At 35.8% G+C, this 964748-nt stretch overlaps 2 protein-coding genes and 3 long non-coding RNA genes across 8 annotated transcripts; 2 read left to right on the forward strand and 3 right to left on the reverse strand.

The window, feature by feature from the left end:
* Positions 1–66445: 66445 nt before the first annotated feature.
* LOC138702782 (E3 ubiquitin-protein ligase MARCHF2-like) lies at positions 66446–94681 on the reverse strand. The gene is made up of 3 exons (XM_069830081.1): positions 94547–94681; positions 71553–71846; positions 66446–66870 (listed from the first exon to the last, which is right to left on the reverse strand). The coding sequence occupies exons 1-3, from the start codon at positions 94679–94681 to the stop codon at positions 66568–66570; spliced, it is 732 nt and encodes a 243-aa protein (XP_069686182.1). The 3' UTR covers positions 66446–66567.
* Positions 94682–413028: 318347 nt separating this feature from the next.
* On the reverse strand, positions 413029–513996 carry LOC138702725 (uncharacterized). The gene is made up of 2 exons (XR_011332879.1): positions 513966–513996; positions 413029–413103 (listed from the first exon to the last, which is right to left on the reverse strand). It is a non-coding gene; the product is annotated as an uncharacterized lncRNA (long non-coding RNA).
* A 2584-nt stretch (positions 513997–516580) lies between these two features.
* Positions 516581–952355, forward strand: LOC138703360 (fibroblast growth factor receptor homolog 1-like). 2 transcript variants are annotated; one of them, XM_069831162.1, is made up of 23 exons: positions 516581–517159; positions 636317–636381; positions 754336–754450; positions 856944–857085; positions 858313–858581; positions 865114–865257; positions 865477–865650; positions 870664–870815; positions 872413–872548; positions 876075–876269; positions 876358–876543; positions 878489–878683; positions 878785–878973; positions 882896–883074; positions 892826–892961; positions 921137–921272; positions 922451–922574; positions 926557–926803; positions 929563–929867; positions 930846–931039; positions 938808–938948; positions 942643–942748; positions 946495–952355. In XM_069831162.1, exons 3-23 carry the CDS (start codon positions 754369–754371, stop codon positions 946585–946587), a joined length of 3525 nt encoding a protein of 1174 aa, XP_069687263.1. In that variant the 5' UTR covers positions 516581–517159; positions 636317–636381; positions 754336–754368; the 3' UTR covers positions 946588–952355. The 2 variants fall into 2 exon arrangements, with proteins under 2 accessions (XP_069687263.1, XP_069687264.1); XM_069831163.1 differs by lacking the exon at positions 882896–883074 and adding an exon at positions 884270–884442.
* LOC138703358 (uncharacterized) lies at positions 849764–853429 on the forward strand. Of its 3 annotated transcripts, XR_011333132.1 has the most exons (7): positions 849764–850129; positions 850967–851157; positions 851353–851411; positions 851562–851631; positions 852352–852413; positions 852516–852642; positions 852984–853429. It is a non-coding gene; the product is annotated as an uncharacterized lncRNA (long non-coding RNA). The 3 variants fall into 3 exon arrangements; XR_011333130.1 differs by having other exon boundaries at positions 852516–853424; XR_011333131.1 differs by lacking the exon at positions 849764–850129 and adding an exon at positions 850183–850294 and having other exon boundaries at positions 852516–853424.
* Positions 854238–855727, reverse strand: LOC138703359 (uncharacterized). The gene is made up of 2 exons (XR_011333133.1): positions 855371–855727; positions 854238–854589 (listed from the first exon to the last, which is right to left on the reverse strand). It is a non-coding gene; the product is annotated as an uncharacterized lncRNA (long non-coding RNA).
* Positions 952356–964748: the final 12393 nt, after the last annotated feature.

Consider the following 964748-nt stretch of genomic DNA (forward strand, 5'->3'; position numbering starts at 1 on the left):
AAAAAATAAATATCCGAAGCTTCGTTCTTTCGCTTGCTCTGTTGAAGCCATGTTCGCTACAACTTACGTTTGAGAAAAATTATTTTCAACAATGAAAATAGTAAAAATCTAATTTAGATTACGACTGATAGACAAACACCTTCGTGATCAACTACGATGTGATAATGTGTCCTATGTTTTCTTGTTCATTTCTTTCTTCGTTACACGTACTAAACATTAGTTTGTAACCTTATACTCCATAAAATTATATTTAAGTGCTTGACGTAAGCTTAAGGAAAATGAAAATCCGTTAATAAGTCAACAGTTGCTTCATTTCCCCTTCGGGTGCCCGCCTCTCTCCATAGGTGCTATGCACGTTGCAGGTTACACAGTGGCTCGGCGCACGATTACATTTTCGCCACGGCTGGTTTAGAGCGTGCCTATCAAAATCATGCTCGCAAGGCGCCAACGAATACGGAGGGGGGTGATAACTAGTCTCCTGACTGCTTCATGTCCCTTGCATTGACTCAACGTAAGATAGGACCGGGCGCTTCAATGTAAACAGAGCTGTTGTAGGGTAAACATTGGTAATTTCGTGGCAGTGGTTATTTCGTGATACTTTATCTTTGCTATTTTGTGAACTAACCAATGGTGTTACGAGATCCAAATTTCCGCCAAGGGATTGCATATGTTGTCCAGATTCCAGAAACATACAGCTAAGCTTTGTGTGACTATTGTAGTTGCTTCAGTGAGCTTTTATGTTTGAAGAGAGCAAGTTTGCGTCGCCTTCTCAGGCATAAAAATTTTGTGGATGTTTGTAATTACATTACAGGCTTATTACTAAAGGTAAACATGTGATATTTGGTACAAAGATTTATTGTATCTTAATGAAATTTTAGGAAGTGTTTTTGGAATTTTAGATACAGCTGTAGTCGCCATATAGGCTTAGCTTTACTGATAGAAATCTTAGCTGTTTGAGGCGAAATTTTGTTGAGCATTACGTGTTACAATTTTTAAAATAGTATAAAATGTATTACAATAGGAATTTTAGAAATCTGAAGACAAGATGTGATAACAAAAAAGAAAACGGAGACGCAGTGGGTTCAGTGTAGCTTCTGTTTGATTTGTTATCATGCTAAGTGTCAATGATAAGTGCTAGATGACTTACTTGCAAGAATTGTGACAGAAGATGGAACATGGCTCCACCATTTTGGACCGGAGACAGAGGCAGACAATGGAGTGGCATCATGCAAATTCACCAAAGAAATAGAAATTCAAAAGTACACCTTCGGCAGGAAACGTTATGGCTACTGTGTTTTTTCGATTCAGGACTCTTGCTTGTGGACATCATGCCACACGGAACCACCATTAATTCTGACGCATATGTGGCAACTCTCAAGTAACTTCAAGCTCGACTGAATCATCTTCGACGACATCGGGAGAAGCAGGATGTTCTGCTATTGCACGACAATATACAGCCATATGTCAGTCACAAGACCACAGACCAGATCAGAAAATTCGGATAGACAACACTAAAACAGCCGCCTTACAGTCCTGAACTGGCACCGTGCGATTACCATCTCTTTGGTAAACTGAAGGATCCCTTCGCGGAACGAGGTTAGAAGATGACTCCCTTGTGCACGCTGCTAAAGAGTGGCTCAGACGTGTTGGTCCAGACTTTTACCGTGCTGGTCTACAGGCCCCCGTTCCTAGGTTACGTAAGGCAGTTGAAAGGGACGGGGATTATGTGGAAAAGTGACATTTTGTTGCTAAAGGATGTATCTACATTCTGTGAAAATAGCAAAGCTGTAGGATAAGAATATAATTTTTAAACAAACGTTATGCGTTACTTTTGGAGTTACCCTAGTAATATAGGCTATAGTAAAGTCCGTAATAAAAGTGTTCACCCTTTCAGAGCAAAGAAGATCCCTTTTCAAATTCAATTTTTACTTTGATTTCATTGTTATTATGTGTTGATATGTATTTCTATGTTTTCTTGCTATGAATATTGGACGGAATTACTATGTTTGAAGTCTTGTAACAATAAATGAGAATTTCATTTGACTTTAATGAATTTTTCCACAATTCTTCTACCTCTCACGAAATTATCAATGCAATATCACGAAATTACCAAGGTTATCACGAAATAACCAACCTTTCAGCTTAGGTTGTAAAAGTGGTTTTTGGCACATATTCAAGAACGTATCCAATCTTTTATGTCTCCAGATTTGTACAGCAAGTTGTCGTCTTTTAGATGAAAAAATCGGAATAAAGATATATTTACAAATTTGCATTTTAAATTAGTTTTCATGAAATTATCACGAAATTACCAATGTTTACCCTACTAGTAACAGTGGCGGCTGATACTGTGCATATATTTTGCACCCTTATTTTGGTATATACTTATTACTGTAATAACTTTATCATCATCCACTTCTTTATCAGTAGACTTATTGGTCCGTAAAATGTATACAGGGTGATTCACGAGGAATTACCGCCACTTACGGAGCTTATTTCTGAAGACATTCTGAGCAAAAACTGCCATGTAAACATGTGTTCTATCCTCAATATTTTTAGAGTTACACTAATTTGAGTTGTTAAAAAATGCATGTTTCTTTTGTTTTAAGAATAAACGATTTTTACAAATAGACAATGAACTGTTCAGAAGTATACTTTCTTTAATTGGATTCCGTAAATTTAAAGATGTATTCTTAATTCCTTAGTTGCTTTGTACAATTTTCATTTCCAATTTTTTACTAAAAATTACATTATTCTTACACGCTTATCACAATAATTGTTACAGATCAGACGACTTTTAGCAACTTGATTCTTTACCGTTCAATTTTGTATCCTAATGTACAGTCTTAATGAAATAATCCGCGATGGGGAACTTTGCAATAGAGAAAACAACCGAAAATACGTACGGAATCATTCAGCCATGCCAAAATCGCTGAAAAGCACAATTATTCATCTCAACAAACATAAAAATATGACTTCAACTTCGACAAATTTTCGACAAATTTAACGGAGAATAGAAGGATTTCGTCAAACTTAACTTTTGAGAACTTTGTGTTTTACTGTTAAAATATTTTATTATATACTAGCCATACCCGTGCGTTTCGCTGCAGTTGTTAGAAATAAATATTGATTTAAATCTAAATACAGTTTTGTAATTACTTAGTGAATAATAGCTTTTTGTATGTTGTAAGTCTTTTGCTTCTTAATCGTTTTGAAAGTTGTACTTAAAACTATGAATTTAACTGTTATTATCATGTAATACTTCCTGGAGTTGTTCAGTCAATTCTACTTTTAAAATTGATACTATATTAGACCTAATAGACAATTGGTAAGGATCTGAAATGAAATATATTTGTAAGAACTGAAGGCTCTTACTCTCAGCTGGAAGAAGATTTCCAATTAAATGATAAGCCTATGCTTGAACTTTAAATGATGGCATAGAATTGACTTTATGTATTTCTTTCGCACTAAACGATGCCACTTGAAATAAGGTGTTGTACTGTGTTATATTATTTAAAAAGTATGTTGATAACGGATGTACTCCGATAAGTAAGTTTTAAATTTGTTGTGGGGGCTCTTGAATCTCAGGAGGAACAACTTTTACAACAGCGCAACATAATCTGCTTGGCTCATTACCCCATTTTTTTGCATTCCGTTTATTGCATAGTTTATTCATTTTATATATTCTAACACAATTCAAATGAGCATCGTGAAAATTTGGATTATAACATAATGGAATATTAAGCTAACGTATTAATACCACAGTCTAGTATATACAGTCACGAAACTAATACGAAGGGAATATGCATTCATAGATAGTTGCTAACCATTAGGATCGCTACTATCGCCTCATCACAGACAATGCGGAATAGTACCGGCACAATCTATTGTTCCTAGTACCCTCACAACTCAAGCTTCGTGACTGTATATACTAGACTGTGCTATTACTGCATACTGAATCAAAACACTCTCGTCGTTCGTTAATTCTCTGAAATGGAAATGAATGTGGTACATAAATATTATTTTAAGAAATACAGGAAACGAATATACAGAATAGCCTATCAAGTTTTCTGTGCATAAGAATCTATTTTAATCTTATCTGTTCTCGATTCACTCAGGAGTTACCGTAATAATATTATAGCATTATATCCATCTAGGGAAACTACACTTTCCAATGGTGAAATAATAACTATAGAAATCGGTTAACACAGAAACATGCCGAAGCCTTGAGGAAGAAAGGTCTCATTGTACACGAAGAAGTCCATGGCATCTCTCAGGAGGGATCCTGTCGGTGAATTGACATGCTTTCCATTCCACCAGGCTCTACATCCGCCTACATTATCGACCCGACAGTCAGGTTTGAGGCACAGGTACAACAGCCCGCTGAAGTCCAAGCAGAAAAATGCAGAATTTATGAGCCCACAGTTCCATTCTAGGTATTTGGAGAAATATCACCTCACCTCCGTTGAAGTTGTTGGGCTAATGGTTGGCGCTAGGGGCACAATACCTCGACTCTTTGTCAGTTTCTGCAAGAAGTTCCAGCTGAACAACGACTTCATTCGTGATGTTTCCCTTACTGCTATCAGAGGATCACTTGCCATTTTAAAATACCACCTGTACTTTGTTTCCTAAAGAGAAAGAACTTTTGTTTGAACGCCTAATCCGTTTGTTTATTATGTTTAGGCCTGTTACATGTACGCTATTATCCTTACTTAATTTCCCTTTCTTGTTCGTTCCCCACATTTCTCTTTTGTGGTCTGTTTTTGTCTTCACTCTTTGTGTTATGCTTTGTCCAATGAGGCAGTCCCGTTATTGGGAATGCTGAAAGAGTGTTTTTCTTCTCTTTGATGGTATTCCCAACACGCATTAATTCATAAAATAGTGTTAAATGAATAGCTTCCATTTTTTGTTCTGCAAGGCCCCTTATAGACAAAGTCATTTGTTTTCATTTCATTATAGCCTAGTAATCTGAGGCGTCTCTGATAAGACGCATTGTCATTTTAAAACTATCTATTTAAATATTAATCCTAGCAAAGTTTTGTCTAGAATAAGACTTATCGGATATCATATAAAAAAACTTTTGTTATGTAATATTTTTTTACAAAAATCAATAATAAGCGAGATAGCCTACTTCGATTTATTTAATTCAGGCTCCCTTATAACCCCCTCTTAAATGAAGTATTTTGAATGCCATATAGACTAAAATCTAAGTTAGAACAAACTTAATTTATATTCCAATTTTCATATAAATCGGTTCAGCTATTATCGCGCGAAAAGGTAACAAACATCCAGACAGACAGACATACAAACAAACATTTAAAAAATGCTATTTTTGGTCTTAGGATGGTTAACATAACACATAACATCGGATTTATAAATTAAAATAAAACGATCTGCCCTTCAATAAGGGTGACCACAAGAATCCAGAAAACAAATACATATATAAAAGTTTACAATATGTTGACACCAATTATTTTTGAAAAAGCGAAAATTTCCAGAAAAATTTTGGTTACATATTTATTATTAGTATAGATTTAAGAACTCAAATCACAAATTATAATAGTAATAAATTTTTACAGTAATTAGAAATGGACGATAAAGTTTTCTCAATGCAATAATGATAATAATAATAATAATAATAATAATAATAATAATAATAATAATAATAATAATAATAATAATAATAATAATAATAAAGTAATAAAATGTCAGTTCTGAATCTAGTTGCAGTGAGTAGCTGTTCATAAGTATACATATTATAAGATTATGCAAGTACAGATGGTTAAAAGAAATAACATCCGCCTTTCATAACAGAAGACCATATACAGGTCCGGAAAACAATTTCAGAAAAATACATATATGGAATAGAGAGAAATAAGAAATATATCAATACGATAGGTTGTAATAATAGTACAATATGCAATTTAGAAAGTTTACTTCATGATCATTAAGACATTTTATTTTTATTTTATTTATGAAACAGTGGCTCAGGAATTTCAAAATCACGCTTTACGTTACTACAGACAATCATGGCATTCATCGCATATATTAAGAAAGAATACCTGTTTGTACTTCCAATAATCGTGTAGATCTATACCCTTGAGGTGTGCATGTCAATATATCTATATCACATCGGTATATCATCTCTATGCTGCTGATTTCGATATATCAGTTAGGGACACATATCGATACATATAAATATAAATAAGATATATTTAGGGCACAATAATACATATTTATGGTTTTATAAAAGACATATGTATTAGAAAATTTAACAAAACACTAATTTTTTAGAGGATGTATCAACTTCATAGTATCAATATTGCTTAATAGATGTCTCTGTAGATGTTTATTCGTATGAATGCATTGGCATGTTCCCACTTCAACTGGAAACGACTCGCAAACAAAAATTCATCTCTTTTATAAAACGCTCTTTCGCTAGGCACCCGAAGTTGCTGTGAGTACAAGACACTTCAGGACTAAATTACCTAGTATGAGGAAACAACTGCCTTCTCTTTTCCTTCATGTCACGGATTTACTCTTCCTCGGAATTACTGACAACGTTTAAATAACGCTATAATTGTGCTGACGACCTATCAGTCTACTGATAATACTAACAGCAGTCAAAGTTAATCATTTTCCTCTTTAGATTATATTATGAGCAGGTAGAACTGCATAGACAAACAAAATGTCAAACCGTATGGTGATATTATACATAGAGTGCATAAGTAGGTATACAATAATACAATATATTTTTATTAAGTACCTACAAATAAGAATTACATACCACTTGCAGTTACAATCAATGTCGGTTCAGTCCAAATTTTTTGCTTCAACATTCACGCACAGTTAGGGCATATTGGAAATGCGTCCTATCTTGGTGGAAGTACTAGTAGTTGTCCTCATTTCCTTATTGTTTTTGTTTTATAATTGTGGGATAACGGTATCCCTCAGCATGTTGAGATACTGTGTTGGTTTACTCTTGTGTCGAAAAAAAAAAGGTCCAAGGACGCCTTTACAGGGAAAGCCTGCTCTCACTGTAACTCCAGGTTGAGTCAATTTTCCTCAATAATTGAGCCGTTCAGAGCAAAAGTGGTGTAAGTCAAAATTGGGTAATGAGGTTTAAAGTAAAAATTCTGTAAAATACAGCGCAAAGTAGCAATTAATATGTCCTCCTTGCTATCCACTGACTACTAATAGTTTAAATAAATTGAATATTAATTGCTACTTTGCGCTGTATTTTACAGAATGTTTACTTTAACCCTCATTACGCATTTTTGACTTACACCACTTCTGCTCTGAACGGCTCAATTGTTAGCTGTGAGTTTTCTGTGGAGTAGAAGACACAGTTGTGCCAAGTAATGTCAGCTGATAGTTTGAAGTTTACTTTGTCGGACCACACAATTCTTCGAATAATACTATTACTTTCTCGTTCTTCATTTAACCATTACCTCGCAGAATTGTAAACATCGAACCTGATCGTCCTTTAATAATCCATGCACTAATCTTGGCTGATACATTTTCAGCTCTAAACGTTTCATCAGATCCAAAGATCTACGTTCAATGCCCAACTCACTTGAGTAGATTGCTCTCCTTTTTTTATTTCTTTGGACTTTGAATAAATGCCTGAGCAACTAGCATTTCATTGTCCGGGGTAGTAACTCTATCGACCACACTTCGGCACGTTGCAGACGGACCCAGTAGTATGAAATATTTCACGTAACCTGTAAATGGTAAGCCTAAATGCTGAAGAGTACCAGATTTCTCATGCCATTTCGTTGGTCGTTGTTTAAATTACCAGCCGTGAAGACACACTAGTGTAATACCAAAGCCTTCTCAGATTTTTTAAAAGAACAATCACATGACATCAATCTACAATCGACATAATTTAAGTGGGGATATACAGGTGTGAGCACTAAAAAATTAGGGAAATTCAATTTTTTTTTTCTCAGCAACTAATGACTCTTTCACCTTGCAATTTGACATGCTCAGTATTCATTGTTTCTGTAATTATAGACTATTTTCAGATTTACTGAAAGTTTCACCATTATGAGTAATTATCATATAAAAAAGTGGCTGTTTTTGTGCACTGATATGCCATTTTTATGATAATGTCCACAAATATTATTATTTCTGAGCCATTGTTTTTTCTACTTATTCCAAAATGTCAAATGAACAATATGAACTACAATCTTTAAACGTCCACAATACAAGATTCTTTTTTTTTTCTTATAAGAAGTTACATTTTTATTGTTTTTAGATAAAAAAACATAAATTTAAAAGTAAACTATAAATGTTACAGCAATAATTGTAGTTCATCTTTTTCACAAGTATGAAAGACAGTTTCATGCAAAACTTTACTGTGGTGTCTTAAAAACTGACCGAGTTATCACAAAAACTGTTTAAAAAAATACAAGTTACGGAAAATGAGCGTTAAATATACCTTACCTATGCTAAATAAGCGCACACTCGCATGTTTGTGGTCATATCTACCAAAATATTGTATATATCGTAAAAATTCCTTCACTCACATAAAGATCAATGTCCAATCTTTAATAATAATTGTTTTATTTTCCCTGGCAGAGTTAAGGCCATCTGGCCTTCTCTTCCACTCAACCAGTATCAAAGCACATACAGATAAATACATACCGGTATACAAGTATTAACTTAAAAAATAATAAATAAATAAAATAAAAAAGAGAGATTGAATACATATGAATATAACCATAAACAGAAAAATACATTCTGGTATACAAGTATTAACTTAAAAGAAAAGAATTAATACATATTAATATAATCACTCAACTAAAGGTATAGTACAATTAGTATTATCAGTATGGGTGACATTGATACAATGACAATTACCTAGATATTAGTATTGATGGAAAAAACAAAGTAATGCTTATATACAAAAATTGAAAAATGTCTCTTTCTGATCCTCAAACCTGTATAACCCTCCTTAATTGCCTGATCGATCCGTTATCGATTGTAATTCTCATTTGTACTTAATAAAACTATATTATATTACTGTATACCTACTTATGCACTACCTTATATTCGTGTATCAATATTACACCCATTTTGAAAATATCCATACATATCCTTAATACTTACATCAGTTTCCATATCAATAAGCACATCTCTAGTATTCCTGGATTACAAATTGACGTCTTCGGAATAAAATACAAGGATCCGTGTTAAAACCAAGACGTAGGCCGGATGTGTAAATTTATCATTTGAGCATGAAGAAAAGTCCCCCTTGTTTGAAATGCATGCAGTACAATCTCGCTCGACTCATTCACTGAGACGTTGATAATAAAACCAGGCTTAGAGTTTTAAGACGTGCATTTATTTAGAATTTAATGTGTAACACATTTTCCACTCATGTTTACGTATAAATCCTGCTCCTGCGTCACATGTTATTTCTAGTATTTCCGTTACTATTAATTCCCATTTCCATCACACTTTTATAACGAATACGCGTCATATATTTCTGTCAAAAACAGCTAGATTATAAAAACGACAAAAAATATGCACCTGTGTTGACGAGATAAAAGTGGCACGCAATAAAGTGTATTAGGTACCTAGAATTGAGACAGAGCTGTCGTTTTGTTAGGAACCATACAAAGTGAGATGTAGGACTACTTTTCACTGTCATTCGTAACAGCTGCATTTGGTAGAGACATTAGAATCGAAGAGTTTCAGCTATATTACCAGCGCGCCACAAATACTAAGTATTTAATCCAATAGGCCTACTGGTGTCACTATTACCTTTATCTACCATTATCGCTACCATCATCATCATCATCATCATCATCATCATCATCATCATCATCATCATCATCATCATCATCATCATCATCGCGACAGTCTCATTACCGCTTTCACAAAAATCAATATTGCAATTGAGGTGGTAGCCGGAAAATGGGCCCTTAGGTCTATAGGCCCTTTTTCGGTCGAATGTTTAATTCGATTCTCCGCTTTAAAATTTACTTGCTTACATAGTTTCGTTTCAGTATCTTGTAAACAGAGGACAGGGTAGCTAATTGAATGAACCCATGCACCCTTGCTTAGTTGTGAAATTCAGCAAACATAAGTGAAGATGATCCTCAAAGTGAGTGTGAGTCCACCCAGGATGTGCACTAAAGTGTAAACTGCACTCTGAAGATGAACTTTGAAATGAGTGTGAATCCATTCTAGATTAATACTAAATAACCTGTATTCTGTACTTATTCTGTACCCAACAGATTTTCTTGATTTTACGTTTTCGGTACAATTTATGACGTAACTATGAGATATACGTACTGTATGTAAGCAATATAATTTTACTATTATGATTATGAACTTGTAAACGTCTGTAATGTGCGTTGTTCAATGCTGATGTTTAATTTCTGCTAAAATATAATCATATTGAAATTATTTTGATAAAATAAACTTGTTCTCTGGAAAAAGAGCGTGTAATAATAATAATAATAATAATAATAATAATAATAATAATAATAATAATAATAATATATACCTATCACCACGGCATTGCGCGTCCTCACGTTGCGGATAGAGGAGACGGCCTCCAGATATGGAGGGTAGCTGCGAATATATTGAATAAGCAGTCGTGGACAGCCGATAAGGGGTGGTCCTCCAGCTTGGGGGTTGGGCGAAGGGCTAACAACCCATCACCGTAAAAAAAAAAACAGCTTGTTACGAATCCCTACAATAATCCTCGGAATAGGACTGATTCTCTGGCACGACCACAGCAAAGGAATAAAGTTTTGAGATTTGGCACTTGGAACGTAACTAGTCTTTATAGAACAGGAGGGGTAACATTAGTAGCAAAAGAACTAGCTAGATATAGAATAGACTTCGTGGGAGTACAAGAGGTTAGTTTACATGGGAATGGCGTATCACAAATATTAGATTACTTGTTGTATTATGGGGAAGGAAACAATAATCACCAATTAGGAACAGGATTCTTTGTTCATAAAAGAATAAAATCAGCAGTAAAAAAGGTCGAGTTTATCAGTGACAGGTTATCATATTTAGTACTTAAGGGTAGATGGTGCGACATCATAGTTATAAATGCTCACGCCCCTACAGAAGAGAAAGACGACCATATAAAGGATAGCTTCTATGAGGAATTGGAACATACTTTTGATCAGTTCTCTAGATATCACATGAAAATTTTATAGGGGGATTTCAACGCTAAAGTAGGACAGGAGGATATTTTTAGACCAACTATTGGAAAAGAGAGCCTACACGCAATTAGTAGTGACATTGGAGTTAGATTAGTCATCTTTGCCACATCGAAAAATCTAATTGTCAAAAGTACTACATTCCCCCATAAGGATATACATAAATATACTTGGACTTCTCCAGATGGATTGACACACAACCAAATAGATCACATCTTGATAGATAAACGGAGACATACTAGTATAGTAGATATTCGAACTTTCAAGGTTGCAGACTGTAATTCTGACCATTATTTGGTGATTGGAGAATTAAGAGAAAGATTATCAGTAGCCAAGCGAGTAGAGCAACAAGTTAATATTACTAAATTCAATATTTTGAAATTAAAGGACGAGGAAGCTAAGCAAAATTATCAGGTCGAAATTTCGAATAGGTTTGCCACTTTAGAAAGTTCCGACGAAGTTGAGAAAGAATTAGATGTTAATAGCGTGTGGGAAAATATCAGAGATAGTATCAAAATTGCAGCTGAGCAGAGCGTAGGTTATTATGAAACTAAGAAAAAGAAACCGTGGTGTGATGAAGATTGTTGCATGGTAGTAGAAAGAAGGAAACGGGCAAAATTGAAATTCTTACAGGATCCAGTTGAGGAGAAGAGAGATAATTATTTCAATGAAAGACGGGAAGGAAGTCATACACTTAGGAATAAAAAGAGAGGTTACTTGAAGGAAAAACTGAATGAGGTAGAAACAAATAGTAAGAATAAAAACATTCGAGATTTATATAAGGGTATAAAGGAATTAAGAACGGATATCAGCCAAGGGTAAACGTGATCAAGGATGAGAATGGTGACTTGCTTGCAGACTCTCCATCAATCCTAAACAGATGGAAAAACTATTTTGCGCAACTACTAAATGTACATAGGCCAAATAGAAATGATCGGGACGAAATTGAAATACAAATTGCTGAGCCATTTATACCCGAACCCACGCTTTCAGAAGTCGAAATTGCGATAGAAAATCTGAAAAGTACAAGTCTCCAGGTATCGATCAAATTCCAGCAGAATTAATACAAGAGGGTGGAAGTACATTATATAGCGAAATTTATAAACTTGTACTTGCTATTTGGGAAAAGGAAATTGTACCAGAATAATGGAAGGAGTCCATAATTGTACCTATTTTTAAAAAGGGGGACAAAACCAACTGTGGTAACTTTCGAGGAATATCACTTTTGTTGACGTCGTACAAAATTTTGTCCAATATTCTTTTGAGAAGATTAACTCCGTACGTAGGTGAAATTATTGGGGAACATCAGTGCGGTTTTCGGCGTAATAGATCGACTATTGATCAGATTTTTTTGTATTCGACAGATAATGGAGAAAAAATGGGAGTGTAAGGGTACAGTACATCAGTTATTCATAGATTTCAAAAAGGCATATGACTCGGTTAAGAGGGAAGTATTATATGATATTCTTATTGAATTTGGTATTCCCAAGAAACTAGTTCCATTAATTAAAATGTGTCTCAGTGAAACATACAGCAGAGTCCGTATAGGTCAGTTTCTATCTGTTGGTTTTCCAATTCACTGCGGGCTAAAGCAGGGAGATGCACTATCACCTTTACTTTTTAATTTCGCTTTAGAATATGCCATTTGGAAAGTTCAGGATAACAGGCAGGGTTTGGAATTGAACAGGTTACATCAGCTTCTTGTCCATGCGGATGACGTGAATATGTTAGGAGAAAATACACAAACGATTAGGGAAAACACGGAAATTTTACTGGAAGCAAGTAAAGCGATCGGTTTGGAAGTAAATCCCGAAAAGACAAAGCATATGATTATGTCTCGTGACCAGAATATTGTACGAAATGGAAATATAAAAATTGGAGATTTATCCTTCGAAGAGGTGGAAAAATTGAAATATCTTGGAGCAACAGTAACAAATATAAATGATACTCGGGAGGAAATTAAACGCAGAATAAATATAGGAAATGCGTGTTATTATTCGGTTGAGAAGCTCTTATCATCTAGTCTGCTGTCCAAAAATCTTGAAGTTAGAATTTATAAAACAGTTATATTACCGGTTCTTCTGTATGGTTTTGAAACTTGGACTCTCACTCTGAGAGAGGAACATAGGTTAAGGGTGTTTGAGAATAAGGTGCTTAGGAAAATATTTGGGGCTAAGCGGGATAAAGTTACAGGAGAATGGAGAAAGTTACACAATACAGAACTGCACGCATTGTATTCTTCACCTGACATAATTAGGAACATTAAATCCAAACGTTTGAGATGGGCAGGGCATGTAGCACGTATGGGCGAATCCAGAAATGCATATAGAGTGTTAGTTGGGAGACCGGAGGGAAAAAGACCTTTAGAGAGGCCGAGACGTAGATGGGAGGATAATATTAAAATGGATTTGAGGGAGGTGGGATATGATGATAGAGACTGGATTAATCTTGCACAGGATAGGGACCGATGGCGGGGTTATGTGAGGGCGGCAATGAACCTTCGGGTTCCTTAAAAGCCATTTGTAAGTAAGTAAGTAAATAATATATACAGAGTGATTCACGAGGATTTACCGTCCCTTACGGAGCTTATTTCCGAGGACATTCTGAACAAAAAAAGTCATATAAACATTTGTCCTAATGTCAATATTTTCAGAGTTACACTAATTTGAAATTGTTTGTAAAATACCATTATTCTTGAGTTTTAAGGGTAAAAGAATATTACAGATAAAGAATGAACTATTCAGAAGTATCATTTCTTCTTCTTCTTCTTCTTCTTCTTCTACATCATGGACTTAGGCCTGTTTCCACATCAAGAGATCGAGTCTCTCCACCTTGTCATCGGGCGCCCAACATTCCTTTTACCTTTAGGTTGGTATAGTAAAATCAGTGGAAGCCTGTAGGGAGGCATTCTTTCTATGTGCTATAGCCAATTAGATCTTAGACTTTGAGTTCTTTCTGTCAGGTTAAAAATATTTCTGTTCTGATCTCTTCGTTACATTTCTTACCTAATAATATACAGCCTGCTACTGAACGTAAGAACTTCATTTCAGCTATCTCTATTCTTCTTTTATTTGATCTGTTAAGTGTCCAATTTTCGCAGGCGTATGTTAGCATTGGTACTGCCATTGTTTTATAAAATTTTAGCTGTGTGGATTTTAGTGTTTTATTTTTCAACGTTCTTCTTATTATTCCGCACACGTTATCATTTCTTTAATTAGCTAATATTCTGAAGCTAAAAATGTGTTGTGAATTCCATAATTGCTTCATACAAATTTTTTTTCGATTTTTAACTACAAAATTACGTTTTCTTACGCATTTATCACAATAATTGTTACAAATCTCGCCACTCTTGTAAATTCTTCAAGACTGTACATTAGGATTCATAAGTAACCTGTAAAGAATCAAGGTTCTTAAAGTCGTACGATTTGTAAAAAATTGTATGATAACTGCGTAAGAATGATGTCATTTTTAGTTAAAAATTAAAAAAACAAAATCTGTAGAGAGCAACTGACAACACATTTTTAGCTTCAGAACACTAGCCAATTAAAGAAATGATACTTCTGAATAGTTCATTCTCTATTTGTAATATTCTTTTACCCTTAAAACTAAAGAAAAAGGTTATTTTACAAACAACTTCAAATTAGTGTAACTCTGAAAACATTGAGATTAGGACAAATGTTTATAAGACTTTTTTTTATACTTAGAATTTTTTTTTCGGAAATAAGCTCTGTAAGTGACGGTAATTCCTCGTGAATCACTCTGTATATAACACTATTAAAGTCGGAATGCATTATTTAACAAGAACTTGTGAACAAATATTATTGTAACGGTATATAAATTGTTATTTTGATAAAAGTGCATTCAAATCGCAATTACATAAAAATAAATCTTTCAATAATTGTTTTCTCGCTTTCCGGCTACCGCCTAAATTACAACCACCACCAACGAAATTACTACTACCACCATCAGCAGGCTTAGGGGTACTTAAGTACTAAATACAGATTGATAGGATATGAAGTTGTGTTGTTACTGGACCATACACAGCGAAGTCGCAAGCTACAAACAACCACCTCTCATTGCACTGTCTGTTGACGTTTGCAGTCAAGCATTGAGCTGTTGTCCTCAAGTGAAGGTTCTTCCGTGTATCTTCTCTAGTGATAGTGGGAAGTTCGAATGTAGGCCTATAAGCAGGCAGAATTACAAATCAAAAATAAAACAATACAGCAATATGTTGAGGAATTGGATCCTAATTATTTCTCTATTAACGGCGATATGATAGAATGCAAACTGTGTAATTTAGAAATAAGAGGGAACAAAAAACTTAATACTGAACAACATTGCGGTGGTAAAAGACATCGTCAATAAATTTAGTTGTTGGGTTCAAACGAAAGGGAGGGAATAAAGCCTTCTACCATATATCCAAGCAACGATCGGATTTTTTTTGCAGACTTATGACACATGATGGTAGTGGTTGATATCCCGTTAGATAAATTACAAAAATCCATGTTTTAAAAGTTTCATGAAAAAATATACAAAAAAGGAGCTTGCTATGTGAAACGACAATATGGAAGGCGTATTTAAAAGATACCCATGAAAAAGTGCAGTACGGTACTTGTTTATGTAAGAGATACATTGTGTTTCACTGTAATAAATATAGGCCTACAAACTTTTACTTACTCACATTGCAAATATAGGTCTATTAATAATAAACCACTGTTGATATTGTACATATTGTAACTATAGTGTCTATTAATAATGCAACACTGTTCATATTGTACATATTGTAAATATTATAATTATGTATTGTCTATATCTATAACTTGAACTGATGGAGGTCCTAAAGAAAATTGGTGTGGATTGGAAAGAGAGGAGGCTCTTCAGTAATCTTTATATGAAACGAGTCAAAGTCAGGACAGGAGAAGAAATGTCAGAAGGAAGTGAAATAGGAAAAGGAGTACGATAAGGATGTTCTTTATCATCTACCCTGTTCAACATCTACTTGGAGGATTTAGTGAAGAACTGTTTTCAAAACATGGGAGGAGTGATAGTAGGAGGAAGAAGAATAAAGTGTATAAGATTTGCCGATGATATGGCGTTGTTAGCAGAAGAGGAAATGATACTAAGGGAATTCCATTCCAAGGGATAAGCTATTGGAGCTAAATGACAGCTGTGAACAGTGTGGAATGAAGATAAATGCCAACAAGATGAAGATCATGATCATAGGAAGAAAAGTAAAGATGGTAAACTTGTGAATTCTAAATGAGGCAGTAGAGCAAATGAACAACTTCAAATATTGGGGTGTACTATAACCAGTAAAATGAGCTGCTGCCAAGAAGTCAAAAGGAGAATAACAATGGCAAAGGAAGCTTTTAATAGAAAAAGGAGCATCTTCTGCGGATCTCGGAAGGAAGAACTAAGGAAATGACTAATTAAGTGCTTTGTGTGGAGTGTAGCATTGTATGGGGCAGAAACATGGACATTACGACGAAGTGAAAAGAAGCGACTAGAAGCATTTGAAATGTGGATATGGAGAAGGATGGAGCGTGTTAAGTGGACAGACAGAATAAGAAACGTAGCTGTGTTGGAAAGAGTGGGTAAAGAATGATGCTGAAACTGACCAAAAAGGGAAAAAGGAATTGGTTGAGAAGAAACTGCGTACTGAAGGATGCACTAGAAGGAATAGTGAACGGGAAAAGAGTTCGGGGCAGAAGATATCAGATGATAGACGACATTAAGATGTTTGGATCGTATGAGGAGACAAAGAGGAAGGCAGAAAATAGAAAAGACTGGAGAATGCTGGGTTTGCAGTGAAAGATGCCTTTGGGCAGAAGACTATGAATGCATGAATGAATGAATATCTATAACTTATATATTGCGTATGTTTCAAATAAGTTCATACCAAATATGTAAAGATGTGGTACCATTTAATATAATCGATAGTAACACTATTTTTCTGTTAACTCGACTGTACACACCATTCACCGTTTGTTTACTTGATTACATGCCTGTCAATCTCTTCTATCCTCCGTGTTTGAATTCTTTGTACTGGCGTAATAGTTTGAATGTAGACGGCTTGATGCTAACTATTTAAGAACTCCTAAGTCTGAATTCATCACGGTCACTAACACTCTCACAAGCAACACAACCATCTCCACCAAAACTATTACCACTACCTTCACCAAAAGCAGCATCAGTGATAACATTATCGCCAGTATCCTTATCATCACAATTATCAGCATCACTAACATCAACCACCACAGCCGTTATCACCACAACCAATATTACCACCGCCGTTATTCCTATTACCGTTACAATCACTACTATCATCACCGATGTGAATACTAACAAAATTGACAATACCCCAACACCATCACTAGGATCAAAGTCATCACTGCTGTAACACCTTATACCAATACCACTGTCACCACTACCATCGTCACTGCTATTGTTGATCTACTACTACTAGTACTACTATTACTATACCTACTATTACAGTAGAACCTTCCTAAAGCGGAACCTGTATAAAGCGGAAACCTGCCTTAAACAATTTTTCTCCGGTTTCCTGAAGTTATGTTTTATGTACAGTCAACAACCCGAAGACTGATTGGAACCTCATACGTGACACTAATAAAGCATCAATTATGAGGCAACTAAGCCAGGAGATAATGCGATAGAGTGGCCAGTTCTTTTTTCCTTCCATCGCATACATCACTGACTTGTAACATACAGTAAAACTCATTTGACAACTTTTTTTTACAATTTAAGTTTTATTTATTTATTTATTTATTTAATACATTACACTTGAGCTACATTAGGCATTGCAGCCCGAAAGAGCAGAAGCTCGTGCTCGGGCGCAATTCAGATGTTATACAAAATATATAAAAAAAAATTAAGAGAGTTTATTGAGCACAATAACATTAATAAATGGTAAAATACATACAGGATGTAATAATAGGGTCTATATAGCCTACAAATAGAAAATACAAAAGTACATGAATATTAGAGTATCAATTTTTAACTCAATTAGCTTAAACAATTAAATAATTAATCTGATTTCTTTCTTAAATCTATGTGTGTTAAGTGTACTTAGCTCAGGGTAAGCTCTAATTAATTCATTATATATTTTGGGTCCAAAATTTATGCTGTGTTTTAATCCAGCAGTTATGTGGCATTTGGGAGTATTTAGAAAGAAACTGTAGTTTTGTCTCGTATGGTATTCATGAGGATCAAATTTAAATTTATTGTGATTTTTATGGAAGTAAATCAGCAATTTTTGTTTATAAATTTTTTCTAGATTTGATACACCAGATTCCTGAAAAATTAATTTTGTTGGGTAATCAAAAGGTTTATATAGACAAATTTTGATAATTCTTTTTTGGAGCAAATTTAAAGGATGGAGAGTCGATTTTGCCATTCCTCCCCAACCTAATGTACCATACTGAATTATTGATTGAAACAGAGCTAAGTACACAGTACGCAGAACATAAACAGGTAAATACGAGCGTAGAATGGAAAATTTGTGGATTTTTTTTACGCAATCTGTTACACAGGAAGGAGATATGCTTGTCCCATTTTAAATGTTGGTCAATAATAATGCCTAAATATTTAACTTGTGAGGATATATTCAAACCATTACATGAGCAAGTAGGTAGGTTACAATCATGTATTGTTATACTTCTATTATTATTTATTTTTAGTTGTTCAAGGCCATGTGATGTTAATGAAAATGGTATTAATTTTGTTTTAGAAACGTTCAAAGAAAGTAAGTGAGCATCCAGCCATTCTTTAATACTGTTAATACCACTGTTAAAATTTTGATAAGTTTCCTTCCAACTCGAACCGCTAAATATAGCCACAGTATCATCAGCATAAGAATAAAGAGTACCAGAATATTTCTCAATGTCGATTTTAAGTAAATCGTTGATATATATTAAAAACAAAACAGGATCTAAAATCGTCCCCTGAGGTACACCTGTATCAATGTTACGTGATTCACTAAGGTGATCATTTATTTTAGTTGCTTGAGTTCTGTTGCTTAAGTAAGATTTAAATAATTTTAAAGCCATTCCATTAATTCCCAATCTATCCATTTTATTCAAAAGTATATTGTGATTAACTGTATCGAAAGCTTTTTGTAAGTCTAGAAAAATTCCTAGACATTTATTTCCTACATCTAATTGTTGAATTATTTTTGAAGTAACTGCCATAATAGCATCATCAGTGCACAAATTTTTTTTCTGAAACCAAATTGATTATCATTTAGTAGTTTATTTTTTTAATAAAAATTGTATTAACCGTGTTTTTATACATTTTTCAAATACTTTAGAGAGACTGGGTAATAGTGAAATGGGTCTGTAATTATTAAGATTATTTTTATCACCAGACTTGTGAATTGGTATCACATGATTGAAGTCTTTTCAACCTGAAGTTATAAGGCATTTTATACAGTTTGAAATGGATACCTGTTTAACATGGAAAAGAAATAATATTACCAGCTCTATTAGAGAAAGGAATTTCCACCAGTGTAATGCAATAAAATTAAAAGAAAATACTGTAGAAATGGCAGATAAGAAATTGTACCACTTAGCTAGAGTTCTGAAGAGGTTGTTTGTTAAGTGTGATGCAATGCGTATTCTGTTATGCTAGTATTATACTGATAACCTTCAGCAGCAGACCTACCCTGCTGCAATTTCAGTCCGTTAATATTGTTGTTGTGCTGTGCTTTGTTAGTGACTATGACAGAGAAGAAGCATAAAACTATTATTCTATGTGAAAAAAATAGGCTCATAGAAATAAGTGATATTCAGAAGCAATATTTTTTTTTAAATTGGAATTTGTATTAACCACAAGTGGTTCACAACTAGTACTGTGTATTTAATCAACAAAAAGTGCAATTGAGGAGAGCATAGTATCCGGAAAAGTTATGAAGCAAAACATATTGAACGACTTTTGAAAAATATAATACTGTACAGCTTTATAACACTCGAGTGTCTATTACTTTTCAATAAATAGCTGTTTTTATATAAAATGTGCTGTTTGTTGTAATTACCTATTTGTTTTTCATTAAATGTTATTAAAATTTAAATATTCAATGTGTGTACTAAAGTAGCAGCAGATATGTATTAAAATATCGTTCAGCCTTACGTAAAACGAAAAGCTCCATTAAAAGGAAATTATTTCTGGTCCAAAACACTGCAGGTTTAAGTAGATTTTACTGTACTACGTGTGCATGTTTATTTCTCCACTCTTAAGTGGCATTATTCTGCATCTGTAGAGTTTCCCTGGTGCATCTCATGATGTGTATACTTAGCTAATAAGCAAACATTCTCATGGGGGCAGATACAAAAGTTAATTTTTTCCTTCCACCATGTTAATAATGTCAAAAGAGATGCTTATACAAATTTTGGCCACTCGACCGCAATTACGAAGCCGCCCAGAAAGTGATTTTCCCTGGGGCCGTTTACAGAAAAAAAGTAAAATTGCATGGAAAGATTTATTGAAACAGATACAGCAATTGTTGCACTACTTGTCAACATATCCCCCACTAGAATTGAGATATTTGTCATACCATGGAATCAATTTTTGTATCCTTGCGTTGTAGAAGTCAGCGGCCTGGGATCGAAACAAGAGTTTGACAGCCGTCTGCACCTCTCTGTCGATCCCATGATATCACAAATGTCTCAGTTCCGGTGGTGAATATGTTGAAAGTACCTCAACAATTTCTGTGTCTGTCCCAATAAATTTTTTACAATGAAATTGTATTTTATTTCTGTTAACGACCCTCGTAATTGCGGTCGCGTGGCCAAAATTTGTATAAGCACTTCTTTTTGGCATTACTAATATGGTGAAAGAAAACATTTTAACTTTTTTATCTGCCCCCATCAGAATGTTTGCTTGTAATATAACACCTGGAGTCAAATCTGAGATAACAATAAGCTAGCACAGAACGAACAAAGACAATTGAATTCAACCACTTCCTGTGAAAGGGAGTGAGGTTTCCTGCTAGGTCTGGCAGTCAGTAGAATCAAAATAGAATTTTCATTAATCTTGTGACTGAAACGAAATTTATTTTAGATTCATTGTAGAAAAGTATTTGCTTCTCATTACTCAGTAACAAATAGAAACAAGATTTGCAGAAACCTTTCCAAGTGCCAAAAGTTTATAGTCGTCCTACAGTCATACCCTATTACAAAATTAAGAGAGATTGGAAATATAAAGCATAAAAACGTACAAGGAGAAGTCAAATGTTTTGACCTGGAATTCCTACACGAAGTAACGCTTCGTGTGGAGCGTTTTTAAATCAAGTTACTAATTTTATGTTTTAAATTAATAAATTAATAATAAGAGGCTGTCAGAGAGATTATTTTGTTAATATCTTACGAGTCTCATGAGGTTCTAGAAAATTTGCCATGCGAATATTAACCCAAAAGTAATTTCAACCTTAGCCGATTCACACATGCGAAAATACATCCAAAGAAATTCATCCATAGGAAGTTTACCCAAGAAATATTGAATCAAGACATTAATTCAGATACTGAAGCGGAGGATCATCGAGTACAGTAATTGTGTCAGATTGTGGAGGATGAAGTAGCTGTTACAGTTATATTTAATTAATTTAGTGTCAGCGGAAACAACTGTATTACATTGTCATGTTGTCCTTAGTCTTTGAATTCGTCGTTATTTAGGCCTATGTTATGTAATCGCAATTTCAGATTTGTGTATTTCCTTTTCTGTGGTTGCATGCCCGAACAAATTTTTAACAGCGCGAGTGATTTTTGCAACCATATACAGTATATATATATATGTATATATATACAAAAAATATATATATGAAGAGTCCACGGAAAGAACGTGTTAAGTTACTTTTCTTAAAGTTTTAGAGGAGCAACAGGGTGTCCCACATCTATGGCTACTATAAGAACTGCAATTCCTTAGTTTCGAAAGCAGAAATAAATGCACTATTGTTGAGTGAGTAGTCTTATAAAGAAAAAAGGCAAGTAAGATACATATAAAAGCAAGAAAAGGGCAAAAAATTACATATTAAAGTAAAAAAGGCGTAAACGGCAAAAAAGGCAAAATCAAACTTAATCAAAATGCTTAATTTCTCATGATTCGTACGCATTTACTAAAAGCCCTTAAATATGAACACTCAAACAAAATGTGCATTTTCCTAAACACCCGATGTCTAATTGTACCAATATTCCCTGTATGAAATGGCCATTTCCCGATCCGTGATGGGAGCCTGTAGCACAACTGCGGTCAATGAAAGTGTCGTTTAGCGATAAGGAAGTAAAACAAACGAGATACTTCTGCAATACTGATGTGTGTTTGCTGTTGAACATGTTTATTTAAATTCACAACCAACACTAGATATCACCTGTCAGCATTGAGTTCAGAATGACAACCAGACACCTGTTGAACCTGGACAAACTTCGCATATAGCCTAAGTTATACAGGGACATCATTTTATTTTTATTAACATTTTTAATATTAACCTGGCTATACGTTTGGATTAACGATTGAGAACCGGAAACACTGTTCGCTACCCCCTCCCACGACTGGAATTCGATGATACTGGCGTAAAATACAAACAAATCACTTTACTAGGTATAGGAGGGAAGAAAAGTAGTTCATCCATTTACGTAAACTAGGAAATATCGCAATTTTGAGTGTGATAATTTTCATTGGGTTTTTGTTTAATCAAAATGCAGTACAGTATTAACAATAAATGTTTTTACTCACGAACTGAGCTATTCATTCCGATGTATTCATTATGCACTGTATATATTACTGTCTACAGCACATTAGCGTACAATATAGAGAATGAAGTTAAACTGAAAAATAATCATAATATGGATATTTAAACACATTTTTGAAAATGGTGGCCGTTCATTTCGATACAGGCTTCAGTTCTAATGTGCATATTATCGCACTATAGACTATTGTATCTAATTTCAATTGCCATTTTCGTCCTTCGTACTAGTAACTCATGTTGAAAAATTTTGTACCTACTCTATAAAAGAGTACCTTACGTACTGTAAATTCAATCTTCACTTCTACCCGATCCGAAAGGATAAAATTACTCAGACATGCTATCTACTGTCCGTTCAAGTGGTTATGTCGCAGGATCGTAGAAAGGTGGGAAATCACGTGACAATTACTTAACGAGGTCCTTTTATTTAAGTTACTTTAAACAGTTGTATAATATTAGGTAGACGTCCAATTCCTAACAGGAATTAATGTTTCCAGAAAAGAGCTAAGACAGCCCAGCCACTAGCCTCTACACGGGGGTGAGCAGAAGCAGGTGGGGGAAATCGGGATGCGACGTAGTCAAACGGACGACAATATCTGTGCGAAAATGTGATTCAGTATTGAAAGCTCTTTCGTCACTGGAAAACGCGAACATATTTCTGGAACGTACTATACTCACTCAGTACTGTTTACTATTTGCGGCCTTGGTTCTGTGTGGAGGACAGTTGGAACTTCATTAGTAGAAGGGGTGGGAGTGAAGTACATTAAAAAACTCAGGTGCAATAAAAATTGAAGTAAAAATAAAATGATGTCCCTGTACATACGACACACAAAAGGCTAAGTACAAGGACCTCCTCGAAAAATAAAGCCAAGTTAAGTAAACATTAAACATTTACAAGCTTTGAGATCCTATTTTCATAAGATAACCGATATAGAAATCCCGTCCCTAACTGACCTCTGCTTCGAACTCGGGTCTACTATGCTAACATCCAAAAACGCCGTCATTTGAATTACATGGGAGGGCTTGTTTTCTTGATTATTTAACATAAGACGCACCTAGAAGGCATAAGCCGCGACGTTAGGAAATGTTAGAAGAATTCCTACACCTGGTCCTCTGCCGGGGCTTCCTGTTGCGCACAAGCTGGGTGCTCCTGGAAATGACATCAAGGTCGTACGTCAACACAGGATGTGACGTCTACATCTCGGTACGTACCCAAATGGACGCACAAACTTAAATACTGGTCGTCCAGGAAATATCGAGAACTGTTAATTACGTAACAAGAAGGAAGTGAACCGGCAAGCGCGTGAGCACAATGGCTGATGAACCTGCGGTGCCTTACGGCAGGTCCAGACTTGGCAGTCCATTTTATTGCTTGGCACGTCAGGTACTATTTCGATTCCCGGTAGACTCTTCGGTTTATATAAGAATAGACAGATTTGTCCTTTAATGTGACTGAATTATATAATCTATGATTTGATGTCTGTTTAGTGAACTTTCCGAAGACAGTCTGGACCCCACAAATGACACCAACAAGGCACCACTCATGAGACAACTAGGACAGGAGATAATGGGGTAGGGTGGCCAGTTCCTTTTCCTCTCCATTCCATACATCTAGACTAGATACATATTACACTAATCAGATTTCAGATATATACAAACAATTGTTCTTCCTCTAAAACACATGACACATATCGTCGTACTGCCTTATAATAGATGTATATATGAGGCGTTCAGAAGTCCACATGATTAACTCCTTTTCCAAAGATTTTGAAATATTCAAGGTTAAAGTTAAACATACACTATTGATTCTGTGATGTAATCGAGAAGAATACTGCAGTCTGTGGGCTTTTTACTGAACTATGGAGCAAATCACATTGGCCACTGAAAATATGGTCAATTTAATACATTGCCAACTTATAAACTCTGAAATAACCAAAAGTGAAGTTAATCATGTTGGCTTCTGAACGCCTCATATCAGCCTGAACCTCAATCAGAGGTAATATATTATGATTTATACTTACAAAATTTGTTGGACCCGTTTCCGAATTCCGGCAGAGAAGTAGAGACTTGCATCTTTCCCATTGTGGCGGAGTTCCTCTCATGTGTTTATCTTGCATAATCAGAAATTATGACTTTAATGTAAATTCGTGCAAAATTAATTACATATTCATACTAAGGTAATTGGGATTTCGAGGTCTCTGAGCGGGTCAAATACCTTGATAGAACTGATATTTAATCCTTGCGGTGAATTTCGGTGAAATCCGGGAGGTCTGGCTAGTCAAATCCACTCTACTCACCTCCACGCTGGGGCCCAGAGATATTTTAAGATGCGAAAGGGAGAGTGGTGTGTGGAAAGCGACGGGAAGCTACCGCATTTATCTTTCCCAAGTAAAACTCCAAAGATAGACATTAAAATATATGGATCGTATGCGGAGACTAAAACGAAGCCAAAAAATAGGAAAGATTGGAGAATTCTGGGTTTGTAATGAAAGACTCTTCTTTGGGCAGAAATCTATAAATGAATGAATGAATGAACAAATGAAGGAACTCAAACCGCATAGTGCAAGTGAAGTCAATTACTTAATTTTTGAATCATAGAAAATATATTTTGTGTGCAATTTAGAAAACAGAAATTCTACTTCGTACTTGCGTGCATATTACATTACTTCATTTAGATATATATTTTTAATTATAAAGATATACTTTTCTTTTTGTCTGATGGTGTGTACTTTTTCGTCATTCACCCATATGAAGCTAGTTGTGTAGACCAATTTACCGACAGAGTCGTTGTCCAAGGTGGGCCACAGGAGCCCCTGTGTTACCTGTACCACAGGCTTGTCCAACCCAAGTTATAAATTAAGGTACACTGGGAATTGAACACAGGCCCACAGGATTATAAGTCTATCGCTTCTAGCCACTACACCACTCTGGCAGCTAGATAACAAATTATGAACGGTAATATCATTTACATTTATGATGGAGGAATTGTTGTGTATAAAACGAAGAATGGGAAAATTTGTGCCGCTTTTAACACTTTTTATATTCTTCATTGTTTGGTACACTCTTTTAACACTTGTATACACTTCATTGTTTGGTACACCTCTTTTAACACATATTTCCTTTCAAAAAACACCAGCCATTATTAAACACTGCACTGCAATAAACTTACCACTATCAATTAACTGTTCAATGAATAGGAGTATATCAGTAACCGAGTATTCAGTCGCTTTTTGAAATAAACTAAGAAAAATGCATATTTATTTCATTTTGAAAGCTTCTGACGACAACGAACAAATTCAAACGGTCTGCCAAAGAAACGTACACCTCATCAAAACCAATACGGTTGAACATAGAAATTTAATACATTGCATTGTTGAACACGTGCGCTACTGCACTGCACTGCTAGTTGAGACACATTTTCAATTTATAATTTTTATATTAATTTTTTCTGTTAATGATTTAATTGGAATATTTGAGAAATAATTTATAGAATTAAATAGCATGAATATAATAGAGAAGAATAGAAATAATATTAATCATCTTAAAGGTATTATTTGTGGAATAGAAAATTATTCGTCCGAATAATTTTATCTTGACAAGATAATGTTATCCAAAGTTTTGTAGAATTTAAAATATATGTTTATACTTAGAATTTAGATGTAGGCCTAAATGTAATGAAAGTGAAATTATTCCAAGAGCCACAATAAATGTCCTAGAGAGCCGCATGCGGCCCGCGGGTCACGTAATGAGAACAGCTGTTCTAGAGTGGTTTTTTGGCTGGATGCGTGGTATTTTCATATCAGTGTCTATGTTGCTGTAGTTGTGATTGGAGTTTGTGATGTGTTCTACGTAGGTAGAATTGTTGTGTGATTTGGTTATGGCTGTGATATGTTTCTTGTAACGTGTTTGGAATGATCTTCCAGTCTGTCCAATGCAGAAGTCGTTGCAATTATTGTATGATAGTTTGTGGTACACCTGTTAATTTGTATTTGTTTGTGTGTCTTGTCTGTGTGTTAAGATGTGTTTGTAGTGTGTTCTGTGTTCTATAGCTTCTTCTTCATCTTTCTTTTCTGGCTCTACAGCCCTCTGTGAGCTTTGGCTTCCATCACAATTTTCCTCCACTCGTCTCTATCTTGTATCTTCCTTTTCCATCCTCTTATACCCATTCTTCTCATATCCATCTCAACGTCGATCTCTTCCTAGGTCTTCCTTTCTTTCTTACTCCTATAATGTGTCCATGAAGCAGGAGTTTTGGCATTCTTCCTTCTTGCATTCTGTCCACATGACCCAGCCATCTTAATCTCACGGATTTGATAATCATGTCTTCCTAAATCTCTCCTTTCAGTATTTTGTCAATTTCCATGTTTGATATAATTCTTCATTCTCCAGCTTCAAATGTTGGTCCATATATGCGTCTGATAATTTTTCATTAAAACATTCTTAATGCATTTTCATCATCTTTTTTCAACACCCATGATTCAGCAGAATATGTCACTACTGGCTTTATTAAAGTATTATATATTTTTAATTTGGTTGTTCTGGTTAGAAGTCTTGATTTTATTACTTTAATGTTTGCAAAATAGGCTTTATTTCATATTAATTTTCTATTGTTTATTTCTTCAGATATTGTTCCTTTGCTATTTACTTGAACTTCCAGATAGGGTGAATGTAGTAACATTTTCAAAATTAAATTTTTCTATTTTAATTCTTATTATTTGTCTAATGTTATCTGTCTGATCCACTTCCATCTTCATATATTTTGTTTTATCTGTGTTCTATATGCAATGTTGTAATTTAGTTTCTTGAAAGATGACGCAATCTTGTATAATATGTTCTTGTTTTCGTTTGTTAGTGTGATGTATTTGTTTTGTTTTTGTGTTTGTATTGCGTTTTGTCTTTCTTATCATGTTGTCTATTATGTTGAGGTTCTATACATTTTCCTGTGCTGTATATTTGATAGTGAGTATTTCTCCCATATACATAGTCTTGTTGGCTCATAGGAATGTTGATAAGTAGGGACCGGATTTTTATGTAATATCAAGGTGTAAAATATGTACATACCGTATTTATGTTAGAAAAATAAGCTGAATATATACCAAAATATGTAAAATCATAAAAATATTTAATATCAATATCTCCCAGGTATAGGATAGGTAAGACTCTCCAGTTGTGATTTCATAGAGCACCCGACTTTTTTAATGCACACTTGACACATTACTATTTTCCCATCTGTAGTGAAAGCTTCGTCCATCGCAATCCATTTTTGTCGTTAGGGTTGAAGATACAGGGGCCATTTTAGTTAGTTGAAAGCAGTAGATAAACTCACACTTTATACTGTAAGTACTAAAACTAGAGAACTGAGTAAAATGAATGACACAACAGTACTGCAAGCACTGTTTCGCTTTACTGGATTAGGAGAAAATAAGAGGAAATGTGGGACACATGCATTTTAGCTGCTCCCTATAAGAAACAAAGTACCTACTAAAACCTCAAACTATAGGCATTTAAAAACTGTTGTTTGAAAAGTGGCATTCCTGTCTCATTCAGAAGGGTAGGGTTATTCCAGCCGAGAACCATACTTTCTAATTGCTCGGTGTAGGTCTACTAAATTTAAAGTAAAGAGGTCAAGCAATAACCTGAAAAGCTATTTGCTTTAATCTTTCAACATCTTTCCAGTTTGTTCCTTTACTCCAGATTCTTTTCAAAAGTCGGCTACTTCATTGCGGCTCATGTCAGATTTGACACGGGTTTTCCCCGGAAGTATTAGGAAGAGGGTGGGTAAGGTTGCAAATTGCATCGGAACGGCTTATTCCCAGGCAGAACAATATTATAGTTCGAGACAAATCATGTCGTCCTCGTCTCACTCCACGGCATGAAGGCAACGCTACTTTCTGAGTGATTTTTATAATACGAGGTAGTTGTATGAGAAAGGTTGCCTTTTGTTCACTCATATTTACAGTGAGCGGTATGGGGTGAGTGCCTCTATTACTTTCCGGAACTACGGACATTATGTTTCGTTCCGAAATATATCCTTTCTTGCGTGGGTAAAAAGGTTCTTTAAATCTGTGTATTTAAAATTGTAAACTTTCCCAGAGAGAAGTAAAAATGAATAAAGCCCCTAAATATGTAGATTTATGTAATACCAAGCCATAATATGTAATGTAGGGTAAAGATGTAAAAATATGTAGTATCAAATTTTAATATATTTATTGTAATTACAATATTCGCAAAGATTTGTTATTTATATACCGTTAGGTGGAAAGGAAAATAATATGTAATTACATAAAAATCCGGTCCCTATTGATAAGCCTGTGTGCTGCGTGTTTGTGTTGTGTGGACTGATTGGAGGTGTTGTGTATGTGTGTTATCGTAGTAGTATGTTTTCTGTTCTATATTACTGCCCATTGGTTATTACCATTTATTTGAAGATTTTATATCTTCAACAATATTTCCTAACTTAATCCTTTTGTCATAGTTAATTCTTTTGTTGATCAAAACTTGGCAATTCTAATAGTTGTCTCGTATCAGGGGACAAAATCCCTACACAAGAACTTTCTTCCGAGAAAGAAAAGAAAATCTCTAAGTTGATAATAACGCGTGCGTATTCTTCAGATATGAGCACATTCAAGCAATACGATGAAAGAGTAACGGAACGGAGAAAAATTCTCTCCGGCGCCGGGATTTGAACCCGGGTTTTCAGCTCTACGTGCTGATGCTTTATCCACTAAGCCACACCGGATACAATCCCAGCGTCGGACAGAATTGTCTCTGATTGAGTTCCAACTCTTGGGTTCCCTCTAGTGGCCGCCCTCTGCACTACGTCATAGATGTCTATGAACATAGGACCGAAGTCCACACATGTGCTGAGGTGCACTCGTTATGAGTGACTAGTTGGCCGAGATCCGACAGAATAAGCGCCGTCTTAAATCACGAAGTGATTTACGCATATCATATATTATTTCAATGTACCGAAGTACATATGATATTTCCATGCAGATATTCTGCGTCATCATACGATGAAAGAGTAATGGAACGGAGAAAAAGTCTCTCCGGCGCCGGGATTTGAACCCGGGTTTTCAGTTCTACGTGCTGATGCTTTATCCACTAAGCCACACTGGATACAACCCCAGCGTCGGACAGAATTGTCTCTTATTCCGTCGGATCCCGGCCAACTAGTCACTCTTAACGAGTGCACCTCAGCACATGTGTGGACTTCGGTCCTATGTTCATAGACATCTATGACGTAGTGCAGAGGGCGGCCACTAGAGGGAACCCAAGAGTTGGAACTCAATCAGAGACAATTCTGTCCGACGCTGGGATTGTATCCGGTGTGGCTTAGTGGATAAAGCATCAGCACGTAGAGCTGAAAACCCGGGTTCAAATCCCGGCGCCGGAGAGAATTTTTCTCCGTTCCATTACTCTTTCATCGTATGATGACGCAGAATATCTGCATGGAAATATCATATGTTCTTCGGTACATTGAAATAATACATTCAAGCAAGATTAATAACATGTCTGTATTTACGAGAATTGGGATTACTGTCGACTGTGTCAAGCCAATCTGAACTAATGATATTAATGAGCTAATCGCATCGTTCCGGTTTGTTAAATAACTCGGAGAGCGTTCCCTTTGGGTTGACTGCTTCGAGAGATATCATTTCAGTAAGTCTGTGACACTTTTCTTGCGGTTGTTAATGCCAAGTAAACAAGATATCTAAGAATAAACCTTTAACAGGGTGAACGACATGGGATCTGAAGTAATCACCAAACAAAATTCCCCATTTCCCTCACTTCAGTAAATACTGATGCTTAACCGTTGCCAAGAGATGGAGACACGGGTAACTTTGTATAAGAGCGTTCAGTTGTGAATGTTTTTTTTATAACCGTCACATTATATGTGTAGCAAATAGAGCCCATTCACTTATTTTTCATATTCCTTCCATTGAATACTTCCTAGTGCCCGATTCATTAAGAGGCTCAAATCTGAAATCTCATTAACAACTTGCTTGACGTACACAACGAATGGACGCATAATAAGGTGTTTCATTCATTTATTTTAGTCCCTTGTGTGTTCTGCTGAGTTACTACCGCTTTACAGTCTCATCTCATAGATTCTATCTCTTCAATTGTATCCAGTAAAATGCGTCTACGGCATGGACCCCTTATAGGCATTCCAATCAGTACTATGTTTCCTTTCTGGTCTTCTGTTTCTTCTATTTCTTCTCATATAATTATAGCATTTTTTGGGAGTTTTTCAAAATTATTAGGCTGAAGTTTTCCATGAAAATAATGTATACTAGTAGGTACTGACCGAGTGAGGTGGCTCAAGAGTAAAATATTGGATTGACACTCGAAAGATCCCGGGTTTAAATTCCGAGTCGACCAATTTGATCATGGATGTAGGAGTTTCTCGATCATAAATAGCTTAGAATCTAGTTATTTGAAATGAAAAATGCCGGATTAGTTGTCGCTTGCACTAGAAATAAAGATGATTTACTGGCTTTCAAGACCTGAATTCATAGTTTTACACGGATTTTTTTTTAGGATATCTGATAACGAATTTGAATGACATCATGTGCGTCAGGAGTCTCACGACAGCTAAACTGTGGCGCGAGGTGACAGACCAATAGTGAGTGATCTCATAGTCAGAGTGCACGGCGACTCACAGCAGAAATTCTCAAGGAAATCGAGATTTTTTGGGAGGGGTACATAACCCTTTCCGATGCCAAGTACAGTTAAGTGAAAATAAAAGAAGTCTGCAATAAACGAGGTTCCATTATTTCCAAGAAAGGCATCTTCTGTGTACTTAATAAGATTGGCAAAGCTCGAATGGAATTAATTTGTATCATCTCGTGGGGTGCGGCGACTTGTGACGGGGGTGGATTTGCTTGCTTTTTCCACTATGGAATTATTCCCACCCGAGCTTTGCCAGTCTTATTAGGTACACAGAAGATGCCTTTCTTGGAAATAACGAAACCAGGTTTTTTGCAGGCTCCTATGATTTTCACGTAACTGTACTTGGCATCGGAAAGGGTTGTTATGTACCCCTCCCAAAAAGACTCGATTTTCTTGGGCATTGCTACTATGGTACACCGTGCACTCTGATTATGAAATCACTCACTACTGGTCTGTCACCTCTTGCCGCAATTCAGCTGTCATGTCGGTGTGATTCCTGACGCACATGACGTCATTCAAATTCGTTATCAGAGATCGGAAACAACCCTCTACACTATGATTATGTCTACACACTACTCAGATATTATGACCAGTTAATAAATAGGAATAAATGAAAAGAGTTTCATGTGCTGTAAGTAGTAGTGGTGGTGCTGGTGGCAGAAGTAGTAGTAGTAGTAGTAGTAGTAGTAGTAGTAGTAGTAGTAGTAGTACTGATGCCCCAAAACATCTGACGACGTAGAAAATATGCGAACCACTACTGTAGATCGACTGACATCTTCTGGCCGACCTTTCACCCAGCCGCTAAATCCCAACTCGTCATTATTAGCTTGTTGAATTTCTCACCGATGTCTCCGGTGTTGTCAACTACTCTCGATTAATGGTCGACATAACATAGTTTTCGCCATCCTTAATGATGATTTCATTAGACGTGGCAACAAAGTAACTGACGCAATCATGTCAATCGTACTCCAGTTCCAAGTAGCATGGCACTCTCATGCTCCAGCTGGTAGGTGATAAGTACTGCACTAGCGCTTGATTTTCTAGGTCAAAGCCACAGAAGTACAGTAATAGTGGTGGTTGTGGTGGTAGTGGTAGGTTGCTACTATTATTAGTGATATTTTTGCTATTACTACTGCTACTACTACTACTACTACTACTACTACTACTACTACTACTACTACGCTACTATTGGTGGTTTTACTATTGATGCTATTTCTGTTGTCACCGCAGCTGTGTAATTAATTATTGGGTTATTTTACGACGCTGTATCAACATCTAGGTTATTTAGCATCTGAATGATATGAAGGTGATAATGTCTGTGAAATGAGTCCGGGGTCCAGCACCGAAAGTTACCCAGCATTTGCTCGTATTGGGTTGAGGGAAAACCCCGGAAAAAACCTCAACCAAGTAACTTGCCCCGACCGGGATTCGAACCTGGGCCACCTGGTTTCGCAGCCAGACGCGCTGACCGTTACTCCACAGGTGTAGACCCAGCAGCTGTGTATAAATTAATAATTTTCTTCATTTTTTGTGGCATACCATTAGTTTCTCAAGTATCATTGGGTCACAGAAATGAATAATAAAATACGAAGTGATAACATGAATGGAATTATAGATATAGTTGGGCAAGATGATGCCAGCGTATACTATTAATAGAGAGGTCGGTGGTCCTTAGAATATGTGTAGGCTTACTGTTCTTTGGCCAATTTTTGGGAAGCTACGTGTGTGAGCAGAAGTTAACTACTTTGAAACAGTTGAGGCCGGCAAAGGTCTACCATTTTTATTTTTATCTTTACTAGATATTTCCTGCAGCCGCAGCCGTTGTGAACACAACAGGCGCAGCTTTGGCATTTCGTTGAAGTTTTGGTCGTGGAGTCGAACCCAATCTCGAAGCTGAACTCTTGTTCTTGTCAGTGTATTACGTTACCGTGGATGGCCTGGTGTCATGCTGGTTCCGTATCATAGAAGTCCCACACTGTTTCCGTCTCGTTAAACGCAAAAGAAATGGAAGTAACATCGTGGAGTATGCAATGACAGTAAATAAAAATCTTTAAAATAATCTTAAATTGTCTAATTAACTTGCACTTTTATTTTTCGCAAACGGGAAATGAAATATTTTTATGAATATTTTATAAACAAAAACATATTTAAATGTGCAGTACTTCTTAATACAGCGCTACCTTTCAAAGCCTTAAGTTAACTCACAATTATTTGCGGCTGGTTTGTTTGAAGTCAGCGCAACTTAATGCGTTATATTCTACTGTTAATAGTACAATCTAGTGACGGTGGAAAATGGAGTAGGATACATACCTCACAAGTTTTCATGTCCCCCGGCGACGTTGAAGGAGTTAGCGTTACAATGAACAACCATGTACATACTTGTAACTAGTTCGAAAAACTGTTCACTTTGAATTGAAAATGCACTGTGATGGTCTGAGTTCGTTTCGTAGGGAAAGACGGAAGAATATACTGTACTTTTGATCACGAACCGGATTGTACACTAACGCACAGGTAAACAAAACTCAACACGCCACCCACTCCATGTGTACTCCGTTGCACTGTAACTTCACTTCATTCTTAAGTTGTCTCGGATCCTCAGCTTGATTATACATATTATGCGTGAGAGCTTCGGTTCGAATCTCTGTAATTATAGTTCTATTATTATGACCTTATTTGTATTAACTTACTGAGTAGGATTTTTACATCATCACTAAACGCATACATTTTCATTGAATTTTACACATTTTAACATTATGTCGACCTAAGAGACTCAGAACTGTAAAAACACGAGAAATGTATTTGAAAATTCAAGTAGAATTTAATTCATAATCATTGCCATCATGATTATCATCAACTGCATTACTGGCCTGTTCCGACTTCAAAAAGTTAGGTTGATTAAAGCTGGTCTCTCCAGCGTTTCATGGGTCTTCACGTCATCACATTTTCCTATTGGTAAATAGTTTTTAAATCAAACGTAGGATGAGATGAGCTTCCCTCATGTAGATATTCGTGTCATTTGGATCTATATTGTTCAGTTCTTTTTTGCAATATTCATAATATTCTGTTATTTGCGAATGTCTTCGTTTCTCCAACATTCAAATGGGGAATAACGAGCGTAAGGTTTTAACAGTTTCATTTTCAATAGCTGTATCTGTTTCTTTTTAGTGCCTAAGATACTGAGACGTACAACAAAACTGGAATTGCCATTACCTTACAGAATTTTAGAACTGTGTGCTTATCAACTTCAAGTATAATGTTATTTTGAAACTTCCAATTGAAGAGTGTGATCCCAAAACGGGTTCAGCCCATTTTTATGAAAGGACTGGGCTAGTTTTTTTTAATCCATCGGTGTACGGACTAAGCTAGTTTTCAAGTGACATGCTCATTAACACAAACATTTTTAGTCTAGGATTGGCTTTGTTTTTTGGAAGAAAACACGCTTAAAATATAATGATAGAGACCTAAAAAATAATATATATAAACCATAAAAGTGATCAAATTGACTGAGCGTGTTTTGAGATCGCATCTTCAATTCATTATATAAATTTAGTTTGTTTTTTACGTCGCTAAAAATCGTACAAGAGGTTATACATCCCAAATAGTAGAACTTGAAAATTTGTATCGAACTCTGGATCTTTGGCTGGGCGCGCGAACGTTCTACCGACTGAGCTACCCAGGAACTGTACCAGACCCCCGGCTCAATTATTCCCCATACCTCAAGTGGGTTGACAGGACAGAGCCCAGCATTGAATGCACGTTTACTGTGTGACTTAAATGTGTGGTTTTCTGTTAACGAACAGTAAACGTGTATTAGGGTAGACCAGGGTAATTGTAAACACTTGTTACTGATTTCAAATATATTTCAACATTACACAACCCTCAGTAACGGTAAGCATGACAAAGAAACATTGTGTTATTTTTAGATCTTTCTTTTCCCTGAAAATGGATTTAAAATAATAATATTGACTTTTCTCATCTTTTAATTGCTAGTTTACATTTACCCCATCTGTTTACCCCTTTGAGAGAGGGGTAATTGTAAACACCAATTTTCGCACGATCCATAAGACACAACATTTTTTGTTCTGTTTCAGAAGGAAGAGTTGTACTCCTTCCAACTCCAATTTTGGTCATTGGTACATTTCGTCCCTTTAACCCAGCGTTGTCAGACAGCCTAAACGGAGCGGAGCGCTCCACTATAACTCGTTGCGTGCTCCGGTGCTTCCACAGACATAAGCAAGTTCAAGCTCCGACTGGACGTCTCTAGCACCACAACCGGTTTCGGAGCTTACAACTCTAACACTACTGCTTTAACCTACGATATATGACGATATAGGAACTCAGTACCTCTCCTGAGCTTCACGATAACTGTAGTTACCATTTGCACATCTGTTACAGCCCTCTCTAAATCCTCCATAGTATAGTTGGGTGGGGGTCTCTTTGATTACTGAAAAGTACGAAATGTAACCATAGTACAATATGTTTACAATTACCCCTAAGCAATTAAAACTATGGGGCAAATGTAAACACGTCATAATTTAATGAACTGAGGTTATGGGATACTATCTCAGAACCATTATAATGAGTGTTAACTACTGTACATTACTCATAAAAACAACATATTCTTAAAAAATAGCACTGTACGTTTACTTACAATGCCAAGAATGAAGGTGAAGCAAAATTCTCTCTCAACTTATTTTGTAGAGACTTACAAAACATTCGTTCACAACTAAGGAGTTACTCCTATTTGGCACCAAACTGCTTTGTACGTTAGCCAGCATGTTAATTTAAATATTCCCCGAATTAAAATTTTTATATTGACAGTTTTGTATTTCTCACAGCATTTGTTTACAATTACCCATGTTTACAATTAACCAGGTCTACCCTATACAAATCTAGCTTTCAGGTAAAGCTGACAGGGAGCTGTAACTGAAAGCCAGATTTGTACAAATAATTTTGTTTCCAATTAAATTCAAAATAGAATGATAGTACAAAATAACAGTTAACAGCAGAAATATTGTGGTAAAATTTAAAATGTCACGAAAGTGATGCATATTTTATCATTCTAAACTTAAGCGTTGTAATTCCTTTATCGTGTTATAAATTATGTTTCCGTTAATAATTTTAAATAATAATCCGCTATTTAAAATATAAACGTGAATGAATTCATTAGATCTTTCTCTCTTATTCTGCTTAAAGCTGGTTCATAATAAACCGGGAACGAGAACTAGAACGGGAAAAGTTGTTAAAGTAAATGTATTTAAATGTGAGCATTCACAGTATTTAATTGTGAATGCTCACATTTAAGTACATTTATTTTAACATTATTTCCGTTTTCGTCCTCGTTGTCGTTTCTGTTCCCGGTTAATTGTGAACCAGCCTTTAGCCTCTCCTTTTATCCGACTTAACACTACTGAGGAAAAGGTAGAAGATTTATTTGATCGTACACTATACATCTTACTAATGCGAGCCCTCCACGTCATGTGATCACCATGACGTTGACAAGTGAGACATTCCAAAACAATGGACGAATACCCAGTTCCGTGGACGGAAAGTAAATTTATTTCATTGTCCATGCCGGGAATCGAACTTAGTTGGCAAGCGCACGCCTATTCACATAATCACAGCTGTGAGCGAATTTATTTGAGATGGACTGAAATAAGAAAAAAATTCATTTTTATAGTTGCTTGAAATCAGATATATAGTCTGGGTCAGGTTACTTCATACCCTAAGGGTGAAACCTAACCATTTTTCCCCCATTACTACACATGCTAGTGGATTGTGGTGATTTTCTAGTTTTGCAGGTTGAATTTTCTTTTGCCAACTTCGTTTCGAATTTCGATACTGACAAATGCTACAAATGGTAGTGATTTTGTAACTAGTATGTTGGCAGCTGAGACAAATATCGATAATATTTGTCGGTACTGGAGTTCCATGAAATTGAAAGTGTACTAGATTTCTGAGCCGATTACTGGAAACTAGTGAAATTTGAACATACTAATAATTAATTAATATCCGTATTAATATTAATACATAATAGTTATTTTATGTGTTGTGGTTATAATTCGAGACTATAGTCAGATAAGTTTTCGGAGTTAGTACTAATAATAATTTCATGTGATCAAACAAAATACATTTTTAGGTTAGGTGTCGTGAGTCAATTGTTTAGTCGAACCAATAATCAAACAGAATACTAGACATGTTGAGCCCTTTCTCGTATAGTTTGCCAACGAAAATATGTTACAAATTATTGAATTATTTAGCATAAACGTCCAACATAAAGTACGGTAAGTAAATAAATCATTTCGTACGAAGGCTCGTGTGATATCTGGTAACAGTTGGCAACACTGACAAGACGGCAATATTTACTGTTTAGGAACTGTTCTTATGTGATCCTCACTATAGAGTAAACTATTTAGAAAACTATCAAACAAATTCAATAGATTTACTGTATAGCACGGGTGTATAATTCAGGAGGACGCAGAGAGTTAGAAACATCTAGAAAGCCACCGGCGTAGCTCAGTCGGCTGAGGCGCTTGTCTGCCGATCCAGAGTTGCGCTCGGGCGTTAGTTCGATTCCCGCTTGAGCTGATTACCTGGTCGGGTTTTTCCGAGGTTTTCTCCAACCGTAAGGCGAATGTCAGGTAATCTATGACGAATCCTCAGCCTCATCTCCTCAAATACCATCTCACTATCACCAATCCCGTCGATGCTAAATAACTTAGTACTTGATACAGCGTCGTTAAATAACCAAATGTAACAAAAAAAATCTCGAAATAAGTGAACTGGGATAGAATATGAAGCCTATACTTTCGCCATTGTTGATGAACTTATAACTGTGATATCGATGATAATGATTGTGATGTTGATTGACTAAAGATTGTGGTATTGAGGTAAAATTATACCGTTGATGAGCTGAAGATTGTGACGTTGACGAGCTAACGATTGTGAAGCTGGTGATTGTGATAATTAATGGCGTTGTAGGGCCTTTGATCCACTACATTTCCTCCACTTTTTTTTGTCCATTGACACATGTGTCCATTTCATGATTCGTCCATTAATTTCTGTCCACTGACCAGTTAGTCCATTTTCTTACTTCGTCCATTATGTTTTCGTCCACTATTTCGTCCACTATGGCCAAAAAAATAATGGCATGAAACATAATTCATTTGGTGAAAAATGTATTTTATTTAAATTTATATGTGTTGTTGAATGTACATACTGTTTGTATTATAAACATGATTAGTCATCATTTTCTTCTTCCTGAAGAACTTCAGCAGGGTTAATTTTTAAACTATATGAAATTGCTCTCTGATATGTTTCCAGCCGGCAATCGTTCTTGTAGTCTTCATACCGTGTAACCATTTCCTTGTTGCGTTCGTGATTATTGACATATGTCTGACTTAATGGTGCATGGACACGCATGTGTCCTCCCAACAATTTAGTAATCACCTGCTCATTTGATTCCTGTTCATCCAGCAAAACTTCCAAAAACTTCCACGTGCTGGGATGATAAACAATCATGAGTTCCTTTTAATTTACTATGCCAATCTTCGACGGCATTGTTAATCCTCTGTTCCTCACTCAAGACTGCTTCGTACATATTCCATAGCCATGTTTCCGGTGTTGTAATTGTAGGAGGGAAACACAAATATGTATTCTAAGATGGACGAAAGGTTATGGACATAAAAGGTGTAGACAAAATGTGTGGATGGACGTAAATTGTATGGACCAATCAGTTGTGGACAAGAGAACGTGGACGAAAGTGAGTGGACGAAAGGTAATGGACGAAACAAATTGTGGATAAATGGTAGTGGACGAAAGGCCAGCAAACCGATTTTGGTGATGATGCTCCGAGCCTAAGCTCCGACGTGGCCTGGAATTACATTTTGACTGATGATTTAATTAATTTTGTCGAAGACTTTCTAAACTATAAGACTAATATCAGGTAATGCCATCACCAATTCAACTGACGCTGGATAACCTCATAGTTGATGCAGCATAGTTATATAACTGAGAAGATATTGATAATATGATGTGTTATTCTAAATATGATGTTTGAGAAGCGATGATGAAATCTGACAGTGTGACAGATAATAATTTCTTATACTGTATCTGCATAGTCTAGTATATACAGTCACGAAGCTCAATATGTAGGAAATATGCATCCATAGATAGTTGCTAACCACTAGGATCGCTACTATCGCCCCATTACAGACAATGCTAAATAGTACCGGCACAGTCTATTGTTCCTAGTACCCTCAACAACTCAAGCTTCGTGACTGTATATACTCGTACTAGATTGTGGTATCTCTTTGAATAAAACAAAGCGGTTCTGTGTGTTTATTTACGAGTACAAACTCATCTCTGAAAAAAAAAATCACGGACAGTAGATACGGACATGTTCCAATACGTTTAGAACGGAAGTTGTACATCTGCAAGTCCAGGTGTCCCGCAGGAAGACGCCAATTTTGAGGGAGACGTCATTGAAGAGAAGCTTGGAATGTCAGTTCACTCTGCTTCAGGGCTACTAGGAGCATCTGCTCGCAACATTAACAAGCAGTTTCAGATTTTATGTGAACGTGATTTACGGTGTACTTAAGCACGATTTAGCATTAATAATTAGCCTTTTGGAAAAACTGTTCTTTGTTACAGATTGAACGAGTTTAAAGAACTGTTTAGTTATTTAATCTCAACGTTCCATTAATTATCAGTGTAATTGGCTATGATGATTAAAGTCCTTATCAATGTAATATAATAATAATAATAATAATAATAATAATAATAATAATTGTTACTACACTGTAACATAATTGAATCGTTTATTGTAAAAACACCAGAAAGGACATTTTTGACAAAATGCGTTTTTTTTTTTTTGTGGATTTTGATTGCCAGCATGAATGCACATCTTTTGATATAAAAAACCTTATATCTAGCATGACTGTAACATATAAAAAATTGGACAAGAAATATCACTTATTGTAAAAATCCCACAACTAACATCAGATATGGAGTTTTTCGAATAAACTAGTCTGCCACACTAGTTGACAGCATCACTGTCGCACCCAACAGCGCCCTATTACGATAATGGCCCGAGAGCAATGTCTGATTACTATACATCCAGACAGTAGAAATAATCAGAACATTGCAAAGTAAACCGTTTAGCCATGAATTTAAATTGAATAATAGTGAAAATCGTTTAAATAAATCTTACACTGTCGCTCGTCACCGACTGAATACAGCAGAGGGGGAGGGAAAGGTAAGGAGTGCACGCATGCTAGAGTAGCCGGACTTTGTCAAATACTTCATAGAAACATAACGATTTCCTCTAGAACGGTGAATGTTAGAGAAAAAATTTATTGAGATTTTTAAAATCTCTCCTCATAATCTATTACCAGGTTCATTTTGGTGCAGAGGTTACCGTCAGTCCTTTTTAGTATGTGATTATTATGTGTGCATGTATGTGCATGAGCGTAGATATGCACCGTACTTTACTTTACTGTACTGTACCGTACCGTACCGTAAATTAATGCATTTTTATCACTAGCTGTTTTGACTTTTCGACTTGATGTTTCGTAGAAACTACACGCTTTCTGGCTGTCTCTTGTTCTGTGGCCCTCACCGTCTACTCCTTTTTATATAAGTCATAAGTACCACTAGAGAGACTCAGAGAGAGAGAGAGAGAGAGAGAGATGAAATGGCGCGATGTATGTCGAAGTTAACAAATTTAGTATCCTAGATTCCATTAAACTTAACCCCATTCATTACATTTCTTTTAACTGGAGTTCCGTTCTATATTTTCGCTCGTTTTATTTTTTAACTTTAAATATGTGTATTTATTTTTTGACGTTATGAAGAATCTCGTGCCAGTTCAAATTAAACGCCATCTGCTGCCAGAAACTGTTCCTAATGAAAGGTTACGGTAATCAGTTGATAAAGGCAGCCACGTCAGCCATTCGTCTCTCGAAGGTGACATAGCCTACTCTATTTTACTTCCAGAAGTATGAAAATAATTCAAACGTTTAAGCAAGTATTTGATATATTCAGACAGCAATCTTGTACATTTTGGCAATGTACACGAAACTCTAATTTATGTATTCACAGTAAGTCAGAGTCTTAACTAGAGTGTCGAATGCAAATAAGACATGTAGTTGACAGATGCAGCGAATGAAGGAAGTGTTTGTTACTGTGGAACAAATGGAATCAGAAGATTGAGAAATATTTTTACTCAAATGTCTTAATAGGCCTACATATTTCAGTCTATACTTATCAATGAGTGAATATTTTATTATTGCACTTTATTATACATATATTACATGTTTTGACAAACATTTTCGCTTATGAAAATCATCATCAGGTCCATGTTAAATCTATTATATTGAACACATTGTTGGTAATATAGTTTAAAATTGTGAATCATTAAAATATTAAAACATAAAACATATTATCTTGTTATATTACGTCATTCCATTGAACAATATTACGATAAAATTACATTAAGTGATAAAAATTATATAACATGTACATTCTATGAATATCAATTTACAACTTAGTTTGGTTAAAAACATGGTATACAGATTTCACATATTTTGTACAGCCAGTGCCATCGTTTCTGGCGAGCGAAATAAGTAATGGAAACGTTGAGAGCGAGTATCTTATCTTTACCTCAAAATGTGGGCGAGAAAGCTGATAACTGTGATTGGCAGATTGTTGATGTCACATCTGTTTAGGAGGTGGTACCACTCTCAGTCGAAGCGGCAACAGATGTCACTGACTGGACGGTGTACTCAAGGACACACCTCAGAAACGCGAAGTGCGAGTGTCTTGCCTTTGACACAGTGGACAGATTGCTGTCGTGACGTGTTGGGTGGTACCGTTCTCAGCTGCACTGGCAACAGGTGCTCACTGACTGGCTTTTTACTCAAGGACACGCGCCAAAAACGCTGGCACTGGCTATACATGTGAACTCATCTTAACATTTATTTCCACGTACGACATAGCTATAGATAATTATGTCTAGCCTAGGCTTCCAGGAAGTTTCGTCCACCGCATATTTGTCCACAGGCATTTCGTCCACTTTTTTCTGTCCACCTTCTTGTCCACCGCCGTTATGTCCATCTATTTTCGTCCTTCTCAAAACGCGTGCACTGTAAATTTCGTCCACAGTAATTTGTTCATTCGTCAATTTTATACCAATACTTCGATCACAATATTCTCCATGGAGACAATATTTGCAATTCATCGTTACTTCACATGGAAATGTAAAGGAAAATTTTCAGAGTTTATATATAACAGCAAAATGTAACAGAAAACTTTCAGAGGTGTAGTCACAATATACTCCTAATTATCATGCAATTGCTACCATAATACATAATGAACACGGGAAAAAAGTTAATTGAATGCGACTACGTTTACCACTTTCATTCTGAAAGCAAGAATGGAAGAAGAGCATATTGGCGGTGAACAACGTGAAATTTGCAACGCACGGTGCACCACTAATTCGGATATTGTAAACCAAATCCAGGTATTTAAAACAGGGACGCATACACATGAGCGAAACAGAGCTGGAGTTGAATAATTTGAAGGAAAAATTGTACCGGGGACGGGTATCGATCCTGGGACCCTTCGTTTAGCGCACGAATGCTCTCCCGACTGAGCTACCCCAGGAACTATACACGACACCGTCACAATTTTTCCTTCATATCCATACAACTCAAATGGGCTGACAAGACACCAGAACCCAACTTTGAGTGCACACAAACTCTGTGTGACTTAAATTGTGGCTTCCTGTTAACGTACCTCCAGTAACGAAATATATTATACAAATCTGGCTTTCATATAGTAGCTCCTTGTAAAGCAGGTTTGAATAATTTCAAGGAAAAATTGTTCCGGGGCCGGGTATCGATCCTGGGACCCTTCGCTCAGCGTACGAATGCTCTCCCGACTGAGCTACCCCGGGAACTATACATGACACTGTCACAATTTTTCCTTCATATCCACACAACTCAAATGGGCTGACAAGACGCCGGAACCCAACTTTGAGTGCACACAAACTCTGTGCGACTTAAATTGTGGCTTCCTGTGAACGTACCTCCAGTAACGAAATATATTATGCAAATCTGGCTTACAGGTAGTAGCTCCCTGTAAAGCAGGTTTGAATAATTTCAAGGAAAAATTGTTCCGGAGCTGGAGTTGTTGCGCAGTCTGTAACAAGTAGGATTAAAATTCGAGCAGAACAACATCCAAATGAGCCTCCTTCAGTCATAATAAGACAAGAACTGTCAGAAATTAACGATGAGGAGGTTCGAATGAACTTACCCAAAAAGAACACGCTCTTACGAGCAGTTAACCGCTCTCAAAATAAGAATCGTCCTCGACTACCAGAATCGTTGGAACATCATAGAACATCATAGAACCGTACATAAATACGTTATCTGGTCAACAGTTCTGCAGTATGACAGTGGAGCAGGCGATCCGAACAGATACATAATATTTTACACACAAGAAAATTTTCGTCGACTGTGTCAAAGTATGGGAATGTATTGTGATGGGACATTTAAGTCTGTTTCTCGCATATTTTATCAGCTGTTAACTATTCATGGCACTTTTCATGACCACGTGTTACCTTTTATCTATGCATTATGTTCAAGAAAGGATCAAGTAACATATGCCTCAATATTCAGATATCTGAAGATACCCACGCAATGTTTGAACACACAATTAAATCCTCCTGGATTTTGAAATACAAGCGATCAATGCTACCAAACAAAACTTCCCTGACAGTTCGGTTAAGGGGTCTCTGTTTCATTTTGGACAGAGTGTTTGGCGACAAGTGGTGAGTCCTGGATTTCGTGAGAATTTCTTAAATGATGAAAATATTATACGAAGAGACATAAAACAATTGCTATTTGTGCCTGTTAATGATGTAATGAAAACGTTCGATAATTTGGCACGTAAATTCACAATGATTTGCAAGACTTTGTTGATTATTTTGAATACTTATAGGGTAAACATTGGTAATTTCGTGATAATTTCATGAAAATTAATTTAAAATGAAAATGTGTAAATATATCTTTATTCCGATTTTTTCATCTAAAAGACGATAACTTGCTGTACAAATCTGGAGACATAAAACACTGGACACGTTCTTGAATAAGTGCCGAAAAACCACTTTTACAACTTAAGCTGAAAGGTTGGTTATTTCATGATAACCTTGGTAATTTCGTGATATTACATTGATAATTTCGTGAGTGATAGAAGATTTGTGGAAAAATTCATTAACGTCAAATGAAATTCTCATTTATTGTTACAAGACTTCAAACATAGTAATTCCGTCTAATATTCATAGCAAGAAAATATAGAAATACATATCAACACATAATAAGAATGAAATCAAAGTAAAAATTGAAATTGAAACGGGATCTTCTTTGCCCTGGAAGGGTGAACACTTTTATTACGGACTTTACTATAGCCTATATTACTAGGGTAACTCCAAAAGTAACGCATAACGTTTGTTTAAAAATTATATTCTTATCCTACAGCTTTGCTATTTTCACAGAATGTAGATACATCCTTTAGCAACAAAATGTCACTTTTCCACATAATCCCCGTCCCTTTCAACTGCCTTACGTAACCTAGGAACGAGGGCCTGTAGACCAGCACGGTAAAAGTCTGGACCAACACGTCTGAGCCACTCTTTAGCAGCGTGCACAAGGGAGTCATCTTCTAACCTCGTTCCGCGAAGGGATCCTTCAGTCTACCAAAGAGATGGTAATCGCACGGTGCCAGTTCAGGACTGTAAGGCGGCTGTTTTAGTGTAGTCTATCCGAATTTTCTGATCTGGTCTGTGGTTGTGACTGACATATGGCTGTGTATTGTCGTGCAATAGCAGAACATCCTGCTTCTCCCGATGTCGTCGAACATGATTCAGTCGAGCTTAAAGTTACTTGAGAGTTGCCACATATGCGTCAGAATTAATGGTGGTTCCGTGTGGCATGATGTCCACAAGCAAGAGTCCTTCTGAATCGAAAAAAAAAAACAGTAGCCATAACGTTTCCTGCCGAAGGTGCACTTTTGAATTTCTATTTCTTTGAATTTTTATGATGCCACTCCATTGTCTGCCTCTGTCTACGGTCCAAAATGGTGGAGCCATGTTTCATCTTCTGTCATAATTCTTGCAAGTAAGTCATCTAGCACTTATCATTGACACTTAGCATGATAACAGATCAAACAGAATCTTTACTGAACCCATTGCGTCCCCTTTTTCTTTTTTGTTATCACATCTTATCTTCAGATTTCTAAAATTCGTATTGTAATACAATTTTTAAAATCGTATAAAATGTAATGCTTAATGCTCAACAAAATTTCGCCTCAAACAGCTAAGATTTCTATCAGTGAAGCTAAGCCTGTATGGTGACTACAGATGTATCTAAAATTCCAAAAATATTTTCTAAAATTTCATTAAAGTATAATAAATCATTGTACCAAATAGCATATGCTTACTTTTAGTAATAAGCCTGTAATGTAATTACAAACATCCACAAAATTTGTACGCCTGAGAAGTCGACGCTAACTTGCTCTCTCCAAACATAAAAGCTCACTGAAGCAGCTGCAATAGTCACACAAAGCGTAGCTGTATGTTTCTGGAAACCGGACAACATATGCAATCCCTTGGCGGAAATTTGAATCTCGTAAGGTCATCGGTTAGTTCACGAAAGAGCAAAGAAAAAGTATCACGAAATAAGCACTGCCACGAAATTACCAATGTTTACCCTATCTGCGATGACGCCCTGCTAGAGGCAGAAGAAGACGTGTGCTACCCAGATTTCCTCCAGATCTATGAATAGGGCCCAACGACCTAACAATTTCGTTGAAAGTTGGAAATCAAAATTTCAAAGAGCGATGGTGACTCACCACGCTAACATTTGGAAATTTTTAGACCATCTTAGAAAGAATGAACTTACTAGTGGTTATCAGAATGTTCGGTATCCTATTAAAAAGAGATACATAAGAGATCAAAGACAAATTGAGGAAATTGTTGCCAGGTATCAAGAATACCGTCAAAATAATGACATAACCACGTACTTCAGAGCCCTCAGCTATAAATTGAAACTTCATTTCGAACCTGGAGAAGATCCTCAGCAAGACGAAAACTGATGTCAAAATTCAATTTCTTTTTCATTTCAATTCCTTACTATTTTCATTTACAAATTGTAAGTTTCTGTTGTTCTTCAGTCCTGAATAAATTTGGAATGACAAAATGTTAATATCTTGAGTTGTAAATGCTACAAAATAAACTACCAGATGAACAAAAGAATAATGTGGACGAAGTAAACTACCGGATGGACAAAAAATAATATGAACGAAATAAACTACCAACCAGATGGACAAAAAAATAATATGGACGAAATAAACTACCAGATGGACAAAAAATAATATGGACGAAAAGTGGAGGACGAAAAAACGAGTGCTAACATCTGGAAATTTTTGGAACATCTTAGAAGGGATGAACACGACAATGAAACTATCATGCTGCAACTTACTGGCGGTCATCAGAATGTTCGGTATCCGATTAACAAGAGATACGTAAGAGATCAAAGACAAATTGAGGAAATTGTTGCCAGGTATCAAGAATACAGTCAAAATAATGACATAACCACTACCTCAGAGCCCTCAGCTATAAATTGAAACTTCTCTTCGAACCTGGAGAAGATCCTCAGCAAGACGAAAACTGATGTCAAAATTCAATTTCTTTTTCATTTCTATTGCTTACTATTTTCATTTACAAATTGTATGTTTCTGTTGTTCTTCAGCCCTGAATAAATTCGGTATGACAAAATGTTAATATGAGCCGTTCAGAGTAGAAGTAGTGTAAGTCAAAATTGGGCGATGAGGTTTAAAGTAAAAATTCTGTAAAACACAGCGCAAAGTAGCAATTAATATGTCCTTCGTGTTATCCACTGACTACTAATATTCTAAATAGATTGAATATTAGTTGCTACTTTGCGCTGTATTTTATAGAATGTTTAGGCCCACTTTAACCCTCATTACCCATTTTTTACTTACACCACTTCTGGTCTCAACGGCTCTTATCTTGAGTTGTAAATGTTACAAAATAAACTTCCAGATGGACAAAAAATAATATGGACGAAATAAACTACCAGATAGACAAAAAATAATATGGACGAAATAAACTATCAGATGGACAAAAAATAATATGGACGAAAAGTGAAGGACGAAAAACGAGTGAACTTACAAAGTGATTGGACGTAAATAGGTTGTGGACCAAAAAACCAATCGGACGAGTTTGAGATGGACGAAATGTCTGGAGATCATGTTTAGCTGTACATTACTGTTATGGATATGTTTCTAATGAGGTGAACCCGGTAGTTGGTAGGGCTTTGCTGTTGTATGGCGGTGTATTTAGATAGTCTGAAAATAATTTAAATAGTTAATAGTGATTTAAATTCTTTTGTATGGACTATTTAGTATTTAAGTTTAAAATTACTTACGAGAACGTCATGACGATGATGATTCTATAGTCGTTGCATGTACAGCAATGGCGTAACTGCAGTGCATGAAGAATGTATTAGCAATTGAAATTACCGCTTACTTTTGAAGAACTCTATATACGAGAAAGTTAACGTTTGCAGTTTAACTTATTGAATTTTTACAAATACTTAGACGGGCTGCAGATCCAGTCCTTAGAAGTAAGACGAGACAATCAAAATCAGTCCCATAACTCAGCGAATGTCGGAGATTATTTTGTTTGTATAGAACCTGTTCTTCATGACTTGAAGTGTGGGTAAACAGTTAAACTTACCTCATGTCAGAGATTTCAGTTTCTTGTAACGTGCATTACGTAACAACTACTGGAAAGTGTACCGACATGGGTAGCCACTTGACGTGGAATGTTTTATGGAAATGATCTGTGTGATCTATCCGAAAATACCGACAAATTTATACGTCAACTCTAATGTGAAATATCCTTCACTTCAGACTTGAAAATAGGGAGAAGGGATAAATTAATTGGACACATCAAGGCAACGGTAGAGAGTGGAAAGGATAAAATTAATATTTTCTACTGTTCGATATTGAACCTTGGCATAAATCCATACTTAAACTTTTTATGGAACTGACACGCTTCTTACACAGACACAGGGTTGGATTTTTGTGACTTGACGTCAGCACGACGCTAGTCCTTTACTAAAATCATTTGACCAAACGATAATAGATAAGGATATATATCATAGCAAAGATTCGATCGCTGAAACGAGTTACGGATGCTTGTCTGAATAGTAGAGACAATTCTTTCTATTTATTTTGTTCCCCTTTTTTTATGAACAATTCATACCGGTATTCTAAAGTATCTTTTCTTCATGAAATAATCTTCCGTCACAAACACCATTATTGCAATAGTCATGGTTAGTTCTATCATCATTTATCACAATACAATGTGAAAAAATGAGCAATATTCTAAAGGAGTATGGACGGCATGAAAATTTCACATACTTACACTAAGACAAAGGTATTGCCAGTGAAAGAGAAACACAAGAGGAGGTTTAAATAATCATAATCAAGATATAGAATAGTGAAAATTTCTATGTATCTTCGGTACAATATAATAATAACAACATATGATCCGTGGCACCACAGCCCTTGAAGGGCCCAGACCGACCAGCCGGCTGCTGGCCTCACGTTCACATGCCGAAGCAGAGGTGGACGATCATCCAACCAGAATGGATGTATCGTGTGGTTAGCACGATGATTCCCAGCCGTTATAGCTGGCTTTCGCAACAGGATTTCGCTACCTATCGTAGCTTCCCAAGTGCATCACGATGGTGGGTGGGCACCGGTCCCGTACTTTCGCCGAAATTTCATGAGAATTTATTCCCCCATGAGGACTCGAACCAGCGCGCATTCCGTAACGCGAGTCTTAGGCAGGATGCCTTAGACCACGACGCCACAGTGCGGGAAAATACAATATAAACCAACTAGGAAATGAATTCATATTATGTTTTATTTAACGACGCTCGCAACTGCCAAGGTTATATCAGCGTCTCCGATGTGCCGGAATTTTGTCCCGCAGGTGTTTTTACGTGCCAGTAAATCTACTGACATGAGCCTGTCGCATTTAAGCACACTTAAATGCCATCGACCTGGCCCGGGATTGAACCCGCAACTTCGGACATAGAAGACCAGTGCTATATCAACTGCGCCAACCAGACCGACTCATAAATAAATTTACACTTGGAATATGTATACAGAGTGTAACTACAATGTATGTCAAAACTTTAGGGGCATATTTATGTCATATAGAGGATGAAGATATGAACATTCGTTCGGAAATGCTTTATATCCTTGTTACAGCCCTTTTTCTACAACTCTGCTTACATTGTATGATGCGGTACATTATGAAATAAAAGTAGCACACCACATGGAAATCTTGTTTGCAGGAAGTGCTCAAAAAGGTTCCTATTGTCAAGGATAAGTGCCTGAACCTGTCGCATTAAATCCCGGATACGTTAATGTATCCTTCGAAAATGTTGTATTGTCTCGTCTTCCAAAATACGGGGTCGAAGACTCTCTTCATCTTGCACCGGAGTTCTATACAAAAGCTCTTTTAAATTTATCTATGACTAAAAATCTAGTAGGTTTAGGTCCGGAGAACGCAGAGGCTAAGGCATTAGTCCATCTCTACCTATCCATCTGTCACGGAATGTTTGGTTTAGAAATCGATGGACATTGACACAGAAATGAGCAGAAGCTCCATCGTGCATGAAGTACGTGTTTCGTCGTATTGCTAACGGCACATGGTGTAACAAAACAAGCAATATGTACTGTAAGAACACTTTGTATCTTTCTCTGTTGAGCCTGGGTGGAAGAACATGAGGTCCCACCAAAACGTCACCAACAATGCCCGACCCCAACATTCACATTTCCATGTGGTATGCTATTTTTTTCATAATGTACCGCATCAGACAATGTAATCAGAATAATTGTAGGAAAATAACTGTAAAAAGGAAATGAAGCGTTTTCAGATCAATGTTCATATAACATTTTTTCTTCCTCAATATGAGAGGAATATGTCCCTAAAATTTTGACATATATTTTAGTTACATCCTGTATATACATATATCTAATGGGTTTTGTAATTAAGTGTATTGTTAATTAGAAAATTAGTCTGAAAGTCTTCATAATTAGACAACGGCGCATCGCCGGCTCACCAACGAATACGCACACGCACTCCCCTGAAGAACAGCATTCCATCTCTTTAAGTTAGTGCAGTAGCGTTGCCACTCACTTGCTAGACTTCCTAATGCTAGGAAATAACGATACGCCTTAATCTTTCATTTAATTTTGAAGTATATCTTTATTACTATTTTAAAAACTGCAAAGGGATAAATCATTTCTTATTAGTTTCTCCAATGATAACAGTAAAACTCAGAATTGTACTGATAGTATCAGGTGGTTATAATTAAACTAACGGTGTTCAGCGTTGTACAGCACGGACTGTAGTGATCGTAGGAGTGTGAAACCTCATAAATATGCTAATTAAGCAATGCGCTTGCGAATTATACCTAAAACTAATTAATTCCAAATCTTGCCACATAGTGAAAATGTGGCGCTGTAAGCAGTGAGAACGTGCAATTGTCTGTAACTCTGATGTCAGTACATATATTCTAAATACTCTTAAAATGACCAAGTTGTTACTTTTTCCTCCTCTCTCTTCTTCTTCTTTTTCTTCTTTTTCTCTTTTCTTTTTTTTTTTTATTATCTTGATATATTTCTTAATCATTTGTGTTTGTATGCCATTTAGTACGACTTGCTAATCAACATTTTATGTCTTGTAACTCACATGTATTCTCCTATTAGTATATTAACTGTATAATATATCTCATGTAAATAAATCGTCGTATTTAGCTCGGGCATTATAGGTTTTATAAATTGTGTGTTTGTGTGTATGTGTGTGTGTGAGTGTGTGTGTGTGTGTGTGTGTGTGTATATATATATTCCCCTTATCTTATGTAACTGATTTTTATTATGTGTAATTTTCTGCTTTATTTTATATATTACATAACCGATCTTGACTATTTGTAATTTTATATTATGTAACTGATCGTGACTATTGTAATTTTCTACTATATTTTATGTAATTTCTAAGGTATTTTCTTTTGTGTTGTTTTGTAATCAAATTTTGTATTTCATGTATATTATTGAAACCTGGTTGAGTGGAAGAGAAGGCCTCATGGCCTTAACTCTGCCAGGCAAAATGAACCTACTACTACTACTACTACTACTACTACTACTACTACTACTACTACTACTACTACTACTACTACTACTACTACTACTACTACTACTACTACTATAATATTCTTCCAGTGACATTTTACTCTGAACAGTGCAGTGAATACACAGAACTGTCACGTATAGGGGTTCGACTCCTCCGCATGTTGTGCAGGAACAACCACTCTTCTTACTTTACTGTTTGGTGTGGTTTCACAAGCTCCTTCAATCTTGGTCCGTTTTTTCTTTGAGGAAATAACACCTCGCGGGCCTGTTAGGTGTACAGTAACATCTGCACGTTATAGGGCCTGCTTATGCTACACGTGATTCCAGCTTTGCAAGAACACGACTTACCACATCATTATTTTCATGCAAGATGGGACAACACCACATGTCGCTCGCCAAGTGAAAGATTTTCTGCGAGAAACTTTCAGTAACGACCGCATCATCTCTAGGCGATTTTCACATGCGTGGCCTTCAAGATCCCCCGACCTATATCCATATGACTTCTGGTTGTGGAGATATTTGAAAAATCGTGTATATCAAGAACTTATCCGATCTCTGTCTGATCTAAAGGCTAGCATGCAACCACATGTCGCTCTGATTTCAGCAGATATGCTGAGAGCAATTGTCGTCCATGCCGTTTTACGGATGCAACATGTTGTTGAGGTGGGAGGTCATGTTGAATAGTGTTTGTAACCATAGTTCCTAATAAACGTGCCAGTACCACCATTATCATGTATTTGATCTTTCCTGCCTTTTTTCTGCGCCCATACCATGTTCTGACTGCTTACAGTGCCATATTTTCACATGGTGGCAAGACTTTGAACTAATTATTTTTTGCATAATTTGCGAGCGCATTTCTTAATTTAGTATATTTACGAGGTTTCACACTCCTACGATCATTACAGTCCGTGCTGTGCCACGCCGAACACCGTCAGTTTAATTATAACCACCTGGGTACTTATGATTACGAAGTAAAACAGTGTTAACATTTAAGGGTAAATTATTTTTTCTGAGAACTGTATGGATTTAGGACTAATATAAGTATGGTATTTGAATTTTTTGTTGTACTTAATCCAAGGAATAAGCCGCTAAAATTTTGACAGTTATATTGCATCCATCCTTTATAATATCACACCTTCATCATACAGTCTTACTGTTTGAGGGATGGGTCGTACTTTCTGGGGTTTAAATTGGTCCTTATCTCCTTTTAATAGCTGAAAATTCCTTCGTCCTGCTGGTTGGTATTCCGGCATAGTTTCACATCTTGCATGCAGAGCAATCTGTCAACAGTTCAGATTGGTAGGCCTACCGATGCAACTGCTTACGTTTGCCCAGAACATCAGAAATCTACAGCGGGTACGGAGATATCCTGATTGATGGTAATTGCTAGGTTCTGACTCCGTCCTGTCATGTTAGCTTCTACTAATGCAATCGCTGTGACGGGATATGGCAGAGCCAAAAGAGGAGGCGCTCCCGGAGTGAAAAATGGGGCCCGCACCTGTCACCAATTGGAGCTGCCTCGTAGATAACAAACAGTCTATGCACTTCGATCGCGATAACCGCTTCTCTGAATGAACCTGACTCCTCTCAATGAACATTGTGGTGGTAAATATATCTCCCTCGCTGGGGTTAATACGGGGGCCAAGTACCTACAAGAATGCCGTCGTTTATCACGTGCCTCGCTCGGCGTCTGCTCCTCGTTAGAATTCCGCCCCATTAACACGATCGGGAATTACAACTTAGAGAAGTTCCTCTCTCAGCCAAGATGAAAATGATCCTCCTCCGTGATTTTCCTCCCACAAATATTACATCGGAGTACTTATTGTGAAGGATAATTAGAGTATGAAAAATTGGTAAGCGGAAATTTCGTCAAAAGCTGTATGTCCAACACGCAGTTGTGACAGAACTCGGGAGGAATTTCGCCCAACGTAAAAATCCGGCGGTTTTTCCGGGTCAGTGACACTTCTTTCAAAACAATATCGTCCAGCAAAATTTTAGTACAATTATATTTTGACCATTAAGGCATTCGTCCACGAGATTTTATTAATTTGAAATTTAATTAAAATGGAATAAAACGACATGGTCGCAGCTGATCATTGTAATTGGTGTTACTGATTTTTTCCTTCTTGCAGTTTTCGCTCAGCCCCTTGCCCAGCATACTTCCCGTTTTACACACCTCTAGTACTTTCGAGTATTTTCACTATTCATGGAATGGAAATAGTACATGTAAATGATTGATTCGTTCGTTCCTTCGTTCCTTCGTTCATTCGTTCATTCATCCATTCATTCATTCATTCATTCATTCATTCATTCATTCATTCATTCATTCATTCAAATGACATGGACATAAGTGATTATAAATTCAATTTATTCCTAGCTTCCCAATATGTGCTAATTACAGGTAACAAAGCAGGACAATACATCAGATTGATTTGTCAGAGACTTCTTGTTGATCACACATCGTATAGTCTTAGAAAAAAGTTTTGACACACAGATACTTTACAAGTCCAGAAAGGAGGCAGTGCGCAAGTTCAGAGGACGAGCGACTTGGTTCACAAGAAAACGACTATGTATGTATTTATTTACAGTGAAAGTGGGCATGCACCCGGTGGCAGTGGTATACATAATATAAACAATACACAATAAAGAAATGATAAGCAATATTTACAATACACAATACAATTATACAATACACAATAGGCCTACAATTTTATACACAATACAATAAGAATACACAATATAATTTAACACAATAATAAAACATAAATAAAATACCTAATTTTACATTACAACCTACATTATTATGTACAGGCCCTACATAAGTTTCAATAGTCTTTCACTTTATTCTCATCTCACTCACTGTAGTGGCACTATGACGCATTTCACTGACACTTTAGCACACATTTCACTGACACTATAGAACACATTTCATTGACGCTATAAATTATCACTGATCGGAACTATTCACTGCACTGCAAAACCATAACTTCACTGACTCACCTCGCTTCACTGATACAACAGTTCAAATAAGTCAAATAATTGCATCCTTATGCATACTTATAAACAGAACTACATTTAAACTAAACATTTCTAGTCTAAGGCCCTCTTACACGCTATTTTTAAATAATTTACAATTCAAACCAAGGAAGTAAACTCGTCAGGCTAGATAAATACATGTCACCTTAAAAAATTAAATGTTGAATGTCACCTTAATTTTAATTTGCTCTTTATACACTTTTTAAGTTATTCTTGAATCTCCTTAAGGAAAAACAGCCCTCAAAGACCGCTGCAGGTAGGTCATTCCAATCATTTATAGTTCTATTTAAAAATGAGAATTTACCCACATCCGTTTTCTGTTTCCTACATTTGATTTTAAAAACATGATCGTTCCTACCATAGTACGTTGGCTTTTCTAATCGAGCCGTTATGTCTACCCATGCTTTCTGACCTAGATGTTATTCTAGTTTTCCTACGTCTGTTTTCCAAAGTTTCCCATTTAAGTTCTTTCATAGTATCGTTCCCATCTTCTCTTTTACCTTTAACAAATTTAAATGCCCTATACTGGATTCTTTCTAAGGAGTTTATCTGATATATTCTATAGGGATCCCAAGATGTAGTTCCGTATTCCATTAACGGTCGCACTAACGTTAGATATGCTATTTCCCTCGATTTGGGGCTAGCCTTTCTCAAGATTCTCATAATAAAGTGAAGTGCCCTCCATGCTTTACCCGTAACATTATCAACATGCTCTCCCCAAGAAAGTTTGGAGTTTAAATACACTCCTAGGTATTTACAACATTGTTCTTGCGGAATTACAACACCACTGAATTCGTAATTAAGACTAGTTTCCTCTCGGGTTTTACGAAAATGTTATAGATTTACTTTTAGAACCATTTACTTTCATCCTATGCATTAACGCCCAGTTATAAATTTTATTCAAGTCTGTTTGAATAGCATCTACATCTGAATTATTTCTAATCTTTCTATAGATAATGCAGTCGTCTGCAAATAGCCTCACATTTGATGCAATATTCTGGCATAGGTCATTTACGTATATTATAAAGAGTAATGGACCCAGAACGCTGCCCTGTGGCACCCCTGAACTTATATTTCCAATTTCCGATATTTCATGACCTACTCTAACTCTCTGGATTCTACCTTTTAAGAATTCTTGGATCCATAGCACCACTCTATTCCTAGCCTACTTAACTTATCTATTAATATGTCATGTGGCACCAAATCAAATGCTTTCGAAAAATCAATCACAACTGCATCGATTCTTCCGCCTCTATCTATCTCTTCAGCTAGATTCTGAACCAGCGACGTAATTTGACTATCACATGAGAAGCCTTCCCTAAAACCATGCTGGCGGTTGTAAAACCAGTCTTTCGCATTTAGAACATGACGAATATAATCCGATATCAAATGCTCCATGACTTTACATACGACAGATGTAAGGCTAATCGGTCTGTAGTTTCCGACATCTAATTTATTTCCACCTTTATGTATGGGTACCACTATAGCTGATTTCCAGTCACATGGAATAGCTGCATTGTTTATGGAAACATGAAATATACGCATTAATTATGGAATTATGGCCTCGGAACCTAATTTAAGAATCTCTGTAGCAATACTATCTGGTCCTCTAGACTTCCGACTTTTTAATTTCGTTAGTCTCTCTCTAATCCCTTTGGAAGTTACTTTGAATGTCGAATTTGGTTCACATTCATGGTCTGTGACACAACCACTTCTATCAGCGGTGATGATGATGATGATGATGATGATTATTATTATTATTATTGAAAACCGAAATGAAATAGGAATTTAATAAGTCGGCCTTTTCTTTGTCATCAGTTATACTTTCTCCGTTTTGATTTCGTAAAAGCACTACTCCTTCATTTTTTCCTTTTCTCCTGCGTACATAATTATAAAACTGTCTCCAATTGTTACTTTCATCTTCTTTTAAAATGGTTTTCAGAAAATTTTCCTGAGCTATCCTTTTTTCACCCTCAAGTTTCTTAATTAATTCGACATATTTTTCCCAATGCTCATGGCTTCGTTTACGTTTACTAAATGCGCGCCTTGTCTTTTTCTTTAAGTAGCGAATATAATTAGTGTAATATTCAGAGTCCGGATTTTTCTTAATTATTTTAGAATGTACACATTTTACTAATGCCTCGAAAATTATGCTCTTAAATTTATGCCATACATTTTCCATATTTCCTTCAGTCCTTAGAAAGTCATCATGCTTTTGTCGTAGAAACGTTTGTAATTCATGGACATCGGTTTTGTTGAAGTTCCAGACAGACACTGAACTTGACCTCGGATTTACTGTGTTTTCCCAGAAGATTTCTAATAAGACGCTATTGTGATCACTTATTTTATGAAGACTTTCAGAGTTGACAAAGAGAGAGATAGGTCTTACTAGGTAAACATCTAAGAGGGCATTGTCACGCGTCGGACCATTTACTACCTGCGTGAAATCTTTACGCCAGATCAATTCATTAACAAGGGTCTGTGCATCTGAATTTGTACCTGAAATCCCGTTCCAGTTAATTTTCGGGAGGTTTAGATCCCCAGCAATTATTACGTTTCGGTCTTCTGATACTGTATTAAGATATTCATTTAGTTTGTGCAAAGTTAAATTGTTTAATTCACTGGGCGGTCTGTAACATGCTATTACATCTAAGGTTTCCCGCCCATTTCTTATCTGAACATTCAATATTTCAACTTCCTCATGTATCCACAGAAGATTGCTACTTATTTCTATCTTAGTACAAGCGAAAACTCCCCCTCCCTTTTCACTTCTATCCTTTCTGAAGACTCTATAATTCGACCTAAAAATTTCCGAGTCATTTATGTCTTCCCTAAGCCATGATTCCGTCCCAATTATTACATCTGGATTATAAACATCGACCAAGTTCCAAAACGGAATAAGTTTATTTCTAATACTTCGGCAATTTACCTGCAGTAGTCTTAATAGGCCTGTCCTTACTTGAACATTCGGAATCCCCGTGGCACCTGGTCGTCACTGCTGATCTCCGCCGCCCGCTGATAGGTCTTCGACCGCACCGCCCGCTGTTAGTCCCTCGACCCCTCCGACCGCTGGTAGACTCTCACCCCCGCCAACCGCTGATGGTCCTTCGGTCCCGCTGCCCGCTGATGGGTCCACGATCCCGCCGCTCCATGTTGTAGTTGAGGTAATAAAATTAGTTATGTTCCGTTGTATATCTGATCATGAACACTGCCTCCGTTCTGGGACGTATAAGGTATCTGTCCGCCAAAACTATTTTCTAAGACTGTACATAAAGGGCTTGGTGCATTCCGAAGCGATGCAGATGATATAGAATGCAGTCATGGCCAGTGAGGAGAGGAAATTCTGCAACAGCTACATCCCTTGGGTAATTTGGGATACGGTCTATGGTTTTACGCCACTCTCTACTTGAGATTCTTGTTGACAGCAATGATAACTTAAGTTGAGAGCTTTGAGTGATGGTTCATGGAACAGTTGCATTTGTTCGGATCACATTTCTGTACATTTGAAAGACAAAACTAAAATTCTTTAAATCATTTATTATCATAATACACTGTTCTCTTAAATTGACTGGGAATATTGAGAATTAAATCAATGACTTTCCCAAAACGCGCTATGAAATGTTTGATAAACAATTTTTAGCTCGAAAAAAAAAAAGAAAAAAAAAACGAGCAAAATTGTATTAAACTTTGTTTGAAATATCTCAAAGATTAACCCCCTGAAATTAGGGACTTTACTTACGTTTTATGTTGTATAGTTATGTGTATAACATAGTAAAACACATGACACAGGTGCAAATTTCCCAGATACCATTACTGTAGAAGTGTTAGGAAGTACTTTAGGAGGAGGCCGGTTAATTGAGAGACAGATTAGCAAGAGTTTAGTGTATTAGCCTACATATGAGTATTCTAAAATTGTATCCGTTTTAAATTTTCGATTGTCTGAAAATGAGTATAAAAGTTTTAATTTCAGCGCTCATTTTTTAATATACGGATTCTGGACGGAAAATTATATATTGTTTTCATTTGTTTAATTTATTATTTGATTTTTTCTCCTCAGAATTGTATATCACTGTACTATGGGGGAACAACTTAGAAAACTCCGTTTGTTTGCGCATGTTTCAATATTAAAGAGTGACATAATATGCTATTCACCTCCTCCTTCCTAATTGTCAGTCAATAATGGGAGAATGAGTTACTTAACGTAGGCTTTCAATGAAGCAGAATATTTTCACATTTTTATACTTAAATAACTTAAAAAGTAATAGTCAGATTCTAATAAGAACGTTAAATGTTATGTTTTATTTAATGACGCTCGCAACTGCAGAGGTTATATCAGCGTCGCCGGATGTGCCGGAATTTTGTCCCGCAGGAGTTCTTTTACATGCCAGTAAATCTACTGACATGAGCCTGTCGCATTTAAGCACACTTAAATGCCATCGACCTGGCCCAGGATCGAACCCGCAACCTTGGGCATAGAAGGCCAGCGCTATACCAACTCGCCAACCAGGTCGACGATTCTAATAAGGAAAAAAGCATATTGAAGAGTATTGTTTGCAGATTTTCAAGATGTTTCAGTCACCACAATATAACAAATGTAAGACTTCTTAATTGAGGTTTGTTTTATACTACTGTAGGCCTAGTGTGGTAAAATCTGTTTTTGAAGTAGAAAATCGATCAGCGATAAACTTTTTGTCTTGAAGAGATAAGTGGGTAGTTGCAGTGTATGAAATCGTCTAAATAGATTCTACTTTGTGTTGAAAAAAATCCATGGTAATAGAATGAGTCAACAAGATATCATCACTTGTTAAGTTTATGTCTGATTGTTCGCTGTCCGTCAAGTAGCGCGTACATAAACATTATTTATCTTCAAAACCCAACCATGCTTTAAAAATAAGCATTTATTGTTTTGATTGGTTGCATTCAGTTAAAGGGACAGACTAAAATGTTTAGTCAGATGTCTCCAGTCGTTTCAATTGGATTTTTGTAACAGAAATTGGGTCCACACTTAACGCAAAGGAACGATTGTGTCGCCTCCTTTTCGCAAGACAAGTGGAAGAAATGTGTTGAGCACGTTAAAAATAACCAAGAACAATATTTTTCTAGTTCTAATGTAATAGACGGTGAAAAATTTAATTAGGAGAATGTTCAGATGACTTGTCAATCAGTAGCTTCAGATTAATGGAGGGAAACTCTGACTCCGCCTCCAGTAACCTCCTACAACGGAGTTTTCTCAGTTGTTAACCTAATAATTATATCAGTATTAATTTTTTATTTTTCTGAGAAGGGGGGCGTAGTTATATATGTTTTATTTTAGCGCCCATTTTTCACAAGTTCAGTTATTTTTTTTTTTCACACAAAAGGAACTTCTTTGCTCAGCTTTAATGTAATGTAGAAAGCTGAAATTTTTGGAGGTTCTTTATTTGGATGTCTTACATCTACTTAAACAATATTTTTAAATTATTAAATTTTAAATGTGTTACAAGGGGTAATGCACTGAAAATCATTTGAATGTAATATATGAATGAAGGATAAATTGTTGAATTTAAATACTATTATAGTCACAATCATGCCACGGTATGAAAGAAAAATTTCACAACCTCGAGAGGGATACGAACCTGCGACTTCCTGTACTCCGGTCAGGCGCTCTACCACTGAGCTATCGAGTTCGTCTCACGCCAAAGGCTCGGAATCTTCCTTTCATACTGGCGACTCTGTTATAGAGTATTGTCCATAGCGTCTGATCTAGTCAGCACTGCTTATGAGTGGGAAGAAACTTTACAAATGTAATCTTCATCTTACGATGTTGGATGACGCATATACGTCCTTTGATGTGACATATTAATGAATTTAAATACATGATGGCATGATTGTGACTATAATAGTATTTAAATTCATTAATATGTCACATCAAAGGGCGTATATGCGTCATCCAACATCGTAAGATGAAGATTACAAGGATAAATTATTGTTTCTCAATAAGGATATAAATTAAAGAAATACCATACTTTCAGCATAAAGCCAACGTAAGTGTGCAAGAATTTAAAAAAAAAAAAAAAAAAAAAAAAAAAAAAAAAACAGTTGTCTAGCTACAGCAACAGTTTTCGAGAAAAAGTTTTTTATATAAGCCATAATTTAACATTGTCAGATAAGCAACTTCGTATCACCTTAAAAATGTCCTATTATTTGGTTTCTAAGGATTTTCATAGATGTGTTGTAAACAAAATAATAGACAGTAATGATCTTCATAGAAACGCTAGTGTAACTAAATTTCAGATGATAACTACCGTAAAAAATATTGTTAAAGAATATTCAAGCAATTTTGTAACATAATCCATAATTCATATTGTATAATTTATTTGATTATCACTAGCACAAGTTTTTATTTCAAAATCAACCTATAACTGATCAGAACAACAAATTGCATAATCATTGCTTAAACATTTTCAAGCACATTTTCTCAAAACTAACTAAAGTGCTCTTTGCAGTGAGGGAAGTGGAAAAAACCAGAAGCGGTATGCTACCCCAAGATTTTCCCCTGGTATACCTCGATTCAAAAAAGGCATACCCTCTCCCTTACAACATACACGTACCTACATAATATACCAATTTCGTAATAAAACATTTCAAGTTGCTTGCGGCTGAGTTACATGTCGGAAAATAACCAAAATCTATTTCACTGCCATTTTTCTGGCTTGAAAAAGCGTTTGACAAAGCGCGCGTAGTAAAACTATTTTCATGTAGGCTGGATTTACGGGGCCTAGTGCCATCATTACTACCACAATCACTTTTCTGACACTGAAATTTTGTCTTTACTCCTCCTATGACAAATGTATCCATTACTGTATTACAAATACCACTACAGTTATACCGTAATAACAAGTACTGTATTTAAACGTCTATGTTAGCCATTACTTAACGATACTGCCTACTGAAGCAGTAAAGCTCAAAATTCAAACATTGCCAATACTCCTTTACGGAAAATCGCTAAACATCTGTGCAAAATTAATTTACTTCCTATAGTGTTAATGATTAAAACTTTATTTCTATCTCTAACGAGTACTTAAACAGAATTGTATTGTTTAAATAACAGATAAGTAACGATATTTGTCACTGACAAATATTTTAAAAGAATAATATCTCATCAGTCACTAAATTGGCAACAATGGCCATCACAAGCTACATACCACAGACTTCTATATTTGAAATGCTACCGTTGTAAGCATTCCAGGGGTTGACTTATCAAATAAACGTGTCCGAACACACGTTGAATACAGTTCCAGAAAGCTGCGGTTTAGATTTATGAAGCAAACAGATGAAGAAATGTATAAACAAATTTATGGATCACATTTTTTCAGTGACTGTATGTCATTTTTCACTAACGGTATGTTTTCTGATCACAGAAACCAGAGGTGGTATTCCATACCGACGTATACCGTCTCACTTCCCCTCACTGGAGTTATGTCCCTTTGCTTCTGACCCACTCAATTGTTTCATTTATACGGCACAAAATATGTGATACGAAGAAACCGACATTGTAAATCTCTCGGCGTTGGAGGGAAGTTTCGAAACACTTCCGGTTCGCGAACCACTAAAAGCCCATCCATGATCTAGGGCAGGCATCGCAAATGTCACAAATTCATGACGCATTATAAATACTACCCACTACACACAAAGTGAAGACGGGATAGGGAGCATCGGTCGCAGTAATCTAGACAGCAGAGGTGGTTTCTGATCGCCACTAACTTTCGCGTTCATAACAAAGAAGTAACAAGAAAAAGAAGGAATGAATACCTTTTATGAAAATATTATTTTCATCTGCATTCTTTTATTTATGATTACCAATATTCCCATTCGTTAAGATCTCAAAATTAGGGGTTGCCTCAAAAGTAGCCACTACATTTGTGCACGAAGACTGGCTTCTGTTAAGCGTGTCCTTTTTGATTTTAATATGTCTAATTTTGAAAAAAAAAAAATTCACAAATATACGTAGAACCGAACATAGCTGCGATTGTGGCTGCAAATGATCTAAGACGTCGGTATTTAGAGGAGTCAATATTTTTAAATACATTTAAACCAACACAATCCTTGTGATTGTTTTCACAAAGTCATTTTGGAGATCAGCAACCTCAAATTGTAAGTCTGGTCGTACCTTCAGAATGGGTTTGTTAAAAGGATTTGCAAATAGAGAGAAATCATTTTTCATTTGTTTAAAATCACAAAACCTTGTATTACTTTCAGAATTTAGATTCTGAAAGTAATGTTTCCAGGATGTCGCAGTACTCATCTATTTTTGAATCAGAAACATTTGGAAGTGACTTCAAACAAGAAAAATGATTAAACTCATTTTCTTTCCCTTGCACTTTCCAAACATTTATCATCATTAAAAAGATTTCACCGCGTCATACATGTCAACTATGTTCTGATCACGTTCTTGAAGTCGGCAGTTGAATTTGTTCAGCTGTTCAGAAATATGTTATGAACGATTCAGATAATACTGGATAACATAATGAGCCACTACTGACAGTACACATAACACTAGAGCAGGCTTGCAGAATTGGGCGCCAATATTAGCGTTACGTCACTCATCGGAATACGTCACTCACCCCTTCCTTCCACCCCTGCGTCATTGATTTGGTAGGGGAGGGGATTTGTATTCAGTGTCTGTGTTATGTGATTGCGTACTGTCCACAGATACGTCATTCAACGCCGGTGGACTGTGGTTGGGGAACCAACGCTTTTCCCTTGCTTTCCACCCCTCTCTCGCCAGTACCGTATCCCTGCACTAGAGGAAGGAGTTCAGCGCAGAGAGGGGTGTTGTCACATGGAACTTACGTCAGAGTTCAGGCACTGTTTCACGAAATAAAATTTTGCGATGCCTGATCTAGGGTCTCGTCTCGCTCTATCTCAGTACTAACCTAACCCTAATTCCAATAAGTGACGAAGTCAGTATTTAAAAAATGGGTAGGCAGAACGTAGTACATTAGTATGTCATTAATGGAAAATATTTTATTCCTAGGAGCACTAAGGGGTTTCAGAAAAGTCGCTAAATTATATTTAAACAATTTAAAATATAAAACTTCAATTAATTTTATCGCTAAAAATTATTGTCAAAAGTAGACTATAGTTATTAGATCTAGCTACGCTAAATTGACAACACTGACTTGAAGCGCGAAAAAGTCTGAATATTCATTGTTGGCCGGTGTGATTGGTCGTGAGACATGCCTCCTAGCGACGGCGAGGGGATGCTAGAAATTCCTTCTGTCATCAAAGAACCTCACGTTATTTTCCTTTCCCTCCAATCCGCCCTATAAAGTCGTTACTGTTGAAAAGACAAGCGAAAATTTTCCTCACCCGTAAATCCTAATAACTTTGTCCGAGCACATCTATCGTTGACATGTGCCACTATCTAGCGGTCGATGAGCGAAGAACCCAGTACAATTGGTTGATTTTGTCAATCACATCAATTACAGATGGTAAGTTTATTGCAAACTATTTATAGTTTTTAATCGTAAGAATTTTTTTGGATAGGTATTTCTTTAATTGTTTCCAAGTAGTTCGCCATTAGTCCAACTCAAAACCTTTTCTACCCCAAGCCATCTCATTGCATTTCATATCGTAACATCCCAACCCAACCAATATGGACCCCAAAATATACAAGTCCAAACTCAGATCAAAATGAATTAATAGCTATGGTATCAGAAGACGAAGCAACCGTACCAGAAGACGAAAAAGGATTTTCTATTTTAAGAGAAAACGTTGAACTAGCGCTTAGGGAAATGAAGAATGGGAAAGCAACAGGAGTTGATGGAATCCCCATTGAGTTAGTGAAATGGTTGGATGAAAACAAGAAGGAACTTTATCATTATGCAACGAAATATATGGAAAAGGCGAATGGCCTGAAGATTTCACGGAACAGTGTTGCTGCCATTACCGAAGAAAAATAATGCCAAGAAGTGTAAGGAGTTCAGGACTATCAACCTGATATCGCACTCGGCAAAGATTCTCCCTGGAATACTGAATCGACATTTATATTCTAAGATGGAAGGACAGTTGAAAGAAGAGCAGTTTGGCTTCGGAAAAGGAAAAGGTACAAGGGATGCAATTGGACTACTACGAACAATCGGCGAAAGATACCTAGAGAAGAATAAAGAAGTGTATATAGTATTTGTGGACTTAGAAAAGGCGTTTGACAGAGTAGATTGGAACAAACGGATGGTCATCCTGAAGAAAATAAGTGTGAATTGGAAAGACAGGAGGTTGTTGAGTAACCTATATATGAAACGACTCAAAGTCAGGATAGGAGAAGAAATGTTAGAAGGAACTGAAATAGGGAGAGAAGTGTAACATAACAAGGATCCTTTTATCATTACCCTGTTCAATATCTATTTGCAGGATTTAGTGAAGAACTATCTTCAGAACATGGGAGAGGTAAAAGTAGAAAGAAGAAGAATAAAGTCCATAAGATTTGCTGATGATATGGTGTTGTTAGCAGAAGAGGAGATGGTCCTAAGCGATATGCTACTGGAGCTAAATGACAGCTGTGAGCAATATGGGATGAAGATAAATGTCAACAAGACGAAGACCATGGTTGTCGCAAGAAAAATAAAGAAAGTAAACTTGCGAATTCTAAATGAAGCAGTAGAGCAAGTGAACTGCTTCAAATACTTCGGGTGTACTACAAGCAGTAACATGAGCAGCAGCCAGGAAGTCAAAAGGAGCATAGCAATGGCAAAGAAAGCTTTTTATAGAAAAGGGAGCATCTTCTGTGGACTTTCTTGAGAAAGAACTAAAGAAGGGATTAGTGAACTGCCTTGTGTGGAGTGTGGCATGGTATGGGGCAGAAACATGGACATTACGACGAAATGAAGCGAAACGAATAGAAGCAGTTGAAATGTGGATATGGAGAAGAATGGAGCTTATGAAGTGGACAGACAGAATAAGAAATGAAGCTGTGTTAGAAAGGGTGGGTGAAGAAAGAATGATGCTGAAACTGATCAGAAAGAGAAAAAGTAATGGTTGGGTCACTGGCTGAGAAGAAACTGCCTGCTGAAGGATGTACTAGTGAACGGAAGAATAGTTCGGAGCAGAAGAAGATATCAGACGATAGACGACATTAAGATATTTGGATCATATGCGGAGACTAAGAGGAAGGCAGGAAGTAAGAAAGATTGGAGAATGCTGGGTTTGCAGTGAAAGACCTGCCCATGGGCAGAACACTTAGACTATGTAGCCTATGTATGTATGTAATTATGGCATTTAGATAAAAGGACTTAACCCTCATTTTTTAAAACTTGGCTTTTTACTGTTAGTATAGTTACAAAATGTGAAGATATGGCTTCTTTGGCAATTATATTTATGGATAACTAATAATTAATGTGTAAAATGTTAATTTTTGTTGTTCCTGAAACATCTACTGCTTTGTATGATTAAGCCCTTTTACCTAAACAATCGATACGTATTTTTTTCATCTATGAATAGATAGATAATTGAATTTTCAGTCTCTATTTAATTTCGAAATAAACTAAAAGAATTAATGTTAGTAAGTTGAGAGACATGTTAGGAAATAGAGTTTTAATATTTGTACGGTGAAACGAAATAAAATGGCGTCGTTGCGAAGCATCAGCCCTAAACACAGGACTCAGTGGAACGGCGCCTGGCGATTGTGCTGTAGGGGTCGACGAGCACCACGATGAAGTTGGTGTGCCACCAGCGCCACAAACTGGAGGAGTGCTGTCTGATCGCGGTAACCACCCAGCCGTAATAAGTCACCAGGCTGAGCGTAGAGGTGACCAGTATGGACAGCATGATCCAGGGCCGATCTGTATCGCTTTTGCCGTTGATCACCACGTTGGTGGACACCAGGATCATGTACAAGGCGAACAACGAGAGCGGGGTCATCAAGCAGAACCACAACAGGTCCAGGATCATCTGCCGCCACAGAAAAAGTAGAAATGTTAACTCAGTTTTGTAGGAATAGACAGGTAATTTTAGTGTCCTATTTTTCTTTGTCCATCTATACTATTTCTTTTCTTTACTTTCTTTCCTAATTTCTCCTCTCATATTTGCTTTCCCTTCATTTCCTTTCCTTATCTATCATTTTCTTTTCTTTCCTTTCTTTTTCTCATGGCACCTCTATTTGTTCTTTCTTTTTTATCTATCCTTTCCGTTTCTTTCCTTCGACCCACTATTTCTATTTACTCTTTCTTCCCTTATCTATCGTTTTTTTATGTTTTCATGACGTCTCCGATTCTATTTTCGCCTACTTTCCTTAACTATCTTTTCCTTTCTTTTTACACCTCTTCTCTCCTATTTGCTTTTCCGTCCTTACTGTCATCTTTAGTTTCCATTTTCCTTTTCATCCTTTACCTCTTCACACCTATTTCTTATTCCATTCCTTCTCCATTTATTCCTTATCTTTCATTTCCTTCCTTTTCCTTGTTTATCATTGCCCTAACTTACTGTCTTACTAATAAACCGTGTATAGTTTTTATACGAGACTTATGCAGAGTTGAGACAGAAAACTTTCCTAATAAACCATGCATAAGCGATGGATGTATAAACAGTCTGTAACTATACGATGGGAATTGCTTTGCAGTAGTTATATACATAAAAACCCTTTGTTTAAGCGCTGTATATAGGGAAGAAATGGCCGCACCTCTAACAGCTGTTCGTATCGACTGTCATTTTATGATGATGGTTGCCTTGTAATCACAGAAGAACAAACCAAAGAGCACAGAATAATTAAAATAATATTGCTGTAGCTTGTACTCTTTGACCAAAATATAATGTGGTAATCGATCAGAGCCAGTTGTACTATCGATACTTAACACGGCACACCAGAGCGATCTACCGGATGCAATAGAGAACCTCAGATATTCTATTACCTTTCGTAATGAAGTAATACTGAAACTATGACGTAGCTGTGTAACAGTTATACCAGCGATGCCCAACCCCTTCTCATAAGAGCTAATGACGTCACAGCGTGGCTTTACCCCACCTCCTTCGTTTGGAGGCATGACCGTGGATGAACCACTTCCCCTACTTTTATTCACTCAGGGGCGGCTGACTGTAATGGCAGGTTCCAAGGCAACCAAATATACCATTTTCCCGAAAGAGTGGGAGGAAGAATATTTTTGTGTTGCAGAGGAAACGACGGTCAAGTGTCTTATTTACAAAACTCATTTATCGTGGGTTTCACGATATAATATTAAACGGCACTTCGAAAAATACCATCATACTGATTATGGCAAACATATTCTATCAGGTAAGCAATCATTAACATCACTTGCTATTAGAGTTTGAATATATTTGCTGAGTTTTAAATTGACTATCTAATTAATAAATTTCACTTGCAGGTGAAGCAAGATTACAGAAACTAAACAATATGAAAGCACCAACTCCTGACGGCTTTAGTACTGGCAATGTTGTTAGAGTTTCTTATAGAATTGCTGAACACATTGCAAAGAATATGAAGTCTTTTAACGAAGGGGAGTTCATAAAAGATTGTTTAATTATAGCAGCCGAAGAAGTTTGTCCTAATTTAATACCCGCTTTTCAGTTACTAAGTCTGTCTCGAAATACCGTGACAAGACGTGTGGAAGAATTGGGATGTGATATAGAGAGACAGTTACAGGACAAAATAAAATCATTAACATGTTTTTCTCTAGCGTTGGATGAAAGCACGGACAGAACTAATGAAGCTCAATTGGCTGTGTTTTTGAGGGGGTTACTAGTGAATTTTGTATTATTGAAGAGCTTCTATACGTAGTTTCTCTTAAAACACACACGTGTGGTGAAGATATTTTCAATGCTGTGCGAGATGTTGGTTGCAGATTAGAACTTCCTTGGGCAAAACTAGTTAGTGTTGCGACCGATGGGGTCCCGTCGATGAAAGGGGATGAAAATGGTTTTATTGGCAGACTAAGGAAGTTTCTAAGGAATATGGATATGCCCTCTGATTTTTTGTCTATACACTGCATAATTCATAGGGAGGCTTTATGTGCAAAATCAGTTGCTTTAAATAATGTTATGTCCGTTGTTGTGAACTGCGTGAATTTTATTAAATCAAGCTCCCTTCGCAATAGACAATTTAAAGAATTGCTAGAAGAGCTAGGATCTCATTATGAAAATGTGCCATATTATTGTCATGTCAGGTGGCTCAGTCGAGGTGCCCTGTTAAGACGTTTCTTCCAGCTACGATGTGAGATAAATAACTTCATGAAAAAACAAGTAAGCATAAAAATGTAAAAATACTCATATTTAGTATGCATTATAACGTACCCCTAAAATATAACTGGTTTGTTATAATGTATAATATTTATTATTTGTAGGGCCATGAAGTTCCAGAACTAACTCAAGAAGAATGGCTGTGTGACCTGGCTTTTTCGACCGATCTATTTCATCACCTTGATATCCTAAATATGAGTTTGCAGGGGAAAGATAAAAACGTAATGAGTTTATCTGACGCAGTGAATACAAAATTAATACTATGGCAAAGTCAACTGGAAACTGGCGACTTATATCATTTTCATTCCTTGGAATCAATTTTTACAATAAATGTCACCCTGTTAGAAAAATATGTAACAATTATAAAGAAACTATATGACACTTTCGAGTCCAAATTTCGAGACTTGAAAACAATAGAGGCGAAAATTAGTCTTTTTAACAACCCGTTCAATTTTGCTTGCAAAGATGCTCCGCATGATCTGCAAATGGAACTAGTTGCTTTGCAGAATTCTATAGCCACGAAATGTTCTCAGAAAGAAGGTTGGGATTTGTTTAAATCTTTACCCAGGGAAACATTTCCCAGATTGCGAATGTTTGCTGCGAATTTAATGACAATCTTTGGTTCTACATATATCTGCGAGCAGATGTTCTTGAGAATGAATCAAATAAAAAGCCAATCTCGTAGTAGAGTAGGGCACGAACATTTGGTCCACCTTTTAAGACTTTGTTGTTCATCCTTTGCGGCAAACATTGACGAACTGGTTGGAAGTAAACAGTGCCAACAAAGCCACTAACAGAAAAGGTGTTCAAGATGCTTATTTGAGTTTCTTTCCATCACAAAATAATTACATTGAAATTAACTGAAGCCGCCACTGTAATAAGAGAAGTTTGTGACGTCATGAGTACATGAATGCGTAGTAGCTTCGTAAAGAGAGGGTAGGGGTTAATCCGCCGACTCCTCTTGCGGTTAAGGTTGGGCATCGCTGAGTTATACTGTTATACACGACGTATGTAGTGATTATTAGTAAGAAATTTACACGCGACTTATAAACGAGCTATTCATTGTATACGTATAAGACAGTTAAACGTCTGTATAGGTTATAGAGTTTTTTTAGTAAGACCGTTAACGTTTTACCTTTGTATAAACTTGTCTGTACTTTACTTACCTTTCATTTCGCCTCCATTCTTCAATTTTCTTACCTTTTATCTCCTATCTTTAATTTTCATTTCCTCCTTTTCTTTTCCCTTTCTGTCTTCCTATCTTTTCTTGTACTTTCTTTTTCTCCTCCTCTCTTAGTTCCGTTTCCTCTCCTCTCCTCTCCTCTCCTCTCCTCTCCTCTCCTCTCCTCTCCTCTCCTCTCCTCTCCTCTCCTCTCCTCTCCTCTCCTCTCCCTTATTATTCATGCTCTTATATTCCTTACTTTCCTCACCTCCCCTCTATTTAATTAATTTTCTTACTTTATTTTTTTGTTCCCTTTCCTTCCCTTTCCTACAATTTCCTTCTCTTCTTTCCCTATTTTGTAATTTCCTTTCCTCACCTCACGTCTCTCCTACTTGCTTTTCCTCTCTTTGCTTTTGTTTCTTTTCTGTTACTTATTTCTTTTCCTCACTTTTGCTCTGTTTCATGTGCTTTAAATTTCTTCCTCAGTACTATCCTTCTCTTTTTCTATCTTTTCTTACCTCACATCACCATCTTCTACTTGTTTCAAATTTACTTATTTCTCCTTTCCTCTACTTTCATTCCTTTCATTTCCTCTTCATTCTTTAATTTTCGTGTCCATATATCTACTTTTTCCTCTTCTTCTCCTCTTTTTAAATTTATTTTCATTTTCTAATTTTTACTTCAGTTTCTTTTCTTTCCTTTATGTTTTAATTTCATACTTTTTTCTATCGTTCTCCTACTGCTTCCGGCCGTTTTCCTCTCCTTTGCATTATTTTTCTTTCTGGTTTGTTACCCTTCTTCATTTCTCTGCTATTTTGTTTCATTTAATTTCCCTTTGTTTCGTTCCACTTGCTCTTAATTTATATTCTGTTACTTCCCTTTTATTTCTTTTTTAATCTCTTTGATTTTTCTTCACTTTCTTAATTGCTCTTTACTTCTTTTCCCTTGCCTTTGCTGTTTTCTGCTTCCCTTTATCTTCTTTTGCTTCCTATTTACTTTCTTTTCTTCGCTTCCCCTTTCTTATCTTCAATTCTTCCCTATTTCTTTCTCACTCCCTACTTTCGTCCTTTCTTCCCTCCCTCCCTCCCTCCCTCCCTCCCTCCCTCCCTTTTCCTTTCCTTTACATAGTTTTACCTTCTTTTGTTAACTTTCTTTCCTGCCGCCAGTCAGGTCTTAAAATTTTTCGCTTTACTTATCCATTTTGTCTGTAGCGCGGATTTACCTGCGTGGCGTCAGTATCTGTGGAGAGCCACGTGAAGAAGGAGTTGAGTAGGCTGTGACGCGGAATGCGCCGCACGGTGAACGTGAAGCCGCAGAGCTCGCACGTGTCCGTGCCCGACTCGGTGAGCCAGCGCTCCAGACACTCGATGTGCACCATCTCGACGGAGCCGCGGCAGTCGCATGGGGCCAGCAGCGGCCCCACACTGGGTACGGTCCACGCTCCGCTAAGACAGATGCGGCAGATCCCCGCCGACGCTTTCAGGTCGCAGGTGTCCTGGACGTTGCAAGGCTTCTCCTGCGCACGTGTTAAGAAATAGTGGACGTGACTCACGGTGTTTACTTCAATTCATGTTCAATAATTATATTCTACAATGTAAGTACCTTGCTAAAGACCCGAAACATGGTACCTGGTATTTGGGAAAAGGAAATTGTACCAGAATAATGGAAGGAGTCCATAATTGTACCTATTTTTAAGAAGGGGGACAAGACTAACTGTGGTAACTTTCGAGGAATATCATTTTTGTTGACGTCGTACAAAATTTTGTCCAATATTCTTTTGTGAAGATTAACTCCATATGTAGATCAAATTATTGGAGATAATCAGTGCGGTTTTAGGCGGAATAGATCGACTATTGATCAGATTTTTTGTATTCGACATATATTGGAGAAAAAATAGGAGTATAAGGGTACAGTACATCAGTTATTCATAGCTTTCAAAAAGGCATATGACTCGGTTAAGAGAAAAGTTTTTGTGATATTCTTAATCAATTTGGTATTTCTAACAAACTAGTTCGATTAATCAAAATGTGTCCCAGTGAAACGTACAGCAGAGTCCATATAGGCCAGAGTCTATCTGATGCTTTTCCAGTTCACTGCGGGCTGAAGCAAGGAGATGCAATATCACCTTTACTTTTTAACTTCGCTCTAGAATATGTCATTAGGAAAGTTCAGGATTACAGACGGGGTTTGGTATTGAACGGGTTACATCAGCTTCATGTCTAAGCAGATGACGTGAATATGTTAGGAGAAAATCCACAAATTATTAGGGAAAACACGGAAATTTTACTTGAAGCAAGTGAAGCGATAGGTTTGGAAGTAAATCCCGGAAAAACAAATTATATGATTATGTCTCGTGACCAGAATATTGTACGAAATGGAAATATAAAAATTGGAGATTTATCTTTAGAAGAGGTGGAAAAATTCAAATAACTTGGAGCAACAGTAACAAATATAAATGACACTCGGGAGGAAATTAAACGCAGAATAAATATGGGAAATGCGTGTTATTATTCGGTTGAGAAGTTTTTGTCATTTAGTCTGCTGTCAAAAAGTCAGAAAGTTAGAATTTATAAAACAGTTATATTACCGGTTGTTCTGTATGGTTGTGAAACTTGGATTCTCACTTTGAGAGAGCAGCATAGGTTAAGGGTGTTTGAGAATAAGGTTCTTAGGAAAATATTTGGGGCTAAGAGGGATGAAGTTACAGGAGAATGGAGAAAGTTAAACAATGCAGAACTGCACGCATTGTATTCTTCACCTGACAATTGGGAACATTAAATCTAGACGATTGAGATGGGCAGGGCATGTGGCACGTATGGGCGAATCCAGAAATGCATATAGAGTGTTAGTTGGAAGGCCGGAGGGAAATAGACCTTTGGGGAGGCCGAGACGTAGATGGAAGGATAATTTTAAAATAGATTTGAGCGAGGTGGGATATGATGTTAGGGAATGGATTAATCTTGCATAGAATAGGGACCGATGGCGGGCTTATTGAGGCGGCAATGAACTTCTGGGTTCCTTAAAAGTCATTTGTAATTAAGTAAGAGACCCGAAACGTTTGTCTATAGAACTGCGATTCACATAAAGTTTGTCTTGAAATGTTGTATGCACATATCTTCACCAATGTAAAACAGATTCTAACTCCTCGCAACAGGTTTGGACTCTTCCAGTGACCTTGGTTGATTTTTGTTCCGCTACACTGCATCTCTGTAGTATTGGCTGGAATGTGTAGGGATTGACAGTGTATACAATCGAAGAGCGCGTGTTCCTCGTTCGTAAATGCTGGCAGACGAGTTCATTTATAGCATGTCAAAGGGTATTTCAGATTAAATTTGGTGTGAGACGTGTAGTGTACCTTCAAAGTGTTGTATCCAGAAATTGGTAAGAAAATTCGAGACAACGGGAAGCCTTGTCACACAGCATTCCAGAGGCTGGAAACTAACTAAAAAGGCAATACAGAGATATTGCGGAAGGCTGGGAACCCAGGGAAGAAGACCCCCACCCCCCTGTAAGCGGACGAAGACATGCGTCTTGACCTCAATGTGTCTATGGAGTGAGATGAAAATGAATGATATAAAATCTACTTTTTCTACACGGGAGAGGAAGGGAAATGGACCGTGGCAATGAAAATTCCAAACCGGAATTTGCCTAAGTAACTGTGGAAAACCACGGAAAAACTAGTCAGATTTGTCGTGCTGGAAATTTAACAATGCACCTCTCGACTGCGAGTCGCATGCGGAACGAATAAGCCACTTCGCTCGATCAGTGTTCTGATAAGTCCAACCACTACTCCGATCTTAGTCTCTGACTCGCAGAGCGTGGCTTCTAAATGCAAACGGAACAAATGAACAACTTGAATGAATGTATGAATATTTGTGTGGGCATTTGTAATATATAATATATAATAAATAATTTTGTGTGAATTATACCTAGAAATCACTATATCTCAATCCATATATAATAGTTCAGTTGCTCTGTGTGCATTTGTTTCGGCTAGCCAGACTTCATGGACCAAGTCTTTCGTGATTATGACAATTATGACGAAATCTGTAACTAGTTCTAAAACGTCGCAAATCTCAACATGTGGTTAGAAACCCGAAATATTTTTTAACAAAATCACTTCGAAAATCTGAAAAATCTCTTACATAGAGAGTAATTTGGTTTCCCCTGAAATTTACTTTGAGTAATAGCTCATATATTACCTTACCACTTAATAACAATTTAAATTGAAATTTATATAAGAATTTCTCATGTTTTGTAGCAGTGTTCTTGTACCAAGTTGATCATGATAAGAAAATCTCACCTCTGGCGAATTAAGTTGGTCAATAATTATCATAAAATTAAGAAAGAATACAAGGTGTCCCATTTATCTTGTGCACCTATTATAACTTTTTTGTTTGGATAGGTGTTGGAGTTTTTATTTTTGAGAGTTATGTTAGAACGAGAGGCTAATATGAGTGTAGAGATTTGGTGCATATAACTACATTATGGTACAAGATACACGTGACGTCATCAATTTTTCAAATAGCACTACGTACTTTAATCATGTTACATTGATTATACACATTAAGAGGAGTTCAAAAATGTATCACAATGTCACTTTCCCAATCAATAACAACAACAAAATGCAAAAATGAATGACATGAGAATGTGCCGTTTGTTGCGGTGCCCATTCATCTTGTGCATTAACTTACACAAACCGAAAGACGATTGACGTCCGTACACGTCGTGTGTTGTGTGTTTGCTGTCTTAACATGTAAACAAATCACAACTGTCGACGCCACAATTCACGTACAGTGGCCTGCACGTTCACCGGATCTGTCGCCCCTCGACTTTTTCCTGTGGGGAACTGTAAAGGACAGTGTGTACCAGAACATTCTGACAACACCAGACGACATGCAGCAACGCAATCGACAGGCTTGTGTGTATATTCAGCCAGCAACGTGCAGGGCAGTCATACGATTTTTCGGGGAACGCTTCGAATGTGCAATAATGTGAATGGTTATCATTTGGAACATCTTCTGCGACTCTCAAAGCATAACATATGACATTGGAAGAACGTTTTTGTTTCGTTTTGTTGTTGTTATTGATTAGGAAGGTGACATTGTGATACATTTTTTAATTCATCTTAATGTGCGTAACATGATTAAAGTATGTAGTGCTATTTCAAAAATTGATATCGTCTCGTGTATCTTGTACTATAATGTAGTTACATGCACCAAATCTTCATACTCATGTTAGCCCCTCGTTCTAACATAACGCTCAGAAACAAAAATTCCAATATCTATCCAAACAAAAAAAGTTATAATATGTGCACAAGATAAATGGGACACTCTGTATATCACCAATCATCATAACTATAAAGGACAGTCAGTCATCATCGTTGTGGATAAGGATTGGTTCTTTGTTCAGTATCGGGAAGTTTTCGAAACAAAATTTGTAGGTAGAAAGTTTATCTGATATTGCAGTTATTAAGATGAAAAAAAAATGAATTTGAACTATTGATAGTATCACTTCTTAAAGATCTATGTGTTTGAATATTCAGACTTCGAATCCAATGATGAGCATGATAATTTTTATGCGATAGAGGTTGATACGTATAAATTTACCACCAAAATATCACAACTACAAACTCAGATCCCAACGTTCTTGTTCCTGCAGGAAACGTAATGACAAAGCGCTGATTTATAGAAAGGCAGCTCTTGCAATAATAATTATTCCGTCACTCACTCACAGAAATGCGTAAAAATGTCTTCAAGTCTTATTCCTAACGAGTAATGTTAAGATTTACACATCCCGTACGTGAACATGCGAGGAAACACGGTTCTGTCTCGAGTCGGAAACAAGAAAGCCTTCCACACTCAAGTTACTGCAATTTGATGCTCACACATCCGGAGTTGCAGATCCATTACGAGCCTCGTACATCGAGCTATGTTGTCGTCTTATTTATAAGATAATTGGTAGTATTTTTGACTACAGATTTAGTGGATCCAAAGTTTCTTCCTGACAGGAAAGTGGACAAACATTTATTTTCTACAGAGTGTTCGGTTAATAGTTTAATTTGTTACTCAGCGACGTGCTATCAATTAATTCGTTATCCAGCTTGATGAAATTGACAATAATGAAATGATCGTTACTCACCTTTAACCTACACTGAACGAATCTCAACACTGCACTGCTACGAACGAAACATTCGTCTGCAAGCGTAGTCATCGAGAAACAACTGTTACAGTGCTGCCAGTATTCACCAAACATATTTCTTTTCATATTGTCTATTAACATATCTCAGGAGTTTGATATCAAAGCTGGACAACTCCACTTTTACTTTTTTTACAGGAGAGGCGGAAAACTAGATCCTTGGAAACCAATATCACCGTTACACGTACATTTTTTTTTAACATTCTCATGGGTCATAGAGATATTTGTGCAGTCTCAAAATGTGATTAGAATTAATATTCAGATCAAAATTTAATTTTAAAAAGTGGAGTTGTCCATCTTTGAAACTAAGTCATGGAGTTGTCTGTTTTTTAAACCAAATGAAGTCATATTTAAAGTGAAGTTTCTGTTTTTGAAACAAAACTCGGTTTCAAAGCAAAATTACGTAAAACAATACTTATTAATCCACAAACCTATTTTATAAACAATCAGCCATGTTGGATTCGCGATGCGTGATGGAAAAGATGATACGAATGTGGGCTTCTCATTGGTTACTGAAGGAATTGTCCTAATTTGAAACCAAGCCACAATGGAGTTGTCTACATTTTGATTCTAAAGCGCATAATTAAGTGCTATTTTCGCTCTGTTCTGTTCGTTTTTGAACCTAAACAGTTCCAGGATCTCATTCAGTACATAAAATTCTATGAGAAACAATCAATATCTCGAAATCGAAAAAAATTGAGTTTTCTAACTTTGATACTATGCTCTCATCTGACCCTTCAATTCATAGATGGCGACACCATAAAACTTAATGTGGATAAAGACAAGTAGTTTCCCTTGATCAAAAATAATTGGAGTAACAATTATTATTTGGGTATTCTCAATGACGTGAACATGCTAGCCGAAAACTAAGTAACAGGAAGCCGAGATCTTTGACAAAGTTGGGGTGGATTAGATGACGGGATACCAAAATGACAAGACGTCGAGGACTATGACTGGATTTGAGGGGTTGAGAGAAGTGGATAATAATGTGATGGGACGTCGAGGACTGTGACAAGGTTGGAGTGAGTTAGAAGAGGGGAAAGCGAAGACACAGGACATCGAGGACTATGACAGGGTTTGAGGGATTGAGAGAAGGGGATAGGAAAGTGACAGAACGTCGAGAACTGTGACAAGGTTGGAGTGGGATAGAAGAGGGGATAGCGAAGTGGCAGGTGGTCGAGGTCTATGATAAGGTTAGAGTGGGTTAAATGAGAGGATAGCATTTCTCTTCAAATATGCTACCACTTTTCAAACGTTGGCAACATTAGGCCTATTTCTATGGCTTCTGGTAGAGATCGCTCTAATATATGTCTCTCCCAGTCAATCACAACGATTGAAATGGGGTCCACACCTGTAGAGTAACGGCTAGCACGTCTGGCCGCGAAACCAGGTGGCCCGGGTTCGATTCCCGGTCGGGGCAAGTTACCTGGTTGAGGTTTTTTCCGGGGTTTTCCCTCAGCCCAATATGAGCAAATGCTGGGTAACTTTCGGTGCTGGACCCCGGACTCATTTCACCGGCATTATCACCTTCATCTCATTCAGACGCTAAATAATCTAAGCTGTTGATAAAGCGTCGTAAAATAACCTAGTAAAAGATATTGAAATGGGCACTCTACTTCATTTCTAATGTTATTCTTCTATAAAAGAAACTGTGGCAATTAGGGAAGGTTAGGTGGGCCATACACATTTCTACAGAAAGAATCTCTCTCCCGACAATTTAAGTCACCTAGTACATGCATTCTGTATTCGGAAATCCGCTACCATTTTTCCGGTGAAGGTAATCGAATTGCAGCCTACTGTAAAATGGCATTTGGTGAGATGTGTTTGAGGATTTACCATACGATTACCTAATATTTGTCTTACAATTGTAATCTCTGAAAAAAAAAAAAAACAATGCGTGATTTGAACATCTATTCAAGCGCAACCTCATTACTCAATCTTCGCTGTATAGCAAGTGAAGGTCCTAAGAACAGAAGGGCCTATTGAAACGCTAAAGGATATTATAGCAATTAATTTTAGTAGATCTTTAGGAATCAATATTACAAGATGATTCGTAATGGAGAAATCGCTCTCAGTATCTCGTCAGTTAAAGGGAGCACATTGTGGGAAAATGATGAAAAGTTCGTAATGTATGTTACTTGTCTATTGCTGCGTATAGGATACACTGCGTAACAATTTTTAACTTTTTTTTTGCGCTGGGCTAAATAATTTGAACCTCATGAATATGAGTATGATATTAAAAAACAGTTGTTGGTTACTGTTTTTGAGAAATTTTCGAATTTATATCTATTCAAAATACTGCTGTATATAATGACAATAAGGTTAAATACTCAATGTTCAGAAGATTACAGCTTTCTTTTTCTGCATTTTTATACTGGACATCAGGTATATCACAAACTAAAGTCTGACAATAGTCTGCTAGCATATTGGTACTCCACTGTCCTTGGTATCTTTTTTCCAAAGTTGAAATTTCTTGATGAAAGTGCTCACCATGCTCATCACTGAAATCGCCACAATTCTTGGGGAAAAAGTCAAGATGGGAGTGAAAGAAGTGAATTTTCAGGGTTATGTTACAACCCATAGTTTCATACGCCAACAGTAACTTTGAACTAATTCTTCTTAGTTCTCACTTCTACGGTTACCCAGAAAATTTAATATACCCTGTAACCTACTTGAATGCAATCCACGTGGCTCTCTCTTTTCCTTCCAACATGTCCTTCATTATTTCTCTAATTTGTGGTCCATTGAAAACTCTTTTATTTTTGGGTCACTAATAGCAGAAAATTTTTCTTGCATATGTTTAAATGCTTCAGTTTCGTTATTTATCCCGTTAACAGAATTCTTCATTAATCCTAACTTAATGTGTTAAGGGGATACTATTACTTTAATTTGAGGTACAAGGAGTTGATATATATTATTTTTCTTCCCCGGCTCTAGTGATTGTCGAGTAGGTCATACTTTTATTTTATAGGTAATACTTATCTCGAGCGTCTGTCCCATTCGCACAGAAAGCAGCAAAATTATGTGCAGCCTAATTGCATTCCAAGAAGCAATGCTACAACATTCAAATCCGCACACATAAACCATTTGTACCTTGAATATTACCATTAAAGTACACTTTAAAGAAATACACGTCTTACACAGAATACTAACACCACGGAAAGCTTGTGATAAACTAGAGCGATTTCATACGGCGAACCTGTTTCTCCCCCTCCAAATGGAACCGAAAAGGGCAATAAAACAATTTCTGCTTCTAGATGTGATTTTGGCAGGGTCGTGTATTGCACAATATACACTACAGTAATTCATTAAAGCTCACAGTGAAAGAAATACACATCTCAAGTAAAATCAGGTAAACTCAAGCGAATTCATATCGCGAACCTTTTCACCCCCTCCAAATAGATTCGTAAAAGAGCAATACAATAATTTCCGTTTCTACAAATACTTCTAACATGGTGGCCTACTCATGCTAACATTGTTTTCACATAATGGGTCGTCAAATTTGTAAAACAAAGTAGTTACACATGAAATACGGTGATTTTTTAAATAAAATTCATAGAAAATGAATTATATTGTGCATTCGAAAGCCCGAACTGATGGAAGATATTACTTGCTATTTTTTAATTCAGGAGATCGAAATTAGTAAGAATTTGTTAGTTTTATGTTTGGCGCAAAATGACTGTTGATCATTGACACTTTTCCATGTAGTCTCTCATGACGCTGAGTTGACTGCGGATTCTACCCAAGGAGGAAATGCATATTGCAATATTTTCCTGCACTGCACCCCATTACTATGTTAATGTTTTCTATTCAATATTATTTTATTATTTATTTATTATTTTGCTAATAATTATTACATAGCATATAATATATACAGAAAAAAAAACTTTAGCTCGTCCCTGAAAGAGGAGAACTCGTGCTCAGGGGCGGATTCCTGAATTGAAATTAATAAGTATGCAATACAATTTGTCTTATGTCTACTATGCAGTTATATTATATAAATTTAAATTTACAATTTTTAAATTTTTATAAAATCCATACATAACTTTTTAAATTAGGCAAGATTAGGATATTTAAATATAAATTTGTTATATATTCTTGGTCCTAAATTAGGCTACTAATAGGATTAAATACTGTAACAGTGTGCATTCACAATTGTAAATGCTTGAATACCTCTCAGTTAGTAGCATTTTATCTGTTTGCAAGTGTTCGTTGCGTACGTATTTTGTTGTTACATTCTAGTGAAACACATACCGTTTCCTTCTGGTGTGTCGGTTCCTACAACGTAGTGAGCGAGCCCTACTGTTTTATGTGACTTATAAATACCCACTTCTAACATAATGGAAGCGATTTCAAAAAAATGTAAGAGGACTCCGTTTAAAAATATTTAATGTGATTCTTAATCCCCAACTTAAAACAAACTTGCAGAAGTAGGGCAAACTCGGCTAATTTCTTGATTTTTTTAAAATTTATCACGAATTCATACTAGGGACCTATTTAATTTTGATGGCATATTATAAGTGGCAGGAGATGTATTATAACTAAGGGGCGAAGAAAAATATTGATATCAGGATAGTAAATAATTCCTATATACATTGTTTACAAAATGCGTCGCATTGCCGGGTGTCTCTACTGTCTGAAGAAGCAGAGAGTGAACATCCGACTCTCCTCAATAGTAGACCTGCTTAAGTGACGTGAGGTTGTATCAGAATGCCGAAACAAAAATCCAACAACGAACAGATAATAGGAGGAATGAATTCAGAACACGGGGAAATTGTGTTTGACTTACTTGATAATGATTTTTTTTGTAAATTTAATATTCGTTCTGAGTTAACTAATTTGAAACATAAGTAATCCTGTAAGTGTAAATTCTATATTCATACGGAGCGGACTGTACAAGCAGCCGCTACAGTAACTAGTCGTGTGTGCACACAAGCCCAGATCATATATGTAACAGATAACTCATCGCTATGTTAAAATCGGCAGCACTTTGAAGAGAACAACCGCCAGGATCACCACCCGTCAGCCGTAAACGAACACGAGATGGCAGTACAGTCGCTAATGCAATTCAAATGGGAATTATGACGTGATTCCGTATGTAACAACTAGATGGCAGCGTAGTAAACCTGACAAAAGTTAACCTCAAAGCCTATAAGGCCGACATATCTGGGTATATATTATGATCTAGGACATAAGCATTTTGTAAACACAGAGCTCTACGTACAATGCAGCGTAACCTATAACAAATACTTTTTTCACTCTAATTATAACATAGGTTTTGTTCACTGCGCTCTTGCAGTGAAGTTAGCGCATTTTTTGGAAATACTAGAAGAGTTTTGGGATCTATAGCTTTGGATTTGTTAAAAAAAAAGTTTTTTTGGTCTATTTGTTTTAAATTATAAGTACTGACATTGTATACTTCTTGGTGATAAATATTAACTTTTCAATGCACTGATTATTAACACAGCCTTATCTTGGGAGGTTATTTTCTTGGCGTTCTTCTCGTTTCACGAGGCCATTTTTTTTTCTCTTTACATTTTGTCTATGGTAGAGGCGGGCAAATTGTAAGGAACAATTGATGCAACCTGCATGACAACAAAATGACTAGGTGGGAAGAACAAGAAATACATTACTAATAACTACGGTAGGTTCGGCGATCACAGAGTTTGTTTTGTGTTGCAACACAAATTTTGCCCGACTGTGATCTATGGTAGGCTATAACAACATTCTCTCGTGGAAGGAATGTCAAATGCATGAAACGTAAAATATTTGTGTGTGTTTTCATGGCATCTCTGATATATTGTGCACATCTTGCATGTTGTGGATAAGCAGGTAATCGCAGGGTCAAATGAGAAAAGAAATACAATATAAGGGATACGAAAAAAGCAAATTGATTGTGTCTAAAAAAAAAGAAAAATGTCCGCAGAGAAACCTCATCTTTTTCTTCACAAGTAGGACGAGGACCAGGAGTGACATTTCCAGTCTCTCAAGTAAGTTAAAAGAGTTAGAAACGAAACAGCATCATCTTCAGGAGCCGAACAAAAAATAACTGTGCTTAAAGAGAAGTCGAATGACAAGCCTAATGATTTTTGTGCGGATCTTGGTCAGGAAATTTCGAGGACGAAAACTATGGTGAAAGATGGATTCAGTGTGCCACTTGTGATCAACGGTTCCATGGTACATATCATTACCTTTCAAAATAGGCCTTTAGAAATAATTTTAGTTTGGGTTGTAGGTAGATACGAATCAGACTGAGGAATTTAAAATTTCACTAAATACGCCTGAAAAAAAAAAAAAAAATATATATATATATATATAATTTAAGGACTATTATGAAAATATCTTTGTACAAATACGAAATTATACCATCCCTTCTAGAGTGCTATTTTTTGTTTATTCTATTGTTTCTTTGTAATTATTGTATAAATTTATGTCAGGTAAAAATGCTGACATGTAACTTACTGAAACCTAATAAGGTGCGTACATTAAAAAGACTATTTTTTTTTTTAATTTTAACCTTATTTTTGCACTAAAATGTTAGTATCACGAAATTAGCCGAGTCTGCCCTACAATGTGTCATATTTCATGTTTGAGTAAAGTTAAGAATGAGACAATGGCATGGCAACGAAAAAGGAAAAATGAGAGGAGAAATAGCTAAAAGGTGCGCGATTACGCATACTTGTAGGGGAATTTTGGGCTGACAGAAGATGTCTATGTGAGTCCCAAACTTGCTGGTCACTTGTTTCATCTGATTTTCATCGTTCCGTTTGAAGGAAGATAAATTTTGAAGGAAAAAGGCCGAAAATAGACGTAGATTAATAGCTACCATATGCGAGAGAGAGAGAAATGTCATAAGCACCCCTGCACAGCAGTAGGTCAGAGACGCCGAATATGTTAAAAGCCTGGGCAGCGAATAGAGTAAGTAGGTCGTCGCTATCCTCGCTAGACAAGAGATCCGTGCCCTTATGCTGTAAGTTCACCCTAAAGTGCCCAAGGTAACACACGAAAATCAAAGCTCCGATTTTTTAATTCGTAAAAAAGTCGAAATTTATGTGAGAGAGTGTGTAGACCCGTGGCCATTTCGTTTAAGCCTCATCCTGATATTTGTCTTAGAACCTTAGGAATGCCACAGGCAGGATGACTTGTCTTAATTTAGGAGACTCGCCAATTGGCTATGAGGTTATTGTAATAAAATGTGGATTGATTGACTCTGAGTACATATTTTATAGAAGGGGTGAAAGGAATGTGAGTTCGCGAAGACAAAAGCTTGCGGTCGGGTTATTTAATGTATCTATTCACAATGAATTTATAAGCATTCATAATAGACCTAACGCTAAACGCTAACGCGAGAGTTTGCAAACTGCAAGCTTTCACGTTTGTATTGACGCGATTCGAGAAGAAAAACACTAGGCCTATTGCACTGCAGAGGAACAAGATGAAAAATTGATCATTTTGTTTCAAAGTCATCGTTGTCGTTATGATTAAAAGCACAAATAAAATAAAGATAATTTGTTAAAAAAAACAAAATGACTTATTAAATGAAATCTGACGATAGATTTTAATTACCTTATAATATTATTAATACAGTACCTTTCCACGTTATCAGAAATGTAAACTTTATAGATTATATTATATATTATTTGTATAAGATAAGAGTAGTTTATTTTCTTTCATGTGTTGAATAAATTAATATTTATAGCATCAAATGTAAAGGTCCATTCACAATGAAAATTAAACATAACCGTAACATAAACACAGAAGTTTGCGGCCAGGTTATCAAATGGGATCATTCACAATGATTCACATAAACATTGACATAAACATTATCGTAAGACGTTAACATGAAAGTTTGCAAACTCCAAACTTTCACGCTTATGTTTACGTGATTTGCAAACAGTACACAATCGTGGAGTGCTGAAGTATACGACAGAATATGAGAAAATGGCGTCGTTGTTATGTTTCCATGGTTACCAAGTATCTTCGCGGTTATGTTTATGTTCCCATCGTGAATGCTCTTGATTTTACCGTAACGTTTACATTTTTAAGTTAACGCCTACGTTATGTTTAATTTTCATTGTGAATGAGCCTTAATACACCTTACGTCCTGGTTGGGACAAGTTACCTGATTGAGTTTTTTTCGAGGCTTTCTCTCAATCTATTGAAGCGTTAGACCTCGGATTCATCTTGCCAACATAATTACACTTCCCCTCTTTCATCATCATTATCATCATCATCATCATCATCGTATTATATTATATTGTATTTATTTACATTCCATGGTATTCATACATTGCTTGCTAGAATATGGAACGTGTCAAAAAAATCTTAATAGTACTACAAAGTCTTAATTATAGTCACAGTCTAGTTAAAATATATACAGAAGAGTTTTACAATATACTAGTACAACACAAGAGAATCTGTAGCGCCTGCATACCATTCCATCGTGGGAAGCACAATGGGCCCATCCTAGTGGCCTGCGTGAAAGAACACTCTTATAGTACGTCCGCTCAAATGAGAGCCACTTGGAATGTGCGATTGGACATACTTACCGCAGGAAGCAAGCAGGCACGCGACTCGGAACAGGTTCCATGTAAACAACGCTGCGTTGTCATCTCTCTCTTCTGAAGACTGAAGTGAATCTTCGTATGCGTTTTGTAAACACAGAACTAAAACACGAACACCTCCTATTCAGAGTCCGATGAATCACTATTTAAATTAATTACACAAGACTCCAAGCTAGCTTCTAAGGAGCGATAATCACTTCCTTTTGTCTTTACATGTTCGATATACTTCACCCAATGCTTTTTATTATTAATGTCATCCATCCATTACTATTAAATCACGTACTTATTGAACAGATTTGTTTCCCAATGCATTTTCTGACCGGAAATTCTTTTCAGTTCCGACCAAACGAATTCTATGGCATTGAGACAACAATGGTAGGGGAGCAGTCGTAGAACAACATGGCCGTATTTTGATGATAGTTCGTCAATTATATATATATTTTTTCCATGATGGCTACGTTTTATCTCTTGTAGCAAATGCAACTTTGTTGTTGGGACTGGCGTGGGCAAAGGGATGTTATTTTCATGTATAAATGTTTTAATGACATCTATTGTTGATCTAGTGGTAGGTACAGGATTCACAATACGGGAATGGTATGGGGCATTATCCATAATGATGACAGACGGTTCTTCCAGTCGTTTTAGCAAACATTCCTCAAACCATTCTTCAAAGATTTTAGAATTCATAGTCCCATGATAATCAGCCGGAGCATCACACATACTTTGGTGGGTAACGAATAATGCTCCTGGAATGAAACCATTTCTTCCCCCCGCATGTAAAATTACCATTCGTTGTCCTTTACCCGAAGAAAAATTGTCATCACAGTAACTTGACCCATCTGACCAACGATACTTTACTCCGTCATATCATACCATGTTTCGTCTAAGTATACTTCTTCATAACCCAGTTGTCGATAATATTCTATATTCCGTAAATACGAGGAACGCCACATCCGTATTCGTAATGATTCCATTGCTGCTGGTTGAGATCCATGGATTTTATATTTAAACCCCATTGAATGTAAGAGTTCCATTAAAGTAGTTTTTGGTATGGGAACTCATACTGGGTGCCTTGTGTTTTACTACGCATTGCATTGAGAAGTTTATTTAACGTTGAAGCCATTTTATTTTGATAAAACTCATACACAGTTCGTCGTAGTAAGTTCATTACGAAACCATCGATTTTACGAAATTTTTCTTTCAGATTTCGATCGGTGTTTTCTTTTGTTGATTTACCTTTTCCGGAGATAATTCTCTTTATTGTAGCGCGAGACACTCCTGTAGCAGCACTGGTATTTTTCAGTGGTGTCCTGCACTTACCCGCACCGTCTTTGAAATACGTATAAATATTAATAATAATTAACACAGTTTGTTCTTGTATAATCTTACCACGTCCTAATGGCGATTGTGTGGGTTTGCGTCTACGACTATTGTTATCTGTTTCCCAAGGACGCCACATTATAAATACAATCACAATATATGGAACACAAAAGCCACAATGTACACTTACGCTCTTCAGCCTTGTTCTGAGGTAACTGTATTACACTTGCGGACTCGTCTGAAACAGAATACAATATGAACTTGTTCTCGGAGCACTGACTTAGATCTGTCAACAGCGCTGGCGTACCAGCAAGCAGCCGCGTGCTTCAAGACTGAAACACCTGACGCTTCCCGCTCAAGGTAGGTGCAAGTGGCTCTCATTTGAGCGGGACGTACTATAGTCCGTGCCCTCCAGAAGAGGGACTAATAAATAGTACCTCTCACACAAGCTAATACAGTATCGATAAATATTCATGCAGCGTTGTTGAATGTCATCAATTCATCATCTCCGTATCCTTTCTAAATTTCGGGTTTGCTCTGATGTAGAGTCGGCTGCGGGCTGCCACCAAAATTGAACCCCGTGAATTTGTGGTCATTCGTTGCTGGTGGTAGTGCTATGGAGCGTGAGCTCTTCACTGGGCTCGTGGTAGCTTATCGGAGCGGAGATGACGTGCCGCGGTGAAGCCTACGCGGAAAGGTAAAGGTCTCATGTAGGGAGTTCAGAGGTGGCACGCAGGAGGATCTGTAGCGCGGGGGGCTTACGGCATGCACACCATTCCATCCTGGGTAGTACAATGGGCCCACACGAGTGGCCTGCGTGCAAGGACAGTCCTAGTCCGTGCCCTCCCATGAAAGGGACTAATAAATAGTACATCTCACACAAGCTAATACAGTTTGTAAGAATAAATTATACTGTTACATCGTCATTCATCGTCGAAACATCCATTTTATTTTCCACACTCATCAATTAGTGTTTTGTTTTGACAGTTTTCTGTTGACATTACGAATGGTAAGGCGAATCTTATGTTCGTATCATATGTCCACGCGTTAACCTTTCCATTGTGAATGGACTGTCTTCGTAAAAAATTGGCTTTTGAGTATAACGTACATTTCCGTTTGCGATGAATCCAGTAGCATGCTGTATCTGAATCGCATATCCATATCTGGATTTCTTAATATAGCATCAAAATGGGGAACTGTAACGCGCAGTCTCCTTCAATTGTAATATCATATTGCTAGCGTTACATAAACAAGCGCTTGGTAATTTATCAGAAGGGAAAACCAGAACACCGGAAGGAATAAATCTGTCTTATATTAGAAAGGGATGCTAGGTGACGCCTGGAATAAATGCACATGGCAGAGCATTGTGCCATGCGAGAGCACCTCAATAACACTGATGCTGTGTACAACTATAGGGTAGAGAAGTTGTTTACTTCGATTTTTCCTATGATTATTCCAGAAGTTATAAGAATTAACAGCGCTGTTGTCCTTATTACTAACATCATCACCTACGTTCGGACATTGGTTCGAACTCCACTTGGGATGATTATCTAGGTCATTTTAGCCGAGATTTGTCCAACTTTAAGGTTGATATGATTCATCTTGCTAAATGTCATCTACCAGCATCATAATTACGCTATTTAACCATGTAGTTTGCACGGTTTTGTTAAATATTCAATAATAAAGTCACCACTATCACCACCATATCACTATTATCATAATTATCACTATCACCACCACCATATTATAAATAATACACGGTATTACTTTCACCACCATAATTGTTACCATTCATCATTACAAAATTCGAGAAACATAAACTTAAATCACAAGATCACCACATAAGAAATAATCAGTTCCAGCAGAAAATTAACTCCCTTTTATGGATATTGAGTGAGGCCTATTATCTTGTGTTTGTTCTATGTTATGTTACTGTTGTTATCTCAGACATTAATTTCAGATTTCGATCATAGGCATCATTCATAGCATGGGGCGCGTAAGAAAAACTCATACAACAGCTGCAAGGGTGATTCCTGTTTAGATGTGAGGAAATAAAACGGGCATATTCTACAAACCCTAACGAGAAAGAGAAATGGGATACCCAAGGTAACATAGGGAAATGAACTTTCAAAGTCTCCGTGAGGAGAACGAACCTTACTATTATGAATGATCTTTTATAATTGTAATAGGCCTACTATGATATTCATGATCATGATGATTATGATTGACTACCACTACCACTACCACCACAATTACAACTACCATCACCATTACTACTACCACCAACACCACCACTTCCACTGCCACTACCACTATAAAATGTCCGAAAAGTTCCACACTATAGGACTAATCACAGTAGACATTCTACATGTCCTCCATCAAGCTCCACACACGTCCGGAGGTGCAACCGGCAAACGCATGGTGTTTAAAACAGAAGTCACAAAGCTAGGTGATATGGCCCGGCACTCCTGGCACTCAAACCTCGATCCTTTGGCTCACTTGTTCCATGTCTCGAGTCTCAAAGGCGTACGTCAATGACTTAACATATCCCAAAGAAAGCAAAGTGCAGAGGATTTAAGTCTGGCGAGCGTGGAGCCCATTCGACGGTACCTCTGCGACCAATCCAGCGGGGAAAGTCACCGTTCAATCAATCCCGCATTTCTATAGTATTATGTGGTGGGGCGCTGTATTGCATGGACCACGAAGCCCAGTCGTCAAGGGCGTTCAATTACGACATTAGCCAATTCCCAATATACGCAAATATGACTCACCAGTAGAAAAAGTATGGGTTTATGATAGGGTACTTCACATTTCACACCAGAACTAAGACTTCGTGCGTGACTGTGTGTGTGCGTGTGTGTGTAACCTGACGGAGCACATACAAAATACACATCGTACTATGATTTTATGATATGCTATGTTGCGGGGTTTTTCAGAAATTCTATACTACTACTACTACTACTACTACTACTACTACTACTACTTCTACTAACTACTAATACTAACTACTACTGCTACTCCCACTGACGCTACTGCTACTACTACTGCTACTGACGCTACTACTACTACTACTACTACTACTACTACTACTCTACTGACGCTACTACTACTATTACTGCTACTGCTACTGACGCTACTACTACTACTGCTACTGACGCTGCTACTACTACTGCTGATGCTACTGCTACTGACGCTACTACTCCTACTGCTACTGACGCTACTACTGTTGTTACTACTACTACTACTGACACTACTGCTTCTACTGCTAGTTCTACTACTACTATACTACTGCTACTACTACTACTGCTGCTACTACTACTGCTACTGCTATTACTACTACTACTACTACTACTACTACTACTACTGCTACTACTGCTGCTACAATAAAATCTGAAAAAGTGGAAGTCACCAGGTATCAATGAAATTCCAGCAAATTCAATACAAGACAATGGAAACGAATTATTGGTTGATATTATAGTGAAATTCATGAGCTTGTACAGTTGTCAAAAAAAAAAAAAGTTGCCGCACTCGTGAACAGCGAATATTTTCAAAGTCCACTTCGGGTCGCGGCGATGTTACACGATGCATGTGCTTGTACAACCAGTTCCGGAACTATGAAAGTGTTCCATATCTGCGCCTCGTAGACCAGCGGTAGAGTACTTCTTTAATGATTCGAAGGTGGTGGGTTCGGGCCTTCTTCAAGTTTTCATTTTATTTTTAATCGTTCTTTAGCGATGTAAATGATATTCAAATTATCATTTATATCCAGTTAACGTTCTTTATGGATATCACGTTATTTATATTTTGTTATTGTTCTTTAGAGATATGAATAAAATTCAAGTCATCATTTGTATTCTGTTATCGTTTTATAACGATATGAATAATAATAATTATTATTGTATCTCCAATGGGGGTTAGCCCTATTTTACATATGTACGTTAGGGCTATAGTTTTATACACAAAAAAAGATAAACATAAAAAGAAATGGAAAAGAAAATTAAATTAGCTTACGCGATGTAAACAAAACATAAACAATACGTAAATTAGGCATTGCGATTGCAAAACAAATATCAGTTATCAATTTGAAACATACAAAAACATTAACAACACACATAGTAACACTTCTATAACACAAATATGCAGCTTTTCGTACCATACATCATAGTCACACAGACACAATCAAACAACATCAAGCATCCCATAGCTGACTCACATACATAACAAATCAAACATCCGTTGCAACACGTACACTTCAACATAGTAAACACACTTTTAAAAGTTACAAATTTGGCTTCAAGAAGAATAAATAGGACATTGTTACTAATTACTATTCTTCTACAATTTCTTAAATACATCTGTAATAAAGCTGTGAAATTCCGATATCAATAACATTCACGTTTTTTATATTGTTATCGTGTTTTAGCGATATAAATAATATTCAAGTTATAATTTATATTCTGTTTTCCTTCATTAGTATTATAAAATAATATTCAAATTATTTATGTTGTTATTGTTCTTTCGCAATATAAATAATCTGTATTTTATGTAAGTAATTATTATAACACAACCATCTTTCTTTGTAAAATAGGTTATTTTATTTAGATAATTAAATACGTATTATATAATATCTTATATTAATTAAACAAACCGATATTTATCATTTATATTCTGTTATCGTTCTTTAGTGATACTGTATAAATAATATTCAAGTTATTTATATTGTAATCGTTCTTTAGCGATATAAATAACATAAATTTAATATTAGGTTTGGGAAAATCCAGTCGCATAATACTGGTATTAGTTTTCCTTTTTGCATTATTACATTATACTATCTTGAACCACAATAAAATGAAAAGGAGTAACGAGGAATTGAACCTGAGACGTTGACATCTAAATTCCGACGTTCGTCCGCTGAGCTACGAGGCAAAAGTGTGGAAACATTTTCGGAAAAATTGGCCCAATCACACTCTAAGATTTTCTGATGATTCGTAGAAGCTAGTCCAGGATGCGGGGGGCAAAGGCTAATTGAGATTTCCCGGTCTCTGATCGGGTCAAACATCCTGATAGAATTAATATTTAATCCTTGCCGTGACTTTCGGTGAAGTCCAGAGGGCCCAATTAGTCAAATCCACTCTCCTCATCTCCACGCTTGGGCCCGCTGGAATTTAATAAGATGCGAAAGAGATAGTGGTGTGCAGAAAGCAACGGGATGTTACCGCATTTAGGCCTATCCTTCCCAAGAAAAACTGCAAACATGAACAAAGGAAGCTTTTAATAGAAGAAGAAGAATCTTCTGCGGACCTCTGGAAAAAGAACTAAGGAAGAGAATAGTGAAGTGCTTTATGTGGAGTGTGGCATTGTATGGGGAAGGAACATGGACATTACGACGAAATGAAGAGAAACGAATTGAAGCATTTGAAATGTGGATGTGGAGAAGAACGGTGCGTGTGAAGTGGACAGACAGAATAAGAAATAAAATTGTGTTTGAAAAAGTGAGTGAAGAAAGAATGATGCTGAAACTGATTAGAAAGAGAAAAAGGAATTGGTTGAGTCTCTGGTTTAAAAGAATAATGGACGTCATTAGGATATGTGGATCATATGCGGAGACTAAGAGGAAGGCAGAAAATAGGAAAGATTGGAGATTGCTGGGTTTGCAGTGAAAGAACTGCCCATGGACAGAACACTTATGTATGTATGTATGTATGTATGTATGTATGTATGTATGTATGTATGTATGTTCAGAATGCCTGGAATATCGTGTCTAAGAACAGTCGCTATTTGCAAAGACTAGTCAATTCCATGCCCACTCGACTGCAAGATGATCGAGATAAGAGGAAGATAGACTAAATATTGAATTGTGGATTTTTGTTTTGTTTTTTGAACGCTTAATTGTTTGAGTGTTTTAAGGCCGACGCCAGTAAATTTGTTTTGTTTATGCCACGAAAGATATTTTTATTGAGAATAAAATCTTCTTTCTTTCCATTTGCAGCCACAATATCATAATGATAAAGTCATGGCATAATATATTAATGAACCTGATGTTAATTACTAAAATAATCGTAAAAGAGAAAGGAGCCATTATGTATAGTTTGTCACTCTCAAAAACAGAACAAAAAAGAACATAAAAAGCACGAGGTTGTAGTCGAACGCAGGACCTCATAAGAGGCCTGAACGCTACCATTATGGTATCGAATAACACACAGAATACTTCAATTATAACTGTAGATATCAGGCAACGTGGTCCAACAACATGTAACATCGCCTGTCTCCGAATTGTAGCGAAGATGCCCGAAGGGAACTTTGCTTCAGGAGAGCGGCCACTTTTTCTTTTGACAGCTGTACTTGCTATTTGAGAAAAGAAAATTGTACAGAATAATGGAAGGAGTCCACAATATTGTGCCCGTCTTTAATAAAGAAGAAAGACTAACTTTACTGTAGTAACTTTCGAGGAATATCAATTTTATTGACGTAGTACAAAATTATGTTCAATATATTTTGAGAAGATTAACTCCATATGTAGATGAAATTATTGGAGATCATCAGTATGGCTTTAGGCGTAATAGATCGACTATTGATCAGATTTTTTGTATTCGACAGATATTAGAGGAAAATGGGAGTAGAAGGGTACAGTATATCAGTTATCCATAGATTTCAAAAAAAGCATATGACTCGGTTAAGAGAAAAGTTTTATATAATATTCCTCCTATTGAATTGGTATTCCTAAGAAACAAATTCGATTAATTTAAATGTACCTCAGTAAAACGTTCAGCACAGTCCGTATAGGCCAGTTTCTATCTGATGCTTTTCCAATCCACTGCGGGCTAAAGCAAGGAGATACACATTCACCTTTACTTTTTAACTTCGCTCTAGAATATGTCATTAGGAAAGTTCAGGATAACAGACAGCTTGGAATTGAACTGGTTACATCAGCTTCTTGTCTATGCTGTTGACGTGAATATGTTACGAGAAAATCCACAGACAATTAGAGAAAACACGGAAATTTTACTTGAAACAAGTAATGAGTAAGGTTTGGAAATAAACCCCTTAAAAACAGAGTACGGCATATGATTATGTCTTGTGACCAGAACATAGTACGAAATGGAAATAATTGGAAATTTATCTTTTGAAAAAGTGAAACAATTCAAATATCTTTGAGCAACAGAAACAAATATAAATTACACTCGAGAGAAAATTAAACGCAGAATAAATATGGGAAATGTCTGTTATTACTCGGTTCAGAAGCTTTTATCATCCAGTTTGCATTAAAAAGAACTGATAGTTATAATTTATAAAACAGTTATATTACTAGTTGTTCTGTATTATTGTGGAACTTGGACTCTTACTTTGGGAGAGGAACAGACGTCAAGGCTATTCGAGAATAAATTGCTTAGGAAAATATTTGGTGCTGAGAGGGATGATGTTACAGGAGAATGGAGAAAATTACACAACGCAGAACTGCACTCATATTAATCATCTAACGTAATTAGGAACATTACGTTCCGACGTTTGAGATGGATAGTGCATGTAGCACGTATGGGTGAATCCAGAAATGCATATAGAGTATTAGTTGAAAGATCTGAGGGAAAAAGATTTTAAGGAGGCCAAGACGTGAGAGGATAATATTGAAATGGATTTGAGGGAGATAGGATACGATGGTAGAGACTAGATTAATGTTGCTCAGGATAGGGACCAATGGTGGGCTTATGTGAGGACGGCAGTGAACCTCCGGATTCTCTAAAAGCCATTTGTAACTACTACTACTACTACTACTACTACTACTACTACTACCACCACCACCACCACTACCACTACTACCACCACCATTGTTATAGTGACGATAGCTAAATTGTTTATTTTCTGTTTCTACTGTTCTTAAAAATTTCAAAATGTTCTTTAATTTTTTAATTTTCAAATAATTTTATATTTGAAGAAAGTAGTAATGGTCAATTTAACAAGGACTTGTTGAGTATTTTTCCACTGCTGAATAAATTCACAGGTCACAAAATTGCGAGCTTTGGATCTATCTTCGTCTTCAGATGAAGACGAAGATGTGTAAAGCAAGGAATATCCCAATTCTTAGGACGAGGTCTAGCGTCCCTTGCAATTTCTGTAATTAATAAAAGGGACTCCATACCTTGGTAGGAGGCGGGGCCTTAATGATGGTCTCAGTGGCCGAATCGATGCACACCGCTTCTTTCTTGATGTCCTGGTCGTCGTGGGGTGACACCACCGGGACGAGGTCATCTTGCCGCAGATGTTGGCGCGACATTCCGGGACATGAAGATGCGCGTTGCCCCGCGACCACGACAAAAGCCACGCACCCATTATAACGTTGTGTTCATTGTTTGCTCTAAACAAATACTTCCTCGCTTTGCTTCCATGCCTGATTGTGAGCCATTTGGTTGTACTTAGTAGCTAAGAAGCAGTGATCTCAGGGCCTGATTTAGGCAGGAGCCTATGATGCCTCTGCTCAGCGCCTCATGATTCTGGGAGCCTCAAAATCCAGGAACAAATTTTTTTAAATGAATTATGCAAAATGAAATGGACAACAACTCTGCTAACTGAAAATCAGAATTGAGAAAATAAGTAACTACGTAATGAATTAGTCCACCGTTGTGGCTGAGGGGTTAGCGAGTCTAACTCCGAACCCAGCGGGTCCGGGTTCGATTCCCGGTTGGGACGAGTTGCCTGGGTGAGGTTTTTTCGGGGTTTTTCCCTCACTTCTATTGATGAATATCAGGTAACTTTATCAGGCGATTTGAACTCCCCACTTATCTTCGCCACTTCCTTTCCTCTCCTATCATCCTTTCATTCATCATCCCGTTACTTCTTGGTTTTCAGATCGCTCTACAGGCAGCCCTCCGAAGCTGCTGGCTCTCTCGACCGGCCTCCGTGGATTGTATTCAAGTGATGATGGATAGCTTCCGCAACGGACCTTCTCGGGGGAGGACTTCCGCCTCGGACCGTTAAGGGAGCCTTGGGGGGGGGGGGGTTGCCGAAGCAGGAGTGGTATATGGACTCTGTTGGCTGTAGGGACCGGTTATTAAGGGGGTCAAGTGGTTAGGTCGGTGCACGTAGAGAATCGGTAGTCACAAAACTCATCCCATACAATAGAACTCGGGTCGTAGTGCGTGGGTTGTTCCCTCCCTCCATCCTAACAAGAAAAAAAACTACGCAATGTATTATTATGTTAGAAAACACATAAAAAGATCCTTTAATGTTTTAAGTTTAGAGTTGTAAGTTGATTGCAGAGTTAAATATATATTAGGAATTTGGTTTAACACTCAATGCAACGAGAACTGACAATGTTGTTGACTTTAGCTGCTGAATTCATTATTAATTATTTAAATAGGCCTACTGTTACAATTTAAATAAACTGTACATAGTAGCCAACTTTTACAAGTATTCCTAGTGCTTGTGTTCCTTTCCAGGTTATCTAATTTCTGTTCGTATAAGACCATTATCAGTTTTTAGTGGCAGTGTTAAAGTGTTTTTGTAGGAATGACCATAATTAAAAATCGAGTTCCCAAGTAAATTTGAGTTAGGAGCTAATAAAGAAACGGAAAGCTATTGAAATTCAACAACAGAAAAAACAACGCTGATCGTTTAACAAGTATGTTCGTTCATATGTTACTAGCAGTAATTCTTTTACGCACAGAGACCTCCAGTTTCAAAAAGTTTAGAATGTTTTAACACGGACTAATGAAGATTTTGGCATACAGAGACAACAATTCGCCACAACTACTAAATTATGGAGAGCCAAGGGTTTTTTTTTTTTGTATAAGCCTAAGTCATAATTTAGGAAAAATGAACAATACTTTCAAACACCTGAATTACTGCTCTAGAGGAAACAAGCTATAGTACCAGTACTACAACCAATGCTATCAGTTCTGACCCTATTTTGTGGCCATACATAATCACTGACAACTTGTGGGACCATTTTATTTTTAATCCTTCTTCTCAAAATAGAGAATTAATAAAAACTCTCTGTGAAATAAATACCTGGCGGAAGGAGATAGGTGACAGAATTTAAATGAAATAAGATAGGCGTATTTATTATTATATGAAAAAATAGTGACCTCATGAAGAAAATTAAGCTCCGGGTTTCTGAAATTGTAAATCAGGTCCTGAGTGCTTTTAGTGCTCTTGAGAAGCACTTTTCAATCACTTTCTTTACTTGGAAAAGGACACTGAAATAAATTATAAGTAATAATTTTCAGCCTATACTTCTTGGATGAGAAATGTTTACCAAATACGGCGCTCAATTTTCATATCTTATTTTGACTGAAGGTCCAGTTAGGTCGCGTTAGATTAGGTCATGGTGGCTACGGGCGGTTTAGGACGACCCTTTGCACGTGGGCCATACTGAGGCCTATTGTGCTTCCCGAATTGTATGGGATGATGAGGGTGTACCAGTCCACTGGCCGCATGTGACCTCTCATCCGTTCACCCAATGGGAGCTCCTACCCTCCCCCGCTCCGAGTTCACACCGTCTAGGTGACCAAGCAGCACAGGATCCATTCCAACGGCCCTTCTAAGATGTCCAAGCGCCCTTGGAAGTGCTCTTAAGGAATGAATCCTGGCAGAGATATTGCGGAAGGCTGGGAACTCAGGAACGGTTGTAGAGAGGACGCCCCCTCCCGTAAGCGGATGAAGACATGCGTCCTTACCTGAATATGGCTATTGAATGAGATGAGAAAGATGAATGATATGTTACGAAAATCTAAATTCTTTGTCTACACGGGAGTGGAAGGGAAAATGGACCCTGGCAATGAAAATTTCTACTCGGCATTTGCCTAAGTAACTGTGGAAAACCATGGAAAAACCACAGTCAGGTTGGTCAGTCTGGGAATCGAGGAGGTCCAGTGTCTTCCCACAATCACGTTATGGGAATTTCACTTTACTTTCTTCTTAATATTTAGGCAAGGAATACAGAATAGGCTATCAGCTTACAATGAACACTGACAGTACATAAAAGAAGCGCCGATAAATGAAGTAGAAAACTGAATAGCGTTTGAATGGATGATTGGATGGCTGGTTGGCTTGATAGATGAGGTAGAATGGATGTTCGGTTGTGCATGTAGGCAAATAGGAAAGTAGGTGGCTAGGTAGGCTATGTAGATTTCGTTGGCGATTACGGAGCGCGAGGCATTGAGGGGATCAACATCGGTCAATTAGTACAATAATGTAGACCTGGTTGAGTGGAAGAGAAGGCCTCAAGGGATTAACTCTCTCAGCTAAAATAAAATAAACATAATAATAATAATATCATTATTACCTACTATCCATTCAACAGTCCAAGTACTCCTTCAATCATTCATCAACTTATAGCCTGCTGTAACGTTTCTCAAGTCGGAGCCATGACAGCTGTTCGAAGTATGGTGAAATATTAATTCTGTTACATTATTCAAAGTATGAGTATGAAGTAAGATATGTGTGAAGATCAGAGAAGGAATTGCGGACCTGAAAGTCGAAACAGGCCAAAGGTCGTATCTTTTCCAGAAAAGAAGAATGAAAGGCTGTCTTAATTCGCATTTAATTTCGAAATCGCTGTATTCAATTCACTTAATATCTGTAGAATTACAAAACATTTTAAAACGCAAAAACACCTTTACAATTAAGGTTTACATGAAAATGATAATAATTTCTCGCACAAGAGAAATAAGTTAACATCGCGATATTTGTGTTCAATTGTTTGCCTTATTTTCTATGGCACCGTTTATTTGAAACGAAGATCTCTCATGTGAGATGCTACTTTTCATTGCAAATTTATTTCTCATAATGAGTTTATTCTGCAGAAGCAAAATGATCTTACTTAGTGTATTATGAATGATTCGGAGAATTTTTTATCGTTCTGTGAACATTTAGAACTCTAAATTGTTCATAATATGGATTTTGAAATTAGGCTTCATTACAGAATCTACTATAAAACCCTCAGAGAGAGGTTCTGTTGCAAATAGTAAACGTTCTGGCAGATCAAAAATATAAGAGAACGACGTAATTGTGACGATAGTATTGCCAAAAAGTTAATAAAATTGGCAGAAATTTCGAATTTTAAAACATGAACGAGAATTTCATTATAAATCGTAATGTTCCTGCAATCTCTTATCCTCGACTATCAGATAGGGGGAACAGGGGCAAAGTGAAAAGCAGGACTGACATACGTCATCCCACGTAGATATTATACGAGGAGTTTAGAGAACCTTCCATTTGTGTAGGTGTGTCGTTAGTAAGTGATGTTCGAATTGTGTCAGAGGAAGAATTTTTTCTGCATTCCTAATGTAAGTTTTTAGCTGTTTTATTTTCATATTAATAAAGTCCTAGTGATTCATATCTTGTGTTTGCTTGTATGTTATATGTGTTATTTCAACTTACGTTTTTTTATTAGGCCTAGGTTATTTTACATCCATTCATTTCAACATCTCAGGTTATTTAGCGTCTGAATGAGATGAAGATAATAATGCCGATGAAATGAGTTCGTGGTCCAGCACCGATAGTTACCCAGCATTTGCTCATATTGGGTTGAAGGAAAACCCCGGATAAAACCTCAACCAGGTAACTTCCCCCGATCTGGATTCGAACCCGGGCCACCTGGTTTCGCTGCCAGACGAGCTAACCGTTACTCCACTTGTGTGGACTTCGTATTTTACTACGCTATGAATGTTAAAACCATGTTTCGTATTAAATCAAGATGGCGAAATAATCTTTCATTTCTTAATGGTGACCGTGGGGCAATATGGAACGGGCAACGTAAAACAAAAGGGCAAAATTAAATGGAAATGAAATGACGATTCATACAGTAAACAATTAATTTTAGACATTCTCATACGAAATAACCGAGTGGATTCATGTCGTGTGACCTCGGAGGACATGGAAGAGGGCTTCTTCTTCCAATCCAGCGACCTGGAAATGTAGTATCCAAATGTTCCGGTACTGAGCCATCGTACTTTTCCATTTTTTTTAATGGTTTTAAAAGCGTCTTTTGTCGATTTATAGCATGTCATGTCATGTCATGTGACAAAGTGAATACGATAAGACAATGCCATCTTGTGGTCCATAGATAAACGAAAAACATGCGAAATGATTCTTCCTCACATGCTTAAGCCCATATGTCCGTAAGCTGGCTTCGCAGACCACAAGTTCCGTATCTCAAAATTTCAGTAGAGTACCCTCAATGCCTTTCTTAATTTTCCACTCTTTTACTAAAACACCAATATATATATATATATATATATATATATATATATATATATATATATATGAAAAGCTTTTTTTCAAAACTGAACATGTCCAAAAATTACGAAATTGTGTTTTAAATCGATTATAGTAGAGCTATCTGACATTTAACTAGATGTAAATTTATTTTTCAAAGAAAGTGAATATATCCCATTGAAACAGCATTGTGAATATTGATTTTTGCATCAAAGCTGAACATATCCATCCAATTCATTTCTTCCAGACATTTTTTCTCGAAACTGAACATCTCCAATAATTAATATATTGTTTAATAGACTTTTTAAAAGCAAAATAGCACATGTCCAACTTAGTTGTAACAGGTGTTTAAATTTCACGCTATTTTCAACTGTTGTCAATGAACGATCAAGGTCATTTTGGAGCATTTGAATTTTCCAACAATGGGCTACAAAAATGTAATTATTTCAGCAGTCTGCGGCATCGCGTTTCGGCGAATGCCAGTCAGCTTGTCCTACATTATGAAGTATTGCTGTTAATAAAACTATTATAATGGATGTTTCTGTTTGAGAAACGAGCAGTGGATCAAGAAAGAAGGGAAGATCAAAATCTTTGGCAACACAGAAGAGAAAAATGAGAAGTACGGAAATCCTAATTCTCAACTAATTCAATTAAAACAGAAACCGAGACCATGCTCGCACAATAGTAAGGCTTTCAGATGCAACGTATTAACACTAAGTGACCTGATGAAGAACAGGAATAAGTTGTACTCAGCTCAGGGGAAAACACACCAAGACGCAGCTCTTCTGCATTTTATACCAGCATGTGACACACAGAGAGAGCAACCAAGGAAAGAAACAAAACGAAAAACTATGTTAAATATTTTTTTACGTTCGACTGCACATGGAATGGTTGGTACTTGTAAGAACTTATTTTCGCTAATATGTTTTCGCGGGATATCAGCCGAGTTAAGATTTTGGAATGCTCCAAGCTTTCGACTGCTATCTCTGCAGCCATCTTCAGGGAAGTGATGTCCGAACGAAAAATCGAAGGAGAATTGGGAGGAAAATTTAAAAGGTACGCAAAACGCGTCCTTGCAAGGGGTTGGGGGCTGTACAAAACTAAATATGTGAGCTCCAAGCCTGTTGGCCACTAGTCTCACTCCGGGTTACGCTGCTCCCCTGAAGGAGCTCTAGAAAATTTTGAAGGGTACCACATACGCGAGGGGGGCTGAGATTGATCAGTTGATCACTGAACGGGGCGAGGTGGAGTTGGCTGGTGTTTGCCGTTAGGATGGCAAGACGCCGTCATCTGTTGTTCGATGACAAAGGAGCGCCGTGAAATCTAAGCTGCAATTTGAGAGGTCCCTGTCCTTTCAATTTGCGACTTATTGAGTGACCTCGTATGTTTAATAGACTATTAATATTATCTGAACTAGGGCATACATAATTTATAATAAAGGTGGAGTATATATGGGGAAGGGCATATAGGTCCGTGGCCCATTTCTTATAGGGCTCATCCCGACATTTGTCTTACGCCTGAGGAAAACCACGGAATACCTTAGGCAGGATGAGTTGTCTCATATAAGAGACTAGCCAATTTGGCTATTATGTAGGAGGTCATGAGCCTTGTTGATTTGTCTCAATTTCGAGACCAGCCATTTGGCTATATGATGGCTCAATTGCGAAGAGGGGGGAGAGATGTAATTGTTAATTAGGGAGATTCATGGGGATATGAGTGCAGGTCCGTGGCCCATTTCTTTTAGGGCTCATCCCGACATTTGCCTTAGCGCCTTAGGAAAACCACGGAAAAACCTTAGGCAGGATGAGTTGTCTCAATATCAGAGACTAGCCAGTTGGCTCTTAGGTTGAATGACTCTATGAATCGATGGATATATACTAGCCAATTGGCTTTATTAGATTTCCATCGATCAACAATGTAGATATGTTATGGAGGGATTTTGTTTAGCCCAGTTAAGACAAGGTCATTTTACAGCGGTTGCACTATCCAAGGAGTCTCATGGAGTTGAGTCGTGGCTACCAAAACCTGGGAGTAACGCCAGCCTCCCTGTCCTCCTGTCTCAATAGTATAGCTAATGGACCTGTCTGGTGTCTACGCCGTAACCTAGGATCATACTGGCCGAGGCCAGATATGAGCGGGTTGGGGTTAGCACGAGCTTCCGCATACAGGTTCCTAGCCAGTCGAGCAATGAACTCGTCTATGGTTGGCAAATCTAGTTCATCATGGAACTTTCTTCTCGAGGCGACTCGGGGGAGATGGGTAATGAGTCGAATCACCTGGTTTTGGACAACTTGGAGTTTACGGAGATGGGACACTGCCGCACACCCCCATGCGGGTGCGGCATAGGTAATGACAGAGCGAATGAGGGCCTTATACATGGTAAGTCCTACCCTCAGGTTGTCAGGAGTTAAGGCCGCCAGAATGGGATAGTGTCTATCAGCCCGTTGGCCTTACGAAGAAGGGATTGTATGTGATCTCGGAAGGTGAGATGAGAGTCCATAATGATCCCTAAATATTTAATTTGGTTCATCCACGGCATTTCTCGTCCGAAAAGTGTGGGTGGTGGTGGTATGTCCTCGAGCCTCGCTCTTAGTGAAAAGAGTATGGCCTGTCATTTCTCTACATTGACCTTGATTCTCCAGTCGTGGAACCACGGCTGGAGGTGATCTAAGATCGACTGTAATCTACGGGACGCTAATCTATAGGTTTTGCCCATCGCCAAGAGGGCAGTGTCGTCTGCATAGATATACAGATGACTACTTCTGCCGTGGATATAGCGAAACGGGAGGTCATTAATGAATATATTGAAAAGTATGGGCCCGATAATGGAACCCTGTGGGACTCCTGCGTGAATTTCACGGGGGGTGGAGAAACTAGTGCCTACACGTGTTTTGAATGTACGGCCTCGGAGGTAGTTAGAAATGAGGCGTATCATTCCATCTGGGACTCCCATGCCCAGTAACTTAACGAGGAGTCCCTCATGCCAAACCTTGTCGAATGCTCGCTCGATGTCCAGGTAAGCTGCAGCTACTACACGCTTCGTGCTCATAGCCCAGGTAATGTCCTCCGTCATGCGGAGTGCCTGGAGTGTAGTGGAACGACCAGGGTGAAAACCGAATTGCTCGTTCCTGATTTGGGGCAATACTACTTCAGTGAGGCGTCTATGTATGACCCGCTCCGCCAGTTTGCTGAGACAACTGAGGAGACTAATAGGCCTATAGTTGCTTGGATTAGTCTTATCCTTTCCGGGCTTTGGAAAGAGAACTACGTGAGCTTCTTTCCAGGGAATGGGATAGTGACCGGAAGCCAAGATGTTATTAATTATCTCTGCTATGCGCTTCATAGCTGACCTTGGGAGATGCTTCAATATAATTCCTTGGATACCGTCGGCTCCTGCGGCCTTATGAGGGCCGAGGCGACGAATGAAATGGGCGACCTCGTGGGTGTTCGTAGGTCGTATCCCATTTTCCGGCTCTCTGCTAAGGAGGTCTCGAACCGATTCCTCAGCAGCTCTGATATGGGGCAAGTTTAAATTTTGTTCCACGGGTTGAAAAGTGGTCTCTAGAACGTCTGCCAGTGCGGTAGCCTTCTCCTCAGGAGTAAAGGCCGTGACATCTGGACCGACTACTAATGGGTGAATAGATTGAGACGGATTGGACAGAGCTCGAGATACACGCCAGACATCTGACATGTTTCTGCTGTCCATCGTCTCAACCTTGGATTTCCAAGCATCCACGACCGTCTCGTGGACCGCCTCACTGATCCGCCTGCGCAAGCGGTTCATTTCTATTCTATGTTGATCTAACCTAGTACGCTTCCACAATGTTCTTGCTCTATTGCGGGCGATCTTTAGGTCTCTAATATAGGCTGGGAGCTGCATCCGTCCCGGTTGTGAAGACCGTTTCGGTGTTGCAGCAACCATTGCCTTCTTTATGCACTCCGTCAGGTCGCTAACTGACCTATCTATCCCTGCCGGAGTGACTTCAGGGGGGAGTGGTGGAAGCGTAGCGGCTACCTGGTCTTGAAAGAACACCCAGTCTGCCGCCTTGTAGTTGAATTTCTCAGTGGTTGGGGAGAGTTCGACTGGGTGCATGATCTCCATTATCACCGGTAGGTGGTCGGACGGAAGATCATCCAGGGTTGTTAGTCTCGCTCTACTTGTGAGACCTTTCACCAGAGCGATGTCTAATATGTCAGGCAGTTGATTTGCAGCATCCGGTACGTGTGTGGGTTCCCTAGGGGCCATCACGACGTATCCGTTTCCTGTATAATTAAGAAAAAGCCTATCGCCCTGCCGATTGGGGCGTTGACAGTTCCAGCTAGCGTGCTTCGCATTGAGGTCGCCGGCGACTACGAATCTATCGGATAGACTTGTCACTATATCTAAATCGCGTTCATCTAGTATGCCCGGAGGACTGTAGGCAGCCATAAGCAGAAAGGGGAGTCTGCCTATGTAGGCTCTAATAGCCACTGCCTCTAATGCCGCTAGCTGGGGAAGGAGATACTCACAGTGCGCGATCGTAGAACGAACGAACACCGCTACACCTCCGCCTCTTCTACCCGCTCTATCTTGTCTATAGACTTTAAACCTCGCGCATCTTAAATTTACTTGGGGTGTCAGGAACGTTTCTGTTATAAATGCTACGTCTATATTATTAGCGTCTAGGAAAGCCCTGAACTCATGTCTATCATGTCTAAGGCCCCTGGCGTTCCATATACACATCCTAGCAACTCCGTCACTTCGTCTGGCCATTGAGAGAAACGAGGGAGGTTAGGAGCTTAAATATCTCCGGGAGGGCAGACATAGGATTCTCCATAAGGAGAACTATCACTCTGGTTAATCCTTCTAGGATTGGGGCGAGCGGGAGGTTAGGGTTTGCTAATTGCAACGCCTCGGCAAAGTGCTGAACTTGGTCCAAGGTAGCGCCTTGACCGGTGGGGCCTTTCGAGGTGCTTGCAATAGCTTCCTGCTGGGCCGGTGGGACAGGGGCGGAGATGGACTCTACCGTGGTAGCCTTGGTGGCTTTTCTGCTGCCCCTGTTGCGCTTAGGGCGCTGAGAAAGGGGTCCTACATTATTGGCAGCAGTTTGGGGGGCTGTCGCTGCCACGGTGGACCACAGAGGCGCGGCAACGGGCACTTCCAAAAGCGAAGGGATGGTCGGCTGCTGCTGCTGCTGCGTTTGCTGCTGCTGTTGGCGGACCGGCCCGAGTTCCGTGCGTCGCTCCGCACGGGGCCCCTGCACAGGGGCGCGAGCCTGTGGCTGCGGCTGCTGTTCTCGGAACAGCTGCTGCTGCCTCGCAGCTCGCTCCACACGCTGCTGCCGGAGCCACTCGTATTGGAGCGTCCGCTGTTCCTCGAGCTCTGCCCTCCTCCGTCGGGCAGCCCTGCTCGTTCCTTCCGTGGCATCTCTAACCTGTAGTGCCACGGGACACCCTCCATAATTGGCGGTGTGAGCGCCAGTACAGAGTGCGCATGTAGCGGGGACATCGTGCGGCTTGCGACAATCTTTAGTCTTATAGGGGCGTGCACAAGCTCGACACATAGGCTGCGCTTTGCAGCTAGCCTGCGTGTGGTAGTACCACTGGCAGTTGCTGCACTGAGGCGGGCGCTTGCTGGGGACGTAGTCCTCAACTGTTACCCTCATCAGGCAGCACTGACGCAAGGCTCTCATTCTATCCCGGGTTTCGGGGGAATTCTCCACATCGACAATGACCATTGGGAGTTTGGCCTTTGTCCTTGATGAGTGCATCCTCGTCACTCGCCGGACGAGTATGCTTTGGAATTCCAGGTCGCCCTGGATGTCCTCCTCATCTGTGTGAATATCTATTCCTCTTAGAACGAATCGCAGAGGCTTGTCGTTCTTGGGGCGCAGCAAGTTGTACGCTACTCCCCGTTCGGTCAGGAACCTGCAAAGATTTGCGTAGTCCCTTTCGCAAACAGTTTTCACGGCCGTCCCGCCGCGCGCCCTGTACGAGCATAAGCCCAACGGTTCGTATTCGGCCTTGAACTCTAAGTTCAGTCGGCCCAGCGAGCCAGTGAAGGCTGGCGTAATAATAACGGGTGGGATATCACCACGTCGCCTAGTGAGGGCAGTCTCAACATCATCTTCCTCGTCCTCACTCTCCGACACGTGAGTACGAGCTGGGGAAGGAGGGCGGGGAACTGCCTCATCTACCTCAGGGGCAGCAGCCGTCTCCTGTGGGGCCTCAGGTTCGGCGGGGGGTGCTGCCTCCTCGGTCACGACTTGAAGAGTCGCCGCCTCCAATTGCTCCAAGGTAGAGAGAGCCGATCTCTCTTCCTTGGTGAGCTCACTAGCGGAAGGAATGCCGCACTGCTCAGTCTTAGCTGAGCCCTTCTTCTTCTTCTTTTTGGCCTTAATGACCTGAAGTGCGCCGGACCCAGATGGAATCGGCGGCACTTCATCAGCCAAGACCGTAACACCACGGCTATTCAGTCCGCTAGGACCGGGCAAGTCAATACGTGTCACCTCAGTGACCTTGGGAGCTATCTTGGGAGGGGTGGGCTTTCTCGGGAGTCCTGAAGGGACTGGGATGGTGGTAGGGGGACGAAGCTCAAGGATCTCCGCAACGGGGACCGGGACAGGCGGCGTCCTTACAGGACCAGCCGATCTCAGGTTCCGACGCCTGGGCGGAGGAGTAATCTGCGCGGGACGCGACACGCGCAAGTAGGAGGTGGTGGGCCCTGTCTGGCTAGTGCAAACTAGCAACCGCTGTACGCCACCTGCAGTAGGATGGCTCGTGGCCTTGTTGCTCTTAACTGGAGCCATTCGAATTACAGATTCGATCCTGTCAGGGGGGGGAGACCTAAGCGGCACTCTGTCCGCAGTGCAAGAACCTGCTAGGCCCCTTTCCCACTAAGGGTGGAAGCCCAGCAGTTACGCCCGACCGGTCGCCGAAGCCTAGCCCGGTTAGCCGATCGCAACAAGCGTTGCGGAGCCCGCCGGTTTGGTTCGCTAAATTCGTTGGCCCTGATAAGGGCCGGACGAAAATTTGCGTAGCCCTCAGAAGGGCCGGGCAAGAGTAGAAGAGTGGAGGGCGGAAAGCAAATTAGCCCGAAGGCCCTGCCTTTGGGCAGTCACTCCGGCACGAAGGCACAGAGTCTCTCCCTAGCAGGAAGCCTGCCTAGGGGCCGAGGACGGCTAGGGGTCTCCTCGAGAGAGGACCCAATCCCCGACCGGGATCCGCCTGGCCTAGGGAAGTTAGTGCGCACAGCCCTCCGTAGGCTGCGCGGCTTTCTTCGCGCTGAGCGCCGGTGCGGCAATGGAACCAATAGGCTGCTCTTTAAGAAGTGCCGATTACGTAGGTGTCCGCCGCCTGGCCGACAGAAGTACGATGCTCGGCGCCTCGAGCCTCCCTGGCCGAGAGCTGCTTGGCTGCTGCGCTCGCTTGCTGCTGTAGAACTGAGGAATCTGGTTGGTTGTCCGCTGTAGCTGCTTTCGCCGGTGCGCCAATCAGAAGTTCTCAGGACACGTCTTGCTCCTTTCACGTCCAAGAAAGAAGTCCCCTGATGTCCGAACTCGAAAAAATCGAAAATCGAAAAATCGAAGGAGAATTGGGAGGAAAATTTAAATGGTACGCAAAACGCGTCCTTGCAAGGGGTTGGGGGCTGTACAAAACTAAATATGTGAGCTCCAAGCCTGTTGGCCACTAGTCTCACTCCGGGTTACGCTGCTCCCCTGAAGGAGCTCTAGAAAATTTTGAAGGGGAAGCCGAAATTGGACGTAACCTCTTAGGTACCACATACGCGAGGGGGGCTGAGATTGATCAATTGATCACTGAACGGGGCGAGGTGGAGTTGGCTGGTGTTTGCCGTTAGGATGGCAAGACGCCGTCATCTGTTGTTCGATGACAAAGGAGGTGAAGGCCGTCGGAAGAAGCGCCGTGAAATCTAAGCTGCAATTTGAGAGGTCCCTGTCCTTTCAATTTGCGACTTATTGAGTGACCTCGTATGTTTAATAGACTATTAATATTATCCGAACTAGGGCATACATTATTTATAATAAAGGTGGAGTATATATGGGGAAGGGCATATAGGTCCGTGGCCCATTTCTTATAGGGCTCATCCCGACATTTGTCTTACGCCTGAGGAAAACCACGGAATACCTTGGGCAGGATGAGTTGTCTCATATAAGAGACTAGCCAATTTGGCTATTATGTAGGAGGTCATGAGCCTTGTTGATTTGTCTCAATTTCGAGACCAGCCATTTGGCTATATGATGGCTCAATTGCGAAGAGGGGGGAGAGATGTAATTGTTAATTAGGGAGATTCATGGGGATATGAGTGCAGGTCCGTGGCCCATTTCTTTTAGGGCTCATCCCGACATTTGTCTTAGCGCCTTAGGAAAACCACGGAAAAACCTTAGGCAGGATGAGTTGTCTCAATATCAGAGACTAGCCAGTTGGCTCTTAGGTTGAATGACTCTATGAATCGATGGATATATACTAGCCAATTGGCTTTATTAGATTTCCATCGATCAACAATGTGGATATGTTATGGAGGGATTTTGTTTAGCCCAGTTAAGACAAGGTCATTTTACAGCGGTTGCACTATCCAAGGAGTCTCATGGAGTTGAGTCGTGGCTACCAAAACCTGGGAGTAACGCCAGCCTCCCTGTCCTCCTGTCTCAATAGTATAGCTAATGGACCTGTCTGGTGTATGCCGTAACCTAGGATCATAGTATACATAGGGCAGACTGGCCGCACAATAGAAGACAGAATCAAAGAACATAAGAGGAGCCTGAGGCTGTATTACCCGGAAAAATCTGCAGTGGCGCAACACAGCATAGAAAAGGAGCATAAAATACTGTTTGACCACACCAAGGTCATTAACAAATCAAGCCACTACTGGGATCGTACAATCAAGGAGGCCATAGAGATCAAGCTGGAGAAAAACAACTTTAACAGAGACAGTGGACTCCAGCTCAGTCAGGTATGGACACCGGCCTTAGACCAACTCAGGCCCTCTTACAATCAAGGTCATGAAGATTACGGACCGAGGACGGCAACCGATTCCAACCGGCGGAACAGGGCTCGCCGCCCGCCAAACTTCACGCAGTAATCCCGGGAGGGGCGGAGCTTACGAGCGATGACAAATCCCGGCCCCGGATTGGCCGATCCGCCAACCAATCCCGTTTCACCTGAGACAGCCACATCTATATAACCTTTCGACTTTCTGTTCGGACATCACTTCCCTGAAGATGGCTGCAGAGATAGCAGTCGAAAGCTTGGAGCATTCCAAAATCTTAACTCGGCTGATATCCCGCGAAAACATATTAGCGAACCATCGCCGAGAAAGCCTCAAATCATACAGAACTTATTTTGTTCATGAATAAGAATATCGAAGACAAGACTCTTGCGTGTAGAAAAAGTAGTGAATAGTGGAGAAATTCCCAAGAAGAAAAGAGGAAGTGACAAAATGTCCATGGCTTACATACCTAAATAGCCTGGTAACTTCTCTTTGCGCGGAGGAGAGGATTACTGCAGCCTGAGACTTATTGTGCTTAGTACTCATATTATTGTGACCGAACGGCCGCGCTCTTGTACATGAACAGCACACTACACTGTGAACTTGTATAGATGATGATGATGATGATGATGATGATGATGATGATGATGATATGTGAATTAATGATGGCGAAATGAGTTTAAGGTCCAACGCCGAAAATTACCCAGCAATTCTGCTTCAATCGGTTAAGGGAAAATCCCAATCCGGTAATTTGTCCCAACCAGGATTTGAACCAGGGCCCGCTCGTTTCATAGCTAAACGTGCTGACCATTACTCCACAGCGGTGGACCAACTGAACTCTTACTTAATTTTGTAAAAGAATGTCAATATAATGTGTTCAATGTGTAATATCATTCATTAACACGAATTAGGCCTACTATTAATAATTAATAATAATGTGATGAAGAAGAGTGATTTGAGAGTGTCTTATGGATGACTGTGGCTTACATATCTAAAAGAATACCCTGGTAACTGAAGTCTTATTTAATTTTATAAAATAATGTCAATATAAAGTGTTCATTGTGTAAAATCATTAATTAATTCGAATTACTATTAATAATTAATAATAATTACATTACGTTTAAATTTTATTCTTAGCAAAACTAAACATATCCATACTTTTATAGCAAAGCTGAACATGTCCAAATGTTTTCTTGCAATTACGGGAGTACCGTTGATCTCAGTCCTCTCAAATTCATATAACATATCATGCTCTCTATATACTTTTATTTTGTAAAAATAAAAATCAAAATATTTCTTTGTTTCGGAAGATATACGTTTTTGGCTTCTCCTGAAAAATTTAGTTAAGTGGACATGTTCAGTTTTGAACTTGTAGTTTAAATTAGTTCTTTTTGTTGTTATTGTGTTGTGCTTTTGTGTTATGTTTTATCTTTCGTTACATATTTGCATTTTTATTATTTGAATTTCAATAAATCTGATTTAAAATATAAATACTAAGGCATTCGAAAAGTAATGGCAACATAAATATGTTGCCAAATTCTTGAAAGACGGCGGACTCCATTTGCAGCAGGATTTCTGGATATCTCTCTTATTGATTAATCTAAAGCTCTTCGGATGTCAACTTTTGACTGAAAGAGAATGCCTCTCCTCCACCCAACTTGCAATACTTCAACATGGTAATACTTCTTTCCCACAGGCTTCTTGTAATGCCCTAAAGCAGTGAGTTGCATGTTTTTCTCTTGAGACTTGGATTTTTAAGAAGCAAGTTTTTTCGTACCTTTAGGGCTGTATTGTTTACTACAAATCAGAAACCGCCACTATATTATAAAATATGGCTAGTTTGAGACTTTCAATATTGCAAATTTATGAAACAATCACTGCTCTGTTACGTAGTACAAGATTTCAATGGTCACAGCCAAGAGTACTGATTTATAGCATTCTTGTCATTATTTATCGAATGTCCTAGTATAAATCTAAACAATTTGAGTTAGTAAGATACGAATAATGTTATTGTGGTATCAAGATATCCAAGTTGAATTCGATAAGAAATGCTTTTACATAAATAAATAAAAACCTGTTCAGTTGTGAATGATTTGGTACAGTATTTTAAGTTTTATGTGAATCTGTCTTATGAATAATTCCATACACATTTACTGCCTTAGACTTACAACATCTTGAGTTAGGAAGATGGGAATTGTGGCGTCGAGGTATCGGAATATTCCTTGGCATCACTATTAAGTATCGATAATTTTTTTTATTCAAACGTTAATAAAAAATAAACAGCGAAGTAATATTGCAACTAAATCTATCTTTATGCTCTACCATGCCGAAATGTAGTAAATTATATACCTGGTAGCAGCCCTTTAATGAACCTCATTAAAGTACACCTATTCATTAAAGTTCAGGTTTTCCACCAATCAGAAAGCACCATTGTAGCAATATGAAAGTGCAAGTATCGATTATTCTCGGATATGCAATCGAAAGACAATTAGCGAAACGTCACGGAGGTTGGAAATCCAATACTGTCGTAGAAGGTTATGTTCTGTTACTATAATAATTACCGTTAATTGTAAATAATATTCAAATAAATTCAATTTGTCATCTCGTTTTTCAATGTCTAAATCAATTTCCAGGTTATATCAAGATTAATATTCATTTTATTCTCTAGATTATATCAAGGTCCATGCCATTTGTTCCTCAGAAAAAATCAATACTTTCGCGTCTGCGCACATCTCACAATTTACGAGATATTGCACAAGGTCACTTCCGCTCCCCAGTCAGATAAGAATAATATGAATACTTTTGAATAATTTCAAGTTAGAAATATGGTCGAGCATAAAAAGTCGTATGAAACTTGCCTATAATGGTAATTAAGACGCTCGTATGAAAATTATTAAACTCGCGTCTTAATTACTACCATTATAGGCTCGTTGCATAATGTACTATTTTCTTAACGTAATCTGTTTTTAAAAACTCTAAACAAATTACGCTTAATTAAAACAGAACACACTGTATTTTCATTTTGTTGGAGTGTAGACCGATAAGCAGAGTACAAATAGGTGTAGATTAAATGGGACCGTCAAATGCTTAGCCTACATGAGTAGTACCGAGAGGATCAATAATATAATGAAAGCCAAATATGATACTCTACACAAAAAAACTCGATTCATTAATGAGATGCCAACAATAATACACCTGTAACACAAGACAATAGAATAGTCAACTTAACAAACCTTCAACTGACTAATCAAGAAACCGATATCCTTAAAAACGGATATAAACACAATTTTCCCCCAAGTTGTATATACAACGTAATAGACACGCTCGCAATAGAAACCCAACATATAATTTCACATGGTGACCATGAAAATAAAGAATTCTTACAATACAGCTCTGCGAAAATAATTGAAAATTACATTGCCGATCCCAATACCAAAAAAAGATTACAAATCAGCTAAAACATGTCATAACAAATTAAGGGAACGCACAGGTGAAATTACTAAATCTTACAATTTTCATTTTTTTTCTCAAATACCAAGGACACTAGAATAAAATTATGTGACACATTTCCTTATTAAGATGAAATAAATGGCAGGAATTTTTTTCAACGTGATTTTCTTTAATTTTCGACTGTGGAACCATTTATATATTAATTTAATTAATTGATATATAAATGGTTCCACATGTCGAAAATTAAAGAAAATCACGTTGAAAAAAATTCCTGTCCTTTATTGCATCTTAATAAGGAAACGTGTCACACAATTTTATTCTGGTGCCCTTGGTCTTTGAGAAAAAAAATGAAAACTGTAAGATTTAGTAATTTCACCTGTGCATTCCCTTAAAGAACCTAAAACAAAAATTAGATGATAATAATATTACGCATATCAAAGCTGATAAAAACGATGCAGTTGTTCTTATGTACAAAACAGACTATATAGGCATGACTAACACGTTCCTTAATAACAATCAGATAGTTGAATTGAAAGCTGATTCTACTGATACATATCAAAAACAAATAAAATCAGCTATCAAAAACTCCCCACACAAATGTTACAAAAAATCCAAGAGCCCCCACATTGAAAACTCTTCCAAAAACATACAAAACCGAATTATCTATGAGGCCCATAGTCAATTGCAGACATGCTCCTAAATACAAACTCATTAAATATTTATACAATTTTCTAAATAGAACTATTATCCACGATAATGAATATACAATCAACAACACAAAACAATTAATAAATAAGTTATTAAAATTAAAACCACCAAAAAAACTAAATTATTATCACTAGACATAACAAATCTGTACACAAACATCCCAATAAAGGAAACTTTAGATATAATATCTTCAAAATTGAACGAACTTCAACTCAATAGTAATCTAATACAACAAGTCGTTGAAAAAATTAGTAGATAAGCATTTGACGGTCCCATTTAATCTATACCTATTAGAACACACTGTGCCTGAAAAAGACATACATGTATCCCACGCAGTAAGCAAAGGATTCGAATGTGTTTTATGTTTTCTCCGGTCGTTGTACTCTGTAGATGAGGAGGAAGTTTGATAGATGAATGCAATATATGTAATGTTGAATACTTTCCTAAAATGGAAAGTATGCTACGTCTACAGAATATTTAACCCCATCGAGACCTGCAATACTATTAGCAGCAACACAAACTCTTCTTCCCCGTAAAACTGGTTCTAAAAGCGTGCCGTGAGAGCGCTTTCACGAGTGTGTTACATGGTACTAGTATTTTGCATTACGATGTTGCTTACGTAAAAGCAAACTTTTTATTTTTGTTATAATTCAAGTTTCTGTTTTGTACCTATAAAAGTGTTATGCTGGGTTGCAAGAAAACATACCTATAAATAATGTATTTCTCCATTAGTGGACCTTTAAAGTTAGTGAATTGTCGGGTTGCAGAAGAGGAATTTAACGGGCCACTAGTTATTGATCGTTAATCAAGCATTTTTGGATTTCACGTGACTCCGATTCTTGCTGAAGCCTGTCTTTCTCGTTAGCTACGAGATTTCACGTGGCCTACGAGAAAGACAGGCTACGGCGCGACGTCATATTCTTAGTCATAACATGGCCAATATTGAACAAGTTTATTTGTAAATGCACGTTTAACAAGGGTTTAATATAGAAATTTCTATATTTTTTAGAACTTTGAATATGTGAATGATCCTTACATTACTTCCACTAGGGACCTTATTGAGGAGAGTAAATCATGTTTAAAGAGCCTTAAATTAACTCCTGCTAGTTCTTTTTTAAATAATCGTGAAAATTTTGTTGACTCTCGAAAAGTTAGAGACGCTTTAAGAGAAAAAGAATTTTAAAATTGGTGTACATTGCAACAAAAGGGTAAAGGAGTGATTCTTAACAAAGAGTTACCCCCAGCAAACAGCTGGATAAGAAATCACAAAGGTCTAACCCTCTCGGAATGGATAGACGCCCTAAAAATTGTAGGCTATGTCGCTCCGGTCCGAGCTGTACCGGGTAGAAGTCGGGATGGTACCCGCTGTTGGCGCTGTCTCAGCGAGATTGAAACTCTTCCCCATATCCTTTGGCTTCTGCCCCTATAGTGAGGCCCTTCGCAACATCCGTCACCATGCTGTCCGTTCTATGCTGGTCGAGGCATTGAAGGAGGTAGGGTTTAGAGTCCATCAAGAGGTGCAGGGACTAGCCACACAAGGAAGTGTTCGGCGAATTGATATCATTGCCATTAAAAACAACTCTGCATACATTCTCAATCCCCACCATCAGATTTGAGACATATGCAGAAGAAAGAAACGGATCTATGAACCAACAATCCCATTCTATAAAGATAATTATAGCCTGTCCCACATTGATGTAATAGGTCTGATGGTGGGAGCACGAGGTGTATCATACTCTCTTTCTTTGCTAATAAATGTAAAAACCTGGGACGAACAAACAGCATTGTGAAGGAAATAGCCATTAGTGCCCTCAAAGGATCGATTCAGATATTGAGAAATCATTTGTTTGGGAGTGACAATGGAAATTTCAAGTTATCTTAACGGATGGCTGTTGATTGGTTTAGATATCAATGCCAATAAATACGTACTATTATTTTTCTCGCGGTATATGGCATTCAAATCATTCTAACCTCTCTGATGATATTTTTCCCCCCTTTCTTAACTGTAAATGAGCACAAACGCTACTCAGGTGTAAATTTTTCTGACTTTTTCGTATATTCCATTCCCTAACCGTTTCAAATGTATATAATTTTACCATTTAGGTGTGTTTCCAAATTATATGTAATACGCTTTGTCAAATCTGGCAATCTTTTCATAAGGGAAGCTAAATTTATATTATATTATATTATATTATATTATATTATATTATATTATATTATATTGGGCGACTTTCAAGAGGGCCATGACTAGACCATGGTAACCACTCCAATTCGTGCCGAAGCATGTCTGTCTCGTTAGCCACGGGGATTTCACAAGTGACGCAATAGTACGTGAATGAATAAAAAGTGAATATTGGCTGCTTCACTGATGTGAGAAATTACTTTTATTGTTGTCAAAATTTGCAATAAATTTAGACTAATACTGACCAGAAAGAGATCAGGAACAAAAGTTTCAGTGATAAAGATAAATATGCCTAGTTATTATTAGAAACTAGCCGTACCCGTGAGCTCCGCTGCACCTGTTAGAAATAAATATAAAGTAATTACATAACTAAAATAGGACGTTTGATCCAGGGAACATTCGTGTTTGATAGAAGGATAAATCGTTTAATATGTTACTTAATTTAAATTGTATTTAAATAATTAAAATGCGGTCATTTTGGTCCAGAGAGCAATCATTTGGTGCAATGACAATTCCTTTAACATGTTTCACAATTGAAGGGCTCGGTGCAATAAGGTGTTAACCCACAGGTAGTTACTTCTGAGATATGAGAATTTTAAAGTTTAGAAAAAGGCATAATTCCAAATATTGAAATTTAAATGCTGAAACTGCTTTCAATGTGAAGCTGTGACTCTTAAGTTACATTTATGTAATTTTGAAACATTTTACCGAATTTGGAAGACCTCTATTACAGGCATATTTGATAACCGGGGATGTCTATGTTGGTTAGCACCTTATTGCACCAGATGGTTGGACACTGCTTTAAGAGGGATTACGAATGAATTACAAACATAAATTTATTCTGAATACTTATATAATTATAATGAATATCTGAATTTGTCCTCTACACTTGGACATTCTAATTTAACGTTGTATTATACTGTGTTTACAACAAGATTTGCTTATAATAATAATAATAATAATAATAATAATAATAATAATAATAATAATAATAATAATAATACCCTAGTAATAATAATCCGAGGCACGACAGTCCATGAAGGACCATGATCGTCCAGCCGGCTGCTGACCTCACGTCCACATGCCGAAGTAGACCAGAATGCAGGTATCGTGTCGTTAGAACGGTGATCCTTCCAGCCGTTGTAGCGGATTTCGTAATCAGATTTCGCTACCTATCGCAGCTCCCCTTGTGCATCACGATGCTGGGTGGGCACCGGTCCCATACACTGGCCAAAATTTAAGTGACATTACAGCAATTCAATTTTACCATGCACTATATATAATCAAGTATACCCACATTTTCAGGTTAATGTTCTTCACCTGCAGTACCGTGAGTAACGAGATTCCTGTAGAAAGCATAATGTACTAGTGGGATCTATTCCAGAAGTAACATTACATCTGCAAATTTTCGACTCTCTATAGGAAGTTGTGCTGAATATTTAGGTTGTAAATCACAAATTGAAATTGTTGAACTATGAAGACCCCATTTCTTGAGAGTGTACTGAATGTAATGACCGGGCTGACCAGGCAATGGGACCATCCATTTCAATCCATTCTACCTCGAAAATGGTGATCTAACCATTGCCGTACTGGAAGTCTGAAATGTGGTAGAGTACCGTATAGTTGATATCATAGTTGCCTGACCAGCCCAGTCCCCAGACTTAACACCATTGAACTTCTTTCTCTGGGGCTGCAAGAAGGAGAAAGTGTACCAAACGGAGATAGCAAGTAGGGAAGAGCTCGTTGCAAAGATTAACACGGCTGCAATGGAGATACACCAGTACGGATTGGAGCAGCGAGAGGTCAGACGGCGTGCTGAAGTGTGTATTCGTGCGAAAGGGGGACATTTTGAGCATCTGCTCTAGACTACGGACAATTAGCCTACATTCTCTCAAGCAGACAGGTCCATTAGGTGTGGAATCAAACGGGAATAGATACGGTACGTGATATTCGTGTAACTCGGAAACGGGGATGAATATTGAAAAAGTGTATTAGGATTTTTTGTTGCAAATAAGATTCTGAATCACCTCCTTAAGGCTTAACTTGACCTTTTGATACATTCTGTATATGACCAATCTTTTGTAGTATAAACGGTGGAACAATATCTCCGAGAATACAACTCTACTGTATGCGACCGAAATCACGATCGCTCTAGTTTGAATAACTTCTTTTTTGAATAGTGAAGTATATTGTTGTCCTTTATTTTTCCTTCTCTTGTGTTTAAAACGTTCCCAGTCTTGATGGTGACGCTTTCTTTTCCTGTTTGGAGGGAATTTGATGTGACTGATCTCAGGTTCCCTTAATATGTTTAATTCACACTGAAACAGTGGAGTAAAATATATATATATATTGGCACGACCACAGCAAAGGAATGTCTCGTGACCAGAATATTGTACGAAATGGAAATATAAAAATTGGAGATTTATCCTTCGAAGAGGTGGAAAAATTCAAATATCTTGTAGCAACAGTAACAAATATAAATGACACTCGGGAGGAAATTAAACGCAGAATAAATATGGGAAATGCATGTTATTATTCGGTTGAGAACCTCTTATCATCCAGTCTGCTGTCGAAAAATCTGAAAGTTAGAATTTATAAAACAGTTATATTACCGGTTCTTCTGTATGGTTGTGAAACTTGGACTCTCACTCTGAGAGAGGAACATAGGTTCAGGGTGTTTGAGAATAAGGTGCTAAGGAAAATATTTGGGGCTAAGCGGGCTGAAGTTACAGGAGAATGGAGAAAGTTACACAACACAGAACTGCACGCATTGTATTCTTCACCTGACATAATTAGGAACAATAAATCCAGACGTTTGAGATGGGCAGGGCATGTAGCACGTATGGGCGAATCCAGAAATGCATATAGAGTGTTAGTTGGGAGACCGGAGGGAAAAAGACCTTTAGGGAGGCCGAGACGTAGATGGGAGGATAATATTAAAATGGATTTGAGGGAGGTGGGGTATGATGATAGAGACTGGATTAATCTTGCACAGGATAGGGACCGCTGGCGGGCTTATGTGAGGGCGGCAATGAACCTTCGGGTTCCTTAAAAGCCATTTGTAAGTAAGTATATATATATATATATGTATTCATTCCTATATGTAAATTTTATAACGTTTAACATTGATGCAAGAAGGTGGCATCCCTCAATACTATTTTAATAATGAAAAATTAAATTAATCCTTACCTCTTCCGATGTGCCTTCATTTCCAGTCAGATATAATATAATCTGGGTAGTCGATGCTATCAGTTTAGTTACTCACGTCATCGTTTCAATTAACTTATTTTTTTTAGAATCTGTTCATTTGGCTACTTTCTCCTTCCAACTTGGTATAGGTTGGTGCCTTATTGCTCAAAACAAATGACTCTTAACATTGATTAGAAAAAGGATATGCATTTACTGCTGCGAAATTTATGCTCATACCAGAGCCAACTTTTGACAAAAAGTGCACAGTATTATTCCATGTATGTTTGTGCATAAATCTCAATTTTCACAAAAGTGAGGGTTAGCACCTTATTGCACCGAGCCCTTCAATTGTTATTACATGCAACCATAGTTTAATGAAGATTGACATATCATTTAGTTTTAATGTGTATACTTTATATTACTTGCTATATGTTTCAGAAGTTACTGTAATAACATTGTAGAATTTTTCATGAAAATCAATAATAAGCGAGATATTTCGATTTATTTAATTAAGCCCGCCTTACAACCCTCCTTTTAGGTAAAGTATTTTGAATTCCATATAGACTAAAATCTAAGCTACAACGAACTTAATTTATATTCCAATTTTCATATAAATTGGTTCAGCCATTATCGCGTGAAACGGTAACAAACATCCAGACAGACAGACATAAAAACAAAAATGTTAAAAAAGCGATTTTCGGTTTCAGGAAAATCGAAAATTACCAGAAAAATTTTGGCTACAGATTTATTATTAATATAGATAGCGCATGAGTGCATTAATTTTATAGAAAATAAAAAGACAGACTCAGAGCATATAACCTCGTCGTCAGACGATGAACTAGAGTCTGTAATAAAGAAATAAACAAACAATAACTTCGCTATTCGAAGAATTAATGAATAAATAAATAAATAAATAAATAATCAAATTACCGCATATCGATGGCTAAGAAGAGATATCTCGTATCTACAAAAATTGGTAATTTAATATACATTATTATTATTATTGTTATTATTATTATTTTTATTATTATTATTACTATTATTATTTAGATTAACTACATTATTATTATGTTCACAAAATTGGACAATGTACTAATATTTTGTTCTCGAATAGAAGATCTTGCGGTATCCAGCAAAACAGAAACTTATGTATACGAGTAAGTTTGTCTATTTTGAGAAACTAATTTTTAAAACCTTTTTTTTTTACCTGTAAATGTACAGAAACGAGGTATCACTTTTTAGCCATCGATATGTAATATTTTTTTAATATCATGTATATAGGCCTATATACAAAATATCGCATGCCTGAATCTCACACAGGTAACATTATGAGAATCAAAATATATAAACTGCTCGCCGGTACACAAAATGTAGAACGTAAGATGGCTATCTAACGGAGGAATAAATATTATTATAGAAGGGAAATCAGATGTCTAAAAAGTTAGTGAATCCATTAACGGACCAATAACACTAAAGATTTTTCTTGCAACGCGGCTCTCGAACTTATTGGCCCGTTAACAGGTAACGAAGGAATAAATGCGTTCTTGTAACCCACCATTAGTGTATTATACGAATTAAAAACCAAACTGAGTAATGTGTTATTATGTAACAGATATTTCATGTTTGCTTTCGTAAAATTTAGTGAATGATTGCAAGAGTTCGAAGAAATTAATTTCTGCGCCAAAGCCGGATCACGGAAGTTCTACCATATGTCTGTCTAGCATCAAAACTAAGATTGCCTGCGTAAGGAAGGAAAGGAAGAAAAAGAGAGAAACGAATAATAATGAGGTGGGAAAAGACGGGAAAGAATGACAAAGGATCGAAAACATAAGGAAAAAGGATAATAAAAGAAAGAAAATTAAGTAGTTGAAGAAAGTAAGGAAATACTCACGTAAAAAGCAAGAAAGAGCAAGAAAAACAAAAAAAAGAGGGAGATAAAGAGGAAAAGAAGAGAAGAGCAGAAGAAGTAATGATATAGGGAGGAAATATGGATGGAGGGGAAATAAAACGAAAGAAGGCGAGAGAAGCGAAAAATAAAATAATAGAAGACGAGAAAGAAAGGAAAAGAGAACAAAAGGAAGATTGGTTTAGAAATGAAAAAACGAGAAAATTTATAAAATAACATAAAGAGAAGAGAGGGAAGGAAAAGTACAGAAAGGAGCTATGGAGAAAGAAGAATAAGTGGACTGGAGAAGAAGAATGGAGTAAAAAAGAGGGAAAAAGACGAGCAAAAAGGGTCGAAGTAATAAAGTAGCTTAAGGAACAAAGCAGAAAGAGTAATAAAATGTAAAAATCAGAAGTGAAAAAGGAATGTACCGGTAAGCCGTTAGAAGGAAGATAAAGAAGAATGAAGAGGACGAAAAGAGAAAAAGTGGAAAGAAGAAATTATTTAGGAAGAGATGAAGAATGTGGGAAAGAAGAGATGGAATGAAGAAAGTAATTAAATCAAAAATGAGATATGAAAAGGAAGAAGTAGAAAGAGAAAATAAAATTAAGCGTAGGTGAAGGAAGAGTAAAATAAAAGAACGAATTGAAGGTTGAAAGAAACATTTTCTTAGAAATCATCTTCATTGAAAAGCGCTGAAGGTCATTGAACAAACAAGTCTAGTAGTCTGTCCAAACAAATCTCATTTTAAACCGAAGAGAACAAACTATTTAAATAACCAGAATTGCATTATAATAAGCTCTCTTCGTTTTTTTTAATGTCTCTATTGACTCTGTGCAAAAATAGTGGAAGTATGTCAAGGCTGTTCTGTATAGAATTTGTTTGCGAACTTACAGCACTGTCTTCCTTCTTTTCGGCCTAATATTATTATTACAGCTACTAACGTCGCTAGCTGCCTTGGTAACTCAGTTGCCTTATGATGACCATGAACCGAGTTATATTTGTGGTGGTTAAGGCCAAGGTAGGTCCTATTTTTCCCTCCTGCCTCCCAACTAACACTCTATATGCATTTATGGATTCGCCCATACGTGCTACATGCCCTGCCCCTCTCAAATGTCCGGATTTTTAGAATACCATTACAAATATAAACCTATAGAGACACAAAATGTTGAAAGATTTAGAAAATTCTGGAGAGAAAAAAAAAACAAACAAACAAATCTTTGTAAAACCTGAACAAGCGAAGGGGCCTAAACCGTACAGTTTATGATTATGTTTACCTGATTTACGTTTTACAGTTTGGTAAAACCCTCTGAAAAACGCAACCAAAGAAGAGCCCAAGCGGAATTCGAAAAGAGACCCTAGTGCAGCATGAACATTTGCTTGAATCATGCACAATTACATCACTGGAACTCAAAGGGTTATTTTTTCAGACGCGCATTCCTAGTAGAACACATTACTTATGCTCGTCGAATCCTGGAGATATTAGTATGCGGCGTGGAGCGATGTCTTTGTGTGGACGCCGTGACCTGGGAGACAATGGAGGGCTCATTCAGAGCCAAGAACTGAGGTTACGGCCAGGCGAAAACAAACCCACAGACACCCTTTGTGCCGTTGATACACGGTGAACCCAATTTTAATATTCAGGAGTCACGGCGGCTCCAGCAATCGGCTATTCTTTTAGGCGATTTATTTAAAGAAGAAAAGTGAATCACTCCGAACTCTGTTGTGCAGTGTCTGCGCTTGGGTTGATGACAGGTGATTATTTTGACATTCTCTGCTTGTTTTCATCATTATTTGTCATGTTTATGCGTTAAGTAAATAGATTTATAAGTCTAAGAAGAGCGTGAGACAAGAATCACCCTGCTGTGTGGTCCAGTAGCTAGATTTACCTGGCTGTTTCTCGCTGTCAGAACTTCAATTCTAGGTGGATTCTAAAAAGATTTGGTACGCAAATTATCTATGAGGCAGGATTTTTTTAATATTTCGATATCGTCTACTATTATTATCCTACATGACTTCATTATAGCCGTATCGTCAGACATTTTGTGAATTGGCTATAGAGGATGGAAGTGAAATAGCCTTGTAGATTTCTGGGCGAATAGCTCATGTTGTATATAACAAAAAAGCTATATCACATTGACGGAAAGTTATTATTTTTTTCAGATTTTTTTTTTCACAAATGTTTAACAACCTCTTATTCGGTAACTATTTGCCAGTAGGATCGTGATTTTTGTCCATATCGATAGGAAAACTAATAAAGAATAATTTATACCTCTGGCGTATTTCAATATTGTGGACGGTTTTCGTGTAAATTTAATTTTAAAAATCTCTAATTTCAAGCCACTGCAAGATGCGAGTTGGTTGCAACACAGCGCCAGAGAACAGCTCATCTAGCGAGACACACGGAGTCCGTTGATATCTTAGATCTGCATCACGAGAATGCGTGTGTTAGCGGCGATGTTGCCGGACTGCTGAAACTTCGAACTTAATTTTCTAATTAACTGTACATTTAATCACAAAAATAATATAGGTTTTCTATCCATTTAAGAGAACCCTATTGCCCCTTTCCATCTCCAAAGTTATTTCACTTCCATCCTATATACTCAAAGGAATGGTATATTGATAACAGCAATTCCAAAAAATAAATTCCGTTTGCGACACTCTTGGAGAACCAAGGTCTACCAGCAAACATCTTTTCCCTCAGGTCTTTCAACTAACATTCCATTTGCAGTTCTAGATTAGCCCATACATACTACATGTGCTGCCCATCTCAAAAGTCTGGATTTAATGTTCCTAATTATGTCAGGTGAAGAATACAATGCGTGCAGTTCTGCGTTGTGTAACTTTCTTCATCCTCCTGTATCTTCAACCCTCTTAGCCCCAAATATTTTCTTAAGCACCTTATTCTCAAATAGCCTACCCTTAATTTCTGTCCCTCTCTCAAAGTTAGAGTACAAGTGTCACAACCATATAGAACGACTGGTACTATAGCTGTTTCATAAATTATAACTTTCAGATTTTTTGAGAGCAGACTGGATAACAAAGATTTCTCAACCCAAGCATTTCCCATATTTATTCTGCTTTAATTTCCTCCCGAATGTCACTTATATTTGTTACTATTGCTCCAAGATATTTGAATTTTTCCACCTCTTCAAAAGGATAAATTTCTTGTGCCTCGTAGCGCCTATGGCGATATCTCATATATATGACCTCAAGCAGCATCTATTTCTACTGAATGGGTTCCATGGAACTTGCGCCACAACGTAGAGACAAGACTTTGATTAACATGAAGAATATTGGCAATGTCCATTTGTTTCATGCTTTGTTGCATCAAAGTAATGATTTTGATTCGATCTGTCGTTTAAAGAGAACGCAGAGGTATTTCACTACACAATGCATAAAAGAAGCACATTGGTGGTTCTAAGATTATGACCTGAATACAAACAACGAGAGGTAAATCAACACAGATTTTTCTTTCTCTTTCACCCGAACCTCAGATTCCGGTGCGATTGACTTCTCCGTTACTTTCTAAGCCTTTCTTCGTCGAGGACTGCTTAATTGAATATTTATGTTCAGTTTACGAGCGTTTCCATGAAATGTAGCCCCTTATGCTAGTGTTACTCGTTGACTCCAGTAAATTAGGTATAACTCTAAAATTTTATTGTAACCTTAACCACTTCCCTTCTTCTAGAAGAAACATAAATATTCACATTATAGTGTCCTCACAGGAACTATACGTGTATAAATACTCATAATGCTCGCCTCTTCGTAATGTTGAACTTCTTAACAAGACAGACTAGTTTGGAATTCTGTATTGGGGAGGGGGCTGAGTATTGGTATAACTTATGTTCAGTTCGGAATCTTAAGTTCTCAGTGATTAGAATTTTATTTTCCAATTTTACTTCACGGTCGTTTAGTGTTATTTCCTATAGCCTAAGAAGTATGAATAAAATTAGCCGGATTACAGCGATTATGCCCTACTTCAACTACGTACCAACCAGGAAAACAAGTGACATGTACCAGATTGTCAACCTTTTATGTTTTCTAACCACAGAGTCAAGTGACTTGTGACAATGGAGAAGTATCAACTTACCAGATTATGTTTCCGAAACAGAGAGATAAAGGGCTTGTTACAAGGGATAAGTGATGAACAAATTAAGAGTGAAAGTTACTTATATTAAGAGTGAAAGTTATTTATATAACTAGTGTTTTGTCTTGTCGATGCAATTTACTTTTCACATTTGGTTATAACTTTTAGATTATTAGACACGAATGTTCAAACTAAAGGTACGGTCACACGTCGCTACTTCTGCAGCGCTGCAGTACAAAAAACTGCGCAACTCTCGTACTGCGACGTGTGAACAACGGTGCAACCCGAAAAGTAGCGGCTGCCGAACCTGCTGCCCGCTACTTTTCCATGCTGCGCGCAACTTAAAAGTAGCGACGTGTGAACAGGGTTCTCAGGGTTACAGCCGCAGCATTTTTGATATCGGTTTTGTTGAAACTTTTGCTGCGGTTGCAACCAGTGTTACCACCCAAATGTGCCAATGATACTTTTATTGTTTGGATATATTTTAATGTTAAATGTGATGAAAATAAATTATTTGTAACAGTTATTAAATACACAACACAGTCTGAGCATAATTGCTGACGATATAATTCATTTTTTAAATTTTCCGTAGCGTGGTTCCAAACAGGAGGGTTGCCAACATTGATTACGTGAATATACTGTTGGTTATCATTTAAGTATATAGGCGTTTTTAAAAGCTTTATAGTAAAAATAATGTCAATTTCTGAATACTAGATACGACAGAAAAGCAAATAATAGATAAGGAAGCTTTCGCATGAGTTTCTTAATAATGAGAACATAACCACAAAATGTATATTGAGAAGTCAACATGGAGATGTGAACCTGCAGCATGACTGCGACTGCAAATGTAGCGCCTTGCGTGTGAACAGACTCGCAACCTCCAGTTGCAACATTTGCAGCACTCGGGTTACGCAGCACGAAAAGTAGCTTGCAGCGCGCTACTTTTGGCTTACGTGTAAACACGACACGCAACTTTTGCAGCTGCAGTATAAAAGTAACGCTGCAAAAGTAACGACGTGTGACCGTACCTTTAGCCTGACTATAAGCCTATAGTTCTAGAGCGGTGAAAAAAAATGGTAGCCAAGGAATGTGGTCAAGTAATTCAGAAGAGGAAATGGTATTACGAAACTCCAAAAGGAAAATAATATAATTTACACAAAAAAGAGTTGTTTATTCTGGTATGAAAAATACATATGGGTTTAATGAGAGATTCGGGTAACTCAACAAGAATGGAACTGGAGGGTAAATTTAGACGAAACCTGGTCGAATTAGTACTTCGTCAACCAACTGTGTCATTTTCTTCCATTTTTTAAATTCTTTTATATTTTGTTATTTTTGGTGCAATAATCCTCTTTCCTTTTCTAATTTTATGAAGCAATGCTATATTCTGATCTGCAACCTGACTTGCCAACTTCTCTGTAATTTGACAGTCACGCTTGTCGAAAAAAATCAAGAAACAAACTTTATAGACAAGTCACTTGTGCCTGATTTCCTTGTCAGTTTTCCACTAATAAAATTAGTCCTTTTAAGAAATAGGTCCTAGACGTAACTGATTCAGCCAAGGATACTGAAGGCAGTACTGTTTGAGAAAGTGTTTTTCTTAAATAGCTGAGAGAATATGTTCACAATCTAATATGTAGGGGCTACAATCAATAAATCCTAAAAGTTTATAATTTATTTAATTAAATATCGCAAGTCCCAATCGCGACATCTCCTTGTGAGACAAATAAATCGACAACAATTTTGGTTTTTGAAACGTGAGTTTTCCAAACAGAGACAAAAAGGCTCTTTTAAATCCACGAAGTTCAGCGCCTGTAATGCTTTACACTATTAGCTGCTTTGCATACAATTAAATAAAAAATTATGATAATTTACCCAGAATAAATTAAGAATATGATGTTGCTGGAAGTAAAGAATTGAAGACCCCCCCCCACCGGAATATGGATACAACCAACAAAACTGTAATTCATGTTTCAGGTGAAAGGAAATTGATTTCAGTGGCATATTTCACAACCATTTGACTAAACAAGGAAAGGTGTTGGTACAGTAACTGAATGTAATAGTTTATTGTTACAAATAAATGCTTTAAAATGACTTTTTCCACATAAATCACATAGCCTATTACAAGAATTTGATTTTACATCCTTTTTTTTCTGGGCACGTCTTCAATTGTTATTTTCGAATGAATGTAACATATCGATTGTGTTTAAGTAAAATAGCTTAACTCTCATTCTTTTAAATGTGACTTTTTTTGTTGTAGTTAGTGTAATTAATTAAAATTTAATATCAAAATATGAAGATATGGTTTTGACAATTATTATGATTACATTTATTCATATTAGGTAACTAATAGTAATAATAATAATAATAATAATAATAATAATAATAATAATAATAACAGTGTCTTAAAATTTAATTTTTGTTGCTCCTGAAAATCTTTCTTTTGTGGGATAAGCCCTTTTACCTAAATACTATCGATATATTAATAATGCATGATACAAGATTTCCAATTGAAGTTTCTTTGTTATAAAATGGACGGGAGGAGAAATAGCGAAAGACTGGAGCGGAGAATGGTTTGTAGAACTTATATTTTGAATGTAGAGTAAAATCAGAAAGTCCTTGTCTGTATGTTGACGTGCATCCATTTTGAACATGTCATAGCAGATGTGTGACAAAGGTTGATACTTTACGTTCCAGCTTGTTTAGTGATCCAGAACTTCAGTATGAGACCATCATTGTCGCGGCACAAAATGATGCGGCTCCATGTCCTGTGTGGAATTTTCCGCAGCAAAGGTGGTGAGATTTCCTTTTGGGGAATAATTAAGCAGCAAGTCTCGAAACATCGATACCAGACAATTGAAGATGGAGGCATTCAGGGAAATCACACCACCTTTGCTGCAGAAAATTTCACCAGGACATGATGCCGCAACGTTTTGTGCCACGACAATGATGGTCCCATACTGATGTTCTGGATCACTAAACAAGCTGGGACGTAAATTATCAGTCAATGTCACACATCTACTATGACACTATGACATGTTCAAAATGGATGCACATCAGCATACAAATAAGGGGGGGGGATGACAAGACTTTCGGACCTTACTATATATTTATTTGATATTGGGTCCACCGAAACAGCCTACATGAGAGGACAGTTTCCAGCCCGTGGCTTCTCCTCAAGGATAGATAGACAAGGAACAAACAACAACTCCCATAGACGAAGATAAATTTCTTCTATTGCCCGCACCCGAAAAACGAACCAAGGACTGCTTGGTAGGGAAGAGAACACGCTAGCCACATGGCCATAATTTCTGCAATTAATGTACAGAAAATAATTGTGTTAATGTAAGTTAATGACGATGATGGAAGATCAAGATGAGATGGGAATAGTAGAATTGTTTTTTCCCCCAACATTTGTGTCGTTAGGAAGTTGTTGAAAAGTGCACAGTGTAATAAATTCACGTAACACGAGAATTTGTAGAAATATTTGTAAAGCTGAATGTTGCAGATATCAGCCTATATTGTGCAGCACATAAAGTCAGAAATAGAGCACCACATCCAGGGCGCTAAAAGGAGTGAATGGCCTGCGTCGCACTCTGATCCATTTATCCTTGGGTAAACAGACTTCAATACTTGTTTCATGGGACGGGGCCCCAATCCATTTTGAAATTCGTGGTGAATATTGAGATTGCATGTTTTAGACTGGGAATAAAGTTCAAGAAAATATTGCTTCCTTGAAGGAAGAACAATTAAAAATGATATATATGGTGTATCAAAACAAATGTAAACAATGATTAAAGTATTACACGTCCAGACGTTCAACCGTATCGGCGAAATACTGAATTAAATATCTTGCGTCACTACTGATAATAACAGGCACATGTAACATCAGACCTGTTGTGTACGCTTACTCCCCATACCCATAGATTTCGTCTTCTTACGTGAATTCTAAATTATAATATTGTAATATGTTGTCTAGAAGTGCAATATTTTTTATTTCATATTAGTCTCATTTCTCAATATAATGAAATGAAATGAAATGAAAAATGAAAACACTACTTTGTGATCTTACAAAATGCCCGACAAACAGAACATTATAGTACACAACATTAAACACGAAAGTTAGGCGATCACCTCTGTCTCGGAAATTATCGAGCATTATGTATGAAAAATGGTAGCCTGTAATTTGACCGCGAACTGTTGACAAGAAACTTACAGCAGCGACTTGCTTCCAATACGACTCGTCTCTTGCCCGTATAGTATTTTGCCCAGCATCGTCAAATAACTCATTCAATGAGTATGAGTAGAGGTTGTTTATTGACGAAATTCAATGTGAGTAGAAATAGTATACGAATTTTGCCTAGAGCCGTATATTACGAACTGAATTATTTTACTTGCTGTAAATGTATGTACAACATCGACCTACCAACTTTGCTTTCTGGGGGAGGAAGCCATGCTAATGATTTTAGCGTCCTTTAAAATCGTGATCCTAGGCAGGATTCATACCTGCAATCCTCGGATCAAGCTGAACTAGGAAATCGAATGAGAATGAAAAGAAGTGAAGTGACTTGGAGAGTCTATAGAAAATGAAGAGTAGAGAAGAAAGAGAGAAAAACAGATAGGGAAAGAAACGGGAAGAAGAATAAGAAAAAATTAACGGCGCATAGCTTTACTACGCTGCGTATCTTTGTTTAGGACTAAATGTGGGTGGTACGAGAAACAAAACAAGAAGAATGCAAGCAGGACAAGGGGAGAACGAGAGGTATAAGGAGAAAAAAGAGAGTACAAGGATAGCAAGGGAAGTACAGGGATAACAAGGGGAGTACACGGAGATAAAGGGGAGAACTCGGAGAATAAAAGAAATACAAGGAGAACAAAACGAAGGCAAGGAGAGAAGAAAATTACAAGAAGAGAAAGGAGAATACAAAGAGAGAAGAAAGTGGAGTACAAGGTCAGAAGAAATACGAGAGGAGAAAGGTGATACATGGAGAAAAGAAAGGGGAGCACAAGGAGAGAATAAAGGGGAGTACAAGAGAGAGAATAAAGGGGGTTACAAGGAGAGAAGAAATGGGAGTACAAGGAGAGAAGGAAGGGGAATACAAGAGAAAGAATAAAGAGGAGTACAAGGAGAGAAGAAAGGGAAGTATAAGGACAAAAGAAAGGGGAGTACGAGGAGAGAGGCAAAGGGAGTACAAGGAGAGAATAAAGGCGAGTACAAGGGGAGAAGAAATGGGAGTACAAGGAGAGAAGGGGAATACAAGAGAAAGAATAAAGGGGAGTACAAGGAGAGAAGAAAGGGAAGTACAAGGAGAGGAGAAAGGGGAGTATAAGGAGAAAAGGAAGGGGAGTACAAGGAGAGAGGGAAAGGGAGTACAAGGAGAGAATAAAGGGGAGTACAAGGGAGAGAATAAAGGGGAGTACAAGGGGAGAAAAAATGGGAGTACAAGGAGAGAAGGAAGGGGAATACAAGGAGAGGAAAAAGGGGAATACAAGGAGAGGAGAAAGGGGAGTACAAGGAGAGAAGAAAAGGGAATACGAAGAGAAAGGAAAGGGGAGCACAAGAAGAGAAGAAAGGGGAGTAGAAGGAGAGAAGAAAGGGGAGTACAAGGAGAGAAGGAAGGGGAGTACAAGGAGAGAAGAGAGGGGAATACAAGAGAAAGAATAAAGGGGAGTACAAGGAGAGAAGAAAGGGAAGTACAAGGAGAGGAGAAAGGGGCATATAAGGAGAAAAGAAAGGGGAGTACAAGGGAGAGAATAAAGGGGAGTACAAGTAGAGAAGGAAGGGGAATACAAGGAGAGGAGTAAGGGTAGTATAAGGAGAGAAGAAAAGGAAATACGAAGAGAAAGGAAAGGGGAGCACAAGAAGAGAAGAAAGGGGAGTACAAGGAGAGAAGAAAGGGGAGTGCAAGGAGAGAAGAAAAGGGAGCACAAGGAGAGAAGGAAGGGGAGTACAAGGGAGAGAATAAAGGGAAGTGCAAGGAGAGAATAAAGGGGAGTACAAGGAGAGAAGAAAGGGGAGTACAAGGAGAGAATGAAGGGGCGTATAAGGAGAAAAGAAAGGGGAGTACAAGGGAGAGAATAAAGGGGAGTACAAGGAAGAGAATAAAGGGGAGTACAAGGAGAGAAGAAAGGGGACTACAAGGAGAGAATGAAGGGGAATATAAGGAGAGGAAAAAGGGGAGTACAAGGAGAAGGAGAAAGGGGACTACAAGGAGAGGAGAAAGGGGAGTACAGGGAGAGGAGAAAGGGGAGTACAGGGAGAGAAGAAAAGGGAGTACAAGGAGAAAAGAAAGGGGAGAAGAAGGGAGAGGAGAAAGGGGAGTACAAGGGAGGGAATAAAGGGGAGTACAAGGAGAGAAGGAAGGGGAATACAAGGAGAGGGAAAAGGGGAGTACAAGGAGAGAAGAAATAGGAGTACAAGTAGAAAAGGAAGGGGAATACAAAGAGAAGAGAAAGGGGAGTACAGCGACAGAAGAAAAGGGAGTAAAAGGACAGAAGAAAAGGGAGTACAAGGAGAGAAGAAAAGGGAGTACAAGGAGAGAGGGAAAGGGAGTACAAGGAGAGAATAAAGGGGAGTACAAGGGAGAGAATAAAGGGGAGTACAAGGGGAGAAGAAATGGGAGTACAAGGAGAGAAGGAAGGGGAATACAAGGAGAGGAAAAAGGGGAATACAAGGAGAGGAGAAAGGGGAGTGCAAGGAGAGAAGAAAAGGGAATACGAAGAGAAAGGAAAGGGGAGCACAAGAAGAGAAGAAAGGGGAGTAGAAGGAGAGAAGAAAGGGGAGTACAAGGAGAGAAGAAAGGGAAGTACAAGGAGAGGAGAAAGGGACGTATAAGGAGAAAAGAAAGGGGAGTACAAGGAGAGAGGGAAAGGGAGTATAAGGAGAAAAGAAAAGGGAGTACAAGGGAGAGAATAAAGGGAGTACAAGGGGTGAAGGAAGGGGAGTATTAGGAGGGAAGGAAGGGGAATACAAGGAAAGGAGAAAAGGGAGTATAAGGAGAAAAGAAAGGGGAGTACAAGTAGTGAAGTAAGGAGAGTACAAGGAGATAAGAAAAGCGAGTAGATGGAGAGAAAAAAGGGGAGTACAAGGAGAAAAAGGGGAGCACAAGGGAGAGAATAAAGAGGAGTACAAGGAGAGAAGAAAGGGGAGTACAATTAGAGAAGGAAGGGGAATGCAAGGAGAGGAGAAAGGGGAATACAAGTAGAGGAGAAAGGGAAATACAAGGAGAGAAGAAAAGGGAGTACGAGGAGGAAAGAAAGGGGAGAACAAGAAGAGAAGGAAGGGGATACAAGGGAGAGAATAAAGGGGAGTACAAGGAGAAAAGGAAGGGGAGTACAAGGAGTAATAAAGGAGAGTACTTAGGGGAAAGGAAGGGGAATACAAGGAGAGGAGAAGGGGAGTATAAGGAGAAAAGAAAGGGAGTACAAGGAGAGAAGAAAGGGGAGTACAAGGAGAGAAGTAAGGAGAGTACAAGGAGATAAGGAAAGCGAGTAGATGGAGAGAATAAAGGGGAGTACAAGGAGAGAAGTAAGGGGAATTCAAAGAGAGAAGAAAGGGATGTACAAGGAGAACGGGGGGTGGAAATGGACGGAGTTGCTTTTTTATGTGACTGTTCTATTTTAACATTACGTAGGCCTACATTTTAATGCTTTAATGATGGTTTATACCTCCTCTCAGCTATTGAGGAGAACGACGTAGTTGTACTTACTTCAAAAGAGCAGGAGAGAAGGACGAGTAAAATGATGATTAGGTTTTGTTTCTTGTTAAGTACCGTATTCAGTGAATGTGTTGAAAACTTTTAATGCGATTCAAAACTAAGACGAAAAGATCTCAGCCACACAGTGAGTTTCTGCAATATGCTGGGTGAACACAAATAAGATGGGGGCATGTTGTGGAGCTTCTGTCCGATGTTCGGCTGTGCGACAAGTCTTGGAAAGCAAGATGTGCAGTTATTTCAGTGTGTCCACAATTATCCCGTGAAACATATTCCTGCTATTTATATATCATCATCAATATTAGGATGCCAACAGGCCACACCTGGTCCAGCACAGATGCACGATACACTGGCAACTTTTCAGCAAAAAGAACGAAACAAGGCAGGACTCGCTGCGTTCAGGATTTAGACCCTACCCACTCCAATGCACGGCCATGGAGTCCGCAAACACAAAGTGCCGATTCATTCGCTTCATGTTGCACATGAAAATTGTGTAATGTGTTAGGAAACTAGATGCAGACAGCAGGAATGTCTTTCGTGAGATCAATAAAAGTTTGCACGAGACTGAAATTGATCCAGAAGGACGGAACTGAAATGGAGGAGTCATTGATTCTTTTAAAATGACATCGAAGCTATTGGTAATCAGATCACATTTTTATCTGTTTTTAGTTCTTTAAATGTAAAGATGAGATAGAAATCCGTAGGCTACGTAAAGTTCCATTCACACAATCGTTATTTTATCTGGGACACTGTACTCATTTACCTAAAAATCATAGCTGCTCTCTGTGTTGTATTTGCTAATATTTTATATATGTATTTGTGAACCTGTTTGATATTGATACCCCTCCTATTTTCAGATTATTTTAGTGCGACCCCCCCAGATCTAAGGCGTAAAGTAGAATGTAGAACATAGTAATATGAAATTTGGTACCGAATAAAAAAAACAATTATTTTGTGCAAAATAATCTTATGTTCAGTTTTTAATAATAATAATAATAATAATAATAATAATAATAATAATAATAATAATAATAATAATAATAATACGCCATATTATTATTATTATTATTATTATTATTATTATTATTATTATTATTATTATTATTATTATTATTATTTCATAGTGCTCTGTCCAAGAGGTCTTTCATTGCAAATCTAGCATTCTTCAATCTTTCCTGTTTTCCGCCTTCATCTTAATGTCCGCATGTGATCTATGTACAGTTTCCCTGGAAAAGGATGAGACGATTGAATATTCCTAAGTCTCAGATGTAAGACACTGCGCATGATCGGAGACCAGAGCACCGATACACAAGATAACGAATATTGAGTTACTTAAATTCAGGCTATTTGGTTTGTTACTAGCATCGTTCCGAAATTCACTTCAAAAACTGCAAAAAATATGATAATATTACGTAAATAAAAGATAAATATATACATAAATCGTGTAGTTAAATCGACAATGGACCTTCATGACTAGATCGACACTCCAAACAGAAAGAAAAGCTTTCATGTCGTTTCCATAGCTCAGACAGTAAGACTTCTGCGTGTTGTGTAGAAGAGTGCGAGTTCGATTCTTAGTCTACACAACGATTTTTTTTTGTCTAAATAACGTTGAAATAGCTAAGTCACGTTGAAATATAGTTTTACAAAGTCCTGAGATTAAGTGTTAATAATCGCAAACAATACAAAATTACAAGTTATAATATTATAAACGTTAATCTAATGAATGCATTTATACACACACATATATACAATGTAAATGCATATATATTAAAAACTAACAATTAAAATGAAATTAAAAAAATATATAATAATAGACAAACTTTTACAAAGGTTTAGAGTCCTTAGGCTATGTCATTTGTTGAGTAATTATTACAATAATTTATTAATAGCTTTCCCATATGTGTAAGAAATGCACTCGCAAAAAACAATTTTTGTTAAAAGTATGGCTTTGGAATATTTCATTCTCACCCCTGCAGTTAATTTTAACTATTTTATCTACGTGTTTGCATTCAATTTTATTCATGTTATGATTGAATGTATAAGCACTGTTGCAGTTATTGACTAATTACATATATTAATAATAATTATTAAATACATCTGTTAAGTAACCAATTGCAGTATCTTTTGCAAAATCTTGAATGTTTAAGTTGTCAATAATATTTCTGTACTATATACTATAATACGTTAAAAGAATTTGCAATAGATTTGAGAGCCTCTACTTTATAATCATTGGTTTTAATGAAAAAATATTTTCTTTCTTAGGATATCTACAAGTTTAAATTTAATAATATTACGAATAGGTTTAATTGCATTATCTGAATTTTGTACTTTTCTACTCAAATATATTCTATTTCCCTCTTTCATAATTTTTTATAAATTACACTGTACTTCTTGCAGTATTTAAGAACATGAAGATCATTACATTGCAACTCATTACATATAGATTCTTCTTTTTAATACATGAGATTTTGAAGTCCCTGCGTTATCTACATGTTTTAACTTTTGAATTTTTTCACAACATTGAGTGGAGAACATCCACTGAAGTGATTATGAAATTAAGTGAAAAATTCAATATATTTACTCTTAATATCAGTAGTACCAGTATCATATATGTTTTTCCAAGATTCATTTTGTAGACATAAATGTAAATAATCACTAGATACAGCAATTACGATCCTTTCTTAGTTTTTAAATTAATATTTTGAAATTGTTCAGTGACATTGGAAACACAAAGGATTTGTTTATCATGGTCAGACAAGCCATTGATTATAGGTTCTGTCGAATAGGAATTCAGTCTAATTCTGTGTACAAAACGTTTATCAATGGCTGTGTTACTTCAGCTTGTATGCTATGGGAAAATGACCCTACGAATAAGGTTTCCAGTTTCAAGGAGTGAATTTAATTTACTTTTACGGAAAAGTTCCGAGAGATAATCTATGTTTATGTCACTACAGATCACAAATTCCATATGAGATTTCTAAAGTCTTTTCTTTACAAATTCAATGTTGGCTATAAATATTAATAAATAATCTAAGAAATATGAATGATTGTAGTTATAAGTCTGATTTACATTATAAAAAGCAAGAAGTTACATTCCTCGGCAAGATTCGAACTTTCGATGTTTGGTTTTGTCGTCCAACGCACAACCACGGACCTATTCAATGCTCATGTTAATAACATACAATTTAGCTGTAGCAATGTGGTGTCATAACTTGGGGTTTGTTTATTTAATGTAATTAGATTTAATTTGATTAGTTTCGCAACAATTGGACTTCCTGTTATATCCTGTTATTTAGATATTCAATTTAGGGTTGATTTATTAACTCTTACTATGCAAGATGCCTCTTATTTCAATAATTCTATATCACTTTAAATAGTCATTGTCTACACTAAAGTATTATCGTCATCCCTCATTTCTCACCGTAATGGCGAACCGACGTGACATGAGACAGCGAGTTATAGCTCTAGTTGAGGCTGGATATGGGGCTAGATCTGCTGGCCGTTTGGTCGGTGTTCCTGGAAGTACAGCCGCGAGATGGGTTCGTCGTTACCAAAATTTTGGGGAGGTCGAAAATCGCCCTATTCCTGGGCGTCCGCGGATTTCTTCATTGGAAGAGGATGCTCTTTTATTCGAGACAGTTCGACAGGACCCCTTTCTGACTGCTAACGAAATAAGAGCAGCATCTAACTTTCCCGGCTCTTCACGGACTGTGATCAGCAGGTTGAGGAACCGCGGTATTAGGAGCCGGAGGGCTGCGCAAATGCAAATATTGGGGGAAGCACAAGCTGCCGACCGTCTTGCCTTCGCTACCAATCGAGTGGATTTCGATTGGAGAAATGTAATTTTCTCCGACGAAACAACCATCTCGAGTGATTACGAAGGTCCTGTCCGTGTCTATCGTGAGGATGGTCTCCGACATGATCAGCGCTATGTGCACCGACGTGAAAGATCGGGGCGCTTTAGCATATCGTGTTGGGGGTGGATGTCTTACGATGGACCTGGCGTTATAGAACGCATCGATGGCCGGTTTAATGCGGAAACTTACGAGCACATTCTGGAAAATATATTCCTTCCCTCCGCCCGAGAACGTTTTCCCGAAGGAACATTGCTGTTTCAGCAGGATAACCATCCCGTGCACTATGCTGCAAGCATTCAAAGATGGTTTCAAAGGAGACCCGAGATCGAAATCATTAATTGGCCTCCGAAGTCACCTGATTTGAATGTCATCGAAAATTTATGGGCGGAATTGAAAAAGAGAAGGATAGCCACCTATGCCAACCGACGCCCTCGAAATCGAGACGAATTGTGAGATCAAGTTGTTGACACCTGGGAAGATCTCGCCGGGGATCAGAACTTATTCCACAATCTTGTGACATCCATGCCGGATCGACTTAGATCTGTAATAGAAGCTGATGGCATGTGGACAATATTTTAAGTTAACAGGTCTCTTTTTGTTTCTTATGATTTTTGTTTGAGGAAGAATACTTTTAACTTCCAAGTAAGATTTATTTTTTTTGACGAGGTTCAACCCACTTGTAAGACCCAGAAATTGGGCATAAATTGTTCCATATTTTTCGACAAATTAGACAGTCGAGGAACTCTGAACAAATTAATTACACCTCAATAAAAAAAGTTTTACCTGGGATCGAACACGAGACGTTTCGGTTATACAATGGAACCGGCACGCTACTATATGAGCTACCGAGACAAGACAGTGATATCAGCAGTCCAGAATGTAGATCCCTTAGCAGGCATTTTCCATTCGGTACAGTGAAGCAATGATATTTTGGGACTCGAGCTATGTTGTGAAATCCTGGCCTTAAATGGCAGTCTTCTTCGTGATCCTTATTCTGGTCCTTGTCCTTGTTGTGGTCCTTGTAACAATTCTTGTACTATCTGTCATGTTATGTATCCCTACGTCGATATCGAGTGAACCGCGCTGTAGAACTTTAACTTCCGACGACCAAGAATCGTCTCATTCTTTTTCAGGGTAACTGTACCTTAATGTTGTCTATCATCTGATATCTTCTTCTGGCCCGAACTTTTCTTCCGCTCATCATTCATTTTAATGCATCCTTCAGTAGCTTTTTCCTTCTTAGTCATTGACCCACCCAGTTTCTTTTACTCTTCAGTTTCAGCATTATTCTTTCTTCACCCACTCTTTCTAACAGAACTTAATTTCTTATTCTGTCTGTCCATTTCACACGCTCTATTCTTCTTCATATTCACATTTCTGCCTCTGATTGAAGTTCTGGCTGATATGTACAGTAGTGGCAAAAGAACCGGACCGACCCTTGTAGCTGATTTCAGAGCCTTGTTCACTCCAGAGCACGATAGACTGGTAACTAAGACTTTCGTAGTTCAAACCCTACCTGGGAAGGAAACTTTTTTTGTTCCTTATTCAAATTTATTCCCAATACTTTTCAATAGCTGGTAAAATTCATGTTTGGGCATAATAATAAGTTAAGTAGTAAAATATCCCTGCAATCGAAAAGTATTGGAAATAAATTTGAATAAGAAACAAAAACAAGTTTCCTTCCCAGGCAGGATTCGAACCACGAAAGTCTTAGTTACTAGTCTATCGTGCTCTGGAGTGAACAAGGCTCTGAAATCAGCTACAAGGGTCGGTCCGGTTTTTTTCCCCCACTGTTGTAAATCTATAATCAGGCAGTACGTCTCACTTGACGATATGTGTCAGAGGAAGAACATTGTTTGTATGCATTTGAAGTCTGAGTAGTGTAATATGTAGCTAATTGGCGATGTATGCAATGGAGGGGGAAAGGAACTGGCCATCTTCCCCATTATCTTCTGGCCTAGTTGCCTTATAAATGGTGCCTTGTTGGTATCACTTGTGAGGTTCAAACCTATCTTCGGACAGTTGACTAAATAACAACAATCCACATTTCAAGTACTTCTGGCCGTTTCTCTTCACTTCGTCATAATGTCCATATTTCTACCCCATACAATGCCATTCTTCACACAAAGCACTTCACTAGTCTCTTAGTTCTTTTTACAGAGGTCCGCAGAAGATGCTACTTTTTCTATCAAACATTTTTTATTATGTGATTATTATTATTATTATCATTATTATTATCATCATTATTATTATTATTATTATCATTATTATTACTTTGTTCGCGGCCTTCCATTAACTGCTCTACTGATTCACAGAGGGCCGAGTCTTCTCGATTGAGAATCATTGTTTTGCATTATGGCCTTACCCACAATAGTTCAATGAAACACAAATGTATTTTATCATATACTGTTTTTTAATTAAATCTATTAATTTTATAATATTTTCTTTAGGTAACTCGATTTTACAAAAACAAATCACAGGCTGAAAGGACGTCGAGGTGAGAACATTAGTATACAGCTGACTTTTCATTCAGTGTAGTTCACTTTAGTTCGTGACAATCCAAAGCACATTGAAGTAGGAAATCTTCTAAGAGAAACCTGCTTCCAAGCGTACTGCACCCATTAATAACAGAAGAAATGCTCGAGATAGCCGAAGTATTCGGAAATATAACGTTGCTTAATGGGGAGTGTTCGGTCAGAGAGCTATTATTGTTGCTCATAACACCATATTAATGAAAATTGACTTAGTTTATACATAATTATACATAATAATTATTCCATGTGCGTTGGATGACACGTTGAAGATCCCTGTACCGTGATACTCATAGCGAAATATTCAGTAACATCAAAATGTAAATACAAAAACAGAAGTAAATAATGAATACTCTTCAGGGGTTAATTCACTGATAAAGACGTGAAGACTAGTTTACAATGTTTAGTTAATTATTGAAGGATTCAGAGCCATAGTGGGCCAAGCGCCAATTATTAAAAACGGAGAAGCAAAGGTTAAAGTTAAGTGAATACCGTAGTTTAATGAAGATTGACATATCATTTAGTTTTAATGTGTATATTACTTGCTATATGTTTCCGTTGAATTATGATAATAACTACATTTTAACCCTTGTTTTCTACGGTTTTAGTAAATGGCGTTTGGCCCACTATGGTTCTGAATCCTTCAATTGTGGTCTAATTTCGTTAAAACTACTATATTTATTTTGACTATTTTTTAATTTGAAAAGCTATTGTTTTAGTGTTAAGAGTCTGATAGGATGTATTCTTGTCACCAAAATTGGAGAACAGGCTCTAAATTTTTTACATATTTATTCCTTCTTCCTTAATGATTCAATTTCTCCTTATATGCACCAACACCAAATTCTAAAATTACGATGAGAAAATTTCTTTTTGTAAGTTGAAGGTGAATAAAATGAAGACAATTAATTGCTTGTAGTCAAAGACAAAAATTATGAGAACAGAAAAGAGACTCACCATGACAGAAAATGTAGTTATACAATAGACCGACGAATACACTTACATGGCACAAATTGTCTCGTTAACAAGGAATTGTGACATCGAGATGAAAAGAAGAATAATTGAAAGAAAGTTCTGGAACCTAGAGGATAAATATAAATGGTTCGGTTTCAAACTAAAATCCCAAGTAATAAAAGAACACCTCGGGCCAGTATTACTGTATGGATGTCAGAACAGCAAGGCAGACAAAATCCACACAAACATTCCAGAGAAAAATACCGAAAAAATCTTGATCATCAGGTTATGAGTTAGAATGAAGAATGAGGAAATCAGAAGAAAAAACGGGCATGAATGCTATAGCGGCACGAACAAGTCAACTGAAGTGGAAATGTATTGCAAAAATAAACCAAGAACGCAATACTTAACAATATGTCCCTAATAGAAACAACAACCAAATTTCTTGTCTTACAGATCGATATGTTAAATTGAAAAAAAAAAAGAAAAAAAAAAAAAAAAAAAGAAAATCATATTAAAGAAATTATTCCCAAACTCAATTCAGTATGTTTTGCTATTAGATCTGTGCAAGAGGTAGTAAATATCAATATCTTTAAAACAATATACTTTGCATACTTCCACTCGGTAATGAGTTTTGGAATAATATTCTGGGGAAATTCTACAGCTAATAACAATATATTTCCACTACAAAAAAGGGTAATTAGAATAATAGTAGGTGCCAAATCTAGAAAATCGTGTAGGACCATTTTCAAAAAACTACAAATAATGCCCATGGCTTGTCAGTATATTTTTTCATTAATTCTTCGTATGTAACCGTGAAAAGTTTGTAACTAATTCAACAGTTCATAGCATAGGCCTAAATTCTCGTCAAAAAATAACTTTCATACTTCATCGGCAAGTCTATCGTGTTATCAAAAAAGAGTGCGCTATATGGTAGTAAACATTTTAATAGCCTCTCTATGGATATAAAAAAAATATAATTCAAAACATAAGATTATTATGGTCAAATCAAAGAAGTACCTAATTTCTCACGCCTTACAAGTTTGTTACGGCAATGTTAAATTTTGGCCTATAACCCAGAAAAAAAACACGGTATACATATATACATCCTAGAAAATTCCACCCTCTTGGATGCGCCACTGATGTCACCAAGCTAAGTTAAAGTCTGTTTAATTTCTAAACATGGCTCATGATTAAGTTATTTCTTTATTGTTTTTATATATAGGTTTGTTACGGCAATGTCGTATATTCTGTAGGTGAATTTATGACATTTAACAACGCTGCATGAATATTTCTGTATTGTCTTCTATTAAGTATCGATACTAACTCTTTGTGTTGTACTAATATATTGTAAAACTCTTTTGTATATATTTCAACTAGACTGTGACTATAATTAAGACTTTATAGTACTATTAAGATTTGTTTGACTTGTTCCATATTTTAGTTGTGATGCGATGTACGAATACTATGGGATGTAAATAAATAAATACAATACAATACAACGACGGATATTTTCATCAACAATGTGGGACAACCGAGTGGGAAAGAGCGTTCGCATCGAGATTGTCAGAAGACTTTGTGAACGTAGTGGGAAAAGGTTGACAACAGTTGCCAGAGGCAACGTATGGCGGAAACACATGGGAATGAACTAATCATACACCGAATACAGCACTACAAAAGAGAAAAAACTGCGTTAAGCGAGAAATGTTATAGTGAACAGTGTATAGGTAATTATATGTATAAGTAATTATATCGTAATTGGTAATATTAATATGTAATCAGTAAATTCATAGCCAATGTTAATAGGGTGAAGCACTAGACACTTATTTCATGTTGTTTTACCATGCAACTGAGCCACCCTACACCAATAGAGCTCTACTAGCTATCTCTTATATACCTGTCATAACTTCTGATGTGCTTATTTCATATTAATGTACAGTGACATTCATATTAAAAAATAATAATTTACCAAACTTGAAGAAATAACTATAATAGCAATTAAGATGGGTGGTGGTGAATATTAAGATAAAACTCTTGATAAATATACAATAGTGGTAAATAATACATTCGAAACTAGCTATAAAATAAGGTCTTACAATACTGAAAGAACTTGCCTGGAGTTATCAACACAAACAAGTTTTAGCAAAGAATGAATTGAAACCATATTGGGACAGAACAGTCTTGACAGAAGTAGGAATGTCCACATCAGAGCAGACACATTGGTATTGGATATAATGAAATGGGAAACATATGTACGTAATTGACTGGTTGGTGACTAACTCTGTTAACTTAGAAGAAAATGTCCTACTTCGGAAACATTGAGGTCGTACGCGTACGAACATGCACTACAGTCATAATTCTCCACCAAAGAAAGGTGTTGACACAACATCTGACGGCTATAGCATGAAGTTACGAGATGATTTCTAGCATCTGTTCCATAACCAGAGACTTTTTGAACTTAAAGTGGTAGTTAGTATAGAGTGTTTGCCAGAAAATAGGTTTCCCTAGTGTACCGGTACATTCTGTCTGCCTTTATTGTTATAAATCGAATGCGACTGCCGAAGAAATAGTGTGTACACTTCTCATGGATCGAACGTGGGGTGGTTTTGTGTTTAGTATGTATAGATAACAGAGGATGAAGAGACGTGAAGATTAGAGCATTAATATACAGCTGACTTCCATTTGAGTGCAGTTCAGTTTAGCCTAGTACTCGGCAATGCAGAACACATTAGAACCGCGAATCTTCAATTAAGATACGTGTATTGCCAAGATACAATTTTCTATATTTATATATTTCTACAGAAATGACCTGGCATTCAATAACCACCTAATTCAACAATCCAGATTTTAATGAAAAAAGTGAGAGAAACTGCCTCATTTCTAAATAAAATTTTAGGGTGCAAAAAATCGCGTCCTAACTGGAAAAATTCGACATAAACTTTATACTAGAACAGGTCTTTATGACATCGCTTAGAATATTAGCTCAAGATACCAGCTTGGAAAACAACGGAACTGTTAAAACTTAAAGCCTTATAATGCAACAGTAGTTCATAAATTGAATGAAGCGTAGTCTACCATGTGCCTAGAGTTCAATTCTGTCGTTAAAGACAAAATCCAGCATGTATTTCAAAACACGTCAAATGTGCATTAAAGAGGATGGTCGACAGTTCCAGCACTTAATGTAAGTTAATTGGTTTCACTACCTTAGGTACATCTGTAATGAAATCTATAAGTATCGAGATTTCATTGCCGAAAGCTGACTTACTGAATAATCGTTAAATGAGCTACTACTTGCCCATATCACTTTTCTAACTACGTCATACTAAACAAAACCTGTTTCCAGGTGTACAATAGCTATTTCATGTATAATATATTTAGAGACATTCATTCATTCATAGTTTTCTACCCAAAGGCAGGTCTTTCACTGTAAACATAGTATTCTCCAATCTTTCCTATTTTCTGCATCCCTCTTTGTCTCCGCATGTGATCCATAATGTCGTCTATCATCTGATATCTTCTTCTGCTCCGAACTCTTCTCCCATTCACTATTCCTTCCATTGCATCCTTCAGTGGGCAGTTTCTTCTCAGCCAGTGACCTAACTAATTCTTTTTCCTCTTCATTATCAGTTTCAGGATCATTCTTTCTCCACCCAGTTTTTCCAACACAGCTTCGTTTCCTATTCTGGCTGTCCATTTCACACGCTCCATCCACATTTCAAACGCTTCTATTCTCTTCTCTCCACTTTATCGTAATGTTGAATGTTTCTTCTCCATAAAATGTCATACACCATACAAAGCACTTCACTAGTTTCTTCCTTAGTTCTCTTTTGAGAGGTCCATTGAAGATGTTCCTTTATAATTAAAAGGTTTCTTTGCCATTGACAAGTTGCTTATTAAAATAGTTTAAACAATGCATGATCAGCGCGAGCAATTCTACCCTTCAAATGCTTGAAAGATATTTTTTTTATTTGGTTATTTAAAGACGCTGTATCAACTACGAGGTTATTTAGCTTCGATGGAATTGGTGATAGCGAGATGATATTTGGTGAGATGAGGCCGAGGATTCGCCATAGATTACCTGACATTTGCCCTTACGGTTGGGTAAAATCTCGGAAAAAGCCCAAGCGGGAATCGAACCCGCACCCAAGCGCAACTCCGGATCAGTAAGCACTTTAACCGATCGAGCTACGCCAGTGGCTTTGAAAAATCTTCTACGTCATTGTTGCGCCTCGTTTAGAGGTTAGAAATGCCCGCGCTGAACATGGCTGGTTTAAACTAAAGAAGTGTATAAAGAAAAATCTATGTATGATTTGAGGCTTTCTCGGCGTTGGTTCGCTAATATGTTTTCGCGGGATATCAGCCGAGTTAAGATTTTGGAATGCTCCAAGCTTTCGACTGCTATCTCTGCAGCCATCTTCAGGGAAGTGATGTCCGAACAGAAAGTCGAAAGGTTATATAGATGTTAGGCTGTCTCAGGTGAAACGGGATTGGTTGGCGGATCGGCCAATCCGGGGCCGGGAATTGTCATCCCTCGTAAGCTCCGCCCCTCCCGGGATTCCTGCGTGAAGTTTGGCGGGCGGCGAGCCCTATTCCGCCGGTTGGAATCAGTTGCCGTCCTCGGTCCGTGATCTTCATGACCTTGATTGTAAGAGGGCCTAAGTTGGTCTAAGGCCGGTGTCCATGCCTGAGTGAGCTGGAGTCCACTGTCTCTCTTAAAGTTGTTTTTCTCCAGCTTGATCTCTATGGCCTCCTTGATTGTACGATCCCAGTAGTGGCTTGATTTGTTAATGACCTTGGTGTGGTCAAACAGTATTTTATGCTCCTTTTCTATGCTGTGTTGCGCCACTGCAGATTTTTCCGGGTAATACAGCCTCAGGCTCCTCTTATGTTCTTTGATTCTGTCTTCTATTGTGCGGCCAGTCTGCCCTATGTATACTATGATCCTAGGTTACGGCATAGACACCAGACAGGTCCATTAGCTATACTATTGAGACAGGAGGACAGGGAGGCTGGCGTTACTCCCAGGTTTTGGTAGCCACGACTCAACTCCATGAGACTCCTTGGATAGTGCAACCGCTGTAAAATGACCTTGTCTTAACTGGGCTAAACAAAATCCCTCCATAACATATCCACATTGTTGATCGATGGAAATCTAATAAAGCCAATTGGCTAGTATATATCCATCGATTCATAGAGTCATTCAACCTAAGAGCCAACTGGCTAGTCTCTGAAATTGAGACAACTCATCCTGCCTAAGGTTTTTCCGTGGTTTTCCTAAGGCGCTAAGACAAATGTCGGGATGAGCCCTAAAAGAAATGGGCCACGGACCTGCACTCATATCCCCATGAATCTCCCTAATTAACAATTACATCTCTCCCCCCTCTTCGCAATTGAGCCATCATATAGCCAAATGGCTGGTCTCGAAATTGAGACAAATCAACAAGGCTCATGACCTCCTACATAATAGCCAAATTGGCTAGTCTCTTATATGAGACAACTCATCCTGCCTAAGGTATTCCGTGGTTTTCCTCAGGCGTAAGACAAATGTCGGGATGAGCCCTATAAGAAATGGGCCACGGACCTATATGCCCTTCCCCATATATACTCCACCTTTATTATAAATTATGTATGCCCTAGTTCAGATAATATTAATAGTCTATTAAACATACGAGGTCACTCAATAAGTCGCAAATTGAAAGGACAGGGACCTCTCAAATTGCAGCTTAGATTTCACGGCGCTTCTTCCGACGGCCTTCACCTGCTTTGTCATCGAACAACAGATGACGGCGTCTTGCCATCCTAACGGCAAACACCAGCCAACTCCACCTCGCCCCGTTCAGTGATCAATTGATCAATCTCAGCCCCCCTCGCGTATGTGGTACCTAAGAGGTTACGTCCAATTTCGGCTTCCCCTTCAAAATTTTCTAGAGCTCCTTCAGGGGAGCAGCGTAACCCGGAGTGTGACTAGTGGCCAACAGGCTTGGAGCTCACATATTTAGTTTTGTACAGCCCCCAACCCCTTGCAAGGACGCGTTTTGCGTACCTTTTAAATTTTCCTCCCAATTCTCCTTCGATTTTTCGATTTTCGCCGTCGAGATCACTTTTAACCTTCGTCGTTCGGACATCACTTCCCTGAAGATGGCTGCAGAGATAGCAGTCGAAAGCTTGGAGCATTCCAAAATCTTAACTCGGCTGATATCCCGCGAAAACATATTAGGGAAGAAAAATCTAGTTAAGACAAATGAATGCACGAAAGAGATAATTCATTCATTCATACATTGTTTTCTGCCTTTCTCTTCGACTGCGCATATGATCCATATGAAAGAGTGAATAATAATAATATTTTAGTTCAAACCTATTTCTCATTATACGGAGTATAAAAGAAAATATTGTGCTGCTGCAACATAATTATAAGATTTTGTCTGAAATACGAGTTTTCAACATTCTGGTATCGAGAAATTTGTTATCGCCATGCATTTTGTCTGCCGGTATAGCGCCTTGTACTGCGATTCCTTCCAATCTTCTGAAAGTATTTTATGCATATCTAAAAATCAATTTAACAAGCATTAATACACATGTAGCAGCATGCATAACCGATCAATAAGACGGTTAAAACAATGCCATGCCTGTACTACTTTTAAAAATGACTCTTGTTGGTTAAGGAAGAAACACAAATTAAATAAATTGCGTCAAGAACTCTTTTATTGATAACTATATAAAATAAAATTAAGAATTACATGTAAATATAGTTTAGTTTAGCTTATTTCATTTAAAAAGCCATTAAATTATACAAAACTACAATAAGCTTAGTCAAAGTTACAACTATTTACATACAAATCAATTGATCATTGGGCACTCGGGCTTACACCAGAGATCACTTAACCTCCTGTCGAATGCTCTATTTCTGAATTATATCACCGCGTGCTTTTAATGTTACGAAGTTTCACTGCTACCATGAGGGATAATAAGACAGTGGAAGAGTCGGGGCAATTGTCTCTATACAAGCACGTAAAGTATGATTATTTAGTCCTGACAGTCGTCAGCAATGTGCGCCTGGGTCAGGTGAGTCCATTAAGTTACGCCAAGGAGTGTTCAGGTTAGTCTTTCCCCAGCAGTCAGAGCGGTATAGCGTTGTGTTTCCAGTATAGTTAAGCTGTACTGCATTCCTTTACCAACCGCTCACCCTTATCTCTACTCCGGAATTCTCCCCATTACTCCTATTACTTCCTCTCGTTCGCGTCGCTGTCAGGACTAAATAATCGGTCTGTACGAACATATGTCAAGAATGATTTTATTTAATCCGAGGGTTTCTACACTCGACCTACGGCCCACAAAATAAAACGTCATTCGTAACACTTGCATCGTAAATAACTATTTTGGTGCACGGCAAATATTTTCATTTCCGCAAGTATTGTTCAAGAAAGAATTATGAACAGAAATACAGTTTAAGTTTGAAACGTATAATGCGAAATTGAGCTATCTTTATGGAACGAATCCTCTGTTAGCCATATCAACACTATCACATAATACCGTTATAAAGGAAGAAACAACAAAAATAAGGTTTAGAATTTCGAATGTGTAATTTGTCTATTGTAAAAGCCGAAATGCGTTGTTACATCAAAACCAAATGCCTCGATCAACAAAACTATTGCTGGAAAGTTTCTGAAAACGAAACATATTCCCGTCTAAAGGATAAATATAAGGAGAATCGAAACACGGAAGCATAATAATAAACAAGTAAAGTACGGATGTGGGCGATAAGATTTAGCTTCTCTTTAAGGCTACAACATCAATCAAGGTTTGAGTTGCTTTATTCTCCACGCCCGGGGCCCTGCCTTTCTATGCGTAACGTCACAGCTCATCTCTGTACGTATTGTCCCAGATTCAGCAAGTCATCACACATGTCCATAACTACTAACCTACTCATAGCTTTAAAGCTTGATTCAGATTGACAGTTGCATGTTGAGGAACTGTGGGGTTGCTGCAATGGGTAGTAGAGGATATTACATGGGACGTATTGATGTCTGAATGTTAAAGAAATTGATGTTAATACGTTTATAAACAAGAAATACTGTTGTATCCATTGATCAAACAGCAATGTCAATTGCATAATTTCGATATGATCAAAATACACGAATCTTTTGGACGTAGAGTATGTCTTTCTCCGTGCCGAGTGAAACAAAAGTTTGTAGAATTTCAAATGCTTACTGTAACAACATTATGAGCCACATTCGAATACTAATGTTGTTAGTAGGAACCGTACTTTGTCCCATGAGGCTACAAGATTAAGTACTACAGCAATTCCCCACAACTATGGCCCACGATACAACCATTCAAATTTTCCACTCTATAACGTAATAACACAGTCTAGTATATATAGTCACGAAGCTCAATACATAGGGAATATGCATCCATAGATAGTTGCTAACCGCTAGGATCGCTACTATCACCTCATCATAGACAATGCGAAATAGTACCGGCACAGTCTATTGTTCCTAGTACTCTCATCAACTCAAGTTTCGTGATTGTATATACTAGACTTAGGTAATAACTTGTTATCCACATTTTTGCTGTACTGAAGTTTGAAGTCAAGTCACTGCATCTATCTGCGAACGGTTTGCGATTCTTCTAAAACTTTCTTTGAATGGTTATATGTGGACCATATAGTGTTCCAGGACAATAGTTGTGAAAATTACGGTATGGAGTTTTTTTTTTTTTTTTACTGTGGCGGACGACGCACGTGTGTCTAGCAAGCTAAGCAGACTACTTCAGACTGCTCACGCGACTCATTTTTGTAAAATTACACAGAACAAAACATGGACCACTTTAACAATTACACTAATATTTACAATTTTATTATTTACACTATGTAAAACTGATAGGGATCCTAAGGAAAATTGGTATGGACTGGGAAGAGAGAAGTCTGTTCAGTAACCTTTATATGAAACAAGAGTCAACGTCAGGATAGGAGAAAAAGTGTCAGAGGAAGCGAAATAGGAACAATAATACCACAGTCTAGTATATACAGTCACGAAGCTTAATACGTAGTAAATATGCATCCATAGATAGTTGCTAACCACTAGAATCACTACTATCGCCTCATCACAGACAATGCGAAATAGTACCTGCACAGTCTATTGTTCCTAGTACTCTCAAAACTCAAGCTTCGTTACTATATATACAAGACTGTGGTAGTACGCCAAGGAGCACTTTATCACATACCCGTTCAACATCTACTTGGAGGATTTAGTAAAGAACTGTTATCAAAACATGGGAAGAGTGATAGTAGAAAGAAGAATAAAGTGCATAAGATTTGCTGGTGATATGGCATTCTTAGCAAAGGAGGAGATGATACTAAGAGATATGCTACTGGAGCTAAATGACAACTGTGATTAGTATGAGATGAAGATAAATGCAAATAAGACGAAGACTATGGTCATAGGAAGAAAAATAAAGAAGGTATGCGGATTCTAAATGAGACAGTAGAGCAAGTGGAGAGCTTCAGATACTTGGGATGTATTATAAGCAGTAACATGCGCTGCTGCCAGGAAGTCAGGAAGCTTTTAATAGAAAAAGGAACATCTTCTTTGGATCTCTGGAAAAAGAACTAAGGAACAGACTAGTGAAGTGCTTCGCGTGGAGTGCAGCATTGTATGGGAGCAGAAACATTGACATTACGACGAAGTGAAGAGAAACGAATAGAAGCATTTGAAATGCGGGCATGCAGAAGTATGAAGCGTGTGAAATGGACAGACAGAACAAAAACTAAGCTGTGTTGGAAAGAAAGAGTGAAAAAAGAATAATGCTGAAACTGATCAAGAACAGAAAAAGGAATTGGATAGGTCATTGGCTGAGAAGAAACTGTCTACTGAAGGATGCACTGGAAGTAATGGTGAACGGGAGAAGAGTTGGGACAGAAGAAAATGTAAAATAATAGTATTAAGGTACTGCATAAGGATCGTATGCGGAGACTAAGAGGAAGGCAGAAAATAGGAAAGATTGGAAAATGCTGGGTTTTGCAATGAAAGAACTGCTCTTAGGCAGAACACTGTGAATGAAATGAATAAATACACTACGCACACTATAACGCGTTATTTTAATATTTACATTACCATAAAGAATGTAAGCCTATATTGATCAAATATTATTTACACTACTATGTACAGTCTTAGAAAAAAGTTTTGTCGCACACATATTTTATAAGTCCCAGAAAGGAGGCAGTGCGCATGAACAGAGCACGAGCGGCCTGGTTCACAAGAGAACGACTAGTTGAGGTAATAAAGTTAGTTTCGTTTCGTTGTATGTCTGATCATGCGTACTGCCTCCTTTCTGGGACTTGTAAAGTATGATGTGCGACAGAACTTTTTTCTAAGACTGTACAATGTTGTGTATTGTAATTAAAGGTATTTTATTTTATAATACTTATTTTGTAGTTAGTGTGTAATAGCGTAAATAATGTTTTATCAATGCAAGCCTACATTCTTTATGATAGTGTAAATTGTATTAATAGCCTATTCTAGTGTACATAATGTAAAAGAGCCTGTCAGATATTGAATATTTTTAAATCTGATTATCAGGAAGATTGCTTTACGTCTATGGAATATGATCTTCCTTCAAGTAGGCTATCTATAAGTTTGGTAGAATATGATTTTTATGCTTAATATATCAGTTGTCCATTATGTTTATCATTCCCTTTATTCAAATTGTCTTATTTAACACTAAATTGTAATTGTTTAACTCTTAGAAAAAACATGTAATTAAACACATCTACATTTTGCACTTACTATTATTATTATTATTATTATTATTATTATTATTATTATTATTTTATAATAACTTTATTAAAACAATAAAAATGGAAGCAATGAAAATTACAATAACATTCATTCATTCATTCATTCAAGGCCACCGGCGTGGCTCTGTCGGTTAAGGTGCTTGCCTGCCTGTCTGAAGTTGCGCTCGGGCGCGGGTTGATCTCCGCTTGGGCTGATTACCTGGTTAGGTTTTTTCCGAGGTTTTCCCCAACCGTAAGGTGAATGCCAGGAAATCTATGGCGAATCCTCGGCCTCATCTCGCCAAATACTATCTCGCTATTACCAATCCCATCGACGCTAAATAACCTAGTAGTTAATACAGCGTCTTTAAATAACCAACTTCATTCATTCATTCATCCACAGTGTTCTACCCAAGAGCAGGTCTTTCACTGAAAACTCAGCATTCTTCAGTCTTTCCTTTTTTTCTGCCTTCCTCTTAGTCTACGCATGTGATCCATACTAGCTACAATATTAATAATAAACAGTTGTTGTAACAAATACATAATAAATTTCAGTCTACTGAATTTTTGTCAGTTGTGAGAATTTAAAATTACATACATTCTTGAGTTTCTTTCATTTTTTTTAATTTATATTCAAATGGAGATAATTTCTTGCAGTGAATTGAACTCTGAAAAGGTCCCAAAAATGCTTTCTGCGTTTCCACGTTAAATGGCTATTTCCATTCGTTGTCGTAGATAATTATTGGTGCAGCGAGGGTCTTTTGCCCCTCTACACCATGAGCCTATCGTTTTTTATTATATCATTATTCCATTGTTTTCTGTATTGATCTTATTGATATTTGCCATGTATTTTTGTAGTGGTTTAGTGGAAGAGAAGGCCTTATAGCCATAACTCTGTCAATAAAAATAATTCAATTAAATAAATGAAGAAATTATTTAAATTGTAGGAAAGATGATTAATCTTTATTAGTAGTAGAATGCATTTTCAATAGTCTTTAAGGTATATTTTTGAGTCATGAATAAAACGTCAACTGGAGTACATACACGATGCAAGTGTTCCCCGATGGTATCTGTGACACGCGCCAAACATGAAGTCATGTCAGTACGGGGTAGAAGTGAACTAATCTTACAGACTGGAAGGAACGATATTTGCAAGCTGTCAGGGGCTTGAAATTAATGCTTTTAAAATTAAATTTACACTAAAACCGTCCACGCTATTGAAATACGTCAGAGGGATAAATATTATTCATTAGATTTTGTATCGATTTAGATAAAAGTTGAATCGGGCATTTTAATACCACATGACTCCGCATTTTTATGAATATGAGTTACGGGTACTATAACAATCTTGAGGGGTAGACACATCATTTGCAGTGAAAAGAACGTGAGTCCAACCACTACTAAGCAGTTTTTTTCTAATCTTAAAATATTGAATTCCTTTCAAAACCACATCAGTCCCGGACTTCTGTGGTTTTAACTCTGAACGGTTGTTAGGTTTTTAGCTACACTAACTGCTAGAAAGAGGTTCAATAAAATAGTTCATTACTTATGGTAAGTATATGAGGACACTCATATCTTTCCTGAGATAGGGCTTTCAGTGTACCTAAACGACTGATTCGACACACTGACAGGATGTACGAACCTTCTGAGTATACGGAACTAGTAGTAAAATTAAGTAAACGCAATAAATTCACAGTGACAGAAGTAATACATGATGATATAATAGATTTCAAGCACAGGTGACCTCAATACTTCAAGAAAAACACATTGTCCATTGCTTCTTAGGGTAAAGGCATACATAAAGATTAGAACGTTTCGTTTGGTGTTACAAACTATAGGATGTTGTAGCAACATCAACCTATATTAATGTAGTAGAGACGCATTTATTTGAGCCGTTCAGAGCAAAAGTGGTGCAAGTTAAAATTGGGTAATGAGGTTTAAAGTAAAAATTCTGTAAAATACAGCGCAAAGTAGCAATTAATATGTCCTTCTTGCTATCCACTGACTACTAATCATCATTATCATCATTGGGCCTCCCTTAGTAATTGTCGCCATCCGTCTCTATCTTGTGTAGCAGCCTTCCAATTCTTGCATCCCAACTTTCTGGCATGTCATGTTTACTCTTCGTCCTTATTCGTGAGCCATGTTCGTTTGCCATTTTCCGTTGTCGTAAGATCCGCCCGGCTTCTTTCACTTTGGGTTTCATGACGGTGAGATTTTTACTGGGTGGGGTTGTCGACCCCACGCCAAACCCCCAACCTGGAGGGCCGGTTCAGTGTATTTATATCCCCCACTGACAGGGTGGCCCAGTTATACCCCCAGGCACCGGGTGTTCATACGAACCATATGAAACTCATGGTGGGACTATTCTTGTCCGGTCACCACACGGACACTGACTACTAATAGTTTAAATAAATTGAATATTAATTGCTACTTTGCGCTGTATTTTACAGAATGTTTACTTTAACTCTCATTACCCAATCTTGACTTACAACACTTCTGCTCTGAACGGCTCATTTAGTCTTTGTAAAGATAATCAAGATACCACCACTGCCTGCAGAAGAAGGATACATTTCACTGGTATCCATTCATGAAATAAAGATACAGAATATGGGGAAGATATTTCAGTAGGGTAAAGTTGCCTAATTCCGTGATACTCCTAATTCAGTGATGTTTTTTTCACTGAATATCACGGGGTTAAGTATCTTGCTAGGAAGTTCACCGATGCATCGCGATGTCTCAAAAGTGGCGAAAGAAGCAATCTTTCGAGAAAGATGTCTGTCGCCATGGTCGAAGGCCAAAGCTTTGACTGACATTCAATTTTTAAAAAGTATCACGGGATTGGGTATCACGGAAATAGGCAACTTTACCTTATATCCCACACGAACATGTTGATTTTTATAACAGCATATTGTTATGGCGGACTCACTCAAGTCTTGAAGACAGAGACAGATGATTAAGTAAAAGAACAATCTGAAAAAGAAGATGTAAATAACATTGTATGTTTTGTATGGATTTCTTCTTGTCTTTGTAGAGGAAAATATGAAATTTATGTTATTTACTTATTGTTAACTAAGGATATGTATACATTCATATTAACCATGTGACGCATTGGTTTGTATACTGTGAAATAACTGTTTAAGTCGGCTATGATATTTAGAATTTTATTTTGTGAATGATATGAACACTTTTGAATCTGAAATATTAATAACAATATAAATTGATTTAAAAATGTATACAAATGTATTTTATACGATTGCATAACATTGTATTAGGATTCTACAGTTTTTTTAGATACTTGTTAAAACAACATGAATCAAAGAAACTAATTTTTTTATGATATGAAATGAGATAATTATATTACTATGCTTTGCAATAAAACAAACTACTTTATGGACCTCCTATAAAAATTTCACAGAGCTAACTTAAAATTCATTAACTGTAGACAGTTTTTTCTATTTTTCTCAAAACTTGCTTTCAGTGACTCATGTGTTATTACAAATGACGACTCAATTACGATCATACGCGCAATAGTTACCAAATAAGAGGGTGTTAAACATTTGGGAAAAAAAATTTCTGAGAAAACTATAGGCTTTCCACCAATATGGTATTACTTTTTTTTTCGTTACATACAACATGAGCTATTCACTCTGAAAATCTGCAGGGTTATTTCACTTCCACCCTCTAGCTGTAGTGCATGAACAACTGACCTTATCTCCTAACGCAATGGGCCAGAATACGGTCCCCAGTTATTAGTAAGGCTATGGACTAATGTAACTTGTGTGACAACGTCCAATGACGCTATGTCCCACATCGCTAGGGCACCGAATTTGCGTATAAAATTAACCCTGTGGCGCGAACTCTCTCAGTAACATCTTGGCATCGACAGAAGCTACAAACTTAAGTGACTACTCGTTTGATTTATAATCGCGAGTTCTGCAATATTAAAGTGATAATAGGCATGCATGATACACTTTCGGTGAACCTTGGTGAAAAATGTTTCGTGAGTTGGGACTAATTTCCAAATGTCGCTTCATATGAAGAGAGAATATATTGCATGCCCTTCATTAACTATTCATTTTCTTATCATAGACCCACATTCTCCATTTGTAAACAGAAACTAAAATTAAAACATTCAAACCAACAATGTTTTAGTTTCTTTCCCGAAACTGGGTAATGTATTCTACGTGCCGGTGTAACCCTGATACAGCGCAGAATTTTTTAGCCTCTCTCTTAATATTTTTGTTAAACAAAATTGAAAAGAGAGAATCAATAACTTGTCTAACTTTCATTTTTAATTGCATTTCCGTCTATGACATATTCGCAATATTTTCAGTTGTATAGTCGTTTCCATGCTTTTTGTTGAAGTAATTCAACCCAAGTCGAAGGATTTGTGTTCTCTAAGTGTGAAAACCTTAACATATATTTCTTATGAAGAGAAATACAGTTTGGAGGTTGGTGTCGTCGTAGATTTTCGACCTCAGACAAAATTTGCAGGCTATTTTACTTACTTCAAAAGAAAATTCTGATTCGTATGATTGACCTACGAAAGTGTATGTGCCTTGTTCCATATCAGGTTAGTTCACTGCAGTAGTCCCCATGACGTATGTCTGTTTCTTTACTTGACTTGCTCATTTGTCCATTCATTGTTAATATGGACATTTTTCAGTTTACTTTTCCCAGTCCTCTGTTATATTGTGTTGTTTATATATTTAAGTTGAAACGTTTATGTTTTAGTGTCAAATTAATACAATGTTACAAAATTGTCAACATCTTCACACTATACTGAAGTCACATGCTTAGGAACGGTTGAGGATCCTGCAGGGATATGGTGTTTCCTAAAGGGATTGACTTGGTACTAGTCGACACGAAGAAAATCGTGCGGCTTGGGGGCGCTCGTGTCGTCTTTATACAGTCTCCTGCAGAAATTTAGTGTATATTACGCACCATGTAGGCTTAGAAATGGAACATACAAGTGTATTGTAAAAATGGCTAAAAAGCTGTACACAGTTAGTGTTTAAATAACTTATTATTATTGGTATCATCGTCATTATTATTATTATTATTATTATTATTATTATTATTATTATTATTATTATTATTATTATTATTATTATTATTAATTGCGATTATTAGAACTTGTTCGAACTTTAAAACATACTCATATAATACTTCAACTTAACTTGATAAGCACATTAACTTACGAAATATTATTGCTCCTAGTACTCAATTCCTTCCATAAAATATACTGTGGACCTGTCGACGGTGTCAAAAGCTACACCGCTCTCAGCAAGCCACTGTTGCATGTCACTTTTTATGGGTTACGCGATGGAGATCTGTTGTGTTCTTTATTGTCATAAAGTAGGGAGCGGATTCATATGCACTAAAAAAAAAGACAAAATATGCATCCACATATTCAATTAAGAACCATGATATATGCACTATAATAACAAAATATACTCTCTTAATTGAAAAAAAATAGCAGTTTACTATTATTGATGGTTTTTCTGTTATACATAAGAATATTGAGACAATCCGCACCTGTGGAGTAACGGTTAGCGCGTCTGGCCACGAAACCAGGTGGCCCAGGTTCGATTCCCAGTCGGGGCAAGTTACCTGGTTGAGGTTTTTTTCGGGGGTTTCCCTCAAACCAATACGAGCAAATGCTGGGTAACTTTCGGTGCTGGATCCCGGACTCATTTCACCGGCATTATCACCTTCATCTCATTCAGATGCTAAATAACCTAAGATGTTGATAAAGCGTAGTAAAATAACCTACTAAAATATTGAGAAACCATAAGTTGCTAAAGTTGCCTATCCTTCAACCCACTGCTTAAGCAGTACAATATTTAGCACATTTTTCGATAGGCGTCGTTGATAAAAAGTTCAAAATTAATAATTTTCTTGCAGTTAAGCTGTTCTAAAATACAATGCACTCTACACACTGTCGAAGTTTCTAAGACCTGTCACTATAATAAAATGAAATATTCTGATAAGCCACGTTGGCAAGTTAAAAACAGAAAATTACATTATCGGGCCTATATTATTGTTGACAGGTGGCGAAATTGGAGTTTAGCGAATGAAAAGAAGCCTATGAATACTTTCTGTAACTTCTGCTCCAATCATATTACAGCGTCCTAGTGATAAAATCGTATGCACTTGCGGAGTAGACAACAATGTGGCTTCTTGTTTTGAATATCTGTTCTTTTATTCACAACTTTCTTGCATCATAATATTCCAATATGCCGAGTCAGCAATGCACTTAATTGAGTGCTTCGCTGATTGTCAAGAATTTGTTAAAAATGATTCTCCGACAACAGTGAAGTGTCTGCATGTTGTCAGATTGCAATAAATGGAACGTAACTCCTGTAATGTGTTTCAATGTCTGAGTTTCTTCTGTATTCCATTTTTCGATTTTCCGTATTCTTAATCTTGGTTTAAACACCAAATTTTCTAAAATAATGACAAAATATGCTTTTATATGCTGAAATATGCATTAACTTATTAAATATGCATATATCTATACTAATAATAATCTGTAGCCGAAATTTTTCTGGTAATTTTCGATTTTCCAAAAATAATTGTTCCTAACATATATAACTATGCTCAATTGAATCGTGTTAAAATACATAAAATATATATGCAATAAATGCAATGCAAAAAAATTGGGTAATGAGCCAAGCAGATTATGTTGCGCTGTTGTAAAAGCTGTTCCTCCTGAGATTCAAGAGCTCCCACAACAAATTAAAAACTTTCTAATTCGAGTACATCCGTTATCAACACACTTTTTACATAATATAATATATAATATAATGTAATATAATATAATATAATATAATATAATATAATATAATATAAACATAATAATAAATCTGTAGCCAAACTTTTTCTGTTAATTTTCGCTTTTCAAAAATAATTGGTAATAACAATTAAGAAACATGTTAAACGAATTATCATTGCACCAAATGAGTGGTCTCTGGATCAAAATGATCGCATTTTAATATTTTAAATACAATTTAAATTAAGTAACATATTAAACGATTTATCCTTCTATCAAACACGAATGTTCCCTGGATCAAATGTCCTATATTAATTATGTAATTACTTTATATTTATTTCTAACGGGTGCAGCGGAGCGCACGGGTACGGCTAGTATTGACTATAAAATCTTGACCTTTGATTACAAATATCTTGAAATGCATTTATACAGAGAGAGGCAGCGAAAAGTTACCGCACTATGCAGGGGACGTCGGGGAACAGATTGCCCGCAATCCATTGCTCGACTCTCCGGTAAGCTGTAGCAGCGCGGACGGGCGTTCAGTTTCATTACTGTAGGCCTAAAGTTCCGTGGGGATGGAATGCGTTGACAGCGGGAAGTATACGAAAGTGTTTAGTTGACGAGTGGAGTCACAAATAACACAAATAATGCTCAATAACAAGTATAGTAATGCAACACTATGAGTAACATGAGCTCAACAAACACGTGAGTCACCGGCATAGCTCGGTTGGTTAAGGCGTTGCCTGCCGATTCGGAGTTGCGCTCGGGCGTGGGTTGGATTCCCGCTTGGGCTGATTACCTGGTTGGGTTTTTCCTAAGTTTTCCCCAACCGTAAGGCAAATGTCAGGTAATCTATGGCGAATCCTCGGCCTCATCTCGCCAAATATCATATCACTATCACCAATTCCATCGACGCTAAGTAACCTAGTAGTTGATACAGCGCCATTAAAAACCAAGTAAAAAATATAATAAAAAAACAAATACGTCCCCTGCATAGTGCGGTAACTTTTCGCTGCCTCTCTCTGTATAATGGTAGCATATGATTTGCAACTAAGGAATAAAACATGCAAATATACTAAAATCCGCCCCCTAGTTACAAGGGGCATTATCCGTAACTAGAATGCCACACTCTAGAAATCTTGGGATTAACTGCGTGATCAACCATTTTACATAATTTTCATTATAGTCGTACATTTGTTATATGTTAATCACCACAATTTTTATTTGCCTTAGTACATAAAAATGTCCCCGAAATAAACCTTTATTTAATCACCATCTGCATGTACGACAGTCATTCATTGTCATTCGTATACACATTAGACACCTTCACATCTTGTCAACATTTGTGGAAAGTATAAGGCGTATGAAACTACGATTCGTCGATATAAACTACACGATTCTGTTCACTACTATCATTCTTTCTTATGAAACGAAGGTATACAGCACGTTTACCTGCCATATCTGTACGTACCATTAGCAAGTGTCGTTTATTTTTACATTTTTTGAATGTCATTTCTATAGCTTTAAGAGCTCTTCTCAGTGTTTTCCCACTACCTTTGAACCCTGTCTCGTTCTGACAATATTTATATATCTTTCGTAAAGTTGGTACTTCTTTACGATCGCAATAATATTTCTGAATCTGGCGTCTAATAAAGCATTTATTTATACCATCTACGTCAATTTTATTTGCAGGATCTGATCGTCATTTCTTCAGAGTTCTAATATTAGACGCCTGTTTTTCAACCAGCTTACCTTCTTTCCATATATTAGAATCAGTGGCTTTATTTATACCCAGCAATGCACCTGCATGTTTCGTTGCATTGGATATACCACGTAGGTTTGATTATACCAGCTTCTTTCTCTGAGTCACATAATATAATAGCAAATACTCTATAACAATAATACTGGAAAGCTTGCCGGTTTAGCATTGCAAGCGGCGGCGAAAAGTGACTGTGCTGCTATCTAGCGGCTTGGATTGTTTATACACTCCTTGCGGCGTGCTAGGTTACGTGAGGAAAAACGGAGAGGTGTGCATTTGATGTCAATAAAAAAATGCAAATCAATAATTTTATTTAGAGTCACAAGGTTCACAACATTTTAAATTATTAAGAAATTACAAAGTTATTGGAATAGAAATGAAATGAAACAATTCTCGTATTTTGAAATGTAATTATGATTTAGTTGTGCATTGACTTTAGAAACTTTCAAACATCGCGTATTTCGTTCCTTGGCTAATGGTTATCCATTTTATTTTTTATGTAACAATTTATTACCACATTGAAATATTTGCCAGTGAAGATACTGGCACAGTCGCTGCTTTAGGGATGAAGCCCGTATCTTGTATTTTATCTTTTACATCGAACAGATGTGATTTTAAAATCTCAGCAGACCTGTATCTTTTGATAGAAAATAACTTATAGTTTGTTTAAAAAATTTGCACATTCCTCGAATGAGGAAATCATTGCTTGGTTTGCAAATGGCACTTCTGAAATTTTTACGTCAGTTGAAGTTTGTTGATTAGGCCTGTCTATACATAATTCAACGAATCCTCAAAGAGTCTGTTTTAGTATTATAAGTTATATTTTCCTTCAAAGATATTTTATCTTCAACAATAATAGTTACAACCTTTTCATTCAATGGTACAATATCGGATTTTATTTTTAATAATTAATTGTAGAATGGTGCGATTTATATCGAGCCTATACCAAATTCATGAAGTCAGTTTTTTAGAGATCTAACTGTTGGTAAACATAATTTTCTTCTTAGAAATCTTGCGTCAAAACTTTTATCATAACTGGAATATCGTTTCCCCATTTCCTTCTTTTTAAGCACACTTGTGACTAATGAATTCATCATCTTGAACAATTTTAATTAAATCGGCATTTGGACTTACTGTGTTTAGAGCTGTCATTTCCGCTTGAGCCAGTTTTTATCTTTTAGGATTTCTTGAATCGTAAAAAAAATGATCTTAATTTAGTGAAATATTAATAATGCCTTTAAAATATAAGACTAGGCAAATTATTTGTCCAAATAACTATCTGAATCACTTATTATGAAAAAAAACATGAATCCACTTTCTTCACAAAATCAATTCACATTTTTATGTTACGCATCCCAAGACACACTATTTGGATAAAAAAAAAGTGAAGACTTTCAATTTTTATACGGATAAACTAGGCTATAAAGAAATTGTGTTTTATATGAACAATGTAAAGTAGATTTATGCAATTTAGTAGCTGTTTCAGTTAATACAGAGAATATGTCATTGCTAATGCACTATCTAATTACACGATGGAGGAGTATGGCCTGTCGTTTCTAATATCAGAAAATCCGCAGCTTCCTCGATTCAAGATCTAATATGTTTATTTGGAACCTTCGCGATTCTTTCATTGTGCTTTGATTTTGACTCATATTTTCGGAAACTTAGTGAATGAATAACTATTATCTTCAGTCTGTTATTAAAAACAGAGTAGCTTATTAAAAATTAACAGTTCTACGACTGATTTGAAACTTCGGTATACTTTTGCAATTTATTACGCTCTATTTTTACTTACCCCTAATGTTTCGAATTATGGTTATTGAAGGCCGATAATCAAAAGTGATCTGAATCTATTTTGTGATTTTTGTACATATTTATATTCTATCCCTCTAATTTTAAACATTTCGGTTGACAGCGTTTTTAGTTAGTGCTCGCATTTTGTTATGATACTGTTTGTGTTTTGTTTTTTAAAGAAGTTTAGATAAGGACGCAAACAGCGATAGTAGCTGACGCGCCCTATTAAACCTCATTAATTAACGTCTGTCTGCATTCAATTACCTATATGAGCATGGCACACCTAAAAGACAAAAGCAAATAACTGTAGTACCGGTAGTAGAAGCAGTATTAATATAATAATAATAATAATAATAATAATAATAATAATAATAATAATCGTCATCATAATCATCATCTTGTAGCAGAAAAGTAATATTCTACTGGTGTTTACATGACTACTCCCAATCTCTATCTTTTGGAAATCTGAAGAAAGTTCTAGCATATTTTGCTAGGCATAATTTTTACAAAACATAGAACAAACATTTCCACATTTAACTGACATTGTGTAGGCTACAACTATAATGAGAATAATCCTTACGACATCATGTGTTTGTTGAAGAACAAAGCTCGAATCACAGTTCAACGCGCTATTCGTCACGTCATCTTCGCTGCCTACAATCCCTGCCGCTAGAAAGCACTGGCGAGCCATTCTCAACTTTTTCCGTGAACGTTCCGGTAGGTATTATCATTGTAGAGTATTTGGTAATAGCTATATAACAGATTTGTCTAGCTTTACTATGCATTACATTTCCTGAATTCGACATAGGCCACTCAACTGCTCGAGTATTAATTGGAACTGAGGATATTGATTTTGTGGAAGACGCACAAATTATAGTTTCGGAGTTCGCCAATACGTTTTTCCACTGTGTAGACTAGTGCTCCCTTGCATGAATTATATTTTTTATTTATTTTGTCATAGACCCATACTAATCAACAGACAAATTCAGATGAAACGCTGTAATTCTATTGTAAATAACTGTACAGATGGAATATTATAATCAATAATGAAATAAAGGAAAATCATTAATAATACGACACATAAATTAATTTTATTAAATTTATTTCGCTTTAAATCACATTCACAATTGTTATAAAATAATTGCTTAAAAATTGTATTATCTCAAAACACCCAACGGAGAATATAAACGTTATATTTAGTTACAGGGTTCTTATGTATGCTCTGTTACCTTTCTGACAAATATACATTTTATGGGAGTCGTTCATCTGGGCCAAAAGTATGTGGATGTAATTCAGTTGAGGATGGAACCCATACATTCTGTCGTTGAGTCTAAGCCCTTTGCGACTTCAGAGGAGAAGACAGTCGCCACAGTAATACTCATAATAACAATAAACAGGAACTTTAACCTAAATTATTACTACAACAGTCAATGAGAATCTTTTAAAATAACACTTTTTCACTAACTGTCGAGAAAATAATTCCACCTATTCTTTGAAGCGTTAACGAGGATGAACCCTCCTTGTACACTTGTACTTAAGTCTTGCATATGGCGACGTGCATCAATCTCGATTAAAAACGCAATAACCATAGCTTACGAAACGGTTACTGTTTAACCGTGGTTAAAATGTAATTTCTGTGCACCAATCATAAACACAGGTTACTTAAACGTGATTATCTGACATCTCATTTAACCATGGTGAAGTCAAATACCTTACTATAATAATACCGGACAGCTAGCAGTTCTGCGCACGAACGACGCTGGTGCTGCTATCTAGGCGGCCTGTGTGGCGATACTCGCGAAACAAGCTGTAATCAACTGCAATGTATATTGTTGCTGGTCTAGTTAATACTTACTTACTTATTGGCTTTTAAGGAACCCGAAGGTTCGTTGCCGCCCTCACATAAGCCCGCCACTGATCCCTATCCTGAGCAAGATTAATCCAGTCTCTACCATCATATCCCACTCCCTCAAATCCATTTTAATATTATCTTCCCATCTACGTCTCGGCCTCCCCAAAGGTCTTTTTCCCGCCGGCCTCCCAACTGACACTCTATATGCATTTCTGGATTCGCCCATACATGCTACATGCCCTGCCCATCTCAAGCGTATGGATTTAATGTTCCTAATTATGTCAGGTGAAGAAAACAATGCGTGCAGCTCTGCGTTGTGTAACTTTCTCCATTCTCCTGTAACTTCATCCCTCTTAGCCCCAAATATTTTCCCAAGAACCTTATTCTCAAACACCCTTAATCTCTGTTCCTCTCTGAAAGTGAGAGTCCAAGCTTCACAACCATATAGAACCGGTAATATAACTGTTTTATAAATTCTAACTTTCAGATTTTTTGACAGCAGACTAGATGACAAAAGCTTCTCAACCAAATAATAACAGGCATTTCCCATATTTATTCTGCGTTTAATTTCCTCCTGAGTGTCATTTATATTTGTTACTGTTGCTCCAAGATATTTGAATTTTTCCACCTCTTCGAAGGATAAATCTCCAATTTCTATATTTCCATTTCGCAGGTCTAGTTAATAGTTTTATTAATTAGTGCTGTGTTAAAATAACAGGTTGTATATGTGCTGTTTATAATTGCTACAATTACAGCATTACAAACTGCTCCAAATAGTACTTTCGATTTCCGAGAGTTCATAAAACTTGAGTCAACAAAATTCTTTATTAGACCTAATGCCTTTGTCTCTCTATTGATAGAACAATAAAAATTAGCTTTTTTTTAATTTATGCCTTATAATTGAATAGAAGTTAAAATATATTGGAAATTTTAAGGTTTTAGCAAATTAAGTTTTATTGCTATCCACATGTCTTTACTAATTATTACAAGCATCAGATTACTATCATTTTTATCTTTGCAGTTGTCAGCAATGGGTATATAAAGCGTTATTGTAAATTCATTCTTAATGTCAGAATTAATTTTGTCTCACTAAAGCAAAGAAAAAATACGCAACAATTAGCCTAATTACAGAAAATAATACGAAGCATGCAATATTTCTCATAATATGCAGGTTTGATATAATACAATGTTACATTAAATACGGTACCATTCAACATTTCTTAAGTTACCTCACGTTTTAAACAATAGTCCGATTTCGCTATGTTAATATTTGTATTTATGGACGTAATTCCACGCCGCTCCGCTAGATGTCAAGTCCGCGATATTTCGCACTCACGTCAATGATGCTAGTATACAGCTGTCCTGTAATATTATAATAAGGTATTTGGTGGTCTTTAATGGTACATTGTTTCTCAAAATGAATAAAGGAAAGCATCTATACCTCTGTAAAGATGATAGTCAACGTCTAAAAACGACTGCGCTTACTCCTTTCTATATCGAAGCGAACGTATCCAATATTTTCGCGTTGCATTTGTTTGCCTTTGCAGTCTGTTATATTTGCGGGATTGTTTTCAGTGCTGTGGGGTTGAAATCTTACAAAATTGAAAATAAAATGCGAAAATGATTATATCCCATTGTAGAACCGACCTTTTGATAGTCTTAATTCCTATAGATTTGAATATATTATATAAAAAGTGATTAAATATGCATAATGGAAAAGGATGAAGATTAGTAGGAATGTGTGTACAATCAAGGGCCCCAATTACACCAGGAAAGATCCATCCATAACCTTTCTTCGTTCAGCCTTCGATGTAGGAAAAGAGATACTCGAGTGTTCCCTCTTAAAATGCTGAAAATATCAGTTGCGTAGAATCATAATGCAAGCAGCGATTTACAGAAGAAATAGGCGTAGGACTGTTTCTGAGTTATTCCAAGTGATGCATTTGTTGTAGCAGAAATGACAAGGTAGATTTTGATATTGCGATGCACCAAAGTACATATGATATTTCATGCATCACTTGGAATAACTCAGAAACAGTCCTACGCCTATTATTTCTGTAAATGATCATGATGATGCAAGTGAGCTGGTGCACCATCTTGCTGAGATATTAATTCGTCTTCCTCTTCCTGCATCATTTTCTTGAATGACATTCTTCAACAATAGACAGCGCATTAACATAGTAGCCGTAACCTTAATAAACTAGGAAACATTAATACTCTACTGCGTTCATACAGCTTACGTATTTCCGAAAGAAGCCATATTAAAATCGGAGGAATCATTTTGGCACATCTCTTGGGTACTGAACTCTCCTATGGACTTACTAGTTCAATAACTGTAAACCCACCTGAACGAGAGATTTGGTAATAATAATAATAATAATAATAATAATGTTTTATTTTCGCTGGCAGAGTTAAGGCCATAAGGCCTTCTCTTCCACTCAAGCAGCCTTAATCAATACAATACATAAATTTAAATTACAAATATTTTCACTACACTTAAAAGGTTCTCCAGCAATAATCTTCACTACACATTTATTTAAATTTAGATAAATCTATAAGGTAAAGTAGTAACTTAATTTATGAGCTAATTTAATTCAATGAATTATAATTAATTTAATATTTGAGATAGCTAGTAAAATGATGAAAATTAATTTAATATAAGCTTACTAGGACTATGTTACAGGGAGAATATATATATTTCTATTTCTATAATGAGAATATTAATGTAATTGCCATTAGAGGTTTTGTAAATCTATTTAGAGACCTGGTTCGAACAGTTCACAAGTAGTTCACCACCTTTGTTGTTCCTTCCTTACCATTACCAAGACCAAAGACATTCAGAAACGATACTTTTACTTTTTTCTTCTTATTATAATCTTGGTCTAAATTTTTTGGTTGGATCCATTTTTTTACTTGTTGATTATTTAATGAGTTTTATCCTTGCTTATACTACGTACAAGTAATTGGCTTTCTTTCAGAGTATCTACTATTTTCATTTTTTTTCTTGTTACTCTGATTATTTGGAATGACATGGAATTTCGGGAGGGAGGACACTACGACCCAGCACTGCGACCTTTCAGTATATATTGCGCTAACCCTCAAGAGTAGATAGATATTGTCATCAACATTTATAATATATTAGTTATGGTGTACCACAACTTATGTATACGGGTTTCACCATAACTTTCTATTACATTTACTTGTAATTATTATGAAATCTCGACAGCCTATTAAACTAATACCTCTTCTACTATCCTTATTAACTTAACTCCACACAGTCAACTTCTCCTTATTGATCTTAAACATTCACCATCTATTCGTTCATCATTTACGTTCCTTCAAGCATTCTAATCTTGTTAACATAAATTTATACATATTTCCGTCTTTCTACATCGCATCTAGCTTCTTCTACTCTATAGAATATTATTCTGTTAATCTTTATTACATTATCAAAATATCGTTCTAAATTTTAACTGACTAATCTTATTAAAATCCCTATACTAACATTCCTATTTAAAACACTTAACACTTTCACACGGTTTTACTCATTTAACCTGATCACATCATTATTATAATCTTGTAAAAAAAACGCTAACCTTCAAGCTAGCACCATTCCCAAACCCACACCGGCTGTATACGCTAAGGTTCGCTGTGTACCCATGTTTCTAGCAGGTAATCCCACTTGTCCATAGACCAGTCAGCCGGCAATCGGGGAATGCTATGGCATGATGATGGAATGAAGAAATATTGACGGAATAATGCAGACGTCTAATATTGGGGAAATGAGAGAACTCAGAGAAAAACTCTAACTACGGGCCCAACTCTGGTGACTGACTATCTACAATAATACATGGCTTGATATCTTAGTTGGGGCGGACCAAAGTTATTTGTTATTGTGAGGTAACTTTTTATTATGCATACTATTTACCCTCGGAGCATAAGATGAAACGGAAAATATCCAAGTAGTGTTCGGAGTTCCGGAGGTATCACAGAAATGGCTCTGGCATTCAGCGCATTTTCTTTTACTTTTTTATGAAGTGAAATGGCCTAGTTGTTACTAAGACAAAGTTATCTTAGAAATCTGTACATAATAGACGTCAGTGTTCTTATGCACAAAGTTTACCCAAGTTTCAAACGGCGAAGACTAGGCATGTGTTATAATGTGTTTATTAGTAAACCAGAAGTTCTAAAAATTGCTTACTGTTTAGTGACGTGTCGATGATTTCACCCTCGAAGTGCAACGGCCTCCACTTCGCTGTTGATTTGGACGTGAGAGGCTTTGAAAATAAAGATATGCTTCATCGTCTATGGCTCTGGATGGAACGAGAGTTATGCGTCTTTTAACGGAAACGAGCGCGTCGCGTTTACGAGCTTTGTCTTATTTTAAGGTTTTTCTTGCATTCTTAAGTATTTCTTATGTATTATAATCCGTGGCGCCACAACCCTTGAAGGGCTCAGACCGACCAGCCGGCTGCTGGCCTCACGTTCACATGCCGGAGCAGAGGTGGACGATCATCCAAGCAGAATCGAGGTATCGTGTGTTTAGCACGATGATCCCCTCAGCGTTTATAGCTGGTTTTCGAAACCGGATTTCGCTACCTATCGTAGCTCACCAAGTGCATCACGATACTGGGTGGGCATCAGTCCCATACACTGTCCAAATTTAATGAGAAAATTTATTTCCCCATGAGGACATTTCTTATGTGTTAGCCGAGAAATATTGTTTACCCTCTTATTTTTTAAATATAAACGAAGTATTTTACTGTAACGTTTCGAAAAATCGATATCGAAACATTACATTTACGAGCTTTGTCTTATTTTAAGTTTTTTTCTTGTATTCTTGAGTATTTCTTATGTATTAGCCGAGGAAATTATTTACTCTCTTATTTTTTAAATATAGATGGAGTATTTTACTGTAAAGTTTCGAAAATTTGATATCGAAACATGAAAAAAATACATATTTTATTCATTTCTGAAACTTTCTGTTTTGTTATACTTTTCTTTTCAACAAAATAATTCACATGAAGGAGACTAATTATATCATAATTTCTACTTCAATTAGAAAATGAGATTATTAGGCCAATTAGAAATTACTATGCAAAATTCACACTAATCGACTTATTCAGAATCTACTCGAATTTATATTAGCCACCGGCGTTGCTCAGACGGTAGCGCATTTGCTTATGTTACTCTCAGGCGTGGCTTCTATTACCGCTTGGGCTGATCACCTGATTGAGTTTTTCCTATGTTTTCCCAACTGTAAGGCAAATGTCAGATAATTCATGGCGAGTTCTAGGCCTCATCTCGCTATCACCAAGTTCATCGACGTTAAATAGGCTAGCAGTTCATACAGCAACTTAAATTCCCAGGAAGAGAAGAGTTTATTCTTGATTTCTTTATTTATATGCCCAGAATATTGACATATTTGGATATTATTTTTCCTAATGAACCACCTATACGAACTAAAAATATTAAGTCATTAAATATAGTCTTATGTTACTATATAGGCTAGGCTATAGCTGCATGTTTTGATATGTATTATAATGACATATTTTCAATTTGGTAATGTCTATAAGACATATGTATGGTGGAAGTGAAATGGCCTTGCAGATTTCCAGAGTGAATAGCTCTTGTTATATGTAACAAAAAACTATAATATCATATTGGTGGAAAGTTCACAGTTTTTTCAGAAAAAAAGTATTTTCTCGTATGTTCAACAATCTCTTATTGGGTGACTATTGCGAGTAGGATCATGATTTTTGTCCACACAGATAGGAGATCTAGTAAAGAATAATTTGTCCCTTTGGCGTATTTCAAGAGCGTAAACGGTTTTCGTGTAAATTTAATTTTAAAAACCTCTCAATTCAAGCCATTTCACGAAGCGAGCGATGGCAACGTCTTCACAGAATGCACCTTTACGTACGGAGACTCGCCGAATGCGTTGACCTCTTACATCCGTATCACGAGTAGAGTGTATTAGCGACGATGTTGCCGGACTGCTCAAACTTCAAGCTTAATTTTCTAATTAACCGTGCATTTATCATAAAACGTAATGTAGGTTTTCTATTCATTTACGTGTACCTTATCGTTCCTTTCAAGCTGCAAGGTTATTTCACTTCCACCCTGTATAGTAATACCAGGTGATCCATTTGGAAGACATAAATAAAAACACTGTAACATGAGAATTGTTAATATTCATTTTTCATCAATCTGTAAATATATTCCACATTAGACTTCAACGTGCACATCATTATGTACATTACACAATTCACATCTTAAGACTAATTCATTCTGTGTATGGTCTTCTCTCAGGTTAATTTTCTCAAATGCTGAGAGAATTTTTTGCTTTGAAATCATCAATATCTCTGGATTGCTTTGCATAGACATTTTTCTTTACAAAATCTAAAACAAATAAAATATGTGGTGTCAGGTCTGGAGAATTTGGAGACCTCGTAAGATTCTCACCACAACTGTACCACGTTCATAAAATCACGAACTTCTTCTCTTCACTGAGGTGGAGCGCCATCTTGCTGGAACACCTTATCCATGTGGTTTTCATATCGCGTAATTTCTAATCACGTTTCTTGCTGTAGGGGTAGAGTTTTAGATTTTTAAAAAATTGGTTATTTTACGACGGTTCAGCAACAGCTATGGTTATCTAGTGTCTGAATGAAGTAAAAGTGATAATGTCGGCGAAATGAGTCCAGGGTCCAGCGCAGAAAGTTACCCAGCATTTACTATTAACCCATTAATGCCCGTAATTCCCTGTGTGAGGTTCTAGCTTGATATTTCTAGTATGTGATTCTGGAAGAACCCTAAGCACTATAATTTTTATTTCATTCATGTACCGTCAAACAAAACTTTCATTCTAGTGTGGCAATTTTATTGCCACTGGGCACTTGCGTGTCTGATATATTGTTGTTGTGAAATAAATGCATCTTACTTCAATAAAACCTTTCGTTTCATTTATCACTTACAAATTTACAAATACCACATAACTTTGGACTATTACTTTACATTCTGTCCATAATTATTATGTCAAATTTATGGGAAAAGTTGATTCTATTCAACACCAAATAGTCCTCATGCATCATGAAATTTTTGAGACACGAATCAGGATGAATTGGCAACAACTTATCTTCAGCTTGTTTGACTTTAATAACAACTCCAGAAGGAATTTCGGTTTCAACAGATCCCGACATCATTTCTAATATACCAACTGAATATTGTTTTTTTTAAATTCAGAGACTGGTAACTTAACAACAAAGAAATAATAGCATCATGCATGGCCTTCAACAAATTTTTATTCTACGTATTCTTTTTTTTCTAGTATATACAGTCCCTAGATATCAAAACAAAGTACGCTAAACAAGACATAAACACACAGAGCGAATTTTTAATTTAAAACTCTTATCAGAAAGTTTTAATTTATTCAATTACGGACTAATGCACCACAAAATAATGTACTTGTTCTTTGGCGAAATGTCATGTTCAAACCTCGGGCCACTTGCACTCTCGGGCCAGAGGCCGTCGGCAGCAACCCCGAAGCCCTCGCTAGAAACATCTTCATTTCGTCCTTGATACATAAATGATTATTCTATCACTTCTGATATAATTATTTTATAGGATTACAACGCGTTTATAATACCAGCATATGTTTCATTTGCAACGTCCGCAAATACAACCACATTGCACTTTCTCTTGAAACGCTCCAATGGATAAGATTACAGGACCGAAGATAAATCCATTCACAAATTGTTCTATATCGCATCATCAACACTGGTCCGTCTAACTATATCTCAGTGCGTTTTAATTTCTAGTCCTCATATCACAGCCTGGGTACTGAGTACTCGTTCTAAAAATGACTCTTTATTCGCACAAAACAGCTCTCTATTCTTCCTCTTTCACAGCATCAGCAATTTGTTCCTGGAACTCCCTACCTAACTCCCACAGGAACTGTCGAACGATAATGAAATTTAAAAGTAAATAATTATCAAACACATGACAAGTAGTAAGCCACATAATTTCTAGCTTCAGACATAATTTTCCGGTACCTTATTTTATCTTATTACGATTATTTTACGTATTTTAATCATTGCAATTATAAATCTTGATTTTAATTATTCATAATTTGTTAGTACATATTTCAATCACTACTTATTATAGGATGTTTATTTTCTTTCTTTCTCCTACAGGTATATGTTCAGTTCGGTCTTGTGTGTGTATATACCATATTCGACAATAGTAAATAAAATTACTTTTGATTGAGGTTCTGCCTGATATGTACAACTATTATCAGGCAGTACATCTCACTTGATTTGCGTCAGAAGAAAAACAGTTGTTTGCATACATCTGAAGTCTGATTAGTGTAATATGTAACTAGTCGGCGATGTATGCAATGGAGAGGGAAAGAAACTGGCCACCCTACCCCATTATCTCCTGGCTTAGTTGCCTCATGTGGTGCCTTGTTGGTATCACTTGTGAGGTTCAAACCTGTCTTGATTAAACAACAAGAAGTAAACAAAAGATGTGAAACAAATAAATTAAATGTACGGAGTAGACCTATAGAGTAAAGTTGCCCAGTTCCGTGATACCTCTAATCCCGTGATAAAATTTCAATTGACTGCCATGGAGCTGTAGTCTCTGACTTTTAAGTTTTTGAAATATCTAAAAGATGCAAGGAGATGTCTTCTTTTCAATTCTACTGACTACCCGTCTTTTGAATAGAAGCAGTCGACTGCAGAAGCTTTTGTTCAGTGGAAGGTAGTTGATCAATAAGTTTTCCTTTCTCTTGTGACCGCTCCTGAAGAAACATTTTATATTTGAGGTAAGAATTAATATTCCTATCATTATAAAAATGATATATTACTGTAGATTATAATCAGCTGAATCAATGTGTATGATTATTTATACATTATGAGACAATAACAATGCTACAGGATACAGGAACTTTCCCATTCTCAGATTTATTTACAAATTTCTCCTTCCTGGCTTACTCGACCAGTGATGCCGACGATAAATTGTGAAAATTGTCCATGAAAGAAAATAGTTCGTGAAACTAATAATAGAAATAAGTTATAGAAAACATCAATTATACTTATCATAAAATAATAGGGCATACATTTAACTTAATTACTGCTGTTGTTAGGCATATAAATAATGAGAAATAATTGTGTTACAATTCAATTTATTCAAATTTAATTTTGTATTGAATTTAACTTTGAGTTTATTTTATTTATAATATATTAATATCTAATATGTATTCCTGCAATTATACAAGTTTTTTCTATGATATTTGTCACTTAGGCCCTTTTTTTGTATGTTGTAATTTCTTGCTTAATCCATATTAAAACGATATACCATGCGTTTAAAGTGTTTTTCCAAATACACGTTTGTTTTCTGAGCAGTTAATGAGGATTATATTAGTATCACGGAATTAGAATATCACTCACGAAATTAGGAAATCACTATCAAGGAATTTGGATCCTGTCACGGATTTAGGAGCCACTGTATATCAATGAAGAATCATATATTATAATATCAAACTTGTGAAACTGTTGACACTGAATGTTGTAAAAACTGTAGCTAAAGGTCCAAATAACGTCTTTTAGATGTTATTTGAAAATTTTTAGTACAAGTTTGGCATAAATATAGACTTTATTAAATATGTCACGGAATTAGGCAACCTTACCCTACACAATTTGAATAGCCTACTCTTTTAAATTTAAGTATCATAATATAGTGATATCATTTGAGATTTCTAAGGGTAATGGGGAGTTGAGGGAGTGAAACCTAAATTAATGCAATTAATACTGGCTTTAAACTTCCCCCTCAATATCTGAATTGACATATTTTTTATTAAATTAAATTGAATTGAATTAGTTATTCAGACTGAAACGTTTTGCAATGAAAGCCCTGTTTGATGACGACAATGCAGATCAACCGAACTAACGTCCTCTTGGTGACAAGCCGTCATTTAACTGAGCTATCATTGGTATAATTTATATTAAGAGTCGTGTGGTTGTGAAGACTGCCAACCTTTGCACATGGAAATAGCTTCTGATGCAGCATCGATATGACATCTGGCCTGAGGAGTGATTGCTGCTCCTTTCAAAAATAGCAGGTCCAATGACACGGGTGCACCTGAGAGTCAGAATTAGAATGTGGCGAAGAAATCAAGAAAAATATGACAAATCTTGGTGTAATGAGGCCGGAAGCAATGTTGTGCGTCGCGTGGCAGCGTCGAGCTGTCTGCCAGAGCGCAGCACGTGTATAAATACACCGACACGTGCCCTCGGACTCTTCCAGTGTTGTCACATAGGACTGCCAAATGTTTTGACAGCGTATGAATAAATGGCCCTCTATTTTAGTATAAAAGTTTTTTTTCAATGTTTAGGGAAAATAGAAAGAGAAGGAGAAAGAATTAGTTAGTGAGCCACGTGTAATATGGTAGGCGTGGTCATTTATAGCATTTTTCTTAGAAATCATTTAATTCTTGGCACACAGCTAAGCAACTATAGCTTATACTTTCAATATCGAAGTCTTGGGTTCAAATTTCGTCAAGACGAAATTAAATTTGTGGGAAACAAAGACTGTATTGGAAACAGGTTAGGCGATTTACGTCATTTTTCCATACCATAATTTCACAATTTTTTCCTCAGTCATCGTCATGATTTTTTTAATTGGTTATTTTACGACGCTTTAGCAGTTGGTATATTTAGCTAGCTCTAAATGAGATAAAGGTGATAATACCAGCGAAATGAGTCCAGGATCCAGTGCCGAAAGTTACCCAGTATTTGTCTTGAAGGGTTGAGGGTATCCCCCGGAAAAAAACCCAACCAGGTAACTTGTCTCAACTAGGATTTGAACCCGGGCCTACTCGTTTCACGGTCAGACATGCTAATAGTAATCCATAGCGGTGGACATCGAAGATGTTACAAGAACTCAAATTTATTAGGTTTTGAGAATATAATAAATCATTAATTAATCCATTATTACTGATTCTACAGGGTTGTTTCCGATTCTTGATAACGAATTTGAATGACGTCATGTGCGTCAGGAATCACACCGATAGCTGAATTGCGGCGAGAGGTGACAGACCAGTAGTGAGTGATTTCATAATCAGAGTGCACGGTGTATCACAGTAGCAATGCCCAAGAAAATCGAGCCTTTTTGGGAGAGGTACATAACAACCTTTTCCGATGCAAAGTACAGTTACGTGAAAATCATAGGAGCCTGCAAAAAACATAGTTTCGTTATTTCCAACAAAGGCATCTTATGTGTACCTAGTAAAACTGGCAAAGCTCTGATGGGATTAATTCCAGAGTGGAAAAAGCAAGCAAATTCACCCCCGTCACAAGTCGCCGCACCCCACGAGATGATACAAATTAATTCCATTCGAGCTTTACCAATCTTATTAAGTAGACCTACACAGAAGAAGCCTTTCTTGGAAATAGCGAAACCTCGTTTATTGCAGGCTTCTTTTATTTTCACTTAACTGTACTTGGCATCGGAAAGGGTTGTTATGTACCCCTCCCAAAAAGGCTCGATTTTCTTGGGAATTTCTACTGAGTCGCCTTGCCCTCTGACTATGAGATCGTTCACTACAGATCTGTCACCTCGCGCCACAGTTCAGCTGTCGTGTGACTCCTGACGCACATGACGTCATTCAAATTCGTTATCAGAGATCGGAAACAATCTTGTCTAATTAGTTATTAGTTTAACACAGTATTTTTATTCTATTGTTCCTAAACAAATATTACTTTCATGTTAAAACAGACTAACTCCAATTTTAGTTTTGCAGTAAGATGAAAATACGAAAATCATAAGCAGAATTGTGTGGTAAATATTGTAGCATATGATGTGTCTGAATGGATTCTATTTTCCTGATAGAGTTCAGTTATTAACGAAATTATAGTCTCTAAGTTTTCTGTTTTCTGCTTTTGGAAACTACCTCGTTCTGCAAATATCCCTACTCACAGAATTAAATTTTTCTTTTTACTTGTATCGTGAAAAACTAACTATTCATTGACCATTATTCAAAATTCGTACAAGAGTTAAATCATTCAATGTGGAAACGAATAACAAGATGAACTTCAATTTTCTGTGTTACACAGGAAAGATGCTTTTACAATCCCATTGTAATGGCCTACATTTGACTTCTGTTATAAATTGTGAGGTTTAAGTAGATACAGCACATGCAATTAATTAATTTTTCACAAAATTTCATAAAATAAATATATGTTTATCCTAATAATTATAATATATATATATATATATATTTTTTTTTAAGTTTTAAGGAAAATTTGAACTTAAAGGAAACATGCATGTAAAAAATCAGACCTTGTTTCGGTGATTCACTCAGGCGTAAAAGTATGTTTACGAGAAGGGATACTAATCCTTGAACAAAAAACGTTCTTCATTAGGCCTATTCTTGGTTGCAAGGTGTAGCCTTGAGAGATTTAGGAACTTTGAAAATCTCCAACTAAAAGTAGAAATAATTCTGCATGCGACAATTTTATATTTTCAAAATATAGAAATCTGAAAATATACTTCCCGTCTCATTTCAGTTATCTTTACTTTATGCAACAAACGAGATTTAAGGAAATGAAATTGTTAGAACCTTTTTCGCGAAGCCGATATTCTTTGTCATTTTATCTCAAATGAACACTCGTTAATGTTGACCGCTGTGGTATAAATAGTTTCCATGCTTGGGATTGGATCCTAGGTTCGTGGGTTAAAATGCGGTCTATGGCGATGGATTTTTAAGTACGGTAGATCGTAGATAGATCGATAGATATTTGCTGACGACTTAAAATATATCTCTCTGCACTACACCGGCACTAAATTACGCAATAAATGAAGTTAACAATTGAGGAGTCCACTGCAAGAATGATGGATGTCACTTTTTCGTCGAAAATGAACCAAGACTGTCAATGCATAGCTTAAGACATACAGAATGTACATAGAGAGTTATATGGCATTAACACTGATAATCATTGTCCAGTAATGATCGGAAAATCACAGTTAAGCTTTGAGCGCTAAGCATTTCAAACTTTCAATCGCTTCTCCTGCAAAATGTATTCCAAATGGCATCCATCATTCTTGCAGTGGACTCTTCAATTACATAAAATCCATTATTTTATGGGCGAAAAAATTTGGACTAAAATTGAACTCGGATAAATCACAGGCAATTATAATGGGACATCAACGATTATAAAGTAAATTACACACAGGTGACTTACCTCCTGTTAAAATGAATGAAACTATTATCCCTTACAGTGATACAGTAAAAAATCTAGGAATTTATATGGACAAAAACTTAAGTTGGGATACTCAAATCACACACACATGTAAAGTAATCTTTATGAAAATTCACACACTAAAAAGAATCCGACATTTCCTTCCGTTGCACAGTGTGCAATTTTCTCAGTCTAGGTGGACAAAAATCAAATTTCGACTTGTTTAGTCAGGCATAGGTTCATATGAATTCATGTTCTTTAACATTTGAAGAATGTTGTGAGTAATAGCGTTTACTGTTTTATCAGCGTCAAGCTGTATTTAGAAGGGCATGCACAATGAGTTCTTCCTAACACTTCTCGCTCCGGTTCAGTCGTAGACAGAGAGGCTTACTATATGCGTGAAAAAGAGCCAATTGTTAGTGATTTATTATATTGTAAGACATGGAATCTGTTCAGATAGGTACGTTCTTACTAACGGAATTTCAATAACAAGTTTTTAAAGACTTTTTCTTCTTACAGTACGGTTTAAATATCACAATTGAAAAAAAAAAACAGTTTTTAAAGTTCTCCAAATATAACGTGAATTTTAGTATAGCCGGTCACGTCCGGTTACAACAATTCTTTTACTATTTAATAGAGCATCATTTAGAGTGTTGAATCCATGTTTAAAAGTTTGCGCGTTCTTGCGCATTTATCAGTAATTAATTTTTTTCAGTGGAGGAGCATACGGTATCTCTTCCAAGTTTGGTTTAACAGCAGAAAGAATCATAGAATAAGGAAGTTTTTAATCACTGTGTGTGTTTTAGGCCTTCAAATTATTCATATGACATCGAATATCAGGTTAAGAATACATTGGAACATTGTTGTCTAACCTTAACAAACGCACAGTGAATCAGAACGGAAATCACTAGATGGACAAAATTAATAACTTCTCTGTATTTTAACGGATTGTTAAGAAACTTTGTACATAACTTACAGGTGACACATATGTTTTGTGTACAAACTGTGATTACGTTTGCACTATAAAAAACCACCCCTTTATAGCGGGTGCATTTAGACAGAATTAATAACTTCTCTCCTATATAACAGATTTTTATGAAACATTGTGCGGTAGTTACAGTTAGCATATATTTTCGTGCAGAAACTATGTTTACAGTTCCGTAAGATGAACTACCCCTTTGTAGGAATGCATTAAAACAAAATTAGTAACTTATTTCCTATTTAACAGATTTTTATTAAACTTCATACAGGTGGAATATATTTTTTTGTGTGCAAAGTCTGATTGAGGAACTGCCCCTTTATAGTGATGCATTTAGACAAAATAAATGACTTCTGTTCTATATAATATATTTTTATGAAACCTTCTACAACAATTAGGACTACACATGTAATCAGAATTAGTACACAAAAAATATATGCTACCTGTAACTCCTGTACAAAGTTTCATAAAAATCCGTTATGTAGGAGAGTAGTTAATTTTGTGTCAATGCACCCCCTGTAAAGAGGTACTTACTCTTATGGAACCGTAAATATAATTTGTACACAAAAAATATATCTTTTACTTGTAACTTCCGTACAACGTTTCATAAAAATCTGTTAGATAGGAGAGAAGTTATCACTTTTGTCTAAAACCACCCCCTATAAAGGGGTAGTTCCTCTTACACAAACATAGTCAGAGTTTGTACATAAAAAATAATATATGCTACCTATAAGGTCCGTACAAAGTTTCATAACAATCCGTTAGAATGCAGAGAAGTTATTAATTTTATCACCTAGTTTTGTATTATTGCACACTGTGCATTGGTTCTCAAGAAGAATTTAGTACAGTCGCTCTTATGCCTCATTTTGATTACTGAGACACTCTCTACACTGACTACAGACAGACAGACAGACAGACAGACTACAGTGTGTTCATAATGCATGTATTCGATTTATTTGCAACGTCCGTAGATCTGATCGTATCACACCTTCACTAAATATGCTGTCCTGGGTCCGTCGCACTCTCTCACTTCACTCTTCAATATTCTTCAGAACTCTAACCGTAGCTACTTTAGTTTCTCGTTTTCAACATTTGTCCTCATATCACGAAATACATACTCGCTCACAACACCATATCACACTCACCATTCCTAAACACAGATCTCCTTCTACTCTTCATCTTTCACCGTCTCTGCAGCTGATCTCTGGAACTCTCTACCACAAGGAGTCGGAGACTGTCGGACATTATCTAATTTCAAAAATAAGCTAAATTCCTTTCAATTATAAGCTTTTTATTTGCGATAGTTTTGTAAATATATATATATATTTCTTTTCCTTCCTCCCCCCCTTTATTTTGTTCTCTTGATCACGAGTTGAATTTATTATCATACCCTTTTTATTGCGGGTTTTATTTAATTTTCGTATTTTTTTATTATTTTATTACATTCCGTTTGTTGTATTCTTCCATACGTTTTCCCTATTAACTACGGTATTGTATTTGTTCTGAGTTGCTTTTATTATATTCCGATTTTAGATCTATATTTTACTTTTATTCCTATTATGGTATTACTTTAATATTGTTTAGTGTCAATTTTGTTGTGCTATTAATTTTTTGTAATATGTTAGTATTCTGTTCTTTAACTTTTTGTTAAATTTTTGTATACTTTGTGACCAGGTAGAATGTAAAAGAAGGCCCTATGGCCTTAACTTTGCCAGTATAAATAAATTAATAATAATAATAATAATAATAATAATAATAATAATAATAATAATAGTAATTATTATTATTATTATTATTTATTGCTAAAACAAAGATACGTATAAAAATCGCTCTAGCATCCCCCAGAAGAGTACATACTCGTGCTCAGAGGGCATTCCGCAAAATTTTAAGACAATTCATTAAATAACAAAATAGTGTAATAGTGATGTGCGGGATGTAATTCTATTACGTCACCATTTCGTGGTGTTTTGCAACCGTTGCATTAAGTTTTTAATAATAGTTATTTCACTGTTATGAAGGCACATAGCCTAGAGGGGAATTGTTGTTGCCGGTAAAACTGATCATAATGAGATGGTACTCGTATTTGGCGAGATGAGTGCGACGATTCTTTATGGGATTATCTGACATTCACCTCACAGTTTGAGAAAATTTCGGAATAAATCCGAGCTGGTAGTCAGCCCAAGCGGGATTCGAACCCACACCCAAGCTCAGCCTCAGACCTCCACACCGATGTCCTTACAAAAAGTTGCAAGGCCTATTTCATGTGCATCATTTTGGGGTCGTTTGATTCACAGATATCGAATACAAAATAAAAAAAAATCCGTCCAAAATTTTAGAGAAGACACAGGCAGACTTTATGCCGAAATTCACTCTTGCTACCAAAGATGTTGAAAACGTGTATTTTCTAAAAAATCTTGTTACATATATCGTAAATTGAGAAAGGAAAGTAAAATCGAAGTCAAATACTTTTTACACCAGCCTCTGATATAACTTCACAAATACGTAATTATCTTTCAAAGATGCCCTTCTTTCCTGTTTCCTTTGTTTTGATTTGGTCTGCGCCTCTTTGGTGAAATTACGCCAATAAATGAGGCAATAAACTTCTCTAGTTATAGCATATTTATTTTCCCAAGAAGCAGCATTAAACTTAACGATTTCATTATGTGTCAATTTTTTGGAAATAACAGAACTCACTAACATGTAAGCAACTAACTTTTAGTAGCACACTAGCTTCAATAGTATATTTTTACAAATTTTAAGCACATTTTACTTGTTGGAGTCAACGCCCGTTCATGTTTCACCTACTAGTTTCCTGAAGAATGTAACAAGATTCAGTGAGATACCAATACAAAATTTAACAAACTTTTGGCAGAGGAGAAACACATGCGAAACTGTGTACACAGTAGAGATGAATAAAACTAACTGCCGCTCTCGCTCGTTGTGTTCGTTGCACTTGTCTTTCGAGTCTCGTCTCGTAACTCTTGTGCGTTTCGAGTGTCGCTCATCATTCTCGAAATAGCATTTGGTCGACGTGGAAAGATTTTGTAACTTGGAATAATATACATAAGTGAAATAAATAACATTAGAGATGTTTAATTGATACAAAAAAACAAAAGAAAACAATATCACAATTAACATAACTATCTACTACCAGATATTACCTATGGTTATATAAATGAAATAAAAAATAATCTAAACTAAATTTGAATTTCTAAGAAACATAAAACATAGCATTAGGGGGAGCAGGTACTGCCTATCTCGACAATGTTAAAATCACAGAGTTCAGGTACGCGTAGCTCTGAAACCATTGAACATAGAGATTTGAAATTTTTGCATGTTATATTTATAACCTTTATCTATGTATTAGAATAATTTCATTAAGTACATTTAATTCCTATAATTGAAAAAAATGTTTTATTGTGACCTTTTTTTTATTTTAATCACATGTTATTTTTTTGAGACCGCAATTTTAAAGATAAAATAATACATTTTATTTTAAAAAATAGAGGACTTTGAGATTGATAAGTGTTGTAAAAATTGTTTTTCTATCTCAAGTAGTTTCTGAGCTATGCCTACCTGAATTCTGTGATTTTAACATTGTCGAGATAGGCAGTACCTGCTCCCCTTAAATAAAACGTTTTGACTTACTTCAAATTGTATATTTGATCTTAAACGAAAAAGAATTTCCTAACCTTTTAATAAGGGCCTAGTAATTAAATAAAGATTGGGGAACGGATTACTACACTGAAAGGTAGAGATGATGTTTCAAATTATATAAACTTGATTGTTTATACATATATAACAGTTGCCAAAACAGATAAAAGTTGTCTGGTATAAACAACTGTGACGATTCAAGGTTGCTTGATGTTTTGATCACTCCCGAAGTCCCGATGTCTTGGAATGTTTGCTTGCAAGCAGTCAATGACAGGCAATACTGTCGTGCGGGTTTTCGACTTTGCGGGCGCTGTTAATCTTGCATTCTCGCTCGTTGTTCATCTCTAGTACACAGCTACAAGAAACAGTTTACCTTCATCATATGACTCGTGAAACAGCTGTGATTGCCTGAGTGACTGTTGTATCTGTTGAAAAAGAACTGGTATGCTTTTGTTACTTTCCTGTAAAATCAGGTTATTCATATTTATTATAATTTATACCTTTCAGTTTTAGTTTGGAGCAGTTGTGACCAGGACAGTTGCCCTTACGAAGCATTGTGTGCGCTCACGTGCAATCATGAGCAAAAGTACAAGCACTGGGTCGATCTATCTCGCGTAGTGCAGCGAAGAATGCTCTTGGCGCAAAAAGCGCCAATTAATTATCTTCTTCACCTGTATCCTAAGCGCCAATTGATTATCTTCTTCACCTGTATCCTAAATAATCCATCTGGCTGTGCATATGTCTTCGGTAGAGCTAGGAAGTTGGTACCGAAACTGTTAATGTGAGCTTGGACTATATCTCTACCGAATGAAGAGCATGATTGCAGCTCTCAATGTCAGTAAACCGAAACGACAAACGTGTACAGCCAGGTGATAACTAAACTTGTGCTCCAATCGTCCACGGCCTTAGAACAAGAAAATAAACGAATAATATAAAACATAATAATTTGTAATTATGAACTTCGTAACTCCCAGTCTAAAATATTAATTTATCTATACATATTAAAATAATACATAAGGTATACAATTATGACTCTAGCCTAATTATAACGAATAACAATGAACATTTTCATTTTGTCAAAAGAAATATTCCTTTTACGTTCAGAAAAAGAAAACAATATTTGTACTCTGAAAATATTCGTTCTACGTCACAAGACCTTACTGGAACAAATCTGAAATATGATACAGTATTTCTTATTATCATTAAGTGAACAACAACTTTGTGAATCTAATAGTGTATTTCGTATGTGGTACATAATACGAGTGTTAAACTTATAATTGTTTTCAAGAAAATGTTTCATTTCTCTCGTAATGATAGCTAGGAAATTCGTGTCGTAATTCTGATGTTGAATGAACTTGGACTGTAACGCAACCGAATGCATAGCAGCACGAGACGTCAACAGACCAGCACCACAAGTATTGACGACTGATAAATAAACTTGTCTTTCAACCAACATTAACGAAAAATAATCTGGGAAAAAATAAACATGTTACACGCTCCTGTTTACATAATTATTTAATAACAGATAAGTTTACATTTTTGGAATCATGCATAATATAAAAATTACGTAAATAATAGAATAACAGAATAGCTCACTTTATTCAAAACCTAAACTATTAATAGAAATTAACAATATTCATCAAACTATTCGATGACAGTGCACAGCTCCACAGAATGATACTATACGTTGTTTATGTGAACTGCTTATCATCTCTAGCGAGAGGGAGCAGGGGAGGCGCGGGTGACATCTATGTGTAGGCCTACTCCTCTCTGTACTCAACTGAAATCTACTGTTTTGGTACGAACTTCCTGCCTATGGTCTTCGGCATATAGCCTAGGGCCTAGGACTACACAACGCAGTGAGATGGAATTTGTATGTTATGGTTTATATACTTCGACACTATAGGCCTATATTCTAAGTTGCCTGTATGCGCAGCTGCACATTATGTAAAACTATGTAAAGTGAATTTTTATGGTGCAGGTAGAATTTTATTTTAAAACATTGCTGAAAGAATTTTAAAGAACTGGTAAGTTCCCAGGTAGAGTAGAATTAATTTTCTTAGAGGTACACGTAGATATAAAAAATAGCACGAACTCTAGAAAAGAGTTAACGTGATTAACAACTTGCTCAGGAAGTCTCTTGGTCACCGAAAAATAGTTGGTTTTTATTTTGTAGAATATAAGTGGTCTGCAGCATTTAAATCTACTTCGTATGTCCATTCGTAGTTCAATCGACTGACTGACGACATCACACTAAAGTAGAGTTCGTATCAATTAGGAAGACATCCCGAGGGAGGGATGACTTCTTCTCCTCAAGAAGGATTTGCAGCACGTAAGTGTACCTCAAATGACACTCGATCACAAGAGTCTGAGTAACTTCTAGTCATCAGGCAAATTGCCCTACCGTTCTTTATGATTTTACGATGAAGACTAGATTTATTATCTTTCATACTTTCATAAAAGGTTAAGATAAAGGAATATAACGTGAACCGAAATCTGTAGCCTACAAGTATCGCTAATAGTCAACTGATAACTAGGGCTAAGAACTGTATGCTGTTACATTGCGCTTCATGCGCCTGACTTTAGGTACCGGTACGTAATTGCGTTGGGGTGGGGGATTTCAATGTGTTTCGTTCAGCAATGAACTTCAGTTGATCGGTTACATTACGACCGAATATTGCTATTCGTAACAGGCAACATTCAACGTTCTGTAAAGAAGAATAATAGCAAGATGCCGAGGACGAAATTTGTGACTTAATTTCAAATGAGGAAATTTGTAATAATGATACAGATTTTGAGATAAATAATGCTTGTGTAAAATATTTCCAATATTCCCCCATTGTTTCTGCAGAAGTGGAACGAAGTTTCTCTAGATGTAAGGCTGTGGTTTCTAGCAACAGGCAATCATTCTCCTTTGAAAATTTGAAAATGTCGTTTGTTATTCACTGCAGCAATATATTAAATTAAAAAATTATGTAAAACAAGAACGTAATACACTATCATATGAACATAGTGAAATAATAGAGCTGATAACTTGTCAATGTCATATTAGGTGTATTTTTTACAGACATAAAATAGCATGTAGTCAATGATATTGTGACGAACCGAATGGTTTGAACAATAAATAGGAAAAAATGTAGCAAACAAAATGAAAAAAATATTGGATAACGTCGTTGTTCCTGCAGTAACTCCTATGTGCAATATATAAAATTTTTCAATAGGAAGAAAAAAAAAACACATTTATTCATTCTATTGCAGTGGTACATAGGAGATTGTGAATTCTTACATTTTCGAACGAAAGAAATACAATTACATATAGGAAATTTTATTTGCTGTATCATTATTTAAGTTATTTAATAGAGCAAAAATCTGAAAATCGATGTCACATAGGAGTTATTGCAGGAACAACGACGATAAACATTATGGATACTTAGCGCTATGTAAAATTTGTGACAATTTCAGATGAGGAAATTTATAATAATGATACAAATTTTGATATAGATGATGCTTGTAGGGCTATAAAATATTTCAAATATGTCCTCATTGTTTCTGCAAATGTGAACGAAGTTTTTCTAGATCTAAGGCTGTGTTTTTTAGCTACAGACAATCATTCTCCTTCGAAAATTTGAAAATGTGGTTTGTTATTCACTGCAACAATATGCGAAATGAAAAATTATGTAAAACGAAAACGTAATACGTCATCATATTAACATAGTGAAATAAAAAGGCTGATATTTGTCAATGTTATATTAGGTGTATTTTCTACCGACAGAGAATAAAATGTCTTTAAAACAGTGCAATTTTTTAACAAAGAAAATGATGTCTTTAAATTTTTCTTTAGCAGATAATTGTGTTTCGAAGTCAAAGGAGTGGCTTTTAACCACCCAAATGCTGAGGACTAACTTACAGTGATGATAAGCATGAGTTCAAACGAACGAAAGACACTGTGTTAACTCACCCCGCCCCTGAGACGTACTCAGAGTCAGAGGCGCACAAAGCGCACTGGTAGTATAACAGCATATATTTCTCAGGCCTAGTACACTGGTGTGTACTTCTGGATAGGGTTGCGATAATAGTAGGGACTCAATGAAAATACGCATGCGCGGCCAGACGTCTTTCCGTCTAGCTACATGTCTGAGGTAGAGACTGTCCTAGTACATGTGCTTCCTCTGCATTTGTCATTTCACTATTTTCCAATTATCGCCATGAAGGTTTTAATCTCAATCCTGTCGCTGTTGAAATCAGGACACTGTTAATAAGTATCATACGTATTTTCCTAACTTGACTACGGGACCATGCAGGCACGAAATGGAACGAAAGAGCAGATCAACTGGCTAAAATTGCTTCGACATCAAGTGTGGAATACGCTCACAGTAGCTACCCCTACTTCCAAGCGAAAAAGGCACTTAATGTGCGCCTGGCATTATTATTATTATTATTATTATTATTATTATTATTATTATTATTATTATTATTATTATTCCATTATGTGACTGTCTCTTAAAGGTCTTCGTAGTTGAGAAATTACGTAAGATAAACACTGGTAGTTATGTCGTATAGTTAAGCCGTATTACAGTAACGAAAATTTATTTCTATGAAGTTGCGTACAATCACATAAAATTCGTTGTGCTTTCAAGTTGGTAATTTTTTTTTTTTTATTTTATTGGGTTATTTTACGATGCTGTATCAAATCTAGGTTATTTAGCGTCTGAATGAAATGAAGGTGATAATGCCGGTGAAATGAGTCCGGGGTCCAACACCGAAAGTTACCCAGCATTTGCTCGTATTGGGTTGAGGGAAAACCCCGGAAAAAACCTCAACCAGGTAACTTGCCCCGACCGGGATTCGAACCCGGGCCACCTGATTTCGCAGCCAGACGCGCTAACCGTTACTCCAGAGGTGTGGACTCAAGCTGGTAAATAAAGACTTGCTAATGTCATAGAAACAGTTTCAGACCTCATTAACACCACGTGAACTTTATTACTACTGTGTCAATAATGCGAATGGTTATGAAGTATGCAAAAATTGTGTAATAATGGGACTGAAAATCTGCTCTAATACTGCTCTTATCCAACCTTACTTCACTAAGGACAGGTATCCATTCTTGCTGTTTTCGGATTCTCAATGGTTCTTAATAAGAAAAGACTTCTCTATCAGATCGCAGAAGCTGCTAGTCCAACTCCCAATAGTTTACAAGAATCTGTTTGTACAAGGTCGGAAATCAGTGTCATCCTTGGGGCACTAAGGGCGAATGTGGACTTTCAACTTCAGAATTTGCAATAATGTCATTTTCATGGACAACCGCCTTTATGGATCACAGCTTTCTTCATGTTCATAAGGCAACAGTCCACAATTAATTTCATTTCGTTTTTTTTTGCCTTTCCTGAAAATCTCATAATTGTGACAATAAAGTACGTTATTATACTTCAACTTCTTGGATTGTAAGTTGGGTCTCCAATGTAGAAAGTCATCTAGCTTTCGACTAAAACGTGTGCATCATATACTTAGCAGCACTTGTTTTCTAATTCAAATATAAATTTTCTAGAATGGTATTGTAGTCCTAGAGTCATATTTTACGTTCCTTTTTTTAAGGAATACTTTTATTCACCTTGAAAATATACAAAAAGAGAAAGGCAATTATGCATAACATAAAGTAGCACTGGATGAAGAGACAAGAATGTGTCCTTAAAATACGAAACGATAGGAATATTTAAGTGCGTCGTGTGAAAATGGCAAGTAGTGAAGGCGCAACATAAATAAAGATCTGTTTGATCGTGAGAAAGGAATTGCAAGCAGGCGTCACTGTGAGAGCGATGCGCATGCCTGGCTTTGATCGATAAGATCTTCATTAGCACTCGCTCCAGTGGATGCTGCCATCAGCGATACAGCGTTGATCATAATCATAGACGACCAGGTTACCTGAAGCGAGGAAGAACAGACCATGACCAACACAATTCTAATCTGCACTCAGTATTGTTATCCTACTTTTATATTTTTGCTATGCGAGAATAAAGAGAAAGTTTTCTGACGCTGCAAAAATCGATCTAACAAGCAAACATTCTCATGGGGCAGACAAAAATGTTAACTTTTTTCCCTCCAACATGTTAATGATGTCAAAATAAGTGCTTATACAAATTTTGGCCACTCAACCGCAATTACGTGGGTCGCTCAGAAAGTAAGTTTCTCTGTGACGTTTACAGAAAGAAAACACAATTTCATGGAAAGATTTATTGGAACAGATATAGCGATTGTTGAACTATTTTTCAACAAATTCCCCGCCGGAACTGAGACATGTGTCATTCCGTGGGATCAACAGAGAGGTGCAGATGGCTATCACACATTAGTTTCGATCCCAGACGGCAGACCTCTACGACACAGGGAAACAAAAGTTGATCCCACCGTATGACAATGCCTCAATTCCGGTGAAGAATATGTTAAACAATAACTCAACAATTGCTGTATCTGTCCCAATAAATCTTTCCATGAAATTGTGTTTTCTTTCTGTAAACGACCCCAGGCAAACTTACTTTCTGAACGGCCCTCATAATTGCAATTGAGTGGTCAAAATTTGTATAAGCACTTGTTTTGATATTATTAACATGGTTGAAAAAAAAAATCTGCCCTCATGAGAATGTTTGCTTGTAAATAAACTTATTTGGTTGTCTCAAAATGTCGGTTTTATAAGTTAGGTGTTTTGTAAGATTTTAATAATTTTCTTTAGTTAGGCAATGCAATTTACAAGATGCTACGGTTATTACTAGGTATTGTGAGCATGTGACAGTCATTAATTGTTAATACAAAGAATATAAAATGGAGATGAAAAATCTGAGATTACAGTCCTTCTAAAGTACTGGAAACAAGATTATAAGGCTGACTCCGCGGCTCAAAGAACATGTGAAGTTGAGAGTGAAGGTATCGTTAGTCAGCGCGTTGCACAACGATGGTTCCAGCGTTTCAATAATGGAGAAGGAAACATGAAAGATTTGAAAGATCTAAGGTATTGAATATTGAGAACACATGCAGAGTTTTCCAAGAAAACCCAGAAAAACGTACTCGTAGGATGTCAGAAGAACTTGGTTCTTCAAAAAAATATAATACATCGCCACATCAAGACGCATAGAAAATCATACAGAAGTTGTGGATGTGTATCTCATGAATTGATACCTGAATAGGCTCAACGCAAAATGAATATCTGTCGTCAGCTTGTCGCTAATCCCATGGATGATAGATTTGTCAAGAGAAGTGTCATATGTGATGAAAAATCAGTATATTGCCGCAACTCTAACACCTCAAAACAGTGGTTCGATAGCTTATCATAGTTGTGGCTAAACAAAATCAGTTCGGCACCAAAGTAATGTTATGTGTCTGGTGAAATTTTGAAGGTGTTATTTACTGGGAGTTTGTTCCAAACAGGCATGCAGTCGATGCTGATCTTTATTCTCAACAGCTAGAACAAGTTCATGAAAGTTTGAGGGAGAGGTACCCGAAATTAGTTAATCGAAATGAAATTCTATTGCAACAAGACAATGGAGACCTCATACCGCTCGAACAACTAGGCTATTAAAAACATCAGGAATTGGGAGGAATCGAGCTGCAACCATACTCGGCATATAGCCCTGATCTTGGACCTTCAGATTATCATTTTTTTCGATCCATGGTACACTTTCTGTTGGACGAGATTTTCAAAACTTGAACGTCTTTGAAATGGGTATGACCGAATTCTTCGCATCAAAAACCAGAAACTGATATCTTCGCGGGATAACAAATCTCGCTGAAAAGTTAGTTCAAAACCATAGAATCGAATAAGCTTTATTTTGAAGATTAGATTAATTTATTGCCCAACTAAAATTTTGCTTCAAATCCGACAATACTTATGAGACAGTATCTGTAATAAAGTGTCCAGTGATTTTAATAAGGAAATAGCTCAAACAGGTTCGTGAGCAGAGTTTTTAAAATATTAGAGAATTTTGAAGATGTAAAATAGTGTTTTCATGAAGTAATTTATTCTAACAATCCCTCTTCTCACTTGACAGGCAAACTATTATTCGTTACCAAGTAGGGTTTTTTCATACAAATGTTTTTCCCACTGCAGAAAAAATAATATTCCCTTACATTTTAATGCCAGTCTATGTAGATGTATTGTATTCATTTACATTCCATGGTATTCGTATAGCAAGAATATGGAACATATAAAAAAAAACTTAATAGTACTATAAAGTCTTAATTATAGTCACAGTCCAGCTGAAATATACAGAGTGTGTCAAAAGGTCAGGTCAATCCTTAAGGAGGTGATTCAGGACTTTATTTGCAACAAAAAGTCCTAATACACTTTTTCAATATTCATCCCCGTTTCCGAATTACACGAATACCAATGTATCGTATCTATCCCCATTTGATTCCACAACTAATGGACCTGTCTGTTTGAGAGAAGTTAAGACTAATTGTTATTTGTCTAGAGCAGAAGCTCAAAATGTCCCCCTTTCGCACGAACACACGCTTCAGCACGCCGTCTGACTTCTCGCTGCTCATTATCCAATCCGTGCTGGTGTATCTCCATTAAAGCCGTGTTAATCTTTGCAACGAGCTCTTCCCTGCTTGCTATCTCCGTTTAGTACGCTTCCTCCTTCATGCAGCCCCAGAGAAAGAAGTCCAATAGTGTTAGATCTGGGAACCGGGCTGGCCAGGCAATGGGACCACCCCTTCCAATCCATCTACCTCGAAATTGGTGATCTAACCATTGGCGTACTGGAAGTCTGAAATGTGCTGGAGCAACGTCTAGTTGATACCATAGTTTCCTAGCCAGCCCGGTCCCAGTCCTAACACCATTGGACTTCTTTCTCTGGAGCTGCATGAAGGAGAAAGTGTGCCAAACGGAGATAGCAAGCAGGGAAGAGCTTGTTGCAAAGATTAACACGGTTGCAATAGAGATACATCAGCACGGATTGGATAATGTGCAGCGAGAGGTCAAACGACGTGCTGAAGCGTGTGTTCGTGCAAGAGAGGGACATTTTGAATATCTGCTCTAGACACTGACAATTACCCTACCTTCTCTCAAGCAGACAGGTCGATTAGGTGTGGAATCAAATGAGGATAGATACGGTACGTGATATTCGCGTAACTCGGAAACGGGGATGAATATTGAAAAACTGTATTAGGATTTTTTGTTGCAAATAAGGTCCTGAATCACATCCTTAGGGCTTGACCTGACGTTTTGATACACTCTGTATATAGAAGAGTTTTACAGTATAGTCTACTAGTAAGCTTACAACACATGGGGTTTAGTATCAATACTTAATTCAAGACAAATATTCATGAAGCGTTGTTGAGTGTCATACATTCACCTACAGAATAGAAGCGTGAGAAATCAGGCACGTCTTTAATTTGGCCCTAAATAATCTTATGGTTTGAGTTTAACTTTTTATATCCATAGAGAGGCTATTAAAAATTGTTACTGATATATATAACACACTTCTTTTTGATAGCACGATAGATTTGCCCGGAGTATTAAAGTCATTTTTCTGACGAGTATTTATGCTATGAACTGTTGAATTAGTTACATAGTTTTCACGATTACATACGAGGAAGTTTATTAATGTAAAAATATACTAATAAGCTATGGACATTATTCATAGTTTTTTAACGATCCTAATCGTACACGATTTCCTAGATTTGGTACCTACTGTTATTCTAATTAATATTCTTTTAGTAGAAATATAGCCTACTGTTACTATCTGTGGAATTTCCCCAGAATATTATTCCAAAACTCATTACGAGTGGAAGTATGCAAAGTGCATACTGCATATTGTTCTTAAGGTACTGATATTTACTGTCTCTTGCATATATTAATAGCAAAACATTCTGAGTTTAGTTATTTTATTCTTCCAAAGATATCGGACGAGAGTTCATCATCATTTGTTGCTAGAAAGTCACTGATGGTGAGAAATAAATCGAATTCGCGATTGATAACTCAGCAAAACCATGAGTTTGAATTCTTCATCGTTATTTCAGTCTTATCTTAAACAGTTAAAACAGTTGAAGCTGGACCCTGGAAATTATAATTTAAAAAAAAGTAAAAACAGGAAAAGGTACCGTACGCAAGATTTGCAAGCCAAGAGAAGTCCCTCAGGCGAACTCTTCCTGTTATAATTCGAGTTTCAAAAGTCTGAGACAAAGAAAGACATATTCCAGCAAGCTGGTAAGAATCGGAGAACGTGATAAAGTTAAGCTTAGTTAAAATTCAGTTCGAAAACACAGCTTGGTTTCGAGGACCCCTTTTAAATTACTCGCAGATCCCAAAGGTCCGCAGGCCACAGGTTGGAACCGCGAAATTCAGGTAGTAGTATTAATAACAATAATAATAATAATAATAATAATAATAATAATAATAATAATAATAATAATATTTTTATTTTTTGACTGTGAAGACTGGTGTAAGAACTAACTTATACGCACAATATTGCAGATATATTAATAATTTTGGTAGGATGTGTTTTAGAGTAGCGGTTCCCAAAGTGTTCTCCGTGGACCCCTTGGACCCCTGAGGATCCGCCAACACTCATCAGGGTATCCGCGGTTGGTAATATATATTTTGAAATAAATAACATACAAAACTACCGTTTTTCTCGACGCGATTGTACAGTAGTGTACGCGACTGTACTTGTGAAAGTATATCGGCAAGGGTAGATGATCAGATCTCATCCTTACGTGAGCTGACCTTCGAGCAGTTGTAAAAACACGGCTTTCTTTTTTCAGTTAGAGTAGTCAATACTATTCAAAATTTTTGTCTGTTTGGCGAGGGTGGCGAGTTCTTAGGTCTTATCTGCTTGGTGTGTGTGAATGTTTATAATTTTTCTCTCGAGGGCTACAGTGTAAGAACAAGTTTTTAATGTGCTCGGAGACTTAATGTCTTAATTGTAGAACAAATTTGATTGACAATGTTATTTAGGCAGTAATAAATTTTAACACATATTTTGAAAAAAAGAAACGAATTTAGATTTTCGTCCATTGCTGTACTTGCGTTCTACTTCTGCTATATTTATTGTGAAGTCAGTTTTTATTCACTCAGTACGTGCAGACTTAAGTGAGGTATTCGTGTTAGACTGTGTGTTATAACCACGTGTATTTGATTCCGAACATAATATTAATTTAATATTACGAATAATTTTAATTTCCATGTTATACAGTGACGTCTCAATGGAATGGTGGCTAATAAGAGACAATAGGTATGGCAGTTCTACAAATTCAGAAATCAGTCGATCACCTTGTCGTGTATCACACACCCCAGTACTGCTATAATAATAATTAAAAACGGGTGAATCAACCAAAAAACCAAAATATGATTAATTTAATTTGATTTATTGGTTAATTAATGGTGGTGCAGATGGGTGTGAGGATGGATTAATAGATGGATACATATTTAGATACCGGTAGTTGAATTGATTAATTTGTTTGATTTATTGATGGGTGTACAGGTTGGTGTGTGAATGTATTAATAGATGCGTGGAGTTTTAAATACCATACCGGTAATTGAATTGATTAGTTTGATTTGATTTATTGATTAATTTATAGGAGTATAGGCAGGATTGATAAACCGGTGGATGAGTGGATCTATAAATGGCTTGTATTAAAATCAATGATAGTAAAATAGATAACCCAAAATCAATTGCAAATCATTTTAACGACTTCTATATAAATATTATTCAGAACTTAAACATTCAAGATTGTGCAGAAGATGCTGCACTTGGTTACCTAACTGATGCATGTAACACTGAGTTTTTAGGTCTCAAATTTATTCCCACTACAGCAGCAGAAATCATGAATGTGATAAAACAACTAAAAACAAAATATTCCTCTGGATATGATGAAATTCCAAGTAAAGTTCTGAGAGCTTGTTCTGAAATAATATCCCCTCCGTTAAGCTATCTATGCAATTTGTCAATGCAATGTGGTATTTTTCCAGAAAGACTGAAATATTCAATAGTAAAACCAATATACAAAAAGGGAGATAAATGTACCATGCTAATTATAGACCCATATCATTATTAACAACATTCTCAAAAGTGTTTGAGAAAGTTATGTATAATAGATTATATCATTACCTGGAGTCCAACATGATATTACTTTTAGAACAGTTTGGATTTAGAAAACAAAAATCGACAGAGAATGCTGCTTTTAGTTTGGTGGATGAAATACTAAATTCATTAAATTCGAAACTACATGTAGGTGGGATTTTTTGTGACTTGGCTAAAGCATTTGATTGTGTAGACCATAGTATATTATAAAAAAAATTGAAGTTTTATGGTATTAAAGATGAGACGTTGGGTTGGTTTACATCGTACTTATCAAATAGAAAACAAAAAGTAGAAATAAATGTACCAAATAGTCATAAAAGTTACTTATTCAGAATTTAGAAATATTAAACATGGTGTTCCGCAGGGGTCAATTTTAGGTCCATTGGTGTTTCTAGTTTATATTAATGATTTAGCCTTGACCATAAACAATTTATCTCATGTAATTTTATTTGCAGATGATACAAGTGTAATTATTTCAAGCAAACAATACGATCATTTTATAAACACTTCTAATACAGTGCTGAATCTAATGAATGAATGGTTCCATGCAAATAAACTAGCACTTAATGTTGATAAAACCAGTGCAGTCAAATTTAATACACACATTAGTGCTCAGGCTTCCTACAGTATTCGATTAAATGGAACTCATCTCAAAGAATCTATAAGCACAACGTTTATTGGTTTAGAATTGGATAATCACTTGAACTGGAAAACGCATATAGAGTGTATTACTCGTAAATTGAGCTCTGCCTGTTATGCATTAAGATCCTTATCGACTATTGGTGATATAAACTTACTTAAAATATCATACTTTGCATATTTTCACTCTGTAATGAAATATGGATCAATATTCTGGGGTAACTCGTCTGAAGCTAAACACGTTTTTATTTTACAAAAGAAAGCTATAAGAATAATGGCCGGTGTGCATAAAAGGACATCATGTAAAAATATTTTCCGAAACTTAGAAATCTTGACCTTACCTTGTGAATACATTCTTTCCCTAATGATTCTATATATTAAGAACCAAGATAAATTCAGTACTAATCAAGACATTCATCATTTTAATACAAGACATAAATCAGATCTTCATCTACCCTCTGTTAGTCTAAGCTGTTTTAAAAAAGGAGTTCGCTATTCTTGTATAACAGTCTTCAATGCACTGCCTAAGTAGCTTAAAGATTTGAAGAACCACGAGAAAAGGTTCAGAAAAGAATTAACCAAATTTCTACATACTCATACCTTCTACACAACTGATGAACTGTTTATGCTTGTGAATTGAATTATTCTACTTAAATGACATGTACAATTTTATATAGCTCAAATAAAATATGTTTTTATATTCACTTAATCTGTTTACTATGCATTGTATATTTTTGTTTAGCATAACTGATGAATTGTATGAGCTGTAAATTGAATAGTATACTGTATAGGTCAACTGATGAATTGTTTAAGCTTATAAATTGAATTTAATCTACTTCACATGAATTGTACAATTTTGTATAGCTTAACGAAAATAAGTTTGTAAATTGAACTAATTTGATTGTATATGTTTGTATAGTTTGGCTGATGAATTGTATATGCTTTTAAAATTGATTACTTTGTGTTTGTAATTTGAAGTAGTTTGCATGATATGTATTATCAATTTCTGTATATCACAACTGGTTGAATTGTTTATGCCTTAAATTTGATTAACTTACTTGTTTTGTATTATACATATAGCTCAACTGATGAATGATCGTTTGTATTTGTAAATTTAATAATCTGATTGGCTATGTATGGTATACTTTTAGTAGAGCCATCGATGTAGCTCAGTCAGCATACTCGCTGGGCTGCTGATCCGGAGCTGCGTTCGGGCTTGGGTTGGATCTCCCTTTGGTCTTTGGTTTCTTCCGAGGTTTTCCACAGCCGTAGTACCGAAGCCGAATGGTCTATGGCGAGTCTATGGCATCAACCCCTTTGATTTGATTCCGAGGTTTCCCCAACCAAAAGGCAAATGCCGGGTAATATTTTGGAGAATCCTCGGACCTCACCTCATCTCACTATATCTCGCCAAAGTATTGTAAAACATTGCACAAAATTGTAAAAATTGTAGAAAATTACTAAATTGTAAAACTATAAAAAATTGTAAAAATTGTAATTGTAATATTGTAAAATTTTGACTTGTTCCACATCTTAAAGCTTCATTGCTCATGTAAGATCTAGGGAATAAAATAAATGAATGAATGAATTAATTAATTAATTAATTAATGCATGAATTAATTTAATTTCATTCATTGATCGGTTGCTTAAGTCATGCATTTATAGATTTATTGATGGGTTGGACAGATCTAGAGACGAATAGATTAACGGATGGAAAGATAGATATATACAGGGTGATTCAAGAGGATTTACCGCCACTTACGGAGTTTACTTCTGAAGACATTTTGAGCAAAAAAGTCATATAAATGTCCCATTCTCAATATTTACAGAGTTACACTAATTTAAAGTTGCTTGTAAAATACCTTCTTTCTTTGGTTTTAAGGTGAAAGAATATTACAAATAGAGAATGAACCATTCAGAAGTATCATTTCTGTAATTAGCTTGTATTCTGAAGGTAAAAATGTGCTGTGAACTCTATAGTTACTTCGTACAACTGACTTTTTCAATTTTTAATTAGAAAATTATATTATTTTTACGCACTTATCATAACAATTATTACAAATCACACCACTTTCACCGACTCGATTCTATGCAGTTCAATTTTGCATCCTAATGTACAGTCAAGAATGTCGCCGTCCGCTTCGATACACTTGTCCGCACGCTTGTGAACGGCACTCGTCGCTCTACGTAACTGCATACTGGCTATTCCATATGAAATCGATCAGTAAAAATCCTCGCATTTTTTTAAATACTCTAATTTTTCCCTATTTATACAATGTGCTGAGGAGAGTGCTTTTTCAAAAATATACTATCGAAAGTCAAACGGTTTTCGTACTATTGAGCGATAAATTTAGCGTATTTTAGAAAAACAAACCTCTTTCAGCGCTCAGAACTCTGGAACCATTTACTGCAGAACATTGAACGAGAGCTCATTTTGAAGCTGACATTTGGTAGGTTATGTTAAGAAGTAATCCTTATTTTTATTGTATACAGAGAGACAGATAATCTGATTTTACTTACTTTCAGGGTTTTTGCCAATTTGTAAAAATGTAAAAAATATTAAGAAAAAACCTTGCATTATTAAGAGGGATTCGGCATTGTTTACTTAGTGGGTCGGCAATAAGTTTCGAGGGTATTAAATAAATTATTTTCACACGCCTAGACTTGAACGGCGCAGTACCGCACGCACTGGCCGAGAACTGAAGATAAGAGAGCGTTGGGCGTCATTTTACTCCTGTGTTTATGAAAACTTGTGATAAAGCTAGCCCAGCTATGCGCTACTAGACGAAATATCATGTGTTTGTCTCCTGGCCTTGCTTATCTCGGCTAGCTCCCGCCTCACAGTCAGCTGGTTACTTCACGCTCATACTATTTATTTTCTTTATTTGATATTTTCAATACTTTCTTATCAACGGTGCACCAGTAAAAAATATGTGTTTATTTGCACTTTCAATGCGGAATCTAACCATAAATGATATTTTAAAAATATTTTTTCGTGGCCAAAGGCGTCTTAATGAAGAAAGATCTAAATTTCTCCAATTTCCATAAAAAGTAAGAAAATCTTTATATATCAATATAAACTTTAATTTCGCAGCATCAAAATAAACCATGATTTTGATCATTGGGTGAAAGGGTTTCGGAGCCACAACAGTTTAAAGTTGCTAATTTTATGAAAATACGATAAATTTAAATATTTTTAATTTAAACACTATGAAGTTCTGATGCCTCAAACTTTACACAAAGCATTGTATCACAGTTGTCAACGGACAGAAAAAGTGTCATTGTATTTAAAAATTGCAAGGTTAATTTTCTCTATAGTTCGGTCGATTTGAGATGGAATAGCCCATACGGTTATCTTTGATTTCCGTAGCGGCATGCATGATGCGCGCAAGTATCTCCTCACGTGTTTGTGACTTCGTTTGGTAGACAAGATCCTTTATCCATCCTATGCATACGCTCACCGACGTCTCCTGGATACTAAAGAAACATGATTTTCTGTTCACATCAATGAGGTTAATATGGAAAGTAATGGTGCAGACGGATAATAAAAGTAGAGATTTAATTTAATTTTTTTTTCGCCAAAAAAAGAGAATGAAATGTATTTGGGCATTGAAATAGTTAATTACATTTTCAACACACAACTTTGATTAAAAGTATAACAAATAAACTACATAAATTAGTAATTAAAAAAACTATAGATGAAAGAATCTCCAGTATACACCGAATTAGCGGAATTCTGACCTTCCATATCTTTTATCAGAACATTATCAAAATTATATTTTCTTCAATTTGACTTAGTTGCGAAACGATAATAATTAAGTAGCTCGTTCTCAAGTAAAGATGATCACAGTTACAGCATCTCTGGAAAAAAGGTTCCAACATCATCCGTAGGAGATACCCAACCAGCGCATGAGCATAAGATAATCCATGGTTCGTACAGGAATTGGTACATGAACCGTTTGTTGGAACGAACCTCACAACATTCGCAACCAAAGCAACAATCTGACTCATTGAGCACGAACCCCGTCAGTGAAACAGCTGCTGACACAACATTGTCACGTGTTCGTGCTGGCTGCTCGCTGGCCAAGGTGACGCGTTGTTCACAGCAATCCGATCCAATAACGAAACGTAACTCTGTAAATATTGAGAATAGGACATTTGTTTATAAGACATTTTTTGCTCAAAATGTCTTCAGAAATAAGCTCCGTAAGTGGCGGTAAATCTTCGCTAATCACCTTGTGTATAGATTAGAGCTGTGCGTTTTCCTTTCAAGCCTGCCTGCCCCTTGTCATTCAGAATACGTCTGACATTCCACTCTTGACCAAGTAGACAACAGGCCGAGAGCAAGCTTGCCTGGCAGTACCCGCTCCTTCTCATACCAAGCATAGTATGACCCAAGCGAGCCCAGTGGGTTGTTACGAAGCCTGTGTGTAGTTTAACTGTACGCTATGGATTCTCAACAAGTGCAAGACAAGTTAAGGTGCGGAGAGGAGACTATGTTTTGGTTAATAGAAATAGGACTGGATCTGAAGCCTGGAAAAAATTATCTTGTGTAAATGAAAAAGAAACACTGAAACCAGAGGGTGCTGCGAAATGCAATATGTATGGAAAGGTTTCAAAAGTGAAAACAGGTACCTCAGGTATATTGTGTCATATATTATGTAAAGTAGAAAGAAATGTTCAAGAAAGCTAAAATATTTTGAAAACTGATAAAGAGTTTTTAGTGGAAAGGTGTGTGGAAATGTGCGCGAAAGACTTGATACCATTTTCTACTGTGGAAGGGGAAAGGATTCATAAAGTTAGGACAGAACCTATTGGATATATTTTTTCTCCTTAAAAACAGCAGGCATTTCAAAAATTGAAGTTTTACGACAAATAAACTTGGAAGTTAACAATAAAATAAAAAGTTAATAGTTATCAATGATAACTTATCATAGACACAACTTTTATATTTATTGAATCCAGTACTGACTGTGAAAGCTAACTACACGTAAAACAAAACAGAAGGCACGATAAGAGCCTGCCATCCTAGGAGCAAGATCACGTGGAACCCGACACACAACACAACACAACACATAAACTTGCTTCTACTGTTGGGTTAAATACGCTCCTGCCTGTTCACCAGTCCAAGCAGGTCAGGGAGGCTGAACGTTGCTGTATACTCAACTCTAATATAGATACATACATGGATATGGATAAATGAATGGATTGATGCATGGATGTATAGATGGATGGATGGAATAACTTATGGATATGTGAAAACGTGGGTAGATGGATACAGAAGTAGATTGATGGATGAATTGACGACTGGGTTAACCGGTGGTTAGAAGGGTGGAGAAATGAATAAAAGTGGCGCATGAACGGATGTATAAGTGGAAGTACGGACGTACAGTATACTAGAGAGAGAGAGAGAGGTAGATAGAGACTGACAAAGAAACAGAATAACTGACTGCAAAACAGACAGGAGAATGGGCACTGGATAGTGAGTCGTTGAATGTCTAGATGGGTGCAAGGGCAGACGAATGATAGATCAGGAGAGAGAAAGAAAGAAATTGATGGTGATGACTGAAGACTGCGCACGAGTTTTTGCCACAACAGAACGCACTGTCTTCTTTCAAAATATGATATTGTGTTTTCCCTTCCTCGAGTAGGGCATACGTCTGCCAGATGATGAAATGAAGTTGGTTTTAGATTTACAGCTTGTAATTAGGTAAGATGTGTGTTGATTTCCCGCGCGTCCGTGACATGCCGGAGCGATGTAACACTTCCTTCGTCCCTCGAGGCGACATCGGTGAAGTATTGCGTTGCCAGAGTTTATTGTGAGATGTCACCAGAACACTGCGCAAGCTTCCTGCCCGGCCAGCGGAAGGTGTATCACTGGTTCCGCAAACTGTCAGTAAAATCACAGACAAAACTGAGAATCGATGTGACTACACGTCATATTTCTAGGAATTGAGACATGTAGATTCTCTCAGTGAAGTATATAGATAGAACTACACAGGAATCAAAATTAAAGCAATAAACACAAAAATATTATACTCTCTCTTCTGTGAATCAGAACTATATGCCACATGTTGAGGTTGTGTGTAAAACATTAAATGTAATCGTATGTCAGATTCCCGAATATTCTTTTTCTTCTTCTTCTCTTCTTCTTCTTCTTCTTCTTGTGCCACTACTTCATCCATATTTGTTTCTTGTCAGTTTCAAATATTTTCATACGTCCCTATTTTTGTCTCTAATAGAATACTGCTTTTGTTATACCGTGAAATGCTGTTAATTCGGGATTCGCGATAATTCGGGAGATTTTTATTTTATTTTTATACAACATATTTCGAGATTAACATTTCACACATTGATAGGGTGGGTTGGGGTAATTTTGGGTATAAAAGAGAGCTTCTTTAAAGTTTATGGTCACATACCCTGTTACCATGATAAAATTTTCTAGCCATTTCTTATATGTTAGCACTGCTACCTTCTACAATGATTCTATTGCATTTTCAAGTATGTTAACCTCTTCTCATCACAATAATAACTAGGACTGGGAAGTCGATAACCTAAAAATCACAGAAAAATTACCTATAAAATGGCTTTAAATTTCTGAAAATTTACACGAAAATAAAAAAAAATGACAAAGATTTTAATAATAATAATAATAATAATAATAATAATAATAATAATAATAATAATAATAATTCCTTTTTACTTCAACTAACGTCATGGGCGCATACTTGAAACGATCAAGGTCCCCTGGTGAAAAATCTTCATCAAAAGCAATGAAGTAAAAATTTCAATTTGCAGAACTTTCTCGACTTTACACATTGACTGATACCCAATGTTGTTCTCCAATACCTTTTTCATTTTCTAACTTCTTACCCAATTTTTCCTACATGTTTTTTGCAAATTGTTAACTCGCAGTAGTTCACACATTCTATGAAGAGCAAGAGCCATGCATGTTATGTGAACCATTTTTGTGTAATATGATTTAATTTCGTGACCGCTTTCACCATATATCTGGCTGCATCTGCACTTTCTTTAATTTCACACAACTTATAAAATAGTATAGCCTACTTCCATCTGTAGAAAATACATTGTCACCAAACTCTGTCACTAAATGTAGCAAAAAGTTTTGTCTATTTTATTTCACTTTCGGCATTTGTACGTCTACACTTCTGAGGTACAATAAAATGCTGACTGCGGACACTGCGGCTGCAGTATTTATTGTTGCGTTGAATGGGGGGAAGCTCTTAACACACGTGATCAGGAGTCAAGGCTGATACAATCATAAAGAAAATTCCTGCATGAAGCAATAAAATTGCGTAAGTAATCTGCAGTAGGTTCCCGAATATGGACTACGACCACGACGTGAAAAAAGTCCGTTAAAATCAGAAAAGGGCAACAAATGCAACAAAAATACAGTATTATAGTTCCTTAAAAATGACCAATATACAATGAAAGGTCGAAAAATGCAAAATAAAATTAGGCTATATTGGTTCGTGTTGAAGTGAAACGAGTTTAGGATATATTGTCTGTGATGTCTCAGAAAAAAGATATTTCATCAACTTCCGAGCCCTAATAATAACTCTAAATTTAACTATACTCAATTTACCCATTGGATGGTAATTTGGGTATAATGTATATTATTTAAGTAAAACATGCTTTAAAGTATTTATAAAATCGAATTATCCCAACCATAGTTTAGTGTATATATCCTAGAACAGAATGTAGGATTAGGTAGGCATTTAAATATTTTAATTAGACCTAACAAGATAAAAATAATTCAGCTTATGCTAAAGTTCTTGATAAGGCTCATTTTGTAAATTTAAAATATCTCTCATTAAAATCAGGGACAGAAAACACTTCGGATATTTATTTGTCTTTCATCAATCCATAATTTGTGTACGTGACATGATCTGCAACGAAAAGTAGGTTAGTAAGCAATTAACCTAGAATTATAACCAATTACCACAACTTTGTAAATTGTACTTTACTAACAAACTTTTAATGATATTGCTACATTTATTAAAAACATGTTCTAAATATGTGTAATGTACACATACATGAATTTAGTTACTGTATCGCAGCTGGTTTCCTAACAATATTCTTTGTGATGTATAATTTCATAGACTGGTAAATAAAAAACAGGTTTTTTTTTTTCCAGGCAGTATCAGTGTAACCAACAGAAATTTTTAACACTCTATGATAGGCATTTATGAAATGCACAATACTATATAAATTGGCGTGTGTTTGAAGATTAGGTAAAGTTTTATTCAATGAATTGTAACTTATAGTCAAATTATACCAAGTGTGTAAATTATAATTTATTATTCATTCGTTTATAGTCTTGTCCTAGGGTAGATCTTTCACTGCAAACCCAGCTTTCTCCAATCTTTCCTATTTTATGCCTTCCTCTTAGCCTCCGCATATGATCCATTTATCTTAATGGCGTCTATTGTTTGATAATCTTCTTCTGCCATTTAATCTTCTTCCGTTCACCATTCCTTCCAGTGCATCCTTCAATAGATAGTTTCTTCTCAGCCAGTGACCCAGCCAATTCCTTTTTCTCTTCCTGAACAGTTTCAGCATTATTCTTTTTTCACTCACTCTTTCCAACACAGCTACATTTCTTATTTTATCTGTCCATTTAACACGCTCCATTCTTCTCTATACCCTCATTTAAAATGCTTCCAGTCGCTTCTCTTCACTTCCATCTTTAATGCCACACTCCACACAAAGCACTTCACTAGTCTCTTCCTTAGTTATTTTTCCAGAGTCCGCAGAAGATGCTTCTTTTTCTATTAAAAGCTTCCTTTGCTATTGCTATCTCCTTTTGACTTTCTGGCAGCAACTCATGTTACTGTTAATAAAAACAATAAAATGAAAGATCTCAGTTCAACAAGAAAGTTAAACTATATGTAGGGTATATTTAAGAGTAAATTTTCCGAGTTATTATTAATTAAAATTTAATATATGTAGTAAGAATGTATAGACTATAGACTATATATTTCAGGTTTAGGCTTGCTAAGTTTCCATTAAGTTAAATAAGTGTAGGCCTACATGAATTGTAGCCTATAAGTAGTGTTTAGACTAGACTTAGGTGCAAGTTTATTAAATTCATATTAATTATTCTACAATTTCATGTAATTCAATATATATATATATATATATATATATATATATATATATATATATATATATATATATACTTGCAATGGTTACCATCACAAAACAAAACATATTTATTTGTATTACCCTAGGTAGAGCAATAGGTCATTAAGGACCACTTCAAATTAATAATAATAATAATAATAATAATAATAATAATAATAATAATTGTTGTTGTTATTGTTATTGTTATTATTATTATTATTATTATTATTATTATTATTATTATTATTATTATTATTATTATTATTATTTGCTCATCTTAATACACAGTAGTTTCATTTTCTTCTCCACCTCCGGGTTTAGGCAGTTTTATCTATACAGTTCTCAAAATAGTTTTAAAAATTACATTAATTTTTTACGTGGACGTATACTATATCTCGTCTTCCTTTCGGGCGACAATTTAGTATTATCACAGTCTAGTATATACAGTCACGAAGTTTGAGTTTTGAGGGTACTAGGAACAATAGACTGTGCTGGTACTATTTCTCATTGTCTGTAATGAGGCGATATTAGGGATCCTAGTGGTTAGCGACTATCTGTGGATGCATATTTACTACGTATTGAGCTTCGTGACTATATACTAGACTGTTGTATTATGTTTCGGAGTTTTAAATGGTTAATTTTTTTCTAGATGTCTACTTCAGTTGTCTTGATATTCAACGACTTTGTTCTTCATTATGCTGTAGATGGAGTTCTCTGATGTCATTATTCACCTCTCAGTATTCTTTATCTGATCTCTTATGGACAATTATTTACTTTCCTTAAAAATCTCATCTAAGCTGTTGGTATTTTGTTCTCTTTCCTTTTGGTAACCATGCAGGAATTTCTTCCATGTAGTTGAACAGATATAGCCATTGTTTTGTAAAAATTTAGTTCAATTCATTTACGAATCTTTTTTCCCCAATGTCCTATTATTGACCCGCAAATGGCTTGGAACTGTGGGTTTTGTGTTCCATAGCTTTAGTATGGTTATTGCATCAATTGTTAAAATGCTGAAAAGATTATTCAAATATTTGAATCTCTTACTTTTGTAACAGACTTTAAATATTCATCAGAACAGTCGCGAACGTTGTTGGAATGCCTGAGCTCCTCCATTTGTTGTAACTGATTCAATAAAAATGTTATGTAACTTTATTAAAAGTCCGCGACTCTTAATTTTATGAAAGGAACTGATTAAACCATTAACAATCATTGCTGAATATTCTGGACTTGACCTTTTTTTTTTGTACCGAATTGATTACAAATATTATGATACGCTATAGAAACATTGAGTCTTACAGACGCGACTGGTAGGCCTAACAATATTGCCTCGACTTTGCTCATCTACCTGTTTTATAGCCACAACAGCATCGCGGTTTGTATACACGATCGTGAATAATGGGGTATTAGGGTGCAGTTGAGCAGCCTTGTCGCGAACAGAAATAGCAGAAGGCCAGAGCAACTGCGCACATTACCAGAGTCGGCAAGTTGTCTGCAGCGTCGATAAGTACGGAAGATACTTACCAGATCCCCTTTCCCCATTGCTACCAGAAATACTCTTTCAGATTAAGTTCTTTTTTTTTTTCCTAGTAAATTGTGTTAATATATTTTTGCCTTCCTAGGGAATACATTTTTTCCACTTCCACTGCTGTAAGTATGCTGCTATTAGCTTGGTTTTAGGGAAGTAATTGGATTTATCCGCATTGATTTAATAATGGATAGGTACTTATTCATATCACCATGGTACTTATCCATCGTCATATCACCATGGTAATGGCTTTCATTACCGCACTGAGTGCGATATGTAAATGATCACCGCGCTGAGTGTGATATGTAGAGCTCGGAAGTTGATGAAATATCATCTTTTTTTCTGAGACATCACAGACAATGCAGGATGCAATATAAGTTCGTTTCACTTCAACACGAACCAATATAGCCTAGTTTTATTTTGCATTTTTCTGCATCTTTTATTGTACTCGTACATTGGTCATTTTTAAGGAAATATAATACTTTTTGTTGCATTTTTTGCCATTTTCTGCTTTCAACGGAATTTTTTTACGTTGTGGTCGTAGTCCATATTCGGGAACCTATTGCAGATTACTTACGCAATTCGATTGCGTCATGCAGGAATTTTCCTTATGGTTGCATCAGCCTTGACTCTTGGTCACGTGTGTTAAGTGCTTCCCTCCCATTCAACGCAACAGAACAAATATTGCCGCCGCAGTGCCCGCAGTCAGCATTTTATTGTACCTCAGAATTGAAGATGTACAAATGCGTGAAAGTGAAGTAAAATAGACAAAGTGTTTTGCTATATTTAGTGACAGAGTTTGGTGGCAATGTATTTTCTACAGATGGAAGTAGGCTATATACTATTTTATAAGTTGTGTGAAATTGAAGAAAGTGCAGATGCAGCCAGATATATGGTTAAAGTGAGCATGAAATTAAATCATTTTACACAAAAATGGTTCACATAATATGCATGGCTCTTGCTCTTCATAGAGGTATGAACTACTGCGAGTTAACAATTTGCAAAAAAGTGTAGGGAAAATTGGACAAGAAGTTAGACAGAAAATGAAAAAGGTATTGGGTATTGGAGAACATTGGGTACCAGTGAATGTGTAAAATCGAGAAAGTTCTGCAAAGTGGACATTTTGACTTCAATATTTTTGATGAAGATTTTTTCCCTAGGGGACCTTGATCGTTTCAAGTATACTACGTCCATGACGTCAGTTGAAGTAAAAAGGAGTTATTGTTATTATTATTATTATTATTATTATTATTATTATTATTATTAATATTATTAAAATCTTTGTTATTTTTTAATTTTCGTGTCATATTTTCAGAAATTTAAAGTCATTTTATAGGTCTTTTTTTGTGATTTTTACGCGAGCCCTAGTGATATGTAGGCCTAAGTGATTACGGCACTCAATGCGGTAATGCATTAATATACTTAGGCCTACATGTCATGCTTAACGTTCAAAACTACTCCTGAAAAAAATGTATTGATTATTATTACATACATTATAACAAATTACTGAATTTTTATTCCACATAACAATTCTGAATTTTCCGACCAACAATATTCAAAGCAATTTTCTTTTTGTTTCCTGCAGATACTTTATACAACCATTAAAACATTCACTTAAAGAAACAGAAGAATATTACATTATTTTTTGTATACATTTATAACATATTCCGTACAATTAAACAATTGAATACCAGATGATATTACTCACTCTCTTAACTTCGCACCATTTCACATAGCGCTCACATGCCATTTTATACTTTACCCTCGATTTGCTAGGCAAAAGCAATGCAACAACTGTCGAAGTTGCTACTTCATTATCTGAAGGGATACTTTCTTCAGAATCACTCATTATTCAGAACGAATTAGCCGATTTTTCTTGATTCCAAATAATATCTACCATTCTATTGTTATCGTAAACAAATTAATATCTTTCCTTTAGTTCTTTTGTTTCTAGACCAATTTTATTATGATCAATGAAATAATGTCAATTAGAGTTTGGTTTACATTGAATCACAGAATATCACAATGATTATTGAATGATGATGCTGTTTTTTTATAAATCAACGATCGTATCATGATAAGGTAACTATCCGTTATTAAATAACCACGAAAAAATATTGTATGCAACTAGTGAGATGAGCATGATTACCGCTCTCATATAATTTCAGAACTCGGCTTACGCCTCGTTCTTACAAAACACATTCGTGCGGTAATGATGCTCATATCCCACTAGTTGCATAAATAACTATTACCGTGATAGTGTTGTGCTATTGAGTACGGGACGTAAATCACCTTGCTTCTCTGGGGAAGTAAGTGAAAATATGTTTCATTCAACAGTAATATAGCAACATATAATAGAATATTCAAAACTCGACGATCTTCCTAACAGATCTGATATTAAATTATGTAAAATGAAGAAATATATTTTATTACGTAAATGCGGGAAAAAAAAAAAAAAACATTATATGCAATTCGTGGATTAAGTAGAATTTGCTAGTATCGGACTACTTATAAAGCAAACATTCTGATGAGGATAGATAAAAAAGTTATTTTTTTTCTTTCACCATGTTAATAATGTCAAAAGGAGTACTTATACAAATTTTGGCCACTCGACCGCAATAACGAGAGCTGTACAAAATAAGTTCGCCAGGGGCCGTTAACAGAAAGAAAACACCATTTCTTTGGAAACATTTATTGGAACAGACATAGCAATTGTTGAGCTATTTTTAAACATATTCCCCACCGGAATTGAGACAGTTGTCATATCATGGGATCGACAGAGAGGTGCAGATGGCTGTCTAACGCTGGTTGCGATCCCAGGCGGCTGACTTCTACGACACAAGGATACAAAAATTGATTCCATGGTGTGTTTACAAATAGCGCAACAATTTCTGTATCTGTTTCAATAAATCTTTCTATGCAGTTTGCTTTCTTTCTGTAAACGGCCCCAAGGAAAATCATTTTCTGGATGGACTCGTAATTATTGCAGTCGAGTGGTCAAAATTTGTATAAGTAGGCCTACTTGTTTTGACTTTATTAACATGGTGGAAGAAAAAAATTTAACATCTTTATCTGCCCTCATCAGACTTGTTAGTTGTAGCCTTCGCTATCCTTCGGACACAAACTCGTTCTCGACTGGTAAAATCTACTTACCTTCTTAACCTTCTTAGTGCTGACTCTCTTTGCGTAGTATTATGTAAAAAATTCCAAGTAAATTCACACAATTGAACCGCTTCACTGAACCTTCCTCTATGCTCTTAGTACAACTCAACAGTGGTCTTTTGCCGCCTGGAGAATAACAGCAAAATGGAAACTATACTACGATTAGATCGTGACCGACACTTCTAGCAAAATTATAAAATCACGATTCACTCAAAGGGTTAATATAAATAACTATTAATACCTTCCGAGTAACTTACAATTTCGTGAAAGATTTGAAAGCTGGTAGTGAATTAATATTAACAGATGAATTCTTTATTGTTTGGTACACATTTTTAATACTTCTTGATAAACAATAAGTTCTTTACTGTATTAATATTATAAAAATACCTGGCTGACTAGTTTCGAGATGGTGTCTCTCATTGTCCGAAGCCTAGCCTAGTCTAGCCTGGGTTTCGGACAATGAGGGATACCATCTCGAAACTAGTCAGCCAGGTATTTTTTTTAATATTAACACAGTAAATAAGTTATTGTTTATCAGTCAGTAACGGATGAAATCCTATATACTTTATCTATAAGTTATAAATTCGTTTTTTTGTCTTTATAGCCCTTTTAGTTAGTGTTAGTTGGGAGGCCGGAGGGAATAAAGACCTTTGGGGAGGGTAATATTAAAATAGATTTGAGGGAGGTGGGATATGATAATAGAGATAGGATTAATCTTTCACAGGATAGGGATCTATGGCGGGTTTATGTGAGGGCGGCATTGAACCTCCGGGTTCTTTAAAAGCCATTTGTAAATAAGTAAGTATGTAAGCCCTTTTAGTTACTTCAACCTGCCTTATTATTGCTAACCTTTAATTCCTATCTACATAATATTTCCATTTTCCACCTTCAGACTCCAGAGATTTGCTGTCGTCCCCACAGTTTGTCTACCATCTTCGCTTCTACTAGTGTAGGATTAATAATGCGCTTTGGTGAATGGTTTTCCGGAGTGTCGCTCGGGCGTGGGTTCGATTCCTACTTGCGCTGACTAACTGGTTGGGTTTTTCCGAGGTTTTCTTCAGTGTACGTACAGTGTGTAAAATTCTCCATAAGCTTCTTTCAGAAGAGCCAAGCGACATCACGTGCCTACGCACTGAACGGTTGAAACTTCTTTGGAAAACTCCTCCTACTTTGGCAACTCTTTTCTTCAATGTAGAACATTTTAAATCTAAGTTTCCATGCACAAGTGGAAGGCACCGGATCATTATATGGAATATTAAAATGACTCCGAAATTCACACATGCATGGACAAGTACTTGTCCTCCCCAATCAAAAACTGAAATGACGCCCCTGCCAGAAGTACGCGGACATCATTAGCAGAAGAGCAAGAGAACCATCTTTTCACTCCGGAGAGTTATGTTCAAATATCATAGATTGCAAGTGGGCTTCGTTGTGGACAACTAATTTTGGAATGTTTTGTCGCAACACTTGTTCAGTCAGTATTGCAGCTCTATTGCTGACTGGATCCCATGACCGTCACCTCTCTGTAACGTCATTGCTGCACCTCGACCACGGTCGGCATGAAGGCAGTTACATGAGAAAGTAAAAATAAAGCACGCGCTTAGAAACTTACATAACCGCCTCATGAAATGAAATGTGAGTTGACATTGTTTATTATTGCAACGCTTCAAAGGAATTACCTTCACCTTCCATGCAGATTGCATTACGTCTCCATTATAATTCAAGCCAGGATATAACTGTCATGCGCTACCGAGTGTTAATGAATAACCGCTTCATTGGAACAATAATAGCTGTTGACAAATAGTTCGCAGATGTGCCTCAAATAATACACTTCGTGGAAAGATTTTCTGCCAACATAACGGAGACACTGCTCTGAGAAGTCGTTATACATAATGTGACTTGTGAGGTTCTAATTAGCAGGGCTCGGATTTCTATGACGTCATATTTTTTATCCTGGTCTTTTTCACAAACTTAAGTTAAGGGAAGTTGCTCCTTATCGCATGCAAAATAATGCTAAAAATAGCCTATTTTCGAGTAATAAATGTAAAACTATTTATTAGAGCTCTTTCGTTTTTAATGGTGTATATATACACATTAAGCTTTAAAATATAAAAAGAAATAATAATAATAATAATAATAATAATAATAATAATAATAATAATAATAATAATATTTATTCTGGCGAAGTTAGGGTCATCAGGACTTTTCTTCCACTTAGCCAGAAACAAAAGAAGCTGATACAATTTGCAATAATATAAGTTAATGATTATATTTAAAGAACACTAAAAAATTGATATAGTCATACAAGCATAAGTTGATGCAAACGTACTAAATAATAATTACAAAATACTGTAATATAAGCTTAGAAGTTACACTCAATGAATATGCAAGTGGCAAGGGGACCAATAATACAAATTACAAAACTTACAAATTCAAACGTAAATTATAACTATACAAACTGAAGAAAATTACATACAAGGCTTTCATTTCAAAACTTCCCAGTATAAATCAATTAAGCCTGGTTTCAGACTTCCCCCATGTCAGTATCTAAATTGACGTGTTTTTTTGTTTAAATTGAATTCAATTTAAATAATTAGTCATTTAGGCTGGGAAGTTTTCAAATGAAAGCCCTCTATATACATATACACACAAAGGAGAATTAAGCATGAATGAGGAAGAAAGAAAACATTTTCAGAAAAATGAGTAAAATAGGTACTAACAATTTGAAGGTTTGCAATGAAGATTTATAATTTCAATAATAAAAAAAGGAACGGGAAAATTAAATCTGAAGCAAGGAGTTATGTGGCTTAGTATTGGTCACGTGTTTGAATAATTACTTTTAAATTGCAATATCATTTGACAGTTTCTGAGGGAGCTGGGTAGGGAGTTCCAGAAACGAATTGCTGATGCTGTGGAAGAGGAAGAATAGTGAGCTGCTTTATGGGAAGGCATAAATAAGAAAGAGTCATTTTTAGAACGAATACCCAGGCTGTGATATGAGGACAAGAAATTAAAACGTACTAATGTGGTCGTATTTGTGGATGTTGCAAATGAAACGTATGCAGGCATTATGAACGCGCTGCAATCTTTGGGCTAAGTTAGAATTTAAATCTGTTAGTAGAATGTTGCTATAGTGAAAATGTGACAACACCAATGTTTGTATGAGAATTCTTTCTAATTGAAAGGGTAGAAAATTTTTCAGGCGATTTAATGAATGTAGAAAGGAGAAGACGGTCGTGTGTGTGTGTGTGTGTGTGTGTGTGTGCGTGCGTGCGTGCGTGCGTGCGTGCGTGCGTGTGTCACTTGAACATTCCACTTGAGGCTCTCATCCATATACACACCTAGATAAGAATGTTTACTCTAGAGTAAATCTTTCAGCTTAAAATAATTTTTGAATTTAAACATAACTTGTTTTATAAATTTACTACATATCTGTGATTAGGTACACTCTATTCACTTATTATAACACACACTGAATTAAAATTGTAGTCATTTGCTGCAAATAGATACTAAAACACACTCTACCATAATTATTATAATATTATGGGCATAGGGCTTATACTAATCTTCACTGTCAAAAATATTTTTTTGAAATGAAATGAAATGAAAGAGCTCTAACAAATAGTATTATGTTTATAACAACTTGAAGTTAGGCAATTTTACCATTATTTTACATGCGGTGGGGAGCAAATTCCCTTAAATTAAACTAATTTCTGTCTTTTATAAACACTATGACACGGTTGATTTTATTTGGACATATAAATTTATATTTTACCAAACTTTAGCATTAAGTTATATTTGACCAATACCGATAGTTATAACAATATAATACCGGTAGTTACAACAGTTCTTCAAATATTAGTCACATATTTTGTTTCAATAATAGCAAGAGATTTTGTTTGCGTTTGGTTATCTATTTTGGATTTCCTTTCCTAAGAAATATGCTGTGGTTCAATAAAGTTTGATGATAACTGCATTCGCCAACAGTAAGTTGTCAAAACACAAAGGACAAAAGAACGTTAGGGACATGGTTAGATTTTTGCTGATCGGTCTTACCTTCACCCTCTCATTCTTCCCAAACGTGTGATACTTAAGTTCCAAACCTGTTGTTGCCTGGAAGTACTTCATAAACAGTCAGTAAAGCTGTTAACACAGCTGTAAAAGAATTGTCACGCAGAGCACAGACGTTCTGCAGTTTTATCATCCCTCTCCCCCCCCCCCCCCCGCCTCGTCTATTTTTATAAGCTGAGCAGTCCGCTGTGACCAGCACAAGAAGTTAATATTCACAAAATTAATTTTATAGAATGGTGAATACAAAAGTTTTCTAAGTAATTTAAATGAGGCAGTGAAACAAATGGACAGTTTCAATACTTCAGATGTACTGTAAGTGGTAACATGAGCTGCTGCCAGAAAGTCAAAAGGAGGATAGCAATGGCAAAGGAAGCTTTTAATAGAAAAAGGAGCATCTTCTGCAGATCTCTCAAAAAAATAATTAATGAAGAGAATAGGGAAGTGGTTTCAGTGGAGTGTGACATTGTATAGGACAGAAAATAAGCATTAGGATGAAGCGAAGAGAAAGACTAAAGGATTTGAAATGTGGGTATGGGGAAAAATGGAGCGTGCGAAATGGACAGACAATTATAAATGAAGCAAAAGCAGCACATAACGTTGACATTTTGTGATAACGTCATACTCAGTATGTTGTTATGTTTTATTTAACGACGCTCGCAATACTCATTATGTATACTGTAGTGTATAATATAACAGAAATGTGTGGATCCAACACAGTTTTTGCCTTCTTCAAGAATGGCAGCTTCCGGCCACACTTCACGATGCGAAGTTAGAGGTGGAGGTACTGTCTGCGCGCCAGCTCTTAAACTGTGGCAGGAATGCAGCGTGGAAGCGATAAGCGGGTGATGACGTAAGACTGTACTATACTAGACTAAATATATATAACGCGGCAGGAATGCGGCGCGGTGTGAAACCGATAAGCGAGAGAGTTATGTTTGTACTACGGAGGGAACATTCATGCACATTCCTTAGCTGGCCTGGCTGAGTCATATGCTCCCTTTCCCCACTTCCTCATACCTCACGGTTTAAGAGCTGGCGCGCACACAGTAGGTTGAAACCTTAGATATATTTGCAGTTGAAAATATATTTAAAATACTATCATACTTTTTCTTCGACTCCCCCCCCCCCTCTTTTTTCACCTCTTTTGATGAGCAATTGACTTAAAATATTGTGGTGAAGGATGGGTGGAGCGGAGAAAAATTCTCTCCGGCACCGGGTCTCGAACCCGGCTTTTCAGCTCTACGTGGTGACGCTTTATCCGCTAAGCTACACCGGATTCCAGTTCCGATGCCGGATTGAATCCTCTCAGTTTAAGTTCCACCTCTTAGTTCCTCTTTAGTGGCCAACCCTCATGCACTGTGTCACAGATGTGTGACAGTGGCACAATGTCCAACACACTATGTGCAGAGGTGCACTCATTACGAGTGACTAAGTGGCCGGGATTATCATATGATAATTCAGAATTCCTGCACTGAAATATCATATTCGCTAAATCACAATAATATCGAAATATTCTTATTTTGTGAGTCATTTCTTTTTTGTGGCGCGTGATTTTTTCGATGTTTCCAACTGTCATAGATGCAGGAATGTTGTTTGCATTTGTGCAATATAATCATTGCGTTTATAAAGCGGTAATTATGCTGACATATTTTATTTCAGGTACGCCACTAGACGTCCTTCTTTGATCAATGAAAAATCTGATAAATTTGTAGTAGCGGCAGAAGTAGCAGTGTCACAGTTAGTAGCAGTAGTAATTCGTAACCAATTGCATTCTTCCGTTTCCTGAGGATCATTCATCCCTGGGTTGATGATTGCATAATACTTGTTTGCTTTACGAAAACAAGACTTAATATAATACGCCGTACTTGGAATTGCAAAAGCAACACAATGCAGTGCCAGGAACGAACTGAAGTCGTTAAGTCCAAATTGCTCACGTGCTTTGAAAATGTGCTTGATATGGAGTAATTAAATTTCTATATGGAACTCGCGTTCGTTTTACGTACCAACACGTTCACACAAGCGCACTTCCATCAGTAATGACATGCCATTTACGTGGATGATTCTCGAACTACTAGGATTAAACGCCCTTGGATTGTTAAGGCAAGTAAATCAATGTTATTAACTGCTCTGCGGTGGTTTAGCGATAATGCGTCAAGATTATGCAACATTTTCAAACACGACTACAAAGAAACTCGAACCGGTTGCCACCGTAATAGGTCACCTTCACCTCTTTTACTACTGTCTTAATCTCCTACTCATCGTCTTCATCTTCATCTCTTTCTTTTTTCTCTTTCCTTACATTTCATCCTCTTTTCGTTTCTCATATTCATCCTCAGCTTCGTTCACCGCCCATTCTGCTTTCCGCCGTTGGTTTTTCTTTTTCTTTGATTTCTTTCTCTTTTTTTCTCATTCTCTTCTTACTCTTTTTCTTTCCGTTTTTACGTCTCCATTTTCACTAAATTTTTGTCCCTCTTCCTATCCTTTGTTTTTTCCTTTAACGCCACCTCATCTTTGTTATACTTGTTATTTCTTCGTCTTTCTCTTCTTACTCTAGACATTTTATTCTTCTTCCTTATATTATCATTTTCATGTTTTCCTATTGTTTCTCTTCTTTCTCTGTCTCCTTCCTCCAAATATTTTTCTTCACCTTCCCCTTTCCCTTCCTCAATTTTTATTCCAAGTTTCTATCTCTTCATCCTGTTCTTTCCCTTCTTCCCATCCTTTCCATTTCTCTTCTCTCTTAATCATCAAGTTTCACATTTTCCCCCACCTTCCCTTCTCCTTCTCTTCATTCTTTTTTTCCCCTTTTTTCTCATGATCCTATTCATTTCCTAGCCCTCTTCTCCCTCTCCTTGCCCTATATTCTTTGTTCTTTTTTCCTACTCTTTCTCTTCATCCTCTTAACCTTCTTCTTTCTCGTCTTCCTCCCTTCTCCTTTCCACTTCCTCCTATTCTTTCTTTTGTTCATATTCTTTCTCCCCTTCTCTTTCTCCTTCTCTTCTTTATCTTCCTTCCCGTTCACCTTCTCTCCTGTCTCCGCCTATTCTTTCTCTAGTTTCTCTTGTTACTCTTACTTTTTCCCCTCTTCTTTCACTTCATTTTATTTTTTCCCTTCTTTTTTCTCTTTTTTCTCCTTCTTCTCTTTTTTCTCTTCCTTCTCCTCTCTTCCTCTTCAGTATCACCTTTTTCATTCTCCACTTCTTTATCTTTCTCGTCATCAATTTTCTTATTTTTTCTCTTATCTCCTAAAGTTCTTTTTCTCTTCTACATTTTTCTTTTCTTTATCTTCTCTGCCTTACTCTTCTCTCTTTCTTTTATCTATTTTATTACCATTATAGATCCTCATTTTCTGTTTCTCATATCTCCATCTTTCTTTCTCTTATATCTCCTCACATGTCATCATTTATTTCCATTCCTTTGTAATATATCTCCTCCTTTTCTTTTCTCTCCTTTTCTTCTTTCTGTTATATCACCTCCTTTTCCTTCATTTGTCTTCTTAATTTCCTTCTCTTATATCACCTCAATTTCCTTCATTTGTCTTCTTCATTTCTTTCTCTTATATCGCCTTCTTTTCCTTCATTTGTCTTCTTCATTTCTTTCTCTTATATCACCTCTTTTTCCTTCATTTGTCTTCTTCATTTCTTTCTCTTATATCACCTCCTTTTCCTTCATTTGTCTTCTCCATTTCTTTCTCTTATATCACCTCCTTTTCCTTCATTTGTCTTCTTCATTTCTTTCTCTTATATCACCTCCTTTTCCTTCATTTGTCTTCTTCATTTCTTTCTCTTATATAACCCCCTTCTCCTTCATTTGTCTTCTCCATCTCTTTCTCTTATGTCACCTTCTTTTCCTTCATTTCTCTTCTCCATTTCTTTCTCTTATATCACTCCCTTCTTCATTTGTCTTCTCCATTTCTTTATCTTATACTGTATCACCTCCTCTTCCTTCATTTGTCTTCTTCATTTCTTTCTCTTATATCGCCTCCTTTTCCTTCATTTATCTTCTCCATTTCTCTCTTATACCTCCTCCTTTTCTTTCTGTTATGTGTTCTCTTTTCCCTCCTCTTATACCACCTATTTTTGTTTATCTTATATCTCCTCATTTTCTTTCATTTATCTCCATTTCTTTATCGTATATCTCCTCCTTTTCTGTCTCTTAAATATCCACCATTTCTATCTCTTATATCTCCTCTTTTCTTTCACTTATCTCCTACATTTCTTTCTTTTAAATCTCCTTTTCTTTCTCTTATATCTCCTCCTTTTCTTTCACTTATCTGCTCCCTTTCTTTGTAATTTATCCTTTCATTCTCTTTCTCTTATATCTCCTCATTTTCTTTCTCTTATATCATCTCCTTTTCTTTTCCTTATATCTCCTTTTTTCTCTTATATCGCCTCCTTTTGTTCCACTCATCTCCTCCTTTTCCTTCACTTATCTCCTGCATTTCTTCCTCATATATCTCCTTAATTTCTTTCCCTTCTTTCTTTCCTTTTCTTTCTCTTCTTTATTCTATTTCCTCAGTTTTCGTCTCTTGATTCTCTTCTTTTCTCTCCATCCTCTCTTTCTGCTCCTCTCTTTTCCTTTCCCTTCTCTTCGTTGTCTTCTTTCTCCTATTACTCTTCAATTACTTTTTCCCCTTTTTTCTTCATCCGCTTTTTTTCTAACCTCTTTTTCTTTTACTGTCGTTTCGCAATGGTCTGTTATAGCCGCGACGCTGTTGTTTCCGGCATGACTTCTCCTCTTTGTTTACGTCTTCAGCTGGCCGCGTTTTGCTTGCCGCCCAGCAGGACTGTATATTAATAGCTGTTTACTAAATGTGGCAACAATGGAAGTACATAACGTTATCAGCGACCAATGACAAGACGCGTACGTTTAAATGTATCCGAGCTGCAACGTGATTGGCTGCCGGAAAACACAGCGACGTGATTACAGTACCATGTTAACCGTTGGATCCGAGGCTTCAAGGTAGAAACCAGGCGGAGGGCAGTGAATTTAAAAAAGCGATAGAATTCTTGATATTGCTCCTTCCGGAAGCAATATAGAGCTATGTGATCTCGTAACGTAGAGTCATAGACTATACACTTCACGACAGAGAACTTTAGGCAATATTATAATATTTGGGCTCTTTCAGACCTATATTATACGTATTTCAACGCCGAATAATCTTTGCAGTTTCTTACTCGTACTCTTTATTCTCTTTTTCCTTTTCCTCTGTTGTACTTTCTTGCTCTTTCTCCGCTTTCGTCTCATATTTCTTTTTCCAATTTCTTATTTTCTGTTGTTCCTCTTCCTTCGGTGCTCCGCCTTGTTCACTTTCATTGTGGCTGAAAACGAGAGAAATGTGCGTCGCTGCGCTGTGGAGGACAGAAATAATTGTACATGTTAATGAAATACTCAACTGAATTTGAGCCACTTTGATTACGGGAAACTTCGCGGCAAACTTCACAGATCTTATAGCTTAACTCAAGGTTTTTCAACCTTTTCCAATATGTGGCAATCAAAGTTGTAATTTAAAATCCCGCGGCACACACAAATAATTTAAACCAGTGGTTCCTAACTAGGGTGGATTTTTGTTTTCATAAAAACAAGTAAAATACAATTTTTTTTTAAGATTAGTCCATAATGGCACTTGTGGGGGAATAGATCGCATTTGGGGTTTTCCTTAGGGTTCTCCCGTTTCCCCAAATTAGGCATCTACATTATTCCGTCAACATTTTTCCATCCGTCATCATACCATAGCATTAACCGAACGCCTGGCTGGCGACGCGTGGAGGGGGCTGCCATAGGGACGAGTGGGGTTGCCTGCTAGGAACCTCGATGTACAGTGAACACCTTAGTGTGGTCAGGCGGTGTGAGTTCGGGAATGTGCTTATCTTGAGGGTCAGCGCCATAGATCTAATAAGATCGCAGTAATGGGTCATAGTGCCCCCTCCCTAAATTCATATGCAATTCCATAAGGATGGTACGATATTCTAACTTTACTGATGTGGCAACCCTGGCTGCGCGTCAGTCATTCTCTTCTCTGCCGCTCGCACACCTACACCGTGTTTACTGAATGTTGACTTGTGCCGCTTTCGACGAAAGTTGAGTCTTGGAACTCACTTTATTTTACTACTCACCATATTTATTTTTCGAATTCTACAACGACAGTCTTTGCTATTTCCATTTTCTCGCCAAACACCAGCAGATCATAATAGACGGCCTGCTAACGGTTGAAAATGACTACTAACTGATCTCATACACTGCGACCCTAGAAACATAATTTCGGTTTAATATATGTTTCATTTAATAATAATAATAATAATAATAATAATAATAATAATAAAATAATAATAGTAATAATGATGATGATAATAATAATAATAATAATAATAATAATAATACGTTATTTCTAGAACAAAGATACATATTGCCTTTTTATACAGGGACATTATTTCATTTTTACTTTAATTTTTATTGCACCTGGGTTTTTGAATGTACTTCACTCCCACTCCTTCTAGTAGCAAACTTCCACACACAACCAAAGCCGCAAAGTCGTCTTATGGTCATAGTAAACAGTACAGAATGAGTGAGTATAATATGCTCCAGAAATATGATCGCATTTTTCAGTGAAGAAAGAGTATTCATTCACTATTTAATCATATTTTCGTACAGGTACTGTGCGTCCTTTTGGTTACGTCGCATCCCGATATCCTCCACCCGTTTCTGCTAGCTCCTCTGTAAAGGCTAGTGTCTGGGCTGTCTCAGCTCTTTTCTGAAAACATTTTCTGTTAGGAATTGGACTTCTACTTAATATTATACAACTATTTAGAATAATTTAAATAAAAGGGCCTAGTTAAGTAAATGTCACGTGATTTCCCCCTTTCTAAGACCCACCTACATAACCACATGGACGGACAGTAGATAGCATATCTGAGTAAATTTATCTATGCGGATCGGGCAGAAGTGAAGATTGAATTGACAGTAAGTAGGCCTAAAATACTCTGTTATAGAGTAGGTACAGAATCATTTTAACAGGCGCAAGATTATGGCACCCTCATGTCTCCTGATTTGAGTGCTTTGCATTAGGCCTATTTCTTTGGGGTAACTGTTAAAACAGTTGTGTTTACTAAACAACCTACAACAATAGAAGAATTAAATAATTACATTCAAGAAACCATACATTCACTTTCAGAAGATATGCTTGAAAACGTTTTTGATAATATGCACAAAAGAACTGAAGCCTGTATCGAAAAGAATGACCACCATTTTCAATAATTTGTTTTAACATCCATATTTTGATTATTTTTAAAATTTAAATGCACTGTAAATATTGTATGTTAATATGCTGTAGACAGTATAGTATGCAATGCATAATAAATATACGTCCGATTTTATATTTCAGTTAGTGAGTAAAAACACTTAGGGCCTACTTTTAACCCTCAACTGGTATCTGTGGATCAATACAGACCCATATGGATAGATAAGTTAACGTACATTTAAAAAGCAATACCAGTTGAGGGTTGACACTGTACTGTATTTTGATTAAATAAAAACCCGACGAAAATGGTCAAACTCAAAATGGTAACATTTTCTAGTTTACGTAAATGCATGCACTACTTTTCTTCTCTCCTATAACCTACCTAGTAAAGTTATTTGTATTGTATTTTACACTAGTGTCGTCAAACTTCGGTCGTGGAAGGGGGTAGTAAACAGAGTTTCCGATTCTCAATCGTTAATCAAAGGTATAGTCAGGTTAATATTGGAAATGTTAGTAAAAACAAAATGATGTCCCTGTATAAAAACGCTCTAGCATCCGCAGAAAGAATACGTTACGTACTCGTGCTCAGGAGGCATTCCACATAATGTTAAGACTTTTATTAAATAAGAGTTAAAAAAAACCGAGAAGAAAAACACAGATATCACAATAAATTGAACTTTAAATTTTCTCTCTAAACAGAAATTTTTAATAGATTTTTTTAAAATAAGGAGCATTAGCAAATTGTATGTTTGGGAATTTAGCTATTAGGCCTACTTTTTTTATAAAGCCTTGGACCGAAGTTTCTACTGTGATTATACGCTACAGTTGTGGTACATTTAGGTTCTGTCAAGCATATGTTGTCTGATCTTTTGGTTTTATATTTATGTGAATACAAATTAAATATATTTCGGTTTTAATGTACGAAATTCAATAATATATTATTATAAATGTTATGGCAGTCAAATACTTTAAATTCTGAATACAGCAGTTCTGAAGAATAATAATCAAGGGGTTTATTAAGACATTTTTATTATTCTTTTCTGTAGCAGAATTATTGGTATGAGGGAGGTACTATAAGCACTACCCCATCCTATGAAGCCATATTGTAATATAGCTCATACCAATGCGAGGTAAATCAGTCGTAAAGTATGGATAGTCAAGTAATTTCGTAGGATGGTAAAATATTGAATAATTTTTCTTAATCTATTGCACAAATAAAAAAGATGTTTATCCCAACATAAATGTTGGTCGATTATTATTCCGAGATACTTAACTTGAGATACATTTAGAATAGGGCAGTTACAACTATTAGAAGAACAATTTGGATGTATGAATTTTTAAATATAAGAGCGAATCAGGAGATTTCATATCAACAGATGTTAACGAAAATGGTACAACCGTAGTTTTAGAATGATTTAAGACAAGTGGGTTTAGTATTTAGTATATAAATTTATGTATTCCTATGACGTGACTGAATTTTCTGACGTCATCTTGTCCACCGCAACTATCATTCTAGTCTAAGTCAGAAATCAGACCTGAGTCTACGGAATCATCATGTTTGATTTTCATAATTACATAATCGACACATTTAAAACTGTCAGTGTGTGTTCCTTGAATCGCAGCTCATGCGTCTTAAATAAAATCTCGCGTTATTGGCTGCCACTGCAACAGCCAATAAGCAAGGAATCGTTAAATAAAAAGATGAGATGGTGCGAAGCTCATTTAAAGGTGAAGTTCGTGCCAAAATCTGAAGACCGTGAAGCGTTCAAGTTCAGAAATAAATCCCCAATGTGTATATACAAGAGCTTTCGATAAACATCTCCAAAAGCGAAACAAATATGGCCATGACGCAAAAGAGCGCTCGCTACCTGTCTGCTCGGATATAAGCGCTACGATATCGGCAGATCCAAGGATGACCTGACAGCAATTAACAACTCCTCTTGACACTTAACTGGATAATTAAATGCTGTAATGGGCAAAGTATTACTGCCACTTTATCGCAGGTTGATGCGAAGTAAGTGTCTTGTGCGACGCGTGTAATGTCTGGCTCCGGCCTTCACTCTGAAACAAAATAAATTATAAAACTTCATTAATTGAAAAGCTTACATGGGCTCTTTCACTAGAACTGCTCTCAGAGTTTCTGGATGCGTTTTATTTCCTTGGATACGTTTTAATCTTGAAAGTAACTTGAATTTTTTTAGATATTCCCTGGGAAACAACAATTTTATAAATGCTCTATCCACTTGTGGAACACATAGGATGAAGGTTGGTGATATTATTATATGAGTAATCGAGTAATATTGTGATAGTTTTTTTTTTTTGAGAATTTTTCACAATTTTACATTTTTTTTTTTTAAATTATGAAACTTCATTAATTGAAAACCTTACATGGTCCTTTTCACTAGAACTGCTCTCAGAGTTTCTGGATGCGTTTTATTTTCCTGGATACGTTTCAATCTTGAAAGTAACTTGAATGTTTTAGATACTCCCTGGAAAGCAACGATATTCTAAATGCTCTATCCACTTGTGGAACACATAGGGTAAAGGTTGGTAATATTGTGATACGAGTAACATTGTGGTAGTTCTTTTTGAGAATTTATTACAAATTTACTGAACGAGAGAAGGACCGGTTTTGTGCAGCAAATTTTCCAGAACATTCCCTTAATGCGTTGACGCAAAAACCGATCTTCCTCCCGCTCAATAAATTAAAAGAACTATCACAATATTACTCATATCAATATTACCAACTTTACCCTACTGTGTATCATTTATCGTCAGCTTCAGGAAGGTTCTAGAGCAGGCTGTTTTCAAGCTTTAAACCTCTTTAGTCGTAACTCCTGTATCGTAGTTGGAAAAATATTATATATAGTTTATGTTTCAGTCCTATAACTTACCTTTTTATTTCGATTACATTAACACGTAACACATTTTACATGTATTAAATCACTTCGATATCTGTATTAATGTATTCGCCTAGTTTGGTATCTTCGGATACATCATGGCAATATATAGGGTGTTTCAAAAATACGGGGCATAATTTCAGGTATGTATTTCCCACATGTAGACAATCAAAATAGTTCATTACAACATGTGTCCGGAAATGCTTTATTTCCGAGTTATGGCCTTCACAACATTGAAATTCACCGGAACGTTTTTCTTTCCGCAGGTCGTTGCCGTCAAAGGAGACATTAAGAGGGCACTCTGACAGTTCATTCCGAGGCGAAGGTTACATTGAGTGTTGTGTAGGCGTTAGACTGTGCGACATGTATTCAAATCAAGAGCTGGCAGAGATACACTTCATGTACGGTAAGGCGGACGGCAATGCTGCGCTGGCTCGTCGTTTGTACCAGGAGAGGTACCCACAGCGACAATATCCAGATCGGAAGACATTTGTACGTCTCCATTACCGTCTGTGCGAGTATGGAAAATTTAACTCTCCTGGTTTGGGAAGGGGACGACCAAGATGTACAACTCCAGAAGTACAGGAGGAGATTCTGGAGGCTGTGAACATGACTCCTTCTATCAGCACACGAAGAGTAGCGTTGCAAGTCAATGTTCCTCATACGACTGTCTGGAGACTGTATCAATTGTATCCTTATCATTTGCAACGTGTACAGGCCCTGTCACCAGCAGATTACTCTGCACGAATTAGGTTCTGTCAGTGGTTCTTGCAGCAGTGTGGTGTAAATCCGAACTTTCCTGCCTTAGTATTATTTACAGATGAAGCACAGTTCACACGAGATGGCATAACAAATTTCCACAATCATCATGTATGGGCGTATGAAAACCCACGTGCAACTGTTCCATCTCATCACCAGGTGCGGTTCCCCCTCAACATGTGGGCCGGTATCATTGGTGATCGATTAGTTGGACCCCATGTACTTGTAAACAGACTTACGGGGCAGGCGTACACAAACTTCCTGGAAAACACCATACCTCATGTTTTAGAAGACACTCCACTGATCAATCGTCAACACATTCACTTCTTGCATGATGGCGCTTCAGTCGTACGGCTCGCCGGTACTTGGATCGAAGGTTTCCTGATCGATGGATAGGTAGAGGTGGCCCAATTGCTTGGCCTCCACGCTCATCTGATCTGAACCCTCTCGATTTCTACTTGTGGGGCCATTTAAAATCATTGGTTTATTCGTCTCCGGTGCCTGATTTGGAATCCCTTCGGAATCGAATTGTGGCATGTTCTGAGGACATACGCAATGCTCCTGGAGTTTGGGATCGTGTTCGCAGGTCAATGAGACATCGATGTGAGGTCTGTATTCAAGCAGGAGATGGACATTTTGAACGTTTTCTCTAATGACAACGACCTGCGAAAAGAAAAACGTTCCGGTGAATTTCAATGTTGTGAAGGCCATAACTCGGAAATGAAGCATTTCCGGACACATGTTGTAATGAACTATTTTGATTGTCTACATGTGGGAAATACATACCTGAAATTATGCCCCGTATTTTTGAAACACCCTGTATATTTCATCATAATAATCTAAAGTTTAGCTATAGTATAATAAATTATGTTCGTGTATCTATGTTGTCTTATTGTTGACAAATATAATTGTTATTATAATTACTACTATTATTATTACTATTATTATTATTATTATTATTATTATTATTATTATTATTATTATTATTAAATGCATATAGAGTGTTAGTTGGTAGGCCGGAGGGAAAAACACCTTTGCGGAGGCCGAGACGTAGATGGGAAGGTAATATTAAAATGGATTTGAGAAAAGTACGGTATGATTATAGAGACTGAATTAATCTTGCTCAGGATAGGGACCAATGGCGGGCTTATGTGAGGGCGGCAATGAACCTCCGGGTTCCTTAAAAGCCAGTAAGTAAGTATTATTATTGTTATTATTATTAAGTAAGTAATATTATTATTATTGTTATTATTATTATTATTATTATTATTATTATTATTATTATTATTAATATTGTATCTCCAAGGGAGGAGCTCTATTTTACAAATGTATGCTAGGACTATAGTTTTACACAAAAGGGATACATTGACCGTAACCATAAAGACAAATGGAAAAGAAAAATAAAGTAGCCTACACAATGTAAATAAAACAAGCAATCCGTAATTTAGACATTGCGATAGCAAAGCAAACACTAGGCATCATGACAAGTATATATTTGTAAAATGTCTGCATGTGCATTCAACTATTAGATCAAAATGTACCTGATTAGTCCCTCACCTAATTTCAGAATTGTTTGCTTAAGGATTCACCTGAAGATGACTTTCTGTATAAGTCGAAAATATTTGTGACTTTTAAATTATAATATGATGTAACAGAATTATTTTCTGACTTCACATATTGATAAGTGTTTTGACTGAAAATATAAATTATTATTGAATGATACTTCATAACACTTTTCTGAAACAATATGACCTTTAAATTTAAAAACTAGGTATCAATTTGAGATATACAGAAAATCAGTTACAACACGCATAAATAACACGTTTTAAAAGCCGTCCTCTATAACACAAATATTCGGTTTTCCGTACCATACATCATACATTAATATACAATAGTCACAGAACTCAATCAAACCATAATTAAGACATTGTGATAACATCAAGGATCCCATAACTACGACTTACATACTTAACAAATCAATCATCCGCTACAACACATACCGGTATACCTCAACATAATAATCACACTTCTAAAAGTTACAAAGTTGTCTCCCAGAAGAATAAATAGGACACTGTTACTTACATTGAAGAATGTTATTTTCTACAAGATCTTAAACACGTCAGTGATAAATTTGTGATACTCCTTTAAGCAACATTGCTTCATAAAAACTTTTGTTATGGGTGGTGTGAAAGTTATATCGTACATGCTAAGATGGATTTCTAGCCGGTGTCTCTTGCGTTCCTGTAGCGGGCACTCATATAATAGGTGGCCGAATGTTTGTGTGGGATGTTCACAGGGACATGAAAAGCCGTTTGGACTGTCAGTTTTGAAACGTTCAAAATATGAATTAAATATTCCGTGTCCAGTCAGAAATTGTGTTTAGTCTATCCTTAACTGTAGGAAAGCATAGTAATTTTGTGGTTTGGCCATTTGTACTATTTAACCACATCGAATTCCAGTCATTTAACATGTCAACCTTCATTTCAATTTTAACATACGAGAGGAGGTGTTTAGTGTAGCCTATGCGTACTCTGTTTCCGAATTCGCAGCCATCTTGGCTAGATGATCTACTCTTTCATTTCCTGCGTTCACTACATGTTTCGATTGGAATATACAGTATAGGCCTAAATATAGTCATTTCAAATACATTGAAATACATTAAGTGTATTAATAAATAAATTAGTGATATTCTTATTTACAAAAATGATTGCATGAGTTTCATTCATGTGCTATTTTGATGTTATATGTAATAATTCAATATCAATTTATACTTAAAGATAAAATATAATCAATATAGCTTACATTCCATTTCACTAATAAACGTTAAAAATACAGAACATATAACCAAGAGGATCATTAAATGAATTACTTTAAGTCCTTCACATCCTAACTTGATATAGAAGACGTTCAACAACAACGTGTAAAACATAATTGAATCGGTTTTTTTTTAGAAACCCCTTAAGTCAAATTTTAGCAAAATTGAGTTTATTGCTAATTCCTGTCTATAGGGATATGTATGTATGTATGTATGTATGTATGTATGTATGTATGTATGTATGTATGTATGTATGTATGTATATATATATATTATATAAATATAATATATACACCATTTTCTAGAAAAAATATCATAAGTGTCAAACGGTATTTCTGTTCTGACATGTGTGCTTGAAAATTAAGTTTTGTAGAGAAGGCCCGTAAGTCAGAGACAAGGCTGACAGAATGAACAAAACTATAGCCTAAGCTGGTGTGTTTGGTAATAATATAATTATTAAGGTCCCTGAGGGTAGTAATACCCACCTAACGGATCGTTTATTATGTGGTTTAGAAATACAGTGATAAGGTAATGTCTAAAGATTTTTTTTTATATAACAAAATACAAAAAGAACAGACTAATATATCTAAATGTTTCCCTGTTATTCCAAATTTAGCAAATATTTTCAACTGGGCCTTATTTCCGGAGTAGTCTGTTAATATGGCTTATGCCGTAGGGTAATAGAGCCCAAAGAGAATATGTATTGTTTTAATTCCAATACAGGCGTGTCAGAGTCATAGGATTTCCTCAAAATACCCTGTCAACTTTTACATGTATTATCTGCTTTCGAGGAAAAGGGTAGACTGAAGTAGAAAAAAAGACATTACGTAATGGATCGTATTATTCGATGTGGAATTGTACAAAATGTATCCTCTCGACAAACTTTACGGGACCTACGTGCTTTTATATATTAAAGCACTGCACCAGAAATGTCAGTTCTTCGTGTATATCTTTCTCATTATGAACAATTATTGCCATAGTAAATTCATACATCAAACGACGAGTAAGAAACTAATAAGGATGTAAATGTGAACCATACGAAAGCTTCACTCAATCCGAACCTGATAAATGGAGTTGGAGTAACGTATTCTGTGACGTCACACCAGTGTCACTTTAAGTGAATTAATTTTCTTTCCATTTTATTTCCATTTCAGTAATCGAATACATTTCTGATATTTTCAGTAGGCCTATATACAGTGCGGAAGGTCCGGGGTCGATCCCGGGTGTTGACGGGATTTTCTCGTTACCAAACTTCCAGAACGGCCCCGAGGTTCACTCAGCCTCCTATAAAATTGAGTACCGGATCTTTCCCGAGAGTAAAGGGTGGCCAGAGCATGGTGTCTACCACACCACCTTATTCTAGTGCCGAGGGCAAGAAAGCATGGGGCTCTACCTCCATGCCCCCAAGTGCCTTCATGGGATGTAAATGGGATACATTTACCTTTCATATACAGTGCGTACATTTTAACTTTCCTCACTAGCGGAAGTACAGTGGAAGCGGCAGTGCGCAAGGTATCTGCAATATGCGGCTTACTAACCGCTCGGCTATGAGCAGAGACCTGCAGAACGGCCCAGCCCATGGACTGCTTTGGCACTGCATCGCATTGGGCTCCACAGTGCCACACGGAACTATCCTGTGACGTCATGGGTTTTGTATCACGGCATCGAGCCCAAGTTTCCGCTTACAAATTGAGTTTGCGCGGGCTTGTGCTTGTGTGTGCTGTTCAATCAACGATCAGCTACTGTTTCAAACGTTTTCGTTTTTTATTTCTGTTTTTCAAGATGAGTCCAAATTATGGTACATCGTAAAGAAATTACAGTCTCTCTGCGGCTACTATCACACTATTAAAGTTCTTTGACAAAGAATATGATAAAATATTTTAACAAAGATCTTTGATAAAAGATAGGATTTGTTGTATATTACACTACATAAAATCTTTTATAAAAGATTTTATCAAACATAACCTAAAATTAGGAACAAAAGCTCTCCTAACAATTGATCCACAACAGTGAACACGTGTTCCGAGAATTTGTTGATACTAATATTTACGCATTAAGTTTATGATTTGTTTATACTAATATTTACGCGTTAAGTTTATGATTTGTTTATACTAATATTTACGCGTTAAGTTTATGATTTGTGTATACTAATATTTACGCGTTAAGTTTATAACACCATGAATGAAGGACAGTATTATGCTTGTTTAGCTACAATTAGTTCAATTATTACAATATGCATATTACTGAAAAAGAAACGCCTGTGGGTTAAACCATGGATTGCTAGACGTGATAAGAGAGGTATACATCAGAACTTATTGAAAGAGCTACAATGCGAGGACTTGAAAAGTTATACAAATTATTATAAAATGTTAATATATAATATTAATATTATATTATAAAATTATTTATTTACAACTTTTCATTTCCTCCATACTCTGATATCAGAATTCTTGCGGTAGCAACAGTCCAGTTATATTTGCGTTCCGCCATATTTGTTTCAAGGTATAGAAATCTTTTATCAAAGATAACAACCTGCACTAACATTTTGTAAAAGATCTTTTATCAAAGAAACTTTTATAAAAGAAAACCCATCACACTGTCATATGTTTTATAAAAGATTTTTAAAATAATTTTGAAAACCTTCATCACAGACACCTGCTGTGAAAACATATATTTTAAAATACAGTCTCTCTAGAGAAGAAGTAGTAAAGGTGAAAATTAATTTAGGATATTCCCTGTTGTTATTATTATTATTATAAATTATTGTTAGTATTAATTATTAATTAATAAGTTTATTATTGTCATTATTGAGTGTAATTAGTTACCACTGCCACCGGGTATATACCCATTGCAGTGTGAATAAATACATACATACATACAAAATCGCTGCTAGAGAGTTTAAAACAACAGAGTCGGATGGAAATTAAAAAAGAAGGCTACTATAGGGACAATTTTTTAAATCTGTGTTCGACAGCAGTGGAAAATAACTTAGTTTTGTAATGTGTCCGGTATGCTGATAACTGTATGCTCATGCCACACGCCAAGCGAAAGCAGAAGCAATGCGCGCAAGCAGGAAAGCGGTAGAATGCAATCAACTGGTGCAGTCCTGAGCAGTACGGCGGGTTACGGTGAGCTTGGAAGCCCAGTACGTTGGGCTAGGAAGCGGCCGCGTCAAGCAGTGCTGGTCTTGGGTGCCTGGGTGGGCTGGACTGTTGATGCATTAGGAGTAGCAGTGCTGAGTTGTGGGCCAGTCTGCAGGACTCTGGCTATGAGTTTACAACACGTGTGATGATCCGTTCAAAGGGCAGATTTTTTGCAGTTTGAAATTGTGAAAGTGTTAAAAAAATGCTCACTTTTTCAAACACTATGTCAGAATTGTTCCCCATTGTTGCAAGGAAGGCGTTGTAGCTGTTACACACATTTTGATTCGCACGTCGTTCGCAACTCTGCTTCCGAAATGTTGATATTTCTTGTTTTTATTAATGTTGCTGCATTATGTGCTGATGTATGTCTGAACCCCACTTGTTGTGCTAAGTTCGTGATTGATTTTCGCTGCAATTGTTCTAAGCGATCACTGATATCATCAAAGTTTCCCTCTTTTGAAACATGACGCCTTCGTCCTCTATCTTGTCAAATACTGAACTCATACTTTCGAATTTATCCACTATTTTATGAAGTGCTTCCAGATGGATGAATCTCAGGGAAACGTTCTTGAAGTTCTCCACGACACTAAGCATGTATTATTAGTTTTTTTTAATTGACGGTAATGGTAATCGTTTTCTCTATATTAAATATCTGAACAGTGACTCAAGCAACAGACATAAACAGAGAAATTAAACTCAACACTGTACACAATAACAGAATTACTGAAACATGACGCCTTCGTCCTCTTTCTTGTCCAATATTGAACCCATAGTTTTGAATTTATTCACTATTTATTAAGTCCTTCCAGGTAGATGCACCCCAGGGAAACGTTCTTGAAGTTTTATACGACACTGAAGCAGTAATTAGGAGAGGGAGAGACCGATTTAATAGCAAAGTGATATCTCCATATTTTTGTTACATGTATTCGCGGGGATGTTCTAGCGACTTGGTTAGAATTAGTTTCTCACGCAGGTGTTTCGTCTTACTTGTCAGCATCGGACAGATTTACGGCCACCTTGTGCGGGGTTTTGTATATAGAGACTCATTAAAGCGTAAAATCCGAGAGTTGGACTGGACCCGTGGGAAAGCAAATGCAAAGCTCGGGGTTTTCCAAAAGAACGGGGATTCTCGAAAAATCTACTAACTAATTTGATGTTGTGGGAAGTCCAAAGTCTAAACTTAGAGATGACGTATTTCGCGACCAATGAGAAGAGATCTCGGTTCAGCTTATGAGGTCACTTTGGACCAATAGAGAATAGGTTTTAGGTCGGTTAAGTGACGTAGTTGTTAGCCAATAGGATAGTTAGTTTTAGCGTAGGATAGGTTTTTATAAATAAGGATGACGGGGCGCGGAGAGCATATCCCTTTTTCGTGTCGACGGCCCCACACACTGAGCTTTTTGGTGTCGGCGGCCCAACTTAATAGTCTTTCTTCCGGCGAAGACTCGATAGATAGAACTTTTTCATCGACGAGACTACTCGTCAACGTTTAGGAGCTTCGATCGTAGTGTATTGAACAAAGGATTGAAGTTATAGTATTGAATAGAGCATATTCAGCGCTGCCATAGAGTCGATACAGAAGTGCGACCAACTATTGAATTACAAGTTCAGCCGGAAATACATACTCAAGGGTTTACCAAGTGAATACGACAATAAACTTATAGTTTTGGAATCAACACTGCCTTTAATATAAGTAGCCGGCTTGGTATTATTCCCGACATCATCCTACACCACAACTGTACCTCGGCTACCCTGAGTGGATCTCACGCTACACCGAGCGTCGAAATAGGGTGGGCTGGCGCCCACTACTTAAAACAATAATAAATTTGCCTACCCTATTCGCGCTTCTCGAAGTACGAGTGCTGACGGCCGCGGACCTGCCGGCTGATACGAGTGAGGGACATCAGCCGTACATCACCTTCGATTGAGGACCACAACCGAGACGCATCCACCCACAAATGGTTTCCAACGTGGGGCCTCAATTACGGCTCATCCACCCTCAAATGGCGCCCAGCGTGGGGCCTCAATAACGACATCCACCCTCAACACTGAGCAAATATTATTAGTTTCTTTTTTTAATTCAAGGTAAAAAGAAAACCCTTTGCTCTCTATTAAACTTTATTCTGCTCTGAAACTCAACTTAATACTGCACACAATAACAGACAACCGTCTTATTACTGACTATGCGTCTCCTTGAAATGGCAGCGCATGCAGCTACTTACTGCCGACTCTGGTCCAGTACGTGATCGAGGAAAGATTAAGTGCATGCATTTATTATAATACTGCATCACTTTTTCACTAAAGGAATTCACCTCAGTCGTGGAAATTATTAATTCACGCATGCTCACCGCTCAACATATTGGTTTATGTACGACTGAAATCCTTTTTCTAAGCGAACTAACTTTCTCACATTAAAGTTGAAAAATCTCGAACTCGCATCATCTCATAACCATTAAAAGTTTTGTAAATATCGTTCACGCATTTATTTTCCTCTACTTTCATGAGAAACACATACCTATTAAGAAAGTGGCACACAGATTACGAATTTAGATCAGTGGCAGCGGAAGTGTGGGTGCTCTCTCCACAAATAGCTGCTGTAATTGATGAAAATTGCTCAATAATTCTAATTTTGCCAAGGATAGATATAAAAAATTATGCCTACTGCGTCACTACAAAATATGTACATTATATGTCTATTTTTAACATTTTTTATTTAGAATGTGCAGAATTATTGAAGATGAAATCTTGAGAATTAGGCGTGTATGAGAACTTTAGTTTTTTACAATCTGAAAATATCTGCTAAAATCATATATTCATTTCGGTATTGATGTAAAAATTGTGAAGAAACACTTGAATACGCGCGCACCCGAATTTAAAGAAAAACACGTCAGTTCTGATATTGAAACCAGCGTTAATTCTATTCAGTTTCACCCCTTCACACACCTTCGAAATTTAAAATGACATCCCTATATTATGATATATAAATTTGAAAGTTTGTCCAATTGTTTATACATTGCATTCATTTGTTCTAACATTTTTTGTTTGTTTCTGACAACCTGAATTGTCGTCATTGTTGATTAGAGCTGAAGCAGGGCCGTAACCAGCAATGGGGGTAGCTCTGATCTTCCTAGGGGTTGTAACAATTAGATCTTTAGCTGAATTTTATTTTTTGGACATTGAACACAATCCAATAAACACCAGGTATAAAATTACTAATTTAATATTTATCTACTAATCATCATCAAAACAACAATAATGAAATATCTAACACTAAATATTTTAAAGGTTACTTGAAAGGATTGGAGTGAAACTTTATGAACCTAAAATAACTGTAGTTTTCTTTTCGTCTCACTGTACTTACAGTACGATTTTTTAGTTACAGTAATCAACGATCATCCAGTACGGTGTGGTGTTTTGCGTTTTGTTACACATATACGAGGTTAAGAACTATTTTAGGGGTTGCTTGCAACATAGTAGGGGTTGCTCGGCATCCCCTGGAACACCCTGGTTACGGTCTCAGCTGAAGAGAATAAAACTACAAAGACTATTATTGACTATAGGTTATTTCATATAGTAACACAAACTAATATTAAGTAATATCATGGTTATGTATAAATAAACACATTCTTTAAAATTTTGAAACAGGATAGACATAGAATGTAGAAAATGAGGACGGATAGGAAAAGGTATGGTTTGGTGTGAAAAAGGAGGGAGAAGTGTGGAAGAAGAGGAGAAGAATGTAAAAGGAGGAGAATAACAGAATGTACCCTTATACTCCCATTTTTTTTCCATTATCTGCCGAATACAAAAAATCTGATCAATAGTCTATCTATTACGCCGAAAACCGCACTGATGATCCCCAATAACTTCATCTACGTACGGAGTTAATCTCCTCAAAAGAATATTGGACAAAATTTGTACGACGTCAACAAAAGTGATATTCCTCGAAAGTTACCACAGTTGGTTTTGTCCCCCTTTTTAAAAATAGGTACAATTATGGACTCCTTCCATTGTTCTGGTACAATTTCCTTTTCCCAAATAGCAAGTACAAGTTTATAAATTTCGCTATATAATGCACTTCCACCCTCTTGTATTAATTCTGCTGGAATTTGATCGATACCTGGAGACTTGTACTTTTTCAGATTTTCTATCGCAATTTCGACTTCTGAAAGCGTGGGTTCGGGTATAAATGGCTCAGCAGTTCGTATTTCAATATCGTCCCGATCATTTCTATTTGGCCTATGTACATTTAGTAGTTGCGCAAAATAGTTTTTCCATCTGTTTAGGATTGATGGAGAGTCTGCAAGCAAGTGACCATTCTCATCCTTGATCACGTTTACCCTTGGCTGATATCCGTTCTTAAATTCCTTTATACCCTTATATAAATCTCGAATGTTTTTATTCTTACTATTTGTTTCTACCTCATTCAGTTTTTCCTTCAAGTAACCTTTCTTTTTATTCCTAAGTGTACGACTTGCTTCCCGTCTTTCATTGAAATAATTATCTCTCTTCTCCTCAACTGGATCCTGTAAGAATTTCAATTTTGCCTGTTTCCTTCTTTCTACTACCATGCAACAATCTTCATCAAACCACGGTTTCTTTTTCTTAGTTTCATAATAACCTATGCTCTGCTCAGCTGCAATTTTGATACTATCTCTGACTTTTTCATGTTCTCTCTCTTTTATTTTATTGCTGAAACTCATGTTTACAGTATCATGCTCTTTCAACTACATTCCTTAATAAATAATATATATTTTTTTATTTTGTGTTAGAAGAAAATACTGGTATTTGACCGTTTTTAAATGAATTTAATTTTTATCAGACAATCTATCAAAGTTAGAGAAGTGATCTTGTATAATATTGTAGATATGACATGCATAAATACACACAAAAAATTTCATCACAGAATGTTGGATAGTTTTTGAGTTATATGGAAACGCTTCATCACTGCACAATGAACTGAATTAAAAAAAATAATGTACATAATTTTTTTAATCATAAAAATATTTTCTTTATATAACAGAAGGAAAGTGTTTTACACATACTAATATTCATTATTGTACAAGGCACAGTAATGGAGGATAAAAATGTTGAATATTTCAACAATTTTACCCCTTAAAACAACTACAGGGAAACCTCTGTATTTGAACACCTCTGTATGTTAGGCACCTCATTATATTGGACATATTTTCTTGGAACCGGACAAATTTCTATGCTTTAACAAGTCCAATATATCCTCTATGTTAGACACTCCTCTACCCTGGAAGCTGTATGGGCTACCTCTTACAGTTCTATCTTGGACGATTCTCTTGTTCTATTGTGTATTTCTGCTACCTGTTTAGAGTTGAGTTTCATTGAACTCATGTGTTTTAAGGTGCGTACACACTTAGCGAACGAACAACGAACGAATGATGAAGCAAAACTTCGTTGTTTGTTCGCTGTTTGAAGCGACGTACAAATCAACAGCAAATTGTCAGAAAACTTCACATTCGCTGATTGTCCTCTATAAAGGCAGACGAAAATATAATTATAGCAAGTGCAGGCCTGTTTCATAAACACAGTAATAATATTAAGTAATAGTTTTACAGTCATGAAAACAATTTTATTAACCGACTAAATTCTGTTTCATAAACGTTTTGCACGTGTCATAAAATACGTACAGTAACCAGATGATTTGAGGTTAAGGCTGACAAACATAACCAAGTTGGTCTGCACTCTAGAGCTATTTATATTATTCTCTTTGTTAACAGTTGTTGAATGAAATAAGTTTTGAAGTAGCCTACTATCTTTAATAACAACAACAGAGTAAGTCGTAATATGTGTGAAGGTTTGGGAGACAATTTATTTCAGATAAGATTGTAAATCACTGCAACTCGAAGTTATTGTTTCTGTTATTTGAGCCAGTTGATTTACGAGTAAAAAAACAATATGATAAATCTAAAATATTGTGAACAGATTTTATCATTCCTAATTGTTCACGTCTCTGCTGTTGTAACGTTTGCAATTACAAAATCAGTGACAGAAGCGTGTATGTGCGCGCGAGTGTATAAAACTTGCACCTCGTTATCTAAAGAAGTACCATATGAAAATGTTAAGCAGTGAAAACTTTTGATGACAATATTGTACCAGCCTTAAGGACAGTGTTAACGACAGGGTTAGTGGACCCTGCAAAGCGTCTTATGTAAGATATTTTCAAGTTCCGTTATAATTCGGAATACTGCGCAAGTACTTATATAAAAAGGCTTAAAAATTATTGGTGCAAGCGTAAATAAATACACATAAAAATTACTCTTTTACCAAAAATAAATAAGTAATGCAATAACGGCATAAGTACTTACGCGGTGAAGTCGTTCCTAGAAAATATCGTGTTTGAGTTTGAAGGTGTGGATGTTGTAGAAGATTAATGTTATGTCGAAATTAATAAAAATACTGAAATTGTCTTAATGGGTTTTTATTGCTGATTATGTTGTAAGTAGTATGTTCAAGAAGTTACCTGACTATACAAAATGCAAATATGTTCTAATTAGAGATTATGATGTGGAATTGTAGATACGGTACCTATAAATCTCGTAAGTTAATTTTAGTTTATGCCCTCTATAGGGATGGTTTAAAGTAGTCTTGGCTCACCAAGATCTTCACAATGTTAATTAGTGAAGAGTATATAGATTCAGGTTGTCACAAGTATACATTGAAAAAACATTTCAATAGGTACAGAAAATATTAATATTACTGTATTTTGTGATGTAAATGTCCCATAAGCATATATTTCTGAACAATTATAATTTAAAAAATGACGAAAAAGGAGGGAAAAACGTTAAGTTCAATCATTCAAATAAGATAAAATAATGTAACATATACAGTATTTACTTTCTAACACTTCTATACTGTAATTGAATTTAATTTAGGTTTCACCCTTTCCAATTGTTCCTCTTTTACAATTACATAAGATAGTTTTCATTTTCAGCCTGGTCCATCTACATTGGCGCCTATGACAGTTTGTAAGTATTTGTAAGTATGGAGAGGGACTTCGTTAGTCATTCATTTTGTCTCTGATGCTTTTTAAAATGGGGAAAAGACGTGAAAATAACTTGAAGAAACAGAGTTTTTTGCGAAAAGTTCTCGAATTGAAAGGTCAACTATTTCATTATATTCGTAACTTTCTTGCATATGGTTGTAGGATATTCGTTGTCTAAAATTTCTTGGACGTCGGACAAACTATTTGAGTCAGAATTATCCATTTCAAATGTTTTCACGGTTTTATCTTCAAAATCTAACCCTGCATTGGCATTTACTGTTTACAAATTATTAAACTATTACTTAAAATACAGTCATGGAACTAACGTTAATATTATTAATAAATTTAATTATCTTTGCTGGTTTATGAAACACTTTAGTAATATTGTTATTTATTTTAGTAATAATATGAGCGTTTACAGTAATAAATAATATTAACTATTACTTTTATGAAACAGAACAGTAATAATATTACAGTACTTAATGTTATTACCTTTTCAGTAATGGTATTAAATTATTACTTTTATGAAATAGGCCCCAGGGGAAAGTTTCAGTATACGGATACCTCACTGACAATAATTATCTTAAAATACTAAAAAAGAGAGATTTGTCTGTGTTTGTCGTATGCGCATCATGCTTACGAAAAGACACTTTTCAGTGCCAATAATTTATTTTGTGTGCACAAGGTTGGAACTTTGTTTTTTTTGGGCGTGAATTTGTCCAAAAGGAACGACATATGTTTATACGCGAATCAAGTTGACTCGTACATTTCATCACTTCCCATTCCAGATCTTTTTGTGGACTTCTGTCTTTCCCTCCGGAATGATGTCAGTGGGGATTCAATTTTCAGTTTTCTTTTTGACTTCTGCTCCCTACAATAAACAAAATCATGTATCCACTGAAAATAAATAAACAAAAATAATTTTCAAATTTTGCACGTGTTTGACTCGCCTATCTTGCAGCTGAACATCTTTCCAATAGGTTCCCAAACATCATGTTTTCTTACTTTATTGTGGTAAGTAGGATACTTGGGATTCCATGAAGTTTCCTGCTCCCTATATGCATTAATAAGATTTATAACAGCGTCTTTCGTCCATTCCACTTTCGACATCCTGTTAGTGAAATTGAACTAAGCGCTGCGTTCTGCTACGAACTACAAGCTAGTGGCAAATCCCGTCCACAACGAATACCAACTTCCTTTGATGTACCGACAAGCGACGGATCACTTCCGAAGGCAAACCAAACGATCGGTTTGCCTTTGCTGCGACGTACACACGTACCGATTGCAATCAACGAATGCAATCGTTTGTTGTTCGTTCGTTGTTCGTTCGCTAAGTGTGTACGCACCTTTACAAGGACAATTACCAAAGTGGAATGAGAGGGGTGTACAGTACAGCAACAGTGAACCTCTTTTCTACTTTCCTGGAATTACTCACTTTGTCCATTTTGTAATTGTACTGTGACTAAATTTGAGCATGGAGTAAAGGGGGATTATTTTTCATAACAGGAAACTTTATGATGGGAAATTATTTCGATAGGCCTGCAGTGTAGAAATCAATCTCTGTTGAGGTTTTTACCTGTAAGAGTCATTTTATGCAGTTTATGTAGTGTCTCAATATGAGTAAGCGTAAGTTGGTGGAATTAACCATTGAAAGGAAGAAAGAAATTATTGATCGTTTGCGTTATGATGTTAGTTGTATGAAAATTGCAGATGATTTTGGAATTTATAAATCAACAGTTTCAAGCATTAGCAACAATAGGACCTCAGTATTAAATGCATGGAAACAAAATTGCAGTGGGGAAAGATAAAAAAAAGAGTTCACAAAAATTTTAATGACGAACTAAATGACAAGGTGTTTGTATACTGTAGTTTCTTAACATTATGTACAGTAATTCTACTTCCTTTTACCTTGAACACTCCGTTAGATTGGACAATTTTTTATTGAGCCATACATGTCCAGATTAGAAAGGTTTCACTGTATTTTGACAAGTGATAAACTGATAAAGAATACAGAGACAAGTCATAAATTTAGTAAATTTTAAATTCAAAGACAAGTCATAAATTTAGCATATTTTTAATTCAGAGACAAGTCATAAATTTAGTAAATTATCTTTCTTTAAATTTTTTGACAAGCTTGTTAAGTGACTGTCAATTGTTCAAACGTTTTATACGATAGCAGATCACAATATAGTATTGCGGTATAAAGTGAGATAAGAAAAGCAGATTATTTTTGGTGAATTTTCTCTAAAAGTAGAAAAATAAAAAACTAACAGCTGATAAAGCATTAATTCGACCAGTATCTAGATTAAATTCACCTCCAATAGAGTTCAGTGCAGTTCCATTTGTATTGAAATTAAGCCGAATCTCTAACTAAATTCGTGTGTATTTTCCTTATTCGGATATACAATTCATTCTCTATTTTCTTTTCCTTTTAGGGGTTTTCATTACAATTTTTCCTCCTGAATGACTTTACCATATTTCTTGGCTACTATTTTTCCTTGTGTAAAAAGTGTAAACTTACAAAATGACTACATGCCCTAAACTTGTCAAAATAACCGAAAAGTTACAATCAAGTGTGAGAAGTAAATTTCTTCAGAGAAATGGAACAGTGGCCAGACTAGTAAAATTCTTCGATTCTGCTGCACATCACACACGGGAGGAAAAAGCCTCAAAGTTGTAGTACACCATTCTATGTGTGATCACTGCGAATGCTATAAATCTACCCACCCTGGTTACAAATGTCTTCGTTTCTTACATACCCGACCAACAATTTTCTCATACATTTTCACAAAAAATCACAACGTAACCCAGTGGTACCACTATTAGGCCTATTTTGCACTACGCAGGAAAACACACATTTTTTTCTGTCCGGGGTAAATCTATTTGTGTACCTATCTACCAAAAAGCGTATATACGCAAGGCATATCAAAAGCCTGAGCAAACCAAATATAATCTCTCACTGATCCTCGACCTTACAATAGATAATATCATCATAGGCTGAGTTAAAATTGTAAACTGTTAGTGTAACATTCTTTCGAATGATGAAGAAATGGCTATAAAGAAAAACTTAAAAAGAAATTCTGTATGGCTTTGCAATTTCGAAATTAAACTAATAAATAGTTTTTCTCCTCTCTTTCTCTAGGGGTAGGGAAAGTAAGTCGGTAAACAGAAAGACAGAAATAGGATTAATTGCTGGACGAATAGCTAGCAAAAGGAAATTTATATATTCCATCTCTATGATAAAATTAATACCGTCTGTAACTGAAGGCCCTATACAAAGCCTAGGATTAATAGAGAGAACTGAGTAGGCTGTATTTTTTAGACAGTGCAACAGAACAAACTTCGCAGGTAAAACATTTACAACGAAGTTGGTGTTCACCATTTCTAGCAACTCTTGTACAAAGCCAAAATCAGTAACTGAGACAAAAACCAATAATAGCCATCCCGTGACCTCAGATGGTAACAGGATGGAACATTTCCTATGTACAACTCGGAAAAGGAGTGTCTTCGAATATAGGCTACTATTCACACTCCCGTTACTTAAGCCTAGGAGTTTGTAAAGAGTATTCAATTACACACTGTATAATGCAGGGATAAATATTAAGTACTTTAATATAATTGATGTTCTGCAAATATTGATACACTGTCAAATAGATATGAGATGTAGAACATCTAAAAAATATTGGATAAAAGTATACACACACGCACGCTCGCACACATACACAGGGTGGAAGTGAAATAATCCTGAAGATTGAAAGGAATGATAGGGTACACTTAAATGAATAGAAAACCTACATTACATTTTGTGATTAAATGCACGGTTAATTAGAAAATTGATTTAGAAGTTTGAGCAGTCTGGCAACATCGCCGCTAACACATTGCTCTTTCTTTTTTTTCTTTACTTGGTTATTTAACGACGCTGTATCAACTACGAGGTTATTTAGCGTCGATGGACTTGATGATAGCGAGATATTTGGCGAGATGAGGCCGAGGATTCGCCATAGATTTCCTGACATTTGTCTTACGGTTGTGGAAAACCTCGGAAAAAACCCAACCAGGTAATCAGCCCAAGCGGGAATCGAACTCGCGCCCGAGCGCAACTCCGGATCGGCAGACAAGCGCCTTAACCTACCGAGCTACGCCTGTGGTATTTGCTCTTTCTTCTCGTAGGTCTAATACAATTGTAAGAAGTCAACGAACTCAGGTCTGTCTACCTTATAGAACTATCTCCTATCTCTATTTCTGGATACAATGTGGCAAGCTGATCGCATCGGTGAGTGGCTTCAAATTAGAGGTTTTTAAATTACCGTACATTTACACGAAAACCATCCACGCTGTTGAAGTACGCCAGAAGGGTAAATGATCCATTATTAATTTTTCTATCGATATGGACAAAAATCACGATCCTACTCGCAATAGTTACCTAATAAGAGGGTGTTAACATTTGGGAAAAACATCTTTTCTGAGAAAACTATGGACTTTCCACCAGTATGGTAATACACTTTTTTTGTTACATACAACATGAGCTATTCGCTCTGAAAATCTGCAGGTTTATTTCACTTTCACTCTGTATAGGCCCATGTGTACATATCGAGGACATCATACCACAAGGACGTATCAACAAATGCAGCGTTATTGAGATATTTTAATGGAACCTATTTATGTTTGAAAACAAAAGTTTGATAATTACAATAAATATAAGGAAGAGTCAAAGAAAGTACCTTGTTATGTAGACAGGGATAGGAAAATTTAGTCCATGTTTAAATAGGCCTAGCTCTAGTATAAAATTGCAGATTTGTTGATACGCCCTTCTGGCATGATACCTTCGATAACTATAATCATGTAGTCAAGAAGTGAAAGACATATTACTAAAAAAAAAAAAAAAAACGAAAAAAATCGCAAATGAGGAATCTCTCTTTAAGAACTTTTCCTCTGGAACTAACATTTAATTGTAAAGACTTTTTCCAGTTCATCTTAAAATATGAGTTTCGGAAACTTGTTCTCACAGGATATGTTTGTTCACTTTGCTTATATCCGACCATTGTAACGAAGTGTTAATTTTAAATTAACTACAATGACGTTTGCAGCGGAACTTCATACGCGCTAATAAAGTTGCTACAGAATTTTATTGAGGATATATCACACCTATAGGTACTTCCTTTTGGAAACGTCCTTAGAATTAATATGTCAAAACACAACGCTATTCTCTTTATCATTTCTCATTAATGTTTATGACAAATTCTTCCTCTCTCATTTCTTATTTCTCAAATTCTTATACAATCCTGGGATACTTAGCATGAATGAACGTTTTGACACTTTTGGCTATTTTTTTTAAATACATTTGTCATTAAGCAAAGCCTTTTTGGTGACGCGGCACTTTACAATTAGTATACAGTGCAGTCTCTCCGTTTTACAACGACTGTCGTAAAAGTCAGTAGGTCATTCATTGTTTTAATTTATTATTACCAGGCCTGGCGGTTTCGGTGCTGTGGACGTAAGGTTAATAGTCCATTTACTATAGCATACTAGATGTTGGTCGCATGGAATAAGGAGACGGTCATTAAAACAAAGACGTCTATGCACCGATGGACTATCGGCTATATGCACGAACATTTCTAGGAGGCTACATATCTACTACTTACGCAGACTACAAGTTGTTCCTAAAATAGGTAGTCAAGTAGCGTATTCCGAATCTCACTGGACCGGTGAACAACAATGACGTCACGCTGCAGCGAAATAGGAACAAAACTGCTGGAAGGTTCGATGGCTATCATGGCGGCTGTACAAGTTGTCTGTGCTACGCTAGTAAGATCTTGCGAAATTTCCGTACTGTCATCTCGTTCAAAGAAAAGAGACCATAAACAATTTGTTTCTTGAACCAGTAGTAGTAACTGGTCCATTGACATGTTCGCTCATAAGCCATATTGTTTTTACGTTGTGCTCATTACAAACAATACAGCAGAACACACCGCCATGACACAACAGTGCACGATGTCATTCGTCTGCTAATTCCTCCCCTATACAAGAACCAATCAGAGTTACTGATGGCGGCTGATGGAGCCTGCCACCACCTCTGCAAGCTGATTGAACCAGTGCGACATCGATGGAGCAGCAGTGACGTCATCGTTGAAATTCGTAACACCGTGATGCCATCAGATTGCTCAGCGCTGAGATTCGGAATACACTCAAGGCTGTTACACATCCCTGTAAGGATACATAGCTTTAAATAACATTAAATCTCTACATGTTTTACTTAGGCTACATATCTACATATTTAGAAAACAACTTAGGAATAATTTAAATAAACTATGTGTATAACTTATCTAGTTGACTTTCCGAAAAGCGGATGTACACACATTTTCGAAATCGATTACGAATGGAATTCGATGTTTTTCCCTATCCCTATATTCTTTAATTAATTGTACCATGAAAAGACCGGTATTTGTGTACTTATAGAATTTCAAACGTTGAACACTTGAAAATGCCTTACAATAGAATTTTTTTCCTCTCGATTTTCTTGAATTGTACACAAGTAGTAGTGGAGTACTCTTCTTCTGGGTTTGAACGGGCGAGAACTTCGCGCCTTGGCAGTCTCCCCATGTCGGCGGGGACATCCTCTCCTCGACCCTCCCACGCTGCGTCACACCTGTCGCCAAGTTTAGCCCGTTCCACTCGGATTCATTGAGAAGGCTTCCGATTGAGAAACTCCTGCCAGATGCTTCTAATATACGATCCCCCCAGGACGAGGGACCCTTGGCGGCACCCTCGCAACACAAATCCCCCGCCCCCTTATCGTGAGATTACAGATTCATTTTTTCTTTTCTCTTTTTGTTACCTCACAGCCCTACAGTACCTTAACTAATATATTCCCCACAAAAAAAAAAGGCAGAGGCTAAAATGTCTGGCTACCTAAATAGAATTACCTACGTGGAACAACATATTTATTCTTCATTTTTTACTTAATTTCCTACTTTTAGAGGATTTAGTTCGCCATTTTATCCGGAAACACTGCAACTACTGATTAGTTCCAGCCGCCTTCATACCTCTTACTGTTTCCTGCTTCTTCCTTCAGTAGATTCTGGTCTCACGTGCCATTTCTTGATCGGATATCTAGTCTACAGTTCAACCGCGAACTAGGGAACATGCAGAAGCGAGAAATACAATAATTCATCAGTAATTTTTTCTAGAGAATTTTCAATCGCCCTTCAAGTGGGCAAGGATGTGGAGAATCATTTTAATTTTTCTTATAATCGTATGTAGTTATTTAAGGCATTCGATTGCGAACAGATGGATATATATATATATATTATTTATTCATTTATTTATTTATTTATTCATCCATTCATTCATTCATTTAATCTGACAGGATTAAGGCCATAAGGCCTTCTCTTCCATCCTACCAGATAGCACATATAAATACAAAAAAGAAATACAGACGATGATGAAAATAATACAAATTAAATTAAAGCCCTATAAAAGGTCAGCAGAACACTATAGAGCTCTCATCGAGCTAATACAAGAAAAAGAGAAAGAAATACAGAGATAGCAATGATGATAGTGATGCTGATAATAATAATAATAATAATAATAATAATAATAATAATAATAGTATTAATAATAATTAATAAAAATACATTATATACATATAGGATGATTCATGAAGTTTTACCATCACTAATGGAGCATTTTTCTGAAGTGGTTTGGAACATATTTTTCCTAATAGGGGGTTTTTCCTATCTCACATAATTCAGGAATAATAATTGATTTTATAAACGTGTTCATGTGAATAGAGCTCTCAAATGTCAGCGCATGTGCTTACTTTGAGATACATCGAGAGTCATTTGTTACATGTTCAGTTGATGGTCATAGATTATGGAGTTAAGAGCTTGTTAGTTGTCTCAAGATGCCGTATAAATTTGCAACTGAGGAATATGCAGATACTGATTTATTTATGATGTATGTGTGTGAGGGAAATACAACAACTGCTGCGGCCCAATATCACCGCCGTTATCCTAATCGTAGAATTCTCAATCCTAAGACTAATAGTTGAACATTTAACACACTAAAGTAAACTGGCTCACTCCCCAGTATTCGTATCCAGTAAGAAAGATGTCAACAACATAATGTAGTAACGAATTCAGGGCTGTTCCCCTAGGTGAAATATCTTCCACTTCCGTCCCTGGCTACGACATTGCAATCTACTCGCATCGTTCAGTGGCTTAAAATTAGTGGTTTTTAAATTAAATTTACACGAAAACCGTCCAAGATATTGAAATACACCACAGGGATAAATATAACTTTTATTAGATTTTATATCGATATGGACAAAAATCACGATCTTACTCTCAATAGTTACCGAATGAGAAGGTGTTAAACTTTTGGGGGTGAGGGGAGGCATTTTTCTTCTGAGAAAACTATGAATTTTTCACCAACATGGTACTACACTATTTTTTTACATGCAACATTACTATTCACTCTGAAAACCTGCAGGGTTATTTCACTTTCACTCTGTATTTTAGTAACTTCCCAAAGATTTCATACGAGTACATTTCTACCCTCATCCACTTAGCCATTGGCGTTTTCCAAACCCTTCTTTCGTTTTATATTAATATCGATGTCACATTTTTGAAATGCCTACCCTATTTATCACTCTAAGATGTTTTTTTTTACATTATTAAACTACTAATATAACCTTTCATCATACTGAATTATTCCGGCATTATTTCTTCAGAAAACAGCACCTCACAAATTATAACACTTTATTGTCTTATTTACACTGCACCAGCACGACAATACATCAATTCCGTCTTTATAAACACAGTTTTCTAATATATTAATCCTTCTTCCCCATCAGTGTTTAATATGTTTCCATTTGTAGACGTTATCACCACTTCGTCTCTTTCATATCTCCTTAAGGGGACTGAGTAATGATTAGGGGTCAAAAATCCGATTTTTTAATTTTGTGTTTAAAAAAGTACAAAACTTGCTTTTTAAAGCAGTATACGCCTATAATATATTGTGGAGGGTATCTCTGCACAAACTCTCACGGACTGGTTCCCCATGTGAGTAAACAACTTACTCCTATGTAAGTAGGAGGCCCTTGCCCTGAAGGGATATTATGGGCTTATTATTATTATTATTATTATTATTATTATTACGAGTATTATTATTATTATTATTATTATTATACATAAGCACTTTAAATGGCCTCTTTAAATTTGGCGGCGTATGTAATTCATACATCCTGTTTTTTTTTTAATATAATTTTCCTAAGTTGAATTTTTTTCAAGGTTAATTGCATTTTTCTCTGAAACTATTGAATCTATTCACTTGACATTTTTACAGTGTTTTCTGTAGTCTGTGTTCCACAAAGTAGACCTACGGGTTTGTGAATATCACACATATAACATGAGGAAAAAATATATATTCATTAAAAATGGCAAAAATTGTTCATCAAAGTGTAATATTTTTTTATGTTTCACAAAGGGTGAAATATTTAATTAAATTATGCTTTAAAATTTACAATATACTGTACATTACTTGATAACTTAAAAATATATGAGTTATATGAGTGAAGATTGTGACAAGTAATGTGCATCTGAAATTTGTGGTACATCTAGCAAAGTGGTACAACATGTTATCTGTTATGGTCTTATTTTGCACTTGGATAAGAAACTAATTAGTTGTATTTTATATCGCTGAATTCAGAAGGAATTATTATACACCCATGGAAACTTGTATTCCACTCTGGGCAATAAAAGCCTAGAAATATTGAACTAAACGTTTGTACTGAAATTCTTTAATCGGACAGGCATCACTACTCACTCCCATTAAGTCTTGTTTGCTACTGCGAGCATACGCTGCCTCCTTGTCTGAGCGCTTGTGTACTTCATTTGCTCTGTTATCTCCTCTTAATACATCCCTATTATTCTCAAATGCACTTTTTAGTTTATCCATCTCATCCTTCCACATCTCTGCAACCATACTTAAGCTGAACATTTCCTTCTCTGCTATACAGGACATAGGGTAATGGAATTAGGGTATACAGGGTGATTCACGACGTTCTCTCCCGTTTTATGGAGGCGATTCCTGAGGTTATTTGAAACAAAAAATGATAAATTAATGGCATCACATTCATATTACGCGTCATAGTGAATGGAGCGCTAGGCATGTTTGTTGCCATAATTTAGATTACTGCATTTGGGGGTGAAGGAAAAATATCGTGTATCAGGTTAAGGTACAAACTCGCGAAAAGTTGCTTCAACGCATTCTGAATGTCGCGGCGACGTTAAGGAAAAAACGTATGAGGCTGCGAAATGCTACACGTTTGGTTCACACACGTGCGGACCGTTGCCTTGAGATTCAGGGAGGCATTTTCGAAAATGATTTAAATTCACTCTAAATTAAAGAAACTGATACTTAAACAATCAATTGTTTGTGTTTTAATTATTTTTGGCGTTTTTTTAGTGAAATCCTGAAATAAAAGTTTTTTTCTGCCGTTTTCGAATTACCGTAGCTCCGTAGTTATGAATGTGACACCATTAATTTATTTATATTTTTGGTTTCAAATAACCTCAGGAATCATCTCCATAAATAGGGGCAGAACTTCTTGAATCACCTTGTACAAAATACAGTATTGATAACAATTAATCCTCAATAATAATAATAATAATAATAATAATAATAATAATAATACACGAAGTATATGGTTATGTCTCGTGAGCAGAACATAGTACGAAATGGAAATTTATCTTTCAAAAAGGTTGAAAAATTCATAAATCTTGGAGCAAGAACAGTGACAGTAACAGAAAAAATTAAACGCAGAACAAAAATAGGAATTATTTGGTTGAGAAGCTTTTGTCTTTCAATCTGCTTTAAAAATAACTGAAACCTAGAATTTATAAAATAGTTATATTACCGGTTGTTCTGTATAGTTGTCAAACTTTGAGAGAGGAACAAAGGTTAAGGATGTTCGAGAATAAGGTGCTCAGGAAAATATTTGGGGTAAGCAGGGTGAAATTACAGGAGAATGGAGAAAGTTACACAACGCAGAACTGCACGCATTGTATTCCTCACCTGACATAATTTAGGCCTACTTACTTACTTACTTACTTACAAATGGCTTTTAAGAAACCTAGAGGTTCATTGCCGCCCTCACATAAGCCCGCCATCGGTCCCTATCCTGTGCAAGATTAATCTAGTCTCTATCATCATATCCCACCTCCCTCAAATCCATTTTAATATTATCCTCCCATTTACGTCTCGGCCTCACCAAAGGTCTTTTTCCTTCCGGCATCCCAACTAGTACTCTATATGCATTTCTAGATTTGCTCATACGTGCTACATGCCCTGCCCATCTCAAACGTCTGGATTTAATGTTCCTAATTATTTCAGGTGAAGAATACAATGCGTGCAGTTCTGCATTGTGTAACTTTCTCAATTCTCTTGTAACTTTATCCCTCTTAGCCCCAAATATTTTCCTAAGAACCTTATTCTCAAACACCCTTAATTCACCTGACATAATTAGGAACATTAAATCCAGACGTTTGAAATGGGCAGGACATGCAGCACGTTTGGGTGAATCCAGAAATACATATAGTGTTAGTTGGAAGACCTGAGGGAAAAAGGCCTTTGGTGAGGCTGAGATGTAGATGGAAGGATAATATTAAAATGTATTTCAGAGAGGTTGGATATGATGCTAAGAACTAAATTAATCTTGCTCAGAATAGGGACCAATGGTGGGCTTACGCAAGGGCGGCAGTGAACCTCCGGGTTCTCTAAAAGCATTTGTAAGTAATAATGTATTACAATAGAATATACTATTAAGAGGACAAGTAAATTACTGTTTTTGAGCCACAGACAACTGTTGATAATATTTAATTGGTGTACTGCATATTAAGCATAATATGAGAATACGCGTAAATATTGTTAGATAGGGGAGAGTCGGGTAGTATCGGACATCGGGTAATATCGGACAGTGAGTTTCTTTCATCTACCACACGATGATAGTACCTGATTGACATGGTTACGTTTCTGTGATGTCGCATAGAGAAACGTAACCATGTCATTCAGGTACTACCATATGGTGGTAGATGAAAAAAACGCACTGTCCGATACTAGCCGATGTCCGATACTACCCGACTCTCCCCTATCCATTTATTTGTGAGTAATGTCAATCTTGTATTAGCCTAAAAATCTACATTTATACATACGGAGTGGATGGTAACCTCTGCACCAAAATGAAACTGGTAATAGATAATGAGGAGAGATTTGAAAAATCTAAATAAGTTTTTTTTTCTGTAGCATTCACCGTTTTAGAGGAAATCGTTATGTTTCTATGCAGTATTGGCAACATCATGCTACTGCAATAACTCTAAGCAATCGCGACTGTACAGTTACCTTCCCCTCCACTTCTGATGTACTTAATCAGTTAGTGGTATACGACGTGCGCTGCTTTGCAAGATTTCTTTCAAAATTTTTCGTTATTATACAGTTTAAATTTATGGCTAAACGGTTTAATTTGAAAAAAAAAATCAAGATATTAACCATTCAGATTATTTTTACCTATTTGCTTTTATAGCAATCAGCCATTTCTCTCGGGCCATTACCGCAGTAGAGAGCTACAAACATTGAGCAAAGACTATTGTTTTTCCTCCTTAAAAGTGCTTCGTCGAAGGGAAAATGTAATAAAATGTTATTATATTTAACATGACATAGAACCATCTCTTAAATTTTCATTTACCATTCATCCTGTGTACTTATTGTGCGCATATTTATTTCGCGTCCATGTGAAAGCACAACGAATAATTTATTATTTTAAAATATACTTCAACTCCTGTTCCTCCCAAACTACGTTATGTGTATGTACAGAGTGTTTCAGAAATACTTTGACAAACCTTGGGGGTATGTTCCTCACAACAAAGAAGTTCATACAGGGATATCACTTTATTTTTACTAACATTTTTAACATTAACCTGGCTATACTCGGAAACACTGTTCCATTACATGAGTTTGGAGTTGCTAGCGCAATATGTAAAGAAATCATTTTACTAGCTATAGGAGGAGAGAAAAGTAGTGTATCCATTTATGTTAGAGGGAAATATAGTATTACGATTTTCAGTTTGGTCATTACTTTACAGTATTTTATCAAAGAACAGTAGAAGAGTAACAATTTTTTTTTCACAAACTCAAGTCTTCAGGCGTTTATATACATTATGTAATGTCTACTTTATTCAGTATTATTACTAACCTAATTTATTCCTGAGAATTTTGTGAGCACTTCCGTAAGAAACCCCAATTTCTACAGCTATTTCTTGACCGACTTATTACGAACTCACTGCATCCTTTCTCTAGCATATTCTACAGCATCTTCTGTCACCTTTATTGGGCATCTTACACTTTTCTTCCTTTCTGTACACTCTCTTGCTCTAAATTTATCTACCAGATTAATGACATTTTTACGAAAATATTCCGTAATGATATAATCAGGAAATTGTGGAAAAAAAAAAAAAAACAAGAAAAACTGTTGTTCACATTCGATTACATTGTAATTCCAGTTTCCATCATCGTCCTTCATACCTACAAATAGTAAAACAAAACTCTTGTTTAAATAATGTTGTTAAGTACCCTACCATATTATAGGGTACCGTACTTTCGGTAACTCTAATCTTCACTTGTGCTAAGTCCACACAGATAAATTCAGTTATGCTACACACCATACCTGTGTGAAAATAAACTTCAATAATATAAGCTCTTTCTTCTATAGAAAACGCAACATATTTCTGAAACACACTGTACTTTGTACTGTTTACTTCACTGCTAGCAACAGCGACCATAAGTTTGTGTGACTGACGTTAGCAAGGACATTAGTGAAAGGGGTGGGAGTCAAGTACATTCAGAAACGCAGGTACAATAAAAATTGAAGTAAAAATAAAATGATCTCCCTGTATAAACATATTTCCTAAAATCCTTAGTTTTTTATTTATTAATGAAAGAACATAATGAAACATCTGTGAGATATTGTCAGCTTGGTAGCAAGTGTTGCAACTTTAACCAATTCAGAAACTCATAACAATGAAAGTTTACTTTCAACGCGTTTCGAGGTACAATCCAACAACTCAACTTAAGTTTGTAACCGATTCATTTTCTTAGATAATAGAATGATGTTATCGATACAAGTAGATACAGTGTGAGAGTATTTGAAAGAATGCGATAGTCCATGATCCGACGAGTGCTTGTGTGTGTGAAAGCAAGAGGAGAGAACATTTTGAACATTTGTTATGAGTTTCTGAATTGATTAAAGTTGCAACACTTGCTACCAAGCTCACAATATCTAACGTGTTTCATTATGTTCTTTCATTAATAAGTAAAAAACTAAAGATTTTCGGACATTGTCTATATGAACTTTTTTCTTGTTTTGTTGTGAGGAATATGTCCCGAATGTTTGTCAAAGTATTTGTTAAACATCCTGTATATGCGGATTCCAGTTGTGTATAGAAATAGACTCTTTGAGTTTATCGGATATGACGTAAGTATTACCATGGCAACCGAAGTCTAATTTCCGTTCCACAAAATCCTTTTATTTTTCTATTAGTGTAGATCAAATATAACGGTTACACGTCAAAATTAACAAAGTGACTATAATTCTACCATGGCATGTATTCATTTATATGTATTTTGTTATGCTTTCGCTAAAAGAATTTGTGTGTGTTTTGGTTTCAATTTATTCAGGAATATATATATATATATATATATATATATATATCGGTAACTTACTTATTTTGTACATTTAAATTATAAATTTTACTAGCTTCATTTTATTAATACTCTTGAGACTATATTAAATATCTCGAAACAGTTTTTAGTACAGTTCTGTTATTCTTCGTAAATATATATGAAGTTCAGTAAAATTATGTAAGTTACTTCCTTAGATAGGATTATAAAATAGAAAAAGCTTTAGAACACTGAAAGTTCTCAAGTTGATGGCAGAAAAAGTTTCGGTCTTCTGGTTTCTTAGTTAACGTAACTATTTTGTTTTAGATTTCAGTAGTAGCTCAAAGAATAAGTATGAAACTGCAAACACAGAGATTCTAAGTTCGAGACCACTTCTGTCTATCATTTCTCACTTCATTCTAGGTTTAGAGTTAGGGCTTTACCTTACTTAAGGACATGTATATTGTCATTTTTTAAGTTTTAGAGCTAGAGATTTATTCCTTCTTTACTTAAGGCAGTGATTTATTGTAAGCGATTCTATCTCCACATTATTTTTACCCTATGTTTATATTCAAAGCTACCTCATGGAATAGGCAGTGATACGCGGGATTATCTCAAGGGGGTACGCATTCCACCGATTACGTATATAAAAATACTGACATATTTATTTTATTATACTTGTTAATAATTATTGCATTATATTATAGTTTCCTTTGCAATATCAACTCTTGTTTTTCCTTGCTTGAATACAATTTTATGTAAATCATTACTAATATTATTGCATCAGTAACTACTGTATAATAATAATAATAATAATAATAATAATAATAATAATAATAATAATAATAATAATAATAATAGTAATTGTAATAATAATACTAATAATAATAATTTTATTTTTAGTACAACAGCAGTCATAGTCTTTTGCTAATTCTTATATAATTGCAATGCAATGTCGGGGCTGCAAATATATTTCGGAGGTACGCTGGGAAGAAAGATTGAATAACACTGGAGTAGAGCATGACATTGGAAACTTCAACTATTCAACAGTCAAGATTTTCTTCTGTTCACAGAATTATCTGTGCTATTACAGAACGAATACATTCCTGTTGGCTTTATCACAAAACTGAAATGTATAATCCACCATCTTTATGTGGTAGTAATTACCGGTAATCAGTAAAAGTTCAGAGATTTTTGATAACCGAATAATTCGGAGATGCAATCAAACTGGATCAAGGAAAAAATAATATCTTTCTTCCTCTATTAGAAAAAATAAGCAAACCAATATATGATTATCACTTCTTCCCTTAATATTAATCAATAGAAATATCTAGTACTATTCCTTTAGTTGTGTGATTATATTCATATGTATAAATTCTTTTCTTTTTAAGTTAATACTTGTAGGCCTATACCAGAATGTATTTTCCTGTTTGTGGTTATATTTATATGTATTCAGTCTCTCTTTTTTATTTCATTTATTTCTTTCTTCTTCTTCTTCTTCTTCTTCTTCTTATTATTATTATTATTATTATTATTATTATTATTATTATTATTATTAATACTTGTATATCGGTATGTATTTTTCTGTATGTGCTTTGACCCTGGTTGAGCGGAAGAGAAAGCCAGATGACCTTAACTCTGCCAGAGAAAATAAAACTATTATTATTATTATTAATATTATTGTTATTATTATTATTATTATTATTATTATTATTATTATTATTATTATTATTATCATTATTGCTATTACTATTACTATTATTATCTATACAACAGAAGTTTCAATAAAATATTTTATTACAAAATCTTCAGCATCATTAAAAGTATGCGAAGCGACATCAGACAAGGATGAGAAATGAACATTATGGGATAGAGGTGAGATCATGATAATAATGACGACGGTGATACGATAGAATCGCTTTAAACTCTGCTTAACCGCTGTTAATAGATTGAATCCTATTATGACTCGGATGAGACATTGACCCTCACATTCGACTAAGTAACAAAGGTTAGTCGGGCCTCATAAATATGCACCGAATTGGTCATAGCTGTCATAAGCTGTCAATTAAGACGCCTAACTCCTGGTTGCCTGCCAGTACAACTACAGACTTGGACTGCTTGCATCGTGCATAATGACACCAGACAGAAAATCTCCTATTGGAGGTGATGAGCCTCTGTGCGATGTCTGGCATATCAACAGCCTTCACATCCGGTTCCGCCGCTGTGATTGTCCCTCTGGTGTAAAACACCATCGACTCCGTAGCTACTTCATCCACAATGCTCACTGAACTTCATACAGTATATGCAAATAAGATGGGATTTTATTCGTTGCCTGAACTTCCAGAATAACCTCAGAGTTTCACTCAGTTTCCTGTCACATTTAATAGGGTGGTGGAAGAGTCGAATATAATCTTCCGAAAGGCCTGGGTATGGTACACAAAACATACGGAAAGTATTACAAAGAAACCGCACCATAGCCGGCGCAGCGGTAGAGACGAGAATACAAAAATTAATATATCAATAAGCAAACAACGATACAACAACAATGTTGAGTAAATAAATTACATTTAATTTCTTTGACGATATAAAATTTGCGGCATGTAATAAAGAATAAACAAGTATCATCTTACTTAAAATCGACAATTTTATTACTTTAATTTTAATTTAATTTTATTAATTTCTTACAATAATGGGAAACGTTCGCGTCACACCTTTCACCTTGTGGACGCACACTGCCTTGTTGTACTAAAATAAAAAAGAATAGGAATTGTCAAAATCTAAAACGATTAGTATTCTCTCTCTTTATTTTTGTCGTTACAGTGAGCACAAACAAATCTTAATAAAACAATTATAAACACTGTATATTCCTCTTCTAATGACAACACAGTTGTAATTCAATATTGTTTACGTCTGAATTTAAGATATAACCATGCAATTGTCAAAATAAGGAAACACTCTTAGACGTAATATTGTAATTAAATAAATTTTACATTAACTTTCCTGATATATCATAAAACTCAGACGTGTTTTGTTTCAGTTACACCTTACATTCCTCTAACTAATACATCTTGGATGCCATTCAAACAACTTCTTTCCGTGATGGTATGGAGAGGCATGAGTCTGCACTTTGACTTCCGCGTTAGTTACGTCACACCTTGCCCACATTCTTTGGGGAAGTTGAGTTCACATTAGACATGAATATAAGTGCTCTTAAGGCGAAGCTTTTCTCTCACTCTGAATCAAAATCATGAAAACACCCATCGAAATGGGCGCTTTGTTATTTCAGAGTTCGATAGTCAGTATAGGTATTTACATATACACCGTGTCCCGCTTAGAGGGATCGACGAGAAATAAGTGATAATTTTAAGTGTAAATAATGGTTTATTAAAATTACTTTTTACATAATTTGATGTAAAAACTCTCAGAGTTTCGAAGAAAACTGAATGTAACTCGAAGTGTGCGCCTTGAGTTGCCCCTCCAGACATCTAATCGACGGTATTCAACCTCCCGCCAATTGTTCTGCGGCATTTGTGGAGTCACTAGCGCAGCTCCATTTGTGATCCGTTGTATCAATTCCTCCAAAAGTGTTAGCTATGCCTTTTTGGTACACAACATCCTTCACAAAGCCTCAGAAAAAAAAGTCCTTAGGAGTCAGATCGGGTGACCTGATTGGCCAGGCAATTGGTCCTCGTCTTCCGATCCACCATCCATGTACGACGAACACGGCATTGTACTCGCGTAACAGATTTTTCTTCTGTTACCCATAGCACACACTTAACTTTCTGTTGTGGTGTCCACATGTTGACCATAACATGTTTTCCTACAAAATGTCGCCAGGCTTGTTTTAGCAACAAACAAACGAAAGTTACGCATGCAGATGTTTTCAGAGTTTGTTTCGTAAACTTGGACAGTTTCTCTATCTTGTCAGATGTAAATCTCAACGATATCTCTCTCTGGTTTTATGTGGTGAACATTTATTTCTCGATTTCTCTAAGCGGGACACGGCATATAGCCTATATATATATATATATATATATATATATATATGGTGTTTCAAAAATACGGGACATAATTTCAGGTATGTATTTCCCACATGTAGACAATCAAAATAGTTCATTACAACATGTGTCCGGAAATGCTTCATTTCCGAGTTATGGCCTTCACAACATTGAAATTCACCGGAACGTTTTTCTTTCTGCAGGTCGTTGTCATTACAGAAGATGTTCAAAATGTCCATCTCCTGCTTGAATACAGACCTCACATCGATGTCTCATTGACCTGCGAACACGATCCCAAACTACACGAGTATTGCGTATGTCCTCAGAACATGCCACAATTCGATTCCGAAGGGATTCCAAATCAGGCACCGGAGACGAATAAACCAATGATTTTAAATGGCCTCACAAGTAGAAATCGAGAGGGTTCAGATCAGGTGAGCGTGGAGGCCAAGCAATTGGGTGGCCATCTATCCATCGATCAGGAAACATTCGATCCAAGTACCGGCGAGCCGTACGACTGAAGTGTGCAGGAGCGCCATCATGCAAGAAATGAATGATCAGTGGAGTTTCTTCTAAAACATGAGGTATGGTGTTTTCCAGGAAGTTTGTGTACGCTGCCCCGTAAGTCTGTTTACAAGTACATGGGGTCCATCTAATCGATCACCAATGATACCGGCCCACATGCTGAGGGAGAACCGCACCTGGTGATGAGATGGAACAGTTGCACGTGGGTTTTCATACGCCCATACATGATGATTGTGGAAATTTGTTATGCCATCTCGTGTGAACTGTGCTTCATCTGTAAATAATACTAAGGCAGGAAAGTTCGGATTTACACCACACTGCTGCAAGAACCACTGACAGAACCTAACTCGTGCAGGGTAATCTGCTGGTGACAGGGCCTGTACACGTTGCAAATGATAAGGATACAATTGATACAGTCTCCTGACAGACGTATGAGGACATTGACTTGCAACGCTACCCTTCGTGTGCTGATAGAAGGAGTCATGTTCACAGCCTCCAGAATCTCCTCCTGTACTTCTGAAGTTGTAGATCTTGGTCGTCCCCTTCTCAAACCAGGAGAGTTAAATTTTCCATACTCGCATAGACGGTAATGGAGACGTACAAATGTCTTCCAATCTGGACATTGTCGCTGTGGGTACCTCTCCTGGTACAAACGACGAGCCAGCGCAGCATTGCCGTCCGCCTTACCGTACATGAAGTGTATCTCTGCCAGCTCTTGATTTGAATACATGTCGCACAGTCTAACGCCTACACAACACTGAATGTAACCTTCGCCTCGGAATGAACTGTCAGAGTGCCCTCTTAATGTCTCCTTTGACGGCAACGACCTGCGGAAAGAAAAACGTTCCGGTGAATTTCAATGTTGTGAAGGCCATAACTCGGAAATAAAGCATTTCCGGACACATGTTGTAATGAACTATTTTGATTGTCTACATGTGGGAAAAACATACCTGAAATTATACCCCGTATTTTTTAAACACCCTGTATACTAGCTGAAAGCACCCGGCGTTGCACGGGTTTTCCTTTCTACTTCTGTTTTTAATTAAACTGCTTGTTACATTTTCAGAAATCTCGGAAACCTAACTATAGACAACCAAAACGAATTGTCTTTGCTAAGCTAAGATTAATCTTTACTTAATGTCACTTACATGAATTGATGAACTCCTTAGCGAAATGCCTGCCAGCGTTAACCCAATTTAAAACAGTTGTAAATCAGGCACCGAAAAGATAACATGTCATCATGTGCCTGACGTTCAAGGTTTTTCTCTTATTTATATATTTATTTGTTTTTATTTATTTATTCTGGGTAGTTAAGGCCAATAGGCCATCTCTTCAACACCGCCAGAAATACAAACAAAATAATAGAAAAATCAAACTATGAACAAAGTAGAACCCAACGAAAATATGATTCCTTTTCCTCTTTCTGATCAGTTTCAGCAACGAATCAATATGTACATATATAATTTAATTTGTATTGGAAGATTTTTTACCCCTTGACCACTGTACACCCACTTATATCATACCAAGAGGACTTATAATATAACAGAGGGATTCAGTCCTATCCTTTCCCTTGTTAACCGCTGCACTACGAGCGCTACCATCGTTTCTTACTAACATTGCATCACTGAATTCAAACTCTAGGAAATGGAAAATGACCATGCGTGCTTTTGGTTTAAGTTGTCAGTCCTGAATAAGGAAGGCGAAGGAATACAAAAGGGGGAAGAGGGAAGACATTTTGAATTTGTTTGGTGTGTTGTGCAGTTACACAAAATGCCATCACATGTTAAATGCGAATATTTCGAGTGCAAGAATCGGAAGAACAGCCACCCGAAGAGATTGCCAATGTTTCCTCAAAATACGGGAGATAGTGAAAGGTGAGTTTTCATTTACAATGTATTAATACAGGGACATCATTTTATTTTTACTTCAATTTTTATTGTACCTGAGTTTTTGAATGTACTTCACTCCCACCCCTTCTACTAAGGAAGTTCCAACTCCACACAGAACCAAGACCGCAGATAGTAAGCAGTACTGAGTTACTGAGTATAGTACGTTCCAGAAATATGTTCGCGTTTTCCAGTGACGAAAGAGCTTTCAATATTGAATCATATTTTCGCACAGGTACTGTCCGTTTGCCTACGTCGCATCCCGATTTCCCCCAACTGCTTCTGCTCGCCCCTCTGTAATAGTTGGACTGTCTTAGCTCTTTTCTGAAAACATTAATTTCTCTTAGGAATTGGAAGTTTACGTAATATTATACAGCTGTTTAATTTAACTTAAATAAAAGGGCCTCGTTAAGTAATTAACTGTCACGTGATTTCCTCCCTTTCTACAATCCTGCGGCATAACCACTTGGACGGACAGTAGATAGCATGTCTGAGTAATTTTATATTTTCGGGTCGGGCAGAAGTGAAGATTGAATTTACAGTACGTAGAGTAGGTACAGAATTATTTCAACATGAGTTACTAGTACGAAGGACGAAACTGGCAATTGGAATTAGATGCAATAGTCTATAGTGCGATAATATGCACAAAAGAACTGAAGTCTGTATCGAAATGAACGGCCACTATTTTCAAAATTGTGTTTAAATATTCATATTATGATTATTTTTCAATTTAACTTCTTTCTCTATATTGTACGCTAATGTGCTGTAGACAGTATACACTGCATAATGAATACGTTCGCATGGAGAACTCACTTCGTGAGTAAAAACACTTATTCTTAATACAGTATTGTACTTTGATTAAAGAAAAACCTAATGAAAATTATCAAACTCAAAATCGCGATATTTCCTAGTTTACGTAAATGGATGAACTACTTTTCTTCCTTCCTATACCTAGTAGAGTGATTTGTGTTTTACGCCAGTATCATCGAACTCCAGTCTTGGAGGGGGGAGCAAGCGGTGTTTCCGGTTCTCTAAAGGTATAAACAGGTTAATATTAAAAATGTTAGTAAAAATAAAATGATGTTCCTGTATTATCATTTAAACTAACTTGATGTATTGTAGATTTTTCTAGCCACGTGCATCATGATGCATGAATTGCCGGAGACTAATTTTTAAGTTATATATATGCTTACACTCCCCACTTTATTATTTAAATGTATTGTATATATTTAATTTATGTAATATGTATTCGTCTAAATTAACAGTACCCGATACCACGTGGGAGGTATTTTTCAATAGAAGGATCTATCGTAGTTAATCTTTTTACTGAAACTTCGGTACTTTGCCGAACATGACACTGAAGATTGATTTACCTGGTTTGCTACAATTTTAGAGGTTATTTACTGAAGTAATTTTTTTTCTGTCGTGTATGGTGCGACAAAGTACCAAATGATACATCACACACGCCATGATCGCATTTCGTATCACTTTATAAAATCACTCAGATAAGGTAGAAAATCAAAGAGAACAGATGCAGTAAGCCACGGTAGTACACCGTTTTACTACAAATTTTCGGCATATGAAAAGGCTAACAATATTAATTTTTTATTAGGCCTACATTTAAATTTGGTTGATTCACATCGTATTTTTACAAATGAATAGCTAAGCGGGAAAACGTTGCAAACATTATTTCTGTTTCTCTAAATCATAATTTGGAGCTTGCAAGTTTTTCCGCTTTGCTATTAAAATATTATCTAAATTATGAGTGTTTTTCTCCAAAAATGCGTTACAAATGGAGTAATAGTTATTATTTTACCTTTAAGGTCAATAGAGCAGTTTCTTTTCATTTTCTAGCTTATCTGAGTGATTTTGCAAAGTACCACGAAATGGTGTCCCTGTGCTCATCATTTATATCGATATTTTATTCTCTTTTTGATTTCAGATGCAAGGCATGGCTAGAAGTAATTGGCAAAGAAGACCTAATGATGAATGTGCCCAAGAAATTGCACAACAACTTTCGGGTGTGTGCGGACCATTTTGAAGATAAGTACTTCACAAGTACTTTCCACACACATCTGAATAGAGAAGTCATACCTTGCAAAGTTCAGACTATCTCCATCGGTCAAAGTAACTTATTTAATCGTATACTTTTTAGGTATCATCGGCTTACTTCTAAAACCAAGTCCAAATTTTACAGAATGTTGAAATCTGTGTATAACTATTTTTAAAATGCGTCTGCTCATAACACCTCGTTAGTATGAAAATTCTTCTACAGTTTTTATGTAACAAATGCATAACAATTCTTAGCAGGGATATAAAAATAATAACTTCTTTTGTTCTTTTGTGCAATTTCCTGAAATGCAGTTACAAGATTTCTAAAGTTACCCAATGATATACAATTTCAATGCTTCAGAACTATACTCATAAATTCTGTCATAATTGGAGATTCTATAATTGTTTTTTATAGGGAAAGATAAGTAGTCCCGTATTGGGCTTAGTAGACCCCATAACTGCAACCTCTATTCGTGGTGTTATAGGCCTGCTTACTCTTACTGTTAGTTTATAATTATATATTTTCTGTTGTTTTGTTTTATACAGATTATGCAGGGCCAAGTCACATGGAGTGGGAAGAGGCTGATCAACCCACTTGAAGAGCTGCGGAGACCACGGGGAGATTGATAGTAACACCGAAGAGGAGAAAGATTCGCAGTCTTCGAGTACAATTGGATCGTCTGAGAGGAAGAGTTCTCAAGACTACGCAGAAAGAACCGAAGATACACATTGCCCTTGCATGTATAAAGAGTAAGGTTCCTGGGCCATTATATGAACTGGTAAGAAATTGCATCTCTCCAGATACACGGTGTGTACAGAGAAATCGGTGGTCACCGGAAATGAAAACAAAGGCTCTTAACATTTATTTACAGAGCCTAAGTTCCTATAGGATGATTAGGAAGTTATTAAATTTCCCTTCAAAGCCTACATTGCTTAGAGTATTGCAAAAGTATATCACTGATGTAGGTTTTAGTGAAAAACTATTTGACACACTAAGGAATGCCTGTAGTAAGATGACTGAGACTGACAAACTGTGTTGCCTTATGTGGGATGAAATGTCTTTAAAAGCAAACTTGTGCTACAGTAGCAATGAAGACATCGTAGATGGCTACGAGAGGTATTCTAGTAATTATTCATCAGATAAAATTGCCAACCAAGGCCTTGTGTTTATGGTTAGAGGTATTTTGCAGTAATTACCCAAACAAGTTCCTGGCTCTTTCTTAGCACATTCAAGCACCCCTGGCAATACATTAGTTGAACTCATTGGCAAAGCAATAGAGAAGCTGAGTAGCATTGGTTTAAAAGTAGTAGCTACTGTTTGTAATCAGGGCTCTAACAATCAAAAAGCGTATCATTCATTGGGAGTTACTACAGTAAATGACAAAAAAATTGTGGCATTTTTTTACATTCCACACTTTACACTCCACACTTGATTAAAAGTACACGAAACATGTTCAAAAAGTATTCTGCAAATTTATTTAAATGTGTTGAAGATATGACACATAAGTTTGATAATAACTTTGGAAATATGATTTTCAAGCCTGATGTAGTACAGAGATTTACTAGCCTCATTCAGGATGAAATTTGTTTTGATTTTCTTGCACATACATGTAATTCTGATTGTAAAAGATATTTGGTTTCATTGTTCACACGAGTGCTGATTCATGCAAGATTATGGAGAATGAATGAAGAACTGTCAAGTGATGACAACAAAAAGGAAGAAAAGAAAATGAAAAAAGTTCTGCATCAATAAACTGGAGTCTTATATAATATAATTTCATATTATATTTATGCTATTTTATGTTAGCAGTTTAATGGTGCAGATGGTTTTTGTTTTATTATTTTTTTACATCAGAAGACAGATCTTTATTCAGTTTTCTGAGTCTTGCATTGATTTAACATTATAGTGAGAAAAAAATAATTTTTGCAGTCATAGTTACAGTATGAAAGAAAAAAAAATTAACACTATTATGAATCAAGCTCATTAAATTGCTTTATTACATCATTCTGTGACAGCAGATTTTCTAAGCCATTACGAAACATCTTGGTCATCAATGTTACACATTCTAATAAATATGTCGATGGCAACTGAGGATCTTCGGTTACTTTTTCATATTCCTTGAACATACATGTTATGCCCTCTTGTATTTTTCATTGTCTGCAAGAGCTCCACGATAATTAACACACTGTTTAGCATCACATGCCTTCTTAGCAATATAACCAGCAATATATTATAATGCATTTGCATTCACGAGCTCATTATCATCATCAAAGAAATTAAAAGTTTCCCTCACCAGCTATTAACCTCTTTCACGATTTCATTTATTACTAGAACATAACATCATTTTGAGCAGCAATGCCCGATTACTTTACTGAATATCATTGCAAGAAGAGTTATCTGGCTTGTTCTACCATCATTATTTCTAATTATGCGAAAGTAAATCTCTAAGTAATCTTGATTAATATTCCAAATTAAGAGCAAATGCATATCAGTGCACATTTTAATGACTTCCTACAGTAATTTTGCTCCATTTAAGTCATAAATCCAACAAGATGTGGATGACACATGCCTAGTTTGTCACTGTTTATAAATTTGACAGTACCAAAAATTCAGCATTTCATTCCAGATGAATACATGCATAGACTTTTCTTCCACAGCTACACATACTGTTTTCCTATTCTCAGAAGCTGTACTTCCATTCAGTGAATCAAATGTCTTGTCCATGTTTCCTATAAATTCTGCTCTATGTGTTGCATCTCCTGCATGTACTGCCAGTTTTGGCAAGCAAGAAATGTCTACAGCTACTGAATGGCTTAAGTCCATGCTGTGGTCCTTACTGTCATCAGTTTCAATACACTTGCATACACATGTTTATCATTAATTCTTGTTAACTGAAACTGGTTATCTTTATCAAATTTGTATACTATAGACCTATATGTTTCCATTTTGCTATTTTAGGCTTAAAATATTACGTTTTACTTTTTCGACATATTTCGTGTACATTTTAAGAGATGGTTTGTGTAAAGGAAATCCACAATTATCTGACCATTTGCTGAATAAAATGGTTGAGCTGACTTTACCCCAAGCAAGATGTAAGCTTTTTCATTATTAAGCCTATGCTCATATACAGTTGCTATTATGTGATATTGATTGTGGCCAAGGTTGTGTATGTCAAACACAGGAGCCATCTTCTCGACACATTAAACAAAATCTTTGAAAGATATTTTATATCCTAGTTAACATTTCATATAATTTAAACACAAAGACGGTTACACTAGCGGGTAGAATATTTCAAAGGTAAATGACAAATCATACCATAAAGGAAGTAAATTCAGTTGTGGATGCTAGATATAGGTTGGGATGAATCTTTAATCAGTGCAGCTTATTAAAAGTGTTCAATAACATATAAAATTTAGTGTTAACTAATACTGAGTTTTTTCAATAAACCCATCAACTCTCTTGCTCTCCAATGTTCCCATACACAGTCTCGAATTTAATGTAGAAAATCACGAAAAAAACTGGCATAATGCTATTAAGTGTTAATCTTAAAAAAAATGTATGTGCCTTCAATGTTATCACAAGCCTTAACACATTGTAACTGCTTATTTGAAACATCAATATTTATTTGTACAAGACAATAAGAGTACAGCATTGCAGACTCCTATTTCTACTGAGGATGATTTGAAATTATTTTCTTCATAACACAATAATAAATCTAGACATTTAAGAAAATGAAATAAACTGACATTAATTTTTTTTACATGAAGTAATCTCTGATTTCCAGCAGACTTAAGTATACATATGATTTTTTGTACATTTTCCTGTGATAATTATATTATATTAATTATATTGTACTAATAGTGAACTTAGGATCATGAAATCTTTTCTGTATTGCAATAAAACAGTGGAAGTTAATTGTAACAAAATATCTTGTATGTTTATGAAAAAAAAAATTGTTACCTAAATAAATTTTAATGCATTCTAACCACAACAGATTTGGTTGGTCATGACTAATTCATTTCATATTTCACAGCCCTTTTCCTACCTTCACTTCCTGGCATATCACGTTCTGAAAATGCCGATGTTGGTTGAAGATCTTTATTCCAACAAAAAAATAATAATTTTAGTAGGCATGGTTGCATTTCAAACATTGATATAAATAGTAATATAACGGAGAGAACTTGTAAATAACTCACGTCGAGGTGCAGAGAATTTTTAATAGTTATCGGCGGAAGTCTTGAAATTGTAAATAATAATATAATACTACTACAGAGGGGAGGTGAAGAGAAGTCTTTTGAAATTCCCGCAATTTTTTTGCTTGTTTGTGGCGCTGCTCTGGTAGTTGAGAGAAGCTTCTTGACAGATTCACGGCCGACTTGATGTGCTCGCTTCGCTTCTCCTTTACCGGCCTTGACAATTCATTTTGATTCCTGTGTTAAAGCTGTATTCGAGAAAATATGAAATTCCCACCAGATGGCACTGACTCCCAAGGTTCACTGAGGAATGTGTGTATGGTTTCTTGTACGATTATAATTAGTAATATTGCGCTTCTTTCTACTGGTATGTGAGTTTATTGTGATATGATTCAAAATGACGTATTGTTGTGTACTATTGTGTCCTTCGAATAGAAAAAAAAGAGTGAAGGAGCAATATCATTCCACGAATTTCCGAGTGACAGGGAAAGATGATTATATTTCGTGACCATAATATTGTACGAAATGGAAATATAAAAATTGGAGTTGTATACTTCGAAGAGGTGGAAAAATTAAAATATTTTATTTTACTTTAGTAGGTTATTTTACGACGCTTTATCAACATCTTAGGCTATTTAGCGTCTGAATGAGATGAAGGTGATAATGCCGGTGAAATGAATCCGGGGTCCAACATCGAAAGTTACCCAGCGTTTGCTCATATTGGGTTGAGGGAAAACCCCGGAAAAAACCTCAACCAGGTAACTTGCCCCGACCAGGAATCGAACCCGGGCCACCTGGTTTCGCGGATAGACGCGCTAACCGTTACTCCACATGTGTGGACAAAAATTGAAATATCTTGGAGCAACCGTGACAAATATAAATGACATTCGGGAGAAAATTAAACGCAGAATAAATATGGAAATGCCTCTTATTATTCGGTTGAGAAGCTTTACTCATCTTGTCTCCTGTCAAAAAATCGGAAAGTTTGAATTTAGAAAAACAGTTATATTACCGGTTGTTCTGTATGGTTGTGAAACTTGGACTCTCATTTTGAGAGAGGAACAGACATTACGGGTGTTTCAGAATAAGGTTCTTAGAAAAATATTTGGGCTAAGAGCGATGGAATTAGAGGAAAATGGAGGAAGTTACATAACGCAGAACTGCACTCTTTGTATTCTTCACCGGACATAACTAGGAACATTAAATCCAGACGTTTGAGGTGGACAGGGCATGTAGTATGTATGGGCTAATTCAGATATGCATATAGAGTGTTAGTTGGGAGGCCGGAGGGAAAAAGACCTTTGGGGAGGCCGAGACGTAGATGGGAGGATAATATTAAAATGGATTTGAGGGCGGTGGGATATGATGATAGGGACTGGATTAATCTTGCACAGTATAGGGACCAATGGCGGGCTTATGTAAGGGCGGCAATGAACCTCCGTGTTCCTTAAAAGCCATAAGTAAGTAAGGGTAAGATGCGAAAATGGCTTAAAGTGATTTCACGCCGAGACTTTGTTCCTAAAGCAACTCCCCATCTTCAGTCGTTTGTAGTTTACATTTCAGGGAAGAAGATTATTCTAATAATGGGAAATTTAGACTATTAAAACCAAATGCTGTGCCAACAATATTCCCTCATTATCCTAGGTATAAGTGACAGATATCAGAAGACCATGACGAACAGTTACTAAAACTGATCTCCCTCCACCCAAGAAACGCAAATCTTTTAGTAATATTGGTTCTTAATCTGATGTTACAAGAGAAGCAGGATGAAATAACGAAAACAACCGAAAAACTTCAACTCAGTGATCCGTTACATAAAGAACAAGAAAATGTATGGAAAGATGCCGATGAAGGCAGTATTCATGCAAAATTGATTCTAGATCAGCTGCTTAATCATCGAAAGAGAATACCAAACAAGAATATATTAGAAAATGTGTGTTCAGAAATTGAGCCGTTACAGTGTAGATGCCCTCTCTTGCAATGCCAATTTGTGATGAAGACGGCCAAAACGGACTTGATAATATCATTACTGTGAAATTTGTTAGGCCGCTTCTAGATAACATTGCAGCAGCTTTAACTGAAAAGCTTGTTCCTTCGAAGAATGCGGCTTATAATCCACTGAGTCGCAAAATCTTGAAACTATGATTCTTGAATCTGCAATATCAAGTGGAATTTATCAGTGCAGTGAGTGAAATTATAAAACTCAGTACAAGTTATTGTAAATAATTACCCAAATGATTACTTTGAAACATCGCAGTTTAGCCTAGGGGTGCTACTCAGCGAATGAACTACAAATTACGCCTCTGTCTTAATGTTACTTAAACTGAGCAGGTTACTGTGTGGTACCTTCCCTGCTTTTAAACTCACGCTTTTACCATAATTAACAGAACTAGACATAATAATACTTATTATTTTCTTATTTATTATTTATAAGTGTTATTATTACTCTTTAATCATTTATTTTAATTCATATTGAGTATTTCTTCTGTGGACACCAGAGCTTGGCAGACAGCGCCTCGTGGTGGAATTGAGAAATTATCCAATTTCAAGAAAATATTACTATTGTCAAGGCCGTATACAAAAAAAGCGAAGGGAACATCAAGTCGGCCGTGACAGATTACACTTAATCCGGCTTTTGAAACCCTCTCATATATATAGGCCTCTTGTATCGTACCCAGTTTTTTTAATATGACTTGGAAAACTATATCTCACAAATTCGGAACATATTATATTCATTCTTATTTTATACACAGAATACAGATACAATATAAACTTGCAATAAGTAATTTTTTTGACATGAACACTAATATTCTGAGAGACGTATAGGCTTAATGGTATTTTAGAAATTAAGAGATTATTTCCACAACGCATAACATACTACATTTGCAACGTGATTATAAAGATAGAATTTCGCAGCAACATATTTTCGGACGTGTACAACAATATTTTGAGAGACGTATATTTTAGAATTAATACAATGCTATTTTCAGTCAGCTTACGTACATTCACGTACTACATTAGCAACATGACAGAAGTATCACTGAATTGCTTTTTGATATGTGTAAAATCTTTCCCCCCCCCCCCACTCCTTTGTATAAAATATAGTCGAGGATGTGAAAAACACGCAGTTTTTAAGTCAATGTCTGCAACTTTGAGGTACTGTCCTTGAGCTTCATTTTACTATGGTCATTACAAATGCTAGTCGCACTGAAATTGCACTTGCATTAAATAGAATGGGTATCACAGCAATACGTGAGATAAAAACATCTTCTCCTTTCGTTTTCCCAGTTAATATTGCGACTTCTATTACGTTTCGCATGAGTTCTTCACACCAATTCATGTTGGTGCATAATTTTGGTGGGTTAATATTTCGTAATAGTACTTCTGGTAAGTTAAATTAAATTAACTATTAAGTATATTAAATATTAAGTAAATTATGTGGTAGCAATCCTTGTAGTTTGAAAGAATTCTAGAATTCAGTTGATAAAAAACAGCCTGCTCACTATCTACAACTGCATCGAGAAATTCATAATACGGTCCCGGACTGCGTAAAGATATTTATTGTACGAATTATCTAGTTTTAGCCTTCATGATGTGTACTAACAATGTTATAATTTCCATGGCCTCGTGAAAGTCGAAGTTGAATACAAATGACAATAATAAAAAACAATTGACTATAGAAGACAGCATTTTAATATTACACATGAATGTTTGATCGTATTTATTTCTATTCTTTAATCAATTTAACGTCCATTTGTACAATTTTAATATAGCCTATGTTTTTCTCCTAGTTATGAAGGTTAAATCTGCAAACTTTGGCACATATCGGTCAAAGCGTGTAGATTTGTATAGAGAAAATACATACCCACATTCACTTTTATATATAAAGATTTCAGTATAATTATTGTATGGTAACTTTGTTTGAGACAGCATAAATAAAATACGGATATATTATTTTTGTAATGAAACTCCCTTTATGGCGGGTTAAAATAAAATAACGTATCTAAAATAATGTAAATAAATTATCAAAATAATAAAAAAAAGAGGACTTAAGCTCAGGTTCGAACTTGGGTTCCCATAATCAATGTCATTCATCTTACCACAACGCTACAGAGAGTTACTTGTTTAAGTGCTTGAATTTAAGTATTATGAATGTTTCACATTTGCTGTCTATTATGTTTGATTTTGAATTTATAAAAACTAAACAAATATGTGTTTTATGTCATTTTGTATTTTTGCCCATGACACATTCAATCAAGAAATTTTCCCTCATTTTTGTAATATTAATTTAATGTTATTTTATTTCATATTTCAATAGCAATATGGCCGCTTTTACAACGGAAGAAGACATGATTGGATGACGTCAATAAAAGACAGTTGACTGTAGAATAGGAGGCCATTTTAATATCATACAATATGCCTAATCTCTTTCTAATTTTTATTGTTTTCAATAATTTAACGTCCATCTGTCCAATTTTAATGTAGCCTATGTACTTCTCCGGGTTATGAAGGTTAAATGTGCAAACTTTGGCAAATATCGGTGAAAGCGTGTAAATTTGTATTGAGTACATACATACATACATACATACATACATACATACATACATACATACATACATACATACATAGGCCTACATACATACATACATACATACATACATACATACATACATACATACATACATACATACATACATACATTCATACATAGCCACATTGACTTTTATATATAAGATATATATAAACTTTTGTAAACCAATAGATACAAGTTACGAGATGTGCTCGTATTATGCTAATCTTTCTACTTAAATTCCTTACCAGTCACCGAAAACACCTTAATCGTCTTCGAAAATGACATTTCTGAAGTCTGTTTTATTTCAAATTTGCCTACTTTCAGTCTTCCCATCTTAGTTTTGATCAGTTGTAGTGTTAATGAACATTAGGTTTGCAATAGCAAATTTTGTATGTTAGCTGATTCCAACCCATACCTTTAATGTATTCTTTTCAATTTAGTCACCAGGACTGATTGTGTAAGTGTATATGTCTAAATCTGGACTGAACGCTGGTTTCATGAAAGCTGCGCTTAACCGACCGAACTACCATTAGGTCCGTTTCATTTTATATCACTTTAGTGTAACAATATGCCCTCTGAAGTAAATATTCTTAACAATCGATTTCAAAACCTGGAAACTTTCGTTATTCCTTCAGTATTCCAAATATTATTTCATTTTACAAAATACATTTCTTTTTTAAATGACAATCATAGCTTTGTATAGGGAATCGTGTTTACTTTCATAATTTAGTTTTAGACGCTCTCCAGTTATTTCATTTGTTTGTTTATTTATTTTGAGTTCCTTCAATCTTCATTAATTCTATTTTATTTATAATTTAATTCTTCATACTTTCATTCACCTCCCCTACCCAAATCCCATCCTCATCTGCTTGTGGTATAATCATTGCTGCAACTATCGAGGCTTTGGAGACCGAGTCACACTGATATAGGCCTAATTTGTTCTAGATACAGAAAATGTTAACTAAAGGATAGATGAAGCTCTTAGCCGCGATAAAGGCAGTTTATCTATGTCCTAGGTTCTAGAAGATGAGAGCACTGAAATTAAATCTCCTAGTCCTTTAGGTTGGGCGTTGGGTGTTGCTACGTCGGGTCAGCTTTTCGACCAAAAAAGATATGAAATGCTTAAAAGTATAATAGGATCAGGCCGGATGGATTAAAAGAATAATTTTACTGGGCTCTGGAAAATGTTTTAAAATTTGTAAAATCGAAAATATATACAGGATGTTAAAAAGTATCCAATATTTTAGGAGGTGATAGTATACATTAAAACAAGAAAATAGTGTCTAATAAACATGGATCCTACAACACATACTTTCTGAGATCTGAACATTTGTTCGTAGGAGGTGCTCAGTCTGACGTCCATTCATGGCAATGCATTCCTCTGCCCTTTGGCGTAAGGAATCACGCACTATTTGAAATTGACCTGGTTCCTTGATGTGTCCCCATAACTAAAAGTCTAGGGGATTTAGGTTTGGGGAACGAGCAGGCCAAGGTGTGAGGCTTCTCCGATCATTGCAGTGGTCCGGAAATGTCAACGTTAGGTGTTCACGCACATTGCGGAGAAAATGTGCTGGTGCGCCATCGTGCATTAACCACATCTGTAGTCCTGCTGACATGGCACCATTCTCCAGTAAGGCAGGCAATACGTAAATAAGAAAGTCCTGAAAGTCTCTGTGGTAACACTATGGCAACACTATGGCCCTATTAACCTATCACCAAGAACGCCTGCCCATATATTGTTTGAGAATTGGTGTTGATGCCTTGTTTCTTCAAATGCATGAGAATTTTCATCGGCCCACACATGCTGGTTAAGAAAATCACAACACCATCTCTGCTGAACCCTACTCATATCCGCAACCAGACTTTTATTTTCAGCATTCCTTGCGACGTATAATTATTCCATGCCAGGTGATCAACTACGGTATGATTATCTGGTAGCCTGCTGTACTGTAGGGCAGAGAAATGCATTGCCATGAATGGACGTCACATTGGGCACCTGCTATGAACAAATGTTCAGATCTCGGAAAGTATGTGTTGTAGGACCCATGTTTATTAGGTACTATTTTCTTATTTTGATGCATATTATCACCTCCTAAAATATTGGATACTTTTTAACAACCTGTATATATAGACAATAAGCATTGGATCCGCTCTCGGCCCATCTGTCCGCAGCAAGTCAAGTGTTAGAATTTTGCATGATAAGCAGTGCTCTTTAGGCGGCGATATCCTGAGTGTGCGTATTAATTAAGTTAATATGACTGAATTTAAGTATTCTATTCCACAAAGAATGTTTACGTATCATTCATATGTGCTTGCGGAATCGGTACGGCCTGCAAGGAGATTATTTAAAGAAAGATTCCCGTGAGTTACATTTCCAGGTCGAAATACGATTCATAGGTTGGTAAATAAATTTCGTGAGACAGGAAGTGTTCAGGTTAAGAAGCCTAGAAAGCAACGTAGTGCCTTCGTAGAACATTTGATATTCTCTGGAAAATTTCCAAAATATCACTTACGCCCGTTTTGTATTATTTCTTCAGAAATGTTATGTTTAATTTAATCCACAGTGTGTAGAATTTTGTATTATTCATTTTTCATTCTTCGTTTATTAATATCATTCAAGTTCCAGCAGAAATTTAAACCGAAGGCAACAAAATCTTACAGAAAAGAAAGTCACCGAGAATAATATGAAGAGTTCGCGGGAAAAACGATGAATGTCACAGTTTTCTTAAGGTTGATGTCATTATATAATTCAATGGATCACTGCGAAATTTAATGTTGTTCTTATAAAAATGGTAAAAAGGAGAATTATCACCACGAATACAGTAATCATTTCCTTTATTTTCTACAGAAACAGCACTACGTTTTGCAGTTATAGACTCAATTAGATCATTATCTAATCCTTAACAGAAATGTGACCTTCATCGTTTTTCCCGCGAACTCTTCATATGTGTAAAAATTATTTGAAAACAATACGACACTACATACACGTATAGACGAAAAAAATTATCGTATTTGTTCCTCAGTCACGTGAGACAATCATTGCAGGTGTTGCCAAACGTGATGTCATTTGGATCCACAATGCACTTCAACGGCTGGACAGCCGTCGCATAGAACGTGTTCATTAAAAAAGGTCGGTTGTATATGTGACTCTTCTTATGGGTACAATATTTGTCTGGAGAAGAACAGGAAGGCCTTCTCTCCAAACATCTCGTAATTTTTATTGGGTAATTTTCGGTACACTGACATGGGTAAAAGTACACTGACTGACGTAAAATTATTAGGAATTATTATTGACTACAAACTGATTTGGGGACCACATATTGATATGACTTGTTGTTGGTTAGCTAGAGTAATACATTTTTTAAGATAACTAAAACCATTAGTACCTAAACATGAACTTAAAAAGTCTTATTTTAATTTATGGTATTACAATTTGAAATTTGTCTTGAACAAAAGTGAATTGCGATTTAGGATAGTCCAGGCACGAGTTCGATATTTGAGACAGAAATTTGTTCTGTGGCGAGAACCGCGGCTTCTTTCTTGCTCTGTTTAAACCTTTTAACTTTTCGACGGTGGTGATTTTGGAATTGTTCGATTCCTTCCCACCTATTCTTGTCATCTGTTGAAATTTTCTACAGTTTAAATGTTAGTCAAATTCATAACAATTTTTTCATGAATTACATTACAAAACCACTTAAAGAATTGGAAAATAAAAAGTAAATAAATGACATACTCAAAAATAATGACAGTAAATAAATGTCAGAAAAATTATGTAGAGTATATTAAAAATGAAGAAAAGATGACGCCATGCATCAATAGAAACTAACACTCCGTCAAGGAAACGAGATGTAGGCAAACTCGAGAAAAGATAGAAGGCAAATGTCAAATGTTTGAATGCCAGGCGACGAAGAGAGGAAAATAATAATAGATCTTCAGAGGAAGAACTGAAAAGAAGAAAGAACTATCCACAGAACAACGAAACGCTTACAAGAGGAACTGTAGCTGAAGCTCAGAAAATAATTTTATTTGCTTTCTGCGCAAGAAAGATGAGGTTAACGTTGCCTCTCTGTAGTGTGAACGCATCTTACACGCTCTTCCTACCTTGAACCGTAGATTGTGGGAGCCAAGATGACGAAGCCATATTGTCTATATAAACCCACGCTGACTATCGAGTTTTCCTTTTTCACTGCGGAGTGGTACTTGTCTTCAATTGAAGACGTTAATTGTGACAGTAGCTCGTAAATGTACTACCCCGCTGTACCTTACGTAACATGATCGATAAGCAATGAGCACGAATGACATTTAAATGCATTTTTCTTCACATCCAATCGACCAAACGTAGGGCACTCCTTTACATTTGGCTTTCTAATGCAAATTACAAGGAAATGCCGAGAATTCATTGCACACATTACGTCACGTACGGCGCTATAGGCAAAGAAAATAGTCACTTTAAAGGACCTTGTTATGGTCAGTGAAGTATAGCATTACGTAATGTGACGCATCAGCAAGTTATCCCGCTGTCTTTGTCAACATTTTCCTTTAGACTTAATACAATAGTCAAACAGATTTCTTTTTATGTTTGCCGCTAAGCTATAAATCAGACATTTAAAGATACGTAGTATGGAAGCGTTAGTCGCGTGGAAGCATTGCAAAGTCTTATCCGGGTCCTAAACACACAACCCAAATCTGCAGATATTGCCAGCTGAGTTGTAGCATATTAATATGGTACAAGCCCAGCCGTAGCTAAGTTGCATCACTAATGCGATTCTGTACGGCTTTGAATCGACATTGAGGGTGCCACAGTGGGCCAGAATGCAATCTGGGTGGAAAAAATTATATTTTACAAACTCACTACACTGTAAACACTAACCAGATGTCTGCACTTCATAAATCCGCAATGTAGAAAGGGATTGGGAAAGATTAAGGGATTAGGTATAGCTCATAGCAGTAAATTTTTTGGAAATATTCAACATTTTTTTCTCCATTACTGTATCTTGTACAATAATGGAAATTAGTATACGTAAAACACTGTCCTTCTGCTATATGAAAAAAATATTTTTACGATTTAAAACAAATTATTATTATTATTTTTTTTTTTTTCAAAATTCATAATGGTGGTAGTTCACTTTGCAGTGCTGAAGCGTTTTCCTCATAAACTTGTTAAATTTTTATTGTCCTCTCTCTTTTATTTTATTGCTGAAACTCGTGTTTACAATATGCTTTTTCAACTGCATCACTTAATAAATAATATATATATTTTTATTTTGTGTCAGAAAAAATACTGATATATGACATTTTTTAAAGAATATATTTTTTATCATACAATCTTTCAAAGGTAGAGAAGAGATCTTGCGTCTTATTATAGATATGACGTGCATAAATACACACAAAAATTTCGTTACAGAAAGTTGGATAGCTTGTGAGTTATGAGGGGAAAAGCTTCATCACTGCACAGTGAAATGAATTTAAAAAAATGTAAACAATTTTTTTTAAATCGTAAAAATATTTCTTTTCATATAGCAGAATGACAATGTTTTACACATACTAATTTTCATTATTGTACAAGATACAGTAATGGACGAAAAAATGTTGAATATTTCCAAAATTGTATTGCTGAAAGCCGTACATAACCCTTTAATAACAGTAAATACATATCGGAAGTTGATGATTGATAAACTCCCGGGCGTTCCGCACTCAGATGTGAGTTGGAACGGTGCAGGGGAAGATCGTTCTACGTTGTGCGTAAGCAAAATATTTAAAACATTCCAAGTGGAAAGTCTCCCCAAATGTATGTACTTTTGTTTTATCATCATCATCATAATCATCACCATCATCATCATAATCATCACCATCATCATCATAATCATCATCATCATCATCATCATCATCATCTCTTCATGGATTAGGAGATTTCTCCTATTCCTGCCTCATGTCTCTCTCCATCTCTTCATCGGTTTTCCAACGTCTCTTCTCCCATGTGATTGATAATCATATGCGATTTTAGGATAACGAATGATTTCTCCATCTATCTCTATATTGTTTTATTTTATCAGTTATTCGACAAATGCCTATTTCGTATTTCTATCGATTATTGTACATCCTTTGATAGCTCTTAGGTATCTCATTTCTGCCGCATTTATCTTATCCCATTCTTTTGGTTTATACTTACTTACAAATGGCTTTTAAGGAACCCGCAGATTCATTGCCGCCCTCACATAAGCCTGCCATCGGTCCCTAACCTGTGCGAGATTAATCCAGTCTTTATCGTCATATCCCACCTCCTTCAAATCTAGTTTAATATTATCCTCCCATCTACATCTCGTTCTCCCCAAAGATCCTTTTCCCTCCAGTCTCCAACTAACACTCTATATGCATTTCTGGATTCGCCCATACGTGCTACATGCCCTGCTCATCTCAAACGTCTGGATTTAATGTTCCTAATTACGTCAGGTGAAGAATACAAAGCGTGCAGTTCTGCGTTGTGTAACTTTCTCCATTCTCTTGTAACTTCATCCCTCTTAGCCCCAAATATTTTCCTAAGAACCTTATTCTCAAACACCCTTAATCTCTGTTCCTCTCTCAAACTAAGAGTCAAATTTCACAACCATACAGAACAAACGGTAATATAATTGTTTTATAATTTCTAACTTTCAGATTTTTTGACAGCAGACTAGATGACAAAGCTTCTCAACCGAATAATAACAAACATTCCCATATTTATTCTGCATTTAATTTCCTCCCGAGTGTCATTTATATTTGATTGTTTTGGTTTATATGAAGATTAATTAATTTATTCAATGTTAATATTGTAATAATAATGTTCAAAATTAGGCTACTGAATTGAAAATTTAATTTTCGATCATGAAGTTCATTTTCATAGTGAGATTTAAGCAAATTGGCACTTACTCGTACGGAATTTTTGTGACCAAAATATGTAAAAATATTCGGGCTTTAAATCCTATATTACAGTTTAACTGCAAACACGCACTTTAAAAAAAAATATCTTAGGTAACGGCCAGCTAAAGTGGCCTTTTGTGACTCGCCAAGAGTTATTTGAATTAATGCTTCAGAAGAAAAACTCTTCAGAATCATTATATGAGTATATTTTTTTTATTATATTATAAACAGAAGAGTGTTCATAGATCGTTTTAAGGGAATTAAGAAATCTGTTTGTTTTTAATGAATGATTTTAAGAATGGTGGAAGTTGTGCTTAAAAAGACAGGTTTCTGGTGAAATATTCGGAATGGTCGAAGATTGAAGTGAAGTTTCTTCAATAGTAATCTAGTGGTGTAACTTTACGAGATCCATTGCCATTAGTTTCGGGTGTTGGGCGGCCCAAAAAATCCTTTTATTAGGCCGGACTCAAATCAAAACAAATTATTGATCCCTTGATTAAAAAAGAATTCTCTGAAAAAAAAATAACTTGACATTTCTAACGTTTTATAACTATATACAAATTCCATCACCAGGGCAGATAGGTAAGACCAGAGGGCTGAGTCGTCCGGATTAGCCTGACGTAACGAGCTTAAAAGACTAGGTGAACCCTTAGTCTTACCTCTCTGCCCTGATGATGAAACCTGTATATAGTTCTGAAACGTAGGAAATACCAATTTCCAGGACACGGTGGAATACCAAAAAACATAGGCTAATTCCGATCACAGCAACCGTGAAAGCCTAAAAACTCATATAGAAAAGAAAGAGTTAAAAAAGGGGTAGAAGACTTTGAGAAAAAAGAAGTTACAGACTATCGCTATAGAGGGGGAGGTATGAAAATAGGATAAAGAAGAAGGTGCGGGAGACAAAAGTAGAAAGGAATGAATGTATAGGTGATAGAATTATACTTGAAATGTAGTGTACGTTTCTGAAGGTTTTATTTAACACAATGCAACATAAGTCGTAGAGGTCTACACCTTTTCTAGTTGTATTTCAGAAGATATCAAATGTATTTCAGATTAGTCAATTTAATTTCAGAAATTATCAATTGTATTTCAGATTTGTCAATTTAATTTCAGATAGTATCAATTGTATTTCAGATTTGTCAATTGTATTTCAGATGATATCAAATGTATTTCAGATGATATCAAATGTATTTCAGATTTGTCAATTGTATTTCAGATGATATCAAATGTATTTCAGATTTGTCAATTGTATTTCAGATGATATCAAATGTATTTCAGATGATATCAAATGTATTTCAGATTTGTCAATTGTATTTCAGATGATATCAAATGTATTTCAGATTTGTCAATTGTATTTCAGATGGTATGGAATGTATTTCAGAAAATAGGCAATGCATTTAAGATTACATAGTCAGTTTTATTTAACAAAATAACAAATGTAGGCCTATTTGAGATTTTAACATATATTTTAAAAAAATGGAAAATGGGTTTAAAAAATCCTCAACTTTTTTGCATTTTGGCGTCTGACAAACAAATTCTCCATAGCTAAAGCTGCAGCTTGATGAATTGTACTGTGTTGTACTGCACGAGCACAATCACCACCAACAATATTGTGTGTGTTGATTCATCAATTTTACTCTCTACAGTAGGTAAATTAGCCTACAACACCAGGACCTATGACGTCAGGAATTCCAAGATGGGTTTTTATGTACGTCTTCACTTTACATCAAATGATCTCGATTGAATTTAACATTAGAGAATAAGGTGCCAACCGTAACTTCTGAAATACAAATGACAGTTTCTGAAATTAAATTGACAAGTCTGAAATAAAATTGATATTTTCTGAAATACAGTTGATACTATCTGAAATTGAATTGACTAATCTGAAATGCAGATGACAAATCTGAAATACAATTTATATTTTCTGAAATACAACTGGAAAAGGTGTACAATAAACAAGATAGACGACATTGTAAATAAAAACAAAAGAATAAGTAAAGAGATTGAATATTAAAGAGTAGCCAGTTCATATCAGTAGGAAAGGAGATGGAGGAAAAGAGGTAGTAGAGAAGGAGATAAACAGAAATATATACAACAAATGGAGTTAGGGAAGAAAGTGGTAGAGGAGGAGGTAAATTGAGAGACAGGAGGAAAGGTAGAAGACATGGCAGAGAGAAAGGAGCAAGCGGAGGAGGAAAATAAGTTATCTTTTTCTTCTGTTCAAGGATTAGGATTCTTAAACTGTTCCGGTACCCATTTCTTAATCGGTCTACCCAAATCTCTTCTTCCCTTCGGAGCATATCTATGGTTAGTCCGGTAGTATGTTTTCTGACAAACTTTCTAAATATTCGCACCATCTTCTGATATTTGACAATATTTTACCTAATAGTAGTTATTCTCTCACTTCCACATTTCACTTTTTATCTAATAAGGTACATCCTGCTGCTGCAGTACCGGTACTACTTGAAAACCGAATTCTTGTTTTATAAAAAAAAACAGATTAGTAAATTACGTAGATAAAAATGAATTACTGTCTAAATATCAGTATGGCTTCAGAAATAAGTTATCTACGAATGACGCAATTATCGAAGTCGCTGGTAGAATAATGCAGAAGTTGCATAACGGTTATAAATGTTTAGGAATTTTCTTAGATTTAAAGAAAGCTTTTGACATTTATAAATATGCCAATGCAGGTTAAATTTTGTTCAAATAATGGCTTGATGCTAATTCGATGCCTCTAAATATAGCTATAACTACTTTAGTGCCATTTTCCTTAACAGCGTCTGGATTGAACAAATTGAAATCACTTTCCCATTTAAAATTAACAATCCACAACTCAATTTGTAGACACCCTACAACCTGTAAATGCTCTTGCCTGAAAGAGTCTGTAGATCTGAAATACCTGGGAATTATTGTTGACCGGCACTTTAAATGGGATAGACATGCAGTATCACCTTTTTACGTAACAGAATCCGCAAACAAAATTACAAATTTGTAAATCTCCGCCATTACTTGCCTACTTATGTCTTACGTTTGGTTTATTTGGCTATAATTGAATCTGTTATCCAATGTGGTATAAATGAATGGGGAGGCATTACAAAAACTGCATTTCTTCCTCTAATTGTGTTGTAAAAACGAATAATCAAAATTTGTTTGAAAAGGCGACTGGATTATCCAACAAACGTGATCTGTTTCGAAATTAATGTTTTTAGAATTGACCAAATATTTTATAGAGAGAATAACATCGAAATGATAGCCGTCCAAATCTTGGATTTAAAATATCGGCATCCTAATCAATTCAAATGAACAAAAAAGAAAATGTAAATTAATGTTAAAAACATACATAATGAAATTTAAAAAAGAATATTCTGCGACAAGATTTGGTAGCTATCAAAACGATAAAAATTTATTGAAAATAAATAATATACATTGAATATTATAAAGATGAATAGAGATGGCGATTGATAATGTTCAATGAAGATTTTAAAATGGTTGATGCAATTCTCTGAAGAGTCTTATCAGGAACCTTTAATTTTCTGAGGATCTCCAATGTAAATTTGAGAATTATTCCTCGGACCCTTAAATTGACAAAACTTCATTTCTCACACCAGTTTATTAAACACCGTGTCGGATTGTAAAGAAAACAACTGTCGCAATGTCCATATTTTATATGTTGTACAATATTATTATTATTATTATTATTATTATTATTATTATTATTATTATATATTTTTTTTATTACTCTTCAATGCAGTGGCACTTGACTAGAGTCATTGGCCGTACAATGGCGATAGAAACTAAAATGAAAGAAAACGAAATAAAGTGAACAATGTGCAAGTGAGACTATGAAGGAGAGGATGTCAGCACTGCTGCATTCTTTCTCTAGCCTCCCAGTACCTATCCACAAAGCTGACAGATGAAAGTGCTGGACAAGTCTTAATGGTGTCGTAACATCCACAGAGCATGCAGTGGGGGCTGGATAGTACACCCAGGCGGTGGAGGTGATTAGCCAGACAGTCACGACCTACTGCAGTGCGGAACTTCGCAACAGCTTCTCTTCTGGACCATTCGGGGAGAGTGGAGTTTAGTGCGTCCTTCCAGTGTTTATCTTTAATTTGTTCCTCCAAACTCTTATGGAAACATTGTCTCACTCGACTTCTTATATTTGTAGATGCTCTATTGAATGGCAGCATGTTAGAATATGAAAGGGGGATAGTTGTTCCTTTCTTTGCCAGAAAGTCTGCTGCTTCATTCCCGGCAATACCGCGGTGAGAAGGTATCCATTGCAGATGTACAATTTTATTTAGTTTCTTGATATCTTCTCTGCATTGTTGAATGTCATCATTAGCTGGTTGTAATAAGTAGTTTCCAATTGCAGATATCGCTGCTTTTGAGACACTGAGGAGGACAATGTTTGGAAATGGGAACAGTTGTTTCACACCAGTACATATGGCTCTTACTTCTCCATCAAAAGGTGTAGTTGTACAATATTATAGTATTGTATAATTTTGGTTATTTAATTTTTCTACCATTTTTTTTATTGTTCTATTAAAATTATAGCATATATTAACCTGTTATATCCTATAGAATACTTTGTGAATTTAAGAGTTAATGAAATTTTATCATAAAAATCGAATTTAATTTGTATCTTAACCACATAATCATAATACAAGACGAAATGAAATCCTTATTTTAGTTGAACCTAAATGCTTCACATCTACAGCTTTACTACACAGTACAATTTATTGTCCAAGTCTATAGATAAATCGATAATAAAATTTCATCCAGCATTGGCTACTTTAAGCATTGAAATTTTCAAATCCAGAATTAAAACTCATATGACAGACTTCTCTAGTTGATATGTATAATGTATTGTTAAGCAAGTTTACTTCTTTCCTAAGTACATTATTTCTCTCTATCCTATCTTTGTTGCTATATCAACATGATTTGCTACTAATTACACTAATAATAATAATAATAATAATAATAATAATAATAATAATAATAATAATAATAATAATAATCCATCACCAATCTCAACATCATCTCTTTTTTTGACTCTGAAATTGTGGTTTAGATTATCTCAGTTATTATTATGTGTTATTATTATTATTATTATTATTATTATTATTATTATTATCACCATCATCATCATATTTATGTAGCCTACGTCTTAAGTAGCTTATTCTTGTGTTTAAATGTTAGTGTACAAAGTATGTATAGGATTTGTGATTTATATGTATTTCTGTCTATCTACTCTTCTCAAGAAAGTGATGCTAGTATAAGAATTTTAAATTTTATTTCAGAAAAGCAGAGGCTTTTATTTTTGTGAATTATGTATTATCGGTATAATACTCTGGTATGAGAATCTTAAATTTTTATTCAGAAAAAAAAAAACAGATGTTTGTGAATCATTTTATGTAATTTTCAATTCTTTTTATCAAAACACAACTGTCCCCGAACACGAGCTTTGCTCTTTCGGGGTACTTTCATGTAGCGTTTTTATGTATGATATGCTATTAAACAAATAAATATTTTTCCATTCTTATTCCGGATTCACTTCCGTACATAAGAACTGACACTTTGTGACATTGAGAAATATGTACAGTATTATGAAGTGGGTCTCTATGTGTCTTATTTTTTAATTTCTGTGAATATTTCCGCTTGTACTTCCAAACTTTAACTCTTCATCCACATCGATATCTTTTTCATACGAGACATTACACCCTAATTAGTTAAATTATTTATCTTGTTAGATTATTCTGTGTTATATAACTATCTTTGTTCTTACTTGGAGTTTGCCCTTAATTGCCACGGTCTTTGTTTTATCTATCGATATTCTAAAATTGTAGCCATTTGTTATGTTGTATAGGTAAAAGACTGGAATTCTCCTTATTCAATAATTATATTTGATTGAATCAGTCAATTTGACAATTTGACTATGATGAAGTAGGATTCTTCCTTCTCCTCATCCTCCTCCTCCTCCTCAGCCTCCCTTTTATTCATTGCCTCCTATCCTAACGACGATGGTTTAATAAATTATGTAAAAGAAGCTTTGCTTAAGAATACTTAAACAATGGAAAAACTCCAAACTAAAGGTCTCGTAAACAACAGTCTCTTAGTTCCTTGTAAAACTGATTATGTTTTTGAACCATTGCATATATGAAGTAAATGATGGATTTATTGAGAAATTCCTATCTTTTCTAGTTTTAAACGAACGCGAAATACGAGTTTTTTTTTCCTCAGTCGAACCAACTTTAATAAACTATTGATTAAGCAATCGGCGTATGCAATATCAATTAGTTTACAAGGTTTCCTCAAGGCCAGACTTTCCAAAAGAAATGAGACAATGGAGTCTCATCTCATGCGATGTTGTAAGATCCGTTGAGCTCATACCAGACATGTACAGCTTCCCTTATTGAGAGCAAAGAACATAAGACCAATTTTGACACTATCGGCTATGTAATCCAGCGGAAACTGTACACTGAAGAGAGAAAATAGAGATGTAATATTTATGATTTCGTAAACGTACATCGAATAGTTATGATATAAAAGTCATAACTAAAAGAATTATCGTTTCTTGTCCCTGTGCATCTGAAATACGAATGTGAAAGATAGTGCACATATTTCGTACACAGTGTAATTTAATGTGCGAAACTTTAAGCGTTGAATGGAGACCTATGAACAAGTAAAAACGTTTACATAAACATATGGTTCATTGCAGTTATGTTTCGAGTTACAGTTACATTTGTGTTTCAGGTATCTCACACTTATTTGCACAGGTAGGCTATAATAAATGTTTCTAATCATCTCATCAATAACTTTCTTCATCTCTTACTGCTTGAGACATAAAGTATCTGTTGTATCAGTTGACATTCCGTATAACACACTTAAGGGAAGACTGCACTGAAAATCATGAACATTTTTCCAAATTTTTTTTAGCTATTTCACTTATTCAGAATTTATATTTTCATACCCCAAATGGATTCAGCTCAATTCTGATTACAAATACTCGTATGTTTACACTTTTTAAATTAAGGCTGGAAGGGGGCGTGGAATTTAAAGAGCTGTCAAAATTGTTTTTCATCGAAGAATTCTTTTTTAAAATTTCTGATTACAAATCTAGTAACTTTTTGTTGGCTCCCTGAAGTTACTAGATGAATGTCGCGGAGGAGAATATTAATTTTCATAAATATTCATTTTATTTTCAAATCTATTTTTCTGTGTTCATTTTTGTTGATTCAACACCAATTTTTTATGCCAAATATTAATCAATCTGGATGAAATTTTTACTGCAAGTATTTATGAGGTAGCTGCATGTTTCCATGCATTTATTTTGTGAGAAATGCTGCTAGTTTATTTTATTAATATTTTTCTTCTTACAAAATAAATGCATAGAAACATGCAGCTACCTCATAAATACTTGCAGTAAAAATTTCATCCAGATTGATTAATATTTGGCATAAGAAAGTTGGTGTCGAATCAACAAAACTGAACACAGAAAAATAGATTCGAAAATAAAATGAATATTTATGTAAATTAATATTCTCCACCGCTACATTCATCTAGTAACTTCAGGGAGCCAATAAAAAGTTACTAGATTTGTAATCAGAAATTTTAAAGAAGAATTCTTCGATGAAAAACAATTTTGACAGCTCTTTAAATTCCACGCCCCCTTCCAGCCTTAATTTAAAAAGTGTAAACATACGAGTATTTGTAATCAGAATTGAGCTGAATCCATTTGGGGTATGAAAATATAAATTCTGAATAAGTGAAATAGCTAAAAAAATTTGGAAAAATGTTCATGATTTTCAGTGGAGTCTTCCCTTAAGAAGTAGTTCAGATTGTAAACAGGTATTGTTGGATTTCTCCATTATTCTTCTACATGAATTTGGTATCTGTGCTGCAAATATATTTGCCGCATGTACTACTTGGCACCAAGTCCATAGTATACTATATACAGAGTGTAAGGGGTATAAGTGCCATTATTTTAACTAATGATTGTTCATATCATAAGGAAGAAAAAATGTCCTCACAATTTTTTTCTAGTTGCAATATTTAACTAATTATTGATGTTTACAATATTAGGCGTTTGGCAACGTTGCTGAATGAGGAGGAGGGAGTTTACAAGTACACAGTACAGCTCAAGCGGATAGACATACTGGTACAAAACAGATGCTCTGTTCTAATGCAGGGGTGGACCGCTGTTTATATAAAACGAACAAAAAATACAAACTTTCAGTCTCCTTAATATAACTTTATGGTAAACTTCCATTTTATTTAACAATATTGGCAATATTGGTACATTTTTATTATACACCTAAAAATAAACAATAGGCCTAATGGTCACTGCACAAAATCAAACGAAGTTTTTTTTTAAATGCAATATTTTAATCTCTCCCTCTTTCATAAAGCAGTACAATTTTTAAAGAAATTTCTGTTTGTGTGATTTTCGAAACGAGGTAAGAGACTCTTAGTCTCTAATAATCGTGGAGAAACCGCTATAAAAATTCGCCAATTAGTTAGCCTTAATTGCGGAAAACATTGACGGTACATCTTCTTGCTTCACTTGAATTATGACGACTTTCTCCATAAATTAATTACATATTACACTCCTGAACTGTGAATGACATTGTAAATTGTTTATCGAATGCCTGGTACCGAACTCTTATCCGCTCGGCAGTACACCTATGGACAGAGAACTTGAACTCAGCTGACATGTACTTACTATACGTCTGTGCTCAGTACTGCCTGCTCAACATGTTGCCACGTCTCTCCCGCCAGAATATTAACAAATTTAAGCATGCAATTTTATTTAATTTCACGAAACCGTAATAGAACACACAAATATGTATTTAAACTAATATTAACTCTTTGCTAGATATACCTACTGATTAAATTGTTATCGTAATTTTACTAACAATATAAGCAGTATAACGCGAATAAAATAAGAGGAGAAATATATTCGTTTTTTCTGGGAAAACTATCAAGTTTTGACCCTATGTTGTATGAACATTTTTTGATCCTGTAGAACGTCCGCGACGACTGTGAAAAGGACAGCACTTACCTCTTACATGCTGTATATATATATATATATATATATATATATATATACACACACACACACACACACACACACACACACACACACACACACACACACACACACACGAATCACTCACTTGAAATTTTGGCCGAGCTAAGCTACTCTCTACACAAGGATAACATCTTGTCCCAAGGCCAGGAACTCGTCCGTAGAGGCTAGTGAGGCATGCTCGTGGGTTTGAACGGGGTGGGCCCAGGTAAAATAAATTGTGACAGGGCATGCCTGGATATTCCACACTTGATTTCACAGGTAGGCTATAATAAATGTTTCTAATTGTTTCATCAAAAACTATCTTAATTTCTTAGTGTTTTGGCATAAAGTATTTGTTGTATCTGCTGACATCCATGTATAACACCCTTAAGAAATACTTAACGTTGCAAACAGGTCTTTATGAACTTTAAATGTCCCTGAAATTAAAATTGTAGTAGATTTAGATCAGGCGAGTGACTGTGCTAGAGCATAGTGGCAGAGAAGTGGGCAAACTCTCCTTATTTCGCGAAGATTTATGTTAGCAACTAGTGAAATTGTGCAGTGGAGATAATCAATATTGCCAATAAAGCGAATTTGTGACCATTTCTTTTAACATTTCTAGAGTTGAAGTAAGGATTTAACGACTTTTTCAGCACCCTCCAGTGACAAAAATGAAAACTTCCTCTAATAAATCTAGCGGATTTTAAACTCTGTTTGGCTACTCTCCGTACACTTCAGTTTGCAACACTGGTAATAACCGGTATCGCACAACTAGCAGCTATGAAAAATTCCTTCACGCATGTGACCAGAAATGAAATAATATAGAATTGAGAACCCATCCCTCGATATTGTCCACTGTAACTATCATTTCATTAGCAAGCCCGAGTTTGAGGAGTAATGATTTAAAAAAAAAATCCATGGGTCTCTATGAATTCATATTATAGAATATAATGGCTTAGTAAGGCCAACATGTATTGTAAAAAGAGCGGAGTTAACTTTCAGCCCACTTCTTTCTTTAATTTATTAACCTATCATTAGAAAAGGTTCGTTCGTTCGTTCGTTTGTTCGTTCGTTCGTACGCTCTCTCGCTCATGCACAGCTTCTTGCAAAATCAGCATTCTCTAATATTCCCTATTTCCTGTCTTCCTCTTCCAATTAGTCTCCACATACGATCCACATCTCAACGTTGTCTATCATATGTTACGATCTTCTATCCCGAACTTTTTCCCGTTCACTATTCCTTCCAGTACATTCTTCAATAGGTAGTTTCTTCTTAGCTAGTGACCCATCCAATATCTTTTTCTTCTTCCTGATCAGTTTCAGGACAGGATTTCTTATTCTCTCTGTCCATTTCACACGCTCCATTATTCTCCATATCCACAATTAAAAAATGATTCCAGTCGATTCTCTTCACTTTTTCGCAAAGTCCAAGTTAGAAATATATTCATTCATCGTTTTCCGCAAAAGGGAAGATCTTTCACTGCAAACCCAGCATTCTCCAATCTTCCCTCTTTTCCTCCTTCCTCTTAGTCTCTGCATACGATCCATATATCTTAATTTTGTCTATCATCTGGTATCTTGATATGCCACGAACTTTTCTACCGTTCATTCCTTCCCGTGCATCCTTCATTAAGCAGTTTCTATTGAGGTAAACAATGCTACATATTTATAATGTAGGATAATCAAAAAGCCAAATCTTCACCTACGATAAATAAGAACATCACATTGATTTCGAACAAATATTCACTTCACGGGAGGAATCCGAATTTATAATCGTGGCTTCCACGCATCGTTAAAGCTACGTACTTCTCTATCAGCTCGTAAACTCAATCTTAATATAAAACACTTTTTTACTTTCTAATTACCATGCAATCTTCAAATCGAAAATTCCGGTTGTAGAATGTTACAAGAAACTGCAAGAAGACAACTTCCTATATAATAATAATAATAATAATAATAATAATAATAATAATAATAATAATAATAATAATAATAATAATAATAATAATAATCCGAGGCACGACAGTCCATGAAGGATCATGACGGACTAGTCGGCTGTTGCCCTCACGTCCATATGCTGAAGCAGAGATGGACAATCATTCAATTAGAATGGAGGTATCGTGTGGTAAACACGATGATCACCCAGTCGTTATAGCTGGCTTTCGTAACCGAATTTCGCTACCTATCGTAGCTCCCCAAGTGCATCACGATGCTGGGTACATACCGGTCCCATACACTGCCTTAGACCACGACGCAACGGCGCGGGACCTTCCTGTAATATAGAGAAAATAATCCATTCCTTGATTTTAAAGATTACAATCAATGTTTATATTCGCTACTTAACTTCACCTAGCTTATAGGCAACTTCTCTGACCGGAGTGTAATGCGGTAACATTGGGCTCAATGTGTGATGTAGAAAGTGTAAACAAAATAATTGTATGTTGGTACATAGATTTCTATAGATAGACTTAAACGTTTCCAGCTTTCCTCTCATAAAGTAGTTGTTTCTTCTGCTCTATCCGAGAAGGTGGCGTTCAAAAAGCAGTATGTTCTTGTCAACAGATTTTAAAGAGAGAAAAACTGATAAAGCGTATAAGTTACATATACAACAGTTTGTAACCTGTTTTACGTATATTTATAGGTACTGTTTGCCATTATAGCCTGGACATGTTGCATTTTGAATGAATGTGTTGGTCATGGTACAATAAAACTGAAAAACTACAATAAGAAATATAAGTAATCTTGAACACAACAGTACAAAACACGGAAAATACTTTTTCAGGATGAATTTCTAATGTATTAGGGTTCTAATATAGTAGGCTAGTAGAAACTAACTAATTGATACATATTATGGACCTCACTAATGTGGGACAAAATCCATGGAAACGTCTTTTGCAAAAGTACTTATTTTTCAACATAATAGAAGGAAATGAAAATAAGGGCACTGAAAAATAAAGATGAGACTAATATTTATATGGTAACAGTAACAGAAACACACTCTGAAATAGCCGTAACATTACTGTTTGACTCCATCTTTACCGCACAGCATGATGGGAAGCTCTGTTGTGATTACTATTGGTTTTTGCGGACATGTGACTATGTGAATAAACACAGCTATGAAACATGTTACGTTTTGAATGAACACACGTTTTTCTTTCGCTATTTACTGTGGAACATGGATGTCCGAACGCCTATAGAATCAGAAGATATTGCACGTCAAGCATGCTCTGCTAAGGTCAATAACTTTCCATATAAAATAGGAAAAAGACCTTAAAGAATATGCGCTGCGGATGGCTTACGCCAGGGGTTACCTCGTACGAGTTACAATATATTGGACGTCTGTGCTGTGGAATATGTTACATTTGGAACGGATGTAATGTCAGGAATACGCAGAATTAAATTAAATATCCGCGCCATCTGTTATCTCCGTTTTGAAATTTTATGGACATGTTGATTTTTGTACGCCAACTCCTCATCTGTATCCTCTCAACTTTCTTTTTTATTTCTCTCTTCTCTCTTTACTATCGTCTCCTCTCTATTCATTTTTATTTTAATAATATCCTCTACCTTTCATTTCTTCTTTAACTTTCTATTCTCTTTCATCTCTAATTTTTTATATCTTCTTTCCTTTCTTATTTGACTTTCATTTCTAGTCTCTTTCTCATCTCCTTCGCTTTCTATCCTCTTTTCTTTCTTCTTTCGCTTCCATGGTCTTTCCTTTCTTTCTTGATATCTGTCTCAGAACAGCATTTCTTTCATTTTTATCCTCTTTTCTTTCTTTTCTCTTTACCTTCTGTCCTCGTGCTTTTCCTTTTTCATTTCTATATTCTTTCCTTTTCCGACTTTTTTCCTATATTCATTTCTCTTCCTATTCCATTTTCTTTATTCCTTCATTTTCTCTTCTTTGATTTTTCATTCCTTTTTTCCTTCACTTTTTCCTTTCTTTCTTTTTAATTTCTTTTTCCTCCCTTTTTGCACTTTTCTTTACTTTTTCATTCCTTTAATTTTTTTATTTCGTCTTTAATTTCATTTCCTACTTTTTATTTGTTTGAAGTTAGATTTGACACTTCCTTAATACTCACTATAGGTCCTATTGTTATTGTTTGTTCTGTTCTAAAGTTACGATCACACTAAATTAAGTGGAGTTATCAAGACCTAGCTCACTAATGTTGAAACAGCTATATTAATGATCCGTTATCTCAGAACATACTAGGTATAGAAGTGTGATGTTTGTACTTGATGTTTATGCATTTCTTCTGAGTGCACTGATTCGTCGTGATGGTAAAATATCTAACAATAAAAAAAGATAATTTTTTTTATATACCTCTAAAATTTAAAAATGAAATCAAACATTTTATTTAAAAAACTATTAAAACAAACTCAATCAAAGGAATTTCACATCATCACAGTGTTATCTGAAATGTATGGTAAAAATTTCATGCAGATAGACCTAGTAGTTTCTCAGAAAACGGATCATTTATGTTGAATTTAGTTTTAAGTAAATCACGTTTAAAGTAAAAATTTCCATAAAAATTCACCTATTACAGAAAAAATGTTTTAAAATCTTCCTGGTTGTTAGTCCTTATCTTCTTCTCCATCCTACTCACCTAATGCTGCCTTCCTTCTCTTAGATCTTGTCACTTTAATTATATATGTTAGTGCAATCTCTGCCTTCCATATTCGTAAAGTGTCCAACTTCGTCATGTTTTACAAGATACTATATCCTATTGTACTACCTGTATCCTTAAAATACCTGTATTCTTGCATTAAATTTCAGTACAGTATCTAGTACACCAAATTCCAACGTTGACATACCAACAAGTACATTTTTTGAGACTCGGTACCAAACAACGTTATTGGACGATTCATTGGTATTCTAGAGTACTTCCTCTCAAACATTTTGTTAGTAAATCAAAATGCACAAGATCTTCAAACACAGGCTTTATGAAGCATTCATTTTAATATAAAACAAGCCAAACCACAGTCTTCTAAGAAAATTAGTTACTGAGGTATAATTTTGTTTTTAGTTTTTTTTTAACTACGCTTGCAACTACCGAGGTTATATCAGCGTCGCTGGTTTGCCGAAATTTTGTTCCGCAAGAGTTCTTTACATGCCGGTAAATCTACTGACATAAGCCTGTCGTATTTAAGCACTAAATGTGCCATTGACCTGGACCAGGATCGAACCCGCAACCTCGAGCACAGAAGGCCAGCGCTATACCAACTGCGCTACCCAGGTCGGCTCCTGTGGTATTTTTTTTTTTTTTGTGAAAAGTGGTAATTTTTTTCTCTAAAACATAAATATGTATACTAGTATTTTAAATATATATTTAAAATAGTAAATATTAGAATATTTTAATAAACCAAACACCAAATTAAGTAGAATAAAGCACACTTTCAAAAAGTGTAAAGAATTAAAAGTGACAATTACTTCTTATTTTTGATGACTCCACTTAACTATAAATTTAAATGTTCGGAGATAGCTCACTTAATGACTAGGTTTAGCTCCCTAAAGAAGTAGAAGACTCTGTGAAATATTTTGCGTACAAGTTCATTATGGAGCAACTCTTCGAAAACTATTTCCCCTCTGTTCTCATGGATCATATCAAATAATTGTCTCTATAGTCTGGCTATTTATACAGGTAAGGGACTTTAAAAAAGAATTATCATTAATTTATTTTATATCAGGCCAAAACGTATGCATAATTTCCGTAAATGATAGCTGAAGTCTCCTCACTGATCAGAACTGAGATTCGAAACCCGGTTAATCCTTTGACGTACTCTATTGTCAAAGCAGTTATGACGCAAGTCATTTCCAAGCACTCCTGCTTCCCTTGCTATTAGCATTCAATCACTGCTTCAATACCTATAGATAATTCCCTCGTCTATGAAAGGTATTTCAAAAGGAACGTTAAATAAAGGATTACAATTAACCATTTATCTTAAACCTGTCAAAACTATGGTGCACTGGACGCAGAATATTTTACTATCTGTATCTGAACATATGGCTGTGTTAGAGGTTGTCCCCTCCTTATTGATCATGGATGGGTGGTGGTCTGTCCTTTCTTTGCTTTCTGATGAAGTTGTCTACTATCGCCCGTTAAAGACGAGATTTGTGACTCGTTGCCTGTCGAGATGTGCATGAGACGAGAATGCAAAGCGCCTGGTTTCCGGCGATTGTGTCGGAAGTGCGTGTGTGACAACGTTTTCCAGACAAGCGAGTCAAAATAATATATTCCTTGTGGCGTGCTAGAAATACTCGTTTAAAAGACGATGAGTGATAGATGTTTCCATTAATGATTTACTTTTGCTTTTCATATATTCTAATCATAATATTGCTTACAGATATCAATCCGGAATGATGCGTAATAAAAATCATACCTATACGAGTATACGAGTGTGAATATCCATGTTCTGTCTCGATGAAATCTGATGATGTTCTTAAATTTTCTAGCTTCTCTCCCACATTCAATAATTCACCGAATTCTTTGAGATGTCGATAAGCTACGAATGAGGAAAATATTATTTCAAGTAGCACATTTTTAATGTTTATCGCTTTTAATTGGTCACGAATTTCAGTCTGTACTTCCTGTTGGAGCTGGTTAAACCCAATGAAGTTTTGTGGATACATTTTGAAAGGTTGCAAGCAAAACAGTCCGTTTCCAGAAACATAATTTACAAAGAAGCACAAAAATGCAGATCTGACTCTTTTAATTTCCCTTCTTTACAAATTTATTGTACTAGTGTGAGATATTCGATTTAATTTTTAATATAGTAACCATTAGCAAAACATAAATAACCTATATACAAAACTAACCATATACACAGCTGTTGAAACAGTCTTTTTTTTTTTGTCATATTTAACGGTGGACATTCGACAGAAAAAGAGTGAAGATTCTAAAAATTGTTTCCCATAAAACCAAAAATTTTAAAATGAACTTAGCTTCTGTAATTAAAACAGTTACATTACCGGTTGTTTTCTAAGATTGTGAAACTTGGACTCTCACTTTAATAGAGGAACAGAGGTTAAGTGTGTTCAAGAATAAGGTGCTTAGGAAAATATTTGGGGCTAGGAGAGATGAAGTTACAGGAGAATGGAGAAAGTTACACGATGCAGAATTGCATGCATTTTATTCTTCACCTAAGATAATTACGAACACTAAATCCAGACGTTTGAGATGTGCAGGGCATGTAGCATGTATGGGTTAATCCAGAAACGCATATAGTTTGTTAGTTGAAGACCTGAGGAAAAAAGAGCTTTAGGAAGGCCGAGATATAGATGGGAGGATAATATCAAAATGGATATGAGGGAAGTGGGATATGATGGTAGGCATTGCATTAATCTTGCTCAGAATAGGAACCGGTGGAGGGCTTATGTGAGGGCGGTAATGAACATCCGTGTTCTCTAAAAGCCATTTGTAAGGAAGTAATTTCCATCTTTACTGTCGTGTAGAGTTTACTTCCGGGAAGTTCCTGTTACCACATTAGCTGCTCACGAAAATGATATGCTTTGGAAATGAACTTTCCATTTGTGTTACTTTAAAATTCGTTTAACTTAGTGAACATTCGTAAGAATACCTTCCGAATTTCCTTTGGAAAGTTATCTTAAAAATTCCGTCAAAGATTTTGCGAGATTTACAGTAGGCCTATATTAGAGTCAGAATGTCGAGTATGTTATTTTACGACTCTTTATCAACATCTTAGTTTATTAAGCGTCTGAATGAGATGGTGATAATGCCGGTGAAATGAGTCCGGGGTCAAGCACCGAAAGTTGCCCGGCATTTGCTCATATTGGGTTGAGGGAAAACCCCGGAAAAGACCTCAACCAGGTAACTTGCCCCTACCGGGAATCGAACCCGGGCCACCTGGTTTCGCGGACAGACGCGCTAACCGCTACTCCACAGGTGTGAATTAGAGTCAGAATCAAAAGCTAATTATAGTATAGGCATCGAAGGCAGTTCATTCTGAGTTACTCCCTTACTGTTGTATGTTGTAGAAGCAAATTTTGTAATAAGCTAATGTCAACATCTTTTCAGCGGATCTGCGAATATGTTTGTAAGAAATTGTTTGTGAAAAATTTTGTTCTTTTTGTTCACGAAATCTCGTTCGTGGGCAAATTTCGCATTCGTCTGGAAGTGTCTTTATGAAGGAAGAAACATAAAATGGAAAAAATGTACTGAAACACCACTAAAACAATGGGGAAATTAAATGTAGGACTCTATGAAATAACAGAAAAAAGGTCTTGACGTATTGTGCAAAGTAGACTAAATAAGAACAATTGAGAGTGGAAGGAGCGTAAACCTTAAAAACAAGAAAAAGGTACAGATGGAGAAGGAACAATGAGAGGAGATCGTGGTGGTGATGATAATGAGGATCATGAAGATATATTTATGATAGTGACCATTTACTTGCCTACATTAGAAAATTTATTAAAAAAATAAAAGATAAAGATACAGATAACGAGAACCGAAGAAGTATTATAACTTCAGCGTGTGATATAAATAACAATAAGTTAACAAACTTTCCGTCCGTTTTGCTCTGTAGAAGAGGAAACAAAATATTCATTTGTAGTGCCTATCTGAGTTGCTGTAGTCATTTTAAAGAAAATATTTCCCTTATCTTCTCCGAGAATCGAACACAAACTTAATATCCTCCTTCCGACTGACCTACCTTGACTTCAGACTGTCACAAGTATATATTATTTGCTAGCTCTCTCTCTCTCTCTCTCTCTCTTTTCAGTTTAAAAGATAATTAAATATTGAGTTTATTCTATGTATTGGGGGATGTTGGTAATGTCATGACAAAGTGAGCCTGACATAAACATTTTCAAACATCCTATATTACATCGAATTTTGAAAATTATGCAAGAGAAAATACTAACGTTCTCTGTGAAAAAACAAATGTGGATATAAGTTTACCATTTATCTAGAAATTACGGTTCAAAGAAAATAGTGGAAATTTGTAAGTTAATACTACTGTATAAAGCTCCCCATTCCATTTGTTTGCCATTTTATTGCCCTGAATGAAAGACGATGGTCCACTGTTGCAGCAGCAATAATATTTTGTCCCGAAAAGTGCACATATTTTTAAAAAATTAGTGCATAATATAGTGCTTATTTAATTGTCCCGCCTGTAACAAAATAACTTTAAAAAGTTCGTTTCTATAAAAAACAAAGTTAGATGAGAAAATTGAAGTCTTGTATAGGCCTAAGTAAACTTGTCCTCCTTAACAATATGAATCCAGTGTTTCACATTGGTACACAAAGAAGTTTTTGGGATTTATCGTAATTATTGTGTGTCCCATTCGTGACAGATTTTATGGAAACATCTCTCTACACACAAGGGTGAAGTGACATCAGCTGAAAGAATGCAGAATTAGCTTAAAGAAGATAAAAGGAAGTATGAAAATCATAAATAAAGGGAAAGAGAGAAAGTCAAAAGACTGCAGGAAAATATAAGAAGAAGACTAAGAGAATCGAGCAGTGCATTAAAAGGAAACAGATGTAGGCCAAAAGGAGCTGAAAAGAAAAGAAAATGCCAGCAAAAGATGAAGGATAATATTGAAAACAAACACAAGTTCCGTTGTAGTTTCAAATTAGGACCATATAGGACTCCCCAGGAACTTGTAAAGTAGAGTTAAAACAGTTATTTCTCACATTCTGAGGAAAAATTTTGCTGTTATGAAGAAGCTTATGTTGGAATGTATACCTAATACTGCCAATAGAGAGGGACAAGAAAGTATATTCGCTCATTACATGAAGATATAGTTACTAAAGTTCAGGAGATTTATGCTCAAGATCATATCAATCGGAAGTTCCTGGTGAGCATCCTAAAATTGGCAAGAGGATAGCTTACTAGCCTACAGAATCGTCACATGATTGTTGCTGTCAAAGAAACGTACAATGTGTTGAAATCAGAACACCCATCAGCCAAAATAAATTTATCAAAATTCTTATGTCAAGTGAAACGTCATATACTGTGTAAGTTTCACATAAATTTTAGCTCCTTTGTAGTTGCCATCAACATCCGCCAAAGTAATATAGATGAGGATGATGATGTGAAAATAATGAGCAGGCGAACTGTTTGTCAATTAAGGGAAGTTTTCAGTAATGATGAATCTAATATGTCATATGTAGATATGAACAAATTGTGTGTGTCCTTTCTCAACCAGTAATTAAATAGCTATGTAAGAAATAGCATTTTCTATTATTTCCGTGAACCTCTGGACCTATATGAGAGAGGATAAATTGAAAAATTTATACCTTGTCTCATGTGTGACATTTGAATATTCTACTCGTCACAACAATTGGACGGAGTTACGCAATAATAGACCAAGCGCCAAAAACCTCTTTCGAGATATTGGCCATTCAAATAAATCTATTTTTTATAAAACATTTTATTCAAGAAGTATTATAACATTCATATTATTACAAAAAAGAATAGCACAAGTAATACTAAAAAAGGCTAGCCGATTTTTAATAAGAGACCATCAGTTGAATTAATATTTCAAAGCAAAATAAATAAATGAATTTTATGCAATATACGAATTTTTCTTTATAAATAGCAGCAAAATTCAGATATCGCATTCTTCATTTTTTCCGAGTTAAATTACCCTCCTATCAACAGATTTGTGCAAATATCTCTTTTTTTTTTCGGTTGGTCTATTATTGCGAAACTCCGTCCAATAAATCATTTATATTTTGCATGTAAATATAATTATTATTTTATGTAGAGCATGGTAAATTACAACTCCTTGTTTATCAGTCTGAAAGTGCTCTAAATTTGTTTTACCAAGCACTTCAACGAACTTTAATAAAACTTCATACAGTGTCCATTTTTGATCCGACCTGTTATAATATTTCAAAACTGAATAGTATTTAAAATTAAGGAAAATATTTCTTCAAAATTCACAAATGATGGGAGACTTTAATGTCAAGAAAAGACGGACATCTGTCGTCTCCATAGTTTTAATCTAGAGGCAATTTTTTTATTTCACAGTGTTCTTTGTAATATTTAACAGAATTTATTTTATAAATGTAGTGTTAGAGTTTGCATATGGTTTCACTATAACTGGAAAGAGCATGAAAAATTGTATAAAAATCCACAGCTATCTAAATTTCGATTGAGGTCAGATATCCGTCTTTGATATTGAGCTACTCATACCATATAGGCTAGTGATTTTTCATTTTTATTCTTATTGAATTAAATAATTCTTATACGAACAGAAAAAATGCAATGTAAATATCCCACCCGTGACAATGGAATGGTCCACATGTTAAAAGTAGTGTTGGCTGGCAATAAGATAATGAGTTCATGTTGGAGAATAAGTGAAACAATAAAATTGGAAAGTAAATTAGGAATATACCTGGGAAACCTACTCCAACCTTTTTTGACGACCAGAAATTCCATTTATGCTGAGGAGATTTGAACATAAGTCTCCAGAATGGAAAGGTGATACTCTAGCAGTTCGACTAAATAATTTGGTTCTTATTTTCCAGAATTCGGACTCTTGATCCCCTCCCTCTTCCTTGAAAATGAGCTCTCATGTTTAGAGCTGCCGGGACAGAAATCGAAAGGAAAAGAAACTGAGCATCCAGAGATAAAGCAGGCGGTCTAGCTTTACGGCAAACACACTGTACCCCATAAAAGAAGGGATCAGTCCCTCGTGTACATTCTCTATTAAGGAAACTGCTAGAAACGACTCTACCTGAGTTCTCTCGAGGAATGGGAAGGTCACACGTCTGAGCAAATGTTTAACATATTACGTCCATGAATGCTAAGCAAGTGTGAATAGAGAGTATTTAACTGAAGTCTAAGGTCTACTTAAATTTTATTTATTTCAAAGGATAAGTACTAGACATGAACAAAACTAACTGCCGCTCTCGCTCGCTGTGTTCGTTGCATTTGTCTTTCGAGTCTCGTCTCGTCATTCTCGTGCGCTTCGAGACTCGCTCGTCCTTATCGAAATAGCATTTGGTCAGCGTGGGAAGATTTAGTAACTTTGAATAGCATACACCATTGAAATAAATAACATTACGAATGTTTAAATTAGACAAAATGACAAAACAGAACAGTATCTTAGTTATCAAAATGTTCTGGTTCTATTATATCATATTACCTATGGTTATATAAATAGAAAAAAAAAACAATTCTCAAATAAGTTTGCATTTCCAAGAAACATAAAAGATAATTTTAATATCTTTTTACTTGGGATTATACAGTTGATCTCAAACATATGAAAAGAAAATTCCTAGCCTTTTAATAAGGGCCTAGTAATTAAATGAAGACTGGGGAACGGATTATTATACACTGAAAGGTAGAGATGTTTCAAATAGGCTACTTTAATGTTTATACATATTATATAACAGTTGCCAAAGTAGATAAAAGTTCAGTCAGGTATAAACAACTGTGGTGATTCAAGGCTGTTTTGGACTTCGGGAGTGATCAATCTCGACGTCTCGAAATACTCACAAGCAGTCTTTACGTCAACGACGCGACGTATACAATATTGTCGTGCGATTTTCGGGTTTGCGGGCGCTGTTATCTCGATTTCTCGATCGTTGTTCATCTCTAATAAGTACGCAATACGATAAGACGGAAATCTATGCTACGTCAGCAGCTACATTATGCTTAGAGATAAAAAAGAAGTGCAAATTTTAACTTCAATTATGCATTCTGGTGCGAGATCTTTGAGATAACGCACAGTGCGAAAAATTCAGAAACACCCAACTAATTGGAACATCGTCAGGGAAGACAAGCGAGAAACATTACTGTTTGATCTGTTACAAAGATTGACGTAAAATTGTACCCTGCTGATGACTAGTGCAAGATAAAAAAGCAAACAAGAGAATCTAGACTCTCAAGTTACCTTTGAATAATATTATGTAATGTTTTTGTACATGTTTATTTTGAATTGTATTAAATATTACATTATATTCGTGCACGTACTCGGCAAGCTTGCTTAACATCTCTAGATGATGTCACTACGGATTATGTAACATTCTTCTTATATAGTGAAGCTTTACTTCTTCATTATAGTCAAGCTTTATTAACAAATTGTACCAAAATTGTTAAATCATAAACTCTACCTGAATACACATTTGAAAATATCATGTTTACTTAAACATTTCGCAATTGGATTACTGCAAATTATCGGTGAAAGATACCTAGAGAAGAGTAAAGAAGACTAAGTAGTATTTGTGGACCTGGAAAAGGCTTTTGACAGAATGAATTGGAATAAACTTACTGAGATTCTCAAGAAAATATGTGTGGATTGGAAAGAAAGAAGGATATTCTGTAACCTTTATATGAAACGAGTCAAAGTCAGGATAGGAGAAGAAATATCAAAGCGAGGTCGAATAGGGAGAGGAGTACGACAAGGGTGACCTTCATCAACTTCCCTGTTCAACACCTTTTTTTTTAATTTTTTATTGGGTTATTTTACGATGCTGTATCAACATCTAGGTTATTTAGCGTCTGAATGAAATGAAGGTGATAATGCCGGTGAAATGAGTCCGGAGTCCAGCACCTAAAGTTACCCAGCATTTGCTTGTATTGGGTTGAGGGAAAACCCCGGAAAAAACCTCAACCAGGTAACTTGCCCCGACCGGGATTCGAACCCGGGCCACCTGGTTTCGCGGCCAGACGCGCTGACCGTTAGTACACAGGTATGGACTGTTCAACATCTACTTGGAGGATTTAATGAAGAACTGTTTTCAGAACATGGCAGAAATAATAGTAGGAGGAAGAATAATAAAGCGCATAAGACTTGTTGATAATATGGCATTGTTAGCAGAAGAGGAAATGATTCTAAGGGAGTCCACTTCTGTGGAGTAATGGTTAGCCGGTCTAGCCGCGAAATCAGGTGGCCCGGGTTCGATTCCCGGTCGGGACAAGTTATCTGGTTTAGGTTTTTTCCGGGGTTTTCCCTGAACCCAATATTACAAATGTTGGCTAACTTTAGGTGCTGGATTCATTTCACCGGCATTATCACCTTCATCTCATTCAGACGCTAAATAACCTAAGATGTTGATGAAGCGTCGTGAAATAACCTACTAAAATAAAAAATACTAAGGAATATGATACTGAAGCTAAATGACAGCTGTGAGCAGTATGAGATGAAAGATGAATGTAAACAAGACGAACGTAGTGGTTATTGGAAGAAAACTGAAGAAGGTAAACTTTTGAATTCAAAATTTGGCATTGGAACAGAAGGACAGCTTCCAATATTTGGGGTGTACTAAAAATAGTAACATGAGCTGCTGCCAGGAAGTCGAAAAGAGAATAACAATGGAAAAGGAAGAGTTTAATAGAAAAGGAAGCATCTTCTGCGGACGTATTGAAAAAGAACAAAGGAAGGGACTTGTGAAGTACTTTCTGTGGAATGTGTTATTGTATGGGCGTAGAAACATGGACATGACGACGAACTGAAGAGAAATGACTAGTAAGCTTAACATTTGAAATGTGAATATGGAGAAGAATGGAGCTTGTGGAATGAACAGACAGAAAAAGTAATGAAGCTGTACTAGAAAGAGTGAGTAAAGAGAGAATAATGCTAAAACGGATCTGAAGAAAGAAAGAAATTGGCTGGGTTACTGGCTAAGAAGAAACTATCTACTGAAGGATGCACTGGAAGAAATGGTGAACTAAGAAAAGTTCGGGGCAGAAGAAGATAGACGACATTAAGATACATGAGTCATACGCGGAGACTAAAAGAAAGGGGCAAAATAAGAAAGATGAAGAATGCTGGGTTTGCAGTGAGGCATGTCTTTGGGTAGAACACTATGAATGAATGAACTCACTCGTATTGTGTACAGATTCGACTCTTGTAATTTGGGCGAGGCAAGCGATTGAACATGGAAAGTGAGCGAAAATTGTTACAAGTTTTCAATAATTACGTGACGATGTATATCTCTAAAGTATTCAATATTGAATAAAATAAATTAGTTTGGTAGAAAGTTCTTTATTTACTTCTTAATTTAGATACAGGTTTGTGTTTATCTTTTACAAGTAGTACTGAGTTATGGCATTTAAAGACGTTATGCACCAATGTGACTTAGGCCTACATAAATTCTGTGTTTAGTGCAGATTCGTAGATAAATGTAATTCAACGTTAAAACTCGCACCATAGGCATATGAATATGAATAAATGCATCGTATACGTATTAAAATCTTTCAACTTGCTGACTGTGTACTTATGTATATAAAAATGTCACTCGAATCGGATTATTGCGGTAAAATGTATGCGAAAAAATCAATCATTAAAACTTCGTATTTCTTTCAACATATTTTTATTAGATTAAATTTTTATAATATTTTCAGTTTACTTTAAACCACACACAATAGGTTTATGAGAACTAGAGTTGAGAATCATTTACTTACTTACAAATGAATTTTAGAGAACCAGGAGGTTTATTGCAGATTAGTCCAATCCCTACCGTCATATTCCACCTCCCTCAAATACATTTCAATATTATCCTCACATCTACGTCTCGGCCTCCCCAAAGATCTTTTTCTTTTAGATCACCCAACTAACCCTCTATATGCATGCCCTGCTCATCTCAAACGTCTTGGACTTAATGTTCCTAATTACGTCAGGTGAAGAATAAAATGCGTGGAGTCCTGCATGGGTGTAACTTTCTCCATTCTCCCGTAACTTGATCCCTCTTAGTCCCAAATATTTTCCGAAAAACCTTATTCTCGAATACCCTTAACCTCTGTTTCTCTTTAAAATGAGAGTTCAAGTTTCACAACCATACAGAACAACCGGTGAGAGTCCAAGTTCCACAACCATACAGAAAAACCGGTAATAAATTCTAACTTTCAGTTTTTTTTAAGCAGACTACATAACAACAGCTTCTCAACCGAGTGATAGCAGACATTTCCCATATTTATTCTGCGTTTAATTTCCTCTCGAATGGCATTTATTGTTACTGTTTCTCCAAGATATTGAAATTTTCCATCTCTTCAAAGGATAAATTTCCAATTTTTATATTTCCATTCGTATTACTTTCTGGTCACGAGACATAATCATGTACTTTGTCTTCTCGGGATTTACTTTCAAACCTATCTCTTTATTTTCTTCAAGTAAAATTTCCGTGTTTTCGCTAATAGTTTGTGGGTTTTCTCCATATTCACGTCATCTGCATAGACAAGCACCTAATGTAGCCCATTCAATTCCAAATCCTCTCTGTTATCCTGAACTTTCCTAAAGGCATATTCTAGAGCAAAGTTCAAAAATAGAGGTGATAGTACAGGGACATCATTTATTTTTACTAACATTTCTAATATTAACCTGGCTATACCCATGGATTAACCGTTGATAATCGAAAACATCGTTTTCTACCCCCTTCCACGACTGGAGTTCGATGATGATAGTGGCGTAAAGTACAAACAAATCATTTTACTAGATATAGGAGGAAGAAAAGTAGTTCATCATTTACGTAAAGTAGGAAATATCGCGATTTTGAGTTTGATAATTTTCATTAGGTTTTTGCTTAACCAAAGTACAGTACTGTATTAACAATAAGTGTTTTTATTCACGAACTGAGCTATCCTTTCTGACGTATTCATTATGCAGTGTACATTATACTATCTGCAGCACATTAGCGTACAGTACAATAAAGAGAATGAAGTTAAATTGAAAAATAATCATAATATGGATATTTAAACACAATTTTGAAAATAATGGCCGTTCATTTCGACAGAAGCATATTTGCAGATTATCGCACTATAGACTATTGTACCTAATTCCAATTACCACTTTCGTCCTTCGTACCAGTAACTCATGTTGAAATAATTCTGTACCTACTCTATAAAAGAGTACCTTACGTACTGTAAATTCAATCTTCACTTCTGCCCGATCCGAAACGATAAAATTACTGACATGCTATCTACTGTCCGTCCAAGTGGTTTTGTCACAGGGTCGTAGAAAGGGGAGAAATCACGTGACAGTTAATTACTTAACGAGGCCCTTTTATGTAAGTTATTTTAAACAGTTTTATAATAATTCTAATTCCTAACAGAAATTAATGTTTCAGAAAGAGCTAAGACTGCCCACCCACTAGACTTTACAGAGGGGCGAGCAGAAGCGGGTGGGGGAAACCGGGGTGCAACGTAGGCAAATGGACGACAGTACCTGTGCGAAAATATGATTCAGTATTGAAAGCTCTTTCGTCACTGAGAGACGGGAACATATTTCTCGAAAGTACTATACTCACTAACTCAGTACTATTTACTGACTTTGACTGCATACGCGGTCTTGGTTCTGTGTTGAGGACGGGTAAGGTTTACTAGTAGAAGGGGTGGGAGGGAAGTACATTAAAAAACGCAGGTACAATAAAAATTGAAGTAAAAAAAATTATGTCCCTCTACATCTCCTTGCTTTAGCCCACAGTGAATTGAAAAAGCATCAGACAGAAACTGGTCTATCTGCACTCTGCTGTACGTTTCATTGAGACACATTTTAATTAATCGAACTAGTTTCTTTGGAATATCAAATGCAATAAGAATATTATATACAACTTCTCTATTAACCGAGTAATATGCCTTTATGAAATCTATGAATAACTGATGTAATGTACCCTTATACTGCCAATTTTTCCTCCAATAACATCTGTCGAATACAAAAACTCTGATCAGTAGTCGATCTACTGTATTACGCCTAAAACCACACTGAGAATCATATCCACTAAAATCCTAAGATATATTTTATAATCAAATATGCACTTAAAAATTTCCAAATATGCACTTATAAGGCCTAGACTATGCAGTAAAGCTGAAGATCCGGCATACCATAGTATAGTATCAAACGAAAAGTAAAATACTAATCATATAATGGGAAATATTCAAATTATTAAACATAAAGAAATACACAGTGACTTTAAGTTCTTAGTTATTACCTTATTACCTATTGCTAATTTAATTAAAACCAATTTGTAATGGTAATAATAATTTAATTTTCCATTACACAGGTACAGTGTGTAGACATTAAAATATCTGAGTAACATAATTATTAATAGGAGTCTTACATTAACAATTTAATGTAGACAATTATTTTTTATTTTTTTCATGAATGTATGAAAGTTTGTGAAACAAATAATTATCTTTTCGAGGTTTTCAGAAACAAACTTTTTTCTCATGCCCGTAAAATAAACTTGTGCATAGAAAACGTTATTTCTACTTCACAAGAAATGAGAGGACAAAACTTATAACCTGATAACACGACAGGAGTAACGTCCACATCACTATCGGATCCTCAAAGCACTTTGCTGATTTTTCTCACCTTCTTCAGACCACCATTCTTTACTTTAACTGATAATGTGTTTTCTTGGAAAAGTTATTTTAGAATTCCTTGATTTGAATTACGGAGTACATACAAATTAATGTTGAGTGAAAAACACTATTTTTTAATTGCACAAGGCAAAATGACAGACCAACTCGTTAATACAACATAACGTCCTCAATACAATAAACATCAGGACAAACACACCAATTTCAGTCGCTTTCTGTCAAATAGGCCTATCTCGGACACTGAAGTTTATCAAAAAATGAACACCATGAAGTCGTAAGTACCAACTAACTAAATAAAATGAAAATTATTGTTTTTCGTTCGATTTTAGTAGGTAATACGTATTCTCGAAGTAAAGTCAAAGAGTTCTGAACAATTGTTTTCAAGAAAATTCGCCCTCATTTGAAATACATAATTACCACATGTTTTACCGAAGTCCAGAAAACTAAAAAACAGTTTTCGCGACAAAAAAATAATAAAAATATGAGTAAAATATGCGCTTAATATCGAAATATACACAAATATTCAAAATATGCACATATATTCACGAAAAAATGCGTCAATCATCTTAATTAGACATGAAACATGTAATTACTAAACTTCATTAAGATATGAGCTCCAATACAAATATGCATTATTATATTTCTCTTTCATCACTAAAGTAGGATGCATATTCTTGTTATTCTAGCGCATCTAATCACTTTTGGAACACAGTATCGATAATAGTACCTCGAATCGTTGTAGGCTATATACTGTTTTGTCAGGCTTAAAACATTGTCGCAATTATTCAAAATTGTCTTTTCATTGTACTGAATTTGCAAACCAGTCTTTTTTTTTTTTCTTTGGTTTTGAATTAGTTATAGCCTAATTATAAACAATAGGCCTAGTTTTAAAATGATTATTACAGCTCTAACTTCTGTAACGTTGTTTCTTTTAACTAATTTGTTAATGTCTCCATAATCTTCAGAATTGCAGATAGGCCTACCGCTTGTGCTGGAGACCAAACTCCGTCTTATGGTAGATGAATGCGCTGTCCTCAACGCCTATCTTCCGGAGCGGATTCCGTTATCTTTTTTCATATCTTAAAGAAGTACCCCATGATCGTCGCAGAAAATGTTTTCACATTAATAAGCCATAGTGATTTTAGTGTCGATACAATTTTTTTGAAAACAAATAAATTTTAACAGCAGATACATAAACATAATATTATTGTGTAGCCTATACTATGTAATATCAGTCACGTGCATATATGTTTCTTTAAACAATTCGCCTGGAGAAGTTACTGTCTCTGATCAGACAAATAATGCTTAATTCTTATGAAATTTATTTCGCAGGGAAAAAGGTGAAAGGAAACATGATATAATAATAAGAGCATTACCATGGTGTGAAGTTGAGTATGATTCTGCAAACCTAGTTATAGACATACATGGGTCCGAATTGTAACGGTATCTACAAAAAAAAAAAAAACAATTCTAAATTAATAATTTTGCTTGTGATTCATGATATCAGTTGTGTATGCTGCTCGGTCGAACACAAAGGTCGAACTTCTGTGGAAAATAATGTAGTGCGGTGAAGGCGGTGTTGTAATGAGAGCGATAAATTCTCTTACAGACAGAGTTCAAAGATGCCTCGACAAACTTGTTGGTCATTTCGAACCTCAAATGTGACAAATCAGAATGTGTATTCCTCAAAACAAAATTGCAAAGTCAGTCATAAGTAACAAAATTATTAATTTAGCCCATTTATGCCCATAACTTTTTTGTTGAATATTTTCATAATTTTACTAATTATAGTTTATATTATATATCCAAGGAGTAACCTTCTATCAATGAATTTTTTTGTGTCCTTTGTTACTGTGTACAGGCCTGTTGCGGAAACGCAACACTAAGCACATACGATATCAATATCGCTTTAAATTACAGCAGGTCACAGAACGTATTGAAATGACATAAAATGTAACATGTATGACTTAAATCTATAATTTTATAAATTGAACTTCACAAATAATTTTCAATCAAGATTATTTTAAGATTTAACTCTAACATAATATTCAAATTCAGTAAAAGATGTACAAACAGTGCCAAAAGTGAGACTACACTCTAGTACAAAAATCATGAAAATATTTTTTTTGGATGCAGTCACTCTTTTATAACAGTTCATTTTACATTAAAAGCAAGAAAGCATTTTTCATGGCGGACAACTTCACATTTTGCGCAATTCTTCATTGTCGCAGATTTGCACATAGCGCACCTTGTCCTCCTATTCTGTGATGAAATGTAGTGACTCACATTGTCGAATCGAGAGCCCAAGGAAACACTGCTGGCCATAGGTGTTACAGGACCAGTGTTACTTCTTGGTTGACCGAATCTTCCAGTATTGCAATAGATACATTCCTTCTGAATTCCAAAGGGTCTAGTGTATCAGAGCCAGTGGCACTAGTGGATCTTCTGTGAAGGTGCCGAGCATTCTGCAGTGGTACATTCAGAATTCAGATGAAAGTAGGCCACCACCATTTCTTTGAATGAACGCTGGTTTTATAGCTGGATATGTTTTGATCCATTATATCCGTGCCACCCATATTTGTAAGTTTTTACCTAAAAGGTTTATGAAATCTGCACTGCCTTGTTTTGAGAAGTTGAAGAGCGAGATGCATTTGCAAATGGTTCTATGCCTTCACAATTAGACACCAAGATAACATTGTCATGCCATCAACAAATTACGAAGGGCGTACTCAAATCTGTACATACATCATATGAGTCTGTGTATATTTTCTTCATGTCAGTGACATGACTAAGCATGACTAGTCAATTCCATTTCTCCTTGTGGTACCTATTAGTCCCATTCCCATTTCTGTAAATGCGTTCACTGTCTTCAAAGATGTAAAATAATTGTCTGCAAGAATGTGATGAAGAAGTATGTTCTTGTCATTGTCTTTAGACAGGGTGTTCACAAACTGCAGTAATACTCCACCTCAAGGCCATACTCTGCTTTGTAAATTAGTCTGTTGACTTTTAGCATCCTGGTAAATGTCAAAATCAACGAAATAACCAAGTTTGAAATTTATACACCAGACTTTATAGCCAAATCATATTGGTTTTCCCCTAATGTACTGCTTTAGCCTATGTCGTCCAAAATAAGGAATTATCTCCTCATCGCGAACATCTTTTTCTCATCACTTGATAATTCCACATTACATTCTGTGTCTCAGTAGTCATTACAGCTTGATCTGAATGCACCTTGCAAGCTGTTGGAAGTTGACTGGTATCAGAAATTCTCAAAACTTCATGTTGAGACTGAAACACTAATTCTCCATCAGCACAAAGTTGATGTGAATTCAACTTGCTGAATGTTCCTCCTATATCTTCATCCACACTATCTTCATCTGTATCATTATGGGCGTCCGGAGTCCACACCTGTGGAGTAACAGTAAGCGCATCTGGCTGCGAATCCAAGTGGACCGGGTTCGATTTCCGGTCGGGGCAAGTTACCTGGTTGAGGTTTTTCGGAGTTTTCCCTCAACCCAATATGAGCAAATGCTGGATAACTTTCGGTGTTAGACTCCGGACTCATTTCATAGGCAATATCACCTTCATCTCATTCAGACGCTAAATAACCTAAGATGTTGATAAAGCGTCGTAAAATAACCCACTAAAACAAAAAAAAAATGGACGTCCGGAGGACCTATACACACATCAATACTTTCTGTAGTACCTGAAGGCAGTCTACGATTTGCTTCGTATTCAATCTTCAAGATACCATAGAAATGATATTGCATGTGCTTAGTGTTGCGATAACGCAACATTACATAAGTCTGCGATAATTTGCAAAGACAACTATTTTAGTACGTTGTAAGCAAATATTTACATATATATGATATAAAGTAAAAAAAAATTAATACATTTATGCCTACAACATAAATATGTTACTCGTAGAATCTACTATTTAAATCCTATAATTTGGTATCGATTTAATTAAATTAACGAATTTTCTATTAGCAAATTCACATTGCTAGTGATTGACGTGTCTTTTGTTACACAACCATTCGCATCCACGTCGTCCGTCCGTATTTCAAGTCAGCATATGATTCAGCAAAAGGGCCAAGGTTCGAACCCGTCAGAGAAAAAGGGGTACATTGTGACCAAAAGTTTTAGAGGAGATTTTCTCAGAGTACCGACATCATTTCGACATAGCTTCTTATAACCGTCCCTGAATAGTCTCTGTAGTCAAAAACTGTCGTTAAACAAAGGTTAACAATTCCTCAGTGCGTGTGGATGACTTTTCCGCCCACATCTGCCTGTTGACCGCGCAGTGCTAATGAATACATGGAGTGATTCCCATACTACAGTCGCACGAGCTTCAGTGGTCGGACAAGGATGAGCGAGAGGAAATGACGCATTACGAGTAGTGTCACGTGACGCTGGATGTGCTGTTGCCTGGACCATAGGCGTGACCAGGCTCCGTAATAATAGTGTGTGCACGTGACATGAGTGCCAGAATATCACGCAGTTGGCAACCCTGCTCATACACCCTCTCAACAAGAGTTCATGGTAATGTATGGGTGATAACTGATAAGAGATAACAAACTATCCCGCTACTGTCTGCCTTAGTTATTTTTATTCTTATTATTCATCATTATCATCATCGTTCCCAACATTAACATAGAACAGTCACTGGGTATAACCTCTGTTATCTTAAACTTCAGGTCGCTCTTTATGTTTTCCTTATTTTTAGTAGTCTAGATTATTTAGCGACACTGTATCAGCTTCTAGGTTATTTAGCGTCGATGAAAACGGTGACAGCGAGATGATATTTAGCGAGATGAGGCCGTAAATTCGCTCATTTCCTTACATTCGACTTACATTTCGGGAAAACCTCGGAAAAAACTAAATCAAGTAATCAGTCCAAACTGAAATCGAACCCAAGCCCGAGTGCAACTCTAGATGAGCAGGAAAACGCGTATAACGCCTAAGCTACGCCGATGGCTTGTCTTCATTAAATTCATAATTTCTACACCATCTTTGACAGTTTTTACCACTAACACTATTACTTCCACTACTACAGTTATTGCTATTCCTATTCCGACTTCTCACTACTACTAATGCTGCTACAACTGCTGCTGATACTACAACTGCTGCTGCTGCTGTTGCTACTCCTACCAGCAATGCAACTGCTGCCACTGCTGCTGTTACTTTTATTTACTGCTACTTCTACTACTGCTAATACAACTATTAATTCTGTTACTATACTACTGTACAGTTGCTTCTATAATATTGCTCATGCTGCAGCTTCTACTTTTACTATTACTCATTCTATTACCAATGCTACTCCTTCAAATACTACACTACTGTTGTTACTAATACTGATATTGTATTCATACGGCTGCTACTACTTCACTGTTGTTATTTGTACTACTATTGTATTGTTGCTGATACTTGTACTATTACTTCACTACTGCTCTTGTATTGTACTACTAATTCACTGCTGCAGTTGCCATTTGCACTGATGTTCTATTGTCACTGATACTTGTACTATTACTTCACTGCTGCTGCTATTTAAGGGGTTAGGTACAGCTTACAGCAGTACAATTTTGGAAATATTCAACATTTTTTCCTCCATTACTGTATCTTGTACAATAATGAAAATTAGTATGTGTAAAACACTGTCCTTCTGCTATGCGAAAAAAATATTTTTACAATTAAAAACAAATATATTTACATTTTTTTTTTTTCAAAACTCGGTTTGCTCTGCAGTGATGAAGATTTTCCCATATAACTCAAGAAATATTTAACATTTTATGATGAAATATTTTGTGTGTATTTATGCATGTCATATCTACAATATAATGCAAGTTCACTTCTCTGCCTGTGATAGCTTGTCTGATAAAAAATAAATTCATTTAAAAATGGTCAAATGTCAGTATTTTCTTCTAACACAAAATAAAAAATATATTATTTATTAAGGAATGTAGTTGAAAGAGCATGATATTGTAAATATGAGTTTCAGCAATAAAATAAAGGAAAGAGAACATGAAAAATTAACAAGTTTATGAGTTATGAGGGAAAAGCTTCATCAGTGCGGAGTAAACTGCCACCATTTTGAATTTTGAAAATATATATATATATATATATATATATATATAACTAATTTTTTTAAATCGTAAAAATATTTTTTTTTCATATAGCAGATATACACAACACAGAACTGCACGCATTGTATTCTTCACCTGACATAATTAGGAACATAAATCCAAACGTTTGAGATGGGCAGGGCATGTAGCACGTATGGGCGAATCCAGAAATGCATATAGAGTGTTAGTTGGGAGGCCAGAGGGAAAAAGACCTTTGGGGAGGCCGAGACGTAGATGGGAAGATAATACTGTATTAAAATGGATTTGAGGGAGGTGGGATATGATTATAGAGACTGGATTAATCTTGCTCAGGATAGAGAACAATGGCGGGCTTATGTGAGGGCGGCAATGAACCTCCGGGTTCCTTAAAAGCCAGTAAGTATAACAGTAGAACAGTGTTTTACACATACCAATTTTCAGTACTGTACAAGATACAGTAATGCAGGAAAAAATGTTAAATATTTCCAAAAATTTTACTGCTGTAAGCTGTACCTAACCCCTTAAATTACAGCTGCATTGCTGCAGGCACTTGTAGCACTACCTAACTACTACTGTACTGCTATTTATGCTTCTATTTTATTGATGCTACTACTTCACTGCTGCTGGCATTTGTACTACTGTTACATAGTTGCTGATATTTCTACTACTTTATTACTAATTATCACTACGGGTTCTGTCACTACTGCTGCCATTATAATTACTGTTTCTTTCTCTGTTACTATTTCTACTCATTCTATTAATACTTTTACCACTACCACTATTTTACTACTAATACCAATAGTGTGTCCACCATTGTGAAGTAACAGTTAGCGCATCTGACCGTGGAACGAGAGGGTCCGGATTCAAATCCTGGTTGGAACAAGTTACCTGGTTGGCTTTTTCCAGAGTTTTCCCTCAACCAATTGCAGCAGAATTGCTGGGTAACTTTCAACGTTGGATCTCGGATTCATTTCGCCATCATTAAGACATATCATAATCATCTATACCATTGCCCGGTTTAAGTTCACGGTGTGGGGTGCTGTAGCCTACTTGCACAAGAGGGTTGCGTTCGGCTATCCAGTCATTCGTAGAATAGGAGTGGTGAGCACAATAAGCCTTGCTGTATTGCAAGCCTTCGGAGTCTCCCCTACGTACAAGAGAAAAAATATCAATAATGTACTAATGCGTCTGTTGTTACTTGTAGCAATATGCGATTAGTGCTACTACTTCAACCATTAATGTTACTACAATCACTATTACTGCTACTTATTAAATTTAATGCTATCATTACTGCTACCTCTATAACTTAGTGCTACTGCTACGCATACTCTTATGAATTATAATATTACTACTACTACTACTACTACTACTACTACTACTACTACTACTACTACTACTACTACTACTACTACTGCTGCTGCTATTCCTGCTATAGTAATATTGATATTGCTACTTGTACTGCGGTTGTTACTATTTATGCTGTTACTACTACTATTTTATTACTACTTTGACGGCTGGGGACTTAAAAATTAGGGTCAAATATGGGAGTTACCATGAAATACGAGAGAATTGGCAAACCCTATTCATAAGGATTGGCTGAACTTATTCAAATGGTTCCGTGTAGTTTTTATAGCATTTTTAGATGATGATGATGATGATGATGATGATGATGATGATGATGATGATGATGATGAAGTTATAGTGTCCAGAATCCAGAATTGCAATGGAAATATGAATATTGGTGTAGTTTGTAGAACTTTTCAAGTTTTGTGAACAACACAGTAAGTAACTCTGAGACTTGAGTGTTAGATTTGTTTTGTGCTCTGAAATTATTCTAAACTCTTCAAAATATACTGCTAAAAAATTAACGAAACAAGATTTGAAATTAATTTTTTATTGAATAATGAAAACGTATAATATTGTCCTTAGTACAACATGAACTTCAGACACTTTATTTTATAACAAATTATACTTTTCATGGCCATTTACAACCAAGTTGTGGTCAACAATGGTCATCTTACTCGATATTGCACAAAACAAAGTGGAAAAATATGTTCCCTTATTCTAACAATCATGAGTCCTCATGATCTCTACATGGATTTAGTACCTCATATGGCCTCCATGAGCATGAATTACTGCTTGGCATCTACGAGACATGCTTCTCACAAGCCGCCGAATGTTGACTTGGGATATATTCATCCACTCTTCATTAAGTATCATTGCAAGCTCTTCGAGGTTCTGTGGACTTCGATGACGTCTACGGATGCATCTTTCAAGCATATCCCATACATGTCCAATAGGATTTAAATTTGACCAATCCATTACAGGAATTTCATGCTCGTTCAAATAGTTTGTTGAGTCGGCGCAACTTGGGCTCTCGAGTTGTCATCAACACAAATCCAGCATCCATGTTGTCGGATTGTTTACTCAACATAACCAATTGCATTTAGCCGGCCAGGAATGACGATTAGGGCAGTTTTCGTTTCCAAGCTGATGTCGGCCCAGACCATTGTTGAGCTCCCACCAAACCTGTCAATGTCAAGAATGTTAGGTTCATCGAGACGCTCTTCACGACGTCTTCAGATACATAATCGTCCATCATATGAAGTCAGGGAGAACTTTGATTCGTCTGTGTACAGTACTTGCCTCCAATGTCGAAGTTGTCAATTTGCATGTTCCAGAGCGTATCTTAACCTTGCTCGCTTATGATGAACCTCCAAACGAAGGGCACGTAGAGGTCTTCGAGCTTTCAAATTAACTTCCCACAATCCTATTCCTGACCGTGTGGTCACTTACTGTTATTCCATGTACTAACTTGAGGTCGTTTTGCAGGTCACGAGTAGTGGATGTACGCCGACGCAGAGAAGAAAGAACTAAAAATCTGTCTTGATTTCCAGTTGTCTTTCGTTTATGTCCTTGCCCACATCTCCTTTCGTACTGTACCGACTTTCTGTAACGTTTGACAGCTCAATACAGAACTGACACAAAGTAATGAAGGTCATTGGCAATCTGACGATAAGTTCATCCCTGCTGAATGAAGGTGACAGCTCGTGCTACTTCTGCTTATCTGATATCAACCATTTTGTAGTTCCTTCAGCGAATAGGGATTAGAAAGAATGGACAAGGAGCGAATTTTCCTGTGTTTTGTTTCTCTGTGCGCCGGCGTTTAGTTCCACTTTCAAGCGCTAGAGGTTAGTGTAATCGAGCATACGCTAAGATAATAATTGAGTATAGAGTTGAGACACTGGATCCGAACATCGCCTACCTTATTGCATAATCCAGTAACGCTTTGCTTCAAATAAATTCAAGTTAACAGCTTTTCCTTATTTCTCAGTGCCGAACTAGTTGTAATAATAATTTTTTTATATTTCAGATATAATAAATTATATTATAAAATAATATAATACATTATAAAATTAAGTACCAAATTCGTTTAATATTTATATATAGTATAATATAGGTATATAGTTTTACTTCTCATAAGAGTTTTGTTTTTCCATTTTCAGTGCTATCAAATCAATACATATTTTAATTGTTGTTAGGGTCAACGTCTCAACTCTCATTATAATGGAACTTGGAGCCTAGATATTACAGTTAATGACGGATTTATTATTTTATGGATCCAATTTATTTTATTTGAGTACATAATGTACGTAATGTATTAATTAATTATATGTATTATATTTCCGCTGTGTCGACTGCTAGCTGGTGTGATGTCAGCGCCAACTCTAGGGAGAAAGCAGAATCTTACGCTCTAGTTGGTTGAAGGTCATTGAAATCAGTCCGGCTACATCAAAGGTACCGACGCGAAGTGTCCATACTTAATTACCTATACGCTGGTTCCTTTTCAATAGCGTCTTAATTAGACCACAGCAATGACCATAGCCTCCGATATGTTCTAAAACGGCCATAGTCAAACGGAGAAGATCAAGCTAAATCATATTGGTTTTCATCATGGATGGATTACTATCCTGTTTCCTTGGACCGCGATGAAGATGAAAACAAAATGTCGTGTTTCCTGAATAGAAAAGATGTCAATGCAAATGGTGATATCATTACAGCACAGCTATTGCCTTATACCAATAATTTACAGCAGATAAAAAACTTGTTTCTCTAATTTTTTTGAGCAGTATATAATGCTTGTAGTTTAAAAGGACATCAGAACCCAGCAGAATAATTATGTTGTTCATATAAACTTATATTTGGTACGTTTTGCATCAGAACTTATATGTGACTTATTTGATTCATCACCACCTTCTAGATTATTTAATGATTAGTATAAATGGCCAAAGCCACCTAGATTATTCATTGATGACTATAGACTTCAAGAGAGTTTAGTTACAGTAAGTAGGGGTTATATGATTAGGGCTGCTGTAGGAGCAGTCACCGTAAATAATGGAGTTAGAGATGTCACCATCACTATTAAAGTGGTACGTGACAGAGAAGAAGTTACTCCTCCCACAGCAGAGTCGCTGCTACATTTCATGTAACTGAGAAATATTTAGACTTGGATATAAAGTTATAGCTTATTTTCCTATCCATTGCGTCATTGGTTAGGGGGTTCGAATCCGACCGACGGCGACAGAGATGGATTTTAAAGGGCGATAAAGTCATGAACATGACTCAGCATTTGGCAAGGTATTCTTTCTGAAGCCATTCCAACATGAGATTTCCATTTTTTGTTCCTATAAAAATCAGTATTTTACTTCTTGTCTAATCTAGTGTAACTTGCAGTTATTCTTAATAACTTCATTACATTGGCAGTGATTCGATGTTCATCACGTTACGTAGGTTGAATGTTGAGGAATAACCATTCTTAATACTTGTTACAAAATATACTCAAAATTTCTAAACATAAAACTTCAAGCTCGGTCAGAAAGGTTCGTGACGGAAACACAAAATGGGTTCCAGAAAGGCCGCTCATGCACAGACCCAACATTTTGCCTCAAATAATTAATAGAAAAGAAAAGAGAATTTAATTGAAACACTTATTTGTTATTCATTGATTATGGAAAAGCTTTTGATTGCAAAAAAGAGAGCAGTTATTTTGAATAACATAATAAGAGACATCCCACATCACCTAATCAAAGCAGTAATAGACATCTACAACAGGAATAAAGTAATTATAAAATACAACTATAAATTTCAAAACCAGCTGAGATTAATAGAGAAGTGCACCAAGGATGTTACTTTACACCAATGTCCCTTAACATGGACGAAATAATAACAACACGACACAATGAAGAAACAGGCGATAAACCTCAATGCTTCATTATTCGCAGGTGACCAGGTAATAATGTCTGACTCAGAAGATAATTTGCAGGAAGCTGTATTTGGATTAAACAAAATAATAACAGAATACGGATTAACAATCTCAGTCAAGAAGACAAAATCAATGCCGTTCATATATTAAGAATAAAATAGTTAATAATAATAAGATAATAGAACAAGTGAATACTTTAAATTATTTGGGAAATTTGGTTTCATATGAAGAAGAAAAGGATATCAGCTATAAATTGAATAATTATTTGGAAATAACAGGAATTGTAAACAATATATTAAATCCACAGAAAACCTTAAAGAAAACCAGATTAAAATTGTACAACACGCTAGCTCTCCCCACCTTCTTGTACGATAGTGAAAATTGGACCATCAGAGCAGCAGATGCATCATGAATAAGAGCACCAGATGTGAAATACATGCGAAAAACAGCAGGTCACACTTAGATCGACTAATAAACTAATGCAGAGATTACAGAAGAATTAAAAATAGTTTCAATATTAGAAACAAATTGAAAATTATAAAACAAAGTGGTTTCAACAAGTACATAGAATGGCAAGAAACAGACTACCCATAATTATGAAGAACTACGTACCAAGAGGAAGGAGAAATCAAAGAAGACTTAGGAAAAGACTTTTGGACAGGGAGATCGGATCAGATTAACAAATGGGCTAATTCAATGACAGCTAGATGATGATGATCATGATGATAATGATGATGATGATGATGATGATGATGATGATGATGATGATGATGAATGTTCACTACCGTACATGAGAATTGTTCTTGTCAATGTTTTGTAGGCTTCAAGGTAGGCCTAGTATGTTATTCTAGAAGCGAAGGTTTGAATAGCATCAATTTTATAATTAAAAAGTCCACACCTGTGGAATAACGATTAGCGCGTCTGACCGCGAAACCAGGTGCCCAGGTTCGAATCCCGAACAGAGCAAGTTACCTGGTTGAGGTTTTTTCCGGGGTTTTCCCTCAACCCAATATGAGCAAATGCTGGGTAACTATCGGTGCTGGACCCCGGACTCATTTCACCGGAATTATCACCATTTCATTCAGAAGCTAATAACCTGAGATGTTGATACAGCGACGTAAAGTAACATGATTAAAAATAATAATTAGAATGATTAAATTCTGCTGTTATATCAACATTCAATTCATAGCTCAAATGATAGCTAGATATTTTAAACATGAAACTTGTTCCAGAGGCTGACCGAGAGAGGTGGCTCATGGGTTCCGCATGGGACTCGCATTCGGAAGGTCCGCTGTTCAAATCCCCGGACCGACTAAACTGACTGTGTTTTTTCCGTTGTTTTCGATAGTTACTTTGGCAAATGCTGGGTTGGAATTTTCATTGCCACAGTCCATTTCCCTTCCTCTTCCATGTAGAAAAATAATTTGGATTTCATGTCATATCACTCATCTTCTTCATCTCATTACGTAGTCATATTTAGGTCATGACACACGTCTTCATCCGTTTGCGGAGGAATGTCCTTTCCGAAACCGTCTCTGGGTTCCAGGCCTTCCGCAATATCTCTGCCAGGATTTATTCCTTAAGAGCACTTCCAAGAGCGCTTCGACACCTTGGAAAGGTAGTTGGAATGGATCCCGTGCTTACCTTGGCGGTATGAACTTAGGGTGGGGTGTAGAGGGTCCATTGGGTGAGCGGATGAGGGATCTCATGCGGCCGGTGGGCTGGTAAACTTAATTTTCATTTATCCCATAATTCGGGGTCCACAATAGGCTACAGTCTGGCCGCGTGCTGAAGGGTCTTCCCTAACCCGCCCCTAGCCACCGTTCCCTAATCCTAATGGTTTATTGTATAGGCCTATGCATATTTTACTACGAGGGTGATTTCTTCCTATGAAACATTACTTCAGTCTTATCAACAGAAATTTTTATCCCATATTCGTCGGAAATAAGTTCCAATTGAGAGACCGAACGTTAAAGTCAGTCTTCAGAATCTGTCGATAATACATCATCTGCAAACATAAGCAGCCTATATCTGTCTTTTTTCTGTTGTTACTCAAGTTTTCATCTCTTGTTGATACTCATCTTTTTATTATTATTATTATTATTATTATTATTATCATTATTATTATTATTATTATTATCATCATCATTATTATTGGATATTAATTAAGAATTAGCCACGAAATCCCGTGAAGGGAAAGGACCTCCTGACTATGCGGGTTGGCTTGTCAAACAGTTCCCTGTTAGCCACTCCGGGAATGACGGACACTTTTGTGATTTAATATTGTGTTTAAGATGTTGTGTGGGTTAACATTGAAGGCCATTAATAATTAAAATTACAATAGCTTATTTAAAAGGAAACATCACAAATTTAAAAATACAAATTAGAAGACAAGATCATTCACCCCCACATTAAAGAACTCGTTAACAGCATAAAAAGGTTATCAGTTAACCACTTTAAGGGAACTTTTTTAAAATGGGGAAAAGTATCACATTTGGTATTAACGAGTAAGACGTTACAAAACTGGATTCCATAGTTTTCCAACTTTTCAGTGCTTTGGAAGTGCGACACATGACCTAGTGTCATAATCATGAATGTTTGATCTACTACAATATTTATCCACATTTTCTCTTTAATTAAAATCAGGTTAGTAAAGATATAAATTTCAGGAAAAGTTAGTATTTTATAACTAATACATAAGCTTTTACAATGTTCAAAATGAGATTTTCCTGCCATGATACGTAAAGCTTTTTCTGCAATATAAAAATCCTGCTGGCACTAAACGAATGGCCCCAGATGGTAGGTTACACCATACAATAAATCGTGTCTATCCGCGAAACCAGGTGGCCCGGGTTCGATTCCCGGTCGGGGCAAGTTACCTGGTTGAGGTTTTTTCCGGGGTTTTCCCTCAACCCAATATGAGCAAATGCTGGGTAACTTTCGGTGTTGGACCTTGGACTCACTTCACCGGCATTATCACCTTCATCTCATTCAGACGCTAAATAGCCTAAGATGTTGATAAAGCGTCGTAAAATAACCTACTAAAGTAAAAAGTACAATAAATCACAATGAAAAAGACCAAATTATACATTCATAATAACTTGTTGACTTACAAGTCTCTGAGAACGTACAAAACTCGAGACAACTTATTACAGGCGAAAAATACATGTTAATTCCAGAGTACTTTTTGATCTAAATTTAACCCAGGCAGTTTCACAGATGAGAAAATATTTTGAACTGCTCTAAGACTACAAACATCATTTCTTGAGTTTTATTCTTATTTAAAATAAATGCATTATTGGCAAACTAATATTCAGTTGCTGCCATAACATCTTTACAATGTGCATTTAACATCTCAAGATCTTGATCTACATTTATAAAATACGTATCATCTGCATACAAAACTGTAAAAGTAGATGGTACATTATAAACAATATAATTTATCATAATAATAAATAAAAAGAGCCCGAGGATTGAACCTTGTGGCACCCGTAATTTACTTTTAAAAGACAACTTACCATTTATACAAGTACATTGTTTCTGTCAGTTAAATATGAATTAAATATATTCAAAGTAACTTCACGAATGCCATGATATTTTAATTTAGTTAATAACAGATAACGTGAAATGCAGTCAAAGGCTTTATTCAAATCTAACATTGTGAGAGATGCAAATGATTTATTTTCAAAGTCCGAAATAATATTGCTAACTACAGTCTCCATAACAGTGACTGTAGACCTACCTTTTCGGAAACCAAACTGTTTAGAAGAAAAAAACTTTGTGTTTCTAAACATTTATCCAATTGATCTTTCATAATAGATTCGAGAATGTTAGAAGACACTGGTATCAAAGAAATAGGTCTATAGTTCTCTACACTGCAATTTTTCTCTTCTTGTGCACAGGAATAACTTTAGGTTACTTTTAAAATATCTGGATAAATCCCACTTTCAAAGCACTTATTAATTAATCGAGAAACTGGAACTGGAATTTCATAAAGAATCTTCTTTAAAATATAATTCGACATACCATACAAATCACAAGACTTAAATGCCTTGAGACTTTTTACTGTCTTAATAACATCAGAAAAGTAAACATGGGACCAATTAAAATTAGCCTCTACGTCAGAACTATGATTAAGCAGTTCTTTTCTGTAAGAACTGATTTATACACGCTTCAACATAATATGTCATAATATCTCGTAAGTCGGATCTTTTGGTACCGTACATTAAGTAGACATTAAGGAACGTCAAACTACTGGTGGGATTCTGTTTCTATTGTCGTGTGTTATATGGCTTGTGTTCATGTACAACTGATTTAGATTTTGGTTAAATGTTTATGATATTCATGATTAAGGCGGTGATGAACCATAGTACGTAAATTTCCAATCCGGTATTTGCCCTTGTGACTGAGGAAAACCGTGAAAAACTTCAGGCAGATTGGCCTGCTATGGAGTTTGAACCCGCTACCTCCCTAATGGGGGTCATAAACGTTATCGTTTGACCCATTTCCCTAGGTTACAGCAGTTTTAATTAATGAGTTCTTATTGAAATGTTATTCATAAACTGATTGTTCTCGAAGTGTTCCGTTAATACAGAGCAGTTTGCAGTCAAATGTTTTGTATCTTTTTTAAAAGGTTCACTCTACGACTATTTATAACCCATTCTTTTTACATCTGATAACATAACAACAGAATTTAACATAAAAATTTAATGAAATGAAAAGATAGAAACCCTAAACATTAAGAGCCAGCAGGTCTACACTATATGTATGAATTTTTCCGGGTCTTTTAGAAAGAGTAAAAATACAATTGTGGGTTTCGTCCTTTGTTGTTGCTGCAGTTTACAGCTGGACAATAAGATTCTTTCGAAACCCTCGTTCTTGTAATTCTTTCGCTTCTATATCATCACCATAACATAATTATAAACAGCTGGCTTTCCCACTAGTATTAGTTATCTGCCGCTTGGATCGCTAGCTGTATGCACGCACATGTCCCGTCTGGCAGGAATATTATGGCCAAGTTTCCATAGTGTATTAATACCTATACTGTGGTATGAGTTTCGGCTTCATATAGTTAGAAACTAGCACAGTGTGTCGCTTACAATACTCGCGCCCCTTGGTGCATTATCTGGGACCTAGTTTCAGGAACCAATATCGCCGCCACTTTCACCCTTTGTTCGAAGTATTTCCTTTCAGGCATCTTATTACCATTCTCTCATGTTTCGTAAGATAGAAAATAGACGCTGGAACCTGGGCTGAGTGCTGAATGGAAGCCTTTCTTAAGCACCCTTCCCATACGTCGAATACTTTTAACATTGAGAAGTGGGTAGTTTAACCCTTCAATACATAGGGTGATGCTTTCTATTATATCGTAAATATAAAGAAAAGTGACTGAATTGCGATGTGTGTATTGCAATGGAGTCTTTGGTGGGCGTATTGGCAATGAATGCTTTCTGATTGAAGGTCACATCAATTCACTTTGTGTTCTTTGATCTCTTTTTCTTGTTCCCCATGCCTGTAGGTGTCCCTTTCATCATGTTCTGACAGAATGATGAAAGACTGTCAGTAGAATAGAGCTGTAATATAGGACTATGAGGGGGCAATGGAGAACGACGGGAGTCCATATTTCAAGCTCGAAGTGGTCTGAACTGATTTTCCTTCCAGCGATTCGTTTTCATTATTTCTACGCCTTCAAGTTAAAATAAAACCATGCATTCACATAAATCTGATTCGATTATTTCATCTACTCAGACGAATACATAAACGAGATTTATCAGGAACGTCAAACGCTGCACAAAGAAAGAGATTATTTAATGAAGTAAGATATCTACAATAAGACAAGATCGAGGAATTTGAAGTACGGAGACAACATAGTACAAACCGAATGGGTAGGGAAAGAATACAATTAAAATGAAGTGGCCATCTTGCTATCATCAGTACGATATGTGTTTGTTTATTTTATTTTTGAATGTTACTAAATTTGATTTTGTGAAACTAAGGAGCTACACACAATAGGTAACTCAATGTATTTCTAACTGTATTTTCGTACCTAATGCTTATGACCTAAAGTATTCCAATAGTGTAATATTTAACAGCCTAGTTCTTTTTTTGATGACGATTTCGTGATCAGTCCCCAGTAAGGATAGTCAGGAATTTTATTCAATTATCTAAATTGCTATGACTCATTAGTCATTACATGATGAGAAAATTTCCGAATCACCAAGACAGTTTTTATAAGAATATTCTAGTACAGCCCTGGACATAAGAGGGGGAGTGAAAGGAACGGAGCAACTCCCGCCCATGTCCTTTTCGCTTACATCGCTTTATAAACAAACGCACAGCAATTTTCTGTGCATCAGTGATGGATTTTAGGCGACCAGAGAGAGCCGAAACTTTGTAAAAGCTATGATGCTCGCCTGGTACAATCCGTCATTGGACCTGCTTATCTGCTCGTGCCTCACCAGATCATTACTGTCTCAGTCGGGGAAGGTGGAGTGGGAGTTAAGGGGTTGTCTGCAGTGACTCAATTGAGGTATTAGCTCTCAGGTCTATTATAGCATAACAAACTCATAGAAGTCCGTATAAATCTGTCCGTAAGCTTAATTAATGTGTCAATTGCTCAATATAAAATATCATGTAGCCTATTCCATAATCCAACATCAGTGGTTAAACGTATCTTCAGCTTTAGTTAAACCGCTTCAAAGACTGATAAGGAAGGCTCACTAAGTGATAATGGATTTTCACAATGATTTTTTTCTCCATACATTCCATTTGAAATAAGAAACCTCCCTATAAATTTCTATATCCGGAGAAAGCCTAGTTTTCGAGGTATGATTTTTTTTCAAATTCTTCAATCCAAGGCTATAGCAGCTAATGTAAACAGTGCTATGTGCTGGACATATCAGACAATAAATCTCATCTAGCTGCATACCATATTGTCAAAATTTCATTAAATAATATAAGCTATGAAAATGACATAACAGATACATAATATTCATTAAACTGACTATAGAATAGTCTATGAAGGAATGAATCGTACCATGTAAGCATACCTGAAATTATTCACTGTACTGATCATAGAAGTGAAAATCGTTGTAAAATGCTCAAAACACAGTGGAACTTTGTACCATGCACTTTTAAGAAAAATAAATTTCTTACAGTCTGCTTTAGAGGAATTATGTACATCAACGTGAAAGCAGAATTCTATAGGAGTGACGAATTTATCAGGTTTGTTGTCAAGGTACCCGGCTGTATGCCAGCCATATTTAACATATAAGTATTTACGTAGGCTTATATATCTAGGAGATGAAAGCTGATTATGCGTTAAGGACTGCAATTTTATCACCTTATCTCTCTGATGCAATATAATATTCGTGTCAAGTAACAAAACACTATCAGGGAACTTACGAATTCAATCTTTCCAAGGCCTAAAGCCATAAACGTCAAGAGGCTGAACAATCGTAGTTGTGTGCTTTGGAATTGTTAACACTTCCACCGTTTTACCTTGTGGAATTATTCTTTCTATAGCCTCTCTATATCGGTAACAGGTTCACGAGTATACCAAAAGAATGCTATGATCACTGACAAATGGAAAGTGTAGGCCTACTTCTTGAAACAGGTTGAAGAAGTGAGTTTTCATAAGCTTTCATGTTGAGGGCAAGGCATAAGCATTTGGGGCCTTAAACATTTTCTCCTTCACGATGGAAATGGAGATATGAGATTTATATGAGTGTCAAGCGATTATTTTTAAAAATCATATCTCGAAGGCTAGGCCTTCTCCGAATGTAGAAATTTTAGGAACAGTTCTTATTCCAAATGGAACATATGAGGGAAAAATCGTTGTGTAAATCCATTATCGCTTGGTGAGCTTTCCTTGTGAGAACAAGTGTAGATATTGATATATGTTGCGACTCCTTAATTATATGGACGACTTTGCTCGGCTACCGCTTAAAATAACACAAAATAATCACACGAAAAAGGATCAGTGAACACAACTAGCCTCTATCACAGGGAAAAAGAATTTTCTCCTCTTCCAAAAACCTAATGAGGGCCGTTGAACTTTTAACTGAATATGTTAGCTTTCGAGTCCCTGTATTACTGATTATCATAATTTATTCGATTATTATTATTGTTATTATTATTATTATTATTATTATTATTATTATTATTATTATTATTATTATTATATTTTAGTGAAGAACTGTTTTAAGAATATGGGAGGAGTGATAGTAGGAGGAAGAAGAATAAAGTGCATAAGATTTGCTGATGTCATGACGTTTTAGCAGAAGAAGAGATGATACTAAGGAAAATGCTACTGGAGCTAAATGACAGCTGTGAGCAGTATGGGATGAAGATAAATGCAAACAAGACGAAGACCATGGTCATAGGAAGAAAATTCAAAGAAGGCAAACTTATGAATTCGAAATAAGGCAGTAGAGCAAGTGGACAGCTTCAAATACTTGGGGTGTACTATTAGCAGTAACATGAGCTGCTACCAGTAAGTCAAAAGAAGGATAGCAATGGCAAGGAAGCTTTTAATAGAAAAAGGAGCATCTTCTGCGGACTTCTGGAAAAAGAACTAAGGAAGAAACCAGTGAAGTAGCTCGTGTGGAGTGTAGTACTGTATGGGGTAGAAACATGGACATTACGACGAAGTGAAGAGAAGCGACTAGAAGCATTTGAAATGTGGACATGGAGAAGAATGGAACGTCTGAAATGGACAGACAGAATAAGAAATGAAGCTGTGTTGAAAAGAGTGGGTGAAGAAAGAATGATGCTGAAACTACTCAGGAAGAGGAAAAGGAATTGGTTAGGCCACTGCTGAGAAAAAAACTGCCTACTTAATGATGCACTGGAATGAATGGTGAACGGTAGAAGAGTTCGGGGCAGAAGAAGATATCAGATGATAGAATGTTTTAAGATATGTGGGTCATATGCGGAGACTAAGAGAAAGGCAGAAAATAGGAAAGATTGAAGAATGCAATGAAGGTCCTGCTTTTGGGCAGAACGCTATGAATGAATGAATTCTTATATTTATATGTGTGAGAGGAAGAACAATTGTTTGTATGCATCTGCAGTCTGATTAGTGTAATATGTAGGTAGTCGGCGATGTATGCAATGGAGGGGAGGAAAGGAACTGGCCACCCTAACCCATTATCTCCTAGACTAGCTTCCTCATAAATGGTGTCTTTTTGGTATCACTTGTGAGTTTCAGATCTGTCTTCGTGCAGTTGGCTAAACAGTTCATATATTTTTATTTATTTATTTATTTACTGACTTACTTATTTGTTTGTTAATTTATTTATTTATTTAGTTGTTTATTTATTTCTTTACATCCTTGTTCATTTACTTATTTAGTTAGTCACTTATTCATTCATTAATTAATTAGTGTAATTCATTCATTCATTCATTCATTATTTTCTATTCGGGTTTAACTATATACTTTATTCAGTTACAAAACGATGGCGGTGCTATGATACCGAAGAAATGGTGAAATAACAATGTGGCACTGAGGAAACCGAAACACTCAGAAAAAAATTACCCCTCATTCTACAGTATTTGTTAACAATAAAATTCTCAGTCTGTTCAAAAAGTCAAGTCAAACCATGGTCTCTCTATTGAGGAACCGTCAGCTAAGTGGTCGAATTACGTGTGATAATAATAATAGTAATAATAATAATAATAATAATAATAATAGTAATAATAATAATAATAATAAGCCTAAAATTACGTTTCGAGATATCGTTACTATTGCTGTATTTTTTCTCGATTTCGATACAGAATGTCAAATCAACTTAACAGCCATTCCAGTTGTCATGGATGTTACATTTTTACTGTTTTCAAACTCTATATATTGAAAATGAAATTACTTTTGTCAACTTTTATTACTGGAATCAATTTAGAAGATCAGTATCATTTTACAGAAAAAAAGTTGTTAAATAAAATTTATTATTATTGCGGAAAATAAAGAAAAAGTTCCGTCACGGATGTTACAAGATTTGTGAACTCCACAACTTATTAACAAAAAGTATACAACTCAGGTCCCTGCTTCAAGCAAAAAGATCCATTCTCATAGCGTCCATGTGAAAGCGATGCAAATCTCATGGCATCCTATTAGCTCACAAAAACATAATCGGTAAATATGTTATAGCTGTTAGCTCCATGTCACGGTGTTACACACATTTTGTTACGGATGTTACAGATGAATTAATGTCCTTCATTTTTCCAATTTTAAAACAACTGTGATATTTTAAGTCCAAATATTCACTTGAACTCTAAGATTAATCGTTATTAAACCACACTACTGAAAATAAGTGGCAGAAATAATATAGTACAGAGTAAAACGTTCCTTGATCCTGGAGCTCTGGAATTAATAGTGCACACGCTCAAAATATTTCTTCAACAATAGCTCCTTTGAAAACAAATATTAACATCTGATCTCTCTATCAGGAAGTGCTGCAAACTTTAGGGAAACAAAGCAGTTCCTATAACCAGGCAAGACCACTTAGATTCAATGTCCATACTTGTAAAATATTTTCCTTTTGAAAATAAAACATTATAATATTTAAATTTAGAGCCTTATATGTGTCTTACACTAATAATAAACAAAATATTTCTGAAAAACACTTTTTCATTGTAACTCCCAGTTTACCCGGAATGGCTGTTAAGTATTTTGATACTGCTTCAATCTACTGGCCTACAAGAAGCAACGTCTTAACATGTGTGCAAAATTACACAAATTTAAACAAAATAAAATTATGGAAATAATAATAAAGATCAACCTCAGCTTCCTAAGCACTTTCATAATAATCAAGTTAATTATCAGAAGTGTGCCCTCATCTGTAGATTGTCAACAATTCTTGTAGGGCCTATTTGTAGTGCTGAGAACAGCAACTTCGTGATTGTTTAAGTTTGGATGCAGACATGTTGGGTTACATCAATATTAATATATCAGAGGAATGAGACTATGCAATATTAAACATGAAACCTGAAACATGTGCTTGTCCCTAATAAGAGTATGCTCATTGGACATGAGCATTGTTAATCAGAAAATAAAGTGCATTTACAGTCTTCATTGGTTTAAAAATAAAATAGAAAGAAGATCGATAATGACAATAACAACAGGAATTGAAATAGCAGGCAAAACCAACTTCCTGTGCAGGACAAATAAAAGTGTCATTTTGTTTTGGACAAAAGCATCGGCTCTCTTAAGTTAGCAGAATAGTGAATGGTTACTCCCCGTTTACAATACATGAACAGTTCTTCAACATTGCGGTATGTATTGTGTAAAGTTAAAAGAGCAGCATTTCTTGCATTGGTCAACCGCAAAAGCAAAACACTAATTTCGTTTAACAATGATCAAGGGACATCCAAAAGGAACCTAGAATATATTATGTAAGCCTTAGCTACTACATGAAGCAACTATTTATATTTTTTCAGTCTAAGTCTAAATCATAGTTCAACAAATAGTTTCTTACGAAAAAAAAAACTAAAGAATTTTAAAGAAATTTGCATATTAAAATATATTAATGATTCATTATGATATACTACATGTATTCTTGTTGAACAAACAGCACTGTGAAGGCAGATGGCATCATGGTAATCGTGAATCTATGAATTCAGCTTGGCTTGGCTCTTGCGAGATCATTCAAATTTTATTGTGAAATTAAATTAGATTTTTCGAATTCTTGAAACTAAGAATAAGAGTCAGGAATAAGAGAAGTTTCAGTCACAGGAGAAGATTTTGACATTTTCCTATCTGGGGTTTATTTTTCAGGTGTCTAAGGAATAGGAAGAGAGTTACTATACTAAACAGGCTTTATGGCCGAGGGGCATATCTGGATAGAGTATGGCACTTTTTTAGAACGAACAGAGAACAGTGTAAATAAAAATAATGGTTCAAAGCATAGGCATAGTCATTCTTTTGGCTCCATACAATCTATCCAGAACGCATAGGTGCCCATATTTTGATCTGGTCACCCGCTTCACATAACATTTACAATTCGAATTCCTTCTTAATCAAAATGGAAACATTTGTTTTTTGAGACGTAGTATTTTATCTTATATTATTGCGTTATTTTACGACGCTGCATCAACATCTAGGTTATTTAGCGTCTGAATGAAATGAAGGTGATAATTCTGGTGAAAAGAGTCCGGGGTCCAGCACCGAAAGTTACCCTTGAGACGTAGTAGTAAATTCAACACGCACATAACAAAATGTAATCTCAAAATTTAAACACAGACGCGACATTTCGGAATGCGAATTGTCGCTAAATTGTGTAACGTCATGAATCCTAACTCTTTTACGTAATGTTAAATGTTAAATGCATCATTTCACTGTCCATATGCATAACTGTTAAAGTAGGGCTTATAACTTGTAGGAAAATCTGTAAAGTAAATGTGCTTTTTGGTAGTTTTAGCAGTGAAATGAGATTGGACGTCTTCAGAACTACGATACTTACAGATTCCGTTCTTTAGTTAGCAATGCTCGAGAATGAAAGGGTTACCTACTGTTGGATTGGTTTCGTGTTTTTTTCCCCAACGTGTAACGTCTTATTACAGAAAAAAAATAATTTTTGGAACAGAAATTCGACTTAAGTTGCCATGTAGATGATTATACCATATCCAGTAAACTTAACAATGAGAACAGTTCATCTCTATACACAATGGATGTCCGCATCTATATATCCGTACATAACCTATTTCGAAGAATTTATTTTTATCCTTTGGGAACTGTTATACTTTGTAAAATGCTGCCACATATTTAAAAATAATGTTACGCATTTGTATTTCAACATGGACGCGAAACAGACGTGTGCTCAAGTTATGCGTAACTATAGAAATTGGCATTACTCACATACAGACAGATAAATAGCAATAACAACTTTTACAGGATATTTTCATGTACTTGTGTATAATGTACCAGCTATCTGTTAATTGTCTGTAAGTCAAAAAAATAGTTTTTTTTTTTACTTGTTCTCATAATAGTACAGCCCGTGCAATGGATCGATGGAGTACGTAATAACGTCATAGCCAACCACACAGGGAGGTAAAGAGCATGGGACCTTGCGTGACAGTTTACATCTTCCGAATGTCCATTGCGCTGACTTTACATTCGGATATTATTATTATTATTATTATTATTATTATTATTATTATTATTATTGACACTGTATCACTAAAAATTATGGGAGACATTAGTTGATTTGAAAATTGACACAAGAATTATTAATACAATAAAAAAATTATATAAGAATGCTTTATCTAAAGTGAAAATAGGAAAATCTAGGTCAGAAGAAATTACCCAAAAGCATCTCAGTTTGTACAGATAGTTAACAGAGAAAAAAGTAAGAAAGGATACAACAAATGGAATGTAATAAAATAAAAAAATACGAAATTTAAATAGAATCAGCGATAAAAAGGGTACGATAATAAATTCATCTCGTGATCAAGAGAACAAAAAAGACTTTAAGGGGTGCTATTCATAGATATTATTATTATTATTATTATTATTATTATTATTATTATTATTATTATTATTATTATTATTATTATTATTATTGGAGAGAATTGACTTATTCGTTCACTACATTCATTAGGCACCACACTTAAATCTTACAGCAAATTGTTATCCTGATACCATTACCTTAATTACTGTAGGTAATCATAGGGATTTGGAAATGCCCCGCCATCACTTTTTATGGGAGTGTGGGAGGATAAAAAATATCTAAGAACTTAGACTGGATCGAACAAATTTTGATGCACTTTCTTTATGGCATAATATAAATTTAATTTTAATCCTAATTTTATTCATTTTCCGAATACTGATAATTTTTTTTTGTCTTGGATGATAAAAAAATCCCTCCCAAAACAACAATGACTTACGCGCATGTAACAACATTCCACTGTCCTTAAGAAGAGTGATGACGCGAAGCTTACCCTTAAGAACTTAACTGATCTACGACATTGGTTTTACATGCAGGGTGGTATAGCGCTGCTCTTACCTGCATAATCTACCCGAGATAAAGGAACTGGCTGTTTGTATACTGCATAATGGAGACCCTTTTGAGATACGAACAATGTAAACACGTGGACCTCTTAGACCGCCTCCTCTTCCGGCACAACACGTGCCCGTCTTCCGTTGACTCAGGTCAGTGACTGAAACTTGAGAGTCTTGTGATGGGTCCCAGTAATTACCAGACAGTTTCTTCATGTTTATACACTGCCAGTAAATAACGGCAGATAACTATTTTAACTACATATTAAGCTACGACGTTATATATGGAACTACGGTAGTGACAGAAAAGAATTAATACAACAATTTTCATTATTTTCTGTCACTATATCATCATCATCATCATCATCATCATCATAATCATCAACAAAAACAACAATAACAACAACCTGTTCCGTTTTTAGTCCTAGTGAGGGTTTTGAATCATCACTAAACATTAACAAATAGTGAAATTCTTGATCACGTGTTCATCACGGTGCAAAACCACAGCTTAAGACAGCACAAGAAAAAGGTTAGATGCAAACTTCTAATGAAGGATCAATTTCTACTTCACTGCCGAGAATCGAATTCCGTTCGTTTCGATTTGAAGAGTTCGCGGGAAAAACGATGAATATCACAGTTTTCTTAAGGTTGGTGTCATTATCTAATTCAATGGATCACAGCAAAATTTAACGTTGTTCTTATGAAAAATGGTAAAAAGGAGAATTATCACCACGAATACAGTAATCCTTTCCTTTATTTTCTATAGAAACAACACTGCATATTGCAGTTATAGACTCAGTTAGATCATTATCTAATCCTTAACAGAAATGTGACATTCATCGTTTTTCCCGCGAACTCTTCATTTGGTAAACGCTACCCCGCTATCATTCTAACAACATCGAAGAGCCGTGAAAAAAAAATATCAATATGCCTATTAAAATGTACAATCTAAAAACCGAAACAATATGTTGCAAATAAATAATTCTGCCTATTCTTTCTTACGTGCAAAAAGTACACCCATGAAGAAGAGACTATGGTATTCGCTCGAATATTCCAGAAATGTCTTTGATAGTTCGTGAAACCTCAGCAAAGCCAGCGATAGGATTTTCTTCACACTCCACTAGCTCGAGGTAAACCAATTCTCTCATTTATCCCCTAAGAAAGAAATCCGGCGATGGCAAGACTGGAGAACTTGAAAGTCAGGAAGCTGCTTCTTTTCTTTCGATTCATCTCCAACCAAACATTACTCTCAGATATTGTCGTACGTCATCACCGATGTTTGTAGAATCTCCTTCATGTTGGAACCAGATAACTTTTAAAAATTTGCAGTGGTATTTCTTTAGCAATTCTGGTACTACCACTGCAAGGAAAATCTAATAATTGTGCATGTCTTTCCCCCATATAATGCTACACTCTATACAAAGCACTTCACTAGTCTCTTCCTTAGTTTTTTTTCCAGAGGTCCGCAGAAGATTCTTCTTTTTCTCTTAAAAGTTTCCTTTGTCATTGTCATTCTCCTTTTGATTTCCTGGCAGCAGTTCATGTTACTGCTTATAGTATATGAAGCTGTCCACTTGTTCTACTGCATCATTTAGAATTCGCAAGTTTGCCTTCTTTATTTTTCTTCCTATGACCAACGTCTTCGTCTTATTTGCATTTATCTTCATCCCATACTGCTCACAGCTGTTATTTAGCTCCAGTAGCATATCCCTTAGTATCATTTCCTCTTCTGCTAACAACGTCATATCATCAGCAAATCTTATACACTTTATTCTTCTTCCTCCTACTATTTCTCCTCACTTGTTCTGAAAATAGTTCTTCACTAAATTCTCCAAGTAGTTGTTGAACAGGTTTGGTGATAAAGGACATCCTTGTCGTACTCCTTTCCGTATTTCACTTCCTTCTGACATTTCTTCTCCTATCGTTTCATTTAAAGCAGAAAATCCTTAATGTGATGCATGGGCTTGATGAAGTAATTACCAGTTTTCCTATGTGTGGTTTAATATCACTTAACAGGGGTCTCAAATATACACGTTGAGTTATCTGGAGTCTAATTTCCTGCTTCGAAAGAAGTTCCATAACCACACTAAACCTACTTTCCACCAAATATACAACATGGAGCTTCTTAACCACTCTCCACAATGAAGGGTAGCGAGCAGAGATCTCTTTCTGTAGCCAGAAGTTCTTAAATTTTGGTTTCAGTTCAAAATCATGATGTAGTTCAAATAGTTCTTCCTCCATGGCTCCCACTATATCACTATCTGAAAATATACTTCTAGCCTACTCTGGAACTTCCAACGAGCTAGGCACCGGGAGCGAATCCAAAATCTAAACGGAGACGCTTAATATTCATCCGTTACGGCATCAACACTGCACGGTATTTGGCGGGGAAGAAAGGGATAGAAGAGAAGTCATATGGCTCCCCGTGAGAGAGTAGAATTTGCTCTTGGTGCCCAGCCCTGCACTAACATTTACATCTTAAGTTTCACTTCCGCCGCTGGTAGAGACTATACACTGATTTTTCTTCTTCTAATCCTGACTTCCCGATTCAGATTCTCTGTTCCGAATTCACTCGTCCATCCATCTTTTGAATGGCTTTCCTTGAACTCTTCTGCCTCCTCTTGGTTTTTATGTCATTGTAGCTCAGTCGGTTAAGACGCTTGACTGCCGATCCAGACTTGCGCTCCGGCGCGAGTCCGATTCTCGCTTGGGCTGATTACTGGTTGGATTTTTTCCGAGGTTTCCCTCAATCGTAAGGCAAATGTCAGGTAATTTATGGCGAATCCTCGGCTTCATCTCGCCAAATACCATCTCGCTATCACCAATCCCATCGACGCTAAATAACCGAGTAATTGATACAGCGTCGTTAAATAACCGATTAATAATAATAATAATATTAATAATAATAATATAATAATGTATTGTTGTTTTTTAAAATCGTTAATTTTTAGCCCTATCTATACGTGATTTCTAGTTTTGTCTCCAATCATCAATTAATAAAACTATATTTTTAACTTTTAATTTTGATCTGATATCTTCATTTCTTTGATACCCTTATGTTCTTAATCCCAATGACGGTCGCAAAAATTTCATTTCTATTGCCTGTAGTCTCGACTTTTCTGTTTGTTTTACGTCCATGTTTCGCTTCCGAATTTTAAAATTTATTTTTCTGTTTTATTATGTGGTTTAAATTGGGTCTCACTTAACAATTTTTTCTTAAAATTTCTTATTATTGCACCATTAACAAAATTATATTTATATATTTTCTGTTTTATGCCATTAATATTTAAATTTCAAATAGTCTAAGGCTTTCGAAATAGATGAATGATGAAACTTGTTCAATTACAGCATTATCTGCCACAATTTTTTTACTTGGTTATCTAACGACGCTGTATCAACTTCTAGGTTATTTAGTGTCGGATTGGTGATAGCGAGATGGTATTTGGCGAGGTGTGGCCGATGATTCGCCATAGATTACCTGATATTCATCTTACGGATGGAGAAAACCTCTGAAAAAACCCAACTAGGTAATCAGTCCAAGCGGGGAAGGAACCCGCGCCCGAGCACAGCTCTGGATCGGCAGGCAAGCGCCTTAGCCGACTGAGCTACTCCGGTGGTTGTCACTATTTTAACTCGATGGATATATTTTCCCTGAAATCCTGGTGACTTGGTTTCAGATATATTTGTTTTAAGTTCATAATCGTCTGCGATTTCATTAAAATTTTTTGTTCTTTCTTTTCGTTCATTCATAGCTTCTTGCACAAGGGCAGATCTTCAACGGCTAACTTAGCATTCTCCAATTTTTTCTATTTTCCGCCTTTCTCTCTAATTTTCCGCATACGATCCTCCGAAATCTTTTACCGTGGAAAGACTCATCATGGCATGTTTGCTGTTTTGCTTGGGAAAAATAAAATAAATGTCATAGCTTCAAGTTGCTTTCCGTACACCACACTCTCTTTCGCATCTTAATAGATCCCAGGAAGCCCCAAAGTGTAGATGAAGAGAGTGGATTTGACTGATCAGTCCCTCCGGACTTCACGGAAATTCACCACAAGGATTAAATATAGTTCTATCAGAGTTTTTGATTCGATCGGAGACAGGAAAATCCCAATTACCCTTTGCCCCTCAATTTTTTGTTGAACTTTGTAAATTATCAAATTGGTCGTCTCCATACAATAGAGTAAAATTTCAATGCAATAAAACCTAATTCAAATGTCTCCAGTAATACTGAAGACAAAACGGGATAATATGAAACTATTTGCAAGAAAATGTCATGCAACAAGCAAAATGGATAAACTTCATTAATTTTTCTCTATTCCAATGCCTTCAAATGTAATATTAGACCTACATGATAATTGTGTTACTCATATTACTTACTTGCCATATTTTAAGCAATCGAAGATTGATTAAACATTTCTTCACTATAATTTAAATATATGATGAAATGCTTAACTATCAGTTAGAAATTCTACATCCCCTTCTGTGCTATTCGAAATATACAGTGCTTATGTCTTACTTAGCCTAAACCGCATTTGCAAATCTTTTTCGTCCATTGTATTAAAATAATCTTCTCTGTCGGAAATTATCCTCAACCGTCTTGGTAAGAAATCATCATTTTCAAATGTCCATCTTCGTTCTGTCCATGATGAAAATTATTGTCGTTAATGCAGGATTAATTATTTAAATGACCAAATATTGACAAATTAACTTAAATGCAGATTAATGGGAGCTTAAAGCCCAATTTCTGTTGGTGAAGTGCGTTGTACCTTTAAGTGTCAATTAATAAGACTCTAAGTAACAATTAAAGTTAAATAAGTTCGGTGAAATCGGCCCTAACTAGTAGCTAGTCCTTTACGAACAATAATGGCGATAAGTGGCAGTATTGCCAGACACCTTTTTTGTAGTTATAGCTTGTAATATAGAATTTCTCGATTTTATTTTTATTTTTGTATTTTAGTAATTTGATAAGTGGTATTCTTTGTAGCATCAGTATCCGATAGAGGTATATTGTATCTAATTTTCTAATATTTCCTATAATTATTGTCTATTTATGTTATCATATGCTTTATCATTGTCTACAAATAGTAAATTTAATTGTAAATTATTGTAACTGTTGTAGTTGTTACATTGATTTTGTGAAAATAACTTGCAGTGCACTACAATTTTTTTCATCGACGTTTGTGTTATTGTACAAACAAATATACGACAGTGAGACAGAAGGAGTCTCGAAGACGCGTAACAACCGTTATAAAGGTAACCGTGACAGGAAGACGCAGGAACCCACACACATTGATGGCAGCCTTATAAGACCATTTCAATTCTGCAAACAACTGCGTAGGCAATAAAGACAGGAAGCCTAGTGAACGACAACGCACCCCATCCCATGCTACCCTCAATGCATGAGAATCACCCACGTAGCAGCCATTCATTAGTTCCTGTCCTGTAGAAGCTGCAAGAGAAGATGGATAAGACACACGCCTCTTGATCTGTGCTGCGAAATGCACAAAAAAGTAATTCCATTATGTCTTGGGAAGCAGAAATATTATTATAAACCAGCAGTAAGAAGAATTTTCAGGTAGACCTATAAGTTCATAGGTTGGCTTCACTTCTTCGAGAAATTGAGATAAATACACCGTGTTCCGCTTAGAGAGATCGAGAAATAAATGTTCACCATTTAAAATTAGATAAAGACATTGCTGTGATTTACATCTGAGAAAATGCAGAAACTGTCCAAATTTATGCAACAATGGTTTAAAAACAGCTACACGTTCATGCAAATGCGCACCAATGTTTAAGGCGGAAACAAGCCTGACGCCATTCAATAGACGAGTAGAGCATTTCGTCACTGGACCATTCTTCTTCATCGAGGCGACAGTCGCAGGGAATGTGTATCTGGACATGTTGCAGAACTTTGTTGTTGACCAACTCCCCTCCAGGATCTGTTTTTCAGCAATATGGGGCTCCACCCATTGCTATGAAGCAATGCATGACTTCTTGGATGCAAACTTACCCGATAGGTTGATCGGAAAATAAGTTCCCTTGCCTGGTTAAGTGGCTATTTAGGTCACCCGACCTGACCCGCCTTTGACTTTTTCTGGAGCTTTGTGAGGGGTGTTGTAAACCAACGTGATAGATGTGACTCTTTGGAAGAACTGAGGCAATGCAATTACAAATGCAGCTGCGCTAGTCACTCCACAAATGTTACAGAACACTTGACAGGAGATTGAGTACCGTTTAGATGTCTGCAGGGTAACTCTAGTCGCATACATTGAGTTGCATTGACCATTCTTCGAAACTCGGAGAGTTTTTACATCAAGTCATGTAAAAAGTTATGTTACAAAACCATTATTTACACTTGAAATTATCACATATTTCTCGATCCCTCAAAGCGGGACATGGTATAGAGGTAACATTTATTAAAGGCGATAGTAACAATGAAGAAGATGACGATGAACTTGATGTTGACGATGGTGATGTTGACGAAGATTATAAGTGATGAAAATGGTGATGATAAATAAGATAATGACAACTGTGGTGATGATGATGATTATTATTATTATTATTATTATTATTATTATTATTGTTGTTAGGATAATGAAGTTCATGACAATTACGGCCAACTGCTGTGGAGAAACAGCATGCTTGACCGTGAAACGAGCGGGCCCGGGTTCAAATCCTGGTTGGGACAAGTTACTTGGTTGAGGTTTTTCGGGGGGTTTTCCCCTCAACTTATTAAGAGCAAATGCTGGGTAACTTTCGACGCTGGATCCTGGACCCATTTCGCTGGCATTATCATCTGCATCTCACTCAGACGCTAGATAACCATAGCAGTTGATAAAGTGTAGTAAAATAACCCAATTTAAAAAATGACTATTACGACGTAACAATAACAATGATAATAACTAGGTATCTTATTCTGGCCCAGAGCGAACGGAGATGAGGTTAGTTATTCATAGACTGTATTGACGTGACTCATATTTGGCGTGTGGCACAGCTACTATCATGGAACACTTGCATCTTGTTTGTGTTGCAGTTGACGTTCTATTCATGATTCAAAACTAGACCTCATAGACTGTTTACAATGCATTATAGTGATAAAGACTGATGCTACGATGATCTTTCCTACAATTTAAACTATATGTTCATTTCTTTAATTCATTTATTTTTACTGGTAATGTTAAGACCATAAGCCCTTGTCTTCTACTCAACCAGTATAAAAATACATAGCAAATATAAATGAACTTGGACTCTCACTTTGAGAGAGGAACAGAAGTTATGGGTGTTCAACCATAAGGTGCTTAGGAAAATATTTGCGGCTATGAGGGATGAAGTTACAGAAAAATGGAGAAAGTTACACAACGTAGAACTGCACGAATTGTATTCTTCACATGACATAATTAGGAATATTAAATCAAGACGTTTGAAATGGATAGGGCATGTAGCACGTATGGACGAATCCAGAAATGCATATAGAGTGTTAGTTGGGAGACCGGAAGGAAAAAGACCTTAGGGGAGATCAAAACGTAGATGGGAGGATAATATAAAATTGATTTGAAGGAGGTGGAATATGATGGCAGGGAATGGATTAATCTTGCTCAGGATAGGGACCAATGACGGGCTTATGTGAGGGCGGCAATGAACCTCCGAGTTCTCTGAAAACTATTTGAAGAGTCCACTGCAAGAATGATGGATGTCACTTTCTTGTCAAAAATGAACCAAGACTGTCAATGCATAGCTTAAGATATATAGAATATACATAGAGAGTTATATGGCATTAACACTGATAGTCATTGTCCAGTAATGATCGGAAAATCACAGTTAAGCTTTGAGCGATAAACATTTCAAACTTTCAATTGCGTCTCCTGCAAAATGTATTCCAAATGATATCCATCATTCTTGCAGTGGACTCTTCATTTGTAAGTAAGCAAGCAAATATAAATAACAGTAATACAGAAACCAATTGAATTGAATAATAATAATAATAATAATAATAATAATAATAATAATAATAATAATAATAATAATACAGTATTAATAAAAGTAACAGCAAAATGTAAAGAGTTGAACAGTTACAATTCAGTGCTAAATAGTACAATTCGTATCAAAGCAATGATATTTCATAATGGACAATTGAAGCGCGCTGCCGAACATCGGGACGAGCGCCACTGAGCAAATTGTGCAGGAGAGGCAATTTTAAAACACTACAGCTCATGCTACACCCACTGCACAAAAGCAAATGCGCTTCCCAAGTATTTTTGATGAAATAGACCATTAGTCGCGATAGAAGAGGCTTCAATCTCGATCTTTCAATGAAAATTCCAGCTCTGCTCAAGTTGGTGCTTTTTCCGTTGTTCGGCCGCACGCTGCAGTCGATATATTAAAAGTATGTCATATTCTGGAAAAGTAATATTTGAATGAAGATCATATTCTCGAGATGAAAAGCAGTCTTTTTGACAATCCGTTTTTGAAAGTAATCAATGTCTAAAGCCCCTTTATACACTCTTTACAAAATAAGTAGGCTACATTATTATGAAATAAAATACCTTGCATTACAATACACAACGCTGTACAGAATAGTGTAAAGAATGTCTACTCAATGTAGGCCTGCATTTTTATCATAGTGTAAATAGTAAAAATAGCGTATTCTAGCACCTATACATAGTGTGAATAATGTAAATTATAAATATTAGTGTCATTGTTGAAGTGCTCTATGTTCAGTTCTGCCGAAGTTGACCAAACAGGAGTCGCGTGAGCAAACAGAAGTACTTCGCTTGCTAGATGCGCACACTCATCCGCTACAATAAAACTTCAGTAATAGGCCTACTTAAACGTATAAGGTGCTATGCATAGACATTTCATTAGCCCGCGCTACGAGCGTGCTAAACTAGCCCCGGCTAGCGAGTGATTACTTGTACAGGATTCATATCACATCATATCGCTAACACTGGTTTATGAATACGAAAAACGTTAGTTCTCTGATCATCCACCGGAAGCCAGCGCTAAGAATGTCTATGAATATGGCCCATAGTCTCTCGGGACGAAGTACAGTCCGTAATGAAAACTATAATGAACACGATAACGATGAAGAAGAAAATAACAGTGATGATAATGATAACAATGAAGTTCGTAACAATGAAGTTGAAGTTAATGATATGAGGAAGTTAAGGCGATGATGAAGATTATGAAAAATGTGTGACCTTAGTCCTGATATCAAAATGTAATCTCTTTTTCAGTAATTTATTACTCGATCGTCTGCAAATGATTTTTGTTCAACATGTTAGGTTAATTAATCAACAAGCAAGGCAGGAGTGGCGCACAATGGCGTCTTTCCTTTGTTGATCTATTCCTCATTCGCAGAACCGTATCTGATTAGAAGGGTATTCATCCTCCGTTTCTCGGAGCGGAGAAATATTGCGAGGATGCTATAGTGATGTGAATCCAAAGTTCTCACAACATTCCTTCACTCGTTTCACGATCAAGAGTAAAACACGGCCTTGAATGTGTAGCTCTTGGATTCTACGAAGCTGTTCCGGGTTGCGACCACCCCTCGAGATCTGATTGATAGAGTGCATGAGAAACCATGTTGCTAGAGGCACAGATGGCGTCTGCATGGATAGTTTTGAACTTGTGTTTGCATTGTATTGTCTTAAGCAATGATCTTGTGGTATGCTGTTCAAATGGCCATGGAGTCCCGCCACTTCTGAATTCTAGAATTGTTAAGATTGTGAGGAGGAAGGAATTTTAACACTATTATTTATCAGTGACTTAACTAAAAATAATCATGCAGTCGTCAGCCTTTGACGAGAATTGGGAATAAATATGATGACTAGGGCTCGGGAGTTGTTGAAATATATATTTTTTTTTTCTGAGACAGCACAGACAATGCAGGTTATAGTATAAACTCGTTTCACTTCAACACGGACCAATATAGCCTACTTTCAATTTTTTTTTTAATTTTTCGGCCTTTTATTATTTATTTGTCATTTTTTTTAGGAAATATTCTACTTTTTATTGTATTTTTGCCCTCTTCTGCTTTTTTTTTATGGTGTAGTCATACTGTATATTCGACAACCTACTACAGTCTGCTTACATATTGAAATCCGTCATGCAGGAGATTTCCTTATGGTTGCATTTGCCTTGACACCTGATCACGTGTGTTACGTGCTTCCCCTCGTTCATCGCAACAACAAATCCTGCAGCCGTAGTGCCCGCAGTCAGCATATTGAATCTAACAAGCTAAGATGTAAAAATGTCGACGATCCTTCAAACCTGAGACACTACTACAATTCTGAATAAGAGGTACACTTGGGAATTTCAGTTCCTCCTAATATTTAAATGTGGATTGGCGTGATTTGGGAGAAATTCAATATTATTATTATTATTATTATTATTATTATTATTATTATTATTATTATTATTATTATTATTATAATTAGTTGTTTTGTCAACTGGCCGAAGAGAGGTCTGAACCACACAAGTGATACCAACATTACACAACTTACAAGGCAACTAGGTAAGGAGATAATTGGGTAGGGTGGTCAGTTCCTTTCCCCCTCCATTGCATACATCGCCGATTAGCTACATATTTCACTAATCAGACTTCAGATGCATACAAACAAATGTTCTTCCTCTGACATATATCGTCAAGTGAGATGTACTGCCTGATAATAGATGTAAGCTACGTATCAGCCAGAACCTCAATTACTGGTATTATTATTATTATTATTATTATTATTATTATTATTATTATTATTATTATTATTAAAATCTTTGTAATTTTCTTAAATTTTAATGTCATAGTTCATAAATTTAAGATCTTTTACAGGTAGGTCATTTTTCTGTGATTTTTAGGCCATTAACTTCAGAGCGCTAATGATGACCAATTTTCAATTATTTCTACTTTCGTTGTGTTTCTGGTATAAAAATTGCTATCGTAAGAACACGATTAACATCTTTAATAACTGTAATCGATCATCCTTGGCGCGATAGCCCATGAAGGGCCAAGGTCGACCAGTCTACTGCCGGCCTCAAGCCCATATGCCACACCAAGGTGAACGATCATCCAATCAGTACGGAAGTAACGTGTGGTTAGCACGATGATCCCCGAGTCATTGTAACTGGTTTTCGAAATTGGTTTCTGTACCTATCGTAGATTTCCAAATTCATCACGATACTGGGTGGGCATCGTTTCCGTACACTGGCCGAAATTTCATGAGAAAATTCCTCCTCAGAGAACTCGAATCAACTTTCACCCCATAACGCGAGTTGAGGCATACTATCATCACAACGCTACGACGCCGAACCATCTTTAATAACATTACTGTTTAGAATTGCAATAATTGGCTGTGACAGCCGAATTTTTCTCCTATATTGCTGAAACGTACCTTTTCCAGTTTAGTTAAAACTCCAACTTTATCTGCCAGAATTTTTGCAGAATATTTCCGAGAAATATCTTCGTTCACTTTTTAGAAAACACGTTAATTAATTGACCGAGGCAGCAGATTATAACCGAAGTTTTCTTAAGATATACCCAGCCCCTTTGGCGCAAAATCATAGTTTGATTGAAAGAGTTACGTTTTCAGATACAGTACTCTCAAAATCTGCTTCACTATTCTGGCGAAAAACCGACAACTTACTGAAACAGCTGTATTTTCCAGTGCATGTCTCTGAAAATCTGCTCGGTTCCTTTAGTGAAAACTCGTCAGTAGACTAAATTATCCATTTTCGATCACATTAATCTCAAAATCTGCTCGATCTCTTTGGCAAGAACCGTCAGGTGACTGAAATAGACGCTTCTTCGATGACAATTCTCTCAAAATCTGCTCTTTTCTTGAGGTAAATTCATCCATGTGACTTACGTAACTGGTTGAGAAAGGCGGTTTTTTATTCTCTCAAAATTTGCTCGGTTTCATTAGTGAAAATTCGTCAGTTGACTAAAATATCTGATTTCTCGATCACATTTTTCTCAAAATCTGCTCGTTCTCTTTGACAAGAACAGTCTGCTGACTGAAATAGGCCCTTCTTTGACGACAATTCTCTCAAAATCTGTTGTTTTCTTGTGGTAAAAGCATTTATGTGACTGGTTCTGAAAGTCGCTTTTTCTACCTCGACCCTCTCAAAATCTGTAAAGTCATTTGGTGATAAGCCACCATTGAGAGAAACAGCTACATTTTTATCCATCAATCTCTAAAGATCTACCCGTAATTGAAATCAGTTTTATTTCGGTTGGAAACAAATCAGTCGACTGGTTGAAATAAGACTGGATCTTACTAGAGGAAATGCTTTTCGCGTGCCTACAATTCTTTGACTCGCTTGTGAGATGTATGCAAACTGTACATTTGAGACACACCTTACTATCTCTGTCATTCAATCTGCTTGTCCTTTATGACTTGGCAATGTCTGCAGGAGAGCTTTGTTGTAGAAAGTATGAGGATAGCATCTAGTCAGATTGGAATATTATTTATAGCGATTCTCTAACACAAGCCGAAACACAGAGTAGTCGGCCTTCGACACAGACTCTAATTTGATATTTCCCGAATGAAAGATAAATTCGTTTGCGTGGCGCTCCACAGAGAGTGTCTCCAATTGATGTGCTTTGAAGTGCAGTGACGCGAGAGATTCTCCGCCAATGAACGTCCCAAAATGTTACCGAATCCCTCAGAGTCCCATCAGCTGCAATAAGAAGTGTCGAGATAAGGAACACTCAAGTGGCTGAATCAGTACAACTCCCAACGTCCCCGAGGTCTGGTCTTCGTATTCACGAGGAGACGGCGTCCGCCAGGGCACGCGAAAAGTGAGGCGCCATTCCAATCAATCACATACAGATAACTTCGAGGCCAGTCTGTGTTGTGTTCAAAATCTACTCAGGTTGTCGATGTATGTAAAGTTTATCGCGTTTGAGAATATTACAAATGTATGCACCACAACATGCAGACGTCCATCGCTGTGGAGTAACGGGTCTGACCGTGAAACGAGCGGGAAAGGTTCAAATCCTGGTTGGAACAAGTTATCTGACTCAGGATTCTTCAGGGGTTTAGCCTGGACACATAAAGCTTACTGCAGTAAAATTTTGGAAATATTCAACATTTTTTCCTCCATTACTGTATCTTGTACAATAATTAAAATTAGTATGTGTAGAACACTGTCCTTCTGCTATATGAAAAAATATTTTTTCGATTTAAAAAATTATTTACATTTTTTTTAATTCAGTTCACTCTGCAGTGATGAAGCTTTTCCCACATAACTCAAAACTATCCAACATTCTGGATGAAATTTTTGTGTGTGTATTTATGCATGTCATGTCTACAATATGATGCAAGATCACTCCTCTACCTTTGATAGATTGTCTGATAAAAAATAAATTCATTATAAAAATGGTCAAATATCAGTATTTTCTTCTAACACAAAATAAAAAAATTTTATTCATTAAGGAATGTAGTTGAAAGAGCATGATATTGTATACATGAGTTTCAGAAATAAAATAAAGAGAGAGAACATGAAAAAGTTAACAAGTTTATGAGTTATGAGGGAAACGCTTCATCACTGCACAGTGAACTACCACCGTTATGAATTTTGAAAAAAAAATATATATATTTTTTTAACTCGTAAAAATATTTTTTTTTTCTTATAGCTGAAGGACAGTGTTTTACACGTACCAATTTTCATTATTGTACAAGATACAGTAATGGAGGGGAAAAAAAGTTGAATATTTCCAAAAATTTTACTGCTGTAAGCTGTACCTAACCCCTTATATTAAAGCCGGAAAGAATAATGAAATCCAATTCTTATTTCTGACTATGATGATAATGACGGTAATTATTGTTGTTGTTATTATTATTATTATTATCATTATTATTATTATTATTATTATTATTATTACTACTACTACTATTAGCCTATACTTATTTACAAATGGCTTTTAAGGAACCCGAAGGTTCATTGCCGCCCTCACATAAGCCCGCCATCGGTTCCTATCCTGTGCAAGATTAATCCAGTCTCTATCATCATACACCACCTCCCTCAAATCCATTTTAATATTATCCTCCCATCTACGTCTCGGCCTCCCTAAAGGTCTTTTTCCCTCCGGTCTCCCAACTAACACTCTATATGCATTTCTGGATTTGCCCATACGTGCTACATGCCCTGCCCATCTCAAACGTCTGGATTTTAAGTTCCTAATTATGTTAGGTGAAAAATACAATGCGTGCAGTTCTGTGTTGTGTAACTTTCTCCATTCTCCTGTAGCTTCATCCCGCTTAGCCCCAAATATTTTCCTAAGCACCTTATTCTCAAACACCCTTAACCTATGTTCCTCTCTCAGAGTGAGAGTCCAAGTTTCACAACCATACAGAAGAACAGGTAATATAACTGTTTTATAAATTCTAACTTTCAGATTTTTGGACAGCAGACTGGATGATAAGAGCTTCTCAACCGAATAATAACATGCATTTCCCATATTTATTCTGCGTTTAATTTCCTCCCGAGTGTCATTTATATTTGTTACTGTTGCTCCAAGGTATTTGAATTTTTCCACCTCTTCGAAGGATAAATCTCCAATTTTTATATTTCCATTTCGTACAATATTCTGGTCACGAGACATAATCATATACTTCGTCTTTTCGGGATTTACTTCCAAACCGATCGCTTTACTTGCTTCAAGTAAAATTTCCGTGTTTTCCCTAATCGTTTGTGGATTTTCTCTTAACATATTCACGTCATCTGCATAGACAAGAAGCTGATGTAACCCATTCAATTCGAAACCCTGCCTGTTATCCTGAACTTTCCTAATGGCATATTCTAGAGCGAAGATAAAAAGTAAAGGTGATAGTGCATCTCCCTGCTTTAGCCCGCAGTGAATTGGAAAAGCATCAGATAGAAACTGACCTATACGGACTCTGCTGTATGTTTCACTGAGACACATTTTTAATTAATCGAACTAGTTTCTTGAGAATACCAAATTCAATAAGAATATCATATAATACTTCCCTCTTAACCGAGTCATATGCCTTTTTGAAATCTATGAATAACTGATGTATTGTACCCTTATACTCCCATTTTTTCTCCATTATCTGTCGAATACAAAAAATCTGATCAATTGTCGATCTATTACGCCGAAAACCGCAACTGATGATCCCCAATAATTTCATCTACGTACGGAGTTAATCTTCTGAAAAGAATATTGGACAAAATTTTGTACGACGTTAAAAAAAGTGATATTCCTCGAAAGTTACCACAGTTGGTTTTGTCCCCCTTTTTAAAAATAGGTACAATTATGGACTCCTTCCATTGTTCTGGTACAATTTCCTTCTCCCAAATAGCAACTACAAGTTTATAAATTTCGCTATATAATGCACTTCCACACTCTTGTATTAATTCTGCTGGAATTTGATCGACACCTGGAGACTTGTACTTTTTCAGATTTTCTATCGCAATTTCGATTTCTGAAAGCGTGGGTTCGGGTATAAATGGCTCAGCAGTTTGTATTTCACTTTCGTCCCGATCATTTCTATTTGGCCTATGTACATTTAGTAGTTGCGCAAAATAGTTTTTCCATCTGTTTAGGATTGATGGAGAGTCTGCAAGCAAGTCACCATTCTCATCCTTGATCACGTTTACCCTTGGCTGATATCCGTTCTTAAATTCCTTTATACCCTTATATAAATCTCGAATGTTTTTATTCTTACTATTTGTTTCTACCTCATTCAGTTTTTCCTTCAAGTAACCTCTCTTTTTATTCCTAAGTGTACGACTTGCTTCCCGTCTTTCATTGAAATAATTATCTCTCTTCTCCTCAACTGGATCCTGTAAGAATTTCAATTTTTCCTGTTTCCTTCTTTCTACTACCATGCAACAATCTTCATCAAACCACGGTTTCTTTTTCTTAGTTTCATAATAACCTATGCTCTGCTCAGCTGCAATTTTGATACTATCTCTGATATTTTCCCACATGCTATTAACATCTAATTCTTTCTCAACTTCGTCGGCACTTTCTAAAGTGGCAAACCTATTCGAAATTTCGACCTGATAATTTTGCTTGGCTTCCTCGTCCTTTAATTTCAAAATATTGAATTTAGTAATATTAACTTGTTGCTCTACTCGCTTGGCTACTGATAATCTTTCTCTTAATTCTCCAATCACCAAATAATGGTCAGAATTACAGTCTGCACCCCTGAAAGTTCGAATATCTACTATACTAGTATGTCGCCGTTTATCTATCAAGATGTGATCTATTTGGTTGTGTGTCAATCCATCTGGAGAAGTCCAAGTATATTTATGTATATCCTTATGGGGGAATGTTGTGCTTTTGACAATTAAATTTTTCGATGTGGCAAAGTTGACTAATCTAACTCCATTGTCACTACTAATTGCGTGTAGGCTCTCTTTTCCAATAGTTGATCTAAAAATATCCTCCCGTCCTACTTTAGCGTTGAAATCCCCCAATAAAATTTTCATGTGATATCTAGGGAACTGATCAAAAGTATGTTCCAATTCCTCATAGAAGCTATCCTTTATATGGTCGTCTTTCTCTTCTGTAGGGGCGTGAGCATTTATAACTATGATGTCGCACCATCTACCCTTAAGTACTAAATATGATAACCTGTCACTGATAAATTCGACCTTTTTTACTGCTGATTTTATTCTTTTATGAACAAAGAATCCTGTTCCTAATTGGTGATTATTGTTTCCTTCCCCATAATACAACAAGTAATCTCCTATTTGTGATATGCCATTCCCATCTAACCTAACCTCTTGTACTCCCAAGAAGTCTATTCTATATCTAGCTAGTTCTTTTGCTACTAATGTTACCCCTCCTGTTCTATAAAGACTAGTTACGTTGCAAGTGCCAAATCTCAAAACCTTATTCCTTTGCTGTGGTCGTGCCAGAGAATCAGTCCTATTCCGAGGCTTATTGTAGGGATTCGTAACAAGCTGTTTTTTACGGTGATGGGTTGTTAGCCCTTCGCCCAACCCCCAAGCTGGAGGACCACCCCTTATCGGCTGTCCACGACTGCTTATTCAATATATTCGCAGCTACCCTCCATATCTGGAGGCCATTATTATTATTATTATTATTATTATTGTTATTATTATTATTGTTATTATTATTATTATTATTATTATTATTATTATTATTATTATTATTATTATTATTGCTGCTCCCATATATAAGAACAATGGATAACTTATTATTCTCGTCCGTTAGATAAACATCAATTATTTGCATATTTTAATACAAAATTTAAAATAAGTAATACTGATGAGGTTTCATTCGAGATTCCTTCCTGTATTCTCGTTTCGCTGTTACCAAGAAAGGTGCCGCATCTCTTTTTGGGGTTACGTGACATTAATCTAAAAGTAGGCATCAGGAACAGATGACATTTACATTCAAGGATGGACATTGAGAGAGGACATTGTTTCCGAATGAAGGGTGTGCTTCAGAAGAAATCAAATTCAATGTACACAAAACTTCCACGTTTGTTATGAGAGGGGAACAGGTAATCTTTTTATGTTTCTGTTTTCTTTTCATAGTTTCTAGCAGGAGGGGCTTGAGGATAGCGATGAACGCCATTTTTTCCCTTCTCTTATTTTCTTATTTTATTCTTTCGTTTCCCCCATTCTCTCTTTGTTTTCTTCATTTTGGCATCTTATTTTCCTCTCTTCCTTCTTTGACTTCCTTTTATACTTTATTTCTGCTCTTATTCTTTGTTTTCTTTCCTCTCATTTCGTTTTCTTCTTCTTCTTCTTCTTCTTCTTCAATACTTTCACTTTCTTCTTGTATTCTTTAGTTTTCTCTTCCTTATTCCTTCTTTCTTTCTTTCTTTCTTTTTTTCTTTCTTTCTTTCTTTCTTTTTTTCTTTCTTTCTTTCTTTCACTTTCATCTGCTTTTCTTCCTGTTCCTATTCTCTCCCATTCTTTCGTTTTATTCTTTTCTGTTCTCTGTCTTCCTTTCTTTTTTTCCTGTTTTCATTAATTTTCATTTTTTTTTTTGCTTCTGATTATTAGTTTCTTTCATTAATTCTGATCTTCCTTCCATCATGTTCTCTCTTTATTTTTACCTATTTCTGCCTTCTCTTTACGTTTTACTCTTTGTTCTTTAATTTTTCTTTCTTCATTCTATTTTCTTTTCTCTTTTCGTTTGTTTTTATTATCTCATTGTTTTCGCCTGTCTTTATTCATTTCTTTATTTTTCTTTCCTTCACCCATGTATTCTTTCTCTCAGTCTTTTATACTTTCTTAGTTCCTTCAATCTGTTTTATTTTTTCGATATACTTGTTTCTCATTCTTTTTCACTTGCCTCCACATGTACAACTATCAAATTTTATGCAATAGTTTTATACACTGCTACTACTACTACTACTACTACTACTACTACTACTACTACTACTACTACTACTACTGCTGCTGCTGCTGCTGCTGCTGCTGCTGCTGCTGCTACTGCTACAACCACCACCACTACCACTGCCACTAACACTACTTTACAAACTGTTTCATAATTTTTATGAGGTAAGTTGAACATGGAAGAAATAGCTGGACAGATATAATCAAAAACAATAAGAGCTATGGACAAGGAACAGCTCCATATAAAATTGACAATTACAACGTGGAATGTCAAGAGAATAAATCAATTGAATCCTCCAATGTCAAAATAATGCATTTTTCACTTTTCTCCTCGTTTTAAAATGTTATATAAATTCGGAAACATTAGGAATGTTTAACAGTTATGGTAGTCAAAAAATGTGTTTAATAGACCCCTAATATTATAACCAAATAATACTTTGTTTTACCAAATAAACTCAAAATGGCAATGTTTTTTCTCTCTCCTAAAAAGTTGTATTTTTTTACTTAGTTCCTTTTAACATTGGAGGACTCAATTCTTTTAAACATTTGGGATGTGAAGTAGTCACTTTTCGAATACTGATTTAAAAAATAATATACAAAAATATAACTCTAATAAGAGCTATATGCGGTAAAAGGACACTTGTGCAAAAATAAGACAGAAAATCTACTGTTAAGACTACATTATAGTATCAAAACCAGCTTTGTTATAAGGAAGCGAGACGTGGATATTGAGAGAAAACGGTAAAAGACGAATAGAAGTAGAATCAATGAGATTTCTGAGACATTTAATGGGAGTAAGCTTTAGAGATGAAATTAGAAGTGTGAACATTATGAAAGAACTGAACTAACAGGAAGTCTGGTTGAAGATATAAAAAACTTATCAGAAGAAATGAATAGAACATCATCTGAGAATGTCCCTAGAGCATTTACAATTGCAGATATTTAATTAGGCCTATATTCCATTTGATATAATATACGAATTGGGAAGACCGAGAAGCGATGAATCTAGAAGTTTTCGTAAAAATTTTACTTTGACTTCGGAACAGGATTTGAACCCAATCCTTGATTCGACACGAAAAGAAGAAGTAATAGTTGATGATGACGATGACGACGACGATGATGATGATAATGATGATGATGATGATGATGATGATGAATACTATTAATTTAGCAGCGCTAGTGTAACCCATGCGTTTGTGGGTCCGTGCTCGGCCGATTAGTCGAGATGAGAAAGGCTAATGTATACGGATTAATTTTAAATTGTAAGTCCTGTATTGCTACCAAATGTTTGCGTATAATTTAATGTAAGGTGACCAGATTTTAAGATCACAAACTCTAGACACCTTACAAAGTGTGATAGTAAATTAATTGTGACCTTTTTTATTTAAATTTACGTGAGAACTATAAATAAATACCCAATAAAAACAATCGTGACAAAAACAACATATTACAATACAGGGATAAAATAACATAAAAACACAAAAATGACATATTGTTGTTGTTTAGTCAACTGTCCGAAGACAGGTTTGAATCTCACAAGTGATACCAACAAGGCACCACTTATGAGGCAACTAGGCCAGGAGATAATGGGGTAGGGTGGCCAGTTCTTTTCCCCCTCCATTGCATATATCGCCGACAAGCTACATATTATATTAGTCAGACTTCAGATGCATACAAACAATAAATTGTTCTCCCTCTGATACATATCGTCAAGTGAGACATACTGCCTGATAATAGATGTACACATCAGCCAGAACCTCAATCAAAGGATAAAGACATATTATAGGCTTACATATTAAAATCGACTGCATGTGTTAAATAGATTGTTTCAGAAGGGAGTCAGTTGATCTGGTGTCCTTGAGATTTTCATTATAAATTTCGTCTGGTCTAGTTGCTTTCTTGTCTTTCGCCTTGAGGATAGCTACTCTTACTTCCGCTATGCTTATATCAGCTCTTCGTCGTATGACCCTGGCTTTTTGATTTGGCATGCGTTGGCTAGGTTAGCTCTATTGAAAACAGAGAAGTGTTTTTCCCAAGATTCCATTGGGATCTCCGTGGCAGTGCAGATTAACTTTCTTCCGAGGGCAAAAAAGGGCTCTGTTAGTGCCTCTTGAGCTTGGGCTTTTCTTTGTTCTTGTATGAAATTATTTTTCTTTATCTTTAGCTGTTTTTATATGGTTTCCTTTTCCCTGCATAGAAATTTACATTTTCCTCAGAGATGTGTGTCTATGCTGTATGCAAGAGTTTGATGGCGTCTCTTTTCTGTTTGAAGTACTCAGCATCAAACCAAGGTTTGGCTGTCCTTTGCCTTTAGGTGATGAGTGATAATTGTATATAGTTGTCTATTATTTTCAAAGCGGTATCTAGTTGGCTATTTTTAAGAGGGGCTTAAGCATCGTTAATTGCTTGTTTTCTGGTTTCCAATTGTGTCCCTTCCAGTTTTCTTGAGACTTTAGGGAACTTTACTGCTCTTTAGTTAGCTTCTCCCTTATTAGAGTAATAATTGTTGATTATACTATTTTATTTTCTTAGAACGGCGATTGATGAGGAAAAGAGTACTTCTTGTAGACCTGCAAGTCGTATGAAAATGTAATCTTGTAGCGTCAGGTTTCTATACCATATGGAATGAGAACATTAGTCGTTTAGCCAATCACATGGTTCATAACATCTCTCCCAGTCCAGTCTCTGCACGTTGGAATATTGGCACTGCCAGCCCATATCATTGAGTTAAATATGAGTGGTAGTCAATTTTGAATCGAATGAGATATAATTAGACAGCAGAAAAAAGGTGAAATAAAAGTCATGTTTACGGTTTATAAGTACTGTACGCATAGACTATGGCATGAGGTGTACACGCTTCCAAGTAGGTAGCTACAACACGGTACCGTCCGCAGAGAGCACCACGCGAACACCGAAAACAACTGCCACTCTACGTTCTCAGTCAGTCCTCGTCCGTACGTGAACAGAGAATATTGAGATACGTAAACATAGGCCTATTCTTCATTTGTGTTCGGTGAAGTGATCATAATGCCGAAGACAGATGTTAAAAACATAGGGTGTATTCTTTAATACAAGAATATGGTGTCCACATTTTTAGTAGTGATACTGGTGAAACAATTAAATGTGAGTTATGTATGTATGCATTAAAAAAGATAATAAAACAATCGATAGAACATCAATCTAACACACAGAAACACATGTAAAATGTTGCTCTATGTTAGAAGAAAATAAGGGTTCATGTTCAAATTCCGTCTCAAATATGAAATATGACTTTTTCCAGGATTTGTTCGAATGATGATAAGTTGCAATATCCCATTAAAAACGTTGGACAATCCTCACTTTAAAGGGTTTATAGAAAAGTACAGAGAATATCAGGCACCTTCTGAATCATCGATTCGAAAACAGTTCTTACCTGCTCCCGCCTCTAGTATGCCTACTGTGCTAAAATAAACAAAACCCTCTGACGAGACAAACTACTCGCGTTGTAGTTACCTTCACATCCGAATGACTTTTTTTCCGCTGTCTAGATATAATAGTAACACCAGCAATGACAATTATATTGACAACTTTAGAGTTCATGTCTCTTAAAAATATTACTATAAATGTAGAAAAATCTAAATCGGGACAAATCACAACATCTAGGCAAAATTCGGGGAAAATTGACATCCTGAAATTTCTTCAGAAAAATTCGGGACATGAGATCTAAACTATCCCGGAAAAATCGGGACGGATAGTTACCTTATTTAATAGTAACAGCGGTAGTAATTTAACAAAATACACACTGATTAACTCTCAAAATATCACGTTACCGTATGCACAGAAACACCCTAAAATGGACCGCCTTCCAGCGTGACGGGTGAGAGTGAGTTGGTTGAAAATCCTTACAAGAGGAAGGAACAGACTGAAGGGCCCAATCCTTGAATCAGATGACTACGGAGTCCTTGTGGCTACAAGATCCCATTTAATTAAAAGCAGCGGTATAGGTTACAAGATTTATAAACTCTGAGCCGTGATTACTCTCCGACACGAGGCAACTCGTTACTAGCACAGAAACGCGTCTTACAACCGTTGTTCATTACGAGCGCAGGTTATCCTTGAAGAAGCGTGCGACTTGGGTGGCATGCTGTCCGGCAGCGCAGCGCCATGAATCAGGAGCGAGAGCCGGCCGTCCCTATCACCGCATCGTCGCCGAGCCGAGCCGCGCGGTAGCGGGACCCACGGCCAGCCGGGTGCGCATATCGAGTAACAGGCTTTCGTGATGGCATAATTAGCAGTCTACCTGGATTCTGATTTGCTCTGTAGATACGCTCACGCTTGTATCAAGGTCAAACTTCGGCGGTACAGAATAGCAACCACACGCCCACGTGGCAAACTAGTCGCAGGTAACTTCGATGTATTTCTTTTTAATTATTCAATCATAATGACTTTTCATGACATGAGTATGCAAACTTGTTGTTTTGTTACCATATTACAAACAATTAAGATAAGCGCCCACTAACCGGAACAGATTCATTCAGGACGTTCGAATTTTTATTCTTTCCACTTTTTAAAATAAATTGTTCATGGCCTCTGTCCGCATGACAGGATTCCGTTCAGAATTCTTGCCAGAGAAACCTAGACGGATTTCCTTACTAGTGATGGGGGATGGTCGATAGTAATATGGATAGTTATGATTTGAACTATCGAAACTATCGATAGTCAATATATTTCCAATACTATCGATAATTCTGGGGTCTATCTATAGTATCGAGTTCACACCTGCGGAGTAACGGTTAGCGCTTCTGTCCACGAAACCAGGTGGCCCGGGTTCGAATCCCGGTCGGGGCAAGTTTCCTGGTTGGTTGAGATTTATTCCCAGTGTTTTCCCACAACCGATTATGAGCAAACGCTGAGTAACTATCGGTGCTGGACCCCGGACTCATTTGACCGGCATTATCATCTTCACTTCATTCAGACGCTAAATAACTTGAGATGCTGATACAGCGTCGTAAAATAACCACTAAAAATAGTATCGAAAAATGGGAAGATCATTCATAATATTATAAGAGTTTCAAACTGAAGCTGGGAAACACGATTCTTTTTCACCGATTCAATTAGATATTACGAATCGTTTGTGACGATTCATTCACGGTTTGTTAAGAACTCATCCCAGTCTATGATTCCAAGTATTAATTTTGAATCGTAAACGCGCGACTCACACGATTCTTCACTTTGCAATCGCGGGTAGAATAAAAGCGTTCTACATACTGTATCTCGCATAGATACCAAAGTAGACCCGAAAAGGATACAGTCCCTTTATAATGACAGTTGCGACATTGGATTGTCTCTTTTTGATTGGCTGGAACCAGTTTTCATGACCTCCATTAATCTACAAAATTATGGAAGATAGTTATCCTCAATTATATGTTATAAACTCAACCTTACAATCAAGTACAATTTTTACATCAAATCCCTATTTAACAACTACGCAAATTTCAGGCACGCGCTCATTATTTTTCGTATTCTCCTAAAAGCGGCTACACACGACCCAATCTGCAGGATCCGATTTGCAGGGACCCTGCCGATCGGGTGGTGTGTAGACTTACTGGGACAACAAACCTCGTGTCGGGTGGTTGGTTCGGGCAGCCACCCAATCTGCCGACTCCCCCACTCCAACACCCTGCATGGGTCGTGTGTAGCACGATCGGGCTGATTTCTTGTCAGTTGCAGCTTGCAGAAGTGGCGTTTATGAAGAACTGAGAGCAGTGACAGTGAGCGTGACGTGAAGTGACGGAAAAGGAGAAAGAAGTCTGGAGGGATATTTTTTAACTCTATAAAGATATGCCTTGTTTATGGGACATTTCAAACGCAAATTATCCGAACAGAGATATGCGTAGTCAGGCTTCAGAAATTCTTCTCGAAAAATACAAATTATGTAGTGCACAGCATGCCAACACAATAGAATCAACGTTATCAATATGCACACCTATGCTTTGTCGAAAATATGAGAAGAGTTTAAATGTTTTCTTATTTTTAAGAGGTTAGGTACAGCTTACAGCACTAAAATTTTGGAAATATTAAACATTTTTTTCCTCCATTACTGTATCTTGTACAATAATGAAAATTAATATGTATAAAACACTATCCTTCTGCTTACTTACTTACTGGCTTTTAAGGAAACTGGAGGTTCATTGCCGCCCTCAATTAAGCCCCCCCCCCCCATTGGTCCCTATCCTGAGCAAGATAAATCGTCTCTATCATCAAATTCCACCTCCCTCAAATCCATTTTAATATTATCTTCCCATCTACGTCTCGGCCTCCCTAAAGGCCATTTTCTCTCCTGCCTCCCAACTAATACTCTTTATGCATTTCTGGATTCGCCCAAACGTGCTACATGCTCTGCCCATCTCAAACGTCTGGATTTTATGTTCCTAATTATGTCAGGTGAAGAATATAATGCATGCAGTTGTGTAACTTTCTCCATTCTCCTGTAACTTCATCCCTCTTAGCCCCAAATATTTCCTAAACACTTTATTCTCAAACATCCTTAACCTATGTTCCTCTCTCAAAGTAAGAGTCCACGTTTCACAACCATAAAGAACAACTGGTAATATAACTGTTTTATACATTCTAACTTTCAGATTTTTGACAGCAGACTGGATGATAAAAGCTTCTCATCCGAATAATAACAGGCATTTTCCATATTTATTCTGTGTTTAATTTCCTCCCGAGTATCATTTATATTTGTTACTTTTGCTCCCAGGTATTTGAATTTTTCCACCTCTTCAAAAGATAAATTTCCAATTTTTATATTTCCATTTCGTACAATATTCTCGTCACGGGACATAATCATATACTTTGTCTTTTCGGGATTTACTTCCAAACCTATCCCCTTACTTGCTTCAAGTAAAATTTCCGTGTTTTCCCTAATTGTTTGTGGATTTTCTCCTAACAAAATTCACGTCATCCGCATAGACAACTGTCCTTCTGCTAGGGTTATATGAAAAAAAAAAATTTACGGTTAAAAAAATTATTACTTTTTTTTTTTTTTCAAAATTCAGTTCACTGTGCAGTGATAATGCGTTTCCCATATAACTAAAAAAACTATCGAACATTCTGTGATGAAATTTTTGCTGTGTATTTATGCATGTAATATCTACAATATGATGCAAGATCACTTCTCTACCTTTGATAGATTGTCTGATAAAAAATAAATTCATTTTAAAAAGTGGTCAAACATCAGTATTTTCTATTACACAAAATAAAAAAAAATATTGTTTATTAAGGACTGTAGTTCAAAGAGCATGATATTGTGAACATGAGTTTCAGCAATAAATAAATAAGAGAGAACATGAAAAGTTAACAAGTTTTTAAGTTATGAGGGAAACGCTTCATCACTGCACAGTGAACTGTTAACATTTTGAATCTTGAAAAAGAAAATATATATATATATATATATATATATATATGCCTAAATATTTTTTAATCCGAAAATTTTTTTTCATATAGTACCTGTTTATCGCTCTGTAACAACAGACTCAATGCAATTCCAATTCTTTGAAACTTGCAAAGTGAACGAGCCATGATATATCTTTTCACAACGGAGCGGATCAGCCTACTGTAGGTTGGGTCGTGTGGAGAGCAGAACCAATTCGTCCGACCCAACCGCCCTGCAAATCGGACCCTGCAGATTGGGTCGTGTGTAGCCGCTTTAAGCAAATACAGTGTTTTGTTTCCACTAATCCGTTCCTTTTATCATATACCATTCATCCACAACTAAGTAATTTGATCAGAAAGTGTCTGTCTTCAGTTCCTCCGGAAAGATTGATATTCAAAACTGAAAAGTTAATGAATGAAAGACGAAAAAGTCCTCATCCGAAGAAAGTGGTAATGCTTATTTTAATGAGGAACTTAGACTATCCTTGGAGCAATGGTCACACGTTTTAAAAAAATGCATTATAAAGATGGCTTATGTTGGGACTTTAAGGACAGATCATAATAATGTGTGTTATTAGTATCTAATTCAGATTCAATTCAGTATATAGTATTAAATTAATAGTTAGTTTATAACGAATTAACAAAAAAAAGTTTGTAATGCAATGACTATCGATAATTGGAACAACAGTCTATAGTACTATCGATACTATCGCAAGTGACTATCGCCCATCTCTATTCTGTACGGGCCAGATGAAGTTAAAGAAAGTCATGACAATAATCACTAATTGTATCACTAAAACCTCTCTTTTCTTCGATGTCGCGTAGCTCATAAGTAATCACTAATCACATTAATACAAACAGTTGAATATCGAACGTGATCAAACCAAATCAATATATTGATAAATTTATATAAGTAGGCTAGACGTATTGTAAGTTTAAAGTGTTTGAAGTATTTTTAAATATGTGTATATTTTTTATTTATTTACTTACTTATGTACTTATTTATTTATTTGTCTATTTGTCTATTTATCTATTTGAAGGGTGAGAATAATATAGCCCTAAGCCACACAGACAAAATTTTATAGGAGAGCGTGTTAAAGGCTTAGAGTTCTAACTATTAGGTGTGGTATCATAATTTCTTCGGCTAATACTTACGTCATTTGATAAGTAACTTACATAACTTAGTATTTTAATAGTATCGTCTTCAGATCTAAGAAATGAACTCGCACAAAATATCATTTTTTTAAGTGTGGCTTTAGACTATAACATTCTCATCCCTTCATTTATTTATTTATTTATTTATTTATTTATTTATTTATTTATTTATTTATTTATTTATTTATTTGCTTATTTATTTACTTATGTATGTATGTATGTATTAACACTACAATTGGGTATACACCCGGTGGTAGTGATATATAATATGCAATAATTACAATTACATGAAATAAAATAAAATAAACGTAAATCTTTAAATAGTAGATGCAATAAACCTAGGACTATAAATAAAAACTATTGTATAATAATGCCTACGATAAGCAAAAGTAAATCTAACTTATAAGTACTTCTATTTCACCCAACTATTACCAATTTAAGTAATTACATATCACCTTAATTAATTACATACGAACTTAATTACATATCACCTTAATTAATTACATATCACCTTAATTTATTTACATGTCAACTAAATTACGTATCATCTGAATTAATTACATATTTACTCTTTTATTTACTTATTTATTTATTTACTTATTATTTATTTATTTATTTATTATTTATTTATTTATTTATTTATGGTATCTAGTAATCTGTTTATTTATACGAGGGTCACTTCGAAAGCAATGCACAACATTTATTTAATAATTACATTTTTATCCTACAGCTTTGCTATTTCCACAAATTGTAGATATATCCTTTAGAAACAAAACGTCACTTTTCCACATAATTCCGCCCTTTTCAATTGCCTTACGCCCCATGGAACGAGGGCATGTATATCAGCACGGTAAAAGTTTGGACGAACACGTCTGAGCCACTCTTTAGCAGCGTGCAAGAGGGAGTCGTCATCTTCAAACCTCGTTCCGAGAAGGGATTCTCTCAGTTTACTGAAGAGATGGTAATCGCATGGTGTCAGATCAGGACTGTAAGATGAATGTGTCAGTGTTGTCCATCCACGTTTTCTGATCTGGTCTGTGGTCTTGTGACTGACATGTGGCCGTGCGTTGTCGTGCAATAGCAGGATATCCTACTTCTCCCGATATGGTCGAATACAACTCAATCGAGCTTGAAATTTCTTGAGAGTTGCCACATACGCGTCAGAATTAATGGTGATGCCACTCCATTGTCTGCCTCTTTGTCTCCGGTCCAAAATGGTGGAGCCATGTTTTATCTCCTGTCACAATTCTTACAAGAAAGTCATCTCCACCATTCTCATACTAGTCCAAAAGTTCGCTGCACCTTGTTTATCGTTTTTTTTTTTTTTTGTGGGCTTCTGTCAACATCCTCGGAACCCACCTGACACAAACCTTTCTTAACCTCAATTGTTTCAATAATCTGCACACACTTGCTTCTCCTATTCCAACTTGGAGTGACAATAATTCTTTCACTGTTACGCGTTTGTCAGCCACAAACATGTTGAACGCGTTACACATTGTCAGGACTTCGTGCAGTGCAGAGTCTGCCGCTACGAGGAGTAGGGGCCTATCCCAAATATTGCGTGCCCTCTTTCATCAGATAATCTGCTTGCCCACCGACTAACCATACGCAATCGACAGCTGCATCTCGAAACGCCTTTTTCAAAGTCTTATGAATGTTTTCCACTGTCTCGTTCTCACAGCACAGGAACTCGATAACAGCACGTTGCTTCTGACGAATGTCAAGTACAGCAGCCAACTTCAAGAAGTGCTATCATGACGCCACTCATGGGAACGACTTAAAATAAATTTGAATATGAACGGGAAGGATTTAGCTATGACCTACATAAATTGCAAAGGTGTAGAATAAAAAATAAATTTAAAAAAGAAAATAGTGTGCATTACTTTTGGAGTGACTCTCGTATTTTAACTGATTTATAAAATGTGAATTTTATATATTGCAAAAATGTAAACAAAAAAAGCCTGATTCATTTAATTGTTTGTAATAATATGGTAATGAAACGATAAGTTTTCATGCTTGCACACGATAAGTTATTTTGATTTAATAATAATTAAAAAAAAAACTACTATATTAAAGTTACATTTGTATTTCACTTATCTGAATCAGTGTTCAATATGAAGTCTGTGGCGCCGAGCATGAAACCCATAAAGCCGACAACACATTCTGAGCAGGTCAAGGATTTAATGCATGGAGATCTGCTGTCTTAAATGTGCCTACAGTATACTTCCATCTCTATATCTCTATTAACTTCGTAGACAATAGACTACAGGATTTGAGGGGTGATGTATGAAATATTTAACATCACATTAATAATATATATTTTTTTAAGGATTATTCGTTTCATGTACGTGCCACAGAATTGTAAGAACTAGACGCAGTTTTCGTACAACTCTAGCCCCAGTTCTGTAACCGTAGAAGAAATGCAGATCATATGAAGCTACTGTAAACTCTTATGGTCAGTTACTTAATTGACACGTCTCTCTAGATTTTTATAAATTCAGTCGAAGCGAACCGAACGAGTTGGCTCATGCGTATCGCATGGCACTCGCATTCGGGACGTCCGTGGTTCGATTTCTGGACCGACCAACCTGATTGTGGTTTCTCCATGGTTTTCCACAGTTACTTAGGCAAATGCCGGGTTTGAATTTTCATTGCCACGGTCCATTTTCCCTTCTTCTACCGTATAGAAAAAAAAATTAGATTTTCATATCATATCATTCATCTTTCTCATCTCATTCAGTAGCCATATTCAGGTAAGGACGCATGTCTTCATCCGCTTACGGGAGGGGGCGTCCTCTCTACAACCGTTCCTGAGTTCCCAGCCTTCCGCAATATCTCTGCCAGGATTCATTCCTTAAGAGCACTTCCAAGGGCGCTTCGACACCTTAGAAGGACCGTTGGAATGGATCCTGTCACCTTAGCGGTGTGAACTTAGAGGGGTGGGGGTGAGCGGATGAGGAGTCGCATGCGGCCGGTGGGCTGATACACACTCATCCTCATTCATCCCATACACTTCGGGGTGCACAATAGGCCTCAGTATAGCCGACGTGCCAAAGAGGTCGTCCTAACCCGCCCGTAGCCATCATGACCTAACATAACCTAACCTAAGCTCAGTCGAAGCGAAATGCATAGATTCTCTATTTCGTGCAAAATACGTTGTTTAGTACGTTGAAAATATGTAGAGTAATATTACAGTCTAGTATATACAGTCACGAAGCTTGAGTTGATGAGGGTACTAGAAACAATAGACTGTGCCGGTACTATTTCACATTGTATGTGATGAGGCGATAGTAGCGATCCTAGTGGTTAGCAATTATCTATGGATGCATATTCCCTACGAATTGAGCTTCGTGACTGTATTACTAGACTGTGGTAATATTCAAAACTCCGGTGGTCTAGTGACTAAAGCGCTGGACTTATAGTCCTGCGGACCCGTGTTCGATCCCCAGCGTACCCCTGATTTATAACTTGTGTTGGGTAAGCCCGTGGTCCAGGTAATACAGAGGTTTTCTCCGGGAGCTCCGGTTCCCCTGCGGCATCTCAACAAATCTTCATTACCATCTTCTCATCTTATCGCGGGTGTAGCATAAATCAACCTCCTATGGCGCACCCTGGGCAACGATTCTGTCAGTAAATTGATGTACAGAACTGGCTTCATAAGGATGAATGAGGAAAAGTACCTACCCGCTTTAGCAAAAAAAGTAATAAATAAATAAAATACTGTACAATAAAAATTTATCATGCACCAGAAGAAGATAAGTATATATTTTTGTATACGCCTAGCGATGCCCACTGAGGACGAGAATTTGTTTGTCAGTTTGAACTTCGATCCAAAAATTTAGAAGTCCACGAGGAAGTTTATTGTATTGCTGATGGTGGGAGCAATCGTACGATATATATCATAGCTATAAGTAGAAATAAACAAACATCCGAAATAATTGATCCTACTATCAGATTTGAAAATTCAGCCACTCAACCATCTTAAGTGAACAAAGAGAAAAAAAATCTACGAGTCCACCATTCTGTTCTTATCAGTCAAGTACAACATTGAAACAATTACATTTACCGATCTCTTCTTTGGAGCGAGAGGCACCATTCCGAAAACCTCTGTAAAGTGGAGGGGAAAAATACAAGCTGAAGAGAAATCTTCAAGATGCCATCGTCACTACCATAATACAATTTTCTGTAGCGATATTTCACCATCATCTTTATGGAGTACACTCAGTTTAAATTGCACTAGGTCTCTTTTTGTTACGGCTTAATTTCTTTTGTTTCAAACCTGTTCATATAATTTTTCATTTTAAATTCTATTGTGAGCTGTTCTGTGTTGCAAGGCTAAACAACATTGTCGGGTCAGACTAATAAATAAATAAATTGTCATGTTTCAATCTCTAATAATACTGGTGCCCAAATATTCCGACGATATGAAGAAAAAAACTCGATAAAAAGAGTTGACGCGAGGTTCTCAATTTCAAGAAATGACAGTACGCGTGCTCGGGTTAACTAGGCTAGTGACTTATTTATATAGTCTCCGTTGATATCAGAAATAATTAAACTGTATAGTATACTGGCTACATCGTATCACCTGATATGTGATCGGCAAATGAGGAGGAAATAATGTATTTATTCGCCCTTATTATGTTGGTAGGTCCATATAATTTACGTTTATGTTATCCTAGCATTAAAAACGTTTGTTATGATGTTATAAATCATGCACAATTGGCCTAATTCTGGCACTGGTGCCAGAAAAGTTTATCTAGCAACTAGCATTCCATGATGTCATCACCGCCTTCGCAACACAATTTTATACAACGTACCTGTAAGGAAAAACTTCAAACCAACAACAAAATAACATCGTCTTAGAAATGGTTACTTAGCAACCATGCATTATACAGGGCGATTCACGATGATTTACCGTCCTTTACGGAGCTTATTTCCGAAAACATTCTGAGAAAAAAAAGTCATATAAACATAGGTCCTATTCTCAATATTGACAGAGTTACGTTTCGTTATTGCAACGCATTGCTGTGAACGCGTAATCTTGGTCAGCGTGCAGTCAGCAGGCAGCGCGAGCGCTACGGAAATCAAAGATGCAATTACATAGAGCGACGAGTGCCGTTCACAAGCGTGCGGCCAAGTGTAGCCTACTCAAGCAGACAGCGACATTTTTTAAAATGTATTGTAAACTCTCCAAGACTGTAAATTAGGATGCAAAATTGAACTCCAAATAATTAAGTCGGTGGAAGTAGTGCGATTTGTAATAATTGTTGTGATAAGTGCGTAAGAATAATGTAATTTCCTAGTTAAAAATAGAAAAAAGAAGTCTGTACGAAGCAACTAAGGAGTTCACAGCACATTTTTAGCTTCAGAAAACTTGCCAATTAAAGAAATGATACTTCATTCCCTATTTGTATTGTTCTTTTGCCTTCAAAGTAAAAAAAAAATAACTTTAAATTAGTGTAACTCTGAAAATGTTGAGAATAGGAAGCATATTCATATGACATTTTTTGCTTAAAAGTCTTCAGAAATGTGCTCTGCAAAGGAAGGCAAATCCTCCTGAATCACCCTGTATTACGTCATATCCAGTACTCCTGTCTCCACTACGTCAAAAAATTACATTTTGTAAATTTATTATAGTTTTTTTCGTATTTTAATGCTAGAACAGCATAAAACGTTGTATGTAACACATGTTTAATTTTCATTATAAACACTCGTGATAAATACCAAGATTATACACTAGTTACATAATTACTATTACAGTATTATGCTATAATTTTACAGAGAACCCTACCCTACCTGAGATAGGTAGGCTATGTCAGGTAATATTTATATGACATTGATTAATTGAATCTTATATTGAAAGTATTTTTATGTAAGTACAATATGATATAATTTAGCTACATTGAATGGATGAATGAGGTGAAATCAAATGAGAGGGGAAAAAATATTCTTATGTTTAAATTAAGAAATTAGTAATATTTTACAAATCTATAAATTCAGTCAATCTGTACAATATTTTAGAATTTATATATATGAATTATATTTATATAATTAATTGTCATATTTGTGATTCTAAAGAACACAGCAGGTTGTGTAATAAATTTATATTGTCCTATAATACACTGTATTTATGTAAGCTACATAGTGACTTATTGTACATAGGCCTATAGTTTAGGATAAAAATATGATATACCGTGACTTCTATTAGAAAGAAAAGTTCCAAAATCGATTTCTAGACTCAAAATCCACAACTTCTTTTATCATCTTCTTTCCTATCTTCGAATACTTTCTCTGTGTGCCATATAACGTAGGTTTTATCTAGTAATCTTCATCTAATTAATGTGTCCAATATAATTCGGTTACTACAAAGTAATTATTTTCTAGTCATCAATTTCGGGAAACTTTGTTCATAATATTATCCGTTCTTCTGACACTCTCCATTGATCCAAAGAGAACAATTTATTGGACTTATTTTCACCTTAAATTACTGATGGCAGTGCTGCTGCTGTTAATGACAAAAACAACAATTTTATGCTGAATGTGTTGGTTTAAACAAATAATTTATTTTAATTGTTGAAACAGGTTCCATTATAATGTCGTCCATATTGAAACAATTCATTAAGTAATGAAAATAAAAATTACTTCTATTCCTTATACAGTAATAGCCACGTCCTATACCACACACAACGCGGCACACCGACGAATTCCATGAAGGGAGGAGCCCACTAGAGAGGTTTATTGTTCCTTCGTACGACTATTTGTCTTATTTTCTTTGTTACTTAGATGAAAGAATAAATCTACTGAATTAATTTATTTTAAAGTATACTATCCTCAAGTGTCTAAACCAATTTTTAAGGAAGAAGAAAGCAGGTAAAATCAGGGTTTATGCTGCTATGTGCAAGGTTTATGTACAGCCTTGGACACAAAAATGGCCGACCTTCTGTAGCGTGAATTTGTCTAAGATGGTATGTACATTGTACATAGACTATGAGAAAATATTTAATTACCTTGGTAGCTCAGTTAGCAGAGCACTGGCTTACGACGATTGCGGACCCAGTTTCGAATCCCGGTGATGGCGGAGTCGTATTTATAATGAATAAAGTGAAAGTCCATCAGGGTTTTTCTCTAAGTTTCATAATTTCCCTCCATCTCTTCACAGTCACTCTCATTTCAGTATATATTAATTATTACTATATCATCTTTTGAATAGTATTAACCCAAAACGGTGCGGCCTGATGTAGTATTGTGACTGGCTCACTAATGGCACCAATCTTAGGGTCAGTGGTATGATTTTGGGGGATGTAAAGGTACTGTACTGGGACTCCATCAGAACCTTAAAATGTACAGGCTCAATCAACAGATGTCACCACAGATGTCTACAACATTGTGACTGTTTTTACTTCTACTTTCTTCTTGCAAACGAGCTATTTTGGAAAAGTATACGAACATCACCAGCAAAGTCCAGATGCTAAATTGTTGCATCACTCCCCATTCCATTGCGGTTTTGTTGGAAAAGCAATAGACGTTCATGCTCTCATAACATCCGCCTCGAATCAATCTCGGTACCCTTTATAAGAGGACTTCAGTTAAAGAAAATTCGGCTGATCGTGAATAGCTTTCGTACATAAAATCTGTCGTTACGTGAAGAATTACAGTAATTTTTTTTATAGTGATTCATATTTCTGACATATTTTGCTCTTTTTAAAGATCTGTCTATTCTTTCTTTCAGGCAGTTTCAATCTTACACGTTGGATCGGGACCACCGTGAAATGTTAACTGAAAAATTAATCAATCATGACAGACGAAACTTCTCCGACTGCATTGGCATGCGTGGTGCCAGATCTCCAGCTGAGCAAGTATGTTCCAATCGGCTACTTGAAAACACCGATGAACTTCCCGGCTATGTAGCGTCGTTGGAATTGGTGTAATATTTTTTATTATTATTTATTGAGTATGCCCCAACTAGTAAAAGTCATATTTAGCGGCTATACAAGAACAGGTATATATGTTGTACAATATAATGTAACAAATCATTAAACTACAGTCCGTGAAAAACATAAAATATGACAAGAATTAAGGAAATAAAATAAATAAAAACAGTAAGGTAACATTAAAGTTTTAGGTAGAAAGAATAAAAACTTTGAAACCATGAAATAAATAAATCAACCGAGAATTAAAATAAATAATCTCCAAAAAAAAGTGTTTAGACATTTCATAAAACACCGCGAATTTGATAAAAAAAATTGTATTCCAAAGGAAGATGATTAAAAGTTGTTATTAAATAATGTTTAATCCCTTTCGTACCAAAAATTACTGAGCCATGTTTAGAAAAAAAATAAGAAATAATTACGTAGGCCTATATCTTTATTAAACTGAAATGGCTATAATATTGCTATGTATTAAATTGTTAGTAACTTTATGCATGAAAATGTTATAATTTTATAATTAATTCAGCTAGTAGAACGAAAGAAAATTGAGCAACACGAGTCCATGGAATCGTCATTGGATTACATGAAATCCAGAAAAAAACCGAACTAGGTATTCATCCTAAGAGGAATTCTAATCCGCGTACAGCCTTGGAGTACGAGCCTCGCTCGCTAACACCAAGAATACGCCAGTGACCATGAAACTATTATGAGTAGATGAGTTATCGAAAAGAATGAAAAAATACTGCATATGGCACAATCTAACTGCATTGATAGTGTTATGCTGATCAAAACTGATAAATGATAATTTTTTTCAAAGTTCAATTGTTTTATTCCAACATGGTGGAAAGTTGAAGAGGAAAATATACTAGTAATTAACGCTTACATCAAGCACATACTAAGACCAATATGGAACGTCACTTATTATAATAATTGAAGGGTTCAGAACCATAGTGGGCCAAGCGCCATTTACTAAAACCGTAGAAAACAAGGCTTAAAATGAAGTTATCTGTAGTAATGTCACGAGCGGTCTGAGATTTGCCGATAAATCCACGAGCTAAGCGAGTGGATTTATCTGGGGAATCTCAGACCTCGAGTGGCATTTATTAGGACTATTTCGTGAATAAAATAAAAATGTAAATAATATATCCCTAAAATTCGATCACAAAATGTTAATTGTTTATTAACGACATTGTGAAGTTGAAATACTCGTAGATGAATATCGATTACTGCAATAAAGAAATTCGATGTTATTATTCAGTAATGCCTATTGCGAAAAGCGAAATACAGGTTTAACAATGTTAATTACATGTACTGCACTTTTCTCTTATTATTATAACATAAATACATTTTCATTATCTGCTGAAATCATAATTTAATTTAACAGTAACAGTGGGGACAGCTATATACCAAGGCTTATGTATTCACAGCGAGACATGTTGCTACACAGTGAAGCCATCTCTATATACTCGTAGATAGGCCTAATTAAAACACGAATTTTATTACGCCATACGGAAGGCAGTTTCATGGAAAGACCTTATTATTACTATGCAAGGTCATCGGGTTTGATATGGGATGATGTTACATAAATTTGAACATCTGACTTTCTATTATTGTTTCATTTCATTCACAAAATACAAATTTTATAGGCTACTTATAGGTTATGTTACCTGTGGGAGCAGGACCAATGTCAGCTGTGTCTTATTTCGACCGATACAATCAGTGCTACACGAAAGCATTTTTTATAGCTCGACAAACACATTCTCGCTGTAGTGTGTAACGGAACTAAAGCTGCATCTACACAGTTCAATATTCCAATCGCGTATGCGTGCAATCTGGGAAGAATATTGAAAGAATCAAGTTTAAAAGGTACGTTCAATTAAGATGCATGAAGATTTTGTGTCTACATGATGTGCCGGTTTGAACGTCGTCTTCACTGCGCAAACATATTAATTAATATTAAATATCAATCTTGCATTCATTGCTTTAAAGTTGAAAGAAAAGTTTAACCGTGTAGTTGCATCTTAATGTATTCATGATCATCAATTTACGGGGAAACAGTTGGCGACAACGACTAAAGAAAAGAACGACCATGCGATAAATTGATAGCGATAAATCTAGCTGCAAAAATTATCGCAAAGTCTGACTGTGATTGGTTGGAATTCAAAATTTCATTACACTTTATTGGTCGAAAATGGAATGACGTCATATAAACGAAATAGTTACCATAATTCAATGGAAACATATGGCAAGTGATATAAAGTATACATATTCAAATTAAATGATATGTCAATCTTCATTCAATTATGATATTCACCTAACTTTAACCCTTGCTTTCTCCGTTTTTAATAAATGGCGCTTGGCCCACTATGACTGTGAACCCTTCAATTATACTAATAATTACTATTAAAGTGATTTCGCAATGAAATTTATAATCTTAAAATAAAAATAAATAATGCGTAGTTAAAAAGTGTCATATATAAAATAATTTTCAAAATAAAAACATAATTTACGAATTTCACAATATAGTATTACATTAATCTCAAATGTTCACTTGTTTTATTGTAAGGAGTCCAAGGCGTTTATTTTCTCAAATATTTATCAATGAATTTTATATTCCAAATTGCTTAGGCATGTATCTATATCTATAATTTCTGCTTTCACAGAAAAATAATGGAATGTATTCATGTGGTAAGATTAATTTATCGCGTGGGAATTATCTCGCCGATTTTCACTCGTGGTGATCATTTTCTGTGATAATTTAATTTCGCTTTAAACTCGTGTTTTCCGCCAAGACAAGAAACTTTCGTTAAGCTCAACGAAATTATTAGAAAACTATCAATACTTGTGCTATTATAGTCGATAATCTGCCTCTGTACTTTGTATTTTTATTTTCGAAGTGCAACTTATCCAGCATAATACTATCTTTAAAAATCACATCTTTCTCTCAAGTGATTTATTGTGTTAGAAACCTTATAATTTCTAAAGTTTCCTAACCTCTCCAATTTTCAGTTCTTCAGATACTGTTTTCATTCTTAAGATTAATATTACAGGAAATCCAGCCTAAACGAATTGAATTGGTCCAGAAATGTCTCACCAAATAGATGACAGCTTACAACATTTCTCAATCATTCTGTCTTCTCTGATGAAGCACCATTCTGTATTTCTGGAACTGTTAAACAAAACTGCAGAATTTGGGAAAGTGAAAACCCACACTTGGTTACTGAATATGAGAGCAAAGTTACATTCGCACGGAGGGGTATATACCCTGGAAATATCTCTTGCACCTATCTCTGACTACATATGCCTAGCACAAATATCCAGGCAGATGTTCACATTCGGGGCACAAACCACAGGACAAACACTGATACTATGGCTGATACACTGGTTTTTACGTGTTAGAAAAACAAGTGTACAGAAATTAATAAAAAAATGGCGTAGATGGTGAATGCGCAACTTAAAAAATAATGTAAATGAAGGGCTTATAACTCTGTTACAAATCATTTAACACTTCAGGGTAATCTTGGATTCAAATATGTCTGCAGCAGAATTTGGAACATTGTTTAATATGACAGCATGATATATCCTTAAAGCCGGAAACACATTATTGCCACGGCATGTGTTCTCCTGTGAGATCATATTGGAAGGCACGTGCTGTGTCGCTTTGTGTGCACATTATCGCCACGCCATGTCACTTCATACTAACTTACAATCTGTTCAGTCGCTATTTTATTCAGTAGCCTTCTGTAGCAGAGATGGAAGGTGAATGGGTTAGTAGTTCCAGTAGTTCTTCAGAGTTTGAAGAAGACATCGAAAATGCTCTGGTTGATGCAGATTATAAATTTATTACAATTGATGTAGGCTCTTACGGCAGAAACAGTGATGGGTGTGTTTTTGCTAATTCACGCTTTGGGAAAAAAAACTGGAATCTAATACTTTAAATGTGCCACAAAATGCTCCATTAGTTGAAAATGGGGAGCCATAACCACACATAATTGTTGGGGATGAAGCATTTCCACTAAAAAAAATATCTTCTGCGTCCATATGGCAGGCACCATTTAGATGGAGACGAAACAAAAAAGATTTTCAACTATAGACTTTCCCGAGCGAGAAATGTGGTCGATAATGCATTCGGAATTTTGACTGCTCGTTGGAGAATTTTTCGAAGATATATGGAGGTACAACCGAACATGGTCGATAGAATTGTACTTGCGTCATGCTGCCTGCATAATATGCTATGTAAAGACAATATGTTTGAGCCATATGTGCAAGCACTTTCACTACCAACCTGTGCCCTAAGAAATCTAGACCACTTGAGAAGAAACAGTACACGCGAGTCTTTTCAAGTGCGAGAAAACTTCAAGGAATATTTTAATTCTCTAGGCTCAGTGCCTTGGCAATTAAATGTTGTTCGTCGAGGTAGATCGCAAAATTAAGATTAAAGGCCTCCCCAAACAGACGCGATACGGAATGCGTTACGATTTCGCGATAACGCAATATCGCACTATCGCGAAGAGGTGCCCAAACTGGCACGTCCGCGATATTCTAACGTCCCCAATCATATTATCGTAATGGGTGACCACATATGCGGATTTTAGTTTTCCAGCCACAGCGCAAAGACCAGTTACCTTCAGCAGGTTTATATCACTTGTGCTCACAGATTGCGATTTCGGATTACTTGGAATTTTTTATTGAATTCGTAAAGGAAAATCCGTGGCATGGAAAAGGAGAAGAAATGGAAGGGGATAGCTACAAAGTTAGATGTAAACAATAAGTGCAATTATTTATTTATAATTTGATGTCATACTGGCTTGTAGACTTACGGTGGGTTTAAGCTAGAAAATAAATAACTGTCGCAAAAATGCACAAATGAAAAAAAATATATATTTGTGCAAATTGCAAAATGCTTGTACAATATTATCAATAATTGTGCAGAAATATAAAATTAATAAAGTATGTGGAAACAAAAAGTTATGTAATTTGTTTGTTGGAGTTTTATTACTTTCAATATCTTACCACACTCTAGATATACTTATGTAAGTAAATCATTAGAGGTAGGTATGTTTAGAATATATTACTGCTGAATTTACTTCACATTAAAATTCGTTATTTTATGGGTACTCTAAACATTGAAATTCTTTACTAGTAGGCTCTTCAAGGTTAGCAGAGTGCTAACTCTTTTTACTGAAAGGCGGTTTCTAATTCCAGTTTTTACAAGATTCCTGCAACTAAATGCTCGCTCACAATTTACAGTATGCGATGGAATTATATAAATCAATTAGAAGGAACTGTTCACTTAACTTACATGAATTGCACCAAGTCTTTGAAATAAATTTCTGAACATCTATTGCTCAATACTTTTTTTTAACATGCCCATTCTATGATGCCATTAGCATTTCATTTAAATTCAAATTATTTCATACACATCTCTGATTTCATTTTCTCTATTACCATCTTCGTTTCTGAACTCCAATGTGGTTGTCGCATTTTTACACATTTACATTCAAAGTTTGTTATATTTTTTAGAAGTGGAGTAGCAAAATGCGACTGTGGCTTAAAACCTGGATTTACGTCTACAGCAGTTTCATTTTTAAGTCGTTCGACTGAAGTAGGCTGCAAATTTTTCAGCTAAAAGCACAATGGAATGTTTCTTCAAATATGTGAAGTAAGATGACCCAGCGCTGTCAGGACACTTGATGGTGACGTGTTTCCCATCTATGGCGTCAACACGGTTTGGAAAACCCGATTTTTTCTTCAAATCGTTGAGCTCAACTTTCCCATAGTCGTCGTGAAGGCTCTGGCATGAATTCAAATCTCATGTTTTCTCAAATAGCTGCACAAACTTCCATCACAGTTGCACTAATGGTTGAAAACCAACCCTAAAACTATGGTCTGTTGGTGTACAAACTATCTCCAGTCGCTAAAAATCTGAAAGAAGAAGAAAAACATATTAACACTGTGATAGGACAAAATCAAACATAAATAATTGGTAGGCCTACCTTTTTCACTTTCAGCCGATGCTGTGAAAAATAGATGGAAAAACATGAGAGATTGTTATTTTTGTTATTTAGAGCAAAACATCGCTGACAATGAAGATCAAGGTGAAACACAATATGATTTTCTTCAAAAAAGTTTTTTGCTGATTTAAAATTGGGGGAACTTATATTTTTCATGTTTATATTACCGGCATCTCAAGTTTTTGATTCATTATTTTTTGTTTAAAATGTAGGCCTAAGCATTTAAACTATTCACACTCCACAAATTTATTTTTCATAGTTTCAGATGTAATTAAATTTCATTTTGTGTTTAATTCTTGTAAATTCAGGAAGTATACTTCATATGTTATTCTTTTTATAGAAATTCAGTATTAAATTTGAATATTTTTATGACTGGTAACTGATTTGGGTCGTTAAGCTAAATTAAATATATTTCTTACATACATTACTGTGTTTCGCTTATCTTATTGCGATTGCAAGTCATTTTTCGGGTGGGTTTGAGCTACGCCAATTAATATGCTTCTTCGTTATGTCTTCCGTTACTTTACCCAGAATCTCGTCAAAACATTGAGCTGTCATCCTGAAATATATATAAAAATGTTTTTCATCTCTAATTAGTTGTTGAACTAAGGTATAAAATTCATCTTTTTCTTCCCTTGTGGCATTTAACTCTTGAATCCACAACCTCTTCCAACAAAAAGAGCAAATTAAAAAAAAATAAAGTTTATAATCGGGTAGGCGTACTTGTTATTTATTTCACGTTCTTGGCAAAGAAAAGCTAAATCATCACTTTATACCTTTTTATATTGTTTATCTTAACCATACATGACTACCATGGACTTACCTGCGCCTGCTTTGCCTGCGACGATTCTCATCCAAGGAAGAGAAGTTCCTCTTCCTTTGAAGATGAATCCATAAATGACACACTTCAACCCAGCATCGAAATAAACGCGTGGCGTTCTCGCGATCTACATCTCCGGGAGAATAGAACGCAAAATCATCGCGTTCTACTTGCTGCGATAATAACGCATATTAATGTCTACAGTACAGCTGTTGTAGTCACAGTACAGCTGTTGTAGTCATTGTTAATATGCACTTTTATGTGTATGGTCGCATCTACACTGATGTACCTCCTAAAATAATAATAATAATAATAATAATAATAATAATAATAATAATAATAATAATAATAATAATAGTAATAATAATAATAATAATAATAATTTATTTTATTTATTTATTTATTTATTATTAATATTTGTGTGCTGAACAACAGCCAGAGGCCAATTATAGTTCAGCACAATACACAAACAGAAAGATACAAAGGAACAAAAACAAATAAATAATATCTATAATAAACAAAAACATACATAAATAAAATTGATAACAAGAACAGTAAATACTAATAATCAAAATGAAACAATACCTTAAAAGGATCTAAATTGTGCCCATGCAAATTGGCATATTTTATGCATCTACAGACTGGAGAATGTGATTTTGAATTTCTGTTATAAAAATTTTTTTGAACTCTTAAACCTTTTGTAGGAATACGAAGGCCTATGTTGTTTATGATAGACTCACAATCAATATCACCCTTGATAACTTTGCAAAGAAATTGATAATCAAGGTTTTGACGTCTAGAATAAAGGCTACAACAGTTAAAATATTTACAGGTAATCTCATAGTTAAAGTCAGAGGAATTGGGTATAAATCGAAAAGCACATAAGGAAATAAATTTTCTTTGAATATTTTCCAATTTAACCGAATCAGTTGAAGTAATGGAATTCCAGGCTACAGATGCATATTCAAATTTAGATCGAACCAAAGTAAAGTAAGAATAATAATAATAATAATAATAATAATAATAATAATAATAATAATAATAATAAATAGTAGTAATAATGAGGTTAAGTTGAATCGATGATTTACTTATGGGCTATTCCATATGAAATCGATTAGTAAAAAACCTCGCATTTTTATACTCATTGTATCACTGTTCTCTACGTACAAAAAAGTTTCATTGTATTTACAAATTTTAAGATCAATTTTCTCTATATTTCGGTCGATTTGAGATGGAATAGCTCTTGGAAATAAGTTAACATACAGTACTCACCGCTTATATTCATCTCTCTTCCTATTTCCTCCCAAGCTTCTTTTCTCATGTTTAAGTCTCTGTAATTGGATGACTTAATATTATACATAAATGCATATTTCCTTACTTTTTCAATGATACATTCCTCCATAATGAACCTGCACGTGCTCTCCACCGCCCAACAATGTCCGGTGTGACAGAAAATCTAAATGTGATGGCACGAGTGCTACACAGGAGAGGACGTGGTGTCCGTGGTGTGGGAACAGTGTGATTCTAAGCAACGTGAATAAATGGAGAAAACGAATACCACATATTGAATGCAGAACGTGACAGCACAGGAAATCACATTTCGTGCCGTGCCGTGGCAATAATGTGTTTCTACCTTAAGGAAGCACAACAATTAAAAATCATATTCTGTATCACGAGAACTACTCTTTGAATGTTTAACATTGTTGAATTCCCTCAAAAACTTTGACTTCAAATTTCTGGTTATATTTTCCATCTCATTTTTATTGCCGTTGAATAATGACCCCATTTCTATAAAACTACCGCGTTTCAGTTGTCGGTTACAAGCAGGATCCCAGAAACGTCTCCTACTGCTTCCGCAGACAAAGAAGCAACTTGTGATAGCCGTTTGGTCTGATTGGTTGGTTTCTTCCGAGGTTTTTCCCCAGTCGTGAGGCGGATGCAGGGTGATCTATGGCGAGTCCTTGGCCTCACCTCACTTCATCCTCGTTTGGTCTGATTACCTGGTTGGGTTTTTCCGAGATTCTTCCTAACCATAAGGCAAATGTCAGGTAATCTGTAGCGAATCCTTAGCCCTCATCTCACTACATCTCGCCACAAAATTGTAATGTGAAATTTTGACTTGTTCTCTATCTTAAAGCTTCAATGCTAATGTAACATCTATGGAGTGCAATAAATGAAATGAAAAAAATAAAAATATCTCCTCGGTTCCCTCAGCCCAGTGGTTGCCAAATACTGCAGAGAGAGAAAGAGTAGTTCCTCAAGTAATGCAGTGAATAACAGTGCAGACAGTGACCAGAATCACAGCTAACTGAGCCTTGTCATTTATATCTGTACATTCGTCCAGCTATGCTATGCTATCAACTGAGAAATTTTTATTTCTATTCCATTTTCATTTAATTAATTGTAAATATTACCTATCTTTTCTTCACAGTGTTGAGAGACAAATTAATTTACTGAAATTATCAACTTGCTCTGGAGACATTATTTCAGTGACACCATTCAAACAAGACTTAACAAAATGACCATGGTTTAATAGATCTTGCAAGGTACATAGGAGCTGATACTTTTTATGTTTTGTTTATTAATGAGTATTCAACTTAGAGGTAATGGCGTGATAATCTTTATTACAAGAAGAATAATAACGTCGTGCATTTTTCTCACATAATCCATTTAACATTACAACAAATTATGCATCTCACATTTTCTCCATCGGCACGAAAGAAAAATTATTCCTTCTTTGCTCCTTGAAATTTACGTTTTTGCGAATTTGTTTTCTGTTTTGAAAAAAACATTTCGTGAGACAGTATCCTGCACACAGGAATACAAGTATACGTCCGCTGCTTATATCTGTCTACTAACTTCTAACGAAGTGAAGGGGGTTACAAGAGGGTGGGGTATAATGCCATCAGGCTAGAGTACAGGCAGGGGCATGTATCGCGACAAAGCTTTTGGCGATCACTGCCTCAGTCAACAGCAACCGTATACGTCATTCGCCCTTCTAGCGCTACGCAAGAAGTAAACATGACGTTGCCACATAGTTATATTTCCCAACTATACTTCCGCAGTTATCTGCCAGCCCGTCCACCGCCCGCCATTTACCTGCCATCGGGATAAGACTGTTAGTTGCAACGTCGCGCTCTCGTCCTGTACCTTTCACGTGCTTTACTAGAAACGTCATACGTGTAGTGAAGAAAATCATTCTTTTTCACTAGTAGTAATAATATATGCGTCGAATTAAATTATGTATGCATTTTATTCAGTATTATTTCTTCAGCTGAATGAAGTGACTACCGTTCGTGGTTTCCGTCTGTGTAAATATGATAAAGGGTTGAACATTTCCGCAGTCACGTGCCCGAAATGTTTATATTAATTGATGTACATAAACAAATACTTCAATGTTAATTGTTCTGTATATAGCTATGTTTAGCTAACTCTGATTGAGATTCTGGCTGATATGTACAGTACAAGAGGCAATCAATAAGTCTCCGAACTGTCCTGAATGTAGGCAATACACAGGACATAGAAAACAGAAAAGTTATCTAGAACCAGGAACACGCCTGGTATCTATACTAAATGCATCGCTTGAAAGCAGAAAACAAGACCAGCTAAGGCGTAATTGGAGAGATTTCAGAAAAAAATTGTAATACTGTAGGTCCTTGACATGTTTGCACAAAATCATGTGTGGGAGCTCTGTTCTTAAAGACAATCTGACGCTGTTTGATAGACTGACTCAACAGGTACGGCCTATGGAAGGAATGATCTTCAGTGACACACGCATGTATGTTTAAAGGTTCAATACATACAAGTGCAGTTCGGAAATGTATTGATTGCACCTGGTACATTTCTTATCAGACAGTACATCTCACTTGACGATAGGTATCAGAGGAAGAACAATTGTTTGTATACATTTGAAGTCTGATTAGTGTAATATGTACCTAGTCAACGATGTATGCACTGAAGGGGGAAAGGAACTAGTCACCCTACCCCATTATCTCCTTGCCTAGTTGCCTCATGAGTGGTGCCTTGTTGGTGTCACTTGTGAAGTTCAGACTTGTCTTCGGACAGTTGACTAAATAACAACAACATGTTAAGCGTGGTAGTACTATATCTTACAGTGGTCATTAATTCCGTCCGTGTCCACGATAAAAATGGAGCGTCCCGGTTAGTTAAATCGTCCGTTTCGAGTCCTGGTTAAAACTGTGGGTGGATACGACTGGAAAGTAATGTTAAATCTAGGAGCTACTCTGCCGCGACGGACAAATTGATAAGGTTCTCCCTCCTCTGTTTAAGACAGGCATCCCTTCTCAGGTCTAAATACATTTTCGTGACCTATGTTTCTATCTATCTTCAATCTGTGAAACAAATAACATGCTCTTTGTGGGTTTTTAAATCTCCATCCAACCCCCAAAGTTGAGAGCAATCTACTGTCGGCTGTCCTCGATATTTGGAGTACCCTCTATACCTGACGGTCGCCTCCACGGCCGCGGAATCCTGCCATGAACGAGGGCCTAGCCCAAATGTCCGTCCGTTCTCGAGATAAGTGCGACGAATAAATCACGCGCAGCAGCGCTGCAAGGTGGTAGCCATTGTAACCGGAGCCCATATCTGATTCCATGTACAGGACGGGATACAAGTACGTAAACTATTCTCTGCGCTTCGAAGCAACATCAATTACCCGCGTTTAGAGGTTGCAGGTGTAGTCTAAGTCTATTCTTGGCGTGTTAGCTCGGTCTCCTGGCCGGAAGTCGAATCCAAAACCTCAGAGTGCTACAACTAGGTTACAGATGACGTCGCTCCAAATTCACTTTAATCATCATCATCATCATCATCATCATCATCGTCAAGTTTTCTTCCTTTCTTCTATCTTGTTCTTAACTTCGTCCGTCCCTAATTCTGTTCCTTCTTGTTTTCATTTCTATTTTCGTTTCCATTTCTCCCCTAATCTGACATTCTTTTTCATTTTTCTCTTCCTCTTCTTTCTTTTCTCACTACAATCCAATAGGCCTATAGATATGAGATGGAACAGATTAGTTATGTAACTATGAGAAACACAATGGACTGTTTCCATATTAGACTGGGACATTTTTTCGCCGTGAATGGTTCTCATTTTGAGCATCTGTGTTAAAGTTTGGTAGAAGTAATAGAAGAGCCCAGATTTTTAAGGGTATAAGGGGTATAAGTCTGTCCTTTTCACAGTCGTTGGGGACGGTCTACAGGATCAAAAATGTCCATACATCATAGGGTCAAAACTCGATAGTTTTCCCAGAAAAAAAATATGTAAGTTTGCGTTATTGGCCTACTGCTTATATCGTTACTAAAATTACGAAAACAATTACATCAGTAGATACGTCTGGCAAACAGTTAATATTAGTTTAAATAAATGTCTGTGTGTTCTATTACGTTTTCGAGAAATTAAATAAAAAATGCATGCTTAAATTTGTTAATATTCTGGCGTGAGAGACGTGCCAACGTTCAGCAGGCAATACTCTGCACAGACGTAAGTACGAGTCCCTGTCCATAGTCCTACTGCCAAGCGGATGGCAGTCAGTACAGGGTATTCGATAAACAACTTACAATGTCATTTACAGTTTAGGAATATCATATGTTATTAATTTATGGAGAAAGTCGTCGTAATTCACGTGAGGCATGAAAGATGTACCGTCAACGTTTTCTTCAAAGAAGGTTACCTAATCGGCGAACTTTTGTAACAGTTTCTCAACGATTATTAGAAACTAGAAGTCTCTTGCCCGGTTTCGAAAATCACACAACCAGAAATTTGTTTAAAAATATACTGCTTTACGGAAGCGGGAGAGATTAAAATGTTGAATTAGAAAAAAAGTTCGTGTGATTTTGTGCACTAAACCATTATTGTTAATTTTCTAGACGTACAATTAAAACTGAAGCAATATTGTTACATAAAATGTAAATTTACCATAATGTTCTATAATAAGATTGAAAGTTTGTATTTGTTGCTCGTTTTATGTAAACAACAGTATTGTCATGGTCCACTCCTGCATTAGAAGAAAGCATCTATTTTGTACTAGTATGTCTGTACCCGTTTGAGCTGTACTGTGTACTTCTAAACTCTCTCCTCCCCGCTTGAGCTGTACTGTGTATTTCTAAACCCCTCCTTGAGCTGTACTGTATATTTCTAAGCCCCCTCCTCACCATCCAGCAACGTTGCAAAACGTCTAAAATGGTAAATATTTTAATAATTAGTTAAATATTGGAATTAGAAATAAATTGTAAGGATATTTTTTCTTCCTTATGACATGAATAACCATCAGTTAAAATAATGGCGCTTATACCACTTGCACCCTGTATATACCAAAAGTTAATAATGACACTGAGTGTAGTTGAATGGATGTAATATCAATTAGAGAGTTTTTAAACTCCGAAATGCAACAATAGAGAACTCAATAACGACGACCAGACTATGCATATTGTAAACCGCGTGCTGATTTGTAAGTGGCAGTTAGGATGATTATAGATCCTTAACGCTATCAAGGAAATACTGAATGACAGGAATGACATCTGAAAGGAATTGGAACATGGCTTGTATGTTTATAAACTATACCAAGTAAGAATATTAACTTTTAGTAAATGTAAATCCGGGCTCATAGTGTTTCGTTTACTTTTATGATTTTACATTTGTCTCTAATTTGAAGTGCACGAAACAAGTTTAATAAACAGTTAAAAGACATCAAACGGATTAATGGACAAAATTTCTACACGTCCTTACATAAAATTTAATGTAGATTTAGAATATGTACATTTTAATACAGGGTGTTAAAAAAGTATCCAATATTTTAGGAGGTGATAGTATGCATCAAAACAAAAAAATAGTATAATAAACATGGGTCCTACAACATATACTTTCTGAGATCTGAACGTGGTTCATACATGATGGCACACCAGCACATTTTTTCCGCAATGAGTGTGAACACCTGACGCTGACATTTCAGGACCGCTGGATTGATTGGGGAGGCCCCACACCTTGGCCTGCTCGTTCCTCAAATCTAAATCCCCTAGAATTTTGGTTATCAAGAACAACCAGGTCAATTCCAAAGAGTGCGTGATTCTTTGCTCCGAAGGGCAGAGGAATGTATTGCCATGAATGGACGTCACATTGAGCACCTCCTATGAACAAGTGTTCAGATCTCAGGAAGTATGTGTTGTAGGACCCATGTTTATTAGACTTTTTTTCTTGTTTTGATGCATATTAGCATCTCCTAAAATATTGGATATTTTTTAAACAGCCTGTATAGAGTGTCATTTAAAAAAGTTTGCTGTCACACTCTGTATGCCTGAATAACTTTTTTCGAATACAGATATCACATTTCATGGTTGATTTTAATGAAATCTTTTTTTTTTTTTTTTTTTTTTTTTTTTTTTTGTGAAATTAAAATTTAAGTAGTTGTTAGCAGTATTCCATACTTGTTGTTCACTCTGTATATTATTATTATTATTATTATTATTATTATTATTATTATTATTATTATTGTTTTCCTCTCATTCAATTTCTGTCTCTTTCTCTGTTTCGTTTTGGCTTAGAATACGTCTTTCCCGCACAGATTATAGGCACTCGGAATCTGTGGTGAAAAAGAATGTGGCAGAATTTCAAAGTGTTACTGTAACTAGGCTATGAGTCACAGTCGAATGCTAATGTTATTAGCAGTTTGGCTATGAACCAATGTAACTTGTGTGACCACGCCTAATGGCGCCACCTCCTCTCGCTACGGACATGAAAGCGCCGAATTTGCGTATAATATATAATATTAGCTGTGCAGCTAGGCCTCTCTCAATGATACCTCGGCATCGCGCATCGAGAGCAGCTACAGATATGTACCAGTACTCGTTTGATTTGTATTGACTAAGGTTCGGAGAAAGTAGCTGTATCAGGATAGGCATCCTTGGTCCTAGCGTTTTGTTTACAAACATTAACAAATTGTCGCGTGTCCCCCACCGACAGTTATGACGACGTATATTCAGTTCCTATCGGCTGTGCTGTCCATTCATTGATGTTTTAAACTAGGGGATGGGGAGCGCTCTTCCCAGCAGATAGAGTTTTAGCTAAATGAGGGGGGTAATGTTTACTTATTCTGAAGCAAGACAAGGCCCTATCCTTTACAGCTATACTGCCTATTCTAATAGGCCTACAGCTACTTTATCCGAAGCTTAATAATGACTATTTATACATCATTAAACTGATTATGGAGACGTACGATACGCTTTGAACCACAGTGAAACATTTCGTCGTTGTTCCTGCAATAACTCCTATGTAACATATTTATCGATTTTCATATTTTTGCTCTATAACTTAAATAATTATAATCTTTGTTTCGAAAATGTAAGAATTCAGTCTCCTATGTACGTCTGCCATAGGATGAATAAATGTGTTTTTTCTTCCTCCTGAAAGAATTTATATTTTGCACATAGGAGTTATTGCAGGAACAACGATGATTTGTTGTAAGCTGGAACTAGTTTCGGAATATCGCTCATATGAAGAGAAAATATATAGTCTGCTCTTCATGAATTGCTTTTATTATCATGGACCTATACTCTATTCAAAAGCGAAAAAAAAAATATTGAAATCAACACAACTGTAGTTTATTTTCAAAAATTGGATGTCGTTTTCTACGTGACTGTGTAGACTTAATACAGCGCAGAATTTTTTAAATTTCCAAATGCTTTGATGCGTTGTTAATAATAATAATAATAATAATAATAATAATAATAATAATAATAATAATAATAATAATAATAATAATAATAATAAATAATGTTACCATGCTCAGTATAATCGTCGTTATCATTATCATCATAATCATTATTATCGTCATCAGTGGGCAGATGTTAATGAATAGTTATTATTTTTCTTTTAACTTTAAGAAGATATTCTTTAATACAGCTAATTAATTTTTGTGCTAAAAGAAAGCACACTATATAGGCCTAATTTTATGTTATATTTTTTACATTTTATTCAATAGGCAATTTTTTCATTTTTTATATTATTAAATATCATTTTTTTTCAATTCCTAATAGGTATTATAGATTTTAAAAAATATGTTTTGTTTTCCAGGAGTCTTACAAAAAATAAAGTTGCTGCTAGTCTACTGCTTAGCCCTGCTGGTCGGTCTTGGCCTTTCACGGGCTATAGCGCCATGGATTTACTTACTTTACTTTATATGCATTTATCCTATAGGCCTATAGGCCTACGAGTAGTTTACACTCAGAAGAAAAAAAATATTATTGAAATCATCAACGAAGTTATATTTTTACTCTTACTTACTTACTTACTTACTTACTTACTTACTTACTTACTTACAAAAGGCTTTTAAGGAATCCGGAGGTTCATTGCCGCCCTCATATAAGCCCGCCATTGGTCCCTGAGCAACATTAATCCAGTCTCTACCATCATATCCCACCTCCCTCAAATCCATTTAATATTATCCTCCCATCTACGTCTTGGCTTCCCTAAAGGTCTTTTCCCCTCTTTCAAATAAGACTCTAGGCCCTATATGCATTCCTAGATTCACCCACATGTGCTACATATTCTGCCCATTTCAAACGTCTGTATTTAATGTTCCTAATTATGTTAGGTGTCCCGCGCCGTGGCGTCGTGGTTTAAGGCATCCTGCCTAGGACTCGCGTTATGGAATGCGCGCTGGTTCGAGTCCTCATGGGAGAAAAATTTTCTCATGAAATTTCGGCCAGTGTATGGGACCGATGCCTACCCAGCATCGTGATGCACTTGGGGAGATACGGTATGTAGCAAAAATCTGGTTTCGCAAACCAGCTATAACGGCTGGGGAGACCATCGTGCTAACCACACGATACCTCCATTCCGTTTGGACAATCGTTCACCTATGTTTCGGCATGTGGATGTGAGACCAACAGCCGGCTAGTCGGTCTTGGCCCTTCATGGGCTGTAGCGCCACGGATTTACTTTTTTAATTTTGTTAGGTGAAGAATAAAATACATTCAGTTCTGCAATGTGTAACTTTCTCCAGTCTCATGTAACTTCATCCCTCTTAGCCCCAAATATTTTCCTAAGCACCTTATTCTCAAACACCCTTAACCAATGTTCCTCTCTCAAAGTGAGAGTCCAAGTTTCACAACCACACAGAACCGGTAATATAACTGTTTTATAAATTGTAACTTTCAGCTTTGTTATATTTTTACTCAATGCAAATAATGACACTCTACAGCTTAAGATCATTCTAAAGCAGGATTTATTTTACATATCTTTAATATAGATGCATACTGGTATATGACGTCACATCCTAAAAGAAGAAATAAAAATTGTTATACAAGTTTTGTTGTTTTCGTTGCTGCGGATAAATGTTAGTATTGTTTTAGTTTAAAAGACATACCAATCGTGGTAGTCTATAAATTTGTATTACGTATTAATTTTTTATATGAGAAAAACAGAGCAATGTTGATTTCTTTAAAAATGTATTATTGTGCTTTCATGTTTATTATCTGTCCATATGCAACCCCCTACCTTACATTTATTAACTTTTAAGTTTTTTAACTTCTAGGGCATTTCATTGGTAATTTTTCAGTTGTTTTTAGATCATCAACATCTGCTCCATAATCAGCATCAATTCTTCCCTGATGGAGTCGGTAAATTGTTTCGACATGTTTGACCTTTTATTTCACGATGCGGATGAAACATCTGAAAGCTGTATTGCGTTCTATAAAATTGCTTGTTTTCTTCTTTGTAGCCAAAAAACTTTGACTCCGCTCATTCGTTTTTCTGCGATGTAACTCGATGAAGTGTTCACAGATTTAGAGCACCTTGTGCTCTGTGTTTTCATTATCCTTCAGGCAATCTCCTCACACACTCTCTTATATTACATAAACAGAACGAATAAGTTTGGCAGAATGTAGCGTACACAAATCAGTATCAGAGCTTTGTTACAGATCCAGGAAAAAATAAATCTATGCCATAAAATAGTGAGTTATGGTTGATTATTATGTACGTTAGCACGGCGATTAGCTAATCGTTTTCCAAGAAGAAACTGCCATTAAATTTGTTCTTACGTAAACTTTATACAGTTCTTTCACAGAGTTGATTTAACCTACTTCATAAGCTGTGACGATAATGTTCACTCCAACCATTTCTTCTTAATGCAGTTGTGCAAGTTGAGACGTTGAAGCTACCCTGCATCGCCTCTGGCCTTGCAGATTGTAGATTCGATTCCTCACATTGCCGAGAGCTCAAACTTCTCTCGCAATTTAAAACAGTTTATTGCACACCCCAACTTTCTGTGAAACGTTATTGATTTTTAACTATCTTAGTGACTCTTTCAACCACAGAAGTAATTTTGAATATACTGAAATTGTAATATATGAAAATTCTCATAACATGCTAACATTTAATTGTAACTAACCTATAATACATTTTCTTACTACCATAACAAAAGTATAGTTCTTTAAATAGTTTTGCGTAGACTATGAAAATAGGCGTTTTCTTTCTTTTTTTCAATAACTCTGTACTAGCATCTCTTTACAAGAGAACCGTCCCAGGTAGTGGTGCTTGAATTTAATGAAAATGTATATTTAAGCTAATTTTCGTTCGTTAAGAAACGCGGTGACAGCCATTTAATTTAATTTATTTAAATTTAAATATACAGAATAAAGAATATATAATTACAAACAAACAAGAGAAATAGAAATAAAATAATACAAACAATATAAAAAATAGATACAGTAGTATTAACAAAATTTGAGACCGAATGAGCAGCGCTCGTGTTCGGTCGCAGTTCAGATATAATATTAATAGGCCTATAAGATAATATAAAATAAAATAAAATAGGAAATAGAATTAAAATTACATTTACAGAAATATTATTATATAATACAATATTAATATAAGAGAAATATAGGAAATAAAAAAATAATAAAAATAAATAAGTACAATAAAATAGGAACTAAAATTTAATTTACAGCGGCAATGGAATCTATACTAATAATAAATCTGTAGCCGAAATTTTTCTGGTAATTTTCGATTTTCCAAAAATAATTGGTCCTAACATATATAATTAACCACCCTGAAACCGAAAATCGATTTTTTGACATTTTTGTTTGTATGTCTGTCTGTCTGTCTGTCTGTCTGTCTGTATGTTTGTTACCTTTTCACGCGATAATGGCTGAACGGATTTCGATGAAAATTGGAATATAAATTAAGTTCGTTGTAACACAGATTTTAGGCTATATGAAATTCAAAATACATTATTTAAAAGGGAGGTTATAAGGGGACCTGAATTAAATAAATCGAAGTATCTCGCTTATTATTGATTTTTATGAAAAAGTTATATAACAAACATTTTTTTTAAATCATTTCCGATAAGTTTTATTCTTTGATAAATTTTGATAGGACTGATATTTAATGAGATAAATGAGTTTTAAAATTAAAATAACTGTCATCTAAGGCCGTGTAATGAAATAAACAAATTACTTCGTCTATAAGGGGCCTTGGTCAACAACAATCGAAAGCTATGAATCATAGCCTACAGAAAATGTTTCTGTGTTTGTATGAAGCAATATCGGAAGCTAAATTAACCGATTTGTATAATTAATTATTATTTCACCATTGGAAAGTGTAGTTTCTCTGTATGGACATAATGCTGTAATGTTATTACAGTAACTTCTGAGTGAATTGAGGACAGGTAAGATTAAAATAGCTTCTTATGCACAGAAAACTTGATAGCCTATTCTGTGTATTCGTTTCCTGTATTTCTTAAAATAATGTTTATCTCAGAGAATTAACGAACAACGAGAGTGTATTGATTTAGTATGCAGTAATAATATGTTAGCTTAGCATTTCATTATTTTATAATCCAAATTTTAACTATGCTCAATTGAATCGAGTTGAAATACATAAAATACATATGCATTAAATGCAATGCAAAAAATTGGGGTAATGAGCCAAGCAGATTATGTTGCCCTGTTGTAAAATAAAATTTGTTCCTCCTGAGATTCAAGAGCCCTCATAACAAATTGAAAACTTACTTATCGGGGTACATCCGTTATCAACACACTTTTTATATAATATAATATAGTATAATATAATATAATATAATATAATATAATATAATATAATATAATATAATATAATATAATATAATATAATATAACATAATATAATATAATATAATATAATATAATATAATATAATATAAGTTATTTAAGTTATTTGAAGGGTTCAGAACCATAGTGGGCCAAGCGCCATTTACTGAATACGTAGAAAACAAGAGTTAAAATTAAGTTATTACCATAATTCAATGGAAACATATAACAAGTAAAATAAAGTATACACATTAAATGTAAATGATGTCAATGTTCATTGAACTATGGATGCATGTAATAAAAATTAAGAAACATGTTAAAGGAATTGTCATTGCACCAAATGAGTGCTCTCTGGACCAAAATGATTCCATTTTAATTATTTAAATATAATTTAAATTAAGTAACATATTAAACGATTTATCCTTCTATCAAACATGAATATTCCCTGGATCAAATGTCCTATTTTAATTATGTAATTACTTTATATTTATTTCTAACGGGTGCAGCGGAGCGCACGGGTACGGCTAGTTATATAATATAATATTAACACTAGAGAAGAATAATATTGCACGTGAAAAGTAGGACTATATATTTCAAAATTATAGAATACAAATATAATATAGGTTGATTAATTCATACACATAGACTATAAATTTATTTAATCAAATTGAAGACATTAACACGTTTCTAATTTTCTTGTTATATGTTAGTGGGTTACATGTTAGAGGTTCTGGGTGTAATTTGGTTAAAGCATTGTACAACCGAGGGCCAAAATTAATGCTATGCTTTAGACCAGCAGATGTGAGACATTTAGGTTCTACTAATGTTGAATTAATATTTCGTCTTGTGTCATAATTATGTGTCTGTAATACAAACTTATTACGATTTTTATGATAAAATTTTAACAGCGTATACTTAAAAATTTGTTCAATATTAAATACATTAAATTCACAATAAATTGATTTAGTTGGATAATCGAAACGTTTCTTCAAACAAATTTTAATTATTCGTTTTTGTAGTAAATTTAACGGACTAAGATTAATTTTTGTACTTGCACCCAAAACAATTATACCATATTGAATGATAGACTGAATAATGGTCAAATAAACATTTCGTAGAACTCTAATAGGTAAGTAGCATCGAAGATTAATGAATTTATAAATTGTTTTACGAAGCCTCTTACAAAGATAAGTAATGTGATGAGGCCATTTGTTTCGCTTTTTCCTCGTTTACGAAATATAGGCCTATTGACTTGAAAATAGTTGTTACACCTACTTACGCACTCGGATCCACATAATACCGCGACACAGTATCACAGCTCTCGCATTATTGCTCTAGTCAATTTTTTCTCTTAAATCACATTAATGCAATAGTATTGCAATCCATGGCATCTGTCACTCATTCATACACCGTCCAAATCCATAGATATACAGCTGAAAGTCTAGGAACACGACTGTACGTATGTTTTCAATAACAGAGAGGAGAATTTGGACCTAAAGTAAAACAAAGTGTAAACAAAAGAAGTCATTTAATGTCGTGGTCGATGCAAGTAGTTCCGGTAAACTGACAAAATATCACGTGAGAAGAAGATTAAGAGATGTAATTCTCCCGGTGTTAAGAGAGACAAACTACTAGGCCTACTCCTGGATTCCTGGAGTGGTCAGATATATGACACTATATTTACTTATGAAGAAGTAAAAATAATTTACATGATAAGATAATTAAAACCAAAAATTATGTGTAGTAATGTCACGAGAGGTCTCAGACCTCGAGTGGCATTTATTAGGACTATTTCGTGAATAAAATAAAAATATAAATAATATATCCTTAAAATTCGACCACAAAATGTTAATAATTGTTTATTAACGAATACTTAACCTATTCAGACATTGTGAAGTTGAAATACTCGTAGATGAATATCAATTAGGACCTACTGCAATAAAGAAATTCGATGTTATTATTCAGTAATGTCAATTGCGAAATACAGGTTTAACAATGTTAATTACATGTACTGCACTTTTATTATTATAACATAAATACATTTTCATTATCTGCTGAAATCATAATTTAATTTAACAGTAACAGTGGGGACAGCTATATACCAAGGCTTATGTATTCACAGCGAGACATGTTGCTACACAGTGAAGCCATCTCTATATAGATAGACCTAAGTAAAACACAAATTTTATTACGCCATACGGAAGGCAGTTTGATGAAAAGACCTTATTATTACCCTACTATGCAAGGTCATTCGATTTGATATGGGATGATGTTACATAAATTTGAACATCTGACTTTATATCAATTGTTTCATTTCATTCACAAAATACAAATGTTATATGCTACTTATAGGTTATGTTACCTGTGGGAGCAGAACCAATGTCAGCTGTGTCTTATTTCAACCGTTACAATCAGTGCTTTACGAAAGCATTTTTTATAGCTCAACAAACGCATTCTCGCTGTAGTGTGTAACGGAACTAAAGCTGCATTTACACAGTTCAATATTCCAATCGCGTATGCGTGCAATCTGGGAAGAATATTGAAAGAATTAAGTTTAAAAGGTACGTTCAATTAAGGTGCATGAAGATTTTGTGTGTATATGGTGCGCCGTTTTGAACGTTGTCTTCATTGCGTAAATATATTAATTAATATTAAATATAAATCTTGCATTCATTGCTTTAAAGTTGAAAGAAAAGTTTAACCGTGTAGTTGCATCTTAATGTATTCATGATCATCAATTTACGGGGAAACAGTTGGCGACAACGACTAAAGAAAAGAACGACCTTGCGATAAATTGATAGCGATAAATCTAGCTGCAAAAATTATCGCGAAGTCTGATTGTGATTGGTTTGAATTCAAAATTTCATTACACTTCATTGGTCGAAAATGGAATGACGTCACATAAAAGAAATAGTCACTCCAAAAACTACAAGATTTGTGAAACCCTTAAATTTCAATATTTTCAGGCAATATTAAATTGTAATTCGAGGACTAGAAGATTATTTCAGACATAAAATTATATGTGAAAACAATCCAGACATACTGCACTGTGATCCTTCAGCCTTAGTTATTAGGTGATAGACGACATTAAGAGATATGGATCGCATGCGAAGACTAAAATGAAGGCAAAAAATAGGAAAGATTGGAGAACACTTGGTTTACAGTGAAAGACCTGCCCTTGGGCAGAAATCTATGAATGAATGAATGAATTTATTTATTTATTTATTTATTTATTTATTTATTTATTTATTTATTTATTTATTTATTTATTTATTTATTTATTTGTTTGTTTGTTTGTGTGTTTGTTTGTTTCTTTGTTTATTTATTTATCACTCATACTCAAATTCAGTATTATACGCGAGAAAAGAACACTGAAAAATGACTTCGGTAACGATTTTTGAAAAGCAAGAACGGAAGTAAGAGAAGATAGAGCGAAGACGGCGCCTGCTCAGGTAGGAATCCTGTGGCATTTCATATAGGAAATGTTATATTTTTATGTGTTTTTGGGCGGGTACTGATAATTGGTTTCCTTTGTCCACCATTAATGGAGAGACAGCGAGTGGGTGGCGGACCGCGGCCTCGTGTTTTAAGCGCACGGCGCGGCGTCAGGGCAGTACAGCTCGCGTGGACTCGTTTGGCAGAGGGCGGAGCGAAGACAACATTTATAAGTACCATTACTGTTGTAACTAACAAGGACACCCATAAACATTATCTGAACGTAAACATCGAATCCAAGTGTGTATGAAGGTTCTAATACCACACCTATGCAACATGCATTAAAACCATTTCATCCTTATTGACTTATTCAATTAATTTATGACACTTGGCAGTTGTAGATCACATAAAGTGGGGCGAGCCAAAGTTGAACTCATATGGTTACTGACAAACGGAAATTTTAACGTTGAACTAGTCTATGTATTAGTATGGGAGTACCTTGGGAATTAACTGTCACATAAAAATGTAACTTCCTCTGATCGCCTTGTCTTCCTTGTAGCCTACTCCTCTTAATCCTTCTTGTATTTTCTTTCATTTCCTTCTATTCCCCTTATTCTTAAATTCCCCTTGTCCTCCTTGTATTTCATTTGCCTTCTTGTATTCCACTTGTTCTTGCATTTCACTTGGTCTTCTTTTATTCCCCTTCTACGCATTGTATTCCCCTTGTTCCTAAATTCCCTTTGTCCTCCTTGTATTCCCCTTGTATTCCTTGTATTCCACTTGGCTTCTTTGTATTTCTCTTGGCTTCCTTGTATTTCCCTTGGCCGCCTTGTATTCCTCTTATCGTATTTCATTTGACTTCTTTGTATTCCCCTTGTCCCCCTTATATTCCAATTGGCCTCCTTACATTCCCCTTGCCCTCCTTACATTCCCTTTTTCCTCATTGTATTCCCCTTGTATTCCTTGTATTCCACTTGGCTTCTTTGTATTTCTCTTGGCCTCCTTGTGTTCCTCTTATCCTCGTATTTCATTTGGTTTCTTTGTATTCCCCTTGTCCTCCTTATATTCCAATTGGCCTCCTTGTATTCCCCTTGCCCTCCTTGTATCCCTTTTTCCTCATTGTATTCCCCTTGTTCTTAAATTCCGTTTGTTCTTCTTATATTCCCCTTGGCCTCCTTGTATTCCTCTTGGTCTCCTTGTATTCTCCTTATTTTCCTTGTCTTCCCCTTATCCGCCTTATATTCCCTTTTTTTCTCCTAGCATTCCCCTTGTCCTAGTAATTCAATCTCTTCTCCTTACATTTCCTTTGTTCCGCTTATATTCATCTTCTCTTTGTATTCCTCATGTTCTTCTTTTGTTAATCTTATCTTCCCTTATTCTTCTTACCATCCCCTTACTCTTCTTATCATCCCCTTCGTCTCCTTATCTTTTCCTTGTTCTCTTTATTTCCTCTTGTTCTCCTTATGTTCCCCTTGTTATCCTTATCTTTGCCTTGTTCTCCTTGTATTCTTCCATTCTCCTTGTACTTAAATTCTTTTCCTTATATTCTCCTTGTTTTCTTTGTCTTGCCCTCGTTCTCATTGTCTCCTCGTAATTTTCTTTCCATCCCCTTATTTTAATTGTATTTGCATTGTTTTCATTGTCTTCCTTTGTGTCCTCATTTTCTCCTCCTTATTCTTATTATCTTCCCCTTGTTCTCCTTGTCTTTCATTTTTCTCCTTGTCTTCCCCTCGTTCTTCTTGTCTTCCCCTTGTTCTCCTTGTTTTTCACTTGTTCTCCATATTTTCCCCTTTTTCTCCTTGACTTCCCCTTGTTCTCCTTGTCTTTCACTTGTTCTCTTTGTCTTCCAGTTGTACTCTTGTCTGCCTCTTGCATTCCTTGAATTCTTCTTATTCTTTCTCTATATCCCTTGTTCTTTTTCCGCGCTCTGTTCGTCAACCCTTCTACATAAAGGTAAACAACATTGTAAAACTATGCACCTGTCTATAGGTGATGGCACCCACAAGTAGTTCTAAGTAGATACATACAGTCTACTAAAGTTTTGCACCTGTCAGTTTTTTACTATTCAGTGTTTCTTATGTTACCATTAGTATTATTTTAATGATCACACACAAGTTCCGCAACAGATAGGCTACTTTGGACAACACCTAACATTAGACTATAATGAGAGCCAACTTCCCTTGATCTTTATTAACAGCTGCAGTTATGTGCATCATAAATTTCTTTACTTGAAGGCAACAATAAATTCGAACGAGCATTAACCTATTGTTTTTCTGAGAATTAATTTTCCTGGAATAACAGATATTGAGTGTTTCTATGGTCTAGTCAGAAGCTCATTTCTCTTCGAGAAAAATAAATGTAACATTTGAGATTTTTGCGAGTTCATTACTGGGATGTATATATATATATATTCCCCACCGTACCACAGACGTAAAAGCATCCAAGGTTTTGGAGCTACATTACATATCAGCTCCATCTTCAGGGAAGGTGGGGAAGGAGGAAACCTATCTGTAGGATCCATTCCTAAGAGCTATTGTCGAGGACTGGAGACTGCAGATCCAATTTTGATGATGCAGCCGATATGAAGTTCGGAAACTTTGGAAGTTTTCACATCTATGACTCAATGCAAATGCCCGAGAACTTTGCACAAGATTTCAGATATGTTAGTCTGAGTCTAAAGAAGACTTTGAATGGAAGATTGCTTGTAAAGTTAATGTATACTCGTATTTTACCGCTTGCGTCTGGAAATAACTGTGCCGGGTCATTGACGACTGACTTTACTGGCCCACTGAAGATTGACTGTACCAGTTTACTAAAGACTGTACCTACGACCGATCGCGAGTCATGGCAGTAAGCGCGATCGGTCGCTGCTCATTGTGCGCAGCACACTGGCTGCCGCATGTACTGACTCCACAGAAAGGAAAATACCCAGCCGATCAACCGGTCGTTTGAAGCGTATCTTGGGTTGAAAACTGTCTGCGATTGATGTGTTTACAGTATATGAGGTGTGATTGGAAAGTTTTAAGACAGGGCTTGTAATTTCAAAATTGTAGTACTTATAGGCTATTGTGATGGATCTCCTTCAAAGTAATCCCTTTCTGACTGAACACACCGACTCCAATGGTGATTCCACTTTTGGAAGGATTCCTGGAAATTTTCTTTCTTGAGTGTGTTAAACACCTTCTTCAATTTCCCCTGGATGTGTTTAATTGAGTCAAATCGGTTCCCTTTCAGCGAAAATTTCAATTTAGAAAACAGGTAGAAGTCGGCAGAGACTATATCAGTGGAATAGAGGAGTTGTGGAAGCACAAGAATTTGGAATTTGGTCAAAAATTTCCTGATTCAGAACGTACAATGAGTCGGTGCTTTGTCGTGGTGGAGGATCTAATTCTTGTCTCGCCAGAGTACAGGCCTTTTCTTCCGCACGCTTTCGCGAAAACACTCAAAGCAGTGGCGGTTCCTCGGGGGAGGGAAGGGAGGAACGTCCTCCTCACATTTATCTTCTTTTGAAAGTAAATACCAAATAAAATATGTGCCTTGAAATTCAAGAAAGATTATATAATTTTTAAGTTCACAGCTATAAGAAAACCTCGGTTGATCGAATTTTAAACGATGCGCGCTCATGTCCTGCTAGAAAACTGTGAGAAAGATGCGAGATTGTTTGTGTGGAGGAAAGTCAATCCATTCCTCCTTTACTGCAGTTAGCACACATAGACAACATCGCACTAGCGGCCAGAGAAAGAAGCAGAGTTTTAAAGCGAGTAAATGAACGGAGAGGGAGGAGATCCTCCTCTGAATCAGCGTATGGGCGGGAAATAGAAACCGACTGGTCGTGCAGCAAGCTCGCTACCGCTGCCATCTAACGATGTTGCATTCAACCAGATTATAACACATCTAGTAGGAGGCACAATAAAAACAGTTTTAACGCAACGCTATGAAAGACACCATATAAACTTTCTTTTTTAAACTATAAATCAAAAATATTATTCATTGCATTTTATATAAGCTACTATTCATGGTTTGAAACTTTCAAGGATATTTAAAAGTTAAAGTCGGGTTTATATAAAACAATGAGGAAGTAGTTCTACGTTAGTATCGCAGATCTTTTTGGCCCCTGAAATTCACTTCCATTCACTGTGTACTAGACAGGGCAACAGCCAAGTAGTCAGTTTTGTACAAATATATTTGAAATTGAAAGCAGTACTCCAAACTACATTATTTTTATCATAAAAATTAATTGACCACCGGTAACTTTGAACAATAATGGTAGTATGACTTTACAAGAATTGATATTCTTCAAAAGCATGTGCTACTGAACTTTTAAAATGTACATGTGGCAACATAGACCACGTGGGTGGGTGCAGTGTTCTCGCTTTCGTCAGATTATTTCCCATTCCCATTTCCGCGGTTCCGATTACGTATTAGTAGCTATAGTCTCCTCCAAGACGTGTGATGCTGTAGTGTGCTCGAAAAATGCTGCGAGGTGAATTTCCTTGTAATTGTTAATTTGTGCAATTATTCAACAACGAATGGAAGTGAAAACATGATATATTTTGGAAAATTTAGGAAACTCAGTTTACAAGAACAGATTATTGCTATACAGAAGGGAAGACTAACCCCAACATTACCTGGTCTTACATGTATGCAAGTTGGCTAATTTGTAGCATGTTTCATTCAAGAAGGTATCATTTCGTCCTGTTACCTTCTTTCCTCCTCTTAAGAAATACGCAGGAGCCGCCACTGACTCAGAGACACTTTTATAGTATCTCTGGTTGAGGGTCTGATCCCTAGGGGCATAATTGTGATGCACGTTATCGTAGAATCGAAAAACCAGCAACATTGTCTTCACATTCGACCGACTTTGTCGCGCTTTTTTCGGTCGCGGCAAACCTGGACTCTTCGACTGAGATGACTGTGCTTTTTTTTTTCTGGGTCACACTCATAAACTCGCGATTCGTCCCCTGTAATTACCCATTTTAACAAATCTGGATAATTTTCGGCCCTATTAATCAGTTCTTGGGACACTTGAAGTTGGTGTTGTTGCTGCTCTTTGACAATTACAGAATGAATTTTGAGGACATTCGAGGCATGTTCAAATCTTCAGTTAAAATTTACTGAACCGCATAGAAACTTAAATTCAGTTCATCGGCCATTTCCCTAATTGTAAGTAGACGGTCAGAGCACACTAAATCGCGATCTTTCGTAATACTTTCGTTGGTTTTTAAAGTGGAAACTCCGCCGGACCGGGGGTCATATTCGACTGATTCTCGGCCATCTTTGAATCTGTTGAACCAGATAAAAACATTTGACCGAATCAGACATTTATTCCCGAAAGCTGCTTTTAAAAGTTCATAAGTCTCCGAAGCTGATTTCCCGACTTTAAAACAAAATTTGACACAAACTCGATGTTCCGTTTTTTCATCCATATGATAAATCGATAATTCCGCCTAGAACCGAAAACACGTCTTCACTCACCGGCTGCCACTCTCTACTGAACAAGTGAACAAAGATATCGCGCTATCGCGGTGATCTTTCCAGGCCATTTCAAGGACAAAACAAGCTTTCTCTTTCACACCATCGAGTAAACTACCCTCCTCCTATTGAGCAGTAGCGGCTCCCGTCTTAAAACTTTTCAGTCACACCTCGTACGCAATGGACAACAAACTATGTTGTCTATAAGAATATAAGTATGAGTATATACAGCACTAAAAAAAAAAATTGTTAGTTTTAATTCTCTAGTTGAACGGAAAGTTAAAATATTTTGTAAAGTGAACGATTCGGTTTCTTTTTATGAATTACTGTGACTGAGATAGATTATGTACTTATGCTTTTGAAGAAATCTGGGACGCTTTTACTTTACTCCTTTGTAACAGTGAGTGAAATGCGATACGCAAACGAAACTTGTGCTCTTATGGAAAAATTAGGAATGATGATTAGGCCGATTTACACGATATGAAGACCTCTTTATAACAATATACTCAATATTCAATTTTTTTGGATTGGGTTATTTGTGCATTGAACGTCTCACATTCACTAAGCTACATTAAACATTTTCATTACTGATATGAATTTGCGTTTGAGATGGACAGGGTATGTAGCACGTATGGGCGAACCCAGAAATGCATATAGAGTGTTAGTTGGGTGACCGAAGGGAAAAAGATCTTTGGGGAGGCCGAGACGTAGATGGGAGGATAATATTGAAATGGATTTTAGGGAGGTGGGATATAATTGTAGAGACTGGATTAATGATTTGAGACGGCGCTAATTCCATAGGATCCCGGCCACTTAGTCACTCGTAATGAGTGCACCTCTGGATATTAATGTGTTGGACACTGTCACACATCTGTGACGCAGTGCATGAGGGTTGGCCACTAGAGGGAACCTAAGAGGTGGAACTTAAACTGAGAGGGTTCAATCCAGCAATCAATGGGAAACTGGTGTGGCTTAGTGGATAGACCGTCAGCACGTAGAGCTGAAAACCCGGGTTCAAATTCCGGTGCCGGAGAGAATTTTTCTCCGTTCCACCCATCCTTCATTATATGATGGCGCAGAATGTCTGCATGGAAATATCATATGTACTTCGGTAAATCATAATAATATGGATCAATCTTGCTCAGAATAGGGATCGATAGCGGACTTATGTGAGGGCGGCAATGAACCTCCGGGCTCCTTAAAAGCCATAAGTAATTGACAAGATAGGTGATGAATAACATTATTGATAATATAAAGCATTATTTCATTCAACGAATTGTGATATTTAAAGATTATGTTTCTTTATTTAAATGTCCAAATACTTCCTATCTGAAATAAAAACAAAATGGTGGCCTTCTTAGGTAGGTTGTTTTGAGTATCAGGCATTACTGTACCAGTGATTAATTGTAGTGCAACAACTTTAAGTGCACGTGACCGAACGAGTAAAAGTTCAAACGATAGGTTATAAATATTCGACTCTATGCACTCGAGTGAATCATTACCCGGTTGCCTTCTTCTAACCGAAGACTGATTGGTGAGCTTCAGTCTGTTGTTTTCATGAATATGCAGAGGTCTACTATATACACAGTGAGAACTAACTTTATGACTCACTAAGAGCTGACTGTACCGAATTGCTTCATCGACTCATGGAGCACAGAATAGACTGACTACTATTATTGCTGCTACCAATAATATTATTTATTATTGAAAATTGTCTTTATTTAAGGGATGCCAGAACTGACAATGTGTACATAATATTCATGAACACACACACACACACACACACACACACACACACACACACACATATATATATATATATATATATATATGTGTAATTGGAAAAATAAAAGAGGAAAGGAAAAAAAATCTTTGTTGTAAAATATGATAAACAAGTACAATTAAGTTAAAATACAGAAAATGAGGAAAATGCAAATGTAAATAAATTTCAAACGTTGTTACTATGCCGGTGATTTCGTAAGATCCGAATGGATCGCTTTGAGCAACCAATGGTTATTTTCCTCATAGCGATAATATACTGGGGCCTAATTTTTTGAATGTGTAGGCAAAGAAGGAGATTATAGTTCCCCTTGCTTCCATTATCAGATCGACAACCTCGATTTCTGAAAAGTGGTATTTTTCTTTATAATATGGGATTTTTCTCCGATTAAGATTCTGGCTGATATGTACAGTAAATCTATTATCAGGCAGTGCATCTCACTTGACGATATCTGTCAGAGGAAGAACAATTATTTTTGTACACTTTCTTTACTAACTAGTGTTTCTAGAGTTCTATAAAAATGCATTGAAAGTACGTTTTAATTAGCTTGTTAGAAAAACATAATAGCCTACGATATATTGCACATAAATCAATTTGGATTTCGAAATAATCTTAGTATTGATGATGTTATCTTTAATGTAACCCAAAAATATTTTCACTAATTTGAACTGTAAAAATATTTGTTTAGCTATTTTTATTGACGTTAGAAAACCCTTTGATACTGTGAATCACCTTATAGGCCTGTTAATCTAAACATTAAATGTGATAGGAATTAATGCAATTATTTTGAAATTGTTTTCTTTTTACTTTAAGTAACAGAACACATGTAACCAAAATTGATAAAGACTCAGTAGCATTCGAAATATTAATATTGGTGTCCCACAGGGGACTGTCCTTGGTCCTATTTTGTTTTAATACATATTAATGATTTACTGACAATTAATTTAGAAAAATTCTATGATGAGATATTTTCGTATGCGGACGACACTGTTATTATTTTTGCAGGTAAATCTTGGGATGATACCTACCTTAATGCAAATAATGGCATCACTTTGATTAAAAATTGGTTTGATTCCAACCTACTTGTCTTAAATCGTACTAAAACTACGGTTGTACCACTTTCGTTAACATATATTGGTATGAAATCTCCTGATTCGCTCTTGTATTTAAAAATTCATACATCCAATTATTATTCTAATAATTGTAACTGTCCTATTCTAAATAATCTCCTTAAGTTAAATATCTGGGAATAATACGCCTAATAGCCCAGCACTTATATTGGGATAAACATGTTCTTTTTCTTTGCACTAGATTAAAAAAGTTATTCACCATTTTGTTATCCTAGGAAATTAATTGACTACCCATGCTTTACGAATCATTTACCTCGCACTAGACAAACTATATAACAGTATGGTATTATAGGATCGGGTTGTGCTTTTAGTACCTCCCTCATGCCAATAACACTACTAGAGTAAAGAATAACAAAAATATGTCTTAATAAGTCTCTTGATAATTCCTCAAAATCGTTTCATTCTGAATTTAAAGTATTTAATATCCATTAAATCTATAACAATATCTTATTGAATTTCATACATAAAAACCGTAATATATTTAATTTGGATTCACATAAATATAAAACTAAGAGATCAGACAACATATGCTTGATAGAACCTAAACCTACCACAATTGTAGCATATAATCACAATAGCAACTTCGGTCCAACGCTAACAAGATAACAGCTAAATTACCAAACATTAAATTAGTTGAAGGTTCTCATTTAAAAAAATAGATTAAAATTATTGTTTAGGGATGCAATATAAAGTTTCAATTATTGTAATATCTGTGTTTTTCTTTGTCCCTTTTTACTTTTTATTTATTTTAATTAATTAAATAAATACCTACTTGTTTCAAAATTTTGTGGAATGTCTCCTGACCACGAGTATGTACTGTACTCTTTCTGAGAGTGCTAGAATAATTTTACATAAAAAGAAAACAATATGTATCTTTATTCTAACAAAAATATTATTATTATTATTATTATTATTATTATTATTATTATTATTATTATTATTATTATTATTAGTATTTGAAGTGTCTGATTAATGTATGTTACTAGTCAGCGATGTATGCAGGCATCTAATTCGATTATAATATGAACTGGAATACACAAATCAGATGTAGGTCTATCTAGAATAGTTTTCTCTATCATGCATTCTTTGAAACGTCTGAAAAATTTTCTTCCTACTAAACTCAAAGGAATTCTAATACAGACCCTTCTGATGCCTCATTTTGACTACTGCGATGTTTTATATAGCGGTCTAAGTGCTGAACTCTCTAAAAAACTTCAATATCCGCCGACATGATCATATATCGGAATATTTTCTACGACTCTCCTGGCTCCGCTAAAAAGATGGACGTTTAATACATTCTCTTTGTCTGCTATATCGAATTATACATGATTCCACACCCAACTACCTTGCCTCTCGGTTTACTATCCTAGCTTCACATCATAATCGTAATACACGTTCACAGCACAATCTGTTGCTATCAATACCACGTCATCAGACATCTCTGTACTCAAGTTCTTTCTCATTAGCCATGGCCCGCTCCTGGAATTCGCTGCTGTTGGAAATCAGGGGTAGTCTTAATCCTCAGTCGTTTAAAATTAGATTGTTTAGAAACATTTTAAATGCACAGAATTAGTTTTTCTAGATGCAATTTTTATTTATTATTATTACCATTATTATTATTATTATTATTATTATTATTATTATTATTATTATTATTATTATTATTATTTTAGACAGTCATTACTTTGTTTTTTTCATCAATACTAATATCTAGGTAGCTGTCATTGTCTCAATGTAACCCATGCTGTTTATACTAATTGTCCTATTCCTTTAGTTGTGTGATTATGTTCATTATGTATTAATTCTTTTCTTTTAAGTTAATACTTGTATGCCAGAATGTATTTTCCTGTTTGTGATTTATATTCATATGTATTCAATCTCTCTTTTTAATTTAATTTAATTTATTATTATTATTATTGTTATTATTATTATTATTATTATTATTATTATTATTATTATTATTATTATTATTATTTTAAGTTAATACTTGTATACCGGTATGTATTTTTCTGTATGTACTTTGATCCTGGTTGAGTGAAAGCGAAGGCCAGATGGCGTTAACTCTGTCAGGGAAAATAAAACTATTATTATTATTATTGTTATTATTATTATTATTATTATTATTATTATTATTATTATTATTATTATTTTAAGTTAATACTTGTAAACCGGTATGTATTTTTCAGTATGTACTTTGATCCTGGTTGAGTGAAAGCGAAGGCCAGATGGCGTTAACTCTGCCAAGGAAAATAAAACTATTATTATTATTATTATTATTATTATTATTATTATTATTTTAAGTTAATACTTGTAAACCGGTATGTATTTTTCTGTATGTACTTTGATCCTGGTTGAGTGAAAGCGAAGGCCAGATGGCGTTAACTCTGCCAGGAAAAATAAAACTATTATTATTGTTATTATTATTATTATTATTATTATTATTATTATTATTATTATTATTATTATTTTAAGTTAATACTTGTAAACCGGTATGTATTTTTCTGTATGTACTTTGATCCTGGTTGAGTGAAAGCGAAGGCCAGATGGCGTTAACTCTGCCAGGGAAAATAAAACTATTATTATTATTATTATTATTATTATTATTATTATTATTATTATTATTATTATGCATTGGAGGGGGAATGGAACTGGCTATCCTACCACATTATCTTCTGGCTTTGTTGCTTCATGAGTGATGCCTCATTGGCGTTACTTGTGAGGTTCCAACCTATCTTCGGAAAGTTGACTGAACAACAACTATATGGAATTGTCGGTTCGTATAAGTTTATTTTTTCAGGATCCACCTCAGCCGATTGTTCGGCATGCATATCGAATCTGATAGTACCACTACTACTACTACTGCTGCTGCTGCTGCTGCTGCTGCTGCTGTGTTTGTTCATGGATCGGTCTTTTTTTATAAATAATGAAAAGTTTAATTAAATGACGAAGATGTTGGAGGATGCAGACTCATTTATAAGAAAAAAAACATAAATATTCCCTTCCATGACTTCCGTAATGTCTTTGACACCCACTTGGCATTATGGTAAAATAAATAATTTGATTATTCTTCAGACGATATAGAACTATAGAGCCCGGTTCTGTCCATCATCTTTAATTATTAAAGTGGCTCTACCACTTCGTTCCCCATACACTTCTAATAATCAATTAAAAGTACATTGAAAGAGGTTCAGTACTCGACTATGAAGTGTTTACAATGTTTGTTCAACCCTGCCTTCATATGACGGATTCTTTTTGTTACGTAATGTTGAAATCTCTCAGAGGAATGTTAACACAGCCGATATCTACATAACAATGGCTACAGTCACGGAACGTGTTGACTCCAGGAAACAGAAGTGAAAAATTGAAGCTGTCATGAGAGGAGTTACACACTCATCCGTACAAATGAAACTGTTTGCGCTGCACTTCTCGCTGGACAAGCGGCATGACTGCTTCTTGTCGCCGGCAGCGCCACAGTGTCTTCCACGGTACATCCATTAAATAATTGTAACCAGAAACACGCAGCCTGCATGACCTTCCAAACATATCCCATTACGACTCTGTGTAAAACGTTACTAATATGAGCAACAGAAGAGAGAGATTGACTGAAGGGATAGATTACTGCTGACACTCAGCCAGACATTGCTTTGGTCTTCTGAAAATTCCATCATTAAACTTTTTTATCTATGATATCTTCATCATCGTTGTCATCATCTAGGGTTTGCAGACGTACGGTATTGCCTGGAATAATAGATACGTAATTTTTTCGGGATGTTCTGCTTACTATGCAAAACTTCAATCGCACGCAAAATTTTCGATTTTGAAGATGAAGCGACTTAGAACATAGGTGAGTTAAGTCGCATGTTTTTTTTATGTAAGGTACAGCAGTTGATATAGGCCTACATAATTTGCACGATCACTTTCGAAGTTAATAAACATTTAATTGGAAGAATATACGTATCTACATATTAACGTATGTACCGGGTCATCATTTTATTTTTACTAACATTTCCAATATTAACCTGACTATATCTTTGGACTAAGAGGTGGAAAAATTCAAACATATTGGAGCAACAGTAACAAATATAAATGACACTTGGGAGGAAATTAAACGCAGAATAAATATGGAAAATACCTGTTATTATTCGGTTGAGAACCTTTTGTCATCTAGTCTGCTGTCATTGTTCTGTATGGTTGTGAAACTTGGACTCTCACTTTGATAGAGGAACAGAGATTAAGGGTTTTTGAGAATAAGGTTCTTAGGAAAATATTTGGGCTAAGAGGGATGAAGTTACAGGAGAATGGAGAAAGTTACACAACACAGAACTGCGCGCATTGTATTCTTCACCTGACATAATTAGGAAGATTAAATCCAGACGTTTGAGATGGGCAGGGCATGTAGCACGTATGGGCGAATCCAGAAATGCATATAGAGTGTTAGTTGGGAGACCGGAGGGAAAGAGACCTTTGGGGAGTCCGAGACGTAGATGGGAGGATAATATTAAAATGGATTTGAGGGAGGTGGGATATGATGGTAGGGACTGGTTTAATCTTGCTCAGGTTAGAGACCGATGGCGGGCTTATGTGAGGGCGGCAATGAACCTCCGGGTTTCTTAAAAGCCAATTGTAAGTAAGTAAGTTTACTTTCGGATTAACGGTTGAGAACCGGAAACACTGTGTTTTACCTCCTTCCATGACTAGAGTTTGATGGTACTAGTATAAAATACAAACAAATCACTTTACTAGGTATAGGGGTGAAAAAAAGTAGTGCATCCATTTACGTAAACTGGGAACTGTTACGATTTTGAGTGTGACAATTTTCGTTAGGATTTTATTTAATCAAAATATAGTACAATATTAACAATAAGTGTTTTTACTCACTAACTGAACTATTCAGGTGGACGTATTCGTTATGCAATATATAGTACACTGTCTACAGCACATTAGCGTACAATATCGAGAGTGCATTTCAATTGAAAAATAATCAAAATCTGAATATTTAAACAAATTGTTGAACATGATGGCACAGGCTTCTGTTCTTTTGTGTACATATTATCGAAAACGTTTTTAAGCATATCTTCTGAAATTGAATGTGTTGTTTCTTGAATGTAATTCTTTAATTCTTCTATTGCTGTAGGATATTCAACAAACAATTGTTTTACAGTAACCGCAAAAGAAATAATGTAAAGCACTCAAATTACACTACATGGGGGGGGGGCATTATCCTGTGCCTCTTGAAATAATTCTGTACCTACTCTATAACAGAGCACCTTACTTACGTGCTGTAAATTCAATCTTCACTTTTGCCCGATTCGCACAGATAAATTTACTCAGACTGCTATCTACTGTCCATCCAAGTAGTTATTTCGTAGAGACGTAGAAAGGGGGGGAATTCACGTGACAGTTACTTAATGAGACCCTTTTATTTAAATTATTTTAAACATATAATATCACGCAGACGTCCAATTCCTAACAGCAAATGTTTTTAGAAACGAGCTAAGACAGCTCAGCTACGGACACACAGTACCTGTGCGAAAATGTGATTCAATAATGAATGCTCTTTCTTCACTGGAAAATGCGACTATATTTCTAGAACGTACTATACTCACTCACTCATATTGCATATTGTGACCATAAGGCGACTTTGACTGCATATGCGGTCTTGGTTCTGTATTGAGGACGGGTAAGGTTTACTAGTAGAAGTGGTGGGAGGGAAGTACATTAAAAATCAGGTACACTAAAAATGGAAGTAAAAATAAAATGATGTCCCTGTATAAAAATGTTTAAATTAGTAGTTTAACTTTGATGGTGGCAACATTTTGTCCTTTAGGAATTGAATATTCCTCGAAGAACAATCCCAGTTTCAAAATATTTTAAGATTAGCTAAGTCACATTGTATTGTTGACCACTTTACTATAGACCACTGGTGACCGATTGGTGTTCTTTGTGCAAGAGCACTCTTCGCTCCAAACCAGCAGTACGCAAGGGCAGATCGTCCCATTCAAACACTTAACGTCAGCAACCCTTTGATACTCAAGCTTACACCACTCACCGCGTGTTATTCTCCGTGCGTTTATTACTCGCCACGCTAAAAGTATATCAGTAAAACTATATTACATGCATATTCATAGTCCTTTTCCCGCGTATTGCTACGAGAGAGACGAAACTTGAGCTGCGTGTTCAAAAATGTTTTGTATACAGAGATAACACTCGGAGTTTCTATTTTTTTATCGCCCACATAATAATTATCGCTTCAATCATTGGATTCCTGCAATGCCGCAATTATGTATCTAGAGATCACTTTAGTTTCTGGTTTATTTGTCGATAAGGAAATTGCCAGTATATTCCTATTTATGCATGTAGGCCTACAAATAATGTAAAGGCCTACATGCGACTGGGTAATGTACGCATACCAATATTTAATGTGCACATGCATGTATGCAATGTGATATGCAAGAGTACAGTACGATTATTTAGTCCTGACAATCGCCAGCGATCTGCGGCTTAGTCAGGAGAGTCGATTAAGTTACGCCAAGGGATGTTCAGGTTAGACTGTTGTCTGCAGTATGAGCGATCGGATGTCACGCATGCGGTATAGCGTTGTGTTTCCAATACAGTTAAGCTGTACTGCATTCCTTCACCGATCGCTCCCCTTATCTCTACTCCATAGCTCTCCCCACTCCTCCTATTACTTCCCCTCTTTCGCGTCGCTGAGCTGTCAGGACTAAATAATCGGTCTGTAGACGCTTTGAGATGGGAAACTATAGGCCGCTAACGGCAATTAATTACGGCTGTAGGAGCCTGGTTGTTTCGTGAAGTTTAAATCCACTGCCACTGATCTGCATCGTACACTCTTAGACAAAAAAATGACCGGGCTCCAGATTCTATGTCCGAATCGGAAGACTTCGGGTGCATTCGTCAGAGCATGATACACACGCGGACGAATTTCTTCTGTCGTAAATGTTTCCAACACTCCTCTGCCACCACTGTATCATGATTATATAACATGCTTTTTAAAGCGCCACCATCTCTCTCGCATAGCGTAGTCTGTAGCATTGTGGTCTTGTATTCGAAAGGTTTCGAGTTCGAATTTCAGACTATGCTTTGCTTTTTCATTCTCATTTTTTTACTTCTTATATGCTGATAATAGCCAGTATTGTGAAATATTTAACAGACAGTTAATGTTTACAAAGGGCAAGTTAGATACATAATAGCAATTCTTCCCCTTGTATCTTGTATTTAAAGAGACTAAACGAAATCTTCTCGGATAGAAATAAACAAAAATAAATCTTAAGTAAAAGAAATCCTTCTCGGATAGGAATAAACAAACATAATCCTTTTCTTTGTATTAAACAAAATAAAGAAATAGATCTCGGAGATCAATAAACAAGAAGAGCTTGCCTACACGTATCTGGCCTATGTCTTCTGTCAGCCATGTTATCCCTGATAATGACAAGAGAGAATGGTTGTTTCACGTTTAATATGCGCAGTTACATGTGCACAGAACTATGTTTTCAGAAGTTCCAGATGTCTCTGATTAAATTACACATCAATATAGAAATAAACATCTGACGTCCTTACGGGGTACACGACCTTGAACCGCCTACACAAGAAGCAAGGCTGTTGCCACGGAGCTATTACAAAGCAGATATGTAACGGCACTATTTACGAGTGTAACCAATATCTGGAACGCATTGGTTTTTTTAACATTATTCATCTCGTTTTTGCAATACTATTAACATTATGATGATGATGATGATGATTATTATTATTATTATTGTGTTTGTATTATTATTATTATTATTATTGTGTTTGTATTATTATTATTATTATTATTATTATTATTATTCTGGTTGTTACATTATTATTAGACTATTATTGTTATTATTATTATTATTATTATTATTATTATTACAGCTACTACTACTGATAGAAATTATAGTAACTGATCAATACTCCTTATGGAGAGGGAGAAGATCCAAGAAGTGAGCATCTATTTGAATTGAAGGGTAATTAGGAAGAAGTCACCGATATTACTGAATGTTTTTGTTTAATTTTTCAACTAATCCAAACTCCTGTGCACGTTAATAAATGTATCATTTGTTTCTAGCTAGAGAAAAAATAAAACGAAACAAATATATATACTTATACGAAGGCGGATACGAACCCGGGTTTTCTGCGTGTGAAGTCAGAGTTTTACCACGGAGCTCTGACACATACACCGTTCAAACCGTTGTTTGCCGATATAAGAGTATGTTCTTGGATCTCGCTGGTTTCGTCCTTACTACTCTGATTTTAGTCTTGTGTATCAGGCGCACAGCCGAACGGAACTTAGACAAATTTACGCTTCAAGAGTCCGGTCATTTTTTTTTTTTTTGTCTAAGAGTGTACAAGAGGCCACAATTTGTACTCCAGACTTGTTTGTACACAGTATGACCAGGCTCAGTATCAGAACTGATAGCTACCAGGAATGAGGCGTTTCATGTGCAATGAATTGGCAGACATGCAGAAGAGCGTGACAGGAGATCGGTACGAACTCCGACCAACGAATTTTCCATCAATTTGAAAAAGAGTCGTCAACAGATAAACGATCAGTTGCTCGTTAAGTTGAATCACCCATCGAATAATGTGGAGTCATTTTACACGAGGAAAAATGACATCCATTCTGTTTACACCAAACGCTCTCTCTGTGTTCAGATGCTGCTCTTGCGTCTTTCTGGAATATATGTGTTACCGAAGCTGCTGCAAGATGTTCCATTGCAAGTTCCGAGGAGCATGAGGTTCTAATACAATGGTGCTCCTGTTCACCATGATGTCCATGTACATCTCAATACACACTTTGGTGGCCTATGAATTGACAGAGGACACGTTTATTGGCCCCCACGACCGCCAGACTTCACCCCTGTGGACTTTTCTCTCTGGGGATATATAAAGGACCTGGTCTAATTCGGCCCTATCGAGTCGGGAGAGTAATACACTGCCCGCAAAACAGCAGCTTCACAAGTAATTCTAGAAGCACTAGAAATCTTCGAGTGAACCCTCCAGTCCCTAATCCGAAGATGTACGCTGTGTGTAAATTAAAGGTAGAAAGTTCGTACCAAAACGTAGATTTCAGGTTGTGTGTAGCCACGCATATAGGTCATCTCGACTCTATTGCACTAGTTGCCTGCTATGTATAATATACTCTGTTCACATATACAACTCACGGTATATCCGCAGCTGTGAATGGATGACTTTCGTGACCACATTACAGTAATATGTACAATAGAGAAGCAGTTTCATTATGTGCTAAAGTTTGCAGCGGAATTGTGCAGAATTTAAATCTTCCAATCACACGAAGTTGAATGTAAAATTTAAAGATTTATTGGTAACTAGCCGTACCCGTGCGCTCCGCTGCACCCGTTAGAAATAAATATAAAGTAATTACATAATTAAAATAGGACATCTGATCCAGGGAACATTCGTGTTTAATAGAAGGATAAATCGTTTAATGTGTTACTTAATTTAAATTGCATCCAAATAATTAAAATGCGATCATTTTGGTCCAGAGACACTCATTTGGTGCAATGACAATTCCTGTAACATGTTTCTTAATTTTTATTACATGCAACCATAGTTTAATGAACATTGACATCATTTAGATTTAATGTATATATTTTATTTTACTTGTTATAGGTTTCCATTGAATTATGGTAATAACTTAATTTTAACTCTTGTATTCTACGTATTCAGTAAATGGCGCTTGGCCCACTATGGTTCTGAACCCTTCAAATAACTTAAATTATATTATATTATATTATATTATATTATATTATATTATATTATATTATATTATATTATATTATATTATATCAGAAGTTAATGTAATAACATTATAGCATTATATCCATCTAGAGAAACTACACTTTCCAATGGTAAAATAATAATTAATTATACAAATCGGTTAATTTAGCTTCCGATATTACTTCATACACACACAGAAACATTCTCTGTAGGCTATCTTTCATAGCTTTCGATTGTTGCTGTCCAAGGCCCCTTATAGACGAAGTCATTTGTTTTTTAATTCATTACACGGCCTTAGATGACAGTTATTTTAATTTTAAAACTCATTTATCTCATTAAATATCGGTCCTATCAAAATTTTTCAAGGAATAAGACTTACCGAAAATTATTTTTAAAGAAACTTTTTTTATGTAACATTTTTCACAAAAATCAATAATAAGTGAGATATTTCGATTTATTTAATTCAGGCCCCCTTATAACCCCCCTTTTAAATAATATATTTTCAATGCCATATAGCCTAAAATCTAAGTTACAACGAACTTAATTTATATCTCAATTTTCATCGAAATCCGTTCAGCCATTATCGCGTGAAAAGGTAACAAACATACAGACAGACAGACATACAAACAAAAATTTCAAAATAGCGATTTTCGGTTTCAGGGTGGTTAATTATATATGTTAGGACCAATTATTTTTGGAAAATCGAAAATTACCAGAAAAATTTCGGCTACAGATTTATTATTAGTATAGATCATACAAGCCTATCAGCAAATGGAGATACGTATTACGTGGAAATTATGTAATGTGTAAGTTATACATAATGTAAATAATGAATATTACTTCAGAGACACTGTACTCCGAAATATTTATATGGAATACTTTTCTCTGCATGAGGATATAATAATCAATAGAAACATTCTACTTCAAAATGTGACTCAAAATAGACATATTTCTTGCTTCCACGACCTTATGTATGATGTTGGTATGTTTCAATATCCCTTCGAACAATTGTCTGTAGCAGTCCAGAAATATATAGGCCTAAATGACTGACATCGCGAGATGTGCAAGAATAATTATTGTTAAAATTTATATACCAATCCGCAGAAGTTCCAATAGCCATTAAAGCAAAAAATTAAAAGTGTTCTTAAAATGAATTATGGGTTTAGAGCCATATACGAAATGCTCCATTGTATTCACAAAGCTCTTGTTCACTTAGTGATACAATAAGGAATATTGTATTATTCAGATTTGCTTCAATTACATCTTGTGACGTAGAACGACCATTTTCAGGGTACAAATACTATTTTTCTGAACATAGAAAAGTATATTTTTGATAAACTGAAAATGTAAATTATTATTAATTGTAAGAAGGCTAGAAACATATTAACACGTGTTTTGTTTTTCTTATATGTATGGGTAAATTATTTTATATTGAAAATCACGACGAATGTAATTGCCAATTAATATTTTTTTACACAATGTTCATTGCTCATTTTATTTCTGATTCTAAGGCCATGGATCATTGGCACAAAGATAAGTTTGGTTACCACCCGACTGTACATGTTTATTTTGCTGGTCTGTTGACGTTGAGAGCTGCGTCACTACAGTTCATTCGGTAGATACACAGTCCAAGATCACACAACGTAACAATTTTGGTACGAACTTCTTATTACTCGACAGAGGCGAGTGGAATCGCGGGCGTAATGTGAACTATCGCAATGCGGTATTATAAACGCACGAGCAGTAGCGCCATGGCTCCGGACTGCAGGACTCCACTGGCCTTGGTGGAGTAATACCTCTAGTGTAAATGCACAGAGTCGCATATTTTGAGCACTTACAGTAAAATGTAAGTTAATACGGTTTATTGCATTAAGTTACAATAGTGAGTTTGTTTCATTTTCAGTTGTTTAGTCAACTGTCCGAAGACAGGTCTGAACCCCAAAAGTGACATCAACAAGGCACCGCTTATGAGGCATTTAGGCCAAGAAATAATGGGGTAGGGTGACCAATTCCTCCTCCTCCATTGGATATATCGCTGACTAGTTACATATTACACTAATCAAACTTCAGATGTATACAAACAATAATTGTTCTTCCTCTGACCATATCGTCAAGTGAGATGTACTACCTGATAATAGATGTAGGCCTATATACTGTATCAGCCAGAACTTCACTCAGAGGAGTCACTTTCAGTGCGGCATCTAAACCTACTAGAACAGTAATTACCAGGGAACGGATTTATATGGACTAAAAATATATGAAATATGTAAATATATATGTAGTTATTTTTACCAAAATATGGAATTAAATATGGATTTTTACCAAAATATGGAATTAAATATGGACTTAAAATTATAAAAAAATGACTATGTACGTTAAATATTGGTACATTTTAATCAAACTAAACAAAAAATATAATGGACGTACCTTATCTTCCAATGTAGTTTCAACAAAACACAATTTTTATTGTCTGTTACCATAACAATAGGTTACAAACATTTCTTTCAAGTGCTGAAAAGTGAATCTTCTTCTATTGTCTCTGAGGATAGATTTATACTGACTAAAAGAGCGTTCGACGTCACAAGAAGTAACTGGTACATAATTCAATTTCACAATGTCTGCTGGGGATAAGTCCAAGTTAATCTTCACTGTTGATTCACCACTCATCACAGCAACAACCTTTTGTAGTTCTTCATATCCAGGGTTTTTTGAAAGTACAGTGTCCACCTTAGCTCTTACTGCATCTGCAACTTTACCTCTACCACGATTCAGTTGTTCCACAGTACTATTTATAATTTCAAAACTTTCAGATAGTGAAAGGTGCCTATTTTGGAGACTTTTGAGCGTTTTTATGATGCATGAAAATGTATGCTGAATGTGAGCTAAGTCATTCTTCACACTTATGTCACAGGTAACTGTTTTCGCAGTATCAATTGAGACTGCATCTTCAGAGTCCAATGCAAGGAGAACATTGTTAATAGAGTCTATATGTTCGGCATAATATTCAACTGCTTCTAGCCATGTACCCCATCTAGTTAAAATTGGCTTTGGTGGCAATGGAATTTCAGGGTACATTTCTTTCAACACGTTAACTCTACTGGGAGCTTTGAGAAATACTTTTTTCACTGATGAAATCAACAAATCTACTTTAGGGAAATTGTCTCTGACCACTTCTGCCACACGATGAAATGCATGCGCCACACAAGTAAAATGAGTCAATTTAGGATATACAACAGATAATGCTTGTCCAGCTTTGACCATATAAGGGGCAGCATCGCTAATAAAGAATAACACATTATCGTACATAATACCCTTTGGCCACAGGATACCCATAGCTTCGTTGAACAGTTTAACTATAGTTTTGTTATTGCACTTTTCTAGAACATCACAATGTAAAAGAATTCGTTCAGAATATTGTTCACTTAACAAACCGATAACTACATTACCAACAAGTCTACCTTCTTTGTCGGGAGTCTCATCAATGGAAACCCAAATTGAACTATCTTTAATTTCATCTCTTATCTTCTGTATTGTCTCATCGTAGATGGATGGAGCATACGTCTTCCTAAGTGTTGACTCATCCGGGATTGTATGTTGAGTATATTTTTCAAGGAATTCCCTGAAGACCTTATTCTTTAGTTTGTAGAGAGGAATATCAGCAGAGATGAGAGAACGGCACAGGTCGATGTTAAACTCAGATCTTACATTCGATGTTGTTGGTTGTGTTAAAAACAATTGTCTCTGCTTGGAATTTAGTTGTTTATTGGCCTGATGTTTACTAGTTGTAATGTGTTGTTGCACCAGGAACTTTTGTGTAGATGATACTGCACACTGACACAAATTACAAAATAATATTTTATTGTCAGTTGATAAACCATCTTCTTTAAATTCTGAAATGTAACTTGTTAGTTTTGATTTTAAATTGACTGAATGACGTACTTTTGGCATATTTACCGTCTTTATAGTATGATTTACAAAACTGAACCTATGTGTACTCTGACTGGCATTTAACTGTTGAGCTGCACAACTGAAGTCTGTTAAAAATTTTAAATTAAATTAATACAGTTTTGTAACTTACTTTCCCATTGTTGATAGGACTGCTAATTTTCAAATAACTCTGATGTTAAAGGGATTACTGAACATGTGTTTAAATCTCTATTGTTGAAATGTATTTTTAAAAGTTAATGGAATTTTGTTTTGTTTTATTGTTAAACCTAATATAATATGGACTGTTTTATATGAAATATGGAAAATATATGGAAATTAACGAAAATATGTACTAAACTCTAAAATATGGAAAAATATGGAAAATAAAAGTAGGATTTTTCAACCCTACACATTGTGAAACATAAAGATAATGCAAAATATAAATTATATTAGCTTTATAAGTAAATATGTATTTACATATAAATCCTTTCCCTGGTAATTACCCATTTCCGGACTACGGTTTCCTATCACAAGCGGTTTGTTTAGATGTACGGTACTTTTGCACATCATAGAGTTTCGCACCAATTTTTCTGCACCTTATGTGTAATATAATCGTGTCAATATGTAATTTAAGCATGTCAATGTGCAATGTAAGCATGCCATTATGTAATGTACGCATGCTAGTATGTAGTGTACACACGCATGTAGCCTGTGTACAGCTCATGCATTTTGTGAAGACACTCGCGATGTGCAGTACGGGAACAACGTTTCTGTTGGGGGGATAGGAGTAGAAGGGAAGGTCGGGCGTGTGTCTACCGAGTTCAAGGCAAAGGCTAAACGATTCCCCTATAATTCCTAAGTAGACTCATCCGATCTCGTGCGCAGCGGGGGAGTGTCTTGACAAAATGCATGAGCTGTATTATAAGCTCGCTTTGATGTGAGTAAGGTAGGTACTGGACCCCTACGGTGGTTGAGTGGTCAGACCTCCGACCTGTCACGCAGGTTCGAGTCCCGGTCAGGTCTGGAATTTTTCATTGAAAAATCCATAGTGACACTTGTAGTGGACAAAATCGCAATTGGTGTTTTTCTCGGGGTTCTCCCGTTTCCCCACATTATGCATCTACACCATTCCGTCAACATTTCTCTATTTCATCAACATTCCATAGCATGTCCCGATGTCCATAGCACGGAGGTGCCTGGCCTAGTTTCCTTTCGAAACCTGGGTTCGCAGCGAACCTTAGTGTAGTCAGCCGGTGTGGGTTTGGGAATGCGCCTAGCTTGAAGGTTAGCGCAATACATCGTAGCAGGTCGCAGTGCTGGGCCAAAGTGCCCCCCTTCCGTGAATTCCATTCCATTCCAAGGTAGGTATAATATACTCACGTGTATATAATCGATGAATGGATGCGTGCGTGTGTGCGTATATGTAAAAGTAACGTGTAAAGGCGTTTACATATTTTCTCATAATGGAGTTAATAGATCAGTGTTTTGTAAGTAGTTCATAATTCATCCGTCAAAAAGAGAACTTAGCCATAATCGTTTTATGATTCAATTGAGAATGTTGAAAAATAAACTTACAAAGATTGAGCACACTAAAATATAAACTTTTACAGTGCCATGTGACTAAGACAGTAGTCTGCAGATCCCACGTTACTGCCGCGAGATCATTGCCTTTTGTTCTATCAGACACGGACCAGACAGTTGCAATTGGAGCTGTGTTTTGTTCCTAAAATAAGAGTTTATGTTGCGTTTGACTCCAGCTTCCAGCTGCGGTACTCATGCCAACACTCAACTGAACATAGTCCACAAAGAACCGACGCTTTATGTTCTACGTAAAGTGCTTTCAGTCCATAAACCAGCAAGGAATGTATTTCCCTTCTGATACAGAGTCTCGTAGTTTTCCGCAGAGTTCTTATGCAACTAGGAATGACACTATCTTAGAGAATTAAACTAATCTAGGCATGAAATGGTATGAACATTGAAGCAACTCTATGATTCGTAATACTATTATATATTATAAGCACTGAATATAGCGTAAATTTAGTAATGGTAGTGATGGTAGTGGTAGCAATGGTAGTAATGTAGTAATATAGCAATAGTGTAGTAGTTGTAGTAATTGTTGTAGGTATAGCGATTGTTGTAATTGTAGTCGCTGCATTTGTAGTAGTTGCTGAATTGTAGTAGTAGTTGTAGTAGCACATTAGTAGTAGTAGTTGTAGTAGCACAGTAGTAGTAGTAGTAGTAGCATTAGTCATAGTCGTAGCTGTTGTCGTAGTTGTAATAGTTGTCTTAGTTGTAATAGTTGTCTTAGTTGTAATAGTTGTTGTAGTGGTAGTTGTAGTTGTGATATTGGTACTGGTAGCGGTTGTTGTGGTTATTGTTGTAGCAGATATTTTAGTAGCGAGTGTTGTAGTAGTGATTGTTGTAATAGTGGTTATTGTTGTTGTGGTTATTGTAGTTGCGATTGTTGTAGTAATGGTTGTTGTAATAGTGATTATTGTTGTAGTGATTGTTGTTGTAGTGGTTATTGTAGTAGCGATTGTTGTAGTAGTGGTTGCTGTTGTAATAGTAGTTATTGTTGTAGAGGTTATTATAATAGCGATTGTTGTTGTAGTGGTTATTTTTGTAGCGGTTATTGTAGTAGCGATTGTTGTAGTGGTTATTGTTGTAGCGGTTATTGTAGTAGCTATTGTTGTAGTAGTGGTTGTAGTTGTTATTTTTGTAGCGGTTATTGTAGCGATTGTTGTAGTAGTGGTTGCTGTTGTAATAGTGGTTATTGTTATAGTGGTTGTTGTTGTAGTGGTTATTGTAGTAGCTATTGTTGTAGTAGTGGTTGTAGTTGTTATTGTTGTAGCGGTTATTGTAGTAGCGATTGTTGTAGTAGTGGTTGCTGTTGTAATAGTGGTTATTGTTATAGTGGTTTTTGTAGTAGTGGTTGTTGTTGTAGTGGTTATTGTTGTAGCGATTGTTGTAGTAGTGGTTGCTGTTGTAATAGTGGTTGCTGTTGTAATAGTGGTTATTGTCATAGTGGTTGTTGTTGTAGCGATTATTGTAGTAGCGATTGTTGTAGTAATGGTTGTTGTTGTGATAGTGGTTATTGTTGTAGCGGTTATTGTAGTAGAGATTGTTGTAGTAGTGGTTATTGTTATAGTGGTTTTTGTAGTAGTGGTTGTTGTAATAGTAGTTACAGTATATTCAGCTACGAAATTCAACATGGGTGAGAAATGGTCGATTAATTTTTTTCTGCAGCTGTCTGTTACAGGAAAGGTTTTTACGTGCTGTGAATTAGTGTCCTGCAACATTCGAACATGAGAGATACAACCACTTCACAAATTTCGTATTATTTCACATGAAAAATTAATTGCAAGGCCTGTGCTAAAATCCTTAAGATGTTAAAACATGAAAAGTTGGTAGCGGAGGACATCCTTCTGCAAAACAGACATTGGTGAATATCTGCCTTCACTATACTCGACAAACTTGAGTCGAACATAGCGCCTGTAATGCACGACACTACAGTGAATATACGACAAAATGTCCATTGCTTTACTTTCCCCCCAGAGAAAGCCATGCTTAGGATCTCATCGCCCTTTAAAATCCACCACCCTCAGTCGGGTTGTAACCAGCGAACTTCGTCTGCCAACACAGTAACCACAGAAGAAAATAGAAAATAAAATCTTAAAGCATGTAAGGCCTATGTGGCACTGAATCAACAGTTATTAAAAATAAAACTAATATAAGAAACTCGGATGAAGAATTAGTGAAACGAAAAAAATGGGTGAATGAAAGAGGACGAAATAGGAGTAGAAACAATTAAAAGATATGCGATCGCGTGAGGGAAATTTAGGCTGTGAGAAAGTATTGCTCGACCAAGGTCAGTGGAGTCTGCAGCCCAAAGCTGTGGCGCTACTGCTCCTGCGTTCGTAATACCGCATCGCGATAGTTCACATTACGCCCGCAGCTCCACTCGCCTTCGTCGAGTAATACCAAAGAGTTTGTAATACTTACTAGAGACACATACCTGTGAGTGGCAGGCAAGAAAAATGTCACAAATTGAATCGGCTAGCATCCGCCATTAAAGGGAGTGTTTGCGGCGTGAAATTCGAAAACAGTACCACAATACATTGATGTAGCCTGGTGATAGACACTGTTTTAAACGTCTTTCACAAAGGATGAGTCATGATGAAATAAACATGAATGGCAGAGAAGCGCTATATTTATTAAAGTATTATAATGATTCATCTTTGGCGATATTCTAAAAAATAAATTAAATCACCCATATAAGCTCGGGATAAATATATAAAATATTGAATTATGGCAATGTCAGCATTAATTTTCAGTATTACTAGTATTGTTTTAAGGACATAATAATGGATATTTACTGTAATATTTAAAATGATCTACAATTCAGTCCTTTCATGCAGAGGAAGAGGAAGGTATATGGTGCTTAGAAGATATTTAGTGGTGAAATATGAGATCATAAAAATTCCGGGAAACTAATTTAAAATATAATGAGAATACATTTTATCATAAAACAATATATTCATTGTGTAGTTGATAACCACCAAGTTAGAGGTCAGTACAGACTTTTTAATACAATTAGTAGCGGTAATAGTAGGCCTAGTAGTAATAGTAATAATAGATCTAGTAGTAGTGGTAATAATAGGCCTAGTAGTAGTGGTAATAGGCCTTGTAGTAATGGTAATAGGGGCCTAGTTTTGGTAGTATTAGTAGGCCTAGTAGTAGTGGTAATAGTAGGCCTAGTTTTTGTAGTAATAGTAGGCCTAGTAGTAGTGGTAATAGTAGGCGTAGCAGTAGTGGTAATAGTAGCCGTAGCAGTAGTGCTAATAGTAGGCCTAGTTTTGGTGGTAATAGTACGCCTAGTTTCGGTGGTATTAGTAGGCCTAGTAGTAGTGAGACCTAGTTAGTAGTAGTGGTAATAGTAGGCCTAGTAGTAGTGGTCATAGTAGACCTAGTAGTAGTGGTAATAATAGACCTAGCTGGGCCATCAGCTATATTTTCACTAATTTCTTTGCATTTAATACAACCAAAAACTAGAAGTACATACTGTTCAAAACGGAAATTACATGATTCATTTATTGTGAAACAAAACAGTTTTAGACAGATATAGTCTGACGATTTTCTTATGCACTCTGCTATTATAATTCACTGTAATGTGATGGCACCTAACCCTTACATACAGTACATTGTTGAAATCAACCTTATATACCTGATTAATATGTTTCTGGAAAAACTTTATCCAAGAAATATTCCGACATTCTGTAAACACAAGCAAAGGAGGAACTGCATTTGGAACATTCTTCCAAATATTAAGATATGCATGCTTTCCTGGGCAACCTACAATTTGTAGCTATCTTCGAACAATTATTTGCGGCGCAGTATTTCACCATTTTCTTATTATTTCCCTTCAAGTGTACTTATATTTATTCATACTCCACAATAAGCATGAACTGCTCGCACTCCCGGCGAAGCATAACTCCCTTTAATGGCGGTCGAACAGCGGTTCAATTTTTTACGCGAAACTAGCGCCGTTGGTGTCTCTAGTTATATATTACAAACTCTTTGAGTAATACCTATGTGGGCTACAAACCGATTGTCACTCAGACCTGCCAACCTATGAGAGAGAAAATGCAGATGATGGTAATTTAGTAGGCAATACCCTTTTTAAATAATAATAATAATAATAATAATAATAATAATAATAATAATAATAATAATAATAATAATAATAATAGTAATAACAATAACAATACCATTGGGCTGCAAACCTTACATCAAACAGGTAAGTTGTGCGACTGCCTAAAAAATCAGAAGAGTTTTGTGTCAATGCCGGAGAGCTGATTGCAGGTGACTCAAGCATTATGCATGAAAGTTGGTAGGTCTGTAATTTAACCACAAACTGGCGACAACAAATCTACAGCAGCGACTTGCTTCCGATACGTGAAAATTACAAATTCGTGCAATATGACTAGAAACTGAGCAGATTCGGTTCGAATTCAAAAAGAAAAAGGGACCGGATATTTTACTTTTTTGTTATTTTTCCCTTGTGTCGCCGTCATTGCAGGTGGTATGATCAAGGAGTGCTGGTTCGAAATTCAGACAAAGTGAAGATATAACGGTCCTACGGTTACAACTCATCAGTGGGGATATGATTGTAATGTTTATTATTATTATTATTATTATTATTATTATTATTATTATTATTATTATTATTATTATTATCATCATCATCATCATCACCGTGTCCTTGTAAATCTAGTATAAATGACTTCAGAACTCTACCAAAGACAACTTAGCCTATCACAATGGGCTAATATACACGTAATATTATTGGGTTATTTTACGACGGTGTATAAACATCTGAATGAAATGAATGTGATAGACCTAGTACCGGTGATGCGAGTCCGGGGTTCAGCACCGAAAGTTACCCAGCATTTGCTCGTACTGGGTTGAGGGAAAACCCCTGAAAAAACCTCAATCAGGTTAACTTGACCCGACCGGGATTCGAACCCGGGCCACCTGGTTTCGCGGCCAAACGCGCTAATTGTTACTCCACAGAGATGTGGACAATATTCATGTATGAGGTAAGGTTCAAAACCAACACAGTGAGTTCTCTGGGTGCCAAAACAGTGCCTTAACCATTCCATCACCACAGATTTCTTTCTTTCAGTACATTAGTAGTGCCGCAAAAAAAAAAAAAAAAAAAAAAAAAAAAAAAAAAAAAAAAAAAAAAAAAAAAAAAAAAAAAAAAAAAAAAAAAAACTGGGACTAATTCTGCTGTTTCCGATGTCCATTATTAAGCTTACTAAGGCGGTGGAGAACGGCTCGCCCCTTGTAACTGAACACTCTTGTGATTTGCGGATGCTTACAGCAGTTAAAATGAGTTCTTCGAATCATGCGTTGTAAGTGGAAACACTTTGTTACAATTATTTCTCTCTTTGTCTAGACATTGACTTTCTCACTTGAGGAGGCCATGACAGTAAGGTATTCATCACTTGTGACTGATTTCTTAATGTTCTGCTTTTTTTCACGTACTGGGAATATTTATTCGTTTCTTGATTTGATTATTTATTTACCTACTTACTTTAAGATTTAATTACATAAGTGACAATATTACAAGAACTTCGAGCACTGCCGCTGTCGTACTGTGCTAAAGACAAGTGACAAAAAAACTGTGTACAATATACTCACTCTGTAAACAATGTGTTAAATCTATTATTATATTTATTTAAGATTTAATTACTTAAGTGACAATATTACAAGAACTTTGAGCAATAAAGAAAGGACTAAGACGGTTTTTAAATTTTACAAGGTTGTTTGGTGCCAACCTGTGATACATAGAAGTGGAAGATGACGTGTTATGAAAGAAAAGGATAAAGCAAGATTACAGATATCTGAAATAGCATAAATGCTGCTTATGTTGCTAATATCTTTTCTTTAGGAGGGCTGGATCCGGGATGAATCCATACACTTAGGCACGCTTTAGCCCTATATGTGCAGTAATTGTGCAAGTCCGATAGGTAGCCTGGGTGGCATTCGTGAATCCGATGATGGCAGATGTGCCATCCTGCCTCGGCTCTTGATAGAGCTGGGTTCCATCCGTTCACGAGTAGGACCTTTCTATACAGAGTGGAAGTGAAATAATGTTAATGTTATGTTTTATTTAACGACGCTCGCAACTGCAGAGGTTATATCAGCGTCGCCGGATGTGCCGGAATTTTGTCCCGCAGGAGTTCTTCTACATGCCAGTAAATCTACTGACATGAGCCTGTCGCATTTAAGCACACTTAAATGCCATCGACCTGGTCCGGGATCGAACCAGCACCCTTGGGCATAGGAGGCCAGCGCTATACCAACTTGCCAACCACGTCGACGGAAGTGAAATAGCCTTGCAGATTTTCAGAGCGAATAGCTCATGTTATATGTAACAAAAAACTGTAAAATCATATTGGTGGAAAGTTAATAGTTTTTTCATAAAAAAATGTTTTCTGTCAAATGTTTAAACAACCTGTTATTCGATAACTATTGAAAGTAGAATCGTGATTTTTGTCCATGTCGATAGAAAACTAATAAATAATATGTATCTCTCTGGCGTATTTCAATATTGTGGACGGTTTTCGTGTAAATTTAATTTTAAAAACCTCTAAATTGAAGCTACTGCACGCTGCGAGTTGGTTGCAACACAGCGCCAGAAAACAGCTCATCTAACGAGAGACACAGAGTTACCGAGTTCGTTGACCTCTTACATCTGTATCACGAGAAGTGAGTGTTCGCGGCGGTGTTATCTGACTGCTGAAACTTCAAACTTAATTTTCTAATTAACAATGCATTTAATCACAAAACTTTTCTATTCATTTTAGTGTACCCTATCGTCCCTTTCAATCTGCAGGGTTATTTCACTTCCATCCTGTACTAGCATCGCAAATCAGAATTATTCCAAAGAATTCAACCCAGCCTATTTTTACTATTGCAGGATGATATATGAAATGAGGAGAAGTTGCAGAGTGTTGGTGAATGATAGAGGGAAACGAGAGGAACCCGAAAAAACCTTCTGCAACTCCTTCTTTCTCTACGAAGAATGGAAGACCAGCGTACTAGTACTTGAGGTACAGACGCTGGTTGTTGATGATGTCTTTCTCAGTTACTTTATGTCTTTCACATTTCCTTATTTATTGACATCATTGTTTTTATTTGGTTATTTTACAACGCTTTATCAACTGCTATGGTTATTTGGCGTCTGAGATGAAGGTGATAATGCTAGCGAGATGAGACTAGGGCAGCGGTGACCAAAACTGGAACGGCTGTGATTACATGCGAGAGAGAGCCTAAGAAGCAAAGAGACGGGAGAGAGATACTTGACATGAAAATTACAACCAGTGGTGGTTCGTGCACATGCTGGACCGATCATTCCGTAGCTAATTCTCTATCAACAGTATATCTGTAGGTAGAATAAGCTTTGGTAGAATGTATTTTTTATAATCATGCAGTATATTCACTAATCGCAAAACCTTTATTGCAAAGAAGCAATGATGTATTAATAATTTAATAAGGAAAGAAACAGAACTCATTTGTAAGATCAGTTAAAAATACACAAAACTATTTTTGAAACAGATAAATATATGAACTTAGTGCTTGAAACAAAACCTTTTCCTTCAATTATTTTCTCTACATCTCGCTCAAAAGGAAACAAAATTGTTAGACACGGCAATTCTCAACTGCGCTGTAAGGTTTTCGTCCGCAAAGCGAGCGCTGTTTTGTGTTAGATATGTGTAACATATGAAAACTGTTGTTCGCATAAGTAAGACAAAATAATCTAAATGTTTTAGACAAAGGATAACGAAGTTTAATAAGCATACACATTAGAATTAGAATTAGAATTAGACCACTAACATCCCGGTGCAGGCAAGGGCCTCCTGTAGGCCTACAGGGTAGCTTACAGTTAAAGGTACCTTGGGTCACCCATCCGTGACACTTTTTCATACACGTACAAAAGAATAAAATTATAATAACATTTGGTTATCAACAATAATAAAAATAATTATATACTTACTTATTACTTACTGGCTTTTAAGGAACCCGGAGGTTCATTGCCACCCTCACATAAGCCCGCCATTGGTCCCTATCCTGAGCAAGATTAATCCAGTCTCTACCATCATATCCCACCTCCCTCAAAACCATTTTAATATTATTCTCCCATCTACGTCTCTGCCTCCCCAAATGTCTTTTCCCCTCTGGCCTCCCAACTAACACTCTATATGCATTTATGAATTCGCCCATACGTGCTACATGCCCTGCCCATCTCAAACGACTGGATTTAATGTTCCTAATTATGTCAGGTGAAGGATGCAATGCGTTAAGCTCTGCATTGTGTAACTTTCTCCATTCTCCTGTAACTTCATCCCTCTTAGCCCCAAATATTTTCCTAAGAACCTTATTCTCAAAAACCCTCAATCTCTGTTCCTCTCTCAGAGTGAGAGTCCAAGTTTTACAGCCATACAGAACAACCGGTAATATAACTGTTTTATAAATTCTAACTTTCAGATTTTTTGACAGCAGACTAGATGACGAAAGCTTCTCAACCGAATAATAACAGGCATTCCCCATATTTATTCCGCGTTTAATTTCCTCCCGAGTGTCATTTATATTTGTTACTGTTGCTCCAAGATATTTGAATTTTTCCACCTCTTCGAAGGATAAATCTCCAACTTTTATAGTTCCATTTCGTACAATATTCTGATCTCGCGACATGATCATATACTTAGTCTTTTCGGGATTTACTTCCAACCCTATCTCTTTACTTGCTTCAAGTAGAATTTCCGCGTTTTCCCTTATCGTTTGTGGATTTTCTCCTAACATATTCACGTCATCCGCATAGACAAGAAGCTGATGCATCCCGTTCAAGTAAAGGTGATAGTGTATCTCCCTGCTTTAGCCCGCAGTGAATTGGAAAAGCATCAGATAGAAACTGGCCTATACGGACTCTGCTGTAAGTTTCACTAAGACACATTTTAATTAACCGAACTAGTTTCTTGGGAATACCAAATGCAATAAGAATATTATATAAAACTTCTCTGTGAACCGAGTCATACGCCTTTTTGAAGTCTATGAATAACTGATGTACTGTACCCTTATACTCCCATTTTTTTCTCCAATATCTGTCGAATACAAAAAATCTGATCAATAGTCGATCTATTACGCCTGAAACCACACTGATGATCCCCAATAACTTCATCTACATATGGAGCCAATCTTCTCAAAAGGATATTCGACAAAATGTTGTACGACGTCAACAAAAGTGATATTCCTCGAAAGTTACTACAGTTAGTCTTGTCCCCCCTTCTTAAAAATAGGTACGATTATGGACTCCTTCCATTGTTCTGGTACAATTTCCTTTTCCCAAATTGCAAGTACAAGTGTATAAATTTCGCTAGATAATACGCTTCCACCCTCTTGTATTAATTCTTCTGGAATTTGATCAATACCTGGAGACTTGTACTTTTTCAGATTTTCTATCGCAATCTTTCACTGAAATAATTATCTCTATTCTCCTCAATTGGATCCTGTAAGAATTTCAATTTTTCCTGTTTCCTTCTATATACTGCAATGGAACAATCTTCATCAAACAATGGTTTCTTTTTCTTAGTTTCATGATAACCTATGCTCTGCTCAGCTGCAACTTTGATATTATCTCGGATATTGTCCCATACGCTATTAACATCTAACTAGTCGACCTGGTTGGCGAGTTGGTATAGCGCTGGTCTTCTATGCCCAAGGTTGCGGGTTCGATCCCGGGCCAGGTCGATGGCATATAAGTGTGCTTAAATGCGACAGGCTCATGTCAGTAGATTTACTGGCATGCAAAAGAACTCCTGCGGGACAAAATTCCGGCACATCCGGCGACGCTGATATAACCTCTGCAGTTGCGAGCGTCGTTAAATAAAAAACATAACATAACATAACATCTAACTCTTTCTCAGCTTCGTCGGAAGTTGCTAAAGCAGCAAACCTATTTGAAATTTCAACCTGATAACGTTGCTTAGTTTCCTCGTCCTTTAATTTCAGAATATTGAATCTACTAATATTAGCTTGTTGCTCTACTCGCTTGGCTACCGATAGTCTTTCTCTTAATTCTCCAATTACCAAATAATGGTCGGAATTACAGTCTGCCCCCCTGAAAGTTCGAATGTCTACTATACTAGTATGTCTTCGTTTATCTATCAAGATGTGATCTGTTTGGTTGTGTGTCATTCCGTCTGGAGAAGTCCAAGTATATTTATGTATATCCTTATGGGGGAATGTTGTACTCTTGACAATTAAATTTTTTGATGTGGCTAAGCTGAATAACCCAACTCCAATGTCATTACTACTTACGTGTAGGCTTTCTTTTCCAATTGTTGGTTTAAAAATATCCTCCTGTCCTACTTTAGCGTTGAAATCCCCCAATAAAACTTTCATGTGATATCTAGGTAACTGATCAAAAGTGTGTTCCAATTCCTCATAGAAGCTATCCTTTATATGGTCGTCTTTCTCTTCTGTAGGGGCGTGAGCATTTATAACTACGATATCGCACCATCTACCCTTAAGTGCTAAATACGATAACCTGTCACTGATAAATTCGACCTTTTTTACAGCTGATTTTATTCTTTTATGTACAAAGAATCCCGTTCCTAATTGGTGATTAATGTTTCCTTTCCCATAATACAAGTAATCGCCTATTTGTGATATGCCATTCCCATCTAATCTAACCTCTTGTACTCCCACGAAGTCTATTCTATATCTAGCTAGATCTTTAGCTACTAATGTTACCCCTCCTGTTCTATAAAGATAGTTACGTTCCATGTACCAAATCTTATAACCTTATCCCTTTGCTGTGGTCTTGCCGGAGAATCAGTCCCATTCCGAGGCTTACTGTTAGGTTTTGTAACAAGCTGTTTTTTACGGTGATGGGTTGTTAGCCCTTCGCCCAACCCCCAAGCTGGAGGACCACACATTATCGGCTGTCCACGATTGCTTATTCAATATATTCGCAGCTACCCTCCATATCTGGAGGGCGACTCCTCTATCCGCAACCTGGGGACGCGCCATGCCGTGGAAAAATAAAAATAATTATATAAGTAATAATAATAATAATAATAATAATAATAATAATAGTAATAGTAATAATAATAATAATAATGATAGTCATAGTAATAGTAATAATATCTGTTAAGTTTGTCTATTCACTTTGACATTTCTTGTAATGCCTTTTGGTGTTGCTTCAAAATATTCCTAATTGAACCTCTGAACAAAGCAGAACAAAAAAATCCTCTTCCGATTTGTTACGAAACCTTGCCTTCCTGCTTTCAGAGGCAGAGGGTTTGTAGAGCGACACTGCTTGCCTTCAGTTCTTGAAGGGGACAGCCAGCAATGTAGAGAAAACTCCCTTTACCCATTTGAATATCTGTGATTAAACAATGTCATCACGATACCCGTTTTGGTCATCGCTGGTCTAGGGTCCAAAGTTACCCAGAGTTTTTTCCCATTAGGGTTGAGGAAAAACTCCGAAAAAAACTCAACCTGATAACTTGTCCCAATCAGAATTTGAACCCGAGCCCGATAGTTTCACAGTCAGACATGTTCACCGTTACTCCACAGCGGTGGACGTCATTATCATCACCATACAACCACCACCACAGCAACTGGACAAAGGAAGTATCCACGATTACTTGATCCTAGCCACCGACGTAGCTCAGTCGACTATGGCGCTTGTCTGCCGATCCGGGCTTGGGTTCGATTCCCACTTGGTGTGATTATCTATTTGTGTCTTTTTCGAGATTTTTCCTGACCGTAAGGCAATTATCAGGTCATTTATGACGAATCCTCGGCCTCATCACGCCAAATGCCATCTCTCTATCCCAAATTACATCGACGCTAAATAACCGAGTAGTTGATACAGCGTCGTTAAATAACCGACTAAAAATATACTTAATCCTACACCATAAAACTCGCCTGTTCTTTCCATCTTCATTCGAATATCCCCAACGGCTAATCGTTCGCTAGATTCATAACGAATAGCAGTTTTGGGTAGTCCATTATCGTTCATTCTGACGATATATTGAAGCTATTATCTGTGTATTTCGAACTGTCGGATCAAGGTCATGTACAAGCGTACAAACCACGCATGGGTCACAGAACTAAAATCTGGGAACTGAAGCACTGGAAATCCTGGCTGTCCCCCATCTGACTTTAGTTGAGGAGAATGTCCAGGACTGGGGGAAGGCACACGTGGCAAATGCAGTCCATTGCTTGACCTTGAGCCGCCACTTTGAATTTCACAGATAATAGTTGTACTGGAATTTCTGTATATATTCAATTATCTGTTCAACTTTTATTTATCTCATACATCAGTGTTTGATCTCAACATGTTACTAATAAAAGTTGTTTAGAAAAAGTGTTCATTGAATTTTTTTCCTTTGTTGGTAATTAAAACGTAATAGGTCTACTATTGATAAGATATTTTGTATTCGACAGGTATTGGAGAAAAAAATGGGAGTATAAGGGTACAGAATATCAGTTATTTATAGATTTCAAAAAGGCATATGACTTGGATAAGAGAAAAGTTTTATATAATACTCTTATTGAATTTAGGAGAAGAAACTAGTTCGATTAATTAAAATGTGCCTCAGTGAAACTTACAGCAGAGTCCGTATAGGCCAGTTTCTATCTGATGCTGCGAACTAAAGCAAGGGGATACACTATCACCTTTACCTTTTAACTTCACTCTGAAATATTCAAGTAAAGCGATAGGTTTTGAAGTAAATCCCGAAAAGACAAAGTATACGAATATGTCTCATGACTAGAATATTGTACGAAATGGAAATATAAAAATTGAAGATTTATTTTTCGAAAACTTGAAAAAATTCAAATCTCTTGGAGCACGTAACAAATGTAGTCTAAATGACAGTCGGGAGGAAATTAAACGCAGAATAAATATGGGAAATGCGTGTTATTATTCGGTTGAGAAGATTTTGTCATCTAGTCTGCTGTCAAAAAATCTGAAAGTTAGAGTTTATAAAACAGTTATATTATCAGTTGTTCTGAATGGTTGTGAAAATTGGACTCTCACTTTGAGAGAGGAACAGAGATTAAGGGTGTTTGAGAATAAGGTCCTTGGGAAAATATCTGGGCTATGAGGGATGAAGTTACAGGAGAATGGAGAAAGTTACACAACACAGAACTGCACGCATTGTATTCTTCACCTGACATAATTAGGAACATTAAATCCAGACTTTTGAGATAGGCAGAACATGTATGGGCGAATCCAGAAATGCATATAGAGTGTCAGTTGGGAGACACGAGGGAAAAAGATCTTTGGGGAGGCCGAGATGTAGATGGGAGGATAATATTAAAATGGATTTGAGGGAAATGGGATATGATGATAGAGAGTGGTTTAATCTTGCTCAGGATAGGGACCGATGGAAGGCTTATGTGAGGGCGGGAATGAACCCTGCTGGTTCCTTAAAAGTCATTTGTAAGTAAGTTGGTTATTGAAAATGAAATCGCAGCTTTACGAAAGCCGACAGTTCTTCGCAAAATTGTCAGTTGTAACTCGCAGCCTTGACGCTACATTTTGTGTATATTTTATATCCTTCGTTTATAAGTACTGTACTTCATCGATAAACGATCATAAATAAGCGATACGAACGTGATCGGCCACAAAACTCGAGCGTTTCCTCAAGAAAAGACGCCACGGGAGGGGCGGCCGGCCCGCAGGTGACTGGCATGTCCGCTCCAAATAAACAGAACGTGCGACTGATCCTCGGTCTGGGCTCTCGCGTGAGTTTTCCGCTTTGATTTAGTGACACCCATCATACCAGTAACTAAATATCCACAACGCCGTTCCCATTTCGTAGCTGTGCACGCTCCAAATTCGAAGTGGTCTGCTTTAACTTTAGAGAGCGATTATTGCCACCGAGTCTTATAGCATAATATAACACTATAAAACATACACTGCACGAAAAATTCTAGGAAAGCTATGCCTTGGTGGACGATTTAAAATGCAATTAATAATGCTTTCTAAAAGGGCTATTCGGATTTCAAACTCAGAGGGTCGATTTCTAAATATGAAATAAATCGTAATAGCTGAAGCTGAAGTGTGCGTATTAATAGAACTAACTATTTCTAAGTATATTTTACTGTTTGTTTAATTATTTCATACAAGAGAAATGACTGTACGACTCCAAAAACAAATCGTAGCAGAAAAATTATCCTATACAGAATTAGTTAAGCTGCAGAATCTATTAAAATGGTTCTTTCTGTAAAAGATACCTCAGTTGAAAACTTCAAGTTAAAATGATTGTCAGAGAAATGAAATTCTACCTACTAAAGTCTGTTATTATTGCAGTCGAAATACAGTATATTTAAGAAAAAATGTTTCAACTTCATTTTCATATCTTCTGTATAATTATTATTAATATTATTATTATCATTATTATTAGTAGTAGTAGTAGTAGTAGTAGTAGTAGTAGTAATAAGTAGTAATAACAGTAGTAGTAGTATCAGCAGTAGTAACGGTAGTGTTGAATATCTGCACAATCTTTCTCTATGCACTATCCTTAATTCATGTAGCTACTCTTACTATTATTATTATTACTATTATTATTATTATTATTATTATTATTATTATTATTATTATTATTATTATTGTTGTTGTTGTTGTTGTTCTTGTTGTTACTTCCTTGGAAAATTTGGGCCCAGGGTCTCTTTTATTCTTAGCCATGTATACAGTAATTATTTTAACCCAATATTAGACATTTATGAATGTTTCCAAGATATTTCGTTCAATTTTTATCATCCATCTCAAATCTCGTCCAATGTACAGTTACCCTGAAAAAGAATGAGACGATTCTTGGTCGTCGGAAGTTAAAGTTCTACAGCGCGGTTCACTCGATATCGACGTAACGATACATAACATGACAAATAGTACAAGAATTGTTACAAGGACCACAACAAGGACAAGGACCAGAATAAGGATCACGAAGAAGACTGCCATTTAAGGCCAGGATTTCACAACATAGCTCGAGTCACAAAATATCATTGCTTCACTGTACCGAATGGCAAATGCCTGCTAAGGGATCTACATTCTGGACTGGTACTGTCACTGTCTTGTCTCGTTACCTCATGTAGTAGCGTGTCGGTTCCACTGTATAACCGAAGCGTCTCGTGTTCGATCCCGGGTAAAACTTTTTTTTATTGAGGTGTAATTAATTTGTTCAGAGTTCCTCGACTGTCTAATTTGTCGAAAAATATGGAATAATTTATGCCCAATTTTTGGGTCTTACAAGTGGGCTGAACCTCGTCAAAAAAAATAAATCTTACTTGGTAGTTAAAAGTATTCTTCCTTAAACAAAAATCATAAGAAACAAAAAGAGACCTGTTAACTTAAAATCTTGTCCACATGCTATCAGCTTCTATTACAGCCCTAAGTCGATCCGGCATGGATGTCACGAGATTGTGGAATAAGTTCTGATCCCCGGCGAGATCTTCCCAGGTGTCAACAACTTGATCCCACAATTCGTCTCGATTTCGAGGCCGTCGGTGGGCATAGGTGGCTATCCTTCTCTTTTGCAATTCCGCCCATAAATTTTCGATGACATTCAAACCAGGTGACTTCGGAGGCCAATTAATGATTTCGATCTCGGGTCTCCTTTGAAACCATCTTTGAATGCTTGCAGCATAGTGCACGGGATGGTTATCCTGCTGGAACAGCAATGTTCCTTCGGGAAAACGTTCTCGGGCGGAGGGAAGGAATATATTTTCCAGAATGTGCTCGTAAGTTCCCCCATTAAACCGGCCATTGATGCGTTCTATAACGCCAGGTCCATCGTAAGACATCCACCCCCAACACGATATGCTAAAGCGCCCCGATCTTTCACGTCGGTGCACATAGCGCTGGTCATGTCGGAGACCATCCTCAAGATAGACACGGACAGGACCTTCGTAATCACTCGAGATGGTTGTTTCGTCGGAGAAAATTACATTTCTCCAATCGAAATCCAGTCAATTGGTAGCGAAGGCAAGATGGTCGACAACTTGTGCTTCCCCCAATATTTCCATTAGCGCAGCCCTCAGGCTCCTAATACCGCGGTTCCCCAACCTGCTGATCACAGTCTGTGAAGAGCCGGGAAAGTTAGATGCTGCTCTTATTCGTTAGCAGTCAGAAAGGGGTCCTGTCGAACTGTCTCGAATGAGAGAGCATCCTCTTCCAATGAAGAAATCCGCGAACGCCCAGGAATAGGGCGATTTTCGACCTCCCCTAAATTTTGGTCACGATGAACCCACCTCGCGGCTGTACTTCCAGGAACACCTACCAAACGGCCAGCAGATCTAGCACCATATCCAGCCTCAACTCGCTGTCTCATGTCACGTCGGTTCGCCATTACGATGAGAAATGAGGGATGGCGATAATACTTTAGTGTAGACAATGACTATTTAACGTGATATAGAATTATTGAAATAACAGGCATCTTGCATAGTAAGAGTTAATAAATCAACCCTAAATTAAATATCTAAATAACAGGATATAACAGGAAGTCCAATTGTTGCGAAACTAATCAAATTAAATCTAATTACATTAGGTAAACAAACCCCAAGTTATGACACCACATTGCTACAGCTAAATTGTAGGTTATTAACATAAGCATTGAATAGGTCCGTGGTTGTGCGTTGGACGACAAAACCATCATCGAAAGTTCGAATCTTGCGGAGGAATGTAACTTCTTGCTTTTTATAATGTAAATCAGACTTATAACTACAATCATTCATATTTCTTAGATTATCTATTAATATTTATAGCCAACATTGAATTTGTAAAGAAAAGAATTTAGAAATCTCATATGGAATTTGTGATCTTTAGTGACATAAACATAGATTATCTCTCGGAACTTTTCCGTAAAAGTAAATTAAATTCACTCCTTGAAACTGGAAACCTTAGTCGCAGAGTCATTATCCCACAGCATACAAGCTAAAGTAGTACAGCCATTGATAAATGTTTTGTACACAGAATTAGACTGAATTCCTATTCGACAGAACCTATAATCAATGGTTTGTCTGAACATAATAAACAAATCCTAAGTGTTTCCAATGTTACTGAACAATTTCAAAATATTCATTTAAAAACTAAGAAAGGATCGTAAATGCTGTATCTAGTGATTATTCACATTTATGTCTACAAAATGAATCTTGGAAAAACATATATGATACTGGTAGTACTGATATTAAGAGTAAATGTATTGAATTTTTCACTTAATTTCATAATCACTTCAGTGGATGTTCTCCATTCTATGTTGTGGTTCTCCACTCTATGTTGTGAAAAAATTCAAAAGTAAAAACATGTAGATAACGCAGGGACTTAAAAATCTCATGTATTAAAAAGAAGAATCTATATGTAATGTGTTGCAATGTAATGATCCTCATGTTCTTAAATAGTACAAGAAGTGCAGTGTAATTTATAAAAAATTATGAAACAGGGAAATAGAATATATTTGAATAAAAAAGTACAAAATTCAGATAATACAATTAAACCTATTCGGAATATTATTAATTTTAAACTTGTAGATATCCTATGAAATAAAATATTTTTTCATTAAAACCAATGATTATAAAATAGAGGACCCCAAATCTATTGCACATTCTTTTAACGTATTATAGTATATAGTACAGAAATATTATTGACAACTTAAACATTCAAGATTTTGCAAAAGATACTGCAATAGGTTACTTAACAGATGCATTTAATAATTAGTATTAATATATGTAATTAGTCAATAACTGCAACAGTGCTTTTTCATTCAATCATAACAAGAATAAAATTGAATGCACATTAAATTAAACACTATTGCAAACACGTAGATAAAATAGTTAAAATTAACTGAAGGGGTGAGAATGAAATAATCCAAAGCCATACTTTTAACAAAAATTGTTTTGTGCGAGTGCATTTCTTACACATATGGGAAAGCTATTAATAAAATATTGTAATAATTACTCAACAAATGACTTAGCCTAAGGACTCTAAACCTTTGTAAAAGTTTGTCTATTATTACATATATTTTTTAATTTCATTTCAATTGTTAATTTTTAATATATAAGCATTTACATTGTATATGTGTGTATAAATGCATTCATTAGATTAACGTTTATAATATTATAACTTGTAATTTTGTATTGTTTGCGATCATTAACACTTAATCTCAGGACTTTGTAAATCTCTATTTCAACGTTACTTAGCTATTTCAACGTTATTTAGACAAAAAAAATTCTTTGTGTAGACTAAGAATCATCTCGCACTCTTCTACACAACATGCAGAAGTCTTACCGTCTGAGCTATTGAAACGACATAAAAGCGTTCCTTTCTGTGCGGAGTGTCGATCTAGTCATGAAGGTCCATTGTCGATTTAACTACACGATTTATGTATATATTTATCTTTTATTTACGTAATATTATCATATTTTTTGCAGTTTTTGAAGTGAATTTCGGAACGATGCTAGTAACAAACCAAATAGCCTGAATTTAAGTAACTCAATATTCGTTATCTTGTGTATCGGTGCTCTGGTCTCCGATCATGCGCAGTGTCTTACATCTGAGACTTAGGAATATTCAATCGTCTCATCCTTTTCCAGGGAATCTGTACGTATCAATTTTGTCCATAACTTGTCTCGTCCAGAAGGATATTTGTCCAATCCTATTTGTCTCCTATACTTTTGTCTTATCCAATAGTCAACCAACACAACAAAGATCCGATTTTCAGTCTTGTATTGGGGATACTGTTGTACTAAGGAGAAAATGCGCTCTTGGTTACGTAGGTACTGGCTGTTCAATGGAACTCTATTGTTCCTTTGACCTCCGAGAAGGCGTGTGTTCGTTCTGCCTCTGCTCCTCCTTCAGGGAGTCAGTGAACCGCCAAGGCGATGGATGATGATTCAATAACAATAATTTTGAAGATGAAGCATTGATTTCCCACTGTCACTCATTATAATTTCTGCCATATTCAGAACTGAAAATATTAATGAATAGAAGTTACTGAAAATTTTAAGCTATTGTGGAAACAGAAATTTTAAGTTACTGTGGAAACTCAATGACATAGAGCTACTGTAGGTGTCTCAGCATACCTCCGGTAGTCTCATATCGTTTGAAAGTAAACACAGTGAAAAAAGTCATTGAGGAAGACTAAGTTGATTCAGTAGTTTCTTCATTTTATGTAATTTAATATGGTGATGTACAAACATATACAAATTAGATTCAGATTGGTCGAAATTTTACATTGCACTAATTTAGTTTGGATGAAATTTCATATTGAATTAATGAGAATTGGACGAAATGTCCTAGACGAGTTTTCCATGGAAAAAATAAAAGACTGGACCAAAAATCTTCGACGAACTGCCCTCAAATCTCACGAGTTATTGGATTCCCTGGTAGTGTCGCCAGCGTGGAGCACGGCCACAGCTTAAAACAACTATTGCATTGAATCTAGTCAAGAGATGTACTGTACATCCAGTGCCAAAAAGACGGAAACATATCTACTTGCCTGCCGAGAATCTCATCCTGATCCTTTAAATTTTCAGCTAGAAATATCACCACTTGAGACAAAGCGATATTATTTTTATAAACTATTGTTATCATCGGTTTTCTTTATTATTATTATTATTATTATTATTATTATTATTATTATTATTATTAATACTACTACTACTACTTACTTGCTTACTTACTCACTTACAAATGGCTTTTAAAGAACCTGCAGGTTCATTTCCGCCCCCACATAAACCCGCCATCGATCCCTATTCTGTGCAAGATTAATCCACTCTCTATCATCATATACCTCCTCCCTCAAATCCATTTAATATTATCCTCCCATTTACGACTCGGTCTCCCCAAAGATCGTTTTCCCTCCGGCCTTCCAACTAACACTCTATATGCATTTCTGGATTCGCCCATACGTACTACATGCCCTGCCCATCTCAAACGTCTGGATTTAATGTTCCTAATTATGTCAGGTGAAGAATACAATGCGTGCAGTTCTGTGTTGTGTAACTTTCTCCATTCTCCTGTAACTTCATTCCTCTTAGCCCCAAATATTTTCCTAGGAACCTTATTCTCAAACACCATTAATCTCTGTTCCTCTCTCAAAGTGACAGTCCAAGTTTCACAACCATACAGAACAACCGGTAATATAACTGTTTTATAAATTCTAACTTTCAGAATTTTTGACAAGAAACTAGATGATAAAAGCTTCCCAACCGAATAATAACAGGTATTTCCCATATTTATTCTGCGTTTAATTTCCTCCCAAGCGTCATTCATATTTGTTACTGTTGCTTAAAGATATTTGAATTTTTCCACCTCTTCGAAGGATAAATCTCCAATTTTTATATTTTCATTTCGTACAATATTCTAATCACGAGACATAATTATATACTACCTTGTTTTTTCGGGGTGCACTTCCAAACCTATCACTTCACTTGCTTCAAGTAAAATTTCCGTGTTTTCCCTAATCGTTCTTAGATTTTCTGCTAACATAATTACTATTACTACTACTACTACTACTACTACCACTACTACTACTAGTTGTAGTAATATCAGCAGTAGCAGTAGCAGTACTACCCAGTTGAATATTTGCACGATCCTTCTCTATGAACTACCTATAATATTGTTGTATTCATATCAGAAAAAGCCTCCATTGAATTCGTTCTTCACAATATGCGCAACAAAATGTCTAACGTGTGTTCTTGCAAGTTTCGTTATGTAGAAATTAAATTTAAACAATTGGACCTTGTCAAAATTCTGAGTATATCGCGGCATACGAGGTACACAAAAGTTGCTGCTGCATGCACTGAAATATAAGCCGGCGAAACCGGAAGAACCGTAGGCCATTCAATATTTTCTTCGAAGAGTGTTCATAAAATATTAGGAAACATCCTGGCACCAAAGTGCGTGTGCAATCATACGGAATTTGTTCTCATGGCCAGGTGGCGTCTTAGCCAAGTACAGTATTAAACATCGTGGTCCCCTTTTCATCTGTAGGTTGTCCCAGTCTGTGAAGTCTGTTGTAAACGAATCATTTGTGGGCTTAACCTGAAGTCACCCATACTATTTTAATGCGCTACTATTGCAATTTTGTGCCATCAACTTACCGTTTCTGTAGCTTGAAATGTATCTCAAATAAATCGTAAGAAATTATTTTGTCCAAAAAAATTTTCGATTCCAATCATAACTCTGTAGCTAACATTCATTTTTCTGACAGTCACATTACCTGAAGAAGTTCCAAATTGAGGTGTCTTTTACAAACCCAGCCATAGTCAAAAAGTTTTTTTTAATAGTGGCTGTAGTTTTATGGTTCTACCAAAATAATTATAATACTTAAAACTTTAATTTGAATCAAGTTTAATTTAACAATATTCAGGGATAACTCCGAAAGAATATATTCCTCAACTATTATGCCTGAACTTTATCATGTAATATATGCCAGTGTAGGGATTCGGTGTCCACTCAGAATCATGATGAATTTGAGAGCTACAGTGAGTACCGAAATTCAAATTCGTATGCCAGCTACAACGGCTGAGAGGAAAATAATATAGAATGTTTTATTTTCACTGGCAGAGTTAAGGCCATAAGGCCTTCTCTTCCACTCAACCAGCCTTAATCAATACAATACATATTTAAATTACGAATATTTACACTACACTTAAAAGATTCTCCAGCAATATTCTTCTGTTAACTTGTAACGACTAGTACCTGTTTATTTAAATTTAGATAAAACTATAAGATAAAGTAATAACTTAATTTATGAGCTAATTTAATTCAATCAATAATTATAATTAAGTTGAGATAGCTAGTAAAATGATGAGAATTAATTTAATATAAGTTTACTAGAACTATGTTATAGGAAGAAAAATATAAATCTAAAATATTTTTATATAATAAGAATATTAATGTAATGAAACTTTCCCGTTAGAGGTTTTGTATTCTATTTAGAGAAATTAATGTTAATAATAACAATGGACAGATGTTAGTTTCATTATAAGTAACAAATATTAATCAGTAATCAGAGTGTTATCGTAGACCACACGTTACTATGTACCGGTTTAATAATTATAACGATTATAATCGTTCCCGAGGACGAAAGCGCAGTAGAGCGACATCTCAAAATGGGTAAGGAATCAAGATTGAACATTATAACAGTCTTTAGAAAGCCATGCTTGCGCGGGCTGCGTTGTCGTAAGTATGGCTCTGCCTGGTGTGTGGATAAGCTTCAGGGCTTCTACCGCGTTGTCTTGGTGTTGGTGGCTGACGTTTCGACCGCTGTATTGTGGTCATCTTCAGAGCAGTTGTTGGATAAGGAAATAGTCTGCGAGCTGGTATATATATAGTAGTCTCGATGGGGGAGTACTTGAGGTGATAGGTCGTAGGTTCTCCTTCTGGCACCTGAGGAAGGAGAACCTACGACTTATCACCGAAAGTACTCCCCCATCGAGACTACTACAACATATATATATATATATATATATATATATATATATATATATATATATATATATATATACGATCTCGCAGACTATTTCCTTATCCAACAACTGCTCTGAAGATGACCACAACACAGCGGTCGAAACGTCAGCCACCAACACCAAGACAACGCGGTGGAAGGCCTGGAGCTTATTCACACACCATGTACACCAGCCGCGGAAGCCTACGCGAATGGCTCTGCCTGCCTGCCGCTCAGGACCTGTTGGCAACGAGACATTAAGGAAATAATCATATTTTATTTATCTATATACAGGGAGGAATAATATATATATATATATATATATATATATATATATATATATATATTGCTTATTGCTTGGATAGAGTACAACAAAAAATTATAATTCTCAGAAAAAAGAATTACAGTAAACACAGTAAAGAAGTTACATAGTTAATCAGTAAAAAAAATAAATAAATTACCCTAAAATGTTAACATTGTTTTACTCGATATGTACTGTCTGTATGATTATGATTTTTACTTTTATCATTATTCTTGTCATGTCATAAGAAATGATTTATCCCTTTGCAGTTTTTTTTTTTAAATCTTGCAAATTAAATATCGTGCTATCAAAAAGGAGTGCGTTATATGACAGTAAAAATTTTGAATAGTCTCCCTACGGATATTAAAAAAAATCAAACTCAAAACATAAGATTATTTAGGACCAAATTAAAGAAGTATCTATTTTTTTCGCACCTTCTATTCTTTAAGTGAATTTATGACATTCAAAAACACTGCATGAATATTTGTCTTGTATTATGGTGTTAGGTACAGCTTACAGCAGTAAAATTTTGGAAATATTCAACATTTTTTCCTCCATTACTGTATCTTGCATAATAATGAAAATTGGTATGTGTAAAACACTGTCCTTCTGCTATAATGAAAACATATTTTTACGATTTAAAAAAATTATTTGCTTTTTTATTTCAAAATTCAGTTCACTGTGCAGTGATGAAGCGTTTCCCACATAACTCACAAACTATCCAACATTCTATGATGAAATTTTTTGTGTATATTTACGCATGCCATATCTACAATATGATTCAAGATTACTTCTCTACCTTTGATAGATTGCCTGATAAAAAATAAAATCTTTAAAAAATGGTCAAATACCAGTATTTCCTTCTAATATAAAATAAAAAAATATATATATATTATTTATTAAGGAATGTAGTTGAAAGAGCATGATATTCTAAACATGAGTTTCAGCAATAAAATAAAAGAGAGGGAACATAAATAGTTAACAAGTTCATCACTGTACAGTAAACTGGCATCATTTTGAATTTTGAATTTTGAAAAAAGCAATATATATATATATATATATATATATATAGTTTTCGTAATCGCAAAAAATATTTTTATATAGCAGAAGGACATTGTTTTATACATACCAATTTTCATTAATATACAAGATACAATAATGGAGGAAAAAAATGTTGATTATTTCCGAAATTTTACTACTTACCTAGCCCCTTAAATATTGATACTAAACCTTTGTGTTGTACTAGTAGACTATATTATAAAACTCTTCTGCATATATTTCGACTAGACTGTGACTATAATTAAGACTTTATAGTACTATTAAGATTTTTTATATGTTCCATATTCTAGCTGTGAAGCGATGTACGAATACCATGAAATGTAAATAAACAATACAATACAACGCGTATCGATATTTCCAGACATTAGGAAGTTTCGCAACCCTGCTGCAGTGACAAAAGGACGGAATGCTGCCAGATCTAAGTGAAGGTATGGTCACACGTCGCTACTTTTGCGCAACTCCCGTACTGCGACGTGTGAACAACAGTGCAACCCGAAAAGTATCGGCTGCCGAACCTGCTGTCCGCTACTTTTTCATGCTTTGCACAGATTATAAGTAGGTTTTGTTGAAACTTTTGCTGCGGTTGCGACCAGTGTTGCTACCCAAATGTGTCAATGATACTTTTATTGTTTGTATATATTTTAATGTTAGATGTGATGAAAATAAATTATTTGTAGCAGTTACTAAATGTACAACAGAGTCTGAGTATATTTGTTGACGATATATATATATTTTTTTCAGTAACGTAGTTTCAAACAGGAGGGTTGCCAACATTGATTACGTGAATATGCTGTTGGTTATCATTTAAGTATATAGGCGTTTTTAATAGCTTTATAGTAAAAGTAATGCCAATTTCTGAATATTAGTTAGGACAGAAAAGCAAATAATAGATAAGTAAGTTGTCGCATAGTTTCATAATAATACGCACATAATCACAAAATGTATATTAAGAAGTCAACATGGGGCTGGAAACCTGCAGCAAGACTGCGGCTGCAAAAGTAGCGCCTTGTGTGTGAACAGACTCGCAACCTCCAGTTGCAACTTTTGCAGCTGCAAAAAAAAGTTGCGCAGCAAAAGTAGCGATGTGTGACCGTACCTTTAGTGTGTATATTCGTAAATGAGCTGGCATTGAGCTGTTGCCAAGCGACGCAAACTTTCAGCCTAATTTTCTAAGTAACCACGCACTTAATCACAAAACGCATAATAGTTTCTTTTATTAAATTTAGTGTATTACATTGTTTTCTTCAATCTTTACAGTTATAGGCCTATCACTTTCATCCTATATACTTTTACTGAATATATTTAGTTACGAAATAGAACAACTTAATCACAGAAATAGCAATTTCGATAATCAAATGGAAAAAAAAAAACAGTTTTAGCAAATCAAGCTATTAGGAGATTGATAGGTCACAACTTTGCTGCTTATCCGCATCATATTTCCATCTTTATTGTGTTGTTTGTGTGAATAAATTGACAGTGGAAGATTGTGACCTCATCCAATTGTGTAACGCTGTTAAGAATCTTGTGCATAAGACAAAGGTGAACTTTGTAGAGAATTATGATGCTGAATTCCTTTAATCCATGTGTCAGTAGTAAATAGATTAAGGAAATACGTGAATAAATAAATTTATCTTTCCTTTATCAGGATTCCTTCATCATTATTTTATTTTCACCTTGATAGTCAATAATTCCTGAATAGCCTGCGTAGCCGACATGCAGTAAGCTCGTATTATCCGATATTCTGCGTAGTCTTCCTTTGTTTGCAGCGTACCTAGCAAAATTGCTGAGCTTAGGTACGAGATCAGCGTTTTCCGTTTCAAATACATGACCTCTGATTACTTGGGTAGGACTGTAATTGTTTCCCAGAAGAAACTAGTATTTGAGTTCGGCGAATTTCAAGAGTCTCGTATTATGTTTCTGAACTGACACACCGCGTGCCGACCTGAGCGTAGGTTTCACTCGTCAGAATCAGCTTTCGAATGCATGCAAGTGGTGACGATGTTCGACGCAGCTTCCATGAGACCCCTCTTTTCCCTTTCCAGAATTCCACTCCGCTCAGGCGTGGGTTCGAATCCCACTTGGACTGATTACCTGCTTCGGTTTTTTCTGGGGTTTCTCTCAAATATAAGGCGAATAGGCCATCAGGTATTTCATGATGAATCCTCGGATTCAACTCGCCAAATACCAGGTCGCTATCTCTAATTCCATCGACGGTAGATAACGTAGTAGTTGATACAGAGTAATTAAATAATCAACTAATAATAAAACTATCATCCCCTATACCTAGGCTAGTCGCATTGTGTGCGTTTGTAATTAAAACATTTCAGCGCTGTATCAAGGATATACCGGCTCGTAGAATACGTCACCAGCTTCGGGAATGAAACTAAAACAGTGTTGGGTGTGAATGTTCTATTTTTGTTTCGGTTTACAAATAGAGAGTATGGGTCTATGAGAAGAGACGTAATTAACGAAGGGCGTATTGCATGTCGAATATTTTCTCTCCACATGAAGCAGTATGTCGAAACTAGTCCCAGTTCACAACGAATTTTTCACTGTGGTTCATTCAAAGTATATCATACTTGTCTGCTGTCCGTTCGAGTGGTTATGTCGCATCCCAGTTTCCCCCACCGGTTTCTGTTGGCCCTCTGAAAAGAGTATTGGCTGGGCTGTTTGGCTCTTTCCTGAAAATATTTGCTATACGGAATTGGAAGTATAGCCTACATAATATCATACAACTGTTCAAAATAATGGGGCATTCGAAACGTAATGACAGCATAGAGCGTATTCCGAATCTCACCGGTGAGCAATCCGATGGCATCACGGTGTTCCGAATTCCACCGATGACGTCATTGATGCTCCACCGGTGTCGCACTGGTGCCATCAGCTTGCAGAGGTGGTGGCAGTCTCCATCAGCCGCCATCAGTGAATCTGATTGGTTCTTGTATAGGGCGGGAATTAGCAGACGAATGACATCGTGCACTGCTCTGTCATGACGGTGTGTTCTGCTGTATTGTTTGTAATGTGTACAACTTAAAAACAATTTGTTAATGGTTTATGAGCGAACATGTCAACGGACCAGTTATTACTACCGGTTCAAGAAATAAGTTGTTTATGATCTCTTTTCTTTGAACGAGATGGCAGTACGGAAATTTCGCAAAATTTTGCTAACGTAGCACAGATAACAACTTACACAGTCGCCATAACAGCCAACGATCCTTCCAGCAGTTTTGTTTCTATTCCGCTGCAGCGTGACGTCATTGTTGTCCACCGGTCCGGTGAGATTCGGAATACGCTGATAGTTACTATTTCACCTAAATTCATTTATGTTACTATTGACATTAGCCATGAATTTTAGATGTTAAAAGTTAAGAATGATACTGAGTGTAAATGAATAGATGTGGTGCCCGTAAGGAAGGTTTTAAGCCTAGTTCACAAGAGTCCGATTTGTAGGCCTAATAATAGACAACAGAGTCACAAGGACTGGGCAATGGATCTTGTGAACCGTGCGCTAATTTGTAAGAGGTGGTTAAGAGGATTAAAGACCTTTAACGGTACCAAAAGGAAAATACTGGGTGGCAAGAATGACGTGTCAAAGAAGTGGGGACATGGCTTCTATTTTATAAACTATATCGAGGAACAATATTAACTTTTAGCACCTAATATTCCCCGGGCTAATGTAATGATTACATAGTCTACTTCAAATATAGTGTTTTGCCATGTCAACAATACAATACGTTGCCAAATTCTTGGAAGACGGCGGACTCCATCTGCAGCAGCATTTCTGGATAACTCTCTCATTGATCAATCTAAAGCTCTTCGGATGTCAACTCTTGATTGAAAGTGAATGCCTCGCTTTCACCCAACTTCCAGTAGTTCAGTATGGTAGGACTTCTCTCCCACAGGCTTATTGTAATGCGCTAAGCCTAAACTACTGTGTTACATTTTTTTCTTGCAACTTGAATATTTATGAAGCACTTTTGTTCGTACCTTTAGGGCTGTAATGTTGACATCACAATCAGCACTATATTTACAAAATATGGCTATTTCGAGACTTCCAATATTGGAAATTGATGAAACAATCGCTGCTCTATTACGTAGTACAAGATTTCAAAAGGTCACCGCTAGGAGCACTGATTTACAGCTCTGTTATCATTATTATCGAATTCTCTATCTCTAGTAATTTAAATGAAAGGGCCTTGTTAAGTAACTGTCACGTCATTTCCATCGTTTCGACGAGCCTGTGACATAACCACTTGAACGGACAATATTATCACGTTAATATTGCGGAACTCGCGATTACAATTCAAATGAATAGTAGCACAGGTCTGTAGCTACTCTCGATGCTGAGATATTACTAGAGAAACGTCGCAGCACGACTAACTTTATAAGCAAATTCGGCGTCCTCATGCCCGTAGCGAGGGAAGGTGGCATCATTGGACGTGTTCACACAAGTTACATTGGTTTATGGCCTAATTATTATTGATAACATTAGCATTTAGTGTTTTTGCAGTAAGCATTAAATTCAAAGTCCACCATTTTTGTTTTCACACGGATCCCGGAACGGGTGTCCATATTCGGCGCGGGGAAAGTGTATTCTACGTCAAAAATCAGTGAGGCGGTCATGACGTATAAGGGTGGATGGTAACCTCTGCATCAAAATGAAACTGGTAATAGATCATGAGGAGAGATTTAAAAAATCTAAATATGTTCTTTCTCTAACATTCACCCCGTTTTAGAGGAAATCATTACTCTCCTATGAAGCATTTGGCAACATCATGACTGTTGCAATAACTCTAAGCAAGCACGACCTGCACTTCTTACCTTCCCCTCCTTTTTTTGCTGTACTCAGTCGGTAACATGCGACGTGCGCCCGGGTTCGATTCCCGGTCAGATCTGGGATTCTTTCATTGAAAATATCCATAATGACACTTGTGGCGGACAAGGTCGCAGTTGGGGATTTTCCCGTTTTTCCCCAAATTAGGCATTTACATCATTTCGTCACCATTTCTCCATTTCGTTATCATTCCGTAGCATTCCCCGAACGCCGGCTGGCGACGCATGGAGGGTGCTGGCCTAGGGACGAGTGGGGTTGCCTGCTCGAACCTGGGTACACGTAGAACCTTAGTGTGGTCAGCCGGTGTGAGTTTGGGAGTGCGTCACCAGAGAGTCAGCGCAATAGATCTTAACACGTCGCAGTGCTGGGCCATAGTGCCCCACTCCGTTAAACTCAGTTCAATCCAAGGGCTCGGGAGATCCCGGATTCAAACCCCGTGGTCAACCAATATGACTGGGGTTCCCCTCAGTCACAAAGGCAAATGCTGGATTAAAAATTTACATATCTTCATTCATCGCCGCCTCAATCACCAATATCATAAACGTTAATCAAAATTTGTAATCAATTACATGAACACAAGCCATTTAGGACACACAATAGAAACAGGAACTCAACAGAAGTAACAACAGCATACTGGTATTTTCACAGACCCTAAACACGCAATATATGATGTTAAAGCGTGTATTTAAATAAACTTAACAAAGAAAAATACAAAGTCGCCTATTTTCATTTACGAAACTGCCAACTCTGTAGGTATAGAAATATCACTTCTAACCTTGCGATAAATTCTCCTAGAAATAGGTATCGCAATTTTATGGATATGCTATAAAATTCACAGGTAAATATAATCATAATAATTATAATAATAATAATAATAATAATAATAATAATAATAATAATAATAATAATATAGAAGATATAACTTGAACACATAACTACTATTATTAATAGGAATTCAGAATTATTCCAACAAATACGGGTTCCGAGAGATTTTGTAAGTGCGTATCTCGGTACGCTTGCTAAGAAGTCTGATCAAGATGCCGCGCAACATCACGAGCACGTTGCGGCGGGCTGGACTGGTGCCGCGCCTCTCTTTCCTATTCGTGACCTTATCGAATAGAACACTTAAACCTTGTTCACACAGAAGGAATGCACTTTGTGATACCGCCATTTTCAGTGCGTTATACAAATATCCTTCAAGTAAAAAAAAAGAATCGTATTGATTTTGTTGGAGAAATGTGTTGCAACAGGACACAAGGTTTCAAATTTTAATACTGTAGCTATATTCTTGCGACTTTTTTTACGTAAAACTATGTCTTTCTCCTCATTAGGTGCGGGGAGATAATATTTGAGAATTGATTATCACATAAAAATTGCAAAGTCCGTCTTCTCACTCTCCTTGTCGTTCCCTTCTTCTCTTTGTCTGTCCCTCGCTCTTCTTGTCGTCTCCTCGTTCTCATTGTCATTTTCTTGTTCTCTTTGTCGTTCACTTGGTATCCTAGTCGTCCTCTTGTTCTCCTTGTCTTCCCTCGTTCTCTTCGTCTTCTCCTCGTTCTCTCTGTCTTCCCCTTGTTCTCCTTATCTTCCCCACGATCTCCTTGTCTTTCCCTCGTTTTCCTTGTCTTCACCTCGTTCTCCTTGTCTTCCCCTTGTTCTTTTTTCTTCTCCTTGTTCTCCTTGTCTTTCCTTTGTTCTCCTTGTATTTCCCTTCTTCTTGTCTTTCTCTTTTCTTCTTGTCTTCCCATTTTATTCTTCTTGTCTTCTTTTTCTTCTTGTCTCCTTGTTCTTCTTCTTGTCTTCCCTTCTTCTTCTTCTTCTTCTGCTTCTTCTTATCTTCCTCTTGCTGTCCTCTTTTTCTTTCCCTTGTCCTCCATGTCTTCCCCTTGTCCCCTTGTTTTTTTCCTTGCTGTATCAACCGCTGTGTTATTTAGCGTCGATTGAATCGGTGCGAGTGAGATGATGTTTAGTGAGATGAGGCCGAGGATTCGCTATAGGTAACTTGACATTCGCTTTACGGTTGGGTAAAAACCTCGAAAAAAATCCAACCAGGCAATCAACTCAAGCGGGAATCAAATCCACCCTCTTGCGCGGTCCGAAACAGAAGGCAAGCGTATAAGCCAACTGTTGTACATCGATGGCTCTTCCCCATGTTATCTTTGCCTTCCCCTTGTTGTCCTTGTCTTGCCCTTGTTCTCTTTGTTTTTCTCATATTATCCCTATATGCTCTTTATCTTCTCCCTGACCCCTTGTGATTTCTTTTTTCTCCTTGTATACGTTTTTTCTCATAGTATTTATTTTATGTGATAGCAACTATATAAATATATGCAGCAAAGTAAAGTTATTATTTATTCATTTAAACTATAGAGTCAAATCATGGATGATGATCAAATGGAACTGTGATAATATTATATCGTAGTATTGGTGAAATGTCAAGTTTTTTGTACTTAATTTTTGGTTTGTAATGTTTGACATTCGACAGATATAATCAGACTTTCTCCTTAAAGATTATCTTATGTGATTATTATTATTATTATTATTATTATTATTATTATTATTATTATTATTATTATTATTATTATCATTATTATTGGCCACCGGTGTAGCTCAGTCGGCTAAGGCTCTTGCCTGCTGATCCAGAGTTGCGCTTGGGCGCGGGTTCGATTCCCGCTTGGGCTGATTACCTGGTTGAGTTTTTCTGAGGTTTTCACCAACCGTAAGCCAAAAGTCAGGTAATCTATGGCGAGTCCTCGGCCTCATCTCACCAAATACCATCTCGCTATCACCAATTTCATCGACGCTAAATAACCTCGTAGTTGATACAGCGTCGTTAAATAATCAAGTAAAAAATTATTATTATTATTATTATTATTATTATTATTATTATTATTAGGTCTATTATTATCGTCCACCGTTGAGTCTATGTGAATAGCTCTTCTTAATCAAGCGGTCCGACGTTCGATTCTCGCCTTGTACAATGGAAGAAATTTATCTTTCGTCCACAGGACTGAGTGTTTGTCCATTGTCTTGTGATTGTCCTGTGATGTCTCAGCGCTGGTCCTGCTTCATATCGATCCCATGTCCAGGGAGGTCTGATTTTGTGAGATTTTAATGAATGATCAAGCGAATCATCCTCCGGTCCACAGTGGTGTGTAAGAAGATTGAAAGGGAGGTAAGATATAGTAAGAAAGAAAATTATTATTACTTTTACTATTGTTGGTACTTATCATAACTTCACGTATGTCAGTACATCAATGTGAAGTTCAACGAACTGCTTCACCTCGACAGCTTGTTGACTATAGGCCATAAGTTGCTTTGATCAAGAATTTTTGGACGATGGTTCATGCATTAAACAGTACCGTCTCCTGCATTAATGCATGTATGTTGTCACTGATGTACAGACATCAAAAGTCACCTTGAAAATCCGTGGAATTGCATTTGTTATCGATATTACTACTGCCAATGTTTGCACGTCAGTTACCTTCCCTATCAGTAGGCGTAATTATAAAAATTCTGTTTCTATAAGTCAGTGGATGTTTCGTACATGCGTACTGTCGGTGAAGTTACTAAATATTGAATTCTTACAAATGTGGGACATATATTCTTATTTTTGTTATTGTTTTTATTTTGCAAAATATACAGAGTCCTGTTCTGGTGCATATTACAATAGCATGGAGGTGGCATTAAACATATTAGTTACAATACAAAATCTATACTTCTTAACCAGAAATGAATGAATAATCTTCTTGTTATTTAACTGCTGTGCAGTATTACTGATTAGCAGGGCTGAAGGTTTCGGAACTCTAACAAAAAAACAAGTTATGTGCACATATTGTAGGGTTGAGACTACTGGACTATGTCATGCAGTCCCTGTTTACATTCAGCATAAGACAACCACCGATTTCAGTGATCTTAAGGAGGCGGTGTTATATGAAGGTACCGGGAGTTCAGTTGTTCAGTGCACTCATTGCAAGTGACTAAGTGGCCGGGATCCGACGGAATGAGCGCCGTCTTAAATCACTAAGGGCCGTATTCATAAACGAGACTTTGAACGAAAAATTTCCAAAGTCGACTTTCGTAGTAAAGTTTAACTTTGTTGAAAGTCCTATTCATAGACATTACTTCTGAGACTTTGATTTCGGTAAGTCGAGATTTGATGATCTTGTACTAATGTTGGCAATCACAAGCATGGCCTTCTAAACGAATTAAATTAATAGATAGTTGAAATAGAGTAGGCATTGCCACAATCAAAGCCATCTTTTGAGACACAAATTAATTAAACAACTGAACATCGGTACATGTTAAGCGATTGTTAGCCATTCTTACAGCTTTACATAAGAATAATAATCGTGGGCTTAGTGTGAAACTAACGTAAGTACAAAAATTGATATTTTTAGATCTTTACCCCAATCGATAATAATTCGTTCTTCTATTTGGTCATAAAAGATCGTAACTCAGTTCCGAACAGTCTTGTACTCTTATATAATGCAATAAAATTCGTAACTACAAAACATGATGGTATAGTTCCTGAAATAGGCCTGTTAAGAATTTTGTTGTGAATAAAACATCGACTGTAACTATGTTAAGTTCACATTAAGCCCTCGAATTATTTCATTATAAAACAATTTTATTCTGAAGATACGGAAGATAAGATGCCATTAATGACAGACTATGAAAGAGACATTATCCTGCTGACAGTTGGCAGAGTTATTCCCTGCATGTCTGCAGAAACTACTTGAAAATTAATTGAAATAAATATGCAGAAAACATTATTATGACGACTGCAGGATTAAAAATTAACTGCATATCCAACTGTATCAACCAGTGGTCATCAACTCGATGCCCTGTGACGTCATCTCAGGCAGTTCTGAAGCCCGCTGCGCTCGTGTTTCACTGCCGCGGGCACAGCGGAGGCTTGCGATGGTGGCTGCTTTTTCGTGATAATAAATGTTTGTCATAGTGATCAAATTAAATTTAAAGTAATGTAAATGCCTAATACTGGTATTTACATGTATGAAAGCAATTGGTTGATAAGTTAGGGATGAAATAAAAGCCGAATAAAACTAAATACTATACTACATTTTAAATTTCTGCTTTTTCTTTTCATTTTGTTAATGCATGACCATTAGTAAAAATATTTCCTGATCTTCTGTAATGCTAATTTTACGAGATTTTTTAGCCTCTTTATTGCGTACTGATTTCTCAATATTATGCGCTATGACTTGGGTAGTGCATGAACTGAGAAAATTTTGTAGATTGTAGTCAGATGAATTAGCTAGTTCTGTGGTGGGATTTACTTATTTTCATTAAAGAAAACAATGTTCGTATATGTATGTGGATCCGAACATGCACAGTCTGTCGGAAGCTGCTGATGAAGCCTGAGAAATCTGACTAATGGAAAATGTGAATAAAAATCACACAGACTTTTTCCTGCTTTTATACAGTACGTATGTCACCTCCAGTTCATTATCACACTATCAGTCTGTCATTTCTAGCTGAAACTAAGCAGGAGCACAATCTACATCACAGTAGATGGGTCTATGATAGAGATAGGGAAAAATAACATAACCTGACAGTACTTTCGGAACAGTTCCAAGAAAATAACAGTTCCTAAAAAAGAACTAGGCCTATAGGTCGTAACCCTCTGTTCCAAAATAACAGTAGAAGTTTCTCACAGAATCTTTCTCATAGGAACTGGAGTACTATGTAACGTACCGTCCAACTATCTTGTCTGAACACTCCAGATACTCTCTCAGAGACCATAACAGTTCCAGCCTAAATGTTCTCCTTGGGTGTACAGTAGTTCTTTCAGAATTGAGTATGTTGGAAGGAGAGCTAAATTTTTTATTATAATGAATTTGCAGGGCGCGTTTCAATATTAACTAATCAATTTCATTGGCGAATCAGCTTCAGTTACATTGTTTGCTATTAATATAGCAATAAGAATGGAAAGAAAATCAAATTGTAAAATTGTGCCTATTATTATTATTATTATTATTATTATTATTATTATTATTATTATTATTATTATTACTACTACTATTTCAAAGTCACTGTTTTACTATATAAAATTAAAAAATTACACAAATTTATATATCGCACTGTATTGTGTTATAAAATTTGTATATTGTAACATATCTGCCTTCTGAAGGATACACCGGAAGGAATGGTGAACGGGAGAAGAGTTTGGGGCAGGAGAAGATATCAGATGATAGACAACATTAAGATATTATATGGATCATAAGCGAAGACTAAGAGGAAGATAGAAAATAGAAAGACTGGAGAACGCTGGATTTGCAGTGAAATACCTGCCCTTGGGCAGAACACTATGAATGCATGACTATGGTAACAGCACTGCAAATGTAGCCCAACTAATCTCAATGTTTATTACAAATAAATTAAGAAGCTTCAAAAGAGACTAATATCACGTAGTAGTAATATCCCTTATTTAATAGGAGGAATGATCAAATTATTGCGATGTTTTATGGTTTGTATAAATTACTGTTACACCTGACTGTAACAGCTGTCGTGGTTCGAATTGCATTATGGTCTAAGATTTTTGAAAACGGAACTAGTTCCGAAACAATATAAAATTGTGGTAATTATTACGTTACGTCAGACGCTTGCTGTTATTTCTGAACTGTTCTTTGAAAATAGTACTTTCTTGGAAATGAAACTCTTGGAAAAGTTCCAGAAAAAGAACGATTTTTCCCAACGCTAGGCTATGAAAATCTTGAAATCTGACATCATACGTTCAACTCTTGAAACTGTGAATGAAATTCCTGACGACTGTTGAGACATAGCCTACTAGGCTACTTCTATTCAACATTGCAGCTAGCTGCTGTCAAGAGCCGCTACTGAACGGGAGATAGGGTTGTATAATGCCGAGCACGAGGTAATGCACGCTTTCCCCGCACGGAAGCAGTGCTGAGCGCCCGAGCCCGTTTTCAGTCGAGTTGACGATCACTGGTCTAAACTATCCTCTATAGAATTAAATAGTCAAATTAATATTAAGCCATTAATTACCTGTAGCGTAAATTGCGATGAAATAAAAAATTGAATTATTGGTGGAATAGATAATCATCTTTGATTATTATTCATCAATGAATGTTGAAACATGACGAGGATATCTAATACGGTCTCTTTATCAATTAATATGTACCTTTATTTGAATTTATTATCTATAATTATCTAATAATATGCTAAGGAACATGCGCAGCTTTAATAATCTCCTGGATGTCCTCAATATTCTCGGAAAATTCAACAATTTCCCAAATATCAGCCATTTTCCTTATGTCCACGAACGAAAGTCAAAGTCAAAATCTAGATTTTCGGCGACTTCGAAGTAAAGTCATGATTGAAGTTTACTTTCGCCAAAGTGTCGACTGTGAATAGGAAAATGGCGACTTTGTACTTTCCAAAGTCAACTTTGGTCCAAAGTCTCGTCTATGAATACGACCCTGAGTGATTACATATGTATATCTGCGATGTACCGAAATACATAACGCAGAATTCCTGCACGAAAATATATGTTCTTCGTTACATCGTAATAATATTTACTTAATATTTATTCTCTGAAGCGTGTTGTTTCCACTGCATGCACTGAACAAATGTATAAAACAGTTATATTATCGGTTGTTCTGTATGGTTGTGAAACTTAGGGAGAGGAACAGAGGTTAAGGGTGTTCGAGAATAAGATGTTTAGGAAAATACTTGGGGCTAAGGGAGGAAGTTACAGAAGAATAGAGGAAGTTTCACAACGCAGAACTGCATGCATTGTATTCTTCACCTGACTTAATAATTAGGAATATTAAATCCAGACGTTTGAGATGGGCAGGGCAAGTAGCACGTATGGGCGTGACCAGAAATGTTATGAAGTGTTAGTTGGGAGGTCGAAGGGAAAAAGGCCTTTGTGGAGGCCGAGGCATAGATGAGAGGATAATATAAAAATGGATTTGAGGGAGGTGGAATATGATGGTAGAGACTGGATTAATCTTACTCAGGATAGGAACCGATGGCGGGCTTATGTGAGGGCGGCAATGAATCTCCGGGTTCTCTAAAAGTCATTTATAAGTTAACACAGTGAAGTTGTTATTTATTAATTTAAATAACTTAACATTTAATCATTGATTATACTGTATATAAGTGTATATAAGAATGAAATTATTATTATTATTATTATTATTATTATTATTATTATTATTATTAGCCTATTATTATTATTATTATTATTATTATTATTATTATTATTATTATTATTATTATTACTGTAATATTCGTATACTTTTTTCTATGCATTTCAAGGAAGCAATTACTGTAGGTAAGATCTAAGTTATTTATTTTCTTTGGATGGGTTACTTCGGCAGCGAAAACTGAAGTCTGAAAATTTCATGAGTTTTAGCTCGCTTCTAGGCATTCCAGTAACCGTTCCTTCATCTTGCATAGCTTTGTTATTAGTACGGAGCTGTTGGGTTCGCCGCTCCGCCTCGGTTCGTTCCGTAGCTCTTTTATTTCACTTGGCAGCGAACACGTGCGCATCAGTAAACTGGGACGTCCTTGGTTGGACATCTGGTTGGACAGTCACTGGCTGCGAACCAAGGTTTAGTTAAAACATTTCGCATCATTACGTGGAGAGCGTCTCAAGCGTCTCCATGTCTTCCGCCCCCCACACGTAAGTACACACATCCCTATTTGAAAGCAAGAAGTGAGAGTTCTCTTGTGGAACTTAAACCTGTGAGGCGAGTTGAGCGAAGCATCTGTAATGCGATTCATCCGTATATTTGCAGGGCGTGCTGCAAAATTGTGGGTAAATGGGATGGGGAGAGCAGAGGATCAGAAGATTAGCAGAATTACACTAAGTTAGGACATACATTGAGGCAAGATGCTTAAAGCATAGTAGAGAAGACTTTAGATTGGAATCCTGAAAGTACAAGGGGTAGAGGACGTCCCAGAAATACATGTTGAAACACAGTGAGGCAAGAAGGAGGAGTCCACCGCTGTGGAGTAACGGTAAGCATGCCTGACTAAGAAACGAGCGGGCCCGGGTTCAAATTCTGGTTCGGACAATTATCTGGTTGAGGTTTTTCCGGGATTTTCCCTCAATCCATTAACCCTTTGCAGCACAGTAGTTGTTTAGAAGAACCACAATTTTCTTTCTCTACAATAATTATAGCACAGATATTCCACAATGGAACCACCTCTTGAGGATACATAGAGGTGCCATCTGTGTTTTGAAATTGTGTGAAAAATTAAAATAAAAAAAAATGATCGAAGATTTGTTATGATCTATGATACGAAAAACATAAAAATTTACATTTGTGCTACAAAAGTTAAGAGCAAATGCTGAGTAACTTTCGGCACTGGACTGTGGACTCATTTCGCCGGCATTATCAATTTCATCTCACTCAGTCGATACATAACCATAGCAGTTGATAAAGCGTCGTAAAATAAAAAATTAAGAAAGCAGAGGTCAAGAAATGGCGATCAACACAGTCCGATAGCATGTATTAATCAAGGTCCTGTACTTTTAGAAGGGATAAAAAGACAATGATGATTATGATACTGGATCATCATCTCTTCTTCTTCTTCATTTCTTTTACTATTACCGGTACCACTTGTCCTAATGCTATTTCCATTTCGTCTACTTTTATAACTATTACTTCCACTGGAACTTCTAACTTCTACTTCTGTTTCTAGCTTTACAGGTATTGCTATTCCTAACCGTGCTGGTACTACTACTTCTACCCAAGGTCCGTGCACGGTCGGTCGCTGTCGCTCTCGAGCGATAGCGACAGACCGTCCACGGACCTTGACTTCTACCATACTATCCCTGCTACCCCTGTCACTGCTGATGTTAATCCTGTTACTACTGTTACTGTCGTATCCACTGTTACTGATACTTCACAGTTTTTGCTACTCTACTTCCGTCACTACTATTACTACTTCCACTGTTACTAATATTACTACTTCCACTGCTACTAATATCGTTACTCCTGCTTTCACTGCTATTGTTACCTCTGCTTCCACTGTTATTGCCATTTCTGCTTCCACTTCTGTTACTACTTCTGTTTCCACCGCTATTGCTACTTCTGTGTCCACTACTATTAGTAATTCTGTTTCCACAGCCATTTTCTACTTCTGTTTCCACTGTTATTGCTCTTCTGTTTTCACTGCTATTGCTATTTCCGCTTTAACTACTATTGCTACTTCTATTTCCACTGCTATCGCTACTTCTGTTTCCACTGCTATTGCTACTTTCGCTTCCGCTACTATTGCTACTTCTGCTCCCACTACAATTGCTTCTTTTAATTCCACTGCTATTGCTACTTCCGCTTCACTGCTATTGCTACTTCTGTTTTCACTGCCATTACTACTTACGTTTCCACTGCTATTGCTACTTTTGTTTTGTGGAAAATACATTGTTATTATTACTGTTATTAGTATTATTGTTGCTATTTTTGTTATTATTACTAGTATTACTACTGCTGCTACTACTACTACTACTACTACTACTACTACTACTACTACTACTACTACTACCACCAACTATAGGAGTGACTGTTATTGATAGCTTATTTCACTTCATTCATAAGGCATACTTAAATCTTACAACAAATTTTATTCTAATTGTATTATCCTAATTCTTATATAGGCCTAGGCTAGACGTTACACGCAAACATAAGGATTTCCTCAAAGTCTGCCACTTTCTAAAATGTTTACAATTTGGTTAAATTAATATTTAGAATATTCTGGATTAAAAACAGAGTAAAGGTAAGTAATTTGTTCACCTATTGCATGCATAACGTACGCGGTATAGTATTTGTCCAATATCAAGTGGGTCCACAATTAGTTTTACATGTATTTTATATCCTGGCTTCAGGCCCCAACATTCTAACCCATAAAGCACTGTTGGACCTACACAAAAATCTAGTAAAATTTAATTACAATGCCCCTATGTCTACAAAATACTGCATCCCGCTGTTCGATATTTGGTTTCTGTATCCGTCGGAGAGAAATCTTTAACACTAGATGAAACAGGCGAAGCATTGTATCAGCAAAAGTCATCCTTGTCGCCAGAGATCCCGTTAATTTCCTGTCTTTACGACATTTGGTGAGCGGACCCATGAGAACTGACTTTGACGTCTGCGAACCCATCTTCTGTTTGCAGTGCCGTCGGGCTCTGTTGAGCGTGCGCAGACATCGAGTGCCAATAGCACGAGTCTCAAAGGAGTCGATGAAAGAGTTGTTTGCTCAAAGGGGGCAGTAATATAAAACAAATCATTCCCAGCGCTGCCTTTACGGCCTGCAGCTACGTCACTGACCACAGTACTTCTCTTTACACCTACCTCTCGAGTGGCGTGGGTGTCGTATATAACAAGGAGTGCGGTTCTGGTCTTACAAAGAGTTCTTCATCGACTTTGATGTATGTATCATGGCGGCGAACTTCCCTTGATTTCGAAGCCATAATCTGACCCCTTGACGCAGAAACTATAGGCTCAGCAGCAGCTTTCTTTTAGTTGGTTTTTCTGAATGTCTCTTTGAACATTTGTAGTATGCAAAGCAAGGCGTGTATAAGGTAGATACATTTCTCCTACCATTTTGCTACTGCCACTGCTTTGTTAAAGCAGTACAATAAAATTACTGTTCACTACTGTGGAGTAACGGTTAGTATGCCTGATCGTGAAACGAGCAGGTCCGGGTTCAAATTCCGGTTGGGACAAGTTACCTGGTTGAGTTTTTTTTCAGGAGTTTTCTGTCAACTCCTTAAAAGAAAATGCTGGGTAAAATTCAGTCCTTGACACTGGGCTCATTTCGCTGGTATTATCAACTTCACTTTACTCAGACTTTGGATAACCATCGCAGTTGATAAGACGTCGTAACATAAACCAATTAAGAAATAATTACTTCTTCTATTTTTGAGTCTCCAATACCTAGTCTCCACAGGCTAAACCTACTCTCACTTCTCTTGTATTTAATCTGATGTACTCTTCCTGTTTCCAGAAAGTTTTCATTTCTCTATAATACTTTAATGACTTAATCAATACAAATTCATTATACTACTAAAAACCTCCTGTCTTGAGATTTCGTACTTGACAATTACTTAACGGGGCCCTATTCTTTAAATACTTTAAACGGTTATATAATATTAGGCCTACGTAGGCTATAGACCTATGTCCAATTCCGTAAAGCAAATATTTTCAGAAAAGAGCCAAACAGCCCAGTCACTAGACTTTACAGAGGGCCCAGCAGAAATCGGTGGGGGAAACCGGGATACAACATAACCACTCACATGGATAGTATATTTCGTTGAGTTGTACATCGAGCAGACGTTTGAGATGGGTAGGGCATGTAGCACATATGGGCGAATCCAGAAATGCATATAGAGTGTTAGTTGGGAGACCAGAGGGAAAGAGACCTTTGGGGAGGCCGAGACGTAGGTGGGAGGATAATATTAAAATGGATTTGAGGGAGGTAGGATGTGATGGTAGAGACTGGATTAATCTTGCACAGAATAGGGACCGATGGCGGCTTATGTGAGGGCGGCAATGAACCTCCGGGTTCCTTAAAAGCATTTTGTAAGTACATCGAGCATACGAACTCAACAGACAGCCCGATGGTCATTAAACAGGTAATCGAACCACTCTGTGGTTATGATGTGCGCGAGATAATCAATCAGTCAGTTTTATTGTCTGAAACTACAGATTTCTGAAGTTGTAGATAAAGTCAAAATATACATAAATAATGATAAACACATTAAAATACAATGCTAAGTGTTGAAATAACAAACTCACTAATATTATAAAATGGAATGTCAATAAACCGATTATCTCTTTAAGCTAGCGCAATGGGCGTCACTCGGCAATCTATTAAACATATCGTCGACTTAGAGTGTAAACCTGCTAACTAACAAAAAGGTAATTTTACAGGAGAAACAAAAAACTGATTAAAAACTTTAGTACCAAATCCAAAGCACAGGTGGTACATATTTTGATTCTGTTCATTAATAGATAAAAAATAAATGCTGCAATATAATGTATTTTTAATTTATATTCATTTTTGTAATTTAGCAGGTTTTTTTCAGATAGGAATTTTTTAACTATGGAGTTAGCAGATTTTTTCAAGAAAATTAAGCAAATTAATGAAAACTGTTTTTTTTATTTACTACTGTATTTCTATTATTTCAAACGAAATAATCAGCCGTGAAAATAAATAATTTACATACATCTAACTTATCTTTGACATTCTTCGAGTCTTTCTTTAAAAAAATCTTCTATTCCAGACAAACTTAACAAAATTGAAAGGAAAATACAACGGTAAATAAACATTCTCTTTTATTGTTATGAAACACTTTTTCTTAAAAATTAACTGAAAATTTTCTTCTTTCCTATTCTAATTCTCAAAATATTCACATTGAAAAATATTAATTACATAAAAGTAAGAAAGTCAAACTAAAAAACATTTTCTACTGAATAATGAGTAAGTTATCTAATTTGTTAACTCTAAATTCTTTCCATTCTCCATTTAGTTCAATCATGAGGTAATTGGTCATAATACTGGCGGTAATCTTGTGGTGAAGTCCCGCGCCGTGGCGTAGTGGTCTAAGGCATCCTGCCTAGGACTTGCGTTAGGGAATGCGCGCTGGTTCGAATCCTCATGGGGAAAGAAATTTTCTCATGAAATTTCGGCCAGCGTCTGGGATAGGTGCCCACCCAGTATCGTGATGCACTTGGGGAGCTACGATAGGTACCGAAATACGGTTGCGAAAGCCAGCTATAATGGCTGTGGGGATCATCGTGCTAACCATTCGGTACCTCCATTCTGTTTCGATAATCGTCCACCTCTGCTCCGGCATGTGAGCATGAGGCCAGCAGCCGGGTGGTTGGTCTAGGCCCTTCACGGGCTGTAGCGCCATGGATTATCATCATTCACAGAACAGGAGTGGTTAAGCACAATAAGCTTCAGGCTGCAGTGTAAGCCTTCGAGTTTCTCCTTCGTAAAATAGAAGATAATAATAATAACAATAATAATAATAATAATAATAATAATAATAATAATAATATTCGTACGGCTTTTTCCTGAAGAAAAATTATGTTGTCTATATAGAAGCCATTGTCCCAAATATACCCATAGTTATACTATAAGGCAAGATATTATGAAAACATAATATGATTGAATGAGGTACTCTCTTGATATACTGATACTCATCGAAACATTTAGGTATCTTTCTCGAAAGGTTCTATCATTAGCAAAAAATTAACGAGTGTTAGTATCTGTTTCACTGACAGTTTAGCGCTTAAAAAATGTTCTTCGAGACCGAAATAGAGAAGAAGCCTTGTTTGTCGTGGCGCCTCTGTCACCGGAACCAGCCGAGTGTGATATTCAGGGCGAAACGAGAAAATGCGGAAGTTGCCAGAACTTTTACCTGAGCTGGTGTAGAAATCTATACATACCAACTCGTGTTAATTTCACCATTGCTTTGCAGTGCTATATTATTTTTGGGATTAGTATCACTGACATCACATTTAGCAGACGAAATGCTATCTCGACATAGTAATGACTAGAGCCCAGTGTTTGGTCACTGATGCAGTGGAAACATGTTAGTTGTGTACGGGATATAGCACAAAAGCAAGCTACAGGGTTAGCACATTCGGATTCTTATTAATATAGTGTAGTATGACACTAGATGCGTTCTCAGTGCTTTTTTTATGCTAGCCGATTCTTGGACAAGTATTCAAAGATCTATTCACAACTATTGAACTTCTCGAATCGTCAAAGAAAACACTACCGCCAATTTACACTCTTCCACTAAATTAGTGCGACACTTTCAGCAAAAATAAATGAAGAGCAAGCAGTCCGCTACTGAAAACGTTAAAACCAAATTGTTCAGTGTTCTAAAGAAAAATCCCAGATAATCTGTAACTTATGGCATAACAATATTTTGGTAGCTACGACAGACAAAAGAGTTGTGATAATGTACATATCTATCATATTAACAGTTTTTAATCTTTCACCAATTACTTCTTGTGAGGTTGAAAGAATTTTCCTCCCCTCCGGATATAAACATTGTCCAATAGAGAAAAGAGGGAATTTTTCATTCGAAAAACTAAAAATGTATACGTAGTAATTCATAATAATGCCTCTCAACTGACAGTTTTAACTTCATTGTAAAAAGCTTCGAGAACGGTGTTTTATTTTCTTCAAAAAATGTACAGTCAGTTATTACTACGCATCCCATGTTACATAATCCCTGAGCGCTGATGACACCTATTAGCGTACAAAAACATTTGTTCTATATCCGCAGCACAGTTATAGCTTATTGGAATTCCGATAAGGAGAATAAGACTATGCTCTATGGATGTAGTGACAAGTTTTTATTTATGACTATAAGCTCGTTGCCGAAAGTGTTGTGTACTGCATACATTTCTTACAACGTTATTGAACTTTAAGCAATGTAAAATAGAAATATAGACAGATTACCCAATTTGATTATTGTGTGAATTAGCAGTTAAATGCCATTTTTACATTCTGGACAATTATATACAGTGTGTCCCTTAGAACCACTACCATAAAGAAACCTGAATATCTCCTAAACTAATAGTGACAGAATAACCGGATTTAGATTTTATGTTAGAAAAACTCACCAAGTTTCAATCGATCTTCACATGTGCGCCTCTGGTGGCCCGAACAATATCTAGACGGTATTATATCTCTCTCCATGTGTTCCGCAGCATTACAATTATCATTTCGCTGCAGCTTTTGCACAAGTTGTATTTTGTATGCTCTAAGTCGCAATCTTTTATGAACAATGTTGTGAACAGTCGACTTCGGAATACCCAGCTCTGAACTGGCCCGTCGAATTGATTTCCTTGGGCTACCCAGAAATGCTTGCCTAAGCTGCGGACACTTCTTTTTTTGCCGCTTCCCTTCTTCCTTAACACAGAGCCTGTTTCCAACAGCTGATTATACCATTTCACAATGGTATGACGCTCTATAGCATTTGCATCATATTCCTGCCTAAATCGTCTTTGCACGGCAATTGGGAACTTCAATTCGGCTAACAAATAACATTTCATTTTCTGCTGTACCGTGCAATTATTTGCTTCTTATTCAAGATCGATTGAATAATCAATACTTTTTAATGCAACACAAATGTTATATTTAACTACTATCCTATTTCCCATTTTAACTTTGTGTTGTCATACCCCGCGCATGCGCACTACAGTCATAATTTTCGTTGTTACCAAACTTGGAGAGTTTCTACATAAGACAAGATGAGAAACATATTTCTAAATTCACTGAGTGACGAGATATTTATATCTCTTTGTGGTAGTAATTCTACAGGACACAGTGTATGTGTGTGTGTATGTATGTATGTATGTATGTATGTATGTATGTATGTATGTATGTATGTATGTATGTATGTATGTATGTATGTATGTATGTATGTGTGTATGTATGTATGTATGTATGTACACATACATATATTCATTCATAGTTTTCTACCCAAGGATAGGTCTTTCACTGCAAACCCAGGAATCTCACATCTTTCCTACTTTCTGCCTTTCTCTTAGTCTCCACAGCTGATCCATGTATTTTAAAGTTGTCTATCATCTGATATCTTCTTCTGCGTAGAACTTTTCTTTCGTTCACCATTACTTCCAGTGAATCCTTCGGTAGGCAGTTTCTTCTTGGTCAGTGACTCAGTCATTTCCTTTTTCTCTTCCTGATCAGTTTCATCATTATTCTTACTTCGCCATACATACTACCACAGAGATTAACTGGGGATCGTTATCAGGACTTTCTTGTTAACGTATTAAAACAAATTTCAAAGAGTGCGTGGTTCCTTACCCCGAAGGGTAGAGGAATGCATTGCCATGAATGGACGTCACATTGAGCACCTCCTATGAAGAAGTATTCAGATCTCAGAAAGTATGTGTTGTAGGACCTATGTTTATTATACATTATTTTCTTGTTTTGATGCATACTAGCACCTCCTGAAATATTGGATACTTTTCTTAACAGCCTGTATAATACAGAAGAGGCACGACGCACTATCAATGACACCGCCTGTCAGTATATTATAGTCACTACTAACTTGTATGAAATGTGGCCAGTCATTGAGTTTTAGTCATTTCGTAAGGTTTGAACTTCTGAACGCACAAGATGCGTTTTTTTGTACGAATATTCTTTCTAAATAGGAGCTACAATTTCTCAGAACTCAACTTGTTGACGTTATGAATTATTTTCCTTATTTTCAGTAATTGCTGATTGTGTATTCATGTATGTTGTGTTCTTTATTGGAACATAATTCACAGCAATTTATTGTAGACTACATCCATTTGCTGCGTGTTTATGGTCAGACGAATACACAGATTGCTTCTTCGAAAGGACTCTAACTAAACACGACGGCAGATATTGAAATATTACACGTGTTGATCATACCGCTGTCCCTCACAGACAAATCACTAGCTTCATAGCTAATGGGCTCTGAGCTATACAAATCCCTCATACCTTCAAGTGACACGCAGAGGAACGCCCTCCTGCTGTGTTGGGGTCTTCATTACACGCTCTGCATTACTGGGCTCAAAGGGTACCCGAACACGAGTCTTTATTACGAGAAGGACTCTCAGAATTTTAAATCTCCTTTATATTAAAAACGGTTAGAAACATAAAAATTGTTAACTTATCCTAGCATATTATTTTTAAATAACTTTAGACAAGAGATAAACCATATAGAATGACAAAATTTATATGTCACGTGTATTGTGTATACGCATAATATACATTTGTAAATTTCCTTTGACAGTTTCTCTGTACGTAAAGCGGTTTTCGGTAAGCTCATTGTACATTTGATATACAGAGTGTCCCAAATTTATTTATACACATTTTGAAACACTATTTCTCAGCAACGAGATGAGACAGAAACACGATATTTGCGGTTTTATTTTCCTTAAGCCTCCTTCCGCCACAGTATACTCCCAACAACGACGTACAACAGAGCGATATACCAAGTGGATTGTTGCTAATGGAATATAATTACAGGCATGTTCAATCTGAACTCTCAATTCCTCCAGTGTTTGTGGTTTTATGGCGTACACCGTGTCCTTTAGAGCTCTCCATAGGTGGAAGTCGATCGGAGATCGAAGCGGGAACTCCGCAGGACTTCCTCTTCGTCCCATCCATCTCTGATTGAGTGTACGTTCGAGAAAATTCCTCACATTGACATGAAAGTGAGCTGGAGTCCCGTCTTGTTGAAAGCAAAACCCATTTTCATTCTCAAAGAGGTCATTAAGACGTGGAATCGTGGTTTACAACATTTGCAGGTATTTATCACGCGTGACAGTCTCTTCGAAGAAGTACGGCCCAATTATTCCTCTGGAAGACAGACCACACCATTCTGTTACTCCTGGAAGATTGACGGCCTTTTCTTGAAAGATGTGTGAGTTTTCGTTAGCCCAGTACACACAATTGTGCCATTAAGTTTAAATGTGGCTTCATCTGACCAAACAATTAAGTCTTGAAAATCTTCCCTTTGGATTTGCTGATACCAGTCTCATGAGAATATTGCTTCATTGACTTCTTTGGGGGTTGTGCAAACGCCTGCATGACTACATCAACACTCTCGTCATCGGTGGAACTCCTTTTTCTTCCGCACCACTCTTTAACACATCTTGCACTGTTCCGTCGACTTCAAACTTGTCTTGTATTCTTGTGATATTTAACCTTGTTGGTGGTTGTGTTTCAAATTCAACCCTCCGACGTCGTTGAACTTCAAAAACATTCTCCACGTTCCAATAACTTTTCAGTATCCATCATCGAACGATAATTTCACCGCCATGTTTGTTTATAAACAGATGAACATGTTTCCATGCTTTCTGCTGCCTTCTGAATCATTAAAAGTAAAAATCGTATTTCTATCTCATTTCTTTGCTATGAAATAGTATGTCAAAGAGTGTATACATCAATTTGAGACACTCAGTAAGTAAAAAAATCGTAGGTTTTCTTCATTAATTTTTCACTTAACTTCATAGTTCTAACTGAAATTCTGTTCCCACATAATCATCGCTGTTTGGGTTTTTATATTTGTTCGGTATTTTCACATTGCTATTGGTTATTCCTTTGTTTTGATACTTCTTTTTTCGTTTCTTCTTTCATTTCTGGCCTTCTGTAATGTTTATTTTATTCTTTCAGAAATTTCGATTAAAATTCAACATTTTATTAATACATTGTATTCACTTTTTCTAACGTTATTTGTTACTTTAGTATATATCCATCATCGTAAATTATCTTTCTTTTTGTCTCTGATTCCTTCCTCTTTCTCTTTCTTATTTCGCTTTTATTTCTTCCGTTTGTTTAACTCCTTTCTCTTTTCACTTTTCCTTTTTTATTACTCTTATTTTTACAATTATTTCCTTTTTCTTTATTTATTTATTTCCTTCTTTTCCCTCCCTTTCCCTTTATTTCTTTCGTTCTTAATTTCTTTCTTTCATTATTTCTTTCTTTTTTTACCTTCATTTTACCTGACCTATTATCCTCTCATTAATTTTCCTTTGTTCTTCCTTTCTCTCTTTGTTTCATCGCTTCTTTCTTCCTGTCTATCATTCTTTCCTCCTTTTTCAGTTCCTATTCCTCCCTTCCTGCTCCTTTATTCCATCCATCTTTTTCCTTTCATTTTTTTCTTTAATTTTTCCTTTCCTTCTTCTCTTCCTCGTTATTTACCTTCTTTATTTTCATTTGTTTTTTTAATTCTTTCTTCCCATTATGTCTTTCTCTTTCTCCAATCCTTTCTTCCTTTTTCCGTCCTTCTCTTCTTCATTACTTTCGTTTTTCCCTTCTTACTTTCTTTCGTTTTTTACTTCTTCCTTGTCTTTATACCTTCATTTTTCTCTTCTTCATTCCCTCTTCTTTAGTTTATTTCGTTTTTCCTTCTCTTTATTTCTTCCGTTTACTTCCTTTTTCCTTTATTTTTCCTTTGTTATATTTTTTCTAGCCTTTTTCATTTCCATTATTACTTCATTTTCCTTAATTGTTCCTTTTCTTCGTTCGTTTTCGATTTCTTTCGCCTTCTTTACTTTCATCATTCTTTATTCCTTTCCGTCTTCGTCGCCTTCTTTCACTCTTTCTTTATTTCTCTTGTCCTTTACCTTTCTTTTAAGTCTTTTTTTCATTTATTTCTTTCTTCCTTTCGTTGCTCTTCCTTTTATTTTCTTCTTTCTTTTTCGTGTCTTTGTTCCCTCATTTCTTTATTTCTTTCCCTCCTTTATTTCTTCCTTCCTTCTTCCTCCCCTTTCTATCTTTTCTCTTTCCTTCTTTTCGTTCCTCCTTTACTTCCTCCTTCGTTTCATTTCTTGTAGAGTTCTTTCGTCTTTCATTTGTTTCTTCACTTATTTACTTCTTTCCTTCTTTCGTTCTTCCTCTCTCTCTTTCTTCTTCATTTCTTCCTTTTTTCCCCTTATTTTTTCCTGTCTTTTTCCTTTCTATCGTTTTTAATTTCTGTATTCCCTAATTTACTTCTTTCTTCCCTCTGTTTCTTTCTTCCTTTCTGCTCATTTCCTTACTTTCTTCTATTTTATCCTTGTTTCTTTATTTCGTCCTTACTTTTATTTTATTTTTCTCTTCTTTCGTTTGCATTTCTTTCTTTCTTGATTTACTTTCTTCCTTCTTTTGTTATTCCTCTTTATTTCTTCTTTTATCTTTCCTTTCTCCTTTCTTTCGTTTTTCGTTCCTCTATTTCCTTATTTACTTCTTCCTTTCCTGGCGTTCGTTCTTCGTCTCCAGTTTTAGTTCTTCCCTCATATTCCTTTGTTTTTATTTATTTATTTTTTCATTTATTTCGTACTGCATTTCTTTTTACCATATTTATATTTTCGTTTCTTCTTCCCTCCCTTTTGCTGTATTTTTCTCTCTTTTTTGCCCTTCTTTCGCTTCATTTTTCTTTATTTCTTATTTTATATTTTTTCTTTTCTCCCTTTCTTTCGTTGTTTACTTCTTTATTCCCTTAGTTTTATTTTTTCCTTTCTTATTTTCAGCTTTATTTTTGCCGTTGTTCTTTCTGTATTCTCTATTCCCTTTTTCTTTCTTTATTTCTTTCTTTCAACCTTTCTTTCTTCCTTTCTTTCTTTCTTCCTTTTTTCCTTTCTTTCTTCCTTTCTTTCTCCCTGTCTTCCTTCCCTTCTTTCTTCCTTCCTTTCTTCATTTCTTTCTTTCTTTCTTTCTTCCTTTCACTTTTTCATTTGTTTTCTTTTCGTTTTTAAGTTTTTCCTTCCATTGTTTCTCTTCCCCTTCCCTTCTCTGTTTTTCTTTCACTGACTGAATTGAATTGAATTGAATTGAATTGAATTGAATTTAACGGAGGGGGGCACCATGGCCCAGCACTGCGACCAATTAAAGTTTATTGCGCTAACCCTCTGGTGACTCATTCACAAACCCACACCGGCTGACCACACTAAGGTTCTCTGTGTGCCTAAATTTAGAGCAGGCAACCCCACTCGTCCCTAGGCCAGCACCTCCATGCGTCACCAGCCGGCGTTTGAGGAATGCTATGGTATGATGACGAAATGGAGAAATGGTGACGGAATGATGTAAATGTCTAATTTGGGGAAAAACGGGAGAACCCCGGGAAAAACCCAAACTGCGGCCTTGTTTCTCTCACTGATAAATTTACGTGTTAGGCTCATGTTATCACTCGAAATGTTAGTTTCAAAATAACCTCAGTTTCGAAACTACAAGTATTTGTTCGCTTATTTCCCTTCAAATACGATACGGAGGTAGGCTTTGTGAATTCAGGAAGGGAGGCGAAATATGTTTTCTGTGTTCAGATGCATGTTACAAAACATACGGAAACTTATCTTGCAAAGTTTTGGTGCCTTGTATGAATATATTTAAGACATACTGGCAAATAAACTGCATAGTGACGTCACGTGTTTACTTCTGATGTAAAATGTGTTACAAAAAAACATAATCTATATCATAAACTAGGGATGTAAATCAGTAGACGAGATAGTTCTTTGGTGTTTTGACACTATGTACATAAACTTCGGTCTCTTGTAGTCATTCACAGTTTACGTTTGGTCTGAGCACCTCAAGGCAATACAGCACGGTCAAGTTTATCAATATGTAAGAGACATAACCGATAAATAACTTGAACGATGTGTTTAAAATAGAATAGAAATTCCGCCAAACGCCATTTTACATACACTGAGCCAACGCAAATTATAATTCTTATAAACCCCTCGGGGTAAGATGGGTTTTTCAGCGTAGTCTGTTAGCTAGACAACTCTCTGCTCTCTGGGAGCATGTCTCCAAGAATGAAGACAAGAGAGAGTGTTACTATGATGATACGAATCTCGAAAACATTTACGCTATCCTGTATCAGTGCTTTAGCTTATAGCACATACACTTTCCATCGGTGATATACAGAAGACTTCAGTTTGTGTTCTTTAAACTTCCGGAAATCACCTTCTTCATTCAAGTATTAGACTCACAGTCTGTTGCGATTGCTTTTATATTTGCTTTAACCAGCTCTTTCTCAACTCTCTAACAATTTTCCCTCCTACTTCTTGGTATTACGATTTCTTTCATAAATCATCTTTGATTTATACAGGATATTTTAAAAGAGGATTAAATATTTTGAGAAGTCTTAATATTCATGAAAACAAGGCAAAGTCTGACAAACATGGGTCCTAAAATTAATATTTTCCGAAATATGATGTGACGCTCAATGGAATTTCTATTGAAAAATAATATTCTTTATTCTGAGAGTGGTAGTATTAATTAAAACAAGAAAAGAGTCTAACAAACATTGGTCCTAAAATGAAATTTTGTACAAAACAAGAGTTTTGAAATTGGTAATTGGTATTGTAAGCACAACATATGTTCTAGTGAGAGCTCATTGCTTTTTTTTATTCATGTCTTCCCCAACTTGTGGGGTTGCCATATGACAAAAAATAATGGAAATGTGATTAAAATACACCACGGTCAATTTTATCAATATGTAAGAGACATAACCGATAAATAACTTGAACGATGTGTTTAAAATAGAATACAAATTCTGCCAATCGCCATTTTACGTACACTAAGCCCACGCAAATTATAACTTAATTCTTATAAGCCCCTTGAGATAAGATGGGAATAAAGCATGATAAGAAATCAGGAATTTTATAATAGTCTATAGTGATCATTATAAAAAATGTAACTGGTAAAAAGGTAAAGAAAGTGGTACTAGAAAGGCAGCTCAAGACGTGGAATAAAGATGATGTTGTAGGATGTAAATTGATGCCTTGAATGACTCAATAGCTAGGCTACTTCTTCATTGATGGTAGTTGGTATTTCAAAGCATTTGCAGAAAGAAAGGAGACGAGTGGTGATGATTTCTCTCGAACCAATAAACAGACCAAGAAGTTCCATATCGCTAAGATGGTAGACATTTCTATAGTACGGAATGGTCGGCTCATAGATGAATTTTTTTCAGCATACACCTCATCAGTTTGGCTTCTATGATATTTGGATTTCCTATACCTATAGCCTTTGGTATTACCAGGTTTAAAGGCGATAATGTCGATTCGACGTACTCTGCTATTTTCAGCTAATCCGTGGACTTCTTCAATAGTGTATCCACTACTCTGTAGCGCTTTAGCAAGTTTTGATCAGATGGTGTAGTGTCTGTGATTGCAAAGAGCGTCACCAGAAGGTCAGGATCCCAAGACAAGTGCAAGTGTTTCAATCTCGCTATGGCATCGCCTGAAGCGGTTACTGTCTTGGGATCTGCCTGGTATGGCGCGTACTGGGGTCACATTAGCTGTCATCTTGATAGCATCACTCCACTCAAACGTTGAGAGGCCTTTGTGATGCCTAATCCAGCTATTGGCTGGAGTGTAATCTTCATTTAAACAGACCCCTTTGCCTTTCTGTGATAGCAATCAGCATTAATTGTGTTCTTCTTGGAGTAAGATTTTCCGTATTTTCCATGGATCAATTTTTTACCATTTATTCATCATATCAATAGTGATGTTCAAGTGGGCAAGTGGCAACTGGGCTGCAGTATCTTATCGGAAATGACGTAAACAAAAGAGTTTAGAAGTTGTGATTTCCTAAGACGCAGGGAACAATGTTGTGTTATATCAATTTAAGATCTTACAGTAAATGTTGTAGTAACACCGTATGCAACTTAAAAAATGAAGACACTAAAGTGTATCGGAATAACCCGCACATGTTGGAAGAAATGAAATACAGTATAAGAAAGGAAATGCAGCAATTTCAGAAGAATAACTAATGCGTGTTAATGAACATTTTCTTAAAAGTTGTGAGAGATATGTGGCGGCATAAGGACGTCATTTGCAAAATTCTGTGACAAAGGTAGGTGTTTACTATAATTGTAATTTTCAAGAGCAATTTATGTCCTACCTATGATTGGAGTTCCAGCTGATGTGTAGGCCTATATATATTATCAGGCAGTACATCTCATTTGACGATATGTGTCAGAGGAAGAACAATTGTTTGCATGCATCTGAAGTCCTACGTTTGGTTACTTTGAATACAAGTTAAGTGTACATCGATCATATTAGCTTCACTTCGAACGGAGAGCAAGGTGCGAGTCAACAGTTCACGCTGCAGTCTTCTTGCAACCTCCAGTACTGTTTATTCGTGTACGTATGTACCTGTTTGTGTAAGTCGGTGGACAACAGAAATAGTACTCATACAAAAACTCACGAGCCAACTCCTTTATTTTCAGGAGTCACCACATTTTGTCCACACATGCAATGAGAAAATCATTCGAACTAAGAAAAAGATACATTTACTGAAATATATTGAACAATATTAAATGTCTATGAAATGTAAACATACGCTTTCAGAACGCTTTGAAGTTATGTAGCCCAATATCTTGAAGTGCGTAACAAATGTAACGTTATAAATTGAGGGGCTGGGTGCAAGAAGGGCATTTTAGAGGATGTGCCCTTTTTGAGTAAAACGCTTTATTGTGTTCTCTGATCTGTTATGCATATGATCACCAAGTTGTAGTTCAATACTGTGATCACAGAGGTCAGGGGTACCCAAAATATAAAGACGTGCATAGGTAACATTATTACGGTTCGAATTTTCAACATCAATTTTCTCAAAACTTGCATTTAGAGAAGTGCCTTTCTTGCACCCAACCCCTCAATTTAAGAAACACATTCGAGTTTCTTCCTACAACCGCTTTTGGTAAATGTATCCATTGATGAATGTATCAGTTCTACTTATATAAAAGAAATTGAAGTATACAAAAATTTCAAATTCAATAAACAATTCAGGCGCCACATAAAATTTTTTAGTCGCTATGGCTACCTGGTGCACCGAATTTGTCCACCCAGATTTTTACAATAAGTAAAACGCATCTAGATAGCTAGTTTAGATCTAATTAAAGGTTGAAATTAACAAATGAAAAATTATAAAAAGTCATCACAAACTTGAAAGAAAACAAATTATGAGTGCGTGCTTTATGAATCGTTACGCATTACAGTCAATGACTGTAAACATTTTAAGTATTTCAAATGAAAAATTAGTCCTCCTTTCTTCTTTCCTAATGACGTGCTCGCAACCAAATTCTTCTATTGGAGCATTTATTTCCAACCGCCTAGCTTTGTTTTGTTTTCGTATGTTCATTAAACAACAGACTTGAACTAAGTAGCGTTGGATGCCGCCGAGTTATACTCCATACATACACATCTACAGTAGCACTGTAAAGTATTTTGTAGGACGCATATATGTCACAATTACACAAAGATAAGTATCGAATAGAAAAAATACCAGTGCCTAATTGAAAAGTACATATGTCTAATTCATTTAGGTAGTACGGAAATATATTTAGTTTAAACAGAGTTATCTTGCGTAAAAGAAATAATTGAAAATTCTTCTGGATCAGAAATAATTAGTAAGTCCAAGTAATAATAATAAAACAAAAATATTGTAGATTCTGAGAAAAAAAAATAAGTATTTCGTTGTATACCCCCGAGCTTTGATCACAGTAGCACATCTGTTTGGCATTGAATCCACAAGATTTTGCAGTCGCTCGTGTGGAAGTTGTGACCATTCTTTCAATAAGGCAGCAAAGAACTTATCCTTATTTGAGTAACTTCTACGACGAACACTTCGATCCAATTCATCCTAGAGATGTTTAATGGAATTAAGATCCGGACTCTGGCTTCACAATCCAAAAGTTTGATCTTTTATATGCAAAGGATTTTTTTTAAATGGCAGGAAGTGTGTTTTGGATCATTGTTCTGCTGGAAAATGCAATTACGTGGCATATTCTTCCTCCCATGTGGAACCATATTATTTTCTAAAATGTCGCTTTACATGAAACGATCTATATTGCCTTCTATTTGGAGTAGAGGACCAACTTCACTTCTAGAAAAACATCCTCACACCATAATACTATCACCACCGTGCTTAATGGTCGGTACCTGGTATTTTTTCTTGTCTCTTTGGTCTTTTGGTCGACGTACATACTGCACACCATCAGAAGAAAATAAATTAAATTTACTTTCATCACTCCATAACATCTTATACAGTCTGTAGTGTTCCATGTTTGATACAGTTTTGCAAACTCTAACCTGGCCTTCCTAATTGGGGGGGGGGGGTTATGAGTGGTTTTCGTGATGGTCGTCTACCATTTAAATCACCAGCTACTAGGCGATATTTCATAGTAGAGACATGTAGGTTCAGTCCATGGTGCCACTCTAGATCATCCCTAATTTGTCAAGCCGATTTTCGTGGATCAGCAACCGACTGCTTGCAAGTAATTCTGTCCTAGCTCACTGTTGTTTTTCGAGGACCACCAGACCTTGGCTTATTGTCTACTGACCCTTCTTGTTTTTACTTATATCAGTATTCTTGTTTTTTCCGACTCCACACATTTATGAGTTGTTGTGATATACCAAAATCTTTAGCAACGCTTGACTGCGATTTTCCCTTCTTCAAAGCGTTTAAACAGCTTGTCTCACATCCACAGAATATTCCTTTTGTTTTGGCATGCTTGCAATGGTCTGTTCAAATTAACAAGCACAGTTTAAATACCTAGACACCATTATTTAATGTATACCATGCTACCAAATCAAACCACAAAATACTTATGAGCTAATGGAATATACATTTATATTGTATGACTTGAAGATTTTCCGGCGTTTGATGTAGAATAACTCTTCTCGGGTTCTCAGCCAGGTGAGTTGGAAATTTGCTTCCAAGCTTTCGACGGCTAGCTCTGCCCTCTTCTTCATACCTTGAAGAAGATGGAAGAGCTAGCCGTCGAAAGCTTGGAAGCAAATCTCCAACTCACCTGGCTGAGAGCCCGAGAAGAGTTATTCTACATTTATATTGTTATTCTACGAACTTGCCTGTTTCCTAGATACGTAACCACAGCAACGTGACGCTACTCATAGAATGACACAGCTGTGTGCTTTGCGGTGTTGGAATTGCATGCAAACAGTACTGGCAACATAAAACCTTAACTACAAAATACTTTTGAGCGCTACTGTACACTGTTGCTGGTTGCTTGGAGGCTTTAAGTAACCAATTCTAGTACTATGTTACTAGTCAGCGATGTATGTAATGGAGAGGAAAGGAACTAGTCACCCTACCCTATTAACTCCTGGCTTAATTGTATCATGACATGAGTGATGCCGTAATGGTGAGCTTGGCTTAAGGGGCTGTGAACATCCGAATCTGCCGGCAAAGAGCGTGCTTCCAGCCGCCACGCTCGGCCGCATACTCACGGATGAACATCTATTTGACGGTTCTATATTAGTTATGGCCAGGTTTCAGTTAAACGGCTTAATAATGCCAAAAAAGTAATATCTTTTGTCCAATGGTACTTTTTGTTTTTCACTCATATTATGCCAGTAAATTGTGTAGATATGTAAACAGACTAATTTACCGACAGAGTCGTTATTCAGAATACGCCATAGAAGACTGATCTACGCTACAGCTGCGTTGAGATGAGATGATGATTGAGATTTATTGGCATTCCACAGGGGAACCGGAGCTCCCGAGAAAACTCTTGTGTTACCTGGATCATGGGCTTGCCCAACACAACTCATAAATCAGGGATATACCGAGGATCGAACTCGGATCCACAGGATTATTAGCCCAGCGATGTAGTCACTGGACAACCGTAGCGGCTACCGAAAATTAATACATCTAATTCCATTTATATAACTCCTATAAGATTAAGTACATTTATGAATTAATTTTTCGCAAATTCTCGTGAAACTGATGTTCGTAAAATGTAGTGTTGCACTATTTTCGTGCCATTTACTATTAAATAGCGTAAATAGCAGGAAAATCTCTCTTACTGTATCACTTGCTTCTAAAATAACAAGATGTAGGCTACTATGAAAGTAGACCATTATTATTGAGCGTCCATAGTTACAGAATACTACAGGGTTGTTTTCGATCTCTGATAACGAATTTGAATGGCGTCATGTGCGTCATGAGTCACATGACAGCTGAACTATGGCGCGAGTAGTGAGTGATATAGTCAGAGTGCACGGCGACTTACAGCAGAAATTCCCAAGAAAATCGAGCCTTTTTGGAAGGGGTACATTACGACCCTTTCCGATGCCAAGTACAGTTAAGTGAAAATAAAAGAAGCCCGTAATAAACGAGGTTTCGTTATTTCCAAGAAACGCATCTTTTGTGTACTTAATAAGATTGGTAAAGCTCGAATGGAATTAATTTGTATCTTCTCGTGGGGTGCGGCGACTTGTGACGGGGGCTGGATTTGCTTGCTTTTTCCACTCTGAAATTAATCCCATCTCAGCTTTGCCAGTCTTCTTAGGTACACACAAGATGCCTTTCTTGGAAATAACGAAACCACGTTTCTTGCAAGCTCCTATTATTCTCACGTAACTGTACTTGACATCGGAAAGAGTTGTTACGTACCCCTCTCAAAAAGGCTCGATTTTCTTGGGCATTGCTACTGTGATACACCGTGCACTCTGATTATGAAATCACTCACTACTGGTCTGTCACCTCGCGCTATAGTTCAGCTGTCGGTGTGATTCCTGACGCACATGACGTCATTCAAATTCGTTATCACAGATCGGAAACAACCCTGTATATTACACCTGAGATATATTAGATCTACGATTTAGAGCACAGGCTAAGTAAGCTAATACAGAGTGTTTCAGAATTCAACCGAAGAATTTTTTTTTTAATTGCGGTTCATTAAACGACGCTCGCAACTGCCGAGGTTATATTATCGTCGCCGGTGTGCCGGAATTTTGTCCCGCAGGAGTTTTTTACATGCCAATAAATCTACTGACATGAGCCTGTCGCATTTAAACACACTCAAATGGCATTGAACCCGCATCCTCGAGCACAGAAGGTCAACGCTAAACCGACTGCGCTACTGAGGCCGAAGAAATTTATCTGATTGCAGAGGGGTTAGATACAAGAAATTTTCTGGGTAGCGTAGTCAGTTGTTGGAATGGAATCCAATTTACGGGAGGGGGCACTATGGCCCAGTACTGCGACCTGTTACGCTCTATTGCGCTAACTCTCAAGCTAGGCGCAACTCCAAATCCACACCGGTTGACTACACTAAGGCTCGCTGCGTACCCAGGTTTCGAGCAGCCCAGCCCCTTCCTTGAGTCTCCAGTCGTCGATCGGAGAATACCATGAAATGATGACGAAGTGGAAGAATGGTGACAGAATGATGTAGATGCCTAAGATGGGGAAAACGGGAGAAAAACCCCAACTGCGACTTTGTCCGCCAAAAGTGCCACTATGGATTTTTCAATGAAAAAATCCCAGACTTGACCAGGACTCGAAGCCGGGCCGCCTGCGTCACAGGCCGGAGGTCTGACCACTCAGCCACCGCTGTTCCACGAGTGTTAGGAAGGTGACACATACTTTCTCATTATATTTTACTTCTTTCATAACAATTCAGTTCCTTTTTAAGCTGTATTCCGAAGGGCTCTTCTATAGTTCATTGATTTCTCATTCAAATGACTCTTACTTACTTACTTACTCACTTACTTACTTACTTACTTACTTACAGCTTCATTGCCGCCTTCGCATAAGCCCGCCATCGGTCCATTGGTTCATTGCCACCCTCACATAAGCCCGCCATCGGTCCCTATCCTGAACAAGATTAATCCATCTCTACCATCATATCCAACCTCCCTCAAATCCATTTTAATATTATCGTCCCATCTACGTCTCGGCCTCCCTAAAGGTATTTTTCCTTCCGGCCATCCAACTAACTCTCTACAGTATATGCATTTCTGGATTCGCTCATACGTTCTACATGCCCTGCCCATGTCAAACGTCTGGATTTGATCTTAAAATTATATCAGGTGAAGAATACAATGCGTTCACCACTGCGTTGTGTAACTTTCTCCATTCTCCTGTAACTTCATCCCTCTTAGCCCCCAAAATTTTTCTCGAACGACATTAACCTCTGTTCCTCTCTCAAAGAGAGAGTCCAAGTTTCACAACCATACAAAACCACTGGTAATATAACTGTTTTATAAATTCTACCTTTAAAAGCTGGATGACAAAAGCTCTCAACCGAATAATAGCAGGCATTTCCCATATTTATTCTGCTTTCAATTTCCTCCCGAGTGGCATTAATATTTGTTACTATTGTTCCAAGATATTTGAATTTTTTCACCTCTTCAATTCAGAAGACACACCTGAGTGAAATAATTTAATATACGAGCAAAAGGAGATGAATATTCGTTTTCTGTATCACACATAAAACGCAATCTCAATAATTAAAAAATATGACGTTTTACTTCACGTATAAGTTTTAATTAAGGTTTAAGTAAATATGTATTAAAATTGTTGTACAGGATGGAAGGTGTTCCATGACAGCAACTTCACAGAGTAAATCTTTAAGACTAAAGGAACAGACTTTTTCTTTTTCATTTTGCGTTAATTATTTCTATTTAGAGGATATCCCCAGACTGTACACTTTTTTCTTTTTTGACTCTGTTCTCTGCTCAGTGATACTTATTGTTCAGACAGAAGAAATAGTGTAGTTCAGGGTGACAGTGAGCTAATTTACTTGGATCGACAGCTCTGATGAGAACTCCAAAATCGAAACATTCAAATGCATTTCTCTGCCTAATTTTTTTCCACAAATATAATGCTACAGAAATGTTCAAGAATCTTTCATGATATAAATACCGTAAATTAATATTATTGTGATGTACCAAAGTACGTATGATATTTCTGTGCAGGAATTCTGAATTACCACATGATGAATGATGGGTCCAGCGGAAAAAATTCTCTCCGGCACCGGGACTCGGAACCCGGGTTTTCAGTTCTCCGCTCCACCCATCCTTCATCATGTGGTAATGCAGAATTCCTGCACGGAAATATCATATGTACTTCGGTATATCACAATAATATGATATGCGTAAGTAATCACTTAGTGATTTAAGACGGCGCTCATTCCGTCGGATCCCTGCCACTTCGTCACTCGTAACGAGTGCACCTCTGCACATAGTGTGTTGGACATTGTGCCACTGTTACACATCTGTGACACAGTGCATGAGAGTTGGCTACTAAAGGGAAACTAAGAGGTGGAACTTAAACTGAGAGGATTCAATCCGGAATTGGAACAGGAATCCGGTGTGGCTTAGTGGATAAAGCGTCAGCACGTAGAGCTGAAAATCCAGGTTCGAGTCCTGGTGCCGAAAAGAATTTTTCTCCGGTCCGCCCATCCTTCATCATACCGTAAATTAAGTTCAGCATGGAAGACCTAAGTCCAATAACTCTACACTTATTGCGGCCTAAGACGTCTAAGGCTAACGGAATATTGTGGAAAACATTTCTGATCTCATATGTCCAAGAGAGGGTTAAGCTAGACCTAAGGTTCAATGATACTATTGTGCCTACTCCATCATCGAGTTCAACAGTAAAACCTGCTTCTATTCCTCCGCATGAATTTTTCCAGAAGTTTCCAGATCCTTCGAAATGATACCAGGAAATAAATATTCTTTTATTCGAGCATCAATTTCACAGAGATTGCAAAGACATCTATACATAAAAAGGAATGTAGGAGAGGAAGTGGCGGGTAATTTTGTCTGGAACTGGGAAGCCTTTTATTCTACAACAGGATTATTTTGCGTTCTTAATTGTGCGGCATGAGATACTTCAAAAATTAATTAGTATATTATCACACATAAAAATGAATTTTTCAGGGCCAGGTTTGAATTCACGACCGACTGATCCATAGACAGGCATTCTAACCAATAGATCACCATAACGAGAATTTAATACAGCTGTAGGATCTTGGTTTTCTTTTTTGAATTCTTGGCGTGAGCTTGTGGAAATGTCCGTATTTATTGGTCAGGGGTCCGGATGTCTCTCGCTGAGCGTTTCGCCATTTGTGTGGGTCTATCACAGCAGGAATAAGGCGAAATGGTCCACGCATGATTACAAATATGTCAGAAACTTGCTGAGAATAACAATGTTGCAGCACACGCTATGAACCAGCTTACGCTATTGCGTCATACTTCCTACGAAGGAAACAGGATTAGCTTTCAATATTCTCGTAGCAAGTTAAAGTGATCATGAAACGAATTCGTTGACAATATTATTAGAGCATTGTTATGAACCATACCATATTATATTCTCCTCAGGGTCTCATGAGCTAGAATAATCTGCTACAAATCCTGTGTATTCAGATTTGATTCCCGACAGGACAGTTAGGATTTAGCTATCCTCCATCTATCTATTATCTACGGAATGATGTGCATGCCCTGAGGTCCCTCGCGCTACAGATTCCCCTGCCGATTGCCTTCGATTTCCTCTACTGTCTGCAGAATCCCTTTCACCTTTCCGCGAAAACATCACGCGGTCCCTCAACCCCAGGTTCCACGAGATACCATGAGCCTCATGATAAATTTCACTACCACCAACAACTAATGACCACATACCAGTACGATTCTACATCGAAGCTGGAGAGAAATATGGCAAAGAAACTGAGATTATAAAAGAGGAGAAGTGTAATTATGATGGCGAAATGAATCCGAAGTCCAATACAAGAAGTTACCCAGCAATTCTACTTCAGATGGTTGAGGAAAAACCTCAGAAAAACATCAACGAGGGAACTTGTCCCAGCCAGAATTGAACCCGGACCCGCTTGTTTCAAGGTCAGACATGTTAACCGTTACTCCACAGCGGTGGACAGCTCTTTTCAATAGAGGTTTCATTTATTTTCTTTCTTCTTGTGCTTTGAATGTATTTTTTAAAGTAACAATATGTCGCCATGTTGTTCAAATGATCGGGAAGTCTATACTCCTTTTAATACGAGTTAGTTTATGGAAGGCGAGACTTTTTAGCCGTCCAGAATAACACCGGCCGTTCGCGCTTAAGCAACGTTACTGTTTTCGCTGTAAGAAAATCCTAATGTAAACACAAACATGTTGCTGTCATACCCGTGATTGGCTGCCAGCCGAAATACTCACACGACGCAGGAAAGTATAGTTCCGTATTTGGAAACTATAATCTTGTGTTATTTGAAAAGAAAAAAATTAATTCTAGTTGTTAAATACAATGAAACATAACTTCACTTATATGTAAAACGCTATGTAAAAGAAAAGCTACTTTTATATTTTGTTATTTACTATGAACGCGGATGAATACCAAGAGTAATACCGAGGTAGTCTGCTCTTGTAACAAGCTGGCGTCACTTGAGCTCGTAGTTGTTCACATAAGCACATGGCACTGTAGTATGGCTTCTGCATTCTGGAAGGAATAACTCCTTTGTCCGGCAGCGATTGACCTTACACGTAAGTTTAAACTAATTTAATTACAGTAATTATAAAGTAAAAGTTTCCTAAGCAAAGTAATACATAGTAGTGAGGTTAGGTCTACTTGACGAATAACAGGAAATGTTTAACATGAAACAGAATGTACAACAATGGGCGGGAGAATCTATGGCGCCAAGCTGCGGCCAATGAAACCTCACTTCAGTCACGTGCTATTGTTTACATTAGGATTTTTCTTACAGCGAAAAGATTATAGTTGTATTGGTAAGACTCAGTCGCTCTTAGTGGTGGCAATTTAAAGTATTACATACGCCCAGTCAAAATACCGTAAGCGCGAAGATGATGACAGGTATGAACTAAGTTGCGTGAAAAGCAGTCTAGTGTTAGGGATTAATGTTGACAAATAATCGGAGCTAGTGTACTCAGGAGTGACAAACTGAAGGAGAGGGGGGAGAAGAAGAAGGTAGAAGGAGAAAAGATGAGGAGAAAGCATGAGGATGAATATGAATAATAAATAGAGAAGATAAAAATATAGGGAATAAAGACAAGTGTCATCCGTGAATTAAAAAGAGGAAAACTATAGCCTATATAAAAATAACAGACACTTCAAGATGGCCGTAACAATAACAATAATAATAATAATAATAATAATAATAATAATAATAATAATAATAATAATAATATTAATAATAATAATAATAATAATAATAATAACACTAGTCTACAAATTTTAACTTTGAAAATTGTGCCGAAATGAAACATTGTTACTATCCACATATTTGCCATGCTGAATCCAAAAATGGAACCCATTTTTCAGCAGCACCCTCAGATTTTCAGTTATTACCCTTATTACACTTCTGAAAAGTTCGATACTAACTAAGCAGTTCCACATTTTTAATATCTAATGCAGAATGCACAAACATAGTCTTCCACTATTATAGTGGTGTTAGCACTAAAAATAAAGTATCCTTCATGTTATAATGATGTAAATGGCTATTTACATTTATGTAGTGGAAGGCAGGCATCGCTTTAAAACAATTTTTTGTGTATGTTGTAGTATTCTCTCTTCGTATGAACCAGCAGTAATCACTCATCATAGATTGATCCCATCTCCCTTTATAATGCTGTTCCATCTGTAAAATGTCTTGATGAAAGCGTTCCCTTTGTTTGTCACGCACTGCACCCAAGTTTTTAGAAAAGAAATCTAAATGAGAATGTAGGAAGTGAATTTGACAGACATCCTGTATCCAAAATTCTTATAATTTTGAAAAAGATTATGAACTAGTTCGTCATGATTTTCTTCCTTCCTGTTGCCGAGGGACCCATTCACAACACTTTTAAATGAGTCCCATGCTGCACTTTCGTTTGGAGTTAATTTTTTTCTAAAAAAATTGGTCACCCATCACTTTTTTAATCTGAAGTCCAATGAATATTCATTCTTTTCATTTTGTATCATTCAAATTAGGGAATATTCTTCTTAGATATTTCAGACCTTCGCCTGTTGTGTCCATACCTTTCATAAAGTTCTTCATGAGCCCTAATTTAATGTGTAAAGGATGGAGATATATTTTTTGTGGGTCCACTAAAGGTTTAAATTTTACATTATGTTTTCCAAGAGTGAAATCTTCTCTTCTTGGCCATTCCTTGACTGTATAGTGATGTTGAGTATCTCGGCTGTCTCAAAGGTACAGGAAAAAGGATATTTAGTGAATCCACTCTGCATTCCATGTAGAAGACTTTAAGATCCCGCAAATATGCCAACAATGGTTTTCATATTTTAATGGCTTCAAGAATACGACACATGTTTTTGTACTGTATGTTTCTTTCATTGCTGCGCTGTATGCTACAGATATGGAGGGAAGTTTATTGCAATTGTGTAACAAAATGGCTTTCAGACTAATTTTAGAAGCATCTATAAATAAGCGCCGCGATTCAGCATTATGTGTAATACCTAGTTTTAATCAGTCCATTTACATCGCTGCATGCACAAACTCCAGAACCTGTAACTATGAAAAATGGTAGATCCTTATTTATCTTTCTAAATACTGAAACATTAGCATATTTATCCAGCACCTTCCATTCCTGAAGACGAGATCCCAGAAGCTCAGTCAGCTGTTTAGTTAAGTACAAATCACGTACACCAATCATTGAGTTCTACCTATGTTATTAAATATGGCTTTTCTTCTCTCTCTTCATCTGGGATGTAGACGTCATCCCTTGGTGTAGAGGGCTGCACATCATCAGATGACGTTATGTCAGATTCCGATTCTTCTTGGTATGTAGAAGGTGGAATGGGAACAGGTAAATTTTCTCCGTGAGGTATTGGTCTTATAGCTGACGGGAGATTAGGATACTGAATGAGTCTCTTATTTTTTTTAAGAAAATCCAGTAACATTGAGTAAGCAGAAATAACAATCATCTTAGTGGTTTTTTTGCTCACACCATACCAGAAAGTTTTTAAAACTACGCCTTTGCTTCTTCATTTCATTTCACACAGAACAGCTCACACTACTAACAAAACCTCTACACTCGAACTAAACAAAGTGCAGACTGTCTCTGTTTTCATTACCAGCTACCCTATAAGTATATCTTATCTTTCAAGTATCAACAAACCATGATTCAGATGTGTCAAGTGAAGAGGGACTTGGCATAATGGATAGAAACCAAAGAAGCGCTGCTACATATATACTAGGTATTGAAAAATGTGTATAAATTCTATATTTACAACATTAAATTATTGAAATTTATTTCATGTGTACCTTGTTAAATGGGAATACGTATGCATATATCAAAATTAAACGTAGGCACCTGTGGCTTCCACCAATTTCCTCAAGCGGCCGGTAATGGAATCCACAGTCTTCTGGAGGAAGTTGCGTGGGGCATTGGTGATAATGCCCCGAATCCGTGATTCCAATTCTTTATCGTCTCTGGACGGATTGCGGCATTCCTTCCTTTCTCCATATGGCACCATCTCGAACGAAAACAACGGAAATCCACACTTCATAGCGAGCAGCAATCTGCGCACTCTCGCGAACACATAGGTGATCGACCATCTTTGCTATTGTTGCGCGAACTGCCCCTCACGGCCATCATCTATACTACGGACGAACAAAAGTTCAAATTCTATTTAATGATTTATATATACACACAATTTTCATTATGGTTCCATCGATATTAAAAATTCTACAGCCAATTAATAATACCTAGTTACATCCCGCCCGCACTGTATTTATGGCTATTCATAAAATATAACATTGTTGCAGTGCTCAGAAACCTGACGTGATGGGCAAAATCTGATTACATATTCGTAATCAGCGCATCAGACTTGGTAATAATCAGCATTCTGTTTGTCGGCACAAAAAATGTTGTAGACTAGTGTAATAATGATTTATTCTAGCTGGCAGAGTTAAGGCCGCAAGGCCTTCTCTTCCACTCAACCAGCAAAAAGTATACATACATATGTATCAACTTACAAAGAATTCAACAATTTGATTTAGATAAGAGCTACATGTATACAAGAATTATTTACGAATTAAACATACATGTGTATCAACTTACAAAGAATTCAACAATTTGATTTAGATAAGAGCTACATGTATACAAGAGTTATTTACGAATTAAACATACATGTGTATCAACTTACAAAGAATTCAACAATTTGATTTAGATAAGAGCTACATGTATACTAGAATTATTTACGGATTAAACATACATGTGTATCAACTTACAAAGAATTCAACAATTTGATTTAGATAAGAGCTACATGTATACAAGAGTTATTTACGAAATAAACAACAAAATACTATGAACTATTAATTAAACAATGAAATACAAACTATGTAGCAGAATTAAGCTAAAATACATAGAATGTTAATATATTTCAAATAATGTTCGATAATAAAAAGAGATAACAATGACAGGGAGTAAAGAATAGCAGAATAAAAACAAAACAGAAAACCCTAAGAACACTAAGAAGAAAAGGACTATACTGTATTCAGCCTTCTCGAAAATAAGATCCAGTTCTTTAGCACATTTTCATCTTTAAATTTGGGAGGGTCTTATATTCGCATCGGATCTTAAAATCGGGTATATAGAAACATGAAAATGCAATTAAAGGACTTAGATTGTAACTAAGTAAAGATTATTGTATTGTACTAACATTGACTAAATCTAAAGATATTTAGATGTTTAAACTTGCATAACTACTCGTAGATGTGTAACACACAAGGCAATTGAAAGCACTATGCCACTTAAGCACAAGACTACCGTAGTTATACTGATTTTATGAACTGTAATATTGAAAGGCATGATGAGGTAGAAAGGATAAACGGAACGGCCAACTTCAACACTCGCGCGACCTCATTGTTTTCGCTAAAAGTTACTGAAATAGGGTGAAATCTGTCTTTGGGCAGAACGTAACGGTATTCCATGTACTGTTTTCTATTGACTTAGGTGGTTATTGTGTTCTATTGACAACAATTTTCTGAAAAACTTAAGGTTTCCGTCTCACTTAGAATACAGCCTAGAATTTTATTACCGGTATTTTCTTATGGGTCTAATATTCGCATACAGAATATTTTTATAAAACAATACTTACAAATGGCTTTTAAGGAACCCGGAGGTTCATTGCCGCCTTCACATAAGCCCGCCATCGGTCCCTATCCTGAGCAAGATTAATCGAGTCCCTACAATCTTTTCCCACCTCCCTCAAATCCATTTTAATATTATCCTCTCATTTACGTCTCGGCCCCCCCAAAGACCTTTTTCCCTCAGATCTCACAACTAACACTCTATACCCATTTCTGTACTCATTCATACGTGCTACATGCCCTGCTCATATCACACGTTTGGATTTAATGTGCCTAATCATGTCAGGTAAAGAATACAATGCATGCAGTTTTGCGTTGTGAAACTTTCTCCATTCTACTGTAACTTCATCCCTCTTAGCCCCAAATATTTTCCTAAGCACCTAATTCTCAAACAATCTTAACTTCAGTTCCTCTCTCAAAGTGCGAGTCCAAGTTTCACAACCATACAGAAGAACCGGTAATATAACTGTTTTACAAATTCTAACTTTCAACTTTTTTGAGAGCAGACTGGATGAGAAAAGCTTCTCAACCGAATAATAGCAGGCATTTCCCATATTTATTCTGTGTTTAATTTCCTTCCGAGTGTTATTTATATTTGTTACTGTTGCTCCAAGATATTTGAATTTTTACACATATTCAAGCGATACATTTCCAATTTTTATGCAGTAATACTAAAAAAAAACATTAGGAGGGTCTTATAATCGATGGAGTCTTATTTTCGAGTAAATACGGTAATATAAAAACCGAGCAAAAGGAGTACTAAAAGAATAATGTGGTAGAATAGAGAAAATAATATAAAAACCATGAAATAGGTAGGGCAAAGCGGAAAGAGTGGTGGTGGTGGTGGTGGTGGTGGTGGCGGTGGCGGTGGCGGTGGTGGTGGTGGATAATATAAACCCGTGCAATATGGAGGGTAAGGAGAAAGAGTAGTAGCATAGACTCAAATCTTTGCAAAAGAAGAAGAAAAAGGAGAAGAGGAATAAGAAAAACAATCGTGAACTTTGTAATAAAGTGAATTTACGAAAGATGTTCGAGAATAAGAAGAAGAAATCTAAATTTTAACATACCTAGCGTACAAAGAAACGAGAAACGGAAAAAGAATCTCGAGAACTACTAATGTATAAAAATGTTAAAAGTATCCAGAAATGTATCGGCCTCAGAAACCAATGCAGGCACCTAGCACTGGGAGGAAAGCATTGGCCTCCTTAAGATAGCTTAATATAGACTACATATTTACGCTGGAATGGTCTTGCTTCAGCGTAAACCGTATGTCCTGTATCTGGGTTAGCCGTAGGAAGCAGCTAGACTCCAAGGCTTCCAGAAAGAGGAAGAGGTGCGTGAATGTCCGCGTGTTATACAACATGTGTGGGGGGAAAGTGATATGCATGCCAGAAAATTCCTGTAAACTAATGGCAGACAACTGGAATCCAATATAAAAATATCTTGAAGTTTCCATAGGCCTACAGGACGTATCAAGCGATGATTATCACCCTAAGTAATATCAAGTGCTGTTTTAAAGTGGAAAAAGAACATAAAATGAAGAATAGCAGGAGAATTTATAGACATGGATAAATACGTTGCTTCCTCCCAGACCCAGTTTTACTCTTCCAAGAAGACGCTCATCGTGAATTGAAATATGGGAGTTGTTATTGAAGAATAAACAAGTTTTGTCAAACATACTTGTAGAGTGTCGCAGAGGACAACAATTCTGGCATATTAGAAAGTGTTACTATTGTTAGATTTGATAGCTCTAGCGTCGGATTTTTTCGTACTCTCCGGACAAGAAAGATTGTACTTTAATAAAAATGCTATAGCAATATATTTTAATGTATTTTGTTGTATGAAGTGAATTGGTATATCTGAAAGTTATAGTAACAAAAGGAGTACAAACAATTCTTCAGCCACGTTTCAAATGATGTAAGCAGACAGCGAATCTTCGGTACCTACACAGTGAAAAAATATAACGTCCCTTGGCGTACGGAGGGAGCGTAGCATTGAGTTCTATGACTTCCCTGTAACTGAGGTACATAGTATAGGGACCGAGAATTCGCTGTCTGGATGTAAGTGTCTGTGAAACCAAAAGATTAATTAACTTTTCTATTGTTCGCTGGTTATACTGAACAATTGTTTTCTTGTTTATAGTCAACTGTCCGAAGACAAGTTTGAACCTCGTAAATGACACTAAGAAGGCTTCATTCATAAAGCAACTAAGCCAGGAGATAATGGGGTAGGTTGGTTAATTCCTTTGCTCCTTCGTTGCATACATAGCTGATAAATAACAAATTACACTTATCATCAGAGACCGAAACTTTGACAGAATGCCTTTTTAAATGTGTTAAATCTATCTTAATTTTGAAAGTAAATCTGTACGAATTATACCTCTTGTGATTGAAACGTCACAGTTTTATGTTGCCATTTTCTGCCTTTCTTAATATAAATGCCTAATTTACAAAATAATGCTTTTTTTGCCTTTATTTGATTATGTATCTATTATTTTTTATGAAAAATTGCCTACAGGCATACTTTAATTTATTTCTATAACCGCTATAGTGACTTCACCGAATGTATATTATTGTCTTTCAGTCAGTTCATATTCTCTTTGCAACAATGAGTGCTACCATGCAAAAATGTATAATAGTAAGCGTTTTAATTATCGCTTGTGTTTGTTTGACAAGGCAACAATGAGAGCGAGTCGCGTTATTTTTCTTTCAGTTTTCATTGCGGCGTTGTTGTAGCATGACCCCATAGAACTTAAAAAGCATTTGGTTGTCGTGTGCAACGAATAAGGCATTGCAATACAGAGGCCCTTTAAAAACATTTTCATTTTTGTGTCAAGTACAACACTAGCATTTTGTTTAAAACTTTAAAGTTCTTTAAAATATGACGATCGAGTTATTGAATAGTGTAATCTAGTAAATAAATGGATCTAGTGCAAGTTTTTATAATTGCCTTTTATTGCGTATTTTAGCTATTTATAATGCCTTTTTCCTGCCTATTTTAGCTATTTATGATGTATTTTTGCCTGCCTATTTTAATGATTCATAATGCCTAAACTTCCGGTCTCTTTTATCATATTTCAGATGTAAACAAACAATTCTTCTTCCTCTGACACACATTAAGTGAGATGTAGCCTGGTAATAGATGTACATATTAGCCAGAATCTCAATCAGAGGTTAGTGAACAATTGTGGCAGTTTATTTCGGCCCAGCAGCATAATATCGTATTATATGCTGTGACAGTGCTATAGATTCCTCCTGCATGTTGTTGCATATAACTAGGTCTACGTCTTTCTTCTAAGTATGGAGGATAACATGGTAATTAGCTATCATAGGGCTTGGAATTTTATGCCCTAAAAACTACTAAATATGCATGCAAATACGCCCTTAATAAGTAAAAAAATATGCCATCTTGCTTACTTACTTACTTACTTACTTACTCACTCACTTACTTACGGCTTTCAAGGAACCCGGAGGTTCATTGCCGCCCTCATATAATCCCGTCATCGATCCCTATCCCGAGCAATATTAATCCAGTTTCTACAATCATATCCCACCTCCTTCAAATCCATTAGTAAAAAAATATGCTAATAATAATATAAATGAAGAGAAATTACGTTTGCTGTAGCAGTATGAATGCTAATGAGTATGGACATACATTATTTTTAGAGACTGAGGTAGAGGTGGTTCCATTGTCTAAAATCAGCGAAGTTCACGATCTACAAATGGCTAAGGTTTTCAATTGAGAAACTACGTCTGTTGTCTCTGAAGATGTTTTGTATCGTGAAAACTTCTTTCCACGTCACTCGAGGTTGTTAGGGCGTATATTATGTTAATTGCTTCGCAGACAGACATAAATATTTTGGTGCAGTGGAGGATTTTCTTTCGAGTTGACCTATGTCTCGAATATTGCATAACTGTTGGTATTCAGTATTTTTTAATGTTGATAGTCCGTTTCTCCTTTAGCTTTTGCCCTACACTGCCAGAAAAATAACTAGGATTAGGTTTCGTTTCTTAAAAGGCGGCCAGTGACACATGTAAGGGAGTGCCAACAGTGACGTGATTGCTTTTGGTAAACTGAAAAAATGAGCAGATTAAAATGTAAGATTCCCTTTCAATTCATTATTTGCCAATATAATATTCTGAGCTATCTCAATAGACGCAGCATTACTAGAGTCCTAAGAGTTGACCACATCTTTAACTTCTTGTAAAGTCCCAGAAACAAAATTTGGGCCACCTGAATTTTCCAAGTCCAAGTTACAACATACTGCGCATGCTCAGTGCCTACTGATTCTACTGAGCATATGCAGTACCTATGTTATAAATGGAACTTGGAAAATTCAGGTGGCCCATATTTTATTTCTGGTCTGTACATGCTGAGCTTTATACAAGACTGCATTGGGTTAGCATTTATGCAGGTGCAAATGGAATATTAGGAGATTTTGATCTAAATCAGTGATCATCAACTTACGTATGAGAGGGAGAGGGCAGTGCTCGACCGATTCGTGCTTAGTGTAGCGGACAGAGGACCGGTGTGTGACGTTGCGGTGTAGTGAACAGAGGCGGTTCTGGCTATCCATTCAAACAAGAGGCGTGAGGCACAGAAAACACTTCAAATCGTAGGCCACACTGAAGAACTATAACTTACAGATACATTATACAACTCACAGTAACGAATATGGCAGATACGAAGGTGAAGTGCGTGCAGCATTAATTCAACACTTGAAGGAAAATGAGCTAGAAGTTGTTTAAGATAACAAAGTTAGTGAATCGGCTGTGCGACTTATTTAAAAAATTTCACTTTTAATAGTAAGACATTTGAGACCTTTCCAAGATTGAGAATTTTTCAAAGAATGTTTAATCGCAACCGCTGATGAACCTTTCTCACAAGTGTTGGAGTTTGAATATATCAGCTTGACTTCTTCCACCGTGATGCGCGTCCTATCCGAGGACGTTCAGGTGCAACTAGTAATTATTTGTCAGTCTATCATTTGTTATTCTTTTGCAGTAGATGACAATATTGATGTTAGTGATACTCCCCAACTGGTGATTTTTGTAAGAGGCGTTATTGAAAACCTTAAGATTAAGGAAGATCTTTAGATATTGTTCTCATAAACGGTACTACTATTGGTTTCGATATTTTCATGTAGAGATTGTAGAAATTATTTTGGACTTCCTTGAATAAACATATCCTTGGCAACCTTCCTTGGTTGGAAGTAAAACGGGTGTAATATGGATTCTAAGGGACGAAGTGAAAAGCGTTAATGTATCCCATGAAGTCATTCCTATTCACTGCATTATACACTAACAGAATTCATGTGCGAAACAAATTAAAAGTAGTACGTGTTATGGAAGTAGTTGCAAACACTAGCGCAATTAGATCGAAAGGTCTCACTCATCATCAATTTAAAGTCTTTCTTGACAAATGCAATAGTGAATATGGCGATATCATATTATAGTGCAGTGCAGTGGCCAATTATTGGGTAGGTTCTTCGAACTGGGGGAGGGAATGTCGTTCACGGAGGAAAAAAGAGAAGCCTGTATCATAAATGAAAAATGAAAAAATGGATTTGTGAATTTGCCTTCATAATGGAATTATCTGAATGCTTTAAATTGTTTTCTTCAAGATAAGAACAAGATTATTACGCTGTTACATGACAGAGTGAAGGTGTTCAATATGAAACTACCTCTAATTATGAAACGTTAACCTAACAACAATAACACAGCACAGTTTTCAAAATTAAAAACGACGTAGGCCTACTAGTCTCTTAAGGCTTTGGATTTCGAAGAATATGTTCACATATTACCGTGTGCGTTCTGCGCCAGGAACGTGATTCGAGATTTAAAGACTAGGAACAATTTTAATTTGATTTTCGATTATTACCTGCAATTGGAACTTATTGATTTACTTTTCGATAGTGAATTGAAGGACAAATATCAAAACGAGAGTAGTTTATCTAACTTTTATATGGACTTTTCATGTATTAGATTTTTCCTATTGCACTGACATGCATGTTCAGATCCACATATCTGTGCGAGCAGTTCTTTTCTATGATGAAGATAAACAAGCCATGCCATGGAAGCCAATGTATCGGATCACAACTTAAAATGTGCTCTCAAATTATGTACTACACAAACAATAGTTTCAAACATTGAGAAATTGCTGAGGGAAGAAAAATAAACAAATCCCGAAAAATCAGCGATAATGTGATGAGTGAATTGGAGTTAATTTCTACATTATTATTCCTAGGCTTTTAATGTGTTTTGTTCAATATTATCCATAACAGAATCAGTTTATACTTTTACATTAATTGTCATGCATTGCTCGAAATAATTAGCGTATCATATTTCTGAAAATATTTATTAATAATTTCTTAATTTGGTCCATACCTGTGGAGTAACGGTCACCGCGTCTGGCCGCGAAAACAGGTGGCCCGGGTTCGAATCCCGGTCGGGGCAAGTTACCTGGTTGAGGTTTTTTCCGGGGTTTTCCCTCAACCCAATACGACCAAATGCTGGGTAACTTTCGGTGCTGGACCCCGGGTTCGTTTCACCGGCATTACCACCTTCATTTCACTCAGACGCTAAATAACCTGAGATGTTGATACAGCGTCGTAAAATAACCCAATAAAAAAATTCTTAATTTGTTGCAAATAATACAATGTTTTTCAAATTATTTAAAATAGTTTATTTAGTCATTTCTATTTATCCCGTTTCTTTCTGCATCAGAAAGCAATAAAAACATAATGCAGTAAATTCATATTGTGGCCCCGTCGCTGAACGTCTTACCTGCCTTGTTACGACTTTTCCTTGCCTAGAGGGCGGCTGGGCAAGGCTTGATGACGACACAGTGCTCTGAGTTGGGGTCCACTGATCTAAATAGTAGAACTCTTTCATGGGCATTTAACAAAACATTTCTTTATTGAAGCATGCACGTCACCAATCTAACACGTGATGTTTGAATGTTCGTAGTTCATCAGGTGATTAACATATTCTGTTTCCCATGCAGCTAATGTGCTATTGATCTAAATAACTGAATTCTTCCATAGGCATTTAACAAACATTTTATTTATGAAAGCTTGCAAGTCAGAGACCTACCACGTGATGATTGAATGTTCGTAGTTCATCACGTGATTCACACATTCTGTTTCCAATGCAGCTCCCTGCTTTCTGCGTTCATGAAGGAAAAAATCCTTGTAAACCTTAAAAATATGCCCTATACGTCTTAATATATTGAAAATATTAAGATTTATATAAATGGAGAAGATATATACTTATAGGCAACATAAAACCATACTACTAAACTAAAAAATTGATAAATAGTATAAGTTAGATAATGTATTAGCGTACAGTTATACCACAGTTTAGTACATACAGTCACGAAGCTTGAGTTGTGAGGGTGCTAGGAACAATAGACTGTGCCGGTAGGCCTACTATTTCGCATTGTCTGTAATGAGGCGATATTAGCGATCCTACTGGTTAGCAACTATCTATGGATGAATATTTACTACGCATTGAGCGTCGTGACTGTATATACTAGATTGTGGTTATGCCCTTCAGGAAAAAGTATGCAACTGCATGAACTTTCGGGTCCTAACCGTCACGTAAAAATGCAGCCTCCTCTCGTAGCTACTGCTCGCAAGGGAGAAAGCAAGGGAAACATAAGGGAACAAAATTGCATTATTCTTCTTGTGTTTCCCTTATTTTCCTCATCTTCCCCTTGTTTTCCGTGTCGTTTCTTTACATTCCCCAAACCGAGCGAGTTGTCTCATGCGTATCACATGGGAGATCTGTGGTTCGATTCCCGGACCGACCAACCTCGCTGTAGTTTCTCCGTGGTTTTCCACAGTTACATAGGCAAATGCCGGGTTGGAATTTTCATTGCCAGGGTCCATTTTCCTTCCCCTCCCGTGTAGAAAAAGAATTCATATTTCAGATTTATCTCATTCCATAGACATATTCAGATCAAGACGCATGTCCTCATCCTCTTATGGGAGGGGGCGTCCTTTCTACAACCGTTTCTGAGTTCCTAACCTTCCGCAATATCTCTACCAGGATTTATTCCTTAAGAGCATTTACAAGGGCGCTCCGACACCTTGGAAGGACCGTTGGAATATATTCCTGTGCTGCTTGATCACTTTGGCGGTATGAACTTAGGGCGGAGGAGGATAGGAGGCCCCCCATTGGGTGATCGAGTGAGGGGTCACATGCGACCGGTGGGCTGGCACACTCCCATCCTCATTCATCCCATAAACTTCGAGGTGTACAATACACCTCAGTATGGACGACGTGCAAATGGTAGTCCTAACTCGCTCAGAGCCACCGTGACCTAACCTAACCTAACCTACATTCCCCATATTCTCATTATCTTCTCCTTATTATCTTTGTTTTTCCTTTGTTCTACTTGTCTTCTTCCTGTTCTCTTTGTCTTCCCCTTGTTCTTCTTGTCTTACTCTGTCGCTCAATAAATTATTAGATACACAACCTCGTTTCAGTTCTCGGACCATCCACACATACTGTAGTTCTATGTAAAGATATGCAGAACAGTAAAGCTACAGTATGCACCTGTCAATTTTTTCATGGTAACGTTATTTACTTTTCTTCAGTACTACATCTACGGAAACACCATTAACTTTGATAAGAAGGTGACATGAGAGGCTGCAGGATGTAACAAATTAAATGAGATTAACTATTCATCAAACTTTTTCCTCATTGTCGCGTTGTGTAAAATTTCATTGGTTTGAGAATTTTAGTGAAACTGATAGAAATAAGCTAAGGTAATAAATAAAGCGAGATGTACTATTCATAAGTTTCTGATTAGATTTTTTTTATAATTCTATAAAATAATAGTGAAATATGTAAGAAAGTTACAACTCTTTAAATCCTTCGAAGAATGTGTATAAAATTACTTTAGATAAGTTAGTTTCATGAAACATCGTTTGTGCGAGTAACGTATTCTCGTATCTTAAAACCCTAAGACTCCACCATCGCATGTGACAAAGCAATGAAATTACAAAAATAACCCGTCAGGGGGAAAAAGTCATAATAAAATGTGGGCAACGCTGTGAATGGAGCGAGCGACAGAATAGAAATAGATTGCTGCAAGAATTATTGTCAGGTGTGGGCAATGCGCCATGCGACACGGATCTGCGCCGCCTGAGCCCCATCCCCAACTCAGAGCTCAGCGCTGTCACGGTCTTCCTGACCGAACCCCCGCATCCAGCTGCGAGCTCTCTGCCACTGTCCAATTGGCCTTCTAGTTCGTTCCAAAACGCTCCACCGGATATATAAAAAAATTCTTGATCCACGTTATAGATAGGCTAACTTGTACTGAAATTAAAGCCAAATTTCGCACAACACAAATATACTTTCCTTGCAATATTCGGACTGATAAAAATGTAGAAAGGCTGAGATTTTTCTTTGTCATAAATTTTAATTTTTTTTAAGTAAGTACAGGGTGATCCATTTGAGTATGGATAAAATAAAAACACAGTAAAACATTTACTACTGAACTTTATTTGTTGAAACTTTGTGCATACAACACTGAAAGATGGGAGATTCCTCAGAGCTCAACATGACCCCCATTGCGCACCCTGCACAACTCATAACGGTGATGCAATTCAGCTCATGTCCGTTGTGACATAAGAAGGGTGATTTGTTAAAAAGCTTGAGTAATTTCTCAGATCATCAATGTTCCTGGGTTTCTGCGAATAGACAATGTCTTTAACAAATCCCACACGGAGAAGTCAGGAAGGGCTAGATCTGGGGAGTTATGGGGCCAAGCCAAGAGATAGGTGCTTCTCGTATTGGGTTTCGCCTGCAATCTCCTGCAGGTTTTTTTGTTTGTTTTTTTTTTAACACAGAAACTGTTTCTACAAATTTTCGATGTACCACATTATGGAATCGTATTTAGGTATATTACGCACACCATACTCACGTCGAAATTCCCTTTGATCTCTTTTAACACACTCAAATTTAGCATACCAAAGAAAACATTGTGCCCGCTGTTTATATGTAGTAGCCATTTTAATCATTTATGATTTTCATTTGTCCTTTCAGATTATGCCTTGTTGATTGTCATATATGGAAACTCAGCAAGAAATTTTTTCTACTATCATACTAGATTTATAATAATAAATTAATATTATTCATACCCAAACGGATGAGACTGTACTATATCTATCAATTATGCCATAGTGACTAGTTGCGGAAATGGGACCTAAAGTCGGATTTTTCCTTCTTTTTTTGTGTGTGGTTTCAAAAAGAGGATGAAATACTGAACATTAAAAAAAAATTCATGGTTCTAGGTGCTATTGTTTTTAATATAATATACTTATTGAATATTGATATCACATTATGTACTTTTCGAGAAAAATGCAAATCAGAGTTTTCATTTGTTTTCCTAGCAACTATAAAAAAGATTTATGTATTTAAGAAGCACTGTGTAAAACTATGTCCTAGTTTAGTATGTAGAAAAGCCTACAGGTACAGTTTTTACAACGCAAATTCGTTGTTTTGCTCTCCTGTAAAATTTCCTTTCAGACTTTAGGTCCCTTTTCTGTTTTAAATTTTGTTATAAATTTACGTATTTTCAGTGTTATTATTGTTGTTAACATCCATTTTTAATTACTGTGTCACCTGACATGATATTTTGAATTTCTGATGTTCTAGATGCTGTATTCTGGCCCAAGACGTACAGAGATAAGGTTAGTTGTTCATAGACTATATTCACGTGACGTCATGTTCGTCGCGTGCCACAGGCACTATCAGGGAACACTTTCATCTTGTTTATGCTTCAGTTGACGTTCTATTCATGATTCAAAACTAGACCACGCAGACTATTCACACTGCATTCTAGTGATAAAGGCTGATACTGCGATGACCCTTCCTACAATTTAAATTATTTATTCATTCATTTATTTAATTGATTTATTTTTACTGGCAGAGTTAAGACCATAAGGCCTTCTCTCCCACCCAACCAGTATAAAAATGCATAGCAAATATAAATAACAGCAATACGGAAAATAATGGAATAATAATAATAATAATAATAATAATAATAATAATAATAATAATAATAATAATAATAATAATAATAATAATAGCAATTACAATAGGAAGAGCAAAATGTAGATATGTTTAATTACATGTAATTCTAAGAGCTAAATAATTATAATTTAGTGTTAAATAAGATAATTTGGATCAAAGGAATGATTAACATAATGAAGGAAAATTGATACATTAAAAATAAAGTCATATTCTACAAAAGTAATATTTGAATAAAAACCTTATTCTAGAGATGGAAAGCAGTCTTTTTGACAATCGGCCTTTGAAAATTGTCAGCCCCTTTACACTATTTACACTAGAATACGCCTTTTTTACTTTTTACACTGTCATAAAAAACAGGCTTACATTGATCAAACATACGAGGAAAAGTAAAAAAATAACCTCAATAATTGTTTTATTAACTGAATATGTACAATAAGACTACAAACACTTCATCACTTTTCAACATAGTATAACAGGAACACTTACATTGAACGTAGTGGGGACTATGTTGAAAAGTGATTAAATGTTTGTAGTCTTTTCGTATATATTAAGTTAATGAAACAATGATTAAGGTTACTTTTTGACTCTCTCTCGTATTTACACTATTATACACCATTTACAAAATAAGTAGTCTATAATATTATTAAATGAAATATCTTGCATTACAATACACAGCATTGTACATAATAATGTCAATAATGTTTAATCAATGTAGGCCTGCATTTTTAATGATAATGTACATAGTAAAAATAGTGTATTCTAGTATACATAGTGTAAATAATTTAAATTGTACTTCGCTTGCTTGATGAACGAGCGGCGCCCACTTACAAACTCCAGTAATGCTTAATCTTGTAGCCTCATATAGTTGAAACATGAAAGTCAAAATATATTTTACATATTCCAATATTAACTCATTTGCAATTGTGAATATTAACATTTCAATCCTTTCAAAAACTTATATTATTTACTTATAAGCGCATTTTCACTTTGATAAAATATATTTATAGGCCTATATATATTTTTATTTATTTTAAAAAGTGCAATTTAAATAGTCAAAACTCTGTAGATAGGAGAAAAATAAACATTGGTTTTTATTTCTTGGATGAAAAATATATTGCGAAACAAAAAAAGAGAATTTAGATGTATTTTACGTATTGTGAGAATAATCTCAAAATGTGATTTTAAAAAATATTTAGAGTGTTATTAAATCCACGTGACAGTAACTTATATTTTGTACGTGAATTGTATTCACATTGTTCAGTGCCTGTAGAAATAAGCAGATATGAATAAATGAAACCGACAGGGGAGACGAATCAGAGCTCTCCGTTGCAAGTGAAGCTAGTAGGCCTATGAACCTTATACACGAAACTTGTACTCAAAGTAACCAAACGCAGAACTCTACTTAAGTATTACCGCCACTACTAAAATTACTAATATTATTACCATATCAGTACTTCTCCAAATATTTGTGCTACTACTGCTACTACCACCGTAACTACCACATATACTCTGTTTTATTTCTTCATATTTGCTTAATAATTTAGAACGTTCTAATTTCAATTTGTATTAAACACTTCAAAAGAATTTCCATGGTGTTATGAATAATGTAGAATAAGACCATTGTTTGAAACAATTCAGAGCAAGCATAAGAATAAAGACAAGTTCAATCCTGCAAAAGGGGAGTAAATCATCGATTCCAACAATTAAATTTCTAATTTATACACAACGTAATTATTCTTGTTTAAGGAGTTAGGTACAGCTTACAGCAGTAAAATTTTTTAAATATTCAACATTTTTTCCTCCATTGCTGTATCCTGTACAATAATGAAAATTGATATCTGTAAAACACTGTCCTTCTGCTATATGAAAAAAATAGATATATTTTTACGATTTAAATAATAATTATTATCTTTTCTTTTTTTTCAAAATTCATAGTGATGGTAGTTCACTGTGCAGTGATGAAGCGTTTCCCTCATAACTCATAAACTTGTTAACTTTTTATGTTCTCTCTCTTTTATTTTATTGCTGCAACTCATGTTTACAATTACATTCCTTAATAAATAATTTTTTTTTTTAATTTTGTGTCAGAAGAAAATACTGATATTTGACCATTTTTTAAATGAATTTATTTTTTATCAGACAATCTATCAAAGGTCGAGAAGTGATCTTGCATCATATTGTAGATATTATGACATCCATAAATACATACAAAAAATTTCATCACAGAATGTTGGATAGTTTTTTAGTTATGTGGGAGAAGCTTCTTCACTGCACAGTGAACTGCCACCATTTTGAATTTTGAAAAAAAAAATATATTTTTTTTAAATCGTAAAATTATTTTTTACATATACCAGAAGGACAATGTTTTACATATACTAATTTTCATTATTGTACAAGATACAGTAATAGAGGAAACAAATGTTAAATATTTCCAAAATTTTACTGCTGTAAGCTGTACCTAACCCCTTAATAAAATCACTGTATCAATTAGTATGGTCTAGAGGAAAATCTTTAATTTGGGACTCCACTTGCGTTGACACTCTAGCTCCATCTCACTTACCGAATATCTCCAGACGCACAGCATCTGCTGCTGAATTAGCCGCGAAGAAGAAAGTCAATAAATATGCTCATTTTTTAGACAATTATATCTATGTCCCATTTGCTGTGGAGACCTTCGGCTAAAGTTTTGGTATCTCAAATCGGCCAAATTTTTATCTCCATTACTGATGATCGCCGTTGCACTACTTATTTGCGTCAACGCTTAAGTATTGCTATTCAACGCGGAAATGCAATGAGCCTTTTCAGGATTTCTGTCGTCAGCTATGGAGCAAGATCAGCCATGGACAAGCGAATGTATAGGCTATGCCCTCACAAAACAAATTATATCCTTCTCATCAATTCCTGTATTTAAACACTAATACCAGTGGTAGACTACAGTCTCTACTCGAGATTATCGACCTAATCGCGATTGCGGTTGTTATGTGTACACATCCGTAAACTCTTTCTTCTATGGCAGTGTTTCTCAAACTGTTTCCTCCACGAAACCCCTTTTAATCTAAAGTGCAACTGCGGAATCCTTATAATATTTTATACGTATTTAATATAATTAACAGACAAGTGAAAGTTAGTATCTCAATAATTCTGTTCAGTGGGACGAATGCATTTGCTTTTTAAGCTGGTTTTATGGCAGAAAGTTGTAGTCTCATTTCTACTGTACTTCAGCATTTTATTTTTTCGGTATTTTATTTTAGTGAACACATACGCAGAGAATCCAGTGAAGAAAGTGATAAGTATTATTTTCCGTTTTAGATGTTCATTAAACATATTATTATTACGCATATTCTTGGAATATTGTTATTACGCATATTCAGTAATAATATTATATTATTATTATTATTATTATTATTATTATTATTATTATTATTATTATTATTATTTCGGAAATCGCCATCAGAGATAATAGCGTTAGGGGTAACCACGATTAGAGTATTATAAACAGTAAAGATCCCTGCAGTGGCATAGGATAATGTTTTCAGCACATGTAATATGCTACCGTGCCGCACGCTTAACTGCCGTGACGATCCGAGCAGACCTAAGAGGCGTGGTTATAAGCACTAGGGAGCTCTCGGCTCAGGACGTGAGACACGGGTAGTAATTCTATTTCCTCTTCTGCTTTCAAATTAAAAGCCAAGAATTTGAAGAATGTGATATTTTTTTCCGCTGATGGTGATACCAATAAACACTTCTTTAGTGCGTTTTAAGGAATTTTAAATTCTTTTGAGGCTCTGTAAGTTGTTCAACCTTTCTGCAGCACTTTCCCTACAGCGGAAAGCATGTCATTTTCTTCTTTTTTTTTTGCCCCTGGAATGTTGGCAACCTGCATAACACGTAAAAGTAATATATAATATCGACTAGAGAAAAACCATATCCAAATAGTTCATTCAGATCACTATATATGACAGAATTTATCAAGAAACGTCATTCAAATTCCGCTCTTATTTTACAAGGTCAGCAAAATTACTAAGAAAACAACTTCCGAACCTAAGCTCATAAGAGACAATAGAAGTAAATTTGTGTTACAAAATATAATGTAGATCGATTCTCTTATCTATTTCCTGTAGAGATATATTATGAAAGTAATATGAAAGGAACAATTTACAGTATATGCAATAATGCTCACCTTCTTTACAACTGTGTAGCAAAACACGAAAAACAGCCAATTTCCGATGTTTCACTGTATTGCCGACAGAGGTGTCGACCAATATCTTTGATTTTTTTTCTATAACACTGCAGAGACATGTCCTCTGTCACCAGTCTCTCAAAACTTACGTCCACGGTATCATAAAGCCGCAGTAAAATCATATATGCACTACTGTGAAATTACCTGTACTACGGAAATAGCTGAGTTTCTCCTGTCATAAATAGTATAAGATCTAGCACCGACCGTTGAGGAACTCCAGACTTCGTGATGCGTCATTCAGAAGAGAAATCACCAACTAATGTACAATGCTGGTTTTCGCGAAAGTAGGATTGAAACTAAACGACAGCATTATCTGATAAATTTAAGTTTTTCAATTTACACAAAAGGAGGTCAATATCAATAGTATCAAAGGTATTGCTGAAGTCAAGTAAAGTCAATAAAGTCCATGGCTTCACGTATATCCTCATTGACTCTTAGTAACGCAATTGTGGTGCTGTGGCCAGTCCTAAATCCTGATTGGTAATCATCGAGTAAGTCGTTATGGTACAAGTATGTTGTCAGTCGCTTGTGTACAATACGTTCCAGTACTTTTGATAATGCCGTTAGGATGCTAATAGGTCTATAGTCGTCCGGAGAAGTTGAGTTTTATTTTTGGGGAGAGGACGGATAAGGGCTTTTTTTTTTTCAGAGGCTTGGAAAATTATCAGTAATAATTGAAGCGTTAAATATGTGTGTCAGTGTAAGTAGTATCTACATTTTGAGACAATTTCTCTTTTTTTCATTCTGAACCATTAAGTCCTTACTTTAAGGTTCACGCACTCTTAACAGCACGGGAAAACTGTCTTTTACTTTCATGGCCACAGTCTAAAGACTCGGGGCTTTAAAGGTATTTGTGTAGGCCATATCAACAAATAAGTTATCGATGGACCTAGTGAGAAAAGGCCAAGCATTCACCATGTGACTACTTGAGATTCGCCTTACAGTTGAGGAAAACCGCGGAAAAAACCCCTAGGGGGAATTGACCCACGCACGAGCGAAGCTTTCGGACAACACGCGTACAGCCTGAGCTTATATCTGGCGCTTGTGCGCTACTCCATCTCAAGGGTTACATGACCCAAGATCTCTTGTTTGTGCTAGCCAGGTTTAATATTATAACGTTAAAACGGAGCTGGGTCATTCTTTAAGAACGACGTCTCAGGTAGGTTTCTTTTTCATCCATATCGAATGGTTGCATACCAATTCTGCTCACCCTGAAAGCTGATTCCGCCATCAGCTACATCAAGTGTTCCTCTTCAGTCTGCTGTTCACGTCATATCTTTCTTAGTAATAGGCTTCCATCTCAATCTCTTGATCTGTCGACATCTATCAGGGACGGGCTTCAGTGCCTCCGATCTCCGAGTCCCGTAGAACTGCCAACAGTGCTACCTACCACTCTATGGACATATATCACGAGAGTACGCGTAACATTGCTGGGGGGACTAGCCGGCAGCAAATAACGCACAAAGAAAGATGACGTATTTTCTGACACCACATGATAACGAGAAAGAGGGTTGTGGAGATTGTTGGTACAGTCAAGGAAAGCTGGAAGAACACCGAGAAAATCCATATAATCTTCTTTCGTCCATAACCAGCATCATGTTTACTGAAGTCGGGGATTGAACCCGGACTCTCTTCCTTAAGACCCACTCTCTGCCTGTGAGTCACCATGGCGGCTTAGGCACGCATAACCGAACCAATAGAGTAGGCAACTCATCAGCAGACTGCTGCGCGGGGTACCGAAACATTAAGTTCTGAACGCATTGACCACTGTGTTGTGGAGAATGGGGGAGTGAGAGTGCAGTTAGGCCTACTCTTTGCCTCAACATTAAACATTCAGTCACAGAAGGACACAAAATAAATGTTCACGTTTACAAATATAATATATACAGTGCATTTCTAGTATAATAAAATAATTGTCTAACATTACATGTTTTAATTTGCATTATACTGTACACGTTTTAACAATATAAATCAATCATTTGTGTATGAGCAGAAAAGAAAAAAATATACAGTACTTATATAAAATACATTGCTTCACAATTTAATGCACAGAATTACAAGGTACATTCGCAACTTATCAAAAGAAAACTTTTTTCAAGAAGCGCTTTGAAATATTGTTGAAAGAGATGTTGGCAACTACCAACATTATACACAAATCTCGAAGAAATTCTTTTTTCATGTTTTATGTTTGATTTTAATGTTGAAGACCAGTTTTGACTGTAGGCCTATAATTAAATATTTCCCGTCTACCTTCTACTATTACATTGCTTTTGAAAGAATAGTTCTGTCTATCCTTATACTTTTTTAACAATTTGCAAAATTCAGTGTTTTTTACCTTTAATGACAAAATATTCCTTTCCGAACTTCTCTATAAATTCGTTCTGAAAGGAACGCTTGTTCTTAATTTTCGACATGTTCCTCAGTAGTGTGAATTATGAAACAGCGAAATTAACACTAACACAAATATGCATGTATAAATAATAAAATAAATAAATGAAAAGAAATAAAATATACTTGTTTACTCATAAGATCTCAAGTAGGCTACGTGTGGTGATTGCAAGGACTCACGCCAAGCAGAATTAAAAAGGCGGTAATGTAATTTCTTACGAAACCAACTGTACTCTCACAGTGCCATCCTACCCCATGGGTGAAGACGTCATGCATACTCCGTGCGTTCATAACTTCAGTCTCACGAATCGGTGACCCTAGGCCGCAGTCTCCTTATCAGGTATTGACTGATATGATCTGATGACTGAACCTATAAACATTTCCAAAACGTCTGAAATATTACGTCTCTATTTCAATTGAAAATTCTCAAAATCTTATTCAATTGTACACCATTCTTGCGTACTACATATTTCACTCGAACTTGCCGAGATTTCAACCCGAGTCTTTAACGTAAAAGCCGGCGCTCTAGCCGTCCCAAACTGAGCATCCTACAAAACCACTTACAAAAATACATTTCCGGAAGGAGTTATTTTCAGTAGTCAAAGTTAAATTCCGTTGCGGAAGAATATCTTATGACAAATCATTACTCAATGTTAAGTTCAACTGTGCTAGAGTCGCCCCATCAAAGCCGTTGGTACGGCTGTCACGTTACACTAGAGACTGAGATGGTAAGGATTTAAAAATACGTCGTTTAGAATGACATCTAATGGCACAACCTTTCTACTGGCTGACAGTGATAGCTGCATCCTGTACAAGAGTTTCTGGATGATACAACTCTTGAGAGACGCCAGCACTCTGAAAGGACTTGGAACAGCACATTACAGGCCATCTCAATCATTTGGCTCTTCGGCAGGTGGATCAGGCAACACAGCAGGTGTGCCTTGGCGCTAAACGAACCCGTGCTGGGCAGTTCACTTTTAATGAATTAAAATTGTTCTATCCTTCATTGTAATGATTATATTCAGTGCGATTATTTATCATTATCATGAAATGCTTGAGCACCATCAGTACTACTGCAATTCAACAAGATAGAATATAGTCATAGTCTATATTCTAGCTCGCTGCTGCAAACTACTGCCACAAACATCTTCTTCACTGCTGCCACTACCAACATCATCGCTACCACCAACACCACTACTACCCTAGATCATATATGTAACAGATAGGTCATCGCTATGTTAAAATCGTTTGCACTTTGAAGAGAACAACCGCCAGGATCGCCACCCCTCCGCCGTAAACGAACACGAGTTGGCAGTACAGTCCCTAATGCAATTCAAATGGGAATTATGACGTGACTCCTTATGTAACAACTAGATGGCAGCGTAGTAAACCTGACAAAAGTTGTTAACGTCAAAGCCTATAAGGCCGACCTATCTGGGGTATATATGATCTAGTACTACCACGGCACCACCTGTGAAGTAACGGTTAATGCGTCTGACCGCGAAACCAGGTGGCCCGGGTTCGATCCCGGTCGGGGCAAGTTACCTGGTCGAGTATTCTTCCGGGGTTTTCCCTCAACCCAATATGAGCAAATGCTGGGTAACTTTCGGTGCTGAACCCCGGACTCATTTCACCGGCATTATCACCTTCATTTCATTCAGACGCTAAATAACCTGAGATGTTGATACAGCGTGTAAAATAACCCAATTAAAAAAACATTATTACTGCTTTCACAGGACCATTGGTACTACATCACTACTACTATCACCAATGCTACCGCCAATAGGCTTACTATTGCTGCTATTGCTATCATGGCCACCATTACAACTAATGTTACCACCACCAGCATTAGTATTACCATCACTACTAGGCCTACTATTATTACACCCACCACTACTGCTACTACTACCACTATTACTACCACAACCGCTACTACTACTACTACTACTACTACTATTACTATTACTACTACTACTACTACTACTACTACTATTACTATTACTACTACTACTACTATTACAACTACCATTATTATTATCATCATCACTGGTACTACTACTGCTACTACTACATACATATTACCACAACAACTACTATTACTGTATTACTGCCACCACACAATTACTATTATTTGTACTAGCACCACAATTGTACTACTTCCACCAACAAAACTACATCTACTACTACTACTACTACTACTACTACTACTACTACTACTACTACTACTACTACTACTACTACTACTACTACTACTACATTGCATGGATAGTTCATAAACTAGGCTTAGAGAAGGATTAGATTCATCCTAAATGCTTCAATGGGCTTACCTCTTCAGCATCGGATAGGCCTTTCCAAGACTAGGAACACACGAACATTGAACATTACCGTGTACAAGGAAGAAGATTTGACGTCAGTGTTCTCGGACACAATCTTAAAATCTGAAATTTTGTACATAAGACTTCCAAAAAATGTGTATATATACTGCTCCGTCGATATAGGAGAAAGTCAATGTTAATCTACTTAGATATAACACGCGGAGCAAGTCGCGTGCAATCGGCAAGCGGTAGAGCATATTATGCAATGCCCTAATGCAAAAAATGTAGACATGAGCAGGACCCACTGAAACTTACGTTTATTGTTGTTTATGATTACGAAGGTGTATTAATCACTCATTCTGTTTTCATAATTGGAATGCTCGTTGATGCTGCATATTATAGTCACTTTGTGGAACATCATATACGACTAGCAATATGACAGAAGCGCCGAACTCTCTTGAATACCCATCCCATTATCCTTCGCAATGGCGCTCATTGTCACGTGGCTGCTCAAGTGATTAATTTACCATCATGTGAAATTGGATAATTCTGGAGCATCCTCCGTATTCTCTGGTCATCAGTCCCTGCGCCTACGACGAAAGAACCACTGACAGGGGTAAGCTTTAGAAATAGACAGGTTTATTATAACAGCTGTAGAGCAGTCAATTAGAAGCTTAGAGGAAAATGACGCTTTGGATGGTATTCGTCACCTTTCATAGGTATGACGGGGGGTACGTGATACTGGAGCAGATTACGTCTTTCAAGATCTATAAGTATGCTAATCGTTCTTAATTGTTCTTAATTATTAAAGTGTTGTCACTAATTTTCGAATGACCCATGTATTTAATTAATTAATTAATTAATTAATTAAGTATTCAATAACATTTACGTAAAAATTATAAGTGGTTAATAGGAGAAGTAAAAGCGAAATACAAGAAACAAACCGCACGTGATAGGTAAATGGATAAGTACATAATTATAAGGACGAAGATAAATACTTTACCTTGCAAAGAAAAATAACTTAAAAGAAAATAAATAAGGTTAGCAAAAAACGAAAACTGTGAACGAATACAGAATTGTGTCCGGTCTCTGATAACGAATTTGAATGACGTCATGTGCGTCAGGAATCACACCGACAGCTGAATTGTGGCGAGAGGTGACAGACAAGTAGTGAGTGATTTCATAATCAGAGTGCATGGTGTATCACAATAGCAACGCCCAAGAAAATCGAGCCTTTTTGGGAGGGGTACATAACAACCTTTTCCGATGCCAAGTACAGTTACGTGAAAATCATAGGAGCCTGCAAAAAACGTGGTTTCGCTATTTCCAAGAAAGGCATCTTGTGTGTACCTAATAAGACTGGCAAAGCTCGGATGGGATTAATTCCAGAGTGGAAAAAGGCCTAGGGCGGCTCGTGACGTAAAAGGTATGTGAAGCAGTGTTAGTCGACATTTAATTTTATAACAAAAATCATGTATAAGTTTATGCATATTAAATACCGGTATATTTAAAATACGTGACAATGATAATGATGATGACGATAATAATAATAATAATAATAATAATAATAATAATGATAAAATCATAAATTAACTGTAATAAATAATCATGCCAATTGTTTGAAGACAAGTTGAATCCTTTTGTTCATGGCAGCGAATTTATCAGTAACATCGTTGTGGAAAGGCTGATTTTTTTCATAATTTTGTGCACAATTTGCTTCTGCATTGAAATATTTGCGATTGACGAGCGTCTTTGTTGTGACATGCAGCTACGCAAATAGTTTTAATGTGATTCATGTAAGAAAAACTTCTTTCCGCGGACAAATTTGTTAATATACAGCTCAAATCCCTAAAGCACACTGTTTTTAGGAACAAATATTACTCGTAATTATTTAAATAGTTCTAATATAATTAATGTAATAAGAACAGTAGAGAAAATAATTACAATGCACACAACGCGATCTTTATGCACACTCGCTCACGAAACCGCGGAAAAATTTAAGTTTGTATAGGCTACAGCAGTACCTATACTGTTTTCGCTGTAAGAAAAATCCTAATGTACACATAAGCACGTTGCTGTCATACCCGTGATTGGCTCCCAGCCAAAACACTCACATGACGCAGGAAAATATAGTTCGTATTTGGAAACCATAATCTTGTATTATTTGAAAATAAAAAAATTGAAGTCTAGTTGTTAAATACGATGAAACATATAACTTCATTCATATGTAAAACACTATGTAAAAGAAAAGCTACTTTTATATTTTGTTATGTACTATGAACGCGGTTGAATACCAACAGTAATACCGAGGTAGTCTGTTCTTGTAACAAGCTGGCGGCACTTGAGCTCGTATAGCTTTTGCATCCTCAGTGTGTATGTTTGTTAAACATAGGAGTGGAAACCCTCTCAAAAGCGAAGAAAAACAAATAGTCTTAAATGTATATAATAAGTTAAGTGAGTTTTAATTACAGAAATTATAAATTAAATGTTTCCTAAGCAAACCAATGCATACTAGTGAGGTTGGGCCTACTTGACGAGTAGCGGGAAATGTTTAACATGAAACAGAATGTACAACAGTAGGTGGGAACACGTACTGAGAATCTATGGCGCCAAACAGCGGCCAATGAAGCCTCACTTCAGTCACGTGCTATTGTTTATATTAGGATTTTTCTTACAGCGAAAAGATTATACAACCGTGATGGGAATTTATATTCTCACCACGCCTACAACGCTAATACCATAGCAATTTTTTTCAATTCCTCTTACATTATATTTCCACTTTTCTCAAGACTCATGCTTGCTTCTTTAGCAAAACGGTTAAAAAAATTACAAATATATTCATTTAGTATAACTTTTCTATGGGCGAAATTAATTTTACGCTTTTAAATTTCTGTAATTTTCATTGTTACAGTTGGTTACCTGATTAGTCTCTTTGTCTTGTGACTCCTAACGCACATGATATCATTCAAGACGGGAGACCTTGGGACTATCTCTCACAAATCTCGGCCTGTCAGTTAACCCCTCTTCAAATCCTGTCTAACTTTGTCACAACCTCGGCATACCGTTAAGAAGAGTGTTACCTTTACTTTTGTAGGTTATTGAAGTGATATCATGGCATTTCTCGTGTGCTGTGGTGTAGTGACATTCAGTACTATTCTATTATAGAAGATTTTCAAGTTTTCGAATAGACACATTCTATGAGATTATAGTCTACCACTTTTAATCAAGAGTTACTGCAAAATTTTGGGCCTGAAAATTCACGAAAAGAAGCCTGAAGTTTTTAATTTAAAAAATGGGCAACGCTCGAAGGAAGAACTGAAAATGGTTCGTGAATAAGATTCCGATTGATTACGTTATCAGATTCACTTATTTAAGAGTTAGTAATGTACAATAGGGAAAATTTGTCTTTGCAAAATGAAATAGCATGTAATAAAGTAAGAAATGCATTACAATCAGTAGATAATAAATGCTTAAATAAAAGCTGAATATCGGGGTGAAGAATTTCTCAATATCGATAATGCACTAATCGATTAAAGAATCCTGTATAGTGTGGAGATCTGGGTAGTATGTTGTTTAGCAGAATCATCGACAAATTGAGAAATAGAATTTGCAAAAAAAATTGTTTGGGTATACCGGAGAATGTTTCAGACCTAGCAGTTATTCTAGAATTGGTGATCAATATTAGTTTGTAAATTAATTTAGAGAGAAAATCAACTATTTATGTAATATTAAGTTGAAAGATGACTCATCGATTGTTAAAAAAAATTGTATTTCGTGTATGAAAACTGAAAGTAGAATTGGTTGAAAGAGCTAGAATTGTAAATAAACAGATTATGTCTTTCATTGACTATGGAAAGAACTAGGGACATTAACAACTAGTACCATCGAAAAAGATAAAAAAAGGGGTAAACGAAATAGGATTTATTTCGAAAGATGAAGGATCTAGGATCACTAAATTTTATAGGTCAAAACGGTTTGGGAGCAGAAAGAGTATATTAGGATAAATTAAAGAGAGAGGGAACGGGAATGGCATGGTGGAGATTAGGTATTCGGAGGCCCAAGAGTTAAGGCTGGTTCACAATAAACCGGGAACAAAAACGACAACGAGAACGGAAATATTGTTAAAATAAATGCATTTAAATGTGAGTATTCACAATTAACTATTGTGAATGCTCACATTTAAATACATTCATTTTAGCATTATTTCCGTTCTCGTTTTTGTTGTCGTTTCCGTTTCCGGTTTATTGTTAACCAGCCTTAAGAGAGGGAACGTAGAGGAAAGTACATTTAAATGTTCCTTATATGGACAGGCTAAAGACACAATCCCTATAGCTCTAAATTGTTCGCAACTAATAATTGAACGGTTCAGAGCCATAGTGGGCCAAGCGTCATTTATTAAAAACGGAGAAAGTAAGGTGAATACCATAGTTTAATGAAGATTGACATATCAGTTAGATTTACTGTGCATACTTTATATTACTTGCTATGTGTTTCCATTAAATTATGGTAATAGCTTCATTTTAACCCTTGTTTTCTACGTTTTTAATATATAGCGCTTGGCCCACTATGGTTCAGAACCCTTCAATTTGAGACAATTTTGGATAGATAGGGAATTTTTAACATCAATGCTAAAGTAGCATATAACAAAATGAACGGTCCCCTAAATGCTAGCAATCAAAATAAATTGGAAAAATTTCTCTTTAGATGAAAATCAGCTTGGAAGAGAGGATGTAAACTTTGTAAGTGGGTGGGTGGGTGGGTGGGTGGGTGGGTGGATGGATGGATGGATGGATGGACGGATGGATGGATGGATGGATGGATGGACGGATGGACGGATGGACGGATGGATGGATGGATGGATGGATGGATGGATGGATGGATGGATGGATGGATGGGCAGGCAGACAGACTTCCCAATAAAATAACCTAGTATATTTGACGACAAATGAAAGAGCTACATATTCCCCTTTGGCGATGAACCCACTGCTACTTAAAACCATGCTGTAGGCTATCACCCTTATTGCTGTACCTATGGGACACACTTTTCAGCGCAAACCGATTTTACACCTACAAACCTTGTTGATTTCTCCGTATCCATTAGAACACTTCATTACACAAGCAGTAAGACGCGACGACGCGACGGTTGGATGCGGCTTTATTGTGAACAGATCCACTTACTTTCCAGGAAAGCTAAAGCGCGCATTACCAACTGCAGCACGCTCTCAACAAACGATCTAGCCGAGTGTCACTGTCGGCACCTCATTACTAGGCCTATATACGCGCTTTGTCTTTCATGACATCTACGATGCGAAATGCCACGACACTGAAACTAAATTTAACGACTCGCGCTTATCACGTATTACATCAATGCACGTGTGACCCAAGTATAACACTGTTAACTCAGCTACGTTACTTTCCACTATTTTTATCACTGAAGCCCGGATTTCTAAGCAAAATTCATATTCTTTTCCATGCTTTTAAAGGTCAGCAGAAAGGTTATACTTCGTAAGACACACCTGGATAAGCAGTTTTAATTATGTTTGTTAGTGCTTAGAAATGCTTATTTCGCATGAAAACGTTTTTGCTTACTTATTTTAGAATTTTTAATTAAAAGAGCATATTTTACCCAAAACTGTAATTTTAAAAGTACATATTTCACTCATTTATCACTGGTTCCCTGTTTTTTATTGGATAATAAAAAATTAACTTCAGTCGAATGCGTAAAAGAACAATGCTAGGGTATGACCCAGGATGTTGTGAAATAATACTGCGTAGTTCTAATTAGGAAAGAACATTGGGATTTCCCGCCAGCTTCTGCAACTAGGCAGATCAATTGGTTATCGCACTTATTGCGTTATCGGAATAATGTCATGTGCATAGCTGATGAATCCCCGAGTTCCAAGCTGCAGCGTGCAAGTTGTGCAACACGCGTTGGTTCAATAATGTGTGTGTGATTGCTCGCTGTTGTAGTTAAGGAATGTCACCCACAAAATCCTCTCGATCAGCATCCTTACGCAAATGAGTAAATGAGTTTGGAAGTAATATTTTCAGTAAGGACGGCAGTGTCTTATTTTGTTTGGTGTGTGAAAAGAATGTTTCTGCGAAGAAAAGATATGGCATTATGCAGCATATTAATACAAGGCATAAGGAGAGGTTTAAGAATAAATTTAAGTTAAACCAGCAACTGATTAAAAGCAATGTGGGTGAACAATCGAGTTCTAGTGATACATGTTTCAAAGACTTGTGTTTAGGATTAGCAGATTCCGACATTCCATTGTGGAAATTGAACAATGTGCAGCTTCGGGTATCTTTAGAAAAAGACACAAACAAGAGGGTGCCGGACGAATCTACATTGCGCAAAAACTATATGCCACAGTGTTTTCAAGAACTAATTTTTAATATTCGGGATAAACTGAAGCACAAAAGCATATGGTTTTCTATTGATGAAACCACAGATGCATCAGGACAGTGCGTATGTAGTGCTGTAGTTGGTGCTATGAAAGCAGGCAGCAGATCATTTCTTCTTAATATACAAATACTTGACCGAGTAAATCATTCCAATGTTGCAAAATTTGTCAACGACTCGTTACTTTTCTTGTGGCCAGAAGGGGTTCGGTTTCCATGTATTCGAGTTTGCTTATTTTGGTGCTTATTTTCGCCATTTTTCGTGCTTATTTGCTTGCTTATTTTACTGTTTGATTGTGCTTAGAAACCCGGGCTTTATTTATCACCTTCATAAAAATGAAACATTGCTGTCTCGTTGATTTTCCGATGATCTCTGTACTCGAAGCAGAGGACTTGACCAAGAAAATTAGTATTTTTTTCTGAAGTCTTCTTATTGAGGAAAGAGTTTATGATAGGAATATGAGCGAGATATGGCGTAAATCTTTAAGACATTAAACGAAAAATGAGAGAAGAGGAAATTGATGGAGTAACAATTGAACGGTACATGATCACGCGTCCTTGCGAGAAAATTTGTACTGGGGGGAAGAATTTATATGAGCTCCAATTCTGTTGGCCAATTGACTAACTCACTGATTTTCACCGTTCCTTTGGAAGGAATGTAACCCATAAAGCTGAAAATGGACGTAAAGTAATGAATGAAAAATGTAAAGGAAATTCGTTACGAAAGACATGCGTATTAGATCACGCAGTTAACATCTACGATGGAGAGAAGAAATGCTGGGTTCAGCGAATGCGTTACCTACAGTTCCGAAGATTGTGAAGACATTAACAAACTACAGAGTCTTCGGTTCGGATTTGGGTCGATAAAATGCATGTTGCGTGGCATAACGAAATAATTTAACACACGCACCCTGAAATAACATTTAAAAGAACCAACACTAAAAGAAACGACACGTCTTGATCTTTAAAAGACATATCACACTGCACGACGCGCGACGTCTTCATCTTTAAATCCTATCATTCTGCACACTGCATGTACGAGCATTACGTGGTTTTCAGGTAGCATGGATTCAGCAGACTGCGATTAGGCTCGGACCCGAGACGACCGCTCTGTAGTCAAAGAAAAAAGAATAGACGCGCTTCAAGCTAGGATCGAACTACACATTTTAGTAAAACGTCACATCGACGAGTTGAATGTTGTCGATATTTCTTACAATTTTTACGATTGTCATGAATCCTCCTCTGCTTCCTTCTTCCTTTTTCGATAGTTTCCTTGCTTTTGTGTGGCAGTTTCGGCATCATGAAACTGTAAGATAAAATTTTGAAAATCAGTTTTTTATATCTTAACAAATTTTATTTTTGCAAGTTTTGTTGTTGTTCTTAGTGTTATCTATATGTTAGGTTGGTGCATAATTCCGTAGCGAGTTTTCATAAGTTTATTAAACACATCAGATACACATAAGGGAGAAGTTAATCAACAATATATTCTCTTTCACTATTTACAACAGTCTGCCAACGCTGAGTAGTTATTCGATTCCACGCCTGTAGAAATCGCGTGGTTTTGAAGTTGAAGAAGTCGTCAAGCCATGTTCGGAGCGCATTTTTATCTGGAAAGGAAGTTCCTTGAAGGTTGTTCGAAAGAGAGCGGAAAAGGTGAAAATCTGAGGGCGCAAGATCAGGCGAATAAGATGGGTGCAGAATGACTTCCTAACACAATTCCTGGATAGTGTTTTGTGTCAGGTTAGCAGAGTGCTGACGGGCGTTATTGTGGGGTAGCATCACGTCACGCAATCTTGTTGGTCGTTTTTCTTGGATTGCGTGTGCAAGATGTCTCAGTTGGTGGCAATGGTCACAGTTCATCACATTTGCCAGTTCTCGGGTACACTTACGTGGATCATTGTGAATTAATGTGTTTAAACGGTCTTCATCAAAATCCGAAGGTCTTCCTGAACGTGCAGTGTCACTAATGTCAAAGCGACTCTCCTTAAAATGAGAAAACCATTTCATTTTCTTGCCTTGCTCTCTCCGATAGCATTGTCCCCATACACGGGGCAAATGTTTCTGGCCGCCTCCGCTGCTTTTGCTCCTCTATTGAACTCAAAAAGAAGAATATGTCGAAAATATTTCACTTCCTCCACTTGATACTCCATTTTCTAGCGTCCATGGCTCCACTCACTGTCTGCAAAAATTAAAACTTCAGTATGTAATCTCAAGCACAACAATTCAAAATCTGTGCTTCAGTGGCTGACCATGATAAAATCTTTGAAAAGTATTGGAGTGCAAGAGGTCAAATGACTTTATTGTCAAACGCCTGGCATTAGAAAACAACAACAATTTAATTTCAAATAAAAAAGGCAATCAATAAATAAACCCATAGCAACCGGAGTACCAACACGCGAAACAAAAACGCTACGAACTTATGCACCAACTCAATAGTATCTGTCAGCACATCTTCAGAGGTTCAAGATATAGGGGAAGGTTGCCTATATTGGACCATTTTTTTGTTTTTTAATCCAATGTCTTTAATAATGATTAAATTAAACCAAAATATGTTTTAGTACATTCTACATTCTATGTACTTTCATCCTATAATGTTATATTTTAAATTACACAATTCCTAAAAAATAAAAAAAGATAAAACCAAAGTCATGGAAATTATCCAAATTGGGAAACCGGTTGCCTAATTTGGACTCATAGTGTCCCAATTTGGACCTCGTAAAAATACATTAATAATAGTAAACAAATAAGTAGAAGAAGGGTATTTATTATAAATATCTTTAATTCACCAACTTTTACATTAAAATATAGGCTATCAGATATTAACATTTGGTGAAAGAAGTTACACAATTCTCTGAACTTTGATGAACAATTAAAGAAAAACAATATAAATTAATTACAGAAACACTATTGCATTCAAGCTAATTGTTACAATCAGAATATTTCTCTTTGCACTGAATTAGTTTTATATTAGTTGCTTGTCTCGGTTACTTAGCCTATTTCAGAATTACAGGAAAACTCACAGAAAAATTAAAAAAAATGCAAAAATATTACAAAAACTGGAAAGTTTCCTACTTGGCTACGAAACTCCTGTGAATAAAAAAACGTAGATATAAAAAAATAAAAAGCTGACATGATTTCCTCTTGCGTTTGAAAGTTACCAGTGGCAGTATAAAGAACCTCACCGCATTGACAACACAGACTACTGTGATGTTTACACCTCTTTCACCACTTAGATGGCTCCGACTTGGTGCTTCTCTTTCTCAGCTATAACTTTCTGTTGCCTCTTTTGCACCGTTGTAAATACAGATCCGTCAACCTTTAACATAGTATTTGCTGTGATACCATTCTCATCGACAGTTTTTTCCAGGAGGTCGGAAAACTGGTTAACACTGTCCCTAATGAATCCCTTAGCTCGGGCCATTGATGTTCCTTCTGGGTGACGGAGAGAAAATTTTGAGTTTCGCTTCATAAAAGCACAGAACTACTTCTTTCCTGCCATTTTTTTCTCCTTATTAAAGGTGTAGGGAGCAACATATTTTTCTGCGACATAAAAGCAAGCTTATGCACATCTTTGATTATCAACCCATAAAACCTTTCTTCAAACAAGAGAATGTGGTCGGCAATAATTTTTTCCATATCTCAATTGAAGATTGCTTAGCTTCCGAAGGACTTCATTGGAAAGTAATTTTACAATGAGCATGCATCTTTGCTGTAGCCTATAGCACTCCATACACGCGACACACTCGTTGAGTACACAGTCACCATTCCTTTATGCTGCTACCGCCATCTTCAAAGTATCATTTCATTTCGTGTAGGTTCCCCTTTTTGACATCTTGGAAACATAAAGACACAGAATCCCTCAATACATTACTTTTTCTTAACGTTGACCATAATATAATGCTTTATATTCATGTAAAAAAAATACTAACAGTTTCCTAAATTGGACCAGTCCAATCCAGGCAACTCGCAGAGGTCCAACCTAGGCAACTTGCTCACATATGCAGACAGATGACACTAAACAAACACGTGAAATTAAAAAATAGTTTTGAAACACGCAAATAGTAGCTAATGAAAAATACTTGGAATGTATAGTATAGAAATTGTTATTAATTACACCCACTATATACAGAAGCTTAAGATCCGTAGCGTAAAAATTGTAAGAGAAAACACCAAAACACATTAACGGCAATCCTATTCGCTAAGATGGCTGCAGCTCACTGAACTTCTTAGGCAGCGTTAGCAAGCAGTGGTGCCAACTGAAATGTTTGAAATACTTCTATATATGGAAATACAACTGCGGTCCAATTTAGGCAACGGTCCAATTTCGGCAACTCTCCCCTATTAAAATGTTGTATAGGCCTGTGTTTTAAATGATGAGTGTGTGAAAATCATAGGTGCTTTTGACGTGGCCGCTATTTTGGTAGTTTTGAAGATTTTTCGACGATTCTCCTTTTTTTTAGCGTGATTCCTTACCATTGAAATGATGTATCATTCATTGCTCTAGTCAAAGTAGGTGCAGAGAAGCTTTGACTGCAGAGCACTGTGAAGAAACGCAGTTAACAAGAAATTCCAACACCGGTGGCCTCCTATGTGCATGGAAATGTAAGAGGTTTTACGACATCCTCATCTACCTCCTTCGTCTGTTTGCGGTAGTTTTCTTGATTTGTGCGGCAGTTAGCCTCGGCATCGTGGAGCTGTAAGATAAAATTTAATGAAATATGTTTGAAATTAGGTCTTTTATTTCTTGTTAAATTTAATTTTTGCAACTACACTTACTAATATTATTGTAATATCATCATTATCATCGTCAGTATTGCTACAAATATTAGAATTACTGCTACCAACACAGTACCGCAACTATTACCACTACCATTGATAGTACAATGATACAGGATAAGATATAGAGTCATAGATGAATATGGACATTGTAATAGAAACAAATTATATAATCGTCCTTTTTTAAATGTACTTACATTCCTGTCCTTCAGTACTCTATCAAAAGATCTTTATAATGATAAAATATGAACATGTTACTGGGGTTATATTATATAGCATCCAGTCCCCCAGCTTCAAGCTATCTCACTCTCTGTGGACCGCATATTATTATTTTATCATTAGATACAGGCCTATTAGTTTAGTTATAATTTAGACCTAATTTCGTGTAAAATATTATGTGACGTCTTTTATGTTAAAATATGTTATTTTATAAGAAGATGGTTTGATGCCTACACCACTTTAACTCAAGAATAAGTGGAAAATTTTCGTACTCCATATCTCTGAAAGTCTTCGATTTATTTAAAAAGAAATGTGCATTACATTTTGAGACTACATCATGTTTACCTGTAGAAGACACTTTTATTTCATTAAGAACGATTTCTTTTGTATTAAATTTGTAAATCGAAACGTTTATTAGATCATATGCACGTTACAATATTTCTGCAAACTAGATTTATTTATGGTGTAGAAGTTCGTTTCGCATAAGACGTTGTAATTTGAGTAATCAAAAGTATTCCATAAAATATTTTCCAGTATTTTGACTTCCTGTTCACAAATTTTATTCGAATAATATTTTAACCACTAATCCTCTCCAAATTAATAATAAAATTTAAAAATTGTATTGGATTTATGGTTTTGGTTTAAAGAAATTTCAACACTTTTTAATCTGTAATTTATTCACTCTCAATTTTATTTTGTTTGTATTGGATTCCCCTCCTGAGCACGAGTCTTACTCATTCAGGAGTGGGATAGTTCATATTATATTATATTAACTTGTATCCATGTGTAATTTACTAACATTAAATAAATAAATAAATAATTAAACTATTACTCAGTTGTGTCCAATAATATCAAAGCCAACTTAAAGTAATACAGTAATATAGAAATAGTATTGATGTATATGTGTAGTATTCAGATTTAATTAAGTGAAATACTGTTATTTGAATTTCCACGTAAGAAGAAATAGAACAATAGTAGGCATACTCATATTTATAAAATGGAATTTAATTTATGATTTCAAACTGTATCTGTTCGAAGTACTCTTATCCACAAGCCAACTCAAATTTACATAATAGAAGCCTTGTTATTATTATTAGGCTATTATTATTATTATTATTATTATTATTATTATTATTATTATTATTATTGCTGTTGTTGTAAGCAATAACTAATAAATCTTAACGAAAATTAAATAAATGCCCCTATTGCTGACAACGAGAGAATATAGCGAGAAGCTGCATTAAGTCAATAGCAGTTTACGTATGAAGTGAGCTGTCATGGAACGGGTGTCATCAGCTGCCGCTGATTCTTTGTGGCCGATTAATACAGCCCAATTAACTAAAAATTCTGAAACAAAGTTGAAAAAAGAATAGCAGAAAATATTAATTTTAAAAACGATGAAGTCACTCCTCTGGAAAGCATAGGTAGGGCCTTGATGAAAGCCGGCACCATTATGACACAAGTCAATGTTTAGGAAACGAGCGAAGCAGCTTCTCTAATATTGACGAGTGTAATAGCTGTTTAACATTATAAATGTGTTTCATACGTTATTTTTTATACGACAGTATTATAAAACAAAAAGAAATAACATCATATTTGTATTGATGGGTAGTTTGATATAGTCTATGAAGAAAAATGTTGCTATAATGACAATTATGTGTTAAATTATTATTATTATTATTATTATTATTATTATTATTATTATTATTATTATTATTATTATTATTATCATCATCAAAAACATTAGTCATGGCACAAAGAATGCCGTTGTAATATAAGTCATGACGTTTTAGTTGGCATGGTAGCTAATATTTTACGGCACTGGAACAATAATGTGGCGTGAACGATTTTCACTAACGATGATAACTGTTTATAATGCTGGTGTACAAAAAAAAATACTTTTAAGTGCAAACCGACTTTACATTTCACTTGTTAATTTCTCCGTATCCATAGTAACCATCTTGTTACACATGCTGTAGGCGTACGATGTTTCGAATACAGCGTTCTTGTGAACAGATCTACTTACTTTCCAGGAAAACTAAAGTGCGCATTCAAGAAGCGGTCTAGCGTGTCGGTGACGGCCGCCGTTACGACACACTTAGTCTTTCATGACCACTACGATGCGAATTACCACGTGTAATTTCTCATGGAACTAAAAGTAAAGTTAAACGACACGCGCTTAACACGCCTTTATCGCGCGTTACACTTTATCAGCGCACGTGTGACTCTAGAACAGCGTTTTGAACCTTGTTGAACATGTGGCACTCTAAAGGTGTAATTTAAAATCCCCCGACACACTCACAATGTATAAGCCAGTAGTTCCCTAACAGGAAGGAATTTTGAGGTTCTTAGGAGGGAATGAGGACTATAAAATATAAATCAATTAGTGGAAGTATAGGCCTAGCTATTAGAGATGAATAAAACTAACTGCCGTTGTCACTCGCTGTGTTCGTTGCATGTGTCTTTCGAGTTTCGCTCATCACTCTCGAAATAGCATTTGGTCAGCGTGGAAAGATTTCATAACTTTAAATAACATACATCATTGAAATAAATAACATTAGGCTATAAATGTTTAATTGAGACAAAAAGACAAAACAGAACAGTATCTTAGTTACCAAAATGTTCTGGTTCTATTATATGATATTACCTATGGTTATATAAATAGAAAAAAAAAACAATTCTCAAATAAATTCACATTTCTGAGAAACATAAAACATAACGTTAACATATTTTTACTTGAGATTGCACACTTGATCTCAAACATATGAAAGGAAAATTCCTAGCCTTTTAATAAGGGCCTAGTAATTAAATAAAGACTGGGGAACGGATTATTATACATTGAAAGGTAGAGATGATGTTTCAGTTAGGCTACTTGATTGTTTATACATACAGTAGGCCTATATGACAGTTGCCAAAGTAGATAAAAGTTCAGTTAGTTATAAACAACTGTGGCGTTTCAAGGCTGCCTGACGTCTGGAACTTTGGGAGTGATCAATCTCGACGTCTCGAAACACTCACAAGCAGTCTTTACGTCAACGACGGACGCGACGTAGGCCTATACAACATTGTCGTGCGGATTCTCGGGTTTGCCGGCGCTGTTAATCTTGCTTTCTCGATCGTTGTTCATCTCTACAAGCTATGCATCAACATATAAAATAAATATTTTTCAATTGCATATGCAATATTTTTAACCAACATAGGGGGGAGTGACAGTGTGATGAATGGTGAAAGGGCGCATGAGGAAAAAAAAGTTTGAGGAGTATCGAAACAAAACACACATTTTTCACAAATAGAAGGGTAACACACTTTTTCGTATTTTTATTTGAAGTTCATGATAGAGATGTAATATTTAATGTCCTACTTTGTTCTTTAGGAAATATGGCAAATGCATTATTATTATTATTATTATTATTATTATTATTATTATTATTATTATTATTATTATTATTATTATTATTATCGTTTTGATAGCTACCACATCTTGTCGCAGAATATTATTTTTTTTAATTTCAGTATGTATTTTTTAACATTAATTTACATTTTCTTTTTTGTTCATTTGAATTGATTACGATGCCGATAGTTTAAATCCAAGATTTGGACGGCTATTATTTCGATATATTAAGCTATTATTATTATTATTATTATTATTATTATTATATCTTTTTTCCTTCTCCAACCATAAAGACAAGTGAAATAAAATTTTTCTTAAGGTTGGTACGATATTCTAACTTTACTTAGGCCTATCTGCAACACCGGCTGTGCGTCAATCATTCTCTTCGCCCTACACTGTGTTTACTGAATGTTGACTTGTGGACTCACGTTTTTTTACTAATCTTATAACTTCTAATTTTTCAAATTTTTCTACGGCAACCTTTACTATTTCAATTTCCTCCCAGCACACCAACGGATCATTTGCTGCTCATCGGTTGTAAATGACTGCTATAGTCTAACATTGTTAACTACGTTACTTTCAACTATTATTTTAACCATCTTCACAATAAGAGAACGCTGCTGTCTTGTTGGTTTTGTGATATCTGTACGCGCAGCAGAGAACTTCAAGAAAATGGCGAGCAATTTTTATTCTGAAATCTTCTGATTCAGAAAGAGGTTTTTAAATGTCTTAGAATTTAAAAAACATTTCTTCTGATAATAGATTCGCAGTAAATTAGAATAGCTTCATCAGATTTGTTTGCTTTCAGTTGATTAGACCTATTTTATTTGATTGAGCAGTAAGACCTCCTTTAAACTACGTCTATGGTTCAACACTGGCGCTTTGGTCTTCCATCCAGACGACCCGGTTCGATCCCCGGGCAGATCGTGGTGAAATTTATTATGGACAAAGGAGACATTACAGAGGGTTTTTTCTCAGGATTTATTTATTTATTTATTTGGTTATTTAATAACGCTGTATAACCACGAGATTATTTAGCGTCGATGAAATTGGTGAAAGTAAGATCATATTTGACGAGATGCGGCCAAAGATTCGCCATTGATTACCTGACATTTGCCTTATGATTGGGGAAAACCTCGGAAAACCCATCCAGGGAATCGAACCCGTGCCCAAGCGCAACTGCGGATCGACGGGCAAGCGCCTTTCTCGGGATACTCCCGTTTCCTTTTACCATTCCACCACCACTCCACTTTTTCCTCAATGCATCATCTGTAATAGTAAAAATAGGCTAAAATAAAGTCTTAGAGATAGTACGGGTTTTCGATGCTCTTATAGGAAGGGTTTGGAGCTTCGGACCCTGGGCCTTACCAGGATACTCGTGTGCTAATGGGATATAGTTCTATCAGGGGCTGAGTAGGCTGGCCCACCTGTAAGCGTCGGATTCACAATGGTGATACAAGAAGAGCTTGAGACTCCAAGCCCTTGGAACTTATCAGACAGTCGTATGCGGATGGGACCTGGCTCTTTCAGAGGCTGAGGTAGGATGACCCACCTGTCAGCATCGATTCACGAATCCCACCTATGCTAAAGCATATCTAATTGTAAGAACCCGTCCCGAGTTCAGCCCTCGAAAAATCAAGCCAAGCAAGCCAAGACCTTTAAATAGTGTCAAAATTTTGAAATGTGTTGTGAGTTTCCTTCTTTTTGATTGAAATTCTGACTTGTGTTGAATATTTTCTTCCATACACTCATAGACTTTGTATCACCAGTCTTTAATTCTCAACCGGTGTCATAGAGTAGGTTTATGCGTGAGTTCATCCACTTCTTAATCCCACGATTGCACATACGTTTGAGCTCCCGCGTCCTACATTTAATTCAGTGTCTGACAATGTAGAGTACTGTACTCTATGAAACTTCAGTATCGGTACTTCATGTGATATATTTTCGCGATTATAAAGGACGAAAGTTTGCTGAAGAAGAATATAAACTTATGATCGAAACTATGATATTGTTCACGAAAGAATTTTAAGTGGAATCTTTAGAGATTTTTTGCCCATAATTTTCCATGTATATAGGCTATTTTGTCGTCACCAGTAACTGAATATTTATGAAACAATAGGCTACCTAACTTATATCTTTAATATCTCGTCAGAGATTATGGCATCATCATCAGAATGCAGGGAAGCCATGATGTTCAGTTTTGTAGCTAGCTTTATTTATAGTCATGAAGGGAAATACTGAAGACTATCAAGCAAGAAATTGTTACAAAAGGAAGTTCATTTTCAGTATGTGATAATGACAGAATTAAAGCTTAAGAGGTGAAACAGAGTGGCTTTACTGAGTGGTGAAGATAATGATGATGATGATGATGATCACGATGATAATAATAATAGATTCCCGTTTTTTCAGACTCGTCACTATTCGTGTGTTTTTCTTTTTTAAAATTCGCTCTTATTCGCGAGTTTTTTCTTCATTTTTCCAGACTCGAGTCTATTTGTGCGTTTCTTTATTTTTATCACATCCCGAGGGCTTAGTGTGAAACTAACGTAACTACAAAAATTTAAGTTTTTAGATTCTTACACAAATCGATAACAAATTCGTCCTTCAATTGGTTACAAAAAATCGTAACTCACTTCCGATCAGTCTTGTAGGCTATATAATAGACTACAATTCGTAACTACAAAATAGGCTATGATGGTATAGGCCCTACATAGTTCATGGAAATTTGTTGTGAATAAAGAACTGAATTCAGTTATGTTAATTTCATATTAAGCCCTCGACTCGCGTTTTTTTTTTCAGACCTGTGTTTAGATTTGCGTTTTTTTTTTCTTTTTTTCTGACTGGCGTTTAGCCTATTAATGTATTTTCTCTCTTTTTCCAGAGTCGCGTTTATTCCTGCGTTTTCTTCCCACACTCACGTTTATCGTGCACTTTTTTCTTCTTTTTTTCCAGACTCGCATTTATTCCTGAATTATTTTCAGACTCGCGTTTATTCGTTCGTTTTATTCAGACTCGAGTTTATTCATGCGTTTTCTTTTCAGACTTGCGTTCATCCATCCACTTCTCTTTATCTATGCCAGACTCGCGTTTATTTGTGCGCTTTTTTCAGATTCGCATTTATTAGTGCGATTTTCTTTTTTTTTCTAGGCTCCGTTTATTCGTGCGGTTTTTTTTTTTTTACAAAATTGCGTTTTTCGTGCAATTTTCTTTTTTTTAAGGCTTGTGTTTATTCGTACGGTTTTCATTTTTTTCAGAATTCCATTTATTCTTGTGGTTTTCGGTTTTTTCAGGCTTGCGTTTATTCGTGCAGTTTTCCTTTTTTCATCAGGTCACATTAATTCGCGCGGTTTCCTTTTCTTTTTCCAGACTCGCGTTTATTCGTGCGGTTTTCTTTTTTTTCAGAGTCGCGTTTATTCGTGCGTTTTTTTTCAGACTTGCGTTTACTCGTGTGCGTTTTCTTTTTTCGAGACTCGTGTTTGTTCGTGCGTTTTTTCTTTTTTTTTTTAAGACTCGTGTTTGCTCGTACGGTTTTCACTTTCTCAGAGTCCCATTTATTCTTGCGGTTTTCGGTTTTTTCAGACTTGCGTTTATTCGTGCAGTTTTCTTTTTTTTTTCAGACTCATGTTTATTCGTGCTGTTTTCTTTTTTTTTTTCAGACGCGTGATTGTGCAATTTTTTTTTTCAGAGTCGCGTTTATTTGTACGTTTTTTTTCAGACTTGCGTTTATTCGTGCGGTTTTCTTTTTTTTCAGACTCGTGATTGGTTGTGCAGTTTTCTTTTTTTTTTTTCAGACTCGCGTTTATTCGTGCGTTTTTTTTTCTTTTCTTTTAGGCTCAGGTTTATTCGTGCGTTTCTTAAGTCTCATTTTTTTCGTGCGTAGGCTATTTATTTTCTCAGACCCGTGTTTATTCGTGCATTTTTTTTATAATTAATTTTTTCCGTGCGTATTTATTTGTTTCAGACCCTCATTTATTAGTGGGTCTACGTTTTGTTTAGACTCGCATTCATTGATGGGTATTTTTGTAGCTTACCGTTGATTCATGCATTTGTATTATTCTCTTACGGGTTTAACTTATCCGTGTAGGTTCAAGCTTAGTCTATTTATTTATTTAATTATTTATTTATTTATTTACTTATTTATTTATTCTTTCATTCGTCTATTTATTTATTTATTTACTCATTCATTTATTGGCATAATGAAGTGTTGCCTGTATTCATTTCACGACAGATTCTTATTATGATTTACTTGCGATTTAAGTTAATCACCATTTTCATTGTTATTGATAACTAAAAAAAAAAAAAAAAAAAAAAAAAATGGCACTCGAAATCTGCAGCTGTGGAAAATTTTAATTTGTCTCTTTTGAAAGTAATTTTCTTTATGACAGCTCTATAAAAGATTTTACGTCTCTTGTATGAGTCATGACTGAAAAACGGGGGAAAATTGTTCGAACAATAAAACAGAATTTAGAAGTGACTGACAAATTCGGAAAGGAAGGACGAGATATTAAGCGGACGGTAGATTATGGATTATGGATGAATTTATAACTAACTTAGATTGGATTATCTGCTGTGTTTTTCGTCTTCCCGGGATAACTGCGAATTTTCAGTATGTTCACAGAGAAGATGACGTAATAATTACGAGTCCAAAAGTTGCGTACTTCCTCATGCAGCAGTGATGATAAAATAATAATGACAGTAATAGAGAATTTAATTCACAGGGTAGGCTACAGTGGCGTACGCAGGATTTTGTCAAGTGAGGTTATTATTAAAATTGTTTACAATTTACAATACCAGTATTTTAAATTTTATTCTACAATTTGGATTCCTCGTTAGAGGTCTTTCCTTCTCCACTCTGCCCTAGAGTAGTGATCGACAGATTTTTGTCATCACACTTCTCTAGCTGAAGAGGCGAATTGAAGCCGAAACAGAGAAAAACGCAAAACAACAATTAGAGTTTACACTCTTAAAATCACAAGTTTGTGTTTTCACGAGTCTTTTCCAAAGGTTTGATCCTTTGACCGCTTTTGGTATTATCCTTTTGCAGTTTTTGGATCTTCCAAAGGTTTTGACTGGTGACAACACAAAATGGGACGATATTCTTTACCCCAGTTTCCGAATCACCGGTTTCGAACTATTCGGTTCTCATCAGCACGACTAAGACAGAACAGAGTGGAGAAAGAAAAAGACCTCTAATGAGGGATCCAAACTGTAGAATTTGATACACCTCCACAAATGCTATTGCTTTGTCTTTTGACTTATGTCTTTAAATTTTATGTACCGGTATTATTATTATTATTATTATTATTATTATTATTATTAGACTATTATTATTATTATTATTATTATTATTATTATTATTATTATTATTATTATTATTATTATTATCTTACGTCCCGCTCCGTGGCGTCGTGGTCTAAGGCATCCTGCCTAAGACTCGCGTTACGGAATGCGCGCTGGTTCGAGTCCCCATGGGGAAGAAATTGTCTCATGAAATTTCGGCCAGTGTATGCCCCCACCCAGCATCGTGATGCACTTGGGGAGCTACGATAGGTAGTGAAATCCGGTTACGAAAGCCAGATACAACGCCTGGGGGGAACATCGTGCTAACCACACGATACCTCCATTCTGGTTGGATGATTATCCACCTCTGCTTCGGCATATGGACGTGAGGCCAGCAGCCCGCTGGTCAATCTGGGCCCTTCATGGGCTGTAGAGCCAAGGATTATTATTATTATTATTATTATTATTATTATTATTATCTTAGGGTAGGCCTATATTCTTTAATATTAGATATATTCATGAATTGGCCTATCCTTATAAAACCTTTGAAACGTAATATTTTCACAGACATCCGATTTTTAACACATTTTAGCTTCTGTTTAATTTTGTATAATAAAAAATGTTTGTGTCATTATTACACTTACACAATTATCATTTAAATTATATTTAGTCAACAGTTATTTGTGTTTGATAGATAATACACTTTACTTTACATAACAGAAAAATATATGGATACAATCGAATATATTGAAATGAATGTAATTATTAAACACAATAATGGAACTTGAACTCGGCCAAGGATAAAGAATAAAACTGGCATGATGAATCCTATTGGAGGGGTAGGAGGACTATGCCTTATGTCGCTGTAGATTTTGTTACTCTGATAGTGAAAAATTAGAGAAGGGAAAACGATTATGGATAAAAAAAACTCAAATCTAAACATGCCATTTTTCAAGTTCAAGGGAAGGTTCTACTTCTAACCCTATAACATCCCCCCTTGCGTACGCCCCTGACAGGGTACGATTTGTAAGTGGAACGAGTGTACCCCGAAAAGGCCTTCTCCAAACCGTCTTCAAATTTCCATATGGGTTTTTCACGACTTGAACTCTGCTTTCCAAAATGGAAAATTTGATTTCTGTTACTTAAGTCTTTTACTAATGCAACTGTGAAAATGGATTTGCTGTTAATTCTGTAAAGCGCATAAATAAAATGGCCGGTCTCCTTTATAACAACGGATTCCGTCCAGCAGGTTCACTAACTCCGTAGGAGTGTTTAGTTCATCGCAGATCTCTAATAAACCACATAGCTTCCTGACAGATAATAAATCAAAACTCGAAGCACTTATTTTTCCTTTTTTTAGCTCGCTGTCACTACATCGAACCAGTTAGTAGTGTCTCCAGTGTACATCCCTCCCCTTCCCCTGATCTCGTCCCCACGCCGTCGCCAGGTGTGAAGGTAAGTAGGGAGTTAGCGAATTGCATTCATTTAGAATCACATGTAATTGTTTTCGCACCCAATCTCGTACACGCCCATCACAACGGTAGCCAACCAATAGCATCTTGGAGCGGTAGGTAGTTATCGCAACTGCCACCAGAGGGTTCCTAACACTTCTGTTGCGGTAACTCGGAATGATGTCACAGTCGGTTCGCAGCCGAGCGGAGGTTTGGTTGGTGAGATATTTCAACTCGCAGTGTTTTTGAATGAAGCAGTGAAATCCACTGAAAAAAACAGTTTCATATTTCGAACTAATAAACCTACTTTAATTTTAAGTCTATTGGATTTTATATGTTTAAATCAACGTAGCAAGAAATTTAGACTATCATATTTTGACATTTGCGTCGATGTTTCTGAAATATCGTCTGCTTTTTCAGGACGTCAAAATCATGTGTACTGGTTTTAATGGGCGTGTGTGTGCTTGTGAAGTTATTTAGTGGAAGGATAATACATTATCTGAAGTCCTGACTGTGGAAAGATATTTTAATTGAAACTGTAGCTCTTCTCCGACAGTTTAAAACTCTGTGTTGTGTGTACGTGGTGTGATAAACTGTGTGTTTACTCGATCGAACATTGACTGTTCTGGGACTCCAAATAAAAAAAACAGTGTTTGATTTATATGAGACATTTTAAACAGTCAAGTGGCTGGCTGCTAAATAAGTATAGTGACTCAAAAAGACTCGCGTGTTCCTAGAAGAGTTTTGCTTGGTAAGTACTTGTCAAGTAAGCGACCATGCTCTATATTTAAACACCCATCTCTGCGCTCCCAAGTAAGGAAGAGCGTAAAAACGGAGGGAGTCAATTCGTGAGTTGGAGAATATTGGCGCCTTCCGTTTACAGAAACTTTTTAGATTATTTATTTTGGTTTTGGCTCAAACCACGAGAATAAATTCTTGTTATAATGTGAAATTCTACGAGGTTTCTGTAAGCCATAACCGTAAGCGAGATATCAGCTGTTATCTAAATGAGATTGTGATTTCTTGTTAAACGGTTTGGCATTCGATCCCCAACTTATACTATAGCTAATGGAGTGAGGGAGGTTTTCTATCACTAATTTTATTTCTCCATGACCGTTATATTTAGTCTACCACTATAAGGATTGACTTATTTGTATGAGAACAGAGTTCGAACCTATTCTCTTGTTCAAATGTAAGATTACCCAAAGTTCTTTAAATCAAAACAATCGAAGTCCGATGCGTTGAAAAACACATTATCTTACGTGATATTCCAGAAAGTTTCTTAAATAGCCATAAATAGAAAGTTGTCAGGTGCGTCCCAAGGAATATTATGGATTCTCGTAAATCTTGCCAACATTCGATCCCAGGCTGATGTTACAGGCTATAATACAAGTCTAGTTGAGGGCCTTGCTCAGGGGGGTTTTGTGAACCTTGTTTATTGTGAACCTTCAGTTGTTTATTAGTTAGAATAGCTATACTGTCGATATTATAGCCAATCTATATCACACAGATATATTTAACTATTTCACTTTCTAGCTCACGACTTCTTCCCAAATGTGGGGCTAAACACCCAAACTCACCCCTTATGCTCGGTCGTGTCTAGTTGGTGATGGAAAATTGTTTTAATGTAGACTTTCTCAGAATAATTTTATTTTCCCCAACTCGTTATTTAATCAATGTTACATACTGCAATGTAAGACATCATCCTTTCTGTGAGAATTGGAATTCGAATTTCGAAAACTGCTATTTCTCTTTTCCTGCGACTTCTTAGCTGCAGCCCAATTAAAATATGGTGTTTCGCGGTAGTAAATAATCTGTGTTATGCGATGAACGAAGACGGATGTCAGATTGGTTTCCTATTAAGTAATTTTGTTTCACCCGCCATAATTATAATTTGGTTTTCCTTGAATCGTCATTTAACCGTTGTCAAATATTGTATTTAAAACAGTATTGTTTCTATGAGAACTGGGATTCTACCCTCGAAAATAGTTATTTCTATTACCATAATGAGAAATGCCGCAGAATTTCAAGCCAAAACCGTCTGAGGTACCACATTTGCAGCCCAATTCAGATCATGGTATTTCGCTGTAGTAAATAAACTGTGTTATGCGATGAACGAAGATGGATGTCAGAGTGGTTTCTTCTAAGTAATTATTTTGTTTCGACCATCTATTGAGATAATATTAGTCTACAGTATATTAAGTAGTCTACGTCTATGTTGGCCTCGCAAAACCTTGTTTCGATGAAAAATATAATTCAAACAGCAATTACGCTAGTTAAAAATGTGATATTCCAGAAATTTAGCAATACTTCATCTGAAACTTCAATCAGATGATGTTTCTCACTACTGATGGACAGTGCTTATGATTTGAGGTACAGGTATTTTCTCTATCGCCTATCACTGTTTTAATGGATTCTTAATAATAATAATAATAATAATAATAATAATAATAATAATAATAATAATATAGTTTCATTTAATTTCATACTTAATCCAAAAACTCACTCGAGACTAAACGTGTTATTAGTTAGTGATGTTTCAACTTCGAAAACAATGCACAGGTCCCTTAAGCCAAAAGCATGAAATAGACTAAGTATCATTCGCAATTTAAAGTTTTCTCTCAGTAATTCTTCGGTCTGGCCACCGGCGTAGCTAAGTCCGCTCGCCTGCCTATCCGAAGTTACTCTCGGGCGCAGGTTCGATTCCCTCTTGTGTTGATTACCTGCATGGGTTTTTCCTATGTTTTACCCAACCGTAAGGCGAATGTCAGGTAATATATGGCGAATCCTCGGTCTCATCTCGCTTTCATTAATACCTTCGACACTAAATAACCTAGTAAGCCTAGTTGATACAGTGTCGTTAGATAACAAGCTAAAAATTCTTCAGTTTACCCTACAACTATCAATTCGTTCTCGGCGGTGGTCTAATGACTACCATGCTAGCTGTTGAAATCGAGATTCCTGGCTTCATACTGGAGAAGGGCGATGCATTTTAGAGGACGATAAAATTCTTAGCATAGTGTCGTCTGTGAGGGATGTAAAACTGTGTGCCCTGTATCGTAAATTTCAGGTTCGTAAAGAATTCTATAGCTGATGGAGATCTACAGGCAAAATTTGTCGGTAGTTTCTTGCCGATGCTCAATTTGGATGCAGAATAACGGTCTGTAGTTGAAAACAACTATCATTAAAGTAATGTTGTGAACTTACAACTTTAAATGTCCAGTTTGCTGAAACTGTACGAAGACTCCTCCAAATGGTAGAACTGTAGCCTACTGTCTCACTTTTTACATGTAACACAATTTATTATGTTTCAGAATTCATTTCCACAATTCTTATTCAAATAACTTGAGGTTATTTAATATTAAATTGTATTATGATTACTATGTCAGAGTTTATTCAGTGTTGATAGAATGGTATAAGTTGTCGAGTAAAAAATAATTTGTAGTAAGTCGACCGTAGTCTATTTCAAATTATATTCTCGGTATTTGCAAACGTGGACTGAGTAAACAGACGAAAAACTCGTTGATGTAGTGACCTCGAGGATCATTGCGCGCGAACTTTCCAGAAGTACGAAAACAACACGCAACACCACGACCAGTTAATTTACTTGTCAACACGATAGGCCTACTATAGAACTGTGTATTTTTATTTCGTATGTATTTTTTTCTAAACTTACAATAGCTATGTATAGTCTTACGATGGATTAAAAAAAAAAAAAAAAACTAAACAAATTAAGGATAGATAACGATCAAAATTATCAGTCCCAATTTAATCATTTCCATCTCTCTTTCTATCTCTCAACATCTCTTTTTCTCCTTTGCAATCCTTAGGTTACTCTTGTTTGGAAAGTCTCTTTGGGTTTATTCTCTATAAGTAGGCCTATATCGTGTTAACTTATTCTTCTATTTGCACAAGAATGAAAATATGTGCAATTTTCTTAGGTATCTTAACCTGTTGTTCGTACAATAGGTAGCGAAATCCGATTGCGAATGCCAGCTATAACGGCTGAGGGAATCATCGTGCTAACCACACGATACCTCCATTCTGGTTGGATGATCGTCCACCTGTGCTTCGGTATGTGGACGTGAGACCAGCAGCCGGCTGGTCGGTCTAGGCCCTTCACGGGCTGTAGCGCCATGGATTATTATTATTATTATTATTATTATTATTATTATTATTATTATTATTATTATTATTATTTACCTGTTGTTCGAGTTTTTATTTCATAGATAGAAGAAATCTTATTTTAGAGGCCTTGATTAAAGGGTTCAGAGCCATAGTGAGCCAGGCGCCATTTATTAAAAACGGAGAAAGCAAGGGTTAAGGTTAAGTGAATGCCATAGTTTAATGAAGATTGACATCATTTAGTTTTAATGTGTTTACTTTATATTACTTGCTATATGTTTCTATTGAATTATGGTAATAACTTTATTTTAACTCTTGTTTTCTATGGTTTTAGTAAATGGCACTTGGCCCACTATGGTTCTGAACCCTTCAATTAAAGAGTGTGATCCCAAAACTCGCTCAGTTCGTAGACAGGTGGATAAAAACACTAGCCCAGTTCTCTCATAAAAATGAACTTAACGCACTCTTCAAGTTTACTTTTATTTTTAGTAGGGCCTATTCGTAATATTATTCTTAACCATAAAACACTTCGCAGAATTTCAGTGCATAGGGCCTAACTTCACTTCATTTTTCAAATCTATCATTATTCCTAATATTTTTTAGTTGTAGTTGATTATTTAACTACGCTGTATCAGCTACTCGGTTATTTAGCGTCGATGGAATTGGTAATAGCGACATGGTATTTGGAGAGATGATGTAGAGAATTCGCAATAGATTACCTTAGATTACCTAATATTCGCCTTACGCTTTGGGAAAACGTCGGAAAAAACCAACAAGATAATCAGCCCGAGCCGAACTGTTAGAGTTTAACTCCAAATCAGTAGACAAACGCGCCAGCCAACTGAACTACGTCGGTGGTTACACATTCTTTGATATTTAGTTTATTTTATTGTTAATATCGTAATCGTATATTTGTCTCTTAATTCATATTGTCAAATTCAGAAGGCTTTCCAAGTTATCATGCAGTTTTGAAAATTAAATTGCAAGGAATACTTCATAGATAGGAGGTGGGAGTATCCCTAGAAAATATTTAGCAATTGTCTGTGTGTTCCTTTCAAATTCTACTTAGACTGACAGGAATTTAAACCCGAGTCTTTGGCGTAGAAATTTGATATACTGGCTGCTGTTCTAACGATGTGCCACTCTTATTTCCAGACACTTTCTAATCTTCTTTTCATTTCTTAAATTACTGGCTGTAGTATTTTATTATCAATACATACTTATACTAAGAATACTGTTATAATTCGTTAGTAATCTGCTAAATGTAATTCTCCTGAAGATAATAATCCTGATAATCAAAACATTTCAGTGACTGAAACTTTAATAACCCGTACCATTTTCACTTCTGTGAGAATTTTAAACCAAAGCGGGACTCTCACAAATAGCCGAACTTGCTCTTCGAGTGGTCAACATGAAGCAAGAAAGAGACACTCACTCCCTCAGCTAGAGAGGGAAATTTCAATTGCTCTGTTGATAATCGAATCCGGACCCTCTGAACTTGTAACCATCGCTAGAGACATAATTTCCGAACATAAATAAATGCAGGATACGTAGCCACGACATTAAAACTCAGATCTGCTCTCATACTTGCTTATAGTCATCTCGCTTTGTATACTGTGATGAATGACTAGGTGGATAAAAAGTGTCATTAGTCAAGTGTAATTTACGTAACATTGGTGGAAGTACAGTGACAACCAAAAGCTTAAAACTATCCATTTATTCTCTTATCGATGGCTAACAAGTGATACCTCGTATCTGCAAAAATTATAATTTAGTTTAACTATGTTATTATTATTATTATTATTATTATTATTGTTATTATTATTATTATTATTATTATTATTATTATTATTATTATTATTTATATCAACTATATTATTATGTTCACAAAATTTTTATCTTGGAGTGGAAGATACTGCAAATCAAAAGCATAGAGTGTCTGTTTTCACAAAAATTAATTTTTAAAACAGTTTTTTTATTTACCTGCAAAATCACAGGTATCACTTCTTAGCCATCTACATAAAGTGAGTGTAGAAAGTACTGAAACACCTAACGCAAGTTACAAACATTGTGTATTAATTACGCATGCACGTAATATTTAGTGAAAACGTGAAACGGGTATAATCTATAACTCTTCATTTGACTGAATCTGAAATAGAAACGAGAGAATCTTTAAAGAAATTTTGTTTTAGAATAGAAGAATCCGAAACGGCAGAAATACAAAAAAAAAAAGTATTGATACAGTACTACGTTTTAGTCAGTAGCAAGTGTACGTGCAGTCGAGTGATAATGGTTTTAATTATATTATTGATAGTAATGATTATGATCACGATGATCATGACATTGATATCGATGGATTTCATATCATTCATGGTACGGATGGTAATACGGCATTGCTAATGTTTAGGACCTATTTTTGATTGAATAAAATGTTGATTTCACTGTTAAATCTGCCACTATTTTGGCGAGTATTACGTAAAATAAGTTTTCAATGAAATGTATTGCTCATTCATTAATTCATAGTTTTCTGCCAAGAGCAGGTCTTCCATTGCAAACCCAGCATTCTTCAATCTTTTCTCTTTGTCTTCGTTATTATCCATATATCTTAATGTCGTCTGTCATCTGATAAGTTATCTTCTTCTGCCTCGAATTTTTCTCTCGTTCACCATTCCTTTCAGTGCATCCTTCAATAGGCAGTTTCTTCTCAGCCAGTGACCCAACCAATTCCTCTCTCTCTTCTTGATCAGAACTGTATTATGTTATGTTTAATATAAAACTTTTCGTTACTTTTTATCATATATCAACATCAACAAAATAGGCTAAGAACTTCGAATGGTTTCTATATTGTTTGCAGGAACGACAGTCAATGATTTATTCGCGTACGCAGGAAAGCCTCTCTCGCTGCCCACATTAGACGTAAAGAACCGCACTCACTGCTTGCAAACAATTCACACCAAATTCGCTGCGGTGCTCTATTAGCCCCTCCCCCCACACATAAACCTTTTCGCATAAAATTGCTGTGGCCTCCGGTACATAACTTAATGCAGCAAAGATTTAAAAATCGACTGCAGAAATCGACATTCTTTTCGATAGCTGTAGAGATAACTGTAGAAAATGTACACAATATCCATAGAGAAAATTATTGACATTACGAAGCGATTGACAAATTAACTGAAACAACAGTCACAAACATGGGTTTTAAGAAAATTGAATAAAATTTTGGTGTACACTCGTATTTTGTAGTTTTTGTAATAGGCTATAGGCCCTAGGAGGTATATTTCGTGGTTATTGGCATGTTTCGCGCAATGATCAAATTTTGTGTTATTTGATGAGTTAGTTTTGCTTAAATATGGTATTTTAGGTATACAGAGTGTTAAAAAAAGTATCCAATATTTTAGGAGGTGATAGTATGTATCAAAACAAGAAAAAATGTTTAATAAATATGTGCCCTACAACACATAGCCTACTTTCTGACATCTGAACACTTGTTCATAGGAAGTACTCAATGTGACGTCCATTTATGGCAATGCATTTCTCTGCCCTACAATACGGAAGACTACCAGATAATCATACCGTAGTTGACACCCTGGCATGGAATACTGATACGTCGCAAGGAATACTGAAAACAAAAGTTTGGTTGCGGATATGAGCGGGGTTCAGCAGAGATGGTGGTGTGAATTTTTGTAATCAGCATGTGTAGGCTGATCAAAATACCCATGCAGTTGAAGAAACAAGGCATCAGCACCGAGTCTCAATCAACATATGGGCAGGCATTCTTGGCGATAGATTAAGGGCCATACGTGCTACCACAGAGATTAACTGGGGCTCGTTATCAGGACTTCCTTATTAACGTATTGCCTACCTTGCTGGAGTATGTGCCATGTCAGCAAAGACTGCAGATGTGGTTCATGTATGATGGCACTCCAGCACATTTTTTCCGCAGTGAGCATGAACAACTGACGCAGACATTTCAGGACCGCTGGATTGATTGGGGAGGCCCCACAGCTTGGCCTGCTCGTTCCCCAAACCTAAATCCTTACACTTTTGGTTATCAAGAACAACCAGGTCAATTTCAAAGAGTGCGTGATTCCTTAAGCCGAAGGGGAGAGGAATGTATTGCCATGAATGGACGTCACATTGAGCACCTCCTATGAACAAGTGTTCAGATCTCAGAAAGTATGTGTTGTAGGACCCATGTTTATTAGACATTATTTTCTTGTTTTGATGTATACTAACACCTCCTAAGATATTGGATACTTTTTTAACACCCTGTATAGAAAGGTAAATCTAGAAAGTAATTAATTGTAGATAATTTCGTGCGTATCGCTATTGCCAGAAAATACGCTCCATAATTATGTTAATTATTACTTGTTAATGGTTAATATGCTGCTTATGATAGTGAGGGTATTCATGTTATCGATTATATTGATAGTGGAGAAGCTATTGTTCATATTGAATATGATGTTGCTAATGATGATGTCATTGGTGCAATTGAAGCTACTGATGCAGTTCATCATGTTGATTCTGAGGTTGTTTGATGATGATGATGATGATGATGATGATGATGGCGACTTTGATGATTTATGTTACAGCAAAAATTATTTTGATATTTATGTAAGCATTGGCGATGTCTGTAAACAACGACGTGAATATCTACACGGCAAAAGAGGCGTAGTTCGTTGCGAAAGGTTCGAAAGAAAATCTTTCAAGAATTGAACCGGTACCATTATGGCGTAGTGCATAACCACATTTGTTACCCTTCGTATGGAGACTGGGTGGCCCCAGATGTGACGTGGTGCGATGAAGATCCCGGCTCGCAGACGCTCGCTTGCCAGCACAAAGCCCTCCTCAGTCTGCGACGTCTGCGGGTTCAATTTCATAGCTGTTACACAGTTCCGCGCGCTCTCCGTAGGATTCATCTTGATATACTTGTAATTCACGCTCTTGCCGTCTTGCGATGCTTCCCAACTGCAGAGGTTCTGTGGCGTTGCAGAGTGTATCCGAGCTTAATTAATTCTCTATGAAGGGTTATTTAAGACCAATACTTGATATTAATAAACCTTAACTCAGGAGTGGCATCATCGCTATCACCGCCGCCTTCACCACCACCACTACCACCACCATCTTCGTCATTGACTTTCTCCTTAATCTTGTTATTTTCCTCTCCTTAATTATCTTCATCTTCATTATCATCCCTATAATCTTCACAAACATCTCAGTCATTATAATCGCCATCCATATCATAATCATCGTCATCATCAACATCTCTTAATAATTATTACCAATCTTTCCTATTTTCTGCCTTCCTCTTAGTTTCCGCACATGATTCATATATCTTCTGATGTCTTCTTCTGCTTCGAACTCTTCCAACCAATATCTTTTTCTCTTCCTGATCAATTTCAGCATCATTCTTTCTTTACCCACTCTTTCCAACACAGCTTCATTTCTTAATCTCTCTGTCCATTTCACACGCTCCATCATTCTTCCTATCCACATTTCAAATACTTCTAGTCGCTTCTCTTCACTTCGTCGTAATGTCGATGTTTCTGCTCCATACAATGCCACACTCCACACAAAGCACATTACTAATATCTTCCTTAGTTTTTTTTCCAGTTTATTCGCAGAAGATAGGCCTACTCTTTTTTCTATTAAAAGCTTCCTTTGTCATTGCTATCCTTCTTTTGACTTCTGGCAGCAGCTCATGTTACTGCTTATAGTACACCGTAAGTATTTGAAGCTGTCCACTTGCTCTACTGCTTCATTTAATGTTCGCACGTTTACTTCCTTTATTTTTCTTCCGACAAGCATGGTCTTCGTCTTGTTTGCATTTATCTTATGCACTTTATTCTTCTTCTTCCTACTGTCACCCCTTCCATGTTCTGAAAACCGTTCTTCACTAAACCCTTCAAGTAGATGTTGAACACGATAGGTAGTAAAAGACATCCTTGTCATATTCTTCTCCCTATTTCACTTCCTCCAGACATTTCTTCTCCTAGTCTGACTTTTTTCTTTGGGGATATGTCAAAGATGCAGTTTGTGTCACTTTTACCTCAAGACCTTGAAGAAGTAAGAATCATGTACGATTGCATTCATAAACAGAGATGTGTTGGAGAGAGTTTGGTATTAATTTTATGTATGACGTGTAAGAAGGGGTGATCACATTGTTTATAATGTGTCAATAAAAACAATTGAGAGCTTCTTAAATAAATTATAATATGTACCTAGTTATTAATTATATGCTTAATACTTAATAATAATCACATGAAAGTGTTAACCATACATTGTATAGATCTATGTATTTTGATTTTAGAGGGATTCGTAATGATTGCAATTTGTTGAAGAGTACAAATCAGATATTGGTATTATTATTGTATTTTCAGAACTTTATATTTCTAACTTCTGGAATCGCTGTCTCCTGGGTTATTGGAATTGATATTTCATACTATCTCGTGTGAGACATTAACTCTGTAATTAGTATCCCTTACTGACTGTCACGTGTGGGACAAGTTTGGGTACGCCCGTCCAATTAGACATCGGCTACTGGATATCAAGGCAGCTCACGTGTGTCTGAGCACTTGCCTAAGCCTTGCCGACGTCCCTCATCATCAGATCGATCAATAATAAAAAGTGACCGCTGCTTTCTCGCCCGAAAAATCAGTCTACTAATAAGTGAAAGGATATCCACACGTGTATCTCAGAATGGAATGAGCTACCAAAAAGAGAGAGAGAGAGAAAATGAAAGAGAGAAAATTTCTTGTCCATATCACGACTTGTTTCTGATTTGGTCCGATTTAGATCTGATTTATACATGTGTAATTACTTGACGGACGGATTTATGATAATTGCCATTGCTAGAAGAAGGCTTCCATGTGTGTTGAGAGTAACTATAGCCTTTGGTTCAAGGGCATAGGAGTCAGATTCGTATTGGATATAAACAAGGCATTTAATTAAAAATCGGTCAGTTTCTTTTTGGACGTTACAATTTGTTGGAAAGCAGACTGCTCTTAAACGTTTTCCGACGACACAACATTTCCTTGTGTCGCTTCTCAGTGTTGATAAAATGAATGGAGCCGAATTTAAAGTGACACAAACGAGGCGACGTCTGTTCGCGAGCAAGTTTGTTAAGTATTTCTACTCCAGTGTGTCCCAACGTTTTTGGCACTGTGGACACTGTGTAGATTTAACTAATTCTGAAGACTTCGCTACTAGTTTGTCTCATTTTTCGACACGAATAATTTTTAGTTTATTTTTTCAGCCTGTGTTTTGTAGATCCTATTATGGTTATGGCTGTTGCTGTTATGGCCATTCTCATTATAATTATACTCATCCTGTATCTCACGAATTTATTTACGCGGAAATTAGAAGTAGAAAGGTCTTACATACTCCTGGCTATTTGATATGTTGAACACAGCACGAACATTTCTACAGGTTTCCAGTGTAACTGATTTTTGTGTTTTGGGGATCATTTCATTGCAGTCAAAACTTGATTTTCCGACGTATTATATTAAATTAATTCGTGTTCTTAAGAACGTAGCCATTATGACTGTAAGGATGATTTTTATATCTGCAGTGCTTGGGAAAAGTGGCATAAATCAGTTTCCACAAACATTTTTATTAATTTATTGACAACTTACGGAACATCTGCTCGCTTGGGGAAAGAGACATAAGTATTTCTCCCATTACAATAATTCACATACAACAAAATCAAATCGACATAAACTAGTGTGAACAGTTTTTTTCTTCTCTTGTAAAATTAACATTTTTTATTAGTGCCACTTTTCCCGAGCACTACAGATATACATTATACAAGTGGAAATACGAGTATAAAAGAACGAGTTTCACAGAATCTTAGGGCCATATTCATAGACATTCTTAGCCCGGGTTTCCGGTGGATTGTCAGCGAACTAACGATTTTCGTATTCATAAATCAGTGTTAGCGATATGATATGATATGATATGAATCCTGTACAAGTAATCAGTCGATAGCCGGGGCTAGTTTAGCACGCTCGTAGCGCAGGCTAGCGAAATGTCTATGAATAGCATCCTTAGACATTGTGGAGAGGCAAAAATGGAAACAGAAAAGATTTATTCATAAACCTATCGCCTAAAATGTCATTTTTCCGAGTGAAAGCAATAGACCTACTTCCCAGTGTACCATTGATCAAAATAGCAAATTTTGTACATTAGGAAAAGCCTAATTTTCTTAATGCTGCAAATTGGAACCATTATTTCTTATAATTTACAATTATCCGCATTTGTCATGCGACTAGCGCCACCAGCGGCTAACCAATAATTCAGGTGTGCCAGCAACGCGCCATATTTTCACGTCAGATATTTTGGTAATATATCGAACTACATATTTTCAAAAACGTAAATTACATAACAACCATAATATTCGTACATACATATAGATGAGGAGGCGAGACCTGTGAGCTATGCGAGAAGGGAAAGAATGAGCTATCAGAAAGAGAGTTTCTTTCAGGATGGTTAATATTAGCCTATATTACGAATCTACAGACATGGAAGTTCATCTCAGACTAAAACTTATCTTCCCCTCAGTACCGATTAGTGATATAGCCACGACACGTGATAAAGTAACAGGACAGGTCTTTCCTCCTCTACTGTACATGCATACGTACATACATACATACATACATACACACATACATAGGCCTACATACATAAGTGGGTACATGTATAAATTTTATTTATACTTAAATGTACAAATATGCATCATTCCTTCTTCTGTACAGTTTTCGCATTTCTTTCAGTATATGTTCACAACCAGCTGGTTAGATATAGAAGTGTATTAGGCCTATATGTCTATAATTTGTCCTTATTTTTATTTTATAATAATTGAAAACGTATCTTTCCAAAGTGGCTGAGTACCAATTTTTCGAATTTCATTTTATTCAGTCTAAGGGAGGCACATCCATATGAGCATATCATACTATATGCCGTAGTTGAACTGTAAGTGGCTCATTTGTGCGCGAAAGATTGTGTTGGAGGTAGGTCTCGCAAGCAGGGAATACCGACGGAAGGAATGCGAATGAAACAATGTGGTAAGGAAGAGCGGGCGACAGGAAAGGTCACGAGATAGCTTGAATGATATTCAGGAGTACAGTCGTAAGAGAAATGACATCGATAGAATCAAGTCTTGCGTTGTGATAGTTGCATTACGACTTTAGTTTGTTCCATTGCATGTGAATACGTGTCTTGTATCGCATGGTATTATTATTTACGCGTTTAATTAGCTTCGAATTTTTCTCTTACTACTTTCTTTATTTCCACAGCGATGTCCTTATTTTTTAATCTTTTTGGAAGAGACAGTACTTCCATCGGCACGCACCACTCGCCCCCTCGGCGTGCCCACATACACACGTCAAAACAGACAGCAACGCCACCATTGATTTTCGGTAATCGTTCCTTGCGCGAGCTATACCTCAACATGTATTTGGTAGTGTGTTTTTAATAAATATCTCATAAGGTTGTTTTTGGGGCTTAGTCCCTTTGAAAAGATAATTTTCAATATTAATATTAGTCCTATTGATTTTTAACTTGAGTAAATTTCGCACTTAATTTTGTGGCATAGTGTTAGTACATCTGGTTACATATTCACGTGGTTAGGGTTCAACTCTTTAAAAAGGAGTGGAATTCTTTCTCCTTACCGTGTTTTCCACGGTATACTGGCCACTTGGTCGGACGAATGAGAACCCAATAGACTAGAGGATCGAATCGTTTATACAAATGATGATGATGATGATGATGATGATGATGATGATGATGATGATGGATCGAATCGTTCATACAAATGGCGATGTTTATGATGATAGTTGTGACGATTATGATGAAGAAGCCTGTGACTTGATATTCTCGAAGTTCCAAATCACTTCATAGGCTTCGCCTCGTTCCATTGCAACCCAAACACCTCAAGTGCCAGGTGTGTTGCCTATACCTGCGATTCTCATGTTTGTACAGGTAGCACTTCAGCAGGTGTGTGAAGCAAATTAGTGAATGCTTCTTGACTTTACCTACAAGAATGGAAGTGCATTCTTTGAAATACACTTCTTTATTGTTCTTATTCTTCTTGCAATATTAGGCGTACTATTTCTACTACTAATTCCATAGCTACTAGTATTTACGCTGCTGCTTTTACTATTTCCGCTAATATTACTGCTACGACTATTTGCATTTCTACTTGAACATTTCTCAAAGTCTTGAACTAAAACAATACAAGACAATAGCAATGGGCGGACAGACAGGAGTATTAAGAAAGACGGTGATTCCCACCCTGTGTTAAATATATATCGGAACACCATTAGTTGGTCTATGATAAGCAATAACTAAATTTAAATCTTATTTATATTTTGAACGCTTACATTATTATCATTTCCTAACTTTAGCAGAATATATAAAAGTGGAAATATTTTCTCAGTTGTAGTATAGAAGTAAACATTAATAGTGAAATAAAACGAATAATCTAATTGCCATTATAGAATTGGATATTTTATTTTGAGTTCAATACGTGCACATGAAAAACATAAAGTGCACTATGAGTAGGATTTAAGGATATAAACAAAATAACAAGATCATAATGCTATCTTCTCCGTATTAAAACACTTATAATACAAGTTATTATGATAGGAATTCAACTGAATTTGTAATATGTATGGCATATAAAAATACGTCAATAAGACGAACGTATTTAGACATTTATGAATTACAATAAAAAGAAATCATCAAAACATACAAAGAAAAACAAAATAAATACGAGTATAAAGCTATGACAGTTTCTTAAAAAAAAAAAAAAACTTTAAAATTGGTGTTTATGTAAACATTGCAACGTGTACATTTCCGGATAGGAAAAAAATAATTTGATGTATATTATACACAAATAACTAAAAAGATTTAATAAACAAATAAAATAACGGAATATATTACGTTAGCAGTACGTTTAAGGAAGTATTGAAGGTCGTGTTGCCAATGGTATAATACAGATTATGGTGGTAATATAGGACGAGAAAATAATGAAAATCACTCGAGAAAATAGGTAAAAAATCAAGCGAAGCTTACATAATATATGCAGGAAATTGAAATCAAACATGAAAAGCATCTTGTAATCCATTGTAGTTGTAATCCCCTGGTAGAGAGGAAGAGGAGGCCTGATGGCCTTATCTCTACCAGGTTAAATAAATAAATAAATAAATAAATAAATAAAAGACGTTAATGGTAATAACATAGTAATAAAATAATTGAATATCGATTACTCGACAGGCAGTTCAAATCAGACGACTCTAAATTTTTAACTACTTAATTTTTTTAGTTTAAAAAAAGATATTCCAAAATAATAAGCACGTCAACGTGAATATTGTTAATCTTCGAGGGACGTGAACTGAAATTTACTTTAAAATATTTGCTCATTGTTACGCTGAAACATAATGAAGTCATCGCCGTTCCTGCAGAGGTGGGAAGAACCTTAAAAACTCGATAATGAGAAACAAACCTACATAATAAATTATTTTCGAGAATTTTCAGTTTCAGATATTGAATTCCTATTTACTTATATATTTGTGTAAATTAAGATTTTGTATTTCTTGTTTCATTACTAATTACATTGAATAATAATAATAATAATAATAATAATAATAATAATAATAATAATATAGTCAATTTCTGGTAACTTAATTTCTAATACCTAAGTTATCGACCATTAAACAGTCTCAGAAACTTAACCGCGGTGGTGGTTGTGGTAGTTTTAAGTACCGGTATTCTGAAAAATCGTGTATATATTCGTACACCAATGACAGCATATTCAGAAGTCGTGTTTTGAAAAATGCAGGATATAGACAGAAAATTGTTCAGCAGTATAGCATCTCAGTCATAGCAAACATAGCACGTATAATTTACTCAACATATACTTGGTTTATTAAAATGCATGAATTCAGAAAACTTGAAAATACATAAAGAACCAATGAACTAATAAACCGAAACAATTTGAAATAATAAACTCATTCTGTATATGAAAACGTATAATTTCCGTCTTCTTTCAAATTCAACTGTTATCTTGTCGGAGTACGTAAATATTATTAAATGTTGTGACTTTGAGGGAATTCAGTTGAACAGCCCTGACTCCTCTCGTTCTGAGAAGCAAGATTTGTGGGGTGCAGTATAAGAGGCTGGGAACTTGGATGATTCTGTTTCTAGGAAGAAAGGTTTGAGAAACTGCTGCCTGCTGTTTTATCGCCAGACCTGCTCCTGCGTCTGGTTTTTTACGCGTGTCTTACAGAGTGCTTCTGAAATCCAGCACTTTGGGTTAGCTCAACCGCTGACGTTCCGAATGTCGCAAATCGTCACGATGTTTCAGATTCGCAGAGATTTCCAAGGCTGTACAACTAGCTCACTAATGTATTTTCCCCCATGACGATTCATCAGAAATTCTTAAATGATAATATCAGACGGATCATCCTGACTCAGTCTTTATAGTTCAATCTCTTATTGCTGGATGTGACATTGCGGTTATCGAATTTGTAAATTAGCGGGATGTTCAAAGAGACTATGTATGAAAACACGGTGAAGGTGCTGCTGCACTTAAATCGTTAAAATCATCAGAACCACTCCAAAATAACTTCCATCTTCATCACGGCCACAGCCTAGTTCCGATGGTAGTGAGTTGAACTCTGATCTGAGTATGCTCACGGGCGATGGTTCGAATCCTTCTTTGACTAATTATGTAATCGATTTTTTCCGAGATTCTTTCCAAATTAAGGTCAGAGCAGGCTTTATGGCGCATCTTCGGACTTATTTCGGCAAATTCTATCCCACTATCACGAATTCCATTGACGCTAGATAATCTCGAAGTTGATACAGAGTCGTTAAAGTCGATTAAAAATCTCCAACACCATTACCGACATTATCAGGAAAACAATTATGACCACAACTATTACTACCAACACTAACATCACCATCACTACAACAACATTAATATCACCACCACCATTAGTCGTAACACCACTACCATCATCAATACCACTACAATATCATTACCATCATCACCATTACAATATTATTACATTTACCACCACCACCATCACCACCACCACTGCAACACCATTATCATCATCACCATCACTACAACACCATTACCATCACCACTACAACACCATTATCATCATCACCACCAACACCACCACTACAACACCATTACCATCACCACTATTATAGTGTCGTCATCAAAACATTAGCAACATTGTTATCATCGTCATCAGCAAATACAGTACTTTAGACATTATGCCAATTACTACCGACAGAATCCCATCATCACTACCGCCTCCACCTCCATCTTCAGCACTGTCACCACTAATAGTGTTTCTAAATGAATCTGAAAATTTATTTTACGCTATAAATTTCCTGAGATAGAGTAAACGCATTTTCTTCCAGGACAGAAGCGATAAGCGTCGAGTACCGACCAGTTACAATGAAGATTTTTATGCAAATACAGTAATAGTAAGATAGTTTTATCTAAACAATCGGCGAACTGACATCATATTCATGTTGAAAGAATGTCCGGCGTGAGACATAAGGAATTCGACATTTGTTGTTTGTATCTTCATAAAGCGCCACATCCGTTTGTAATGACGTAGTGCCACTATTAATGAAAAAATAACTCTTTCAGGATAACATCCTGTATCGAAATAATCTTTACTCTTGTATATTTCTACACTACTCCTTTTACTGTATAAATCTGTGATAATCGTATAAGCGAGGAATAAAATGCTTATATTTACTACATCTCTAATTCTGATAGCTAGTGACTTCTTATCAAATAAAACCAAAGTTGAATCCAAGGTGATCGTAAAATTGAATTGACTATGTGGGTATAAAGGTACCTTTAGGACGAGACTTTGCTCAAAGAGGCTTTTTATGCACTCTCTGGCTGTACTGTCGGGCTAAGCCGCCCCCAACATTCGCCACACTACGCATTCTTCTCTATCCTTCAAATTCATATACCATACCTATCTCTGGTGATGATCTTCCGTACCTTATAAATCTATATGAGAAGTCATATCCATATTAGGTAAGCAATAATCTGGGAGTGGCAAGACTTTATTGCCTCTTATCTATGAGAAGTCTGGAATCCACTACTATTGCCATCTATCAAACTTTGAACAAATCGCGAGGAACATCGATTGCGGTGGACGGTCCATTCGACGTCGCGCAAACACAGATGCCCCTTTTTTTTTAGATGTGAATGATAATTGAAAGGGAAATTTGTGAAGAGTGTTGATAGAATGACGAGAAAATGGGAAAACGTCGAGAAAAACCCTCAGAACTTTGCCTTTGTCCACTATAAATACAATTCCACCACCACTGAGATTTGAACTCTGTTCTTCGGTCGTCGTAATTCAGCGCTCTGTCAACTGAGATACGAAGGCAAAAAAAAAAATGTTGCGTGATGTAAAGGTGTCAATAATAGGCTCTGGATAAAATATCAAATCCAAGTTGATGGAAATATTTAAATAATACCCCAAAATATTCTCTTGCTGAAAATAATAGAAAAAAAGATCAGAAAAATTCGAGCAATATATTATTCGATTACTTACTTACTTACTGGCTTTTAAGGAACCCGGAGGTTCATTGCCGCCCTCACATAAGCCCGCCATTGGTCCCTATCCTGAGCAAGATTAATCCAGTCTCTATCATCATATCCCACCTCCCTCAAATCCATTTTAATATTATCTTCCCACCTACGTCTCGGCCACCCCAAAAGTCTTTTTCCCTCCGGCCTCCCAACTAACACTCTATATGCATGTCTGGATTCGTCCATACATGCTACATGTCCTGCCCATCTCAAACGTCTGGATTTTATGTTCCTAATTATGTCAGGTGAAGAATACAATGCGTGCAGCTCTGCGTTGTGTAACTTTCTTCATTCTCCTGTAACTTCATCCCTCTTAGCCCCAAATATTTTCCTAAGCACCTTATTCTCAAACACCCTTAATCTCTGTTCCTCTCTCAAAGTGAGAGTCCAAGTTTCACAACTGTTTTATAAATTCTAACTTTCAGATGTTTCGACAGCAGACTGGATGATAAAAGTTTCTCAACCGAATAATAACACGCATTTCCCATATTTATTCTGCGTTTAATTTCCTCCCGAGTGCCATTTATATTTGTTACTGTTGCTCCAAGATATTTGAATTTTTCCACCTCTTCGAAAGATAAATCTCCAATTTTTATAGTTCCATTTCGTACAATATTCTGGTCACGAGACATAATCATATACTTAGTCTTTTCGGGATTTACTTCCAACCCTATCGCTTTACTTGCTTCAACTAGAATTTCCGCGTTTTCCCTAATCTTTTGTGGATTTTCCCCTAGGATATTCACGTCATCCGCATAGACAAGAAGCTGATGTAACCCATTCAACTCTAAACCCTGTCTATTTTCCTGAACTTTCCTAATGGCATATTCTAGAGCGAAGTTAAAAAGTAAAGGTTCGATTATTATTCGATATTATTCGATTAGAGTGAATAATTACCTAAATACTAAAAGAATGTTTTTCCCTCCAAAAAAAAAAAAATCGGAGACGAAAGGATAAGAGGTCACAGAATTTGTTGAAAGTCGTAATAAACTGCAGAGTGCAAATCGCGAAGAAGAAAACGAGAAAAGAGAACTTGGAGGAAGAGGAAGAGAAAGTGAATAAGAATAGTTAGCAAAATATGAGGGTTTTATTAATAGTTCATGAATAAGATTTATTTTGGACGTATATAGTCTACTTTTATTTTACTATTTTGTACAATTTTTTAAGTATATCCACATTGAGAGAAGTCAAGTGGTTTCATAATAAATAACCCTCTAGTATCGCTAGTTTTGTAAATTAAACTTCACTGGCTTGTCAGTAGATGGATCTGTGGATATACTTTCAAAAACGCGCAAAAATTCAAAATTGACATCCGAGCGAGTTACAAGGTTTTGGAATAAGGTAACGATATATGAAAACTAACATTAAAAAATGAAACAAATATAGCAGTAATGAATAAAAAGTAATGCAATTTGAAAACTATCTTCCAGATTTAAATTCTAAAAGTGAGATAAGAGAGAAAGTAACAGTAGTAGATGAGAAAAATAAGGAAGGGGGAAAAGAGAAAAGTAGTAGGAAAAAGTAAGAAAATTAAGGAGGATGAAAATGGAAAAAATTATGTAGTAGAAGAGTGAAATGATGTAGTTCCAAGATGATATGTAAATTTTTCGCCAAAATGGTATTTTGCGATATGTTGTGCATCCTGATGGTTTCTTTATTGTGGCGAAAGTTGACATGCATATTCCTATTATTTTTTTCTCTAACCCGTAGTTATGAAACATGCTACGATGATTTTATATGGCCGTTCAAACTTTAAATTCTCGCTCCTGAAAAAACGGCGAAAATGGCGTCACATTTTGCCTTGGAATTTAGGATGGGAGAAAGTGGAGAAAGATAGAGAGGATATCTACATATTAAATGCATAACACATAATTAATATTGACAAGTGCATCACGAAGTATTATAAGATACGTAAAGCACAAATCATAAGAAGTTCTCTGTCTTGTAACATGATAACGAACTGGACGATACAGCATTCAGCAGTCTGGCCAGTAACTGCTCACCATTGACTAGTTAGAAACCCCGATATTGGATAAATTGGTTCGAGGCCATATAGATCAGGCACAGAACAAGGTGGTGGTAAAAATAAACTACTCGCTCGACATTTGTTTCCCTCCGCCATTATAATGCACAAAGAAACAGACGATGTTCAATCGAATGCTGGCGCCATCACAAATGTAGCGGAACTCAAGTTGTCCTGTACTATGCTTAGATCTTCAGATGTTTGATACTTTTAGGTTTACAAATAAACGCAGATAAGTTACCAGGGTGACTGATGAACTTCCCACGTGACGTAAATGACCTGGACGTGAGTCGAAAGAGAATGAAGACAATGCGACAGACTAGTACTGTAGCAAGGAGAGCTCTGAATTGAACATATGAAGGTTCAGAACCATAGTGGGCCAAGCGCCATTTGCTAAAACCGTAGAAAACAAGGGTTAAAATGAAGTTATTACCATAATTTAATGGAAACATATGTCACACATTCAAACTAAATGATATTTCAATCTTCATTAAACTATGGTATTCACTTAACTTTAATTCTTACTTTCTCCGTTTTTAATAAATGGCGCTTGGCCCACTATGGCTCTGAACCCTTCATATGTAATATTATAACCAGCTTTCCTTCCATGCATTGAACAAGAGAAGACATGTAATTAAGAGTTATAAGCTAAATTTTATTCACCTGTAGTTCAGAAAGCTGACAGCTTTTACCAAATGGATAGGGTTAGTGCAACAGATTCTGTAAGAATTGTGGTGGAAAATGATACTGTTACGAAGTAGAGTTTACCCAAAAGCCTAGAGCATTGAAATTCACGTTGAAATCTAGATGTTAAATCATGGAGAGTTCATGGCAAACTTAATTAGTAACTTCGAAATTAAACAAGTGAAGGTACTCAATAGAAATTATACAGACAAATCCTCCTTATTTACTTACAAATTATTTTATCACATTTCAAAAGTTGGTACACTGACATTCAAAGGTTCCGACATCCAATTTTCTGATCGTGTAAGCGAACTTTCTAGCCACGGGAAAAGTCAGAACCAAAGATATAACAAATTGACAAACTTTGAAATAGTTCCGCTTCTTCTCAATAGATGATCCTACTTTTGGAACGGGCAAAAAAGTATTTTGGAGAATGTTGATGTAGATTAAGTATAAATTATTCTCATAATTGGCAATATCAGCAGCGGTTTCTTCTAAATCTAATGTTTTTTTTTTTCGATATCATTAGATGGGGATGAAATTTTGAATTTTATAATGCGGGTATATTTATTTACTATTGGCGACACTGACTGTTACCTTCGCCATCTACGAGTATTCATAGAAGTAATAACTAAAGAAGCGACACTTACATGAGCAGGTTATCAAACACTATCGATTAGCAGGGTCAGGTATCTTTGAACGTTGGTGTAAAATTCTGGCCAATCATTCTCAGCAGATTTTAGGTGTGTCCCTTTCTATCAGTTGTTCAATGACTAGCCCCACAATGGCTATCATGCCAATAACTTAATCATTATTATTAGCAAAAAAAATGTGACATAATTAATTAAAACAAAAAATAAGGTTAATATTGAATTTTTAACATTTCATACTGCAACATTTTAGAATTGGCCTACAACACTGTAGATTAATACAGAAATTAGTAAATAATATTTAAGCCTACATCTACACCATGCTTATATTTATTGTGTATTTCACGTTGTCCGTTATAAAAATCGGTGGAATATTACTTCTATCTATTGTGGAAGAGTACATACCTGCATCTGTTCGTCTTGTAAAACGCTACAAAATTTCTACCCCCTCGGATCATTCTCACATGGCTCCTTTACATTCTTTTCGAACTTCAAAATATCTATTCAAATCTCACTCCATGATTTTCAGTTTGTCAACTGTTCCTGCATGGATAATTCCGTAATAAGCATAGTTCGCTCACCAACTTTAACAATACATACGAGCCAGTTCATTCTGAGCATATTTAGGAGTGTCGTTTTCTACCGATTGTTCAATACGTCCATGTTAATATTCATTTATTAAAAATAATGAATTTCGACGTAATATGAAATAAAATATGGTACGTTACAAGAATTGAAATGTTTTACGAATTCGTTTTGAAATTCCTTCTCAACTCATCCGTAAAACCTCAATTTCAATCCTTGTAACGTAAATTATAACTATTTACATCCCATTGATTGCGTGACTATATCTTCACTTTTATTATTACTGTACGTAGTTATGTTATATTGTTTAGTCAACTGTCCGAAGACAAGTCTGAACCTCACAAGTGATACCAAGAAGGCACTACTTATGAAGCAACTAGGCCAGGAGATAATGGGGTAGGGTGGCCAGTTCCTTTCCCCCTCCATTGTATAAGCTATATCGCCGACTAGCTACATATCACACTAGTCAGACTTCATATGCATACAAACAATTGTTCTTTCTCTGACATATATCGTCAAGTGAGATGTACTGCCTGGTAACAGATGTACATATCAGCCAGAGTTTCATTTAGAAGGATATTTTATATTATACACGTAATTTCAATGAGAGGGTTGAGGATTAAATCATACAAATATAATGACCTGTTTTAGATTATTCATTATTTTTGTAATTGTACAGATTATTAAATATATTGGTGAATGAACCATGGTTAATTTATACTTAAGTTATTGAGTAACGTAAGCCTTCTCCACCCGTATGAGATGGACCCGTCCTGTGTTTTCGTTATTTTTTTTTCTGACTATAACTTCTCGTATTTTATGGACTCGTCCTGTACCTTTGTTTGTTTAATACAGTACATCACTGCCTCTTGTTACATAGTCCGACAGCAATATTACTGAGATATGCTGTTAATTTATCACTGCATAACTGCTTTCTGCTGTAGAATTTTTTTTTTTTTCAATACGATATGTTTTCCCCTTGAACCTCCAATAGAGGATAGGTATTATAATCAGGCTTATAGGCCTATAAGCCTATAACTTATAATCAGAGAACTAAATCATGAAATGGAAAGTCTTCAGTATTTTCAGTTATCCTTACGATGATGATACTGATGATGTTACTCGTAAATATTATTGTATACTTATTTTTTGCAAGTAAGATGAATGCAGTTGGTAGGTGCGATATGTTGGAATGTTCTCGTTTCATCTCACTGAAGTAATATTCAGATCATGAACAAAGGAAATGGAATTGCATGTCACGATATATTTAATAATTCTCAAATTCGACATAACTGGAGAAAGATTCCAGAGTTTCGAAAACCGCGAAGAGCGGGCCAGATTCCTGACGCAATTTATTTTTAGGACGGTTCTCTTCAGTTTTAATGCCGTCTTGAGGGCAGTACAGCTGCTACATTGGTTCTGCAATATATTAGAAAGTGTTTCGTGAACCACCGCACTCGTCCGCGCACGCGCCTTGTGGTTCGCATCAATCACGGTCCTTGCGTGCATGCGTGCAGACACATGTGGGCCGCATTTGTAGCGAATTCTTCGGCTTTATCTTCCACGATCGTTGCGTTAGCATTTCTACGCACAACATTCGAGTGTAATTCTGCTTGGTAGCAAAGAGGATAAAGACGTGTTTGTTAGTACAGCGAAATACTGCAATTAACATTATTTCCCGAAAGACAGGTCAATTCTATACACTCTACTTCAAATTATACACTTGAACCAGTAGCTTTCGATTGCGGTTTATCCTACGACCAAGGCGTTCAGCACTGCCGTGAAGACATGTTCTTTGCCGGTTTGACATCCTGTGTTGTGTTACCATATATAGAGATTCGTCGTTGCGTTGACCCTACGTCACGGGAGTTCTACAGTGTGTCTTCTGTCAGGTCAAAAATTCCCAAGAAATCGGACAAGAGTGTAACCCTAGCATTGGCATAAAAATATTTCGATGTATCTATGCAACTAAAAGTCAGAATTAGATTGACTATTTTCTTGAGTTTGGTGGCAGGATTTCAAGGTTCCGAATAATTACAGGTTCAAATACCAACGATTGTAATAAATGTTGCTGCTGAGTGGCGAGCCATATGCAGCGGGGTTCTCTCTGAGAAAATAGTTCTTACTTGAGGAGTAGGTGTAACTGCTTATAATAGTTATTTACGATACAAGTATCGTAACGTTTCATATTACAATACGAGTGTGAGAACAGTCCAGTATTATAATATGAAGTTACAATAAGTATGTCGTATGTACAATGTTTTATCTACTTTGATAAAAAAAAATATTTTTTAAATAAAAGTAATTGTGTTGTGATTTTTTTGTGTTAGTTTATTAGTTTTGAACATGATAGGTTTTTGTTTATAACAGAAGAACAGCAATACTAGAAGAAATAAACAGACATTGTTAAATGAGTTCAAACCAGGATTCAGATATTGTAAATGCTGCAAATTCTGCAATTGAATGTTTAATGCCATCGAAACCCCGCGTGAGATATGGAATATAAAAAATTGAAGATTGGTGTTTCAAACGAAAAGGTGAAGGCTACCAAACTAAGAAATCTAGTATCATTTCAAAAGAGGACATTCACAGATTGCTACTGGAAGCAGATGACAAACGTTATTTGATGATCATTACTTAACTAGTTGCGTAATAGAAGTATCATTATCTAACTACTTGCGTAATGAATGTTTTTTTTTTTACATTTTATTAGTGATGTAAATTACACATTACATAATCAAAGCGAATAAAATATTTATAATCGCATTATTTAACGATGCCATATCAATAACGAGATTACAGCATGTACCGTCGATGTAAATACTGATAGCGAGTTAGTATTTGACGATAAGAATACAAACATTAGCCATAGGATTGCCTGACATTCGCCTTATATTTGAACAAATGAGTTAATAAGAAAAATAAAAAAGACATAAATTGAATTTTAAAAGATTTGATCTATTGTAGTGATTTTTTTACCGCAGACATGGATATACAGGGACCTCATTTTATTTTTACTAACATTTTTTATATTAACCTGGCTATACTTTTGGATTAAGAATTGGGAACCGGAAATACCGTTTTCTACCCCCTTCCACGACTGGAGTTTGATGATACTGGCGTAAAATACAAACAAATCACTTTACTAGGTATAGGAGGGAGAAAAAGTAGTTAATCCATTTACGTAAACTAGGAAATATCGCTATTTTGAGTTTGATAATTTTCATTAGGTTTATGTTTAATCAAAATACAGTACGGTATTAACAGTAAGTGTGTTTACTCACGAACTGAGTTATACATGCGAACGCATTCATTATGCAGTGTATATTATACTGTCTACACCACATTAGCGCACAATATAGAGAATGAAGTTAAATAATCATAATACGGATATTTAAATACATTTTTGAAAATGGTGGCCGTTCATTTCGATACAGGCTTCAGTTCTTTTGTGCATATTATCGCACTATAGACTATTGCATCTAATTCCAATTACCAGTTTCGTCCTTCGTACTAGTAACTCATGTTGAAATAATTCTGTACCTACTGTATAAAAGAATACCTTACGTACTGTAAATTCAGTCTTCACTTCTGCCCGACCCGCACAGATAAAATTACTCAGACATGCTCTACTGCACGTCCAAGTGGTTATGTCGCAGGATCGTAGAAAGAAGGGAAATCACGTGGCAGTTAATTACTTAACGAGGCCCATTTATTTAAGTTATTTTGAACAGTTGTATAATATTATGTAGACGTCCAATTCCTAACAGAAATGAATGTTTTCAGAAAAGAGCTAAGACAGCCCAAGCCCACAGTGGCAAGAGCAGAAGTAGGTGGGGGAAATCGGAATGCGACATAGGCAAACGGACGACAGTATCTGTGCGAAAATATGATTCAATATTGAAAGCTCTTTCGTCACTGGAAAACGCGAACATATTTCTGGAACGTACTATATTCACTAACTCAGTACTGCTTACTATATGCAGCCTTGTTCTGTGTGGAGGAGAGTTGGAACTTCATTAGTAGAAGGGGTGGGAGTGAAGTAAATTCAAAAACTCGGGTACAATAAAAATTGAAGTAAAAATAAAATGATGTCCCTGTACTACACAAAAATAGAAGAAACAAAATGTAAGCTACAGAAATGAATTTCTCTATAAAATCCTTCTTCCTCGTAATCTGTCCAGATTTTGTTCACTCTTAAAATAGCATTTCGTCTCTGTACACATTTTTGTTGCGTACTATCTGCGTTTCTGCGAACGCTTATCTAAGCTCTATAATTTCCATTTTAAAAAGAGTTAAATTCTCGGAGCAGGGTATTAAATTCTTCCCTAGTGTGCTGTCATTAGTCTAAGATGCATTCTTGTCAGTGCTGCAGATGGATCCGTGATCCTCGTGTCCATGCAGTGATAATAATTCTCAGAAGATCCCTCGCAGTTTCTTTACAACTTCCGCTGCGTTGCATGTGGTGGCAGTGACAATAATTGTTCGCTATTTCAAGAGACACAGGAAATCGCGCTTTCACCTTCTCACCATACAAATAGTACACACTTCACTGTCTTTTAATTGGACATACATGCATACATACGTATACATACATAGGCCTAGCCCTACATACATCATACATACATACATACCATACATACATACATAACAAACATACATACATACATACATACATACATACATACATACATACATACATACATACATACATACATACATACATAGACTAGAGTATCGATTATCCGAAACAATTGGGGACGGGGGGTGTTCGGATAACGATCATTTACGAAAACAAATTGTACCGGTGTCATAGGAGCAGTATGAAACAAAGAAACACAAAACTGTACATGTATATTTTGTATCACACGTCATACAAATAAAAGAGAGAACTGACTAGCCTAGTCTGACAAGTTCATAATGGCCACTAAAGTAGGAAATACAGTTTAGGAAAAGAAGTCCAATTTTTTTTTTTTTTTTTTTTTTTTTTTTTTGCAGCCAAATCTCGCAAAGAGCACTAAAGGAACTTCTACATGGCGAGCGCGCAAATTTGAATTTGGCGACTGGAACGCTTTCGGTTAACCGATGTTTCGGTTGATCGGTATTCGGATAATCGATGCTCTACTGTACATACATACATACATACAATACAATACATCACATCCTATATGATACTTCTTTAAGCTACAATACCATATGGACACAATATTGCTTCGGTTACACAAGGTGTAATGAATATATTTCCGAACTGCACTTGTATTTATTGTCTGTTACACATACATGCGCGTGTCACTGAATATCATTGCTTGCATGCCTGTTGAGTCAGTCTTTCAAACAGCGTTAGATTGTCTTTACGAACTGAGCTTCTACACGTAATTTTGTGCAAACATGTCAGGAGCCATTGTGGTTTTTCCTGGAATCTCTCCATGTACGACTTAAGGCTAGTCTTCTCCTCTGCCTTTCAAGTGATGCATTTAGTATAGATTCCAGGTGTTTCCCTAACTCTAGGTAACTTCTCAGTTTCCTATGTCTTGTGCGTTGCCTACATTCAAGGCATACCGGCAACTTATTGATTGCCCCTTATATGTGTCAGTTTCAGTGTACTGACAGAAGTAGAAGAGGAATTCGGTTATACATTTTAGCATAAATAAAATATCAATGTATAATTCTTGGTCTTTTGGAAAAATATTGTTTACAAACACCAATTTCAGAGACAAACATAGTAGCTCCTAGAAGAAACTACAGTAGAATTACCCAAATCCTAACTCTGGTACTTTCATTGGGGAGGAAAGGGAAAATTGAGGAAAATTTTGTCAAACTGGTCTGATTTCGATCGCTGTGTAAAAAGTTTAAGGGAAGCGTTGAAGAAATTCACGTAAATTTAAACTTTCTGTGAAAAAAAATATTTACGAGCCTGAAGAAACAAGAAATAACTAGTCATAACTCTGGTTAATATTCGTAAGTACTAAGGGCATATTAAATTATGGCATATGACTCGTGACTTGATGTTGAAGTGAGGCATGGGTTCGAATCCCGTTTGGGCCAGTTGAGTTTTCTTTTCGAGGTTTTCTCAATTCTAAGGCGAATGTCACGTAAATCCATGGCGAATCCTCGGTCCCAACTCTCCAAATACATTTTCCCTAACACCAATCCCACAGACGATAGGTAACTTCTCAGTTGGTACAGCGTCGTTACATAACCGACTAAAAAAAGTGGTTGCAATGGCATATTTATAAACTGTACAGTAAATTAAAGAAAACAGACGGTGGACCTCGTACATACAAGGAATGCCTAGAGAGACAAAGAGGGACTTTGAAGGAAGCACGGCAATATAAAATGGTATTCAGACATCATAAAGAATTATCGCAGAGGATACGGGTACCGGAACAGACCAAAGACTAGATCCTATCGTCAAGAAGAAAAAAATTTATGCACTGAAATTCATTCGTCGCCGTAATTTCTCGATTGCCCCAGTCTTCCACCGGAACGTGGTCTGTAAATGTTTGGCATGGTGCCCAATCACCTGTTGGAGTTTTACCTGAATTTTAATTCCACTCACGCTGAATGAACAACGGAATTACCATAACCTGTATTTTGTAAGTTATTTATATTTTCACGCCAATTATCAATAAATCTTATCCAAATTCCACAAATATTACATAATGAGAGGCACCACATGTGACACGATAAATATTTAAATACATAAAATACAGCATTAAAACGTTTGTGGATCAGTGATACTTTCTTCAGGTCCATACTTTTGTATTTATAAAATCTAGTGCAGAATTTATTGAATTAGGAAGAAAAAGTTGGGATGTTTCCAACAGAGATCCTACTAGGCTATATGTCACAGAAATATACGTACGCATGCGTACCATAGAAAATATAAGAAATAAAGATAAAATTAATTTTTATAACTTTTCGACAATAATAATTTATTACAGAATTATATGGCACAATTTTTTAAATATTTTTCAGGATATATCGCAGATTGTATTTAGGCTAATTATGCACTGTGCACACTCCATGCACTTTCAGTAAAATCAACGACATGTATGTGACATCAAAATTGATGTAAGCCTATTTCTTCATTTTTCATAGATAATTCACAGTTAGGCTAATTTTGGGGCGATGGATATGTAGAGCTACACTATTTTGCCGATTTGTATTACGTACATTATTTATATTATTATTTATGCTGTATTTTCCTAATTCGATCATCAGAGACCGCTGTGGGCTTAGAGACATCTAGTCGAGACCTCTCTGCTTGAAGCACAGAATCTGTGATAACACTTGCTGCCTGTATTTTGGATCGAGCCGTTCCTACAGCGACACGATTCGCAGGACGGCTGAAGAGGAGCAGGGCAGTTTCGCCGAAGATCTTAAAATCCTGAGCCGAGTAAATGGTGGGAAGAGCTTGTCCCTATCCTCGCTAGACAAGAGATCCGAGCTCTTGCACCAGCCGCATGACGATCGAGTAAGCTCACCCGAAAGTGAGTCGTGTCTAATGAGGAAAAAATGCAATTTTATATGCTTCATATGGTAACAAAATCACATTTTTACTTCCCAAACGAAGGAAGATAAATGTATTTATTTATTTATTTATTTATTTATTTATTTATTTATTTATTTATTTATTTATTTATTTGTTTATTTATTTATTTACTTATTTATTTGTTTTGTTTTGTTTTATTTCTTTATTTATTAGCACTGCAATTTTTTATTTAAAAATGGCGAATACTTTTTTCTTTTTTTATTTTATCTTTTTAGCAAATAAACTGATAGAAAACAGTATTCAGTAATTAAGACAATTTCCATGCATACTTTTTTCCCCCGTATGTTTTATAACCATGTAAATAAATTTTAATCATATAAATAAAACTGACTTGCACTATTGAAAGTAATTCATTCTATAAAACAAAACAGTACATATCCATTCATACAGTAACAAGAAATCGTTCACTCCGGGAGGAACCATCCATTATTTTCCTATTTTGAAAGTTTCTGTACTATAAAATTATAACTAATCTGACAGAGATAATTCCCAAACAAAAGGTCCTGTTTTCGATAGAGAGTTCTGTTCCTTCTAGCATGATTAATATTGGCTACATAATTTGTTTTAAAGGTATTCTCTTGGTTCTGAACAAGAAAGGTTACTGTATAACCTATCAACTATAGTGCAGCATTTTGTCTTTGCTGTGGCTTGAGATTGAAGACTGGTAATTGAAATGTTGTAGGATGAAGAGTGTCCTTGCCAAAAATTATTATTGTCCTTCACATACTTTCCAAATTGTTCTCTTATGGAAAGAATCCTTGTACAAGTATTAAAACGATGATGCAAGGAGTCTATTTGTTGACAATATTGACACATATTATTGTCTGTTCTGACAATTGGGTATACTCCCGATGGCAGTGATATATAATTGCAGCAATATAATTCCAATAATTACAACAATAAATTAACATAGATAAAATAAACGTAAAATTAATTCTAACTATAAATAAAGACTATGCTATAAATAACGCCTACTATAAAGCATACCTAAGCAAAAGTAAACCTAACTTACAAGTAAGCGATGCAACCTTTGGTATAAAAAAGAGAGAAAGAAAATAGTAGTAGATTGAATAATTTCAAGGAAAAATTTTTTCCTGAGTCTGATATCGAACCCGGGACCCTTCGCTTAGCGCACGATTGCTCTTCCGACTGAGCTACCCCAGTAACTATGCACGACACCGTCACAATTCTTCCTTTATATCCACACAACTCAAATGGGCTGACAAGACGCCAGAACCCAACTTTGAGTGCACACAAATTCTGTGTGACTTAAATTGTGGCTTCCTGTTAACGTACCTCCAGTAATGAATATATTACGCAAATCTGGCTTTCAGGTAGTAGCTCCCTGTAAAGCAGGTTTGAATAATTTCAAGGAAAAATTGTTACGGGGCCGGGTATCGAAGGGTCCCGGGATGGATACCCGGCCCCGGAACAATTTGTCCTCGAAATAATTCAAACCTGCTTCACAGGGAGCTACTACCTGAAAATCAGATTTGCATAATAGTAGTAGATTCTTTGTAAGAGGTGTAGATTTGACTTCTTTCATTGCTGGCATTAAATAAAAAATTCAAGACAGTTTCAAATTGGCTCTAATTTAATATTCAGTTGAACAATAAATAAGGTAGAACGGTATTCTACTCCGTCTAACTAACCAACGAATGAGAGGATAGTAGGGGATTATATAGACAAAATAACGAAGATCAGATAGGGATTCAAGATAAATATCTGAATAAAAGGAACATAAACGGAAATTTAAATAGAATCGATATGTGAAGTAGAAAAGGTATGAACGACAATATAGGCCTAGTCTTATTAATGGCGCGACAGAAGAAGTCGCAGTGATTGGACAGGCGGGGAGGTCGAGGTTTACACTATTCTCAATACTGAAAACATCGCTTCACACAAAAAGCATGTGGATCCAACCTTTGCTGTGCATGACGAGATGTAGCACTAGTGCGCATGCCCAGTTTTCCATCCGTAAATTTAAAACTAACTTAGTGTGAAAATAGTTTTGTCGCACATGGGGCCTTAGTGACTATAGACTAGGTGTATACCTATCTGTAGACAGATTTTATTCTGTGACAATTTCTTACGTGTTGTGTCCTGGTATAAAATGACAGGAAGGAAGCTTTAGTAAGTCTCTTCAGCTTCCTTTAGGGGTTCTCACTTTCTACCACAAAGTACGTAACGATTAAGTCTCAGCTTTAATGCTGTTCGTAAACCATGGTCCTAGTTTCGAATGCTACGTAGGGCAGGGGTCGACAAACTTTTTTCCAATGGGTCAAAGGGTAACTATATTAGTCTCTGCGGGCTAAGAGGCAAACTCGAAAGTAATAGTCGGTGTACAGCTGGAGAGGTAAGATCTGACGTATGACGTCAGGACAGGCAATTTTTAATTGTACTGGTTTTTCTTCTTCTAGCCGTTCTTGCACATGTGCAACAGTTCTAATTTCTCCAACTGCTCTGAAATAACCACAAAAGAAATTTTCACAGATTTATTACACAGCAAAGTGCGAATGCGAAGACATAGGTCTTTCTTGCAATTCAACTCGACAGTCGGACGGTATAGCGCGTATTTTGAAAATTTAAAAACAATATTAACATATATAAATCATATGAGGAGACAAAGAGGAAGGCAGAAAAATAGGAAAATGCCGGGTTTGCAGTGAAAGACTTGCCCTTGGGCAGAATACTGAATGAATGAATAAAAATATCAAATTCATTCTTAGATCGCGGGCCATTCAAAACGCGGGCCGTAGTTTGCCAACCCCTACTGTATATCATAGATGGCTATTTCTACAATGTTTAAATGATGTCTTAGGTTGTGTTTTGACGTGTTACTGAGTGACATCACATTATAGTAGTCCTGCCTTCCTGTCTCTGTCTCGATGTCTGGTTGTCTGTCTGTCTCTGTCTTTCTCTCTGTCTTTGTGAACTGTTTCTTCTGTCTTTGCTTCTCTCTGCTTGCTATGTCTGTCTCTGCCTGCCGCCTGACTATCTATATCTAGGTAGGTGTTTGTCTAATCTGTCTTTTTCATCTAATCCATCGTACGCATGTAATATAATTTATTCTATCACTCTGGCCGTCCGTTTTTCAGTCAGTCCATCTACTATTTTTTCTGACTGAGATGTACAGGACGAGCACAAGTGATTTAAGCGATTTCATTGTCATGTATTATAAAAAGTATGAAGCCTACAGTATTGAAACATATACCAATGAAAAGAGACATTCTCAAAGTTTCGTTTAAAGTTTCGCGGAAGTATCTCAGTACACTATGTGACCGCTAGGCGGCTAGGTATGAGAAGTGGCGGTGACACTATTACTGGCCTAGCTTATCTGGACATGCTGTCGCAGTGTTCTCAGTTACTTGAAGATAAACCAGGTTTTATTTCTACAAGACGGGGCTCCACACATTTCCATCTTCAAGTGCGCCATTATCTTAAACAGCAACTCCCTCAACGTTAGGTTGGACGGGCCTCTAACAACGATCGGTCTCTTATTCGCTGGCCTCACCGGTCGCCTGATCTGACCCCATGTGATTTTTTTCTATGGAAGTTTGTCAAGGATCAAGTTTATGTACCATCCTTGCCAGTTGTATATTACAGTCGCACCGGATAGACGTGGTTAGAGTGAAGTGTTATGGGTCAGCACACAACTTCACACAAAACATTATATCGACTATAGCGAACTTCTGCGTCTGTTCAAAAAGGGATTAGAACCCAAGACTGTAATCGTTGCGTACTGCAAGAACTGCGTCTGAACTGTTACGAATATCACGACCAGCTGGACGGCACCTCTCTCAGTGCAGGGACAAGGGAAGTAATGATACAAAAACATAAGGGTTTGTTCTTGAATATTTGAAGGTACATGATTTATATAATAGCAAATCGGTTCCAAGAAATTCGAAATTATTACAATTTACAACAAGACAGCTATATCTGATACACGAAATGGAAGTGTTTTATGATAAATTCCTTGGAATCGATCAGAGAATTTATCCAACTCGTGCATAGATGTTTAATTCACAAATAAAATGGCGGTTAAACAGATTGGCGATATGTCGGGGGGTCAAGTGAGCGAGTTGTTGGTAATGATTGCCTCTAATAAATAGGAAGGTCGTGGGAAGTGAAATCGTTAACATACATCGCATTACAGCTGCGCGCAATTTATTGTTCTCATTCCGGACTCGTAATTATGTAATAATAAATACAGGCTAGTACAGTACAGCCTCTGATGGATGCAGCCGTGTTTAAGAAACGTGTAAATTACATAGGTATTCGAAATAAAACCAGGCCCATATAATTGATTGCCTTTTGTGAGGGTAAGTTATTATCTTTTGACGTCTATAGAGAAAAACATAAAAACAATTGTTCTCAGTAAGTGTCTGCCGTAGTGTACGCAGCGTATAAGGAGCAGCTGTGGTGCTGCATAGAACTCACGGTCAGTGGTTCAAATCCATTTGGGGTATATTTGTCTGTCCATTATCAGTGTTTTGTATTTTCTTAAGTAGAGACTCAGAATCGTCGTGTCTGCTACCCGTACGATCTATTTGTCTAGGTTGATTGATTAATTTCATAAGGGCTGGATCCGGAATGAATCCTTGCCCTTAGGCCGTTAAGACCTATTGTACGTCCTATATGCGATGATTGTTTTTAGTCCGACGAATGGCCCGGGTGGAATTGGTTAATCCGACGCTGACAGGCGGGCCATTCTTCCTAGGACCTGCACTTAAGGTCCCATCGGCTACTGACGAGTCCGAATCCAGAGCCTCAAGCCTAGATCAGCATAAAAAACCGTACTTCCCCAAGACATCACCCCAGCCTATTTTTACTATTGCAGATAATAAACAAAATGAGGGAGAAGAGGAAAGTGTTGACGGAATGAAACAGGAGTACCCCGAGAAAAATCGTCTGCAACGTCTGTTTTGTACACCAAAAATTCCACCCAGACCTGATCAGTAATCGAACACGGCCCGCCTAGATTGAAGGCCATAGCGCTATCACTTTAGCAACTGATGCAGCTTTGTGTAAAATTAAGTCAACTTCAGATATGAGCGCAGCTACAGTCCATGAGGATTTACTTGTCTAGTCCCTTTTAGAAAGAGAGAGAATGCTCACCATCTCTCTCTACCCTCATTTATGATGGTCGACACTCCTTCAAACGACCACGAGTTACCAGTGGCGGCATTCTCTTCCTCTTCAAATTCTGACTCCACTCCGCCAGAAAGTTCGTCCATGTCCGTGTCGTCCAAATTGATTACGAACGAATAATAAATTTCCATCTACAAGTCCATCCTTCGCCCAATAAAATTTGTCAACCTTTTCTACGTGTTTACAGGTCTTCCTCTAAGTTTCTTCCGTCACTTTTGCAAGTGCGCTCATTTTTAACCTGTTACACACGTTTTTTAAGAATCCTATTCGGGGGTTTCTTTCCTGGAGATCGCAGCACGCTTCCAATTCCGCTTCCGCTTTCTTTTGTTTTTTTTTTTTGTTTTTGTTTTTGTTTTTGTTTTTTTTTTTTTTTTCTATTTTAATCCTGTTAACACCACGAGATGATATATCTGTCGCTGCAGCAGTTCTTTCGATAAAACTCGGCACAGATATTGTATGTTTTCCGCATTTCAGTGCCTCATATTCTCCAGTAAAGAATTTATATGCCTTAATAACCATGTTCATACCGTCCGACTTCAAGGCTTCCCCGCGTTTTCCCATATTGCCTACCATTATTATTAAATACAAGAGCACAGCACTCATTACAATATTTAAGGTAACAGTGAAACCATGCATCTCCGAAAACATTTTAATTTGTGAATTATATTATATTAAATTGGTACAACAAGATACAAACTCGTCCACACCTGTGGAGTAACGGTCAGCGCGTCTGGCCGCGAAATCAGGCGACCGGGTTCGAATCCCGGTCGGGGAAAGTTACCTGGTTGAGGTTTTTTCCGAGGTTTTCCCTCAACCCAAAACGAGGAAATGCTGGGTAACTTTCGGTGGTGGACCCCGGACTCATTTCACCGGTATTATCACCTTCATTTCATTCATACGCTAAATAACCTGAGCTGTTGATACAGCGTCGTAAAATAACCCAATAAAAAAAAGACATAAACTCACTTCACTATTCACAAAATACTACTAACTAATGAACTCAAACAATCCCGAGACGCCACTGAGAGATCCACTAATTGGGTTTGCAAAAGTGTGAAGGGAGAAGGGAGGAGAAAGGGAATTCCAAGAATTGTACAAAAGGAAACCTCTTGCCCGTCACATCTGGTGGCAATCGGTAGACAAGGACCTCAGACAAGGACAGTAGAAATCACACCAACTTAATCCTCATGCACTGTATGTCCATTTCGGGTTTATACAGTATAACCGAGTAAGCATGGATGATAGCATGCTATTCTGCTTAGTATTTGATAGTTCGGCCTTTGATTTGCGGACGAATTTCCTCATATCTAAGCCGTTATTCTCAATTATTCACAGTCTACACCTCTCGAATCTTTCTCCCGATATTAGAATCAGTCACATGGTATCGACTTTCAAAATTGAAATGCGCGATTACCTAATTCAACAGCCATAGTGAATTACATTCGCTCTTAAATATAACACTCTTAAGAAATGTTTAATAATCAGAGGTTTCTTTTTTCAGACCAGTTTACTGAATTGATGTAATTATTTTTACATTCCTACTGAATGCAACTTAACTGGTAACTTTGATATTATTCACAAGGAATCCATTATTATTATCATTATCATTACTACTACTACTACTACTACTACTACTACTACTACTACTACTACTACTACTACTACTACTACTACTACTACTACTGGAAGTCATGTAGCTTTCTTGTTCCTGCGGTGGATGAGTGGCCTAGAACTTGCCTAGATCTTTGGCCTGTTACGCAAGCTCTGAGATTTTTCATTGACATTTCATAGTAAAACTTATGGCAGTTGAAGTTATCTTTGTGTTCTACCACTTCCCCACGTTAGGCATAAACATCTTTCCCTCCACCCTCCATTCCATTACGACTCCTTAACATTCTCTGAACGCCGGCTAGGTAACAGACTAAAAAAATACAACAAGAGAGTCGCACTGATAATGAACAAACATCTATGCCCTGAGACGGATACCTTCACCTGACGTTAATCCTAGAACACTATCCATGAGTAAAATTTACTCACTCCGCACGATTTCACTTCTTTACTCAGAGCCCCGATTGCTTTGAGTATCCATTGTAATATTCTTCTTTCTGAATTTCATGTTCAAATTTACAGAGATAATGTACTTCAATGAATACTGCACAAATTGATGTTTGAATCTTAATTCACACAATATATCATGCTCAAATTTCTTATCCACATAAAAGAAACATGAAGGTAATCATAAAGTACTCTCTTAAGATCTTAGTGGTGATTGAAAAATATATGAGTAAATTTTACTCATGGTTAGTACGCACGGGTGTAGAATATCGTTAGTATTCTAGGGCTAATTGTGCTGGTTTTAGCCAGTACATACATCATGATAGTATTTTAATATAATAAAATTATTATAATTCAATTTTTATATTTTTCCCTTTTAATGAATTTGCATTTCATAAGAAGTGCCTGTACCAACTACATCCTCCATCTCTGATATCAATCTTCAGATAGTTTGATTCCGAATAATTCCGCCTACAGCTGACCTTCCCAGAAAAATTGTGATCGCCGCAGTCTTGTTAAGCGCTCATAACACCTACAGGCCTCGTAAATCTCTTTTATTAATACCTTTCATGTGCATGAATGCACTAATAGATTATTTCGGTTTGTTTTTCTCATTAGTTGTTATGACGCTCAGTAAAATTATCTTCCCTCCTAAAATATATGTTTTCTATGGTCTTCACTCTTGCTTCAAAAGTAATTAATTTTTGTCGTGTTTAGGCGCTAATCCCCGTCGGTTCACTGTTCCCACTTCACTTCTTGTTTTCAACATGTACGGGTTACCACAAGATAGGCATTCATTGTTTGCAGCAGCATCTCTTTTTTCCTATTATCTGCAACAACTTCAAGTCTTACGTATCGGTACTATAAAATAACATAACTTACTATTAAACGTCGGCTCTATAAAACGACAGTAAAATACAGGGTGTTTGAGAAATACTTTGACAAGCCTTGGGGCATGTTCCTCACAACAAAACAAGAAAAAAAGTTCATATAAACATATGTCCGAAAGTCCTTAGTCTTTTAGTTGTTAATGAAAGAACATAATGAAACATGTGTTAGATATTGTCAGCTTGGTAGCAAATGTTGAAACTTTAATCAATTCAGAAACTCATAACAATGAAAGTTTACGTTCAACGCGTTTTGAGGTACAATCCAAAAACTTAACTTAAGTTTGAAACCGATAATAATTAATTTTGTTACATAATCGAATGATGTTATCGATACAAGTCTGCTGATGCATCCATTGTATTCTAGATGGCTATATGTTGCCAAGGAATCTTGTTTACTACAGTCATTTGTCATTTGAACATTTGTTATGAGTTTCTGAATTGATTAAAGTTGTCCACACCTGTGGAGCAACGGTCAGCGCGTCTGGCCACGAAACCAGGTGGCCCGGGTTCGAATCCCGGTCGGGACAAGTTACTTGGTTGAGGTTTTTTCCGGGGGTTTCCCTCAACCCAATACGAGCAAATACTGGGTAACTTTCGGTGCTGGACCCCGGACTCATTTCACCGACATTATCACCTTCATTTCATTCAGACGCTAAATAACCTAGATGTTGATACAGCGTCGTAAAATAACTCAATTAAATAAAATTGATTAAAGTTGCAACACTTACTACCAACCTGACATATCTAACAGATGTTTCATTATGTTCTTTCATTAATAACTAAAAAAATAAGGATTTTCGGACATATGTTTATATGAACTTTTTTTCTTGTTTTGGTGTAAGGAACATGCTCCCAAGATTTGTCAAAATGTATGTATAATCTGAACATTTCCGCGGAAAATAATTCTGGCCGTCATTGGTAAAAACCAAATAAAATCCAAATAAATAATAAAATAAAATCCAAATAAAATAATTATGAAGTCGGTTATAATGATAATGACCTGATACAAAAGATACATACATTTCAACAACTCTGTGACATTATAAAATACATCGAAAAATAAAACGAAGATAGATACTGTGATAATATTTTATAAAGCTATGGCACTACCTGATCTCACATACAGAGCAGAAAACTGGGCAATGAATCTCGATCTGACAAGAGAATAATCGACGTTGCTGGATGTTCCTCGAAGATCACATACGAAGTGATACAATTAGAAGTCAGCTCAGTACGCCTATATTCAACTTAAATAACACAGTCTTACATACTTACTTATGACTTTTAAGGAACCCGGAAGTTCATTGCAGCCCTCACATAAGCCCACCATCGGTCCCTAGGCCTATACTGTGCAAGATTAATTCAGTCCCTATCATTATATCTCACCTCCCTCAAATCTATTTTAATATTAGACTCCCATTTACATCTCGGCCTCCCCAAAAATCTTTTTCACTCCGGCCTCCCAACTGACACTCTATATGCATTTCTGGATTCGCCCATACATGCTATATGCCCTGCCCATCTCAAACGTCTGGATTTAATGTTCGTAATTCTGTCAGGTAAAAAATACAGTGCGTTGTGTAACTTTCTCCATTCTCCTGTAACTTCATCCCTTTTAGCTCCAAATATTTTCTAAGAACCTTATTCTCAAATACCCTTAATCTCTGTTCATCTCTCAAAGTGAGAGTCCAAGTTTTACAATTAGGCCTATACAGAACAACCGATAATATAACTGTTTTATAAATTCTAACTTTAATATTTTTTGACAGCAGACTAAATGGCAAAAGCTTCTAAATCGAATAATAAGAGGCATTTCCCATATTTATCCTGCGTTTAATTTCCTCCCGAGTGTCATTTATATTTGTTACTGTTGCTCCAAGATATTTGAATTTTTCCAACTCTTCGAAGGATAAATCTACAATTTTTATATTTCCATTTCGTAGAATATTCTGGTCACAAGACATAATCATATACTTCGCCTTTTCGGGATTTACTTCTAAACCTATAGCTTTACTTGTTTCAAGTAAAATTTCTGTGTTTTCTCTAATCGTTTGTGGATTTTTTCTTAACATATTCACGTCATCCGCCTAGACAAGAAGCTGACGTAACCCGTTCAATTCCAAACCCTCATTGTTATCCTGAACTTTCTTAATTGATTATTATTACTATTATTACTATTATTATTATTATTATTATTATTATTATTATTATTATTATTATTATTATTATTATTATTATTAAACGCCTTTCTCATTAACTGCAAATAATAGTTTCATTATGCAGTAAAATACATCGTTTGAAGTACTGTAAGTAAATAAAGATGTGGTTTATTTATTTATATTTTTTATTATTTATCCAAGTTGAAACTATTGGACACTGCTTTAAAAATCTTCAATTTCAGTTTTCTTTATCGATTTTGCTGCCCGGTCATTAATCACTTGACTACAAGTACATGTCACTGAAATCTGTCATCATTAACATCTACCATTTTAGGAAACAATAGCAACACGACCAAAAAATACACCTTTTCACCTTATATCTTATGATCCAAATTGAAACTTGTCAGTTGGAATGACTGATTTCTTATTTTCTGCGTTGTTGTACGGTACTGCGAATAGCAGCTGGATCAGCGGCTTCATTTCAAAAGAAATGGAAAGAAACTGGAGACTAGTGCGTGTCACTTCAAACATATATTATCAATTAATTAAGAGTTCTTAATCAAAATTAAAAGTCAAGGGCCACTGAAGATTCCACTGGAATATGCACAACCTATAGGCCCATATCTATCTCAATCGGTTCGAAATGCACTGTATAATACAGGGCTGTGCACCAACAGCGGATTCTACTCTCACTGGGAGCCATACGACTTCTCTTCAACCCCTTTCTTCCCATCCGAATATCGTCACTTTTACGTATGTTCCTAATTGGTTAAGCTACATAATATGTTCGGCATAAATCTGGGCTCTCCTTGACGGAAAAACACAGGCTTCAGTTCCTTTTGTCGGCTGTTACTCCAAGACAAATGCAAGACGGGGGGCCGCATGCGTCCCTCTCAGTGGAAACCCCTGCTCTGGTGTGGATAAGCAGGGATGAGTTACTACCACCGCCTGTTGGATACATTGTAACAATCGGTTTGCAGAAGCAACAAACAAGACGAGCTCCAGCAGGCACTGACAAGGTCCACCTGGCGACACTAGAGCTTGTGTAACTCACAGAGGATCATTCACTTCGCTCAGGACAACTGCCAGCGATGACATCCGCCTCCTTATCCACGGAAACCAGACCTCCGTATCTACCCCAGTGTCGTTATTAATATTCCATGACGTTCACTACTCTTGAATACTCTGGTTATAATTTTATATGTGGAATGATTTGCTGGGTTTAAAGATGAGCATGAGGTAGAACTTCGATGACATTGGTCGGAACGAAGTTAAGTCTTCATATATCGAGGGAATCTTCCAAAATCATAAGGTCAAAACTCACCCCCTTGAATTATCGTACACGAGGAAGTACTGTAAAAGAAATATTGAATACAAGAATAGTTGTCAATACGAACTAGAAGGAACAAAAACACCTCCCATATATTTTACAAAGCTGCCTTTTAATAATCCTTCTGTCTAGCTGTTGAAAAATATATAATTATTGATACAGACTATCAGCATCCATACGTGTAGATCGAATGTAAATATTCTTTCTCAGACCTATATAATAGTCTACTAGATTTCTAGTGGCAAATAGGATAGGAAATTCCTCACTAGATTTTTAACGACAACACAGCACGTAGGCTAGTTCATAGTACACATTGATCTAGTTCAACTGTAATTTACATTAATAATTTCGAGGGAAAAATTGTTCCGGAGCCGGGTATCGAACCCGGGACCTTTGGTTTAACGTACCAAAGGTCCCGGGTTCGATACCCGGCTCCGGAACAATTTTTTCCTCGAAATTATTCAAATCAACTTTACAGGGAGTTATACCTGAAAATCTTGATTTGCGTAATTTACATGTTGTATGAACTTATCACCGATTACAAAGAAGATAATACTTGTATACAGAACACTAGAATATGTAAATACATTTGAAGGATTCACAGTCATAGTGGGCCAAGTGCCATTTATTAAAAATTGAGAAAGCAAGGGTTAAAGTTAAGTGAATACCATAGTTTAATGAAGATTGACATATCATTTAGTTTTAATGTGTATACTTTATATTACTTGCTATATTTTTCCATTGAATTATGGTAATAACTTCATTTTAACTCTTGTTTTCTACGGTTTTAGTAAATGGCGCTTGGCCCACTATGGTTCTGAATCCTTCATTTAATTTCTAGATTGCAAAAGTCTTCTAGGAGAGAAAAATATAGACTACAAAAATAAATTTAGTAATTCTAATAGAACTTTAAAAAGTCTCCTGAAAAATAAAAACGAGCAAAGAGAGAATGATAAAATTTGATAAAACAGTGGCTATTCCTGGAGATTTATATTTCTATGGTAGCGAAACTTGGATAATGTAAAATAGTAATAATGTAGACTACGGGAGGCAGAAATAAAATTTTTGTAGTGGTGGTTTACATAATAATTATTTATAATTTATAGGTAGTTGCATTAACTTACATTTATAAATTCAACGTTAAAAAAAGACCTTCAAGTCATGGAACGTAGGTTTAACCCAGACAGTATGAAGCAGGTAGTGAAATATGAGGAAGTGGATTCCTTATTCTAATGAAATTACGAATAATAATGCTAATAATTTTGTTTTCCATTACACCTGAAACAACTCCGTATCTTTCTCACCTTTTCGTGTTTTTCACTGTTGGATCCGTTCAGCTTCTTTTGTATCCATTGGACTTTTCTTTTTAGCCCAAAGCGCCTCCAAAATGATCATTCCATCGTTTATATGAACGTCCCAACATATCTACGTCCTTTTGGTTTGTAAAGGAATATTTTCTTTGGTAGTCTATCGTTTTCCGTAAGTTGTACGTATTACATTTATCTTTGTCTACATCTTCTATCCTTGCAACTATATTGTTAGCTTATAAATGTTATCCTAACGATTCGTTTAACAGTGACACAACATTCGTTTCCATTCAGTCCAGCGAGGTGTGGTAATTGCTCTGCCATCCAGCTGACGATCACAATTCCCACTTTTTTTTTCTCGTGTGCGCTCATCTACTATAGCTTTTTACAGACGGAACAATTAAGTTTTGTATTGTGAATGATGGTGACAATCGGCATGCAACCAAGTAACAGTTTATCGTATAGTTTTGTTTTATTCGTAATTTCATTGGAATAAGGAATCCACTTCCTCATATTTCACTACATTCTTCATACTGTCTGGGTTAAACCTATGTTCCATGACTTGAAGGTCATTTTTTAACTTTGAATTTATACCTTAGGATACCTTAGGCCACGGCGCGAGACTTCATCGTCAGACATGCTGTTACTCCATAGCGGTAGCCCTGAAGAGTTTACCCTGATTCTTTGCTCTTTTCCTTGCGCTAAGTGACGTTAAAACTGAGCCAGGGCGAGAGAACTCAGAACCAAACTATAAGTGACGCCGAAAAAAAATTTGAGGATATAATAAATTCGACATTAGATAAATTTGTTTTTATTCTCAGCTTATGTTCGTCAGCCAGTCAGGTTTTTAACTTCAAAATACAAAGAAGGCTCGTGATGGAGTTGGCAGCATCCTATTTCAGAGTCCTGTGCCCTCGTCACTTAACAGTTCATAGCGACTGTCTGCGCACTAAAATACTTGGCTTACAATAAACAACCGGAAAAAGAGAACTCGAAGAATACAGATAAGCAGCCCGAAACAAGAATTGGAAGGAAACAAACTTCTATAAAAAGAAACGCAGCTAATCATCGTAGAGTTGGTCCAATGAGGAAAGTTTTAAGTGGGTGCATGGTCTAGATGGGTGGCCAGCCATGTTTTACAAGGTGTTAATGAAGTAATCGGGCTCTTATTTTATTTAGACTAACGTTTCCATCGTTAACGAGTCCGCTATAATGAGTTGAACAAGCAACTGCTACATGGACAGATTTACATGGGCGTAATTATTATTCTTTATTTAAATTGGATAGAACCGTTCTGCAGGAAGTTTGAATATGTTGTCAAGGTAATTTTTATGGTTATATTGGTACAAGATTTAAATACAACCGAATGCAGATAAGATCATAGGGAATAAACAAGATAAATTATACGTGTTCAAGTAACAATTTAGGTATGTGCTTGCCTTAGTGGTGTTTTAGTCTGTTATACAGTTCATCGTTACTTCAGGAGATCATTTTCAAAACGTCTCTTGTCCATCTGATAAAGAAAATGAACTTCCTGTATCCATGCATTCTTCAAATATAATTCTACATACAATTGTCATGATTTGGCTTCAAAACGCCATCTAAACTACTAAACTCTTGCGCTAAAAGTGACTATTGCAATCAAACTGACTCTTGTCCACAGAAAAATTCCGACAGAATATTAGTTCCAGCTGTGGAATCAAAGATTCTCATGCTCCCATTTGATTCTAAATGCATCCAACCTCTTTGGATTTATAATGTCTCTTACTTACCTGGTAAGAACACCACTGCCTGTAAATGAAGACAACATCAAAACTACATAAATAATACAATATATATATTTCATCAAGTGTCATTTAGATTAACAAATAATTCTTCCAATTTAATAGGCCATTTAATAAGTACGTCAACATCAAACTTTATAATACTAACATATGAGAGCTAACACATACTTAACTACAAAACAATACCATAACACATACAACAACAAATACAATATACAACAGAGTCTATATGATATGAAACAAGCCGTATCATGTATATGACTTGTAAACGAGTCTTCATGTACCATAGCGGCAAGAAACCAGGACCGACCCTTGTATCTGATTTCAGAGGCATGTTCACTCCAGAGCACGATAGACTGGTAACTAAGACTTTCGTGGTTCGAATCCTGTCTGGGAAGGAAACATTTTTTTTGTTCCTTATTCAAATTTATTCCCAATACTTTTCGATTGCAGTGATATTTTACTACTTAATTAACTTATTATTCCCAGAACATGAATTTTACCAGCAATCGAAAAGTATTGGGAATACATTTTTGAATATGGAACAAAAAAAGGTTTCCTTCCCAGGCAGGATTCGAACCACGAAAGTCTTAGTTACCAGTATATCGTGCTCTGGAGTGAACAAGGCTCTGAAATCAGCTGCAAGGGTCGGTCCTGTTTTTTTTGCCACTATTGTACATTAACATAGCATATTTGCATTTTAATCTCAAAAATATCTCACAAGATTGCAAATAAGTAGGTGAAGGCTTGTAATATATATTTTAAATAAGCTTATTTGTACTTTTATATTTTAACTTTATTGACATTGATATTTGATTGTTACGCAAGAATTAAAATGAGGTTAACATATTGAAAATGTAAGATAATAAATGTATCTGATGATGTCGCGATGAGAGCGACGAAAACATTTATACAAATAATTAATTATATAATATAAAGAAATTATACCTTGTATATGGCATGTTAAGTCACAGACTGAAAAATAATAAAACTACTTAATTGAGTTACATAGAGAAGTTACATGCGGTAAGTAAAGCGTCTCTAAAATATTGAACCAAAAGACTTCAGATATCAGGAACGAGACAATTTTTATTAGGCTATTACCGGCACAGTTTCAATTTTGAGGTTATTAGCGTCGATGTAATTGGAATCTTATTGGCAGCAGAGAAATGTCCAAACCCTGGACGGTATTCTAACAAGTGACCGTGACTTTCACTTAGCGTTAAAACTGCACTTTACCGGTCACGTGGTATACCAGCAAGAAGTACCCATACGTTAAAATCGAATCGTTTAACTTTATGAATGAAACACTTAAGACCTACACTACTACCTAACCATTATAGAAGATTTAAATTCATGCGAGAAATTTATTTAGGAAACGTACTCTAAGCCAGCGTCCTACAGCTAACAACGCATTTTTTGTTAGATTAATAATCTGTTAAAAATCTATTGTACATGCCGTGTAACGCATATTTTTATAGTTGGCCATAAACAAGTGAGTCTGACACTTCCAATATATAAAATTCTCAGGCCTAAATTAACGGTTTTCTCACCGGTTTCAATTAAATATGGTTGAATGTGAGGATGTGATTGTAGTCATCATTCCAACACGTGCGGTTCGGTAGTAGGTTTAATTTAATTAACTATAACTTTGTCGTAAAATGCAGGTGGTGAGCCTTTTACGAGCACCATGCGGTGACAATAGTCACGGCTTGAGCCGCTTCTACTGTAACGTCTATAGGGTACAATCCTCATCATACTAAAAGGCGCTTGGGGCACAGGATAAAAAAAAGGAGAAACACACGAAATGTGTGATTGCCACAGACAACAGAGAGAGAAAATATCTATACTCCAAAGTTCCAGCACTGGTAACGTTGGATAAGAGTAGTCTACTGTATCGTTTCCGTTTAAAACTAGCGACAAACAAAGCAAGCATCGTCCCTGATTGCTTTATTTCTTGTCCCTACTCTCCTCTCGTACCTTTCTTCTGCCCGTCTCTACTCTCCTCTTGGCCTTTTTCCTCCTCGTCTTTACTCTTCTCTAGTCCCTTTTCTCTGCTCGTCCTTACTCTCCTCTTGACACCTTTTTCTGCTTGTCTCTAATCTTTCGTCCCTTGGATGTGCTCGCCTCTACTCTCTTCTCGGACGTACTCTCCTCTTAAGTCCTACTCTCTTCTCATCCCTACTCTCCTCTCCTCTTTTTTCTGCTCGTCCCTACTCTCCTCTCGTCTCCTTTCTCTGCTCATCCCTACTCTCCTCGCGTCCCTTTTTCTGTTCATCTCTACTCTCCTCTCGTCCCTTTTCTCGGTTCGTTCCTAATCTCCCCTGATCTCTTTTCTCTGCTCCTGCCACTTCTCTTTCGTCCCTACGCTCTCTTCTAGCCCATACTCACCTCTTGTCCTTTTTCTGCTCGTCCTTACTCTCCTCTCGTCCCTACTCTCCTCCCGTCCATACTCTTCTCTTTCTCCTACTCTCTTCTCGTTTCTATTTTCTGTTCGTATATCTACTCTGTTCTTGTTGTATTCTTCTTGTCTTTACTCTCCTCACGTCCCTTTTCTCCTCTCATTCCTCTTCTTTTATGTTTTTCTTCTGCTCTTTTCTCCTTAATCCTTCCGTCTCTATCCTTTAATCTCCTTTTCATTCCCGGCTTTCTATGAAGAATCTGATTCCTGCTATAGGCTATTCACTTTTGATGGTGACATTTAATAATCTATAGTGATATACAGGATTTAGAGAGCGCAAAATAATATTAATCACAATTCAGAATACAATCACAATTACACCTGCGATGCACATAACAAGAAAACCAGAAAGTGACTAATGCTAATTGGCTCGAACAACATCACGTGATCATATGAACAGAAGCGTTATAAAATTGGTCGACTTCCAAGATGACGGACAAAATAATGCCTCTGCAAAGATCAACAGGATAATTTAAGTCAGTTTTAATCTTTGCTTGCGTATGACATTGTTATGAACATCATCATCTTCAGCATCACGAATTAGTCTAACGAGTGTGTTACGTGTCCAACAAATTTTTATCCGTCCTCATCTTTCATGGTTGACTTAACTTTCTTTTCTAACTTAGGCCTCTTATTTGTTCTGATCTCTTCTTTATACGTCTCAACGAGTTTCTTCTATATTGCATAATAGTTTATATTCTGTACTTCAGGTCTGATCTAATCCATTTCACACTACGAGTATGTCAAGGCTAAAATTTTATAAACCTCTTAGGAACCCCATCTATAGTATTAGTCTTCTTTATATTGATTTAATTCCAAAGTCTCTGTTTAGTATACACAGACAGGTAATCGCCTTGGTAAGTCAGTTGGAAGAGCACTCGCTTACGGCAACCGCGCACCCAACTACAATATAATTCTTGGCAATGACGAAGATGCATTTGTCGTGAACAAAACCGAAGTAGTGAGGGTTTTTGTCGAGGTTCTCCCGTTTTCCTCTTCATTCCACCAATACACTCCACAATTTCATTTCAATATCTACGTCTCGAAAAATAGGGCACCACTTGTGTTTCCGTGACGCCGAATCCGTTATAGTGGATGTTCTTCTTGCTTTGTCGAAAGATGCAGTGTGATGAATTCTAGACAAGTCAAACTCATATATCTGCATAAGAGGCACCGGAAACCCTTTCTCTCCAGGTTTTTTCTTTCCCGATGGGGACGTAATGACTATATGTGATCTGTCAAATACTGCAGATCACCAGCAGAGGCATGGTATACGGATTTGATGGCTGGAGAGGAATGCGCTTTGCGGTGTATGATGGATACGACTTAGTCGGGAAGCACAATCAGTACTCAACTCATTCCATCATGGGTGCACAAAAAGCGTATTTGCTTAGAAGTGCTTAAAAATAAAATTATGGAAACACGTATGCATGCAGACGACCAAGTTATTGTTGTCAAATATTAAGATGAACTAGAAACCGCAGCATATCGGCTACATACAATTTCTACGAAATACTCATTAAACATATCAACTTCTAAAATATAGGCAAAGATCTTCGAATGGTTAATATTGAAATTGATAGCAAAATCATTGAACAGGTGATCAGCTTCTTTTGTTTAGGGAATAAAATTTTGGAAAACAGCAGAGATACAGAAATGAGGCTGCAAAAATGCAATAAATCTAATGGAATGATAAAAGAGGAACTTTGGTCAACAATGACAACTGAGGTAAAATTAAGTTTACACAATTTAATTTCAAAGGCCACCCCTAACATTGGATGCGAAATATGGATTTTATACAGCAACAACAATAAAAAGACAACAGAAACTCTTAGAAGCGGCACAATTGAGTTTCACCTCCCTAGAATTCACTCGATCAGATAGAAAAAATATATGAGAATGTTTGCTTAATCAAATGTGCGAAGACAGGTCTGAACTTCACAAGTGTTACCAACAAGGTACCAATTATGAGGCAACTAAACCAGTAGATAATGGGATAGGGTGGTAAGTTCCTTTCCCCTCCATTGCATACATCGCTGAATAGCTACATATTACACTAATCAGACTTCAGATGTATATAAACACCTGTTCTTCATCTTACACATATCGGCAAGCGAGATGTACCGCCTGATCGTAGGTGACGTTCAAAGACACCTGATATTATTAATCGATAGTGATAGATAATTTGTTTGTGTAAGTATGGCTTCGTTAGTAATTATTTCTATGACTAGATGGCGAAGATAATAGTCAGTGTTGCCAATCGTACATAAATATACACGCATTATAGAATTCAATATTCCATCCCCCTCTGCTGATTGTAAAACTGGGTTTAGCTGCAAATCGTTGACATTGTTAATTGAAGGGTTCAGAACCATAGTGGCCCAAACGTCATTTACTAAAACCGTTGAAAACAAGGGTTAAAATGAAGTTATTACCATAATTCAATGGAAACATATAGCAAGTAATATAAAGTATACTCGTTAAAACTAAATGATATGGTAATATGGTAATGGATATGAAATCACTTAACTTTAACCCTTGCTTTCTCCGTTTTTAATACATGGCGTTTGTCCAACTATGACTCTGAATCCTTCATTTATGAGAATAATATGTACTTAATCTACATCATCATTTTCCCCGACAGTTTTTTTAATAACCACAATAATGGTGTCATCTATTGAGAAGTAGCGGAACTATTTCAAAGTTTGTCAATTTGTTACATCTTTAGCAAGATCCTCTCGATCTTTAGTTCAGATTTATCCCGTAGTGAGAAAGTTCGCTTACACGATCATAAAGTCGTAGGTCAGATATCTTTGAACGTCAATGTACGTACATTTCAGCCAGAACCTCAATCAGAAGTAGATATGAGAATATTGGACATTTTTAAAACCAAAACCATCGTTGAGGAAATAAAAGAATAGTACTAACAATAATGGCTACGACATATCGAGAGGATGAATAACAACAGACTTCTAAAACTTGCATTATCGTAACTTGCTAAAGGAAAACGGGACTTGGGACACCCGAAGTCAACATGGATAGATCGGACACTTTCATTGCCGAGTTTCTCATAAAGGCAGTAAGGCTTCTAAACCTAATGTGTTCAAGAAGAAGAAGAAGGAGAAGTGCTTCAAAATGCTCTATGTCCCGCCCGATAAGCATATCTATCTCTACCTCTACACAAATAGGTGAAGGAATTGTTAATTTGTTTACACTGGCTTTCAGACTGAACAGAATAGGCGACAGTCTACCCTGTTGATGGTACCTGAATTAGTTTCGAAATATAATATGATTTCATAGTAGATAATTTATCATTGTTTTATCATTTGCGCTGTTTTTAGCGACGGTGAGATGGCATTTGGCATTACGGCTCCGAAGGTTAACACAAGATTGTTTGTGATTACAGTTGGAGAAAATATTGGAAAAAGCCAAAACAGACAATAAGTCGAAATGGGATTACTGTACAGTCTCGCTCTTTAGCCCCTAGATTACATGGTGATCTAAAACATTTGGGTATACTGTCTGAACAGAAAGTTTAAAACTGAACATTTTTCTTCTAATCAAAGACCTTTGTAGTTATAACAGAAACTACCATTCTTTGCATAGACTCAGCCGTATCTCAGTCATGTGACTGCTTCTCAAAAAAGCGAAAACGGTTCGAATCCTGTTAGATACTGTAAGATTCGTAATGATAAAGCCTTCTGTAAAATTGGATTTCTCCAGTAATTCGCTTTTCCTATGCTATTCTCGTTCTACAATGACTGCTTCATAACCATATCATAAAATAATCGCCTCTAAACAGCATATGTAGTAGAAATAATACTTTAACTAACTATTACCGTTCCCTGGATACAGGCCAGCATTATACTGTAGTTAGCACTGTTTGTTGTGAGTATGCAGAACCATGTTGACATCCAATAACTACCCTGTCCTTCTTAGACCCACACTCAAGCTGCATCACGCAATTGTGCTCATCACACTCCACGATGACCATCAGGCTAATCGACTGTACAGTCCAATCCAGGATGTTGTAGCTCAATTTTCAATCTCTATTATTAAGGTTCTTCCCCCTCGCATTATTTATATAGTATGTTCCAGAAATACATTCAAGCTCCAGTTCTGTAATGCAGGCAAACAGACACAGTTGCTGTTAATATCAGTTCACTAACAATTGTGTTACTGTGGTTTCTTTCATCTCCACGGATCTAAGTAAAAATCATTCAGAGAAATTTGTTTTAATAGGAATTTCCTCTTCCGCGAGACAAAGTTTTAAATGCAATTTTGCTCGAATTTCTACCTGTCCCTTTTATCTATTTCACCTGTTTTCTTTTCTGTATGTACAGTATTTCTTGTTTCTGGTCTCCTTCTTTGTTCGTATGTTTGTACATTTGTCAATCTGTAGATCTGACTATATTTTTTTTTGTTCGGTTCTTCGTCTCTTCATATCCCTTCCTGTATATGTCTGTCTTTCTCTCTATACATACATACATACATACATACATACATACATACATACATACATACATACATACATACATACATACATACATACATACATACATACATACATACATACAAAGTTATATCCCTTACATGACATGAAGATGTTTGCGGGACATGAAGGTAGAATCCCATGCTTTCATAACCTCGGCAGTACAACGTGGTATGGTCGGCACCACGCACGCTCCGATCACTTTTTACTCCCCAGAAATACCCAATTTGATAGGAACCTAGGGGACGTTCTGGAAATTTTGGCAATGAGAAAAATTCCGACATCATCCGGGATTGCACACTGGATCTTCTAGTCTGCGGCCTGTTGCTCCACCAACAGAGCTGTTCGGTCGCCATACGTTATACTTTGAAAATTGCGCTTAAAGAACATACTGTACATAAATATGAAGTCTGTTATGTTAATTATTTTCTTTATGCACTCTAACGTCAGCAATGTGTAGTTAAGAAAACTCTGTGACTTGTTAAAGTATGACAATTTACGTTGTCAACAACATACCGATTATCTTTTCTCTTCAATACTGTTAAATTAAATATTAACTGCGAAATTATTTCTCAAAAAATGCATACTTACGTGTTCCAGACAGACATGTGTTAATGTTCTGTATGACAACAATTTCTAAATTTCCTTCCAACGATGTCCAATTATATCACAACTGCAAATAATTCTTAACGTGTTAGTTTACGTGCCCCAGTTAAAAGGATGAATTATGATATTTTCTACGCCGAAATTTCTAAATCTTTTTCCTCGGTGCTCAGACATAGCAGAACTGCAACTTATACCTGTTGTAAAAAATAATTATCCCTTTGCAGAGGGTATTTAAAATTTACGTAGAGTAAAGGTTTGTAATATTGTGATACGAGTAATATTGTGATAATTCTTTTTGAGAATTTATTGCAATTTTACTGAGCGAGAGGAAGATCGATTTTTTGCGTCAACGCATTAAGGGAATGTTCGTGGACAAGTTGCTGCACAAAACCGGTCCTTCTCTCGCTCAGTAAAATTGTAATAAATTCTCAAAAAGAACTATCACAATATTACCAACGTTTACGCTATATCTTATTTCTTAAGTTACGAATGCCTCATATATTGCTAATTGTGTGATAATATTGTATTTGTCTATGTGCAGTACATGTTTATTTGCATTAACTTTTTATTGGGTACATGCAGTTAATTATTTCTTTGATATAAGATATAATATAATTATTATTATATTTGTTTTTATCAATTATAGGATTTTATTCACAGAGTCAATTACAGATTTTGTAGATGCTAATGTTACACTGTCGATATGTAGAACTTTGTTTAACAGTTTTAGGCGTCAATTAGTGCAGATATTTGAATAATAATAATAATAATAATAATAATAATAATAATAATAATAATAATAAGAAGAAGAAGAAGAAGAAGAAGAAGAAGGTTGGTGAATAATAAATATACGGTCTAAGTTCAAGATAGAAACATAGAAAGGAATGTCATTAACACTAGTTAAAATGTGTAATATCTTCACTATAAAGTACGGATCTCGGTTTGATAATTAGCGTCATCTCTTCCGATCATCAGGAATGGAACCGAAGACTTTTGTCCGACCTTCATGAATCAAGATTCAAACCTGACACTTTTGAAATCTTGGTCCTTACGACCGAGATCAAAACATCGACATGTACACCATCTTCTTTTGTATTTCTTTTAGTGTATATGAAATTCTAGAGAGGGCTATGAATTTTCTGAGCCATTAAGGATAAATTTCGAGACCTCCTTCCAAGGGACTGAGACTTCCATTCATACTAATTTCATTTCTTACAGACGTTAGAGAAGCCAACGCAATTTATATACCCGATGTAACAAACTGACCCACAATATTGTGAGACTCTGTGCTTATCATTAGAAATATGCGTCTAAGAGTTTACATTTTCCTTTGTATACAAGCTACATAAACACTTCAAATATGGACTCACTGCCCTGGAAGCGCGTAAATATATATTTTTAGATGAGCTCTATTTGAGCTTGAGGAACGCCTGTGGATCTCGAGACTTTCAACCCCGAGTGGGAGTATAACCCCTACGACCTCTTGCTTCCCTTACAATGTGCAGACAAGTAACACTCATGAATATCAAGACAAATGGAAGATCGGGGCGAGGCGACACCTGGGTCCGGCCGGGCACAATGCTGCCAACTCTGCTGCCAGCACAGGGAGAAGTCGCATCTCATCCAATTAGCTGCTCGGGCGAAGGAAGAAGACGATTATAGTGAGGAGCTGGACACTGATTTCAGGGACTTGATCTGCATGCAGGATACACATCGTACAGCCCTGCCCATAAACTGTGACGCCTTATTTTGCTGACAATAGTACAACTTTTACTTACTGTGACATCTTAATTCTTAGGTTTCCAGAATGATTCCAACAGAACATGGTGGCCGCAGAATAACGTGGCAACTTTGTGTTTAGGAAAATAGAAATTCGATTTCCATTGTGTAATAGTCTGCAGTAATCTTTTTATGGTTTTCCTTAGTTATTTTAGGCCATGATAGGGGCTCTAAAATTACTTTTTTTTTCCTAATAACTAATTAATATAATATTGTCGTTGTCCACCTCGGCTTCGAAAAATTTATGCAGTCGTTAAGTAAACAGACAAATAGATTTATTTTTGGGTTTTTTACTTTATGCGTACGTTTACAATTTGATTAGATAATTACGACGGTTTGGACAGACTATAGGGCTAGGCCAAACCGTACCTTACCTTTTATTAATTGACGATCTTTGAGACATGTAGTGGAGAAAGCGAACAGCAATGGAATACGTTTCCTGTGGATATTTTGAACACCCCTACCAACCTTTAACACACACAATGTAAATACTTATCGTACACATATATGCATACATACATACATATACACACATACATACATACATACACACACATACATACATACATACATACATACATACATACATACATACATACATACATACATACATACATACATACATACATACATACATACATACATACATACATACATTCGTTCGTGAATAGTAAAAGAACACTAGACGGGAGCGAAAGAAAATCTGTATAATATATTATGTTTATTCTCAGAGAATGTATAAGAAAGGACAGAATTACATAGGAGTATGTAGGTTAGGTTAGGTAACGGTGACTAGGGACAGGTTAGGAACGACCGTTTGCACGTCGGCCATATGAGGCCTATTGCGCACCCCGAATTTATAGGATGAATGAGTATGAGGTGTACCACCACACCGGCCGCATGTGATCCCTCACCCGCTAACCTAATGGGGACCCCCTACCCCCCCTCTTAAGTTCATACCGCCAAGGTGACCAAGCAGCACAGGATCCATTCCAACGGCCCTTCCAAGGTGTCGAAGCGCCCTTGGAAGTGCTCTTAAGGAATGAATCCTGGCAGAGATATTGCGGAAGGCTGGGAACCCAGGAATGGTTGCGGAGAGGACGCCCCATCCCGTAAGCGGACGAAGACATGCGCCTTGACCTGAATATGTTTATGGTATGAGATGAAGAAAATGAATGATATGAAATCTGAGTTCTTTTTCAACACGGGAAGGGAAGAGAAATGGACCGTGGCAATGAAAATTCCAATCTGGCATTTGCCTAAGTAACTGTGAAACACTACGAATAAACAACAGTCATGTTGATCGGTCCGGGAATCGAACCACGGACATCCCGAATGCGATAGGAGTGTGTAAAAATATGAAAAGACTTTAAAATATATTCCATGAAGTTCAAAATACACCAATCAAACTGAATAAAATATTCAAATTAGATAAACTAAAAAAGTAGTTACTCAAAAAATTTTCTAGGCTATAATCCAAGGACGAAAAATAGCTTATCTGTAGACTAATGCTGAAGTAGGAATAGATTTTCTACAAGTAATTCATTAAACTTTGTTGTTGTTGTTGTTGTTGTTGTTGTTGTTGTTGTTGTTGTTGTTGTTGTTGTTGTTGAGGATAATGTTGACCGTGATTATGGCTATTCTTTATATTACAATCTTCACGTTACAACAAAAAATTATTCTATTCCGTATTTTGACTTAAACTAGATAGATGCAAAGATTACGCGGGATTAACTTGACGTTGGGACTCCATCTAAGATAACACAGGACAATGGACGGACATCCATGCTGTAGGCAGAATTCGAACTGATGATGGTCGTGGCTTACAATAGAAGGATCATCTAAACTGCACGTCCAACTTGCTGTGCACACTGCGACCATCATTAATTTATTGTTTCCACTTCATTTCATGGATTAAATGGATTTAAGATTGTTTTCTACTGTCAAACCGGTAAGAGAATGGATATTGACACTGAGATCTTGTGATAAAATAATAAATTGTATTTCGAATGATAAAGGAATCGGAATATCCCAGTTCTTGTACTGAAAATGACAATACAGATGGGATGACATTAATCGCGAGGGAATATTTGTAACAGTTTAAAACGAGCAACACTTTAGACTTGTATTATTACTTTCCATTTAGCATTCAGCATATTTTCATTTCATTTATGTTATGTTGTATTTAATTTTTATAGCTCTTAAACTGCTGTACGACAATGAACGAGAACAGGATAAGGCTGCTGCTGATCCTGTTGCTGCTGCGTATTTGGAAGCTGAAATAGTTCCACGCCTCTATATTTACACACATAGACTGGAACCATTAGTTCAGAGAAAACAGCAAGATACGCCTAGCCGAGGCAATAAATGATCTACTTCTGCAATGCGTAGCGTCTCATTTTTTTTGTCTATTCTTCGAATTCTAGCTATTCTTTGTTCGGACTGGAAATTCCAACATTTTAACATAAAGCACTTGGAGTTATATGAAAACAGTGTTCATTACTTCTAATTTCCCCTCAGACATGAATCTCAATTGTCTCAATTGAATTTTCGACCACGTGCCGATTCTACGTTTTGAAAGTCCTATTTTATGTTCATCTAATCTTAGGTTAAAAATGAAACGACATCCTTGACATACTGATGAAAGAGAATATCTAAACTAGATCTGAGATTCGTTGTTTCAAATTCAACCGAGGATGAAGATTTTAAAATTATATAAAATCAATTGTTTGGATTCCTTCATAAAGATAGTAAAACCGGGAGTGCTATCTCGTAGATTTGCGACATTTAACCCACGTCCCTGAATGCGGATGCTCTAGAAACTATATTTCTTTTCATGCAACTTCGTTCCTGGAGGGCGTCAGAAACAACACAAGCCATTCATGGTTAAGTAACGTTGCCTAGTTGTATTGATTACACTCAGTCGCTGTTAGTGATGCTAATTTTAAAATTACATGCGTCCAGACAAAAGCCACGAAGAAGATGAGAGATATGAACTAAGTAGCTTGAAAAGCATTATAGGTATGTAGGCCTACTGTTACTGGCAGCCATTTCTCGCGTAAATTACAATGGCATCTTCTTGAATTCTGACGGAGAAAAGAGTCTTTCTGATGAGGATGTGGTTAAACAATTTTATTTTTTTGTTCGTTTATATATATTTAGTATAGTTTTCACTCGGTAGCTTAGCAGATGATTTCTCTCTAAAGAAATTGGAAGTTCGACTACTACGAGATCATGACGTGAGTTTTGTGGAACACGAAATCTTTTGAAGTACATTTTCCGCAAGAATTTCGAGCTCTCCTGCTGTTTCCTTTCCGCCACTACTCCTCTGTCTTATTATTTCTCATTCTCTCTGAATCAGCTCTATAATTAGAAATAGACATTTAGTCCTAATAAAAGAATTTCTATCTTCGTTATCATCATCATCATCACCACCACCACCACCACCACCATCACCACCACCACCACCACCACCATAGTCTCATCACCATTAGTTAATATACAGTAAGCAAAGCTTTGCTATATTGTCACACAAATCATTTTACACTAAATTTTAAAACATTAATACAATAGATCAGGGAGACAGAACTGGCGAGAGAGGGGTGGAAAGCATGGGGAAAGCGTTGGTTCCCCGTCCACAGTCCACCGGCGTTGAATGACGTATCTGTGGCCCGTACGCAATCACATAAGGAAGACAATGAATACAAGTACCCTCCCCTACCAAGTCAATGAAGAGGGGGTGGAAGGAAGGGGTGAGTGACGTATTTTGATGTGTGACGTACCGCCACAATTGTCGCCCAGTTCTGCAAGCATGCAATATACACAAATATATATATATATATATATATATATATATATATATATATATATACAACCGCAAGTGCTATTCCGCAAATTACTGAGGTCTCCTTGGATGTATCATAAGACTGCACCAGCCTACAACGGTGCCTTGTGGTAATATCTATACAAGATATTTTACTAATAACTATTTCTTTTATTATTGCAAGTTGACCGTTTCTGTTCCGGCAAGTAACCCGCATTCGAACATGATAGGAATATTGTCAAAAAAACACACAATACTATTTTTAATTTAGTTGTTATAACAGTATCAAAATAAATATAAAATTTTGACATATACGTGCATTAAATAAATAAGTACGAGTATCATCAATATCTTGACTAGTCTCACTTCCAATATGTTTCGAAAATTAGAACCAAATAGCTGAGCAAATACCTGGCACATTAGTTTCTGTAAAGGTCGAAAATGGGTGGGAATAATAGAAATGTCAACAACATGGCGGGAAATTCTCACGACAGAAGAGATGGTGAGAGTATTTACTATAGAAATTCCATAATTGCCTTTTAACTTTACAGCCAACCTCAATGCTTCTTATAACGTGACATGCATTATGTAAGACTTTTCTAGTTTAATGGTATTGATATAGCAGTTATAATGACGTTTACTCACCAGAACAAACATACAGATTCATAGTTCCGTAACTTTCTCCACTCCATGTCAATTCACACCTCGTTCCACAAATATTTCTGAAACAGCCGAATTTTCAAGTATTGTCCAACTCTGCTTTCCCTCAGCGCGAGAAACAAAATGTTACCGTACATCAAAAAGTTAGGCCTACAGATACAATCACTTATTCATATGCTATAAAATAATACGAGAAATATTAACCCAGTATTTCAAATTACCGCACGACCTAGCGGGTAGTACTTCGATCTTCGACACTGGAGACCTGCTTTCACATTATAAAGAGTCCAAGTTGACGAAGGCGGTATTAGAACAGGTTTTATCAGAGAATTACTGCTTTCTTGCCATTATTTCGTCAGTTAATCATCGACAGCTTAGAATTTTTAGAAAATGTAATGATGATGACGAGAATATTTTTATTATTGTTAAAATAATGAGAATGTATAGAAGACAAATGATGGATATATTATTATTATTATTGTTATTATTATTATTATTATTATTATTATTATTATTATTATTATTATTGTGTTGGTGTTGTTGTTGTAAATAAGGTCATGAGAGGGGTACCAATGGGAATGTGAAAGAGTGAAGATGAATTTGAGGAGAAAGAAGATGATATAAGTAATTGAGAATAGGGGAATGATGATGATGATGATGATGATTATGATGATGAAAGCGGAAGACTGTAATAATATGGTGGAGGTGGTGGTATTGTTGTTAATAGTGGATTTAGTAATAGTAGTGATAGTTGTGGTGATGGGCTGGCGATTGTGGAAGCGATGGCGGTAGTGACAGTGATGATGATGGTAATGGTAGTGTAATGGTTTTGATAATGATGATAATGACAACATTGGTGGTGATGTGGTGATGATGGTGATAGTTTTTTATTATGATGTTTTGGTGACTAGTGGTGATGATGGTTTAGTAGTGGTGATGGTGATGGTTTTCAGTTATGGTAATGGTACTGGTTTTGGTGGTGATGTGATGGTGATGGTTTTGGTGGTGGCGATGGTGATGTTTCGGTGGTGACAATGGTGATGTTTATGTTGGAGATAGTGGTTTTGGTATGGTGATGGTGATGATTTTGGTAATGTCGATGGTTTGATGGTTTTGGTAGTGTTGATGGTTTGATGGTGGTGATGGTTTTGGTATGGTGATGGTTTGGCGGCGGTGCTTGTGATGGTTTGATGGTGGTGAAGTTTTTGGTATGGTGATAGTTTGGTGACGGTACTGGTGATGGTTTTGGTATGGTGATGGTACTGGTGATGGTTTGATAGTGGTGATGGTGTTGATCTGGTGATGGTTTCATGGTGGTGATGGTACTGGTGTGATGATGGTTTGATGGTGGTGATGATTTCGGTGTGATGTTGATGGTTTGATGGTGGTGATGCTTTTGATATGCTGATGGTTTGGTGGTGGTACTAGTGATGATTTTGTGATGGTGATGGTTTCGATGTGATGTTGATGGTTTGAGGTGGTGATGGTTTTAATGTGGTGATGGTTTGGTGGTGGTACTGGCGATGGTTTGATGGTGGCAATGATTTCGATGTGATATTAATGGTTTGATGATGGTGATGGTTTGGCGGTGGTGGTACTGGTGATGATTTGATGCTGGTGAGATTTTGATATGGTAATGGTTTGGTGGTGATACTGGTGATGGTTTGGTGGTGGTACTCATGGTTTGATGATGGTGGTGGTTCTGATTATTTAATGGTGGTGATGGTGTCGGTGTGATGATTTGGTGGTGGTGATCGTTTTGGTGTAATATTGATGGTTTGATGGTGTAAGGTTTTCGATATCTGATGGTTTGGTGGTGGTGGTATGGTGATGGTTTGATGGTGGTGATGGTTTCGGTGTGATGGTGGTTTGGTGGTGGTAATTGTTTTGGTGTGATGATGATTTAGTGGTTGTGTCGGTAATGGTTTTTGTGGTTGTAATGGTAACGGTAATGGTTTTCGTAATGATGGTAATAGCAATGGTGACTATGATGGTGATTTTTGTCGGTGATCGTGATAGTTTGATGATAAGGGATGGTTTCGGTGATGGTAGTGAGAGTAATGGTTTTGATGATGATGGAAGTGTTGGTAATGACAGTATTGGTGATGAAGGTTTTGGGTATTGTGGTGTTAGTAATAATGGTTTTGGTGATAATAGTGGTGTGAGAGTTGTGGTGGTGGTGGTGGTGGTGATGATGATAACGGAAATTGTTTGATGATGATGATGATGATGATGATGATGATGATGATGATGATGATGATGATGATGATGATGATGAAACTGGAATAAGACATTAAGAAACAGAATACAATATACTCGTAACTCTTTAATTTATAATTTTGTTTTCATTTTTAATGTTGGAGAAGATTTGTTACGAAAATGATGTTAAATGGTGATTGAAATTATAAGAGAATTGTTATAGGGAAACTGTCTTTGAGGAGCATGGTAATAATCAGCAACGATGGTCACGGTTATGATGACAGTGTCAAGGCCAAGATATGTTGCTGACTTTTTCGTGATGTTTTCATGGACAAATCCGCAAGTCTTATTTTTACGTTTCGTTATCTGCTGTGACTAAACTGAGCTGTCAGAGCAATGCGGCGCCCAGATGAAACATCCTAGTACGCTCCGTGGACCGTCACGTCAGTTCGTGTTACAGTTGCAGGCTAGGCGATGAGTCCGACAGACCCTCGCTGGATGTGCCAAGCAAATATCTTCTACGCTCGTCAGGATTTACGTTTAAAAATACAAGACCATAACCATAATGTCTTATACGAAGTGTTTGGCCAGGATTAGATGTGGAATCTCCAGACACCGAGACAGGGGGAGTCCATACCTGTTTTGTGGGCAGGGTGCTATTTTTAAAACACCAGCACAGCGCACCCGATCCCATGTTTCAGTGCCCACTCGGCAGATGAAGCTGTTCCTTCTAGTTCGCAGAATAAAACGGTTCAGTTGTAGGTGGCTTATGGCTCTCATAGAATTATTCATACTTCATCCTAACGATAGTACAGTATGAGTTATTTGTTATTGTGTACTGAAAATCACACATTAATCGGCAGGCTCTGGACTAGGTAATAATTTAAAACGATAGTCATTATAGTCTCAGTCATCATCGTTATTGTCGTCATCACCATCATCATTCTGTCTGCTTCAAAGATTGGGTGGTTTGACTAGCTCCATCACGGCGTTAGAATTTCAACAAACATTAGTTTGGAACCTTTTCGCCATGTAGTAAAATTTTACTAAAGACGTTCCTGAGACTTTATTTCTTTTAAATAACGCAAAATATTTATTTATTCAAAACGGCTCCAACCATTCTGTTACAATTTACATAAGGTGAAGTGATAAATTAAATTATATGCCCGATCGAAAACATTTTCAGGCTAACAATTCAGTATAAAATGTGTGTTTATTAAGTATGGAATATTACTCATAACGTCTTAAATTTTAATTTTACAACAAAAAAAGCTTTAAACAAAACCTACTGGAGATAAACCATTCAATATGATACCAGTATTCGAAAACAGTTATTCAGGCAAACAGGGTGTAACAATAAACCTTTTATTTAAATGACACCCTATTTTAAATTTACTTATTCCAAATCTCCATTACTTAAATTTTACGTATTAATGCGTAGAAATTTTATTAATTCACCCGTTTCGAATATTTTAGCTATTTCTTAAACTTCTGTTGAAATTGCACGATTGGAGAAAAGTCCACGAATTGTTTTGTTATAGTAGTGAATAAATATTTTTTTCGAACCTAGAAACCTAAGATAGATACTGGTGTAGACACAAAAATTTATCACTTTCGCCAAGTATTAGAAGAATACGTTTGAAATTAGAGCTTTTATTGGCGTTTGATATTTTCCAAATATCTTTATGCAACAATTTTAAGAATTAAAATGTTTCTAGAAATAACTTCGTAAAGTTGATATAACTTCAACCATAAAGTAAATAGAACAGAGATAAATGGACTATTTTTCTGCGTTTTATTTACAACATATCTGTGTATACAGTGTAAATTCTTTTCTAGCCACAAATAACGTAAGAGGCAAGGAAGAGCGCTATGTTAACGGATTGGAGTGCTACTTTTCTACAAGAATTAGACTACATGTTTCTCACAGCCAGTTGTGAAGACTGCATTTTATTGAAGTGGGAATGTCCGTGTACAGTTTCTTTTGAACGGTTTGCTTTCATAGTGCTGTTAGTTGATTGATAAGTAATAATTAGAATCGAATTACAATATAATAGGCCTACTTTTTCACATTTCTATAAATTTTAGATATCATCTTCATAAACAATAATGTAAATTGAAAGCAATCACACTATGCGAAGAGCTGCATCATGAAAACTTATGAAAAAATAATGAACTTACTTGCGTTACTTAAATCCGTAGCCTTCAAATAAATTCATAACTGAAGTCAATGACGTACTGCTTTCAAGGATTATAAAAATGTCTCTTGTGTTTAATTCGGTATATGTTGTAGGCCATCGGTGTCCAAACGCTATAGAACCAGGAGGTACTGCATGTCAAGCATGCTCTGCTAAGGACAATAACTTGCCATATAAAATAGGAAAAACGACCTTAAAGAATATGCGCGGCGGGTTGCTTACGCCAGGGGTTACCTCGTACGAGTTACAATTGGATGTCTATGTAGTAGAGGTTTAGAGGTGCTAATCTGGCGGGACATGAAGCATCTCTAAATAATTCAGCCCAAATAGACTTTCTATACACCCGTGATGAAATTAGCTGCGTGTATTGGCCGGCTAAGCAGGCACCATCATTCGCTACATCACTCATTCTACCCAAGTTCGTATACCATATCTCTGGTTATCTGCCGTACCCCATAGATCTGTATGAGTTGTCATCTCGTCGGGCTAGCAAGAATTTGGGGGAATCTCGTACCACAGTGAGTCAGCGAGAGCGTAAACGTGCTCACAGCCCGTATGAGCTGATCAGAGTACGTAAGGCACGCAGATACAAGTCACTGATGAACACAGGGGTTGTACATTACACATTGACGAAGAAGTCGTTCAGTAAGTTTCATGCTGACTAGACTGTTGACTTCTTATGTAGCCTAAGTGAAAGATGAGCTGATACTGTTTGTTGGTTTGTGGAAATTATTTAGTTATAAAGACAAGCAGTGTCGAATGCCTGAAATTATTAGTTCATCTACAGAATGATATAATATTCAAATTAATTTGTTTTTATTGACATTAAATAGTAGTATATGTATGTGAAGAAGTCTTGTAGAGCTTCTTCCTCAAAGCATTGTATTTATGTTTATGGAATAAAGTACAAACAAAAGTGTGTGCTGCTAATGGCGTAGACTCGTTACATGTCAGTTACGAGTTGTGTCTATAAATTGTCCAGATTTTCGTACATAAATTCTCAGTTTGACGATGTTTCTTACCATTACGATATCCTTTGGTTAAGCCAAGAAAAAGTTTTGTCCAGGTATTTTGAATTGCGTGAATATTTATCAGAATTCATAATAGCAAAATGGAGACAGTCCAGAACTAGTTGACTCTGCATGGATCGAGGAACTTAACTCCCTCAAGGATATATTCGAGCATCTAAACGTTTTGAATTGGAGATCGCAAGGAAATAATTATTTAATTTGTGTCGACAGATATTATTAAAAGCTTTCAGATGAAGATTTCATTGTGAATGTCACAGATCTCACAGCAACATTTTTATAATTCCAACGCCTTCAGTCATTGAACTCCTGTTCAACAATGTAAAATACTGCATTTTTTTTAATCTCTGGGAAGAGTTCTGGCCCAAGTTGGATTTGTTTTGTGATCCTTACTCATCAAACCCAGGAAATATATCAACACATTTACAATTGAATACCTGAATTGACAAACATCCCAAGTCCAAAATTCGACTTCTTACTCAACAAGTTGTGTTTTACATAGGCTATCATTCCGTAAAAAAGAATATCCTAAGTCCGACTCTAAGCCTGTGTTTTTGCATCATACAAATATTTATTTCAATACTCATAATGCAAGCCTATATAGTTTCTTTGTGGTCCTGAAAAATTTACTTCAATGAACTTGGAATTTTAGCCAATTCAGGTCTTCCATTAGAAATTATTTTGCTGCAGGAAACAACATTTCACCGGACATAAGAAGGCTGGGATCGGCAAAAATAAAAAAAGCTCTTCTGAATTAAGCGAGAAGTCAGGAATTTAAATTTGTTTCTAGAAGTGTGATGATCCTCATAAGTAGTACATGATTATGTAACAGTTAATAACAATAATTAGGCTATATATAGGCCTCATTATGTAAAACTACTAAAGTTAAAGATAAGTTATGTTTATTATTTGTTATAGCCTACTATTTTATAATTAATTACATTTATTAGAGAGGTACAATTCTGCAAAACATGCTTTTCTTTCTTGTTTTCTGGTATAAGCGTAACACATTATCTATTACTGAAGAGCAGTTTAATTCATCTTGCAGTGGTAGGCCAATAGAGTTCATTTTACTCACACCTTCTTTTTCACCGCTACTGCCTGCAGAATAGATTCATTGGAACGCTTGGTAGCACGTAGAGTCTTTCACGTGCTCTGACCTTACCACTTACACAGATCTGTATGTCTTCTAGTATCTGCCCCTACCGCAATCTAAATATCTTTCGATAAATCACGAGCGACACTCACTATGGGGATGATTGACTGGGGTTCACGCAGACACAAGTGGTGCTCTATTTATCGAGACGAATATGACAATGAAATGAAATTATGAAAAGTTGGTAGAATGACTGGGATAAAAAAAAAAGGTGATTACAAAGAAAAATTCTTATGACCTTCGCGTTGTCTACCATAAATATAGGCTAACTCAACATATCCTAGATCTAAACTCTGATCCACAATTATCGTAAATCAGCTCTTTGCCAAGCGAGCTGCCAAGACATGTGCAGTATGTGTTGTAAATTATTATAGTGTAAGGAAATTAACTGCAAACCATCTCAATCTGTTTTTAGCTGGTCAGATGGCGTATCCTACAGTGTGAGCCAGAAATATCGGGCATTTCCTCATTAGACAGTGGTAATGTGGAAATGAAGAACTCTTGATGCAATGGCAAGAAATACGAGAAATCACAGGGGACAGGTCTTTGTCAGTCACAAACGTTCTAAACTTATGTTTGAATTAAATACGAAAGCATGACCGGCTAGTAGAGCGTTCTTGTTGCATGTAAGCTAAGTGTTGCGTACTTTCAAAGCTGGTCTCGAAACCTCAACAAAGACTTCACTATGAGAGCTTAGCTGCTTCACTCATTGCCTTTCAACGGAAGTGCTAGGTATTTACGACTGTAGTGATGATGCTGGTACGGGGCTCGCTCGTGCAATCTAACATAATCCTTTTAATTAAAACTAAAGTTTGAACATTGGTCTGTGGAATCTTTGGAAGAGTGCTTCTGACTGTAACGAGCGACTTCCCTCTCGTAGACCATCGCAACAACTGCATGGTATAGCGATGACTTGGAAGATATTAATCCACTCAAATACTGTAACTTACTGAGCGTGTATATGACTAAGTTTGTTAGTAGGTCTATGTGAGTAACGTAGATAAGAATAAGCAAGAATACATGCGAGTGTGGAAGTTTTTTTACGTGGTTATTTAACGACGCTTTATCAACTACGAGGTTATTTAGCGTAGATAGAATTGGTGATATCGAGATATTTGGTAAGATAAGGCCGAGGATTCGCCATAGATTACCTGACATTTGCTTTACGAATAGGAAAAACTTCCTAATAAAACCCAACCAGGTAATCAGCAAGTGTCTTAGCCGACTGAGCTACGCCAGTGAGCTGGCTGAGTGTGGGAGTCTCAGGGTATGAGTGATAGTATAATATATGTCAGTGAGTGAGTAAGTGAATGAGTGAAAGGCTAGTGAATGTTTGGACTGGAGTGTGTGTAGGCAGAAATTCCCAATTTTGCTACTTATGTAGATCTACACCTAGATTAACATAGTAGGCCTAATGTTAGTTTTCTTCGAACCATGAAACTTTTAATAGATATGTGTATGTATTTATTCACATTGCAAATGGATATATACCCGGTGGCAGTAGTAACTAATTACACACAATAGTGGCAATTAATAACGTAATTAATAAAAATGCAATTAATAGTCTAACAATTAAGTGACAATACTACTACAACTACTACTACTACTACTACTACTACTACTACTACTAATAATAATAATAATAATAATAATAATAATAATAATAGGGAGCATCCTAAATTAAATGAAGCACAATCACTTAAAATAACATTTAAAGTAAATCTAATTTGTATCTTAACCCAAAGTTCGAACTGAAACCCACGAGTAATATGTATGGAGAAACATGAATTTAACATTTATTTAAATAATTAGCAGAATCTGTTTGAATTTATAACTTTTATTGGCGTTTTCTTGATTCCAATCTTGCGTGTAAGGTAAGTGGTGATATATCTCTGGTGTGCGCCAATGGGAATGAGAGTTAAGTGAATATTTGAGTAGAATGGAAGAGAATGTGCGTCTACAAATTAGGATGTGACAGTATCTCTATGTAAGTGAATTGGGAGAATTCAAGTCTTTCTAGAGTCAACGAGAGTAGGTGAGTATATGAGCATGTAACAAACGAATGTGTGAGATTTGTTGAGTGGGTGAGTGAGAGAGTACTCATAGGTGAGTGTGAGTGTAAGTGTATGATTCGTGAGGGGAGCTGAAGAATGTGTAAGGATGGGTAAAGTAATAGTGTTGGTAGTAGCAGCAGCAACATATTTAAGTACAAAGATTATTTAGCGTCGAAATGGCCCAAGAAATTCGCCTGGATCATTCTACTAGTTTTATATAACGTAAATCTACAAGACGGGACCCACAACTGGTTTATTTTATTTTACGACGCTTTATCATTTGCGATGGTTGTCTAGCGTCTGAGTGAATGAAAGTGATAATGCCAGCGAAATGGGTTCAGGGTCCAGCGCCGAAAGTTACCCAGCATTTGTTCTTAATGAGTTGAAGGAAAATCTCTAGAAAAAAAAAACCTCAACCAGGTAATTTGTCCCAACCAGGATTTTAACCCGGGCCCTCTTGTTTCACGGTCAGACATGCTGTTAGTCTGCAGAGAAGGACGGGACTCTCTGCTTTAATTCCCTCGCGAAGGAAACCATGCCAAGAATTTTCTGATTTTTTAAAATCCATCTTCTCCGGCCAGGTTTGCACACGCGAATCTCTGATCAAACGGTTGACATGGTAACCACTGGATCACAGAGGACGACACGAACAAGTTAAGTCGGTAACTGAGTCAAAATTTGTGAACACGTATATGAATTCGTAGAGTGACGTGTGCGTGTGTGAAGGGACTGGAAATGTGAGCATGTGTGTAAATGAGTGAGAGTAGATGAGTGTTCGAGCAAAGAGAAAGATGTAAAAGCTACCGGTGTAGCGCAGGCGGTAACGCGTTTGTCTACTGATCCGGAGGTGCGTTTGGTATGTTCGATACCCACTTGGGCCGATTACCTGATTGGGTTTTATCCGAGGTTTCCCCAGCTGTAAGACTAATGTCGGGTTATTACATGGCGAATTCTCGGCCTCGTCTTGCCACTCGCTGTCACTTTCCTCGTCTCACTATCACTAATTCCATCGTTAAATATCCGACCAAAAAAAAAAAAGGAGACTGAGTATCAGCGTGAACATGACCAAATGAATGGGACTATGAGTATGGGTATATACATAGGCCTATACAGGGTGTTAAAAAGAGTATCCAATATTTTAAGAGGTGTTAGTATGCATCAAAACTAGAAAATAATGTGTAATAAATATGGGTCCTACAACACACACTTTCTGAGATCTGAACACCTGTTCATAGGAGGTACTCAATGTGACGTCCATTCATGGCAATGCATTCCTTTGCCATTCAGCGTAAGGAATCACGCACTCTCTGAAAATGACCTGGTTGTTCTTGATAACCAAAAGTCTAGGGGATTTAGGTTTGGGGAACGAACAGATCAAGGTGTTGGGCCTCCCCGATCAATCCAGCGGTCCTGAAATGTCCGCGTCAGGTATTCACGCTCATTGCGGAAAAAATGTGCTGGAGTGCCATCATGCATGAACCACATCTGCAGTCTTTGCTGACATTGCACATACTCCAGCGAGGTAGGCAATACGTTAATAAGAAATTCCTGATAACGAGCCCCAGTTAATCTCTGTGGTAGCACGTATGACCCTTAATCTATCGCCAAGAATGCCTGCCCATACGTTGATTGAGAATCGGTGCTGATGCTTTATTTCTTCAACTGCATGGAGATTTTCATCAGTCCACACATGCTGATTACGAAAATTCACACCACCATCCCTCCTGAACCCCGACTCATATCGGCAACGAAACTTCTGTTTTCAGTATTCCTTATGACGTATCAACTACGGTATGATTATGTGGTAGTCTGCTATATTGTAGGGCAGAAAACTGCACTGCCATAAATGGACGTCACATTGAGCACCTCCTATGAACAAGTGTTCAGTTCTCAGAAAGTATGTGTTGTAGGACCCAAGTTTATTAGACATTTTTTCTTGTTTTGATGCATACTATCACCTCCTAAAATACTGGACTTTTTTTTAACACTCTGTAAGTGCGTAGAGGAGAAGTTTGAGCCTGAACGTATGGTAGATTTAACAAATGAATGAAAACAAATTTATGAGTGTGTGAATTAAGTGGAAGAATGTGAGCATATGTCTGATTTTGAGAGGAACTAGACAGATGTGTGTGATTGTGTGAATGAAGAAATAGGTGAGTGAGTGAGTGAGTGAGTGAGTGAGTGAGTGAGTGAGTGAGTGAGTGAGTGAGTGAGTGAGTGAGTGAGTGGGTGGGTGGGTGGGTGGGTGGGTGAGTGAGTGAGTGAGCGCCATTGTGAGTGTGTCGGGTGTAAGTGGATGTACACAATTGACTCTGTACTAGTGTTATTTTTATTCCCCCATTTAGGCTCTGCTTCTCCGGATGATCCTGTATCTGAACTCATTGTTATTTTCTCGACTAACACTGCAATACTAAACTAATTCTCATTTCAGTTTGGTTGATAGGCCTTCCCTTCTACTCACATTCTCAACCATCAGTGAAGGGGAAGATGCTACTACCGATCTTACTAACGTTCGACTAATTGATTTTCAACATAGTGAAAAATTATATTATTGAAAGCGTTTATATTTCATTTTATTGCTGTTTATATCAATTGGCACATTAAAAAGCTACTGAGAGCAGAAAATAAATGTTTTCTCCACCGCAAGTTTCTACTCTACAACACACACAATGGGACAATGTGCACTGTATCGCTCTATAATACAAACTAACATTCCTTACTATTATTAGTTGAAAATATTGTAAAAACGACACTAAAATATACTCAACCATGTAATTGTCAAACATCTGTGTCACTGTATTTTACATTCACTTATGTACTTTACTTAATATTTTATTTTCTTGTGTGTACAACTTGGGGGGGGGGGAGGGTGCAGGTATAACAGGTAACAGCTACCGCTCTGTTACTGACGAACTATGAGCAAGTAGAAGGGAAAAGAAATGCTTTCGCATCCTCTCAGCTTGTATGAAATGTTTAGATGAATATCGACTCACCTCCTTCAATATGGAATCTGTACCAAAGACAACACAGGATGTCATATCTATGCCTTAGATGGGATTGTCCACATCTGTGGAGTAACGGTCAGCGCGTCTGGTCGCGAAACCAGGTGGCCCGGGTTCGAACCCCGGTTGGGGCAAGTTACCTGGTTGAGGTTTTTTCCGGGGGTTTTCCCTCAATCCAATACGAGCAAATGCTGGGTAACTTTCGGTGCTGGACCCCGGACTCATTTCACCGGCATTATCATTTGCATTTCATTCAGACGCTAAATAACCTAGATGTTGATACAGCGTCGTAAAATAACCCAATAAAAATAAAAATAGACGGGATTCATGTTCAGGACCGTGGCGTCCATGAAGTTTAAATTTGAATCCCGACCGTTAACTTTACTAAAGGTCTTTTTCTCTTATAGAAAGACGGATTAATTTAAATTTGTAGATTTTATTACGAATGTAATCCTTCTTAACGTCTAGATGTAATCTCTATATAAACATTTAGAAAGACATTTACTTTCATGGCAGTCTTCCTCTTTTGTTTACAGTGTTTTGTTGTCATATTAAAATTCAGAGTCCTGCGTTGGGTGGCAGTATATTTTCGACCTCCTGAGCATTAGGGTAGTTAAATATGAACATGATATCCTAGTGAGCATCGTGAAAGCGGCCGGTTGGCTCACATCTTAATACAGTGGTCTTCCACGTTTAATAAGCTTCCTTCGCTTCCTGTATACGTATGTAAAAGATGCTAAAACAGTAACATTAGAATGAATAAATTTACATCTTTATGACTTAAGAAATTGTATTTATATTTTTATATAAGAAGCACTTTTAGTTCAAACTACATAAAGAAATCTTTTGTTATATAAATAACTTCTTTTTGTACAAGGATTTTACAACCAACAGACCACACAGGTTGTACACTGCACCAGAGTGTATCCACGGGATTATCAACAAAGCTTTGTGAACAGCTGGAACAATTCTTTTAAAGAAACAGAACTTTCATTGCCACTTCCGAAAGTGTGGGTCGTTGAATCGATTTCAGAGTAACATCAACTAAATCCGAAATATCGTCTGGAACCAAAAATATTATACTTTTACATTTATCACTAAAGTTGTTAATAAACTACTGTAACGTTGATAGTAGAAACATTTCTCACGATCACCCACGCCAAGCTGTTTACTTCTGTCAAAGAAATTCTTTAGATGTAGGCCTACATTATATTCAGTTAATTCAAAATTCCTTATAGTAGTGTTGAACGGTTGATTCTGTTCAAGTGGTGGTGGTGGTGGTGCTTTCACAATACTGTATTTTAAAATAATGTTTGGATCAGTGAAGATGATATCTCAACATAATCTAAACGTAGAAATGTTTTTCCTGCCAGTTTCTTGTTATTAAGGAATCTATCTAAGCATACCCGAGCCGTGGCGTCGTGGTCTAAGGCATCCTGCCTAGGACTCGCGTTACGGAATGCGCGCTGGTTCGATTCCTCATGGGGGAAGAGATTTTCTCATGAAATTTCGGTCAGTGTATGGGACCGGTGCCCACCCAGCATCGTGATGCACTTGGGGAGCTACGATAGGTAGCGAAAATACGGTTTCGCAAACCAGCTATAACGGCTGGGGGGATCATCGTGCTAACCACACGATACCTCCATTCTGGTTGGATGTTCGTTCACCTCTGCTTCGGCATGTGGCCGTGAGGTCAGCAGCCGGCTGGTCGGTCTTGGTCCTTCATGGACTGTAGCGCCACGGATTTACTTTTTATCTAAGCATAGTAATTATGTTATACCTAGTATAATCCTGCGTTTGATTACTTTGAATACGAGTTAGATGTACATCGATCATAGTAGCTTCACTTGGTACGGAGAGCAAGTTGCTTGTCAACAGTTCACGCTGCAGTTCAGCAGTCTTTCCACATGTACCAGTAATTTGTGTTTACATTTGTTTATTCATGTATCTGTTTGTGTGAGTCGGTGAACAACAGGAATAGTACTCGTGTGCAAAATACCACTTGGATTTAATAACAACGATAACGAAGTAAATATTTAAAGGCAGCTTATATGCAGTAAAAGATCATTTTACTAGGGATAGAAAAAAAACTATTAAAATTTCAGAAGCCAGGCCATTTATTTTTAGGAGCCACCAAATTTTGCCCACACATGCAATAAGAAAACCAGTCGACCGAGATCGAACCCGCAACCTCGAGCACAAAAGGCCAGCGCTACACCGACTACGATACCATATGTTGACATACATATATTAAGGTAACTGCCATTATACAAGGAGCGCACTTAATTGATTGACTTGGTGGCCGAGATTCCACAGTAATATGCACTGTTGGACGAATAACCATTGTTACCATAACAGATATATTCTGTAGGACCAAAAAAAATAATCTTTACCTAGATTCTTCGCGCAACAGTACATATTACTTTGGAATCCCGGCCACCAAGTCACTCAATTAAGTGCTCTCCTTGTATAATGGCAGTTGAGTTATATGTCAAAATAGGCCTATAGGCCTATGTCGAACTTGGAGTCAAGCCACAAATGGAAGAACACTAGAGGAGAGGGATTCGATCCGGTGCTGTGGATTGAACCTCTGCGTAGTTCAGTGGTTAGAGCGCTTGGTACGTATAATCAAGGACTCGGCTTCGATCTTCGGCGCCGGAGCGAATTTTTCTCCTCTGATCAAACTTCTCTTGATTGATAAATTGTGAAACATAGAAATATAAAATTGAATTAAAATTTGTATGGTTATAGCCAAGTTATTCTTATTTTTATTTCTAGTGCGACAGAGGGAGAAATCAAACCTAGAACTTTTTTTTGCACATATGCAAACGAAGCTAAGATTGTGTTATTTTTAGTTCAATCAGATACTAAAGCTGAATCAGCTGATGACAACAGGAGCAGACTACTAAACACAAAAGCTGATTGTTCCGGTTTCTAGTCGTGTGATTCATAAACTCCTACGTTGCGGATCAATTCTGCCTGGATGTTCCCCACTACATTGTATGTTAGTAAACGTTTTCGTGGAAGAGTTGTATCATGTGTGCCATATTAGAGAGTATTTTGATGAGTTTTTCGACTTAGCATCTTCAAACAAATTTTCATTTTCGTAGCTACGTTCCCAACTACCTGCTTAAGCATTACATTACCTATTTTGTACCTACCTTCCAGTCTTCTACTTGGTTTAACAACGCTTTCAAATACAGAGGTTATTCAACGTAGGCGAGAAATGACCTAAAGATTTTTTCTGAAGACTTCTAGCAGAACAAGGTTCCCTGTCCGCCGTAAATCTATGATATGGAACCGACTGACTATACTGGAGATATCTCCATTTAAAATCTATCATCCGTGCCTATGATTGAAACAAAAGCTAAGAACATAACCTGACTCCTCTAATTCTAAAAAACCACTGATAGAAATATCTCGTAGCATTTTTGTTAAAATTTGTATGTCTGTAGTTTGAAGAATCCCAACTTTCAAAAGCACTTCCGTTAATACTGATAAATGAAGGGTTCAGAGCCATAGTGGGCCAAACGCCATTTATCAAAAACAGAGAAAGCAAGGGTTAAAGTTAAGTGAATATTGATGTATCATATAGTTTTAATGTGTATCCTTTATATTACTTGTTATATGTTTTCATTGAATTATGGTAACAACTTCATTTTAACCCTTGTTTTCTACAGTTTTAGTAAATGGCGCTTGGCCCACTGTGGTTCTGAACCCTTCAAAAACCAGACGTTTCTAAGAGATCCACGGTGGTAAAAGATTAACGGCAGCGAAAATTTCCTTGGAGTACTTGGTTACTCTTGTAAACCTCATTTCAATATTGGCTCTATTATCGTCGTGTTACTATAATTGAAAATGGGCGCAAAATAAGTCATGCTTATGGATGGAAAGATGAGGTTTTAGCCTGAGCCTCTGAGCTGAACTTCCTTGTCTATAGATTAGTGTAATATTTACCATCTTGATTCTTCAAACAAACCCTCTTTCTGATTGCTCATCATCTTCCCTTGCACATCTCACCACCTAATTTGTACCATTACTAGTGACGTATGCTGAAGCCACCTTTCGCCGTTTTCAATAAATATTTTTAAATTATATGAAGAAACAAGCTACCATTGGCATTGCGAGTGTGTGACAATGAATAAGAAATCTTGTTTGACTGTTTCTATCGACAGTAACCAATATTTACAACAACAAATCTTTTACATTTCTGTTGACAAGTTGTTTTAAATTGACCGATGATTTTCAAAGAAATTATGAAATTACCGCTCTAAACACAATAACTATATTTATGTAGGGATGGCGTGTGTTCATTCACTCTGCAAAGACGGATAATGGGTTTTGTAACTTTCGAGGAGTCTAAATTGACTTTAAAATGCATAGTAAAAACAGCAGTGGCGAAGCTCTTAAGAGACTTTTGAGGCTTAACCTATCCAAAAAAATTTAGTTATTTTTCCTAGTAACAATAGACCTATAAGTTTATAATAATGATATATCATAACACTTCGTTGCACTCCGATCCTTCCATATATTAAGTTTACTGCTGGCAGTCATTCCAGTATGAAGAGAGCAGTGCGAGCAACGAGGCTTAAGGGAAAAAGCCTCTGAAGACATAGCTACGACCTTGACTCCCAAGCATGAAAGGGGACCGTACAGGACGGGGCTAGCCTTCCTTCACAGTATTAGCCTACGTCGCGCTATAGACTATTGGTGTCCTTTGAAAGCGCTGCGTTGTTGAGTTTAGATTAATGAAAAGTGCGTGTGTGTGCGCGCGTGTGCGTGTGTGTGTTTTTGTGTGTGTGTTTTTTGTGTGTGTGTTTTTGTGTGTGTTTTTTTTTACATATTAATTTTGTGTAAAACGGTTCATACCGAGAGAATATTGAGATCGTTATTTCTAGAATTAAAAGAGAACCCGTTTTCAAGTTGGACGTATGAAACAAAATGTGCTTACAAAGATAGGAGATCGACACCACATTTACAAATCAAAACAGTGGGTGGAGGAAGACAAAATAGAAATTTTCAGTTTTCATGGTATAAGAAATATCCTTAGCTAACAGGATGCTCTGAAACAAATATGTTATATTGTATTACCTGTATTTTGTTTGGGGGTCAAAATGAGTGGTCATCTTCTTGTGTGGTCTGTGTGACAAGCAATTTTGATAGAAGACCCGATAAACATCTGCTCTACAAATAGATAAAAGGTAAGCAGATTTTTTCAGCCTACCTAGTATTTACACCTTAGCTTCGCCAATGTTAAATACTAATTATTATTCCCTTTTAAATATGCTGCATGTAAGTTACAGACAAATTTGCCAAGTGATGTTAACAAAACTTGCATCTCCATCATATATTCCTAGCTACGCCACTGACCTTATCACCAATTTCATAGCCAGTCTCTCTTTGCTAGGCTGACAACTCAGGCAGATAAAATAATGGTGTTATGTAGCAAGTGATACAAAATAGAACAATATGTTACGTTTCTCGAAGGATTAATAAACTGTGAATAATGCAGTATAGATAGAGACGTGGGAGAACTGCTGTTTAGGTACCTGATGTTTGTGTTGCTGCCAGACGCAAGCAGCTGATAACGAGAGCACAACAGCAATTGTTTTGTCCAGGATCTAATTGTTCTCGCCTGCGTGTTGCTCTCATTCACACGCGCACGCCACACGGTGAGTCATCGCTGGAAAATGCACTCACGCTTCCTTCTTGATGCCCGCAGGAATCTGCAAGATACACTGAGGCTGCATTTTTTTTTGCAAGAGCCCTCTGTAATTCACACAAGGAAATGTTTCAGTATCAACCACTACACTACACTTGGTTTCCTATGCGAAGTGCGAACGGAGACTTTGGCCTATTGTATGTCAAGGTTACATTTTATCAACAGTAATCTCACTAGAGGTTTTGATTTATCTAGAGAAAATCAAAACTCGAGTAGGATTTAATTGACTATTACACGATTAGAAGAAAGTATATAAAGATTAGAAGTAACGAAGTACTACAATACAATAAAATATTAACTGACTTACGAAAATACAACTGTCTTCAAATGTATTATTGTACCATCTCAACATTACGCTAGATGGCAGTAGTGTGTTATGATTAGCTGTTTCCTTGTTATCAGTTGTGCCAACTATGGAATCTTCATTGAACTCTGTGGACGGTTAATAGTCAAGAAGGCTTTGTTGATTCAGTTTCATTTTTATTAAAACGTTTGCATTCCACTTCAATCATCCGGATCCCAGTAATCAACGTCACTTAACACATGATTTTCAATAAATCTTAGTATTAAACAATCTCTAATACGTGACTATCCATAATATCATATAGCAGAAGCTATAACAAACATAATACAAACGAGTGTTAGAAACGTTTTAATTAGGGATGATGAAATAAACAAGAAACGTTTTAATTAACGATGATGAAATAAAAAATAAACCTAAATAATTTTAAAAGAAACAATTATTGAAAGTACAATTTTCAAATTTGAATGTTTTAGTGATTGGTGGTTCAGTTGATATTATATTGGACGTGTGCGTAAAAGAAGTGAACTCGTTGATGTACATGGTGTATCCCTCAACTTATTCAGGATTTCCGAATGGTGCCCTTCATTACGTGTAAGTAGGATTTCAGGGAAGATGCACAGCTATGACCAGTCATCTTTATTAATTCTTGTTCTTGAATGCCAATGCGAGTCATATTTGAAAGTGCTGTGCATCGACTGGAGTGGTTTGTAATTTTCTGTTTTTTGACGTCCAGACCAGTGCAGTTTGAAATGTTGGCAAACAAAGAAACAAATGCTAGGGCAGTGATAAAAATAAACAAATGCTAGGGACGCGATAAAATTGTGCGATAAGCAGCCATGATTGGTTGAAAGACGTACCGTTTTATTGGTCAAAAGTAGTGTGACGTAGTAAAAAGTGTAATAGTCAGGGTATTAAAAGTACATAGTGAAAACTGTTAAGGGAAACAAGGGAATTTTACTTGAAGCAAATAGAGATATAGGGTTTGAAATCAATCCTGAAAAGACACAGTATATGATTATGTCTCGTGACCAGAATATTGTAAGAAATGGAAATATAAAAATAGAAAATTTATCGTTTAAAGAGGTGGAAAAATTAAAATATCTCGGAGCAACAGTAACAAATATAAATGACACTCGGGAGGAAATTAGGCCTAACTGCAGAATAAATATGGGAAATGCCATACAGAACAACCGGTAATATAATTACAGTATTTTATATATTCTAGCTTAGCTCTATTTTCCTCCCGAAGGAAGCTGTGCTAAGCATTTTATGTCCCTCATACCCTACAGTTGGGTGTGAGACTGCTAGACCGGATCCAATAGCTTAACCACTAGACCACCGAGGACAACGTTTTTATACAGAGAAGCCATAATAAAGTTGAAGCAAACATTTTGATGTAGGGAAGTCATAATGATTGAAGACTACTATTTACCGAAGAACAACTTGGTGCTTCTAATTTGATTTATTATTGGTCGTCTTTAATATTGTTTCGTGTTGCTTTGTTTTTGTTTTGATTTTAATGATATTGGTCAAACTGACGGTCATCAATTTTATTACAAACATTGCAACAACGGACCAAGTTTTGCCAAAGTTTTCCAAGTAATAGTTATTATTGTGAATCAAAATTCAAGCTTATAAAATTTTGGAACTCAGTTTCTCCTCAGTCATTACTGAAAATATGCCTAGTTTATTCATAACCGGGAGCGGAGCTGTCCAGGCGATAGTGACTCGTTTTTCGTTTAGAAATTCTTTATAATAGGCCTACAATTACAAAACAGAAAAAAGAAAAACACAAAGAAAAACGAAAAATAAAAACATCAAGCTACCTCCACTTTAGGTAGTTGTAGTCGCAAGGAACTCCCTCTGATCATGGTTCCCTGTATTAAATTAGTTGTCTTGACGTTCCATTCAGCCTCTAGGATTTTGTACAAGCAATTAATTTATATTATCGCCGCGGCTTCATGCTTAACATGCCGGCATCTTACAATAACGTGCGATGTGCTTTTAAAATATAATTTTGCCGACCGATTGTTGCTCTGTAGGTTTCACTCTGTGCGTCACGTTGTCACGTCTACTTCCTCAATAAGAATAAGCACTAGTTTGTTATATTGTTAAATGGCTATTATTATTATTATTATTATTATTATTATTATTATTATTATTGTTGTTGTTGTTGTTGTTGTTGTTGTTGATGTTGTTGTTGTTTCATATACGAGTACGTTGACGTTCTTAACTCTTAATAATAACTCTTTAATAATAATTTTTAATCACATACCTTAATATTCGTCCTCAGCACAAGACATTGTAACCTCGGTTTTAGTCCACGTGGATTAGACAAGTAGGTGTCATTTAATAATGGAAGCAGCTTATTGGTTGCAACATTGAAATTGAGACTAGTGATTGGAGCGGCGACACAAGAAATAGAAAACAATAATACAAGTAAATTTCAAAGACCTGCCTAATGTTAAGCATGAGATCGCGGCGATAATACTTTATATACATCATAGTTTCATTACATTTTATACTTACAACATCGGTAGAGCAAGTAGTACTCCAGCTGTGGGAATAGGTTAATCCTCTTTAAAACATTGTAATCAACCCTCCAGAATGCCGCACAAATTTGACCATCGTTAATGAGTCTCAGCCAGCTTATGTCTGTTGTAGCGGTGGTTTAAAAATGCACGAATAAAAAGCAAGCAGTGCCACTGCAGAGCCGTCCTGGTTTTTGCGACTTGTCTGGAAGTCGTAAAGCCCTCCGGTTGTGACCGCGCTTCCGCTGCTTGTCGCATCCGTCCGTCATCCCTCTTGTCGATCTGTCAAGGAGTCGCAGCAGCCCTCCTCACGTCACGGGGGCTCCATTTCATCAAGGGTGCTTGTCTGTCACCGATCGCGATGCGAAGCGCGCGCCACCTGGATGCGACGTGCTGCAGCAAGGCACAGGGCAGTTTCAGAAGGAGACCATACTTCGGAGTTTATCTAATTACTTAAAATGTTTCTAAATTGCAGTTATAAATTACTATGGGTGCTATTCATAGACATTTCGCTAGCCCGCGCTACGAACGTGCTAAACTAGCCTTGGTTATCGACTGATTACTTGTACAGGATTCATATCATATCGCTAACACTGGTTTATGAATACGAAAAACGTTAGTTCGTTGATCATTCACCGGAAGCCCGCGCTAAGAATGTCTTTGAATACGGCCCTGTATGTCTAAATAATTTTAACTGCGGTTTAGATATTTTGAGGCATCAAGACCGCAAGAGTTCACTTCTTTCGACAACTTTCGGGCGGGGTCAGATCTTTGGAAATCCTGTGTGCGTGACCGTTGCTCGTATATCTAAATGCACCACTGGTGTTAAAGTTGTCGTTTGTTTTTCCTTTTAGAGTTTTCGCTACTACTGGAACCGAAGAGTTGTTTGTAGTGTTCGATTAGTGTTATGGTCCTTAATGAGGTTAAAGTTATTTAACGAACTCGGTCGTTTATTATTAAAATTAGACCCCCGAGAGCAACGGGCAATTAGCTACCGACTTAAACATGTTTTTGTTGTTGTTGAACATAAATAAATAAATGTTCATGTCCGATCACAAAACTGAATTTTCGAAGCGTTTGTTTACATGTAATATTTTGTCTTCGATATATCTATCCAGCTGTTTCCAATTATAACATCCTTGTTCTCCAGTCTAGCGTTCTTAGACTGTTCTCTTCATAAACTTCAACGCCGTTTCTCTTTTGTTCCAGTTCTTCACCTCTCAGTATGTGCGCTCTTAGAGTATGTTGATTACAACACATAAATCTGGGGGGTCACCTGACCTTCCACCCGTTAATGATGAAGATAAACATAGCGGAATGCCACTGTAAATTCTGTTCCAATGTAACGATGCAGGGGTGTCCAAATATCCAATGATACAAAGTATATTTTTTGTACATCGTGATTAAAAAATAATTAGCTGATTTCAACATGTTATAAAATCTTCACCATTGAAGAAATAGAAGTTCTATTTGTAGATTTTTGTTCAGCGACAATGACTGTTTAAAGATTACATCACGTCACTTTTCCAATAAGACGGCTGCCACTATCGTTGAAAATGAATTTTGCGTGCTTGAATTAACATTTCACATAAATGGAAAGGTAAATACACAGAACTTTCGAATATGGGTGCCTGAAAATCTTAGAGCTACAGTTGAGTATGTGCGGGGTTCCCCAAAGGTTAATGGGTTTTGTGCTATGTCTTGCAAACAGATGTATGGCCCCTTCTTTTCCAAGAGGAACCTGTTGCAGGAGCTTCTAATCTCGATGTGGTCATTACTTGATTGAAACCTCAACTGCATGAAGGCAGTGAAAACTTCGTTTTGCAAAAGAGCGGGGCACCAACTCATTGATACTGGAGAGTTAGAGCTCAATGCGAAATAACTCTTCTACAGATATTTTATATTATGTCTCTACATCTGTGAAAGTCATAATTTGAGGTGAGGGAGAAGTGAGTTAGCAAAAGGTTATGCTGATCTGTGACAAAACCTATGTCTAAACTCTCTCTTTACATTCAACCAAGACATAACCAGAGCATTGGAATAAAGGCAGTCATATATTTTTTTTGTTTCGCTTTTTAGTACTTTGATGCCCACAATCATTATGAGTCACTTGAAATTCAACTGTCACTCACCGGCAGAGATCAATTGCAACATCAGTGCAATGCTGGATTAGTCGTGAAACAGTTGAAAACAAACCACTCACACTTTAGAATAACTCTTCTCGGGTTCTCAGCCAGGTGAGTTGGAGATTAGCTTCCAAGCTTTCGACGGCTAGCTCTGCCATCTTCTTCAGCTCATCCCTGAAGAAGATGGCAGTGCTAGCCGTCGAAAGCTTGGAAGCTAATCTCCAACTCACCTGGCTGGGAACCCGAGAAGAGTTATTCTATATCAAACGCCGGGAAAGCCTCAAGTCATACATCACTCACACTTTGGCCACCAAGAAGCCCCGACATAACATCCTGTGGATTTGATTTTCTATGGGGGTGTGTGAAAGAACGGCTTTACATTGCTCCTTTTCCTACTAATCTAGATGGCAAGAAACATCACATCAGAACAGCTGTTTAAAGTTTTGATGAAGATATATTACTACGTGTTTGGCAAGAACTCGACGACCGCCTTGATATAGACTAATATGCTGTGTGTCGAAGGAGTACATGTCGAACATCAGTAAGCTGTTGAAAGAAGCTTCAAAAATGTATTTACAAAACCATGTAGAGTGATTTTCGATATTTTAAATAAGTTCTGGTCCTGTAATTTGGTAAAATTGTCTGTTTCTTATATAATCATCCTTTATATTGAGACTTATGTTAATAGTATTATGAAATAAATAATTTTCTACAATTAGGTACTATCTTTAAGTCTACATAGAAATAACAAGATCCGGTAACTAGTAATTTTTTCGAGCGCAAAAGCTATTCAGTGAAGAAGAAGAAAAGAAAGCATGGTGACAATGGATCCGTGGTGGAATGAATATGTCAGCAGTAACGTACTTCTCGTAAATTCTTAGTACAGACGCTTTGTCCACCACAAACTTCACAGGATTTCTCCGGAGTGAAGCCCCGGTTCTTCTTTAAATACCTCAATCTAAGTGGCTGTCCACAAAAAATTTGTGAACAACAAAGCCTGAATCCCGATATGAGTAAGATCGGTAATTACATATGCCTACGAGATAAGAGAAGATACAAGCAAACTAACAGTAGTAGAAATGAGAAATTTAAGTGGAATATCTGGAAAATCATTAAGACACAAAATAAGATTGATATGAGAGAGAAACTTACAAGATAGAAGTCATAGGATAGCTGAAACAGAGCACGGATGTGGTTTGTACTTGTCAAAAGGATGAATAGCAGAGGAATTTTAAAGATAGCTATGGGAGAAAAAGCAGAAGGATTAAGTCTCTGCAAGCGATAGAGAAAAGGATGGGTACCAACACCCTGAGTTGAGAAATACAGTTCATAGATTACGTCAAGTGAAGAGCAAAAAAAAGGAGGAGAAGAAGAAGAAGAAGAAGAAGAAAAAGAACCGAAGAAAGATCGGAAAATGAAGAGTCGCAGAAATCAATGTATGAGTCCACTGTGGTGGATTAACGGTTAGCATGTCTGACCATAAAACGAGGGGGTCCGGGTTCAAACCCTGGTTGGAGCAAGTTATCCGGTTGATGTTTTTCCGGAGTTTTCCCTCAACCCATCAAGAGCAAATGCTGGATAACTTTCGGCCCTAAACTCTGGCTTCGTTTCGCTAGCATTATCACCTTCATCTCATTCAGACACTAGATAACCATCGCAGTTGGTAAAGCGTCCTAAATTAACCAATTAAAAATTATAGGCTTTTGATTGTATATTCTCTTTTCGTTATATTATTATTATTATTATTATTATTATTATTATTATTATTATTATTATTATTATTTGCTGTCGTTGACTTACTTTGTTCACTTTCTTACTCTGTATTTCTTTAGTTTTTCTGTCATATCGTTATTTTTCACCGCATGAAAATCCATTTGTAGTTAATAAATTTATTCACCAATGACAGAATTCTTTTACTTGCCATAAATCTACGACACCCTCACAGCTTCCACAGGAAGTTATGCTAAGTATGTTATTGTCCTTCAAAATCCATCTCCTTCGGACTGGATTTGAACTCGAAAATCTCAGATCCAACGGCCAGCACAGCATGGACGATTGATTTGTATAGGTCGCGCCAGGGATTTTGGCAGATGGATTTTCTTAATGTGAACTGGAGAGCGAGTTCCTCACCGCTGCAAGATCGGCTGTTATCTCTGTTGCAGTGGAATGGGTAGGACATAAGAGTAAACATGCACGCCCGAGTATTTGTGCACTCTGGACAGTCACCTCCAAAAACTAAACAAATATTACAGTAGTCTATATGTGTCTTTGGTATTCCCAAGAAACTTGTTCGATTAATTAAAATGTGTCTCAATGAAACTTACAGCAGAGTCCGTATAGGCCAGTTTCTAACTGATGCTTTTCCAATTCACTGCGGGCTAAAACAAGGAGAGGCACTATCACCTTTACTTTTCAACTTCGCTCTAGAATATGCCATTAGGAAAGTTCAGGATGACAGAGAGGGTTGGAATTGAACGGATTACATCAGCTTTTTGTCTATGCGGATGACGTGGATATGTTAGGAAAAACTCCACAAACGATTAGGGAAAACACGGAAATTTTACTTGAAGCAAATAAAGCGATAGGTTTGATAGTAAATCCCGAAAAGACAAAGTATATGATTATGTCTCGTGACCAGAATATTGTACGAAATGGAAATATAATCTGTTATATATATGGAAATATATACGTATATGGAAATATGTTAATCCTTAGTAAATAGATAAGGCTGAGTTTTACGAAATACGGACATTAAGGGATGGAAAATGGGAGGCAGTAATGATCAAAATAATTATACCGATTTATTTTTTTTAACCAGCAGACGTGCAGCCTTTAAATTTAAAACAAAGATTCACTCATAAAATTGGGTTAGACTATTCATATCATCTCTCAGAATTGTTTCTAAAATGTATAAGGAAAATAAAAAAATTCAATTTCATGTAGGCTACTCCCTTGAAATAACTTGTTCCCCCCCCCCCCCCCCGAGCAGACAGGAGAGAGAAAGGAGTCAACGATTTTAAAAATTCACTAAACTATATTTAACTAGAGACGTAAAATTTAAAATGAAGATTACTCTCTACAATATTGGTTAAACATTCTTAAATTTTTTAAATACCATATCCTAAGGTACTGATGAAAAGGCAGAAGGGAGTGAGAAATCTCATGTCATCCGATCTCGATGAAAGTCTATATCTGGGGATCTTTGCGATCACAGAATACGAATAAGGTATTATTTAGTCCGACTTTGTCCCCAAAGTGGTGGAGTGGGACAAAAATGGGTGAAAAAATAAATTAGATATCTTAGGGGTTTTGGAGACGAAAATTACGAATAATACAATTTGTGCGAATTCAATATGGCAGTTTCAGTACTATGAATTATATTTTAAAAAATTAAACAGCGGATATCGCACAGGTAACACATGTAGTGTATTTAAGGGGGTATGTAACACCTTTTGATAGTAGGCCTATACATTTAGTAAAATCCAAAGTGTAATTTCTACATATTCTGAATGAATGTTGTGTTGGAATTTAGTATAGTCATCAGCCAATACCACCTTTTGATAGTAGGCCTATACATTTAGTAAAATCCAAAGTGTAATTTCTACATATTCTGAATGAATATTGTGCTGGAATTTAATATAGTCATCAGCCAATACCACCTTTTGATAGTAGGCCTATACATTTAGTAAAATCCAAAGTGTAATTTCTACATATTCTGAATGAATATTGTGCTGGAATTTAATATAGTCATCAGCCAATACCTCTAGATTAATAAACAATAAAATACAGTATTTATTGTGAATGGTAATTATATTTTTCAATTGGTGGAATTTGTGCAGGGAAAATTGGTTTCTCCGATATTTTATACGATTTCGAATATTTTAAAATGCTTTCTTCTCTGTTCTCTTCACAATGTGCGTGTGAAGAAATTATTGCCCTTGTAATATCCATTACAATCCTATTTATCATACTCTTATATAAATCTAACTTCCGCAACATGCAATTTTACCCAATTAACCAAATTATATTTTGATTATTAAGAAGAATCGTAATTTTATTAACTTGAATTGTCGCACCACCAATAGACGATCACTAGATTATTACTGGACAAATCTTGTATATTGATCTGGTAAGGGTAGGATTATATGCGCAATGCAATGCTTTTTCCTTTTAATTAAGAATTAATTTAATTTAGAAAATGTAGGAGACGTATTGTAAAATCATTGCGAACGGAAATAATTTACATTTATTAAAGGTATTCTTTGAGTAGGACTGTACCGTGGTGTGTTTCATAATAAGGATAATTGATATGAGCTGCTGTTATGAAAACATGAACGACTCAGAATGTTATCGCATCTCATTCTCGCAGCTTACACAAACAATATTGGCTCGCCTACTGGAAATGTCATCGAGGTCATCTGCCAAAATCGGTGCCTCCGACTATATCCGTTTCTTCCTTTGACTCATGTTTACCGCATCAGGGAGAGTGGCAACATCTTGAGTGCGGGACCTCTGCACGTGTCTGTCTTGCTCTTGTTGATATTAATAACTAAACATGGATGTTTGTTATAATAAAGGTAGATTTGTTGATTATATACTAGAGTTCTTTATTCCTGGCACAGAGAATAGCCACCCAACCATCGACAACTACGAGACTGCAGATGTCTTTACAGTCAAGTCACAAGTGGTGGCTATAAGCTACTGAGTTTAAGGGACTTGCCATTATTAATGATCTTCTTCTGTTTTTCATCCAAGAATTAAGCTTAAAGCCTGTTCGACTGCACATTGACTCCCTTTAGCATTTCCTCGGTCCTCTCAGGTATCTTGTTCCCTTTGGCCTATAGTTGAGCATTTCCAACTGCTGGCTCTGTGACGTCACACGCCTTTGCTCTCGAGCTCCTTGAGAGAGGAAGCATATGTAAAAAGGAACTGTAGGGGGAGTGACAGTGGAAGGAATGGAGAGACAACATTACCCTCCCTCACGTGATCTTCCAGCTCTGCTACGAGAGAGAAAACGTGCTCTGACGTCAAAGGTTGGCCATTTTGAAATGACTCTTCTATAGGGATACGGCTGAATCTAGTCTACCTAAATTATTAATCAATTGTTCTCTATAATAGTGAATCTTTTCTTCTAAAGGAAATACGTTTAATTCATTCCTTATATCTTCATTTTCTATTCAGTCTAATTTAGCGCAACCTTTCCGATTTTAGGAGTTTCATTTCAGTAACTTACCATTTTTATCACTACTTGTCATGGTCCAGGTCTCTGATCTATGTAGACCTAATAGAACTGGTATTGCTGTGACTGTGGTCCTGTAAAACTTTTTCTTATCTAACGCCGCGGATTTTGGCGATGATGAAGAATCATATTCTGAGGTTGGGGCACTCATTGAGTTGGATTCTGTTAGTCCCCTGTGATAAGATGACGACATATGAGTACAGAAGTAGGCAGGATGGATGAACATGAAGGCGATAATGACGGCGAAATAAACCCTGGGTCCGGCGCCGAAAGTTACCCAGCATAATGGGTTGAGGGAAACTCCGCAATAAAACCTGTCAGGCAATTTGTCCCAACCAGGATTCGATCCCAGTTCCGATAGTTTCACAGTCAGACACGCTGATCACTACTCCAAAGCTGTGTATACTATATACAATTTTATTAGCGTTTCCTTCCTTGTTTTGCCTTTTAATGTTATATATTTTATTGTGTCACATATTTCTTTCAACATTATTGGTCTTAGTAATAAACCTGTATAATTTTTATACGAGACTTGTGCAGAATTGGGACAGAAAACGTTACTAATAAACCATGCATAAGTGATGGGTGTATAAACAGCGTGTAACTATACATGGGAATTGCTTAGCAGTAGTTATACACACGCAACCTCCTGTTTAAGTGTTGTATATAAAGAAAAATATGACCGCTTTTTAACAGCTGTTCGTATCGATTGTTATTTTATGATTATGGTTGCTTTGTAACCACAGAAGAACAAAACAAAGAGCACAAAATAATTATAACAATTGTATTATCGATACTTAGCGCGGCACACTAGCGCACACTATCGAATTTTATAGAGAATCTCGGTTATTCTGTTACCTTTAATAATAAAATAATGACGAAACTATGACGTAACTGTGTAACAGTTGTATTGTTATAAACGTACAGGATGTATGTAGTTCGATTATTACTCACGAATTTACTTATATGAGTATTTACACAACGAATAGCTCGTTTATAAGACAGTTAAACGTCTGGATAAGAGTTTTTATTAGTAAAACCGTAGAAGTTTATTTCTACTTTCACTTATAATAATTATATTATATATACTTTATAGGTGACCTCACACCTCAAATATTTAAAAATTATGACCTGTTCTATAGGAATATTATTTAAAATTATTTTTGTTTTAATAATAATTTCCAAATTCCAATGGAAACTAATGGCTTTATTTTTTGTGTTTATTTTTTTCTGTAAATCAGCAATAAAAACAGTTTTTATCGTTAGTGAAAATCGCGCATAATATCCTACATTATTGTACCAGAACCATAAAATATTACATGCCAACTAAAACGTCATGACTTCTATTATGACAGCATAACTTGTACTATAAAGTTAACATTATGAAACAATTTGTCATGCTATATTTAATACATCATTGTTGTCGTAGCAACCTCTTTCTTCATAGGCCATGATATCAAACTACACATCCTTACAAATTTGATGTTATTTCTTTATTAATTGTTTTCTAATGCTGTCGTTCCCTAAAAATTGACTCGTGCCATAAAGTATAGCATTATAAACTTGTTTCATAATCTACTATTCTGACTTATCTTTTGTATTTCATACATTTGATTGATTTCTGTAGTTAATTTTCATTTATATTTGTTATAACTTGGTCACTCGTAAATAATATGGTCTTAATAATAAAATTAACATCGATCTCAATGTTTCTAATGGAACTATTATTCCATTTCTGAGAAAACTTGGTGAAATGCCGTAGCCTTGTCTCACTCCTTAATTTGTCGGTATTTTACTTATATTATCTTCCATATCCAGTTTTAATGTTGAGTGTTGTATTTCTATATATTCTTTTCGGTATAATATGTATTATATGTTCAGTGTGACCTCTTCTGTACATGATTTTTCCACAGCGTCTTCTTACTACCCAATCAAAAGCCTTTCCGTAGTCAATAAAAGCCAAGAGAGTTTATAAATTATATTCTCTTCGTTTCTCTGTTATATGTTTTATTTTAAAAGTAGCATTACTGGAAGAACACCCAACTCTGAAGTCATTTGAAGGATTCAGAGCCATAGTGGGCTAAGCGCCATTTACTAAAAAACGGAGAAAGCAAGGGTTAAAGTTGAGTAAATACCGTAGTTTAATGGAGATTGACATATCATTTAATTTTAATGTGTATACTTTATATTATATTTCTTTTCTTATTTTATTTGCGTTATACTGCTTATGTCGTCAGTAAAATTATGCAAACAATTACATCAGTAGGTATATCTAGCAAAAGTTAATATTAGTTTTTTAAATAAATATTTGTGTGTTCTATTACGGTTTCGTGAAATTAAATAAAAATGCATGCTTAAATTTGTTAATATATATTCTGGCGTGAGAGACGTGGCAACGTGTTCAGCAGGCAGTACTCTGCACAGACGTAAGTACAAGTCAGCTGAGTTCAAGCTCCCTGTCCATAGCTCTACTGTCGAGCGGATGACAGTTTAGTACAGGGTATTCAATAAAAAAGTTACAATGTCATTTACAGTTTAGATTATCACATGTTATTAATTTATGGAGAAAGTCGTCGTAATTCAACTGAGACAAGAAGGATGTACCGTCAACGCTTTCCTTAAAGAAGGTTATCTAATCGGTGAACTTTTGTAGCAGTTTCTCAACGATTTTTAGAAACTAGGAGTCTCTTACCCCGTTTCGAAAATCACACAACCATACATTTATTTAAAAGTTATACTGCTTTACGGAAGCGGGAGAAATTAAAATTTTGCATTAGACAAAAGTTCGTGTGATTTTGTACAGAAAACCATTATTGTTTATTTTTTAGACATACAATAAAAAATGAAGCAATATTGTTACATAAAATGTAAAATTACCATAATGTTCTGTTAATGAGATTGAAAGTTTGTATTTGCTGCTCATTGTATGTAAACAACAGTATTATCATGGTCCGCTCCTGCATTAGAACAGAGCATCTGTATCGGTATGTCTGTACCCGCTTGAGCCGTACTGTGTACTTATAAACCCACTCCTCCCTATCCAGCAACGTTGCAAAACGTCTAACACTGTAAACTTTAGTAATTAGTTAAATATTGTAATTAGAAAAAATTGTAAGGACATTTTTTCATCCTTATGACATGAATAATTATCAGTTAAAATAATGGCACCTATACCCCTTACACCCTGTATATTTAGCCTACACAGGTCAAGCATCCATTCACAAACCGGGATTAGAACTTACAGAGTGGTTTTCAAGTATCAGTAAAGCTATGCATGTTAGCTGTTGCGTACACCGTGGCCGACACTTAAAGGTCTGAAATCCTTATTCCAAGAGAAGGAAGTTCTCTACAAAGATGGACACTCCGGTCGACAAGCCGAATACAAGTTTCACGCATTGCTGCTAGAGAGATAAAGGAAGAGCATAAAGCAGGGGGACACGTAATACATTGACATTTATGTGGTGTTATATTACACTCCTCGGATTAGGGTGAGCCTGTCCGACCGCAGAGAAGCCGACAGTCAGTCTGGCGAGTACGATCCGACTCGACTCGACTCGACTCCTCCACCCCTGGCCCGCTATCGGCTCATTTCTAAAAGCACTTAGCATAATCGAACACAAATTACACGCTTCAATTGACGTCAAAGCATTCGATTAATGTCGTGCTTCTTATCTCCCAGAGACTTAAATAAATGAAGAAAGGAAGATTTCCAATATTCCCGCCAACACAAATATTTGAGAGTCATTAGAAACTCTTCGACAAATAATGGAACCTCCCAGACGGAGGATAAATTATTCTGTGGCTTCTTTACGTTTCAATGAAACTAATATTCTTTTCAACAACCAGTTTTAGAATTATGTGCTTTTAAAACAGTTATGTGTATTATTTTTCAAGAAATGAGATATTTAAGAGAGAGAACAGCCATTAAACAAAATATTGTAATAGGTTTAGTCAAACATAAAACTAAAAACTTCATAATTATTTTAAAATATAAGATCTAATTTACGAGCCATTTCAAACGCATTAATAGATATTATAAAACGCTTTGGTCACAAGCCAGTTTTTCAATACTCTCTTAAATGTATTAATACCACAGGATGCTGCACTCGGGCCAAGTAAATTAAATACTGTAGCTTAATTCGAACAACCCTATAACAATTTTGAACTTTTGCTAATCTAGTGTATCCAAAGTCAATATAATTTCTTTTTCTAGTGTTATATTTATGTACATTACTTCTCAAATTGAATGTATTGTAATTCTCTCTAACAAACAAAATTGTAAAAAATGTAAAGACAAGGTACAGTCATTATTTTTAACTCTTGAAAATACCTCCTACAGGGGTCTGTTTGCTTAATCCCAGTTATACAACTTACAGCCTCTTTCTGCCATAAGAAAACCTGTTTTGCCCCAGATGAATTGCCCCATAGGAGAATCCCATTTATGTTAACTGTGAATGATAAAACGCAAAATATACATGTAATACTAAATTGGTTTGTGTACATAATTTCAGTTTTCTAATCAGATACAACATTCTTAATAATTTAATAATCACCTTATTAGTATAAATGTCACAATTCAGTTTACTATCTAAATATATACCTAATAATTTTACACTTTTAACATTAATATTACATAGACTAAATATTATTTCTCCTGTCTTATTTTCATTTCTAGTTAATCTATTAGAATCAAACCAACTTGCACATTTACTTGTTACTTCTTCATTAAATTTTTCAAGAGTATTTACTTGTAGTTAAAAAAGTAGTATCATCAGCATAGAAAACACTCTTATCCAGCATGTAATTTGGAAGATCATTTATATAAACAATGAAAAAGAATGGGCCAAGTATTGATCCTTGAGGAACACCAGTAGATACATTAAGCAAGTTAGAAATTTGATTGTGAGTGAGAGAGCGCTATAAATTTAAAAATATCGTTCGGCTCTCAGGGAATGCACAGTATTAGATCTAAACCCCGTTTAGAAATTTGTACACTGTCAGTACTGTAAAAACAAGTGCAGACTGTAAGGTGCAAAAAATTGTTTCAAATTAGAATAATGGATTATATTTCGTTCTTTCAGTACTTAAATGACTTTCCACTTATCGTTAACGAACACAAGTCAAATGCGTCACATCTTACACTACAACAGAGGCACAGTGGTACTTTTAAGTCGCAATTTAAGTGCATCTTTCTTCTATGAGCAGGGAGTGGTATCGTCGCTATTAAGAGCGTTGCGCTGTAAGCCGAAAAGTCGCCGTCAGTTTATAAAACTTCTATAGGTTATCCTTTCGTGTTTTATCTTCAAGTTTAGTAATATATGTGCCACACATATTTTGGAATCTGGAGATTTTCTGTTTCAAATTGTAGTTGAAATTGTAATTTATACTTGCGGCCTAAATAGTAAAAATAATTATTGTGCTCTTATCTTGTTATTTAAAACTATCTTCCCTCTTTTTGGCTGTATTCGACAAAAATCTATTAATTTTGTTTGCTCTATAGATGGTTTTTAAATTACAGCCGTCAACCACTTTGTCAAGATTAAATAACCCTTTTTGTAGCATATCCTCCGATCTTAAAAATAGGATCTGATCATCTACTTATAATAATACTGACGGCTTAAGGTTGTTTAATTTTAGGCCAATATCAGTATTTGCTCTTCAGCTTCTTATTATATCGTCTTAAGTACATACTGAATAATATTAGGGATACTGAGGAACCTTGTAGAACTCATTGAGACTAACTAAAGTGGCAAACAAAAACCAGATTAGAAGATCCCAGTTTGAAATCCGAGTGGAGGCAGTATTCGTCTTTCTGTAACTTGTAGCGGTTCCGAAATTAATTCAAGATTATGGCCATTATGTAGAGGAATATTTAATATTTTGACTTCTTAGGCCGTTCAGAGACGATAAAGTAGTGATATCCCACCAATTGAGCAATAGTTAAAAGAATTTGATAGGAGGAAGAAAATTACTGGCGAAAACATATTCCACAGCACTTTTTTATATGTATGTATGTATGTATGTATTAACACTACAATTGATTATACACCCGGTGGCAGTGATATATAATATACAATAATAATATTACAATAAATATTAATACAATTTACAGTAATTACAGCAATAAAAATAAAATAAACGTAAGTTTAATTCTAACTATAATTAAATACATGCAATAAACCTAGGACTATAAATGAATCGCACTTTTTAGAAAGGAACTAAGTCAAAATTTGCCATTTTTGTTTTTATTAGCCAAATAATTACTACTTCCAAGACATACTGATTGGCGAAGAAATGAACTTAGTCAGACCTTTCCATGTGTCTCTAAGATCACCGTGATGTTTAAACTGCGGTAAAGAAAAGAACTAAGTCAGGAAGTTAGTGCGTTTCTTCACCGTTTGGACATCGAAAACATGACAACATATCATTAAATGATAACAGAGTTACAAATTTTGTAACTCTGTTATTGTACCGGTACAATGATTTTTGGTATATTGTTAAACTTGCTTAAGAAACATTTGTTTATACAGACAACAATGTATGTTTGTATAGATAATAATAAAGTAATATGTTGTTTACATAATCATTATTATTTTATTCTTAAAGTACTTTCATAACAGAGAAAGTTGTGTGCGTCAATATATGACCAGTAATTTCATTAAGATGACCCCTAACATACAAAGACATGATGAACGTTGTCAGCATAATATTATAAACCTGCCCCTCTCCCAATTACCAGTTCAAAGAAGTCTTCTATATGAGGCAATTATAGGTTGATATATTTTGCATTCATGATCTTAAATCCAACCAATGTGTGCTGTACGTGTATTACAAAGGACAGGTTCGAAAGGGAGCCAGTGATGTTTGTTCGTTTTTTTAATATTATTTTGACGAAAACATACACATGTTCTCAGATAGCTGCTTAGGCCAAAACAAAAATCATACAATAGTTAGGTTTTGTCTTGGTCTGGCAGCTTCTCGAAGATTCAAAACTATAAAACATTATTTTCCTGAGCGAGGCCACTCCTTTCTCCCTTGTGATAGGGATTTTGGGGTTTTCAGAAAAGCAATAACAGGGGCCGATAGGGTGTATACAATAAAAGAATATATAGAAATAACCGTACAAAATGGACTCTGAAAAACTCGTGAGAGAAAGGTTCATTTCACACCCTCTGTATGAAAGGATAGCTCAGACAGTCCTGGCGTTGTAGAAGCTCGCCCATACATCAAGAGTTATGTAAGCAATAGGTTTCTCCTTGGGAAGGGAAATTTACGAGTGTGACACTGGAACTAACAAAGGCATATCCAGAAGGAAAAGTTCCCATCAATCCCCAAAAGATAGAAAACCTTAATAAACTAATGAAGTACGTCAGTGATGAAAATCCTGAAGCAATATTTTTATATTCTCCTACACAGGTCCTGGCGCACCATGAAAGAGACCCACTAGTCATTTCACGTGTTAATTTTTTATGAAACATATCCATTTTGAACTCATTTTTTGATTCATAATATTATTTTAAAATTTCTAACATGTCAATTTAATCAAAATACATGTAGATCTGCGTTGAATAAATGTTAACTTAGTATATTTATTTTGTTCTTTCAAAAACAATTTCCAGTGAAGGAAGGAACTAAGTCTCAAATTTAGAAATTTATGTATGTCATTGTAGCAGAAAATTTTCTTCAAAAGTCTGTTATCATTAAATTCAATCCCACGTTATCTTTATATAATGTAAGTCTTAAATGTTTTATTCTGCAATATGTATATGAAAAAATGTTTTTATGCTCTCCTGAAAAGTAGCAAATTTTGACTTAGTTCCTTTCTAAAAAGTGCGATTCAAATAAAAACTTTGCTATAATAACACCTACAATAAGCAAAAGTAAACCTAACTTATAAATACAGTTCTGTTAAACCTATTACAATCTTACACATCACCTTAATTAATTACATATCAACTTAATTACATATTATATTAATTAATTACGTATCAACTTAATTAATTATATGACAACTTAGATAATTACACTGCACCTACAATTACATTTCCAGTCTAATCTTCTCAACCTTTCCATAAATGTATTGATTTTGAGAGGACCACCCTGAAAGATTGCCGCAGGTTAGGCTACAAAACTTTTCAGTGAGAAACTGACTGACTGACTGACTGACTGACTGACTGACTGACTGACTGACTGACTGACTGACTGACTGACTGACTGACTGACTGACTGACTGACTGACTGACTGACTGACTGACTGACCGACCGACCGACCGACTGACTGACCCTACTGACTGACTGACCAGACTGACTGACTGATTCGACTCACTGACTGATTCGATTCACTGACTGACCCGACTGACCCTACTGACTGACTGACTGACTGACTGACTGACTGATTTGACTCACTGGCTGACTGACTGACTGACTGACTGACTGATTTGACTCACTGGCTAACTGACTGATTCAATTCACTGACTGACTGACTGACTGACAGCTAGCTACGGTTGGGCTTATGAACATTTAAAATTTGATTATGCAGACTAAGAAAATTCAGCCTCGAAGATCCATTCGCTGTTCTGTCGAATACAAAGTCAACACGCTGACTGGGAGCAAACTTCTTTTTCTGTATCAATGTTTACTAAGCAGTAGAAATATATTATTGTTTCTGTGGTTGAATTGCTGAATGGTCAAGTTCTAGATAGAGATTTGGGTCTCTTAATATATACACAACTTTAAGTTTCTGTGAACGGAAACAAATTGTAGCACCAGACAAATGTCGTGCCTTGTGTCGCATTAATTCAAGACGAATGTATAAATTATTCAAAACCGCGCTCTGTATCCCTTATCAAGGGTGTTGTCGACCTGAGCTTGGAATGTAAAGGCCCGTTTACACTTACTGCGAAAGGTCAGGCTTTAGACTCATCAGGTACGAGAGCATTCAGTTTAATATTGACACGAAGTTCCCAATAGGCCTGACAAAGCTTCGAGAATTTAAGCCAAAGAGTGGAAGAAAGTGCATAAGAAGGTGGAGAAATGGCGAAGAAAGAGAAATAAGACAAAGATGAGAAGAAAAGGGGAAAGGAAAAAATAAAGAGAAGGAAGAGAGGAAATGTGAAGGAAGGAAAAATGGAAAAGGAAGAGAATGAAGCAGCTGAAGCATAAAAGAGATTGAAGAGAAGAAAGTAAGAGAGAGGGAGAGAGTAAATAAGAGAAAAATAAAAAAGACAGAAAGAAGGGTGGAGAAATTGAGAAAAGGAGGAAGTTAAGAAAGGGAAGAAATAAATAAAATGAAATGGAGAAAAGAGAAAGATGGGGAGAAAGGCTAAGGCAGGGAAGAGTGGAGAAAGAAGGGGAGAGAGGAAGAGGAGAGATGAAGAGAGGAGAAAAGAAAATTGAATAAAGGAGAAGGAAGAAAAGAGGCGGAAAGAATAGATAAAGCAAATTATAAAGAAAAGGAAAGAACGAGTATATAAAGGGAACGGAAGAAAAGTAACGGAAGACGAGAAGGTTAGGATAAGGGGGATTTTAAAAGAGAACGTCAATGAGGAATAAGGGTATAAAGAGAGAAGGGGAAATGGAATAAAACTAAAAGAGGAAGTAGGAGGAGAGAAGTAATGAAATTAAGACTTCGTGAGTTTGAAAAATATATTTGCCAAAGATCGAAAGATCTGTAATATTAAATTGAAATATTACAAATAGTTAATACAAATATGAATATAAGGAAAGCGAATTACGCAATAGCCAACGATCACTAATATTAGTGGAACCTTACCGTTCATGCATAGTGTGTGCCTACTTCTTTCTTTTCGCTCCTTCTGATTGGACATTGATCGCGAGGCTCTCAAGGACAAATTGTCATTTGATAAAGCGTAGTACGAGTAGAATACTGAATCACTATAGTTAATTGAGGCTTTCCCTGGAATATCAACGTCGTTTTTCCGTTTCTAGCATATATTTAATCCTTAATAACACTTCTCCCTCCTGACAAAATTATTTCCCTCCTACAAACACAGCGTCCTATACAAGATTTAAAATATATGATGCTCTGTATCTCAAATTCAAGATTTTACAGTTATCAGAGAACGCCTCAATTTCTATCTCTCAACTGACAATATTTAATAGATTAATGGGTGCTACTTTGCCGTCTTTGGATTTTGTAAATCCATTTTTCTACTCTCCAATCTCCAAATAATTTTTTACACTCCTGTCAGCTTCCTTTATTCGTACATATACTTTCTTGCGCTGTAGAATTATTATTGTTTTTTTTTTTTTTGCTAATTCTTCTTCAGGAATTCTTTGTATTTTACCATACCTACTAGAAAAGAGAAGAAAATCCTCTGATTTGAAACAGATATTGCAACTAATTCCTGAATGAAGAAGGGAAAGAGAAATAATTTCTGATCCAACAATTGTCCCTATTATTATATGCTCCACTTTACTGTAAAGCGAATATCAGGAAATGCCATTACGAATCACCCGATTGACCTCGGCATATACCATTTCGCTGTCATCGATTTCATCGACGCTAGGTAACCGCTCTTGAAATAACTGATTTAAAAAATGCGTGCTACAAATCTTAACCGTAACTAATTATGTAAATGCAAACATTTAGTAACAAGGAGAGTATTTGAAATATGTGGCAACGAATATAGCTTTGCTGTAGTGTAAATCAGTCTTTGAAGTCCATTCACCGATATGACATTAGAAGGAAAAATAGGAAGGGGAAGTCGGCAACAAGATTTATATATACATTATTCATTGGCGCCATTCGGAAAGCCAATACGACAGTTGGTACCTGATTCACAAGTTGGTTTTAGTTTCTGTGACATGTGCAACGGCTCTTGCTAATCAGTAAAATTCGTTCTGGCTCCTGTTTATACCTACTACCATTTATCATCGATGTCTCTTAAGGTATTGTGATTTCAACACAGGATCTGTACATGGACTTACGCAGTAGTATTGTTTCCCATTAATAAATCAATGCCAGACAGATTGGCCCACACCATCATAATTAATTTCAGGATGGGAAATACTAATGTATCAAATGACTTGTTGGAAACTCGGCAGGAGGGAAGATATAACATTTAATATGGCTGTAGTATCACCTATGACTTCTCATTCAGTCTTCATAGGGGGTCATTTTTACATAAGGAATGTGCCAAATCAATCCCACACAACCGTGTATAACCGCATAAATTTCTGGTAATTCTGAACACGTGTGAAACCGCTTTGTATATCTGGCAATTTTAAACACTTCTAAGAGTAAAATGGAGACTCCTCACTTTTGAATCATAAAATTATTAGAAGTATTACTATTTTATTTAAGGGAGCTTATGCAGCAAGAATTGTGAAAAAATTTGAAATTTGTTTTATTGTCCCAATCGATAGAATATATTTTTCTGTATATACTTCCAAATTTTCAGATATATGTTGACATGGAGGGTGAAACATATGCAGCAGGTGCTTTTTAGTGCGGGATGTAAGTACAAGCATGTCCCAACTTTAGACTGATAATTAAATTTTTCAATACAAAAAACCTGATATCTTAAGAACCATTTGTCTGATTTTATTCAAATTTGGTAGACATGTCCTTTGTAATAGCTAATCTCTAGAGGTTGGACAATAATGGTTAAATTTGAATGAAAAATGAGCAACTTTCTATTAAAATTACATTGAAAAAGCAACATTTTAATGCAAATTTAAAAATCTACAAATTTGGTACGAAGTCGGTTGTGATATTCGTTGAGGACCAATCTTTAGATTATGTCTCAGATTTAAGGGAAGAAATAGTAAATGGGTATTATTTTTTCAGTTTAGGTTAAATCATGTTTTTTGCAAGACAATTCTTTCCTCTAGAAAAATTTAAACTTTCAAATATATTCATGGTTACTAGATGTATTATATATCAAATTGAAGCTAAAATCGTGTAGAATAAGTGTGCAAAATTTTCGAAAAAAAAATGCATGTAGTGGTAGTAAAGTTATTTAATATTTTGTAAAAAGTGCAACCGCTACAGTATGTATTGTATGTATTCAAACTGCAAATGGGTATATACCCGGCGCAGTGATAAAGTGGCAGCTCTGCAGTGCTCTCTGCCCAACTGGTCATCCTACAGCGACAACAGCAAGCCACCGGACCCCCCATCACAATGACACCTACACCGCTTGAAAGTTCATTTCTAAATTCAATTAAGAGTAATAAAATACATAACATCCATGTTTTAATCAACTAATTGTTATAATTTAAACAAATAGAGGCATAAAATCATTCTCAGTTTACTAAATAAGCACACCTCTCCCATCGTATTTCAAATAAAAATTAATATGGCTCCCGATGTTACTGCCCCTCCCCCTTAATATCATATTCGATCATCTAGTAGTCACAGCTCTAACCACATGCCCAAAATCATTGATCAACCATATCAAGGTAGCTGGAAAAATGTATTATCCGCGAAAATCTATAAATCAATGTTTTAATGAGAAGATAAAGCAGTAGCGACTCCTGAGTATTTCTTAAGAGGAGGAAAAAAGATAACAGGACGAAATGACATCTTCTTGAATGAAACATGCTACAAATTAGCCAACATGCATACATATAAGACCAGGTAGTGTTGGGGTTGGCCTTCCATTCTGTATAGCAATAATCTGTTCTTGTAAATTGAGTTTCCTAAATTGTCCAAAATATATAATGTTTTCACTTCCATTTATTGTTGAATAATTGCACAAATTAACAATTACAAGGAAATTCACCTGGCAGCATTTTTCGAGCACACTACAGCATCACACGTGTTGGAAAATACTATAGCTACTAACACGTAATCGAAACCGCGGAAATTGGAATCGGAAATAATCTGAGGAAAGCGAGAACACTGCACCCACCCACGTGGTCTGTGTTGCCAAATGTACATTTTACAAGTTCAGTATCACATGCTTTTGAAGAATATCAGTTCTTGTAAAGTCATACTACCATTATTGTTCAAAGTTGTCGGTGGCCAATTTTTTATGTTAAAAATAATGTAGTTTGGAGTATCTACTTTCAATTTCAAATATATTTGTACAAAACTGACAACTTGGCTATTGCCCTGTCTAGTACACAATGAATGGGAGTGAATTTCAGGGGCCAAAAAGATCTGCGATACTAACGTAGAACTACTTCCTCTTTGTTTTATATAAACCTGACTTTAACTTTCAAATATCCTTGAAAGTTTCAAACCATGAATAGCAGCCTATATAAGGTGCAATGAATAATATTTTTTATTAATAGTTAAAAAAAAGAAAGTTTATATGGTGTCTTTCATAGCGTTGCGTTAAAACTGTTTTTATTGTGCCTCCTCCTAGATGTGTTATAGTCTGGTTGAATGCAAGATCGTTAGATGGCAGCGATAGCGAGCCCAGTGGGTTTCTATTTCCCGCCCATGCACTGATTCAGAGGAGGATCTCCTTCTTTTTCGTTCATTTACTCGCTTTAAAACTGTGTTTCTTTCTCTGGCCGCTAGTGCGCTGTTGTCTATGTGTGCTAACTGCAGTAAAGGAGGAATGGATTGACTTTCCTCCACACAAACAATCTCGCATCTTTCTCACAGTTTTCTAGCAGCACATGAGCGCGCATCGTTTAAAACTCGATCAACCGAGGTTTTCTTATAGCTGTGAAGTTATAAATTATCGAATCTTCCTTGAATTTCAAGGCACATATTTTATTTGGTATTTACTTTCAAAAGAATAAAAATGTGAGGAGGACGTTTCTCCCTTCCCTCCCCCGAGGAACCGCCACTGAAATAAAGTACAGCCCTTTCGAATAAATATGAACATGAAGCAGCGTAAAATCAACCAATAAAAAAGTATTACATTTTGTAGTTGTGGTTTTTCATTCTGAATTATTCAAATTTAATTTAGACTCGCTGAAATTTGAAGTGGTGTCTTCGGCATGGAGAGCCAACTTATAGCTATTAAACTAGCGATTAACTCCGAAAAGATTTGTAGTTATACTCATAGATTCACTACACTGACGCCATTATGAAAGAAGATAATACAAAATAACCAATCTGATTCTCACTCAGAAAATAAGCTGCATCAGCGGTGAGTAGGCCTACGCCGACATGGTAAACAATCGGCCACTGTGCGGTGAGGCCGACATCCTACCCTGACCACGAGCCCTGTAATTGAATTACTGGGTCGACAGTCGGACGATGCTCACGCTCGGAGCTTCAATTCCCAGTACGCGGAATTCTGTCCTCATCCTATCTCTTTCCCCCTTCCCCTCCGTCGCTCTCTATTTTCTCGCATCTCCATCTAAGATTATTTACATTACCACATGTGGCTGACGCATTTCTCGTTCTGGACCATTTAGCTGGAATTGACGTGGAATTCATCATCTAAACCAAGAAGAGAGCCAGTCATCCTTGTCTGCAGTTCTCCGTCGCACGCTGCAGCGCGATCAGGTGCTGTGAAACAAGTGACTAAAGCGGCAAACAAAGAAATGTGCCATTGTTTACTGTTCTGTGTCCCCGTTAAAATTGAGTCAGTTGACGATTGCTCGTCAAAGTGTATCCTAGTTCAATGCCAGACAGATTGTATGAGATTTGTGGTGACAAAGCGACTGTGGAACAGGTTTTCCCTATACTATATCGTTGAATCATCATATTCGTGTAGTTATTAGTCTACAATAAATAATATGTCATTATGATTTGCCAGTATACAAAATGTCCCAAAATTAGGTCCTTGACAAATCATAATGAAATACCGAACTATGTCGTGTGAATCCTGGATCAAAATAGAGATGAAAATATTAGTGCGAAGAATTTTTAATTAATGTGAAAACTAGGGTTACTAGATGTCCCGATATGGCGGGACATTTCCGATTTTCAGGAAACTTCCCCGTGTCCCGCTCATACCCATCGCGGAACGCAGAATGTCCCGCTTTTTAAGATATTACTAGGGGTGTAGTCGTGTCAGGGTGCGCCGGGGCACCGCCCCGGTAGTTCTTCCTGCAACCTTGTAGCGCCCTGCTTTTTTATTTGAGCCGTTCAGAGCAAAAGTGGTGTAAGTCAAAATTGCGTAATGAGGTTTAAAGTAAAAATTCTGTAAAATACCGCGCAAAGTGGCAATTAATATGGCCTTATTGCTTTTCACTGACTACCAATAGTTTAAATAAATTGAATATTAATTGCTACTTTGCGCTGTATTTTACAGAAAGTTTACTTTAAGCCTCATTACCCATTTTGACTTATACCACTTCTGCTCTGAACGGCTCATTTTTACTTTTTAAAAGAATAATCTTACTTGCGTCTTACTCAACTTTGTAAGATAACCTGCTGTAAGCATGGATTAGCAAATCTCATGTATCATGTACCTATATAGTAGCAGTGACATTACTAATAAATAATAATAATAATAATAATAATAATAATAATAATTATTATTATTATTATTATTATTATTATTATTACTTTTACTGTTGTAGTTATTATTATACTACCTATGTATAATAGCACACCCTATTATTCTGACTTTTACCTACGTCTAGTTGCTGGTTGAGTGGCAGAGAAGGCCTTACGGCCTTAAGTCTGCCAGGTAAAGTAGGCTTAATAATAATAATAATAATAGGCCTAATTATTATTATTATTATTATTATTATTATTATTATTATTATTATTATGGCAACCCGTACTGTCCCCAAGACTTCACTTCAGTCTATTTTTAAGATTGCAGATGATAGATGAAGTGAGGGAGATATAGAGAGGAGATACGAGTAAAAGGAAAAAACGGAAGTACCCCAAAAAACCTTATGCAACGTCTGCTTTGACCACCATAAATTCCATCACGACTTAGCCGGGGATCGAACCCGGACCGCCTGGATGGCACTTGAGTGGCTTTCCATAGTGTCACTGTGCCTACTATTTCTTCCTCACGTCTTTGCCTCCGCGATGTCTGTACAGCGGACGTAAACACAACACTAGCGCTTCTGACATCAGACATATTATATTCAAATAATGAGCGACTTAAACATCGCGTTTTGTTGTGTTACGTCATGTCGTGATTACATTACGTTACTTTATAGCAGTAGTCTGCAATTCAGCTCCCCACGTGTCCGTGAGTCTGCCGCCAGCGCATGTATACATTGTGCGGGCAGGCTGTATTCAAAATATTTTGTGAGGTAATACGCGAATAAGCTGTAGCACAGCCAAGACTATAGTTTATAGAAGTTTATGTGTGCGTGCGTGTAGAGAATTAGGCTGGTGTGTCCGATGGGTGAACGACATTCTGTATTTTATAACTAACGTAAGACTGGTCTCAAGAATGTTTATTCGTGTAGTGCGGGTTGTCTGTATACATCAACTAGAGTTATCAATAATAAAATTGAAATACTCCCATAAATACTGTATGTATAGTTTCCTGAACCTCTGTAGATACCCCACAAACAATTACTTTCTTCCCTTAAATTAGGCTATACGCTTGAACGGAGAAAGCCAAAACCAAGACAGCATATTTTTTCCTTAGTATTTCATCGTCGGCACTTTGAAAATGCACGAGTAATATATACGTTGTGTTTAATGTTTTGTTGCGGCATGTTTTGTTTAATTATATTAAGACATTTTAATTAGTTACTTAACGACGTTGTATCAACTGTGAGGTATGTTGTTAGCCTACGTTATTATTTTTTATTACTCGGTAGAGACGTCAATCAGATCGATGGAGCTCGCTAACGCTTACTACGTTACATTGACACTTCTCCATTAAATTTTTATGCTTGTAGTTTTTTATACAGTGCCAGATGTACAACATGTCCAGAAATTAATACACTAGCGTTATCGTGCAGTCGTACATCCTGGCACAAAGTAGGGTATGTACAGTCTTAGAAAAAAGTTTTGTCGCACAGATATTTTATAAGTCCCAGAAAAGAGGTATATAGTGCGCATGATCAGAGGACGAGCGACCTGGTTCACAAGAGAACGACTAGTTGAGGTAATAAAATTAATTTTGTTTAGTTGTAATCTGATCATGCGCACTGCCTCCTTTCTGGGACTTATAAAGTATCTGTGCTACAAAACTTGTTCTAAGACTGTACAGTACAAACTTCACATTTAACCAGGAACTATAGTACATCGTAGCCGTTGTGTACACTAGAGCAGCGTTTTTCAACCGATACCAGACCGAGAAATGAATTTATCGATTCACAGAAAATTCACCGATTCAATTTATCTCAGTATTCATTGCGTTTATGTCAGTTTTCAAGAAAGCGAAAAATAAAATAAAGTACAAGTCTAACCTCCAGACTCAAAACAAGTCACTAAATCATTTCCGGATACTGTGAATGAAGAATAAGACAAAATACAGGAACCGAATGGACTTCGTGCCGCATTACGTCTAGCAGTATCAACGTTGGGACCACGAATCGGAAAGATTTGGGAAAATAAATAACAGCAAATGTCTCATTGAGTACATATCAATGACTTCGACACCGCTACGCACAAAACGCGAGAGAAAAAAAATAAAGTATTTAATTTAAAACAACATAAAAATTGTAACACACTACTCCAAAGACACGGTGTGATGCCTGCCAAAGCAGGAAATGTACTCTACCCGCCCCCAGTTGCATTCGTCTCTTTGTACCTGGCCGATGATTTTTTCATACATTATCACACGAAATCAACACGGTACAGCGGTATCACCATTAAGTTGTACAACTTGAGAAAGCACTCAATTTTTTAGGTCCAGAGGAAATCTGCATATATGCAAGGCATACTAAAAGGCTAAACAAACCAAACCTAACCCGTCACTGATCCTCGACCTTACGAAAACTCGCCTATTCATTTTTCCATATTTATTTATTTATTTATTCATTTATTCGTTCATTTTGTGTTCTGCCCAAAGGGCAGGTCTTTCACTGCAAACTCAGCTGTCTTCAATCTTTCCTATTTTCTGTCTTTCTCTTTGTTTCCTCATATGATCCATATATCTTAAAGTATGTATGAATGTATGTATGTATGTATGTATGTATGTATGTATGTATGTATGTATGTATGTATGTAAGTATGTATGTATGCATGCATGTATATATACAGAGTGATTCACGAGGATTTACCGTCCTTTACGGAGGTTATTTCCGAAGACATTCTGAGCAAAAAATGTCCATAAACATGGGTCCTATTCTCAATATTTACAGAGTTACGTTTCGTTATTGGAACGCATTGCTGTGAACGCGTGATCTTGGTCAGCGTGCAGTCAGCAGCCAGCGCGAGCGCTACGGAAATCAAAGATAGCCGTATGCAGTTACGTAGCGCGACGAGTGCCGTTCACAAGCGTGCAGCCAAGTGTACTGAAGCGGACGGCGACATTTTTTAAATATGTTGTAAGCTCTCCAAGACTGTAAATTAGGGTGTAAAATTGAACTACAAATAATTAAGTCGGTGGAAGTGATGTGCTTTGTAATAATTGTTGTGATAAGTGCGTAAGAATAATGTAATTTTCTAGTTAAAGATAGGAAAAAGATGTCTGTACGAAGCACTAAGGAGTTCACAGCACATTTTTAGCTTCATAATACTTGCCAATTAAAGGAATGATACTTCTGAATGGTTCATTCTCTATTTGTATTATTCTTTTACCTTCAAACTAAAGAAAAAACGTATTTTACAAACAACTTTAAATTAGTGTAACTCTGAAAATATTGAGAATAGGAACTATGTTTATATGACATTTTTTGCTCAAAAGTCTTCAGAAATAAGCTCCGTAAAGGACAGCAAATCCTCGTGAATCACCCTGTATATTTATTTATAAAATTATTTCATCCTTAAATTAAAATTCATTGTAAAATAATGCAACACAAATCAGAAGTCAGTTCTTCCGTGTGCGGTGTGCAGCGAGATCGAAGGTAATAATGGAATTAAAAATAAACACTAAAAAGCAATTTGATGATAAATTGTTTCCTAAGTTTTACCATTCCGCGATTTATCGAAAGGTTGAAAAATGCTGCATTACCGGATACATAAATCATTAAAATCTGCAATCGAGAACTGGACCGTTCGATCAATTCTGTTACAACTCCTCACGAACTAACATTAGATGCACTGCTCAAATGTTATGTCTCGGTGATCATGCGGTTAGCACGGGGCAAATTCGACAATACAAGATAAAAACAGAAGACTTTACACATCCAGCCCACATGGAAAGAATATAAATTTCACTTCCGTATCGGATTTCGAATCGTGGTCCGCTGAAATCTCAGCTAGAACACAGTCGAGGACCGTAATATAAATGATTTGATCAATATTTTAGAAATACTTACAAATTAGACACTGCAATCCACTCAGCACAGCAGCTACAAGAGAGTTGCGTAATCGAAGTGTATTCTAAAATCCACTTTGATTCCTCAGAGAAACTTTATAAGTTACAAAAAATAAAACAAGAGAAAATGAAAGTGGAATTCCAAGAATCGTATACAAAGTAACGTTTGAGTCTTGAATAATGCACTTGTACACAGCTGACGTCTCAGCTGGACGCGAATGAAGAATTGACAATACTTTTCAATTACAACAAACCCGTGCGAATCCAGAGCGCGGAGCTAGAGATGCCTGCATCCCAGCTTAACCTAAGACAAGGCCCCCTGTTGTTCCAGCTGACGTCAGATCCGCCCGCCCGGCATAGGGTTGCTTCTATATTAGTCTTCTGGAATTATCACACAGCTCGGACAGGCAGACCGACCGGCCTAAGAAAAAAAAAAAGAGTTCCAACTCCTGCACACAATGCAATCGAGATGTATAAACCGGGCCACAAGTGCAGTCAAGAAGTGATCAAATAGGCTTAGTTATTAACACATTGATGCTGTGCAGTTCTAGTGTGTAAATGCTACACTGCACTTCTGTAAAATTGCATTTCCTGATCGGAACTTTAACAGGGCTAATCATTACTGTACAAAAGAAACATTGAAGTATTTAAGAATGTTGGTACATCCTGAAGCTCATGTGTCCTGTAGTGATACTATTACAGCTATCAATAATTAGAGATGGTAGATTTTAGCAACTTAAAAAATTAGCACTTTTGAAATCAGATGTAGCATTTTTTTAGCATTTTAATGTTGGAATTTACAATTTATGGCGTTTCTGAATGAATTATATTTTATAAAAAAAAATATGGCGGTAGAAATTCAGTGTTACCAATGTGTTAAAAGGTGCATTTTCTAGATTTTCCAGTTAAAATTCTTGAAAACAGTAAACACAGAAAGAAATATAAAGTTACAGTGAAATTGTGAACATTAAGAAACACAGAGAATTTCTGTTTTGAATAGTGTATGTCTAATTACCGGCAAAAAACAATAGATAGCAGCAGAAGCGAAAAAAATAACTTAATGTGAATTTCGTTCGTTCCAGTTTGGCAGTTTTTTTGTTATTTTTGTATTATTGCGTAGTAGCAAATGTTCGTAATCATCTTAACAAACGGCTGGCAGGAAGGTGGATTGAACGCGCTGGAGACCAAGATAATGTCTTTTGCAAGTGGCCACCGAGGTCCCCCGACTTCAATGTCTGTAACTTTTTCTTGTGGGTTTACATAAAAGATATCATTTACGTACTTCCATCGTGTCATATTCTCCAAGAACTGCGACATCATATTTGCTGTTCCACTGAATCCATTCCAGTAGATATTTGGGAGCGCGTGTGACGTGGTTGGGAATACAGCCCTGATGTCTGCTGTGTCACACGCGAGGTGCATATTGAGTGTTTGTAAGGTATGCACTACAAAATTTTTCAGTTTCTGCTAGTGGTATCACCATTTTCATGTACATATGACTACCGACAGAGATGATATACCCGTTTATAATCACGGAGGCTTTCTGTGGACACTCTATAATATAGAGTCTATATAACACGTACTGTTGTCACTAAAGCGAAAAAGTGCACTGAAGCCGTTGGTGGTATTTTTTAAATATTATTTTGAACTGTTGAAATGTACAGAGTAAGCACAAAATCTCGTTACCTGATATAAATACCTCAAATATACATAGTTATACACTACTTATGTAATTCTGGTCATAATGCAGATATACAACCACTTTACAGTAACTATGTGTTCTAATTGTCCAATAGGTCAGTTTGTCCCAAATCATTCGCCTCAGCATTGCTGGTGTAATCTGTTGGAAAGCGCGGCGCACGGCGTCCTTCGATTCATCAATGGCATCCTACCGTTCCTGTGCAACAGTGCTCTTGATGAAACCCCACAGCGCATTGTCACAGTTTGTGAAGTCAGGGCTGCGAGGTGACCAGTCGGGAGAAACTGGTAAGGTGGATGACCCACTTCCAATCCAGCGTTGTGCAAACCCCTCATTGTGATACGAACGGAAATGGCATAATGGACCTCACAACCTGTGACAATGCGCTCTGAGGTTTCATAAAGAGCATTGTTGCACAGGAACAGTACGACACCATTAATGAATTGAAGGACACCGTGCGACGCTCTTTCCAACAGATTACACCAGCAATCCTGAGGCGAATGTCACATCGAACTTGGCGACACATTATTTTGTCTGAGGAGATTGGTGGGAAACATACTGACCCTTTGGACAATTAGAACACAGTTACTGTAAAGTGGATGTATGTCTGCATTATAACTTTTTAAGTACATAAATAGTGTGTATATTTGAGGTATTTATAGGGGGTAACGGAATTTTGTGCCCAACCTGTAGATTGATACATACAAATAAGTAGAATAATAAATTTAATCGTTAAGTAATTTGCCTTTCCTTCTTGCCACTTGAATACTGTGGTGCTGTATCTCCAAACCCATTAAAAATTGGACACATATTTATACGATTTTTTTACCCAGACTAGTCCATATTTACACCCACTCGCTGAAATATTTACTATTCCTTCTTAATCACATTGTGTAGGTATGTGTGTATTGATTTTATGTTCGTGTACATTTTCATGTTCAACTTCCTTAATTTGAATAAATTTATTCCTTATTAGTAGAGCCCAGATGTTTAGGCATTTATAACAGTTAAAATAGGCAGACAAAAAAAAAGAGGCAATAAGACAAAAAAAAAGAAGGCACAATAAATTTTGTAAAAGGTATTATAAATTTTTAAAAGGCATAATATATATTTTAGCGATAAATTTAAATTATACGAACATAACTCACATTTTTATTTCGTATTTGACACATGTTGACTTATAAAATACTTCTTTTTCGTGATTAACTGTCTTTTCATAAACCTTACATAACAAAACTGTTCCTTCGGTTGAAAACACATGGCCACCGAATTCACTAACGTAAGCATGAAGTTTACTTTTCAATGGTTCACTGAATTTAAGCACTGATCTTTATACCTTCTGTTACTCGACAATAACTGACTGTTCCTCTTTTCACTCAAATTTTTCTCCTACAACAAACACGTGTAGCATAAAATTGTAACAGAAAAATTTGAAAATACGAAAGCAATCAATTGAAAAGGCTACGTAACAACTTCTATGAAAACGGGTTTAATATTTGAAGTTGGTATCGTGAAGACATGACACTACATTTGTAATTGTGGATTGTCGATCATTATTCATATTACACCAATAGTATTAAAGCACGATTATTAGCACATTAAGCACCGAAATAAATTACTTTTATTTACTATTGTTAGTAAAGTGAGTCATTGTTTCATATATATATATATATATATATATATATATATATATATATTTAAATTTCATACACATTACATTACAATTAATTAGAAAATTAAAATAAACAAGAAATATGAAGAAAAATATACGAAATATACAGACACACAAAAACTCATCCAAATGAAATAACACACAACTCAATTTCAGAACACACACACTCTATGATTCCACATTACACTACACAAACACACCCCCAAAGGAAACAAAACAAAAGGCGCCAAGACCAGAAACAACCAGTTCTGAGGATGACAATTAGCAGGCCTAAACATGTTAAGAAGGCAATACAAAATTTAACACGTGAAAGACACATAATACGTTTTCCGAAGAAATATTGCTTTAAAATAACAAAAAAGCATTTATTATTGCATTAGTAAGAAACACCTTAAAAAAGCAAAATAGGCAAAATAAAAATTGGCCTTTTCACTTTGATTTACCCCAAATCTTATTTATATCTATCAAAATAATGATTTACTTCCACCCAGTAAAAAAGGCATTTTGCCAAACATCTGGGCTCCACTTATTAGTATACAAATTCGTACAAGTTGACTGTCACTGGGTTGTTCAGTGTTTCTTGATAAATGTTTCCGTTATTTGCATTTCAGTGTGGATAGTGCAAGGAATTTACTTATTTCGAAACTCGAGATGCCTTCCTATTTGATGTGAACAACACCCAAACTGGCTTTCAACTATTAATCTGTCTTATTATACGTACATTGACCTCAATGTCTAGTTCCCACACAACTGTTCCTCTGCTCAAAAGATAAATATTTTGTAGAGATCTTCCTTATGGTTCTAAGCAAACTTCTCATTGGCCCTTCTATAGTTAATAATTACAGCGCGTGTTTCCTCATGTAGACGAATCTGCTGGGCAGCCTGAGTTGATGCCATCTGGTATGCAAAGATATGAATGACGAGAAAATTACTCTGCTAGTAATCATCCACATCTAATATTTTATCACTGCGGATAATGAATTTCTCCATACTAATATGCCTGGCTCATTTTATAAATGAAAGAAAGTTTTCTAATATTAACAGCCTAGATTCCCAGAGAGGTCGTTGTCCTTAATATCTGGAATCACTGGAAAACAAACAAGCAACAAACAAATATTTTTGAATACCAAATATAATTTAGATTAGTAGCGCTACGCAGTAGTAAGTCCGTGGGCTCAAGCAAGGAGATGCACTATCACCTTTACTTTTTAACTTTGCTCTAGAATATGCCATTAGGGAAGTTCAGGATAATAGATGGGGTTTGGAATTGAACGGGTTACATTAGCTTCTTGTCTATGCGGATGACTTGAATATGTTAGGAGAATATTCACAAACGATTAGGGAAAACACGGGAATTTTACTTGAAGCAAGTAAAGCGATGGGTTTGGAAGTAAATCCCGAAAAGACAAAGTATATGACTATGTCTCGTGACCAGAATATTGTACGAAATGGAAACATAAAAATTGGAGATTTATCCTTCGAAGAGGTTGAAAAATTCAAATATCTTGGAGCAACAGTAACAAATATAAATTATACTCGGGAGGAAATTAAACGCAGAATAAATATGGAAATGCGTGTTATTATTCGGTTGAGAAGCTTTTGTCAACTAGTCTGCTGTCAAAAAATCTGAAAGTTAGAATTTATAAAACAGTCATATTACCGGTTGTTTTGTAGCCTATGGTTGTGAAACTTGGACTCTCACTTTGAGAGATGAACAGAGATTCAGGGTGATTGAGAATAAGGTTCTTAGGAAAATATTTGGAGCTAAGAGGGATGAAGTTACAGGAGAATGGAGGAAGTTACACAACGCAGAACTGCACGCATTGTTTTCTTTACTTGGCATAATTAGGAACATTAAATCCAGACGTTTCAGATGGGCGGGGCATGTAGCACGTATGGGCGAATCCAGAAATGCATATAGAGTGTTAGTTGGGGGACCGGAGGGGAAAAAGACCTTTGGGGAGGCCGAAACGTAGATGGGAGGATAATATTAAAATGGATTTGAGGGATGTAGGCTATGATGATTGAGACTGGATTAATCTTGCACAGGATAAGGACGAGGGCGGGAATGAACCTGTGGGTTCCTTAAAGGCCATTTGTAAGTAAGTAAGCAGTAGTAAGTTTAACGAGGCTTTCAGCAACAGACATTATTCAGTGTTAAAGCCCAACGTGGGCAAAAAATGACCAATGAATTTTGTCTGTAGCCCTCTATCAGCGACAGAGATCTTTCACGTGTCATAAATCTACGACACGAACCTCCCAGCTTTAATTTATTCCTAGATGAAATAAAAATAATCATGCTAAAGATTTTATCGCCCTTCAAAATCCATCACTCGGGGCCGGGTTTCAACCCTCGAAGCTCTGATCTAACAGCAAGCATGGAATGGCACGATCACAAAGAATGACGAAATTTAGTTGAAACTGATAATTTGTTAACACCGTGAACCTTCCTCTGGTAAAGGAAGTTCTCTCTTAATTAGTGAGCTTAGCGGAAGAGAGCGTAATGAATTGGAAACGGGAGACAAAGATGTCTCTTCCTTACCGGAAATCGAACCCGGAAACGCTACTGCTTGTGTCACAGAGGAGGATACAAAAACGCATTATGGTATAGCCAGGGACGTTCCATAATAATGCTTGCCTTAACTTGGCTTTTCGAAGGCTGGACGCGGAACGGATCCGTGCACTTAGGCAAGCTGTGGTCCACTATGCGCCCTATCAGTTTATATGCGGTGATCGTCCAAGTCCGCCAGATGGTCCGGGTAGTATTCGTGAATTCGACGCTGACAGGTCGAATAGTTTAGTGATTAGTCTAAATCGCTGCACACAGACAAACTAGTGCTAAAATTATTATATTTCATGTAGGTCTACATTATTCCCTGACAAATTGATTAGTTGGTATTGAACAGAAACAAAACCCGGTCACTATTTTAGTAGACTCGTAGAAACTTTTTAATTGGTTATTTTACGTCGCTTTATCAACTGCTAAGGTTATCTAGCGTCTGAGTGAGATGAAATTGGTAATGCCAGCGAAATGAGCCCAGAGTCTAGCGCCGAAAGTTACCCGCATGTGTGTCCAGACCCTCTCATTTCACGGTCAGGCATGCTAACCGCTACTTCACAGCGGTGGACCTCGAAGGTATTTAATATGAACAAAATCCGTCCAATATTTTTTGTACCTAGAAATCGCTGTACAAAGATAGACAAGTACTAAAATTATTATATTTAATATACTTGCATCATTCCCTGATAAACTAATTTGCTGGTACTGAATAAAAACAAAACTCGTCCAGTAGTTTAATAGAAATCGGTGATCCGTTTGGGCATGGATAAAATAAAAACACCGTAAAACATTTACTACTGAACTTTATTTGTTGAAACTTTGTACATACAACACTGAAAGATGGGAGATTCCTCAAAGCTCAACATGACCCCCATTGCGCACCCTGCACAACTCATAACGGTGATGCAATTCAGCCCATGTCCGTTGTAACATAAGAGGAGTGATTTGTTGAAAAGCTTGAATAATTCTTACTCTCAGATCATCAATTTTCCTGGGTTTCTGTAAATAGACAATGTCTTTAACAAAACCCCACACGAAGAAGTCAGGAGGGATTAGATCTGGGGAGTTTGGGGACCAAATGGGTTTCTACAAATGTTCGATACCAGAATATTATGAAATCGTATTTAGGTACATTATGCACACCATAATCACGTCGAAATTCCCTTTGAACTCTTTTAACATCCTTAAATTTAGCACACCAAAGAACACATTGTGCCCGCTGTTGATTTGTAGTAGCCATTTTAATCATCTTTTCAGATTATGCACTATTGATTGTCATATATGGAAACTCCCATCTTTTAATCATATAACCAGCAAGAAATTTTTCCTACTATCATAATAGCTTTATAATAATAAATTAATATTATCCATACCCAAATGGAGCAGACTGTAAAATTGTTATGCCTCAGCTCCTGATAGAGACAGGTTCCATTTGCAGACGAGAAGCCTGAACAACCAAGGGGTCCGGAGCCACAAGTCTCTTCCCGAATCAGCATCGTCAAACCGATGCTGAAAGGTGACCCATCCTGCCTCTATCCCCAATAGAGCTAGGTTCCATCCCCATACGATTAGCGTGATAAGTCCCAAGCCCTTTTCGTATCTGTTTCGGAAACCTGTACTATCCTCAAGACTTCACCTGAACTATTTTTATTATTACAGATACATGAAACAAGTTGGAGGTGCAGAGTGGTGGTGGAATGTTAGAGGGAAAGAGGAGTATCCCGAGAAAAATCTAGAGCAACAGTTTCTGCACATAATTATATGTACAGTATATGAAAACGTGGAGAAATACCATGGTTAAAGAACCGCATTAAAAATACTGTAATGCGCAACCGTTTTATAGCTAATCCTTGTGTGGGCAGTTCCAAACTGTGATAGAGTGATGTCAAGTTATCTTGTTTTGAAAATACCAACGACTTGGGATTTAGTTTAAAAATGTTAGGAACGTAGCAGAGACCCCATTCCTAGAGGTCAGAGCAGCGAATCTCACCAAAATACTTCGATAAAAAACTAAAATGACGATTAAAATTCCTAACAAAATAATATAAACATTAAGAAGGAGGATATCTCTTGTTTAATATGGTATTTATATATCCTGACCTGCAGTGTGACTGAATTCCTCTGTGCTGGAGTGAACAACATATTTTTAGCTTACGTTCCTTGAAATTAAGGTCGTGCAGCCTGTCTACATTAACATGTACTTTATGTTCTGCTGAGAGCTTGGTTTATCAATGCATTTTAATCGAGGCTGTAGCTTGGACTTCTGATTTAAACGGACAGTAGCTGAATTCTCGGAATTTCAAAATCATCGTTAAACAAATGGGTACTCCGATTGCGAGCTTCAAATTTATGCTGGTTTGGTATTTGATTTAGAACATTAAATTACTAATCTAAAAGAAGACTTCTATAACAAATTTATTTCTTAAATTAAATTCATAATTTCAATAGTCCTCTGCAACAAATTTATGCTTAAAATTAAATTAGTAAATCTAAAATTTACTTTTACAATATATTTATGTCTAAAATTAAATTAATACTTTGAAAATATACTTCTGAAACAAATTTGTTTCTAAAATAAAATTAATAATTTCAGTATATTTTGTAATTACCGTCAAATGAGAAAACTTGGAACATTATCATAGGGCATTTTCGTTTTGTCACAGTAACACCAAACTGTAATAGAACCAATGTGCTACACAATAAAGTAACAAGTGAAGATTATGTTGCCACTGTGACAAAACGAAAACATCCTATGATAATATTCCAAGTTAAAACACTGTTCCAAGTTTGCCCATTTGATGGTAAATGAATAATTCGAAAATACACATTTTTAACAAATGTGTAGTTATAAATCAATATTTGCATATATTTTCTTCGGTTTAGACAATTTTGAACATATGAATTTTTCATAAATTGTATAATTTCTCCATTGGTGACACAGTTAAAATATAATTTTAAGATGATGAAATAAACAACAAAAATGTAATATTCAAGCAATTAGCATTAATAAAGAAACATTCAAAATCCAATTACATAAAGCAGTAACTAAGTACGCCAGCTTAACATTTAACTTCAATTTGCAACTGGCTGCACACTGGACGGTCTGGGTGTTGACGAGGTTTTTTTCGTTGCCAAAACTTCCAGAATGACCCCGAGGTTTATTCAGTCTCATAACAAATTGAGTGTCGTGTTTTCCCCAGGAGTATAAGGGGTGGGAGCGTGGTACCGACCACTCCACCTCATTCTAGTGTAGAGATCAAGAAAGCGTGAGCTCCGATGTCCCTCAAGGCATTTAGTATGTGGGATACTTTTACCTTTTCCTTACTCAGCCATCGTTGTACCTCAAGTGGTAGCGAGCTAAGCACAGGATGCGAGACTACTCTTTGGCATGGATTTCAGCCACTCCTGGGGCTTCATTAATGAAAGTGCTACTTTTAGCAGTTACATAAAAATTAGCAGTCAACAGTGTGAAAATTTCTGTTTCACAAACAAAACTCTACACTCCTAAATTTCCTAAACTACTTTTAGCAATTACCAGTGTGGTTTTATTCAAAGAGTACGGTATCGGTATGTGACATAGATACAAAATATTCTGTCTGTTGTATTTCATGGTTCCTCTATGCACTGAATCTATTATTACAATAAAGTAACTCAGTTGCGTTGTTATCTTGCAATATGTCGGAATCACCAAAGAGAGAACATACAGTCCTGAAAAAATAAATCTTCTTACAGGAAGTTTTTTAAGAATAAAGAATTAATGACAGTCCATCAAATTCATTAAACTTACTGTGAACTTCATCTGCATCTTCTGACCATCGTACAAGTTCCTTAAAGAGCACATCATCTATATTATTCACCACACTTTTAATTATTCTACGCAAGTTTCTTTTGAAACCTCATGTACGAGTATATAAGCATTGCTGTGATATTGTGCTCCGGTTCTATTCAATTTATTGCTGTTTTGGCGTTAGAGTCCTACTCCTTCGAGTATTACGCTCTGAAAACAGTTCTTTTCAGTCAATCAATACTGTTTGAATTTATTAGAGGTTAGACAGAACCTTTTATTATATTCATACGCCTGTTCCTTGAAACCATAATCTATTCTAAATCTGAAAATTCTTGGACGTCTTATAATAATATTTTCTTCATCACTAGATGAGGAATGCATTTATACAAAATTATTTTTAAAAGTGTGCTGTAATTTATTACTCTTAAATACATTCTCCTCACTTTTTATCAGACTCCATTAACTGATAAAATAGTTGAACTGATTAAAAATACTCAACAGGTTAGTCAATCCTTTACAACAATAATAGAATAATTGTCTAAAAGCCCTCCGAAAGGTAGCCTACTAGTCCTTCCAGATGTGTTCTTCGAGGTGTTTTTATTGTTTAATTTACTTAAGACATAGTGACAAATGCATCATCCATACAAAAACTCTTCAGTTGTTACAAGGTATGAGTTACTTGAATATTTTATTATGCGTTTTCTGTGTAAGAAATGTTAACAAATATGTATTTAGTGTGTACATGTTTCGGGAAGAAGCAATATCTGCAACATGCACCAACTCTCAAATTTCGTCTAGAATCTCAAAGACTTCCTTCGGTAATAGAAATCAGAGAATAGTTTTGTTTATATTAAATTTAAAGTAAACGAACTGTATACGTGCAAAAAACATAAATATTAGATTCAAAAGTTTACATAATTTTTGTTGGGACCGTACCGCACCCTACACACGTGTGCTCCACGTGCGGTGGAAGTTCTTCCTCTGCTCTGTTAATTAATCTCAACCGCTCTCAGATCCGGCTGGTCTCCAGTCCGTGTTCTCATCAATGGGAGAACTCATGAACGTAATTCGACTTTTAAGAACCATAAAGCAATATCCTACAATTCCAGACACATGAGCTTTTCAGGCCGGTGACGCTGGTGCTTATCAGTTCTTAAAATATGTGCATTGTTATGTAATACTTTTAGTTTCAGTGGAACAAGACCGTCGATAATTCTGACGATAATGAAGGCGGGATTTTTTGTTCTTGCCTTAACTTAAAGAACGGTTTCGGGGTTCACTCCGTCTTCTGAAAGATTGAACACTGTCTTTCCCTGGGGGGAAAGCTATTGAAGCATTGTAATACTCTATTCCTGATCATCTCTGGGAGATGTAAAAAAATAAACAACACTGAAGTGATGTAGGACCTTTGCATTGCGAATTTGTAGTTTTATATTGTAGTAATACTGGAGGACTACCTCCATTACCCGTATTCTTCATAATTTATGCAGACCAAATTGTTAAAGGATAGAAGTTGCCGAAACTCCCAGTCATAAAAATAAAAACACCATACTAAGTACAATAATATTTGAGCCGTTCAGAGCAGAAGTGGTGTAAGTCAAAAATGGGTAACGAGGTTTAGAGTAAACATTCTGTAAAATACAGCGCAAAGTAAAAATTAATATTAAATTTATTTAAACTATTAGTAGTCAGCGGATAGCACGAAGGACTTATTAACTGCTACTTTGCGCTGTATTTTACAGAATTTTTACTTTAAACCTCATTGAATCACATATTCATTATATGAGGTCTCGCCTACCTCACTGAATATTAGGCTACACGACTACTATGAAGTAGCCAATGTGTATTATCACCATTTAATTCGAGAAAAATTCGTTCCGGCACCGTGGATCGTGTTCCGGCATAGCTCAGTTGGAAAGTGCACTCAGCACGTAGAGCTGAGAGGCCCCGGGTTCGATTCCCGGTGCCGGAACGAATTTTTCTCGAATTAAATGGTGATAATTAAACCTCATTACCCAATTTTGACTTACACCACTTTTGTTCTGAACGGCTCATTTGTAGGCTATCAGATTATGATATATTAGTTGTGGCTTTTAAGGAACTCGAAGGTTCATTGCCGCCCTCACATAAGCCCGCCATCGGTCCCTATCCTGAGGAAAATTAATCCAGTCTCTACGGATCCAAAGCGGAGCACAGAGTAAAGTAACTTCCAACCAGACTTTTTTAGTCTTATTCAATGATAATTTATTTCTTGTTCGACATTTTCTCCGACGCGCGATATATTCAAATAGGCAGTGCTACTCTGCATGCCACCAGCGAAGTCATGACGTTGGCCAGCCTTGCGCATTCAGTTGCCAATCTTGGGCTACTTGAAAACTATGGGATGAATTTATAAACAAGGAAATAAGTTCTGGCAGAGTGTATACACAAGGTAGATGCGACAGCAGCGCTGTGTTTGGAACCGTACCAATGTTATCGACCCACTTTCTATTCATTCATTGCGCCAGTGACTTGCAGCGACGCAGTCCAATTTCTTCTCTTCATAGTCTCATCTCCACCCACATTTATTTACAAGTACGACTTCTTATGTTTATAGAACTCTAGGTACAAGGAAATGTGTATAACAAGATAATAAATACCCGTATAATTGGAATAGCCGACGGAGAACCAGTGGTGTCTTTAAATAAGTACTGAAAACACGAGGTACTGTAGATGATTTCCAGTGCGGTACAGTATTTCAACTTATGATAACAGTGCCTCGCCTGAGAGTCCAATTGATTTTATAAGAAGTTATGATGGAATTTTGCTAGCATTGATCCTACAGAATGTTACAAAAGTCTCTTTACTAAGTTGAAAATGTAAATCTTTTATTTTTATGAATTATTTAATAACGCTGTATCAATGGCGCGGTTGTGAAATTTCGGTGACATTGGTGATAAGTTGATAACGAAATGCTTTTTAAGTAGATGAATCTGACATTTGTCTGATTTTAGGAAAAAAAAAGTGATCAATTTTTCATATAATCCCTTGTAATTGCTTGAAACTATCATGTCCTCGGTAGAATGTCATCGTAAAATTTTAAGCTTTCAAGGAACATTCGTTCCTAATGATTGTGAATATGATTGAGAGTGAAATAAATATAATGCAATTAATGACTATTTAATTTTTCCTATTATTGAATTTCTTCCTCACTTTCTTGTCAGCTCCAATCTTGCAAAACGACTATCATTATGACTCTTACATTTGCAGGCATGTTGTTGTCGCTCTTTTTAAAGGTTATTTCAGTTAATTCATAAGAAATAGACCTAGGCCTATATTAAAACAATTATTGTTTTGTTTGCTCCCATACTTCCCTCCTAAATGACTCGTCCATCTGTTTAAAGCTAGTGTGACTTAACTAGTTGCAAAATTTCTCGTTGCCGTTGTTAAGCAAGTGACGTCAAATATTGAAACTTCCGTAACGTTTCCTCCATTTGACCCTTCAGCATTAACGTTTCAGTGTAAAACAAAAAATCTCAGCAAGATAATAAATCCAAGCACAGTAGGAACTAGAGATTATCTACTTTGGCAACTGTTATATATGTATAAACAATCAAGTAGCCTATTTGAAACATCTCTACCTTTCAGTGTATAATGATCCGTTTCCCAATATTTATTTAATTACTAGGCCCTTATTAAAAGGCTAGGAATTTTCTTTTCATATGTTTAAGATCAAGTGTGCAATCTCAAGTAAAAAGATATTAATGTTATGTTTTATGTTTCTTAGAAATGCAAATTTATTTGAGAATTGTTTTTTTTTTCTATTTATATAACCATAGGTAATATCTTATACATAACAGAACCAGAACATTTTGATAACTAATATACTGTTCTATTTTGTCTTTTTGCCTCATTTAAACATTTATAATGTTATTTATTTCAATGTCATTCAAAGCAGCCACCGGCGGTTAAGGCGCTTACCTGCCGGTCTGAAGTTGCGTTCGGGCGCGGGTTTGATTCCCGCTTGGATTGATTACCTGGTTGGGTTTTTTCTGAATGTGAATGCAAGGTAATCTATGGCGAATCCTCGGCCTCATCTCGCCAAATATCATCTCGCTATCACCAATCTAATCGACGCTAAATAACCTAGTAGTTGATATAGCGTCGTTAAATAACCAACTAAAATTAAAAAAAAAATCATTCAACATTCAAAGTTACAAAATATTTCCACGCCGACTAAATGCTACGTATTTCGAGAATGATGAGAGAGACTCGAAGCGCACGAGAATGACGAAACGAGACTCGTAAGACAAATGCAACGAATACAGCGAGCGAGAGCGCAGTTAGTTTTGTTTATCTCTAGTATGAACCTGCTCCTAAGGAAAACTGGGGAATGTATGTGTTTTATATTGATCTTTGATACTTAATATAATAAAGGAGAATTTAAATGTAATGACTGTATGAAAATGAACTAAATTCCATTACATTCCTTTCTTGATATGATAAGCAAAAATTATGTTATGGTTTGTCTCCTGTTTAATTATTCAATTTCACTGTAGGTTATTAATTAGTATCTGCATAGGTAAATGTTTAATATGTTCGTACCTCTTTTCAGATTCACCACAAAGTTGGCCAACAGATCTCAGTGGAAGGAATTTGTTGTCTGGATAATACGACCCGGTAAGTAAAGTAACAAATTTTAAATGGATAAAATGAGTATTATATTTATAATTTTTCTCTATAATACCATTTGCATTGGAACTGGCACCTACCGAGCGGTACTGCAACCCAAGTAGAATTTTCTTTCGCCTGTTTATGAAATGAGTTGCTGCTAATTGTGTTGCTCTTCTAAGTTGTCTAACCATCTGCCTCACCACGCATTTCTCTCCAGCTAACAAGTCTGATGTGGTCTGCTATATTTTATTAATCCATCTGAGTCGTCATAACCCCGTTAAGAGGAATCTAGAACTCACCACTACCAGGGACCAACGTTTGTTTCTTTCTTTCGCATATTTCCAGGCGAATAAAAACCCCTTTCCGGATTGCAATCAATGTCTTTTTCTAACATTTTCAGTGTAGTAAATAGTTCTTGTCAGGAACCAACATCTCTCTCTCTCTCTCTCTCTCTCTCTCTCTCTCTGCCTTTCGAATAATTATTTTCAAAGTAACATAAACCTACGCCCTTTTTTAATATTTCCAGTCTAATAAAAAGCCCTTGTCAAGGACCAATGTCTTCCTCTTCTTTCCGAGTATTTTAACATAACAGAAACCTCTCCCCACCATTCAATCTCTGTCCTCTTTTCGGATGTTTTCACTTAATCATAACTTCTATCTTGCGCACTTTTTTCTAACCTTATCGAGGTGACGACGGACAAGTTTAAAGGACTCCCCTCAGTTGGAAGCAACACGACGCCAGGACTCCACCTGAGGCATCACACATCATATAAATAACGCACACACATTTCAATCCACAATCTGTAGTTCGAGCGTTCTCTCAAGAACGCTCGTCTGTGCCGAGGCAGGCTCAGTAATTCCATTAAATAAAAACATACGATCTGATGGGAATCATTCCCTCTCGTGCTGTATTTTTTTTTTCGCCCAACATTTGCTCTTCCTTTTTCTTCCAATTTCTTTCTGGTGTGTTTATTAACGTCATTATATTTTGAGCTCTAACTGTATATTAAGTCATCAGATAAGGAAAGAGGTCTTCAATCTTTCCTCATATCTACTGCGTTCTCTGTTTTCCACTCATTTTTTCTATTCGTCCTTCTGTCGTTATTTCTCATTCATTCAATCCTTTCTCTTCCTTATTTTCCGTTTCATCATTTTCCTTCACCTTTTCATCCATCCTCAACATCCAATCACCTTTCTTCCTTCTCCTTAGCTTTTATAATTTTTCTTCCTTTCTTCTTTCCTTCCCTTCTTTATCTTTAAACATTTTTCCTTTTTCTTTTCTCTTAATCTTCTTTCTCCCTTTCCTGATATTGCTTTTCATTTTCTGTATCTATCTCCTCTCTGTTTTTTCTCCGTCATTCAATCTCCTTTCATTCTTTTTGTCTTCCTTACTCTTTCGTATTCTTCTCTTTATTCTCTCCTCCTCTGTCAATCCCCTTCCTTCATTTTCTGTGTTTCCCACTCCTTCGCATCCCTATCTTTATTATTTCCTCGTGTCTTAATCTCCTTCTTCCTTTTGTCTTCCATTCTTCTCTATAACTCTCTTTTTATTTTTTCTTCGTTTCTCAATCTTACTCATTCGTATCCCTCTTTATTCTTTTCTTGTCTCTCAATTTCCATTCTTCCTTTTGTCTTCCATTCTTCCCCATATCCCTCTCTATATTCTTTCCTTGTCTCTCAATCTCCTTTCTTCCTTTTGTCTTCCCTACTCCTCCGTATCCCACTCTATATTCTCTCCTTGTCTCTCAATCTCCTTTCTTCTTTTTCTCTTCCCTACTCCTCCGTATCCCTCTCTTTATTCTTTCCTCGTCTCTCAATCTCCATTCTTTCTTTTGTCTTCCAGTCTTCTCCATATCCCTCTCTATATTCTCTCCTTGTCTCTCAATCTCCATTCTTCCTATTGTCTTCACTACTCCGTATCCCTCTCTTTATTCTTTTCTCGTTTCTCAATCTCCTTTCTTCCTTTTGTCTTTCATTCTTCTCTATATCCCCCTCTATATTCCCTCATTGTCTCTCAATCTCCTTTCTTCCTTTTGTCTTTCATTCTCCTCTATATCCCTCTCTATATTATCTCATTGTCTCTCAACCTCCTTTCTTCCTTTTGTCTTCCATTCTTCTTTATAACCATCTTTTCATTTTTTCCTCGTTTCTCAATCTTACTCATCCGTATCCCTCTTTATTCTTTTCTTGTCTCTCAATTTCCATTCTTCCTTTTGTCTTCCATTCTTCTCCATATCCCTCTCTATATTCTTTCCTTGTCTCTCATTTACCTTTCTTCCTTTTGTCTTCCCTACTCCTCCGTATCCCTCTCTTTATTCTTTTCTCGTCTCTCAATCTCTTTCTTCCTTTTGTCTTCCATTCTTCTCCGTATCCCTCTCTATATTCTCTCCTTGTCTCTAAATTTCCATTCTTCCTGTTGTCTTCACTACTCCTCCATATCCCTCTCTATATTCTTTCCTCGTCTCTCAATCTCCATTCCTCCTTTTGTCTTTCATTTTTCTCCATGTCCCTCTTTATATCCTCTCCTTGTCTCTTAATCTCCTTTCTTCCTTTTGCCTTCCCTACTTCTCCATATCCCTCCCTTTATTCTTTCCTTGTCTCTCAATCTCCATTCTTCCTTTTGTCTTCCATTCTTCCTTTTGTCTTCCATTCTTCTCCATATCCCTCTCTATATTCTCTCCTTGTCTCTCAATCTCCTTTCTTCCTTTTGTCTTTCATACTCCTCCGTATCACTCTCTTTATTTTCCTCCTCTCTCAATCTTCATTCTTCCTTTTGTCTTTAATTCTTCTCCATATCCCTCTATATTATCTCCTTGTCTCTCAATCTCCTTTCTTCTTTTTGCCTTCCCTACTCCTCCGTATCCCTCTCTTTATTCTTTCCTCGTCTCTCAATCTCCATTCTTCCTTTTGTCTTCCATTCTTCTCCATATCCCTCTCTATATTTTTTCTCATCTCTCAATCTCCTTTCTCCCTATTGTCTTCCCTACTCCTCCGTATCTCTCTCTTTATTCTTTTCTCCTCTCCCAATCTTCTTTCTTCCTTTTTTTGTTTTCCTTTCTACTCTGTATCCCTCTCTTTACTTTTTCCATGTCTCTCAATCAGCGTTATTTCTTACTCGTTTGTTTTCCCTTGTCCTCCATATCCCTCTCATTATTCTTTCCTCGTTTCCCAATTTCCTTCTTTATTTTTGTTTTCCTTTCTCCTCTGTAACCTTAGTACATCTCTTCTACACTCCATTTAATGTTCTTACTACTTCTTTTCGCTCTTTGTCTTTCGCATTTCTCCTATTTATATTTTTCTCGTGTCTGATTCCTCTTTCTTCCTCTTCCTTTATTTTTCTCCTCTTCTATTTATTTCTTACCCTTCATCTTTTTCTCTTCATGTTTTTCTCAATTCTCTATCCTGTGTCACTTGATTTCTTATTTATTTCGTCATCTTCTCTTCATCCATATATCCTCACTCATTCTCCTCCTATTTGTTCCTCTATTTCATATTCTTTTTCTGTTCCTCCATCTCTTTTTATTCTTTCCTCATTTACTTTTCCATCTCCTATTCTATTTATGTTCCTGTCTATATGTACATAATACTTTCTCCTGTTCTTTCTTTCCAGTTTCCTTTCTTCATGCTTTCCTTTGTATTTAATTTTTCTCATTGTCTGTCTTTTATTTTCATGTTTCTTCTTCTGCTCTACTACTTCTCATATTTTCGTTGATCTTCGTTTCTTCTTTCTACTTGCCTTCCTTCTCCTACTCCTTTCCCAATATTTTACCCCCTTGTCGTCCTTTACCCTGTCCTTTTTTAATTACTTCATTACATTTAACCCCATTATATTTCGAACCAAGATGTGAAGTATGGTCGCACATGATTTCCGAGTACATGTGTCCTATATCAACACGCGGCCAGGTTTGGTGGAATCCAGCTGGGAATTTACTTAGCGGAAATTAGTCTCAAGTTGTGTAATCACATTTCAGTGACACTTTTTGTTGCGAGTGACTCAATGCTCAGCTGTGCGGAGTAGATTCCTGTGTGAAGGTATCGCAGCATCTTTTGACCTTTTCCTCTGTCGCGAAGAATAATGTCCATGTACACTACAGTTAGTCTACTCATCTCCATAACCCTAGTCTTCAGAAACGCCAAACCGTTCTTAAACACCATCCTGTTGAGTAATGGAACAGGTTGGCGATACTGGTTATTATTGAATCTAAATGTATTGAAATTACAAATTACATATTTAAAAATATATATAGTTTACTCCCAAAAGAACAAATGTTCTTACTTGGAGCAATTCTGATTACACAATGTAATACCAGACGTTAAGTGATACAATTAAAATGTTAAGTAGAAATTGAAAAAATACCACTAGTTGAAAGAAAAGAAAAAATATCTATACAAAAATATTAAATAATGGATAGTTTCAATTTAACGAAATACTGAAAGATAACTTAATTCTGAATTTATTTTAATAAACTGATTGTATAATTTTGTCCATAATATGAAAAATGAATTGCCAAGATTATGTATTGTATGTGTTTTGGTTCAAGTAAAAGAAGTAATATATTTCGCGTAATATTATGAAATGTTTCTATGTCGTCTTCATACTTACAACGATTTTTACTTTAAAAAATTCAGCAGAATTAAATTCTAAGTTTGTTCAATATTATGAACACAAAATTTTCTAAGAAAATAAAATGTTTTGGGTAGTAATATAATCAACAGGTTTTGACAAACAAATTTTAATCACTCTTTTTTAAGCAAAGAAGGTATCTTCGTATCGTCGTTAATTTTATGAAACCTCTTAAGTGACTTTACAGAAAATAACTTTTCAGGAGGAAGAAAAAATTATTTAAAAATCAATAGGCTAGCCTGATCCTGGATGATGTAATTTAAGTTCATCATATTCATCAACGTCCACAGCGCGTCTGGCCGCGAAATTAGGTGGCCGGGTTTTTCCTCAACCCAATATGAGCAAATGCTGGGTAACTTTCAGTGCTGGATCCCGCCGGACTCATTTCACCGGCATTATCACCTTCATCTTATTCAGACGCTAAATAACCTAAGATGTTGATAAAGCGTCGTAAAATAACCTACTAAATAAAAATAAAATTATTCATCAACTTTTTATATCGAATTGCTTCATAGTCTTAAGTAGGCACATTGATTTTTAATTAATTATTTCTTTCTCCTGTAAAATTATTTTCTGTAAAGTGACATAGGAGGTTACATAAAATCAACGACGATATTTAAGTAGCTACATATTTCAAATGATTGATTTATTTAACACACTCTCTCTCTCTCTCTCTCTCTCCCTCTGTCCCTGCATCTCTATCTCTCTCTCTCTCTCTCTCTCTCTCTCTCTCTCTCTCTCTGTGGTGTTCCTGTTGATTTCTTTTTCTGTCTCTTTTCCTCAGCGTCCACATCTCAGAGGTATTGTTAGCATTCGGGCTGCCATTGCTTTATAGAATTTCAATTGAGTTTTTTCCCTTGTCTTATTTTTTTTACATATCTTATAGTTCCGCATCCCAATTGACTTTTCTGCACTTTCGTTCACCTATTAAAATTTTAGAAAGGTTATTTTTCAGTCTAAATAAATTTTTAAAGTATAATAATAATAATAATAATAATAATAATAATAATAATAATAATAATAATAATAATGTCTTAGGAAAATTACTGATATTTTAACATAAAACCTGGGGAAAAAGTACACGTAAATTTATATCAAGATGCACATTTTGTTACACATAATTGAAACAGCAATCATTGCTACTGTATGAAGAGTCTTACTCATAGAAATTAACAAAAGTTTTTCCTTCCTGCTTTCTCCGTTTTTCTCCTTATGTACATTACATTAATTATATGCATTTAGTTGCGTTTGTGTAGGTTCATAAAAACACTTATATTTGTCTGCGCTTACAAAACGACAAAAATAAATTACAACAAATTGCTTGTCAGCGCATGATAAACATTATGGCAAACAAACCAACTGTAAAGTGTTTCCTTAATATGAGACTCCCAAAATATTTCAACAAGGAAATGACGCCATGTCCCAAGAATGCTCCGATCCATTCTAGCGCCTTTTCTGCCTTTGTCTGGAGTGTGTTTTACATTCAATTGCTACATGAAAGACCACAGAGTATTCTGCTTTTCAACAGCTGAACGGATATATGTGGCATGCCTGCAGAATGTTGCTTAACTTAAAAGTGGCGATGTATTTGCTTCTCTTATTGTACAGTGTGATCCAAAAGTCCCTCCGCAGCTCCATTAGTTACAGTAATCGTGTGGACAGCTGGTACGTAATCTTGTAGAAAGTTGACACTTCCCCATTCATTCCGGTTTGACAACCTCACATCCCCAGTCAATCATATGCTTAGCGGCCAGTGCTGCCATTTGAATTCTCTGCATCGTGGCTACAGAAGCACTGCGGAGAAACTTCTCGCTCGCACTGTATATTCATTCATAGTTTTCTACCCAACGGCAGATCTTCCACTGCAATCTCAGCATTCTCCAATCATTCCCACTTTCCGCTCTCCCGGTAGTCTCCGCATTCGATCCATATACTATCTTAACGTCGTCTATCATCTGATATCTTCTTCTGCCCCGAACGTTTCCTCTGTTCATCTTCCAGTGTATCCTTCAGTAGACAGTTTCTTCTTAGCCAGTGACCCAATCAGTATCTTTCCCTCTTCCTGATCAGTTTGAGCATTATTATTTCTAGCACAGTTTCATTTCATGCTCTCATAATGTTCATTTTTCTGCCCCATACAGTGCCACACTTCACACAAAACATTCACTAGCCTCTTCCTTAGTTATTTTTCCATATATCCGGAATAGATTCTCCTCTTTCTATTAAAAGCTTCATTCTCCATTGCTATCCTCCTTTTGACTCCCTGGCAACAGCTCGTGTTACTACTTGCAGTACACCCCAAATATTTGAAGCTGTCCACTTGTTCTAATGCCTCATTTCGAATTCGCACGTTTACCTTCCTTATATTTCTTCCGACAACATGATCTTCGTCTTGTTTGTATATATCTTCATCCCATACTGCTCACAGCTGTCATTTAGCTACAGTAGTATACCCTTTAGTTAGTATCATCTCCTATTCTGCTAATAACGCCATATCATCAGCAAATTTTACGCTCTTTATTCTTCTGCCTCCAGAATGAATGAATGGATTAATTAATTGGAGAAATAGGAAGGGAAGCATTTAAAAGGTACGCGAAAATGCGCTCTTGTAAGGGAATTTGAGGCCGAGAAAAACTGAATATGTGAGCTCCAAGCCTGTTGGCCACTTGTCTCACTCTGAGGTTCGCCGTCCCACCGAAAGAACTTGAGAAAATTTTGAAGGCGAAAGCCGAAAATGGACGTAACCTAACAGCTATTACACAAGTGATTTTTTTCTTCCTATTATCACCCCTCCCACGTTCTGAAAACAGTTAGAAACGTTACAATAATGATAATAGCAATAGTGGTGATTAAGCGAGATTCGAATACATGACCGTGACATACACGCAGTGCCTCGGCTGCATTTCAATTATTGCTTCCAGAATAGACGGTCGTCGTCGTCATCGTCGTCATCGTCATCATCATCATCATCATCATCATCATCATCATCATCATCATCATCATCATCATCATTAGGGCTAGGATTTTGATGACCTATAAATCATGAAAAAATGTTCAAAAACAATGCATTTATGAACTAAAAATCTTTCAAAAATGCCCTTAAAATGCCCTAAAAATTCATACATAATTCAAGTTTATTTAATTTTACATAATTTTTATAAATAGTACACTTTAATTACTTATTTTACCTGATGTAGTTCCATGCAGTCCACCACAAGGCCACTCTGATCCCGAACTAGCAGGTATAGAAGAGTCTATATTGAAGGGGTGGTTGGACTGATCCATTACGTGGGATGTACTACATTAAAATGACAATATTTGTTTAGAAAAACGATTAAAATAATATACAAAATAACGGGTATTAATTGAAAAAATATGGAGAGAAAATATCAAAGGAAATAAATAATATTTTACATTAATAATGGGTATTTCTGGCCAAAATTAAATGAAAATACCCCAAAAATGACCGAATAAAACAGAAAATGCTCTTATGAGTTGCAAGAGGTAAAAAATGTAAAAAAATGCCCTAACAAATATGTTTTAAAACACTCATTTTATCACATAACATATAAATACTAAAGAACAATGTTTCTGGCTTACTAGAAAAAAGATGCAATTTCATCAAAATCCTAAATCATCATCCATCATCATCATCATCATATACCTTGATAGTTAAAATTATTGTTTAACTCATCTTCTTCTTCTTGTCCTCCCAATATTTCTCTTTTCAACATGTCTGTAGTTAATTACCAGTTTTTTGGAATTCGGTCTTAATTCTTTCAACGTGTTTTTTATTTCATTTTTTCCACTGTTTTAAAACAAATCAAGTCCAAATGGAATTCCGACAAGAACTGTAGTGAGGAAGGTTGTGTGTTAAAATACACACGTTGCCCCGTCTATATCTTTGACAGTTTACTCTTCATTTAACTTCGATAACCGAGTAATACATTTCTCCTTTTTCCAAATTAAGCAAGTCATCCCTGACACAGGACATAACTTACCATCACCCCACAGTTTTATCTAATTAGCTGTCCGAGTCGTGGTTGATTCGACTCACTCAGCAGTGTCTCACCACGCCCAGCAACTATGTGAGCCACCCAGCCTCCCATTCGCTGAGGGCCACTTCACTGGTGTGGACTCATGCTGATCACTTACTTCACTTCGTACAGAGAGACACGGAATAAATATTACTTTATTTTCATTTACCTCCCATACGCCTAGGAAGGGTGTGGTGCGCAGTCACCGTTGAGAGCTCCAGTTTAGCCTCATGTAATGTCTACATCGTACGGAATCCCAAGGGTATCCAGGATCTTAAAAATAGAAACTTCTCTGTACTAGCTCTACTTGCCGTTATAAGCTACGTCACCTTCCACCCGTAAAATGAGGAATATTTTGAAATTTAGTCTACAGCAGTGGTTCTCAAAGTGGGGTCCGCGGATCCCCAGGGTCCCCGAAACTCAAAAACATTACGTATTCCAAACGATTACTTACGCGTAATAAATCAATGTATCTCAATAATAATAATAATAATAATAATAATAATAATAATAATAATAATAATGGCTTTATTTAATCTGGCAGAGTTAAGGCCAGAGAGCCTTCTAAAACTTAACCAGGAGTAAAACTGCGATACAAAGAACATTAGGCTACAAATATACCAAATATATTACAAAAAATTGTAAACAAAAAGTCAATGGAAATGAGACATACAACATATAGAAAATAGAAAAAAGCATTAAAATGTGAACGGTAACTCAAAATGAGTGAGATTTATACGCATTGAGCTTAATCACACTTGATAATCTTGATTCTCTGAAATTGTTAATATTGTAATAAAATTATGAGTAAGGAATTCCATATTACATATTGTTAAGGCGATGCGCTACTGAAAATAGTCTAATTTTGACAAATTCCATCATTTTTTTTTATTTTCGCGCTAAAAATGTAGGACTACGATTTTATGAAAATTTTATCTTAAAGTCTTAATTATAAGTATAGTTTCATATAATTGGTAGAAGTTGTGTTAATGGACGAGTTATGTGTAACCTTAACTTTAAATTTAATTACTTCAAAAAAAGATATTTTCTACGTTTTCAACTCCAAGTATTAATTTTATTTCTCAGTGGTTAAAGCTAGAGTGATGAAACTTGGCATACTTATTCATTAATATCTTTATTGTGAAATGAAGCATTTGATTGGCTGTATTCGTCATAGTTCCATTGCTAGAGAATTATACGTAAAGCAGTATTATTTTTGTATTAATGTTTGAACATTGAAGAAATTATATTTTCTTTACAAATGAACAAATTAGAGTAGGACATTTCTAATGTTACATTGCACAATATGCAGTGTTACCTTCAAGAAAAAATTACATTTTAATAATTTTTAAATAGAATTTTCACTAAGAAAATAAAAAAATAAAAAAAATCAATTTAATTTTTTTAATGTTTATAAGAAAAGATTGAAATTTACAATGTGATATTACATTGCTGATATACATATTGAGTATAAATTTCAACTCTCTAGCTCAAAAATTGTGGATTTAGAAATTTCAGTTGCACATCGCCTTTATTTTAATGATGTGAAAACAAATTTAAGAAATATGCAATTACAGCATATTCCCATTTTTAATCAACAATACCGCTACTAAAATGCTCACCTTTAATTCAAATATGCAACTCACTTTTAATTCCATTCTCTTAAAAATAACCTGCCGGATTTTGGCTTAACATTGTAATATAATCTATACAAAATTGTTCTGCATATAACCTTTTGTACACGCCATTTGATTAAATTTGTAATTTTATGTAAGGTAAAATTACCTAATTCCGTGATACTCTTAATTCCGTGATACGTTTTTTTCACTGAATATCATGGGGTTGAGTATCTTGCTATGAAGTTCACCGATGTCTCAAAAACAGGCGAAAGATGCAATCTTTCGAGAAAGATCTTTGGCACTATGGTCGAACCACAAAGCTTTGACTGACTTCAATTTTAAAAAAGTATCACGGGATTAGGGGTATCACGGAAATAGGCAACTTTACCTTAGATATAATATTCTTCTTTATCTTTAGACTTAATGCGTGTAAATTGTTTGCATTATTCAGCACAATAAGTGTGCCAACTCAAGAGGGATTTATTCATGTTATTTGGCAAAATAAGTAGCCTAAATATAATTTTACAGTGGTCAATATGTTATATTAATCTTCATACAGATTACATTCATTCACTTTGTGCTTCACCCTGATTATATGATGCACCAAAAGCAACTGCAAATATAAAGTTCATAAAGTGAACTAAAAAATGGGTCATAATCAAGAGAATGACATGATCATTCAGACACTCATATCCCATTTCTGCAACCTGCTTGGCAATATGTACAGTAGTGGCAAAAAGTATTGGAAATAAATTTGAATAAGGAACAAAAAAAAGTTTCCTTCCCAGGCAGGATTCGAACCACGAAAGTTTTAGTTACCAATCTATCGTGATCTGGAATGAACAAGGCTCTGAAATCAGCTACAAGGGTTGGTCCGGTTTTTTTTTTTTTTTTTTTTTTTTTTGCCACTACTGTAGACTTATAAATCCGTAATATTGCTAAATCCCGCTCTAAAACTATCGCATGACAAGTGTCTCCTCCTGTCTCTCCAATATCCTAGGAATCTTGCACACGGCTGGTTTGCTTGCTCGCGGGCGCACTTACTGCTTCATAAGAGCACCTGGGTTGGTCACCACTGACTTGGTAGTTGATACAGCGTCGTTAAATAGCCGAAAAATGAATATCTTTCTTCCTTCTTTATGACGTTTGGCAACCGAATGATTTAAGTCGTTAACGTGATGCAATGCTATAACATGTACTGAAAAATAAATGGAGATTCAGCTTTACTGCTGGACTGTTCTAATAGTAATGAAATGAACATCTTCACTGAAGGCTTTTCATTCATTTTTCATACGAACATTTAAATGGCTTCCGGCTTGCTGTGCTGTACTCGCACTGCCGACCGTTCTTTAGCGGCAGCTATAAAGACAAATATCTGCTTTAAAAGACGAACGTTAAAAATACTACATATAAACAAATGACTCCAAGGTCGACGTCACAGCTACAATATGAGGAACTGAAATGTACGAGTAAAGAAGAGATGTTTACGTCATACTGCGTCAGAAAGCAAGTCGACATGTCAAATTTAACAACTTCATTTTTATTTCTAAAACTACGAATTCATAAAGCCAATTCTCTAAATAAAAAGTGGAGTATTCGACATGATGCCTGTAAGAATGATCCTATCAGATACCAATGTACAGCAGGAAAATAGTTAGTGACACAAAGGTGACGCATACTTTCTCGTTCGTTTTAGACGCATCGCAGCAATTCCATTATATCACCACATAGAGAATAATATTATGTTTTACTTCATTTTCGTGAACTGTTATTCAGAAGAGACATACAGTGTACTAAGTACCCAAACGAAAAGATGAAAATTATCTGGATTTCACAAAAATGTATTTGAAAAATACCTCCCCCCCCCCTTAAAAAAAAGGAAATAATTTGAAGTCATTTATGAATTACAAAGTTTAAAGTGGGTGTAATTTTGTACAAATTCACGTGAAATTGATATTTACCTATTCCAAAATTCAGTAAATCGATTTTATTTATACATTGCATAATGCAATAGATATACAGTATTAATTCATTTATAGTGTTCTGCCCAAGGGCAGGTCTTTCACCAGTCTTTCCTATTTTCTGCCTTATATACAGTATGTATAACTAATTTCTCACAAATATACATAACAAGCTAGGACATATAGGTGTACTTACTTACAAATGGTGTTTAGAGAACCCGGATGTTCTTTGCCGCCCTCGCATAAGCCCGCCACCTGTCCCTATCCTCAGCAACGTTAATCCAGTCCATATCATCATATCCCACCTCCCTCAAATCCATTTAATATTATTCTGCCATCTACGTCTCGGCCTCCTCAAAGGTCTTTTTACCTCCGGCCTCCCAACTAACACTCTATATGCCTATCTGGATTCGCCCATGTACATGCCCTGCCCACCTCAAACGTCTGGATTTAATGTTCCTAATTATGTTAGGTGAAGAATACAATGTGTATAGTTCTGCGTTGTGTAACTTTCTCCATTCTCCTGTAACTTCATCCCTCTTAGCCCCAAATATATTCCTAAGCGCCTTATTCTCAAACACCCTTAATCTCTGTTCCTCTTTCAAAGTGGGAGTCCAAGTTTCACAACCATACAGAACAACAAATGTTATTTCTTTATTAATTCTGTGTTGTTTGGGTAAAGAGAGATAAGTCATAAAAATGAGTTTGGAGATAAATGAAAATTAAACTTTCGACCCTTGTTGCTAAAAACAAGAATTCCATGCAAATGCATGTTTTTATAGGAACATAGGACATAGCTGAAACTTAGTTCTTATCCATTTCATTAGTTTCCGGTTCCAAATATGTGTACTTTTTCCGTGCATATTTGCATGTTTTGACCTTTTTGGAGATAAAAACATGCTTAATGCATATTTAAGCAATTTTAGCTTAATCATGCATATAATATACATTATATTCAGTTTAAATGCATGTTTTAATGGTTTTGAATAGACACCTCAGTTTCTCGATTTTTATGACCTTAATTTTACCTTCAGGAATCAGGATTGAAAAAGGAAAAGAAAAGAAAAACTAAGTAACAGAAAAGGTTCATTCAAGTTTGCACCCGTAACTTCTTGCGATGTAAAGGGGTCAATCTCTGTCTACAAAAACTTATTGACTGACAAGCCCAGGAACCTCACAGAAACCAATTTAGAAATGCTGTTAGTTATTAGCCTAATTGTGCAAAAAAAAGTGAAGCGAAATGAAGTTAAATAAGAAATTTGGAAGAAAAAATGTATGTTTTAATGTATTTTTCGCTTGATCCTGCGTGTTTCTTATTTTGATAGTGCATGATTGCATGCATTTTTGGGATTTTATAGTACATGAAATTCTCGTCCCTACTTATTGCAAATAATTTTCAACACAAATAAGACAGATCAACTGCTAATATTCTTTTGATTTTGTACACTCACTTGTACACTTTATCTTCTGTGTTCATCTGGAGAACAAAATTCCATCTGCACAAATAAATGACATCCCCCTTTACCCGAACACTATAGAATTGTTTTATAATAGTTTTTTACATATTTTAATGCTAAAATTGTCATAATTACCAAGATTATACACTAGTTACAAAAATTATTATTATACGATTAAGAATACTGAATATGCTGTTCTGAAATGAATTGTATTGGTTGAAACAAGCGAATCACTTTATAAGCAACTAGAAAAGCACTGAAGAGGAATGTCCTGAGCTAGCACCAACAGATAGCGCACGTATACTTTGAGGGATGCGCTTTGCGTGTGCATTTGTTTTTCGGTATATAAACATTGAGGATATACGTAGTGTTTTAGTATATTAAATGCTCTTAAAAACAACTAAAAATGCCAAATTTTTGTTATATTCCTATATGTACAAACCAGGGAAAGCTTTTTGTCTTCAATCAGGTCCCGAAATATTCTGAATATATGCTTTAAACCTTAAAAATATAAGTAATTAAATTGCGCCTCGAAAGTGCTAGCTATTAAATAAAAGTAACTACTTCAAGTAAGGAATTGTTGACTACAGTTTCATTTTGGAAGAGGAAAAAGAAAAATTAATAAAGACATATGCAACCTCGACAGCAAGCTATGTTAGCTTAGATTATATTATGCAGTAGTTGTAGGAGTCTCCGAATTTTACGCCTGCAGTAAACTCTCGATAAACTGGGATGTTTATTATCCAGGACGATCCGTAGTGAAATCCATTTCGTGAATTGTGTTTTTAATGTACTGTACCCTGATTATTAAAACCATGTTTTAACTTCAAATTTTCAAAATCATCCTACATAGTATTCAAAACTGCATGTCCTTAACCTACAAAACGCACGACTAATCGTGATACTACTGCGATCATATTCTATCCTATTCAAAATTGCATTTGATCTTTCTGCAACTACAGAAAAAAATACAAGGAATTCAATCTCGATAGTCCCTTCCCTATAAAAAAAAAAACACATTGGTGGCTGCATATCCTGTTTTTATCGTATGGTTCGTAAATACTAATGATTAAAGATGATATTCACCTTCGACATATTTCCTATTTTTTTATTCGTGCACCTCGTTCTCAAAGTTCTCGTTTAGGTTCATGAACATTCAAATTACTCGTATCTACAGTATATTCTGCATACTGCAGATTTCCCCACCCATCTCTTAAGGGAAATTGCTCAATATTATACAGGTTTACGTTATTATTTATTGTAAATTAAATTAAATTAAATTATGGGGTAAGAAAATACTGAATTATATTGAATTATACTAGGTTATACAAAATAATTGTAAATATAATTTTGACACGCACAGAAAAACAACAAGCGGGGAAACGTAATCAACTGTAGCATATGACATAACATAGCCCTACAACATGTTGCGCCGCATGGAACGCTCAGCGGTAAAACTTCGCATAAGATATCCCTATTGAAGTCGTCGCATTGCCATTCTTCCTCGTAGCGGAAACCGTAGTGTGAAATGTGCTGAAACTTCGACGTGACTGGCCGCAGCGTTGTCATGTGGACGAGCGGTGACAACTGGTGCAGATTAACCGAAACCTGCATGCGGTTTTATACCATTTGTTCATTCTGCTAAATCCCCAAGGATTCTCGGAGCCGAGGATGACATTGGACAGCTGCCTATCCCGGCCGGATGTTTTCGGTGCCATGTCCCGCACATCGGCGTGGAACATCCAATATCCTTGGAGAGTTCCTTGTAAAACTAATTAGGGGTTCTCGCCTCTAACATGCACAAAAAATTGTGTTCTCATAGATATATTAAAAGAAAAAGTTTAAATAGATTCTGGTACTGGTTTCTGTCACTCAAAATTCTTACGTGACACTTTAGTGTGAACGTCATTTCTATATTCAGTTCGTTCATTTTATGACTTTAGTTCAGGATTTAACAGCTAGCAGCTGTGTGTTATGAAATACGTATTTTAATTTTGATATTATATCCTACTGAGTCCTGAGACTTTTTAATTTCATTTTTAAAGTTCAATATAATTCTACACTTAAAAAAAAAAGTCACTGAAATGAGGAAAAATGCTGAAAAAATTGTGCAAGTTAGTTATGGCAAATATATTGTACTATACTTCGGGTCTCTGCACCGTACATCTTATATCATATTTGTTTTTCCCTTAAAATATAACGTTTACTGTGTACTTATACTTCCAAAGCATGTCCTATGGTGCCTTGGCGTTGAGTCTCTGATCGCCATTTTCATCTACAAACAGTTGGAACACGCATTGCAATAATTGAATCGATCTTCGTTTGCTTCCTGTAAGTCCCAAGAGATGTCAGGAGCTTGACAAGCACAGAAAAGAAGTGATCGATAACGATTGCACCTATTGGCAAATTTGAAACTAAATGCATGTATGAAGTATAGTATACCATACTCCAGGACCCAAGAGGTTAATGAGTCTTGTCATGCAGAAGATTATTTCTAAGAAAAAAATACGAAAAAAAAAATACGGAAAAATAAATACGAAATGTTGATCTATTATTTATTATATACTAAAGAAATTGACAGCAGCAACAAAAATTAGATATCATTAACACTACGTTTATCTGATGCCATTAGAAGAACTTTGAGAGAACGATAGAAAGAAAATTAAGCTCGAGTGACGGGCTACCAGTATGTACTGCATTATAGATTTACATCGTAATTCATAACTAATGTCCCATTCCTCAGGTTCCATTTTCAACTGTCCCAGAGTTTTCTAAATTTTTACTTCCGAGAATCTTATTCCTGTGACTATCAAATGATAAACAAGAAACAGCCGATCCCTTGTTAGTTCTGTTTATGACCTCGAAGTGAGGCTTTGCGGGGAGAGAGGGCGAACTGAACATAGGATTAATGTTTTTATTTATTAATTTTAGTGAATTATGAGCCATGGAAAACAATAATGTGAGACAATCTTTTTCAATTCACAATTTTTTCCTTTGAATAATTAGGGTAGAAGGAAACCGAGCAAACATTTTGAGCGAAGTGGCTGCGAGCAAGAAAGGCGAAATCAACAGTTCTGCTCCCCGTTTGAGACAGCGTCTTCATTGAAAAATTTTGCACAAAACATCTTATCGTCTCGTTCGCCTCCCACAGGATTTGGTCATGTACTTTACTGCCCTTCAGAAACAATTTAGAATACCAAAGATCACTTAATGGGAGCGAAATTTAAACATTGAATAACCTTCCAACTCACACAAGATTGCAAATAAGGATTCTATAGGAACAAAGAATATAATTTGGAAGTAAAAACACCGGTTAAACTTCAAAAAGGTAAGGCCACAACCCTGAATTTTTTTTTTCTTCCAAAGGAAAATCTGCAAAAAAAAAAAAAACATCCAATCGCCTTGACTCATGCAAAACTATAGGACACACGTGAATTATTGACAGATGTTCCTTTAACATGGAGAAGTTTTTTTTTTTTTTCGATATCATGGACGGAACACAGGAACAAGAACAAGAGGATGACAACAATAACGACGACAACACTGATTATGAATAAGTAATATAATTTTATTTATTTTTTTTTTTTTGCGGCACAAAAAGATTTAGTTGGGGATAAAGTGTGTTGTGATTCCATAATTTGTTCATTATAGACATTGAGTCCTTGAAAATATTAAGCAATGTGGAATACACGAAGTAGAATATGATTCAGTTGTATTTTTTTAAATAAATAATATTCTATCTGGAACAGTACAGATACGGAATTAAAATTTTGGGCGAGTCTTGGTGGGAGTCCACCTGTATGTAGGCAATAATTTCGTAGGACTGTCCACAAATAGCATATATACAGGGGCTCTTGTTTACTGCACATGCGCAGTGTGTTGTAAGCGAAACTTATACAATAAGGGCGATTCAAATATTATTTCCTTTATCTGTACATAATCTGTGTAAGCGCTTTTTGTTGAGTTCGCCGAATGAAATAATTTCAAATGTATTTTCCTCAAAACGTGTATTTGTTGAGTTCGCTCGTTGTATTCGCAACGCCTCGTATGTGCACACTAGAGATGAACAAAACTAACTGCCGCTCTCGCTTGCTGTGTTCGTTGCATTTGTCTTTCGAGTCTCGTCTCCTCTCGTCTCATCATTCTCGTGCGCTTCGAGTCTCGCTCATCATTCTCGAACTAGCATTTGGTCGGCGTGGAAAGATTTCGTAACTTTGAATACCGTAACATACATTATTGAAATAAATAACATTATAAATGTTTAAATGAGACAAAGAGACAAAACAGAGCAGTATCTTAGTTATCAAAATGTTCTGGTTCTATTCTATGATATTACCTATGGTTATATAAATAAATAAAAAAAATTATCAAATGAATTTGCATTTCTAAGAAACATAAAACACAACGTTAATATTTTTTTACTTGAGATTGCACACTTGATCTCAAACATATGAAAGGAAAATTCCTAGCCTTTTAATAAGGGCCTAGTAATTAAATGAAGACTGGAGAACGGATTATTTACACTGAAAGGTAGAGGTGATGTTTCAATTAGCCTACTTGATTGTTTATACATTTATAACAGTTACCAAAGTAGATAAAAGTTCAGTCAGGTATAAACAACCGTGGCGATTCAAGGCTGCTTGACGCGTTCGGGACTTCGGGAATGATCAACTCTCGACGTTCGTGGTTATCCAGTCTGCTCTCAAAAAAATTGGAAGTTGAAATTTATAAAACAGTTATATTATCGTTGTTCTGTATGGTTGTGAAACTTGGACTTTCACTTTGAGAGAGGGACAGATGTTAAGGATGTTCGAGAATAAGGTGCTTAGAAAAAAATATTTAGAACCAAGAGGAATGAAGTTACAGGAGAATGGAGAAAGTCACACAACACAGAACTATACACATTGTATTCTTCACCTGACTTAATTAAAAACATTAAATCCAGATGTTTGAGGAGGGCAGGGCATGTAGGACGTAAGGGCGAATCCAGAAATGCACATAGAGTGTTTGTTAGAAGGCCTGAGAGGAAAAAAGGCCTTTGGAGAGGCCGAGACGTAGATGGAGGATAATACTAAAATGGATTTGAGGGAGGTGGGATATGATGGTGGGGACTGGATTAATATTGCTCAGGATAGGGACCAATGTCGGACTTATGTGAGGGTGGCAATGAACTTCCGGTTCTTTAAAGGCCATTTGTAAGTATGTAAGAATAGTAGAAATTATTAATAACATAGTCAAGATCACATATGCTCGAATAATAATTTATAACACTTTGGCTCTTCGAATATTAGGATACTGCAGCAAAATCAGGGCACAAAACGCAAGGATAAAACAAAAATTGAAATATTTGAAATGAAATTTATGAGGAAAGATGCACAATATATTTGGCGACATTAAAAGAGAAATGTTTAAATTCTAAATGGATTAAAAGTCATCCAAGTTTTATATAAAATTTAGGAAAACAAAAATAATTCGTTTACACACGCCACGATGTCTCCCGACAATAATGAAATATTATCAAACTAGCGTTCTGGAGGAATAATGCTACAAGAAAGGCGTCTAGCACAGCTATTAGGCAATTGAGACTTAAACTAATCAACCAATGGTCTAAAAACATATATAACAATGATGATGATGATATTGATATCTTCCACTAATACAGAATTTTCTTTATACGGAATCTTCCTTTCGCTAATAAGTATTGAATTAAAAGAAAAAAACATAAGGTGATATGAAAATCTTCCTTGTTAAAATATCCAGTAATTTTCTTGTTTTAAAATAGTACCTGCGCTCGGTTTTCAATATTCCCTTTCATCCACTTCCACCTCACAAATTTTATTCTTCATGGTTGTTGCTTGGAAGTAATTATTGGAATACAAGCGAAGCGCCAGATCATTGACTCATAGACTTGAAAGACACAGCAGTGCATAGCAAGTCCAGTCGTGGGAGGATTTGTTGACAGGAATTCGGTAGCGTGCAGAAATACTTCTGACAATGAACAGAGAAGCCCTTTCCTCTTTCAGTTCCCAGCAGACCGCTCCAGTTTACATGCCAGGCGAGTGACTGGCAGGTTGGCAGCAGCGAGCAGTTCCTGCTCAGTGGCATCCGAGTTCCAGAGCCCTGTGACAGCCAAGGCTTGGATGTCTGACCCTCAAAAGGAGTCCATAAAACTAGGGAAAAAGTAGGACTATCTTCGTGATCTGGTACGGGTCAGTGAAGTTTAATTGTTTACCTAACGTGGGCTTTATGCTACAAGAAAACACAAATAGATCTATCTATCTGTCTGTCTATCTATCTATCTATCTATCTATCTATCTATCTATCTATCTATCTATCTATCTATCTATCTATCTATCTATCTATCTATCTATCTATCTATCTATCTATCTATCTATCTATCTATCTATCTAGTCTGATATGTCTTTTATCTGATATAATCTAATCGAATTTAATCTACTCCATGTAACGTAAATATTTATGAAATCTTTCTTCCGATGTACCTATATTATCTATCTCTTCACCTGTATGTAAAGTTAGTGTTGTAATGTTAGATGCCGAATATATTGAAAAGTGCAATGTACGTATAATAATAATAATAATAATAATAATAATAATAATAATAATAATAATAATAATAATTTCTTCACCTGACAATTAGGAACATTAAATCCAGACGCTTGAGATGGGCAGGGCATGTACAGTAGTACGTATGGGCGAATTCAGAAATGCATATAGAGTGTTAGTTGGGAGGCCGGAGGGAAAAAGACCTTTGGTGAGGCCGAGACGTGGATGGGAAGATAATATTAAAATGGATTTGAGAGAGGTGGGATTTGATGGTAGAGACTGGATTAATCTTGCTGAGGATCGGGACCAATGGCGGGCTTATGTGAGGGCGGAAATGAACCTCTGGGTTCCTTAAAAGCCGTAAGTAAGTAATAATAATAATAATAATAATAATAATAATAATAATAATAATAATGGAAACGAGATGCACTATCACCTTTACTTTTTAACTTTACTCTAGAACAGTGGTCGTCAGCACCCGCTGAAATAGGTAACGGTTAAGCAGTGCATCGAAATATGTTCCCTCGTGCAGAAGGGAGATGTAGAAATCATACCCGATCTGCAGCCACGGATGCACGATGGGCAATGTTTTATCCGCGGGTAAGAGACGCTAGCCCGTGGGTGCACTGTGCTGATGACCACTGCTCTACAATATACCATTAGGAAAGTTCAGGATAACAGATGGGGGCTTGGAATAGAACGGGTTACATCAGTTGCTTGTCTATGCGGATGACGTGAATATGTTAGGAGAAATTCCACAAACTATTAAGGAAAACATGGGAATTTTACTTGAAGTAAAGAGGCTTTGGAAGTAAATCCTGAAAAGACAAAGTATATGATTATGTGTTGTGACCAGAATATTATATGAAATGAAAATATAAAAATTGGAAATTTATCCTTTGAAGAGGTGCAAAAATTCAAATACCTTGGAGCAACAGTAACAAATATAAATGACACTCGGGAGGAAATTAAACGCAGAATAAATATGAGTAATGCCGTTATTGTTCGGTTGAGAAGCTCTTGTCATCCAGTCTGTTCTCAAAAAAAGTTGAATGTTAGAATTTATAAAACAGATTACATCACCGGTTCTTCTATATACATGTGAAATTTGGACTCTCACTTTGAGAGAGGAACAGAGATTAAGGGTGTTTGAAAATAAGGTTCTTAGAAAAATATTTGGGGCTAAGAGGATGAAGTTACAGGAAAATGGAGAAAGTTACACAACGCAGAACTGCACGCATTGCATTCTTCACCTGACATAATTAGTAATATCAAATCCAGACGTTTGATATGGACATGGCATGTAGCACGTATGGGCGAATAAGTAAGTAAGTAACTAATAGAAACCTTGTGACTAATGAAATGAATAAAATACAACAATACAACTGCCCGTTCGTTACTTCGTTCCAATTTCCTCATTTCATTTCCGTCACATTTCAAATCATAGACAGTTACGTACAATCATTTAAGAAATTCGTATTCCGTAGACTACTCTTGTTTCTTTAGCACATTCGCATTAACCTGCCATGCAGCTGAAGTGATCAGCAGTGTTAAGTTAGAACTCCGACGCTTACCAAGCTGTAGAATTGTGTTATTTTCCCTTTAGAGACCATTATATAATGGCAACGACTTCTCGGCGAAAGTCGTGTTTCCCTCTGCGTGTGTAGTTCTCGGGGTAGTGGCCCTTCCCTGTCGTAAAACCTTCTTCCAGTCTAAAACGGCGCCATAAAGTGAGGCTTGGACCAGGGTCAGATCACGCGTCTATTCTCCTCTACTGCAAGAAGCGAAGGGGAGGCAGAGTGAACTTGTGGAAGCGAGTGAGGACCAAAAACGGAAAGGTGCACGGCTCAGGAAAAGCTTCCTGTGTCCATACATGCGTACATAGCAAAGCCATTATCTTCGTCTTTTAATTATACAGTCCGATGACCTTTTCCGCCATCCTGTAAGGATTGCAAAGCAACACTACTCACACACAATATTTTGCAGGAATCCTTGGTTATAAGTCTTTATACAGAGTGATTCATGAGGATTTACCATCACTAGATCTTGATCTTAATGATTTTGACTTATACCTGGTAAGGTTTATCTTGTCTCAGTAGCAGTAAAACCAAGTCCCTTCAAATGAGGGTGGAGATTATAGGAAGTTGTAAATTTTCAGGATTCCTTTCAAAACCTTGTTATTGTACAGGCTGTTGGAACTCAATTTCTTGAAAGACAAGCTCAGTGACGGAACTACACAGTATGAAGAGAGATATTTTGTTATTTTATTTTGCGCTACAGAATTTATCAACTAGTCCCTTCCGCCACTGGATGGATGGACGGTACCGTTCCACTCCCCCATCGCCATAACAACATAGACGAAGTAAGACATATCTCCTTTCTCTCTCTTTTCATAGTGAGACAAGATGTATCACACAGTATTACAATCTTTGGAAATAACATAGCAAAATATAAATTTTTCGTGCGCCCACTTCTTTTCTTTGCTAATATTTTAATCTTCTTCTTACGATATATTGGACTACTTATTTACTTGCAATTGACTTTTAAGGGACCCGGAGGTTCATTACCGCCCGCACATAAGCCCGTCATCGGTCCTTATCCTTAGAAAGATTAATCCAGTTTCTATCATCAAATTCCGCCTCCCTCAAATCCATTTTAATATTATCCTCCCATATATGTCTCGGCTCCCCAAAGATCTTTTTCCCTCCAGTCTCTCAACTAACACTCTATACACATTTGTGGATTCACCTATACGTGCTACATGCCCTGCCCATCTCAAGTGTCTGGATTTAATATTCCTAATTATTTTAGATGAAGAATACAATACGTGCAGTTCTACGTTGTGTAACTTTCTCCATCCTCCTGAACTTCATCGCTCAATATATTGGATACTACATATTTATTACATAATATATAGTATGTATATACATTTAATTTCTTTATTTGTTCAATCATGCTGGCAATTTATTTAATTTTCCCTTCTTGTAGACCATGTAATTGAACTAATGGCTTATACTTGTGCTTTTGAATCTGACAATCTAACTATATTCTTGAATATTCGATACAAATAAGTTTCTAAGGGCTGAGTGAACGGCCTTAACTTCGCCATTTTAGTTTATTTTAGGCTATATTTCGCAAATTTCCGTAGAAAGGGACAAATGTAAATTGCACCAGCTGCAGCACTTTCGTCATGATTGAAAAGAGAGCCATCAGTGTAAGTATGAATCTAGTTATTTTACAGGGAACCTTCTATTGAGAGTTGCTTTAGTTCTTCAGAATTTATATCGTTTTTGTTAAAAGTTACTTCTAAATCCAGGAAACCAGGAATCGAAATGCTATTGAATGGATTGTAAGGATCGAACACATTTTATTTCTCGTTAGGTTTATCTGAATTTTGTTTTAGTTTTATGACTAGAGACAAGAATTTCGTGCACTATAAAATCCCAAAATATGCATGCATGCGCTATCAAACTATGAAACATGAACGATCAAGCAAAAATACATTAAAATATGGACTTTTATTTTTGTTCCAAATGTCTTACTTCAGTTCAGTTCACTTCACTTCACTTTTTTTTTTGCACAGTTAACAAGTAACAACAATTCTAAATTGGTTTCTGTGAAGTTCCTGCGCTTATCAATCAGTATGTTTCTGTAGGCAGAGAATGACATTTCTACATCGCAAGAAGTTATGGGTGCAAACTTGAATGAACCTTTTTCTGTTGTTTAGTTTTTCTTTTCCTTCTTCAGTCCTGATTCCTGAAGCTAAACATAAAAATCGAGAAACTAAGGTGTCCACTCAAAACCATTAAATCATGCATTTAAACTGAATATAGGCCTAATGTATATTATGTGCATGAATAAACTAAAAATGTTATTGACTAAGACCACACCGCATATGAGCCTGGCTCTTACGGTAGTGGCTAGAAACATTTTTGTTTTATAATTTTAAATTGTACTCACTAGCTAGGTAGTTAAATAGGTAAAAAATAAAAAAAATTGCTTAAATATGCATTATGCATGTTTTTATCCCCAAAGAGTCCAAAACATGCAAATATGCACGGAAAAAGTACACATATTTGGAACCGGAAAGTAATGAAATGGATAAGTACTAAATTTGAGGTATGTCCTATGCTCCTATAAAAACATGCATTTGCATGGAATTCTAGTCTCTATTTATGATTATTTGAAATAATTGAAGATCTTTCTCCCAAAACGTGTTATGTCCCTTTTCAGTAATTTCACACGAAGAACAAAAAACTGTGAATGCTGTTTCGATTTATGTTGGATGTTTCCTCATGGTTTTACATTATTGTACACAAATATATGTTTTCAAAATAGGTAAAATAATAAATCTTCAGTTTAAACCTACGTTTTAAATAGGAGCATTTCTAAATAAATTAATTAATACAAATTCTGTGTGATGCCAGGAATAGTACAAAACATGTTTGTGTTTGTAAATTTATACCTTAATTTATACAAAATTCTCATCATACACCTCGACATACATGAAACAAGTTGCTACCTACTGCCCTAGGGTCAAGGCGAATCTGACAATAACAGGGCGAAACTTCTAGCACTACGCGGAACCATGTAAACATGATACCGCAGTCTAGTATATACAGTCACGAAGCTTGAGTTTATGAGGGTACTAGGAACAATAGACTGTGCAGGTACTATTTAGCATTGTTTGTAATTAGGCAATAGTAGAGATCCTGGTGGTTAGCAACTATCTATGGATGCATGTTTACTACGTATTGAGCTTCGTGACTGTATATACAGGGACATCATTTTATTTTTACTTCAATTTTTATTGTACCTGCGCTTCTAAATGTACTTGACTCCCACCCCTTTCACAATGTCCTTGCTAACGTCAGTCACACAAACTTACGGCCGCTGTTGCTAGCAGGGAAATAAACAGTACAGAGTACAGTGTGTTTCAGAAATATGTTGCATTTTCTATAGAAGAAAAAGCTTATATTATTGAAGTTTATTTTCACACAAGTATGGTGTGTAGCATAACTGAATTTATCTATGTGGACTGAGCACAAGTGAAGATTAGAGCTACCGAAAGTACGGTACCCTATAATATGGTACGGTACTTAACAGCATTATTTAAACAAGAGTTTTGTTTTACTGTTTGTAGGTATGAAGGACGATGATGGAAACTGGAATTACAATATAACCGAATGTGAACAACAGTTTTCCTTTTTTTTTTTCACAATTTTCTGGTTATATCATTACGGAATATTTTCGTAGAAATGTCATTAATCTGGTAGATAAATTTAGAGCAACAGAGTGTACAGAAAGGAAGAAAAGTGTAAGATGGCCAACAAAGGTGACAGAAATGCTGTAGAAGATGCTAGAGAAAGTATGCAGCGAGGTCCTAATAAGTCGGTCAAGAAGTTAGCTGTAGAAATTGGGGTTTCTGACGAAAGTGCTCACAAAATTCTCAGGAATAAATTAGGTTAGTAATATGCTGAATAAAGTAGACATTACATAATGTATATAACCGCCTGAAGACTTGAGTTTGTGAAAAAAAAAAATTGTTACTATTCTACTGTATTTTGATAAAATACTGTAAAGTAATGACCAAACTGAAAATCGTAATACTATATTTCCCTGTAACATAAATGGATACACTACTTTTCTCTCCTCCTATAGCTAGTAAAATGAATTGTTTACATATTGCACTAGCAACTCCAAACTCCTGTAATGGAAGAGGGGTAACAGTGTTTCCGAGTATAGCCAGGTTAATGTTAAAAATGTTAGTAAAAAAAGTGATGTCCATGTACTAGACTGTGATGATATTTTGACTCACCACGTACTAGTTTGCTCTATCCTGCATATATCTTCTGGCCGATAATCCGAATCGCCAGCATCTTTTTCAGTTATAACTATGGCTCGGAAGTTGATTAAATATCATCTTACTTCTGAAACATCATAGACAATGCAGGATCCAATACAAACTTGTTGCATTTCTGCCCTTTTCTGCTTATGAACGAACATTTTTTACGGTGTAACACAAAGACTTAAGTGTTTCGGTGGAATTCGAGTTATGGACTTAACTTGTTTTGCATGAAATCGTCATATTTCTGCCTCGATATTTACTTGATGGGACTGAGTTTCTCGCGGCAGTTCTCTGACGATTGCAAATAATACTAGGAATACAGTCATTTTTATAGACTTAACTCGTTTTGGGAGAAAGTTCAATTTATTTCGGGTTTTAGGGTATGTATATGAAAGGTTCAGAACCATTGTGAGCCAAGCACCATTTACTAAAACCGTATAAAATAAGGGTTGAAATGAAGTTATTACCATAGTTTAATGGAAACATATAGTAAGTAAAATAAAGTATACACATTAAAACTAAATGATACGTCAATCTTCATTAAACTATAGTATTCACTTAACTTTAACCCTTGCTTTCTCCGTTTTTAATAAATGGCGCTTGGCCCAGTATGGCTCTGAACCCTTCATATAGGCTACTCATATTTGATCCATTTATTAGAATTGAGTAGTCTTATTAATTTTTCATTGGTTTGAAGAGCCTTTGTTTCAAGATCTAACACAATAATTGAATAATTTTATTAGACCAAATTATTAGTTTATTGTAGAAGATAATTTGCATGTCTGCTATTGATGTGGGCTTCTTTGCATCATCATTGTAATAAATGAATGGCAATTTTATTTTATTTTAAATATTTGTAACAAGCAGGTTCCACTCTTCTCCGATTCATCTATAAACGGCCTTTTCACCTTGTAGTGTTTAGTAGCTGAGCAACAACCCATTTGAGGCATTTTCTGCTTACAATAAAATTAGTTCGAGAAATTTACGAAATCTGTTCATATTGGTGTCGAGGCTTTTTTGGAAATTTGACCTCTGTTCGAGGTATTACATATTGTAATATTGGAATACTTCTAACAAAATTATATATAACTAACATAGTTACGGAGATGAGTGCTTTCCTGGAAGTATGACAGCGTTGTAATAAGCACTCACCTTATAATTTAAGCGTTAAGAGCAAATTTTTTTTCGGGTTTCGTTCTAAATTCACGAACTGTGACGGACATCTAGGTCCACTCCTTGAATACCTGGGGAGAAATTTGTGCCGTTTAACATTCGCGCCACGCACATAATTATATAGCCGCAGCTTTGGACAGAGAGGATAGCTTTCATAATCGCTTGGAAGGGCGTAGTTAAATAGGTGATTTAAACGGAGTTGGTCGCCTCTTTTTGTTTGTTTACTGAAGCTGTGTTACGTAATAAATTGCAAGGACTTGACCCTATTCACACGTTAAAAGCAGTAAGGCACACCTCGCTTTCACGACCTTCAGTGTAGGTGTTAATTTCCTTACATACGCAATAAGGAAAATTGTTGCAGGGTAAATAAGGAAGAGGAAATGTAAAGCAAAATAAATATTGTGCACATTTCACTCATGACATTCAGGCGTTTCAGTTTAGTGATCATTCTTCATTTAACAGATACTATTTTTAATGGTAGATGCTAATGTATTTGCCAACTCTCTGAAAAACTTCAGACTATATAGGGGCGTACGCAAGGGGGGATACCGGGTTTGAACCTTCCCTTGAAGTTTAAAAAAAATACATACCTATATTTCAATATTTGAGTGTTACCATGGATTTTCCTGTTACGTAAAATAAATCATAATTAAGCTATCATTAAAGGTAGGAATTTATATCGCAACATGAGGATATTAGGTTAGTTGTGCTTAGACGTGAAGCGTGAAGTGTGGCCAGGTTACAACTGAAATGTGTTTTGTATCGCAGCAAGTGAATGGGGATATGTTTCTCGTGCGTAGGGTTCAGCGTTGTGCTCCGGTAAATAGTTTGTTTACATTGCACTGTGATTCGTTGATTGGTTAACCACATAAAGCTACAACCTCATCTGCTTATACCACGGCAGAGTTCCCTAACTGGTACCCATGCACCTGCATTGCTAACTACGCTCATTCTCTCTTTCAACAACGAACAATCTATGCATACCTAACCTTATAGTCTCTGTGGGTAAGTTCCTATCTTTAGTTATAGTATACAAATAACTGTTGACAAATATATATATATATATATATATATATATATATATATATATATATATAATTGTGTAAGTTTAATAATGAAACAAGCATTTTTTATTATGCAAAATTAAACTGAAGTTAAAATTTGTTAAAAATTTGATGGATGTGAAAAAATTACGTTTCAAAGATTTTATAAGGATATTCATGAATCTATTCTATTGGAACATTATATAATAATTAATAATAATAATAATAGTAATAAATATGCCTTAACATATAATAATAATAATAATAATAATAATAATAATAATAATAATAGTACACAAAATTTAAAATACCGATATTATAAATTGTAAACAATTTTAATAATGATTCCCCCCCTCTTAACAAAATTCTGCGTACGTCACTGAGGCTATATATTTAATAATAAAATTACTTCTCATTAAAAAAAAAAAAAGAAAAGCTCTGCTTTGCATTTCCTGGTCCCGAACTTATCAGATTTTTAACGATATAATTAATGTTAAGATAATTGTGTTACACCATAAAAAATTAGAAAAATAATTACATCTTAATCACTATAATCATGATTATCATCATAATCGTCCGAACACGTATTGGATTAAATGTTTCTCTTACGTTCTCGGTTCAGTCCATCTTTTCCCGGCGAGTAAAAGATGTTATTTAACGAGGTACATATTTCAGAATTGTTACAGATGCGTCCGCTCTCCACGCTTTGAACATTCGATTGTTTACAAATTGTAAAACTGGTTCTATTTGTAGTTCTTAAAGTAGTTCTACATTCTGCTTAAGATCCCATTTCGTTACTCCTGGAGTACACCTGATGAATTTTATTTCTTCAGTAGTTATTCGTTATAACGGGTTTGCAGAACTGGGCACCAAGTGTGGCATTACTTCACTCATCGGAATACATCACTCACCCCTTCCTACCACCGCCGCGTCATTGACTTGGTAGGGGAGGGGATTTGTATTCAGTGTCTGTCTTATGTGATTGCGTACGGGCCACAGATACGTCATTCAACGCCGGTGGACTGTGGACGGTGATGCTTTCCACATCTCTCTCGCCAGTTCTATATCCCTGCGTAAGAAGTTTGATGTTCTAATTGTCCATCCCTCACATCCGTAAGACAGAACTGGTAAGGCAAATGTGTTATAATTTTGATCACTTGAGCTTTTTGAACTAACGACGATTTCATGTCTAAATTTAAGCGCTTAAAGTTTTTATGAACTTCATAATTTCATTGGGAATGTCAAAATCATTGGTAAGGTAGTTAAAGTTTCTCATTCTTTAAATAATTTCTGTGCCCGATATATAAAATTTAACAAGTCAAGAGAATACAGAAACCAAGACGTTCTGAAGAGAGCGATGAAGTTTACATAATGTTAAAAGAAAAGGATGACAATGATTATGTTGATCATAGTGATTTTGGAGGTTATTACGGGCTTTCCTAACTTCCTCTATCTCTAAAAGAATTCATATTGAATTAACGATCTCTTTCTGAATTATACAGGCTTCTTAAATAATTTCATTGCAGTAATTTTTTCCTCATATTGTGTTTTTCTCAGTAGAATAATAAATAGTCCACACAATAAATAAATAGTGAAGTAACATGTTACATTTGGTTTTGCAAGCAGTAGTTTGCCGTACTCTTTATTACTTCTGAAGTGCTAAGTAGGTATTATGTCACATCAGCTTCTTTCCGTGTTATTTGATGATTTGCAAAAAAATATGTTAGTGTGCCTATTTTCTGAGCATTCTGTTTCATGGACATGTGCTGTTAAAACTAATCTCATTCATGGTTTAGCTTTACGCATACGTCCGTTCTGTCTTTACAGTACAGTCTTAGTAAAACGTTTTGTAGCAGAGATACTTTACAAGTCCCAGAAAGGAGGCAGTGCGCGTGATCAAACATACAACGAAACAAAACTAATTTATTTTATTACCTCTCTTGTGAATCAGGTCGCTCGTTCTCTGATCATGCGCACTGCCACCTTTCTGGGACTTAATAAGTATCTCTGTGACAAATTTTTTTCTAACACTGTACGTCTCTCCCAATCTCTTTCCTTATTATAATAGTGTCCCATTTTTGAAAGTTTTGTATCACTTATTAACGTTGTATGTTGAAACCAGTTGTTACGATATTCTTCAGTTTTATTTATTATTCCTTCCATATTTAATTATTAACTACAGATGTATTTCTCATTTGATCTTGTTTGGTGCATATTGTTGTTGTTGTTTTTTTTGTTTGTTTCTTTCTTTCTCTCTTTCTTTCTTTCTTTCTTTCTTTCTGTTTTCAGAAATCTCATTTCTGAGCTTTTTATTTTAACCGGGATTTTTTTGTTAAAATGAAATTATTGCCATAATTCAATGGAAACATATAGCAAGTAATATAAAGTATACGCATTCATTAAACTGTGGCATTCACTTAATGTTAAACCTTACTTTCTCAGTTTTTAATAAATAGCACTTGGCCCACTGTGGCTCTGAACCCTTCAATTTGCAATGTCATACAGCATTGAAGACATAACCACTGTTTTGTAGAATTTACTCTTGCTTCTTGTATGGTTTTATTTTTTAGAATATTTTGTGTATGATACCGCAAACCATTTCAAAATGTGTTAACTCTTTTATATCTTTATCCTTTATGTCATTAATTTTTTTCCAAGTTAGTTAAAGGATGTAACTTTTTCTAAAATAATTTATTATGTTTTCAATAATGATTTAGGATCGAACAAATATTTTACAGTAAAAAGTTATCTTTCGGTATTTTAAAATCATACTTTTTACATATTTGGTTTATCTGATGCAGAAAGTGTTGTAAATATTCTGTTTCTTGAATTATTACTGCATTGTCTGCATGTAATAATTTAGTCTAATTTCCTACATGTTAAAATTATATTTCCAATTTTGGACGTTATCAAGATGTATTATAAAGAACACCCTTGTCTAACAGCCCTATTTATTGAAATGTTTTCAGTTTTTGTTTCTCCTGTATAACTTATATTCTGAATCGGGAGTCTTCATATAATAGGCTACAGTATATGCTAATTATTAATTTATGGATGTAGTCCATAACATATTATCAAAAGCCTTCCTAGTGTCGATAAAAGCAATATGTGTTCATAATAATTGTATTATAATATTGTAATCTTGTAGTTCATGAAATTAAATAGGCTACTTAAAACCTTTAGGCCTATGCGAGTAAAATCCATTCGCGGCCTGCGCTGTGGTGTCGTGGTCTAAAACATCCTGTCTAAAACTCGCTTTACAGAATGCGCGCTGGTTCGAGTCCTCCTGGGGGATGAAATTTTCTCATAAAATGTCAACCAGCATATGGGACCTGTGTCCACCCAGCATCGTGATGCACTTGGGGAGCTATGTAACGAAATCCGGTTATGAAAGCCAGCTATAACGGCTGGGGGGAACATCGTGCTAACCACACGATACCTCATTCTGGTTGGATGATCGTCCATCTCTACTTAGATATGTGGGCGTGAGACAGTAGCCGGCTGGTAGCTATTATTATTATTATTATTATTATTATTATTATTATTATTCTTAAAATCCATTAACGAATAAGAGAAGACAGAAAACCAAGAGTTTCCTGTTTTCATCATTTGGACTATTTAAGTTTTCAATATCGCATTGCGAATGGGTTAGTCCTGGAAACGAAATTCCATACTCATTTAAGAAGTGCCTGAGCTTGAATTCTGACATATTACACACTACTAGCCCAGATCACATATAGATTGCTCATTCCTATGTTAAAATCGATTGCACTTTGAAGAGAACAACCGCCAGGATCGCTACCCGTCCACCGTAAACGAACACGAGATGGCAGTACAGTCGCTAATGTAATTCAAATGGGAGTTATGACGTGACTCCTTATGTAACAACTAGATGGCAACATAGTAAACCTGAAATTGTTACCGTCAAAGCCTATAACGCAGAGCAATCTGGGATCTAGGCTACTAGCTAATTCTTTTAATTCGGATAGAAGCTAAACATTTAACTAAATGTCTTTGCTTCGTAATGTCATAATTTGTACGGAGGAAATGCTGATTCTGTATACGAAACTTCGACTTCAAGTCAAGCCTTCAGTTTCACGTAGGCCTAAATTTTCTCTTTAAATGTAAGTTAAGCTCAAAATCTTCAAAGCAATGAGGATGGAACGAACGAACGAACGAACGAAAGTCCAATTTCTAAATGATAACGTTAATACTGATGGTGAAGATGATTATGATAACAATAAATGCACAAACAGAGTTGCAGACAAAGGGACGGAGTGGCTGTAATAAACCATTAGAAGGCAGCCTACTTACATAGCTTCTCTGAAGCTCGTATTCTCTCATTGGCCACGTGTCTAAAAACTGCCGAGAGACTGATGAAAAAGAAATTTATATTACATTATATTTAATATTTGTGACAGACTAAGATAAACGGCGCCCAAGGCAAGTACCCAGTTCGGGCTGGTCGCTTTGGAGGTGGTTGTTGATACATGAAGTAAACTACAACACACGTGTCTATCACACATTAATAGAACCCAGCATCACGATGTCCAGACCTTAAGCCTGTAAACAAACAGCCAGAAACACGAAGACATTTTGTCTACTGCTGCCAGACTAACGTGGTGTATGTTTCTCACTTCATCCATATTCTCCTCAAATAACGTATCATCATAAGTATTATAATTCCCGCTGTTATTTTGTACGAAATGGCTATGGCGCGTAGCTTTAAAGTCGCCATGGTTGTAGCACAGTCTACTATATACAGTCACGAAGCTCAATACTTAGTAAATATGCATCCATAGATAGTTTCTAACCACTAGGATCGCTAATATCGCCTCATTACAGACAATGCGAAATAATACCGGCACAGTCTATTGTTCCTAGCACCCTCACAACCCAAGCTTCGTGACTGTATATACTAGACTGTGGTTGTAAGTTCGAATCTCATCAACGTCCTGGGTGTTAGGCGGTTGTTACTACGATATCCTGCATTTCTGAGATGGGGCCGTATCTGTGGCTCAACGCTAGCGCGCTGGTCTTCCATCCAGAGGACCGTGTTCGATCCCCAGTCAGGTCGTGATGGAATTTGTGGTAGACAAAGCAAAGTTGGAGAGGGGTTTTCTCGGGGTACTTCCGTTTCCCTCTTTCATTCCACCAATACTCTTACACCTTATCCTCATTTCACCTTTACCTATCATCTGCAATATTAAAAATAGATCGGGCTGAAGTCGTGGGTATATTACAGGTTTCTGACGCTGGTATAGGAAGGGCTTGGAGCTCCGGGCCTCAGGGGATTATCAGGTTACTCGTCGGTTGCAGTTGTTGACAATAATCATGGAACGTTACACCATTCCACAACGCGTAGAAATCATTAAAATGTATTATTAAAAAAAAGTAATCCGTTACCAAGCATTTCGTGCATTACGTGAAATGTACAGTGTGTGTAAGAACCGGGCTATGATAAAGGATTATGTTTGACCTCAATTGGAAGGTATGGATCTCAGAAATGTCTCGTTTCAGCAAGATGGCGCCATGTGTCATACTGCTCACGAAACAGACGACCTTTTGAGGAAGAAGTTCAGAAACTTCATTATTTCGCGGGGTGGTTAGGTTAACTGGCCCCCGAGATCATGTGATTTAACGCCGCTGGATTACTTCTTATGGAGTTATGTTAAATATTGTGTTTATGCTAACAAGCCAGAAACGGTTAATGATTTAAGGAACAATATCACGTGCGTTATTCGTGAAATTGAGCCTGGTTTATGGTTGTCTGTTATTGAAAATTGGAAGTCCCGTAAACGCAACACATTTAAACGTCCATTTAACTGACGTTCTCTTCCAAACGTAATGGTATTAAGTGTGCTTCAAAGTAATATTAATTAAATAAATAAACTTCTTTCGTTTATACAATTTATTTCATTTTAAAAGTGTGACACTTATTACAATTATAATGTTTTATTTAGTGCTCTGTTCAAATGCAGTGAAGTGACGATAATTATGGACAAAACGAAGCATTTGAGAAAAAAAAAATAGCAGGAAAAAGAAGCCTATTCTCTAAACGTTTTTCAACGAGAATTTCATATTATGATATTCTGGGTATCGAACTTCCATTCTATTAACGAAGCTAGAGTGATTATAGAAGAGTATGACTGCAATTAGTTGAAAAATTCAACCACTTATTTAGATCGACAAATAGCTCTATTAAATTTTATTGAAACGTAAAATTTGCGAAAATAAATAAATATTTAAGTATGACGTTGACACAGACTTATTAATTTTTATGCTTACCCTCTTCACACTTCTTGTGATTAAAGGACAATGTCCTATTCATGGTAAATGATATATTTCCTCATTGAGCATTCTTTTGAGTGCAAAGACCGCACTAAATAAACGGTGTAAGTCGGGGATATATTATGAATAAATGAGACATTCATCAAGTGCGAGCAGATGGCGATGTCTCGCTCCTTACAGCTGTCGCATGCCACTGACCTAATGGGAAATCTGCTGCTAATTGTGATTAATTGCTCTCCCTTGCCATTTCCTGCTTTGTCCATATCGATTTGACTCGACAGCCAGGACTCTTTGAGACAATACTCCTTTTGTATTCGCAAGAAACTGACTTTTGCTTCAGATTCAAGCGTTCATGTTTTCTTGATCTCCACGCAATCAGATAACACTAATGCATCTGGGAATTTGGGATTATCTCCTTCTCTGCAGGAACAATCTAATATTTCACGACCATAAAATATGCTGATAAGCTAACGTCATCGTTACCCTCCTCCTTTTCTTTTTTCTTTCCTCTCGTCTTCTTTTTCTAGTTCATTTGAGGACCGTTTTTGCAAAACTTGCTAATTGCAAAATTTGCAAAATTGAGATTTTGATGCATTCGTTAACATAAGTCAGGCCTCTACATGATGTTCAAGGCGTCTTAGTAAAATTGGGTTATTTCTCTTCATTGTACATAGCCTAGTGTATCAAAGTGTGATCGTCTTTTCAAAACTTGCTTTCTGCTATAGGTGAGAGTTACAGCAAAACTTGCTTACTATAGTGTTTTGTCTCTCCTGTAAAATTTACTTTTTTCAGTTAGCAAGTTTTGCAAAAACGGCCCTCATTTTATCCTTTTTCTGATATTTTTCTTATTCATCTTTTCATTTTTATTTTTTTATCATCTCCCTCTTCTTCTATACCTGTTTCTTCATCCTTTTCTTGCACATACTCCTCTCACTCTACTTCTTTCAGCTCTTTGCTTTCATCTTTCTTACTTTCATTCAGCAGTCGGAGAAAATCTGATCAATAATCTATTTTGGCGTGAAACATCTTATTTTCAATATACAAACTGGGAAAATGTGTAACCCTTTTGTGTAATATGACGTTCTTACAATTGATTATAGGTGCAGAACCATCGTTTTCGTTATTGCATGAGCCGAAAGATGGAGTTTCTAAGTCAAATGTACTCAAAAGGAAATTATGACGTCATATTCTGAAACGATAATAGCTGTGAAAGTGGAAGTTAGATGAGTCCACTTACATAAGTGAGGTTGAGTACTGAAAATTAAAAATGGAAAAAATTCAGTAGATCTATACAGGGTGTCCCATTTATCTTGTGCACCTATTATAACTTCTTTGTTTGGATAGGTATTGGAATTGTTGTTTCTGAGCGTTATGTTAGAACGAGGGTCTAACATGAGTGTGGAGATTTGGTGCATGTAACTACATTATGGTACAAGATACTCGTGACATCATCAATTTTTCAAATAGCACTACATACTTTAATCACGTTACATTGATTACACATATTAAGGCGAGTTCAAAAATGTATCACAATGTCACCTTCCTAATCAATAACAACAACAGAACAAAACAAAAACGTATATCCAATGTGATAATGTTATGCTTTGAGAGTCACAGAATATATTCCAAATGGTGACCATTCACATTAATGCACATTCGAAGGCGTTCCCCGAAAGACTGTATGACTGCCCGGCATGTTGCTGACTGAATGGACACACAAGCCTGTCGAATGCGTTGCTGCATGTCGTCTGGTGTTGTCATAATGTTCTGGTACACACTGTCCTTTACAGTTCCTCACAGGAAGAAGTCGTGGATTGTGGCGTCGACAGTTGTTGTGGTTTGTTAACATGTTAGACAGCAAGCACACAACACACGACGTGTACGGACGTCGGTCGTCTTTCGTTTTGTGTAAGTTAATGCACAAGATGAATGGGGCACCACAACAAACGACATATTCTGATGGCATTTATTTTGCATTTTGTTGATATTGATTGGGAAGGCGACATTGTGATACATTTTTGAACACGTCTTAATGTGTGGAATCAATGTAACATGATTAAAGTATGTAGTGCTATTTGAAAAATTGATGACGTCACGTGTATCTTGTACCATAATGTAGTTACATGCACCAAATCTCTACACTCATGTTAGTCCCTCGTTCTAACATAACTCTCAAAAACAAAAATTCCAATACCTATTCAAACAAAAAAGATATAATAGGTGCACAAGATAAATGGGACACTCTGTATATCTAAAGTATATATGAAAATTCAAATGTATAACTTTTACAAGAGTCAGTATTGTTTTGTCGTGGAAGCGAAAAAGTCACAAGCAGGGTATAGGCCTATGGTGCTTATGCAAGCTAAAAATTCAGGATAATAAGGAAAATAAAAAATCGGCACCTAGGATACATCATCCAGTTTCGGGAATGAAACTAAAGTTGTGTTGGTTTCATTTATTTTTCAGGTTGCAAGCTAGGAGTATGGGTATATGATAGGACAAGTAATTAGTAGAGGGTATACAGTATATTTTCTCTTCACATGAAGCTACAGTACATTCCGAAATTAGTTTCAGCTCACAAAATATTTGTCAATATGCTTCACTTGAAGTACTCTATATCGTACGTATCTATTAACGCTTATATTTCAGAAATCGCGATTACAGGTATTTGAAATTCTGCCATTTTTGTTTCACCACTTTTCCGGAACGTGTGCGCATACTGAGGAAATACGTCAAAATGATAAACTAATAAAACCAAAACGTGCCAAAAGGAGAGAAAAATTATGTAAGAGGTTGTGTAGATCGCGTAAAAAGAACGACAAACTATTTATTTTAGTACTGTAAACAATAAAGCATCTACATCAGCTGTAAATGTGCCAACTATGAATGTGATCAATGTTAAAGAAAGACAGTGTTATAAAAATATATTTTGATTATTTTAATAAATATGTTTAACAATAATTTCTACTGCATTTGTAATATGTGTGATAGGCTGTGTTACGAGCAAGATCTGAAACCTGTGAACATAATACGTACTTGCCAAGAAAACAGACGTTTCACGCAAGCCAAGGGATTTGATAAACTTCGATTTGAATCACAACTTGCACAGAACTTCCCTAGAATCGAACCTTTCCCCTTGGGTAAAAGAACTGAGCTAGTACTGGGTCTGGACATGAGTATTGTATTATTATTATTATTATTATTATTACTATTATTTATTTATTTATTTAAACTTCACCACCAACAGAAGCAATAATAAATTTATATTTATTCTGGTGATGTTAAGGCCATCAGGCCTCTTCCACGCCACCAGAAATATGTATAGGCCCACATACTGAGGGAAAAAAAAAAACAAATTAATAACGTTCATTCAAAGAAATCAAAGAAACACAACACAAAAAAGATAATGCAAAAACATTTAAAAATTTTAATTTGTATACCATTACACAAAGCTTAAGTTTTATACTCGTATTAATATCATTAATGTAAATAACTAAACGAAAAAGGGCAATTAATATTGTAAACAAGAAATACAGTAATAAATGATTAGACAAAGGCTATAATAGATACATCTAGCAACTTATTAATAATAAATTTCGTGAGACAAAAAGTGCGTTTCTAACTTAATTTTCAATTTCGATAGCGTCCGGGAATCCTTGATATCACTGGGTAGAGAATGCCAAAGACGAGGTAATGATACTGTATAGGAGGATGAATATAATGATGTTCTGTGATGGGGGATAGAAAGAAATGCTTGATTCCGATTCTGTACTGTTGTGAGAAACTGAAAACGTGCCGCTAGGCCTATACAGAAATAATAGAATGTCCTTCACCATATTGTTAATTGTCTATCACAAATTCAACTTGCATCTTCAGGATCTGAACCTGAATATTCTCGTAAGAAAACTGGACGCCAATAAGCCATTAACTCGTAATGGAATCTCTGGATCTCTTATTAACGAGTTAAAATTTTTGCACAAGTTATTTCTCCTAACCTTTGACCTACTCCGTACCACGAATGTCATACGCATAGCACTACTCCGTTGGATTTATCACCCATATTAAAACGTCAGCGGTCATGATTGTGAAATTTATTTGCAGACATTAAAGTCGTTCTAATCATGACATCATTAAATCTACATTCGTGAATAATCCCAGAGTCCGAACCACGCCTGATTGTATAGTTACTGCTCTAAATCATGTGGCTTAGTTCTTGGACAACAGAAATTTCATTTATAATATTGTGTGTGACTATGATCAAGAGCACATTACGCAACATTAAAACGCTATGAAAATAAATTTAATATAGTAAGCCTTCCAATTGGAGGCCAATTCAGAATAGAATTTCTACGAAAATTGGATAACATTTAATCAAAACACAGCACAAAACTTCGTACTAAATCAGTCGTTGAATAATTTTATCTTCTACTAATGAGGATATTGCAATTGTAAAGTCCTAAAAATTTGTTATACATTGTGTAGTTTTCAAATGTCCTCACGTTTATGTTTAATTCCGGACAGTATATATAATATTTGATTTAAACATAAAACACATCAATTTAGATAGTGAGGGTGAAGTTTAAAACCAGTGTTAATAATTGCTTTTTAGATTTCACCCCCTCACTTCCCACACTTCTTAGATATTTCAAATGGCAGACCTATATTATGATTACTTAAATATGAAGGAGTAGGCCTATTTACTTGTTTGTACATCTCATTCATTTTATGCTCACATCTTTTGTTTCTATCATCACTTGGCAACCTCCAACACACTCCATTATTTCTATTTAATTTTCAGTTTTGCTTTGACATTGGACAGTTGAATAAATAGAAATAGCAATATTTAAGGGATATTCCCATATGTTTATATAGCTTTTATACAGGATGTTAAAAAGTATCCAATATTTTAGGAGGTGATAGTATGAACCAAAACAAGAAAAAATTTCTAATAAACATGGGTCCTACAACACATACCTTCTGAGATCTGAACACTTGTTCATAGGATCTGCTCAATGTGGCATCCATTTATGGCAATGCAATCTCAGAAAGTATGTGTTGTAGGACCCATGTTTATTACGCATTATTTTCTTGTTTTGATGCATACTAGCACCTCCTAAAATATTGGATACTTTTTTTAACACCCTGCATTTATCCCCTTAATATCAAACAAGAAAAATGTCTACATAACAGAAGCTTCAATGAAGTATATCATTGTAGGATACAAGCCTTAACAACACCAACTCTACTGTTCTTGATTATTGGAAAATCAATAATTGAAATAATTTTCAACAATTCTTTAACGTCTATTATTGGTCCGGAGTTGCCTTGGGCTCGGGTTCGATTCCCGCTTGGGCAGATTACCTGGTTGGGTTTTTTCCGTGGTTTTCCCCAACCGTAAGGCGAATGTCAGGTAATCTACAGTACAGTACAGTAGTTGATACTGCGTTGTTAAATGACCTACTAAAAACAACATCTATTATTAAAAGGTGGTACAGTTTGTTTCTAGTATACCAGTTAAAATTGTTTGTGGCTCAAAAACAGTACTTAACTTGTTCTCTTAATTGTGTAACTTGTATATGTTTTTAACGCATTATTATTATTATTATTATTATTATTATTATTATCATTATTATTATTATTATTATTATTATTATTACTGGAAGACTAACTGTTATTCATAGCTTATTTCAGTCCGTTCATTAGGCCACTAAAAACTGCCAAGAAATTTTATATATTTATCTTAATTACATTGCCAAAATTTTTGTATAGATGTTACACGCAATCATAGGGTTTTCCTCTAATCCAGCGTTTCTCAAACTTTTTTGAAATGGGGACCACTTTTTTAAGTCAGAACAGTTCCGCGGACCACCTTACTCTTATTCCCTTCGATAGCAAATTTATCATTTTTGTATCATATTTTAATACCAGTATACTTATGTTTTATAATAGAATTAATTAATTATAATACTTTTGTAATTATATTTTTGTAGCCAATCACAAGTAACTTACAGGCCTAACAAATTATATGCATTGTTGATTCATCGCTTGCCTGATAGCAGTTAGATGTTTGAAATCCTTCTTATGTGATACTAGCTAGTAATTGTCCATGTCTCTGTTAAATAGTGCCCATTATAAATAATGAAAAACTGGCTTCGATCCGGATCTTTGAAAAGAAAGGAACATGATGATACGCTTCACTTAGGCAGTGCCAATAGTTCAGAAGCTGTGTGTGAAGAAATATATTAATTATAGTGCCATTAAAGAAATAGCTAGTCCTAGTTGTAGCTATTCAAAGAAAAAATACTTTCGTAAATATGACAAGAGTTATGTGGAACTTGGATTTACTTGGTGTAGCAATGAGCGTGAACCAAAACCTCGGTGCGTTGTTTGCTACGAAGTGCTTTCAAACGAGTGTATGAAACCCGCGAACTTGAAACTGCACTTAGAGACGGAACACGCAAGTGTAAAAAGTAAACCTGTCGGATATTAAAATAGGTGGAGTCTAAAATTTCTTATATCGTCATCTGGAAAAACAAATAAAAAAATTAATACAGAAACATGCCCGAATTTCAACAAGTAAAGATGTAATTTGGCAAGTTCTATTATTATTGGTGTACGACGTACAGTATGTGCCCATTTCAATGTGCAGACTGGGTGTCGGCAAAACTACAGTATTAAGAAAGCCATCAATACATGAAAAGGTTCGGTACTTTGGTCCTCTGTTATGAATTCGGGTGGTCCCTGATCGGGTTACAGGCTAGACGCCAGATATGCATGGAAAAGATGGTTAGAAACACCACGTTCATACTGCTTTAAATCCCTTTTTGTTGTTGAGAGTAGAGTGGGAAGTGGGTAGACGGGTAGAGTAAGAAATTTCGTAAAATATTAGTAGGCCTACTGGGACAAAAAGTGAAAAGCGATTGCCATGTGTCATTTTCAAACTCTGAGATTTTCAGCTACAGTGTGATACGCAATTCGTTTTAATCTTATTTTTTCTTCTGTTTTTTTTCGAAGGACCACAAGAGCAGAACTCGAGGACCACAGGTGGTCCGCGGACCATAGTTTGAGAAACGCTGCTCTAATCCATCCTGTCACTTTTTTTTTAATCTTGTTTTAAACTCGTCACGATTGATTTACACGTATAACTACATCCAGGGATATTTCCATTCAATTATGTTCATAATTCCATAAAGTTTCTTGATCTTACGAACTTTTGAGCCTAATCCCAAAATTGATACTCTAAAACGTTAAGCTCATCTTTGAAGGCAGGCGGGAGGAAAAGATATTAAATGAAGTTACGGGCGGTTATAAATCCAGTCAATATAATGATGAGAAAATTATTAATTTCCAAATGTGCGTCATATAAATTTAATGAACAATAACCATAAAGTCATGGTGTTCAGTATTTCGTGCGTTGTAAACCTCCTGGGCCGGAGATTCGCAACAAATTCAACAGAAAGGAGGTATGTAAAGATCTACGTGGGTTGCTGGTATTATGAATCCTTCTTCGGTTTTAAGGAGTGGGTGGTCTGAAGACGACCTTTGTTCTGCGTTTTTAAATCATCCAACTATTCCCGTAATAATTAAAGTCCCATAAAAGTCTTGCGTCAGTTAATAAACTGTGAAGAAGGATACGTGCTACTCCTTCCGACAAGCCGAAATAAATCATCACAATTGACTTCAGATAGGGCTTACTCCTAACACACTAGATGGAAGGTATACATGCAGGCCTATAATATAGGTAAAATATGCGAAGAAGATGGGGCTATAATTAATAAAAATAAGAATATTTTTTCTATTAGTGTGGATTGAATATAAACGTTACACATCAAAATCATTTTCTGTTTAATCAAAAAGACGATTTCTATTAAATCTTTCGAAATAATTACACCAGTCATGTTACAAGTACAAGCCATTCTTGAAATTTGTTAAACGAATAAAAAGTGATAGAGGACTGATCTCAATAACTCTTTTCTTTAAAAGAAATATTTGAATAATTAAGACGGAACACTCAAATGCAGTGTCATCCAACAGAACCAGTTCTTACATTCATGAAAGTCATCATTAACATCCAAATCATCGAAAAGAATATGACCGACCTTCTTAAAGAGATGATGTTGAAATAAATGTGAAGGATACTTCAGATATGTAGCAGATGTGTGCATAATCCCCATTTGCTTGCTCAGTTTTATTTAGGCCTACAGTAATTTTATTTTTTTACAAATAGATTGAAAGCCGTATTTTAATATCAGAGGTACTGTATATTGGTTAAAAGAATTTTGCTGACGATGAGCTTATTTTAGATGTAGATTACTACAGTCAGCAATTTTTAATCGTAATAACGCAAATAAAAATGTATAATGCGAAAGTGTGTCTGGCTAAAATAAGAAAGGTTTTGAAGTAATTACAGTGATAAAGTTACTGAGGATCGAAATTTTCTCGGTCTTTCATTATGTTTTTCCTGTGTTGTCTACTCACCACATGACGAGGGGGCCATTGTGAATATGTAATGTTGATTAATAATTCGTACCGGAGTGAGCAAGGGATGACCCAAAGGATCTAGCTCTGGATGGTTTATTATTATTATTATTATTATTATTATTATTATTATTATTATTATTATTATTATTATTATTATTATTGCTCAGATTTCTATGACATACCATATTTTTATCCTGGTCTCATTTTAGAAATCTAAGTTAATTTAAACACATTTCTAGCTTTTCTGAACATGATGACACGGTTTTTATTGGTCATAATATAGGTCTGAATTCATATTTAAGCATATTTTTGATCATATTAAAAGTAATCATTTTAACAGTTCTCAAAGTATTATTCACATTTTTGTGTCAGTAATGAGAGATTTTGTTTCCGTTTGGTTATTTATTTGGATTTTCTTTTCTTAGAAATATTTTGTGGTTAAATAAAGTTTGAAGGTAACTGATTTTGCCAGCAGTAAGTTGTCAACTCATACAGGATAAAAAAATGTTAGAAATAAGGCCAGATTTTTGCTGGTCGGTTAAGCCTTCACCCCCTTCCACCCCCTTCATCTTTTCCAAACAAGTAACGCTTGAGAGGTTCCAACGCCGCTGTTGCCACGTAGTAATTCTTCATAAACAGTCAGTGACTCTGATAAAATAACTGTGAAAGAATGTCACGTAAAGGCTAACCGTTGGATTTTTTACCCTTTTTTACGCTGTTTATTTTTCTATGGCCAATGCAAGAAGTTAATATTCAAGAAACCATTTTGTTGGATGGTGAATAAAAAGTTTTCTAATTAATTTTTGGAAAATATTTAATTTTTGTGTCATATTTTGGTATTTTAGGGCATATTTCCAGAGTTTTTAGGTCATAGAAATAAGAACACTAATTATTATTATTATTATTATTATTATTATTATTATTATTATTATTATTATTATTATTATTATTACATATTTCGCTGACTTAAATAAGCCCTATAATTTTAAATGCAAGACTTTGAACTGCATTATAGTCTATTTGGAACACGCTGAGAGCAAGCATCAGTAACACTCATGCCCACGTGCATCAACGTCGGTTAGTGTAATCACCGGTTAAAATTGTCACCTAACCCCTGGTTAAGCATTTTTACAGTGGATCGATCTCGGTTACGACTTAAATAGGAGGTTAACCACAGTAATCTCTAACCGGCCATATTAGAGCGGTTAAAGGAGATAACCAGTGATTAGTAGAGCAAGTAAAGCAAAATGGCGGCCAGAGCCACAGATGTTTATTTCGAAGACGATTATTATTGTACAGTACTTGAATTACTTGGATAGAGCATAAGCGTGAAGTTTCTTTAGTGGAAAGGGAGAATTCTTACGAGGAATTGGGTGACAGAAAATTTCAGGAGGGATTTCGTTTATCAAAATCTACAAATGGATCAACACAAAAAGTCATATTTCTCCTATGGATCGGCTGCTTATATTACGATTCTATGTAACTTATTTTCTGTACTAAAAGGGGGAATATTCGAATATCTCTTTCTCTATGTCACTGGCTGAACAAAGAGAGGTTATGGATGGATCTTAGGATAATTAACAGTTCTCTCGTGTAAATGGGGTCCTGGATCGTATATACATTCCTACTAATCTTCTGCATCCTTTTCCTTTATAGATATTCCATCTTTTTATATACAATATATTTAAATCTAGTAATTAAGTCTATCGATACTTCAACCTCACATTGGGATATAATCATTTTTTGCATTCAATTTTCTATTTTGTACGATTTTAACCTAACAGCACTGAAAAGCAAAGAAATGTAACTCACAAATATAACAGCACCCAAAGGCAAATAAATGCAAAGCGAAAATGTAGGACACGTTCATTTCGATGTAGAACGGAGTGAGCGCAATCGTTTTTAGACGTTGACTATTATCTTTGCAGCGGTATGGATGCTTTCTTTTAGTCATTTTGTAGAAACAGTGTACCATCATAGACTTTACTCTGGTTAAATGAGGTGTCAGCTAGCCATGTTTAAGTAATCGGTGATTATGAATGGTGCACAGAAATTACATTTTAACCACTGTTACTGTTTAACCGTCGTTTAGTAATCTATGATTACTGCGTTTTTAACCGATGTTGATACACTTCGCCATCAGCTCGTCATTTGACTCTGATAGGCTGAGCAAATGGAAGCATGCTGCATATAGGATACTTGGTCTTCAGCTTGTTCGACTCTGATAGCCTGAAACCGTGTGGTTTAAATGTTTCCATTTGCAGCAGCCTATCAGAATCGAAAGGCGAGTTGAAGGTCGAGTGAATGTTGTTGATGGTTGCTCTCAGCGTGTTCGAAATAGGCTGTAGTATTGTGAAAAATCTTCAAAATTGAAATGTATAAATAGTCTTTTAACGCAAGCCGCATTCTATAACATTGTTATACTGTTTACTACGGACTAAAATGTTTGTATATGCTTCATAACTTGAATTCCTCAGCGCATGATGATAATGCTGGTGATTTAGTTTGGTTATTAGCTGAATTTTAGCCTCAAGATATCCCCAAACTAGTGTATCTTGACATCTATGTGCTCTCGTGATAATTAGAGGTTAATAGCGAATGATAGAAACGTAAGCACAGGCCATAACACCGACCTCGATGTTGATCTCTCTTTAGACTTTAGAGATCCTTGTAATTGATATGTGGACGAAACATGAGGTGCTTTAGATTACAGAGGGGTCTTGTTTACCCTCCGAGTCGTAAAAATACGAGTTGTGGGGTCTGCTGCGCACGTGAGGGTAAAATCTAGGGAGAAGAGAGAAGGAGAGAGAAAAAACAGCGTAACCAGAGAGTGGCTTTATAGATGCAGAAAGGGTTGAGTGAGGGGAACAGTGTTTTCAAACTGTCACTGTTTTGAAATAAAAGAAGACTGTTCTTTTCCTCTGCAGCGTACTATAGTTGTTTATGTTGATACAGAAATAAAATGGGAACAAAACGCTGTTATTTCAATACTTCAAGATGGATATATTATTCAATATTTGATATAGGAGGTCGTAGAATATTAGAGACATCAATTCGTTTGAAATCTTGGTGTGCCCTTTCTTAATTTTAAATATTTCTATTATATGAACCTAAGGAGATCGTATTGCAATGAGTGTGCTGGAGGATTCTCACCAAGAGATGCATAGGTTCCATCCCGGTCAGATTCCATGAGATTTGTGATTGTATTTTTTTATATATCAACTGGTTATGGACTGCAAAGTTCCGAGTTCAATCCTAGGTGGTGGCGGGATTTTTCTCTTTGCCAAAACTTTCAGAACGGCATTCCGTCAGATGTCCATGTCATGGTATTCTCCGATGGCCAGCTAGCTACGCGAGACATTTGTCTTCTCGAAACCAGGATACTCAGCGAACCTTTGCTCGATCAGTTTGTACTCGGTTGGGTACTTTGACTAGGATAGTTGGTTAGTGGATCTTTCGGCCTGTTGGTGGTTGGTCGTTCGGTTGATTTGGCTTGGTTAGTTGAGTAAATTTATTTAGCTTCAATGGTCGGTTGGTTTTTTCATCGTTATCGGCCAGAAACGATTTGATTCTCCTAGTCTGGCAATGTTAAACTAATTCGTATTTGACGTGGAGACAATAATAAGGCGAAATTAGTTTTACCCAATTGTAGAATGATAGACGAAGATGTCAAGTAGCAGAGATTAATTTTGACGTGGCTGAAAAATGGTCGGTAAATGTTGTCTAAAGCTAACAGCTTTATTTTACTTTTATATATTTATAATGAAGACTCTCCGGCTGTATTGTGCATTTACAGTCTGTGTCACCATTTTTAGCGTGTGAAATAAGTAATGGTAACCTTAAATGCGAATGTTTTACATTTTCCGCAGTCAGTCTGACAACTGTGTTTGGGAAATAGTCTGAAGTGACGTGTATAGGAAGTGGTATCATTCTCAGCTGCACTAGCGACATGCTCACAAACTGGGCACTATGGGCTATATCTAGGACACGCCAAAAACGCTGGTGCCAGCTGTAATATAGAAACGGGATTTGATGATTTAGATAGGCCTAAATTATCTAAACAATATATGTCGACTGATAAATTGAGATTTTTGTTTACTGAAACCGTCTGTAAAATGCGTCATGTACAGGACTGACAAATGTAGCAGATTCCCACAATTAATTAGAACATACGTGTGTTTAATGGAAACATAATTTACTAAACTATATATTAATTCGTATAAAAATCTATTAAACAAGCGTTCAATTGATAAATGTACAAGTAAAGATGACCGATAAATCACAGTATGGCATTTTGTCACAGCTACGAGACTGTCATTTAGATATCTGTGACTGAAGATGCGAAATGTATGTTACAGAATATCACTATCTATTGCTGCTGTACATTATATGAAAGCTTATTGAATATTCAATTCTGGTTGACTAACTGATATTTCTATGAGCTGTGATCACTTAACTCTTACGACTAAAAAGTAATCACATAGGGCCATATTCATAGACATTCTTAGCGCGGGCTTCCGGTGGATGATCAGCGAACTAACGTTTTTTGTATTCATAAACCAGTGTTAGCGATATGATATGAATCCTGTACAAGTAATCAGTCGTTAGCCGAGGCTAGTTTAGCACGCTCGTAGCGCGGGCTAGCGAAATGTCTATGCATAGCATCCTTTATCTCAATTTCTCCATAACCAACTTCATATCAAAATTATTATCTGATTCATTACCTACAATATAACCTCGTGGTACAAGGACGTATCTTTTGGCACCCTATAATCTATTTGTAAGTATTTATTTATTATTAGTGGTACGTATACGCTACTTATTTGTTGAATTTTCCGATATAAACCACCGATCTGATGAATATTATTTGTGAATGTTGTAAATAAAATTGTTCAATATCCACCATAGAGATTAGAGAAATCTTATTCACATTTCACTGTTCTTGGATATTTCACGTTTTGTACTTCATGGAATTAGGCCTCAGACATGTTTCCACGTCAATCTTTCCACCTTCTTAATGAATGGCCAACATTTCTTTTTCATTTTGACTGATAGTGTATTCTTTCTGATAGTATTATTTCATTTAACATTCTTTGTAGATGTGTCTGCATCAGTTCTCTCTTGATTTTTTTTTCTGTAAGATTAAATATATTCAAATCTTTTCGTTGTACTTCGTGTTCAACTTCCGCTATTGAACGTAGAAACTTCATCTCAGCAGTTTCAAATTCTCTTCTTTCTGATCTATTCATTGTTCAGTTTTCACTTCCACATGCCAACATAGGTACTGCCATTGTTTTGTAAAATTTTAGCTCTGTGCTATTTTAAAATTTTTCTCTTTATTGTTCCACACATTCTATAAAATCAATTAATTTTCCTATTTATATAATCTTTTTTGACAGTAAGATATATTAAGTTCATGGTAGTTAAAATTGTTCACTTGTTCTACCTGATCATTATTTCATTATTTTATATCTCATGTGGTTTTCCCCCGTAAAAGACATTACTTTCGTTTTTTTGCATTGATATAAGTTATTCATACTATATTTATTTACGTTTTCATTTAATTCAGCCGTGGCGAAAATGTGACTCGCGAACACATTGTGGATCGCAATGATAGCTGTGTATTTCTCTTGCTTCCTACCTCCCCCTCTCACTCACTGGAGTCAAACTCCATTCCATTTGTATTTGTCTCTGACCTGCGAGTAGCGTATCGTCGCAATGACTCTCTCGAAACCATGTAGGCTATCTCTACAAAAACGAAAGTTTCATGTAGGATGGGAGGACGCATTTTTTTGCTGACAATATGATGAGAATATTAAATGTATGATTTGTTCACAAGTATTACGAGGAAAACTGTTGTATAACATAAAACGGCATTATACTGCATCCCACTCATGAAACATTAAAAGGTTAAGTGTCATTATTATTATTATTATTATTATTATTATTATTATTATTATCACAGATTTACAATGTGATGTTACAATGAAAGCTAGATGTAAGGACTTGACAAATGTTGAACTTTTCAAATCTTTGCCAAAAAAATAAATATCCGAAGTTTCGTTCTTTCGCTTGCTCTGTTGAAGCCATGTTCGCTACAACTTACGTTTGTGAAAAATTATTTTCAATAATGAAAACAGTAAAAACCAAATTTAAATCACGAATGACAGACAAATACCTTCGTGATCAACTACGACTGGCAGTGAGTGACATAATTCCTGATTTTGAAACTCTGTCGTAGAGACATTCTGAAGACAGTTAATTTTAGGTTGTGATAATGTGTCCTGTTTTTTCTTATTCAGTTCTTTCTTCGTTACACGTACTAAACATTAGTTTGTAACCTTATGTACATTAAGTGCTTGATGTAAGGAAAATGAAAATCCGTTAATAAGGCAGACAGTTGCTTCACTTCCCCTTCGGGTGTCCGCCTCCCTCCATAGGTGCTGTGCACGTTGCAGGTTACGCAGTGGCTCGGCGCACGATCACATTTTCGCCACTGCTGATTTAATTTATGTGCAGCTATTTGTCATTCATATTTCATAGGCCTATGTTTATCGGTGTGACAAAATCAATCCATAAAAGTCACAGATATTTGTCACTCACACTTGAATATCGTTTAATTTCATCTTTATATACCAGTGTTACCTTACCATACGCTATCTGCACAAAGAAAAGGATAGGTCTTCATCCCTTACTCCTCCATCCTATGCCGCAATCCATAATAGACTATCAACAAGCAGTAGCTCTCTAGTCTGGAAATGGCGTTCATATAGTGAGTTCAGAATACCTTTCTTTCTGAAGGAAGGGACGTTAAATCTTTCATCCACGGACTGTTCTGAATCCGCGAACATGGGGTCTATCGGCATGAGGAAGACTTTGCCCTGTCAGTTATGCAGCGACAGCATCTTCTATCGAATGCAAGCTGTGGCAATGGCCCGCGTCGACGTAGGCGCCGGCTGGTCCAGGCTCTCTCGTGCTACCTGCGATGTTTGAACAGCGCTGGGTAAGTGGGTACTGCACCACTGTCGAGAGCAGCGGCGGGGTGGGTGGTAATGTAAACTGTTTGAAGCACACGTGTTGTGGAGGGCACACGTGACGCAGCCCGCCATGTTTACTTGATGGACGTGGGGTGTTATTAAAATTCATTAATAAAAATAAACCCGAGGTTCTGTTGCTTCGTTAGGTCCCTAATCGAATCTTTCTGGCCTGCCAGGGACCGCCTCTCCCTGTACCTTCTGCTCTCCAGAGGTTGAGAAAGTGAAGCACATCAACAAATTCGTTTTGTTTTGGTGAAAACCTTATCTACTACTGTGTAGATTTTTTAACATAATGCTGGTTGATTTTCAAAATACTGGTAGCGTCTTCTACAGGGTGATTCAAGAGGTCATTCTCAAACTGAAAGTGTTCGCAGAGGGCTAGGAATAGGGGCTACGCAAAGGGGGGATTACGGGGTTTGAGCCTCCTTAAACAAAAAAAAATAGTATACTTCAATATATTTCATTGTTTCCAACTTGTTTTTCTGTTATGTAAAGTGTCTTACCTATTCCCATGCCAATAACACTGCTATAGAAAAGAATAATAAAAATGTCTTAATAAGCATCTTGATTATCTCTCCGACTGTTGTATTCTGAATTTAAAGTATTTAATATCCATCAAATTTATAACAATGTCTTACTGAATTTCGTACATAAAAACCGTAATATAGCCTATTTAATTTGCATCCACATAAATATAAAACTAAAAGCTCAGACAACATATGCTTGAGAGAACATAGGTCCAAGGCTCTATAACAAGATAACAGCTAAATTACCAAATATTCAATTTGATAATTATTTTAAAAAAAGTATTATTATTGTTTAGGGAGGCAATATAAGCTTCAATTATTGTAATATATGTGTGAGGTTAAGGGTGTTTGAAAATAAGGTTTTAGGAAAATATTTGGGACTAACAGGGATGAAATTATAGGAGAATGGAGAAAATTACACAACGCAGAATTGCACGCATTGTATTCTTCACTTCACATAATTAGGAACATTAAATCCAGACGTTTGAGATAAGCAGAGCATGTAGCACGTATGGGCGAATCCAGAAATGCATATAGAGTGTTAGTTGGGAGGCCGGAGGGAAAAAGACCTTTGGGGAGGCCGAGACGTAGATGGAAGGATAATATTAAAATTGATTTGAGGGAGGTGGGATAAGATGGTAGAGACTGGATTAATCTAGGGACCAGTGATGGGCTTATGTAAGGGCGGCTATGAACCTCCGGGTTCCTTAAAAGCAAGTAAGTAAGTAATCGATCTTCAACTTTAAGCTCGTTTAGAATGTCTTCTGCATTGTGTCTTTTACTAATACTGCATATTGCCGCACCCACATTCTCATTTTCTTCCTTTTCAAAGCCTTGTAACAAGCAATAGAGGCAATTACAAAAGTCAAATCATTATCTGAGTCCATTGTCCAAGGTTTTAAAATAAGAGACTATCTATAATACATTAAAATGTCATGTTTATGGTGGACTACGCAAAGAAAGTCAAGTTTAACATGTTTAACAGTGTGGACAAAGTGTTAATGAAATTAGCATTAACATGTTCAATGAACATATTGCTATGTTAACGGTAAACAATTTAACATTTAACATTTTGTTGTTAAATGTTTAATAGTGGAGACGAGCCTTTACAATTCCATCACGACCAGGCCAGGATTTCAACCCGGCCATTTTGGATGGCCTGCGCGCTAGAGCTTCTTATATTTTGCAAATAGATTTGTATGTTAAATTAAAAATTTTTATTGTGTTTTATTTAACGACGTTCGCGAGGTTAGGCTATATCAGTGTCGCCTGTGTGCCGGAATTTTGTCCTGCAGGAATTCTTTTACATGCCAATAAATCCATTGATATGCGCCTGTCGCATTTAAACACATTTAAATACTATCGACCGGGGCCGGGATCGAAACCGCATCCTCGAGCACAGAAGGACAGCACTCTACCGACTGTGCCACCAGGCCTACGATTGTATGCTATGTGGTACACAATTAGAATATTTGAGCGAGTTCAGAAGGGAACCTTCCACAACTTTTAAGTCAAAATCCTGGTAAAATTTTGCACAGGGTTGAATATTGTTAAGGAAAAGTCGCCTACAAAAGCGTAGCTTCCAATACAAACTATAACACAAAAAGTAAATTTAAAAATAGCGTTAAAGCTGTATTCCAGTATAGTATTTTAATCTTTTCCTTTGTAGTACCACCATGTGAATCATTTTTCAAGAGGCGTTTCGACCTGACGACGTTGACTTTGGAAGGTTCCCTGTCAGAATTGGAGTTACAGGCTGCAATCAGACTCGCTGCGATATTCCTCGTAAGGTTCTCAGTCATCGTAGCCATCTAATATTTTTATTTGAACATGCTACAAGGAGGTGTGTCACCACCCACTATTGGATGTCTTAGAACGCAGATACTGGTAGCCTACCCCCGCACTCCAGCAAGAATGATGACACTCTCGCAGAGCCTTTCTCCTGGCCAGCGTTTAGTATTTATCACTACTCAGGAAACCGTGTATAATATGTAGGCGTTATAATTACCAAATACTGGGGATCGGTGGTCTTTACCAAAATTGTACTCAGACAGAACACATCAGGTTGTCTCCTACTCCTCACTCTTCTCTCACTAGCCGAAATAATAATGCTAAATAATACTCTCTCACCTGAGAAAGGAAATCTTACGGTGAACACATAATACAGGTTTTCTCCAAATGGATGACACTGTGAATCAAGAGTCTTCGAAAAGGATGTCAAGTTAAAATGATATATGAATACTAGGGCCAAGGTTGATGCATAAATAAAATCTTAAATGTGCATAATAAGACAAGACATACACAAAAACATGCAGAATCAAATTTTTTGTTGGGTTTACTATCTTTCTAAAAAAAAAAAAAAAAAAAAAAAAAAAAAAAAAAAAAAAAAAAAAACACTTCATTTCTTTGTTTACCTTATTTTTCAAGCATATCTCTTATAATTTGTTTCTACAAGGATATTTTTTAATGTTGAAAATAGTCGTTCAACATTACATGAGGTTACTGGACAAAATTATAGTGTACAATTGTGTTTCTAAAATCCGTGTTTCAGCAAGCCACACTTTATTGATTCAGTGCTGTAACCAGTGATTCTTGATAGCACCATGTCTAGTTTTATCTTGAGAGCATCACCAGTGGGCCCTTGAGCGTGGGAAATGTGTTCCGCCAAGGATTCTACTACTTTTAATAATGCTGTAGGAGCATCACGAATGAACGCACAGAAAATAACAACAAAATCACGTACTTGACACCAACTCTGAGAATACGTCAAACAGAGGAAAGGTGGATAGGGGCTGTTGGATTCAAGTAGGTAGGGATATTTGGGGGGGGGGGGGTGCTTCTTCTTGTGCAGTAGTTCAGTGGCACAAAAGCTTGGAGTGGTTGTTTTGGTTTTCCCACACCTACCCTTCATATACAAGGAATTTCCAGCCATAGAGTATAAACAACTGAAAATAGTTTGTGCTCACAACCAAATAATCCAGAATGCTATTTTTTTTTACAAAAAATGATAATTTGGAAGTTTATGCAACAAAATTGTGAAAATATGCTACAATATATGCACGATAGTCTATTATATGCAGGAACGCCTGATATATAAAAAATATGCACATTTAGCTTTCCATATTCGTCATCACAGACGTTAAAAATATGTATAAAATGTTATTGCATGGCTTTCAACTGATTAGCAAAAATATGCATTGGGGCATACGAATCCTGGCCCTAATAATTACATATGGTATTATTTGTCTCGTTCACTTCAGTTGCTCTGGATAATTATATCTTTCTCTTTCATATGAAACGTTCGGAGTTACATAATCATCTCTGAAACCTTAACAAGCTTCAGAAATTTACTCACTATCACTTTTCTTGTACTCTCTGCCAGAAATCCGTGACATCAAACAGTTGATGACTCCTAAAGCTAATATTACACGACGTACGGTATCATGTTGTATCTCGCGAAACCTATTGAGTAAAGGTTGGTAATATTGTGATGCTGAGTATATTGTGATAGGTTTTTTTTTTTTTTGAGTATATATTACAATTTTACTGAGCGAGAGAAGGACCAGTTTGGTGAATAAACTTGTCCACGGACATTCCCTTAGTACGTTGACACAAAAAACCGATCTTCTTCTCGCTCAGTAAAATTGTAATAAATTCTCAAAAAAAAAAAAAAGACTATCACAATATTACTCGTATCACAATATTACCAACATTTACCTTATTTGTCTTTTCATCAGAAATCGTCCTTGTGCATGTTGTTTTTTTTTAAAGTGGAACCTATTTACGCAGGTTACGTGTCGAACCGTATGAAACAAAATTCTGTGACGGACGTTTTCAGAAGTCTTTGCGTGTTCTTATTACGGGATTGTGTACTTTGCTATGTTATCACGTAAATAAAGATGTTAATGTTTGTGGTTTTCCATCAATTTACACAAAGTTATATATCAATTAGTGGGCATGAGGCTGCTGCCGGTCAGTGCGTCTTCTCTGTAGTGCTGGGACATTATATACATTTTCTTATAGTCGATTGAGATTTAATAAATTATTGATCTGCCCATAGTGTTATGCAAAGTACGACGGATGTGGTCTGTAGTAATAAAGGATACATTTTTTGTATCTTACGTCCTTGTTCTTTATAGGATATATTTGTGTACAATATTGTACCAGAACAATGCAAGGAGTTCATAATTGTACCTATTTTTAAAAGGGGGGCAAGACTAACTGTAGTAATTTTCGAGGAATATCACTTGTTGACGTCGTACAAAATTCTGTCCAATATTCTTTTGAGAAGATTAACTCCGTACATATATGAAATTATTGGGGATCATCAGTGCGGTTTTAGGAGTAATAGATCGACTATTGATCAGATTTTTTGTATTCGACATATATTGGAGAAATAAATGGGAGTATAAGGGTACAGTACATGATAGATTTCAAAAAGGCATGTAACTCGGTTAAGAGAGAAGTTTTATATAATATTCTTATTGAATTTGGTATTCCAAAGAAACTAGTTCGATTAATTAAAATGTGTCTCAGTCAAACTCACAGCAGAGTCCGTATAGTCCAGTTTCTATTTGATGCTTTTCCAATTCACTGCCGGCTAAAGCAAGGAGATGCACTATCACAATTACTTTTTAACTTTGCTCTATAATATGTCATTAGGAAAGTTCAGGATAACAGACAGGGTTTGGAATTGAACGAGTTACATCAGCTTCTTGTCTATGCGGATGACGTGAATATGTTAGGAGAAAATCCACAAATGATTAGGGAAAACACGGGAATTTTACTTGAAGCAAGTAAAGCGATAGGTTTGGAAGTAAATTCCGAAAAGACAAAGTATATGATTATGTCTCGTGACCAGAATATTGTACGAAATGGAAACATAAAAATTGGATATTATCCTTCGAAAAGGTGGAAAAATTCAAATATCTTGAAGCAACAGTAACAGAACATAAATGACACTCGGGAGGAAATTAAACGCAGAATAAATATGGGGAATGCCTGTTATTATTCGGTTGAGAAGCTTTTGTCATCTAGTCTGCTGTCAAAAAATCTGAAAGTTAGAATTTATATATTACCAGTTATTCTGTATGGTTGTGAAACTAGGACTCTCACTTTGAGAGAGGAACAGAGGTTAAGGGTGTTTGAGAATAAGGTTCTTAGGAAAATGTTTGGGGTTAAGAGGGTTGAAGTTACAGGAGAAAGTTACACGACACAGAACTGCACGGATTGTATTCTTCACCTGACATAATTAGGAACATTAAATGCAGAGTTTGAGATGAGCAGAGCATGTAGCACGTATGGGCGAATCCAGAAATGTGTAGAGAGTGTTAGTTGGGAGGCCGGAGGAAAAAAAATACCTTCGGGGAGGCCGAGACGTAGATGGGATGATAATATTAATATTGAGGGAGGTGGGATATGATGATAGAGAGTGGATTAATCTTGTACAGGATAGGGACCGATGGCGGGCTTATGTGAGGACGGCAATGATCCTGCGGGTTTCTTAAAAGCCATTTGTAAGTAAGTAACTAATCATATAGTGTTATGCAAAGTACGACGAATGCGGTCTGTAGTAATAGAGAATACATTTTTGTACCTTACGTCACTTGTTCTTTATAGCATATATTTGTGTACAAATTTCAAAGAGTGTTTCGACTCCATAGTGTTTAAGGTTCCATTTCAGGAAACAAATTAAACATAGTTATCTAAATTATGTTCGTTTCTGATCATGCTATTTTATTCTTGACTTTAACGACGTCCGGTCGTCTCCCACGGAAGAAAATAGTTTTTCCGTTCTGGAAAAAAAGTTTTGTCTGAGTACTTTGATTTCCACTTTAGACCTCGTTCTTATTTAATAATTTCTCCATTACAACCTTTAACCAACTTCCTTTCTATAATGTAGATTCTGCTTTTCTTCAGCATTTGATAATATTCCGTTAAATAAATTCTTAAAAGTATAGACAGAACCAAACAAAACAAACGTCTGCCGAGCTTCTGTATATTTGTCATCAATAAAGGCAGATTTAAGGGTGGAGAATCACAAATGTTTTTAAAGCAAACATGGCGCCGTTTGTCAAGAGAACAATGCTGGGAGGGGAATGTTTATTCAGTAAACATGGCCTTGCTTGGGACTCGACACTGTGTAACTGGGTACATTTCGAGCAGAACGAAATACGTCACTGACTTTATCTCATTATCATACAGCTTCCAATAATTCTTCTATGCTAATATACATTCATACTTGCACAAATGTTTCGTTAAGTCACGCTTTAGTAATACATCACTGTAGGACATTTATTTCAATGTCGGAGGAGCAATTTGGTTTCTGGGAGGGAAAAGTACGAGAGATGAAATTAGAATGTCACGAACAATCTACAAAAGATACCTAGAGAAAAAATGAACTGTATGTAGTATCTGTCGACCTAGAAAAGACTTTTGACAGAGTGGGTTAGAATAAATTCATGGAGATTATGAAGAAAATTGGTGTGAAGTCGGGGAAGATCTAAAAAAAAAAAACAACCAGGCAATCAGCCCAAGCGAAACTCCGGATCGGCAGGCAAACGCGCTACTGTCTGAGCTACGCCGGTGGTTGTCGTTCAGGTAAGTCCTTACTCTTGTGAGGAGTATGAACCATTGTTGGACATTAAGAAGAGGCGGAACTGCCTGTACATATGGTCAGCATGTGACAATACAGTTCAGGCTGTAGCCTATAGAGTTAGAAATATCCATAGTTCATAGAACACACATTTAGTTCTAGTAGGAAAGAGAGTTGACTCCACTTCTCTGCTAGGAATCGAATTAGTTCCTTTAGTTAAATAGCTAGGAACTTTATCACCAAAGACAATGGTGGAAGATTAGTGAACATAAAAATAAAAATGCTCTTAGAGAATGAATTCGATCATATGTTCAGAATTTTGTGGTAAATGTAATGGCGTGATTAAATTCATTACGGGTTAACAATAGACTCTGAGATAATAACAGTGAGAATTGAATTATTTGACAAGAGTTAGAAGTTTATGATTTCAATGAAAAAGCAGTAAATTATAGTACAAAAAAGTAGGAACATGAACGAAGCATGAAATTAGTAAGGTTGTCGGCAAAAAAGTACACTTAATTACCATGCTCAGGATAAGAGAGAGAAGAAATAGGACGCCCTACGATGAAATGGGCGGGCCAATGACGGGGTCGGAATAGGTCAATAGTCCTTGTCCCGGAGAAGGAAGAAGAGGCAAAAACACGACACGCAGAAAGATATGGCTCTCGCCACCTACGTCAAAACATTAGAATTCATGGGCTTGGGACTGCTCATCATCTTTAGACATAAACTGCAAGAGAGGGTCTTCAAATATGGAAGTAAGCTTAACTTCCTTGTCTTTTGTATTACTTGTTAGTAGCATAATAATAGTAATAATGTTGATGTTGATATAATAATAATAATAATAATAATAATAATAATAATAATAATAATCCTAAGTTTCTTGAGTTGGCCTATAATAGTACTCCCCACAGTGGGACAACCAGAATATTTTCTTCCCACCCTTATCGTATGCCGCCTTGGTAACTCAGTTGTCAGAGGCCTGGCTTACGAGCCAATTGTACTGCCCGGCTAAGCTTTATTTTATTTATTTTTTATTTTATTAGGTTATTTTACGACGCTTTATCAACATCTTTGGTTATTTAGCGTCTGAATGAGATGAAGGTGATAATGCCGGTGAAATGAGTCCGGGGTCCAGCACCGAAAGTTACCCAGCATTTGCTCATATTGGGTTGAGGGAAAACCCCGGAAAAAACCTCAACCAGGTGACTTGCCCCGACCTGGAACCGAACCCGGCTAAGCTGACCTAACCATCCGCCACACCACACAGCGAATAAATCCATACATCACACCTCTGATGATAGTCTACCGTGTCTTATAGATCTATTTTGAGTTGTCATGTCCTCATCAAGAGGAGGGAAGAACAGGGACATATTTCTTTAAATGCGTCAAGTGTAATCGAAGTAGTATCAAAACTAGCAGTTTTCTGCCTAAGAAAATAAATCTGGATACAATTACCTACAAAATTAACATTTGATGACAGTGGGTAGTATGCAGATGCCTCTTTGTAAATCTATGAGTCTTCTAGAATTCAATACTGCTGCCATCTACTAATCTTTGGACGAACTACGAGAAAATCCACCATGCCGGACGATCGGTCTGGCGTCGTACAAACACAAGAGTTTTCGAAGTGAAGATGATAATAAAATATGAACTGTGGAGAGTTCTGGTAGAATGACGAAGGAAAAACGGAAGAATATCGAGAAAAACCTGCGAACACTGGCTTTGTCTATCACAAATGCAACTCCTCCTTAGCCGGAATTTCAAGTCAGGTTCGCGGTCATTGTAAATGAACGCTGCCAACTGATTTATCAAGACAGCTTATGGTTGAGGAACAACGAACCAGAATCAGATGAATTTCTAATCGAGGCTAATTTCTCTTAAGTCACAATGGAGGGTAATGATGACGACGACGATGGTATGATGTTTATGATGATAATAATAATAACATTAATGACCTGTTCCGAATTTTTAGTTCAACGACCTAGTTTTTAGTAATGCACGTAAAATAAATTAATGCTAGAAATCGGTAATTTGAAATGTGGATATGGAGAAGAACGGAGCGTATGAAGTGGACAGACAGAAAAAGAAATGAAGTTGTGTTGGAAAGAGTGGGTGAAGAAAGAATGATGCTGAAACTGATAAGAGAAAAAGGAATTGGTTGGGTCATTGACTGAAATGAAACTACCTACTGAAGGATGCATTGAAAGGAATGGTGAACGGGAGAAGAGTTCGGGGCAGAAGAAGATATCAGATGATACGCGACATTAAGATATGTGGATCATATTTGAAGACTAAGAGGAAGACAGAAAATAGAAAAGATTGGAGAATGCTGGATTTGCAGTGAAAGACCTACCCATGGGCAGAACACTTATGTATGTATGTATGTATGTATGTATGTATGTATGTATGTATGTATGTATGTTTTTGGTGGTGTTAGCATGGTTTAAAGCTACTCATAAAGGCAGCATATGAATATAGAATATGAGAAACATTTATTGATTCTGTGAGAGAATACAAAAAATATTTTTCTGTATTAGAATAGTGTTTCTGCAATAAAACTAATTTTCATATTGTGAAATGTAAAAATATACACATATTTTGGCTCAAATTTGCATAGTGATGGTATAGAATCAACTATGGAAGAAATATAATCAGAATGTTGAATTTAGTATTTTGAAAAAGAAACATCCTTCATCAAAGAAACTATATGATGCACATATAAGCACTCAACATGCAAAGAGGAAACTAGCAACTGATATGGATTTTTGGGGAAGGTCGACCATAAAATCGTTGTAACAGTTATTATGAATATGAAGAAAGTAAAGGAGAGAGAAAGCGAATGTTGCACAACACTTAATAGCATGCCAAATCAGATAATTTAGAAGAAAAAATAGTTCGCCAATGGACGTGGAAAAAGGAAGAAAGTGAAAACCACAGGGTCAGTGAATGAATGAATGAAGTAATGAATGGATGAAGGAATGAATGAATGAATGAATGAATGAATGAATGAATGAATGAAGTTAAACAAAGTAGTCTATGTATTACAGTGGTTTGAAAACAGAAGTGTTGTTCATATGGAATAATAATAATAATAATAATAATAATAATAATAATAATAATAATAATAATAATAATAATCTTTTTATTTTGAATTGGGAGTCTTGTTTTCGGTGAATCTTTTTTCATGTACGCTTGAGCTCCGCTGTGTTATGTTATAATTCAGAGAAGGAAGTTACACTGAGCAGCTGGGATGCTCTGCATTGAGCTATCAAACGAGAAACACACCAGCTATTTTTAATAGGCGTACATATGCATATGAATACGTGGAGAAGTGGCTAGATGGTCTGCTGTTGCTTTAATAAATGGCTACTTAAGAGACCACACAAAGTTGCTGGTAACTTTTGAACAACTAATGAGGGAAATGTAATCAAGCCTTAATTAATTTTATGCGAAACTGAGATGAGAATAAGAGAATGTTAGCATGAACAGAATCGGGTTTCAAAACAAACTACAGTAGAATGTCAACAGCGGATTGTAATATAAGAGTGTGGTATAGTCGACCAAGGCAAAAGAAGACATTAAGTACAGTAAAATAGTGGAAAGAAAGATTGTGAAAGCAATGAAGGAAAGTTATAATTTAAACGTCGGATTTTTAGGTTGCTAAAATGTAATTTTAGGCTGCTAAAATGTAATTTTAGGCTTTAAACTTTAGGAAATAGCCTCTAGAAATCGAAAAATGGCTTTAACATGAAACCATTTTTAATGAAGTTACGAATTTATTGAAATATTGGATATAAAATTGTGAAACGTATTTAAGTGCTTATAATATTATTAAGCTAACTAAAAATAGTTAACTAAATTTGTTACATTATTAAATTAATTAAATAATAACAAAACACTACTAGTGCCACCACCACCAGCATCATCTTGGGAGGCCTTCCTTCAATGTATCAACGCTTGTAACATCTTTTTAAAATCTTGTAATATTTATGCACTGCTCACTAGAAATCCTGGAAATGAAAGTACACTGTGCTTGAAGTCTCTTCAGATACAAGAAACATTCAAAATTAGTAATCCTCGCAGTAATCTGTATGATTCCTGATTCACAGTCATCTGTTAAAGAAATGTTGCAACCGTATTAAATTATTCGAGGTTGCAAAATGTACCTACCTGCTGTGATATTGTTTCATAATCACAGTATAGACTGGCAGTATAGACTGAAGTAGCAACATCACATAGTACATTAGTACCGGTATATTAAAATAAGTTATTCAGTTTATGTAATGAATTTTGACGTAAAACAATGTCTTTCACCTCACTAGGTACGAGGAGTAACTTGAGAATTGACTGTCACATAAAAATGCAAACCGTCTAATATGTCGTCTTCTTGTTCTCCTTGTGTATCCCTTCTTTTTATTTTCCGCTTGTTTTCCTTGTAGTCTTCTTGTTTTCCGAGTATTCCCCTTATTCTTCTTGTTTCCTCATCTTCTCTTGTCTCTCTTTTCTTCCCGTAGTTTTTCTATTCCACTTGTCTTTATTCTCTATTTTTTTCTCTTTGCCTTCTCCTTGTTCTCTTTGTGTTCTCCTTGTTCTATTTGTGTTCTCCTTGTTCTCTTTGCCTTCTCCTTATTCTCTTTGTGTTCTCCTTTTCTCTTTGCCTTCTCCTTGTTCTCTTTGCCTTCTCCTTGTTCTCTTTGCCTTCTCCTTGTTCTCTTTGCCTTCTCCTTGTTCTCTTTACCTTCTCCTTATTCTCTTTGTTCTCTTTGCCTTCTCCTTGTTCTCTTTGCCTTCTCCTTGTTCTCTTTGCCTTCTTCTTGTTCTCTTTGCCTTCTTCTTGTTCTCTTTGCCTTATCCTTGTTGTCTTTGTGTTCTCCTTGTTCTCTTTGTGTTCTTCTTGTTCTCTTTGCCCTCTCTTTGTTCTCTTTGTGTTCTCCTTGTTCTCTTTGCCTTCTCCTTTTTCTCTTTGTGTTCTCGTTGTTCTATTTGTGTTCTCCTTGTTCTCTTTGCCTTCTCCTTATTCTCTTTGTGTTCTCCTTATTCTCTTCGTGACCTCCTTGTTCTCTTCGTGTTCTTCTTGTTCTCTTTGTGTTCTTCTTGTTCTCTTTGTGTTCTTCTTGTTCTCTTTGCCTTCTCCTTGTTCTCTTTGTGTTCTCCTTGTTCTCTTTGCCTTCTCCTTGTTCTCTTTGTGTTCTCCTTGTTCCCTTTGCCTACTCCTTATTCTCTTCGTGACCTCCTTGTTCTCTTTGTGTTCTCCTTGTTCTCTTTGCCTTCTCCTTGTTCTCTTTGTGTTCTCCTTGTTCTCTTTTCCTACTCCTTATTCTCTTCGTGACCTCCTTGTTCTCTTCGTGTTCTTCTTGTTCTCTTTGTGTTCTTCTTGTTCTCTTTGTGTTCTTCTTGTTCTCTTTGTCTTCTCCTTATTCTCTTCATGTCCTCCTTGTTCTCTTTGTGTTCTCCTTGTTCTCTTTGTGTCCTCCTTGTTCTCTTTGTCTTCTCCTTATTCTCTTCATGTCCTCCTTGTTCTCTTTGTATTCTCCTTGTTCTCTTTCTGTTCTCCTTGTTCTCTTTGTGTTCTTCTTGTTCTCTTTGCCTTCTCCTTGTTCTCTTTGCCTTCTCCTTGTTCTCTTTGCCTTCTCCTTGTTCTCTTTGTGTTCTCCTTGTTCTCTTTGCCTTCTCCTTGTTCTCTTTGTGTTCTCCTTGTTCTCTTTGCCTACTCCTTATTCTCTTCGTGACCTCCTTGTTCTCTTTGTGTTCTCCTTGTTCTCTTTGCCTTCTCTTTGTTCTCTTTGTGTTCTCCTTATTCTCTTTTCCTACTCCTTATTCTCTTCGTGACCTCCTTATTCTCTTCGTGTTCTTCTTGTTCTCTTTGTGTTCTTCTTGTTCTCTTTGTGTTCTTCTTGTTCTCTTTGTGTTCTTCTTGTTCTCTTTGTCTTCTCCTTATTCTCTTCATGTCCTCCTTGTTCTCTTTGTGTTCTCCTTGTTCTCTTTGTGTCCTCCTTGTTCTCCTTGTCTTCTCCTTATTCTCTTCATGTCCTCCTTGTTCTCTTTGTATTCTCCTTGTTCTCTTTCTGTTCTCCTTGTTCTCTTTGTGTTCTCCTTTTCTCTTTGCCTTCTCCTTGTTCTCTTTGCCTTTTCCTTGTTCTCTTTACCTTCTCCTTATTCTCTTTGTTCTCTTTGCCTTCTCCTTGTTCTCTTTGCCTTCTCCTTGTTCTCTTTGCCTTCTCCTTGTTCTCTTTGCCTTTTTCTTGTTCTCTTTGCCTTATCCTTGTTCTCTTTGCCTTCTCCTTGTTCCCTTTGCCTTCTCCTTGTTCTCTTTGCCTTTTCTTTGTTTTCATGCAATCCTCTTTTTTCACGTATTTCCCTTATCCTACTTATCTTCCACTCATTTTCTTATCATCTCATCTTCTTGTTTTCCACGTGTTTCCATTGTTCTCCTTTTCTTTCCATTCTCCTTGTCTTCTTGTTTCCTATGTATTCCCCTTGTTCACCTTGTCGTTCCATCGATCTTCTTGTATTCCACTTCACGTTTTCTCCTTTTTCTTCTCATCTTCTCTCTTTGTTTTCCTTGTCTTCCTGTTATCCTCGTTTACTCTTGGTATTTCTTCCCCTTGTTCTCCTTGTCTTGCTTCGTACTGCTTTCATCCCCTTATTCTCCTTATATTCCCATTGTTCTTGTTCTACTTATTATCCTTATATTCCCTTTTCGTATTCTCCTTCTCATTTCTCACACCACTCACAGGTAGTTCTACGTAAAGATATGCATAGTAAAACTAGGCACCTATTGATCTTTTTGTTAGTATGTCTATTACAATCGCAATAAAATAACTTTATGAGCATTGCTATAATTTAAATTAGTTTCTTAACGACGGTATATCAATCGCGAGGTTATTTAGAGTCAGTGAACTTTGTCATAGCGAGATTGTGTTTGATGAAAGCAGGGATTATTTTCCTTACAGCCGAAGAAAACTTCTGAAAACTCACAACCAAATAATGAGCTCAAGCGTGAATTGAACCCATGCTTGTGTGAAGCATCGTATTAACTAGTCCAACTCGCTATCTTCTGAGCTATGCCGACGACTATTGCTTCAATTGAGTCTATCGAACATGTCTATATTCGAAGTATGTGATTTTCCATACTTTTAGTATGTTACAGCATACAAGTTGCAAATATGTCACTACAATTTGACAATTGTGTAGGCCCTACATAAAACCATGTGTTCAGTCGCATTTTCAGTTTGTTGCGATTGCATTTTGTCCGTCGGCATAGAAGAGACGTTCAAAAAGCACTTTCGCAGATTTCATGCAAAGCTATCACCGACACAGCAAGTATTGCGTTATGCACTCAAAAGTGATGAAATATCCTCTGATAACTATTGCTTCTTCTGCAATATGAGCAAAATAATTCATTTTATACTTCTCTAGTGCATCGTAAATTTTATTTTTCATATATCCTCATAAGCAGAACTCCAACGTTGTCAGATCTGGTGACCTCGGAGGCCAGGATAAAGGTCAAACTTGACGGCATGTAACTTTGTAAAGAAGTAACTTCCGACGTATGGTAATGTAACAAAACTTGTTTGCTGTAATTTCAGCTATTATCCAGAGAAAGTTTATCCAGAGAGATATAGTTTTTACGTTTTGTATAGAAAACTAAATTATGACCTTCTTCCACGAGTTAAATTATTGCTTGCCCCGGTATCCATCTCTGTGTTGGTTCTCCAATGCCTCTTTTCTGTGGCAGCCGCTCAGCTGGCTTTCTAACTATCCACTCCATTTGCATCTGTATGACTTTAATTTTGATCCTATTTTAAACATATACCGTAATATACAAATCTGTTTTTAATACCTTCATTTTTTAAATTATCTTATTTTGTGCATTTTCTGGTTACCCTAAGAAATTGTATCATGGTTCTTTGTATTTTTTATTTTAACCCCTTAACTGCATAGGACAGTTTTGCACACACTGGTTCAATATTCAAAGAACTTAAGTAGTTATCTCTATCTCAAATGATGTCACATATGATCAAATTCAGTTATTGACAGTGTGCCATATCTGTCCCAGTATGCAGTTTGAAATATTATATGCTTATATTATAAGTTATATAAATATAAAACCGGTCGGTGCCATATCTGTCCCAGTATGCGAAAAGTGGTTAAATCTTTTTCTTTTTAGTTAGTGCTGCCCGTACCCCTGTCTGTGTAACAAAGTAAAGACGGCTGTGACTTTATGAAATGTGAGGCGGCATATATTTTGGGTTGCTTTTTACGTTCCTTTTAATGGGTCCACATATATAGTTAAATTATTTATATAATCTACATATATTGTATATATTTCCGGCTTTACAATGCATACGCATTTTTCCTGAACCCATGATTTAAAACACTCAGGATTTTTGTTCCCCCCCCCCTTTTCATTCTTCCTCGTCTACCCATAAATTTTAATCAATATTCCATTATCCCATTGTTGTGTCTTTACCATGGTGTCCATTCTGCGTAGTATTCTTTTTGGTGTACTCTCATCTATCATCTTTTAGTGCGCCTGTACCGTTCAAATTATTTTTTATGAAATCTAAAAAGCGTCCATTTTTCTCTAATAGTTTCGCTTGTAATTTTATTTTCCCTAGATATCCTTGCAGAACAGAACGTCTCCAGAAGTTTATTTCTCCTGTAATTTATATTGCCTTTAATTAAGAGTACAAAGTCCATACTTCGGAGGCGTAAGTCATATTACTTCTAACTGTGGTCTTAAAAATGTCGTTTTTTTTGTAACATGATTATCCCATGAAACTCCATTTAGAGTAGACACAGTCAATTTCCCAGAATTATCTTCCTGCACTATGTGTTATATCCACTCCAAGATATTTATTTAATATTTGGTACCTTAGTTTTATTGTAAATGTCTATTTTACTCCTAAATTATATTTATCCTTAAAAGTTTTAGTTACATTAGAAAATATTTTCATTCCATACTTTTTGCAAGCTTTATCTAAGTAACTAATCGTTTTGTAATATGGCTAATTGTTTTGTAATATGACTTATCATAAGCGTATGAAAATGAGTTTATAATTCTATGTTTATTCAGTACTCCTGAGTCAATGTTTAATTTTCATTATCGTAGAATTTCGTCCATGTACGTATTAAATAATACGGGCGAAATACAGGATCATTTCGGACACCCTTACTTCTTTCAATTCCACGAGTTATTATACCATTAATACCATTAACATTAAATACAAGATGGGTCAAAAGTCGCTTTCCCCAATATTTGTTTTTAGGTTTCATAATCGTAAACATGTGTAGATGTCATAACTTGAATAAACGAGTAACTGGTGTAATAAGTGGTATGTTGACAACCATGTTCGTGCGTCAACTGTTTTTCCGATGTCATGTCTTCAAAACAGCCCTCGTTTTGCCGAAATGCAGTTAATATGGCAAAAGAATGGAGCACCACCTCATTTTGGTGTATGAGTGAGAGACTTTTTGAATCAGCAATTCCATGATTACATTGGCCGTCGTGGCACAACAAAATGGCCAACCAGATCATGCGAACTGACGCCATGTGATTTTTCGCTGAAAAATAATATTTTTGCTCAGTCACCGCAGGATCTGCATTAGTTGCGACAGATAATCGAACAGTCATTCGTAAAAATCGATTAAAATAGTGAGTAATGTTCTGTCATCTGTAAATCAGTGTCTAAACGTTGTGAATTGTGTATCGAGAAACAGAGCCTCCATTTTAAACAAAATCTGTAAAGGAATGTGTAATCAAATGTAAATTGAATGTAACTAAATGTAAGGAAGCGTTTTGGGAAAGCGACTTTTGACCCAGCTTGTACTGTTTTTGATCCTACACAGAGTGAGTATCTTCTTTCGTCTTTATTCCCCACAATTTATTTTTATTGATGTTATCAAAAACCTTTTCAAGATCTTTGTAAACTAAATAGGCCTAAAGATATTGTCTTTGCCTTTCGATGAATGGTTCTATTGTAAAAACTGCATCCATACATACATGACTGTCCTAGTCTAAGTCCCATTTGTTTTTGTTTGTATTGAGGAATACTATGAAGTTTAAGATTTTTTTTAATATTTTCATATTCACATAAAAAGATAATCACTTCTCTATAATTACTTTGATATTATGAATAAGTGAAAAGTATATTTAGATAAGAATAGTAAAACAAACTCAAATATAGCAAATAATGATTAAAGTATGTAACGGCGTAGTGAAACAATATGTATAAAAATATAAGACAGAGTTGCATGAACAAACTATAGCGACAGAACTATAGTACACCAATGTGTAGAAAACTGAAGCAAAATAAGGACCTGGAACAAAATATACTAAACCCAACGAATGGAAAAGATCGCCGCTGAGGAGTAACGGTTAGCATGTCTGATCGTGAAACGAATGGCCTGGGTTCAAATCCTGGTTGAGACAAGTTATCTGGTTGAGGTTTTTTTTCCGAAGTTTTCCCTTCACCCATTAAAAGCCAGTGCCGGATAACTTTCGGCTTTGGATCCTGGACTCATTTCGCAGGCATTATCACTTTCATCTCTTTCAGACGCTAAATAATCGTAGCAGTTGATAAAGCGTCGTAAAATAACCAAATCAAAAAAATGAAAAATACATCTACAGGAAGTAGGCTACACAATAAATAGAACATATAATTCTGAATAAAATAATATCATGGAATCTGTATCAAAGAAGAACAAACAAAAACAAATGATGAAACTTCATTAAATAACTCACATTTCATTTCCTACGCACCTCATTCGACATTCTAACTAAAGAGTCGTCGTGTTGATAAATTGACAGTATGAAAATGCATGAATTGCCTCTAGCGAACACGAACATTAATATTTATATATTTTATAGTTCCCCTCCACATGCATACCACTTCTCCGACATCACTGTATTGCGGTAGGTATACAAAGCAGGCATTATGGGAGAGTATTGTTTCAAAACAGTCAGGTATAAACATATTAAATGCAAATTTTGACATTCGGATCTATTTAAAAATGTTTTCGTTTGTTGAATGCTGTAAGAAGTGAGACAATTTCGACTACACTCAAAATGTTTTTAGGACTTCCATTCTCGTTTCTTACACATAATCGAAACGAATCTGCATTTCAATTTGAAGTTTATTATTATTATCATTATTATTATTATTATTATTATTATTATTATTATTACTATTACTACTAGCACTAGTACTATTATTACTACTACTACACTACTATTACTACTATTACTATTGCTAATATTACACATTATTTTTTTATTATTAGGCTACCATCATAGTCGTCTCGAACATTTGTAATAATTCCTGAAAGGGTCTTGTCATATTTCAGTGAGCTTAGAGTTTCGTGAAAAAAGGATAGGAGTTCGATCTGTCTGCGGAAGATTTCGATATTCTATACCATAAAATGATTGATAAATTCTGTCCAGAATATTTCTGTTTTCCCTATCATTTCTTTCCCTGCCATTATTTCACTACTATTGAATAACCTCTACTGATAAAATAAGTTAAAAATAATCATCAACTATGTAATAGTGCAAATCATGCAAATCAAGATTTTCAGGTATAACTCCCTGTAAAGTTGATTTGAATAATTTCGAGGGAAAAATTGTTCCGGAGCCGGGTATCGAACCCGGGACCTTTGGTTTAACGTACCAAGCTCTACCACTGAGCTACTCGGGAATATGTAATAGTGCATATAATATTCTTCTGGCATAACAAAGGACGTTTCAAATAAAATGTCAAACTCGTTATAGCACAGGAGTGACGTAATGAATGCTTTGTGTTGAAGTACAGGCATAAATAAGTTTCTTGTAATTATGAACTAAACCTTTATGGGCAGCAACATTTGGATCACTGGTCTGCAAGGTTCCCAAGACTTCGACACACCCTAATTTGTCAGACATATGACGGTACTCCAAACAATTTCGCCTCACGAAAAGGGCGTACGGACAAATAAGGCTCATATACAAGTCTCTGCCCTGTAGGAATGCGGCACGTGCGAGACTTCACGCAGCAATAAAACACACTCCTTCGCAAGGGCATTTTGTCTTACACTAGAGGTATGCTAGTTCTTTCTGTCGTTGAACTTATAATATTACTCTAAATACGGTTTATGAATTATCTGTTATATTTATTTTTACTTTTACTTATTAAGTTTTGTTATTATTATTATTATTATTATTATTATTATTACTATTATTATTATTGTATTTCTACTTACGTACATACATCGGTGGCGTAACTTTTTATAGCTTGGCCCCCCCAGCAAAAATGATAATCTGAGCCCCTTTCCTTACTGCTATTTTTTTCATGTTTTCATTTTATTTGTTATACCTAATTTGAATAAAACAATTTAGCATAGCAAAATACTCATTTTTTTTAACAAAATTAAGTGAACAGAACTGAAAAAAATTTAAGTGATATAACTACTATTTTACTAAGGCTATAATTACAAAACAGTACTTAAGGTAAATAATTTAATGTGAAGCTTAGTTCAACAAACATATTTCCCTTCTGGCCTTTTGAGAAGCAAATGACGCAATCAAATATGTAGATCAAGTCTTTGGGCTTTTTCACATTCAATACTCAATACACTCTTCCTTGAGTGTACTAGAACACTGGGTTTCGTTCCACCACAGGTAGTTTGTGTTTGACTGCGTTGGTCGAAATACTGAGATTTTAATCAATTTCGAAACGGATTTTTCATGTTCGCTTTTCATTTGCATTTTTCTGCACCACTTAAATGTTCATAATTACTTTTAAAAGGCTTCATTGTCACAAAACACGAAAAAAATGGTGAATTAAATCCAGTAACAAGCAGATGTGTTGCTATACAAAACGTCTGGCAACCTGATAACATGAAAATACACCACGAGAAACAATGTCGCCATCCATAAAAATCACTCTGTCACATTTTCAACGTTGGCGTCACTGCAGTATGATTGTGGGCGAGTCTACTGAATCAATCGACGGGGGTGTATGATGCGAAGTACCGCCAGTTGGAACATCGTATGCGCATCCTCAGGTCCAGTGATGGCGGTCATTACCACATATTTCCATATGCCAGAGAGTAAAAAGTGTGGCTATGCGTTATGGGAAATACATAATGTGGGCCTTGAACTGTAATTCGAACTCATTTCCAAATATGCGTCAGTAACCACTGAACGTTTTCGCCCTCCCCCCCCCCCGCAACGCGGGGTCTGCGGGGGTGTAAGTTACGTCACTGACATACATGCTCGTATAAGTAGACAATACCTGTAGGTCTATACTTTCATACAATCACGCACATATAGCCCGTACGAGCATTAATATTGCTACAATAAAAATACTAACAGGTGTAGGCCTGAAAACAAGTTTCGCTTAGTGCGGCGTCATTCGAAAAGTGATGCGGACAAGTAACAGTCCGCTTAGCGGCAATTCAGTGTTTCAGCTTCAACTAAAAAAAAAAAATCTTGTGATTTATACATTGCATTACAGATTTAATTTATTGGCTTGCCTTATGATAAGTGTTGGAGCTGTCGACTGCTGGAAATACTTATAGCACGACACCTTTTGTGCGATTTCTTAGTAAATTCTTATCATAAATGAATGTTCGCTATTCTAATGTGTGCTGCAATGCCACGAAATAAGCTGAACTGCACTGAACGGAAGTCAGCTGTATACTAATTCTCTAACCTTGATCTTCCTTCAGTCTGTATTATCTGCTCGACGAAAAACTTACCCTCACTCGACCCATGGGAAACGTATAAACTATTTCCTCGGTTGTCGCGTTCGAGTTATAACAGAAAAAGGCAGACGGCAGCAAAACTTTTCTCCTGGTAAATTCCCTGTATAGACTTTTAGACCAGTAAAAGCGACCTTTTATTTGGATTAAGGAGGTTGGCGTAATGCTTCTGATGCTGGAGATAAAATCCCACAGTAGACAAAGTCAAGTTTGCATATATAGTTTTCTTGTTACTTGACGCCATATACATTTTTTTCAAAGCCACATCTAATAGCATATGAACCTATCCTTAATATGCGATTTGGGTAATAAACTCGCATTAATGAAGAGACACGAAGTTTAAACCGCTCCAGATTTATGTGGAACGAAATGATGAACACAGACTCCGATATAAGCGATTGCACCACGCCCGAAGCGTACTGCCTACATTTAGGCGTAGTCGCAATTTTCCGTCGCTTATTTATGTCCCAAAGGGGCAAATGCAATAAATTTACTAGTCAAACAATCGCGCGGGCAGCGCAAGCATACAAAAGAATAGAAGTTATATTGTGTATCGAATTGCATGTTATATAGCCTAACTCCTACAAAGGCTTCACACATATATTAATCCAACTGAAATTATTTTTGTTATTATTTATTTATACATCTATTTATTTCAAAAGAACACACGGTAGCAAAGTGGTTAAGGCGCAATAATGAAAATTCGGGAAGTCGTCGGTTCGGTTTCCATTGGTGTCATGGATTATTCCCATTAAACTAATTCTTCCGGGTGCATTAAGGCAGTGGTTTCGACTTAACCACTAACAGAAATGATTACTAAGGAATTTTTCTTGGAGGTAAATGCGAAAAACACGTAGAACTCTTATCCTTACTAACGTCAAGTGTCTACAAAGGTGACAGCTTTAACCTTCAACTACGAAGGTACTTCAAAAAGTAAAGTAACAAGAGCTCTAATGGACAAACTTTATTTTACAGGCAGATGTGCTGATACACTGTAGTTGGGTACTGATACGCATTACTTTTCAACATAGCCACCATACTTGTCCAAACACTTGTTCCAACGGTAGACCAAGGCATCGATGCCGACATAGAAGAAATCTGCATCAAGTCCCTAAAGCCACGTCATGACGGCTTGAACAGCCTTATCTATCGGTGTTGAATCGCTTACATCCCATGTGCTTCTTCAACGGTTCGAAGAGATGTAAATCACTCTGTTCCAGGTTGGAGCTGTAGGGAACATGGTTCAGTACATCCCACCGAAAGCATCGTTTCGCACCGTACATCTTAACAACACCTCTGGTGGTGAGGTGCCCGTCAGACGCAAAAACCGGATCACACTTCCACGCTTGATCACATTTCCGCGCGTGCAGTCATCTTACAACTCATATTGCGAGAGTGCGACGCAATGTATGCTCCATCTAATGGCTATCTATCTATCTGTCTGTCTATCTATCTATCTATCTATCTATCTATCTATCTATCTATCTATCTATCTATCTATCTATCTATCTATCTATCTATCTATCTATCTATCTATCTATCTATCTATCTATCTATCTATCTATCTATCTATCTATCTATCTATCTATCTATCTGTCTATCTGTCTATCTGTCTATCTGTCTATCTGTCTATCTGTCTATCTATCTATCTATCTATCTATCTATCTATCTATCTATCTATCTATCTATCTATCTATCTATCTAATTTATTTATTTATTTATTTATTTATTTATTTCAAATCTCAAATATGACACGATTGGTTTCTGCAAATCGGAAGACTGCGCCTCATTTGTGTAACTTTGAGTAGAAATAAGAAGTAGAACGTTGTATTCGTAACAATGAAGAATAGAGAGAGGCTTGATTACATAGGGCCAGTGGCGGCTCGTGAACTTGTGGATTGGGAGAGCTGCAGTAGATTTCGGTACATACAAATTTCACTTCTTGATACCATTACTAATAAGTATAGGACAAAAATAAATGCATTACATATCGAAAAACCAAAACTTCCTGACTTAGTTGGGAGATGTCTGTGGGACCATTTGCTAGTCCCTAAGAAAAACTAATACCATCGATTTCAGTCTGAATTTCAGATCGGCAGACACTCAACTTACAATCTACCAGTTCATTCTGAATTGTCTTAGAATAACCTTAAACAGTGGCATGTTCCAAATAATTTTTGAGAAGCTCGTTTAGATTACTCACGAATTGTAGCAACCCACGAAACACATCAGGGTTCTTCGAATCGTTTTTTTCATCATTTCCCCTAAGGGGAAGTTCATATTGGCCACAAAATTTGATACAATCATTTTTTTTTAAATAATTTCACGATTTTTTATCACTTCTTGATTATGTTTGAGAATGTTTGTTCTGTTCGTTTCATTTAATTGCACAGCAGTATGAGTTGCGTAACATAGCCAATGAAACAACATTTTTCAGGTGAGACTGCGAAGATTCGTGCATTTTGCTTTTTAGGGGCAAATGTCCTAAATCTGTCACACGACTCCTAGTCCATGCAGTATCACCACCGAAGAGGAGGCAAGGAAAACAAAATACAGAATTTTTTTTTTTCACATCCACGTAACCACAAATGCTTAGCGTAAATTTCATTGTTATACTTCCTTACATATATGCACTATTTCGGCTGGATGAAGCTTAAGTAAGATTTAAGTCGGGTAACGGACGACCCTTTAATTTCACTTCATTACATCAATATTCTCCGCAAGGGAAAAATAAAATTAATATTCTGTAATTCACACACACTCATGCTTGCACATTTGCACTGGTTAAGTTACGGTATTAAGACGTCACACCAAAGTAACACTCAGATATACTGATGGTCAACAATTTTCTAAAACTGGAAAAGCAGTCTCTTTCGTATTTTACGTGCTATATCAAAAGGATTCTACTCGTGCAATCATTTTGAGTTAAGGCAAATATTAGCTTCTGCTGGAGGCTGGATATATACATAATAATAAGGCAAAAGAGAATATTAATTTCGTTATATTAACTCGATAAGATTCTACAACAATAAGTATGTGAAAAGAAAATAAAAATTTTGTCACTAAGTTTCAAGGGAACAGAGAATCCATTTGACGCAGCATTACAATAGCGGTGTGGGAGGAGAGGAAAGATCCCTTGTTGCCTGGCTCTGCAACCACTGCAGCGAAATATGGGTTTTAAACAGCGGCAGTTTCCCTCTGCCTCACCTCCCTTCACCTCTCTACCCACTGACCAAGCAAGAGACACTCTCTATGAGCTGACCACCCTGCAGATCCCAGGACGACTTTGAATGCAGTGTCAATTCCAATACAGTCGACGCGCAAAAAGATTATGCATAAGATATAGTACATATTCCCGGTCAGATGAAATATAAAGCAATTTACCAATAAAAGCTGTAACAATTCTTCTAAAAATTAAAATAAATATTATTTTTATTTTCCTGTCAAAGCAGGAAGTGCTGCAGCTCCGCAGCTCTTATGGACGAGCCGCCCCTGCATAAGTTCTATGGAAGCCCATGTACTGTCGTTCCCAAAGAACAAGTAGTTTAATACAAATGGTTTAACCTGCAAGAAACAACTTAAACTAAAATACAATATTTCCTAGGAATCCTAGGTACAATAAATAATAAAATAAGCAGGTACAATATAATGCAAAAGCAATAGGAATTGAAAGAAAATGAATGAAACAAATCTACACTGGGCATAGTGTACAGTGCAACGTTCTTTCTATAATTACAAAAACCAAGACAGTGAAGAAGACGTACACAAAATGAATATTCAAATTCGAATGATGAAAAATAAATTGCCTAACAGAGGAAGATCATTACGTAAGATAACCAGTTTAGAATCTACAATTAAAATATCGAATAAGATCAAACCAAGAAGTTCTAGTGACAAAGTCTAAGGGAGCGAGAGATGTCGACCGGTCGGGCTCCAAAAGAAGATAGCGACTCAGCTGGCTTTGAGCCGGCTAATACGAGGGCTATTCATAAAGTAACTTCCGTTTTCATAAAGAGCACGCAGTAATCGGCATAGCGACGCCGTCTTTGCAGTGAATGTTGCGTGATTTATACTTTGAGCAGTTGTACAGAGGATCGTGTGGCTATTACTCGTAATGCAATGCGTTTTCAAAGTGTGTGCTCTAATTGAGAATCCCGCCAGCTATGAGATACGCTCGGTGATACGATTTCTAGTGGTCAAAACTGTAAAGCGACTGAAATCCATCATGTTGCGCTGTGGAGTGTCTTGTTTTTGCGCGACAACGCTCGCCCGCATAATACGCAGCAAAATTTCAACTTGAAAGTGTTTGATCATCCTCCATACAGTTCTGATTTTCCGCCTAGTGATTACTTTATTTCCATGAATATGAAGAAGTGACTTGCATCGCAGCGCTTTGATGGTGACGAGTCCCAGTAGCGTCGTAGGTGGCGTCAGTTAAAGGCGGAAGACTTTTATGACTACGCTATTCAAAATCTTGTTAAAAGCTATAGGCCTAAGTGCCTGAATGTAGCCGGAAACTATGAGAAAAAAATCAAAGTTTTTAGTTTAAAACTGTTGTAAACAAATCCTATAACCACATTGCTATTTTTGTTACAGTGAAACTGAAATTCTTTTATGAATAGACCTAGCCGTCGTAGAAGTGATGCATGATTTTTGGACGCAAAAGAGTGCGAATACTGAGATTGGCCGGATGTATGCGGTGGTAGGAACCAAAAATGGTAGTGACATTTTTATTTCGATCGATAGAATCAGTTAATTTCGTAACACACGACGCACACCAGAAACAAAATAATGGAGTGTAGTCGATACGGTACTATGCTGGCTTTGGTGGAGGTTCGGCGTCTTACACAACCCACATCATGGGAGTTCGAGCGTATGATCGTTCAGTATGACGTCGGAAGAGCCCAGAAATGGGCTTGATGTAAATTCTAAGAAAAGTATGGAAACCCACAATGCTTACAGATATTAGAAATAGAAGTATGCATATTGCATCCATACTAAATGAACTGTAAAAATGAAGCGCAATTTACATGATTGAATCATCGTGGACAATATGGCGGTTATCTCTCAAAGATGTTCTCAAACAATACATAATTGGCCAATAATTATGCGTTGAAGCAGGGTTCTCTCGTTCTGACGAACAGAACTTTGCCAGTCCCCTCGTGCTCCACCCAGTTCCTCTCTTGATACACGACAGCTTGTTTTGTTTTCTTAGAATTATGCTTTTGTACTCTTCAGTTTATCACACATTTTAATGTCGGTGTGCACAAGAAGATAGGAAATCGTTATTTTTTAGCTTGACACTCCTTTTCAGCTATAAAGTATTTTAAGAGATGAGCAGATGATAATGCAGCAGTAACGGCGATATTGCAGAGGAAAGCGATCTTCACGGAGGAAACCTGCCAGCCGTTTGCTTTGTCAATTTGTTACAAATTTCATAAGACCTTCAGAGAATTAAACTTCGATCCGTTTGGTCAGAACACGTCCATTGAAACCTAATATTATGTATTATGTAGGGCTGTGGCCTAAGTGTAATTCATTAAGAAGTGAATGAATTATTGAACTTGTAAGAGGACCGTTTTTGCAAAACTTGCTAACTGAAAAAAAAAAACTAAATTTTACAGGAGGGACAAAACACTATACTCGTAGTAAGCGAGTTTTGCTGTAACTCTCTCTTAGCAGATAGCAAGTTTTGAAGAAACGATCACACTTTGACACACTACAATGAAGAGAAATACTCCAATTTTACTATGACGCTTTGAACATCATGTAGAGGCCTGCCTTATGTTAACGAATCCAACAAAATCTCAATTTTGCAAATTTTGCAGTTAGCAAGTTTTGCAAAAATGATTCTTAAAATTGTAGATAAATTATTATCATATAAATGAAATGCTGTACGGGTGAAGAATTAAAGAAACGATTAGGTAAATGAATAAGTAATTGAAGTAATGGGGGAATGTTTTGTGTGTTACGAAATATATGGACGAATGATTACGAATGGACGAATAAGGTAATGAATTAATGAGTGAGGCATGACTAGGTAAAGTAAATGAATGTAGAACAGAGGAAGGAACAAATAATTAATACATAATTAATTGTATACAGATTAAAACTCGTGGATGAGTGAATGGATGATGAATGAGTGGGTGAATAGTGAATGAATTATGAGTGAATGAATAATTTATGGATGGGTGGTGAATGGACGGATAAATGAATTAATGATGAATGGACGAATAAATAGAAAATGGTAAATGGACGAACGAGTGAATGACAAATGGGCGAATGAGCGGATGAATGACGAATGGATGAATGAGCGGATGAATGATTAATGGGCGAATGAGTAAACGAATTATGAATGGACGAATGAGCGGGTAATTGATGAATGGACGAATGAGTATACGAATTATGAATGGACGAATGAGCGAATGAATGACGAATGGGCGAATGAGCGGATGAATGACGAATGGGCGAATGAGCGGATAAATGATTAATGGGCGAATGAGTAAACGAATTATGAATGGACGAATGAGCGGGTAATTGATGAATGGACGAATGAGTGTACGAATTATGAATGGACGAATGAGCGGATGAATGATGTATGGACGAATGAGGGGATGAATGGTGAATGGGTGAGTGAGTAAATGAATTATGAATGTATGAATGAGCGGATGAATGATGAATGTGTGAATAAGTGGTGAATGAGCGAATGAATGATGAATGGACGAATGAACGTACGAATTATTAATGGGCGAATGAGCGGGCGGATTATTAATGAATGAATGAGCAGACGAATTTATGACTGTAGGTACGAGTGAGAGGATGAATGGTGGATAGACGAATTAGGAGATGAAAGGACGAATGAGCGGATGAATTGTGAATGGACGAATGAGCAGATGAGTAACGAACCGACGAATGAGTGTATTAATGATTAATAATTGGTGAATGGATGGACGAATTAATGGAAGAATGATTAGTGGGTGAATGGATGGATAATTCATTAATGGATGAATGGGGATGAATAAGTGTAATAATTATAAGTGGATGAATAAGTGATGGAGTTATTAGTGGATTAATGATTAATTTGATGGACAAATGAGTGGATGACTGTATGGATGAATATATTAGTTACAGTAATTTATTGTGTAAGTAGGCTACATACTCTAGTTGCCTTAACTATAAAAAGCAAACCTATCCTTTACAGGTTCAGAAAGGTCACTTAAGGTGGTGTCGGAATATTAAAGCTCCCAACACTGTAGACTCAGTAGATCATAACATATTATTATTGCAAAATAATGTACTTTGCAGATTGAATAGGGAGATTTAACAATGATAATAACTCGTTAATTTGAATTTTATTAATTGCATATTGGTAAGACTAACATAATTTTATGTTAGTCAGTTTTGAATACATTAAATTTCTCTTCATTAAAACGACAGAGATTAATTATTTAATGACTGTAAAAGTTGTACACAATACCTTATATTACTCGATCTCCCTACTGTTTGCTAACGAAATACTGCGTTCTTACGTTCATCTTTTCACGGTTACAAAAATGAGACGCAGCCCTCCGGTCCCGGTACGCGTTCCACCCTTCCCTATGTAGGAGCGTCTTCATTGGAAATTTGACTGAATGTATTCCCAGGGCGTAATTCAGTTTATTCCTTCTAGTCCGCCACTGTTGACAATCATAATATAATCACAGAAGCTGCTATCAAATCAGATGATCACTATTACGAAAGTGTGTCAGTACCTTATTCAGAACCACTTACTTCGTCCTCGCCCATTTCCTCCCATTGATTCGCCATAGTAAGGCCACCGATCAAGCACGAGAGGAATTCATTGCCATTCAAACGTCTTCATTAAATCACGGAGGGGAATAGTTTTGTTTAACAACATGTAAATTCAAAGCGCTGCGGACCTTCTTGTCGCGAGGAACAAAGCAGACACGCAGGGCGTGCTGAGAGACGACGCGCCCCGCGCCCCGCGCCCCGCGCCCACACGTCATAAATACGCAGAGACGCTTCCAGAGTGAAGCTGAAGCATTGGCAGGTGTAGCAGCAAGCGCGAGCTATATATTACACACGTGGATGATGAAACCATTACTTCCCCTTCACTTGGATTAGACACTTCTATTCGCATCTCAGGCTAGGATCCTGATTGTTTACTTGGTTATTTAACGACGCTGTATCAATTCCTATGTAATTTAGCGTCGCGTCGATGTAATTGGTGATAGCGAGATGGTATTTTGCAAGATGAGATCAAGGATTCGCCTTACATTATCTGCATTTCGCTTTACGGTTGGGGAAAACCTTGGAAAAACTATTATCACCGACTTCAAGGCTCGGGTCTACTGACCCCTTCTGCTCCCTGTTGAAATATGTAGCAGACTGTCTCGCCAACGTGGTCTTGGTCTTCCTACATATCTTTGACTCGAAGGTCTATAATTCATTATTTGAGGCACTCAGAAGCAAAGTGATACAAGTGACATTAAGTAAGTTTTGAGACAAATTACTTTGAAGTTAAAAAGAAAATTAAAAAATCTTTTACAGGACAGTTGTATATGTTGGTACCTACATTTTTTAACTTGTAAATAGAAATTATCTATTCTAAAACAGTTTAGGTAAAATTGGGTCCTAAAGTCACTTGTATTATTTTGCGACGAAAATATTTTTGTGGAGAAGTAGGCCCTAATATAAGTGCACGATTTTCAGTATTTGTATATTATTCAAAACAAGAACAAGAACATTGCTTACAACATTGAAACATTCCTGTCTTAACAGCATTTGAGCTTTCTTGTTATATTATGACACAAAATGTGTCTATATAACCGAAAGAAGTGGGTTAAGAATATTTTTAATTTTCAATGAAATCCAGCCTTAGTCGCTGTCCATTACGTCACTAGCCTCACCGGAATAAGTCAGATCTCTCTCTGCTGCAACATCTGTGTTTCTGGCATGAAGTGCATCTATAGTCCTGCTACCGCGAGTATTCCTTGAACTTCCCCTTCCACGTCCAAATCCTGCAGTCCTTATTATAGGTGTATGGGTAGGATGAAGACATACTAATTTTCATCATTATTGTACAAGATACAGTAATGGAGGAAAAAATGTTGAATATTTCCAAACTGTTACTGCTGTAAGCTGTACCTAACCCCTTAAGGAAATGTGTTCCATGGGTAATTGTTATACGTTCTCTAATGTTCTCCTAGAACAAAGCGAGTGTGTTTAGATCATGTGACCGGTGGGGACGTGTCCTGTATGGCGTATGAAACATTTCACGTGAACTATCTGAACGGTGTTTCAAACTTTGTACGTCCAAGTCCATTGAACGTAAATAATATTCAACAGTAAAGCATATTTCATCTGCTGTGAGACCCGTAATTGCAGCACTAAGCCAAACACTGAATTTACTGTGTCTAAATATTGTGGCAAATTAATAAATACTTGGTGGCTAGGCAAACACAGTAGCCGAGGGATTATTTCAGTACTGCTTGTTTTGGCACATAGGTAATGTCTTCAAGGTAATGAGGATGGGACTTTACTCTATCAGAGGCTGAGGCAGGATGGGTTCACGAATGCCCTCGAGGTCACTGCCGGATAATCATTGCATAACCTCTGCACCAAAATGAAACTGGTAATAGATGATGAGGAGGGATTTAAAAAATCTAAATAAGTTTTTTCTCTAACATTCACTATTTTAGATGAAATCGTTATGTTTCTATGAAGCATTTGGCAATATCACGGCTAGTGCAATAACTCTACCAAGCGCAACCTCCATTCCTTACCTCCACCTCCCCCTCTGCTTTATTCAGTCGGTGACGCGCGGCAGTGTGCTGCGTTGTAAGACTTATTTTAACTATTTTTGGCAATTATTCAATTTAAATTCATGGCTAAACGGTTTGACAAGCAAAAAAAGAATTCAAGACAATAACTATTTTGATTATTGTTACCTATCTGCTTGTATAGCAATCAACCATTTTTTTCGGGCCATTACTGTAACAGAGCGCCGTAAACATTGGGCAAAAACTATTTTTTTCCTGCTTAACAGTGCTTCATCGAAGGAAAAGTACAATAAAAGTTTTGTTACACTTAACATGTAGAATCTTAAATTTTGGTGCATCGGTCCCCTTCCACTTTGTATAGGGCGCACAATGGGCCAAAACATATCGAAGTGTAAGGACCGTCCATGATCTGGCTCTCCAAAAGCCATGGCAAACAAAATGAGGATTATGCACCGATACTAAATATTTAGTGTACTGAACTCAGAGTTCTGTGGTAAGCCAACGCTAAAGACAACAAAGGCGAAATACAACAGGAAACCTGCCCAGTCCCTATGAGAGAGATAATTTTCAACTTTATTGCCGGAATAGAATCCGGGTCAACTGGATATGAAGTCACGGAGAAAATCGTAACTTCAATTATATGAATAGAAAGTCTTGACTCATATTTGTCAACCGAAGTTCAGATTGTACAAGAAGAAATATGGACATGTTTTTTAAGATTTCGTTAAAACGGTGAGTAATGAAGAAAGTAACAGGAAGAGGAGGACAAGAAATATTTTTTCCCCTCTCGATTTGTAACGTCTCCAGAAATGGTCAAGTACACCTTCTAACCTCTATACGCTTGACGCTGTGAAGAACTCCATTTCTGGACTGAGGAACGCTTGCAAAGGCGGACTTCATTATTAAATTTACAGCTGTGAGACAGCAGAGAGGGATAGGCTATGTACCTATGCATTAGTAGGAAGTGATACTGACGTAATCCACGCTGTGGAGTAGCGGTTAATATGCCTGAGCGTGAAACGAGCGGACCAGGGTTCAAATTCTGGTTGGGACCATTTACCTGATTGAAGTTTTTGCGGGATTTTCCTTTAACCCATTAAGTGCAAATGTTGGGTAATTTTCGACGCTGGACCCTGGACTCGTTTCGCTGGCATTATCACATTCACCTCATTCAGACGTTAGATAACAATAGTAGTTGATAAACCGTCGTAAAATAACCAATTTAAAATATATATTGTCGGTAAAATTAAAGGCGAGTCAAAACTAAGCAATTTCTAACCTTAATCCAAAATAAATTAAAAAAATCCTAATGATCGCATAAGACCGAGCCGTGGCTAAAAAAATTATAGACAGAAAGAAATATCAGTATAAGGGAAAGTTTTCTAAGAGTTATATGGTCTCCCTAATGTCACCTTTTCACCTTAAATCCTTTATTGTCTATCATCATCTTATCAGCTCTGAAAAATCACTATAATTTCCAAAGAATACTAAATTAGTATTAACAGAAGTGTTTGATGTTCAGTTTCCTCTTCCAGACGAGATATGTTCAGAATCTTGTGTTTCATGATAAAGATGATAGTGGTCTCTGTCACCAATTTGTTTCGTTTCTCATTTGATAATAATTTAAATCTATCTGACTGCCTGCCTGTCCATAACTAAGCTACCTTATCTTGTCTGTCTGTCTGTCTATCTATTTCTCTGTCTTCTGTCTGCCTATCTATCTATCTATCTATCTATCTATCTATCTATCTATCTATCTATCTATCTATCTATCTATCTAGCTGTCTGTCTGTCTGTCTGTCTGTCTGTCTGTCTGTCTGTCTGTCTGTCCGTCCGTCCGTCCGTCCATCCATCCCTTTGTCTGTTTAGATTAAATCTGTTCTATCAAAATCTACCTAGCTTTATGTTTTATCTGTGTTTTATGTACATATGTATTTAGTTTTGTATATCTATAATCTTGTTGTATATTGTTTTGGATTTTGTTCCAATGATAAATTTATATTTGATATTACACTGAGCATCATTTTAATCGGATTCCAATTACGTAGGCTTCGACACAAAGTTTGCCAGCCACTTACGAGATCCAGAACATTATGTAGCTACATCAATAAGAGTTGAATATCCACGCGGAAATCTAATTGACAACTTTGACATGCAACTTTGGAGTTATGCATTAAGCATCTCCAAGTTTCATCTTCGTGATAATTATTTATCATTATATGTTGCCTCCTTTTAACCGTGACAACGCTTTTCAGCTCTTTTAAGCATTCAGATTATTGTATTGTGTTTCTGTTTTGTGAAGAATTTTAGATAAGGACGCAAATCGCCATAGTAGCTGACGCGCCCTTTTTAAACCCAACTAACTAATTTATCATTATGTTGTCCTTAATTGATTTCGCTAACGAACGGCCAGTTAAGTTTTCCAGCAGTGATTTCCGAACAATCCCTGAGGAAACACTCGAGCAGACTGCTGTCTTTCCTCACCCCCGCTGCCCTACAGAGCTGTGTATGGCATGGCATGTGATCTGCCCTTTCTCTCAACAAATGAGAAAACAGGAGGAAGCTAGCTCGCCCACATGTTTCTGTCAGTATCTCTGAATAAACAGTTTGAAGAACGTTAGTATTTGCGCTTTTGGGTTAAGGTCGCTCTGTTCTACAACTTTAGGCGGGAAAACCTAGTATTCTAACTGCGACTGCTGTATTCTTCTTTATACAGAGCGTTAATTTCAAAACTTCCCAGTCTAATTAAATATATAATTAAAATCAATTTAATTAAACAAAAAACACGTCAATTTAGATATTGAGGGGGAAGTTTAAAACCAGTGTTCTTATTGTTGATTAGAACTGAAGAGAATAAAGTTACAAAGACTTAGTGAGCATTTAATGTAATAGCTGTTTTTCTGTATTAAATTATTTTAAAATGGTGTACAACCTTCAAGAGAGAACAGAAATCATCCTTATTGATTAAATGGAGAAAATTACACAAAATAAACTGTATCTTCATCTTTCAATCAACTGACAATAACAACAATGCAGGTTGCCAGGCGACGATAGAAAACAAAAGCTGCGAAAACAAATTAATGAGATGTATAAACAATTGCATCTATTTCAAATTTAAGAATCACAAGATAGGGGTGCCATTTGAGACTTCAAAGTGGGTGTGGCTGGGATGAGGGGGTGAAAACTAATATACAATTAAGACGGGTTTGAAACTTCTCCCTCAGTACCTAAATTGACGTGTTTTTGTTCAATTAAATTGAATTTAAATTATGTAGTTATTTAGACTGGGAAGTTTTGAAGTGAACGCTCTGTATATAGAATAACATGTCCATACTGTATGGGTGTTTGTACACAATTACAGAACATTTCATGCCGCATTCGATGGATGGATGGATGGACAACAGCATAAATAAATACATTTATGGGTAGGATAATATAAATATGGAAAATGCCTATTATTATTCGGTTGAGAAGCTTTTATCATCCAGTCTGCTATCCAAAAATCTGAAAGTTAGAATTTATAAAACAGTTATAGGCTATTACCGGTTATTCTTTATGGTTGTGGAACTTGGACTCTCACTTTAAGTGAGGAACATAGGTTAAGGGTGTTTGAGAATAAGGTGCTTAGGAAAATATTTGGGGCTAAGAGGGATGAAGTTACAGGAGAATGGAGAAAGTTACAAAACACAGAACTGCACGCATTGTATTCTTCACCTAACATAATTAGGAACATTAAATCCAGACGTTTGAGATGGCAGGGCATGTAGCACGTATGGGTGAATCCAGAAATGCATATAGAGTGTTAGTTGGGAGGTCGGAGGGAAAAAGACCTTTGGGGAGGCCGAGACGTAGATGGGAAGATAATATGAAAATGGATTTGAGGGAGGTTGGATATGATGATAGAGACTGGATATAAATCTTGTTCAGGATAAGGACTAATGACGGGCTTATGTGAGGGTGGCAATGAACCTTCGGGTTCCTTAAAAGCCAGTAAGAGAAGTAAATGGGTAGAATAATACGCGAGATGATCGGTTGATGGATTCATTAATACTTATTTATTTCCAATCGTTTTACTGAATTGTATAGTCCACATTTCATCTTCAAAAGTAACGGGAAAGCAGCGAATCACTAAGAAAGTACAATAATGAAGCAAGACAGCTTATTCAGCCGCGGTTCCATGCTGCCCTTAGTCATCATATTCGAAAAACGCCATATCTCCTGCGTTTGGATTTCGGTCATTCGATTTTGTGATTTTGTGTCCCTGTAGCGCCATTTTTGAGAATGACAATAATGACAATTTGAATGCTAACTCAGGATGTGCGTCAAGAGGCGAAGGAATTTCCTGAGAAGAAGAAACAGCGGTCCACGTAAAGACCATCTGTTCCATCTCGGCTTCGACCTTGTCGAAGCTTTCAGTTGGTCAATGGTTTTCAAACAGAGATCCGGAACAGAATGTGCGAGAATTGTAATGAATAAAGCTGTTGTGGAACAGACTTCCTCAAATTACTTTGGTTTCTCACGTCAATCCTTAATTTATAATTGTTCCATTACACACACACACACACACATCTAATCGCCTCCGAATAACTAACTATAGGACCTGTGTTCGATTTCCTACAAGGAAGGGCAGATTATCTCTCACAGGAATTTGCTCTTTTTTTATTCTTGTTCTGTATCGACGTTAGTTTTGATCTTGGCCCATGCTGATTACTGACCAGGAGTCCTACGCTGGCTCAAAATTTTCATGAACACGAAACTGACTAATGGCCTCCATTCTTAAAATGTATTATGATGATGATGAAAATTATTATAACTAGAAATATGTTGGATTAATTTGGGTGTACAGTAAAAATTGGCTCGATGTATTTCCTTCACATCAGAAGGATGAAATTAACTAAAGAATCCTGAAATCTTCATCAGTTTCAGGAGCTTACTAGTAATTGCTTCTAGCAATATTCTCTACCGCTGATTTGATATAAATTTTTCTCTTATGAATCACATTTGTAGCATACCAGTATATGTCAGACCCGGGGGCGTATTTTGCGGACTACCGGGGCTACCCGCGGTAGCCCAAGGAAATTACAAAAGAAAAAGTTTATAATATAACATAATGTAATAATTTTGTATTATTAGTTTTACCATAGTAATTAAAATTAAAGTAATTGTTAGATTTATATGCGCTCTCTGCTCTCGAAAAGAAACAAGTTGTCAAGGCGGCATCGCTGGAGAAACCGCTTGCTACGTGAGGTAGCCTGTGACCGTTTCGCTCACGCTGTCCTTCGCACAACTGCCCGTCCCCCCCCCCCGCTCCCTACTGTTTCCATCGTGCACTGTAGGCGGGCGAGTTGCCGCTCTCGTGATCGGTTTCTTCGCAGGCGCGAAGCAGCAATACGCTAGCAATTGAATGTGATTGTGTTCTTGCAGTGCATTATTTTAAATCTGTGATTTGTTCGAGTGTCTAAGAGTTATATTAATTGTGAATTATTAAGTTTTTAATTTCCCAATTAAGTGATATTGTGAAAAATATGGCAGAACAAGTTTCTGGAGAGGTTTGTGTTGAAAATGACTGTGTAATAGAAGGTTTATTAAAACTGCCTTTTAACCGTCGTACATAACAACGAGAAAGTTGAAACTGTGAAAATGGAAAGACCAACTCCTGAGTTAAATTTGTCCATGGACGTAAAAGAAAAACAGCGAGAGTACACACGCCATTTCACTTCAACATCATATGGTAAGTGGAATTGGTTGTGTGGTACTTCTAAACTGTCTAAACTATTTTGCTGGCCATGTTTGTTATTTAGCCGCGAAATTAATGTATGGTCAAAAGAGGGGTTTTCTAATATGAACTCCCTTCGAACGGCAGTCCTGAATACGACAAATCAAAAGCTCATATTTGTAGTAGCATGAACTTTGCAAACTTTGGGAAGACAAGAATTGATTTACAGCTAGATAAGCGAAAAGCTCTACACATCAACCAACACAATGCTCTTGTGAAAAAAAATCGGGAGATTTTACTGCATCTTATTAACGCAGTCTGGTTTCTAGGAAAACAAGAATTGGCTTTTCGGGATCATAACGAGAGTGTGGAATCAGACAATATAGGAAATTATATTGAATATTTAAGTTCCTTAAGTGAATTTGACCATTTACTGGCCAATCATCTTGAGAGTTCAACAGTATTTCGTGGTACTTCTCTCGCAATTCAGAATGACTTTATATTTGCTATAAGTGGGGTTATGATAAAGAACATTAAACCTTTTGTGGCCATTGTTGTTGATGAAACAAGTGACTGCTCTAATCGGAGTCAATTGTCCACTGTTTTAAGATACGTCGACAGTACTGCCAATGTTCAAGAACGGTTTATAGGATTCACAAATGTCAGTTCGGGCAAAACTGCTGCTGCTTTGTTTCAGCATGTGGAAGGTGTTACAGCAGAATACAATGTCGGCAATAAGTTAATTGCACAGACATACGATGGTGCTTCAGTTATGGCGGGAAATATTAATGGCTTAAAAACAAAAGTTCAAGAAAAGTATCCTCAAGCACTATTTGTCCATTGTTACAGCCATGTTCTCAATTTAGTTTTGCAACAAACTACTTCATCCATTCCAGAATGCCGCAATTTTTTCAAAACACTGTCGGGTTTAGCTGCATTTTTCTCATCATCTCCTAAAAGATCAGAAAACTCAAGGAATTTATGAACAAGAAACTCCCAAAAGTAGCACCAACTAGATGGAATTTTACATCTCGGCTTGTAAATACAGTAAAGGAATACAGAGAAAAACGGACTGCTTTCTTTAAAAATATCATTTGTAATGACTCTGAAGAAAACTGGGATGATGCTGTAAATGTGCAGGCTCAAGGATATTTGAATTTTTTCACACAGTTTCAGAATATATTTCTTCTTGAAGTCTATGCTAGAGTGTTCGCACATACAGATGTGCTCTACAATATTCTTCAGACAAAAAGTCTAGACATAGCATACTGCTTGCAAGAGGCATCAAAGTTAAAAAATACTATATCCGAGTTCAGACGTAGTGGGTTTCCGTCCATATGGAGTAATATGGAAAATGAAAATTCTTCAGCCAATACAATGGAACCACCATTAAAGCGAAGAAAAGGAGATGATGAATTGAAATACAGGCAGCTGTACTACAGCATACTAGATCGTATGCACATGGAAATTACTGACAGATTTTCTGATTATGGAAAGCTTCAGTTCACATATCTTCTAGATTCTCAAAAATTTTCTGCTTATAGAGAAAACTTCCCGAATGAGGCACTAAACAAATTATTTGAGTCCTATAACAGTCACTTTGATCAAGTAGGCCTACGTTTGAAAAATGAATTAAGTGTAATATATTCAGCAGAAGTCTGATTTTTCGAACAAACCTATCCATGAAATATTATCTGCCATATATGTAAACCAGCTGAACCAAGTTATTCCTGAAGTCCTTAAATTGGCAACATTAATTGTGACAATACCAGCTACGTCAGCATCGGTAGAAAGAACATTTTCTGCGTTGAAGAGAATAAAATCCTACTGTAGATCAACTCATACACAAGAACGTTTATCCGGCTTGGCACTAATATCCATTGAAAAGTCATTTCTACAGAAACTTTGCAAGTGGCCCAACTGTAATTTCAAGGACGAAGTCATCAACGTATTTTCGTCCCAATCAAGACGTCTGGAATTCACATAAATATGTAAGGAATTTTATTATAGGGATTTTAAAATATATTTTGTGTAATAATAGGGTCAGTGGTAGCCCAAACCCTTTAACCAGTATACGCCACTGGTCAGACCCTCACCTCTTCTATCCACAAGTCAATGCTTGGAGTTTCCATTATGAATTTCCGTATTGTGAATAGGTTTTCTAAGGTCCATTTATTTAAATTGTTACTGTGAGATCACGTAATGAAATGAAGGTTTAGTTAATCAGAAATTATATTTTTGGCTGCAATAAACACTAATCCAAAATCATTTTAGCTTCGTGTAACTGGCGATTTTTTTCTAATTTCAAGCTAGTTGAACTGACAAGCAAACATTCTGATGGGGGCAGATAAAGTTTTTTTTTTCTTTCATCATATTAATAATGTCGAAAGAAGTGCTTATATAAATATTTCCCACTCGACCTCTATAACGAGAGCCAGGGACCTTAAACAGAAAGAAAACACAGTTTCGTTGGAAAAAAATATTGGAACAGACACAGCAATTGTTGAGCTATTTTTCAACATATTTCCTACCGGAATTGAGACATTTGTCATATCATAGGATCGACAGAGACGGCTGTCAAACGCTGGTTTCGATCTCAGGCAGCTGACTTCTACGACACAAGGATACAAATATTGATCCCATGGCCTGACAAACGTCTCATTTCCAGTGGGGGATATGTTGAAAAATAGCGCAACAATTGCTGTATCTGTTTCAATAAATCTTTCCATGCAATTGAGGTTTTTCTCTGCAAACGGCCCAGGGAAAATCACTTCTTGGACGACCTCGTAATTGCGGTCGAGTGGCCAAAATTTATAGGCCTATAAACACTTCTTTTGACATTATTAACTTGGTGGAAGGAAAAAAGTTAACTTTTTTATCTGCCCCCATCAGAATGTTTGCTTGTAAGTTTAGGAGAATTTAAGTGATTTTTTTTTATCAAAACCAAAGTAGAATAAATACTGTTTCTGGAAGTAAAATGGTGAGTGAAGTTTACATGAATTATCATGATCCTCATGGCATGTATTAATCCTTACTTGCGTGTTACCGCCTCAAGCCACCGTTTCTTACATTCTCCTAACGATCACTTTCCATTGGGCTGATAATTCAAAATTTGACGCTGAATTGGTGAGGTGTCCATCCGTAGCACGTGGTTTTTCCTTCGTTTCTGTAATATTTGTGATTCAAAAGGAGTGAAATTTGTATCTTAATTAGTACTTTAATATTTCAGTATTTAGTATTTTAGGTAGTTATAAACTCTCAATTGTAATGAGGCCTACTTATTTTATCATATATTGTTTGTAATCTATACTATTTCCTTCTTATTACTTAAATTTATTTTTTTGTTTTTACTTCTTTCTGTCTACTTGTCATGCAATATTGAACCTACGAATACGAATGTTACTCATACGGGGAGAGATAAATTCTTTTAACTTAATTTTATGTTTAATATTTAATATGATCAGCATTGTTTAATGTATTTAATGGTTTTTGTATCATATTATTTTGTTTTAATATAATTTCAATATTGTTTTTAAAATACTGCGTAAATAAAATGAAATAAATCTGCAATATCGAATTGTAAGTGAAAAAATTCCATATTAATACTGAATCTTAATTATGCGCATAATGCTAAAATGCATTATTTTACATATATGTTCGTAGTAGATTGTTATTTTCAGTCTTCACATGTTTGTGTTTTCATAACACAATTTCAGTCTTTTCCAGTATCTTAGAATTACTTTTTTGGAATTATATTCTGTAGTAATTTCTTTCCAAACCTCATCCTTTTGTTTTGTGGTAAATGAATTAGTTTTTTTTATTCTCTATAACTAATTCATTATTGACAAAATTTCAATCAACATATCTGTAGTGATCGGGAAAAGTGGCACAAGTCAAAAATGTTAATTTTACAGAAGAAGGAAAAAAAAAACTGTCTTCACACTGATTTATGTCTATTTGATTTTCTTCTGTATGAATTATTGTAATGGGAGAAATACTTATGTCTCTTTTCCCAAGCGAGCAGATGTTCCGTAAGTTGTCAATAAATTAATAAAAAATGTTTGTGGAAACTGACTTATGCCACTTTTCCCAAGCACTGCAGATATCTCTCTTCAGTTTTAAAATCTGCAGCACGCATTCTCTTCTTGCACAATATATTGCAAACCAGCTGGCTATAAACACGATTATCCCTCATATTTCGCGCTGTATTTCTGTGATATTACATCAGCGCTAAACCAAGTTCACTTTGGCTATCTATAGTCAATTTTATACAACTCAGTTAATTTCCTGATCTTTCATCAAAACTGAACTCCAGTGAACGATGTTTATGCAACCGGACTTAAAGACACAATCTTGTGCAATTTTTTACAATTCTCAGTGAACATTAAAACACATTTAAATAAATAACTACCTTATTTAACGTAACGTGAAATATTTATATAAATTTTTACTTATCTCTTCCTTATTTATTTAGTTTGAAAATATTTTTCACTACCGCTTTGTAATTTCAGAAACATTTCACGCAAAGAACTAGACATACAATATGAACTATCAAATTAAGACATCCATGTCAACCCCAGATCTGTGCGTTCGTTTGAACTAGCTCTCTGTACTGAAGCTAATAGATAACAACAAAAAAACTTTGTCGCAGTCGGAGATTTACAACCGAGTCTGAAGTTGGTTTCTACAGCAGTCCCTTACAACAATGAAGGCAAGAACACATTTTCTTGTTTACGACTGGAGTCCCTGCTTTGATTTTTGTCCTTCTGGGAAACATCAATCCATCATCGACATTCCCTCTGGTCAGAGGGAGGACCTTGAAAGACGGAGGTCTCCTTGAGTTTCAAGTGACAGAAGTAGAGGACATAGAAATGTGGAAAGTATTTCCGACTCCTCTGAAATATGTCAGGAAGCTAACTAGTTCCATAAATGAACGCAATAGTTTATGCAGCATTGGTAGTATCAGGTTTGCGTATATTAGTGAAATTGGAATAGAAACGTGTCTGTACAAACAAGATTTTAAGACATTCTGAAGTCAAACGCTTAGACAATTACAGTGGAATAGGGTAATCGGAGAAGAATTAGACAAATGTTCAATGAAACAGAAAGTGAAAGCAGAAGTTCGATTATTTGACCCAAGGATCCCAGTTTGTGATGTTGGCCGTTCGAGTGCCCGCAGATGAAGTAGGCCAGGGGTCGTAAGCGCAGAGCACCCTGGGGCTAGCGTCTCTTACCCGCAGAGAACACACTGCACCATGGTGCACTCGTAGCTGCTAGCGGGTATGCTCTCTACCTCTTCCTGCTGCACGACGGGGCACACAGGACGGCACCGCTTACCCTTTGCACATTTCAGCGAGTCCTGACGATCACTGAAGTAGGCCCTACAATCTGTATGTGACGTTTAAAGAAGGAATCTAACCTAGGCACATTTACTGTAGAGGTGCCAGGTATCCTTTATTGTACGGGATATCCCATATTTGAAAAACTTACCCCGTATGAAATCCAAATCACGTATATAGGGACATTATGTAGTAGATGTATTACTTTTTTTCTTTTCTTTATTTATTTTTCCCCTTACTGTTTGTACGGGTATCGTGTTGTAGAATACTAGAATTATAATAAGAAACAGTCACTTTTTACTAACATCAATATGTTTAGAAACGTGACAAGGAAACAAATAATTCAATTAAAAGTATAAGTAATTTTATTCCATTGCAATAGCTATGGATGGTTATTGGTAGAGTAATATTATTGTTGGATTATGTATAGTATGTGTGAAAACATGAATAATGTTTCAAACCAAAACGAATATTTCTCGCCCGCATAAAACAAAGATCGTGTTGCATTTAAAAATATGGAACATTATTTACTAGTGTGTATAAATACAACCTTTGCTATTATCTACTCCCAATCTGTATCATTAATTTTTTACTTGCTTATTTAACAATGCTGCATCAACTACTAGTTTGTTTAGCGTTGATGGGATTGGTAATAGCAAGATGGTATTTGGCGAGATGAGATCGAGGATCCGCCATAGATTACCTGACATTCGCCTTACGATTGGGAAAAACCTCGGAAAAACCAACCAGGTAATCAGCCCAAGCGGGAATCGAACCCACGTCCGAGCCCAACTCCGGATCGGCAGGCAAGCACCTTAGCCAACTGAGCTATTCTGTGGCTGTATCATTAATCTCCTTTCTAAATTTTATTAACCCTATAATGGTTAGTAGACGTAATATCCAGATTCAGAGTTAAAATTTTACTCAACATTTTCGTTTAAATGGTATCATACAGACTAACTCTGCCAGCTAAAATAAATCATCATCATCATTATTATTATTATTATTATTATTATTATTATTATTATTATTATTATTATTATTATTATTATTATTATTATTATAAAGAAGAGCATAAGCTCGTATGCGGGTACAGTCAAGTAGAGCAAATGTTAGGCTTTATTATTAGCCTACATACGTTTTACACAGACATAAATAATAATTAGACACTAACAATAATAACAATCTTAGAATAATAGTGACGAAAAATAAAACCAATACAATTAGTAATACAAATTAAATAATAATAATAACTATTGAAATACCATAGAGAGAGAGCGAGAGAGAGAGAGTTAACACAATTTATATAAGCATATTGTAATCAGAAAAAAATCCGAAAGTCCACGAAGAAGTTCATTGTGTTGCAGACGACAGCAACAGCCGTATTGATATTGTATTCTATATTAACAAAGGGGTGGGGGGAATGAAGCTGAAAATATACATCCGACCTTCCTCTTCGAATCTTCTAACACCCAAACCAGAGGCATTAATGGTGTAAGACTAATTTACATTTTTCTTATAAGCCTTTTCTGTTTTTCTGTGCTATGAAATGGCGCTCACAGATTTCTCTCTCGTAGAAGTTCCTCATACTTTACTCAACTTAAATATTGTAACTGTCCCTTACTTGCATTCCTAGGTAGATAATAAAAAGTTATTTCTCCATCTACGCATATAAGCTAGGCATATTAAAACCTGATTTTCAAAAATTTTAATAATAATAATAATAATAATAATAATAATAATAATAATAATAATAATAATGTATAGTGGAATACATATTGGTGTTAAACGATAAATGAATACGAGTTAGTCCACACCTGTGAAATAACGGTTAGCGTGTCTGGCCGCGAAACCAGGTGGCCCGGGTTCGATTCCCGGTCGGGACAAGTTACCTGCTTGAGGTTTTTTCCAGGATTTCCCCTCAACTCAATATGAGCAAATGCTGGTTAACTTTCGGTGCTGGACCCCGGACTCATTTCACCGGCATTATCATCTTCACCTCATTCAGACGCTAAATAACTTAAGATGTTGATAAAGCGTAGTAAAATAACTTACTAAAAACACGATTTACATAATAAAGTCATAAACAGAAATTTGAATAAAGAATACACCAAAATGAACACAGCGGTATATAAGCATTAAATTAGAAGCAAATACTATTTACATAATAACATTAAGTATACACAATAAAAATAAGAAAAAAATATATAAAAATAAACACAGTGAAATACTTTGCATTGAATATTTGCAACGCATTAGGTCTGGCAACTCATTATAAGAAATTCTTCTAATTTATATTTAAAAGAAATCAAAGTTCGGCAGGTTTCATTAAAATGTTTTCCCCATTCCCGCCCTTTGTTTGTTAACTACTTTGTCCATCGCATACGGTTCAAAATCTGCTCTGGGCTGGCCGTTAGGAAGCAGTACATTGTTTTCAGTGCAAACTTTCAAATTTCAAATGGCAGAATAGAACTGTTCTGAAAAGGACACGTGTGGGTGTGTCCACACGCCCGTTGACCTAAGCACTGGACGCACTATGGGGGGTAAATGAGGGTTCACGCCAGCAGGCTCGTAGCAGATGACACGAACCAGAAAACCACGCTCGTAGCACATGAGAAATGAGCGTACATATGTACAAGCATTCCTAATTTAAGCACCATGTCTGAAGCAAGACACTTCACAATAACAGAGGAAGGATGCGAATTGCTCCTTGTTAGCATATTTATTAAGTAAGTAGTATAAGATGATTTCTATTAATTCGATTTCATTTACTGATCATCCTGAAACTGAAATGGAAAATGTTTTCCTATAGTTTTCCAGAAAAAAATTTTTGATTAATCAAATTGTTCATTTCTTCGCTATAGCACAGTCCAATATATAAAGTCACGAAGCTTGAGTTGTTGAGGGTACTAGGAACAATTGAGTGTACAGGTACTAATTCGCATTGTCTGTGATGAGGCGATAGTAGCGATCCTAGTGGTTAGCAACTATCTATGGATGCATATTCCCTACATATTGACCTTTGTGACTATATATTAGACCGTGGCTATAACCTCAAGCACTGCACATGTATCGCTCACATATTATTCTCATTAGACGCCAGCTTATCAAGCGAAAGTCGTATTACGTCTATCCTTTGTTGGCTGTGTCGAAACTGATTCTAAAACAAGCTCTGTTGTTATGCTTGTTTTGGTATTACTGATTAAGAAACAAACGTTGACAAATTTAGAGCAACTTATTGAGAACTGTACTGATTTAATCCCACTTGCCACAACACTGTTTGCTCTACATGGGGCTGATGTAGCCTGTACCTAATATTTTTAAATAATCAGTTATTATTGGCTGGGTAAAACATTAATATGGTGTGTAGGGGAAAATGCTGCTTAGTGAAATAGTGGTCGAAAGTAAATTTCGAGTTAGTGAAAGAAGTGAACAGAAAGGGTAATCTCTCCTTCTCCTTGCGGTTTTTATAGTATCTTTAATGCATTTCCGCTCCTTATCTCCATCTCTGCCGATCATTCCAGCTTCGTCTTCTAATCCTCTATCTTCCATTATTTCCTGTAATTCACAGAGCCAACTCCGTCCAGGTCTTCCTCGGCATCTGCGTTCTTCTGACATCCATCTTAACATTTTATTAGGAAGTCTTTCCTTAGGTATCTTTCTGTCTTGGCCGTACCACTTAAGTCTTTTGTCTTCAGTGACGTCAATTATGGTTTCCTGAGTCATCTGAGTCACATCTCTTATGATGTGGTTCGGGATCCTTTCAAGTCGCGATGTACGAGCTGGAAGTCTTAAGAAATAGAAAGGATGATAGTATGTAAAAAATATAAAGGAGTCGTTTAAAAATGTATGAAGTATGAAAAAAAAAAGGAGTAATTTGCATGTGATAGGGTCATTGTGTAATAAAGGAGTAGAGAGGGTATAGGTAAATGAACTGAGAAGAGTGAAATGATGGAAAGAGTGCCTCTCGTTCACCTCCCGCGGTCAATTTTTACTCCCGTTTCCCTCCGAAACAATAATTGTAAATATACCGATTCCCTACTCACCAAATAGGAGCTGCTACATTTAAATACTTCGATTCCCTCCCATAAAAGTCTTTCTTTCCAATAGTTGTTTTACATAAAGTACAGGCAGATACCAAAATAAAAATAAATTCTACCGTTATCAACCAACCCCAAGTACGGAGACTTTCAAACAAAATATCAGCCATTTAATTAATAAAATTGAAGAATTAGATAACGGAAAGATCAATACTTCACAGTACTACAATGTCATGTGTTACAAGGCCCTTCCTAATGTTTTCATGTAGAAGAAACAAAAAAACGGTTTTACAGGGTTGTTTCCGATCTCTGATAACGAATTTGAATGACGTCATGTGCGTCAGGAATCACACCGACAGCTGAATTGCAGCGAGAGGTGATATACCAGTAGTGAGTGATTTCATAATCAGAGTGTACGGTGTATCACAGTAGCAATGCCCAAGAAAATAGAGCCTTTTTGGGAGGGGTACATAACAACTCTTTCCGATGCCAAGTACAGTTATGTGAAAATCATAGGAACCTGCAAAAAAACTGGTTTCATTATTTCCAAGAAAGGCTACCTAATAAGACTGGCAAAGCTCGGATGGCATTCATTCCAGAGTGGAAAAAGCAAGCAAATTAACTCCCCGTCACAAGTCGCCGCACCACACGAGATGATACAAATTAATTCCATTCGAGCTGTACCAATCTCATTAAGTACACAGAAGATTCCTTTCTTGGAAATAACGAAACCTCGTTTATTAGAGGCTTCTTTTATTTTCACTTATCTGTACTTGGCATCGGAAAGGTTTGTTATGTATCCCTCCCAAAAAGGTTCGATTTTCTTGGGAATTTCTGCTGTGAGTCGCAGTGCACTCTGACTATGAGATCACTCACTACTGGTCTGTCACCTCGCGCCACAGTTCAGCTGTCGTGTGTCTCCTGAAGCACATGATGTCATTCAAATTCGTTATTAGAAATCGGAAACAACCCTGTAATAACTTTTATACAAAGTTAAAAGATTTTAATTAATCGACATGACTGGCAGGGAAAAGATAACCCTAGTCTACAAATACATAATTTTTAAACACACCAAGTGTATTTGCTATGATATGATTTGGTTATTTAGTTTATACCCTTGACAGTCCGAAGTCTATGTAAAGTGTGACGGCAAATTATGTGCCTGGTTAAAGAATGTAGGCCTGTGTTAGTGAGGGAATCAGATTACACTAAATATGAATAACGAAAAATGTAGAGGGTAAAGGGCTGTGCCCTCTCTGGGGAGGGAATCAGAATATGATTTTTTTAAAGGGAATTGGCGTTACTCTGATGATGATGATGATGATGATGATGGTGATGATGATGATGATGATGATGATGATGATGATGATGATGATGATAAGAATTATAGAAATTTAGGGGGGAGGGGGAAGCATTGTAAGAGATAGTAGTAACAGAAGGGCTGTTTGGATAAGATAGTAGGATAGTTTTAAAATTATATAGTGATAATAAACTGAAAAACAGAAATGTGAAAGTCCATCATGACAGATATATAAGTTGTTTGCCGATAAAATATCATATCGTATATCATATCAATATGATATATGTTTCGTGATCCCCCGACTTCATTATATCTGTGGATTCCCCACTGTATTTTTTACATCACTTTCACAGTCAGTCAGTCACCCATATCAAAGCACGTGCGAAGTTCTATGTTCTATTTAATGTGATCTATGATATTCTGAGGAAATTGTTTAATGTGGTTGATTTCCAGATAAAATTTATTTCAAAATCCTAATCCGTTTGGAATCATGTGGTCGTATAATACGAAATATAGACTATATATAATTTTGTATATGGTAGGTAGTTGAGCATAAATAAGTTCATTTATCTCATCTCTCCAAGAAATTGTAAATGCAAATTTTGGCTTGTTCCACATCTTAAAACTTCAGTGCTAATGTAAGATCTACGAAATACAAAAAAAATGAAACAAAAGAGATAAGAAATGTGTGATTATTGTAAAACTTTGAAAAAAAAAAACTTAAAAATTGTCTAATAAAGCGGAAGTTTTTCAGGGATAGTTATAGCCTACAGAATTTAGCAAAATCAATATCTAAAAAACTGATTAATAGAGAAAACATTTTCAGGGAAATTTGTAATCATATCAGTACAATTCTAACACTCAGCAAAATGAAGAAACTAAAAGATTAGGTTAGTAAGTGGAGAATTTTCAGAAAAATTTATAAATTTATCGGTACAATCATATAACTTAGCAAAATCAATAAGATAAAAAATTCTTAATAAGGGGAAAATGTTCAATAAAATGTATAATTATATCGGTATAATTATAAAACGTAGCAAAATCAAAAAGCTAAAAAAAATGCTTAATAAGGGGAAAATGTCCAGAAACATTTATAATTACATCAGTGCAATTATAAAACTTAGCAAAATGAGTAACCCTGAAAGTTGCTTAAGGAAAACATTAGGAACGTTCCGTCACTAATTAGTACCTTCTTGTCACTTGTTACAGCATTTTGAATAATCCAGTAACAGGAAACCCAAAAGCATTTTATTGTTGTACAGATGTTTTGGTTACTCCGTTCCTTGATCAATTGTGCCGATACGCATAATCAGTACTGAGTGTTATTTTTAATTACGGTTTCATATTATAAATTAAGATTATATATATTTTAAACTATGAATCATAAAATTACATAATTATTGTAAATTTATAGAAGATACAATTGCAAAATAATTTGTTCATCAAATTTTGGAGGTATGAATGTGCATCTGGTTAGACATATTTTTATGATTGTGGAGTTCAATTATATTTCCACTTTTAATTTATCATCATCATCATCATTATCATTATTATTAGCTACTCTGTAGTAAAGTCAAACTAATGTTTCCCACCGCATCAAAGCTCTTCACACCGCTGTGTGCCATATGTGTCTACCCTAGCGTAGCAACCCTCCATCCATTCCGTATCACGGAGTGCGATCTAATAGATCCTGGGATACCCACACGCACGCATATAAAATATATCACTGCTAGCAGAAACAGGAAACCTATTGACTCATTCACAACTGATGGCTGTTCAACCCCTGTTAGGTCTCTAGAAATTTTTGATCGACGAGGCAAATCTGAGGTGAAATCTTTCCAGTGCCAAGCCTATTGCATCATTTTTTTCATTAACTTCATGTTATTGTAACAATATTGAATATTATCTGCAATTCGAAATCGTCTCAAAATACTTCTTCTTTATTCTTCCTTTCTCAATTCCTTCTTTTCCTCTTTTTTCTTCTTTATATTCTTCAGTTTCTTCATTCTACTCAGTTCATGATTTTCCTCCCCTTGTCACTCATTCTTCCTCTTGCCCTTCTTTCTTTCTCTTCTTGTACTTCCTCCTCATCATTTTTCTCTTCTTTCTCTTGCCTATCTTCTTTATTCTCATCTCATTTCTTCTATCTTCACCTCATTTGCTTTCTCTTCATATTCTTCGTATCTTCTATCTTTTCTTCATTTTCTTCCTCTTCCTGCCACTTTTCTGAACTGATTTCTCCAGCTCTTGTCCTTTTTCACATTTTCTTCTCCTAACTCTTATTTTTCATTTTCCTTTTATTCCTTCTCAATCTCATTCTTTCCTTCTTCCACTTTTTTCCTTCCTGTTTCCCTCCACTTCTTCCTGCTCTTCTTTCTCCTCTTGTCCTATTTTACTCTCTTCTTGTTCCTTTTCCTCTCTTTTTCTTTTTCTACTCTTTTATTCCTCTGTCTTCTAGTCTTCGAAACACTTCTCTTTCTATTGCTACTCTTCTTGCTCCTTTTTATTTGTTCCTTCTCTGTTATTGCCCTTTCTTTCTTTTGTTTAGGTATTATCACAGTCTAGTATACAGATACAGTCACGAAGCTTTCGTTGTGAGGGTGCTAGGAACAATAAACTGTGCCGGTACTATTTTGCATTGTCTGTAATGAAGCGATCGTAGCGATCGTAGCGGTTAGCAACTATCTATGGATGCATATTTACTACGTATTGAGCTTCGTCACTGTATATACTAGACTGTGTTATTATCTAGTTCAATCATCTTGTCAAATCCATCCCTTTATTAAATGAGCTGGTGCCAGGAAATCTAAAGGAGGATAGCAATGGCAAAGGAAGGTTCTAATAGAAACAGAAGCATCTTCTGCGGACCTCTGGAAAAAAAACTAAGGAAGAGACTAGTGAAGTTTGTGTTGAGTATGACATTGTATGGGGCAGAAACATGGACATTAATTAGGTTATTTTATACATTATTATTAATTGTAATTATTGTGTAAAATTGTATTGTGTATTGTACTTTTAATGTGTATTGTTTATATTGTGTATACAACTGCCATCAGGTGCTTGCCCACTTGCAGTGTAAATAAATACATACATTATTACGACAAAATGAAGAGAAACAATTAGAAGCATTTTAAATGTGGATATTGGGAAAAATGGAGCGTGTGAAATGGACAGACAGAATAAGAACTGAAGCTGTGTTGGAAAGAGTGATTGAAGAAAGAATGATGCTGAAATTGATAAGGAAGAGAAAGAGGAATTGGCTGGGTCACTGGTTGAGAATAAACTGCCTATTAAGGATGTATTGCAAGGAATGGTGAACGGGAGAAGAGTTCGGGACAGAAGAAGATATCGGATAATAGACAACATTAAGATCATATGCGGAGACAAAGAAGAAGGCAGAAAATAGTAAAGATTGGAGAATGCTGAGTTTGCAGTGAAAGAACTGCCATTTGACAGAATACTATATATGTATAGGCCTATTCATATTGGTTTATGTATCATCTTTTATATACTCTTTATTTTAAAGAAAAATGTTACTTTTTTCATATTTTGTGTGATCTCTCTAGTATAATATTTTATTACTTTTATATATAATTCATTTCTGTAGCTTTAATTCCACTCTGTTCTCTCTTAACATTGACTCAAGAGTGACACTGCACTGGTGTGTGACCACCGACTACCTGGTTTGGTAAATATATTTTTTTGTTTCTTTTGTGGCTGTGTTTATCAACTCTATCGGGACAGAACTAGCATATGAGATTTAATATTCTTACCATAATTATCATAACCAACAGCATCATGTCTATTGTTTATGTCCAAAAAGTATAGTACCAGGAGAAAAAATTACCCAAGTCCTGATAGGAATCCTCCTGTATGTAGGCAACAAGTTTCGCACGACTATCCACAATTAGCATATAAAGGATGAATCATAAGTAATGTTATTAATTGCAAGGGTTATTCTTTGAGATACTTCAAAGAAAAAAGTTTAATACAATTTTGCTCATTTTTGCTTCCTTTTCTAGATAAAATTGTTTTATATTAAACATTCTATAGCGTGTTTTGGGACAGCCATTGATGTAATTCCCAATATGCTCAGTCAATTTAAGAGAGCAGTGTATCATTATAATAAATGATTGAAAGAGTTTTAGTTTTGTCCTTTAAATCTGGAGAAATTTGATCCTTACAAATATAACATTGTAAAATTCCTTTGCAGATCTAAAAGTTATATTTGTTCAGTTGAAATTTTTGCACATTTGAAGAGTAAAATTAAAATTATTTCAATAATTATTATCATAATACATCGCTCTTTTAGATTGACTGAGCATATTAGTAACTAAATCAATGACTTCCCGAAACACGCTATGAAATGTTGCTTACAAAACAGTTTTTATCTCGAAAAGGAAGCAGAAATGAGAAAAATTGTATTAAACCTTTTCGTTTGAAATATCTAAAAAAAATAGCCCCCTTAAATTAATGACATCACTTATGGTTCACTCTGTATATGGGTGCTCTTGTAAGATAAACACTTTAAAATGTTTCCTTTATACGAATACATAGGCCTATAGTTCGATATTAATAACAGAGAATGTACTGAAGGTAACAAAACCATCACAACTTCCGATTTCATCTTCAGTAAGTGCAAGAAAGACATATTATTGACTGTGGGTGTATTATGTCTTCTAAGTAATATTCCATTGACACTTTTTATGAATGATTGTCACGTCAGTCTTGCATACGTATGTACACTTCGCAAATGGTAAGATAAATAACACATAAAGAAATGGCAACACCATGAGAGTAAGATCACTGCCTTCCCCTCAGTGTCAACCAAACACTGATGATGTTATGATAAAGATAGTGTCTATTGTAAGCTACATCCTGTATAATGTATTTAGAGAACAAAACTTGATTATGATGATTAAATAGAAATAATAATTTTATTTAAAACGACGTAAATAAAAATATTTGTATTTTTCCATTCTTTTCTACTACATGAGAAGTAGCAAACCCAAATGGAGTATAAAGATCAGAATACATTCCTTGTACGGAAATAAGAAATTGATATAGCAGGACTGGGCTGTACCGTCTGGCCAGCCTATTAGTTTATCATTAATTCCAGATTTCAATAACGTCGTTCGCCCTCATTGTAAGCTGGAGGAGTGGTCCACCAGCTGAGGAGGCTGCTGTACCGTTTAATAGCCCACTTCCAAGAAGACGAACCCACTAACGATGTCGGCGTTCAAATGCTTTCATCAGAAGAGACTCCATAAAGCTCCGGCTGACCTTACTTTATTTGGTATCCGAAAATTACAAATTCTGATTACCTGTGACAGGACTTTTCTTATTATAAGAAATAATGGCTTCCTAAACCGCCCAAACTCACTGGAGAAGCCTCCGAAATACGAAGTTAATGAGAGGAATGGTTCAGAAGTGTAAAGTGCTATATGTAGGTGCCTCAGAGCGCATTAAAATGGACCAATTTAGTTTTTCTTATTGCGTGGCTTCTTTGAGTTTAAGCTTTTACAACACGTGGTCTTAAACTCCTTCAAATTATAATGAGAACATTAGGAACAAAGAGATGGAAGGAGAGAGAGTGGGAGAAAAGGAAAGAAAATGGAAGAAACATACATTTAAAATAGAAGAAATAAGAAAAGAAAAGGGAAGAAGCGAGTGAGAAAGATAGACAAGGAGAAAGAAATAGGAAAGAAAAAAAGGGAACTGGCAGTGACAAAGGAACGAAAATAACCAAAGGAAAAGTTAAGAGAAGAAACGGAAGGGTTGAAAAGAGAAAATGAAACAATTATGGAAAAGAGACCCATAAGGAGCGAAAATATAATTTTTGAGAATAAATAAGGATGAAATAAACAGGGACATCATTTTATTTTTGCTAACATTTCTAATATTAACCTGGCTATACCTTTAGATTAACGGTTGAGGACCGGAACGTCGTTTGCTACTCCCTTTCACGACTGGAGTTCGATGCTACTGGTGTAAAATACAAACAAATCACTTTACCAGCTATAGGAAGGAAGAAAAGTAGTTCATCCAGTTACGTAAACTAGGAAATCGCGATTTTGAGTTTGATAATTTCCATTAGGTTTGGTTTGTTTTATTAACAATAAGTGTTTTTACTCACGAACTGAGCTACTCATTCGGACGTATTCATTATGCAGTGTATATTATACTGTCTACAGCACAGCGTACAATAAAGAGAATGAAGTTAAATTGAAAAATAACCATAATATGGATATTTAAACACATTTTTAAAAATGGTGACCGTTCATTTCAATACAGACTTCAGCTCTTTTGTATATATTATCGCACTATAGACTATTGTACCTAATTCCAATTACCAGTTTTGTCCTTTGTACTAGTAACTCATGTTGAAATAATTTTGCACCTACTCTATAAAAGAGTACTTACCTTACGTACTGTAAATTCAATCTTCACTTCTGCCCGATCCGAAAGGATAAAATTACTCAGACATGCTATCTACTGTCTGTCCAAGTGGTTTTGTCGCAAGGTAGTAGAAAGGTGGGGGGGGGGAATCATGTGACAGTTAATTACCTAACGAGACCCTTTTATTTAAGTTATTTTAAACAGTTGTATAATATTATGTACACGTCCAATTGCTAAAAGAAATTAATGTTTCAGAAAAGAGCTTATACAGCCCAGCCACTAGCCTTTACAGAGGGACGAGTAGAAACGGGTCACTTTCGTCACTGGAAAACATATTTCTGGAACGTAGCCTACTATACTCACTAACTCAGTACAGTTTACTATGACCGTAAGACGACTTTGACTTCATACGCGGCCTTGGTTCTGTGTGAAGGACGGTTGGAAGTTTACTAGTAGAGGGAGTAGGAGTGAAGTACATTCAAAAACTCAGGTAGAATAACAATTGAAGTAAAAATAAAATTATGTCCCTTACATAGGAAAGATGAAATAGGCTAATAAGTGAAAAGATTCAAATTGAAGGCAGAAGTAAACAGAGAGGAAATTACAACTAGGAAAAAAAGTGTTATATTAAGTAAATTCAGGCTGGAACAGTAATAAGGACATTAAGGCTTATTATAACGATAACAAGGAAAACATTATTTAAATTTTATGAACTATGAGATTTCCGATCTTGAGTTATGGTAGCGAAACTTAGATAGTAACTGAAAAGTGAAGAAATCCCTATGATCGCTCTACTTGTAACATCTATACAGGAATTAGGGTAATGAAATTACGGTAAGTATGATCGCCGAATTATGAGGATCCAAGTGCGCGCAAGAAGCGGTATAAGTAGCAATGATTTTCAAGTCAATATATTTCGTGAACGAGGAAAAATCGAAACGAAAGACTATCACTACGTTTCTTAAGGAACAAACATTAGCTTAAAAAATATGCATTTTCATTAAATTCAAGCACCATGACAGACAGTTCCCTCCTCAGTGAACTGCTATACAGTACTTCACGGACAGATGGCCGTCCTGTCGCAGAAGGTGAGGAGATGACATGCGAAATTGTGTTACAAAAGGTTGTAGAATTGAAAAGGAAACAGTCCGTGACTCTCGTGATGGGTACCATTCCTGCATTCGTCTGGAGAGACTTGAGAAGCCACGAAAAACCCAAGTAAAGATAGCCGGCCGGGATCGAACGGGAGAAGAGTTCGGGGCAGAAGAAGATATCAGATGATAGACGACATTAAGATATGAATCATATGCGGAGACAAAGAGAAATCAGAAAATAGGAAAGACCGGAGAATGCTGGGTTTGGAGTGAAAGACCTGCCCTTGGACAGAACACTATGAGTGAATGAAACAAAATAAATTTTAGATTAGGTCTCATGAACCTCCCGAATACAATGGGGCAGTGTTAACCACTACACCCCGTGCGTAGTAAAATTAGGTTAGGTTTAATACTGTGCTCTTCGTTGTATTATGGTATTTTAGGGAAGTGCAGTATATATTTTTATAACTTTAGATTTCTATCTACGCTTACAAATGAAGAAAAGCGATGGTCTAACAAATAATAAAGAATTCATAACAGCTAGTGTTCTAATGAAGGAGAACAAATTGAGGAAAAGGTGATTATTGAGAAACAGAAGTAGTAAATAGAGAGTAATGGGAAGGAGAAAGTGTAAGGAGGGGACGAACACTGAAGTCGTCGCCAGAGTTGATCTGTCAAAGCAAACGCTTCAGGTGTTGGCTGGGCGATGCGGGTTCGAAGACTTCACGACTGGTCTTCGAGACTCGATCCGCGGACGATACTGAGCCGTTCACCTTGACCGCGATCCTGCCTGACCTACCCCATGCAGTTCTATGATGTAACAGCTGCGCCATTAATGCTGCAACTCCTTCGGGACGCGAAGAGCGTGCTAGTCAACTCTTTTGTTACTACGTTGCATCACAGCGAACGCGTGGATACGTGCCAGAAGGTCACTGGTTCGAATCTCGTCATTCACGCATAAGGCAGTAGCCCTATCAACTTAAGGATTTTCACTTAAGCGAGCAGTATTCGATTCCCGACAAATTCTCTGAGACTTGTGCTACAGGATGGTCAAAACTTATATGACAATTTTGCTAACGGCTGGCGTACTAACGCAAGAAATGTACAACTGCACACTACTATTATGTGTCTTGGTTCTCGATTGGTTTTAACTTAACTTATCTATACACGTTCTATTCATCCCTTCAGATTCGAATTTTAACTTCTTTTTTTTTTATTTCATATTAAGAAACCTAAAACACATTAATTATAGGCCTGTTCAGTAGAATATATCGTTCAGTATTACGAATACTCCTATAAGTATAAAATTACTGACAAACACAAATAACTATCAAAATGTATAACGTTTACTAGCAAGTAGAATTGATTATATCCACTGCTGACGTCCACATTTCACCGAAACGAATGCCAGAATCGTGTCTTGGTTGTAACTGTCTGCCTTTACGAGAGCGCCAGCCTATAGGAACTACATGCGTAGCGGTAGGGAGGAGCTTTGCCATCACTATAGTCCGGATCGTCTTACTTTATACCCCAAGGGTGAAACCTAACCATTTTTCCCCTATTACTACATACAATATACTAGTGGGTTATAGTGATTTTCTAGTTATCAGGTTGAATTTTCTTTTGCCAACTTTTTTTCGAATATAGGTACTGACAAATACAACTGGCGTTACTTTCGAACTATTAGGCCTATGTTGACAGCATCAATATGTCTTTGAAGAAGCTACTAACGTTCATGAGATTTAAGTTACTAGCGATTGTTATTTTAAATTTGAATATAATTAATAATATTAATGCCAGCCTATAGGAACTACAAGCGTAGCGGTAGGGCGGAGCTTTGCCATCACTGTATTCAACAATAATTTATTTCAACCTCAATGTAATGTTATTTTCCTGCACCTGAATAAAATTGAATTTAACTATTAGCTCACAATATCATAATCAAACAGACTTGCTTTCAAACACAAAATCGCTGCTTTATAGACATACCAGAGCGATCCAATCGAGTTACAAGAAACAAGGAGACTATGGAGCAGTCTTACTAACGATTAAAAAGAGAATAAAAATTTTAACGGATAAACAGGAGATAAAAGCCTTCCAACTGCTCATGTTATCTGATTGCTCATGTTTACCTGAGTTCCCCTATGCCTATCAGACAATAAGATAATTAAGTCACTTTATGGGTTAGAAGAATTCTGAAGTCAATCTCGCGTGGAGATCGGATTACTCACTTTCTTATAGGCCTAATTTCAAGAAAGGCGTCAAGGTCCACGCAGTCTCCTGTAGGCCTACAATTGAGTATCGACCGTGTCTTTCCAAGGAAACAGAAGGCGATCGGAATTGGCGTGGACCATCTCCCCTCTTCTACTGTAGTTCTGATACGAATAAAGCATGGAAACTTCACTTGTACTATGATGGTGCGTACAGGGTCCTTTCCTTCGGAAAGCAATATAAAAACTAAAAATAACTCATTTCCATTAATAGTGATAAACTAATTATACGAAATTTTGTTACTATATATATTTTCTATTGCACAGAACTTGAGAATATTAATGAAAAGATTCCCACCGAAGATGCCCGTACTTCACTGCTTTGAGTTTGCCTCTGACAATCTGACATAGTGTATTCTTGTCAGAACCTTGCCCTGCCTTCGCTGTGTATTCCAGCGTGATGCCATCATCTTGACTGATGCGGGGAAAGGTCCAAATGGGACGACATACTTCGGAATTGTTATAGAAGGTTGGGCACGAGGTTGAGATTTGGAGATGACGTGTTGGCCCCAACCTCTGGATGTCAAGCCATTAGTTAGGTATATTTATGGGAGAGGAATGTCTTCTTCGGTTGCGGTTAGGATTACGAGAACAAGTGTTTTTTATCAAGTTGTGTGAATTCCTCATTTTCAGAACCGTAGGCGTCTGACAAGCTGCCGATAGTGGAGAAGATAGGATTTCATCTAGTTCCGTCTAGTTTTTTGCAGTCAAGTGAGAAAGTATATGAGATTTCTGAGTCAAATATCAGAGGTTGGCTTCAAGTTTTACGTGATTAGTACACTAAGAGATGAGTAACTCTTGTCTTACAGGATGGTTGAGTGTTCCAAAGGCCGACAGGAAGTATTTGTCACGAAGTAGTCTGCAGTACACACACTTCGGAAATTCGAACTTTATGGCGTTTCTGCCAACTGTGACGAAATGAACATATAACAAGATTCTCTTAACTATTGTATTAATTTTTATTTGTGAGTTGAGGAAACAGTAGATGAAGACGCAGATTTAACACCTTCAAAGAAAGCAGCAATCGAGAAAAATGCCTATGGCTATGTTTAAAACTTCAATGCATGTGCCATATACAGGATGGAAGTGAAATAACATTGCAGATTGAAGTACAAGTATATGAATAGAAAACTTATATTACGTTTTGTGATTAAATGCACGGTTAATTAGAAAATTAAGTATGACGTTTCAGCATTCCGGCAACATCGTCGCTAAAAAACACTATTTGTATACAGATGTAAGAGGTCAACAAACTCGGTGAGTCCTCGTACATAAGCTGCCGAGCTGCCAAGACGTTGCCACTTCGTGCAAATGCTTGAATTTAGAAGTTTTTTTTAAAATTAAATTTACACGAAAACCGTACGTGCTATTGAAATACACTCGAGGGATAAATTGAAGACGTAACTACAATAAGGGCCCATACTTCAAAATGCTGTTCTGAGATATATAGAGTTGAAATTTTTTAAGCAGTGCACTAAATGCACTAACAAATGAATATGAAAATGCTGGATAAGAAGTATTGTGTTTTTTACATAATATAACAGAAATGCTAAAAGCATTTTAATCCAATGTCATATATTTAAAGAATAATGTAGAAAAATAATCATGTTATGGGCCCCTTTTCTGGAGAACGTACTTTCAATTCAAAAATAAATATAAGCTGCGTGTAGTCTTCGTAAAAATGTATTATTTATACTTTTATGAGAGCAGCTGGCTACGGACTGGAAGGTCCGGGGTTCGATCCCAGGTGGTAACAGGATTTTTTCTCGTTGCCAAACTTTCAGAACGGCCCCGAGGTTCACTCAGCCTCCTATAAAATTGAGTCTTTCCCGGGGGTAAAAGGCGGTCAGAGCGTGGTGCCGACCACACCACCTCATTCTAGGGCCGAGGTCATGGAAAGCATGGAGCTCTACCTCCATGCCCCCCAAGTGCCTTCATGGCATGTTACGGGGATACCTTTACCTTTTTCATAAGATACAGCAGTATTATTAATAATATTCATTAACATTCATAACATAGCAAATAACGAACATTTCGAAAAGTTAGAAATGTTTTCGATACAAAATAATGAATCATGAATATTTAGACATTATGACATTTTTTTCCACACAAAATAACAAATCACGAACATTTTGAAAAGTTGAAAATGTTTTTGAAACAAAATAAGGAATAGAAATTTATCGAACAAAGTAACACATCATGAACATGTTGAGTTATAAAAAATATTTTTCAAACGAGATAGGACATTATTCTTGTTCATTCCACATCCATATTTTCCACACGATTTTCCTCCTCATCTCTGTCATCTCTTTCACTCTCCTCTTCATCTTCCACAGTCTCGGAAGATTGGAAAAGAGACTCATAAAATGAGCGGCTTTCTACTTTTACATATGGAAATAAGTCTCTGACATCCTTAACTTTACTTTTCTTCAGTGGAACTCGAGACGCTGATTGAAGATCCAGTCTTGGAGGGAGTTTTTCATGTATGAACATGTTCTCTAGATAAAGGACCAATAACATAGGCTATATTAAAATAAACAGGTTTACTAGCATTATTGTTTAAAATTTCTCAATGAAACTTTGTCGGTATAGGCCCTAACAAAGAAACTATGGAGAATCGATTTATGCACTCTCCGGAAAAAGGGCCTATGAGGCTATGGGCCCTTATTGCAGCTATTTCCTGAATTATTCTTTATTAGTTTTCCTATCGATATGGACAAAAATCACGATCCTACTCGCAATAGTTCCCGAATAAAAGATTGTTAAACATTAGGGGGGGGGGGGAACAAATAAACAAACATATTTTTTTTTTGTGAAAAAAAAAAACTATGAACTTTCCACCAATATATTATAATTTTTTTGTTACATACAACATGAGCTCTGGAAATCTGCAAGGCTATTTCACTTCCACTCTGTATAGTAAGACAAAAAAAATATTCTCGTTACACACTATGGGGTGCATAGAAGTAGAGCTGCATACTTTCATGACCTCGGCACTAAAATGAAGTGGTGTGTTCGACGCCATGTTCGCCTTTTACTTCGCTAAAGACCCGGTACCCAGTTCGACAGAAATGGATCCCAGGGCTGTTCTGAAAGTTTTAGCAGCGAGAAAAATCCCGCCACCACTCGAATGTGTGTTTTAGTCGGTTATTTAACGACGTTGTATCAACTACTAAGTTATTTAGAATCGATAGAATTGGTGATAGCGAATTAGTATTTGATGAGATGGGCCGAGGATTCTTAATGGAATTGCTCGATAGCTGGGGAACACTCCGGAAAAAACCCAACCAGATAATCAGTTCAAGCGGGACTCAAACCCTCCTCCGAGTAGGCCTATAGCTTCGGATCAGCAGGCAAACCCATTAACGCCTGAGCTGCATCGGTGGTCAACCGAATGTGCGTGCAATGGGCATTTAATAAAGAGTTAATGTTAGTGTTTTTATACCTTCATATTTTTGTTACTGAAAGGTGTATGGTTAGCGCAACGTTTCTTAATGATTATGAATGAAAGGGAAATAATTGATCCTTCTCCTCTTGTTCCTGCAACTCCTCCTACTCAGATTCTAGCGTTGAGAACTGCAATCTTCTTATTGGAATCTTGATTTCTGTTATATTTTGAGGATCACATTACTATTCAGCCCAGGGTACACTACAGTATATTAACGTGTAAAGCACTCCCCATATATTCAATTTCGTTTTCTGTTTTATTTGACAACAGCCTCTCTACTATCTCCAACATAATATATTATTTATTAAAATATATTATATTTGCAGCGTCCATAGCGACTTCTTCTATAGTGAGGGTCACGTAATAGTAGTTCCAAAAAAAAAAAAAACTAATTTGGCCGTCTCTTCAGTGTTGCCAACAAATACCAGTTATCACCAAAGAGGATTAAGCCACAATGCTGTGTGCTGAAATAATAATAATAATAACAATAATATGTTATTAACAATAACAATATCTTGTTTATTTACTTACTTACATATCTCATCTTTATGTTGGGAGGTGTTTTCTAAATGGTTCAATGATTTGTGAAAGAGTAGGCCTATGTATATTTTCCTCCTGGACTTCCCGCACATTATGGTGGTAGTTAGTAGATTAGTATGATATAATATTAAAATGTATTTTGTCTCACAATATGAAATTCATTGCTTTGACTAAATAGTTTACGATTCACGAGACCTAACCTAAAAATGTATTTTGTTTGATCACGTGAAATAATTAGTACGAATTCCAAAACAAAATGTGACTTTGAAACGTATTTCCCTACTTAAAATACATACTCCTAAGTCGCTACTATGCAATTTCCTCTCTTGGACATTTTAATAAAAATCTGTCCATCAGCCACATGCATGTTTCATATCAAGTAGGTCTATAAGTTATATCTTATTTAATTACACTTATCTGAATTTAGTGTTGAATTGAAATCTCAACGCAACACAACGGAATTATGTATTGATATTAATGTTAATACCGGTATTACTAATTAATTATTTCGAACGACTGTTCATAGAATATTTTTTTATTCCTCTATATGATAGGTAATGCCCCTAAAGGTTTGACATACATTTTAGTTACATCCTGTATTCTCTTATCACTATGCACCAACTACACTCATTACTCGGGTCACTAAATCTTACTGAACTGGCTCTGTAGGTCACTGCACTTCACCTACAAAATACTGCATACACACATGCACTATAAATCATTGCACTTACACTACTACGCACTGTGAACTACTATAACCCACTCTCTTTCACTATAAATGTAACCCATTACTCGGACATTACTGATTACAACCTACTGAACTGGCTCTGTAGCTCACTGTACTTTCACTATAACACACACACACACACATACATACACTCACTCACACACTATAACCCACTGCATTTGTACTATTTCACTTGCGCACTCACTATACTAACTCACTTTCACTATAAATCTAACAAATTGAAAGCATATTTACCACGGTCTACTGGTGAAGTCCTTAAGACTATTTTTAAAAACATTCGTGGTTCTGCAGAGGCATGCTACCTTAGTCAAGATATTCTAGTTTTAGGCGTTATTTGAAAACTCGCTTGCGCCCTCTTCCGTCTGCTACTGTGCTAAAGAACACTGCATTGCCCATCCCATGAGTCATGACGTGGACGTGAGCGCCGGACTGTCAACAGAGCTGCTGGTGTTCTTGCAGATGGCTTTTCTCAGAGTTTTCTGGGTATACTTATCGGCATTGTGTATTTCCTGAGGCCAAGATGACATGCGTGTGCTGGCTTGTGTGTGTTTTTGCCAAAATAGAATTTTTACAACCATAAAGTAAATTTGGTATAATCATCAGTTTACAGGATTTCATAATTGTTTCGGTGTTTTACAAATATGCATCAATCAATTTATTTTAATGTAGCAACTATTTTTATCGTGTCTTAAAGTACATTTAAATTCATTACTCCAATTTCCTTCCATAATCATCTTAGACCTAATCTACTCACCTTGTTCTTTAAATCTTCTAGCCAATTGGATTTCAGATTCGTGTCCCGAAAAAACTGCAAACACTTCTAGCTCCGGGTTAAATGCCCGGCTTCGGAACAATTTTTCCCTTGAAATTATTCAAGTGAGCTTTACCTGAAAGCCAGATTTGTATAAGTGTTAGTTCTGTCACTTTATATTGAAATAATAACAGTGAAGATGATGATGGTGGTGGTGGTAATAATATAGGCCAAATAATTAAGTAATTAAAAATCCGTGCATTTTGTTAAGCTTCAATACTGTGAAATGCGTCGTGGCTCTCGGCAAATGGCTTTCTCACTTTGGCTCTCCTCTAATTTCTAGTGAGTAGCCTACCACTGATACAAAGTAAATAAGGATACACGTACTTAAAATAATTAATTTGTAATGGCATGTTCCACCCTGCTGGAAAGAATTTGGTATGCTCATAATTAGTAGTGCCTACTCGTTGCATAGGCTGCTATGGAATAAATTATAATTAACTACTGGACGAATTCAATGCAACTGATGACACAGCACATCGCTGACTAGTAATTTGGTAACCACGGATTGTTACGAGCTGTAAGCTAAAAGGAGAATTAGAATTTAATTTACGTGAATAAAGAAAGAACGCCTCTGAGCTTCCTATACTCGATATGTTGTAAAGTTGAGAGTCGTGATCAGATCTGAATAATTCATTTAAATCGTCGGCTATTTTCAAAAGAAACTCTAACGCATCAGTCATGTGGATAGTGGTTTTAGTTTTTGGAGTCTTCACCATAGGCGAGGACCGCCAAGAGCGATCGGTAATAAGGCGGCAAACTAAACAGAATTTCCCTTCAGCTCGTATAGTAGCGTGGATTTATTTCTGAATGGAAGCGCGTTAATGCTTCACCTTTGTCCGACCGACTTAAACAGACATAACTTATTCCGTTCCTGAGAAACACAAGAGCATTCCAGTAGGAAAAGTATCTTGTTGCGTTGATTAAATTATGAGCCTGCATCCAGCCACGACCACAGAATCGAGAGCGCGGCGATTTTGTTTATGGGAAGAAGGTAGAATCTTTATAGTTCACGTGTCAAACCCTAAGTCTCGCGCTCGGCTTTTAACAGAATAGTGTTTTCTGTTCGGGAAATAAAACTCAATTTGTTATGTGCGTGTGGACGTTTGAAGGAAGTGAGAGTCACAGATTAACACTTGGCAGAGACGAATGTTTAACGCATATACTTTTCACGTCGGAGATCGGGCTTCAAAATCTCTGTGATTCCAAGATGACACTTACTTACAAATGGCTTTTAAGGAACCCGCAAGTTCATTGCCGCCCTCATATAAGCCCGCCATCAGTCCCTATCCTGAGCAAGATTAATCCAGTCTCTATCATCATAACCCACCTCCCTCAAATCCATTTTAATATTATCCTCCCATCTACGTCTCCGCCTCCCCAAAGGTCTTTTTCCCTCCGGTCTCCCAACTAACACTCTATATGCATTTCTGGTTTCGCTCATATATGCTACATGCCCTACCCATCTCAAACGTCTGGATTTAATCTTCCTAATTACGTCAGGTGAAGAATACAATGCGTGCAGTTCTGTGTTGTGTAACTTTCCTCATTCTCCTGTAACTTCATCCCTCTTAGCCCCACATATTTTCCTAAGAACCTTATTCTCAAACACACTGAATCTCTGTTCCTCTCTCAAAGTGAGAGTCCAATTTTCACAATCACATAGGACAACAGGTGATATAACTGTTTTATAAATTCTAACTTTCAGATTTTTTGACAGTATACTAGGTGACAAAAGCTTCTCAACCGAATAATAACAGGCATTTCCCATAATTATTCTGCGTTTAATTTCCTCCCGAATGTCATTTATATTTGTTACTGTTGCTCCAAGATATTTGAATTTTTCCACACTTCGAAGGATAAATCTCCAATTTTTATATTTACATTTCGTACAATATTCTCGTCACGAGACATAATTATATACTTTGTCTTTTTGGGATTTACTTCCAAATCTATCGCTTTACTTGCTTCAAGTAAAATTTCCGTGTTTTCCCTAATCGTTTGTGGATTTTTTGCCTAACATATTCACGTCAACCGCATAGACAAGGAACTGATGTAACCCATTCAATTCCAAAGCCTCTCTGTTATCCTGAACTTTTCTAACGGCATATTCTAGAGCAAAGTTAAAAAGTAAAAGTGATATTGCATCTCCTTGCTTTAGCCCACAATGAATTGAAAAAGTATCAGGTAGCCTATACGGACTCTGCTGTAAGTTTCACTGAGACACATTTTAATTAACGAACTAGTTTCTTGGGAATACCAAATTCAATAAGAATACTGTATGAAACTTCTCTCTTAACCGAGTCATATGCCTTTTTGAAATCTATGAATAAGTGATGTACTGTACTCTTATACTCCCATTTTTTCCAATATCTGTCGAATACAAAAAATCTGACCAATATTATTCGATAAATTACGCCTAAAACCGCACTGATGACCCCCAATAATTTCATCTACGTACGGATTTAATCCAAGATGGATACAATATCTCTCAATATTTTCAAATATGTTTGATCCGAGCGAGAACACTTTGATTGTCCTACGTTTCCTCGATCCCTCCAGTCAGGTCTGTTATAATATTTTGGAATAATTCATGAAGTAATGAGCATTCTCTGTTCTAACATTCATTGTAAACATTATATCATATGTGTCGACTTAAATACGTGTTTAAGTGAAATATTATGATAATAGAATACATTTTAAAATAATAGGCCTACACAACACAAGCATTGTTATAATAATTATTCTTTTTATTTTTTTTTGTTTCAATAGCTCTACGTTCATATGGTGCATATGTAGATGATTTCTCCCCGTCTCTCCATCTTTCCTCTACTTTTTTCTATTATTTTTATTTACCTTTCTTTCGTGTCTTCTTTATTTTCAATCTTATTTATTTCAATTCTTTCCTTGCTGTTTTCTTCTTTCTTCTTATCTTCCTTCCCTCTTTTTCTTCCTTCTGAGTGCTTTACTTTCTTAAATTCCCAAAATCTTACTCTTTTTAACTTCTCTGTATTGGATTTTATTTTAAACTTCTCTACAGTTTTCTCTATTTCTTAACTTCCCTATACCTTACTTATTTCTTAATTTGCCTATATCTTACTTATTTCCTTGTCTATATCTTACTCAATTTCTTTACTTTTCTATATCTTATTTTCTTTGGTATTTTTTCTATATTTTAATCCATTTCATACTCATCTACATCCTTCTCTATTTCTTGACTTCTCTATATCTTGTTTTATTTCCTAATTTCTCTGCACCATTTTCTATTTCTTTAACTTGTCTATTTCTGGAGTTCTCTATATCTTGTTTTATTTCTTAACTTGTCTATATCTTACCCTATTTCTTCATTTCTCTGTATTTTGTTTTATTTCCTAATTTCTCTGCATTATTTTCTAGTTCTTAACTTGTCTATATCTTATCCTATTTCTTGATTTCTCTATATCTTGTTTTATTTCTTAACTTGTCTATATCATACCCTATTTCTTGACTTCTTTATATCTTGTTTTATTTCCTAATTTCTCTGCATAATTTTCTATTTCTTAACTTGTCTATATCTTACCCTATTTCTTGAGTTCTTTATATCTTGTTTTATTTCTTAACTTGTCTTTATCTTACCCTATTTCTTGACTCCTCTATATCTTGTTTTATTTCCTAATTTCTCTGCATCATTTTCTATTTCTTAACTTGTCTATATCTTACCCTATTTCTTGAGTTCTCTATATCTTGTTTTATTTCTGAACTTGTCTATATCTTACTCTGTTACTTAACTTCTCCATATCTTATTCTTTTCCTAGTTTCTCTATGTCTTATTCTATTTCTTAACTTGTCTATGTCTTACTCTATTTCTTGAGTTCTCTATATCTTGTTCTAGTTCTTAACTTGTCTATATCTTACCCTATTTCTTGAGTTCTCTATGTCTTGTTTTATTTCTTAACTTGTCTATATCTTATTCTGTTACTGAACTTCTCCTTATCCTATTCTTTTTCCTAGTTTCTCTGTGTCTTATTCTATTTCTTAACTTGTCTATGTCTTACTCTATTTCGTCGTAGCTTATCTATATCTTACTCTGTTACTTATTGTTTGTCTTACTCTATTCTTTAACTTCACTATATCTTACTTTATTCTTAGCTTCTATTCATCTTACTCTATTTCTTAACTGCTTTATATCTTACTGTATTTCTTTAGTTCTCTTTATTTTACTTTATCTCTTATACTTTCTATATCTTACTCTGAATCTTAAAATCTTCATATGATCTATTTCCTGACTTCTCTCTATCTTACTATATTTCCTAACTTCTCTATAGTCCTGTCTTAACTTCTATTCATTTTACCCTTTTAAACTTCTCTATTACTCTATTTCTTAACTTATATTCATCTTCCTATATTTTTTTAACTTGTATTCGTCTTACTTTTTATCTTACTCTCTTTCTAAACTTCTATCCATCTTACTCAATTTCCTAATTTCTCTACCTCTCATTCTACTTCTTTACTCCTTTATATCCTATTCCGTTTCATAACTTCTTTATATCCTATTCTATTTTTTACCTTCTCTATATCCTATTCTATATCTTAAAATCTTTGTATCAAACTTATTCCATAACTTCTATCTTACTGTATTTCTTAGCTTCTCTATATTCTAATATATTTCTTTACTTCTTTATATCCTATTCCATTTCATAACTTCTTTATATCCTATTCTATTTCTTACCTTCTCTATATCCTATTCTGTATCTTAAAATCTTTGTAGGTATCAAACTTATTCCATAACTTCTATCTTACTGTATTTCTTAGGTTCTATATATTCTAATATATTTCTTAATTCCTTTATATCTTGTCCTTGTTTACCTGTATCTTAACTCAAAAATATCTTACTCTGTTTCTTAACTTCTCCATCTTTTTCTTGTTGTCTACCCTACTTTTTCCCTTCTTTCTTTCTTCCTTTCTTTCTTTCTTCCTTTCTTTCTTCCTTTCTTTTTTCTTTCTTTCTTTCTCATTTGCTTTTATATATCCCTTTACTTATCTCACAATTTTGTAGCTTTCCTAAATATATCATTCTTATTCATTTTTCACTCTTTGTTTTCTCTTTCTTCATTCTCTTTTTTCTGTTTCTTTATACACCATACTATCACTACAAATTGAGACCCTCAGTTTCACAATAAATATTTTCTATCCTGACACAGAAAGTTTAACCCACCTTTGGAGAATGCTGGGTTTGCAGTGAAAGACCTACCCTTGGACAGAATACTTATGTATATATATATATATATATATATATATATATATATATATGCATGTAAGTATGTATGTATGTATGTCCCGGTTGTCATGTCAAGAGCTGTGTCTGTACCGGATATCGTGTCTTCCATAAAGCTCGTCCGTAGAACTGCTCTCCCAACGGAACTGTCACGCTCTCTTTGCTCGCTGTGTCTAGGGTTGCTGGCTGTTACAACTATTGCTGTTATTATTGCAGACTGATCCACCCGATGCATTGTGCCCTGTGAACATGACACGACGGCTGTTACTGTTGCTGGCACTGGTGGCCGTGGTGAACATCAGATCGGCCCGAAGTAAAGACATTGTTTTGGGTAAGTCGCTTTACATATTCCTGTTTCCTGTAAGATTTATTGCAAGCTAAAAACTCTATGGAATTATTAGAAATGAAAAGACTGAAGAACGGACGATTCAAGAACAAACTTAAATTATAGCATGTTAATGTAACAGTGCGTACAATGCAGAATGACGCTAAATAAAGGGAATATTTTAAGACTTCAGTGGATTCAAATTTTGTTGCACGAATATGGTTAGAATCAGAAAATATGAAATATGAAAGGAGATACAAATACTCGCCTTATAAAAACAATACTTAGTATGGCAGTCAAGGAAATATAATGGATAATGAAATAACAATGGTACATGTTTTCTCATCGAAACCAAACAACAAATGTTGTCCACATCAAAGTCGAAAAGCTGGATTTTTAAATGAAAATTCTATTTCCCTAACTCCTGAAGTGGTGATAACAGTGATAACTTATTAATTACTTTTTGAAGTATGTAGCAAACTTCAAATGTAATAATATTCCATATAGGTTATATCTTACTAAAACTAAGCCGTAAAAAAAAAAAAAAAAAAAACATTTCTTGGCAGACTAATAGGCCTAACGTAATAATTCAATTTAGGTTATGTCTGGCCTTGAAAGTCCCAATATTGTCTTAAAAACTTTCTGTAAAATCACTTGGGGGCCCTTTTAGGCTCTTGGCGAGATTTATCCTTATTTTATTTCTTCCAATTTAACAATTTAAGAAAGGAACTCCACGACAATCCAAGACGACGCATTCGTATTAGACAAACATTTTGCGCTCTAGATGGGATTCAGATCTATGACCTTGTCCTCCACTCAACGTTAAAATCGAACTCTTTATAACGTCGGTTTACAAGCAAAACACATTAAGTCAAAAATATTACTTCTAGGGAAAAATGTGTAGTTATATAATGCACATAATGTATGTTATGAACTTATAATTGGAAAATTAAATACACATAAAGAGAAACAACTTATTAAATGTACTATTTTGAGGATTCAGTTTTCTCAAAAACTTTCAAAGCGCCTTTCTCTCAGAGGTAATATTTTTGACTTAATGTGTTTTGCTTGTAAGCCGGCGATTTATTGTATATCCGTCTTCCTCTTCTACTCTACACAGGGTGTTTCAAAAATACGGGGCATAATTTCAGGTATGTATTTCCCACATGTAGACAATCAAAATAGTTTATTACAACATGTGTCCGAAAATGCTTTATTTCCGAGTTATGGCCTTCACAACATTGAAATTCACCAAAACGTTTTTCTTTCCGCAGGTCGTTGCCGTCAAAGGAGACATTAAGAGGGCACTCTGACAGTTCATTCCGAGGCGAAGATTACATTCAGTGTTGTGTAGGCGTTAGACTGTGCGACATGTAGGCTATTCAAATCGAGCTGGCAGAGATACACTTCATGTACGGTAAGGCGGACGGCAATGCTGCGCTGGCTCGTCGTTTGTACCAGGAGAGGTACCCACAGCGACAATGTCCAGATCGGAAGACATTTGTACGTCTCCATTACCGTCTGTGCGAGTATGGAAAATTTAACTCTCCTGGTTTGGGAAGGGGATGACCAAGATCTACAACTCCAGAAGTACAGGAGGAGATTCTGGAGGCTGTGAACATGACTCCTTCTGTCAGCACATGAAGGGTAGCGTTGCAAGTCAATGTTCCTCATACGACTGTCTGGAGACTGTTGAAAGAGTGTCAATTGTATCCTTATTATTTTCAACGTGTACAGGTCCTGTCACCAGCAGATTACCCTGCACGAGTTAGGTTCTGTCAGTGGTTCTTGCAGCAGTGTGGTGTAAATCCGAACTTTCCTGCCTTAGTATTATTTACAGATGAAGCACAGTTCACACGAGATGGCATAACAAATTTCTACAATCAGCATGTATGGGCGTATGAAAACCCACGTGCAACTGTTCCATCTCATCGCCAGGTGCGGTTCTCCCTCAATATGTGGGCCGGTATCATTGGTGATCGATTAGTTGGACCCCATGTACTTGTAAACAGACTTACGGGGCAGGCGTACACAAACTTCCTGGAAAACACCATACCTCATGTTTTAGAAGACACTCCACTGATCAATCGTCAACACATTCACTTCTTGCATGATGGCGCTCCTGCACACTTCAGTCGTACGGCTCGCCGGTACTTGAATCGAAGGTTCCTGATCGATGGATAGGTAGAGGTGGCCCAATTGCTTGGCCTCCACGCTCACCTGATCTGAACCCTCTCGATTTCTACTTGTGGGGCCATTTAAAATCATTGGCTTATTCGTCTCCGGTGCCTGATTTGGAATCCCTTCGGAATCGAATTGTGTCATGTTCTGAGTACACACGCAATATTCCTGGAGTTTGGGATCGTGTTTGCAGGTCAATGAGACATCGATGTGAGGTCTGTATTCAAGCAGGAGGTGGACATTTTGAACATCTTCTGTAATGACAACGACCTGCGGAAAGAAAAACGTTCCGGTGAATTTCAATGTTGTGAAGGCCATAACTCGGAAATGAAGCATTTCCGGACACAAGTTGTAATGAACTATTTTGATTGTCTACATGTGGGAAATACATACCTGAAATTATGCCCCGTATTTTTTAAACACCCCCTGTATAGATATTTCTACTGACCAGTAAGCGTGGTCAGTCAATAATACGTCAAAGCAGTCAACTCGGTCGTGGTATTAGTACAGGGAAAAAACGTGCCAAAGCGGATCGCCGGCCGCCATTAATTATTCGTACTAAAAGCGACTTTGACCAAATTTTATGCTTTTTCTAGTGACTACTTTTTAATATTGTAATTTTATTTAACTTTGCAACGGTATTATAATTATTTACAAAACATTTCGGTGTTAAATTTAATTATTTTCACTCACTTTAAATAAATAATTACAGTTGACATATTTTCAAAGAATTTAGTTCTTTTCTTTACCTTAACCCAAATGATAGTAGTGAATTAATTCTACACTTCGACATTCAGTGTGTTGTTATGATTGTAATTTACATGGGAATAGCTAAGTAATATTAATTTTCATCGGCTGGAAGCGATGCCACTTTGGAAGTTACATCCTAAGGAGCGCGATCATCTTACAGTGTCCCTGTTATTATGGAAGACTCGATAACGTCTTGAGCGTTAGTCCCCTAGAGCTAGTAGCAACAACTTGCATTCAACATCACTCTACTTCACTGTTAGTGAAATGGTAGCGTACGAGTAATTGGGATGCTAAGAAGATCCAATTAATTAAACGTGTCATCCTTGAATGATAATGAACATTAAAACATCTAATTAAAACATGTCGTCTTTGAATGATAATGCACATAAAAACACCCATATCTCATTCAAGTCTGTGTTAGGTTTGTCCGTGGCGCGACAATCCATGAAGAACCAAGGTCGACTAGCTCACTCTTGACCTCACGTCCACATACCTCAGCAGAAGTGAACGATCATCCAATCAGAACGCGAGTAACGTGCGGTCAGCTTTAGATTATTACGCTACGGCTCGGAACCGTACATGTAATAATAGTAGGCCAATAATAATAATAATAATAATAATAATAATAATAATAATAATAATAATAATAATAATAATACACTTCTCCGCCGATTTAGTAGAATGCGTTTGAGTCTAAAGAAAGCAGCAAAACAGTAGGTCTACAACGTGGTCTATTGTTCCGACGAGAATCCAAGCCTCCGCATACCGGTAAAGCATCATGTCACAAACACGTTCACGTCTGAAAAGTAAATATTATTCAACGCCTTGAAAATGGCGCAAATGTTAAGGATATTGCTGGAGAGTTTAAGGTAATATTTATTTATTCATGTATTAATTTATTTATTTATTTATTTTATAGATAGATATATTCTAGCAAATAAAATTAATTTGTACTAACGTTGTACCAGATTCATTTTTTAAATGAATTAACAACTCTTAAATATCCATTCCCGTATGATCGATTTTTTACTGTCCATAATATTCCTTGACTTTTATGCTCAACCGAAACATGATGCTTGCCGACTGCAGGGGGACTTGCTCTGCGTCTTATATCTAACGTAGGTAAACATTGGCTTTCTCCTATATCGGCGGATCAGTGTAATAATAATAATAATAATAATTTAGTCGCCACGGTGGTCTAGTGACTAGAGAGCTGGACTTATAATCCTGTGAACCCGGGTTCGTTCCCCGATGTACCCCCGATTTATAACTTCTGTTGGGCAAGCCAGGTAACACAGAGGGTTTTTCCCCTGTGACATTCCATCGTTATCTCATCTCATCGCGTGTGCAGCGTAGACCAGCAACCTATGGCGCACCCTGGGCAAGGACTCTGTCGGTAAATTGGTCTACACAACTGTTTTCATATGGGTGAATGAGAACACTCAAGTACTCGCCGTTACAAAAATATTAAATAATAATAGTAATAATAACAATTATTATTACATAACAATAATCATTTTACTACTGCTACTGGTCCTGGTGCTGGTTATGATCAGTCTTGTAGCCACTGGCATAGCTCAGTCGGCAGAGGTGCGTGCTTGCTCACGGCGAATTTTCGGCCTCATCTCGCTGTCAAATTCTATCTCGCTATCACCAATTCCAGCGACGCTAAAATAATCTAGTACTTAGATGCAGGTCGGTAAATAAACAACTAAACAAATTATTGATCATAAATTCACAGTTGATCAGATCATGAGCGTACGTACAGTATTAATGGGAAGCAAAGCAGAATTTATTAGTGGCCTGCGAGAACGTGTAAGATACGAGTAAAATGCATAATTTATTTGCGTTATATCAGCTTCACATTTTAAGCTGTTAGTGCACGAGCTGCCTGCACTCCGCGAAACACGCGAAGTACCAGACAGACACTGCAATGCACGTAACAAGTTGCGCCTAATAGAATAATTTGTGAGCGCTACAATGAAAACCAGCTGCCCGCTGCTTGCCTGCCTACTCCTCGGTCAAGCCAGTCTCCCAGACTCCCACAAGAACTGGTACAGTCATCGTGCAGCAAAAATGGAGCTACGAGTATAGTGCTTCAATCAAGAATCACTACAAGTTACTTCTTTTTTTTTTTTTTTTTTTTTTTTACACTTTATCAACTGCTATGGTTTTCTAATGTCTGAATAATATGAAGGTGATAATACCAGCGAAATGAGTTTAGGATCGAGCGTCGAAAGTTATCCAGCATTTTTGTTCTTAATGGATTGAGGGAAAACCCCGGAAAGACCTCAATATTTTGAAAATATAATTTCAATTAATGCTCCTCCATAAATGTTGTAACTAAAACCTTGTGCATCCCTCGTGTTCATCGTACTGCTCGTCCTTCCTCCACACGTTAGCTGCACTTTGTTTACGTTTTCACTATGCCTAAACGAGACGCTCTACTATACAGTGTATTACAAAATCAGACGAGCAACTTTGCTGTGCATTCTCTTCCGGAAAGAAAATGAAAGTGTTGGTCTCACTAATTTCGGGATATCAAGGTACTGAAAGTCAGCCGATTTAAAAGTGTAGGGTCATCTTGGAGAGTGCGACATAAGGTTTGCAGAAGTCGCAATTTTTCACTGATTACGAAATATTACTGACAGACAGACAGACTTGTAGGTTACGTTACTTTAAAAATAAGACACTGAGGATGTCGAGAAAAGAGCATTTGCCTAAAGATTCATTTCTTCCAAAGTATACGGTTTCTTTTGCTTGCAATGCACTGGCATGAAATATTCTACACTAGCAGATACTATTGTATCAGTGCCGACCGCTCATATAGAATGAAGACAATACTTTTAGCTGGATAATTTTGACCTAGTTTCTTCAACAACAACAAAAAAAATTCTGAAAGTATGTTAGTTGAATTTTGTGACATTTCATACGAGGCGTTGCTGGTGTAGACAACTTTCAGCAGGACGCCAAAATGTGCATGACGAGGAGCGCAGTGGGAGGCCAACCATCATCACAGACGACCTTGTGGAGCAACGCACCATCTGCTTGCTCATGACGTTATACCCATAGATCTGGCACAGCTGACGTTAAATTTCAATCAGCGCTATGCCCTGTGCATTCAAAAACTTTATCACTGATCGGACTTCATACGCGGCGGGAGCTGGAATAGGAGCGTCCACCTTCAACCAATGCAACGAAGCTACTGAGAGCACTCGGGAAGTTCCGCTAGCGCATGCGCCCTGCCAGGATATTACTCTATCACGTATACGCAGCCGCTTCGCGCAACATATGGTTTGCTAGCTGTGGGACGAGTGGGAAAGTTACTTTATGGACGCGCCTCGTATATTACTCATACTAGATATCTCTATCGTCTCTGTTACATAATCCGGATAATTCCCTCTTACGGCTTAGTATCAAGTTTGTTTTAGATGAGATAGTGGTCTGCCTCTCCCAGAATCTTATTCTTATTATTTGAATTGGTTATTTAACGACGCTGTATCAACTAATAGGTTATTTAGCGTCGATGGGATTGATGATAGCGAGATGATATTTGGCGAGATGATGTCAAGGATTCGCCATAGATTACCTAACATTTGCTTTATGGTTCGGAAAAATCTCGCAAGACCCTAACCAAGTAATCAGCCTAAGTGGAAATCGAATCCACGCCCGAGCGCAACTCCGAATCAGCAGGCAAGCGACTCAGCCGACTGAGCTACGCCGGTGGCTAGTGTCTTATTCTAAGGGATCAGGATTTTAGATGGAGGTTATCCGCCACTTCAATCATTTGTTTTCGCTGTACAGAAGTAATTTGACGACACTTCCTTTTTATAAAAGATACCGGTAGTGAAGATGCAGAAATGTGGTTCCCAAAAGCAATTACACAACACAAAATTTTAGACAAGCAACCACATTGAGATTAAAAACAGACAAAAATATTGACAGCAATAGAAAAACATAAATAAACCAAGTATTGGAGTACCAAAAATAGCCAAAGATTACAGTCCAAAACACAAATTGACTTGGACGCCTCAACTGATATTTTAATTATGAAGTTAATTTGGTATCGTAACAGGTCAATTGTGACCAAATAATGATAGGAGGTGGTATTAACGGAAACCAATTTAGTTAGGTTAATATAGGAGTGTAATTACAGTATCATTCTATATTTTGTTATGAATTCAGTTTTTTTTTTTGTTTCATATAATACTTTTATTCAGTGTAATGAAGGCATACTTTAAATTCAATTCTATTCTACTGTAACTGAAGTCTTACTTACTTATAAATGGCTTTTTACAGAACCCGGAGGTTCATTGCTCGACATTGGTCCCTATTCTGAACAAGATTAATCCAGTCTCTACCATCATATCCCAAATCCCTCAAATCCATTTTAATATTATCGTCCCATATCCCATATATGTCTCTGCCTCCCCAAAGGACTTTTTCCCTCGGGTCTTCCAACTAACACTCTATATGCATTTCTGTATTCACCCATTCGTGCTACATGCCCTGCCCATCTCAAACGTCTGGATTTAATGTTCCTAATTATATTAGGTAAAGAATACAATACGTGCAGTTCTGTGTTGTGCAACTTTCTCCATTCTCCTGTAATTTCATTCCCCAAATATTTTCCTAAGCACCTTATTCTCCAACATCCTTAACCTCTGTTCCTCTCTCAAAGTGAGAGTCCAAGTTTCACAACCGTACTGAAAAACCGGTAATATGACTGTTTTATAAATTGTAACTTCCAGGTTTTGTAAAGTAGACTAGATGATAAAAGCTTCTCAACCGAATAATAACAGACATTTCCCATATTTATTCTGCATTTAATTTCCTCCAGAGTGTCATTTATATTTGTTACTGTTGCTCCAAGATATTTGAAAATTTTCACTTCTTTAGAGATATGTAACTCAAGTCTTAGTGTCTTTATCTTCAAATACATCGAATGCAGATTCGATTTCGGGTAATGAATTGGAAACTTATTTCCTTTTCTGTTGATATAATTATATATATATATATATATATATATATATATATATATATATATATATATATATTTTAGTTTTGTTCCGCTTATTTGTTTACACCCTGTGTAGTGAGTTTTATTCTTAGTTTATGTTTATCTCATCCAGTGTCAATGTGAATGTCCTTTTTTTTTTTTTTGTGTATTCTGCGATATCTTAAGCGGAACTTTGTACCGTGCTGACACTATTACCATAGAATACCGCTGCTTGTCAGAATCTAATGTTGATTCATAATAATTCTCAAAGAGCGAAGATTGAACGAGCCAAAGAAATCAATCCTGAAAAATAGATGATGATGATGATGATGATGATGATGATATTTAGAAATTACATTTAATGCAACGTGTGTATTCTTAGAAGTCTGGGATGAATGCATTTACACTGGCAGTAAAGATTTATACTCTTTAACAGGTGCTTTAATTTTATATTAATTTTTTGTGGGTCCGATGCACCGCGTACACATTATTCAGGTAGTCCCGACCACCACGTTGCCACGCTAATTGAATAACAGAGCCGCTGTACCAGCTACCTGTCGGACATCCGCCCCATGTTAGGCACTAACATCAAATTACTGATCTTAATAACAGCATGCTTCGGGTGAGGTATGTAAACGCGTCCAGATTCCTTGGCAGCCAGACACGAATTGCTGGAATTTTCTCTTAAGAAAGGAACTCGTCTTTGCTGCATCTTTGCGGAGTATTCTATGAGAAAATTAAACAATTTTGTTTGCATTTATTAATGCTATTTTTGACATGTAGTACTCGACCTCCATTAATCGAAAAAATGAAAGAATTTTGTGGAACGGAAATTAAACTTAAATTGTTATGAAAATGCTTACGTCATATCTGACACAATGTCATTGTCAACGATCCTTTCCTACACATAAGGGAAGTCCGCATAAATACAAGGTGATTAGAAAAGGATGGTGTAAAACTAAACCTTATTTATTCATCACTCAACAAACTTAACACAACTGTATTAACATGAAAAGACCCATTAACTTTCAAGTTTTACCTATACACTACAAAAGCCCAATTTGAACCCCGTTGGTGACAAGACAGATGTCGAGACTGTACTCCAGTTCTGTCCAGACTCATGCCGGCATGTCCTCGGATATTGACTGTACTGCTTTGTGATGAGTCGTCTTAGGTAGTTAAGGTTCTGTGACATGGGGGTAACAGACACGAAATCTTTGGCAGACCCCCACAGAAAGAAATCGCTGGTTAAGTCTGGCGATCGCGAAGGTCAGAGTGACATTGGTGAGTCATGCATCCTGCATGGCCGATCCAACGTTCTGGGAGGATATTATTACGCTTCCATAAGATACGCCATACCGTGGATTGTGGCACCTGTAGTTCCCTACTTGCCAGCCTTGTTGACTTGCTAGGATTACGTTCGTACAAGGCTCGTACCCTGTTTACTGTACCTTCCGGACCGGACATTTCCTAGAACATAAACAGCCACTAGTTTCGAATTACCTCACCTAGCGCGCATTGGAGTTTCAATGTGGTACTTTCTAACCAAATTAAATCCTAAAGTTTCATTGTACTGTCACAACAGCCCCCAGTCCGTGTGAATTCCATGACTTAAAACTCCTCTTGTTTGCTTCGATGTCGCTATCTTTTGTAGTACTACACAATGTCTCTGGTGGTGATGACATGAGCTAGCAAATAAACACATAATAATTGAGACCTACCGCTTTCACTGTTTTCAATAAATGATCTTTCACCATTGTTGTCACTCTTGCACCATCCTTTTTGAATCACGGTGTATATAACCTACTTGGAAGTGTTTATAATAATCCATGGAGGGGAGGTTGCATTATACTTTAATATTATTTATGCAACAAGTGGATAATCTTGATGATTATGGCATGAGTGAATGTTTGTCGCGAGTGCGACAATTTTCACAAGTGTCATAATAAGATTATTCATGAGTTGGATAAAACACTTTATGGCATCTTAGCATTATAAATTGTAGGAAAGAAATTCAATTCGAGATCCATAGCTGACAAATTGTCTTCATATGTTCGTATCGATTAGTTGCGCCTGACATTGACATTGAGTAAAGAAGAATGGATGACCTTGCAGGTTATGTTACAAACGTTGCTTTATTTTGTTAATGTAGCTTCTCTGAACCACAGAACTGTTTTATGTGATATTACAAAAGCGATATAAAATTATTAAAGATTGTAAATAAATTATACGTTACCTTCTGTCCTACATTTAATTTCTTGTTACGTCGCGCGTAGAAGAAATAACCAAGATAGCAAGAGTTCAAGTCATTGATTTTATCGGCACGCGTGCTATAATAAGTCAATTATGCACGATTTTCGATTTAGTAACAACTTGTTTATAATGCTAGGATGGCATAAAAGTCAGTTGTGCTTTGATATGGACGAGAAATAGACGCATGCACAATACATGTGTAACTATACGTTTTCTTTACATTATCTTTGATACTAGGCCTATATCCTCTTTATCTCGAGTACTGTACATATCTATTTCTTGTCCAATATCATCTTCTTCAACTCTTCACGGATCAGACGAATAACCTGTTCCGAATTCACAGCAAATCTTCCTATTTTTTTTTCTTTGGGATTTTACATGTCAGCATCTATGATGATGTGCCAGATTAGGCAGTCTTGTTTTTTTTTTTCTTCCAAATCTGTCGACATCTTCTTTACAGTTAGTGCGGTCCTGATTAACTTTATTACTTATTAAATGCATTTCTAAATTATTTATAACGACATCATTTTTTTATATTATCTAATTTTGTACATTATTTGGTTCTTCGCATTCTGCATTTTGTATTCTATTTTACTTTTGTTACTGAGTACTTACGTTTCACTAACATACAAAAGTAAAGATAAAGCCATTGTTCCACAAAATTATTGTATTCTTGTTTCTTTTCTTGTTTTCGTTTCAGAGTTATATGACTAGTACTGCATATCATCTGGAATTTCAACAATTTTGTGTGAAGATCTTTTTTTCTGTTTCATATACTGCAGTTAATTCACAGTCTAGATAATTAGCTTTCAAATTTTGTCTGAAGGTCCAATTTTTCGTTTTTAATTCTATCAGGTCGAACACATTATACTAGCATTTCCTATGGTAGTGTTTCTACTGCTGTTATTCTTCTTAGCTCCTTTAAGTCTGGGTTGGCTGTCCTGGTTTGGCATGCATTAAGTACTGAGGAGATGGCATTTTTCTTGTAAATGTTTATTATTAACTGAAGACTTCCCTCGAATACGGGTGTAACCAACAAATTTATGATACACGTTTCAGGAGAAAAGAAAATAATTTCAGGGGCACATTTCGTTAGGTCAATACTTACTAGCAGAACCATTTGATTAATCAAGGATAAAAGTTTATTCAGCTAGTGGATGCGTTCATTTATGAATAAATTAATGCTTCAAATTACTTTTTCCACCGAAGTCACATATTTAATTAATTTGATGTTACACCCTTTCTCGAGGGTTTTTGAGGTTTTTGAGGTTTCAATTGTATTTACACTACCGGTCAAAAGTTTTTGATCAGCTATGAAAACAACTATATACTTTATTTCAATGTACAAACACATCGGAAAAACGAAATAGACCAACAAAATAAATATTTGCTCTCTCTAGCATTATGATATGATAGAATATTCAAAACGAAATCCCTGTTTTAACCACAAATCCATAGTTGTGACAGGTGATCGAAAACTTTTGATCGGTAGTGTATGTACTTAATTTACTTTCTTGTATTTTGATACAACTTTTTCATTCAACACGACATTAAATTGATATTATTTATATTGTACATGTACTTATATATTTGAATTTAATAAATCCAAGCATGATTAATCTATTCCTCTGGTTTATATGTGTTTTTGTTATATACACATCGCCACTGAATTACTTGTAATTCTGAAAATCATCATGTTCAAAGCCCTGAACAATCGATTTTCGCGATTCAAACAAGGGATTCAGTTGTATTTGTCACTAGTTTTATTAATGCAAACAGTAACAGTATGTGTTATGTAATAAAAGGGTTTTATCTTGAGAAGATGTCAGTTGATTTATGGGCGAGAGCCAGACCTCTACACTGCAGAGTAATTGTTAACCAGCCTACTTTCGTGCTGTAATTTTTGCTCCTCCACTCGTTTTGGCATAATCCGACCACCTCTTCGTCCCAGATAATCGGAACTCTACTGTTTGTGCATATCTCATGTCGTTAAACATAATTACTACAGTTTTAATTGGGTAATAAAACGTCCTTCACTAAGCAAGCTTCTGTCCAACTCGGTTGAAAGCCCTCCGTTCAGAATTCTTCCGCTGTGACCTCCAGATGAGGGACGCCACTTGAAGAACCGTGCGGACAGGAGAATGGGGAGGCCCAGGGATCTCCTTTCAGACTCGAACACGTCCCCCCAAGCGACCCACACTCTCTCACCCTCCAGCACCTGCAACCCTTGGCTTGGGCTGGGAAAAGAACATCAAATTGAGGGGTTGTTTTTTCTTCTTTCTACCCAAGAAATCCTCTTCCTTGCTTCTGTATAGAAACTCAGAAGATAGTCAAGTTCTTTATTTGTATCCCACCTCTTCTTCCTCGACGCCATGTTGTTTTTCTGGTGTTTTGAACCTTTTGTTGATGTTCATTGAACTTTTATTCCTTAAAAAAGCAGAAGAGTGTTAGGTTCAAATTCTAAGAAAATTGGCCTTCTTTCATTGAAGACCATTGATGCGTCACTGTCACGTCAAAAGATTAAGTAAGAAATGTTCTTCTTTATTAAATTAATACCTATAATATTGCCATCAAAGTTGGAGGTGTCGTATAAAGTAACTGCAGAATACATTGTGGCAGTATCAAGTTAAACTAACATGGTGGCAATAAGAGATCGAAAATATTAATAAGAAAAATATTATTCAACAGATCAATACATTTAAATATCTAGGATGTAACGCTAAATAAATTACTATATACATAAAATAAAGAAAACTAAGAAATAATCCAATAAATGGTGTTATAAGATTGTAAGACAGTATTTACAAAATGAAACTGAAGAAGAAACTGGTTAAAAATGTATTATTATGAGTATTATTATTATTATTATCATTATTATCATTATTATTATTATTATTATTATTATTATTATTATTATTATTATTATTATTATTATTATTATTATTATTATTATTATTATTATTATTATGCTTTCACTCAGTTTTATTAGTCACTGTTCTACATATTTTGCTTGATATAGATGTAACAAATAACAACTGAAATTTAAGCCCTTTTTCATCAATATCGGTAAAAAAAAATCGACAACACATCATTTTGACGACCCTTTTCAAAGTTACACATTTTTCGCAGAAGCAAAGGTTATGATTTGAAAATGTTCTGCTCGATCAGTCGTACTAAGGATCGTTTGCATATCAAACACATTAATTAATGGAAATAAGCTCTTGATTTTTTATAGGAATGCAACTGGGAAAATGTACTCAATAGAAAATATCGTTAAAGAAAACATAAAGGAAAAGACTTATAGTTCCAAGTCCAATGAAAAGGTACTGGTAAATTTAATTTGAGAGTAGGCCAGATATCGTAATTAGAAATAAAGTGATTCGTGCATAATCAGGTATAACGAATTAATACCAAAGAAGAATATGTTCTGCAAATCTGGCTTTCAGGTAGTAGCTCCCTGTGAAGCAGGTTTGAATAATTTCAAAGTAAAAATTGTTCCGAGGCCGGGTATCGATCCCGAGACTCTTCCCTTAGCGCACGAATGCTCTACCGACTAAGATACCCAGGAACTATACACAACACCGTCACGATACCGTCACGGCCCCGGAATAGTTTTTCCCTTGAAATTATTCAAACCTGCTTCACAGAGAGCTACTACCTGAAAGCCAGATTTGCATAATACATTCGTTACTGTAGGTAAGTTAACAGAAAGCCACAATTTAAGTCACACAGAATTTGAATGCACTCAAAGTTGGGTTCTGGAGTCTTGTCAGACCATTTGAGTTGTGTGGATATAAAGGAAAAATTGTGACGGTGTCTTGTATAGTCCTGAGTAGATCAATCGGTAGACCTTTCTTGCTCTAAGCGACGGGTCCCGGGATCGATAACCTGCCCCGGAACAATTTTTCCCTTGAAATTATTCAAAAATATGTTCATTGAATCTGCTTTAAATCTTAAACAGTCAGTAGTAATCGTTATGAATTAATAAATTGCATTTACCTAGGTATATACAGAGAAAAGATAATATGTTTTGTTTTTAATTTATTCCAGAATTCTTAACACGGCTTGTTTTGACTGACAATAACCAATTGCGATAAAGTCTTGTCACTGTCCATCAAATAATATTCACTATTACTTTGTAATGGTGAGTATTCATATAATATATTTTATACGTACAGCAGGTGTAACATGCCAACATCAAAATTATCTGTCATTTTACTAAAAAATATTTACGAAAATTGTGTAAGATTATAAAAATACTTGTTGCTTGTGAGCAGTATATACAAGGTGACCAAATAAATACAGTTACTTAATTTTAAGTAACCTTTCTGACGAACATCAGAGATTATAAACACTGATGACGTGGAAGTTAGTTACTCCCTCCGTTCCAAAATATGGTATAGTAACAAACAAAACAAGTGTGATTACTGCGCATGCGCACACGAAATGTTTCGCGGTGTGGTATTCTGTTCAATAGTGAAGGGACTATCAGACAGTGCAGTTGTGAATGTTTCTAGTCCTCTGCAGTGTATGAAACCATAATATTTAAATAGTTCATTATGAACAGAAATCAAATGGTCACATGCTGTGGTGTTTCTATAGTAGAAAATATAACACTAACGCAGTCAATGTGGAATAGAACATCTAAGGCACACCAGTCCTATAAAAACAGATCGCAATTTATTGTAGTTTTTGTGTTAATTTGTTTCTCTCAAAACAATGTTTGTTTTTTCTTTTATTAATTTGACATCACACAGAATGAAATGTAGACCTACTTTTTAATTGGCTTTTCTTATGTTAATTTATGAAACAAATAAGTATCCAGAAGAGGTATTTAATTTACATTATATTACTGAGAATTTTAACAAATGTATACCATATTTTGGAACGGAATAAATTACATCTTTCTATAACATATTTTGGAACAGAGGGAGTATATTAAGTATACAGAGAAATTTATTACAGTTGTATGAACACTTTTTAATAATTGTTAAAATTAATATAATCAGTTAAAAACCAGACATGTTTCGGAGGTATGCTCCTCCATCTTCAGTGGCAATACCACGACGCTGGATCTGATGTTCGACCGCGTGTCTCCTTTAAGCTACATACCTCCGAAACATGTCTGGTTTTTAACTGATTATATTAATTTTAACAATTATTAAAAAGTGTTCATACAACTGTAATAAATTTCTCTGTATACTTAATATCTCATTTATGAACACTGTTGATTTTGACCTTACTTGTGTAAATTCAAAGAGGGAGTATAATTTAGTCTTAATCATGGTTAGTGAAATCGGTCGTATATCTGTTTTAAGATAATTCTTTCGATATGTGCTTATTGATAGTTCCCTTATCAGTAAATAAATCATTAAGTATAAGTAATTTGGTCAAATAAACGAAGAGCGAAGTAATTTGTAACTAATTTTAAGCCTTTTTCTAACTTCGTAGTCACTTTAGATGCGATAAGATGGATATGGCGATATTGGAGCAATTTTGGGATGAGAATGACAGGGGAAACAGGAGTAATCTGCTTCTCTGTAGCAGCTCTGTCCCTCTTAAAATCTCACAACTCCCAGCCGAAATCTAATCTCTGTCCTCGTGTGCGAGAAGTCATTGACTGAGTTGTGTATATGGAACGAAATGTTTGCAACATCCCAGAATTCATTCCAGTGCGTTTTATGAGAGTTCGTTAAAGAGCGGCAGATGTAATGAAGTATACATAATGTCTGCTTCTGGACACAATGAACATGACAGCCTGAAATCTCATGTAATTTAATTACTCATCATTTCCTCTGTACTTGTCAATAAAGCTCATTTCTTTTCTCATAGACAGCAAAATTTTAATCACTGGTCTTTAAAATAGCCATGCAAAAATAATTATCAGAATTCCAGCTCCTGGAGTGTTAAAAATGTCGACAGTGATATAAAATTCTTCATCGATAAAGTTCAGGCAATTTCGGAACTGCAGTTCATACCTGCGATTTAGTCTTCTATCCCCTTCTCAGCACTCGTAGCTGCGCTGTTTCCACCTCCAAACTTCCAAAAAGGACTCAGTCCACTCAATTTTCTGTTTCACAATTGAGTTTCGCACGAAATTTAAATTAAGAAAGCTTTTAAGTGGTTTTCTTTTTCTCAAAATTTTCTGGAGGGCTGCCACTCTGCCCTTATCAACGGGCCGCCACTGCCATAGAACACAAAAAGTTTACTATGTGTGTGGCTGTATATAAATTCTCGTTCAGTCAACATTCTCCGAAACGCCTTCTATAACACGCATACAATTGAACAAACGCTATAAAAAAGAAGGATTAAAACAGTACATGAAGTAGTGGCTGACATAAAATACACAAATAATTATCTTCTGCACGAACAGTTATTACTAGTTGGCATAGTGTCACCCCTATTGTTGAGAACTCGATGTCACAAGACTGATAAAATACTGTAACCTACGTGTTATCGTTGTACTTCAAAAGATGATTTTTGATGGTCACATTCACTGTAATACTCTTCCTTCATTGTTTCCCCTCCAATTTTCTTTTCATTTCTTCTTCTAGTCTCTCTAGTTATTTTCCCTGCCCTTTTCTCCACACCTTCTCGTCTCCTTCATTCGAGAGAATATTGAGCACCAATAGGCCTACTATATCCTTTCGCCATGCTAACCACATGGCCAGGGAGATCACTCTTAGTGACCCCATTTATCTGCTGTAGGATAAAGATGCCTAATTCCGTGATGCTCCTAATTCCGTGATGCTCCTAATCCCGTGATACTTCTTTTAAATTGAATGTCTGTCAAAATTTTGCCGTTCGATCATAGCGCTTCTTTCACCTATTTTTGACATATCGGTGAACGTCCTAGCAAGATACCCAATCCCGTAACATTCAGAGAAAAATATGTATCACGGAATTAGAGGTATCATGGAATTAGGAACTTTACCCTATATTGCATAATCTCCTGCCGCTCTTACTAAAAGTGGAGGTAAACAAAAGTAACAGGTACGAGACAAAAAGCTATAAGTAGTGATCTCTCTGATCATGGGAGTAACAAATTTTCCTTCCCTTATTTCAATGGTTTCTTTCTTCGTTTATTTATTTCTTTCTTAATTAACTTTTTTTCTTTTCATGTCCTTTCAATTCTTCTACATATCGATGGCTGGGAACCAGACTGTTTTAAATCCAAATTTTTATAAGAAAGAAATCTCTGTGTCATTGTGTTCCATGTCCTTGTCAGCATGTATGACTCGAACAGAATTGTAATATCCTTCTTCATAAAGTTGCTATGAAGCTATTCCAAATTGTTTTATGAAGCTTTGAATGTCAGGAGCTTAAACTAGCTCTCCTGAAAAAAAAAAAAAAAAAAGTAATAAAATGGACTTGGAACAGTCTGGTTCTGAGCCATCGAATGTCTTTATTTATCTATTTTAAATTTTCTTCTTACCATTATAACCTCATCTATATCTGTCTTTTTGTCCTCTCTACCTTTATTGCTTCATTCCATTTTCTTTGTTTCTAATTATTATTATTATTATTATTATTATTATTATTATTTTGCCGGCGTTTTCCACATTACAGTCGTACTCACCAGGTACAGCTTTGCCGAGTGCGCTACTCCATCGACAGGTGGCAGGCCTATCGCGGGGAGATAGTAAGATGATAAGTAAGAAATTATGAAATTGGGGTGGGGCTTGCGAAACCACGAAAAACCCAAGAAAGGATAGTCGGGCCCAGGGATCGGATCCAGACCTTCCGAATGAAAAGTGGGAATGATAACCATTACACTGCCGTGCTCATTTAATAATAATAATAATAATAATAATAATAATAATAATAATAATAATAATGGGCCTAATAATATGTGGCGCAACAGTTATATTACTGATTGTTCTGTATGGAAGTGAAACTTGGACTCTCACTTTGAGAGAGGAACAGAGATTAAGTGTGTTTGAGAATAAGGTTCTTAGGAAAATATTTGGGGCTAAGAGGGATGAAGTTATAGAAGAATGGAGAAAGTTATACAACGCAGAACTGCACGCATTGTATTCTTCACCTGACATAATTAGGAACAGTAAATCCAGACGTTTGAGATGGGCAGGGCATGTAGCACGTATGGGCGAATCCAGAAATGCACATAGAGTGTTAGTTGGGGTGGTGTAGCGTGTTGTCAGTGCAATGATCCCCCCTACCCATTATAGCAGGCTTGCGATACCGAATTTTGCCTTAATGACGCCTTAAACTACGCAGGTACGGCGTGAGACTGTTTTTAGTCTCTCTCTCTCTCTCTCTTTCCCTCTTTCCCCTGTTCCTTTAGCTATTCTCTCTACTATTTTTTACTTCTTTTTGTTCCTTTATTCAAGCCTTCCATTTTTGCCTTCAGTATTTATTTTCGTTCCTAATAGAGTTGTCTTTTCTCTAAACTTGTTTTCTTTTTCTTTTTTTTCATTATTTATTCTTATCATGCATTTCCTTTTATTTCCATTTTCTTTCATTCCTTCCTCCCATGTTTCTTCTGTCTATAATTTTTTTCATTCTTTTTTAATAATTATTAATAATTATTTATTTATTTATTTATACTGGCAGAGTTAAGGCCAAAGGACCTTCTCTACCAGGTGACTCTATGTACCTCTAACTTATTACTTTCCTATCGTACTCTATCCCTTTCTTTCATCTTTATTTTTATATTTATTTATTTCATTTCCTCTTTCTCTCGCTATTTGTTTTAATTTTTCCTATTATTATTCGTCCTTTCTCCCTTAATATTTTCTTCTTCCTTTCTTCGTTGTCTTCATTTTGGTTTCTTATCTTGTTTTATATTCCATATTTCTTCTTCCTTGTATTCAGAATAAATTGTATCAGATCATCCGAACACAAAATGGGCACAAATTTGAAGAAGATAGATATTAGCTGACCAAAAATTCCATATGAAAAAGTCTAAGCATTTATGCTTTGAATCAATTTTAACTGCCAAGTAGGAACACGTCAGAAACAGCTTTATCATAGAAAATTGATATATTCCTGTATCAAGATACAGAACATTAAGCAAACCACTGTTGAGAATAATTTAGTCATTGTGTAATACTGACATTTATGTTTCTTACAGTTTAAAACTTTTCCACATTCATGTGTGTTTTGTAACACAAGAGTAAATTAAAGTTGTTTACTCTGAATGGCCGGTTCGTTATCCCTGATATATGTTGTGGAATGGTCATCGACTTCTACTTTGTCGTAATTAGAAATTCCATTCCACTTGAACGATAAGTACTTTCATCAGACAGTTTTCTCAATGGGCACTCTCATTTGAATGTCGATCTCATCTGAATGCATAAAGTATTAGATACTTTAGTCAGTAAATTCCTGTGTATGTGTTACAGGAAAACAAGTAGGCCTACGTCACATGTTTAACCGTTTTGTTTTTCTAGTGTGGTTTATATGATGTCCGTATGCGTGCGGTTGTGAAGCCCTCCCTAACATATATCTGTGTAGAACAATTTTAATAAAACTTCGTTATACTTAATGACATCACGATGTCATAAATCCTGTTTTCTAAATATAAAAATCGGGCTGAGAATAAGTGATCATAATTGGTCGGAAGCCTTAACTTTCGTAACAAGAACAATTTCCAGATTCCACGAACCAAAATTTGTGAAAGTTGGTACAATCGCCATTCCGTATCAGAACAATATACACGGAAATATCATTCTTTCACTGACGTTGTCTAGGAATTGATTGATTGATCGACTGACTGACTGATTTATTTATTTATTTATTTATTTATTTATTTATTTATTTATTTATTTATTTATTTATTTATTTATTTATTTATTTATTTATTTATTTATTTATTTATTTATTTATTTATTTCACGAGGGCTGGATCCGAGATAGATTTTTACACTTTAGCCGTTTAGGTCTATTGTGTGTCCTATATCCGATGATTGTCCAATTCCGACGGGTGGCCCAGGTGGCATTATTCAATCTGACGCTGACAGGTGAGCCACCATTTCTGGACTATTTAGGTAAGGTCTCATCATCTACTGACGAGCCTGAATCCAGAGTCTGGACCCCCAAGCCCTTAGAACCTACATCAGCATCACCCCAGTCTAGTCTTACTATTACAGGTGATAGATGAAATTAGGAGAAAGTGGAGAGTGTTGGTGGAATGAAAGAGGGAAATGAGATACCCCTAAAAGAACTCTCTGCTTCGACTGTTTTTCCACCACAAATTCCACCCGGACCTGACCGAGGATCGAACCCAGGCCGCTGAGATGGAAGGGTTGGCTAGGGATAAGAGTTTGAATCTCGCTTGGGGATATTACCTGTGAAGAGTTTTTCCGAGGTTTTCGAAAATTGTATCATCGACGCTTAATAATCGCATAATTAATGCAGTGTCGTTACATAAAATTGTTAAAAATTTACCGTGAATTGTCAGAAGAACATTAAAGGAGCTTTATTGCGAAGACTGAGGCTACTAACATTATTAATACAATGTAGCTATAGTTAAAATCAGGCTGCGGCTCAGGGTTCCGAAACGCATTAAGTTACGAACGCACTGATCACTGCGAGGGGAATGGGAGACTGAGAGTGCAGTTACTTCTTGCCTCAACATGTAACCTAAACATTCAGTCACAGTAGGACACAAAATAAATATTCACGTTTACAAATATAATATATACATGCATTTCTAGTACAAAAAATAATTGTCTAACATTAAATGTTTCAAATTACATTATACTGTACAAGTTTTAACGATATAAAATAATCATTTGTGTGTGAACAGAAAAGAAAAAAATATACAGTATTTACATGAAATACATTTCTTCACAATTCAATGCACCGAATTACAAGGTACATTTGCAACGTATCAAAAGAAAGCTTTTTCAAAAAACGCTTTGAAATATTGTTGAAAGGGATGTTGGCATGTATCAACATTATACACAAATTTCGATTAAATTCTTTTTCAAGTTTTATGTGTGACATTGATGTTGAAGGCCAGTTTTGACTGTATAATTAAATATTTTGCATGTACCTTACATTCGCCTTAAGGTGAGGAAAACCTCGGAAAAAACCCAACCAGATAATCAGCCCAAGCGAGAATCGAACCCACGCCCGAGCGTAACTCCGGATCGGCAAGCAAGTGCCTTACCCGACTGAGCTACGCCGGTAGCTATGTAATAATTACTGTGTAACTCCTACCGGGTCTAGGTACATTTGGAGTCCAGACATGAATGTAATGCAATACAGTTCAAATAATAAATTATCAGGCTGATAGGCTTGCGAACTCATACTCTAGTTAGTATATGAGAGCGTGCACATTAAGCTAATAATATGCAGTGTATGCGGAACTGAATAGCGGACGTATCCTCAAATCATGAAGCGGTTCACCGCTGTGGAGTAACGGTTAGCATGTCTGGCCGTGAAACGAACGGGCCCGGGTTCAAATCCTGGTCGAGACAAATTACCTGGTTGAGGTTTTTCCGGAGTTTTTCCTTAACCCATTGAGAGAAAATGCTGCGTAACTTTCGGCGCTGGACCCTGGACTCATTTCGCTGGCATTATCACCTTCTTGAGCAGCACGGTATAACGTGTGCATAATGCGTGCGTCCGTTACATTTGCAATATTCGTAAGTATGATCATGTTTCCCCGTCTTTCCAAAATCTGTCTTGGCTAAGGCTAAGTGACCGACGAGCCCTGCATTCTCTTAGGGCCGAATTCATAGTCAACACTTATCGTAAGGAAACACTTAAGCAGTTGCTTATAATAATTTTCAATTCATAAATCCCACTGGAGTGAACACTTATTCAAATAAGGTAGCTTGTCAGCTTACTCAAGTGTTTTCTCATATGCATTGTAATCAGCTGATTCGGTATACAATAGATTATGATTATGATTTAATTTAATTTATTGAGTTCTGTAATTAAAATGAAAATGAGTTTCGGCAAGCAAAAGATATATCAGAGATATGGAAAACCCTTTAGAGATGTATAATGATCAACAATTTAAGAGGAGATAACGTTTCGACAAGAACACTGTTGTGAATATTCTGGTGTCTCTCATTGAAATTCACAATACAACCATGAGGCTTACCGATTTCGCCACTGCTGAAGGTACTGGTTGCTTTGAGATTTTATGATACAGCATTTCAGGTAGATTTAAGCGGCATTTTTTTTTTTTTTCGAAAAGTATTCACGTCCCAAGAAAATGTTATTTGCATTTTCGTTTGTATTCTATCCAAGGAATAAGCTGTTAAAATTTGCGTAATTATATCATTTCCACTTTGTTTAGCATAAAAATAACTGAAAAATAAATGGAAATGATTTACTTACAGGAATATTTCCAGAGTTTGCATTAAACTCAACTGCGATTTTGTTTCATGTCAATTTCTTTTTTTGGAGAGAACAATTATCAATTTGTTTTACTTTCGACGATATCTCCATATTTCATAACTAGTTATCTTAGCTCACTTCTTTCTTTTCTGTAAAATGCTTTCTGGACATCTTGTATAATTTTTAGCTCTATAATATTTAGGCCTACTTCTGTATTTGTGTATGGCAATAATGCCGATTTAACAATTTGAAGGCGCTGGAAAACAATTGAATGTAGGAAAGCACTCACGTCTAGCCATGTTGCCATATTTCTTTCGATGTCAAGGGAATGCTCAAGGCATATGAATGAGTAGCGTCTCTGCAATACGATCTGAAATAAGTGCTAAGGAAATGCTTATTACTTAAGTGTTTCCTCATTTTATAAGTGACGACTATGAATTCGACCCTTAATCTCTTATTTCAAATTCTGCGCACCGCTACCCCAATCTATTTGGCTTCTCGCTTTCAAAATTTATCCGCATATCATCAGCTAAGTACCAGGTCTCATCATAACAATTTACTCATACCCTACCACAAGACATCTTTATATTCTTCATCCTATACAGTTTCAGTTGCTAGAAATTGGAACTCGCTTCCGAGTGATGTAAGAGGTTGTTGGACAATAACTTCATTTAGGTCAAAATTGCATAAATTCCTACTTAACAGATTAATTACTGATTAATATTTGTTACTTATAATGAAACTAACATCTGTCCATTCTTATTATTATCATTAATTTCTCTAAATAGAATACAAAACCTCTAATGGAAAAATTTTATTACATTAATATTCTTATTATATAAATATATTTCAGATTTATATTTTTTCTCTCTATAACATAGTTCTAGTAAACTTATATTAAATTAATTCTCATCATTTTACTAGCTATCTCAACTTAATTATAAATGATTGAATTAAATTAGCTCATAAATTAAGTTATTACTTTATCTTATAGGTTTATCTAAATTTAAATAAACATGTACTAGTCGTTAAAACTTAACTGAAGAATATTGCTCGAGAATCTTTTAAGTGTAGTCTAAATATTCCTAATTTAAATATATATTGTATTGATTAAGGCTGGTTGAGTGGAAGAGAAGGTCTTATGGTCTTAACTCTACCAGCGAAAATAAAACGTTCTATTCTATTCTATTCTATTCTTCTCATTCAGATTCTATTCTATTCTATTCTATTCTAATCTATTCTTCTCATTCAGATGCTAGCTAACCATAGAAGTTGAAAAGTGTCGTAAAATAACCAATTAAAAAACATGAAGCGGCTTTTAGGAAAAGAGGACGAGGATGAAGTATATAAGTAGGCCTATAACCTTACGACAGAATACAGTTTACTTGAGTTGGGGTTAATTTCAAAGTCATTCAGCAAATAATGTGTTTTAAAGTTAAAGAACAGCCACAACGACAGAACTGTTTGTTATCATTATTTCGATGGTCTAATCGGAAGTACATCATCACGAGGATGCTGTCGGACAGGCAGACATGACCACTCTGTTGAGGCAGGTCGAGAGCTGTCCTAGATGCAGCAGCAAGGCCGACTGTAATACATCTCAAGGCCAGCGGCAGCAAGCTGCATTCCGGTTGTTGTGCTTTTTGTTTGCCTCTCTACCTCCGCGTATTCTTATAACCGGCTTCACTACGATGATAGTAAAAACATGAAAGTGATGACGTTCTTCCTGTTCCTGGTACAGACTAATCCAAAACATCGAAGAAGAAAACTCTTCATTACTGTAAACTCACCTACTGCGTGCGATACACCTATTGCGTATTGCAGGTGGTGATCTATAATAGAAACACTCAGTTACGTCATCTGGTCAGCTGAGTTGGTGTGTGCTGACTGTAACTGAAAAACGTCTTTTATAAAACAAAATATAGGCCTATCATTGTAGCTGAAGCCCATAATTAAGCCGAATGTGCATATGTTGTAGGCAGAGTTGGGAAGTTACGGGTAAAAAATTAATTTCTACACGACGTTACAAAATAAGCGTAAAATTCATAATGTAATTTGTCATAAATGTAAAAAAAAAGTAATGAATTCAAAACTTGCTGTAATACATTAAATAAACGAAGTGTTAAATTGTTACTCGAGTTACCAGGCTACCAGCGTGCATTACTTGCGGTACTAATTTATTAGAACTCTTTTTATATTAAGTCTTCATTTCCTCTTTCCTTTGAAAAGATACTCCGAAACTACACAGCTACTGGCCGCGCCGATACAGATTCCAATGTTACGGCATTCATTGTGTGCATTTTGTCATTGTCATTGCGTTTCCCACTGTTACCACAGGCATCTGTTGTCTTGATATTTTTGTGTCAAATTCAATTGTGGTAATAAATAGTATCTTTGTGTTTAATCCAAACTTCGTTCAAATTCCTTTATCCCCTGATCGAAGAATTCGTGTCCTGTTCTCAGACGCCAATATTAAAAGAGAAAACACAAAATGCTGTTCTTTTGATAACTCTCTGCGGACGCTATCCCAGAGGCGACACATTCTTTGACTTTTACTACACACTTCTAGATTGTTCATGATTATATTGCGATCTGATAATCTAGTCTTATAATTAATTCATGTACTTTACATTTCATCATTCAAATTATTTTCATTTCTGGGATTTCTACTCAATATGAATAGTCCATTGCCAATAATTTATTATTCCGCGCAGAAAATTATGTAAAACTAGTTTTTATACGCGAAGTAAATTACTGATATTGGCATGTATGGCACTGTGCATTAAAAAAATTGTTCTGTGGATAAAAAACGCTTCTGCTACTTCACTACTAGTACTGAGAATTCTTTACTTACCAGCGATGCTACTTACTGTACAAAAGCGAATCACGGAGCTGCTGAACTAATGTTTTCACCGACCACTTCAAAACTCTTGAGTGATTTATTTATTTTATTTTATTGGGTTATTTTACGACGCTGTATCAACATCCAGGTTATTTAGCGTCTGAATGAAATGAAGGTGATAATGCCGGTGAAATGAATCCGGGGTCCAGCACCGAAAGTTACCCAGCATTTGCTCGTATTGGGTTGAGGGAAAACCCCGGAAAAAACCTCAACCAGGTAACTTGCCCCGACCGGGATTCGAACCCGGACCACCTGGTTTCGCGGCCAGGCGCGCTGACCGTTACTCCACAGGTGTGGACTCTTGAGTGATGTTCCATAAAAATCATACCAACTTTACTGTACATGTACCCATAAAAGGGTTTTTTTCACCCCTTACTTGCCCGATTTGTAGAGAAGAACCAGAAAATAAAAATAAGCCCATAATTCCATTCAAAATATCAGAGCAGTCTCCCTTCCTATTGGGGCCAACGGAATGTCGTCCATGAAGCACTCTGAAAGGCCCCCTCCTCTAATGAGATTTGGAAAAAAAAAACAGTATTTAGTTTTATTGGTCCATTTAAGAGAAACTAATGTGTAGGCCTAACACTTCATGTGGATCACTTTGCACATAATTAATTTGTAACTGATTAAATAATTTTAGTCTTTAAATCAACGATGGACTAATGCGATATTACTGTTTTAAGTACCAACAAACTTTGGTGCAGTTATAGTAGCTACTTTACAGCGTCGACTTTTCATGCTGGTAACCCGAATTCGAATTCTGGTGGGTCCACGTGGAATCGATGGTGTGGACAAAGACGGTGTTAGATGGTAGGTTTTCGCAGAATACTTCCGTTTCCTTACCTTCATTCCACCATTGCTCCATTAATCATTATACTGGTGCTCTGTGTCCTAAGGGTAACGTTCTGCGGCAAAGAGTCTACAAGTGCGGTGTGTTCCTCCTAAGGGGGGTCACTGGAATAAATTATGCAAAAGTAAAATTGGAAGAATTGGTTTCTAAGAATTTTGTGTACAGTAGTGGCAAAAAAACCGGACCGACCCTTGTAGCTGATTTCAGAGCCTTGTTCACTCCAGAACACGATAGACTGTAACTAAGACTTTCGTGGTTCGAATCCTGTCTGGGAAGGAAACTTTTTTTTTTGTTCCTTATTCAAATTTATTCCCAATACTTTTCGATTGCTGGTAAAATTCATGTTCTGGGAATAATAAGTTAATTAAGCAGTAAAATATCGCTGCAATCGAAAAGTATTGAGAACAAATTTGAATAAGGACCAAAAATAAGTTTCCTTCCCAGGCAGGATTCGAACCACGAAAATCTTAGTTACTAGTCTATTGTGCTCTGGAGTGAACAAGGCTCTGGAATCAGCTACAAGGGTCGGTCCGTTTTTTTTTTTTTTTTTTGCCACTACTGTACGCGCACTTTTATGGTCGTTTATGTTGTTGATTGTTCATATATACTTCCTTATTAGACATACATTAATACTTATTTTCATATAATACTAAATAATTTTTTATGCGTATTAAATGAGGTTAAAATTTTCAGACTGCGGTGTACAACAGTAAATCATGCAATCACCCTAACTGTAACGTAGTTCAGAGCTTCAGATATCTTGCGCCTACTCTAGTAATATTTCGTTTGAATTCAAAGTCATCTTTGTCTGCCACGAGTAAAAAATATTATCTTCAGAAATGGAATTCAGATTGCTGGTGTGAGAAAACAACTAATGTGAATTCGCGAGTGCATAAAATAATTTTATATTACAATAGAAGTAAATTGCTTCATGAATATTCCTAATGTTTTTATAACGCATAATAGCTGCTACATACTTGATACAGGATTCAAGTCTCGATACTAATGAAGCATCCCCTTTTGCTTGTATTACAGTGCCCTCATCTCTTCAGTTGTATTCTTTTGTGTGAGTTCGTTGAAGTCTTCCCTAGCATTAACACTCAGCGCTTTCTCTGTTAATAGATTTATATCTTATATTCTTTATTATCCCATTTGCTACACACTGAATCAGTACACATCACATAAGCACCGCAGCAACTATTCTATGAGCATTACAATAAAAGCAAGACCCTGGCGTCTGCGGTGGTCTAGTAGTTTTCAGAATCTCAGTTTCTTCCTTATTTCGCGAGTGTAAGCCCTCACGAGTGCTTTGAGATTTTAAGGGACGATAAAAATCACAGTTTCCTTAGGTGAAAAAGTAAAGTCAGAGTTTCCGTGTCGAAAGTTTACAATACAAGTAATAAATATCCCTCATTCAGAGGCAAAATTTGCCAGCAAGCTGTATTTCGTCTCGCCAAGTTTCTTAGTGAATAGATGTTTCTGTCTCTATGAGCCGTTGACATCTCGATCCTCGTGCATAAGATTCTGCAGGACAATGTTTCATGAGAGTGCGTAAAATAATTTAAACCGGGAAATCCATGTAGTAAGATCTATGACGTGTAAAATAAATGTCTCTAATTAAGAGAACTCATAAATTTCCCTAATTGTGGACAGATACCTTCGTGAGCTAACATTCCGATGGAAAAATTTAGGTGTCTCATGAGCAGGCGCTGGATTCATATGCACTAAAAAATATAAACAAAAAAATATGCATGCACCTATGCACTTAAAAACCAGGATATATGCACTAAAAATAACAAAATATGCACCGCTTAAAAAACTTAGTTTTATTATTACCGGTATTCATTTCTAATATTGTACATACCTTGTGAAAAACGATAATTGCTTAAATAAAATAAGGTAAAATAAATAAAAATAATAAATATCGCAGAAGCATAGCCTATTTATACAGAATAAAAGATTGTAAATAAATAGGTATCGTATGCTATGTTCCTTAACAGAGACGACAAAAATCCCGGAATTAGATTAATTTTCGATTAGTAATATTTTCGTATATGAGAATGTGGAGAAAAAGAAGTTTAGGTCAAGTGCATCTCTTCTTTCGACAAAGTTTTACAATAGGCCTGTCTTTCAAATCGGTATAATTTGAATTGTCAGTTTTCTTTTTTTTAATGTATGCGTTGTCTTCCAAAACTCCACCCATATGGAGTGACCTAGAAATCTTGGTTAATGAACTTCAGTCCAATATTCATGTAGATAATTTGCATGAAGATAGCCTATTTGCTTTCTTAAAATTTCACTGGTTACTCTCAATGAAGACATGTATAAAAAATCTTTAAAACTTCATTATACGAGGGTCATTTCATAAACAATGCGTAGGTTGGTAGAACTGTGAAGTGGATGACGCAACACCAATGAAAATACGTCAATTGCAGTTGAAGGATTGAGGAAGAAGCACGTGTGTTCGTTTCGTCCATAGCATACTGCCCGTGTCTCACGTCCTGAACCGAGAGCTCCCTAGTGCTTATAACCACGCCTCTTAGGTCTGCTCGGACCGTCACGGCAGCTGCAGCGTGCGGCACGGCAGCATATTACATGTGCTGAAAACATTATCCTATGCCAATGCAGGGTGTTTTTACTCTTTATAATACTGGATACTCTAATCGTGGTTACCACTATCGCTATTATGTCTGATGGCGATTTCCGAAAATGTATGTACACACTAGGCCACTCTTCGTTCAGTCCGGACAACTGCTGAATTACCATAGAGCAGTATTTCTCAAAGTATGTTCCGGGGTTCCGTGATCCCTATATGATTTTAAATTATATTCCATACGTGTTTTTACTTGGTTATTTAACAACATTGTATCACTACTACGTTATTTTGCATCGATGGGGTTGATGATAGCGAAATGGTATTTGGCGAGATGAGGTCAGGGATTCGCCAAACATTACATGACATTCGCCTTACGGATGGGGAAAACCTCGGGAAGAAATCCAACTAGGTATTCAGCCTAGCGGGAATCGAATCCCTGCCCAAGCGCAACTCTGGATCGATAGGCAAGCGCCTTAGCCAACTGAGCTGCTCCGGTGGCTTTATTTATTTTATTTTATTGGGTTATTTTACGACGCTGTATCAACATCTAGGTTATTTAGCGTCTGAATGATATGAAGGTGATAATGCCGGTGAAATGAGTCCGGGGTCCAGCACCGAAAGTTACCCAGCATTTGCTCGTATTGGGTTGAGGGAAAACCCCGGAAAAAACCCCAACCAGGTAACTTGCCCCAACCGGGATTCGAACCCGGGCCACCTGGTTTCGCAGCCAGACGTGCTGACCGTTACTCCACAGGTGTGGACTCCGGTGGCTATTTTATACTTACCGTTAGTGGTAAAAATATATAAATATTACGAAAATATGAATCCATATCATGAAACCACTGATAATGATAATGATAATAATAATAATAATAATAATAATAATAATAATAATAATAATAATAATATTCCAATAATATGCCTAATGACAATATGTTTGATGAACATCTAAAACGGAAAATACCCATAATACTTATCACTTTCATCACTGGATTCTCTGCGTATGTGTTCACTAAAACCAATAGGGCTTAGATCTAAGCCCTCTTGACTAAAACAAAATACCGAAAAGACAAAATGCAGAAGTACAGTAGAAATGAGACTACAACTTTCCGCCATAAAGCCAGATTGCAGGCTTAAAAAGCAAATACATTCGTCCCACTGAACAATTATTGAGATACTAGCTTTCACTTGTCTGTTAACTATTAAATACTATTAAAATATTACAAGGATTTCGCAGTTACACTTTAGATTAAAAAGGGGTTTCGCTGTGGAAAAAGTTTGAGAAACACTGCCATAGAGGAAAAAGTTTACGGATGTGTACACGTGATAACCGTAATCGCGATTAGGTCGATAATCTCAAGTAGAGACTGTAGTCTACCACTGGTATTAGTGTTTAGTTACAGGAATTGATGAGAAGGACATAATTTGTTTTGTGAGGGGACAGCCTATACATTCGCTTGTCCATGGCTGATCTTGCTCCATAGCTGACGAAAGCAATCCTGAGAAGGCCGATGTGTTGAACGTAGGGTAGTAGGCACATGCGGTACCCAGGACCGCCCACTTTCCCCCTCTGCGTCTCGCCCCGCAAAGAAACAGTTCAGGAAGTGAGGCACGGGCAGTACTCTGTGTTTAGGTAACGACAGATAGAAATGGAGACTACATGTTTCTCGGTACTGTGACGATTGAAGATCAAAGATAGAATCTTTATGAGGCAAAACCTTACAGAAATCCATAGCGGAGCTTACAGTGGACCGTAGTGCAGTTTTTCGTTGGGCTACTCGTTTTCGGGTCAGCTTAAACGATGATGCAAGACCAGCAAGGCCGAAAACATCAACACATGAACAAAGTGTGAAACTTGCGGCAGATGCTCTTGAAAAAAGATCGTCGAGCGACGTGTGAGAAACTTTCAGAAGCTACGGGAATTTCACCAAATTCAGTATTCCGTATTTTGACAAAGAATTTGAAAAAGAGAAATATTTCTGCGCAATGGATCCCTCGCTGGTTGACTGCTGAACAGAAGCAGAAACGCCTGGACAATGCAAACACGGTCCACTGTAAGTTCACCATAAACTCCACTCAAAGCACTGTGGAACTGTCGATATCTGTGAGGAGATTTTGCCGCGTAAAGGTTCGATCTTTGATCCTCAATCGTCACAGTACCCAAGACACGTGTAGGGTCCATTTCTAGATCTCGTTATCTAAACTCAGAGTATGCTATGGACAAAACGAACACACGTGCTTCTTCCTCAATCCTTCAACTACAACTGACATAATTTTCGTTGGTGTTGCGTCATCCACTTCACAGTTCTACCAACCTGTGCATTATTTATGTAATGACTCTCGTATAATGAACTTTTTAAACTAGTTTCTTTTGTTTTATCATTGCCTGTTTTAAATGTTTAGGCCTAATATGAAAGAGGTTTTAGTTTTAGTCCACAGACACCATGAAAATAGTAGGCCTAAGTTATAAACAGGCTTAAGATCCGAGACACTTTAGCAACCAATGTACGCACAACATGACTATAGAGTTCCTTGAACATAGTAGACAGACATACTGTGAATGTAAACAACGACGTCAATGTGCTGCGTTATATTCTGCTGTTAATAGTACAACTAGTGACGGTGGGAAATGAAGTGGGATGCATACCTCACAAGTTTTCATGTCCCTCGGCGACGTTGAAGGCGTTAGCGTTACAATGAACAACCATGTACAGCTGTCAAAAAAAAAGTGGCCGCACTCGTGAACAGCGAATATTTTCAAAGTCCACTTCGGGTCGCGGCGATGTTACACGATGCATGTGCTTGTACAAGCAGTTCCGGAACTATGAAAGTGTTCCATATCTGCGCCTCGTAGACCAGCGGTAGAGTGCTTGTTTAATTATTCAAAGGTTGTGGGTCGGGCCTTCTTCAAGTTTTCATTTTATTTTTTAATCGTTCTTTAGCGATGTAAATGCTATTCAAATTATCATTTATATTCATTTATCGTTCTTGATGGATATCACGTTATTTATATTTTGTTATCGTTCTTTAGAGATATGAATAAAATTCAAGTCATCATTTGTATTCTGTTATCGTTTTATAACGATATGAATAATAATAATAATTATTATTGTATCTCCAATTGGGGTTAGCCCATTTTACATATGTATGTTAGGGCTATAGTTTCATACACAAAAAGATAAGCATAAAGAGAAATGGAAAAGAAAATTAAATTACTGTAGCTTACGCGATGTAAACAAAACATAAACAATCCGTAAATTAGGCATTGCGATTGCAAAACAAATATCAGGTATCAATTTGAAACATACAAAAACATTAACAACACACATACGTAACACTTCTCTAACACAAATATGCAGCTTTCCGTACCATACATCATAAATTAATACACAATAGTCACACAAACACAATCAAACTATAATTACGACATTGCGACGACATCAAGCATCCCATAACTGACTCACATACATAACAAATCAAGCATCCGTTACAACACATACACTTCAACATAGTAACCACACTTTTAAAAGTTACAAATTTGGCTCCAAGAAGAATAAATAGGATACTGTTACTAATTACTATTCTTGTACAATTTCTTAAATACATCTGTAATAAATCTGTGAAATTCCGATATGAATAATATTCACTTTTTTATATTGTTATCGTTCTTTAGCGATATAAACAATATTCAAGTTAATCTTGCAGTGTAGGCTTTCACGGCCGGAGTCTATAGATGTAGATTCATTTTCCGGGCTGAGAGGCCGTGGTCTATTAGTTGGTTTTATACCACGGCCTCTCAGCCCGGAAAATGAATCTACATCAATATTCAAGTTATCATTTATATTCTGTTTTCCTTCATTAGCATTATAAAATAATATTCAAGTTATCTTTCTTTGTAAAATAGGTTATTTTATTTAGATAATTAAATACGTATTATATAATATCTTATACTAATTAAACAAACCGATATTTATCATTTATATTCTGTTATCGTTCTTTAGTGATACTGTGTAAATAATATTCAAGTTATTTATATTGTAATCGTTCTTTAGCGATATAAATAACATAAATTTAATATTAGGTTTGGAAAAATCGAGTTGCATAATACTGCTATTAGTTTTTCTTTTTGTATTATTACATTATACTATCTTGAACCACAATAAAATGAAAAGGAGTAACGAGGAATTGAACCTAAGACGTTGACATCTAAATTTCGACGTTCGTCCGCTGAGCTACGAGGGTAAAAGTGTGGAAACATTTTCGGAAAAATTGGCCCAATCACACTCTAAGATTTTCTGATGATCCGTAGAAGCTAGTCCAGGATGCGGGGGGGGGCAAAGGCTAACTGAGATTTCCCGGTCTCGGATCGGGTCAAACATCCTGATAGAATTAATATTTAACCCTTGCCGTGACATTCGGTGAAGTCCGGAGGGCCCAATTAGTCAAATCCACTCTCCTCATCTCCACGCTTGGGCCCCCTAGAATTTAATGAGATCCGAAAGAGATAGTGGTGTGCGGAAAGCAACGGAATGTTACCGCATTTAGGCCTATCCTTCCCAAGAAAAACTGCAAACATGAACAAAGGAAGCTTTAAATAGAAGAAGAAGCATCTTCTGCTGACCTCTGGAAAAAGAACTAAGGAAGAGACTAGTGAAGTGCTTTGTGTGGAGTGTGGCATTGTATGGGGAAGGAACATGGGCATTACGACGAAATGAAGAGAAACGAATTGAAGCATTTGAAATGTTGATGTGGAGAAGAACGGTGCGTGTGAAATGGACAGACAGAATAAGAAATAAAATTGTGTTTGAAAAAGTGAGTGAAGAAAGAATGATGCTGAAACTGATTAGAAAGAGAAAAAGGAATTGGTTGGGTCTCTGGTTGAAAGGAATAATAGACGACATTAGGATGTGTATCATATGCGGAGACTAAGAGGAAGGCAGAAAATAGGAAAGATTGGAGATTGCTGGGTTTGCAATGATAGACCTGTCCATGGACAGAACACTTATGTATGTATGTTCAGAATGCCTGGAATATCGTGTCTAGGAACAGTCGCTATTTGCAAAGACTAGTTGATTCCATGCCCACTCGACTGCAAGATGATCGAGATAAGAGGAAGATAGACTAAATATTGAATTGTGGCTTTTTGTTTTGTTTTTTGAACGCTTAATTGTTTGAATGTTTTCAAGGCCGACGCCAGTAAATTTGTTTTGTTTATGCCACGAAAGATATTTCTATTGAGAATAAAATCTTTTTTCTTTCCATTTGCAGCCACAATATCATAATGATAAAGTCCTGGCATAATATATTAATGAACCTGATGTTAATTACTAAAATAATCGTAAAAGAGAAAGGAGCCATTATGTATAGTTTGTCTCTCTCAAAAACAGAACAAAAAAGAACATAAAAAGCACGAGGTTGTAGTCGAACGCAGGACCTCATGAATAAGAGGCCTGAACGCTACCATTACGCTATCGAATAACACACAAAATACTTCAATTACAACTGTAGATATCAGGCAACGTGGTCCAACAACCTGTAACATCGCCTGTCTCCGAATTGTAGCGAAGATACCCGAAGGGAACTTTGTTTCAGGAGAGCGGCCACTTTTTCTTTTGACAGCTGTACATACTTGCAACTAGTTCGAAAAAACTGTTCACTATGAATTGAAAATGCACTGTGATGGCCTGAGTTCGTTTCGTAGGGAGAGACGGAAGAGTACTGTACCTCTGATCACGAACCGGATTATACACCAGCGCACAGCTAAACAAAACTCAAAGCGCCACCTCACTCCATGCGTACTCCGTTGCACTGTAACTTCACTTCATTCTTAAGTTGTCTCGGATCCTAAGCCAGTTGAAGACAGAAATCCAGGTTGAAGACAGAAATCCAGGTGAAGCTAAATTTCAACTTGTGACTGAACTCTATTACTAGCTATGTTGAGTAGACCAGATCTGACAAAGGGAGTCAAATTTCAAGATAAATACAAATTTAAACATTTAACTGCGATGTCTGCCATTAATAATACCAGTGTTGTCTGAAAGTTTTCAAAACAAAATGTTGATGTTTATGTCTGTCAGTACATTAAGCCTAATTTCAATGGGTTTTGGTCTTTATAGTACCTATCTTGTCCTACTTTTCAGTGGGAATTTTGGCATTTTATAGTACCTATCTTGTACTACTTTTCAATGCGGATTTTGGAATTTTATAGTACCTACCTTGTACGACTTTTCAATCGATTTTGGCCTTTATAGTACGTACTTCGTAACGCATTCAATGGGAGTTATGGCCTTTATATACCTTGTACGACTTTTCATTGCCTTTATAGAACCAACCCTGTATGACATTTCAATGGGGTTTTGGTCTTTATAGTGCCTATATTGTACGAATTTGCAATTGATATTTTGACCTTTACGGTACCTACTCATGTATGGCTTTACAATTGGGATTTTGATCGTTGTAATACTTATCCTGTACGACTTTGCAATGAGGGTTTTCACATTATTTGTAGTACCCGTATACGGCTTTTGAGTGATGGATTTAGCCTCTATAAATCTACTCGTGTACTACTTTTCAGGGGAGTTGGAACCTTTGTAATATCTACCCTGTACGATTTTTCAGTGAGGGTTTTGATCTGATGATGTTCCAAGGGTTTACTACAGGAAGTGAAATTGCATTCTAGCAGTTGCTTGAGGTTTGTAGACAACAAAGTAGCTATTGGGAGCAGTTTTTCCAAATACGTCATTACACCTTCTTTCCAGCTCTAAAGTCCTTGGGACATTTGTAACTACTCCAACTAGTATGGTACCCGTCTTAACCTGCTGTTCACTGAAAGACGAATGCAGATGCGATCTTTGAAAAGTTGTGGGTTTTCTTACACTTCACTAGCAATAAAAAAAGTCCAAGCTACACTTCTTCTGAATAAGAAAACGTCTTTATGCATGGAGTGGGATGAAGAATGTATTTATACTCGTAATAAGTGCATTACAGTGAGTCATTACATCTTCAAACCAGAGCAGGAAATCGTATAATTTCGCCAGCTTGACCACTTAATTCAAGTAGATATGCACGCAGCTGTCGCCTGTGTAAGTGAATCAAATAGAGAGAGAGAAGGTGGGCGTTCAAGTGCGTTGGGCTGATGTTGAGTACTACGCACGCACATACCCACTTCTATCACGCGACTGATGCAAGAAGGCGCGTCATCGTCATCATTAATTAATATTTACATCTTCATTCTCATCATTAACATTATCATAATTGTCGCGTATTGTTAAAATCACATTTATCTTTATAATACCAACATCAACAGCCTCAGCCACATAAACATATCCATTAGCCTATTATTGTCATGAATGTAGTAATAGGGTACATAATAATAAGTAGAGATGGTAGATTTTTGCAATCACGGTAAATGCGAAATATGCCCACATGCTGTCAAAATAAGTAATTTTATGTTTAAAAGCATGTTAAGAATATGGTGTAGTTTTTTAATCCGCGAATGTGATTGGGTAACGAGATGAGTCGGGATAAAATCGCAGTATAACTTTTGGCATGTTTCTCAATGTTCACAACTTCACTTTAATTTTTACGTTCCTTTACTTGTTATTATTATTATTATTATTATTATTATTATTATTATTATTATTATTATTATTATTATTATTATTATAGGATTCACCATAGATTACATGACATTTGCATTACGATTAGGAAAAATCTCGGAAAAACAATCAGGTAATCAGCCTAAGCGGGAATCGAACCCACGCCCAAGCGCATCTTCAAATCGGCAGACAAGCGCCTTAAGGGAGTGAGCTACGCTGGTAGCATTTCAGGTTTTTAATTCAAGACCAAACACATTGCAAAAGGACAAAAAGAATCCGTTTTGGAAAGAGTCTAAATATCAGTTTCCCTGTCGGAAATTAGCCTGAAGAAACGAACAAAATATTTGAATGTAAACTGTAAAATAAGTACAGTAGTGGCAAAAAAAAACCGGACCGACCCTTGTAGCTGATTTCAGAGCCTTGTTCACTCCAAAGCACGATAGACTGGTAACTAAGACTTTCGTGGTTCGAATCCCGCCTGAAAAGGAAACTTCTTTTTTGTTCCTTATTCAAATTTATTCCCAATACTTTTCGATTGCTGGTAAAATTCATGTTCTGGGAATAATAAGTTAATTAAGTAGTAAAATATCGCTGCAATCGAAAAGTATTGGGAATAAATTTGAATAAGGAACAAAAAAAAAAAAAAAGTTTCCTGCCCAGGCAGGATTCGAACCACGAAAGTCGTAGTTGCCAGTCTATCGTGCTCTGGAGTGAACAAGGCTCTGAAATCAGCTACAAGGGTCGGTCCAGTTTTTTTCTTTTGTCACTGCTGTACAAAAGAACACAATCTCTTTAAATAGAATAACAATTCCGTGCACAACAAGGGTGGAGGTAGGATGTAAATCCTGTAATCAAAGAGAAGTTACAAAGAAATGAAAGATAAAACAGCAGCAACGAAATGTTAACAAATGATAAATGTAAGTAATAATGTTCAATCATTTAATTAAAATTAAGATTAATGAAGACAAAAAAAGAACAATGTCAATAATCACAAACGAGAGAACGATAACGCCTCCCCAATTTTCAAATCTTGTTCGCTATGCCGAAAGACATATCAATAATTATAAATTTATTTTACGACGCTGAATGAGATGAAGATGATAATGCCAGCGAAATGGGTCCAGGGTTCAGCGCCGAAATTTACCTGGCATACATATAAATTGTTGCATAACAAAAGTTGTCAGCAGCATGCTGTTCACGGGCTCGAATGATATCATTTTGCGTAACCAAATGTTGTCGACAGCGCGATGCTCGGCTGTCGTGACGCCACTTCCGACCGGCACATACCGACGCTCCCATTCAGCGGCTGCGCTGTGCGTTGCGCGCCAGGATTAGACGCCCCCAATTGTGGTGAAGCTACAGTAATAGTAGATGCGCGGCTCCAAATTGAATAGATTTCATTTCATTACTACCCGCTGGATTGTGGCATATCCAAGCACGTTCCAGTAGTAGATATAAACGAAACGAGTCCCCCACGGAGGTGAATTGAAGTATACAGTTCGGTTCGGAGTTTTCAATCCCTGACTCAATAGTGTAGTCATTAGCAGCACGAGTTCAGACAATGAGCCATGTTGCTATTGAGTAATGACTAGAGATCATATTCTGTGCCAGGACATAAGGAGATTAGTTGGACGGAGTTTCGCAATAATAGACCAACCGACAATTTTAAAAAATCTGAGATATTTGCACAAATCTGTTGATGGCAGGCTAATTTAACTCTGAAAAAATCAAGAATGCGATAGTGTTTTTTGCTGCTATTTATAACCAAAATTTCGTTTATTTCATAAAATGCATTTATATATTTATTTTGTTTTGAAATATTAATTCAATTGGTGGTCTCTTATTAAAAATTGGTTAGACTTTTTTGGTATTATTTATGTTATTTCTTGTAATAGTATGAATATTATAATATTTCTTGAATAAAATGTTATATAAAAAAAGCAGATTTATTTCAATGGCCAATATCTCGAAACAGATTTCTAGCACTTGGTCTATTAATATGTAACTCTGTCCAGGTGTTCGTAAACTATATTGTCGTGACATCGTGTTGTCGCGTGGGACAGGTACCACAGTGTAGTATACACAATCACGAAAATTGAGTTGTTGAGGGTACTAGGAACAATAGACTGTGCCGGTACTATTTCGCATTGTCTGCAATGAGGCGATAGTAGCGATCCTAGTGGTTAGCAACTATCTATGGATGCATATTCCTTACGTATTGACCTTCGTGACTGTATATACTAGACTGTGTACGTACTATAAGGGAACATGTTTGTTCTGCGATGACGTTCTTTTATTAATTCAAAACTTCAACTTAGAGAATGTTGAAAATGAATTCTAGTAATAAAGATTTATACTCTGATTACGTTTCCTACAATTTATATTATTTATTTATTTTTATATTTATTTATTTATTTGTTTATTTATTTATTTATTTATTTATTTACTTATTTATTTATTTTTACAGGTACTGGCAGAGTTAAGGCCATAAGGCTTTCTCTTCGACTCAACCAGTATAAAATTATCCAAATCAAATATAAATAACATCAATAGAGAAAACAATATAATAATAATAATAATAATAATAATAATAATAATAATAATAATAAGAGCAAAATGTAAATGTGTTTAGTTACATGTAATTCTAAACAGTTAAACAAATACAATTTAGGAAAAGTGATACAATAAAAATGAATTTAATATTCTCCAAAAGTAATAAGTGAAGAAAAATCATACTTCGGAGACGATATACTGTCATAAAGGATGAAAGCTTACATGATCAAATATCATTTACACTATTTACATAATAATTAAACTATTTACTTCTTACTTACAAATGGCTTTTAAGGAACCCGAAGATTCATTGTCGCCCTCACATAAGCCCCACATCGGTTCCTATTCTGTGCAAGATTAATCCAGTTTCTATCATCATACCCCACCTCCCTCAAATACATTTTAATATTATCCTCCCATCTACGTCTCGGCATCCCCAAAGGTTTTTTTCCCTCCGGTTTCCCAACTAACACTCTATATGCATTTCTGGCTTCGCCCATACGTGCTACATGCCCTGCCCATTTCAAAACGTTTGGATTTAATGTTTCTAATTATGTCAGGTGAAGAATACAATGCGTGCAGTTCTGTGTTGTGTAACTTTCTCCATTCTCCTGTATCTTCATCCCCCTTAGCCCCAGATATTTTCCTGAGAACCTTATTCTCAAACACCCTTAATCTCTGTTCCTCTCTCAAAGTGAGAGTCCAAGTTTCACAACCATACAGAATAACTGGTAATATAACTGTTTTATAAATTCTAACTTTCAGATTTGTTGACAGCAGACTAGATGACAAAAGCCTCTCAACCGAATAATAACAGGCATTTCCCATATTTATTCTGCGTAATAATTAGTTAATTTACTATTATTTTGCGAATTATATTCATTGATGGCTATAGGCTAATTTATTTTATTGGACTGTAATTCAAGAGACTTCTTTCTTTCGTTCGTTCTTTCTTTCTTTTCTTCTTTCTTTCTATGTTTTCTTTATTTTTTCTTTCTTCTTTCGTTCTTACTCTGCTTCACTTCCTCTCTTATCCAACTTTACACACCACCGTGAGCAGGGAAGAGAGATTCATTTGAACGTATGCTATGCATCTCACAAATGCGGACTTCCCCTGATCATGGGACTGAGATGACGCAGGGTCACTTCTGTGACATCATAGGACAATCACAAGACAACGGACAAACATCCAGTTCCATGGATGGAAGATAATTCTTCTGTTACCCACGCTGAGAATCGAACTTCGGACCGCCATCCACATGACCACAATGGCAAGCAATTCAAGAGATGTAATATATAAATGAAATCATTCGTTTCCTAGATTACACGTAAAGTACTTTACTTATAATCCCAAAGAAAAGGCAATTGATTTCATTTACAAATTATACAGTCAGTTTTTCGTAAACTTAATTAACATAAAATAGCTAGCTAAATATTCGAATAATTTCTAATAATATTTTATACTCAAGAAAATGGGCTTTCAAATGTTACACAGATTTTAAAATGTGTTAACGATTTATAAAGTGGTTCTAAGAATATTCCTTTCTTCTGAGCTTCAACAGTGACATCAGTCAAATTTAGTCTTCGTTTACATGGAAATTCATTCATTTCATGGCAAAAGAGCTTTGTAACTAGTAGTCCAATATCCTCAGTAAAAAGTGGTTTCAATTACTTTGCAAGGATCTGGCCGGAGAGAGTAAAAACTAAAATTCCAACGATAAGTAAACATAGTTCATTTGTAATACTTTCTCATAGGGTTATATTTTCTTTACTATGAAACATCGTTTTATTTGTCAGTTTATCACGTGATCAAGAGATCACAAACAATATCGTTGATTGTGATTTGAACTGAATCACCTTTGTGTTTGTTCTATTTCAAACAAAGACAAATTATTTTTTTCTAAAAACCATTACATTTTATGAGCATCATTCTGACAATGAGATAAATTAACTTGCAGATACTGAACATAAGGAAAACTCAACAAATAGTTTAGGAAAGAAATCATTGTACATAGACTGGCATACAGACGTCATTAAAATAGTTTCTCTTTCCAATTCGTATAAAAAAGTAAAATTCTCAGTTCATGACACTATTTAAAAAAAATGAATACCAAATGGCAAACAAATTTTGGCCGAATCCATAGATTCGAAGGGTTGCATTACAACACAACAAAACTCGATCATCGCAACATTTAATCTACGTACTTTCTTACGTTCCCTGAATGTTAAGGGCCATTGTGTTGTGGTTACAGAAGAAACAGAATTCGTCAGTAGGCTGTGCTCAATGAAAAAGACGAGACAATAAATTGTATACACTGCCATCTAACAGTCTAAACAACAGACTGAAAATCAGGCTTCGGTGTCTCAACCAGTATCCACACTAAAGAGAAGACAAAAGCAATGTGAAAACAAAGCGTTGGATGTGTAGGAGTTCACATGGCAACTGTTTTCTTGTTCTCTGTAACTAAAGAGACTGTTAAAAAACAAGGAATAGTAGATGATTGGGCGATATCGGAGCAATGACGGAATGAAGAGAAGATTGAAAACTATAACCCACACCGCGTCATTCACAAATAGGACGATCTATCGGAGATCGTAGCTCAACAACCATTTTGAAAATCTAACCGACTTTCCATTTGAACGAAAATAAATTATATTATGAATACAGAGCGGAAGAATATGAAATTTCATATTTTACACAATTAATCGCAGAGTATAGTATTGGGAACCGTAATTTTTATGTTTCGTAATGAGTAGAATCGAAATGGGAGGATTTTATTTTTAATATTTCATAATATTTCGTTAAAATGTTAATATTATGAACAAATCTTCATATCTGTTCATATTTCCGAATAACAACCTTCTTTTGATGTATTTCCGATCTACTGCAGAGTTTTGGAGACGAGCTTCGATTTTCTTAATGGATCAGTAACATGCTTCATACTCAATGTCATACCATGTTCAAATTATCCAATCACAAGAAACCTATTATACAGTAATACCAGAGCCAGTGTCCAGTATAGGCTAACCGTGACCGAATTCGGCTAAACGTAATTTAATTACTTTAGTCACATAGCGTGTAGCAGAATGGTCGTATCCGAATTGAGATTTGATCAAGAGAACATCTGTAAATACTTGCTTTTGTGTGTAAAAACTTTCTTGTATCTAATTTATTTTCTCACACTCTAATACCTGTAAGATGTCTTCAATAAAATTACGAAAACATATGGAACATTTAGGTTATTTTTTTAATAGAGGTATCTATATAGCCCTACGCACAGTGGTCAATATCGCGATATTAGGAGGACAAAAGTCGAAATTTCGAGTTTCTCTGATGATGTTCTGTTGTATGGGAATGCGATAACAAAGAACCAAAGCTTTCTAAACTGAGTATAGTTTATGGCTTCGATGTTTGTATTAAACTTGAGAGAGTGTCAAAGTTATGGGTTCTTGCGTGTCCTTCAGTCGTGCGTTATCTGCAGTGTGGAACGATCGCATTTCTTGTGTGGTTCTGTGTTACTGGTGAAGTGTTTCGTTAAATCTGTTGTGCAGGAATTGAGAAGAATGTTGAAGGTATGTTTTACATTTTAATCCAAGTCTATAACATTAATAGTTTGGTTGTACATGCTTAACACTTATGCGCGTAAAATATTATAATTTTAAATATATTTCGCAACTTGCTCTTGGAATATAAAAATTGGTGAACGCTGGGTCACGATAAAATCTTAGTAATCAATTTCCTTAGACCTTAATCTCTAAGCCTGCATATATTTTATTTGCCGAGGTTTGCCCGTTTTTTCAAAATATCTACTTTCTTACAGATTGTGCGACTGCAGTTACGCGCCGCGATCTATTCACTTTTCTCTAAAGCAAAAACTGTGTAATGAAAGCAAGGTCATCACAAGTGTTACAACAATTACTTTCATATGCATTGTCAAAATTGAAATCTGAAGGCTGTGATGAAAACCTTAAGTCAGAACTTTTTGAAAAAATTAGAATTTTTACGTGTAACCTGTTACGAAGGTGGAGGTCGTGTAATAGGCCAATGTCGCGATTTTTAGAGAAATATTCAGAATGGCTTGATGTAGAATTGTCAGTTCCAATACCTACTGAGGAATCTTGCCAAGGAGAAGCCTCGGGTGCAGTTAGAGGGCGCCCAAGGAAACTGTTTTCTTCGAGTAGTGTAAAAACAAAGAAAAGAAAAGTGGAAAATCTTTCAAAATCTTGTTCGTCACAAGAACTTGCCCTGGCAACACAGATGTCTCTTACGTATGAAGGTAAAAGAAATGTGGCAACAATTATTCAAGAATCTGTGTCGAAAAGTCCGAGATCAGTCCGGAAAATAAAAAAAATTTGCGAACAGCTAGCCACTGAGCCTAATTGTAATACATATACAACAGAGGAGGCACTAGCTTTACTTGTTGATTTAAAATTAACAAAACATAAATATGTAGCATTACAAAAAGAAGCGAAAGAAAGAAGCGCAAACATCTACCCGCCATATTACAGACTGCTAAATGAAAAATCAGTCAGGAAGCGCTAATAATTACAGATTCACTGGCAGAAGTAAAATTACAATGTTTACTTGACCACACTGTTGAGCGTTTATCTATTGTTCAAAACGAAGTTCTTGAACATTCCTTTCAAAACGAAGAAAACAGAATTCACAAAATTCAAATGACTTACAAATGGGGGTGTGACGGGAGCTCAGGCCATTCCATTTACAAACAAAATATTTCGGGGTATGAAGGGGCTACAGATTCTGAAATACTTTTGTCTTCAATAGTGCCTTTACAACTCCTGGGCGAAGATAAAGAGTCTAGGCGAAAAACCGTCCTCTGGCAAAATCCAAGAACATCATCAACAAGATATTGCAGACCCATCCGATTTCAGTTCACAAAAGAGACGCCACAAAAAACGAGAGAAAAATCGCACATATTGAAGAACAGATACAGAGTTAGTATCAACCAGAATTATAATGGGAAACAGAGAATTTTTTGTGGAACATAATTTAATTAAAACTATGGTCGACGGCAAAATATGCAATGCTCTCATGGATAATCCTTCAGCCCAAGTGTGTTACATATGTGGTGCTAAGCCGAAAGACATGAATGATTTGAAAAAATACAGTCATTACCTATAAATAAATGTGCATTTGAATTTGGACTTTCGACACTGCATGCAAGAATTAGATTTTTTGAGTGTTTGCTTCATATTGGGTACAGAATAGAAATAAAGAAGTGGCAGGTACGCGGGGATCAAAGGAAGAAAGTAGCTTATGAGGAAAGGGAAGAAGAAATTATTAACAAATTTAGTACTGAAAAGGGTCTTTTAGTTGATGTTGTGAAACCAGGTAGTGGTACCACGAACGATGGCAACACTTCTCGCAGATTTTTCGAGAATTCAAAGAAATCGTCAGAAATAACTTGCGTTGATGAAGCTCTTATCCATCGTTTCTCCGTAATTTTGGACGTTATGTCAAGTGGATATAGCCTGAACATTGGTGCATTCAAAAAGTATGCCTTAGACACTGCTGATCTCTATGTGAAATTGTATGGATGGTCCTACATGCCTGCCACTGTCCATAAAATACTTACACATGGTGCAGATGTTATGAACAACAGGATATTGCCTGTTGGACAGTTATCAGACGATGCCCAAGAAGCCAGGCATAAAGAGTATAGATTTTTCCGAGAACACAACACTCGAAAAACCTCAAGAATAAATTGTAACAAGGACCTTTCGCACATGCTTCTAATTTCTTCTGATCCGCTTATTTCAAGCAAAAGGAAATTACCAAGAAAGAAAAGAATTTCCCTTGGCAGTGAAGTGTTAGGTTTGTTGGAAACACCGAGACTGGACAGCATTGCCCATGGTTCAACGGATGGCAGTTCAGAAGAGGATAGTGATTAAGGCCGTCTGTTCCTGTGATTGATGGGAAAGAATACCGTCTTCATTTTACAATAATATCAGGTAAGTTAATTTATATAATATTTGTAGAAGTTAACAATGTTTATAAATTAGATGTATCTAAATATCTTGTAAAGTAGGGCATGTTCGTAAAAACTATAAATAATAATAATAATAATAATAATAATAATAATAATAATAATAATAATACATATTATATTTTCATTATCATTATCAATATGTAGTTGATATTTAGTTAAGTTAACTTCTAGTATCGCATGTATTTTGATAGTATTATTATTATTATTATTATTATTATTATTATTATTATTATTATTATTATCATTATTAAATTTCAAATCTTATCTTAAGAGTGTCAATTACTAACAGAAAAGTAAAAAAAACCGATGCTATTGCCAGTAGAGAACAAAAAATAATTTTGTCCTCCTAAAATCGAGAAATTGACCACTGTGCTACGGACCGATTTCCGAATGCACTTCTGTTGACTCAATATTTACAATGTTTTGCAATAAGTGTCGCTACATGCAGATAGTGAGGTAGATATGTGTGGAAGGAGCCAGCTTTTAAAATAGGGGAAAGGCTTATGTTTCATTGTTATTTGCTTTATGACATCTGATTTTGAGTGTAGCTTAATTTTAGTGTTTGCAGCTGAATTTCCGAGTGTTTGTAACAGACTCGCTCATTTTGAGATTGGAAACGATAACAAACTTCAATTTCGCATAGTGTTTCCTGAATTAGGATTATAGTTTTTTTCAAGAAAATTTCGTAATTTTTCATTAATTGAAGGTATGTATTTCAAATTTCGCCTATTTGTTCTTCATATTTTTACGCTCTTTAATTATGAATAATCATTCGAATACAAAGTGTGGCCATGTATTACTTGGAATGTTTAAATACTTATGATATATTATCATTTTAGCAGAAGTTATTACTGAAGATATAAATTTCTATAATAATAATATTATTATTATTATTATTATTATTATTATTATTATTATTATTTATAAATGACATAAGTAAAAGAATAAGTTCTAGCTTTCTTTTATTTGCGGATGATCTCAAAATCTTTCTCAAAATTAGTAGTTTGGCTGATTGTCAAATTCTTCAAAAGGATATCAATTCAATTGCACTTTGGACAGTTGAAAACGGAATGAAAATTAATCAATCCAAAACTTTTGCTATTTCTTTCACACGTAAAACAACCTCCCAAAAATTTAATTATACTCTTAATAACGTCATAATTACTAGGAAAGATACTATTAGAGATCTTGGTGTCTTACTTGATTCTAAATTATATTTCCATGATCACGTGCAATATATTTATACCCATTCATTAAGAATGCTTGGTGTAATTAGATCCATAACGTATTCTTTTTCTACTCCTATGTGTTTATTAATTTTATACTATAATTACATTGGTCAGATCCAAGCTTGAATATGCATCTGTAGTATGGAACTCTATTACTTCCACTGACTCGGCTAAGCTTGAGAATATTCAAAGAAAATTTATTTCCCTGTGTTCTTATAGATATTTACCTAATTCTGATAATTATAAATATGAGATTAACTGCAAATATTTTAATTGATGTAGTTTATTTGCCAGACGTCAAGATCTTGATTACTTATTTTTTTGTAAAGTTCTTAAGGGTGATATTGATTGTGAATCTTTCCTAAGCAATATCAGTCTTCGTATTCCTGCTAAGGGTTTAAGATATCATAAAATGTTTTACAATAGAAATTCTAAATCTCTCTCTCCGGTCTGCAGATGTATAAAATATGCTAATTTGCATGGATCAAACTTGGATCCATTTAATGTGTAGTATATACTTTGAAGTTTTATATCAGTTTTCATTTATATCTTTTGTTTAAATATGTATTTTAATATTATTCTCGCTAACTTTTATACCATTTTGTTATTTATTAATTTACTTGATTCCATCCTTTCATTTTCAAATACAATTACTTTTAATCTCATTATGCTGTGTAGTTTAGTCATCCATTTTATCCCGTCCATTCATTGTCATTATTGTCGTTGTATTATAATCTTGTATATCTTTGTAATACTATTTTATATGATTCCAGTCTTCATTTATGATTCCATTATTTCATTTGTAATTATCATTTTAATTAATTGCCATTAATTTAATTATTTCTTTGTACTTTTATTGTAAATTATTGCTAATGTTTTTGTTATATTGTTTGTGCTGAACTGTAATTGGCCTCTGGCTGTTGTACAGCACATTAAATATAAGTAAATAAATAAATTATTATTATTATTCACCTGACATAATTAGGAACATCAAATGCAGACATTTTTGATGAACAGGACATGTAGCACGTATGGGCGAATCTAGAAATGCATATAAAGTGTTAGTTAGGAGGCCGGAGAAAAAAGACCTTTGGGGAGGCCGATACGTAGATGGGAGGATAATATTAAAATGGATTTAAAGGAGGTGGGATATGATTGTAGAGACTGGATTAATCTTGCCCAGAATAGGGACCGATAGCGGGCTTATGTGAGGGCGGCAATGAACCTCCGGGTTCCTTAAAAGCCATAAGTACTACTACTACTGCTACTGCTGCTACTGCTACTGCTGCTGCTGCTGCATCCAGCATCACCTTATTTTTATTTAAGTAAATACTGTATCAGTAGTAATCATCATTATCACAAATAACAGAGATTACTGAAGATTGTTCTACCCGTTCCAGCGGAATCATAAAATGGATCCATTTTCTGCAGGTCGTCCAAAGTCTCACTTTCCTTCGATTTGTTTGTGATAGCTTTCCTCGGCAATCTTTCTTTATCCGCATCAGATGTTTTTCAGCTGCGTTTGTGATCAAATATTAGCGCGCTAGTCTTCCATACAGGCGGCCCCCTTTCGATTCCCGCCCAAGTCGCAATAGAATTTGTGATGGACAAAGCAGATATTGCAGTGAGAAGAGCTGGGGGTTTCCCATGCTGATATAAGAGGGCTTGAGTCTCAGCCCTATGGCTTTGGGGCTTATCAGTTTAACAGTATTCCTGGATAAAGAATCCCTTTGTAACTTCAGAAAAGCCTCCTAACCTGACGACACAACAATATGAAAATCTTATTGATATCAAAACATCGACAGAGTTTTGGTGCAGTGTTAGGAAATAGTGGTACACTAGATTATCTGCAAAGGCTGTTTTGTTTCTTCTTTCATTTGTTAGAGCACCTACGTGTGTGAAGAGAGAGAAAGTACAGCCGTCAGCTACATGCTGAGCCCGAGATGAGACTTCAACTATTGCCAATCCAGCCAAATACAAGGTGTTTCAAAAGTAATGGTAAAAAATGTAGAGATGAGAAGTAAAAACGAAGAGAAGCAAAAAAGTTCCAATAAACATGGATCTGAAAATTAACCGGTTACGAGATAATGCCATTTTGTGCAGGTTAGGGCCCGCTAAACAGTAAGTATTAAGTACAACAAAGCAGTGACAATTTTATTTACTTTATCACTCACGAGACAGTATAATTCATAATTTTGGCTTCAACATCACAAAAAAAAACTTTTTTGTTTCAACAAACTGTGAAGTTTGTGGATAAACAAGGTAGTACAGTACAGTACAGTATGGACATGTTAACTGAAGAATTTTACAGTAGATGTTTAAAATGCTGACCATGCACTGGAATGCATCTGTCTAGTCTTCTCTGCAAAGACCCAAGAATGCACTCGAGCAATTCTGGATCACTGTTCATTTGTTGGAAGCCATCTACAATCCGATGCTGTAATTCTTCAGTGTGATGTGTGTTGTGTAAACTAGGCTTTTTGCATAACCCCATACACAAAAATAGAAAGGATTTAAATCTTGCGATCTATGTACAGTTCCTCCTCTACTTATCCACCGTTCACCATATCGTCTGTTTAGATCAGCGGTGACCAAAACTCGAGCTGCAGTGATTACATGCGACAGACAGCCTATGAAGTAAGGAGACGGAGTAAAGGTACTTGGCATGAAAACTACAACCAGTGGTGGTTCCTGTACTAACATCTTGATCAATCCCGCGGATAAAAATCTCAAGCTTTGCTGTTTCAGTAATGTCACTGCTGTCATCAAGAGCCAGTGAATAATATACGATTTTTCTTGCATCTTTTTTTAACCTTCCTCTTGAATATAATCAGGAATTTTCTAAATTCATCTCTCGATACTTGGTCGAGAAATTCGTAGTTTTTCAAAATTAAAAACTTCTTATGAACAAGTTAGTTAAGCTATTTTAATCATTACTCTTTTGAGAAATTCTGTTCTATTAAAAGGCTTTGGAGCACGAGATATTTCAAACCCCACTTCCTTACATTTATTTATATCATCTTTCTCTTCCTGGCTATGATTTAAGACATGTCAGTTCCTGGCGTTTAACAGTTCGTTGGTACATAATATTGAATCAGTTTTTATACAGTATTATTATTAAATGAATAGCTAATAAATAGTTACCTCTCTAAGGATTAAGGAGATTAAAATTAAGATAAAACCTAATGATTTTATTCTTCGAGGGAGAAGATATAAAAATATCAATATTCATGCACGTACAGAAGAATTATAGAAACACATACTTAGTGGTCAGTAATAATAATAATAATAATAATAATAATAATAATAATACATTATTCAGCGTGGCAATTAATATTTCTATATACTCTTAATTGAACCGTTGAGCACAGTAAACATATTACAAAAAAGTTCTCCTTCTCATTCTTTACAAAACCACCTCTTACTGCTTGTAGAGACAGAGTTTGTAGAGCGACATGATATCGCCACTGCTTGCCTTCAGTACGTAAATGAAACACACAGCAATGTACAGGAAACTCTTCGTATCCTTTTGAATGTCTGTGATTACACGATGTAATCACGACAGCCGCTTTGGTCACATTTATAAAGAAATGGGATGGGGAGAGTGCGGCATACGTACTGTATATACGAAGCATGAATGTTTCCGCTTTACCATATCCAGGCGCTCGGTTCACTGGCGGCTCTAAACAGCAAAATAATGGCATTATCTCGTAAACGGTTAACTTGCGGAAACATGTTTACTGGAACTTTTTTGCTTCTCTTCGTTTTTACTTCTCATCCCTAAATTTTTACCACCATTTTTTAAAAACTCTGTATAATTCAAATAAGAGGTAGGAAACAGTAGACTACCACTAATCATCGTATTAAAAGAAAAATATTGAAATTTATGATGAGAAAGAAAAACATGTTTTTCGAGTAAATTTGTTCACGTCACAAATAAATATTTTAATATAATGTATTAGTATTATTTTTATTATCATTATTATTCTAAATGTCACTGTTTTTGGCCAACGTGTTGGTTTTGTTAATGGTACTCTTCCATAACAATTCATAGTAAGTAGCCTAATCGTTTGAAGGAAGAGTATGACTAGACTCCATGAGCACTAGCTACTGTCAGTGACAAGAGCTCCGTAGCTGAAAAAAATTTGAAAACCCCTGATTTACAAGAATTTATTATTTTTAAAGTTAGTTGCTGCTTTAATTAGTTATTATTTCCATCCCATCATTAAAATTTGGCTGATGAAACTAATGGGCATTTTAACTACAGTATTGATAAAATACGTTCTCTGATAAATAAATAATCAATACGGCATGACAATTTCAACAATCAAGTTAAAACTAAATGTTGGCGTTCCAAGGACTAAAACCAATAAGAGCTAAGATCGTAATAGGTTGGAAAATCTTTGAACGGATAAATGAGTTCAGTTATTTTATTTTGGCTACAGAAATCATGTGCCTAATGTTCAAACAAAAATAGATTCTGGCTTTTTTTTAATACAATACAACGAACATTAAAACATAAATTGAGCCACCGGCGTAGCTCAGTCGGCTAACAAGTGAACATTCTGATGGGGAAAGATAAAAAAGTTAATTTTTTTTCTTCCACCATGTTAATAATGTCAAAAGAAGTGCTTATACAAACTTTGGCCACTCCACCGCAATTACGAGTCCGTCCAGAAAGTGATTTTCCCTGGGGCCATTTACAGAAAAGAAACACAATTGCATGGAACGATTTATTGAAACGGATACAGCAATTGTTGTGCTATTTGTCAACATATCCTCCACAGGAATTGAGACATTTGTCATACGATGGGATCAGTTTTTGTTTTCTTGTGTCGTAGAAGTAACGGGATCGCAACCAGCGTTTGACAGCTGTCTGCTCTTCTCTGTCGTTCCCATGATATGACAAATATCTCAATTTCGGTGGGGAATATGTTGAAAAATAGCTCAACAATTACTGTGTCTGGTCCAATAAATGTTTCCAATTAAATTGTGTTTTCTTTCTGTTAACGGCCCCTGGCGAACTTATTTTTTACAGCCCTCGTAATTGCGGATAAGTGGCCAAAATTTGTATAAGCACTTCTTTTGGCATTATTAACATGGTGAAAGAAAAAAAACTTTTTTATCTGCCCCCATCAGAATGTTTGCTTGTAAGGCGCTTGCCTGCCGTTTCGGAATTGCGCTCGGACGTGGGTTCGATTCCCGCTTGGGCTGGTTATCTGGTTGGGTTTTTTCCAAGGTTTTCCCCAACCGCAAGGCGAATGTCAGGTAATACATGGGGAATCCTCAGCCTCATCTCGGCAAATACCATCTCGCTATCACCAATTCCGTCGACGCTAAAATATCTAGTAGTTGTTACAGCGTCGTTAAATAACCAACTAAAAAAATAAATTGCAAAATAAAATTGTACGAAATCATCGCATTATCATTACTATTAGAGTATATATGGATACGAAATATGGACATTAATGACAGATCAGTTAAGGCTGATTGAATTCAGAAATGAGATTTGGAATAGAATACACATCAATAGGCCTATATGGATCATGAAAGAAGTATTCACATCAGATAGGAGTTGAATATAGAATCAATTGCAACTATAATAATTGAAGTGCAATATAGAATAAAGTGGAGAAATCTTTCCCAGCGTATACCAGAATAACTAAGGCTGTCTTTCAGTACAGTCCTACAGGAAAAGAAATTTTGGGAAACTCTTGAGAAGATGACGTAAACAATTTTGAGACTGAGTACGCCGAAAATTTAATCCTTGATATCAATGATGATGAAGATTATTTGCGTAATTGTAGGTAAATTCCCTTATTCTTTCCTAACTTCTTAGCGTTCTTTCTTCATAAGAAAATGTTGGCTTTTATAATTTACTCATAGAGCTAAAAATAAAAGCGCTGCGAATGTATTTTTAGAAATCTAAAAAATTGAATAACGCGAATTACGTCAAGTGATAGCTCCAGCAAGAAGTTCGAATATGTACTACATCATCTATTTTCTCATGTTTTGACCACACCACTGTAAGATGGAGACAAGCTGGCTGCCTGTTGCCAAGTAACGCAGGGCATTCACTTTATAGACTTTAAATATAGCAACGTCGGGCGCATGGTAATTAGTTTTGAGTAAACATCAGTGGCGGATTGGTTACTTCTATTCAGGAACAACTGTCTTTTGTTTTGCCAGCATTACCAACTTTCTTGTAATGTTATTTAAGACTAATTTCATAAAATAGCGAAGATTTGGCATGAAATATAGCAAAATTAAACATTTGGCTATTACAAAATTAATTATATGAAGAACTCTTACAACAAGATCAAAGTAGAATAAAGACACTTCATTATTTATTTATATTATTGAATCTTCGAACACGAGTGTTGCTCATACGGGGGTGAGTTTATTTAAGATACGATTTGACACTTATAAATTTTTTTATTTTTATTTTAGTAGGTTATTTTACGACGCTTTATCAAGAGCTTAGGTTATTTAGCGTCTGAATGAGATGAAGGTGATAATGCCGGTGAAATGAATCCGGGGTCCAGCACCGAAAGTTACCCAGCAATTTGCTCATATTGGGTTGAGGGAAAACCCCGGAAAAAACCTCAACCAGGTAACTTGCCCCGACCGGGAATCGAACCCGGGCCACCTGGTTTCGCGGCCAGACGCGCTAACCGTTACTCCATAGGTGTGATCACTTAAGTATCATTCTTAAAGTTTAACTTTTATATATATTTTTAATTTTACCACAAATAATATTCATAAAAACTAAACTAGTGAAATAAACCAGCCGACAGGTGACCTCACGTTTACATGCTTCAACAGAAGTGAACGATCATCCTACCAGAACGAAGATACCGTGTGGTCAGAACACTGATCCCCCCCAGCCGTTTTAGCTGCTTTCCGTAACCGGATTTCGCCCACTTATCGTAGCTTCCCACATTCACCACAATGTTCGGCCTGGTTGTCGCAGTTGGTATAGCGCTGGCCTTCTACGCCCGAGGTTGCGGGTTCGATCCCGGGCCAGGTCGATGGCTCGCATTTAAGTACGCTCATGCCAGTAGATTTACTGGCATGTTAAAGAACTCCTGCCGGACAAAATTCGGGCACACCGGCGACGCTGATATAACCTCGGCAGTTGCGAGCGTCGTTAAATAAAACATAACATCATTTTTCATCATAACGCTTGGTAGGCACCGGTCCCATACACTGGCCGAATCAGCTTGAATTCCATAACGTGAATCCTAGGCATGATGCCTTAGACTACAACGCTATGGTTCAGAACCTTTTCCTATTACAAAACAATTTCCATGATAAAGAGTATGTATGCATTGTAATTTATGAAATATATTACTAGCCCGTGTAAAGGGGGTTAAGTATGAATTAACTAAAGCGGGATAAGTAAAGATTTGAACCCTCCACGATTACTTCTGTCTTCTGTTAAAGGGGTTAAAAATCATTCTTCCATCCATGATGCAGTTACTGTGCTCCGTATTTTGTGACAAAGAGGTTTTGTTCAGTACCAAAGAAGAGAAGTTTACATACCTTACAAATTTGACTTTAACCCCTTTAACACGAGGAACCTCGTATTGCCCAATGATTTTAAAATTTGTAGCCGGTTACGAAGCTCATACATAGCTCCGAAACGTTGAACATATTGATAAAACCAAAAAAATATCGCTCTACTTTGGACTTCGTGACATCACGTATCATAAAAAAAATGGGATTTATTACACGATTAGTGGGATTCAAACGGAAGAATAAAATTGAAAACAAAGTAATTCAAACAAATTACAAGATAACATAGGCCTATTGTTGGAGATTGAGAACTTTTATATAACCTGTGCGTGCGTGCGTGCGTGCGTGTTTGCGTGTGTGTGTGTGTGTGTGTGCGCGCGCGCGCTGGAAGGTACAAAATTACCATGATAGTATGCTGTAGAGCAGCCATTTTCAACCAGTGTGCCGCAAAAAAATCCACTGGTATGCTGTGAGAAAATGAAGATAGTAAAGTTTGTAGCAAAAATTGGAAAAGTAAAAGTGAAAAGACTAGTAAAAAAGTGTGTCGACAAGAGTTAATTAACATTCCCCGAACGCTGCACAAGTCGACATTCAGTAAACACATTGTATCCTTACAGTCTCAAAATCCTTCCTCTCGTTGGGAACCACTGGTTTAGATTATATGAGTGTTTTTAAATTACACTTTTGTGTGCCACATGTTGAAAAAGTTGAAAACCGCTGATCTAGAGTGTTCCGTTGGCAATTGGCCCCGACTTTCGGTTACTCATTTTTCGCCGGGAACTGACCGCTCCCTTGTACGGGTAGCAAATGATTCATGTTCAAGGTCATTAACAGAAAAAGTTGTTAACTATCAAAGAGGAGATTGAGATTGTTAGACCGGGATTAAACTTTGAACTCAAAGGTGGCAGTTCGTGGTGTAATAATTTATAGATGGCTGCAATTAACATATCTAGAAACTTTACATTCTTAAAACGACGTCTAAATCATGCAATGTAGTATTTAAGTAACAGAAAGTGACTAAGTATGGAAAGGTTCTTTTCACTGAAAGCATTGCTAATACCGATAGTTTTTATATTCTGCTCTATGTTTACAGTTGGAGTGGGTCGTTCTAAAGTTTTGATTTCTAAACTCTCTTCCAATGAATGCAAGCTGAAGGGTTTCAATTGTAAACTGGATATGAACTTCATGTTAAAAATTCATTAGTTGAGTCACTGTCCTGTTTAAATACACAATACTAACAGCAACACCACAAACCACTTGCCATAGCTGCAAAGTTTTCAAACCGGTTGCCACCAGAGTTTTCAGTATGGAGTGTAATGGCTCCAGCTGTGAAAAAATAGGCCAGATTCGCGCGCACGAGAAACTACTGAGAAATCCAATCGTCTGTCCAGTGACAGCACATCTTGCTGGACAGAACGCAAAAGAAGTTGTTTTGCAGCTTATTACAGAAGCTTCAAAAGAATCGTTGCTGAGAAAGAAATGATATTGGGAGAAATGACAATTTAATCTCGATTCAGTTAAAACAATATAATAAAGGTGGTGGTAAGCCTTGCGCAACCAGATCAGAGGCTGCCACTAATGATGATGAGGATGACTTCATGTTTCTTTCCTTGAAGCATTCTTCATCTCTCTTGTATTATTGACCAAAAATTTCATAAAAGCAAAGTAATTGATTTCGTGTTTTTAATTGTGATAGGTACATTTTTTATTGAGTTAGCTATTGTCTAGTTGTTTAATAAATGATAGAGGACCACACTGAAGCAAGCTCTCGCCTAATTTGGGCGTGGCGCACAACAATTTGCATCATATTATGAAAGATGATTGTGCAAGCCTTTGTCTTGGCTCGCTCGGCGTATGAAGTCAAGAGCTTTCATTGTGCAGTTACTCTTCACAAAACGCGCACTATTTGTGTCCACTTGAGACTCCTATATAAAACAATGGGCGTGCTTCCATAACGCGTCAGGTGTAGTCGTAGCCAATCTTCAGCTTCTTTATTTTGTATGAAGCACGTCCACCGACAGATGTCCTCGAGTAGCAACTGACTAACCAACTAATTGGCACTGGCAATTTCTATTCTTAGTTAAGAAATCTTCTCTTTTATGGAACCTGAAGTCCTCGCTGTCGTTTAAAGGGGCAGTGTTTCTGTTTATAAATCCAACGAACTATATTTTGTAGTTCGATTCCCGACAGAAAAGTAAAATACGTACCTCCTACCAATTTAGACTGCGTGTCTTCCATTACTTCGTGTTTTTCGCTTTCTGTCTAAGGATCAGTGATGTTTTGCCATGCTATCCACGTGATGAGGGAGTTTTTCACTTCTGAAAGTCTAATAACAGTTAAAAGTATGAACGAACACATTTGGTGGTAAAATACTTTACTTTCTTTTACAAAAAATAATTTTACAACAGTAATAATGGGGAATGTAAAAGTCATTCATTCTCAGTACCGGCAGTTCTGTCCATAAGATTCTGAATTTTACTAGCGTCTAAAAATTGTTTATTTACATTATTATTACTAGAGATTGTAGATTTTCGCAATCACGATAAATGTGCCCAAATTAAGTCAAAATAAGTACTGTAATTTTATCTTTAAAAGCATGTTAAGTATTATTGTAGTTTTTTTTATCAGCGATAAAATGCGAAATTGAATATAAAATGCGAAATGTATACACGTATCTGCGAAATAAAAGTGAAATGATATTTTATTAGACATTTTTCTATTTTTTAATTATAATATATCTAGAGGCCCAACCACATGCAGGTGGCTAAGTATCAAAACCTGCCAAGTCACTGAAGGCAAATTTTTAAGTACCAAGCAAAAACCTTTAGGGACGAATCGGTGACAATTAAATAATAAGTTATTTCTTCATTGCTACATACGAGTAGTTAGGTCCTAATTATTGTACATTTAGTGTCCCTTCATATTTAAAATCTATTTCGTAGTTTATATATCTTTTTACTTGTTTTTAATTTTGACTTGGCCGATTTTGTTGCAACAGTATATAATTTTATTGCTTTCTTTATTTATAAATTTTCTGAAAAAGATTAGATCAGCCACCGGCATAGTTCAGTCGGCAGAGGCGCACGCCTATTGAGCCGGAGTTGCTCTCGGGCGTGGATTCGATTCCCACTTGTGCTAATTACCTCTTCGGGTTTTTTCCCCGAGGTTTTCCTCAACAGTAGGGCGAATGTCTGGTAATCTACGGCAAATCCTCGGACTCATCTCGCCATCACCAATTCCATGGACAAGATAAGACAAGTGTTCAATTTCCCTAAAAAAAACTCAAAATTAATAATAGCTTCTGCGGAAAACCACTAGAGAAAGCAGGTAAGATGAGTGTCCCCTAAGGCAGCATTAGTCGGCTACATTTGGTACTGCAATGAAAGATCCTTCGTACATAATAAATCTCGTCCCCAGATAATGAATGCAAAACTCCGGAAGTTGTGTTATCGACAATGCAAAACTTCAGAATTTTTGTTGCCAACATAGCAATCATGAAATATAAGGATTTCAAGAATAGGCAGATATCGTCATCGTTCTGGCAGAAATCACCAAGTCCAAAATTGGTGTTTTGAGTTACAGCGATTTTAAAGTTTAATCAAATTTTAAGAATCTGTTTTGCCATAATTTAACCTTTTTCTTTTCTTTTGATTACATCTCCTAGTTAATTTTATCGGCATAAATGTGCAGTTGTTTCCATGTAGATACGCATTATTTCTTAAAATATCCAAAATAATGGACTTCGTCAATTTTGGACTTAGTGACTTCTGCCTGAACGACTATGATATGTTGTCTACTGATCTGATAACAATGTTGCACAATCCAGCAGTATAGGATTCAAAACAAAGGCATCGCAGTAGGATGACGCTAAAGTCGCTCCTTGACTTGGCCGTTTTTTAATTCACTGGTTGAGTGACTTGGCCCGTTTTGTTGCACGGCCCTATATTCAGTGATCTGTAATACGATGACGCGGCTGATGTTGTAGCAAATTCTTGTTTCACCAGATGGAGATACAATACTACTTTCAGTTTACAGTTAAAACTATTTTCTTAAATTTTGTGACTTGGCCGGTTTTGGTACTGGACGCCTCATATGTATATATTTAAAATAGTTTGTAGTTTGATCACTGCCCCATGTTAGGTTTTACAGTATGAATAGCATAGGAATATGACCTACCTGATATCCTCTTTGTTGTTATCTGTAACGTTATTTCAAATTTTGAACTAATCTTTCTGATGCTAAAATAATGGCTGCCTATTCGATCTCCTTAGGTCCAATGTTCACTGAAACAAGTTGTATGTAGTAGGGGATGATTGTGATTGAGTAACAAGATGGGTAGGGATAAAATCACACCATGTATATGTTCCTTTACTTAGTTGATATTTTCAAGAATTTTAACTGGAAAATCTAGAAAATGTACCTATTAATACACTGATGGCATTGAATTTCTACTACCAGACTTTCTATAGAAAAATGTTCCATCCAAAAACGCTACAAAATGCTAAATTCTAACAATAAAACTGCTATCTGATTTCTAAAGTGCTAATTTTTTATTGCTAAAATCTACTATCTCTATTTATTTTCTGCCTACATACCTATCTACCTATTTTGTCCGTCCGTCTGTCCGTCTGTCTGTTTGTCTGTTAGTCTGTTTTTCGATGGATTTTATATCCTTCAGCCAGATTTTACTATAAATCAATATTTGAGTTTTTTCGATCTCAGGCTAAGTGGACAAACTGTGGGACTCCAGTGATAAGGGATCATCATGGCGTCGGGCCACAACACAATACGTTGTATACAAATTCAGGTCAAGCGTACATGCCCATGTTGAATGACAAAGGAAAGTTGTGCTATTATATTGCATAAACAGTTCTTCTACTATACGATTTCTTAAGACAGTTTTATTGGTTACACGAGCCGAATGGTACTTGGTGCTCTGTATACCGCCGATTATTTTATGCATGTTGCAAATGGTTAAGGTATGTGTAAATTCTTCGTTTGAGATATAGGCCCAGTTTGGAACTGCTGACGTACTTCAAAAGCCAAACAAGGCCAACCGAGAATCTTTCAAAGACTAGATCGGGCTTCGATCCTGGTCGGACAAAGAGAAAGAGGGTGTGGAGTAAATTTTCTGTCAAGCCATTCTCATTTTACCATTGCCCTATTACTTTCGCAACATCACCATCGTCTCATTCCTGATTGCCCTCTGTTGATAGGAAGTATCGTGAAATAAAGAAATGCAAGTGCCGTTGATTTTATCCTTTTTTAAATTAGGGACTATATTATATTATATTACATTACACTGTGTACGTTCTTATATTATATATTATGTTATATTATATTTACTTAAAATGACTTTTAGAGAACCGGGATGTATATTGCCGCCCTAACATAAGCCCGTCATCGGTCGCTATCCTGAGGAAGATTAATCCATTCCCTACCATAATATCCCAACTCCCTCAAATTCATTTTATTATTATCCTCTATCTACGTCTCGGCTTCCCCAAAGGTCTTTTTCCCTCAGGTCACCCAACTATACTCTATATGCATGCCCAGCCCATTTCAAACGTCTCGATTTAATGTTCCTAATTATGTCAGGTGAAGAATACAATGCGTGCAGTTCTGCTTTGTGTAACTTTCTCCATTCTCCTGTAACTTCATCCCTCTTAGTCCCAAATATTTTCCGAAACACCTTATTCTCGAATACTCTTAACCTCTGTTCCTCTTTCAAAGTGAGAGTCCAAGTTTCACAACCATACAGAACAACCGGTAATATAACTGTTTTATAAATTCTAACTTTCAGTAAAGCTTCTCAACTGAATAATAGTAGACATTTCCCATATTTATTCTGCGTTCAATTTCCTCTCAAGTGTCATTTATATTTGTTACTCTTTCTCCAAGATATTTGAGTTTTTCCACCTCTTCAAAGGATAAATTTCCAATTTGTATATTTTTATTTCGTACTATGTTCTGGTCACGAGACATAATCATATATTTGGTCTTTTCGGGATTTACTTCGAAACCTATCTCATTACTTGCTTCAAGTAAAATTCCCGTGTTTTTCCTATTAGTTTGAGGATTTTCTCCTATCACATTCACGTCATACATATAAGCAAGCAGCTGATGTAACCCGTTCAATTCCAAACCCTCTCTGTTTTTCTGGATTTTCCTAATGGCATATTCTAGAGCAAAAGTTAAAAAGTAAAGGTGATCTCCTTGCTTTAGCCCGCAGTGAACTGGAAAAGCATCAGACAGACACTGGCTTATACGGACTCTGCTACATCTTTCACTGAGACACAATTTAATTAATCGAACTAGTTTCTTGGGAATATCAAATTCAATAAGAATATTATGTGAAACTTTTCTCTTTCCCGAGTCATAGCCTATGCCTTTTTTAAATCTATGAATAACTGATGCACTGTGCACTTACACTCCAGTTTTTTCTCCAATATTTGTCGAATACAAAAAATCTTATCAATAGTCGATTTATAACATTATGTCTAAAACCATATTGATGAGCCCCAGTAATTTCATCTATATATTGAGTTAGTCTTCTCAAAAGAATATGGGACACAATTTTGTACGACGTCCATAAAAGTGATATTCCTGGAAAATTAATTACGTATATAATATAATATAATATAATATAATATAATATAATATAATATAATATAATATAATATAATACGTTATGTTATGTTATGTTATGTTATGTTATGTTATGTTATGTTATGTTATGTTATGTTATGTTATGTTATGTTAATTATGTTATATTATATTATATTATATTATATTATATTATATTATATTATATTATATTATATTATATTATATTATAGCCACGCATGTGGTAGGCTGTAGGAAATCGTTGATTTAATGATCCTCTAACTGAAGAATGGAAAGCATCGATCGTCACTCCAAAGCTAGAAGGCAGCTTGACAGAATCATTTCTCACTCCTCTCCTCTCCTCCTTCCTGTCGATACCGCTTCACACACAATGGACATTCCTATCATCCTATCCTTCGTGAACGGATCATAAATTTCAAGTCATTGTCAGTTTTCTACCTCAGTGTTGATTACAAGCTGCGGAATGACACAATCAAATATTTCAACACGCCAAGAAGAAACCGACACCCAACAGCTCCGACCTTAAGAACAAAGAAAATGTTCAGCTGAACGCACTAGCTGACTACGATTTCAGAAATTATTACACTTTCGGTTTTTTGCTAACGACAGAGAGCGGCAAGTCGAAACATTCCAAAACCTTAGGACAAAAGCGCTTCTTAAGAAATTTCACAGCACACAATGAAGTACAATATATACGGTCATTGGATTACTGTGTTATGTGCACAAAGACGCGCTAATTCTTTACTTTCTGCTGTCTCTCATCATGCTTCGTTGAGCCTATAACATCAACCATTCTGACTGTAAAAAACGACTCCACACAGCCACGTTGTACAGAACGTCCAAAATGTAAACCAATTTCTGAGACAGGTTTAGTATTCACACAAGGTGAAGATATTCAGTGAATTGTTCTTAAACGGGCCGCTCATTTCCACAATGGTTAATTATTTAAAGAACGATAGTACTTTTAATTGTAGCAGACTGAATTTGTTATGAACGAAATTAACTCTAAATTAATGTAAGAAATTACATAATTATGATTTATTCGTAGTACTTTATTTCTTAAAAAAAAAAACTCTTTTAAACCAGAAGGTTTAAAGTTGGGAATTTTTTTGGGCTTTTCCTGTTGCTCAGGACTCTCTGCAAGTGGAAAGTTTTTCTGTCTCGCCATAATATGCAAATAGCTTTAGAAATTGATTAATTACATACAAATTTAATTTCCAATCTGTTTGTTGCACTAAAATCAATATAATGCAAACATATTGTTATAAACATTTAATTAATGTTTTCGTCTTTATGGCATTATTAGGCCTAGATTAACATATAAAAATAAAATGCAATATCTAGCCTATTACATAATAATGAAATTGTATAATATGTTACATACTCGTACATATGTGACATATAACAACATAAGATATTGTCAAGTTAGTTAATAGAAATTAAAATTGAATTGTAGCCTAAAATCATGAGTTTCATTCATGTTATTTAAGTGAACATATAAGATATAAAAAGCAATAGCTGTTATATAATGATGAAATTGTAAATAGGCTATGTTACATATAAGGTGATTATATGGTACAAAATATGTTATTGTAAAGTTAATTCATTAAAATTAAAAATTAAAGTATGAAATGTAATATAAAATTATGACATTCATTCACGTTACTTAAGTTCACTACATTGCACATTTTAATTTTTAATTTTAATTAACTTGACAATATTATATGTCGTCTATTATGGCAGACGGATGTACTAATATTAATAATAATAATCGTGTAAGTTATGTCATATATTATACAATTTCATCATTATGTAATAGATATTGCATTTTATATTTTACAAGTAAATCTGATGATGCCGTAAAAGGCGAAAACGTTGATTAAATATTTATAACAATATGTTTACATTACATTGATTTTAGTGCAACAAACGGATTGGAAATTAAATTTATATGTGATTAATCTACGGAAGTTATTGAAATATCAAATATGAATTCTAAAATTGAGATTCACTTCTGTCCATTTTTTTTCGAATCTTTCCAAGAAGTATTGTGCCAATGTTGAGAAATATTTTTATATTTGCTTTCTTATTTTTCATTGCTCAACTGTTTATTTGTTAAAACTGATCAATCAGTATCAGCTATTTTAAACTACTGTATTAATTGCGTATGAAAAGTAAGGCTTTTCTGAAAATTGTAAAATAGAATCACTTTATCGCACACTTCATCGTCTGCGCAATATATTATATTACATTATATTTTATACTTCCACGGTGGTTCACTGGTTAGATGGCTGGATTTATAATCCTGTGGACCTGAGTTCAATTCCCAGCGTACCCCGAGCAAACCCGTATTCCACATAACATAGGGCTTTTCTCAGGGAGCTCCGGATCTCCTGTGACATCCCATCATCTCATCTCATCTCATCTCATCTCATCTCATCTCATCTCATCTCATCGCCGGAGTAGCGTAAACCAGCCTCCTCTTGTGCATTCTGGACAACAATTGTTGTAATTTGGTCCACACAACTGGCTTCATATGGGTGAATGCCGAGCAGTCAAGTATCCGCCATTAGTAAAAAAACATATTATAGGCCCTTTCTAAAATTGAAAGATAATGATCGTTTATAATGAGAATCGAATTATATTACTTGTTAATCTACCAATAGCATTATGAAAGTAAATTCTTCAAGAGAAGTTTTTTTTTTTTTTTTTTTTTTACCTCTTGACTAAAATGCTTATGAAAAGTAGGTATTTTCAGAATAAGTTGCCTTGAAATAATGTTACTTTCTATTATATTATTATATTATATTATATTATATTATATTATATTATATTATATTATATTATATATATTATATATATTATATTATATTATATTATATTATATTATATTATATTATATTATATTATATTATATTATATTATATTATATTATATTATATTATATTATTACATCATTTATCACCATAGAAACACAATGATATTGCCCTACTACCATATTAATGTTAAAAATGTATCCATGACCTACTGAAACCTACTAGAGATTCTGTTCTCTTTGGATATCCTCAGATATGTTTTCAGTGTGAGAGTAGAATAAAATATCTTCTAGAAAATGTGTATTTTTGTTATGGTAGTAAATAAAATTATATATACAACTTGTGTCGAATTATTTGCATCGTGTACTGTTCGTGCTTAGAATCATTCTACTCGTACTTGTGCAAAAAGCTTCACTTTACATACAAGTTACATAAATTATTTTTCAATAAGAAAGGGAGCCCGTTGTAGTATTAAATTTTCTTATAGCATAATAAAGAGTTCATAAAGTTGCGAAAATTATATAGCTCTCGTTTAGTTTCTTCTTCTTCACTTGCTCACTTACTGATTTAAGACATATTCTTAATTACCTACGTTGTTCTTTTCAAAATAATTCAGTAGGCTACCTGTAATTCTATGTATGCTAATACATCCAAATTTCTCAATTTCATTAATTATTCTTAATTTTCAATAGTCGATTTTTCACTTCGTAAAATTATTATAATGGCGGAATAGAAACATAACTTTACTTTGAGAGTTTCCTTTACTGTATTTTAACTTTGCATTTTCCACTATACAAACTCAAAATGAAAAGTGACAATGATGGAAAATCTTCAAAGTTTGTGAAACTGATACAACAGTTCAGTCCTGGAGAATAGCTCTTTATAAAACTGAATCCAGGAGAATAACAGTGCAGGAGAATAGCATTTGGTAACAGATTCAACCAGCCCTATCCTTGAGATAGGTTATGAAAGAGATCCAACAGTGCAGTCCTGAAGAATAGCTCTTTATAAAACCGAATCCAACAATCCAGTGCAAGAGAATAGCATTTGGTAACGGTTTCAACCAACCCGTCCTGGAGAATGGCTGTTTATGAAAGAGATCCAACAGTGCAGTCCTGAAGAATAGCTCTTTATAAAACGAATCCAAGAGTCCAGTGCAGGAGAATAGCATTTGGTAACGGTTTCAACCAGCCCGTCCTGGAAAGTAGCTGTTTATAAAAGAGATCCAATAATGCAGTCCTGAAGAATAGTTCTTTATAAAACGAATCCAAGAGTCCAGTGCAGGAGAATAGCATTTGGTAACGGTAACAGTGCAGTCCTGTAGAATAGTTCTTTATAAAACCGAATCCAACAGTCCAGTGCAAGAGAATAGCATTTGGTAACGGTTTCAACCAGCCTGTCCTGGGGAGCAGCTGTTTATGAAAGAGATCCAACAGTGCAGTCCTGAAGAATAGCTCTTTATAAAACTGAATCCAAGAGTCCAGTACAGGAGAATAGCATTTAGTAACGGTTTCTACCAGCCTGTCCTAGAGAATAGCTGTTTATGAAAGAGATCCGACAGTGCAGGCCTTTGAATAGTTCTTTATAAAACCGAATCCAACAATCCAGTGCAAGAGAATAGCATTTGGTAACGGTTTTAAAGAGCTCGTCCTGGAGAATAGCTGTTTATGAAAGAGATCCAACAGTGTAGTCCTGAAGAATAGCTCTTAGTGAAGAATAAAATGAGTCTAGTCCAGAAAAATAGTTTTTGATAGCGGATCCAGTCTGTCCAGTCCAAGACAATGACTCTTGATAGTGGACTTGTCCTTCCTGATGATGTCGCCAATACATAGAGCGTACCCCCGAAACGTGGGAAATTAAAAAAAAAAATCTCGCATCACATCGAACATCATAAACTTTTCTTCAATCATAGTCTGCCTAATGATCATTACGTTGAGATATGAATATCTAAAAAGTATTCAAGATACAATGGTGTTCTCTACTTGTTTATGTTTTGATATCTTCGTTATTCGGTTTCTTGAGCGTCTGCAACATATATGTAAAATGAGAAAGTTCTGGGAAAATTTTATGTAATATTCCCAAAATAACAATTTTCGCTGGTGACTTCCTCTGCCACTGGCCTTACCAAAATAACTTCCCGTACAGTCGACACTTGTGTGTCATCTTGTCAGCTTCTCGCGTGCTGTAACGGATTTTGGTTGCAAACGTCGACATAAAGCATCACTCACACAACCCACATCTGCTCCAGACAGCCGGAGTGAAACGGGGGCAGGAATTTACCTTCGTTCCACTAGTAAATTCACACTGTTAGTGTTACCAGTCACAGCTGCAATGTTTGTAATCTAACAGTAACATAAAAATATCCAAAGTCGAATGATTCAAGTTTAGAGAAGAAATCGAAATGTTGAAACGTAGTAGAAAAGATTGCAAACTGAAAAAGAATTCACGAATATAAAACTAATTAGTATTGAAAAATTGCGAATCTTCGGCCTCATTTCGCTATCACCAATTTCACTGACGCTAAATCACCCAGTAGTTAATACAGCTTCGTTAAATAACAGGTAAAAAAAAAGACATTTTCTTCCTAAAAATTGTTATGACCTTTGATGAGTCAATAACTATTCGGGTACCGAGGTGAAATAGCTTTAATTTGTGATTCAGATACTATTCTTCAAAAGTCTACTACTTTTACTACATAAAATATCTTCATCATTCCAGCTATGTTAGGTTGGGTTGGGTTGGGTTGGGTTGGGTTGGGTTGGGTTGGGTTGGGTTGGGTTGGGTTGGGTTGGGTTGGGTTGGGTTGGGTTAGTTTATGATAGATTAAATTAGATTATTGAGGGAGGATCACTTTCACTCAACACTCCGACCATTGGTGATCTGTTGCATATCTCCTCCTTTTTGAGGGAATGTTAAAGATTAAACCTTACCCTCGAAGTAAAAAGACCAAAAATTTAAGAGCATTGCTACTCCGTATACATATTTGTATACAATAATACTATTAAAAATGAACTCTAGGAAGCATTAAGGGATTAGGTACAGCTTACAGCAGTAAAATTTTGAAATTATTCAACATTTTTTTCCTCCATTACTGTATCTTGTACAATAAAGAAAATTAGTATGTGTAAAACACTGTCCTTCTGCTATATGAAAAAAATATATATATTTTTACGATTAAAAGGAAATATATTTACATTTTTTTCTTTTCAAAATTCAGTTCACTGTGCAGTGAAGAAGCGTTTCCCACATAACTCAAAAACTATCCAACATTCTCTAATGAAATTTTTTGTGTGTATTCATGAATGTCATATCTACAATATGACGCAAGATCACTTCTCTACCTTTGCTAGATTGTCTGATAAAAAATAAATTCATTTAAAAAATGGTAAATATCAGTATTTTCTTCTAACACAAAATAAAAAAAAAAATTTATTAAGAAATGTAATTGAAAGAGCATGATATTTTAAACATGAGTTTCAGCAATAAAATAAAAGAGAGAGAACATGAAAAAGTTAACAAGTTTATGAGTTATGAGGGAAATGCTTCGTCACTGCACAGTAAACTGCCACCATTTTGAATTTTGAAAAAATATATATTTTTTTTATCGTAAAAATATTGTTTTCATATAGCGGAAGAACAGTGCTTTGCACATACCAATTTTCATTATTGCACAAGATACAGTAATGAATGAAATAAAATGTTGACTATTTCCAAAAATTTTACTGTTGTGAGCTGTACCTAAGCCGTTAAATTGAAGCAGTCGGTCTATGTAGAATGATATAAACATGGCCAGCTTCAATGTAACATTTGTGATTTAAATGGGTTAATTAATTACTAATTAACTGTGTTATATCAACTGCAAAATTTTATAGAGTCGGTGAGATTGGCTATAGGGAGATGATATTTGGCAAAATGAGTCCGAGTACTTGTCCTAAGATTAGAGATTGTCTGACATTTGCTTTATATTTGGAGAAAATCTCAGAAACACACAATGAGATAATCAGCCAAGCGGTATTCGAACACGCGCCCGAGCACAGCCTGGAATCACGAGTCTGACTACCTACTGTCTAAGCTACGCCAGTGACTTCAACACTGTTGAACATGAGAAAACCAGATCAAAATATTTGTTACAGTGTGTTAACATGGACCGTTTAAGTGGGCACTTATTCGAGAAAAATGCTCGTTATCATTTCTATAACACACTACGCGCATCTTGCTACAACTCACAATATATCATTGCTCCTTAACAGCAATGGGCCGATGCAACCCGCAACATAACATAAAGGTTAGAAATAAAATATAGATGTTGCACTATGTAACGGCAGCTCTCCTGTGTTCTTGTTGCTGTGAGGTGTTGATTGCTTCTCAGAATCGGTTGAGATAAAAGATCAGGAGGTCTGAGCATTGCATATAACCATGTGGCGAAAAAAAATTACTTTCACCTATCTTATCACCCCACAATACTGAGAAAGAATATTTATCTTGTGTGTACAATAAATATGATTTTATTACACTCTGTTTGTACCAGGCTGTCTTTGCTTACATTTACGCTTAATGTATCATTCAATCCAACTCTTACTCCCAAACAACGGACTGCCACCACATGGTGATAGATTTGTAACTCTAAATAATGCAGCTTGCATAATGAACTTCAAGTTATTTCATACAATCATAACCTACAAACATCCAAACTAATACAATCTCATAACCACCCGCTCACTTAAACGTTCAACGTAGTTATAGAGATTCTACGAATTCCTTGTCAACTTATTTCACTTCTCTTCGATATGTTTCTTTTTCACATAACCTTTCCAATATTCGTTACACACGATAGCTGCAGAAAGAACAATAACTTTTTACCAACAGAAGCCTAACTGTGGCTGTTTTCTTATGGCGCACTGAACTTCGAAGCAACATGTTATTTCGGAAGAGCTGTACATACTTGAATTCCGTAACGTTGTATACACATCTCAAGGTAGCTTACATCTTGAGCGCTGGGTGACGTCAGAATTAAAGTAAGAACGGACGTTCGTATACTGCAAAGTACAAACATTGATCAACGATCACATACTTCATCTAATACAACTGTTGTGTTGTAGCTAGATTGTAGATATAAATGTAACCCATGCGCAGCAGGTACCACTAACTTCCAATCTAATGGTCGCTGTCGCTCAAGATACACCGCGAGTAGTATATGTACAGACATCCGACCGTCTAATTCCGCTAAAAGAAGTCATAACAGAGAAAATTAACACTCTAACCTGGTAAATTTAATAATGTATGGGACGTTACAATGCAGTAGTTCTAAAGCAATCAGCTTGGCCTGTGAATAATGCATGGTGTTAATAAAAGTCAGAACGTGGCTAACACATCTTCATCAGCAAAGTTTATAGCAACGAACCTAGCAATTTATTGATCGACTTAAGTGATATCACGTGAACACTTTTCAGTGTGACTGTCACAAAAACACCTGAGCACGTTGGATTCCTGAGTCGTCAGAAAGTTCGGCGAGTTCTATGAATGGACCCTCGAGCTTGGCTGCGTTCCCGTCATTCAAACTTGCACCATTGAGAGTCTCCTGAAATATGTGGGGCATAAATAACGTAGACTACACAGATCATAAGTTAATAATTGTGGGGTGTACTTGACGCTAGTGCTGTGTTTCTTCATGTTCATAATGGATATAAGGTATAATATGTATTTACCTGATATGATTTCAAAATGTAAAATTTGCAAGATAGATATAAATGAATGTATAACAATGAATGAAAGAATAATAGACGTATGTATAAATGTGTACATGAATGAATTTATTTATTCATTAATGAATAAATGAAAACTTGTCTGTCTGAATTGGACAATCATCCCTTACCTCAATAGGACGCACGATGGACCAAAGCAAGACTAAGGTCAAACATCCGTCTCGGGATCGACCATCGAAAAGCCAACCCAATAATAATTTTGATATAAAATTATAAAAATTATTGTCTTGAATTGGCTTTTCGAAAGTCGAACCCGAGACGGATGTTTGAACTTAATCTTGCTTTGGTCCATCGTAAGTCCTACTGAGGTAAGGGATGATTGTCCAAGTCCGACAGATAATTTTTATTTATTGTCTTGGGTTGGGCTTTTCGAAGGTCGAACCCGGGACGAATGTTTGAACTTAGTCTTGCCTTGGTCTATCGTGCGTCCTATTGAGGCACGTGATGATTGTCTAAGTCCGCCAGATGGCTTGGGTGACTTTCGTGAATTCGACGCTGACAGATGGATCATTCTACCTCAGCCCAGACTTTAAAAGCCTCAGCGTCCGGAGTCCCAAGCTCTTCCTTTATCAGCATCGGAAACCAGTACTACCCGCAGGACTTCACCCCAATCTACAGGGTTGTTTCCGATCTCTGATAACGAATTTGAATGACGTCATGTGCGTCAGGAATCACACCGACAGCTGAATTGTGGAGAGAGGTGACAGATCAGTAGTAGTGATTTCATAATCAGAGTGCACGGTGTATCACAGCAGCAATCCCCAAGAAAATCGAGCCTTTTTGGGAGGAGTACATACCAACCCTTTCCGATGCCAAGTACAGTTACGTGAAAATCATAGGAGCCTGCAAAAACGTGGTTTCGTTATTTCCAAGAAAGGCATCTTGTGTGTATCTAATAAGACTGGCAAAGCTCGGATGGGATTAATTCGAGAATGGAAAAAGCAAGCAAATCCACCCTCCGTCACAAGTCGCCGCACCCCACGAGATGATACAAATTAATTCCATTCGAGCTTTACCAATACTACTACTGTATTAATGTGAGTTAAGATAAAAAAATGACTAGAGTATTAATGCGAAAGCTGTGATACTGTGTCACGGAGCTATGAGGATCCGAGTGCGCGCAAAAAGCGTATAAGTAGCAACGATTTTCAAGTCAATATATTTAGTAACCGAAGAAAAACAGAAACGAATGACTATCACCCGAAAATTAGCTTAGATATACATTTTCATTATTATGCCTATTACATTCCCTTTTCATCAATGAAAGTTAGGTATCATTCAGAAAGTTACCTAGGCCTATATTGGAAGATATCGCAAGAAAAATGTTTTTTTTTTCTTTCCACTTCGGATCTCAGGTCAGTTGTCTATTCCAATCTACTAGATCCGTTTTTCATGGACACGCTGTATGGGTATATAAACAATATCCCAACAAGGACACCGGACTTAATAATGTGAATGAGCCACCGGTGTAGCTCAGGCGGTAGAGCGTTTCCCTATTGATCCAGAGTTAAACTCGGACGTGGGTTCGATTCCCGCTTGAGATGATTACCTGGTTGGGTTTTTTACAAGTTTTTTCCCCAACCGTATGGCGAATGTCAAATTATCTATGGCGAATTTCCGGTCTCATTTCACTAAATATCTCGCTATCATAATTTCCATTGATGCTAAATAACCAGACAAAAAATAATGTGAATCAATGCAACAAAACAGATAACAGTGACGCCAACCCAACAAGACAATGGCGGAATGTCCGAACAATATTTTCTTATTATTGGGTTGATGGCACTGCTCTCTTTTCTGTAATTTTCTTTTTTTCATTTATTCACATGATTAACTCCGGTGTTATTGTTGGGACAACCTACATATTTTCCACTTTCAGATTTACATACAATTATTTCGGATATTGGTTACTTAAGCATTCGTTCTCCTAAATAAAATCCTAAAAAATAACAATAAACTAGAACGTACAATTACAGAAACAATGTAGACTACTATAAAAAATTCTTCTTCATATTCTCAACCTGGCCTTGAAGGAATAGGGTATCTCTTATTTCGCATTCACAGTAGATCTTTACATCTGCCCAACTCTTTTTTGGCCGTCCTACCTGTCTTGTTATGCTGAACTATATCAGTATTCTACTTCTGGTACTTCTAGTAATTTTTCGTTCTGCATTTTGTTTATATTTTTCGTATTTTATCATTAATATTATTAATAGAATATATCTGTAGATCTGTTTTTACAAAATATATGCAGTGCATGAGAATATCAAAATCTATTATAGACTAGCCGTACCCGTGCGCTCCGCTGCACCCGTTAGAAATAAATATAAAGTAATTACATAATTAAAATAGGACATTTGATCCAGGGAACATTCGCGTTTGATAGAAGGATAAATCGTTTAATATGTTACTTAATTTAAATTGCATACAAATAATTAAAATGCGATCATTTTGGTCCAGAGACACTCATTTGGTGCAATGACAATTCCTTTAACGTGTTTCTTAATTTTTATTACATGCAATCATAGTTTAATGAAGATTGACATCATTTAGATTTAGTGTGTATATTTTATTTTACTTGTTATAGGTTTCCATTGAATTATGGTAATAACTTAATTTTAACCCTTGTTTTCTACGTTAAGTATTCAGTAAATGGCGCTTGGCCCACTATGGTTCTGAACCCTTCAAATAACTTATATTATATAATATTACATATTATATAATATAATATAATATTATATTATATTATATTATATTATATTATATTATATTATATTATATTATATTATATTATATTATATTATAATGTTATGTTTTATTTAACGACGCTCGCAACTGCAGAGGTTATATCAGCGTCGCCGGATGTGCCGGAATTTTGTCCCACAGGAGTTCTTTTACATGCCAGTAAATCTACTGACATGAGCCTGTCGCATTTAAGCACACTTAAATGCCCTCGACCTGGCCCGGGATCGAACCCGCAACCTTGGGCATAGAAGGCAGCGCTATACCAACTCGCCAACCAGGTCGACTAATATATTATATTATATTATATTATAAGTTATTATATCAGAAGTTACTGTAATAACATTATAGCATTGTGTCCATCTAGAGAAACTACACTTTCCAATGGTGAAATAATATTTAATTATACAAATCGGTTAATTTAGCTTCCGATATTACTTCATACAAACACAGAAACATTCTCTGTAGGCTATCTTTCATAGATTTCGATTGTTGCTGTCCAAGGCCCTTTATAGACGAAGTCATTTGTTTTTTAATTCATTATACGGCCTTAGATGGCAGTTATTTTAATTTTAAAACTCATTTATCTCATTAAATATCAGTCCTATCAAAATTTTTCAAGGAATAAACCCTATCGCAAATTATTTTTAAAGAAACTTTTGTTATGTAATATTTTTCACAAAAATCAATAATAAGCGAGATATTTCGATTTATTTAATTCAGGCCTTCTTATAACCCCCCTTTTAAATAATGTATTTTGAATGCCATATAGCCTAAAATCTAAGTTACAACGAACTTAATTTATATTCCAATTTTCATCGAAATCCGTTCAGCCATTATCGCGTGAAAAGGTAACAAACATACAGACAGACAGACAGACATACAAACAAACAAAAATTTCAAAAAAGTGATTTTCGGTTTCAGGGTGGTTAATTATATATGTTAGGACCAATTATTTTTGGAAAATCGAAAATTACCAGAAAAATTTCGGCTACAGATTTATTATTAGTATAGATCACAGTTTTATTGACACTCTAGTATTCTAGAAATGTAAAATTATGTAAGACCTATAATCATCATCTCCCAAATCAAGGATTAGATCTTTAAGACCTGTTCCGAGGCTAAAATTATTGGTACAGGACTTTTAACTTCTTCCGGGTCATCTGACATCTCTATTCCAGACGGCTTGTAGAGCTATGCTTGCCGAGGATATCTTGAAGAAATTCTTAATGCGTAATGATCTCTCCATTGTGTCTGATATCTTTGAATGTCATCAACTATATTCTCTTCTCCCAATTGATCTCGTGTACCAACGTTTTTCAGTCTCTCTCCTCATCATACCAAGCAAGGGTCGTAAAAACCTCATCTGTACCACAGTCTAATATATATAGTCACGAAGCTCAATACGTAGTAAATATGCATCCATAGATAGTTGCTAACCACTTTTATTTATTTATTTATTTATTTATTTATTTATTTATTTATTTATTTATTTATTTATTTATTTATTTATTTATTTATTTATTTATTTATTTATTTATGCGAATGACAGGTACATAGATAACTTATATTTTACCTATACACAACCTCAAAATTAAAACAATTAACTTAATACAACTTAAAATTAAATCTAATGAAGGAACTAAACAAAATCCTTAAAGAACTAAAAACTAAGAACTAAACAGAGGCATGAGGCTTCTCGCTTCCCAGTATCTGACACATTGTCAGTGATTTTAGAGCTGGGCAACGTTGGAGATGATCCCTATTCATCGCTTCTTGAAGGTCACAAAGGGTACAGGTTGGATGTTCATAAATACCGAAACGGTGGAGATGCTGCGCCAAGCAGTCATGACCAGTTGCAAGGCGGAAATGCGCGACTGCCATTGCTAACCACTAGGATCGCTAATATCGCCTCATTACAGACAATGCGAAATAGTACCGGCACAGTCTATTGTTCCTAGCACCTCACAACTCAAGCTTCGTGACTGTAAATATTAGACTGTGTCTGTACTATAATCGTGATTTATCGTAAGTTTTGAGCACCTATGTTTCTCTGGAATATTTTAGTGCTGGTTCTGATACTATATTATTGTAAACGTATACTTACATTGTTTTATTCCTTTTCTTATACTTTTACAGAAATGTCGTATGATATAGCCATAAATTTATAGAATTTATTTTACTATATACTCTTCGTTGTCTGCATTAGCATTGTTAGCTAAACTTTTGGACTCTAAATATTTTAATAAAAAGGTCTGTTCAGTTATTTCTCCATCTATAGATATTTTTATTCCTATGTTTTTCTTCCTTCTCGTTGCCATTTCTTTTGTTTTCTTTAAATAGAACCTATTAAAAATAAAATCAATTCTTACTCTCATTTTTTAATTCATTTCCCCTTTCTTCCTTCTCTACCTCCCTTCCCTTTTTTTGTCCCTACCTAAAAAGCAGTTCTCAGAACGATGTATCTTAAGAAAGATAACAGGATAATTGTTATACTTTCACATTAAATAAAGATAAGCACAAATAAAAAGCTATGTCTACCTCATAATATAGATATCGAAGTAATTATTATTTCTTAAGCAAAGAGAAACGTTTACTTCTTCTAAACACACGTTTAAAAGCTTTTTTCACATGCCAGCATTGCAGGCTACGCTTTCCGTACAGCTCGACGTGAGATGGGCGGCACAGTGGTTGCACATGTGCACGGCACGTGTGAGGGGTCAGGAGGCAGCCGCGCTCCTCCGAATTCCGCAGCTTGTGCGAGGGTGGGACTGCAAGGGAACGAGCACTCCTATCAAACGGTCTGCGATTTAGAAAGCTATGAATGGATTTCTGGCCTTCATTTTTCCTCTAAAATACAAGGGAAAAATACTCTTTTACATGCTGGTGACCCAAGTCGTAATGCAAATAATAAAAAGAATGTAAAAATCAATGTGAGGTTTGTACAAAATATATGAAGAATGTAGCGTGAAACACAGCCACTGAAAAATAAACATTAACGGCTATCCATGACAAAGAAAGTATAAGACCCAAAATATAATAATAATAATAATAATAATAATAATAATAATAATAATAATAATAATAATAATAATGTAAAACAATTCTAAAAAACGAGTAAAATTAAATTATGTTTTTTTAACGACGCTCGCAACTGCCGAGGTTACATCAGCGTCGCCGATGTGCCGCAATTTTGTTCCGCAGGATTTACTTGCCAGTAAATTTACTGACATGAGCCTGTCGCATTTAAGCATAGGCCTACCTAAATTCCATCGATCTGGGCCGGGATCGAACCTGCAACCTCAGACACAGAAGGCCAGCACTGTACCGACTGCACCACTCAGACCGACTATAACAAGTAAAAATATCAAGTTGTTAATGAATTAACTTTCTTATGTAGGAGATTGATATAAAAAGGAAATAGAGAGATTCAAGCACATAAACTGTGCATCATCAAAACACTTCTCTGTAATGGAGTGCGGAAAGAAACAATAAATTTCCATGTTTAATCAGATTTAAGATTTACCAGTAACAATCTGAATATAAGGCTACTGTACTGTCATTTGAAAATAGCCCATTCAGATACATCAAAGTGATTTACAAGCAAATCCATATCATTCCGAAAAAGTCAACACCTTTAATTGCCTTGGGATGATGAAATTGACAACAGACTCCAATTTGCAAACAGAGCTTATTATTCTTTACTGAACATACTGAAGAGCAAGATAGTTCGAAGCAAATCCAAATTACACGTCATATACAATAGTATTAGGCCTATCCTTTCTATCCTTACCTATGCATCTGAGACTTGGAATTCAACAAAAGTATAAAATTTAAATTGAACATATTTGAAAGAAAGATATTGAGGAAAAATACTTGGACCACATCAAGATAAGAAAAAGCAAGACAATTTAAATGGCTAGATCATGCGATGAGAGCTTCATCAGTAAAGTTACTGAAGAAAAACAGCAGGGAAGAAGACCACTGAGAAGACCGTACACGAGACAGAGTAATTATACAGTGTAGGAAAAAATTGCGAACAGTAGGCACAATTGATTGAAAAATAGTTTATTGCGATACAAGCGTGGTAAGTGCATTATAACAGAATGTATGGAGGCTATATTTTCAATGATTACAGAGCTAAAACAGCCAACGCCGTAACTAACTTCCTTACAACGTATCAATGTGAGTAGGTTACTACATGCATCCAACGTACAGTTTCCCTGGAAAAGGATGAGACGATTGAATATTCCTAAGTCTCAGATGTAAGACACTGCGCATGATCGGAGACCAGAGCACCGATACACAAGATAACGAATATTGAGTTACTTAAATTCAGGCTATTTGGTTTGTTACTAGCATCGTTCCGAAATTCACTTCAAAAACTGCAAAAGTATGATAATATTACGTAAATAAAAGATAAATATATACATAAATCGTGTAATTAAATCGACAATGGACCTTCATGACTAGATCGACACTCCGCACAGAAAGGAACGCTTTCATGTCGTTTCAATAGCTCAGACGGTAAGACTTCTGCGTGTTGTGTAGAAGAGTGCGAGTTCGATTCTTAGTCTACACAACGATTTTTTTTGTCTAAATAACGTTGAAATAGCTAAGTAACGTTGAAATAGAGATTTACAAAGTCCTGAGATTAAGTGTTAATGATCGCAAACAATACAAAATTACAAGTTATAATATTATAAACGTTAATCTAATGAATGCATTTATACACACATATACAATGTAAATGCATATATATTAAAAACTAACAATTAAAATGAAATTAAAAAATATATGTAATAATAGACAAACTTTTACAAAGGTTTAGAGAACTTAGGCTAAGTCATTTGTTGAGTAATTATTACAATATTTTATTAATAGCTTTCCCATATGTGTAAGAAATGCACTCGCACAAAACAATTTTTGTTAAAAGTATGACTTTGGATTATTTCAGTCTCACCCCTTCAGTTAATTTTAACTATTTTATCTACGTGTTTGCAATAGTGTTTAATTTAATGTGCATTCAATTTTATTCATGTTATGATTGAATGAAAAAGCGCTGTTGCAGTTATTGACTAATTACATATATTAATACTAATTATTAAATGCATCTGTTAAGTAACCAATTGCAGTATCTTTTGCAAAATCTTGAATGTTTAAGTTGTCAATAATATTTCTATACCATATACTATAATACGTTAAAAGAATTTGCAATAGATTTGGGATCCTCTATTTTATAATCATTTATTTATTTATTTATTTATTTATTTATTTATTTATTTATTTATTTATTTATTTATTTATTTATTTATTTATTTATTTATTTATTCTGGTGTAGTTAAGGCCATCAGGCCTTCTCTTCCACAACACCAGGAATACAAATACAATAACAGAAATAAAAAGGAAAAAAAAACACTATAAACGAAGTAAAGTCACACAAAAATATACACAGGTTGCAGTCACACAAACTTTAAATGAGTGATTAAGTATAATTAATTGTATCCTAATTAACTAACATAAACAAGAAACTTGCGATTTTAATCTGGAGTAAAAAAAACACAAATCAACACTTCTAGCAATATCTAAAAAGCATTAAACAAGACAAAATTTTCCAATTTAATTTTGAATTGTGATAAAGTCCGGCAGTCCCTGACATCATTAGGTAGCGAATTCCAGAGATGAGGTATTTCTACAGTGGTTTTAATGAAAAAAATATTTTCTTTCTTAGGATATATACAAGTTTAAATTTAATAATATTCCGAATAGGTTTAATTGTTTTATCTGAATTTTGTACTTTTCTATTCAAATATATTCTATTTCCCTCTTTCATAATTTTTTATAAATTACACTGTACTTCTTGCAGTATTTAAGAACATGAGGATTATTACATTGCAACACATTACATGTAGATTCTTCTTTTTAATACATGAGATTTTGAAGTCCCTGCGTTATCTACATGTTTTTACTTTTGAATTTTTTCACAACATTGAGTGGAGAACATCCACTGAAGTGATTATGAAATTAAGTGAAAAATTCAATACATTTACTCTTAATATCAGTAGTACCAGTATCATATATGTTTTTCCAAGATTCATTTTGTAGATATAAATGTGAGTAATCACTAGATACAGCATTTACGATCCTTTCTTAGTTTTTAAATGAATATTTTGAAATTGTTCAGTAACATTGGAAACACTTAGGCCCAATTGTATAAAACTCCCTGACTAAAGATCAACTTTGATCGAAGATCGAAAAGTAAACCGAGTTCAGACACTTCTTCTATTGTATAAAACTTTTCTGCGATCAAATTACCTTGGTTCAAATGCAATCTAAGTTCACATGAAAAGGATTTGGCAACATCGCATAAACAGGTGAAATACGTGATGCGCGGACCATGTTATACAGGTTTGTTCAGTGTTGCCAATCTAGCAATTTTAACTCTTTTTTCAACAACAATTTCTTTTAACTTTTATATTGCTTAAATAGGGATTTAGTGACCTTTTTAGCACCCCATAGTGACACAATTTAATCTTTCTTTGTTGATAATGAGAAATCTAGCGACTTTACAACTACTTTTTCGCGACTTTCCGTATTACACTCTGTTGGAGACACTGTTTTTTTTTTTTTTTTTGCAATGTAAATAATGGCGGACAATAAGCAGAAGGTTGACTGTTCTCCAAGTTTTATCATGTTATGGTGTTTGATACTGCTAAACATAATAAAGCTTTATAAAACGACAATTGTCGTTTAGTAATACAGTTAATTAATTGAACATTTATGAATGTACCTATCATATCCATTAATAATTAATGGTTCTTATAAACATAATATAATTATAGGTTATGTTATTTGATACTGCTGAACACGATAGAGCCTTATAAAATATAAGAATGTTTGTGTATTAAGGCAAGAAATTTAAAGAAATACATATGTACCTAACATATCTATTAATATTAAAATAATGGATATTTTATTTGCACAATCTGTCACTCCTATATTTCAAACAGAAAAGAAATAACTGAACTTGGATCATCTAACTTAATCGGAGAAATTTCTTCAGTCAAAGTTGACTTTAGTTTGAGACAAATTAATCTCAGATTAGACTTTATACAACACAAAATTCCAAGTTCAGCTGAAACAAGGATCAATTTAACTTCTGATCTAAGATTAAATGGTTTATACAATCGGGCCTTAGGATTTGTTTATTATGTTCAGACAAACCATTGATTATAGGTTCTGTCGAATAGGAATTCAGTCTAATTCTGTGTACAAAACATTTATCAATGGCTGTGCTACTTCAGTTTGTATGCTGTGGGAAAATGACTCTACGACTAAGGTTTCCAGTTTCAAGGAGTGAATTTAATTTACTTTTACAGAAAAGTTCCGAGAGATAATCTATGTTTATGTCACTACAGATCACAAATTCCATATGAGATTTCTAAAGTCTTTTCTTCACAAATCCAATGTTGGCTATAAATATTAATAAATAATCTAAGAAATATGAATGATTGTAGTTAGAAGTCTGATTTACATTATAAAAAGCAAGAAGTTACATTCCTCCGCAAGATTCGAACTTTCGGTGATGGTTTTGTCGTCCAACGCACAACCACGGACCTATTCAATGCTTATGTTAATAACCTACAATTTAGCTGTAGCAATGAGGTGTCATAACTTGGGGTTTGTTTACTTAATGTAATTAGATTTAATTTGATTATTTTCGCAACAATTGGACTTCCTATTATTTAGTTATTTAATTTAGGGTTGATTTATTAACTCTTACTATGCAAGATGCCTGTTATTTCAATAATTCTATATCACGTTAAATAGTCATTGTCTACACTGAAGTATTATCGTCATCCCTCATTTCTCATCGTAATGGCTAACCGACGTGACATGAGACAGCGAGTTATAGCTCTAGTTGAGGCTGGCCGTTTGGTCGGTGTTCCTGGAAGTACAGCCGCTAGGTGGGTTCATCGTGACCAAAATTTAGGGGAGGTCGAAAATCGCCCTATTCCTGGGCGTCCCCGGATTTCTTCATTGGAAGAGGATGCTCTCTTATTCGAGACAGTTCGACAGGACCCCTTTCTGACTGCTAACGAAATAAGAGCAGCATCTAACTTTCCCGGCTCTTCACAGACTGTGATCAGCAGGTTGAGGAACCGCGGTGTTAGGAGCCGGAGGGCTGCGCAAATGGAAATATTGGGGGAAGCACAAGCTGTCGACCATCTTGCCTTCGCTACCAATCGAGTGGATTTCGATTGGAGAAATGTAATTTTCTCCGACGAAACAACCATCTCGAGTGATTACGAAGGTCCTGTCCGTGTCTATCGTGAGGATGGTCTCCGACATGACCAGCGCTATGTGCACCGACGTGAAAGATCGGGGCGCTTTAGCATATCGTGTTAGGGGTGGATGTCTTACGATGGACCTGGCGTTATAGAACGCATCGGTGGCCGGTTTAATGCGGGAACTTATGAGCACATTCTGGAAAATATATTCCTTCCTTCCACCCGAGAACGTTTTCCCGAAGGAACATTGCTGTTCCAGCAGGATAACCATCCCGTGCACTATGCTGCAAGCATTCAAAGATGGTTTCAAAGGAGACCCGAGATCGAAATCATTAATTGGCCTCCGAAGTCACCTGATTTGAATGTCATCGAAAATTTATGGGCGGAATTGCAAAAGAGAAGGATAGCCACCTATGCCCACCGACGGCCTCGAAATCGAGACGAATTATGGGATCAAGTTGTTGACACCTGGGAAGATCTCGCCGGGGATCAGAACTTATTCCACAATCTCGTGACATCCATGCCGGATCGACTTAGAGCTGTAATAGAAGCTGATGGCATGTGGAAAAGATTTTAAGTTAACAGGTCTCTATTTGTTTCTTATGATTTTTGTTTGAGGAAGAATACTTTTAACTTCCAAGTAAGATTTATTTTTTTTTTTACGAGGTTCAGCCCACTTGTAAGACCCAGAAATTGGGCATATATTATTTCATATTTTTCGACAAATTAGACAGTCGAGGAACTCTGAACAAATTAATTACACTTCAATAAAAAAAAAAAGTTTTACCCGGGATCGAACACGAGACGTTTCGGTTATATAGTGGAACCGACACGCTACTATATGAGCTAACGAGACAAGACAGTGACGGCAGCAGTCCAGAATGTAGATCCCTTAGGCATTTGCCATTCGGTACAGTGAAGCAATGATATTTTGTGACTCGAGCTATGTTGTGAAATCCTGGCCTTAAATGGCAGTCTTCTTCGTGATCCTTATTCTGGTCCTTGTCCTTGTTGTGGTCCTTGTAACAATTCTTGTACTATTTGTCATGTTATGTATCGTTACGTCGATATCGAGTGAACCGCGCTGTAGAACTTTAACTTCCGACGACCAAGAATCGTCTCATTCTTTTTCAGAGTAACTGTACATATATATATATATATATATATATATATATATATATATATATATATATATTATACACGAAAGTTCCCTCATTAACTTAATAAAACATCACATGTAAATTTGGAATGAAATTCATACTTTTTAAATCCCCTCTTTTTCAGATCAATACGAGATCAGGGTAAATAATTCCTTTTCTTCTTCAAGAAAAGAATCATCGAAATATAACCTGTAAGGCCCGATTGTATAAACCATTTAATCTTAGATCAGAGGTTAAATTGATCCTTGTTTCAGCTGAACTTGGAATTTTGTGTTGTATAAAGTCTAATCTGAGATTAATTTGTTTCAAACTAAAGTCAACTTTGACTGAAGACATTTCTCCGATTAAGTTAGATGATCCAAGTTCAGTTCTTTCTTTTCTCTTTGAAATATACGAGTGACAGATTGTGCAAATAAAATATCCATTATTATTAATATTAATAGATATGTTAGGTACATTTATATATATATATTTCTTTCAATTTCTTGCCATAATACACAAACATTCTTATCTATACTAATAATAAATCTGTAGCCGAAATTTTTCTGATAATTTTCGATTTTCCAAAAATAATTGGTCCTAACATATATAATTAACCACCTTGAAACCGAAAATCGCTTTTTTGAAATTTTTGTTTGTATGTCTGTCTGTCTGTCTGTCTGTCTGTATGTTTGTTACATTTCCACGCGATAATGGCTGAACCGATTTCGATGAAAATTGGAATATAAATTAAGTTCGTTGTAACTTAGATTATAGGCTATATGGCATTCAAAATACGTTATTTAAAAGGGGGGTTATAAGGGGGCCTGAATTAAATAAATCGAAATATCTCGCTTATTATTGATTTTTGTGAAATATGTTACATAACAAACGTTTCTTTAAAAATGATTTCTGATAAGTTTTATTCTCTGAAAAATTTTGATAGGACTGATATTTAATGAGATAAATGAGTTTTAAAATTAAAATAACTGCCATCTAAGGAGGTGTATTGAAATAAAAAACAAATGACTTCGTCTATAAGGGGCCTTGGACACAACAATCGAAAGCTATGAAAGATAGCCTACAGACAATGTTTCTATGTTCGTATGAAGTAATATCGGAAGCTAAATTAACCGATTTGTATAATTAATTATTATTTCATCATTGGAAAGTGTAGTTTCTCTGGATGGACATAATGCTATAATGTTATTACACTAACTTGTGAGTGAATTGAGGACAGGTAAGATTAAAATAGCTTCTTATGCACAGAAAACTTGATAAGTTAATCTGTATATTCATTTCCTGTATTTCTTATAATAATGTTTATGAACATATTCATTTTTATCTCAGAGAATTAACGAACAACGAGAGTGTATTGATTTAGTATGCAGTAATAGTACGTTAGCTTAGCAATCCATTATTTTATAATTCAGATTTTAACTATGCTCAATTGAATCGTGTTAAAATACATAAAATACATATGCAATAAATGCAATGCAAAAAAATTGGGTAATGAGCCAAGCAGATTATGTTGCGCTGTTGTAAAAGTTGTTCCTCCTGAGATTCAAGAGCTCCCACAACAAATTAAAAACTTTCTAATTCGAGTACATCCGTTATCAACACACTTTTTCATAATATAATATAATATAAACGTAATAATAATAAATCTGTAGCCAAAATTTTTCTGTTAATTTTCGCTTTTCCAAAAATAATTGGCAATAACAATTAAGAAACGTGTTAAAGGAATTGTCATTGCACCAAATGAGTGGTCTCTGGATCAAAATGATCGCATTTTAACATTCTAAATACAATTTAAATTAAGTAACATATTAAACGATTTATCCTTCTATCAAACACGATTGTTTCCTGGATCAAATGTCCTATTTTAATTATGTAACTACTATATATTTATTTCTAACGGGTGCAGCGGAGCGCGCGGGTACAGCTAGTATTTTATAAGGTTCTATCGTGTTCAGCAGTATCAAATAACATACGTTAACCTATAATTATATTATGTTTATAACAACCATTAATTATTAATGGATAAGATACGTACATTCATAAATGTTCAATTAACTGTATTACTAAACGAAAATGCCACGAAAATTGTCGTTTTATAAAGCTTTATTATGTTTAGCAGTATGAAACACCATAACATGATAACAACTTGGAGAACAGTCAACCTTCTTCTTATTGTCCGCCATTATTTACATTGCACAAAAAAACAGTGTCTCCAACAGAGTGTAATACGGAAAGTCGCCAAAAAGTAGTTGTAAAGTCGCTAGATTTCTCATTATCAACAAAGAAAGATTAAATTTTGTCACTATGGGGTGCTAAAAAGGTCACTAAATCCCTATTTAAGCAATATAAAAGTTAAAAGAAATTGTTGTTGAAAAAGAGTTAAAGTCGCTAGATTGGTTACACTGAACAAACCTGTATAACATGGTCCGCGCATCACGTATTTCACCTGTTTATGCGATGTTGCCAAATCCTTTTCACGTGAACTTAGATTGCATTTGAACCAAGGTAATTTGATCGCAGAAAAGTTTTATACAATAGAAGAAGTGTCTGAACTCGGTTCACTTTTCGATCTTCGATCAAAGTTGATCTTTAGCCAGGGAGTTTTATACAATTGGGCCAAGTTTGTTAACAATTCACATTAATATTATACCTTTGAACATTAAATTAAACAATTATACTTTATTATTTTTAAATCACATCCTATTTAAACGTATATTTTACAGCTTAGAGAGTAACTTGGCAAATACGTATCTGCAATCAAATATGAAACAACTACACATATAGTCCGGGTCAGTTTACTTAATACCGTAAGGGTGAAACCTAACCATTTTACCCCCATTACTACATAAGCTAGTGTATTATGGTGATTCCGAGTTTGCAGGTTGAATTTTCTTTTGCCAACTTCGTTCGAATTTCGGTACTGAGAAATACTACAACTGGTAGTGATTTTATAACTGTTATGTTGGCAGCAGTGACACAAGTTATTGGTAGTTTAAATTCTGAAAATTCAGATTGTTCTAGATTTCTGAGCCCATTACTGGAAACTAGTGAAATTTGAGCATACTAATAACACTAGCCTGCGAATTTCAACTTTGTGTTTGTTGCCTAAACCAAGTAATGTGATTTTATATAATGTCGATGTGCTGAATCCGAATTTTCAATCCGTTTGCTTCTATCACGTCAGGTTTGTTTGCAAAATCACTTTAAATGTATTTTATAAATACGTGAATTTCATCACAAACTTTTTCATTTCACTTTTTTATTTCAAATTCAAAAACAATATTTAAAAGACACAACTTGCTGAAATTATGTGTATGGTTGTTCATACATGTCACTAGAGTGTTTTTGCTTTGTTTTGTCTTGTTTACTTCACTATTGGATGTATAAATTAGCACAATGCATCACACAAAAATTACACCACTTGCTTCTTAGTTGAGAAAGTCCTCCTGTTCCTCTTTCTTATATGTTTCTCTTCAGGTATTTCACGCTTTAACATCGAACAATAATCACCAAGTATACTGATGCTCCCGCGTCCCTGGTACCTTCTTTCGAACTCCTGCATATTCTTGTGAAATCGTTCATCTTACTCTTAGCTGAAAAATCCTAGATTTTCGGCGAAATAATCTAGCTGAGAAAACAGACAATTTTGATACTCAAATTACAACCAAATTCCTTGTATGCTTCAAGCATGTTAGCCACTATGTTTCGGTAATTGGGTTCCTTGTTGCCAAGAAATTTTAAAACAACTTCACAAAACAACGTCCATGCTGATTTTTCCTTTTCTTCCATGCTGTTTTTAAATGCTGCACCAGACATGTTTTCTTATGTCAGGACCATTAAATATATATCTTCTTTCAGTTTGCTTCACATAGTAGTGGAAATTTCTCACATATATACTTAAAACAGCCTCCTTCCTTATTTAAAGCTTTCACAAGCTGTTTCATTAAGCCAAGCTTGATGTGGAGAGATGGCAGCACAACTTTAGAAGAACTCACAAGGCTTTGGCGCACAACATTCTTACAACCGACTTCCAAATTTTGTCGAGGTGGCCAGTCTTTCATAGTCCAGTGATCAACTCGTGCCCTGCTATCCCACAGGCAAAGAATGCATGGAAATTTGGTAAAACCAGATTGTTGACCCAGCAAGATAGTAAGAACTTTGAAATCACCACAAACTTGCCATTTGTGTTCCTATAGTCAAGTCGCAATAACAGCAGTTGCAAATTTGTGTATGATTTTTTGAGGATCACTGAATAGGCAACGGGCACTGAAGCAAAAATGTTTCCTTTATGAAGGGGGAAATCCTTTAAACTTCGCTTGGAAGCATCAATAAACAGTCTCCTTTCACTTAGGTCATAGTTTGGAAGTCCAAGTTTTAGCATAAATTCTTTCACATTACTGCAATATACAAGATTATCATCTTCGGAGAAAAAGTATTTAAAACCTATTTCACGTTGTCAGTACCAATAGAATGATGTTTGTTTAAGATTTTCTGGTCGTACAGGGATTGGTACATTAGGCACAGGTAAAATGGCTGACCGAACAACTGAATACACGATTTGATTTTTATATTTAGAATCGTACTCCTTCACATCACATAAACAGAAGTAGCAGTCATTACTATGGTTCGACTGCTCTCTCCAAACCATAGATACTCCAAAAGATAGCAACGGTCTTCTCCAATTGATCAAATGACGAAGTTCTTCAGTGCATACTCTACATACTTTGTGTGGTGCCCAAGCTTTACTTTGGTCTCCAAGTTTGATTTCAAAATAGGCATGGTATGACTTTATCCACAAAATCTGTAATATTTCACCTCTGCTTAGGCAATGTGTATATCCTACATAAGTTATACAACAAAAGTGATCTGGATTATTTAGACATCCTCGGTGCAACATGGTAAATACTTTCTTACTGAACTAAAAAATTTAAACATTCTACTCCACAATAAAGCTTCAAACTGATTTCGTTTCGTTTCCAGATGAACCAGAGACTAATGAAATGTGAGAGAAACTAGACGAGTTCAGTTCAGTCTCTCACCAAGGAGTGGCTGACATTTATATCTTTCACAAATAAAAGTAATGACAAACCTGCACGTAGGAGTGGATCAGGACAGCACGTTTGCACATCTCCTTTTTATGTTAGGTTAGGTTCTTTTCAAACTGAAATGACGAGTAAGCGTACAGTTAAAATTACTCTAACCTAACCTAACCTTTTTATGTTAAGTTAAGTTAGGATATGTTAGGTTAGGTTAGGTTAGGTTAGGTTAGGTTAGGTTAGGTTAGGTTAGGTTAGAGTAATTTTAACTGTACGTTTCACTCATCATTTCAGTTTGAAAAGAACCTAGCCTAACATAAAAAGGAGATGTGGAAACGTGCTGTCCTGATCCACTCTTGTTATTTCGCCCTAACGTCCTTATGTGCTTGCACTCCCTATCTGCTAAGAAACATCCAATGTCCTTGGTTTTCAATATAAACACCTTAAAAATATGTTGAATACACTTAGTTTTCATATCCTAACATACTAAACCTACATATGTTAAAGTATTATAGTTTAAATAATTACGCTATAAATTGTCGTAATATATTATAAGAAAATGAAAATAACAAAAAAATGGTACGTGATAGGAACTTTTTTTGGCTTTGAATTTGATTTCAGCATGCTACAAATACCCTAAAAACATTAAAACTTTGGAGACAGGAATTTCATCGCAGACTAGTGTAATTAATTGAAATCAGTATTAATATTAATACATAACAGTTATTGTATGTGTTGCTTTGTGTTGTGGTTTCAATTTCAAGACTAGAGTCAGGTAGGCTAAGTGTAAATAAATATAACATATTTCGTGTGAAACATGATCTTGAGTAATCGATAGAAATACTATTTCACATTTTAATGAATTTCTTATGTGTTTAGACTTTTATTACAATCATGGAGTAAATATTCTAAAGCATACATTTCAAAGTGGCATTCGTTTTCGGAATTCATACTAATCATTTTACGTAATCAAACAAAATACATTTTTAGGTTAGGTCTCTTGAATTGTAAACTGTTTAATCAAAGCAATGAATTTTATGTTGTCAGATAATATACATTTTAATATTAGATCATACACTAATCTACTAACTACTAACATAATGTGCGAGAGGTCCAGAAGAAAAACTCTTTCGCAAATTATTGAATATTTTAGAAAACACCTCCCCATCATAAAGATGAGATGTGGTAAATAAGCAAGACATTATTATTATTATTATTATTATTATTATTATTATTATTATTATTATTATTATTATTATTATTATTATTATTATTATAGTACATGACACTGTGTGATTTTATCCTCTTTTGGTGATATCTAGTATTAGTTGGCAACACTGAAGAGACGACCAAATTAGTCTTTTAGGAATTACTATTACGTGATTATCAACAGTAATCTCACTAGACGTTTCGATTTATCTAGAGAAAATCAAAACTCGAGTGGGATTTAATTGACTATTACACCATTAGAAGAAAGTATATAAAGATTAGAAGTAACAAAGTACTCCAATACAATAAAATATTAATTGACTTACGAAAATATTAGTCTTCAAATGTATTATTGTACCATCTCAACATTACAAATATTACGCTAGATGCATGCTAGATGGCAGTAGTGAGCAATGCCTTCTCGTCGAGAAGTTCTCGATCTATTATACATGATGGCAATCAGCGTATTCCGAATCTCACGGGTCCGGTGGCATCAATGACGTCACGTTGCAGCGAAATAAGGAACAAAACTGCTGGAAAGATCGAAGGCTGTCATGGCGACTGTGCAAGTTGTTGTCTGTGCTACGCTAGCAAAATTATGCGAAATTTTCATACTTCCATCTCGTTCAAAGAAAAGATAGCATAAACAATTTATTTCTTGAACCGGTAGTAATAACGGGTCCGTTGACATGTTCGCTCATAAGCCATTAACATATTGTTTTTACGTTGTGCTCATTACAAGCTATACAGCAGAACTAAAGCAGAACACACCGCCATGACACAACAGTGCACGATGTTATTCGTCTCCTAATTCCCGCCCTATACAAGAACCAATCAGATTCACTGATGGCGGCTGATGGAGACTGCCACCACCTCTGCAAGTTGATGGCACCGGTGCGACACCGGTGGAGCATCAATGACGTCATCGGTGGAATTCGGAACACCGTGATGCCATCGGATTGCTCACCGGTGAGATTCGGAATACGCTCAATGTTACTAGTCAAGAAGGTTTTGTTGATTCAGTTTCATTTTTATTAAAATGCAACATTCCACTTCAATTATCCGAATCCCAGTAATCAACGTCACTTGACAGATGATTTTCAATAAATCTTAATATTAAACAATCTCTGATACGTGAATATCCATAATATCATATAGCAGAAGCTATAACATAACCTAACTAATATACACAAGTGTTAGAAAAGTTTTAATTAACGACGATGACATAAAAAATAAACATGAATAATTTTAAAAGGAATAATTATTGAATGTACAATTTTCAAATTTAAATGTGGTTGGTGGTTCAATTGATGTTATATTGGACGTGTGCGTAATAGAAGTGGAACTCGTTGATTTAGGCCTACATGGTGTATTCAACTTATTCAGAATTTCCGAATGAATAATTTTAAAAGGAATAATTATTGAATGTACAATTTTCAAATTTGAATATGGTTGGTGGTTGAATTGATGTTATATTGGACGTGTGCGTAATAGAAGTGGAACTCGTTGATTTAGTAATTTCATTATGTATAAAGTTTCCGATAAGCAAGTTATAATCTTAAGTATTGAATAAATTAAACAGTCTGTGCTTATCTAGTATTACATTTATAGCATTAATGTTTTCAGTACGTGTGTACCATTTTCAAATGCGAATACCTGTTACATTTAAATAGGTCTGCTTGGCTGTGGAATTGGAACATTCATGAACATCATTGATGCTGTTAATAAACTACATAAAACACAACTTGAGGATGAAATAGATAAAAATATATATGTTAACAATAGTTCACGTGATCACTTCGATGACATGTTGTTAGAGTAGTCTTCTCTTAATGTGGATCATCGTGCTTAAATATTATAAAATATCCAAGAAAATGGTAAATGTTAAAATTAACTTGCACTGATAATCACTATAAAACAGTGTAGTCTTGTTGAGTTGTTTTGATGTTCATTTATGTTCATATATGCTATATGTTACACTATTTCCCATTAGATACGTCGTACGTAATGTAGGTTTTGTATTACCTGGTTGTAGCTTGGTGGAAGAGTTGTTAAACAAGTACAGAATTCTTATTGACCTCGTGCGGTTTTCAGTCTAGCCATTGTGCACTGTGAACATTAAATTTGATATTGTAATTTACGTTTAATAAATGCTAATGTTGAAATGCTAAGATAGAGCTGGTAACTTACGTGCATGGTCTGGGTATGATGTTTGTTTCCCGATGGCTTGGTTATGACTGAGAATCGCTCAAGGTGTACATTAGCTCTCAACCTGATGTGTGTCCGGCGGAACCGGAAGTGACAAGGGGTTGGGGGACCTGCCGTCGGAAGTGGAGGTGGTATGGTTTGATTGTTCGATATTAATTTGAATAGATTAAATAACGGGTTATTAGGATTGATTATTTGTTCATTTAATAATTTGTTTCCTTGATTAAAACTTTTTGCAATGTGGTACTGTTCTATTATATGTATTGCGGGGCTATTGGTGGCTTTTATAATTTTTAGTGAATCTTTTATATTGTGTAACTCATGACCTTCCTCAATAAGATGATAAGCAAATTTTGATTTATTCCTGTTATATTTGAAGTCTGTGGCATGTTCCTTGTATCTTATTTTGAAATTGCGGCGAGTTTGACCAATGTATATTTTAGGACAGTTATTGCATTGTAGTTGATATATACCACTGTTTAAATATGGTTCGTTATTGTTTGGTTTGTTGGGGATTATATTGTGTAATTTATTATTAGTTTTAAAGGCAATGTTGATGTTTTGTTTTTTGAAAAAGTTATTATTTAATGCACAAAACTGAATACATTAACAAAACTAACAGCTTTTTCAACAATAATCAAATAACAGAACTTAAAATAGATCCAACTGAAACATATCATAAACAAATTAAAATAGCTATCAAGAATGCACCCGATGTAATACCAAAAAATAATAGTCATACATTCCTACAGAAAAACCCCAAAGCGCCCACATTGAAAACATTACCCAAAACACATAAAGCCGAATTATGCATGAGACCTATAGTTAATTGCAGAAAAGCACCCAACCACAAACTAAATAAATTTCTATATAATTATTTAAAAACAACCATCATTCAAGAAAACCAATATACCACTAAAAACTATAGATTCCACTACATCCTAGTAGGAGCTTTAATCAGTAATTAGAGAAGGCAATAAGGAAGAGAGAGAAGACGTATGACCGAATTTTATGTAACAGACTCCATGGTAGACGAAGGATGAACATATACAAGTCAAGAACTGCGATATCTGACGGCAAGAATATCAGTTTACAGCTTTCATAATAAATTAACAAGATATATAAAACGTTTACCATTCATCCGGCAGTGGGAAATGCTTATATCCTCTTCGCGGAGCCACTGCGTGTTGTAACATACAAGAATGAAATCTCGTCCACACCACAGCAAATACAAAAATGCTTTAAGTAATTGAAGCACTGAGATAAAAACGGTACTAGTCATGCAGAGGTCATTTTGAGAAAGACACAGAAACTTCACAATCAATAATTTACCGGACTACCCTGGATGTAGGCAACACACAGGACAAAGGAAACGGAGAAATTATCTAGAACCAGAGAAATGCCTGGAATCCATACTAAATGCATCACTTGAAAGACAGAGAAGAAAACTAGCCATAAGGCGTATATGGAGTGATTCCAGGAAAAATCGCAATAAGTCTTTGACATGTTTGCACAGAACCACGTGTAAAAGCTGAGTTCTTAAAGACAATCTGACACTGTTTCATAGGCTGACTCAACAGGCATGGAAGCAATGATCTTCACTGGCAAACGCATGTATTTTTAAAAGTACAATAGATACAAATGCAGTGCGGAAATAGGCTATATTGATTGCACCTTGTACTTGTTTCAACCCCTTGTGTTGGGTTTTGTTACCTTGCACTTTGCCACATCTACTTGTCACATAGAGAGTTAATTTCGTTTAGAAAACGGAATATATAGAAAAATAGGTGTGGAAACTGCTGACATGTTCCCTTTTTGATCTAAAGAAACAGAATTTCATATAAAAGTAAATAAATTTAAAATGATAATCATTTTATTGGTATTTTATTAATTACTACTATTACATAAACGTTAAGGCACAAAATTGTATTTATAAATAAGTTGACACCTCAGTAACACACTATTGGAGTGGGTAATCTTCGCAGCCCCACTACGCACTCTCAGATCAGAATTTTGAAATGCTGGGAATTTTTTGTTTAACACTGAATCTCGAAGCGAGTGAAACACTTTGTTAGAAAAAGGGGAATAGTTATTTTACAAGTGCCATTTTTCAACTTAACGCTAGGATTTTACTACGTTACGCAAGGATCAACTTCCATTTTTATATTAAACGATGAAGGGTCGCTCATACAGTAGGCCTATGGGGGCACTCTTAACTCGGATCAGCGTCTCAATTAATAAATCAATGCATATAATGAACGAAGTTTCATTCATTCATTAATACATATAGCCATTTGTTAATTAATTATTTCATGCTTACATTCATTTATTTGTTCATGAATTCATGTTTGCATGCATAAATTTATTAATTCCTTCATTAATACATCTTTTCATTTATTAAATTGTCTATGGCTCAAGCGCTAGTGCTTTGGTCTTCCATCCTGGCGGCCGGGATTCGATAGGCCCTGCACAGCTAGGTCATGTTGGAATTTGTGGTGGGCAAAGTAGCTATTAAAGAGGGGTTCTCCTCAGCATTTCCCATTTCCCTCTATTGTTCCGCCAACACTCTTCACATTCCCTTCATTTTAGCTATCATATACAGGGTTGTTTCCTATCTCTGAAAACGAATTTGAATGACATCATGTGCGTCAGGAGTCACACGACAGCTGAACTATAGGGCGAGGTGACAGACTAGTAGTGAGTGATCTCATAGAGTGCACGGCGACTCACAGCAGAAATTCCAAAGAATCCATGACATCTTTCACTCATTCGTACACCGTTCAAATTCACAGGTATGCAGCTGGAAGTCTAGGAACACAACTGTACATACTATGCCTTCAAGAATCGAAAGGAGAATGTGGACCTAAAGTAAAACAATTTGTAGATAAAAATAAGGCATTTAATGTGTTCGATGCAAGTAGTTCCGGTAAACCGACAAAAAAAAATCATGTGAGAAGACGGTGTGATTGTTAAAACTTGAGAACACAGAACAAGAATTAAATTCAAGAACTTAAAAACTTACTTTCTTATTTACTTTAATAATACGGCGTTATCTCACTTGGTTTTTCTTGTCTTTCTTTCTCTTAAACCATAAAAACTGATGATATGGTCATCATCATCATCATCATCATTATTATCATCATCATCATCCTCATTTTAATACCCTATACTTTAGAAGGAATGTCAATACAAAACTATAGAATAAATGTAGTTCAACCTACAATTACTTGATTAAAAATAAGTTACATATTTTCCGTTCTGTTAAGCATCAAACTGAAGTAAGCAGTATCGTTTCGTAATTTTTTTCTGTAACAGGAAGCAATAGTTACGAGATTACACTGTCGTGTGTAGGTTGTGAATATGATGGTACTTGCTGAATGTAACATATTATGAATCTTGAAATATTACAGACTAAAAAGTGGGCGGATGAGACGTCTTAATAAGTTGCCTGCTGTATTCCAAGTAGATAAGATCTTAAACAGAGCAGTCGTCAATATCGTCTTGTACATATGTATAAACTAAACACGCACGGTTCTCAAACTCTTGTCTTGTCAGCTTCGATGATAACGCGACTCCCGCTTTTAGCTGCATTTCTTAAAACATTTTTTTTTTTATTTTAATAAATAATATTAAGTCCTCACACTACACAGGGAGTATACAAATTGGTGTAAAATATTTTAGGGACGTATTTCTAACAACAGAACATTAGAAAACTTTCATATAAACATGATCCTAAAATGTTTAGTTTCAGAGTTACTATACTTTATTGCTAACAGACAAGCTTGTAGTACAATACTACTAAGCAACCTATTACAAAAAAGCTCAAAGTGGCCTCCAGTATCGATGCATCCCCTGAGCCTGCTTTCCGAATTGGTGTAGTCTACTTTGTTAAAAACACTTGGAGTGTCTCGTATTTCTTCAAATTCATTTTTTTCTCTCATTTTCACTTTTTTAACAAGACAAGAACAATTTATTTATTTACATTAAAAAGATACGATAAAAAACTATTATATACATACAACAGAAATACAAATTAAGGAATTTACCCCCATTATGAGCAAACGCTCGTTGTCGGAAGTAAACGGACCTTTAGATAAGCAAAATGAAGAAGACAAAATAAACAAATTAATATAAAAGAAATAAAAAACAAGAGCCTATATGTTAAAGAACAATAACAATATTTACATGTATAATAATATAAGACTAATATTTACCAATTACTTATCTACCTCTATGTTAAGTTCCTTAATAATTTCTTTAATTTTCATTAAAATTTAATCATACTTATGTTAGCTAAAACAGGGTACTGAGAAATAAATTTGTTGTAACGTTTAAGCCATAGTTGAAGCCATGTTTCATACCAGCAGCCGTTGAACTTTTGTCATCTAGTCTGCTGTAAAAAAATCTGAAAGTTAGAATTTATAAAACAGTTGTATTACCGGTTGTTCTGTATGGTTGTGAAACTTGGACTCTCACTTTGAGAGAGGAACAGAGATTAAGGGTGTTTGAGAATAAGGTTCTTAGGAAAATATTTGGGGCGAAGAGGGATGAAGTTACAGGAGAATGGAGAAAGTTACACAAGACAGAACTGCACGCTTTGTATTATTCACCTGGCATAATTAGGAACATTAAATTCAGGCGTTTGAGATGGGCAGGGCATGTCGCACGTATGGGCGAGTCCAGAAATGCTTATAGAGTGTTAGTTGGGAAGCCGGAGGGAAAAAGACCTTTGGGGATGCCGAGACATAGAAGGGGGGATAATATTAAAATGGATTTGAGGGAGGTGGGATATGATGATAGAGACTGGATAACTTTTGGATTATGTAAAACAAGTAAAATACAATATTTTTTAAGGTTGGTCCATAGTAGCACTTGTGGAGGAAAATATCGCATTTGGGGTTTTATTCAGGGTTCTCCAAATTAGGTAGCCTATATACATTATTCCGTGAGCATTTCTCCATTCCGTCATACCATAGCATTCCTCGAACGCCGGCTGGCGACGCGTGGAGGAGGCTGGCCTAGGGACGAGTGGGGTTGCCTGCTAGGAACCTGGATATGCAGTGAACCTTAGTGTGATCAGGCGGTGTGAGTTCGGGAATGTGCTTATCTTGAGTGTCAATGCCATAGATCTAATTGGGTCGCAGTGCCCCCTCCCTTAAATTCAAATGCAATTCAATAAGGATGGTACGATAATCTAACTTGACTGATGTGACAACCCTGGCTGCGCGTCATTCTCTTCTCTGCCGCTTGCACAGACTGGATCGCATCATTTCAAGAACATAGGCTCAGGTTTCCCATTAAGTAAAACTGATTCTTAACCACTCTTACATTTTTTAATGTCTCAATTAAGCCTAATATGTAACAATGTACAATGTTTCAGCAAGGCTCTAAAACTTAATTTTATTTTATATTCTTTAAATAATAATAATTATTATTAATGAAGTACTGTGTTTACTGAATGTTTGCTTGTGCTGCTTTAGAAAAAAGTTAAGTCTTGTGGACTCGCTTTCTTTACTACTCTTATACATTTTATTTTTCGAATTCTGCAACGGCAATCTTTACTATTTTCATTTTCTCGCGGCACCCCAGGAGATTATAATAATATACAGCACACTGATTGAAAATGGCTGGTATAATAGTTCGTACATAGACATGATCACAGAGGTCATTCTTGTATTTCAATTTCTTACATAATTTCATAAGGGCCTGTACTACGATCGCCTGTTAAAGCTCCAGATTCGTATACTCCAGTTTAGCAATCTGGAAGTTAAATATTTTGTTTTGTACTACCAGCGGATTTTAACTGCAGGATTCTTATCCGGAAGATATAGTAACATTTTTATTACGTTGGCAATGAAGTTACTGAAAATGTAGTGAAATTTATTGCGTTGGTATACCTTTCCCCGCGTATTTCATGTTTATGTTCCGTGTTTATATGGTACTATTTATTTTGAGGTTTTATTGTAAGCATTATTGTTATTATTTATTATAATACTGAAGCTCCAGCCAAAAAATAACAGAGTGAAGAACAGAAAATTACATATACTGTATGAAGAAACTTTACATGGAAGCAAAAGGTAAGCTTTTAAAGGTTATGTTTCTTTTCGAATAGTAATAATTCCTACCATATGATAGTATTTTGGTTTTAAGTAATAGGCCTAAACAGGACGGGTGCGGGTTCCAGCAAAAATGCGTTTTTCTCCATAATCATTGTTTTATTCACGTGTAACTGCACAAGAAGTGTAGGTGGCAATTATTTTTGTATTGTAATTAATATTAAGTGTGCTTTCAGTTTATTGTATAGCCTACATTATTAGTGAATAGGGCCTATTTCGGTAATTTTTTAGAAATAGTGTACTTCACGGCTGCAAATCATGGGTCGAAGGCACAATAACTCGTTTAAAAAAAGAAAAGTTCACTGATACTGATAATAATGAATGATGTCTTTGGCCTGGGATTTCTAACCAACATTAGTACAGCAAGGTACATTGTTCCTAGCAAATTATCAATATTTCAGTATGTTAGGCCTACGTATTTTACTGTTAATATAAGTGGGCGGATATTTTGTATTAGGCCCATAATACCATTCGATCACAGATAGGGCCTAACGTTATTTTTTTAAAAGAACAGCATGAGGTGGAGAGACGTTTCCACTAAAATGCAATAGGCCTATCTGTTTGTAATGCACATTCAACACCTCGTAAAATAACACAGAAACAGCAGATATTAAGTTTTTTTTCCAAAGTTTCTATGTACAGTATAGTCATATGTTTGATATTGTACTGACAATCATCCATTAAAAGCTTTTGCTTATTTAGGTATAGAAACTTAGATAAGGGAAAAAGAGAAATACAGTATATTTCCTAATGTTGTAGATTGCATATGGAATTAACCTAGTTTTACTTCCTTTTTAGTATTGTAGAATGAAGCATTGGAAGAATATAGTAACATCAGCACAAATACAAGGACCTGAAAACAGCTGAGAAGCAAATTTGAATTCTTGGAAAAGAACACAAATAAAATTGCTGCTGCAGAGAAACAGTGCAGGCTACAAACAATTGGAGCCCCTCCAACTGAAGCAAAACCAAATCCAAACTTATCCAAGGTAAGTGATTTAATTCTCCTATCAATTGAGTGATTTTGATTCATATTCAATGCATAAGTTCATTTATATGTTAAGTTATACAATTATTAAATAATAAGCAGAGGAAATTGTATAACACAAGTTTGAATTCTTTTTATTTATTTATTTATTTATTCATCATTCACTCATTTATTTATTTACTTACTTTTGTTACAGCCGAAGTAGTAACTAAACCAAGTTCCACTGATACCAGTGCAGCTAATAACACGAATGAGGTTAGTGTGTAAGGAATTAAGAGTCAGAAGAAGGAGATGATGAGCTTTAGAGATAAAAAAAAAAAATATTAGATTCTTGAAAATTGTTATACAAATTTAATTTAATGTCGGTATTACATTATAATACTATTATTTCTTTTTTATTTACAGTACCATTCAGGTTCACAGTGCAATTCTTTAGTTTTTGAAGTGAAACTGGACATCCCAACAATATCTCCAGGTAATTTGATTTATACTACAAAACGTTCTTTCACATTCTACGTATGATGCTTACTTTTCCAATCTGAAATAGCTGTAACATGTAAACACATTTTCAGCCAACATGTTGAAAATAAAACTAACACACATACTATATGAAATCTGTAGCAAGCAGTAGATAAATTAGATGCAAAAAAAAAAAAAATGTTAAAATATAAATTGTACATAATGATGAAATGGTCACAAGAAATGGATGTCATAAAAAGTAAACATCATTGTATTATAATATTATGTGAGATTTGAGTGGGAATTTGAAATTTATAAATGTAGGCCTAAAAATAGAAAATACACTGAACTGAAGAATTTATTTTGAGATTTCTCTGCAATGGGTTTGTAATCAGATTAGGCCACATTATGTTAAGTTGTATTTCAATTTTACTGTAAGGAAACTTGTGAATGATTTCTTGTGTACAGAAAAACTGAAAAATATCTTTTCATAAGATAAAACAGAAACTGACTACACTCTATTTACAATAGAACTATTTGCTTGGTTTTTTCTCTCTCTTTTTTATTGCAGCTTTACTTTCTTATTGTTAAAAATGAGTTTGGATTAATAGCACGTTAGAAAATACAATACTGTTACAGCTGCTGACTTTGAAGTGTCCACACATTTATGATAAAACATCATCTTTCTCCAGAATTAAATATCTTAAGAATTAATTCCACTCTTAAAATATTACAGAGTCAGCTGGTGCAGCAGATGAAGGTCTTCCACTGTACGGGTGTCTACACAGTGTAATGAAAGTAATTTTTAAGTGAAATGACTGGTTTATTCAGTGTAAGTAGTATAGGCTAAACCCAGAAAGGTCTGAATATAAGCATATATCCCTCTCTTAAATATTTCAGCTGATAATGGGATAATAGCTGATCGAGTTACACCCCAAGGATGCTTAAAAAAAAAATAAATAAAGAAAAAGCAAGCCTCTGAGGAATGCATTAGCCACATTGAAAAATCTTTCTCCATCTGTGAACTGTAAGTCTAATGTTGACTTAATTATACTTGAGATGTTAGAAATGCATGAACTTCAATACTATTACAGTGATTTCTTAAAAAAATACATTAGTTGAAAGTTGGATGCTAACATTATAACAAAGAATGATTTGAAATAAAAGTAAGTCATGTCCTTATGTTTGGAAAGAGATGGGGTTTGGAATATCAAAAGTAACATTTGGAGTTTTTACATTACTTTTTCCTCCTCTTTAATGGGTGGTCCATCTACAAGGATATCTTCAATTAGTGGCAGAAAGTAAATGCTACAATAATCACCCATTCTTTATGTTTTAACAAAAAATATGTTTAATTTTGTTGACCAGATTTGTTTGACCTGGATGACTGGGAGATTACTTCTTCTCATCCTTCTAATGGAGTGATAATCTCTTGCAGCTGTTCTTGATTCCCTATGGTCTCTGCTTTATCTGCTAGTCTTCAGGATTAGGTTCGAGTCAGGTGATAATTATAAGCTAATCTAAGGTTTCTGGTTGGGTTCGGGTCTGGTTCAGATCAGGCCGAGATGGGCCGGGCCTAAGAATTATGGCCCATGCAGATCTCTAACAAATGGGGCTTATAGCTGAAGTTGGCTCTGCCACAGTTTTCCAAGTTTTGTGTATTTGCATATGTATTTTAATTACAGTTACTATGTATTCTTATGTATTAGCCTGCATATTATTAATTTGCAAATATGACATGTACCATAGCATATATAATGAGACAGTGGATGTAATAAATGATTATGCTTATTGTGTCTCCTGAAAAATGTCGTGTTTTGTTTACACAAAATAAATAAATAAATTTTAAATTTAATTGCAGCTATAGTCCATCTCTCTTGTTTTAATTACATATTCACAGAGTACCTGAATACAATTGAAGCGTCAGCTGGAACAATGTTGTAAGTTACAAAATTTTCATTCGGTGTGCTTCCGTGTAATATTGTTGTATGTCATGTTACCTTGCTATACTCCTTGGCTTGCAACTGTCCACTCAAAAGTTTGCTACCCTCATAAGAACAAAGTTGTACGCATACACATTTTTGCAGCTCCTGTAAATTTGACCAAATGTAACTTATAACGTTGTTCCAGCCGACGGTTCAATTAATGTGCCTCTTGAAAAATGTTGTTTTACCATATTTTGCTTATGTAAAATAAATTTGAATTGCAGATACAGTGCATTAGCCTGTTAAGAGATCACTGTGAGGGATCCCAGCAATAAAATATATTTAAAAAGTAACGATATGAATATGTTTGCATACATGAATCACTAGGCCTAGCGTGAATGAAACAGCTCCCTTGCAAAACATAAATGCCAATTCCAAAACTTTCAGGAAATGAAGAAAAACTGTCACGTCTAAAATTCAATAAACTGTTACAATTTGTTAAATAATAATATATAGCAAGCATATCTTAAGTCTGATTAGTGAAATATGTTAGGCCTACTCCTACTGGCGAGCGATATATGCAAGGAAGGAGAAGGGAACTTGCCAACCTACCACATTATATTCTGACAGTTGTCTCATGAGTGATGCCTTATTGATATTCCAATCTATCTTCGGAGAGTTGACTAAACAACTAGCAGACAGTTCTAGGAAAACTTTAATCAAGACCTATAATATGTACATAAAACCTGTATTAAAATACTATTCAGAAGTATTCGTAACAGCATCAAAAAGAGAGACAGAATCCTTCGGAAGAAAAAAACAAGCCTTGCACTTAATTACTGGAGCAAATAAAACTACTCCCAATGAAGCATTAAAAGTCATCACTTCAATTAAACCAAGCAGCAAGTGCAGCACTAGCTCGATTGACAACAGTTCCAGCTGTAACTTCGTGGACCCCACAAAAATCTCCTACTGTTGTCAATGTTCTCCCAGTGGCATAGAATCTCAATACCAGTAGTAATTGAGCCATTGGAGATAAGGCATTATTTCTGGAAAAATGAACAAACAATTAGATTTGGTTACACCTTTACCGGTAAATCTTTACAATAGCGTTACCAAAGGAAGGCAAGGACTCCCTACAGGATAGCCTGGAAGAGAGAGGTTTGGATGTAGTTTTGACTTTTTTTTTTTTTTTTTTTTTTTTTAGACAATTGTAAATATATGCAAATCATACTAACCTAACCTGTCACTAACTCGATCTTACGAAAACTTGTCTTTTCCCTTTAATTAGTAAGGAAACACAGTAATGAAATGAATGTGCTGCCCTTCCCTGCCGCCTACCCCTTCTATCTCGACAGAGCGATCCTGCCTACCCATACCTCTCCACCGGACTCCACTTTCACAGCAACTTTCCACCTTTATTTGGGAAATTGGTGTCGGCACTCAATTTTTCTTTCGTTTACAGTACATATGACATGACTAGAAGCCATATATGTGAATACATTTGTATCTTAAAGTGGTAACGCAATTGTGAAGAAATGATAGTTTACCATATAAAGGATTTTGATATATTATATACGGTTATTATTATTTTTTATATAAAAGTATTTTGAAACTTATTGTAGGTTGCCCTATATTATTATATCAATCACCTTAATACCTTGTAAGGACAACAGAACACCTGCATGAAGCAACATTCTAACCTCACTTCTACTGTACGCCTATTACAGGTTACTGTACTTCAAAATAATTATTATAGTGCTATTATATACAAAATATTAATGTAATACCTAAAGAAATAGTGTAGCTTATTATTAACTGTGTACTTACGATCTGTGTCTTGTTTCAGTTGATAATTGATTTCATGTAGTAGGTTTCATTATTCGAAACTGTCTAAAAAAATTCTCGTCATCCCACTCTTCAAAATTATTTGGACGCAGCCTAATTCGTTTTGCTGTTCTGATATAACGAAGCATCTGCTCCAGAACTTATCATCAGAATCAGTATCAAAATTAAATTGATCCTTCAAATCACCAGCTGTACGACGTGCAGCCATCTTGATTTCAACACCGAGTTCCAACCTCCGGATAACGCCTATCTGCCACTCTACCTTCCGGATTGCTAATCTGGAAGTTTAGCCTCCAGATTGCACATAACCAAAAGTCGTAGTACGCAATTTCAACCCAACTTCCGGATAAATATGCCATCTGCCGGATAAGTTTAAACTAGAACTTTATCCGAGAGTCGTAGTACAGGCCCTAAGTATTATTATTATTATTATTATTATTATTATTATTATTATTAACTTATTATTATTATCTGGTCATACATAATAATAATTAATAATCCAGACAACAATGCAAGAGATTTTGACTGTTTTGTACGCTTATCTTCCAGATGTATTCTCGATTTCCACATTAGGACAGTTTCCTTGATTTTCATTTGCTACAGAAGTCTATGGTTCTCAAATTAATTCCATAGTAGAATCAGTAGAATGTTAAGTGAATGACAGTCTGATATCAGGATTTGTTTCCGAGATTGTTAGGTTTCTGCAATTTCGTTCGTTAGCAGTCTATCATGAAAGCTAAAGTCAGGACACACTTCTTCCACTAATGAAAATTTCGTTATCAAATGATTGTTAATAATCATATATTAATTCCATTAAAAAAAACCATCATAGTACTTTCAAATTATGACTTACAAGATCCATATTGTGATAAGAAGCATACAATTCCCTTGGAACTTTTCTGCCATGCCAACATGGTCCGGAGAAAAAAAACAATACTGAGCATTTCATTCATTATGACTTCTGTACTCTTCATTCTGTTAAGCATAACATCTTAATCTTTCAAAATGAGACTTGCAAGCCTACCACTCCGATTCGAATTTGTTTGAATGCATTTATTGAAATGATCCTGTAATCCCCATATTTATTTTGAAATATTGACATACCGGTAACGCAATTTTTTGGGTTATTTTTTACGAGTCATTATATAGGAGTGTTACCAATATTCTGTTTATATTTGTAAAGTAAACGGTAATAATAGTTTGCAGTGGCCTGCAACTAGATAGATAAATAAAATTTCGTTATAAAATTAAGGAAAAGAACAAGATTTCCTTATTGCAAAATAAAAATGGTATATCGTAAAATTTCTGAATCGCAATCTTATATCATCAGCAGCTGGGCACGGCTTATTCGATGGTTAAGATACAGGTTGTGAAACACTCTAGGATGTGGATGTTTTCCCGTTCCCTGTGTGATGCTAATTACAGCACTACCGTCACTATCAAGATAATAGAATGCCTCATTGTAATACAGCAGCGGCTCAAATCATTGTCGTTAATCGACAATATTATCTTGACAGTGTTGTATTTTAAATTACGTACCGTTTTGTTGTTACAGATGGCAGTGCAGATTCGACAGAAAAAGTAGTCGTGGGCGAGAAATTACGAATACGCTGCAATTCCGTAACAGATATTACTTGGCACAAAGATGGAAAAGTATTACAACCTAGACTTCCATTACTCAAGATTACCAGACAAGCGTAAGTATTTTCATGTTTCATAATTTACTACAAAGTTAACAAAACTTATCTATACAGAAATAAAATATTGTGTCGGCCTGGGTGACGCAGTTGGTAGTGCTGGCCTTCTATGTCCGAAGTTGCGGGTTCGATCCCGACCCAGGTCGATGGCATTTAAGTGGTAGTTGCGAGCGTCGTTAAATAAAATATAATTTAATTAATTAATAAAGTATTGTTATAACAGCTGACGCGTCCGTAAAGACAGGTGCTATTATAGGCAAGTCCACGAAAACACTGCGTGCGGACTACGGAGTGAATAAAAATATGTGCGGTTGTATTTTTCTTACATTGTTGCGTTCGTCGACTGAAACAATTCCACATTGCGATATAGCGGGGTTTTGTTCACTCTGTTTATCTTATTAATCGTAACTCATTGTAATACTCAAAATGTCATAGACTGGAACGTTCTCAGATCCATTTAATCATATTAAATGAGTGTTAAGTTGTTATAAATTTTGCCTTTATTGTCCTTTTAAAATATCGGCACAAAAATGATAATAAAAGTAAATTTGTTGAATTGTGCTCAAGAGAAGCCCCATTAGTATTCAGAATGTCTTGGAAGTTTTTATGGACCGAATTTCATTCCTTTCGCTCTCCCTACCTTCAGTGTTCAGCGAAATATTGATTTTGTTGTTGAAGTTTGAAATTAATTTTCTGTTATGTTACTAGTAAATTTATTTTAGACGACGAAACATTGTGGTACAATAATCTACGATCATTTTCCATTTTTTCTATATCCTAGTGTAGAATATTGGATTCATATTATTTTCTTCTTGCATTACAACGATTTATCCCCTGCAGTACAGGTATTTTAAAACTTATTTTGGTTACTAATACATCCATCCATTAATATTCAGCATTCCCATATTAAAAAACAGATGCCTTTTTTAACGGCAGGGTTATACCTAATGTATGTATGTATGTATGTATGTATGTATGTATGTATGTATGTATGTATTTATGTATGTATGTATGTAAGTGTGTGTATGTATGTATGTATGTAAGTGTGTGTATGTGTGTGTGTATGTATGTATGTATGTATGTATGTATGTAATGTAAAGTATGAGATTTACATCTGAAATTAGTGTCTTTCCCGTTACTGTTCGCATGCTTTTGTAGCCTTGTGATTCGAACCACTTATAATAAATTAAAAACAAGTGTGTATATGATTGTTATGATTGCTTACAGATTAAAATTCAGAAATATACAACAGACTGATGCAGGCAAATACAGCTGTCTTATTAAGATGGAGGATGGTACTGAACAGAAACGGAATGTTACATTAATGATATATGATATGGCGGACGCAAACCCTCGCGCAGATTTTCTCCAAGATGTAGCGGCGGCACATGTTCCTGCAGTAGTTGAGCGACGTGAGTCGCCTGTCCATGAAGATAACTTCAACTATGAGCTCGATCCTGGGAGAATAACGAATGATGCAAGTGAAATGCCTAAAGGTAGGAAGTTGTGTTGGGGTTCTGTAGTATGTCATAACTGGTTAATTTTATAGTCTTAAGACCTCATGTTCCTGTTGATTGTCATAGTGGAGTATAAGAATATATATATATATATATATATATATATATATACCTACTGTATATCGTGGTTGGAAAGTTGGCACTGTCCCAGATTTAAGTCAGAGTAGTCTTGAATAGATCAGCTTCATAAAAGCAAATGAAAGCTTTAAATATATCCAGATACTCAATAAATGTGGAACATGTGTACCTAATTTATATCACGAAAGTAAAAATGAAACTGTGATTTTCACTCCTTTTGATAAACTTCTTAAAAATTGAGTTCTGTATCTCTTTTTAAAAAATTATTCTTCGTTTCCTCCTCGTGTTCTGCAATTATTATTATTATTATTATTATTATTATTATTATTATTATTATTATTATTATTATTATTATTATTATTATTTCTACAGGGTTTTTTTATCCTCATAGTATTCTATAAGCTCTTATTCGAGTTTTTCGGCCTCACGTTAAAAATGTTCCTTCAAACAGAAAGGGCAAAGGCTGCGATAATAACAATAATGATAATAATAATAATAATAATAATAATAATAATAATAATAATAATAATGTTCATTATTGTTAAGATAAACTGTCAGGAATCAGGAAAAAATTACAAATAAACTTTTATTATAAAAATGAACTGACTGAAATAAAAAAAAATAATAGAATGATAATATATAATATTTTAGACGAAAATGTTAGGAATGTATTATCTGGAGACTTATCTATGAAACAAGAAAAAATTATTATCCTACCAAAAATAAATATAAAGAGTATAAAACTCCGAAGATATACCAAATGCATTCATTATTATAATTCAGGATTTAGTAAGCATTGATACATTTCTCTGAGAAACTTAGAAATAACTTCTGCTCAACATTTCATCCACAAGGAATATATTTATACAAGTTAAGACAGTTGAGCTCTCTGTATACTGGATAGCACTTGCCTATGCACCGAAAAGTGGGAGCCGATATTTTCCTATGCCGTATACATTTTTTGTTCTACATCACAGGCGCAACTATTCGATTTATCTTCAGTTGTATATGGAGTTGACTTAAGACATATCTCACGAAGATGTTGCTCATTTAATAATTAAAGCGCGATGAATACCTACATATTTTAAACAGAGAGAAATTCAGGAATTCGTTTAAGAAGCTAGAGACTGTATCAGTTGTCAATAGTTATTTTATCGCGAATACTTTTTGTGTACAATACCCTAAACTGGGTAATACCGAACATAAAATTTGATTTTCTGAGCATAAATAACTTGAATTGTTATCTAAGCGTCTGTAAAAATTAATTAATTATATTGATGTTGTTTTGTCATAGATAGAGACCCCAAAATGTTGGGTAGCTGCCTTTTTTTCTAAAGGGTAACCATTAAAAGGTTCAACCTACTGATTAATCAATAAAAAGACAATTTAATGTCTCAATTAAAGATTTTTTTCTTTCTCTGAATATAATTTTTATACTTTATATATACTATGTGCATTTTTGGATTATTACATTGTCAGTTTCATTACGTTGAAGATAAAACTCTCATTCATACACACAAGGAGTAATACCGAACAGCCTTTGAGGGGGTAACACCGAACAAATATTCGTGCTTTTAAGGGGCAATACCGAACAAACCTCTTGTGAAATGAAAAACTGAAATCTTCAGTTCATTAGTAAAAGGAAAGTTGTATTTTCATTTTTTTACATAGTGGTAGTAAGAAACAGGCTACACACATACAGTGCATATACATATATACACATTTACATACAAAATATATGCACACAATTAATATCATACCAAATGATGAAAACTAAATATATACAACGTTAAGAAGTAAACAAAATCACAAACGAGACTTCATTTTTTTTTTTACAAATGATAATTAAAAAAGGCTACACACATACAGTGCATTACACATTTACATACAAAATATATGCACACGCTTAATATCATACCAAATGAATGAAAACTAAATATATACAATCTGGAAGTAAACAAAATCAAAATGAGACTTTGTTTTTATATACTGGTAATAAAAAATAGGCTACATATACAGTGATACACTCCACTCATATATACACATTTACATACAAAATATACAGGGTGATTCACGAGGAAAGGTAAAACATTTAGTATACGAATCTTAGGCCATTTTGAGTGAAAAAGTTCATATGAACATAGGTCCATTTTCGAACGATGGCGGAGCTAGATGCATTTTTTTGGTAAAACGTCGCTCCCCAATGTGAATCAGACGTTACCATATGCTGCTGACGTGAGATGTGAGAAAAGGTCATGGATCGCAATGAATGATGTAACATTGGAATCTGCATTGTGAGCGATGTCGATAAATTCATTCACCTCACAAACCGGGTGATGGGGCATTACAAATGTCCAATCGCCTGCCCTTATCTGTTGTAATGACACAGATCCCGCTCATAACACAAATACACTATCGCTTATCAGTTCACAGCAGTACAGTAGTTATACAGGTACAGTTATTGGAAGTGTTAAGTTGTGTTTTTCAAGATGCCTTATAAATTTTCGACTCCAGAATACACTGATATTGTGTATGTTTATGGTTTGTGCGATGGAAGTTCCTTGTGTGCTGTCGCTGAATATGAATGAGCTTTCCAAACAGAAGAGTACCATATCGAAGAGTATTTACTGTCTATGGGGTTAGATGAAAGACTTGGTATACCAAAGGAAGGTAAAAACGAGAGAGGCGCTAATCGACTGTATTTTGGATGCTGCACGTCTCATAAAGAACAGTCACGTTCAACTCTCCCGAGTGATGAGCGCTATTCACGCCCGAGGGCAACAGTGTATTGAAGCAGAAGGAGGTACCTTTGAAAATGTGCGAAAACATCGACCCCGACATCTAGAATATTAGGTATGTATGCATACATGAATATAAACTTTAAATTTGACCGTTATCTGTCTCTAAATGCGAGTTAGTACAATGGAATCCCAGAAGTTTTTGTGAAATCAAAGAGCCATATCTCCGTAACCATTCGAAAACGGACTTATATTCATATGAACTTTTTGACTCAGAATGACTTCAGAATTCACATCCCAAATTTTTTACCTTTCTTTGTGAATCACCCTGTATACACATATTTAATATACCAAAAAATGCATACTAAATATACAATGTTAATAAATAAACAAAATCACAAGCTATACTTTCATAAAAAAAAACAATTTTACAGGAAAAAGATCAACTGAAAGAAGCAGAGTCGTCACATTTTTTAGAGTCAACCTATGATGTCCTCCACTCGAACTCTCTCTCCTGATAGAATATTAATCTTCTTCTTCTCTTGCGGCTTGGGGCGTTTGTCTCTTGTTGGAACTTGTTTAAATGGTTCTGGACAAAATATTCAGTTCAACTCTTCCCTGGTTCTTCTTGCGAACTCGAGCTGGTAGCTGTTGGTAACTTATTTAGAACCTGATGTCGGTCTAAAGGGACCAGCCATATGCTCTGAATCTTGAGAGAATGTTCTTCACAGCATTGTCACTAATATTGGTTAGTGCCATTTTGATGAGGCTTCAGTAATGTTCCTCTGTGCTTATTTTCCTTGCTGAGAGAACTTCACACCATTCTCTCTTCATGGGCTGGAAGAATGACACATCAAGTGGTTGGAGGAGATGTGTGGAGTTGGGAGGCAGTAGAACAAACCTAATGTTATTTTCTCTGCATAAACGAATGACGTTTCCTGACATGTGACTGCACAAGTTGTCTCACTGCAGAACTTTAGGGCCATCCGGTCTTCTTAGATAGAGAAAGTATACTGATATAAACCAGCTTTCGAAGGTCTTCATGTCGAACCATCCTGACTTTGTGTTGTATGCAGTCCCTGATGGTCCATTTTCAACCCACGTAGGGTAAAGATTTGAATAATTGATTAAATGGCGATCTTACTCGTGTTAATTATGCAAGCCGCACATGCGAAAGATTCAACATGGATGTAAAGATTTGCTTTGTAAAGCACATAGGGTGGCAGCATCTTCTGATCTCCTGTCACTGCCATCATGACACTGGTGCTTGTCTTCGTGGTACCCAATATTCTTTCTGGATGTTTACATCCTCTTCTTACAATTACAGTTTCGTTACCAGGGTCGTCTGTAAAGTTGGTTTCATCGTAATTCACAATATTTTGAGGTGGAACCTCCTTAACAGACATTTCCAGATTGTCAAAATATTGATTGACTACAGTGTCATTGATTGCTGACCTAACTCTCTTAATGTTTTCTGACATTCTGACACTGACTTCTAGATGTCTTTTCAGTAGAGATTTGGCGTAGTTGGTTCCTGGCATGTTGTTGACAAATCTCTTTTCTTGCCTTCTCTGTCTATCCAGAAACCCCTTTACCACTAACCTTACATCGTAATGTTGCAATGAAAACAAGTCCTTCTATTAGTTGTTTCTCTTCACAGTCACTAAGCACAGTCAGTCTTCCAAGTTTCTCACTTTTCCATGTTTTGTTTACTATTTCATGCAGCGTAGATTTTGACACATTGTATTTTGTAAGCTTGAGCGTAGGTTAATTTCAAGGTTCTCATCTCTACTGCTGCTTTTTCCATAGCTTCCCTATCATAGCTTCGTCTACTTTCGGGCTCAGTTTTCTTTTTGTAGGTCCTCAGCATTGTTCGGTATTACCCGCTGAAAGTAAATTTAAATCAATAACATTAAAATAAATAATAGAATATTAATTAAATAAAGAAAAACAATCATTCAGCATTATTATTGATCTATACAAAAAGTACATAATAAATATCTTACCTCTTACTTAATTGATTTTGCTTCTAAAAAGTTTGTTTCTCTGTTGAAATATATTCAGAATCCACAAGCTTTTTTTCTGATCTTTATGATAGAAGAAACTTAACCAGCTGTATAGCAGTAAACAAATGATACACAGACCTCTTGCAAGCAGTGCACAATACTGACTGACTGATGTTACGAACAGGTAAACAACAGTGCTGCTTTCTCAACGTTTCCTCTGTTTGGTATTATTCTCCATTCGGTATTACCCCTGTTTACGGTATATTTACAATGATTCCGGCCCACTGCACGTTTAAATGTATCTGTTGGTCGTGAAAACCTTAGAGTAAAAAATACCACTTATTTTCATGTTCAAAGCATTAAGTAAACATGTTGTAATGTGCTGTGCTCTAATTGCTCAAAAGTGGATGATAAGATAACCTTCTTTGTTGATAGATCTTGAGGGTGCCCTACCTACAGAATGTAAATAAGCCCACAACGAGTTAAAAGTATAGAAATGTCTGTTTTTATATCCTTGATATTATGAGAAGATAAAAGATCAGCATTGTGATTGCATTCATTCATATAGTGTTCTGCCCAAGGGCACGTCTTTCACTCCAAACTCAGCTTATCTTCAATTTTTCCTATTTTCTATCTTCCTCTTTGTCTCCTCATATGATCCATATAATGTTATCTACCATCTGATATCTTCTTCTGTCCCCAACTCTTCTCCCGTTCAAAATTCCTTCCAGTGCATCCTTCAGTAGGAAGTTTCTTCTCAACCAGTTTCAGCATCATTCTTTTTTCACCATTCTTTCCAACACAGCTTCATTTCTTATTCTGTCTGTCCACTTCACATGTTCCATTCTTTTCCATATCCACATTTCTAATACTTCTACATTGTGATTTGATGGAAGTAAAAAATTGAAATAATTTATAATGTAAGAAACCTCTTTTTAAGTCCAGCAAATTCTACAGCCTTTCAAATTCTATTACGACCCATTTTTTCTATTTTGTTTCCTGCACACAACAAAATCCAGAGCAATTCTTGTCTGAGTTTATGATCTGTGAGTTCCTGCCTTATCTGTCATCTCGTGATCGCTGTAGACTTTGGCCTGCAAAAACGTGTACAGTCTCATAGGTCTGCTAGCAGTATTTGATAGCAAAGCAAGGGAGCATGGTGGGATGAGAAACAACCTATTGGTAATAATATTTTACCTGGGTTGGGATCCTATCATATATCGTAAATGTATGACATGAAACATCTAGATTTACTTCTCTTCCTAAAGGAAGCCCTATTACAAACTGCCCTTCAAAAATCCATCACTCATATCCCAGCTTGAATCAACGAATTTTGAATTCCGTGGCAAGCATAATAGCCATTAGATCATCGAGAAAGAGGATGATGATTAAATAAAACACAGGAGAAGTAAATAAAAATGTATTTTTATCTCTATTGTTATTGTTCAAGGATAAACAACAACAAATAAATAAAAATGTTACTGCAAATATGACGCATTACTTCACCTATCTTTTTTATTTGTTTCAACTTAAACAAAAGTTTAGGTACACCAGCAAAAATTGAATCTGTTTTTACATCACTAAATAAATAAAGGAATAATATAATTCAGTCACATTATAAGTACTGGTAAAAGGTAAGTAAATTGATTCATTTGTGTACTAACAACAAACTTTCTTTTAATATTTCAGCCGCACATGATAAGAGACAGAGCCAAAATAACCAGGCAGTAAAGGACCACACTGAGCCAACTTCTCAAAGGAAACAAAATGAGTCCAGTCGTGTAATAAAGAAATCAGTAGGTAGTCAACTCTATCTCAACTGTCCGACAGAAGGTGAGAATATAATGGAATATAATTATAGCAGCACCACAGACAACATAATCCTCTGTTAGCTTGAAAGATAATTTTGAAAACTGAATAGCATGTTGTTCATAAAGAAACGAACTAACAAAAGATCTTTGAATGAAATTCTTAATTATGTAAGATATTTTTATCTAAAATAAAATAAGTGTGTTAAAAATAATATATTTTACACTTTGCTTCTGTTCTCAGATACTCTAGAATCCAACACAACTTGGTCAAAGGATGGAGAGACCCTTGAGCACCTTTACAACCACAGATCACTTCAAGTGGAAGGCACAGATGTACAAGACTCTGGGAATTACACTTGTATTGTCTGCATCGTAAATGGTTGCAATAGTTTCTCTTTTGAAGTGGATATAATTGGTATGTTTACTTACTTACTTACTTACTTACTTACTTACTTACTTACTCACTCACTCACTCACTCACTCACTCACTCACTCACTCACTGACTTATAGCTTTTAAGGAACTGAGGTTCATTGCCACCCTCATATAAGCCCACCATCAGTCCCTATCCTGAGCAAGATTAATCCAGTCTCTACCATCATATCCTCCCTCCCTCAAATCCATTTTAATATCATCCTCCCGTCTACGTCTCGGCCTCCCCAAAGGTCTATTTTCCTCCGGCCTCCCAACTAATACACTATATGCATTTCTGGCCTATATGTCCATACGTGCTATATGCCCTGCCCATCTCAATCTTCTGGATTTAAAGTTTCTAATAATGTCAGATGAGGAATACAATGCCTGCAGTTTTGCATTGTATAACTTTCTCCATTCTCCTGTAACTTCATCCCTCTTAGCCTCAAATATTTTCCTAAGCACCTTGTTCTTAAACACCCTTAACCTCTATTCCCCTCTCAAAGTGAGAGTCCAAGTTTCACAACCATACAGAACAACCAGTAATATAACTGTTTTATAAATTTTAACTTTCACCTTTTTTTTGAGAGCAAATTGAATGACAAAAGCTTCTCAACCGAATAATAACACGCATTTCCCATATTTATTCTGAGTTTTTTCCTCCCTAGTTCCATTTATATTTGTTACTGTTGCTCCAAGATATTTGAATTTTTCCACCTCTTCAAAGGATAAATTTCCAATTTTTATATGTACTTCCATTTCGTACAATATTCTGGTCACGAGACATAATCATATACTTTGTATTTTCGGGATTTATTTCCAAACCTATCTCTTTACTTGTTTAAGTAAAATTCCCATGTTTTCCCTAATAGTTTGTGGATTTTCTCCTAACATATTCACGTCATCTGCATAGACAAGCAGCTGATGGTAACCTATTCAATTCCAAACTCTGTCTCATATCCTGGACTTTCCTAATGGCACATTCTAGAGCGAAGTTAAAAAGTAAAGGTGATAGTGCATCTCCTTGCTTTAGCCCACAGTGAACTGGAAAAGCATTTGACAGAAACTGACCTATACAAACTCTGGTATACGTTTCACTGCAACACATTTTAATTAATCGAAATAGTTTCTTGGGAATACCAAATTCAATAAGAATATTATATAAAACTTCTCTCTTAACCGAGTCATATGCCTTTTTGAAATCTATGAATAACTAATGTACTGTACCCTTATATACTCCCATTTTTTCTCCAAGATCTGTCGAATACAAAAAATCTCATCAATATTCAGTCTATTACGCCTAAAACCGCACTGATTGTTCCCAATAATTTCATCTACATACGGAGTTAATCTTCTCAAAAGAATGTTGGACAAAATTTTGTACGACATCAACAAAAGTGATATTCCTCGAAAGTTACTACAGTTAGTCTTGTCCCCCTTCTTAAAAATAGCTACAATTATGGACTCCTTCCTTTGTTCTGGTACAATTTCCTTTTCGCAAATAGCAAGTATAAGCTTATAAATTTCACTTGATAATGCGCTTCCACCCTCTTGTATTAATTCTGCTGGAATTTGATCGATACCTGGAGACTTGTACTTTCTCAGCTTTCCTATTGCAATTTCGATTTCAGAAAGTGTGGGTTCAGGTATAAATGACTTAGCAGTTTGTATTTGAATTTTGTCCAGATCATTTCTATTTGGCCTATGTACAGCTGTCAAAAGAAAAAGTGGCCGCTCTCCTGGAACAAAGTTCCCTTCGGGTATCTTCGCTATAATTCGGAGACAGGCGATGTTACATGTTGTTGGATCACGTTGCCTGATATCTACAGTTATAATTGAAGTATTCTCTCTGTGATTCGATAGCGTAATGGTAGCGTTCAGGCCTCTTATTCATGAGGTCCTGCGTTCGACTACAACCTCGTGCTTTTTATGTTCTTTTTTGTTCTGTTTTTGAGAGAGACAAACTATACATAATGGCTCCTTTCTCTTTTACGATTATTTTAGTAAATAACATCAGGTTAATATATTAATATATTATGCCATGACTTTATCATTATGATATTGCGGCTGCAAATGGAAAGAAAAAAGATTTTATTCTCAATAAAAATATCTTTCGTGGCTTAAACAAAACAAATTTACTGGCGTCGGCCTTAAAACATTCAAACAATTAAGCGTTCAAAAAACAAAACAAAAACCCACAATTCAATATTTAGTCTATCTTCCTCTTATCTCGATCATCTTGCAGTCGAGTGGGCATGGAATCAACTAGTCTTTGCAAATAGCGACTGTTCTTAGACACGATATTCCAGGCATTCTGAACATACCCACATACATAAGTGTTCTGTCCATGGGCAGGTCTTTCATTGCAAACCCAGCAATCTCCAATCTTTCCTATTTTCTGCCTTCCTCTTAGTCTCCGCATATGAGCCACATATCCTAATGTCGTCTATTATTCTTTTCAACCAGAGACCCAACAAATTCCTTTTTCTCTTTCTAATCAGTTTCAGCATCATTCTTTCTTCACTCACTTTTTCAAACACAATTTTATTTCTTATTCTGTCTGTCCACTTCACACGCACCGTTCTTCACCACAGCCACATTTCAAATGCTTCAATTCGTTTCTCTTCATTTCGTCGTAATGCCCATGTTCCTTCCCCATACAATGCCACACTCCACACAAAGCACTTCACTAGTCTCTTCCTTAGTTCTTTTTCCAGAGATCCGCAGAAGATCCTTCTTCTTCTATTAAAAGCTTTTCTTGGGAAGGATAGGCCTAAATGTGGTAACATCCCGTTGCTTTCCGCACACCACTATCTCTTTCGCATCTTATTAAATTCCAGGGGACCCAAGCATGGAGATGAGGAGAGTGGATTTGACTAATTGGGCCCTCCGGACTTCACCGAAAGTCACGGCAAGGGTTAAATATTAATTCTATCAGGATGTTTGACCCGATCAGAGACCGGGAAATCTCAATTAGCCTTTGCCCCCCGCATCCTGGACTAGCTTCTACGAATCATCAGAAAATCTTAGAGTGTGATTGGGCCAATTTTTCCGAAAATGTTTCCACACTTTTGCCCTCGTAGCTCAGCGGACGAACATCGAAATTTAGATGTCAACGTCTCAGGTTCAATTCCTCGTTACTCCTTTTCATTTTATTGTGGTTCAAGATAGTATAATGTAACAATACAAGAAGAAAAACTAATACCAGTATTATGCAACTGGATTTTTCCAAACCTAATATTAAATTTATGTTATTTATATCGCTAAAGAACGATTGCAATATAAATAACTTGAATATTATTTATACAGTATCACTAAAGAACGATAACAGAATATAAATGATAAATATCGGTTTGTTTAATTAATATAAGATATTATATAATACTTATTTAATTATCTAAATAAAATAACCTCTTTTACAAAGAAAGATGGTTATTTGTGTTATAATTATTACTTACATCAAATACAGATTATTTATATTGCGAAAGAACAATAACAATATAAATAACTTGAATATTATTTTATAATGCTAATGAAGGAAAACAGAATATAAATGATAACTTGAATATTATCTATATCGCTAAAGAACGATAACAATATAAAAAACGTGAATATTATTCATATCGGAATTTTACAGATTTATTACAGATATATTTAAGAAATTGTAGAAGAATAGTAATTAGTAACAGTGTCCTATTTATTCTTCTTGGAGCCAAATTTGTAACTTTTAAAAGTGTGGTTATTATGTTGAAGTGTATGTGTTGTAATGGATGCTTGATTTGTTATGTATGTGAGTCAGTTATGTGATGCTTGATGTCGTCGCAATGTCGTAATTATAGTTTGATTGTGTTTGTATGACTATTGTGTATTAATTTATGATGTATGGTACGGAAGGCTGCGTATTTGTGTTATAGAAGTGTTACGTATGTGTGTTGTTAATGTTTTTGTATGTTTCAAATTGATACCTGATATTTATTTTGCAATCGCAATGCCTAATTTACGGTTTGTTTATGTTTTGTTTACATCGCGTAAGCTAATTTAATTTTCTTTTCTATTTCTCTTTATGCTTATCTTTTTTGTGTATGAAACTATAGCCCTAACATACATATGTAAAATAGGGCTAACCACCATTGGAGATACAATAATAATAAGTGTTATTCATATCGTTATAAAACGATAACAAAATACAAATGATGACTTGAATTTTATTCATATCTCTAAAGAACGATAACAAAATATAAATAACGTGATATCCATAAAGAACTATAACTGAATATAAATGATAATTTGAATAGCATTTACATCGCTAAAGAACGATTAAAAAATAAAATGAAAACTTGAAGAAGGCCCGAACCCACAACCTTTGAATCATTAAACAAGCACTCTACCGCTGGCCTACGAGGCGCAGACATGGAACACTTTCATAGTTCGGGAACTGCTTGTACAAGCACATGCATCATGTAACATCGCCGCGACCCGAAGTGGACTTTGAAAATATTCGCTGTTCACGAGTGCAGCCACTTTTTTTTTTTGACAGCTGTACATAAACTAAAAATGGAAAAATAGATTACATGAACCTTGCAAATGTAGAATTTTTCTTTTTTTTAGACATACATGTTTGCAGTCCTTTTTTTCTGACAGAATGTGCTGGAACAGCTTTTATCTTAAATTTTCTTTGTACTCCGCCAGGCTTGAAAGTCTTGAAGTTTGATGAAAAAGAAGATAAAACGACAAAATTCCCCTGCACTGGATAATAATCATCTCCCTATTTGCTTTATATTCTATAGAGTTCCACAGTCTTTTTCTTCAGAAGAAAAGCAATACATGTTCGTATAATATTTACCACCTTTCATGGAAAGGAAAGGACAGAAGCTGTTTTCATACCAGTACAATAAATATTACGTTAATAACGTAGGATATTTCAAATAACAGTTTCACATTATTGTACTTGCTTATATCAAGAACAGTTACGAATATAAAACTGAGTGCTTCTATATGACTCCATTACTTTTCAGATCATCGTCAACGCAAACCAATTCTCATAGAAGTTCCACAAAACTCAACAGTATTGGTTGGACACAATGAGACATTTCGATGTGAAGTTCTATCAGAGCATCCTCAAATTAAATGGTTTCAGGGTCACTACAATTCTCATTTAAATGAAAAGGTAGGAAAGCTATCTTACTACATGCAATTTCCTGTACAGTAACCTCGAATTTGTTTGCATTTCTGTGGTACAAAAATATGACTGAATTGTAAATCAGGTCAAATTACAGATAGTTTGCCAGAGTTTATAGCCTAATTATATGATCTGAAACTTGAACATGTATTTCCAGTGAGAGAGTTGACAATGTTTTATTCATTGTGACACTGAGACACTTGCATGAGTCTGTGTGCGTGTGTATATAGATATATGATATTTTAACAGTGTATGACCAAGCTTGTTTTCCATATTATCACAGAGAATAATAATGCATGTATAAATTAACTAATCTGAGATTCTTATCTTTTGTTTCTTGTCATCTTAAGCTTCAGAGGACATAATTTTCAATAATGTAAGTTCTACAAATTATTAAATATTGATAGCATTTCGAATTTGTTTCATTACAAGTATAATAGCATACCGTAATTAAATTTTTATGTTCAAAATAGCCCCATGTGTTCAATTTATACTTCTTGCATACACACCATAAAAGAAAAAAGCTATAGGACTTTGAATTTTATACTTCATACTTTCAACAAGTAGAGGATGTGATGAGTGTTTAACATCATGTTCTGAAAATTCATGTACTGGTACATAAGATATTCGTTTCATAAGACTGAAAGAATCCTAAAGCCATTCAGAAATAATGGTGTAGATAAAAATATGTTTTCTTTTGTCCAAAATCGAAACCACTATTTTACCATTGTACTTGGACAGGTCATCTATAATCCAACTCATTCCTATAATCAGACAATAAATAGGTTGGTGTTGGGATATTCATCATGAATATATTTGTCTGCATAACAATAGGCCTATTCTTAAAACACTAAATGTTGTCATCGTTAATAAAGGAATTACAAGATACTTAACTGGCATTTGTAAGTCAAAATAATATTATTTTCTTTAAAAAATCTGTAATATTAATCAACAGAAAAAAAACTTCTTTTATTTCAAATTATATGACTGAATTTCACGTTTTTAAAGCAGCCAAATGTAAATAAAATGCTGCATACTAGTGTATAATACCAAATGAAATGTTTTCAGCGTTAGCACATAGTTTCATATTATGTTGCTAGTTAACCCATCAGTTGTAACTTCTTTTTTGATTTGCTAATCTTATTTTGAAAGTGTGTCATTTTTTCCTGAATAAAAAACAAATACCATAAACAAATAAAAAAACAATTTGTAAAATGAAGACAAAATAATAATGTTATGTTATAATCTTAATCTTCCATGTTTCGATTAATTTATCTCCTGTTGTGTTTAGAAGCCGTTCCACTATAGTTGAAGCATGGCCCTGTCATCTCGTGCAGGTTACATGGGTGGCAGCACATGGAAATCTTACAGAGTAGATGCATTTTCGTTCACAGCGCATCCAAGGTCATGCTTCAACCACTGTGGAACGGCTTCTAACACGTCTTAAATTTAATTTAGTGTATACAAATTAAATTTACGAAAAGAAATCAGCCATAGGAATTACAGATAATAAATTATATACCGATATGAGCTGATTTCAACATCTGTAGTGTTTTTGTTCCTAATAAGTGTTTTTAATTTACAGTCCAGAATTTCAACTGTGACTCCAGAGATTTTGACCTTCGTTAATGTATCACGCGATGTTGAGGGTTGGTACACCTGCGTTGCTTCAAACAGTTTTGGAGTGTCTTACGCCAGCAGTTATCTTCATGTCATTGACAGTAAGTCATCATAATTTTAAAACATGAAGCAAAAGTAATATGTAATTAGTATTCGATTATGTACCATATGATACTACAAATACTGAGTTTTTGTGTGTGGACATGCAGTTATGTTTGCACAATCTTAGACAGCAGCTTTTGAGATTTTCCGGAAGAAACTCAAAAACAATTACGCAGTTATAGATGGATACTGAACCTGTTTTTAGACAATTGCATTCAACTGGCTGAGATTCCAATCTATAATGGAAAGACTCATTGAGATACATAACTAACTTAGGGCAAATCGTAAAACAGCGAACGCTAAGCTCCACCCACGACCCCTTTCCACTTTTCCCTACAAGCTCACCACACACTCAAGCGGGAAAGAGTGGAAATAGAGGTTTAGGGTGGGGGTGACATCTAGTGGAGGAAAGTGGAACAAAAAGAGTGAATGCGGCATCTACGAAGCAAAAGAGGAACTTCGTCCTCTCTCTCTCTCTCCAGACTCTTCTTCTCTCTTCCTTGATGTCTCCCTCTTTTTTTTTTTTCTTATGATTTTGCAGAGGGTAGGATTCGATCTGTGAATGTTCCTAAGGATTCCTAACGAAACGCATGCACGCTTTTGGTCACGCTTTAGACCTCTCGGCTACCAAAGGGAGTTGGTGGTAGAAGGGAAAATGAATCTATTTATGTTCGGGACAATGACCAAATAGTGTGGGTAGAAAGTGGCGGGCTTGTGAATTTAGCTTGGTAGGGCTTGACTGCGGGGGTGGCATAAGTGTTAACGCGCACTAGTAGAGCTTCATTGTGTCCATGTCCAGCTACGAGTACAGACGGAACGACGTGTTGTGATGAGCTGTCACGTGGCGGGTCCTGATTACAGCAAATGAGGCTCTGGTGACTATTGTGTTACATCGAGGACAGTGCAAAGTTAGGAGGTGAGTGTTGTTTTATTCAAAGTATGTGTTAGTTCGAGGAAAAAACTTATATATGAGACATAAATATGAAATACGTGCGAGGCAGTAGGCAGTGATCCACCAGTGTTGTTTTATTCAAAGTATGTGTTAGTTCGAGATCCAAACGTTGTCTAATGCACATCAAGGATATCCCACATCAATTTCGTTGTATTGTGTTGTAAAATATGAAATACGTGTGAGGCGGTAGGCAGTGATCCACTGAAGCGGGACAGGTAGTAGAGAGAGAGAGAGAGAGAGAGAGAGCAGGCGAGTGAGGTGCCGAGTGGCAAGGGTGGGGATAACTTCCCCTACTGGCATTCGCTGTTTCACGATTTATCCCTAACTTACTGATGGAATATTGAAACTATACCTACTCTTTTTTCGCACAGTGTAGATCAGTTTTGGATTAAAAGAATGCACGAATACCCCGAGCTTGCAAAAGAAGCTTTTATAGCATTCGAAAACTCATATTTATTCAAAATAAGTTTCTGTCTATGATTACCATCAAACAGAAGCGAAACTCTCCTTGAAAATGAAAATTATATCAGCATGTGTACCAAATTTAGAGTTCATATTTGAGAAGCTACTTTCTCAAAAAGCAGGCACATTTATGCATTAATTATTTTGTTTTTACTTTATATGAAACATTTTGTTGTAATATTTATGTTCAGCATTCTTTATGTTTATGTTTTCAAATGTATGTTAATAAGGTTTTCTTGTTTGTTTTATTTTGTAAATATCTCGCGACCTCTCTCCCTCAGCTCTTTACACGACCCCCAGGGGGTCGCGATTTACATACACTTGGTATAGATAATAACTTACTTACTTACTCTCGGCTCCACAAGTAAAGAACCCTGGCCTCACACCACTTCTGCACAGATGACAGTGATTGACAGGCCAGTTAGGGGAAGCTGTTGCCACGTTTGCTCTTGGCTGGACTCTTTAAATGTATTTATACTCGATCATGCCGAAATGTAGTAATTATACACCTGGTAGCAGTCCTTTAATGCATGTCATTAAAGTACACCTACTCATTAAAGTACAGGTGTTTTCAGCCAATGACAACTCAGCTTACAGGTGTTCAGCCAATGACAAGTCAGCATTGTACCGTTATAAAACCGCAAGTATCGATTATTCTCGGATATGCAATCGAAAGAGAATTAGCGAAAATTTACGGAGGCTGGAAATCCAATACTGTCGCAGAAGGTTATGTTCTGTTACTATAATAATTAGCGTTAATTGTAAATAATATTAAAATAAATTCAATTTATCATCTCGTTTTTCAATGTCGAATTCAATAATCAAGGTTATACCAAGTTTAACGGGATTACATCAAGGTCAATGACATTATTGTTCCTCGGAAAAAAATCAATATTTTCGCATCTGTGCACATCTCACAATTCACGACCTAGAACAAGGTCACTTCCGATCTTGTCAGATACAAATAAAATATATACATCTGAATAATTTCAAGTTAGAAATATGGTCGAGCATAAAAAGTCGTATGAAACTCGCCTATAATGGTAATTAAGAAGCTCGTATGAAAATTATGAAACTCGCTTGCGCTCGTTTCATAAACATCCATACTCGCTTCTTAATTACTATCATTTAGGCTCGTTGCATAATGTACTATTTCTTTTGCAACTGGTTGGATTCTTTCAAAAATGAAAAATTCACAACACAGCATTCTCGGCGGTCTCCTGGCAGTATCTTTGTCCACAGTTTCACTAATTGGGGGAGCATGTCAGTCAGATTTATGGCTTCCTGAACCCAACCCTGCAACGAAGGTTCTTTACTTGTGAAACCAAGAGTACTTACTTACTGGCTTTTAAGGAACCCAGAGGTTCATTGCCGCCCTCACATAAGCCCGCCATTGGTCCCTATCCTGAGCAAAATTAATCCATTCTCTATCATCATATCCCACCTTCTTAAATCCATTTTAATATTATCTTCCCATCTACGTCTCGGCCTCCCTAAAGGTCTTTTTCCCTCCGGCCTACCAACTAACACACTATATGCATTTCTGGATTCGCCCATACGTGCTACATGCCCTGCCCATCTCAAACGTCTGGATTTAATGTTCCTAATTATGTCAGGTGAAGAATACAATGCGTGCAGTTCTGTGTTGTGTAACTTTCTCCATTCTCCTGTAACTTCATCCCTCTTAGCCCCAAATATTTTCCTAAGCACCTTATTCTCAAACACCCTTAACCTATGTTCCTCTCTCAAAGTGAGAGTCCAATTTTCACAACCAGAACAACTGGTAATATAACTGTTTTATAAATTCTAACTTTCAGATTTTTCGACAGCAGACTGGATGATAAAAGTTTCTCAACCGAATAATAACAGGCATTTCCCATATTTATTCTGTGTTTAATTTCCTCCCGAGTATCATTTATATTTGTTACTGTTGCTCCCAGATATTTGAACTTCCCCACCTCTTCAAAAGATAAATCTCCAATATAGATAATAACTAAATCCTAAAATTAGGATGACTTAATGTTATATGTTTATTCATTTGTTCACTATGTTTTTACTGTGTTAATTTGTTATTTGTCTGATAAATATTATAATAATTTATATTTCTTAAGTTCCAGGAAATCTCATTCCACTGTCCCAAGTAATCGACCAAGAAGATTTTGATACTAGTGATGTATCAAAAGGAAAAGCAGAATACAATAAAACATTGCCTGACCATGTACCAGTTTTTACTAGTCCACGACTCTTATCAAAAAATGTTGCAAAACCAATTGGAAGTTCCTTGCGTCTTAATTGCCCTGCTGAAGGTGAGCAGTTTATTTCATTATCATACTGAAGGAACATTTTATGTATTTCAGATAGTGATTAGGTACTTACTAATGGTAATGTTCACAGGTAACCCAGAGCCCACTATCACTTGGACCAAGAATGGAAAAGTTCCTGTTCGTCAAGGAGGCATATTTCATTATGGACAATGGTCTCTTACATTGGAAGATGTAGACGTTCATGACTCTGGAAATTACACGTGCATTGTCTGCAATATGCATGGCTGCATCAATTTCACTTCCAGTGTGATGATTGGTATGCATTCACATGTATCAAATTTAATTTCACTTAAGATTCTGAATTTTCTTCGAGATTTTTATGGTAAAGCCAGTGGCGGCTCGTGAACTTGTGGATTGGGGGAGCTGCAGTAGATTTTGGTACATACAAATTTCACTTCTTGACATCATTACTAATAAGTATAGGACAAAAATAAATGCACTAATGAGAAAAACCAAAACTTCCTGACTTAGTTCATTTGCCATAATCGCTAAAAAAACTAATACCATCGATTTCAGTCTGAATTTCAGATCGGCAGACACTCAACATGCAATCTAGCAGTTCATTCTGAATTGTTTTAGAATTACCTTTAAACAGTAGCACGTTCCAAATGATTTTTGAGAGGCTCGTTTGGATTACTCACGAACTGTAGCAACCCACGAAATACACCAGGGTTCTTTGAATCGTTTTTTCATCATGTCCCCTATGGGGAAGTTAATATTGGCCACAAAATGTGATACAATTAATTTATTTTTAAAATAATTTCACGATTTTTTCTCACTTCTTGATTATGTTTGAGAAAGTTTGTTCTGTTCGCTTCACTTAATTGCGCAATTTTTCAGGTGAGACTGCAAAGATTCATACTTTTTAATTTTTAGGGGTAAATGTCCTAAATCTGTCACACCACTCCTAGTCCATGCAGCATCACCACCGAAGAGGAGGCAAGGAAAACAAAATACAGAATTTTTTTTTTTCACATCCACGTAACCACAAATGCTTACCGTAAATTTCATTGTTATACTTCCTTACATAATATATGCACTATTTCGGCTGGATGAAGCTTGAGTAAGATTTAAGTCAGGTAACGGACGACCCTTTAATTTCACTTCATTACATCAATCTCCTCCACAAGGGAAAGTTGAGAAAAATAAAATAAATATTCTGTAATTTACACACACTCATGCTTGCACATTTGCACTGGTTAAGTTACGGTACTAAGACGTCACACCAAAGCAACAGTCAGATATACTGATAGTCAACAATTTTCTAAAATTGGAAAAGAAGTCTCTTTCGTATTCTACATGCTATATCAAGAGGATTCTACTCGTGCAATCATTTTGAGTTAAGGCAAATATTAGGTTCTGCTGGAGGCTGGATATACGTAATAATAAAGCAAAAGAGAATATTAATTTCGTTATATTAACTCTATAAGATTCTACAACAGTAAGTATGTGAAGAGAAAATAAAAATTTTGTCATTAAGTTTCAAAGGAATAGAGAATCCATTTGACGCAGCATTACAATAGTGGTATGGGAGTGGAGGAAAAAATCTTCCCTTTGGCCTGGCTCTGCAAGCCACTGCAGCGAAATACGGGTTTTAAACAGCGGCAGTTTCCCTCTGCAGTCTGTGATAAAATATAAGGTGATGATGATGACGAGAACAACAATCACGACCATGACGATGATTCAAATTGATAATATAATTTTTTATTGACTTCCCATGTCTTTATTTCTTAGTCCCTGTCTTTCATAACAGCCAGTATAGATCTTCTGCCTGCAGTCTTTTATTTTTTCCTGTCTTCGTTAAAATTTTGTATAGGACGCAGATACTGCTGTCCTTTCATAATACTTAAATTTGATGTCCTTTCGTACATATTTTAAGCATTATCTTGTACCACGAAATATTCAAATTCCGCTTTTATTATATACATCAATTCACTCTTGCATAAAAGGAAACAAGTTATGATCTTGAATAAATGACTTGTTCAATCGATTTATCATTTCACACCGTAATAGATATTTATCTGAAAATAAAGCTTATCAATTTTGTTAAAATGATTGATTCCAGACAAATTCTGTAAAGACAGTTGCACTTAAAGGGTTTGTGTTCATATGTTGATATCCTGTTTCGTATAACCTGTACAGCTGTGATTTGAAGCTGTTACATGTTTATAATAATTGTTTTAATAATTTGTATTTTTAAGTTTCAGCAAGCCTTACGCCTATGTCCCAAGTAATTGACCATGAGGATTCTCATGACAGTGATACAAACCGAGTAGCAGGGGAATACAATGACACAGCACCTCAGAAAGCACCAAACTTTACAAAACCAGGAAACATGTATAGAGTGGTTGCAAAACCAGCTGGAAATATGCTGCGACTTAAGTGTCCAGCTGAAGGTGAGTGGTTTGTCTCATCTCTAGTGTAGAATCATTCAATGTAATCGAAATATTTTGTACGGTATCATACTATTTAACTTAATTAATGTTGATATTCATAGGTAATCCAGAACCTAATATCACTTGGACGAAGGATGGGGAAGTTCCTGTCCGTCATTTGGGCACAGTTCGTTATGGTCGTTGGTCACTTACACTTGAAGATTTGGTTGTGCGTGATTCTGGAAACTACACTTGTATAGTCTGCAATATACACGGCTGCATTAACTACACTTCTAAAGTGGATATTATTGGTAAGTGTAGCATCGTGCTAATTGCCAGTTTGAGATTTAAATTTAGAATACATATGGAGTGAGGTGAATCCATATTATTAGGTACAGTTTGTGTGGAATAACATGATGCTACAAAATTATACAAACAGTCAGTGTCATTGGTGGGAGCAAATATTTATCTTCCTTAAGCTAGAGTTTAGGACAGATGTAGGAATCTAAGACTCAGTCTGTGTGAAATGGAAATATGGCGAAAAATATCAATGAAAAAGTACGTAGCATTTTACAATATAGTAATTGGCTACATTGTAACCTAAAATTGTAATTAGATTTTCTAATATGGTTAAAATTCACAAAATCGGACAAAATGAGATACGTTTCACATGTATCTATTTAGTTTATTTTTTTCTGTACATTATTGTTAATGTCTAGATTAATGTTACATAACTGGCTATTTAAAAGATTATTTTATTTTATTCTACAATTTATATAATAATGTCCCATTGTGGGATCCTGGGAAACGAGAATGTGGATGCTTTAGCAAAGAAGGGCAGCACTGCTACTTACAGACCTGTTACTAAATCTACGTATTACTCTGTAAAAAGATTTATTAAATCTACATACTTAGACTTCAACAAACAAAATTTGATAACACAATCCCATGGGAAGAAATGGAACTCTCTGCATCAAAATCCACAGTTAATTCCCGATTTACCACGCAAATCGTCTGTAGCTGCATTTAGATTGGCAACAGGCCATGATTGTTTGGCCAAACACCTGCATAGAATTGGAATATATCAGTCCCCTAAACTGTCCATTGTGCAACTCACACCAAGAAATGGATTCGGAACACCTCAAAATCTGTGCTTCAGTGGCTGGTCATGATAATATCTTTGAAAAATATTGGCGTGCAAGAGGTCAAATGACTTTATTGTCAAACGCCTGGCATTAGAAAACAACAACATATAATAATGTCCACAAAAATGTCAGTTCTGTAACTGTGACATCACAGAAGTGACAAAAATCAATTTTCAATTTCCTATCCCTTAATTCTCATACTGATTACTGAGTTCAAGATTATGTTGAATATGCACACTCTCATATCTTACTGTTAACATACATCAGACATTTTACATATTTTACAGAATTTAACTATGTATTTCAGAACTGGCTGGTAATAAAGATACTCACTGGAAAACAGTTACATATATGTTTCTTTCTCTAATATAAAAATTAGCATCTATTTTTTTAGAATTAGCATATACCGTACTTTTTTTTCCAAAGGAAACTTTGTACATTCTACCTTTCATTTCTCAAAAGATAACATTGTGAACAGTTCAGCATTTCCTTTTTTCAAATTACAGCATCTGTCTGAAACAGCATCATACTCTGATAAAACACGTTCACTGTCAACATAGCTTGGTGTCCACAATACTTGTAAACATACAAAAAATTGTCTTAGCACGTGAAGCATAGAGTCCATGAATGGAATATTGCTGGGCTCCTTCATGAGAAGTTACAGTTGTTGGTCCATTTTACGAAGGAGCACGTGTCTCATAAATTCAACCAACTCTGTCAAAAAAACTAGAATAACTATTAACTCTGCTGCGATCACAAAAGTAAATGGCTGAGTAAACCAACACGACACATTTTAGCTGAGACTATATCGACTATAGAATTTGATAATCGATATTACGATATGTATATCAATCATCTGCCCTTCATTATCGATATATGAAATTTATCGAACGAGCAGATGATAATTGATAAAGACATGTTTTGAGTACTGTATTTAAAAAGTACCTTTAATTTGGTTTAATTACAATTGTCCAAATAATAATTAAATTACAACATGAGGGTTATCATTGTTTCAGTAGGTAAAATTCTATAATTTCCAGTCAGTTGCACAATAAATTTCAAGGACACATTTTAGTTAATTTCGTGATTTCTAGCCATATACGAACATCAAAGAATAAGTACCAGTAATGAATTCTACCTAATTTCTGTGCAGAAATACAAGTGTTGAAGAGGAAATACATTTGTTTTTTAACATTGCTGGATTCTTTATTTTTCTGGTTCCTACAGTTCATCCACTGTTACGGATTTCTGTGCCACATTATTCTGTACAGACATACACATGGTGTTCCGATATTTTTGGTTAAATGGTGTAAGCTATCTGCTCGTAGAATAACATTTTTGTAAATAATTTTATACATGTCTTGAGTGGTTGGCAATTCTTTAGCTCCTATAAATAACTATATGAATCTTTTCAGACTCTCGTTTTCTTTGATTTTCATTACTCTTAACAGAATTATTCACAAAGGAAATAAAGACAATACTGAAAAAATAGTTAAAGGATTGATATTGAAAATATCAGGTAATGCATTAAAAGCAATATTAATTAAACCTGGTGCAATAGCCAGTGTGTGAAACCCAATATGAGCAAATGCTGGGTAACTTTTGGTGTTGGACCTGGACTCATTTCACCGGCATTATCACCTTCATCTCATTCAGACACTAAATAACCTAAGATGTTGATAAAGTACCTACTAAAATAAAAATAAATAAATAAATAAAAAATAGCCAATGTGTATTGCGTCACTGTTTCTTTTTCTCTCGAGCAACAAGACTCTGTGGTCACTCTGGCCAATCCAACCCTCCTTTCAGACCTTCTCGAAACGCAGGCCAAGCATCATGTCATTCCTAACAAATGCATCGGCCTGCTGGTTTTTTACACCCCTGGTTATTTATCACAAATAATACAGTCTTGCTACTTCCGCAAATTTAACTTTCTGATTAAGAAGTTTATTCACGAATGTACATCACTACATAATGAAAAAAGAATTTTACTCACGAATAGGCCTATACAAAATCATTGCATAATAAAAAACTGGCTGTCTTCAATGGTCTAGTAACTGTCATACTTATCACTGCATCCGAGGCTGATAGACTGAAGTTATCCTCCCCTTGAAATAAATCATTAATTCAAACCTGTAAATCACAAGCTCTTCTAAACCTCTGAATTGTTGCACTGATTCCTGTAAGTTTTATGTATGTGTGATTGTATGCACATTTCTGTGTATGGCATCATTTTATTCTTTAAGGAGTTATCAAAGTTTTGTTTCGGATAATTAATTTAAAATAATCCTATACATTGTCAGTGGAATAACCAATATAGGTGCTTTCCATCTCAAAGATACAAGTTAAAATTCCGCTGATATCAGATAGCTTAGAATTTACCTCTTGATAAATATTTCTCTCCTCCCGTTTTTTTTACTCCTCCATTTCACCTGTCATAGGATTCTAGTTTGAAATACAAGCAATTAAGACAATAATTAATGAAAATATCAGTAATCTGTACCAATACTTGAGTCATCAAGTAAACATTTTGCCAAAAACTTTATAAATGATTTTTTTTTAAATTATTTTATGCATGAAAGCATTTCCACTGTCATTCGTTTTTGTCTAGAGACTTGTTTTTTTTTTCTCTCTTTTTTAACGAAATTTAGTCTACATACCAAACTTGTTTAAGTTAAAAATCTGGTAGATATTTTGCAGATTAATAGATTTATTTCTAAGCATATTCAAATAAGTTCTTGTTTATCATTATTGTAATATGTCAATACAAAATTTATAGTTTTCATTATGAGTTTATTTTCCTTATTTATTCACATATTACTTCGTTTCCTGCATTCTGTGTACATATTCACTTTATATTGTATTAGAATTAATGTTGTAGATTCTTTATCCATTTCGTAAATTAATACATATCTCCTGTCCAGTACTAAGTATCTGTCTAACATTCTCACTGACATGTAGTAATTTTAATCTGATGTTTGTCAAGCTTCTTTATAGACTATGTAATATAATAATATTTTTACAATTACCAGCTCCTTTATTGCAAACTTGGGATATTTTCAAACATATGTGTATTAATTTCTACCAGAACGATTCCCTCACAAGCCATATGTGAAAGAAGATTACCCACGCAATGTAACAGCTCTAGTGAATTCTACAGTGAGGTTTGAGTGTCCTACGTACTCTGATCTTGAGCCTCATATACAATGGATAAAAATGTATCAAGAAGAATTAGAATCTCTGGCGGAGAATAACACTGTAATCAAGGTGAGAATATGATTTGTTACAGGAGCAGAAGGAGCTGATGAAGAAAGTGCATTTTCTCGTGTGCTTTTGATTTTATGGGCAAGCATCAGGATGTAAATTGGAGTCGATGTTTTTAATACAAATTTCCAAAATAAATGTTATATTAGATAATCAATTTATTGGCTTCTGAATTAGGTAGTTGAAACATACTGCTTTGTAGTCCAAGAAACATACTGCTTTGTAGTCCAAGAATTCCTTCCATAGAGAAAAAAAGTAATGATGCAGGTGTCATAATTTCCTGTTTATGCTAGGAAATGTTCTTTTTACTTAGAATTTATATCTCGACTGCACAGCATTGGTTATGCTGAGAAGCAATGCAGCACTCGCTGATAAATTTCTGATTAGTTTTCCAGACACAAAGAATCGTACCATAACTTGCTTTATCTTTGGTACATAAAAAGAGTTATAAAATTTATTCTATAAATAGATATCAAAAGATTTAAATCGGGAGGTTAGGGCAACTACAATCTTCGAATACTTTTCCAATCACATTCATTGAAAAATTTGAAGTGTGCACTATGGTGTTGTTTTACGAAAAAAATAGTCTTTAAGTTTTTTTCTTTTCGTAAGTCATTGAAGAGTACAGTCAACATCCAATATTTTTTTTAGAATTCATCATCTCCTCGTGAAGCACTGGCTTGATTATTTTATGCACACTGATCACACATCGAACTCTCATTATAACATTATGTAAGGGAACCACTAGTTCTTAAATTTTGGATCTACTTGGCATTTTGAATGCAGAATATTTTCTATGAAATATTTTTTGGCAACTTCTTTATGTTGCACATTAAACAGAAATAATTTGTTCCATAGTATAGGTCTACATATTTATTTGGCTTACCACTAACAGTAACTGAAAGAGGCTGTTCGCTTCCTGGTAGCACCCAGATCCAGATTTTCCTGACGTCCTTCCAGAAGGACGGAACATCTGGGTTAAATACAGGATGGCAATGGCTACTATAAACTTTAGATTCTATGTTTCACCCATTTTCAAATAAGAAGTAGGCTACATTTTGTAGAAGCAGTATGACATGTACTATTGCAAACAACATCTTTTGCAATCTACCTAATGCTTGCCCAAGACTTCCTCCAGCAAGACGGCAACAGTCAGTCGCGAAATGTTTATTCCCATGACTGTGCATTGTTTTTCTAGAGCGTCTCCATCACAGACCGATCTTAACGGAGGCCCCCAAAAACTCTACTGTGGTGGTGGGTCATAATGAGTCATTTCGATGTCAAGTTCTATCTGATCTTCATCCACATGTTGAGTGGTTTCGGGGGTACTACACCTCCCTTAACGAAACAGAAACTAGTAACGTGGTGAAGGTATATAAGCTTCCCTTTTATATGGGTGCTGCATGTTGCATGTGTCTATTGGCTGTTCTTGAATTGTGTATTACATAACATGTAACTGTTTCAATTCCTTGCATGTGGTACTGTAATTTTCCAACTAGTAGTACCAGTATCTATGTAATGCATTTAAGGTTTGCTGAAATATTAATTCGAGATTGGGAGCTGAATGTGAAAATATAGTTTTCTTGATGCATTCCACCATATCTTTGCAGTTACTTACTATTAATATTACGAAGCTGTTATTTCATTGTAATGTCTGTGTAATACAGTTTTTATTTAATATTAAGAAATTACATAAAGATATTTCAGTTGTTTTAGTTCTATAATTATTTATTTTCATAGCAAACACAAAACAATATATTTTTAAAATACAAATAATATAGGTACGTATTTTAACATGTTTCTGTCAATATATATTTAACATTATTAAAATAATACAAATGTTATAAAACTTTAAAACTTCAAAGTGTTAACATACTTTAAAAAAATATATGTACCGGTACCTTAAATATTCTGGGTGTGGCAATTTTAAAATTGTTAAAGCATAACAACTTCGAAATGGCCGCTCAGCATATTAAATTTGAGGCATCAGTTCATCACTCTCTTTTTTTAACTATTTAATGAACACTTTGAAGTTTTAAAGGTTTATCATATTTTACTGGTATGGTATATTAACGTTTTATAAAGTGAAATGCAATCAAATAATCTTAAAAAATGTTCTTTGGCATTGTGTGTCTATCACTTTATAAATTAATATACTGATCCTTTATTAATCTTTACTGTGGATCCAACAACACATCCAATTTACCTGGGTTTGTTTTCCAGCATGGAAGAGTAACTTTATCTTTCTCCATTCTCTTGTGTTTGTATTGTGTTGCCCTATAAGGTGTGACCTTGTGCTCAGCTTACCATACTGCCAGGGAATTTGCAATGTAGATTCAAAATTCAAATGAGAATTAGAATAGATCAAATGGTCCAGTCTTTGAATATAATAATAATTATTATTACTGTACATAAGGTATTTGCAGATTAGTTTAGTACCAGTACCTTTTTTCTCTTTGTACCGGTACCTTTTGATAATTATGTACATTTTCAGGAGAATAATTGTTTGTTGCATCATCACTTCAATGAGTAGAAATATCTTTTGTCGTAGTTCAGTCCAAGAATTTAATAAATTTTGTAATCTGCTTACTTATTTTTATAACCTAACATAAATTAATCTATGTGTGTCATGAAAATAAAGACTATACCTATTTGCAAACCTAAAAAAACCTCATACAAATAAAAGAAATAATGAAACATCTTAGACTCTAGATTCAAGTCTCAATCATTAATATGTTCAAATTTAGTATTATGGATTTAATTGTTGATTTCAAAATTTCTTCAGTGCCACATTCTATTTTAAAGTAGGTTATTCTCTGATCATTGGCCTCACCATAATTTTTTTATCTTGGGCTGTTACATGGCAAGTATACTCTGAAGTGATAGTGTTGTTGTGAAATCGGTATTGGTTCAGAAATTGGAACACATTGTCATTATGGAGCTGGTATCATAAAGAAATATAATATCTTATTTACTACTATATTCTACCAAAATATAAATAACTTTATACTTCTATATCTAATTTAAAAATAACTTCAGAATTGGTATCATTATTTGTTCTTTAAACTGTTTTCTGTAACTTACACACTACCTTCTTTCCAAACTTCTTTTTGACTAGTACTTCGATACTCTTCAGACAAATCCATATTGTACAAATTAATCTTTGTAGATAATAATAAGACTTGTGACTGTGAATATAGAGGTCTAGATGCATAGTATGTTTGGCTAATAGTATTATTCTCACTTCTAATGTTAATAATTGTTCGCATGTTCTATGACAATGCATGCATCAAATTGTGAGAAAAGCATTTTGCATAAAAACTGGATTATTTATGAATGTGCACTGACGTACTGTTACTTAATTTATTTATATAGGTACTATACACTCTCATTCTACTTTTAAGCCCAACTTATGTAGACAGAACTATTTTATCTCTAGATTTCTTATTATTGATCTGGAATTAATTAATTATGGTATATTTTTAAAGATCGTAAAGTCCACTGGGAGGTCTACCAAAAAATAAAATAGTGTTTCTTATTTTGCTGTCATTTTTACTCTCAAGGAAACTTAATGGGAAATGATATGGAAATGTATTCAATAAAATGTAGGTAGTAACAGATCTTTATTTCAGAGTTCCAGTATTTGATTGATATATTATTTATTTGCTTAATCTAAACGTACTGTTCTGTAATTTCGTTACATCTGTGGAAAAAATAATGAGGATATTATTGAAATACGGTACTATAAATTTATTCTATTTGTATATCCTATATTTTGTTACATTAAAGTTGTAACTTTTATTTTAAGTGACACGGTAGTTTGAAATTTATTTGAACCATATTCAGTCAGCTTTAAGATATTAATTTGTTGGTTAATGTAGAGATTTCTATACAAGCATGATTCTTATTTGAGGGAACTAATATACTGTATTTCTGTAAAGATTTATTTCTATTGAAGCTAAACTTTCTTATTCTAAATGCTTTTAAATTTTGCATGCACAATATAATGTTACTATTATTCTCTCAGTATTTTTATTCATTGCTTGTCGACGTTTCCGTTAAGCTCGAAGTAATTATGGCTTGCTCTAAGAAAAATGTTTGTAATGCATTTTGACCAGTTTAAACTGTGATGAAGTCTGAGTACCATCAATGTTGAGACAGAACTATATATGCATCTTGCTGGTTAGCTTGCTGTAAGAAAATTGTTTATTATTATTAGACATACCGGTAACTAAATAAGCATTCTGTTGGCTAGTTTGTTGTAATTGTAAAAATAAATATGTAATGTGGTAATGTGCACAGTACGATTATTTAGTCCTGACAGTCTCCGACAATGTGCGCCTAGGTCAGGAGAGTCCATTAAGTTATGCCAAGGGATGTTTGGGTTAGTCAGTCGCTTGCATTCAGAGCGATCAGATGTCATGTGTGCTGTAGATCCGTGTATTTCCAGTAGAGTTAAGCTGTACTGCATTTCTTTACTGACCGCTCATTCTTATCTCTACTCTGGAGCACTCTCCACTACTCCTATTATTTCCTCTCTTTCACGTCACCGAGCTGTCAGGACTAAATAATCGGTCTGTACATATATTATCAACAAAGCTTGTCCTGCACTAATTTTTTTAAAATAAAGTTTATGCATCTTGATTACCGGTACACACTTTTATCACTTTAAAGTTTGTTATAGAAACAACTTTCCTGTGTTAATGTGAAACTAAGTTGATAATTTACCTTTCTTGACTAGTTTCGGCTCGATTTGTAGTCATCTTCAGATACTAGTGAGGTCCTCCTTGTTTCCAAAAACAAGAAAGGACCTCACTGGCATCTGAAGATGGCCACAAATCAAGCCGAAACTAGTCAAGAAAGGTAAATTATCAACTTAGTTTCACATTAACACAGGAAAGTTGTTTCTGTAACAAATCTTAAGTAGTAAAATTTGGTTAGTCCCTAAGTAATGTAAGTTATTATAACATAAAATCATACTTAAGGCTAAGTAAAAAATTTCTTAAATGTAATTTTTATACCTCTATATTTTTTTTTATACTTATACATACATGCACAAAATTCTTGTTATAAATTGTAGTATTACTTACACCTTCAGCGAACATTCTTCGGATTACAATAATTACTATGTAAATCTACTGTATAGTGCTTGTTAAAATGAATAACTTACGTAGGTAACTTAGAAGTTGTCTAATATATTATAATAAATTCCAACTGTTTAGTTTTAAAGCAACTTCCATTTCTGCTTTTAACAAAGTCTTCAAATACAAACATATGAAAGAATACAGTCTCTAACAACAATATCATTGTGCATTCTATTACATATCAAGCCGAGACTTGAAGGATTCCAGCAGAGGTCTGGAACCATTGCTGTCGAATAAATTTAAAAAATATCACACATTTTAATTTACTGTTATACTAAATTAAGGTATTTGAACTGCTGGTAATGCTAAGGAATATTGCAGATCATAGACAATGATAAATAAATAAAATTGTTAGTTTGTTCATTTTTGTTGAAAATCCATTGTCAGGAATTATATGGGCTGTCTATGTTGTCAGCTGTCAGAAGTGTTACTTAAAATATTTGTATAGATGAATTAATTCATTAAAAAGAGACGAATTGATTGTTGCATGAAAACTAACACTTCACGCGTAAATCATAATGGTTGAAAACTACCGGTACTTTTAGATAAAACAAAAAACTAAGCTATGATCAGAATCAACTATGCTCATGGAATTAAATAAATGCCATTGCTCTCCCTTCCAATGACAAAATATATTTCTATTTTATGTAAAATTTCATATATAATCCCTTACCTCTTTTTATGTATGTTCTTAACACACTTTCTTTACACTTCATTGTTTTTTTCTATCGAATGTTACAATATTGTTCGATTTCCTTCCTTCCTCTTCAGTACTTAACATAAAGGTTTTTCTTTCTATTTAGTACCTTGCCTCCTACAGTTTTATCTGAGAAGTTAATTTATTCTAATGAAATCTTTTCGACTGTTAGTCATTTGTAATATAGCATTTATTTCTATATTATTTTATTCTGATTCACTTCATTTTGAATGACTGTATTTTGTCTTTTTGGAAGATTAGTACTGGTAATAATGAATTTTGAGTTGGATTAGAATTTACAAATTGTCTTTTTGAACATGTGATTCATTTTTACGAATTAGTGCCAGGTATTTCAGTCAATCTCTCTACGGACTTCATGTTGTTGATACATTTTTGTGATGATTTTTAAATTATTTTTGTAATGTTATTTCTTGACAATCATATTTATTTGTAAGAAATAGAAATAAAATAGAATGAAAAGTAAGTTCGATTATTCTTGGCACTTCAGTTCGAATGGGCTCATTGTCCTTACTTCTTCAAAGACTAGAATAGTTCTGAAACCTGAATCAGTTTCATGAACTGAAGGTCCCTTGTGATATTCTCTATTCCAGGTTTATGATATCAAACAATTTACAGACATCTTCTGAGTTCAGTGAATTATCCAGTACTGATTTTAGAAAAATTATTCTGGATGGACTTGCTCAAATTTGTAATGGTCTTTCACTTTCAACTGCTCGCTCTATAACAAACAGAATATGAATATAATCTTAAAATTATCAGTTTTCATTTTCTTGTAACCATTTTAAGAAAATATTTACTTTTACTAACAGAAGAAATGTACCGTATTTCAGATATATGTGCGGCCCACCAGCTATCTGCTGAAACACCCACTAGGGACATATCCACTTCAGTTAATCCACCACAATCCTCAATTCGGTCCTTTTCAGAACTACTTAATATTGTCTTCATTGAATCTATAAAACACACTCTTACTATGTCTTAGAGTCACATAGATATTCAAGAACAAGTGTACCTTACCTCTGCTCACTTCCTCATCATGTACACCAGACATACATACAAAATACCGGTACTACAAACTTCCTTTCATAAGGATTAATTACTTTCCATTGCCACGCTTTCGGATGTGGTTAAATTGATTAATCTGATGTCACTTTGTAAAGAATGCTTTGTTTTGACGTAAATACGTCTTTGTTTGAGATACCAGGTACAGTTGTTCAGAGAATCCAACATTTTTAGCGTAAAACAACGTTCAAGAAGTCTCTGCTAGATGCTGCACATATCAAAACTTACATGTGCTGCCATCTTGCAAGTGAATAAGAGACGAGAGTTATCTAACAAGCAACTTGCATTATATGTTAACCATTTACATTAATCATATTAAATTAAATACAGTAAAAATATAAACAAAAACTGTATCCCTAATGATAAAAATAAGAATTAAGACATAAAACAATGAATGGGGAAAATGGGAGGGGAAACATTTAAAAGATACGCGAAAACGCGTCTTTGCAAGGGAGTCTGGGACTCAGAAGAACTGAATATGTGAGCTCCAGGCCTGTTGGGCATTTGTCTCACTCTGATTTCCGCCATTCCAGTGAAGGTAATTTAGTGAATTTTGAAGGGGAAAAGACACAAATAGACGTAACCTAATAGTTACCACATAAGGGAGGGGAGAGGAACATGACAGAACAGCTCAGGACAGGAATACTGGCTGTTGTTTGGTCAACTGTCCGAAGACAAGTCTGAACTTCACAAGTGGTACCAACAAGACATCACTTATGAGGCAACTAAGCCAGGAGATAATGGGGTAGAGTGGCTAGTTTCTTTCCCCAATATGTTAAAAGCTTGTACATAGAGAGGGAGTGCAGCAGTCCTTGCAAGAGGAAAGTTCTGATCTCTTTCACTGTGCGAGCAACAGTTGAGAAAACTCGACCCAAACACAGAAAGCAATATGCAAAAACCAAGGCTCTTAATTTGAAAGCTTTAATTTGGAAAAATGCCGAAACGTTTATGGGAAGGAGGGATGTAGATCCGTGATCCATTCCTCTAAGGTCTCATCCTGACAGTTGGGTCATTCCATGCAAAAAAAAGTATGTTTTTGAACCATGATGTCTCAAAAGTTAAAAATATTGTAGTAGGTTATTTTGTATGTTCTAAATATGAATTTTAAGCAGTACTATATTTATATCTTTCATAGTTTGGCAGGAATCAGAATTTAAAATATTGGTTTAACAAAGAACACAGTTTCATTCATTGAAGTTTTCTTACTATGTAAAGGAAGATGGAAAAGTGATTTCAATGCAGTTCGAAAAAGGAGAGCCTTGTTTACAAATGCCCTTAAAATGAAAAAATATATATAATTTTTTAAATAGTTACCCACCGTAAAATAATTTAAAAAATATAGAACATAAAATGCAATTCATTTTTACAGACGAAAAAACATGTGTTTAATTCCTTAGGGTATATTGATTCCACTGTGAAAATTTCAGAATGTTGACTTAAACATCATGTCAGTTTTTAATAAAAATAACTCATCGGAACAAAGGAGCTCAGCAGGCAGGCTCTCCTGTCATACAGAATGTTGCGAGAACACGGTCAGGGAGGCGGACATTTGAGATTACTCATCGTTATGAAGTCTCATGAATGCTGCAACCGCCACACATTGCAAGCGATTTTTAACCATCGGAACAAAAATTAATAATTTTATTAATTTAATTATTCACATGTTTTTTGAGATAAAGTCATAAAACTTGGGAGATGGATTAGGAATAAGATTTTCTTTAATACAAATGAAATTCGCATGAACTATTTCTTTTTTTCAGTGAGGTGTTTTTATGAGCATGTCTTAATATTATTCGGATTAGTCTTTAAGGTATTAAAATATGGTTATTCAAGTTTACAATGGCGTCTGTTTAGTTTCGATAACACTTCATATAGGGTGTCTAGAATATTTTAAATGATGGATAACATGTAACTGCCACCCATTTTTCAGTCATCCGTATGACTAAAATATTAATGATATGGCGGTCATAGTTGGCAGTTTAATTTATTTCATAACATTATTATATTAAAAGCCCAAAAAAATTCATGACATCGCTGGCATATTCTTAAAATTTTGTATGAAATGACCCAGTTATCTTAGGAAATTCATGGAAAACCACAGTTAAAGTGAGTCTATTGAAATATGGCCTGGTCGTCTCTGAGAACATTTTTTGGAAAGGGTGGGTGTTATTGTTATTGTAATAGCTCAAGTTGAATTTTACCAAGAGACAGGATGTTGGAGTGTTTCTGGCTAAGATGTGCTGGGGTTGAATCCTGATTCTGAACCTCTATCAGACAGTAAGTGCTTGTCACTACACAAGTCGATCTCAATGCTTATTCCAGGTCATCAGAAACTGAGTTCTCTCTGTCAGCTCAAATAGGATAAGGGAAGGAATGATGCCAGGAATGGGGGGGGGGGAGGTGGCTCAGAGTTAAGATGAGCTGGAGATGGCACCTGATTAAGAGCCTCAAACAAGCAATGAGTGCTAGTTGCTTCTCAGATAATTCCCGATACTTAAAAGAAACAAAACAATAAAACAAGGGTGGTATTCTCACAATCATCGGGAATTCTGTGAATCAACTGTCACTTTTTGGTTTGTCTTACTAAATATTAATACTAGTTTTATATATCTTGGTACCTAATATGAATTGTGTACGAGTAGGCCTAGTATTCTTTGATTGTTTCTTAAATATTTCAACTTGGTAGACATTTCTACCATTAATTTCATCAGAGACACATGATTTCAAAGTCATATTATAATATTTCTGAGTGTAAATTTATAATAGTTACAATTAACTAATGAATATAAAGCATTAATATATTTTTAATTCTTTAAAATTTGATCTACAGTCAAGCATTCCAACTGAGAAACCAGAAGTACTTGTGCTTAGTAACGTATCATATGAAGATGAAGGATGGTATACGTGCATTGCTGGGAATAGCCTTGGAGTCACTTATGCCAGCGCATATCTACATGTTGTTGACAGTAAGCTACAAATTTAACTATAAGTATATATTAATTTAATTAAACTACATTAGTGAATGGTTTACTTTCAGAAAATTTGTTCTAACTATTGAAAAATTGCATGCCTATATAAAATTATTCTGTACAACGTAATGGTTATTCTTAAAGTGTCCAACTTTACAATATGATTGAAAACTTTGTGATTAATGACGAAGAAATGTAGTACTGTACAGTGGCGTTTCGTGCCTAAAATGACAAAGGGTTCACTACTTTTATGATATTACATAGTTTTCCAACAATTTGAATAATATCTCATTTCTGAAAATTTAAAAAATACTACAGTTCTTTAAAGTAGATAATTGCCTTAAAATGAGCCTGATGATGATGATGATGATGATGATGATGATGATGATGATGATGATGATGATGATGATGATGATGATGAATTATCTTTGAAAGAACATAGTGATTTTTTTCTTACGTTATCATTCTGTCTTTCAATACTCTGCCTGAAAGCTGAGCTAAGTTGTTGCCTACTTTCTGTTCTTCCAAGGACTAATAAAACTAGGCAAAAATTCTTATGAGCAATAGATTTCTCATGCTTCTTAATTTTCAGTGTCAAATGGCTTAAATCTGACACACCAGTGTATGTCCAGCTCGTATCTTTACCCTTAGAAAATAGCAGGCACAAGAAACAAAATAATTTATTTGTAGATTCACAACTGCAAATCCAGCTGTTTCTTTCATATTTTTTTTACATTGAAAGCCCTGCAAAATGTCTTCTCTCGACTTGTTTGTGCTTGCTTTAAATCGAGTTGAGGTGACAGCCTTCCAAACTTCTTTATTTTACACTTATCTTCCAAGATTAAAAACTGAAAATTTTGTTTGTAAAAGATATTGAACACTATTCATTTTGTTTGGAAACGAACACTGGTCACACTCACAGATGAAGGTAGTAACACTATAATTCCAAGAAAGACTAAATGGACATTTAAAGGATTGTAAGAAACCATTAATAAATACAACAATCAATAACACACATGTTGGCAACAGGCCATGATTGTTTGGCCAAACACCTGCATAGAATTGGAATATATCAGTCCCCTAACTGCCTATTGTGCAACTCAAACCAAGAAATGAATTCGGAACACCTCAAAATCTGTGCTTCAGTGGCTGGCCATGATAATATCTTTGAAAAATATTGGAGTGCAAGAGATCAAATGACTTTATTGTCAAATGCCTGGCATTAGAAAACAACAACAACATAACACACATGTACACGTGCTAAAAGCATAATCTCAGCTACAGATTGGAGCTAACTTCCGGTTTCTGTCACGAAGTCTTTTGCATGTCGGCTGTCTCATGAACACATGACTATAGCTGCGCTGGTCCAAATACCAGCGCAACCACACGTTTATGCCATGCAGCATTTCCCCTTGCCTCTCGCCCAGCACTCAAGTCCAGAAGCTGACTTGGCAGAGGAGAAATTGAACCTCGGAAGCACTCATAAGCATGTATTCTTATGTGTGTGTGATCTCTGCAGTTCATAGGTTTTCATATGACAAAAATACATCAGAGCCGCAAGTAAACTTATTAAAGATGAGCAAAAAACAAAGAATGATAGTGTAAATTATAAATGAATTAATTTAAGCGATTAAATTGTTTTTCCTGAGGGTTCTCTGAACCATTGAATGCATAGGACGCACCGCCACTGGTACTGTAGCATCATTGTACAGTATATAGGAAAATGGCATAAAAACTCTTGAATTCTTTGCATAGCCCAAAAATTTAATATACCAGCAGTTAATTACTGATAAAGACAGTCATGTTACTCAGTGTATCTATCATCTGAAATTATATATTTCCTTTCATATTTGAAATTACACCATTTTCGAAAGGTTCTGAGCTCTGTCCATCCTCACAAAAACTGATATCGAGTAGCCTACCAGCTATTTTCAGAGAGGTAAAATCGCCATAACTTTCAAAACAGCTCTCAGCCTCATATACAGTAGAATTCAATATCAGGTACAGTATGATGCTAACCTCATCATCTCCTAGTGTGGTGGTCCAGTTCTGTCTCTTTGCATTCTGTATATCTTAAGGGCATCCACACGGACTTTCATAGAGCTAATGATCTGAAGGTGAGCAAGCTACAAAAAATCTTACACACGTCACCAGTAACACACACCTGCCTGTATAACAAGCCACCAAGATCATAATTTCATTACATTGACAATATGTATAGAAATTGAATGTGGTCTACAAAAGGTGTGTTTATTTTCTGGAATTTCTTGAATTGAATGTTGTTTACTGTACCTACATTAAATTTTGATAGAATCATCAAAAGTGGGACATTTTACTTGTAATTTTTTTATTATGTTTATCAGGCCATTACATTTTATGAAATTAAGCGAGTGTGGACTGAGATTGAAGATTAAAGAGTGTTTTTGTTAAAATGTATTAAATTAAATATTTAATGGATTGTTAAGACTTGAATGGTAACAAATTAAAATATTGCCTACGATAATATACTTTTTCTTCCTAAGCTACAATAGATAATACTAATATGCTACATGTCCACATCCACATAAAACTATTGCTTAAAATTGGCCTGAGACATATTAAAGAATTTTATAAATAATAATAACCGTAATGTGTGCAATATTAACAGGAATTTACTTTCTTCTTAATGCATTCTTTTGTCTTCACAAGAACATATAATTACTACAGGTTATACAATGTGACATAAGATGACTGACATACTTTCTTTTTCTATTACAATAATGAGAATAATGTTAAGATTAAACATTTTCTGTAACTGAATCTTTCATTATTGTCGATTAGCATTTGTCATTAGAAATGTTAGAAGTACAGGTAGGTAATGAAAACTATTTTTAGGCATTGAAGATATTGCTTATTATAGCAAAATTAACTTTTCTTTTGACTTCTGACAGTTCACTAGCCACTGAACTTACAGATTGTTGTCATGGTAATCAAGGTTAACCTTGGAAGTAGCCAATCACCATTTAACACTCCCTGCTTTCTTCGTCCAAGCTTGCAGACAATACTGCCACATTATCGAACATATAGCTGATTTACTGACCAACCAGTTCCTAGTAATAGCAGAAATTGGTAACATTGCCAGACAGCAGACCAATAAGTCATGCAGCTAGCAAGCTATCAGAAGTCGAAAGAAACGTTAATTCTATTATAGTATTCTAGTTATATTTCTTGCAATGCTTTCTGAAATTTATTCACACTGAACAAACCTTCTTATGCTTCGTGACAAAACATAAGTGGCATTCTCTCCTGGAAGTAAGGTTATAAATATTCACCCATGCATTAATTTTGTTTTTCCACTGTGGTCAACATCCCCTGCTTATAGCTCTAATCCAATGTATGTCAAAGTAATCGTTAGTGAAATCATCGATGAAGGTAGAACAGGGTGGTATGAGGGAGGGTCATCATGTTCTGTCACTGACTATATAAATATAAATTTTTATTGGTAATACAGGTTCATCTCCACGATATTTTTTAATTTAATAATAAGCTTAATTCACGCTGTATGTTTACTGGATCTTTTATTAATTTTTCTTAAAAACTCGAGTGAGTTTAAGTTTCAATTGTTTAAACGAGTTGCATGGCTTACAATTATTGACTAAGCTTTATGCTGTAAGGATATAACTCTGTGATTTAAACACGTTTGCAGATTTTTCAGTCAAAGTCAGAATGTGTCAGACAGTGCATATTCTGTAAAATATGTATAATACTGTATGGTATTTTTCATTATTACACCATGATTCAAAGAACGTCTTAAGAAAATTGTATTTATTATAGATTCAGTTACTTCTCATATTTTTCAAAATAAAAATAATAAACTTGTACGGAAGTGTTGTCCTCGGTACTTCAGTGGTTATCATATTTGCAATTGATCTAATGTTCGTCAGATTTTTTACCAGAACAAATCCTGAATACATCAGGACTGTCGCTGGGCAGTAACCTGAACACACGTTTCAGCATCACATTGTTGACAAGTAACTCCATCTGTTAGCACAACCATAAAGCATCTAATAGATGCTATAGAGTGACCAACAACGAAAAAAGAAAAAAATCCTGTATTGACTATAGCAGCCACTGCCTGCTGGATCACATTCTTTGGCTGCTTACACTGCCTGCCCAATCAAAGGTTATGCGCGAGTAGCAGCTAGGTGGCAGATAATGACTTTGCATATACTGGTAATGTTAATAGCAGTGGGCACTGTCTCCCACCTAGCGACAAAATAACTCTGATTGAGCAGGCAGTTTACACAGCTATAGGATGTGATCCAGCAGGCAGTGATAGCAGCCATAGCAACGCAGATGATGTGACTAATGTATTGTCCTGGTGAATGTAAACTCCCTTAGTCAGCTTTCCATGCCACTTTCTTTTGATATTAACTTTGCATAATAAGTTCCTATGGTTGTAGCTCCATTTAGTAAATAATCGATCATAACCACTTCTTTAGCATCCCAAAAATCTGAGGCCGTAACTTTGCCAACAGATGGTTGTGTTTTGAATTTTCGAGGCGGTGAAGAACCTTTATACTTCCACTCCATACTTCGCAGTTTGGTCTCTGAGTCATAGTAATGATTCAAATGTCATCCATGGTTACAAACCTGTCAAAGAAATTCTATTTGTTTCCAGTGCACATTATTAGCAGAAATAACTTCTCTTAATTCGAGCTTGCCTTTAAGCAAAAGTTAACATTCCACAATACCCATCTTGCTGTAAACTTCTTTCAATGCTAATTTTTTAGTCAAAATATTGTGTACTGTAAAAAAAAAAAAGATGTCATTTCTTCTACAATTTATCTGATACACACTCACCAGCCTTGCATCAAGAAGTCACGGATTTTATCAGCAATTTCTTGCGTGGTTAGTCACTGGTGTGCCAGCAGTTTATTGGTCTTTACATGGTTCTCTACCAAACCTAAACTCAAGGTACTACCATTCGATTGTATCATGAGATACTGCACATTAACCCAAAGTCTCGCATAAATCACGATGAATTTCAGTGGGACTTGTAACCTTTTTCTGAAGGAATTTTATCACATATTTACTCATGTTTGACACTATTGCAATTTAACGGCTATTGTGACGTGCCAGGAATAAATTTTTGGTGTTCATGTTCACATATAGAAGTCGTATGCATGTTTAGTCAACATTTCGAAGACTGGTTGGAACCTTATAAGTGATAAATGACACCAATAAGGCAGCGTTCATGAGGTGATAATTGGGTATGTTGGCCAGTTCCTTTCCTCCTCCATAGCATACATCGCAGGCTAGTAACATATTTGACTAATCAGACTTAAGATGTATACAACAATTGTTCTTCTTCTGATATATATATATATATATATATATATATAAATATGGTCAAGTGTGATGTACTGTCTGATAATAGATGTAACAGTCATAACCTCAATCAGAGATAATAGGGGTAGTAAACTTAGGAAATAAACAATAGCATCTGCTTGATACTGTGTCAGAGGTGCAGCAAATTGATCAACCCAATATTTCTTAGCTTCATTGACATCCTTCCAAAAATTCATAAGTTTATAGCAAGTGCAAGAATTCTATCACTAAAAGGAAGACTCTTAGGCAATATTTATAAGCAGTTTCTTGCCACATTCAAATTTAATCCTACTAGTTATAATTTTCGCTTGTCATCTTCTTATCAGGGATTATGAATTCTGCCTTTGGGGCAGAAATCTTGGCACTGCTGATTGGTAGAGTTCAGTGAGATCTCAATTGACTATCTCTGAAAGCTATTGATGACCAACCAATGGAGCAAACACAGAAAAATTCCTCTTTTTCTTTCCTTTCCTGGCATTATGTTGTGACAGAAAGTACGTTTGTGCATCAGGTACTTACACCACATACCCAGAAGAACAAGAACTGGATATTGTGAGAACTTCTGAGAGCTTCTTCATGTGAAAACTTGTCATGCTTTACTCCATGCATAATGTAATTTGTTATTGTAAGTATAAGTATTTATCGAAACAGTAACAAAGCTACAGGTTTAATCAATATATTATGTTAATGGATGAACACATGAAAGAAACGAGACAAATTTATCATAACTTAAATAACTGTGTATCTAGACAGAATTATTGACATTATCTGAATCAAGCAAGTGGACATATATATGTATATTTAAAATTTTAAAAGAAAATTAGTGAACTTTGTATGAAGATAATCTTTGTTCTTTACCCAAGATGGAAATCTTTTAATATAATGGTATATTTTTAAAAATAGAATGTTTCATACCATCCAATAACTTGAAAAACAAAGTCATTACATAACAGAATTCAAACCATTGATCAGCATGCTGTTTTCTTTTCAGTACGTACTTTATTTTCTAAAGTTTTTAACCAGTTCTGTATCTAAATGTGAAATTTTAACTTCATTGAAGTGAGGTCATTCTGTGGACTATATTTTTTATTTTGATATTTTTAGAATGAGCCATTTTCAACGGTCATGTAGTTATTACTCTTGTTATTAGATCTGCTGGGGTTTATGGTTTCAAACTCAGTTGAGTGTGATAGATTTAAAGAACAGTAAAAATCATTAGAATAGCTTCCTTCAAAAGGCAAGTGAAATGGGGGATCCTTGTCGTAGATTATAGCATGCAAAACAACCCTACCTCTGAAAAAGAGACTTCCAGGCAAAAATTACTAGCCGTCAGCATGTATCAAAATTTAACTCTGCTTGTCATCATCTTCACCTGTCATCCTATCATCGGAGTAATTTTCTATGATATTCGTAATCAAAATACCATTGTTAACACTGATATCCAACTGTTTTTCTCAACAATTTTTAAGATAGGTATACATTAAATTAAGTAATATAAAAAGAGTAACTTGAATTCTTGTTTTAAATTGAATAATCTGCTTCTATACAGGATGATGCTGTGTATTGAGAAGATTTTAGATGTGTTACAGTATTATTTTGAAAGACTTTTCCTTTTAACATATTTTCACTAAGATCACGGTATTGTAATCTCTACTTACAATACATTTATCAGGTAAAAATTAGAAACATGCTATTGACTGCTTTGTTGAAATTTTTTTACCATAATGCAAAGATTAAATAAGGATAGCCATTATTAAGTATGTCACACATGTTCCTTTAACTTCATCAGAATTGATTAATGTCTTCAATTCTGATAGAACACTCAGTTTACAAGAAGTAATCCTAATTAATTTAGTAGCAACCAAATTGCCATCCGTTCTCTTTCAGCTGACGCTCTATGCGGTGCGATGAACATAGATGAAGTATGGTCTGTGCCTGAGCCCCCCGTGCCAGTGTCAGTCCGTCCCACCACCACTTCATGTCCATTATTCTCCTGGAGGACCATGGTCGCCATCACCTCCCTTTGTCTTCTTGCCGCAATCCTCGGGCGAAAGTTTCCCTGCAAATGGCCATGCTGCCCCCATGGGTGAGCGTTTCTAATTTAAAAGAAATGAGGGCATGCCCAAGCCATCCAAAGTTTGGCTTTTCATTTTTTGCTGTAGCAGAAGAAAAGAAGTGTGGAATGTAATTTTTGGACTGTAGAATGGGCATATTTTACCCTCAGTTTTGGAATTGAGAAAGAAAAAAGAAATTTATTAGCTGAAATTAACACAGCAAACTTTCAGGCGTTGAAAATTTCAGTGACTGTTTGTATATAAATATACCGTAGTGAGAGTGCTTCTAATCGAATGTTGCTTTTATACTTGACAGGCCTTCACAACAAATTAACGAGTTTTTGCCGCTTTATGTAGTTAGAAGGAGAACGGATTTCCTAATTAGCACCTTTGTCCTCCAGGTTTAACCTTTCCCTCTTCTAAGTGTGTGATATATTTTTGGATGGTGACTAAAAATATGATTTCACTGTTTGAGCAAAAATGCTTTTATTTTTTGCTGATAAAATATATTTTTAAACTATTAGTGTTATAGTGAGCAATGCTGCTTGGTTTTGAGCAAGATAGTTAATGATGTTGATATAATTTTCTTTCAGGAGTAATACATCTTACATATTTTATACACAGCAGACTGTATTGTTCGAAGAAATTAATTATGTTCATCACGATATAATTTTATTATTACATTACTGAAGTTAAAATTTTTAAGTTCACGTATTATACTAGCGTTTCTTTACATAGGCCTATTATTTGATTTTGAACAAAGTTTACCATTACCCTCTTTTCACTGTTGGCCATTTAGTCCAAGTTCATATATATGAAACACAGAATTTTATATAATCTGTTTACAATCCACCACCACAGTTCGGTAGTTAAAGTGCTGGATTTATGGACCCGGGTTCGATCCCCAGTGTACCCAGCCATAGTGCAGGTAATATAGAGATTTTATCTGGGAGCTCCAGTTTTCCTCTGGCATCGCAACAAATCTCCATCATCATTGGCACACCTTGGGCAATGTCTCTTTCGGTAAATTCTGTAGTGCTCTGGAAAAGTGACACAAGTCAGTTTCCACAAACCTTTTTTGATAATTTATTGACAACTTACGGAACAACTGTTCACTTGGAAAAAAATACATAGGTATTCCTCCCATTACAATAATTCATACAGAAAAAAATCAAATCGACATAAACCAGTGTAAGTTGTCAATAAATTATAAAAAAAGTTTGTGAAAACTGACTTTTGTCACTTTTCCCAAGCACTGCAGAATTGATCTACACAACTGGCTTCATAAGGGTGAATGACGAACAGTCAAGTAAACATCATTAGGAAAAAAAACCGTTTACATTTTAATTTTAACACACAAACTGCTTTTAACGTAGGTACAATTTGTGTTTATTATTATCATCATCATCATCATCATTATTATTATTATTATTATTATTATTATTATTATTATTATTATTATTATTATTATTATTATTATTATTATGTATGGTACAAATAATCATAAGTCTACCCGAGACAATATCCAACATAAATACACTTATAGTAGAAAAGAACCAGCATAGTTCAGTTGCCTAGGGGTTCGATCCCCTCTTGGGCTGATTACCTATTGGGGTTTTTCCGAGGTTTTCCCCCACCATAAGGTGAATGTCAGGTAATCTATAGCGAATCCTCAGCCTCATCTCGCCACCAAATATCATCTTGCTATCACTAATTACATTGACGCTAAATAACCCAGTAATTGATACAGCATCATTATGTAAAAAAAAAAAGAAAGAAAAGCACATAGGCCCAGCGTTGCCAGCATTTAAACACAAAATTAATTATCGAATTGTAGTCTAAAAATTATCGCAAACATACAATATTAATAGTAATGTCATACTATCAAACTTTACACAACACTAAACAAACTTTCAGTCATTTCTCGCACAGAAGAAGTACCTATGGCAGCTGCGAAATTTTGATTAACTGATTAGCAAACTATGATGCAAGCTTACTACTGACTAGGGAAGAATCTGGGTTCTCCCCTGAGAATCTTGACAGAAAACAGGACAGATATAAAAGGTTTATCCAGAGAGTACCAAACGAACAGAATATATTGAAATGTGTTGCATTAATATGATAATTTCTTCTTGTGCAAAGCAAAATGGAATGAATTCTGAGGAATGATACGATTAACGAAAATTATCAAATTATCCTATCAATATTATCCAGTGGCGTAGCATGGCTTCCGAAACAGAAGACGCAATCGAGATTAATTTAGTAATAATAATTATTCTGAAAATTCATTAAGTCCACCGTTGTCGAGTAATGGTTAGTACGCCTAACCGTAAAATGAGTAGGTCCAGGTTAAAATCTTGGTTGGGACAAGTTACCTGGTTGAGGTTTTTTCCAGGGTATTACCTCAACCCATTAAGAGCAAATGCTGGGTAATATTCGGCACTGGGCCCCGGACTTATTTTGCCAGTATTATCACCTTCATATCATTCAGATGCTAGATAACCTCAGCAGTTGATAAAACGTCGTAAAATAACACAATAAAATATTCATTACAAATTAAGGCTATAATTTTATGTCTATAATTATTAAGAATCATAGATATTTGTATAAGTAAAAGTAATATTCTGTTAACAGTCTTACCTTATCGCTTATAATGCATTTTATTATTTTTAAATGGTTTGTTTAAAAGTTAGATACCAATACTTTTATTTTCAATTAGTATGTAATAAAAACCCTATACATTACAGTATCCATCGAAATGTATAATTGAAAATCCTTACAATTTAAAAGTTACAAATATAATTCCTTACTAGGTTACCGGTACCTAAATATAATATAATACCAATTGTAATATTTTCATTATTTTTTATAATACACATTCTTAATATTTCAATATATAACTTATTAACATTTTAATTAAATTTAGGAATATACAGTAATTTTAGTTTTCTGTATTAACGTGGAACATTTAAGTGGACATCTATTTGGGAAAAATGTTCGTTACCATTTCTGTAATACTCCACATATCTCTTGCTACTTAGTGGGAGTGCATCTATGCAAGCTGCAACATTTCGTCGTCTCTTAGTGGCAGTGGGCCTATGCAACCCGCAACATATCATCGAATCCCCTGCCTCTCTTTTTAATCCAAATATTGTTATTCTCCTCCAAAATATTTAAAATGCGTAAAATCAAATTTAAATAATTAAATTTAGATTAGCTTCCTATATTTTAATTCTAATATTATTGTCCCCTTCTAAAGTACCTACCTATAATGAAATCAAATTTGCATAATTATATGCTATTTAGATACATAAGTTTAGTTTTCATTATCTTAATTCTAACTTTGCTGTCCATTTCTGATGTGCCTATAAGAGCAAATATATAAAACATAAAATTTATGCGACTAAATGTGATTTTTTTTAGAGTTTAAATATCCCAGGTCTACTAATAAAAAAAGTAAAATCGTTTAAATAACTTTGGCACTGTGGAAGTGAACAGATGGCCGGACAGAATCACGAAAACCACTTATTCATAGGTATTAAACCTACTAATATTGTAATAATTCTATTATTATTATTATTATTATTATCATCATCATCATCATCATCATCATCATCATCATCATCATCATCATCATCATCATCATCATCATCATCATCATCACCATTTACTAGTAATGTTATATTTTATAGTTGTAATATTAACATACTATATGTGACAATAACATCACAGTGACTTCAGTTTTGAAATGCTACCCAGTATCGCGCTGCGAACAATAGCACATGCTGTTGTCAGTACAGCAAAGAAAGGCCAAATACAACCTAGAAGCAAATTGCTTCTTACATACCCTTAGAAAGAGAAAGCATTATGCTTCTGAATCTCTCTAGGTTTGTTCCAGCAAGCAATTCAGAATGCGTTTGGAACTAATACCAAACTTTCCTTTGACGTATGCGCCAGTTGTGTACAGTGTCAGAACTAGTTTGGGATTTTATATTGTTGGAACGTTTCTTGAACTATTCTTTCACAGCCTTCAGAGTTTCTTCTCATATTAAAATTATATTCATCTTCCGAACTTAATTCGTCATAAAGGATATCATTATCATCTTCCAAATCGCTCATGATCGACTATTTTTTTATTTTAACCTGCCTAGTTTCGAAGAATTTTAACCATAACTTACTTAATTACTTTCTTATGGCTTTTAAGGAATCCGGAGGTTCATTGTGTCCTCACATAAGCTTGCCATCGGCCCCTATCCTGAGCAAGATTAATCCAGTCTCTACCATCATATCCCATCACCCTCAAATCCATTTTAATATTATCCTTCTATCTATGTCTCGGCCTCCCCAAAGGTCTTATTCCCTCCGGCCTCCCAACTAACACTCTATATGCATTTCTGGATTCGCCCAAATGTAGTACATGCCCTGCTCATCTCAAACGTCTGGATTTAATGTACCTAATTATGTCACTGAAGAATAAAATGCGTGCAGTTCTGTGTTGTGTAACTTTCTCCATTCTCTTGTAACATCATCCCTCTTCATCATCATCATTGGCATTACGGCCCTTATAGTTTAGCCTTAGCCTCCCTCAGAACATCCGACCAATCACTCCTGTCTAATGCTCGTGTTCTCCATCTTCTAATTCCAACTTTTGTTAGGTCAGCCTGAACGTCATCCAGCCATCTCAATTTAGGTCGTCCGACTTTCCTTCTTCCTACCGGTAATGCATCTAGTAGAGCTTTGGGTGTGCGATTGTTCTCCATCCTGGCTACGTGTCCCAGCCACTCTAACCTTCTGAGTTTTATGTCAACGACAATGTTGTTATCTTTATATAATTCATATAACTCAGCATTTGTTTTAATTCGCCAAAACCCTTGCTCATAAGTAGGCCCAAAGATTTTCCGTAATACTTTCCGTTCCCAGGCATTTAAGATCTTAATTGCCCTTTCAGATAGAGTCCAGGTTTCACTTCCATATACTACTATTGGTTTAATAATAGTTTTATATATTCTTATTTTAGCTTTTCTTGAGATACACCTAGACTTCACAGTTTTATTCAATGCCCAAAGACCTCGATTCCCAGCTGCAATCTTCTCTTTTATATCAGCCATAACATCATTATTGTCTTTCACCATGGAACCCAGATACTTAAAACAGGAAACTCTATCAAAATCAGTATCATTTAAATTAATCTTATTAGAATTGTCATTATTCATATTATACATGTATTTAGTTTTATCATTGTTAATTTCCAGACCGGCTTTGATTGCTTCAGCTTCTATTTGTTTGAGTATTTCATCCATTGTACTTACATTGCGTGATAAGATAACAATATCGTCTGCATATGCCATATATTGTGCCGTTCTATTGATGATTGTACCTCCTGGGTTTATGGTTATCTTTTGAACAATTCTATGCAATCCAACATTAAAGAACATAGTTGATAAGGCATCACCTTGCCTAATGCCATTAAAAGTTATAAAGCTTTCTGAATTTTAACTTTATTTTGAGTTTGTGTTAAAGTTATTTTAGTTAAATTGATCAGTTTACTGGGAACTCCAATTTCGCCTAAAGTTTCTAGAATATAATCTCTGCTAATGCAGTCAAAAGCTTTTTTAAAATCAATATATAATTGGTACAAAGGTAAATTAAATTCACAAAACTTCTCTAAAATTAGGCGTAAAGAAAATATTTGATCTGTTGTTGATCGACCCTTACGGAAACCGCACTGGTATTCTCCAAGAGCTGCTTCTATGTATGGTTCTAAATACTTAGCTAAGATATTAGTGAAAATTTTATATATAGTATTTAGCAGTGATATGCCTCTATAATTCTTACACTCCAGTTTATTGCCCGTTTTATGTATAGGGCATATGACAGCTACACTCCAATCACTAGGCATTTGTTCCTGATTCCATATATCCACAATCAGATTATGAATACATTTCCACAACTCCTTTCCACCCTTTTTGATTAACTCTGCATTAATCGAATCTTCTCCTGGTGCTCTATTGTTTTTCATTTTCCTTATTGCATCATATACCATAGTATTCGTTGGTACTGGCATGTAAGGGTCAGGTCCAAAATAGGATACGTTTACATTTATATCTTCTTGTCCTCCAGAACTCAAGAGATCATTGAAATATTCAGTCCATACTTTTAGTACCTGTAGTTCTCCAGTAATTAGGTTTCCATCTTTGTTTTTACATATCATCGTTCTTGGTTGGAAGCCCTTCTTCTGCCTTCTGACACTTTCAAAAAACTTTCTGCTTTCATTTTTTCCAAATTTTTCATCTAAGTCGTACAATAAATTTTCTTCAAACATTTTCTTTTTCATTTTACAAATATTTTTAGCATTTCTCCTTCCTTCTTTGTATTTATCTGTTGCTGCTCTAGTTTTCTTTTGTAGCATAACCAGTCTGAGTTCATTTCTCTTATCTATCATTTCTTTGCATTCTTGATCAAACCAAGTGTTCCTATTTTTATTCTGCGTGGTCTGAATGATCTCTGAGGCAGATGAATGTATATTTTGTTTAATGAAGGACCATTTCTGTTCAATATTCATCTCCTGTATGTTCTGTTTATGAATATTATCTGTTATAGTTCTTCTATACTCATCTGCTATTGTACTGTCCTCAAATTTATTAATATTAAATTTTATGCACCTGTTATTTACAAAAGTTGCTAAACTTGATAATCTAGGTCTATATTTAACTCTGACTAGAAAGTGATCTGAATCGCAGTCCGCTCCCCTTAGAGATCGAACATCTAAGATGTCTGAGGCATGCCTTGCACTTACCATGACGTGATCAATTTGATTAATTGTAAAGCCATCAGGTGATATCCATGTTTGTAGGTGTATATTTTTGTGGGGGAACCGTGTGCTGGAGATAACCAGATCTTTAGCAACCGCAAAATCACATAGTCTTTCCCCATTATCATTAGGTATATCATGTAGTGTATACCTACCAACATTAGATACCACACTTGTTTTACCAATTTTGGCGTTCATGTCTCCTAATATAATTATAATATCATGCTTAGGTATTTGTTGGTGTACTCTATCCAAACGTTCATAAAAGGCATCCTTAACAATTTCATCTTTTTTCTTCTGTGGGGGCACGCACTGATAAGATGGTGGTATTAAAAAATCTTCCTTTGATCCGTATACTACATATATGTTCATTAATGGGTTGAAAATCAATTATATTACTTTTAACTTTCTTGTGGACCAGGAAACACGTTCCAAAATTATTTCGGCCATCACTACCACTATGGCATACCAAATAATTACCGGACATGAACATTTCCGTCCCTCGCCATCTTATTTCCTGCACTGCCGCAATCATTATATTATATTTGTCAAGTTCCTGTATCAAATCTCTCAGGGCTCCAGGTCTAAATAAATTTCTTACGTTCCATGTAGCCAAATACATATCCTTATTCCGTTTGCCTAGTCGTCTCCGATGATCAGTCCGGCTTGCTTCTTTGGGTTTCTCAACGTTAAAATTTTTCCGGGATTGGGTTGTCAACCCAAAGCCCAACCCCCAACCTGGAGGGCCAGGGAACCTTCTGTTAGGGTTACCATTCCTTAGCCGAAAAAATCCCGTTTAGGCACCGGATATTCGCCTTGAGTCTTCCTAAAGAAGACCTACTGGTTTTCTTTTAGTGATGGCCATTCCCGAGATTTAAAAATTCACCTATTCGGCTTCAGTGAATTCTTCAGGACTACTACCAGCTGTTTCTCACCGGTTTCTCATGTATTGTTGTTAAACATGCCGGGGTTATTTATCGACTAGCCAGGTCTAGATCCGCCATGTTCTGTATAAGCATGGCCACCTCTTGCAGGATGTGGTTCTTCACCATGCATGGACGGTCTTGGCTATAGCGTCCTCGGCAAAAGATCTTGCATATGCCTCAGCTTAGCCCTGGGTAGACGAGGACCAGTGCTGAGTCAACCCCATGCAAAGGTACTACCTCTGTCATTCCCTTGACCCCATCATCCCTCTTAGCTCCAAATATTTTCTTAAACACCTTATTCTCAAATATCCTTTAACCTCTGTTCCTCTCAAACAAGTGAGAGTCCAAGTTTCACAATCATACAGAACTACCAGTAATATAATATTGTTTTATAAATTCTAACTTTCAGGTTTTTTGAGAGCAGGATAATAAAAGCTTCTCAACCGAATAATAAGACGCATTTTACATATTTATTCTGCGTTTAATTTCCTTCCGAGTGTCATTTATATTTATTACTGTTGCTCCAAGATATTTGAATTTTTCCACCTTTTCAAAGGATGAATTTTCAATTTTATATTTCCATTTCGTACAATATTCCGGACACGAGACATAATCATATGCTTTGTCTTTTCAGGATTCACTTCCAGACCTATCTCTTTACTTGTTTCAAGTAAAATTCCCGTGCTTTCTCTAATAGTTCATGGATTTTCTCCTCAGATTAAACTATCTGTGCATGCGTCAACAGTTCAGAATTCCCAGTTCTGCTCTTAATCGAGAACTAATTTCACTCTTTCCAAACGAGTTCTAAAGCACGTTGGAACAGGGAACTGGGAGTTCAGTATCGGTTCGGAATCAGTTCTAGTCCTGTTGGAACACATATTGAGCTACTGCGCATGGGCAGGCAGTTCAGAATCGATTCTGAACAGTGCTAGAAGCATAACTTTTTTTTTTCTCTTTGTATGGAGGAAGGACCTAAAGGTTTACACTGCACCCTGAGGCTTGTTGTGCTTACCATTCCTATTCTTGTGAATGATTGAATAGCCAAACAGCTGCGCTCTTGTACAAGTACAGCACGCTGCACAGTGAACTTAACCTGAGCTAATGTATGGATGATGATGATGATGATATGTAGAGCCCGGAATGTTAGGTGCTAAAAGTTAATATTGTTCTTTCCTATAGTTTACAAATAGAAGCCATGCCCCTACTTCTTTGAAATGTCATTCTTGTCATTGAGTATTTTTCTTTTGGTACCGTTAAAGGTCTTTAATCCTCTTAACCACTACTTACAAATTAGCGCACTTCACAAGATCCATTACCCAGTCCTTGTGACTCTGTTGTCTATTATTACATATCGGACTCTTGTGTGAACTAGGCTTAAAACTCTCCTCACAGGCACCATATCTATTCATCTACATTCAGTATCATTCTTAACATTTAGCACCTAAAATTCCGAGCTCTAATGATATGTCAATTAATGATGGCGAAATGAGTCCGAGGTCCAAAGCCTAACATTACTTAGCAATTCTGATTCAATTGGTTGAGAGAAAACCCCGGAAAAACCCAACCAGGTAATTTGTTCCAATCAGGATTTGAACCCGGACCTGCTCGTTTCATATTCAGACGTGCTGATCATTACTCCACAGCAGTGAACAACCATAGAGTTAGTATATACTTACTATATGACTGGAACAAACCTTTTGTCTCCCTTTTTCCCAGCAACCCATTGTGACTAGTAGGTATATTTTGGAAGCAAGCAATCTCACATCAGATTCATACCGAGTCAAAACATTGTATAAACACGAAATAACAAAATATAAAGAAGAAACGAATAATAATTATCTTATCTGTATTAAAAAAAAACTAACTTTCCTCTAGAAATAAAATGGGAAGCAATGCTTCCACCACATCCATGAACGCTACATCCCTAGTATTATCGTATATGGCATTAAGGATTAAAATAATCTCATAACGCGATAATTTATCGCATGGCTTGAAACACTGCATAGACCTATCATCAGATTTGCAAGTTTCGTATTAAGTTATGGCATCGTGACGTACTAGTGGTTCTTATTCAGTGTTGCCAAGTCAGCAGTTTTCCCACTAGATCTGATGTATTTCCGTGATATTTTAACAGGTACTATAAAATTGATCAAATTCGTATAGCTGATACAGACATTCAGAGGTTTCTGAATCCTCAAAGTGTTAAAATAATCTCATTTTACATTGATAGTAAATCAACATAGCGATTTCTGCACTGTTATGTAGTGGGTAAGGTGACTGGCCTGAAGACTTTACGAAGATAGTGTTGCTTCCAATACCAAAGAAAAATAATGCCTATTCAGCCAGCCTAACTTAGTGAAACCAAAACTATGCAACAGAATTCACATGAAAACAGCTATAGGTTAACAACTGGCAAAACTTTGCTATGGGAGGTTACTAAACCTTACCGCTGCACTGGAGGCGGAGTCAGAGTTTCCCTTCATTAATCTGAACCATTGTCGCTACTGATTGATAAGTCATCTGATGCATCACTGCCATCAGTTAAACATTCTCCTAACGAATTATTCTGTCAGTTTCACTGTCTATTACATTACCACTGGAAAAATATTGTTCGTTATTTTTAATGTGATCAACACATTTCTTCCACTTGTCTTTTCCATATTCTGTGGAAAGGCGATGACACAATTATTCCTTTACGTTAAGTGGGGACCCAATTTCTGTTACAAAAATCCAATTGAAAAGACTGGAAACAACTGACTAAACATTTTAGTCTGTTCCTTTAAGTAAATGAAACCAATCAAAAGAATAAATGCTTATTTTTAAAGTGTGGTTGGGTTTTGAAGATAAATAATGTTTGTATGCGCTACTTGGCAGATCACAAGCAATCAGACATAAACTTAACAAGTGATGATATCTTGTTGACTCATTCTATTAGCACGGTTTTTTTCAACATTAAGTAGAATCTATTTAGACGATTTCATACACTGCAACTACCCACTTATCTCTTCAAGAAAAAAAGGTTATCGCTGATCAAGTTTTCTAGTTCAAAAACATATTTTCCCACACTACAGTAGTATAAAACAAACCTCAATTAAGAAGTCTTGCATTTGTTATATTGCAGTGACCCAAACATCTTAAAAATCTGCAAACAATATTCTTCAACATGCATTTTTCCTTATTAGACTCTGACTACTACTTTTTGAATTATTATCAAGTACATAAAATGCAAAAATACTCTGCTTCATTGAAAGTCTACATAAGTAACGCCATCTTCCGTTCTTGGCTGACAATTAGGAAGGCGGAGGTGAATATACAAGGTGATCCGTTTGGGTATGGATAAAAGAAAAACACCATAAAACATTTACTACTGAATTTTATTTGTTGAAACTTTGTGCATACAACACTGAAAGATGGGAGATTCCTCAGAGCTCAACATGACCCACATGGCGCACTCTGGACAACTCATAACGGTGATACAATTCAGTCCATGTAACATAAGAGGGGTGATTTGTTGAAAAGTTTGAGTAATTTTTACTCTCAGATCATTAGTGCTCCTGGGTTTCTGTGAATAGATAATGTCATTAACAAAACCCTACATGAAGAAACCAGGAGGGGTTAGATCTGGGGAGTTTAAGGACCAAGCCAAGAGATAGCTGCTTCTCGTACTGGGTTTCGTCTGCGACCTCCTGCATGTTTTTTTTTAACACAGAACCTGTTTCTACAAATGTTCGATATCACAACATTATGGAATCGTATTTAGGTACATTACACACACCATACTCACGTCGAAATTCCCTTTGACCTCTTTTAACACTCTCAAATTTAGCATACCAAAGAATACATTGTGCCTGCTGTTGATTTGTAATAGCCATTTTAATCATCTACGATTTTCATTTGTCCTTTCAGATTATGCATTGTTGATTGTCATGTATGGAAAATCCCATCTTTTAATCATGATATAACCAGCAAAAAATTGTTCCTACTCCCATAATAACTTTGAAATAATAAATTAATATTACCCACACCCAAATGGATCAGACTGTAGTATTTACATTGTATGCAAATCTGGCTTTCAGGTAGAAGCTCCCTGTGAAGCAGGCTTAAATAATTTCAAGGGAAAAATTGTCCTGAGACCCTTCGCTTAGTGCACGAATGCTCTCCCGACTGAGCTACCCCAGGAACTATACACGACACCATCACAATTCTTCTCTTTATATCCACACAACTCAAATGGACTGACCAAGACGTCAGAAACCCAACTTTGAGTGCACACAATTCTGTGTGACTTAAATAGTGGCTTTCTGTTAACGTACCCACAGTAACGAATATATTATGCAAATCTGGCTTTCAGATTATTGTGTCACTCTCTAAGATTGACGCATGCACAGACGAACGGAGTTTACTAAGTTCTCCTATACCTCACGCCAGGAACACCATGAAGATATGGGGAAAAAGGGGAAAAATGAGTTATAAATACCAAATTTCTTGAAAGTGTTCTGCAGAAGATTGGAAATACTGATGAGTATACCATTTACCTTGTGCACCTATTATAACTTTTTTGTTTGGATAGGTATTGGAATTTTTATTTTCGAGCATTACGTTAGAATGAGGGATTAACATGAGTGTGGAGATTTAGTGCATGTAACTACATTATGGTACAAGATACACGTGACATCATCAATTTTTTAAATAGCACTACATACTTTAATCATGTTACATTGATTACACATATTAAGACGAGTTCAAAAATGTATCACAATGTCACCTTCCTAATCAATAACAACAACAAAACGAAACAAAAACGTACTCCAATGTGATAATATTATGCTTTGAGAGTCACAGAAGATGTTCCAAATGGTGACGTTTCACATTAATGCACATTCGAAGGCATTCCCCGAAAGACCGTATGACTGCCCAGCATGTTGCTGGTTGAATGAACACATAAGCCTGTAGAATGCGTTGCTGCATGTCGTCTGGTGTTGTCAGAATGTTCTCATACACACTGTCCTTTCAGGGGCGTATTTTGCGGGCTACCGGCGGTAGCCCAAGGAAATTACAAAAGAAAAAGTTTATAATATAACATAATGTAATAATTTTGTATTATTAGTTTTACCATAGTAATTAAAATTAAAGTAATTGTTAGATATATTTTGTGTAATAATAGGGTCAGCGGTAGCCCAAACCCTTTAACTAGTATACGCCCCTGTGCCCTTTACAGTTCCTCACAGGAAGAAGTCGAGTGGCGACAGGTCCGGAGAACATGCAGGTCACTGTACGTAGATTGTGGCGTCGACAGTTGTAGTTTTTTTTACATGTTCGACAGAAAACACACAACATACGACGTGTACGGACGTCAGTCGTCTTTCGTTTTGTGTAGGTTAATGTACAAGATGAATGGGGCACCACAACAAAAGACACATTCTGATGACATTCATTTTGCATTTTGTTGTTGTTATTGATTAGGAAGGTGACATTGTGATACATTTTTGAACTCTTCTTAATGTGTATAATCAATGTAACACGACTAAAATATGTAGTGCTATTTGAAAAATTGATGACGTCACGTGTATCTTGTACCATAATGTAGTTACATACACTAAATCTCTACACTCATGTTAGCTCCTCGTTCTAACATAACTCTCAAAAACAAAAATTCCAATACCTATCAAAACAAAAAAGATAATAGGTGCACAAGATAAATGGGACACTCTGTATGCCTACGTTCTACTTCCGGCCTGTATGAATCCTTGTGTTCCACATTAGCAGCTATAGCACAATAGAAGAGAAGGATATGGGTGACATATCACTAAAATTTATATACGCTTTTGCTATTGTTAACCTTACCCGTTTCTTTAGATACACTTTTTTTACTTGTAAATTAAATTTAGCGGCTTTTTAGCGACATTTGACATCTTATTTGGCGACTTTGAGGTGACGATGTTGGCAACACTGTCTCACTGTCACTGGGAAGTGGGAAAAGAAAAAGAACTCAAGAAGTGCCGAAACATGGCGATAGCATGGACAGGAGATAAGAATGCGTTTTGTGTCCTGGAATTTGCCAAAACTGAGTCAGTTGTGACAGTACGACGAAGGTTTCGGACTAAATACCACATAGACCCACCTGCTGGCCAAACGATACGTGATTGGTATAAGAAATTCCTGCAGAGAGGCTGCCTGTGTGCAGCAAAACCAACAGGTCGACCCCCGCCATCGGCTGAGACACTAGAGCGCGTACGAGAAGTAATTTTTAAAAGTCCTCAGAAATCGATAAATCACGCAAGCCGGGAACTTCAAATGCCTCCGTCAAGTGTCTGGCGCATTGTACGCAAGAATCTTCACGTGAAACCGTGTCAGGTACCTGTAAGGTAGGACGCAAAATTTTGAGATATCCTGCATCTGTTGATACTGTATGTTCGGGTACAATGTACAATATGACTAGAGTCGGAAGTGTGTTGTATGGATTGCATGCGAAAGATGGGTCAAACCCGTTGCTTACGGGATTACACAAGCTGGCGCATAGCACGATCGAGAGTAGGTCTCTGTGAGTCATGACAATTTCTGCCGCTAGGTTCGCCTCTCTGCCCTATGAAATGATGAATGGTACCATTACAAAGCATTGTGCATCGTGAAAATAGTTCGATTAATTGTGCATTACTGATTGAGTACGAATATTATAAATATGCCAAGCATATTACAGTGTTATTTGAAGTTTGTTCTTCTAATTAATACCATAAAGTAATGAAATAATATAGCCTAGGCCTATATGTGATTTTATACTACCGGTATTGATGTTGATCGTGGTAAATTAATCCAATTTCACAGTGTTGTCTTTTGTATTGTGGTTCATAACAATTATAACAGTATGTGCGTGGAAATGTTTTTAAAATAATAAATTCCAGCTCATGATTTTAAGTGGTCGTTTCAATGGGAGGTTATATTGGAAAGATGATCACAAATGGATAATTTACTGCAAGATACAAGAACTGAATATAAGTGAGTGTTCCGTTGAAAGTGAAAGTGAAAATTTCGTTTTACAAGAGCTAAGTAGGCGTACACGCACTAAAATACTACAGCGTTTACTATTACTATGCTCAATAGATTAATCAGTAGGCCTATAGAAATGTTTTCACCACTGCAAGAAAAAATCGCGCAATAATTATACTTCTCAGTTATTGTGACATCCGTATTTTTTTTAAAAAGAGAGGGAAAAGTTAGGCCTTCTTGCAAATGCGTAATTATGAATTCAAGGAAATTAAAGATAATGCAGTACCTTAATTAGTTGCAATATCTTATTTAATAACAATATTAATAATATTAGGTGAAAAGGGTAGGCTATAGTGCGTATATGTAAGATGTCAAGTTAATTTATTTCCGGAAATGTTTGGTGTATGAACTGAAGTACAGAGCAGACAGTCCCTCAGTTTATATGTAATATGTTTTAATATCAAGAATGACAGCCTTTTATTGTAATATAATTGAGGAGTAGAAGTTTGCAAATTACGTCTATTGTCCATAAAATATTGTACGAAGCATTTAATAAGCAATGGTGAGTCCTTTAAATGTCCCAAATGTCAATGTCTTTTAAGTGTTCTGCTATGAATATATAGGGCAGAACAGCGCTCCGAGCGGCGGAATTGGCATTACGAGGGAACCACTTCAGACTCGTTTTTCAAGCTCTATGCGCCAGCTTGTATAATCTCGTAAGCAACGGTCAAACCACTCACATTTATTTTGAGACCATTCATATTTGGCCCATTGCATACTGCCTCCAAGAATTTTGACGTGGGGGTGGGAGGCGAAATGTAATTTTTTATTTTATTTTAATGTTTTGTGTAATTAAGTTTAGAAAAATACCGTTAACCATATAAACGCACGCGCACGCTCACATTATTTCTCCTTTTATCCTTTGTATTCTTTTCAATTACAAGCCAAATACGCTTCTAATAGTGTTGTCTATTTGTTTTATTCGTAGAATTATTCACCGTCATGAGTTACTTCTTGATGTTAAACTAAACTTTGAAAACGTTAGCTGATTTTTTTAAAATAATTAATAAGTCAAAATCACTTGCAATCATGCATTATTTTCCAATATTAACTTCACATATTAAATATATTAGTTAAGTACAAAAACAACTGTAGCCGATCTAAAGGTAGGAACCCTGAAATAAAGTTTCGTGGTCCAGCAGGTTGAGGTTTTTTCGGAATGCTAATCTTCTGAAATAGAAATAATTCAAGAGGAGTAGGGTAGAAATGACCCAACCTTGACGGAAGAAGAAGAAGAAGCCTACAGAGCTGTTAAAGCGAAGCTGCACGGAAAAAGTGCGGGCGTCTGGCGGTCTACTGGTAGCGCGGTGACGGACGAGTTCGCATCCGTGTCTCCGGTACTTGTGCATACGAAGCAGTCTGTCGTGTACGCATTGTCCGTTGCACCGCTTACATTATCTACGCAATGGTTTGTTAGTCTCAGTTGGAGAATATCGTTCGCGCCATTTACACGTGTACATGTATTGAGGTGTAGTGCCAAACAACAAATATTCATTACGTGAGCGTGTGTTTATGTACAATGCGTATATAAGAAGCAAAAAATGTTGTGCGAAGACACGACGCAAATTTAGAACAAAGTTTCCAAACAGACCAGTGCCTACTGTAAATACACTTGGAAACCTCGCTATGCGATTCAAAGAAACAGGCTCAGTACAAAATCGAAAACCAAACGCAAAACGTTCTGTTCTTACAGAGGATAAGTTAGATGAAATTGGTGAAAGGTTAGAACATACCCCGCAGAAATCCCTAAAACGTTTAGCACAGGAAACTGGAGTATCTTTGTCCTCTGCCAGAAATGCAACAAAATTATTTGAAGCCATACAGAATTCCACGAGTGCACACGTTGCCGGAGACAGACTCTGAGAGGCGAGTACGATTTTGTAACTGGATATTAGAGAAAGTTAATTTAGAGGAAATTGATCCGAATTTGATTTTTTTTCTGTCGAGGCGTGGTTTTCTTTGCATGGACATGTGTGCTCACAAAAATAGAGCTATTAGGCCTATAGCGCAGAAAAACCCGATGTAGTGCTTGAAACACTTTTGCATGGTGAGAACATTGGGATATGGTGTGCACTGAATGGACATCGAATTATTGGGCCTATTTTTTATGCTGATACAATAAATTGTGAGTGGTATATCCATTTAATTTTAGAGCCCTTCTTCAATGAGCTGATGTATGCTGAAGTAGGCCTAGAAGTAGTAGCAGCAATAGCATAAAAATACATTTATCCGTAACTGGTATCTAAACTGATCTTTCTTAGCAATCTAAATTTTATTGTTGCTAATGTGTGATTGTCATGGAGAGAGTGATTTAAAAAATTTTAATTCACTGCTGTGAATAAAGCCAATGGCTGCTTTCAGCCGGGACAGCACTAATTCAACTATTCATTTTTGCTGAGTTACAGCAGGTGTGAGTTCCTGAACGACCATTTCAAAATGTCCGCCGTGTTTACAAAGAGACACGCTGCTATTATTCCGTCTACTCCGGAATATAATATGATACCATTGGTTGTTGCCTACCCCGTCCACTTTCGCTGGCTAGCAGCAGGCTTGCAGCAAAAAAAAATTTTGCTACGAAAAATGGCGCCTGCTATTTCAGCGCTGTCGGCCAGCAAGGCGTTCAATGCTGTCGCTATTTCAGCACTACCTCAGCACTGTCGTGGCTGAATGCAGCCATTGGCTTTATTCACAGCAGTGAAATAAATTTTTTTAAATCACTCTCTCCATGACAACCACACATTAGTAACAATAAAATTCATACATTTATTTATAACTTCTTCACAAACAACATAGAGAAAAGGCGTACAATTTAAAATCAAATTTTTAGACAGTCGTTTCATAATGACGAATTTTCGATTCTCATTTTAGTATCGAAAAGTCATTGATTTCTGCATCCATAAATTAGCGTGCTTAAAAGAAAATTTCGTACCTAAAAGTGCTTTTAAGCATGTTAATTAGAAGTACTGAAAACATGAATTCCAACTAATTTATTATAAATATTAAATTAAAAAATGATTGCTTATTTAACGATGCTCGCGACTGCAGAGGTTAAATCAGCGTCGTCTTTGTGCCGGAATTTTGTCTTGCAGGAGTTCTTTTACATGTCAGTAAATCTACGGACATGAGCCTGTCACATTCAATCAAACCTAAATGCCGTTGACTTGGACCAGGATCGAACCCTCAACCTCAAGCATAGAAGTCCAGCGCTATACCGATTACACTACCGAGGCCGATTATTATTATTATTATTATTATTATTATTATTATTATTATTATTATTATTATTATTCACAACAAAATTATTTAGGCTAAATTGGAAATTACAGCATTTGGAGAATACACACATTATTCATTTCTGAATCACTAATTTTCCTAATTATATTTAACCTATCACTTTCATTGTAATAATTATATATTCCAAAATTACATGACAAGCAGAACTCCACTTAATTATACTCACACATAAAAATCTAATTTACACTCTTAGGCCTAAAATATAAATTACTATTTAAGTTAACTCATATTTTGAATCAATATTTTAATAATTTGAGTCAAATGTTTTATGTGCACAAATAAGTGGAGCAGAGTACTATCATAGATGTTTTCTAGTTTCTTTCAAAAATATAAAAATGAAACTACCAGAACTGTCTGGCAGCATACGGAAGCCGAGCTAGTCATTTGGTGGGGATAAGACAGGCAAGTAAGAGGTGAAGATGGAGGGGCATTCTAGGTCGGCCTTCTGTATGCCGCCAGACAGTAATTATTATAATAAAACCAATACTCCTGAAGTATATTGATACCTACCTATTTAAGTAAGAATTACTGGTGCATACAAATTAATGTAATTTATCTATTTCTAGAATATAAAGATAATAAATAGGCTGTATTTTATGAAAGAAAGATATATTTTCATAAATAAACACAAAAATAAAATAAATTTGTAAGCAGTTATCCACTGTAAATTAACATTTCAGGAATGATTCATAAAAATGAAAAAAAAAAAAAAAAAAAAAAAATTGTATATCTAGTATTATTAGCATTTGGATGGAAACAGAAATTCTTCTTTTTAAACAGATTATTTTCAGAATGTTACATGGTATTCATTCTTTGTTTATTATTTCCTTTCCGAATTATGTATGCATTCTATACCAATTTTAAAGTCCATTAATTTGTATGCACCAGTAATTCTTACTTAAATAGGTATGCATTCTATACCAATTTTAAAGTCCAGTATGAGGTAAGTTGTCAGTGAAGTTCACCCTGAATGTTATCTGTATAATCAGTTGAATCTTAAATTCTGTCAGTTGTCTTATGTTACTTTACAAAATGCATGTTTATGTAGGCTGATCAGTTCAAATTTTTATTCAGCCTGTTTTAATTTAGATTAGGTACATTATTTAAAACTGAAGAATTGAGGTTTTAAATTTAGATAAAACAACAACAAAAATTCTATGAATATAAAATTACACAAATTTGCCTACAAAAACAAGAGTAACCACTTCACAAAACTTATTTCTCTTGTTATTATAGACCTATGTGTAATCACTACTGATGTACCATATGCATTATTGGTAAAACTGTAGCTCATCATGACGACCTCCTTTTGCTGTTTTATGGTTTTTCAGAAACGAAAGTTATTGAAAAATGGCGGAAAACACAGTTTAAACTTCTAAAACCTCATGAAATATTACAAATTCGAAATTTAAAAAAATTGCTAAAAATGGATAATTTCTAAGAATAAAAATTAAAAATACCTAACTTACTTTCCACAAACGTAGCACAATTATATCACAGTCTAGTATATACAGTCACGAAGCTTGTGTTCTGAGGGTGCTAGGAACAATAGACTGTGCCAGTACTATTTTGCATTGTCTATAATGAGGCGATAGTAGCGATCTTAGTGGTTAGCAACTATCTGTGAATGCATATTTACTACCGGTACGTATTGAGCTTCGTGACTGTATATACTAGACTGTGATTATACTCATATCTGTGTACACATTTACCAAAAAGCATACTCTATCCAAAGCATACTAAAAGCCTGCAGAAACCAAACCTAACCTGTCACTGATCCTCGACCTTACAAAAATTCGTTTTCTAACTATATTTACCTGTCTACCAAAAAAGTACGTACTTGGCATACCTGAACAAACCAATCTAATCTGTCGCTGATCTTTACCTTACGAAAACTCGCTTATTCCATAGCTCCACAATTTACACACACATATTTATTGGACAATATGCAGTGTCTTAAGAGAAAAATCATAGTTCTTCAGTATTCAGCAATGGCTCCTTTGAAAATCCCAAAACCGTCCACTTTTTATTAAGTACATATTGTCGCTGCACCTCCAAAATCCGTTGTATTTTTAAAAAGATTTTGCAGAAGAAAGAAAAACGCATTGTCACTTTTAATTCCCTTGATTTTCAAAACTACTTTCGGTACAATTTCAATTGTTACAAGAAAAATGATAAAATTGCACCGAAAGTAGCTTCGAAAATCTAGGGAATTAAAAATGGCAATGTTTTTTTCTTTCTCCTGCAAAATCATTTTAAAAGCACATAACAGATTTTGAAGACACAGCAACGATATTTACAAAGCTGATGTTAAAATGTCCAATTTGCAATTGGACATTGAAAAATGAATTAAGAAGCAGAACCATCCAATGACAACTGTAACACAAACTGTGGAAGGTATATACCTCATACCTTCCATGTTTCTACCACAAAACATACAATAAACATAAAAGCAAACTTTTTATTGCTTGACCCCCTTTCCTTAGCAATAAATAAAAGCTCTAAAACCAACATTAACTTCGAAAATGTGATTTTTTTTTTTTTTTATATTTTATCAGTATTGTCATGACAGGTAACATAATTACCGCATTATTCTGATATATATTACTGGATAAGTATTTTCAAATGTAATAGACCTGAAACTAAGGAAGAAGCTTTACTTATTTACTGCAGGTCTAGAAGACGAGCCCCTCCAGATGACGAAGCTCCAGCCGACGGTGGTGAATATTGTGGCAGTGACCCTGTGCACGCTCTTCCTGGTGGGAGTAGTGATAATGGTTACGATATTTCACAGACTGAAGCTCAAGAGGTACAGGAAGATAATCTGTATTATTTATCTTTTAACACTTTCAACCAAGAGCTATTATGTGCCAAAAGATTTTAATGAGTTCGTAAAGGTGTTGACAACTTTGTTAGATTTGAAATTGTAAATGTAAAGATTAAAAATTTATCCTATAAACTGATGCATAGGTCCCATTTTCAAATTGTGACAAAGAAAAGTTGCTTCAGATTTTGATGAGGCTGCAAGGAATGTATAAATAATATGTAGCAAGTATGAAGCATCTTACACATGATTCCATGTGTCAGAGCATGTTAATCATGCATGCATGAGATAATCATAAATCCAGTCAGTATACCCTTCTATAAATCCAGTCAGTATACCCTTCTAGAATTACTTACTTACTTATGGCTTTTAAGGAACCCGAAGGTTCATTGCCACCCTCGCATTGCCACCCTCATCGGTCCCTATCTTGTGCAAGATTAATTCAGTCTCTACAATCATATTCCACCTCCCTCACATCCATTTTAACATTAACCTCACATCTATGTCTTGGCCTCCCCAAGGGTCTTTTTCCCTCCAGTCTCCCAACTAACACTGTATGAATTTCTGGATTTGCCCATATGTGCTGCATACCTTACTCATCTCAAACGTCTGGATTTAATATTCCTAATAATGTCAGGTGAAGAATACAATGCGACAAGTTCTGCATTGTGTAACTTTCTCCATTCTCTTGTAACTTCATCTCTCTTAGCCCCAAATAATGACCTAAGCATCTTATTATCAAACACCCTTAACCTCTATTTCTCTCTCAAAGTGAGAGTCCAAGTTTCACAACCATAGAGAATAACCGGTAATGTAACTGTTTTATAAATTCTAGCTTTCAGCTTTTTTGAGGGCAGACTGGATGACAAAAGCTTCTCAACCGAATAGTAACTGGCATTTTCTCAGTCACATTTGTGAATAAAATTTTTGTAAACAGTAATAAAGACGGGAAAATTATGCGATTTTTTTTTTACTCAAATTTCAGTTTCTAAATTGACAGGGTAGGAAAATTATGCGAGCAAATACGATATTAATATCTTAAGCTAGATGTCACACTTTTGTGATCTTTGCTGGTTGTAAAGTGTTAAAAGAGTTATGAATATCAAATAGCAATTTTATAATTTTATGACTTCCTATTTCTTAATGCTTTTCCTTAATTGAAGAGAGAAGATGAAGAAGCTCCTTGCCATCGAGACAGCACGAGCAGCAGTGGTCACCCAGTGGACCAAGAAAGTGATTGTAGAGAAACAGAACCTCGCAAATGCTCAGAACACTCAGGAGCCTCTCGTAAGTATGAAACAAAAAATAAAAGTTTACTCGTTTTTAGTAAGAATGCACATTTTTATAATTAATATGGAAAACACCATAATATGAACTACATTGTGGTAAATCATAAGAGAGAGCTACGAAACCATCTGTATAAATCTATCAAGCTTCATGAAACAACTAGATGCAATAATTCATAATCGCCTTTTACTCCAATAGTTATCTGAAAGTGACATTAAGGGAAGTTGGTCGTTAACATGCTCAAAACTTACATTTTTTTTATTTCCTTATAACTTACTTACAAATGGCTTGTAAGGAACCTGGAGGTTCATTGCCACCCTCACATAAAGCCGCTATTGGTCCCCATCTTGAGCAAGCTTAATTCACTCCCTACCATCATATCCCTCCTCCCTCTGTCAAATCTATTTTAATATTATTCTCCCATCTACACCTTGGCTTCCCCAAAGATCTTTTCCCCTCAGGTATTCCAACTAACACTCTATATGCATTTCTAGATTCATCCATACGTGCTACATGCCCTGCTCATCTCAAACGTCTGGATTTAATGTGCCTCATTATGTTAGGTGAAGAATATAATGCTTGCAGGTCTGCATTGTGTAGCTTTCTCCATTCTCCTGTAACGTCTTCCCTCTTAGCTCCAAATACTTTCCTAAACACCTTATTCACAAACACTCTTAACCTCTATTCCTCACTCAAAGTGAGAGTCCAAGTTTCACAACCATACAGAACAACCAGTAATATAACTGTTTTATACATTCTAACTTTCAGATATTTTGAGAACAGACTAGATGATAAAAGTTTCTCAACCGAATAATAACAGGGATTTCCCATATTTATTCTGCATTTAATTTCCTCTCGAGTGTCATTTATATTTGTTAGTGTTGCTTCAAGGTACTTGAATTTTTCCACATTTTCATGTAATAAATTTCCAGTGTTTATATTTCCATTTCGTACTATGTTCTGGTCACGAGACATAATCATATACTTTGCCTTTTCGGGATTCACTTCCAAACCTATCTCTTTCCTTGCTTCAACTAAAATAGTTTGTGGATTTTCTCTTAACGCATTCATGCCATCTGCATAAATAAGCAGCTTATGTAATCCTTTCAATTCCAAACATTCCCTGTTTTCCTGGACTTTCCTAATTGCATATTCTAGAGCAAAGTTAAAAAATAAAGGTGATAATGCATCTCCTTGCTTTAGCCCACAGTGAATTGGAAAAGCATCAGATAGAAACTGGCCTATACAAACTCTGCTGTAAGTTTCACTGAGACTCATTTTAATTAATCGAACTAGTTTCTTGGGAGTACGAAATTCAATAAGAGTATTATATAAAACTTTTCTCTTAACCAAGTCGTATGTTTTTTTTTTTTTAATCTATGAACAACTGCCCTTATACTGCCATTTTTTCTCCAGAATCTGTCGAATACAAAAAATCTGATCATATTCGATCTGTTACACCTAAAACCACATTGATGATCCTCAATAATTTCATCATATTCGATCTGTTACACCTAAAACCACATTGATGATCCTCAATAATTTCATCTACATAATATGGAGTTAATCTTCTCAAAAGAATATTGGATATTTTGTATGACGTCAATAAAAATGATATTCCTCGAAAGTTACTACAGTTAGTCTTGTCCCCCTTTTCGAAGATAGGTACAATTATGGATTCCTTCAATTGTTCTGGTACACTTTCCTTTTCCCAAATAGCAAGTACAAGCTTATAAATTTCACTAGATAATGCACTTCCACCCTCTTGTATTAATTATGCTGCAATTTGATCAATACCTGGAGACTTGTACTTTTTCAGCTTTTCTATCACAATTTCGACTTCAGAAATTGTGAGTTCAGGTATAAATAGCTGAGTAGTTTATATTTGAATATTGTCCCTATCATTTTTATTTGGCCTATGCACATTTAGTAGTTGCCCAAAATAGTTTTTCCATCTCTTCAGGATGGAATGAGAGTCTGCAAGCCAAGTCACCATTCTCATCATTGATCACGTTTAACCTTGCCTGATAGCCTTTCTTAAGTTCCTTTATGCATTAATATTAGACAGCTTTTTTAAAAATATAATTTAAATATATATTCCGAGAATATTTGTGTTCAGTAAGTTTCCTTATCCTAATCATGGCACTATAATGACCAATTATAGTACACCTTTAACTTTAAGTTATTAGTACCTACACTCTGTAGAAAAACTATTTGAGCTAGACTTACGAAATTTCCAGGCTATCTTACCATATTATAATAATGCTTCCCTATTAAATTTTTTGAAGTATATTAAAATTATTGTGGCCTGCATTTCATTACATGAGAGAAAGATTAATTTTCAAATTATTAAAAAAATAAAATATGCCCAAAGACCATAATATTTCAAGGAATCCTGTTCTTTCTGCCAAGAGTGCCTTCTGCTACTTCCATGTTTATATAATTAAAAGTTATTTGAAATCTGAAATATAGAAAAAGAGAAAATTGTAGCTACCAATGCATGTGCATGTACTATAATTAATTAAAACTTCATTCATTCATAATTTTCTGCATAAGGGTAGGTCTTTCACTGCAAGTTCAGCATTCTCCAATTCAGTGAAAGATCTGCCCATGGTTGGAAACTATGAATTAATTAATTAAATTTTTAAGAGTAAGTTGTATTACATTGTGAAATTATTGTATTTATATTTCGATATAGATCAACTGAAAATTTGGTTTTCGTGTTATATTCGAGGTTGTACTAGATTGGTGTCAATATGGTATGCATAACCCATTAATAAGTTTAATATGTTAACCAATGTTTTTATTATAGATTATCATCATATTGTCATTGCCACAGCCACCAGTACCTCGTTGTTATTATTGTTCTATTGCATTGTACAAATCTTGCTATATATAGAGTGAAAGTGAAATAGCCTTGCAAATTTGCAGAGCAAATAGCTCATGTTGTATGTAACAAAAAACTATATCATATTGGTGGAAAGTTCATATTTTTTTTTTCATAAAAAATGTTTTTTCTCAAATGTTTAACAATCTCTTATTCGGTAACTATTGTGAGGAGGTTCGTGATTTTTGTCCATATTGATAGGAAATCTAATAAAGAATAATTTATCTCTCTGGCATATTTCAATAGTGTGCACGGTTTTCGTGTAAATTTAATTTTAAAAACCTCAAAATTCAAGCCATTGCACGATGTAAGTGGCAACATCTTGACAGAGAGCAGCTCATCTAGCGAAACACAGAGTTCGTTGACCTCTTACATCTGTATCACGAGTAGAGTGTGTTAGCGGTGATGTTGCCAGACTGCTGAAACTTCAAACTTAATTTTCTAATTAACCGTGCATTTAATCACAAAATGTAATATGTTGTTGTTGTTATCTAATGCTGGGCTTTGGCAACGAAGCCATTAGCGTTCTTGCTCTCCAATATTTTTCTGTGGTGGATCCATCAGGTAGAACTTCACAGGTTATGAGATGATCTTCAGTTAATTAGCATAAGTGTAACCGTTTTTTAAGTGGGCACCAATTTTTTGTTTGTAATGGTGGTTACATCACCCACTCACGTAAACCCCCAGTATGACTGGAGGGCCGCACCTGTCGTTGGTTAATGGGTCCATCAGACCTGGCCAGGAGGAGTTTTAGAGTCCACCGACCTTTCTCACAAGCACCACTTGTGGAACATTTCTACGCCGTGGCAGGCCAGCATAAGAGATGAAATAGCATTTCCTCTATTTCTGATGTTGTGGTTATACCGCCAATACTCGGTCCCCAGAGCCTCATCTGTAAAAGCAGGTTGAGGTTGGGTTTTGGATAGGAGAGGTTATGGAATGCACTTCACTGTCCCTTGCAACCTACAAAATGTAATATAGGTTTTCTATTCGTTCATTCAATCTGCAAGGTTATTTCACTTTCACCCTGTATAGACACACACATATGAATCCTTTAAGAACTATATTATTAATAAGAATCATTTTATCTTTCAGCTGATGCCAATAGTGAAAATTGAAAAACAAAAGTCACACAGCCAAATTGGAAGTACGTCTTCAGGTTCGGACCTCATGATCTCGGAGTATGAGCTGCCTCTTGACACTGAATGGGAAATTAGACGAGATATGCTTACATTGGGCAAGTCTCTAGGCGAGGGAGCATTTGGGAAGGTGGTAAAAGCAGAGGGACAAAACATTGTTAAGCAAGGAGTCAATACCACTGTTGCAGTTAAAATGCTTAAAGGTATGTAACTGAATAAAAGCAAAGAATAATAACTGTTTGAAGAGTCTAGGCCAGTGGTTGTCAGCACTCACTGAAATGGGTAACAGGTAAGCAAGTGGATTATAATATGCCCCGTCATGCAGCAGGAAGAGGGAGAGAGCATATCCTCCAGCAGCCATGGATGCACTATGGTGCAGTCTCTTATCTGCTGTAAGAGACGCTAGCCCAAGGGTGCACTGTGCTGATGACCACTGGTCTAGGCTATTGGAAAACACATTTTTTCCAGCTAGAATTTCGATAATTTTCTATAAAAAGATAACAACAAATATGGAAGGCAAGAATTCCGCTAATTCAATGTCATGTACTGGGGGACTCTCATCTAAAAGTAGTTTTTTTTTTAATTATTTATTTATATACTTTATTTATTATATTTTTAATGAAAGTTGCATTTTGAAAATGTAATTAACCATTTCAATACCCAAATAACTTTCATTCTCTTTCTTTTTTGGTGAAAATTTAAATTAAATCTCTAGTTTTATTATTCGTCTGCACTGTTACTTTTTATCTTAACCACAGTGATGTGAACAGTCGATTATGTCCTTCAGTATCTAGGAGATGTTGGTGAACTTATGAGCATGTCAGAGGCACGTACTCATCAGTACATGTCTCAATCCGCCAACTATTTCTGGACTCATGTCAAAAGTTTGTTGGAACATCCAACTGAAGTACATGTTTCTGGTTCAGAACTGGTTTGGAGTGTGTTGAAACATCTTTTCTGTACCAGTACTGCACATGTTCACAATAGTTATGGATGGTTGTTGGAACGAACTTATTATATTTACATTATTTCACTTCCTAAGCATCTTCAGATTTCATAACCCCAAATGTTGATAAGGTGTCCATGTTTGTTTAGTGAACAAGTCATCAATCAAGCAAGCATTTTCGTTTACTAGTTACTACGGACTTGATTGCTATGCACTATGTAACTTTGGATCATGGCTTCTGACGTCACATGTGGTTTTCTAGAGACCTATCTAGTTCATTTCGGCTGAAAATGTAGCTTTGAAACACGGCCTAAAATGTGAAAAATCCATATTGTTGCCCTGGTTGTAGAGAATACAAACTGGGCTCTGAAATATGCAGTGCAGATGTTTGGTCAAACAGTTGTGACCTGTAGTTTGATGGAATCTTGTAACTGCCACCCTTCTGGGTCAACTGGCACAAACTTTATTTCATCCTCCTAGTGGCTTTCTTTTATTTTATTCTCGAGAATCTGGAAATCTGCCTCTTACGTTTTCGTGTATGATTATTGCTGCTCAGGTATATGACACTTCACTGGGATATGGTGGAATCCAGTGCCTTTTTTTTTTTTTTTTTTTTTTTTTTTTTTTTTTTTTTTTTGCAAGATTGTTAACGATGTCATTACCAGCAGTGTCATAATGGGACAGAATTTATTGTAGAAATACTTGGTTGCGTTGTAGCAGGTTGCTTGAGAATTACATAGCATCACGATGTTTGAAAATGCTAAGGACTGGTATAATTGCTGTAAAGTAGTTTGAATGGCTCCTACTTCTCCGTCAGAAGTGGCATGATTTCTGTGTAGAGTTAAATATCTTGAGAACAGTCTGCAATGTATACCTGCTCCAGTACATCCATTCTTTTCTGTCCGAGATCCACCTGTATATACATGTAACCAGTTCTGTTCTTAATAATGCGAAAAAATGGTTACCTAATGCAGTGGCCCATAAAATGTCTTGAGAAATACCTCTTTTGTTGTGATTTTCAATTAGATCAAGAATTATCATCATCGTTGTTGTTGTCATCATTAGAATTATGTAATGTTATCATCATCTACTATAACATTATTTGAAATATGTCTACATTCTATGTATATTAGTTTAATTCTGTTACACAGTTTGTATTTCATTATTTAATTAATAGTTCATAGTATTTTACTGTTTAATTCATAAGTAACTCTTGTATACACGTAACTTTCATCGAAATCAAATTGTTGTTGTTGTTTGTTGTTTTCTAATGCCAGGCGTTTGACAATAAAGTCATTTGACCTCTTGCACTCCAATATTTTTCAAAGATATTATCATGACTAGCCACTGAAGCACAGATTTTGAGGTAAATCAAATTGTACATATGTATATTTTTTGCTGGTTGAGTGGAAGAGAAGCCCTTACAGCCTTAACTCTGCAAGCTAAAATAAATTATTATTATTATTATTATTATTATTATTATTATTATTATTATTATTATTATTATTATTATTATTATTATTGGCAGCTGGATAGCTCAGTTGATAGAGCAGCTGGCTACAGACTGGAAGGTCCGGGGTTCGATCCCAAGTGGTGGCAGGATTTTTCTTGTTGCCAAACTTTCAGAATGGCCCCGAGGTTCACTCAGCCTCCTATAAAATTGAGTACCGGGTCTTCCTGGGGGTTAAAGGCGGTCAGAGCGTGGTGCTGACCACACCACCTCATTCTAGTGCCGAGGTCATGGAAAGCATGGGGCTCTACTACCTCCATCCCCCTCAAGTGCCTTCATGGCATGTGACGGGGATACCTTTACCTTTACCTTTATTATTATTATTATTATTATTATTATTATTATTATTATTATTATTATTATTATTATTATTATATTACCTACCATGATTATCATTATCATTATTATAATTAATTATTTTATCATCAATATCATTATTATTATTATTATTATTATTATTATTATTATTATTATTATTATTGTTGTTGTTGTTGTTGTTGTTGCAGAGGGTCACACAGATGCAGAGATGATGGACTTGGTATCAGAGATGGAGATGATGAAAATGATAGGCAAACACATCAACATTATCAATCTTTTGGGATGCTGTACTCAGGACGGACCATTATATGTAGTGGTTGAATATGCTCCACATGGCAATTTGCGGGACTTTCTGCGTCAGCATCGTCCTTCATCTGGTTATGAACCTGCCATTGGTTCAGATCTTAAGGAGAAGAAGACACTAACACAGAAAGATCTCGTTTCATTTGCATACCAAGTAGCTCGAGGAATGGAATACTTAGCCTCTAGGAGAGTAAGTTTCATTGATTTCTACCTGTAGTTCAGTCAGTTATGTGCATTATTTTATGGGCTACTATATCATGCCTCAATTTTATTTGATGTTCGGGCTACAGTTGATGACAAAGGCTGCATTCAGCCAGGACAGTGCTGAAATAGCAACTGCACTGAATGTCTTGCTGACCGACAGCGCTGAAATAGCTGCCACCATTTTTTGTAGCAAACAACCAATGGTGTCTTATATTCTGGAGTAGATGGAACAATGGTATGTTTCTTTGTAAATACACTGGACATTTTGGAATCTAATCGTTCAGCCACTCACAACTGCTGTAACTCAGCAAAAATGAATAACTGAAATAGTGCTGTCCCAGCTGAACACAGCCATTGTCTAACATTTTTAGCATAACACGAAGTTCAAGAAGTCTTCATCACATACTGTTCAAGTCAAAGCATATGTGTGATGTCATCTGTCAAGCAATGGGCAAAACCATTTATCCCTAATGATAAAAAAATAATAATAATAAATGCAAAGCAATAAAACCACAATAAATACAAAGCAATAAAACAACAAAGATTTAATTCACTCAAGCATCAATTTTTAGGGATACTCCTCAGTATAGAAACATTGCTTTAAATAAATTGAGCAGCCATTCAGTGTGGCAACATTCAGTTAAAAATAATCATTAGTTTTCTTCTTCTTTTTCTGCAGCTATTATTTCTCTTTGTGTTTTGTTGTTCTTTCCAAATTTCATTATTAGTTCCCCAGCATACTCTGATGAGACCATCAGACATTAACTTCTGGTATATTTTTTTAACATTCGATGAAATTGTGTCTAAACCTCGGCCTATAAAATTCTTTGATCAGATAATATGTTTTCTTTGCTATGCATGGATTCTGCAGTTAAATTTACTGTTCTAAAGTTACTGAATTCTGATTAAAAAATTAAACGACTGTTAATATTATTTAATTATTAAATATTATTATTCTCCACAGTGCATACATCGTGACCTGGCTGCCCGTAATGTTCTGGTTAGTGATGATTATGTCTTGAAGATAGCCGATTTTGGACTTGCAAGGGACATCCACTGTCATGATTACTATCGGAAAACTACTGATGGCAGATTACCTGTGAAATGGATGGCCCCAGAGGCCCTTTTCCATCGTGTCTACACAACACAATCTGATGTGTAAGTGGATTTATATGGGAAATATATGAAGAGTCCACTGAAAGAATGATGGATGTCACTTTCTTGTCGAAAATGAACCAAGACTGTCAATGCATAGCTTAAGACATATAGAATGTGCATAGAGAGTTATATGGCATTAACACTGACAGTCATTGTCCAGTAACGATCGGAAAATCACAGTTAAGCTTTGAGCACTAAGCATTTCAAACTTTCAATTGCTTCTCCTGCAAAATGTATTCCAAATGACATCCATCATTCTTGCAGTGGATGCTTCATATATATATATATATATATATATATATATATATATATATATATATATATTTATACCCGAACCCACGATTTCAGAAGTCGAAATTGCGATAGAAAATCTGAAAAAGTACAAGTCTCCAGGTATCGATCAAATTCCAGCAGAATTAATACAAGAGGGTGGAAGTGCATTATATAGCGAAATTTATAAACTTGTACTTGCTATTTGGGAAAAGGAAATTGTACCAGAACAATGGAAGGAGTCCATAATTGTACCTATTTTTAAAAAGGGGGACAAAACGAACTGTGGTAACTTTCGAGGAATATCACTTTTGTTGACGTCGTACAAAATTTTGTCCAATATTCTTTTGAGGAGATTAACTCCGTACGTAGATGAAATTATTGGGGATCATCAGTGCGGTTTTCGGCGTAATAGATCTACTATTGATCAGATTTTTTGTATTCGGCAGATAATGGAGAAAAAATGGGAGTATAAGGGTACAGTACATCAGTTATTCATAGATTTCAAAAAGGCATATGACTCGGTTAAGAGGGAAGTATTATATGATATTCTTATTGAATTTGGTATTCCCAAGAAACTAGTTCGATTAATTAAAATGTGTCTCAGTGAAACATACAGCAGAGTCCGTATAGGTCAGTTTCTATCTGATCCTTTTCCAATTCACTGCGGGCTAAAGCAGGGAGATGCACTATCACCTTTACTTTTTAACTTCGCTTTAGAATATGCCATTAGGAAAGTTCAGGATAACAGGCAGGGTTTGGAATTGAACGGGCTACATCAGCTTCTTGTCTATGCAGATGACGTGAATATGTTAGGAGAAAATACACAAACGGTTAGGGAAAACACGGAAATTTTACTTGAAGCAAGTAAAGCGATCGGTTTGGAAGTAAATCCCGAAAAGACAAAGTATATGATTATGTCTCGTGACGGGAATATTGTACGAAATGGAAATATAAATATTGGAGATTTATCCTTCGAAGAGGTGGAAAAATTCAAATATCTTGGAGCAACAGTAACAAATGTAAATGACACTCGGGAGGAAATTAAACGCAGAATAAATATGGGAAATGCCTGTTATTATTCGGTTGAGAAGCTCTTATCATCCAGTCTGCTGTCCAAAAATCTGAAAGTTAGAATTTATAAAACAGTTATATTACCGGTTGTTCTATATGGCTGTGAAACTTGGACTCTCACTCTGAGAGAGGAACATAGGTTAAGGGTGTTTGAGAATAAGGTGCTTAGGAAAATATTTGGGGCTAAGCGGGATGAAGTTACAGGAGAATGGAGAAAGTTACACAACACAGAACTGCACGCATTGTATTCTTCACCTGACATAATTAGGAACTTGAAATCCAGACGTTTGAGATGGGCAGGGCATGTAGCACGTATGGGCGAATCCAGAAATGCATATAGAGTGTTAGTTGGGAGACCGGAGGGAAAAAGACCTTTAGGGAGGCCGAGACGTAGATGGGAGGATAATATTAAAATGGATTTGAGGGAGGTGGGGTATGATGATAGAGACTGGATTAATCTTGCACAGGATAGGGACCGCTGGAGGGCTTATGTGAGGGCGGCAATGAACCTTCGGGTTCCTTAAAAGCCATTTGTAAGTAAGTAAGTAAGTATATATATATTACTGAGTAACTTAGTTACATCTTAGAACATGAATTAAATTAAATATATTACTTACTTACTGGCTTTTAAGGAACCCGGAGGTTCATTGCCGCCCTGACATAAGCCCGCCATTGGTCCCTATCCTGACCAAGATTAATCCAGTCTCTATCATCATATCCCACCTCCCTCAAATCCATTTTAATATTATCTTCCCATCTACGTCTCGGCATCTCCAAAGGTCTTTTTCCCTCTGGCCTCCCAACTAACACTCTATATGCATTTCTGGATTCACCCATACGTGCTACATGCCCTGCCCATCTCAAACATCTGGATTTAATGTTCCTAATTATGTCAGGTGAAGAATACAATGCGTGCAGTTCTGTGTTGTGTAACTTCCTCCATTCTCCTGTAACTTCATCCCTCTTAGCCCCAAATATTTTCCTAAGCACCTTATTCTCAAACACCCTTAACCTATGTTCCTTTCTCAAAGTGAGAGTCCAAGTTTCACAACCATAAAGGACAATCGGTAATATAACTGTTTTATAAATTCTAACTTTCAGATTTTTTGACAGCAGACTGGATGATGAAAGCTTCTCAACCGAATAATAATAGGCATTTCCCATATTTATTCTGTGTTTAATTTCCTCCCGAGTATCATTTATATTTTTTACTGTTGCTCCCAGGTATTTGAATTTTTCCATCTCTTCAAAAGATAAATTTCCAATTTTTATATTTACATTTCGTACAATATTCTCATCACGAGACATAATCATATACTTTGTCTTTTCGGGATTTACTTCCAAACCTATCTCTTTACTTGCTTCAAGTAAAATTCCCGTGTTTTCCGTAATCGTTTGTGGATTTTCTCCTAATAAGTCACATCATCTGCATAGACAATAGTGATGCGTCATTCGCGAACGAACTGACTCTTTTGAACAACTCTCTCCTTCGAGCTAGTAACGAGCTAGCTCGCTCGTTGAGAGCTGGTTGTTCACGAGGCACTTCCAGCTCCTTCAGCTCGCAACTCTCAACCAGCTCGTCTCACGACTCCCGCTCTTGAATAACCAATGGCATTCAATGCATGATCACGTGACATCTGCAGTTACTTTGAGAAAGACAGAGAAGGTGAGACCGCACCATACGCCAGTAGCGGACGGATGTGGAACTAATATTACGCGGCTTTCTATCAGCTGATGTGGTGTAGAAAAATATACGTATAACATTGTATAACGTTTATGTTGCAGGCTTTGTTTTTTCATCCGTTTTGTTTAACATAATACGATTGTCCCTGTTATCCTTCTGATTCCTAATGTCATAGATTACACTATTATTCAGTTTCGATATGTTACGCAACCAGCTCTTTGAACAATGTCGTTCATGAGCTATCTAGCCTCTCGTGAATGAACGAGCTGGGTGCGGCACCCAGCTCGCGAACAAAAGAGCTGGCAACCAGCTCGTGAACGAACTGACTCTTTTGAACGACTCTCTTGGGAGCGCAAGGCAACGAGCTAGCTCGTGCCTAAGAGCCAGTTGGACCCATCACTAATAGACAAGAAGTTGATGTAACCCATTCAATTCCAAACCCTCTCTGTTATCCTGGACTTTCCTAATGGAAATTAAATATATTAGCATCTTAAATTTATGTTAACCTGTGAAGTACCATAATATCTTCGATTTCTTCCCCATTTATTCTGTACAGAGTAGAAGATGTTCAATGACAACCCTTTTAAGGGGTTAGGTACAGTTTACAGCAGTAAAATTTTGGAAATATTCAACATTTTTTCCTTCATTACTGTATCTTGTACAGTAACGAAAATTAGTATGTATAAAACACTGCCCTTTAGATTTAAAAAAAATTATTTACATTTTTTTTTCTTCAAAATTCAGTTCACTGTGCAGTGATGAAGTGTTTCCCACATAACTCAAAAAACTATCCAACATTCTGTGATGAAATTTTTTGTGCATATTTATGTATGTTATATCTACAATATTATGCACAATCACTTCTCTACCTTTGATAGATTTCTGATAAAAAATAAATGAATTTAAAAAAAATGGTCAAATATCAGTATTTTCTTCTAACACAAAATAAAAAATATATTATTTATTAAGGAATGTAGTTAAAAGAGCATGATATTGTAAACATGAGTTTCACAATAAAATAAAAGAGAGAGAACATTAAAAAGTTAACAAGTTTATGAGTTATGAGGGAAATGCTTCATGACTGCATAGTCATTCTGACTGCAATCATTTTGAATTCTGAAAAAAATATATAAATATTTTTTTATATCGTAAAAATATTTATTTTTCATATAGCAGAAGGACAGTGTTTTACATATACTAATTTTCATTATTGTACAAGATACAGTAATGGAGGAAAAAAATGTTGAATATTTCCAGAAATTTTACTGCTGTAAGCTGTACCTAACCCCTCAAGAAACATAGTATGTATGGAAAAGTCCTCTGCCATTTTGTTCCTTTGCACTTAGATTTCCCAGAAAGAATTATTTCACATAATCATTTTTTACCCATTATCTGTAAAACACATTTAGAAATGGATTCGTAACACCTCAAAATCTGTGCTTCAATGGCTGACCATGATAATATCTTTGAAAAATATTGGAGTGCAAGAGGTCAAATGACTTTATTGTCAAACGCCTGGCATTAGAAAACAACAATAACACATTTAGAAATACACATATTATAAATGTCTTTGCATTACAGTTCTCAATTTCAACAAATAATTTTGCATTATGTTCCTGTCATGTTTACGGTTTAAGTTTAAAAGTATTTTAATACTTTAATCATTAATAAATCGCTTTAAGTAATGAACGTTTGGCAGTACTGTTGCCTAAATGTAGATCCATGCTTCACCCTAATGTCTAAGTACTGCAGGGACCAGAGCATAGAGCGTTTTGCAGAGCAGAACTTGCAGCAGGCAGTGTTTGTTTACATCTTTTTCCCTTAATGTTACAGAGAAGGGATGTTTTCATGTGTTGGTAAGTGCTACTGAATTTACTACGATGTTGCAATTCTAAAAACCAAGTCGATTTCCCGTGAAAAATAAAAAGAAATAATGCAGAATGGTAAAGGAAAATTCTGTTCCTTTTTTCTTAAAGATTTACTCTATGACATGACTGTTACTGAACACCTTCCACTCTGTATAATCAGTATATTATATTTCATGGTGACCATATTACTTCGTATTAGTGCATCATCCTATTTGATTAAATAAATTTGTATGTTTTTTAGCATAATGTAATTTGCACATGCTTCATGATTGTAACTACTAGTTGCCTTAATGCAACTGTGTAAATTTCATGGAAACACGTGGTTATATATGAAAACCGTTAAATTTGCATTACATTTCGTTCAATCAGTTACGTATTTTATACATTTTACGCCAAAAAGAGTCTGTTTAAATATATGAGATATGTTTCAGCAGAAAAAAAGTATTGTAAAAGATTGTATAAGCTGTAAAATTTTTAGATCGTAGGATTTTATACATTACCATTCATGGCTGTCCTTGTGTAAAAATAAGATTACTTAGAAGAAAATTGCTAGTCTCTCTACAAATCAAAATCGCCACTTCATGCAACTTTTGCCTTTGAGCACACCTACTATTCGAGTAATGGAATCAAAACAACTCCAATAGATTCTATGAGATTCCTCACTAATATTAACAGCATCAAAATGACGATAGAAGAAAAAGCACTGATTCAGTATGAAAAACTTATCAGATTACCAGGAAACAATTGGCATTCATACAGTCCTCTCTGTAGATTGAAAACTCAAAAAAGTTTCATATCCATTGTTCAAGAATTAAAACAGAAAATCAATATCCCGAATTTAAAAGAAAACTTACAAATTAAGCCAAACCCTTTAACTCTATTAAATATGTGTGTGTGTGTCTAATGCTCTGGATTTAACAATGAAGTCATCATTCTTTTTGCTTCCCAATATTTTGATGGAAGGTCCACAAATGTCCTAAGAGTTTCACAATTAGCCAGGTGCTCCATCTCCATGTCCTCTTCTCTGGTGCACAGTAAGCATTTAGGTGAATTCAGTACTCCAATACGATGGAGGTGTTTACTGAGGCAATCATGACCAGTAATCAATCTAAACATGGCCATGGCAGATTTTCGAGGTAGATCAGGAATTAGTTTTGGATCTTTGAATGATTATTTCCATTTTGAATTTTGATGTTTTGCCTGTTCGCTGTAACTTATTCTTTTAATGACTCGCTTTATTGATTCATATGGGAACTTGAAATTTGTTTTTAAGTTGATATAAGTTCCTTTCTTTGCTAACATATCTGCTTTCTCGTTACCGTTCAGTCCGCAGTGGGCCGGGATCCATTGGAAGACCACTTTTTTATTTAGCATTTGAATTTGTTTTACCATGCAATGAATTTCTTTTACTTTTTCCATTTTAGGGGATGTAGTTGAGCTGATGGACTATTAAATATGGAATATAATCTAAATTTAACAGAAGAAATGCTGAAATCAGAAGTAAACACTGAAATATTGAAACAATTGTCTTTAGAGACAATTAATATTAGGTACCCTCCACAAAACTGGCTTCATTTATACACCGACGGATCCTTGATCTCCAGAGAACAAGGTGCCGGTGCAGGTGTTACATGCTGTCTCTTCTCACTTTATAGTTCTCTTGGATATGGAACAACAAGTTTTGATGGTGAAATCATTGCAATAAGTGAATGTCTCAGGAATCTTCTATGTCACATCAATAAATTTAGGAATGCAGTTATATTGTCAGACTCCAAAGCAGCTATTCTATCGATAGTCTCTAAACACACACCTTCATCTCAAACAGCAGAAATAACTAAAATGCTCTCTCAATTAATATCACTCAATAAAAGAATTGTATTCCAATGGATACCATCCCATTGTGGAATCCTGGGAAACGAGAATGCGGATGCTTTAGCAAAGAAGGGCAGCACTGCTACTTACAGACCTGTTACTAAATCTACGTATTACTCTGTGAAAAGATTTATTAAATCTACATACTTAGACTTCAACAAACAAAATTTGATAACTCAATCCCAAGGGGAAAAATGGAACACACTGCATCAAAATCCACAGTTAATTCCCGATTTACCACGAAAATCGTCTGTAGCTGCATTTAGATTGGCAACAGGCCATGATTGTTTGGCCAAACACCTGCATAGAATTGGAATATATCAGTCCCCTAACTGTCCATTGTGCAACTCAAACCAAGAAATGGATTCGGAACATCTCAAAATCTGTGCTTCAGTGGCTGGTCATGATAATATCTTTGAAAAATATTGGAGTGCAAGAGGTCAAATGACTTTATTGTCAAACGCCTGGCATTAGAAAACAACAACACTATTCGAGTACGGTAAGAATTTTAAAACTTTACCTGTACATGCTTCAGAAATAAATTAACTTTTAAAAGCTGAATATGGAAAAATTTGTGAAGTAATTAGAAGCAGAGGCTGGTTTTAGTCACATGAAGGATTGACAGATTACATTCTCACAATATTATCGTTGCTTTAACAAAATATTAACAAAGCTATGTAAATATGTACAGATATGGAATTAAAATTTGGAGCGAGTCTTGATGGGGGCCCACCTGTATGTATGCAATAATTTTGCTCGACTGTCCACAAGTAGCATATATACAGGGGCTCTTGTTTACTGTACATGCGCAGTGTGTTGGAAGCGAAACTTATTGTAAGGAAGCTCCAAATTTTATTTCTGTATCTGTACATTTTATCGCTTAATTTAAATTGCTGAAATAATAGTATAAATAAATAATTAACATTATTAACAGCAGTATTCAGTAAAGGTAACGTTCTAAGTACATGTATAAATCACTGAAATGGACATTGTTTTGTAGGTGGTCATACGGTATTCTCCTGTGGGAGATCATGACACTGGGTGGCACTCCATACCCTTCAGTGCCAAGTGTTGAGAAATTATTCCAGCTACTTCGCAGTGGACACAGAATGGAGAAACCGCCTTGTTGTTCACTTGAAATGTAAGTTTTAATATTCATAGAAATATGACCAAATGTGCACAATATAATTTCATCATTTCCTTCCACAAGTTATAACTGCCTAGTAGAAGTCTTCAGAACATGTATAATGTTCTTATATATTACAGTAAACTAATTTCGAGCAGAATTAATTTATAACATATATAAAAGAAGATCTTATTGTATAAGGTAAGCCAATAAATTACATCTGTAATATAATGTGTAAGTCGCGAAATTTTATTGTCAGAAGTTGATGCACTGAATCTCTGACAAGCGGGCTGTTATTTGCGCATGCCACTTTCTGAACATTGTCATACTAACCGAAACCTGTTTCCAGGTGTACGCCAGTTAATTGCTGGAAATGTTCACTGCCTGTATTTAGCCATAGTTAGACATCATATTAAAAAAAGTTCGAAAAGCGTGGTTGCTTATAAGAGGGAAGAATTATTTTCAAATTCGTCTATGTTCTCTTCTATGCACTCAGTATAATCCTCACCATTTTCTTGTTTATTCTTCTTCTTAAACTCACTGAGTCAATTTTCACATAAGAATCGTACATAAATAATTGTTATTCTGAAGCATGCAGTATTCTCGTAATGAACACACTTAACAACTAATTGTCAACAATTGACCAACTTGTTTTTCACACCAAAAGTGACACAAAACATTGATTATCTCAACTTGAAACACAGGTGAATTTTTACACCGATTTTTCTTAAAAACGCGATTCACATGTCACAAGTCAGCTTTACAGGAAGCTATACCTGAAAAGCCAGATTTGTACTATTCAGATGTATTTTAATACCGAAAGACATGCTGCATGTTTTCTGGATGAGAAGAGAATGTTCCCACTGCTGTACAGCCTACTTGCAGCTGTTGGATATCGTAAAAATGGCACTGTAGGTTCCATAGCTAGATTGCAGCCAGTCTGTTGCATCACAGACAATTTGCAGAATGTTAGCAAGTTGTTAATTGAAATCTACGATATATGAAATTGTCTGTAACAGAATCAAAGTGATAAAATTAAGGGGTTCAAAAATTCATAGAGAATGCCTTACCTCTTGCTTCTTTTAAAGCAGTGAAACTTCTCAATAGCGGACACCACCTGGCATAGGTGCTGACTTTGGGGGGTCAAGGCACTTTCTGCCCCCTCAATGTATAAAGCCAAGGGCGTCATTCACCCCCCCCCCCCCCAAAAATGAATAGAGAGGCCTCAATCCTCCAAATAGTTCAAATAGAGATTCCTCATGTTAAAAAGAAATAATTAATTTGTTTGGAAGATGAACTAAGGCATAAGTAAAAAATGGCTATTTCAAATCCATAAAGAGGATTATCTGTCCCAATGACCATGCTAGTGACGCAATTCTCAATGCCCTCTTCCTTTCTTTCCTCTTGCATTTGAGATCAGTGAATCCCACATGATGCAGCAGTGACCCCACTTCTTTGTCTATGATTCACATCTTTTTAGTTCAGTTCAAATCTACCAACTCATCAGAAGTAATTGCTAAATTACTATAATTTGGTTTAAGAGACCATTACTTGCTTTAATGGTCATAAGCTTATATGTATTACAAAGCGGAAATGATACGGAATTAGCAGGTCAATATCAACAGTATATTCGATTGTATTTTTGCCTAATTAACAAATCATTATTAATGTTCAACATTTTTTCATAAACAATTTAAGTTGTTACAAAATTTAAAAGTAACAGTTATCAACATTCAGTTTCAGTGATTGTTTTTTGTGATGGTCATCATCGCAAGTGTATGATCAGTGATTGCAATGTACTATTGATAATGGATAAATTCTTAATAAAGAAAACTGTCCAAAATAAAACTGCAATGAACAGGAACAGAGGGTTGTAGCAGTGGCAGTGAAACTAAATAGCTCATGCTCATCACTGCTGCAAGTATCAACGAAGAGTGAACAAACTCAATGAAAGGGAAAAAGGTAGTGCATTGGACCGTAGTTTTCAACGCAGTTTCCATGGGTATTATATGAAAAATCAGACGATGTTATTTTCTGTAAAATATGTAAGGACATTTTTGAGAAAAAGAAAAATTGAAGTTTTCTAGGATTTTTGTGCAGAACCCTGTCCCCTCAGTGTTTCAAAGAACTTGGCAGCTATGCCTCCCAGAAATTAAAGAATGCCCAATATTGAGATGGGTCTGCTGTTGGGAAAATAACAAAATAAAACTACCATATTTTGACACATTGTTATTTCGAATTTATTTTTTCTTCTTCCCCTCCCCCTCCCCTTGTAAGGAGGAGAGACCCAAAGGCTTACACTGCAGCCTGAGGTTCATTGTGCTTATCATTCCTATTCTTGTGAATGATTGGATAGCCGAACAGCCGTGCTCTTGTACAAGTACAGCACACTGCATCATGAACTTAACCCGGGCTATTGTATGGATGATGATGATATGTGAATTATTGACGGCGAAATGAGTCCGAGGTCCAATGCCTAAAGTTACCCAGCAATTCTACTTCAATTGATTGAGGGAAAACCCCAACCAGGATTTGAACCCGAGTGCGCTCATTTCATAGCCAGACGTGCTGACCATTACTCCAAGTAATTATGATAACTTTGACTACAGAATTTTTATATAATACCTAGTACTTACATTAAAAGGTATTGAATGCTGTATATTATTTACATTATGAAAAAAATCCCAACTGAATAATTTGACAAAACATTTAATATCAGTCCTACATTTCAAATTTTCAAAACTCTGGAATTTTTGTCTACTTCCTTGTCAATTTCTGAATTATATTTTCTAGATACATTTCTACACTAGAAGTGAGTTTAAGTACTTGGACATCACCTTTCTTTATAAATTTTTTTTTTTTTTCACGTTCTTAACGTGTTTTGCTGCAGCCCCAATTGTAAGAGAATGTAAAAGCATTGTTGGGAGAAACTCTGCAACAAGAGACTTGTTCTGTCACCAGAGTAGGAGAAGTATGTGATAAGAAGTTATGAATCACACGAGAGACATATTGTTGTAAGGCCTAACTTGTACTTACAAGTAGTGCTACCAGATGACTGGTGATGTTTTTAGAGAATCTCGTATATGATATTTAGAAATATTCTAATAAAAATTATGCTTATATAGCTGTTAATAAAGGATATCTACTATTGAGGAGGTATTTTGTCATAAATGTATATGTAATTCTTCAGGAGAATTTCAAAATGTCCATTATTAAGATGTGTCCATTACGAGAAATTTCACTGTACTACATACCTAATATTGGAAAGGATACTGGTATAATAGTGTTATATATTCGCTACATGTGATCTTTATTCTGTGTCTTAGAATCCACAGGCCTACTATATTAGGTTTGACTAATTATTTTATTTTAATTCATTAATGTCACATCAACGGACGTATATATGTCACCCAAACATCGTAAGATGAAGATTACATTTGTAAAGTTTCTTTCCAGCCATAAGCAGTGCTGACTAAGATCAGACGCTATGGACAGTACTCTATAACAGAGTCGCCAGTATGAAAGGATAATTCCGAGCCTTTGGCGTGAGACGAACTCGATAGCTCAGTGGTAGAGCGCCTGACCGGAGACCAGGAAGTCGCAGGTTCGATTCCCGCTCGAGGTTGTGAAATTTTTCTTTCATACCATGGCATGATTGTGACTATAATAGTATTTAATTCATTTATTTTGATATTTATGAATACTCTAGATACATGTTGATGCGTGACTGCTGGAGTTACCAACCAAATGAAAGGCCCATGTTTGGAGAATTGGTTGAAGACTTGGACCGTATTCTTACCATTACGGCCAATGAGGTAAGAAAAACATAGTTTTTAGTTGAGATAAATTTGCATTGCTTCTGAACTCGATGTTTTCATAATATGGTATCTGTTTTTGAAATACTGTGAATGGAAAAAATGGCCTTATCATAGGCAGTGAAAGTGTACAGAAGTTCCATATTGAAATCCACCATTGAGCACTTAGAATTTAACAAAAAAATGTTGAGCTTGTGAACCAAAAATAACGAATGATCTTCGAAAAATTTAAGTGAAAAGATATTCTAACTTATAATTTTAGTAATATCAGCTTGCTTCCTGTTCCTCCAGCATACAGATAATCTCTGTATACACATGTATGAAAGAATGTTGTGAAATGAACATAAAATGCACACAAACACATGTAGGTATAATTATGTGTCTTCTCCACCTTTCTTCATGGTTTGCTATTCAAAGCCATAAAAAATGACTGTATTTCTATAATATCAGTGTTCATGACTTCTGAACATCACCACCACCATCACTGCCATTGTCGTTATCACATTAGAAATTAGAAGCTTACTAGTATAAAGTAGAATCCCTCTTAACCAGCACCAAAGGGACCAGGCTAGTTCTGGATACGAAATTTTTCTGGATAATTGAATAAATACCGGTATATAAAAAAAAAAAAAAAAAAAAAAAGTTCGTATTTCCTGGTGCCAAATGTTGAAACTGCAGCCGTATGAAGCTTATTTCTCTATCACTTGCTCATAACTGAATAAACATAAAAACTGTGTGGATTTTCCTTATTAAAACACATCATACAACACAAATAATACACTAATTCTAGGTTTGAATATTCACTGAAAATGAAAGTTCATGCGAACTTCCTAATATGGCAACCAACACTGACAGCCTGAACGTAACTAACTAAACATAAACATTGTGTGGATTTTGTTTATTAAAACACATTACACAACACAGATAATACACTAATTTTAGGTTAGAATATTCACTGAAAATGAAGGTTCGTGCGATCTTCCTAATGTGGTAACATTGATGGCCTGAACATACATTGTAACTAAATAAACATAAAAACTGTGTGAATTTTCTTTATTAAAACACATCACACAACACAAATGATACACACATTTTAGGTCCGAATATTCACTGAAAATGAAAGTTTGTGCGAACTCCCTAATGTGGCAAAACTGACGGCCCACACTGTGACAATCTGGCAGATTTAAACTTTTTTTTTTTGCCCAGCCAAAAGTGCTGTTGTTTTGGTATTGTCGGTTATTTGGGTGCCGGTTACGAGGGATTTTACTGTATCTTGATTTAGCCTATTAGATTATATTTAACTCCATCTTCTCTATTGTTAGATCTACCTTCTTTTAGATTATTGATATTTACAAACATATTGTGAAATGACTATTTCAATTCCAAATCTTTGTGTATGATCACATCTTTTTTGCCATTTGTTTCTAATGTATATACAGTATCATAATTCAATTTAGGAAATACAGGATTGACCACTAGATACAGGTGGATTTTAGTAGGTTGTGGAACAAAACAACTGAATATCATATTAACGAATTCATTGTCTGTATTATGTAATTTGATGAACTATGGCATACTCGTATTTTTCTGTAATTCAAACATTTTCTGTGGAGACATTTTGTAAACCTTGGAGCATTGTGCAGACACAAAGAAATTTCATAACTGAATTTCGAATTCATTTGTTTATTTTGTTTGTGAACATAACTGGCAAAACCTAATTACAGTATTCATGACTTACAACTTACATAATAAATTCCAAGACATAGAAGTATACTCAAACGGAATTTATTTTAAAATGAGTTAGCAATTTTCGTGTTCATGGCAGTGTTAAATGTTCCTTTCGAATGCCCAAGAATACTGAACAAGTGTGAACTGCCATGTCAAGAAGTCCAACCCGCTCAGCAGTAAGACAGTCTTTAACACTGAAAATTCCGAGAATGACTCTTAGACGAACTGTGCAGATGGTGGGATAAATAATCCCCTCTTTTAACAAGATGGTGCAAAGGCACATACCACAAGAGAAAGTTTGACTACACTCAGAACCATGTTTCCTGGTCGACTGATTTGAAGATTTTGGAATAATAAGATCTCTGGATCTGAGTGTATAAGACTATTTAAAGTCCAAAGTCTTCCAGAATCGTCCACGTACTACAGAAGAACTTAAGAAAGCATGCGAGAACAAGTAAGAAACAATGATTGTGTGTGAGATATCACAGAGTGTAATGCATAATTTACGTGGAAGGTTACAAAGTGTTTAAACTGTAGTGGGAGACATTTAATCCAAATTATTTTCAAAAAGTGACTGTTTGAAATCCACTCAATCCAGTGGCCAACCCTATGTATTTGCATTTCCTGGCTAATGTTTTCATTTCCTTGTGCATTTCTTCACCATTCTTAGGTATTTTATTTTCTAGCTTGTATTTTTTTATTACATAGTCTTTATTGTTCATGCAATGTTGAGTGAGTAAATATATAGTGTTGAGGAGTTTCCATGAGTTGTCTTTTAGAATCATCAAGATACTTTGTGAATGATTCTGAGAGATAGTCAGTGATAAGTGTTCTTTCCAATAAGATTGCTTTCATCAGTGATAATAACCAATGACGATTCTTCCTTCTGATGGCCCTTCTCCTCCTTGGTACTATATATTTATTCAGCCAACATTGTATTTGACGTCCAGTTCTGGGGAATAGTTCCAACCAATAAGATCCTTTTTCCTTGCCTTGCCTGGTGACGGTGCCGGTACATATTATCAGCTTACTGGAAAAAGTTGGTAACTACATAGGAAAGCAGTGGGACTTGCTAACTTTTTCCTGTAAGCCCACGTTATGCAATATAAGAAAACTCAGCATATCAACAAACATCCACAAAATCCTTCCGCTTCCCAACTAATGATTGTTGGTTCTATAGTCATGTCAGAAAATGAGGCATGCATTGACATTTGTGGAGCAATGACAGATGACATAACATAACAGACAATATTGTTTTAAGCTAACAACCTAACATATAGCACGAATGCACACAGGATTTTTACAAGAATATTCTTACATTATGAAGCATCCATGTCAGGTAATAGACTGTTTTTAAAGGGTTTCAATTTATTGCCATTATAGCTTGCACAGCACAACAGCAAACAATAACAGAAACTGATTGATCGACAACCATTTCCATCTCTGTTTGGGCTAGGGTTTTGATGGCAACTGGTGATGCACCATTACACAACCTCCTTGTTATATTATCATGCCAGCTATCAATCCTCTCTACAAATCACATTCTTTTGTGACAGCTTTAATTAATTTTCCAATTGCTTTACTTATCATATTTCCATCTCGTGTTGACAAAAAATTGCAGCTTTTTCATTAATACTTCGAAAATATATAACAGCCATGTTTCTAGACAGGGAACTAATTAATGTCGCGTTCTAGGTGCCATAAAGAGTTTCTTTGTCTTGCAGGCAATAGGAAGGGCTTCAGACACGTGCATTTGTTTAAATGCGGTGTCTTCTTGTATGGGATGAAGATTAGCTGCAAAATGTTGGATGCTTCTGTTTTATGACAACAGTGCAAAACCAAAAAATTCTGCAGTAGTCTTTTAATTTAGTACAGGCTAGGAAAATGCATAACAATCCTGAATTCATGAGATCATTTATTATTAAAAATATAATGATTTATAGTTTGCTGCTCAGAAATTATTTTTGACACTGCCATATAAATTGTATTACTATATATAATTTATGTTTCCTTTACAGGAGTATTTAGACTTGGGTCTACCCCAGCTGGATACACCTCCTTCCAGTCAAGAGTCTAGTGAAGATGATGAGGCATTTCCGTACCTCTTGTAGCAGAATAAACAGTGATTGTTAATCATCATATGACTCTTTCACGAGAAAATAATGATGATTCTATGTCATCGAGAGACATATAACAAGAATATGCTGTGGTGATCCTAAAAAAATAGTTAGTGACATTTCCATCCAACTTACGACTCTCGAAGAAAGAAAGTATGGTAAGAGTATCATCATCAGTCTTCTTCATTGTTGTTCCTCTTACCATGTTATTACCTCCATGCATTTGGGGCAGTAGTGTACTGTAGTTAGTCTGATGCTGCAGTAACCCTGCTTTATACTGCAGTTCAGCTCCGGGATTTGTAAATGCGTGTGTTTGAATATGCGTGTATGTGAAACCATTCTGTATGATGAACTGTAAAATGATAATTGAAGTGATCTTATTTTGTACGCTCTCTATGAGTAACTTATTATCTGCATTTTAACTGTAAAGAAGAGAGAAAGTGATGTATTTGCAGTGTCTGTGTAGAGGACCTCTGAAGACAGATCATTCTCACTGTGGCTGAAGAAAGTCTTTTGACTCCCATGTAACTAGTCATAATTTGATAATGTACAAGACACTTCTGTAGTCCTCTAGAAAGAGGATCAGTGTTTTTGTAGTGATGATAGTGCACAGTGAATAGCAGTTTCTGAGTTAATATGCTGGACCACTTGAAATGTGAAAGGAAAAGTGACAGGGAAGAGCAGGGATGTTAATACAGAAGCAGTGTGTCGAAAATATTTATGCTTATATTTTTTTAATGAGTACAAAAAATGTTGTAAGTTAATTTTACTTGACTTATATATTTATGTCTTGAGTCTCATATGAGGTTTGTGAAGTTGTGTTACACATCTTCGTTTTTTTATCTATATGAAAACTAACTATTATAAGATGTAATAATGTCTTATTTTAATTTTTGAAAGTACTGTGTGAAATAATGATTCGAGAACAAGAATTTGTCATTTCTCCAACACACAGTTGTACATTGAAGTGAAAATTGGACACGAGGATCTCTCAAAAAGTTAATCCATCATAAATAACTAATAGTTGTCTTTATTCCAATGCCAGTTAGAATTTTTATCTTTCAGATTACACAAATACTTCATAGATTATGACTCTAAAAATGACCCAGATGTAAAAACAGTGGAACTTTAGTAAAACGAAAAGCAAAATTATTTTTAAAAATATATAAATTTATTGGATTTAGATGTATTGTGTAGAACTGAAGTTGGGACCACGAATGCTAAACATCATAGGTATAAAAAAAATTATATTTGATATTGAACGAAATAATGAAGTTCCATTGTATTCAGGAATGCATATTTTTATGGCAAACTAGTTTTAAAATGAGCGTCATATAAAATGGTTTACATCAGTTTAGACTGAAGACTTCTTTAATACGCGATAATTATCATGAAACAAACTCTAAGAAGCATACCTTTCTGTCCGGCTTACAAATTTAGCATAATTCATTGGTAATATCTTGCATCCCAAACACCACATTATGCGGTCCTCTACTTGTTCCTCTGTTAGGAGCATGTCTTTTAGAATTAAAATAATGGAGTGCTGCTTAGTGTTGTACACTTGGGCTATTCTTGGTAGGCATATCCCAGTTATGGAAGTGGACACGGATTTTAAATTAGTGACTGAGTTCTACCAAGGATGTTAGCTCTTTGCCCAGGGATTTGAGCAAAGTTCTCAATGATGCACCTGGCAGAGAATATTCAGTATGGCAATTAAGCAAAGACCACAACAACAAAAGTAGCAGTCTCTTTATTGGAGTTAAGTATGACAATAGACTGAGATGGCAGCTTCATCACCCTTCTTGTTCTACTGTACTTGGGAGACAGTTTACATACTCAAAATTTCCAGAACGGTAGCCACACTCATATTATTGATGGTGATAATAACAGTAAATCAATTGACAAAAGTTAACCCTTAAGTAGGCGCGACAGAAGTGTTACAACAATGCTCCAATTGTAAATAGTGACAGTGACTAAACTGACCATACTTGAGCAACAAATAATAACAGTGGATGTTAAGTAGTGACTGTACGCACAGAAAAATCAAGAATATGGTCTGAAAAGAAAGATAAAAAGTAAATTATGATAAGGAGTGAATAGACATTCGAATACCTATTACCTGTGAACCAATACTGAAATATTACCATTACTGTGCATTAATTATAACTAGGGACAAGTAGGTATTTATGGAGATTAATTTTATCATTTGTGTGTTTTAATATTGGTGACGGTGGAGACTGTTGGAGATTGATTTGTACTCTGGCAGAGATTAATGGAAATTTTGTAAAATACAATTATTTTGGAATTGGAGTATTAACTCAGTATGAATATTACTTTCCAAATAATTGACAATAAAGGTTCGTTGGATTCTGGTGAAGGTGCGGTTTGGGCAGTAGACAATATTTGTTGGATTGAGACTGTATTTCACACATTCATTAAAAACAAAAAAAACTTGCAGTCCTCAAACTAACACTTTCAAATTATTAGTGAAATGTTGAATTCTCCGTCTTTTGAGTTCGCCAATGTAATTAGAACACCTGGAATACCATGTAATGTAACCTACTTGGATATATAACAAATTCAAGTGAAAGAAAAAAAATCAGAAAAAAACTCAGAATATGAAATTCGCTATAAAACGACGCAATAGTAATAATTCGCGAATGTGTTCACTTTTTGCTATTAGAAATCTATTTCGCGATTTGTCGCAATTATTTTATCTGCATATTATTAATCAGAATCACTCAGTTCATAAAGATTAGTAAAAATTTATTGTATGTTTATTATGTCGTGATTTTCGCGATCTCCATAAGTACCTGATTATAACATTCTGATAGGTATTAAAGTATTTCATATAGTTGTATAGATAAAAAATGAGCGCTATTTTAATTGTTCACTAAAAAAAAAAGCACATAAGAACCCATTATGTTTGGGGTGTCAGCAACACCCCGCATGACTCCTAATGTTACAATGTTAGGCACAACTGCTTAAGGGTTAATTTTATAGCCACCATGAATTTTTAAGTATGGGAAAGATGCACACTATAGGAGGGGGAGGTCAGTAGCTTACCACTTCTATAGAAACGCACTTTCGTCTTTTTTTTATTCCACTGGCCTGCCTGTCGCAAAGGAGTGTCCTGCTGAATTTAGAAGAGGGTGGAAAGGAGAAACCAGTGACTTGGTAACACAACACATCACATAAACATGTTCTTTGCATTTTCTTCTGTATTAATCAATAACGGAATTTAAATTATATAGATACAATTCGTTTTGGATATCTTGGCTGTGATTATGAATTTTCTGTGCAATGGCAAGGCTCTTAATTTGCCATTATTCACTCCAACTTTATAAGTGAGGCTTACGGATGTCACTAATGCCAGGAAGTGCAGACCACTTAATTTGCCAGAGACTTATCCAGAGTGCACTACAGACAGAGGGTCTACATTACATTCGTTATGGATGATAGTGATGGAGGATTGTTGGGATGTCATCAGCGAACAAGAATGCCAGGAAAAACCCCTGTATTGCCTGGATTTGAACTTTTATTGAACAGGTAAATCAACCTTAATATAGCATCAATTTAGTTTAGTTTTTTTGATGGCAATTAATGTCCATGTCTCTGAGCTACTTGTCAATATTTTATAGAACTTGGTGACGATGGCTAATCTAGCTTCACCAAAATAAGGTTATTGCAAATCAAATAGCGGAAATTATTTAAGATTTCGTATAGAAATTACTTTCCTGTGTTAATGTGAAACTAAGTTGGTAATTTACCTTAGTTGATTAGTTTCGGCTTGATTTGTAGTCATCTTCACAACTAGTGTATCTGAAGATGGCTACAAATTAATCCGGTCCACTGCTGGAGTAACAGCATGCCTGGCCATTTCACCGGCATTATCACCTTCATCTCATTCAGACGCTAAATAACCTGAGATGTTGATAAAGCGTCGTAAAATATCCTACTAAAACAAGCTGACCCAGGGTCAAATTCTGGTGGGGACAAGTTTGTAGTTTTTTTCTAGAATTTTTCCCTCAATCCATTAAGAGCAAATGCTGTGTAACTTTCGACGTTAGTGCTGGATCCTGGACTCATTTCGCTGGCATTATCACCTTTATATCACTCAGATGCTAGATAACTGTCACAGTTGATACAGCATCATAAAATTAAGCCGAAACTAGTCTGATACTGTTGAGAACCTCTCTAGTATCTGAAGATTGCTATAAATCAATCCGAAAGTAAATTATTGAGTTTCACATTAATACAGGAAAGTTGTTTCTGTAACAAATCTTAAAGTTAAAAGAGTGTAATCAAGACGGAAATTATTTGCGTCTTCTGACATTTGAGCAGTGTAACTGTTCCATCATCTGCAGAGGAAATGCTGTAGAAATGCATATCTATGTAGAGACTGTGAAGTGACACCCCCACTAGACTGCTTAGTAACAGATCTGCAACTTGTCCTAGAAAACCTTAATTACATTCAAGTCTCAAAAATAGTTTGGGATGACCAAATAAACTACTGATTGAGAACACTCATGCCACGAGTCCTAAAACGAGAAAGAATGTTGACATTTTTCAGCACCACTCCATCATTAAGATTCATTACTTCAGTTCTATTTGTATAAATTAATAAATTATATTTTTCTGTAATTTTATGTAAAATATCTAATGATAGAATTGATACCTAATTGCCGAATTAATTCTTTTTATGTGGAAAATAAGACGTAAATGTATAAAAAAAATTACAACATTGTTTTCAAGAAAGATGGAAAATAATATTTGTGTGTGGATTATGTAAAAAATAGGTTTGGGAAATTTCAGTGCATTGTAGTGTGACATTATAATTGTTCTGATGGATATTTTGTTGGCATCTCATTCAAGATACATGGGTTAAAATTTTTGTGACTCTCAACTGGAGTATGTAGAGGATGCGGTCAGTGTTTGAGTAGGTTTTCTCGAGATTTTTTTAACTCGATAATTGCAAAATTTCTTTAAAACTCTTCTTTCGTATCACTGATGCAGGAAGCAATGGTAAACAATTATTGCATCATTTCTTCAAGATATTTCAAAACTGTAGCTTGTGGGTGACATACATCCCATGAAATAACAACAAACTAGAATATTTGGGAATTAGTGCCTACGTAAAGTGTGATAATTGAAAAAAGTTTGCCATATAAAATAGCACTTGAATCATAGTCATTTGAATGTAAGTCGTCCAGTGTAATGCATTTAATTTTAACTGTTGGTAGTATTATAAATAATTGAGTTGCTAACACATATACTGTGTTTTTAATATATCATTGTGGCCATAAATTTTGTATATATTTTAATAATATTTCCCTTGTCTAAATCTTGTAATAGGATACTAAATATGATCTCTGTATTTAATGCCTTGAAAATGATGAGGAAAACTTTTACGGTAACTAAACACGACAAAAAATTAAAGCTAACATTGTTGTTTATCTTTTACGCAATTATATTTGTGAGTAACGATATATTTCTATGATTGCTCAATATTTTGTCAGTATTTGAATTCTTTTTTATTACTTTCATCTATCTGTCAAGGATCTGAAAGAATAATAAAGTTGTCATTATTTAATAGTAAAAATTATAGTTTTACTTTTGAATCTGAAATTTATTACAGTCCGAAATAACAAAGAAAACACATGTATAATTATTGTCACCTTTTGTAAATAATTTGTTTATGCAAATCCATGAAATTATAACTTCATGAAAACTGAATAAAAAGTATGACTAAATTCTGAAAAGATGTGCTGAAGCCTGAAGTCCCGAAACTTCAATTGATCCTTTAACCTACTTCACATGAAAGACATGAAGGCAATAATTACATCTTTATTTATGTACAGTGTTTTATTTTCTTACTGCTGAACTCTTACTTCTGCAGCATGAGTTGCCTTTACATGCCTCATACTGTGTAAACTGGTTGAAATCTAAGATAACAATAAAATCACAATTGAACTCACCCAGTCCCTGTGGGAAGGAATTAAGTTTCCTGCTAGACCTGAATCAGTGCAGAAAAGAATTTCTTTTGAGACTTTCGTGTGATTGGAATGGATGTTTCTCGATATACTATAAAACAGCAAGTGTTTGGTGTTTCTTATATACTCACTAACTGCCTAAAAAGTGCAAAGATGATTTGGAAAGAATTTTCCGTGTGTGAAAGTTGTTAGTTATCCAACAGTATCAGTACTTATTAGAAAATTTAGAGAAACTTGGAGTCATATAAGACAAAAAGGATAGGAAAAAGTGATATGTTTTGACTCAGAAAATCTCAAACATATAATATTTGGTGTAGAAAGTTTTAAATAAAAGTATGATATTGTTTATTTTAAATGTAATGAATAACAAATTAATGACAATGGTGAGTGGCTATCTAAGAGATTCTTTTGCAAACTATCTTACATACTACATGGCAGAAACTAGTAAGCTGCAGGAAGTAAAAGTGCTGCTTAGTGGTAAGAAAATATAACTGGCTTGCTATATAAAGTTTAAGAGCTTATGAGCATAGATCAGCGTCCATCATTACGAAATGGAATGATGTCAGGACAAGCACTGACTATTCAGGCATTGAGCATTCTGTCAGTGAATCAGCAGTGTGCTTGAGCTTCAAACTTTGCAACAGATTGCAAACAAATTGCGTCCATATAGTGACGAGCAATTTATCAAAGAGTGTTTAATTATAACAGCTGTGGAACTCTTTCCAAGTCAAGTGTATGAATGTGAGTTACAATGTGATAGTGAACTGAAGGTGAAATATAAAAGTAAGAAACGTTTGTGTGATTTTAATTCACACATAAGTCAAATTTCCCAAGCTTCGTGAGCACGATTCCCATATACCGTATTGTGAATGTTTGGATCAACATACACATGCAAGCAGTTGTTTTCCTTAATGAAAATAAGTAAATTTCATCATAGATGTAATTCATCTAACTACAATCTACAAAGTTTCCCCAGTTCATGCACTGCCCAGATTACAGTGTATAATATTGGGCAATTAGTATGCAAGAAAGGAACAAAGAAATTCCGTAAAAATAGTATTACAGGAGATCAGTAAATATTTTCACTAATGGTTAATTAATTCATTTGAGTTTGTTTCGTTTTAAGTACTACGTAAATATCATTTAATGAAAGATGAAGTACAATTCACTGTAACAGTTCGATAGTATCAGTAGAGAGATGGGCTTTCAGGTGTCATATTTTGTAACTTTTTCTATAACATATTTTGGAGTGAAGCACACATGTGTAAGTACATTAACTAAAGTTAAGTTATATTTTAGAACATAACAAAATGAAAGGGAAAAATAGAAATCTAAAATGCAGTATTCATATTTATTCAGCTTTCATTTCATCCCTAACCTGTCAATCAATTGGTTTCATACATGTAACTACCAGTATTAGGCATTCACATTACTTTAAGTTTAATTTGATCAATATGAGAAAGGATTATAAAAAGGAGCTGCTACTGCATGATATAATAATAACAACAAGAAATCAGGCAAATATGGATTGATAGTTAATAATGCTAAAACTAAATATTTAAACAATAACACAGAAAACAGAGCAACAAAAGATCTTAAAATAGAAAATATTAGTTACGAAAGAGTAAATTTGTTTAAATATTTAGGTTCCATTATAAACCAAAATAATAGTATAGAACAATGGTGGGCATTCCTGCGGCATTGCCGCAGTGACGTCAGATCTTAGCGAAGCATCAAATGTACCCCCTACCTTCCCTTTCCCCCACTCCATGAAAATACTGCGCGTGTATGTGGCGGATTATACTGGATTGCTATACTTCAGAGCTTCATTAGTGATACAGTCTTTCGCAGAATAATATGAATCAAGAGGATATCACACTTATAAGAAAGGCTGTTCTTTAATTTTTCTCATGTTTAGAATAAGTTACAAATATTCAGAACGCGAACTTAAATATGTACATTCTTAAAATAGATCATCTGTTATACGATTTCAAAGAACACAGATTCAGTGATTTTCAAAGAAGGGAGAAAGATTTCAATATTTTTGCCACTCCTTTTCATGTTTAAATTGAAAATGTTATCTCAGAATTGCAGTTAGAGGTACTGGATTTGCAGAATGATGGCTTCTTGAAAACAGAATGTAAAAGGTCTACTGGGGGCTAAAATTTTTTAAAAGATGTCCAGTACTACATATCCACTGCTCAGACAGTTCGCTTCAAAAATAATGAGTACCGTCATTTCCCATAAATATGGTCCTGGAACATAACTATTGTCCACGATACAACTATTCAAATTCTGTACTCCATAACGTAGTACCTCGTTTATCTATATTTTTGCTGTACTGTAGTTTGAATTCAAGTCACTGCAGCTATCTACGAACGGTCTATGTTACTTCTACAATGATCTTTGAATGGTTGTATCATGGACCATAGTTGTGTTACAGGACCATAGTTATGGGAAATGACGGTATGTATTCATCAACCTACCAGTGCAAACAGCTGTTTTCTAAAATGAAATTTATAAAGTCCCGCTTAAGCGATGCTCATCTCCTTGCGCAACTGAAAATAGCATGCACAGATATAAATTCCAATTTCGAAGAAATTTCTTTGAAAAATGATTAATTAAATATCACATGAATGGATTATTCTAATTACATATGGTATGTAGGAGTGTAGTGGCGCAACTGTCTGTAAATCCGTCACTGCACTGTAGAGTGCAACCCCTCCCACAGTATGTAGTTGCCATTAAATCCTGTCTTGTGGGTTGCGTTCATTTTGCCCACCACTGGTATAGAAGAAGAAATAAATTAGAGAATTTCTCTAGGCAATAAAGCATATTTTGCGAACAAAATGTTGTTCAAAAGCAAATTAATATCTAAGTCAGCAAAATTCAAACTATATAAAACAATTATAAGACTAATTGTGACATATGCATGTGAAAGCTGGGTGTTGAAGGAAACAATAAAACAAAAGCTTTTGATTTTTGAAAGGAAAATTTTGCTTAGGATAATGGGACCAATCAAAGAAAAAGATGGTACTGGTATATGGAGGATCCAAACCAACATGGAATTAAATAAGACAATTAAAAATAAAAATATAATAAATTTTATTAAAGCTCAAAGACTAGGATGGTTTGGGCATGTAAACCGAATGTAAAATGACAGACTGGTAAATAAAATCTATCAGGGGCAACCTCTAACGACAAGAGCAACAGGAAGACCAAAAAATAGATGGAAGGATGACGTACTGGAAGATATAAAATTATTAAGGATTCAGAATTGGCCCAAAATTATCCAAGAAAGAGAGAAATGGAAAGAGATCGTTGAGAAGGCCAAAACTTCAATGAAGTTATACCTTAAGAAGAAGAAGCTGCCACTGCAAACCTCCGACAGTCTTTTTCGTCAGAGCTCTGCCCACTGAAGCAAAAGAAGAGTGCAGCGGGCGGCAGGGTAAGATGAGGTGACGTCACAGGGCATCGAATTGATGAGGTGACGTCACAGGTCATCGAATTGATGAGGTGATGTCACAGGGCATCGAATTGATGATCATTGGTATAGATCTTCTTAGATCTTCATTTAGAAAAAACAATAAAAAAATCAGTCTTGATTTTGATATACCTACATATAGGTACAATGGAGAGATCAAAGATATGTCAGTCTTCAGCTTGCAATTTATATGTGAGAATACTGTTTTAAATGTTTTACTGTTTCATTAGAAAGTCAGCCAGTTTTTCATTTCCTTTTCATTTCATTTATTGTATTTCATAGAGATCTTACATCAGCATTGAAGTTCTAAGATCCGGACCAAGTCGAGAGGTTTTATTTTGCAAGATGAGTGTACGGCTCTCTCTTCCTAGCATCTAGAACTTGTATTTAGAATTCTTTAAAAAGAACGAAAAAACGCGTTTATCATACTGTTATATAACAGTAAATATTTCATTTTTAATTCATTGTTAATTTACCGGACTTTTTCCTTGAGATGAATGCTTGTGACTTTACAGATAGTTTCGATGGGTTAACAGTAATGAGTTCAGGTAATAATTACTGGAGTTTAGAGTGAGAAAATTTGACATATATGTTTTAATACTTATCCTATGATACTGGGTCAGTATATACTCTGAGAGAATTGTTGAAGACAAGAAACTGTACTGAGTTCACTGAAACTATTACAAATGATATGACGAAATTTTAACAGTACTAAAGAAAAATAGATCTGTTCAACATAACGTCAGTTATTCAGAGTAGCAAAATAGATTTCATGTGTCTCCGGATATTAAACATGTGCTCTATTATAAACACTATGATCATCTCATGATTTAAATTTCATTTTCATTATTATTATCATCATTATCAGTGGTGGGCTAACAGAAGAGACAAAAGAGGCCAGACCTCCCCAAGATTTTTGTAAAATACTACGCTATTTCAATAATAATAATAATAATAATAATAATAATAATAGTCCCTATAGTGAAATATATTATATGAGCATAACAATCATTTTGAAAAATGTTGCAATTGTATCTAATAATAATGAGATACGAGGGAGAGTCAAAAAGTAACCTTGATAATTGTTTTATTAATTGAATATCGTCGCTGTTCCTGCAGTAACTCCAATGTGCAAAATATAACATTTTTCAGTAGGAAGAAAAAACACATTTATTCATCATATGGCAGCCGTACATAGGAGACTGTGAATTCTTACATTTTCGAAACAAAGAACTATAATTACATATAGGATATTTTATTATTTGCTGTACCACTATTTAAGTTATTTAATAGAGCAAAAATCTGAAAATCGATAAATATGTCACATAGGAGTTATTGCAGGAACAACGATGATATGTACTATGCGCCCAAGTTAAATCTGCATCCAGAAAGAATGTGAATCACAGTTCCCTCTCTCTCTGGCCTTTGTGACCTATGAGTAAATACTGAGCTGATATATAGGTGTTTACTGTTTGTGCCAGCGAGTTGTATGAGATAGTGGTAAATACGCGTGTATAGAAGGTGCTGAAAGTGTTGTACCTGTATAAATACTGTGAAAGTGTTAATATTATGCTCTGTATTTCTTACACGCATTATATTATAATAATAATATATATATATATATATATATATATATATATATCATTAAATAAGAAATATGAACAGCCATCACCCTTGAGTTTCTTCCTCCCTGCTCAAAGAAGACTGAATTTGGAGGCTAGATCATTAGTGGCCTTCTGGTTGTCATAGTGTGTAAAGTGCAAAAGAAGGAGAAGAGGTAATATTAACAGAAGCAGACAAAAGACCAATGTGCTTGGGTCTTTCGAAGATTAAAGTGTCATTATTTGGTTCAATGTTCGCAGATTACAATAGTTTCACTCATCAGCTATACAAGTTAATACAATGTCTGCAGCAGGCACTAATATAGATTTAATACATTCTGATGTAGATAATATTAGTTCTCTGTTCGACATTTCATTTTTGAGACGAAATGAAATTGAAAGAAGTGATACTCTCAAGCAAGGATGTCTCACTTTATTATCTCTTTTTCGAAAAGATGAATTGAAAACTTGGGCATTCCATACTTCAACATAATCAGACGAACTGGGAGATCTTTTCAAACATGATACAAAGAACACATCACACATCACAGCAATGATCATATGATACAATACTTCCATCTATGCAAAACACATCACCAACACCAACCACAACTATAGTGATTTAGAAACACATTGAACCGAAAAGCCAGAAAATAAACACACTAAACAATACATAATATCATTGCTTAAGGTGCAAATATTCATATCCCACAAAATCAAAATTTTATAGGAGAAAATTTTTTTTTGTTCCCATTAATTGCGGACTTACATAGTATTTAAAAAGTTTCATTTTTTCGCGATTAATATTAAAATGTGGTTTACGAAATTTTGCAGATAGATGTGCATCACTTAGACAAATTACACTGTACCAAAAACTCAATTTCGAAAATTTTGAAGCTTACGAGTATTTTAATCTTAAGCAACAATATATAAATATACAAAAACACATGCACAACACACACTCAACACTGAACTAAATTTTAGAACTATTTTCGACACAACATTACCAATCATAAACACACCCCCCACCAAGACAACACCAAAAAAAAACGGAAACAAAGGTAAGAGCTCACAGAAATATGAAGATAACGTAAACAAGCCATAATAGTCACTAATGAAGGCAAAAGTTTCAATTTTAACACAGGAAATTAAAAAAGTTGCTTATATAAAAAATTTACCAAATGATAATTGATACAAGTGTTAAGTATGCAATCAGGATGTATATCATTCATTCATTTAGTTTACTTTTAGGTCTTTCAATGCAAACCCAACTTTCTCCATTCTTTCCTTTTTCTGCCTTCCTCTTTGTTTCCACATATGATCGATATATCTTAATGTCATCTATCATCTTATATCTTCTTCTATCCCAAACTCTTCTCCCATTCACCATTCCTTCCAGTGTATCTTTCAATACGCAGTTTCTTCTAAGCCAGTGACCCAATCAGCTCCTTTTCCTCTTCCTGATCAGTTTCAGCATCATTCTTTCTTCACCCACTCTTTCCAACACAACTTCATTTCTTGTTCTGTCTGTCCACTTCACACATTTCATTCTTCTCCATATCCACATTTCAAATAATTCTATTCACTTCGTCGTAATGTCCATGTTTCTGCCCCATACAATGCCACACTCCATACAAAGCACTTCACTTATCTCTTTCTTAGTTTTTTCCAGAGATCCACAGAAGATGCTCCTTTTTCTATTAAAAGCTTACTTGATCATTGCTATCCTCCTTTTGATTTCTGGCAGCAATAGTATTGTTACTACTTATAGTACACCCCAAGTATTTGAAGCTATCCACTTGCTGTACTGTCTTATTTAGAATTCGCAAGTTTATCTTCTGTATTTTTCTTCCTATGACCATGCTCTTCGTCTTATTTGCATTTATCTTCATCCCATACTGCTCACAGCTGTCATTTAGTTCCAGTAGCATATCCTTTAATATCATTTCCTCTTCTGCTAACAATGCCATACCATCAGCAAATCTTATGCACTTTATTCTTCTTCCTCCTACTATCACTCTTCCCGTGTTCTGAAAACAGTTCTTTACTAAATCCTCCAAGTAGATGTTGAACAGGGTAAGTGATAAAGGACATTCTTGTCGTACTCTTCTCCCAATTTCACTTCTTTCTGACATTTCTTCTCTAACCTGACTTTGACTCGTTTTATATAAAGACTTACTGAACAGTCTTCTCTCTTTCCAATTCTCGCCAATTTTCTTTAGGATCCCTATCAGTTTATTGCAATCCACTTTATCAAAAGCCTTTTCTAGATCCACAAATATTGCATACACTTTTTTATTCTTCTCTAGGAATCTTACACCGATTGTCCATAGCAGTCCAATTGCATCTCTCGTACCTTTTCCCTTCCTGAAGCCAAACTGCTCTTCTTCCAACTGTTCTTCCGTCTTAGAATATAAACGTCGACTCAGTATTCTCAAGAGAATCTTCGCCTAGTGCGATATTAGACTGATAGTCCTGAACTCCTTACATTTTCTTCGGTATTGGAGTCAACACTGTCTCCGTAAAATCTTCAGGCCATTCGCCTTTCTCATTTATATTTCGTTGCATAATGATAGAATTTGCTTCTTGTCTTCATCCAAACATTTCACTAATTCAATTGGGATTCCATCAACTCCTGTTGCTTTCCCATTCTTCATTGCCTTAAGTGCTAGTTCAACTTCTTCGCTTAAAATAGAAAATCCTTTTCGTCTTTTGATATGGCTTCTTCGTCTTCTATAGCTAAATCATCTGGACGATTCCTTGTCTCTTATAACTCTTCTACATATTTCGCTCATCTGTTTAGTATTCCTTGTTTGTCTGTTATTTCATTTTCGATGTCGTCCTCTATCAACCACATGGATTTCCTGTTCTTATTTGTGAAATCCAGACATTTCACTTTGCAGTAAATTAAATCATATTTTCCTTTTCTCTCTAGATCCTCTATTTCTTCAAATTTCTCTTTCATCCATTCTTCTTTTGCTTTATCAGTTTCTCTTCTTAGCTCGTTGCTTAGTTTCCTGTAGTTTCTTCTACATTCTTCTTTGTTGATATTTTTCCATTTTCTCCTCTCCTCCATCTTCTCCAACATTTTCCCTGTGACCCAAGTTTCTTAATTCTCACATCTTCTGTGTATCCTATTGTTTCTTCTGCTGTTGTCTGTATACAACTTTTTTTAATGAGTCCAGTACTCATTACTATTCTCAGGTGTGGATTCTAATGTAGCAGCTTCCTCTTGAAAATTTGCTTCAAATTTTCTTCTTCTTCATTCTTCAGTTTTTCCATGTTCAATTTCTTCATCACTTGTCGTCCTCTTACCTTCTTCAGACGAATATCTACTCCGCCTATCAGGAGGACATGATCTGAGTTAATATTTGCTCCTGGTAAAGTCTTCGCATTTTTTCAGCAATTTCGGAATTTTTCGTGTACTAGTATGTAATCTATCTGGTATCTGGTTTCGTCCCTTGGGCATGTTCATGTGTATCTCGTTTATGTTGTTGGAATAATGTATTTCCAACTATCATTGAATTTCTTTTACAGAAATTTACCGAAGATTCTCCTCTGTCATTTGTTCTTCCCAATCCATATTTTCCAACTGTTCTTCTCTCTTGTCCTTCTCCTACAACTGTGTTCCAGTCGCACATTAGGGTTATACATGCTTCTTTCTTCTCTTTCTCAATTATCTCTTCTATCTTGTCATAGCTTTCTTCCACTTCCTCGTCTGCTAATCCACTATGTGACATATATATATATATATATATATATATATATATACTTATATATATACTTGCACTAACACTGAGTCCATTTCCTTCCCTTGTAGCCTCACCATTATCACCCGATCATCTACATAATGCACTGATATCATTTTACCTCTCACACGTGGTAATACACAAACACCATGACTTCCTTTGCACTCACCATTTGAATAAAACAACCTAAATTCATCAGTCATCAACTCATCACTATTTTCTCACCTCACTTCTGATTTCCCATCACATTCACTCTGTTTCTTCTCATTTCTTCCTTCAAGTTTTCCAACTTACCTGCTTGCAGAAGAGTCCTTACATTCCATGTTCCAATTCTCAATCTTCTTTTCTTCTCTCTGTTGGGTTGCTTCTTAATGTGTCCTTCCTCAGGGGGGATAGTTTACTTTCGGAATCTTTTACCATGGAAAGACTCATCATGCTATGATTGCAGTTTTTCTTGGGAAAGGTAAATACTATAGTTTCCTGTTGCTTTCCGCACACCACTCTCTCTTTCGCATTTTAAAAGATCCCAGTGGGCCCCAGCGTGGAGGTGAGGAGAGTGGATTTAACTAATTAGGCCCTCCGGACTTTACCAAAATTCACCACAAGGGTTAAATATCAGTTCAGTTCTATCAGTGTTTTTGACCCTATCAGAGACAGGGAAATCCCAATTAGCCCTTGCCCTCCAGAATGTATATATATCAACATAAATGGTTATGTGCAGGAAAAGAAATTCTTTTGTTGATCATGTTTGCTGTTAAGCACGAAAGAAAAGCAGTTAGGTTTTCAATAGGGTTGAACTTGTCTAGAAGTCTGGCTGGACTTGTGTCTTTTAGAAATCATTTTTGAGTTGTTATGCCTGCATTTCATCTAAAGAACTTGTGAAACAGATTTTCATTATACCTGAACTATTAAACATTAAACACAATAATGAAATTAAAACAGATACGGAGGTTGTGAAAATGTTAAATTTACGTGACAAGTTTTTTGAGTCACAACAAAATGTGAGGCAAATTCTGTCTATCTAGTGGTTGGTGAAACAACAGATATAAAGAATCGTAAGGTGGTGAATGTTCTTGTTGCTCCACTGGGTGTTGTGAATGAAAAACCCCGTCTTGTGAAAACCAAAATTGTTGAACACTACAATGCTGATGCTATAGTAAATTTAATACTTAATACACTAGATCTTATTGGTGTTCACAGAAGCAATTTTATTATTTTAATATCAGACAGTGCACCATATATGCCCTCTGCTGGCAGGTGACTGGCTGGAGATGCACCTTAACTTTTACATTCTACATGATGGGTTCACATATTGCATTTTTTTGCTGAAGAGATTAGATTTTCACAAAAAATTGCTGATGAATTCATTGCAGCTGTTAAGACAGCCTTAGCAAAAACTCCAGCCAGAAGGGAGAGATTGCTGGACTGCCTAAAAGAAGCAAGAACATTTGTTCTACCTCCAGTTCCTGTAATAACTCGCTGGGGGACATGGCTGAAGGCAGGAAAATATCATTGCATAAATTTCACTGCAGTCAAACATTGGATTGATCAGTCAAACATTGGATTGATTTGGAAGATGGTGAAGGCAGTGCTGCTGTAACAAACTTAAAGCAACTGGTTAAAAATACAGAACTTATACTTCAACTCAGAGCTATATCTAAAATTTCTGATGAACTGTGCAATCAAATACAGGTTTTGTAATCAGATAATCAAGATGAAACAACGGTCTGGCTTCTTCTGTCATCAGTTCTTCAGATGGTTCAAAGCTCAGGTTATATGAATGAACATCATCCTGCTCTAAATTTCTGGAAGGAAGTTCAGAATTTAGATCCAACATTAGCTGTTCCTGAGAAGATTTCTTCGGTTTTTACTTCAGATGAACTGAAACGTTTCTCTGCCATTGATGTTCTAGTGGAAGAAATATGCAGCAATGGTACATGGAGAAAATTTGTCTTCAACAACTTCTGCCTTATCCTTCTGGCAGAAACATTCCACTAAGATGCCTATCCTAAGTAAGCTGGCAATGAAGGCAATTATGGTTCCTCCATCATCTGCTTCAGTCAAGAGAAGCTTTTCTACTCTCAATTGGATTTTAAACTCTAAATGGTCATGTCTGACAGAAGAAAATATACAGTTTCACTTACAACTTGCAATTAATCAAAATCAACTTCAAGAGAGTGTTGTTCATCTAGAGAGTGCGAGTGACAGTGACAAGGATGACTAGATTTTCATTCATTTCATGAATAGATTGCTTAGTGTATTCTTTTATAAACTTAATACCTATCCTGCAAACTAACATTAGTGACAGAAAAAATTCAGTTTGATGATGTACATAAAGAGTATTTGACTTAATTTTATTATATATCTTGATTACACAACTTTTAACACTGTATCACTTCGGAATATGTATGGTAAGACTTTTCTGTGTTAAATTTCAATGTACCTCATTCACATGTTTCGACCTATTTATGGGTCATCTTCAGAACTGGTCGTTGTTGGCCTTGTTCTGTTTCCTGTGAGGGTGCATTCGTGTGGTATAGTGTAGAGTCAAAGAGTGTGTGTGTTTTGAAGTTGAGTTAATTTTATTGGTATAAACGACATTATTATGTATTATTTATGTTAAAAGAAATTTAAAATAAAGCATGATAAAGCATAATTTGAAAAAAGATAAACATAATAAATTATCAAAAAAATAAAACATAATGTGAGTTGCTCTATTGATCACTCTCAAGAACGGAATCTTTTCACCTGCAGAGCCAACTTCAGTATCCTCATCATCTGTCCACTCAAGCACTATCTCGTCAAAGTTTTCATCACTAACTTTTTGCGAAGGGCCTTGTGTAGAATTCATTGTGAGAACTGAGAAAAACAGTCCAGTGACAAATATGTGCAGTCTTCGAGACCGTTAAAAGTATACTATTGTGTAATATCTCCAGTACTACACGAAATAATTGAATACAGTACAATTATTTAGTCCTGACAGTCGCCGGAGATGTGCGCCTGGGTCAGGTGAGTCCATTTAGTTACGCCAAGGGGTGTTTGGGTTAGTCACTCGCTTGCCTTCGGAGCAATCGAATGTCATGCTGGGGTAGAGTGCTTTGTTTCTAGTAAAATTAAGCTGTACTGCATTCCTTTACCGACCGCTCGCCCTTATCTCTACTCCGGAGCTCTCCCCACTACTCCTATTACTTCCCCTCTTTCGCGTCGCTGAGCTGAGCTGTACCAGTGAACTGTGCCACCGATTTCCCACCAGAGAGTTCAAAAGCATTCACATTCATAAACTAGCGGGAAGTGGTTCATTTCCACATTAAACATTTTGGAGCATATC

This window comes from Periplaneta americana, chromosome 7 (genome assembly GCF_040183065.1).
Source record: "Periplaneta americana isolate PAMFEO1 chromosome 7, P.americana_PAMFEO1_priV1, whole genome shotgun sequence".
NCBI lineage: Eukaryota > Metazoa > Arthropoda > Insecta > Blattodea > Blattidae > Periplaneta > Periplaneta americana.

Bases quoted from the DNA above. Each gene is read 5' to 3' on its own strand.
- LOC138703360 (XM_069831162.1), top strand. From the start codon at position 754,369: ATGACACGACGGCTGTTACTGTTGCTGGCACTGGTGGCCGTGGTGAAC. The intron at 865,651-870,663 runs GTATGTTTACTT...ATTACTTTTCAG, and splicing joins TTTTGAAGTGGATATAATTG to ATCATCGTCAACGCAAACCA. The intron at 878,974-882,895 runs GTAAGTGTAGCA...AATTTCTACCAG, and splicing joins TTCTAAAGTGGATATTATTG to AACGATTCCCTCACAAGCCA.
- LOC138702782 (XM_069830081.1), bottom strand. From the start codon at position 94,681: ATGTCGCGCCAACATCTGCGGCAAGATGACCTCGTCCCGGTGGTGTCA. The intron at 71,847-94,546 runs GTATGGAGTCCC...ACACGTGCGCAG, and splicing joins AGGCCCCGCCTCCTACCAAG to GAGAAGCCTTGCAACGTCCA. The intron at 66,871-71,552 runs GTAAATCCGCGC...CTGTGGCGGCAG, and splicing joins CAGATACTGACGCCACGCAG to ATGATCCTGGACCTGTTGTG.